The sequence below is a fragment of the Nyctereutes procyonoides genome, unplaced genomic scaffold, assembly GCF_905146905.1.
Source record: "Nyctereutes procyonoides isolate TBG_1078 unplaced genomic scaffold, NYPRO_anot_genome, whole genome shotgun sequence".
NCBI classification, from domain to species: domain Eukaryota; kingdom Metazoa; phylum Chordata; class Mammalia; order Carnivora; family Canidae; genus Nyctereutes; species Nyctereutes procyonoides.
This window is the reverse complement of record NW_026575134.1, coordinates 16,664,117-17,718,282: the sequence shown is the minus strand read 5'-3', so window position 1 is coordinate 17,718,282 and position 1,054,166 is coordinate 16,664,117. Positions and strand designations below refer to the sequence as shown.

Genomic DNA, 1,054,166 nt, shown 5'->3' with positions numbered 1-1,054,166 from the left:
CCTGAAAAATAGCCTGAGCATCAGCAGCACTGCCATCCCTGGGAGCTTGTTAGAAATACAAGATCTCAGGCCCTGCCTTAGACCCACCATAATAACCCTGCATTTTAAGAAGACTCTCCAATCCCATTCCATGGGTAAGAACTAGTCACATGGCCACAACTGGACACAAAGCACTCTAGGAAATGTAGTTCCTGACTGGGCAGCCATCTGGCAGTTACCACTCCACATTATGCAGTTGGGAAGACAGATTTTCGTGGACAGACATCTCTGGTGCTCACGCATCCTCAATGAGCAGGTGGCTGAAGAGGAAACATTACTTTGACAGCAAATACCAGGCCCTATACCAGGCCATGCATCACATGTATATGCAGAAGAGAAACAAATAGGGCTCTATTAACAGAGAAATCATCATGGTGAGAGTTTCAAAACTGAATATAGGCCCTCACAAGTGCAGAAGTCACAACGAAGGGTCTGCAAAGAGGAGAAAACTTGGTCAAGGTCAGGAGCAGTAAAAATAATGAGGAAATTAGCATTTAGTTAGCACGAGCTGTGTGCCTAGCCCTTTTACATATGTTGTCCAGTTTTATCTAGAAAGCAACATCGTATATTCACAATATTCTCACCACTCCTCTCAAACTGCTTTTGCTAAGACCACACTGTCTTATGTGTCTTATGTGTCTGGTGTGAGCACCTGAGATGTCTGTCCACCAAAATCTGTCTCCCCAACTCCACACTGTCTCACCCCAAGGTTTACTGTAAAGCTATGCAGTATGTCGTTGGCACAATTAATATTTTGGGCTGGATAATTCTTTGTGGTGGGAGGCTGTCTTATGCATTATAGGATGTTTAGTAACATCTCTGACCTCTACCCACAATTATAACAACCAAAATTGTCTTCAGACATTGTCAAATACCCTAGGGTATGGCGAGGAGGCAGGGAAGCAAAATTGTCCCTACTTGAGAGCCACTGAGCTGCAATAATCAGAACAATAAGGTATTGGCAAATGACAGACACACAGATCCATGGAACAGAATAGAGAGTCCAAAACCACATCCATATGTATATGATCGATTGATAGTCTTTTCGTTAGTCATGTGCAAAGATATAGTGTACCTTAAAGCATACCTCACACTGTATACAGAATGTAAGTCAACATAGATCATAGACCTAACTGTAAAACCTTAAAATTTATTTTATTTTTTAAAGATTTTATTTATTCCTGAGAGAGACAGAGAGAGAGAGACATAGGCAGAGGAAGAAACAGGCTCCCCAGGGGGAGTCCGATGCAGGATTCAATCCCAGAACCCCGGGATCATGCCCTGAGCCAAAGGCAGATGCTCAACCATTGAGCCATCCAGTTGCCCAAACCTCAAAATTTAAAAGACGCTTTCAAAAATAGGAAAGAAAAAAAAAATCACAGACTGGTAGAAAATATTTACAAAGTGCAAGTTTCATAAAGGAGTTATATTTTGAATATATATTTTAAAAGTCTGAAAATCTAAAAATCAAAAATAAATAATTCAATTTATAAAAGGCATGAAATATCTGTAACACTTCACCAAAGAAGATATACTGAAGGTAAATAATTACATAAAAATATGCTCAACATTAGAAGCAAAATATGTCAGCCAGAGAAAGACAAATGCCATTTGATTTCACTCATATGTGCAATTTAAGAAATAAAACAGATGAACATGGGGGGCAGGAAGAGAGGCAAACCAGAGAACAGACTCTTAACTAAGAGAACACACGGAGGGTTGCAGGAGTTGGGGTGGGGGGCCCTATGGGCATTAAGGAGGGCACATGCTGTGATGAGCCCTGGGTGTTGTATGTAAGTGATGAATCACTCAATTCTACATCTGGGACTAATACCACACTGGATGTTAACTAACTGGAATTTAAGTAAAAACTTGAAGAAAAAAAAAAGAAATGTTAAAATAAAAAAAAGAGAGATGCTCGACATTATTAGTCACTAGGGAAATACAGACTCTAACCTATAACCCCAAAGCAACACCTACTAAAAGCGACCAAAATTTAAACACTGACCTGCATGGATAGTGAGAGCAAAAGGATACAACCTGTTGGAAACCAGTTTGGCAGTTTCTTGCAGAGTCGAGATGCGTCGGCCGTCTGACCCTGCAATCCCACTGCGAGGCCCTTACCTAAGGGAGAATCAAACCGATGTTCACATAAAAACCTGTAAGTGAATTTTTGTAGTGGCTCTATTTTCACTTGCCCAAGAAAGCCAGAGCTGGAAACAACTCCATGCCCTTCATCGTGTGCACGGATGAGCCCACCGTGCTCAGTCCATACGCTGGAACGCTACTCAGCGGTAGAAAGGACCGAACTACCTTTACACACAGCCACACCAATGACTACTCAGCCGGTGGACCTTTCCAGGCTCAAAGGCCACATAACGTATGGTTCCATTTATACGACTCTGGGGACAGAAAACTAAAGGGCCAGAAAAGACAGCGGTGGCCACAGGCCCTGCGTAGGGGAGGTGTTGACCACAAAGAGGCCCAAGGAACTTTCTGGGTGGCAAAACTGTACCTTGACTGTGGTCGCATGACTCTGTGCATGTAACAAAACTCCCCGAACTCTACACTAAAAAGGGTGAATTTCACTGATGGGGATTGTACCTGAAACAATGATGTGTGAGTACGATTTCTACTTAGACTTTTAGAAAGAGAGTGAATCAGTTAAGAACTTGAATAAAATGCTATGATCATAGTAAAGTGCAAGTCAGATCCTGTCATTCCCCTGCTGCTGCGCGGCGTCCCTCGTCCCCTTCAGGCGCACCGACTTCACTTCCTTCCCCTCTCCTCGGCCACACCGGTTTCCTTGTTCTTCCTGAAACATTCTGTTTCCTTTTGTTCAAAGGTTCTTCCTCCTGACACCTGCATGGCTTCCCCCCTCGCGCCCTTCGTGGCCTGTGTGCAAGTGTCACTTTATCAGGGGGCTCTTTCCTGATCTCTCCCTCTTTCAATATTCCTTCTCCCCCTTGCTCTTTTATGTTTCTTCATAGCACCCTCAGGCAGTTATTTTTATTTTTCATTTTTTAGAGAGAGGGAGAAAGAGAGAGAGGTGGGGAGAGGGGCAAAGGGAGAGGGAGAGAGAATCTTAAGCAGGCCCCTTGCCCAGCTCAAGCCCAGCACAGGGCTCAATTTTACCACCATGAGATCAGACCTGAGCTGAAATCAAGAATCCAATTTAGTGGATTTATTCTCATTTGCCAAAGAAAGCCAAAACTGACTGGGCCACCCAGGCGTCCCCCCCCACACACACACACCCATCAGGTTTATTTTCTATTTGCAAGCACTAGAATCGAAACTTCCTCCAAAAAAAAAAAAAAAGAAAGAAAAAAGAAACTTCCTCCAACTGCTAGGAAAAGAGCCTCTGGGCAGGTCTCCATGGGCAGGAGTCAGAGAGGAAGGCCACTCTCCTGCCAGCCTCAAAGCAGTGGCCAGCAGAATTCGGGGCCCCCGAGGAGACCCAGAGAGCAGCCCTTACATTGGAACAACTTGTCTCATCATGTCTCGTAACCTTGCTTTGGTAGGACATCTTTTATCCTCCAAACTCTTATCCACACTCCATTTTGACACTTTTTTCCCCCTGATCTTTTTCCTTCCCTGAAGCCCTTCCACTGAGCCCTCTGAAAATCACCAGCAAAATCTCCATCACCTTCAAATCTTCTCTGAACTCTCCTGGACCTTTGTGCTCTCACTGGACCCTGACCTCCCCCACAGAGACGGTTTCCCCTAGAGCCTCTCGGGTGGCAGCTGTTTTCTCTACCATTTCTCTTGCTCCATGAGAATCTTCTCGCATCTCATTGTCCCTTTCAGCCCCTTCCCCATCCTCCTCCCTAAAATGCCTTGAATCTCTTATCAGGACTCAACCATAAAGATCCTCTCTCCTTCTCTGATACCTGCATTCACTGCTACAAACTGTCCTCTCAGCACTGCTTTTGCTGCACCACAGTAAATTTTAATCTACTTCAAAATATTTTTTATGCATTTCTCTTGTGGCATCATCTTTGACCCATGTGTTATTTAACCTCCAAATATTTTGAGATTTCCCAGATGTCTCTCCACTATTGATTTCTAGCTTAATTCCATGTGGTCTGAAAATATGCTTTGTAAGATTTCTATTCTTCTGAATTTGCCAAGGTATGTTTTATGGTCCCGATCATGCTCTGTCTCGGTTAAGTCTTGCATAGGAGTGTGCAAAGGACGAGTACTCTGCTGCGGCTAGATGGAGTGTTCATTCTATCAACATTGATTAGATTCAGTTGACTGATGGTGCTATTCAGGTCAACTATGTCCCTACTGATTTTCTCCTTGCTGGATGTGACCTAGCTTAAATTCCATAGCCACTCACCGTGCTCCCTCTATTGCACCTCTCCCTTCTCTGCTTCCCAAACCACAACCGTGACTCAGTGCTGCTCTCTGCATATGCCTTGTCTATCTCCATACACATTGGCTGTGGTTAGAGAAAAACACCCACCCTTGCTGACTGGTCTCTTTTAAAATCCATGACCTCTAACCTCAAGTAGGCCTCATATGCTGCCGACTCAAAAGACTGACATTCCCAGGGACAGACCCATTCCCATGCCCCTTTCATGAATGGGTGTTTTATACCTTCCCATTTCTCCTCAAATCGCTAAGATCTCCTCTTTAATCCTTTCTCTCTACAGATGACCTCACTTCCTGTTCACTGCAAAAGTAGAAATTCCCATTGCCATATCTACAACTTGTATCTGTGCCCATATACTCTGCCTCCAGGCCTTTTACCGTGAACTGTCTGTACCAGTAGCAAATGCCATCCTGTTCACTTATGCACTGGATTCTTCTTGCTTACTCGATAGTCCAGCAATTCCCTCTTCCTCCTGCATCATCCATTTGTCCCTCTCTTTGATCTTCCTCATTAATCAGCACATAGGCTGTTTTCTTCTTAAAATGGCAGGCATTTTATTCCTTGGGGCTCTACATTTGATTTTTCCTCTTGAGGCGATGCTGTTCCCCAAGATAGCCACACACCTCTCTCCCTCTCCTTCCCATGGGCCTTACCCAAATAATATCTCTCGGGGACACCTTCTCTAGCCACTTGTCTAAAATTGCAACCCCCTGTGGTCGACATAGCCTAGGGTGACTCCCAATGAGCCATGCCCTTGTAGAATCGCTCTCCTGGTGGTTGAGGGCAGAGCCTGTTACTTGCTTCTAACAAATGGAGTGTAGCAAAGGTAATGGGGTATCGGTTCTTGATTAGGTTATAGTATATGGCACAGAGTTGGACTGTCACCCCATAATTATGTTATCTTATAGAAGACTCCATCTTAGCAGACTAGAACAAGAGCTTTTCCCTACTGGCTTGAAGAAGTCAGCTGCCACATTGTGAGAGGTCCGCTGGAACTGGGAGGCTTCAAAGATCCAAGGGCAGCCTCCTGTGGACAGCCATCGAAAAGCCGGGGCCCTCAGTCATGCAGCCATCAGGAACTGAGTCCTGGCAGCAGCCTGAATGAGCCTAGAAGAGGGTTGTTCTCCAGTTAATTCTCCACATGAGAATTCAACTCAACTGGCACCTAGATTGCAGCCCTGTGAGACCACAGAGCACCCAGACTCCTGGACGCATGGAAACTGATGTAGTATCGATGTGTTATTTCAACCTGCTAAATTTGTAGTAATTTGTTTTGCAGAAAAATAGAAAACAAACAGACTCCCAAACGTTCTCTCCTACGCTTTTCTGCTTATTCTTTGCCTTAGCACTTTTAGTCATTTAACATTTCCTATGTATGCCTTGTTTATTGTCTGTGCTTCCCCCTCTATTCTTGAACATAAGTTGTACTACGACAGGGATTTTTGTCAAGTCTTTTCCTACCATTATATCTTCAGTGGCTTGAACAATCTCAGTAAACATTTGTTGAATGAATGAATAAATGAGTGAATGCTAAGTCTTGTTACCTGTCCAGAGGAATTCATTAAGGTCACACATATCTCAGAGAGGTAAGACATGAGAGGAAAGGTACGTATTGTTTTTAACTTGTTATTATGGAAATGTTCAAGCATTTGTTCAAAGTGACAAGTTCAAGTAACAGCTTCTTACTCGTATGGCTTATTCCAGGGGTAGCTTACAAATTCTTAGAGCAGCATTCTTCAAATTTTTGACTTGACTCACATTAAAAAATACATCTCATGGGGCACCTGGTTGACTTAGTCGGTGAAGCATGCAACTCTTGATCTTGGGGTCATGAGTTCGAGCTCCACATTGGATATAGAACTTACTTAAAATCTTTAAAAAATACACCTCACAGTATGTGTCAGCACACACATTCACCCACATAAATAACTAAAACAAAATTTTCACAAAATAATACTTATCTTTATAACACGCTCTGATGGCTTCCCATTCCACTTCATTCTGTTGGAGTCCATTTTCTAAAAACTGGATAAAACCCACTGCCAGGCCCCAGAGAAACCTTCCAGGCAATTCTCTGTGAGGACCTCTGTGTTGTCAAGCACCTCCCAGGTCTGGACTGTGACAGGTTTGACACTGTTCTTCCAGGTGAGTATGGCTAGGGCACCTTGCATGCTGCCGGGGAATCAGATGCATGTGACTTAGCGGAGAGGAGAGCTGGGGGACAGGGCTGGCATGTTCTTGTGTAACTGAAGATGCCTGTGTCCACGCTGAGAGTGACCACCCTCTGCGTGCAGCTGAGCCACAGGCGCCACGGGCTGACACCACCGTCATGTGGGTCTGAGCGCTCATTCATTTCAAAGACTCTGCAACATCTGAACAACCAGTACAACTAGTCTTTAATCATGGTCATGTCTCGGATGTCTAAATGGTCCCTGAGTCCCTGGCATTTGGTACTTGAGTTCCTGATTGTAAAGTGGTTTTTAAAAGTCACTAAAACATTAGCCATCTTCCACGGTTCCAAATGGCATAACTCGAGAAGCTAATGAAAAATTACGGCAAAGCACTTTTCATATAGCATGAACTAATCAGTGCGCCCAGAAAAGCCGATGTTGTTGAAGTGCCATTAAGTTATGGCATAAAATGCCACCTGCAGGTAAATCTGGGTCTAATTTGCCTTTTTGCAAGTAGCTTTTTATTTATTTGAATGTGAAATGAATCTCCAGCATGGGTGGATGATAAAGATGCTGCCCCTTCAAGACTGGTTTGATTTTAAACGTATTTGTTCTTTTGTTTAAGCATGTGGTTCCAGGGAAATTTTTTAAATCCTTTCTTAATTAGCTAAGCAGGGCATCAAGAAGGAAGAAAATGCCTGCCACCTTACTCCCTAGCTGCCCCTGCCCCCACCACTCTGCTGGAGGGTTTAGGGTGCCCGGGTGAGAAGTGTGGGGGTGGGGGGACCAGGAGACAAGGATCGCACAGAGATGGAGAGTAAATGAAGATCATCTAGAATCCCTCACCTTTCCTGTGGGCTTTGCCCTGTTTACCGTGATTCCTTGCCTAGGGTCAGGTGGCCTCATCTCCCTTCACTTTTGTTTCCATTAAAGCATCCCTGCCGTGTTGCTCAGTCCTGTGGGATAATATTAAATTTAATGGATTTCTCTAAGGTAACACATTCTATCACCATGCGAAAGCAACAGCCACGATCACAATGTAGGAAAACCTACGGAACAAATGACCCAATTTTTCTACCATATGAATACCATGGGGCCGGTACGGGTAGGAGGATAAAGGTGTGTTGAGAAGAGAGGAAGAGGGGTCGTTACAAAATAAGAGCGATAAGGGACATTATAAACCAGGTTCAATTTTGTCTCAAAGTAGACATGAGAGTATAATGAATTTCTGATTGCCCATCACCCAGCTTTAACATTCATCAATATTTTGCTGTTCTTGCTTCAGTGGTGCGCTTTGTTTGTTTTGTGAAGGATTTTAAGACAAAACCCAGAGTTCATATTATTTCAGCCATAAGTACTTCAGTGTGCAAATTTTGAGCCTTTAAAGAGGTCTCTGTTGGAAGTACCCCATGACTCTCAATGAGGGTTTGCTCTAAGAACATTATTGACATTTATAAAAACACATTGTTCCACACAAACCCTCAGGATAAAAATCCTTCTGGACTTAGCTTAGGAGAAACTCCACAATTTCTCACCAGAACCTGAAAATTCAGTACATGATCAAAGTTTTCTTTATATGAAACATGCTAGGAAGCTTAGAGACAAATCTCAGCCAATCATGGCATAATCTCTACATTCTGTAAATATGAAATTTTGCATTAATGTCATTTCCAGCTCTGATAGGTCCCTCTCCTTGCTCTTCATTTCTCTTTCTCACCTGCTTCAAATCTGGGTTACCTTACTGTATTTGTATATCCCTGTTAGCAGAAGTGTGCCTGTGAATGCTTCACAACTGGTTCTCTGAAAAAAAAATTCACATATAAACATAAATTTCTTACAAACTTCTGCAATAATTGTCCCACCCATAAGCAAAGAATAGTAAAATACACAATATTCATTACTGTAAATTCCATGCAGCCAAATGATTCTCGTAGAATGCTTTTGTGATTTTTGTCAAACTCTTTATCTATAGCTAACCTATGGTTGCAATCAATCATGAATAGTTCAAACATGAATGTTGGCTGATATTTTTACTTATATTTACATGGGGGTGGTGAATAACCTATGGTTAAAATCAATCAAGAATAGTTCAAACTGTAGGAAAAGATGTGTAGTATGGACACCATTCTGTAGCATTTTTATCATGCAGGTACCACATAAATAACCTCAACAGTATAAGGAACGGTGAAACAGGATTAGAAGGTGATGAATTTGAGTATTTATTACTTTTATTTTTAATATAATTATTGAATTATAAGTTTCTAGACTTTAGTTTTCAATAATGGCTGTTCAAATACAACTTACAAGATTCCTAGAAATTTAACAATAAATTTCTCATAAGCCAACACAAGATGACTCCAGCACACTACCGTCTGTAAGCCAGCTAAAATAATTTTGGAACTAGGTGGGTATGAAAAATGAATAGAGCAACATGCTTGTCGCGATTCATCTTATGGCAGGATTACAGATTTTTTTCCAAAGATTGATTATTTATTTATTTATTTATTTATTTATTTATTTATTTATTTCACAGAGAGAGAGAGGCAGAGACACAGGCAGAGGGAGAAGCAGGCTCTATGTAGGCAGCCCGATGTGGGACTCGATCCCGGGTCTCCAGGATCAGGCCCTGGGCTGAAGGCAGATGCTAAACTGCTGAGCCACCGGAGCTGCCCTTGGATTACAGATTGCTATTATAAAATTCTTCTGTGAGAATACTAGGTCCTGGGTTAATAATAACAAACATACTTTTTAAAGTATTGCCAAATTATTTGTCATAACCAAGACATGGAAACTATCTAAGTGTCGAATCTAAGTGACAAATGGATAAAAAGTGATATATTTATTATATATATTTATTTATATGTAATATATAGAATGTTATTCAGCCATAGAAAAGAAGGAAATTTTGCCATTTGCAATAACATGGGTGGACCTAGAAGGCATTAAGTCAGGTATGGGTGACGGGCACTGAGGGGGACACTTGACGGGATGAGCACTGGGTGTTATTCTGTATGTTGGTAAATTGAACACCAATAAAAATTAATTTATTAAAAAAAAAAGACTTCTCTTGCTCATCGCGTGGAGCGCTCCTTCCCCACCTGTGGCGGCCCTGCTCCCCTTGGCCCTGCCCACTGTGGCCCTGCTCCCCCCGGCCCTGCTCCCCTCGGCCCTGCTCCCCCCGGCCCTGCCCACTGTGGCCCTGCTCCCCCCGGCCCTGCTCCCCTCGGCCCTGCTGCCCCCGGCCCTGCCCACTGTGGCCCTGCTCCCCGCGGCCCTGCTCCCCGCGGCCCTGCTCCCCCCGGCCCTGCCCACTGTGGCCCTGCTCCCCACGGCCCTGCTCCCCAAGGCCCTGCCCACTGTGGCCCTGCTCCCCGTGGCCCTGCTCCCCGTGGCCCTGCCCACTGTGGCCCTGCTCCCCACGGCCCTGCTCTCCAAGGCCCTGCTCCCCTTGGCCCTGCCCACTGTGGCCCTGCTCCCCACGGCCCTGCTCCCCGCGGCCCTGCTCCCCCCGGCCCTGCCCACTGTGGCCCTGCTCCCCACGGCCCTGCTCCCCGTGGCCCTACTCCCCGCGGGCCTGCTCCCCGCGGCCCTGCTCCCCGCGGCCCTGCCCACTGTGGCCCTGCTCCCCACGGCCCTGCTCCCCAAGGCCCTGCCCACTGTGGCCCTGCTACCCACGGTCCTGCTCCCCAAGGCCCTGCTCCCCCCGGCCCTGCCCACTGTGGCCCTGCTCCCCACGGCCCTGCTCCCCAAGGCCCTGCTCCCCCGGCCCTGCCCACTGTGGCCCTGCTCCCCACGGCCCTGCTCCCCGCGGCCCTGCTCCCCGCGGCCCTGCCCACTGTGGCCCTGCTCCCCACGGCCCTGCTCTCCAAGGCCCTGCTCCCCTGGCCCTGCCCACTGTGGCCCTGCTCCCCACGGCCCTGCTCCCGCGGCCCTGCTCCCCGCGGCCCTGCCCACTGTGGCCCTGCTCCCCGCGGCCCTGCTCCCCTTGGCCCTGCCCACTGTGGCCCCGCTCCCCAAGGCCCTGCTCCCCCGGCCCTGCTCCCCTCGGCCCTGCTGCCCCCGGCCCTGCCCACCGTGGCCCTGCTCCCCACGGCCCTGCTCCCCAAGGCCCTGCTCCCCCCGGCCCTGCCCACTGTGGCCCTGCTCCCCAAGGCCCTGCTCCCCACGGCCCTGCTCCCCGTGGCCCTACTCCCCGCGGGCCTGCTCCCCGCGGCCCTGCTGCCCCCGGCCCTGCCCACTGTGGCCCTGCTCCCCAAGGCCCTGCTCCCCCGGCCCTGCTCCCCCCGCCCTGCTCCCGAGGCCCTTCTCCCCACCGCCCTTCTCCCCGGGGCCCTGCTCCCCGCGGCCCTTCTCCCCACCACCCTTCTCCCCGCGGCCCACCCCCCCCCCGCGCCTGGCAGGACAACCTGAGGCTCCTCCGGGTGCCCTGCATTCCGCCCCAGCCCTCGGAGGGCGCCCAGGTGTCCTTCCTTTCAGGCCTCTGTGGCCCCCATCCAGGCGCGGCAAGCACCCTCCCGGCCGTCTCCCACTGCCTCCGGAACCCAGCAGCGCGTGCGCAGGTGCTCAGGTGAATCGGAGCATGACCCGGTGCCCACGCTCTGCCACTGCAAACCCGCGCCCGAGCCATTGGGCCCTCACAGGATCCCGGACCCCTCTGAGAATCGAACCCCGTGCAGCATCTCAGAGCTCCAGGTTTCGTGTATTCGTTTTCTATTGTCCTCTTCCTCCCCACGCATCAGTGACCGGCAAGGGTACTGCTGCTTGAATGGTTGAGCGCGCACAGCAGGAACCTCTATAGCACAGGAGGCACCGGCACAAACGTGCTCACCTGTCCCTAGAAGGCTGGTCTCTTTCCTAGTCGCCTTTCCTCTCCTTAGGGACTGTAAACATTTAAAAAAAGAACGAATTAAAGTGGTGCCCGGTTGGTAGCACTACATAATGCCTGAGCCAAGCAAGCACAATTCTCTGAAAAGACGAATTACCTACAATCAAACAGGATGGGGGTGGGGGGAACAACCCAATACAGAAGGAAATAAATCAACCTGAGTGGGAGTCAGGAGTAACAATACAGGAGAGATTTGCATCCTGAAGAACCTCAGATACCAGAAACAAAATTACAACACATGAGATGTTTAAAGGAAAGGATGGAATCAGAAAAGGATGGAGAACAGAGAACCAGGAAGATTTGAAAATGATTCCTAGAAGTTTAGAAAAGAAAAACAGCATGAAAAAGAAAAACAAGGGGAAAAAAATAAAGATAAAAACAAGGGGTGTCTGGGTGGCTCAACCAGTAAAGCGAGAGCACCTGCCTTGGGTTCAGGCCTTGGTCTAGGGCTCCTGGGATCCAGGCCTGCCTGGGGCTCCCAGCTCAGCAGGGACTCGGCTTGTCCTGCTCCCTCTGCTCTTTTCATGGTCTCTCTCTCTCTCTCTCTCTCTCTCAAATAATTTAATAAAACCTTAAAAAAAAAAAGAAAGATAGCAACTACAAACAAGAGTGGGTTAAACCGAAAATTAGATACACTAACCAAAGCAGCTGCAAACTGGAAGACAGATCCAAAGAAATTATTCCAACTTAAGCACACAGAATCACGGAAGCAAAACCTGAAAATGAAAAGAAAGAATAAGCAGGTTTAACAAATGTCCAGTTTGGAAGGAACGAGTGGAGGAAGTGTGAAGACGTAGCAGCTGAGAGTTTTAAACATTCATGGGAGGGCAGCCCGGGTGGCCCAGCGGGTTAGCGCTGCCTGCAGCCCAGGGCCTGATCCTGGGGCCCCCAGGATCAAGTCCCACGTCAGGCTCCCTGCATGGAGCCTGCTTCTCCCTCTGCCTGTGTCTCTGCCTCTCTCTCTCTCATGAATAAATATATAAAATATTAAAATAAACATTCATGGGACATACTACGCAGATCAACAAGAGCAAATCCCGGGGAGCGGGTGCAGTTGCTAGCACGGTCACAGGGCTGAGCCCCAGGCCGCAGAGCAGCCCACGACTGGGTGATGGGCCTGCAAGTCCGAGCCCGCCCCCGAGCCTTGGCTCCACGGGGAGGCCCACAGCGAGTGGCGGTCTCTGCCAAGACACAGGAACTGTCAACCCAGGGCCATGGGTCCAGCAAAGTGTCTTTTGGGAAGACAGGAGAAGTAACCAAACCCAGAGAGTTTACCACCAACAGGAGCTGCACTCAAAGAAGCGGATATGTCAGAAAAAGAGGCAAGTCTGAGGAAGGACTGGGAGTCAAGAAATTGGTAAACCTGGAAGCAAAATAAATGCTAGCAGCATGAAATAATAGCACTATCTAATCCTTTAGGGTTAAGAAGCCCTCAACCATAGCTTGGAAGTAAGGAGAGGGCGACCTGAGGGAAAGAGGTTCCCTCTCCTTATAGTGAAAGGAAAGGAAGTGATGACTAAGTAGTACTTGATCAGTTAAGTACACATGTGAAAGTGTTGAGGAGGAATGAGAGAGGGAAAGAGAGAGAGACGGAGAGGGTATGGCTTCCCAGCCAGTAAGAGCGAGAACTGAAATAAGAGAAAAGCAAACAAAGAAACAAAGGCAATCCATTCCCAAAAAGGTCAGAAAGATGAAGAAAAAGAGCTGCACATGTCAATGGTGACATTTAAGATGGTCCCCAGAAAGCAGGGACTGATTGTAGCATCTGAAAGAGGGGTCCTTTCCCCGCTGGTGCGCACCTGCCCTTCGGCCCCACCTCGAGCCAGGCTGTCTCCGAGCTCGGTAGCCTGGTGGCAGGTAGTGGGCAGGGTGCCCAAGCCCCAGACACCCCTTCTCAGAGGAGAGGGGGGCTCGGCCCTTTGGCTCTAAATCCATAGCCGGTCAGGATGTCCCGGGCAACTGTGGCTCAGTGGGACTCCTCATCCCCCAGCTGCCTTCCTGGAGGCTTTGGTGGTGGCCCAGTGACAGGAAATGTCTGTGGTCGCCTAGGGCTCCTGCAGGATAATTGTGTGAAGTGGATGGGCCTGGACAGAGTCAAGCGGCCTGAGTGCGAATCCCTGTGCACCCCTCGTGACTGTGTAAACTCAGGACATGGGTGTCACCTCTGCATTGACTGTCGTGGTCTGTACCAATGACAAGGTTGAACCAGACAATCGGCCAGGTCCTTTATAGCTCTAATATCCCTTGATTGTGCTCCTCGTCAAATATGCATCAGATCCATTCCGGTGCAAGCTTCGTTTCCTGATAATGTTGAGCTCTGCTCTGTGTGCACAGCCCTGACAGCTTGCTGCTTACACAACATGTTCATTTGCCCACAAAACACAACAGCAATATTCTCTCTCAGAGCCTCGTATTCATTTATTGCCTTTCTTAATATCACTTTTCTAGGACCTCAAGTGTGAAGATCCTAAAAAAAAAGAAAAAAGGAAAGGAAAATAAACTTCAGTGACTCTACTCCTCTCTGACGTATCTCCTTTTGCCTTTTCTTGTGTATTCAGGTGCATCACCTGTTGGGTTGGCTCAGATCTTAAGTCCTCCACTCCGGGGACCTAATGGACCTTTATCTGCCTGAATACAGAAGCCAAGTCCTACTGACAGTGCACTATTAAGAGTTCCTAATGACCTTTCAGTAGCTAAATTAAATGGTCATTGTCCACCATGATGCTACTTGATTTAAGTGATGCTTTTGATGTGATTAATCACAGAGTATTGCTTCACTAACTGTCCTCATTAAACTTTCAAGGTTCTGGACTCCAGTCTCTGGTGTGTTTAATCCTATCCACACCTTCCCCTCAGACAGGTTTAGTGCCCATCATTCTCATGCAGAGGGCACCCCAAAGCCTAACACTCCCAGTTATTCTCCTTACTTATTACCTCTCACACTTAAGGTTAGCCACCTGTTTCACAAGAACAACAGTTGAGAAATGAAGCAGCCTCCTCCTTGACTGCCCACTCAACCCCCTCCAGCCCTCTTCCTCGGATGGGCATGTTGTGTTCAGATGGATGGCCCAGGTGCCTCAACAGTCAGAGTCTGAGACTCTCCCCGCCCCCTCCCCCTCCCCCCACTATCCTGGTTTCTTCTCCAGACCTGCGAGAACATCCTCTCTCCTCTGAGGTCTTGCGGGTGTTCACAGAATTCACACCCCAGTCTGACAGCTAGCACCTCGTGCATTCTCAGGCAAACCACTCATATGCTATGCACCCAGGGCCATGAGAACAACCCTCGCCCCTTGACATTACTGTGCCAGGCCCATTTCATACTTGTAATACCAAGAGGTTTGCTATTCAGCTGGTTGACACCAGTAAGTCCTAATGAGTGATCTATGACCTACATCCATTCTCACTGGTCTGTGCCTGTGCCTGTGCCACACCAACTGAGAAATGTATCACCTGTGCCCTGGAGATAGATGCTACTCTCAGTCTATAAATGAGGAGACTGAAGTTCTGAGTTGCGTGGGAACAGGGGTAGGCACGAGGCATCCATTCTGCTGGTGTGGATCATGACAGAAATGAGGTGGTACTGGAGCCAGAGGGGTGCAGTAACTACCTGGTCATGGACAAGACAATAGTCTTCGGTAGCCCCGTTCCATTATGTGGTCTGGAAAGTTGCTCCTAGAAGCTTGACCTGGAGCTTATTTCTTCCAATTCTCCTAATTCTATAAAGTACTTCCCTTAATAAATGTGCATAAAGTAATTCTGATGGATTCTGTTTTCTGCAAAGAAGAACCCTAGCTGGTATACCTGTTTCTGGTGTCAGAACTAAATTACAATCCAGCATTAAAGGGCCGGCAAAGAAGATGGTGGGAAGTATACTAGTAGCAGGATAAGGGGAAAATGAGGCAATCACAGAGGGCACCTCAGGTTTCCTTCTATCAATATCTGGAAAATAAATAACAGATCATAAAGTATTTTGAAGGCATTAGGGGAAAGAGAGAGCCATGGTTACGAGAGTATTACTATTCTCTACTACACTGTGTATATTCCTACGTTAGGATGAATTACCTCCTTGCTATAGTTGAGAACATCATTCCTATGCTCCCTTGAGAAGAGCACATTGTCTGATGCAACTGGTGTCTAGAAACTCTGTCTCGTCCTCTTTAGGATTCCCCCAATGTCTAGAACGACAGTGGCTACAGTGTGGTCAGCACTTAATAAATATTTGTGAAGAAAGAAGAAAGAAAGAAAAAGAAAGAAGAAAGAAAGAAAGAAAGAAAGAAAGAAAGAAAGAAAGAAAGAAAGAAAGAAAAGAAAGGAAGGAAGGAAGGAAGAGAGAGAGAGAGAAAGAAAGAAAGAAAGAAAGAAAGAAAGAAAGAAAGAAAAGAAGAAGGAAGAGAGAGAGAGAGGAAAGAAAGAAAGAAAGAAAGGAAGAGAAGGAAAGAAAGAAAGAAAGAAAGAAGAAAGAAAGAAAGAAAGAAAGAAAGAAAGAAAGAAAGAAAGAAAGAAAGAAGAAAGAAAGAATCCACACACAGAGCAGTTAGTCAGTGCTGCAGAAATGGATGATGCATATGGCTATCTCCCATAAACTCATAGAGAGTCCTGGTGGAGAAACATGTTTTCATCCTAGGAGAAAGTTTAAAAAGAAAAAAATAATAACTAAGCAATAACTGAGCAATTTAAAAAAAAGCAATAACTAAGCCCTGAATGAGGGCCAGAAGTGGGAAGGAAGTCCACCTGGGAAGGTCAGTAGACAGCAAGCAGTGGAGAAGATGGACAGAGTAGGGAGGGATGTTTTCAAAATGTGGTCCTCAGATATCTTGCACCACAATTAACTGGAAACTTATTTACTATTCAGATTCCTGGGCCCCACGCAAGACACACAGAATCATACTTGTTTGAGAGGCAGCCTCACCACCTCACCCCTCACCACCACCACCTGGTGGTTCTTACCCACACTAGTTTGAAAACTTGCCTATTATTTGCTAGATGTGAAGATAATGCTTCCGCTATAGAGCTGGGAATGTCACCTCTACTAACCATGAGGGGTGAGAGGAGAGCCAAAGCAATGCTTTTGGAGCCTAGATATTGATCTCATCTCTCTAGGCACAGACCTCCAGGGGCTCAAGGAAGAACTAAAGACAGAGTTAGCTAAAGGTATGTCAGGTTGCTTTCAGCTCCAAAAATCAGGAAGTCCACCTCAAAGTGAATATTAGCAAATATGTAAGTCTCTCCAAGCTAAAAATCCACAGGAGGGCTAAGTGGAAGGATTGCCATACACGAGGACTGTTTCCAGGTCCTCTCTGCTGCCATTCCCCTTAAGGGTATGGTCACTGATTTGGGTCATAGCATCTAAGCCAAGAGCATTAGAGCTACCCACACAATCTCAGATGACAATATTATTTAAAGAACCATTTCTGGACTCTTCCTGTATAATTTTGTCAATGGGGATATAACTATATTTATCATTTATCTTATAATTTAACAAATATGTACTGAGAAATGAAACCCAAAGCAAGCAGAAGGAAGGCAATAATAAGGATTAGAGCAGAAATTAATGGAATAGAGAAAAAAAATGCCATAGAAGACATCAATAAAACTAAAACTTGGTTCTTTGATAAGATCAATATAATTGACAGACTTTTCACTAGGCTGATTTAGCAAAAAGAGAGAAAACTCCAATTACTAAAATCAGAATGAAAGAAGAATATTATTACCACCTTACAGAAATAAAAATGACTATAAAGGAATGCTATAAACAACTTAGATAAAATGCACAGATTTCTAGAAAGACACAACTACTGAAACTGACTCAAAAAGAAATAGAAAATCTGAATAGATCTATAGTAAGTAGAGATTAAATTAGAAAATTTAAAATTACCTACAAAGAAAGACCTGATCCAGATGGCTTCACTGGTGACTTCTACCAACTATTTAAAGAATGAAATAACTACAAACTCTTCACAAACTCTCCCAAAAACTAGAAGAGGAAACAATTTGCATCTTATTCTATGAGCCTGATACAGTACCAGACAAAAATATCAAAAGAAAACTATAAATCAATTTGATATATATACACACACACAACTGAACAAAATATTAGTAAATAGAATCCAGCGGTATATAAAAAGTATACATCATAACTAAAATTTATCCCAAGGATGTGAGACTACTTTAACATCCGAAAACATCAATTTATGCAATATATCATATCAATAGAATAAAGGAGGGGAAAACACATGATCAACACAATAGACACAGAGAACATATATGACAAAATTCAACACCGCTCATGATTTAAAAACAAACAAATTGCATTTTAAAAATATCAGCAACTAGAAATGTAAGGAAACTCTCAATCTAATAAACAGTATCTATGAAAAAAAAAAAACCACAACTAGCATCACATTAATGGTGAAAAACTGAATGTTTTCCAACTAAGACCAAATACAAAACAAAGATGTCTTCTTTTTGATACCAACATTTTACTAGAGGTTGTAGCCAGGGCAATTAGGCTAGGAAAAAGGAAAAAAGACATCCAAATTGGAAAAGAAGAAATGAAACTATCTCTATTTGTAGATAACATGATCTTGTGTACAGGAAATCTTAAGGAATCCACTAGAAATCTATTGGAATTGGTAAACAAGTTCACCAAGGTTATAAGATATACGATCCATATACAAAAATCAGTTGTATATTGTATAATAGTAACAAACTAAAAATGAAATTAAGAAAATCTCATTTACTGTTCAAAAAGAATAAAATATTTAAGTTTAATTTAATTTTATTTTTTTAAAATTGTTATAATGCTTCTTTAAATTTTTTTATTTTTTATTTATTTATGATAGTCACAGAGAGAGAGAGAGAGAGAGAGAGGCAGAGACATAGGCAGAGGGAGAAGCAGGCTCCATGCACCGGGAGCCCGATGTGGGACTCGATCCCGGGTCTCCAGGATCGCGCCCTGGGCCAAAGGCAGGCGCCAAACCGCTGCGCCACCCAGGGATCCCTAAGTTTAACTTTAAAAATGCAAAACTTATACTCGGAAAACTACAAAACATAGCTGAAAGAAATTAAGATCTAAATAAATGGAAAGAAGTATAATATTGTTAAGATGGCAACACTTCCAAAATTGATCTATATTTTCATGACAATTTATATCCAAATCTCAGCTGGCTTCTTTGCAGAAATTAATAAGCTGATCCTAAATTTATATGGCAATTCAAGGGATCCAGAAGAGCCAAAACTATCTTGAAAAACAGAAAGTTAGAAGACTCACATCTCCCAATTTCAAAATTTACCACAAAGCTACCATAACTAAGACAGTGTGATACCCAAATAATGGCAGACATATAGATAAATGGAATAGAACGGAGAGTCCAGCAATAGACCCACCCAGTTATGGCCAATTGATTTCGACAAGGGTGCCAGGGCACTCAATCCGATAGGGAAAGAGTAGTGTTTTCAGGAAATGGTACGAGACAACTGGATATCCTCATGCAAAACGATGAGGTTGGACCCCTACCTCACAACTATCTATTAAAATGAACTAAAAATGGATCAAGATCGAAATATAGGGACACCTGGGTGGCTCAGTGGTTGAGCTTCTGCCTTTGGCTGAGGTCGTGATCCCGGGGTCCTGGCATTGAGTCCCACATCAGGCTCCCACAGGGGAGCCTGCTTCTTCCTCTGCTTCTCCCTGCGTATTTCTCATGAATAAATATGAGAATCTTAAAAAAAAAAAAAGACCTAAATATAAGAACTAAAACTATAAAACTCTTCAAGAAGAACTTGGGCATAAATCTTTGTTACCCTGGATTAGGCAATGGTTTCTTGAGTATAATAACAAAGGCACAAACAACAAAAGAGATAAATTGGGCTGGCTTATCACTAGGCAGGACTTTGGTGACCTTGAGAGTAGTTTTGGAGGCAAGGGTTGCATATGGAAACGGCAATGGGCATACAGGGAATGCAAGAGATGTGGCAGGGGATGAATCAGCAAGACTTGGCAAGAGGTGAGATCTTTCCTTGCAGTAAAAGAAAGAATGACAAGTCAAATATGCCGTATATAACTACCTAACAAAAATCTTTGTATTCTAATTTGGTTTGCCAAGTGTGCAACCTCTCTAGTGCTGTAGAAAAAAAAAAGTAGTTTTAGTAATAAGTGTGTACTGTAACAAATATATATATAATCCCAATTTAGTGTGCACATGCACGCACGCACACATACATGCATAGAAATAAGATAGAAAATGCACAAAACAAATTTTATAGGCTTTCTTCTTGATTAGAAGATAAAAGATAATTTTGGTTTTCTTCTTTATAGTGTTAAATAGGAAAAATAATTTTAGAGCAAACAAAGAGTTGTTGAAATTTCATAATATATAATAGGAATAGGAAAAGATTAGCTTTTTCTGTCCTCTCATCTTCCCTCACTCATCTCCCTGCCTAGATTCTTCCTCGGCTGAGAAATTGCAGGTAGGCCTAACCTCCTTTTCTACAGGCTTGGTTCAGGCAAGTTTCACCCTCATGGACAAAGTAGGAAGGGGGAAGTCCCACACTTTTCTGAGGAAGGTCGGACTGTGTAAGGGTTAAGAGCAGCCCCAGAGCTCCTGACCCGGCTCTGTCCCTCACCCTGAGTGGCCCAGAGCCCAAATGCAATCTTCCTGACTGTAGTTTCCTTGGGGAAATTGGGCTAATTCCATAGGGATCTTTTGATGATGACATGAGCTAATGCCTGTAGGTGGGTTAGCACAGAGCACGCAGTAAAAGTCGGCTCGTATCACCAGTATTACTTTTATCTTCATGAGATGATGAGTTTGAGAGTTTTCAAAGGGCAGCAAAACCCCTCTGAATGTTAGAGTACTTTCACTCAGCAACAAACTACCAGGATTTAGAGTTTTAACAATATCCTCTGCCTGACTTTACCTGATCTACACAGAAGACTAATCGAGCTCTTCAAATGTCACTCCCAGGCTGCTCTTCCCTGATGTTCACATGCCTTTAATCATCCATCACAATAGGAGACTTGATCAAAGTCACGAACAGCTTGGGAGCTGAAATCGCAGGAGAATTACAGCCTCTAAGATGACTTGAGACTTTAAATCTTACTATTTAAAAAACTGCTCAAACTTTAAAAGTTTAAGTAATCGAAGGAAACAAAAAAAAAGAGAAATGTAATTTTTAATATTAGCAAAGGAGCTCAGAAAATCATAGCCTGTAGACCCATAGAATTTGTGCCAAAGGAGACGGGGGCTCCCCATCAAAATGACAAATGCAGGGTAGATGGAAGCATGACAAGAAGTCATCTTGGGAATGAGCAAGTCCCACTCTTTCTTTCTTTCCTTCTCTTTCTTTTTCTAAGATTTTATTTATTTATTCATGAGAGACACACAGAGAGAGGCAGAGACATAGCCAGAGGGAGAGAAGCAGGCTCCCTACAGTGAGCTCAGTGTGGGACTCCATCCCTGGACCCCGGGATCATGACCTGAGCCAAAGGCAGACACTCAACCGCTGAGCCACCGGTCACCCGGGCGTCCCAAGTGCCACTCTTTCATTTTACAGGAAGGTTGAGAGCAGCTCCAGCCCTGGCCCGTGTTCCTTTCTGCACCATGGCTTCTCTCCCATAGCTGACCTGCACTCATGAGCAGCACCAGGCTTGCCGTGTGGACAGACCTCAACCACATGGGCTCTCCACACAGGAAGCCTCCCTTCAGGGACTCACAGCTTCCCAGACTCCTAAGGACCAAAGTTGTCAGGATTCCTCAACAGCTTGGAGAGCAAACCTTCCAGGGTGGGTTTTTTTTTTTTTTTTCCAGTGTTTTAACCAAGCCCATTAAATGAAAAGCAGAAGAGCAAGTCCTACAGGAAGGGTCAAGGACAGAAAAGAAACTGGAGCTTCCTTGCCCAAAACTTACCCCAGCATGAAACTCTGCTCTGCATCAAAGGCCTCCACTAGGCAGCTCCCAATCACTCTTCCCATCTTACTCCAAGGGATTCTCTTTCTGAGTGACTGTTACCAGGGTCTCATTCCCACCCTCCCCTCCACTGCCCCCACAAGTCCCATTGTCCTGCCCGTTTCCATCGTTTCCCTCTATCAAAGTCCTGCTTATCCTTGAAAACCCAGTTCAAACCACTGCTCTCTGAGTTCATCCCAGATCAACCCAAACCCCTTTGAAATTGAAAGAGAACCACTGGTTACGCAGCTTCTATAACCATCTAATGAGGACCACACCTGACCAGAGGCTCACTGTTAAATACCGAAGGACCCTGAGAAGCCTCCGAAGAATAGGAGCTGTGTTCTGTGTTAATATTCTCGGGCACCAGGGTGGCTCAGTCAGTTAGGCAGCTGCCTTCAGCTCAGGTCGTGGTCTCCGGGTCCTGGGATCAAGCCCTATGTTGGGCTCCCTGCTCAGAGGGGAGTCAGCTTTTCCCTCTCCCTTTGCTCTTCCTGTGCCTGTGCTCTCTCTCTCTCTCTCAAATAAATAAAATCTTTTTAAAAAATCCCTCCTTAGTACTGAGCACAGAGAAGAAGCTTCATAATGAACAAGTGAATGAATGAATGAATGAATGAACAAATGAACAAACAAAAGAATGAAAAACCAGACCTTCATGCTTTTCAAGAGACTATCAACCCTTTAAAGAACAGCCTTCCTCTTAATGACAATTTTAATCCAGGGGCAGTTCAGACAATATACTTATGGACCCACAGAAGACCATCAAAATGTGAAGCACATTTGCCATTGACATGAAGTACAACTAACTCTATTATTTTTGTTTTGTCCCTTCCTTTTCAGTAATGAAATAAATTCCAGTCCCAGCAAATGGCAAATCTCTATTATTAAAGTGCATTTGGATTTTACTAATTTACTTTGTTTATACATAATTCAAAGGGGGATTTTATTTCAGTGCTTTATTTTGTGCCCTCTAGTTATTACTCCTTCTGGCAACAGCCCGTCATATATATTGGGTCTAAAGCTCTACTAAAGGTTTTTGGGGTTTCTCTGTGTCTTTTTAACTTCATTTTCTTAAGCTTGCAAAGTGGCTGCATCAGTTTGGGTGATTGCTCTGTGGTAGTGCTCAATTTCTAGGACATTAAGAACCCTAGTGAGGAGTGAGGGGAGGATGGGGGATGAAATGTTGAAATACCCAGAATACAGGCTTACGGTTTCTCGGAAAAGATCTTTTTTGAGCCAAAAGTCTCTAATTGCAGAGGAAATGGCCTTATGCAGAGTGTAACAGGCACCTTGTCTTAAATGCCAGGAACTATATTCCCAGTGCCTGAATAAGCATGATTTTTTTAAAAAGAAAGAAAGAAATCCATCTTGCCCCAGCACTGTGATGTCAGGCACTCTCTATACTGTGGGGAAAACTGTAACGGAAGTCTAGATAAGCACTGACGCCCCCAAGAGAGGCAGGCCAAGAACAGAGCTGCCCCATCCATCTTAGCTCCCCCGGCTGCCTCCTATCAGATTGGGTATAATTATTGTGCTGCTAGTTTCCAGCACCTCTGTGGGAGCAGAGATAACCCATAAGGAGCTTAGATAAAGTTGATTTTTAAAATAGTATTTAATTGCATGCCCAAGGCCATCAGAAATGGTTTATGAACAGAGGGGAGGGGGGCTTGGAGAAAAGAAACTGATGGTCACACATGGAGCATGGACAATCTACTGGGTAGCGTGGCTCCTTGTGAAGAGCCTCCCAAGCAGCCAGGCACCCTGACAATGCCACTCAGATGTCCTCCATGCTGCCTTCCCCAACAGCACCTGTCTGGTCACCTTTTTGCTTAGGCCCTTACCTCTAGCTTTCCAGGGCTTAGTACAGATGCGCCCTTGACAGACATCACGGAGTCAGACTTCTTTGGCAAATGACAGGAAGTCATGAACACCAAAGAGAGCTAATGAGAACCTTCAGGAAGATGGGGACAAAGGGGGCAGGTGGGGACAAGGGGAGAAGACACAGCAAGAACATAGCCAGACTATGGTCCCACAACTATCTTGCCAGAACTGTGCCCTGGGATGCTGAATGATTTTGCTCCAGGCTCACCTCTGCTAATGAAGCCAGTCTGGAAAGTTCTACCTCTCCCTGTATCTTTGTGTCTGTGCTTCTGCTTGGATAGGCCCTGGCCCATGCTCATTTCCTGGCTGCCCATGAGCCTCTGTGCCAGGTGACTGGCCCCTGTGCTCTGCCTAATTTGGGGTTGTCCCCCAATAGTAAGAGTATATGGATACTAGGCAGCCAAACAACAATCTCAGGAACCACTATGCAAAGTCCAGAAACCTAAAGTCTAAGCACTTGTGTACTAATCCAAAGCCAGAAGTCTTTGGCACCATGGCACAGTCACTCAGGCCTAATTTCCTTCTAGAGGAGGCTGTCACAGGGCCCATGACCTCTGGCTGGACCACAGCACTATAGACCGAAGGAGGCTGGGAGATCACTTGGCCCAACAGCCTAGATGAGGAAATTAAAGCTTCCAGAGATCAAGCCCCTACTTCCCATCCTCTGACCTGAATTCACTGCATCTCAGTGGAAGTGTGCAACTTTTGGCTTTAACTTGCATGGTCATTGGCCGTGAATCAGTCTGAACTTGAGTGCATTAAAACATAATGGTTTTACTATCCTCAAAATAGAAACCTAATCTCTCTCCTGACATTTTCCATCTACCATTTTCCTTGCTGAGCTTTTTCTTAGCCTTCTGCTAGGAAAGTCAAGTCTCTTGTTGAAAGAGTTCTGCCTGTAATACTCCTGAAGAATATGCCGTCAGCGCCTGGGGTGAACTGATTAATATTAGCCTAAATCTGGAGCTCTTCTGTGGCTGGTTCCAGAAAAAAATAGAAAGAAAGAAAGAAAAAAAAGAGAGAGAAAGAGGCTGGTATCATCCAAAGGATTTGTTACGAACAAACGCTCAGGAAAGTAGGAGTAAGACAAAATGACATTTCCATTTAAAATCCTTTGAACACTGTAAGACCCAACCTGTCCTCCTGGTGATGTCTGTCGTGATTTGCCTAATGATTGAGCCCTTATTTTATTTAATTAATTCAAGAAACATAAACTAGCCTCATTTCATTAGTGCTTAAAAGGCTGTTAAGATTTGGGCATTCAAAAAAAAAAAAAAGATTTGGGCATTCAGCGGTGAATGGTTGTATTTGTGTTGATCAAGAGGAACCTCTATTTGAATAGTGACTAATGCTCTCAAACTAGTCAACTAGTGTCTTTAAGTATGAATGGGAAGTGGGAGACACAAAGGATGTTAAAATGAGCTCATCAAACAGAAGGATGTACCATTTTTGACTAATTTCCAGACTCACTTTACCACATATAACATCTCCTTCAATGGCAGTGCCTTTTCTTTCTTAGTAATACCCCAAACAACGATGCATTTTAAAATAGATGGTATATTGGATTCAATATAACACGGTCTGGCAAACTACTCGTTTGTATGAAATTATTGAGTGATTTATGATTTGGGGGAAAAAGAGAATGTAGCCATTTCCTTATACTGACATTTGCATGTGGAAAATAAGATCATCCATAATGTCTATGACATGATGACAATTTCAAGAATTAAAATTTCCTTTGCTTCAGTTCGCGGTGGCCCACCCTACATTTACTTTTTTGTAAGACCAGATGCTCTAAGACTTTCATCATCTTTAACACGTCTTACTCTGTTAGAGAAACAGACAGGTTGGGTGACTATGACTTTGTCAAATACGGCCGTATGAACTGTATGAAGAGAGAAGTAAAATAAGAAAGTTGATCTAGTGGTAGATGAGTATACAAAAAAGTGAGGCCCTAACTTTCACTATAGGATCAGTAAACTCAGTAGGTTTTATTTCTCCTTCTTTCCCTTTTTATTTAAAAGGAAAAGCCTCCATTCTGATATATTTCAATTTCAACTTTAATGATGATGGTCTTCCCAGCTATCAGCACTTCCTATGAGTAAACACAGTCAAGCCTCGCGAGGTGATCAAGTCATCCCTGGGACCCAAAAGATGAATCAGGAGCCCTTTCCCGCCTCTGTGTTGTAGCCGACACATGGTAAATACCATTCACAGCTGGTTCAGAGATGAGCAAACCCACTTTGTAGAACAGCATGTAGCATGTAATTACAACGACAGTTGTGGCGTATTGAGCGATTTCTCTTGCCAACATTTCACCCCCATTTGCTTCTGGTAATCTAATGAATTACCTGCTTCTACATGAAGAAATCGAGCCTCAGAGGAGAGAAGTGCTTCCCCCAGATCCCACTGTTGCTGAGCGAGAGCCAGACTCGCACCAGGTCTGCCTCCCGGGCCTGTTCACACTCAACTCAGACCTGATGCTACTGGTGGGTGCTCAAAGCTCTTTGTAGGCTTCATGTTGTTGACTTCGTTCTTGAACAAGTGGACCGTGAATCAGAAAGAGCAGTTCCCACAGTCTGGGTCAGAGATTTGAGAGCCACCACACCGCTCTGGCCTCAGGAGCACTCTTCATCCATAGGGCTCCTCTCTCTGTGTGCTGGGCAGATACTACCCAAACCTGACACTCGAGCTTGCAGGTGCTCAGAAGAGATGAGCCAGGGTCCTGCTGGCACGTGGTATGTGTAGATTAGGTAAGTGCTTGAGAAGAAGGCTTAGGAGTGATGGGTCTGCTTCTCAGGCAGTTTGCCTGACTCCCACAGTCACACACACTACAGCCATATGTTCCCACCTTCCATCTTGACCCCCATGCCCAGAGGTTGGGGGAAAATTCTCTTCTTTTTTGACCTCATCTGAAACCTTGGGAACTGCAGATCTGAACTTAAGCTCCAGAGTCCCCCCGGGTCTGTCCTAAGAGGCCCTATCATGCTCCTGAAGACAGGACTCCCACAGCCCTCATGGTACAGCAAAGGATCCTGAGGCGGGGACACAGGCCAGACCCCACTGGGAGCCTTCCCACAGAGTCGAGGCAGAATCAGAGTGCCCAGAACACAGTTCAAGCCAAGGAGTTTTGTGGGTGTCCGTCAGTTTCATTCAGTAGGTATGTGTTGCTTAAACATAGTTTGGTGTATACTAAGACCTTTCACAATTTAGCAGAGGTAGAATTTTAAAAATTATATTTATTATGAAAGTGGTATGTGTTCATTGTAGAAAATTTGAATAGTTGAGAAGAGTTGACAAAAGAAAATTAAGATCACATATATTTTCACCTCCAGAGACAACTGCTGCTGTGTCAAGTGTTTCTCTCCAGCAGCCCACCCATTTCAGGGCACACAACAAGAGATTCTTGTCCCTTATGGAACCATGAGCATTAACTGGATCTATGGAAGAGCAAGGGCTTTATATTCAATTCCAAATGCAAGTTGGCTTGAATATTCGAGAGCATAATAACTACCTGGCATGTTATCTTTTCATTTTGATAGTACTGATCTAAATATAGCATGTAGGTGCTAAGCTGCATTCTGAGAGTATGCCTAAAATGACACTATTTGTAGATCTTATTTTTCTGAGTAAACAGATTCAGACTCTATGTTTTCACTCAGTCCTTCTGGACAAAAGGGAAAAACACAAGAATGAGTTCCAAAGTAGATTCATGGAAAGAGCTTTTTACTCAAGGCCGCTACTTCAGGGAAAAGAGAGTATGTCTTGCATACTAAGCATTTCTGGTGCAGTGACTAAGTCCTTCACCTGTGTGTTCATTCTACTTTGTACTACTAGGGAGGCTGGAGGTGATGACTCAACTAAATGGTAAATCTGATGAGGACTCCATATCAAGAGATCATCCTCTTTGCTTTTTATTGATTTGTAGTCTTTTTGTCTCAAACTTGACTCTACATCTCTGTTACACACCAGGGTGAAAGAAAAGATTCAGGTAGAAGAGAGTTAGTGAGATCTGAAAGGAAGCATGAGGGACGCCTGGGTGGCTCAGGGGTTGAGCAATCTGCCTTTGGCTCAGGGCGTGATCCTGTGGTCCCGGGATTGAGTCCTGCATCAGGCTCCTTGCGTGGAGCTTGCTTCTCCCTCTGCCTCTGAGAGTCTCTGCCTCTCTCTCCGTGTCTCTCATGAATAAATAAATAAAATCTTTAAAAAAATGAAAGGAAGCATGAATGTGTTAGCAGAAATTGGAATCACTGACTGGGAATGTTCTGGGTACAATGGATGCTATTCTTGACATAACAAAAGTTGGTAAAAGGCTTCAGAGCAAAGATGGAATTTAAATCGTGTAGATGAAATACCTGAAAAGCAACAGGAAAAAAAACTGTTCCTAAGAAGAGACTCAGGGACTCCAAAGAAAGTGTCAAACTCCCAGCGATGCTGCAATAGCCACATGGTTGTATTTCTTTTTAAAATCATAAACACATAACAGAGTTTGGTTCACTTCGTGACACTTCAAGAGTACACACTGCAGTCTGCTCAGAACCCCATCATTTACTGAGCTGCCCCTCATTCTAGGTGGTTCTAATGGGACGGCCAGTAGCAATTCATCTACCACTCCCTCCCAAAGGAGTGGGCACCTAACCCAGTCTGGCTAATCTCGGTTCTCCATGGCCCTAAGGTCATTAGATCAAAGATGGTCATGTGATCCAAGTACAACCAGTGGAAGAAAGGGATTGGGATCTGGGGATGCTGGGAGAGAGTGCATCTTTGTTTCTGTCTCTGGGCTCATGATCTCAAAGTCCATAAAAGTTTAGAGCTTCTGGGGGTGATTTTGTGGTTGAACGGAGAACAAAGCAAACAGGAAAGCAGAAGGTAATGGGCAGAAAATGGGAAGGAATAGAAGGAGGAAAGAGAAAATAGAGTGAAGCTGTGAAGACACTGAACACCTGGATCCAACTATATCAGAGCTAGCACTAGCTCGCCTTGGCTTCCCAGTTACACTAGTCAATAAATGCTCTTTTGTGCTTAAGCTAATTTGATGTAGGTTTCTGTTATTCCAAACAAAGACCTAGAAAGTCTTCTGACTCTCATTTTGTAAATGTGTAGAAACTAAGTTCCAGCAAGATGCTGGCCAAGATTAGATAGTAAGACGAGGGAAGGTTCTGATTTCCCTCACAGTGTATTGCCAATAAACTAACAAACATACTGAAAATAACCACAAAAATCACAGAACTTAGCTTCCCTTTCCATGCCTCCAAGTGTGATCTGTTAGTCTCTATCTGAGCATCATGAACAGTATCCACCTTTGTCATAGCATTGTGATTTCTGAACTCAAAAAGGACCTGAGGCTCTTAAAATATATTTCTTTTGAGCCTACCATAGTGTTTTAATTTTTCCCAGCAGTTTCTTTTTTCTCTCTAAGGGGGGGAAAAAAGACAGAATTTATTTGTAGTATGATCTCAAAGATCCCAAAGGCAGGAGGTATAACTGGGCCTTGCAAATGTCTAGACAACAACTGGAAAATGAGAAATCTATGCTACTCTCTGTGTCTCTTGGGAGCCAAAGGGATTCTTAGCTTTTCTTTAATTGTTCTTCTTCTTCCTTCTTTTCTCTGTTTATGGGTCTTCTCATCTTTGTACTCATGCCTTCCCAGCTTGGAGGTTACCCAACTTTTAGGTTCAAGCATCCAACAGTAACCACTTCAGTACATTTAGATCAACTGTTCTCAGACATTTTGGTCTCCGAAGCACTTTACACTCTTAAAAATTATTGAACCCAAAGGTCTTTTGCTTACATGGGTAATACCTATTGATATTTTCCATGTGTAAAATTAAAATAGAAAACTTTAAAATATTTGTTCATTCATTTAAGGATAGTGATAATAAAACAATTATAAGTTAACTTAAATGTTTTTATAAAAACTACATTTTCCAAAAAAAATACCACTTAAAGAGTAGAACTGTTTTAAATCCTTGCAAATCGGGGATCCCTGGGTGGCGCAGCGGTTTAGCGCCTGCCTTTGGCCCAGGGCGCGATCCTGGAGACCCGGGATCGAATCCCATGTCGGGCTCCCGGTGCATGGAGCCTGCTTCTCCCTCTGCCTATGTCTCTGCCTCTCTCTCTCTCTCTGTGTGTGTGACTATCATAAATAAATAAAAATTAATTAAAAAATAAATCCTTGCAAATCTCTTTAATATCCGACTTACTTGAAGATGGCTGGGATTTCTGCTTTCAAACGATTGAGGAACAGGAATCAGGTTTACTCTCTTGCTTGAAACATCTAAGAAACTGGACAAAATTCTGAGACATCTGGCAATGAAAGTCAGTGATCTCTGAGAGATGGAAAACAAATTAGATGAACCCTAAAATTACCAAAGCCTTGAGAGAGTTCCCAGGGATGCAGTGCCAGGAGGGGAACTCAGTAAAGTTCTGTGGTCTTCCTGAGTTAAGATGGAGCTGAAGTGTGGGTAAGTCAAATTGAACAGACTATGTAAGGTAGAGTACCCAAAGAGAGAGCCACAAAAAGAAAAAAAATTGCAGAGGTCTTAGACAGAACCTCTCAAATATTCAGGTAAGAAGTGATCAGAGAATCCACATAAAAAAACTGCCTGAAGTTAATTAAAGAGTCACCTGAAAAGACTGAAGTGTGCACAAGATTGAAAATAGTCTCTATTCCCATAAGCCAGAGCGGAAAACTTCATCATTCATGAGGCACCAAAGTAGAGGATTCAGAAAAGTATGCCTCAGATGGGAAAAAATAATCTGGACTGATCCTAAACACTCCCCTGGTCCTGCTTTTAAAAGTTTAGAAAGCAAGACCCAAAAGGATCAAACTTTTCCCAAGTAACTTATTCACTTCCTAGTACAAAGTTCAAAAATACTTTTTTTTTTTTTTTTGGTTTCCAGAGTTTGGCTTTATTTTGCAGTACAGAAATCATGTGGAGCCATTCGAGACAGACACTGAAGTGGAGGCCCTGTCAAATCAATACTGCATCGCAGCTTGGTCCGTTGAAGAAGCCACACCTGGGATACAAAAGAAGCTTCTACGTTTACCAGCTTACAAGGGGTTTCTTTCCCCTTCGCGCTCATCCATTTTATAAGGTTAAAACACCGCACACGGGCTTCCTCCGAAAGGACTCTCAGGGTCTGCAGTTGGGTTAGATTTTAGGCTCATGTCACCCCATTCGTGGCCGTGGGCACAGCACGGGAAGGTGGGGAGCGGATGTAGGGCTGCTGTCCTGTAGGGGAGATTCAGTCTTGAATCAGCAGCCACAGAGCCCCTACTTTCCTCAGCAAGCAATACACATGAGCTTAGCAGCATTCTTCCCATCAAGTTATTATTTTTTTTTTTGCAAGTCAAAAAAAAAAAGTTTAATCACACAGCACTTTATACAGATATCTTAAGCAGTAGGCATTCACATCTCCACATGAACAACGCACTGGGAAGCACAGCCCCACCAGTCACTCTGGATGTTTCTCAAACAAGATACCGACTCAGGGCTCTAAGAGCCGCTGCTCTGCGGCCCGGTGTCCACTTCTGTGTTCCTGGAGATCTGCAGTGATTGTGTGCTGGTCGTGGCCTGCCAACAGCTCCGCGTACACACCACGAGAGACACCCGCATCTTCTTGCAGGTGACCAGCAGGGCCATCGTGGAGGACTGCAGCGGGATTCAGTTCGACCCTTATACCTGGAGCTACCCGGGGACTGACAAGGACTTTGAGGGCTCTGGCTTAGATAGGAGCAAAAATAACTGGAACGACATTGACGACTTCAACTGGCTGGCCCGGGATACGGCCTCCCCAAACTGGAGCATCCTTCCTGAAGAAGAGCGAACGGTCCAGGGGACTAAGCCCTTGTCACTGCGTTCTTCACTCCTACCAAATACCTCCCATGTGGGATCGGCTCCTGCTAATGGGACTTCAAAGTTTACTTATTGTTTTCATACTTTGTATATTTTCAGTATTTTAAAGCCTGAGATTGTGTATAGGCTCCTACTTGCGCTTTCCACTAAATTCACGACAGGTTTAACAGTTTGAAAAAAAGAAAAATACATAAATATCCAGCACCCAGTAAGGTAAAATATACAATGCCTGGCATCCAATAAATAATCACCAGGCATTCAAAGAAGCAGAAAAATATCAAAAATTAGAAAAATCAACCACCTGAAACTGAACCAGAGATGATACAAGTAATAGAATTAGTAGAAAAGAAATTAAAATAGTGATCCTAACTGCATTCCATGTGTTTAAGGAATAAGGTGAAAGAATGAACATGGATTCAGAGACATGGATTCATAAAGAAGACTCAATTAAAATTCATGATAGGAAAACTATAATGTGGGACACCTGGGTGGCTCAGCAGTTGAGCGTCTGCCTTTGGGCAGGGTGTGATCCACGCCGCCGCCCCCCCCCCCCCCCCCCCGCCAGGATCGAGTCCCACATCGGACTCCCTGCAGGGAGCCTGCTTCTCCTTCTGCCTATGCTTCTACCTCTCTCTCTGCCTCTCTTATGAATAAATAATTAAAATCTTTTTAAAAAGAGGAAAACTATAATTTCTCTGATGTAAAATATACTGGGAATTAATGGAAGAGTAAACACTGAAGAAGAAAAGATGAGTAAACTTGAAGATATCACAGTTGAAATCATACAAAAAGAAACACAGAGAAACAAATGACTGGAAAAAAACTGAACAGAGCATCAGTGATATGTAGGAAGGTTTTGAGCAGCCTGATATTCATGTTTTTGGATACCCTGAAGCAGGTGAGGACAGAAAAAAATTTTTTGAAGAAATAAGGGCCAATATTTCAAGAAATCAAATTTAATGAAATCTATATACCCACAGATCAAAGAATCTCAATGGATTCCAAGCACAGGAAATATGAAGAAAACTATGCCCAATTACCTCATAACCAAATTGCCTACTACTAGTTGTAAAGAGGAAAATCTTAAAAGCAACCAGAAAAAAAAAAAGACACATGTTATATATAGAAAAAGAGATAAGGATGAAAGTAGATTTTGTCATGAACACAATGCAAGGCAGAGGACAAATGGAACTAGAAAAAAAGAATTCCTACCAACCTACAAGTCTTTATTTCATGAAAATATCTTTCAAAAACAAAAGCAAAATAAAGACTTTTTCAGTCATTCAAAAGCTGAAAGAGCTTATCCCCAGTAGATCTACACAAAAAGAAATATTAAAGGAAGTCCTTTAAGCAAAAGGAAAGAATCAATAGACAGAAATCTTCATCTACACAAAGGGATAAAGCAGACCAGAACTGGTAATTATGTTAATAATTATAAAGATTTCCTTGTATTGTTTAAATACCTTTAAAACATGATCAATTATTCAAAGTAAAAACAATTACAATGCATTGTGTAACTTGTAACACACATAAAAGCAAAATGTTTGATAAGAATAGCACAAATTCTCAGAGGGAAGAAAGAGAAGTATATTAGTATAAAGTTCTTTTACTATATGTGAGGTTATATAACATCAATTAAATGTAGAATGTGATAAGTTTAAAACCAACTCTAAAGCAACCAATGAGACCAAACCAAACAAGTAGCTATAGCCAACAAGCCAACAAAAATGATAAGGAATTGTTTAAAAAATGCTTAATCTAAAAGCAAGCAGAAAAAAAGATAAAAGAGAACAAAGAACTGATGGGAAAAATAGAAAACAAATACTACATGGTAGACTTAAACCCAGCTATATGAATCATCACATTTTATGTAAATAGTCTAAACATCCTAATTAAAAGACAGACATTGGAAGACTGGATAGAAAAGACCCAACTATATTCCGGCTACAAAAACAACTCACTTTAAATATGAAGATACAAGTTGGCTAACGGTGAAAGGATAGAAAATATATATCATGCTGACACTAATCAAAAGAAAGCTGAGGTGGCTACATTAATATTAAACGAAGTAGATTTCTGAACAGACTATATTACCAGGAATAAAGATGGTCATTTCATAATGATAAAAGAATCCATTTGTCAAGAGTTCATAACAATGCTAAACATTGTATGCACTAATAAGGCTTCAAAATAAATAAAGCAAAACCTGACAGAACTAAAAAGAGAAATAGCTAAACCAATAATTACAGTTGGAAATTTCAATACCCTGCCTCACTAATCTCACTAATTGATAGAAAAAGTAGATAATTCAAAAGTATATAGAAAACTTTTAACAACACTACTGACCAGGCAGCCCAGGTGGCTCAGGGGTTTAGCACCACCTTCATTCAGTCCAGGGCATGATCCTGGGGTTTCAGGTTCGAGTCCCACGGGCTCCCTGCTTGGAGCCTGCTTCTCCCTCTGCCTGTATCTCTGCCTCTCTCTGTGTGTATCTCTCATGAATAAATAAATAAAATCTTAAAAAAAAAACTACTGACCAATTTGACCTGCTTGCAATTTGTCATATACTCCATCAAATAATAGCAGAATATACATTTGTTTCAAGTATATGTCATTTACCAAGATAAGCCATATTCATGGTTGTAAAACAAGTCTCAATAAATAAAAGGATCCAAATCATACAAAGCATGTTCTCTGACCACAAAGGAATTAAAATCAACAACAGAAAGTTTATCTGAAAAAGCCCTAAATTTTTGAAACTAAATAACACACTTGTAAATAGTTTATGGATCAAAGAATAAATCAAAAGGGAAAGTAGAAAGTATTTTGAACAGAATGTAACTGAAAATAAATCATGTGAAAATTTGTGAAATGAAGTATTCAGACAGAAACTCAGAGCATTAAATGCCTATATTAGAAAAAAAGAAAGGTTTAAAATCCATGACTTCAGCTACACCCTTAGAGGTTTGAGGGGGAAAAAAAACAGAATGGAATTAAAGATTAAAATGTTTATCAGTGAAACAGAAAACAAACAAAAACATAGAAAAAACTCAATAAAATAATAAAATGGATTCTTAGAAAATTATAATAAAATTTATAAATCTCACTAAACTAATCAAGAGGAAAAGGAATATATAAATTTCTAATATCATGAAGTGCTATCACTACAAATTTCATAGATATTAGAACAATAAGGGGAATAATGTATAATTTTTTTGTCAATAAACCAAACAACTTAGATGAAATAAACAAATTCCTTAAAAGACACAAAGTGCTACAACTCATGGAAAATTCCTTGAAAGACACAAGCTACTAGAGATCACTCCTGCTAAAGAACTTGAATTTGTAGCTTAAAATCTTCTACAAAGAAGAATCAGAGCCCAGATGGTTTCACTGGGGAGTTCTGCCAAAACTTCAAGGAAGAAATCATACAATTCTACACAAGGCTACTCTAGGAAAAAAAGTGAAGAGGAAGAAATACTTCCCAACTTATTTTATGAGGCCAGCATGACAAGACATAATGAGAAAAGAAAAACTATGATCCAATATTTCTCACAAATGTAGATACAGAAATTGACAAAATGTTAGCAAACTGAGTCTATCGATATAAACAAAAGAGAAATACAAACAATTTTAACAGAATATTATGAAAACTTACATGTCAACAAATTAGCTTAGAAGAAATGAATACATTCCTAGAAATATACAGCCTACCAAAACTAAAGCAGAAAGAAATAGAAAAAAAAATTTTAAGATTTTATTTATTTATGAGAGACACAGAGAGGCAGAGACATAGGCAGAGGGAGAAGCAGGCTCCATGCAGGGAGCCCAATGTGAGACTTACTCTCAGGACCCAGGCAGACGCTCAACCATTGAGCCACCCACGCGTCCCAAGAAATAGAAAATTTGAACAGACTCATAACCAGCAATGAAACTGAATCAATGATCAAAAAACTCCCCAAAAACAAAAGTCCAGGACCAGATGGCTTCACAGGCAAGTTCTACCAAACATTTAAAGAAGAGCTGATATCTATTCTTCTCAAACTATTCCAAAAAGTACTAGAGGAAGAAAAACCTCCAAATTCATTCTGGGACACCAGAATTACTCTGACACCAAAACCAGATAAACACACTACAGAAAAAGACAATTACAGGCCAATATCTCTCATGAATATAGGCGCAAAAATTCTCAACAAAATATTAGCAAACCAAATCCAACAGTACATTTAAAAAATCCTACATCACAATCAAGTGGGATTTTATCTCAGGACACAAGGGTTGTTGAATATTCACAAAATGTGATATGTCACATCAGTAAGAGAAAGGATTAAAACTATATAATCATTCCAATAGATGCAGAGAAAGCATGTGACAAAGTACAACATCCATCCTTTCATGATGAAAACCCTCTACACAGCAGGCCTAGATGGAACATATCTCAGCATAATAAAGGCCTTATATGAAAAACCCATAGCCAACATTATACTCAATGGTGAAAATCTGAGAGGTTTTCCCCTAAGGTCAAAAACAAGACAAGGATGTCTACTCTCACCACTTTTATTCAATATAGTGTTGGAAGTTAGCCGCCCACAGCAATTAGAAAACAAAAAGAAATAAAAGACATCCAAATTGGTAAGGAAGACGTAGAACTCTTTGCAGATACCATATATAGTAACCCTAAAAACCCCACCAAAAACTACTAGAACTAATAAATTCAGTAAAGTCACAAGATACAAAATCAACGTACAGAAATCCGTTGCGTTCCTATACATTAATAATGAAGCAGCAAAAAGAGAAATTAAGAAAACAATACCATTTACAACTGTACCAAAAACTATAAAATATCTAGGAATAAACTTAGTCAAAAAGGTGAAAGACTTGTACTCTGAAAACTGTAAAAGTCCAATGAAAGAAATTCAAGAAACGTGAAGATATGAAAAGACATTCCATGCTCATGAATTGGAAGAACAAATGTTGTTAAAATGTCTATACTACGCAAAGCTGTCTACAGACTTAGTGCCATCCCTAATAAAATACCAACAGCATTTTTCACAGAACTAGAACAAACAATCCTATATTTGTATGGAATCACGAAAGACCCGGAATAGCCAAGGCGATCCTGAAAAAGAAAACAAAACTGAAAGTATCATAGTTCCAGATTTCAAGTTATATTATAAATGGTAGTAATTAAAATAGTATGGTACTGGCATAAATGTAGACACAGAGAGTAATAGAATAGAACAGAAAACCTAGAAATAAACCTACAATTACATGATCAGTTAATCTTCAACAAAGCAAGAAAGAATAGCCAACGGGAAAGACAGTCTCTTCAACAAATGGTGTTGGGAAAACTGGACAGTCACATGCAAAAGAATGAAACTGCATCTCTTATGGATCAGAAACCATAAAAATCCTTGAAGAGGGCATAACAATAATTTCTCTGGCATCTACCATCGCAACATTTTTCTAGATATGTCCCCTGAGTCAGGGGACATAAAAGCAAAATACTATTGGGACTACATCAAAAAAAAATGTTTCTGCACAGCAAAAGAAACAATCAACAAAACTTAAAGGCAACCTATGGAATGGGAGAAAATATTTGCAAAGGACATATCAGATAAAGGGTTAATATCCAAAATGTAAAATAACTCAACACACACACACACAAAAAAAAAAAAAACCCAAATAATCTCACTAGAAATGGGCAGAAGCCATGAACAGATATTTTTCCAAAGAAGCTATACAGATAGCCAACAGACACATGAAAAGATCCTCAATATCACTTACCATCAGGGAAACGCAAATCAAAACTACAATGTTATCACCTCATACCTGTTAGAATGGCTAAAATAAAAAACAAAAGTAACAAAAAGTGATGGTGAGGATGTGGAGAAAAAGGAACCCTCTTACTCTGTAGGTGGGAATGGAAACTGGTACAGCTACTGTGGAAAACAGTATGCGGGTTTCTCAAAAAGTTAAAAACAGAACTACCCTATAATCCAGCAATTACACCCAAAAGATACAATAATACTGATTCAAAGGGACACATGCAGCACTATCAACAATAGCAAAACATTGGAAAGAACCCAAATGTCCATCAACTGATGAATGAATAAAGAAGATGCAGGGGGGCAGCCCCGGTGGCTCAGCGGTTTAGCGCCTGCCTTTGGCCCAGGGCATGATCCTGGAGTTCCAGGATCAAGTACCACATCGGGCTCCCTGCATGGAGCCTGCTTCTCCCTCTGCCTGTGTCTCTGCCCCTCTCTCCCTCCCTCTCCTCTCCCTCTCCGTCCGTCTCCTCTCCTTCTCCTTCTCTCTCTCTCTCTCTCTCTCTCTCTCTCTCTCTCTCTCTCGTGTGTGTGTGTGTGTGTCTCTCATTAATAAAGAAAATCTTTGGGGAAAAAAAGAAGATGTAGGGTACACACACACACACACACAGGAATATTACTCAGCCAACAAAAAGAACAAAATCTTGCCATTTGCAACAACTTGGAAAGAACTAGAATGTATTATGCTAAATGAAATAAGTCAGTCCAAGAAGGACAAATACCATATGATTTCATTCATATATGGAATTTAAGAAACAGAACAGAAGGACATAGGGAAAGGAAAGGAAAAATAAGATAGGAAAAAAACAGAGAGGGAGGCAAACTATGAGACTCTTAACTATAGGAATCAGGTTGCTGGAGGGGAGGTGGGTGAGAGGATGGGGTAATTAGTTGGGTAATGGGCATTACAGAGGGCACTTGTGATGAGCACTAGGTGTTATATGTAAGTGATGAATCATTAAATTCTACTCCTTTTTTTTAAATCATTTTATTTGAGAGGAAGAGAGAGAGAAGGAGCAGGGGAAGGAGCAGAGGGAGAGGGAGAAGCAGACTCCCCGCTGAGCCGGAAGCCCAATGCAGAGCTCCATCCGGGACTCCAGGATCATGACCTGAGCTGAAGGCAGACGCCTCCCCAAATGAGCCACTCAGGTGCCCCACTCAATTCTACTCCCCAAACCAGTATCACACTATATGTTAACTAACTTGAATTTAAATAAAATCTTGGAAGAAAAAAAGAAAACTCAGCTTGGCACAGGTATGTTGCTGGAAAAGAAAAAATATTTTATTAGACTTTTCTGATAATTGTAGATATTCTCCTTTGTTCCTGTACCAAAACTCGGCATGTTATCTTAAAATATATATATATTTTATATATATTTTTATATATAAATATATATTTTTATATATGTATATATTTATATATACATATATATATATAAAATTTTCTTTATTTTAGAGACAGAGAGTATGTGCACAGGACCAGGGAAAGGGGCAGCAGGAGAGGGGAGAGAGTCCCAAGCAGACTCCATGCTGAGCACAGAGCCCTACCTGGGGCTCAGTCCTAGACACAGAGACAATGATCTGAGCCGAAATCAAGACCACATCCAGCTGGCAGTCACCTAGGCGCCCTTTGGCATGTTATTTTCTTAAAGGCAAGTCACAGGGTGCAATCGGAAACCATACCATGCACATTTTATACTGTTACATTGAAATCCGTCATCGGGCCATAATACAGTCTTATGGATCTCTTACCTGTGCATGATTTTAACCTTACAGACCCGTCAAAGAATCTTGGGAACCCAAGGAGATCCCTGAACCATACTTTGACAGCCACTGATTTAAATTATTTAATTTCTTTAAAAAAAAAAAGACTTACATTACCAACTAACACGTAGGCAATTATTGCAGCTGAGCCAACCATATGAGATCTGTGACAAAGTGAGGAAGGCAGGGCTCATGATCATTTAAAGACTAGATTTGGTAGGTAGTTTGGATTAAATTTCAGCAACAAACTATTTTGTCCTTTTAAAATATCGCCTTGGGACGTCTGGGTGGCTCAGCAGTTGAGCATCTGCCTTTGGCTCAGGGCCTGATCCCGGAGTCCAGGATGGGGTCCCGCATCCAGCTTCTTGCAGGGAGCCGGCTCCTCCCTCTGCCTACGTCTGTGCCTTTCTCTCTGTGTCTTTCATGAATAAATAAATAAAATCGTTAAAAATAAAATAAAATATTCTCTTGAAACAAAAGTTCCTAAAAGACTTGCAGTACCTGCGTGCCACTGATGAGCACCCAGGGGAACACGGAGGGGCTAAATGTCACTATCACTACTCAGCTGACATACACTGTCTGAACATATCATTTATCTTTAAGTCCTTGAAGCAGGAGCAGTAATCACTTGGGTGTGCTGTCAGCATGTATCAAGGATCAGAGTCTCTGGGCAGGAGAAGTGTCCCCCATCTAATAAATAAATAAATAAATAATAGAAAACAGTGATACATTATTTAGGGCACAAAGCTGTAAGTTGTCAGCATAGCAGACACATTTGCTCTCGCCTCTTTGCTCATGGACCCACTGGCGATGCTTTCATCACTGTCTAAGTTCTTTTGAGAATGTAGACCAGTGTTTTAATAATGATGATTCTTGCTCCCCAAGAACAACTTGGTGAAGAGTAAGCAAAGTCCTCCTCCTCTCAGAATCTCTAGGGGAGGAAAAAAGATACCAGTGTTTGTGTGTGGGGGGTGTGTGCGTGTCCAGGCCATTCTAACAGGCAGCCAGCAGGAAGTCCATTATGAAGACATCATGTCCATAGTCAACCTTTTGGTCTCCCTCTGCTGTTCCCCCTTTATCCTGCCCTCAGGGAGCATCCATGTTCAAAGACCTACATTACATTTTTTGGAATATGTACAAATGGAAAGACACAGACTTTGTTCTGAAGAGCATCTCAGATCCTAGCTATGTCAATGTTATTTACAGTCATGGAGGCCGAAGTAGGCTGGTCTACTTTTGGGGCTTACCTAACCTCCTAATAAGATGCTTAAAGAGGATAGAAAAAGTAAGTTGTAAACAGAAAATCCAACTACACAAAGAATGCACAGAGAGCCAAGCGCAGTGGCTCTGTCACCATCCAGCAAGGTGGCACCTACTGCCCAATACCCGGGAGCGATGGAAGCAGGGAGGGAAGAGTGAAAGGGCCATCAGTCAAGGGTGCCGCGTCCCAACCTGTAATTCACCATTTAGAATGAGACGAGCCTACAGAAAATAAGAAAGGAGTGGCCAAGAGTTACGTTTTAGATATGGCTGGACAATCCGTGGGAGGGCAGCCCTGGTGGCGCAGCGGTTAACTGCTGCCTTCAGCCCAGGGCCTGATCCTGGAGACCCGGGATCAAGTCCCACATCGGGCTCCACACATGGAGCCTGCTTCTCCCTCTGCCTGTGTCTCTGCCTCTCTCTCTCTGTGTCTCTCATGAATAAATAAACAAAATCTAAAAAAAAGAAAAGAAAGAAAGAAAATCATTGGGAGAAGAAACTTTTGTTCCCAGAGTTTTAAAATAAGACTACTAATGAGATATGATCTGATTAATTCCACGGTCAGGAGGTAAAATGGTTTAATTAAGACAGACTGTTTTCAAGGCATCAAGATAACTGGAAACTGAAGAGGGGCATACATTTTTTTTTTTTAAGAGAGGCAGAGACACAGGCAGAAGGAGATGCAGGATCCCTGTGGGGAGCCCCATGTGGGACCCCCGGGGTCACCACCTGAACCAAAGGCAGATGCTCAACCGCCGAGCCACCCAGGCGCTCCTGAAGGGGCAAACTTTAACACCCAGGCTCTGTTTAAAAGTGGGACTGCGTGATCCCATCAGCCCCAAACAAATGAAGGCTCACTTGGGAGTGGTGAAAAAAGCCTAATTTGCTAAAGAGATGGATCATGGCAAGAAGCAAAACCATCTGTACTCAAATACCTGTCCCATGAAAAACTGTTTCCCTCAAATTAGAACAACTGATGAAAACATACTTCTGTTGGAATAACAGAGGAGCTGATCTTCTCCACCAGAAACCTCTTAATTTCCTTTTAGAAACTAGACGCTTATAAATTATTTACATTGGGAAATTACAACTGCCATGAATTCTCTGAAAAATAAAAGAATTTTTAATTCTGTTGTTCATTAGTAGGGAGAAAATAGGAAGAAAAACATCTCAGAATGGTAAAACTAAATAAAGGAGGATAGATAGAGTAACTAATTCTAATTCTGAACCATTGCTATATAGATACGGGGTAAATGACTGTTCCAGGTCACACAGGAAATCAGTCTAACAGCAGAATCAAGCCTGGGTTTGTGATACTCAGAATGAGACCTTCTCTCCTTGTCATACTTGCGGTGTATTTTAACTGTGCATGAGAAAATACGGCTTCCAGGGTCACCTGCTAAGTGACAAAAGCACATGCAGGATCATAGAGTCGAGGAGGACCTCATGTCTCGACTAGGCCAGCCCTCCTTTCCCAGCAGGTGAACTCCACCAGCAATCTTGGGGGTGCGGCATCCACAAATTCTGGTAGCATTCTGCATTGAGTGCTTGCTACTTGGTGTGTGCGTGTGTGTGTGGGGGGGGGGGTCCAGCCAAAATCCCACAATGCAATTCAAATGATTATCTGTTGCTCTAAATCCTGAGGTAGATGACGAACAGCTGGTCAGGACCTTGGCTGAAAACTGTAACATGCTTATAGACTAATGTAAGCCTTCCACTTGTTCTCTTTCCATATTGAAAAATCCCAGTGCTTTCTCCCAAAGCTTTATTTTCATCCCTTGAACAATTCAGATTTCTTTCTTTTTTTTAAATTTTTTTTTTAAATTTATGATAGGCACACAGTGAGAGAGAGAGAAAGAGAGAGAGAGGCAGAGACACAGGCAGAGGGAGAAGCAGGCTCCATGCACCGGGAGCCCAACGTGGGACTCGATCCCGGGTCTCCAGGATTGCGCCCTGGGCCAAAGGCAGGCGCCAAACCGCTGCGCCACCCAGGGATCCCAGATTCTTTCTTTAGACAGTCAGTTTCTCCAGTTCATTTTCTAGTTGGATAATTTCTTTAATTTACTGAGATCTCTCAGAATCCTTGCCTAGTATCCAAAAGGGATGCTAATGAAAATAATAATGCTGATAGCTAATAGTTATCATGAGATGACTAAGCATGTTCCCCAACTGGCAAGATAACTTGAAATATTTGCTGCTGAAAGAGACTCAAAAGAAGCAGCCGTGTCTCTCTTCTCCACTGTTCCAAGAGGATCGCCGCACAATCCTATTTTGAGCTTGATTCATGGGGATTACGGCTGTTCAAGATCCTGCGCTGACAGTAGAAGTTGTCAAGTCGCAGAAGACAAGCCAGCCAGGCGTTGGCTTAGGAGTCCGGGGGATTGGAAGCAGCTGGTGGAAACGGAGGGCGTGGGAGTTGCTGCAAGAGGGGCTCCTCCTCCAGACAGGTTGCAGATGGGCCCGGTGCAGCGTGGCTGAGGGGCACATGTGGCAGGAGATGGACCCCAAGATCTAGGGCCTTACGCAGAGGTGAGGATTGTGAGGCCAGTCTGGGGCCAGCAGGGGAGGAGCTCTGTGGAGTCAGCATCTCTCCTTTGGCAGGAGCATCGGTGCCCGACAGACACAAGAGGTGGCAGCTGGACAGCCGCCACCAGAGAATAAGGACAAGGCCATCTCCATACTGGCCAGGGGCTGGCTGACCCCACGGGATTTCTGTATCAATCAGGGGAGGAGGGGCTCCTCCAAGCCTAACGGTTGAATTCTTGAGCAGGTGCTCGGTGCCGGACTTAGTTTCAAGACAAGTATGTTGATATATTGTTGCACAGGAGGGTTGTAGGGCTGGACTTGCCCATTACACAAACCCTCCCCGATTTCATCCTCAGAGGAACCGCATTAGGCTCCAGCATTAGCAGCTCACCACTGCGTTTTACAGGTGAGAATCAGGGAAGTAAGGGGACTTGCCCAAGGTCACACACAAGCAAAGAATCCCAGCTTTGCCTGATTCTAGAACCCATAATCTTTATCATAGTGCACATGACTTGGTGCATAATATTCTGTGATTTTTAAAAAAAGCCACTTTGCAAATAATTATAAATTAATTACATCATCCAAATGTGGATAAAGAAACTGAGGTCAATTTAATTATATATACTCTGGGATACACATTTGTGACATCTCGGCAGGGGGGATGTTTGTTTTCTTATTACATAAAAATTCTAAGAGTCCTTAACATGTACTAAAATTTTAAGTGAAAAAAATTAATTCTCAGCCTGGAGCTGGTGCTAAACGTCCCAGTGAAGAACGGGACACCTCAGTTTGGTATTTACCAAGCAGCTACGACACGCCAATACTGTAGTAGGCTGTCCTAATGTTTGAGGATAAAATTCAGATTCCTTGGCTTCACAAAGTGATGTCCCAGCCATACTACTACTTGTATGTGACACTTACACTGGCAGCTCCATTTCAGCGTGTGCCCTCCGCAAACTGGAATTGATTTGCACGACTATACCACCTCCTAACCTCTAAATTAGATGAAAGGATGGACTATATTTTAATTTCTGTGTATCTAGTACCTAGCTCAGCGCCTGGCACATAATATTCAAAAACTATTCGTGGAATGGATGGAAGAGAAACTGAATAAAATTGGAATTTCAAAAGTATTTGGTCTGTCTGCCACCTTTTGGAGGTTCCTGTCTTTCCCCAACTTGTCCCCCAAACAACAACATTCATGTTTTAGGAATCTTCCAGCACCACTCATGTGACCCTGCAGCTCTGTCTGAGAGCAATAGGAAGGATATAAATAGAAGGCAAAATAGCTGCTAGCGCCAAGTCTGCATTCCCAGGTAAAAATAAGTAAATGCCTTTGCTAACACTGGGTACACATCCCAAGGGAAGCGAATTGGTCATAGGCTTTGGCAACAAGTCTATTTGCCTTTAAAGCATTCCTCTTAGTACCAAAGTTGGGAAAACCAGAAATTCTCGTATATGAATCAAAACTTAGTCAACTTAGAATTTTGACTAAGACAAACCTGAACTTCTGAAAACCTACCTGTTGAAGAGATTATAGAAAGCCAGTGATCACGTTTGGCAGTAAGAGTCGGATTTGCTTTAAAAGACAATAAAGAAATCAAGCCACTAATTTGAACTTCAGGTCACAGTTGAATACACAGAACTGAATGATCTCATACAAACTGAGCAACGAGCACGACTCTTGGCCCTGAGATTGAGACAGAAGAAGTCTAATATGCTGAAAGGGTTGATTGCCAAGTCCTACACGTTGGCAGACTCGGGGAGAGACACAGGGTGAGAGCCAATGGGAGAAGAAAAAGGGCTGAAGATTCAACAAGCAGCCAGACGTGTGAGGCTTGTTCAGGTTGAGAAGCACCATTGGGTTACCTCAGGTGATGAATTTACCACGAGATAAATGGGGACGTCGTGGCCTCACGAGTCAGGCTACGGAGGGAAGCCACCACACTCTGAGACCCATGGCCCAGCCGCACAGGCTGCCAGGCTATCACACAGTTTCCCTGCCTCTGCCAGTTTGGGGCAGTTTCTTCCATTAATTGCTCCTACGTCCTTTCTGCTTTATGGCTCTGCTCTGCTTACTAATTCATGGCTTCCCCTGGGTCTCTGCTTCTCCAGCCACTCTCTCTGCTTCCACTGCGTCCTGGCTCGAGCTTGCAGTGACAGAGCTTCTGACCGGGTCAGCTGGTCACCACCAAGGATAGGGTGCCTCTACTGGGCGCAGCTCTGCGCCAGCTCGTCTCGTAGGTTACTCACAGGCCCCAAAAATGTCTGACCCCTGACCCGTTCGGCTGTGTCTGAGGGCGAAAAGTAATAATTTCCCCTCGCTATCGCAAAGAACAGCATTCCTATTTTGTAAACTGAATAGTGTAAAGCAAAGAAGCAATTACCATTACTTTAGAAAGAAGACCTTTTTTAGTGTTCTTAGACCAAAAAAAATAACCTACCTTGGGCTTTTCAGGTACCTTAGGGCTCATCTTGCTAATGGATGCATACAATTAATTGAGATAAATTTAGCACAGGTGCCCACAGACACAGCTCAAAAACCAAGGCTGCTTGATGCTGAGGTGCTGAGTGTAGTTCCCTGGGAGGAGCTTGAAGGGCCCCTCCTGGGGCTGGGGGGGCCTGCTGCGTCTACAAGGCCTTGCTGCAGAACAAACTCTAAATGCTACTTTCGCTTTTCACCTTTTCTTGAAATACCTAAAGTGCTCCCCGATTTCTTTTGGTTAGAGAAAACAGGTATTAATGTAAGTCCTTCCTAAGAGCAAGGCGGCCTCACACAAACTCTCAAGAAATGGCGGCGGGGGGGGGGGGGACTGAGGGGGGAATACCTGTGTGGTGCAACAGAACTCGAGGAACATGAAGAAGCAGCTTCCTGCTTTGTTCAGATGAAGGCTGCAGGTATGGCAAGCCGTCCGGGCGCCACCCAGCATACCGTCGTCCCACCCAACCTATAATCTTTATTTTTTTTAAATTTTTTATTGGAGTTCAATTTGCTAACATATAGCATAACACCCGGTGCTTGTCCCATCCAGGGCCCCCCTCAGTTCCCATCACCCCATCACCCCAACCCCCTGCCCACCTCCCCTTCCACCACCCCTTGTTCGTTTCCCAGAGTTAGGAGTCTCTCATGTTCTGTGTCCCTCTCTGATATTTCCCACCCACTTTCTCTCCTTTCCCCTTTATTCCCTTTCACTATTTTTTATATTCCCCAAATGAATGAGACCATATAATGTTTGTCCTTCTCCGATTGACTTACTTCACTCAGCATAATACCCTCCAGGTCCATCCATGTCAAAGCAGATGGTGGGTATTTGTCGTTTCTGAGGACTGAGGAATATCCCATTGTATACATAGACCACAGCTTCTCTATCCATTCATCTGTCGATGGACACCGAGGCTCCTTCCACAGTTGGGCTGTTGTGGACATTGCTGCTATAAACATTGGGGTGCAGGTGTCCCGGCGTTTCACTGCATCTGTATCTTTGGGATAAATCCCCAGCAGTGCTTTAAATAGTGCTCTTTTACTCTAGATTGAGCATCTCTCATTGAAATCTAAACAGCTGATAACGTCAAATCAGAAAAGGAAAAGATGAAAGATGACAGCAAACCCAGAGAGGTGTCATGTAGAAGGGCAAGGCCCGAGTCCCGAGCGCTGACAGACGGCGGGCCTCACATACCAGCACCTGTTCCACAGACTCCACAAAGGGAGAAGGTGAGTTCACACAGGATGATTTCTATCTCTTCGGAATAGAGAAAAAAGTGCTGACAGTTATAGGATAAGGGGGAGTCAGGAGCTCCAGGATGACAGAGGAAGTTTGAAGGAGCCAGTAGAGGGGACATAGAAGTGTCCAAGAGACTGATTAAGAACACCTGCCAAATACACAACTCAGAGGTTCCAGTAAAATCTTGATAAGCACAAGTTGCAGAAAGTCAAGTCAGATGCCTGCTAGCAGCTCAAAGCATGAACAGTGAGCAGACAATTTAAGGTTGAGGGTTGAGACGAGGCGGACGACAAGGCACCTAGGAGTTCTTAGAGAGGGAACCCACATATAAATGAAACCCAGATCACACGATGAAAAGATATGAATGGAATATGTATCTGAGAATTAAGCAGAATTGTCCAAACCGGGTAGAACATATAGGTCCATAAAAGAATGAGAAAACTTCCCTTCCGCATTGTAGGACGCGGGCTTATGCACAAATTAGATGTTGACTCCCTGTAAAAGAATGCTTTCTGGATGATAATTTATATACAGGATAATTCTTAATTATGTCTCTTATTTGCCAGAAATGCCCACGATATCATATGGAATGTGAATGGTTTAGCTTGGGAACTCTTGTTAATTGCCTTCGCTGTTACTCCTTGGAGGAGAAAGAACCACCTTTGTGCATGCCCCATACGTGTCAATTCCTTGGCGAGGGGCTTTGCGTACGTTGTCTCCTTACTCCTCCTGATAGCTCTGGAATATGGGCCTTAGTGTCACCGTCAGTAATTTACAGCTGAGAAAACCAAAACTCACAAGTGGCTAATTTGCCCGAGACTGTAAAGCAGGTCCGCCTCCAGAGCATATGCGCTTTCCAACGAGGCCTCCGCGAGGGCCGCAGAGGCGGATGCCAAAGGGCTCCCGATGCTCCCCTACTGCCCAGGCTTGGAGCTTCCTGCATGGCCTCGCCACAAACGCGGACAGATCACTTATCAGCATCTCGGCTTTCTCCAGAATGTTTTCCTATGATGAAGTATTTGGATCAGTCAAGAGGTGCACAGGTACTAGGACAGAAAATCTTTTCGTTCTTTCTTTTTTAAATAGGGGAGTCTTGTGTTTAATTACTATTAAGCTTTTATTTAAATTCCAATTAGTTAACATACAGTGTGGTACTCATTTCAGGTGCACACTATACTGATTCAACGGGTTCCTATAACGCTGCTGGGTGCCAATCCCAACAAGTGCGCTCCTCAATCCCCATCCCCGACCCCATCCATGCCCCCTGCCTACCTCCCCTCGGGTAACCATCAGTTTGTTTTCTATAGTTAAGAGTATTTCTTGGTTTGCCTTTATCTTTCCCTCCTTTGTTCATTTGTTTTGTTTCTTAACTTCCGCATATAAGTGAAATCATATGGCATTTGTCTTGCTTTGACTTATTTTGCTTAGCATGTCATTGCAAATGGCGAGATTGCAATCTTTTTTATGGAAGACAATATTTTATATCACTCAGGGCAATATTCCAATGTATTCCATTGTGTATGTACACCATTTCTTGTTTATCTATTCATCGGTCGATAGACACCATAATTTGGCCGCTGTAGATAATGCTGCCATAAAACATCGGGGGCACGTGTCCCTTTGGATCAGCATTTTTGTATTCTTTGGGTAAATACCTAGTACTGCAACTGCAGGGTCATAGCAGAGTTGTAATTTTAATTTTTTTTGAGGAACCTCCATACTGTTCTCCACGGTGGCTACACCAGTTTGCATTCCCACCAGCCCTGCAACTGAGGTCCCCTTTCTCCACATCCTCGCCAACACCTGCTGTTTCTTGTGTTGTTGATTTTCGCTATTTTGACAGGTGTGAGGTGACAGCTCCCTGTAGTTTTGATGTGCATTTCCCTGATGATGAGTGATGTTGAGCATCTTTTCAGGTGTCTGTTGGCCATCTGGATGTCTTCTCTGGAGAAATGTATACTTATTTCTTCCACCCATTTATTAATTGGATTATTCATTTTGGGGGTGTTGAGTTTTGTACGTTCTTTATATATTTTGGATACTAACCCTTTATCAGATATGTCATTTGTAAACATCTTCTCCCATTCAGTAGGTTGCCTTTTAGTTTTGTGGAAGGTTTCCATCACTGTGCAGAAGCCTTTTATTTTGATGTAGTCTCAATAGTTTATTTTTGCTTTTGTTTCCCCTGCCTTAGGAGACCTAGTTAGAAAAAAGTTGCTACAGCCAGTGTCAGAGAAATTTCTGCCTGTGCTTTCTTCAAGGACTTTTCATGGTTTCAGGTCCCACGTTTAGGTCTTCTTAATCCACTTTGAGTTTATTTTTGTGTATGGTGAATGAGGATGGTCTTTCATTCTTTTGCATGTTGGTGTCCCTTTTTCTTAAGACCATTTGTTGAAGATACTGTCTGTTCCCCTTGGCTATTCTCTCCTGCTTTGTTGAAGATTAATTCACTATATAATTGTGGGTTCATTTCTGGGTTTTCTATTCTGTTCTGTTGGTCTTCGTGTCTATTTTTGTGCTAGTACCATACTGCTTTTGATGACTACAGCTTTGTAGTATAACTTGAAATCCAGAACTGCGATGCCTCAAATTTTGCTTTTCTTTTTTTTTAAATTTTATTTATTTATTCACGATAGACAGAGAGAGAGAGAGAGGCAGAGACACAGGCAGAGGGAGAAGCAGGCTCCATGCAGAGAGCCCGATGCAGGACTCGATCCTGGGACTTCAGGATCGCGCCCTGGGCCAAAGGCAGGCGCCAAACTGCTGAGCCACCCAGGGATCCCCTGCTTTTCTTTTTTAATACTGCTTTGGCTACTCAGGGTCTTTTGTAGTTCCATACAAATTTTTTAGGATTGTTTGTTCTAGGTCTGTGAAAAATGCTGTTGGTATGTGGATAGAGATTGCATTTTATGGATTCATTGCTTTGTATAGTATAGACATTTTAACAAGATTCTTTCAATCCGTGAGCATGGAATGTCTTTCCATTTCTTTGTGTCATCTTCAATTTCTTTTAACAATGTTTTGTAGTTTTCAGAGTACAGTGCTTTCACTTCTTTGGTTAGGTTTATTCCTAGGTATCTTATTATTTTTGGTGCAATTGTAAATGGGATTGGTTCCTTAATAACTCTTTCTGCTGCTTCATTATTGGCGTATAGAAATGCAGCAGATTTCTGTACATTGATTTTGTATCCTGCACTTTACTGGATTGCTATATCATCAGTTCTGGCAGTTTTTTAGTGGAGTCTTCTGGGTTTTCTATATACAGTATCAGGTCATCTTCAAATAGTGAAAATTTTACTTCTTCCTTGCCAATTTGGGCACCTTTAATTTCTTTTTGTTGTCTGATTGCTGTGGCTAGACTTCCAGTACTAGGTTGAATAAAAGTGGTGAGAGTGGACATCCCTGTCTTGTTCCTAACCACAGAGGAAAAGGTCTCCATTTTCCCCCATTGAGGATGATGTCAGCTGTGCATTTTTCATATATGGCCTTTATTATGTTAAGGTATTTTCCCTCTAAACTTATTTTCTTGGTGGGGATCCCTGGGTGGCTCAGTGGTTTAGCACCTGCCTTTGGCCCAGGGTGCAATCCTGGAGTCCCGGGATCGAGTCCCACGTCGGGCTCCCTGCATGGAGCCTGCTTCTCCCTCTGCCTGTGTCTCTGCCTCTCTCTCTCTCTCTGTGTGTGTCTATCATAAATAAATTTTAAAAAATCTTTAAACTTATTTTGTTGGAGTTTTTTTTATCATGTTGGATGTTGTACTTTGTCAAATGTCTTTTTCTGCACTTATTAAAATGAACATTTTATTTTATTTTTTAAAGATTTTATTTATTTATTCATGAGACAGAAAGAGAGAGAGAGAGAGAGAGAGAGAGAGAGAGAGAGATAGACACAGGCAGAGGGAGAAGCAGGCTCCATGCAGGGAGCCTGATGCGGGACTCAATCCCACATCCCCAGGATCACACCCTGGGCCAAAGGCAGGCGCTAAACTGCTGAGCCACCCAGGCTGCCCAAAATGAACATTTTAAAAAAGATTTTATTTATTTATGAGAGAGAGAGTGCTTGAGCAGGGGGAGGAGTAGAGGGAGAGGGACAAGCAGACTCCACACTGAGCACAGGGCCTGATGCAGGGCTCGATCTCAGGACCCTGAGATCAGGACCTGAGCTGAAGCCAAGAGTCAGACACTTAACTGACTGGGCCACCCAGGCGGCCAGATCATATGGTTCTTATTCTTTATTAATGTAATGTATCGGGATCCCTGGGTGGCGCAGCGGTTTAGCGCCTGCCTTTGGCCCAGGGCGTGATCCTGGAGACCCGGGATCGAATCCCACGTCGGGCTCCCGGTGCATGGAGCCTGCTTCTCCCTCTGCCTGTGTCTCTGCTTCTCTCTCTGTGTGACTATCATAAATAAATAAAAATTTAAAAAAATATATTAAAAAAATGTAATGTATCATGTTGATTTGCAAAAACTGATCCAATCCACCCTTGCAACCCAAGAATAAATCCCATTTGATCACGGTGAATGATGTTTTTAATGTGTTGATGGATTCGGTTTGCTAGTATTTCATTGAGGATATCTGTATTTATGATGATCAGAGATATACTGGCCTGTAATTCTCTTTTTTAGTGGTGTCTTTATCTGGTTTGGTTGTCAGGGTAATGCTGGCCTCACAGAATGAATCTGGACGTTTTCCTTCCTCTTGTATTTTTTTGAATAGTTTGAGAAGAATAGGTATTAACTCTTCTTTATATGTTTGGTAGAATTCACCTGTGAAGCGATCTGGTCCTGGTCTTTTGTTCATTGGCAGTTTTATGATTATGGTTTCAATTTCTTTGTTGATTATCAGTTCGTTCAAACTTTCTATATCTTCCTGTTTCAATTTTGGTAGGTAATATATTTCTAGGAATTAATCCATTTCTTTTAGGTTGTCCAATTTGTTGGCATATAGTTTTTTCAAAATATTCTCTTATAACCCTTGGTATTACTGTGGTTTTGGTTATTATTCTTCTTTCATTTGTGGTTTTTATTTGGATCCTTTCCCTTTTCTTTTTGATAAGCCTGGATCGACGCTTAACAATTCTATTAATTTCTTCAAACAAGCAGCTCCCGGTTTCATTGATCTGTTTTGCTGTTTTCTTTTAGTTTCTATATCATTTATTTCTGCCGTTATCTTGATTATGCCCCTAGTTCTGCTGGCTTTAGGCTCTGTGTGCTGTTCTTTTTCTAGCTCCTTTAGGTGTAAAGTTGGGTTGTTCATTTGAGATTGCTTTTGCTTCTTGAGGTAAGCCTGTATTGCCATAAACTTCCTCTTAGAACTGCTTCTGCTACATCCTAAAAGTTTTGGACTGTTGTTTTTCATTTGTTTCCACGTATTTTTAAAATGTCTTCTTGGACTTCCTGGTTGACCCATTCACTGTTTAGCAGCATGTTATTTAACCTCCATGTATTTGTGGTCTTTCCAGATCTTTCTTGTGGTTGACTTAGAGAATGTTCCATGTGCACTTGAGAAATGTGTATTCTGCTGTTTTAGGGTGGAATGTTCTGAATATATCTGTTAGATTCACCTGTTCCGTTGTGTCATTCAACACTGCTCTTTCCTTGTTGATTTTCTGTTTGAGTGATCTATCCATTGATGTAAGTGGCATGTTATAGTCCTATACTATTATTGTACTATTATCAGTTAGTTCCTTTATGTTTGTTATTATTTTAATGTATTTGGGTGCATAAATATTTATAACCATTGTATCTTCTTATCAGATTATCCTATTTATTATTATATAGTGCCCTTCTTTGTCTTTTGTTACAGTCTTTTATTTTTTAAAATATTTATTTATTTATTTATGAGAGGCAGAGAGAGAGGCAGAGACATATGCAGAGGGAGAAGCAGGCTCCCGATGTGGGACTCAATCCCAGGACCCCACAATCACGACCTGAGCTGAAGGCAGATGCTCAACCACTGAACCACCCAGGCATCCCTACAGTCTTTGTTTTAAGGTCTAGTTTGTCTGATACAAATATTACTATTTTGGCTTTCTTTTGACATTTGTTTGTATGATAAATGTTTCTTTATCCCCTCAAATATTTAATTAAGTATCATAAGTATCAAAGCCAGAATTCAAAAACAGTTACTTAGACATTACCTCTTTCACAATTTCATTGCTTTATAATATTTTGCAATTAAGCATTTGCCTTTTTTTTTCAAATTTTTATTTAAATTCTAGTTAGTTAATATATAGTGTAATACTGTTTTCAGGAGAATTTAGTGATTCATCATTTACATAAAACATCCAGTGTTCAACATAACAAGTACCCTCCTTAATACCCATCAACCATTTAGCCCATCTCCCACGCACCTCCATCAAACCTTAGTTTGTTCTCTTATGGTCTGTTTCCCTCTCTCTTTCTTTTTTTCTCCTTCCCATATGTCCATGTGTTTTGTTTCTTAAATTTCACATTTGAGTGAAATCACATGGTATTTGTCTTTCTCTGCCTGACATTTCTTTTAGCCTAATACACTCTAGCTCCATCTATTGTCACTGCAAATGGCAAGATTTCATTCCTTTTGATGACTTTATCCTTACTTTTAAGTTTGATTTATTTAAATAATCTCTGTAACCAACATGGGACCCTGATTCTTGACTCCAAGATCAAGAATTGCATACTCTTCTCACTGAGCCAGCGAGGTGCTCCTTATCCCCTCACTTTTAATCTGCAGGTGGCTTTAGGTGTAAAATGAGTCTCTTGTAGGCAGCATGTACATGGGTCTTACTTTTTAAATCTGTTCCGACACCCTCTTTTGATTGGAGCATTTGGTCCATGGGTAGTCAAAGTAATTATTGATAGGTATGTATTTATTGCCATTTTATTACTTGTTTTGTGGTTGTCTCTGAAGATTTTCTCTGATCCTTTCTTGTCTTTCTCTTTTATGTTTTGATTTTCTTTAGTGATATATTTGGATTTCTTTCTCTTTAATCTTTGCACGTTCTTTTTGGGCTTTTATATATGGTTGCCATTAGGTTTATATATAGCCTTTTCTTCATACAGCAGTATATATTTATGTTGATGGTCATTTAAGTTTGAACTGATTTTCTCCTCTCCTCCCCATATTTTATGTGTATGTCATTACATTTTATATCCTCTTCGTGCATATGTGTGAATTCCTGATTTTTCTTTTAGAAATATTTTTACTGCTGTGTCCCTACTTTTATACTGTCACTTTTGGTCTCTCCTTTCCACTTAAAGAGTCCCCTTTAATATTTCTTGAAGAGCTGGTTTAGTAGTCATGGACTCCCTTAGTTTTTGTTTGTCTGGGAAACTCTATCTTTCCTTCCATTCTGAATGATAGTCTTGCTGGATACAGTGTTCTTGGCTGCAGATTTTTCCCATACAGCTTTTTGAATATATTATGCAATTCCCTTCTGGTTTGCTAGGTTTCTGTTGAAAAATCTCCTGCTAACTTTATGAGTTTTCCCTTGTAAATTACTTTTTTGGTCTCGTTGCTTTTAAGATATTTTTTACTCTGTGCTTTGTAAATTGAATTGCATTATGCCTTGGTGTAGGCCTTCTTTTGTTGATTTTGATGGGAATTCTCTGTGCCTCCTGGATCTGGATTTTTTTCCTTCCCCAAATTAGATAGGCTATTATTCAAATAATTTTTCTGCCTTTTTTTGTCTCTTCTTCTTCTGAAACTCCTATAATACAAATGTTAAGTTTGATGGACTCAGTGAGTTCCCTTAAATCAATTCTCATGATGCATAATTCTTTCTCTCTTTTGTTCAGATTCTTTGCTATTACTTTGTCTTCTAGGTCAATAATTCATTCTTCTGCTTCTTCTAACCTGCTGTTCAATGTATCAGGTATGTTTCTAATCTCATTTATTGCACTCTTCATCTCTGATTCTTTTTTTTTAACTTTTATTATCTCTGTGGTAAGGGTCTCACTGATGCCTTCCATTCTTTTCTCAGGTCCAGTAAGTACCCGTTAGGATTCCTGTTTTAAATTCTCCATCAGGCATGTTGCTTATATCTGTTTTCACTTAGATCTCTGGCCATAGCCTTGAAATAAATTTTTTGTATTATTTTGTCTAAGTTTCCACCTGCTTCTGTATGTTAGGAAAGCCAGTTGTCTCCTGCTCCTAAAAGTGATGGTGTTATAAAAAAGGTCATAGGTAATGCCCGGGGCCTGGAACTTCCAAGGAGCGTCTCCAGCGTGCGCTGTGTGCTCTCTGCTACTGTGTTTTGGCTGCTCTATCCTTCAGGTCAGTCATCTGCAGAGGCTCTCCTTGCCTGCTGTGGCAGTGTTTGGTGCTTGGCCAGAATGTGGTGAATTTTAACTACATGTGTTCTGGTCGGCTTGTGAAATGAGACCTGTCATCCCCTCCACCAGAAATGAGGCCCTGCAGAACTCACTGGTTGGGAGAGGTAGTGTGGGCAGGAGTTTTACTAGTCTTCTAGGGAGGGTCCCATCGTGCTGAGGCTGAGGTAAGCATGACTGCAGTTCCACCAGAGTGCAGGGGAATGGGGCTTAGCATAGACATTTACTGGCCTCCCACAGGTAGCTGTATATTTATGCTGAGGGGCGGGGGAGGGAGAGGAAATGGTACCAGCCAGCTCCTTTGTCCCCAGAGAGGTGTCTCCATGAACACTGCCACTCTGGGATATGCTCTGAGAAGAGCAAATAGTCTCTTGACCAAGTGCTCCAGGTGCTCTTTCAGATCACTGTTCCCATGCTGTATGCCCCCCAGGTTGTCTGCCTTCTCTCCAGGACAGTACTCTCCAGAATCTATTCCAGCCAAGCCTGCTGACCTTTAAAACTCTAGGCTTTAAACCCCACTGATTGCAAGAACTCACAAAATTCAGCCCCTCTCACTTCCCAAACCAAAGGCTATGGAGAAACATTTTTTGTGTGTTCCCCTGTGAGCTCCTGTCTCCCTTCTCCACAGTACAACCACAGTTACCTCCTCTCCACAGCAGCCAGGATCTGTTTCTCCCCTAAACCATGTCTCCACACCTCCTGCCTTCTTTGATGTGGCCTCTTCTCTACCTATAGTTGTGGAGTTTGTTCTGCCAGTCTTCAGGTCAATTTCTGAGGTATTTAGAATGATTTGATAGTTATCTAGTTGTATTCATGGCATGAGGTGAACCTAGGGTCCTCCTAATCCACCATCTTCCTGTCCCTACAGAATATACTTTCAAAGAGAATAGAAGAGAGTTTGGGTTCTATCATTAACTAACTAGGGCAACCTTGGGCAAACTTAACTTCTTTTGTGGTCTCAGTTTTTTATCTGGTAAAAAAATAACTTTGGACTAGGTGGCATGGAAGGTCCCATGTGACTCAAGTCATTCATTCATTCATTCATTCATTCATTCATTCATTCATTCATTGAGTTTTCTATGTATCAGGCACTGTTTTATGTGCTAGGAATACTGGGGATCCCCCTGGGTGCAGGGCACGATCCTGGAGACCTGGGATTGAGTCTCACGTCGGGCTCCCAGCATGGAGCTTGCTTCTCCCTTTGCCTGTGTCTCTGCCTCTCTCTATGTCTATCATGAATGAATAAAATCTTAAAAAAAAAAAAAAAAGGGAATACAGTTAAAATCTCAGAGAATTTACATTCTATAAAATTCTTTATCTTAAAGTAGTAATTCTCAAGGTGGTGAGGACTGACCAGTGGGACAAATTTTCCATATTGAGGAATACCTATTTGAAAATATACAGGGATACAAGAGGCTCAGTGGATGAATGTCTGCCTCCAGCTCAGGGGATGATCCTGGGATCCAGGATTGAATCCCACATCAGGCTCCTTGTAGGGAGCCTACTTCTCTCTTTGCCTATGTCTCTGCCTCTCTCTCTCTGTCTCTCTCATGTATAAATAACAATCTTTAAAAAAAAAAAAGAATATACTGCCTCCTAGATCTGTAGTTTCATCCCCAGGAGGTAAGCTCTGTGGGGAGCCAGTACTATTGATAAGCATTTGTGATATCCTTCGTATAAGCTTGGCAGAAAAAAAAGTTGAGAATGTTAGTGTTCTAAGTGATACAGCAATTCAAGGGTGTGCCAGTCATATGCTCTATTTTGCAGTCTGAAAGGAGATTCATTAAAAGAGCCAATTCTAAGCTTAAGGTAAGCTTGAAAGTGCATTTGAATTAATAGTCTCTGATGTATTAAAGTCCTAGGAACACCTGTACCAATTAGGAAATAGAAATATTAGAATGCTTACCCATTTTATTTTTGGCCTATGATCTCTCATGCTCAACTCATGTGGCAAAATTGTTTGATTAAACATATCACTATCCTTCTGACAATGAGTTTTAATATCCCAGGCCACAGCCAATTTTCTCTATTTAAATATAAACAAGCAAAAAAAAATATATTATAGCATTTTGGTGATGAAAGACCAGCACATGTATTATTATTCTTTCATGTTAAGAATCACAACAAATCTTAAATATCAAGGAGTTTAAAAATACTTATTTCTATTCCCCCAAAATCTAGTAGGAGTTATAACTAAAGTTCATGCTATAGTAAATAAAAAATTATCATAGAAATGTATATGGATTGAAAATGAAAACAAAACAAAAACCAAACAGAAAACACCTCCAGTTTAACACTGTCAGCATAGAATATTTTATTTTAAACTTGCTGTTCAAACTTTCAAATACAACACATGTGGCAAAGAAACAACAGTTAACACACAACATCTGCCACAATTCTATCTTTGAACTGCCTTTTCTATATTATGTGATATGTTACAATTTCTTTCAATTTCTTACATTCATGGTATTCTTAAAGGCAGCAAATGTCAATTTTTCTGCTTTGAAAACATTTCCATTAATGTTATGAAATTGCTTAAAATGACAACTTTTTCCTTTTGGTATTCTACTGCTGCCCATATCAGTGACATAATTCATATTATTTATAGGTTGTTGAGAGGTATACTGTACTTAACAAATCAACTCCCAACTCTAAGTTAAAATGAACTTCAATCCAAAACAAGCATTTTCCTAAATCAGTATACTCAACTACCTTTCTCAAAAATATTTCCATTCTGAAATAAGTTTCTTTTTGTGTGAGATACAATAGTTTTATCTTTTATTCCTAACAGAACTCATGCTGTACTTTTTTTTCTCAAAATATATTTGATATATTCTGTGCAAAATGTTAAGTTCTGTATAGGTATGTACCTTATTCTGAAAAAGTTTATAAAATATAATTCCTAAAAACAACCTCAACATTAGACAATAGAGGAAGAAGAAACATATCAAACAAAGCCTAATTTTTCACATGAGAAAATAAGTATGTTCTTAAAGCTCCAGTAATACATTCCTTGAAAAACCTCAGAATGCACTTTGGTCATTATTAAACATATGATAACATAGGCAAATAAAACAAGTTGCTTTTGTTGTTTTCTACATAAAGAAAATATACCAAACAATGAGGCTGAATTGAGGCTGATCAAAAGGAATGGTAAGAGCAAAGTGATATTATGACATGGCTCTATTCTCTACACATTCCTGATTTTAAGATTATGACTTGGGGATTAAAACTGCACCAATCAAACAAATCATTTACAATTAAATTCCCTAGAACATGGTAGAAAACGTGAGGATATTCAACATGATACACCTTGCACCAAGAAATTCTATACTGTTTCAAATAAATTCTTTGTTTTAGAAACTAGATACCCAGTTTAAAAAAAATTGCAAAAACATTTCATGTTTCATGTAATTCCTAATATATTCTTGATTGTACAAATATAACAACTTAAAATCAAGGCCCAATGTAAGATATCATATTCGCCCTACTTACCTAACATGCCAACATGATAAGTTCTCATTTGGACACTTGGCAAATTGTGTGTGTGTGTGTGTGTGGGGAGCATGGGGGAGTAGGTAACTTTCCAGGTTAAAAGCATCTAAAATAGCCCTTATGAAATTGAGGGTAAAGGGGGGTGCACCAGGTTAAGTTTAGAGGATAGAATTTACTGAAGCTCTTTTCTGAAAATCTGGATATAGTTTTATAACTAGCCATCAGAAGAATATTTTATTGGTTCTTAACCTTATTCTTAAATTGTTCATTTGAGTGTGTATACACTATAGTGTACCATGGGGAAAAATTATTTTACTTGAGTAAACATAACATACTTTAGTAATATCAATAGGCACTTCACTTGTGAGATGAGTGTATACCTCACTCAAAAGGATACCATATCATGCCCTAGTACACTATAACATATCCCATATAAAGATACGCATTAAAAGTAACAATTTTAAAAAGTGCACATTTTGAGCATGCACAGTTGGAGCTGTGCAAACAGCCCAGTGTTTCAAATAAATACAATTATTACTAGTTAATTTTTATCAAAATATCTTACAGTATGGTAACCATTTACAATTATTGCTCTATTAAGAGTTTTATCATCAAAGAGCACTTGTTGACCTGTTATGTAATACCATATATATTAATACTGAAGGGTGTGTAACTGCAGCTTAATCAGTGTAGATCCTGGCACTGCTCCAAAATAATTCAAGAGAAACCCTGACTGGATCTTGATTTACCAAAGACGATACTTTCTGTGTTTAGCAGAGTCCAATGCAATATTCCAAAGTCAAAGAAGTTTTCCTCAAGTAAGGCAAGTTCACGGCATTGATGGAGAAACAGTGCTTAGCAATGGCTTCTATTCTCATAATTTGTTATTTTGTCAATTATTTATGAACAATTACCAGGATCTCAAGTATCTGGATATCAGTTTTATCACCCTTGCAACAACTAAAGTACATCGATGCTAAAAATAAAATATAAAGAAAGACTAAAATAAATGTAAAAAACAGTGAACAAGTAAAATAAATATAAGAATTGCACAAGACAGTCTGATGTAAACACTTCAATTTCCCAGCTGAGACTCCTGAAGCAAAGAGTCAGTGACTGCTTTCAGGCAGCTTAGTTGGTACTCTTATTCTGGAAAAGAGGCTACATCTTCTTTTCTCTGAATTGTCATGATTTAATCTTCCACAGCTAATGAAAAGAAAACAGAAGGAGTAACCATTAGAGTCAGTTTTAATACTGCGACTTATTAAATTACATCACATAATGCTTTTATTTAAATTTCATTCATAAACATGCATAGGTTCTATTATTTTAAACTCTTTTATCCTTTTTTCTTCAAGAAGAATTCACCTTGAAATTAAAAAAATGAGAATCAGATTTCCCCTGCTTTCTTTTACTGAGAAGTAGCAGTACACACACACACACACACACACACACACACACACACACACACACACTTAATATGAAGAGTCTACACTTTATTCACCAAGAGCTGTGCATATGTTGGAGGATGTATGCATTGCTATCTAGTAAATGACATAACTTTTGGTTAAAAAAAGAAATAGGACTCTTTTTTTCTTTTGTATCACCTCAATTAGATTCAGATTATTTGAGTAAAAATAAATACCTTTAATTATTCTATAAAAGAGTCCTATTTTGATGAATACTCTTCTAAATTAGGAGTTCCATCAGCACTGTAAACCAAGAATTCTTTAAGTACAATATTATCAAAATGACTTCATTACTGTGCATATGAGATCTCAAAAGAATGATAAGGTAAAATAAATGTCACAAAATGTAACAGGGCACTAAGAAATAAAAAATACCTGGAAGCTCTTACCTTTAAATTAAATCCAAGCAAGTCACTGATAACACCTGAAACAGCTGACAGGATGACAACCTGGGTGATGTTATAAAGCAGTGGATTCATTGTAAGCCCATATAATCTAAAGGGACTGTCCAATTCCTAGCAGAAGAAAAAAAAATCATGAGCCCAGAAGTTCATTAAGGATTATCAGTTACACTAATTCAGGGCAACATACAATAAGAATTTTCAAAAACACTTTCAAAAAACGGTTACATATTATGGATATTTTTAGAAAGGATAAACTTGATTAAAGTTGTAAGAAGTGAATATATTTTTAGGTTTTCTTTTTTTTTTTCAGAAGTGATTTGCACTAAAAGAACTCTATAACCTAAAATTTTAACTCCAGTTTCTGTCTTAAATGAATCACTAGTAAAGTATTGGTCTACTAGCTACCGAGAAGTTTGAAAACATTTTCTAGTATAAGAACAGAAAATGTAAGAGAACAGTATCTTTTTGGAAAAAATTAGAGAAATTTTCTGCATTTAATTATTAAAACATACATAAAACTTTGAGACAATTACTTCTCAAATATTACAAATTGATTGATTCAAAGATTTAATATTCTGTGATTTACTGATTCTCAGATTTAAAGTTATATGGTAAGCCCTGTATTAGGCTCTGGAAAATTAGGATTCAGTCCCTGTGCTGAAGGACCCCTACAGTCTAATAGACATGCAAATAAATAATTCAACTATGAACCTCCCATAGAAGAGGTATATATGAAAGGTATGGGCCCTAGAGAAAGGTGCCCCTAAAACTTAGTAGGAGGAGATAACAGATACTCCATTAGACACATGAGAACACGTCACCTCTGAATTGCTACGGGTTGCAATTTTTGCTACGGGTCAACATTTTAGAGCCCAAGTGCAAGGAAAGAAGTCCTTCAAAAATTTCTAAAACCTGCTACTTAGGTAAGGGTCATTCTTTATGCAGATTGTACTGACAAACTGGCACCAATGGAATTTAATTTGGGGAGAAGTGTATCAAATGTGCAGATGAGAAGGATCACACAGAGTGGAAGCAATGTGGAAGACAGGCTGGAGAGCTGTGAGACTAGAAGAAGGAAGGCACTGAGGGTTCAAAGGATTGAAGCTCAAGTGAGAGACAATGAGGGTCAGACTTAGGGCAGTACTGACAGGGAAGCAGGGATGTACTAGAAGCTATTTGAGAGGATGAATCAGTAGGCCTCAGAATTTCTGGGCTGTGAAGAGTGAGACAGCAAACAATCTATATTAAGTCCCAGGATTCTGAGTAGAGACTGTACAACTGTGTATGATCAAAAAGGATCACATTGTTGTGCTTTGTATTTTAGTTATCTCCTATTTCTCTCTACTCTGGGACTGAAGCTGTTCCTAAGTCTCATCCTGTCTATCACAGTGCTTACACTCTGAAGACACTGCACACATATGCACTAGAAAGCACACCCACCTCTTCAGAATCTTGTCAATGCCTAAGGTATACTGTGAGGCAGTATACCCAATTAAGACTTTTTAACTGACTGAAGACATAATTGTAATGTTAGGACACAACTAATTTTGTACAATTTTCTGAACACTTATGAACAACTCTAAGAATTACATTCAATTTAGTAAAGAAATTGAGATTTTAAAAGATATTTCCCTTTTAGGAAAGTATTATGCACACTGCAAAGCAGTATTAAAATATTTTATCAAATTTATCAAGGAGTTATCATTTATCAAATTTATTATTTATCAAATTTTATCAAATTTATCAAGGAGTTATTATGAAATCAAATATTTTGAAATTATATTTTTGATTGTTACAAAAGTGATCTGAAAATTTAAATGTTTACTGGTGATATATATTTATTATTATTATAATTATTATGTATTACTACTTTTTAAGCTGACTCAGCCCAAGCAGAAGAGTGCTCTGAGAAATACAAAATGAGAAAATTTCCAAATTAACATCAAATCCCCCTTTTTGAAGTCTATTTTAAATTCTAGGAGACAAAATTTCCAAAGATGCCAACCTTTAACAATACTTTAAACATTATTAAACTCTTAAATGTTCAGAAGTTATTAAAATTTTAAAATGAAATGATTTGATTACTTTGGTTAGTTTTACAGTTAAAGTAAAATGTACACAGCATAAGTGTGTTCAAATGTAATTTGGAAACAATCCGGATAAATCATAAAAACCAAACACAAGGTTGGAGCTGCAAACAAAAGACTCCGATATAATGTCAGAATAGCATATCCTACATTATATCCATTTTCAATTTTATTTTTACCTTTAGCAGTTTAGTAGCCAGCTTTAAGACATTATTCACTAGTGTCAGTTCCTCTTTTTTGTTAGGTTTCTTCTCCATTTTCAAGTAGAGGTTTATCTTTTTATAAAAAAAAGGAATGAATAGTTAAAAATACTTAAAATTACAATAAATACTCATTTTTAAAGGGAACTGAAATATTAATGGTGGTTCTTTGGTTACTGAGATTACAAATGACATTAATATTCTCCTTCATACTTACTGCATAGTACAAATTTCCTACAATAAACATGTTATTTTATAATAAAACAAGAACTTATTTAAACTTTTTAAATATTAACAAAAGCTGGCAAAAGAAAGGCAAACTGATGTCATTACTTAATAGGTGAAACACTTTCGTCCCAGAGTCAAAGCAATCTAAAGTAAGATCTAAAGTAAATCAATTGATTTGTTTGCCACTCTCCCTCTTCCCTTTAGTTGAGCTCCTGTGTTACTAAAAAGTTTTCACTGGTTGTAAGTTTCTTTGAATAATTTCTATGACAAGGAAGGCAAACACTAAACAAATTCATACAAAATAATGTTAACCATCAAAATTATTATGCTCTACCTTCCTAATGAATAAAAATTCATACTTATTCAAATATAGCCCTACTACACTGCAAAGCAAACGTATCCTAATGGTTTAAAATTCATCATTTCTAGAAACAGTACTTCCTTCTTGACAAATAAAAGTGACACAGAAAAACAGCAGATTAGATTTGAAACCTGCATCAAGGCAGGAACAGTGCAATCTGCAAGTCCTGCTTTGTAACAGAAAATGCAGACATAACAGGTTCCTCAAAAAATTTGACGTAAATGAAAAGATTTTTAGTTTAATATGTAGATTAAAGGCATCAATTTATAACAGAATAAACATGCATTCTCACCTGTTCAGTAAGTAATATTGAGGTATTGCTATACTTTTTACTTGTTTCTGACCCAAGGGTAACAAATCTTAGCAGAAAAAGCGTTAACGAGATGCACCAGATCACTAGTTCCCAATTGTAGTGACAATCAAGGAAGATCTCATGAACATGAAGCAACTAAAGAGTGTATGAAAAAGGCAAGAGGAAGCAGCAATGTGATTAAAGCAATTTCTTTTTAAAAGGAAGTTACACTTTATTTCATACAAACTGATCATGAATGCAGTAGCACATTTTAAAAACACTCCACATTTATTAATAGGGACTATTTCAAAAACATAAAATGTATAATATAATCAAAACCCGTGACTAGAGTGGTAGAGAGGGTAACTGTCGTATTACTAATTTAAATACCCCTAAGGTAATAAATATCATATGTACAATGCTTGCTCTAATTTTTGAAATATACACTTTATCAGATTAGGAACAGTACTTTTCAGAATTAGGAATCTCCACCGAAATTCACCAATTTGGTTTCTGGAAGCTGTTGATCCTGAAAGAGCTCAAACCAGATTCAGGGATTTTCTAAATTATAAATCTTTGCAGTCCAGGGATAAACTATATTGGTTATGGCATATTTATTGTTACTAAGTTGCTGGCTTCATCTTGCTACTACTTTGACGTTAACAAGAAAAATTAGTTCCTATTTCCCATTCTCACACTCTCTCTCTGGCAATTGATACCAAGATCCTGTTAGTCACCTAAAATAAGTTAAGGAATATTCCCTTTTTCTCCCCCCTATTCTCTAGATGTTTCGTGTAGGATTAGAATTAGCTGTTCACTTGAATAATTGGCAAAATTCAACTGTAAAGCCATATGGGTCTACAGGATTTTTGCCAGTGGCAAATTTTAAACTATTGAATCAATACCGTTTTATAGTTACAGGTCTCCTCAGGTTTTCAATTACTTTTTGAGTCAGTTTTAATAAATTATGCACTTGTACAAAATTGTTCACACCTATGGTTTCAACTTTAATGATATAAAGTAACATATATTGTTAGCATTCTTTAAAAAACTTCTCAACTGGGCAGCGTGGGTGGCTCAGCAGTTTAGCGCTGCCTTCGGCCCAGGGCGTGATCCTGGAGACCCGGGATCCAGTCCCACATCGGGCTCCCTGCATGGAGCCTGTTTCTCCCTCTGCCTGTGTCTCTGCCTCTCTGTCTCTCTCATGAATAAATAAATAAAATCTTAAAAAAAAAAAAAAACCTTCTCAACTGTGCCAGTAGCTTATTAATGCACCTTTTCTTTTTAAATCTTTATTTGCATGTTTTAAAATTTCTAAACACATGAGTTTTTGTGTAGCTGTCACTGTTTTCTACTGTAACTGCATTAGTTGGATCAAAGGGTCTGTATAGTTTCAGCTGAGAATTACTTTATGTCCAAGTACACGGGAAAGTTTTATAAACTGTTCTTATGGCTCAAAAGAAAATGTGTTATTGGATTCTAGAACAAAATTTTAATATTCTTGTTTACATATATATCTTCATTATATTCTGAAAAAAATGTGTTGAGACCTCCCAATGAGGTTTTTTCCTACAATTTCTCACCTTAGTGCTATTGATTTTGGCTATCTATACATACATTTGACGTTATATTACAAGGGAATTATTAGGTCTTCCTGATGAATATCGTTTTTTTTTTGTCAAGCTTCCCTTTATCCCCCATGGTACTTAGACTACAGTCTATTTCATCTGATATTAATGTGAACTCACTGGCTTCCTTTTGGCTAGTATTTGCCTAAGGTATCTTTTTCTATCCTACAATCAAAACCTTTCAGAGTTATTACGTTCTGTGTGGCTTTTGTAGATAGGCATAGAAAGGTTTTGTATTCATAGGAGTCAGACCTACTACAGGATGTACTTCAGGAACATGGAAATTATACCCAGAAGAAAATGCGGAGATGCAATAAGGAATTCTGAGTACAGAAATCAGTCTTTTCCTCTTGGGTGCTTTTACGATTTTTCTTTGTTTTTGGTGTTCTGCAGTTTCTCCAAATCATGTCTAAGTGTGGATTTACTTTTATTGCTTCTTCTCTTCCTTGTTGTGCTTTCTAAATCTGAAATTAATGTTTTTCATCAATACAGAAAAACTCTTAGCCACTATCTCTCCAAGTACTGCCCTCCTCCTTCCCATCTGGAATTCCTACTGGGTATTTGTTGGATTTCCCGTATATAATGTCTCAATCTCCTTTTCATATTTCCATCTCTTTATCTCCATTCTATATTATGGATCTTCCATCTCTTTCTTTTTAAAGATTTTTTTTTTTTCATTTATGATAGTCACAGAGAGAGAGAGAGGCAGAGACACAGGCAGAGGGAGAAGCAGGCTCCATGCACTGGGAGCCCGATGTGGGATTCGATCCCGGGTCTCCAGGATCGCGCCCCGGGCCAAACTGCTGCGCCACCCAGGGATCCCCTTTCTAAAGATTTTATTCATTCATTCACTCATTCATTGAGACACACAGAGAGAGACAGAGGCGCAGAGACACAGGCAGAGGGAGAAGCAGGCTCCATGCAGGGAGCCCGACATGGGACTCGATCCCAGGTCTCCAGGATCACACCCCGGGCTGCAGGCGGCGCTAAACCGCTGCGCCACCAGGGCTGCCCCCTCTTCCATCTCTCATTCACGATTTTCAGCTGTCTTCAATCTATTTATTGTTTAGTGTGTTTTAAATGTTAATAACTGTATTTTTCTTTTCTCTGAAGTCCCTCCAGTTCTTTTGCAAATCTGTCTGTCCTTTTTTCCTAGTGTTACCTATGTCTTTATCTTATAGTTCCTATCTGATCAGTCTATTATCTGACATAGCCAGATATCTAATCCTGCTGTTGGTCGATTGACTCACTCATGGTGGACTGTCTCTTCGCAGTGTTTTGAAACCTGAAGGGGCTTCATCTGTGGAAATCCTAGGAGGCCTAGGTTGAGGTCATATCCCCCCAAGAACAATCTTGGTTTTGCTTCTGCCAAATACCCAGGTATCCAGGAACCTAGGACCACTTTTCTCATTAACTTCTTGATACAGAAGTTACAGAACAAGATCTGTAATGTACATTTTAAACCCGGAAACTACAATAAGGGCAGACCTACAGTTATATATTCTTAGAAGAGAGACCTACTCCCTCCTATTCTTGTCCGAGTCCAGGCAGAGTCAGATGGGCTTTCTTACTGTCCTCCTGTGCCAGTGAGCAGGCGGTATTTCTTACTCTACCTTCTCACCGGGACTGTAGTTGTTCAAGGGGCAGCATGTATTAGGAGGTATGTAGACTGAGGCCTCATTTTCTGTCCTCTTGGCACAGAATCTCAAGTCTCTAGGATACTAAGATTGACCATGTAACCTCATCTTATCCAAGGGTTGCCCCAAGCATTAACACATACACTTAATTGCTCTGTTTTTAAATTTTATCTTTAGTTTTGGCCCCTTACTGTCTTATAAACTCAGATATGTATGTAATATGTATATAAAAAAGCTTATATATGTATATTAAAAGCTGAGGTTTTTTTTTCTCCCTCCTCCCCTCCAGCATTGTACAGTGCTTTAAAGCAGAAGAATCTTCAGGTAATCTAGTATGTCATATTAAAATGGAAGTTTAATTTTATAACCTAGAATATCCTGAGATATTTTGTGCTTCCTGACTAATCTTGGACAATGAGTTCCTTTTTAGAGCCTGAGGCAGTTAAGTCACAGTGACGATTCAGATATAAAATGAAAGAATTAGTGCTAAATGTGAATAAATCAGAGATTCATGAAAAATGGTCTGAAACAATCCCATAATTCTAGTCACTCATATGTTTGTTTTGGGAAATAAAGATAACCAAGTGAATGGCAGATAAAAACTAATTCCTATACAGTCAACAGACATCTGAGAATGCTAGCCACTGTTCATGACATAGAGTTGAATTAGACACATATATTTATTCTATGAAAAAAAAACTGGAAAAAAGCCCATTTTAAAACTTGTATTAGGGATCCCTGGGTGGTGCAGCGGTTTAGTGCCTGCCTTTGGCCCAGGGCGCGATCCTGGAGACCCGGGATCGAATCCCACGTCGGGCTCCTGGTACATGGAGCCTGCTTCTCCCTCTGCCTATGTCTCTGCCTCTTTCTCTCTCTCTCTCTCTCTGTGTGTGTGACTATCATAAATAAATAAATAATTAAAAAAAAACCAAAAACTTGTGTTACTAGGTGTCTAGGTACTTTGGTTGTTTATTAGAAAGCCTTCTGGAGTTAAATAATTATAAATGTGATTATCTAATTTCTACACATTGGAACAAGTCAACTCACCTGGGCACAACAGATAAACACAACTGATATAGTCAACAAGAAAGCAGATGAAACTATTACATCAACTGATCGCTGAGGACCTCGACGCTGGGGAAAAAAAGGGAAAACATTTTAAAATATATTTACTAATTAGCAGCTAATTCCATGCTTTCAATTAAAGTGTTGATCCATCCCTGCGGTTGATCAAAGCTTACAATGTTGAAAATATACCTAATTTGTCAGATGAATTTAATTACAAAGTGTTACTATTTCCTGAGGACTGGCAATACAGTGGAAATGAGGAATATATAGCACAGAATTCATGGCGTAACTTCCACATTTTTCATTTAATTTCAAACAGTCATCATTTATTCAACAAATGTTTCTTGAGCACCTGTTCAGAACGAGGTGCTGTGTTAGGTACTGGAAATAGAGCAGAGAGTGAAATAGACATGGCCCTACCTTCACAGGAGCTAGCAGGGAGCCGCACAGTAAGCTTATAACCACAGCTATATGTGATCGGTTGTAATGAGCGCTACTAAAGGAAAGGTAAAGGATGCTTTGAGAAAACTGGTAGGGAATTTGTTGTAAAAGTGACTTCCTTAGGGAGACCTTTCCAGGCCCGCACTCCTAAGTCTCAATTACGAGTTAGGAAGATCTCCCTAATAAAGTGTTATTCATGCCAAAATAAGATGTCAGGGTATGATGGCACATGGCAGCATTCCTGGCAGAAGGAAGGGCAAGTGAGAGCACAAAACAGGAAAAATACTATCGCATTCAAAGAACTGAAGTGGTCTAGTGTGGCTGGAATGGAGAGAGAAAAGTGCTTCAAAATAAAACAAGAGAGAGAGGCTTTCCTCAAGGGCTAGGTCACGAAGGGAATTACAGGCCTCGTTCAGATTTTCTTCTTTAGCCTAAGAGCAATGGAGAACCCCCAAAAAGTTTTAAGAATTATATGATGAAACTACATTTTGAAAAGATCACTGGTGGCAGACTGAGGAATGTATTGGAAGGAGGGAAGCTGAATGCAGAAAGGCCAGTAACAGGCAACTACAGCTATAAAAAGCGGATGACTGACGGTTTTAATTAGGGTGGTGGATATGGAAACAAAGAAAAGTAAATGGACCCAAGATATATTTTGGAAGTAGAAGGGGTGGGAAATGGTGATAAGTTGGATATTGGAAATGCAAGGGAGGGAAGTAAATATCAAAGATAATTCCTAGGTCTAGGGCTACATGTTTCCCTCGCTGAAATGTAAGCTCCTAAAGGTAAGGACTTTCATGTTATCAGTAGTGGATATTACATGGTTAACATTAAATAAAACAATGTACAAAAGAATGTAACACCAAGTTAGAGTTGATAATGAGGAATTACAGGTGGCTTCTTACTAAGTCACATAACAAAGATCATATCCATCCCTCCATACGACAGGAAAGTCACACTGATCAAAATAATCCAAGCCAATTTTTAGCATTTCCCAATGGAGTCTAACAAGTTATATCAATGAAAAGAATAATGCATTTTTTAAACAGAAGGGTAGACAGTGCAAACTTTTTTTTTTTTTACTTCTTTCATTGTTACTTCAAAGAAAATAAAGATCTAGGTTTATTAGAGGGTTTCTGGTCTTTGGGTCAACTTTATTTAAGACCTGATTACGTCATGCATAATGAAAATCACTGTGTCTTAATGCAGCAAAGAAATAATCCTCAAAAGAAGTGCTTTCCTAAACCTAATTCAGATGTTTCCCATTTCCCTCCTAAGTTTTTATATCTTACTTCTATAATTAGGAAAGTTATTTAAAAAGATTAAAGGAAAAGAACAGCATGAAAAGAATGGCTTAGAACTGCAAGCGAACAGTAATAGACCACTTCAGTGAGGCTAAACTCACTGATTAGTTTTTTTTTAATTCTTTTTTAAGCAGTGGGCTCCCTCTGCTGGTTTCTGATAACCATTCTAGATAGAAATAAAATCTTTCTAATGAGTAAATGTGGTGAGATTTATGAAGAAAAGATAAATGTCAAACCTAAAAAAACAAATCATACAGATAAACAACCAGAATCAGACCTAAAAATACAAAGAACAGACTGATGGTTGCCAGAGGTAAGGGGGATAGGGATGGTCAAAATGGGTGAAGGGTAGTGGGAGGTACAGGCTTCCAGTCACAGAAAGAATAAGTCCCAGGAATAAATGGCACAGGTTAGGGCACATAGTCTATGGTAACTGTATTAATGCTGTACGGTGACAGGTGGTAGCTACTATACTTGTTGGTAAGAATAGCATAACCTACAGAAAAAGTGAATCACTATGTTGTACACCTGAAACTAATGTAATATTGTATGTCAGCTATGCTTCCATTAAAAAAAATAAATTAAAAAAAAGATACATTTAGAACCATCTGATCTTGGAAAAATCTACCTAAAATGTATTTAAGCCATTCAGACCTCTGGTGTTTTACTCTAAAGAACAAGTTAAACATTTATTTCGGATTTCTGCATATGGATTAAAAAGAATACTAAGTATGGCCACATAGTACCATGTTAGTACACAGGTAACTATACATTTAGACATATATACATATTGATAAAAAGACTGAAACTCAAAAAAAAAAAAAAAAAAGACTGAAACTCTCAGAGGAAGTTAGCATGTTAACAGTATTTTTATCACCAGCATTCTACCTTAAGATAGGACCGGAGAGAGAGCCACATTTTTATATTCTGTACTTTCTTCAAACGGAAATGAGGAACTTCAGATTTTCGAGCTCTCCTTGCTGATGTTAAATGTCCAAAGAGTTTTGCAAAAAGTAATCGCTAAAAAAGATTAGGATAAGGATTAACTTTCAAGCAGATTACCACAGAAAAACAGAAATTGACAAAATATGGCTCGTTATGATTTTCTTTGGTTAAGTACTACAAAAACAAAACAGGAAAATAATTAGCAGATCAAAATGATTTAATGAAATACTAAAATACTTCAGAAATTCTTTAATATTATGAAAAGTATAAAGTATTCTCTATTCTGAATTCTGTACTATACCCACCTGTTTATAAGTTCTTTCTGCTACACAGAGCAAAAAAAAGAAAATCCACACTAGAGACACACGAACCACAAAACTTATTATAACCATAGAAAGAACTATGACATCTTCATTAGAACCAAATGCAATCACATAAAGTTCTGAAGCAGAATGTGCTGTGAGTTGTTCCAAGTCTGTAGCTTGGGAGAGTCGGAAAACAAATGGAGTTAAACCCAGGATTAGAGAGATTGCATTTCCAAAAATCTGGTATCCTATTCCTGGTATATGGTTGTTCACCTTTATAGAGAAAAAAAAAAATTGTACATAAATTTTATCTACAGCAAAATGAATTTCTATTAAGCATTATCTCATTTATAGCAATATGTAATCATTTTGTTAAAATGAGTTTTAATACATGAATTATGAAATATAAATTTATTCAAAGTTTGAAGTATATTACAGTCAAATTGTAAGCCATTAGGTCTTCAAGCTTTTTTTTTTTTTAAGATTTTATTTATTTATTCATGAAAGACACACAGAGAGAGAAAGGCAGAGACACAGGCAGAGGGAGAAGCAGGCTCCATGCAGGGAGCTCAATGCGGGACTTGATCCCAGGACTCTAGGATCACGCCCTGAGCCGAAGGTAGGCACTAAACTGCTGAGCCACCCAGGAATCCCCAGGTCTTCAAGTTTTTAAAAATAGATTATCGGATTTTTTTTTTAAAGATTTTATTTATTCATTCATGAGAGACACAGAGAGAGAGGCAGACATAGGCAGAGGGAGAAGCAAGCTTCCTGCAGGGAGCTCAATGTGGGACTTGATCCCAAGACTCTGGGATCATGACCTGAGTCAAAGGCAGATGCTCAAACACTGAGCCACCCAGGCATCCCTCATTATCAGATTTTTAATTCACTAAATAGATGCAAAAGAATGAACCATCTTGGTCTTACCTAGATCTGGAAAAAAAAAATTCTATGTATGTCATTATTTCAAAAGTTAGAAATATTCACAAATACTTCAGTATTAAAAAGAATGAGATCTCATTTCCACTTAAACTTGGTTCATAAAAAGAAAAATCAAGAATTTTATTTGACAAACTTGCAACTTGTGTTTTCCTTCAAAGAGTTCAAAATACAAATGGGTATCTCCTTAAACTCTCAAACCATTTTAGAAGAGAGAGTATATTAGGGAAAAAAATTAAGTAAGAAAGAGGGGAAAAAGGAATTATAAAAAAGGAAACTGGAAATTTAAATAATGGAAAATAATAAGACTGGTAGGAGTATGAGGGATCTTAAATACCAACTAACTTTTTATCATCATATTATCCATTCTGTAAATGACCTGCTAGTTCACAGCTGTTAAGGTATGGAGCACCAACTATATCCAAATCTCCAGAGACTCCTTCTGCATATGTAATAGGAAGGAGATCAATTTCTATCACGGTTACTTTTAATTTCTGTCCCCCATGAAGTATGCACAATAGTTCTAACACAACTAACAAAAGACAAGAAATTTAGAATGGCAAGTTAAATTATGACTAGCTGTCCAGAAGAATCAGATAAAATTTAAAAAGTGTAATGATCTGATAAAAGACACAATTTAATAGAAACTGAAATTAAAGCCCTTACTATTTGTACTCCACCTCCTCACTGCTCAAGATTTTCACACCACTAGCTGCATCACTTCTATATATTTAAGTGGGCAAGCAAGTATCATACAAATATTTTACTTTGAATTTTGAGAGTACTAATAAATAAATGAAGCAGGAGGGATGATACAGGAGAAAAATAAGCCTTCAGCACACTTGTGTATCTAGCGCCTCCTCAGTCTGATCCATAAAAAAACAAAAGAAATAGTAACATAAAAGAAAGAAATTTTACATTGTTTCATCTAATCTTGGTTAGAAGTATGAAAACATTAAAAGATGACAGTGGATTGGTGAGAAATCACCATTTAAATCACAGTGCCAAATATACATAACTTCTTGAAGTTGAATAAATAAGGTTAAGTTGTAAATATAACATCCTAGTAATTATTTAATACATAAATAACCAATGTCTTATTCTTAAACTAAAAATAAAATTTAAAAACTCACTCTGTTCATTATCATTCCACTGATTTCAAGCACAGACATGTCTGCTTTCTTACAGTCATTGCCTTCCCATACTATAGCACTGATTTTTTCTAATGCTGGGTGGGAACTATGCAGCCAGGGCAAATGACTCTATAAAAAAGAAACAGAAATCAGTGAATACATTTATCACATCTCATAAATAAAACATGTGTGTGTATATATATAAACTACACTAAAAAACAAATTGATGAATACATTTATCATATTTTATAAATAGAACACACATATACATATTTCTCTGAATATGGGTATATGTGTATTTACAAATACTCAAAATCAGTGACTCTAGAATTCTGTTATTATTAATTAGCATATACATTAAGCAGATGGCATATGAAATTACATAGTCATAAAGAAGTTAAGAACCTCCTATAACAGGTATTAGGCAAACTAATTGTTCAAAAATCCTTTAAAATGTATCAGCAAAAGCACTTAGTTGTCAATTTGTCTACATAGCTACTAATATACTCCTGTTCCAAGACAAATGGATATCAGTTTGTTCTTATTACTGACTCTCCAGCTTATGGTCATTCAATACAAAAGCAGATGACAGGTATGGCTTAAACCTCTTTAAAAGATGAAACGGTGATACAATCTCATCCTGAAAGAGACTCTCCCTCACACCCTCAGCCTCAGTATCTGATTGAGTTACTTTTCTGATATTTTAATCTAGAGATTCCCCAGAGGATTAACTTAACTTTTTTTCCCCCTTAGAGTAAATATTGCAAACAGAAGCATATGGAACTATAAGTACTCTCCCTAGAATTAAGCACCTCTCAGTTTTTCAAGGAAAAGAACAATTGAGAGTGTTAATACACAGGATCAGATGTTTAAGTTTGGGGTGTTTGGTTTGTTTAGGTTTATATTTAAAAAAACAAAACTGTGGAGCTCCTGGCTGTCTCTTTTGGTGGAGTGTGCAACTCTGGATCTTGGGGTTGAGAGTCTAAGCCACACATTTGGGTGCAGAGATTATTTAAAAATAAAACCTTTTAAAAAATAAATAAAAGTTCAAAATAGGATAGTTGGGATTAAAAATAGCAACAAAATGAATACAAAACTAATCTTTACATTATCAGACATAAGAGAAGTTAACATTAAAAGATGAGACCCCAAATGGATCAATCTGTTTATGTTACAAGTATTGCTAATTTATTTTTATAACTTATTTCATTAAAATAACTTCTAACAATAAACAGAAGAATCTACTATAGTTATATTCATCCTTGGAAGAACAAAAATGTGATTAAAATATGGTAAAGATATGTATTTGAAAACTTAAGGAATATAATATTTTCCTGTAGGGAGAATAAAATTACATTGATTCATTTTGATTAAAGATATAATACCTTAATAGTATGTAAGAAAACAGAAATGGGAAGTTATTAGCATTCTGACATAATTTTCTTTATGTAAAGTGAGATACACCATATTTACTATAAATAGAATAAACAGTGACGAATAATTATAGACAAACCATAGTGCCAGTAGCCATATTATTGGCAAGGCTCTTTTACATTTAGTTTATTTGACTATGAAAAAGTTTCCATTAAAAATCTATCTTTTCCAAAGATATAATATTTTAATATACATTAACCATCAAAGCATATATTTCACTACTGGAGAGCCTTAAAAACTGTAAGATACTAGTTATTAACTATTCACTTAATTCCACAAATGAATATTCCACAAAATATTCTAGCTAGGATAGAAGTAATCTGTGCCAAAATACATATCAAACTTTCCATGGAAATCTAGTTAATTATGAAACAGAACAGAACAGAACTGAAAAGACAGAACAAGTGGGAGAAATTGAATGCAGAATGTAAAGTCTGAGAGGTGAGGTTTCAACCACTGATTTACAGGCTTCTAATCTTTTTAAACTCTCAAGTCTGTTGACAGTAAATTAATGGCTTCCCAATTACATGAAGCAAGGCTTATCAAGAAAGTCTACCTAGAGACAGAAATAGAATTCAAGAAGCTCTTCACCCTCCTTCCAAAAGTATTCATTTTGCCCAGCTACCTTTGCAGTTCTTTTAACTAGTGTCTGATATCATCTTTCTGTTTCTAGAAAGCCAGAAGGCAGGTGAAAAGACAACAACCAGAAACTGGTGAATTTAAAGAGTTAACCGAAAAACAAACAAACCACCCTGTATCTGTGTGTGTGAACATAGATACACCCTGAATCTGTGTGTGTGAAATATATTCTGAAACAACAGTCTTGTGGAAACATGCACTGCCTACAGTGTGTCAAGAACAGCACTGCAGGAAACACTTTTTCAAAAAGGCTCAAGGAAAACATCAGGGCAAATAATTCTATTTCAAAAATCTCAACTACTGCCTGAAAACCTTAACACTTAAATGGTGGTACGTTTTATTTCAAGTAAATTCACCATGACAACCGCTTCACTGGGGTTTCTACCTGTGGGAACTGTACCCATGAAAATTTGGCTTTACCTACTGAAAAATGAATCTCACTTGAATATGGCCTCATACTTTATTATATACTCAGCCATGACTAGAGGAGAGCAATTTCCTGCTGTAGAAATGTTTCAGTGATTATTGCCAAAGAAAATAAAATAAAACAAAACTACAAATTTGGTAACATCCTGACTAGAACATCCTGACTAGAATGGATGGATACAAATGCTCAGTTTCTTCACAAGGAGGGATTTTGCAGTCTTTATGGTGGGCAGAAAAACGGCCCTCCAAACCTAATACAGACTTTAGTCATAAGAGAAAAAAACTGGTAGCTTTGCATTAAAGGGCGCTAATTTCCATTACATGGCTACTATTAAAACTGAAAATATAAACTTATTTTTTAGAAGCCTGAGAATAATAAATGTGTGTAAAATCATGTCTTGAATCCAAAAGCAATAGCAGTCTTTATGTTCTGTCTCCCTTTCTGATATTTCCCACACATTTCTTCTTCCTTCCCTTATATTCCCCTTCACTATTATTCATATTCCCCAAATGAATGAGAACATACACTGTTTGTCCTTCTCCGATTGACTTACTTCACCAGAAAGGGAGACAGAACATAAAGACTTCTAACTCTGGGAAATGAACTAGGGGTGGTGGAAGGGGAGGAGGGCGGGGGGTGGGGGTGAATGGGTGACGGGCACGGAGGGGGACACTTGACGGGATGAGCACTGGGTGTTATTCTGTATGTTGGTAAATTGAACACCAATAAAAATTAATTTATTAAAACAAAAAAAACAAAAGCAATAGCAATGTAAGCCTATGGTACTATAATATGCAGAGTGGAACATTAAAAATCTTACTAAAAAGAAAAAAGCAGAGTGGTGTGATAGATTTAGGGCCAATTTATTCTGTATAGCATGCATTAAAAACAATTTGGCATGCTTTGAAAAAAAATTATTTCCTTTCACTCAATCTTTGTTAAACACCTACTATGTACTAAGCACTGTGTGAGTCAGCATGAGGAAAGAACACATGGTCCCTGCTTCTATGCTTTTTTTATGGAATCACTGGGAAAATAGCTCTGTGGCATTTTCCTAAACTTCAATTCCAGTTATTATGCTCAGTGACGTAGATGAATATCCCGATGACTCAACCAACACCCTACTCTCATGGGCTGTTCATTGTTTTCTTCACTTCTTAAATTCCAGAAGACCTTCAGCTACTCCCATGGCGACAGCCTGAATCTTGTCAACACACCGAAATGCTCGACTTGCTCGACTTCTGAACTAAGTCTTCAACCACAACTCCTTTTTTCAGGTGTCTCAAATCTTCAATTCTAAAACCCTTCTAAACACACCTATCCTTCAATCCATCTGTCCCTTCTTGGTTTCATTTCCTTCTTCAAACTAAGAAGTCTGGATTCTTACCATATCCATTACTCCCTGGCCTCTCCTGTCACCTGAGTAGCAACTATTTACTGAGCACCTACATTGTGTGACTCTGGTGTATTATTTAGTTCCAAGCTCCAATTTTTCTCATCTATAAAATAATGATATAAATACATTAAAAATGCACCACATTGTCATAGGTTGTGAGAATTACATGACATAATGCAGCAAGATTATTTTGCACAGTGCCTGGCAGACAGTGAATGCTTTTTGAATGTTTGCTATTCTTGATTACCACAACTGAACTCCAGAGAGTATCACACAACTGTGTGGATTGGGCAACCACAAATTCCTGGCTTCAGATTCCAGCTAGACCCTCAACAATGCAGCAGTGTGACGCTAAATACATGCACACATACTCTCCATTTCCCACAAGTGATAACTTTGAGCCTTCATCACCATCTACAAGCCCCCAGTCCTATCATCTCTCTTATCGTTAATAGACCTCCTGCACCTTCATCATTCTACTCTATGCACTTCTCCTCCTCCTATTTCAGCAAAAGATGTGTTCTCCTTCCTACTGAAGGCAAAACTTCCTAATTATGCTTTCCCTCCAAAATCATAAGAAATCTCATTCAACAACTTCTTCTCTTATAGCTCTTCAATCCTTCCCTCCCGGTTTTCCCTATGTATACATATACACGCTCAAGTGGCTCACATCTCAGGGTAAGGGGACCAAAACATTTTGTCAATTCTATTTCTCTATCTTTTAACAATGTTTATGGCTTAATTTGTGGCCCCAAATTTTAAAATTTTAGGATATTTGAAATTTATCATTTTTGATATTTGCTTGTGTTTTTTTTTTATCTTCTTTAATAATTCTTCTCTTGGGGCGCCTGGTGGCTCAGTCAGTTAAGCAGGTGACTCAGTTTCAGCTGGTCATGATCTCAGGGTTGTGAGATTGAGCTTGATATGGGGATTCATGCTGAGCATGAAGCCTGCTTGGGATTCTCTTTTTCCCTCTCCCTCTGCCTTGGAATATATTTTTGTGTATGAATAATCATTTGACCTACAACTATATACAGAAGAGTCCATCCTTTCCCCACTGGTTGTAATGCCAATTATGTATTAGGGATCCATATAAACACATACTACTTCAGGGTATTCTATTCTGTCCCATAGGTCTATTTTTTTATATGCTGCCTTGGTCTGCTTGGGCTGCTATAACAAAATATCATGGACTGGATGGCTTAGAAACAACAGATAGGGCAGCCCCGGTGGCTCAGCGGTTTAGCGCCACCTGCAGCCCAGGGCCTGATCCTGGAGACCCAGGATCGAGTCCCACATCAGGCTCCCGGAATGGAGCCTGCTTCTCCCTCTGCCTGTGTCTCTGCCTCTCTCTCTCTCTCTCTCTCTCTCTCTCTGTGTCTCTCATGAGTAAATAAAAGAAAAAAGTAATAAGAAACAACAGATATCTATTCCTCACAGTTCTGGAGGCTGGAAGTCCAAAGATCAAGATGCTGGCAGATTTGGTGTCTGATGAGATCCTACTTCCTGGTTCACCTCCTGGTTTTTATAGACAAAACGACTAAACTCTTTTTGCTGTAACCTCACATGGTGGAAAGGGCAAGGCAGCTCTCTGGGGGTATCCTTCCTAGAGCTCTACCCTTATGACCTAATTACCCCCCAAATGCCCCATCTCCAAATACCACCACCTTGGGCATTTGGTTTCACCATATGAACCGGTGGCTGGGAGGGGGTGGGCACAAACATTCATTCAGTCCATAGCATACAACTATCCCATACTACCTTTATTACTATACTTTTTTAAAATTTAAATTCAGCCAATGTATTGTACATCATTAGTTTCAGATGTAGTGTTCAATAATTCATCAGCTGCATATAACACCCAGTGCTCATCACATCACATGCCCTCCCCAATGCCCATCATCAGTTACTCCATCCATCCACCCACCTCTCCTTCTGCAACCCTCAGTTTGTTTCCCAGAGTTAAGAGTCTCATATGGTTTGTCTCCCTCTCTTATTTTTTCCCATTCAGTTTTCTCTCCCTTCCTATACTTTTAAAATAAATTTCTATATCCAGTTGGGAAAGTCTCCCTGTTGTTCTCTTAAACTGTTTTAGTTATTCTTGACGTTTTGCTCTTTAATGTAGACTTTAAATAGAAGTTCAACCAGACAAACATAACTGGTAGGATTTTGACAGAAAAAGCAGTGTGATAAAGGGTATCTCTGACATGTTTCTGCATTTAATAGAAATACTAAAATTTCATTGTTAAAATATGATAGGCTTTTTTTAAAATTTTTTTATTTATTTACGATAGTCATACAGAGAGAGAGAGAGAGAGAGAGGCAGAGACACAGGCAGAGAGAGAAGCAGGCTCCATGCACCGGGAGCCTGACGTGGGATTTGATCCCGGGTCTCCAGGATCGCGCCCTGGGCCAAAGGCAGGCGCCAAACCGCTGCGCCACCCAGGGATCCCTGATAGGCTTTTAGAAGGTTCTTTGGCAGCTACCCTTTAGCAGATTAAGTAAGTTCCCTTCTAACTATAATTTTTTAAGAGTTTACTTGGTTTTATTATTAGAGTTTGATTAAAAGTTGCATGAGGGAAAGAAGAGGAAGAGTGAGGATTTTAAATGACCATGGGTTTCCAGACTGGTGAATGGAATGATGGAGAGGTCATCCACTAAGACTTTGAGCGCCATCACAAAAACAGATTTACAAGAGAAAATGGGGTGTTTGGTTAAATTTGAGAGCCTGGTGGGGCAATTCAAAAGAAGATATGGTTTGGATGTATGCTGTCCAATACGGTAACCTACTCACACGTGGCTAGTGAGCACTTGAAAAGTGGCTGGTCCACATGAGATGTACTGTAAGAGTTCACAACAGACTTTGAAGATGTATAAAAAAAGTAAAATATTTCATTAGTATTTTTTTTACACTGGTTATATGTTGAAGTGATAATATTTTGAGTATACTGGGTTAAGTAAAATATATTAAAATTAATTTCAGCATTTTAAACATTTTAAATGAGGCTACCAGAAAACTTAAAATTACATATGTGACTCTCATTATATTTCTGTTGGACAGCATTTTAAAGCTCTTGGGAGATGTAAATCTGATATTCATGTGAGAGAGATTTATGAATCATAATTTTATTGGTGGAGTTAAGGCCACAAGTGCTGATCCAACCATGAAGTATGTTGACTGAAAAAAAAGACTAACGCATCTAAAACACAAATTGACTTATAAAACTCCATTTACCAACAACTTCTCAGGAATGTAAGTTTGCAAGCCAAGAGATACAACCATAATATAAATACTGAAATTCTATGTTCCAATGAAGCCAGACTACAGCTCACATGAAAAAACAAATCATAGAACTATTACTTTAACTGAATGTAAGCTTTTTTCCCACCTCTATAAAATCTGTACATACATTAAAAAAAGCTGGACTGAGAGCCCCAAATAACCCAATGCTGTAAACCAACCTGATGAAAAGGGTCGTCTCTATATTCTTTTTTCACACTTGGATTAATTTGAGGATTTTCCATATCTGTCTCACTGGTACAAGATGACCGGCATTCTGCACAGTGTAACAAGTCTTCCCATAACACATCTTCTGTTTCAGATTCTGGCCTTGTACTTTCAGAATCCTGTCTGGAACTTGAACAGCGAGAGCTGCAACTAGTACCCGATTTAGGGGCATCCTGAAATCAAGATATTCTTTGACATTAATGCAATTTATGTACCCTTTCCAACTCAAAGGATTCTATCAGAACCATATACTGCTATTTTTTTTTTTGCTATAACAACAAATACACTGTCAAATGACAGTGAAATAGAGAGCAAAACATTAAAAATAAGCTTTTAAGGAGTAACTAAATTTCCTCATTTCAAAATTTAACTTCACATCTCAGCTTCAAGTGTTATTTTGCATGTGAAGGTTGTGCCTATTTCCTCCTAAATTTTTCTACACAGTTCAGAATTAAGTTTGTATGGACTGTATAGTCAGTGAATATTAACCACCTTTAACTGATGGGTTTAATGGAGTTATTTCCTTACTGTAGTCTTTTTTAGCAACACAAGATCTCATGTATCTACTGTTTTTGTTTTTCAAACAGAAGTTCAGTAAATTGATGTAAAATTAATAATCTATCCCAGGAAGATAACTGCCAACTCATGTTTTTGAGATAATCTATGGCATAAAAGTGAAAAACTAAAAAGCACAAGTTAAATAATTTCTAATCAGTTTCCTTTTTTCTCGCAGTTATTATTGCGCAAAATAAATATTTTTGGGCAAAAGTTTGATGTAATAATTCAAAGTAACTTTTACTGAATAAAGAATGATAATAGCTATCTTTATAGCCAAGTATGCTGAAATTCTCAGATTTGTTTTTAATTATCCTGTCCTAAGACCGTTAATTTCACCTTTAAAATGTTTTAGATGTATCCCTTTCTTCTTCTTGTGCTATCATCAGAGTTCAGACTTTATCATCCATATCTTGTTTGCTATAAAGAGCCTCCAAACTGGCCCCCAATCTGAAAGGCCTTCCCCACTTTCCAGATTATCTTCCTAAAGTGAGCTTTTTTCCCACTCCTCTGACCAAAGTCCTTCTGTGACTTCCCACTGCTCTCCTGGATGAAGTTCAAATTCCTTCACCAGCCTTCAAATGTGCTACTTTTTGGACTTTATTCTCCACTAGTTCCTACCATCAGCTTCTCCCCCAGGGACACTGGGCTACTCCCTAGCCCCTAAACACAGCTTGTTCCTTGTCACTCCAGCCTCCAATTATGTGTTTACCTTGTATCCTACTCTCCTCTACAACCAAGTGTCAGGAAAACACCATCTGTGTCCCTTTCTAACCAGTTTCCCTCGTTTCTGACCCTTACTTAGTCTTCTGGCAATGGGGAATAAAACTATCTTAAATAGACACTGAGAATTATAAGAGCACTGTAGCTTTCAATACAAACCAGGTACAAAGCAGGAGCTCCACAAATGTTAGTTTTGAAGCTTTCTACTTAGAGTGATCCCTTAGTCCCTAAAGTGAGGTATTTTTATTTACTTCCATGACAATAAATTTTACTTTGCTATTCAGCATCTCTATTGTCTGTGTTATTAAATGTTCACATATTTAGTATTCTCAAGTAAATCATAATTCTCAAATACACTGTAAGTCGATGAAGACAAAAACCAATTTTTTTTGCCACCCTTACCATATGTAACAAAACATCCTGAATGAATGAGACAGGTTTTTGATAATTAATTAATTAATATTAGAATGGGGCCCCATGAATATATATTTAGTGTGTTAAGGATTTGTGGGAAAAGAATTATTTGTTTGAAGGAAGGAGAAGTAAAAATGTTTTGAAAGAGTTGAGCAGGAAAGTAGAGAAATAAAAAGAAAATACAGAAAGAAAAAAGGTAAAAATCAGTCTGTTTTATAAAAAGCACCCCAAAAATGTTTGATTTACTAATGTCAACCAGAATACTCAAAGCAAACACAATTTTTAATCAAAACTGTTTTCATTAGATAGTAAGGCACAGAAAGTATTAAGTAGCCAGTAATCGCTCACCTAAAATTTTTGATAAAACTAGCTTTTATCTATCACCAACTTCTGATGCAGACTTGCTCATCTGATACAGAAATGAAATAACAAGATTAAAGGCCTGATGATTATTTAAGTGAAACTAATGGGTGATTTCAGAAATATCTTTAATTGTTTATAAATGTATTTTGCCAAATTCTGATTAATAAGTGGGCCATTTTATAAATGGAAAATCTAAAACTTAAGACCTATGACTGCTTGTATGTCAAAAAGAATTTTACTGCAACATTTAGGTGACTAATGGCCACTTTGAATTTCACAAAATATTGCTGAAAAAAGGCTTTCTTCTCCTTGGTGCTGCCTGCAGAAGTGGCAGCTATCTATTGCTGGGCATCATGGCTGTCCTCAGACCTCTGGTGAAGCCCAAGATCGTTAAAAAGAGGACCAAGAAGTTCATCCGGCACCAGTCAGACCGGTATGTCAAAATTAAGCGCAACTGGCAGAAACCCAGAGGCACTGACAATAGGGTATGCAAAGATTCAAGGGCCAGATATTGATGCCCAGCATTGGTTACGGGAGCAACAAGAAAACAAAGCACAGGCTGCCTAGTGGCTTCTGGAAATTCCTAGTCCACACTTCAAGGAGCTTGAAGTGCTGCTGATGTGCAACAAATCTTATTGTGCAGAGATTGCTCACAATGTATCCTCCAAGAACTACAAAGCCATTGTGGAAAAAGCAGCCCAGCTGGCAATCAGTCACCAATCACAATGCCAGGCTACATAGTGAAGAAAATGAATAGATAGCTTATGTTCATGTCATATTTGTGTTAATAAAACCATAAAACTACAACAAATGCTGAAAAAAGGCTAAAAATTGGAAAATCTTGCATCACAGAAAATAGCTCAAGTTAATAGCTCATTTAACTTGGTCCAGTCTGCTTATTTTAAATCTTTTGACAGCTAAAACTCTGAGCATATAATCAATTATTTATTTGAAGGGAATAAGAATTTATAACATAAATGCTTTGTACCAGGCAATTGCGTATAATCTTATTTAGTACTAACAATCTGAGGAGGTTGGTCTCCTCTCTGTACAGATGCAGAAACTGAGACTCAGAGAAGTTAAATAATTTTTCCAAAATCACTTAAATATTCTGAGTCCAAGCCCATGGTTTATTCATTATGCTTCTTTCTCATCAAATGTTACTTTCATTAGATGAAAAGCTAATTTTCAACAAGGAATAAAAATTGAAAGACACTTGTAGAGTTAAAGCAGGAGAGAGTAGGAAACAGGGTAAATGCTTAAAGGAAGTTATCAATTCCACAGGACACCTCCTATTCTAAATAATCAAGTAACTCCACTACCATCTTCCCAACAGGAGACTAGAAGAAGACAACCAGATAAACATCGCAGATAGTAGAAAAAGGCAACAAACTGGGGCAGGGGTGGAGTTGGGAGGAAGAGGGGTTAAGTGAAAGTCTACACACTAAATGACAAGATTACCACTTCATTCCCAATGCCCTTGATGACAAATACCATGGCAGCCTAGAATAATATCTACTACTCCCATACCACCAGCAGATTGGATGATTCTTCCTAAAAAACTAAAAATCCCTAAAAAGTATATTTATAGATATTGACATAAAGGAGGCTTATAACAAATGGGTGTGTCCCTAACCAGTCATTTTATAATGAAGAACACCAGATCTATCCATGCACAAAGTGCGTTCCAAAAGGAGTTCCTTGTGTCTCACCCTTAGAGAAAAATATCACTAGTAATTTGAAGAGAACAGAATAGATACATAAAGATGTAAAACAACACTACAACACTACTGTTTCCTGTCTCACTTTTATTCATACAAAGGAATTTTTGTTTTGCTTTCTTAAAATACCTTGTAAGGTTGGCTTGATTTGAGAGTCAGAATTTTCTTTTTCTTTTTTTTTTTTTTTATGATAGTCACAGAGAGAGAGAGAGAGAGAGAGAGAGAGAGAGAGAGAGAGAGAGAGAGGCAGAGACACAGGCAGAGGGAGAAGCAGGCTTCATGCTCCGGGAGCCCGACATGGGACTCGATCCGGGTCTCCAGGATCGCGCCCTGGGCCAAAGGCAGTCGCTAAACCGCTGCGCCACCCAGGGATCCCTCAGAGTCAGAATTTTCTTGAACTGCAATGCAGCTTTTAAAATATCTTCTAGTTCTAAAGCTCCCTACTTTACAGATAAAGAATCTGAAGAACAGGTTTTATTTTGAGGTAATCTTTAATATAATTAAAAAAAGACTTAAAACAACCAATGCCTCCTAGCTAATTATCAGCATTACTTAGCTTGAAATCCAGAAGATTTATTCATTAAAATAATTATATTTAATATTTATTTAAAAGTTGAGATCCGTAGGATATTGTTCTGTTCTTCAAGAATCTCAACAGTTCAAAAAATAGCTACAAATCAAGAAGAACAAAGATTATGGGGTGAGAAAAGTACTTCTAAAGCCCAATAATTTATTCTATTGGAGCAAGTGAAGATCTTCTATAGAAGACCTGGAATCCCTTCCAAGACCAACTGACTTGACTATACTACTGAAGTTCACCAGACTGAACTTCAAAAGAAACGGGACAATATATCATATGATCTGTGTGAACAGGCAAAGAGCAGACACACTGGCATTAGGGGTGTCTATGACAGCTACCGAAAGAAGAAACACAGCCAGTCACCACTAAGATTAAATAGAGATATAACCACAGAGAAGATTGTATGAAGAACAAGTAACTCTTCTAAGCTTAGAGTAATCAAGGTATGCACACTCCTGCACAGGATAATACTTGATTTTTCAAAAGTAAAGCCCTAAATCATCAATAAAAAAATTCTATTATAGTCTAAAAAGAGAAGGCAATGTTCATCAAAAAGTGTCATAAGTGACATTTGCCTTGAAGTGAGATAATGAAATGTTCTGTCCATAGAATAAAAACTAAAAATACGATTGAATGAAATTCTTTTTCTATTTAAGTAGTTGTAAGTTGATAACTTCAAGTTGAAGTTGATAACTTCAAGTGATGTGATAAAGTTGGAAAAGGGTTTAGAGAAAAACAAATATTAAAAAAGAAAGAATCAAAGGAGAAAAAAAGAATTGAATTTCATAGTATGGGCAGCTTAATAACTAGTGATAGTAACATGAAGAAAGTCACTTAGAATGATAACTGCTATCATCAAGAAGCTACAAAACCTTACAAATTGTGAAAAAGACTCACACAGGAGTTCATAGAGTGTCTCTCTAGGATGATTGTTTTTAAAAGTAAACAACAAACTGAATGTATGAGTCTTCAGAGATAATACACAAAAGGAATACAAAAGTGTAGCTATTATGTGTGCAATACATAAATCTAGAACTGCTACTCCATAAATCCAGATCATATAACAAGCTAATTGACAGTGATGGGAAATAAACTTATTTCAATAATCATATTCAATTGTTGGAAGAAGTTGTAAATTAGTAACACATAAAATAGGTATATATACACATATGTAAGGACAAAGTCTATACCTCATTAGGGTAATGTTTCTTATAATGGTGTGACTTTCTGTTCCGAAGAATGCTCTCAGAAGTCCTGTCCATGTGACGGCGTAATGGGTATCCCGTTTCAGGACCTTCCTCACTGGAGACTTCATCAGAGACATTTGTTATTGTCCTTTGAGTATCCTAAGTTGGGAGTACACAAAGAGAATTACTGGTAATTTATGACTGAATTTGTAGCTTCACAACTGCAAAATTTTAAATTATATGTATTTATACATACACCTTCAAGTATCTTCAAAAACCTCAAAGTGATTGATTAGTATTACCCAATCTTCTTTAAAAATGTCTTAAATTAGTGATTATACAGTTATTTCAATTTTAAGAGTAATTCAACAGTCATTTGTCAAATATTGTCCTATAACACCTCTGTTCATGAAAACATTTGAAATAGCTTAGAAAATTAAGAATATAAAAGAGAATAAAAGTAAAACAGAGACCATTTAAAAGAAGCTGAGAAAACTGAGATGAACTAATTTTACTATTTCTACAAACCCAAAATGCCATCAATTATAAGACCATTACTGATTTAAAAATGACATGAGGCAGGAGGAAGTAAATAGTAGTTGCATGTGTGCAGATATCAGACAGATATTATGTACATCCAGATTTTGGATATTCTGAAACAGAGTCTAGAGCTTAGGTTTTATTGATATTTTCATGTTCCTCTCATAACTTTAGTAGGAAATAAGTAGCTGAAAATGTGTTTGAAAGCTGTATGAGTGAAAACTTACCTTTTGAGTGATGACAGTGATGTGAAGCTCACATTATTAGCTAAATGCTTCAAAAATCTAAAATCAGAGTAAGGGATTCTATTTCACTGCAGCCCTATGCTACTGACTGTATAGCTACTGGTACTGAAAACGCATGTACTATCAAGTAGTAGCACATACTTCACTCAAAATGGAAGAATCAACAAAATGTTTATGTTCATATGATGTAACAGAAGCAATATCTTTTAATTTGGCCATATTTTTTTACTCTAAGTTTTAAAAAAAAAAAAACCTAACCAAAAAAAAAAAAATCAGCAAAATAATGAGATAGAGGTTATCCCATAAGGCTTTGTTACAATAAATGCAGGATTTCTTTATTATTTTGGAAAAGTAAACAAATAATTATCCTTATTAAATATGTCCTCAATAATAATTTTTTTTTCAAATTAAAACCAAATCTGCTGACACCAAAGGTAATGAAGGTAGAAAAGACAAGGTAATATTCTTGTATGGGGAACATGAATGGAAAGCCAGATTTCTAGTTCAGTTTTAAGATAATCTAGATGTTCCATTTAAAACAAATTTGCATGCACACATACACAGAAATGAGGAAAGAGAAGACAAGGCTTAAGAAACATCAACTATGAAGTGCCTTAACATTTTGAAAGACGTGTAGCCATCAATCATGAATTCGGAGGGTGCCAAGTTATATCAGCAATCGAGTTTATTCATGTAACTTTAATTTTCAGCTTTATCAGTGTGATTTGTAACAGCTCAGAGAATAAATTCTGGAGAAAACATGTAGTTCAAAGGTGATTTCGATATCTAAGTCACTTTCCATTAGCTGATGTGAAATCATACAAGCAAACAATTTTAAAAATCACACTGACTTTGCTGGGAATGTTCCTCAGTGTTCCTGTGTGCCAGGTTGTCTCTTCTGGTCGAACAGTTTCACACTGAGGTTCATGGCTTTGGATTCCCTCTTCACTGCTTTTAACAGTCTTTTTCCCTTCAAGGGATACGTAGCCATTGTCAGTCTCCGTTGATTTATCAATTGAATTCTTTGCTTTCTTTGATCTAAAAAGAAAAAGTTGCAGAAGCATGTTATGTGTACCTAGCTTATTTTGGATGAGTTACCGATGGCATATTATGTTCTGTTAATAATTAAATCTGGTAGTTATTTCTCAGGATGTTAATGGCTACCTTATTTTTATAATAAGTAACTTAGAAATATAATACCTATCATATAAAATAAATCAATAATTGTAAATAAATGTCCTAATTCAGCTTACCGGATAGGTAGGGAGGTCTTACAAATAGCAATTCTAAGAACATACACCCTAACTTATCAAATGATTCTTGGTCAACAACTTGGTCTTTACGTAAAATCTATGATAAAAATTTTGCCAATTTTATTATGGTTAATAATGTATTTTAAAATGTTGAAAAAAAATAAAATAAAATTTTGTTTAAAAGACTTTCTGTAATTATTAGATTAATTTGCAATTAGTGTTTTAACTTGGTTTTAGCAATTTCGTTTACTCAAATAAATACTATTAATATATATACATAAATAACTCTGATAAATTCATTTTAGTGTACAAAGGAGCCATAGGACCTTTTGTAACATAAAATATTTGAAGAAAATGAAAACCTTATAATACAAGTTTGTAAATAATGGAAGAAGCAGAAATGAAGAAAACCAAGAAGATAAAGAAGAAACCTCTTTCACCCATTGAAATACTCTGAAAAAAAATTACTATCATGTAGCCATTAATTACCAAAAGGCTACAACTGACATTCTTCACTGATAGGAATTTAATTTTTTCAATATACAAAATACAACATGAAAAGTAATAGGGGATCCCTGGGTGGCTCAGCGGTTTAGCGCCTGCCTTCGGCCCGAGGCGACATCCTGGAGTCCCGCAACTGAGTCTCACATTGGACTCCCTGTGTGGAGCTTGCGTCTCCCTCTGGCTGTGTCTCTGCCTCTCTCTCCCTCCCTCTCTGTCTCTCATGAATGAATAAATAAAATCTTTAAAAAAAGAAAAAATATTTTGATTAATAGGCCAATGCTTGAGGAATCTTCAGAGACTACAGTGGGTGAAAGAATAGCTATCCAAAAGAAATTGTTAGTAAAAATACAGTGTAAGTCCTATACAAAATTAAAATGTGCTCAATGCAAATTAAGTTTATCATGAAATTTATTAATTTCTTGCATTTAATTTTACTTAAAATAAATCCCCTTGAATTTTCTGCAGAGTATCCATTTTGCAAGAAAAAAATTAGTACAGGTCAAAATACCAAAAATTTTTACAAATCCACAAAAGAGGGGCAACTGAGCGGCTCTCAGTTGGTTAAGTGTCTGACTTTGGCTCAGGTCATGATCTGGGGGTGGGGGAAGGAAGGGCTGGAATTCGGCCCCGTTGGGCTCCCTGCTCAGCGGGGAGTCTGCTTACCTCTCCCTCTGCCCTCCCCCTACTCCTGCTTGCATTCTCTCTCTCTCTCAAATAAATAAATAAATCTTTAAAAAAAATGCACAAAAGAATTTAAGAAACAAAACAGAGGATCATAGGGGAAGAGAGGAAAAAAAATGAAACAAGACAAAATCAGAGAGGCAGACAAACCATCAGAGACTACTAATCATAGAAAATGACTGAGGGTCAATGAAGGAGGGTGAGGAGATGGAGTAAGTAGGTGATGGACATTAAGGAGGGCATGTGATATAATGAGCACTGGGTATTATATAAGATTGATGAATCAAAAAAAAAAAGACTGATGAATCACTGACCACTACCTCTGAAACTAATAATACATTTTATGTTAATTAACTGAATTTAAATTTAAAACAATTTTTTTAAAAGCACAAAAGAATTGCCTTTAACACTATAGTTACTCAGTCCTATTGGAATCTTTTAGAACTGTGCAGGACTTTAGAACACACCTATTCTAAATGCTCATTTTGGAAACAATGGATCAGAAATACAAAGAGGTCTAATGAACTTATATAAGGTCACACAACCAGTTAGAGGCAAAGCCAGCACTAGAATACTGACCTTCTGACCATGAGGTTAATGATATTCTCCACACTACCTCCAACTACCCACTCTTGGGGAAGTTGCCTGATAGGATTTCTTCTCAATACACTCATCAAAGCCTAGAAAGCTTTTGTTTTATACAAACAGGCCCCTCTCCTTCCTGACCTTCTCCTGTAAGGTTATTAAAGGAGACAGATTCTACTTCTTATATGCTTCACAGAGCTCCTATGCTTTCTAATCATTCAGAACACATCTCCACAGAATTGCAAGACTTGGAAGCCTAATCCTCTGACCCTTTTCTTTCTATATGACCCTGAGAGGCATGGCAAGACTAAGGGAATGAGCCATAGAACAAAAATCATTTAAGAGTAGCAGAAGAAAGGAGGAAAATGGATTAATGTAGTGAAGAGAAAAGGCAAAAACAGAAAACAAAAGGTACAGAGAAAACTTGTGACCTACTCTGTCTCAGGAAGAAAGTGATAAAAACACCAGCTATTAATTATTCCCATCACTTCACCCTTGAAAACTATGTAATTAGTAGACTTAGAAAAAGACTTAGGGAAGTAAAGTTCCTGATATTCCAAAAATGTGAGAAACTACAAAAGATAGACAAGGCGTGTGCTGGAAAGGTATCTATGAAGGGTCCTGGAAATTACACTGGGCTGGAAAAACAGGAAAAGGAGGTGAATGATGTGAACGAAGACTGGAGAGTTGGTAGAACCATTAAACAGGATGTGAAAGAGAAGAAATTTATTTTGGAAGAAAGATAGAAATGCTGGACCTTGAGGGCCTAGAAACACCCTTAGAAAGATTACTAGGCAGTTGAAAACAGTGCTTGGAGGCTGGTAGTCAAAGTAGAAAAAGTGGCTGAAACCTTGCAGAGTGAACCAGAACCCTAGAGGGCAAAATGATAAGGACCAGGTGAAAAGGGCTTTGAATCATTAATAAGTGATGCTTCAGGGATTTTTCTAAGGGAAATGTACTCTTTGCTTACCAGGACAGGGTAAAGACTGAAGCTATGGAGGGGGTACTAGTAGTACCCACTGCACATACCTTTCAGCTATCTCCCTTCCTCTCTTATCTCTGCCTACTTCCAATCTTCACTGGGTTTTTCTTTTCCCCACTATCTCCTCAGACACAGAACATTCTCAGGAGACATGAACAATAAGTTACTAAACTATAGCAGCTTTCTGATGTTTCTCACAAACTGAATTCAGATAAGTTGCAAAACAAATTGAAAGGACGAAGAAAATGCTAAATATATGTACCACCCTCAGAGTTTACAAAGTAGCTCAAAATTAAAATTGAGGCAGATTGGAAGTGGCTGGTAATAACAACTCTTGCACAAGATCTGTTGCAGTGGCATGGGAGGGGCAGCCCGGCCATAGCTCAATGGGCTGGGAAGGGGCTACATCTAGAGATTAACTAAATAAATTAGTTTATTGAGAACAATGGGAACCAGGTTTTTCAGTGATAGAGAAGGAAGATATAAAGACAAGATAAAAATGAACTCTTAGGTACTATATTTGAACTGGAGCTATTATTGCAAATTCATGGCTTATAATACATCTAAATACAGAAATAAATCTAAATGTAAAGAGATAAACACACACACACACACACACACACACACACACACACAGACACACTTTCTAGCTCTACGCACTGGGGATAGTAATACCACAGCATCTGTAAGCATTTCTAGCACTCAGATCTTGCTTTCTATATACCACCCTCCTAGAAGAAATGGCTGACTTCAGGGCTGAGGCAGAGGAATACAAGCTGAATGTAATACATTTTGTTACCCTAGAAAGGAAGAGAGTGACCAAAGAAGGAAAGGGACATATCAAAGAAGACAAACTACTCAAAGGGGTCCCACTAAATTTGCCAATTTAGGCCAATCTGATCATTGAAACGAATAATGACATTAACAAACTGAATAAAATAGAAATCCATAAGTAAATAAATAGGGGAAAGCTTATCCTTAAAGGAAAATGTCAACTAACAAATGTAAAAGGAATAACAGAAAAACCACCATCTGGCAACTATCATAGCAACAATTCAGGTAATAATTAATCATCAATGGATGTTAAAACTAGAAGGTAAAGGTGAGATAAGAAATGGATTGTTTTTATAATCTTACTGTGTCTCCACATAGGGCATTTGTTGACTATAAAGAGAAAAATAAATTTATAATGGAAAAATCTGACAGATATTACATTAATCAAGCAATTAATATAAATATCAGTAAGGGAGCAAATTTATGTTGTTTGCCACTTGATAGGATGCAGCGAGAAGAACTAAATATCCCTTCTATTATATTCCTGCCAAAAATGCATAACTTGGGTTTAATCATGAAGAAACATCATGCTACCAACTCAGTATTATGCTGAATTAGTTAAATGTTAAACAACTAGCTCTCCAGAGGTAAAAAGTCCTTGTTTGTAGTGTTTCTTGATTTCCATGGTATAAATAATCCCATCATGGCCCAATTTCAAGTACCAAATGATAATGCTGACCTTGGAGGTGGGAAGAGATATGCATATTCCACACTCACAAGTCACTTGGACTCTGATCCCGACCAGAGGCATAAACCCAAATTAAGGAACTCTGTACAAAGGGACTGCCTTTTAGTCTTAAAAAATGTGACAAAAGGGATGCCTGGGTAGCTCAGCAGTTGAGCATATGCCTTTGGCTTGGGGCATGATCCTGGGATACGGGATCGAGTCCCACATCGGGCTCCCTGCATGGAGCCTGCTTCTCCCTCTGCCTGTGTCTCTTCTCTCTCTGTCTCTCATGAATAAATAAATAAAATCTTAAAAAAAAAAAGTGACAAAAGTGAAAATTGAGGAAAGCCTGATGTCTGCTCCAGGTTGAAGGAGACTAGAGAGACATGACCACTGTGCAGCACAAGATCCCAGATTAGAGCTTTCTCCAGAAGCATCAAGGCTATTAATAGGGATAATCAGCAGAATTTAAATGGGGGCTCTGAGTGAAAGATATATGGGAGTTCTCTCAACTTTTCTGTAAGTTTGCAATTGTTTCAAAATCAAAGAATATCTTTTAAAAAGTACAAACTGATTTGTACCCTGATAAGGACATTTTGAATTTGAGCACAGTGAAAATGCTGAAAAAAGAGTAGGAGAGCTAAATTCTAATTAATGTAGGTAAGAGGGTCAAAAACTGTGACTGCTCCAGGTAATGTTTAGTTCTACCACCGATCACTGTATCATAGTGCCATTAATAGCTGAAAGATAGGACCTCACAGAATAATATTAACTTCTCAAAAAGAACACCAGTTACCAGGACTCAGATGTTTAATTACCCCCACTCCTTGTTTTAGGGCACAAAGATACTAGAGAAAGGTAGTGGGACTGAGAGATTTACTTAAAATATTAATATTGTAAAATTCCACTTAGGAATATTAATATTTTTTAAAGGGAAGCTACTTCATTTAAATCAACTTTAATATATGTACAAATATAAAAGCAAAGTAAATAGTATTTTGATTTTAAAATAAGCATATATATCTAAATCCTCATTCTCTACTGAAAAATAAATAAAAAAAAACAGAGTAGGGGGGTTCTTGGGTGGCTCAGTCAGTTGGATGCTCGACTCTTAATTTCAGCTGAAGTCTTGATCTCAGGGTCTTGAGTCAAGCCCTGCACTGGGCTCCTTAAATAAATAAATAAATAAATAAATAAATAAATAAATAAATAAATAAATAAATAAATAATAAAATAAAATAAAATAAAGAAAAAGCTGGTATCACGAAAAGTACTGCAATATAGAAAAAATGGTACTTTTTAGTATTATCTACAAAAAAATCTCTTTTGACAGCTACACTGAATGCATGTAATACATTTGCTTAATAAAACCAGAGTTAACAATTTTGTTTTAGATCAACCCAAACAACATGAGTCACAGGCACGTGGGCAGTGAGGTAGTACTGCCTTGAAAACAGGAGACATAACAAGTCTATACTGATCTTACTTATTCTGTGATAGAAGAAGTATTTCCTGCATTGGATTTTGAACAAAAATCCAATTCTTCATTTGCAAAGAAACAATGTACAAATCCACTGCCATGGTTAAAGCTTGCCATGTTTTATAACTTCATAGCTAATTTTGTAACTAGCCTACTGCGTGAATGTTTGAATGGCACGACCTGTGTAGAATTTTCTTTAAAGTATTATGCTTGACACTCAAGAAAGATAGCTCTATGTCGCAAATACTCTCAGAAAGAAATGACTTTTAAAAACATAAGTAGTATAATTAGGGTAGTTCCTTTGTGAGATGAATAATGATTGGTCCTGCCTGGAAAAATGCAAATAATGTACAACTTATACCAAAAATAAATCATAAAACTAGATGTGTTTTTCAATATTGAAAACTTTAACCAAAGAGTTGACACAACTTTTAAATAACTTATTAACTTATGAAATTTCAAATCTTTTGTATCAAACATGAAAACCAGGGCATGTGAGTAGCTCAGTGGTTGAGCATCTACCTTTGGCTCAAGTTGTGATCCTGGGGTTTTACGATCAACTCCCACAGAAGCAGGAAGCCTGCTTCTCCCTCTGCCTAGGTCTCTGCCTGTCTCTCATAAATAAATAAACAAAATCAAAACACATGAAAACCAGTGTGTTTCTATTTGAAAAACCTCATCAGGTAATCAAGAACACTTACGGCATTCTGTACTGTCCTGGGGAAGAAAAAGGTGGAAATGTTTATTGGTGCTCTAGAAAAGGTGTGTGTATAGAAGGTGACAAAAAAATGAAGGTATATAAACAGATTCAACTGAAGATCATCCTTCTACTACTAAAGGACATGAGAGAGTTGCTATGGGGAAAATTAACAGTAGCAAATAGCTTTTGTTCTAGAGCATGGTATGAAATTTCAAGTCCTGCTCTTATTTCTACAAGGTCAGGAATCCAGAGGGAGGGAAGGCTACAGTAACAGAATGGATAAAATCTTAGATATAAGAAAATGACACAAAAGCCTACATATCACCATCACTGCTGTGTGCAGCTATGCATACACCTTGAAGATATGCTAACATAGCCCTTCAAAGACGTCTGGGTACTTATGTTTCCCTAGATATAGATATACTCTACAACACCTAAGTTTGAGAGGTATATACCAAATTATGTATTATGTACCAAATTTATATATGGTACCTGTAATTTTTCTAGAACTCATCCAATTCTAAAATAGAGTGGCTATAGCAAAGGTAATGAGTTATCTAGTTTTGGCCCAAGATATTTTTTAAAATCTGGGATATACTGACATTACATGGTCTTCACCCTTGTCCGTGGGAGACAGACTTCACCCAGTTTACAGCTTAAATGACTGAACCATTTAAACTGCAGTCACTAAAAACCAAAATTTTAATCCAGGTACCAAAAATTTATTGTGGGACTACATTCCACTCTTACTTAACATTATACAGTGTATGTACTGCATTATGTGAAGAAAATCAATTTATTAAAAATCTTTAACATTTATTTAAGTGTTAAATCCAATATGGAGGTTAAATGGGACAGTAATCTTTCATGTAGGTCAGTCAGGGGGTGCCTGGATAGCACAGTGGATTATGCATCTGACTCTTGGTTTCAGCCCATCAGGATCTCAAGCTCTTCATCAAGCTCTGCGCTCAGCACAGAGTCTGCTTGAGTGAGACTCTTTCACCCTCGGCCCCTCCACTCCCCTCCCCTCTAAAATAAATAAATCTTTTAAAAACAAATCAAAATCCCTACCCTCCCAAACCCTCTAATCTTTAAAAAAAAAAAAAAAAAAAAAAAAAAAGGTAGGTCAGGCAGTGAGTTAACATGTGACCTGGTTTTACTCTGGCATCCATCTCTAATCCACCAAGTCAATTTATTATTGACTTTTTCAGTGATATTGTAAGGGTGAAATTAAATTAATTTTAAAGGACATGTAAAAAAAGCTTAAGTGTCGAAAGTCTGAAATAGGTATTATGCTGAAGAGATATACTATCAAGATATAATTCTTTCTACTCAAATCTTCTTAGTAGAAATTACAATTATGCTAATTTAAAACTATAATTCTTTGAAATTAAAGTACTAAATACTCATGAAATATGGTTAATTTCTACATCTTTTTAAATTGATACTTTCTTTGGGTTTGTTTTCTCAGTTTTACAGAGTTCTTTTACAATAATTCCTAAGGTTTTTTAAATGAGAAAGTTATGGGACGCCTGGGTGGCTCAGTGGTGGAGCCTTTGGCTCAGGGCGTGATCCTGGAGTCTTGGGATTGAGTTCCGCATCGGGCTCCTGCAGGGAGCCTGCTTCTCCCTCTGCCTGTGTCTCTGCCTCTCTCTGTCTCTGTCCTGAATAAATAAATAAAATCTTAAAATAAATAAATAGAGAACATTATGTCTTGTTTAAGAAAAATAGTTTTATCCTGAGAATGAACTCTACTTAGAAATGATAAATAGGGCTTTTCCAACTTGTAAACACAGGATGTAAAAATAGTAGTTTTCATTCTAACATCTAAAAAAACAAAACATACCATATATAAAGCTTAGACATTTGTGTGGTTATACATTTATCTTCCCATTGGTTATGATAATTCAGATACCTTAATGGGAGTTTCCAGCTTTTCAATTTATTATCACCAGGAACAATTTTAAGTCTCAGCTGATCTTTCTCTTTCTGACTTATAAAAACTTGAAAGGATAAGACATCATCAAGATTTCAGAACTCAGTTTAGAACTTCCAAAATTAACATTTTTCTTAAGATCTCTTTGTACCTAATATTTAAAACATTCTCATTCATATGCTAGCAAACAACCAGTTCCAAATGAGACAGCCGAAAATAGTGCATCCTTAAAAACACTTAGATTATAAACTTGTCATTTTAAAGAGAATAAATTCAAAGGGATTTAGCTACTATATTATCAGTGGCTGGTAGTCAAGGTCATTCTAATAGCTCAAAAGGAAAAAAAAACTGAAGTCTGAATCTCATTTGACTAGAGAAACATAGCAGAATTCCAAAGGTACTAACCTACCTATCTAGGGGCATTTTGAATGTTACATAATAGAATATCAGTTTTGGGCAACCAAAACAACTAAATGATTCCCCCAAAGCAAAACATATCCACTGTGCTATTTATAACTGCTCATCAGAAAGTCTTGAGAAATGTGCTTAAGAAATTGACTTTAGAGATTAAATGATCCCATCCTACTGTCAGAAATCTATTTATTACCAAGAAAAAAAAAAGGTTAACAAAGAGAGACAGAATGCAATTTAAATTCAAAACAAAACAAAACCAAACCTGTATCTTTTCTGAACTAAGAACAGGTGGTTAGACTAGTCTGGGGATCCAATCTAATGCCATGTTACTTCAGACTATTAGGCTTTTGTTCAATTTCCCTCAAAATTACAAGCAATGAAAATATCCCAAGAAACAAATGCTTAATTTTATAATGCATGATAAACTTTATCATATGAGCACAATCACAAGGGGATGAAACAATGATATTAGTAGAGGAATTAACAAAAGTGATAAAAAATAGTTATGTGCAGTATCCCTTTTCTTCATTTAATAACTTAGCAACTTTTATCATTATACTCGGTAGTTTGATCATATGTTTTAACTTTTTTCAAACTGATCACACATCTATGTAAACTAGTAATATAACTGAATTGTTATATTACTCATTCTTGTATTGAGATACAAGATAACAATACAAGATTGAGTTAGGTTTATTTTTTCAGTTTGCTATAATTATATTTTCCTATTTGGTAAACCTTTACTGTGATACAAACTATACAAAGAGCCCAATGTATAAAAATAGAATTTCATACTATGGTATACATTTAATTCCTTGAAATAACAATGCCATATGTCAGATAATTTTACACAATTGAAGCAGAGATTTAAGAAAAAAATGTACAACTCACATGGCATTAATAGTCAATTTGACCTATAGTGCTGATAAAAATAGATAACCAATTTCATAGAAGTAAAATAATACTTGACAAGCCACAAAATAAACCCAAAGCAAGAAATCCCAACTATATATACTTTGATGATATACACTCATTTTCATATAGGTATATTTACACATATCCCAAAGTAAACTTTATGGTCTCTATTTTTCCATTATCTTATAGCATTATAATTTATCAAAACAAAATCCATAATGAGACAGTCATATTTAAACTCATTAATCTTCACTACCAGAGAAGGAAGTGCCAGAAAAGGGATAATGCATCTCTATACCACATAAAGCCTTGAATAAATACAAACCCTGATAAAAAGAAAGCAGCATGCCAGAGATCTCTGAAGACAGCGCCAACGCTGTAAGAGGTGCTTGTACCGTGGCTCTGAACTGTTCCCTCCTGTGTGTTATCTGTGGTACTAGAACCATCTCCTTCCCTATGTACTTCCAAATGGGCTGCTTTTCTTAATTTCCTTTATCAGAAGAGATTAAAAGTAGAATGTAGCTTTAAAATTTTAACAACCACTTTCTTGGTAGCACATTGAAAATTTTGATGAAACATAAACACAGAACTTTAATACACAATAAAATTCAGATTAACTGGATAAAAGTTAATTCAAACATTAAGGTACATATTCAAGAACGATTTCTCTAAATGTTAGGTTATTGTTCCTTGCTCACACTGACAAGTCAGTGGACATTAGGTTGTAATGATATCATTGGACAGATTTTTACAAAGCATTTCTTCCCTATTTGAATGCCACTTATCTGCAGAAGAAGAAAGAAGAAAATTTAGACCAAAGAGAATTATAATCTAACTAATCAGCAATGCTATTTATCTAATGTAGGTATTATCTTTTCAAACGAAAAAGGCTTCAATCTCAACATCCCCAAACTGCAAATGTCACAATCTCTTAGCAACGATATTCAAAAGAGGAATCGCTCCAAAAGACCTTTAAAACAGAACTCCATTGTGCGGAGTGGCCAGTGAGACTTGCTATGTTTACTTAATCAAGGGGCAATATAAACAGCTTAAAATAGCAATTAATAAACAGAATTTAGCTGAATTTTTTTTTCCTGGCTACTGTTTTTGCCAAAGTGTAAGTACAAGATTCTGTGAACAGAGGGAATTATCAGCAATTCCAGCTAATATATTCCCTACAATGATATTAGGTGCCTTGGAAATGAGCTTTAGGAAAGAAAGCAAAAACAACAAAGACAGGTATGTGGTCTCATAATGGCCTTGTAGCAAATACATAAACTAAGTTATTTGGTAACTTACTCTGAAGCTTTCTGCTTTATTTGAAAGAGTGACTTTATAAGATAATATTTTATTTGAGTCAAGAACAATCCCAGATTCAGATTACACAAATCCACAAAAAGAACACTTTTAACAGAATACCTTCGTCTTTTACCCCCTGTACTTAGAGGAGGTTTGGGGGTTCTTGTTGACACAATCTGGCAGTGCACGGTTCCCAGGAGCAGCATCAGCCATACTGGCCCAATCACTTCAGTCAGAGGTATACTATGTGGGCTAGAAGCGGAACAGAATAATACTATTGCAGCAACTACAAAAAGGGAAAGAAAATATGTTTAATTATAGATCTGATAGTCATTTCTTCAAAACTTTAAAAAATCGTTCTAACATCACTTCTTGCCAGATTCCTTTTCTAAATTTAAATAAGTTAAAAATGTTACTCCAGACAAGCTCTTTTAGACTATTTGTTTTTTTGCCACTGGCTAACCACACTATTCAGTAATAAGCTCCTGGAACAAGACAACATCCAACAAAGTCTTTAAAGTACACATTTTAATGCTGCAATGAAAACCAGCTGCATATGAATCTAAGAGCATTCCTGATAAGATCACAATCAAAAGAACCACTAACCTCAAGAGCACTTAATTTCTTTGTTTTACAAACAAGGAAGTCTATGATAGGTGTGTAACAAGGCTATCAAGAGTTTCTTTTCAATAGAGGTTTATCCACTTGGGAATAATAAATTTATTTGGGTATATTTTTCAGGAAAACCACTAAACACTCACCAATGCTAACCATTGCCATATGAAGAAGAAATCTTGTTTTTGCCTGTTCAGCATCCTTTACACTTGCCAGACATTAAGTCTCTGTCCTTTGGGAATTGGCCTTCTTTATCTGTCAATCAAATGGTCTTATTTCTCCCACTTCAGGGATAGCGAGTAATCTATTCTTGCCAGAGTCTTAACTCTAGGCACAGGAATTAATAAAGAGACGGGCATGTGACCTTAACAGGGCCAATCAGAATCTTTTTCAGGGATTAATACAGATACTTGGAAAGAAAGTCTTTCTCCTACATCACAAACAGTAAGAACTGTGGAACTAGGAAATTGCCAGGGGCCACCTTGGCCACCTCCTTAAGAATGAGACCAGCACGATGAGAACAAAATTAATAGCACAGAAAGTGAAGACATCATCTGAGCCTCTAGATCCAGCAACACCTGAACATAGGGCCTAGGAGTTCCTAATTCTGTTTTGGAACAATTGGAGAATTTGAAAATTAGGAGTTTTTTAATTCATTTTGTTAGGTGTGACTGTTGTAACGTGCTTGTGTAATGTGCAAATTTTGAAGAGAAGCATGTTGTGTTCAGGGGTAAAAACATCAAGAGGTATATAATTTAACAAAATATATTAAGTAAATATTCTAAAATATGAATAATGATTTAATAAAAAGATGCACATATGCTATTTAGAACAACTATGTAACTTATCATGTAAATCAGGACTCTTCTGAGAGTGAAAGGAGAGCTGTTAATAAACGCACCAGGACGACACAAGTAGACTTAGATAGTTGGACAGTCCCAAGCAAACTGAACAGCCATCCTGGTCTACCTAGTTTCCTGGGTTTTTTGAAAATTTTTATGATCAGTGGTAAAAACAAAAACAAAAGCAACACTTTTTGCAAAAGCTAGTTTGCATTTGGTTTTTGCCACCTGCAACTGAGAGAATCCTGGCCAAGCTAGTATACCAAGATGCAAGCTTAAAATACCACTTTATCTCCTAACATGTTTAAGAAGTATCATAAACACAGCTTTCAGCTTTATATTCTCCTGAATGGTAAGTTTCTTTCAAAAGAAAAAAAAGACTTATATTTTTAAAAATGCCAATCATCTTTATAAATTACTCTGGAATTTAACTCAAATTCTCTAGTTGTTTTATAACAGAGTCTACAATTTTGAAAAATACGGAGTTTTTGTTGTTTTTAATGTGAACTCTAATGTGACCCTTATTAAATTCCTTTAACTTTTTGAGCCTTGATTTATTTTTTTTGTAAAATAAAACAGGATATAAGTACTATAAACTCCAGTGAGGTCATACATATAGAACACTTTGAAAAACTCTTTTACATAAGAAAATGTGTACTTCACAATGGCAAATAGTACTTTTATTTGCTATCATTAACTTTCTTTAAAAAGAAGGGGAATGCAAATGCTACTTCAGAGGTTTGGGTTTCATGGGGCGCCTGGGTGGCTCAGTTGGTTAAGCATCTGACTCTCGATTTCAGCTCAGGTCATGATCTCAGGGTCCTGGGATCAAGCCCCAAGCCCCAAGCAGGGCTCCGCATGCAACGGGGAGTCTGCTTGAGATTCTTTCTCTCCTTTTCTTCTGCCCCTCCCCCTGCTCTTTCTCTCAAATAAGTAAATCTTAAAAAAAAAAAAAAAAAAGTTCAGCGTTTCAGGCACCAAGAACATCTTAAAGTACTTCATTCAGATTTTATATGGCCTCTTGCTGGTTATCTGTAATCTTTCAGCTCTGTGACCACTGTCCCCTGGTGGGGCTGGAACTGGCAAACTGTACTTGGTATCTTGACAGGAAGTTATTATGCTCTGTGAAATTCTGCCAGTAGAAAGCATCAGGAAAAGCCGGGGGCGGAGGGGCAACTTCATTCTTTCCTCTTTTTCCTGGCTGTGCCTAAGTGTCCATATCACTTCCATGGCCTCAGTTCCTGAGACAGTGGTCCTGGTATAATGTCCAACATACTGTTCCCCTTTGAGTGAAGGGTTAAGGAGAAAACATTCACTTCTCTTATATAATGCTAAGCTATACCTTAAAAAATAATTTATTTATTTATTCATGAAGACACAGAGAGAGGCAGAGACACAGGCAGACGGAGAAGCAGGATCCCTATGGGAGTCCGATATGGGACTTGATTCCAGGACCCTGGGGTCACGACCTGAGCTGAAGGCAGATGCTCAACCACTGAGCCACCCAGGTGTCCCTAATTTATATTTTTTGATCATTTAATGAAGTCCTATGAACTAGACAGAAGATTTTTTGCTAGACAGTACTTCTACAGATTCCTTGAAGAGCTCAACGAAGACAAAATGTTTTATTAGGCACAAAAGTTCCAAGGCAGGACTTCACATACTGGCCAAGTGGAACTCTAAGGATAACTGTCAGAAATATAAACTATATAAAGTTTAATTTTCAGTCTGTCAATCTTTGAGATTTAGTGGCAGATGTTAGGCACTGGGAATAGTAAGACAAAGAAACGTAGTCTCTGTTCCCTGCCCCTCCTCAATTTAGAAGAAAAGGGGGACACATAAACAAAACACTGTAATGGACTGAATTGTGCCCCTTGTCCTGTTCATATGTTGAAGCCCTACAGGGCCTATATGGATGTAGTAAAGGTTGAATGAAGTCATAAAGATGAAGCCTTAATCCAATAGGGCTGACATCCTTTTAAGACAAAGATATACCAGAGGTCTCTGCTCATACACAGAAGAAAGACCATGTGAGGACACAGTGTGAAGGTAGCCATCCACAAGTTAGTAAAAGAAACCTCACCAGACACCAACCTGATGGCACACCGATCTCAGACTTCCAGCCTCTAGAACTGTGAGAGAATAAATCTGTTGCTTAAGCCACACAGTCCGTGGTATTTCGTTATGGCAGCCCGAGCAGACTAATACAATACCTATGAAGAGTGCTATATAATACACACAGGGAAGACCTACAGCTAAAGTGCGGGTAGGAAAGGATTCTCACAGAAGGTGACACCTGATGCCTAATCCAACTGAGAGAACAAGTAGATGCAGACTAGGGAAACAGAAGGGGAAAGGGCCACCAAACAAAGAGAGTTGCACATTCAAAGGCATATAGGATTAAAAACAAACAAAAAAGTACCACAAAACAACACAAAAAAGAAACGGCAAAGAGCTAATTTAGTCTGGTAAAACCTGAGGAAAGATTCAACAAGGGACTGATTAAAAACTTCACTTTCCTCTTGAAGGCAGTGAGAACTAGAAAGAGATTTAGACCTTAAGTGGCTGGTTTGGATTTGCAATTTAAAAGGTAAATGGACAGAAGGCAGAAGATAGGACTATTGCCAGTAATCTGGGTGAAAAATGATATAAGCAAAAAGTGTAAATGGAGTTGAGAATATATAGTTGAGATACTCAAAAGGCATGGAATTGAAGTAAAGTAACTATAGTTAGTTATACCAAACCAAATCTGACTGCACAGGATTCTTTCTACCTTTTAGGAGATAAGGTTGGGATAGAGAATGAGGTCTTAATTTAGCACACTGCACCCTATTTTTATATGCAAAAAGATGGAAGGGGGGGGTTGAAAGGTACCAGCAGATTCCTGAGAGTCATTTAAGGGTCATATCATCACTTTGTCACTGGCTGTGATGTGACACAGGTTAAGTCACTTATTTAAGCTTTACTAGGAGAATATTCAGTGCTCATCATTTAGGAACAAATATAATGTTAAACTCTGGTTCTGAACTGAAAAATATCTTTTTCACGTCTGATCTAACCAGTCTTCCTTATTTAACACAGATAAGCCAGTAAGTGAATTTCAGACACAATATGTGAACTTTTAGTTACAATGGAAATTAGTCATCATGATAGTAAAAGACAGCAAAAAGCTTAAATGTCCAATACTGATGTAGGATAGAGTATTTTACAATAATTTAAAAATATATTTTTAAGACTCTGATGCTTGTGATGACATATAGCAAAAAAAAAATACAATTGTTTATATAGAATAATTTCAACATATAAAAAATGTTACAAAGTAAACTGAAAGGCAAGATTATGGGTAGGTTTCTTTTCTTTATTTTTTTTCCTACATTTTCCAAATTTTCTGCAATGAATGTTTATTTATCGCTTCATTAATGAGAAAAGCACACATATTCTATTGATAAAAATCACAAAATCTTCAGAGTTCACTCCTTTTCACGTATGTAAGATGTACTCTGGCTAAAAAGAAACAATTTTCCTAAATGAAAGTCTATAGGTTTATTACACTTTTTATTTAAAAGACATTTATCTGGGAAAGAAAAAGATTTTTATCTTCTATTAAGAGTTGTTGATAAAACATATTTAAATCATCATTCAGGATTACAATGTTTTTTAAAAAGCAAGACATTAAAAAAGGCTGAAAAGGTGCCCACTATATTAAAATCACTGCTTTTATTAGAGTACTGGGATGTGAGTGGCGTCTTCTTCATCCCTCCAAACGCTCTACAGTGTCTTATGTGTTGTACACTGCTGCTCTGACTGGGCACCACAGCGCCGCTGCACTGGGAGGCAGCTTGCTGGAGGTGTAAGCATGTGGCTCTGCAGTCAGACGGCCTAGACCTGAATCTGCAGACTGTGTGGCTTTGTGGCCTCAGGGTCCTTCGGGTCCCCTTTCTATAAGCTAGGCAAATTCCAGTACCTATACTTCCCTGTGTGATTGTGAGAATTAAAACAAGAATCTGAAAAGCACTCAGAAAATGGCACATAGGGGCAGCCCTGGTGGCTCAGCGGTTTAGTGCTGCCTTCAGCCCAGGGCCTGTTCCTGGAGACCTGGGATCGAGTCCCATGTCGAGCTCCCTGCATGGAGCCTGCTTCTCTCCCTCTGCCTGTGTCTCTGCCTCTCTCTCTCTCCCAGGAATAAATAAAATATTTTAAAAAAGAAAAGAAAAGAAAAGAAAATGGCACATAGACTCTCAGTACAGAATGAGGGCAGTCTCAGAACACAATGGTTAAATGAGAAGAGAAATCATGGCTGACACAGGAAAATGAACTTGTATAACTTACATAAAAGACGACTGGTGTGGTAGGTATACGTGGTATGCATTTGAAGAGACTTTCTAATTGCTAAATTCCTCTCCATCTGTATTTTTCTTTAGCCACCCACAGATTCTAATTTTCATAAAATTATACTGGAAAATAACTGCTTTGTTTTCTCAAACATTTTAATACTAAACCAGCTTTGTCCTATTAAATAAAATATCACAATAAATGTGTATCTTCACACTCAGTGTGATTAGTATGTTTTTTAGAAAGTCTTAGTAACCCTTAAAACATAACACCCTGAAAAATAAGGCAAAATTAATTTCTATCACTTAATTATACCTTGAAGGAGATAAAGGACAAGAAGCCAGAAAAAGATGACTTTTGATGTTACTTGTAACCACCACCGGAAGAAAAAGGGAAAAAACACAACTCGAACAATTCCCTTTCTAGTCAGAGAAGTCCAAGGACTTTCAGGTTTTGCCTTAGCAAACGCAGACCCTGAAAAAAGTAAAATAAAATGACAGAGTACATTTATCATTCTTTAATTTCCTTAGAGAAAAAATTTCAAAATGTGAAGAACAAAAAACCATGTATAATTTTATTTTGCATTACACTGTGAGTGAGAAATGCCCAATTTTGGGTAGTGGACAGGTTTAAAAACATTCTCACGCTATCATATTAATATAAACTCAGGTACTCCAGAAAAAAACCTATTTTTTAACTGAAATAACAGCAGAATTTCTCCCACATATTTTATAAATGTAAGATGAAGTTCAAATGTAAGCTCCAATTAAGAATTAAAAATTGTCACTTTAATTTTTTATAACCAAGCCATATAGCTTGCTAAGCAAACACAAGCTGGTTTTCTTTTATTATTATTTCTTGGACTGATTTTTATGGGAGTACAGACTAGTCAATGGTATTTAAACACCTGCATTATCTCTTTCTTATACTATTCCCACCTTCACTTTACGCTTACATTGCTTTTATTTCTACAAATCTGTATCTAACCCACTTCAAATTGTTTCTTCAAGGTCAATTTCTAATTACATTAAGCTTTTATTTATTTAAGACTCACCTCTTACAAGATCAACATCTATGAGGTCTGGTTTCACATGCGCTGTTTTCTTTGGTTTATTCCTTAAACCCTATAATATATTAAAGTAGTACTTGGTAAGAGAGTAGATCTCAGAAGTCCTTGTCACAAGAAAAAAAAAAATCTTTGTAACTGTGTATGGGGATGGACGTCAACTACTTATAGTGATATCATTTCTTAATACATACAATATATTTCTCAGTACATACAAATACTATATCATGTTGTATATCTAAAAGTAAATATAATCTTATAGTCTATTATACATCAATAAAAATAGTATTGGAATTCAATATATATATCTTCAAATTTAGAATAACAGAAGATAAATTCTAAAGATTTCAATTAAAAAAACTTTAAGTAATTATAATGGACAAAAATATAAACACATTATATATTTGTTACAATTGGAACATAACTTTAGTATTGTAATAAATTTTATTACTTTCCAAAAGGATAAATTTGGGGATGTGTGTAACAGGAGAGACCTGTTTATTACGAAAAGTAAAAGTCTAAAACAAAGACAATCACTACCACCCAACTAGAATGTACAGTCTGAGATGGTCCATGAGACTGTTTGGGGCCCAGATATGCATAAGAGAGGCTGGCTGGGAGAGCAGTGGCCCTGAAAGGCCCTCAAGGGGCCTTCATGATGCTGGGGCATTTCTGCAGGAAGCAGTAGCTCACAAAGCTGGGATGCAGACTTCTCAGCTGTTGCCAGTAAGTGGGGGTGGAATTAGCTAAGACCCAGGGAGGATGATGCCCATCTCAAGGTGGCCACTATGTTCACATGCCAACCACTAACGAGACCACAATGCAACCTAATCACCTTAGAAATCAGACGCCATGCCCAGGCGGAGCAGGATGAGGGAAAAGCAGAAGTCATGAATTGAATTAGTTTAAACTCGGAATTATTGAACATTAAGTTTCTGCCACCAGTGGAGGTGGGAATAGAGATAGAGATCAAAATCATCGGGGGGGGGGGGGGGGGGATCACACTTAAGACTAGGATGTTAAGAATTAGAAGAGCTTAGGCTAAATTCCTTAGGAGCCAAGTGCTGAGATATGCCGCAGTGTTTAGATGATTTGTTTACTATTCATTTAATTCATCAAGTAACTGCAGTAAATTCTGTTTGGTCCTGATCCAAGTAACAATGACCCCTAAGGTAAATTCTTAGTTAAGGACTATTTGCATCTAAAACAAATAAGAGGAGGCTATTTGAGCTCAGAATTAACTGAGATGTTTAAACCAAAAATGTTTCCTGAAATCAAGAAGAAAACTACTCAGAGGTACAAAAACAAAAGAGAAGAGAAGAGGACAGAAGACAGAGCCATGGTAATTTTAAATATAGCCAATTCTCATATTAACAGATCCTGTATTTGCAAATTATCCTACTCACAAAATTTATCTGTATCCCCCAATCAATACTTGCTGTGCTTTTGTAGTCATTTGCAGTCATGTACAAAGTAAGAGTGGCAAAAAATTTGAGTCACCCAATGTGCACATTCCCTGGTGAAGTCAAACAAGGCAACAATCTGCCTTCTTATTTCAGCTCTCATGCTGAAAATAAGTATCCTTTTCACAGTCAACTTAGTGCTGGGTTTTGCTTTTTTTGGTACTTCTTTTTGGTTAATTTTGTTGTTTAAAATGGCCCTCAAGCACACAGCTTGAGGCCCACAGCACTGAAGTGCGGTCTAGTGTTCCTAAATGTAAGAAGCCCGTGATGTGCCTCACTGAGAAAATGTGATCTAGATAAGCTACGTTTGGCCATGAGTTACAGTGTTGCTGGCCATGAGTTCAGTGTTAATGCATCAACAATTTATATTAAACAAGGTGTTTTTCAACAGAAAAATACATAAAACAATGATAGGTATCGATCACTTGACTTGTGACTAGAGGTGGAGCAATGGTCAGTATCTGTTAACTCAAGTGTTCATGGTGACTTTATAGAATGTAACACCTGTGAGTAATGACTGCATCTGTACTTCATTTCCCATTTTATTTATTTTTTATTTTATTTTATTATTTTATTTTTTAAAGATTTTATTTATTTATTAGGGACACACACACACAGAGAGAGAGATTGAGATAAAGATTTTATTTATTTATTAGAGACACACACACACAGAGAGAGAGGGAGAGAGAGAGAGGGAGAGGGAGAGGCAGAGACACAGGCAGAGGGAGACGCAGGCTCCATGCAGGGAGCCCGACATGGGACCTGATCCCAGGACCCCAGGATCACACCCTGGGCCGAAGGCAGACGCTAAACCCAGGGATCCACTCATTTCCCATTTTAATGTCAGGATAGTGGCTAGCAGACTATGAATCACTCCCAGTGTTTTGCACATTGGAAAAGCAATTCTAATAATATATACACATTTAAAGCAAAATTTCATTAATAGAACATTGTTTAGATTTGGTATGAAATCTAAGATTTAATCTTTATTACTGTCAACAAATTTGAAAACAGTAACATATTTTGATTTACTTCTACATTATTTTTCTAATAATTTTAAAATAATCTTATTGCCAATGTTTTATGACAAATCTGAAGCTTAACTTATTGCTGTATACCTAAAATTTTTATCAGGTTGTTTTAAGAACTTAAAGTCCTTATGAAAGGAACAGTAAATTATCTTTATTTATGCAATTGTGTTGTCTTTCAACATGTTCATTCTTCTTGACCTTTTTCGTACATGGTTCATTTCCTATTTTATATTTTATTAAAACATTTATTTTGAGCTACATTGTAAAGTCACAACACAATTGCCAGTTTCATTTTATTTTATTTCAAAGAGAGAGCGAAGCAGGGTCTTGGAGGGAAGCAGGGGCAGAGGGAAAAGCAGAGAGAGAATCTTAAACAGGCTCCATGCCCAGTGCTTGATCTCACCATCCTGAGATTATGAGCGAAAATCAAGAGTTAAATGCTTAACTGACTAGGTGCCCCATATATGTGTATCTATTGATCTATTTATCTATTTACTTATATTTTTTATAATTGCCACTTCTGATAAAACTCCCTTCAAGGTAACCTATCAGAATATTTAGAGGGTTTAAAAAAGGAAAAACAAAGAAGAATTTCATTGATAAATCTCATAACATTTATAATTTTAATCACAAAAAAAGATATTAGTATTCATATGTAAGTATTCATAAAATCAGTTTAAGTAGATATTTTAAGTTGGAAAATTTTATTTTTTATTAAAAAAAATTTAATAGATTTTATTTCTTTGAGAGAGAGAGTGAGAGATACAGAGAATATGAGCAGGGTGAGGGGCAGAGGGAGAAGCAGATTCCCTACTGACTAGGCAGCCCGATGTGGGGCTCAATCCCAGGACTCTGGGATCACTACCCAAAATAAAGGCAGATGCCTAACTAACTGAACCACCCAGGTGCCCAATAAGTTGGAAAATTTTAAATTGGTTTAGAGTAAACTATATTCACACAAAATAACATAGCTTTCGGGACTAACTATAATTATGGACCATCAAAAAGTTTAAATGAACAAAAAATGAAAACTAAGTTCAAAAGAAAAGATTTTAATAACTAGTGATTAAATTAGAAAGTAGAAACAATCAGACACTACAAATACAATTAATATGTAAGAATCTAAGTAACTTTTTTTTTTTTTTTGGATATACACTTAAAATCTTACAGTATATTCCTAAGGCACAATAACACAAATTGTATGAAGTTCTGAATTTTTTTTTAAGTTCTGAATTTTTAAAAATCTGTAAGTACACAGATAATGTTGAGCCAAAAAGCTTATAACAGCTGTTTAAATTTAGAAAGTACTTCTGTTCAACGATGCAGGCTTCCCATGCATGGAGCTATTATAATACTGTGACTCCTACCAAAGGATGTAACTATCAGTTTCACTTTCCAGAAATCCTATTTAGTTTCCCCCATCCTGTTTTTCCTCTATAATGACTTTAAATAGCATAGTTCTTTTTACCGAGGCTATACAATTCTAGTAAGTACTAAAACTGGGTGGGAAATTCCACATTTACTTCTAAATTTGGGTCAAGGTGATCAAGAATGGAAGTTTTCAGGTATAATTTCTAAAATGTTTAAGAAGAAAATAATTTGCAACTTACAAAAAACCTTAGCAATATCAAGTAAGGGTCTTCAATTCAAAAAAATAAACATTTCCACGGAACATGTTTTCATGGCTCTTTTGTTTCTTTAGTTGCTGATCACTGCTGTGACATACAGACAATCCATTAGAGAGGACAAATTCACTGCATTCTGCAGAGTCTTCTCTGGGGCACCAAGGGCAGTGTTTTGGGTTTCTTTTGAAATCAAATATTAATACATCACAGTAATTTCTCTATCTCCCTTAGAATAAATGCAAAATTATTTTACAATACAAATAACCTGCCTCAACTAAAATGTTTAGCAAGAATGGAATGTTTTAGGCTTGTCAACAAATAGACCCCGTTATTTAATTCAAAATAGTAAGTGTCAACTTTAATACTTTTTAATTCTACAATTACTACTACAAAATACTATCTTTAAAGGAAGATATATTTCAGAAAAAAAGCTACAGTTCTCCAAGTTCATCCTGTCAGTACACCCAGGAAAGACTAATATAATCCTCCGTTACCCTAACCTCTGTTTCGGCATTAAAATAGTTCCAAAAAGTGAGGTATGTAGTGTTTTGTGATGAGCAGCTTAAGAGGTTTCAAGGTATCTTACTAAACCCCCATGCTGCTCTTTGCTTGCTTGAGGTATTTTTACTCTTCATGATACTCTTGCTAGACTACTGTCTCGTGGATCTCTCACCTCCTTCACTTACATCCCTTCCTTTACCTGTCCATTAAATGTTGATGTTTTGTAGTGTTCCATTCTCAGCTTTTTACTGTCATCACCCAGTGTAAATCTCCTCACTCCTAGAGCTGCATCTATATAATGTTATAAACAGAGCACACATATACACATATGCATGTATACACACGCACACTTTATTCCCCAATCTCTTCTCCAAATACCACCTAAATATTTCTAAAGCACAATTTTAAATCTGTTCTTCTTCTAGTATTTCCCATACCACTTAGTGCTGCCTGAGTGAAATTCCTAAAACATAAATTTAATCAGGTAACTAGTTCTGCTTAAAATCCTTTAATGTCCCCCTCATGGTTTTCCAGATTACATCCAGACTCTGGGGTGAGGCAGTCAAGCCCCTGCACCATCTGACTCCTATTTTCTTGTAAAGCTTCCTGACTAGCCGCCCCAATCTCCTTCCTTCATCCAACCTATTACCTACCAAGCTCCTCAAGGATTCCTTAGTCAATCATCCTCCATCCTTCCTGCATGTTTATTTCTATATGCTCTTCGTTCTATCTGGAATGTTTTCCTCATTCTCCCTAATGTTTGTCAAACTCAGCTCATGAGTCACTTCCTCTGTAATGTCTTCCCTAACCTCCTCAGGGCTGCCTCCCCCTGCACTCTCCAGTGGAGGCCTACATATCCCTCCCTTAACTGAACTGATCTCATTTGTAATTATGAATCTCATCAATAAAATTGTAATACATTCCATCTTGCTGTCCTCAGGATTTAATCCTGTATTTAACACATAGCAGGTGCTTATAGCAACTTTAACTCTTCTTGAAAATAGTTTAAAGATTAAAACTGACCAATGGCAAAGAATCTTGCTCTTTTATAGATGACTAAGTTGTCTAAACACTGAGATTTTTTTTGAGACTTTTAAGAAACTATAGACACTGGTTTTCAATCTAATATAAACCTTTTCATACAAAATAGAAAATGTCAAGCAACTAAAGTAACATTCTTTGGGCCCAAATTAAATTTAGCTCGTGCAGGAACACACAGATTAGTATTATCTATGCAAATGAAAATATAAATCTTATTATCAAAAAGGAGCAATTGCTGAGAAACAGAACAAATTTAGTTTAAAAAATAGTTTTCATGCTAGCAAGGTAGCCTATGAGAATGTCTTATCAGCATAAGTGATTACATGTTCAAGAAGAAACCACCTACTACAAAAACATTTTAATTAATGCTTTACTTTCCTAAGTTCTTTTTAAAAATGACCAACTCTTCAGCAACTCTACTTGCGTCCAAGTCATTCTGTTAGTAGCACCAAAAGCAGATCTCAATGAAGCAGAGCGGCATTTGACAGGATCACTCAGGCGGGAAAAGTCCTGAAACACTTACCAGTTTAATAAACTGTACAGAGCAATGACAGCATCAAAAGGGAGGAAAAGTAAACTAGAAGTATAAGGTGACAAGTGAAAGGGGAAGAGAGCTGATAAAAAATAATCATTAGAAATTAAATTTTAAAAGATAGAAAGATGATAAAAAGCAAAAATAAATAGATCAATCAATCATCAGAGGTAAAGACACATGATTATGCCAGCATAAGAGTTTACCTCTTTGTTTAAAAGTTTGGATAGAATAAGTAATATTCATACCTTAAAAGTGTATGGAAAGATATAAAATAAAAAATGGTTAATAATTAATTTATAGAACTGTTTCAGGATACACAAAATGAAATAAATTTGTTACCTTGATTTCTCTTTGTTCAACAGATTTTTCCCATATTTGTTGATCATATGCTCCAATCTATGAAAAATAAGATAAAACACTGCATTAAATGATCATTGTTGGTACCTTTCCAACAGGTATAATTCTGCTTGCATTACAGGCAACTCAGCATTCACTCAGCACAGAGTAGATTTAGCTTTGTCTCAGACTTCAGTGATCAATATTGTACTGCAGTAGTTTTCAAAGGTACAGCTTCAGGACCAGAAGTTTTAGCATCACCTAAGAACTTGTTGGAAATGAAAACTTTCTGGCCTCATTTCTGAATCAGTAATATGGCTGTGGCACCCAGAAATCTAGGTTTTAAAAATTCCTCTAGATGATTCTGATGCACTGTTAAAGTTTGAGAACCACTGCCCTAGGGAATCCTTTATTTTAAATAAACACAGCTCTGGTAATTTCAAGAAAGAACTACCAATAATACATTCTTTATGGAGTTATTTTTTAAAGAAAAAATACAAATGTTCTACAGAACTAAAAATTCATAAACATGTAGATCACAATTACCACTTGGGTTATGGTTTAAACTGATAAATAAATCTTGAAAGTGATTGAAGATGCAAGGTAAACATCAGAAGTAAAATTCCTTTTAGCTTCTATACCCATTACTCTCAGATGCTAGAAAGTTCTCTGATCTATACCTTCACCTGGGTAGGATGAACAAACCATTCTTACTGTTTGTCTCTACCTTCTTTGCTGTTAACACCTACTGTCCTCAGCACCTTAATTCCCAATGTCCAACAGGACACTGAAATGGATCACTGGCTTATAGTTTTAACTGAGGATTTTCACTTATAGTGTTAATTGAAAATTAGAATCCTGAGAAATTAAAATTATTTCAGTTACTTACAATTAAGAGATGAGACAGAGACCAGAGACAGGCAGAGATATTATGAGGATATTCAGGCAGAGTATTTTCTGACTTATAACATCATTCCACCCAAAGTCCTTTTATCTACATGTTTTTAAAAATCTTGTTCCAAGAAATGAGAAACTGAGAATCCAAGATGGTTTAAAGACAGACATGAAGGGGGTAGAATAAAATGATTACATGACTCCATGAGTCACCTTCATTTTGATTATTCTCTCCTATACACTATCTTATTCATACTAATTTCTCTGATCCTTTAAATCTTCTTCTCTTTTTCATCACTTTCCTGTAACTCCTTTCTTATTTTTAAAATCACTTTGTAATATAATTTTCCCTGCAAATTAAAATCTTAGAACACCTAGGCCAAGACACGGACTGAACAACTTACTTATATGTAACCGAAATTGCCATGAGTGTCTATAAAGCAGGATAGATAAGCGATAACCAATTGTTTGGACTTAATGGCAGAGCTGACCTGCTCTAGTTGTCAAGTGACTAGTTGTCCTTTACCCTCTTAAATTCTGAATTCAATTAAATGATCATCTTCTTTAAAATCAGAAAAGGTAAGTACGGGGACACAGATTCCACAAGAGCAATTCTGCTCTAACTTGCTAACTCAGAAAAACTGGGTTTAATTCAATCAAAATTTATTTTAAAAATAATTTTTCTATTTCAATGGCACTGCATATTTTGTAGTGGAACAATAACCCAAACTAATAAAGAACAGGTACCAATATGTTAGGTTTTTTTTTTTTTTTTTTTTTACAAAATTTTATTTATTCATGAGAGGCAGAGGGAGAAGCAGACTCCCTGCAGGGGAGCCTGATGTGGGACTCGATCCTAGGACCCCAGTCATGACCTGAGCCAAAGGCAGATGCTTAACTACTGAACCATCTAGGCCCTCCATGTACCAATACGTTTTAATAATCATTTGGGCGGTATTTTGTTTTCATGTACAAAACAATGCACCAAATTTTCTTTTAAAAGAATCATATTTTTATTTCAAGATGACAAGAATATGGACATGGAAACATATGCTCCACAACCTTAACATCAAGGAAAATAAAATAATGCATATGCAAAAGACCAATGAGAAACGCACGTCAATCCTTGGCCTAACCAGGTTTGATGCAATCCCAGCGTGGTACTCCATGGCCCCAGGCTTAAAAGGGTTCAGAAAGTCTAATAAATCTTGCAGTGAAGTGGTGGCTAAAAGTGGAAATGCTTTTTGAAGGCTGAGGTATTTGTAAATAGCAGAATGTAACCTAAAAAAACGGGACTGCTGGTGAGGGATATTCCTAAAGAAAGGATAAAGATGGTTTTATTTTTTGGAGATTCCGTTGTTTCTTTTTCCTCCAAAAGATTTGGTGGATTAGAGGAAGGACAATTTTTACTGTAATAGAATATGGGATCTTAATCTTTAAAAAAAAAAAAACTAGATAAATGTCACTTTCAGTTACAAGCAATTAAATGTCTCTCCACATGGAGACATCAGTTTTCCTTTGCAGCACACATTTTTTATTTTAAAAATACTACCAGATGGACTCTTCCGTTACATAAGCAAATAGACTACTTTTCTTGAAAAACATTGTGATGGTGCCATGAACCTACATGCAGGTGCTTTACATGGTCATAGCTCTGCTTAGTAATGCATAGGCCATTAACAAATTACTCTTAAATATAAACTCACACTGAACTGTGTCTGAAAACTGTTTGTTTATTGGGATGTGTGTGTGGTACATCAGAGGCCTCATGAAATCAAGGTGCTGGCAGAATGCCAGAAAGGACAGGGAAGGAATTCAAAAGACTCCTTCTGATCTATAAAGCCTCATTTGATTTCACGATGAAATCTGTCAAGATAGATCAGAACACCTGTGGCTGAGGTCAAGCTCTTCCCCTGAAAGAAACATGATCTTCTGGTCAATCATTATAGAGCAGGAAAAGAAGTGAAACTTAAACTGAAGAAGAGAAGAACCATCTGCTCAAGACTTAGGGTCAGGGATCCCTGGGTGGCGCAGCGGTTTGGCGCCTGCCTTTGGCCCAGGGCGCGATCCTGGAGACCCGGGATCGAATCCCACGTCGGGCTCCCGGTGCATGGAGCCTGCTTCTCCCTCTGCCTATGTCTCTGCCTCTCTCTCTAGCTCTGTCTCTGTGTGACTATCGTAAATAAATAAAAATTAAAAAAAAAAAAAAAAAGACTTAGGGTCAAGGATAAAGAATAACTTGCAGAAGTGTGCTTACAAAATTAAACAAGTAACTCAACAAATTTTCTGAAGGGTCTATTTCTATTCTACCTCTGACACAGATACACTTGGCAGACTCTAAATCACTTAAACTTGAAATTCTTTCTCTTTCTCTCTCTTTTGTATTTCTTCTACATAAAATTAAATCACAAAGCTGAGTTCAATCATAGTTCTCTGCAAAAAATCAGGACAAAAAATTACCTTATTTTTTAAATGACATACAAAAGATTAAAGGAATCTTGGCAGTAACATTTGTCTAACAGAACAGAAATTTTAAATCAGATAATATGTTCTTCTACTGAGAAAAGAATATCATGTAATATTTTGGCATCTTCCATATTTCAGTTACTCCTAACTATTCTCCCCTGCCCCCTACAATGCCTCCACTATTTGGATGTCTAGAAAAGTGCCCAATATTCTATGGAAACAAAAGGATGTATATACAAATAATGCTGTGTTGGCAGGCAGATTTATAATTATCACGGTAATTAGTGTATGAGTAGTTCTATAGCTTTCCGGCCATATTCTTCCTGACGATCTGTTTCAAGGAGTGAAAAACACTGTTTCTCTCATATCATGAGAAAAGACTCTTAAATCTTGATTTACTTTTGATGTGCAGGCAACAGTTTTGTACGTATTAAGGAAGTTCATTCTCAGGTGCCTGGCTATGGTAAGCAATTTTATTAAAACTCTGGTTATTGGGCAGCACCAGTGGTTTAGTGGTTTAGTGCCGCCTTCAGCCCGGGGTGTGATCCCAGAGACACGGGATGGAGTCCCACATCGGGCTCCCTGAGTGGAGCCTGCTTCTCCCTCTGCCTGTGTCTCTGCCTCTCTCTCTTTCTCTCTGTGTCTCTCATGAATAAATAAATTAAAAACCTTAAAAAAAATAAAACTCTGGTTATTACTCCCTCAGATGCCATGAACACCATAAGCCTCCAAGGTACTCTTACTCAACCAGAGAGGACCTATAGTCAGCTTTTTTCTTTTTTTAAAAAGCCTGGTCCCAGACTAAACACTTTACCCTCTACAAATTCATTGTGTATCTTCAACAGCAGGTCTCACAATCCTATGTTGATCTCTTCCAATACTTCCCATAATGACAGTAAGGACAGTTCTAAATTCCCTTCCCACAGGCTTTAATTCCTAATGACTGTGAGCATTATTACCCCTCCCAGCAGAACATCTAGCCAACTACTAAGATTGAAGCCACAGATGCAAATATCTTTATTTGCTGTCTTTTCTATCTCTAGTATCTTCCTCAACTATTATTTCTAGTATTGTTTCCCTTCCTTCTATTTTTATAAATGAACTTTGCACCTTTACAGAGGTTAAGACTGATTAAAAGCAAACCAAAAAAAAAAAAAAAACAACTGAAGGAACAGCATCCTGAAAGTGGTAAAAATATTTTTTGAAAGGAAAAAATGAGAAGAAATTGAGATATTATAGTAATACCACATGAATTAAAACGGAATTAAATGAATACTATAGACACTTCCTGACATACTGAAGACTCTCATAAAAGGCAAATGTACATAGTATAAATCTGAAATTAATATAGCTAATGTTACTATTAAGTATATATGTAAATATATATAGTAGGTACTTAGAAACATGAAAACCATTAACAGAAATTATCTAAAAGAAGTACACAAAAGAACAATTCTGTTACTTTCTTCTTTGTATTCATTGATACTGTACCATTTCCCCCCCCAATTATAGATATGTACAACTTTTATAAAGCATGATTCTAATCCAGGTCTGGTGGACTCCAAAGAAATTTGAACTATTTATCTAAGAAATTAATGTTTCTGTCAAGGGAATCATCATCGACCTCTACCTATCATCAGCCTAATTTTTTACCTTTCCGTACACTAAGACAAACAAAATGGGGAAGGGGAGGGAGAGGGGAGGACAAAGGAAACATCAGGAATAGGGAGAAAGGACTGGTAGATAGAAAAAAAGACTGTCTCAGCGTCGACCAGAATCAGGCTTCTGAGAAAAAAAAATTTTAACGAATATGATGGTATCAAATGTACAAATGTTAAAACCTAGATAATTATATGGTGAAATGGGAAACATATTGCACTAAGGAATTCCAGAAAAGAAATGTTTGAAAAACAATTTGAAAAGCTACTCTTAGGTAATCTGATTACCGCTTAGGTCATCACATTCAGAATGCAGTGGTTCAAATAACAAGAGGCTAAAGAGAAGGTGTCTTGCTTCAAAAAGGTAGTTACCAATAGTTTAATTAGATTAAGTGCTTAAATAAAAGATTTAGAGTTCACAAATATAAATGTAAGCAGAGCAAATGGAAGCCCAGATTTGCACACATATTTTAAGCACCTCATTTCCTTAGTGAATGAACAGACCATAATATTATATATCAAAGTCCTAATTTTTCCTACTTCTATCATGCTCAGTTTCATTTTTTAGAACATCATTTCAGAAACTCTAAAAAGCAAGCTATTAATTCTCACAAACATCAAATTTAATTCAAAAAGTTAACACAGAGCCCAAATCCCTTCTGAGCTTGGCTCACTCATTAAATATCAGAGGCCAATCATGTGCCAGGACAAATATAGTCTACCTTTGGTAGCAATAGCCTGTGTTAAAAGCATGACAAGGATACCCTCAAGGCAAGAAGCTAAAGAATCTCTTAAGACAATTTCTCCTTAAAATAAAAACCAAAAACAAAAAAGCACATAAAAACAAAGAGTTGCCTGTAACCTTGCTGATTCTTCCCATCTCTAAAGTGACAGTAAATATATTCTATTTTTTTCTGTGACTATGTTTTTGTACATACATCATCAATTATAAGACCTTATAGGTAAAGGTCGTGTTTCTTTTACACCTATGACAAGTCCCACATATTTTTAAAAAGTTATTATTTATTTATTTGACAGAGAGAGAGAGAGAGGGAGAGAGAGAATACAAACAGGGGGAACATGGAGGAGAAGCAGACTCCCTACTGAGCAGGAAGCCGGATGCCAGGCCTCCATCTCAGGACCACGGGATCATGACCTGAGCCGAAGGCAGATGCTTATCCCACTTAACCACCCTGGTGCCCCAGACAAGTCTCATATTTTAATAGTGATTTAATAGCTGTACAACCAAAGATAATTTTTATCTTTGAGTCTTTTCTTTTTTTATAAAAATAGAAGCTACCAATCAGAAAATACCCTTTGTTATATTTAGAGTGTTGGTTTTTAATCCTTTGTTCTTATTACCTCAGTTGATTGGCTTTTAATGTTTACTGACAGGAGTAGAAAAGACCCTGGACTATGCAAGAGAAGTGGATTTTCATCCTGCCTCCATCATGACTAGTCTCATGTTACTGTCAAGTTTCTTGAGTCTGAGCATCTGTAAAATAGGGAGAATGAAACATACTTCACAGAACTAGAATGTAAAAAATATGTCTCATATGCTGTTGGTGCTCCTTAAATAGTTCTTTCCTTTCTTGTAAATCAATCTCTCTAAGCCTTAATACCTCATTTCTAAACTGATAAAATTGAACTATACTTAATTTTTATTTATATTCACTAAAGATGATTTGGATGGCCACAATTTTTTAAAACTTTTAATTCCAAAGTATAACCCTCAAAGCTTATCAAATAGATTTTCACTGTTCTTTGTCCATAACTACCACCATTCAAACAGATTTCTCTACTGAATGCCTGGCAATATCTATGAGTCCTTAGAACTACTCTTAGAGAGCCTTGTTTCTAACTACTACCTTGAAAGCAATTCCCCTTACTTCTCCATTTATATGCTCACCTATCGCCTATTCTATTCTCGTTTCTTCACAATGTTCTATTTTCATCAACGTACTGCCCAATGTTTCGGATTGCCCGTTGTGCGTGTCCACATGCACCACCCCCCATGCCTACAGAAGTCACTCAAGTGACTTTAATGATGAAGAACAAATGAGGAAGTTGAATCACTAATTATAGGATATGAATTATGAATAAGGATGATGTCACACAAAAAAAGTGTGGTCTGTGGATGGGGAAAGAGCTAGTGACTCTTTTGAATGTATAACAACTACCAAATCATTTTACCAAATCTTTAATTCTTCTGAATCAATCTTTTCTTAGAACTCTAAAAAGCATGAAATGTTAAATCACAAAAGCCTTTTAATTTAACCATTAAAACATTCCTCTACAGTTACAGTGTTATTTGGAGGAGGGGATGACATGGGTAAGTAGTCAAAGTTAAGATACCTTAATTGGAGAAAGAAATCTAAATCATGAAATAATTATGAATAATTATAAGAAAGGAGTGTTTTTGTAGCCTCTTTGCTTCAGCTGCTCTTTATTTCTTCTATTAGTTATTAGCAGAATCATATAATCAAAAGTGTTAACTAGAGAAAAGTAAAAAATAAAACTTTTTAAAAGATTAAAATCTTTGTGGGGGGAATACATATCTAGCTAGCCTCTGACATTCAGACAGAAATATCAAAGTCTGAAAACACATCATCTTATAGATACTAAAATCTAGGTAATTAGCAAAGATTCCATTAATTATAAATAAAAATGGTTAAAGCCATTTAAAAATTTTCCCACATATTCTGTCAATTTATGCATCATCTAAAATCACACCCTTTCCTGCATTAACCCTAAGACTAGTGTATTACAGGTCCATACATATAATCAAATCATGAATCATGACCAAGTTCCTATCGCCTAGGGAAAACCAGTTAATGGTAGAGTAAAACAATGACTCAAGTTTAGAAAAAAAGTCTAGAAGAGTGATCTTTAATTCAACAAAAAGAAACAATTAAGTTAGAGCCTGCCCCTAAGTGCCAAATCCAAAGGAAAAAAGTTAGAGATTTAGTTATAATTCAAAGCAGAATCAAGTAAGCACTTCTGTACTATACAAGTGAGAGATGGTCTGGAAAACAGTAGTGTTTGTGAGGTAAATACACAAAAATAGGAAACAAATTGAGTATGTGGGCTTGGGGAAGAGACAGAAATGACAACCTCTGGCTAAGTACCTAGGACTGCACTGGTATCATTAACCATGACATGGAATAAAAACAAGATTTGGGGGGTGGGGGGCGGGAGGGGAAGAGGCTGTTGAAGTTCTAAGCCAGCTAGGAATCAGGGCTAGAGTCAAAGAATTGGGAAGGTATGAAAACTGGAACTCAGGAGCAAAAACTCGGTGTTTGGATTATCTGTAGTTAATGATAATCTAGGGAGATAGAAATGATTCAGGAGATCAAGGACAAAATACTAAGAAAGATAAATATCCACTGGGAGGGGAGATGTATCAAAGTCAGGTTAACAAGACTTAGAAAAATTAGACAAGAAGGAAGAAAAGTGGGACAATAAACTAATAAAAGCAAAAGGAGGAAAGAGTTTCAAGAAAGGAAGTAAAATTAGAGCTGAAAATACTGAAATGTTTTGAGGTGCTTAGGTAGTTAAACATGTTCATGTCAAACAACCTTGATTTCATTTAAATAGGAGGCAAAGGCATGAGCCAAGATATAGAAGTTTGGAGTTTGGAGAATGGGGGACAATAAAAAAGTCTACTGGGTGATGATTGTATTTTTCCCTATACCACTGAGACCAGAATCAGGAGGGGAAGAATCAAACACATGCCTGTATACCCTGCCACCAGATACCTACACTATGCCAGGCATGATGCCATGCAACTGGCAAGGTGCCTCAATAAATCTTCCAACTGTATAGTGTCCTTTGCCTTTCTTCTGCCTTTCCTGAACAATCCAGTGCTAATGTCATTAGGGGAGAACCACAGGGGCCTAAAGCAGGGTGTCAGAGTGTCTGACACATGGGTGTGGCTAGGTGTGAGGTATCAGCCCAAGTGGGGTATAAAGGGGGTCTTGTGGGCTATGGGGACTCAGAGCCTGAGCATGGTGAGAAAGGTAACCACATTTTGGGACAACCCAGCACAGAGAGGGTATTGAAACCTATGCATGATGAGGAGGACATTCAATTGGAGAATATCCTAATGGGGGGTGCCAGAGCCCAAGAAAGATGAAGAGGTCTAGAATAAAAAGTGTGAATGGGATGAAAAGGATATCCATATATAGAATGGGATGGCAAATGAGATGAGAGTCTGGTCACATAGGTGGATACTGATGTCTTGATAGTCTGAAAATGTTCACCCCTGTTTATTCAGAAATCTCTACCTATAAAGCTATTAAAGAAATAAAAGATTAGTTTGATGACATGAATACTATATGTAAACAGGAAGGGTTTAAAAATTAAATTATGGCATATTTATACAATAGAATATTATGCTCATTAAAATTTTGTTTAAAAGGATATTCAGTGATGTGAAAAAAATATTTTTGGTATGCTACATGAAAACAAGATAGCAGAAAAACTAAATACAATATGATCCTAATTTTGTTGGGGGAAATTCACAAGGTTAACAGTAGGGCAATTGTGTGACTTTATATTTGCCTGCATTTTTCACTTTTCCTATGATAGACATTACTTAAAAAAAAAAAAAAAGATTTAAGAGAGCAGTGATAAGGAGAAGGGGTAGAGGCAGGGGAGAGAGAATTCTAAGCAGACTCCGCACTAAGTATAGAGTCAGACCAGGGGCTGAATCCCATGACCATGAGATCATGACCTGAGCTGAAACCAAGAGTCAGATGCATAAGTCAACCGAACGACACCACCCAGATGCCCCAACATATATTAATTTTAAATCATGATAAAATATCAAGAGAAAATAAAAGCTAATATGGCAGTAATATCAAGTGTTAGGCACTGGGCTAGATGCTTTTGAATACATTTCCTTTTTTTTTTTTTTGAAATGCCCAGGTGAGTGGTGCTTAAGAGTGAAGCAGAAGTAGGTAGAGCATCTTTTATTTATTTATTTATTTATTTATTTATTTATTTATTTATTTATTTATTTATTATTCATTCATGATAGACAGAGAGAGAGAGGCAGAAACACAGGCAGAGGGAAAAGCAGGCTCCATGCCAGGAGCCTGATGTGGGACTCGATCCCGGGACTCCAGGATCGCGCCCTGGTCCAAAGGCAGGCGCCAAACCACTGAGCCACCCAGGGATCCCCCTGAATACATTTCCTCATGGAACAGTGCTGGGTGCTAAGGAAGTAAATGCCACTGCACAAAACCAATTTCATTAAGTATCATTATGAAAATAAAGTTTTTCCTATGAGTTATAGAATGGAAATTTCAGCCAAGAAGTTATACCTTAATTTTAAAAAAAAAGGTATAGTTTAATAACAAAACTGTCAAGTCTATGACTGTAAAAGTGCAGAGAGACTCCTACATCCTAGGATATAAGGGGGGGACAATGAGTTAAAGAATCAAGATGCTAATATATACCAAGTGGCCCAGAAAACAGCAACATTCTAATGGGACTCTTGTGGCAGAAGGGTAACTTCAACTGCATCAGGTGGTGATGGAAGGAATTCAAATGGTTCACATAGAAAAGGGGGGGAAAGGAGGGAAGGGAGCCCAGTAAATGGTTACATGGTGGAACTGAGAGAACTCCAAGTTCTGGAGCCAACTCCAAGTTCTTAGGCCATCAGCAGCTTTTTGGCCTCTCGAGCAACCATCAGGAACCAGCCATATGAGAAAAAGAAGCTGCCATGGACAAGTCCCCTCTGATTCCTGTTTTCTGTGCCTCCCTAGTTCCCAAGAGATTGAAAAAATAAACCTTCAGAGATTTACTAGATACAGTGTGATTTCAGGGTCCCTTAATAATCTTCAAATGCCAAGCCCCTCTTTAAAAGGACATAATCTTTAAGATTAAAAAGCAAGTACCTACTTGATTCAATACCTGTCTCTCATTTATACTTAAGTAAAATCATTCAGTCACTGAGCATGAAGAACTGCTATCCTGAAGGCCTGCTATTCTGTGAGGGGCAAGGCGGAGAACCAGGTCTGCGTCATCTGATCCTGCACACACCCCTCTTTCATAGTGATCCAAAGCTAGACAGCTGACTCACGGTGAGCCAATCAGATTCTCTCCCCATTACTAATGTCAGATGAACAAGACAGACAGACGGTTGGCTAATAAAGAAAAATAAAATTAAAACAACAAAGCCTTACAGACAAGTTTCTAGAAATTCTCCTGCTAAGGGGCTCAACACAGGACTGCTTTTTGCCTTTCCTTCCCAGGTGTTGGCTGTTGCTGTTGGCGCAGTTGACGTGTGTAGTGAAAAGTAGAAGCAGAACACGGTGGTGTTTTTTCCTAGCCCAACTTTAATGAGAACATTGCTGTTAATGCAAACCAACACGGCTCTGCATAATTTAAGAAGATTGTTTATTTTCCAACTTGCTGGTACATGGCAGTACATTCTCAGTGGATTTATTAATCAAGGTACTGCCCAATTAATAACCTTTCTCAAGAAGTCATCTTGGCAAAGATAATTTAACTTCTGCTTTTCCACTTAACCTAATCTGGCATCATGAATTATGAAGACCTTCCTTGCTAATGAGGAAAAAAAAGATCATTAGTGGCTTTTATCAATCACATGAAATAATTCAAATGTGCCTTACTTCATGAATTAAACAGAGGGTCGAAACACATTATCCAGGGTAAATGCTAAAATTCTATTTAATAAAGTTATAACATTAATCCCCAGGTTTTAAAGCTTTTATAGCCAAACTCTTAAAATTTAACATTACTTAATAATTATTTGAATTTCTGAGTAAATTTTATCTCAACAATTTATTAAATAAAATTTGATTTTGTTAAAAATAGTTAAATTATTAAACTATTTTAAACAACTTTTTAAAATAAAGCTCTACCTAGTCCAAGAAAAGGCTTTCACTGACAACACAGGTCATGTAGCCAAACATGCATTTATGAAAGTTGATGTACTCAGTTAAGTAACACTGACCAAAACCAAGCTAGTCAGTATACGTGCAAGACTTCCAAAAGACGAGGCAAATACATTCTGGTGAAATCAATAGTAGTATTAACAATCATTGCTGCTTCATTTACCGAACATTTGCTGTTTCTTCACATACTGCAGTCCAGGCAAGGAACAAGACACAAAAGGCATATTTTTTTTTTATTTTTAATTTTTATTTATTTATGATAGTCACACAGAGAGAGAGAGAGAGAGAGAGAGAGGCAGAGACATAGGCAGAGGGAGAAGCAGGCTCCATGCACCGGGAGCCCGACGTGGGATTTGATCCCAGGTCTCCAGGATCGCGCCCTGAGTCAAAGGCAGGCGCTAAACCACTGCGCCACCCAGGGATCCCACAAAAGGCATATTTAATGCCATTACCTACAACTATCTGAGTGCCCCACAGCCAGGAGAGGAAAAAGTGGCAGAAGAAATAGGCCACATTTGGCTGTAAAGTTGGGAGTGGCATCACTATCAGTTAAAGTGTATAGAATCTGTAGCCCACTGCCCCTGGGTTTAAATTCTGGCTCTATTGTGCATTCTCTGGGTGGCCCCAAGCAAACTGTCAGACTTCTCTGAATCTTAGTTTCCTCAATTATAAAATCAGGACTATGACAGGAATGCCTATTTCTTAGGCCCGTTGTGAAGACTACATGCATGTCAAGTACTACATGCATGTCAAGTGTGTAGCACACAGTAAGTGTTCAGTAAATGTCACCTGCTCTTATTCACCTAGTACAACACCCATGACAGAGGAAGCTCTGGGCCAACTACTTTACTTATACAATGTCATTTAATCCTCATAACAATCCTTGACATAGACAGTGTTACTTCAATTTTAAAGAAAATTTAACAGATCTAGAGAAGTTCTATAACTTGCCCAAAGTCACAAGACAGCAAATGACAGAACCAGATTCAAACAAAAGATGGCTGGCCCCAAGGGCCTTGGTTTTTTTGTCTTTGTTTTAATGCGATTGCTTTCTAAGTTATTAAGACTCATGGAGTTATCTTATCTGTGTGTGGTACAAATACAAATTGTGTCAACATGAAAGGGAATGTTTATTTTAAAAGCTCTCAGACACTGTGCTGGAATTTTCTCATAAGCCATTCATAAGTCAACATTTTCACTTCTATTTTAAAAATCAAGAAATTGAGTCTCAGAGAGAGAGAGAAACAACATGCTCATGGTCACACAACTTTTAAGATACAGAATTTGGATCCCATCTACAGACACAGATGTTACACAGATGTTGTGTAATCTAACATTACACAATGCTACCTTCCTAAGACAAATCTTAGTTGTCTTTTCTCAAAATAATAGCAATCTGTGAAAACTGCTGTGTCTTAGTAGCAGAAACCACTTCAAACTGTTTAGAAAATAAGTAAACAAACAAAAAAGAAAATAAGTAAACATACCACCTATTTCAGATATATCCATTCTTTCACTTGCCAAGATTTGTTTTTAATTAATCACATGCCCAAGAAGAGCTATCATTTTCTCTTTGTATTCATGATTATAATTAAAAGTCCAATTTTATTACACCTTGTGCACAGTGGAGGCTCTAAGCCATCCTGGAAGAGTGGAAAACATTCCCACCAAGGCACCTGAGGTAGACTGAGAGGAAAAAAAGGAAACATTTCCTTTTTATAATGTCCTCTCAACTGTACTGTTTAATAGGTATTGGGCATGAATTAACCCCAAAATGCAACTTGTTTTAAAGTTCTGTACACCTTGTAAATTCTTTAAAACAGGGTCTCATCAATTTAAGTAAAACCAAAAGGAAAATTCTATAAATGTCTTACTGCATCAAACTATAGATTTTAAAAAATATTTTATTTATTTATTCATGAGAGACAGAAAGAGAGAGAGGCAGAAACACAAGCAAAGGGAGAAGCAGGCTCCCCAGAGCAGCCTGAAATAGGACTCGATCCCAGGACCCTGGGATCACGACCTGAGTCAAAGGCAGACACTTATCCACTAAGCCACCTAGGCATCTCCAAACTGTAGATTAAATATTTATGTTACTATACCTTTTATTGCCCAACCTAAGAAGATGAAGAAATGAACACTTTTGCCAAATGAGATCAATCATTTGATATGTTTTCTTAGATATACCAGAAAGGGGAAAGAAAATTCTATGACTACTTCATCAACTATCATCACACTTTCAAGAAAATGGAGTGCTATTTAATAATAGGTAAGATCAAGATAAAAAAAAAAAAAAACCCTACAACTCAACTAGTCATTGGCAGAGCTAAAGTAAATGATCAGTAATATGCCAACCAACTAGATTGATTATTGTTTTTGTGACAAGTAATCACTCTCTTTCCCTTTGATTTTACCTGAAGAGACCTAAATTTAAAATCACAATTCAAAGACTTTATTTCAAGGATGGAGTCAGAATTTTTTCTGCGAAACCAACACTTCACATGGCAAAGACAATCATGCCAGTCTCTTCCAGAATTTCTAAAGCTACAGTAATTTTGAAGTAAAATTATAATACCCAAAATAAACAATCAAGGAAAAGAAACATCTATGCAAATTAACCTATGAGACACTACTTCACTCCTACTAAAGTGGCAAAAAAGGACAAATAATAACATACTGGCAAGGATGTAGAGAAGCTAGAATCCTCATACACTGCTTGTAGGAATGTATGGTGAAGTAGCCGCTCTGAAAGTTTGACAGTTATGACCTGGTACTTTTACTTCTACTTACCCACCCAAGAGAAATGAAAATATATATACATATAAAGATCTCTACATAAATGCTTATGCCTGCATTAGTCATAACAGTCAAAAACTAGAAACAATACAAATGTCCATCAATTGTGAATTAAAAAAATGTGGCACAATGGGATCCTACTGGGCAATAAAAAAAAAAAAAAAAGAAGTAGTACTCAAACATGCTACAACAGAGGCTGAGTGCAGAGCCTGATGCAGGGCTAGATCTCATGACCCCGAGTTCAGAACCTAAGCCAAAATTAAGAGTTGGATGCTTACCCAGGCATCCCAGTAAGAATTATTGAATTGGATACTTAAAACAAGTGCATTTTATGGCACTTATTTAGCATCAATAAAACTGTTTTGTAGAAAAAGAACAGCTATATTTCTGTAAAATTTCTTTAAGTAAAAATAACATGACAAGTGTTTAAAGGGAAATACACACACACAGAGATTGATTTGATTTTAAAAACCTAACAATATCAAACTATAGTCTGTTGATATCACAGTATTTGCTTTCAGGGAAAAAAATCCTTCTATAAAGCAATTTAAAAAATGGAATCTAGTCCTATTACATGACCAACTTAAGACATTATCCTCTTTACAAAATGAAATAAAATCAGAAAACCTATATTCACTCTAAAATAATTTGCTTTATTATTTCTTCTTAAAAGCAAGAGAACTGGGATGCCTGAGTTGCTCAGCAGTTGAGCATCTGTCTTTGGCTCAGGACTCCAAGATCGAGTCCTGCATTGGGCTCCTTGCATGAAGCCTGCTTCTCCATCTGCCTGTGTCTCTGCCTCTCTCTCTCTGTGTGTCTCTCATGAATAAATAAAATCTTTAAAAATAAAAAAATAATAATAAAAATAAAAATAAAAGCAGGAGAACTAATTAGTTAGTAAGGGCACAGGACTAAATCCAGCCTCACTACTTACTAACTCAATGACTTCAGTCAAATTACTTTGATTTCTCTGGGTTTTCTCATTTATTATAGTAAAGAGAGATTTCTGAAGAATTTTCCCATTTTTAAACAAAATCTCTCCCCAAACTTTTCCTCCTGAGAATTCATACAACATCTTTATCAGGGGTTTTGTCTGAGAAATAGTATGTATTAAAATTATGGGTAATTTGAAAATAAAAGTAAAAAAAGTGTTGGTATCAGGTAATACTGAAAACAAACAACTTTTATACCACCCAAGATCACAGTTAGAGCCTATCTCTAAAATAACCATAGACTGATTGGGACCCAGCCGGATAGAAGGCCCCACCCCGGGTTGATGAAAGATATTAGGGTTTCTGGTTTCCAGGTTCTTGTCAGCCAAGGCAATTAATATTGTTAATAATAATAATAGTTAGCATTTATTATTTATCAAGCACCAGACACGTGTTCCATGTACTAACTCATTTAATCCTCACAACTCTATGAAATAGATATTATTGTATCCCTATTGCACAGTTAGAAAAACTTAAATTATACAAAGTTAAACATAAGTAGAATACAGGAATTCAAATTCTGGTGATTGGCTCCACAGCTGAGCCAGTAACTACCTACCAGTATTTTCATTCACAACCTTACACAAAACCTACCTATGTCCTCTTGTCTTGGCTCTGTTCGCTAACAGGTACCTATGAAGAGTGGCATTTAACCCCTAGCCCCTGTTAGATAGTCCTATCTCTTTTGTTTCTCCCTGGCTGCGTCGCCAGTAGGGAAGTGATCAGACCCTGCTAAAAAAGCAAATGAGAATACACCAAACTTCATGAAGTACAAATTATTCAGCTCTTAAAATATGTAAAACAGTTAATACTAATCATGGTAACTATGAGGATTCAATGTGCTACTACATATTGAGCTAACAATAGTAACAGACACATAAGAGCTCAATAAAAGTTAGCTATTATGTCATTTGGATGAATTGCCCAATGCTTCCTTTTCCTTCATACTGCAGCATGAGACAAGGAAGGAACACATATGCCTTATGTGCATTCTTTCAGTATTTATCATAGGGTATATTCTGGTTTATTATTCTCAAACATAACTCTGACTAAACCATGTGTACATAATACCAATCAAGACCACAGTATTTTCCTTGTTTACATATTTCTAACAGTGTACTACAAATAGCATAAAAATGTGTTCCATTTTTTGAGGCAATTTCAATGCCAAAAGTATTAACATATGTTGGTTATTTAATTATACTTGTAATTTAGAAAATACCTGACATTATTGCTGTTAATTCAATCACTTGAAATAAAAAATGAGACCATGAAACAGATATAAATTATTCAAAATCAAATACATTAATATTGTTTGGCTTCTTTCCATTTATCTATACAGTATAAGATTAAAATGGAGAAAAAAACTTAAGATACATTGCTTTTAGGTGCTTAGTCCAGATTCCTCAGAATAAGAATCTAAGGGAGTTGGACCACCATCATCATTGGTCAAGAAAAGGTATGCGGTAGGGCACCTCAGTGGCTCAGTTGGTTGGGCAGCCGATTCTTGCTTTCAGCTCATGTCATGATCTTGGGGTCCTGGGATGGAACTCCACATTGGGCTCCAAGCTCACTGGGGAGTCTGCTTGAGTGATTCTCTCTCTCTCTCCCTCTGCCCCTCCCCTATGCCCCAGATGCATGTGTGTGGTCTCCCTCTCTCATCCTCTCAAATAAATATTAAAAAAAAAAGAAGAGAAAAAAAGGTATACTGTAATTGTAAGAATCCAGAAGGCTATAAAACTGCTACTGACTCAAGTATGTCTACAGAAGTTACACCTTTAATCTTTAGTATGGATATTTAGGCCTCAGAGGAAGAAATAAAATATTCACTTACAGTATTTGTAAAATTTATAATGAACTATTTATCCTGACACTAAGACTGTACAAAAGTATCAATTTCTGTCAAGTGCTTTATAAAAGGATTTGCAATCTTATGCTGTACAGACCAGAATTAACTTCTTGTACTGATGAGACAACTGAGACTTTAAAAGGTGTCAGAGTTCTACACCTAGTATGTTGGAGCAGAAACTCAAGTTCTGATTTACAACTCCATGCCCTTTCCACTGCACCACATTCTTTTATGTAACTTGGCCAGCATTTTCCTAAGTAAGTTCCACAAACAGGGGAAAAAAAACTAAGTCCAATAAATTGAGAAATGAGGGGGCCTGGGTGGCTCAGTGGTTGAGCATCTGCCTTTGGCTCAGGTCATGATCCCCACAAATACACAAAATACAACAAAGAGGTAGAAGAAAAACTGAATTTACATAAAAAGAGTTCCCTATAATTGCTCTTAGATGGAGCAGAAAGAATTTAGTTTATAACTATACCACCAACACTGTTTCTATCTAGGGTGGTAAAAAGGATCAGGATCTCCCTGTGGTTTTCCCTGTCTATATGCAGAAAGAATTGATCCCATTTCAAATTTGTTTCTTCAAAGGAATAACAATATAACTAGAGACTCAGAAGCCACCTGAATAGGCTCCTAGTAGCAAGAGAGGACCACCTGAGCATGAGTAACTGCCAACAGGCTGAATCACATCAAATATCTTGAAGCCAAGATTTCACAATGATAATTAAAAACAACCAAACAATAGTGTTGATATTTGAAGGACGGTAGGTAAGTACCATGCTACTTTATATAGCTGTGAAAAGAGAAAGAATTGGGATGCCTGGGTGGCTCAGCGGTAGAGCATCTGCCTTTGGCCCAGCACGTAATCCTGGAGACCCAGGATCGAGTCCTGTGTCGGGCTCCCTGCATGGAGCCTGCTTCTCCCTCTGCCTGTGTCTCTGCCCCTCGTGTGTGTGTGTGTGTGTGTGTGTGTGTGTGTGTGTGTCATAAATAAATAAATAATCTTAAAAAAAAAAAGGAGAGAGAGAATCAAAGTTAAAAAAAAAAAAAAGAGTACTACCTTCTGCCATGAACAGAGCACACACAAGAGAGCTAGTATAGGAACTAGTTTGGGACCTAATTCTTTCCCAACAGGATTAGGAAAGATATCCTTGAGGGAGAAGACCAGCTTTGAGTTTTAAGGATCAATTTCAGTTAGATTTAAAAAAAAAAAAGCAGATGTGGGGCAATAAGGTAAAAACCAGCATCGGGAGACTTCAAAAAGTTGTATTTGACGGAGGTTGGAGTTAGTGAATAAAAGCTAAAGGCTGGATGAGGCTAGGAAGCTAACTGAAATTAGATTTTTTAAAAATTCCTTTGTGAAGAAACTTGGGAGTTTCTCCACATGTGAGACGAAGTCTTAGGAGACTGTTATTCAGTAGGTAAAGACAAGCTCAAATTTTTATTTAAGATAAATCACTCTGGTGGTTTTGAAGAGAAGATATTTAACTGGAACAAGAAGAAATAATGAAGGAAGGGGGATCATTAGCAAATCTGAAAAATATTTAGGATATAAATGTAACAGAATGGTGATGGCAAAACAAATTTAGACAGAACTTTATGTGACTTCTCACAGCACTTTAAGAATAATTCTATTGTAGCATTTATCATAAAGCATCATAGTTATTTGCATTTTGATTCCCCCATGAAGCAGAGCTAAGTACTCAGTGCTTGATACCTAATGGGTCCACCATAAATGTTATTTAAGTACAGAGAGTTGCAAATTCTGCCAGGGGGAGAGAGAGAGAGAGAGAGAGAGAGAGAGAGAGAGAGAGAGAGAGAGAGAGAGAACATCCCGGTAATAAAAGTCTTTGATCCTAAAAGTCAAACTATACTGGTAAAACTAAATGTACTGAATTTTCCCTACAGGAAGTCAAAGTAGTAAGGCTTCACCTAGCAACTTCCTTAGTTTTCTACCAGTAAATAAAAATAGATCACATAACAAAGTGTTACAGCGACCATAAAGCAGTAATTAAAAAATATATCCTGCTGTCTACCACTTTGAGATAGGAAAAATATGACCTCATCTTCTTATTCCCTAAAGCTCTAAAAGAATTAAATTTTAATAAGGCCACCTGACTTTTCTCTTTATAATGTTTTTACCTGGTTAGAGCCACATACCAACCCACTTCCTTATAAACAAGGTAAACCAGGGCCCCTGGGTGGCTCAGTGGCTGAGCGTCTGCCTTTGGCTCAGGTCATGACCCTGGGGTCCCAGGATGAGTCCCATGTTGGGCTCCCTGCAGGGAGCCTGCTTCTCCCTCTGCCTGTGTCTCTGCTCCTCTCTGTCTCTCTCATGAAAAAATAAATAACATCTTTAAAAAAAAGGTAAACCAGAACTCTTTGTATTTCTTATCCCATCATGGGGTGTGGTAGGGAGGACACCTAAAACAGAAAGCAAACTCAAGACTCCACTCTAAATGAACAAGTATAACATATCCACTTAATAAAGATATTAATTTTAAGCAAAAATCTGAATGAGAAATGTTTAAGTTGTATACCCTCTTCAGCGTTTTATTCTTATGAATCACTCCTTAGTGTTGAATTAACAGCTTTTATCTGGGATCCCTGGGTGGCGCAGCGGTTTGGCGCCTGCCTTTGGCTCAGGGCGCGATCCTGGAGACCCGGGATCGAATCCCACATCAGGCTCCCGGTGCATGGAGCCTGCTTCTCCCTCTGCCTGTGTCTCTGCCTCTCTCGCTCTCTCTCTCTGTGACTATCGTAAATAATAAAAAAATAAAATAAAATAAAAAATAAAGATTTAAAAAAAAACAGCTTTTATCTGAATAAATCCTAGGGCTATATGGCAAAGAGCAATCTGGCTTTTAAGTTACTCTGTCAAACAGCATTTATAAATGTTACTCTTTGTGGCACTATAAACACACAGCAGGTTAACACCAGTGTTTCAGACACTCTCGGGCCTTTTCAAAGCTTGTACATTCACCTAATTTTAGGCAGCCAGTGGCAAACTACCAACTTATTTCACCACTATGTCTGTTACCATGGTTAAAGATAAATTGAAGGCAAGATATTTGGAATATAACTGGCAAACATCATATCCTTGAGTAACATTTCTATTTTAAATCTATTCATCAGAAAATGAAAAGGGTTAGAAACTAGTTTTCCAGTGTGTCATAAAATAATTTTTCCCCAACTCCCAAGGGGGCATAAAGAAACTTTACCCATTAAAAACTTCAACTCTAGTTGAATAACAGTGTTTCTTGGATTTCCTTATACCTGTGTAAACAACTATTTTAATGATTAGGCACTGTACCTGGCAACTCCTGCAAGCAAATAGATGTTTCCTTTTAATGGAATAACTTTCTTCATTTATCCAAAAGGTGAAAAAAAAGTCATAAGCAAATAAGAGAACCACAGCATTTCAAAGAAGTTATGTCCTATGTACAAATTCCTACTTCTGACCTATCAAAGTACTTCCAAAACAAAAACAAAAACCTTCTGTTACCAAATACTCCTTTTCTAAAGAGGACAAACATAAATACTACTAACCATTTTGGTATTTATGTAGTCACAGTGTCTAAACATGGTAAAAAGATGTTGCAAAAACTTTAAAAATAGATACAGAATTTTCTACTGGAAGTGTTTTTGTGAAACCCGTACTTTTATACTCAGAGGTACTGAATATAGGTCTCCTTGGAGTCGGTAAACATTACTGGGTAGCAACTCAGGATACTGCTAGGGAACAGTGCAAGGTTCTCCCCACCCTCTATTCCCCCCCTTTTTTTTTTACCCATAGGCATTTAATTGGTTATCTCAATTAAGCACAGTTTCTACTCATTCAAAAAGTGAAAATTCTATAACTCGTGGTACAGCTGACAAGATCTCTAGATTTAAAAAACAAAACCAAACCCTGTTCCTTATCTCTCAGTGTCTTCATTTGTAAACTCAAAATATTAGAATGGCTACTTTCCCAGGTCTTTTCTGTCTATACATTTCTGATTCCTTAGTAAGAAGTTAGATTCTGGGGATCCCTGGGTGGCTCAGCAGTTCAGGCTGCCTTCAGTCCAGAGCCTGATCCTGGAGACTCGGGATCAAGTCCCATTGTCGGGCTCCCTGCACGGAGCCTGCTTCTCCCTCTGCCTGTGTCTCTGCCTCTTTCTCTCTCTCTCTTTCTGTCTATCATGAATAAATTAAAAAAAAAAAAAGTTAGATTCTACCATAAGGCAATCTCAGGGATAGCTTCAGGCAAACAGGCACAGGAGGAAGGAAAGGAGGGAGAAGGAAAGAGAGAAGGAAAGAAATGAAGGTTTCTCAATCATTTAAAGATATGTTTGAAAAATCAGTTCAGGGCAGCCTGGGTGGCTCAGCAGTTTAGCGCCGCCTTCAGCCCAGGGTGTGATCCCAGGGTTCCGGGATTGAGTCGCATGTCGGGGTCCCTGCATGGGGTCTGCTTCTCCCTCTGCCATTGAGCTTTCCCTCTGATTTTTACTTCAGAGCAATATAATTAATCTACCTACAATTCTACTACCTGATTAAACAACAAATGGGGGCAGCCCGGGTGGCTCAGCGGTTTAGCACCTTCGGCCCAGGGCGTGATCCTGGAGACCCGGGATTGAGTCCCACGCTGGGCTCCCTGCATGGAGCCTGCTTCTCCCTCTGCCTGTGTCTCTGCCCCTCTCTCTCTGAATAAATAAATAAAATCTTAAAAAAAAAAAACCAAATGGAAATAAGCCCATAGAAGTGAAAATTCACAGCAATAAGAAGAGAGATAAATCACAATGCATTCTAAACCAAAACCGTAACTAAAACACAAAAACAAACACTGATCAGGAAAGTACTAGAAAAAGCCACTGCTATTCCATTTGCAGTGAAAGTTAAAGAACTTCTTGGAAAGAGTAAAAAATGAAACAAAGTTTGGTCTCTGAAAGATACTCAGAAAATTCACCAAATACTGTGTCTCTACGAATAAACAAAATCTTAAAAAAAAAAGATTTTATTTATTTATCTGAGAGAGAGACAAAGAGAGAAAGAGGGGGTTGGGGCAGAGGGATCAGGAGAGGGACAAGCTGACTCCCTGCTGAGCACGAAGCTTGATGGGGCTGACCCCAAGACCCTAACATCATGACCTTAGCCAAAGTCAGATGATTAACCAACAGAACTAGCCAGGCACCCCTACTCTATCCACTTTTTTTTTTTAAGATTTTATTTATTTATTCATGACAGAGAGAGAGAGAGAGAGAGAGGCAGAGACACAGGCAGAGGGAGAAGCAGGCTCCATGCCAGAAGCCCGACGTGGGACTCGATCCCGGGACTCCAGGATCGCACCCTGGACCAAAGGCAGGCACCAAACTGCTGAGCCACCCAGGGATCACCAATCTATCCACTTTTTAAAGCATCATTTGTTTTGTTCCTTCCCCAAACACCTCTCCTTGCCATGAAAGAAAAAAATGATCTCAAATACATGACATATGCTGAGAAAAAACCAATTTGTGCTAGAAGTTAAAACAAAGGATAAGGGAGAAAGCAATGAAATGCAAGAACAGAATTCTCAAAAATACAAAAAAATCTGACCACTTCTTCTAATGTTTTCCTTCTAATGTCTTCTAATAGATACAAAAATGTCCAGTTTAGAAAAACTACTAACCAAAACCTTTAGTTATCCAAATATATTATTAGTAACAACACTCCATATTTAGCAAAAGAGAACAGAGAGAGGAACTACTACTCGGTAATCAGTAAGTAGATTGAACACCTACTATACACCAACACTGCACTTGGTGTTTATATATGTTATCTCATTTAATTATCATAGCAACCTTTAAAAATTCTCATCTCAATAATCTAGACAAATTAAGCTCAATAAAGTTAAGAAACTAATTTAAGCTTGGTAAATAAAAATAGTATCAGGTAACCTAAACTATTCAGGAAAGCCAAATATGTCCTCCAGCACATAATCAGTCTAATGTGTTGTACATATTTAGCCCCAAACAAAATCCTGAAGCATCAAAGAGATAGATGATTATTCAAAAGTCTGTAGCCATTATGGAAAAAAAAATAGAAAAAAATATATTCTCATACATTTGATTCAGTAAGAGTTTGAATTTTAAAAACTTTATACTTTAACTCAACTTTTACAGTTTTATATCTGGAACCACAGATTAATATTCTGTAAACATTTAAATGTTTACCTTTACATACAATATTGTTTGGTTCTAATAGAAACAACTGGTATTTTGAGTCAAAAATTTATCAAAAAGTAAATCTGACGACGTTCAAGGACTAGAACATTGAGAAATATATACAGTGGTGTAATTTACATGTGCTTTTTTTTAAAGGGAAAAGATAGTATTATAATTTATAATAATTAAGACACTAAACCTCATATAATTAAAGAACACAAATATTTCTGTACTTAGTAAGAACTGGATGTAGAAAATTGTGCCTAATTCTATTACAAACTTATTCCTTAACATTTCACATAGGAAAGTAGCTAAATGAATAATTTTAATCTTAACTTTTAAGAATATAAAGAAAATATTGAGGATCCTGATCTTTTACTCAGTCCAATACTGGTAGTCTAGGATATAGCTACACAGAAGGGCATAAAGCTACACATCTCCACATGGAATCCACTAAACCAATCATATGCTTTAGACACACTCCTGTAGCATATCCCACAAAAATTCATGTCTACCCAGGACCTTGGACCAGGACCTCATTTGGAAATAGGGTCTTTGCAGATGTAATTGGTTAAGGATCTCAAGATGAGATCATCCTGGATTTAGAGTGGAACTAAATCCACTGACTGGTGTCCTTATAAGAAGAGTGAAGAAAGGCAACATGAAGATGGGGATAGAGATTGGAATGATGCATAAGAAAGCCAAGGAACACCAAGGACTGTGTTCACCAGAAGCCAGAAGAGACTCACGGGGCAGTTTCTCCCTCACACCTCCCTACAGAGGGAACCAAACCTGCTGACACTTTGATTTTAGACTTGTTGCCTCCAGAACTGAGAAAAAAATTAATTTCTGTTATCTTAAGCAACCTAGCTTGTGGTCCTTTGTAATGAAAGCCCCAGAAAACTTATATAACTTCTCATAAATCTTGTTACAACCACTGAGTTCAGTCATTTCATTGTCAGAATAAATGAAACGATAAAAACAGAAATGGAAGCATTCTGAAAAATAAATGCTATTTAAATGTGTGGTGGTACTATCATCATCACTGTAATTACTGCTGCTAAATCTACAGATATGTATATATAATACTAACCATCTTTTTAAGAAAAGATGTATACCTCCCCACGTTCACATCAGAAGTCATCTTTAAAAAATTCTCAAATTAGGGGCGGGCCCGGTGGCGCAGCGGCTTGGCGCCGCCTGCAGCCTGGAGTGTGATCCTGGAGACCCAGGGATCGAGTCCCACATTGGGCTCCCTGCATGGAGCCTGCTTCTCCCTCTGCCTGTGTCTCTGCCCCCTCTCTCCCTGTGTCAATAAATAAATAAAATCTTTAAAAAAAAATTCTCAAATTAAACAAGGAAATTTTATAGGAGTTTCTCAGTCCATTTTTCAAAGCAACTTTAGTAGAGAAGTAAAGAGTGACCTGAAAGTCAGTAGACCTGAGTTTTAGTTTTATTACTAATTCATGACTATGATCAAGTTATTAGATGTACAGGCATCAGGTTTCTTATTTATAAAGCAAAAAGTTTAACAGAAACTAGATGATCTCCAAAGTCAAACTATCATGACTGCTGCACAGTGTTGTTTTTTTCTTGTAAACAAAATTAAAACTCAAATTATTTATGCTAGAAATACCCAACCTGGGAATGGATAAGAGTGGAAAATTAAGAACTTCATAACTAAAATGGGTAGAAAAATTATAAGTGAAAAGGCAAATATTTCAGTAACTAACCAATCTATTTCTGGTAGGACAAGTCTTGTTTTTGGCAAGTAAGAGACATGAAAAAGGAAGAAATGGAAAACATGACCAGTGACTGCAGCGAAGACAGCTGGGCTTTATAAATTACACTTAATCATGACTTTACTGTAAGAGTGTTAGAGAGCAAACAACAAATACCCGCTGTTCTCGCACTGAATATTAGACATTCTAGGTTTCTCATTTAAAATAAGAGTAAGAATCTTTTTTTAGCCTCATGAGAATTTTTAGAATTCATGAAATAAAGCACTCTGGTAAGTTTGGGGAGCAATTCATCTGAGAAGTATGGGGAATACAAAATAATAATAATAGAAATAACTTATATTTTTTGAAAGCTTACCCTGTGGAGCACTTTGCTTAATACTTTACATATATAATCAATTAATCCTCAAATAAATACAAAAAATAGTATTTATATATACAAAGAAAGTGAAATGCAGAAACATTAAGCAACTTGTCTGAAATCATACTGGCTTTCAAGAACGAGGATTCAAATCTCAGCTTTCCAACCCCAAAACCTATGTTCGTGTTACCCATTAAGATGTACTGCCTCATACAGTGGTCACCCTCAAAGAGGGCAGCCTGTGGCTGAAAGCAGGGAGGAAAGCTCTGAACAGCTGATAACACTGTTTCTTGACCTGAGTTCTGTTTCATAAACAGGACACAGTCCTGAACACAAACAGGTGTCCAGTTTCTCAAAATTCATGAAGCTGAAAACCTAAAATCCTGTGGTCTTCTGACTATACCTCAGTGAAACATATATATATATATATATATATTGATTGCCTTTGCATTAATCAGAACTCTTTTATAAGTAAAAAATCCAATTCACATTAGCATCAGCAAAAGGGGGGGATTTATTAGCTGATATGCCTAAACAATTCAAAGTTCAGGGGTGAAGTTAACATCAGGGTGGAGTGAATCCACAAACTAGAGCACCACGTTGGCCTGTGGTGTCTCTTTTTTCCCTACTCCTGACCCATTCTAGTGCTGTCTCATTCTCTTCTGGCTGCTGCAGACTTTCATCCATCTAGCTCCTTGAAAGAGGCAAGAAGGTATTTTCCATCAGCTTTACTTAAGAACAAAAGGGTTAGGGGTACCTAGGTGACTCACTGGTTGAGTGTCTGCCTTTGGCTCAGGTTGTGAGCCCAGGGTCATGGAATCGAGTCCCACATCAGGCTCACCATAAGGAGCCTGCTTCTCCCTCTGCCTCTGCCTCACTCTTTGTGTCTCTCATGAATAATAAATAAAATCTTTAAAAAAAAAAAAAAAGAATAAAAAGGTTAGGGGCACCTGGGTGGCTCAGTTGATTGGGCGGTCCACTCTTGATTTCCACTCAGGCCATGATCTCAGGATCATAAAATTAAGCCCCACCTCAGGCTCTGCACTGGGCTTCCACCTGAGTTTCTCTTTTTTCCTCTCCCTCTGCCCCTACCACCCACCCCATTATTTACACTCTTAAATAATTAGGTTTGTAGAAGGACAGTTGGGTCATCAGATATACCTAGGCCAATTACTGTGGCCAAGGAGATGAGTGAGGTACTATATCTGGTCTTGTCTTAGCCATATAGCCACCTCTTTGGCCGGACAGAAAGAGGAATAGCTGTACTATAAACATGGTTATTACAGAAACTGTTCAGTACTGAAAACCATTCTAATTCCTCATCTAATATATCCCAACTCATAAAATACATATTATTTTTAAGAGTGATGCTTCAGATTTACTGAACAATTCATAAACTGCTTTGAAAAACTTTTTAAAAATCATAGTTAAAATTGATTTATTCCTTCACAACCCTGTGAAGAACACAGGAGAAACATGACTATCCTCAGTTTACAAAAGACAGAACTGAGGCTGAGAGATTAAGTAACATCTTCAATATCACAAGCTAATAGATGTAACAAAATCAAACACAAATGTTCTTTCAACCATAACATGCTATAACTCACAGTAGCCTAAAATTACATTAAAGATTTAATGATATGTATGAGAACATGGTTCAAGAAAAAAAATTAAAAGAGAAAATGTAATAAATCCATCTGTCTGAGGCTTGGTACTTCTATCTTGGTAGGTCTCAATTTCCTATCTACTAATACAACCATCTAGAGGCAAAAGAGGCCCTTATGGGAAACCATATCCCATTACAATGCATTTCTTGTGTATCATTTGGAACATTTTCAGCTGCAAGGAAATAAAACTCTAATTCAAGTAACTGAAAAAAAATAAGGGCGTTATTAACTCACACAATAAGAAGTCCCAAAGTAGGTCATTTCCAGAGTTAATTCTGTATCTCAAAAATCCTGAAAAACTCAGGTTCTGAGTCACCTTTGCCATCCTTAGCCTGCTGACAAGCTCCCCTCATGGGAGGAAGTCACTACAACAGCTTCAGGCAGCAGAGCCTCACCCATCAATGTTCAGAAACAGGAAACAGACCTTCTCTCTCTCTCTCTTCTTTTTTTAAGCAGGATCCACACTCAGCCTGGGGCTTGAACTTATTACAATCTCGAAATCTAGAGTCACATACTCTACTGACTAAGCCAGCCAGGTGCAGCCAGACCTCCTCTTTCATTATTTACCTATGCTAAATTAGTTCACAAATGTAAAGCTATTAGAAAATGTCCCGATGCGGGACTGGATCCCAGAATCATGCCCTGAGCTGAAGGCAGACGCCTGACTGCTGAACCACCCAGGCGTACCTAAAGTAAATACTATCAAATGATTAGTCACAAAATCAAGAATGTTTAAAATACTAATGTCTTAAAAATTACCTTAATATAAGACCTAGGTTCAAATCAGATGTGAAATTTTGTTGTGTTTATGTGTTATACACACTTTTCTGGAAGTAAGATTCTGAGAATTTGGAAATTTCATAGGAATGCATGACTGAAAAAATGAGAACCATTACCTAGTTAATGTAGAGAGTGGTAAGTGAAACTCAAAGAAATGAAATAATCAGTAAGTATCAGCATCAGTACTCAAGCTTTCTTTGCACTGAAACATAACTGCCTCTAAAATGACTTTTTAGAGCAGCCCGGGTGGCTCAGTGGTTTAGCGCTGCCTTCGGCCCAGGGCGTGATCCTGGAGACCTGGGATCGGGTCCCAGGTCAGGCTTCCTGCACAGAGCCTGTTTCTCCCTCTGCCTGTGTCTCTGCCTGTGTCTCTGCCTCTCTCTCTCTCTTTCTCTGTGTCTCTTGTGAATGAATAAATAAAATCTTTAAAAAAAATGACTTTTTAAATAAACATATTTTTAAAAGAAAAAACAAAAACAAATTTGTGTGACTCTGAAGGAACTCTCAGGCTGATGATAAAAAGGAATACCAAGATAGCAGATGAGAGGTGTAACATGAGGCCAGTTCCCCCAGCATGGAGCAGAAGGGCAGAGAGTTCTAGGAGGCCATTCCCAAGGGAGAAAAGGAACTACTGGAATACTGGAATGCGATAGAGTACAACTAAAGGAGTTCTACAGTTTTATCAGAGACTTTGGAGAATTAGGAAAATCAAGCGAAACAGGAAAAAAGTAGCACAGACAGGAAATATCATAGTATATGACCCAACTCTACAATGCATATACAAATAGAAGTCCTGTATATTGATTTCACCAAAATTTGTTGTTCCTGGGAGGATTGGGGGAAACAAGGTTGGGGGGGGTGTAACTCATTAATAAAGCTAAATCCTTATCATACAGTCAGAAATCAAGAAGTAACATCTATAATGAAATAATAAAAAAGCAAGGTTTAAAAACATGAAGTAAATACCATTAAAAAAACCAAACAATATAATTTAACAAGGCACCACTGCATTTTGAGCAGGGCAATTCTTTGTTGTCTGGGACTATGATAGAGCACAGATAAGCACACTAAGACCTCTGGGCCGCATCTAGCCCACTGCCTGTTTTTGTAAATTATTCTATTAGAACACGGCCATCCCCATTCATTTCATTCTTACATACAATCTATGGCTGCTTTTGTACTATACGACAGCAGAACTGAGTAGCTGTCACAGAAACCTTATGGCCCTCAAAGCCTAAAATATTTACTATATGGCTCTTTATAGAAGTCTGCCAACCCTAGTTTAGAGTATCGCGTGCCATTTAGTATCTTTGATTTCTAACCCACAAATGTCAGCATTCCCCCAAAAGTAATTATGAACCAAAACTTCACACCTAACATTTGCAACTCATCCTTCCTCATTCCCTACCAAGGATGAGGAGTAGTAGAACTTTGGTTTAAGCTATAGAGAATTTAATTGCCTCTGGGGAGAACTCAGAAGTTGCATAAGGATAGAGAAAGGTAATATGAGTACTGCTATTTTTTTTTAAATAGGCCTTGAAACACTCATCTTTCAAAGTATTCACATGTATTTCTTCAAGAAAATTAAATATAAAAGCAAAATTTAAAAATAGAACAAATAAAATCTGGTTAATGGTTCTGGTGGCTCACTAACATAAAATGTGTGATTACATTTGCTAGATACAATTTGTGACATCTGTGATGGTTGCTCTGGAGAATTTTTTGGTTGCACATATCCAAAGCTACTAGGTAAATGACCCTCCAATAAGAAGGGTATTAGTGTGCTAACTGAATGTAAGTGTAATATTTCAAACCTTCTGTTACCAAGAAAAGTCAAACTAGTACATTCTACAAATGATCTTCAGTGAAGTTTGAAATGTTTAACATAAAAAGTCACATAGATAAAATGTTTAATAAACATTACTAAATCTCTTAAGTAGACGTTAAGAGGAAAGCTTTCAAAGACCTATGAAGGAAATAAAAAAAATTTAGTTTTATTTAATTCACTTTAAAGTTGAGTGGAGGTTAAAGGCAAAGATGACACCAATATAGAACTACAAAAGACTAAATTAATAGTATGATCAACATTGGTACTTCTGATTCAGTACGTTCCATGTAACATGATAGTGTACATCTGTGGTATATTCTACACAGAAAAGAAATAACACAAAGATGGACTGTATTCTTAGGTTTCTTTAACTTTTAAAGCACCCTAATTACCATTTCCAATTCAATTAAATTTACAAATTGTCTGATTTTATCCCATATGAGAAAAGCTTTCAATATATAATTATGTTTTGTTACTAGAGCCTGAAGAATAAGGCACCAAAAATGTTTTAAAGCATGAAAACAAACATAATTCACTGTATACGCTAAAAACCTAAAAAACCAGATGTACAACATAAATTTTAAAGAGTGTAAACAACACTCTTCAGGAGTAAATGCTCCTGTACAAATACAGTAAATGCTTTACTATATTTTGAAAAAAGGCATTTATTCTTTCACTTCATAAAAAATTACTTGGGTAAACTTTATTTTGAAACGTATAGGATGACACAGCTAGTTAAGTAGTTATGACAACTAATCCTAAAACATCAAAATAAACATTTTAATATTTTGGTTTGAAAAATGTAGTCCTCAAAGGCTTATTTTACTGAAAAGATTCAACTGTTGAATTGCACCTTAGAAGAAACAGATTAAGACTATAGTTTCCTAAAATAAAACAGTTGAAAATTATAATAGCTCTGCTAATCTTAGCTGCAAAAGAAATTAATACAAGAAAAATTTAATGTTTTTATAAAATACTAGTTATATTCAAAATCATGGAAATTTGGCTTATATTATAGCTAAAAATAATTAATCTAGCCACTTTAATTAACTTTAATAATGTGGAGTAAAAAGTGAAGAAAAACCATTGATAAGTGTCATCTTTTTAGCTTCTTTAGAAATAAAATTAGCAGAAGGAAAACCAAAATGCTCCCCTTACACTCAAAAGATCCTGAAATCTATTTGTCATTACTTCAGGTAATATGTGACACAACTCCACAGCATCAAAAGAAAAACTATGCATTTTTAGAGTAAGAATATTTAAAAAGTTGAAAGCCTTGACTATCAACTTACCTTCTTTTGATACCAGACTATAGCATCTGTGACTTTGGACGCCATTTATTCCACTGAAATCACACATTCGTCATTTTAGGCTGTGCAAGAGAGAAAAACATACGGACGACTTTACTTCCACCTTCCAGAAGGAGACTGAACAACATGCGTACATAGCACTCTGGTTACTTGCAGAGCAAGGGGTGTATGACTATACTTATATTACACCCTTCCTCATTACTATTTTAGCAACAGGTTCTTCTTAAGTAAACAAAAATCAGTTGCCATAATAAAAGGATCTTTCTATGTGAACATAGCACTTTAATTTTCTAACAAGATGGATTTTTAAAAATAAGCCTTTTAAATAAATTTCTGAATTTCCCAGGTTCTACTGGAAATTCTTCCTTTATAAATTCACATATGACAGAAATCAATTCATTCACTCAGTAACAGACCGGTTTTGCTATAGTTCCTATCTGGGAATTAATGCCAATTACTGTTGCTAAAGGATTGCTGGATAAAGACGCCAAAATTTATAATCCTATTTAATGTTCTCTGGTACTCAGTAAACACCAATTTGAACTAAAATCAAATAACTGGAGAAACTTAATTTATGTTAAATACTAAACCAAGATTAGACTTAATTACACAGGAATAATTAATATTACACACTTCCCAGATATCACAGTTTGCTAATACTTAGAAATTTACCACAGACCATTTCATAAGCATCTTGTTCGTGTTTGCCTAAAACAGTTCTGGATACTAAACTTAATGGTTCCTGAGCCCTGGAGAAAATGAATTCCAGTTAACTCTGGAATACTGCTCTAGTCATAAGACCAGGCTGGCATGGAGGGCGCCTCTGGTATGGTGTTAAGGATGAGCCTAAACAGGTTCAAACGCAGATACTTGCCCCAGAACTCATTACAAACCAGGATCATCCAAGGCCACAGAGGATTTCAGGGAGCAACACACCACAGCAAAGCTGATCCTAGCACGTGGAGATCTGCGACTGTACAGATGCTACCACTCCAGACTTTGCCCAGAGTCAACAAAATACTGGAGGTTTATAAATCATTCTTCGGAGCACATTAGGCTTCAAATATAAGAAAATTACCATCAGGAAAGTCAAATGTTCAAATGATCAATCTCTAAATAAAATTTAAGGCAGTATTTATTCGATACCTGTATTTTTTGACACTGATGAGCTGGATTATTTTATTAGCTTTCCTAAGATAATAATTCTGTCTTTAACTGACCAAATTCAAGTAAACTAGGTTTTGAAAATCCTGACAAATGCCCTGGCATTTGTCATAGGAGGAGCATAGAGTCAAAAGACCTGGATTCAAATACTACCTAGTATGTAATTTTGAAGCAGTAACTTAATCTCTCTAACCTCAGCTTCTTTCAGTTGTACAACAGGAATAACTACCTATTCATTCCCTGGAGGGATTTTGCCACTGATCAAGTAATATTCATAAAATGTCTAGCACAGTCCAGGGTATACAGCAGCTGTTCAACTATAACTATTTTTATTATTAATTTAAAAATTCTGCAAGCCAGGAACTGGGAAGTATTTGTATTTCCTTTTTAAAACATGGAAAATGGTTTAGAAAAGGAATACATACAATCAGTTTTTATTGACATTTAAAATAAAAATAGCTACTAGACTATCATAAAATCACAATGTCAATTCCCAACTATATGCACATGGAGTATTTAGAGATTTCAAAGTTCACCTCCACTGAAGTTTCTTAGTCAGGTGTGGCTACTATTAATTTCTCCCACCAGGGGTTTGGGGGAAGCTTTCTCTTACTGATCTTAAAATCTCCCGTTTTGGTTCTTCTTCTGTCCTGGAGATTTCTGGGGATAATTCATCAGCTTTAACACAATTCATCCCAGAAGTTTTTTCCATTGATTCTGCTATAGGACTATCCATTCTAACATTACACCTTCATTATATTTGTTGAGACAAAAGACTGTCAAGACACATGTTTTCCAAACTGGTTAGAACTCTCCTTCTCCCCTCTCCTGCCCCTAACCCTTGCCAAATGCAAACTAGAAAAAAAAAAACGGTATAAAAACTATAAGAATTATCAACTTTCCACTTTTACTCTCCTTTCACTTCACCCAATCTTTACTGACAAAAATCCAGATTATCAAACAAAATGAAGATTCTCTCTTTTAATTCCCCAAGAGTGTAAATAATGTGTGTGCATTTCATATACAAAATGTGAAAATGTGAAAGGATTTTTTTATTCAGTCCATCTATTAAATATATGAGATATTTAATATATTTGAAGAATATTTAAGTGGGTATGTAAGTACTAATAATTTTTTTAAAAGCTTCAATGAAAGTGAGGAAAACACTGACTCCTTCAAATAAAATGATCCAAAAGATAATTTTCAAATATACTTTGGTTTATACCTAGCTAACATTTAGAAATAAATTCTGAAAAATTTTAACAGGGCACAAGGTATATGAAATGTTATAAACATTTTATTTATATTTATTTCGATCTACAGAAATAACAATTCTGTTTAAAAAAAAAAAACACAAGCCCTTCTTCAGTAATGGCAAGGTTTGCTCTGCAAACTCATTTAATAGTTTTTCCATTGTGTCAACAACCTTTCAGTGACACAAGTGGCTCGTACCTATTTTTAAAACAGGTTTTACAGCATGCTGAGATGGATTTCTGAATCAGACATCTGATAAAGTATACTCAAAGGCAACCAAATTTCACATGAATATAAATAACAAAGAATAAGTCAACAAATGATTTCATGAATAATTAATATTATTTCTAAAGCCCTTCAAATGTCTTTGATTCTGAGAGTCCAGGAATACAGGTTTACAGTCTCTATTATCATGACAGTTATCAAGCTAACTATTTTAATGCTAAATTATGACATTAAAGTTAATTTACAGGAAAAAAAGTAGCATAGAAAGCTTACTGAGTACCTTGAACTGAGGATCTTAATCTTTTCTGATCAACTGATCTGATAGAAGGATAGGTATTAAGATATAGAAAAAATCCAATTATAAAACCACAGAGCTAACAGCAGGCATAATATTTAAATCTCGGTATAAACAATTACTCTGAGCTAATTCTCTCCTTAACACCGCTTTAATCATTATACCTTGTCAAAACATCTGAAATTACATTTTACTACGTCAAAGACCACATAAAATGTATTTATGATGTCAAAGCCTGGGTGGAGGAAAAAGGGGACTCTGAAGAGATCTTACATTAAGTCTGACTTTATAAAATCTCACTATCAAATATATTAAAGCCCAGGGGTATTCTTTATAAACAAAGAAATGGTCAGGTTTTTAATCATTTCCTATGTTAGGAAAAAGTCAATCTATCAAACACTACATATTACAATGAACTTCTCTCATTATTCTGAAACAAATTTCTGTTCTAGCACGACTTTCACTACACTTGGAAGCAACTTTTGCCTGTCCCCAGCACTTGGCTTGTGCTGTTATTCTCATTCCTTTTCTCCTCTCATCCATTCTCTTAAGTCAGTTCAAATCCTACTTACCCTAAGATGAAGCTTCTTACAAGTGTGCACTTGGACAGAAAGTGTTAAAGTCTGAGTCTCTTCCAGCAATGATTGTACTAAGAAATCTGGTATTTAAATAAAAATGAAGAGCTAGGGCAGCCCGGGTGGCTCAGAGGTTTAGCGCTGCCTTCAGCCCAGGGTGTGATCCTGGGGATCTGGGGTTGAGGCCCATGTCAGGCTCCCTGCATGGAGCCTGCTTCTCCCTCTGCCTGTGTCTCTTCCTCTCTCCTCCTGTCTCTCATGAATGAATAAATGAAATCTTAAAAAAAAAAAAAAAAAAAAAAGAAAGAAAAGCACTATGGCCATGCATGATTTGATTATATAAACACACTAAAGGAAAAAGAGAGGCATCTTTCCTCCTTCATGTTTCTAAGTACCTAGTACATTATAATATGCAGTAGAGGAAGTAGAGCAGAGAAAAAGTGATGACTAAGCATCAGGAGAACTGGGTTCTAGATCCAAGTTCTGACGCTACATGTTATGTACTTTTTTTTTTTTTAAGATTTTATATATTCATTCATGAGAGACACAGGCAGAAGGAGAAGCAGACCCTCCCCTCTGCCGCAAGGAGCCTGATGTGGGACTTGATCCCAGACCCTGGGATCATGCTCTGAGCCAAAGACAGGTGCTCAACCTCTGAGCCACCCAGGCGTCCCTAAATGCTATGTGCTTTTGAGTAAGTTTCTGAGTTCTCTGGGCCTTAGTTTCTCACATATACCATCTAGCCAAACATTCCACAGCTCAATAAAGGCTACACAACTAACAATTCCAATAACATACAGCAATTTCTCTGAATTTCTTTACTAATTCACCCCAAAACACTACTATAAGTTAAATCAATGTTATGTGCACAGAACTTAACATAGCAGAAACTTTTAGACAAAATGGAACACGTGTTATTTTTAAAAGGTAGTTTATAGAAATCTCCTTAGGCCCTGATCTCAGTATTATTCTTTTCAACAAACTTACATCACTCCCTGCTGCCTTTAGAAAACTATTCAGACCCATTACCCTTTAGAATTATATTCAGACCATCTAAAATCTCACCCTAACCTACTTACCAATATTACTGCTACCATCTTCTCATATATCCTGTTTCAACCACGCTGCATTTCTTACACTTTTCTACCTCTGTGCCAAAATTAACACCTCTCTTTCCAAAACAAGGAGGATTTCCAGAAGGCCTCCTAAATTCTACTTTCTCTACAAGTTTCTCCCAAATTCCTCCACTAAAGACTGTTCATCATCCTACAAGTTTCTCCCAAATTCCTCCACTAAAGACTGTTCATCATCCTGTTCTGTGTTCCCAATAATGAACATATTGTTTTTTATGTACTTGTTGATATGTGCCCCCATTCCATTCATAAATTGTTTCAGAGCAGTTCAATGTCTTATCTCTGAATTCTCCTATTGCTCTTCTGTATATATTAAACACAATGTTCACAAACCAAATTTAAAAATTGCTAACCAGGGGCGCCTGGGTGGCTCAGTCAGTAGAGTGTCTGCCTTCGGTTCAGGTCATGATCCCAGGGTCCTAGGACTGAGCTCCATGGCAGGCTCTCTGCTCAGTGGGGAGCATGCTTTTCCCTCTCTCTCTCTCTCTCTGCTCACCACTCTGTCTACTGGTGTGCACTCTTTTTCTATGTCAAATAAATCAAGTCTTTAAAAATAAAAACTGCTAACCAAAACACCCTCACACATGAATCAATTTAAGGACCAGAACTGAAAATTCTACTGGTTCCAACTCCTATACCACCACGACATGCACATAAACACAAAAACATACTCTTTCCTCACAGTAAGAGGTAAAAATGTTGTGAAGTATAATAAACATGGCCAGTCTGTTTACTGACATGTCACTCAATCAAACAGTGTATAACTATTTGTAGATTTTAAAAGTACAATGAAAAGGAGTTAAAGTCAAATCTGCCATGTTCTAAATGTTAAAATTAAATATAACTCAGTTGCTTCCTCCACAGCTAAAATAAGTGATTTTTTGACTTCAGAAACTAGGAACAAGTCCTTTCCAACTAGGGCCTAGCAAAATGGCTCCCGCAAAGAAGGGTGGCGAGAAGAGGGAAGCCCATTCTGCCATCAACGAGGCAGTGACCAGAGAATACACCATCAACATTCACAAACGTATCTGTGGAGTGGGTTTCAAGAAGCGTGTCCCTTGGGCACTCAGAGATCTAGAAATTTGCATGAAGGAGATGGGAACTCCAGATGTGTGCATTGATACCAGGCTCAACAAAGCTGTCTGGGCCAAAGGAATAAGGAATTCCCCATATTGTATCCATGTGCAGGTATCTAGAAAATGTAATGAGGATGAAGATTCACTAAACAAGCTCTACACGCTGGTTACCTACATACCTGTCACCACTTTCAAAAATCTACAGACTGTTAATGTGGATGAGAACTAATCGCTGATTGTCAAATTAAGGTATAAAACAAAAAAAAAAAAAAAGAAAGAAAAGAAAGAATAGAAACCAGGACAAAGCTCTTATGCCCTTAAAAGGTAATAAATACTAAGGTTCAAATCAAAACTTTTATACTGATACTGAAAACAGTGAAACCCTGGTAGAGGGAACAGGTAATGGGCAGAAGGAAATCTACTAGTACCAAGGCTGCTACTTTCTAATCATGTGACCTCTAAATTGTTACAATTCTTGGAAAGTTTTTTAAGCTGGAATAAAGATATGATTTCATGGAAATGTTGTGAAGAATAAATACCACACACTGTATGTTTAAAGTTGTTTTCAATCTTAAGATAGAAAAATGAAATGCAAAATGAGGTGTAACAAAAAGAGCATTTCCTCTTATACCAGTCAGTTCATAAAAAGAATATTTATCTACAATTTTTATTTTCCTGCATGGAACCAATGCATAGTCTGTATATTTTGAGTGAGAGGATAAAATCTAATCTAAGCAGGAAAATTATAGGCAAGTAACTTCTCTTAAAGCTATATGTATAAAAGCATTTTGAGTTATTGTGAAATCTAAGAGAATCTCTAGATTTATAATTTTAACACTACCCACAAAGCCCTCCATGAACTTTCTGATGGGTACAACCAATCCACCTGGTTATGTCCTTTAATGCAACTTTGTAAGTTTCAGGGTTCTTAACTTTAACATATATCCACAACATCTCTACTAGTAACTTGTTAAGCATTCTTTTGTGCTTTTTTTAAGTACTTAATATTTTTATTTGACTGTTGTGTCGCTTGGAAAAATCAAATAATTATAATCCATTTAAATGGTTTAACTTCCTCATTTACTCCCAAGAAATTTTTACCCTCAACAAATCAGGCTCCATTCAAATATGGATATGTTATTACTGGCCTCTAATAGAAACATTAACTGAATAAGTGGTTCAGGTACTCTTTATCAAAATAATAGAGCACTAAATGATATTCAAATAACTTAAAGACATAATAGATCTTAAAAATGATTTTATGTAGAGATTAAAAAACACTAACTGAATTCCTACTTCATTTTTACTCAAAATTCCTACATTTACTTTTTTAATATTTATGTTTTAAGTACTAAAAGTAATCTTTTAAGTTACTGACTCAACTGAAAAATAAAATTTAAATATTCTAAGAAAGAGTTGTAAAATGTTAACAATAAAAAAAGACAACAAACTCAAAATCGAGTCACTTGTGCTAAGTCCCATGTCAACAAACCAAGGCTTTAATACCTAACTCACTGCAACTTCAACCCCTCCCAAGAATGTAATCTTAAACCAGTGAATCTGGAATTTCCTAGTCAGCACTAGTGAGGTTATCTGCTTAACAGACCCCTTCTATCTCCCAAAGGACGATAAAATAATCTGCTCTTTCCCTGTCTCTGCTCCTTCTGCCTATAAAAGTCTTCCATTTTGTTCAGCTCTTTGGAACTCTTTACTGTTTGCTAGATGGGACACTGCCCAATTCATGAATCACTGAATAAAACCAAATGACTCTTTAAAATCACTCAATTGAATTTTTTTTTTTAAAAAAACTCAACATCTGCACTTTTACTTCTGTTATTCCTAACAGAGGAAGTAAAGGGAAGACACCCAGTTTCACTTCTTATAAATTCAAAATACTAAACAGAAACTATAGGACCATAAATTAAGCTCTTCTATGAACCTGTTACAAGTACCTCCAAGGGAAAAAAAAAAACAACTAAAATGCATTTTCCCTCCTCAAATCAACTCCTCTTTTACTATCTACTCAAGAACGGAACCCTAGAATCTTTCTTGTCTCTTTCCCTTTCCCACCACCACCTGTTTGATAACTGGCAGATAGTAACTAGTAAGTATTAAGGAATAAATTAATATAGTCTATTTGTCATACTGTCAAAACATTTTTCATATAACCCCTCCGTGGTCCACTACCAGACCTGGTGCAAGTCCACATCATCTATTACCAGAACTACTCTAACAGTCTCTTACTACTACTCCTTCACTTTGTAAACTCCTGATCTCATCATATCTATCTTCTCCTTAAAATTATCTAATGATTTCCCATTGCCTAAGAAAATAGTTTAACCAGACAAAATATCATTTTTTTGTTTACAACCCAATCACAGGTTTATCACCTTTACAATCAGCAGCATCCAACATCTTTATCTTCTTCCACATAAGACCTCTCACCTACCCTCTCCAATCTGCCATCCAAATACACATCCTATAATCTAGCCATTTGGGCTTCTGACTGTACCATTTTCATGCTTGCCTTCTAGTCCCTGTCATATTTCCTCTGTCTAAAATAATTTTCTCCCTGTTCTGATCTATCTGACAAATCATATTGGATTCTTCTAGGCCATGATCTTTAAGAAATTAAATTATGAGATATAAGCAGTGGTGTTCAAGTAACTTCATTACTTAAAGAGTTATTTTAGATTTAAGTATTTCAAACTAGCAAGGAAAAAAAAGCAGACTAAACACAGGCATCTAATTCTACTCCTTTACAATATATAACTGAAACTAGAGCAGACGCATGTACATATAAGGACAGGGAGAATAGAGAGAAAACAAAAATAAAAATGAAGCTTGAAATAAGATATATGACTGGTAACTGATCTAGCAGATATAAGACAGCAGTAGACAATAGTGGACAAAAGAGAGTATCAACCCAATTTACATAATAAAAACCAACAAAAGCTTCAAAGACTGTGGCACAGGTTCCACTGAAGTAGAAGTAAAGGTGGGATCTACAAAAGAGGTCTAGTTGAAAGCTATGAAGCGGCAGATCCACATTCTCACTGCATACCACTGAGTGACTATTTCTCCATGCTCCTGTAGATGACAAAGTCATATATGTATCTCTACAAAGATAGGTAAATAAAATTTATCAACTAAAAAAGTTGAAAGTATTTGCCTCGGAAAGGGAAAATGTGGGGATGGTGTTCTAGGGCTGTATTTTTCCTAAACTTTGTATAACCATCTGTTTGTGGTATTTCAATTCATAGTAAGAAACATAAAACACTTGAATAAAAAGGGGTTGCACCACAGATCCCCATGCTCCACAAAGTTGAAAATCCACAATTCTCACTTTTCTCACTTCTCCAACACTTAACTACAAATAGCCTGTTGTTGGCTGGAAGCCTTAACGATAACATAAACAACGGATTACAAATTCGTATGTTGCATTTATTATATCTTGTATTCCTATAGTAAAAGAAGCTAGAGAAAAGAAAATATGATTAAGGAAATCATAAGGATGGGCAGCCCCAGTGGCGCAGTGGTTTAGTGCCGCCTGCGGCCCAGGGTGTGATCCTGGAGACCCAGGATCGAGTCCCACGTTGGGCTCCCGGCATGGAGCCTGCTTCTCCCTCTGCCTGTGTCTCTGCCTCTTCTCTCTCTCTCTGAGTGTGTCTCTATGAATAAATAAATAAGTAAAAAAAATCTTAAAAAAAAAAGAAAATCATAAGGATGAAAAATTACATTCACACTACTGTATCTATGAAAAACATCTGCATATTTGGCTTTTGTTCCTACTACTGGCCCAGAGCTCCTGAAACCCTTTAAATTTTCCACAGTGAGAGTGGTAGTGGTGTCTTTTGTTATAATGAGGTAACTTTCAGAAAGTACCTAAACAAGAGTACTGCTTGCCAGTGGAAAGTTGGAACATCATTTCAATTACTCTCTACTTTCCCCCAACCTTCCTGCAAGCAGAGAGCAGCTGGAGATTGAGCTCAATCACCAATGGTTGATGATTTAATCAATCATGCCTATGTAATTAAACCTCCATAAAAACTCAAAAGTACATGATTCAAAGAGCTTTCAGGTTGGTGAAAATGTGGAGATTTGGGGACAGTGGTATGTTCAGACAGCATGGAAGCTCTGTGCTCTTTCCCCATATCATATCCTATGTATCTCTTATATCTGTCTGTTCCTAAGTTGTATCTTTTTGTAAAAAAACAAACAAACAAACAAACAAAAAAACTAGTAATCTAGTAAGTAAAATGTTTCTCTGAGTATTGTGAGATTCTCTAGCAAATTAACTGAATTCCAGGAGGGGGTCATGGGAACCTCCAATCTATAGGTAGGTCAGAGGTCTTGGTAATAACTTGGACTTGTGACTGGCATGGGGGAGGGTAGCAGTCTTGTGGGACCTAGCCCTTAAGTGGTAGGATGTGATAATGTCAGAATTAAGCTGAATTACGGGACACCCAGCTGAAGCTGGAGAATTACTTGGTGGTGTGGGAAAAACACACACCATGGAATTGATACCAGACTTATACTCTTAAGACAAATATCAGTAGAACTTTGAAAAGATTACAATAAATTTTAATTTTTAAGATTTTATTTACTTGTTCATGAGAGACCCAGAGAGAGAGGCAGAGACATAGGCAGAGGGAAAAGCAGGCTCCTGGTGGAGAGCCAGATGCGGGACTCAACCCCAAGACCCCGGGATCAAAATCTGAGCCAAAGGCAAACGCTCAACCACCGAGCCATCCAGGCGCCTCTACCAAGTTTTAGATTTCAATTTCCAAATAGTTATAGTTTCAGTAAATTGGAATCCTACTATTCTTAAATATGATTTGATTATGTAAATATCTTCCAAGATATTCATTTAATATATTGGATTAAACACCTCTTACCTAACATAATCTTCATTATTCACAAATTCTGCTCTATGCAAACTTGCCTGCTATCTAGTTTTTAATTTGTAAGCTCAAGATCAATACTCATAGTACTTTCCTAATCATTTCCAGACATCCACAGAGTAGCAAAAAGCTTGAGAAGGCTGATTTCCAGCAGATTTCCAGCTGAGGTCAAACAAGATGATGCTCTGTCTTCTTAGGACAGCTTTCATACTATAAGTAAGTTCCTTTTTGTGGTCTATTTTGTGACAAATTTTCAATTTTTGCTTTTTGTCGCTGATTTTTTTGTTCAAAATGGCTCCCAAGGGTAGTGCTGAAGTGCTGTCTAGTGTTCCCAATGCAAGAAGGCTCTGAGAGGAAAACACAGGCAGCAAACTCTTTGACCTCAGCTGCAGCAACTTCTTGCTCTAGCACATCTCCAAAGGCAAGGGAAACAAAAGCAAAAATGAACTACTGGGACTTCTTCAGGATAAAAAGCTTTTGCACAGCAAAGGAAACAGTTGGAACAACTAAAAAACAATCTACAGAATGGGAAAGATATCTGCAAATGATACATTAGATAAAAGGCTAGTATCCAAAACCTAGGAAGAACTTATCAAACTCAATATCAAACTTATCAAACTCCAAAAAACAAAAAAACTGAGTCAAGAAATGGGCAGAAGACACGAACAGTCATTTCTCCAAAGAAAACATATCATATAAATGGCTAACAAACACATTAAAAATGCTCAATACCATTTGGCATCAGGGAAATACAAATCAAAATCACAATGAGATACCACCTCACACCCGTCAAAATGGCTAAAATTACCAACTCAGGGAACAACATATGTTGATGAGGATGTGGAGAAAGGGCATTCCTCTTACACACTTGCTGGAAATGCAAACTGGTACAGTCACTCTGTAAAATAGTATAGAGGTTCTTCAAAAAGTTAAAAATAGAACTACTCTACAACCCAGCAATTGCACTACTAGATATTTATCCAAAAGATACAAACACAGCGATCTGAAGGGGCACATGAACCCCAATAATTATAGCAGCGATGTCCACAATTAGCCAAAATATGGAAAGAGCCCAGATATCCATCAACAGATAAATGGAGGGATCCCTGGGTGGTGCAGCGGTTTAGCGCCTGCCTTTGGCCCAGGGCGCGATCCTGAGACCCGGGATCGAATCCCACGTTGGGCTCCCGGTGCATGGAGCCTGCTTCTCCCTCTGCCTATGTCTCTGCCTCTCTCTCTCTCTCTATATGACTATCATAAATAAATTAAAAAATTAAAAAAACAGATAAATGGATAAAGATGTGGGGTGTGTGTGTGTATGTGTGTGTGTGTACACACACATAATAGAATACTACTCAAGAGCCCATCAAAAAGAATGAAATGTTGGGATGCCTGGGTGGCTCAGCATTTGAGTGTCAGGCTTTGGCTCAGGGCATGACCCAAGGGTATCAAGTTCTACATTGGGATCCCTGCAAGGAGGCTGCCTCTCCCTCTGCCTGTGCCTCTGCCTCTCTCCCGGTGTCTCTCATGAATAAATAAATAAAATCTTTAAAAAAAAAAAAAAGGAATGAAATTTTCCCATTGCAACGACATGGATGGAACGAAAGGGTATTATGCTAAGCAAAATAAGTTAGTCAGAGAGAGACACATACCATATGATTTCCCTCATATGTGAAACAAAATAGATGAGCATAGGGGAAGGGAAAGAAAAATAAGATGAAAACTGAGAGGGAGGCAAACGATGAGAGATGCTGAACTCTAGAAAACAGAGTTTCTGGAAGAGAGAGGGGTGCGGGGAAGAGATAATTGGGTGGCGGGCATTAAGGAGGGCACTTGATGTAATGAGCACTGGGTGTTATATGCAACTGATGAATCACTAAATTCTACCTCTGAAATTAATAATACAGTATATGTTAACTGAACTATAAACAAAAATTTTTTAAAAGGCCTTGAAATAGCTTATGAAGAAAATGTATGTTAGATAAGTTTTCATTTACATATGAGTTCTAGTACTGCTGGTCATGAATTCAACGTTAATAAACCAACAATAAACCATAAATGTCTTTAAACAGTAATACATATGAAACAAGGTTATGCATTGATCAGTTGATGAAAATGTGACCAGTGGCTTACAGGAACTTAATCCGGTATTTCTTCTAGGACCTATGCTTCAATGTTCACTAATTCAGTGTTTGCTGCCACCTTATAGAACACAACTACCATGAGTAACAAGAATCAATTGTAATAGGACTTAGGGACTGGACTTAGTTCTAAGAAGGTAGATGGAGGGTTAATGGTAAAGTCGAAATGAGAACCAAATTATGTTCCCTGGGTTTTCTGGTCTTATAGTTGCAGTGGCCAATTTAAAACTAACATGTATGGCTTTACATGTATCAGAATACTTAATGTTTACTGATGTTTCTTTCAACGATTGTTGGAAATGAAGTCATTTTTAAAATGATGAACATATTGCTAGTCAACAAATCTCACTATTTTATGTGATGCCAATATTAATATGTCCACATCATCAATTCAGGATTAATAAAAACAAAATTTGGGGGCTTTGCTCCATATTGCTACTAACTACTAAGCCAAGTGGCCTAAACTGCCTGGAAATTCAAGAATGCTACACGCTTTAACAGCCACTAAAATTACAGTGCTCTTCTAATCTGAGGGAATTTTCTATAAATCAGGAAACCAATACTTCAATTTTTAGCCCATTCAAATCCATACCACAGAGAAAAGTACTTTATAAACCTGCTACAACTACCAGTTAGACCAGAATCATGAGCTCAACTACATAGTTTGCTCTTTTCATTTTTGCCTTATCTTTTCAACAATAAAAGATGACAGAAGGTATTCAATAACTGCAACTATTGCATTTCTCTTCTCTCTGTCACAGCAAAGTTTTGCTACCTCTTTTAATTTCTCCACCTTCTGTCTTCAATCCAACTATGCCTTCACTCCCCACACTTTACCGAAAACTCTCTTTAAGGATACCAATGACTTCTAGTTGCTAAATCCAATGGTCAAGTCTCAGTTGTTCATTGTACTCAACCTACCTGCAGTATATGATGCAATTATGTTCCTTCCTCCTGGAACACTTTATTTGCTGAGCTTCTAGTAAATCTCTCTTGGGTTTGCTCCTAACCATCTGGCTACTCCTCAGTTTCTTTGCTGGCGCTCTTCTTCTCCCTGAGCTCAGTGCTTGGACATCTTCTCTGGCTTTACTCAGTTCCTTGATGCTCACTTCAGGCACCTTAGTTTAAATACCATGTATGTATGTTACACCTGCAGCCTAACCTATCCCCTAAATCTACTAGTTTAGAAAAAGTCAGATAAAAGTTTCCTGACTTAAGGACTTCTCAGACCTTCTTATGTGCATTATAAATATCTAAGAGGAGACTATGTACACGTTACGTCTTACACTTATTTAGAACAGAATCCTTTCCTCATCTTGTGATGCATCTTGTGAGACATACAATTAACTAAGCCACTAAATATAGCATACTAAGACATCTTTCAAGTAGTTCCAATTTCTCACAGCACGAATTAATTATATAAAAATGGGCAAACTTTCCTTTTGATTTAATAGAAGTAATAAGTGAGTTTGAATTTTTCAAGGCAGCTCACTGCATTAAATGTGAGTTTGCCTCAAAGTTTTCCTTTGAGACAAACATTTCCAGAGACAAATGTCTCTTAAGTTTCATTCACCTGTATTAGTTATATACTCAAAATATATTTACAACTTCAGCCTTCAAATAAAAATAATATATAATATATGCTATTGTTAATCTTTCTTTCCCCAGACTAAACATTCCTAGCTCCTTCAACTGTTCTTCACAGAACATGATTTCCATACATCTCATTATCCAGTCATCTTCCTCATCAAATAAGACCTAAATAATTCCTGAAATCTAGTTGACCGACAAAATAATCTATTTATCTGAAAAATAAAAAACACAATAGACTTATTATAACTTGTATTAATTGGGACATGATCACTTGGCCATGCAATTTAAGAATATATTCACTTTTTTATTCTTAGTAGCCATGACATTGCTTAATCCAATAATCCTTTCTGAAAATAAAGGTGTATTACACACATCCACACATATACATACTCATACATATACATTTATTTATATCCACTAAGAGCACCTAAAATAAATGATTTCTTAGTAGCAATAAGCAACAAATCTGTAAATACCATTCTATTTTTTTTTAAATTTATTTATGATAGTCACACACAGAGAGAGAGAGAGGCAGAGACATAGGCAGAGGGAGAAGCAGGCTCCATGCACCAGGAGCCTGACGTGGGATTCGATCCTGGGTCTCCAGGATCACGCCCTGGGCCAAAGGCAGGCGCTAAACCGCTGCGCCACCCAGGGATCCCTGTAAATACCATTCTACAGTAAAAAAACAAACAAACAAACAACAACAAAAAACAAGGCTCCTTAGAGAAATGTTTGATTCCAGTTGGCACAAAGACAGTACGAAATTATTCTGGAACATCTCGTGGGATGAGAAAGTAAGAAGGTGCTCAGAGAATGACAGGGATGTTGTTAAAAGTTAAAATAAGGATCAATGAGTCTATACCGATATGAATGAATGAATGAATGAATGAATGAATGAATAAGAGAGGGAAGCTTTTCTTTATAGCAGGAAGCCAGCTAACACAGAAGAAATTAGAGAATTAGGAAAAAAAAAAGTCACCTTTTGGCAATAATCTTTTTTTCCCAGTTTTACTGAGATATAACTGTTACATAACACTGCATAAGTTTAAGTTGTACAACATGATTTGATATATGTATATACTGTGAAATGATTATCACAATAAATTTGGTTAACATCTATCAATTACAAATTTTTTTCATTGTGATGAGAACTTCTTTCTTGGTAGGTTCTATATCCAACGTGGCACTTGAACTCACCCCTAGATCAAGAGTCATTGCATTCTTTACTGACTGAGCCACCCCTGTGGGGAGCATGATGTGGGACTTGATCCCAGGACCCCGGGATCATGACCTGAGCTGAAGGCAGACGCTCAACCATTGAGCCACCCAGGCCCCTGTGATGAGAACTTTTAAGCAACCATATTAATAAGTGATTCATGCAAGAAACATCAATAAACATTAAAGCTACTGGGCAAGTTTGAGAGTAATAGGATATTTATTTACATGATCAAAGTATCTCTCCACAGATACTAATTAGCTACAAAGAGTGACTTTACCTTGGAGAAACCTGGCAGATATCACCTTAACTCAATGATCAGTTATCACCACCAGAAATAAGAGAAATTGCAGCATTTGCTTACTGATATAATGCACTGTGAAAAACACATTTGATCTTCAGTATTCCTGCCAAAGTATATAACCTGAATCCAATCTTGGAAGAAAAATTAACCAAACTAAAATGAAAGACATGCAACAAAACAATATCTCAACAGTTTTTCTAAAAAAGTCACTATCAGTAAATACAAATAAAGGCTTAAGAAATATTCCAGCTTAACAGAAACTACAGAGACACGACAACTGACAACTAAATGCAGCAGGTAATCCTGGGTTTTCTTTTGCTACATGGATAGTATTGTGACAATTGGCAAAATGTGAATAAAATCAGCAGATTAAATAACAGTATTGTATCCAAGTTAATTTCCTGGTTTTTGATCACTAGTCTTTGCTTATGTTTGTGAATCATCTTATTTTTAGGAAATAAAACTGACATGTGTAGAGGTAAGGAAATATCATGACTCAATTGAGTCAGATAAAAAAATATATCTGTACATATAGATAAAAGTAAGGATAAAGGAAATATAGGAAAATGTTAATATATAGTTAATCTTGGTGAAGGATACACAGAAATTCTTTACACTATTCTTTTTAAAATTATTTTATTTATTTTAGAGAAGGATAGAGAGAAAGCATAAACAGGGGGAGGCGCGGAGGGCAAGGGAGAGAGAGAATCCCAAGCAGACTCCTTGCTGAGCACAGGGCATGATGTAGGGCTCAATCCCAGGACTCCAAGATCATGACCTGAGCCTAAATCAAGAGCTGGATGCTCAACCAACTGAGCCACCTAGGCACTCTTACACTATTCTTATATAACTTTTCCTGAAAGTCTGAAACTATGCCAAAATAAAAAAGCTATAATAAGTTTTAATTCAGCTTTAAAATACCTTTTACACGCTAATTTTCTATACACAATCGATATACATAAAGCCTTCCTCTTATAATTTAAGCTTATTTTCTCATCTAGTGTGGTTTCAGTGATGGAAAAGAACAGGATAAGCAGAAGAAAACTATCCCCATATCCTGATTTTACAAACTTACAAATCTATCTCCATCAAAAGAAAAAGGTCATTTCAGTTGCCTATGATCAATGAGGAGACAGATTTTTAGATATACTCTTCTAATACCTTAAAAACCATTTCCTCCACAGAGATTTTTAACAGTGTTTAACACCCATTACTTCAAAGGTTAAGTTAAATTGACTACTCAAAATATAAAAGATAACTCTGGATCACAGCAGCATTTTTAGTCATTGTTGCAAATATTTTCCAATGATGATAAAAACTGAATGATTACACCCTTGGAGAAGTAAACACTTCTCATTAATTTCCCGTGGTAATACTCTAGTCATGTTTTTCACAATCACACAATTTTTCTCATGAGAACTAGTTTTATAAAAGAAGAAAATGCCATTAGTTGCTCATCTTTTAACTCATACATTCCTACACTTGTTTTAAATGAAATAGGAATGCTGAGGAAGATGAACATAGACAAATTCATCTAGTCAAAACATATGGTATACTTTAGTTCTGGGTATGCAAAGCTAATACATTCTGAAATCATGGGACTTAATTAAAACAATAAAAAATGGTATTTTATGTACTTCCCATTAAAATTTTGACTTTAAAATTTAATATACAGGGCTTCAACCTTTTTTTCTAAAGATTTTATTTATTCGTGAAAGACACAGAGAGGCAGAGACATAGGCAGAGGGAAAACTAGGCTCCCCACAGGGAGCCCAATGCAGGACTCAATCAGGGGGTCCCAGGATCACAACCTGTGCCAAAGGCAGACACTCAACCACTAAGCCACACAGGTGCCCCAGGGCTTCCACTTCTAAAGATGATGGAGTATCAGGGACAGGATTAATCTTAAATACTAAAAACACAGACATGATAGTGAAAAGTTTTCAGACTTTGGGCAACAGATGGCACAATCTCTGAAAGAGGCAACAAAAGTAAGCCATATGATTCCCCAAGTGTAGAGTTTCCAGGATGCAGTACTAAGATGGGAAAATCAGATCCAGACAGACTCCTCAAATTGAGAAGACAGATAAGAGGGAACACCAAGGCAGCTACAGTTCCCAGAGCAAAGTACCAGAGAAGAAAAGGCAGCACAAAGAAAGCTCTGGAGTTCTGCAGAACATTCCCCCTGAGTCTCCTGCTGAATACATACATGTGATTAGCACATGTACGTGGGGAAACTATCTGAAACCAGGGACAGAACCACCAGAAAGGAGCAAGAAGAATAATTACCAAAGTTCACCTAGGGATGATAAGAGTTCACAGAGTGAAGAAATCCTGTAACAATAGGCACCAGAATACTCAGAAGGGTATTATGTCTGTACTAGGAACAAATTAACCTTGTACTAAAGGATGCTCAGGTTTCAACTAACAAAACTTAAAAATTTTGTTTGGAAAATTAAAGTGTTTCTAAGTAACTTAAACTATTTCTAAGTAACTTAACTGTGTTCCAAAAGAAAGCTCAAAATAATAAAAATAATGCAAAGGAAAAGTAGCTTCAAACAACAAAATTTACAATGTCTGACATCCAAACAAAAATTAGCAAGCATGCAAAGAAATAGGAAAATGCAATCCATCGTAACTGAAAAATCAGTTCTAAAAATTGACCCAGAAATGATAAAAGTGATAGGATAAGTAAGGAAAGACATTAAAACATTATATTCCTTTGCATTAAATATAAATGGTCTAAATATGTGTGTGTGTATATATGTGTGTATAAATGTATATACATATGTATATAATAAAATATTATTCAGCCTTAAGGGAAATCTTGTCATAAACTACAACACGGATGAATCTTGAGGACATTACACTAAGGAAAATAAGCTAGTCACAAAAAGACAAATACTGTATGATTCCATTTATATAAGGTACCTACTATAGTCAAATTCATAGAGACAAAAAGTAGAAAGGTAGTTACCTGGGTCTGCAGAAAAGAGAAAAGAGATGTTTCAGATTGGTAAAATGAAAAAGTTCATAGAGTTGTTTCACAACAATGTGAATATACTTACTACTCTCCAACTGATTTAAAAAAGGGTGAAAATGGTTAAGATGGCAAATCTTAGGTTATGTATTTTAACTGTGATTTAAAAAAAAACATCTATTATAGACTCCATATATTTAAGAAAGTAAAAGAAGAAAGCATGAGCACTGTTAAGGAGAGACATTGAAGATATAAAAAGGTTCAAACTGGACTTCTACAGATGAAAATACAGTGTCTGACAAGAAACATACAATGCATAAGATTAACAGAATATCAGAAATCAGTACAAGAAAATGTTAGGAATTTTGAAGAGATTAGCAATAGATACTCAAATTGAAACAAAGAGGAAAAAAGAAAAAACAAAATGAAAAAAATCCAGTATTAGTTAGGGTGTGGAACAATATCAATTGGTTAACATATGTGTAACTAGGGTACAAGAAAGAGAGAGTGAAGGAAAAGAGAAAACCTATTTGAAAAGATAATGGCCAAAATATTCTAAATTTGGTGACAATGATAAATCCACAAACCCAGGAAGCTCAACTAATACCAAGCATAAGAAACATAAAATTACACCAAAGCACATCACAATAAAAGGTTCTTTAAACCAGTGGTAAAGAGATCATTCTAAAAGTAGCCAGAGAGGGCAGCCTGGGTGGCTCAGTGGTTTAGCACTGCCTTCAGCCCAGGGCCTGATTCTGGAGACCCAGGATCAAGTCCCACGTCAGGATCCCTTGCATGAAGTCTGCTTTTCCCTCTGCCTGTGTCTCTCTGTCTCTCTCTGTGTGTCTCCCATGAATAAATAAATAAAAACCTTTAAAAAAAAAAAGTAGCCAGAGGAAAAAAAAAGACAGTTTCAGTATAAAGAAATAAGAAAATAGTAGATTTCATGTCAGAAAAATACAAATGAGAAGATAGTGGGGCATCATTAAAGTCATATCTTCAAAGTCCTGAAAGAAAGAAACTGTCCAACTAGAATTTTATAGCTAGCAAAAATGTATTTGAAAACTGAAATACCAAAAAAAAGGTTTTTTTCAGACATATAAAAACTGGAAGAAATCATCAGCAGTAATTCAGCTTATAATAAATGATAAAGGAAATCATTCAGGCAGAAGGAAAGTGATACTAGATGGAAAAGGAATTTCAAAGGAATGAAGAGGCTTGAAAATGGGACAAATATGGGTAAATATAAAAGCCTTTCTCCTATTATTCTTAAATCCACTTAAGAGAATGGACCATTTAAAGCCAAAAAACTAAAAATATATTGTGGGATTTAAACACATGTAGAACTAAAATGTATGACAACAACACAAGAATAAGAAAGAGACATGGAACTGTAGTGTAATAAGGTTGTTATATAATATGTGAAGTGATATTGTACCCAAAATTAGACTGTGATAGGTTAAAGATGGAGAGTCATAAAAAACAAATAATACAAAGTAGAAGGCAAAGAGCAAAAATAAAAAAAAAAACAGATTGAACAAAAAAAAAAGACACAAATAGCAAAATAATAGAGTTAAACCCAACAATATCAATAATCATATTAAATATAAATGGTCTAAATTAAAAAGCAAAGATAAGGAGACTCGATAAAAAAACACACAAAGATGGAACTATATGCTATCTACCAGGAATCTACTTCAAATACAAACACACAAATAGATAAAAGCAAAAGGATGGAAAAGGATGCACCATGCTAATACCAATCAAAAGAAAGCTGGAGAGGCAATACTGACAAAGTAGATTGTTAAGCAAAGCATATTACCAGAAATAAACAGACCTATTTCACAATGATAAAGGGATCCAATTCATCAAGAAATCACAACAATCCTAAATATGCATGAATTTAGTAACAGAAATTCAAAATATACGAAGGGAAACTGATGAAAGTATAAGCAGAAATTGACAAATCCACAAGTACAATCAGAGATTTCAATACCCTTCTCTCAAAAACTGCTAGAACAAGTAGACAGACATAAAATCAGTAAGGATAGAGAAGACTTGAGCGATTCTATCAATCAACTTGATCTGACATTTATAGCTCACTCCACCCAACTTTCTTTTCAAGTGCACAAGAATCATTTACCAAGGCAGACCATATTCTTGGCCATAAAATAAGTCTCAATAAATTTAAAATGATTCAAATCTTACCATGTACATTCTCTTGAGTACAGTGAAATTAAATCAGAAATCAATACCTGAAAAATCCCACACGCATACTCATTTATAACCAATGGAATCAAAGAAGAAATAACAAAGTCAGCAAGGATTTCTGAACTGAATAAAAATGAAAATACACCATAGCAAAGTTCATAGGATGCAGCCAAAGCACTATTTAGAAGGAAATTTTACAGCATTAAACATTTATATCAGAAGAAAATAAATTAATGAGCTAAGTTTTTAAGATTCAAGCAGGGATCCCTGGGTGGCGCAGCGGTTTGGCGCCTGCCTTTGGCCCAAAGGGTCCTGGAGACCCAGGATCGAATCCCACGTCAGGCTCCCGGTGCATGGAGCCTGCTTCTCCCTCTGCCTGTGTCTCTGCCCCTCTCTCTCTCTCTGTATGACTATCGTAAATAAATAAAAAAATTAAAAAAAAAGAAAAAAAAAGATTCAAGCAAATAAAATGCAAAGTGAACAAGGAGAAAGGAAATAATAAAGAACAGAAATCAATGAAATTGAGAACAAAGAAATCAGTGAAGAAAACCAAGAGCTGCTCCTCTGAGTATCAATAATACAGACAAACCTCTAACCAAACTGAAAAGGGAAAAATGAAAAAAATACACAAATTTACAGCAGGAATGAGAGAAAGGACATAGCTATAGATCTTTTTAAAATATTAAAAAGATAAGAGAATATTACTAACAATTTTATGCCAATTTAACAATTTATATTAAACAGACAAACTCTGAAAGATAACCTATTGGGGCCCTTGGGTGGAATAGTCAGTTAAGCATCCAACTCTTGGGTTTCAACTCAAGTAGTGATCTCATAGTCATGTGACTGAGCCCTGAGTCAGGCTCTGTGCTCAACGTGTCTGCTTAAGACTCTCTCCCCTCTCCCTCTGCTCCCCCCTCCCATCCCATTCTCTCTTTCTCTCTCAAATAAAGAAATCTTTTTAAAAAAGATAAACTATTAATGCTCATTCAAAAAACAAAGAAATAAACTAAATAGCCCTCTATTAATGAAATTAAAATAGTTGTTAAAACCTTTCCTGTATAGAAAACTCTTAGGTATAGTTGTGTAAGTCATTCAGTATTATCTTAAGTTAACATACATGGAGGGATCTAATATTTATTAACTATCATCATGTGCTAGCATTAAGGATATAATTTTAATATGACTACATTAGCATCCAGCAGCATCATTCTGGAAGGAAGCTGTGTCAAGAACTGATTAATACGAGCTTAACTAAAACCAAGGAGGCTAATGATAATAATCTGGGGAAAAAATGATGAACGTCTGAAATAAGTCAATGGCAATGAGAGGTGGGAGTTGGGGCAGGGCATGGTTAGAAAATGGACAGCTAGTAAAGAGAGAGACCAGATGTAGTGACTCACTTGACCTGAAAGGTACAGAAAGTGAAAGAGTAAAGATGCTTTATGATGCTTGCCTTGAACACTAGAAGAACTACTCATTAGGATAGGGAACACAGAGAAGAAACAGATTTGGGAACAAGAAGATATGTTTAATTTTCAATACCTGATACATTTAGACATTCGGGACCCAAAAGATATATTGTAGGCAATGGGATATAGGGAATCAATACTTAGCAAATACTTGTAGTTAAATTAACCTGCTCTACCTCCCAGGATTACTTGCAATTAAAGCCTTCTCTAGAACTATAAAATTAATGATTTTTATCTGTTAAAAGAATTTCAGAGATAAGAATGTGGCTAAGGGATGTGAGAAAAGAAAGTCCCTTTCCATGTATATACTAAAATCACTCACAGTACAAGAGACCCAATTTCAGTATTCTTTTTATTGTCATTTAGAATAGTAAAATCTTATTTATTTACTCTATTTGGTTTAATGAGTCTGACCTACTTCCTGCAGAAAAAAAAAAAACAGTGAGAATATGAAGCCCTCTCATCTTTTCCCTTGTTTTGTATGTGGTTGCAATGACTCAATTTTTTATTTAACTCTGCCTGCTGCCTGTATAACATCCTATTGCCTCCTTTTAAGATTTTATTTGTCATTTTCTGGCTCTCCTTACTCTATTTGAGAATTGTATTTTTTTAGAAAACACACTGTCGGGGGCACCTGGGTGGCTTAGTCAAGGCTCCAACTCTTGATTTCAGCTCAGGTCACCATCTTAGGGTTGTGAAACCGAGCCCTGTGCCTGGCTCCACACCCAGCATAGAGCCTGCTTAAGACTCTCTCTCTACCTCCCTCTCCCTGCACCACCCCCCACCTCTCTAAAGTAAATAAATAAATAAAATAAAAAACACACCTGTTCAACTTAATCAAATAACAGCAACAACCATTTTTTGAACATGTCTTAGAAACCAGGCAATGTGCCAAGTGCTTTCCATACATTAGCTCACTGAATTTTCAAAATCTTGCACAGTAAGTACTTCCATTTTATGATCAAACAAAACTGAACCTCAAAAAAGATTACATAAGCCCAAAGTCATACAAGATGGACTGTAGAATTGAGACTTGAATCTAGGTCTGTAGAACACCAAAACTTGTGCCGCATAACTTTCATAAATTTTTTACTATCTGTAGCAGACCTTTTACTGAATGTTTTACAAAGGTGCTTTCATTCATGCAACAAATATGACTGCCTACTACGTTATCTTCAAAACTTCTGTAGAAACACTTTTAACAACCCTTTTCCCCTACTGATTCTAAAACTGGAAAGCTGCATACAGTGCACATTTTCCCCCCTTTACTTCCTCTCATTAAATGTCAAATTCAATCATGTTATGATTATTATCAGGTAGTGGGTTCAGCCACAGCCATTTCCTGCCCAGTTCCTGTTCACTACTCAGAACGAAGTCCAGCATATTTTCTTTCCTAGTGCTCTGAAACTACCTGTTCTAAGAAGCAGTCAGTTTTTTTGAAGTGAAATCTGATCTCTGTATTTTGTGTCATTTTAGCGATTTGTATGAGACTAACAAGTTGGAATAAAAATGCAGCTTTCCTAAATGGCATTTAAGATTTTCAACTTAGCCAAATAATTCTGGTCATGAAGTGATCTACGTTTGTAAATCCAATGACAGTATTTATGGTTCTGTGCTAACCTGAAGGGAAGACATACACATGGGACTTTTTCTCAGATTTTTAAAGAACAGCCCCAATTTAAAACATTCTGTCCCACTGTTATGTCTCAAATTTGGATTCAGAAAAGACAGTCAACATATATATATACAAAGTGTAGTTTGCAATATTGGCCCTGTGTGGCTACATACTAGGTACAGGGGTTAAGGAAAGTCAAGTCACTTCAAGATTCTTCTTTTATAAATAATCCCAAAATATATTCCACAAATTAAGTGCAAATGCCTCTAGTGGTGTAAATCTTCCTTTACAGCTTAGAATGAAATACTGCAATGAAATGATGAAACTGCTTAGCTGGACACATTTGGAAAAGAAGTTTTAACTGACACTGGGGAAAATTAAAAGGTATTAAAAGGTAAATATTAAAAACGTAACACTGCACAAAACTCTTGAGAATTTCCTATAATTTTAATACCTAAATATGCAATTTCCAACTGCCAAAACCCGGTAGTGGTCACCTTGACGAGCCACATTTATATACAATTACCACTTAAATTTTGACCTTCGCAAATACTTTTTACACAAAGCTACAACTACTTGCTATTCCCTCAACAATCCATATTCCTGGTCTGTGACCCTGCATTCTGTTCTACCCGAGTGAGATGTCTTCCTTCCCCAACAACGAAAACTACTATTTACCCTTTAGGGCTCCAGTGATAGCTCCTGCTACACCTCCAACCCCTTCTCCACTGTCTCTGAATATTATTCAGTCTTCTTCATTCAGGGCTTACCAGTGTGCCAGGACTTTACATATTCTATTTAATGCTTAATACTCCCCTCTGAAGTAACATCCTCCCACTTAATGGATAGGTAAGAAAACTGAAGCTGAAAAAGGTTTACTATCATGTTAAAGGGAACAAAGCCAAACAGGAATTCAAATGCCGGTGTGTCTAAACTTCAACCAAATTCTCTTGCATTAAATTACAGACTCTATGGCACTCTCTTATAGTATATATTGTGTTATATTATCCTTATTTATTTCTCTCCCTTACTAAAGACAAGAAAGGTGACACCATCCTTACGCCCCCAGTAATACTCAACAGTGTCTATATATACAGTGACTCAAAGTGTTACTGAATATGTATAATATCCTCATTCTGTTTATGATTTTGCAGCATTATTTTCCACTGATTAGTCTCCTTGCACCCAGTCTCTAAGAAGCCCTGTGGTGGTAAAGCATACTGGCTGAGAATGGAGGCTTTGTAATCAGATTGCCTCGCTTTGAATCCCACCTCCACCAATTATGAGCTGAGAAGTCTTGAACAAATGAGTTAAGCTAGGCTTTGGTTAACTCATCTATAAAACAGAACCGTAATCACGGTTCATATCTCACAGCTTCATGAAGATTAAACAAGATGGGATAGAAGCAATCCAAATAATTTTTCGATCCCCATTTTTTCTACATGCCCTTCTAAATTTTCTTTGGCTTAGTCTAGTGTAGCCTTTTTAATTACAAATTCCTTGCAATTTTGTATTAAATGGGCCAGTGTAAAAACTGTTTGAGCCAAAAAAATAAAATAAAATTGCTCAGGCCAGGATACCTGGCTGGCTCAGTCACCAGAGCATGTGATCCTTGATCTCCGCGTTGTTGAGTTCAAGCCCCACGTTGGGTGTAGAGCTTACTTAAAATAAATAGATACATATCTTAAAAAATAATAATCAAATAAAAATTGCTCAGGGCAGCTACCTGATTTTTAGGGCCAACCGTCCATTGCCAGTTGGGACTCAAAGTCTACTCTGGGAAGTTTAACTATACAAGAGTGCCCCCACTGTACGTCATACTTTTTTCTCTTACTACATTTTCATTCCGTATTAGAAAGTGGTAAAAAAAAAAAAAAATTAGAAAAGACACTTCCTACCTTACTAGGACCGAACTTAACAGTATTTGATGCATGCACACAACTAACCTGTGTGGGAGGCAGGCTACTTTCCCAGCAAGAAATTTTCCTGGAACCACCCTGGGTCTGGGTCTGGTGTCAGCGGCGCGGCTCATTCTCCCCAGACCTCTGGATTCCTTCCCTCTGGAACTACAGCTGGCCGGGGACACCCCCTGCCTTCTCCTAAACTTAGCAATGTCGACTCCAAGAAGTTAGGATTTCAAATTGTTCTGCTATTTTACAGCACTTTAGGCTAAAGCGCATAGTTTCCAAATTCTCAGAATTCCCCCTTCCAACTTTAAAAATGTTATGAGAAAATCCAGTTTGGGAGGAAACAATTTAAAAAAAAACAAAACAAAACAAAACATGAACTCTACAAACAAGAGCAAATACTATGACTAAACGCAAAGTCTCAGGGATGCGCGGGGGGGGGGGGGCGGGGTGTGGAGAAACAAAGAAAAATCCTAAAGCTAACCAAAAACTGTAAAATCAAAGCATCCAATTAACAACAACAACAAAAACCTCAAGGTAAGCAGGAGATACCATAAACAGAGACAGCAAGTGTGCATCACAGAATATGGAATAACTCACGAATCTGAACAGAGCTTGGTATGCCAATACTTGGATTAGTGGATGTTGCAGAGTCTGTACTGCCTAGTCGGTATAGGATGATATAAAGCAGTTCCCTTTTCTTTTTTTTTTTTTTTTGGTTAGGCTAAAAATAGAGTGATGGACCAGTGACAGAATGATCTCCAAAGTTAGAGAAGGAGGTGTTGAGTTTGGAAGTCGGGACTCGGGGAGCCACACCAGAACTGGCTTGTCCGCAGCGGCCGGCCGGGGACAAGGCGGGTCCCGCGGGCGGCGGGCGGCGGGCGGCGGGCGGCGGGCTGGTCCCGGCCCGGGAGGCTGGCGGCACCGGCGCCGCAGTCCGCGCGCGTCGCACAGCGCGGCCGAGACCCTGCGTGGTCCCCCGGCCGCCGCGGCTCGGCCCCCCGCCCCCAGCCCCCAGCCCCGCGCCCGCCGCGCCCCCAGCCCCGCGCCGGGGGAGGGAGCCCAGCAGGGGGCGGCGCGGAGGGCTTCGGCCCGACCCCCTCGAGGCTCGAGGACGGCGCGCGCCCGGAGCCGGGAGGCTGAGCCGCTGCCGCGGTCCGAGGATGGGAGGCGACCGCGGCGGAGCCCGCGCGCAGGTGCCAGCGGCCGCCCGGGGAGTCGCCGGCGGCGGAGGGCGACGCGCCGGCCCCGCGGCCCCGCAGCCCCGCAGCCCCCGCCTGCGTCCCGCCCGCCGCTCTGCCCCCTCGTCCCGCTGCCGCCCCGGGGTCTGTCAGAAGCCAGCGACCGGCCACGGCCCGCCCGGGCGCGGAGGCGATGCCGGCTCTTACCGGAGGAGCGGGCGCCGCGCCGCTAGGAGGCGGCTGGGGAGCGCGCCGGAGGCTCCGAGGCGAGCGCCGCCGCCGCTGCGGGAGCCGGAGCGGTCGCGACGAGGCTGCCGGCGGGCGCGCTCCTCCACGGCCGCCGCCCCACCCCCTCTCCCGCGGGGTTTGCGCCGGGGCCCGCAGTCTCGGCGCGCGGGCGGGGCGGGCGAGAGGGGCGGGGCGCCCGCGGGGGCGGGGCCGGCGGCCTGATTGGCGTGGGGGCGGCCAATGGGGCCACGGGCCCACCGGGCCGCGCTGAGACTGACGGGGCTCCTAGCCCGTGGCGGTAGGGGGGCGGGCCTAGTGCCTCCTTTTACAGCCGCCTTTTTGACAAACCCGAACGTCAGGAAAGGTCGGTTGGTTCGCAGTGTGGCCAAACGGCCCAATTAGCACAAGGCGAAGGGCCTCTGAACCCGGATTGGCACCGTCTCTGCCTATAGGGAGAGGGGGCGGGCCCGGAGGGCGCCGGGGCCCCGCCCCGGATGTGGGCGTGGCCCGAGCTGGAGCCCGGAGCCGCCGCCGCGCTGCCCCGGCGAGGCGGAACTGAGATCTGTCTCTTGGTTATCATGTGACGGGCTCTGGATTTAATGGAGGAGAAAGGGTGGAAAAGGCCGAGGATCCAAACTGGCGAGCTTTCTGGTCTCCGCGGCCCTCCCCGCTCTCCGGCCGGCGGCGCTGCCAGGTGAGTCCGGGCGCCCCGGGCCGGCTGCGTCGCGAGTGCGCTGCCCCCCCCCGGCGCCCCGGCCCCGCGGTGCTCCGGGCCTCGCCGCGCCCCCGCCGGCACCTGCTGGGCGCCGGGCTCCTGCGGGCAGGAAACCGCGCAGCTCCCACAGCCCCGGGGCCCGGGCGGGGGCGAGCGCAGTGGGGGACACAGACCCCAAGGCCCTATCGGGTGTGAGCAGCACCCTCCTCGGAAGGAAGGTGAACTTGGCCAAGGCTGTCTCAGCAGGGCCCGCCCGAAAGCGACTCCTTGTTCAGAGGGGCGGGTTGCGGGTTCATGAGCAGAACTGTCCCTGGCCTTTGGGACGAGGGGCGTTTATTTGGGAGAGCACCGGCCCTAGCGAGAGGAGCAGTGGACATGGTGTAGCGAGCACCGTGGGCAAGGTAATGAGCGCACACGCAGGTGATAGATGCTGACCCTCTGGGCACAGCCCTTCTGATTTCCAGTTTGAGACGGTGCAGAAGATTTTGGCAGTGAGGAAGCATATGAACTAAACGATCTTCCAGGCCAGAAGGAATCAACTCAAACAGGGCTTTAAAGCAGAGCAAATTTTTGTTTTGTTGGAGTATGCAGTCCCCCCCCCCTTCCCTCGAGAAAGAGCGATAGTAATAGTAGTAGGCAACAAATACAATTGCTGCAATTAATGACGATTTGTGAATAAAGGAGTAAAATGGGTGCTGTAGCCCAGCATCCAGGCTTCTTCGGGCATCACTTAAATGTCAGTGTAGTAGTGCTTCATACAGAAATTTGTTGCATCCCGCATTTTGAAACTTGAAGCCACAAGCCTGCGTGTCCTTCCATCTGCGACCCTGAAGTACCTGTGTTGATTAAGTGCAGCAACCCTTTCTCTGACCAGTTGCTTACTCAGTCCCATATGCGAAAAAAAAAAAAGAAACCCCGACTCATCCAGTTACTGATGGAAAAGTTGTGCTTAAACAAGTGTATTATCATAGACTTTTTGAAAGTTCACAAAAATGGCCAGATAGTTTGGAGATCGGGATGGAGTGAACTTGATTTACAACATGAAATCCGTTTGTAGTTAATAATCAGTACACACCCCTCATACCTCTTCTTCCAAATTCAGCCTCCTATGCCACCATGGCAGCCTTTGGTCAGGAAAGGAGACCTGGAGAAAATGCCTTCCTGGGAGCAAAAGCCTCCGCTTTTCATACTGCAGTATGAAGCATCCCGATCTGCCAGCTAAGTAAATGAATACTAGCAGATGGGCGTAAGGGGAAAAGGGGAGTTAGGAGGTCCCCAGGACCCTCACTATTACAGTAAAACAGATACATGCTCTTGCCCCACTGTTGGAAGTAGTAGAGGTGTATCAAAAGATATATCAAAGTTAGTTTTAAAATATAATTAAACATGCTAATCTAGGGCATTTTATTCATCTAGCCTGTTTCTTTGCTTTTTCCTTGTTTCTCATATTCCTGCAATCCTACCCCTCATGCTTTTGCTGTCCCACCACCTTCTGATCTTTTCCTCTTTTCATCAAATGTCCTCTCAATCTATCACTCTTCTGTGGCTTATTTCCCTCCGTTTATAATCATATTCAGATTCTTCCTTTACTGAAAAATTTCTTATTGGCCCTTTCTCAATCTCATTCTTTGTCTTGTCCTTTATCTTCTCTTCTCCAGGTATTTCAGAGGAATAAAATGTTGTCAACTGTTTACATTATGTTATCTTCTTTAACCCCTCACTCAGCTGCATACAGTCTGGCTTCTGATTTCCATTCTACTTACCCTTTTTCCAAGTGGTCACAAGGTTAATATAAAAAGCTTAAACAAGTATAGACAATACTGTCATCCTGTATGTGAAGACTAAATAAATACTTATACTAAAGTTTTATAGATTAACGCGTTCCAATCAAAATCCCAAGTTTTTAAGAATTAGTGATTTTAGCGTGGGGGAAAAAAAGGAAAGGGCAAAATATTCTGGAGAAGAAATCCATGAGTAGGTGGGTTGTAGGCCTTTCAGATATTAGAGTACATCCTAGAACATATCTAATCACAGTCATATAGTACTAGTGCAAAACAGAAATATGGATCAATAAGACAGATCTATATCTTAGATAGATATATGACAGAGCTTATATTTTAGGGATATAAGAAATAGCTTCGGTTTGCCAGGCTGGCTCAGTTGGTTGAGCATGTGACTCCTGATCTCAGATGCCTGAGTTCAAGCCCCACATTGGGTATAGAACTTACTTGAGAAGGAGAAAGAGAAGGGAGAAAGAAAGGGAGAGAGAGAGAGAGAAAGAAAAAAGAAAGGGCTGTAATTATCGAATAATTTAGCATCTAATAACAAAAAGTCAGAAGTTTAAATGGTCTTGATGATTGGATAGCGAGTAGTAAAAAAGTCAGGATCTATACCACAAACCAAAAAATAGTTATAAAAAGAAAAATTCAGACTAAGAAAATAGGTATTTGTAAGAATTTCAGTGAGAAAGTTTAATTAAAAAAAAGTATAGGCTAAACTATGTGAAAATCCAGTATTATCAATGTGTTCTATATTATTTAGCCCAGTGATCTCCTTAGAATCATAATTCTATTTAATATCTGAATTTTTGTTAACCGTTCCCTCTTTATTAAAACTCTCCTCCCTTGACCTAATACCACTTCCTCTTTTTTCAGTACTTTGATTTTGAATGCTTTTTCTTAGTACATGTTGAAATTAGGTGAAATTTTGGATGTACAGATGTACAAAAAAGAATATAAGAATATCCTTGAGGTACAGGAATAAAGTCATGAGTACCTGGACTTGAGTGACAGCAATGACAAGGACCAGACTATTCTTGAGACATTTTGAATAGACCTCATGCCCAGTTGATATACTACAAGTTTTATTGCATTTTTTCATGGGCTATAGGGAATGATGAATGTAACGTTGTCAATGGTGGCTACAAATTTTAATGGAATTTGAAAGGAAAAATAATAGAATGTTATCAAAAATAGGAAATCTGTGAGTGGGGAAGAGCCAGCTTTGTTCACCAGGAATGGAAGTGATTTTTTTTTTTTTTTTCTGGTATCGAAACAATCCTGACTGTTTTTCCTTCTCTTAGGGTATATTTCCCTTTTTTCGACTCTGCAACAGCTTCTTTAAACTGTTTAAATGAGAATGTCCTTGGCTCAGAGAGTACTACTCACCTGGCTTTTCACATTACTCTTCTTGATCATGTTGGTGTTGAAACTGGATGAGAAGGCACCTTGGAACTGGTTCCTCATTTTTATTCCAGTCTGGATATTTGATACTATCCTTCTTGTCATGCTGATTGTGAAAATGGCTGGGCGATGTAAGTCTGGCTTTGACCCTCGACATGGATCACACAATATAAAAAAAAAAGCCTGGTACCTCATTGCAATGTTACTTAAATTAGCCTTCTGCCTTGCACTCTGTGCTAAACTGGAACAGTTTACTACCATGAATCTGTCCTATGTCTTCATTCCTTTATGGGCCTTACTGGCTGGGGCTTTGATAGAACTTGGATATAACGTCTTTTTTGTGAGAGACTGACTTCTAAGGACATCATCTCATTTTATTGCTGTTCAACAAGCTATCATTAAAGTGTTTGAATCTTTGCAAGCTTGAAGAATACCAGAGAACTGAGAAAAATAACCAAATGTAGTTTTATACTGCTTCCATAAAATAGTCTTTGTGAATCATGGACTTCTAGTCAATCCAAAGCTTAATTATTCAATATTTCAGTTATTAATATCCTTATTATCCCTATATAAATAAAGTTTGTTTTTTGACCTCATTTTTCTACTTGACTCTTAAATAATCTGTTGTACATATGTGGTCAATTTTTAAAGTCTTTAATCTACATTATTTGGATAGAAGTTTAATATATCATAGCCCCATTATGACCAAAGTAAATGGTCATTTGTGCTTGTAAATTACTATGAAAAAAACCTAGTTAGTGAAATACTTAGTTGTGTCACTTCATGTTTACATTCACAAAGAATCTGAAAGTTTAACAGATTTTTATCTAAGTTAGCGTGTCACTTTTTCCTTCTGTTTAAAACCCATGAATTAGAGGTGGCATACTAAAACTGAGCAGAGGTTTGCCTCTTCTAAAGTGAGAGAGGGGCCTTTCATCCTGGTTGAATCAGGACCGTTTCCCTTTATGCCTGTTGTCCTGGGCCTCAGGAAGTTAGTGCCCCTTTCACTCTTAGAAGTCCTGGTCTGAGAGTTTATAGGTGATCCTACCAAAGGCACTTAAACCATTCCAGGGAAGCATAGGTGACATCACTTGTTAAGAATTCCAAACAGTCTTACGTGCATTATAACCCTAAAGCAGGTGATTGTTCCTGCCCTTACACCGCCCTCACTTTTAGCTTTGGGAAGAACCCAAAGTAGTATTTTGTTTGTTTTAAAAATATCTAACACACAAGAAAGTGATTCCTAGCTGCTAATACTTGAGAGGATTGCTTTGACTATAGCATTTTGGTCTAGTTCTCCTTTGTAAAGCACATAACATGACAACGTTTAAGCTACAACATCAGATTAATATGGCTTTAACTCCTTGTTTGAAACTACAGAGCTAAGCTAAATAAATAAAAAATGATCAGTTACAAGCGTTTTCCTGTCTTATAATTGGTATATAGTCCTATTTTGAGCTTCTAAAAATAGGATGGAAAAGGACAGTTAATTTGGGGAACATAATGTTCCAGACTTGATCAGATATTCCTTGTTCAACTGAGAGTTCCAAACTATTTGGTCTCTCTAATGATAGATTCAAAGTAGAAGAAAGCTTTCGTTTCTATGAGAAACCAGACAGGAGGATTTTGAAATTCAGCAGAAGTTGTATCTGTGCAAGTATTATCTAAGGATGCTCTCTCACAGGGAAAAGGAAAAGGACAGCATCACATGCAATTAGCTGGGTCAGGAGTCAGTAGAAATTTTCCATAAATGTCTATATAATAAATATTTTAACTTTCTATCTCAACAGCTCAAGTCAGCTCTGTGATGAGAAAGCAGCCATAAACCATGATTATGTTCCAATAAAATTTTATGGACAATGAAACTTAAATTTTGTAAAACTTCCACATATCACAGAGTAGTATTCTTTTGGCTTTTGTTCCAGTTGCTTAAAACTATAAAAACTATTCTTGCCTCACAGCCACACAAAAAACAGACCTGTGAGCTAGGCCATAAAACAAGCAAAAGCAGAAATTCTATATGAGATTTCTAAGAGAAAAGGTGGAACAGGTCTTCAATTAAGAGAGAAACCTGGGTAAGAATTGTATCTAAAAGGCAACACAATAACCAACCTGTTGATCCATGAGGGTCAGTTAATTTTAATAGTATCTGAAAGGTTCCCAGAAAGCAGAACATTTTCTTACCTAGTTTGGTAAATAAACTAAATAAACTAAATAGACTAAATAAATACCTTAAAGCAGCGCAAGCTACTGACATGTGCCTCCTTGATTCTGGCACCAAATCAAATGTGCGTTTTATCCCCATACCACCAAGGAATTCATTCAGTTCTGACACTACTTGGACATAGTATCTGATACCACAGGTTAAGGGTGCAATCCCAGAAGATACCTCCTCCCTCCAAACTTCAGATACCAGTTAAAATCCAGCTATAGATTCTCATGACTCCCTTGAATTAATTATTAATTCTCATGACTCCCTTGAGCTCCCAGAGCAGCTCACAGAACTCAAAGAAACATTTTACTTATTACATCACCAGTTTATTATAAAAGAATATAACTCAGGAACAGCAAGATGGAAGAATTGGTAAGGCAAGGTATGGGAAAGGGGCAAGGAGCTTCCATGGTCTCCTGGCAATCCACTCTTCCTCCATCTCCTTGTGTTCACCACCCCAGAAGCTCTCTGAACCCTGTCCTTTTAGGATTTTATGGAGGCTTGATTACATCGAATATTAACGAAATCATTGGCTATTGGGGACTGAATCTCCAGTTCCTCTCCCCTGGAGATACGGAAGGAGGAGTTCTAACCCTTTAACCACAATGTTGTTTCTCCCTGGCAACCAGCCCCCATCCTTAAGTTACCTAGGAGTTTTCCAAGTCACCTCATTAACATAAGCTCAAACGACACCTTTTTCATGCTAAACACTTAGAAAATTCTAAGGGTGTTAAATTCCTGTGCCGGGAATAGGGATGAAGACCAGATATGTATTTCTTATAAATCGAAATATCACAGCTTCAGTGGTTGGAATACACTTAAAACATTAAGTTAATTAAAAATAGGATAGAAATTATGCTCACAGAAAAAGCAAAACTAATGGAATAATATATAAACAGTATTGCAGAAAAAAACCTTCCTGTTTTAGTTCTAGGATATTTCGTTTATAATACAAAGATTTAACTTAAACATGAAAGGTTCCTTGTGAAACCAGTATTTTCCAGGTCAACATGGGTAAGAAGTAATGTAATCTGGTGTGGAGCAAAAGATTTATCAGAAAGTCTGGGTAAAAGCAACTTGTGGACAAAATAACTTTTTATGACTTGAAAATATGAAAAGTAGAAAATATTGAAAGAATTCACAACTTGTTCAGCAGTATTTCATGAACACAGAGGCTGAGTAAGTATGTTGGTGCCATCAATCCACCACATGAAACATGAACACAAATCCAGCAAGAGAGCTTCCAAGCACCAAGAAAAATAGTTGCACACCGCTTCCATTTGTGGGCTAGAGTTTACTGTAATTTTAAGTTATTAATCTTAAAAATTAAATCGTCTGCTTTCCACTCTGTTTTTACAATGCAGCAAGTAAGAGAAACTGATGTTGACTAATGAACAGAAGTGATGGCCAAAAAAGAGGAAACCATAGAGGCATTTTCATATAGGGGCAAGCATATTAATTATTATGCATCTGTGTCATCAAAAATAGTTATTTCTCTTTACTGAGAGAAAATTAATCAGAGTCCTTTTAGCATTACATTAAGAAACAAGCCACAAACTACAAAAGGAGTTTCCTTTAATCTTAATTGGTCATGTTTCCACAGTAAACATCAGTTGTCCTCAAAGTATTGTTGGTGTTCTTATAATTAATGACCTAGTGAAAGTACATAGGAATTATAATGTTAGAACCAGGATAAAACAAACGGGGAAAAAGCCTCATTATAATGATGGAAAAACTAAAGCCCAGATAAATGAAATGAGATCAGCCCATGATCCCTGAAAAATGGAGAAGTTTTAACTCCAAAAGCTATCTCCAAAATTGGGTTTGCTACAGAAGAAAAAAAAATGGCATCCATGGAAGATACATACCAGTTATCAAATGCCAGATAAGGTAACCTTGGGTTAAAAGCTTTTATGAGAGGGATCTACTTTACATTTTAATGTTTTACTCTCATTTTGCATGTCCTGTGTTCAAGTTATCATACTGTAATCATACTGGTATCTTATACCATGAAGTAAATTTACTGCCATCGTCTATATACTACAAATACTAATTTGTAATCAGAAAAAGGCAGTCTGTAACAAGACATGATTTTGAATTGCTGGCCCTGGGCAAAATAGTGAACTGGGAAGAAGTAAGTTTTTGAAATCTACCTACTTCGACCAAATCTCATGATCCCTTGATAAACATTTTCCTCTTCCCAGATGCCTATCCTCTGCCCAAAACTAGAGGGAGGAATGCAGAGAAGAGATAATTAGTGAGAAAGGTGTGAAATGATTAGGCTGACCCAGAACATAGCTCTTCTGTGTTAATTCTAGGATCAGAAGCTAACATTTGTAGTGTCTACAATATATAAACCAATCCACTAAGCAAGCACTTGGCATGTTCTCTGATTTAATTCTCACCACCAATTAACAGAATTGTTGGTATTCCCTGCGCCCACTCCCCACCTTTTTACCAATGGGAAAAACTGATTTCTCAACATTTCCAAGTTTATTAGTTCCCTTTCATTACCCATAGCTGTACTACTCAAATGTTCTCAGCATAGCATCATATCAGAGGCTTTACAAAAGGAGGTCTGTGAAAATGTGCCACTTTTATGTCCTTGTCTCACTCCTGCAACAGAACATATATAGACTAAAAATATTGGTGCATGTTATCACATTCAATATTTCCAATTTTTGAATATTTATATCAGTAAGGAGACTTCATCTTGCCAAATAAGACTTAGTATATTAAAAACATGCTTCCAACTATAAGATACTAAACCTGCTTCTTAGATTTGCCATTTTAATAATTTTAAGTCTAGTTTAAATTTATTCTCAATTTATAAGTGTATCTTTCGTTGGAGAAAAAAAGTTGGGTTTTACAGGTTTAGCAATCTTTACAATACTTATTTTATCCACATTGCCCAATGGGCCTAGATATTTAACAGGGGTACTTCTTAAACCTTATTCATAAGACTGAAGTACCAAATAGAAACTTAGTCTCCTTATGGTGCCTGCTGATCTAATTTTCTCCACTTTTCTATTGCAATTCTAGAATTACATTATGATTTAAAGTCAGAGGCAGAGTTTTTAAATCATAGAAACCTACATAATTAGCTTTTCCTACCCCCAGTAAAGGTGCAACTTTTGTTCCTTCAAATATTTATTGAATACCAGGTGTATATATTAGGCATTGAGGACACAAAGGGATAAAAATAAAATTGGAACTTACAGCTCATGGTTTAGCTAGAGCCCAACATATACTTAACTAATAGTTATATTAATGATGTGAACAGAAGGACACAAGAAGCAGATGGAAGAAATTGTTCTACACCAGCTTTGGGGTAAAGGGGACAGTTGGAATGCATAAACTCAGTAAAACATAGAAGAGATGTTTAAAGTTTTGGAAAAAGAAGATTTCACAGTGTTGTATTCCAAGCAGGGATTTCCCCAGCAAAGGTAAAGACTTTTTAAAGTACACAAAAGAAATGGCAAGTACTGGCACTCGGTAAAGCTGGAAATTGGGCACATTAATGGAAGATTGTGATGGATGAAGCTGGAAAAGCCATATCATGAAGGCTTTTTGGTGTAATGCTGAGCGTTTGGCTTCTATTCTTTAGGAAAACAGTCATAGAATATTTCTAAGCAACAGAGTAACAATCATATCTGTCTTAGGAAGATCAATCTGGTAGTAACAAAGAATGGACTGGAACAGGCATGGGGCAGAGGAGTACAGGCAGCCCAGAACATTTTAGGATATTTTAAGAGTCCTGGTGAGATGAACATCTAATATGGTTGTGAACATCTACTACAACAAGAAAAGTAGACAAATTATGAACATTTCTGGGGTCAACTCAAGAAAATCTCACAATACATTACATATAGTTAGAAGAAAAGATAGAGAAACCAGGTAACTGTGCAATGACTAGGTAGAGACATAGTGATGCCAATAACCAAATTAGGAGGGAAAGGAACAGCTAATGCTTGGGGGCAAGGGAGAAGAGAAGGATTTAGTTCTGATTATAGAGATCATTAGAGCTGAAGTGAGAAACCAACTCTGACAAGTCATGGGGTCACGAAGATAATTCAGGGAAAAAGTGTAGAGACGGAACCTGAGACTGCTTTAAATAGTGGTGGCTACGGCTGAAGAAGACATCCAAAGAAATGGAAAAGCAAAATAATAATAATAATAATAATAATAATAAAAAAAGAAATGGAAAAGCAAAACAGATAGGTTATATATACACAGAGTTTTAAGGAGTACAAAACTGCTAACAAGTGCTGAAAGGATTAAACAGAAGTATTAAGGAATGAAGCCACTGAATTTGGCAGTCATACGGTGACCTTTGAGACTACCACTTCAGCTGGGTGATTAAATTTGAAGATTAAGACAAAATTGTAGTAAAATGAGGAAGTGAAGGCAGACAGATTTCCAAGAACCTTGTCATCAAAAAGAGAGATGAAACAATAGCATAAACAAAGCCAGGCTGAAGAAACGCTTTTTTGGTTTTTTTTTTTTTTTTTTTAAAGAAGACAGACCCAAGATTTGTCACATAAATGTCTGGCTAAATTAAAAACAAAAACAAAATTTTAAAGAAAGAAAAAACTTGGGTAGAGGAGGATGTGGAATTGCCTATCCAAATAAAATGTTAAACATTATGCAAAATATTTGCAACTCTACTGACTTGTCTCTGAATCTGTATACTTTGTAGTCTTTAGTAGTACCAAAGCAATAAACTTTATAGGCAAGTGTACAGATTTAACATTTTAAAAATATAGATGCATAAATTCTAAATTTCAAAATGTGTAGAAGAATCCAGAGTTCTCATTATTTTAATAGCGCAGTTCTTGGAAGGCAGATAATAAGACATACAAGTAGTATGTCATAATTTCACTTTAAATTTCTAATCAACATAAATTCTATTTGCCCACATTCTATTCCCAGCTCATTCACACTCCCTGATTGGGTCTGAAGTCCTAGAAGGGAAGATAACCTGAAATCCACGATGTTTTCCCCTCCTTTCTCTGACCTCCCGGTAGAGATATGTCAAGATATGTCCTGCAACATCTGTAAACTTAAAGAAAAAAGCATCTCTGCTTTTATCCTCTTGTGCTTGACATTCTAAAGAGCAATGATTTCCATCTGAGATATGCTAAAGAAAGAAAAGCCAGAGCCAAGAGATAGAAATTTATACTTCTCCCAAGTTGTCCTTGTAATTGTTTTATCTGAAGTACACTGTCAGTGCCAAACATGTCAAACATAACTAAGTCTTTCATGAAATAGACTAGGCATTCTAAAACCAGTAAAATTCTGTTTACATATCAAAACAGTTACATGAGGTGGAAGAAAGATTAATAATCAGATCTTCTATCAGTCTGAAGACCTAAAACCCATCCTGTCACTTTTTACCAGCTTAAAAGTACTTTGAAAACAATGCATTTTTGTCCACACCTCCTAGGATAGAAATAGTCCTGTCTAGAGGGAAGGGAAGTGATTTAGCATGCTATCCCAGCACCTACACTGAACTAAATAACTAGTTTAATAACCTGGCTTAAGGTAATCCTCAATATTCTAGGTTGGCATGAATCAACTTTTGATAATTTTTAAGAGAAAAAAAAGGTATTCAGATTGGAGTCACTTTCAAGATCTTATGGCTTCAGCTGAAGACAGAAACAAGAACTTTTAAAGATGATGAAATGAAAATGTCAAATACAAGAAAATAATTACAAAACAAAGGTAAAAAGATTACAGTTATCAATTTTAGTATTTATTAAAAAGGTGGAAGACAAGGAAAATTCCTCTCAAACTCTAAAATCAATCTTGCATCTTTGCTAAATGTAAAACGAATTTTTAGGTATTTGCTTTACATGACAATCAACTTGTCAACAAAATAACTGAATGAAAATTTACCAACAAAACACTGCTAATCTATTATTTACAAAAATGATCTCACCTGCCGTAAGTTATTTGGGGAAAAAACCATTTCAAGCACAGGAACACTAATGAAATACCTTGAAGACATAACACAAGAAATAAAATTTGTCCTAACGTCTCTGACCCCTCCCTTCCCCAAAGTTATAGAATGGACTGAAAATGAATATATGTGGGTATAAACATAAATATTTCCAATAATCTTACACACACATGCACACGTGCACACACACAGTTCTGTGCCAGATCAACCTAATCTTTATTTAAGGTCAGCAGCCTGAGGGTTAAGGGTAATGAATATGGCTTTAGTAAAGTTTTCAACTAAATATCACAAATGCTTAATTCTTTTGCTAGCTAACCAACTAACCTGAGAATGGAAAAGGTTCTACTTCTTGGCTAAAAGGGTATAAAGCAAAGTAATTAAAAAAAAAAAAAAAAAACACTGCAGCAGACACCACTGATGTACCTTATTTTTTTTTAAGGTCTGTGTATCAATTTAATACTTTATATGATAACTATTTAGATAGCTTAAGATCATATAGAAACTACATCTTAAGCACTTTATCATTCTGGTCCAAGAAATTGGAATATCAACAAAAAACTTGTGTTTGGAATGTACTTGCTAGGAAACCGTTAATAATAATGCAATATTGAAATAGAAATGATTTGTGTTTAACAAAGGCAAGTCAGCAAGTTCTTAGATTGCATCCGAAGAGGATTTAAAAATTATAACCCACTAAGACAAGGAATATAACATTATTCAAGGTGACAAAGCTATATCTTGAAATCTGAGCCCACTGATTTATATTTCACTTCATACATCATATATACATCACAGAGATGTATGCATTTTACAAAACATTAAATTTTCGAAATATGGAGAAATTTTGAGTATTGGTTATATAAGAAACTACACCTAAAAGCAACCACTGTGGTTGTTTTAGATATATCTTTTAGTTAAAAGTTTAAGGCTCATATATAATATTTTGGGGATACCCTAAAGACATTTTATTACTGTATGATCTCATGCAACTATGTGTATACTACTAGGAAACTAAAACTAAAACATTGTTAAATATATCACCCTTTAATTAAAAAAAGAAAACATTTTAACCACATGCTCTCCTATTTCTCAATACTAGTTTGTTATGAACTTTTTTATCCCCAAAAGGTAGATGGCAAATGATAAATTTAGCTTAAAAGAGAAGATTAAAGTGATGAGGAGCAGGCTAAAACTAACTTATAAAACAGAATCCCTATTTACATTATCATGATTTATACTTTCCTTATCCCATGAAAATTCCTATATTGCAAATATACTGATTTCCTATAAACCATTGAAATTTCCTACAATATTTGCCAAGCCCATTTAAAATGTGGGCCAGAAATGATGTCACTGCTGCAATTGATTTTTTTCTGGTGAAATGCCTCTTAAGTGGCTTCTCCCTAGCCCAGAAAGATAAGCAGTTTTAGGGGTACCACAAACAAGGCTGGAGCAGAAACAATTTCAGGAGCAACAGTAACCCAAAAGACTACACAAAGAACCTCAGTTAAAAGTCGTCAACCAAAGTATAAGCCCAGAAAAATACCAAAGATAAAATAAATTTGCAATGAGCAGAGTTCCTTATATCAAAGCATAAAGACATTTGTTTGTTTAATTACAGTAGTGGAAGCAGTCTCAAATAGTGCTGAAGTCCATCACTGAAGAGATTTGTTTTAGCTAGGCACTAGCAATCCTGTTTCCTACCCTAATTTTACTTTCTAGAGTTTTGGGAAAACAAAACAAAACAGTATTCTAAGTTGTTTACCTTGCTAGGGTAGGGAGAAGGATCCTTAGAAAACTGAGGTAACACATCTTATTTTGTTAATTATATCTATGGCAGTTGAGTCATGGCCCTTAGGTTTATCATACTTTCTCCTGTTCTCTTAGAAAAATGTAAGAGGATTTTAACTGTTCACAATGAAACATTCTTTAACTAAAGATTTTAACCCAGCTACTATTAAATATAGTACAGTGCCTATTAGTAAGAAAATTTTCTCAACTTTTTTTTATCATTCCAAACACTATGGAGAAGATTTACGTTAGGGCAATGTAATCTGGCCATGTTACTTCATGAGTTAAGAGTGTTAAATACCAATAACTGACCTTGTTTCCCCCAACTTCATAAAACTGCTTCTATTACCTAAACTGCTTTCTGAATGTTGAACATAAATATTTTAAAATGTATTCCAGGGAGTGAGGCTAGGAAGTTTCACATATTCATATTATTCAGCAATTTAAGAAAGAAGTTATGCAAAATATGATATACATATCTCTATATATTCCCATAATACACACATATATAAATATGCTTTCATAACTGAATCTTGGTTTTAAAAATGCTTACACAATGTGGGGAATTTAAATATTTCGCTAGATTTGAATACATACATTTGCACTCCATTACCACTGTAAATTGATATACTAGCAGAAACATAATAGACCAAATAAATGATTTAACTGAATTGTCAGTTTGTGTTTTTGCAGACCCAACAGAAAACATATTTATTATTATGAACCTTTATTAAGTGGCTCACATTTCAGTATAAATCACACTAAAAAGATTTTTTTAAAAGCTATTTACACTACAGTGCTGACACATTAAAATGAAAAAAAATTGGTATAAATAAGCTCTATGGAAAAGCCTTAAATTGTCAAAAAAAGAATTCTGGCTCATATTACAAAAAATATATATATATGTTAATGTCAGCTCTATTCTAAAACCTATAATTCCAAACCAAATGATTCTTTAAAGACTCCTTTTGTTTAAACCTGTAATGTTTACAGTGCATCTGGCCCTAAGTGCTTTGATACTTCACAGTTATGGACAGGCACTGAGGAATGTTACAAAGCTACATAAACTCTATTTTGTAACAGACTTGGGAGCAAGTCCTTGGCTTGCTTTCAGAATTCATGAATCTTTATTACATTATTAACTTTTTTTAAAAAAAAGAATTTTAAATGGTATGTACAAATTTAGCACAAAATGTCATCATCTTTTCTATCTTGATTTGAATGTGCTGAACTATGTTGCCTTGTATCGACTAGACTTATGAGACTTCCAGGGCATAATTCTTCCTTTAAATCTTTGTTGCTATTTTCAAATTTAGAGTCCATGTCAATCTTAAATTCTGTAAATTGAACATGATCCAATTTTGCTTTAGCATTCTTGCCATCCATATTATTCGGTGCTCTAGTCTTTTCAGGAATATAAACATTCACAGGTTCTTCCTTGATTCTTACGGATGCAATAGGTTCATGTTTAATCTGCTGTAATTCAGATTTAGAATGAAGTTTGTCTGAAAAATTAGAATCCAAGGGGGTTTTGCTTACAGCACAAATCATGTGGTCAGTGTGAGAATCAAGAATTGATGATGTGGAATCTGGTGATGTGCCTGTTTCATGAGTATCTGTATTCTGAGCAATCTCCTCCTCTGAGTGATACAACTTGAGCCGAACGTGCCAGGCTAAACTGCATACAGCTGAAACTGTCTTGAACTGATGAACAACATTCCTTGGAATAAAATAAATGTCATTATCATACAGCTGAATCCTGGCATAGCGGATGCCTTCCCTCCTCAGTTGATTAAGTTTTGCATCATCAACCCACTGGACACACTAAAAAAAGAAACAGGAATACTGTTAAGTCTTTTCCACAATAAAAAATAAACTGAAGACAGTAATGCATTAAGATATACCTGAGAAAGTGGAGGCTCATGTAAATCTAACTGCATTCGTTGAACTACTTCTAAGAAATCTTCAGCATGAAAACAAATTACATCTTTGGTTATTCGGGGTTGAGCAGGCCTAAAAACATGAGATAATGAAGAATCTTCCATTAATATTTCACTGTTAAGTCCTTATTAAATTTAAAGCAAAAATAGTTTATGGTCAAAACAAGAGTCCCTAGAAATAAAGTTAAAACGTTATTAGAAGACCACTTTACATACTTAAAGGGATAAAAACATGAGTTTGGGCCTAAACATAAATTAAAACAACCTCATTTTATTATAGCTATGTATAACCATATTTGAACTGGTTAATTATTGAAATAAAAAAAACTAAGGGCTCTGTCTTCAAGGTCAATAACAGATTAAATGCTAAAGATGAAGCTACTATGTAAAAATTGGAGGTAATATGAGGAGAAGAGAATACTTTCTTCCAATAAATATATATATAACTGCAATTAAACCTAAAATTCCTAAGTAATCCTTAATAAATTAAGAGATACTCATTAGAAAAGCGCTAATAAACTATTATCACTCTATTTGTGGGGGTTAATAGTGTCTTTAAATATAATTCTAAAAAAATGCCCAAATTATCCAATTAATCAGCAATATACAAATACATTTTTATAGAACATGCTCGAAAATGGATTTTAGAATGTAATTCCAAGCAACATAAATCCAACAAAAAAGTCATACTAAGGCAAATTATAAACAAATTTCTAAAAACCAGTGATAAAATCTAAACCTTATACTTTACATTAATGCACAGGGAAGGAAGAGTTAATAATGATGCCAGCTTCTCATCAGGGACAATGACAATACAGTAAGCACCAAGTGAACCTTAGTTTTTCTTTAACCTTAGTGAAGACAATTGTTTTCACATCTAGTCACTTAGAAAATGAAATTATTACTGTCAAACTCAAAAGAGTAAAACTACATTCTAACAACTGAAAACCTTTAGTGCATTTATACGATTAGGATATCCAAATACAGGGACACCTGGGTGGCTCAGCGGTTGAGCCTTTGGCTCAGGGCGTGATCCTGGAGTCCCAGGATGGAGTCCCACATCGGGCTCCCTGCAGAGCCTGCTTCTCCCTCTGCCTGTGTCTCTACCTCTCTCTCTGTCTCTCATGAATAAATGAATAAAATCTTTAAAAACAAACAAAAAAAAAGGATATCCAAATACAAAGAAAACTGAAACTTTCTTTCCCTACAGTAAGGAGAATTACGGAGAAACCACCCAAGAAAACCTTTCATAAAAATAGCAGTTTAAAAAAAAAAAAAAGGCACTTAGTTAATATATACCACTCTCCACAGTGCACAGCCTTCAACACTCCAACAGCAGCTGTAGTCTGTCTTTCAAAACCTTGTCCTATATGATCTGCATGGGCTCTTGTCCTGTCTTCAAAGAGCATCTCACGGGGCTCACTGGTTCGAGGTAGGTACTGCAGGTTTTTTATTTCATTGGTAGTTCTGTTAAAATAAAATTACATTTATACAATATTATATATTAATTTTATATATATATAAAATATATATCATTTTATATATATATATAATGGAGGTGGGGGGAGAGAGGCAGTCCTGTGTATTAAGGTTTAATCGCCTTCAAACATTTGTATTGATGTACTGAGAGGCTTAACTACCATGAAGCATTTAGTAATCACATAATTCAGACAAAAGGAAATTTTAAATCATCTGCTTCCAAATCAGGTTCTATTTTTAAAATGAACATGTACAAACAAAAACACATACTCCTTTTTCTAACACACTCTTCACAAAAGTGGCAGTTGTAAGGTAGATAAACAACGAAATGACAGATGGTGTGGTTTACCCAAGTTCTCCTGCCCAGAATCTTTACAAGGTTTGTTTGGGCCTTATCTGTAGAACCATTCCCCTACCTCTCCACCCAAGTCACATGGCTAATGTAAGATGCATATATGGAACAAACAGGTAACTTTAAAAATGGATTAATTAATATTTATAGAATACCTACTATATACCAGGTCCTACCTAGGCACTGCAGCTAATGAACAAAACAGTAATGAATATAACAGGTTTCCCACTTTCATGGGAGTTTATACTCCAGTGAGAGAAAGACTAACAGATAAATAGCATGAAAACACCAAGTAATAAGTACTTCCACAAAACATGCAGGATTTTTTAGAGGCAGAAAGAAAATCTTAGCTCCCTCTTAGAAGACAACCACCTGCCATTGGCCATCCCCCTACGGCTCATCTAGACTCATTCAATGCAAAAACTCTACTTTTGCTACAGATGGGGAAAAGGGTGAGAAGAATTTCTTTGGGAGTCATCATCTTATTTTCCTGTATGGTTTTTCTATGGCATTCAGAGACAACTCGAGATTGCCCCCGTAATTTTCTCCTCTCATCTTAGTCTAAACCCCTAGAATCATTCTTTCCTATTCTCTAATTTCCCATGCTCAATCTCTACAACTTATTGCTCTTGTGAACTCTTGTATTACAGTCTTATTACACATACATACACACACACAGGTGATGTGACAAAAAAAAAAAAAACATGCTTTTTTTTGCTCTTTGTGATTAATGTTCTACATGTGTCTGAAAGCTAGATGAGGACATTTATTCCTATGGAAAGCTAACAGGCTTGAAAGCCTACAACTCTGGTATGATTAACACCGCATTCTAACAAATTAAGACTTTATATGAAGCATTTAGCACAGTAGTGCCTTGGGCAGTGTTGTTATTAGTAGGTCAGGCTAAACAGTGTGATGTGAAATCATCACATTTACATGAGTAATAATCCCTGAGGTGCAGGCAGGTTCCTCAGAGGGCTGGTGAACTCCTTTAAATTACATGTTAAAACGTGTATATTTGCATTTGTTCTGGGGAGAGACTTTCAGATTCTCAAGATGATTTATAAATCCAAGAACTATTGAGAAACACCAATTTTATCATTTACTACCAACTTATAAATTAACTTGTAAAAATGTCATTCAACAGATATTTAAGCACCAGGAACTCTGTTTAGGTGCTTATAGACACATAAGTTACCAGCATAATATAGTCCCCTGTCATCGTGCAACCTACAGTTTACTCAATGACCATTTTCCCTGTTTTTTCTTTTAAAATTAATAATCACTGTAATTAGTAATTATGGATCTAAAAAAAGGTATCTTACCCACTCCATTCCCACCAATGTTAACCCAGTATACATTTTTCCATACTTCTCTATGTTTATTTCTTTCATACAAACAGAATCATACTGGCCACATTACTCTATATTTTGCTCTTTTCAAATGTCATGAACATCCTTCCATATATACAGACATAAATAATTCATTTATATATATATTTTTAAGATTATATATTTTTTAAAGTAATTTAATCTCTACATCAAACATGGGGCTCGAACTCACAATCCCAAGATCAAAAGTCACATGGTCTACCAACTGAGCCAGCCAGGAGCCCCAAAGGAATGGAAATTGGGTTTTGTTTAAACATTTTTTTAATGATTTTTTTAAAGATTTTATTTCACCGTATTTTTAATAGCAATGTTCCGAAATGAATTCAACCATTCCACTATTAATGGGAACTCAGACCATTTTAAATTCTTTTTCTTACTACAAATAATGCTGCAATTAATATTCTTATACATTTACCTTTAGTGCTTTCATTTCCTAAGACAGATTCCCAAAAGTGGTAGTGGTGGATCAAAGAATATATATGTTAAACTGCATGAGCTATTGTTAAATTACTTTCACAGAACAATTACAGCAGCTCACCTTTCTACCAACAATATATAAATATTCTGTTTTCTCACATACCTACCAGCCTGCAGTATTATTGCTCTATTTGTTTTGGTAATGTAATAGGTAAAAGTAATATTTCATTATTCTTTTAATATAACTGGCTGAGACCAATTTTTCTACTGGGTTGTGTTATATTTTCCTTGTCAATCAGGGAATGCTCTTTGTCTATTAACTGTCACTTTACAAGTTCAGTCCATGATAGTTTTGAACTTTGTTGTTGCTGGTATCTTTTCTCTCACAAATAGTACTGCAATTATATTTTTCATCTTGCTTAGAAAGGTCTCTCCTAGGTTTAAAAATTTTATTCTTATATTTTAATTTTTTATCTATTATGTTCACATCTCTAACTTCTTTATGAGATGGGGGCTATGGCTTTGTTTTCTTTTAAATGGACTTCAATTATGCCAGCATTACTCATTAAACAAATCTTTCTTTTCTCATCTATCTCATATATTAAGTTCTCAATACACTTTGATCTATCTGGGTTCTTTATCTTATTCCAAAGATCTTTTTAAGCTTTATAATAATTTTTAACTTCTAATAACAAAAGCCCCCCCCCCATAGATCTTCTCATTCACAGTTTTCTTGGCTATTTGTTGATTTATTCTTCCTTCTGAACTTTAAAATCATTAAATCCAGTGCTGGAAGTGTGAGTTCAACTAAAATGCTAAAAATTTCAAAGGACTATCATTTTTATTCAATCTGGAAAATAGAAGGGTTTTTCATTTGTTTAAGTATTATTTTAAATCCTCCAGAAGATGTTTAAGTTTCTTTATATGTGTTCTGAGTATTTTTAATTAAATTTATTCTCAAATGGTTTACAATGTCTTTGTTGTGAATGACATTTTTCCATTCCTAATTACAATTTACTGTCATTTGCCTACATTTCTTAAGCCTTATTTATATTTCATATTTTATAAAAAAAATTTATTAGCACATGTAGCCATTTTTGAATTCATATTCCAAGTATGCTTTAAACTTTCCCTTCCTTCTTTCTCTAATTTTCAACGAACACCCCCCTCCCCCAACATACAAAAACATCTATCCCTGGCAATAAAAATTTGTATTCAACATACCTTTTCCTTTTGAAAGGTGACTTTGGCATATCAGCCACAGGGATCATTTGTTCTCCTGGGCGTACCCACATAATGGGACCATCATCACTGTCTTTTCGACTCTCTAATTTTAGACTAGATAGTGTCCCCCATGGCAGTGTACACTAGAGGCAAAGAATTACATAGGAACCAATTACTTTCAAAATGCATCTTCAAATATACATTAAAGAATACTGCCCCTTGACAAAGTTTCATATATACCTTTATACTTACACATTTGAAATACATACTATATTGAATATATTCCTATGTTGTCATACATTTTCCTTCAAAAATTCTATTTCAAACATACCAAGAGTAATTATTCTTGGGTAGCTCCCTCCTCTAACCCTGCCAGAAGTATGATTCACTATATTCAACATTTGTTATTCTTCCTTCTACCAAATACAAGGGTCATATGATGTTAGTAAGTTGGTAAAATAATCAAGTGTTCTCCATGAGAATCTATAAAGATGAATAATTGAGTTTTTTTAAAAAAGCAATCTCTGGGCAGTCTGGGTGGCTCAGCGGTTTAGCATCGCCTTCAGGCCAGGGCCTGATCCTGAAGACCCGGGATCGAGTCCCACGTCGGGCTCCCTGCATGGAGCCTACCTCTCCCTCTGCCTGTGTCTCTGCCTCTCTCTCTCTCTCTCTCTGTCTCTCATGAATAAATAATTAAAAACTAAAAAAAAAAAAAGCAATCTCAAAAAAAAAAAAAAAAAGAGAGAAAAGGATACCAGTCTTTGATTAGTTATAATGAAAGCCTAACAAAACAAAAAGGAAAACCAAATCAAAATCAAAATTTATTTCTTTAACCTCTCTTAAAGAGGTTGCTGGTCTAAAAGCAACTTTTCCTTTGAAAAGAAAAGAGAGATAAAAATGTATAAAGGCCATTGTCCATGGGATGGTAGAGAATGAGATTTAAAAAAACCATCCAGGGATGCCTAGGTGGCTCAGCAGTTGAGCATCTGCCTTTGGCTCAGGGCATGATGTGTCTCTGCCTCTCTCTATGTCTATCATGAATAAATAAATAAAATCTTAAAAATAAATAAATAAATAAATAAATAAATAAATAAATAAATAAATAAATAAACAAACCATTCATTGCATCCCCTTTTAAGAAAGGGTAGGACAGTCACATGAAATTTCTCCTAAAAGAATGCATTTGGCTTATTTGCTTTTAAAATTAAAAACAAACATAAATATTTAAAATTTTTTTAAGATTTTTTTTATTATTATTTATAAAAGAGAAAGAGAGAGACAGAGAGGCAGAGACACACGCAGAGGGAGAAGCAGGCTCCATGCAGGGAGCCCGATGTAGGACTCGATCCCGGGTCTCCAGGATCACGCCCTAGGCTGAAGGCAGTGCTAAACCACTGAGCCACCCACACTGCCCTTAAAAATACTACTCGAAATGGGGATCCCTGGGTGGCGCAGCGGTTTGGCGCCTGCCTTTGGCCCAGGGCGCGATCCTGGAGACCCAGGATCGAATCCCACATCGGGCTCCCGGTGCATGGAGCCTGCTTCTCCCTCTGCCTGTGTCTCTGCCTCTCTCTCTCTCTCTCTCTCTCTCTCTCTGTGACTATCGTAAATAAAAAAAAAAAAAATAACTCTTTAAAAAAAAAATACTACTCAAAATAAATGGAATCAAATTTCATGATGACACTAGCTGGGAAAAGTAGATAAGTAACAAATTAGGTTTAAAAGGAATAAAAAAGGAAATGAAAGAGAAATGGATTGGAGTGAAAAAGAGAGGATAAAAAGCTAGAAAATGGAACAAGAAGTGAAAATAGATGTGTAATAGATTATTTGGCAAATAATAGATACAAATGAATTGTCACATTCTGACCTCTGAATTACTAATTAAATAACTACATAGCTCAGAAATTTCTCAGTGGGCTAGCCCCAGCAGCCCACAATAAGAAACAGAATGCAGAAAGTACTGAAAAAATATAAAGAATCTGACTAGAAATCATTTAAAGAATTTAAAGAGGCTTTAAAACCACCTAAATCTAAATGCAGTATTTTCTGGATGAGGAAACTGAAGTCCAGAAAGTTTAAATTAGGCTTACCCATTCCAGCTAGGTAGAGCTAAGATTGAAATACAGACGTACAATTTCCCAAGCCAGTTTTCCACAATGCCAAGCAGGCATTCCTTTGTCCTAAATATTTAATTTAGCAGGCATCCTTCCTATACATCTTAAATCCTCTGGTACTCAATTTATAAAAAGTTAATAAACAGATGGAACCTAATTTCCTAAAGTGGCAGCAACAAGCATTATTTTTTAGTTTACCAGTTAGCTCTGCCATAATTAATAACGGAGTCACATGCACACACACACACATACACAGGAATTATATTTCTGAAACAATTATGATTTGTGACACCCACAATTCAGACTGCTTGATATGGTTTTCTCTTACTTTTAAAAATGGTGAATCTTCCAACATGTCAAGGAACTCAGGGAAGTAATCTCCCACTTCTTCATCAACTGCTCCCACCAGGCTGATCTGTCGCATTGGGCCAGCTCTGTAAGTACCGTGAGAATATGTTCTTTTTACCTGAAGAATATAGATTTAATTAAAAGTTACACATAAGATAATGCTTGTTATCATCGTGTAACACCAAATTATATTGTCTGAGAATATTATAACATAATGTGAGGTAAGCAAAACAAAACAAAAAGGCCTTTACAAACAGTAAAATAAATAAATAAATAAGGCATGAAAAAAATCTATGCCAAAGAAAGCTATTTTATCTTCTCTATTCCCACATACTGCTTATGAAAACACAGATAAGGTAAACTGTATAATTCTAGATAGCTGACTCTTAACTTCTCATATCATTCATTATTTGATCTATAAGGCCAATGAAATTTATATTCAAAAATTCATATCCTACACTCTCTTAAATGGTTGATATCTTTTTATCAGAATTTCCAAAAGTTAAAAGAAAAAAAAAAAAAGAATTTCCAAAAGTAGACTGCCTCAAATGTTACATTTAACCTTTACCAGTGGGTTGTATGTCTAAAAGGCCACTGGGAATGATCTTTCCTTCTAGATCATACCATATTAATTAGAATCCAGTTTACATGTCTGTCATTAACTCTGATAAAAACTACTAGAAATTGAGAATCAGGTGTGATAGGTCCCAACTTTACTTCTACTATCACCAGCAGCTATGTGACCTTCAGAAATCACATAAATTCATTGAGTTTTAGTTTCCTCAAATGGAACTATTTACCTCAGATTGCTGAAAGAAATTTAATAATTACATAAAGCTATAAAGCCACCCACACAATGCTAGCAAATGGGTAGCATTCAAGTATCAACTGAAATATAACAACCTGCACTTCAAGAATCTTGATATCTGAGGGCATGTGGGTGATCAGTCAAGCATCTGACTCTTGATTTTGGCTCAGGTCATGCATGATCCAGGGTCGTGAGACCAAGTCCCACATCAGGCTCCATGGAGCCAGCTTAAGGTTCTTTCTCCCTCTGCCCCTCTCCACCCACTTAAAAAAAAATCTTGATACCTGAATTCTAGCAAGCACATTTAAATACTGCAAAAAAGTCTATGCCTTTTCATATCCTAATGTTAAGAAACAAGAATCTTTATAAAGGAAAACAATTTGCTTTCATGGGGCACCTGGGTGGCTCAGTAGATGAAGTCTACAACTCTTGATCTTGGCTCAGGTCGTGATCTCAGAGTCATGAGAGAGCCCCCCCCCCCCCCCGTGGGGCTTCATGCTCAGCAGGAAGTCTGCTTGAGATTCTCTCTCTCTCTCTGCCCCTCCCCACCTCCACGCGTACAGCATGTGTGTTCTCTCCCTCTTTCCAAAATAAATACATCTTAAAAAATAAAGTGCACTCTTATAGGTTTACTTCTATACCACTTAACACAACTTTTGAGTTTAATAACCTAATATTCAAACATACACTAAGTCAGTTGGAATCATGAATTTATTTAATGTTTTAAACATGTCAAATTACATATAACAATGCATTCGAGTTCAAAAAGTATGTATCTGATAAAATATACAGATGGCACTTAAGCAGTTAAAACAAAATATAATACAATCCATACACCTTTCACAAAAATGGAAATACTTCTTGATTTAGATGACACCTATGTTATTAAATACTATATAAGCAAATATCCCATTACATGGAATGAAATAAAATCTACAAATTATAAGATAAAAAGGTTCAACTCTCCAAAAATCATCTATCCAACAATTACAACTCAAGGGCTGTAGGGATAGTGGGATAGGGGAGGAAACAGGTTAAGGATTTAAAGAATCTCTACGTAGCCGAAAGAAATGCCATAAGACCGTGACTCATAAAAGGGTCTCTTCTGACACACATTTCTACATTAGGCACATTTCTAACCTCTAAAATCATAAAGAATAAGAAACTACAAATTTAAAATGGGAGGAGTCAAAAAAAGCAAGCATACATAGCTGCAGCTCCCCTAGGAAATCAGTATTATAGCATCATAATGACCAACCTAGACTGAAGACAGTTAAATTATATTGCGTATAATTTTTTTGCATATTGCATTAAAAATGTTATCCTCATTAAAATCTTGGTATCTAAAACTAAAGGCTTCCATTATCTAGAAAGTCACTTAACTAGAAAACCTCACACACATCCTGATGATAGTGGACATGAGATTACTAAATTTGCTTTTATTTACTTCAAAAACATTAATCAAACCATCAGTTTTCTGATGCAGTAGAAAGTTTACCAGAAAATATCAAAGCAGGACAGCCCGGGTGGCCCAGCGGTTTAGCGCCGCCTTTAGCCCAGGGTGTGATCCTGGAGTCCCAGGATCGAGTCCCACCTCAGGCTCCCTGCAGAGCCTGCTTCTCCCTCTGCCTGTGTCTCTGCCTCTCTCTCTCTCTGTGTCTCTCATGAATAAATGAATAAAATCTTAAAAAACAAACAAACAAAAAAACCACCAGAGACCTGACTCTGAGGCCAGCATGCTACAAAAAGAATAAAGTGGCTTTTCTGACAGGGAAACACTACCAAAAATAAATTTCTAAGACTTAAAACTGTTTTCTCTTATTTTATATATAAAAATTGCTACAAGGGAAGAAGCAAATATGGTAATAAGGAATTCAAAGAAACCACAAGAATGACTCACTTGAAACAACTTGCTGTTTCCCAAAATATGTTTCCTGATACGCCAGCCCCTGAAAAGAGGATTCTATATTGTCTTGTAAATTTGGGGGAAACTCTTCTGTTTGGGAGGTTTACCACACCCAGTACTACCGTTTCTGAGAGGTCTCACAGTAAACACAACTTATTTGGCTTAGTATTACATAAACTGTTCTGACTTCAAAACCTGTTTTTCTCATGGTTGTTTATCTATCAACATCTCAAAATATTAAAAGTTACATAGAATAATAATGAACTATAATAAATACAGAAGATATTACAGATGTTCCTACCTAGTATTAGCATCAATCTGAAGAAAATACAATAACAAATTTGATAGTTATCAGCACAAAAATTGAGGAGGTGAGGGGAGAAGAAGAGGCTGTTGGGTCAATTCTACTGGGTGTTTTGAGGGGAGGGGGGAAGGAAGGGAAAGTCTTATTTTAAAAAACAAGATTTAGCTCATCACATTCTTACAGAGGCAATCTAAAATCCAACATAAATGAGTCTGCCACAAGAGGGAGCCATTTCCCATAACATCTGACATATCCTTTCAAATCAAAATATAACAGGTAATGAATGACCTTTAGTCAACATTCTATTTCAAAAATACCCATATGCCTTCAACTAAAATGAGTTATTATTCACTTTAAAATCTGTATAATAAAGGAAAAATTCCCCTGTCTCAATTAGAGCATCTGGTACCTGCCAAAATAATATTGTATACAGATCAGCTCCTAAGCACTCAAGGAAGATGTGACTGGCACAAATGGTCAAAATGAGAATTTAGTAAAAAGGTAGCTGATGGTTCAAAGAAGGTATATCAAATGGTCTTTATGACCTCAGCAAGAAGTCAGTAAGTTAATTCTCTTCATTTTGCAGAGTGGCAAAGCTTAACAGATCAGATCAGATTTAATAATTGTTTCACTATTAAAAAAAATAATAATTATTTCACTATTAAGATATTAACCACTTTAATCATGAGTTAACACCCTGACCTAAGTTATTTGATACAAACAACTCAGAATTAGGATAAAATAAAAAACAAGATTTAGAGTTTGGGGGAGGAGAAAGTGGTTAGAAGACAATTGCTCCAGTTTTAATATTCTCACAGCTCTAACTATAGGGTTCACAGTATGTGGCTGATTAAATACTGAGTGACAAAGAAATCTCATTTATTCCTTGACAGACAAAACTCCTTGTCTCACTTGCCTTTTTGTTTCCCTACTATCAAATTAATATCTGAACAAGATGGAGATGGTAGAAAAGCTAGGACAAATGTGGAGGTTGCAAATGGCCAAAAATTCTTCCCAGATGCTCATTTCTGAGCAGCATAACTGCATCATCAAGAAGTGAATCTGGGTATGGCCATTTCACTTCCTTTGCCCAATGGAGATTAGCAAACACAGCACAAGCAGAGGCTTGTGCACTGGGGGCTGCCCTTTTTTTTCTCTATGAAACCCTACAACAAAAAAAAAAAAAACAAAAACAAACAAACAAACAAACAAAAAGAAACCCTACAACAACCACCATGTGTATGAGCCCAGGCTAACTTGTTACATGAGGAGAGAAATGTGATCATCACTCCAGCTGACAACTACACCAACCACTAGACATACAAACAAGATCTCCTAAGACCAATTGACCTGCCAACCGCTAGCCATGTGAATGAAGCCACCCAACCCCAGCCAAGATGACAAAAACCATAAAAATTCTCCAGACAGCCCAAAGAATTGTGAGAAATCACTTTAGGATATTGCTTCTAGGGTTTTGTTTTCCACAGCAAAAGAACTGATACAGATAGGTTATGAACTTACAACAAAAAATCCATGTATATGTTTCTTCTCAAAGACTTTTATCATACAGTTTGACATTATATCACTAACCTCACAGCCACAATATTAGAGACATGACATGATCTATTAAAACAATATCTATATTTCACATGGTCTTTAAATTTTTCAGGCAACCTGCAAGGATACAGATGAAGATGAGAAACATTATTATACAACTAAAAAAAATTCCAAAACCGTTCAAAGACTAGGATGTCTTGATTCTCTGTCACTGCCATGTATATGTGTACTGTGTGTATACACATAAACACATAAATCCACAAAAAAAAACCTCAAATTAACATGTTTCAAGGATAAAGGCTAAACAGGTACAAAAAAGTTTTTGTGAAAACTACAGAGTAATATCACAAACGCTATCACTATAAAGGTCACAGAAATGTCTATATCATTTGTTATATTTTAGTTTCCACCGAATTGAAGGCAAATGAATTTTGGTTAAATTCTAGCTGCTTGGATTTTAATTAGGAAGGAAGGGAGGGCGGGAACTAGTCTCATGAAGATGGACTTAGTTGGGTTCCACAAGGCACTGACAGAGCCACCAGGCTGCATTATCAATAGCTGCAGTAACAACTTAGGTCCATCATATACAGTGGCCCTGCTGGTGGTATTAATTCTTTGGTTCTGATACATACCTGGGCATATGAGGATCTGTTTTAAAACTGAAGTTAATGAAGTTGTATTTACATTTCAAGCCTCAATATTTGCACAGAGTACAATATTAGAATACAAGAAAATACAGAATATGTATCTTAACATATTATACTATTTTACCCACTAAAAATAGTGCCAATAATTCATTACACAAATACTCATTATCATGAATTTCTTTAATGCTAAATGTATATTCCAAACTAAGATTAAATAAAAACAACAAAGGTTAGATTTGTACCCTTCTCTATTAACTCATTCAATCATGTTTATACATCTCTTGAATACTGCTTTTCAGACTGGTTTTGACTTGGAATAAAGGTTTTTCAGAATATAAAAGGTAGAAAGGGGGAATTAAAGAGTAGTTACTAGATTATAAAATTTTAAAATTCAAAACTTCCCTACAGGTCTGCTTTACTCTGCTCTGTAAAAAGCATTCTCTCTCAAATACAGCAGATTCTACTGAACCTACTAACCTCTTCAACTTTGTTTACAAGAAGTCCTGATCACATCATCAAGCTAGAACATGAATTTGGCTTTCTTTCTCACAACTGGTTTTCACTATGGTTGATATTAAGTGAAACTACATTCTAATATTGATACCTCCTTTCCTTCTTCCTCTAGAATACTAACACACAATTAGTTCGATTACTGTTATTTCAACCAATTCTTCAGTGAAGACAAATTCACAGGCTAATTCATTTAACATCACCAAAATACACAGCTTCACTATGTGATTCTACTAACAAGCATGCATGATGCATGATAATGCTATAGATAAGGGGAAGAAGGATACTGGAAGAGAACTAAGGCACAAGATACATTTTTAATTTCTCAAGGTGAGTGTCAATGTCATCTTCTAAAAGGTACTCAAAACTTCCAGATTTTTAATAACAGTGATCAATAAAATGAAATCCTCAAATACCTAGGAACAAACCTCAAAAGACGTAAGATCTATAGGATGAAAAAAAATATTATTGAGAGAAAATAAAAGACAAATGAAGGTATGAGATATCATGATTATGGACTAGAAGACATCAATTCTACCCAAACTTAACTATAACTTCAATGTAATCCCAATCAATATCCTAAGCAGATTTTTCTGTGACTGACAAACCATAAAGTTTATATGAAAATATAAATAGCCAAGAAAATCTTGAAGAACAGCAAAATCGATATTTACTCTGATACTAAGTTTCATTATAAAGTTAAGGCAATTAAGACAAACAGAATAATGAAATTAGAGCCCAGAAACCCACACCATATATATGATCCAGCTGATTTATGGCTAAGATGGCACTGTAATATAATGTGGAATGAGTGCCTTTTTCAATAAATGATCATGTCCACGAAGAACCAAATGGAAAAATATGTACCTTGATGCTTACTTCATACCATACACAAAAATCAATTCCAGGAGAACCGTAGGTTTAAATGCAAAAGGTAAAACAAAAGTTTCAGAAGAAAACTTCAGAGAATACATTAAGGTAAAACAAAAGTTTCAGAAGAAAACTTCAGAGAATACATTAATGACCTGGGGTAGGCAAGATTTCTTAAACAGCACACAAAAGCACAAATCATACATGAAGGAAAAAAACTTATAAATGAGATCCCATTAAATTTAAGAACTTCCAGTCACCAAAAGACACTCTTAAGAGTGTCTTAAGAGTGAAAAGAAAGGACGCCTGGGTGGCTCCAGTGGTTGAGCATCTGCTTTTAGCTCAGGGCATGATCCCAGAATTCTGGGATCCAGTCCCGCATTTAGGCTCCCCATGGGGAGGCTACTTCTCCCTCTGCCTATGTCTCTGCCTCTCTCTGTGTCTCTCATGAATAAATAAATAAAATCTTAAAAAAAAAAAAGAGTCAGAAGCAAGCCACTCAATGAGAGGACATAGTTGCAATACACAGAGCTGACAAGATTTTTGTCCACAATATATTAAGAGCTCCAACAAATCAATTAAAAAGAAAAGCCAATAGGAAAATATAAAAAAGAGTACACTAGTTTTAGAAAGAAGATAACCAACTAGACAATAATTATATAAAAAGAAGTTTGATTTCTTTAGTCATCAGGAAAATGCAAATTAAAACCACAATGAGATACTACTACACAGCCACCAGAATGGCTAAAATGAAGGGACAGACACTACTAAGTGTAGCCACAGATGTCAAACACTGGTGGTAGGAATGTAAATTGGTACAACTTTGGAAAACCTGTAGTATCTAATAAAGCTGAACATTTGCACACTTTTTGATCCTGAAATTCCAATCTTAAATACATACCAAACAGTAAGAAATACATATGTTCATCAAAACATACGTACAATAATATTCACAGTACCCCTATTTTAACAGCCACAAGCTAGAAACAAACATCCTTGGTAAACAAAACAAATAAACTGTGGTTTATTCATACAATAGAATACCATACCACAATAAGAAAATAAGCCACTGTTACATATAAGATAGATCAATCTCACAAACATAATGCTAAAGGAAGGAAGCCACACACAACAATTCACATACTATTTGATCCTATTATATAAAAGTTCAAAAACAGGCAAAATTTATCTGTGTTATCTGAAGTCAGGAAGTGGATACCTGGGTCTTTGTGTATATATGGGGGAGTGCACAGTAGTGATAAAGAGGAACTACTAGTAATATTCTACTTTTAAAAATCATAGGTGTGTTCATTTAGTAAAGCTTCATTAAGCTATACACTTATAATATGTGCATTGTGTATGTATACTGCAATAAGGTATATTTAAAAAATCAGTTTAACAAAAGCTTTAAAAAGTTTATTTTTTAAAAAATTTTTAATTGAAAATGAGAAATAAAACTATTATATGATCCAGCAATTTAATTTCACTTCTAGGTCTTTAACCAAAGGAAATGAAATCACTGTCTTGAATAGATAGATGCACCCCCCACTACCGCCCCATGCTTACCTCAAGTCCCTTTCCCCCAGGTCCTGGCAGCCACCAATCTGCCTATTCTAGGTATTTGATATAAGTGAAATCATACAACATGTGACCTTTTGTGACTGGCTTCTTTCACTCAACATAACGTTTTGAAGGTTCATCCACATCATGTATCTGTATTTCATTCCTTTTTATGGCTTAACAATATCCCACTGTGTGCATATACCATAATTTAGTCAACTCCTTATCTATATAAAAAGTATTTGTGGTAATTTTTTATTTTTAGTAGTTGCTGAACTCCCTACCTTAAATGAACACACTCAAAAATCCTCATTCAGAAGCCAGCCATCATCTATTCAACAAAGTGGAAAGTCATAATATTTTACCAAGTCAGTATAACTCTCTTTGTATAACCTGTTAATGTTCTATGAAATATTTCTAACCAACAGAATGAACTGAATTATCTTTATTTTGTAGGTGAGAAAACTGAGACATAGAGCTAAAGCAGCTGTCTAGTGTCACATTTGGTACATGTCAAGACCAGGACTAGCCCCCCTTCTCTTTCCATCCACCCCATATCAGAGTTCCTCCAGCTACCCACATTAACCCAGTCACAACTCACTACAATGACTATAAAGTATTACTACAAATTAAATCTGGAAGAGAGGTTCCAAATTTAGGACAAGGGACAAGAAAAACCTCAAGTTATAGACTGGTTTAGCTCCAAGTACATGTTGTTAGTCCCTGTAACTCATAAAGCATTTTCCCAAATAAAAAACTCTATAAATGGTTTAAAAAAAAAATCATTCTCTGGAGGGATACCACAAATTAGATTAAGAGACAGAGCTTTAAAAAAGAGAGAGAGAGAGAGAGAGAGAGAGAGAGACAGAGCTTTACCTAGGAAGAATCAAGAAATCAGAAATAAAAGTATGTGTGGATGTGACTGGATGTCCAGACCTTAAATAGTTGGAAACTGTAACTTAAACATCAAAAAAAAGAAATATACTCAGAGTAAGTAAAACAGTTCTGGATAAGGATTAAGGAGATTGTGTTCTACTCCTGGTACTGCTGCCAAACTTAAAATAGAAAGTTACGCCTATCTATGTTTGTTTGCTTATTTGTAAATTGAGAAAGGTTGCGACAGATGATCACTAAGATCCCTTTCACACTTTCTTTACTTTTTTCCCTCCTTCCAAATTAGAATAATGTCAATTATTACTTAGAAAACTGGAGACTTCAGCACCAATAAATATGAAAATCAGCTAATCTCCTGGCCTAAGCAGTCCCTGATCTAAGAGTGGGTGACCAATGGCAATGGCCTTTCAGAGGAGTGCACATTCACTTTCAAGAGTCAGTGGACCAGATTTTGCCTCCACTGTCTAAGATGATGGACATTCTATTCTATAGAAAAGGATAGGAAAGGAAGTTAGCTCAGTAAATGCAGTGCTACTTTTCTCACATAATAGTACAATTAACTGATTCCTTTATACGACAATATATTTAACAGCCGACATTTACTCAGCACCTACTATGTGATGCATCGAGCAGCAAGCAATTTTAAGGCATAAAGCAAGAAGACAACTTTAGGTGATTTTCATGTAAGGGAACTGCTTACATGGAAAATACATGGCTAAATTCATTTCAGTCCTTTCATTTCCAAGATAAATACTTGCAAAAAAGGACAACAGAATCCTATTTCAATAATTATCTTTAAGAAAAAAGAGATTAAGTAGACTCTGAAATTCATACTCTTATGTTTACACAATAAAGTAATTTATTCTTAATATTCCCAAGAGTTGTCATTATATTCTTACCTTTTTATTTCAAACCTACAGTAAAATGAACAGAAACTTGTCTAAAACATTTAACTATTTAAACAAAAACAAAAACAAAAACATTTAACTAAAAGTAAAAAAAAAAAAAAAAAACCCTACAAAACTAAAAACCTCTTACCTGAGCATGAAAATTGGACATAGTCGTCGTTTCTATATCCTTCTTTCCTAATATCTCCATTTTCACTGGTGAATTGGGAAAATTAAATGAAAAGTAGTCTAAAAAGTCAGGTAAATAAGTAGCTGCCCCATGAACAATACCCATTACATAGAAAGCTGCAGAGTTTTCATTTTCACTGAACACTAGACCCACAAACTCTTCTGCAAACCTCTCCATCTCCACAGGAGACAGGTGGGAGAGTTCATTACTGTAGGCGTGGATAACGGATGCGCCTCCATTAGGCTGGTGCTCAATATGAATGAGCTGTTTGAACTCCAAAGTGTCCAACCTTTTGAGGTTATTCTGAACCCGTGGCTCCTTTAATGAGACAAATGGAAACTCATTATTCTCTGGAATTTTGGAATCATAGTTCTTGTTATCCAAATTCTTTCCACTGTAATCCTTTACATTATCACTTAGGATGCCTTTGGCTTCTTGATCTTCAACATCAGATAGCAATCCTGAGCAGATGGTTTGAATTGATTTGCTATACATTTTTGGACGCTTCCGTTTTTCATTCTCTTTGTGTTTCTTTTTCTTTTTCTTCTTTACCTTTTTTATTTGTAAGTCTTCTGCATTTGTTTTTGGTTTCTCCTTCCCACCTGTGAGGGGAAAAAATTTTTTTAACTCTGTATTGTAGTTACTTAAAAAAATCATGCTTAAGGAACTGTCTAGAACAAACTTATACCTATAGTCTCCCATGGTACCATTCTGACATGTAGCAGATTCTCAGTGTTTGCTGAAGTAATGAATGGACATTACAGAAAGTATATTCTTCAAATTTAAAGGGAGAAAATCAGAAATGGGATGCTGAACAGAGGTCAATATGAAAAACAACCTCCAGATGTTTCCCACTGATATATATCATCATTCTTACTCATCTAAGTTCTTCAAAATTGCATGTAGTTATCAATACTTGTAAATCATAATGGGAGAAAACGACTTGCATAGTAAAACAGTAACAAACACAGCATTTCCTTAGCTTTTTACCATATTTCCTCCTTAATAAAACTACTCTCTCATCTAAAATGGGCTATTTTAGAGGTCCACTAGAGTTTGCAAAGTTCCTGATGAAGATCCAATAAGGTGCCATAAGGAAGATGATAGAATAATTTCTCACATTCTAAGCATAAATAAAGTATACCCATGTACTAATAAAGAGATAAGTATAAAAGTAAAAGACTTGGGGCATTATAAGCTTATATATTAATGAGCTTATGTAACTGAAGTAGACTCTGGGCCCAGAAATTTAGAACTTCAAAAAATAAAAGAGTAATTCAGAGTCTATATAGCTACAGACTAAGTGTACCTATAATCATGTAACATTATCACAATATATTTCTGTACAATAAGAAAAAAAGGAGAAAGTAAACACCTTCACAAGAAAACATGCTTCCTAATATGAGAAAGCCAGTAAGAGTTAAGAAGGCATTTACTGTTTCCACCTGTTACTTCACTTTTTACAGATTGCCTGTTATGAATTAAATTTTCTCAGTCTACTTCCTTACCTAAATGGTTTCATATTCACAAATGTCTTTTATTCTTGTCTCTAGTGAGATGTCCTGCAGACTTTTCAAAAATAAGCCCTTCCCACCAACTCCAAAAACCGTTACAAAAAATATAGTTTCCTCTCCTCTTCTTTTGACCAAACTCTTCTTAAAGAATCATCTATGCCAAGTGCCTTCTGTCTATTACCTTATCATTCTCATCCCTTAAATTCTAGGTCTGCTTCTAGTCTACTCAGATTTACTTTCCCGGAACATTCAAATATCAAATTCAGTGATATTCTTTCAAATCATTCTTCCCATCTCTCCAAGATTCAACAATATCCTGTTCGTCCTTGATTTTTCACTTCTTTATTAATTCTTGGTCTAATAGTCTCTTGACTGTCATCCTAAATGCTAGAGCAGTATTAATCTTTCTGTAAGTTTTATATATTGTTTGATCATATTCATCCCTTGAGTACACTTCTTTCAAGGGTTCTCAATGCCTCCCAAATAAAATATAATCACTTCAGTATGGAATCCCAAGACAATGCTCTCGAGTACTTCATTCTCTGGTCAATCTGCACTATTTACAATTTCTTATAAAACAGCTAGCCCTACCTTATCTTTCTATCACTTGCAAAGTCATTTCCTCTCTCCCTAAAATACCCTTATCCAGCCCAGTACTTACTCCTGACCTCTTTCTTACCCATTCTTTAAAGACAACTCGTATCAATTCCTTCATTTTGCTTTCTCTCATTTCTCTAATTGGAACTGGAGTCACTTCATTCTAAATTCATACAAAGTTATTTTTTCACTCATAGGATACTTGTATATCATGTGTCCTTCCATATATTATATGAGTGAAACAAGTAACTTTTATATGAATTCAAAGTGAAGTGATATTTTTTCCCCATCACTGTATCCTTCATGTTATTTAATACTTTGCTATAGATGAATATTTAATGAATCCATGAACGAAAAGATTTCTCTCACCAACTGAGATCTGTGGAATTTTTCCTTGTCCCCTTTACAGCCACAGTTTTCCAGAATATAAATACCATCAACTCCTAATCTTGGAAACAACAAATATAAAAATTCTCTCAAGGTGGGACACCTGGATGGCTCAGTTGGATGAGCGTGAGACTCTTGATTTCAGCTCAGATTGTAGTCTCAGGGTTGTGGGATGGAGACCCTTGATGGGCTCACATTCAAGCGTGCAGTCTGCTTGGGATTCTCTCTCTCTCCCCCTGCCCCTCCTGCTCACTCTCAAATAAATAAACAAATCTTTTTTAAAAAGAAAATTCTCTCAAGTTAATAGCAATTCTAAAAAAGGGAGTTTAATGTTAACAATAAACCATTACTTCTAAAAATTCATAAATATGCAATGAAGACTAAATTGGTATAATCACAAAAAGCAAAAATAAAAGCCTTTCAACTTTACTGAGATTTGTAAAGCCATAAAATTCTCTACAGAGACCACAAGTAAGTAAATATATTAACAAATTCATACTTGGAACCTTGGATGAAGTATCGAAATATTCGATTCAGGTAAGTATCTTAAGAACAAAATTAATAATAAAAAACAGGGAGGTAATCAAAATGAAAAAATAAGTGGATTTTTTTTTTTAAGATTTTATTTATTCGAGAAAGAGCAAGAGACAGTGAGCACGCATGAGTCAGGGGAGCAAGAGGGAGAGGGGAAGCAGACTCCTTATTGAGCAGGAAGCCTGATATGGGGCTTAATCCCAGGACCCTGAGATCATGACCTGAGCTGAAGGCAGACACTTAAATGACTGGCGACCCAGGTGCCCCCAAAGAGGTTTTATATGTAAGCAAAACCCAACTATATCAAGGAAAAAAGAAATGAATTTAAAAACAAAACATAAAGTTTAAAAGGCCTAAGTATAATAACTAAATTGAAAACACAGTAAAATTACACAAGTTATATGGATTGCCAAAACAATTTCATTTGAATGAAAATATAAGTTTAATATTATATCACATTTATGCCTAGCATATGTTTAAAAAGTAAAACAGAAAATATCCAGTCATTAGAATACATGTTACTTTGAAATGAAATAGGCATAACAGCCTATTTATTTTCTAGTCACGAGAATGGATAAGAATAGTAATAGTATTAAACAGAAACTGAAAAATGTAAAATAGTAAAAAAAATCAGTGAAGAGAGTCTCATAATGAGCATCAAAGAATTAAATTCCCAAGACAAACTACTCTGTAATTAAATACTAAAGAGAGCACAGTATGCAGAAGAGAGTTAACATAACATGCCTGAGACTGCTAATCTTAGAAAGGCCTGCTCGCAAGGTTGACCCTTGGCTGGCATCTGAGAAACTTGTTCTTTGGGAATGTTCCCACAATTCGCTGATAGGAGTGGATCACTGTACCTAAACTTTTTGTGTCAACGATATTGTTTATGCTGAATACCTGTTTTCCTTCTGGGAGCCTGGAATTTTGGTAGATGCTAGACAGAAGGTGCCTATGTAACCAACATTCAATAGAAACCCTGGGCACCAAGTCTCTAATGAACTTCCTGGTAGACAACATTTCACATGAGTTGTCAGTTCACTACTCAAAAAATTAAGTGTATCCTGTGTGACTCCACTTGAAGAGTACTCTTAGAAGCTTGTGTCTAGAGACTTCCTCCCATTTGCCTCCTCTCTCAACTGATTTCACTTTGTATCCTCCGCTACAGTAAATCATAGCCATGAGTACATCTATATGCTGAGTCCTGTAAGTCCTTTAGCAAATCACCAAACCTGGGGTAGTCTCGGGGACCTCTGATGGACACAAGTAAAATGCATTATTTACATTTAAACCAAACCAAGGCACCAGCATTCACTAGATAGATTTTTAAAGTTTTATATAATCTATCATTCATTTCCTATCTTAGAATGACATGAAATGCAGCAGACATATAGAGAGAAAATTTATTTGTTTGTTTGTTTATTTATTTATATTATTTATTTATTTATGATAGTCACACAGAGAGAGAGAGGCAGAGACATAGGCAGAGGGAGAAGCAGGCTCCATGCACTGGGAGCCCGATATGGGATTCGATCCCGGGTCTCCAGGATCGCGCCCTGAGCCAAAGACAGGCGCCAAACCGCTGCGCCACCCAGGGATCCCAAGAGAAAATGTTTAAATACTTTAAGGAAATTAGACCATTTTGAATATCAATGTTCTTCCCTTACACTAAGAAGTATTTAAAGCACACATTTCTCTAAATCCTATAATTCTTCAAATCAGACCTATATATTTTTTAAAGGATCCTGATAAATAACCGTAACAGAAAGAAGAGCTGTCATAATATGGACCCTCAAAAAGTATGAACGTGTAAGGTTGATAGGGGATCATCCCCCAAGACATAGATACACACACACAGTGGACCCCATACAAACACACATATACACACAGAACCACAGATATGAAAATGCAAAGAGAGAATGAGATACAGAGGAAGGCACACAAAAGCAGCCAGAGAAAATGAGACTCTCACTCAAAAAAACAAAACAAAACACACAGAAACAGATATAAAAACAAATTATGTGGGGCAGCCCGGGTGGCTCAGCGGTTTAGTGCCGCCTTCAACCCAGGGCCTGATCCTGGAGACTCGGGATAGAGTCCCAAGTCAGGCTCCCTGCATGGAGCCTGCTTCTCCCTCTGCCTACGTCTTTGCCTCTCCCTCTCTGTATGTGTCTCTCTTTAAATAAATAAAATCTTAAAAAAAAAATTATGTGTTAATAGCTAATCACATAAAAAAACTTTAAAAAAATCACAAATTTACTGGCATTAATTTCCACCACTAACCTTAGTATACTTTTAGTGTTAAAAATAGAAAAAATAAAAAATAAATTAAAAAAATAGAAAAAAATAGGACAGCGTGGGTGGCTCTGCAGTGCAGCGTCACCTTCAGCCCAGGGCCTGATCCTGGAGACCTGGGATCAAGTCCCACGTTGGGCTCCCTGCAGAGCCTGCTTCTCCCTCTGCCTGTGTCTGTGCCTCTCTCTCTCTCTCTCTGTTTCTCATGAATAAATAAATAATCTTTAAAAAAAAAAAAGAAAAAGAAAAAAGAAAGGCTGCCCAGAAAAATTGGTTCTAATTTCACATCTAATATGGGAATTAATATTTATATATAACTTCATTATCATACATAGAAAAAAAGTAGTAATTAGCTTAGCTATTTTCAACCTCTGGTCTTTATAGAGAATGACTTTGCTTTTTATGCACAGCATTATTTTCACTCTTCCTGACATGAATTACCTACCTGTGACCTTTGGTAAACTACCAATAATCTTGGATATTGGCTTTTTTTAATTCCCATTCCCCCATGCTCACCAGAAAGCTTCTCTGATATACTATAATAAAACTTCTCAAAAACACTATAATCATGAATATCTCTGTTCTTACAACTTCTCACAACATAGAAATGGCTGGAACATATAATTATGCTCAGTATAAGTAGTTGGCAGACATTAATATAAAAGGATGAGCTAAATAAGCTTATGTGTCGGGGATCCCTGGGTGGCTCAGTGGTTTAGTGCCTGCCTTCAGCTCAGAGCGTGGTCCTAGAGTCCCGGGATCGATTCCCACATCGGGTTCCCCGCAGGGAGCCTGCTTCTCCCTCTGCCTCTCTCTCTCTCTCTCTCTCATGAATAAATAAACAAAAATCTTAAAAAAAAAAAAGCTTATGTGTCAAATATATTTGTTCCTTTAAACTATTTCTCATAAAGCACATTATCCTATTTTATGGATTTCTGCATTAATAAAAACTTTCTAGCATGTATTTAATTATGTACACATTTCTAGTCATATTCAATCTGATGCAGTTTTTGATGAAAACCTGAAGGAAATGAGGCTGGTATGGAGTTAACAGAATCTATTTTAGATGTGCAAGTGCTGTCATCAAACAATCAATGCCCAAGTGTGCCATTGCTTGCAACATTAGCATTATTACAAGGAGAAAATTATAAGGACAAAATAAAGGCTGAAAGCCATGAGGCAAAAAAGGGCACACAGTAGTAAGTAACAGTACACGGCCTCCACCAAATTGATTCTGTTGTTGCTACACGATACTATAAACAAAGAGGGCCTTTCCCTGATTATAGACTAGCAGAGCAAACTTTTTATTGGATAATGACAATAGCTAACACTTACTTGGTGCTTATGATAGGACAGGCATTATTTCCCAAAGGAATCATGTTTTATTCATTTAATTATCTATATATTACCCAGGGAGGAGATAATTTTGTTGCTGTTTTGCAATCACAAGATTTAATCTTTCATACACGTTTACAAAAAAGATTCATATCCACTTATTGAATTATATGTGGGCCAAACACCATAGTTAGCACCTCTACCATACTTTACCTCATTTAATCTTCACAACCCTGTAAGTCAGTAATTAAGTTATCATTTACCTCTGTTTTACAGTAAATACATTTTCCCATGGTTATCTCAGAGGTCACTATACTAATTCATTTCCAAAAATATTTTTTCCCTTTATCCTCACTAGGTTTTCAGTTTAGCTCACTTCAAAATATCTCCTAGATTTTTCATCTACTTCAAAGTCAAGGTTACTATTGCATATTACTGAAGCATCTCCCATTTTCTAAAATTATTTTAAATTTTGTTTGCATATGTAATCTCTAGATTCACATATTTCACGTTAATGGTATGTAAGGAATCCAACATTCAATTGAGCAACAGGAATTTTCATCACTGTACATTCCACTGGATAAGAAAATGACTATCTGACTAAACCAGTAAAAAATGACTATTTGACTAAACCAACAGGGTAAAGTTAAGTAAACACTTCAAGCATGAATCATTAGCTTCTGTACAGCACTAGTGTGGCTAGATTTGATTCCTGCCTCAAAGGCTTACACTCTAATTAAACAACACAAATAAAACACATTGTCAAAAGAAACAGAATAAAAGGACCACGAGCATTTACTAAGTAGCCATCCACTTAAGCTCAGACCTATTTCTTCCAAGGTCAAAAGAACTTTACAAAATATAAAATTCTGACAAGTAGAAAATAGAGCTTAAATAAAGTGTGACAAAAAAAAAAAATCAGGAAACATGACAAAAATGAAAATATAGACTCTAATATTCTGTTTGTCCTAAATAATATAAAGTTTATCCAGTTATTTCATTACACATACAGTACGATAGCCTTTTCTTCTTAATGTGGATATAATGGTATATTAACACATAAGTCTAACATCAAATTAATCAAAGTCAGTATGTTCTGACCTGCAAATTCTCAACTAAATAGGGGCAGCTAATGAATTTGTTAGCTGTCTAGCAACCAGACTGCCACTGATTCTTATGTTGCTATCAGAGTAAATTTAAGACTGTCCTTACTTCAATTTCTACCCACATATTCCTTTAAAAAGTTCAGATTTATTGATAGGATTTGTATTATTACCCAACAACCACCCCCTAAGTATAAATAGCAACTGAAAACAAATGTAACAATAGAGAAAAAACAGGAAACAAAAAAAGAGGGCATTCTTTACCCTGCAACACACACACAAAGTAAAACAGTATACCTTCTAATTCAGGTCAAAGTAAAATGTTCCCTCTATGATACCAGACTATGATATGGTGATTATTGTCAAATATTTTTAAGCTCACTTCTTCTACCATCCCTATCTTACTAAAATTGTTTTAGCCTTTTTAGATGATCTAAGTATGGGTAAAAACTAGTAATGCAAACATAGAATTAGATAACCTACTTCAAGGAACCTAATAGTTTAATGAAGCCTAACCTCTTCTACTTTTTCATTACACACAAATGAAGTATACTAAAGATGTTACCATACAGATTAGAACCCCTCACTATTATAAAACTTTCCATATTCTCACTATTAAAGTTTATTGTCAGCAAAATTCAGCAACAAACCTTTATTTGAATCACTAAGCTAAAGTACAATGAGCAATCACTGAATATAGGGACGCCTGTGTGGCTCAGTCGATTGAACGTCTGCCTTGGACTCAGGTCATGATCCCAGAGTTTTGGGATAGAGCCCCGCCCGCATCAAGCTCAGTGCGCAATGGGGAGCCTGCTTCTCCCTTTCCTGCTCCCCCTGCTGGTGCTTGCTCTGTCAAATAAATAAAACAAACAAACAAAATCACTGAATTATAAACTTACTTTTCAGCAAAATCTTTACTTCTCCGTTTTCTTTCTTGATCTCATTCATTACTTTATGCTTCTTCTTCTCTCTCTCTTTTTCTTTATCTCTCTCTTTAATTTTGTCTTTGATTTTATCTGAAAGACAAAACAAAGGAAATATTTAAAACTCTTGTAATTTTCCCCCAAGAACTATACAGAATCTAGAATATACCATGAAAAATCAGAATGAAAAGCAAACATGCCTTTTATTCTTCCTCTCAGGTCTAGAGAAACAGATTTCCAAATTTCCTGTCATATATTAACATGGAACACATAATATATACATCATAAACTATTAAAATTTATCATTGTACATTTCACTCTCAAGATTGTTCTTCTTTAATTCATGTCAACCACAATATTAGACTAACCTCAAGTCACTTAAAATAACTAACTTTAATCAAGATGGTAAACTACAATGGATAAAGTGCTAGCTTTGAAGTTGATCGTATCTGGATTAATACCATAACAATATAAAAATTACTCAATCACAGTTTCCTAACTTATAAAATGGTGGTTATCTTTCTCACAGGTTACGAAAAAATATATATAAAATGACTACCCAGAGCCTGGTACAGATAGGATTGGATGTTAGTTCCCTTACCCTTGTACCTTTTAAAAAAGATAGGACTGATCTGACTAGGTAGTGATAACAGGATATTAAAACAAAAGATATAAGAACTCTAGGAATCATTGATCTGCATTCTAAAAATTCAAATTAAAAAAAAATTTAAAAATTTAAAAAAATAAAAAAAATAAAAATAAAAATTTGAGTTTAAGATTATTTGATGTCCTATTCTTATTCAATCAAGCTACTATGTACCCAGCAAAACAGACGATGTAGAAAAGAATTTCAAAATAGTAATGTAGTCTTTGCTCTCAAAAAGCCTACTATTGAGAAGCACCTAGGTGGCTCAGTGATTTAACATCTGCCTTCAGCTCAGGTTGTGATCCCAGGGTCCTGAGATCAGGTCCCCTTCTCCCTCTGCCTATGTCTCTGCCTCTCTCTGTGTGTCTCTCATGAATGAGTAAATAAAATCATAAAAAAAAAGAAGCTTATTATTGATTACAAAGTCATGATTGAAGTACATCAAAACTGTAAAATATCTTGTAATGTAAAAGAGATTATACAGTACATGCACATATTGCAGAATTTCTTAAAATCCTTCCTTACTTTTCTTTCTATAAATACTACCCTAATTCAGGTCCTAATCACCTCATGATTAGGTTACCGTCTAGATTAGTACTGCCCAGTAGAAATATAAAGTTTACCAGATACATAAATTTGAATTTTCTAGTAGTCAACATTAGAAACAAAAACCAACAGATGAAATTAATTTTAATAATGCATTTTAACCAATAGATCTAAAAATTGTCATTTCAAAATGAAACCAATACTAACAAATTATTGAGACATTTTACATTGTTTTTCACTGTAAGACTTCAAAATCCAGTATATTTTACACCTAAAGCACAACTCAATTCAAAGTGTTTAACAGCTACATGAGGTAGTGGTTACTACACTGAACAACTCAGGTCTAGACTACTTAAACAGATTAACTCTCAAAAACTAAATCCATGTACTTAATAAACATTTTAAAACACTCATTCATATAATAAAAAATACGAATTTGAATAAGATACTTTACCTATCAAACTGACAAAGTGCTTTTATTAAAAGTGGTAATACTCAAAGCGGAAGAGAAGATAGTTATAGTTGATGGTAGAACAAACTCACCAAATTAACAAATATCCACTGCTGAGTATAGGAAAAGGGTTAGGGATACAGAAGTGAGTAAGTCTTCATCTGTTCATAGAAAACTTAAATTCTAGAAATAGATTAAACTGTTCTCCTGCTTCAAGACTAGTTTGCTACTCTTCCTGATGTTCAAAGTCTTTGAAATCCTGTCACAGGCTGTCATCCAGCCATAAAATATTACTCCAAATAGATGGAGCTTACACACATATATAAGTCAGGCTCCCTGTGAGGAGTTTGCTTCTCTCTCTGCCGTGTCTCTGCCTCTCATGAATAAATAAAATATTTAAATAAATAAAAATTATAAAATTATAATATTATTAATATATACACACATTCAGAAATAATACTAAAAGATAATAGTGCAAATTATTAAAAGCGATTTTTAAAAATATTTTATTTGACAGAGTGCATAAGCAGGGGAAGCGGCAGGGAGAGGGAGAAGAAGAGGGAGAAGCAGGCTCCCCATGGAGCAAGGAGGCCAATGAGGGGCTCAATCCCCAAACCCTGGGATCATGACATGAGCCAAAGGCAGATGCTCAACCAACTGGGCCACCGAGGCACCCCCCAAAACCATTATTTTGTTTAAATTCTACACTTAATGTGGGACTCAAACTCATGACCCCAAAATCAAGAATCACATGCTCTACCAACCAAGTCAGTCAGGCACCTCTAAAAGCCATTATTTTTAGATAGCAAGAAGTTTCAAAGTCTCTACGACAGGACCATATTAGTTTCATAAAGTAGGAAAAAGGATCCTAGGATATGCCTTCAGGTATAATATTAAGTAAAGATAAACTGAAGATATAAAGTCATTATATGAAAAATATCTAGAAACAAAAACAATAGCATAGCCAAAACAAGAAGAGTGACTGACAACATAATTATAGTTACCTCCCACCCCAAACCCAAAACCTTCTAAGGAAAGGAAGCAAACACAAACCATCCTATGTATTCACAGCAGAAAAGCATTTTTGTGGGACAACAAAATCTGTTTGCTGTCCCGACCTACACACATCTCAATCTTTCAACCTTTCGCCCTTCCTAGAATTTTTTCTTATCAGGGCATATCCTTTTTCAAAATCTAACTTTAAATGTCTCCATTAAATGTTTCATAATTGGGATCCCTGTGGTTCAGCGGTTTAGCGCCTGCCTTTGGCCCAGGGCATGATCCTGGGGACCTGGGATCAAGTCCCACATTGGGGTCTCTGCATGGGAGCCTGCTTCTCCCTCTGCCTGGGTCTCTGCCTCACTCTCCCTCTCTGTGTCTCTCATGAGTAAACAAATAAAATCTTTTAAAAAGTAAATAAACAAATGTTTCATAATCAGATTACAGATAATATGAAGATGTTGTAACACATGTTTACACGTTATAGGTAAACATTAAAGTGGAAAGCCTAAAAGTTGAGAAGACCTAGGTGCAAGTTCTGCAACTTTGATAACAAACTCTCAGATATCCCATTTCAGCTATAAATGGAGCTTACATAAAGATTAAATAGGAAATAGACAAAAGCATACTGTAAAGATATAAGCCTATGAATGCAGAATATTATCTATGTCTATCTATCCATTATATTGAGCCATAATAAGCATTTTTTGGCTATAACAATATAGAATACCACTGTCTATAGAATCTCAAGTCTGCTGTTACATTATAGTGTATTCACACTCATAAAAGCCACTTCTATATCTTTTCAGAAGGAAAACGGCTCCCTGGCATCATGTTTCCTATAATATACACTGTTATTTAAAAAAGCTGTCATGGGATCCCTGGGTGGCTCAGCGGTTTGGCGCCTGCCTTTGGCCCAGGGCACGATCCTGGAGACCGGGGATTGAGTCCCACGTCGGGCTCCCGGTGCATGGAGCCTGCTTCTCCCTCTGCCTGTGTCTCTGCCTCTCTCTCTCTCTCTGTGTGACTATCATAAATAAATAAATAAATAAATAGATAGATAGATAGATAGATAGATAGATAGATAGATAGATAAAAATAAAAAAGCTGTCATTCTAAAAAAAAAAATTGTCCTTTTTAATTTTTATTCATTTCTCTTCATGACCAAGAATTTGTATGGTTTTATCTTTCATGGTCTAATCTGAGACTCCCGTTGCTCCTTCCTCGGCCCCTCTCTCTGCTTGTGTGTGCTCTCTAATAAATAAAATCTTAAAAAAAAAAAAAAAAAAAGAATGAAGGAAAGGAGAAGGAATAAATGACTAAGTCATTATAAAACTAAAATAAACTATAAATTACACATATGGAAAAATACACATGTGCTAAAGATAATTACTATATGTAAAAGAAAAAAAAATTGATTAAAATAATTTCAAATAAAATAGAAATGGGATTTTCAAACATATACTCAATTTACTAACTTAGCAGTACCTTTCAGATTTCATGCACCCAATATATTTCTATTAAGTACTTATGTGCAAGAGCAAAAAATGACTAATAGTGCTGTACACTAAGTCTTAAAATCAACAATATCATTTGATTCTTACTGTTGGTCCACTATGGAAAACCAGTTCTTAAATAACAAAATTATTGTTTTCATTTTGTTGTAATAAAATTTACTAGTCTCTAACTGTATTAGTCATTATAATAATACAGAGAAAAAAACACACACACACAAATATTAGATGAGTCACTTCAGTAAGGAGAAAGTCATAAAAAGCATTCTTAGAGAATCTTTTCAAGAAATTTTTAAAAATTTTTTAGAGAAAAAGAAAGAGAGAGAGAGAGAGAGAGAGAGAGAGAGAGAGAAGAGGGAAAATCTTAAGCAGGCTCCACATCCAGTGCGGAGCCTGACATGGGGCTAGATCTCATGACCTGAGCAGAAATCAAGAGACAGACACTTAATGGATTAGGCCACCCAGGCACCCCTTTAAGAGATTTATAATACAACAATCCATTTATCTGGAATCTTAAGAATTAATTTGTAGTTTTAAGTAACAGAAAATTGCCACTTTTTTAATCATTCTAAAAAATTTCAAAAGTATATTACGTATTTCCTTGCTTGCAAAAATCTAAGAAATAGGATGGTCTTTTCATGACAAAAATTTAAACTCATTATTATACTCATATTGATGAACTCAAAAGCAAAAAAAAAATGTACCTGTTCAAAACTAAAAAACAGTATTTCAGTATCATTTAATTTTTATTGTCTCAACTATCATTTATCATTCCAAGTATGAGAGGTGACAACTCTAACTTCTGGTGGTCACCAACAGGCTCATTCTCATCTGTTCTGTGCTAAGAAATCAGACCAGGTCCATTAATACCCTACTGTATAATATAATAAGCAGGTTCTCTAGCTTTGTTAGAGCAAATTTCACACTGTATTTTTTCTGTTATAAACTTATCTTTCTTCTTATAATGATCCCTGCTACCACCAGTGTATAGCCTATGTTCCTTAAGGGTAGAGAAGGATCTAGTTCTTCAATAAATGTCTGATTCATGAAACAGGTCCTATGATACAGTAAGAAATTATTGTGTTATTTTTTACAGTACATCGTGACTTTCTTTTTAGGTGCTCTATGTTGGTCTGTATTCATTCTTCCTTCTTTTCCTAGTCATACCACAGCAAGGAAGGAAATTCTTAGTTCCTACAGCCTTCCAAGAGTAGTTCCTCAAATTTATTTCCCTTTTCTAATCGGCCTGGTTGTTTTTGACAAAAAAATCCTAAGATTTAATGAAGCTACTCCTTCAAAAATATTAGGGATCCACAATTTTTCTGTGTAACTCTCAATAAAAACAATTTTCCTTAAAAAGCCATGGAGTAATTTCTTTTTTATGTAGGTCTCTTTTAATAGGAAGAATTCTTACAACATATATCTAAAAAAAAAGAAGAAAAGAAAATAAAAGGAAAAGGAAAAACAAGAAGAAAATAATAGTCCAGGGGTGGCTGGGTGGCTCAAATGGGTGAGCATCAGACTCTTGGTTTCGGCTCAGGTCATGGTCTCAGGGTCTTGAGATCAAGCCCTGCCTCAGGCTCCATATCCAGCAATGAGATTCCTTCTCTCCTTTTCTCTCTGTCCCTGCCCCCTTAAAAAAAAAAACAAAACCTGACCGTTCCTTTGATCTCACAATCCCACTGCTAGGATTTAATAAAAAGGAAAGAACAAGCCAGCACAAATATACATATACAGGAGTCCTCATCTTATATTATTTAGAATTATGAAAAACTGTAAATAACTTAAATGTTTAATAATTGGGAAGTGATTAAATTTGGGTATATTCATTAATGGGAAAATATGAAGATATTAAAAATCATGTTTGAATAACAGTTAATATCATGAGGCAGGGATAATTATCATGAAATATTAGAGGAAAATGGCAAGTTACCATATATAAATGTAAATTTATAAAATGTTACCACATCTGTCATATACATATGTACACCTGTAAATATATGCAAACATATACATACATATTTAGGTATATACATCTGCATATACACCCACACAGGATTCTTAAAGGAAATCATTTAAAAAATAGTTGGACTTTATATAAAAACTAATAGACATAAATATATTTAAAAATTACATAAAAATAAACATGACACAATAAAAATAAATATAATATAAAAAATAACTGGACTTCCCAGTCTTCCCACCCTTGTCCCAAACAGTCAAGTAATCATTCAATCTCAGTCCTTTAGGCAAACATCCAGTTTTCGTTGTCAGGAGAAAATGAACAGGCTTGAAACTCAGGTACTCCAGGCAAGGCAAAGAGTGGAGCTAAAAACAAGCTAACTGTCCTTCCCTAAAATGCTTAAAATAAATTGAATCAGGAAATTAAAAAAAAAAAAACCTTTCAGAATTTAAAAATACAATAGCAATACTGAAAAGCTCAAAAAGTTGGAAGATAAAGTTGAGATAATCTTCCAAAAAAGAGAGTAACAAGACAAAAAAGTGGAAAACAGCAGAAAATATAATGACCTAAAGGATCAGATTCCTAAGGGATTCAGAGATTCAATATCAAATTAATTAAACTTTCAGAAAAAGAAAACAGAATTTTATAGGACAGAAAAATGCCAAAATAAATAAGTATAAGAATTTTTTTCAGAAAAGAGAAGTCACCAAAATTAAGATTCCCTCAAGGGATGAGCACAAAGAATGGAATTCACAGTGGTAGCCCCCCCTTACCACACACACACCAGGCACACTATCATGAAATTTCAGTACACTGGAGATAAAGAAAAGATCCTAAAAGCTCCTAAGGAATTAAAACGAAACAAAACAAAATCAGATCAGATATAAAAGATCAGGTCATAACATGGAATTCTTCAACATGACAGCAGATGCTGGAAAACAATATAAATGCCTTCAGAATGCTGAATGAAAATAATTTTTAATTTGGAATTCTTTAATCTGCCAAACTATCAATCAAGTATGAGGGAAGACATGATCAGACAAGCAAAAATTCAAAAATTTTTACTACACACACATCCCCTGTTATGATATGCTCAAGTAAATTAAGGAGTAAACAAACCACTGCAGAAACTACCTCCAGGAATAAAAAGGAATTGCCAGATTATCTCTTATCACAAAACACAGAGAATAGGACAGAAAACGAAGACGCAATAGACATAAACAGATCTTTCTTGACTTACAAGGGGATTTTGTCTCAATAAACCCATTCATTGTAAATTGAAAACTATCATTAAGTCAAAAATGCACTTAATACACCTAACTTACAAATGTGCTCAGAACACTTAAATTTGCCTGCAGTTGGACAAAATCATCCAACACAAAGCCTACCTTATAATAAAGAAGTGTTGAGCACCTCAAGTAATTTATCGAATATTGTACTAAAAGTGAAAAACAGAATGGCTGTACAAGGACAGAATGGTTTTTAAGTGTATAGGTTGTTGATCCTGTGATCCCATGATTGACTGAGATTATGGCTCGATGCTCCACACAGCATCACCAGATATGTGATACCAATATGCTACCACATGTTGCTAATTCAAAAAGTACAGTTCACAATTCAAAAGTACGATTTCTCCTGAATTGCACTGCTTTCACACTATCATCAAGTCAAAAAATTTTAAGTCATTGCAAGGCAGGGACGATCTGTGTGTAGAGAGGCAATTTTTAACTATTATGAAAATCCAGGGCAGCCCCAGTGGCTCAGCGGTTTAGCACCGCCTTTGGCCCAGGGTGTGATCCTGGAGACCCAGGATCTAGTCCCACATCGGGCTCCCTGCGTGGAGCCTGCCTCTCCCTCTGCCTGTGTCTCTGCCTCTATGTCGCTCATAAATAAATAAATTAAAATGAAAAGAAAATCCAGAATGCTGTACAGAAAAGGATCTCTGACTGTACCGAACAGTATTTGCAAAGTCATAATTAGCACTGATTATTACACTTTAAGTTTTATTATATTACTGGATAGAAAAAAAGCTAGGTTATAAAAAGTGCTAAATCCTATTACTCTCAACAAGAATGCAATATATGTCTACAACTGACCAATCAGAAACTAAAAGGCAGTATGAGCACTTTATTCAGAAATTTGGAATTAAAAGATGAAACTAAAGGAGATAATAGCTGGGGCCAGGGCAGGGAATGCAGACAGTTAGGGACATAATCTCATTAAAAACCTTTCAGTACTACTTCATTTTTTAAAAAAAAGATTTATTTATTTGAGAGAGGGAGAGCACGTGCAAACACAACATACATACACACACACACACACACACATGCACACACACAAGTGGGGGGAAGGGCAGAGGAAGAGAATATTCAAGCACACCCCTTGCAGAGCATGGAGCCCCAGGGGGTCTTGATCCCAGGACCCATGAGATCAATGACTTGAACTGAAACCAAGAGCTGGACATTTAAAACTATCAGAGCCACCCAGGTGCCCCTTGATTTTTTTAAATTAAAAAATTTAAATTAAATTTTTTAAATTAAATTTTATTTTTAAAATTAACAAAATCATGGCCTTCCTCTCAAAAACCAATAGCCCCATTCTAATTATGAAAAAAATCAGACAAACCCCAATTGAAGGACATCTTACAAAATGCCTGATCATTACTCCTCAAACCATCAAGGTAATCAAAAGCAAGAAGTCTGTGAAACTGGCATAGCCAAGAAGAGCCTACACAATGACTAAATATAAAGATACTACAGTATCTTGGGTGGGATCCTTGAACAGAAAAATGACACTGGGTAAAAACTAAGGGAATCTGAATAAAGTATGGACTTCAGTGAATGATAATGTATCAATATTGATTCATTAATTGTGACAAACATACCATACAAATGTAAAATTTCAATAAGAGAAAGTGAGGACAGAATACATGGGCACTCTGTAACTTTTCTTAAATCTAAAACTATTCTAAAATTAAGAGCTTACCAAAATTTATATTTATAAAAATTTATAAAGGTAAAACTGAGTTAATTAAAAGAAAGAAATACAGTGCTTACTTCAGCAGCACATATACTAAAACTGGAACCACACAGAAAAGATTAGTATGGCCCCTGAGCAAGGAAGACATGCAAATTCATGAAGCCCTTTCATATTTTTGGGACAGATGGTGGCTGCACTTGTGGTGAGCATGGCGTATGTATAAACTGTCAAATCACTATTTGGTACACTTGAGGCCAATGTGCCACTGTGTGTCAACCATAGTCAAATAAATAAATAAGAAATACCCGAAGAGTTTGTGTGCATGAGACTAATATAGCATTGTGTCAACTATACATATATACATGACACAGACACACATAGTTTGTGTGCAAGTGTGTATACATTCACTCAATGTAATGGACAGACTTCCAAAACACACTCTTAAGTAAAATGAGCAAGTTATAGAAAAACGCATATATTTAGGTTTTTAAAAATAGGCTATGTATTCTTTTCTGTGTGTACATGTACTTATGTATATATGTAAATGCATAGGAAAAAGTCTGGAAAGAAGAACACAAAACACCTAACAGGGTTTACTTCTGTAGAAGGAATAAGAGGAACTGTTGGTTTTTATTTCATGTACTTCTAAATTATTTATATTATTAATTATAATTTCTACAACATAAAGTGATTCATATTACTTATGTAATTAAGTTGTTAGACTATATCTCTTTCCTGCAATTAGAACTGATAATTATATTCAGGTTTTTGTTTTTCTTAAAAGATTTAGAGTCACTTAAGATTTATCAGAAGAGATAAGAAAAAAACACTTCAAAATAAAACCGTGAATAAATATATAACCTAATACACACACATAATGAAAATAATACTCCTGGGGATTCCAGGGTGGCTCAGCAGTTTAGCCCCTGCCTTTGGCCCAGGGCATGGTCCTGGAGTCCTGAGATAGAGTCCTGTGTCAGGCTCCCTGCATGGAGCCTGCTTCTCCGTCTGCCTGTGTCTCTGCCTCTCTCTCTGTGTGTCTCTCATGAATAAATAATATTTTTAAAAAAGGAGAAAATAATCTTCCTTTTTAAAAAAGTCTTCCCTTCATTACAATTGTTAAGTGCACTTCTACTTCACTTTATATATAAACAGTAGCTCAACGTCATGCTATAGTTAACAAAAAGAACAAAAGGAGAAAATATGATACAATTATATGTGTATTCTGAATATGTATATATATACATGCACTACTTATTCAACATAATAGATTTTAAGGAAAAGACAGAAATCCCATACTATATATACCATGACTCATTAAATGAAATATATTTGTAAAAAGAAGGATCTTCATATAGGTTCATTAGATTTTTGTTGTTGTTGTTTTTAGTGTCACGGGGGGCCTGGCTGCCTCAGTCAGTAGAGCAACTCTAGATCTCAGGGTCATGAGTTCAAGCCTCACGCTGGGCATAGAGTTTACACTAAAAAAAATTAAAAAGTAAAAAGTAAAAAAATGAAGAAGTGTCATAAAAATCCACACTACCTATTCTTAATAAGTATTGGTAGAATTTCCTACTAAAGCTTTCAGCCACAATACATTTTTTTCTCTTCTAAAGATCTATTTATTTGAGATAGAGCAGGAACAGGGAGAGGGGCAGAGGGAGCAGGGAGCCTGATGTGGGCTTGGTTCTGGGATCAGGACCTGAGCCAAAAGCAGACACTTAACCTACTGAGCCACCCAAGCATCTTGCCACAATACATTCTTGTGGCACAATCCTCAAATGGGCTTCCTGCTATCACAGTTTTGCCTGCTGTGGGTATGCAGCAGGATTCACACGTAATAATGCAGTCTATGAAATCAGTCTGAACAACAACACTGATATTCCTGATCACCCTCTCCAGATAGAAGTAAGTATACCTATAAATAGATCTGAAAACAAGCAGGACACAGGAGAAAATGAGAAATAATACAGAATTGAAGGGGGAGGTAGAGGGAAAGTAACATTATAAAAATGGAAAGAAAAAAGATACAGTAAAAAGAGGAGTGATGCCTTCTCAGCTTACCCTTTTTTTAATTGGTTCTCACTGCAAAAGACATTAAATAGCCTCTTCCTCAAAACTTCTTCCTACATCTCAGTGGAATTGCACATCCTGACTACTCCATAATTCATGATCCTATCTATCATCAAAACCTGTACAATCTCCTTAGCATCTTATCTTAGGCACACTTCTTTCTTCTTACTCTATACTTGTCTAAGAATGCGCTCCTAGGATTTAAACTATAACTGTTAGGCAAATGAATCCCCAAACTAATATCTCAACCCAACCTTTTAAAAAAGATATTTAATTTATTTATTTATTTATTTATTTATTTATTTATTTATTTATTTATTTATTTGACAGAACAAGCACAAGTCGGGGGGGAGTGGGAGAGGGAGATTTGACAGAACAAGCACAAGTCGGGGGGGAGTGGGAGAGGGAGAAGCAGGCTTCTCACCGAGCAGGGAGCCAAACATGGGGCTCGATTCAATGACCCCAGGATCATGACTCGAGCGGAAGGCCAGATGTCTGACTGAGCCACCCATGTGCCCCTCCACCCAACCTCTTGGCGAAACTTCACCACTTCGTCTCCACAAGAAATATTTAAAACCCTGGGGCACCTGGCTGGTGCAGTCAGTCAGCAGAGCCTGCAACTTTTGATCTTGGGGTTGTGAGTTCAAGCTCCACATTGGACATAGAGATTACCTTAAAAATAAAAATTAAAGGGATGCCTGGGTGGCTCAGTCAGTCTTCGGCTCAAGTTGTGATCCCAGCATCATGGGATCAAGCCCTACATTGGGCTGCCCACAGGGAGCCTGCTTTTCTCTCTCTGCCTATGTCTCTGCCTCTATGTGTCTCTCATGAATACACAAACAAAATCTTAAAAAAATTTAAAAAAAAATAAAAATTAAAAAAATATGAAAAAGAAAAGAAACATTTAACACCAAAATCATCATCTTTCTCATATAAAGGCCCAAGCTCTCCTTTTCATTCCCTGTTTATGTTAATGGCACAACCCCCAACATCTAAATTCAAAATTCTCAGAAACCTTTATACTTCCCACTTCAGATTTTTCCTAACATTCAATCAGTTGGTCAGTTCAGCCTATTCTTCCATTGAAATATGTCCATCTTCCTTTCCCTTTCCACAGCCATCACCATAACTGATTATCTTCTGAAAGAGGGGGATCCCTGGCTGGCTCAGCGGCTTAGCGCCTGCCTTTGGCCCAGGGCGCGATCTGGGATCGAGTCCCACATCGGGTTCCTGGGATGGAGCCTGCTTCTCCCTCCTCCTGTGTCTCTGCCCCCCCCCTCTTTCTCTATCATGAATAAATAAATAAATAAATCTTAAAAAAAATTTATCTTCTGAAAGAAGTGATCTTCATACTTAGTTTCTCTCCTCTCCACCAATCCATTCAGTAGAGTGACCAAAAAATACTCCTTGAAAATACATCTCATCATGTCACTCTCTTCTACTTTAATCAAATGAACAAACCCACCCTATGTCAAAAAGGAAAATCCTCGCAGTATGCCATTCAAAAATCTGTAGAGTCAAGACAAACTTTAATAATTTCTTCTACTACTCAACCACATGTATATGTACACAAGATTCTGGATTATTTGATTCATTACTACTTGTTGTACTCCCTTTAGTTAGAATGCCTTTGCCCATCCCAATTCCTGCCAATCAAAATTCTACACATCCTGCAAGATTCAGCTGAAATTCAGCTTCTCATTAAGGACTCCTTGATCCCTACGACTAGAAATCACCACTGCCTCTTCCTCCTTTTTTATGATTTGAATGCTGCTTCTTTGAAACCTCTTCTACCTGCCATGCTGGATTATAAACTTTTCTGCAGTTTTTATATCTAACACATCTTTGTCTTCTATAGAATCTAGAATAGTGTTCTGCACATAACTGATGCTCAAAACGAATGAAGTTTCCACAGGGTAAAAGAAGAAAAGGGTTAATGTAAATAAAAGCAAATTACTGATAATCATCTGAAGGGTCAGCAAAGAAGTTAAGAAAAAAGTAACAAGAAAAAGAAACAAGATGAGTAACAATACAAAGTGTCTATTATATCCCAGCTAGTAATCTTTCCAATTAAATGATAAATTCTTGAAGTCAAGAAATATAAACAGCTTTCCTCTCTGCATTTCCGTACACAGTGTCAAGCACATAGAAGGCAGTAAGTAAATAAATGTTTGTTGAATCATATGGAAAAAAGTAGAGGACAAACCAGAGAAATAAGGTAATTTAAGAAATTAAACGCTGTTGTAAGTATTCTATAAGACTCCAGAAATCAACAATAAGAAAATAGTAAGAGTATGACAAGAATCTAAGATAGTGTTGAAGCAGGGTAGTTGCCAGAAAGTTTCCACAAATTTAGTATTTTCATAGGAACAAATTAAAGATTTCACCTACTCTCATTTTATAGAGAAAAAAGTTGAGGCCCAGAGTTTCAAGATTTTCTCACAGAGACTAAGTAACATAACTAGGAAAACTCCTAACCAGGTCCCCAAATTTCCAGTTAAAAGCTCTTATGCCACACTTTAGGAAAGAAAACCAAAAAAAAATAAAATAAGAATTCTTTGGATTGCAAATGTTTCATTGTATTTAGCTAATAATAGATAATTCTTAACTTATAATCTGTACATATAAGCAGCACTATTTCTAGCTCTTCTGCACCAAATATTTCCCAGTAGATAGTTATTTAATAGGAAGGAATGACATAGAAATGGGTTCCAGAAACTTGGAAGGCAAAGCAGAAAACCCTTTCTTTCTAATTAAAAGATGGCTGAGATCTGACAGGCTTGAGGCTGATGGTATTTAAAATATCCGACTCCTCCTCTAGAGTTGTCTGTTCATCCATACTGAGGGAAACTAATGAAAGGGTGAAAGGTCCTTATGGATTAAACTGTAAAAACTGATATGTGTTAAGAACCCTGAAATATGAAAGACCCATGCAGTTCAGGTAACTAAGACAACAAGGACTGAGGAATTGCTGAACTGAAGGAGTGTAAGGGAGCTTCTCCTGGTTGTACTTGCAAAGTCAGGAGCTTATGCTAACTGAGCTCTGATGAACCTTTCTCTTTTAGTGTTCTCTGATTCGATGTTTCTGCTTTTTTCAACAAGGGGCAAAATTTAGGATAATGACTCATACAGCAACAACGTCCTATGTTTTGTACAGTAATGCAAAAAATGTTTCTGTCTGAAGATGTTAGAGGAAGTTCAAATTGTATAATACTTATCTATAATACTTATATTATACTTATATTACTTATAATACTTATAAGTATTATATTATATACTTATATTACTTATAATACTTATAATATAATACTTATAGTATACTTATAATACTTATAAGTATAATACTTATAAGTATTATATTATATACTTATATTACTTATAATACTTATATTACAATATAATACTTATATTATAGTATACTTATAATACTTATCTATCCTGCTATTCAGGAATAGGCAGGTTGCTCTAACATATTGAGACCAAAAACAAGGAAGAGAACATTGAAAATGTAGTTTAAGACAGCTGGGTATTATGAAATTCTATATGTACTGTAATACATTGGAAAGAACTCAGGCTTTGTAGTTAGACATATTTAATTTCCAGCTCTGCCACCAACTGACACAAATTACTTACTATGTTAGTGTGTCTCTGTATTTTCATCTATCGAAGATAATAGCCCTTATCTTTTAAAATTTTTAAGGACTGAAGGCAACATCAGCATTATTTCCAACACTACACCCAGGATGTATAACAGGCATTTGACCAAGGTAGCTATCATTATTAGATATAAATAGAATTTTATTAGGAAAGCATCTAGTAACATACTAGCAACATCTAGTGACAAATAGTAATAGTAGTCACAAAAACAGACTCACTAAAAGGAAAACAAAAAAATAAATACTAAATAAATAAAGAAAGAAAATAAAATAAATAAAATAAAATAAAATAAAATAAAATAAATAAATAAGGTAAGGTAAGGTAAGGTAAGGTAGTACCTAGAGGAAAGCCAAGCCAGGAATAACATGAAATAGTGGTCTGGGCTCCCCTTTCTATCATAATTAAAAATTTCAGGTCAGGCTTTCTTCACTGACCAACCATGAAAGATTTGCCTCCAAAACAGCAGTACAATTACTTTTCCTCCTCTCAAAATATTGTAAAAGCAAGATACAAATGTACTAAGGCATTATATTTGGAATCTAGATCACAGACTTAAATCCCCATAGTCACTGAATTTTATACTATAGCTGTCATATAAAATGCGATTCACACACAATCTGGGGCATTCTAGACCTCTAAAGTCAACATTATACAATTACATACGTTATTTAATTAAAATTATACTCTATAATGCAAACAGTAAATCATATAATATTTAGTTATGATAACAGCATATATGGGAACCACTGCTCTTATATACTCTTAATTATGTTTTCATACAACCAATAAAAGTTCTAAATTTTAAAAAGTTATATATTTTAAAAGTATCACTAAATATTGCTCCTATAGGTTCTTTATCTATTTTCAGTTTAGAATGTACTCTAAGTGAAATTTTACACAACAAACATATCTATTAATGCCCTAATATGTATACAGGGAGGAAATGATTCAGACTTCCAAAGCTAGGTTAAAAGAAGCCTTGCTGTTTCTACTCAGGTCTCTTGGAGTCCTGAGATTCCATGTAAGAAATCCAACAATCTTGATGAGATCATATGGAAGGACCCCAAGATGACACACAGAGAGAGACAGACTCAGCTTCGCATTCACTTACCCAAGGGATGAGAAAACACCCAGGTAAGTAAAGCCATCTTGGAATCTAATAAACAAGACCAGCCAACAACCAACCACCACTGAGCAACTCTACTCACCCCTGCATGAAGCAGAATCACCTAGTAAATCCTGCTGGAATTCCTGACCCATTAAATCATCAAATATAATAAAACTGCTGTTATTTTAAGCCACTATGTTTTAAGTTTGTTACACAGCAATAGATGGTATATCCTTCACAAAATCTTAGAGTCCATGAATAAATTGTTTGGGCTAAGTAAGTTATGTATGTACAAAACTTGCCCTGACTTCAGAGAAATGTTAAACAGAATTTGTCTTATAAAACACACTGATGGTTAAAATCAAAAGTGAAGGGCCAGAATGAAGATGCTCAGCAATATATAATGTCAGAACTATAATCAAACATCTTGAAATTATTTTCTTCCATTAGCTTTTAGAGCTCTTTTCCTACCTAGTTCCATGAATGTTATACTTCAAATAATGCTCTCTACCTAGAATTCCTTCATTTCTTTACTGAAATCCTACTACCTCCAAAGGTTCTCTCAAACATCCATTCCTACCTCCTGTATTCCTTTTCCCTTTCTTAATATCTGCCTACTTCCATTTCCACCAGTACCTTCACTATTTTCCATCCATCTTGTGGTATTTAACTTATTGCATTAAACATTATAATTACTTTTTTCTAGTATCCTACTAGATTGTTTAAGGTACTTAAAGGCAGAAGCTTTATTGTTGATTCTGTCATTTTTATTAAAACCTACCACGGCACCTAAGCACTAAAAATGTTTGTCAAGCTAAGTAGTTCTACTCTGCTAACAGAAATCTCAGGTTTCAAAGACAAACACAACACTGAAGTACCACAAAAAAAACAACAACAACAACAACAAAATCACTTCCTGAATATTACAAAGTATCTTATTGTGATTCAATTTGTTGGGATCCCTGGGTGGCACAGCGGTTTGGCGCCTGCCTTTGGCCCAGGGCGCAATCCTGGAGACCGGGGATCGAATCCCACGTCCGGCTCCCGGTGCATGGAGCCTGCTTCTCCCTCTGCCTGTGTCTCTGCCTCTCTCTCTGTGTGTGTGACTATCATAAAATAAAAATAAAAATAAAAATAAAAATAAAGTGATTCAATTTGTTCCTCTGGAGTCCCTGGGTGGCTCAGTCAGTGAAGCATGTGACCCTCAATCTCAGGGTCCTAAGTTCAAGGCCCAAATGGGGCATGAAGCTGAATTTAAAAAAAAAAAAATCTGCTCCTGATTATGAAGAATTGATAACCTTTCACTACTATATAACTACATACCCAATTATCAAGTATATAGAGAAAAACCAAAAGCTTTCTTATATACCAGTAGCAATCTGGAAAAAAATCCCCCCCAAATGAAACAATACCAGAAGAAAACTTATAATCTGTATTAAATATCAATAAATTTTTTGGAAATATAAAAGAATATGAGTAGGTAAAGATATACATGTAGCTTATAAGTATAAAGAAAATTCTGTAATTACAATCTGCCCCTACTTTAATCAATAAATTTAACAAAAGCCCCCAGGTGACGGGGAGGGGGGAAAGAGTGGACTTTACAAAATAATTTTCAACTTAATAAGGAAAAATAATGGGATGCTTGAGTGGCTCAGTGTTTGAGCGCCTGCTTTCGGTCCAGGAATCGAGTCCCACATCAGGCTCCCTGAGAGGAGCCTCCTTCTCCCTCTGTCTATCTCTCTGCCTTCCTCTGCGTGTCTCTCATGAATAAACAAATAAAATCTTAAAAAAAAAAAAAAAATAAGAACAAGGGAACTTTGATCCAAACCTCAAAAACAGAAATTTTCAAAATGCACTACGATCCTAAAGGTAAAACCTAAAACTAAAGTATCTAAAAGAAAACATAGAGGGGCACCTGGGTGGCTCAGTTGGTTAAACATGTGACTTCAGATCAGGTCATGATCCCAGGGTTCTGGGATCCATCCCCACATCCAGTTCCCTGCTCAGCAGGGAGCCTGCTTCTCCCTCTTCCTCTGCAGCTCCCCCGTTTGTGCACGCACACAAGCTCTCTCTCTCTCTTTCCTCTGTCAATAAAATCTTTAAAAATAAATAAATAAATAAAAGAAAACCTGTGTGACCCTAGGTTACAAAGCTCTCTCAGTTAAGACACAAAAAGCACAAATCATAAAAGAAATAAAATAAATTTTTCTGCTATGAAAAAGTGTGAAAACCAATATTAAGGGAATGAAAAGCCACAGGATGGGAGAATACACTGCTGAAATACAAATCTGATGAAGTACTTGTACACAGAATATGTAAAGAATATTCACAATTTGAAAATAAAAATAACACATAATTTGAACAGACACTTCACCAGAGAAGAAACAGGGATGGAAAATAAGCACATAAAATGATACTCAACATCATAGTCACTGGGGAACTGCAAATTAAAACCACAATGAAATACTACTACATATCTGCAAGGATGACTAAGATTTAGTAGACTAACAATATCAAGGGCTGGTGGGAATGAAAAAAGTACAGCCACTTTAGAAAAGTTTGGCCATTTCTTATGAAGTTAAACACTTGATCTTAGCCAAAAGGCCGAGAAGTGATCTTATGAAGTTAAACATAAACATAAACCATACAACCCAGGGACTCCACTTCTAGATATTTGCTCAAGAGAATGAAAGCATATGTCCACCACAAGATTTGTCTGTGAATGACTGTAGTGGGATTATTCATAATCATCAAAAACCTGAAACAATCCAAATGTCCATCAACTGGAGAAAGAAAAAGCAAACTGTGGTATCCCTATGCAATGAACTCCTACTCAGAAATAAAAAGAACGAATTGATTAATGCAATAAGACTGAGGAATCTCAAAAAACAATATGCTAAGTAAAAGACAACAAACATAAAAAAGACGGTGTAAGATTCAACTTAGATGATATTCTGGAAAAAGTAAAACTATTGGACAAAGGATCACTCCTGAGACTGGAGGTACAAGTAACAAGTGACAAAAGGGAACTCTTTGAGATGATAGAAAATATATGACTGTGCTGATCGCTACTATGTACGCTTATTAAAACTCATAGAACTAGGGTACCTGGGTGGCTCAGTCAGTTAAGGGTCTGCCTTCAGCACAGGTCATGATCCCAGGGTCCTGGGATGGAGTCCAGCATCAGCTCCCTGCTCAGTGGTGCTAGTCAGTAGAGTGTGCAACTCTTGACCTCAGGGTTGCGATTTCCAGCTCCACAGGGGGTACAGAGATTACTTAAAAATAAAAAATCTTTAAATAAATAAATAAAATCCTTTTGAAAAATTTAGAAAAATAAAAATAGACCCAAGCACACATGACTTTACTATATGATAAAACTGGCATTCTACATCTGAGTGGAAAGAACTATTCAATAAATGGTATTAAAATGTTGTTAAGAACTGTTGAAACAAAATTAATTTTAAGTCCTATCTAATTTTATGTCTAAATAAATTACAAATAGGATTTCCATTTATAATATTCTTACAGGTTTTGTACACATATGTAGATTAAAAACAAAATTTTCTCATTGTATAATGAAGTGATAAGTTCTTTTTTTTTTTTTTAAATTTTCTTTTATTTATTTATGATAGTCAGAGAGGCAGAGACACAGGCAGAGGGAGAAGCAGGCTCCATACACCGGGAGCCCGACGTGGGATTCGATCCCGGGTCTCCAGGATCGCGCCCTGGGCCAAAGGCAGGCGCCAAACCGCTGCGCCACCCAGGGATCCCTTCGAGATTAGAGTGTACAAAATGGCAATTCTAATAACTCAAGGTGAGTCAAATATAATATTCACACAGTGACTTTCCTTTCTAGTTTTCATGCCATTAATATCTGCCTCTTGTGCTCATTTGACAATTTAACCATTGTCTGTGCGCTGCTGGTCAACTTCTCATCCCATTATCACTTTTCTGCTGTTCTTATTTAAAAATACCTGCCGAAATTTTCCCAACAACCAGGTATCTCTTCTTCAGCAGGTAGAAAGGGCTGAAATGTAGTACAACTCGTTCATTTCTCAAATAGCTACTGACTACCCAGAGATACTCCGACCTGAAAGAAGATAACCACAGCCCACAGATTTCATAGGCTGTGTGTCTAGTGAAGAAAACAACTAAATAAGTGATTGAAATGAAGCGAAGAAAGAAGTCAGGATGCTTAGAAGTACAAGGTTCCAGGGGAAGAGACAGCAAAGGGATCTAACCTAGTCTATGGGGGGATAACAAAGGCTTCCTTTCAAGTGGAGTCCTGAAAGATGAGCAGACATTAGCTAGGTATAGTAGAAATCTGAAACTAGGGATGGAATAACGGGTAGACAAATTTCTAGGCAGCAAGGAGCACTAAGGAGAAGCATAAAGAGCTAAACAGAACCTTGGAGGACATTTTTAGGAATTTAAACATCTCATAAACAGAAAAGTGACATAAAGATACAAGATGGCACTGAGATAAAGAACATAAACAGCAAGACAAATCTGACTAAGGAAGGCTGAATTTGAACATATTAATTTTACAGTTCTGTGGAACATCTAATAGTGACTATCAAGGAGGCAGCTGAACATACGGATCTCAAACTCCAAACACTAGAAAACCAACAGGGTGATCAGCAAAGCCAGAGAGAGAAGTACTGTAAAAGGGTCCCAAACTAAACCAAATGCTGAAATAGTAGCAGTAGAGTTAAGGCCAATGATAAGGGAGGCCATGAGAGCGAGGACGAATGGAAGGTAAATTGTTATATCACAGTTAAGGTTAAGGAATCATGCCTAATTTTTTTTTTTAAGACAGCTTTTAAAGGCTGTGAACAGAAGGCTACCTAAGAACTAAGAGAGGATCTGAGATTATTTGTTCCTCAAAGAAAAAGCATTAGTTGTTGTCTGCAACTATGAGACTTTTTATAAGGGTCCCCTCCACATACGCAATACTGAAGCATACATACACTAACAGAATCTCCTATACATAGAACATTTTTTAAAATATTTTATTTATTTATTCATGAGATACACACAGAGAGAGGCAGAGAGACACAGGCAGAGGAAGAAACAGGCTCCATGCAGGGAGCCTGATGTGGGACTTGATCCCGGGTCTCCAGGATCATGCCCTGGGCTGAAGGCGGCGCTAAACCGCTGAGCCACCGGGGCTGCCCTACATAGAACATTTTAAAACACCACTAATTTGAGCTGCATCTGATAAGAGAACTCTAAGGTACCTGTCTATAATGTCAAACTCATATCCATCTTTTCCAACAGGCCCACCCACAATTTTTCAATGATATGCTTATTCCTGTCATCTGAAACCATAAAATTAAGTATATAAATCCTTTCTCGCTACATATTTGATAATCATAAAGCTTTATCATGATTCTGTGTCCAGGAGTACCATTTTACCACTAAATCAACTCCATTTTACTACTACAGTAGTCTCCGATATCCCTGTCTCTAATTTTTCTCTCAGCCAATTCATCCTACACAATGTTAACAAATTAGTATTCCTAAAGTACCAATCTGAATAAATTATCACTCTACTAAAAAAAACCAAAACCTGTGCCTTGCTGTCACCCACAGAATGAAGTCTGAACTTCTTATCCTGGCAAATAGAAGGCATACTGTGGCAAACTTTCAACTGGCATGCTGTGCTATTTCCCAACTTTGTACAAAATCACCAATTCAGCTGAATGGTTCTATTCATAGACCACTGAACATGGCATACACACTCCTGTCCCTACAATCCTGCTCACACCATTCCCCCTAACAAGGCTGTCTCCATCATCTCCATTTACCTAAGTCCTACTCTTACTTCAAAGTCTGGTTCATTTATTTGGCAAACTAACTCACAATGTAAGGTACAATTCAAGATGAAGGAGACTTAAAAACACTTAACACAGTTTGCACAAAGGTTTAGAGCTGGAGCTCTAAAGTCAAATTATATAATGATCTGAAACTTAGATTGACCACTTAATATCCTTAGGCAAGTACTTAAATTTTCTGAACTTCCATTCAGCACTTACAAAAGGCTAATACCTAAGTAAACTTCAAAGAAGCTGTGAAAATTAAATAAAAACATACAGCTCTGAGTACAGTTCTGTAAGCATTAACTATTGGTATTGTTGTTATTATTATTGTTTCTGTACTCAAGAAGCTCATATTCTAGCTCAAGTTGTACGTAAGTATTCACTGCATCAGCTTTTGGCCCAACTCAAAAAAAAAGCCTGACAGTATTTACTAATCCTGGTATTTTTATCATCCTCAAGGGAGAAAAATGAAAAATGGTGACTATTACTCCCTTAAGGTATAAAGTGTGTCAGTGATTCAGCCAGAAAATGTCCTGGAACACTGGCTTTCCAGAATATTGTTCCACATGTAAACCACTGAAGGTGGCTCTGATTTAAGTGGTATCTAAAGAAAATGTATACCCTTTCTATTAAAAAGCTAACAAGAGTAGCTACTTAAAATTTGTACTACAAAGAGGACAGATAAAATTAATTTATTAATAAAAAGTATTGTTTTTTCTTCAAATCAATCACTGAGTACAAGGCAAACATCATAAAATGATGACCAAAAGGCACCTGGGTGGCTCAGTGGTTGAGCATCTGCCTTCAGCTCAGGTCATGATCCCAGGGTCCAAGATCCAGTGCCACATCAGGCTCCCCCCACAGGGAGCCTGCTTCTCCCTCAGCCTATGTCTCTGACTCTCTCTCTCTCTGTCTCTAAATAAAATCTTAAAAAAAAAAAAAAAAATGGGGATCCCTGGGTGGCTCAGTGGTTTAGCGCCTGCCTTCAGCCCAAGGCATGATCCTGGAAGCCTGGGGTCGAGTCCCACAACAGGCTCCCTTCCCTGTGTGGAGCCTGCTACTCCCTCTGCCTGTCTCTCTCTCTCTCTCTCTCTCTCTCTCTCTCTCTCTCTCTCTCTCTCTGTCTCTCATGAATAAATAAATAAAATCTTAAAAAAAAAAAGACTAAAATGATGCCTGCTGTGAAGGAATTGATATAATCTAGTTAAATGGGAATTCACAAAGGTATACAGTTAATTTATATTAGTTAACAGAACACATTGTATAATATTTTAATTTTGAAATATATATAGCATTTAACATATTATACTAATATGTATTTATTATATTAAAAAAAACTGTTAAGGACTTCTTATTTTTGGCCCATGTTACCAATATTGTAACAAACCATCAATTGTATCTGGACTATTCCACTCAATCTTTAACTAAAAGCATTCTGCGAGTGGCTTTCCAAAATTCAAACTATGGTGAATTAAAAATTCAAGAAAAGTGTTTACCAGAGGATTCTAGTCATACCAATGAACTTATTTACTTTGGCACCCAAAATCAAAATAGGCTGCCAAATTTTAATCTAAATACTAAAGAGTAGCAATTTATTCTGAATTCCCCATTCCCAAATCTAATTCATTTTTTATTTAGAAATTGTTTGGCGTAATTCTTTAAGCCCCAACAGAATGGGTGACTCAGGCAGAAATCATTAATTGATACTGAAGCCATTAGGTAAAATATAACTGGGAATCTGGATATTCACAAATTATCACCACACAGATTACAAACTAAATGCAAACAAAAATGAATTAGTATAATGGGGATAATGGTCACTTCAACCACTTTACTAATGGCACAGTCTTAATATTATATGCCTCCCTGATGGGAAATAATATGAAGTACCTCTATAAAATATTCTTACCAAAACTATTTAATCTGTATTAATTAGCCTTGATCTTGATACCGAACTTCCAGTTTATAATAAATACAAAGAATCAAGCTAAATATCACAACATGGGTGTGGAGATTACTTAAAAATAAAACCTTTAGGGGTGCCTGGATGGCTCAGTCGGTTGAGTGTATGCCTTTAGCTCAGGGTGCTGGGATCAAGGCCATGTTGGGCTTCTTGCTCACCAGGGAGTCTCCTTCTGTCTCCTTTTCCTTCTGACCTTCCCTCTGGCTCATGCTCACTCTCTCGCACTCTCTCTCAAATAAATAAAATTTTAAAATAAAATCTTTAAAAATACAATAAAATAAATGTTTAGAAATCATGAACATAAAAAAATATACAAGGTAACAGGTATGTTGAACTAGTATCTTCAAAAAGCCAATGTCTTGGGATCCCTGGGTGGCTCAGTAGTTTAGCGCCTGCCTTTGGCTCAGGCCTGATCCTGAAGACCCGGGATTTGAGAACATCGGGCTCCCTGCATGGAGCCTGCTTCTCCCTCTGCCTGTGTCTCTGCCTCTCTCTCTCCAGATCTCTCATGAATAAATAAATAAAATCTTAAAAAAAAAAAAAAAAGCCAATTTCATGAAGAAAAAAGTGAGAACATTAAAATAAATAGATGTGGAAAAAAAAAAAAAAAGAAAAGAAAAGATCACTCAAAAGAAGGCATTACAGGGGCAGCCCGGGTGGCTCAGTGGTTTAGCGCCGCCTTCAGCCCAGGGCCTGATCCTGGAGTACTGGGATCGAGTCCCATGTCAGGCTCCCTGCATGGACCCTGCTTCTCCCTCTCTGCCTCTCTCTCTCTCTCTGTGTGTGTGTCTCTCATGAACAAATAAACAAAACCTTTAAAAGAAAAAAAGCATTATAAAAATAAATAAAACACATAGTGTGTTTGTACACAATGGAGAAACTGGGGGTTACTGGAAGACTGAATATGCACTAGCTACATTATTTTCTTAAATATTTTAATGTTATTGTAATTATGTGGCTACTTTTAGAAGATGAAGGCTGAAATACTTAAGAATGAAGTGTCATAATGTCTACAGTTTATTTTCAAATGATTCAGTGCATATATAATAAAATATTAACAGCTGTTAAATCTAGGAAGAAAAAATATATGAGATCATTGTATTATTCTCAGCTTTTCTGTATGCTTAAAATTTTTCATAATAAAAAGTTAGGAAAAAAGAAATAACTTGGAAAAAATTTTAAAGTTCATCTCCACTTTCTTCTTCCTGTTTATCAGTCTAAAGGGGAAAAATTAAGTTAACCGTAGCATTGTGTAGTTAGGCTCACACTCTTGCAGAGATGGGCTTGATCCAAATTCTTTACACATTAGCTATGCAACTCTGTGTGAGCTAAGAAAAACTCAGTTTTAATCTAAAAATACTGAGATAATACCATGGCACATGACAAGCATTCAATAAATGCTTTTTCTTTCTCCCTTCAAACCCCCAAACTTTATTTCCTAAGCTATCATGGCTGACCACACATTGATTTCACAAGTATCTGCTCCAAATAAATGTTATCGGGAGTTTTTTGTCTGTTTACTTATATTTACTTTTTTGATACTAAGCAATTAACCCTTGGGCACAGCTGGTGGGAATGTAAAATTATTTAACTACTATGGAAAACAGTATGGCAGCTCCTTATAAAAATTAAAAGATTACCATATGACCCAGCAATTCTACTTTAGGGCATATATCTGAAAGAACTGAAAGCAAGGACTCCAACAGATGTAGATACACCCATGTTCATACCAGCATTATTCATAATAGCCAAAAGGTAAAAGAACCCAAGTGTCCACTTAGGGATAAACGTACAAAATGTGGTATATACATACAATGGAACATTATTCAGCCTTAAAACAGAATTCTGGCACATGCTGTAACATATATAGAAAGAGGGAGACAGAGGGAGAGACTATGTGTAGGTGTGTGCATGGGAGGAGTGGCGGTTGATTCTGCAGAACCTCTTGCCTTTTTCACCATTTGCAATTTCTAAGCCTTTCCAGGAGTACTGCAGAGTAAATAGGATTGTTTAGCATTATCTCTTTCTGTAGGAACTTACATTAATCTTCTTCTATTATGCTCTCACACGCTCTCTCAATCTCTCTCTCTCTCTCCTTTCCCCTTGGCCCCCCAAAGGAATGAGAGGTATGATCTCCAGCAAAACTGAATCAGAGTAACTCCAAGCTCAGGTACATCCAACATAGAATAAGAAGTGAAATGTTGGTATGAAAACAGGTAGATCAAAAAAAAAAACAAAAAAAAAAAACAGGTAGATTAAATGTAAATTTAGAAACTGAATGGTCAAACTTATAGCTTTCTTTCTCCACCCAGCACTAAAGCCCTGCCATCTAAACTCATTACCTCTATCAATCCTCTCCTCTCCATTATTCCAATTATGCAGACAGAAAAACGAAGGACCTTTATCTGAAGAAAATGAAAACTCTGTTATTACCCACTACCCAGAGGAAAGAAGTACAGATAAAATATTGGGGGGGGGGGGTGCCAGCTGGCCCAGTCAGTAGAATATGCGATTCGTGGTTTCTGGGTTATAAATTCGAGCCCCACGCTGGGTGTAGAGATTACTTAAAAATAAAATCTTAAAAAAAAAAAAAAAGGGATAGAAAATGGGAGTTCATTAGTCACTAAGCCATGCTCAAGCATGCCCGGTGAACTTTCAATCAGCTTTGAACATTCCTTGTATATGAAGGAACTGCTAAGGATCACGAACATCTGAAGAAAGCCTCCAAGACCAAAATCAACAACAACAAAAATGTTTTAGAGGAACCAAAAACAATGCAAGAAACAAAGAAACTATAATTAACATCCTTGAAGAGATAACAAATGCTGCAGCCATGAAAAAGGAACAAGATGCTACAATACAGGAACAAAGAATGAGAGCTCATAACATTGTTTTAAAACAGACCTAAAATTTAAAAATTCAATGAAAGGGTTGAAATCTCCAAGATTGTGGAAAAAAAGACAACTCTTTGGAGATCAAATTTCTCAACATCAACACTGGAAGCCAGGCAATATGGGAATATCTCCAAACTTTTGAGGGAAAATGATTTCCAATATAGAAATCTCTCAACAGCCAAACAGTCTAGCGTGAGGGTAAAAATAAATCCAAAGAAAAAAAGTATTTCCAACACACTTTCACAGTAGTAGTAGAGGAAACCAAAATGAAGGAATAAACCAAAGGCAGGCATAGAATCCAGAAAAAAGGGACTCAAGGAAAGTGAAAGAAATTCCCAGAATGTCAGCTAAGGGAAGTCCCAAGATGACAGCTTTGCAGCAGGCCTAAGGAGAAAACAATCCGGACTACAGCAGGAAGAAAGACAGCTACAGAAGAGATGACTACAGGAACAAATACAACTGATAAGTTTATCTGACAGATTTGACCATGTGGAAAATTGTAGAGGAGCATTTTATGCAGCTGCTGGAGGGTGTATAGAAAAGACTTGGCCAGACAAAACTAAGCAAATGAAAAAAAACGAGGTATGAAAAACAAAGGTTACACAAGAAAATGAAATCATAGTAAACTATTTCAGCAGTGACAAATAAGTGGTTATAATAAGAAGCTTCTGAATATGAATTTAACTTAAAATTGTGGAATATTCGAAAAATAAGGAAAGGTATAGTTTGAAACATCTTCCAGCATCTATCTCTTTAAATCACTGGTATTTACATACTTCAAATCACTTCTAATAGACTCTTAAATATAGAGAACAAACCGATGGTTACCAGTGGGTGAGGGGATGGGTTAAATAGATGATGGGGATTCATGAGTGCCCTTGTGGTAAGCACAAAGCGATGTATGAATTGTTGAATCATTGTATCATATACCTGAAACAAATATAACACTGTATACTAACTAATTAACTGGAATGAAAATTAAAACAAAAATGATAAATCAATTCTTTTAAAAAGCCTCTTTTCATTAGAGTTAAATTCTGTAACTATACTTTCAAGGCAAACATTCTGTGAAATGCTCTGGTTTTATCTTGGGATACTTCACAGGATCATTCTAAGGAAAAAAATAATAAATGCAAAGCAAAAACACTAACAAAAATTATAAGATATATACACTTTTTATTAGTTACTGGAATCATTAAGACATTTGTTATCTGATATGTTTGTTCTGCTATTTGCTATAATTCTTAATGTCGGATACCTTCAATACATGTCCACTTTTATCTTCCGCATTTAACAAATCAAAAATTTATTCAATCTTAAAGGAAAATGGGAGATGAACTCTTCAGTAGATTACCTCCCTAACAACTAAATCTGGTTATTTTCTAGTTTTAAAAATCTAAAAAGCTTTGTACATTTTCTAAGAAATAAGTTTAATTTTTACATAATGACTCAGGCTATCATGGAAGTCAGCTACTGCACTATGACTGGATGGCCTCATAGGTTTTAGGTGTGAAAAGCCCCAAGCGCAATACTAAATGGGCTTATTAGACTGCTATGCCTTTGTAATTCTGTTTATCACTCTTAACATTCGAATCTGCCAATGATCCTTACTCTGTCTGGACTAATGCACTTCTGAAATTGTTATGGGGCTAAAATCATCATGTTTCTGACTCAAATTACATGTATTAAATGGCCTGTCAACCCTTTTCACACACAGTTTCATTTAATCCAAGTAATTCTTGTTAGAATGGTAGCCAACGTAAAAAATTTAGCAATTCTCACTAAGGATTAAAAAAAAAAAAAAAAGAAAAAAACCCTACTACTATACAGGAACTCAACTAGTTAATGGAGTTGGAAATTAGATTTTTTGAATGTCTGCGTTTTGAGGGAAGGGATCTATTTTCTTTGCTTAGGTATCTTTATAGCTCAGTTCCTATTCTGATTCAAACTCTTCAATCGGCCAGCATGGGATAATTGGGGACACTGAACATATCCTATGTGCTATCCATGAACTATTTAACTTAGAGAAACAGTGGAAAGAGTTCTATATCTAAAACAATAGACACATCCACTCACTAAGATTTTATTTTTTTTAAGTAAACGCTAAACCCAAGGTGGGGCTCGAACTCACTGATCCGAGATCAAGAACCGCATGCTCCACTGAGGCAGCCAGATGCCCCAACCAACCATTCACTAAGATTCTTACATAAAGCCCAGAGAAACAAGACTGTATTACAATTTAGGATTTTCATATTTGTAATTATATTTATATTGAATTAATGTAAGTTTCTATTTTAATAACACTGTTACTTAAGAATATTCTTAATTTTTTAAAACAGAACCTCAATTTAGTTAAAATTGAACTTTAGAAGGGTAAGAATACTCAAGAAAGATTTTCACCATTAATCATTAAGACACTGAAAAAATACTTCTCTTGTTTTTCCTCAGTAAAATAGCAATTCTCTCGAAAAAATGAAAATCTTACGACAGTGTTTATACCTAGTCACTACTCAAAAACAAAACAAAACAAAACAAAACCAAAAAAACCCTACACAGGTCATAGAAAAACACGTTCCCCACATCCTAATGTAGAAGGTATAATTCCTCATATCAAGACTTCATAAGGTGTAGCCTTCAAAATTAAGAATTCTAAAGGCAATTTAAAAAATTAGATTTCTTTCTGACAGCCATTTCACTTGAAGGGCCATTTTTAAGCACTGTATTTTAAGTTAGACTTGTGAAAGAATGCTTACGATTTTCAGCCACTCCAATGCACTGACACTGTCATACTCCACATTTACTTCCTCATTCAGAGAACTCAGAAGAACAAATACACTGTTTACACATCACAGTAAGGCTAATACTAAGCTGCGAAGGCGAAGGCGGACTTTGAGGCACTTTAAAAGGTAAGCGTAAAAAAAAAAAAGCTTTAAAATACTAACCACCTACAATTCCAGACTGAAAGTAGCAAAACTTCCATCCTCAAAGCCACTTTCCTAGAAGCAACACGCTCCAGAGAGAGAACTTCGCCCTGGGCCAGGACAGGAAGGCTCTGCCTGTTGCCCAAGCTTTTCCGCAGGCAAAACAGCAGGGAAGATGTAACCCTGCTCCTCCATACGCCTCTGCAGCATTTTAAAAATCATGAAAACTGGCCGTTCTAATTCGAACATACAGAGAATTATTCATGATTTAAGCTGCAATTAGATCAGCGATGCCAAAACTGCTTGACATGTCATTGTTCCTAATGAATAAAAGTACTTTCAGGCCACATTCTCCATGTGTATTAACAACGACGATCGCGGTACGCTTGAGGCTTTTGATCCCACAAGTACCTGATTTTCAACCACTCTCCAGGTGGTACCACCGTCAGGCGATCGTGGACCGACAACTAAACAAGCAGTGCCATCTATTTGAGGTAAATACTGAGAATCGTAGGGCTAGCTCGCATTTTAGGAGAGAACTGCCTAGCCCGGTCTGAGAGGGACGCTTATGAATTTGCCATTTTCTGCTGTTAAGACCTTTTGCAGTCACTTGATGTGGCCGGAAAAAAACCGTCCACGCTCCTGATTTTATCGTTTGCTGCAGGAAAAAAAAAAAAAAAAAAAAAAAGAATATGGCTGAAAATCCTTTCTGAAGGGCGGCGGTACTCCGACCAGGACCCCGCCGCCCCCGACCACTCGGGGAGGCGGGGCGGACGGCGCCCCCGGGCCCTGCGCACCACCTCACTTCCCTGACGGGGATGGAGAGCTCGGGCCTCCGGGGGCTTCCAGCGGACGCCGCCGCTCTCCACACCCCTTTTCTTGACAGGATTTTCTGGCGTCGGAGCCCGTGTCACGAACACGCAATTGTGCCACCGCGTCCGCACGGCCTGGACGGCTCGAGGCCGCGACCCCCGGGCGATCGCGCCGCCTCCCCGGCTCCCCCGGAGCCCCGCTCGCCCGGGCGGGCACCCACACACAGGGCGACAGATCTCTGCGGCGCAGGCACTGGGAGATGGAAACAAACAATATAACAAAATAAGAATAATAATTAAAAAAAAAAAACACATTAAAAGAGTTTGGGCCCTTCCCGTCGCAGCGACCGAAATTTCAGGCTCCATTTCCTGTCCCCAAGGGCTGCGCGACCGCCTGCTGAGGACCGGCCAGCGCCCGCCCGCCCGCCCTCCCGCGCTCCCGCTGCCCGGCCCCGGGGCGCCCTCCCCTCCCCTCCCCTCCCCTCCCCCCGCCCCGCGGCGGCGGCGGCGGCGGCACCCACCTCGCGGCGGCGGCTTCACCTCCCCGTTCTCCGCGCGGGCGGCCCCGCCGGCCTCGCCCGCGCCGCCGAGGCCGTGCCTCCGCCTCTCCTTGTCCCGCTTCTCCTTGGGCCGGCGCGGCTTGGCGGCGGCGGGCAGCGCGAGGTGGGGCGGCTGAGCGCGCAGCGGCGGAGGAGGGACCAGCAGCCTGCGCGGCACCGGCTGCGGCGAGGGAGCGGAGGCTGAGGAAGGGACCGCCGCGCCAGCCGAGAAAGAGAAAGTGCCCCGAGCGGAGGGCGGGGAGGGCGCGGCGGGCGGCGCCGGGAAGCCCCAGGGCGCGGGGCTGCCATAGCCCTGAGGCGAAGGTGCCGCCAGAGGCTGCAGCTGCCTGCTGCTCCCGCCGCTGCCCCCTTCTCCGTTCAGTCTCCGCGGCGCCTTCTTCTCCTCAGTCCGGACCTTCTTGGCCGACAGAGGACCCGGTGGGTCCCGGAACGGGGGCTGCAATTTGCCAAACGGCTCCTTCTCGGCGGCGGCGGCGGCGGCGGCTGCGGCGGCGGGGGCGCCGTGCACTGGGCCCGGCGGTTCCGCCATTTTGCGCTCCTGTTGTATTTACTCTCCTCCGCTCCCGGGCGCGGGGCAGGGGCGGGCCCTCCGCGAGGGGCGGGCGGGGGCGGGGCGGACGGCCGCCGGCGGGGCCTCCTATTGGGCGAGGCGCGCTGAGGGATCCCTCTGGGAGCCAACCAGAGGCGTGAGTCTGGAGCCGAAGGGGCGGTGCCGCCCAGCGGCCCAGTGTGGGAGGTCGGAGCGCCGCGGGGCGTGGCTAGCGGGGCGCGGGCTGCGGGGGCGGGGCTTCCCGGTTCCCCGGGAGCGGCGGGCGCGAGCCCCCCAGCTCGGGACCCCCGACTAGGCCCGCCCCGAGCGGCTGCGCCCGGTCGGACCGCGTGCTGGATCGCTGGGGCCTTCGGTCCCTGCGCGTCTCCTGGCGCCCAGGAAGCCCAAGTGCCCCGACGCTCAGCTCGCAGGACGCAGTTCTGTGCGGAATCGAGTCCTTCCCCGGTGCGGCGGCGGCCGTGGGGGGAGCGACTGCGGATCGCTCGGCGGCGGGCCCGACCCGCCGTGCCCCCGGCGCTCACATCGCCCCCTCTGATGCGTCCCCGCAGACCCCGAACTCTCGGATTACTTCTGAGCTGGAAGGTAAGACTCCCTGGGAAAAAAAATTTTTTTTCTTTTGGACTTTTGGGACACCCTCTTAAAGATTTTCATTTTATCGCAGCTGTTTCAACCGAGACTTCCTAAGAAAAGTCTGTTTCAGCGATATTTATCGATGTTCGGAAAGCAAGGGTGATTTTTTTTTTTTCAAGTGTAAACTAGCGGTTAGCATCCTGAGAGTGTTCGATGCTCTTTTTTTTTAGGAGCGTGTGTGTTGATTTCTGGCTTAGAAAAGCTAAGGAATTGGGAGAGAGAGATCAGAGTGACACGGTTGCAGCCAAAGCAAGGAGCACAATCTTAATTCCACTCTGAGGTCTCCCTTGAGGTTAACAAGCCAAAGAAGTAGATTTAAGAATAAAAGCAGAAAGATGAGGACAATACCCTTAAGTCCTAAAAGGAGCCCGATGTTACCTGTAGCTTTTTGGGAAACAGTTAGAAGTAACGTTCCAGGATTACTGATCCTTGTGACTTCATGAAATCGGAATTTTTTTAGTTTTCTTTTCCCTTTTTTTGTTCGTTTAGAATAGTTTGGAGTCAAAATTTAGTAAAGGACTTATTTTTTTAGGTGCCTCAAATTTTTAAAATAATGAAAGTATTTACTTCTTTTAATACATGACGATGAAAGAAAATGAAAATTTTGTGAAGCGTGTCTTCAGGGAAAGTAGCATTGTTGGAAGAGTGGACAGAGAGGATGGGGCTGCAAATGATTGGCTAGTAACCAGCTTTGCACCCTCAGTCACAGTGCCTCAACTGTCAGAACCTCTGTCTTATTTGAATAAATTCAGTTACATGGTCACTGCGGTCTCTTCCATGCTCTAAACTTTTACCACATTGAAGGAGCTTTTCAAAATCACACTGAAACCATTGCAGTTAAAATAGCCTCATAATTGACCCTCCAGGTATATAAATGTGTCTCATATACATTAATATACTACCTGGAAACTTGCACCATTTATTTTCCTCATCTCCCACAGAAGTCTGGAAAATCCAACTTGATAAGGACCCAGACTCTAACCCTCATGAATTTGTTTCTACTTGCATTAGAGTCCTTTATACTGTTACACACTCTTATCAGTCCTCACCCTAAATTTGCAGAGCCTGGCCAAGAGTGTGACTTGAAGGTTCACTTACCATGTGTCGAAGGATTGAAGTTATAAATCAAGATAACAAACTATTATTAAAAATGTAATTTGGGGCACCTGGCTGGCTCAGTCAGTGGAGCATTCAACCCTTGATCTCAAGGTTGTGAGTTCGAGTCCCACGTTGTGTGTAGAGATTACTTAAAAAAATAAATCTTAAAAAAAATAAAAATGAAAAATGTATCCTACTCTACTACCTTGGCTGAAATAGTAATCTGGAAGACCAGGTTTAAATTTATAATTCTCAGACTTAGAGTATTCTCAGCCAGACCCTTTTCTGTATCTATTCCAAGTTTCTTCACCCACCACACCACAAGGGACCATACTAACATGTCCAAGCTTATGTCCACATCCCTCACTTCCTGCAGTGCTATGTAATCAGCAGCTCTGTTGTCCCTCTGATCTAGGCAGACATGGCACCTTGATCTCATGGACTCCTTGCTCTTTGCAGGAGGAGGAAGATCCTTCCAGGTCTAAGGGCAATCAGTTATCTGTTATAAGTGCTCAGTTATCTTTTTTCTCTCCTGTGTAATCAGCCATCACGTTTCAACTAGATCAGTACTTATAACTTTGAACTAGGAGAGAGTTCCCATCACTATCACCCATTCCTGTTGACTTAATCTACTACACTGGCCTTTTTTGTCATCTCATTATATCCTTGTTTTCTCAAATCTGCTCTCCGTCCCACCCAGAATGCTCTTTTCTTTTTTCTTTTCTTTTTTTTTTTTCAGAATGCTCTTTTCAAAACCTAAATTTGGTCATATCATTTTCCTTGCTTCAGACCTGCCAATGGCTTCCATTGCTCTGAGGATAAAGAACACATCCTTAATATGACCTATATGACCCGTCATGAACTAGTCCCTTCTTCATCTATATCGAGGTGAAAGCTCTTTAGTGTCTAGATTGCACCATGCTATCTTTCAACATAAAAGTATTGCATATGTTGTTTCCACTGCCTGGAATGCTTTTCTTTTTTACCTGATGCTTATATGATAGTTGGATAATGAGCATAATGGAGGCAGATATCATGAATACCTCCTATATTTCTAACCTGAATGACTCTAGAAACAATGGTACAGTTCACCACACTAGGAAATGTTTGGGCTACTCCTTGACCTTGATCTGTTGAACATGAGATGCCTGTGAGAGAAATCACATACTTTAGATCTCAGCTCAAGCCAAGTCTCACTTGTTTAGAAAAGCCTACCTCTTCTTCCCCATCAGGACAAGATTCCTACCTTGTTTGTTCCTGTTCTTTTTACTCCCATTTCTTCGTTTCTGGTTGTTGTTGTCAACTCCCTGATAATCCCTTCCATCCGTTTTCATTCCCTCCAAAACAACAGCTCTCTTGAAAACATACTACCGTATATCCTGCTTCTCCATCTTGTTTGAAACTCTGAGGATACAGTCTGTACATTTGAAAGTTGTTCCTTCTCTGTGAGCTGGGGATCACTTCCCCAATTCTACATCACAGAATTTCAAGTTATTATTACTCTTTCAATATCATGCCAAAAGCTCTCCCTTCTATCAGATTTTTGTAGTTTGGCTGTACCATCCTTCATTGACTTCCTGGTCCTTTTGCCACACTTAATGAAGACTTTACTACTTTGCTCATGTTCATCGCCCCTACCCTTCAGCCAACATTTTAACTGACCTCAGTGTCCATGCTAATAAGCCATCCAGTATTCTAGACACAAGCCATTCTTGATGTGTAACCCCAGCATTCCTGCCTTTCTCACTCTTCTACAGCTTCCCTCTCTTTCATCTATTCTGAACCACCTTTAATTGCCAAGAGAGTTGCACTCGGTGTGCATTTGTACATTGTTTCCTCTACCTGGAATATAATACTAAAGGTCTACTTACCCTTCAAGGTTTAGTTCAAAGATCTCCCTTGTGCAGTGTTTCCTGACTTGCCAATCAGAATTGGTCATGCCTTGATGCCATCGTCATTCTGTGTAGGATCATTTAACACATTGGTCTCTGCTTCTAGCCTGTGAGCCTCTAAGGCAAAAATACTGCAGTATTTATATTTGTGTGCATAGTATCTGAGATACGGTCAGTGCTCAATAAATGTATGTTGAAAAGAAGTAAATAAAAGTGCAGGTTTGTGATCTTTATGCTAAGATGGGGATCTAGGGTTACAAACTTGAATGCCAAATAGTCTTGGTAATTTAAAAAATAATAAAAAATAAAGCAGGATGAATGTAATGGAATAGGAAATGGTGAGGACTGTGGAAAACTGGGAATACATGCTTTATCTCAAGGAACATTTGTTTCTAGGCTCTAGCTGATTATTCCCATATGGAAATGAAGTGGGCCTACCTGCTAAATATCTAGATTTTTTTTTTTTTTTAATGTGAGATCTCCTAAGAGACTGTGTAAGCCAAACAAAATATATCTGTGAGTCACGTAACCCAGTCTGACTTCAGAGCTAGAAAAGAATAGCTTAGTTTGGATCAGGTACCTTTTGAGAGTTTTGTTTATTAATCCACAACCGTCCCTTTGTCAATTGCTGGCATGGATGCTAAGCAAATAAAAATGGGCCTTGAATAACATAAATGTCAACTGCATGATCCACTTATATGCAGATTTTTTTCAACAGATACAGTACAGTACTATAAATGTGTTTTCTCTGTATTATGATTTTCTTAATAATGTTTTTTTCTATCTTAATTATAAGAATAAAACATATAGGGGTGCCTGGGTAGGTCAGTCCATTAAGCGGCTGCCTTTGGCCCAAATCAGGATCCCAGGGTCCTGGGGTCAAGCCCCATCAGGCTCCCTGCTCCCTCTCCCTCTCCCTCTGCCTGCTGCTCCCCTTGCTTGTGTGCAGACGTGCTCTCTCTCTCTCAAATAAATAAAATCCTTAAAAAAAAAAATACAATATATAACACATATAACATACAAAATATGTGCTAATTGTTAATGTTAAGGCTTCTGGTCAATGGTAGGCTCTTAGTAGTTAAGTTTTGAGGGAATCAGAGGTTGTGTGCAGATTTTTGACTACACAAAGCACCCTAACCCATGCATTATTCGGGGGTCAGCTTATGCTCAGATTTTATCCATAATAAATGGTCATTACCAGTGCTTAGAATTGCCCTCTGCACGTCTTAGAATCTGCTTTCTCTATACATGATGCCCTCCAATATTCCTGAGCTAAACTACATTTTTACTCTGCAGGTGTACTATCTTCTGACCTTGTCCAGGTTCCTGACATCCTTGGATAATAAGGGTCCTTCTGCTTTATAAAACCCTATATTAACCTTAAAGACATCTCTTTTACCCATCTGGCTTGGACATCTCAAAGTCCTGCCTCTACCACATTGACCTGTTCATCTTTATGTATCTTTCTGACTTGAGCTATCACTTGTAAAGGGTGGTTCTGTGCTTTAGGAAAGCCTGACCTTTTCAACTACCATGTTGTTAGTTCTAATTTAGACCACATCTAGTACAGGGCCAACAAACTTTGTTTTTAAAGAGTCAGGTAGGGATGCCTGGGTGGCTCAGTGGTTAAGTGTCCACCTTTTGCTCAGGTCCTCATCCCGGGGTCCTGGGATCGAATCCTGCTCAGGCTCCACAGGGAGCCTGCTTCTCCCTCTGCCTGTGTCTCTGCTTTTCTCTGTGTGTCTCTCATGAATAAATAAATAAAATCTTTAAAAAATAAATAAACAGAGTCAGGTAATAAATATTTTAGGTTTTGCAGACCACATGGTCTTCTTAAGAACTATTGCTTATTGCACAAAAGCAACCATAGACACCATGTAAACAAATGTATACAATTGTGTTCCAGCAAAACTTTATAAAATTAGGAAGCGGGCTAGATTTGATCTACAAAACATAGTTTACTGACTCTTGCTGTAGGATTTTGATTTCTACCTTAATACCATGCCACACTCCTCTTTGCTCATGCTGTCTCAGCCACACTAGCTTTCTCTCTGTTCCTTGATCATGCCCATTCCTCTCTGAGATCCTTTGCCCAGGCTGTTTCCCCTGCCTGGAGTGCTTCCTCCTCCCAACCTCAACTCTCTCTTCTTGCAGATGTCATAAAGGCCTTCCTTAACCATTCAAATTAGGTGACTCTCTTTTCATTACTCTCTTTCTTCCAGAGCACCTCTCACTGCTTGTAATTACTTTAAAGTTATTTATTTACTTTTTATCATTTGTCTCCCTCAATAAATAGTAAGCTCCCTAAGGACAAAGATAATATCTTTTTTTTTTTTCCGCTCTTATTCACCTATGTATCTGTGGAATCTATCAAAATGCCTTGGGTACATTAAACACTCAACAAGTGTTTATTGGTTGTATCAGTAGACAAATCAATCAGCGACTCACCCTGTATTATAATTTGCCAAGGTAATTGTTTTCACCAGAAACTGTTAGAATAGTTCTATAGTAGTCCAAAGGTATATCCACCAAAAAAGTCAAAAGTTTAGCTTTCTGATGAATCAAGTTATGACTATGTGTGGGTTTCAGTCATAGTTACTATTTCTTAATGTATTTGTACATTGATACATTGAAAATTTGTACAACTAGGGGCCTGGCTAGCCCAGTTGTTGAGCATGGTTGTGAGTTCATGCCCCACATTGGGTGTAGAGCCTACTTAAACAAACAAAATTTTCCAAGGCACTTTTAATTTGGTTTGCCAATAACTTTTTTCTAAAGGTACAGAATAGCTCCAGCTGCAGATCTGAATAGGTAAAACAACACCAAGTTTATAGCCTGAGATTTTATGTGGTATTATGCCTCCTATAGGGGTGGTCAGGGCTATAAGAAAAACATTGATAAAATCCTGTCCTTTAGGAAGAAAGGTCTGTTTGGGTAATAGATGAAGTAGTTACTGGTGTAAGAGGGTCAATTTGATTCTTTGATAGCTCTTTTCACAACCCTGGAGTTAAGCAACTCTGAATAAATTTCAAAAAGAACTCTTAAATAGAACAAAATATAGTCTAAAGGTAGTCTCTATTCATCTGAAAACCTTCTGTTATACTATTGGAGTAAAAAGCCTTTAGGTCAACATTGCATCCATCCACACCTAATCTGTTGAAAGAAGTATTGGAATTAACTCCAGAAAAGGAAACTAACGAAGCTGCATGATACTATATTAATGTCCTTTCTATTGGCAAATTAGATTTCTATCAAGTTTGAAGTCTATGTATACATATATGGCAAGAACCCACTGAACCATAGATTGATCAACAATTTCTCTGGCATACCAACACTGGGCTCTGTAATGATTATGTAAATCCTTTCCCTCACTCTGATTACAATCTTTAAATATGAGAAGTAGAAAAGAACTTATTTGAGGTCCCAGTGTTGAAACTTATGTTGTAAATATAACATATGGAAATAATTAAAATAATTATGGTTAAAAAAACGACACTCAATTTTATTGGAGTTACAAAATTAAAGCACCTAGATAGCATTTGGTTAGCCATATAATATCCAATATAAGATTTTTTAAAAAATAAAGAATGGAAGCGCCTGGCTGCCTCAGTTGGTAGAACATGTGACTCTTGGAGTTGTAAGTTCTAGCCTTGGTTGGGTATAGAAATTACTTAAAAATAAATAAAGATTAAGAAAATAAAGGATGGGTGTGGGGATACTGGGAGAGGATTATCTGTTAAAGTCAACTGTCACTATCAGTTCAATTGGAAGTCTCAAAAACATTTCAGATCTATCATCCAGTTCCTTCTCACAGTATTTTACAGGTTCCTCCTCTTCTTCTCAAGCATTATTAAATGGGGAAGCCCTCAAATTTCAATTCAAGGGCCCTTCCCCCACATGCACATTATTCTTTATTCTGGCCAATCTCAAACATGCATTAACTTCCATAAATTGGTTTTATAGTAACAGCTCCCAGTGGACATCTCTAAAGCTGACTGGTGCTCTGTGTTTGTGACCTGACCTTCCACATCTTCCACATACATGTCAGAAACACCTCAAACTCAACGTATCTGGGGCAGAGATTGGCTACTACATGTTTACCTCCTTCTTCTTTACCACCGAATCTTTTCGTATTTTTTTAAGATTTTATTTATTTATTCATCAGAGAGAGAGACAAAGAGAGAGAGAGAGAGAGAGAGGCAGAGATACAGGCAGAGGGAGAAGCAGGCTCCATGCAGGGAGCCCGATGGGGGACTCAATCCCAGGTCTCCAGGATCATGCCCTGAGCCAAAAGCAGACGCTCAACCACTGATCCACCCAGGTGTCCCCTGACCTGAATCTTTATTTAATTTGGTTTGCCATGTACCTAGCTTAAATTCTTTGGATGAGGTTTTTAGGAAGTTCTTTTAGGGGTGGGAAGAAGCACTTAGCCTATTTAACGTTCTGCCTTTCTCTCCTGCCTGGAACTTGGATAAGGGGAAAAAAGAAAGGGCAGGAACTGACCAAGACAAAGCCTTCAGCCTAATGTATATAAATATTTTATCCTTAAATATTTATATTTAAATTTTATTTTATATTTAATATATTATAAAAAACATATAAGTATTTTTTATTCAGTGTTTTTAGGTGAGTTGAATTCTCACTTCTTTTTTTGAATTCTCACCTCTTAACCAGTAATATCGTTTTCCAACAAATATGAGCCAACTACTTGCTCAACCACAATCTTCTTTGTAGTTTGAGTATGTACTTAAGTTCAGCAGAAGGAGAGCAAAGAAGGGGAAAGTAAAGTTGAAAATTGAAGTGAGGGAGTGGCCCGCAGTTTAGAGGCTTCATTGAAGAGTCAGGTGGAACCACAAAGCAGGAAGAAAAGTATAGAGAGTAAAAGGGGCCAAATAGAGTAAATAGAAACCATCCATAAATCTCTCTTTTGGAGTTAATTTTGCTGCCAGAACATTTATATAGAAGATACATATCAGGTCATTTTAGAAAGGGCTGGAAAGTCTATAAAATGTATGACAGGAGCCTTGTTCAATGTTGTAAAGCTCTAAAAGAAAAGCATGTTTTGTTGTTGTTCTCAGTTCTCTGGGAAGAAGGAACTATTTTCACTAGTAACTTGTGGGTAGAGGGTAAAGTATATTATAAACTTGAAACCTAGGTGTGACAAAGAGGTAAAAAGAAAAAATGATAAACTCATAGAATGTCTGGATTGAAAACCCAACCCTGTACCCAATTTGTGAATTTTCTTTGCCACATCTCCTTTCCTGTCTTCTTGAAGACAGGTACACTTCGCCTCCAGAGTAACTATTCGCTGCTTCATAGTTGCAGCCACACTATCAGACCATCACTGTGGGTAGAAGTATCGTATCTCAGTAGAGTGCCTCTCATATAAGCCTCATTTTTGTGGACATTTCACTTAATCCTATGCTTTGAAAAATTTTCCAAGGCACTTTCAAAACTGAACTGGAATTCCACATTCATTCTGACGCTAAAAAAAATTTTTTTTAAGATTTTATTTATTTATTCATGAGAGACACAGAGAGAGGCAGAGACACAGGCAGAGGGAGAAACAGGCTCCATGCAGGGAGCTCGAAGCAGGACTCGATCCCAGGACTCCAGGATCACGCCCTGAGCCAAAGGCAAACGCTCAATCGCTGAGTCACCCAGGCATCCCCATTCTGACTCTAAACCATTTTTCTTTCCAATATGTCCTGTCTTGCAAAGGGAAGCAGAAGTCTAAAGCATCAAAATTTTAAATTTAAACATTTACTAGGCCTTTTTAGAGGTTTCAGTCAATTAAGTTGCTCTATTCAGAAAACATGCATTCAAAAAAGATGCAGTGCTTCTTAGGGCACTGGTGCTTTATCTCATATGAAGGAATAGGGCAGGATTACTTCTGGGGAAGGCGTGAGAGTGGGAGAGAGTAGGGAAGACCAACAGACCTATAGAAACAAACAGTGGCCTCAGCTTCTAGAGACACTTTACATAATTTAGTTGCTCAGAGAAGCTCTGGGTAACCTAAACGCCCTGAGGTAGGTCTAGCAGATTCCAAGGGGTGACGGGAATGACCCACAGTTAGAAGAACATAGTTTTGTGCAAATACTGCACGTAGAGCCAGGAATTTACAAAGGCATGACTGTCACAGAGTTATCATTTTATTATTTTAGTTTCACAGATTTTACTTTGAAAAGCTTTTCTGTATAATTTATTTACAAGGCCATGAAATACATGCATCTTGCCTTAGATTCAAGTGCTGGCTCTTCCTGAATAAGTACTTTTATATCTTTGATTGAAAAATAGCTGTAACATTAAACAACTAAAGAACCATCAAATAAATAACCACTTTTTAAGTTAACTTTTAAATCTAACTAAAGCTACATTAAAATCTACTCACGTTGTAATTCCTGTTCTTTTTGTTTTTGTTAAGATTATATTTTTAAGTAATCTCCACACCCAACATGGGGCTGGAACTCACAACCCTGAGATCACAAGTCGCAACCTCCACGAACAGAGCCAGCCAGGTGCCCCTGTAATTCCTATTCTTAGGATATTAATCCTGGTCTTTTCCCTATACTGAATTTTAATACGTGAAAAATACTAAGTTCTGTATTATTGTCATTCGGGAAAGAGGACAGGAAAAGAAGGTACAGATCTAGTACCTGGAAACCTTGAACACCAAGGCACGAAACCTGGGATCAGAGTTTGCCATAACCAGCCTTGCAACATAGATGCACAAGTCCAAGTGCCAAAGTTATTGTAATTTGTGGAGTTTGCCTTGAAGCCTTAGTCTTGCCAGCTGAGTTCACAAATACTAGCAGTGTCCCTTGCTCTGTCAGAAGTGGGAAGAATATGGACGTTCAGTCTTTTCAACTTCTTCACAGTGAACTGTCAGTACGTAGGCACAGGTGTTAGAGTCACACAAGTTCTAGAAACCAGGGGAAGTGCTTCAGTGATTATCGTAGGAAAATAAGCCTACCTTAAGGCAGAACCAATATAAATGACAGGTACACAGTCATACTGTGTCATACTTATAAATGAATAAATAACTTATTTGGGATTCAGTACTACTTCTGATACTCCAGGTAGAGGCATTAAACAGAAAAAGACAAAATTATTCGTGGCAAATGACACAGACTTTTTTTGAAGATGTGAAGGACATTATTTTTATTTCTATTGGCATACTAATAATGTCTATTATCACTCTATAACTAGTTGAAAATATAAATCCTATTTATATCACCACACATTGCCTCTTCTGCCCCTCAGAATAATCTCTCCTGTTTATGATATGTTTAGTAATTTAAAAAATTTTTTTTGCTAATCAGTGATGTTATTATTTTCTACAGTTTCTTTATTCCTTGGTATAGTACTATCAGTTTATCTTCAAGTAATTATTATTCTGCTTTTTCGTATTTTCTGTGTACATTGTGTTTAGTTAGCAGATGCTTATTTTTTTTAAGTTTTTATTTATTTAAGTAATCTCTGTACCCAACAAGGTGCTCAAACTCATATCCCCAAGATTGAGTCACTAGGCACCTCAAGTTAGCAAATACTTACTAAGCATGGTCCCAGGCAGTGGGTTGAGTCTCTGACTATTGCAGTAGACAGGGCAGACCTGTCCCCGTCCTCCTCATGGAGCAGACCTTACTTTCTAGTCACAAGATATGTTTCCAATAAGCCTTTCATTGGTGCCTCGTTATTCAACACTATCGTCTCATTTCTTATTCACTTATTCAGTACTATTGTACTGAATATAGGTATGTACCCAGCACAGCATGACGGTATAATTAAGAAGATAGACATAACAGGGGTGCCCAGGTGGCTCAGTCAGTTAAGTCTCAGACTCGTGACTTTGCTCAGATCATCATCTCAGGGCCATGAGATCGGAGCCACACATGGGGCTCTGGGCTCAGCACAGAGTTTACTTGTCCCACTCTCTCTTTTCCCTCTGCTCCTCCTACCACTCACCTTCTTTCTGTCTCTATCTCTCAAATAAATTTTTTAAAAAAAGAAAAAGAACTAACATAAATTCTAGCATTGTGGTTAAAATAGTGTGGCGGTACCATGAACGATGTATATTGAAGATAGAAAAGGTAAATCAACAGCTTTAGCTGGAAAAACAGGCAAAAGCGTCCTGGAGAAGATAATATTCAAGCTGAATTAAAGATTAGTAGGCAAAGAAGGTAGAAGAAGGACTTTTGAGGCTAAGGAAAGAACATTTGGAAAAACATAAGGAATGATGTGTTCGATGTGATACTCTCTATAAGAAGTTCATCAAGTCAAGTATAAGACATATCAAAGGAGAGGAATCTCTCAAATGGGCTAGAGCCAGATTGTGAAAGGTGTTGCTTGCGACTGCCTTGGCATGCTAAGGAGTCAGTGAACACGTCTTACTAACTTAAGGGCTTTAATGAGGAAGAGTGAAAAATGTTCATGTAACCATGTTTCACTTCCTGCTAATTGCTCAGGGTTTCGCCAGGTACTGCTTCCTGACTTTAGCTGAATAGTTCTGCTTGCCATACAGGACTCCTTTGCCTTTTAACTATTTTGCCTAAACACCATTTCAGTTATCATACCTTTTTTTTTTAATTTTTATTTATTTATGATAGTCACATAGAGAGAGAGAGAGAGAGAGAGAGAGGAGAGAGAGAGGCAGAGACACAGGCAGAGAGAGAGGCAGGCTCCATGCACCGGGAGCCCGACGTGGGATTCGATCCCGGGTCTCTAGGATCGCACCCTGGGCCAAAGGCAGGCGCCAAACCGCTGTGCCACCCAGGGATCCCTATCATAGCTTTATAACATTATTATACATTTTAGAGAGAGGGATGGGGAGGGGCAGCGGAAGAGGGAGTGAGAGAATCCCAAGCGGACTCCACATCCAGCTTGGAGCCCAAGGCAGGGCTGATGGCACTACCGCCAGATCATGACCTGAACTGAAACCAAGAATCGGATGCTTCACCGACTGAGCCACCCAGGTGCCCCTCACTGCATTTTTGCAAACCAAATAATAATGAAAACTTGAAATTCTGAAAGTAGATTTATTTTTGCTCTTACTAAAAAATTGTTGGAATTGAAAATTTCATTCACTTTGCACAACTGACATCTTCATTTAGCTGTCTTATTTCTATTCCCACTTACGATTACTCACTTTTTAAATTTGAAAGCATACAAATACTTTGAGAGTAAAATCATTAAATACTTGGATGTTGGTTATAAAACAGTATTTAGGTAGCATTTTCTCTATTTTTAAAAAATGTTTATTTTGAAAGGATATTTGCCGCAGAGCCAGATGGCAAGCAAGGAAAAATGATTTAAAATGCTATTAAACTAAATAAAGCCAATGAAACTTAAACCAATGGTTATTCTTAAAGGAGAGATCAAGTCAATACTTACCCCATTCTTGAAAAGGAAAATCGGAAAGTAGACTGTGGTGTTAAAGTTAGCCTTTCCTTAATTTCAAGAAGCATATATTAAGCACTTACTTTGTGCCAAACTCTGTTTTAGTTACTAGAAACATAAAAATGAATAAAACGGGGGACCCCTGGGTGGCTCAGCGGTTTGGCGCCTGCGTTTGGCCCAGGGTGTGATCCTGGAGTCCCGGGATCGATTCCCACGTCGGGCTTCCTGCATGGAGCCTGCTTCTCCCTCCCTCCCTCCCTCCACAGAGCCTATGTCTCTGCCTCTCTCTCTCTCTCTCTCTCTCTCTCTCTCTCTCTCTCTCTGTGTCTATCATAAATAAATAAATAAATAAATAAATAAATAAATAAATCTTTTTAAAAAACGAATAAAACACAATTCCTGTTCTCAATAGACATGTTGTCTAGTGAAATGTTAAGTTGAACCACATGAAATTGCTTTGGTTTTTTTCAGCAGGTCAAAAATGATCAAATGCAAGTTTAGCCTAACATGTATATGTGAACAGAGATTTGCCATGCTAGAGGTAGGAACGAGGTACTCCATGCACCGAGAAAGTGCTTCGTGCTGCCTAGAGCACTCAGTGAAAGCTTAGCAAAGGAGATGACATTAGAACTGAGTTTCAGAAAATGATTGGGAGTTGACTGTGTGTTTACAGGAAGCAAAGAGAATGAGGGCATTCCAGAAATAGGAAACAGCATGTGCAGAGTCGTTGAACTGAGAATGAGACTTGCACATGTGGGAAACTGCAAATAGTTCAGACTGGTTGGAATGCCAGATATGTTGGGGGTTACAGGAGACGAAGCAGGTGAAGTGAACAGAGGGCAGAGGGTCAGGTGTGTTGAGCCAAAGAGCTTGATTTTATCCTTGAGATTGGTGAGATGTGTGCAATCCAGAGAGTAAGCACGGCAATCTGTCACGGTTCAGAAAGAAGATATTACCACTTATATATTTACCTTTGCCTTATCTTTTTAACATTTCCAATTAAATAGGGGTTATAATAAATGTAATTCCTAATGCAGTAGTGGATGTAAATAACTTATGAATAAATAAATATGCACATATTGTGGTGTGTTACAGATTGAGTTGTGTCCTCCCAAAATTCATGTTGAAGTCCTAACCCTAGTATCTCAGAATATGACTTTATTTGGAAATAGGGTCATTGCAGTTATAATTAGTTAAGATGACATCACACCAGAGTAGTGTGGGCCCCTAATCCGATATAACTGGTGTTCTTATAAAATAGAGCACACCACATGAAGATGAAGGCAGAGATTGCGCTGGTGTTTCTATAAGCCAAGGAAGTCCAAGATGGCCAGCATATCCTCAGAAGCTATGGGAAGAAGATCTTTCCCTCACAGCCATCAGAAGGAACCATTCGTGCTGATACCACAATCATGGATTCTAGCCTCCAAAACTGTGAGATGATTTTCTGTTGTTTAAGCCATCCAGTTTGTGGTACTTTGTTCTGGGGGCTTTGAAAACTAATACGTGGTGCGTGGTCAAAAATTTCTAGACCCCAATTAGACAATGAAAGCCATTTAAGAGTTGGTTTATGTTTAAGAGTCCAAATTCTATATGTCCTCTCTTTAGACTCTGTATTTAATAATTTATTTTAACTTGAAGAGATTGCTTCGTTTGTCAGTACTTACTCTATTTCTTAAAGCCATATAGTTGGAAAACAATCTGTTCACATTTGTGTTTGGTATAGTTTATGTTAGAGGAAGAAGGATTAGGAAATACTTGACCTTCAGTTCAAAACTAAAGTTTTGAGTGGTGATATGCAACAGTTTTTGGGGAAAAAAATTATATTTAAGAACCGTATTAGGCAGAAAAGGAGCCAAAATCAGAAATAGGGTCCTACCAACAGGACTCATAGCTTTGAAAAGTCTGATGGTATATCATCGGTGCAGGGAGAACTGTAGGCAACTCACGTATTATTCTGGCTATATAATCTTCAAGTGCTAAAGGCAACCAATCCTTTTTATACAAGTTCTACATTAGTCATGTGCCTGAGGTTCCCAAACAGTATGATTGAGAGAGTTTTCAAGGCCAGAGGTAACACCTAAAAGTCAAATGTATGTCTTTGGAAACACAGATAACCCTATGTGTGGGTCTGCAAAATCCTGAAGTCAGCAATACATTGATTACTATGTTACTTAATATTGTAACTAATATATTACTATAAAATCCAGGTCAGTAATATTAATAAATAACTGTGTTTATCACAACATATTTACATATTAATCTAATTAACATAGATATAAATATTTTTGTAATTTTTTTGTTATTTTAGGTCTTTGTGGGCCATGGAATATTTGATCATTTCTGGTCTTATTTATGCAACTCAGCTAAAGCATTTTGAAGTTCTACAACTTTTCTGAAAACTCAAATGTATTTGTAATAGCTCTGTCATCCTTTAAACAAATTGTTTTTAGGCTTTTTAAAGTAATAGAACCCTTTCTTCAAATAAATTTCTATGTGGAAGCCCAGTATGCTATAACTGCATTAGTGATTTACCCGTCATAGAGGACTGGCCATTTGTAAAAACACACCCTCAGAAGCTATGGGAGGGTATGTTTAAATCTTTTTTCTTATATCTAGTCTGGAAGTCCAATACTTTGTGGATATATTTTCAATATTCACTGTAATTTGGTAGCAAAATGAAAAGGTATTTATATAGAAGAGGATAATAAATATGCTACTCACCCATGATCATAGAGCTTGTGCTTGTCATAGCGTTCCAGTAGGGGAACTACATTTATAAGGATCCATCCACCATCTCTCATTTGGTCCTCTTTGAAACCAACAGAGCAGTCCGTGAGTCCAAGTAGTCCTACAGCTACTTGGTCCAGAATATAATGTCTACTGTCCCATAGAAACACATTTCTCATAAGAGACTTCCCTTTTCGGCTTCCACAACTGTCAAGAGTGTGTGTTTTTTACTCTCTCCACTTTAACTACACTTTTGCCACCTTTGGACTCTGATAGACTCAAAAACCTGTTTGTCCAGTTCAGTACATCATTTGTTTTTTTTCCCCCCCTCACTCATGACTTATAATCATATATTGCTGTAGGCTGATAAGTATTGGGAACTATATATACTTTTTATATGTTTAGATTGTTACAAAAGCTAGCACCATATGGAGAAGTTGGGGATAGCAGTGGAGTCTTTCAAAATTAGAGTTTTCACCTTCATGGTATTTATCAAATGGCTCATTTTTTAAGAACAATATAGGCCAGGTAGCCAATCTGACTGCCAGTAAGTTACAAATAAGATGTTTAATACCTTTTTCTAAAATGTACGTGTAAACAGGTAGAAATAACAGGCCATAATTTAGTAATCAGTGAATCTTTCCAATAAAAATAATACCTAGAGTCTTTATTCTTTTTTTTGTTGTTATTGAAGTATAATCAACATACAGTGTTATTAGTTTCAGGTGTACAGTGTAATTTAACAATTTGATACACTACTACCCAGAATCCAATGATTTTTTAGTCCCTACTGTGTGGTCATTATGCTAAGTTTTAAGTATATAGTGGCAGGCTAAATGAACATGATCCTGGCTTCATAGCATGGTTATATTACAAATACAGACATACACAAAATATATATATATAGGTATATAACAAAATATAAAAATAAAATACAAAAATATAATACTCTGATAAAAGTTATGAAGGAAATAAACAGTTCTTCAGTGAGAGTAGAAGAAGCTGCTTTAAATAGAACAGTCAGAAAAGGAATGAGAAATGAGTAGAAAGCATTCTAGATAGAAAATAGCTTGTGCAAAGGCCCTGAGGCCCAGTAAAGTACTGGGCTTATCAAGGAATGAGACCTTAAGTTCCCTGAGGAAAAGATTTTTTCTTTTGTCTAGAACAATGTGTGTTATGTAAGAATCACTATAAAAATATTCATGTACATTGAATGAATATCTATATACCTTTAGATATATATAGCGATTTACTGAGTACAAGTTGAGGTTGAAGAAGTAGGCAAGGACCAGACCATGCCAAGCCCTGTTAAAAATTGGAATCAAATTCACATTTTATAAAGATCACCACAACTGTGTGAGAAATTGTTTGGTAGAAGAAGGGAAACCCAAAACTGGAGAAAGAGAAACCCAGGTTTGTGATACAGTGGAGGCAGAGACAGGTGGACCAAAGAAATCAGTAAATAACTAAATGTTAGAGCCAAGGCCAATGGGTATAACTTCCAGCCCACTTCACCTCTTCAGCAGCTTAGCAAAGTGATTGTATCCAATACATATCTTTGTACCCCTAGAACTCCCACAGCCCTTCAACCTCCAGACCAAGCCAGGAAAAAAATTAACCTTTGGATAAGAATTTAATCAAGCCCTTGAAGAAAGTAATTTCAGTTTCTCCTGAGTCTCTTGTATAACTGAGGGAGTGACCATCTTAAAGGAAGTCACAAGGAAGATCAGGAATGTAGATTATCCTACATAACTGACTTGGTTTATGCACGATGAGTATTTCTTTTGAAGAGATTTTACCACACATACAGAAGCAAAAGCAAGGGAAAATCATTTTTTAAAATATTGCTAGGCTAAATAAAACCATGATACTACACTAATGATTGTTCTTAAAGAAGGCTTGCCCCTCTCATACCTCCTTGGGCAGTGTTGCAAGGAAATAGTTCTTTGATAGACACGCTATCGGTCATTCTGGGCTATGACCAGCAGAATTGAGCCTGGGGACTGGCAGAGAAGTGTCTGGGATGCTGAGGAGCAGTTGCTTAGTGGGCAACTTAGAGGGACACTAAGACAAAGTCTGCTGGCGTGCCTGGTTTGCTCAGCTGGTAGAGCATGCAGCTCTTGATCTCAAGATCTCATGAGTTTAAGTCCCACATTCGGCGTGGAGCCTACTCAATTAAAAAGTAAAAATAAGGGGCACCTAGGTGATAGAATTGGTTAAGTGGCAGCCTCTTGGTTTTGGCTCAGGTCATGCTCTCAGGGTCATGAGATTGAGCCCTGGGTCTGGTTCCATGATCAGTATGGAGTCTGCTTTAGATTCTCTCTTGGGCACCTGGGTGGCTCAATCCTTGAGGCTCTGCCTTTGCCTCAGGTCGTGATCCCTCAGGATCCTGGAATCGAGTTCCGCATCAGGCTCCCCAGAGAGAGCCTTTTTCTCCCTCCGTCTCTGCCTCTCTATCTCTCATAATAAATAAATAAAATAAGAAAAAAAAGTTTCTCTCTCCCCCTCTCCACCACACACTTCTCTCTCTCTAAAATAAATAAATAAATAAATCCTGAATAAAAATAAAAAGACGAAGTCCCTTTTCCCCCAACATACACTAAAAATAGCATTCACTGGGGCTGTGAGGCTGACAGTTGTTTTATAACACTGATGAGCACATAGGCTCTCAGTGAATCAGGATTTGCTGCCTCACAACGTAGCCTGTCCTACTTTTGCATCGCCCTAGTCATTAGACGGTTATTTCTTTTGCTGAGTCAAGTACTTCCCCCCCCCCGCCCGATTCCTACCTGTTATATATAATTTTACTCTCTAGAACCTCTGTAAATCAGACTAATCCCTTTTGTTGGAATTTTAAGATTTAATTTATTTTGGAACAGCCGGCTGGGCTGCCTTTAATCTTTTAATCTGTTGCAAGAGAAAATAAAGCCGAGGCAGGAGTTAAACTTTTAAGATGCAGAGGACAAAGCGCCCCAAGTGAAGGCAAGTTTTGTCTTAAGATTTGCCAGTCAGGGGCAGCCTGGGGGGCTCAGCAGTTTAGCGCCGCCTTTGGCCCAGGGCGTGATACTGGAGACTCCGGATCGAGTCCCACGTCGGGCTCCCTGCGTGGAGCCTGCTTCTCCCTCTGCCTGTGTCTCTGCCTCTCTGTCTCTCTCTGTGTCTCTCATGAATAAATAAATAGAAACTTAAAAAAAAAGATTTGCCAGTCACTGCAGCCTTTGCCTCGAGGCACCTGCACCAGTGCCGTGATGCTCTCCTAGGTCTTAAGGGAGCCCCAGGTTCCACATGGCAGGCCGCTGCTGGAATAGCAATAATAATAGACAAAAAAAATTAAAAAAATAGATCATCATTCTCTTTTCTTCCCCGTCTCCATTCCCTGTACAGCACTGATAGAAAGTTATCTAGCAATCGGAGAAGGACAAACAGTGTATGTTCTCACTCATTTGGGGAATATGAATAATAGTGAAAGGGAATATAAGGGAAGGGAGAAGAAATGTGTGGGAAATATCAGAAAGGGAGACAGAACATAAAGACTCCTAACTCTGGGAAAGGAACTAGGGGTGGTGGAAGGGGAGGAGGGCGGGGGTTGGGGGTGAATGGGTGACGGGCACTGAGGGGGCACTTGACAGGATGCGCACTGGGTGTTATTCTGTATGTTGGTAAATTGAACACCAATAAAAAATTAATTTATTTTAAAAAAAAATTTTTTAAAAAAGTTATCTAGCTCCTCCCTGTGCGTGCTGGGATACCCAGCTCTTCTGGCCTTGACCTTGGTAGGACCCGGTGCTCCCCAGGGCTGCATCCTCCTGGGTTCTGCGGGGGGGGGGGGGGGGGGGGGGGGGCTGTCCCCTGGCTGCATCCTCCCTGGGCGTATTCAGTACTGCTCTTCTCCTGCCCTCTTTCTTCAGGAGCTAGTCCTCTCGTCCAGAAATGTGACCTCTGTGCCGTACTCTCTGGGTTGTAGTCTTACACCGTTTTTTAAAAAATTCCTTTAAGGGCCCCTGGGTGGTGCAGGTTAAGTGTCTGACTCTTGGTTTCAGCTCAAGTCATGATCCCAGGGTCATAGGATGGAGACCGGCCTTGGGCTCTGCACTCAGAGGGAGCCTGCTTGTCCTTTTCCCTCTGCTCTGTCCCCACTGCCCCCCCGCCATGCACACATGTGCGCGCGCTCTCTCTCAAATAAATTTTTTTAAAAATCTGTAATAAAAATTAAAAATTCTGTGACACCTGCATGGCTCAGTGGTTAAGCACCTGCCTTCGGCCCAGGGTGTGATCCTGGGGTCCCAGAATCCAGTCACACATCGGGCTCCCTGCATGGAGCCTGCTTCTCCCTCTGTCTGTGTGTCTGCCTCTCTCTCTATGTCTATTGTGAATAAATAAAATCTTAAAAAAAATAAATTTGGAAAACAGGGAAGAGTGAACATCTATAACTGTACCACACTAACACAAAACACATTCATCCTTTTTTTTTTTTTTTTATGATAGTCACAGAGAGAGAGAATGAGAGGAGAGACACAGGCAGAGGGAGAAGCAGGCTCCATGCAGGGAGCCCGATGTGGGATTCGATCCTGGGTCTCCAGGATCGCGCCCTGGGCCAAAAGCAGGCGCCAAACCGCTGCGCCACCCAGGGATCCCCCATCCATTTTTTTATACATTTATGTATTCGTTCAAGGCACTAGATATTGAGTACCTCTTGTGGTCATCACCGTGCCTTCTGGAAAGTTAAGATCTAGCAATGGAATTATGATGAAGAAATAACCATGAAAATGCCACTCTTTTGGTGTATTTTTATTGGACCCTAATTTTATTCCGTTTTTTTTTTTTTGTTTCAAAAACAAAAACAGTTATACTGTCTATTCCATCTTAGCTGCTTTATTTTACTTTTTAATTTACAGCACAGTGGGAATGACAAGAGAGATACAAAACTTTTTATTCCATCTTCTTGCCCGTCAGGAATAAGATTCTGTTATTTTTAACCTGAGTCTGTGGTTCACATAGCAGGCCCTGTTCTTTCTGCCTCACGGAGCCTGTCCTAGCTACACTGTTTGCCCACTTCCCCCTCCCCCCCCCCGGGGCATCAGCTGTGGGTAGATGGGTGCCCCTTACTGCCCGTGGCCTTCAGTAAGGGTGCCCGTGGGGCTCACTCTTACCAGACTGGAGCCTGGGGCAGAATAGGCATCAGGCTGGGAGGCAGAGCAGCCCTGCTCCAGCTACTTCAGTTCCTTATAACTCAGCAAGTGGATGACACAAATGACAGAGGCCTCATGCCTGAAGCTGTAAGACAGTGATCCTATGCATGTTTCCTTATCTCCTGACTCGACTCTCCTTCCTTCCTTCCTTCCATCCCTCCCTCCCTTCCATCCACAGTCTTGTTCTTTTACCTCTCCTCCCAGATTTTCACAAAAGACTGCTAGATTTTTTTTTTTTTCTGAAATGCCACTTCTCCCCATGGAAGAAGTGAAGACCTAGTTCATTTGATCCCTTGTTGTGTCTTAAAATTTCATAGCCTCAGGTATCCATTTGAGGTCTGTAGCTAAAGCTACAGTGGGCCCTTGCCTAGTTTCAGCTCTTCTTGTAGTTACAATCGTATTTTAATATAACTAAATCACATCCCAGTATTTTTTGTTTTACAATTTCGTGGTTTTTAGCGTATTCACCTAGTTGTGCAACCATCACCACAGTCTAACTTCATAACATTTTCATCACCCCAGAAAGAAACCACACACCCATTAACAGTCACTCCTTATTTCCCCGACTCTCCTGCCAGCCCTAGTTAACCATTAATCTACTTTCCATCTCTGTGGATGTCATTCCTGCCATTCACAAAGGGAGATGGGGGAGCTCTGGTACAGATGCAGATGGGGAGAAGAGGAGTTCTGGTTTGGAGTGAGCTTCCACTTCTATCTCTGCTTACCCGCCATCCCCAAAATTTGAGGTTAAATTTCTTGCACCTTTGAAGATGTTTTTCCAAAGATTTTCATCGGGTCTCCAAAACAATCGTATATAATATGTGTGAACACAAATATATTCCTAGATTTTAATTGTATTCCAGAACTTTAATCTTGAGTCCTCCTAGTGCATACACACACATACCTGGCCCTGAATTATATTTCAGAGCCATCTCTTCTAACCAGGCAGTGAAGGGCATCCTGCCTCAAACACTGTCCCCTAATTTCCTGATTCCTAGGTTTTTCAAAGCAGGTGAGATATATAAAATATTTGGTAACAGTAAAGAGTGGGAACCAGTAGAATGAACCATGGGGAAAGACTTGGGCATTACACCCATCTCTGCCATGTGTACAACCAGAATTGACCGTGGAGAGACAAAGAGGAGGAGCAGGTCAGTATGAGAAGACTCTTTCACAGTTGCCTTTTCCAGCTAGAGCATCTCAGCCAACCAAGCATCCCACCCCCCACCCCCCACCCAGGGGTGGTCCTTTGTGATGTCTAAGCTCCCCGTGGCCACCATTGGCTGTGGTGCGTGCCCTGCTGACCACACAAAGCAGAAGGGTGTGAGCCCTGTTGTCCTGGGACGGGTATATATACAGAGAGCAGGACTCCTGGGGTAGACAACTGAGCAGCTGCAACATGGCAAAAGTGGCGGAGAAATCATGGGTGCCAAGAACCAGGAACACCAAGCGGTGGAAGAAGAGGAAGAGCCCCTCTCGGTCCAGATCAGGGGGCGCTAAAAAGGTCAGATGATCCTACCCAAGCTTCTCTTCTTCTGCTTCCCCATTTATGCCTCTCCCCCTCCAGCCCATCCCCAGATAATCCTGCCTCCGCCTGCCTCCGCCTGGCACAAACCTCCTCCTTAGGGCCCCACTTCCACCCCGCCCCCGTTCCCTTCTCCCAACCCAGGGCCCTCCAGGCTCACCTTGTTGCCTTGCCAGGTGCCAAAGGTCTACAAGGTAAAAAGATCACTTCATGCAAATTCAAGAAAGAAACACTCTCCTAAAGTCACGACCACTTCAAGAAGAAAGAAGAGAGCGAGAAGGGCCAGCAAGTTTCAGCCATTGCTGTAGACTAAGAGCCACAAGCAGCCAGGCCCAGACCCAGTGGACCCTGCAAGCTACACCACTCCCAGACAAGACCATGCAGCAGAACCTACAGAGCAAGCTTCAGAGACCTCGGACAGTCTTCATCTAGAGACCTGGCTGCGGATAAATGGCCAACTGCGTAGAGACCGACTCAGACCTTAATGTGGAATTCGGAACACGAATGGAGGTGATTCAAATAAAATCAACATGGTGGGAGAAGCCCCTCCACGAAATAAAAGTAGGCACTCTGCACAGCAATGATGAATTGTGTTGCGTTACTACTTGAGATCGTTCCTCAGAATGAGAGAGTGAAATGGCAGAGAGGCTTAGTTAGCATCTTTGGTCTAAACCAAGTCCCTGGTCCCCTGACATCTTCCCGAGCAGAAAAAGTACATACAGCCAGGGGTGGAAAAATATCCTTTCCACCAGAGTCCCTATCTCTGGCAGATGACTTTAACAACTCCCTTACTTGGTAGTCAACATTCGTTTCCAATGTGGGTGAAATTGGGAGAACACAGCAATGGTCATGCTCACTCTGAGAGGCTTAAGGGCAACGGGGAAGGGAAGGGAGAGAGCCTCGACGTCCCCAGGAAGCTCTGACTTTGTCAGTCTTGGTACAGAACTGAGCTGCCCTGGTCACTTGGGAATAATTCAGTGGGGAGTCGAAGGTCTCTGAGCTTCATTGGCTCCCTCATCTTCTGTTGACCTCTTGGTGAGTTGTAACAAAGGCCAGCAGCACCAGGCCCACCCACCAGGAGGGGGGACTCCTGTGGCCACGTGAAGCAGAAGCCTAACCAGATACCCATCTCAGGTCTGGTGCTGCCCAGGCTCCCCCGTCTCACACTCCCTATAAGTCATTCATCCCCTTGAAAGCCCCCCTAGAAGGGAGCCCTCGCGCAGTGTGCCCTCGTGCAGTGTGCCCTACAGAGGCAGAAACTGTTGGGATTCAATATTTATAGGTTAGAACACTGATATTCAAAAAGTTTTGAGTTTCTCCAAGAGAATTTGACAAACAACACTTCCTTGTACAGTTTTAAGTTGACATCCCCAAATTTTTATCATGAGTTTAAATACTTAGGATGTAATTTCTGATTATCAATAGTGATGTCTAAATAGAGCTGTTACATTAGTTGTTTTTTAAAACTTAGAGCCTGGCGTATATCATTGCCCAGGTAACTTCTACCTCGCTGCCCTATGGGATTACTCTAGAGAGGTGCCACCAGCCAGGATTAGTATTTGACCTGTATTTTTCTCAGAAAACTATGTATCTGCTTAAGCATTTATTTTTTTTAAGATTTTATTTATTTATTCATGAGAGACAGAGAGGCAAGAGACACAGGCAGAGGGAGAAACAGGCTCCACACAGGGAGCCCGACGTGGGAATCGATCCCAGGTCCCCATGATCACGCCCTAGCTGAAGGCGGCACTAAACTGCTGAGCCACCCGGGCTGCCCTGCTTAAGCATTTAAATAACCACATAGTGAGACCATTCTTTGCTCTGCCATGTGAACGAGATGGTTTTTTCTGTACATTTTTAAAGGCTGCTGTTTCCTGATCCTCGCCTGAGCCACAGTGACAAGTGGCAGGCTGAGCCCTGTGTACTCTGTGCTTGCAAGATGGTTTGGTGCAGACCGTACCTTAGCCGTAGAACAAATAAACTACTGGTTTGCAGTCAGGTGTCCAGTGTTGTATAGCATCTTCTGTGAACAGGAATGTTCTGTAGGAGTGTTTTGACCATATTTTGCTAGTGAAAAATAAAACACAGGTGTACTTCTATCAATTAGCTGAAATTTAAAATGCTTATGGCATACCATTGAAAAGTCCTCCATCACCTTTGGCACTTTGTAAATTTTTTTTTTTTTAGCGATTTTATTTATTTATTTATTTGATAGAGAGCACAAGCAGGAGGAGCAGCAGGCAGAGGGAGAGGGAGAAGCAGTCTCCCCACTGAGCAGGGAGCCCTATGTGGGGCCCAATCCCAGGACCCTGAGATTATAACATAATGGCAACAAGAAAATTACTGGTAGGGGGCGCCTGGCTGGCACAGTTGGTTGAGCTTCCAACTCTTGGTTTTGGCTCAGGTCTCGATTCAGGGTCATGAGATCGAGCCCCACATTGGGCTCATGCTCAGCACATTGTTTAGGTTTCTCTCTCCCTGCCCCTCCCCACTGCACTTGCTTTCTCTCTCTCTCTCTCTCTCTCTCTCTCTCTCTCTCAAATAATAACTAAAACAAATCTTTTAAAAATAAAAAAAGAAAGAAAGAAAGAAAATTACTGGTAGGAGGGAAGACATCAAAACAGGTTAATAAAACCAAATTAGCAAATAGGGGGCCCAAACAAGAAGCTAAGACTCAGAGTATCCCAACTTTATTTTTAAGAAGGAAAAGATTAGTACGTGAGCCCGCACATTAACACTCTTCACGTGGATCTCACGTAGTTAAAAAAGTTACAGATACCATATTTGCTTTATCACTAATCTGTTTTGGTCTTCAGTAGGCCCAACAGACACCAGTGCTGTCTGGGACTTTGATGTTGTTAACAGCTTCATCAGAATGTCCTAACAGGACTTTGCCCTGTGAAACCCTACAGCATATTATTGTCCTATCACCAGGGCTGCTGGTGTGGTAACTGCACACCTGAGGGTGTTACCTGCTTTTATAACTTGGATCTGGGTCCTTTTATGATACAATCAACAGAACTCAGCATTAACTGAATTAATCATTAATTTTTGTCGGTGAATTGTACGGAGGTGCTATGGAACCGGCGTAGAGGAAGGAAAAAGTTAGGGCTCCTTGGAGGAGTTATATCCATTTACAATAAGCTGCTGATCTAGTAAATAATATGTTTCTCTGAGTGTGAGCCACATTAGCAAGTTAGTCGAACCCAGTGACAGGGTTGTGGAAACTTCCAAGTTAGAGCTCGTAGGTCAGAAGCGCGTGTAGCAGCCTGCACTTGGGATTGATTCTGAAGTAGCGATGCAGTCTCGCTGGTCAGGATCCCTAACTGGGCTGCGATACTATCCCAGGTAGAGTCAGAGTCAGAAAAGTTGAATTCTAGAACACCCGGCTGGGGTCTGAGAATAGCTTAGCCTGGGGAAAAACACATTGTAATTAGTGCTGGAATCATATCAAACACAGGGTTCAAGTGTCAAACGTCAAACATAGGGAACCAGAACTCTTAAATGAGATTATTGTTAGATCATCTACATTTCTAAGTTAAAAAACAAGTTATCATCAGGCTAATGGAACAGCCTTAAAGTAAAAGAAAATGGTGCCAACTTTGTGGTTTCATCTTTCTCCCTTTGCATATAAGGATAAAGAGTGTAAACTGGAGAATAAATTTTTGTTTATGTCTTTGTCCAACACGATTTTCAAAAAGCAGTAAATACTTCAGAGAGAAAACGATTTCCCCTGGACAAACAGAAAGAATAACAGTTCGGGACCACTCTGGAGAGAACCATTGTGTCATGGGATTCCTGGTAAAACAGGTAAAGCAGGTCAGGGAAACTGCTCACTACGCCGCCTCCCCACCCTACACACACAGGAGCTCCCCTTATTCTGAGGGCAGACTTACAGTTTCTGTTCCTGCTATCCTGGGTCCCAGAGAAGACCGCAAGATACACCTTTTTTTTCCTTAAAACTATTCTTCATACTTAATCTGATGATTTTTACTTTTCTTTTAATCGGTGTATAATTGACATACAATATCCTATTTGTTTTAGGTGTATATCGTAGGGGTTCAGTATTTTTACACATTCTGGGAAGATAGATCCCCATGACAAATCTCGTTCCCATCTGTTACCATAAAAAGCTACTGCAGTATGTTCAACTGTCCTACGCTAAACATCACACCACCCTGACTTATTTTACAACTAGAAGTTTGTATTTCTTAATTCCCTTCACCTATTTTGCTAAACCCCCTCCCCTCACCAGCCTCGCCCGGCTCTGGTAACTAGTGTAGGTTTCCTGTATCTATGAATCTATGTCTGTGTCTGTTTTGTTTGTTCATTTGTTTGATGTTTTAGATTCCACATATAAGTGAAATTATAGGATTTGTTCTGTCTGACTTAATTCGCTTAGAGATTTTTCCTTTTTAATGCAATCCAGCGAATGCTTTTTCTATTTCGTAAATTATTTCTATTTAATAAGTACAAAATTGAATTGTTTTCATGATCGTTTTTGCAAAAGTCTGAATTATAGACTGCTTCATTCATCAATTTCTTAAAATGTTTTTAGTTTTGTTTTGTTTAGTTTTGTTTTTACAGTATTTAGTTTCTTCCACTGCTCTGACTTTTGTTTTGTTTTGTGTTCTTAATCCTGCAATTTAACTTTGCATTTATCCCAAACCTCAGGCTTGGGAAGCATCTCTTTACATAACTTGCAGGTAATTGTTCATCCTGCCTGAGTGGCTTGCATTTGACTGAACATGCCCACTTCTTTTCACAATTTCATATAGGTCTAATTTTACAAACCTTTAATCAGTCGCTGTTCTCCTCTGAACACGCTCCAAGTTTTTTCTCTTTATACAGCGTGACAGGAAAATTAAATATGGTTTCTTCCAACTGAAGCCTGCCCAATGCCAAATAAAGCAAAAATAATTGCTGCTTTTTTTTCACACCTGTGCCTTCATGCAGTCCTATAAAGCCATTTGCCTCCTATTTCAACATAAAGAAGGCTCATCCAGTTGAACACCAACCCATAATTGTTGGATCTCACTGGGCTAGGCTTCATGGACGGCTCTTAGCTGGTATTTCCACATGGGTTACAATTCAGTAGCATATTAAAACTTAAACATTAGGTCTATAAAATGACTTCTTCCACATATTTTTTCTTCAAAGACTGTCCCGTGAACAATTGGTATAAATGTGAATTCAGTGGAAGGAGCTCAAGAACGAAGACTTGAATGATTGTTTTTTGATTTTTGTGTTTTTCAGCCTCAGTGAAATAACACATTTGTGTGTCATGTTTTGATATGAAGTGATCACAAATAATTTACCCATAATAAGTCACCAAAGCTTTGAATTATTTAGGTATATTCATGTTTGTGTACATACACTCACACACACACACACACACACACACACACATTTTGAAATCACACAAGTGATTTGAAAATCACTGTCTCACATGTATTCCAATATGATTTCCTGAGAGAGAAAGAGTTAAAATTACAGCTGACATTCAGGGAATTACACATGATCCACAACCTATGCTTGTGGCCATTTTGAATTATTTTTATGTTTTTGAGTTATTTTCCAAATTTTTGTCCATGACTAGATAGAAGAGGAAATTACAAATAAGGGCATCAGAATCTATATTAAAACAAAATGTCTATAAGCATTGTTTTAATTGAGACCTAGCAGTTAAGATGGCCAAAAGAGATATAAAAGTCCTCCTTACGTTAGTAGCAAGAGGGTAGGGGTGGAATCCACCAATTTTATGTTTTTAGTTTAGCAATAAAATAAGGTTAATTTTTGTGGTTTTCAATAGTGTGAACCTGTTTTATTTTTTTATTTTATTATTTTTTGTGTGTGAACCTGTTTTATTACTGTTGATGCAAAGTAGAGATTAGGGGAGAATTGTGGCATTTTTAAAAATCCACAAGGTATATCTTGTTGACTCTGACATGACTGATTTTCTCGTATTCATAATATCATTAGATGAACACTTAACAAAGTATTTTATAGTACAATTTTCTTCATTTATATACAAAATTGCTTTGAGTCTTTTTTTAGTGTTTTTTTTTTTGTTTTGTTTTTTGTTTTTGTTTTTTTTTGAAATCTGGGTACATCTATGGGAGGTCAATATCCTCCATCCTTTGTGGTAATGTGGCATAATGATTAAATAACAATGTGATAGGGACACCTGGCTGGCTCAGTGGTTGGGCATCTCCCTTTGGCTCAGGTCATGATCCTGGGGTCCTGGGATCGAGTCCCACATCGGGCTCCCTGCATGGAGCCTACTTCTCCCTCTGTCTGTCTCTCTCTCTCTCATGAATAAATAAATAAAATCTAAAAAAAAAAAAAAATGCTATACTCTTAATACTCTTCAAAGCCTTTGGTATAGTTCAAAAGTCCCTGAATGTTGATAGAACTTCATAATTTTGAATTTCTTAAATTTAAACCCAGGCCACTGTTGGACTACCACAAGCATCTCTGAGCAGATCATTCTGGTTACTAGGTAGCATCTTCCATTCTCTTCCTCTGCCGTTCAGGCCAGTGCAGTAATGTTTGTGCAGGTGTGGGACTGTCTTCTCTCCGTACCCAAGTCAAACTCCTCAGTTCTGTCAAAGTAACTAACTGTATCCGTGCCGAGAATTCTTTGCACCCTCAGTGACACAGCAGGGTTTTAGTGAAATGGTCCCTTTAGTTTTTCTTCTTTTATCACAGCCGTCTTGGCTTAGAACCCTGGCCTGAATCTCTAGGAACAAGGATGCATAAGAGGCTATTCTAACCCGTGCTCAGAATTAGCCTGTCCCTCAGACACCTAGGCCAGTTGCCTATTTGGAGATAATTCTTCATGAATTTGGCATTTCTACACATACGGTGAGTGAAGCACTGACTGCCCTTTGTTCTGGGCTACCTCTTCAAGATGTTTGTTTGGCAAACACCCTTAGAAGGCGGAAATAGTATCCGTCCATTATAAAAGGTTCAGACTCCCTAAAATAAAGGTTCCTCTCCTATAACGCTACCCACTGCCTGTGCGGGGTATTGGGACTCAGTTAACAAGTCTCCTCCTCCCTGCAATACTGATATTCTGGATGCTGCTAGTGCTGTCATAAACTCTCCTTCCTCTCTGACTCACGAGTCTCACGTCTTCTACCAACATCCATGTGGCAGGCGAACTCTTAGCTTGCAAGTAGAGTACAATCTCAGACCCTTTACAGTTCTTGACATTGCCTTACACCCGATGCCTGAGCTTGGCTCCTAAAAGCCTTTCTATCCCTCATGTAAATACATCCTCAAGTACATGGGCTCCACAGTGCTCCAGATAGACCTTTCCATGGCTTCATCTTAGAGTGAACAGAGCATAGGCTCAATACATGACCCCTACACAACTCTCCAAGTGTGAATTGTTATCACAAGTCAGGCTCTTGGGGCACCTGGGTGGCTCAGTCGGTTAAGTGTCCGCCTTGGGCTCAGGTCATGATCCTGGGGTCCTGGGATCGAGCCTGCACCTGTTGGGGCTCCCTGCTCAGTGAGGAGTCTGCTTCTCCCCCCACTCGTGCTCCCTCTCACTCCCAAATAAATATAATATTTAATAAAAAATAAGTCTGGCTCTTTTTCGTATATGCTCATTACTACGCTCATAAAACTCTCCCTTGAAATACCCTTGGGCTTTATTCAGCTCGTGTATACTCCGTGTGTTCATGAAGCTTTTTCGGAGGACCCGTGCTGTGTTAGGTCTTACCCCTTTGCGTTCAACAAAACTTGAACTCCTAATTAGGGACTAAGTATTAGCTAATGACTAATGAAGGATAGTCAGAGAAAGGCAGGCAGGGACAAGGCAAATCCCCCTCCCCCAGGAAGAAACCACCCCTATAAGGACTCTGCACCGCCCTGGAAGGTGCTCTCCACCCTTTCCCATGTGAACACCTACCTGGAGCTCTTGGGCAAAAGCCTGATTGGGTGACAGACACGGGGAGGATTAAGGCGATCACAACAGCTTGCCAACAAGGCCACGAAAACCCCTAGACTTAGAAATCCTCTCCGGTCGCCTCCCTCTTCCAGAGCTTTGCCTGTTACTCAATAAACTTTGCTTTACTGTTGCCCAGGAGGATCACCCAAGAAACTTTGCTCTACTGCCCACCACTCTTGGTCTGGTCTTCCTCTTCATTCTTCATTCTTCCAAGTGGTGGGACCAAGAGCCACCCAGGTACCGAAGAAAAAGAGATCCTGCAACATGACCAACAGCTACCGTGAACACAGTCATTACTTAGTCTGCTGATCCCTAGATTCTCAAAGCTAAACTCTTTGATTAAAAAAAAAACAACATGTGTTGACTGAGCTTATTTCCTGGCTTGACATGGAAACTTCTGAAGGTCAGACATAAATGTGAAATGAAAACACCTATTTACTAATTAACCCAAATAGCATTCTTCTCAATCGGATTCTAAAGAACATAAGCCTGTAACAGAAGGGGCTTAAGAGTATTTACATTTCTGAGGCAGTGCCTGAAGCAGTTCTGCTGAGGGCCCAGCGTACCCCCGTCATAGTTCCTCCTTACCCTTCTTAGGAACAGCTCAGGATCTTTTCTTCTACACATTATTGGACATTTTCCTCTTCTCTCTTCTATTTCCAGGTATTATTTCCACTCTCTCTAATCCCAGTTATGGACTGAATTATTTCCCCTCACAAATTCATATGTTTAAGATGGGTGAGGGGATGGGGTAACTGGGTGATGGGCATTAAGGAGGGCACGTGATGTTACGAGCACTGGGTGTTACATGCAGCTGATGAATCACTAAATTCTGCCTCGGAAACTAATAATACACTTCTGTTAACTAAATTGAATTTAAATTAAAAATGTTCAAAATTCGTATGTTTAAGTCTTGTCTAATCCCCAGCACCTCAGAATGTGACTGTAGGGGATAGAGTCTTTAGAGGGGTGATTAAATTAAAATTAGGTCATTAGTGTGGGCCCGAATCCAATATGACTGGTGTCCTTACAGGAAGAGGAAACTTGGACAGACACAGAGGGAGCACAGCACGGGACCATAAAGATGGCCATCCAGAGGGCAAGGAGGGGGGCTTCAGAAGAATCCAACCCTGCCAACACCTTGATTTTGGACTTCTAGCCTCCAGATCTGTGAGAAAATCAATTTCTGGTTGTGTAAGCCACCCAGTTGGCGGTACTTCATGGAGCAGCCCTTCCAAACTAGCACATCCACCCCTTCCCATCAGCTGTGCACCCGACAGTCTGGCTGTTTGCACCCTGCTCTTCCCTGGGACCTTCTATTTCCTCTGAGTCCCCATTTCAGTATTGGATTCAGCAAATCCTTTAAATTACAAATTATTTCTTTGAGGGCTTCGATGAATCACTGTTCTTGAGGATTCTGTTTCCAGCAGATTACCTCATCCTGCCACTTGAAATTGTGAGCATTAGCAGGCAAATCTTAATGTTGCTCACGTCTAGCAAGACTGGTTTTCTGTCACCGTCTTTCAAAATAAAGAGAAAGGCACCTGGGTGGCTTAAGTGTACAACTCTGGATTCCGGCTCAGGTTGTGATCTCAAGGTTGTGACACTGAACCACGTTGGGCTCCACCACACGGGGCCCTTGCTCCAACGCCGGTTGTGACAGGGAGTCCCCCTCTCTGTGCCCTTCCCCCGTGGCCCCTTCCCCACCACCACTCTCAAGCGTGTTTGCGTGCTTTCTCTCTCTAAAAAAAAAGAATTAGGGGCACCTGGGTGGCTCAGTCAGTTAGGCTTGTGCCTTGGTCCCAGATCATGGTCCCAAGGTCCTGAGATCGAGCCCCCACATGGGGCTCCCTGCACAGCGGGAGCCTGCTCCCCCCTCTCCCTGCCACTGCCTGCTCCTGCTTTCTCTTGCTATCTCTCTCTCAAATAATAAAATCTTTAAAAATAATAATAATAATAAACAACTTAAAAAGCTGCAACGTCCTTTAACTTCCTCAGGTATCCCCAGTCTGAAGGTACACATGGGGAAGCACATCAACACTGAGGATTCGAATTCCACTGGCTCACTCTTCCCCCTACTGATGCACAGAAGACATCAGTCCCATTTCAAAACTGTTTCTGGGAAGCCCTAGGGCCTGTGTGAAAGTGGCAGCGGGGCCTCGCTGTGGGAAGCTTTCCTGTGGCCCCAGGCCTCTGCAGGACGGGCCCCAGCGGGTTGGGGATGCACAGTGGCTTCACCTGACTCCTGAAGCACGAGTGGAAACCCTGGCTGTTTCCGTACAGCTGCAGTCCCAGCCGTAGGATAACCAACCTAACGCTGGGAGCTTTATGTTAAGGCTTATTGTCCTTTAAAAAAGAACCAACACGGGACGCCTGGGTGGCTCAGTGGTTGAGCATCTGCCTTTGGCTCAGGTCATGATTCCGGAGTCCCCAGATCGAGTCCCACATCTGGCTCCCCACAGGGAGCCTGCTTCTCCCTCTGCCTGTGTCTCTGCCTCTCTCTGTGTCTCTCATGAATGAATAAATAAAATATTTTTTTTAAATAAAAATAAAAAGAACCAACACGACGCCTGTGGTTAGTGGAGACATTAAATGCGTGACGTGAAGCACTTGCATCCCCTCATTGCTGCAGTGACCGTTTACTGAGTTTGAGTCTACTTGCTGGGGCAGCGATGAGGACAGCCCCGGCCTGTGGAGTCAGCCAGTGAATTCGGGTCCCTGATACCAGCGCACCTCCACAGTCCAGCACCTTGGTCTCCATCAGGTGTTCTGAGATTCTGAGCTAAAGAGTTGTGACCTTCAGCAGCATAAATCATGGGGAGGCAAGGGGAGGCTGTTGGGTATTTTCTCTTTCCTAATGAAAGTAGCTGTGTAAAAAAAAAAAAAAGGAGAGTCAAGATAAAAGGTGCTGTGACCTGGGGCTAGATTTCAGATTGAGTCTCTCACTCTAACTGATGCCATTTATACTCCGTGCAACCCCTTCCACAGACCTTCTCAGACCCCAGGACACTGCAGACGGAGTTACTTCCTAATGCATTTTATGGCATTTGGAAGCCCTCCAGTGGCCAAATACTGTACTTTAAAAAAAAAAAATCCATTTGCTGTGCTGAAGTATTTAGGTGTGAAATGTACTCATGTTTGCAACTTACTTTGAAATCTGTCAAAAAATTAAGATGAATTAATGTATGGATAGATAAATAGATCTCAACATAGATATTAGATATGTGATCGAGCAAAAATAACAATGCTAATTATAGAATGCACGTGACACATATATGGGTCACGATATAATCTTTTAATTTCTCTGTGTTGGAACATTATATAAAATATTGAACAAAATCTCTTGGCTAGACTCTGAAGATTTGTATCTTGTAGTTGACATTATTCTATTAGAATTTTTAGACATTTAAGCATCTCAGTAGGATTGTCTTCATTAATGGACATGCATCAATTTTTCCTAACAGGATTAATTTCTAAATGTTTAAAAAGCACTTCTAGGTTTCTTTTGAGAAAGTTTATACCTCACACTTGTGAGAATGGCTAAAACCAAAAACACTGGAAATAAATGTTGCCAAGGATTTGGAGAAAAAGGAATTTCTGTTAGTGAAAATGCAACCTGAAAACCGTGGAAAACAGTCTGGAGTTTCCTTTAAAAAAATTTTTTTTAAGGTTTTATTTATTTATTTGACAGAGCAAGTGAAAGAGCACAAGCAGGGGGAGCAGCAGGCAGAGAGGGAAGGAGAAGCAGTCTCCCCACAGAGCAAGGAGCCTCATCGCAGGACCCTCAGATCATGACCTGAGCCAAAGGCAGACACTTAACGGACTGAGCCACCCAGGTGCCCCACCTCAAAAAAATTTTTTTGAATTTTTTTTAATGATCCTGTAATTCCACTAGTGGGGAATTAACCAAAGAATATAAAAAACAATGATTTGAAAAGATAATGCACCCCGATGTTTACTGCAGCATTATTTACAATAGCCAAAATATGGAAGCAATGGACCAAGTGTCCATTGATAGATGAGTGGATAAAGAAGATATGATGTATAAAAACAATGGAGTATCACTCAGCCAAAAGTGATATTCATTCAGAAGAATGAAATCCTACCATTCGTGACAACATGAATATGTCTAGAAGGTATTATGCTAAGTGAAGTAAGTCAGAGAAAGACATATTTACTGTATGATTTCACTCATATGTGGAACCTAAGAAACAAAACGAATAAAAAAGGCAAAAGCACATATTCTTAAATACAGAGAACAAACTGGTGGTTACTAAAGGAGAGAAGGGTGAGATGGGTGAAATAGGTGAAGGGGATTAAGAGCCCACTTACGTGATGAGCACTGAGTAATGTAGTATAGAACTGTTGCATGACTATATTGTACACCTGAAACTAATGTAACACTGTACATTCATTATACTGGAATTTTAAAAATAAATGTTTACATTCCTAGAATATCTATTTTACATACTCAGGATATTGCTAGCAAGTTAAGTAGATTACCTTAATTTTTTTTTTTTTTTAATCAGAGAAGCAGTTGTTTGACAATTTGACAATTGGTCAGGCTTCGATGCGGAGAATAAAATCCACCCTTGAGTAATTTAAGCAAAAAGGGATTCATTGCATTGTATATTACAAATGGCAGGGTTGGGGACACCTGAGTGGCTCAGCAGTTGAGCGTTTGCCTTTGGCTCAGGTCGTGATTCTGGGGTCTCAGGATCAAGTCCCGCATCGGGCTCCCTGCATGGAGCCTGCTTCTCCCTCTGCCTGTGTCTCTGCCTCTCTCTCTCTCTCTCTCTCTATCTCATGAATAAATAAAATCTTTAAAAACAAAACAAAGGGGCAGCCGGGTGGCTCAGCACTTTATTTTTATTTTTATATTTTTAAAAACTTTATTTATTTATTCATGAGAGACACAGAGAGAGAGGCAGAAACACAGGCAGAGGGAGAAGCAGGCTCCATGCATGGGGCCCCATGTGGGACTTGATCCCGGGACTCCAGGATCACGTCCTGGGCCAAAGGCAGACACTCAACTGCTCAGCCACCCAGGTGTCCCGGCTCAGCATTTTAGGGCCACCTTCAGCCCAGGGTGTGATCCTGGAGACCCAGGATCAAGTCCCACATCAGACTCCCTGCATGGAGCCTGCTTCTCTCTCTCTCTCTCTCTCTCTCTCTGTGTGTGTGTGTGTGTGTGTGTGTGTCTTATGAGTAAATGAATGAGGTCTTTAAAAAAAAAATGGCAAGGTTGTAAACTGAGCTTCAGGAATGCTCACAAATCACATCACCCTCACTGTAATATGGCCCATCAAGGAGGATGCCTCATAACCTGGCCCTCCCCCCTGTGCTAGATTCTTCACTGGACACTAATTGGTGTAATTTAAGTTACAGCCATAATTCTAGCTGCCAAGGGAGTTGAGAAATGCATTTTTAGCCTTCCTCACATTAAAGGCTAGGAAAGCCTGTAAAGAGGAGGATGGCATGAGATGAAAGGCTGTTGGAGACTTTAGCGAACAGATCATAAGGACAGGCTGACGGTACCCAAACACATTGATCAGCATTGCCACGGAGACTGCCAGACATTGGGACCCTTCTGATGTGTGTAATGAGAAGTAGGTGGCAACATCTATGAAGCTTTTTTTTTTTTAAGATTTTATTTATTTATTCATGAGAGACAGAGAGAGGCAGAGACACAGGCAGAGGGAGAAGCAGGCTCCCTGCGGGGAGCCTGACGTGGAACTTGATCCAGGGTCTCCAGGATCACGCCCTGGGCTGACGGCAGATGCTCTGTTGCTGAGCCACCTGGGCGTCCCTATGAAGCATTCTTGCCCCCAAACAGCAATCCTGAATCTGAGAGCCTCCAGATCCAATACCAAGTTTACAAAAAATAGAGGGATAGAAGCACATGTTCACACCACCACAGGGACGCAGCCAGAGCAATCCAGAGTGTGGGAAACTCTACAGGACAAATGACAGATTCCTCAATAAATAAATGGCAAGAAAAAAAGGGAAGGGAACACAAAATTAAAAGATCTAAAAGACAGGTGAACGCAGCATGGGGCTGGATTCAAGCAATCCAGTTGTCAAACATTTTATGAGACTCAAATCTGAACACATACTTGAATAACTGATCACATTGTTAATTTTTCAGATGCACAATGGTGTTTTAGTTATGTCAACAGTCACTCCAATTACTTTTACAATAAGCTCTTTATTTTTTGATTGTTGTATATTGTTTCTTTCATAACTAACATATGGCTCTGTGTCTTATGCCAGAAAGCAAGCTTCCGGTGCTGGGCATTTTACATGTTAACTAATCGACTCCTTGTAACAGTGCCGTGAGGATCAGTTACAGTGTTCCCCGAGAGACGAGACACATCTATCATGGCCTTTCTGGAAGTGGAGAAAAACAAATGTCTATTTTTAAAAAAGATTTATTTATCTGTTTGAGAGAGAGAGAGAGGGAGTGCTCATGTGGAGGGGAGGGTCAGAGGCAGAGGGGGGAGCAGGCTCCTGGCTGAGCTGGGAGCCCGACCGACCCCCGGGGTCATGACCTGAGCCCAAGGCAGACGCTCAACCACCGAGCCGCCCCAGCGCCCTCAAATGTCTATTTTATTTATTTTCATTAAGATTTTATTTTATTCATGAGAGACAGAGAGAGAGGCAGAGACACAGGCAGAGGGCGAGGTAGGCTCCCTGTGCAGGCTCCGCAGGCAGCCAGCCCCACGTGGGACTTGATCCCGGTTCTCCAGGATCAGGCCTTGGGCTGAAGGCGGGGCTAAACCGCTGCGCCACCAGGGCTGCCCCTCAAATGTCTATTTTAAAGTACACTTAGCATATCTAGGAATGAAGGAAGCAGGCGGCCTTTCAGAGAAGTAACACCACTAATTAATAGGGCCACTAAATTACCAGGTGATCTTTTTTTAAGACTTGTTAGTTTTTATAAAGTAAACATTAGATTTGATGTTTAAAATATCCTCAGAATGTTCTTTTATTCCTGAAAGTATGAAAGGGCACCTATTGTCTCATGTTAAAGATAAGAAAACCCCAGAGCTCATCCCTATCCAGGGGAGGTTAAGTGTGAGAAGCGCACTGAGATCTTGCGGTTACCGCCCCAGCCAAGGGTGGGGGACACTGGGGCTACGGGCCCCCCAACGCTAGCTGGCTGCAGTCCTGCACTGTCCTGGGGCACAAACGGTCGACGGCACAGTGCTCTGGCCCCCCCGAGGCTCAGCAGCACCGACAAGATAGTATTCCTATTCCTCTTCCTAAGGAGAATTTTTTTTTAATTTTTATTTATTTATGATAGTCACACACACACACAGAGAGAGAGAGGCAGAGACATAGGCAGAGGGAGAAGCAGGCTCCATGCCGGGAGCCCGATGTGGGATTCGATCCCGGGTCTCCAGGATCGCGCCCTGGGCCAAAGGCAGGCGGCAAACCGCTGCGCCACCCAGGGATCCCCCTAAGGAGTATTTGAATCTATACTTTCTCCTTGTTGGGGGTGGGGAGAGGCTAATAATTTTTAAAGTCTCAGAAACACTGGCTTAGATTTCTTTTTTTTCTAAGTTAGCTTCCTCCCTCCTTCCCTCGCCCCCCCAACCCCCCCCCGCAGGGCTCAGTCTGATCCAGAGCCGCGCACTCCTCCCACTGGGCCAGGCCCGCCTAGATCATGGTGCTTCCCAAATCCTGCGTTCACATTCTTGGAAATGGACATCATCATATTTACTTTTTAAATTTAGTTAGTTTAAAAGACTTTTTTTTTCTTGTGCACGTAACATCCTTCTCCGCCAGATTTCAAAGAGCTTATAAAAATCAAAATGCTACCTTGTTTTCCTAAGGATAATCCACCAAATGCCACTGTCCTCAAGGAAAACTGCGGCACCTCTGCCTAATGGAAAATTGGTAACTAGTTGGGTAAAGGGGTGTGCGAGTACCCCCCCCCCGCCCCGGGGAACTGCAGCTGCTCCACCAGTGGGCTTATTAGCTGGTTATCACTGGGCTCTACTGGACTTTGTGCCTCGTAAATCATCTTAACCCCTTGGGAGGTGACCGTGTAGGTGAGTGTCCCCTGCCTCGGGGCCTCCCCCCCTCGCTTCTCTGGAACTGGGGTGAATTTCTAGCTTGAAGATGTGGAGTTGCTGTTCCTTACCCTCAAGCCGACGCTGCCCCGAGGCGACCGGGGCCGCCCCCTGCTGGTCTCTGAAGCTTGTGTAGGGATTGGAGTCCGAAGAAGGCGCGCTCCGGCCCCTCCTGCCCCTCCTGCCCCTCCTGCCCCTCCTGCCCCTCCTGCCCCTCGGCCCCGCCGGCCCCTCCCGCCCCTCCGGCCCCTCCTGCCCCTCCGGCCCCGCCGGCCCCTCCTGCCCCTCCGGCCCCTCCTGCCCCTCCGGCCCCTCCTGCCCCTCCTGCCCCTCCGGCCCCGCCGGCCCCTCCTGCCCCTCCGGCCCCTCCGGCCCCTCCTGCCCCTCGGCCCCGCCGGCCCCTCCTGCCCCTCCGGCCCCGCCGGCCCCTCCTGCCCCTCCGGCCCCTCCGGCCCCTCCTGCCCCTCGGCCCCGCCGGCCCCTCCGGCCCCGCCGGCCCCTCCTGCCCCTCCGGCCCCGCCGGCCCCTCCGGCCCCGCCGGCCCCTCCTGCCCCTCCGGCCCCTCCTGCCCCTCCTGCCCCTCCGGCCCCGCCGGCCCCTCCTGCCCCTCCGGCCCCTCCGGCCCCTCCTGCCCCTCCGGCCCCTCCGGCCCCTCCTGCCCCTCGGCCCCGCCGGCCCCTCCTGCCCCTCCTGCCCCTCCTGCCCCTCGGCCCCGCCGGCCCCTCCTGCCCCGCCGGCCCCTCCTGCCCCTCCGGCCCCTCCGGCCCCTCCTGCGGGAGGTTACCGCAGCGCCCGTGTCCACGCCCTGGGGAGAAAATGGGGTCGGGCTCCCCAGAGGCTTGGCGGAGGATTCGGAGGTGCATCTCCAGCACAGCTACATTTGTCTTAAGATCTTGTTTTGAGTCATCGCTGCACCCGGTGCGGGGCCGGAACTCGCAGCCCCAGGGCCCGGTCGCGAGCTCCACCGGCCCAGCCGGCCTCGGCCCCAACACAGCTCGCCCTAAGCGGCTCGGCGGCGGCGGAGGCCCGGAGGCCGGGGAGGAGCCGGGAGATGGGACCTGGGAGCCGGGAGCGCGGCTGGTGCGGGAGCCGGGGCGGCGGGGGGGGGGGGGCCGGGCCGAGCGGGAGCCGCAGCGGCCACGGCGAGGCCCACCCGCACCTGCGCACCTGCAGGCGGCGGGCGGCGGCCCTCGGAGCGGAGCCCAGGTGGCCCCCGGGTGTCGGGGGCGGGGCTGGGGCGGGGCTGGGGCAGCCCCGGGGCCTCCAGGCAAGGCCCCCGGCTCGCGGCTGGGCTCCCGGGCCCCCGCCCCCCGCCCCCCGTCTTCATCCCGCAGAACACGACCAGAACCTTCCTGCCTGCGACCCCGCACCCCGACTTCCCCCCACACGGGGGTTAAGGACGGCCGCCCCCCGCCCGCCCGGGAGCCGCGGCCTGCGCCCGCAGCAGCTCGGGGCGTGTTTGCCGGCGGGTCCTCAAGATCCCTCCTGGCACAGGACAAAAGGGAAGGACCGCATTTTTTCCGAAGATTTTATTTTATTCATGAGAAACACACGCAGAGAGGCCGAGAGCCCCGGGCAGAGGGGGAAGCAGGCGGAGCCCGCCGGGGGCTCGATCCCGGCCCCCGGGGCACGCCCTGGGCCGCAGGCAGCGCCGCTCCTGGCAAGGCTTTAGGAGGACTAGGGAAGACCTGAGTTCCGAGACGATCAGGTGCCTGGCACCCCGCAAGGGTTTAGGCAAGTTATGAGACAAGCCTGAGTCTGCACGAAGGCTACAGGTGCTGCCTGCGAGGTGGGGCCCCCACCTGGGCCCCCGCGGGTGCAGCGCCCACCCAGGCGGTGCGGCTGTCGGCTCCGGGCGCGCAGGGCCTCGGGGCGCCTCGGGCTGGCTCTGCCGCCCCCGCCTGGCGACCGGGGGAACAGCCGATGTTCCAGCGCCTGCAGCCACCACAAAGGCTCTACTGAAAATCCTTTGTCAAAGAATGCAACTTTCAGAAATCTTTGTTCCTAAGCGAATTCACATGAAAGTATAGACATAAAACTCCTACATACACGTTACAATTTACTCCCACTACAGGGAAATGGATAGTGACAGGTGGAACAGTAACAGAACAATGGGCAGCTCGCCTTAGGTTGAAAAGATGGTTAAGAATACTTTGTCCTAAAAAAAAAAACAAAAAAAAAAAAAAAGAATACTTTGTCCTGCTGATTGACTAGCAATAGGAAATTCCCTATAAACTGCATTTCACTTCTGAAATAATGAAATGTGCATATATAGAATTTTAGTTTTTAAAAATTTTTCTCATGTTTATCTCAGCTAATCTCTATATCTTTCAAATTATGACATGTAATATACCTAGATTGGTATTTTAAATATTTTGCATAGAAGCTGCATGAAACTGTTATTGTGTGCTTACTTTAAATACAAAGAGAAATACTGAATACTTAGGTTTTAATGTTTAATACAGTGCATTATTGGGATCCCTGGGTGGCTCAGCGGTTTAACGCCTGCCTTCAGCCCAGGGCGTGATCCTGGGGTCCCGGGATCGAATCCCATATCGGACTCCTTGCATGGAGCCTGCTTCTCCCTCTGCCTGTGTCTCTGCTTTTCTCCCTCTCTCTGTCTGTGTCTCTCATGAATAAATAAATAAAAATCTTAAAAAACACAGTATATTAAATACTTTTTCACATTTAGTATTAGAAGATATTGGAAATATTCTAGTAAGTTAAAAACAAAGCTAAACCTTAGAAGGCACAATACTTTAAAAAATCACAGAGGTATAGATGACCTGCATGTTTGTGTACTTACTAAATCATCCTACCAAAGAATTTTTCAATCAGAAAAAAATAAAATATTGAGGGGCAAGGTGGGGAAAATGGGTGAAGGGGGTCGGTAGTCCAAACTTCCAGGTATAAAACAAGCCAGGGAGATGTAGTGACTGGAGTTGATAATACTGTATTAGATATTTGAGAGTTGCTAAGAGAGTGGATCTTGAAAGTTCTCATTGCAAAAAAAAAAAAAAAAAAGTTACTATGGAAAAAATAAAAGAATTAATGATAAAAGAAAAACAGTATTTTAAGAATTTTTTTTTTCTTTTAAGTATTTTAAGAAATTTAGAATTGTTTTCCTGTTTGGCTATTTGGGGCTAACTCCGTGGTTGCTAAAGAATGTTTTTGCTTTTTTAAAAAAAACATTTTGAGAGCAAGAGCACAGGGCACAGGAGCCCGGGAAGGGCCGAGGGAGCAGCAGACTCCCCACTGAGCAGGGAGCCGCCAGGGGGCTTGATCCCAGGCTCCCGGGATCCCGACCTGAACGGAAGGCAGACGCTGAACTGAGCCTCCGGGACGCCCCTAGAGGGTATGTTCTTGTTGAGCCAGAAGCACATTCTCAAGTCACAAATGCTACGTCATTAGGTCAGGATAGCGGTTACCTATGCTGTGCTATCTCTAAAAAATGAAAAACGACTGGAATCTTTGGAATTCCCTTCCCCCACTAATTCGCAAGGCCCAGATCTGTTGTAGGTAGAACACGGAGACACGCCCTCCAGAGCCACACAAGATAGCTGCTTTCCACTGGTTAAATTATCTGATGTGCACATCTTCCAAGATTTGTGCACCTTAAAAGACAAATAACTAAGGAAACAGATTGGAGCAAATCTGTTTAAAAAAATACAGCTCATATTCAAAACTACATCTGCTTTGCACTTTTAGCAAATATGCAAGGGCTTCCTACTGAGTGGTTATGTGCCAAAATCTTAGTTTAAAGCTTTTGCAATTCTCCATCTGCCAAAATGAAAATGTGAGCTTCTGGCCTTTAAGAGCTGTGTAACAAAGATCCAGTATTAGAGAATATTTAAAAACTGAAATTGATCACATTTCATTATTTAGAAAGCTATCAGTAGAATCTTGGGGCACCTGGCTGGCTCCATTGGTAGAGCACGCAACTCCGGATTTCAGGGTTGTGAGTTCAAGTGCCATGTTGGACACAGAGCTTACTTAAAAAATAATAAAAAAGGAAAGCTTTTAATAGAATCTGATTTTTAGATATCCAGAGTAATGTCACTAAAAGCAGGTATTGAGATATCTAAGAAAACAACAGCAAGAACTTTTCCCAAATTAGCACAATAGTGCTTTAATTCAATTTAATCCTATATTTAGGATTAAACTAGAATGATTTCATGGATTGCAATCAAGAGTACCAAATACGTATTTCAACAAAAATATTACAATCAGCATACATTTTAGGGCTCAATATAATTAAGATGGCATTCTTTGAGTCTCTCTCAAAAGCTTCAGATTGCAAATTGCAATCATTCTTTTTATTGCTCCCCTTCACATTTGGCACAGAACTTTTTTTGGTTTAATTATGAAAAAAATCTTTAACCAATATGTATAGATGTCTTCAGAGCAGAGCCAGCTATTCAGTTTGGACACTATGAATATATTTTTGGAAAAGCACTCCCAGTGAGTGGATGATGTCTTTGACCACTCTCCGAGCTGGCTCCAGGAGCAGGGACAAGTAGATGAACAATTTATTATTAAGCTTCGCTCCATGAGTGTATTTATGTGAGCGCTTTAAATTGTGTCAAGAGGTACAAAGTTTGAAAATACAAAGACTTATAATAGAAGGGTGGTTGGGAATGTAAATCAAAATCAGGTGTGGATTAGCTATCTTAACATGTGCTATGGTTTTGGATTCAATTCACCTATTCAACTGACATTTATTTTCTCCTCTGTCAGGACAATGTTCAAGAAAATATATATTCAAAATTAGTTCTACTTTGCACATTTAGCTGTTTTCATATATATATATATATATATATATATATATACACACACCAGCATTTTCACTAAATATGATCATTTCTCTCAAGGGGTTAGGTTAGTAGAGCAGGAAGTCTAACCAAGTACACTAATAAATAAATGGGGTACAGTGTAGACAGACACAAAGAGAATACGGCTGATTGACTTGGTGTGGGAAACAGAATGAGATGAAGGGCTTAATGGAAGATGCAACACTTGAATCAGTTGTGATAGATGAGTAGGGCTCACCAGAACAAGGACAAAAGTAGGGTGTTCAAGACAGAGGGTATAGGAGTACGGAATGGGGGCTCAAGAAATTTTAAGTACAGGTGACCCTGTACAACACGGAAGTTAGGGCCCCCTGTGCAGTCAAATATCTTCTTAGAACTTTGACTTAACTACTACTAGCCTACTGTTGGAAGTCTTACTGCTAACATAAAGTCTGTTGACGTATATTTTGTGTATGTATTAGATACAGTATTTTTTTAAAGACTATTTGAGAAAGAGAGAGGAAGCATGAGAGCAGGGGGAGGAGGCTCAGGAAGAAGCAGACTCCCTGCTGAGCAGGGACCCCCCCCAACACGAAGCTCAATCTCAGGACCCCGAGATTATGACCTGAGCTGAAGGCAGGTGCCCAACTGACTGAGCCCTGGATACAATATTCTTACAATAAAGTAAGCTAGAGAAAAGATGATTAAGAAAATTAGGGACGCCTGGGTGGCTCAGTGGTTGAACGTCTACCTTCGACTCAGGGCGTGATCCCAGGATCGAGTCCTGCATCTGGCTCCCTGCACGGAGCCTGCTTCTCCCTCTGCCTGTGTCTCTGCCTCTCTCCCTCTCTCTGTGTCTCTCATGAGTAAATAAATAAAATCTTTAAAAATAAAAAATCATCAACACGGAGCACCTGGGAGTGAGAGGCACAGGCGTCCAGTTATGGAAGGAATAAGTCACGGGGATGACAGGTATAGCCTAGGGAACAGAGCCAATGGTAATGTAATAGCATTCACTGCATGGTGAAGATGGTAGCTAGAACTGTGGTGAGCACAGCGTAACCAGAGAGTTGTTGAATCACTATGTCATACATCTGAAACTAATGTAACATTATGTGTCAACTAAACTTCAATAAAAAATTGAAAAAAAATTTTAACAGTGAAAATCCTAAGGAACATACATGTACAGTACTGTACTGCCTGTAGTGAAAAAAATCATATTGGGGCATGTGGGTGGCTCAGTCAGTTAAGCATCCGACTCTTGGTTTTGGCTCAGGTTGTGATCTCAGGTGGTGAGACTGAGCCCCACATTGGGCTCCAGGCTCAGAGCCAGAGTCTGCTACAGTTTCTCCCTTTTCCTCTGTCCCTCCCTCTGCAGGCTCTTGTGCAACCAATCAATCTTTAAAAAGAAAAAAAAAAAATCATGCATAGGTGGACCTGTTTCAAATCCTTCTTGTTCGAGGGTCAACCACAGTTCATTATGACCAGAGCGCAGACATACAGCGTAGTTTAAGACTACGACAGGCAGGGCTCCCTGGGTGGCGCAGCGGTTTGGCGCCTGCCTTTGGCCCAGGGCGCGATCCTGGAGACCCGGGATCCAATCCCACATCGGGCTCCCGGTGCATGGAGCTTGCTTCTCCCTCTGCCTGTGTCTCTGCCTCTCTCTCTCTCTCTCTCTCTCTCTCTCTCTCTCTCTCTCTCTGTGACTATCATAAAGAAATAAAAAAAAAAAAATAGTTTAAAAAAAAAAAAAAAGACTACGACAGGCAGCAGCAGGCAGATCTTGGAGGGGGTCTTGCATCATCTGCTAGGTTAGGCTTGATCCCGTGAGCCTGGCTCCCCAGTTTCGTTATGCACCACAGTCATCTATGGTGCTTTTCCAAAACATTCTTTTTTTTTAAAGTTTTATTTATTTAAGTAATCTTTATACCCCATGTGGGGCTTTGAACTCACGACCTCAGTATCAAGAGTCACCTGCTCTTCCGACTGAGCCAGCGATGTTTGTTAGGTGTTTTACTGGATCTCAGTAGGCGAGCTGAGAAGGCTGCCTAGGGCTGACTTGAGTATTAGAATTATGAAGCCGTGTTTTTGCAGAGGCGCTCTCTATTCTTTAAGAGTTGAAGCCCCATTCACACTCATAACGTAAGGACTTAAAGAGCCAGCAGGAAGGCAGACACTAACTCTAATTTGCTAGGAATGAGGAATGAAAAACTAAGACAGGTTGGCACTGTAAAATTGTTTTTGTTTTTTTAATGGCAGGTCAAATATCCTGAAACATACATGTGTTTTGATAGTCTTCTAATCCCACTTGAGTTCAAATATTAAAGTAACACACACAAGCTAAGAGAATTCAATATTGTTCCAAGGCACTTACTGAATCTCCATGACTAGATGAAAACAAGGACAATTAGGATAGACAATTAGACAGTATATAATATAAAAATAACTTTTTGCTTACAATTTACAAAATGTATTATTATTACAATCTTTGATCTCTGATAACCTGCAATGCTGGCTGCATGAATCCAGCAATTTTAAAATTCAGAAACTATTTTCTAAAACTTCAGGGCAAATAATTTACAAATAAGGTACACAAAGATTTAGACCATGCAGAAATTTCTTACATCTTCTGTTAATAATATTTTATGACTGCAACTTTATCAAATTATATACCTACTTGCCCTGTACATATACAAAATAATGCATACATGATAAAACATTAGCAAAAGAGTAGTCCTTAAACTCAATTCATCATAAAAGTATGACTATATTAACATGTCTACAAGCAGCGTGTAACAGGGTTAAGAGACATTAAGGCAATAATACTTGAAGTTACAAAATAAACCATATGTAATACTTTTTCCTAAGTGTAGTATAAGGCAGGTAGATGGTCCCAGCAAAAAAATACGAAGGTAACAATCTACGCTGCTGTTAGTCCCACATTTTTAAGATGGAATACTATAAATCTGGCTTTTGGTGGCACTTGAATTTTCCAGTATAATTTAAAGTGTCTTTTAGCTCCCTGAATCATGTCCATTCTGAAGGTGGATCTCTTGGTCCTTTGGGTTTCCCACAGCGATTACGAAAACCTGTAATCACAATACCATAGTAGCTGGTCAGATTCCAGGATGTATTATAGTTTACTAAAAATTCTTAATTTGCTTTAGGTATTTCATTTAAAAACCTGAATAAATCATAGCACAAAGTTTGATAAACTTTGCCTTAAGGAAAGCCTGAAATGATGGCAAATAACCTTTTCTCATTCTTGCCAGCATTCACTACATAATTAAAGCTTTAAAATTACTGAGCAAACAAATTACCAATATCTGTGGCCTCTGTTGGACTTTCTGATATCTGATCTTTCTGGTTACTGAAAATGGCTGGACATTCTGTACAAGTTTCTGTGTGAATACCTCCTGATGGATGATCTAAAATGCGAAATAAAGCCATTGTTAATCACCATCATGTGTAGCATCATATGTAAAATCCTCTAATCGTTTTAATGTCTGTATTAAGTTAAAAGAGCAAGTTTTCTCTCTTGGGCATCATAATTTCAGAGGCCCAGATACATATAAATGTAATGGTAGTGAACATAGGAAAATCATGTTAGGTGTTCCTGAGGGGACCCAGAAATCTTCACGCAATGTATGCATTCTCCTTATGCTCTTAGCTTTACTTAATAAACCTCAATATTGCCATTTTATGTTTCCTTAAAGTAGTTACAGTGTGTGCTAAGGCAATAATTGCAAGTGAATGTCTTTATATGGAAATCAATGACAATCAAGTTCATAGTTAATAGACTACTGGCTTCTAATTTTTTTTTTAAAGTTTTACATCACTGAAATTTTAGTTTACTTATTTAATTACCAATGCATAAGATTAGTAACAAAAGAAATTTTGTTAAAGAAATGTTTATGGAAACTTGGAATACAAGTCAAAGAATACATGATCCTTGTCCTTAAAATGCTTATAGTTTAGACAGGGGTCAGCAAACTTTTTCTATAAAGGGCTAGAAAATAAATATTTTAGGCTTTACAAGCCACATACAGTCTCTGTCACATATTCTTCATTGATTTTTTGCTTGTTTTTAAACAACTTTTTTTTTTTTTTTTTTAAGTAAGCTCTACACCCAATGTGGGGCTTGAATTCACGGCTCTGAGATCAAGAGTCACAAGCTCTACAGAATGAGCCAGCCAGAGGCCCCTAAACAACTCTTTAAAAACGTAGAGAAGGGATCCCTGGGTGGCGCAGCGGTTTGGCGCCTGCCTTTGGCCCAGGGCGCGATCCTGGAGACCCAGGATCGAATCCCACATCGGGCTCCCGGTGCATGGAGCCTGCTTCTCCCTCTGCCTGTGTCTCTGCGCCTCTCTCTCTCTCTGTGACTATCATAAATAAATAAAAAAAATTAAAAAAAATAAAAAATAAAAAATAAAAACATAGAGAAGTTAATCGTTCAGCTCAAGATCAGAACAAGGCCTAGTCTAGTAGGAGAGACCGACAAGCACATTATTATTATTATTATTATACTGATGTGGTGAGTCTTACAGTTAAATGATGCAGAGTGCAATGGGGACTGAGGGGAGAGGCAGGGAGGTGAAACTAGTGGTTTCAGGACTGGCTTCTACTAGGCAAAACTGATGATCTACTGAAAAGGCTTCAATTTTCTCAGTGAAGTAAAAGGTCACCTACTGAGTAAGTCAGGACTGATAATTTCAGAAGAAATTAGAGATTTATTATGTACGTATTTATATTTATTTAATTCAGGGGTGTGGGGGTGTGGGCAGCAAAGCAAAGTTTAATGAGGCATAGTACAAAGCTCCCGATGAGGGAAGGGACCCCTGAGGGTTGCCCAGAAGAAATTAAAGATTTGGAAAATGCAAGGAAAACAAAAAGGATACCAACTAGAGTATAGGAGATAACCAAGCAAAGCTAAGAGCTCAACTATGGATAAAGACTCAGAATTGTAGGCTCAATCTATGGAACGGAGTGAGGTTCTCAGCAGTATTCAGGAGTTTCAAGGGATAAAATGGTATGAGAGGGAGAAGCAAGAATGCGAGAGTAATTTCAAGCATGACAAGAGTAATGGAGGTCGGTGCCTACACTGGCTGGAGAAGAGAAACGGGAAAGGAGTTAGCGTGCAGTAAGAAATAAAGGGCCCGTGGATCCAGCAATAGCGACAGAAGTAACAGAATAAAAACAGTAACAGTAACAGGCCTGCTTCCAGAGCTGATAGTCCACGAATGGGATCTGATTAACTCCTCACAGCAGTGCTCTAGAGTTGGTGCTGTTATTACCTCCATTTGATGGAGAAAAAAACCGAGACTAAGTGACTTGCCCGAAGTCACACTGTAATTAAGTAATATGGTAAAAATAAAATTCCAAACCAGATGGGTTTGACTCTAAAGCTGCTGTTTCTTTCCTTAAGTTGCCTCAGAAAAGTAGACAAAGAGTAATGAGAATTTATGAGAGGGAATGGAGCCGCGTCAGACGAAGATGCAGGGAGGGGGGCCAGAGCAGAGGGCCGATCAACTTGGGGAATTCATCAGTCTGGCTAGGATGTTTGATGAGCTGCTTTCATGGTCACTGATGTACAGGAATTAATAATAACTTGATGTATTCTACCATTTTGGTATAAGAAATGTGGCAGAACAATTTTCTCATTTGGCATTCTAATTGGGCTGAGCTACACAATCTTATTGGTCCTTCACGAAGGCAGAAGTCCTAGAAGGGAAAATTTTAAAACAACTGACTTTTAGGGACCTCATTCAATAATCTGGTGAATTTGGGACATTTATTCAAATCACTGTCTGATCTAGATTCTAAGTGTTTATTTGATGCACAGCAGAAAATAAAACACAGAAAAATATTTTTAAAATATTTTCTTTCCCATTAGCCTGTAACTACCCTTAGTAAATGCTGTTACTTTCCAGATTTATCTGGGTATATTATCCAGATAATAGTATCTGATACAGTAAGTTGGAAGAATTATGCTACATAGTTCAGGTTCTAGAAGTGCCCTTCACATTCTCACATACAGAATGGGACGTGCTATTTTATGGAAATTAATCAATATAATCTATAACAAAAATCTAACTTACCACATTTTTAAGTTAGAGCAAACTCTACTTACCACATTTTTCACTTCCAGGGGTTATCAAGCCCTATAAAGAAGATATTTAATAGCTATTACAATATATCCCTTTTGTAACAAAGAACAGAAAAATTTGTCTGTTATGAGTATATATCCCAAGAAATCAGGATCTATTAAGATTCTCAGTGTCAAAGGGAAAGAAAACAATGGTATTTTCAATTAGGCTCTAAAATTTTTTAAATGTTATGGTATTTTATACTGGGAATAAAAAGACAGGTAAACTACTTTTTCCTTCTGGATGGAAACTGAAAACGCAGGAGCTACTACACAAAGAAACACACAACTCCATTTTGCCAGTCCTCTACCATATTCATCAAATTATGACATCGTAAGACATAACATCATGAGTATAGGTTACCACTATTTTATGTGCCAAGGAAAGTATGTTATGTTTCTTGATCAATTGTAAGATGTGCCCTAATTTGGGGGATACTAAAATATGGGGGAAATATGAAAAATAATAATGTCGATGAAAAATGGTATTTCCCATGACTAATATATTTAGCTACCAAACATTTCCTGACTGTGAAAGGAAACCTCTTATGACGAGACAAACTGAAGGATGGGACTGTGTAGTTAGTGTTACAATCTAAGACAGTATTATGACCCTGAAAATGTAGCTTCTGTTCTATTCACACCTCCAAAATGATTCAAAATGTGGCATAATTTACAAATTTCGAAAAGGGTCTAGGAAAATGACACCCTGAAGTGATAGTCATATATATATATCATGTTGCCCTTTTAAAAAATTTCATGTCTCACATTTCATATAGGCTTTTCATCTGAAATCTTAGCATAAGAAATGCTGATCAAAAATGATAATTAGCAGTCTTAAGGTTACAGTTATTGTAACAAAGATAAATTGACAAAAGAGCAAAAATACTGAGTTACAGCCGTTCCCATCCCAAAAGGACTCACTTCAGGTATTTTTTGTTCAGAATGTTCCTGACTTTGAAGTTCACTCCATTCAGATCTTACAGGTATATCTGAGAAAAATGAAATCTTACAATTAATATTCTTAATTCTTGCATTTCTTGCATTACATTAAGATACAAAAACAGACCCTAGAGATTTTTTAGAAACTATCACTTCTATAAAATATTCTCTTATTTATAAAGTCAAGAAAATCCCTTTAAATTTCCTTCCTTAAAAATTTTAAGAATTCAGTTATCAGTTTATTACATCATTATAAGCTCACTGTAATCTATACCTGTGACAGACTTAGATATATTCATTTAGTAGTACTGAAGTATATGGCTTCACTGTTTTTAACATTCTTAAAATCTGTTAAAATTAATACAATATTGGTAAAATGTAACTCAGATAAGACTGAGTAGGGAGGGACCCCACGGAGCGAGCCTAAGACACTATAAATCTAACAAAGCTGTTTCTGTACTCTTTAAGAAGAGACAGAGGAGAAATACATTATCAAGGCTTTGGAATATAATCACTTTTTCACAGTTCTCACAGATACCCATGTGGCCTAAAATCTCCCTCAATTAACACCAACTGAATTGATGCCCACCTACAACCCAAGTTAAATATTTATTTGCCTAAACTGGCACCCAGTGAAACTATGCCTTTTCATATATATTGCTATTTTTAGTGAATGAAAAGATACCAACTTGCGAAAACAATAACTGAACTGCCATTTTTAGCAATCTTAGCAAATAAAAAATACCACTTTAAAGTATTTTTCAAAAAAATAAAAGTATTTTTCATACAAGGAATTAAAAACATTTATCAGTATCAATTCAAACCTCTTTTTAAACTTAATTATGCATTTAAATTTAAATTTGCAATTCAATAGCAAATAGACTAAAATCAGCCATGTTTTTTGGAGTTTATTATTACAGTATGAAGAATGTAAAAGCAGAAGAGACACTCACTATGTTCACTTGCTAATACAAAAGATTCAGGAGTTCTTTCAGGTAGGGGAGGAGGTGAATCTTCACTAACGTCAAAATCTATATTAAATACATAAAATTCAGACAAATTATGAACTTGTTAAAGAATATCAACTCATTAAAGAATGAATTTGTTATCTAAACAAAATAAAATTTTACTGACATTGTAAAAATCAATTCCTAAGTATCTAAGAGAACCAGTCTTTAAAAATGCAAAAACAAACAAATCTTTACTACTTGACTCGTTATCAAGAATTATTGAAGCTTAATGAGCAAAGTGGAATGAACTCCATCACCGCTGCACAGAGAAAATGACTCTCTCCTGACTTTCCTGACACCTTGCAGACATTATTCACTCTGCCCTCTGAATCTGAATGCAATCCTCAGTAGAAAGCGAGGGACCTCTCCCCATTAGGCTTGCGGGTGACGCTCGGAGTCCACGAAGGAAAGGTTGGGTCACTGACAAAAGCCAGTATTTTACCAAGCTGGATTCAATTGCTTAACTCCGCTCCTGAATTCTGCCATACTACATACCACCATCTGTCCTGATTTTACTTTTTAAATCCCACTCATTTTTAAATTAACTATATCCTTTGGCCACATTTTATTTATTTGGGGGGTCACATTTTAAACAGTAATGACTAAAATAACAAATTTGAAGTGTTATTTTTCTAATATGCATAAACTATTAAATTTTTTTTGAATGTTCATTTATTTAATGCCTAAAATCTTCTGAACAGTGGCTATGACCTACTCTGAGAATACTGAGCCCATATTAAAGCTTTTCACCTATAAAAAAAGATTCACTTTTGGAAAAGATAATGCCCTAAGTGAGCCTCATCAGTTAGCATATGACCTATTAAAAGTGTATTAAATCTTTTGAGGTGTCACTGGAGGTAAAGACTATATGAGGATATAATTCCTTGTATGGACTCTAAAGTTAGGGAGGATGGGGTGAAGAAAGGGAAACATACAAATCCTATATTATTTTGTCTGGGCCCTGACAGTTGAGTCTTGCCATGATACTTTGCTATTTAACCATATCTTATAGGCTGTGCATTAAAGAGACTGAAAATCAATAAAGCCTTTTCAGTTTTCAACTAGCATAAGCCAGGTATGACTGCTCATGTCCTTCCTACATTATTTAGCTAAAGACCCAAGAAAATATAGCCTCTGGGTCCTGCTGAGAAAAGAATTCCAGTCCATGACTTTATGTGTCTATCACTAGTACTGGAACTCTCTCTTGCATATGAAGTTAAGCCACTGAAGAACAATCCACCTTATCCAGTGGTAATAACCAGAGCCATCACCATTCTTCCCCTTGCTCTTATAACAGCTCACAACTCAAGAGGCGGCTGTTGGAAGGAAGGGATGCATAATCTTGCATTGTGGTGCCAGTTCGATCAGGAAGGACAGTCCTGCTTAGTTTATATTAAATATCAGGTATCTTTCAGAAACTCTATACTTCTTTTTCCCATGACAGTCTTTATTCTTAAAGACTTTTATTTTCTAACTGTGGCTCTTGCTTCTCAGCTCTGGTTTTCCTTGGAACTCTAGATTGCCTTTCCTATGTTATAAACTTCTGTTTTTAGAGGTTATCCAATCAAAGACTGGACATTTTACACAGGCTTTTGCAAATCATACACTGAATGGGGACTCAGTGTAGCCATGTTTGAGAAATCTTTCCAGAGGCCTGAGTCAATATTAAAATCGGAATTCATAGCCAGGAAGTTAACTTAATGCAAAGGTTGTTTTAAGTATCAAAACAAAATTATTCTGTTTAACTCCCTAACAAGTTTTAAAACAAGCAAACAAAAACCTAATTCTTATGCCAGTGGTTCATCTAACAAAGTAAATAAACATTAAATTAGAATTGCTTGTAATCACGTTGCAGCACAGAGCACTTAAACAGGAAAATTTTTTCAGTTAATACCAAACTCATTTAGCATAGTTAGAATAGGGCAAAAAGAAACCAGAAATCACATTTACAGCTATCTTTGCTTTGACATACAAATAAAATGAAGAGAACAGAAGTGAGCTGGTTTACAGCAGGAAGACTTCAACTATCCTTACATAGCATTTTGTATTTTAAAGAAATACTGTCACCACCAGAAGATTAGTCCCGTAGCAGTAACTTTCATCTATCCTTCCTGCCCTCACACCAAATTCTATTTCTACTAATGGTTTAGAGAAATAAATTTCCCAGGTACAAGATGCATGCCTGATATCCTACAAAAGCCCAAAATGAAAGTTTGTCAGCACATTTCCTTGTGTTAGTTACAACCTGGCTATTATTTTCCAAATTCTGAAGTGGAAGAAGAAAAAAGATATTAACAAATTTAAATTATAGCAAACTGGTAAAGTAGTATTTATTGTGGTAACCATTATCGTACGACGATCCAAAAGACGGTTGCCTGGGTGGCTCAGTCAGTTAAGTGTCTGACTCTTGATTTTAGCTTGGGTCCTGAGACTGAGCCTCCACTGGGCTCTGTGCTCAGGGTGGTTTGCTTCTCCCTCTCCCTTGGCTTTTCCCTTACCCCCTTCCTCTCTCTCTCTCTTGAATTAAACACACACACACACACACACACACACACACACACACAAAAAAAAGACTACAGAAAATTCTGTAAATTTAAGAAACGACCTTGGATTCTCACCTACTCTATCAAATACATTCTCAAGATTAAAAAACACAGTATGTGTGAGTTGGGGAGAATAAAGGCATCACAGTACAGATAGTACTCATTAGGTCAGAAATAGAAAAAGAAAGTCATCTTTCAAGTTCACGGTACTTACACTGCCTGCACTTTGTAAATACCAGCCTATGTAGGTGACGACCAAAGTTCAATGACAAGTAAATGACCATTGATAGTCAATCTACCAGTAACTGATTTCACATTTATTACATTTGCTCTCAACTTATGGCCTATTTAAGAAGGCAGCCAGAATTATCTCAGTAGATCCAACAACAAATAATTCAACTTGGGAACCAAGTGCACACATTACCTTGAAAAGCTAAGACAGTTTTAAAAAGAGAGTCATTAATTAATAGTATCAATGACTTACATAAGGAGGATAGATATACCCTGTTCACTATTGACTGAATTAGATTTCCCATATTCTGCTGAGTAGTTGGAATTTTGCTTTTTGGTTACTCTCAAGAGCTAAAAGTAGCCTCATTTGCAAGAATTTTGTGAAGGGAATTTTTTAAAAGGTATTCTGTAGGTAAAACATAAAAAAGATGATGAACTAAAGTCTGTGATAAACATAGATAAAATTAAATTGTTACTTTAAGCAATTCTATCTTCCCTAAATTATTTCTGATTTTCAGTCAGTTAAATCTTTGACCTACATAAAATACTAAAAACTGTAGCACAGGAGGAAAAAAATAAAAGCACAAAAATTTTCAGTTACAACTGAAATACTTGGGAAACACAAAACCTAGCAATGCAATTAATAACCAAATTAAGGTAACAAATAGAAGCTGACTTTTAAAAAATGAAATTTTGCTGTAGGTACTAGAGCAAAATATGGAATAAAACATAATTAATATAGAAGAATGCTTAACACAGTAACTGGCACACAGTAAAAATATTCAAGTGTTAGATACTGTTATTACCTTTTTCAGCACCTGAATGTATTGTTCCTGCTATATCATGTCTAGCAATGGACATTGGCAATACTTTCCTTGTAGAAATGCTTTCAGTACTAGTGGCACCAGAAACTGTGGCACTTGCTGTTGAAATATTAGTTTTATTCTTGGTCTCAGCACCATCAGAGTTCCTTTCATCTGAGTCCGAATCATCAGAGTGAAGAGGATTAGTAAAACTGAGGGGTGCTCTGAATAGAGGCGAACTGTTATGATGATCTGCAAGATCATGGGTTTCAACTGGTGTTGTGGGGCTTGGTGTTAGACTCACAGTTTTCATTGCTTGACATGGGATATCTGAAGGTTTGCCTTCAGATGAATCAGGCCTGGGGAGAGTATTTTCAGGTCCATGAAATGACCATGTTACATGTCCTTTCTCATCAAGAGGCAAGCGGTCTGGCCGTGGAGGTGTGCCTGAATTCTTCTGTGATTCTTCCGGTGGAGTAAGTGGAATTTTATTTGACTGTGTTGCACTGCAGTCTACGCAAGAATTCTGAGAAACATCATCAACTTTTAGATCCCCTGAACTCAATTCCTGTAACTTAGAGATTTTATCACTTATACAAGGTGGAGTCGATTTAATTTTAATGGCATGTCCCCTATTCAAAAGTGTGTTCCCATCAAAACTTTTTGGTCCCTCTTGGAGGGGGACCTTCTTAATCTCAAAACTTAAATTTCGCTCCAGTTTTTTATCCATCTGTTCAATAGTTGATTCATTTTTCCCCGGAAGTTCTGCTGACTTGTTGTAGTTTCTGTTGAGGTCTGTTGAATGTTGTTCTGATGAAACCATGTGCAACACTGGCTTTGGATGGTATCTGTCATTGTCCTGCCACACAGTTGTGACTGTTGGAAAAGCTGAAGGGGGAGAAGGTGTCAAGATGGGTGGTACTGGATGAGGTTCCGGTGGCTGAAGTATTTCTTCCTTGGCATCCCCTTCTACAAGGCAACTGAAAAACATTAAGAAAAGGGCATCATAAGAATGTTCATCCTTTTATGAATAAAGAATTGTAAACTGTCAAAATTTAATGTTTAATAAAGCAATACAAGTACACTGTTTATAGCCCTTCAGCTTTCCAGGGACATCAACTTTTAACCTTCTTAAATAGCTGCTTCTAAGATTCACCTCCATTATTTAAAATATTTCAAAATGCACAAATTGTTATTTCTTGATCTACTTCAAGGTTCTCCATTGTCTTCCTACTATGTATCTTTTGTCTTCTCAATACTGTTATATTGTAACACTTAGCTAGTTCAATCTTATGACTATAGATATTATTCTCAACCAAGACAACATGATTTCCTATATTTTCTTATAGAACTTCTTGTTTTTCTCTAAAATTGCCTTGGGTTTCAGATGGCTTAGTTCTCTATATCATCAGTAACTCTGCCCTTCTTCAGACTTTCTTTTTTTTAAAAAAAAGATTCTATTCATTCATTCATTCATTCATGAGAGACAGAGAGAGAAGCAGAGACCTAGGCAGAGGGAGTAGCAGGCTCCCCACAAGGAGCCCATTATGGGACTCGATCCTGGGCCCCAGGATCATGCCCTGAGCCGAAGGCAGATGCTCCACTACTGAGCCACCCAGGCGTCTCTTCTTCAAACGTTCATACAGATTTGTGTACTTCCTCTCAAATGGTTAATCAAGCAGACTAGATAATCATCAATACCACAGGTGTCCCTCTTAGATTCTTGGGCTTCCTACTCCAGTATGTACCAGTGACTACCTAGGCCACCATAGAACTAACATTCTCTCCTGTGTCAGACTCTCCAGTTTTCTAGGTCCCATCTTAACTTTCCCTAATTATATTCTTCTGTTGCTTCTTAAGAACTATACAGGAGACAGGGGCGCCTGGGTGGCCCAGTCAGTTAAGCATCTGCCTTTGGCACAGTCATGATCCCAGGGCCCTGCAATCGAGCCCCACATCAGGCCCTCGGCTCAGTGAGGAGTATGCTTATCCCTCTCCTTCTGCCCCTCCCCACCCCTGATCTTTTACCACTTTCTCTCTCAAATAAAAAAACAAAATTTTTTTTAAGATTTTATTTATTTATTCATAAGAGACACACAGAGAGAGAGGGGGGGGGCAGAGACCCAGGCAAAGGGAGAAGCAGGCTCCCTGCAGGGAGCCCGACGTGGGACTCCATCCCAGGTCTCCAGGATCACACCCTGGGCCGAAGGTGGCGCTAAACCGCTGAGCCACCGGGGCTGCCCAAAAAAACAAATTCTTAAAAAAAAAAAAAAAAAAAAAAAAAAAAAAATCTGTATATAGGAGGCAAATTTCTTGAGGCTTTTGTATATTTGAATATTATATTTTCAAGTTACCGATTTTTTGAAAAGATAAGAATTCTAGATGAAAAATAATTTTCCTTCATAATTTTAAGTGGTTTTCTTTTTTTTTTTTGGATGGGGGTAATCTCTATATCCAACGTGGGGCTGATCAAACTCATGACCCTGAGATCAAGAAGTCACATGCTCTTCCAACTGAGCCAGCCATGCACCCCTCCTTCACAATTTTATAATCTGATTCCTGCTCCTTTAAATGGGAACTGTTTTTTTTTTTTCTCTCTTTCTTAGAGCCTTTTAGGTTCTTTCTGATTCTTGATGTCCTAAAATCTCATCATGGAACTTTCAAAATCCATTGTCATGTAATTTTTTTTATCCACTATGTTGGCAATTTTCTTTTTAATTTATTTAACTTATTTTTTTTTAAAGATTTTACTATGTATTTGAGAGAAAGAGAGATTATGAGTAGGGGGGAGGGAGAAGTAGATTCCCCACCAGGCAGGGAGCCCAATGCACACACACAAATACATACATACATACATACATATATATATATTAGAGAAAGTCAAAGTGTATATGTGTGTATATATATATATATATACACACACACTTGAAAAAAGCACATATATATGTATGCGTTACATATGGTATGTGCTATATATATATTTATATATATATAAATTAAAGAAAGTCAAAGCATATATATTTGAAAAAAGCATATATATATATACACATATATACATACACACACACACTACATACAGATTTTCCACTATAATGTCTAATACTCCTTTTTTTTTTTACTATTCTGATGTAAAAAAAATTCCACTGATAGACATATGACTTGGGTAATTCTTACTGCAAGTATTGGTTTTAATCTGATCTCTTTGGAAGAAGGCTTATTTTTCCCTTCTTAAAAACAAAGCAAAATATTCAGGACCTACCACATAGTAATAAGCGTTGTACCAGTGTCAGAAGAAGACAGAACAATGAATACAACAGTTCGGAGAAATAATGAAAAATAAGGCTATAAAAGTAGATTGAAGCTATATTCTGAAGGCCCATCATTTCAACACAAAGATGTGAACTTTATAATAAAAAATTTTACATTCTTTGATAAAGTCTTAAAACAAGTGACTATAATTTTTTTTCAAATTGATGTTTTATTTAAAAACCAGAAATTACTTTTCTTATAATAATTTAGGCTAAATTGCATATGGGGTGGAAAGAGTATGGAAGTGAAGGAAATGAAAAAAAAAAAAAGGAAGTGAAGGAAATGGCAACCAAAAAATTAGAACCTAACACTTAAACACAAAAACCTTCACTATTCTCCTTTTTTCTAGGGAGGTAATAGCATATAATGACAAAAAGCATTATTGGACTGGAAGATAAGAGATTTGTGTTCTCAGCTGAATTTTGCTAGCCTATGCAGGTCAATTCTTCTGGAAAGCAGCTATGTTAATATCCCTGTAATCAAAATCACGGTAAAAATCAATGAGTTTGTGACATCACTTATCACTATCTATAGAATAGACAACAAAAAAGGAATATGAGAAAACATACATAGATGTTAAAACAATGCAAATGATTACTTTTTTTAAACCAAAACAGGAGTATATCCTATATTGCTTAAACTTTGGAGTTAAGAACAATGTTCTACTTATGTTTATCCTTTATTTCTTGGTTTTATTAAATATTGTGACTGTTTATCAATAACTTTTAAAATTATGCCAGGGATCAAAAGTATTTCTAACAGTAAAAAGAAACCAACACAAGAATCAGAGAATTACAGTAAGGATGCATAACTTTCCATTTTGCCAAAATTGTATTTTGCCAAAATCTCCCCTTATTTATCTTAAAGGGTGCCAATTAGGAATGAATAATTCAATTAGAACTTAAAAGTTTTAGTCACATAGATCAATTTTGTCCTTTGTAATTTCCTTTATCCCTTCTAGGATATCCCCCTCCTATAAAAGTTTGCCAAATATTATATTTTGTTTTAATAATTTGACTTTCTTCATTATCTGAAGCTTGCTTTGATATTTGATATAAGGATCTAAATATATTCTTCTTCAGATGGTTACTAACATTATATTCTGACTTAATAAATAAATAACCCTTTTCTTTCTCTCCCTATTTGGTATGTATTAATTCCTAACAGGATCTATTCCCTAGCTGTTTATTCAACTCCATTAACTGGCAATTAAGTTAAATAAATAAAAAAGAAAATTGCCAACGTAATGGATTAAAAAAATTACATGACAATGGATTTTGAAAGTTCCATGATGAGATTGTAGAACATTAAGAATCAGAAAGAACCTAAAAGCTTATATCACTGACAGACTATTTTATTATCACTGATAAACTATTTTAAATTTTTTTTTGATTTTTTATTTATTTATGATAGTCACAGAGAGAGAGAGGCAGAGACACAGGCAGAGGGAGAAGCAGGCTCCATGCACCGGGAGCCCGATGTGGGATTCGATCCCGGGTCTCCAGGATCGCGCCCTGGGCCAAAGGCAGGCGCCAAACCGCTGCGCCACCCAGGGATCCCTGATAAACTATTTTAAATATTATAGTTTTAAAAGAGTTGGTCCGGGCAGCCCCAGTGGTGCAGTGGTTTAACGCCGCCTGCAGCCCAGGGCATGATCCTGGAGTCCCGTGATTTGAGTCCCAGGTCAGGCACTCTGCATGGAGCCTGCTTCTCCCTCTGCCTTTGTCTCTGCCTCTCTCTCTCTCTGCATCTCTATGAATGAATGAATGAATGAATGAATGAATGAATGAATGAATGAATGAATGAATGAATAAATAAATAAATAAATATAAAATCTTTTTTTAAAAAAAATAAATAAATAAATAAAATAAAAGAGTTGGTCCTCACTTATCACTATTTTCATCCCAAGTTTTGATATTTCTGTCTCTTTACTCATCCAAATGAACCTTCACATTGTATTGTCAAGTTCAGAAAAGATTCCTTTAGTATTCTGATGAAAATTACGTGAAATCTGAAAAGAAATGGTATTTTATATATCATTGATAAAACTAAATTACATTTAGCTTTTCCAACCAAGAAAACTTTTTTCAATAATACAAATGAGTATATTTCTACCTAAGGTTCTACTTTCTATATAAGGTTATTTCCAGGGATTTAATATTCTGAAAGGCAACTCTTCTAATCATTTCTCTTCTTATTTGGCTGGTCTATAGGACCATTTCCTACTGTTACACTATCACTTTGCTCCTTTCTTAAAAATTAACCACTTTAAAGCAATATATTTGGGTTTAATGTAATTGATTTTTTAAAAATCAACAAAAGGAAAATAACATTTCAAAAAGAACCAAGATTTATTTTATAAACAGAAAAACAGTGGAGTAGAATAATAACTGTCGTGTGAGATATGGATTTCTCCCATCACCTCATTTTCTACTTGCCATTTTTTTAGAGTCCTTGGTCACCAAAATCCTACCAGATTCTTTGCTAGATGAGAACTCCCCAAATGAGGTAACTTCAAAAGCCTCCAAGTGAGCAGATCTTAACTCCTTGTTTTGACCCCACAAATACCCTCATCTATTCAGGATATGCTATGAGCCATCGATGTCTGCAAGTCCAGTTCATTCTCCCAGGGAACCTTTAAAGAAGTTGATATTCCTGTATTTCTGCCAGATATGAAACACCTTTATGGCTTATAGAATGCTACGGTTTCCTGGTTTTACTTTATCTGTTGGTGGTTTTCTTTTTTTACAGCTTTCTTTTTTGGTCTGTTCCTCACAAATTATGGTGCTTATCAGGGTTACCTCCTTAGAACTTTGTTAAATGTCCAGAATCTGAAAGACTTTATTCCTGCCCAAGTCTTCTATATACCAAACCCTCAATAAGTCTTTACTTCCAGCCTACATATCAAAATGTCTGAAACAGAACTACATTCCGGGGATCCCTGGGTGGCTAAGCAGTTTGGCGCCTGCCTTCGGCCCAGGGCGTGATCCTGGAGTCCCAGGATCAAGTCCCACATCAGGATCCCCTGCCTGGAGCCTGCTTCTCCCTCTGCCTATGTCTCTGCCTCTCTCTCTCTCTCTCTCTCTCTCTGTGTGTGTGTCTCATGAATAAATAAAATCTTTAAAAAAAAAAAAAAGAAGTACATTCCATCTTCCTTCCAATACCATTCCTACTTAAAACTGTCTGAATTGAGAGGCGTTAGGTAAAAATATCCAGTATACTGTCACTGTCTCTAGTATTACTATAGCACATACCCATTTGTATCTCTGCAGTAAATTTGTTGACAATTTATAGAACCTAACAAGGTATACTTCCAGAGTGCTGGTGTTAGTGAAAAAACATCAAGAACTGTATTAGTTTAACAAAACACATAATGAAAATGGAAAATGAAATCTGCTATTCAAAATCTGCAATAAGAGTATTGTATAAACCAGTTTGTATAAACCAGAATTATATGACTGATTAAATCTAATACAATCTCTAGATCTTTCTCCAAAAACATGTACTGAAAACAACCAATTCATGTATTTGCTTACCACAGCCATACTGAAAAACAATGTGTACCATTTTTACTTTTTATCAATCACAGGGCTGTCATGATTTTATTTTTAGTTAATTTACAGTAGTTCTAAAACTCATCTCAACCAAGAACTCACAGAGTATACTTTGTGGAACGTAATGAAATTCTGCAATTTAACTCTATTGCATGATAAAAAAGATGGCCTCAGAATGTAATATAAAATCACAGAAATATAAAAATTTGAGCACATATCCCTAAATAAAATCCTGTCTTAAACTGAATGAACATTTTTCTGTTAATATTCATTTGCTACTTCTTTATTATCTTTTTGTTTATTAAAGAAGAAGATTCAAATTTTCAAAAAGGCAGATGAGAAAGACTTAAAATTCAGAACATTCTATTCATTTTTTTCTCTTCAAAATTAGGTAGATACCACTATTTGTTGTTGGAAATACATGACCATGTACAACACAAACATCAATGTACACTCTGAGAACCTCTACACTGGCTCAATCTCAAAAACCAGATTAAAAGATATTAGGGTGGCAAAAATATTTCTTGATTTATCACCTTTATATTTATAGCCAGTACAGTTTCTTTTACAGTCCCACAAACTCATATGTGGAACAAAGAAGTTAGAGAACTAAAACCTTAAAGATTTTAACTGGATAGCTTCCATAGAAGGCTAAAATCCCAATTTCAGAATAGATACCAAAGTGTAAATCAAACAAGAAACAACTTCTGGGAAGTTTTGTTAGTGCATAGTTAACATCCCGAGCATTTAAATGCTGACACGCAAACCCATCTTTGGGTTTCTTAGAGAAGCACACAAAAGCATTCCAGAGACTACAGTAGCTATCATATCTTGCCTTAGTTATCAAAGGAAATTGGAGGCTTTTCTTTTATAAAGAGGAATAATCTCATTAAGGTATAGCATCTCAAGGAGAAGGCTGAACCCCATTCAACTTTAGACAATTTCTATCACACATTTAAGGGAAAAAAATAATTGGTGAATCATATATAAAATAAGTCCTACTTTGATGTAAGGCCAATCAATCCCTTTGGGCAGATCTTTGCTCAAGACAAGACCCTGTGTAAATCATTCTAATAGTTTATTATTACAGATGTTCTACTGTGCCTCCGTTTAAAAATAATTCAATTAACACCATTTTAATTCCACATTCTAATGGGAAAATTAACATGTAATGGAAATCTAACACGTGTGCCAAGTCCTATATGCAGTATTTTCACATAGTTCATTTCATTTCATCCATAGAACAATACGTAAACAAACAAAAAACCCAAAACCAACCGTCAAATAAGTGAAGTGACTTAATCACAACCTCAAAGCATTTAGCCTTTCAGCTAAATGGCTGAAAAAAACTTGAAACTGAAACTTTCTGATTGTATCTATATTCTTTCTATACCACCATATAACTGACCTAGCAGCTACCCTAAGAGAAAAAAGAAATTAAGAAAGGAGCACAAGAATATATCTTGACTTTATTATAAATGAGCTTGATATAAAAGTAATAAAGTGCTGAAACTCATTTTTGCTAGTAATGTTATTAATTTCTTCAATGTGCATACAATTTTTGACAATCAAATATTACTTAAGTCATTATGCAAAAATTGAATCTTTAGAATATTTAAAATTTTAATTGTACCACATACCAAAATATGAGCTATTGTCAGTTCTGTTACGTTCACGATTCTGGTACAGTATACTACTGAGATTTTACCATAAGTTAAACAGAATTATTAGTATACCAGTAACAAATTAGTTGCATTCGCATGCTATTCCCTAAACAAAAGAATGATAAAAGTTACAAAACTAACTTGGAAATATTCAGGTTTTGTTTTAATTAACAGTGAGTAAAATAAAAATAACCTTTCAAAGAAACTGTGACGTACAATACCTGCGGGTCCTTGGTGGTTTTGGAGGAGGAGAATCTTGTTTATCAGGATCTATGGAGCTGACCATATTTTCAGTGTTAATTTCATTCTGCTGAGGGGGGAAAAAATGCTTCATTAAAGTCAGAAGAAAAATAATTTTTCATGTTTCACATAAACTGTTTCTAGGCTTTTGAAATTTTAAAATAATGCCAATTGTCCCAAATAACAAAACGGGTTTTATATTCTCTATATTTTAGGCTGAAAGGGCCAATGAGAGAGCTTAATATCAAAAAATAGTCTAGGGCACCTGGCTGGCTCAGTCAAAAGAACATGTGACTCTTGATCTCAGAGTCATGAGTTTGAGGCCCCCATTGGGTGTAGAGATTACTAAAAAAAAAATAAATAAATCAACTTAAACCCAGTCTATTTCCAGTTACTGAACATTCAATTGTGCACATGGCATTTCAACACATTTCAAATGCTACTGTAAAGAAACAGATTTCCCAAGAAAATAAAGATAAAAGAAGATACAGCTTTATTTCAGGCATTACTACCAGCAGAATCTTAACATGTACAGGGAAGAAAAAAAGCCAATAAAATAAGGCTTATATCTTTTAATTTTCCCAATCTTTTCTGGGATTCCTATTGCTATCTAGTACTTTTAAACAGGTTCCAGATCTCATTTTAATCATTCTTTGCCCTACCCTTTATCACCATGGTGTGCCCTGCTCCATTAGCATATATAGCCCTTATATCACTCCCTAGCCAAATAACCCTCCAAAAGGCAGAGAGCCCATCTAGGTATATCTTTGTTCTTGCTGGTCTCAAGGGGGCCAGTAATATTAACATTGATGTTTCTAGAGTCATTACAGTTATAAGAATCTTAGGTTGTTGGGGCGCCTGGATGGCTCAGTTAGTTAGGCATTTGCCTTCAGCTCAGGTCATGATACCAGAGTCCTGGGATTGAGCCCCACATTGGGATCCCTACTCAGTGGGAAGTCTGCTTCTCGGCACTTGATGGGATGAGCACTGGGTGTTATTCTATATGTTGGCAAATTGAACACCAATAAAAGTAAATTTATAAAAAAATAAAATCTAGTTTGCCTGAAAAAAAAAAAGACAAAAAATAACGTGTTAGAGAAGATGTGGAGAAAAGGAAACCATCATGCACTGTTGGTGGGAATGTAAACTAAGTGCAGCAATATGGAAACAATGTGGAGGTTCCTCAAAAAATTCAAAACAAAACAAAACAAAACAAGACAAAACACTACCATACGATCCAAGAATCCCACTTCTGGGTATTTATCCAAAGGAAGTGAAAACACAAACCAAAAAGATATATGCACCACCATGTTCACTGCAACCTTATTTACAAGAGCCAAGACATGAAAGCCACCCAAATGTCCATTGATGAAAGAACTGATAAGCAAAATGTGACATATACACACAAAGGAAATCTTCCCATTTGCAACAACATGGATGGACGTTGAGGGCATTATACTAAGTGAAACAAGTCAGAAAGAGAAAGACAAATACCGTATGATCTCAATCATATGTGGAATCTAGAAACAAATAAACAAAAAACTAAATCATGGATATAAAGAACAGATTGGTGCTTGCCAAAGATGGGGGGTGGGAGGTGATTGAAATGGGAAAAGGGGGTCAAACAATGCAAACGTCCAGTTATAAAATTAAAAAGTCATGGGATATAATGTGCAGCATGGTGACTATACTTAATAATACTGTAGTACATATTTCAAAGTTCATTAAGAGAGTAAATCCTGAAAGTTCTCATAATAAGAAAAAAAAATTATACCAATTTGTGGTAATGGATGTTAACTAGACTGTGACGATCATTTCACAACATACACAAATATCAAATCACTATGCTGTACCTGAATCCAATATAATATGATGTTAATTATATCTCAATAAAAAAATAAAATAAAAATTTTCTATACATTTGAAAAATGTAATGGTTAGAGTATTTTTCACTTGTATATACCAAGGAAATGGTAGTCTAAAATATCTACATTTCTGAAGTATAGAAGCTTTAATTTTGAAACTAGTCTTGAATTTTTAAAAACAACAAATATTTGCTTAAAGGATTAAAGAAAAAAACTATTTACCTCTCTGAAGCATCAACTGAATGTCAATTTAAATAACATTATACAAAATATATAAAGCATTCCATCCTATATTATAGGATATTTGGCTACATTCAGCACAGATTATAACAGGTTTTAATTAAACTAAAGGGAAAAAGGTGCCTGGGTGGCTCAATTGATTAAATGTCTGCCTCAGCTCAGGTCATGATCTCGGGGTCCCACATCAGGCTTCCTGTTCAGCAAGGAGCCTGTTTCTCCCTCTGCCCCTGCTCAGGTTCTCTCTCTCTCATAAAGAAATAAACCTTTAAAAGAAATAAACTACAGGGAAAAAGAGATAGCAACATGTAAGGCCTATGTTAATATAGGAAATAAAAAAGAGGTCACATGTATTAATCTTAAAAATCAGCAATAATCACTTGGCTACTAAAAGAACTACTACTACAGCTACTTAGCTAACGCTAAACTCATGGGTCAGTATTAGATTATTTTAAGATACTGAGATCAGCATTGGGTAACAAGAAATTGTTACCACTTACAAAACCAAAAAATTTCAAATAGTCTGGAAAAATGCCAAAAACAATGTGAAGTTAGAAAGGGGGAAAAAGGTTATACATTTTACAACTTACTTCTTCACTTTAATTATTGAGTCTAAGTTGATTTATCATGTGATGGCTATCTTAGGTTCAGGGATAAAAATGTAAAGAAATTTTACCAAAAAAACAGCCCAATTCCTTCAAGGACAAGATGATTACATAAAGACAGCAAATAAAAGAATTAGTTACAAAACAGCGACAGAAATGAGAACTCTATGAGAATAAAGTATTTCTGTCAGGTCAAAAGTGTAAATGTCCAATAAGATCTTTTAAGGCTAAAATGACATTGAACTAAACACATGCCAAAAAGGGACTTCATTGTAGCACTATATTTCTAATTAAAAAGCCTGTACAAAAAAAATAATAATAATAAAATAAAAAAATAAAAAAAATAAAAAGCCTTTACAAAATTAACTACAAAACTTTACATCATCATGATCAAGAACAAAATTTAATTCATGTAGAATCAACTTAAAATTACTTACTTGAGGGATAGAAGAAAAGATGGAACAATGCAGTTAATTTTCTTAAAAGCAATTTATACTTGAAACAGTAATGATTTCTGACATAAGACCTATCTGAATATTATTTAACTTGTACTAGTCATTAAATATCCATGACAATAGATATTCAAACAGGAAGAAGGAAAGGGGTTAACAAAATTGAGGTTAAACAAAAATAACAATTGTCATGGCTATTCTCCTGTTAGATAAAACACAAATGACAGTTAAAAAGCTAAATATTAAATCTTGGTAAAAAGTAAAAGTTTTCAGGGTGCCTGGCTGGCTCAGTTGATAGAGTATGGGACTCTTGATCTTGGGGTTAAGTTTGAGTTCCATGTTGGGTGTAGAAATTACTCTAAAAAAAAACAAAATCTTAAAAAACAAAAAAGAAAGAAAAGTTTTCTAAAATTAATAGACCGAGAATACCTACCACTCCATCAGCAAGTTTCTGAGCTCCATGAATTTCATATAGTTGTAGCTGTTTTTCAAACAGCTGGGCGATAGCTCTATGAACAAGCTCATACTGCTCCTATTAGGGAGAGGACATGATAAACAAGGAAAAATAAACAAAGGAAAAGACATTTGGAAAAAAAAAAAAAAAACACAAGAAGGCATTTATAAAACTACAGTTTATAAAATGAAACAAAAAAACTATACCTTAGTTTGCACTGCAGAATGCCTTTGTGTTCTCATTTCTTGTATTAAATTAAATACATTAAATTCCTCTGGTATTTTCTAAAACAAAGAATTTAATGCATCAACTCTTTTTCACATAGACCTTTAACTTTTCATACAGACCTTAAATTACCTGCTGGATGACCAAAAACATTTATTGAGCACTACCTAACATCCATTAGACACTACTGCTAGCATAATGAATACAAAGCTAATCTTAACCCTCAGCAGTCAAGCTAGTGAGATATGTGAACAAATAAATATCCAGCCAAGATATAATTGAAGTACACTGGGAATAAAGATGCTGTGACTATCTCTAGTTGGTGTGTGGAGTGAAAAGTGAAGGAAATATACATAAGCACAGCAAATTAAATGTATAATGTATTTGGGGAATTAAGCTCAATGTGGATATAGCCTAAAACTGAAAGAAGGGGAGGTATTTGAGGAGGAAAGAAGATAAGGGTACTTGGGATCAGACTGTAAACATAATAAGAGTTAGAACTCGTTCTATAGGCCATTGATTTCCTGGGCTGGCTACATAAGGACCAGCTAAGAAAATTGGTAAAAATACAGATTCGTCAGCTACGTCTCTGGAGACTGAAACATCCTCAAGAATTCTTTGGTACACCTGTAATTAGAACTACTACAATAGGTAACACAGACATTGAGCAGATTTGATACTTGGTCCGCTTTTGCAGCAGAGGAAGAGGACAGTCTGAAAAGGGGAAAAAAACTGGTAAAAGTTTACTGAAGGAGTCTAAAAAAAGATACAAAGTTAAAAATTATTCCCAGGTTTAGTGCTTGAGAGTCTTAATATACACATCAAGAGATTTTTACATCAAGTCCTAACCTAAGACAAAGATTATAGATATGTTAAGCCAAATGCAATCAAATGAGGACTATGTTCAAAATACACAACTTCTGAAATGTCTAGATGTTTATTTTGCTTACTATTTAAATGCCTTTTTCCATCCCAATTTTAATCTTTGACTTTTATGTTAAAATGGGTTAGCAGCCTGGTTAAATTTTGTTAAAATTTAAAATTTTTTAATTTTTAATTTGAGTATCAGAAGGTGATTACAACTTTTGAGGAATACAAAAATAAAATTTAACCCCAGAGGGCTTTTGAAGAAAATTTAAAATTTAACTATTCTCTTGCAAAATTGAAAAATATTAAGAAGGCGGGGGGTGGGGGGAGAGAAAGAACAAAGGGAGGAAAGAAGGGGAAAAAATCCTATTTTATTAATCCTATTTTACACACGATAAAGATGGACATATTTACAGAACATACTCTAAAACTATAAAGGTGTCTACCTGGCTGGCTCAGAGTAGAGTATATAACTCTTGATCTCGGGGTTGTGAGTTCAAGCCCCATGTTGGCCACCGTGTTTACTTTAAAAAAATAATTTTTAAAAAAGCTATGAGGAGGGGATCCCTGGGTGGCTCAGCAGTTTGGCGCCTGCCTTTGGCCCAGGGCGCGATCCTGGAGTCCAGGGATCGAGTCCCACAATGGGCTCTGGGCATGGAGCCTGCTTCTTTCTCCCTGTGCCTGTGTCTCTGCCTCTCTCTCTCTCTCTCTCTCTGTCTATCATAAATAAATAAATAAATCTTAAAAAAAAAAAGCTATGAGGAATTAAAAACTTCTCCCTAAAGCACAGAATATGAATAGTATAGAACTAGCAAAAGAAGCATATCTACATACACTGAGAAACATTTTTCAAATCTGTAATGAGGGCTGTTTTATTCACCTTTATATCTTTCACAGTACTGAACACAACGTCTTGGAAATAGTAGTGGTGGTAACAACAGTAACCCCACAGTTGTAATGAAAACTCTGAACTGAGCACTTGATACAAGACACACACAGTTCTAAAGAACTTTACAAAGGTCAATTTATTTCTTATGAATTATTAATATTATCCCCATTTTTTGGTTGAAAAATTGAGGCAGAACAAAATTAAGTAATTTGACCAAAATCCCACAGCCAATAAAATATTAAATTTTAACCTGGGCGGTTTGGGTCCAGACTCAGCATCCTTAACCACTATAATACAATGTTTGCATTATTGAATTGACTACATTGATATCTAGAATATATGTAAAAGGTAAGGAGGATTCTGTATTGGAAAAGTGAACCCAGACTTTACATTCTTAGTGTAAGGTATCAATTCACATAAAACAAATTGTGGTAACCTGTTTACTTTGCTGCCTCATGCATTATCTCAAGTAATATACATCATTTATAGTTTTTTCCAGTTCTACTACCTTTTTTCTTACATAGTAAAGCTACTTCTAAAAAAGTAACATGTAAAATGAAACACATGCTATAATTTATTGCAATTAGCCATTAAGATGGAAAATAATAGATCAATTGGATATAATGCTATATAAAAATTATTCTTACCCCAGCTTTTAGTAAATTCCATGTATAATCTATGGCACAAATGGCACCTGTTCTTCCACAGCCTGCACTATAAAGTTTGAAAGGACAATTTGATTTTTGTCATAAAAGAACTATAAAATAGATGAACATGTTAATTTTCAGATGCAAAAAAAAAAATCACTTAAGAAATTTGACAACATTCTCTTTTAGTAAACAAATTGTAATTTAGAGTGTGTACACAGCAAACACCTTTAAGATTAGTATTTATATCTCGTTTTTATTTAATTTAGGGAACTTCCAAGATTCAAAGGAAACCTAAGTGATTCACAGATTATTTAAGAGTTTTAACTTTGGAAGTCTAATTCTACCTCAGAAAATCTTGTCTAGCCAACTTAGTTAACTTGCAGAGAGGAATTTATTTTATGTCCAAAATGGCTCTGGTGCCTTAGAGTATAGAAGAAACAATACATAATTTCAATTTGCAAAAGGTAGAAAAAACATGAGCAATACCACAAGCCCTAGAAACTGGTTTGAACACTAGCAGTGATTTCACCAGAGCAACAAAGATGCGTGATACACTCTCATTTCCTAAAAAACCAACAGAACTTGGAGAATGTAAAGTGAAATTCTGCAGGTTTCTTATTTTAAAACATGACAAAAGTACTTTAGAGCAACTGCTTCTCAACTGGAGGGAGTCAGGAGACATGTACCTCAGGACTGAGAATCACTCTGAGTAATTAAAGACATTACTGTCTTCACCAGAATAATTTTTTTTTCAAAATAATTTTTAGATAGAAAAAAAAGTTGGGTAGCATTTTAATGCACATCTTGAAACCTTTAGAAATAGCAGTAGTTTGTCAAACATGTCATCTAACAATTCCTGATAAATTACATCTATCAGCAATTGAATATGATTTTTAAAAAGCTCTTTAAAAATATAAGTAATATCTATTTTTAACTACTGATATATTTATCAATTCCTTCCATCAAAACATTTTCAGAATTCTGAGTTAAGAGTTACTCTGGGCCAAATGACATATATTTAAAACTTGGTTAAAGTGTGACTTTACAAAGACTTACACAACCAGACTGATGAAACACAATGCAAAATTCAGAAACAGAATTGAGTATATGTAAGTACTACAAAATGGTGGATTCTCCCATGAAAGAGGAAAGGTCAGACCGTTCAATGAATGATACAGGGAAGTAAGGCTAACCAGAGCAAAAGCTGGATTCTTACCTCATAACTTAATCATAAAAATTCCAGATGGATTAAAAATGTTTACAAAAAACCTATAAAAATGCTTAAAAGGAGTTTATGTACTACTGTTATAAAAGGACTTTCTAAGCATCTCAGTGGACAGAAAGCATACATGAAGATTTACAACTCTGACTACATAACAAATTAAAACTTATGTGTGGCAAAAGATAGGCAGAGTAAAAGCTATTTAAAAACCATGCTACTTAAAAAAGAAAAAAGAAAAAAAAAATGCTACTGGGATCCCTGAGTGGCTCAGTGGCTGAGTGCCTGCCTTTGGCCCGGGGCGTGATCCTGGGATTGAGTCCTGCATCGGGCTCCCTCCATGGAGCCTGTTTCTCTCTCTGCCTTTGTGTGTCTCTGCCTCTCTGTGTCTCTCATGAATAAATAAATAAAGTCTTTAAAAAAAAAAAAAATGCTACTTCACATGACTAAAAGTGTACAACCTCAATATATATATATAAACAATTTATAACATGATTATTAAGAGATAAATGACTCCTATAAAATAATTGGTAAAGTATACAAACAAGCAATTCACAAAAGAATATAAACCATCAAGAAAAAAACAAAACAAAACTCTTGCCTATCATGCAGGCATTAAATCAAACAAAAAGATAACAGTATTGAGGAGAGTATGGGAAAATGGGCACCCCATAAACTAATTATAATTAGCATTAGCTTTATGAATAACAAAATTTAAAGTATGTACTAAAAGCATAAAAAAGTTCATGTTCTTTCACTTAGAAATCCCATTTGCATATATATCCTTTTTTTAAGTTACGGTCTTATTTTTTCTTAAATTTATATTCAATTAATTAACATATAATGTATTATTAGTTTCAAAGGTAGAGGTCAGTGATTCATCAGTCTTATATAATACCCAGTGTGTATATATCTATCCTAATGAAGTAATTACAGATGTGCTCAAAAATTTCATGACGAACACCTGCCACTTAGACATTTAAACTATTCTTTAAGATAGATGAAAAAGAATGGAGGAGGGATAGTAAATACCAAAGAATGGGGAAGTTAAATATAAAGTATAGGGCAGTCATAATTCATTGTAAAAAGAATAGTTACATGATTAAGAAAAATGTACATGATTATTTTACATGGGGAAACATTCTTTAAAAATACTACACACATACTGAAAGGACATATACTGAAGTTTTTAAATGATCACCTCTACTAGAATTGTGAGCAATTTCCTTCCTTTTATGTAGGTATTTTCTAAGTCACTACAGTTAACATACTATTTTATAGTTGTTTAAAAATATTAAATGGTCTATTTAATTTTTTAAAGGAAAACTCTCCTATCAAATTGGATTTATGATCTACATATACTGACTGGGCAACATTGATAGAACAAATGTTTCTGACTAACTTGTGAAGAAAAGTCAAAGCAATTTCTATAATTAGATTTTTCTTCTTAAACAGTCACCTATTTAATTAAATGGTCAACTAACCACTGAATTAACTGAAGAAAAATACTTTTTTAATTAACCAAGTTGTTAACTGACTCCCACATGCCCATAGCAAATCACCTTTCTGGTCCATAAATAAAAAGCAGCCTTTTCAACTACTAATAGTTTTTCTTATCCAATAGGTCTGACTGTAATGCTTATCATTGGTGTTCTGTCTCCACTAAAAAAATCTTTGAACTATTTAAGTAACCAGTACATTTCTGAGTCTGAGAAATTTCATTTACCTTTTATAGCAAATGTGAATGCAGATACAAGTCACTTAGAGAAAGAAACAGCAGTTTTATGAAGTACTGTGTTTCCAAGTCTTTTAGAAGAATCTAATGTAAATTAAAAATTAAGAGAAGAAAAACTGCCTCAGAATTCAGATAACTTTTACTATTTGGTAACCCCATATAATGACTTATCTCACTTGGTAATTCCAAAAATTAGGTTTCAAAATACCATACATCACCCATATTACAATGCCACTTATATTCCAAAGTACTTAAATATTTGGAAAATTTTTACCTGCAATGAATACAAATAGGCACATCTTCATGCTCTTGATATTTCCTCATTAAGCTTATCATATCCAGAATAGAATCAAATGATGTGGGAACATCATGGTCTGGCCAATTCACATAATGAAACTGATATAGCCTACGAGATTCCTTCAAGAATAACAGAAATTCAGCAATTATGAAAAGACACTACAAATTTTAAAACCTACAGAAAAGCACATCTCACTTTACTATCATTTCTAAGATATTTATGTGGTATTTAACACTGCCTAAAAAAAATAAATGATAACTACATTTACTGACTCTCATATACTAAGTATTGATCTAAGGGTTTCAAATATAACAACTTATTTATTTTCCATGTGATGCTATGAGGAAGGTTCTGTTAATACTATCCACGTTTTATAAGTAAGTAAATTGAGACAGAAAGATGAAATAACTTGCCTAATGTTTCACAGTAAGTAACAAATGTGGGATCTGAACCCAGGCACTCTTACCTCCAAAGCATGCACTTTAACCCTTATATTTTGCATATTCTTTAATTAATCCACAGTAAATGGATGAGCAGTACATCATAAGCACTGTTTGAGTCTACGGTAATTAGAAGACTATTAGAATAATAACTGAACTGAAAAAGAAAATTAGAAACAAACGTGTCCAACCCCAACCCATTTCTTTATTTTATATCAGTGGTTCTCAAAGTATGGAGAGTGCTGGAACTATGTCTACTTAGAAACAGGAAAGTAGGAGGTGTAGTATGTTTACAAATGTAATAGTTGGGCAAGACTGATGCACTTGATGGCCATGATTAATTGTTCAAAACGGTTTAAAATTTTAAAATAATCAAAATATAGAGACTGAGGAAGAAACCAATAGCATTCTCTAACGTCCATCAGATTTTGATTTCTTCCTAGAAAATTATCATTTTATATAGATCTGAAACACTAAAATCAAGGGCCTCAAGTGAAAACAATATATAATCTAAATGAAGACTTCACTTTGGTGGTGGTTCGTTTCTAAAAAGTTGTAAACTAGCAAAAGTGAGTAGTAATTCTGTAAACAAGGTAATAATCTGCTTACTGTAATAGAGGAAAACTATTTGTAGCAAAGATCCAAATATTCCAAATATAGTAAATTTAATTTAGGAAAATTGTTTTAAGGTAAAATATATATTACTTTATCTAATTTGATAAGCTTAAATTAAAGCTCAAAATACTAAGTAAAACATTACACCCTGATTTTCTTCTTATTTTACATAAATGAAATTAACAAATTTCCTTAACTATGCAAGATAAGACAGGCTACAATTTATATATCTTCTCTTTAAAAATTATCCTTAGAAACCATCTCTAAATGGAAAAACTTACATTTTGAAATTCAAGTAAGAGTGTCCTAATGAAGTAGTCTGTTCTCGCTTGTTCGGCTTCCTAAAGGAAAACATTGTAAGTCAGTATGAACACTGAAACAAAAACATAAACACAATGAAACAAACAATAACCTTGTATTTAAAGTCCACATTATAAAATTAGTCATTAAAATTCCAGGTATACCTCATAATTACAAAAACAACCATTCTAGGGCACCTGGGTGGCTCAGTCAGTTAAGCATTGGACTCTTGATTTTGGCTCAGGGTGGTGAGATCAAGATCCAAAACAGGCTCCACAATGGGCATGGAGGAACCTGCTTAAGATTCTCTCTTCCTCTGCCCACCCAGCAGCACCTCTCCACCGCTCTCCCCACTCAAAATAAAACTACACTAAAAACCATCAAACCATTCTAAAAGTCACTAAGTTTTACTTAAAGTTAAAAACAAAACAAAACAAAACCCAGACGTGTCTGTTAACCAATTACTTAACTAGGAGCCCATCACCAATAAAATATTTGCAAATTTATAACTTCCCCAGAATTCTGTTACAGAAATAATACAAAAAATATATAATAGTACAAAAAACCTACTACCATCTTCAACTATGTTTTTCCTAACCTAACAGTCAACTTTCAGTTAACTGAATACCAACTTGGGAAGGAAGAAGATGCACTCATAAAATTCTAAATTATTATTTTGGTTGATGACAATATAACCACTTTAAAAGTCTCTTATTATCATTTGTCAAAGTATTAGAATGAAGCCATTATATCGGTTTGTCCCTTAGGAAACTGTTCTTTCTGCTTTGTAGTTAAAACCACAGATAATCTAGGACACCGACTGTCAAGAACAGGGTAACCTGTTTTTTTAATAAAAAGAAGATTCAATATTATTCCTGCTTTAATTTTTTATTTTTTTTTAATTTTTTTAAATTTTTATTTATTTATGATAGTCACAGAGAGAGGGAGAGAGGCAGAGACATAGGCAGAGGGAGAAGCAGGCTCCATGCACCGGGAGCCCGATGTGGGATTCGATCCCGGGTCTCCAGGATCGCGCCCTGGGCCAAAGGCAGGCGCCAATCCGCTGCACCACCCAGGGATCCCTGCTTTAATTTTTTAAATCACAGTAGTTCATTTTGAACTTTTCAAATAACGTTAAAGGCGACACTTATGTTTTTACTTTTTCTTTTTAATGTTTTTACTTTCAACAAAAAAAAAGGAGTATGGATGAAAACACCATTCCAAGACTTAACTTTTTTCTTTGAAGATTTTTTTTTTAAAGATTTTATTTATTCATGAGAGACAGAGATAGAGAGAGAGAGGCAGAGACACAGGCAAAGGGAGAAGCAGGCTCCACGCAGGGAGCCCAACATGGCACTCAATCCCATGTCTCCAGGATCACGCCCTGGCCAAAGGCGGCGCTAAACCGCTGAGCCACCCAGGCTGCCCTTTATTTTATTTTCTTAAGTAATCTCTACACTCGAACTTAAAACCCTAAGATCAAGAGTCATACGTTCTACTGACTGAACAAGTCAGGGATACCTAGGCTTAACTTTTTCTTGCCTAAAAAAGGGTAGATTGTAAATATTTCTGGCATTGCAAGCCATAAAAGTCTTTGTCTACTCAGCTTTGCTGTTGTGATAGGCAATGTGTACATTAATGGTCATGGTTGTATTCTAGTAAATATTTACAAAACAGGCAGTGGGTTAGACTGACCTATGCATAGTGTGCCAACATCTGGTCTAAGTGGTTACATGCAGCAACATGCAACTGAGTTCCTCCTAAGAAGTCCTCCCTCCAGGGATGCCTGGGTGGCTCAACAGTTAAGTGTCTGCCTTTGGCTCAGGGCGTGATCCCAGTCCTGGGATCAAGTCCCACATCGGGCTCCCTGCATGGAGCCTGCTTCTCCCTCTACCTCTGCCTCTGTCTCTCTCTGTGTGTCTCAAGAATAAATGAATAAAATCTTTAAAAAAAATGAAAAATCACCCCAAAAAGTCAATTCATGTTTTTCCAAATTATAATCTTTCTTTCTTCTATTCATTATTTTAAATGTTGTTTTACTATTCTTAAAGCCCAACTCTTCAAAAATTTCAACTCATTTAGTTGTACAATGTTAAAGCACTATTTGTTTTTTAATTCATTTTCTCAGATTTCTGCTGTGTTAGTTTTAGAACAAGAATTTAACTCATTTCCAGAGATTATTAAATAGATATTTATTTAAGTTTCATAATAAATTATCTGCCATATAGGATCAATTTTTACTCCTAGGATAGCAGTTCTCAAAACATCTTTGTATATGATTTTTAAAAATCTGGATAGCATAACATATGAAACATTAACACAATACACTATACTTCAGTCATCAAGGGTCTTTCACATATCAGTTTGAAATTACCCTGAGATTAAGAGTCACATGCTCCACTGACTGAGCCACTTAGGGACCCCAACTTTATACTAATTTTCAAATAGATCATTCAAAGCACACAGCTAGGTTACTCTGTTTACCCTTATATACATAAACATGTATTATCAACTTATATACAAAGACTAACACAAAATTAACATAATAAAAGGAAATTACACATTTATGAAGTAACTTTCAAAGCTTTTAAATTTAAAAGCAGCATAAAAATAAACAACATTTTTTTTTGAAGATTTGTTTGAGAGAGAGAGAGAGAAAGCAGGGGGAGAGGCAGAAAGAGATGGAGATAAAGAATCCTCCTGCAGACCCCCTGCCAAGCATTGAGCTGGATGCGAGGCTCAATTCCAGGATCCTCAGATCATGAACTTAGCCAAACCAAGAATTGGTCACCTACCTGACTGAACCACCCAGGCACCCCTAAAACCAAACATTACTATTATTATTTTTTATAATTAAGTGCCAATTTATATGGAAATACTGAATGCTTAGCTTTCATAAAACTGAGTTCATACCATATTATAATTATTCAACAGTTTAGCATCCCAATTTTCCAATTAAATAACATACATATAAATAAGTACTTACACAAGAAATCTTAAAAGGTGCAAATGTTATAGGTTCTTCTCCATACAAAGGCCAATAGCGTTCACATTTTTTCTGTTGTCCAAAAAAAGAGTCAGTAAGTAATTCGTATGATAGTTTTTCCTGAACTTTTACAAATATTTTGTGTCCTAGTGTGCAGCTTGTTGCTTTTCCCAGAAAACAAAAAAAACCTGTCATCAGTAAGACAAAGTGTTAGAAGAACTTAGACTTATCCAACTGTCCTTAAAGGTAAGCTACTGTTGGCTCTTCAAGATTACTCATAAAAAAACTTATTAATGTAAGTGTCTGGGCTGTTCATTGCTATCTGCTTGGTCAGTAAGAGTAAACTCCAAAGATCCTCTTCTAGAAAAGAAACACCGTTTTAAAAAAACAAAGTGCCTGGCACAACAAAGTTCATTTAGTATAAAGGGTTGCCAGGCAAGTCCTAATACTTGTAAAATGACAATCTCTATAATATCTAGCTGAATTCCCGTTAGGTATAAAATCTGTGGACAGTGGATAGGATAAAGCTACTTGCTTTAAAAAGAATTTTCCAAGTCCTAACGTTACTATTTTATTGACCCTTAGGTTCCTTTTCTTGTAAAAATGGGAGTAATAATCCTTATTTTGCACCATTGTTGCAAGTACTAAAAATATTTTTCAAATATTCTATTGATGGTAAAAACTCTATACAAGCATGATGTACTATTTAAATTATCCACTTTTATTTGAGATTACAGAAAGTTTAACTAGTTTGCCCTCTTACCTTCCCATTTTTAACAAGTATAGACTTAGAACATTCAACTTTCACTGGTTACTAATATTAAGCCCCATCATTTTAGAAACTTTAAGTGAATGCCTAACTTTGTAGACGATACAGTGATTCTGATGCTAAGAAATGATGCAATTTTATCAAGATCCCATAAAATGAAAGCCTGTAATTAACAATCTAGCTTAAAATAAGCCTTTGGCAGTGGGAAATGCATCAGTTCTTACCAGATTCTTACAGGTCTAAACACGTAAGTGAAATCATTACCTACAGACTGGAATTATCTCTAAGTTGACAATACTGCACACAGGGCAACAAAGTAAGACTTAAAACCACACACCTCATTTCCCAGTGAAAGTTTACAGAGGATAATAAAATTAATTAAATTATTTTTTAGGGTTTTTTTTTTTTTTTTTTGAAGAGAGGGTTTTCTACTGGGTCAAGTCTTAAATCTTGAAACAAGCAAAATACAAGTTATTGGAGTTTAATTTAGTAAGAAATGAAAGCTGCAGGACTAACATGTCCCTCTTTATAAGTTATAACTAAGGACTATACTGGTATTTATATTCCAGGTATAAACTAATAAACAATCAACACCAAAACCTATGTGCTAAACATCATACATGCATAACCTATGAACATCATTCATTACAAAGATGAGGAAACTAAATCTCAGAGAGATAGTTCACTTCACCATGGTCAAAATGATAGTAAAGTGTAGGTTTATTTGATTTCATTATCTATGTTCTTTCCATTAAGTCATATTCTAAGTCAAGATGAATCACAAAATCTTTAGCTTCAAAAATTTCTGTATTCAATACCTTTTTTCATCAAGTATTATTACAGAAATACAAGTAGTAAACTTATTAATAGAATGGAAGGAGGAATAAATCCTAACCTTTAACAGTAACTTAAAAAAAACTAGGAGAATGAAATTGAAATATTCTAATGCAAACAATTAAGAATACTATTTGTTACTAAAGTACATCCTGTCGATTCTTAAACAGATAACTTAATTACTTAATTTCTTGGTTTGTGTATTTTCTAATCTTAGACTGTTAATTTTCTACCCAATGTTAATTAATACTTCCACTACTGGTAAAGGATTTAGTAGGGAGGAATGACAAAAATTATTAGTTAAAATAAGATTTTCTGATGACATATATATTACAATGTCCACATAACTAAAAGATGCACTATCTTGCTTAATGCAATATATCTCTTACTGAATAAAATTTGACAAGAATTTTTACAACTTTTTTGCTAGAGGTGAATTGGGTAAGGTGATAAGTGAAATAGATTTTTTAAAAATTCCACTTTAACATACCACATTAATATAAGGAAAATTCAAATCACCACATAATTTGTTCTAAGTCTGATATGTGTGTCAGACCACACTTAAGTTTTACTTAATATCTATTATATATAAATCTATTAGCACCTTCAATATTAAAACTTAATTGGTCTTGATGCTGCACAAGATCACAATGGTTTTAAAACTATTTCACTAGCACAGAGTATAAAAATAACAATATTAAAAATTTCAGATTAAGGAATTTTGTTCTCTTTGCTTCTGAAGATAGTATGAACAAAAGAAATGTTGTATTCTCAGAGAAATAAGAATATTAAAGCTACAAGTTGGTGATAATTAATAAAAAATTTTTAACTCATTTTCATTTGCTTAATTTTATTCTTATTTTGAAATACCTCTCTACTTCAGTCCATAAATAGTCCATAAATACTTATAACATCATTAAACATCTAAAGACTATGAAATAACACAATATCTACTTTTTAAGTGTATCATAAAACATACCTATGAAATGTAAAAAAAATGTTTATGTGCTTTTTAGAGATTATGATGTTCCTTTTATCAAATAAAACCAATAGCAGAACACAAAAAAGAAGTATCTACTTTAACCACTTGGGTTCAGAATATAATAAAGGACCAGGAATTATAATATCCCTAGAAATGAAGTGATAAAAAGGATACTCCACAATTATTTTAAATGTTAACAGTTATACATACCCTTCCCATCTCAAATTCTCGACAGGCCATCACAATGATCTAAAAAGAAATGGGAGATGGGATGAGATGAAGAATGTACCAGTTAAACACAATTTTACTTTATAAACAAAATATGAATTCCAAGAACTACTTTTTACTCTGAGTAAAATTATACCTGGCCTGTCAAAAAAAGTAGTTTTAATATTAAAAGCAGGAGTTAAAGAAATGATCAAAATAACACCTTATTATCAAGGGATAACTATACAGCAACAAATTAAATTGGCTTCAATTAACATGATGTATTTTATTTGAATTAAACTTTATGATTCTTACAGGTTGGCCTCTGACTTTTGAAGTTACATTAAAATATAACTTTTAGGATATGTTTACTCAAACACTATGAAATATTCTAAATACATTTAATAAAATTATCTGAAGGTTGAATGCATTTAATGTGTTAAACAAAAAGGTTATTAGATTTGCTTCTTCATCCTAGTATTTTATAATGTAACATTTCAAACATATAGCAAAGTTAAGATAATTTTACCTACCATCTATATTCTACCCTTAACATTTCACTCTTCTTGGTTCAATCACATAGCTATCCCTCTATCAATCTATCAGTTCATCTTACTCAGTAAGTCAATAACTTACTAGTCTTTTTAGTAAACGTTATAATTAACATACCCTTATGGCTAAAAAGTCTTCTTATCACTTATTCAGTAAAACATCCTATGTCATTACATTAAGACTTCTCAAAATAGATTATGAAAAGTAAATTACTTACTACGACATTGTACTCCCATATCATCCTCCAAAAATCTATTACTGTATTTGCTAAAGGTCCTTGGGTTGCCACATACGCTTTTGGCCCATAAACACCCTAAAATAGTTAAAAGGAAATTTCATATTATTATAATTATAATAATATAACAATAATATAATATAATATTATAATTATAATTACCAAAAATACTTCCTTACCTAAATTTTAAGGTTTCAAATTTTATTAGTAATACTCCTCTTTTCACATAAGATATTTCTAAATAATTTTTCTTTCATAGTACATAAAAGCATGACAAAATATATTCAATTCACTTCAGCTTTTGGAGAAATACTATTTTTGTGTATTTATTAGACATGGCACACAGAAATGATAATTAAACTAAATTGCCTTATGCTATGGGATGCCTGGATGCCTCAGCAATTGAGCATCTATCTGCCTTTGGCTCAGGTCGTGATCTCCAGGTCCTGGGATCAAGTCCCATATCCGGCTCTGTGAGGAGCCTGCTTCTCCCTCTGTCTAGCTCTCTGCCTCTTTGTTTGGGTCTCTCATGAATAAATAAAATAAAAAATCTTAAAAAAAAAAACTGCCTTATGCTAATTTACAAATTTTATTCACTTGGCTCTTAAAAAACAAGCCCCAATACCTAGTCAACAAAGCTCACTGGAAAGAAACAAAAACATGCACTGATTCTAAAAACAATAATAAAACTACCTAACAGTCCAATTATTTACTCAAAAGGTTTACTTGGTACTTATAATATACATATCTAATTACATACCTGGGAATATATGAAATAATATACTAAACTAGTAGATAATATAATCACACAATAAATCACTGCTAAGTAGAATTAAAAACATGGACTTTTCTTTGTTTTCAAAGATTTTATATTTAAGTAATCTCTATATCCAACATGAAGTTCAAACTTACAACCCTGAGATCAGGAGTCTCATGCTCCATCAACTGAACCAGCCGGGTGCTCCAAAATACTAGAACTTTTAACAAATGTCCTTATAAAAGAATATCAACATTGACAACATCTAAAACAGCAAACCACCTACATATTAGTCTTTGTTTAACTTTTTAGTTTTGGGTTTTGCCATAATTTTAATAAAATTGATATTGTTGGGGAAAAAAGTTTTTATTTGAAATCATGACTGTTTAATGTTGACGTAGATAATATTAATTTTACCATATAACTTGTAGCACCTTAATATTTCTTCAACAAAATATTTTTTAAGTACCTATAAATACCATATATAAAAGAACTGAAATTATTCAAAACACAGAATAACTATTGGAACAAAGTAGTCTTTTATTTAATCAAGTAGCAGTTTGGGCAGCCCCGGTGGCGCAGCAGTTCGGTGCCGCCTGCAGCCCGGGGTGTGATCCTGGAGATCCAGGATCGAGTCCCATGTCCGGTTCCCTGTGTGGAGCCTGCTTCTCCCTCTGCCTGTGTCTCTGCCTCCCTCTCTCTCTCTTTCTCTCTCTCTCTCTCTCTTTCTCTCTCTCTCTCTCTGCGTGTGTGTCTCAATAAATAAAATCTTTAAAAAAAAATCAAGTAGCAGTTTGAATCTATTTATTGATAACTATGTAAGAACTTGACTGCTTTAGAGTAACCAAAAATGGTTAACTACATAAAGGCTGTATTTAATCTTGTACTCACTAGTGCTGCCACTCGAAAAATAGTGACAGTTTTCAAAAGGTATTACTCTAAGTCTGTAATTCTATAATTTTGAATCAGTATTAACCAGTAATTCCAGCCCTGATAATTTATCCTCAGAAATTCGAAAGAACAATGTTCTCTGCAATATTACGAACTGGAAACAACCTACATAGCTCAACAACACGGAATGACTATGTCTGTACATTTTTGTACATAAACTCAGAGGGACAATGGAAAAGATTTAGCAACTGGTAAACTGTTTATAAGTCTTCAATGTAAAAAAAGAAACAAAATAAAAAATAGAAAGACATCACAACTATCATGAAACTAAGCAAAGTCTTTATCTTTGTGAATAAGGTTAGAAGGAAACCACATAAAAAGTGTGCAAGGGCTGTGATTTTCTTTTTGTTTTTGCTACTGATACAATATTTAAGCAATTTAAAAAAATTTTTAATTATTATGTAAGAAGACATTAAGTAGGGCAGAGAAACACCATTTAAAGTTAATGCATACCTTAATAAAATTTGCATTGATATAGTCTGAATCTTGAGAAGGAGTCTTTAAAGTCAACTTAACTCGACTGTGATCAACTATAAGGAAAAAAAAAATAAAAAGAATTTCATGAATTATGCCCTGTTGGTAGACATGTGTTTTCTAATAAGCCATATAACTCAAAATATTTTCTTTAAAAAACTTCTAATATCATATTTATAGAAAATAAGTCTATAAAAACAAAAATCTGATGATGTAAAGCTATGTTTTAACGCTATACTGTAATCAGAATAATCTCAGGAACTCTTTTAAAATACAAATTCCTGGGCATCATCCCAGATTTTGCTAGACAAGAACCCAGGGTGAAGCCTTTGGCAGTTTTTAAACAAGTATATATGAGGTAATAGACACTAACCACTGATGTACAAGCTCATTTGCTAAAATTCTTATTAGGAAATGTAGCTTTCATATTTCACCAGAAATTATAAAAATTAAGTAAATTATGACAAATGAAATAAGATGATTCATAAAAGTGCTCAATACTACACTTGGCAATAATATTTATTATTAGGTAATGACAACTTAAGGCTAAAAAAAAAAAATCTTTACCAAAAAAGTTCCAAAATAGAAATTTCATTAGTTTTATAGAATTGCAACTTTATTTTTTATTTTTATTATTTTTTTTGCAACTTTATTTTTTAAATAAAAGTAGTATGTATATGATTTTTAAAAATCAGATTTTAAAGAAAGTTTTTTTTGTTGTTGTTGTTTTTGTTTTTTTTTAATTTAAACAGGCTCCATGCCCTAATGCAGGGCTTGAACTCACAACCACAAGACCAAGACCAAGACCTGAGGTGAGATCATTTGGACACTTAACCAATTAAGCCACCGAGATGCCCCTTAAAGAAAAGTATAAAATGAAAAGTAATCTTCCCCCGCCCTTGAAGTCCAGGTCTCCCTTTCCCAACAAAGACACTATTAAGGTTCTTTTTACCTTCCAGAAGTAATTTTTATGCATATACCTACATACTTTAAAAACTATGCAAATGCAATCATCTCATATTCTGTATCTCACTTTTCAGTTAATCCCATATCTGGGAACTCTTCCCAAAGCTAATACATATCTATCTTATTCACATGTTACATGAAATCCATTATATGGATGTTTTATTATTTATTTAAACATCTAGTGTACTGATGAACCATTTTTTCCTATTAAAAACACTACCACACTGAATGCTGCTGTCCATGTATCTGCTTTTACTAACAGTGGTATAAGATAGGTTCCTAACAGAAGAAATGCTACTTGCCTTCTAAAAGGTGTACAGTAACTTACACAGTACAAATACTATTTGTTAGAGTGACTGGTGTTCTACTTTTTAATAAGTGACATTCTAAAAAGTAAAAAAATCAGATGTGTATTTCTTGAACTATGCAAGTGGTCACATATTTCATAATTATTGATTAGATTTCTTTTACCATAAACTGCCTGCTTATATTCTTTGTACATTTTTACCTATGTCTGTTTTCCTACTGATTTATATGAAAAAAAATCAGTCTTTAGTCATAGACAGTACAGTTTTGTTCTAGTTTGTATTGATTCTTAAAATTTTACTTAAAACTAATTTTAGATTTACAGAAAAGCTGTAAAAATAGTACACAGAATTCTCAAATGTCCCTCAGCTTCCCTTAATGTTACATAACCATCACACAGTTATCAAAATCAGAAAATTAACATTGTCACACCATTAGTAATTATTAGTAATTAAACAACAGACTGCATACAAATTTCCCCAATTAAAATTTTTTTTCTCTTTCCCACATTACATGTAGTTATTATTTCACCTTAGTTTGTTCCAATCTATAAAAGCTGCTCTGACTCATTTTGCTTTCTTCTGATTAGAATGGGGGTATGCATTTTTGGCAAGAACACCAGAGAACTATGATGTGTCCTTCTCAGTGAGAAGACACACCAAATGGTTTATGATGTCAATATCATATTACTTGCCATGTACTTGGATACTTGGTTATTATGTTGTTGCCTGGTTATCCCCACTGCAAAGTTACTATCTTCCCATTTGCCATAATAAATATTTGGGGGGAGATACTTTGAGCCTATGAAATCCTAAAGTAGTAGGATTGAATAATAGTCACAAGTATCCAGATTAGAAAGAACCACAACATATAATATGTGAAATGCTATTATCATATTATGGTCCTTTCTAATCCAGGGACAATGAATATTAAAGGCAATTAAAGGGCAGCCCACGTGGCTCAGCGATTTAGCACCGCCTTTGGCCCAGGGCCTGATCCAGGAGACCCAGGATCGAGTCCCACATCGGGCTCCCTGCATGGAGCCTGCTTCTCCCTCTGCCTGTGTCTCTGCCTCTGTGTGTGTGTGTGTGTGTGTGTGTGTGTCATAAATAAAATTTAAAAAATAAATAATAAAATAAAATAAAAAATAAAATAATAAAATAAAATAAATAAATAAATGCAATTAAAATAGAAAAAGACAAATACAGAAATGGTAACAGACATGAATAAAACTTCTTAGCAAACTCTTAAAAGTCAGCTAATGAATAATCTGTCAATGACTCAAATTTTATACATTAGTACTAGGGCTCAGTTCCTCTGATGTTATTAATTTTTGATGAAATCTTTGGAAACTTGTAGGAAGAGATACAGAAGACATACTAGTCTCCAATTAAAATCATTGATCTCTTTTCTGTGTTTCCAGAAAAGAGAATGTTTATGTTTACTAATGCGTTGTTTCTTATCTCATTTGATCTTCTGGTAAATGGGAATATTCAGTTGTTAGAATAATGACAAGTAATTACACGAAGCTTCCTCTCATCATTTTTGTTAGTAATGAGGAGTCCCAATTAATTACCTTTATTCATGTGGCTATTAGCTTCCAGTTAAAGTATCTCAAACATAGGGCTTTGTACAACAGTCGGTTTACCACTGGATCCTCAGGTAATATGTTTCTGGGGATTGTGAACCCAAATGATAACAGTGGCTCCCAACTCATCGTCCATACTGGGACCAGGCTGCTACATCCAAACTGTTAATTTTTTTAAAATATTCTATGATAGAAAATTTTATGCATACACAAAAATAACATAATGAATCCCCATATATCCATTACCTCATTTTAGTAATTTCAACATTTTAAGGTTTTTATCTAAGTCCCAGTTCGATTACAGTGTAATATTTAATTACAACATTTTGCCAATCTTATTTCATCTATCTCTAATCATATAACACCTGGGGGGGGGGTTGGAGAAAGCAAATTAAAATACAAGACTTCTGAATACAATATTCTGTAGTAAGTTTGATTCAGTAAGTTCAAGGTGGGGCAGAAAAATGGCTTAAACTAAAGCACAAGCAAACTTTGTAGTCGTTGTTTTATACTAAACAATCGTGTGTTATTGACAATTTTTAAAAATCAATATTAGGTTGCTTATATAACATAATACATCATCCTATGTATTTTCAATTCTTCATTGGTGCTATTAAGCATAAACATGTATAGAACTTAAAGAAAATTAAAGAAATGAAAACAATTATTCCTCTCCATGGTTTTGCTGATTGCCTCTACAATCTCCCAAGTACTCAACTCCAAATATGCCTGGGTGGCTCAGCGGTTAAATGTTGGCTTTCCACCCAAGGCATGATATCAGAATCCCGGGATCAAGTCCCACATCTGGCTCCCTTCATGAAGCCTGCTTCTCTCTCTGGCTGTCTCTCTCTCTCTGTGTGTGTTTTTCATGAATAAGTAAATAAAATCTTTAAAAAACAAAAACAAAAAAACAAGACTGGCCACACAGGAGGCTCTCTAAGAAGCAACTTTTTTTTTCCCCAAACAAACATCAGCAACCTATGGCAACAAGGAGAAAATATTTAAATATTGTCACCTCTGAAGTAACCAAAACTTCCTCTTGATTAAATCCTAGGTCTTAGGGGAAAAAAAGAAAACTCTTCAAATTAAATTATGATGCATACATCACACTAATCTATCATTTCTAAAGGACAACCAGTTTGATTTTAGTCCTCTGAGCAGACAAAGCACAGATCATTCTTGACACAGGGCATCTAAATATTTCTTAATTCTGGAACTGGCCTCAGTATTCTAGTATAAACTAAATCAAATCTCCAAGACAGCTCCAGAAAAAACCTATATAATCTTTGAACAATGATGAAACTACTTTTAATGGACCAAAAGCAAAAATGTCTGCTCTTGCCACTTTGACATTGTATTAGAGGTCCAAACTAGTAGAATAAGGCAAAAGAGACATTCAGATAGGAAAGGAAGTAGTAAAACTGTCATTATTTGCAAATAAAATGACTCAGTATATAAAAAAATGCTAAAGGATCCATAAAGACTGCTAAACTAATAAATGAGTTCAGGAAGGTCACTGGATTAAAAAAAATCAATACAAAGATATAAATTGTATTTCTATGTGCTAGTAATAAAGAATTTAAGAGGGCAGCCCTGGTGGCGCAGCGGTTTAGTACAGTCTGCAGCCTGGGGTGTGATCCTGGAGACAGGGGATCGAGTCCCATGTCAGGCTCCCTGCATGGAGCCTGCTTCTCCCTCTGCCTGTGTCTCTGCCTCTCTCTGTCTCTATGAATGGATAAATAAAATCTTTTTAAAAAAATAAAAAATAAAAAAATAAAGAATTTAAGAATAATTTCATTCAAATAAAGAATTTTTTAAAAATACAAGACTTGTACACTGAAAATAATAAAACATTGCTGAGAGAAAGTAAAGATCTAAATAAATGGAGAGAGACATTTCATGTTCACAGATTGGAAGAATCAATACGGTTTAAGATTGGCAGTTCTCCCTAAACTGATCTGTAGATTCAATGCAGTCCTTATCAAAATCTCATTAGGGTTTTTTGCAGAAACTGACAAGTTGATCCTACAATTTGTATATAAATGAAAAAGAAACCAAAAGAACCAAATATATTTTTAAAAATAAGAACACAGCTGGAGGAGGACTTAATTCTTGCTTTTAAAACTTACTACAAAGCTACTATAATGAAGACAGTATGATACTGGCTTAAGAATATAATAGCGTAGTAGGGAAAAAAACAAAAAACCCTTATATTTGTGGTCCAATGATTTCCAACAGGGGTACCAAGGCAATTCAGCGGAGGAAGGACAGCCTTTTCAACAAATGGTATTAGAACAATCCTACAAACACAGATTTCAGAACAATCCTACATACACAGATTTCAGACAATTAACTGAAAATGGATTATAGACCTAAATTTAAAAGCTAAAGCTATAATAGTAGTAGAAGAAAAATAAGAAAACAGGGAAAATCTTTGTGTCCTTGAATTAGGCAAAGTTCATGGATAGAATATCAAAAGTATGAACCATAAAAGTGACAACTGGACTCCATCAAAATTAAAAGCCTGCACACTTGAGGGCAGCCCAAGTGACTCAGCGGTTTAGTGCCGCCTTCAGCCCAGGGTCTGATCCTGGAGACCCGGGATCAAGTCCTACGTCAGGCTCCCTGCATGGAGCCTACTTCTCCCTCTTCCTGTGTCTCTGCCTTTCTCTGTCTCTGTGTGTGTCTCATAAATAAATAAACTCTTTAAAAAAAAAAAAAAAGCTTGCACACTTTAAAAGACATCATAAGAAAATGAAAGGACAAGCCATAAACTGGGAGGAAAAAATTTGCAAACCATATATATGAAGAAAGACTTGTATCTAGGACAACTAAAGAACAACTCAATAGAATTAAAAAGAAGTCTAATGGAAGTACAAAGGATTTGAGGAGATTTTCACCAAAAAGGATATATAAGTGGCTAACAGAACATGAAAAGATGCTCAACATCATTAGTTATTAGGGAAATGCATGTTAAAAGCACAATAAGATACCTCTACATACCTACTAGAATAACTATAATCAAAAAGACTGACAGTAAAAAGGAATGTGGAGAAACTGGAACCCTCTTATGTTGGTGGTGGGAAAATACAATGGTATACAACTACTTTAAAAAAAGTTTAGCAGTTTCTTAAAAAGTTAAACACAAGCTACCATAGAATCAGAAACTCCATTCCTGGGTATCTATCCAAAAGAAAGAGAGCCATGTGTCCACGCAAAGATTTGTATGGAAATGTTCATAGAGGCATTATTCATAATGTACATCAACTGGTGAATGGATAAACAAAATGTGATATATCCATACAATGCAGTACTACTGAACAATAAAAAGGAATGAACTACTGATATATGCTACAACATGGATGAATCTCAAAATCGTGCTTCGCAAAAAAAATCCAGACATAAAAGACTACAATTTATATACTTACATTTATGTGAAATTTCCAGTATAGGAAAATCTAGAGACAGAAAGCATTAGTGTTTGCCTGGGGCTAAGGACTATAAACTGACATAAAAGATCATTCTGGGTTGATGGAAATGCTCTAAAACTGTACTGTGTCAATGGTTACACAACTCTATAAATTTACTAAAAATTATTGAATTGTATATTTAAAGTGGGTAAATTTTATGTATGTAAATTATACTATACCTCAATAAAGCAGTTTAAAAAAATACTGTGTCTGGAAGCACTGGACATGCTAAATATGCAAAGGAAATTGACAGCTTACATTACTTTTATGACAGTAAGTAAATATACATTTCTAAGTACAATTGCTTTTAATATAATTTTCCAAATTAAAATGACTAAAAATTTACTGAAAACTGACTTACCAAATCTTAAATAACTTAAAAGGAAAAAAGACACTACCAGTCTGACTATAGCATAATGATTGACCTCAGGTTCTAAAGCATGGTTTCTCAACCTCAGCACTACTGACATTTTGGCCTTGTGTATTTCTTTGCTTGTGGGGGGGGAGGCTGCAGCCTCTGTATTATAGGATACAATAGCATCTTTAGCCTCTCTCTACCCACTAGATGCCAGTAGCAGCCTGCCATTCCATATCCCAGTTGTGACAACCAAAACCTCTCCAGACATTGCTAATTGTCTCTTCTAAGGGGCAAAATCACCCTAGTTGAGAATCACTGCTCTGGACAAAAACTGAGTTCAAATTCTCATCGACTCTATTAACTGTGTGACTAGCTATTTAATTTCTCTGTGTCTCAATTTCCCATTTGCAAAGTGGCAGATAATAGTACCTACCTCAAAGTTTGTTGTGATGATTATGGCAAATAATCCATTTACTACAGAAGCTGACAGTACAAATTAGGGTTTTTCTTTATTAGAGGGTCAATTTTACAGCACCCTACTGAACTTCCTCCTCTATCTCTATTTAAAATTGTAAAGCTTCCCCCTTCTAGTCTCACCTTTCTCTATGTGCTTCATCCCTACTATATTATCCTCGATACCACTAGTTACCATCTTAGAGACCATATATGTCATTTGTATTTATTTATTGTCCATTCCTTGACTAGAATATAAATTCCACAAAGGCAGGGATTTTTGACAATTTGTTTTCTACTGCATCTCCAGCATACAGTACTTGCTCAAAGCTTTTTGAATAAAACAAAACATACAAAAATAGAAACCTGGAGCTGTTTAAGATTCATTTCCCCAGATGACAGAAAAAGAAAGTAAGGAAACTGTCTCTTTAATAGTATGTACATGAATTCCAGAGTACATTAAGAGCATGTTGAGATTATCTTGCTTAATAAAAACTGTCCAGAAAACCATCCCATCCACCATTCTACGGGAGACTGGTAAGAAAGTGGAATGTGTTTTCCAAAAGCTTAATGTGTAGTTACTGTGTGCTAGGTATAATTCTAAGCTTTTTAACATGTACTAACCTATCTAATGCTAAAAATAATCATAAAAAGTATTATTACTTTAATCTCCATTTTACAGATGAGGGGAAAAAGGCACAGAGGAAAGGAGTTCAGAGTCACATAAATAGCAGGTGGTAGAGCCAGAACTGGACTTTCAGAGCCAAAACTCATCACCATTATATTACATACACTTGCCACGTAGTAATTCTGCTAATACTGGCCACCCACAGATTCCACAGCTGAGAATACAGTCGAACAACGAGAAAAAGATGAAGGATTACATTTATGCAAAGAAGACAGTGAGAGGGGCAGCCCCAGTGGCGCAGCGGTTTAGCGCCGCCTGCAGTCCAGGGCGTGATCCTGGAGACCCTGGATCGAGTCCCATGTCAGGCTCTCTGTATGATGCCTGCTTCTCCGTCTGCCTGTCTCTCTGCCTCTCTCTCTGTCTCTATGAATAAATAAATAAAATCTTAAAAAAAAAAAAAAGAAGACAGAAAGAGGGATGAAGCAACTTGAAATTCAGAAGGATATCATGGAAGAAGAAAATTTCAGAAATAGAGACTAGTCGATGGCATCAAAACAGTTAACAGGAGTAAGCACTGAAAAAAAAAAAACTACTACATCTGGCACAAAGAGTCACTGGATACTTTATCAAAGACATTTTAGGGAGATGAACCTTTAAAAATCAATGAGATTTTGTCAATTTTATCTCAATAAGGCTGGGGAAAACAATGAATGAGAGTTGAGGGAATGGTGTCATGGAATGTATTTCAAGACATCGAAGGGAAAGAAACTATTGGCAGCTTTAAGAGCTAGCACGTATGATGTAAAGATTTTATATAAAACAGGAACACTCAAGTATGCATGCTTTTAGAGTTAAAAGTATTTTGCCAAAAAATGTGCTTTTAAAGAATAAAATTATATTATTTGTATAAAATAATGTTATAAGTCTAAGGTAGATTCTCAGAGACACATACTTAGACTACTGAGAAAGCAGATATCAGGCATGAATCATCTTATGGTTCACTTTTCATGCATAATTAGTCAATTAAGGTTCTAACTGTAAATAGATAAGAGTTAATATTTTTAGTATTTTATAAATTTATTCCATTATATTTACAGAATTATCTATTTCATTTTAACAAAACAACTTCTTTGAACAGGGAGTCACAAAATATATACTTGTATTTTTCTGTATTTAAAAGTTAGTATCAGAGCAATTATGATGCTTAAAGAAAAAAGTAAACAACAAAAACTACTTTCAGAAGAAAGAACAAGAAGCACAATTACAAATTGCCTTATCATGTACCTTAAAAGAGTAGTTAATTACTAACTCCATAACAATCAAACTCATTAGGAAGAATAAAAGTAGTTTAGACTACAAGCTACTATTTAACATTTCCAATCATACCATGAGGGCATTTCAAACTTACATGGCAGTATGTCCTTATATCTGTTCTTTTTAACATTTTCTTCTTTTTCTCCAGTGGCTGTGGGATAAATCTTTTCTGTTCTATATTTGGTAGACAATCTTCTTAATCGCTTAAAACATAAACAAAAAATTCAAGTTTATAAAAACATTAATATCTTCAAAATTTTAATGATTTATAAATAGCTCTTTATTGAATTTTGCTAACCCCAATTCCTTAAAACTCATTTTCCTGTTTGTCTAAGCTCACAGTATCTCCCTATCCCTTAACAATTAACCCCAAGGAAATTTTTTTTTTACCTTAAGTGAAAACATAAGATTAATATTCCAAATGGCATTGAAAGAGGACACCAAAATACAAGAAAGCAATTTTACTTAAAGAAATCATTAATAAGTTGAGTCAGAATATTTCAGTCCTTAACTTACTCAAGTAATTTTTGTGTTTAACTATGGGTCCCTAAAACCAAGTAAATCATGCCTAAAAGATTATGTACAAGTTTCTTTATTCCTTCTCTCAATAAACCTTTGGCACCCATGATGTGCCAGGCTCCTTCCAAGGCATAAGCTAATAATTACTTATAAGACACTGCAAAACAAAGTTCTTTCATATTGCATTGGAAATGCCCAACAAAGACCAATTCTGCTTATTCACTGCATTACAGAAGTGGTTTGTGAGTTAGTGACAAATTCTTACCACATATGGCAGTAGGGATGTTCTTTGGGCTGGAATATTTCTGCGTGTCAGTAATACACTTCCTGCTTTCAGAAGCACTGAAAGTCAGCATTGTGAATTGTTTAAATTCACTACTCAACTACATTGCTGAAATTTAATTTCAAAGAAGCCTACTTTCTTCCAAGCTTAAAGACATATTGAAGGCATTCTGGTTTTACTATTCAACAAATTATTGAATACAAATGAAATGAACAAAAAGTCTGGTAACATTTAACTTTTTCATCATTTTACTTTTGCTACTTGTAATGTTCATGTTTAAGCAAAAAAAAAGTTTTTTTTAAAATCACAGAACTTATTTAAGGTTCTTATTCTTGTTATGATATACTTCACAACATACAGCACTTGAAATAATCTTTTAAGTAGACAATTATCATAGAATAATGAGTCTTTTGTTTTTCTTTGAAAAACTACTAAACTTTATAATGACAATATTAGAGACCTAAAAGAGGAATGAATACACATTTTTTTTTTCAGTAAGATGTAAAGACTGACGAGAATCTTGTTCTGCATTGGCACAATGCCGAAATTAAATTCCTCACATTTATGATGCTATTTTCTATGGTAATAAGGTTCTCAAAAGTAGGTTAGGGAAAAAAATTATATTTAAAAGTAAACGTGCTGTTGGTAAGAGTGTGAGAAAATCAAAACTTCAATATAATGCTGGTAGAAAAGAACATTAACACAAGCCCTAAGGAGGGTAATTTGTTGATTACAAATACACATAACCCCTTAACCCAGGAAGTATACTTTTAAAATGTCCTCTACACAGCACATGTGAAATGACATATTATACACAGTTATTTATTGCAGTATTGTTTAAAACAACAAAAGACTGCAAATAAAAGTCTATTAATAGAGGACTGGCTAAACAGATTTGTTTCATTTATACAATTAAATATAATTGAAAACAAATAAGGAAGCTCTTTATATACAGTGATATGGAAATGCCTCAAAATACGTATTAAGGGTAAAAAGCAGGGAACGAACACCATAGTGTATATAATACACTACCACTGGTGTTAAGAATAAAAATATATTTGCATTTCCTTGTACATGTGCATAAAATATCTCTAGGAGAGAAAATTAACAAGGTTGTTATCAGTTGAGAAAAGAAATGAATAGCTGTAAGAAATGGATGGGAAAGAAACATTACTGTATGATATTTCATGCCTATTTGATTATATGCATGTATTGTCTATTCAAACAATTAAATGCTGAAGGAGTGCCTGGCTGGCTCAATAAGAGGAGCATATGGCCCTTGATCTCAGGGTCATGAGTTGATCTCAGGGTCATGAGTTCAAGCCACATGCTGCATGTGGAGATTACTTAAATAAATAAAAACTTGAAAAAAAGATTTTTAAAAATTAAATGCTAAAAAAATTAAAGGAAAAAGACAGCTATTTTCTTAATCCATATTAACAAAGACCCTCCCAGTTATGCACTATAAATCGTACATATTTAATTAGAATCTCTGTATTATTTTTGCTCAAAGATTTTAATTTTCAGGTATTTATAGTATCTTAATGCATTACAAAATATTGTATGTGAATGTGACTTACAGAAGGATATGAGTCTAAACACAGGGGTAAAGTAATTAACTGAGGTAATAATCACTGAAAAAAATGTAACTACAAAGAAATGGGAAAAGGGGATGAATTTAATTATAAAATGTTAATGCACTTCTGGAATACCTGCAATTATTCCATTTATTTTTTACACAATGTATTATTGAGAAATGGACAAAATAAAGTTTTTATATGAAATGACTGCATTTTTCATATTTAATTTTAGAATACTTTTGTGTACAAATAAATATTTCACATGAGTTCGAATTTTATACATTCAGTTTTCTTAAAGCCCTGCACAGCATGGTGTACTTCTACTTCAACCTTCCAATGTTCTATTAAAATAAGTCTACATAAGCAGTATACTTAAAAAGTTTCATACTCATCAGCAATACTCATCTCTGGTGTAGTATAAATAAAACAAAGGTGGTCCATTAAACATTAACCTTTGTACATAAAAAAATTGACATTGAAAAAAATTCTACCCAAATGTTTTTTAAGAAGATAACAAGTAGGGTCTAATTTTCCTAACAAAACAAAACAAAAGGTCAGCTTTACAGTTAGTTGCTTGAATTAAAATTCTAATCTACCACTTTCTAGCTGTATGACAATGAGCACAGTTAACCCATCTCATCTTCTGTGATAGGAGGACAATACCCACACTCAGTAAACAAGCTTCCAAATCTTATCTACTTTTTAAGTCTTAGCTCCTTCAAAGTTTCTTTTCCCACTCATGCAAAAATAATCTTTTCCTTCTGAATTCTTTTTAGACTTTATATGCACTCTCAAAATACCATTTCCTTCTCTTTATGATAAATATGTAAAGAGAATACATCTTATTTCTCCTACTACACCGTAAGCTCTTGAGTACAAGATTATAATTAGATTAACATTTGTAATGTTCAGTACCCCTGGAACATATTAAATGCTTGTATGCTAAATACATTAATCTTAGAATACGATTTAAATGCTGGCCTAAACAAAAGATTTTTTTTAATACATCAAAATGAATGTCCAAATAGTGATTGAAGTAGAGATAGCACCAAAACTCATTTAACTACAGGAAATGAAAGTATCTATATGTGTAATTTCATTTTAACTTCCTGGCCACCAATTCTATTGTCTCTAGGTGAAATTAATTACTAGGAAATTAATTGAGAAACATATAAAATATTAAGGAATCTTATTCATATAGTGCATGTGACAGACTGTGTCAAAATAGCACTGAACTAAAACACCAATAAAATAATTCATTTGTTAAGTTTAACATAGTTATTTAATATACTCCTAAGGAAGAAAGTACTTTGAATCATTTACCATCCTAACTGAGCAAAATATAGCTAAATGGCATATTTACATAGGCTTATAGATACCATACCCTGTATCAGATGTTTTTTTAATTATGCAAACAAAGCCTTTAAGAAAAATTTTCAATGGTCTACTCTTAAACATCTTGAAAAAGTCAGTAAGTTCTTTTAAATAATTTTGTATCGCAGTTACTGTCCTAAAAGGCAAATCTGATCATTTTTAGTCAATCACATTAAAATCCTCTCATGTGTCCATGACTTCCAAGATAAACTACCAACTCTTTAATTACAACATTTTGAATGCTGCCTGTCCAATTTCCTAGCTTTTTTTTTCTTTAACACTCTCTTACTTAAGAATCTGATGCTTCAGCCACATAGAATCACTTACTACCACCACCACCAAAAGCAATCCTCCACCCTTCAACATCACAGTTTGACATTTTTACCCTTGCTGGTGAATTAACAGTAGGATCTGGCTAAAGTGTTATTTCCTTTGTGAAGCTTTCTTGACCCTTCCCTTAACAGCTCCTCAGCCCCCAGCACCAAAGAGTCAGTAATACATTGCTCTATTACCACTTGTGAAATTTCAGTCTTGCCGATCTCACCAACTATAAAACTGAAGGCACAAACTGGACTATCTTACTGGACGTTATAGACCAAGATCTAATGCAAATCACATTAAAAATGGGTGACATCATTTATTTATTGAGCTCAGGCAAGTTATACAGATGTCTCTAATAGATTAGAATTTTTGATGCACAAAAAAAAAACGAAGTTTAATACTTTGTTTTAATGTTCCAAATTCTTTTTTTCTCTTTATTTCTTCAAACACAAAGCTTTATTCTCTTAATCCTATATCAATAAACTGATTTCTCAAAAGCTTCTCACAGTCACATGCAACATAACTATTCTCTTTTAAGATATCCTTTTGGTGTCAAGATTTGAGTTCTTTAACAAAGTAGTACAGTTTAATTGTTTACCTATGGTTCTAAGCTAGTAAGAATGTGTTGTGTGCTGTTTGTTGAATCTCTCTAGTCAAACAGCTGTCTACTGGATTGTCCACTGGGTGTCTCATGAGATCACAAACATGTCCAAATAAGCACTACCATTCAACAATTGCTCAAATCTAAAAGCTAGGAATCATCTTTGATTCCTTCCTTTACCTCCCCTACAACATCCAATGCATCAGCAAGTTGTGTTAGCTCCATTTCTAAAATATATCTAATTCTCTTCATATTCATTGAACACTTAGAATTCAGAATATGTTGAGGTAAGCAAAGTATTAATTGGCTGGATTTTAAATCAGAACAACTAAGAAAAAAATGGACACAAAAAGTAATAGAGCTAACATGGAAATTTAGCTAACTCAAATAAGATAAATATCTTTCGGAATAAGATAGAATATAAATAAATTAAATATTGGAGCTCAAGACTTCTTACGCTATTACCAGGCCACACACCACTGCCCCAAATTCCTCAATGTCAACACTTAAAAAACAGTATTGGGGGCACCCGGGTGCTCAGTCGGTAAAGCATCTGCAAAATCCATCTGAATTTTATTTAATTTTTTTGAGAGAGCAAGAGCGAGCACATGTGAGCAAGGAGAGAGGGGAGGCATAGGGGAGGAAGGGGGGAGAAAGAATCTCAAGCAGATGCCCTGAGCTCACAGGATCCTAAGAACTCTGAGATCATGACCTGAGCCAAAATCAAGAGTCTTAACTGACTTAAAATCAATGCTTAACCGACTGTGATCCATCCAGGTGCCCAAATCCATCTGAATTTTAAAAGGGCTTGACACATAGATGGCACTCCATAATAACTGTTAAATGAAGAATCTGATTTTATACCTGAAATATTTAACTGTCCTGTCACAAAGCCACTCAATTATAGTATTACTAAGTTAATACTACTATATAAATTGTATGATCATTAAGCCAGAATAATTTTTAAACCCCAAATACAAAGTTAACAGCAATAAGTAAAAAAATCATATTATAATTCCCAGCAAAAGTATACTATCTCTAACCAGCTTTTCTTAAATCTTTACAAACCTATTTATATAAAAATATGCACATCACTAACACCCATCACAGGAATCAAAACCAAAGGACCTTTAAATCATACAATTGCAATGTCTATATTCAATTGTAAAACATCCAATTCTGCCTTTCAAAATTCTTCCTATCTTTGCTCACGCTTTACCTATTACTTTATAACAGACTAACTTTAACTTGTCAGCCATTCTTTTTCAGAGAGGAAAGCTATGCGTTCTTTGAAGCTAAGTCAGGACAAATGGTAAAAGGATACTATTTTGAAGTAGGAGCAATCATATGGGTTCTTTGGGTAACAAAAACATTTTATTCTTTATTCATGTTGATTTTAATGCTTCAGTTATCTTCTTAGTAGTATACACCAAACAAACTCCTCACTTTCTTCTAGCTCACTACAGAAATCCTCTTGTTAAAACATTTCCTGAGACCAGTCCTGGCACCAAACCCCATCTCCCACTTCCTCCCAAAGTGCTTCCTCATCTCTACCCACAGCTCTTTATCCTCTACTCTAGGACATATCCCAATGTGCAGTAGTTACTTATATATTCATCTATGCCATCAGAACATGAATTTCCTGAAAATGCAGACCATGTCTTCTTTCTGTTAATACTAGCTACTACTGGCATAATTTGTAACTAACAGTAGCGAGTAAATAGTGAGTAAATAAACTGTTTAGGTCTTCTCTGGTGGTAATGTTCAGAGAAAAGGAATACAAATTAGAATTGACCAGTACACTTAAGAAACAAATGTCTCTGCCCTCTTACACTTTATTACTACTTCACAATGGGACAGCTTTGAGGCTGAGACACTAGAGTTCAATTCCTAGTTCCATCAACTGCTAGCAAAGGAGATCTCCCGAAGGTAACAACTTTTATAATTCTCCTCAAAGGGGTAGCAATAAGCTTTAATCTTGAGAACTTGTCTTTGTTTTTGCTTTTTAAAGATTTATTTATTTGAGAGATCGAACACATGCGTGCCCACCCACACGCACAAGTGCAGGGAAGGACAGAAGGCGAGAAACTCAAGCAGACTCATGCTGAGCTTGCAGCCTGACACACGGCTCCATCTCCCGATCCTGAGATCATGACCAGAGTGGAAATCAAGAGCTTAACCAAGTCAGATGCTTAACCAACTGAGCCACCCAGGCACCCCTTGAGAACTTGTTTTATACTATAGACTTTTTGTGTCTGTGCAAAAAGGTGGTTTTATTAGAGCACGGGGACAGGATAGGACCTGTGGAAGAAAGAGCCGCAATGAACTATAGACTTTATATATTAGAAATAATATGGGAAAGCATAAAACTAAAAGGAAAAATAAATTCCCAAATCTATAATCCTTTTTTTTTTTTTTTTTTTTGCACAGCCCAGACAACAAGCAATACTTTCTTTAAAGGAAAGGCTCTTGTTCTTGGGTGGGAAAAGACAACACAGTGCTTTCTCAAGATCTCAAGTAAGTTAGGAGGATGTAATACAAATTTCTCCTCTGTCAATGTGCAAATAACATTCTTATGGAAATAAAGTAGAATCCCATTTGAATTAACAGGACACTAAAATTATATATATAACTTTTACTGAAATGAAGATATATAATACATACAAATGGCAAAGAAGTGTTTGCAGGTTTGATAATTTTCTTTCTATACACGGGTTCTCACCTGTCCGTTCATTCCTTTCTTCATCATCCTTATCTAATGGTCCTCTTACTACCATTTAACTCATGAAACCACTGGTTCCACATTTTGCAGGTTAATCCCAAATTCAAATATTTTGTCCCACTGTCCCAGCAAATTGCTCAAAAATTCCAAAATTTGGGTATTATACTTAGGGCTCCTGACCATGCCACCCCCTTTATCTGATTATGTGTCCTGATTGAAGAAAACACGTCATGACAGTCCCTACCCTTGAGTTTACACAGGGGAATACTCTGCCAAGCCCAGACTCTCATAGTTTTCCAAAGCAATCTATCACCAATTTCACTATTCCATAACATAGAGTATAAATAAACATACAGTAAAATTGAGAATACACAGTTCCAGCTTTAACACATTAAGCCACAATAACATCAACTGTCGAACTAAAAAATTAAATATGACCCCCAAATTAATAGCATGGTTGCAGAATTCCTATTTACCTTTGCAAAAACAAATACAGCACAGGAAGAGTCCCCTTAGCAGCTTAAGAGTTCAATACATATTTACCACTATATGGAAATAAATTATTTTTTGCTCAGCCAGACTGCCACTAAGCTGTGGCCAACAGACCACAGTTTTAAAGAGAAACCTGCACGTACTGGTAAACCTTTAACTCCCGAACCCCTCAAAAATTTCAATCTTCTCTTTACCACTTCTACTGAAACTACTTTTATGAAGTCACCAGTAATCTCCAAACTCCATCAATATCTCAAAGCCTTAATTCCGAAAAGTATTTTATTTAACACAAATGATCCTCCCCCTTTTAAAATTCCTTTCTTAGATTCCATGAAACGGTCCCTTGATTCTCCTCTTACCCTGCTAAATTAGTCCTTTCTGCCTCCTCTGCTTCCAAACCCCTAAATGTTGTGTTTTCTATGGAACTGTTCTCTTCTCAGATTTCATTTTTTAGGAAGCTTATCCCCTCCCTATTCTGACATTAACAATTACATTTATGAAGATTCCAAAATCTCTATTTCCAGTCCTGACTTTTCAGTTCTAGTTCCACAAACTGCTTATTAAACATCCCCAACAGCAATTCAAACCTAACTAGATAAAAAGAAACCTAATTTTTCAAATGATTCTCTTTTTTTCATTGCACCTCTGCTCTCCTTACACTTTCAAAGGTAAGACTTCCTAAGTAGTTTTGAACTTTTCCCCTCTTATCTATCCCACTTGCTACCTCTCATACCTAATCAATTTCAAGTTCTCATGAGTCTACTTCAGTAAACAACTCCCAAACATGGTCCCTTACTCTCCAGTCCCATCGCCAATGAAGACAGAAAGCTGTTTTACTATATGAAATAGGTAACTTAATTTTCTTTCCTTTAATTACTTGTCTTTTCAATTAAAAATTAAGACTTAAGAAACCTTTTGAATGAGGGAAAAAGAACAACTTGGTGGGCTTAACAAGATAAATATAATAAATAAATAATATTGTTTATGTAATAATTTTTTAAATGTGATAATTACATTAAGTCAAGGAGTAAAGACAGAAGAAATGCATTTATTAAATCATGCATGTAAAGTACCCTACATAGCACCTAGCATAGAGCATGTCTTTAAATATGGAAAAATTAAGATAAGCATTAAATTTATTAATAGATGAGGAATTTAAGGGAAAAGTTTATTTTTTTATTTTTATTTTTTTAAGGGAAAAGTTTAATTAGCTGTCTCAGATTAGCTGAAATGGCAGACATCAAATTATCCTTATTTGTATACTCAAACACTGTCAAAAAAAAAACTGTCAAATTTTGGTTCTTAAAGAGCAATTTAATCCTTTTTGTGTATACCCTAAGATTTGGTGCCATACTAGAGTAGGATATTGAGACCACACTGATTGCCAGCTCCAATTCTTCTTTAAAAAACTCAGAAAGCAATGTAAGTCTATTTAGACCCATTACATAAAATAAATCATAAGCCAAGTTCTAAAATGATAGAGTAAACTGTCATTGATGTTCTCTCTAATCCTTCCATTGTCGATCCATACAGAGACCACAGAAGTCCTAATTGTTATATATATCCAAAGTCTTAAAAATTACTTGGCAAATCAGAGTTAAGTTTTACATGCCATATTTTTGCACCTTTCCACTTCAACTCCCCAATAAAAATACATAAAGCATTATCATTAAGGGATCTGCTATGCCAATTTTTCCTATCAATGCATAAAAACATTCTTTGCTTAGTAAAAGATATTTGTTTTTAGATATAAAAAATTAAGAATAAAGGATCTGCTTTAACAAAATTACCATTTTTCAAAAAAAGGAGAGACCAAGTAGAAATAAAGTCGTGTTTGGTTGCCAAACTTGTCTGTAGAATTAGGTTTTAAAATCTTAATAGAGGGATCCCTGGGTGGCGCAGCGGTTTGGCGCCTGCCTTTGGCCCAGGGCGCGATCCTGGAGACCCGGGATCGAATCCCACGTCAGGCTCCCGGTGCATGGAGCCTGCTTCTCCCTCTGCCTGTGTCTCTGCCTCTCTCTCTCTCTCTCTCTGTATGACTATCGTAAATAAATAAAAAAATTTAAAAAAAATAAAATAAAATCTTAATAGAAACATAGTTTGGCAATTCCTGAAAAGGATAAATATAGAGCAACCCCACACAACCCAGCAATTCTACTCCTAGGTATATACCCAAGAGAATGGAAAATGTATGTCTGCACAAAAACTTACACACAAATGTTCATAGCATTATTCATAAAAGCCAAAGAGTGGAAACAGCTCAAATGTCCATCAACTGATGAACGAACAAAACATGGCATATTCATACAGTTGACTATTGTTCAGTGATAAAAAGAAATAAGGTACTGATGACATACTTAACAGATGGGTCTTGAAAACATTATACTATGTAAAATACACAAAAAGCCTATGTTTCCATTTATATGAAATGTTCAGACTAGGAAAATCAAGAGGCAGAAAATAGATTAGAAGTTACATGGTATTGGGGAAAGGGAGAAATAAAGTGCTACTGGTAATGGGTTATGGGGTTTCTATTAGTGACAAAATGTTCCAAAACTAGATAGTGATGACAGATACCCAGCTTTGTTACTACACTAAAAACTACTGAAATGTATTTTTCAAAGAGGTGAATTTTATGGTATATATGAATTAATCTCAATATATGTGAATTTACCTTAACAAAGCTGTTATAAAAAAATTCTTAAAAGGAAGTTAGATAATATCATTAATAGTAATTATTAGCAGCATCAGAGCATGCTAACCAAGGCATCCAGTCCCATCCAGTAATAAGGAATATCCATCCTCCCCAAAGTGAATATTACGAAACTTCTGTTCTTCACTGCAGACCTTCTCATTAGAACATTAATTTGACAGGGTCAAACACAACAAGAACACAGAATCTGGCTGAAATAGGAGTAAAATGAAGAAATTACAAACGAATAATTAGGTCTATTAGAAACTTTAGCCGGTGAACTTAGTGTATAATTTTTTTAAAAATATATTTTTTAAGATTTTATTTATTCATTCATAGAAACATAGAGAGAGAACGAGAGGCAGAGACACAGGCAAAGGGAGAAGCAGGCTCCATGCAGGGAGCCTGATGTGGGACTCGATCCCAGGACTCCAGGATCACACCCTGGGCCGAAGGCGCTAAACCGCTGAGCCACCCAGGGATCCCCTATTTTTAAAGATTTTATTTATTTATTCATGAGAAACAGCAAGAGAGGCAGAGACACAGGCAGAGGGAGAAGCAGGCTCCATGCAGGAAGCCTGATGTGGGACTCTATCCCAGGACCCGGGGATCATGCTCTGAGCCGAAGGCAGATGCTAAACCACTGAGCTACCCAGGCATCCTGGATTCACTTTAAAAATACTTTCTTATAGGGATCCCTGGGTGGCGCAGCGGTTTGGCGCCTGCCTTTGGCCCAGGGCGCGATCCTGGAGACTCGGGATCGAATCCCACGTCGGGCTCCCGGTGCTTTGGAGCCTGCTTCTCCCTCTGCCTGTGTCTCTGCCTCTCTCTCTCTCTCTCTCTCTCTCTCTCATAAATAAATAAATTAAAAAAAATTAAAAATACTTTCTTATAAAGCATTCCGTGACTGTCCTAAAAGTATATGATTTTTCCCTTTTAGGAGTCCTCATTGCACAAAAATGTGGATGTGCGCTTAATGTCACTGAACTGTATATTTTTTTTAAAGACGTTATTTATTTATTTATTCATTCATTCATTCATTCATTCATGAGAGACACAGAGAGAGGCAGAGACACAGGCAGAGAGAGAAGCAGGCTCCCTCAGGGAACCCAATGTGGGACTTGATCCCAGGACCAGGGGACCACACCCTGAGCCAAAGGCAGAGGCTCAACCACTGAGCCACACAGGCGTCCCTAAACTATGTACTTTTAAAAATGGTTAAAATGGGTAAATTTGATGTATATTTTACAATAAAAAAAGAGTTACAAAAAAAAAAACATAAAGAATCCTTATGGCACTTTGTCCCACAGTATTGTATTCAGCTTTGCATTAGTTGTTTGTGTACATCATTATTTCCCCATCTCTACTCAAAATTCCCTCAGGAAAAGGATCACACGCGGAAAGGGAATGGAATTTAAATGGGTGGGTTGAATTTCCCAAAAAACTCAGAATAACTCACTCTCTTTAAAATGATGCAAATTTAGGATATTTCTACATACAATTCATTCCAATTCTAATGTGATTAAGAAATACAGAGGTGACCATTTAACATCTGTTTTTCTAACTTCAGTAGGTGAAAAAGAGCCTATTAGCTTTACTTTTACAGACTAAATTAGTGCTAAACTACTTCACTGAACCAAAACTCCACTGAAAATTATTACACTGATAAGAGACTTTAGAAACATATGATCATTATTCATTGTTATCATTATACCATCAAGTATTATTTATGAAAATATACACTAACTAGTAGAGTATATAACGGACAGAAATGCTTTGATAAGTTTGCAGAAAAGAAACCACCTCCCACTCCCACCTGTGATTTAAAATGGTTCACATGTAGTATGTAAAACAAATTCCATATTAAAAACTATGGGACACTAACATGTTCAATCCATACCCAAGTATATTTAAGGTAAAGGATTCCGACAAATAGTTGACAGCCAACAGGTATGTTAACAAATTCTAAAATGTCAGGCAACCACTTATTTCCAAGGTTCTGCCAGTGACTCCCTCTCTCTCACAGTGGGAATGGATGATCGTGCTGCTGGTGCCAACAAGTGCACTGAAAGAGGTAACAGAACATAACAGTGAACAGCAAAAGTTTATACTGGAATAGTTCTGCCACTTACTACCTGTGTGACCTTGGGCAAGTTCGGGTTCCTCACTGCAAAAACAGGAATTAGAGTAGTCTGAGGATCCAATATAAAAGAAGGACCTGGTAATGTTTCTTGCAGAGTTCATTGTACAAATAAGATATACAGCAGTTTATAAATACATCATTATTTGTGTTATCTGGTAAACATACTTTATAAGTACACTGTAACGACTAATTTATTTAACAAGATTTACTAAGCACCTATCATGTAGCCATTGGCTAGGTACCAGAAGTATAAAGGCAACTCTCTATAGCAAGCATGAGAGTTTATCAACCTCAAACAGATACTTAAGTAACTCTAATGTTCTATATTCCTCTGTTATTCTCAGTATATATTATCTCAATTTCATCTTTTTCAATGAGTTCCATAATCACCCATACACACACAAAAAAAAATTATAGATCTATTAGGGAAACCAAGACATTGACCTGAAATCTATATTCGAATCAAAATCAATACATCTACAATTGCACTCAGTACCCAACTCCTCAGATTGTTTTCCTCCTGTATTTTCTTTCTCCTATCACTTAGTGTCCAACTTAGCTTAATGAGCCCTTCCTCACCTTCTAATATGACCAAGTCTTGTAAATGCTACCTAAGAAATGCCTTCCAAATTCATCCCTTTTCCTCAATTCACCGTCATAATCTTCAGGCCCTCCTGCTTCAACTACTGGAATAGCTTTAAGTGGTCTCTCCTCCTAAATTTTAGTCTCCACATAGCAGCCAAGGTGATCCAGTTAACATCATACCTAAGAGTAAAACCTAAAAGATTCTCATCTTACTTAAAGGCCATTCTTACAATGACCTACAAGAACAGAGATAGTCAGCCCTAACTCCCAAGCCTACCACAAATATAGTATTCTCTTCATCACCTATTCCACTCAAGTACAATAGCTTCCTTCAACACTCTTAACTCAGGTCCATGGGCACATGTTCTGTCTGGAATGCTTTCCTCGCAGATAACTGCATTTCAAGTTTTGGTTCAATGTCTTAACCACCTTTTTAATATCTCCTAGGGCACCTGGGTGGCTCAGCGGTTGGACACCTGCCTTTGCCTCAGGTCATGATCCCACACTGGGCTCTCCACAGGGAACCTGCTTCTCCCTCTGCCTATGACTCTGCCTCTCTCTCTGTGTGTATTTCTCATGAATAAATAAATAAAATCTTTAATAATAATAATAATAATAATCTCTTCTACTTGTCATATGGTAGATTGATCATATTAAAAGCCTAGTTTTCATCCTTCCCTGTATTAATTCCACATGTGACTTTTGCCGGGTTTTTTTACTTAAAAGATGATATTGATCTCCCCACCCCTTGAAGTGGATATGGCATTGTAACTTGCCTTCTTCAACAGAAAATAATGGAAGTGACAGTGTGCCAGTTCCAAGACTAAATAGGTCTTGTGTATTTGTTCCCCTCACCTGCGCCTCTGCAACAGCCATGTAACCTATTGGGGAATGAAAAACATGTGGAGCAGGGACAAGCAATCCTAGTCATCCCAGCCATAGCCAGGATAGATGTGCTGACAGCCAGCCAACCCCCAGAAACATGAATGAACCCAGTCAAGATCAGCAAAACTGCTTAGCTGACAACCAACAGCATGTAAAAATATTTATTATTATATGCCACTAAGGTTTGTGGTTGTTATACAACATTACTGTGGTAATAGATAACTGACATACTCTACTCCTTTTTCTTCCTTACTGTTATACTGTTCTCTTTTGCACTTAATATCTGACCTAGGTTACATTTACTTGTTTATTAGGTTATTCTATGACTCTTGCCAATAGAATATAAGCTGCAGGAGTTGTAGTCTTCAGAGTCTAGAATAACATTTGGCACACAGTAGGCATTCATTAAACATTAAACAAAGAAATAAAAATAAGCATGATGATTTAATGAACCATTTGGATCTAGAATCTGTCAATTATCTTTTTTTTAAAAAAAAAAAAGATTTTACTTATTTATTTACTCCTGAAAGACACAGAAAAAAAGCAGAGACATAGAGAGAGAGAGAAGCAGGCTCCTCACAGGGAGTCCAATTCGGGACTCGATCCCGGGCCCTGGGATCATGCCCTGAGCCAAAGGCAGATAGATGCTCAACCACTGAGCCACCCAGGTGTCCCAGTTATTTTATTTTATTTTATTTATTTTATTTATTTTATTTATTTTATTTTATTTTATTTTATTTATTTTATTTTATTTTATTTTATTATTTTAGAGAGAGAGAATGCACAAGCAGGGGAGGGGGCAGCAGAAGACGGAGAAGTAGATTCCCTGCTGAGCACGGAACCCAGTCTTGAGGTCACCAGGCTCCATCCCAGGGCATAGACATCAAGACATCAGCCAAAGTCAGAGGCTCAACTGATTGAGCCATGCAGGTGCCCAGTCAGGTATCTTTTTAATCTAAGGAAGTAATTAAACTCTGAGCCAGTCTTTCAAATAACTATTTTACAAGGTGTTAAAATCAAGACTTTTACAAAGTATTTTAATTTTACTGAATATACTTTGTCATTAGTAAATATTTTTAAAATTTATGAATATTATTTATAGGCTTTATCTCATCCTATTCTAATTTTTATATGTATTTTATAATAAATCAGCATCTGAAACTAATGATATACTACTATATGTCGGTTAACTGAATTTAAATTAAAAAAATAAATTTTAGCATAGTTGTGTAAGTATGTAATTTATAAATTAATGAAAGTATATTGAGAAGGTGCATGCTTAAAAATTACTGTAATCAAAAGTTAGAGATCACTGGCTTAGAGAATAAAGTCAAAACTCCCAAGTTACTATCAATGATATCTTCAGATAATTACATTACATTGTTTCTTTCTCTCTCATCAAAGAAGTTCAAAAGAGAAAAAAAGCAAGGGGTTGCCTTTTCCCTTCACATTTATTTTACTTCTCACTTAATGCCCTTAATCACTCTTCATTTCTAACTATGATTTATTTAGAACAACATCTAACACTACATTATGTTCTTTATTTCGTATTATTACTAATTCTCACAGGGCAAAGTATTCCTGTTTTATGGATAAGGAAACTCAGATTGAGTAGCTTAAAGACTTATTTGAGAGACAGAGAGAGCACATGAGCAGGAGGAGGGACAGAGGGAGAAGCAGGCTCCCCACAGCCAGACGTGGGGCTCAAGTCCAGAACCCTGGGGTCATGACCTAAGTCAAAGGCAGACACTTAACAGACTGAGCCACTCAGACGCCCCAAGAGTAACTTAAATAACTTACTCAAAATTACATGGATATGTAAGTAATGGCTAAATTTAATCCAGATAAAACTACTGTGATCTACATTTGCTAGAGTATCCAATGTAACACTAGACACTCAAATTGCTAAAATCAAATATATCACAAAGATATGCTCCTACTTCTGTCTGGTCTTTTCTTTCTTGACATCTACACATTCCTTTCTTGACCTTTAATTATAATTCCCTTCCCCTAGCATCAAAGATTATTTTTCTTCCCTCTTCTAGTTAAAACATATTTTAAAGATAAAACAGTGACAATTTATATGTCTATTCAATCCACATTCTGTTTTAAAATAAAATTTTCTAAACCTCCATTAACAAGAAAAATAGTAAATGGTGAGATAACTCAGGAACATACTTGAAAATATTAACTATGGCAAAACAAGATATGGTTTGCAACCGATATATAGCTTGCAAATAATATAAAAACTGATAACAGAAGGATTGGTTAAATATTAATCCTATACTTCTTGTTTAGATTGTTACGTTTTCCAAAAATACTTTAAAAATAATCTGTTAGTCATCACAAGAATGTAGAGTATGAGAGAATATCAGTATTTTATTATTCTTTGAGACTCTTTACCAACATTAGAGCAACCATGTCACTATAGTCAGTTTCACAAGATCACTAAAATTCTTATTTCTAAATATTCAATTATATTTCCCATAGGACTTCCCATAGGGTAAAAAAAATAGAAAGTATATTGCATCTGAGCCACTATTAGAGGAGAAAGACCAAAGAGATAGGTTAAAAAAAAAAACAGGTATGTTTCAACATCAGGTTAAGGACTCAGAAAAAAAAAACAGTAATTATTGCTGAATGCTAAAGAGGTATCAACAAACAAAGATGCATGCTACTGTAAAAAATCTACTGGATGTTTCCTGGAGATCTGAGACAACCATAATAAATGCAATTTCAGCAAAATAGTAGATCCTGAAATCAAATTACAATGGGGGTTGAGCCTGCTTCTCCCTCTGCCTATGTCTCTACCGCTCTCTCTCTCTCTCTCTCTCTCTCTCTCTGTGACTATCATAAATAAATAAAAACTTAAAAAAATTAAAAAAAAATTACAATGGGGGTTAAAGAAATGAAGAAGAGGCTGAGCAGGTGGAGTTAGCCAGTAACTACCTATTAATCAAGAAAGGAAATAATAGTTCCTATGAACGGTGACTTTCACAAGTAAAAATTTTTTGTTTCAAGCTTTTGAACTATTAAAACATCCAATCTCTTTACTTTTCCACAAAATGAAAAGACCAAAGCATCTGGTATATTAAGCATTAAAACCATAGTTTTCTTACTTTAATAGCCTTCTATTATTCATACTATAAATTAAACAAGAAAAACTTTTTATTTTGAAAATCTAATAATGTCAGTGAATAGGTTTAGCAATAAATATTTGAACATAACCAGTTATTTCAGTTACAGAATCCTATTATTGATATCCATCTACTCTATTTTCCTCCACTTATGTGTCATTTATTTACAGTATTAAAAACAAAGAATTACAGAGGCACCTGGGTGACTCAGTTGGCAGAGCATGTGACTCTGATGTCAAGATTGTGAGTTCAAGCCCCACACTGGGAGTAGATCTTACTTAAAACACAGTAAAAGAATTACAAACACTAGGCATATGTTACAGGAAATTTCTAAATTACACAGTACATCCTGATCTATCTCTAATACCCATTTCTAATACACATTAATCTGAGGCACAAGGAGGTGAATGGACAGCTAGAGAAACTATGAGTAGACAAAAAACATGGCAGAGAGATACAGAGGGAAGCAGATACACAGGACATGCACACTAATGACAAGGCAAGATATTACATTACTCAATTTTTATATGATTCAGGAACTAAAAGAACTGTAGATTTATTTTGTTGAAGCAAAATCTATTGTGAAGTAAATACATTAGTCTTTCAGATAGTGATATATTTCAGATACATATTCGAGAAATGAAAAAAGAATGACTATATAATACTTCAATAAAATGATCTTTTTTTTTAAGATTTTTATTTATTTATTTATTTATTTATAGAGACAGAGAGACAGACAGGCAGGCAGAGGGAGAAGCAGGCTCCATGCAGGGAGCCTGACGCGGGACTCGATCCCGGGTCTCCAGGATCACACCCCAGGCTGCAGGTGGCGCTTAACCGCTGCACCGCCGGGGCTGCCCAATAAAATGATCTTTAAATAAGATTTACTTACAAGAAGGTAAATGTTCTGGTTCCATATTTTAACACTGAAAAAATACAATTCAAAGTTTAGATTCCATTAATATGCAACTTAGAGACTATCTTAATTTTATAGTTTTCACACACCCCAAAAATTTGCCTTGTTTAATATGTACTGTGTATGTGAAATTAAACACCCTACCAGAGCCAAAAGAATGATCTCTCAAGTCATAAGGACTCTTTAGAGCCAAATGAATGATCTCTCAAGTCATAAGGACTCTTTATACTTCTTTTCCCCTTCTCTGAAAGAAAGTGAGTAGAAGTTTATTTGGGGCTGAAACTTCAATAGTTTAATTTTTTTTTCAGTTTTGCTTCAAGGATTTTTGGACTAGGTACTCTTCGGACTGCCTGCCTAGTTAGTGAATGATCATTCTATTTACCTAAGAAAAGTCCCTTCCCTCCCATACATCTGAACAAGCTCCCTACTTGGTCAATTTACACAATACTCCTCACTGGCAAGTTGACTGATTCAGGAATGTGAAAAAGAGTTCAAGCAACTCTAGTCATTCTCATCTCTTACCCTAAACTGAAATAAACTGAATGAGTTAGTTGAGACACCAAGATGGATACCTTTATTCAGAATATTCAGTCCTAAACAGTGAAAGTCAAAATGCAAGAGAGAAAAATAAAGCAGGTGCCAAGAAGCCAAGACAAGTATCCAAAAAGCCCTCTAGAAACAGAGAAACTGATAAATCATAGAAAGAAGGGCTGTGAAGAGAGAAGGTAAGGTTATGGACAGCTCTCCAATTCTTGGTTTCTGTTCTTCAAGTAGCTCAAGGGCAATATTCTATTGCAACTAATTTTTTTTTCATTTAAGCTAGTTTGGAAGTAGGCTGCAAACAAAAACTATACTAACAAGGAATTTTTCTGTATTTCTCATGTTCTGCTTTTTTTACTGTTTTCCCTAAATAGTGAGAATGCAATTGTTGGCCTAGGCAACATCATGTCATAGAAAAAGCATGTGCTTTTATAACTTGGGACAAACTCAGCTCTGCCAACTTCTAATTGTAAAACCTGCTACAAACTCCTTAATTTCTAAACAGTTTTAATGTTTCTTTTCCTATCAAAGGATCTATAACTTATGAGTAAATCCATTGTACATAATGTGGGAAGAAGGTATCCAGAAAAGCTATTCTCCCCTTTTTTGTATCATGGAATCTAGAACTCCCCTTCCTTTCTCACTGTGGTTCTGGTCCCAAATGTGTAGTCTCAAACACTCTTGAGTGATCTTATGCAAAACTCACATTTGCAGAGAAATTTAAACTAAGCAAGAGGTCTACCACTATAAATAGGTCTAGGTCCTAAAGATTTTTTTTAATGTAATTTTTTTACATGCCACTTTTAACAGAAGCCAATGAAAAACTGATCTAAGGATCTTAAGAACTATGTAGAGTACTATTTTATATACCTGGGATAAAGTAAAATTACCAGATTAAGAATACTGACCACATGGTTGGAACTCAGTTTTATTTTTATTTTTATTTTTTGGAACTCAGTTTTAAAAAGCTCTTTCATACCAACCAAATTGTACACTGTAAGAATAAACAACTATGTCATAATAATGAGACATCAAAATACTCCTCACCAAAACATTCAAAAATGCAAAGGTCAACTTCATATTCATCTCCTACTCAACATTTAAGTTGTCTCCCTTTGGGAATTCATATCTCAGTATATAGGGTTTGTTTATTTTATATACTTTACCACTCTGTTCCTCTCATCTAAAAACCAAAACTCTTATCTCTATGTGTTTGTAAGTGCTGTTAGTTTTCTGTATCTGAAATGCCTTTATGCTAGTTCACCTGACAAACTCTTCCTGTAAGAGTCAGTTCAAATGAGCTCTCTTTCCCAAAACGGTGCATATCCTGCCTCTAAGGTTTAAATCTTGAATACTTTTCCACTGGAATAATAAGACATCTTGAATTACTACTGAGTACCTTGTACAGATGATGTTAGTAGCTTTATATACATACTATCTTGACCTTGGTCCATCCAGGTAGGTACTATATATCCACAATTTCCCAAGACAACAAGCTTAAAATCAAAGCATAGCCAGGATAAAAATTCCTGTGTAGCTCAAACCTTGTTATCTTTCTACTAATCTGGAAGTTCCAAAGGTTTTTGGAACCCAAGCCCCTTGAAAATCTAAGAGCTATGAACCTTCTCTATCCCACCTCCACCAAAATGGACATATACAAAAAGTATTAAATATAATTTGAAAGGGTCACAGACCCCCTGAAGCTCACTCAATGCCCCAAGGAAGACTTCCTGCTGCTTCTCCTACGTCTGTTCAGTTGGTAAACTTCTTGAGGAAAATAACTTTCATATTTTCAACTGCCAATTCTAAACACAGTGCCTAGGGCATAGTGGGAACTCCAGAAATCGCTTATATATGAACAGTGGATGGCAAGAATCATGGAAGGATGACAGGGATACATTTTTGCATTCCTTCAGAGCCTACTAGGATAGCTACTCCAATATTGTTAAATAGCTTTTCAAATGCAGATTACATCTAAGAATAGTTATTACAAGAATTGTAGACATTAGCATATATCTCAAAGCGTCTGAGATTAACATGATCCACATTCCGTATTTTCTAGGAAAAACTCTGAGGGACCAACAACTTTTATCTGCCATAAGGCAGCTCATAGACACTATAATATTATACAAATGGAAATAAGACTTTTGTGTATTTCACAGAGAAGGAGATAATTGTTAGGGTCTGACTGCATGAATCTAAAAAATTTTTTAGAAATGAAAGAACCCAAGAATCTAAAAATACTACAGAAAATATGAAATGTTGAGAGAGAAGTTCAACTATCTGGAAGAAACTTAAGGTGTCGTGAGGTTTAGAATAACTGCGTATCACTGGACTTGCATTAGGCAAGTCTTGAACTCAAATATAATGCAAAACTTTTTCCTGATATTAAAAATCAAATTTTACAATAGAGATAGTATTACAATACAGATAACATTACAATGAGATATTACAATGGAGAAATGCTTAAGATAAATTGGGCTGAAATATTTACCCCAGAGAATTAATTACATTTTTGCTTCTAAGTTTGAGGTCAGGGTCAGAATTTTCAGTATTCTGATCTTCAAGGTACTGGTTAAGAAGTTTTCTAAAAAATGGAAAAAGTATGTTTAATAGTACACCACAAATAAAATTTCATTCATCCAGTGGGAATGCTCAAGGACAATATATATATTATTCCAGAAGGAAGGGGATATATATACTGCAGAGTACAGGATTTTAACACTGCAAAGGTGACAAACTACGTTAAGGCTCTGGAATGCCAGGCTAAGAAGTACAGACTTTATCCTATTGGCCTGTGATTCTAAACTAGGGCAAATGTTATAAAATTGGGAGGACAGGAGAGAGGGAAATTGGGAAGATAGACAGCATATAATTACAGTATGAAAATAATCAGAGCAAAAAAAAAAAAAGAAAAGAAAAGAAAGAAAAGAATCAGAGCTTGGATCTGATGCTTTGATTTGGCTTGGGCATTTAAAATTCTAATAATTTTAATGGTTATCAAAGGGAGCCTTGAATTGTTTTTGAAATTACATTTTTGATAATAAAAATAAAACCATTTTTCTTTCTTTCTTTTTTTGTAGGCTCCATACCCAGCATGCAGCCCGATGCGGGGCTTGAACTCATAACCGTGAGATGGAGGGAGACCTGAACAAGATCAAGAGTTCTGACGCTTAACCAACTGAGTCACTCAGGCATCCCAAAGATAAAAGCATGTTTCCAGTACCATCCTAAATAAACTTATTGATGAAAACAGAACTAAGGAGCAACACAGGGACTAAAATTGACATATCCTGATTTTTACAACCAGTGTGTTTTCTATTATCCCACAGATGCCAACACTTGAAAATGGTATTTTAGGAAAGTGAGTATGATATGCGGAATGGATTGGATGAGGCAAGAAACCAGAAGCAAGAAGAGAACAACAGCTATTGCTGTAATCACTCCAAAACACCCACAAGTTACAAGATACCACTATTCTTTGAAGAAATGCTAATAACATGGTATCTGGATTTTATCAATGGAACCTAAAATCAAAAGTTAAAAGTAGGTATTTTATTAAAGTTAATATTCTAAGATAATGGTCCCCAAGTAGGATTCACGGGGTGGGGGATACATAAGCAGTTACTTCAAGTGGTTCCCTGAATCCTTACACATATCAACCAGCATCCAGAGAAAAATACGTACTATCATATTTATGCAGCAGATATTACAATTAATAAAACCCTGTTTATCTAAAAGTTTTCCTGAATGCAGCCTGATACTTTATCTCAAATTTTCTTTTTCAGTGGGTACTGAAAATACAAACACATTGTGTAAGCATACACAGAAGTGTGTACACAATGAAAGGGGAAAAGCAGTTCTGCTCCTCTAAGAGACAAATCCCTTGGACCATTTGAAGAATCCACCTGGGGATCCCTGGGTTGCTCAGCGTTTTGGCGCCTGCTTTCGGCCTGGGGCGTGATCCTTGAGTCCCGGGTCGAGTCCCGTGTTGGGCTCCCTGCATGAAGCCTGCTTCTCCCTCTGCCTGTGTCTCTGCGTCTCTCTCGCGCTCTCTCTCTCTCTCTCACGAATAGATAAATAAAATCAAAAAAAAAAAAAAAAAAAAAAAGAATCCACCTGAAGAATAAATCTCTGTCTTACAGTTTCAAGCTCACCACAATTTCTGCTCATGCAAGGGCCATTAATGCCTGTTAAGTGCCAGGCACTATATTAAGCAATGAGGATACAGAGATAATTAAGTCCCAATTGCTAGCCCTGGAGGCTTTCAGTCCGGGGAAGTCAGAAATGTAAATGTTTATGAATCTAATGAACTGAATGCTATAGAAACACAGAAGCATTTAACATATGAAGAAAAAAGTTTTAATCTGAATGTTAATGTCTTACTTTCAAACTGTCAAAGACCTTTTCGAAACTAAATGTCAACTATTGAATGGAAAAAAAGCTAGCACTATTCTGAAAGTAAATACATACAATAAAATTTTTTGAGAATTAACTATTAAATTTGTAGTATGCTGTCTCTGGTAAGCCACAGGGAAAGAGTTACTTAAAAGTTTACTTCCACTTATTAAGTTACTTAGAAATATGTTTGGCTGGATACTCATCAAAGGATGGCTTAGAAACTAAACCAGTAGCAAATGCAAAAGGAAAATACTTCCTATCACTCTAGGTTTGAAAGACACATTAAACATACAGAACCATTTATATAAATTCACTAGGATATTTTAAAAACCTACAAGTCAACCACAAGATACAATCCACCCCACTAGGATGGCTGTAATCAAAAAGACGGACAAGTGTTAGTGAGAATGCAGAGAAATTGGTGGGAATGTAAAATGTGCAGCAGCTTTAACAGTCTAGCAGTTCCTCAAAATGTCCACCCATATCACCCATTAATTCTACTCTTCGATATATATACCCAAGATAAATGAAAACATATATCCTAACAAAAATGAGTACATAAATATTCATAGTAGCATTATTCATAAAATACAAAATATTCTATTTTATGTATTATTATATAAAGAAAATATTCCAAAAAGTGGAAACAATTCAAATGTCCATCAGTGGATGAATGGATGAACAAAATGTGGTATATCCATACAATGGAATATTATTTAGTCATAATAAGAAGTCAAATAGTTTCAATTCCTGCAACACATGAATGAACCTTGAAAACATTATATTACGTCAAAGAACTCAGTCACAAAACAGCACATATTGTAGGATTCCATTTGTATGAAGCAAATCTATGGAGACAGAAGGTAGATTAGTGGTTGCCTCAGGGTCAGGGATAGGAAAGGGAGGAAGAATGACTGCTAATGGGTATGGGGTATCTTTTTGGGGTGATAAAATTGATAATGATGACTGCATCATTTAGTGAATATACTAAAAACTATTAAATTATACAGCTTAAATCAATGAGTTTTATTAAGTGAATTATCTCTCAATAAAGCTGTTACTGATTTTTAAAACACCTCAATCCACAGCATTTAACACTTTAACAATGAAAATTTTTATACTTATTTCAGCTGTGCAGCATAAAATCTTCCAGGCTTTCCATCTTTCTTCACTTCATGTTTTCTAACATTTCAAATCCAAACTTTAAAAAGCTTTAGAGGCCTCGTTTAACCAAAAGACAAGTTCTTATCTGTCTTTTAAAATTATATTTAAAAAAAATAAAATTATATTATATTTAAACAGCAATCATTTCACAAACGAGGACACACATATAGTTAGTTAAGAAACATATAAAATACTGCACCTATCGTACCTTTAACACACACAAAAAGCAAAGTTTATGAGGGGAGCTCTCCTTCAATCTGTCTTCCTCCAGTTTCTACCATCTACTTTCAAAATGTTAAATGTAAATGTTAAGAATTTATACTCATTTGACCTATTTTCTCCTCAATCAACTATAATCTACACTCTTCCATATCCTACCCAAACCACTTTTTGTGGTCACCAAATCACTCCTACTTGGCAAACAGAATGGGTACTTTCTCAATCTCACCTTACCAGTCCTTCTAGAAGTATTTGATTTTGCTAACTACTCCTTTCCCGAAACCCTCCCAGGCTTTTCTGACATCCTCTGGGTTCCCTTCCCTCCCCTCTGAGCATATGGGCTGCTCTTTAAATACTGCTGCTAAAAAAGAAAGGAAGGAAGGAAGGAAGGAAGGAAGGAAGGAAGGAAGGAAGGAAGGAAGGAAGGAAGGAAGGAAGGAAGGAAGGAAGGAAGGAAAAGAAAAGAAAAAAAGAAAGAAAGAAAGAAAGAAAGAAAGAAAGAAAGAAAGAAAAGAAAAGAAAAGAAAAGAAAAGAAAAGAAAAGAAAAGAAAAGAAAAGAAAAGAAAGAAATACATACTGCTGCTCTCCAACCTAAAGCTGGTCACTTTATACACTCATCTGAATAAATTCATTCCCTGTCATGCTTTCAAATACCTTTTATATGCTCATATGACAACTTCCAAATTTTTAACTACATCCTGTCAGCTTTCTTGAGCTCTGTATTTCTGCCTAATGTCTCAGGCACCTCAGTTTACCACATTTAAACTAAACTAATTCTCTTCTACCTTGAAATTTCCTCCAACCACCTTCTGCTTGGTCTCTTCTACTTCTTTCTCTTCCCGTACTCCTAACCATACCAAATGGTATCTTCTAACTTGGGTGATAGTATACCAAACCAGGAAACTTGGAGTCATACTGTAAATATTCCTTTCTCCTGGACTACCCACATCTAGTGAATCAAGACTTCTTTCTTAATCCTTATCAGATCCTATATATACTCTCTATTCCACTATCTTAGTTTAGTTCAGGCCCTTATCTCATTTCCTATATTTCAACAGCTTCCAAAATGCTCTCCTTCATCACTAATTCCATCCTTAATACTGCCACCAGAATCAACCCCTACAAACACAAATCTGTCAAATGACTGCTTACCCTTCTTAAAACATATAGTGGCTATCCAGAACCTATCTGTAGCAAAGAAGTGAAGGCTCATACTAAAGCAATCTGTAGCAGAAGGTGGGGGTAAGTAGTTGGAGGCCGGAAAACATTGCTAGAATGTTCAGTTACTATGTTTATTTTCTTAACACCTGCCCACTTTCCAAGTGACCCAAAGAGTTGTAGTATAGAACTATTCAAAATCACTAATACTGATCTACTGAGTGAATTATAGCATAGATGCAAGAACCTTCACAATCTAACCCCTACCTAATTTTCTCAGCATCACCATTAGCCCTTACCATGCATTACTTCACTGGTTCTCAAAGTATGGTTCAGGGACAGCCTAGCCCCTGGCCATTTCAGAGAGTCCATGACGTTAAAATTCTTTTCCTAATAATATTAATTTATGTTTCCTCACCTGTAAATATAGGAATGCACAGACCTAAGGCATGGTAATTTTTAAAAATCATTTTCATTCGCCTTTTTAGAGTGTACAGTGGCGTTTTCTAGAATACATGACATATCATGCTATGTGAAATATAAACACTGCAACCGTATGAACGAAGCAGATACGAAAACCCAAATCCAGTTTTCTATTAAGCCAGACATTAAAGAAATTTGCAAAAATATAAAAATGTTGCTTCTCACTAATTACTTTCTGTTTTGAATAATAATGATCTATAGTGGGATCCCTGGGTGGCGCAGCGGTTTGGCGCCTGCCTTTGGCCCAGGGCGCGATCCTGGAGACCCGGGATCAAATCCCACGTCGGGCTCCCGGTGCATGGAGCTTGCTTCTCCCTCTGCCTGTGTCTCTGCCTCTCTCTCTATCTCTCTCACTGTTACTATCATAAATAAAGAAAAAAAATTTAAAAAAAATAAATAAATAAATAAATAAATAATGATCTATAGTTAATATGAAGTGGGTTTATTATTTTTTTAAGCAGACATTTTTTATATATATGTTTGCAGTGCAGTAAATGAAAGCTTTTTGGAGCCCTCAATAATTTTTAAGGCTATAAAGGATTCTAGAGACCAAAAACTGTGAACTGCTGTTTTTAGGTGATTATCTACCACTCCCCTAAACATGTTCAACTTTAATTTTTTTTTAAGAATTATTCATTTATTTCAGAGACAGAGTGTGCACGCACGAGTGAGTATGCAAGCATGCACGTGGGGGGAGGGGTAAAGGGAAAGAATCTCCAGCGGAATCCTCCACGCTGAGTGAGACTCAGCTCAATCCACGGACCCATGAGATCATGACTTGCACCAAAACCAGGAGTCCCAAGCTCAACAGACTGAGCCACCCAGGCGCCCCAAACATGTTCAACTTTAAAACTTCCATCCCTCTGCATGGTGATATACCCTCCCCACCACTAGCCTAGTCCCAGCCAGGTCCCAAAGGACCTCAGCTGCATCTTGGAGAAACAGAACAAAAAGAACAGAGGTTTTGGGGTGCCTGGCTGGCTCAGTTGAAGGAGTTTGTGAGACTCAATCTCGGGGTGATGAGCTGGAGCCCCAGCTTGGTATAGAGATTACTGAAATCAATAAATTTTAAATGCTATATGTTGGCAAACTGAACTTCAATAAAAGTATATATATATATAAATAAAAATTTTTAAAATGCTATATGTTGGCAAATTGAACTCCAATAAAAAATAAATAAAAATAATAAATAAGTAAATGAATTTTTAAAAAGAACAGAGGTTCTGAAGTCAAGCAAAATACTTAATTTCTCAGAGTGTGCTTCCTCATGTGTAAGATTCAGTTTACATCTATCTCATAAATTGTTGACATGTGAAGTAAGATAGGGTGCAAAGTATCTGGCACAGTGTTTAGAATATAAAAGGGACAGAAATGTTAATTTCTTTTTCACTTAAAATAATTTATAAAGACTAACATTACTGTAGTAAAATAAAAATGGTCTAAATTATTTAATCATAACAAAGCAAGCAGACAGGTTGCTTTGAGCAGTTCTGTCAGGATTACTGTTTGTAGAACAGATGGTTTTATATAATAAATCCCTTGAAATGGATAATTTCTACAGTAGTTCCTGGGTACTTTTGTTTGATAAATTAAGTTCAAATTAGTTTAAAACACCAGAATTGGGACCCCTGGGTGGCTCCGCGGTTTAGCGCCTGCCCTCGGCCCAGGGTGTGATCCTGGAGACCCAGGATCGAGTCCCACAACAGGCTCCCTGCAAGGAGCCTGCTTCTTCTCCCTCTGCCTGTGTCTCTGCCTCTCTCTTGAATAAATAAAATATTAAAAAAACAAAACATCAGAGTTATTTTAAATAGCATTTTAACGTAGGATAGCTTGCTATTATACCTCAGTTTGGCTTTAGAAAAATGTCTGTAAATACTCTTCACAAAAAAGTCCTGAAATTCACACCCCTACTGCATCCTGTTTTTTAAATACTCAACTGAATTCACTCATTATATTTTTGTTTTCACCTTCATGAATGGAAAGAGAACTTGTTTTTAAGCCGAAACTGCCATATTTACTTGTAGCTTACGTGTCATCTGTAAGTATTTTTTACATACAAGTGTCTAATATAAATTAGATAAACTTTAGCCTGATCAAGAGAAATCTACTGCTTGTTTCAATGTTTCAGACCTTGTAAAGATTTATTCATTTATTACTTATTTTTAAGTAGGCTCCCAGCATGGAGCCCAGTGCTGAGCTTGTAATCATGACCCTGACAAAAGATCAGAGCTGAAATCAAGAGTTGGATACCTAACTGGCTGAGCCAGGCAGGCACCCCTAGACATTATAAAGCCTTAAAAAGCACAAGAAAATGATTGAAAACAAAAGCCCAGATACCTTTTTCCTTTTACGTCTAGTACTGACTACATAAATTAGCTATATGAGACTACAGACTTTAGCACAAGGATTTGTTAAATGATGACTCTAAATAATCACTCCCATACCTCAGCCCTATGAACTAGGTAGCATTTTTCTTCTTTAAAAGATGACAGAAATTAGTCATCCTATTTTCTTCAAAGTGGCCAGCCCAAGGTCCAACAGCTATACAATGAAAGAGATGAGCATAAAACCAGGTCTGTCTGGGATCCCTGGGTGGCGCAGCGGTTTGGCGCCTGCCTTTGGCCCAGGGCGCGATCCTGGAGACCCGGGATCGAATCCCAAATCGGGCTCCAGGTGCATGGAGCCTGCTTCTCCCTCTGCCTGTGTCTCTGCCTCTCTCTCTCTCTCTCTCTCTCTCTCTCTCTCTCATAAATAAATGAAAATTAAAAAAAAAACAGGTCTGTCAAACATGAATACACATCACTCTATCCTATACATTTACTGGTCATGATCACTGTCTGCCATCTTGTAAGAAGACTTAAAGTCAAGAAGCTGAAATCGAGTCCTGCATCTGCCACAAATCAGATGTTTAATAAGTAATCATCTTGGTGCTGTAGTTTACACCACCTCAATATCTTAGTTTTCTCCTCTTTAACGGTGGGCTGGAGAGGACACAACACACCAAGACAAGAATAGACAACTCAAAATAGTTAATGACAGGTGGAAAATTCCCTACCCTTACTAGTCAACACAAAATTCAAATTAAAACAGGAAACCATTTTCCAACCATCAAATTAATTAAATGAATGCTCATGTACTACTGGCAGTCGTATAAACTGATACAACTTCTTCAAAAGGTTATTTATAAACATGCATTAAATGTTTATATCTGGGGCACCTGGGTGGCTCAGTAGTAGAGCATTTTGCCTTCGGCTCAGGGCATGATCCCAGACTCCTGGGCTGGAGTCCCGATCAGGCTCCCTGCAGGGCGCCTGCTTCTCCCTCTGCCTCTGTCTCTGTATCTCCCATGAATAAATTAATAAATAAATAAATATCCTTTTACCTAGTACTTCCACTACTGGAAGATATCTTATGCAACAATCCAAAATAAGGAAGTTTTACCCATAAATGTTCATAATAGAGAATAAATGGCCAAACATTCAATCACAAGGAAATGGTTAAGCTATAAAATAGTTGCCAGGTAAAATATCATATAGCCACTGAAAAATTAAATAGCCACTGGATTTTTACAAATGAAAAATACTTATCAAAATGAGAAGCTGGGGAAAAAAAAAAAAAAACCCAACAATATAAAATGAAATAAACAGCACCGTCAAACAGATGCATTAAGAACATTAACAGAGACCGCCTTTGGGTGACAGGACTAGGAAGGCTGGATACAACAAAGGGAAGAACATAATCCACCCCACTTTCCCAAGAGTAAGGCATTATTAATTATTATTCTATAATCTCCAAATTTGAAATTAAAAAAACTAGTACTTTATAACTGAATAGTATTATAATAGATTATTTCTAAGGCTCAGTTCTAAAATGCTACAATTTAATAATGCATTTTTGATCCACATAAGAATTTAAGAGTAACAGAACACTTGAAATTATTAGCTTATCTTCTATTCTCTCTCCACGGCAGAGGGGACATGGTCTCCCTCTAGCCTTCCAGTCAAGGGAAAAAAAAGCAGCACCATCTATCTAGCAGGCTTAATTATAGCTATTGCTTATCAAGTCATGGAATAAAAAAAGCAAGCCCTATAAAAGAATAGCCTTAGTCATCAAATCTCCAACGTAGAATCACCTAGCTATCCCTAGGTATTATGGAAGATAAAAGAAACTCAGTCCTTCAGAAATGAAATCTCCAATAGGATCCCTGACTCATCCGCAAAGCATGAACCCCAAGGCTACTTCCCCTGCACATAAGTTCAGAGACTGGGCACCTGTCCTGACGGCCTTCATCACCAAACAATGCTCTTTCCTGACAGGATATGCCCAGGGATAACAAGATGACTAGCATGCAAACTCGCAGTGACCAAGGACCCACACCACCTCTTCTTCCATAACCAAAATAAGACTGCAAAAGCCTGATTTCAAACTTCTAAAATGCCCTAAAAGTAAATATTTTCTATCTGCAAAAAAAAAAAAAAAAAAAAAAAAAAGCCGTAAAAAGGGGACTCCCTCCAATTACTATTGAGCGACACGACCCAATTCTCACTAGTAAGAAGAGAAAAAATACCCTCTTTATTTTCCTCGGATCAAAAAACACATAGGCTAAATATCCACGGGAAATGTCCAAAATAGGACACAGATTATTTCACCTACATTTTTTCCATCTTGGAAAGATACTAACAAAATCTCACTCCCATCCTCTTTCACCGGTCTAGGAAGGCGGGAATCGCGAAGCTCAACAATACTATTACACGGCTGTATAAGGTCAACGATCTACTGTACGAGCTGTTAACAATTTTAAAGCCTAAAACTGTAGATAACCGAGTCTCTTTAGAATGTGAAAAAGCCTTTTCAGGGCTAAAAGTCATCCCAGCGGCACCTTGTAAACAATCAAACTGTACTCTGAAACAAACAAACAAAAACCCTAGACAATGTGTGCTGCCCATTCATTTTTATGGACTCAGCCGCGTGTCCTTTCCACAATGGAGAATCCCGGGGTTAAGGGATCATTCTGCGGGGGGTACCCTGCCCGGGACCAACGTTTCCCGAGCCTACTTCCCATTGCCGAACCCCGCCGCGGCCGAGGAGCAGCCACTTCCCCAAGTCCCACTTCCTTTTCCATTCCCCAGACCTCCAGAGTTTCCAACGCCCCGGTCTTGCGCAACATCCGTAGGAGCAGCCGCCGCAACCACCGCCTCCTGGGCCGAGAAACAACCCTGAAGGGAACATTGTCCAGCAGAAAAATAAAAGGTGGAGGGGAGGGGGGGCGACGCAGGAAGCGGACTTCTGGCCCCACGCCTCCGGCTCGGACCCCTCCGTGGGGCTGCGCCTCGGGCGACTTCGGGAGCAGGACCTTGCACCTCCCGCAGCCGAGCGCCGGGCCGAGGGCGGAAGGGGGGGCAGGGAAGGTTATCTCCCGGGGCAGCGCTCCGGCCGCTTCGGAGCCTCCGCCCCGCCAGGACTATTGTTCCCGAGTTCCCCGCCCCCACCCCGGATAGGAAGTGATGGTCACATCCCCTCCGCCTCCGACGACACCCCCAGGGGTCGGCGGGGGCTTCCTGCGGGAGCGCGAGCGGGAGCCGCAGCGCCGCGCACACCCGGGCCCTCCGACCTAACGTCGCGGGGACCCCGGCGCCACCGCAAACGTGGGTGTCGGGGCCCGCGGCCGACCCCGGCCCAGCCTCGGGGGTCCTCGGGGTCCCTCGGGGGTCGCGGCGGCCAAGCGCCCGTGCCCACCTCCGCGGCCGGCGGGGCAGGGCGGCCCCGGGCCGGGGCTGACCTGGCGCCCCCGTCCCTCCGCCCCGCCGCGCCGCGCCGCGCTCCCCGGGTCACCTCGCCCCGACCCCGCGCGGAGACCCCGCCGGGCGGGGCAGGCTGCACGCTCCCGGCCCGCAGACAATAGGTGGTCGCGGGCGGCGGCGCGCGGGGCGGGCTCGGCCGGGCGGCGGCGGAGGGAGGCCGAGGGCGGCGGCGGCGGCGGCGGCGGCGGAGGAGGAGGCGGCGGCGGCCCGGGCCGTCCGCCCCGCTGCTCACGGCCGCGCACAAAGCGCCGGCGGGAACGGGCGGCGCGGGGCGCGACTCACCATGAAGTCCCGGGCGAAGTTGTCCTCCCCGTTGTGGTCCGGGCTCTTCATGGCCTGGACCCTCTGGATGAACCGCCTCAGGATCTCCACTTGCTCCATCCTCCCGCGCCCCCGCCGCCGCCGCCCGCCCGCCCGGCGCAGCGCCCGCTCAGCCTTCCCCAGCGCGCCGCCCGGCCTCCCGCGCCCCGCTCCCCCCACCGCCTGGGGCGGCGGCAGCGGCGGCACCGGCCCGGCGCCCGACGCCGCAACTTGAGGAGCAGCCGCCGCGCTCCCCCGGTCCGAGGCGAGCCGCTGCGGCTAGCGCCAGCCCCAACCCCCCGCCCGCTCCATCCTCGTCCCCGCCCTCCTCCTCCCCCGTTGGAGACGCCGCCGCCGCCTCAGGAGCTCGGCTCTCCCTGGCCCTGCCCCCCGGCCCGGTCCCTCCTCCCCACCCCCTCCCCACTGGCCGCCGCCGCCGCCTCTCCCCACGGGCGCGGCCCCGCCGCCACCCAGACGCGCGCCCCCGAGCCGTGGCCCCGCCCCAGGCGCCGAGACGCCCGGCCAGGCCCCGCCCCCCGCCCGCGGGCCCCGCCCCCGGGCCCGCCCCGCCGCGCCCAGACCCTCTCGCAGTGGCTGCGACGCCCGCGGCGGCCTGCGGGGCCGCGGGAGCCACTTCCGGGGCGTGGTCCCGCCGGGGCCGCCTGGAGCGCCCGGGGAGGGGCCGTCCTGCAGGACGGGGTGCGCCTCCGAGCCCAGGAAACCCTGGTCCGTCCAGGAAGATTTCCGCGGGAACTTGCGGGCTCACGGCCCGCTGGTGGGAAAAGCGCGTTTTGCGAGTGTTTCCGCGCCGCCCCGCGGCCACAGGGCCCGGCCCGCGGGAGCCCGGGGCGGGGCGCAGAGGCATGCCGGGAGCTGTAGTCGCGTCCCGCCGCGTTGGGGCAGGTGGGTCTCGGTCCCGCTGCTGGCCCGGGATGCTGACGGCGCCTGGACCTTGCCGCCTCGGGCAGTGGCTGCGGCCTGGACAAGCCAAACGTTCCTTGAATGAAAGGGCTCCTGCACAGCCGTCTAAGCCCTGGCGGGTGAGCCCTGAGACCCGGAGCGCTCCCGAACACCTGCCACGCCTGTGTTGGCTGAATGAGACGCGCTTTGTGCTTTGGAGCTCAGATTCGCAGCCCTCCGGACAGAAATGACTAACAGGCTTTTTTCTCCATAGAATGGACTTGGTGAATTTGTGTGCATCTTTCCAAGTCTTCTGGCAATTAGAATCTGTCCTAATCTAATTCACCATTTTTGCGAAGAAAGTCATTTGCCTGAGGCCCACCCCTCCCCCCCCAGCGTACCCTTAGCAGAGCCAACGCTAGAACTCAGACCTTCCTGCCTTCAGTACGGCCCTTAGAAGGATTGCCCCTCACTAAGGAAAGTAAACGTGTGGCAACGTGGCAGGAGAGAACGATTGGATCCCTGGACTTCTCTGGATCCCTCCTACCCACACCCAAGAAATTTATCAGATAAGCCTGGGCAGGGAATGGGTCGAAAATAGGGAACGTGCGTGCTAGCCCCCTCCTCCCAGGTGAATGTTGAGAACCACTGTGGAGCTTAACGATAAAACTCCTTGAAGAATATAGGTGGGTACAATATTTTTCCTCTGTTTCAAAGAACGGTGTTTCTCTTTAAAATACACAACTGAGGGGAACCCTGGGTGGCGCAGTGGTTTGGCGCCTGCCTTTGGCCCAGGGCACAATCCTGGAGACCCGGGATTGAATCCCACATCAGGCTCCCGGTGCATGGAGCCTGCTTCTCCCTCTGCCTGTGTCTCTGCCTCCCTCTCTCTCTCTCTCTGTGACTATCATAAATAAATAAAAAAAAATAAAATAAAATAAAATAAAATACACAACTGATGTATACCAGTCCAGTCCTGCTCTCAGGAATACGCACTTCCAGGTGTGCCCTCCTCAACCTCCTATGTATCTAAGTGGTGTATGTGCATATGAAAAGATAGTTCTGTCCTGTACTCAAAGATTCACTTAGAATAGTTCAGTTTCCGAGTTAGGCTCCATTGGAAACAAGGGTCTGGAGTATTTTACTTTAGATACTGAGACTCAGTTTTCAGTGGATGTAGGAAAAGATCAGGATCTGGTCTTGATCACCCACCAAGGGTCACCCTGTAGGTAACCCTTTTCCCCCCAGAACTGGGAAAGAAATTAAACTCTAAGCAAAGCAACGGGCAGATGATGAGGAGTGCCTGTACTTTTGATATATCAAAAGAATGTACAACCCAGAGGGTATTCGATGACTATATGCTAGACAAGTTGAGTAACAATCTAGGGACTGACTGATTGGATGTGTTGACTTGTTCTGAGTACGGAGCCTCATATTGTCTAGTGTTTTTGCAGTATTTTTACTTTTCCTCTTACTGACAGCCTTCTCTCTCTTTCTTGTAAAACTTGAGTGTTTTTTTAAGTTCCTAGCATCTACCTTTGGCATCTGATGTAGATTAGGGAAAACAAATGTAAAGTACCATTATGTACCTCGACTCTTTTGCAAAGGCTTACTTAGCATTTTAGTATACTTAGGTCACCTTTCAATTTACAGATAATTTTTGAGCACCTCAAAATATGTGTGTATGTGAAAGATGCAAAAATGCTTTAGGGATGGCTTCTTAGTGTTTATAGCCTGGTTCAGGAGACAGGAAAAAAACAATAAACTTAGTTATACTGTGGGTTCATAAATGCCAAATGCACGATACAGACATTGGGTGGCTTAACATTTCTGAGAAAATTGGGACCCCCGTTAGCAGCGCAGTGGTCGCAGGGGACCTTGAAGTCTATGTGAAATTGAACAAAAAGAAGAGCTCCCTGGTAAGAGAAGCGATCAAACAAAAAAAACACGAAGACAGCAAAGCAGAAGTTTGAGGCAGAACTTTGATATGCCCGTGAAGGTGCTAACATAGACAGATTGGATTCTAGAGAGTGTTGAATGCCTGCCTAATGACTTGGATTTCATATTGTCAGTGGGAGCCACCAAAGGTTTCTGAGAATAGACATGAAATTAGGAAAATAGTAATCTGGCTTTTTGTTGTTGTTGTTGTTGTTGTTAAATCACAACTTAATAAGGGGAGAGAATGGGATGAGGTATTGGGAGCCAATATTATGAAGCAACAAAAACTGTAACTAGGGGCGCCTGGGTGGCTCAGTTGGTTAAGCGTCTGCCTTCAGATCAGGTCATGATCTCAGGGTCCTGAGGTGGAGCCCCACATTGGGCTCCCTGCTCAGTGGGGAGCCTGCTTCTCCCTCTCCCTCTGCACCATCCTTCCCTGCTTGTGTTCCTTCTCTCTCTCTTTCTCTCTCTCTCTCTCTCGCTCTATCTCAAATACATAAGAGTCTTTAAAAAAAAAAAAAGCTTTAAGGTCATAGCACTGCAATTACAAGACATAGATGGAAGTGAGAGAGACAAAGACCTCACAGAACTAGGGACTGACTGAGTAGACAAGAAAGGAGGTAGAATTAAAAATGACTGAAATTGCCAGGTTGGAAGAGATCAGAAGGTTTGACAATGCAGGGCTATGCATAGTTTCGGCAAATGGGAACTTTCATGCATGAATGGTGAGAGAAATCTGCACAACATCTTTGGATGCAGTTTGGCCATAAATGTATAATAATGGAAACCTCACACGTGCTTTGGCTGAAAAAACCTTAGAGGTAATATTTATAGGTGTGTACAAACACAAATTTATTACAGCCTTATTTGTAATGGCAAGAGTAGAAAGGGGCCTGCATTTCAAAAGGGACTGGTTAAAAAACAAAATCACATCAATCTAATTAGGTTTTTTTGAAGCCAGTCAAACTATAAAAAAAATAATCTGTGTACGTTGATGTGGAATAGGTCCCAAGATCTACTTACGGAATGAGGAAAGCTAGGCATTGTGTTTATGGTATTCTTACTTTTATATAAAATGGAATGTGGATAAAATACTTGAACACAGAATTTGTCTCAAGGATATTTCAAAAAACATAAGCTGTGTTTGCCTGTAGGAGGGCTCTGGCAAAAAGGAGACAACTTCAAACGTGTATACCTTTTTATATTCTAAATATTACTGTGTATGCATTACTTTTCCAACAAAATTAAATCTATTTAATTAAAATTTTTTTGGACTTTCAATCTAGGTGACAGGAAGAATGGCAGTATCTTCAATAGAAACACCCAAATGGAGAAAATGGAAGCTGATCTTATTTGGGGAAATTTTTAAAAAATGGCACAGGTGTTTCAGAATGCCGACCCACTTACACCACAATTCTCGAGAAACTTTGGCCACCTTGCTCATTCCCAGCCACAGCTGCACTTGACCTATGCTGTGTAAAGAGGCCAGCAACCTGTGGCCTGGTGTAGGAACAGGATCTTGGCCAATCAGTTCTCACCGTTCACAATCTGAATTTAGAAACCCAGAGAGAGTAAGTCATCAAACAGCAAGGTCAGAAACTGAATACCTTGGGATATTCTTAGGGAAGGTCTTATAAGAATAGGAATTATAAAGAATCTGGTTGGTTAGTCAAAAGTCACTAACCAGTCGTGCAGACATATGTAGAGATGTCACGCTGTAACCCACGTGGCCATGAGAGAAGTGGAGAGAATCCCTTTAACTGAGAACTGACTTAGAACTTTTCAGTACAGGTTTGGCCGGCATTTAATCCGTAAATAAATTCTGCTTTTCCCGAAATGGAATAGGTCAGAATAAAGAGCCTGGGCTCAGAAGTGAGAGAGATGAAGTTTCAAAGGCCCATTCCATTCATTTCTTATTCAGGATGTCACTTCAGCTCTCTAAGCCTTGGGTTGTAGAATTAGGGTACCACAGGTTACACTTGCTCACAGAAAACAAAATAAGAACTGGTTAAACAAACAATGGATGATTTCTGGACCCTTTGCTTCTTTGCCTACTGTCTCCTTAGGCTCTTGCCCTACTCACTAACCACCTTTACTCGGGGTAAAGACATGAGGGATGAAAAGAAAGCCAAAATACCATTTTCAAAATGTATTTTCTAGTACATTTGTGAAGGTTGGAGTGAGATTTTTAAACCAACAATTCAACATGGGTTTCAGGATTATCCACCTGTTTCATATTCACGATATCCCTTCCCCCTGTCACTCAGTTAAAAGTAATGCTTCATATCTGTGTAGAAGTTCTGACTTTTAGAGTATTTTTGCGACTGTTCTCTTATGAAAACTACCTTTGTTATGGCTTACATGGCATTATAACTCTTTGTGAGTTCTTTTTAACAATTCTGGGAGGCAATTTGACGTCATTGTCCTCATTAATAGATGAAAAACTAAATAAAACATGGGAGTGAACATGACTAGCTCAGTTATAAAAAAAAACAAATGTCAGACGCATATCCAGAACTCACAGGTCCTGAGTTTCCAGCTTGTTGCATAAACCATTGAGTCACAATGCTTTAATACCTGGTGTAATTTAAGCAAAACTACACATAAGGATTCAAACCATTCCTGAGATTCTCCCAAAGTATTCCACCAAAGTATTAGCACTTCTAATATTAACTTGTCATTAGAAACATCCCTCAGTTGTCTCTGTGCTTTCAAACGAAAGGACTCCTAACTAGGAAGTTATGGGAAATAAAAAGGGAGGGAAATTCTTCTCTAATTTATTCCTGGTATCCCTTACTCCCTCATTCCTAGACCTGGTCACAGCAAAAAAGTTGTTGACCATTTGTAATCTGTGAATTTATTTTTGAGGTATGTGGTCCAATAGGGAACTGGGGGGAAAAAGCAGTATAACTTTTTAGTCTAGTGTGGCATAACATTTTTAGAAAAAAGGCACATAAAAATGGAAAGAAGTTTGGAAAGGATGATATTTCTTTAATATTTGATAAGTATTTGTAAAGCTAATATTTCAGAGCTTTTTGACATAAGACTCCCATTTATTCCAATAACTCTATCCTAAGTAGGTAAGCCACATATGATTATCTCCATCTTTCTTTATACATTAGAATGCTACTGAGGCTTATAATGCCTAAGCTTAAAGGAATTAAGTGATTTGCTGAAGGTCGTATGGATAGCAGAACTGAACCAAAGCCCAAGTGACTCTCTATTCAATGAAAATTTCCCAGTGTTATATAACAGAGGTCAAATAGTGCAACAATAAATACTAACTGCAGGTGAATGCAATAATTAAATCCGCCCTCTAACTTTTCTATCTCATATTTCTTATACTGTTTCATTTAACATTCAAAGAAAAATTAAAATTTTACAAGTAACCTCAAAGTCAAGTAGTACCTTAGCATCTAATTAGTGATCCTGCAGCATAATGACATATAATTTCTATATTCAAGAATGGATCATTAACAAGGACCATGAAATATGATTGTACTGTATAAAATCCATTCAGTGTATTGATTGGACTCAGACCCACAATTAACAGAAAGCCTCAAAACAAAACAAGCAAAAATCCCTTTCATTCAGTGACTGCTAATATTTTATTTTATTTTTAAGATTTATTTATTTATTCATTCATTCATTCATTCATTCATTCATTCATGAGAGACACAGAGAGAGAGAGGCGGGGTCCCATGCCCACATGGGACTCAATCCCAGGTCTCCAGGATCACACCCTGAGCCGAAGGTGGCACTAAACCGCTGAGCCACCCGGGCATCCCAACTGCTAATATTTTAAAGTTAAATTGTAGACAGAGACAAATACTGAATGGTCTCACTTATCTGTAGAATCTAAAAAAGGAAAGAAGAAACCAACCTCAGAAAAAGGGATCAGACTTTTAGTTCCTAGAGGCAGATGGTGGGGGAGAGGGATTTGGAAGAACATGGTAAAAAAATAACAAACTACCACTTAATAAGCTTAATTAAGCACTAGGTTTGTAATATGCAACATGATGATTGTAGTTAATACTGCTATATAGTAGATAGGAAAGTTAAGAAACTAAGTCCTGAGAATTCACATCACAAGGAGAAAGGGTTTTTCTTAGCGTATATGCGATAATGGAGGTTAGCTGAACTGATTGTGGTAATCATTTCACGGTATATATAAATCAGACTATCAAGACGTATAGAAACAAATAATGATTCCACTTAAATGAGGTATCTAAAACATTCAAATTGATAGAAATATTAAATAGATTGGTGATTGCCAGGGACTGAGGATAGGGGGATTAGGGCAGTTGTGGGTTTTTTGGCGTTTTAATTCCACTATAGTTACCATACAGTGTTACATTAGTTTCATGTTTACAATATAGTGATGCAACAATTCTATTACATTACTCAGTGCTCATCATGAAGAGTGTACTCATAATCTCCTTCACCTATTTTCCCTATTTCCCCACCCACTTCCCCTCTGGTAACCATCACTTTGTTCTCTATAGTTAAAAGTCTGTTTTTTTGTTTCCCTGGTTTTTTTTTCTTTGATTTTTTTTTTTTGTGTGTGTGTGTGTTGTTTGTGAAATCCTACATGACTGAAATCCTTTGGTATTTGTATTTCTTTGACTGACTTAAGTGGCAAGATTTAATTCTTTTTAATGTCTGAGTAATATCTACATATATACCTGTACACGTACATTGGTATACCACTTCTTCATCAGTTGACAGACAATTGGGCTGCTTGCATAATTTGGCTGTTGCAAATAATACTGCTATAAACACAGGGGTGCATATCTTTTTGAATTAGTGTTTTTGTATTCTTTGGGTGAATACTCAATAGTAGAATCATTGTCTCATATGGTAATGCTATTTTTAATTTTTTGAGGAACCGCTATACTGTATTCCACAGTGTCTGTACCAGTTTATATTCCCACCAACACTGCACAAGGCTTCTTTTTCCCTTCACACCTTTACCAACACTTGCTGTTTCTCCCGTTTTTTACTTTAGCCATTCTGACAGGTGTGAGGTGATATCTCATTGTGGTTTGATTTGCATTTCCCTGATAATGAGTAACACTGAGCATCTTTTCATGTATCCATTGGCCATCTGGATGTCTTCTTTGGAGAAATGTCTGTTTGTGTCTTCTGCTCGTTTTTTAATTGGATTATTTGGTTTTTGGGTATTGAGTTGTATCAGTTCTTTATATATTTTGGATACTAGCCCTTTATTGAGTATGTCATTTGCAAATATCTTCTCCATTTAGTGGTTGTCTTTTAATTTGGTTCATTATTTTCTTTGCCATGAAGACACTTTTTATTTTGATGTAGTCCCAATAGTTTATTTTTGCTTTTCTTTCCCTTGCTCCAGGAGCCATATATACAAAGGTGTTGCTACTACTGATGTGAGAGAAGTTACTGCCTGTGCTGTCTTCTAGGAGTTTTGTGGCTTTAGGCCCCACATTTAAGTCCTTAATCCATTTTGAGTTTATTTTTGTGTATGGTGTAAGAAAGTGGTCCAGTTTCATTCTTATGCATATAGCTGTCCCTTTGTCCCAACCACTTGTTGAAGAGACTTGTCTTTTTCCGGTTGCATGTTCTTACCTCCTTTGTCAAAGATTAATTGACAATATAATCATGGATTTATTTCTGGATTTTCTGTCCTGTTCTATTTTGATCTGTATGTCTATTTTTGTGCCAGTACCTTACATTTTGATTACTACAGCTTTGTAATATAACTTGATGTCTGGAATTATGATGCCTCAAACTTCGCTTTTCTTTTTCAAGATACCTTCTGCTGTTTAGTGTCTTTTGTGGTTCCATACAAATTTTAGGATTATTTGTTCTAGTTATGTAAAAAAATCCTGTTGCGTTTTTTATTGTTGTTGTTTTAAGATTTTATTTATTTATCTGAGAGAGAGCACACAAGTAGGGGCAGGGGCAAAGGGAGAAGAAGAGAATTTTGAGCAGACTGCGCTAAACGTGGAGCCTGACCTAGGGCTCAATGCCAGGATGCTGAGATCATGACCTGAATGGAAACCCAGAGTTAGACATTTAACCAGTGGAGCCACCCAGGTGCTGTGCTGTTGGTTTTCTGAGAGGAATCGCATTAAATGTGTAGGGTATTTTGGGTAGTATAGAAAATTTAAAAGTATGTGTTATTCCAATCCATTAGCATGGGATATCTTTCCATTTCTTTGTGTCATCTTCAATTTCTTTCATTAGTGTTTTCTAGTTTTCAGAGTACAGAGCTTTCACTTCTTTGGTTAGGGTTACTCTTAAGTATCTTATTATTTCGGTGCAGGTGTAAATTGTAATCCCAACTGTAAATGAGATTGTTTTTTAATTTCTCTCTGTGTTGCTTCTTTATTGGTGTATAGAAATGCAACAGATTTCTGTAGTTTGATTTTGTATCCTGCAAACTGATTTTGTTTATCAGTTCTAGCAGGTTTTTGGTGTAGTCTTTTGGGTATCATGTCATCTGCAAATAGTCAAAGTTTTACTTCTTCCTTACCAGTTTGGATGTCTTTTATTTCTTTTTGTTATCTGATTACTGTGGCTAAGAATTCCAGTACTATGTTGATTAAAAGTGGTGAGAGTGGACATCCCTGTGTTGGTCTTGACCTTAAGGGAAAGGCTCTCAGTTTTTCACCATTGAAGGTGATGTTGCCTATGGATTTTTCATATATGGCCTTTGTTATGCTGAGGTATGTTCCCTCTAAACCTATTTTGTTGAAGGTTTTTGTCATGAATGGATGTTGTACTTTGTCCAGTGCTTTTTTTCTGCATCTATTGAAATGATCATATGGCTCTTAGCCTTTCTCTTATTGATATGATGTATCACATTGATTTATTTGTGAATATTTAGTCACTTTTGCAACCCAAGAATAAATCCACTTGATCATGATAAATGTCACTTGAATGATTTTTAAGTTTACTTATTTATTTATTCATTAAATTTTTCTTAAGTAGTCCCCATGCCCAGGGTAGATAAAGCCCAAAGTAGGGTTTGAAACTCACAACCCTGAGATTAAGACCTGAGCTGAGATGAAGAGTCAGATGCTCAACCAACTAAGCTACCCAGGCACCCCTTTTATTTATTAAGTAATCTCTACACCCAACGTGGGGCTCCAACCTAGACCCCAAGATCAAGAATCTCAGGCTCCTCCAACTGAGCCAGTCAAACACCCTGTGAATGATTAAAGTATTGTTGAATTTGGTTTGCTATTATTTTGTTAAGGATTTTTACATCTATGTTCATTAGAGATATTTGCCTGTATTTCTGTTCTATTGAATGTCTTTATATGGTTTTGATATCGGGGTAATACTGGCCTGATAGAATGAATTTGAAAGTTTTCTTTCCTTTTCCATTTTTTGGAATACTTTGAGAAGAATAGGTATTAACCTTTCTTTAATGGGCAGTTCTCATATTAATTTTTGGTACCCCTATGGCTCCACAAGCCCTATACTCTGCTTCCTCATTCCTAGAGAAAATAGGAGTTACCAAGTTTGAACCCACTCACTGTCTCCGCTCTCCAAATAAAATTTGGAAATCATAAGTTTACCTTATATCTATTTGTTTCTTTCTATTATTAGGATTCTTAGTCCTTTCCAAGACTAACCTCTCTCTTTGTTGAATCTTTTCTGCACTCTTTTTTATCTCTTTCTAATTCTGTTGTGCAGATATCTCCTCTCCTTTATCTGTGTTCAGTCTTTCCCTCTCCACCGACTCTTCTTATTCTACAAAATGCTCAAGACTCCCATGAGCTACTACACTGGCCCATCTATTGCGACCCATAACAATGTGACTACTGGCACACTTCTATATGGACTCCCCACTTGCCAGATCTTTTTTTTTTTTAAGATTTTATTTATTTATTCATGAGAGACATAAGAGAGAGAGGCAGAGTCACAGGCAGAGGGAGAAGCAGGCTCCCTGTGGGGGGGACTCGATCCCAGGACAGGACCCCGGTACCCGGGCATCATGCCATAAGCCAAAAGCAGGCGCTCAACCACTGAGCCTCTCAGGCTCCCCCTACTTGCCAGATCTAATGAGCTCTTAGTTTATATCCTACACTGGTCTGGGTCATCTGACCCTTTTTGAAAAATACCCTTCCTTCCTTAAATTTCTCCCTTTAGTTTTATTTTTAATGTGATGTGACATTGACATAGCATAAAATTGACCATTTTAAATTAACAATTCAATGACATTTAGTACATTCACAGTGCTGTGCATCCACCACCTCTATTTAGTTCTAAAATATTTTCATGACCTAAAAGGAAACCCTGAATCCATTAAGCAGTTACTTCCTACCCCAACCCTGAATCCATTAAGCAGTTACTTCCTACCCCTCTGCTTTCGCCCCAACTCCTGGTAGGTAGCCAGTGATCTGTGTTCTGTCTCTTTACTTATTCTGGGTGTTTCATATGAATGGGGTCATACAATTTAGGACCTCTTGTGCCTGGTTTCTTTCATTTAGTGTAATTTTTAATTTCCTTGTTTTCATCTCAAATTCTAACAGTTTGCTTTATATGCTTCAGATTTTATTTAGGTAACTAAACATTGCAGAGAGAATTGAGATGCCTTTGTTGTCCTTCCCTTTCCTCCCTCCCCAGAAATAACTAGTATCTGGGATTTAGAATTTTTATTGAAATGTTCAATTTTTTCTTAAGATTTTATTTATTTATGAGAGACACACAGATAGAGGCAGAGACACAGGCAGAGGGAGAAGCAGGCTCCCTGTGGGGAGCCCGATGTGGGACTCCATCCCGGGTCCCCGGGATCACCCCTGAGCCAAAGGCAAGCGTTCAACCACTGAGCCCCCCAGGCTTCCCCTGATGTTCAGTGTTACATTGAGTGGTGTCTTGCCTTGTTAAACTATGGTTTAAAAAAAGTGACTTAAAGTTTACTATCTGGGGTTCTGTGCTCAGCGGGTAATCTGCTTCTCCCTCTGCTTCTCCCCCTGCTCATGCATAAATGCACTTACTCTCAAAAAAATGAATAATCTTTTTAAAAAGTTTACTATCTTAATTATTTAAAAATGTACATTTCAGTAGTGTTGAGTATATTCACATTTTTGTGAAACATTTCCAGAACCTTTTCATCCTGCAAAACTGAAAAACTATACCTATTAAATAACAACTGCCCTATTTCCCTTATAGCCCCAGGTAGTCACCTTTCTACTTTCTGTATGTATGCATTTGATTACTTTAGATACTTCAAATAAGTGGAATCATACGGTATTTGCCTTTTTTCTGACTGGCTTATTTTCCTTAGCATAATATCCTCAAGCATGTGACAAGATTTTCTTTCCTGTTTAAAGCTGAATGATCCTCCATTGCAAGTATATACCACATTTTTCCATTTGTTGATATTGTTTCCATCTTTTGCCTTTGTGAATAGTGCTGCTATGAACATACTTATACATGCATTTGGAGCAGTATCACTCAATCATATGATATTCTGTGTTTACCTTTGTAGGGAACCACCATGCTATTTTGCGCAGTGGTTGTGCCATTTTACATTCTCACTAGCAATATACGAGGGTCCTAATTTATCCATATCCTTGCCAACACTTGTTATTTTCCTTAAAAAGAATTTTTTGGGCGGACGCCTGGGTGGTTCAGCAGTTGAGCGTCGTCTGTCTGCCTTTGTTACACATCGTGATATCTCAGGGTCTGGGATCGAGTCCCACATCAGGCTCCCTGCCGGGGGCCTGCTTCTCCCTCTGCCTGTGTTTCTGCCTCTCTCTCTCTGTGTCTCAATAGATAAAATCTTTAAAAAAAGAAAAAAAATTAATCTTTAGATATCTTTGTGGGTGTTAAGTGGTGCCTCATGGTTTTGAATTGCAACTTCCAATGACTATGATGCTGAGCATCTTTTTGTATACTTGTTGGCCATTTGTGTATTGGAGACATGTCTACTAAAGTTCTTTGCCAATTTTTTAGTTGGGTTCTTTGTCTCTTTATTATTGAGTTATAAGAGGTCTTTATATATTCTAGATACTAAACCCTTACGAGGTATATGATTTGTAGATATTTTTTCCCATTCTGAATGCTGTCTTCTTTTGGGTTTTAAAACATTACTCTACTATTTTCCTCCTATCACTCTTTCAAACATTAACTTTATTCAGTAGGTTAATTTTGACTTATTAGTATAGTGTTAGTCACTGTCTTTGGTACTGGCAGTAAAAATACAAATATTATTTACTATCTGACACCTTTTTATTTCTTTCATTGTCTTCTATATTCCTCTTAATGCTTGAATGTGATCATTCTCCAGAGTTAGGTTGCCTTCTCTGTGGAGATTTCCCACCTTTTTGTTTCAGAAAAAGCCCTATTTAACCTTCAGGTCCCAATCTGAAGATTAGTCCTCTGGGAAGATTCTCTGATTTCACCAGACAGAACCAGTTGCTCCTTCCTTGTTCCTGTAGCACTTTATACATTTAGCACAATATTATAACCTTTACAATGCTTGTTTATATATCTAGGATATGAGCTCCTTAATGTACATTATCCTCATAGCTAATAAATCTTTCCTGAGCTCCTAGTAAAAGTTCAGCACATAGCAGTTATTCAACAAGTATGGAATGAATTATCAGGCCCTGGATTTTTAAAACTTTACTGTGAAAAATTGTAAATTGATATAAAAATAAGGAGAATAATGAAATGAATCACCATTCTTCATTAATCGGTTCTGACAATTATCAACATAAGGCTAGTCTTTTTTCCTCTAACTTCCTCCAATTCCCTCTCCCCACAGGATTATTTTGAAGGAAACCTCACAGAAGTCATTTTATTCCTAAATATTTTTGTAATATTTTCAAGAGAAAATTTTGGACATTAAATATAAAACTTTAGTGTACCTGGGGTCAAACAAACAGAAACCTTAATTGTTCTTCTGTTTTAAGAGAACTGGACAAATTATAAGAGATGATCTGCAGTCTCAGAGCTTAAAATATTCAACTTTGTAGGTTATAGTCTTAAAACAATTCCAGCATTATCTACTAAATTTCTACGTTTGGAAAAACTCAGACAATAAACTGATATTCATTACACTGAACTTAAAGTAGCAAGATCTAAATTATCAAGGAAATAACCAAAATAAAATATTTTACGTAAGCAAGAAGTATTCTTTTTTGTCGCAGAGTTTTTTTTAAAAAAAACATTTTATTGAATCTTGTTTCACCAGAAAATAAAGCTTCCTTTTATTTACTTACTTATTTATTTAGTAGGCTCCATGCCCTTCGTGGAGCCCAACATGGGGCTTGGACTCACAACCCTGAAACCCTGAGATCAAGATTGGAGCTGAGATGAAGAGTCAGATGCTTAACCGACTAAGCCATTCAGGTGTCCAGCTTTATTATATTTAGATATAAAAATGACATAGCTAGAAAGCCAAGGTGTTTTTAAATTGTATCACATAATGAAGTAATGTTACAGGAGTATTTTAAGAATATTGAAAATTATTACTCTTTACATTCTTTACTAAGCATTTTTTTGTTTTTGTTTCATTTTTTAAAATTTAATTTAAATTCAATTATTAACATATAGTATCTTACTGGTTTCAGAAGTAGAGGTCATTGATTCATCAGTCTTGTATAATACCCAGTGCTCATTACATCCCGTGCCCTCCTTAATGTCCATCACCCAGTTACCCCATCCTCCCACCCATTCCCTTCCAGCCCCCTCAGTTTGTTTCCTGTGATTAAGAGCCTCTTATGGTTTGTTTGCCTCTCTGATTTTGTCTTGTTCTATTTTTTCCTCTCTTCCTCTATGATCCTTTGTTTTGTTTCTTAAATTATACTTATGAATGAAATCATATGGTAGGGATCCCTGGGTGGCGCAGCGGTTTGGCGCCTGCCTTTAGCCCAGGGCGCGATCCTGGAGACCCGGGATCGAATCCCACATCGGGCTCCCGGTGCATGGAGCCTGCTTCTCCCTCTGCCTGTGTCTCTGCCTCTCTCTCTCTCTCTCTGTGTGACTATCATAAATAAATAAAAATTAAAAAAAAAGAAAAAAAAAAGAAATCATATGGTAATTGTGTTTCTCTCATTGAGTTATTTCTCTTAGCATAATATCCTCTAGTTGCAGCCACTTCATTGCGTATGGCAAGATTTCATTTTTTTTTGATGGCAGAGTAGTAGTCCATTGTGTATATATATGTATATACACCACATCTTCTTTATCCATTCATCTGTCAATGGACAGCTGGGCTCTTTCTATAGTTTGATGATTTTGGACATTGCTGCTATAAACATTGGGGTGCAGGTGCCCCTTTGGATCACTACATTTCTATCTTTGGGGTAAATACCCAGTAGTACAATTGCTGGGTCATAGGATAGCTCTATTTTCAACTTTTTGAGGAACCTCCATACTGTTTTCCAGAGTAGCTGCACCACCTAATAAACATTTTTTGAGTTCTGTTTCCTACATGCCCTTTGGGTACTCTGTCTGAAACTTATGGAGGTATTTTCTGATACATCTCATATTTCTACTTTGCTACTACCCTTGGCCAAGCTGCTGTCTTCTCTCATCTGCCTCTTATGATCTTTGTCTAACTCTCCCTAAAAGTTAGAACAATCCTTTTCAGACATGTCAAGTCATATTCCTCCTCTGCACAAAACTTCTAGTGGCTTCCCATCCCTCTAAGAGACAGGAAGTAATATTCTCAGTGGGATTGGTATTGCTCACTAGGGTGTATGTGGCAGATGTTTCTGGGGATGTAGCATTATTTTTTTTTATTTTTTTGGGGGGGACGTAGCATTATTGAGTGGCATTTAGTGTAGGGGGCCCTGGGCTATTGCTCCATCCCACAAATTCTCTCACTTTCAAGAAGTCTCTCTCATCCTTCATGATATTTTTTAAAATCAGTTTTTGAGATACAATTTATAAATGTAGTTTTGGGGGATTAGCAGTGTAAAATAAAATATACCAGTTTAAGTGTACAGTTTGATGTGTTTTGATAAATGTGTATATCCAGGTAACCACAACAATCGAGATATCAAACATTCCCAATGTCACAAAAAGTCCCCTCCTGTGTCTTCTGTATGACTTTTGGATGTCCTTTGGACATTTCTGAAGGTGAAGAGCCTGTTTATAATATCTGGGCCTGGAACCTAACTCCATTTATATATAAATACAAAATATTTTTTGCATGGTTTTAGTGTACACTTGCTTTTCCAGAAATGCAGTTATTATGTAAATCGAGGGAAGAGGATACTCCATTCAGAATTTTACCAGAGGTTTGCCATTTTGAAAAATCGTGTCAGAGACTTGCATCAGCATCACTATTCGTGGCACTTGAATTTTCAAGAATACGCTCTTTGGTCAGTCTGCACTTGTAGCCATCACACTTATAGCGATTCTACATAAAGGTGACATATTTCATTCTTTCATGGTGTTTATGTCTGAACATTTACATATTGAAATATATATTATTTGATTATAAATTACTTTAATTTATATCTCTCATAGATTCTTTCATTTATTTCTTATTTATATTGGTTCTTTTGAAGTTAGGTGTATAGGTAGGTTGTACTATCTGTGAGGTCAACTTGAGGATAATAAAGGAAGAGTACAAAATATTTGTTATAGAAAAAGAGCATTGGGCCTGTCAGATTAGAGAAGCACTGCCCTATGTATTCCTGTCCTGCTCCCCCCATCCCTCTGCCACCTCCACCAAGATTACTTCTTATCAAATCTGCTCACTGTTCTCTGTGTTCCCTTTCTGTAGCCACACTGGCCACTGGCTTCCCTACTGTTCCATGAAAGCTGCAGGCATATAGCCACCTCTGGACCTCTGTCTGCTTTTGCTGCTTGTTTCCTCTGCTGGAATGCTCTTCTATGGGTATCCCTGTGACTCATTCGCTCCTTTATGTGTAGCTCTTTGCTTAAATGTCACCTTTTCAGAGAGGCTTTCCCTAACCATTCTTTTTAAAATTGTACCTCTACCCTCTAGCACTACTCATATTTTCTTCCCTGCTTTATTTGTCTTATAGAACTTATTAATCTCTGGATAGACTTTATATTTTCCTTACTTACTTGTTTATTTTTTTGTCTGCCTCCCCGACCACCACACTAAAATGTAAGCTTCATTAGGACAGCTGCAAAATGTGGGTTAGTGCCAGTGGAAAAAAATTGCTCAGTTCCCCAGCAAAGTGGCATTTGTTTTGATATGTTACATAGTCAGCTCTGGGCTCCCTTCTTATCTTGCAGCCTAGTGTATTGTACTGGCTTCCACCATCCCTTAGTCATATTTTATAAAGGCAGCAGTATTCCTGGAGTTTAGAATGGTATCCAGCACATAGTAGGTTCTCAAATATTTCCTGAATGAATGAATATATTTAGAACAACAGGAGAAGTGGTTTTATGTGATTTTTATCTGAAAGTTTGGAGATTTATATATTTTTACTTTTATATTAATATGCTCTTCTATAGAGTAATACAAAGTATATTACCTGGAGAAGTGCCATTTACACTCCCTTATGCTGTAAAAGTTGGTTGATGCATAATTGGTTCTTTAAAGGCCCTATTGTATTCTTTTCCTCATTAAGAGGATTGACAGCTATAACCTAGTGTTATTTATAAGCTATACCCATAGGCACATTGAAGTGTGTCCTACATATGGTGTAATTAACCTGAGTCTTAAATTGCTTATCAATCATTTGCCCCCAGGTGTCAGAGGCAATATATGGTGTCTTAAGAATAAAACTGGGGAAACATTGTTAATACAAATATACCTCATTGATTTGAGCCCTTAGTATTTCAGAAGTTGAGTTAAACTTGAACTGAGCTAAAAATTTTAACCCTTCCCTAACCCCTGAACAAAAGCAAATTAGTGGTGTAAAGAGGATTATAGGAAAGTGACCAACCTGTTTAAGAGAGCAACCTACTTGTAAGCAATCATTTGAAGTAAGCATTCATTTATTCACCCAGCCAGTATTTATTAAGCAGCTACACATTACAATTACTGCACCAAGCATGAGTCTGGAAATAGAAGGACCAATTAGGTAGAGTCCCAGCCTTTAAGGAACTTACATTATACAAGCAAGTAAACAAAGAGGAACAGTAAAATGTCATGATTGCCAAGATAACAGTCTTATGGAGGACGGAAAGCAGTAGAGGTGGAAGTGTAATGGTCACATCTAACTAACTGCAGGACTGGGAATGAGGCAGAGAAGTCTTTAAAAAGAAAATAACATTGAACTGACTCTTAGTTAAGAATGTGGTTGTGGGGATCCCTGGGTGGCGCAGCGGTTTAGCGCCTGCCTTTGGCCCAGGGCGCGATCCTGGAGACGCGGGATCGAATCCCACGTCAGGCTCCCGGTGCATGGAGACTGCTTCTCCCTCTGCCTATGTCTCTGCCTCTCTTTCTCTGTGTGTGTGTGTGTGTGTGTGTGTGTGTGTGTGACTATCATAAATAAATAAAAATTAAAAAAAAAAAAGAATGTGGTAGTGCAGCTGAATGGATGAGACAAAGATCTAGGCATAGAGTGCATGATCTAGAGGTTACAGCAATCTACATGGTCAGCGGAATTGTTTGGCAGGTTTAGAGCTAGACTGCTACTACTGATGGAGTACAGTGAAATCAGGCTGAGTACATGGATAGCCTGATATCATGGACTAAAGAAATTTGAACTTTATCTTATGGGCAGTGGAGAATCAGTGAAGTCTTTTCAGCAGGGTAATAATATCAGCTTACTTTGCTGATGCGTTAGCAATGGATTGGGCAGGTGGAGCTAGGGAAGGTTAACTGTTAGAATAGTCCAGATGAGCAATGATTGAGATCCTGAAATAGGAATGTAGCAATCAAGATGAAAGGGAGGGAGACAGATTAGAGAAATGCTAGAATCTATAGGATTGCTGATTGATTGTAGCAGAGGTATGGCAAGAGGAAGGATTTAGGACAAGAGTGAGCCAGACAGATGACACAGATGAATCAAAGGAATATCAGCATCCACTGTGGCCATTACACTTACTGCATGACCTAAGAGCTTATCTGAGTCTAAATGGGACGTCTGTTACTCAGCTCTGGCTGATTTTTCCATGTAGATAAGACCTGAAGTTTCCTCATCTTCTGATTTTTAAAGAGAAACTAAACCTGTGTTTTTATGGGAAATGTCCCAGATCCTAATTGTTGGCTCAAAGTTTTTAAAGTGTTGTCTGAATTACATAAAAACAACTTCAGTAAATAAGCAGAGAGGTTGCAACCTCTCTTCTAGGATGACTCCTGTTTACTAATTTGAATGAGTAGGGAAGTATGGCACCAAAAAGGAAAGGGAAAAGGAGAAGCAGAATTAAAATAGGAAAGTGAGAAGGAGAAGCAGGTTGGGAGGTGACGCAGGAAATGTGAATGGTTACATTTTGAACATGTTGAGTTTGAGATGCCTCAACTGAATGCGGGTCTGAAACACAAAGAAAAGCCTGAATTGGAAAATACAGATCTGGGAGTTGTCAGTAAATAGATGGTAGATGAAACTACTGGAGGAAATGGTTCTGCTTATAGAAAACAACATATGAATAAGATAAAAAGAGAGCGGAGAACAGAATCTTCGAGAACACTATCGTTTCAGAGGCAGGCAGAGAAAGAGCAGCTTGCAAAAGACAAGAAGAAATTGTCACAGAAGTAGGAGAACTAGAGATCAATTATGTCCTTCAAGTCCAGAGAGATGAATATATTTTAAGAGCGCCAGATTTCTTGAAGAAGTCAAGTAAGATAGAGTGAAAGAAGAGAAAGCGTGGAGGGTGTGTGTGTGAGAGAGAGATTAGAGTTGATGGGTGAGGCTTCAACTTTGACCACTTGCTGAGGATGATAGGCGTAACAGACAGAGTTGCACTGACTGATTTGGAGAACACAGAGCCTACTGAGATTCCTTTGGTCCTATTTTGTTTTTAGCAAATTTTGGCCTTTGCTCTTCTCTCCAGTAGAATGCTACCGAGAAGTTTTCTGGGTATTTCTGAAGAAAACTGACATAGGCAGTTAGCAGGAAGAATTAGCCAACTTCCTATAAGGTGAACTCCTGATGGAATCATAGATATCTGAAATAGCAACAAGGCCTGGGATTTACATAAGCCAGTGGGTCTCAACTCTAGTTACATATTAAAATCATCTGAGGAGCTTTTAAAACTACTGTTGCCCTAGCTCTCCTCCAGGTCAATTAAATCAGCAGCTCTGTGGATAGGTGTGTTCTTAAAACTTCCCAGTTGAGGGACACTGGGTGGCTAGTCAGTTAAGCATCTGACTTGGACTCAGGTCATGATATTGAGGCCCTAGGGTCTAGCCCTGAGTCACACTCTGTACTCAGCAGGGAGTCTGTTTGTCCCTCTCCTTTGCCTTCTGCCCTTCCCCCACTCATGCTGTCTTTATCTCTTTCAAAAAGAAAGAAATAAAATCTTTTTTAAAAAGTTCCCAGTTGAGGGACGCCTGGGTGGCTCAATGGTTGAGTGTCTGCCTTTGGCTCAGGGCATGATCCTGGGGTCCTGGGATCGAGTCCCACATTGGGCTCCCCACAGGGAGCCTGCTTCTCCCTCTGCCTGTGTCTCTGCCTCTCTCTGTATGTCTCTCATGAATAAATAAATAAATAAATCACTTAAAAAAAAATTCCCAGTTCTACAGTTGATTTCCAAAGCTAAGAATTAATGACCTTGAAGAACTGGAAACACCTGGAACTGCTTGGGAAAAATGGTACAAAAGTAGAGTTATTCCCATATGTACAATAATAATGGTAATTGCTATTATTATTCATAAACTGTATAAGAAAAATACATTTCTTTACTCTCTGTAATACGTTAAATTCTGTGTGGGCTTCCAATCCCACCAGGTTGATGGAAAATTTAAGAGCAATCCTTTAAGCCTCTCCTCCTCCCCCAGTTATACTAGGTTCTGGTATCTTACACATCGCCAAGTTGTCAGGTATTGGCACCTTGTTGCCACAGAAAGAGTTACCACCCCAGTTGTCCATGTGGTCACCAGCTTCCAATGATTATTACCTCCTGACATCCACCTCCTTGGGTCACCCCCTCCTCCATCATCTGAGAGTTGGTCTGTGTGACAAATAGAATTCAGGGGAAATAGTGGCCTGTGGAGATTTGGAGATTGGGTTAAAAAAGTGAAATTGCCACCTCTGACTTGCTCTCTTGTTCTGGGGGAAGCTAGCCAGCATGCCCCAGGAATACTCAAGCCCTGTGAGAGGTGCACATGATGACAACCAGGCCACCTGCCAATGGCCAGCACCAACCTGCCAGCCATGTAATGGAGCCATTTTAGAAGTGGATTTTCTAGCCCTAGTCAGGTCTTCAGGTGACTGCAGGCATGGCTGATATTTTGACTACAACCTCATGGGGAGACCCTGAGCCAGAAGCACCCAGCTAAACCACTGCTATGTGAGATAACTGTTGTTATTTTACCCTGCTAAGGTTACAGAAGTAATTTTCTATACAGCAATACATGCCTAATGCATCATGGTTCATTCAAATATAAGCATTGTCTCTTGCTTACACGGTACCCAGGAGCACTGGAATTCTGCTGTTTCATGAGGCACTTTGAGTATGGAAATTTTTGCGGGGTTATATATGACCCTGTTGACCCCAACACACCATATAATTATTCTTTCACTGGGATTGTACCTTCCTAGTTTCTGTGCTCTGGAAGCAAGTCCCCCCCACCCCCCATCCTTCATTCATAGCCTAGAGATATTTTGTTTGTCTTGGAGAAATCCTTACCCACCTTTATGGCCCTATTTTCTTCTTCAATCTTCCCATCATCTCCAAGACTGTTAGAAATAAGTCAACAAACCTGCTGGCTTATCCATTTCCTCCCATGTTCTGCTCCCTTCCCTGTGAATATGTAGCGATCTTTTTGAATTTCAGGTGGTGGAAAAGGGAAAAGGAATATGAAGGGCAAAAAATTGTAGGTAAATATCTCAAAATATGTGCTACTACAATTATCAGTATGTGTGGAGTGCTTACATGCACCAGACACTACACGGGATGCTTTTAGATATTTTATTTCACTGAATCATTATAGTAAACTATGAAGTAAATACTATTAATCATGCTCATTTTACAAATAGGAATTTTGGGTTCAGAGGTCAGACTTTTGATCATTACCATAAATTTTCTGGTGAGGATGAGAGAGGGTGGATCTAAGGATACTCACCTTTGGCTTTGTTTGCTCACATAAGCATGTATGCCAGCCGTAGCTAATATTTATCTATTCATTAAAACATTCAGACAGACGGTTCTCTGTTCACTTGAAAATGTTAAAGCTGCAGTTCTAAAATACTAACTGAGACTATTTCATTTAGTTAAGTAGTTACATAAAATAATTGAAATGCAGGATGGATGTTTGTAGATAAGATAATGAAGAGGTTTGTTATACCACAATAACAAGTTAGAAATATTAAAATGTCACCTCAAAGGTAGACTCTTGTCCAAAGATATGCTTTGTTTGGTGTAGGTTTTTTGGTGGGTTTGTCTTTGATTTTTGGTTTTTTGTTTGGTGGTGTTTTTAATTTTAATATCTTTAAGCAGACATACATCCTCCAGTTTCCTGTCTCCTTGGGCCCACCTCTTCATGATATGTGACCCAACTCATCACATAGTTGGGTTTCCTACCTACCCCTGTAGACATTAGCGTTTATTCCTTTTGCTACAGCAATGAGGAATTACTGGATAATATTTTACAGCAGAGAGAACATGAATGTGTTTGCTTTTTTAGAGAAGACCATTTTGGCTTACTGTGGAGGATGAATGGTGGGGCCACATGCGAAGGAGGGATATGCAGATTAAGAGTCTGAAGGAGCCCAGGGAGAGGGAAGAGTCATGATTTTCAGGTTCCCACTGGATGAAGCATGGTTCCTTCTACCCAAAAGGTCATAAAATTCCCTAGGAAGTATTCTAGAGCACATGCAAAGAGTCCACAAAATGGATATCAGGAATACCTGGATGAGATTTACCAGGAGACTTTTCAGAAGTATCTTAAATGTACCTATAAATATTGTGACGTATTTGTGTCACAAATCAGGATACATGTAGGACATGTTGGAATGTACCAATGGTAATAATGAGATGCACTGTTTACTTTTTTTTAAGATTTTATTTATTTATTCATGAGAGACACACAGAGAGAGGCAGAGACAAAGACAGAGGGAGAAGCAGGCTCCCTGTGGGGAGCCCGATGTGGAACTCGGTCCCAGGACCCTGGGATCATGACCTGAGCCAGACACTCAACCACTGAGCCACCCAGGTGGCCCAAGACACAATGTTTAAAATGGGAACTGTTCTGAAAAATATGGTGTATGTGGTCACTGAATATAAGAATTAGTTTATAGTCTCATTTGGGTTTTCTCTAATCAAAGTTCTCTCTAAATAAAAATATTGATTACCATTAGAATGTGCATATCTCAAGTACAGCTGGTCAATCTGCAGCTGTGGTTGTGCCCCTCCACCTCCGCCATTTGTGGTTTCAGTTACCCATGGTAAACTATGGTCCAGAAGCAGATGATCCTACTGTCAGAAGGCCAGTATTACCCTAACACCACATCACGATGCCTACATCATTCACCTCACTTTATCTCATCATCACAAGAAAAAGGGCAAATACAGGACAAGAAGATATTTTGAGAGAGAGAGAGAGACCTCATTCAAATAACTTTTAGTATAGTGCATTATTATGATTGTCCTATTTTTATTATTATTGCCAGTCTCTTGCTGTGCCTAATATACAGATTAAACTTTATCATAGGTAGGTATGTGTAGGAAAAACAACATATATAGGGTTCAGTACTACCCACAGTTTTGGGAATTCATTAGGGGTCTTACGCCCTGTGGATAAGGAAGAAATGTATTTCCTTATTCTCATCTCAAATAATAATTTAAATGATAATTTAAAACTCCTTTCTACCATCCTTTTTCCCCAGAGCTCTAAGTGGTTAACCTCATCAGCTGACTTGACTTTCTTTCCTCTCTTTTTCTGTAGCTCACATTCACTGGAGACATTAATGAGAAATATGTCTAAAAGACAACAGGAGAGACATGGGTAAATCTCCAAACTGGTTACTCAGGTACTAAATAATCTTAAATCCACAAAAATCTCTTCTATAATCTAAAAATATCTAGCCACTTAAAGTACAAGGTAATATATAAGAAGGAAAACCACACTATAGCAATGTCTGCCTTGCATTCTGTACATATTGCCATATTATCACTTTATAACTACTGTTAAATCTCATTTTATGTTAGAAATAATTAAGTCACAAACTTTCTCAAAACTTTAGAAACACCTTTAACCTACCAAAAATACTGACTGAGATACTACACAGACCATAAGGGTGTATAAAACATGATTTCTTCTAGGAGTTTAATAGTTAAGAAAAAATAATAACATATATGTGTCAAATAGTTCTGATAAGTACATACTTTACAAATAGCATGACAAATAGTCCAAATGATAAGGAAGTAATATATTTTTTAATCAAAGGGGCCCAAACAATATTTGTCAGTAGTGAATACATGCTCATATTCAGGAATGCTTTACTAGTTAGTATAATAATGTGTTCATGATATTCAAGTAATGACAATGTAAAGTAGTCTCATTTTTTTGAGGAAATCAAATATTCTATTACCAAATTCTAGATCAAAAAATAATCTATCCATGAGAAAGTCAAATATTGCTCACATTAAAGTCTTTTATTGAGATGCCTGGGTGGCTCAGTGGTTAAGCATCTGCCTTCGGCTCAGGGCCTGATCCTGGAGACTGGGATCAAGTCCCACATCGGGCTCCCTGCATGGAGCCTGCTTCTCCCTCTGCCTGTGTCTCTGCCTCTCTCTCTCTCATTCTCTGTGCCTCTCATGAATAAATAAATAAAATCTTTTTAAAAAGTCTTTTATTAATTAAGGATAGTAGATTTAAAGATATCAAACAAATTATTGTTTTAGCATGATAGCTCTTATTGTAACTTGTATTTTTTCTTATTCCAAAAGTAATACATATTCATGCCGAAAATTAAGGTAAAAATGAGCAAAACATCATAATGAGTTTTAATATCATAAAGTAAATATTTTGACTACTAATGGTAAACTGGGTTATTTGGACCAATCTTTCTAATAAAAATCACTAAAAATGCTAGAAAAAACATAAAAAATAAGTTTTTTTCAAAATATTTTATTTATTCACAAGAGAGGCAGAGACCCAGGCAGAGGGAGAAGAAGTTTCCCTATGGGGAGCCCGATGTGGGACTTGATGCCAGGACTCCAGGACCACACCCCCAGCCAAAGGCAGGCACTCAACCACTGAGCCACCCTGGCGTCCCAAGAAATAGTTTAAAAGCATTGAAAATGTGGGAAACTCAGGTTAGTGAGCACAGAAGCCATTTGCTAAAAATACTTGCTGATCCTTAGCATACTTCACCTTTCATTCTGTTAGCCTTATGAGGCCAAGGGCACAGAAATCAAAGTACTTGGTCCACATGTCAGGAGTTAATAGGCAATATGGACTCACACAGTTAGTTGAAGGCCCGAAGCAATACACCTTCCTGGTAACGGTAAACTAGAGATAAACCAGTGCCCAGTACACCAGCTTGGGAGACAGAAGTCCTAGTATTTCAGCTTACAACAGTACAGATTTCTAAGGTCGCCCATTTGTACAAAGGTTATTAGTTCTGGCGCTTAAATCACGTCTCTGACCTGTCAATTTATACCATATACCTTAAGGAAATGAAAACAGCCTTGAAACAAACAATGAAAAGAGAACTAATCATTAGATCCCTGTATCTATTGGGAATAACCTCAGCTCTAGGTAAAAGACCCCAAAAACAATAGCTCAAGCAAGATAGCCTTTTGTTTCTTTCTCACATAAAAGTCTGCAGGTCAGGTGGTCCAGGGCTGTGGTAGCTCCATTCCCAAGATCACCTCATGTTCCAGCTACACTGTGCCAGCCATCACAACCACATTCCGGTCTGTCTGGAGGAGGAAAGAAGAATCAAGGGCATAGGGCACATGCCAGCTATCCTTTAAAGAAGGTCTCGGTGCCATACTTTGCTTACTGACCTGTGAAAAAGAGAAAAGCATCCCCTGACATTCAAGAGCTGCCCTGGCCCTCGTGGCTGGGCCTTGATATTCTGTTAAGCACATGCAATTTCAAAGAACATCAACATCAGACAAGGCCATAAAAGCAAGACTACTCCATAATTATGCCTGAACACAGACAAAAATAATGAACGTTGTCCAAACCACAAAGTGACCAGACATCTCCCTATTTTGCCTAATGTGAACGACTGCTGCTTTGTTACCAATTACAGCTTTGGTTGTGTTTCATTCCTCCTGATAATATTTTAAGATACCTAATTATAGAATTGCCCCTGCTTCCTGACAGCATGCGATCCAGAGTAAAGCTCTGCTTCTTCAACGCTTCCTAAAATGGCCTAATACAGGCCAAATTCTATACTAAAGTCCTTCTAACACCCTGCCACTGAGACACCCGTGGTTCGCTGTAGTCTTCATTCTCCCTCCTTGCCACAAGCAGTAAGTTCAACTTGTTTAACTACTGGCTTATTCCTATGATCTTTGGATGAAGATCACTGACACCTGTTATTGGAAATAAATTAGTTATCGGACTACATTCAGTTGTGGGGTTGCTGAAAAATGTAGTCTTGTCCTTGGACCAGCATGTGCTCAGTGAAAATTGGGGTCTCTATTGCCATAGGAAAGAGAATAGATACAGGACCAATAGACCATCTTTTCCACAGTCTCTAAACTTAAAAAGCTTAAAGGCGCTTCTGATGTCACTGTCCAAAATAAATGTGTGCTAAGAAGCAAGAAGGTGCCTTCAGAAAACAGGCCGTGTAATTGGCATGAGTCGAGGAAGCCAAGTTGTAGGCTGTCTCTTTCAAAAAAGGGAAAGATGTCTCAGGTGAGAAAAGCAGCCTCCACAAAGGAGGGCAGGCCAGCTACAGAATAGAAATCAGTTGGACCAAAACCAAATTCAAAGAGCACACTGCAGAATAAGACATCCTTTGTAAGCTTCATTCTAACAGGAGAAAAACAAAGTCATAAAAAGTTATGATTGTTGATGATAAATGTTGGCTACTGCTAACTCCAAGGTAGTGTGTAAGCAGAAACAGGGATTGGTTCTGTCTGGGAACAGGAGAGATCTCAGTGCCAGCCTCACAGAGGAGCTAATATTTTAGCTGCGCTTTGAAGAACTAGGAGGAGTCTAGTAATAATACAAGTTTTAGGAAAACTATTAAATGAACGGATTTTTCTGCATTGGATGTAATAAAGGTCATTATTTGTGGCAGTGGGTAGGTTTGGGTGGGGAACATGCTGCCAGTGTTCATTCATGAGAGACACAGAGGGAGAGGCAGAGACACAGGCAGAGGGAGAAGCAGGCTCCTGCGGGGAGGCCTGATGCGGGACTTGATCCCGGGACCCCGGGGATCACTCCCTGAGCCGAAGGCAGATACTCAAGCACTGAGCCACCAGGTGTCCCACATGCTGCCAATGTGATGAGGTTTTAAAATTAAAGTGAGGAAGACAGTTGGTATTAGTGCTGTCTAGGTTTTCTCATTGAGGGGGTACCTTGCTGGCTCAGCAATAGAGCACATGACTCTTGATCTTAGGGGTTGTGAGTTCATGCCCCGCATTGAGTGTAGAGCTCACTTAAAATAAAATTAAAATTAAATAAAAATGAGCAGCTTGAAAAAAAAATTTCTGCTGAGAAGTTGCTTATGATGTCCTTTGGCCAGCTCTTTATGTTTCCATATGCTACAGGTAAGTGTATTAGTTTTTTTTTATTTTTTAAGCAGCAAAACAAATAGCCCTGGGTTCATTGCTTAAACAAACAAAAATCATTGTAATTAAGTTAGCTTCATAGATGTTTCTTCAGAGATGCTTATTAAAGACTCTTCAAAGAAAGGATCCTGGGGCGCCTGGGTGGCTCAGTTGGTTAAGCGTCCCTCTTGGCTCTCGTTTTCAGCCCGGGGCATGATCTCAGAGTCCTGGGATCCAGCCCCATGTGGGATTCCCCACCCAGCAGGGAGTCTGCTTCCCCTCTCCCTCTCCCTGTGCCACTTACATACGTACTGTCTTTGTCTCTCTGTTTATCTATCTAAAATAAATAAATAATGGCCTAATGAAGGTATTCCTCACCTTCTAATATTTTGCAACCAAAGTAGGAGCAATGACAAAATAGGAAGAGAACATTGCCTCTTCCACTAAAGACAATGTTAGATGATTAATTTCTGTAGCTTTATGAATAATAATAGCAGCTGACATATTTTGATCCTTTATAGATTATTGCATTTAAGCCTCCACACAACTCTATAAATTAGTTATCTTTGATTTTAATTTTACAGATGCTCAGAGTTACACAGCATGTAATTGGCAGAGATGACATTTGAACACAGACACTTGAGTTTTAGAATCTGAACTCTTAACCACAATTCTCATGCCTCCACTTATATAATAAATAATACTGGCATATTATTTGAAAGTAAGCAAAAAGTGGAGTAAATACAGTATTGAGGACAATTAAAAGAAAGAAATCAACTGCTTTGAGCAGCTACAATATGCCAGTCATTATACTGTGTGCTCTCATTTAATCTTCACACATCTAGTATGAAATACATAGTATTTTTTAATTTTCTGTTTTATAGATCAGGAAACTGAGGTTCAAAGAGCTTAGATAATTTATACAAAGTAACTTCAGGTCTATTTGAAAGCAAAATTCATGCTCTTAATTACCTGAAAGTGTTAGCTACATATTTATGGTGTTGTTAAAACACTGTGGAAGATGTTTGCTGTTTTTGGTAAGAATGTTCATTTTTAGTTGTCTACATTTTTTATTTTATTCAAAACATATTTTCAGTTGCTGATCAGCTTCATTATATTGCCCACAGATGTCACTTAGAGAATGGAAAAGAATTTTAGTATTGGAATAAAATGTAATAAAAATAAGTACCATATTTGCTTTAAAATTATCACATACTATTAGGTATTATCAATCGAAATGTAAATGACTTTGTAACTTTTTCGTATGATTCACTATATTTCAGTTAATGAAGTTGTAAAATTCATAGAATTTTATTTTTTTAAAGATTTTATTTATTCATGGGAGACACACAGAAAGAGACAGAGAGAGGCAGAGACACAGGCAAAGGGAGAAGCAGGCTGCATGCAGGGAGCCTGACGTGGGACTTGATCCGGGTCCCCAGGATCACACCCTGGGCTCAAGGCGGTGCTAAACCGCTGAGCCACCCAAGCTCCCCAAAATTCATAGAATTTTAAAAATTCAGAATTTAGTATCTAAATTGTTTTCACAAGTCCGTTGATAGCCATGACCCACTAATTAGTGTTTTTCTCATCTGAGTTTTGAATGTCACAAAATGTCAAAGGTGCCTGGGTGGCTCATTTGGTTAAGCATCTGACTCTTGATTTCGGCTCAGGTCATGATCTCAGAGTTGTGAGACCAAGCCCCACAACTGGCTCTGCACTGGGCATGAAGCTGCTTAAGATTCTCTCTCTCCCTCTTCCTCAGCCTCTCTCCCCTTCCCCCTACAAAAAGAATATCACAAAATGTCAGAATTATAAAATCTGAAAGTTGGGCCAGACTTTTTAAACTATGTAGTCCAACCTTCTCATTTTCTTGATGAGGACACCAGGGTGTCAAGAGGTTAAAATGATTTGCCCAATGTGACAAAACAAGTTATGCCAAGGAATAGCTGGAAGCCTTACTACTACTACTACCTGCCCTTACTCCCACCCACCTTAAATAAAGTATCTAAATAGAAATGTGTTTGCTATGTTACAAAACTTGAAGACCCCAAAATCTATTGGAATTACCCTAAATCACTTTGAATTTACTTAAAAACTGTGTTTGCTGTGCACTTATGAATCAAATTGCTGCCTTTGTGCCTCTTTTTTCTGTATAAATTCTAGAGTCATCAGTGTGTTAAACCCACAGTTCCTCTAACTTCAAGTGCAGTTCCTTCCTTCTGGTGTCATTACTGAATTCACTCACAACATACTTAGAGTAATACTTGTGCTTGCTCTGGCCAGCGGCTCTGTTCAGTGCTTTATGTATATTGACTTATTTGATCTTTCCATGGTCCTGTGATAGCCATAGTTTGTAGATGACAGGACAGGCACAGAGAAATAAATAAATCAGATCCTTTAAGTTTCAAGTGACAAAGCTAGTGATTCTAACGCAGGCAGTCTGCGTCCACATACAGTGCTCCTAACCACTATACAAATACTACAATGACTACAACATAACATTCATAGGTCTTTCCAGAAAATTTTTAAACATCAATCCTCAGAATTTTTTGCATTCATATATTCCTTTGATTCATAATTAACTTTTTTGTTTTAGGCAAAAGAGTTCTTCTTTTTGGTGCTTTTAACCCCCTTGGATTTTGCCAGTCGTTATACATTGTCTATATAAATTTTCAATTAACAAAATAGTTAAAGTAAAATACATTAATTTTAAAATAACCTAAACAACATAAAATATGTAAAGAGTGAAAATCTCTTAGCCTCCTCTCTAGTTCTGTTCTAATCCAATTTTTCCAGATACTTTTCAATCTATTTTCAAAGATACATTTTTAAATGTTACACATAAATGCATTTATGTGTATATTTACTTGCATATGTATAGAGATATATGGACACATCTGTGTGAATAAATATATGAAAATCATACAGTTTAAATTTTTCACATATAGAAATCTACATCTTTTTAAAAGAACTTTAAATTTAATCAGTGAATACCTGGTGCCATTTGAGCTCAAACAGTGAGGTTTTTTTTTTAAATAGTTACCTCTAAAACCACTTGACATGCTTTTAATGCTGTTTCTTAATTTATCAGTTTAAGACTTTGTATTACTTATCTATTGCTGTGTGACAAATTACCCAAAAACTTAATGGCTTAAGATAACATTCATTATCTCACAGTGTCTACAGGTTAGTACTTTGAGAGTGGCATAACTGGGTGATTCTGGCTCAAGGTCTCGTGAAGTTGCAGATAAGCTCTCAGTCTGGTTTGCAGGCTGGACAGGGGGTGGGGGCCTCAAGATGGCTTGTGGGCAGAGACACTGGTTCCCTCTCCATCTTTTTTTTTTTTTAACAAAATCTTTTGTTTTAAAGATTTATTTATTTATTCATGATAGACATAGAAAGAGAGAGAGAGAGGCAGAGACACTGGCAGAGGAAGAAGCAGGCTCCATGCCAGGAGCCTGACGTGGGACTTGATCCCAGGTCTCCAGGATCACACCCTATGCCAAAGGCAGGTGCTAAACCACTGAGCCACCCAGGGATTCCCCCCCCTCCATCTTCTTTAGAGATTTGTTAAAATGTCTTGCTATTGCTCCTTATTTCCTGCTGCCTTTGTCACTCTCGATGTATATGCTGTTTTATTCCTTTGCTGTTATTTAAATGAGATTTAGTGTAATCAGTGCATCATCTTTAACTGGAAGACCACCTCATACCATTTAAAGGCTGCACAGTATTTCACAATAATAGCTGTACAGTAACTTTAAGCATACTTTTATAGAAAGACAGTTGGATCATTTATTTTATTTAGATCCTCCTTGCTTATAGATCTCTGAATATATGTAAAAGTGTTTCTATGGGATTAAATCTCTATAATTTGTTAAGGGATATATATATATATTTTTATAGGTATATATATATTTTATATATATATTTATATATATATTTTATAGGTATATATATATTTTATATATATATATATATATATATACACATATATTTTAAAGGTACTACTAAGGGCTGTCTAGCTGGCTTGTGAGTCTTGATCTCAGAGTCAAGAGTTTGAGTCCCATATTGGGTATGGAGCCTACTTTAAAAAAAAATTTTTTTTTTTAATTAAAAGTACCACAAAATTGCATTTCACAAAGCTGTACCAATTTACTCTGAAATTTAGTTTTGGTCATAGTTGTTCATACATAAACATTCAAACATCCTAGGACTAAGCAAGTATTCCTCTGTGTTATATCCTGTTCACGAAAGAGTGGGAGGAAAGGAATATATAAGGTGTTTCCACAGCATAATGACAATTCCATCTTTAGCCTGTAAACAGGAAGTAGAACCAGGATGAAAATGTGACTTCCTCCATTTTCAATGAGAAAAGCATAACAAACACCCTCCGCCTCCAGTATTACCCCCCACAAAGAATTAAGCAGCTAAATAAACATGCCACCACCTATAGATAACCACATTCACAAGTAAAATGAAGGTTGACATTTTAACCAGATGAAAGCCAGCCCCAAACGAAAAAGGAATCCCTGTATATAAGGACCTATGCCACCGCGGCCACCTCAACGTAGATAATAACTGCCTGAGTAGCTATGTGTAAAATGAGTTTTTTAAGTAGAACAATACATTATATTTACAAAGAGTGTTCAACTCTTAAATGAACTTTATGGCAAATCAGTCTTAATGTATTTTTTAATTCTGTAAACATCTGTTTTCTCAGATGAATTTTGAATAGATCCCTTATTTAGAGTAATTGAGGTCTTTATTTTAAAATTAGCCAATTTGATTTAAACCACATTTTTTAAGAAACTATTGTTTTTCTGTTCTTGCTCCCTGGTGATATTTGTTAGTGATACTTCTCCTGGTCCTTTTAGGAACCCTTTATTGTACCTGGCACAGTGAAGGGCTTCAGAAAAACTCACTTTCTGGCAAAGAAAAGGATTTTTCTCTTAGTTTCTAAAGCGCTGTCCTTATCCTCATGGCTGTTAGCTTTGTGTGTTTCTGAGCAGGAATTTTTTTTCTGTCTTTTTTAAAAACCATTTAAATGCAATTTAATGAACATGTAGTGTATCAATAATTTCAGAGGTAGAATTTAGTGATTCATCAGTTGCATATAACACCAGTGCTCATTCCATCACGTGCCCTCCTTAATGCCCATCACCCTGTTACCCCATCCCTTCACCTCCTCCCCTCCAGCAACGCTCAGTTTGCTTCCTAGAATTAAGAGTCTCTCATGGTTTGTTTCCCTCTCTGTTTATGTCTTATTTTTTCCCTCCCTTCCCCGATGTTCATCTGTTTTGTTTCTTAAATTTCACATATAATATTTGTCTTTCTCTGACTGACTTATTTCACTTAGCATAATACCATTCGGTTCCATCCACATTATTGCAACTGGCAAGATTTCATTCTATCTGATGGCTGAGTAGTACTCTAATATATATATATATATATATATATATATATATATATATATAATATATCACATCTTCTTTATCCGTTCATCTGTTGGTGGACATCTGAGCTCTTTCCATAGTTTGACTATTGTGGACACTGATGAGCAGGAATTTTTCTGTCTCTGATGGTACCAGAACTGGGTTGAGGTGGGCTTCCTGAAGGTAAAATGTCTCCAAATGCCACTGTTCTTATATTACAAAATTGTAAGTTCTTAGAAGGTGGAAATCTTCTGCCCTATTCCCTGATTCTCCACTAGCAGCTCATTTTTTTCTGCAAATGCTCAGAAATATGAATTGAGTAAACAAAACTGGTATTTATTCTGAATTTTCAGGCCACACGAAGATAAATTTGTTTCACAAGATTATCTCAGTAGCTTACTCATGTTACATGTAGGCTGTAAGTCAGGTGCACCCCTTTTAGCCATCTAGTAGGCTTCACATGCCTCCTTATTATAGGGACCTAAGCTGAAGAAGCATTCCCTTTGTGAGACATTCCCTTCTCATGGCAGAAAAAAAGATGGCTGGTGGAAACACAATGTCTTTTAAAGCTTCTACTCAGACATTATGTATATCATATCTGCTCACATTCCCTTGGCCAGACCCATCATCTGTGAGTGGGGATACATAATGTTTCAGGAAGCCTATCTATACTTGCAGTCTCTTATACAAGGTGACTCATATTTTTTATAATATAGATGTGATGAGGAGATGAGAAGAAAGTGCTACATTTGAGATGTTATTCTTCTGATAGGAAAGGAAAAGTGCTTAGAAATAATTAGATCTCTGTGCAGAAGAGTGGAGGGTTTACTGGTTTTGACATTTTGAAAGAAAGAGCCAGATTACAGTGGAGTGAGTCTGCAAACAGATCTCAGGCTGGATTGCTAATGGTATGGAGTTTCTTTTTGGGGTGATAAGAAATTTATATAATTAGTGGTAATGATTGCACAAATTTGTGAAAATATGAAAAGCCACTGAAGGGTATACTTTAAAAGGGTACATTTTATGATACATAAATTATATTTCAATAAAACTGAGATAAAAAATACTTGCATGCTGGAACTGTAAAAGGATGTTTTTGATACTTTAAGGAACTTTATATTTTTCTAGGGTAATGTTAAAAAAACATATTCAAAGAGGGGCAGCTGGGTGGCACAACCAGTTAAACATCTGACTCTTGGTTTCAGCTCAGGTCATGATCTCAGGGTCTTTAAGCTTTTTATTATGGAAAGTTTTAAACATACATAATAATATCACAGTATTATAAAATCTATATACCCATCGCCCAGTTTTAACAATTATCAATTTACCAGTTTTGTTTTCTACTATACCTCAAATTACTTGAAGTCCTAAGTAAATATTTAGTACACATGTCTAAAAGTAAGGACTCCACCATTTAAACATGATCACAAAATTATTATTACAGATCCAAAAACAATGGTAACTTTTTAGTATCATCAATTTTGTAGTTAGTATGCTTATTTTCCTAATTGTCCTATAATTTAATAAATTGTATGAATAATATTTTTGTGAAGTCTCTTTTTTTACCTGAAAGAAAATCTAGTGCTATAGATTATTATAAAAGAATTACGGGATTCAGAGCAAGAAAGTAAAATTCTTTAAATATATATATATAAACTATTTCCCAGAAAATACTAAGTATCTGAAAGGGAACTTCTTTCTTCAGCCTTAATGACATATTTTTACCCTAACATGTAAATATATGTGTGCCTCTGCAGGTAGTTACCTTTGAGGAAAGGAACTGGAGGTAAGGAGGGGGATTTTTCCTTTTTCTTTTTTTAAAGTAAGCTCCAGGCCCAATGTGGGGCTTTAACTCACACCCCTGAGATCAGGAGTCCACATGCTCTACTGACTGAGCCAGCCAGGCACCCCAGGAGATTTTTAACTTATTCTCTATACTATTTGGATTTCCTAAGTTTGGCAGTGTATTTTCTTTAAAAATTAATATCAAGATGAGTTCTCCAGATATTCTACTTTTGCTATCCCCTTTTTATTTTCCTCTATTAATATATAATAAATGTTACTTTTTATGTAAGGCGACAATGAAGGCTGAGACAAAAGACAACTGTCAGATGTAGCCAAGGGTGCACATACACCATTGAACTCTATATAATTGCTAGGAATGGGTTGCAGATTTGTGTTTAGACTTTATAGTGACCAATAAGAGGATAAGCTGATGAGATACACAATATATTAAGTAAGAAGAAAGTGAACCAATTGCTTAGGGAAAGCACACGTAGGCCTCTTTAACAGAGGCAGAAAAAAATCTCCTAAGGGTCCTCATAGAAGATTCCACTTTGTAAAGAACATGCAATCCACACCCTTGACTATAGCTGAATGCAGAGTTTCTCGGGCTGTTTTATAGCTTCCCTAAATGTAGGCTGATGCCAGCCACCAAAATTAAAATCCGCAAAAGCAATGCTGAGAGTAAAATGGCAATGCCTGATACAGTCCTAGCCTCCAGGCCTCTGCTGGCCCTCATTGTAGAGTATTCGTAGGCATTGCAAAGGCAGATGTGTGTGGAGGGTGACAACCTGGAGAGCCCCTGCCCTAATTAAATGGCACAGCTGCCATTTTCTCAGTTCTAGCAGATGTTGCCATGTGGGGACACCCGTACAGTGTTTCAGTCCTTCTGTATTTGAAATCTCATAATTTTTCAATGCCAGCTCAAATTTTTAAAGATACTGTGTGGGCCAAATAAAGTATGTCTGTGTGCTAGATTGATCTTATTTTGTGACATTATCTAGAGGAATGAATTAATTTCATATCCTTCAGATAATCTCCACGATCATGCTTCTTTCAGCACACTACTTGTTCTAGTTTTTTTCTGGACTGGAGTAACGATCAACTTCCTCTTGCAAGAATAAGAGTTGCTTCAAGGCGTGCGTTCCTGAATAGAAGGCCAAAAAGGAAGAGAAGGTAATACATTCCTTCTCAGTTTTCATGAAATGATCAGCAGAATATTAATTTTAGAGCTAGCCTTCTTCCACACTACACTTGGAACTAACCCAAAAGAGGCCTTACTTATCACACAGTGGCCAAAAATGACCTGGGGGCAGCAACCAGGAGGCATTTCCTCCTCGGTTTGGTTCTTCTATTTGTACTTCCCACCACTGACGTTAGGGCTTGTTGTTCTCTTACTCGTAGGTCACCAATTCAGAGTTCACAGATAATGGTGACTGGAAGAAGGTTTGACCTGTAATTTTATTAGAACCAAAGAGTACTATTGAGACGTCAGCATGATTCGTGGGTGTCCCAATTCTTACATTGTGGTTTTAGCAGGTCAGCCCTTCTGATGCATGTATACCACTAAGGCTAAGTCAAGGAGAATGCTTTTCATTAGCATCTCCTCTAGGACAAGTATAAAATGTATATAACTCCCAGACTGGCAAGGTTCACATTTGAGAATGACCTCAAATACTCAGCTAATCAAAGTCAAAGGAAATAAAAATTTTAGAGACCACAACTGGAAATATGTCAGATTTGTTTCTTTTTGGATTATAAATCCAGGGAATGATTGAGATTTTTTAAATTCATATGTGGAGTTCTATGATTTCTACTATTAATTAAAGGAAGTTTTTAGAATAGTTGGAGTACATGGCATTACATTAATGATGTAATATATCTATTTGGAGCTGTTTAACATGTTTGGAGGCAACCATATCTACTGCTGCTACAGGGTGTCAGTAGATTACATTTAAATAAACACACATTCCTAGTGTTTGGCTCTTGTGGTAGATACCACTTATCAGGAGTCAGATTTAACCTTTAATCAAAATAATTGTTAAAAGTAAGGGAAAAATGTATTTAGTTTTGGCAGGATATAATTATTTATCTGTATTCTGTCCAAAAAAGATTTGAAGTAGCTTATAATGAAGTATTGAGACATTTTTTAAAAAAAGAAAAAAACAGAATAAACAAGTCAGTGTTCAAACAGGTTATTGGGAATGGAAGGTTTAGGGATGATGAATAATTAATCTGAAAAGAACAAGTAGATGTTAAAATTGACTAGAAAACTTAACTCTGAACTCTTGGTAAAAAGAGAAATATAAGGCACCCCTGGGTGGCTCAGACAGTTAAGCCTCTGCTTCCAGCTTGGATCATGATCCCAGGGTTCAGGGATCAAGTGCCATGTGGGGCTGGCTGCAGGGAGTCTGCTTCTCCCTCTCCCTCTGCCCCTACTCGTTCTCAATAAATAAATAAATAAATAAATAAATCATTTTTAAAAAAGGGGAATATAAGTCGCATAGTTCTTAACAACAACTAAAATGAAACATACTAGTTGATGAAAAGAAACAAGTATTGCCAAGCATTAAACTCAAAGACAAGTTTACCACATAGATCTTATGGAGGACAAACGAAAATGTCATAAAATTAAAATCTTATGAAAGATGACAAAATAATCCCTACTTGGTTTTTTCAGCATAGGTTTCTGGCAGAAGTCCAAGAACAGAATGTTAAATAGATTTCTATGAAAGCTGAAGAAATATAAATTTATTTTGTAACTTTGGGGGTGATTGTAGAATGAACAAGTATAGACTCGATAATTGCTATGCTTCTTAGAATGTCCACTTAGTGTACAATGAAAGAAATATTGAAGACAACATGTTTCAAGACTCACAACCCTTTTGAGATCTTTCATTTTCATTAATTCATCAGGTATTTACTGATGTCACTACATATATGTTTATTTTATATGTGTCCTAGAATGTTCATGATTATCTTATCATTAGATGGCCCTAAGTATGTATGTATGTATATATGTATGTGTTTATTTATTTATTTTAGATTTTTATTTATTCATGAGAGACACAGAGAGAGAGAGGCAGAGACACAGGCAGAGGGAGAAACAGGCTCCATGCAGGGAGCCCGATGCAGGACTTGATCCCGGGTCTCCAGGATCACGCCCTGGACTGAAGGCGGCACTAAACCACTGACCCACCTGGGCTGCCCGGCCCTAAGTATTTATATATGATGTGTACATCCACTTGGTTCTAAAGAAAATTGTACTTACTATCAGCTCTACTCTCTGAGATATATACATATTAAATTCTATATTCAACTACTGTTTTCATGAGATCTATAGATAATTAATTTTCACTTCTTGTAAAAGTGAGGGCATGCACTTAAATGGAAAAAAAAAGTCAAAGAAAAACATTCCATGGATCTAGTTTGGACAGAACATTTTAAATTATTAATATAAACAATTTAAATAACAAGAGGCAAGGGATTAAAAATAACCAGAAAAAATTCCAGACCCTCCAACTTTTATCTGGCCATTTGATCTAGCCATTTGTATTTCTGATAAAGTCAAATATTTCTGGTCAAGTTCTCATATATGCATTTATTTTGAGCCTTGGCTTTGGGAACACAGCTAATATATGTGCCAGATGATTTTGATCATAATGGGTGATAAAAGATGAAACATCAAATATTGTAATATGAGGCCTATGTCAAACTCCGAAGTATAAACCTAACAATTCTCTCTACTTCTGTCCTTTGTGGGAAATTATGTATAACATTAGTTTGAAATGTGTGAAGAACCTCTCCCAACATAGCAGAAAGGATGGAAATAACTTCACTCAGGCTCTAACAGGAGAGACAGTATAAGGCATTATGCTAGGCATTTTTATAGGTATTATATGTTCTCAGATCCTGTCCATGGCATCTCGTACATGAGGGAACAGACTTGGGTTAAGTAACTTGACCAAAAAAAGTGTACCAAGTGAGGATCGTAATGATGGCAATAATGTGAGGAGGCTTCTTCCAAAGGTGGTAAGGTAACCTGCCCCAAACCCCACACTAAGTGTTGGACCAGTTTAGTTCCTTTTTTTTTTTTTAATTTTTTTTTAAATTTTTTTATGATAGTTACAGAGAGAGAGAGAGAAAGAGAGAGGCAGAGACACAGGCAGAGGGAGAAGCAGGCTCCATGCACCGGGAGCCTGATGTGGGATTCGATCCCTGGTCTCCAGGATCACGCCCTGGGGCAAAGGCAGATGCTAAACCGCTGCACCACCCAGGGATCCCTGGACCAGTTTAGTTCTTTGCCCAATACATTATAGGCACATTTTTAAAAATATTTATTTATTTATTTATTTACTTATTTACTTACTTATTTACTTATTTATTTATGTTAGAGAGAGAGTGCACATGAGAGCTGGGGGAGGAGCAGAGGAAGGGAATCTCCAGCAGACTCCCCCTGAGCGCAGAGCCAACACAGGGCTGGATCTCCCCACCCCGAGATCATGACCTGAGCTGAAATCAAGAGTCAGACGCTCAACCAACTGACCCACCCAGGCACCCTGGCACTCACATTTTAATAAGTAAACAAAAGGACACTGTGATAATTGTTAACTTTTTGTGGAGAGACGGGTGTTGTTGGCAGTGGAACAACATCAGTGAACCAAGTGAACAAAATCCAGTGCTTGAACTTTCTGTGCTCCTTATTCATACCTTGCTTTTCTCAATCCCTGTTTTCCTGTCATATGCTTATAAATTTGAGGGAATGTGAGAGTTTAGAGAAACCATAAGAGCATATTTTAGGTGTATGAAGTTCCTCCAAATTAGCTTACCCTTTACCAATTTCTAGGAAGCTCTTCTGTTATCTAAAAAAATTAGGAGGGGTGGTTTATTAAATTAAATCAGTTCTGAAAATCTGAACTGTAATTTCTCCAGATGGTCTATTTACTAGATTTTTTGCAGAATAAAAATTTTTGTAACGTGGTATCTATTTTTTCTTTGGACAGAAATGAATACTCGTGGCATTTAACTTCTAAAAACACAACTCCTTTGCCTCTCATTGATAGCAAAGCTTTGTCTTCCCTCAATATCACCAGTCATGTCTAGTTGGGTTTGTGTGGTCCAGGGAGCTTCTTTCCATTGAGAACTTTCTCCTGTGAGATATCCACTTCTTTTGGGGTGGAGATTCCACAAACTCTCCCTCTGGGTAGCTGATTCCAGTGCTTACTCATCCCTGTAATCAGGAAGTTCATCTTTGCATCTACCATATATGATTCCCCCTGCATCTCATCAGGCTCTGCCTGCTATGCCAGTGGGAGCAAGTTGGCAGACGTGCTCACTGGGGAGCCTTCCCAAACTCTTAAGCAGAGAATGCACAAGGGAGTGGTTGTTGGCCAGCGAGGTGTAGAACAAATTACAGAGTGCCCACCATGGCCTGTAAGTGACAATAATCCTACTCTGATCCCAGCCCAAACTGGCTGCTCCATTAATCTCAGTACCCCCCAAATTATTCTATTCCTCTCCCTTCCCCCTTCAAAACAGCTGCTTAACCAGGGATTGAATGGAGCAAACCTGATGAAATATGTTTCATTTAAATATGTTTCATTTAGATCTGAGTGATTGAGAAGGCTTTTTTCTCCAGCAGGTATTTGTTTTTTAAAGCAAACCCCTCTTTCTTATTTTTTAAGATTTTATTTATTCATGATAAACAGAGAGAGGGAGGCAGAGAAAGAGGGAGAAGCAGTCTCCTTCTGGAGCAGGGAGCCCGACGCAAGGCTCCATCCCAGGACCCTGGGATCATGACCTGAGCCGAAGGCAGACACTTAATCGACTCAGCCACCCAGGTGCCCCAAGCACCTCTTGATTAAGGAATAAAATGCTTATCAGTGAAAGAAATTAGAAGCTGGAGCTCATATTACTTCCTTTCAGGCCTGTGTAAAGTTTAGAAATAATACAGTAATAAACTGCTTAACAGATTATACCCATAAAGCAAATAGTATCTACTATTATTAGATCTATAATCCAAATAGTCTTTGATCCTGGTAATAATATTTCTATGTCCTTATCTGGAGAGTTTGGTGCTTTAATACAGTCCATATTAATAGTTTTGAAATGGAGACTCAACTAATAAGCTCAGTTTCTTTTTTTTTTTTTTTATAAGCTCAGTTTCTAAACTTGTCCTTATAGGTCTGATTGTATATCTTTTAAAGCTTTTGGTTATTTTTCCTTGGAATCTTTAATTAATTTATAATATAACATTTATTTTTCTAATATTTCTATAAGATGCATATATTTTAAAATGTGAACAGCCAAGGGTCACCTGGGTGGCACAGTCAGTTAAGCATCTGATTGGTGATTTTGGCTCAGGTCGTGATCTCATGGGTCCTGAAAATGAGACCCACCCCAGGCTCCATGCTCAGTGGGAAATCTGCTTGAAATTCTCTCCCTCTGCCCCTCCCTGATTTTCTCTAGAATAAATAAATCTTTAAAAAAAAAGATTTTATTTTTAGGTAATCTCTACAAATTAACAGGGGCTCAAACTCACAACCTCAAGACCAAGAGTGAGCCAGCCAGGCACCCCTATTTTTCATTCCTAAAGTAATTGTGCTACTGGTGTCCTGCAAACCATCTTCTGGTCTTACCCATCTGTTTTCTTGTATTGTTAGAAATTTTAGTTTTAATTCAGTTTTCCTAGGTCATGGCCACTCCAGCCACTTTGAAGTTACTCTTAATTATCATTATTCAAATTATAATGGAACTGCAAAATGGCATAGGGTTCAAGACTGATCTCTAAAACACTCTGCAGTGCCCAAGTCCTAATTAGCTGTGGTATATTGGAAAGAAGGGGATGTTGAAAAGGTGGAGAAATATTTGGAAAGAAAGGAGGCCAGAATGAGAGAGAGAGACCTAGAGATCCAAATAGAAAGATGTAGATGAGTAATGAGGTTAAATGGAAATATGGGGCTACATAGGAAAAAGGAAAAAAGTCTGCAACAGAGAGACATAATAAAGTTCAATAAGTGAGTAAGTAAGCAAAAGTTTAATGTATACACCAAGTCTTATTTAAAGCTGGCACACCAGCTGTCCATTATTTCCAGTGACTATTTGAAAATACAGTCTTAAAAAAAATACAGTCTTAAGATAATTTCTTAAATTAACCATTACCATTTAAAAATATTCTCTCCAAAAGATAATCTTTTTATATGGAGAAAAATTAATGACACTTATCTTTGATTTGGGCTAACATACAGAAACAGATTTTTTTTTTCATTTAAAAGAATTGCAGTATGGTATCTTAGAATAAACAGGGGTTTAAGATCTAGGTAGATTTGAATTTCAAGTCTTTTCTTCTTGCTACTTGTTAATCCCAAAAGAATCACTAAATTCTCTGGCCTGTTTCCTCCTTTACAAAATAGAGCTGTAATTAAAGACTTTCAGGCCTGTCATAAAGCTTAGAAATCATGTACATAAAATGTTTTGCAGAGAGTATGCATAAAATAAGTCAAAGCTATTTTTATCAGATCATGCAGTCCCAATTAGTCATTGATATAAGTAATATTTCTTGCCTTGATCCCTGACATTTCATTTAATAGGACCACCTGTATCTTTTCTTGTTTTGTGTGCTTGGTATTTTGACATTAAATAGGAAATTTTAACATTCAGAAAATAATCTACACAAAATAACTCTAAAATGTCATCTAATTATTTCTTTACTGCAACTAGTAATTTATCTTGTCTTGCTAATGGGTACTACCTTAACCAAGTGACCAAGTTACATCACTAATGAGCAAAACTCTCTCTGTATGCCCCCTGAAGTAATGCGCTAAAGAAGACGTAACATCACTCATTAAACATTTTTGCCAAAAATACATGTTTTGATCTACTAATGAGGCAACCTCAAAGTAATCTAAATTGGAGAATATTCCGTAAAAACAAATGGACTGTATTCTTCTAAAAAAGTCACTGTCATGAAAGACAGAAGAAGGCTGGAAAACATGCCAGATTAAAGGAGCTTTAAAAATGTCCTCTAAGGGATACCTGGGTGGCTCAGTGATTGAGTGTCTGCCTTTGGCTCAGGGCATGTCCCTGCAAGGAGCCTGCTTCTCCCTCTGTCTGTGTATCTACCTCTCTCTCTCTCTGTGTCTCATGAATAAATAAATAAAAATCTTAAAAACAAAACAAAACAAAAGGATGTCAGCTAAGTGCAATAAGTGGTCCTGGATTAGATCTTGGATTAGGGGGAAATTTGCCAGAAAGATCAATACTGGGAAATTGGTGAAATTTGAATAAGAGAATATATTAAATAATAACATAATATTGTATTAAAGTTTGAATTTCTGGTTATGTAAGAGAATATCTATAAATATAAATACATAGCACACACACATAGATAGGAAGAGAAAGAGACAAAGGAAACACTAAAGCAAATGTGACAAACTTAAAAATTGGTGAATCTAGGTGAGGAATATCCAGGAATTCTGTGTCCTACTCTTGCAATTCTTTTGTAAGTTTGAAATTATTTAAAAATAAAAAGTTCAAGGTGAATTTATCTTGTTTTATAGAAAGCAGCTGATTTGTTGATGCAACTAGAATTCAGTTAGAAAAGGTTTCTCGTCCTAGCCTTTAGCAACCTGTTAAGATTTATTTACCATAATTGATTCCTTATTTTCGTGAACGTACTTACAAGAAGTAATGAGGGTGATGAATTCTCTGCCGTCCTTTTAATATGTGGTTCCTCCAGGCAAGCAGAATATCATGGATAGCTCTGCGTGTAAAAGTTTGCATTATTGGGATCCCTGGGTGGCGCAGCAGTTTGGCGCCTGCCTTTGGCTCAGGGTGCGATCCTGGAGACCCGGGATCAAATCCCATATCGGGCTCCCAGTGCATGGAGCCTGCTTCCCCCTCTGCCTATGTCTCTGCCTCTCTCTCTCTCTCTCTGTGACTATCATAAATAAATTAAAAAAAATAAAAGTTTGCATTATTAATAGAAACTGAATTGATGATTAACTAGAAAGCAGCAGTTACAATTAATAGTTTTGAACTTCCATATATAAAAGTTGTACCCGACAAATAAAAATTAAACCTTCTTTAGGAAAGATCGATCTCAATTTAGCCCATTGATCTTCAGAGAAAACTGTTAATATATACATTTTGAAAAGTCATTTTAAATATTTTAGATTTGTTTTCTCTGAGAATTTAAGAAAGTATCACTCATATAACTTCCCCTGAAGTCTGGAAACAAGATTAAATCTTACCTTTTGGTATTAAGAGGATAAAAGGGGGGTCTCAAACATTTCACTTTTCCCCCAAAATGTGAAATTCCTTATGAGGTATCCATCAAAATATGCTGTTTCAACAGCATAAAAATGATACTGTTATTTGGATTTGGTTCACATCTGTATTTTCAATTTTGTGTGCAAGCATTCATTTTAGACTAATTTTGGGTTCCATTTATATTTTTAAAAATAAATAAATGTTCTTTATAAAACTAGCAAAAAAAGCAAGTGCTCCTTTATTTAATATATTCTCCAGTTGGGGTCGGGATCCCTGGGTGGCGCAGCGGTTTGGCGCCTGCCTTTGGCCCAGGGCGCGATCCTGGAGACCCGGGATCGAATCCCACATCGGGCTCCCGGTGCATGGAGCCTGCTTCTCCCTCTGCCTGTGTCTCTGCCTCTCTCTCTCTCACTGTGTGCCTATCATAAATAAAAATTAAAAAAAAATTAAAAAAAAATATATTCTCCAGTTGGGAATGGTCACAGAATCCTAGAGGCCATGTGTCATGAAGTCAGTGAAATCACTCCTTTGTTGTGGAGCTGAAGTGCTTTCGTGAGTCCCTGTGGTTTGACCGGATTTCCGGGTTGAGTTAGAACAACCTTTGCTATCATGGGATGCCTTGCCCTGGTTGTGCAATGTAGCCATTAAAACCAAGCAAACCTGTTCAACTACTTCAATTCTGTTTCTTCTATATCCAAATCAGGTTATGCCCATGCAAACATGGTTCAATAGAATATTTACCACCTGACAAGAAGGATTGCAAAAATTTATGTGGACTTATTGAATTAAAAAAAAAAACTGGTTTGAAAATATGCTATGAGTCCACTGGGGCTTGAAAGACACTCAGAAAAACAGGCTTTATTGTCTGAGTAAAATTCAGGTTCAGCCAAGAACAGGTGACATCAGATGCAATTGTTCCTGACAGGTGGCTCTCCCATTCTTCTCTCTACCCACCTGGGCTACCCACAAACTCCTTTATTTCTCATCCTGGAACTATAGCACAAGTGTGGTAGGTGTGGCACTGCCACTGGCATAGCACTGGAAGAGATGCTCCTGCTTCCACCCAGGCCCAGGACCAGGTCATTGGTGTAGGCATGGATCCTTTGTTCTAGTTTTGGGGCAGAATGGGGGACAGAACGTGAGAGGAGTATATGAATCGTCCTCACAAGAGAACGTATAAAGTCCTAGTTTCAGTGATTCCAGATTTCTTTAGCTTTTACATGATGACCTTAAAAGTCCATCATCTATTTCCTGTGAAGTAGATGATGTTTTTTTTTTTAAGATTTTATTTGTTTATTCATGAGAGACACACAGAGAGAGGCAGAGACATAGGGAGAAGGAGAAGCAGGCTCCCTGCAGAGACTCGATCCGGGGTCGAGAACCCGGGGATCACACCCTGAGCTGAAGGCAGACGCTCAACTGCTGAGCCACCCAGGCGTCCCAGATGATTCATTTTTTATGCTTTTTGTTCTGCCTTTGAAATTTATTTTGAGAAAAATGTGAATCAACCAAGTTTGAACTCAATTTTAACTGATATTTAATTTGCTAACTCAAGTATTAATCCCTCAAAAAGAAAAGAAACCACTTGTGATCCCCAAAAATGGATTTGGAAATATTATTTTTAAAAAGAAGCAAAGAAATGGCTAAAATTTCCCTGGGCAGTTCTGTGTTGTAACTTTCCATTGCCAACATCTGAAACTTCCAGGGTTTCTGTTACAAAAACTGCTCTTGCATAAGGGTTTTCTTCTTTGTTTTATTTTATAATATTTTGTGCCCCCAATACTTTGCTGCATTAATAGGACATTTTGGGGTCTAAACCATGAAAAGATACACAGATTATTAATTGTGTCTTTGTACTAAACAAGTAATTGCTGAGGGCCTACTATGTGCCAGCCGCTGTTTGTGTGCCCAAGGTACAATCATGTTGCTCCCAGTCTAATTGGAGAAATATCTATGTATCTGAATAATTATGAAGTGGTCAAGGAGATGGTAAAAGAGATACTTACAAAGCACAACCAGGACCAGGCAATGGAACAATGAATTGTGCAAGAGGGAGGCAAGAAATGTGGTAATATTTGATCAAGGTCTTAAAGGATGACTAGAGATTCACTCAGTGGGTTCACCCGGTGGGAGTAGGCATTCCAATCACAGGGAACATTGTTTGTAAAAGCAGGGAGGCCTGAAATGCAAGATAAATCCCGAAAGTGGCCTGGAATTACTGGAATTTAGGGTACAAAGATTAAGCATAACTTCCTTTCACCAGTTGGCTGGCTCTCAGCTGCCTCTCACATTCTCTCTAGCTTCATGCCTGCTTCAGCCCCTAATACAACAGAGCTCTTTTTCTCACCCAGCATCTCTGGCCATTGAGTAGATAATTTCTGGGCTAGTTTATGAGCGTCAGACTCCTTTCATGAAAGGGACACACCTAGTGCCTCTCTGTGTGTATTACTCTCTTTAACAAAACCAATCTTGCCTAGTCTGATTACTCCTCCTGTTTATTGGGGTTTATTCCCAAAGACTTTTGACTGCTTTCAAGTCAAGTCTACCCTTAAAGAGTAAAGATTTGTCATCATTTGGGATAATTAAGGAATATGTTGCACATTCTGAAAATAATCTTGAGAAGTATTCCAAAAATGTTTTGAGAAGAGTTGGCATCACTTTACAGCCTTTTAAGGTGATTCTCTGAGAAAACTCCTTTGGATATGCAAATTCTAGTGTATTTTAAAATAGTCACATATTGTTCATTTTAAGGTGTGAAAATGATATTGTGGTTATATCTTTAAAAAAATTGTTTTTTAGAGACACATACTGAAATAATAAAGTGAAATGGTGTGAGATGTGCTTTAAAATAATCCAGGGGTGGGAAGAGGAGGCAGTGTCGGGAGTACAGATGAATTAGTGGATAGCTATTGGGGTTAATTGTACTTGGTCCTGCACGGTGGTTTTTTTTTGTTTGTTTGTTTGTTTGTTTGTTTTTGCCATGTTCCAAACTTTCAATGTTAGAAAGTTTTTTTAAAAAGTCACATTAGGTCAGGATGCCTGGGTGGCTCAGCGGTTAAGCGGCTGCCTTTGGCCCAGGAAGTGATCCTGGAGTCCCAGGATCGAGTCCTACCTTGGGCTCCCTGCATGGAGCCTGCTTCTCCTCCCTCTGCCTGTGTCTCTGCCTCTCTCTGTGTGTCTCTTATGAATAAATAAGTAAAATCTTTAAAAAAAAAAAAAAGTCACATTAGGGGCACCTGGGTGGCTCAGTGGTTGAGCGTCTGCTTTTGGCTCAAGTCATTGATCCTGGGGTCTGTCCTGGGATCGAGTCCCACATTGGGCTCCTCACAGGGAGCCTGCTTGTGTCTCTGCCTCTCTCTCTGTGTCTCTCATGAATAAATACAATTTTTAATAAAAAAAGAAAAAGTCACATTATAGTCACCCTTCTTGTACTTGTAGGTGGGAAAGGAGTAATCATTTTCACAAACATAAAGATCCATGTACATTCAATGTCATCCCTTCATTATCCCCCTCCATAAGTTGAGAGAATCTTGAGTTCTTTATAAGGACCTCTAAAACCTTTCACTATAAAGAATTGTAATATATATTCATATGTAGATAAGTAATCTTTTAGCAATTCTAAAGATTCCTAAGTGGGCAACTAAATGTATACTGTAAAACTAACAAATTAATGTATCCTAAAAAGTCTACCTTTTATCCCAAAGAGGGCCTGACTTCTTATTTTAGTTCATCGTTATTTTTTATTTCACAGCACTTCTGGACTGTGGACACTAATGAATAAATATTACCAAATGTAAATGTAGAGGTATTTCTCTCTCTGTTAAAATTTATCAAGTTACATTGATTTATCTGTCCTTGTTATAGCATCCTCCTCCACCGAAATAAAAGCTTTTAAGAACTCCAGGCATTCGGGGACAATAAAGATCTTGTTGAAGTCAGGTCTCTCTTGAATTCAAATTGTTTAGCCTGTAAAGTAGTTTATAGAGTGAGATGTCTTCAGTCCCTCTCCAGCATATAAAATGTTTTGTTCTAGAAATGGCAAGCTGACTCAGTAGGTCCTCTTCTTGCCTGGGAGAGCCCGCAGACTCCAGAGCACAGGGTGAGCTCATCAGTCTGAGCTCTCCTTCCGACCTCAGCCACTGGGAACAGTGGCAAGTCAATCCTGAACTCCTAATATATGCATTTTGTAGTGGTCGCCTTGCTCTGTTTAATTAACCCTTTGGTTTCATAAATCACCTTCACAGATTTCAATTTATACATTTTCCAGGACATTTTCTTTTCAGGTGAAAGTTTCCCAAAGTGTGACCAAGGTTCACTCATACCCACATCTCTTGGAATGCTTGGAGAGCCACCCCCCACACGTTCCAGAACACATCACTGGAGGCAAGGCTAGGCACAGGGCTCTGGTACATGGTAATAACTGACACCTAAGCTTTAGAGGAAGTTTTCATATGGCTTTGGGATGGCAGGACCGAGGCCAATAAACCCCGACTGCACTCCTGCCCACACCTTCTTTCTTTAGAAGTGTATTTCCTCAAGTGGTAAAATGCACTTTTGATCTAACAACAGCTTCTTGTACAAAAAGAAACCCTGCATTTTGGGCAAAATTTCAAAAATATTAAATGCAAAAATATCCATCAGTTCTAAGAAAAATAATAACATTGCACATATGTTTACCAGTTGTCACTTAATAATAAGCTCTTTTAAAATACAGATTTAAATGGTTAGTCGTTCTCATCCTTTTAAGTTTTTTTTTTTTTTTCAAAGTGTATTTTATGCCATTGAGGAGACACTGCTTAGGCAAGTTGTTTTAGGGTAGCAGTCTTCAGGTCTCCTGTGGCCTAGTAGGAAGACTTTGTATTAGATATAAAGGCCAACGACAGCTTTAAGGGAATCAAGATTGTGAATATTCCATTTCCCTTTGCGTTCCTTAAAATTGATCTGAAAAAAATAACTTCTGGAGGGAGGACCAAAATGGTGACATAGGAGGCTTGTGAGCTCCCCTTGTCCCATGGGCTCACCTGAGGGTACGGCTACGCATGGAGCAATTGTTAATGAAAGAGACCCAGAAACTAGCCAAGCAACTTCTACACATCAGATGAATAAGAAGATACCCACATCAAAACATGTGGGAAAGGCTAAGGCACACTTGCCATAAACCTCCTCCTACTGTCCACACTCCTAACTCCCAGTTTCTCCCTGAGGAGCAAAGGGTTTGGACCCCACATTTAGTACCCCAGCTTGTAAGACTCCCACTTGGCTGGCCCCCAAAACACCTAGCTTTGAAAGTCAACGGAGCTGCATCCACAAAATCCACAAGACCATAGAAAAAAGTATCATCAATAAATGATGTTGGGAAAACTTGGCAGCCATGTGCAAAAGAATGAAACTAGACACTAGACCACTATCTTACACCATACACAAAACTAAGTGGATTAAAGACTTGGATGTAAGGCCTGAAACTGTAAAACTCTTGGAAGAAAACTCAGAGGGGTAAGCTCTTTCAAACTGATCTTGGTAATGAGTTTTTTTTTTTTTTAATTAGACAAGAGAAGCAAAAATAAACAAGGGAGACTGCATCAAACTAAAAAGCTTCTGCACAGCAAAGGAAACCATTACCAAAATGAAAAGGCAACCTATGGAATGGGAGAAAATATTTGCAAACTGCATACCCAGTAGGCATTTAGTATGCAAAATAAATTAGAAATTCATACAACTTAACAGCAAGAAAGGAACTAACCCAATTAGAAAATAGGTAAAGAATCTGAATACACGTTTTTCCAAGGAAGAGTAGAAAATTGGTTACGATGTCTGGGAGGTGAGGGAAATAGGAAGAGATTGGTAAAAGGGCACAACCTTTTGGTTATAAGATGAACAAGGTCGGAGGGCCTAATGTATAATATGTGTAGTTAGTAACACTGCATTGCACAATTGAGATTTGCTTAGAGAAATTAAATATTCCCATAGACACAATATAAATGATGTGATAGGTGTGTTAACTCAGTGGAGTGAATCCTTTCACAGTGTATAATATATCAAATCATCACATTGTATGCTTTAAATATCTCGTAATTTTGTCAGTTATACATCAAAAAAGCTGAAGCAGTTTTTTTTTTTTTTTATTTATATAGTCACACAGAGAGAGAGACAGAGACACAGGCAGAGGGAGAAGCAGGCTCCATGCACCAGGAGCCCGATATGGGATTCGATCCCGGGTCTCCAGGATCGTGCCCTGGGCCAAAGGCAGGCGCCAAACCGCTGCGCCACCCAGGGATCCCAGCTGAAGCAGTTTTTAAAAACCTGATCAAACTTAGGATATATTTCCAGCTCAGCTTCCACATGTCCCTTCCCCATTATCTCACATTTTAAAGAAGGCCCCCTTCTCACCCTAACCTTTCTATAGCATATTACCCTCTAGTAGAAAAACTCTGTACCCCACTGATATCATTAGAAACATAGTGCAGGTATTGGTATCAGTGTTGAGAGAGTCACACTAACGAAGGAGTAACAAGTTCTTTTGTAGTTAGATGGTTTCCTACTTTGCTTTCAGTAAAACTGCAGGAAGATCTACAATCAGCTGTCAACTGATAATTAACAAATTTTGGTGCAAGCTGCCCCTGTGATTTTTGGCATATGACTGAAAGTGCAAAAAATTGAGAGCACTGCTGTAACAAAGCTCCTTCTATCCCCACCTACTTATTTATATAAACAGTTTTCCTCAACATTTTCAAAACACAAAAAGGTGGGAGGATAAAACTGATGTTGAGCCCTGTCTTGATTTAGCTGAAAGTAGTAAGTAATTATGGCTAAATTGATACGTGACCTAATTTTAGCAAAAATTAGATACTTGACCTAATTTTAGCAAAACCAGCCAGTCCCTATCCAGCTCTTACCATACATCTCAAATAAAAATTTTGATTTTTCTAATTACTTAGCAAAATTTATAATAAAATCTATTTTGTTTTTATCAATAGTATCAATAGTATGCTAATAATAATCGAACTGAATCCAGAATAATTTTTAAATATAGCTTCACAGTCATGGGGAAAAAATATATAATTTCAACCTATATGTCTTTTGTTGTGATAAGGTAATTGACCAAAGTCATTGAAGAAAAAAATATGTCATATTAGAATGATAGTTTTTGGTAGAAGCAGAAGAGAAATAGGAGTTCAAGAAGAGAAAGGAAAGATGCAAAATATCTGATTATTAAAGACCAACTTGTATATTTTTAAAAAGTAGATGATATGGTTTTTAGATTCTGTTAGATTTGTTAAGTGCTATTAAAAATATATTTTAATGATAATATTTACAATACTCTGGAAGTTAGATCTTTTGCAAGTATTTTAACTCAGGATGAAAAGTTTTAGATGTCAGCTTAATAATGTGCTCTCGAGAAGATACAAAGCTTTACAAAATCATTTTGGAAGTGTTTGCAAGTAAAAGGTTTGAAGACCACTATTTTAGGAAATCCAGTCAGAGCTCAGTGTGTAGTATGGGGAGGAATGGAGAGAAACTAAGCAGGGCACCAGTTAGGAGACAATTGATCTTTTCCAGATGTAAGGAATTTGAACTGTATCAAGTTCATAGTCATGGACATGAAGAGAGGCAGACTAAAATCCAAAGCTAAGAAGAAGTAAGAATTATTAGTATCAGCCCTTGTTTCCTTTCTTTTATTTTTATTTTTATGTTTTTAGCCCTTGTTTCCTTTTATCTTAAATGTTAAATACTGTCAAACAGAATTTTCTGAATTTTTCTACCTGGACTTGATCTTGAGCTCCTTGCTACCCACTTACCCTCCCTCCCCTCCTTCTTTCCTTCCTTCCTTTCCCTCCTATTCAGTAGACCCTCTGCTGAGTGCTGGGACTTCGAAACAGTTAACATCAGGTCCCTGGCCTCCGGGAGCTTCCAGTTTGGTAGAGAAGCTTACAGCTAAGTACAATGCTGAGAGAGATCCATGGCCCGTACTACTCCAGCTCTCTGCCCTTTTAACACGCTAGGGGACAGAGAGCTAAAGCTTCCACTCCCCAGACTTCAGATTCCATATGTGGCCCACCCAGCTTTTGCCAAAGCAGACATATGAATGTTATATTTGGAAGACAGAAGTGAGACAGAGGTGGCACTTCTGCTGTTTCCACTTCCACGCAAGGATATGGAGGCTCTGGCTTCTGTGGTAATGTAGCAGAGGCCCCGGGGTCTGGTACCTACTTCTTTGGATGCCAGGAACATCCATTTGGATGGCATGGCTCTGCACTGAGACAGTGTGCCTGGAGCCAGGAGTTGAGGCTTCCATTGCCTTATTCCTCAGCTTTCTGGTCATTCTCCCAGTTTTCTGAGCATTGTACAGGTTGGCACATCTTGTGATTATTTCTGGAAGCTCATCCTGAGGCCTGTTTCTCCAGACTTTCTAACCATTTTGTAAACAATTCATTATATTAAATCCCCTTGAATTTAAATTAACTAGAATGGCTTCTTTTATTGGCAACCAAATCCTGGCTAACACAGATGAAGCCCATCATTCCTCCCAGCCTCCTATTGTTCCCTACATCTCTTTATTGTCTAACAGCTGTTCTTCTATGGGCCCTGTGATAACTCTGGAATGGTACATTGTTACTTGAGTTGCTGCGGTTTCCCTTCAGTGTGCTTTAATTTTCAGAGCTAGTCTCTGGCATATTCTAAATGGTCCCGTTTTTGGTGAACCCCAGTCTCCCCTGCCTTACCCTGGTGAAGGCTATTCATAAACAGATCTAAATGGGGACTTCAGAAATACTGAACCCTTACATACTGTCTACTCTTGTCTGCCTCTGTGTTCCACTCACCTGCTTGGGACTCCATGACCTCTTTCTGTGTCCTTTGGACAGGGTGTCTTACTTACAGTGTGACTTCTTGTAATTGGGTCATTTCCTTTAGAAAATCGATTCTGTTTATTTGGCCTAAGAAGTCCCCTGAAGAGCTCATTTAAAATGCAGATGCCCCAACTCCATCCTGACACAGTAGGTCTGAGGTATAGCTGAAAGTCTACATTTTTAACAAATGTAACAGGACATTCTGATCCACTCAGGCCTTGTACTGCACCTTGACAACTCTGTGATGTCAGTATGTAAACCACTTGAGTGGTTAGGACAGAGAGTAGATCCTAACTCCTTCCCCTTTCCCTGTACTGTGAAGGAGGAAAAAAGAGAGACAATAAAGGTAGCCCTAGGTTGTAAATTTGAATGACTAGGATTATGATTGATTGTAGCACTAGTTCAAACAGGGAAATTAAGAAGGGAAACCAGTTTATTGAGGAAATAATGAGTTCCATCTGAGACACATTGGGTTTGACATCCAAATGAAAATTATATACTGTTGGCGGCTCGTAATGGATTAATGACTCAGGCCTGGAGGTTGATTAGTGGGATGGATTCTCTGTTGTGTGGACTTCAGAGAATCACTGCTACAGCTAAATCATTTCTTTAATATGGTACAACCATGATTGTCCTGAAGATGACATACATCTATTGGTGTCTTTCCCAATATGGCATGGAATCAAATATATTTTGTATTTTTTACCAAATTGTATAAGAGGAAATGTGAGAAGATTCATGGTAGGATAATCATTGTTATAAGTTGCCTAGGAAATACCTAAGATACAGCTCTTTCTCTTAGAGCTCTTGTTTTTTTCTCCCTCAGTCCTCCCTTCCCTTTCCTCCAGCCTTCTGAGAAACACCCGTTAGGTATATAACTTGGGGAAAGAAAAATTATGTAGGATAAGTGTAAGAGAAGAGAATAAAACCCAAAACTACAGGAATTACTGTAAATGCAAATGTCTCACAAGTCTTTGTGTAAAGGAGAACTCTAGGTTTTTCTTCCAACTTATTGTAAAAGCTCTGCTTCTTTTCTGGACTCAAAGCCAGTGTTTAGGGGTGGTTTTCAAGCTTTCTTCAAGTGAAATCTTATGCAGAAAAAGTATTTCAGAAATATAACTGTGCTTGATTGAATTCAAATGTATACCATTTATTCATTCTAACCTTGTTGCCTAGGTTCCATGGAACAATGAGACTATTTTGATGGACATAAAAGTTTAAAGCTAGGTTATATGGACATTGGTTGTATGTGAGCAAACAGATTTCTTTCCAAATTTGTACCGATAAAATCCTGATTCATTCAGAAGAGTAGTTGCAAATGAACACTTAAACAACAACAACAACATATTTTGCAATCTTGGCCTACTGAAAGTAGATTGATAAGGTAACAGAACCCTAAATTCTGAAACCTATCCTATAATTATTTAACTTTGTCAGGGGTCAGTCATAAATATTCATTGAATACTTAGTACATTCTAGATACTGAGGTTATGTTAGAGAACACAGACCCATGGAATTTATGGCCTTGTAGGGAAGGTAGACATTAAAAAAAAAAAAAGTAAGTAAGTAATTTACAAGTGCATAGCATAAATTACAATTGAAAAAAATTTTAAGTATGTCGGGAATGTATGACAGGAGACCTAACCTTATATTAAAGTGGTCAAGGATGTTCTTCCTAAGGAAATGGTGTTTAGGCTGAGACATAAACTGCGACCAGGCAAAGGGAAGGGCAAAAAAAGTATTCCAGGTCGATGGGCCACTCTGTGCAAAAGCCCTAAGGTGGTGGGAGAGGGCATGGGCTATTTGATAAATTAAAAATCAATGTGGCTTTTCCCCAACAAAGCTGGAGAGACTAGAGAGCTATTGATGGAGTCTGAATAGTACTTTCTAGCCAATGCATGAGGGTAGTTTGTACAGTTATGAATTGATGTGTTTTAATGCCAGTATCATTATTAACCCTCACCCCTCCACCACTTGGGCTGTAAGCCAAGAGGTATTCCCCCCAAGAGGTGGAGCAAGTGCCATAAAAGAAAACCAATAACAAAACTTTAAATATTTGGCTAAATCTAAACCAAAATAATAATAATAATAATAATAATAATAATAATAATAATAATAGGCTGGGCATTGGAAAAATTGGGGCAGTATGGTTACTGAGTGAGGGTAGAGGAAAGTGCCTGCATGGGGTACCTAAGAAGAGGACCTGAGCACAGCCTCATAGATGAAGGTGATCCCCTGTGGGCTGCAGGGAGCAGCCCAGTATATTCCAATGTGACCAGAAAGTTACACTAAAAGGTAGACTACTGAGGAGGTTGCTTGCAAGGGAATGCCAATACTGAGGGGAGTAAGTGTCCAGACAGGGAGAGACAAGGGATCAGTACGTCGGGGTGGGTTGGGACTCCATCAGCTCATATTTCTTATAGTGTCCTGACATATCTCTGTTAAATATTGGGCATTATTTGAAAGGTAGTAGAGGCCACTGAAAGATTTAAATAAAAAAATATTTTATTTATTAGAGAGACTAGGAAAGCGTGTACACGCCCACGTGCAAGCATGAGCAGGGGGAGGAGCAGAGGAAGAGGGAGAGGAGTAGGCTCTGGACCAAGCACGGAAACAGATGGGTACTGGGCTGGATCCCACGAAGGCAAGATCGAGATCTGAGCCAAAATCAAGAGCTGGATGCCCAACCAACTGAGCTACTCAGGTCCCCCACCACTGAGGGATTTTAAATAGAAACCTGTCTTGAGGGGGCACATGGGGTGGATTAAGCATCTGCTCTCTGCTCAGGTCATGATCCCAGGGTCCTGGGATCAAGCCCCACATCAGGCTCCCTGTCAGTGGGGAGGCTGCTCCTCCCTCTCCTCCCTGCTCATGCTCTCTCTCGCTATCTCTGTCTCTTCTCTCTCAAGTAAATAAAATCTTTAAAGAAGAAAGAAAGAAAGAAGAAAGAAAGAAAGAAAGAAAGAAAGAAAGAAAGAAAGAAAGAAGAAAAGATGTCTTGATGATGCCTCTCTAGCTGGGTATACAGAATGGTTGGCTGTAGATGGAACTGATTTCAAGGGAAAACTGCCAGAAGGATACTGCAGTGGTCTATCTGGCAAGAGATGATAAAGTGTGTATGAGGATGGTAGCAATGGAGATAAAAGGAAACGGATATAGATATCTGTCTAAGTCTACTCAAAGTGCCATAATAAAATATACAATAAAGACTGGGGGGGGGTGCTTAAACAACAGAAATTTATTTCCTCACCGTTGTGGAGGCTCATTGTCCCAGATCCAGGTCTACCAGGGTTGGTGTCTGGTGGAGCAACGAGGAACTAGTCCTAGCTTGCAGATGGCTTGCATTGTGTCCTCACATGACACAGAGAGATCTCTTTCTTTCTTCCTCTTCTTATAAATGACTTCACTTAACTTCACCTCCTAAAGCCCCTATCTCAGTTAACAGTCACACCAGGGGTTAGGGCTTCAACATACAAGTTTAGGGAATACAATTCAGTTCATGGCAATATATTATATCTTTAGGAAATAGTACTTGATTGGATGTGGGGATGAGATGGAAGAGGGTAGGGGAGTCAAAAATGAACTTAGGTTTTCTGGCTTGAGTGGAAGTAATAGTGCTATTTATGGAGATTGGAATCGCTGGAGGTAGAGAATATTTTGGGGAGAAATGTCTCAACCTAAATGTTAAACTTACTTATTTTGAAGTATCTATGAAATATCAATAGGAAATGTCAAGTGGGTAGTTGGTTCTAGGGGCCTGAAATTCAGAAAAGACATCTGAGGTACAGATGTAGATGTAGGTCTCATCTGCCTATAGATGGTCATTGACCACAGGAGTGGGTGAGAGTCCCCTGGGCAGTGGTTCTCAAACAGAAATGTGCATCACAATCACTTGAATAGCTTATTAAAATAGATTGCTTGGCCCCACCCCCAGAATTTCTGATACCACTGTGCTTTCAGCAACATATGAACACTTTAGGGCTTTTGGAATATACTGGCAAATTACTTTCCAGAGAGCTCATAGCAATTTATGTTTTTATCAGGTGAGCATAAGAAAGCCTATCTCACTGTACCCTTTATTGCATTGAATATTGTAATTTCTTAATGCTAAAGAAAAAAAGTGAACTCATTGCAATTTTATTTTGCACATCTGTGGTTATCTGTGATGGCGAAAATTTTTTCACATTTAAAAAAAATACTGCTTGAAGGCCCTTTGGTTTTTGGTAAAAACTTTTCTGTTTTTGCATATTTCTATTTTAACACATATTCTTTAGCCCCTTCAGTACACCATTATGAAACGTAGCCTAACGTGTGTGTGTGTGTGTGTGTGTGTGTGTGTGTGTGTGTGAATTGAAAGAATTAGGCAGGTCTTTAATATTCCTCTTTGTCCATACAATGAAAAATACTCTGCTGCTGATACTTTTTCAAGTTGAATAATATAAAAAAACTAGGCCTAAATGGTGCTAGAGATAGTTTCCATATGTGTGTAGGTTAAGTAAGACCAAGACATTGTCATTCTGATTGATGCTAGCTTGTCCTATGGCCTCTAGGGGGGCAGAGGCCCAGAAATTCTTCTTCTTCCCTAAATGTGGAACGCACTTGACTGGCTAGGGCAAATGGCCATGACCTAATGTTCCATCTTACACCAGCACAGTGCATGTGAAAGCCAGCCCTGAAACTTAGCTAGATAGCAGTGAAACTACTGATGACAAAACCAGATCTTGCTGGGAGCTCAGCTGTCTCATCTCTGTGGCTCTTTTAGTCAAAACTGTGTTACTTTTCTGACAGCCTCGTTCAGTCAGCGACGTTGGCCGACTTGAAAGTATACTTCCGCGTATGCTAGAAACATCTTATGACTCTTTCCTGGCCTACAGTCGTCTTTGTCAATTTGTTATCACATCTGCCTTGGCCCCCTGTCACCACTTGTTTTGGCACCTAACAATCTCAATGCACTGAAGCTGAGACTCGGCCTGGTTTGATGGCTGTGAAGCAGATGTTCCCACAGTCATCATCAAATTGCATTTCTCAAACACCCACCCTAGCATTAGTTAATCACAGAGATACATTCCGGCTATTTGAAGTGAAAGAGAGCCAGCAGATTTTGCAGATAAAATGCACAGAGGCATAGTATGATGTCATAGCAAGGGCAACTCCCTTCATATCCGCAGGACATTGGATTTTACAATATTTTTTTGCTCTGAACAGAGATTCTGGGACCTTGTACCTCTTCTTAGATTGGGAACAAAGCATAGCATGATGGAGCAGACTTGAATTTTGAGTTTAAACAGAACAGTCTTCTGGCTGCATGGCCTTGAGCAACTTTCTTCGTTTCTCAGAATTTGTTCCTTCATTTGTGAAGTGGGGTAATACATTTCTTACAGGGCTGTTGTGAGAATGCGGAAACATGTAAAACACTGCAGGTGTCCAAATGCCAGTTCCCTTCCCTTATTGACTCGGGGTAGCCACCATTTTATGAAAGGACTTATCAGTGTGACTCGGATTCTGAAGGTAAGTTGTCTCATGGATGGCCAGATGATTCTTGAATCACAATGGCTCAGCCACAAGGGCTTGAGTAATTGTTTTATTGCTTTGAACTTCCTTTGGCACAGAGCCCCACCCAACCCATGTGAAAATGAATACCACTGAGCAGCCAAGTGTTCCTCAGTTGTTAGCACTCTTAACACAAATTTATACAAAGAATTTAGTGGCCAGAAGTCAAATTACTACAACGGAATATTGCATATGAAGACCAGAATTCCCAGGACTCTCATTCCATGCCATATCTTTAGCGTGGCTGTCTCTCCCATTTCTTTCTGGGGTCCATGATGATAGGAAGAAACAAGGAGGTAGAAAGAAGAGAATGTACCTGTTTTGGGCTCCATCAAAGGTTTCTTGCCAGGCCTCCACTTTCTCTTTGCTGCAGATTTTTCATGATTACAGTAACACCAGCAGTAGAACTTCTGAAAATCACAAATTAAATAAAAGCTGGCTGGGCTTTGGACCCCTTTGATGTAGGGTTGTGTGGAACAACTCAACTTAGATTCATCATATGCTGATCACCTGTCATCCATATCCAGTCATTAAAACAGAATTTCTAATATCTGTGAGCAAGACATGGTTAGCTTAGACTTATTGCTGTTTTTACTTCAAAGAAAAAAATTCTTCTAAATTAAAAAAAAAAACAATTCTTTTGATTAATTCAGACTGTGTCTCCCTACAACCTCCAACCTCGTCTGGTTCAAATTCGGCACTTGTAATTATTTGAATTTATTTTCCTTTAAGCATGCTGAATACAAATATGAAAAATCAGAATTTAAATAAAGTTTAGTATAAGTTAGAGGCTAGTTATTAACTTTATGGAAAAGATTTCCTTCTGTAGTTGGAAATTCTCTGGTTCAACTAAGTGATAAGGTCATGGAAAAACGCAGGCGGGAATGCTTGAGGAGAGCTCTGGTCTAGATTCTAGGGCCATTACTGACCAGTTTTGTCTCATTAGTTGTATCCTAATAATCCTCTGGTGCTCAGTTCCATAATATTAGTGGGTTAAGCAAGATAATCTCCATGGTTTCTTTTGTAAATTCAAGTTACAGGAACTCATCCATTGTGTAAACCCAGGCCCAAATTTCTGTCTTGGACATTCTGAGTCTCATGTCATTGTTAGTGGAGTCAGAAATTTCCCAAACTCTGTTTCCCATAATTCCTTAGTTCTACCATTAAGTACCACTGTAATAGAATTCTAAGTATTTTGTTGTAGCTACAGCAATTAAACATTATATTCAAGGGCAGGTGGAGAAAAAGTGCTTTGAGTAAAAAGGATGCTAATACATTTCGTATGATAATAAGCTTATTCAATAAGCTTGCAAAGTTTCTAACTAATGCAGTATTATGTTTTACAACTTGTATCTGTAGTCTATTAAGTAGTGCCTTTCCCCTTTGATTCAAATTTATGCATGTTGACATTAGTGATCACATTTTCTTTCAAATCACACCCATCATAGAACATGACCTGAGTCCTAAATTCAAATTCATACTGCAGTACAATTCCCTTGCCTTCTTCTGGTACATCTAAGATGCAATGATGGTATTACTCAACCACAGTTTTGGACATTTAGGATAACTCATTATTTAAAAAAAATTTGAGAACCGAAACTCCACTAACCATCAGAATGACTTTGAAAGTGACTCACCCAATTTGGTAGTCAGACTTTTTTAAAAAAATTAGGTTTGAATGGAAAATGGAGAAAGCAAAAGGCTATTAATAATGACAGGAGGTGGGTGTATAAACAGGTGTAGTAGATTGTGGTGACAGAGATGTGAAAATGCTGCTATTCTGAAGAACCACATCCCCATTTTTTTGTCACCTTCTCAGCAAATGGTGGTTTTATGACTCGGAAAAAGATATACTGAAGGTTGAAACAAGACCATCAGAATCTTTTTCTTATTTAAGAGGATGAAAAGATTTCAGTATAAAACTTCAGGACTCGAGAATGAGTGGTATTTGTTATTTGTTTTAATCAGAATTTTGCACCAATAAAGGAGATCGCACATTTTCACAGGCATTTTTAATGCCCATGACCAGGAAGTCCTTAATTTCATACATCTGGGAAGTTATCAGCTCTCACTGATCCTATGTCCTATCTTCAGTTGCATCCTCTTTTCTGTGTCTTCCCTGTGACTCCGTAGGCTTCCACCATTGTCATTTCTTACCCGACAATGACACCAGCTCCCAACTGCTCTCCCTGCTTCCAGTATTGATTCTCCATCCTGTCAACAAGCTGACCTTCCCAAACATGAGTCTGATCATGGCCCTCCTCTGTTAAAAAGCCACCAGTGCATTCCGATTGCCTTGAGAATAAAATGCCAACCTTCAGCGTGACATAGAAGATGCATTAGGATCTGCCCTTCTTGTCAGCCTCACCTGCCAGTCCTCTGTTCTGCTCTCCAGCTTCATTCCTTGGTCATGCTGAATCAGATTTTAGTTGCTAAATTCACCCTGCTTTCTCCCCACACTTCTCTGCATGTAGTGCTCCTCTTGCTTGGAATCACTTTCTTCATGCCTTCATCTGGGAAACTCTTACTCATCCTTTAAGATTCAGCCACCGTCTCCTTTTTTCATCTTTAATCACTCTCTCAGGTTGATGTTATACCCATGCGCTCCCATGCATGCCCTCTCCCGTGATTCATTCCATTCTAGGTTGCACTTTATTGCCACGCTGTGCTGCAGTTGTCCGTCCCCCTACACTGAGACTCCTGGAAGGGAAGGACTGTCTCATTTGCTCTTGTCTCTCAGCACTTAGCATAGTGTCTGGCACAGAGCAGGCATTCTGCAAATGTATGTTAAAATAACCAATGCATAGATAATCCAGGAAAGAAAAGTTCAACATGGAACAACTTTATTTTTTTAATATGAAGCAACTTTAACATGGGATTATCATGATACTGATTCCATTATATTTAATAATACCAAAGCTGCTATGACCTACAACAGAAGGTGGCCCAAAACCGTACAAATAACTCAGAGGAAACATTATTTTCTACTTGACTAAAAAGAACCACGCTAAAACAACCTTTCCTGATATTCTTTTATTTTACTTGAAAAGGAATCCTTCATGATTTCCCCTCTCTTAAGCTATGGTTATTACTGGCACTTAAATCTCTGAAACTTCATGTATTCCAGTTAAAACGTCATGTATTCCAGAACAATAACTACTGATTATACCTCTTCAACCATTTCTGTAAAATTATTTGAAATTTTATTTATATGTTCACAATGTAATTCTGTGAAAAATGCAAGCCCCCAAACAATAGGCTTTCATAGGGAGAAACAACAGCCAAAGCAAGGATGGATGGATCTCCATGAACTTGGGCATCCAGGAAATCCTTCCTTATTTTTCTATATGCCTGTCATTCTATGAACTTAATTTCTATATAAGCCTGAGTAGGAAGGCCAGAATGAGAGGTGACAGAAAGTTAAGCTCAATTTGGACTTCTCTTTTCCTCTCAAAGTCCAAGGGCCGATCTAGTTCCTGGGGATCAGAGGGCCAGGGAGAAGGGGTGTTTGGTCCTTATGCTTGTCTTTTAAGCAGCTACATCTCAACACACACACACACACATACACACACAAACATGATTAAAATACAGGCCATACTCAGTTGACACTGAAGCTGGCTATTGTAGACATTCAAGCTAGTGAAAAACAAAAGTGATAGCATACTGCTCTCTACCAGACCCAAGTGATAGATTTTATTAACTAAGCTCTAAAGCATTTACTATGCCCTCTGAGAATCTTAAACCAATTTCAGATAAGTTAAAAATGTTAAGCAAGGTTAATGCATGTCAGGAGTCCTACATCAGCTAAAATATGTAAGGTTCAATGTATGTAACCTATCGAACAATAAAGTCGATATGTTACAAAGAAGTAGATGATTTCTATCAATAGGAAATCGTGATCATCAAACAAATCCCGTGGTTTTAAACCCAAAGGGAAATAACAATGGCTTTGAAATACACAAAAACAGAAGCCCTCTTGGAACTACATAGGTATCTGTGCAGCCTTGTTAATAACAATAGAAAAAAAATCAGAAAAATGCATTCTGAGGTATTAACACTAATTATATTGGGGTAACAAGATCTCTGATGATTTAATAATTTTCCTTTTATTCTGTAAATTTTCTTTAATGCATATGTGTTATTTTCAGGATCAAAATGATTAAATTGTATTTCTAAATTCCACTTTTGAGGGTATTGTTCCTGAGACAACAGGCATTGTGCGTGTACTCGTTTGCACACATGAGAAGTCTGAAGGTAGCACGCGGGCTGACTGTATTCTAGCATAGTAGAGAGAAGCTCAAGTAATAATGGAATTGGGAAGGGCATACAAAGAGCGTGGGTGAGAAAAAAGCAAGTAAAATGGAAGGCCAAACCCTATCTCAAGGGGGCAGCTCATACTCATTGCCAACTGACTGCCAAAAATGAGACGATAGAGCTCATAGAAGTTTTTCACGAGAAGCCAGATATCTAGATTTTTATGTGAAATTTTTTAATGTTGAAAACAAATTATTTTTTAACTGTCACCACTGTATCTGCCAAACCAAAGAGGTCTGTAGAACAGATGTAGCTTCTGGGCAGCATATTTGGACTTTTGCTCAGACCTATTGGTTCATAATTTCTTAAAATTAATTCACAGTGCTTTCCAACATATTTGACACCAGAGCACACATAAAAATATGGTAGCATTTGCACAGCACACTGAAATAAGCTTTGCGTTGCTTAGAGGTATCTGAACTGTGGCCCCTTAACGCTTAGGTTTCAATTCTCCCCTGCCCTACCCCACCCCCGATTTATAGAGGGGCTGAGGAGCTCGCTGTCCCCGGCATCCCTGTATCTCACTGGCATCCACTTGCATCATCCACTGTCGTATACGGCCCACTTGACATAAGAAAGCTTGGAGGAAATGAAACAGCACAGCTTTTGGTGCTGGAATAGGGAACAGGAAATGGAGAGAGATCCCAGGATGCAGAGAGCATTTGGTAGGAAGCAGGGGAGGTGGCTGGCCGGGCTAGAGCCCTTCGGTGAAGAAGCTGAATCTCTATCAGCTTCTTTGAAGACCAAGAGCATGCAGGTCTTTGTACCCCTGACCTGGCACGGAGGCTGACATAGAAAGCGCCTAAAAATGTTTGTTGAATAACGAGATGCAGTCCCTGGGTGCTGATTCAGGAAGAAGAGGCCTTACCTCAAAGTTGTCCCACTTTGGGGGGGGGTGGAGGGTAGATGCAGCCCCTGACTGCTTCACCTATGGACACCTACCACTCCTTCCTCCACCTTCCACCCCCCCCCCCCCCGATCCCTGAGGAATTGTCCTTGTCCGCAGGGTCACAGTGGCTTTTCTTTGTACAACTCTCAGAAAATACTCGTGGACTTAATTTTTATCTTTGCCTGCCTCTCTCTCCCACCTTCCGATAGGGCATGATGCAAGAAAGGAAATGCTAGTCAGCTTAAAGCAACTAAAGGTGCACAGGATTTCTACGAAGCACAGGGGCATAAGGATAGATTTGTTGGATGGAATCCAGTTGCTTCTGGATCTTCAGCTTCCTCTACTCTCTTTCAAACTGCATGAAGATATCCTTGAGGTGTGCTGCTTGCTCCTTTCTCACCACCTCTTGCATAATGCCCTCCCCTCCACCTTGCACATTATGAAAGGGCCTCCCTCCCACTGGAGATGTTACAGACGCACATTGCTGCAGGGTGAAGGAAACTCCGAAGTGTCGGACAAGAAGACAATTCAAATTATTGGTTTGAATGGGGGATGGGGGAATCATTATAACAGTCCTTTTGAAACTCAGGAGGTTTTCTTTACTTTCAACAGAATTCAAGGAGGAACTAATTGAGCGGTCAGCTGGTGATTCATTAAAAAGTAATTTTTATTATTCATTTCTATGTGATTTCAATTATATAACTCAGAAGGGGTTCAAATAATTGTAGGTCATTGCTGCAATAAAACTTTCAATCTCTGTTTCCCATGCATATGACTAAGTTTTTTAGTACTTACTGTAAAAAAGAGGGTTAAATGTAAGTCTGATTCTAGCATAAGTAATATTAACCCACAGATACAAAGCCTAATTGAAAAAAGACCCCATTACCTCATTAAAAGATACGCTTACAATAATATGTTAACCTATATTTGACATTTACTTAAATGTGTCAATTGGGTTGTTTGATCAGTGTTGTCATTCTGTGATAGTAACTACAGAAGAAAACAGTAACGGTATTATAGAAGCAGAAAAAACTTCAATGTGCATGTGTATTTTTATTGTAAAGAATTATGATACAGTGATTAATCAGGGACTTTCAACCATCAAAATATGACATATTAGGATAAAATTTTGTGAGTAAAACGGTATGGAAATATGAGTTCAAGGAGAAAACGTGATGTGAAATTCCTGCATATATAATATAAATATATATTTGTTTTTAAATATATATATATACATATATATATATATATATTTTTTTTTTTTTTTTAGTGAGAAGGAGAGAGCTTGAGTGGGAGCAGAGGAAGAAGGAGAGAGAGAATCTTACACAGGCTCCACGCCCAGCATGGAGCCTGAAGTGGGGGTCGATTGTATGACCCTGAGATCATGACCTGAGCCAAAATCAAGTCGGATACTTACCTGATTGAGCCACCCAGGCATCCCTCATACATATTTTTTTTAATGATGTGGGAATCAAACCTCTCTGGTGTTACATTCCTGGACTACATTTAAGAGTCAGGTAATAGTTTAATTTCAAACATGTCAATAGTTATAATACACCAGGAGTCACATCCTTTGCCATTATTTAAACGTATCATGAAAAAATTTAGGCACAAATTTAGAAACCTGTGAAGGACTATAATGTTTTTAAAAATTATTTTAGGTAGCATGCAAGCAGAGTCTAAACACCGCTCGTTTAGGAGCCAGGGACCAGATCGTAGGACTAAATCAAATCCTTTTTTTTTTCTAGTGATAAGATAGACTCCATGTTTGGAATTGTAATAATCAGTGTATTTACTTCTTCAGTGAAACAGATACTAAAGAATGCTGTAAGAAAATCTCAGTAATTAGCTGTTACTTGGTCATAAGGAGAAAACATCTAGAGTATTTAGCTTTAAATAACTTGTAAGTGCAGATGATTCACCGACTCACAGCTCTCACCCAGACCTCTCTCCTGAGTCTGGACTTACAATTCCCACCACCCTTCCCACCACCCGTCAGGGGGCCACCTGCTGTCTCTGGCAGGCCCTCTGCCCATACCTCGTCCCCTGTTCCAGTCCTGATACTGTAATTCCCTCTCAGAACCTCGCACTGGTTCCCCTTGCCAGTAAGTATAGACTCCCCTGGGGTTTTAGGCAACTGCGGCCTCCTACTGCATGTGGGGCGTGAAAAAAATAAGAAAAGAAAAAGAAAAAAAGATTAGGAGGGGGGAAAAAACCCCAAAACACCTAGGTGATTTCTTCTGTTTTCTCTGAACATTAGAGGTCTCCTTGCTTGCTCTTTGGGCCCGAACTGGAGCCTTCCAGCATCCTCTCTGTCCAGGCCTGGCTTCCACTTCTGCTTTGGGCCGGCCTGCGTCCAGGAGGCCCATTTCACTTCGGAGTATTCAGGTGCTCTGTCCACTGGGACCTGTACACAGTAACCAGCACAGGATGGAGCCTGCTGATGTGCAACCGGAAGCTCTGTTCTGGATCTTCTTATTGTGGAATCAGCATCTTCCATGTTTGTTAAGTAGTTACGGGGTGCCTACCACACTTTTGATTGTTGTTTCCCACTTCTGTCTATTGTAAATGGTGATGAGCTTATAGTTAGGAGAATCTCTCTTTCTGTGGGGCCTGGGCCTTCCAAACACATTCCTGTTACAGTGAGACTCTTTCTCCTTTTCACCATTAGACTGTCTCTTAAATTAGCCGGAGTTAGTAGATGTTAAGTTATAAGGGAAGATCGATCAAGTCTGTTTGAATTTAGGGGCAACTGTATTTGATCTGTAAGACTTAGAGCACTGTAATTGAGGGTGCACGGTGGCCCAGGGCACGCATGCCTGACCGTTACTGAAAAAACGCACAAATGTATCTGAGTAGTCCCATAAACATCAGAGCTCTCTGGCTCTCTCTCTTTCTAGGACAACCTGGCATAAAAGGATGTGGGTTAGTGTGATGTGTTACACCTGCTGGAACCTGCAAACGAAAACAAACAAGAAAAAAAAAAAAAACCTGCATTACTTTTCTCTCTTGAGGGGATGAAGCAAACCAAACCCTGTGATCTTGGGAGACCCACTGTTTTTTTTTTTTTAATTTTATTTATTTATTCATGAGAGACAGAGAGAGATTGAAAGAGACAGAGAGAGGCAGAGACACAGGCTCCATGCAGGGAACCCGACGTGGGACTTGATCCCAGGTCTCCAGTGAGCCAAAGGCGACACTAAACCCCTGAGCCACCCAGGCTGCCCGACCCACCGAGTTTTAGATGCTCCCAGGTCTCTCCACTGCCAGTACTCTGCTTCTTCCCCGGGAGATGAAAGTTAGAGCCCTGCTGTCTCCTGGGGTAGGGACCCTCCTCTTTCCATCTCGCTTATTGTGGCGGGCAGGAGGTGGCACAAAGCTTGTTTTTCTATCACGCATCATATGTCTGTATTCTCCATGTAAAGTCTCACTTGATTAGAGGAAAAAGAACCAGATTTTAGTTCCAACTTGGGGTGTAGGAAATTACTCCGATTTTCTTCTATCAGGCTTCATCTGTCTAAATGATTAGATTTCTCTCCAGAAAGATGGTACCAAACTACTTTTCCACTAAAAATATATGAAAATGCCCGTCTCACCATACCCTTACCAATAATGCTCATTTCTAATATTTATTAATTTGACAAATGAAAGATGGCATTTTCCTATTACAAATGTTCTCTCTTTAATTGCCTGTGAAGTAGAACATTTTTCCACGCTGCCAGTTGAATCTCTTCTTTTGTGAATTGTTCTTTTTCACTGTCCATATCATGGGCAAATGTTCATAAGTGTCACATTTTTAAAAGATTTAACATTTTGTTTATCATCTAGAAAAATCAGTAATGGAAATAGGAAGAAGTCTGACAAAACTCTGTTCTTTAGCTCTGAAATCGTTTCACTGCATTGTTTATTCCAGATCCACGTGGGAGAATGGTGGCAATTTTTGCACGAATAAGGAAATGTAGAAAGACCCTAAAGATCTAAATTAAGATAATGTCCTAAGTTTTCTTCCAACTTCTTGAGCAAACTAGCTACCAATGCTCTCCTTCCTGCCCTGCCTGCCCTCTGGTGGAGGTGTTAAAGAGCAGGCCCGGAGATCAAGCAAGCCACAAGGGGAATAGAAATAGTGCAAAAGACCAGGGTAAGCACAAATGACATGGGCCCGTGAGTAATGGAACAGCCAGTGTTTGATTTAACAAACCTCTGATCCTTGGTTTTTCTAGCATTAAATGAGGTTAAGAGAATTTACCATAATTTGCCCCTTATTTCCACCACAGTACCTTTCCATAGGTACTGCTCTCTCTCTACCTTTGGTCTTGCTGACCTGAGTTATTCCTGCACGAGTAAAACGATCCCCAATTCTGGATCTGGAAAAGATCACAGGTTGACATAGTCTGGAAGTTGACTATGTCAACTGGAAGTTGACTACAGACTAGAGCTGTAGTCTAGAAGTTAGGGCTCTCTTCCCAGCTCCAGCGCTCCCTAGGTAGTTGAGTGCCTTTGGGTAAGTCCCTAAAGCTCTCTGAGTCTATAAATTAAGAACAATGATATTAATGGGTCTATTGTGAGGCTCAAACGAGATAATAGCAGTGAAAGTGCTTTGTAAACAGTAAGCCACTACAGATCTAGGGTGATATTAATACAGTGTTGACAACTGTTTCTCTCAATCAATATTTAACTTGACTTAGTTGCCTTTGTATTTTAAAACAAGAAATAATCAGTTTATCCTTTTAAATCTTTAGCAAATAAATGGAGCCTTTGGTCTCACATCCATAGAAAAAGCAAATTACATGTCCCAGTGTGACCCAGCTCCCAGTGTGTACTCTGATCTCACTTTCATTTTTCGTTGTAATTATAGTATTGAAAGAGTGGAAGGTTTAAAATTACCCCTGTCAGAACTAGTCATTATTCAGTGACTCTATGTTTCAAAAATATTGCTCATGTCTTTAAAATAAATTATCAGGTTCTTTTATTGTTACCTTGACCTAAATATAAATTTATTGACAGAGTGATGATAATGGTCTTTAGTGTTTTCTTAAACATTTCCTTGAAGTTGTAATAATGTGGAAGATTCAAACATACTATTTAAACATATTAAATATTTACATACAATTTAAGTATTTAAATTGCTGATACATTTTGTTCTGGGTGACTAAAGATAAATGTGAAAATACATAGATTTATATACCTAGAAGAGTTGAGAGATTTGTACTCCTTTCTCTGCTACATACATAGTCTCTCCTTCCTCCTCCCACCCACTGTAGTATGATACACTAGAAGGATAAAAAGGTAGTTTATCTGAAAAGAGACAAAACTGTCAAAGGTATTTGGTCCAAGGCACCATTATTCTTGCCTGAGTATTTATAATAGCCACCCATCTGGTTTTCCTACTTCTTTAATTTTTTTTTTTTTATGTATTTATGATAGACACAGAGAGAGAGAGAGAGAGAGAGGCAGAGACACAGGCAGAGGGAGAAGCAGGCTCCATGCACCGGGAGCCCGATGTGGGATTCGATCCCAGGTCTCCAGGATCGCGCCCTGGGCCAAAGGCAGGCGCCAAACCGCTGCGCCACCCAGGGATCCCGTGGTTTTCCTACTTCTGTATGTTCTTAAAACAGCAGCCAGAATGACTCTGTTAAAATCCAAGTCAGAGGGCAGCCCGGGTAGCTCAGTGGTTTAGCACCGCCTTCGGCCCAGGGCCTGATCCTGGAGACCTGGGATTGAGTCCCACGTCGGGCTCCCTGCAGGTAGCCTGCTTCTCCCTCTGCCTGCGACTCTGCCTCTCTCTGTCTCTCTCATGAATAAATAAATAAAATCTTAAAAAAAAAAATCCAAGTCAGAGAATATCATTTATAAGCTCAAAAACCTCTGATGACCTTTACTACCCAGTCCCCTTTTCCTACCCACCCCCTCATGCCCTCTGTCCAGCCACACTGGCCTCCTGGACCACACAGGTTTCAGTTCAGCTTTGCCCTGGAATGCGCTTCCCTCAGATACCTATAGGAGTGGCTTCTCACCTACTTCAGGTTTATTCATCTTTTTTTTTTTTTTTTAGGTTTATTCATCTTTTCAGTGGAGTCTTCTCCTTTGCCACTTTGAAAATTCTAGCTCCCACCCCATTCCTACATCCCTGCATTCCATAATGCTTATCACCATCTATCTAGCATACAATATGCTTATTTATTTCTTCTGTTTATTATCTGTCTCTTTTCCAGAATGTAGACACCACGAGGGCAAAGAGTTTTGTTTGTTTTGTTAACAGCTGTATCCTCAAGGCCTGGCTCATAGTAAGTGTTCAGTAAATGTTTGCTGAATGAATAAATGAATGCATAAAACAAAGATAAGTCATGGTCTTATTTGATTTGCGACACTGTGAAAATTGTAAATTTTCATCAAACTTTTTCAAAAGCCAGAAAACTTTGGATCTTTTCTGATGATGAGACATCCAAGGTATCAGTGTTTTCCTCTTTTACCCTTCTCCTAATATCTCAGCCATTTTACATCTGAAGAATTAAGATCTTCATTAATCATTACTATCCTGTTTTATTTGTATAAATCACTCCTAGTTTGTCCTGAAAGGATAAAATAATTGAATAATAATGAAATGTCTGTCCTTTGCTTTCTTTGACACTATCTCTTGATGATTTTAGTTTTGGCGACCCTTTTTCTGACTTCTCTTTCTTGCTGTTTCCAGAGGATCTTGCTTGGATTTCTTTTCTTACTTTGCGTATTCTTAACCACTTTTGTGGCTTTTGTTATCTCCTTTTCTTAGATGACTCTTAATTTGTAAACTCAATCTTGATATTTCTTATTGGCTTTCAAATCTGCGTGTCCCAGCCTGGACATATCCAACTAGCCACCTTGCTAGGTCTCAAATCTTACATATCTAAAACCACATTTATCTTTTTTCCTTTATTTTTTTAAAAGATTTTATTTACTTATTCATGAGAGACACAGAGAGCGAGGCAGAGACTCAGGCAGAGGGAGAAACAGGCTCCATGCAGGGAGCCCAGTTGGGACTCGATCCCTGGACACACAGGCGTCCCTCTTTTTTTCCTTTAAAACTGGCTCCTAGAGGCACCTGGGTGGCTCAGTTGATTAAATATCTGCCTTCTGCTCCGGTCATGATCTCTGGATCCTGGGATCGGGGCCCATATTGGGCTTCCTGCTCAGCAGGTAGTCTGTTTATTCTCTCTCTTTCCCTCCCCATCACTCATTTTCTCTGTCTCTTAAATAAATAAATAAATAAATAAATAAATAAATAAATAAATAAGTAAATAAGTAAGTAAGTAAAATCTTTAAAATAAAATAAAATAAAATAAAACCGGCCCCTGTTCCAGTAACCCGTTTCTGTTAATAGCTTTGCCTTCTTCCAAGTTTAGAAACGTTTCTAAGGCTTGTAATTGTTTATGACTCTTTCCACATTGTCAGTTGTCAGCCCTTCTTGCTTGTATTTCTAAAGTAGCTCTTGATTCATCCTCTTCTTTAAGTAGATCGGGAATGTGGCCTAAGATTCTGCATTTCTGGTCTGCTTCCTGAGTCAAGCTGATATTGGTCTGTTCACCACACCTTGAGTAGGAAAGGCCTACTATAGGCTAACAATGGCCATTTGAACATAGTCTTGTGCTTCTCAGGCCATGGCCGTATCTAAGGAATACTTAATTCTCTTTCAAAATGGAAATCTAATATTGCCTAGTCTTGCTTTAAAAGAAAAAAAGATCTTTTCTATGTCATAGATTTAGAAAGTTATAGAGACGCGAAGATAAAAAATTCAAATCAGCCATAATGGTCCATTCACAATTAATCATCAACACTTAGAGACATCCTTATAGTCCTTTATTTCTTTGCATAAAAAAAGTTCAGACTTTATTTATATTTTTAAAACCACAGAAGGATCTTTGATTCTTTCTTTAGTTGCCCAATGTATGCATTCGCTGAGTGTGTTGAATCCCTTGTCTTTTAAAGTAGGATCTGTCTTCCCTATATGATACAAGTGCTCACTGCTCCTTTTCTTGACCTCTCTTCCATCTGGGAACTCGGGACTTGGTGCAGCCAAGCAGATGCATCCTCTCTAGACTTTGATTCAAGAGCTGGTGACTCAAACAGCAGGGATGACGCAGAATCTGTCCTGGCCAGGGCACAGCAGCAATGGCAGCTGCATCCGGTTTCCAGTGGCAGGAGGGACAGCTGTTCTGTGGCAGGGGGCAGTGTCCAGCATCCAAGGACTGGGCACTGCAGATCACGAGGTCAGTGATTGGCAGCTGCCGTAATGACTTCACAGGACCAGCTTTTCAGAGTGCTTTGTTCGGGTGGGGTTCTTGCCCAGTGGTTTGTCTTTCCACCTTTACTTCTTAAATTAGCTTAAAAGTGTACTTAATTTACTGGCAAGAAGTACTAATGATATTAACAATAACTAACTCTTTGGATTGATTATATGCCCGGCAAATTTTAAAGGATATTTATGCATAAGGTATGCTTTGTGTGTGTTCATTCATTTAATTTTTACAACTTCTCATGCATGTATTGGTGTTACCCCCATTTTGCAGGCGCTGAAACTGAGTTACAGAGAAATTAGGTTACTTGCTCAGGGCCTGCGGAACTATAAATGGTGGCCCTGAAACTCAAACCTGGTCAGCTGACCTAGTTCTTCAGAGCCCTGCCTGACACATGTACTGTTTTATAACCTGCTTTTTTCTATACTAAAACTTCACGGGCACTTCCACGTTATTAAATATTCATCTAAATATTTAAAGTAGCTGCATAGTGTTCATTTGTAAGGGCGATTCCTGATTGGTTTAACCAACTTGTAATTGTTGGACATTAAGAATATTTTGGTGGTTAAAGTCTTTTGTTTTGTTTTGTTTTTTAAATATCCATGACTCTCCTTGGGATAAAGTCCTAGAAGCAGAATGTTTAGTTAAAGGGTATTCCAATTGCCTTCCAGAAAGTTTCTACACATAGCAGTGTATGGGAGCATCCTGTTTCCCCGAGTCCTTAATAGCAATGGATATTATCATTAAAATTTTTTCTTTATGGTATTGAAAATGATATATAGCTTTCACTGAAGCCTGAAATTCTTTAAACCTTAAAAATAAATCTATTGAATATTTGTCAAAAGTTCTTTTTTTAATTGACTACTCCATCACCTGTGGAATAAAGTTGAAACCTTAGAAGGCAATTCAAGGCTCTTCCTACTCTGACCCCAACTTCTTCTCTAATTCTCCTACAAGTCCTAAAAAACACTCACCCTCCACATCCAGGGGGATTATTTTGTTTTGTATGAGTTGGAACTATGTTAATGTGCTATTTTTATAGGCCACAAATGGTTGACTATTGACGTTTTCTTATGGTTAAGTCTTATAAATCTCCAAAATATTTGCTTTCCCACTAGAATGTTTTCCCAAATGTCTTCGTGTCTCGCTGCTTGGTGAAATCTTTCCCATTCCTTATGAAGCCATGTTCACTGGTCCTGTTCCCTACCCCCTTATTCCTTTACCATCCTTCTCCTCTTCCCCTTCCTACCCCAGTTCAGGTAACTGTAAATCACTCCTTTTCACCATTTCCACTCTACTTCTTTTCTATCTAGCTGTGGAATGGATTACAGCTGGATAATGTGCATTTGCCTGGCAGAGGCCAAGCCTTCTGTTGCTTTTCGCCAGCAGAGACTCCCTTATTTATTTTGGCAGTTAACAAGGTTTCCGGCTCACAGCAGTTGCACAACAAATGTACGTTGCAGTGAAGAACCAGTAACTTTAGGGCCCAGGAAGTGCCTTATTAACCAAATAATAATTGCAGTTTCCTTCCATGTTAAATAAGGAAGAGCATGTGTAATATCTTCTAATTTGGTTGGTTGGTATTTTGCTTGGCAGTGGCCCTATTTATTTGGAATCCTCCATCCTTCTCTTTCATTTTTTTCCCTAAATTTTCAGATGTGGTAATTATATTGCAATTCAAAGAAATTAATTTACTCCGTGGCACAATTCTCAAGGGCGAAAGAACACAATTCTCTAACTGGCTAAATAGTAATCAGTGTACTTTCCAAGGAATAAATCTATTTTTCTCCCATTTAATTAGATTCACCTTTTTTCTTAGGTAGACTTTTAGGGAACATTTAGTGACTTCCAGGAAACACTAATTGCTATGGATAGAATTATAGTATTTCAGCAAGCTACAGAAAACATTAAGAGTAAAATTTTGCTTTAATCGAAGTGGAGTTGACATACAATATTATATTAGTTTCAGGTGAACAAAAAGTAAAAATACTTTTAAAACCATTAAAAACACTTAAACTGAATCTCATTAAGATAAAGCCTTCTAGGGATCCCTGGGTGGCGCAGCGGTTTGGCGCCTGCCTTTGGCTCAGGGCGCGATCCTGGAGACCGGATTGAACCCTATGGGCTCCCGGTGCATGGAGCCTGCTTCTCCCTCTGCCTGTGTCTCTGCCTCTCTCTCTCTCTCTCTCTGTGACTATCATAAATAAATAAATTAAAAAAAAAGATAAAGCCTTCTATTTATAAAAAAGATACATTCCATGATCAATTTAAATTGTACTTACAGGAAGAAAGTCATGGAATCGTAGAACTTTAAAGGTAGAGGGGATCCCCAAGGTTTTTAGTATGTTCTCTGGTGGAAAAATATCAAATAGGAATAGAAAGAAGATAATAGTCTGAATTTAGCATTGGCTCCATATTCCCCTCTCCAGTGTCTTTTCAAGTGAAGTTTCAACCCTTGGTCATCTTCTCTTACCCACATATTATGCCCTAGCCTTGCCTCAAACAAATTCAGGTAGAAGCAGTCTCAATCCAGGACTCTTTTGTGTGTATAGTCAGAAGAGACTGGGTGCCCCTATCCCCCTATACCTTTTTCTCCGTGCTTTCTCAGAATTTTGCCTTTTTTTTTTTTTAAGTAGCCTCCATGCCCAGTGTGGAGCCCAACATGGAGCCCAACATGGGGTTTGAACTCACAACCCTGAGATCAAGACCTGCGTGCTGATTAAGAGTCAGACACTTAACAGACTGAGCCACCCAGGCACCACAGATTTTTGTCTTTTGTAGGTGGGCTTTGCTACCCAAGGAATTGGTTCAGTTGCCAGATCCAAAGATCCAGAAGATCTGTTTGAGATTTTTAAATAGAGGGTGGGATGTTATGATGACAAAGGCAGATAATAACAACTAACTGGCAAGAATGTGGAGAAATAAAAAAAAAAAAGAATGTGGAGAAATTATAACCCTCATGCACTGCTGATGGAAATGGGAAATGGGGGATCCCTGGGTGGCACAGCGGTTTGGCGCCTGCCTTTGGCCCGGGGCGTGATCCTGGAGACCCGGGATCGAGTCCCACGTCGGGCTCCCGGTGCATGGAGCCTGCTTCTCCCTCTGCCTGTGTCTCTGCCTCTCTCTCTGTGTGTGTGACTATCATAAATAAATAAAAATTAAAAAAAAAAAAAAGAAATGGGAAATGGTGCAGCCACTTTGGAAATAGTGGCTGTTTGGTCTTCAAATAGTTAAACACAGAGTAACCATGTGATTCAGCAAGTCTACCTGTAGCTGTACCCAAGAGAAATGAAAACATTTGTCTACACAAGAACTTGTGGATGAATATTTATGCAGCATTATTCATAACAACCGAAGAATAAAAACTACCTAAATGTCCATTAGCTGATGAATGGATAAATAAAATGTGGTAGATTCATCAAATGTAATATTATTCAACAACTAAAAGGAATGAAGTACTGATACATGATACAACATGAATGAATATTGAAAACATGCTAAGTGGGATCCCTGGGTGGCACAGCGGTTTGGCGCCTGCCTTTGGCCCAGGGCGCGATCCTGGAGACCCGGGATCGAATCCCACGTCGGGCTCCCGGTGCATGGAGCCTGCTTCTCCCTCTGCCTGTGTCTCTGCCTCTCTCTCTCTCTCTCTCTCTCTCTCTCTTTCTCTCTGTGACTATCATAAATAAATTAATTAATTAATTAAGAAAAAAAAAGAAAACATGCTAAGTGAAAGAAACCAGTCATAAAGGAGCACATTTTTGTGACTCTATTTATATGAGATTTCCAAATAGGCAAACATATTGACAGTAGGTTAGTGGTTGCCTAGAGCAATGGCACAGGGTGGGGATGTGGGGGTTCTCTTTGGGTCATGAAAGTGTTCTAAAATTGATTGTGGTAATGGCTGTACAAGTCTGTGAACATACTAAATGCCATTGAATTATATACTTTAAATGCGTAAATTATACAGTATGTGAATGTTATGTCAATAAAGCTATAAAAAAAGAAAAAAGGGATGTGTGTGTGTGTGCTTCATTTAATTTTATCTTTTTGTACTTCTCTGGCCAGCTAGACATTCCCATGCCTAATTTCAGACTCTCTTTGCCCTTTGATTCTGCTTGAAGTCCAGCCAATAGCTAATGTAGCAGGGTGGAAATTTAACTCACACTACAACTCAGACACAAAGAGAAAATGTAAGTTCTTTATTTACGCTGTAACCAGTCTGGTTTTTCTCCTGCAGCCCCAACTGATGAATAGTAGTGAAGACGAACAGCATGTTTAGTCCCCAGTCTCTGGGAGGCCACTATGATGGAAGGAATGGGTGGGACTGATTTACCTGCAACAACCACACACTTCTTGTTGCAACTAGAACTACTCAAGTGACCAATGGACAGGAAAGTATGATGCGCTAAATATATGATTCTGAATTCTTGATTTTTAACTCTGTGCCTTGCTTTGGCCTTTGTTTTCTATGAGATTCAAGACTTGCTTTGAACTCCTGAGCGTATGTGTGCCTCATAACTCATGATGGCTCTCCTGACATCTGACTACCAGTTCTGTCTTAAGCATTGGTTTCCAGGTAATGAATATGTCTCTGGGTTTGCTGTTTTCCTGTAACCGGCCGCAAATGTTCATTGTTTCAGTCTCCTGGTCATGGCTTCTAATCTCATCTCTATGATCAGTAGCTGGCTCAGGTGATAAAATTATTGTTTTGTGGTTTCCTGAAGCATTAGAGCTTAATAGACTATATATATATATATATATATATATATATATATATATATATATACTTGTTCCCTTCTAAGGCTTCTAAGGAAGGTACATTTGAAGGCACTCTAAAATATTTTAAATAAAATTTAACATGTGCTTATAATTTTGTATTGATGATGCTCTGAGTACTTACTTTACTTTTTAAAGCTGTGTTTTCTGGTTTTTTGTTTGTTTGTTATTTTTGGAAAGAGGACTGCCTGACTACTGGTGCTTTGAATGGAGGGAGATACAAAATAGTATTATATTAGTTGGCGGGGAGGAAGATGAACTGTGATGTATATTGGCACTTCAAATCATTTAATCTTGGCCAAACCAGGTCAGTAACATGACAATTCAGAAAGGAATTCAAAGAGTACTTACTGGCTGCTTTGAGCAATTGATTCTGAAGAGTTGTGACTTCCTTAGACACCAAAAATATTTCAAAATTGATGTACAATCAGGACTGAATAGGAACTTAGCAGTGATATGTGTCCTACAGTCTGAGTGCCAATCCTGGGAGGTCTTTTTTTGTTTTTTGTGGTTTTTTTAAAAATAAATAATAAATTATTTGGGGGGCAAAACCCCCAAATTTAAGAACATTAAACATTATGTGAATGCCTTCTGAGTTTACAAAGATACAAACTTAGTTAAACTATTTGATTACTAAATGAATAGGGATTTGAGTGTATATTTTATAGGATTTTTTATTCAATTGAAGGTATCTATGTGTACATATATAAATTAAAGTTAAGGGGGAATATATGTGAATAAATATAAATAAATATGTACATATAAGTAAATCATAAATATATGTATATATTCTTATGTATGCTGTGCTAAGATTCCGCTGGATATAATTTTCACATTATCCTCTAAATGAAAATATTTGTTAATTCATAAATTATACCTATAAATTCACTAAGAAGTGAAAAGTTGATAATGACCATTTCAAACAAGTGTATTCTTTTGGGTAGTTATTTACTTACTCAGATACTCAAAAGTTCTTATGAGATATTAAAAATGCCTGAGACATTTGTAAGGACCTTAAAGCAGCTATAGAAGAAATACCAAAAAAGCATGAAGTGAAGTTACATAGACTACTAGGCCTGAATAAATGCAAGGATGGTAGACAAAGAACCGTCAAGAAGGAGAAGGAAATGGGCGCCCGGGGAGCTCAGTCCATTGAGCATCTGCCTTCAGCTCGGGTCATGGGCCCAGAGTCCTGGGGTTGAGCCCGCGTCGGGGTCCCTGCTTCTCCCTCTCATTCTGCCCGTCCTCTTGCTTGTGTTTTCTCTCTCTCAAGTGAATAAATAATTTTTTTTTTTTTTAAAAAAGGAGACATGGAAGTGGAAATGAGAAGAGTGAAGTATCAAAGGACTAATCTATCTAACTGGCGCCCCTGGGTGGCTCAGTCGGTTAAACATCTGCCCTCAGCTCAGGTCATGATCCCAGAGTCCTGGGATCCAGCCTTTTTTTGGGCTCCCTCACTTGCTGGGCAGGGAACCAGCTTCTCCCTCTCCCTCTGCTGCTCCCCCTGCTTGTGCGCATGCACGCACTCCCTCTTTCTCTCTGTCAAATAAATAAATTTTTAAAAAAATGTTTTAAAAAAGGACTAATTGGGGATCCCTGGGTGGCTCAGTGGTTTAGCACCTGCCTTTGGCCCAGGGTGTGATCCTGGAGTCCCAGGATCAAGTCCCACATCGGGCTCCCTGCATGGAGCCTGCTTCTCCCTCTGCCTGTGTCTCTGCCTCTCTCTCTCTCTGGGTCTCTCATGAATAAATAAATAAAATCTTTACAAAAAATAAAAATTAAAAAAGGACTAATTTAACAGAAGTCCTGGGTGGGACACCGATGATCACTGTGGAAGAATGGAATGTGTTTGCACAATTTAAACACTGTGCTGCAATGAATGTGTCTATTCTCACCCAGCTCCTAGCTCTCCTTCTAATTATATTGGTTGGGCTGCAGGATAGACTTGTCTCAAGCGGACCCAACATAATGAGTTAAACAAGGAAAATCCAGAGTCAACAAGGTGGCTTCCAAGTGCCTGGGACTGAGGCTCCTAATTCGTGGCTTTGCCATTCCTGAAGATGTTACCTTTATCATTCACACTGCAGAAAATGTCTCACCAGCATCCCGATCAGGCCCACATTCTAGCCAGTGAGAAAAGGAAAGGCGGAAGCAGATGGCCTTATGAAGCCTGACATGGTGTTAATCAGAAAGGGAAATAAAGGAGAGAGAAACCTGACCATGTGTCCAGTGTGATTTAAGAACAGCTTGATTTGGAAATTTAAACAGCCCTTTGGGCAACAGTATGCCTTTCTAGGAAAAAATGGTTAATCTCTGGGGTCCCCCCACCCATCCTGTTTCTCACCTTAGAGAGATGCCCTGTTATAATGGGAAGAGGATGTGGTTTATGTGTCCCTGATGTGGGGTGAATTGGAAAGGTTTGGCTGCGCACCAGGTTTCAGCAAGGGTCAGCCACAGAGATGATCTCTTTCTAGGGCACTACATGAAAATCAAGGACAAACTCCTACGTCATTGGTATTACTTTCATTTATTCAACACTGGTTCTCCAAGTGCGGCCCCTGGACCAGCAGCATCAGTAACACCTAGGAACTTACGAAAAATGCAAATTCTCCAGCCCCACCACAGACCCACTGAATCAGAAACTCTGGGAGTGGAGCCCCACGACCGTCTTCTAACAAGTCTTCTAGGTGATCTGAGGCACGTTAAAGTTGGAGAATCATGGATTTAATGCAATTCACCGAAAGGAGGAGTAGAAATACATGTTTGCTTCTCTTTTTCTCTTGGTCTCTTTCTCTCTCCTTTCCACAATTCTCTGGGACTAAGAAAGAGTAAGCTCTCCTTTACTTCCCCTAATGTGATATCCTACTTCTGTAAAGCACCCACTTTCATATCAACCTCACTTAACAAAACAGGCAACTAATAAACCAAACTAACAAAGCCATGAGAATGGGCCTTCGGGCTTAGTTGGGGAGAGGGGAGGAAATAGGTATTTGGAAAATAGGCTGGATTGCTGCATGATCCTAATTTGAATGCCAGAAACTATTTTGCATTTGCATTCCTTCTTTAAGGTTTACATGTTTCCAGCCCCTTTTCCTTTTTTTTTTTTCCAGCCCCCTTTCCTGATGGATACCATGAACTCACTATGCCTACGACCCTGTTCTCAGAGCAGGAAGGGAAGAGCACACCTTCCCAAGTATTATATTACCCAGTTACACCTATTTGTTTTTGCTAGAAGTCTACACTGAAATTCGATGAGATTGTTGTTGAAGAGGACTGACTGCCTACTCCTACGATGCTCCACAGAAAGAAATAGTACTGGGCAACAAAACCAGAGAGAAATAGTCAAGAATAGCGAATGTCTAATTCTAGCTCTGCTTCTATCCCAGCATCCTCAGGGAAGTGCATAGTTTCCCTTGATTATAAAATAGAGATAAATTCTAAATGCAACATTACATAAAAAGGCATTTATTTTTGCTTCCTCCTCTGCATGGAGACAGTAATTTGTCTTCATCTCAATGTGAGTTAGAATTTATAATGCCTGAATAAAAAAGATTTCAATTTTCATTCATTTAGCAATAGTGTGTTTCCTTGGGAGGGAGTTGCCGAGTAAACAAAAAATGTGTGGGATGTTAGGCTTTTATAATCATTTAAAAGAAATGACTCTAAACATGCTACATTAATATGTGTAAATTGGAAGTTGTCATTTTTGTGAATGGAGAATTTATGTGGAAAGAGGCATGATTCTTTCCTTCACTTAATCTATCCTCCACATGTCTGACCTTCTGAATAATCATTTTAAAAATATAAATTGCATCATTCCCCTCTTGTGGGGCTTCCGAGTGCATTTAGAGTAACCTTCAGTTGCTGCTGAGGCTCTACAGGATCTGCCCCTGCATTCTTCCTCGGCGTCCTCTCAAGGCTTTTTGCTCTTGCTCATCTTGGCTTTCTCTCCATTTCTTAAAGGAACCAAATTCTTTCATAACCCAGTGCTTCGGGATGTGTCCTTTGCCAGGAATGTCCTTTCCCTGACCCTTCATACTGTTAGTTCCCATGTGTTCCTAATTGCTCAGTGAAAGGTCTCTTCCTCAGGAAAGCCTCCGGGGGTTTAGAAGCCCACTGACCCTTCCCCTTCATATCTGCTACCAGTTTGGAGTTTTGTATTAATTTGGTGCTTCTTATTTTATTGTCTAAATTAGAGAATAAAACCTGTCACAGCAGAGACCATGTCTATTTTGTTTCCCTCTCCCTAACCAGTGCCTAGCATGGTGCCTGGCACATAGTAGGTGCTCAATAAACATTGCACGGTTGGATTACCAAAGGTCTTTTTTTTTAAGATTTTATTTATTTATTCATGAGAGACACACAGAGAGGGAGAGAGAGAGGCAGAGACACAGGCAGAGGGAGAAGCAGGCTCCACACAGGGAGCCCACGTGGGACTCGATCCCGGGTCTCCAGGATCACGCCCTGGGCTGAAGGCGGCGCTAAGCCACTGAGCCACCCGCGCTGCCCGATTACCAAAGGTCTTATCCGACCGCACAACAGCCACTGTGGTTTGAAATATCCACGATCCATTATCCTGAAATGTTGACACCATTACAACATATTGAATTTCATTGTTCACAAATGAAATTGACCCCCAGGATCTGCTAACTGGTTATTTGCCAGGTCAGATGTCTCTGTAGAAAAGCCGGCAGTGTTGATCCAGGGCTACACCCGCGGAGAGTAACGCTTAGAGATTTTCTACCAGCTTATCTCCATCCCGTTATTGGTGGCGTGAGACCTCAGTTTCCAAATTAGGGCTCCTAGTTTTCAGCCTCCACTCAATTTTTGAGGCCTTTGTTTTTATGAAATCAAGATAGAAGTGGTGTGTTTAAAAAGATGGGTTTTTTAGTTTTTCTCTCAGATTCTCTCTCAGTATTGGAATATTTGCATGAGGAGAGAGCAGCATTGTTGCGAAATTGCTCTCAGCAGAAGAGGTAGCCTTAAGGAGCTGGAAAGAGGGGGGCCCGGGGGCTTGGCGGCTGAGGGCTGCCTGCGGCCCAGGGCGTGACCCCGGGTGCCGGGATCAAGTCCCGCGTTGGGCTCCCTGCGTGGAGCCTGCTTCTCCCTCTGCCTGGGTCTCTGCTTCTCTCTCTGTGTGTCTCATAGATAAATAAATACAATCTTTAAGGATTTTAAAAGAAAAGGAAAGCTGGGGAAAAGAGCATCCTCCCGAAGGAGTTTGGAAGGAGATCTGCAAGCACACCGTGTCTGGGTGTTCGCAGATTGGGGGTGCAGTGAGGTGGGGGGGGCGGCGACCCTGAAGTCAGCTCCTGGTGCTCTGCTGGTCACCGTGGCAGCTGCCAGGCTCTGACGGCCCTTGCAGGGCTGGCTCTCAGAGACCTGCTCGGTGGCACCTAAGTGTCACCCACCGGTGGGCATGTATGACTTACAGGGCCCAATATTAGGCATCAGCTCTCTCCTTAAGGTCAGTTCAAATCAAATTCAGATTTGCTTTCAAGTCCCTCCCAGACCTATAAAAGCACATTAGGCTCAGAGAGGCCTAAGTGGTGAAAAATTTCCCCACCAGAACAGGAGTTTCCACTACAACAGCCTTGACAGGTGTTCCTGCAGCCTGTGTTTGAATACACCTCCTCCACACTCAGCCTGCTTCCTATTTGGACAGGTCTCGTTGTTACATATTTAACTTCCTTACGCTGTAATGAAATATGCCTGCCTGGACTTTCACCTCATTTGTCTTTGTTCTGCCCTCTGGAGCTATGCAGAATTTGTCTAATCCGTCTTCAACATGACAGCTCTCCAGGTATTTGAACACAGCCGTCAGACCCTCTCCCCTAAATTCTCTTTGCCAGGTGAAATAGCCTCAGCTCTTCCGATTGTACCTCTTCTAAATAGCTACTAACATGGAGAGCGTATGAGCAACTGCCCTATGCAGACCTAGCTTCTGTTGATTTGTGTATTCAATTACTTATTCCTTTTACATTTATTCCCACTGGTAAGTAGAGTAAGTACAATCAATCCTAACAAGTAGAAGTACTTGGTTCAGTGAGTGCAGATACCGAGGGGTTTGGCCAAGGCAGGGAAGTCAGCTAAGGCCCTCTTAGGAGGTCACTGTCCAACTGAACTGATGGGTGGGCAGTAGTTAACAAGGTGAAGAGGAGAGGAATTGCTTTCTCCATAGAAAGAGCAGTATGTACAAAGGCCCTGTAATGGGTAGGGCACGTGATGGAGGTTTGATCTTTAATTTCCATATATATGCAGAGATGGACTGTAATACCTTCTCCCTTATTAGACAAATTATTTCAAAATTATTTCAAAAAAAAAAAAAAAAAGAAAGAAAGAAAGGGGGCGCCTGAGTGGCTCGGTTGGTTAAGCATCCAACTCTTGATTGGGCTCAGGTCATGAACTCAGGGTCATGAGATCAAGCCCCAGACTCTGTGCTGAATGAAACCTGCATAAAATTCTCTCTCTACCTCCTACCACTACTACCCCCACTTGTGTGCATACACCTGTGCTTTCTCTCTCTCTAAAAAAAAAAATTCAAGGACTATTGAAATGGATATGAATATGCTTTAAAGTGGTAACATCCTATGGTATTATTCATAATAAAATAATCCACTAATCCAATCAGGTCTGTTCCATCACTAGACATCTGTCCTTTTGCTTCTGCTCATCCCTTCCTAGAAAGGCCTCCTCCTTTTCTGCTTATCCAATCCCTGCAATACTTAATGCCCATCTTATTCCTCTGGGAAGCCTCTCTGGGTCCTCAGGCCCAGGTCTCTTTCCACCATGTAACGGCTAAGTGCAGGGTCCTGGGTTTGAGTCCAGGTTCCATTTCTGACCACCTTATGGCATTAGACAAATTATTTAATTTCTCTGACATTTATGTATTTTCTTTTAAAGATTTTATTTATTTACTTGAGACAGAGAGAGAGAAGGAGAAAGAGAGCACAAGTGGGGGGAGGGCCAGAAGGGGAAGCAGTCTCCCCACTGAGTATGGAGCCCAGGACCCTGGGATCATGACCTGAGGTAAAGGCAGATGCTTAACCGACTGAGCCACCCAGGCACCCCAATTTCTCTGACATTTAATTTCCTTATCTGTGCAAGAGGTAATAACAGTAACTACTTCATTCAAATGTTTATGATGATTAAGTAAGATATTTATGTATCTCTATGTCTATAAATCTCTACCTATATGTCTCTGTCTTTATATGTTTCTCCATCAGTTTGACAGAGCACTTCCTAATGGTTCTTACTTCCTTGTCCTGTATCTCCTACGTGGTTCAGTAGTTCTAATGGTGGCTCCAAGGATAGAGGCTTAGGGAAGAAGCCATATGCTCTGCTGCTGAATATTTGAAGCCTCTGGTCTCCTGGCAATCGCTAACCCACATCTGGGGGAAGTGCCCTTGGTAAGCCCACATGTACATGCGCACAGGACCTCTGAGCCACCCACTGGCCAAACCAGGAACCTTACAGCTCCTCAGGCTCAGTGTCACCATGCTTGACCCAACCACCCCAGCAAAACTGCATGAGGCATGTTATATGCTTTAAGTGGCAAGTAAAACCACGTTTCAGAATGTCATGTCGAAAGGCTTTTCTGAATTAACAATTCTTTTGCAGAATCCTATTTCATAAATACAGCCTGACAATGTTTAATAACCAGAAAAACAAACTGTTTAATTCTTAAATAAACAGGTTTTTAAAGTACTTACATTCAAATGAGGTTTACTAGGTGAAATTCTAGTATTATCTTCGAAAAGATTGCAACCTGTGTACCAAGACTGCAATCGAGGGTGTTGTAGTGACAAGATATTGAATTTCCTTCTTGAAAAAGACCTGGAAATGTGTTAAATTGATTAAGTCAATTGATTTAAGATTCTTTATGTTTACCTACTGCAGACAATAGTGGTTCAATATTGCAAGCAGTTTTCTTCTCTGTAAAATGAAAAGAATCTGCGTAATAGAAACTAAATCAATGTTGTGCTTGCACTTTAAAATATAACCCCTTACCAACACCACTCTGCATTTATTTCATACTCAGATACTTCTCATGCTCTTCCGCTAGGCCAGGGACTATAGAAGACATTGTGTGTGTCTAGTTCTGCAATCAATAAAGCTAATTTAAACTATCCTCTAACAGGTAAGGTAAAAGATTAGCATTCAGGTCTGGGATTAACAAGTAAAAATAGGTCATTCTGTGATACCTTCAGGGACACAGCACAGTTCAGGGTTTAAGGCTCAAAGAAAATCTGTTTTGAGAAGGACAAAGTCAAATACTTACTTCATTGCGGACAGACCTGTATCACGTTAATGATGAACCTTTAACTTCAGTTCTGGAAGCGTCATCTCTCTATTAGGATATAACGCATCTTTCCCCCACCAACCTCAGTTCATTCAGCTGAATTTTTCTGCCCTTCCCTTGGTTTTCTAAGTGAAGCCTTCAGTCACATTTACCTTGATTACTGCTTTGACAGATACTAAAACCAAGATCAATGTGTCTATTTTTCTGCTGCAACTATTTTGCATGATAAGTATTCAGATAGTACGCAAAATCTCACTGAAGCACTCAATTCAAAACCTGAAAATGTGGGTACAAAAACATCACTACCATGATTCTGTAGAGTTCAAAATTGGCCATTTTGCTTTCTTATGAAATTGGTCAAAACGAAAATGTACATTTTGTTCTCTTCATTTGCTTTTCCCTATCCTCTTTAATTCAGTTTTATTTCCTTTGTTCTATGTACTTTCCCTCACCCCCATGCTGATTTTCTTTCTGCAAATCCCTTCAGTGATGGATACTGACATCAGTGTCCACAGTTTTAACATTTTTATTAAATCTAACACCGTTCATAAAAAGCCAGGCACACTCTAGGGAATTAGGAGCTTACTAAATGTTCAATAACCTCGTTTTATGGCCAAATTCCTCTTTTCCTGTTGCTCTAATATTTATTTTATTCAATTATTATTATCTTTTGATCAAACAGCATGATAAGAAATGTAATTGAAGTTCCATTTTTTCTTTCACCGTCCAGCATTTTGTTTTGATAAATTTCAAACAGGCAGAAAGGTTGAAATAATTATATAGAGAATATCTGTATGCCCACACGTGCATATTCTATGAACATTTTATTACATTTGCTTTATCACCCAACTGTGCATTTATCCGTTCTTCAATACATCTGTCAATCCATCATAATTTTTTGATGCAAAAAGTTAGAGTTATCAGTATACTTCATCTCTGAAGTTTCAGCATACATATGTAGCGGTAACTAGAGTTCTATATTGGTTTACAATTCCTTTTTTTTCTTTCAAGTGGTGTGTATATGTAATGACCTGTACAAATATTTAACTTACCGTTTGCTAAGTTTGGACAAATATAGACACCTGTGTAACCTCAACCCCTATCAAGACAGAGAACCTTACTATCACTGTAGAACATTTCCTCATGCTTCTTTCCAGTAAATCCTCACCCCCCCCCCTTTGCCCTGACCCCAGGCAACCCATGCTCTAATTTTTACCACCACAGATTAGTTTTGCCTGTTTTAGAACTTCATATGGATGGAATTTTAAAGTAAATGCCGTTATGGGCAAAACTTTTTTCATTCAGCATAATGTTGAGATCCATCCACGTTGTGTGCAGCAGTAATTAGTTCCTTTTTACTGCTGAGTGGCATTTTGTTATATGACTGTCCTACCTTTGGTCTGTCCATTCTTCTATTGATGAAATCTGAGTGTTTTTCACATTTGGACCATGATGAATAAAGAAGCAGCCATGAGCATTTTTGTATAAGTATTCTTGTGAACATCGTTTTCCCTTCCCTTGGGTTACTATTTAGGAATGTAATTGCTGGGTCCTAGGGTAGATGTATACTTAATATAAGCAGGGATACCTGGGTGGTCCAATTGGTTAAGCATTGGACTGTTGGTTTCGGCTCAGGTCATGATCTCAGGGTTGTGAGAGTCAGCCCTGTGTCAGGCTCTGTGCTCACCAGGGAGTCTGCTTGAGATTCTTTCTCTCCCTCTCCCTCTGCCCGTTCCCTTGCTCTCTCTCTCTCTCAAATAAATAATGAGAGCTACTTGCATAATTTACATATGAGTAATGATATATTTATGCTTATCTAAAAGAATGTGCATTTCATATATCTAATTTCATTATATTCTAATATTCTGATTTGAAATCAGTTTGTATGAGAATACAGCTATATATTTTTTCTACTAAGAGTTAATGAGCGTAGGGCGCCTGGGTGGCTCAGCTGGTTAAGTGTCTGCCTTCAGCTCAGGTCGTGATCCTGGGGTCCTGGGATGGAGCCCCACACCAGACTCCCTGCTCAGTGAAGAGGCTACTTCTCCCTCTCCTTCTGCCCCTCCCTCCACTTGTGCTTGCTCTCTCTCTCTCAAATAAATAAATAAATAAATAAAATCTTTAAAAAATATTATAAGCAACTACGAGGCCGATTTCTAAAATTGTGCCATGTCACATTTCTATCAGCAATGTATGGGATATGGTTGCTCCACATTCCTGCCAACATTTAGGGTAGTCAGTCTTTTGAATTTTAGCTATTTTGGTGGGTACATATGGTATATCACTGTGTATTGTGGTATTCCTTGGCATTTCCTAATGACTAATGATGTTCAGTACTTTTCATATCCATCTTGGCCGTTTTTAGGCCCATTTTTTGTGAAATGTCTGTTTAAATCTTTGTCTACTTTATTTGGTGGTTTATGTTTTTGCTTTTGAGCTATAGTTCTGTATATATCCTGGATACCAGTCTTTTGTCAGATATATGTTTGTGAACCCATTTCTTTTTTATTTCATCCGTCTTGGTCTCTATTCTGTAGCGTAATTGATCCTGGGTTGAATATTGTCTCCATAGCCTGTCCAGACTCTTATAAGATTGTAAAATAAATTCCTGCTATATTTTTCTTTAATGCCATAGGAAGGCAATTGTGGAGTCCTGAAAACTGTTGAATGTCAGTAACTAATTTTTCTATTTTTTGAATTTTTTTCTGTAGTATCAGTGGTTTTTTACAGGATGGAATTAGCACTTAGTTTACTTTTAAAAACAGTTTCAGGGGTTTGTGGTTGGCTCAGTCGGTTAGAGCACATGACTCTTTTTTTTTTTTTTTTAATTTTTATTTATTTGTGATAGTCACACAGAGAGAGAGAGAGAGGCAGAGACACAGGCAGAGGGAGAAGCAGGCTCCATGCACCGGGAGCCCGACGTGGGATTCGATCCCGGGTCTCCAGGATCGCGCCCTGGGCCAAAGGCAGGCGCCAAACCGCTGCACCACCCAGGGATCCCGAGCACATGACTCTTAATTGCAGGGTCGTGAGTTTGAGCCCCATGTTGGGGGTAGAGATTATTTTTTAAAATAAAAATAAATAGTTTCACCTAGGGATCTATTTATAAAGTGATACAAAGTGAAACAAATCTAAGAATAATTGTAAATCTAAGAAAACCAGGCATCACTGGAACAGGTTAGAGAGCCAAGAAATAAATCCACTTATATATCGTCAATAAATCTATGACAAAGGAGACAAGAATATACAATGGGAAAAAGAATATTCAATAAATGGTGCTAGGAAAATCAGACAGCTACATGCAAAAGAGTGAAACTAGACCACTTCCTTACACTATACACAAAAATAAACTCAAAATGGATTAATGGCCTAAATATGAGACCTGAAGCTATTAAACTTCTAAAAGAAAGAACAGACACATCATCCTTAGAAACATACTTATGGAATCTCTCCTCAGGCAAGAGAAACAAAAGCAAAAATAACCCATTGGGACTACACCAAAACAAAAGGTTTTTGCACAGCAAAAGAAACCATGAACAGAACAAAAAGGCAACCTAGTAGATGAGAGGAGTTATTTGCAATAATATATATGATTAGAGGTTAATATCTAAAATATATAAAAAACCTATACAACTCAACACCAACCCTCCCAAAAAAACCAAAAACCAAAAAACCAACCAGTCTAGTGAAAAAATGGGCAGAGGACCTGAATAGGCCTTTTATTAAAAAGACAAATGACCAACAGACACAGGAAAAGTTGCTTAGCATCACAAAATTACCAGGGAAACACAAATCAAAACAACAATGAGATACCACCTCACACTTGTCAGAATGGCTAGTATCAAAAAGACAAGAAATAACAGGTGCTGGTGGGTATGTAGAGAAAAAGAAACTGCACTGCTTGTAAGAATGCAAATTGATGGAACCACTGTGGAAAAAGGTATGGAGTTTCCTCAAAAAATTAAAAATAGGGATCCCTGGGTGGCGCAGCGGTTTGGCGCCTGCCTTTGGCCCAGGGCACGATCCTGGAGACCCGGGATCGAATCCCACGTCAGGCTCCCGGTGCATGGAGCCTGCTTCTCCCTCTGCCTGTGTCTCTGCCTCTCTCTCTCTCTGACTATCATAAATAAATAAAAATTAAAAAAAAAAATTAAAAATAGAAATACTGTATGATCCAGTAATTCTACTACTGGGTACTTCCTTAAAAAAAAAAAAACACACTACATTGAAAAGATATATGCACCTCTATGTTTATTGCAGCTTATTTGCAATAGCCAAGATATGGAAGCAACCCAAGTGCCTATCGATAAATGAAAGGATAAAGAAGTGGTGCATATATTTATAATGGAATATTATTATGCCATAAAAAAGAATGAGATCTTGCCGTGTGCGACAACATGGATGGACCCAGAGGGTATTATGCTAAGTGAAAGAAATCAGAGAGAGACAAATATCATGTGATTTCACTTATATGTGGAATCTAAAAAGCCAAAATGAGTGAATGAACAAAGAAACAAACAGACCCATAAATACAGAGAACAAGGTTGCCAGAGGGGAGAGGGGTGGGGGATGAGGGGAATAGATAAAGGGGAGTAAAAGGTGAAAACTTCCAGCTATAAAATAAATAAGTTACAAAGATGAAAAATACAGCATAGGGAATATAGCCAATAATACTGTAATAATGTATGGTGACAGATGTGACTACTCTTATCATGGTGAGCACGGAGTAATATATAGAACCGTCTAATCAATATGCTGTACACCAGAAACTAATATAACATTGTGTGTCAATTATACTTCAATAATAAAGAAAACTAAGCAATATTTTACTGTCACTTTATTCATAGTTATTAGGGAAAAAAGTAGCTAGTGCTGTCGGTGATTTGATGATGATAATAAAGTTGGTGATGACACTGCGTATATGTGAAACCACCTTTTTTATCTTTAAAATAAAAGCATGTCCACATTTTTTTATCTTTAAAATCAGGAAACAAACTTGGGAGTTACTTTCCTCTCTAAGAGAGAGTACTGCAACTAGTGTAACTGTTGTGGCAAATTATATTCAGATCTTGTTCTTAAAACCAAGGTGTAAGTGAAAATCATGGAGAGTTAAAGTCCTTCTGCATCATGCGTCACTACATCGTAATACCAAAAGACTGGTAACAGTTCAAATAAACTGTTTTAACAGTTATGGAATACTACCTTTCTCTGCCTCCTGCTGGATGTGTCGCTTGTGTTGTTTTATGTTTTCTTTCTTGGTTTCATAACCACTGGGTTCTACAGATGGAAAGAACTTTGGGGTCCTCTGGTTCTATCTCCTCATTTTACAGAGGAAGAAAAAATACCCGATATTAAATATTATGCCTCAAACTGTAGAACTTATAATTTGAGGAATTACTACTAGGCATAGTTAGGACTAGACACAGATCTCCCGATTGAATAATCTTTTAGTTTCATGTTTTTTCTTCTATTGTCCAGCCCTGTAGATTTTTGCTTTAAGGTGACACTTATATTTACCTCCTTCATTTCTGCTATGTTTGCCAATAGGGTCTCTAATTATATCTAAATTGGATTGTCACTCTATAATCTATTTTCCTCAGGTCCATCCTGCACTGTTTAGTCTCACTGATTTTCCTTTCGACAGGTGCTCTTGCTTTCCAGCAACTTCAATGGTTGCTATTGAATCAGATCCTAGATCCTCAAGGATCTTCACGCCCTCTCCCACCTTGCCTCTTCATCCTTATTTCCCACTCTCCCCAACCTGCACCTGCTCATCAGGGTGGTCTCCCAGTTACCTAAATTCCTATTGTGTTTCCCCTGTTAGTTCCTTATTCTGGAAACCCCCTCTCCCACCCCTGCTCTCCATTAAATCATTTACATACGGTTTGTAGTTCAAAATCCAGCTCAAGCTCCATGAAATATTTTCTAATTCGTCTCAACTACAATGATTTCTCACCCATTATTTATGCAACATACACTGCAACATCCCACGTATCAGTTGACGTGGGTACTAGCGTCCATAAGAGATAAACCCCCAAATCTCAGTGGCTTAACATCATAGAAGTGTACTTATTCAAGGATGATAGAGTGTAAGTATTCGTATATTGCCAATGCTGGTGATGGGAGCCCTGTGCCTCTTGAGGCCATTTAGTTGCCCAGGGTGATGGCGACTGTCATCATTTTTTTAAAAAGATTTTATTTATTTAATGGAGAAGGAGGGAGAGCATGAGTGGGTGGGGGAGGGGCAGAGGGAGAATGAGGAGCAGACTCCCCACTGAGCAAGGAGCCGATGCAGGGCTCCATCCAGGACCCCAGGATCTGAAGGCAGATGCTTAACCAACTGAGTCACCCAGGCGCCCCTCTGCTATCTTTAATACAAAGCCCTCATTGTTGCTCAGGCATTGGAAATTGGGGGAAGAGTGGAGAAGGCAAAAATTCTTCTTAGCTACTTCAGTCGAGGAGGGACATGTCACAACACTTTTGCTGGTCAGAACTAGTCACAGGGCTCTCTATCTTTGTGTGCTCCCCGATTCAGCCTGTGTATCCCTGGAATCACTCTTCACTAAGGAGGGAAGCACAAACCTCTGGGGGGTGGCTAGCTAGCTTTCTTAACAATGTTATTCTGTACTGATTTCTAATTGCTTGGTGTCCTCATATCCCCATCTGAATTTTACACTGTAACTAAAATTCCACAAATGTATATGGCAAAATGAGTCTGGCACTTAGTGAAGGCTCAACGAATGCTTGTTAAATAAGAGAGTAATTTATAATTTATATTTTTTTGTTCTTAATTCCTAAATTAAGTGAGAAAGAAAAACAAAGAATAACAAGTCCTTAGGGTTTCTGTCTTTGCCTTTTTTTTTTTAAGATTTTTATTTATTCATGAGAGGCAGAAAGAGAGGCAGAGACATAGGCAGAGGGAGAAGCAGGCTCCCCATGGGGAGCCTGAGGCGGGACTGATCCCAGGACCCCAGGATCACTACCTGAGCCAAAGGCAGTTGCTCGACCACTGAGCCAGCCACTCAGGCGCCCTTTGCCTTTTTAAAGAACACGTGTGCAATGTATTCTTCACACACAGAAAGGGAAACTTAGCTGGATTATCTTCAATTTAAGAATAATAACATTGTTTTCACCTTTTTTTTTAATTTTTTTTTTTATGATAGTCACAGAGAGAGAGAGAGAGAGGCGCAGAGACATAGGCAGAGGGAGAAGCAGGCTCCATGCACCAGGAGTCCGACGTGGGATTCGATCCCGGGTCTCCAGGATCGCGCCCTGGGCCAAAGGCAGGCGCCAAACCGCTGCGCCACCCAGGGATCCCCTGTTTTCACCTTTAAAAATATTTTTAGTTGGTGCATCTTGTTTTCCTTTTCCTAAATTTCTTCTGCTATAGAAAAGCTTACACACAAGAATAGAGTGAATATTTATAATGAAGTCCCACGTACACACTGCTTGGCTTCAGTAACGACTAACCCGTGACCACTTCTGTTTCATCTATATGCCCCACTCCCCTCCCACATTGAATTTCCAAAACTAAACATAAATATCATATTATTTCACATGCAAATATTTCTATTTATATTGCTAATAGACGAAGCCTAACCCCACCCCCATAATAACTGTATCTCATTTAAGTAACAACAATTATTTCTTTCATCACTTAAAGAATCCAGTTAGTAAGCAAGCTTCTCCCATTTTAATAAACTATTAGTTTGTTCAAATCAAGATCCAAACCCTACATCTGAGACATACCTCTCAGATATTTTAAAAATTATAGTTCTTCTCCCCCTACCCCACTTTTTTCTTGGAATTTATTTGCTGAAGGACCAAGTAATTTGCCCTATAATAGTTCTCATTGTCTCAACTTGGCTAATTCTATCCTTATGGTTCCTTTAAACAGTTTAATGTGCCTCTGTCTCCAGCATTTCCTATAGGCTGCAGTTAGATCTAGAATCTCAATCTGATTCAGGTTTGATTTTTCATCATAGATGGGGTTGTGTACCACTATCAGAAGACACGTGACATCTGCTGATCTCTCGTTTACAGGTTAACCTTTATCAGTGAGTTTAAGAGTTGTTACTCTGATCCATCCATTATAAAGTTTGCCATCGTGTGGTCTGGGCCACCACCGATGATCCACCTAGATCCATTATATCATTGTGTACCTCTTGTGTCTTTTTATAATAAGATCTTTCAAAGCTTTGAAATATTTTATTATTCCTTTTCATCTTGTATGATTAAACATATGTAAGATATTTGAACTCCTCCCCCCAGTCATAATAATTGTAATTAACATTAAAGTGTCCACTTAAAATATTTTCACACGCACTGTTTCACCAATATTATCTGATCCTCTCAAATCACCTTAGAGGGAGGCTGGCTTTATGACCTTAGGCAAAGGTTGTCATCTTAAACATGAAGAAAGTAGTAATAACCATCTCTAGGACTGCTGTGAAAATGTAACAAGTTAAATACATACAAACTGCTTGCAACAGTTCTCACCCGACTCTGGTAAGAGTGAAACATATGGTTGCTGCTGTTATTATTAATATTGTTATATTGCTACCATCAAAATTTCCTTCTATTGTAACCCACATGCTGTAGTTTTATTTTAATCAATGTATGTAAGACTATCATATATAGTGAATAGATACATTAGAACCTAGAGGTAGAGACCACTGACAGCCCTTCCACAGGCATACTATGCCTGGTAGTCCCATTCGTTCACACACAGTTGTACCTGAAAGATAGAATTGCAAGGCGGGTTCTAGGTAATTTTTCACTTTTGTGTATTTTTTTTGCTTTTATCACGGAAAAATTTAAATATACACAAATGTAGAAAGAATAGTATAATGAATCCTTAGGTACCCATCACTCAGCCCACTATCCATCAACCTAAAGCCATTCCAGTTCTATTCTTTCCCTCACTCACTTCCCCTTTTGTATTATTTTGAAGCAAATTACAGACATCATATCATGTCCTCTGTAGATATTTGAAGCATATTTATCTAGAGGAAAAAAACATTTAAAAAATAATCTAAGATCAATCATCACACCTAAAGTTCCTTGATATAATTAGGCAATTGGTATTCAATTTTCCTGTTGTTCTACAAACATCAACTTTTTCAGTTCCTTTTTTTTTGAATTGAGATCTAATCCCCCACGTTGTGATTATAGCTCCTTAATCTATGTTACTTTTGACTTTATTCGTGTTGAAGAAGACAGATTTTTTTGACCTGTAGCTTTCCCCAGGGTCTGGATTTTACTGCTAACATCCCTGTAATGTAGTTTCAAGGCAGCTTTAAACGTTAGAGTGTTCATGTGTATTATTATCAAGGTTTCACCAAATGTGATGGTATTATTTTGAGCACTGGTGATAACAGCCAGAGGTCAGGGGAAGCCAGCATTGCTGGTGGATCCCAGCTGACTGTGAGCGCTCTGTGACTGGCTGAGGTCGACTTGTCAGTAGGAGCAGCTGCTGTCGGGCTGAGAAAGCTTGTCTCCTGCCCCAGGCCTTTCCTGCTCTCTAATCTAAATGGGGCCTCTTGTTATATATACAGTTTCAGGGCATCCTCTACTTTTCCTTCACAGCAAGTGTCACAATTTGTAACTGTAGTGGACTTCCCCCATTTATATTCAGAAAAGTCGGCAGTGCATGAATGTAACTTGGTGTACAGCTCAATTCCAAAGAACACACAGACCGTGGTTTCCAACTAGGAATGGGGCAACACAAACCTGACACGATAATCATTTCCACATTGGAACTTTTTCTCTTATGACTAAGCACCAAGTTAAATTGAATTCGTTCTTCCTCTTCTCTTCTCCCAGGGAGGACTAAGTTCCTGGGCCAGAGTCATGCCATTTATATGCAGTTCTTTCTTTATTCACTCCTCCCCTGTAACTGAGGTTGAGGCAATTTTTCATTCTGCATTTGTCCTGATTTCACAGGTTTGTAAAAACTTTATGGTCAGTCTTTCCTCCAAACAGACAAGGAGAGGAGACTCAGAGGAGACAAGAGTAGAGCACAGATGCTAATGGGTGCTGAGAAGAAGCACACGGCACCATGTTCCTTATGGGGCAAAACCAAGGGGGAGGTATTTGCAACACCCAGATTTTACTTAGATGAATCTCAAGTTTGGAATAGCACCCAGCCCATAGGATGCCTGGGTAACCAAGGACTGAGGGAGCCCTGGCAGATGGGCTGAGGACAGCATTCTAGAAAACTGCACATGCCAGAGCAGTGTGGGGAGATTACTGAGAGTTTTAAGCCCCTGAAGGATTTGAGGGTGGTGGCAAAATGCTAAGAGGCCCAGGGAACCAGGAGAGACTGTGTGTGTGGACCTTGAGGCTGGAAGCAATGGCAGGGCTCGCAGACACCAGCACTGGATGCCAAATAGACTGTACCTTGGCTGATGTGTGTATGTGACTCACCAAGGACCATGTGGACAACCACACTACCAAAGCCGCTTGTGCCCTGATGCTGCAGGGTAGTTAAGGGCTTCCTGGGGAAGTTGGCTTATCTTCAAGAAAAAGGGAAACAGAAGAAGGAAAACTGAATCAGAATGCATAGTCACTCGTTTTAAATGGAAAGATACTGAGTTATCTTCAAGTGGCAAATTTGAGCTAATTTTCCTTCCATCAGCAGAAAGGGGACTCGAGCTAAGTTTGAATTCCATCCGAAAAAGATAAAGGCACATTCCAGCACATCTGGGTTTTGGTTTTTGTTTTTAAGATTTTGTTAATTCATTTGACAGAGAGAGAGAGAGAGAGAGAGAGAGAAGGAGAGAGAGAGAGAGGGAGAGCACAAGCAGGGAGAGCAGCTGGCAGAGGCAGAGGGAGAAGCAGACTCCCCGCTGAGCAGAGAGCCCAATGCAAGGCTTGATCCTAGGACCGTGGGATCATGACCTGAGCTGGAAGCAGACGATTAACCGACTAAGACACCCAGGCGCCCCTGCTCTGACTTTATTATGTATCTGAAGGGTATATTGGATACAGCAGTAGCCATAGCTGCAGATGACAATGATTATTCTGTGGAAGATGCTGAATAGTCAGTAGTGACTGCCCCACCACCAACATAGTCCTGGCGCCTTGATTCCAAAACTCTCTCTCCTTTTCCTTCCCAGCCTGGGATCCCTTCTGTTCTCATTGTCCTCTCCTTTTTCTGTGTTACCATGTTTGTCTGCTCTTGCTCATTGACACCCCAAATCTTCATGCCCTTTCAGGGGAGAACTCCTGGCCAGACAGGGGACATATGTTCTGGTTGGCTCTTGTCTCAGGTAGTCTTCTTCTTTGGGGAAACCAAGAGGAAATTGTATTAAAATATGTCAGTACGCCGGGGTGCCTAGGTGGCTCAGTTGGTTGAGTGTCCGACTCTTGGTTTCTGCTCCAATCATGATCTCAGGGTCGTGAAATCAAGCCCCATGGTGGGTTCCACACTCAGCAGGGAGTCTGCTTGAAGATTCTTTCCCTCTGCCCTTTCCCTCACTCATGTACATGCATGCTCTCTCTCTCAAACAATTAAATATTTTAAAAAAATATGTCAATATGCAATTTTATATCTATATCTTTAAACCATTTATTTGTATTCCAGGGGCACCTGGGTGGCACAAGGGTTAAGCATCTGCCTTCGGCTCAGATAATGATCCCAAATCCTGGGATCAGTCCCTTCATCAGGCTCCCTGCTCATCGAGGAGTCTGCTTCTTCCTCTCTGTCCTCCTCTTCTCCCACTCACTCTCTCTCAAATAAATAAGTAAAAAATATTTTTAAAAATTTGTATTCCACCTCATTAATAAAGTATTTGAGGTAAGTAAGTATATCTTAGTGAAACATTTGTTGTAAATAAATTCACTAACCAGTTAAAAAATCTGTTTTTGACTTGGAAAATAGGGACCCCATAATACAGTATTTCCTGAATTTGCCTGAAACACAGATTTATCAGGCCTTTCCCCTCAAGACTGATTGAATGGCTTTTTTTTTTTTTTTTGCTTTAGGTAATTATTTTCACTTGAAAACTTTAATAAAAATCACCAACATTAACAGGGACAGTGGTGGATGAAGACACATGAGGAATTGGGACATGAGATTGTGAGGAGAGACAAAGAAATTTCTGAGTGAAAAGGAATTTGATCCAGCACTCTTTTTTTTTTTTAAACAGTTTTTTGTTTGTTTTTAGTAAACTCTACCCACAACATGGGGCTTGAACTCATGACCCCATGATCAAGAGTTGTATGCTTTACTAACTGAGCCAGCCAGGTACTGCAGCACTACTTCTTTTCCCAGTATGAATATTTCTGTGTGAATGTTGATAATCAAAAAAACTCATGGCATTATGGAAAAATCATGATATTGATGGTGGCAAATTATACTGAACTACCAAAGTTAAAAAAAAAACAAACTAAAAATGTTGGTCAAGTTGTGTCAAGTGGTACTAATTACAGCCTTTTCAAGGATCTCCTTACTATTGTATCTTATTATTTTGCAGCATCAAATGTGTCTAATTAACTGAACTTTAAGTTTTATTTGATTAGAACAGTTACCTCCCTTCAAATACCTATTTCTATCCATATATGCATCTTCCTAGGCACTTGTATATGAGCATGATACCCTCTCAATTTTATTTTTTTTAAAGATTTATAAATTTATTGTAGAGCGAGAAGGCAAGCACGGTGTGAGAGGCAGAGTGAGAGGAAGGAAGAATCTTAAGCGGACTCTGAGCTGAGCATGGAGCCCATTGTGGGGCTCAATCCCAGGACCCTAAGATTATACATGAGCTGAAACCCAGGGTTGGAGGCTTAACCAACTGAGCCACCCAGATGCCCCACCCTCTCAATTTAAAATTATTCAAAGGAACACTGCATAGATAAGATCTGTTCTTTATTCTCATTTTCTGAAATTTCAGACAAACAGCTTTTAGAATATAGTAAGTCACCCATTTTATAGTCTCTTTTGAGAATTTTGTTCCTTTCTGCCCCATCTCCCCTTGAACAGAATTCCACATTTCAGAAGCTTCTCCACTCAGCAAAGAATAGCACTTATGGAAAGGGAAATCCCAAGGTTTTGTATTTGGGGATCTCCAGCCTCTGAAGGCTCTGTCAGCCTTCACCTCCATGAGTCTCAGCCTCCCCGGGAGGGAGCTTCTGAGGAGAGCCTCCAGGGAGGTTGGCAGATGTGAAGGGCAAGGATAAGGGGGTCAGGAGGGCTGGAATGGGCTCCTTGCTGCCGGAAGACCTCAGTCGCTAGGGATTTGTGAGGGTCTCGTGGAAGCTGACAGTCTGGAGACTTCGAGGCCTTCTGGCATCTGATCCTGCCACAGTGTCCATTGCTTAAAAGGTGAGATTATTAGAACTAATAATTCCAAAAGGACACAGTTTTTATAGTAGGAATCTCTTCCTAACAAAACACAGCACCAAGTGGAAGGCGGTTTGTAGAGCAGGTTTTCGGGCCATTGCATTCTCCTGCCCACGTGGTCTGTGGGTCCTGTTGCTGTTTCTTGTCAGCAATATGGCTTCTGGCCAGAGACAGCATATTTTCTAAGCCTGTAGCACTGAAAACTATTGCCATTCATAAAAATTCCCGGTTGCTTAGTCCTTCCCAAGTGCTAGGTACTTTGAGAGGTTTGTAGCTGTGCAATTATGTCTATTGGTGTGATGTTACCACTGCCCCCGACTCCCGCCACCCCGTCTGCTTTTTTGCAAACAAGCACATGGTGCTGGCTGGTCAGGTACTGATGGAATTCAGCAGGGACCCTGAGCATATTATCCAGGAAGATTACATTCTGGTTTCATAGTGTCACACCGCTGCTGCCTGTGTTTACCACTCTCGTCCTTTCCTCTCTTCAGCTGTCACCACAGAGTTTGGGACATCACTGAAGAATGGAGAAAGGAAGCCTTTAGAGTTTCCCACAACACATTTTCAGGAATCAAAGGGCAATGACATTGATAGGAGAAGCAAACTGTATTAAAATTATTTGGGCCCTTAGCTGGATTTCCTTGCCGGCTGGATTTGAGTCCCTTCCTTTGTGTCTGCCTGACCATCTGTGAAAAGGGGATAATTACACCTGTTCCTCATTTGCCTCCAGAGGGACGTTACGGAGATTCATTTAAAAAGTCTATAAAGTTTTTGGAGCATGGAAAAGTATAATTACAAGAAAATAGATTGTCACTGCAGTGGTCCTGACAAATAGGAAGTAATTTCATTCATCAATGTAGAGATGAATATGCAATATTCACCCTCATTACATAAAAGTTGGCTCTTCATGCTCTATGAATTTTCCCAAAGTATATATGTCTAAGAGGTGGGAGTTTAGAGAACAGATGACCAGCCACAAAGGTGGATTTTAAATAATCCATTTTCTTTTAACTCATTGTATTCAGGCTTGATGCTTAAAGAAATGAGCCAAAGAAATGGCATGAAGGAAATAGTAATCCTCAGCTATACTGTACAGACTCTAATATTTTCCTGGCTTATAATAAAAAATGACCATCTGAATCAGAAAAATTTCTTCAGGTCAGAAATGCTTATTTCTGTTTCCTATTTTATTTTATTTTTTTAAAGATTTTATTTATTTATTCATGAAAGACAGAGAGAGAGAGAGAGAGAGAGGAACAGACACAGGCAGAGGGAGAAGCAGGCTCCATGCAGGGAGCCCGACCTGGGACTCGATCCTGGGACTCCAGGATCACGCACTGGGCTGAAGGCGACACTAAACCGCTGAGCCACCTGGGCTGCCCTCCTATTTTAAAAGTTCCTGTGTAGGGACGCCTGGGTGGCTCAGTGGTTGAGCATCTGCCTTTGGCTCAGGTCATGATCCTGGGGTCCTAGGATAGAGTACCACATTGGGCTCTCCGCAGGGATACTGCTTCTCCTTCTCACTATGTCTCTCTCTGTGTGTCTCTAATGAATAAATCAATAAAATCTTTTTAAAAAGTTCCTGTGTAAGTCTTAGCAAATCACCTGGACATATTTTAATTTTAATATAATTAACAGTCATATTAGTTTCAGGTGGATATATAGTGATTCAACAATTCTATACAGTATTTAGCGCTCATCACAAAGAGAATTCTCTTAATTCACCTAGATCTTTTTAAATGATAGGTTTTCCTAAGGATTCGAAAGAAAGTCAGAGGTCAACTGACACATATACTTTAATTTTTTTTAAAAAGTCAATTGACAAAACCCTAAAACTGCCAACTGTCAATTATGTAAGAGGCATGGCTATCACAGATATATAGGAAACACTAGTTTCTTCCAAAATATCATTTTACCTATTATTAAATTTTCATTGTCTTTCAAGGAGGTGAGCAACAGCTGTTTCCTGAAAGTTGCTAACATTGCATTAGCAGTGCTAAAATTGCATCAACAGCGTGGGAAACAGAGTGAGGAAAGGTACAACAAATAAATACAAATCCCCAAATCCAAATGAAGCGATTCCTGTTTTTTCTGTTCCACAGCACTCAACCCTGACCTCAAATTATGAAAATGAACAACAAATGGTTGTTAAATGCCTGCCTGCTATGTGTGGGAATCCTGGTTCTCAAGTGTGCTTTCCTAGACCAGCGATGTCAGCATCACCCGAGAGCTTGTTAGAAATTAAAATCAGAAACTTTGGGGCTGGAGCCCAGCAATCCATGTTTTAACAAGCCCTCCAGGAGATTCCCATACTATGAAAGGTGTCTTTTAGAGCTGGAATTTCACAGGGTAATGATGAGGTGGGGACTGGGCTGGGCACCCTGTGGGCAGTATGGGGTAGTCGCTGCTCACAGAGAGCTCCTCCCTCTGACTCCTCAGGGGGTGCACCTCAGTGCCAGCTCAGGACTTGCATTTTGGGAGAAGAATCACTTTTCTCTGGGAGTCAGATCTCATTCCAGATAAAATGCTCAAATGGAAGAGATTCCAATTTGTGGTTAATACTGTGCCATGAAAACAAAGCTGTTCTCTATTGCTCTCATGACATTCGCTTACAGAGCTGGGGGAGGGACCTCAGAGGGAGGGCATAAGGACAAGAGGGCCTCAAAAAGATTCGGTCCCCGCTGTTACCATCTCTCGCCTCTACATTCCTGCCCCACAGCTCTTTCGCCCTTTGCCTGTTGACCTCCTTTTGTGTGTGGCACGCTCTCCTGTGAATTTTGGGAGAGCTGAAACAGTGAAGGTGAGATCCATGCTAGAGATGGTGTAGAGAGGGAGGCCCCAGGCCAGTCTCCACCTCACCCACTAACCTGCCAGGTTCTGATTCCAAGGGCAAGTTGCGGCTTCACTAGCCAGAGCTATACAATATATCCAACTTCACTTCCTTCTGGTTATTTTATTTTAATATTTTTGAAAGCAGTTCCTGGAGATAGAACTTGTCTTTCACTTAAACAGGACGAAACTCTGATGTACCTTCCAATTTCCACTGTTGGTGACCCAACTCCCAATAGAAAGGCCAAGCCACCCCTACCCTAGTCCTTGGTGAAGAGGACTGCACCCCCTATGTCCCCCCTTCCCGAGGTGCACAGAGCATGTCAGCCCTCTGCACACAGTCCCAGCAGTCGGGTTTAGGGACCGATCATGCTTGGTGTCAGTATTCCCTGCAAGAAACCTTCCCTTTTGAACCTTTGGATCTTTGCAACATCAGAGTTCACCTGTGGCTTAAAATTAATATGTAAATATAATGAAAGAGAAAGAGGAAGTTGAGTGGACTCAGCCATCTGGGTCTTTTTCCCATACGATTTTTTTTTTTTTTGCGAGATAATTATTCAGCTGCATACACTGAAAGATTACTAACCAAAGGATAGGAGACAGAAGGGAAGGTTTATCTGGAATCTATATAATCCATATGCAAGGAGATAGGATTTTCCTAACACTGAAAGAAACCTTGACTAAGGCATTTAATTTTTTTTTTAAGATTTGTTTGCATGAGAAAGCACAAGCAGAGGAAGCGAGAGGGGAGAAGCAGGCTCCCCACTGAGCAGGGAGCCCAAAGTGGGGCTTGATCCCTGGATCCTGAGATCATGACCTGAGCCAAAGGCAGACACTTAATTGGCTGAACCGCCCAGGCGCCCCTTGACTAAGGTATTTTAAAGCAAATATTAGCAATGTTGCTTATATGTTAGATTAACTAGAAGCATTTAACTACCCTCAAAGTATGGTCAGGCGTTTATCCAGTGGTCTGTGGATAAACCAACAGTTTGCTTTTTTAGGGGTCTGAGGGGTAGAAGTAAACTGCTGTTTTTAAAGACTCCTTAATATTCCTTAATCTTTAATTCCACTTCCACAGTTTTCTTTGTGCAGTGTGTTTTATCCTGCTATTTAGGATATCTTTGTTAAAATTTTAGTGTTTGCTTACTAGCACAATTTTTCTCCTAAGCCTCTCTCTTTTTTAACTTATTTTATTTAAATTCAATTAGTTAACATACAGGGTATCATTAGTTTCAGAGGTAGAGTTCAGTTTTTGATCCATTGCATGTAACACCCAATGCTCATTCCATCAAGTTCCCTCCTAAATGCCCATCACCCAGTTACCCCATCCTGCAACCCCCGTCCCCTTCAGCAACCCTCAGTTGGTTTCCTGTAGTTAAGAGTCTCTTATGGTTAGTCTACCTCTCTGATTAAATCTTATTTTATTTTCCCTTCCCTTCCCCTATGGTCCTCTGTTTTGTTTCTTAAATTCCACATATGAGTGAAACCATATAACGGTCCTTCTCTGATTGACTTATTTCACTTTACATAATACCCTCCAGTTCCAGCCACGTCATTGTAAACGTAAGATTTCATCCTTTTTGATGGCTGAGTAATATTCCTGTGTGTGTGTGTGTGTGTGTGTGTGTGTGTGTGTGTGTGTCACACCTTGTTTATCCATTTATCTGTTGATGTACATCTGAGCTCTTTCCATAGTTTGGCTGTCTTGGACATTGCTGCTGACACCAGACAGAACGGCTAAAATTAACAAGTCAGGAAACAACAGATATTGGCAAGGATGCAGAGCAAGGGGAACCCTCTTGCACTGTTGGTGGGAATGCAGACTGGTGCAGCCGCTCTGGAAAAGAGTGTGGAGGTTCCTCAAGAAGTTAAGTATAGAGCTACCCTACGACCCAGCAATTACACTACTAGGTATTTATGGAAAGGATGTAAGCCTTGTGATACAAAGGGGCCCCTCACCCCAATGTCTATAGCAGCAGTGTGGTCAATGTCCACAATTGGAAAGAACTCCGAGCCTCTCTTGACATATGAACTTGGTGACAGATTGGTGAGTGGAGATCTTTTTGGGTTATCTTATTGCCAGTATAGTTAAGAATCTTATAGTTAAGAACTAAGTATAGCTAAGAATCATATTCTTAACTATACTGGCATAAGATATACCAAAATCTACCTCTTTTAGGTATACTCCTTTATACCTAACAGAGACTTCAAAGATCATCGTCCAAGGAAACCAAGTCCAGAAAGTTTGAGTGGCTTGCCCAAAGTGTTTGAACTATCTGATGCCAGGACTGTGACAAAATCCAGGCTTCCCCCCCACCCCCCAAGATTTTATTCACTTACTTGAGAGAGAGGATGCGAGATCCCGCACCAGCAGGGTGGAGGGACAGAAGAAGGAGAAGCAGACTTCCCACTGAGCACAGAACCCATGCAGGCCAATCCCAGGACCCCAAGATCATGACCCGAGCGGAAGACAGACAAGTAACTGAGCCATCTAGGTGCCCCACCCTTTTTTAAAAAGTAAGCTCTGTGCCCTCTGTAGGATTTGAACTCACAACCCCCAGATCAAGAGTCAAACGCTCAAAGGACTGCTGAGCCAGCCAGGCACCCCAAGAATTCAAACTTCTTAACTATCAGGCAAGTACCGAGTACATCACCCTACTGCTTTGCTAGTTTGTTTGCTTTAATACCTGACATTCTTTACTCTCTTGAGATTCCCTCCAGCATTTGGCCAACCTGGTGTAGATATCGGGTTTTTCTTAAGCAAGGAGGATTTGATACTATCAAAGGACACCAACATAGGAAATTGCTTCCAAGGGTGGTCACAGATTAGATGGATATTTGGAAAGCTAGAGAGAAAGATGACACATTACAGGCTTCAAGCTGCCATAAGTCCTAAACATTCTGATGGTATTGTGATTTTGTGCAAGAGAGAGATAGGTCTTTCCTGCTGGTTCTGACTTGTCTCCCATTGTCTCTTTCAGCAGTCTCAGAGACCAGGCTTAATTAAAATAACGTAAATAGGGGAATCCCTGGGTTGCTCAGCGGTTTAGCACCACCTTCGGCCCAGGGTGTGATCCTGGAGACCTGGGATCAAGTCCCACATCAGGCTCCCTGCATGGAGCCTGCTTCTTCCTCTGCCTGTGTTGTGTCTCTGCCTCTGTGTGTGTGTGTGTCTCTCATGAATAAATAAATGAAATCTTTAAAAAGTAAAATTAAATAATGTAAATGTCATGGATTTTTGAGAATGAAGATGGCTTAAGCTAAATATATTTCCAAAAGTTAAATAAACAGAAGGGGGAACATTAATGGAATCCTCAATGTAACTTTAAAAACATCACCTCCAAATGCCCTGTCATTTTGGCAATTAACTGCTTGGATCCTCTTTTTTCATGCACCGGGCTAGTTTTGATTTCTCTGAAGTAGTCTGATTTATTTGCATGCACCCAGAGAAAGATTCAGAGGTCTCCTTTTTTTTTTTTTTTTGGCACAGTAAAATCTTTTTCAAAAAGATTTTCTATGATGTGGATTTTTAATACTTCAGGTCAAATCATGTTCCCTTTGTATATTGTGATTCATGATAAGATAAATAAACCACCACTGAAATTTGAAAAGAAGCTACTTCAGGAAGATCTTTAAGTAGCTAATGAGTCAGTGTGTATTCATAGAACTTTGATCAATGCTTGCAGGGACTATTTTGTGCTGAGAACAAAGACACCAAAGAGATAGGGCCACTGGGAGGAAGCTGGAGGGAGTGAACAGGCTGCCGTTGCAACCCTGGAATCAGGAAATTCCCAGCCCTAATAACCAAAGCCAAGTGCAGGGGAGAGCAGCTGGGAAAAAAAATTCAGAACTGCCAACAGGTGAAAAATGCAGAAAATCCAATTCTTAGCAAGGAGAAACACCTTTTATTTTAGATTACCTGCAACATATTTTCAGGGTACAATCTTGGCTAAGAAAAGAGGTTCATGTGATTCAACAGCTGAAGACAGCCTGTCGTGTCCCCTCCAAAAAAACCCCGACACTCCCTGGAGGGACACCAGAATCTTCTGCACTGGAGCATCACATCTTACAACAAAATATTTCATTTCAATCGAATGTATTTTCCTAGGAGCATTGCAAAGTATGGACTTAACCCTCTGCTTTCGAGACGGTAATTTATTTACGTAGTTCCTGTTTATTGGGGACCTAGCTTGGCTGGTGTGCTTCCTCCAGGAATTACCCCTCCGGAGGCGGTGACAATAGGTCTTCTGTGCAGGGAATTGCTGGGAGGGCCACCAGCTTCAGCAGAGGCAGCTCGAAGGGAAAGCGGGAGCCCAGGGCCAGGCTGCCAAGATTTTAATGAATCGCTCCAGATATGCTCTCTCATGCCTTCCCCTGTGTTCAGAAATCTGAAAGAAAAAAAAAATCCACATACAAAACACATGGCAGTTGGACATTAAAAATCTGCTACCCACACCAGTATCTGTTATGTTTCTTTTTAAATGGCTGAGTGCCATTTAAAAATGTACCTTTTTTAATGAATGTTTTTCTGTAGTAGGTGTTATTTAATTTTTAAATCAATTTCCCTATGAAATAAAGTCATATGATTGCTCAGGAAAAAAAATGTTTAATTTTAGTAATTTTTTTTTCCTGGGGCCAGTTAATGGAAGATTCCTATTAGGGAAAAAAGTCATTTCGGAGGTGAAAAAATACAATTTTCCATCATGCTTCTGCTTTTATTTGACTGTGGCTTATTTTCAGGCAGTTTGGGAGAACTTCTTAAAGCACAAGGTAAATAAGTTCAGTAACTTTCTTTGCGTTTCTTTAAAGGCAATCTAATTTAAAGCCTTTACATCTTCTGATAATTCAATGTTTTATTTTATTTGTTTAAATATATTTATTTATTAGAGAGAGAGACAGAGAGAGAGAGAGAGATTGAGCACAAGCAGGAGGAGGGGCAGAGGGAGAAGCAGACTCTCCACTGAGCAGGGAGCCAATAGGATCCTGGGGCTCTATCCTGGGATCATAACCTGAGCCAAAGGTAGCCACTTAACCCACTGAGCCACCCCAGGAGCCCCTGATAATTCAGTGTTTTAAATCCAGCCCACCCATGTCACTATTTAAAGTTTTCTCTTAACTCAAAAATAATAGCTCTTTCTATGGGGGAAAAAATAGTTTATGAAGCTTCTGAAATATCAGTTATTCTGAAGACATTTTTTGTTTTTAGAAATATTTTCGTCTCGAAACAACCATAAATTTACAGAAAAAGTGGGAGTATCATATAAATAACTTTTTTTTCTGAACCTTTTGAGAGTAACTGCTGATCTGATGTCCCATTTCCCCCTAAAACTTTAGTATATATTTTCTACAAATGAGAACATTCTCTTACATAACAATAACAAAATCAGGAAATTAACCTAAAAACATCACTACCATCTAATCCTCAGGCCCATTCAAGTTTATTCAGTTGACCCAATAATGAATTTTTATAGCAAAAGTATCCAGGTCATGATCATGTGGAACATTTAGCTGTCATGTTTTCTTTAGTCTCCTGTCTGAAACAGTTTGTCTTTCAGTGGCTGTCATGACCTTGACACTTTCAAAGATAACAGTCTTTTTGTAGAATATTCTTCACTTGGGTTTGCTTGATGTTTCCTCGTGATTAGGTTAATATTATCATTTTTGGAAGTGATTATATCCTATAATTTCCATTTATCCCATTACTGATGTAGTTTCTTTTGATCCCTTGATCTGGGGCATGTATACCAGGCATAATAAGGATTCTGTGGAGGTAGTACTTGGAAATTATCTAGATCCACATCAAGCTGCCCTCCACCTAATATATATGGTGTGTGTATGTGCATGTATTACTATGGTTTTCTGTTTTATTTAACAGGCTTGTTAAATTAATTAGAACAAAGAGGCCATTCGACTGAAGTGGCTCTAATGTCATGGTGGCCTATGTAAGAAAACCAACATCTAAGCCTATAAATGCCTCAACATTTTTGTTTTTGTTTTTAAAGATTTTATTTATTTATTCATGAGAGACTCACACAGAGAGGCAGAGAGGCAGGCAGAGGGAGACACAGGCTCCCTGTGAGAAGCCTGATGTGGGACTCGATCCCAGGACCCTGGAATCATGACCTGAGCCGAAGGCAGACGCTCAGCCACTGAGCCACCCAGGTGCCCCTGCCTCAAAATTTTGAAATCAAAACCTAAAGACAACCAGTCAACCAAGCTTTAAGTTACAGCCAATCAATAATTTCCTTATTTTGCTTCTACGTTTCCTCTATAAAAATTTTTCTTTAGCAAAGCACTTCTAACCATTTCCAGTTTGGTGCTGCCCGGTTTCAAATGGATTTTTGTTCAAATAAACTGTTAAATTTTAATATGACTCACTTTAACAGTTCATAATCGTTCATTGTAATTGTTTATTTTGATACTCAGATGATCCCAGACTTGGCCGTTTGGGATCCCCTACACACTGGCTCCTGTGTCCTGACATGTCTTCATCATACTTCACAATACTTTCTGGCACTATGAGATGTTTTAGGCTCATTTCGTTCTTTCCTTGTGCCAGGTATGTTGATTGATATCAGAGGTATTGCTGTTCCCAGGCTTTCAGTGCTGAACTAGGGAATATATAGATGTCTGTCTGTCTATCATCATCTCTATCTAATGGAAACAATAAGTTTACACTAGTACCTCTAATTTCAATTCAGTACTACAGAGTTCATTTTTGCTCCCCCCTCTTTTCTTGTGACTCCTTTGCCTGATAGTGAGAAACATGATTTATATTATTCTTAATATGTTTACTTAACTGACCAATCCTCCTGTAAGTAGACATACTGTCATCTCAGCTGCCATTCCCACCCTTTGTGCGGATGACCTCCCAAGCCACTTGAAATTTGACACCTCATGTTGGCCCCCCCCACACCCCTCTCACACCCACATGGATGTATGCAGTTTGTATCCGACTGGATTCTGATACCTCATAGTGGGTCATTCCTCCCAACACACGCAAACCCTCTTCACTCTGCTTGGGCTCTGAAATCCAAATTTTGGCCAATACCCTGTGCTCAACCCCACCTGTGCAGATGCTTACCTTTCTTTGCCCCATCTGATGGTTTTAGAATGTAATTTTTTAGGGACAGAAGGGGAAAGGGGATAATGGGGCTGGGGCAGGGGAGAGAGAATATAGGGAATACGGGGCAAAAAAGAGAGGGAATATAAGGAAGGGGAAAGAACAACATTTATGTTTAAATATATCACAAGTCGGGGCACCTGGGTGGCTCAACGGTTGAGCATCTGTCTGCCTTCAGCTCAGAGCGTGATCCTGGGGTCCAGGGAGCCTGCTTCTCCTTCTCTCTCAATGTCTCTCATGAATAAATAAATAAAATCTTTAAATAAATAAATAAACATATCACAAGTAGGCAGATTGTTTTTGTTAATAAGATATGGTTTAAATACAAAGAGAAGAATCTAAGAAAACACTTAGAAATGGAGTGCTTTCTGACGTAGAATATAACAAATTTTTTTCCCCAGTCATTACAAGTAATACGAAAATCCATGTGTTACAGCCCAGCTTTCACATGATTATATATTATGTGGATGATGATCTTTTCGTATTTTGTATAGCCATTGTTCTTCCTATTTGAGATACAGTAATCCCACACAGTTAATAATAAAATTTACTCCTCAGTAAACTTTCACAGGATCTTTGTGAAGCATTCTTGCTGCCAGAAATGTTCAGCAGTCTTTCTGTTTCACCCCAAAACTTCCCTATTCCATGATTAACTCGGATATAATTCCTTCCAAATGGATTCAGACTGTTGTCTAGTCCATCTTATTAAATGTCAATCCTCCATTTCCCTCCAAATCATAAGGCTCTTATTCTTTAGAACATTGCCCTAAAAGATCCATGTCAGTTTTCTTTTCAGCAAATGACGGGGAGAGTGCTCTCATACTAACATTGGAAATAAGTAAGCAGATTGAAACAGTTATTCTATCAATCACTGCTACATACAGTGTCAGCTTCCTATAAAAACATGTAAAAACAATCTATAATGTTGTTATATGAGGCAAAAATTGGCACAAATTGTCAGGAGCATGGTCCCTTAAAGCTTGAACAGTAATTTTATTATTAAATCAGAGCAAAGGGATGCCTGGGTGGCTCAGTGGTTGGATGTCTGCCTTTCACTCAGGGCGTGGTGACGGAGTCCCAGGATTGAGTCCTGCATCAGGCTCCCTGTGTGGGGCCTACTTCTCCTCCCTCTGCCTATGTCTCTGCCTCTCTCTCTCCCTCTGTGTCTCTTGTGAAAAAATGAATAAAATCTTTTAAAAATAATAAAATAAAATCAGAGTGAAGATAAATATTTTTTAAAATTAAAGTTATTTTCAAAATCAAAGCATTAAAGGCTTAAAAATCGTTTCATGTAGTTATATTTCTCAGAGATAACTATTGTTAGCAGTTGAGATAGTCTTTAGAATTCGATTTGTAGGGACACCTGGGTGGCTCAGCGGTTGACCATCTACCTTCGACTCAGGATATGATCCGGGGGTCCTGGGATCGAGTCCCATGTCAGGCTCCCTGCATGGAGCCTGCTTCTCCCTCTGCTTGTGTCTCTGCCTCTCTCTCTCTCTCTGCCTCATGAATAAATAAATAAAATCTTAAAAAAAGAATTCCATTTGTAACTGGTAAGAAATGGAACTATATCTTCAATTTGTAAACATATCTAAGTATGATTCCTTTCTTAGATGAAGAAAGTGTGTAGGATGTTAATGTACTTCATTTTCATTTTTAGGACAGAATTTAAAAATACTAAAAAATGACTATAAAAACATCTTCATCATAACAGAATGGAACTTGGAATTGGTGATTTAGGAACATAGGGATTATCCACCTTGAACATATTTTTAAAAATTCTCTAAAAAGATGTCATGTTTTTCCATCTCCTATTGTGTAGAATTCGAATACCATTACTAGAGTCACATTAAGTAAAACACTGAAACAATCTGAACACAGGTAAAGAAGATGTTGACTTCAGATGCCCATCTGTTGTGTTAGAATCACTGTGTTGTGATGTGTACAGAATAGATACCTTCCCAGGACTCCTCTACTCCTGCAGCTTGGAGTGAGGCCTCTGCTCTGCACCTAACCACACAGGCTTGAACCTCAATAACTCAGTCACAGACAAACAAAAAGAAAGAAGACAACTCGGGTGCCTGGGTGGCTTAGTAGATTAAGCCTCTGCCTTCAGCTCAGGTCATGAAGCCCGGGATCCTGGGATCCTGGGATAGAGCTCCTCTAGGGCTCCCTGCCCCACAGGGAGCCTGCCTCTCCCTCTCCCTCTGCCTCTTCACCTTCTTATACATTCTCTGTCAAATAAAATCTGAAAGGAAGAAAGAAAGAAAAGAAAAGAAAGAAAAGAAAGAAGGAAGGAAGGAAGGAAGGAAGGAAGGAAGGAAGGAAGGAAGGAAGGAAGGAAGGAAACTCTTTGTTTTAAAGCTAGAATAGTACTTATCAAACTTTATTGTGCACGTGAATCATCCAGGGATCTATTAAAATGTAGACTCTGATTCACTGCCTTGCTTCCTCTCCTCTTGCTTCACCTTGTGTCTGCATTTCTCCTATGAACTGTCGGCACTTTAATTTTTGCCAGGCTCTGTTTTCTAGAAGTCCTGGGCTATTAGCCTTTTCCTTTCATCTAAAATGGTGCTCCTTTCGGTTCCTGACTTTCTGTGGTCTGCTACTAGAAGTGGTGGCCCATGGCTTGGTTCTAACCTGTGGAGTCAGGACTCACCCTCATGTTAGACTTGTCTCCAGACTCTGGGGAGTGTCTGGGGTGTCTCTACAACCAACTCAGCCCAGCCTATCCTCGCCTGGCCCTCTTTGGGGTGAAAGTAAGGGAGGAATACAGCGGTGGGAAGATCCTTGCAATAGGTAATAGAGCTTTGCAGTTCATGGTGTCACTATGGACCGGCAGTGGCAGCATCATCTGGGGGCTTGTTAAAATGTAGACCCCAGTCTGCTGAATCAGAGTCTACAGTTCAACAAGATCCTCAGGTGAATCGGATGGTTACTGAAGTTTGAGAATCCTCAACTTGGGTTGCTATTAGCAGAAGTAACTGAAAATCCAATTCGAACTGGCTTACATAGTAAAGGAAATTTGTTGGCTTATGTAACTGAAAAGTGTGGGTGATGGAATGAGATTCAAGTGGGATCAGATCCAGAAGTTCTTAAGTTTTATTAGGGTTCTGGAACTCTTTTTGCTTATCTGGGCTTTTTTTCCCTCCAAGCCTATCCCTGAAACATTATTTCATTTTATATTAATGAGAACAAAACAAAAATATGGAACAATGTATAAATAAATAAATAAATAAATAAATAAATAAATAAATAAATAAAATAGCACTCTTTAGGGGAGGCTACCAAAATTTTAACACAATGGTCCTTTAAAATCGAGACCCTTGGCTGCAAGTAAAATAAAAGGCTCACTCAATCTTGTAGACAATAGGAAGTTTGTGATCTTTCATATCAAAAAGGCCAAAGGTAGGTCTGGTGCCAAGACTGACGTGCCAGGGCTCCCTTTCTGTGCAATTCTCTGGCCTCTGCCCAAGCCCATCTGTGGACTCCCATCTTCAGACTGGAACAAAACTGGTGAAGTTCCAGGAATCATATCCAGGCCTTCAAATATATAAAGGCCGAAAAAGGACCTCCTTTTCTCATGTCTCATCTTTAAGAATAGATAAATCTTTCCCAGAAATAACACAGCAGAGGCTTCCTGACCGCCCATTGTCCAGGATTAGGTTTCAGGCCCATGACAGAGACCTCTAGTTACTTCTGAATATCCATTCTCTGTTTTCTTTAGCAATATTGTTCTGATTTTATCTGGACATATGGCTAGCCAGCTAAAAGACTATTTCCCTGCTTCCCTTGCATCTATATTTGGCCATATGACTAAGTTCTAGTCAACTAAATGTAAGTAAAAATGTTAGGTAGAACTTCTGCGAAGTATCCTTTTTGAAAGGGAGGCAGCATCTTCTCTTACTGCTCTTCCGTTCTGATTTCTGGAAAGCAAGCAAAATGGTTGAAGCTTTCATGGTCATCTTAGATCATGAGGATATGGATATACTCAAAGAGCTGGTGAAATAAAAATCTCAAAGAAGCCCGGGTCCTTGATGACTTTGGGACTTCCCATTACAAGTAATGGATGGCCCACCAGTAGTTATGCAAGAAGAGAAAAGCTTATGTGTTTAATTCACTTTTTAATTTGGGTTTTCATTAATCTTTGGTGAACCTAATTGTGACCAATGCACATGCCCATTCCTAAATCAATCACTGGCCAGAGGAAATGTTACCACTTGACTGAGGGCAAATGGATTTTAGGGAGGCAAATGATTACCACTTTAAATATTTATTTACTTATATATTAAATATTTCTATTAAAAATAAATTACTATGGGGGACCTAAGTGGCTCAGCTGATTAATCATCCAACTCTTGGTTTTGGGGTCATGGGATGGAGCCCCACATTGGGCTCTGCATTCAGCGCAGAGTCTGCTTCAGATTCTCTCTCCCATTCACACTTTCTCTCAAATAAAAAATAAAATCTTAAAAAAATAAAAATAAAAATTACTATGGGGAGGCAGCCTTCTCAATATCTACATATGAAGCTGCCTTGTTGTAACTAAGTGCTGTAGCATCTTAGTTACAAAACTTAGATGATTATTTCCTGTGAAGTGCAGAGTAATTATTACCATTTAGATTCTAATGGGTATTTTGGTGACTTCTATTAATTTTCATGAAAAAATTCTCATAAATCAAAGGGTTACTCTCCAAAATGCAAGGTTTGGTTTTTTAATTGACGAACTTTTACTTAATTTCAACACATATGACTTTATTAATGCCAACATTCTTTTAGCACATTTACTGCTCCACTGAAGGTGAGTCTCAAACCTGGTCTCTTTAATCCTTTCCTTAGATATCTTGCAGTTTTATACTTTGGGATGTGATTTTTTAAATAGACCATTTTCTAATTCCTTCAAAATCAAATTGTAGAGCAAGCTCTGTCTCAGTTGGGAGAGTGGAGTAGAACTTTTCCTTATAACATCTCTGTTCAAGAAACTATTCTCATTTACAAGGGATTCACAACTCATATTTCCAATTCCTTTAGTTTCCTTCAACTCTAAAACTCCAGATGAAATTACAAAGAGCCGAAGCTATCGTGAAAAGGCATATGATCCAAGCTCTGTAATACCTCACTGTGGTCTCAGCAATCCACTCCAATCAGGGTGTGGGGTTTGGGGTAACTAGAGAAATGCACAGGCTGTAAGTTAAGAGTACTCTAATTCCATTCATTGGACATAATTAATGCAAACACCAGTAGCAGAGGACTTGTTCAGAGCCCAACTTTGTACTTAACTAGCTTTGCTGCTTTAGACCAGACATTCATTTCACCTTTTCAACCATCAAATTTCCTCATCTATAAAATAAAGGCCCTGATTGTTACAAGATCTTTAAGTCTCCAATTGTTTTTTTAAATTTTATTTGAGAGTGTTAAGAGAGGGAGCAGGAGCAGGGAGAGGGGTAGAGGGAGAAGCAGACTCCTCACTGAACAGGGAGCCCAAGGCAGGGCTAGATCTGTGACTGGGATCATGACCTGAGCCAAAGGCAGATGCTTAACCAGTTGAGCCACCCACGCACCCCTAAGTCTCCAGTTCTGTGCTGTGCTTCAATTTTAAGGAAGACAATGGTTTATTTCTAAAATCCCCAAGAAGCAGAAATATTTCTTCTTTACCCCAAAACCAATTCCATGGCTTAATAATTCTGTGAGGCAGCTTTCTTGTTTCCAGCTTTATTAAGGTATAAATGACAAATGAAAATGATATATATTTCAAGTGTACAACCTGATTTCATTTACATTTTGAAATGATTACCACAATCAAGTTAACACTTCCATCAGTGAAGCAGCCTTTTAAATAAAGAAGATATGACTGTCACCTGTCTTCTCTGGAGTTTAAGGATAATCCACCAGGGACTCCTGGGTGGCTCAGCGGTTGAGCACCTGCCTTCAGCCCGGGGAGAGATCCTGGAGACCCGGGATTGAGTTCTGCATCGGGCTCTCTGCGTGGAGCATGCTTCTCCCTCTGCCTGTGTCTCTTTAAATAAATAAATAAAATAAATAAATAAATAAATAACTTTTTTCTTTTAAAAGGATAATCCACCAGCACTCTTCTTCTATTAACCCTTCACAAATTTTAAGCCAGTAAGTCACCATTCACCAGTCTTCTCCTTAGTGAGTGATCTTGAAAGTTCAGCCATTCATGTACTACCTTCATGCTATGGGCATCATCTTTCTGGTTCTCTGCCTTGGTTATCATGTTCTCTATGTTCCTTCTTACTTAATTTTGGAGAGAATTTTTGTTTAATCACAGCTTGATGAGGACTATGAGGACTCTATCAGTCTTGCTTGGCAAAAACAGAGGTTAACTATGAAAAAAAAAAAAAAAAACCAACAACAACCCAGAAACCTACTAATTTTTAAAATAGGCCAGTAAAGACTTCATGACAAAGGCAACAAGCCTCACTTGGTATGAAACACTGAAACATTTGTTGTAGTAGCTGGCCATGACTTCCTCCCTTCCGTGCATGAGCAATGTTAGTAGCCTCATGAAACATTTCTGCTGAATCTTTATGCAATTTACAGGTAGGAGAATTTTCCTAGGTTTAGGGCAGTGAGTAATGGAGGTCAACCTGGAATCTCCCACGACCTCAACTGGAGAAACATGTCTCTAGGGCAAAATCAATGGTTTCTTTTACCTTTATTTAGAATAGTTTTCAAACCCTAGCAAGCCTAAGAATCACCCGAGGCTCTGGCTAAAAAAAAAGCTCATTTCTGGGCCTTGCCCAGGTCAAGACTAGAGCCTAGGAGTCCGCATCATCAAACAACTTCCCAGACGATTGCCGTGCAGGCAGTTTTCAGACCCTCACTTTGAGAAACACGTGCTAAGGCTTTCCTTGGTCTATTACTGTGTTAGCTCACTCTTCAATAACGTGAGTGCTTTTCCCGGCCTCTGGTAGGTGCCCCTGTAGCGGGATGTGCCAAGACTTAAGATTCAATATTCATGGCTCCAGGCAGTCTAGGACCGGCAGATGAAGCAGACTGGCAGCCTCGCTCTAGGAGCTCAGGGCTGGGAAGGCTTTGTGGATCCAGATCGGAAAGATCTGATGATTGATTGATCGATACTTTTTGAAAGGCGGGTGGAATCGGAGGGATTCTGCAAGTCAGGCCTGCGTGGAGCTGAAGCTGTAGGCGCAGAGGCTGGAAAGGTCAGTCAAGTCGCAGGCACTTTCTCCTCGGGCGGTCAGCTGTGACTCGAGGTCTTCATCGCGGCGACGTGGGGACAGTCTTGTTTTAGGGAGAGTAGTGAGGCGGTGTGGATGCTCCAGGTGGACGGGCTGTGGCGGGGCCAGAGGCGCGACCACCCTCACACCCTGAGCGCGGGGTGGGAGGCAGCTGGGCGGCCCGACTGGCCCCGGGTTAGGCCCCGGGTTCTCCGTGGGGCGGACGAGCGGCTGCCCGGAGGCCGCGGGGGAGTCCTGGACGACTCCGCGTCGTGAGAGCCCCTGGGAAGGGCTCGCCCATTGCCTGGGGCAGGAGGGGGCCCGCTGGGTCCCCCGAGGAGAGGAGCCGTCCTCGCGGGCTCCCCTTCCCCCCGCCGCGGGCCCCGGAGCACCGGCCTCGCCCAGGGCTCTCCTGCCGGGGCGCACCGACCGAGAGACCGAGCGTTAAAAGAAACAAGCCCCGCGGCCCCACGTACGCAGCGCGGCCCCGCGCCCGGCGGGTTGGCGGCCTCGGCGCGAGCGGCCCGGGCCCCGCGGGAAGGCGCTCGGCTCCCCGGGAGGAGGGCGGGGAGGGGCGGGGCGGGGCGGGGGGAGGCGCGGGCGCCGGGCCGCCGGGGTGGGGGGGGCGGGGGAGGAGCGGGCGCCGGGCCGCCGGGGTGGGGGGGCGGGGGGCCGGGCGCGCGGAGGGCCGGGCATGCCGGCGTTGCGGGCTGCGCCTCGGCGGGCCGCGTCGGGCGATGGCGCTGCGCCTGGTCTGCGACTTCGACCTCCGGAAGGACGTGCTCCCGGGGCTGCGGGCGCGGCGGGCGGCGTCGTTGGCCTCGGGGGCCCGAGGCGGCGGCCCAGGTGCGGGGGCGCGGGGGCGCGCGGGGGCGCGGGCGCGGCGGGGGCGGGGGCGGGCCGAGGTCGGAGGGCGCCCGGCCGGGGCGCGCGGCTGCTGGTAGCGAGGCCGCCAGCCCGGGGCCCGCGTCGCCGCTCGGGGTCACCACCAGGGCGAGGGGGGGTGCGGGGGCTGCGACGGGGCCCCCGCCGGCGACGGCTCCTCACCTGGGGGCTCGGCCCCCGCGGGGCTCCCGCAGCGTGGCTCGGGGCCAGCCGGCACCCCCCCAAGATGCCCAGCAGCTGCGCCGTTTGTCCTGCGGGTTGTGAGGCGTGTCCGAGGGAACAGCGTCGGTGACTTGGGGGACACGCCCCTGCAGCAGATGCGAGGCGCGAGGGGCAGGGGGGCTGCTCCCGGGCTGTGAGCCGCCTAGGGCCTGCCGCTCCGCAGAGGCGTCGAGGCCGCCCCCACCCCGGCACGCCCCTCCAGCGGGACGCACCCCCGGGACGCCCCCACCCCGGGAGGCCCCCACTCCGGGACATCCCCACCCCGGGACGCCCGCACCCCAGGACACCCCTCCAGCAGGACACCCTCACCCCAGGACGCCCCCACCCGGGACACCGTTACCCCAGGACGCCCCCCACACCGGGACATCCCCACCCCGGGACGCCCCCACTCGGGACGCCCCCACCCCGGGACGCCCCCACCCGGGACATCCCCACCCCGGGACACCCCTCACCCGGGACACCCCTCACCCGGGACGCCCCCACCCCGGGACGCCCCTCCAGCGGGACAGGCGTGAGGCCTCCCCCCATCCCACCCCCGCCTCCAGCCTCCTCGGGTCACTGGGGCACCTTCTTCACACTGGGGGCGCTGGGTCTAATCTGTCACAAAGTTACTTCTTTTTGGCTTCGATGAGGGAGCGAACAGTGACATTTGAACTTTTCCAGCATTAATCGAAATTTGAAGTCGGGGAACGCTGTGATAGCGCACATCTTTTGTTTTCCTTTTAGAGAAGTTTGCTGTAAATAATGATGCTTCTCAAGGCTTAAACTGGGCCCCGGAGCTTCCCCCACCCCAGCCGCCACGCACGTGGGAGCCTTCACCTCCACGTGTGCGCGCCCCCTGCCTCACCCCTGCGCTTTTCCTTAAGCTCCGCAGCGCCCCCCCCCCCCCCAAGGCTGTGTTTTGGAAGGGTTTACCCTCCGAGCTACAAGTTCTCGCCCTTGAACTCTGCTGGAAGTTTCCGCTGCCTGCCTTCTACCTTCACACCGTCCTATGGCTTTAGCAGAACTCTTCGTAGGGTTGCGTGTCTTGGTATGTTGGTTATTGGTTCCAAATAAGGAGTCCTGGTAGCTCAAGGCTTGGGTTTGCTGTAGTGTCCTAATTAGTAAAGTTTTGCTTTAATTTAAGTCTCCTAAAGAGGTTTTTTGGTTTTGAGATTTTCCTTATGTATTCAAGAGACACAGGCAGAGGGAGAAGCAGGCTCCATGCAGGGGGCCCGACGCGGGACTCGACCCCAGGGTCACGCCCTGAGCTGAAGGCAGACGCCCAGCTGCTGAGCCACCCAGGCGTCCCTACTAAAGAGTTTTTGAAGGTTTAAGCTTTTTAAAATACACTGGCCTGCTTTCCACCACAAAATAGTCCTTTGGCCAAGTCTTCAGGTCATAGAGCTAAATGGCAGGTGTCTGCAAATGAAAAATTAGGTGAAGTGTGAAATGCCACAGTTGTACATTTCAATAATAAGTGTTGTGATTGAAAAGTTCTACGTGAAAAAAAAAAAGAAAAAGAAAAGTTCTACGTGAACCAGTTAGGCTTTAGCTTCCTGGGCCTTTCACTCATCTGTGAAGAAGCATAAGCTTGTGTGTTGACATTCCGCTAAACAGCAGATGAACTTAGGTCCTCAGCAGATAAACCTGCTAGAAATACCAGCTTTTTTCTAATTTCGGTAGTATTTCGCTCTTTGCAGAGCACCTTGGCAAGATGATTAGCCCTGTCAGGCTAAGAGAATTGTTCCTCCTGATGATCACCAGTGGGTGGTAGCTCAAAAGAACACGGTTAATTCCTTTTCTATAGTTGGTAGCACTGGCAGGGCAATCTGGGATTCTATTTTATGTCTAGCATGGCTGTGACTCCACACATTTGGCAAATTATTTTCCATTCAAAGCCTCAGCTTTTCAAATGTAAATTATAAGTAATTATACCATTGTAATGTCTCCTCTCTGCACATTTGCTATCTAGATTTGAAGCCTTAATATTTTCACATCAACAGATACAATTGAAGATTTTTTAGCGATGCTAAGTAATACTAAGTATGACATATTCCTGGCAAAATAGCCAGGGAGCTGGGCTAAGTTCGCCCTGGAAATTCAGCACCTGTGAGGTAGTATTTTAATCAAGCAGGGTTTAAAGAGTAAGGAGGCCAGATTTGGTTACTATACATGCTTCTGGTTCGGAGTTGAACTTTGGGAAAATGATCTCTCTCCTGCAATAAATGGAAAAAATATTTCTTTTAAAAATTAAAATGATGGGGCATCTGGGTGTCTCAGCGGTTGAGCGTCTGCCTTTGGCTCAGGTTGTGATCCCGGGGCCCCGGGATCCAGTCCCACATCGGGCCTCCTGCGGGGTACCTGCTTCTCCCTCTGCCTGTGTCTCTGCCTCTCTGTGTGTGTCTCTCATGAATAAATAAAATCTTAAAAAATTTTTTTTAATAAAAATAAAAACTAAAATGATATAGCAAAGAAAACTTTGACACCTGTAAGCTATAAAAAACAAAAACCAAAATCGTGTACCCACCTTTAAGTGGGCAGTCTGGGTGGCTCAGCAGTTTAGCACCGCCTTCGGCCCAGGTTGTGATCCTGGGGTTCCGGGTTTGAGTCCCACGTCGGGCTCCCTGCATGGAGCCTGCTTCTCTCTCTGCCTGTGTCTCTGCCTTGCTCTCTCTCTCTCTCACTTTGTGTCTCTCATGAATAAATAAAATCTTAAAAAAATAGAACAGTATCAGGGGCGCCTGGGTAGCTCAGTTGGTTGAGAGTCCGACTCTTGATTTCAGCTCAGATCATGATCTCAGGGTCATAAGATGGAGCTTTGAGTTGGGCTCCACACTCCGTGTAGAGTCTGCTTGAGTTTCTCTCTCCCTGCCCCTCTCCACTTGTGCACATCCACATTCTCTCCAATCAGTCAATCTTAAGAAAATAATATCAAGCCTTCAAAGGCTTGATAGGCTTTTGCATCTCCCAATCTGATCCTATTTCTCTATCCTTCATCTCCCAGTGGTAACAGCCATTTAAACTTTGATCTTATTTGTAGTTTTAACCTATATGTATATCTCTCTGTGCAAAATACCACTTGGTCTTGCTTGTTTGTGAATTTTAAATGAAAGAATATTATTTTCTAGTTTGCTTTTGCTCCTTCTCAGTATCCACGTTGACTGCTGTAGGTCATTAACTTTCACTGATGTGTAGTATTCCATTGTGTGAATATACAACAATATGGTGACCATGGAGATGTACTGCTTAGATTTCCTTTCAAGGAAGAGCTTATCCCAAGTGCTCTCAGGTGGTCAGTAGATAACATTTCAGCTGTTAGCCCCTTCAGGGATGGCCTCCACAGAGGACTTTCTCGCCCGGTGTCAGGACATTTTGGGTGTGGCTCACATTTAATTAGGGATTGAAGTGGGGTATAAAGGCCTGGCCATTTTGACTCAACACAGAACAACTTTGACAACCCATTTCAGTACGAGAGACTCTCCCATGGGGGATTCCAACGTTACCCGAGGTTACTGCCTCTTGACTTCGCCCACTTCCTCCAACAGGTATTAATCCCATTTCACTAAACATTCCCTGGTAAATACCCTGGATACTAACCTGTCTCACGGTGCTTCTGAACTTGGCTTATCCTTTTTCTAGTGGTGATATTTGGGAAGTTTCTGGGGTTTGCTATTACAGCCAGTGCTTTCACTCACTTCCTGGTGCATGTCTCCTGGTCGACACATGTACACGTTTCTCCAGGATAGATGTCTAACTGGAGTTTCTGAGTCAAAGGTTATGTACATCTTCACTTTTCCTGGGTAGTGCCCAATTGTTTTCCAAAGCTGTGGTACTTATTAACAATCCCGTTTGTGGTGTAGAAGTGTTTTTGTACTCCATATCCTCACAGACTCTTGATATTTCCACATTTAAATTTTTGTCGAATGGGTGAGTCTAAATGTTACTGCATTGTGGTCTGAGGTTTAGCATCTTTCTATATTTATCGACCTTTCAAGTTTCCCCTTTTACGAGATGTCTGTTCATCCCGTCCATTTTTCTATTGTGGTTTGTTTTTTATATTGGTTTTTAAGAGTTCTTTATTCTGGATCCTAAGCCTTTGTTCATGGTATATATTGCAAATATTTCTTTCCTCTCACCCTGTTTCTTTCAGTTAGTAATGGGGTGCCTTTGATAAAGGAGTGTATTTATTTATTTATTTATTTATTTATTTATTTATTTATTTATTTATTTTAAATTTATTTATGATAGTCACACACAGAGAGAGAGAGAGAGAGAGGCAGAGACACAGGCAGAGGGAGAAGCAGGCTCCATGCACCGGGAGCCCGACGTGCGATTTGATCCCGGGTCTCCAGGATCGCGCCCTGGGCCAAAGGCAGGCACCAAACCGCTGCGCCACCCAGGGATCCCAAAGGAGTATTTTTAATTTTAATGTAGCCTAATTTCTGAGTCTTTTCCTTTTTGGTTGTGCTTTTTTGAATATTTTAAGCAATTCTCTCCTATTTAGAGGTCACGAAGACATTTTCAAATTAACTTCTAAAAATTTTGCTCTTTGCATTTTGTTTTTTATTCCATCAGGAATTTCCTTTTGTGTGTGACATGAGTTAGTAATCAAACGGGACACAAGAGCCTTCAAAAGTCTTGATATTGTTCTATTTTTAAGCTGGGTGTGGGTAAATGGTTTTGTTTCATTGTTATATATAAACTTACATGTGTCAAAATATTCTTTTGTAAATTGTATTGGTTTTCTATATTAATAGTTCTCATATTACTAACCAGGTAACTCTACCTCTTCTCAATGACAGCAAAACCATTTCTGTCACATATCAAGTTTCCACATATGTGTGGGTCTCCTTTCTTGGGTTCTAATTTTGTTCCTTTTGTCAACTTAAGAGGAAAGCATCTTAACTGTCTTTATGATAAGTCTTAATAACTGGTAGAGTAAGCCTGTGCACCTTGTCAGTCGTCAGGACCATCTCTGCTATCCTATGCCCTTTTCTCTCTAACATACATGTATTTTGGAATCTGCCTATCAGATTTGACCAAAAAGTCTGTTGGAATTTTGATTTGAGTTGCAGTGAATCTAGACATCAACTTTGGGAGAATCAGCATCTTTACCATATTAAATCTTACAACTATGAGTCAAGTATAATTTAATATTTATTTAGATCCTCTTTATGACTCTTAATAAGTTTTAGAACTTCTTCCATGAAAGTCCTACACACTTTTTGCTAGATTTATCTCTAGATTGTTATTTTATGTTGCTTCCATAAATGGCACACTTAAAAACATCACATGTTCTAGCTGTTATTGGTATATAGCAATGCCATAGATTTTATATATTAATTTTTTATCCAGTGCTTAATCTCCTATTGCAATGTATCACTTTCAAGAAAGTAAGAAAAAAGTCTGTGGAATGCAAATTGTCTAAGGTTTAAGTGTCATATGTGTTTAGGACCAGAAAGGATGTAGATTTTCTGGTCTATATTGTCTGCTTTGATTACTCTTGGACCTATGATACACCAGATTGCTTCATCTTTCAAAAACTGTCATCATTCATCTTTACTAGGGAAGCGATGTATTTTATCAGGTGACTGATACAAGAGTAATGTTTTTCTGTTGCCTCCTGTATACCGTCCCCACTGACCAATTGTGGGGGCCTGGCACTGACATGTTGTTTTTATTCATTGTTTCAGGATTCTCTTGCTACTGTCTTTTTTTCACTTTCCCTCCTCCTACCTTTCTAGCCTCCTTTTCTACTTCTCATATTTTTTGTTGCTTCTTAACTCATCACCCCATCCTTGCTTTTTTTCATTCTATTCAGAATATGGGTGTAAATCATATAATGATATTCACTATATAAGTTTAGGAATTATAATATCTGGTAATGTTGAGCCATGGACTTATGTAAATTATTTACAGAATAGATATGTCATGGGTATAATCCTATTTTAGCACCTCCTGATCTATATATTAGGAATTAATTCCAATTTTTGTATAAGACTGTGAGACCACTCTCCCCACCTGCACTCTTCCTACTATGGTCATTGGAAGACAAGAAATATTTTTATCTGGTTTTTGTCTCAAAGTAGTTAGGAACAAAATTTACACTTTTGGCAAACCTCTTCCTATAAAGCGAAATCTCTTGTATTTGGCAAAGATCTTAAAATGGACAAGAGTATCTGACAAACAAGCTCTAATTTTACATGAGCTGTGACTTACCAACATCTTTAGTATTGGAGTACTGTCCTTTTTTTAAATAGGTTTACTTATGCACGTATCTACATTTTTTCTTCATGAGCTCTGAGGACACTGAACTGTAAAATTAAACCACATTTCCTCATTTGAATTGCTAAACTTCCTCCTCTGGACTTTCCAGTGATGAACTACTGGGAGAAGAGTCAGAATGAATAAGCAAAGAGGTGATTGAATACTTTTTTTAAAAGAGTGTGTCTAAACCATGAGCAACTAACCCAGGGAGGAAGGGCTGATAGGCTAATAGTGTGTGGTGAGACACTGGTCTCTGGATTTCCAACATTGCCAAATTTGTCTAATTCAAATGTCCTTGAGATGAGAATCATGTACTTCAGGATTATTTTAAGACTACAGTTATGGGATCCCTGGGTGGCGCAGCGGTTTGGCGCCTGCCTTTGGCCCAGAGCGCGATCCTGGAGACCCGGGATCGAATCCCACGTCAGGCTCCCGGTGCATGGAGCCTGCTTCTCCCTCTGCCTATGTCTCTGCCTCTCTCTCTCTCTCTGTGACTATCATAAATAAATAAAAATTATTTAAAAAAAAAGACTACAGTTATTACTACCTAACAGATCCACGAAGGCATTATCTTTATTATTTATTTCAACTTGGTCTATCATGGTTACATTATAAGCTAGTCCCGGAAATGCTATCTAATGACTATTGTTTAATATGTAATATGAATATGTAACCCAGTGGTTCTCAACCCTGACTGCACATTAGAATCACATGGGGAGGGATCCCTGGGTGGCGCAGCGGTTTGGCACCTGCCTTTGGCCCAGGGCACGATCCTGGAGACCCGGGATCGAGTCCCACGTCGGGCTCCCGGTGCATGGAGCCTGCTTCTCCCTCTGCCTGTGTCTCTGCCTCTCTCTTTCTCTCTGTGACTATCATAAATAAATAAAAATTAAAAAAAGAATCACATGGGGAATTTAAAACACACACACCTTGGAGACTGGGCTTCTCACCAGTGCAGGAAAATCAAGATATTTGGGTAGGTCTTGGACATCTAGGTACTTTTAAAAGCTTCTCCCTAATCATTCTAACCCAAAGCCAGGGTTGGGAACCACTGGTTTAATGAAACAGGCATATATAATTTGTTGTCATCTGTACTTGGGGATTTTTTTCTCTTAATTGTTAGTGTTTTGAAAATAGATGTGCTTTTGCGAGTAAATTGAACTTTCTTAGCAAGATTTCTTGTAAAGGAGTTTCTTATCTTAGCTGAAACCTTTTAAGTGTACTTTCGAGAGGGTCTCTCCCAGTATCCCTATAATCTTTAAAGAAAAAAAATACTTCTCAAAATATTGACATATTGCATTCCAGAAGTTTTGAGTCATGTGCAGGATGAACAGAAACTCCCTGAAATTCTCTTGAGATGTCTACTAAGGCTACCTTAAAGGATTTTTCAGTAATTATCCCTTGTCTCATTGTAAGCATGATATGGGAAGCTTAGTTCATTCTGTTCACCTTTTTCTTGGTTTGAGATTAGTTTGTGCCACTTTTTTCTACATGATATTGGCCAAGCATCTGAACCTCACTAAAAATTGTTTTCTTAATACAGCAGCCTATAATTCCTGACACAGTGTGGATGAGATAGAAATAAATTTGTAAGTTGTTAAGTGCTATTTAGCAGTAAGTTATTGAATCATTATTGTCCTAAGAGACTAGGTGATTATTTTTCATCAGTGGAAAGTGTGTCTGACAGCTCAATAAACATCGAAAAGTATATATGCTGGTATTAAAATAAAAACAGCACTTCCCCCCTCTCCCTTTACTCCACTCCTAGAAGATCCAGGCAGCTTCTTTCTGTGAAGGATGGAGAAGAAGATGTCAGGATGATTCCTAAATTTTCTATGAAATCTGCTCTTTGTCTTTTGAAATGTTTTCCACCCCCAATTCCAGTGCAGGGGTCCAGGTCACCAATTATCTTTGTTTTTTATCCTGTTTTCTTTCTTTCTTTACTTTCTTTTTCTTTTCTTTTTTTTCTTTCTTTCTTTTCTTTCTTTCTTTCCTTTCTTTCTTTCTTTCCTTTCTTTTCTTTCTTTCTTTTCTTTCTTTCTTGGAGGAGCAGACAGAGTAGGAGAGACAGAGAATCTTAAGCAGGTTCCACGCCCAGCACAGAGCCTGATGCAAGGCTCTATCTCACAACCCTGAGATCATGACCTGAGCCAAAATCAAGAGTTGGTTGCTTAACTGACAGCTTCCCAGGTGTCCCCTATTTTTTTCTTTTAAATCAGGAATGCAAAGTGAAGTTTGCTCTGAGTTATAGGATAGTTTGCATATGTTTTATCTGAATATTGGACCTTGTCATATTCAACACAGTATTTTAACATCTAAAGCATTATTCATGTATGGGGAAAATGAGTCAAGTTTAATCAATTTAATTTTGAGGAAATTGGGGAAATATGCATTTCTCTCCGGTTAATGATGATAATTATCAAAGCTGCATCTACTAATGTGTAAACCCTTTAATTGTAGAATTGAGAGAAATATACTAAATTTTTCGCTGAAAGTTGATGGTCAATTAACTTACAAGTTAAATGTTTTTGTTTTTTAAGATTTTATTTATTTATTCATGAGAGACACAGAGAGAGAGGCAGAGACATAGGCAGAGGGAGAAGCAGGCTTCATGCAGAGAGCCCAATGTGGGACTTGATCCCTGAACTCCAGGATCACGCCTGAGCAGAAGGCAGATGATCAACCGCTGAGCCACCCAGGCGTCCCACAAGTCAAATGTTTTGTGTAAAGAATTTTCTCTCTCTCTCTCTCTCTCTTTAAAGATTTTATTTATTTATTAGAGAGAGAGAGAGAACACAAGCAGGGAGGAGGGGCAGAGGGAGAGGGAGAAGCAGACCCTCCCTCCCCACCCTGCTAATCAGGGAGCCCAAATCAGGGCTCAATCCCAAGACCCTGGGATCATGATCTGAGCCAAAGGCAGCCGCTTAACTGACTGAGCCACCCAGGTGCCCCAAGAATCTTTTTATCTTTAAGTCAAAATATGGCTTTCATACAGATAAGTACACAAATCACAAGTGCATAGCTCAGTTGATTTTCACAAAGTGAAACTCACCCATGTAACTAGCACTCAGAGCAGGAAAGAGAAATTTAATAGAACCGCAAAGGTCTCCTTCATGCTCCTTTCCAGCAGTCACTCATCTAGCACCATAGATTCATTTTGCCTGCTTTTGAAACTCATACATAAATTAAATCATATAGTTTATACCTTTCTTGGGAGGGGGAACAACCTGGGCTTCTTTTGCTCAGTTATTTATATTGTACATTATAGCAAGTTATTCATTATGATTATTGTACAATAGTCCATTGTTTGGATATCCCACAATATATTTATTCTTGATGGATATTTTGGGTTCCCAGTTTGGCTATTATGAATCATAGTGCTATAGAAATTGTGTCATTTGTCAAAATATGTGCATATATCCGTTGCAATATATGTACAATTCCTGAGCCATATATGTTCAGCTTCAGTAGCTACTGCAAATTTTCCAATCTACATTCTTGTTAACAGTGTATGAGAGTTTCAGTTGCTTCACATTTCTTGGCATCATATAATATTAAAACAATAAGGGTTTGTATTGTAATCTTTAGGGTAACTAATAAAAGAATAGCAAAAGAATGTATAATTGACAATAAGTAGGAGAATGAATTAATATGATTTTTGATTAAGCCAGAGGAAGGCAAGAAAAAACAATTGAGTCACATGGAATATAAATAGTAATATAATTGATAAAAATCCAAAATATCAGTGATTAAATGTAAATAGACTATTCTAAAGGATATTGCTTGTGTGTGTGTGTGTTTTTAAAGATTTTATTTATTTATTTGTGAGAGACAGAGAGGGAGAGGCAGAGACACAGACAGAGGGTGAAGCAGGCTCTCTTCAGGGAGCCTGATGCAGGACTCAATCCCAGGATCCCGGGATCACAACCTGAGCCAAAGGCAGACACTCAACCACTGAGCCACGCAGGTGCCCCATAAAAGATATTGCTTGGGGATCCCTGGGTGGCGCAGCGGTTTGGCGCCTGCCTTTGGCCCAGGGCGCGATCCTGGAGACCCGGGATCAAATCCCACGTCAGGCTCCTGGTGCATGGAGCCTGCTTCTCCCTCTGCCTATGTCTCTGCCTCTCTCTCTCTCTCTCTCTCTCTATCATTAAAAAAAAAAAGATATTGCTTGTAAGACTACAGATCTTAGATATAAGGACACAGGAAGAGTAATAATAAAAGAATAGGAAAAAACTGTGTAAGCACTAACCAAAGAAAGCTGATGTTGCTATACTGATATCAAAGTAATCTTAAAAGCAAAAAGAATTATTAAAAATAAAGGACATTTTGTAGTAAATGGTTAACTTGTCCAGCTCCTGGCTAAAAAGCTATGTGTGATTTTTCAGGTGTAACCATATGCAATTGCGAAAGCTTTACCTGGAAGGCCTCATAGGGGAAAGCCACCCTCCCCAAACCAGACTTGGTGAATAGCCAGTGCACTGTAGTTCCTGAAGGGAGTTGTAGACAAGACTCAGGGCCCCCTGGCTAGACATCATCGTATCCAAGGTTGCATTCTCAGCCCAGGTGCCTTCATTCAGGGGCCTCTTTATCAAAAGCCATCAGCAGAGACCTTCTGAAGTACCTCTGCTGAGACTACCTCAGTAGGAAAAGGGGGGGAACCTTGAAGATACTTCTTTTCCACTTTGACTCAGTACTTTTCCACTCTTAGGTCTTCTCCCTCTCCCTGCAGTGGTATGGACTCTCTGAGCCCCGGAGTCCTCACCACTGTAGGAGCCTTCTGTTGAGGGCTTCTTCAGCAGTGAGAGACTCCCCACCTCCCTGTTGATCTACCTGAACCCTCCACCAGCATGTCATTCCATGGGGGAAATGAACTGTGATGCTGGTGCCTTCTCTGGTATGGACTCTTGCTTATACTATCATAGCAAGTGTTAAAAGGCTTGACTATAAGTTATGTTTTTATCTTATTGCAATAATCAACTACTCAGACACCAGGCAGTTAGTTCTACTGAGTTCCTGATAGGTTAATCCACCAGGAAGCAATAACAGTTCTAAGTTTTTATGCCTCTAACAACATAGCTTCAAAATACTTAGAGCAAAAACTAATAGATAACTTAAAATTTATTGAAGTATAGCATACACACAGAAAAGTATATGGGTTAAGAGAGTATGGCTCAGTGAGTTATTGCCAAATGTGTTGGGTATATCGTATGGCCAACCCATACAGCATTACCAGCACCTCAGAAGGCTCCTTTGAGATACCTCCCAATTACTAATCCTTTCCTCTTTCCTAAAGGTCACTACTATTCTGACCTCTGACACAATAGATTAGTTTTGTCTTTTTTAAAACTCTATATAACAGAATCATCAGTATGTGTTCTTTCGTACTTGGCTTTCCACTAATATTTGTTAGATATGTTTTTAAACATTCCCTGTTGAGGCACCTGGGTGGCTCAGTTGGTTAAGCATCCAACTCTTGATTTCAGCTCAGGTCATGATCCCAGATCATGAAATTGAGCCCAGATCATGAAATTGAGCCCTGGGTTGGCCTCCATGCTGGCTGTGAAGCCTGTTTGAGATTCTCTCTCACTCTTCCTCTGTCCCTCTCCCTCACTCATGCACATGGTCTCTCTCTAAAAAAAATAATAAATTTAAAAGTAAATTTAAAAAATTCCCTGTTAAGTATTAACTTGCTATTATTATCATTTTAGGTATTTTAGAAGATAATTATGAGAGCTTACGTATACTGAATGTTGAAAGAAATGGAAATATTATTTATACGTATAAGGTATGTCTGTATTCTTTTTTATTGTGTAAGAAATAGAAATATTTGTACTATAAGGTATGTCCTTTTTTTATTGTGTAAGATATGTGTAACAGAATTTACTACTTTAACCATTTAAGTTTTTTTTTTTAACAGAATTTTATGCTATATCTTAGGGGTAATGAATAAGACTTGTTGGCACTTAACCTTTTACATGACTCTTTTATTTTGTGAGATTAAATAAGGTGATTGAAATTCAGTCTTAATGTTTTCTTTTTTTAAAATAAGAACCATATACAATGTCTGACACAGTGCTCAAATTTTTTAAGTGAACAGTTCCATTTTGCAGAGGGAAAAATGCTAAGTGAAAGATGTTTAACCCTAATTAAAATGTAAGGATTTATCTCAGAAAATATTAAATATAATTCCTCAACATCATCTGTTTAGACTTCAGTATGCTCAGACTTTTGAGGCATTATTGTTTTCAATGTTAAGTGTTCTAAGGAATGAAAATGTAGCTTTACTGATTAACTTTAATAGTGGAACATGAAAGAATAATTTCAGTGGCTAGCTTACTCTGCATATGTGTATTCTATTTATTTGCTAAAATGTTATTTTAAGTTGGGGCACTTGGCTGGCGCAGTCGGTGAAGCATGGGACTCTTGATCTTGGGGTTGTGAGTTTGAGCCCCATGTTGGGTATAGAGATTACTTTCATAAATAAAATATTTTTTAAAAAAGTAATTTTAAGTTGTATTCTATATGTGTGCTGCATTTAAAGAATTATATGATTCAAAAAGTTTTATTTACAGGAATATCATGGACTTGTTTTAGCCACTCCCAATCTCTATCGTATATTGTCTTAAAGAAATAAACCCAAGTACAGAAAGATTTGCTCCTTTGCTAGGTTCTACTACCTCCTAGAAAGGGTCCCCAGATTGAGCTGTACACTCTTTTTTTTTTTTTTAATTTTTATTTATTTTATGATAGTCACACACACACACACACACACACACACACACAGAGAGGCAGAGACATAGGCAGAGGGAGAAGCAGGCTCCATGCACCGGGAGCCCGACGTGGGATTCGATCCGGAGTCTCCAGATCGCGCCCTGGGCCAAAGGCAGGCGCCAAACCGCTGCGCCACCCAGGGATCCCTGAGCTGTACACTCTTAATCCATTTCACTCTTTAAGCCCATATTACTAGCTGACATAGGTTTGGTCCCTTTCTGACATGCTACCTTTAGCATGTACTTATTGGTAATACTGAGTACTTATTGGTAATATGGACTGAATTATTGCAGGTTTAAGATTAATAACATCCTAATTTCCTAATCAATGATATATAATACATATCTGGTGATTTTTTTTTTTTAAGGATGGTAAGGGAAATGTTGCCTTTGGATTATATGACTGCCGAACCAGACAAAATGAGGTAAAAAACCAAAACAAAACAAAACATAAATCTTAGATACTCATTAGTTATTGCTTTTAGAGTTTTTTCTTCTTTCTGCCTCCTTTTTGTAGTTACAGATTCTTATTTCATTTTCTAAAAATTTAGTTTTTCTTTCTTTGGCCTGCCTTCTCTCTTTTACCATCTCTTGATGCCATTATCTTTAAAGATAAATAAGTAAATGAAGTGTAAGGACTCCTGAACCAAAATATCACTTGAATCCTTTGAGATTTAAGCAAAGTTGGCTCAAATCAATTATCCAATATTCTGTAGGAATGTAGGAAGTTCAGTGTCTTCTAAGATTTGTGAGCTCCCAGAAGTTTAGGATCTCATAATGACCTCTGGTTATGAGTTCTGCTTCTCCTTAACCCTCATTTTTCTTGCTTCTCAGTGATCCAGATATAGAACTCAGCTTCCTTTTCTTAATTTTTCCCCACACCACCCACATAGGACATTGGTTGATATGACAAGCTTATCTAATTCTTGGTGCAAATGTGAGGGAGTCATTTTGTGTCTAGGTAAAAACAACTTACAAACATTAAGGGAGTAAGAAGTCTATAAATGTACACTGACACAGAAGGTTCTCCAAAATATACTGTTATGTGAAAAAAGCAAGTTGCCAGAATAATATATTTATGTTTTAAGAAAACTATACCATATATATATGTGTGTGTGTGTGTCTGTAAATATATATTAAAAACTTGTTTAAAAAAGATCTGGAGGCTATCGAGTAAATTACAAACATGTTTCCTTTTGGAAGGGAGTTCATATGGGGCGAGCATAGTGGAGAGCTTTGACTTTTTATTTGGTGGTGTTTCATGTTTTAAACACTGAGACTATGTTCATGTGTTATTTTATAATTAAAAGGGTAAAACACTAAAAGTTAACTGTATACATCCATGATTCTTCTTGTAAATTAGAATGCCTCAGAGCAGGAGTCCAAGGAAACCAAAATGTCTCACATGAATTCAGAGCCTCCTTATTCACTCAAAGTTCACTTTTTCTAATCAAGCATTTCATGACTTTTCAACATTTTTCATCAACTTTGGGCCATAGGATTTTAGTGTGTTCTCAGTGCTTTTTTTTTTTTTTTTAAATCTGAAGTACTAATTACCTTCCTAATACTCTCGCTATGAGTTGTTTTTTCTTAACCTATTCTCTATCGAGGTCTAAGACTCTTCATCTTTTCTTACCCTCTGAGGATATTCTAATAGAGTTTGCCTAATATAACTGTGATTGTCTTCATTTCCTCAATTTGCATATCATATCCTCCTTCTGCATGACCATTTTCATTTTCTTTAATATTTAATAAGGAAATAGAATCTTGCAACACTTCAAACAGCAAGAAAATTATTAAAAGGGCAAGTAAAAACAGAAGATTACTTTGCTAAGGCTCTGAATATGAGTTTTATAGGAGATGGGCTTGATAGTCTCTTAGACATAGTTAATGATATCATAGTTAAGTAACTTGATTAAAACTTTACTTGTTTCAATAATTATAATAGCTGACATCTAAGTGCTTATTAGGAGTGGCAGACATTGTAATAAGTGCTTTGTATGGATCATCTGACTTGATCCTTCTAAGGATTTCATGAAATAGGTATTATGATTTTTATTTTACTGATAGAATAGAAAAATGAATAACTTGTCCAAGGTTACACAGCTAGTAAGTAGCATCATTAGAATTTGATCCTACATCTAGCCTGTCTCCAGGGTCTAGGTTCTTAGCCACTAGATCATGTTGCCTCATGGTTAAGCTTCAGTGCCAACTATGGCCTACAGTTGGAAATTTCTTTCTTAAAAAAGAATCTGAAACTTATCAGTATGGATAGACTGGGTAATTGATGGTTCTTTAATAGAATGTCTTGCCACCATGATACCTGTTTCAGAGCTAACTGGGAATTTGAATTCTAAAATTGTTCTTTAATACAAAACTCCAAATTAAAAAATAACTTTGTTTTAATAGCATCTCTATACATTTGAGAAAGACTTGCACGTCATCAGTTGCTCTATCAACAGTGAGAGAACTTTGCTTGGTAAGTTGAATTCTTTTATTGCTACATGTCAAGAAGTAAACTACATTTGTTGAGTTTCAAAGTATTGGACCTTTGCAATATTTGACTATCCTATACCAATGATTTTCTGGGAAAAGATGCTCTTGGAAGATTAATTTCAAAATATAAAAGTCTACTTACAAAAAAATAATTTTTTTCTGCATTACCTTAATCATTCACTGACAGATTCTTGGAGCCCTTAACTTTTTTCAGGTATAAAGTGGTAAACTAATCAGCCACTGCATGGATTCTTTGTTAATGGATTATTTTTTCTTTTTTCATTAGCTGCAAGTTTAGTTCATTCTACTAAAGAAGGAAGAAAGAATGAGCTTCAACCAGGTATGACATTTTATTTTTTAGTGCCTATTGAAAGATGAAGATTTATTAACCACTAAGTCGAATTTAAAACATCTTTATGAATAGCTTTTATCTCAGAATGAAAAGGCAAAGGCCGTGTCAAGCATGAAAACGTTTTTTAAATTATTTTTTGAAGTAAACAAAGTACAGAAAATAATAGTGAATAGAAGTATTAGAAAGCAATTAGCACTTGCAGACAGAGCAATACTGAGGAAAAGTTAGAACCCTATGATCAGAAGCTGGTGTAAAAGGCTGGGAAGGGGGTGTTATTCCTTCAAGAATATCATTTTTTTTCTTACATCTGGTAAGCAGTTAACTGATACATAATATATTGTGAATAATCTACCAATTCTAAATAAAAATTCTCGTTTGTCAAGGCCCACTTTATAATTTATTGTCTTTGTAATATTCTTTCCTTCTTTTTAACATTCCATATCCCCCATCTGTCCAGAACTCAACAAGTAAGTGCATGGAGTGGGTCAGGCACTTTGCATGCCGCTGTGGATAAAATGTTATGCAAGACAGGTGTGGCAGTTGCCCTCATGGTGAGCTGTTGAGGCTGGTGTTGGGGGGGTGTGCCATGGGGCATCATCCCATCTTCAGTGGAGGGTAGTAAGCCCTGTCGGACCAGTTTTTCAATTTACTGAGAGAAGTATGGACCTTTACATAAAATTTTGTTAAATGTTGGCTCAAATGCTTTTAAAAAATTCTACTTGTTGCCCTTATTGCCTACTTATCTACTTATTGCCCTTATTAAAAATGCCTTGTTGGCCCTTATTCCTTTTAGCCTCAGGAATTCCTTATGCTGGTAAACCCAATAGAACCTATATTCCTTATGTGATGTTTACCAACTATGCCTAATTGTGCTGCAGAAAAAATGGTAATTATGTACATTATAAAATATATGTTCAAAAATATATATGTTCAGACCAACTTTATTTTAACTTTTATTAAATTGAATCCTGTTCAGGGGGTGCCTGGGTGACTCAGTCGGTTAAGTATCTGACTCTTGGTTTTGGCCCAGGTTGTGATCTCAGGGTCACACATCAGTCTCCGAGCTCAGCAGAGAGTCTGCTTGAGCAGCTCCCCCTCTCCCTCTGTCCATCCCCTCTGCACATTCTCCCTCCCTCCCTCTCTCTCTCTCTCTAAAATAAATATGTCTTAAAAAAAAATCCTATTCTGGTCTGCTTACTCAGTCTTTGAAGTTTTTTTTTTTTTTTAATTTTATTTATTTATTTATGATAGTCACAGAGGGAGAGAGAGAGAGGCGCAGAGACATAGGCAGAGGGAGAAGCAGGCTCCATGCACCGGGAGCCCGATGTGGGATTCGATCCTGGGTCTCTAGAATCGCGCCCTGGGCCAAAGGCAGGCGCCAAACCGCTGCGCCACCCAGGGATCCCAGTCTTTGAAGTTTGATACACCTCTAGTGAAATTATCTGATCACATCTTTAAGAATATCAGAATGGACATTTTTAAATATCATATTGGCTTCCTGATGTTTTATATCTTCTCAGCTCACCTTTTATGCCAGCTGCTGCGGTAAGAGCCAGATCTGCCCAGAGCTAATTTGACAGGCAGGGCCTTAACTCAGCCTCTCTGCCTGCTTCTCGTTTTTTTTTTTTTTTTTTTTTTTTTTTTTTTTTTTTTGCCCAGAGTCTTGGGAACATCTCTTCACTACTTGCACGTGTGCCACCTGGAAGTATGGTCAGAAAGGATTCCCAATAGGACAAGCCATGACCATGGAGGGGCCAGGTAGCTGAGGGGTAAATACTCCCCTTTCCATCCCTGAAGTGGATCATTCTGAGGTGTGCTCCATGCAGTCCCAAGGTGGTCATGAATTTGATAAGGTCCCCCTACTGGTGGATTCTTCTTCCTGTTTCAACACTCTCCTGCTTCCTCATGCCACAGCCCTCAGGGCTAAAGTGATCCAGTCCCCTGAGATTACTTCTCATCTTAGTTTGCATTTTCCCCCTAAGTAGAGCCTGAGGCAGGCATTGGAATGCAATTAGTTTATTTGAGGAATGATCCTAGGAAGCACTATGTGGGGAGCATTTAAACAGAGATCTAGGGATCCCTGGATGGCTCCGCGGTTCAGCGCCTGCCTTTGGCCCAGGGCGCGATCCTGGAGTCCCCCACATCGGGCTCCCTGCAGAGCCTGCTTCTCCCTCCTCCTGTGTCTCTGCCTCTCTCTCTCTCTCTCTATCATAAATAAATAAATCCTTAAAAAAATAAAAAATAAAAAAAATAAACCGAGATCAGAAAGAAGGGAGGGAGCAAGCCCGCGGCTGCGGGGAAAGCACATTTCTGACCGTAACAACAGCCAGCACCAGGGTCCTGAGGCCAGAGTGTACTTGATAGACTCGCTGATCAAGGATAGTGAGGAGACCGAATGAAAAGGGGGCAGAGCAGAGTGGTAGGAACTGAGGCCAGAGGAAGACAGGCCTAGATCCGTGGAGACCCTACAAGGCTTGTGTTCAGTTAAGATTTCAGAAGTGATGTGACCAGAAAGCACTGTAGAATCCATTATGGTGTTTTATTCTTCGAACAAATGTCTTGGAAAGCCTTATTTTATCTGCCCATGAATGACCTGATAAGCTATTCGATTATAAAATGTAGTTTGCCTGGAGGTATTGTTTCACACTCTATTGCTTATGAAGAGATTTTTCCGTTGCAAGTGAGACAAACTGTAACATCTTTCATATGAACAAGATACGCTTTTTGGTCCACACACTTGCCAACACAGTTTGTATCAATAGTGCTTCTCTTCTTGGCTTTGACCATGGCAGATTAATATTTTGTTTAGAAAACAGTAAACGAGGGATGTCTGGGCGGCTCAGTCAGTAGAGCATGTAACTCCTGATCTCAGGGTTGTGAGTTCAAGCCCTATGCTGTGTATAGAGCTTACTTAAGAGAGGGAGAAGGAGGAGATGAAAGGGGGGGAGGGGGAAGAGGAAGAGGAGAGGAGGGAGGGGAAGAGGAAGAGGAGCGGACCTAGCTGCCCCTTCACCCTCCCCTCTGGAGTTGCATTTGCTGCAGGTCACAGTAGATCCCCGCTGGACAGCTGTTGGGGTGGCCACCTGTGTTGGGCCCCTCTGCCACTGAGACTCTTCTGAGACCCCCTGTACCATTATAGTGAAATCCTGCAGCCGCTCTGTGGAGCTGTGGTTTGCTTCAAGAGCTCCAGTAACCAGAGCTGCTTCAGAACCAGGCACTGCTGGACTCTTCTAACTTTGTCATCATTCACAACATGTGTCTTCACCTGGCTCGGACCAGATTCCTTTGCCCACTGTCTACCCACCCACCCTGCCAATGCCATGCTAATCCCTGTGCTTTTGTTTTTAATATTTGTTCAATTTATTTAAACTAAAAAAAAAAAAAAACTGTTCCCTTGTTTCTCCCATGCTCCAACCCTCATCTCTTGTGATTGCCAATTTGTTTTCTGTATTTATGAGCATGGGTTTTTTTTCTTTCTGGGAGTCCACACGTAAGAAAGATGATACAGTATTTGTCTTTCTCTGATTTCACTTAGTGCAATGCCTTCAAGATCCATCCAAGTTGTCACTTCTGTTCCTGCTGTCTCTACTTTCTGTGGTATCCACATCCTGCCTGGACCTGCCTTACCCTACAGCGATGCCCTCCCAGGCACCCCTGACATCTGGATTCTCTAACTTCTGAAGACGACTTTAAGCACTCCATAGAATCATGAGATTTCGTGACCGAAACTGACTAGATAAACGATCTGATTCTTTAGTTTTTGTTTTTTTCTTTAGTAACAAGGCATAGAAGCCTAGTAATGCATTGTCCTTTCTGAAAAATGTGTATTAGGTTAGTAGCAGAGTGTAAACCAGAACTGACATCTCTAGAATCCTAATCCAGAGTATGTCATGTTACACCATGAAATCACATGGTATGTTACTGAGAGAAATGCCTGTTTGCACGGTTACTCTTATCATTATGCTTATTATATTAGTTAAGTGTCCAGGATGCCTCTATAAAGGGAAGAACTAGTGTAAGAAGATGGTTTATGTCCTTGTGTCCCATTTTAAAGTCAAGTGGATTTAGCTGATAGCTGGTTATCAAATCTACTGCCAAAAAGTCCACATATGAGTCAAGTGATTCTTTACTTTTCTAAGGAGAAGATTCCCCACCTAGCCCCTAAAAAGTTTTTCCCCCAAATTGGAAAATGTAAACTTTTAGAGCAAGACATAAAATAGTCAATGTCAGCTTGTACTACTTAGTATATTAATTTAATTATACACACTTAATGTAAAATAACGTAATAAGGAAAATTGCTTTTTTTCTCATTCTCACATTTCACAAAGCATTTCTATTTTTCTTAAGTATCTTTGACACTAATGTCTTTATTTATTTATTATTAAATATTTTATTTATTTATTCATGAGAATACACAGGAGAGAGAGAGAGAGAGAGAGAGAGAGAGAGAGAGAGAGAGAGGCAGAGAGGCAGAGACACAAGCAGAAGGAGAAGCAGGCTCCATGCAGGGAGCCCAACATGGGACTCCATCCCTGGTCTCCAGGATCATGCCCTGGGCTGAAGGCAGTGCTAAACCACTGAGCCACCCAGGCCGCCTGACACTAATGTCTTTTTTTAAAAGATTTTTTTAAATTTAAATTCAGCTTGTCAACATATAGTATAACATCTAGTGCTCATCCCATCAAGTGCCCTCCTTAGTGCCTGTTCCCCAGTTACTCATCATCCCACCAACCTCCCCTTCTGCAATCCTTTGTTTGTTTCCCAGAGTTAGGAGTCTCTCATGGTTTGTCTTCCTCTCTAATTTTTCCCCACTCAGTTTCTCTCCTTTCCCTTAAGTCCCCTTTCACTATTTCTTATATTCCACGTATGAGTGAAACCATATGATAGTTGTCTTTCTGCAATTGACTTATTTCACTCAACATAATACCCTCCAGTTCCATCCACATTGATATAAATGGGTAGGTATTCATCCTTTCTGAGGCTAATATTCCATTGTATATATGTGCACCACATCTTCTTTATCCACTCCTCTGTCAAAGGACTTTGTGGCTCCTTCCACAGTTTGGCTGCTGTGGACATTGCTGCTATGAATGTTGGGGTGCAGGTGTCCTGTCCTTTCACTACATCTGAATCTTTGGGTAAATACCCTGTAGCACAATTGTTGGGTTATGGGGTAGCAAGATTTTATTTATTTGTGAGAAAGAGAGCACACATAAGTGGGGGAAGGAGCAGAGGGGGAGGGAGAGGAAAGGGGAAAGAATCTCAAGCAGACTCCCCACTGAGCCTGGAGCACAATGTAGGGGTCAACCTCAGGACCCTGAGACTATAACCTGAGCCAAAGCAAAACCAAGAGTCAGATGCTCAACTGACTGAGCCACCCAAACACTTCAACACCAACGTCTTTCTTATTTTCTAGAGCCTTTTTTTTTTTTTTTTTTTTTTTTTTTAGTTATCTAGCAGATTCACAAAGCTCCTCACCTTTACCTCCATCCCAGTTAAACAAGTATAGCCCTTTTGAACTGATATACAATCACTGGGATTTTTATCGTAAGCTACAAGTATCATTGACCAAACAATATTTGATCTTCATTTGTTCCATCCTTATATCTTTGGGATCCCACGTAGTAACTCACTGTCTTGCTTTTTCAGTAATCTTTAAAAGGCATGTTTACAGAGATATCCAGTGCTTGTAATTGTAAGGCCATATGGTAGGAATTGTTTTACATTTTTTGCCTTTATTTGCTGTCAGTTTAGTTTCTTAAATAGTGAAAATTGGCATTGATTCAATGCTGTGCTGTCCTGAAAATTGTACATTATTACTCAAAATAAAGTCATAGAGAAAGCACCTGAGAATATTAGGCTCTGCAAGAACTCAGCTTTAAGGCAACTCCTTTTCTGAGGTTTAATCTTGGGGGAGGGGAACTCTTGGTCTAAATGTGGATCTCTGTGGTAATCCCATTGTAGCCTGTGTCCAAGGACTTCCTTCTAATTGCTATCTTTTATGTCATTTGCTGCAATGTGACACTGAGGAAATAAGTGGGTCTTTATCCACGCAGCTCTGCCACCATTCCAGAGGGAAGCCCTGTCCTCTTAATAGGATCCGTGTACTGGAGCATGTTCATCCGCCAGAAATATCTTTATATTTTCATCCACAAGTGATACTCATTCATGTGCTGCAGAACCAGAGTGGTAGTGAATGGAGTCGTGTTTGCTTAGATTTAGGAGCCCAGAGGGCCTGTGAGGCTGTGCTAAGTGGCTGAGGAATGGTCAGGAACTCGCTTCTCACTCTGCGCCTATTGATTTCAACTTTGTGAGGTTTTCTTCTTTTGTCAAGCGTTTTAAGAACTGCCAAAGAAAATTTTAAGAAAATTACTTTTCCTCTTGGAATAACTAATACAATAGGTAACATATTTATGTTTTCAAAGTACAGACATAGGTGGAGAAGATAATGAATGACATTCTGGCCTCCTTTACTAAAAGCCTCCTTTCCTTTGTAGGATCAAAGTGCTTAACTTTGTTGGTTGAAATCCACCCTGTTAACAATGTGAAGGTTCTAAAAGCGGTGGATAGCTCTATTTGGGTGCAGGTAAGCGAGCATGAGCAGGAGCACGATGTGGTTATCACTCATCTCACTAATCAAAAGGTGTGAAACCTAGAGGCAAAGGTGCTTATAAAGTGTTTTCACACCCATTATCACATTTAATCCTCAAAGCACTCTGGGAAACGGAAACATGGAAATTAAAACTCAACCTAGCTACTCTGTCTCCATTATAAACGGGTTTTCTGATCATAATGTAATATTCTTACTTGATAAAATACTGACTCTCGACACATATCAGGTAAGTCTAAAAAACGGTTTATTTAATGTATTGCTTTAAGTTGACACAGTAAATATGAATAAATGGCTTAATCCCTGAATTTATCAACTCCAGGGAAGGATACAGAAGCACTGTATGTATAGTGCAGGTGGACCATAGTCTGTCTTCATTACCTGCACACTCAGAGTTTGTGAATTGTACTATGCACTGAAATCTATTTGTAAACCAAAGTTGATTCTCACGGTGCTTTTAAAGTCATCTGCAGCCGTGTGCACAGTGGTGAAAAATGTGTCACTCAGCTGAGGTTCAACAAGGGTGACTGACACTGCCTTCACGGTTCACTGCTCACACTGTAAACAGAGGTTGTTTAGTGCCTTAATTCTCACATGTTTGGGGCTCCTCATTGGTGATTGCACTATTTAAAATGTTCCCCGTGCATAGTTCCCAAGTGCTGTTTGGTGTGTCTCAGCACAAGAAGGCAGCAATGTGGTTGTAGAGAAAATATGTGGGTGAGATAAGCTTCCTTCAGGCATGAGTTTCTGGCGCTGTTGACCATGAGCTCAATGCTAACGGCTCAACAATATATATTAAATAAGATGTCTTTAAATAGGAACACACAAAAACAAAGCTATGTATTCATTGGTTGCTACAAATGTCATGACCATGCAGGAGCCCGGCCTCGTATTTCCCCCGGGAGCAGTGGTTCAGAATTCAGTGCATGGTGTTTATGGTGATCCGTAGAATATGCCTGCCACAGGGGACACCTGACTGTTACATGTTCCTGCAGTGCTATAGCATAACTTCCTTGTGGAATCTGAACTATCTGCTGCTTGTTCCCCCACCTACTCCCAGCCTTGAGCCTACGGATCTCCCGCTTGCAGAGTGTCAGGAGAGGGGCCTCTCTCCCATCTGCCCCCTGCTTATAGGCAGGGCCTGGAGTGGAGCTCCTAGGCTGCCCTCCCCCTCCCCCAGGAAGCTGCTGTGTTTACACTGTCAACAGTACAGGGGTGACTGTGGGACACATCATACTTCCCTTTTCTGGCCTGTTCTGGCTTCCTTAGCGTCTCCACCCAGGGCTGTGTAGGCAATGGAGACATTATGGAAAGATTGGGACAGCTAAAGGGAATTAATTAGAACACAAGGAGGGAATGAGTTTTTATGAGTATATGGTTACACAACATTGTGAATATATTAACAACTGCTGAATTGACTATTTTAAAATAGTTAAAAAGGTGATTTTTCTCTTATGCAAATTTTGTCTCCACTTGAAAAAATTAATAGTACATGATGCATGACTGCTTTCATAGGCCAAAGGGAAAGTCCCCCACCCAAATGAAGTAAAACCTGTACTTGTCTTGTGGATCCATCTCTGTACCTAGCTCTGCCCCCTGCTCCTCATACCTCTGCCCCGCGGGAGAGAAAAATCCTGCAAACCTCCACCAAGGGCAAACTCCCTCTCCCCCTCCTGCTCCCCTTCACAGAAATGCCATTGACTGTCCACTGAGTTTAGTCTTGCCTGCAGTCTGTCTCCCTTTTCTTACCAAAACATTCATGGTGATCTCCAGTAGTACATTTCTACAAGGCAGTGTGTGCGGCCTTGACCTCCTTCATAGAGGAACTTTGGCGAGACAGTACTGGCTGGGGTTTGGATCCCAATCTAGTACTTTTGAAACTTGCCTACCAGCACGACCTGCATCTTCCAGATTGTTCCACATATCCACCTATAGTGCATATCTTCCAACTATGAATATTAATAACCAAAGTCTAGCTCCATATTTGTGAAGATCAGTGTTGCCCTAATATGTTGTAATTTATATAGATTTCTACTGACACCGCAAAAACAAAACCAAATCTCACACACTTTTGTAGAGTGTGTCTGAAGCCTGTCTATAGTCTTACTTCCAGGCTTTGCTCTAGGGCTGCCTCATCATAGAAAGGAAAACCGTCACCACCTAAATGGAACTTTTGAAATCACGTTCCCACTGAGTGCCACACAAGACCCGGCAGAGGTTTAGGACTCTTCAGCACCTTCCTCCAGGTCCCAGTTCTAAGCAAGCATGCCTTGGCCACCTCTGGAGTCCCAAGGGAAGCCAAATCGTTTTCCGTAGGAGCGTCTCCTTATTTTGAGGCACTGTTTGCTCTTCCATTATCAGTATGGTGCCACTCCCCTTTGCTTCTCCTCAACCCCAGGACACAGTTTCCTGTTTGATGTGCAGTTTCACAAATCAGGACATCCCAAGTTCTATATTACTTTCATAGCTGAATTCTGCACTGCTATCTATTTTATAATTTTGAAGTTTTTGGTAGTGTTTTGATTTTCGATTCCAAAAAGGAAAACTTACAACAAACAATTTAAAAAATTTATCAGTCCTGTTTTCATTTTTTATTATCAGTCCTGTTTCATTTCACTTTTATGAAAAGTTAGGACACCAGGTAACCTATTTTGTCAAAATTTTTCATAGTCTTTAGAGAGGCTGCCAACTCTAAAGTAGGGACATAAAAGGATTATGTTCTTTCGTAATGCTTTGAAGTTTGGAGGGAAAAACCAAAATTCACTGGTGGCTCTTATCTAGTAAGCTGTCTTTTCATGTTACAAAATGAAACTGCTGATTTATAGGTACCCTTTTGATGATGAGAGAATTAAGTCACTGGAGTCATCTCATGACCTCTTTTCCCTCATTGTCACAGCTCATAGCACCAGGCCTGTGTTTCTGGCTGGCTGCTTTGTCCTGTGGGCTGGCACATAAGGCAGAGCACAGATAAGGAGTGGGGTGGATCAAGCCTTTTCTTCCCAGCGCAGTCATTCTATTATTTGAGGCTTGCAAATCCTCCACCACATGCCACATTGTGACTCATTGTTCTTCTTGGAAAGTCCCGCTTTACGTTGTGCTTTGTCTCTTGGATGCGGGAATTTGGAAGTTGTAGAGCATACATTTGCTCGGTTCACAAATTAAATACTAGGTTTAGTTGCATAACAGATGTATTGATCACTTTTTTTGTGCATGTGAAATAGAATTTTCTGTACAGATGTTGTTTATATTGTTTCTGAGTGGCTTCAGAATCATGTATTCCAAAATAGGAAGCACCATCTCTAGAAATAGCTTATGCTTTAGCCTTACTGTTTAAATTAATTATGTTGGACCTGTCATGAATTTCCCCCCAGAAAAATCGGCTCCTAAAAGTGTTCTTTTTCCTCCTTGTTTCCATCTGTAATGTGTGTATGTATGTTATTTATCTAACCTATTCTGTGGTTCTGAGTACCTACCTTCTATGGTATATAGTGATATAGTACAGTGATCAGACACTTTTGGAATATTTGTGTAAGCAAGGTTGTTGCTTATGAGTTTGTGAATTTCGTCTTTACAGTTTCTCTACCCCCAAGTGGAAAGTCACCCTCCTCCAGAGAACCATCTGTTACTGATTTCAGAAGAGAAATGTAAGTATATCTTTTAAGTGGTCTATGTGAACTTCATGAAGGGCACATTTCTTGGTGAAGTATGGGACTTGACTGAATCTTCTAGATGTCCACTCGCCAGTGCTAAAGCTCCAACTGACCTTTGATGTCCACCTAAGACCTAGCACTCCTGTGGAAGGGCTTTTCCGTCTGCCCCCACGTGTTCCCTTAGGCTCTGCTCTGTTTCCCAATCCTGGGAATGATGGGCTGGCTCCTATATACATGGATTTCCACTTTTGTCACATGGTAGAGTGTAGTACAGTTGTGGAGGTCATTTTTACCTTCTTTAGTTCATCCTTCTTTAAGATGTCTGGTACCTTGGATAGAGAAAAGGGAAGGTATTAGAAGCCAGAAGAATTTGATGGCACAATTCGAGGACACATACGTGGTCAAATTCAGGTAGAGGCAAATAAGAGTGGGACATTCTATAATGAAGTTTACACTTTTGAGTGGGAAGGGTGGCAGAAAAAGGACAAAATCCACTGGCGGATCATATCTAGTAAGCCATCTTTCATATTACAAAATGAAACTGCTGATTCATAATGGCAAGGACAGGCCTGGGGGGTTATTAGGTTTGTGTTCAGTTCCTATGCTCATGACCAATGATCTATCTCACATTTTTGTAACTAGAACTGGCAAAAGGTTAAGTATGGCCACATCTAGATCGCTTACTGAGAGAAAGGGGCCCACCTTACAAATCAGCTTAAATTGTTTTGGGTTTTCTTATTGTGAAATTGACCCTTGTAAAAATACCAGGGTTTCTACCCAATATTTTTATACAAGAAGTGTTGAGATAAACCCTGCCAAATGAACCCCTGTGTGCTCCAAATAAGGCTGATGATGCAGGGAAGGCCAATATTGAGGGGAGCAGAAGGCTTGAATGCTGCACGTATTGTTGATATTGATGAGCAGAGTAAATGCTGGATTAGTGGTAGACTGTGGAGGGAGGCTGGAGAAAAGTGGGTTTTGTTTTGCACTTTTATATTATGAATTGCTATCAGTGATATTACTATTTTTCCAGCCAGTTGATTACTCTGCATTTCTTTTATAAATAAAGATTCAGCATTGTGAGGTGTAAAAAGTGATTTTTAAATGATTTTCATAAAGGCTAAACTGTCTATCATTTCTCTTTTAAAAGATATTGAAAAATTTCATATCCACATCATCCAAGAAGACGGAAATAAAGTGGTAAATATTTGAAATCTCTTTTGCTTCAGAGTTGTTTTTTTTTCCCCACAGAGTAACATTTCAAGACTGTTAAGGATAGAGTAATGTTATAGAGAAAGACCGCTTTCTTTATTTGATGTCTTGCTGTTGAAACAGAGAAATAATATAGACATATGAAGGAGTTAATTATTTCTTTTCTCTTGACTTCGCTCTCCAGTCTCAGTCTCAGTCTCCTGAGATAACTCATGACAGCCTTGTGGGACTTTTTCCCTAGCTCATACACACTTCCACAAGGTTAGTGCACATATACATGAATTCAGTTGTTTTTACCAAAATAGAATCATAATATATATATATATATATATATATATAGATATATATAGATTGATTGGCCATTTTTGTTTTTACTTTTTACTTAGTACACCAGGGCTATCGCTACAGGTTTTCAGATAGAGATGAAGTTTTTTTCTCTAATTTTCATACCTACAGAGAATAAATGGGGTCATAATGTATATACTGGGAGTTTATATAGTTCCTTTTTTTATATAGTTCCTTTCCTTTATTCCCTGTCTTTCCTCTCTTTTCTGTACTTTCTTTTTTCTTCTTTTCTTCTTTTCTTTTCTTTTCTTTTCTTTCTTTCTTTTCTTTTCTTTTCTTTTCTTTTCTTTTCTTTCTTTTCTTTCTTTTCTTTTCACTTGCATTCCACTTCTCCCTTGTCTTTTCAAAACCTCTGACTTTTGTCTACAGCCTATTAGGTATCCTTTCATGCAATTCTCCAAACCTGTGTATCTGCCATCCCCACCCCTGACGCACCCAGGGGTTTATTATCCACTCCTTCCTCATTCAGCTTTGTGGCATTACCTCCAAGTCAACCAGAATAGATCAATTCATTCTTTTTAGAAGTACATAATAGTCCCTGGTATGGATGTACACAATTTCAATCATTCTCCCATGGGTGGACACTCACTTGATTGCCACTATTTTTTTTGTTCATCTGTTTTGGGTTACAGAGTATCTCAAATAGTTTTTTTTTTAATAGCTTTACATATTTGGTACATATTATTTCTTTGGGCTAAGTCCTCATGGATGGGTAATTGGGTTAGTGGGTATATGCATTTAATATATCTCAACAGATTTTGCTAGATTGCTTTCCAAAAAACCTTGTAACAATTCACAGTTGTACAAACAGTGCATAAGAGTTCCCTTTCCCTCTATCCATACCAGTCATTGGTGCATTTGCCTTTTTAAAAAAGATTTCCAGTTTGATGAGTGTTAAGTTGATAACATTATTATTTTAGTTTGCATGTCCATTAATATTATTGGCTGTGTGAATTTGTTTTTCTGAAAATTGCTTAGTTACATCCTTGTCTATTTTTCTATTGTGTTATCTTTTTTTCACACAAGTGACAACTTGTGTAAGATAATCTATTATTGATATTAAAAATCATTTCCTTCAATATTTAGTTTGCATCAAAATAATCCTTCTCTGAAGATTTTAATTTTAAATTTAAGTGAGCAACATTGAAATGGAAAAACGCATTTATTAGTTTTATATCTCTGATTGAAAGCCTCAAATCAAGAGGCCTGGCTGGAAAAGTGTGACTAGAAAGTGTGTGGCTGGAGCTCCAAGCCACCAGGGGCGTGGGGTGCACAATGGCAGGGCATGGACAGAACAAGTGGTCAGCAAAGAGTCAGGACAGGAAGGAAGAATGAAGTCAGAATCCCAGAGCCAGCAATGCGCATTTAGAGGAGAGAGTCTCCTAAACAATTCAAAGTCAGTGAACTAAACAAGACCACGAATGGGTAGATAGTGGTTAGAAGAGGGGCCTGGGAGCCCTGGGATACCCTGCAGAGTGAGGGCAGGGAGCACCTGCCAGCAGCCAACACAGCGTAATCTCACACGCCTTCATCCTAGTTTGCCCTTCTCTGAAGCATCATCGCCTTTCTTCTTTTTTTTTTAAGACTTATTTATTTACTTAGTGCGCACACATGCAGGGGAGGAGCAGGAGAGGGAGAGAAATCCTCAAGCAGACTCCCCACTGAGCGCAGAGCAGGTGTGGAAGTTGATCCCAGGACCCTGAGATCATGACCTGAGCTGAAACCAAGAGTCAGGTGCCTAATTGACTGAGCCCCCCAGGTGCCCCCACTGGCCTTATTCTTAAGGGCTTAGATGATAGCTTCTTAAGGCCTTCCTTTCTGGCCTGACTTTTCTGACCACTGGCCCTGTCCATTCCCTTCCATCCCATGCATTCATGACATCTGTGGTAGGGTAGGTAGGCAGAATTATAATTATCCTCCGGTTTATTGAGAGTACAACAAGCAAGGCTCACAGGGGTGACGGAACTCTAGAGATGGACAAAACTGAGATGTGAATCTGGGTTGCCACATTCTGATGATCATGTATATACCTTTATCTGAGAGTCCCCAAATCTATTCTAATTTAACAAACTTCAGAAAAATGGAAACATGTGTTGCCCAAAATTTAGACTCTTGTTGAGAATTTACGTTGAGAATATAAAGGTATTGTAGGAGAAGGCATTGGGGTAGACCTACGGCTTTAGTTAAATGTAACTGTAATAGAAGTATGCCAAAGTACCATAGGAATACAGAGGTGGGGAGCTTTGCCTTGGGAGGAGGTGAGGGAGGCTTTGTGCAGGAGACAGTGCCTAAGTTGAGTCTTGAAGGATGGACAGTATCACCATACTCATTGTGGAAGACATAGGGGTAAGAAGCATGACCAAAGACACACGAATAGCTATGGCAGATCTGGGCTCATTGCCCAGTGCTCCCCAGCCCCAGGCCTAGTTTTTCCTCATCATTACAGCTGCTGTCTTTGGTGGTAAAGCCCTTCTGTCTGCAGATACCTGAGTGGGTTATGTACAGAATGGGAAGAATGAATCTTCTATTGGCCTTGGTGTTGATTTGTAGTTGGTGTGGCCTTGCCTTCAACAGCTCTAGCCTGCCTGGCTAACAGGGACAAGAATAATATAGTCCATCATAGAGTCTTTGGGAAGAGCAAGTGATTAAATAATGCCTTAAATCTTTTCTGGGAAGACTTTCCATGTGCATGTGTTGGGGGCAGGGGACTGCCAAAAATAAACTGTAGAAATATTTGTATGTATTATAAAGATATAATATGTAAAATAATGAATCCAGATATATTCTCCTTTGAAATAGTGGCTTATCACTAACATCTCTTTGCCTCTCTAGGTTCTTAGAGACTCTGGCCATCTCCCAAGAGAGAGAGTAGCTGAGGATTTTGTTTGGGCTCAATGGGATATGTCAGAGCAGAGATTATACTACCTTGTCCTGAAGGTAAAAACTAGTCCACTGGCCTCCTTTTTACCAGAACAATTTAATTTTGACATTACCATTATTACAATTTATTAAGTACTGCATTTTCATTGATGGGGACAGTCAATGAAGGTTTATTAAAAATATGAAAGGTTTTCATTACTGTTCGCCTCTTAGTTGCTTCCTTTTCTTTTTTTATTTGTTTCTTTTTTTATACTAATGTTTTTGTTCTTTTATTTTTATTGTTTTTAAAAGATTTTATTTATTTAGAGAGCATGTACGTGCATGCACATGGGCAGGGAAGGGGCAGAGGGACAGGGAGAGGGATAATCTCCAGCAGACTCTGCACTGAGCACAGAGCCCAACGTGGGGCTTGATCCCATGACCTGGAGAGCATGACCTGAGCCAAAACCAGGTTTAGGATGCTCAACCAACTGAGCCACCCAGGCTACCCAGTTGATCTTTCTTTTAAAGATTTTATTTCTTTAAGTAATCTCTAAACCCAATGTGAGGTTCAAACTGACAAGATCAAGAGTTGCATGTTCTATCACCTGAGACAGCCAAGCGCCCCTTTGTAATTTTTTTTCTTTTTTGTAATGTTCACTTACTCTGTTTTCTCTTTTAGAAATCAAGGAGTATCTTAAAATGCATCCAGTTTTCTGCTAACGAGAAGTTTAACTTAATGGTAAGTCCAGAGAATGTTGGGCTGTAGGAAATTTTATAACACATGGCCTCCTTTTAAAGAGAGCTGTTATCAGAAACAGCATTTTAGCATTCTTGTTACATTAGTCACTTGTATGAGCAAGTAACATAGTTCTTATCGTCTCAAGGCTTCAACTCTATAACACACACAATTAACATGTAGGTAGAAGAGCACAGAGGAAATTTCTGCTAACTGAATGCCTCTCATTAGAAAAAAACATGCATGAGTGAGGACTTGTAGAAGTAATAGGTATGGCCTATGGTAGATAGCTTTAAGTGGTTACAAGTCATTTGACCCCAAAAAGACTTGCGAGGATGGTGGATTTGAGTGTAGGGTAAAACATCAATGAGAGTGTATAGTTTAATTAGTAAATATCTAGCATCACTCTTGGCAAAGCCATTTGGGGTGCTAGTCTTGTGAGGAATCATAAATATCTTTACCTATGGTGAAGAAAATATCATTCTTCACTAGGATTAATATTGATGTCTAATATAGATTGATATCATACTATTACAAGAATTTCATTTACTCCTCCCGCCCCCCCCCCTTTTTTAAAATAACTTATTCTCAAGACACCCAGTCCTTCTCTCTATACATGGTCATTTGTGTCTTGTAAAAGTGTACCCCTACTGATTGGCTTGTTATACAACCATTTATGATATTCACATCTGAGGCGAAGCTTGTCAAGTATTAGCTCTTTTTTTTTTTTTAATTTTTATTTATTTATGATAAGCACATAGTGAGAGAGAGAGAGGCAGAGACACAGGCAGAGGGAGAAGCAGGCTCCATGCACCGGGAGCCCGACGTGGGATTCGATCCTGGGTCTCCAGGATCGCGCCCTGGGCCAAAGGCAGGCGCCAAACCACTGCGCCACCCAGGGATCCCAAGTATTAGCTCTTTAAGAAATAAATCTACACCAAGCTTATGATTATATGTAAACTCTAGAATATTCCCAATGGACTTCCTGTGCTGTGGATTTAGGGGATTATGTCTAAAGATAATGATGGTTAAAAGGATTCTTCTTCATCAATAGGCAAGCACAGCGTGGTCAGGCTTGCTCTGAGTTTCAGAACTATCGTCACTAAATTAATGTTATTTTTTTTTTTTGGGTTTGTGTTCTCATGATTTTTTGACAGTTTGAAGCACCCTTGGATATAACATTAAGTGCCTCAGGATTTGAGTAAGTTACTCGTAGATTATTGTTAATTTTTATAGATACTTATGGGCAGAATGATTATATTTATACCTAATCTATGGCATGCAGATATAAGGACAATTTGATATTCCGTGTGTGTTTGTGACCTTTTATATTCCTGTCCTCAAGAGGGAATGTAAACAACTTTATCAAGCACAAACACAGGATTTTTCATATAAAGTCAATCATATTGATTTTCGTAGTCATTTATTTCTGTAGGATGTTTCCATTTATTTTGATCTGTGGAAATGTTCTTCTCCCTTTGCTTCAACAAAAGGAGTTGATGAATTAGGACTACATTTAGAATCAAACATCAAAATCCTTCTCTTTTTGCCACAAAGAGGATGTTGCAGTCAATCCACTTGTAGCTCAGCTGTGTCTGTTGCCTTATTGTTTGTTTTCCTTTTTACACCTTTACAAAAGTAAGTTTTTCTTCTCCCAGACTATTTTATGTATAGTAAAAAAAATGAACATTTTTGAAAAATAAGACACAAGCCCACTAGTGCACAGAAGAAACGAAAGTCTTCTTGAATTAGAGTAATAATAATCCAAAATTATTCTACATTTCAGTAGCTTTATTTCATCGTATATAAACACTCAGTTGTGCATATTTTGAAATCATATATACAGAAAAAAATTTATTACCTTCAACTTATTGTTACGTATTTTTTTCTCTATTGCCACAGCCATGCCATTGATGTATTTTTTTTATTACCGTTTTATAGAACTTTTAAACAGACAAACAAACACATTATCTACTTAAATTTCTCAGGGACCAGTCTCTACTTCTGTTGGGTATGTTATAGTGGTTACTGTCCTTTGTGAGGGAACTTTATTTTTTATTTAAAAAAATTCTTCTTATTAAAGTGTGGTTGACATACAATGTTAAATTAGTATGTTAAATTAGTTTCAAGTGTACAACATGGCCAATTATGCATTGCTCACTGCATTAAGTGAAAGAGGGAAATAATTTTTAAATGCATTCAGTGTCTTGTCCTTTATGTTCTTAGACTTGTAAACTTTGGATGTGATGATCTTCAAGACCAAGGGAACCTATCCAAACACCTGACCCTGCGCGTTTTTACCAACCATACAGGTAGAACCAGGATTGTATTTATCAATTTATTCAATTGTACTTGAGTTCTATGAAAAATTTAGTCATTGTTTAGCTATATCTTATATATATCTTAAAATGTAATAGAGCCACAATCTTACATAAATGATCAGATGACTGTTTATATACCAAATTATCTTCTCCACTGCAACTGTATATATACGCTGTCTGTATGAGAGAAGCCACAGTCAGCAGGGTTATTGTTCTAATAGTTATTTGTGTTTTTTTGATAGAGGGGATAGATTCATATGTAATTGATCTACATTTTCTCATCTGCTCCATCTTTTAACAAATGGTGTACAATTATGGGGATGCTTTTTGTGTCAGGCTTACTGATGTATTTGAGTTCTAAACCTATGTACCTAGCTGCGCTAAGAGCCATTCTATAACTTATGAGCTGACGAAGTTTGACATAAAGTTATTAGTGTACTGTAATCATCTAAACAGTCAATTCTAATTAATACATCTAATAGCCTTTTTAAATACACTAGCTTGAGTGGACACTTACCACCGAGTTAAGTAGCACTTGGAATAAAGCTGTATTCCTTTAAAGCCAAATTCTGTGGTATTCACTAAGCCAATGTTTATGGAGATTTACTGTGTGCTAAGTATTGGAGATAACAATGATGAGCAAAACTGACCTAATTTTTATTAGTACAGAGATTACTGTTTGGAGTTTAGACATTAAATAAATGCACACATAGTGTTTCAATAGAATCTTGAGAAATTGTAGGAATTGGAAAGTCATGAGCATATCTATAATGAAGGTTTAATGGAAAATGATAGTATCTTCAAATATGTTCTAGTTCAGCCAGTGTGTCCCTGTTGGTCTTATTGTATCCCATTCAGTCTTAATCCTAAAAATTGTCCCCTTTCCCACCTCACTTCATAATCCAGCATATTGTTTCCATTCTCTCTCAGGCCAAAGTTCCTCCATAAACCAGTTTTGGGGAGTTTAGGGAAGGAAGTGATGTTTCACTTGAGACTTGGAGAGTGTGTATATGAACTAAGAACAGTGTGATTGAACTAGAGTGAGCAAGCAGGAGAAGACCAGGATGGGGGGAAGAGCTGAAAAGTAGGCGTGAGTCAGGTTATGTAGGGCCTTGCAGATCATGAAAGAGTTTATATTTAATCCTCAGAATCCTAAAGTCATTAAAGGGGCTTTCTTTTGTTGTTGTTGTTTTAAAATTTTGAGAATGCTCAAGCATTACAGAAAAGTTCAAGAACAGGATGAACATTCATGTACCTTTTACTTAACCATATCATTTACACTATTTGCTTGATCATATTCTCCACACATAGGTACCATATTCTTCCTTTTGACTACATCATTCAAAAGTAAGTTGCAGACATCCTGACACTTTACAGCTAAATAATTTAGCATGTATCTCCTTAGGTCAAGACCTCAGTTCCATTATTAATCACATTAATCAGTAATTATTTCATATTCAAATTTCCATAATTATTTCAAAAAAGTCCTCTATATGTATAGATTTCTATATGTGTATATATATGCATATGTGCTATATATGTCTCTATGTGTATTTGTATATAAATGATAAATGTATGCATGTATATAACTTTTCAAGTCAGGATCCCATCAAAACTCATGTATTGTATCTGGTCATTATGTCTTTGTCATCTGTTTTAATGTAGATCACTTCCCTACCCCTACTCCCTACCCACTTTGTTTTTCTTTCACAACAATGATATTTTGAAGAGTCCAAGCCAATTACCTTGTGGAATGTCCTGCATTCTGGATTTGTCTGATTGTTTCCCTGTGGAAGTATTTAACTTCTTCCTCTCTCCTCCACATTCTCTGTATATTGGTAGTTAGGCTGAAAGGCACCATTACACATAGGTTAAAATTTTTTCATCAGAATACGTCATGGGTGATATTGTGAAATTTATTTGCACCAGATCCGGAGGCACGTAATGTCAGGATGTCAGGATGTCTTAACTATTTATGATGCTAAGTTTGGTCATTTAGTTACATGGTAACCACTGTCAATCTCTCTTGAAAAGGTACATTTTAATCTCTGTGTGAGTGATCTGTGAATTATTGCTTTGGCATCACATGACTGCCCTTTCCGCAACAACTTTTCACATGGCACTCCTTGATGCCCCTTCACTGAAGTGTTTTAAGCAGGCAGTGATGTGATTAGATGTGTATTTTTAGATTACTGGCTGCTGTGTGAAGAATGGATTGGAAGAGGCAAGAGAAAAAGTGGGGAGGTGAGCTGATAGGATGAAGTTGTCATACATTTGGGTGGAGGATGGCCTGAACTGGGACAGATGGCAGAGGTGGTAACTAGATGGGTTTGAGATGCATTTGGAGATAGAACTGAGAAGACTTGCTGTCGTCTTCTCAGGCTTCTGGCATAAGCAACTGGGTGAATAGTGGTGCCATGTACTGAGGTATAGTGGCTTGGGTGGGTCTTTGGAATGGAGATTGTGAGGGGTTTTTTGGACACGTTAACTAAGAGATCTGGGACTTAGAAGAGAGGTTGGGACTGGACATGAATAAATGTGGAAGTTTTTAAGACTGTAGTTTGGCATTTGAAGCCATGGGAGGAGTTTATAGGGTCAAAAGGGAGGAAATTAAGGAATAGGATCTAAGAAGCAAAATACATAAAGGTTAGGTGGAAGGAGAGAGGGAGGGAGGGGAAAACCAAGTGTTTTACTAAGCAGCCAAAGGCAGAGGCGGTCTCACAAAGGTCGAAGTGACTAGCCGTTAATAGGTAGTGAGGGGTGGAGTCCACTGGGTCTGGCAGCACGGAGGTCACTGTGAGTGGGTTGTGTTGGGTGACTGAGGTGAAATTTTGGTTGTGCTGGGTGAAAAGGCGTGTGGGAGTTGAAAAATATCACAGCAGGTGTAGACATGAGCGAGACAGCAGCTGGAAGGGCTAGTAAGATGTAGGGAATATTATTTTTGAAGGTGATAGAGACTCCCGTATGCTTGAATGCTCACAAGCTGTTTAGTGGCAAGAGAACACAGCAGAGGGGAACAACTAACTTGTAGAGTTAGTCTGCTTGGAAGGTGGGCAGTAATGGGATCCAGCTCCCACGGAGGGCACGGGGTAGGCTCTTCCCTAGTACTTTGTCTTTAAATCAGTTGACTATAAACAATCATTTGAAGCTCTCATTCTTTGAAGCTTGTATTCCTTTTCATTCTAATGCCCCTAGGAATTTCTCCTGAACAGTAGCAGCTGTAACTTATAAATGGGCAATCTGTGACATGAAATGTTAGGTTTATCTGCATGAGAAGTAGAAGAGTCTGTTCTTCCCTTTCTCGGCAACGTATAGGAAAGTAGAAAATGAGCCTTGCTCTCCACAGGCAGCTTTGCAATAGAAATAAGCCTGTTTCAAATGAGATGCTTCCCAAGTTAAGATGCAACAAACCAGAGAAGTGACCTTTTGATTTTTAACTAATAAACTGTCAGCACATGTATTTCCCCAAACTGCTTTTTACAAATGATTTTTCACCTTTGTGATTAAACAAATAAAAACCTACTTCAGGGGCGCCTGGGTGGCCCAGTCGGTTAAGCATCTGCCTTTAGAACTCAGGTCATGATCACAGGGTCCTGGGATCGCGCCCCCTGCATCAAGCCCTGCATTGGGCTCTCTGCTCAGCGGGAGCCTGCTTCTCCCTCTCCCTCTGCCTGCCACTCTGCCTACTGGTGCTCTCTGTCTCTGTGTCAAATAAATAAATAAAATCTTAAAAAATAAACCCTACTTCAATGAAGTAGGAATGAAGAAGGGAACAAATAGTCATCCCTATATGGCTCTCTATACTACAGAGCTTCATTTCCCGAGGGCATGGGGACCAGAAAACGTGGTTCATGAAATGAATGCTGACAGATCAGGGTCTTCAACAAACTCAATTTTGCATCCGTGATGATGCTGTAAGAATATTTGATATTCCTTTGTCCTATATTGGTCATTGGGAGCTACTTTGTCCTTTCACCACTACTTGTTACATTCTTGAAAGCATCTTTGACCTGAATTTTCCTGCCCTAAGAAATGAAATCCACTACCTTCCAATGAATTAGAGGGTGAAACCTGGATGATGGGGGTGCTCATGAGAGGTGACGAGGGGGCAGAAGAGCTGTTGCTGTTGTCAGGCCACTTCCTTTTTTTTTTTAAGATTTTATTTTTTTTTTCTATTTTTTTTTTTTAAGATTTTATTTATTTGAGAGAGAGAGTGAGGGAGCGAGCACAAGCGAGGTGGGCAGATGGAGAGGGAGAAGTGGGCTCCCCACTGAACAGGGAGCTGGATGCAGAGCTGAATCCCAGGCCCCAGGATCATGCTAAACTGAAAGCAGATGCTTGACCAACTGAGCCACCTAGGTGCCCCAGGCTACTTCTGTATTAAGATTGAGTTTATGTAGATTTGTCAAACTAGTTCTAGCAGGAGGGTAAATCAGAGACTTCCTAAAGCAGTGAAGGAAAGAAAATATTCTTATTCCTGTCCCATCTAATAGTCCAACCGTGCAGCTGTGCTTGAGTCAGTGGCCATATTCTTTCTTGTGCACAACCTACTGGGATGTAGTGAGGGGTGAAAAGTGTACATTCTCTTTCCCGTTCGTATAACTGCAAGAGTTGCCCTTCACAAGTTCCCAGAATTAGCCTTGTGTTTTAGCATTTTATAGAGCCTTTTACAATGAGATAATTTCCCTTGGAAAACTTTGTCCATAATAGCTTTCATTGTCCAAATAGTTTCCCAAAGGCTAGCCAACTTTGAGATTTTATCTTCATCATTGATGAATATTTATTAAACATCTCTTTCTGGATACGCCATTAAGAGCATGCTTTGTTTTTTCAAACTGCGACTTCCCCTAACTTGCAAATAGCAGCAAAATCATTCTGGAATACTGATAATCACAGCTAACCTTTATAGCTAGATAACACTTCTTCAGAAGAGCTTTATACATATTATCTCATTTAATTCTTATCTAAGAACCGTATGAGGTAGGTTCTGTGTTTTCTTTAGAGACAAGAAAACTGAGGTTTGGAGAATTTAATCTGCTCCAGTCACATTTTATTTCATTTATTTTTTTGAGTTTGTTTACTTATTTAAGTCATCTCTACACCGAACATGGGACTTGAACCCATGACCCTGAGATCAAGAGTCACTCCACCAACTGAACCAGCCAAGCATGCTACCCCAGGCACATTTTAAAAATAGTGATGCCTGTGGTGCTTGGATGGCTCAGTCAGTTGAGCATCTAACTCTTGTTTTTGGCTCAGGTCACGATCTCAGGGCCGTGAGAGAGAGCCCCACATAGGGTCTGCTCCCTGGGCATGGAGCCTGTTTTGGATTCTCTCTCTCCCTCTGCCCCTCCCCCCAGTACTCGTTCTCTCTCCCTTAAAAAAAAAAAATAAATAAATACTGATGCTTGAGTCTTACCTTCAGAGATTCTGGTTAAGTTGATGTAATGGGGAGCTTGAGAATCTGTGACTCTCAGGTGAGTTCAATGTACTCTTAAGGTTGAGAACCAGCACTCCATTGCTGGATGGTCCAACATGGTAGCCACATGTGGCTATTTAAGTTAATTAAAGTTAAAAAAAAATAGTTCCTCAGTCATAATAGCTACATTTTAAGTGCTTCAATAGTCACATGTGGCTAGTACCAATTTAGCCTGCACAGATGTAAAATATTTCAATTATCAAAGAAAATTCTATCAATGGGACAGGTTTGCAGAGTCTCATCACATCCCATGTCACCTTGCTGTGTCTTTAATATTATTTTTCCCCCTTTGGGCTTGGGAAAGGGAACTAAGTCACAACCTAACTTGGAAATATTTGCTTATGAGATCTGAAGATGGCTCTTGGTGTATGTAATCAGGTACATCTATTCTACACCTCACTGTAATTTTCTTCAAAACAAGAAAAATGATGACCTCCATTCTCTAAAGGATGGTGTATGGAGGATTTGGCTAAAATAGAGGGTATAATCTTCTTTATACTGTTGACATTTCATGTTCATGCCTTAGGATAGAGTCCTACAAGAAGAATTTGGGTCGATAGTATGAATATATTTAATCCTCTACAAAACTGTATTTCCAAGGGGTTGTACTAGTTCTCTTTTTTATTATGTGAGAATGTTCTTCCTACTGCTCCCTTGACAGAATTATCATTTTAAAACTTTTGCTAATTTGAAAGGAAAAATATGGTGCCTTTAAACATTTTTTATTTTGTGATTAACAGGCTAAAGTTTTTAACTATGTTTGCTAAAAATTTCTTCCTCCTTGTGATCATAGAACATAAAAGGACAGGTTAAACCAGTAGTTTTTTGCTGGTAGTATGTTTACTTTATGAAAGTAGTCAGAGTGGTACATGGAACTTTTTTAAACTGTTATAATTACTATTTTTGTTTGTGCTTTAGTATAGTGTTACTTTGATTCTTAGTCTGCTGTAATTTTAAAGAGAAGTTATTATTGTGTACTCAGTAACCATAACAGTAATTTTACATCTAACAGAATTAACTATTTTTTACCTGAGAAAATGTTTCTTTTTTGTTACTTTGCATTTAAGATATTGCAATAGGGGCGCCTGGGTGGTTCAGTGGGTTAAGCGTCTGTCTTTGGCTCAGGTGATGATCCTGGAGTCCTGGGATGGAGCCCTGGGTCAGGCTCCCTGCTCATGGAGAGCCTGCTTTTCCCTCTCCTCCCTGCTCATGCTCTCTCTTGCTATCTCTCTCTCTTAAATAACTAAAAGAAAACTTAAAAAATGAAATATACTTCTAACAATATGTTATGGGTTTTTTTAAAGATTTTATTTATTCATTCATGAGAGATACAGAGAGAGGGGCAGAGACATAAGCAGAGGGAGAAGCAGGCTCCCCATGGGGAGCCCGATGTGGGACTCGATTCCCGGACCCTGGGATCATGCCCTGAGCCGAAGGCAGATGCTCAACCACTGAGCCACCCAGGCGTCCCTATGGTTTGGTTTTAAATGTCATTAAAAATGGTCACAAATGATAACCATTATAACAGAGTGCTCATTAATGTCCTTAATAGCCTTCTTAGAGAAGATTGGCCTTTTTTTTTTTTTTGCCACCATGATTCTTTGATAAAGGACCTAGTGAAGTATAACAGGAAATATTGCTGTTCACTGAGGTAATGACTGAATTTACACAGCTAGTTAATCTTAGCTCTGGAAGTAGAACCCAGCACTCTAGACCCAGTCAAGTTCCTTTCCACCCTGGAAACCTCCTGTTTCACATAATCACATAAATGTTAGCACTAAAATTCTCAGCTTCAGCATAATGCCCTCCTTGGTAGGTCTTTGTTGAGTTTATCTAGCCTACATATCTGGCAACAGCTGCTAGAGATGATGGACATATTCCACATTGGAATATTCCTCATATTCCAGAGAGTGTGAAGGCTGAGGGTGTTCTGGAGTTATGGGGTAAGGGAAGGTGTCAGGGCTCATCTGGAAAGACTACTGTGCCAGGAGCACTGTCCTTTGCACTTCGGCCAAGGCTCTCGTGACCCAAATATGGGTGGGTATGGGCCAACACACACTTGCTCTTACTACCCCAGTTTGCCTTCCAATTCCAGATAAAAATAAGGCTGGAGACTCTCTTTAAAGAGGAGATGCATTTTGATAAACCCAGGTCTATGATGATTAGTAATGGCCAGAAGACAACTTAAATGAGAGAGCAGGGCAATATATGTATATTAGGAGAATCTTCTTTGTAAACTTCTCTAGATTCCCATGATTTAACTTATTTTTATTTTTTTAATTTTTATTTTTAAAGATTCTATTCATTTATTCATGAGAGAGAGAGAGAGAGAGAGACAGGCAGAGGGAGAAGCAGGCTCCATGCGGGGAGCCTGACACGGGACTTGATCCTGGGACTCTAGGATTATGCCCTGGGCCGAAGGCAGGTGCCAAACCTCTGAGCCACGCAGGGATTCTCCCCCCCCCCCATGATTTTATATGCAGGAGTGTATCTCTATTCATTTCCCTCTCCTTCCATAGTTCACCACAATACATATGTGTGTGCCAAGTAACTGTTGAATTAAAATTTCTTAGCAGCTTGTTAATAAACCAGTTCTAGAATTTGGGAATAATCTATGAGGTAAGTTGAAGTAGAAACATCTAAAGGAATAGAAGTAAGGTTAAGTGACTTAGGAAACTTTTTATTTGTCTATGGTTCTTTTCACCTCTAATAAACACCTTCTTACTTCTAGGAAGTTTGTGTGTATGTTACAGTCCGAAGTTTGACTCTTGGGAAAAAATCACGTATTCAGTGTTTTACTTTCATAAAGGTACATGTCATTTATTCTTGATTTTTTTATTTTTACATAATCACTGTTCCACATAGTAGCAAGTTAGAAGTCTTATTACCTTGTAATAAGTTTATCAGTACATTCTATACTTCTATAATACATGTTTCCTGGAGAAATTCACTAATGAAGAATACAGTTAACCCTTGAACCACATGAACTTGAACTGTGCAGATTCACTTATATACGGTTTTTTTTTCCCCCAAAAATACAGTATAGTACTGTGAATGTATTTTCTCTTCTGTATGATTTTTCTTAATAACATTTTTCTTTACTATGATAATACAATATACAATATAAGTAACATATAAAATATGTGTTAATTGACAGTTTATCTTATCAGAAAGGCTTCTGGTCATCAGTGGGCTATTGGTAGTTAACTTTTGACTCCCTAAAAACTTATACATGGATTTTTGACTGTACAGGGATTGGCATCCCAAATCTCTTTATTGTTCAAGGGTAAACTATATTGAGTTAGCTAATATTTTTATATATTTTTTCCTGACCTATATTTTTTCTAGGCTTATAGTTAGACCAATACTTATGGACATATTTGTCCAAAATGTGTTTGCTTGCTTTTTTATTATTACTAGTTGGAAAACATCAATATATTTAACTTATAGGGTTACACAGAGTTTTAGTTAAAAGCTTCCATCATCTCTGATCTCAACAGGTCTTAGACCTAAGATACCTTTATTTTGTTTCACATATCTGCAGCCCAGGAAACTGATTTGTCAGCAGTCAGCCTGGGGGGAGGAGTAAATATCCAAGCTTTTTCAGTTCTATAGTTGGCCAGTGTACCTGTAATAGTTTTAGTCTGAATCATGCTAAGGCATATTTATTTTACTTGTTTAGTTCTTTAAAATTAGTTCATGTAGTACATACTGTGGATAGAATTAATTTTTTTTAATTTGAAATTTTTTTTTTTTTTATTTATTTATGATAGGCACACAGTGAGAGAGAGAGAGGCAGAGACACAGGCAGAGGGAGAAGCAGGCTCCAGGGAGAAGCAGGCTCCATGCACCGGGAGCCTGACGTGGGATTCGATCCCGGGTCTCCAGGATCGCGCCCTGGGCCAAAGACAGGCGCCAAACCGCTGTGCCACCCAGGGATCCCTTAATTTGAAATTTTTAAAACTAAAATAACTATGCCAGGCCATATTAGAGTTTATTTTGCAGGACTATCTAACAGTATCTTCCGAAGTTAAAAATCTAGGTAAAAAAAGTTTTAACACCTTAATAATGAAGGTGTTAAAAGCAACTTCAGAAGTAGACATGCTTTAATAGCATAAGTTGGATTTTTCTTTTGTGGAAAGTTTTCATAGATTTTTCTAATGATTAATATAATGGTTAAAACCATAAATAAAACTTCCGTGAAAGTTTTATTAAGAGTTACTAATTCTGATGAAGAGTTAGAAAAGTGGGGAGTGAAGAGAGAGTCTACTACCCTAAATGATTGAGAGAAGTCTCAGAGGATCTTAATGATGGTAAGAAGGTACAGTAAACCGTGAGGGCCACTGAGCCACCTGGTCTCCTCCATCTCTTGGATCCTGAGGTAGATTCCTTTAGATCCTTCTGTCCCCACACAGCTCACCTTATAAGATCTAATATTATATGCTAAGCCCAGAACAATTACTGGGTCCCGATTGCAGTGTGATTTACCTTCCGAGCTGGCTTTTAAAGAATGATGGAGAACCGTGAAATCCAGAAATCAGAGACTCTTGGTTTGTCAATTTCACAGCTCCTGAATATTAAGAGTATCACATAGAATAATAGCCTTGGGTGGAATTCCGGCTATTTGTTTCTTACCATTCTTTCCTTGGTTTCCTGTTCTCTCTCCACAGGGCACAGCAAGACCTTCACTGCTGCTCTTGGGAGTGTTGACTCACTTGTGACTAAGGGCCTTACTTTTCTCAACCTTGGTGAGTGAGAGAGAGGTGCATCTCTCTGCTCTGACTCTCCTTTCTAGTACGTGTGATACTCAGCCTTCTATATCTCTTTTTGCTGCCTGTGTGCCCCATTTTCTCCTGCCTCTTTAGGACTTGGATTGTGATGATAACCACTGGCCTTTATGAAGCCTGATAGGGGAAGGTTTTTTTCTGAAAACCTTAGCACTCCTGATTTCTCTGTTGTTCAAGGGTCAACTGTATTAAGTTAGTTACTATTTTTATAATATATTTTTCCTGACCTATATCTTTTTCTAGACCTATAGACCAATCCTAATGGATATGTTTGTGTCCCCCATTCAGGTCAGCCTTTTGGAAAGGGATGCATCTCCCTTTATAGAGAACCTAGGCTGTGAGCTTTCCTATGTTTTTAGTAGTAATACTATAAAAGCCATTTGTTAGTATAAAAAATGATAACAGGGCACCTGGGTGGCTCAGTTGGTTAAGTGTCTGCCTTTAGCTCAGGTCATGATATTGGGGTCCCGGAATCGAGCCCCATGCCAGGCTCCCTGCTCATCGGGGAGTCTGCTTCTCCCTCTTCCCACCACTTGTACGCACGCGCTCTCTCTCACTCTCTCAGATAGATTTATCTGTCTGTCTATCTATCTACCTATCTTTAAAAAAAAGTGATGACAGTGAGTGGGGCGTTCCCTAAAAGCCTATGAGAAATAATACATCTTGTCCCTTGATTCTAGAGAGGACAAAGTTCTTTGAGACATTGTCCATTCCCCGTTGCTAATTGCTAAGAGCTTCCAAGTCCTATAAATGATTCACGGATCAGCTTGAATGTGTTGATTTTCCCTGAGTAAATATGGTAAGGGAACTTGAGTGTTAGGTTTGAACATATTAATGGAGTCTATAATGAAGAAAATCAAGAGGGGGTTTATTGTACCAACCTACGGAAAGTGGCTTTTCCATGTCAGTTAGGATGAGGGGCACAAAGAGGTTATCACAAGACCGAATAACAGGCCTATTACTTGCCCACCTACAGGACATGGCACAGTATTCAGAAAAGAAAAGCTTCAGGTGTGCAGAGCACATGATTCTTTGATAACATTCCCCTCTTCCTGTTCCCCAGTCTGTCGACTATTATGACAAAGGTTTAGGAAGCTGTGATGGGAGGGGAGTTGGCAAGATGAGAATGAAAATGATAAAGTTTATAAAAAAGATTTTTCTTTTGAACAATACTGTAGATGAGGTAAGATAGTGAATGCTGAGTGGGCCAGTATGTGGTAAATGTTAACATGAGCTTTGAACCTGTGGGAAATTGCCTTAGAGAGGCCTGATTCTACTGCTTCCTGTGGTAAGAGAGATAAATATAAGGTTTCCTGGGTCTGAGACTTGATTCTTATCAGAGAATGCTACATCAACATCCCATCTCAAGAGTGATGTGGGAAACTTTCCACTAAAAAAACTCCAGCATTTCGTGAGGTCAAAGGTAGCCTTCCTTTTTTTCCCCTTGAGAATGACTCTAGAAAAGGGCAGGCATGATTTAATCTATGGTCTTCGGACTGTGGAGCCAGCAGAAATACTAGAGCTTTGTAAAAATAGGCTCTTACATAAGTTATCTTTCCTTCTTAAAAGCATTTCATCTTCTCGGCACAAAATTATATCCAAGATTAAAACTATTCCAGAAGTAATTTTTATGACAACAGTATTGCTTTTTGAGTGATGTAGTTTTTTTCTTATGAATTATATGCAGTTGTCCTGAATTGTCACCCTATTAAAAGGGACTTATATTAATTAAAATATAAAAGCATAGGGGCGCCTGGGTGGCTCAGCAGTTGAGTGCTGCCTTCGGCTCAGGGCATGATCCCGGGGTCCAGGATCAAGTCCCACATCGGGCTCCCTGCATGGAGCCTGCTTCTCCCTCCTCCTGTGTCTCTGCCTCTCTCTCTCTCTCTCTCTCTATCATAAATAAATAAATAAATCTTTTAAAAATATTAAAGAATAGAGTTGGGGGAAGTTTTCCATGAACCCAAATATCTCTATATAAGATATGTTTGTAAATAAAAAGCTACCATTTTAAAAATGAATACTATATGTTAAGCATGTTATTTCAATTATCTTGATCCTTACAATTCTGCTGGTGATGTTATCCTCATTTTGCAGATAATGAAACTGAAGCTCAGAAAGACTGAGATGTGTACCCAGGCTCTTTTGAGTGTCTCTTGTCAGGGGCCCTGTGTTAGTTTCTTACTGCTGCCATAACAGATTATGACACATTTAGGGCTTAAAGCAACATAAACATTGTCTTCTGGTTCTGGATATCAGAGTTCTGAAATGAGTTTTGAGGGATTAAAGTGAAAGTATGGGTAGAAAAGGTTCCTTCTAGAGACTCTGGGGAGGAATTCATCCTTGGCCTCCTCCAGCATCTCGAGGCTAGCGTTTCTTTGCTTGTGACCACATCACTCCCATCCCTTTCATCCCCACATGATCTTCTCTGTAGCTCAATCTCCCTCTGTCTGCCTCCTATAAACATAATTGGAGTTACTTGGGTCCACTTGGATAATGGTACTCTTCGAATCTCAAGATCCTTGATCCCATCTGCCAAGGTGCCTTTTATCACTTCAGGTAACATATTCACAAGCTCTGAGATTCGCACATGTATGTCTTTGAGGGTCATCATTTGGCCTACCACAGGTACTGTTGACATTTTTTATGAGATGATACTTTTTGTGTGAGAGTGTCCTGCGCATTGAGGGATTTAACAACCTCCACCAAAAAAGCAGTAGGACTCCTCCTTCCACTCCAATGATTGTGACAACTTGAAACACCCTCTTATATTTCCAAATGCCTCCTCTTCCAGGGACATAGTTATCACCCTAATTAGCTGGTTAAATGCTAGGGCTAGAAGTTAATTTAGGTCATTTGATACCCAAACCGTTTTGACTGTACCTTACTATATCATTATTTATGGTTTTCTACTTAAATGTTGCCATAAGAAGAACATTATTGCAACCGTTTGAGCTACTCATTTTAAACATCACTTAATCCACAGTGATCAAGAGGACACTTACTTAAGTCAATGGATCTGAGGGTTGTTTTTTTTTTTTAGATATTTATTTGTTCATGAGAGAGATTGAGATTGAGAGAGAGAGAGAGAGGGAGAGAGGCAGAGACACAGGCAGAGGGAGAAGCAGGCTCCTTGCAGGGAGCCCGATGTGGGACTCGATCCCGGGTCTCCAGGATCACACCCTGGGCTGAAGGCGGTGCTAAACCGCTGAGCCACCGGGACTGCCCCAGTGGATCTGAGTTTTACATCCTCTTTACTTTCCTCCGAATGCCTTCAATGCAAATGATTAGCATATATTTCTTTGCTTCTTAAGAAAAAAGAGTCCAGCTGGCTCACTTATAATCTAAATGTGTCATCTATATGAAATTCACTGCTATTGCGTGTGAAACATTATTGGCAAGGGCTACTTCCACCTTACCATTCTCCAGAAATCTATTTTTACACCTTGTCTCAATCTGTGTACAAGTGTTCTCGGTACAAAATTATCTGATACCAGGACCGTGAAGGTGTGAATTCTCGGCAGCTCACTATGCAAGGAAATACACTAGTACCTCACAATGTGTTAGAATGACTGCAGAGATTGTTCTGATGATTATTGATTTAAGGGTTCTCTAAGTGAAACGATGATGATGATAGTGATGATGATGATGATGAATGGGCAAACATAGGAAACAAAATTTTAGAGCTTCCCCCAAATGGCAGAAACTAGGATGGAAATCCCCTTCTAAGCTATTCCCAGCCTACCAGAAAAAGGAATAATTCATATTGCTTGTTTTTTTTTTTTTTCTAATTTGCTTTCTGAGGCCATGTAGGTTCGTATGAAGCCACACTTCACTTAGAAACAAAATTACAGATATCAGTTAAGATAACCCTGGCTAAACGTATGAAGAAAATTAGCCACAGATAGAAATAAATGAGAGCTGGCTAGTAAGATGAAATGTACCGACATCAGATGGTTTATTATTACATTGATTAAAACTTTTGTATTTAAATGGTTCAAAGAAAAATAGGGATACTGTGACATTCTGGGCTTTACATTTGCCTGTGCAGCTCTTGCTACATGCAGATAACTTATAGCTCTCTCTTCTAGACTATTATGTGGCTGTTTACTTACCTGGTCATTTCTTTCATCTGCTCAACATTCAGCATCCAGACCTGATCTGCCACAGTTTGTTTCTGACAGGTATGGCTATAGTTTTTCCCTCATGAACGTTGTCCATTTGGGTTTATCTTGGCCATGTTTATGTTTGGGTGAGAGAGGTTTCTTTTATTTGCTGACCTCCTTTTTGTTTGTTTTTGTTTGTTTTTTTGTTTTTTGTTGTTTTTTTGCCAGGAAACAATGAAGTGGTTGATATGCTACCTCATAGTCCTTTACAGTCACTCTCAGGGTCCCTGGTACTGGATTGGTGTTCTGGAAAACTCTATAGGGCACTCCTCAACCAGTCCTATTTATTACAGTTCCTATGGAACACTCAGCTAGACTGTGAGAAGATGGCCGTGTTGCATTGTGTGCTCTCCTGTGGCCGAGACCCCCGGTTCCTGGAAGCCAAGGTGGTGATGTAGCTTCAGTTTAAAAATTGGCAAATAGACACCAACTGTATATATGTGTGGTTGAAATGAATAGACGTCACTTTTATTTGGTAATAATTAATTGAAGTTTATGGTTTGTGTCCTGATTTGAATGTATTCTCTTCTTGTGATTCTTTTATATGGACCCCAATCAGACCTCAGACTATGAGCATGTCTGTTCTTCTGACTCTTCTTTTCCATACTGTGCTAAATATTAGGTACATCAGTAACATTCCAAGAAAGTGTTCAGTAAATACTGAATAGCTTCTCAAATACCTACATTTTTCCTGGTCTATATTTGGTGTATAGTATCAGAAGAACTAAAATCTACTGGCATATATTTATTATAAATATTAATTTATTGTAATATACATCACAATGTATATTACATTGTAATAAGTAAATATTAAATATTTTTATTTATTGATTTTATTTCATTTATTAATAAATATATTTGTAAATTTATATCACATGATTTAATTTATGAAGCACTTTTACATGTTTTGTCATTTAATTTTACAGCTATCCTGTGAAGTTGGAGAAACCCCCCTATTAGAATTGATTGGGACCAATGGGTGGTTGGGTAATTGAAGAAAGATACCTTAAACATTTTATTTTAACCTAAAACAAAAAAAGTACATTTATTCATGTCTCTTTTGACGTAGATTAAGACCCTTCCTTTGTGTATTATCTGGTTGGAGTTCAAAATCATTTTTCTTACATAAAACTACTAGTAATGTGTTGTCTCTTACTTCCTGTTAGTTTCTTCTTCCTTTTTTTCTTAACCCTACTACTTTCTTCTTCTTTTAACCTGAGAGCCATATTTTTAAAGATCCCTTCAAAATAATCCGTATATATTGGGCAATTTTTTCTAATCTTTACAGTTGTCTCACACGAAGTTTTTTTAGTGTTTTAGACATGCCTTTGAGTCTTTCCAAAGCATTAAACTTTTATTGAGCAAACAACAGTCTTTTTGCATCCATGTTTCACTCCCTTATGATGATATTTTATTAAATTACCTAATTGTGAAGATAAGTACAACCAGCATGAATAGGTTTTGAAATAAAAACAACTTACTGGTAGCAGTATCCTTCATTTCTAGAGTGGGAACAAGAAATTTCGGTACACCAGCAGGTGAGGATGGTTGTGGAGATAGACTTGTTACAGCTTGCCTTTGGGAGGACTGCATAGTGATGTTCACAAAGGTTAAGTGGTGTGACAGTGTTCACACTGTTGTCTAAGCTGGATTCAAACCCAGGCCTGCTGCCTTCGGGCTTTGTGCTGTGATTTGGTTTGGTTTGGCTTTCTTCTGTATCCCACAGCTCTTCATACTTTGCTATATAACATGACCTACCCTAGCAAAAACAAACAAGGGGTGGAAGGCTTATTTGGATTTCGACCAAGGGCATTTATGAAAAAAGATACGTAAAATGGACCCGATTTATAATACTGCTTAAGCCACAGTCTTGTGTTACATGTCTCGAAGAGAAGTGAGTGTATTCTTCGACGGTTCCAAAGTAGATACAGAATTTTAAAAGATTCACGTGTATTTTGTACTTCTTTAATGGTGGGGGCCGGGTGCAGATGTAAATACCAACAGAATCGTCTTCTTTCTTTTTAAAGATTATTCAGTGGATTTCTGAGAACATTTCCACCTGCCATTCATTTGACCTCATTCAGGAATTTATAATTGGTAGGTGTTGCTGATGGTGCATATTAAGTTGAGTCCTTGACCCTTTTGCGGGAAGGAAAACAGCAAATTGATACTGCTTCAATCTGTCAAAATGTTGGTTAGAAGCTTTTTTTTTCCCTACTCTATTTCAGTCAGCAGCTAATTAAATTTCATTCTCTCGTGGTCTTGTGAGAAGCTACGACATTTCAGAGACTGATGAGATTCAATATGATCTTGATTCTCTAACCTTATTAGTGATTTTCTTCCCCCCTGGCAAGATATAAAAACTTCTTGTGTTGGCTGGTTCTGTGTATAATGGTAGAATGTCACTTTGGGTTAGGCAGAAATGCCAACTAATTTTAAAAAAATTATTCTCATTGTAAAGAACAGAACCTGAACATTTCATAAGGTAGAACCATAAAGTTAGCCTTTTGAATATCTTCAAAAGGAGGATAAGGCAATAAAACCTTTTTGGGGGGTTGATTGTTTTGATGAATTGCAGTGTCTACTGCCTTATTCTTCTTATTAAACCATGTCTTTTTTTTTCTTTCAAAAATCTACTCAGCTTCTTCATATTGGAGCATATATCCAGAGACAAGTAACATAGATAAACTTTTGCCATATTCCTCAGTGCTCACTTGGAATACAGTAAGTTAACACTTTGTATTCTTTATGTAACTAAAATTGATTCACAGTCATGGGTAAGTTGTAGGACATCCCTGTCACAGTACCCATGGCTGTGATTTCATTTGTGTTGACTGATGAGGATCTGAGTTGGAGTTTTCTGGCAGCAAAACAATAGTGAATCTTTGCTGTTAGTCAAAGGTATTTATATAAAATAGGAGAATCAAAGGAGAAAGTACTGAATATGTGTTACTCTTCTTACTGCTAAGCAGAAATAAGCCTCTTATTTAATAAGTCATCTTCAAATGGCATTTTAATTTTTTTTAGCTACTGGAGTGGATTAAAATATTCCTTAGGTTTTTATAAATGAGAAATGGCCAGACCACTGCTGTCATTGTAAGCTGTTCTATTTACTAAGTAGATTGACCCATTTTCCGAGCCTCATAAGGAAAATCTGTAATAATGGTAGAACTGCAAGATCAGTGAAAGTTCGTAATCTCAAGCAAATTCACTGCCCTCAATCTTTTCCTCCTTCTGGTCCGTCCTTCCTATTTTTCAGTTGAGAGTGCTGAGCTAACATATTGTTTATTTTCTCTTGAGCGTGGTATAGTAAACTGATATTTGTTGGATCAGAAAGTGAAAATCATGTACCAGCTGCTCCTGAAAAGGGTTTCTTCTTTCCTATTTAAATGTTAGAACTATATGCTTAGTCTCAAGGCAGAGGTTTGTATCAAAAAGGCATTTAGAAAAATAAATTGAATTCTACTAACACATTGGAGAATACGTGCTGGGATAAATTGTGACACTTGCCCATTTTGTTTTTAGACTATCTAAATAGTAGATATGTCTGATTCGTTTCTGAATGTTCGGTATGCACAGGGGTAGTGTTTCCCTAAAAGCCCTTCTGCCTTTTACTGTTATCAGTTATGAAGTTTTCTTGCCTGACTGTAGAATAACAAGGGAAAGGTGAGCTGGTTTTTCTCTGAGCCCTCACTGTTTGCTTTGAGAACTCATGTGAATATACATGCAGCCTCTCTGGTGATGTGGCAGGAAGTTTGCAGGTTAAGCCACAAGGAGTCAGGAAATGCTCTTCTCTGTGTCCTTCCCTCACCACCCAACCCTATCATCCTCCATGTCTGTGTCTGGGAGGTGAGGACTGGGAACCCCCCTAGTTCCCAGAGTTGTGTTTAAAGATGGAGCATATGTTAACTGGATGTCTTGTGAGAGAGAGGCTCATCTTGCCAGGCAATTCCTCACTTTGACATTTCTCATGACTGGGGCAGAGGAGCTATTATAGACAGAGAGAGTGATGGCAGGAAGTCCTGTGAGAGTATAATAGAAACAACCCACGGTTATAACCACCATATACTGAGCTTATTTTAGGGTTATACTTATACTGAGCTTATTTTAGGGTTAACCATGTTGCTCTAAACTTCAGGTGGTTTGAGTAGGTTACTTTTTTTTTTTTTTTTTGAAGATTTTATTTATTCAGGAGACACAGAGAGAGAGAAAGAGAGAGAGGCAGAGACACAGGCAGAGGAAAAAGCAGGCTCCATGCAGGGAGCCCGATGCAGAACTCAATCCCAGGACCTGGGATCACTCCCTGAGCCAAAGCACACAACTACTGAGCCACCCAGGTGTCCCTTGTTATATCTATCTTAAGATGCCCTTTATAACCTAAAGCTTAGTGAAATTTTAATACTTTTTTGAATTCTCTTACCAAGTAGTGATAAGTGAAACACAAAGTGCATTCTCAACACAGGCTTTCTGTGATCACAGTGAACAACTCGGTTTTTTTTAATATTCTGGAAATTTATTTCTCCATTGCTGTGGTGCTCCTTTCCACAGGAACATTGTGTGTCAGTAAAAATCTAGTACATTTAAGTTTTAAACAAATACCAGATTTTCTTTTTTTAAATCTAAATTCAATTAGCCAATACATAGTACATCATTAGTTTCAGATGTAGTGTTCAGTAATTCATCAGTTGTGTATAATACACAGAGCTCATTACATCACGTGCCCTCCTAATTCCCATCAGCCAGTTACCCTATCCACCCACCAAACTCCCCTTTAGTGGCCCTCAGATTCTTTCCTGTAGTTAAGAGTCTGTCATGGTTTTTCTCCCTCTCTGATGTCACTAGATTTTTTTTAAATTTTATTTATTTATGATAGTCACAGAGAGAGAGAGAGAGAGAGAGAGAGATTGAGGCAGAGACATAGGCAGAGGGAGAAGCAGGCTCCATGCACCGGGAGCCCGATGTGGGACTCGATCCCGGGTCTCCAGGATCGCGCCCTGGGCCAAAGGCAGGCGCCAAACCGCTGCGCCACCCAGGGATCCCCTAGATTTTATTTCTACATAACACCTTCTGAATTATTTTCTCATATATCTTCTTTTTTTTCACTAGTTGAGAGGCTAGTCTACACAAATGATATAGAAATACACTTCCAAAATAACTGAATGAAGGACAATTTTGGTTCCTTCTAGCGAGGCAGGGGCCAACTATAACATAATACATTTAAGCAAAAAAAGAAGAGGGAGGAAGAAGCAATAAAATAAGGAAGGAACATGTCTCCCTTATTTGGTGGTGCAAATGTAGTTTGCCTCATTTGTTTTTAAATAGAAATGTGTAAATAATATATTATTTGCTCTGTATTCCTAATAGGCTTCTCCTTTCCTTCAGAGACACTGTCCTCTATTGTAATCATAACTTTAAAGAATATTTCCCTTCCCAACGCAAGAGATGGGTTGTGTTCCCTGTTATTTTTAAACCCCAAAGTTTATTTAAAGTAGAGGTTAGCAAACTGGGAGCTGCCCTCAGCTTCTGTCTGTGCAGAAAACACTTCCTGGAGGCTCAAGCTTGTGGTGCTTGATACATTTAGCAGTCATGTTTGTGTGTTTTTCCCCTACCATAGGAAATTCCTGGAATAACCCTTGTGACAGAAGAGATCACATTGCCTTTCATGAAGGTAAGTCCTTACAGAGAAGGACAAAAGCACACCGTGCATATGGCTTCCTTGCTGGCTTCCACACCTGACTGGAGTTCCAGCTCTGCTGCCTCCAGTATCATGGTGGTTCCCAAAGGGCTTGCAAACAGTCAAGGGAGGATGGGGGGTAAGGGACAGGGTTAGTTCTCTAAAAAAATCCTTCCTCGGGGGTTGAGTAGTAACTGAGGATGATATTATGGCAATTTTTTAGGAATACTATTTGGAGAGGGAAGTTTTCTGAAGATAGAGAATGATGGGGCTCAACGGAAACCATACAGAACTCGTCTTTTCCATGCCGCCTCAAACCAGTTCACACTGGAGGGGTTCTTGTAGATTGTCCTTAGAGGACCTGGTAGCTGCTTCTTACTTCATTTGTATCCTCTCAACATGCACGCACGCACGCACGCACAAATACACACACAGTCTGAAACCCATTAAGTAACCTGGGCTGGGATTATCTAATTTCCTTCTGGTTCTAAGAACAACTTTTCTGTTTTCTCAAAAGTGACCTACGTTGTCTTTCTGTATGTGGTCTCTGTGAAGCTTCTGCACACGTCCTTCCTGCCACTAAGCAGTAGCGATTAGTGTCTTTCTGTAATCTGGTGGTTTCAGAAGAGTTTCTGAGTACAATAGGGAGAATAGAAAAGGGTGGGTGAGTAGAAAAGAATGTGTATGTAGTGAAAAACTGGAGATTATTTTAGCAGTTTCCTTGAAGCTCCTTTGTTGTTTTTGGCATCACCTCCTGTTAATTATAGCTTGGTGTGTAGTGGGAAATCTCAAGTTTTGGCAGCAGGCAGCTTGCTGCACTGCCGCTCTTTTATTTACATTTGATGCTTTTGGATCCATGAAGGGCAGGCGAGGCCTGGGCAGCTGGGGAAAAGCTGAAACCCGTAAGGTTGAGGTCATGGTGGTGCATGGGCAGTGAGAGAGGGCCAACTGGGGTAGGTTTAGCAGTTCTGGCTTTCAGGCCTAAGAAGGGTCCTGCATGGAGGCTGACAAGTGATGGTTCTAGGCCCCTGCCTGAGACCACTGTGGAGCTCTCCAAAGGGAGGAGGATGAAGGGAAAAGAAAGGTTTGATTAATAGCTGAAAAAATTCTAGGGCACCTGGGTGACTCAGCCGGTTAAGCGTCTGCCTTCTGCTCAGGTCATGATCTCAGGGTCCTGGGATTGAGCTCCATATGGAGCTCCTTGCTCAGCAGGGAGCCTGCTTCTTCCTTTCCGTCCCACTCCTCTCTCTCTCAAATAAATAAAATCTTTAAAAAAAAATAGCTGAAAAAGTTCTTAAGAGCCTCCATCTTTTCATTGTATGGTTTCTGCTTTTATCACTAGCCCTACCAAACCCATAATATGTTTGATGGACACACAATAAGCCAGTGAAGAAAATTTTAAAGAGAAAGTAATGTCACCCATAATTCTACAGTTCCTGACAGATCAACTTTCAGCTCCCCACCCACCCCCGTTTCCTCCTGGCCTTTGTAATATTTTACCTAGTAATGACAACCATCCAGAGATATTTAGTAAAGATTGCCAATTATATCATTTTTCCTGCTGCTACTATGTGAACTTTGTAGTTATGACCTCTCATGGCTCCATAAGATTCTGCTGGGTTATTGTGTCCTAATTAATCATTTTTCTGTTTCGAGACATTTACTCTGTCTCCAGCCCGCATTAAAAAAATTGCTATTAAAATTAATGTTGCAGTGAATATTTTTACATAGATATATGTGATGTCTATGTAATGTCTATATTTGGTTTATTCCTCCAAGGTTAAATGTCCAGGAGTTTACTGGGCGAAGACTATGACAATTTTAAAACTTTTGATTGTTATTGGCAAATTGGTATTCAAAAAAAAAGTTGTGGTTAACTTACAAGGTTTTTATGAGTTTCTCAGTTTTACTATAACCTTTGCACCGTTGTGTATTTTCATTTAAAAATTGGGACAGCCGGGTGGCTCAGCAGGTGAGCGTCTGCCTTTGGCTCAGTGTGTGATCCCAGGTCTGGGGATTGAGTCCCACGTCGTCGGGCTCCCTGCATGGATCCTGCTTCTCCCTCTGCCTGTGTCTCTGCCTCTCTCTCTCTTTCTCTCTCTGTCTCTCGTGAATAAATAAATAAAATCTTTTTTTTAAAAAAAGCGTAAAGGAGTGATGTGAAGGTTCTCTTAATTTTTTACCCATTGGCTTATGCTAAGAATATGACTTGGCTTTCCTTCAGAACAAAGTAGCTTATTTTTGCACTTTTCTTTTTTCTATTTCTGTGTGTAAAATGTTTTTATATTCATGTTTTTTTTCTTTGATAGTCACCCTGCCATCTCCTCACTTTTTTCTCCTCTCCCCTAATTATCTTTAGCATCTGGCCCTGCAGACAGATGTTTCCCATTAACCATCCCCAAACCTGCTTCGGAGATCGCTCTCTGCTCCACATGTGCCTACATGCTGGTAGGAAGGGTTACGTAGCGCAAGTTCGAGCCGTAGATCTCTTCACAACCCTGTTCACGCACATATGATGGACAGGCAGGGGAGCAAAGGTCCTGCTGGGATGGGCCTTGGGCTCTGGAGGAGATGGCACTAGATTTGGTTAGGCCAGTCCCCAGCCCAGCCCTGGTCACTTAGCACGGGGGACACAGGACACCTGGCTCTGATCTTTCTCGTTTGTTTCCCCACTTCTGTTTGCACAATACCCCTCACTAGAAGCTGCTGCCTTTGACCTACTTCTTCTACCCCAAGTCCCAGCTTAATTATATTGCGATGGACCTGCTTGCAGTGGCACATGCCACCCTCTGCTCCCCCCTCCCCGCCCCCAGCCCCAGTTTTAGGACTGTTCTCAACATGCTTATTCAGCTACAGGAGTTGGCTCTGACTACCTATGACCTGAATCACAAGTTACCTTTCAAATGAATGTGTGCTTACTGCCAGACTTTCCACGAGGCCCAAGGGACCTCTATTTACTCTCACCACACTTGCTTCCATTCTCCTTGGTAGATGACTAACGTGATAAGGAGTCCGGAGAGGGAAGGGCAAAGTGAAACTAGATAAGCATTTTCTTCCGGCTCTCTCTGCAAGTAATTCTCCTGTGGAGTACTTTACATAGGACTTAACTAGGACTATGTCATTTAACGTGCATAAACCAGTTAAATTAGAAGTTTTATCACCTGAGATGCAAGAGGCTTCCTTACATTATAAAATTGTTTCCCAGAGAGTTTTAAACAATTACCTGAATAGTATATTGAAACAAGGTCCTTGCTCTAAAAGCAGTGTTATCAAGAGTGACCTTCCTACGAATGATTTTATTTTTTAAAGATGTTATTTATTTATTCATGAGAGACCCAGAGAGAGAGCGAGACACAGGCAGAGGGAGAAGCAGGCTCCATGCAAGGAGCCCAATGTGGGACTTGACCCCAGGATCATGACCTGTGCCAAAGGCAGATGCTCAGCCGCTGAGCCACCCAGGCATCCCCTATGAATGATTTTAACCCTTCATAAAACATGGTTTTCTCCAGGGAGGTGGCAATTTTCATTAAAGGCTTAAAATTACCCTTGATGTTATGGTGAGAAGAGAAACTATTAAAACTGTCCGACCACAGGAAGCACAAAAAGATTGAAAAGCATATAGAGACAATAACCTATTTGAGCATAAAGATATAGGTGAATGAGCATACCACAAATGGAGAAATGGAGTATTTTTACCAAAGTATTTTTTAAGCCAGACATCCTTAGTTTCTTTTTATAAAATAAGGAAACCTTTTTGTCATTTGTTTAGATTAACTGACTCAGAGACTGGGAAGACCAGAAAGACTTCTATGCCCTTCCCAGTTCTGTCCACTCAAACTCGATCGATCGTGTTACTGCAAGTATCTATGAGGAGGGCTCTCAGTGCCCCCTGAGCAATTGGGAAAACGATCGTGGGCACCTGGGCTCTTCTCCATTCAGAGACTTGTTTAATTATGCTTCTTCACTTAAAAAGTGTCTTAAGAATACTATTTTAATTGGACAAGAGTATAATTAATTGCTTAAGGAAATAGAAACAACTTTTTTCCTTGACCCTCCCAATACAGACAACTACCATCATCTAAAGGTTTGTTGGGGATCCAGAGTATCAACAAAATTACAATGTAATAGCTTACAATTTTTAAAAGTGATGGGTGTCGCTTTGATAACTGTGTGTCCCAGATAATGTCAATTGGTTATGTGGGAAATTGATTTTGCAAAGTTCAGTTTGTACATAGGTGATACTGTGATAAAACTAGAAATACTAGACATTTGGTGATTCCTAGGACAGATTTCCTAAAATCCTGGTCATTTCCTAAGTGATAAGAGCTATAGGGACATATTTTGTTATATTTAGTGTTTGTTCCCAGTTTCTGAAATAGCTCCGGAGCAAAACGGTGAAAAGAATGTCTTTTGTTATTCATATCAAGCCCCTTTCAGTTACACCTGAGTTATGTTAATGAGATGATTTTTTGGAAGGCACCTAGGCTGTGGGCTGGTTGCATAAAGAACCAACCCTGTAGAAGGTCGGAACTTTCACTGCCTGCCCTCCTCTCACCTCCAGAGGTAAGGGAGAATGGCTGGAGATTGAGTTCAGTGATCAGTGGCCAATGATTTAATTTATTCTGCTTGTGTAATGGAGCCTCCATAAAGAACTCTTACTGAAGGAGTTTGGAGAGCTCCTGAGATGGATGACCAGTGAAGGTGTGGGAGGGTGCCATGCCTGAGGAGCGCTTGGAAACAGCCCTTTCCCCCACGCCTGCTCCTATCCATCTCTTCCATCTGGCAGTTCCTTAGTTGTATCCTTTTACAATAAACCAATATATAATAAGTAAACTGTTTTCTTGAGTTCTGTGAGCTACTCCAGTGAATTATCAAACTCGAGGAGGAGGTCTTGGGAACCTCCAATTTATAGGCAGCTTTTGGGATCCAGTGCTGCTTCTTGGTAGGTAGTGTCAGAATTGAGTTAAATTGTAAGACACCCAAGTGGTGTTGGAGAAGTGATGGATGTAGGGGGGGAAACTCACACAATTGGTGACCAGAAGTGGAGTCTTCAGTGAGTAGATTGTTGTAGAAGAAAAAGAAGAGTTTTTCCTATGCAAAATATCTCCTGGAACGGTGAGGTATGGCAAGTTCAATTAATATTGTCAAACATAATTTTACAATGCTACAAAGAAATATTACTTCTTAGAAACAGAGCATCAGGCTGGTGTTTTTATTTCTGTCATATCTACAGAGATGGGGGGGTGCACCTTCAGTTTACATCTCAGATGATGAAATTGAGGAACAGAGCCAGCCACTAGGCTGTGCTGCTGTTCTTCATAGGTTTGGTTGCAGATATACTGTTTAATGCTTAAGGTTGAAAGGAGAGAAATATGTTCCTCCTGGCTTTTTCAGGGCATGTGCTGGTTATGAAATAGTTTAGAGTCATACTTAGTGATTACATTAAAAATGCAGCCCATTAAAAATGGCCGAGAGAACTACTCAGCTGGGCAAAGAAGAGAAACTGCATTTTCTAGACGTGGGAAAGAAAGAGGAAGTTAATTTATAAATAGGAGAACTGGCACTCACAACATGCAGTCCCCTTTGCAGGAAGTCTCAGGAGTTCCAGTCACTGGTCCTCTGTATGGATCTCATCATACAGAGGTCTGTTCATCTCATCAAATGGTCTGTTCAGAGCATTTTGGCTTAGTATGGTGCTTTACTAGTATATGGACACACAAGGGTTTCTATTTTATTCTATCTGTGCTCAAGGTTGGTGGGTCACTGTGTTTCTCTGGGCTGCAAATAAAAGTTGATACTGAGATGGAATCCGTTGGACAGCCAAATTGAAGTGATGCTCTAGTTTTGCTAGTTGAGCCGTGTGGAGAGTCAAGGTTTTCTGAGTTGGCCTCTTCTCCTCTAAGAAGATGAGGATTAATCAGCAGATGTAGGACCAAAGCCTGAGGGCTTTTTAGAAATGAAAGGCAGATGTCTTTTTTTCCTGGCAGGAATTTGCAGATGAGCCAGTACCACAGGGCTTTTTTTTTTTTTTAATCTCCCCAAATCAACTAGCAATCCAAATCATAAATGGGGAACAATCCCTTAATGTAACCCTCTAGTCCTTTTCTTCAATTAATAGTTTTTATGGGTTTCGTTTGGTAATTATTTTCATGTCTTCCTTAGAGACAAAATGAGATTTTTTTTTTTGAAAGTAATCTCCATACCCCAACATGGGGCTCGAACTCACTACCCTGAGATCAAGAGTTGCATGCTCCACCAACTGACCCAGCCAGGCACCCTTATTTTTCAAGAAGAGACTTGGGTTAATTTCCCTTCTTTCAAAATCAAGCTTTTTAACTCCTCCTCATGCAGGAAAATACTTCTGGGGCTTCCTTGAAAATCTGATGGCTTCTAACACCAGGATCTCCCAGAAGTAGTTAAATTTATGAGTATTTTTCTTTTTTTTAAATTTTATTTATTCATAGACACAGAGAGCGAGAGCGTGAGAGAGAGAGAGAGAGAAGAGAGAGAGAGAGAGAGGGAGAAGCAGGGACCCCGACATGGGACTCGATCCCAGGTCTCCAGGATCACACCCGGGGCTGCAGGCAGCACTAAACCGCTGCACCACCAGGGTTGCCCAAGTATTTTTCTTATAAAACATGTTTGTGTACTTTAAAGCTTTATGAGCTCTTCTGCAGTAGCCTGCAAAGCGCCCTGTGGGCTGTTGTGGCTTTTCCTTTGCGTCCATGGTGCTGTCCCCAATGTTCATTTCACAACTAGTTTTATCATCAGTACCAACAGATGGAAGGAGTGTCTTTCTATGCTCCCAGGGTGACTGTTCACATGTGATTGTGCAGCTTTTACTCCCTCTTCCCCCCATTCTATGTCAAAGCATCTAAAATTTTATCTTGGAGCTGCTTTAATTCCCTGGGTTACCGAGCATGCCCGTGTTACTCTGACGCTGGAGATCATCCTAGATCGGCTCCGACCTCCTTAACCCTGCCTCCTGTTAATTAGCAACACAATCACAATCACAGGTTTTCAGACGGCTGGTTCTCCATCAGCCTGTGAACCAGAGGCGAGGCGGGTAGATGAAGGAAACCTGTGGGGGTGGGTGGGCGAGGGAGATCACCTGGGCATGCTCCAGCAGCGTCCTCTGCCCCGACTGAGCGAGCGCTAGGGCTGCTCAACCCACCGCAGCCCAGTGTCCAGGGGATGCCAGCCAGGTGTTTGCTGAGCTTGGGAGTCACGTGCTAGAGGCAGAGCATGAAGTTCTCGTGTTGCTTTCTCTAATGCTCTGTCGCTGATCTAAACCCACGATCTGCATTCTTGTCACTTTGCTCACTCCCTAAGTGACCCATCTGAAACATCCTCTCCATGTCTTTCACTTACTCAAGTCCACTTTCGAACCCTGGGTCTTATCTATTACTCAGGCTTCCAAAGAGGCCTTCCAATTTACAGTGACCTCCGAGAATTTTCATAACTGAAAAAAATTATATCACCTCATAGATTTCCATGTGGTGACATATGCCACTAATTGTTTTCATCTGTGTTATAACATCCGGCCCAGTGACCTTGAAAGACCTACAGGTTTATAGTAAAATAATTCCAGGACTTTTGGTTAACAGTGCTTCTTATTTAAATATAAGTGGTTTTTGTTTATTCTTTAAACTCAGGGGTTTGGGCTATTTTAGGTTATGAATTCCTTTAAACACTGGTGCAAGCTGTAGACCTTGTCCCCAGAAATGTCCCACAACTCACTCCATTTTACATACAGTCAGTGGGTTCGTAAGCCCCTTTGAAGCCCAGCCATGGACTTGTTTTATCTGTTTATTCTCAACTGAGAAAAGGAATTTTTTTTAATAGGGTGGAAGGGGAAGGAAGAAGGTAGCTTGGGAGAGATCTTTTCTTAGGAGCTGCAGAAGATCCCATGAACACATGGGATCTTCTGACAGGACAGTGACATTTGGCCTGAGGGGAAGAGGCGCCCTGACCGTTAGAAACCAGTGTGCCCTCACAAGATGTCCTGGGCCTCACAAGATGTCACCGACCACAGAGTGGGACTGCTGTCCAAGCAGGCCGAGCGGGTATCTTAGCCAACCACTAGATGTCACCACAACACTGATTAGTTTCGAGGCTTTGTGTTAGTGTGCCTAACCCAGGAGTAGAAGAGCAAGAAAGCTGCAGTGACTTCCTGTCAGGGACTTAATACTGCCAAATGTTGGCAGAATTTGCTTTCATTATTATTTTTTTCAATAGAAGGAAGACCAAAGGGTGGACAAAGGTACATTAATTATAAATAAAAGAGGAAGAAAAGGTGAGTGAGGTAGGTCAATCAGGGACCGTGATGTGACACAAGTGTTCCAGTTTCCCCTAGAAGTGACCTTTTCTTGGAAATAGTTTTTCTTGTCTCTGTGAGAAGGGATGTTGGCTGGATGGGCCTTTCAGGCTTCTAAAACAGCAAGCTAATATTATGTAAGCTAATATTATGTAATTTATGGATACTCCAGAATTCATTTTGAACCAGTAGTGACTGTCCTTTCTATAACAATTTGGGTAATGTGCTATTATTTAACATAAGGGCATTTTTCTTGATTGAGGCATATTTTATTTAAGTTCTCTTTTTTTTTTTATTTTTTCAATGTAGCTAAATCTGTTACCACACTAGGCATTATCTCACTTTGTTTTATGGCTACACATTGCACTTATGGCCCTAGTCAAATCTTTTATAAATATGTATATTTTGGCAAGAAAGTATATCATAAATCTATATTCACTGATTTAAGAAAACAATTTTTGTCAGTATATCCTTTGACATCAGCCGTAGAAACCTTTTTCTAGATATGTCTCCTTAGGCAAGGGAAACAAAAGCAAAAATGAACTACTGGGACTATATCAAAATAAGCTCTTGCACAGCAAAGAAAACCACCAACAAAATGAAAAGGCAACCTATGGAATGAGAGAAGATATTTGCAAATAATGTATCCAATAAGAGGTCAGCATCCAAAATATATATAAAAAAATCATACAGCTCAACACCCAAAAAACAAATGATCCGATTAAGAAATGGGCAGAGGACCTGAATAGACATTTCTCCAAAAAAGATGTACATATGGCCAATAGACACACGGAAAGGTGCTTAACAGTACTAACCATGAGGGAAATGCAAATCAAAACCACAGTGAGATTTCACCACACTCGTGTCAGAGTAGCTAGAATCAAAAAGACAAAAAATAACATGTGTTGGTGAGGATGGGAGAAAAGGGAATCTTCATACTTTGTTGGTGAGAATGCAAATTGGTACAACCACTTCAGAAAGCAGTATGGAAGTTCCTCAAGAAATTAAAACTAGAATTACCATATGGCCCAGTAATTCTACTACTTGGTATTTATTTACTTGAAGAAAATGAAAATACTAATTTGAAAAGATATATGGACCCTTATGTTTATTGCAGCATTATTTACAATAGCCAAGATATGGAAACAACCCAAGTGTCCATCCATAGATGAATGGATAAAGAAGTGGTGGTATATGTATATAAAGGAATATTACACAGTCATTAAAAAGAATGAGATCTTGGCATGTGCTCCAACATGGGAAGACCTGTAGGCATAGTACTAAGTGAAATAAGTCAGACAGAGAAAGGCAAAGACCATATGGTTTCACTTATGTGTAAAATTTAAGCAACAAAACAAATAAATTAAAAAGAGACAAACCAAACTCTTAATTACAGAGAACAAACTAGTGGTTGCCAGAGGCAAACTGAGTGTTGGTGGGGGGGGAGGAATGGGTGAACTAGATGAAGGGTAAACTAACTTCCAGTTATAAAATAATTATTAGAGATGAACAGTACAGCAGAGAGAATCTAGTGTTGGTGGGGGGGAGGAATGGGTGAACTAGATGAAGGGTAAACTAACTTCCAGTTATAAAATAATTATTAGAGATGAACAGTACAGCAGAGAGAATCTAGTTAATAAGATTGTAATAATGTTTTTTGGTGACAGATGGTGACTAGAGTATTGTGGTGAGCATTGAATAATATATAGAATTCTTGAATCATCGTATTGTACCCTTGCAATACAGGATTGTATGTTAAGTATACTTCAATTTAAATTTTAAAAATTAAAAAATAGGGGCACCCAGGTGGCTCAGTTGATTAAGCATCTGACTCTTGGTTTCTGCTCAGGTAATGATCTGAGGGTCATGGGCTCGAGCCCAGCATCAGGCTTCGTGCTAGCAGGGAGTCTGCTTGAGATCCTCTCTCTCCCTCTCCCTCTGCCCCTCTTTCCACTTTCATGCATTCTTTCTCTTAAATAAATAAATCTTATATTAAAAAATTAAAACTATTTGTGTCAACACATTCTTCAATATTAAAAAAAAGCATTAGTATTGCACTGTATTTAAAAACAAATGTAATGGATACTTTATTGCTTCAATTATAGCAATATGTCAAGGACCTAGATAGAATGCCAGCAAATTCTGTTTTGGAGTTTTGGAATATTTTATGACTAAATGTGAAACTAGTTCACTCCGCCTTTCTGATTCCTCGGTTCAGAAAGACATCTTTTGGTAATAGATAAGCTTAGCAGTAAGTACGGCTATTCCTGTGCTATAAGTCTTATGAACTTTCTCTGAATATAGCATTGTTAGTACAACCTAAGTCAGAAAAGTGGGTGTCTGGAGAGGAAACAATTTTATGTGTTTAGTACAACACAGAGTTTAATACAGGCTTCCCAACATAGCCTTAACCTAGGTGATTCATACAGGTTTTGGAAAGTGAGCAGTAGTTCTCTATCAAAGGAGGAGAAAAGGAAATGGGGAAAGCAAGACTCTTTAAGTCTTACTATTTTAGAATTCCTGCAGGAGGAGAATGCCATCTTTCGTGGGAAGAATTAACTCAGAAATGCTACCCTATATGAGCTGAGGAAGTAAGGCGAGCCTGGCTTTGCAGCAAGGCTTGAGTGGTTCTTGCTGGTTGGTTGGGGCCAGAGGCCCTGCTTGTCAAGCTCACCAATGTTTTTTTGTCTTCTGCAGGTCCACAGCTTTAAGGGCTACTGGGAAAAACTGAACTCCAACCTGGAATATGTTAAGTGCTCCAAACCATGCTTGCTCTATAACAACAGCATGGTCAAGAGAGAATGGCACAGCCTGATCTCAGAAGAGGTTTGTGTGGATTCATGAGAATAAAGCAAGAAGCAAAAGTACAGAGCGTTAGATGAGGTGTTGCCCTTAAGTTCTAAGGCTGGCTTAAATTTGCAGCACTCTCCCTAATTGCCAGGCTCTTTTGCATTGTTGCAAGAAGACCACAGTGCTTCTCTGATCTCTCTTCTCTTGAGGAGAATCAAGTGCACAGAAGTTAAGGGACACACACAGCATGTTCATAGTAGAAGTGAGACTAACATCCAGGTCTTATCTGTGTTCTTGCATTATTTGTATAGTTAAAAATTGGTTTAAATAAATCCAGTCTTCCCAAATTAGTGGTTGCCAGGGGTTAGGGCTGATTGAAAGAAGAGTGGCTGGGACTGACTAAAAGAGGGCAGCACAAGGGAGATCTTTGGGAGGATGAAACAGTTCTATATCTTGATTGTTGTGGTATATTGTGGCACATGAATCTATGTACATGATGAAATGACATAGGGCTCTACACTCATTCCAGCAATATCTATCTTCTAATTTTTGATGTTGTACTATCATTATTTATATAAGATATAAACATGGGAGGAGATTAGGTGAAGAGTCCATGAGATCTCTCAGTAGTAGTGTTAATGTATGTAACACAACACTGTATAGTTGATTTGCTACTTCCTATAAATCCATAATAATTTCAGAATAAAATGTTTTTTAACTAATTTTTAAGAACCTTATGTATTTTGATTACTTGGAAAGTATATTTCTTTTTTCCAAAACTCTTTACTATATTGTATTATGTCCTTGGTATGAAAAATGTCACCCACAAAACCTCTATCTTCTACACCTCTGACATGTTCTCTCTTCTAGAAAACCGGAAGAAGAAGGTCCATGGTATATGTGAGGAATATTTTTGATAATGCAATGAAGTAAGTAAAATTAGGGATTAGTACCTACAAGATGGCTATTTTTTGCAGTTACTTTTTTTGGATACCTTTCATGGAAGTAGTTTACTTTTGTTGAGTATCCTCAATAAAATGATGCCATCAGCTTAATGAATGCAGCCACCTGGGCCCTATTCTTGAGTTTGATGCTAGAGTTTCTAGTGGGAAAATTGTATATGTTAAACGCTATAGACTTGCATCCTGAGGGTGGATGAAATATAAGCGATAAGTGGCAAAGAGAGCTCTTACTAAGTGAGCACTTTGGAGGGTAGAGACAATAGGTTCATTTAAAAAGCGTTAGTGGGCTGATGAGCTGGCTCTTATTTTGAAAGCCCATTTTCAGGACAGATGAGTCATCTCGGAGTGCTACAAGTACAGGCCCCATTCCAACCTTGTTCTATTTTCTGTTCCCATTATTTCCAATAACTGAGAGCTACGATTGTTCTAAATTGTTGTCATTGTTTGTGCTAAAGGGTTTCGAGATTTTATAATTGCCTAATGTGGCTTTTGTCAAGTTGATTAAAGTGTTTGAGGTTTTCAGCCACCTGAAAACAGTTTCTGCAGTGGTTTTATGGAGGATATCTTTGTATGGTATTGTGGCTTTTAAAAAAAAAATCTTCCTATGTGAATAACATTGGCTAATTTCTTTGTAGGGTGATTTCTAACCTAGAAGCAAGGAATTTGGGTAAGAAAAGACCTGTAATAAAGCCTTCTGGATTTCAGTCAGTGTTTGGTTTGTAACACTGTGTTTCCTACCCCCGTGTTGGCAAGAAAATCACGCCCAATAGTGTAATGAAGACAGCACCCTTTACTATCTATCCAACCAGCTCTTTCCATGTCTGTCTTGGCACCAGGACCTTTAGGGACAGCTGCTGAATGTGCTTTTGCTGGAAGAGTCCCTGAGTGATGGCTGTTTGGTTTTTGTTATTTTTCTTCATAGGCTTGATTTAATTACCATGCCCTGTAGCTATACCCACAGGATGCCCTTCTGCAGTTCCTCTAGCTTAGTGCTGCTTTCTTTCCAGCCATCTAATCATACAAGGGTCTTTGATTTTGGTTAATGTTTGGGCACTCACTGGGCTAGATCATAGGAGTACAAAGATAGGAGTCTCTGGACAAGCTTTGTGGTTTTGGGGGAAGAGCATGGGCTTGGAGCCAGACAGAACTTGGCTTCAGTTCCAGTTTTAGCCACATGCTGACAGTGTACTCGTGGGTGAGCCATGTATTCATTTTGTGCATTATCCTTTTCAGGGCAAGGTGAGGGGGAAAATGAGAGCAAATGGGGTAATGTTTATAGTGCCTGTTACAGTGTTTGGCACAAGAGATGCCTGAGGTGGCTGCTTTGTCATTAACATGTGAGGAAGAAATGCAAACGCACCATTTCTAAACCAGGTGACAGGTGTTATAGAACCACGATGGGGGAGGGATTGGGTCAAGAGTGGGGATGGTTGGGGAAGAGAGCAAGGTTAGAAGAGGCTTTCCAGAAGGAGTGACATCCGAGGTAAGTCTTGATAAACACCCTGCCAGGTGCAACTGGGGGAAGAGAATTTTAAGCGTATCTAGGTACAGCTTTTTTTGTGGTTTTTGTCACTGGAACTCTTTCATGCCTCATAAAGGTCAGCCTTCACTTAAAAAGCTGTTAGTTTGATATCCCACTTTTGTTTTATAGGCTTGGATGTTTAGGTATATGTTGGGCGATCCTAACGGAAATTATTTTATACAGTGCATTGTGGTGCATCCTGCAGCTGTGCACACAGCTCACGTGAACCCTGACAGTGACCTTGTGATCCAGCACAGGCCGCCAGAGCCTGTGCTCACTGCACAGCCCAGAGGGAAGCAGCCTCTGCCTGTGTTAGCAGACCATCCGTGCCTGAAGCCAGGGCTTCCACCACCGGCAGGAGCAGCAGGCAGGAGTGTCCTGCCTGGCAGTCAGGGTGTGGATGTGCCTGATTCAGGCTCGCCCTTCTTGCTCCGCTAGGAATTTTGCAACATGGGAAATGTTGCTGTTTGTCAAAGCTTTTGTTGTATCCGTCAGTCCTGTCCCTGTTGGAGCTCTTGTTCCTGTACTCCCAGCCTGTTTGCATCCTGTGGCCAGTCACTCTCTGGGTGTACTTTGGGAACTTGTCCCTTCCTCTCACATGCTTTGCTTGCACTGTGTCCTAGGAAGAACGTCATCATTAACAGAAACAGAACAATCTGTGTGAAATTCAGGGCTGCTGGCATCAAGTTTTGAATTGCTTCATCTTAATCAAGAAGGTTGTTTAGGATCCAGGTTGGATTTATCCTGAGGAGTCGAGAGGCATCTGTGCTGGCCTACCCAGGGTGGTCAGCCTACTGACCAAGGGCAGTTCTGCTCTCTTGATGGCTGTGTGCCTCAGGTGCTCCAGGAGAGGAGGAGCAGGGCACAAAGGCGCTGTTAGAGTGAGTGTTAGGGCACATCTGCCAACAAGACTGTGTTTGCCTGCCCCTCCAGTCTGCTGGTGTAGTGCAAATCATCGGATTTCACCTTCCATGTCACTTTTCTTCTTGATCTGGTTACCTTTTTAGTTGGATAACCTGTATCAATTAATATTATTTGCTACAGTAATTGACAGATCCCCCTCAGTTCAGTGACTCCCAAAGTCATTAAACTATCAGGGGGTCCCAAAGAAGGCAGTCATGTAATCCTTCCACTAAGTCCCTGTCCCTGTGTTTATGGCCCCCGTGGGGTTAAAAGAAGGCCCAAGTGTCTCTGACTCCAGTGAAACAGATTCTTAGACAGTGGTGAGCTTTCATGTTAAAGAGAATTCAAAGCCAGAGCCTGTTGGTGTTGGGAAATGGGTTCCTTGTTTTCTTTCTCTCTTAGTCTGTTAGAGTAGAGCTTTCTGTGTATCATCTGACTGATAAGTTTGGCTTGCAGGAATAGGCCACACATTTAATAAAAAATTTCATCCCATCAGCAAAATGGTCTATTTTCCCAATAACTCAGAGAAGGGAAACCCAGGCTTATTTCTCTTCTTCTAGCCCATTTTCCAAAAATCACTCTGCTTGACTCTTGTTTTGTTTAATTTCAGAGCCAAGATTAACACCCCTCTTCCAGGAGGAAGACTATCACCAGAGGCTGCTTATAGGGCTGGTAAGTGGTCTGTGGGCCACTTGGGTGCTGGGAAACAACAGGATTCAAGAGAAGGGGAAAGGGCTAGATTGTGCTTCTCACATTGATCTTATTTTTCATTCACTCTTTTAATGCATAGCCATTACCAGCCACTGTAGGCCCTGTGTGTTCAATGGTAAGCAACACTGATATGATTTCTGCACATTTACAAGTTATAGTCTGGTGGGAGAGATGTAGATGAATCAGTCACCACCCAGAATATATAATTACAAAACATCATAAGGAAATGCACAGCACCGAGTGTTTAAAACAAGGAAAGACAAGAACAATGTCTCTGTGGCATTTGTGTTTGGGGTTTAAAATACAACAGAATAAAGTATTCTTTCTCAAGAAGTCCTACTACAGGGAAGACCAAAGAGAGATAAATCAAAATAAATGAATGGGAGAGCAGAATTGGTAAATAAATCCAAAATCTATTTTTTAAAACACTGATTCAAGAGACATATGGAAAGTGTAATAAAATATTTTTAATACTGTGCAGGCTTAGGAATGGGATAATCTATTACCTTAAATATAGAAATTTTTAAAATATGTATAAATACATATTCACACATTTGAAAATTCCAGTTAAAGTTTCCTTGATAAATAGAAATACCAAACTTGAGCCAAGAAGAAGTAGAAATCCTTGAAAATACAATAACCGTAAAATAATTTAAAAATATATCAAATATTATCTCGAGGGGTACCTGGGTGGCTTAGTTGGTTAAATGTCCAACTCTTGATTTTGGCCCAGGTCATGTCCTCAGGGTTCTGAGATTAAGCCCCATCTTGAGCTCTATACTGGGCATGGATGGAGCCTGCTTAAGATTCTCTCCCTTTCCCCACTCCTGCCCACACACACACTCTCTCTCAAAAAAAGAAGATAAAGATTCTTGCTATTTTCACTAAAATTTTACATTGTCTGGAAATTCTATACAGTGTGGTAAGCAAAAGTAAAATAAGATGCTATGATTGTCCAATGCAATAAACAAAATAATCACCTGGGGAAATGGAAAATATTAAGCAATTAGTAAATAAGCTGCTGATTCTAAATTTATTTTTTATTAGGATTAACTAGTTAGAAAAGTTAATGAAAAACATTATTCCATTTCCAAATCCTTAGCATCTAAGCTTAATAAAATCACAACCAAAAAGCCAATGAAATTTCTCTGATGGTTGACCAGAGGAGTGGAACTAACATTACCAGATGGCCAAGTGTGTTATTGACCTACAGTAATTGAAACAATATGGTGCTTGTACAAAATACAGAATCAGGAGTCTCTAGTTTAAATTTGAATCTTTAGTGTACGATAAGTTAGGCATTTAAAAAATTACTGGAAAGAAATAATTTTTAATCAATCAATGGCTGGCTATTTGGAAGACAGTTGGAGTCCTCCTATTCCAAATACCACCACCTTATACCACAAACCAACAGAAATACCAGATGGATTAAGGAATCTAATAAAAAAATTATATGCGTGTGTGCTTGCATATCAGATTGTCAAAAATTTAAAACTCATGCCAGCAAAGTTCATTGTACAGGGAATTGGGCAGCCCCATGCAATGCAGTTGAAAACTAGTATAACCACAGCAGGAGGCATTTCGGAAGTATCTCTAAAACCTTACATACGTGACCCAACAAGTTCCATTTCTAGGAATTTAGCTTGAGAAAATAATTGGGGATATGGCAAACAAATCATATACAAGAGGTTTTTTTTAGTACTGTTTACAATAGTATAAGAAGTATTCCATATGAGAATAAGAATATCCAATTCAATTTTAGTACTTTCATAAAATCTGAATACTGTGTAGCCCTTACAACCAGTGTGGTAAAGAAATTTAATGACATAAACTATGTCATTTTTTTATGAAAAAAAGCAAATTAGAAAACATTGAAATAAGTGTGCACACTGGGAAAAAAGGGATATAAAATATCCAAAATGTTACCACAGATGATAGGATTATGAGTGATTTAAAATTTCATCTTTATGGTTGTTACAGAAAAATTGAAAAGCATGACAAAGCATGCAATAATCTTTAAAATTTTTAAAGTTTTATACCTAACTAACACACGGCCCAGAATGCCATGGGCTAAGTTTTGCTCCGGGTGTCATATGTGTAAATCTGCCAAAATAGAAGATATGTGCACACATGAGGTCAGTTGTATAATTTCCATGGAGTTTATTGGTGCAAAGATCGCTCCACCCAGGACAGCCTCCAGCTGAGGAGGGCATTTAGGCAAAAGGGAGGAGGAAAAAAGGAGACAAAACAGCAAAAGGTGAGGAGGGCTGGGATGCTACACCGATGGGTGAGCTCCAAGAAAGATCAGAACAGAGTAGGTAGGGTAGTCCGGGTGGCGCAGCGGTTTAGCGCCGCCTGCAGCCCAGGGCAGGATCCTGGAGACCCTGGATCGAGTCCCACGTCAGGCTCTCTGCATGGAGCCTGCTTCTCCCTCTGCCTGTGTCTCTGCCTCTCTCTCTCTCTCTGTCTCTATGAGTAAATAAATAAAATCTTTTAAAAAAAAAAAACAGAGTAGGTATACAAGCCTGTTTAGAGGTGATGGAATCAATTATTTCATTACTTTTGCATGTCGGGGGGCTATGCCAAATGCCTAGAGCCCCTGCACAGAGGGAGGTACCTGATGCATTTTATTTTTACTCCTGCCTCTATCTTTCCAATGCCTCAAAGCATGCCTCTCCCCGGTACACCTGCATCAACATAGTTCATCATTCAGGTTGTTCCTTGTTCTCCAGGGCTGGGAACAATAGACTTCAACCCTTTGGTAGATCCCAAAGCCCTTGACCTCTAAGTTAGTGGCTTCCCTTGGCTTCTTTGGAGAATCCTCATCACGGCTGGGAATCTGCCTCTCGGCTGCTCACTGGGCTCTGGGTGTATCGGCGGTTCTTCTTGAGGAATGTTGGTGTCCCTGATGTATGCCCATTAAAGTAACACTGTGGGTTATACATTTCTGCCAATGGGCTCTTCAGGTCCAGTATTTTTCATATTGGTAAACTGTTAATAAATGGATCTAGCTTAAAACAGTAGCAGGTGTGAGTGGGTAGTTTGTGATGTATCTAACCTGTATCCTGTTTTCAGATGGTGTCTGAGCTAAGAGAGCATCTCCTGAGACACCTACAGGGTATAGAAAAGAAGAAAATTGAACAGATGGTTCTGGACTACATTTCAAAACTGGTTGGTTTTGCTTTTTGTTCTCTGTCCTGCATTGCCCCAGCCCCCCCAGTATGTAGCTCCCAGTTTTTGGCTCAGTATGTTTTTCAGATTAGGTTTTTGCAGATTTTCTGTCCTCCAACCACTGTGTTTGGTGCTATAGATTGAACAAAGGGAAAAAAGAACCAAAAAACAAGGGGGACTTGGTTATGAAAGTGGTTTATTACACTCCCTTCAAATAGTGATCTATATGTTCACGGAAGCATGGAGCTGTGATGAGCTCAGCATGGTTGCCAAATGCTCACGTGCCTCTTGGCAACTTCCAGCTCCTTATTAAACTATCAGTAATGATTTCTATACATGGAGGCTGGTGAAGACATGAGAGAACTTGAACTGAAATTCTTAATGAGTGCCAACAGCCCAATTAGGCCAGATTCTTGCTTAATTGTGTAAATACTACCACATTAGAGTCTGCTGGTGAGATTGGTAGCTCATCCACCAGGTAGCCACCTGTTGGAATTGTGTGATCCCAATTAATAGCACCAGTCCATGTATAAACAGAAATGCTATGGCTAGACCGATTTTGAGGTGGTCTTGAGTCTCTCAGAAAGCATTTGTAGCTGAGGCCTGACCCTACTTAGAAGCTAGAAATAATATGCTAGACAATTTCCTAAAGTATTTAAATTCATAGAAAGAGAAAGAACACTCCATTCCTCCCATTTGGGGTAAGACAAGTATGCAAATGACCAGTGTGTGAACATACATTTTTGCATTAAACTCTGGAAGATTAAATGTATTAGATATGGCCCTGGCTGGATTTCATGTTTAATTTTAAAGTTTTCTGCCTTTATTACAGTCATTAGTGTCTGTTTTTTAAACAATATGTTGAGAATTTCACAATTTTTAATACATTAGCAGAGGTTGGTATTCTCACAAATTGATGTTTACAAGCGAGGCATTGAAACTTCCCTAAATAATAATTCTTCGTAGTAGAACCGTACCGAGGAGCTCACCTTATGAATGTGGCCTTTATCTTCTCCATGCTGGTATTAACTTGCTTTCCCTGTCCCTTAATAACACAAGTATTTAACATGTCCACCACCTTTCTTTCTGTTGACTTTAAATTTCACTTTGCAAAGTGTTAAAGATTTTTGTTCAAGCATCATTCTTCCCTGTAGCTAAACCCATAAAAGTTTTAACACTAGTCTGTATTAACCACTAGAAGCAATGCGACCAGAAGTGGTAGAGATGTAGCCCCAGAAAACTCAGTACCCTGATTTTCTGACTTAGCAGTGACTGATGGAGGCCAGATCTGCCTGCTCCTGCCCAGCAGCAAGCAGCCATGTCCCCTGGTCCTCGCAGGAGAGTGGCCCGACAGGCTTTCTGAAACAAATGCAAGAAGTTGCTGCAGCACGAGACTTCAGCCAAAGAGACACTGAGAATCTGTGTCGTTGAGAACTAATTATTTTTATCTGTGCCTATATGGAGATCCTTTCTGATTTGCCCCCTGGCCTTGGCTACACTTGCAGGGCATGGGATCCATGGCTGGTGACAGCCCCAGGGAGACTGCTCTGTTGCTGACAAACTAGTCAAATGCATGACCCGGACTTGAAACTGGTCGCACTCCACAGTTGATGCTCGGGACCTCCATTCTATTCTGTGTCTCCTTTCTCCTCATTGTCAGCTGTGGGCCTGTGTCATGGAACAGTCCAAGAGCAAATCCAGTTGTACTTGGCCTTCACTGCTGGCAGAGGGCCTGTGACCGAGGGCCTGTTGACCACGCTGGGGAAGCTCAGCTGGGGCACTGCCTGCATAGACAGAAGGGACTCTGTTAGGCTCTGGTGCACATTTTCAGTCTTTCCATTTTGGATTCCACGACCTCTGAATTGGCTGCAGAAAGGCTGGTTCTGTGTCCAGGCGCAAGCTGAATGCCAGCCACCCTGAACATGCCTGTCAGGCCTGTGGGGGGCTCGCTGTAGGGACCCCGGAGGGAGAGGGAACGGGCAAAGGTTAACAGACTGTCTTTATCCTCCAGCTGGATCTCATTTGCCAAATACTAGAAACCAGCTGGAGGACACATCATCTTCACCCCTGGGTTCTCCACTTGTACGCAAGTATTTCTCACTCTCTTTTATCAAGGTGTACAAAGGGCTAAAACAACTCTAATTGCTGCCCATTTTGGCAAAGCTTTTTCAGAAGTTAACAACTGAAAACAGTTGTCACCAGCCCTGACACTGTCTTAGTTCTGTACTCATCATTTAAAGGAGTGGCCCAGTTACTTTACCGGTCCTCTTTCCCTGGCATATGGTTGATGGGGAGGAGGGGCACGTGATCTCAGGACTGCCAGGAAGGGGAATTTAGGTTGATACAATTTATCATTTATACGCCTACTGTCTGGTTAGATTCTAGGCATTAGGCTGATGGTTGCCATCATTCTCATGAAGCTTTCAGCAGGGCCTAGCCTTTCATAATTAGCATGAATTCCATCTCTATGTGCTATTCAGAGCCACTGCTTAGACAAACGGAGTTTTAGAGATGAACCCCTTGGCTGATGGCGGCTCTGTTGTTTTACCCGTCAGCAGGCGGGCCAGTGCTGCTGAATTTACAGTCTTTCACATCATGACCAGGATTCTGGAAGCTACCATGAGTTTGTTTTTACCTCTGCCTCCTGGTAAGACTTGGCTCTTTTGTCCTTTGTTGTAAGAAATGTGTTTTCTTCTTCACCATGGTCCCCAGATTTTGGCAACATTACTGATTTAAGGATGAGACTTTCTGTGTTTGAGAAATTGTGTGTCTGGTGTCAGTGTGAGAGATGGGCCTGACGTTGGTCTCTGCAGACCAAATCTCCCCTCATTATTAAATTATACTGTGACTTGTCACTAACTTTTGGGAGCTGAAGCTGGTCTCTACACAGCTTGCAAGGATATTTTGAACCAGTGGAGCTGATTCAGGGAGATCTTTCCCTGATGTCTGCAGGCTTAGTTTATCTGATTGAGAAAGTTAACACTCAGGAAGAAGTGGGTCTGGCTGTTAGAAAATAGCTGATTTTTATGTGCTAAGAAGCTAAAAATCGCCCTTAGGATTTTGAAACAGGACCAAGTCAGGCCTCAAAACACCCTTGGCACATGTATGTAGTCATTTATTTAATTGGTCATTTGTTCACTCAATAAACAAACATTGGTTGATTTTTTTTTTTTTTACATTCCATATACTGTGCTAGAAATTAGAGCAGTTACAAAAAGTAACAGAAATCTAGTTGGTAACATGTATTCATTTTAAGAAACAATAAGCTCTTAAAAAAAAAAGAAACAATAAGCTCTTGTCTGCCTTGTGTTCATTACATATATATTCTTTTTTTTTTTAAAAAGATTTTATTTATTTATTTACAGAGAGAGAGAGAGAGAATGCATAAGCAGGTGGAACAGCAGGAAGAGGGAGAGGGAGAAGAAGGCTTCCTGCTGAGCAGAGAGCCCATCACTGGGATCATGACCTGAGCCAAAGGCAGATGCTTAATGGACTGAGCCACCCAGATGCCCCCATTATGTACATATTCTGATGAGTGCTAAACTTTATGATAACTATCACTCCATAATGTTTATCAGCCAACTTAATTTAATTTACTCATATACATCTATCCCATCATCTATCAGTAATTCATTCCTTTACTCATTTTAAGTCAACATGTAGATGGTGCCCCATTTTGTGCCAGTTACTATACTAAGTACTTTACTTAAATGAGCCCATTCCATTTTCATAACAGTCCTAAACGGTAGGAGCTTAAATTGGACCACATTAAATTGCCAATACCCAACCAGTTTTTGACCAACAAAAAAGGCACTTCATATAGTTCCACTTAATATTATTCCCACTTTATAGAAATTGAGGCATAGGAAGGTTAAGTAACTTGCCTAATAGACACACAGCTATTAAGCAGCAGAGTCAGTGTTCAAATCCAGGAAGTCGGGCTCCAGAATCTGTGCTTTTACTACTATTCTGTGCTTGCCTCTTGAATTTTATATTTCATTTGAATTGGTTGATGCTGAAACATTGACAATTTATTGGCCCAGAAATCCCCACAGCATGTTTCGGCCTGTCTGCATTTATGATACATCTGATTCAGTTTGGAATCCTTCATGCTTTCTCTATCCAACATATGCCTTATCTTATAAGATCTGCTGATATTGGATGTACAAAAAGGGTTTCCTTTGATTTTTTAGGGATCCGAAAGTGACTATTCATGAGAAGAATGGATGACTTTAAATTATCCCAATAGAATAGGAATTTCAAGGTGCCCTCTAGAAAGAGTGAAGGGATTTCATGAAAAACTATGTATGGTTTTCTGGCTTCAACTCTTAATTATTTGTCATTAACACAAAAGAGTTGGTAGGGGCATGGATTCATGCTTTGAGATTTGTTCACCATGGATGTTCAAGCCTCTTTTGTAAATAAATGAAAGTGACTTAGTGGGGACAATATTATATCTGGGAGATCATAAAACTTTACTTTCTATGGAACATCAGGGACATGTAAGGAGGGAAAACATGGAAAAGTGTTATCGATAGTGATTAAGAATTATTGTAAGTTGACTTTATGGTTTGTTTCCATGGGTCAGGTAAGGAAGAGTGGTATCTCTCCTTTTCTCTTAAATGTTTGTTTCCTTCATGTGACCTGGAAAGAGAGGTGAAGTGACACTGGATCACATGGGTATACACGTGTGTGTGTAAATACAGGGTGTTTTTTTCATGTACTTGTGTATATAGGCTTGCTCTCCAAGCCTGCTGGACTTGTGAGAAATGTTTGAGTTCCAAGGGCTGGAAACTTGTAACCCAGTTGGTTAAGGAATAAAGAGGATGCGGGCCATGAAAAAGTCATGGTTTCAAGGTGGAGCACTTGTAGTTTAAATGGGACCTGTGTTCCCCCATGGGCTAGAGGAGGCCAGGAGCCCTGGTGGAGATGAGAACTAGAGTTGGCTGGAAAAGCTCTGTTTTGAAGCTGATGCCTGCTTATGTGTGCTCTCTCTCTCTCTCTCTCTCTCTCTCTCGCTCTCTCTCTGATAGCCAATTTGCTCTGTTGCTTGGAGCTGACCCAAAGCCAAGAACGGACTGTTGGATGTGGGGCTGTGCCCTAGGGATAAAGGATGAAGGATCATCAGGGATCTTTAGGACATGGACACAGGTCTAGAGGAGGAATTCTGAATCCAAGAAATCTATAGGAACCTAATGAACTTTTCTTCAGAGCAGATTTCATAACTTTTTCTAATCTTGGAAAGAATGTCCAAATCTACTTGAAAAATCTCATGTTATTGGTTACTTAGTAAAATCACTATTTTTTTTTTTTTGAGTGGCGTCATCTTGTTGTCAGCCCCTTAACATCTGCTTGTGGGCAGAGCCTGCACTTTATCTGACCCTTGATGTGGCCAAGGACTTAAGACTTAGGACTCAGTCTCTCACTGCTCATGATTCATGTGTTCAGAGAGAGAGAAAACTCCACGATTGTTCTGAACTCAAATTCCGGCTCTTTGGGCATCATGTCTTTCATGTAAGCTCCTAAGATTAGGCTGTGATCCATTGTCATTCCCTACCCACACCCCGTCAGTTTCCACGTCTGGACCCATTGCCACATGCTTCCAATCCCTCTCCTTCTCCTTCACTGTCAATGCCTCCATCACCCCTGGTGCAGGTTCATGCAGTGGCCTGCCAACACCGACAGCTTACACACCTCTTGCAGCAAACTGTTGATACTCCAGTCCATTCTTTGCCTGTTGCCGTTTTAATATTCCAAGAGCAAAACTCAGACCCTTTTTCCATCTTGCTCAGAAGCTTTCAGTGTACCTCCCCAAAGTCTTCTAAGTAAGAGATTCCTTTCTGTCATTCAGCATTCAATCCCTGTCATGCACACTCAGAGCACCCTGCACTTTTCTTTCATAGAACTGGTCACTTTTAAAGATTTTATTCATTGTTGGTAGAAAGATGGGGGAGGGGCAGAGGGAGAGAGAACCTCAAACACACTCCACATTGAGCTTGGAGCCCGATGCGGGGCTCAGTCCCACAACCCTGAGATCATGACCTGAGCCGAAATCCAGAGTCTGATGCTTAACCAACTGAGCCACCCAGGTCCCCCAAACTGGTCACATTTTTAAGAACGTATATGTTTGTAATTCTTTGATTGTCTTCCCAGCGGCCTGGGAGGTGGATGGGAGCAGCAGTGGTGTCTGTTTTGCTCATTATTGTACACCCAGCTGCTTGTCTGGTGTCTGGAAGGGATTTGTTAAATAAATTAGCCATTCCAACCTACCTCCTACCATCCCTCTTGTATACCTGATTCCAACTCAGCTGGGTCATTTGATACTTTCTGAATATGCCCCATACTTCCTCACCTTTGGGCCTCTGTCCATATTGTCCCATTAATCCAGCTACCAATTCTTGGGGCAGGATAATGTCATGGCTAAGAGCCTAGGCTAAAGTCCCATAGCCTGCATTCAAATTTAGCTCTGCCACTTCCTAATTATATGATCCCAGGCCTTTCTTAGCTCCTGTGAATCTTGGTTTCCCCATTTATAAAGTGGGAATCAGGCAGTTCCCACATCATAGTGTTGTATGAGGATCAGGTTAGCCAGTGCAGAGATTGAAGGCCTTGCTACATGTTTGCTCTTGGTCACCATTGTGCTACCCCATTGCTAGACTCTTTTTTTTTTTTTTTTGTGCTAGACTTTTCATAGACCGAGGGCTGGTTCTCCAGGCAGTCCTGTGGAAAAAATACTGATGGCTCCATTTTAGGGAGGAGGAAATGGAGGCTCACAAAGTTTTAGCTGGTAAGCAACAGCAGGATTCTAGTGCAGATCTGCTCAGGGCAAGGTGGCTTTTTCAACTGCCTCCACTTTGTATGTTCTCTGGCCTCATTTCCACCCCCAGGAATTGCATTTACCTTTCAAAGCTCCCCTCATGTCCTGTCTTTTCTGAGAGGGCTTTTCTGATTGTTTCCTGGACCCATATCTTCTCCCATTGATATGGTTTTTATTGTTTATTATTAATAGTGTGCTTAGAACTCTGGATTTCTGAGCGTTTGAATAGCCCTCCCCATAAGACTTAGGTTTGAGGGAGTTGCCTTCCTCTCTTGAATTCCTATAGATTTGCTATCTGACCATATTATTTAGATTTTTCTTTCTTTTTTTTTTTTAATTTATGATAGTCACACACACACACAGAGAGAGAGAGAGGCAGAGATATAGGCAGAGGGAGAAGCAGGCTCCATGCACCGGGAGCCTGACGTGGGATTCGATCCCGGGTCTCCAGGATCGCACCCTGAGCCAAAGGCAGGCGCTAAACCGCTGTGCCACCCAGGGATCCCTATTTAGATTTTTCTTGTTTATAATTTAGTTCAAGTAGACCCCAAAAGCCTTTCTTTAGGGCATACCCAGAGATCAAGCATATAGACTGTCCCTGATTGGTTCAAAATTTTTCCACCTCAGCAAAGTGTGGTCCCTGTTAATCAGCCTTTTAGCCTGGGCATATAGAGTTTGAAGGTCTTCTGTTAATTGTTCTCTTTTGCCATCTTACTGTAGAATTGCAAACCTGTTACACTGTACAACTGTTTTTCATTGAGCAGGCCTTGCACTCTTTTTGCTGAAGAAGGGACACAAAGTGAAGGACATGGGATCCCTGGGTGGCGCAGTGGTTTGGTGCCTGCCTTTGGCCCAGGGCGCAATTCTGGAGACCCTGGATCGAATCCCACGTCGGGCTCCCGGTGCATGGAACCTGCTTCTCCCTCTGCCTATGTCTCTGCCTCTCTCTCTCTCTCTCTCTCTCTCTCTCTCTCTGACTATCATAAAATAAATAAAAAAAATTAAAAAAAAAAAAACAAAGTAAAGGACATGCCTGCTTGTTGGGAACTTACCATAGACCCAGCACAGTACTTAGTCACGATAACACAAAGAAGGAGACTTGGACCTTGTCTTCAAGAAGCATTTATTAGGGACGCCTGGGTGGCTCAGTGGTTGAGCATCTGCCTTCGGCCCAGGTCATGATCCTAGAGACCCGGAATTGAGTCCCACATTAGGCTCCCTGCATGGAGCCTGCTTCTCCCTCTGCCTGTGTCTCTGCTCTCTCTCTCTGTGTGTCTCATGAATAAATAAATAACATCTTAAAAAAAAAAAGCATTTATTAGGAATACCTGGGTGGCTCAGTAGTTGAGCATCTACCTTTGGCTCAGGGCGTGATCCTGGGGTCCTGGGATCGAGTCCCACATCGGGCTCCCCACAGGGATCCTGCTTCTCCCTCTGCCTATGTCTCTGTCTCTCTCTGTGTCTCTCATGAATAAATAAATAAAATCTTTTAAAAAAAATCAAAAGCAGCATTTATTAGATTCTAGGTGTCAAGGCACTGAGCTGAGGGCTTTATTACTATCCTTGAATTCACTCCCTCTAGAAGGCTGGCTAATCATGCGTACTACCCCCCCCACCCCCACCCCCGGTCTCTCATCTAGGTTTTCATACTCTGCACACGATCCTTGGCGTCCACTGTCTCCCTTTGCATAACCTGCTGCATTACATTGACAGTGGGGTATTGCTGCTCACTGAAACAGCTGTCATACGGCTCATGAAAGGTAAGAGGCTCTGAGTTTGCCACAGGGCCAGCGCCAGTCCGAGCCCCATCTGGGCTGGCTTCCCGGGTGTGCACCCCGTGCAGTCACACAGGGCCCTGCTGCCCTCGGGGGTGCCCCACATTCATCTGCATACTCAGCATTACATCTTAAAATTTGTAATATTGGAACAGGTGGGGAGGGTGTCCTCATTTGTCTTCTGCAATGGACCCCAAAAATTACGCAGCCTGTCCTGCTGAGTACAGTTCATTTCCGGTAACCAGCCTTTGGCTAATTTAAAGTAGACTTTCAAGAGGCCCCAACAGGCTCCTTGATCCACACACAGCTATTGCATTCCTTTTCTGTACATGAGGGCACTTGAGGATAGGAGCCTCCAAAGGCTTGTTTCTCCAGAAAATGTCATGGAATGGCTTACTATCATGGAATAGCTGATTAACTCCATCATCTCAGACTGGAAATGCAAGAAAAATTGAGAGAGGCAGCACTCATGTGAGTTTGGACTTGAAGGTCTCGAGTCTAATCCACTTGCTGAAATTACTCATTGGGTGGCTTACAGATGTGTTGGGGTAACATACTTTAAAGTATTTGCTGTTGCCCAAGGTGCCTTCTGTTTTAGTACAATTGTTTTGTGACCGGCAGCCTCAGAACCCTGTCCCACATACAGAAGCACGTCAGTAAAGGAAAGCCCTTTAATTCAGAGACACACAAACTAAAAATTTCAAGCTATTGTTAGACTTAGCCTGAGAATTCAGGGTGGGGAACGTGTGTTATCAGAATGAACCATCGAAGTATTATTCGCTTGCTCAGATATCAAAATGGAGATTTGTTCTTTTTGCCAATCTAACTTTTTTGTAGATCTGGACAATTCCGAGAACAACGAAAAACTAAAATTCAGCATCATTGTGCGGCTTCCCCCGGTAATCCTGACTTCTCTCTTATTCTCTCCATAAGCCTTGGTGTAAACCTCCTTAGTTTCTTCTTGCAAAGGGAGCATTTACTTGTTTTGGGCTAAAGTCAACTGGATTGTTTCACTTTTCAGTCCTTTCCAAGAAATCCCATGCATCTCCGCCCCACCAGCCGTTCCCTGCTGCGCCCAGAAAGTGCTTGTACTGCCCCTGGCCTGGAGTGCCTGGCACGGCCTGCCTAGAACATTTAGCCAGTTTCTCCCTCTTAGGAAACCACACTAATATTTACATCTGTGAGCCTGAGGGGAGGGAGAGGGGAAACATGTGCTTTGGACATTTAAACTGATAAGAAATTTAAATACAGGTGAGGTCAGAAGGTTCTGGAACTGCATTTCCCCCCACTGCCATTTCTACCACAGCAGGAAAACATTCCCAGGTTGAAGGAAGAATGAGAAACATGAGAGAAAGGCTTGTCCAGACACTCCTTGTTTTTATGGGGGATGTGTTAGCTCTCCAAGTCAGAACTACTGTGAAAATACGGAATTCCACAGCAAGGTCCTAGAGCCCGGGACTTCGTGGACTTGCTGACCCCAGAGCTCAGCCGGCCCTGCTGTTGACATACCTGGAGCGCCTGTACCTCCGGCTCCGTCCTCCCACGCAGGGAAGTCCTTCTGGGCCTCCTCGGTTTCCTTTGTAACACCCCCTCCTCCTCGCAGCTCACTGAAGCCCGGCAAGGGCAGAAAACAAGGCATATTTTCCATGGCTAGATCTCTCTGGGGAAAATCTCTGAACATTTAGTTTGGTCTCTAAATTTGATTTTTTTTTTTTTTGCCTCAATCTCGTAGGGAATTACATTTTTTGAGCAAGACATTGGCGAGAACATGCCTACAACCTTTTGTTTCCTAGCAAGATACCGCTTAGAGTTGCAGGTACCCAGTTTTGAAGAATAGCAGATGAACTCCATTTCAGAAAAAGAAATTTGGCAAGATCAGTGTATAAACTACTTTCCTTGGGGTTGAATTGGAGTATTTATTCAAAATTCAGAAGCAAAAAAAAACAAAAAACAAAAAAAAACAAAATTCAGAAGCACACCTCCTAGGAAATGGCCTTTCTTCAAAGGTCATTAACCATGAAGGGCCTTTTATTTTTTTAGTTTTTTTTTTTTTTTTAAGATTTTATTTGTTTATTTGACAGAATGAGAGAGCATGTGTGAGCCAACACAAGCAGGAGGAGCGGCAGACAGGAGAGGAAGAAGCAGGCTCCCTGCTGAGCAGGGATGGGGTCCATCCCAGGACCCCAGAATCATGACCTGAGCCCAAGGCAGATGCTTAACCCACTGAGCCACCCAGGCACCCCAAGGGCCTCTCTTTAGACTAACTAGCTACTTTGGAATAATCCTTTTAAAATTATAAGTAGATAAAGGTACACGTACTTGATGCCAGTATAAGCTACATTCTCTTCTGTATATTTTTTCCATTCTTTTATTGTTATTCTTGACTTAGTTTTTTTAGTTTTAGATACACAGGAAAATTGAGTGCAAGGTCCAGAGATACCCAGTACACCCTCTGCCCCTACACATGTGTAGCCTCCCCCGTTACACCAACATCCCCCACCAGAGCGGTCCATTTGTTACAACTGATAAACCTGCGCTGACGCATCACAATCACCCAAAGTCCGCAGTTAACATTAGGGTTCACTCCCGGTGGTGTTCATTCTATGAATTTAGACAAACGTATAATGCAGTGAGTGGGTCCATCATTATATTATCACACAGAGTATTTTCACTGCCCTAAAAATCCCCCTCTACGTATTTTTCAATTTGCTTAACAGCATATTGGTCAGAAGATCTGTCGACTTTGGGATCATCCTATGAGTTCTAACATCATTTCGCGGAACCATGTGAAGCAACTGCTGCTGAACTATAAGAAACAGGTGAGTCTGTGGGCAAGCACAGCCCACCAGATGTTGTATGGATCCTATTTGCCCATTTCAACATAGCCACAGAGTCAGCAATTGTAGTGCTTACCACCACCACCACCACCACCACCCCTTTTTAAAGTTTGTGCTTGTTTTGGAGAGTCTGCTAATACCAGAAGTGGTTTCCCTTTTAGCCTCAGAGTTCTATGATTGACAAGTTGCCAGGCAGTGTGGAGTTTCTGCCTCTGAACTACTTCATTGAAATACTGACAGATATAGAATCTTCCAATCAAGGTAATTGCACTTATCTGTCCTCAGGGCTCTCCTGCTTTTCTTTTGACACGTCAGTCCCGATTCGTTTCTGCGTACCCCTTTCTTTCCAGAATACGCCTTACTCATAAGTAGGCCTTACTGCAGCGGGTTTTAATCAGTAACATACAGTTTAGTTCCTGGAGTAAATTACCAAAGGAATAATCACTCATGAGGGGTGATTAGGGTTGAAGGGTTGAAGAGGGTTGAAGAGGCTCAAAAGCCATTTGGTTGATATGAATGACCTTTCTTGGGGCTTACGTATAATAAATTTTAACAACACATTTTCAGAGTCACGTGTTTTACTCAAATATAAAATAATTACGATTTCAATGAGCTGTAGGCCCAATGTTTTACCATGGCTACATAGTAACTCTTTTGTCTTTATTTCTTCCAGCTCTGTATGCTTTTGAAGGACATGACAACGTGGATGCAAAATTTGTGGAGGAAGCAGCTCTGAAACACACCACAATGCTTTTAGGCTTATAAAAGAGAAAATGCAATTATATCAGCTTCCAGTATTTTAATCTTGCTCATCACCTTGACTTCTGTTGAGACTCCTTTACCAATATTTAAAATTGGTAACCAAAATCAGAATACATTGTTGAACCATCTGAATTTCAGTTTGGTACTTGTTCAGAGAGAACTAAACTGCTGTACCTCATCCCAGTTTTGAAGAGCAGACAAGCAGTCAAGTGTAGAGGAGAGACAAAACAGTCTAGGAAGCATGGACTGTCTCAGTGAGGACCCAGTGGCTTATCTTCCTAATGATTTCATAGGCCAACAGCTAGTTTGTATTGTACCCTGAAATAAAATGTGCTTTAAAAAATGCAGGGAACAGTGCTTAGAAAAACAAAAACGAGATGTATGTGTCGTGGAAGATAACGTATGACAAGTAGAAAAATGAAATGTTACATAAAGAATTGTATTTGGAAAGAGGATGCTTTCTAAAGAACTGAATTTGGACCAGGTCAACTCTGTTATTTCCAGTGTGGAATGCTTTGTAACATACAGCAGCGTGTACATACAGTTCTGAGAGTGGACTTTGTCTTTGTGATGGTTCAGATGGAACTTTATTTAATATGTTAAAGTTTTTTGTATTTATAAAAGTTTGATTTAGTAATATGTTGCCATTAAAAAAAAAAAAAAAAACACTGAAGGTTCTAGCCTGACTCTTGGTTTATGAACCTAGCCTTTTTATTCCAGCCAGAAATCATGAGTTCATGAGCATGTTCCCTCAGAGGCCCCCAGGACATCTAACTAATTCTCCTAGTTTTCTTTTTTCTTCCCTTTTTTCCTCTCTTTTTAAAAGATTTTATTTATTTGAGAGAGAAGAGAGAGAGCACACAAGCAGGGGGGAGGGGCAGAGGGAGAAGGAGAAGCAGACTCCCCGAGGAGCAGGGAGCCCGATGCGGGGCTCCATCCCAGGACCCCGGGATTATGACCTGAGCTGAAGGCAGATGCTTATCCCACTGAGCCACCCAGGTGCCCTTTCTCTCTCTTTTATAATGACTTAATTCTGACCAATAACAATAGTTGCTTGCCTGGGGTCAGCCAGGCCCTTTGCTTTTCTATCTCTACACTGTTTCTTACAGTGAACTTGTGAAATCGTAATGATTATAAATATCACTACCTGGTAAAATAATTCAGCTTCTTTTCTAAAATCATACTTGTGTTCCAAAAATTGCCTTCTCCTATGAATTTCCCTTTTTGGTCAAATATTTAGTCGTCACAGAGACCCCAAATCCTGGAGTCCTGTCAGCATGTTAGACTCTTTCTCTTGGAAGATCATTATTTTCCCCTCCCTACCCTTTCATACTTGGCATTGTTTCGGTGTCATTCTGAAGTCTGAGTCATCGGACTCACATTGATACTGGTCCTGCCACCACTCTGCTCATAGCCATTCATTTCCGGATAAGATGCCAACTCCTTGACATTCAGTGTTTCCTAAATCCCAACCTTACACACTTCCCCAACATGAACACGCTGTTTCAGCCAGGCCAGTTCTCTTGGCCCTGAGCACCTTTTGTCTTACTTCCAAGCCTTGCTTTAGGCTACTTCCCTCACCTGGAATCCCCTCCCCACTTATTAAAATCTTATTTATGTTTAAGGGCCAGATAAATAAGTCCATCTCTGACCGTGATCCCTGGCTATTCCCACACACAGTGACACCTTCCCCTTCTGAACCAGTAGCACATGCTATAATATTTAAACGTCCATCCCTTTGTGTCAAAAAATTGTATTTCCATTCTTAAGTTGTTCCTACAGGTATGTTCTTTTGATTACTAATGCAATTAATAATTCCTACAACATAGGAGCTGTAAGTATGCAGTATTTCTTTGTGTTGACCACACAGTATTATCATAGGCACTTTGCTTTATAAAACCTTATAAAACCACCAAATTAGATTAGATTCAGGACTGATTTGTAGGCTGAGAATGAGATTAAATTCCATTCTGGCAGGATGGGGGCTTGGAAAAGATTTTGTTTCCATTTAGAGAAAGAAGAAAAATAAGGAATGTAGTATTTCTCATTTCCAGAATTATGACACAAAATCCATACCTGACAGCAGTTTGAAGTATGGTTTGAAATATTAATGAAGTAAAATCAGTTTTCAAATCTTGTGTATTTTCATAGATGAGAAAATATAAAAACAGAATTAGGAAAATGTACTTGGGTGAAATGTAATAAAACCAGAGTAATGAAATAAGTGGAACTGGCCTCATTTTCAGCTCTGCCACATGCAAAGCTGTGTTTTCATTGGAATTTTTAAAAATCTGGAATCAGAACTTAATCACAGGCTTGTTTGTATATAATGTAAAAAATCTAGATTTAGAAGAAAGATAAATTAGGGCATAATTATTTTTGCAGCTAAAGGATTAGTGTAAAAAGAATTATCATTATGTAACTTTAAAAAGGACAAGCTTCCACACAGCTTTTTGATTTACATTACCAGCATGAACTTCAAATGCATCTATTTAACAAAGTGAATTATAACCCCCGTGATACTTGGGATACATTCCTTTTCAAACATTTTATCTTTCTCTTTCAAGGGAGTATATTGAATAGTGTTTGCTTTTTTTCTTTAATAAACAAAAACCGCTCTGCCAATTTCTTTACTTCAGTAAAAATTGATTTATTTTTCTTGCATTTTTATAGCACTTGGACTACTATATAGTTCTGAAAGTCAATATATAGAGTGAAAAAAAATGAATACAGATATATGCTTTGACATAGTTGTAGGAAAATTCTATGTCTTACTTAATATCGTGTAAAATATAGTAGCTGATGAGTGTAAAAGGAATCCGTGCTGTTTGCCATTGTTGGTTGACTGGGATGCCATATTTGTCTGTAATTTAGAGCTATTCTGCTGATACTTTCCAGGTGTGCATCTGAGGAAGTGTGGCTGAAGTGTCTCCTTTAGAAGCCCAGATTGGTTCACATGCTCAGATTTCAATCGGCTTTGGAACAGGTTTCCTTATGTGCCTCATATTGGCCCCTTGTTCACTAGGCTTGAAAGGAGCCAAAGCGCCATACGGTTTTGGCAAAGGAAGAGCGGCCTCTGCCTCTGGGATGTAGGCATTTGGACGTGGCTCTGCAGTTGTGTAAACACCGTTGGGGAGTTGGCGGTTGTCTGATAAGAACTCCTGCAAAGAATGATTTTTCCTTTTTAGTTTCCTGAAAACAGTAATGAAGTCCCTTCATCCTTAGGGCCCAGCAGACACAGCTGCATCTGAGCAGCCTTAGGCTGTGCTGGCTGGTATTTTCCCCCAGGGATGGGAGGGTATGAGGGTGGAGTCACTAAACACACACACATATACACACACACCACACACTGTGTCTCATCGGCATGACCCTTGTTGCTCATGCATCACTCTGTTCCTGGAATTGTGGGGTTTATCATAGACTGGCTAGTGGGTCCTAAATTCACTGTATTTCAACTTCAATATCTTTCATCAAGCACTAATTATTTCCATATTTTTGAAAAAGGCTGGAGTAAGTCATCGGTGAGCAAATGTTACAAAGGAGAAAATAAGGATAAAATAGAACCAGAGGAGAGAAGTGGTGAGCAGCTTGCTTTGATCCTCCAGGTCCTCAGAATTGTGCCTGTGCTTCTGGAGAATAGAGGAATTTCTTCTAGCGTTAAAAAGCACTCTAAGCAATGGAGACAGGTAAATGACAGCAGGGACAAGTAAAATCAGAATGCCCTCAAAAGCAAAGCTTCAGGCACTGTGGGAATTATAAACCCGACCCTACTTTCAGGTATTCCTAGCACATATTTGGAAAGCATGTTTTCTTGGGTTGGGGTGAAGAGCGATCCTTTGGGGGAGGTATTTACTTGACAGTCTGAGAGTGAGCCGTAGGTTCCCAGGATGTGGTCTTAAGAAAATGCCTAATTCCATTGTAAGAACATCATGGGGTGGGCAGGACTGGGCCTCTGAAGGGTGGGGCAGTCTGTGTTAGGCCTAGATTGGGGCCCGTAGCAGGAGAAGAAGCTGTGACCTTGAGGCCTATGACGCACACGAAGCAGAAGAGGCTGGAGGCCTCACAATGTGCTCCAGTGGCCCCAGTAGCCAGGTGTGGGCTGAGGAGGGACGCAAGCAAGGACAGAGACTGAAGACCGTTGGACAGAACCAGTGCCAGCCTGGCCGCTGTCCTGCCAACGGGAGTCCATGGTGTTCAGCCACACAGGCCACGATGAAGGGCTGTGAGCGCTCGGTGAGCATTTTCTGGAGAATATCATGCACTTTGGACTTTATTTTGCCCTGTCTACATCCTCTCTTAGAACTCCTTTCTAATGATCGTCAGAACTAAGTGTGTGGTAGAGTGGGACATTTTTCATACATTTTGGACCCAAATCCCAGAACACAGCCCTTCCTAGCACACTTTACAAATGCAACACAGAAGACCAAGCTCACCCGAGACTTCTCAGCGACGGCCAAGGCATACATTTCTTCATCTCGAAGTATCTTCAACCATTCTGTCTCGATGTCTTTATTGAGTGGCAGGCCCTTTTCTATCCTGGAATTGCAAGAGAAAATGAAGTCTTCTTTCTCCCTGACTTCCTTTTGGAGTTCAATGGCCAGAGCTTGCTTCATGGACAGCTCAGCAACAAGAGCCATCATCTGTTCCGTAGCATCTTTGATCTTCTTCCGGTAGCCATTCATCTAGAATGAAAGAGCCCAAGGCTTAGACTATATATATTCCATGAAGAGTCAAGAAAATGGCAGGCTGAGAGCTGTCTAGAATGGTGGGGCGTGGGGGCGGGGGGCATTCTTGCCTGAAGGAGGGAGAGCCTAAGTGGGAATTTAGAGAAAATAAGAACTAGAAGAGATCTCAGAGATTGAGCCCAATTCCCTGGCTGTGTAAGTAAGGAGAAAAACACATCTGTTCATTGAGCTATGGAGTTCCAAGTGGATAGATAACATTGAGGGGAATAGTCCCTTTAAGAGGTGAGGAGGAGAAAAGGACAGGATATTTTTGATGTCTAAGTTCTGGCCTAAGATTGCCATGTTTTTAATTTGTCACTTATCCAGCGGAAAAAAATCTGGTAGAACAAAAACTATGCTTAAAAAATACTCGTCATCATTGGGCAGCCCAGGGGGCTCAGTGGTTTAGCACCACCTTCGGCCCAGGGCCTGGTCCTGGAGACCCGGGATCGATCCCACATCAGGGTCCCTGTGTGGAGCCTGCTTCTCCCTCTGCCTATGTCTCTGCCTCTCTCTCTGTGTCTCATGAATAAATAAAATCTTAAAAAAAAATACTCATCACCTATGCAGAGGTCCCGCATCTGAAGTGATTTTTAATGGAAAATATCGTACCTCATTGTGGTTGCACTATTGATCATAATTCCTGGGATGCATCTTTATTAGGTCATGAGCAAGCATGAACTGAACCGGGGAAAATCTGGTCAATCATTTGAAATGAAATGTTCCTTGTTCTACACGTATGTTTACCATTTCACATCAGGTGGTTATCATCAAAGACTTAAAAGATCGGGCTAAGTAGAACATAGCACGATTAAAACAATATTTGTTGAATGAAGGAATTAACGAATTCTATCTTAATCCTCCAGCCTTTTGAGCCAGGGTACACTGAGACATGAATGTGAGCTTCCAAAAACTACACCTGACCTTGAAACACCTTCGTCTCCTAATAGCGTACACTGGCCTATGTGGGCCTGGGTTTAGGGCAATGTTGCTGCCAGTGATTTGCCTTTCTCTGAAAATATAATGACTGATTATTATATACACACTGTCTCTTTAAAGGAACAGGGAATATATGCTTCAAAAACTGTTCTACACCGCAGCGATTTTTAGGAAGCATACATTGAATAAAAACAACCACCTTTTAAAGCTTCAGTGGTAAGTCATTATCTTAAATTTCATGGATTCATCAGTTAGGGCACACCCGAGTGTTATGTGTATGTATACGTAACCGGCCGACCTTTTCTCCTCCAAAGAAGGATAGTATCATTCTGGGCTTCTGGGCTGCTCTAAGTCTTTGGCTGGGAATCCCCCTGCCTCCCACCCCCACCCCCACCACCCCCCGCTTTTTTTCTTTTTTCTTTTTAAGATGGTGGGGTAGGGGGAGAGGGAGAGAGAGAATCTTTGGTAGGCTCGGTGCCCAGTGTGGAGCCCAGCATGGGGAAAGGACCTCAATCTCACAACCCCGGGATCATAACCTGAGCCAAAAATCAAGAGTCGGATGCTTAACCCAGGCACCCTGGGACTTCCCATTTTCTGTTCATTTGGGAAAACTTGCAAGAGGAGCCATTTGCTTCTAGGAAAGATGAGAGGCTGGAGATCTGCATTCTTGTTGAGTCCCCACAAGGGGCTAGGCCACTTCTTACCTAGTGAATGCTTAAAACAACTTAAGCTGATGTCACATCCCTGTCACAGATTAGAAGACTTGGTCATTAAAAAATCCTCTCTGTGTCCTTCTCAAGGTCACTCGCTAGTATCGCTAAGTCCCAGACCTGGGATCTGAACCATTCTACCCCTAGTTCTGCCTACTGTGAAGAGGTCATAATGTTGAATGAAAAAACAAAAACAAAACAGGGAGAGAACACTAAAGGTGGGGAAAGGCGGGGAGATCAACCACTAGGCTAGGACTCCTCTGACGGAAGCCTCCCAGGTAACAGTCGCCACCATTCGCATTTCTCTAGCCTTTCGGTTGACTTCCAGACTCTGTTGACCAGCCAGCCCTGGGTGAAAACGAAGGACTTCCCCTAAAGAGAGGGAAGTTCATTTTGCAAAAGGAAGGAAGGCAACATTTAGAGAAACAACATTTAGAGAAAATTAGAGAAATGCTAATTCAGGCAAGTTCATAAGACTAAAGAAGTCTTAACATCTCCTATTTCTGGAGTAAAGTTGTGACCTACGCAGGAGTCCTGGGACTGGGGGCTCAGTGTGCTAGTGGAAGTCCTCAGAGCAGCCGGGTAAAAGCTAAAGGAAAACGGCAAAGGATCCTTGAGATTTATAATGATTTTGTTTCTTTAGTGCACCCAAGTGTTTCTGGGATGGGACTGACTGTTCATTCAACAGATTGTTTTCTTCTTGAGCTTAGCGCACACCAGCTTTGGGGAAATTAAAATCCCCGTGCCATCATGGCAGGATGCTCCAGGGGGCCAGGAGGCCCAGCAAGCAGGGGACCCAGACGGCCCTGTGCAGAGGCCCTGCCTCCCCTGCCTCCCCGAGCCCCCCTCCTGCCGGCTGCCCCTTTCCCCACGCTCTAGCACCAGCCTGACGGGTTGCTCTGAAGTAGCAGGCCTCAGATTTTAAACGTCTGAAATTGGGAAGCTCCACATTCAAGGTGTCGCCTTGCTAGTGGGGCCCCGGCAGTGGCTGCCCCCCAAGACTATTAGGCATGGGTGTCGTGTGATTGCTGTTCTCTTGTCATGGTTCCTGGCCGTTTCTGGGTTCTGGCTGGGTTCTGGATTGGGGCCCCTTCCATGACACCTGCTGGCTAAGTGAGGCCTTCTGATCACAAGGAACTAGAGAGGATTCAACTTGGCACATGAAATATAAGGGTGACAATTTCCATATTTTGAATATGTGAAACTTGTAAACTGTCATCGAAAAGCTTAAGTCTGCCCAGTATAAAGTGAATCCACTCAGGGAGCAAGATTGAAACCGACTCTGGACAATTTTTTAAGATTCACCTTTACATTTTAAATTTTACATCTTTGTTTCTCTAGTCGTAAAACCTAATCTCTCCAGTGCTTCTGTCAATGAATAACGCAGTCGGCGGGAAATGAGAGGGGTATAGGATAAGGGACAAGGCAGGGCAGACCTTTTTGGCTAAGAGCAGCGTGTCCTGCTTGTAGGCCTGAGTTTTGCTGCAGAGCCTGTCTGTGAGCCGAGACACCTGTTCATAGATAAAGTCCTTCTCCAGTAACTTCTCCTCCTTCTGGGCCAGCTGTAGTTCCAGCTACAGTTGAAAACAATTTCAATAAAAAGGAAAAAAAGTCATGCAAGTCAAAATCTTTCTTAATTAGAGCACTGTTTCTCCCCCTTAATGGGGACAGATTCCTTTTATACAGTTGCCAAGATGGCTGCAGGAAAGTCTTTAGCACCGGCCTAGGTCAAGACTTCCCTTGCCCCCGCCCCCCTCCGGATAGCTTTGGGAGGTCTTCCTCCCCTGGTAGAGGGCGTCCCTCTAAGGCCAGCCAGCTTCCATGTTGCCACTCCTCACATTCATCCACTGAAGATGCCAAAACTGTCCTTTGGGCTCTGAGACAAAAGTGGGCATCTTGAAACCACTCAGATTTTACTTCTTTTTGGCAAACACTAGAAACAAGCTTAGGTTTAGCTACTGAATTACAAGGAAAGGACTGGATTAGTGGCTAGGACAGTGAGGGATGGGGGACAAGTCTGCCTGCAGAAGCTGGGACAGCACCACACGTAGCTGGGCGCTGACGGACACCATTCTGAGGAAGACCACTTACCGCATCTAGTTTTTTTATCATTTCTTCTTGGGTCATATCCTTCCCTGGAATGAAGCGGATTCTGTTCTCACCATCCGGATTTATAAATTGTTTCTCCAGGTCCTTTATTCTCTCTGTGCACTGTGAAAACTATTTAAACAAGAAACATTAACTTCAAAACTAACTCTCCTGCTCAGTAAATTTTAAAATCACATAGCCCAAGGTCTTTAAAATCTTTCGGTAGGATCTGTCCGGGGCAATGGGAAAGAGGAGGACTGTCACCATCCCAGCCGCGGGGACCCGGGGTCGAGCACCGTGTCCCGTGAAGATGATGCCCAGGACTGCTCTCTGCAGCAAGGCCGAGATCCGGGTCATCAGAGAAAAAGCTGATTTTACCACCAGCTCTCCGTGTTCCGCCGGTGGGATGCTGTGTGGTTGCAGCGCTCAGACTGTACAGACCTGACCTCTTTATTTTAGGTTGTTACGGAGGTCAAAGTAGACAATGTACAAGGCTGGTGACACACTAGACTCCAGCTTAAAACTCTTTGTTGGAATAGGTTTAATGGCTTCCAGAAGAACAAAGTTCTCAATTATTGGGTCAATCTGGTGTACGGTCTGCAAGGAACTACTGAACTATATTTTTTTTGCTAACCAACCAAGGTAGTGTTTCACAGATCAACTATATTGGTTGAATCAATGAGACTTTGGCGGTAGGTGAAGAAATATGCCAACTCCCAAGCAGAAGGGGCAGTCACACTCAGCCTCACTTCATGGGGAGAGATGTGGAACGTAGTGAAAACCAAGAGTCATCACTTTCAACTTTTTTACTGAAAACCTGTAGAATCTTAGGCAAATCATTTATCATCTCTAAACCTTAGTTGTCTTAGGTGGCTCAGTCGGTTAAGTGTCTGCCTTCAGCTCAGGTCATGGTCACAGGGTCCTGGGTCAAGCCCCACATGGGGCTTCCTACTCAGCAGGGAGCCTGTGCCTCTCCCTCTGCCCCTTCCCCCTGCTCATGCACATGCTCCTCTCTCAAAGAAATATATAAAATCTTAAAAAAAAAAAAAAAAACTTAGTCGCTTCAACTGTCAAATGGGAAGATAAGGCCCAATCTAATGCAGTTGATTCACTAAATGAGATAACACATCTCAAGTACTTTACAACATATTCTAGGGTGATGGGGGTAGAATTTAATTTTTAATTCATGTATTTACCTCCTCCTCCTCACAAAAAGAATTTTAAATGGTGACATAATAATTTATTTTTTCCTTTTTTATCCCTCTCTCTCAACATTCCTTAGTTGCCCTCAATATGGATTTAAAGTATACATATATACATAACCAAGCGTAAATACATAATTATGCCATTTATTATTAACAATGCTTCACATTTTCGTTTCTTAATTAGGAAATAAAATAAGGAACAAAAATATGGTGCTTGCTTATCAAAATAGTACCTTGATTGACCTTATTTTCCTATGGGTCGTTGAGGAAAAACCATATACTTTTTCTTTTTTTTTTAAATTTTTATTTAAATTCCAGTTAGTTAACACACAGTGCGATATTAGTTTCAGGTGTAGAATTTGGTGATTCAACACTTACATACACCACTCAGTTGAACAACAAGTGCCCTCCTTAATCCCCATGTTTACTTTTTCTATATAAAATAGTGCGGTGTCCTAAAATAGTTCACGTAACTTCCAAGATCCCTAAAAAGGAGCTATTATTATAGGCACCAGGAAAATGTGACTCATGATCATCCTTGGATTACATTGTGAGACAATTAAAAATTGTTTCAAACAACTGAGGAAATGCAAACCTTAAGGGAATTCTGGAAATGATGCAAAAACTGGGAAGACTTTGGGAAAAAAAACACAAGACGCTGCAGCTGTAACAAATAACAGGATGTGACAGGGCTCCAACAGGGTACAAAAATGATTTGCCTAAGGCAAATTTTACATCATGTCCTTCAAAGGGCCCATGTGATTTGTGCTGAGTAGACAAGTGCAGCTTGAAGACTAATAGGAAACTATTTTTTTTTGAGATTTATTTATTTATTTATTCATGACAGACACAGAGAGAAGCAGGTTCATAGGCAGAGGGGGAAGCAGGCTCCCTGCAGGGAGCCCGATGTGGGACTTGATCCCAGGACCCCGGGATCACGCCCTGGGCTGAAGGCAGATGCTCAACAGTGGAGCCAGCCAGGTGCCCTGATAGGAAATTTCAACAGTTCTTAAGCTTAGAACTGACTCTGGCAGGACAGGTAACTGATGCTAACCCCTAGTCCATATGTCTCAATTCGTACGCAGTGAGAATGGAAAAGGCTCAGATCAGACATAAACGCTTCAGTAGTTTCCTCTTGGGTCAACTAAGCTCATATTTCACACCAGATACCTGGTTTTGTATAATGAAATGCCAAGTGCATATGTTTTAAGAACAATGAATTTTATCCATTGACTGGAAGCCCTGATTTGCAATGAACACACACAAAGTGCCTGCACAACAGGGAGAGAAGTTTTCTCTTGTGGATCTTAATGAATTTAGAGTCCTTTTGTTCTGCTGGGCATCTTGATAGTGTAGAATGGGCACAGATGGCCCTGAGGCTCTGTTTTGGGAAGGAGCTGGAGAGAGACAAATTATTCTACAAAATCGAGACAAGTGTGGAGTGCCTGGGGGACACTGTGGGGTGGTGGGGCTGCGGAGAGAAGAGGACGAAAGGTGGAAAGGCAAGCAGGTGAAATGGAGCCAGGCTAGGGTGCTGCATGGGTCAACACACGTGGACACTGTTAGCAGTGATGGGGTGGCCGCCCGTAGGGCTCTGCGGGTATGGGTATCTGATACTGAATTTGAGGTTCTTCACATTTCTGTAATGTACCCCATCATGCTGTTGCCCCAAATTGTCAATCAGTTCACTAAGGTCTTGCATGAATGGTTCTGTGCAGGTAGGCTGAAGAAGGAGCTGGTCCTGAATCTGCATTGATGGGGCATAGAAGTGAACCAGAAAGTGTGTGTGCCAGTTGTGGGGGGGGGGGGCTGTCCTTCATATGAACCACTCATTGATAGTAGGAGTCAGACCCACGGGAATCCTGGGGAGGTGACCTTGGAGACCTGAGGGACTCCTGGGAGTGCCAGCCAACCCATCAACATCAGGCTACACTTATGAAAGAGGTGATTAGGAGAACTTATGGCTAAAAACAAACATACATGGGGCAGCCCGGGTGGCTCAGCGGTTTAGTGTAGCCTTCAGCCCAGGGCCTGATCCTGGAGCCCCAGGATCGAGTCCTGCATCAGGCTCCCTGCATGGGGCCTGCTTCTCCCTCTGCCTGTGTCTCTACCTCTCTCTCTCTCTCTTTGTGTGTCTCTCATGAATAGATAAATAAAATCTTAAAAAACAAACACACACTGGAATTAGAACCTTGGTACATTTATGCACAATGAAAGATCACTGATAAAACATTTACACACTCAAATGGCATAAAATATGAAAGTGGACCCATTATCTGGTTCCATAGTCATGAAAATCCCATGACAGATTAAATGGAAAAAAAAAAACAAAAAAACAAAAAACAAAACCAGGACTCAAAACTGTCTACACATGAGCTAATGAAAACCGTTTACTTATAAATCTTGAAAAAGACCGGAAGGGTCTCTGCCAGATTTTTGATAATTTTAATAGTGATTGTATCACAGGAATAGAATTTTATTTTTTTAAATGCTTGTATTTTTTCAAAACTTTATTAACTGAACATGTTTTAATTTTATCATCAGGAAAAAAACCTGAAAACAAATCTGACATTTTAGAAAACACACTATAGGTTAAAATTTGCTCCTGCTACATTGAGTCAATGGAAAAAAGTGTAAGACACAAATCTTTATTTAATTTTTTTCTTCTATTTTCATTAAGAAAAAAACAATTACATGTGAAGAAAGTAGTTTCGTGTTCATAATTTTTTATGTATATGTGTATGTATTTATTTATTATTTCATGTTTAAATTGTTTGGCTTTATTCTACATTTAAAAAGACTGTGTCAGAGACCGGGCTATTCAATGACAGGGAAACTACAGGGATTAATAAGGAGTCTAATTATATGTGATTGCTAATTAACAAACAGCAATCTCGGCTTCTAAGGTTAGGAGTTCTAAAAATGAGAGAACGAGATGGTCTCCAAGATCTTTCTAGCAAGCACGAAAAACATAGTTATGCTGGTGGCAGTGAAGGCCTGGACTCGTTAAGTTTTGAGCTATAAGGAAGCTAGTGCTGAGATTGGGGAGGGCTTAAATTCCAAGGAAGGCAGAAAATGCTTCATGGGGCACCATCTGTAGCCTGCATTCCTGAAACATAAATTCCACCTGGAGCAGCAGCATTTTTTAAAAAATTTATCTATTTAGAGAGAGCAAGCTGGGGGGGGGAGGGGCAGAGAGAGAAAGAATCTCAGGTAGACTCCCACTGAGCGCAGAGCCCTAGGTGGGGCTTGACCTCATGACCTTGAAATCATAACTTGAGCCCAAATCAAGAGTATGATGCTCAACCGACTGAGTCACCCAGGTGCCCTGGAGCAGAGGCACTTTTAAAGAAGACACGTAACTCATGGGTTTGTACAGGTACCAGGAAGGGCCTGGCTCAGTTTACATGTAAGAACTTGATATGATCTTCAAACTAATAAAGGGAGGGGAGGCAAATGGCCCCAGGAAGCGTCTGATGAATGTTTCCCCCACCTGAATTTGCAGCACTGCTAAGTCAGCATCCAGGGCCCTCTTGGTTGGCAATAATTTCTGGGTCACGTGAATTTGTCTTTGTTTCTCAGCAATCTTCAGTTTCAGGAATCGGATCTTTTCTTCCAGGACGTGTATTTCAATTTCTCCATTTAGTTTCATCTTCTCTTGGATATTTATTTTTTCATAAAAGATGCACACCTCCTCTTCTCGCTGTATCAGCTGAACACCACTATGGTCAAAAGGAGAGGCAGAGGCTAAGAGGAAGTTGAGACCACTTTTTTACTACTTATGGTAATTCCCTCTGGATTTGGGCACAAAATACACATCAACATTACGGAATTCCAGAAGACAATAGATATTTACTGTCTGCTCTCTAGTTAAACACTTTAAGTTTTCCTGGGGATACGAGAGGGAGGGTTGTTTAGCGTCTCTGCTCTGAGCTGATCATGCAGTTGGTATCTCTGCAAGTCCCAAAGGCTTTCTGAGGGTGGGAAAAAAATGTCATTCCCCATGCATGAATGAAGTGACCCCATAATCTGATTTTCTGCAGACCCGTTTCTTGGGCCAGGCTTGCCAACTGAGGTCTGGCCAGAAGCACCCAGGCAGGGGCCAGGGAATGTGTTTCTGCAGTGATTCTATGGAACTTGCCAGGCCTATTAGGGTTTTTTTTTTTTTTTTTAAGTTGAATATTTTTGATGCAGATTTTCCCCTAAACAGGCAAAGCTCTGTCCTTTGTAATCACTCCAGGGGAAAGACCCCTCCATGTGAGGAGAATGTGGGAAAGAAACAAAGTAAGAATTTTCCAATTCCAGCCCTACAGGTCTGACCAGGGCCTGGGAAACACACTGCCTAAATAATTTGTTTTGTGCCGGGAGCCAAATAAGAGCACTTTTTTTCCCTCTCAGAGAAAACACCTGCCAGTAGTTTGAAAAAGTAGTGTCCTTCGCACCCTGAAGCTCTTCCCACACTCTGCATAGCCGTTATCCCAGAGTTCATCTTTAGTTGCTTTTATCTCTTTCTCTCTCTCTTCCCTTATAGTGTGTGGACACATAATTGGATTTGCTTAATCTTAATGTTAAGATTATTATATTTCATCTGCTATTTTAGTGGCTCTTCTGGGGATCCTCTCATTTCTCCTGACAACAGAAGCCAGGAGCAATGCTTTACCACCTTTCTGTGCTTGTAGGGTCCAATGCTTAGAATGTGGCTTCACGTGGAGCAGCCCACAGTCAAGCCACGATGAGGCCAGAAGCAATCCCTACACTCTCACTTACAGCTCCCCGTAGCTCAGGCAGCTTGGGAACCCCGCTACAGCAGTCACTTAGTAACATAACCGTAGCCTGCAAGACATAATGCTCTTCGGAGAGTCTTACCTGCTGAGAAAGCGAATTGGGAGAATGACTTGACAAGTATCATACTAGGACCAAACCTGTCACAAAGGTGGTTACAAGATCCGAAGACTTATTTGTGTCGATTATACTGAAATAACTTGCTGGTATCAGGGGCAGCCTGAAGGGTAGCTTGGGGAAGACCCCTGATCTTTGAGCGAGCCACCTACACCCACCTAAAGCCTACTCTTGCCTGTCTCTCTCTTAAAAGAACAACTTCTTATTTTCAGGCCACACATGCAGCTCACCCCCCCCCACTGCACCCCCACAAGAGGAGAGTGAACCCCAAATGTCAAATGCCCCCCACTACCCACCATCAAGTCTAGAGAGGAAAAGGGGCAACCTGTCTAAGTGGGATCTCTGGGTTTCATTGCTCACATGAGGTTCCTGGTTGTTTTTTTTTTTTTTTTTAAGATTTATTTATTCGTGATAGAGAGAGGCAGAGAGGCAGAGATACAGGAGGAGGGGGAAGCAGGCTCCCTACCGGGGGCCCGACGGGAGACTTGATCCTGGGACTCCAGGATCATGCCCTAGGCCAAAGGCAGGCGCTAAACCGCTGAGCCACCCAGGGTTCCCTCGGGTTCCTGGTTTTTACCTTTCATTTCGACGCTGAACGGCTTTCTCGTACTTCTTGCACAGCTGCACCATCTCCTCCTCGACGGTGGTGATCACACTGGCCAGCCGGTCGATGTTATTCAGCTGGGCTTCCTTCTTCTCTTTCATTTCCTGGAGTTTTGCTACAATTTTGTGCACGTCATTTTGCATGCTTTCACGGATGGTAACATTGTTGGCATGTTTCAGCATGGAATTTTGGAGCTTCCTTTAAAAATAATGGGAAAACGGGGAAGATGATCGTTTCCTTTGATTACTTTAAAAATAATGAAGACTTCAGAAAGTATCAAAGTCTCTGGGGCTGTAGTCTGTCCCTCGGAACGACAGGAGTAGTACATAGTCTGCGCAGGGACCTGGGCGTTTGTCACCTCCCAGCACCCCAAGAAGGGTGAGTACAGTACGTGAAGATACTTTGAGGGACAGGAAGAGAGACCACATTGACATAACGAATTCCAGTACAGCTGGCCCTTGAGTGACGCAGGTTTGAACTGCATGGGTCCACCTATAATGTGATTTTTTTGGGACAAATACGGCACAGTGCTGTAAACTATTTTTTTTTATGATCATCTTAACTTTTCTCTAGCCTACTTTGTTGTAAGAATACAGCATACGATACATATAACAGCCAAATATTTGCTAATTAACTGGTGCCTGGTCAGCAGTAGGTTATTAGTAGTTAAGTGCTCTACAGGGATTGGCCCCCTGTGACCCCTGTGTTGTTCAAGAGTTAACTGTATAGTAATAACTACTAACTATTAGTAGTTATTATTAACCTCTTACTATGCCTGATTTATAGGTTAAATTTTATCATAGGTATGTATGTATGGGGGGAAACCTTTTTTTTTTTTTTTCCGAGTGGAGTACCTGGTTTATTTCTGATGCAGGGGAATCTCGGGACAGTGGCAGATTCCGGGCTGAGGGGGTGGGTGTTGGGGACGGAGCTAGAACTCCACCTTGCAGGCGGGGAAGGCCTCGTCCTGCATGGACACGGTGCTATTGCTGCCCAGCACGGTGATGCCCAGCGCCTGGTCCCGAGCATGCGTCTCCTCGTACCACTCGTGCATTGCCACTGAATCGAAGGCGGGGATCAGGGTCACCTGGAGGTCACGGTCCCACTGCTGCTTGCCCGCGAGCAGTGCATCCAGGACGGCCCGCATGCCCTCTTCCTTGCGCTGGTCCTGGCCACTGATGACATAGCAGAGTGCACGCACCCGCCGGAAGAATTCCTCGTCCACTAGACTAAATAGACTAACCCATAGAATATTTAGGGTTCAGTAGTATCTGTGGCTTCAGGCAGCCACTGGGGGTCTTGAATGTATCCCTCGTAGATAAGAGGGGCTACTGCAGTAATTTATTTGAGAGAGAGAGCACGAGCAAGGGGAGAGGGAGAGGGTCAAGTAGACTCCCTGCTGAGGGCAGAGCTTGGAGTCCCATGCAGGGCTCAGAACCCTGAGGTCACGACCTGAGCCAAAGTTAGACCTTTATTGGACTGAGCCACCCAGATGCCCCAAATAAGGACTATTTTTATGGATAAGAAAAGCGAGCCCAGAGAGGTAAGTTAGCTTGCCCAAGGGCATGCAGCCAGTCAGCTGCAGGGCTGGGATTTGAGTCTAGAAAGCTACCTCTCTTAACCACTCTGCTGTACAGCCTCCTACAAGCATAGTAGATGCTTCAAATCTATAACCAGGGGGTGCTGGCTAATAAACATTTTGATTGTCTTCCAACTTTAAATGCAAAGTGATCAAATTTGTGCTTTTCTTTCTAATTCAGTAAATGAAAATAGTATACAAACATGGTTTTTTATTCACTTAAAAATATGGCTATCCAACAGTGGAAGCATACAGACTCGCATTCAGACGCTTAGAGTGTCATTTGTGAAGCATCTTTGAGCAAGGGCTCTTCCAGCTTTGTAATATGAATATCTTCTACTTTACTATTCCCAGGTATTTTAGAGTTCAATGAATCAGAAGAGAAACTTTTGAAAAGACAATAATTATTATTACACTTACCTTTCTTGAGTAACTGCACTATTTCTTAAAATTTCCAGTTCGTTTAACAACATTTTATGCCTTTCTTTTATCTCATTTACTTTCTGGTGAGCTTTGTGAAGTAAGTTAACAAATTTGTTTCTTTCATTTCGAATAGTGTCATACAATTTAGCAAACTCTTTGAGTCTGTGGAAACATGAGGGTTTGTTTTTTTTAAAACTTGTGAAATAAAATCCATTTTTCCCCACCTAACAAGATAGATCATCATGTAATTCTTTTACCTGCGATGAATTTCACGTTTTTTCTTCTTGTGTATCCTGATTTCAAGATCCTTTGTTTTGATCTCCTTAACAATGTTGGTATATTTTTGCTGAAATATGAAAATTAAGTGTGAAATTAAAAAAGAAAGAAAAGCCCACCACCATCAACATATGGATACTCCCAGCTTCACCCTAGCTCATTCCTGTCCAGTAAGGAGAAGTCGGTCTTAGCCAGCTGAGTTGTACAGTTGAGGGGAAACTGTAAGGGAGATCTGGAAGCTGTCTGCCCAGCTAAACTGAATTAAGGACAAGAAAGAACAAGAAAAAGGGACAGAAAAGAGCCTGTACAGGCTGGCTTTGAGGAAAAGTTTGGGGAACTTTTCAGAGAGCCTAGGAGTGAGTGTGGATGGCACAGATGGGCTGGGTAAGTGAGGAATCTGTGGAGGATAGCTGAGGAAAGGGGATTTGTAGTTAGTTTTGACAGATGCTATTGTGATATTTTGTGAGAGGCCGAAGGCGTGATTTTTTTTTTTTAAAGAATTTATTTATTTATTCATGAGAGATAGAGAGAGGCAGAGACACAGACAGGGGGAGAAATAGGCTCCCTGCAGGAAGCCCGATGCGGGCCTCGATCCCAGGACCCCGGGATCACGACCTGAGACAAAGGCAGGCGATCAACCACTGAGCCACCCAGCACCCCCAAAACCATGATTTTAAGGTGCTTTTCCAAGAAGAAATGCTACCCCGTGTAAATGCTTGCTCAGAACAAAGTTTGCCAGATCCCTGGGTGGCTCAGTGGTTTAGCACCTGCCTTCAGCCCAGGGCCTGATCCTGAAGTCCCGGGATTGAATCCCGCATTGGGCTTCCTGCATGGAGCCTGCTTCTCCCTCTGCCTGTGTCTCTGCCTCTCTCTCTCTCCCTCTCTGTGTCTCTCATGAATAAATAAATAAAATCTTTAAAAAAAAAAAAAAGAACAAAGTTTGCCCTCGGAAACAGCCAACATCTGGGTCCCACGCTAAATTCAGGAATTCTCTTTTAGTAATACATTACATTCATTTTCAACAGGAAACCTCTGAACATAATCCTTTCATGGAATAAATGATTTTAGCTGGCATGACAGCACAGTCATTTTTTTTGCCATTGGTTTCATTGTTCTTTTGGTTTGGGATGCTGCCCTGGGTCAACTCCGGTACTTTGCTGGGAGCCCAGTAAAGTCAGGGATTTGGAGCAGTAACTAAGGGCATCCTAGCATCGGGCTAAACAATGCTGGCCTGATGGCCTTGGGAGGGACAGCAGGCAAAGGCCACTGCTCTTGATTTGTTCTTGGACAAGCCCTGGTGGCTTGTGAGTTGCTGGGGAATCAGAGACCCGCCCCTGTGCACTGTCCGCACTGCCCCGGGAGGTCCCTACCTTATTCTTACTGAAGTTGTCATGTGCTTGAATCCTCTGCTCATTGTCATTGACCCAGTTCATTTTTCCTCTAGATTGCTGACTATCGCTGGTTGAATCCTGAAAGCCTTTTTCACACTGTATGATTGAGTTTTGTTTGGGGAAGCTGTGTAGTCAAACTTGAAGGATACAATTACAGCTTCCTAACGAACACTGTGTACAGCTGAGGATCTCCTGAACTCTTACGGTAAGTAATGGGTGGCTACAAAAATGCAGTTACCTGAGCTTTCAGGAAATCCTTGGATTTTTGGTCCTTCTCATCAATTTTGATTTGAGTCATACGGACAAGGTTGAAGACAACGTCTCGCATGTTTTCTTGCTCCTTTAAAAGCTTGTTTTCTTCTGCAAGTTGTTGTTCCACTAACTTGGTCTCAGCTTCTGATAGGATTTTCTTTTGAAAAGCACAACATATTATAACTTTTTTCTTTGAGAAAACATACTAGGACCAGTACCTTAATTTTTTAATTTCCCTTGTAGAATTTATTTTACTAGGATGTAAAACAAAGTAATGACTGCCTTAGCTCCAAGTAATTTATCTTATAAAAGAATGTACAAATACGATAACATGTAGAAGTTTTTCTTAATCAGACTGTATTTTCAAATAACTTTACGAAAAAAGAAGAGACAGGGCAGACTGGGTGGCCCAGAGGATTAGTGCCTTCGGCCCAGGGCATGACCCTGGAGACCCGGGATCTAGTCCCGCATCGGGCTCCCTGCATAGAGCCTGCTTCTCCCTCTGTCTCTCTCTGTGTCTCTCATGAATAAATATATTAAATCTTTAAAAAAGAAAAAGAAGAGACATAAAACATGTTTTTGACAGTGCTTGAATAAACAAAATTTGAAAATCTATAATTAGACATTGGTGAAATAAAGCATATATTATTTTAAAACTGATTATATACTCAATAGCCCTTTTATTTTAATTTTTGCTGGTTCAAACACATCCTTTTTCCCAAATTCAATGTGGGGTTTGGTCTCTGAGATGATGAAACAGACCCACATGAGGAAGGATCAGTATTGATGAGCTTTTGTGAAGCATAGTTACAAACACAACTCTTTATTAATCATTCTCAGATAGAAGCTTAAATAAGAGTTGACATTAACCTGTTGGGCCAAATTCCTTTTAGCCACTTCCACTTCCTTGTGGAGTTCTCTCCTTCTCTCAGATAACGTAGAGTCATCTTTAGGGATAGCTTCAATCTGGAAATAAAAATTTTAAACTGGCATTTCCACAAGAACAAAATATTCAGTGTCACGTAGTCAAACCCATGATGTACCTTTTGCAAAAGGCGGGCAAATTATGATTCTCAGTCTTACAGGAACTGCCTTTTATGCTGAATATTTTTTATAAAATCCTGGTAAACGAAAACATAAAAATCTGCCCCACATCTATAATTCACCAATTGCAAATATTCTATTTCTGCTTCATTTGGAAATAAAATAAATTTTACTAATAATAGCTGCTAATAATTATAGAGCATTGACAATGTGTCGAGAAAGGTTCTAAGTGCTTATATGTATGGTCATATTTAATCCTCACAATAACCCTATGTGATAGGTAATATTATTATCTCCAGTTGTACAGATGAAGGGAAGGAAGAACGTTTAAGCAACTTGCCTCAGTGATACAGATGCAAACTCAGGTGGTTAGATCCAGAGTCCACGATCCTAACACTATTCGATTGGTTCTCTAACTCATGACTCAGTACTTTGGAAACATGCATGTTCGAGTGATATTTATTATACTTATAAAATGTGAATTCACATACTAAATCCTATAGATTAAAAAATAGGAACTATTTATTAATAATAGTAAGAATACTTGGCTACTCTTTATTTTTAAGATTTTATTTATTTATTCATGACAGACACAGAGAGAGAGAGAGGCAGAGACACAGGCAGAGGGAGAAGCAGGCTCCATGCAGGGAGCCTGACGTGGGACTCGATCCCAGGACACTGGGATCATGACCAAGGGTAGACGCTCAACCACTGAGCCGCTCAGGCGTCCCTACTTGGCTACTCTTATGTCATTCAAGGAATAGCTGGAAAGTTCTTACCCAAAAGAGAAATCTCTTAACTGTTTTGTTGAAACCTGACATTCCACCCTTACATTTCTATTGCATTGGCTTGTGCTTTTGTCCTCTGCTAAAGTACTTCGGGAGAAAGTACCTTTCATTCTATCAGTCTTTGCTGTCTTGTTAGGAATGAGCTTGTCAGATTCTTTATGATGGAGGAGAGAACAGGGAGGAGGAAGACACATGGCAGCTTCTGGGGAAACACTATCCAAACGCAGGAGGGGTTATCCTGGGTGCTGACAGCACACTTGACTTAGAGCAGGTTTAGAGTTGATCGATGTACCAAAAGCACAGGACTCCAACCTGATATGGTTTATTTCCTACTGCGACGGCAACAAAGTGGAAGAGTGGCTAAAATTTGTCTCAAGAAGGAAAGCTCATACTGTTTAGTGATGTAAAGGTCACCTAACAGACTCTTTCTGAGATTTATGTTGCTTTTTAAAAGTAGCTAAAGTAGGGGCACCTGGGTGTCTCAGTCGGTTAAGCGTCTCCCTTCAGCTCAGGTCATGATCCTGGAGTCACAGGGTAGAGCCCAGTGTCAGGCTCCCTGCTCAGTGGGGAGTCTGCTTCTCCCTCAACCTTTGCTCCTTCCCCAGCTCATGCTCTCTCTATCTCTCAAAAAATATGTTTTAAAAATCTTTAAAAATAAGTAGCTAAAGTAGGTCTTTGGATGTCCCAACATCCACGACCCTGTGCCTCTTCAGTAGCACCTTCTGTACCCTCAGATGCCCAAGATGCCCAGCTTCCATCCCACCTGGGGAGCTAGCTGTTGAGAAGTACACACTGGATTAGAAAGATGAGACATGGTCTTGTGAAATCCATGTAACGAAATACAGAATTTGTAATTTTTTAAAAAAGATTTTTTTTATTTATTCATGAGAAACACACAGAGAGAGACAGAGAGAGAGAGGCGAGACACAGACAGAGGGAGAAGCAGGCTCCACGCAGGGAGCAGGACGTGGGACTCGATCCCGGGTCTCCAGGATCACGCCCTGGGCGGAAGGCGGCACTAAACAGCTGAGCCACCCAGGCTGCCCCAGAATTTGTGATTTTGATGAGCAGATAAATGCAAGTGCAGATCAGAGAAAGAACAGCTAAAAGTAGATTTAAATAATCAGGGAAGATTTTTTGGAAGAGTTTAAGAGTTTAAGAGCAAGAAAGAGTTTGATTTCTCCTTCTGGAGAGTGGAGTCAATTCTTCCAGAGGAAGTCCAGCAAGCATCCCAGTTCCTGGCTACTTCTCTGCCACAGGGGCCCAGGAGTGGGCTACTCCAAATGCTTTGCTCCCCAAGTGTAGGCAAATCTGTATAGGAATGCTAACTGGGACCAGGGAAGCTTCCAGGGTTTTTTACAGAAGACGTGATGAGGGCACACTCACTAGCTACTCTGTCAATTAAAGGCTCCTAAGAAATCTTCCTGGTTTCAGGTCTGACATTTAGGTCCAGTGTTTGGAATTACAAGCAATCCTGCAACAAATTATATTTATTTCTGAATCCTGGCTAGCTGATACCATTTTTAATTCTCCATAAACCCAGTCCTCAAGTTTCAGATGAGAATTAGGGATGCAAAAAAAAAAAAAAAGAGAGAGAGAGAGAGAGAATTAGGGATGCTTGGTTTGTGGAAAGGGTAAGAAGGTGGCCCATTGGTAGCGAGCCTGCTGGTTGCCTAACCTACATCCACCTCCTACTTTGACTTTACTAATAAAACCCCAGTTTTGTTCATAGCTGCAATGTATCCAGGATTCCTCAGACTCTTTTGCAGCTGGGAGTGACCAGCTGAACCAGGACAGGCCAGTGAAATGTAAATGGAAGTCTGCTGGACAACACCCCTGAGACAGCGACTGCTTTCCTGTTAAAAAGACAGAGTCAGTCAAGTCAGCTACCATATGGCTTTTATTTTCTTCCCTCTCAACTTTTGTTCGGTCTTATGCCTAAAGGTGGAAGGTCTTGTGGCCTTCGAAACAAAATATACACATTAAGGATGACAGAAAAAAAGAACCAAGAGCATCCTGAGCCTGCCTCTGGACTTTTTATGACGTGAATAAAACAATCCCCTAGTTAAGCCACTGTAATCGAATTTCTGTTACTTCTGGCCAAATCGAGTCTAGTTATTTTAGTTATGTTCTAACGCTGGGGTGGCTTGAGATATTTAGTGTTACATTTAAGCCCCAAATTGCATCTATCAGTAGGTTTTGTAAGCCTATTTATTTTAGTTCTTTGTTTGGGTTTTTTATAAAGTTACATTTCATTCTTAGAGAACCAACCAAAAAAAGTGTGTAAGGTAAGAAATTAAACATCTGCTCCCACCTTCACTGTTAATTGTCTGGTGTCTGCTCTTCCAGACATTTTTAATACACGAACCAACATCAGTAACTACCATAAAAGTTAAGAAGTTAGACATGATTCTGTTGCAGTAAACATCCTAATTATTTGATATCAAAAGAACCTCAGTTTCTTTAAGGCTTTGATATTTTCCTAAAATATTTCAAACTTTCATGAGGTTTGTGGCTTGAATTTCTGGAGTCTCTACAGTCAAAAGCCACAGGAGAATCAAACCACTGTCTCCAGGGGGAAACGAGGTCTGAAGGAGTAGCTGGAGCCCTTCATGCTTTACCTTTTATCTCTTTCCTTTTTGGACCTCGTGCAAGGCTGAAATGTTCACTCATGCTGGGAGTGACTATTTTCAAGTACTGCCAGCCAGCATAGGACTTGGCCGGGCTAATGTTAAGCCATAAGGTCAAAGAGGAAGATAGTCTCTACCTGAAACAAACTGCACTAGGGCAAAAACCTAGATTGTTTGTGAACCCAGTGAAGGAAGAGGATTTTAATATGTTTTAATTTCTGTTAGTTTTATATCCATCGGGTACTCGGGTGCTCTTTTGTAAACTGAATAGCTAGAAGTGTCCTAACATAAATAGCTTCTATTTATTAAAATCTGAACAACTTGTGAGCCTTCTACTGCAATCTCCCCTTGGGTCAAGGTCATTCGTTACGTATCTGTGTTCAGGCAGGTCAATGTATAGTGGCGACCCTCATCATCAGAAAAGGCTCCCAACTAGCTTTACAGTGTCCCACTCTTAATTATAAAGAGATAGCCACAGGGCCTGTAAATTAGCCCAAAGTTTCTATTTAAACATCGTAGTGTGCTAGGACCTGGGCTAAGATGGATTAGTTTGTAGTAAACCAATGCTCCTAACGAGAATAACTTGAAAAGTTCGATCAAAAGATGTGTTTGAAGGCTTAAGAGTTGCAAAGGTAAACAGAGTTAAAGTCTTCAAAGGTTCTAGACCTGAGAAGTAGTAAATTACTAATTTATATGGACTCTAATTAATGTCAAGGATGAGTGTAGGCTTTAGGCTAACACTTTAGGCTAAAGCATGGAAAGAGAATGCAAAACTAACTAAAGCATATCTAAAATGGGGGAAATAGAACAACTGGAAATAGAAATAGGACAATTCATCTGAGCCTCTATGATGGGTTGGATGCTTTTTATTTTACTTTTATTTATTTTTTTCTTTTAAAAATATTTTATTTATTTATCCATGACAGACACAGAGAGATGCAGAGAGAGAGGCAGAGAACGAGCAGAGGGAGAAGCAGGCTCCATGCAGGGAGCTGGACGTGGGACTTGATCCCGGGTCTCCAGGATCAGCCCCTGGGGGGAAGGCGGCGCTAAACCGCTGAGCCACCCAGGCTGCCCGGTTGGATGCATTTTAAAATTAGCATTCTCTGATTTCCTTTTCTTTATCAATAGCAAAAACAATTTCTTAAAATATTTTTACTTCAAAAAGATGGCACTGATCTTGAAAAATCAAAACGTAGCGTATAGCACTCACCTCTAATAGAAGCCTTTGATGTAGTGCTTGAGTTTGAGTGAGTGCATCCCAGGACACTTTCAAGAGTAGCTCCATCTTTTTTAAATTTCGAAAATCTCGTTCTTTTTCTCTTTGCTTACGAGAAAGTTCATCATGGTAGTTCTGCTTGTCAATGAGACAGTTTCGTAAATTGAGATCCAAGATCCCTCTGTTCCAGGTAAAGAGGGAAAATGAAGGTGATTTGTCATCAACTGCCCTTCATGTTTTTCAAGGCAGCATGCTCAGCATATTCATACAGAACTATCCTCATATTAGAATCAACTTTTAAATAATGCCAAAGCAACTTTGGAGGTTGACATATAATTGAGTCACAGTCTTATAAAAAATGCAAATGGAATAGCAGCTCGGCAGAAACAGAGGCTCAGAGGCTGAAATTTCATTTAAAAATAGGAATTAACACCTTCCCAAGGAACTGCACCACAGAGGTATTCCCATTAAGAAAAACTCATGATTACCCCAGAAATACCATTCATATCTGTTGGAAAAATCCCTCACCTATAGCATACTCCAGTGATACACTTTTCAGAGGCACATTTCAAAAACCTACCAAAATACAATACATTGTTCCTTAAGATTTGGTCATAAGAAATTGAAGAAAATGATGAGTAAAAGGTGGGAAAGATATTTGGAAATACTCTATGTAATATTTTTTAAATGGTAAAAATCTATAAAATACTTAATTGAATCAACATTAATCTATTTGAGATTATGTAATGATCCTCAAATATAAATTGAAGAAAAATTTTGATGACAGATCCCAGAGATATTACTAACCTTTCAGTTAGTGAAGTTGCTTCACTCACCCTGGTTAATTCCAGGAGCTTGACCAATTGGTTATATTCTCGTTCTTTGATTTCAAGTAAGGCTCGTTTGCCTTCAACTTCCTTTATTACATCTTCCTTCTCTTCCATTATAGAATTAATTTTGGTTTCAACTTTCTTTAGCGAGTCATTTAGTTCTTTGAGTTCATATTCCAAGACGATTTTTTTCTTTTCCATTTCTCTGTGGGGGATACATACATACATGTACAGATACATACACACATATATGTGTACATGCACACGCACATGCACACACACACACACGTCTGAGTCCATGCTATCTTTACCTATTTTTACTTTCTGAGAGGGCAACAGAGGAGCTAGTGATGAATTCAGAAGTGGGGTGAGGATGACGGGTGGGCGGGGCTTGGGGGGTATCTCCACTGAGGGTCAGTGAGGGCAGTGATTTGTTCTGCTTCCTCACTTTCTCCTCAGATCCCCAGTGCAGCATCTCCTGGGATCTACCCTCATCCTGACCAGCCTCTCTGAATCTCTCAACTTTGGTGGTGGTGGCGTGGCCTTCAGAACTGTTACGAACACCTGCTTTTTTCCCTTTGCACCAGAGCAATCATACTGTTTCTCCAGAATTCTTGTATCTTCACTTTTTATCTTTGGGGGTCCTCTAAACCTTGAGAATTTTCTCCATGATTTCTGCCTCCAAATCTACTCTGAATGTTTGAGGGTGTTCCCCCATGTGAACAGTTGGTGAAGTGAAGAATTGCTGTCATCTGGGCTTTAGGCTTCGGGCTGGCTGACACACTTCTAGAACACGGAAATTCAACACAGTTCAAATCACTTATCTCTTGCAGAGCTCTATGAAAGCCAGTTGGAATTCTCCATACACATTTAATTTGTAAACTCGAAAGAGAATATTGACCCCAAATTAAGACATAACTAAATGTTAGGCATGATAGTAATATGCTGCATTACTTTCTTTCTTTTTTTTTTCATTACTTTCTTTTAATGAACTTGACACACACACACAACCTCAACAAGGCCAAATGCAGATAATTAGAAGGTCTTAAGAGTAATTTGATGTGTTCAGTGGTTAATATTCTTGTTTTAGCATGCACACATAACTTGGGGGAGAGTAGGATGGGAGGGATTAAGGATAATACTAAATCATACACTTTTTTGCGTGTCGTTTTTTCTATCTCTTTTCCAATTTGTACAGGAACAGCTTGATGATGGACCACCTCGTCCTAGTAAAGAAACAGGCCCGTGTTACATTATGTAGTGTTAGGCCAGAAAGCAGTTAAGACAAATTAAATAGAAAAGAATTATGATGTGTAGAATTCTTGCTACCTGTCCTGTACTGTGCAGGGTGCTTTAATTATTTCATTTAATACTCACAGTGACCTTAGAAGACAGCTACGGTTGTTAGCGGTTTAAAGAGGAGGCAGCAAAAAAATAAAATAAAATAAAATAAAATAAAATAAAATAAAATAAAATAAATAAAAAAGAGGAGGCAGCTGAGTGTAACTAATGCTGTTTGCTCCCTGTAGGGATGTACGCCCAGCCTTCGGGGGCGGCAGGATGGCTGCTAACAGCCCACGCTTGGTCTCCTCTGGGGGACTGCTCCTGGCCCACAAGAGCTGTCTTATCAAGGAATAAGGAGTCGAGGGAAGAGGGCAGCCTCTGTGACCAGTGGTATAAGGCCCATCCCCTCCACCTCTGGGCGGAAATCATGGTCTAGAGTTCCCCCTGGGGTCAGGTTGAGACTAGAGTGCTCCTGAAAACACATTTTGGCCCAGCCACTTAGCCCAACTCTGTGCTACTTCTCTCACCCTCCTATCAGATTCTCCTTAGTGTTCTCCCTCAACAGGTCCTTGTCCGAAGACTAGAAACTCTGCTTCTAGAGAACTCCACCTAAGACTCCCACTAAGAGAATTTATTATTATTATTATTATTATTATTATTATTATTATTATTTTAAGAGATGCATGAAGAAGGCCAGAGTTTGGACTTCATGGCCCTCTCAGATATGCAGACTCTTTTTTTTTTTTTAAATTTTATTCATAGAGACACACAGAGAGAGAAAGGCAGAGACACAGGCAGAAGGAGAAGCAGGCTCCATGCAGGGAGCCCGACATGGGACTGGATCCCGGGTCTCCAGGATCACACCCCGGGCTGCAGGCAGCCCTAAACCGCTGCACCACCGGGGCTGCCCTCCCACTAAGAGAATTTAAGTAATTTTCCCAAAGTCAGATGGCTAGTGAGCGGTAAGGCCAAGATCAGAAGCCAACTTTGCCTAGGACCACTTTCTCCTACGTCCTGTGGATTCACAGAAGGATTAGTTTTAACCTCAAGCGGCTTATGTACATGGCAGGGGTTCTGGAACAGCCCTTCTTGCCTGAGGATCGCACTGGACTTTGGTGCCTGGGGTAACACATGTGCACGGAGGTTGCACACATCGTGGGGGTGAAATGCATTTCTCCCAGGGATCTGGCTCAGTCCTGGGGCCGATCCAAGTTTGGTAAGGCTAAGACTCTTAAGATTTGTTGGGGGGCCTCTTTAGGAAGAAAGAGTACAAAATGACAAATGCTAAATAAGCACAGGGCCTTGAAAGAGGTTCGTGCACGTGAGGGCCTAAGGCTTTAGCTTTGTTGGGCTCCTCGTAAATCTGTCTCTGCTCAGGTCCTATGTTCCAGGTAGCAGCTGGGTATGTCTTATTTGACTGCTCTAACCCCTTAAGGAAAAAGACATTAAAGTGAATCATAATTGTCCTTTAAGCCAGCGAGCCTCAGATATTGTTGCTTTTAAAATAACTCCAGGTTATTTAAACCGTTTTGAGAGTTATGTATTTTTCAAAGTACAATGAACTTTAACTATCTCCTAAAATATAAATGCACAAAGTCTTCATCCTTTCATGGAGGGAGGGAAGTAGTGTGGAATCAAACAGACAAGGATAAAGTCATATAAAGATACACAAGAGGTTAGGACATTTGGTTGCTCTCCAAAGAAGTGACTGTGTTTGTGACATTCAATCCTCATGCTGAAAATGCCTGGTGAGGTCTAGAGAGGTCTTTTCCCTGGGCCAAACTAGGGTGGCAGCACCACTCTCGAGTTTTGGGTGAATTCCCAGAGCTCAGGTTTAGTTTGATGGGATCTGTCACAAGGCTGAATGTTTCTGTCCATGTGACGCTGGTCCTCTTTGCCAAACCCGCGCAGCTAGTCTTGGTAACCAGGCATCTCTATGTCTACGCAGACACAATGCTTAAGTATTTATGAACTGTAAGTAGCACACCTTTAGGGTGACCTGACATTCCAACAATTCTTCTAGCTCCTTCTGTTCCTTTAGTAATTGCTTTTGCTTAGATCCCAAATCTTCCCGTAAATTTTTGATTTCCAATTTCCTCTGCATTATTTCTTTACGTAATTCTTCAGTGCTTTCTCTCAATTGTCTCATCTTCTTCTCCATTTCCTTTAAAAGTCATGAAAATTTATCAGGTTATATAGAGCCTGAGCAAGCATCTGTCTACCAAAAAATAAAATTAAAAATAATTTTACTCACCATTTTTATTATATTTGAGCTTTGCAAATGATTTCTTACAAAGTTAAATACAATAATAACTTCTGACATCTTTGATAAAGGTATGACAGTTGTATGGCATGTATTACATATTTTACATTATATTCATACTTTTTTTTTTTTTTTACTGGTGCTCCTTTCTATCCTATATTTGAACTGTGTCCTTTTTGAGTTTATTTCTATTTCATACCCAAAAAACATTAGTGGAAATTTCTAGCCTATTTTCTAGGTTTGTGATTTGACATCAGATGCAAATAATCTTTGATTATTGGGCTTGTGGTTAACTTGAGTCCCACACGAGAATTAAAGACTGGGGAGGTCATATTTGGAAAATCCAACCCTTTGTGCTCCTTAATCCCCCACTTTCTTATTGGTATTACTTCTCTAACTCATTCAGATTCTCCCCAAAGGTCCTCCATCCCAGATTCATAACACATCTTTGCTCCCTTGAGTGATTATTTGGGGAGTGTTTGACTTAGGGGAGAGAAGCCTTACACTCAAAATATCTACACATGGGGTGCCTAGGTGACTCAGTCGGTTGAATGTCTGTCTTCGGCTCAGGTCATGATTGTAGGATCCTGGGATGGAGCCCCACATTGGGCTCCCTGCTTAGCAGGGAGCCTGCTTCTCCCTCTCTTGCTCCCCCTGCTTGTGCTCTCTCTGTCAAATAAATAAATAAATGAATAAATAAAATCTTAAAAAAAAAAAAGAAAAGAAAACCTACACATTATTAATGACTGAGTGAATGGATCCATTTAGCTTGCTCTGGGCTTTCTGCACATCTCCCTACTCCACTGCTACTGGGAGAGGATAAAATTGGTGATCCTATGATCCGGAACTAAAATTCAAAATGCTTTTTCCCATAAAATCTGTGTAGTAAATGATAGTTAGGTGTACTTCTAGAATAGTGCATATTTTATATGCCATATATGTGTGTGTATGCCACACCACACACACACACACATAAAAAGTACTATTTTACTCTATGCTAAACAGGTTTTTGTGCCTTGGAGTTAAAACACCAACAACACACTTTTGACATATAACTGTTCAGAAGAGGGCAACAGTGCAAAGTGTAATGACATTTCTATTTACTTTATGTGATAGATCATGAAAAACAGACTCATATTCCTCCTGTTCCTGTAGGTATTTGTTATTTTTCTCATTAAGAGGTAGAGCCTATTTCTCTACCCCCTTGAGTTCAGACTTAGCCATATGACTTGCTTTGACCAATAAAATATTCTAAAAGCAGAGACTTGAGAAGTCTTGGGTCTTGGGATTTGCCATTACCTGAGGCTGTTTGTCTCTTTCTTGAGTCTGGAAACCCTTCCATCATTATAGGACTAACTGGTGACATGTGATCTTAGACCAACTAGCCTGCCAACTGGCCAACACATGATGAAGCCATCCTAGACCACCCAGACCCAAATGAACCAGCTCAGACCAGAAGAACTCAGAACTGTGAAAAATAAGAAATGTTGGTTGTTTTAAGGCACTAAGTTGTGGGGCACTTTGTTATGCAGGAATAGATAAGTGATACATCTCCTTCACGAAAATTTCTTATAATAAGCTTGAGATGTTCAGGAAGCTCTGAGAGTAATAACTATGCAAAAACAATGTTTTTATGTGCCAGCCACAGATCCTTTTTTTTTCTGAAAACAAAGCAGATAATTGTCCAACCAAACACAGCCTAAATTAGATGCCAAATAGCTAAGCCTGTAATAGGCATCACTGTGTGTATTCCAGAAGTGATTCCTTCCAGCATTATCCATACTTAAGACTCTTGTATCTTTCATTATGTCTCAGGGTGTGGTTGTTGTGATAAACATCAATATTTATCAAAAGGGATGTTTAATCCAGCTGTATTTAACAAACTGTAAACCATCTAAGTAAGACTTACTCCTGGCTTAGGTATCTTCTCAAATTCCTTTATTATGAGATTTTTTTCTTCTGTTAAGCTGTGAAAAGAAAAAAAAAAACCAACAAGTTTGACAATGTACAAAGGAGTAATAAGCTATTTCTACAGTAATAACTTTCTACTTTCTCTTAGAATGTGCTTCCCATGTTTGTTTGCCAGGTAACCTGATGGCTTCAGTGACTCCCGACTAGGTGCTTCCTCCCCAGTCCTCACACGACACTGTGTACACCCGCCCATGGGAACAAGCTGTCTTACCACATTACAGCTACTTGGTAGCTGTAGCTTGGTAGCTTGTAGTCCGCTAGACTCGGACCCCTTCCAGGCAGGCTCTGGGCCTTTTCTTTTTTTCTACTATTTGCAATGAACCAGTGCCTGTTTGGATTGCTGCAATACCTCCCCCTCACTCCATCAAACAAGCAGGTCTCACCAGCCAGTAGGCCTGGCAACTTGGAGCTAAAGATGCATTCACATCTTTAGGGTTTTTTTTTTGTGTGTGTGTGTGAGTTTTTATTTGCAATCATGTAAATTAAGGTTAATGTAGCAAGTGTGTGCCACATGGAATTTAATATAGGTCAGCTGTCTGGGACACAAGTTGAAGTTGAACTTTGAAGTTGAGTTTTGAATATGTAGGCCTTTGCTCTTAGAGCTTGCATACAAATTGATAATAGTCTCCTTCCCACCTATTGATCCTACACCTCACCCAGGCTGCCACCAGGGGGTGGTAGTGTGCTGCCATATTTTGGTTGTAAAGGACACATTTATGCCCCTGAGTTGGAAAAATGGTGACATGAAGCTCTCCCGCAAGACAAGACTCACAGCCTTTCCTTTAAATAAATGTAAAATGACCTTTTCCTTAAACAAACATAAGATGGCTAATTCCTTAGGACACCTTAAACTCGTTGCATTTCTTTTTTTTTATTTAATTTAATTTTTATTTATTTATGATAGGCACACAGTGAAAGAGAGAGGCAGAGACATAGGCAGAGGGAGAAGCAGGCTCCATGCACCGGGAGCCCGACGTGGGATTCGATCCCGGGTCTCCAGGATCGCGCCCTGGGCCAAAGGCAGGCGCTAAACCACTGCGCCACCCAGGGATCCCCAAACTAGTTGCATTTTTATCATGTGTTTTTTATTAAGAAAAACTGATTGATGTTTTCCCTTTAAAAGATGCATATTTTTCAGACTCCTGGGTGGCTCAGTCGGTTAAGTGTCTGCATTCGGTTAAGTGTCTGCATTCGGCTCAGATCATGAACCTGGGGTCCTAGAATAGAGCCCCACATCAGACTCCCCGCTCAGGGTGGAGCCTGCTTCCCCCTTTCTCCTTGCTCCTCTCCCCTGCTCATGCTCTCTCTGTGTGTGTCCAATAAATACATAAAATCTTTAAAGAAAAAAATGCATATTTTTCAATTTACAGAGAAATATATCATTCATAATCCCATCCCATCACACCACAGTTGATCATTTTTATTTTCCTTCTATCTTTCAATAATAGTATACAAAATGTGTACCTATGATTGAATTCATTTTTATCCAACATGTAATTAAAGATATCTTCCCAGGGGCACCTGGGTGGCTCAGTGGTTGAGCATCTGCCTTTGGCTCAGGTCATAATCCTGGGGTCCAGGGATCGAGTCCTACATCACGCTCCCCACAGGGAGTGTGCTTCTCCCTCTGCCTGTGTCTGTACCTTTCTCTCTGTGTCTCTTATAGATAAAAAAATCTTCCCAATTAAAAATATTTTTAGACTTCATATTAATATAATAGTTAGTTTCAAAGTTCCCTAGTGGGTAGATGTCACATGATAAAATAATCGTAATATCATCTTTCACTGATCCTATGTCAAGTAATTTACATGCATAGTTTCTAAACTTCAGAACTTGCCAGGTAGGTATTGTTTTCTTCATTGTACAAATGAAGACACAGGAGTTAAGTACCTTTTCCAAAGTCACATAGTCAAGGCTGAACTGACATTCAAACCTAGAAACTGAGCTCTGACTCAATACCAAGCTGCCCCCTCTGGAATACATTATTATTTAAATATTCCATTTTTCTTTAGAATGTAGGTTGCTTTCAGTTTTTCACTTTTATTTATTTTTTTTAAAGATTTTGTTTATTCATGAGAGAGACAGAGACATAGACAGAGGGAGAATCAGTCTCCTCACAGGGAGCCCAGTGAGGGACCTGATCCCCAGACCCAGGATCATGTCCTGAGCCGAAGACAGATGCTCAACCCCTGGGCCACCCAGGCGTCCCAGTTTTTCACTTTTAAAAGCAAAGTATAGTAAGTATCCTAGTAAATATCCTACATCCCTAAAGACATGTATTATGTCTTTTTTTTTCTCCTTTTAGATTCTCCTTTTTGCGTGGCATTGCTGAAATAAAGAAAAAACACTTTTGTGCCTCTTGATACCTCTTAACACCTAATCTTTTAAAATGACATTAATATTGAAATCTGCCTGCCACCTTTCACTTTCCTGGCTAAGGGGTGCTTCGGTGTCAAAGGTCCTCAGGATCCATTTCTTTCCTGAGACCATGTCATCAAAGGCTCTTGGTTTTAAGGACTGGTGAGTAAACGGACGGTGCAGGAGGCCTGCATGTTGTTCTGTGCAAGAGGCATTCTTTCACCAGTGGTAGAAACAGCCTGAATGAGTGGAAATTGCCGCCGGTAGATTTTTGAACCAGTGCAAGCAGTAGAATCTAAGAGTCAGGCCGTCCAGAGCTGGAAGGGGCTGCTGTGGGCCGCCGTGGGCTTCTGTCAGGAGCGGGGAAAGCAGGCTGGAGGTCACAGAGAAGGTTTGGGGGACCCTAACATGTAGTCAGAGCTGAGAACCATGGGGGTGGGGAGCAATTCTTCAACTGGACATGCAGCCGAATCACAGGGGGAGCTTGTAAAGCACTCCCACGCTGCCTTGGGTGGGGAGGCCTGGGCAAAAACTGGAATCTTGCTTTGGGAGTTGGATCTACCTTTCAAACAAGCCTCTCAGGTGCTTCTCTCTCTTTCAGTCATGCAGACTGCACCCTGCAGAGCCTGGTCTAAGCTCATGGTGCTCTTGGCTTCCACAGGCCGAGCAGGAAAGACTTCACAAGTGTTCAGAAAGTGCAACCCGTTGCAGCCGTGAGTTCTTACTAACTAGCCCTCGTGACCTGTGTGCCCCCTGTCATACCTAATACCCCAGGGTCCCCGAGGCATTGCTAAAATGACCCAGCTCTTCCTTTCTCCCTGGGTCTGCTGGTTTCTCGGCCCAACCTGGCTGTCACTGCCGGACTACCAAGTCCCGGCTGACTCAGCACAGTGCGTCAGGCTGAGCACTGATTTATCTGCCCTCCAAATCCGAGAACTATCAGAAAGCAGACAAGCTCCAAAAGATAACAAAGTGAAGGCAAGGGAAAGGTTGAAAAGGGTATTGGAGGGGCGCCTGGGTGGCTCAGTCGGTTGGACGCCCACCTTGGGCTCGGGTCCTGATCCCGGGGCCTGGGGTCGAGCCCCCCGTCGGGCTCCCTCTCCCTCTGCTGCCTCCCCCCTGCTCAGGCTCGGGCTCTCTTTCTCTCTCTCCAATAAATAAAATATTTTAAAAGAAAGGTATTGGAAAATCTTTTCAGAGAATGTCTTTAGAAAGATAATGACTTTGACTTTGTTTCGAAAATAAGTTCTCAATAGTATTTATTTTATTACTTCATTATTTATGTGTACTATTTCTTTTACTTAAGAAGGTTATATATTCTTTCCTAAATTGCATATTCAAGAGGTCAACGAATATTAATCTCAAAGCTAAAACTATGGAGACAGATTTAATTATTAACCGGACAACGTAATTATATGCACCATTACCATTTCTTAAAGATTTATATTATGTGAAACCGTGAGAAAAATCAACCAAATTACAGAGTGGAGTTTTTTTCTCTAGAGCATTTGAACAACATACTATTCTTCATAGTTGCCAATGATTCAGAAGTTCCCAAAGATATTGGGGTGGAGGGGTGCTAGTTATTAAGGCTTCTGTTATTTAGACGCTGAATAAAATGAGTTTGTTGTGCTCATCTGAAAAATAGCATCTGTATATTCAGATGAATGGTTTTCTCTCACTGGCTTAGTTTCTTTATTTTTAGGTGGGGATGGACCTATCTACTTTTTTCCTGGGGAGGGGGTGTTGAGTGAATTCGTTTCGGTACCATATAATATGAAATATGTTAATCCCAATGAAATACAGCCTATAATTCTTTCCTGGTATTCCTTTTGGAATCACCATTATTTTTATGGAACTAAGTTTGTTCACTCTTGAGGTGCTAATATTTGAGAATGTGAGGGAGTCTGCTCAAGCTAGAGTATGATGTGTTACAAATCCAAAAACAATACACACTAAACAGTTCTGCAAACAGTCCTGAATGTTCTCGCTCGCTGTCGGGCACTATGCACAGTCCCCTTCCTACCCCAAGTAACTCAGCGAACAATTTGCCTGTCTATACCTAAAAGGCAAGAGTTCTGGTTGTTGCTGGGTTTTTTTCCTTTGGCAGGAACACTTGGAAATTTTAAACAATTTAAATATCAACTGACTTATGTTCCTCTTACCCTTTCGTGGAAATGTCAAGCATTCATATTTTCAATACTAATGAACAACCACCAATTGTTTTAATTTCATTATTTTCTCAACTGAAAGAGTGCTTACAGAGCACAGAAATAGCTAGGCTTTCTTTTTATAGATCTCACTGTGAGCCTGAAATGAGTTTAGATTGAAAGACAAAAGAGAACTCAGATTCCGCTCCCCCCACCCCACCCCAGTCTAACTCTTCTGGGTAGGCTAGCCTTCTTCATCCCCCAGTTGAAACGATAGGACCCAAAGAGAGGATTCAAAACCCAGGGCTTGCAGAGTCCTCAGAAAAATCGCTCAAGTCATTTGCTTATCTCTCAGCGGGAATGAATTACATTCGCTCTACCAACTCTTAAAAATAGCCAGAGAAAGCTCTTCCACCTTAAAAGGTAGCAAATCCTAGGAGCGATTGTTTGGCCTTCTCTTCGGTACCCAGGCAGGGCACCCAGCGCACCACAGCACAAAACTTGGATGGTAATCATTTTCAAATTCCATCTAAATAGTGTGATTTGCTGAACACAAGTCAGACTCTTCTACTGACTTGCTACTCCACAGGAGGAATGTTAGAGATTTTGGAAAGAACATTTGCCTTCCAGCAATACATCTCTCCTTTCGCTCACTGGATGACATCCTCTAGATCTGCATAAGTGAATGTGTCCTCCAAAAGGATATTGCTTTCTCTCTTGATCCTGAGGAATAGTTTAGGAGAATAAGGTTGACTCTGTGGTCCATGTTCCTGTATTAGAAAAACAGAGGGAGCCACATGTGACCCTCAACTCACATAGGTCTGTCTGCAAAGTGCGTGAGGGGCGCCTGCCATGCAGCATGTGGTCTGCTGCTGCTGAAGGGACACGGGGCCACCATCGGGGAGAGGCGGAGACTGTGCCAAGTTCTTGTTCTATGCAGTGTGTTCTCTGGCTATGGCCAATGCTTATGGCTTTGTTCTGACTCAGGGAAAACAAGAGCAGGTGTCTCCTCCTGCGGGTGTCTCCCTGTCACCTGAGATTTTTTTCTAGAAGTTGTGTGACCTTCTCGTTCAGGGATGGCCCGTTCTAGGAAATGAAGGAAAGAGCTAGGCTTATAGTCATCTTACACATTACCATCTCATACTCATTGTGCCCAAAATTCCTTCCCAAGTCTAATTTTTCTGTTTTTGTTCATGTGGAAGGAGCTTTGTTCAACTCTGTCTTCGGTGTGTTTGAGAGAATTGTGTGCTTACCTATTTAACCTGTACTGAGTGTGGGACTCTCTTTCCTTCACTGCATTGTATTCATTTTGATACTTGAGGAGTTGTTCTCGCATTTTAGAGACCTCGGTGGAGGATGCCTCAGGGAAATCATCAGCTTGCTGCAGGTGAAATTGCTGCTGCTGTATTTGCTCGGTGAAACGTTTGGCATCCTGGAGCAGTTGGACCTCTGACTCTTGTGTGCTGGGTTCCATGAAACAGAGATTCAAATAATGAGAAGGGCACAGTTTTAACACCTGTAGTGGCTCACATAGGGGGTCTAGCAAGGAGAGCTCCTGGTTCTTTCCATTCCTGGGTTCAACTCAGTTCAGTGATATTTTTGTGCCAAATATTGTACTAGGTACTTCTAGGTACTGGAAGCGAATGGAGCTCACAGTCTAGCAAGGGGAACAGATGGAATAGGTAGCCGGAATACCAGGTGACAAGCACTACCACTGGTGTCTAGACCAACATGGTGGGAGAGAAAGGAGCATTGAGTTGGATGGGAATGTGGTATTTGTACTTGACTTTGAAGAACAACCATGACTTCCCAAACTGGGAGATAAAAAGGGGGAGAGTGGGTCCTCCCTTCAACTTTCCCAATGCTGGCTTTCTCTAATTCCTGAATCCTCCTCCTGACTGTAGGAAAATCTCTTCCTTCTTGGTGAACTAAGAAACAACAAAGTTTTCTAATGACTTTACTAGGAAACTAGGATGAAAAACTCTTCTATAAAATTATGGACATAAACCACCTTACAGATTTCTGATCCTATCTTTAATGTCTGGCTGGAGCTGGACTTGAATGTCACAGTTGAGGGGGACTCCCTATCTAGGTCTTGTTCCTGTCTAGGAAAAAGGGTTCAATATCTGGCAAGAAGCAGATTTGAGTGGACACAGGAACTGGACTTGGTGAAATCGTCTAAAGCTCCCCCACCTGTTCTGCACGCTGGCATCAGCTGCAGGCTGAGCAGCAGCCCTGATTCAGCTGCCTCACGTTAGCTACCTCTCCCACACGGAAGCAAGACTGGTGCCATTTCCTGCGTTAAAGCCAGCACTCCTCCTTGGCGCACACCCCACCAAGATCCCTCCCCAGGAGAAACCGTCAGGGGTCTCCTCATGTGCAGAGATGCCCAATGACCTGATGAAGGCTGTCTCAACCGAAGTTACCTGCTCCACCCATTTCCTCTGGCGTTCATACGTCATTTGCTCAATAACATCCAGCGAAACATTAACTGGGACAGAGTGTGTTCCAGGCACTAGGTTGGGTACCAAATAGCAACAGCAGCTACAGTGCTAACACATATAACTTCTATTAATGAACGCTGGAGTGGTTTCTTACAATTCATTTTCCTTGCATGTTAATATACTTTGTAAATCTAAAGTTGCCTGAGCTCCTTCATTAGGGTCTTCAGCTGCGGAACTGTGAAGTGTTGGCTTGTGCCTGATTTCCCCAGAAAGAAAACGGACAAAGCGGTTAGGGTTCTAGCCAGAACGCAAATGCTGATTTACCCACATGGACTTGAAATATAGTATCAGCAGAAGAGGATTTAACAACTTCTATAACGCGGTTCCTATGTAAAACCCATTCAGTTTCAGTTCAGCATTTCCAGGCTCTCTCTGCCCTGCTGAAACCCCAGCAGCAGGAGTGGGGAGCCTGTATCTTCATGCTGTTCTCACCCACCAGGCAGGGTCAGTGGGAGAGGGTGGTGGGTGTTTGTAATGACAAGAGAGGGAAGTAAAATGTCAAGAGGAGGTAAAATGTTGGTAGCAGAAGGGAAGTAATGGTTCTGCAACACAACCTGGAAGTAGGAAGAAATAATGCCATAGCTTTGATCCTACATTATTGTCCATCACTGGGGCCCAGGGAACTGAATTGTGGGCCAGGGAAGGAGGAAGCTAAATCAGCCCCCCACAAAGCTCTGCTGAGCTCTAGATTAGAGCTATCGGGAGGGTGAGAAATGTTGCAGGATTCTTTGTATCTGCAAAGGGACTTGGAGGGATGCCCTGAGAGCTGCATGGATTTGTTCTTCCCATTTAAGCAGTGTGAAATATGTTGGAAAAGATTACCCCAGGCTTCCTATCTAAAGCCTCCAAGTTCCTGAGTCTTGAGAACTGTGTGTACATTTTGGCAGTCAGGCCAATTGTGGGGAAATGGAGTCTCCGTGAGGGATGGGGATGAGGAGTCAGCTTGAGGCTGGCATAGAGGAAGAGGAGGAGGAGCCAGAGCTGGGCAGTTACCAGGAACTTGGATGGAGCTGAGTAAGTAAGGCATGGAGTGAAAGGGAAGGGTGCATAGGAATGCAGCTCTGCTCTTCCGGTGATTCACTCTTCCCACGTGCTCCCATCCTCAAAGTAGCCAAATCGACTCTGGACAGGAAAAGAAGTAGCCCAGGAAAAGAACTCTGGGCTAATGTTTGAAGACTGGGGGAGAAGATGGATGGGGAAAGAAAGGATGGAGCTTCTCTCCATTGCTGTCCCTCCTTGGCTTTTGGGGAAGACATATGAGGCAGAAGGTAATGGGGAAGAGGAAGAACAAGGATGGGGAGTAGTGAGGAGTAGCAGCAGAACAGGATTTCCCTTCTTTCTTCACTCTCCTCCCTTGATTCCCAGAGGCTCATAGCAGATGCTTGGAAAACTTTGTGGAGTCATCCTATGGAAGCCTATTCTCACCTGTTGCTGGTTGGGACTAGGCTAAGGAGGGTAGGTGGAAGAGGTGAGAAGACCAAAGGCTCAGCAGATGTAGGCTGGGGTTGTGCTTGAACCTACACCTCTGAGTGGTAAAAGAGGTGAAGAGCAAAGAATCCTACAAAAGCGTCCTGGGGCAGATAATGTCAGTCTTCCCACCAGATTCTCCCCATCTCGGTCTGCTCTTGGGTCACCTGTAGCTTTGGTGGACAGTTACCAGCGCGCCTCTGCCTGAGAGCTTTCTCTGGCCATAGGAACTTGCTTGGCTTCTCAGAGGGCATGCTAGAAGTGCCAGGAGCCCCATTCCCTAGGAGCAATCATTCAACAAAGGATGGAAAAGAGTGGACAAGTATCCCAGTTTCCTCACCTTTTGATGGGAGAGTTCTGAGGTGTGTTCCACACACGCAGAGGGTCCTCAGTGCGACTGAGCACCAGTTGGCCACAGGATAAAGATGCAGATAGGCACCCCCCCATCCTTCCCTTCCCCATCTCACTTCCCCATCCTCCCATGATAATATCTGGTATCACTTCTCAAACTACTTGAACTCAAACTACTTGAACTCAAAAACAAGACAGATCCCATCACACAAAAAAGAAATATAAGATAAAGATGTCTCCACACGAGCAAATAGCCTACCTTACCACGGTATCATGCAGCAAGGTGTACTTGGCTTTTAACTCTGCCATTCTGGTTCCAGGAAGTTTTCCCAGACTGTGTAACTAGCAAAGAGAACACAGGATCACTATGAAAGATAATATGGATATAGGGATATTTTATAAAATCTTCCTATTCAACATTAGAGAGGAAACATATCAGGCAATATGGTGTATTACAACGATGCTAGGTGTTTGGAGAAAATATTTCTCTTCTGCCTCCGGTGATCTCTAAGTCCCTGGGCAAGACTCTTACCTCTCTAGACTATGATATCTTCACCTGTAAATTGAAGTAAGGAATGGAGTCAAATTCTTCCAATTAAAGAAAAAAACATATTTCTAGGTTTAGCAAACAACCTGGATGGTATGGATGACTAGGATGGGTATTTTTAAGTTGAGAGAACTAATAATTATCGAACGTCTTTTACGAGCAAGTGTTGGACAACAATTATTTCATTGTTAAAAATGTTTTTGTGAAGTAGGGATCATCTCCATTTTAAAGTTTAGAAAGTTAAGTGATTTGTTTCAAAGCTACTGAGCTAGTTAAAGGCAGTGTCAGAATGTAAACCCAAGTGGCCCAGCTCCAAAAACCATGATCATTCCATGGCACCACACTCTCTCTGCCTCTACAGTCAAAGAAGCATGAAAGTTTATTTCATACAAAAGTGATATTATTTGTTCCTTTCTCATTTCTGGTAAAAGAACTTTTGGATTTACTCTCGGAGTTAGATGATAAATAGTAATAGACATCACAGCACAATATGAAACACTAAAGTTTTAACATTTGGAACTAACGGCAAATGGAACTAAAGGAAAGATCTGTGTTTATCAATGCCATGTTGTTCTTACCTCTAAAGTATTTCTTGAATCCATCTGTTTTCTTCTCCCTTCCCTGGGGAGGGAGAAGGGACTCACAGTCCAACTCACATCCCAGCTCAGTGGGACTACTGCAAAACCTCCCCTTGTCCCCCTCTCCATCCCTGTGTCCACTCAGGGCCCCTGTCTGTCTACTTTCCAGGGAGATTTTTTTGAAAAATTTAAACAGATGTTATTTGAGAGGGAGAGTGAGTGAGTGAGAAAGAGAGAAAGTGAGCAGGGGCAGAGGGAAAAGCAAGGGGCAGAAGGAGCCTGACACAGGACTCAATCCCAGGACTCTGGGATCACAACCTGAGCCAAAGGCAGATGCTCAACCAACTGAGCCATGCAGGCATCCCCAGAGAGATTTTTTTTTTTTTTAAATCAAAGGTTTTGCTATGCTGAGTGTTCAAAACTCAAGTGGAATAGAATTCAAGAGCCTGGGTATGACCCCTGAGGTCCTGGATGACCCTGCTACCTCCCAGTCTCCTTCCAGAACCCTCTCATCAAGCTTTTAGTGCTCCAGCCACACTGGCTGCCTTTTATTTCATTCCCCCAGGCCTTTGTATTGGCCATTCCTCACTTATCCCCAGGCCAGATTCTTTCTTCATACCTCACTTTCAATATCAATCCATAATCAGGCCTTCCTCTGACTTCTAAATTAAGATAGATACCCCCACACACCACCGACCCCAAAAGAACACTGCACTTCATAACATATAACATATTATGATGATCTGCAGTAATAAATATGTGACTAAAACAACGTTACTCCCCAACTGATTGTATAAGTGCCACGAGGAAAGGGCCTGGATCACCTTGTTCTTCACGGTGTCCTCAGCCAGTAGAAGCCCAGGCACAGAGCAAGTACTTGGCACACATGTGACGTGTGAGCGAATGCATGAATGCAACTGATAAAATGTGACGGTCAGAGTCTCCACAGTGGGCTTTCGTGGTCTCTCTACCCAAATAAGGGTGGAAAACACATTGTAAAATGCACTATGAAGCCCTCTCACTTTTGTGAAAGTGTGTGGGGCCTGGATTCCAATCCTCCAACCTTCACTTTCTATGTATGGTAAACAAGGCTTTTTTTTTTTTTTTAGTTTTTATTTACATTCCAGTTAGTTAACACACAGTGTAATATTAATTGCAGGTGTACAATGTAGTGATTCAACACATACAACACCCAGTGCTTATCACACCAAGTGCCCTCTGCTCTCCTTAATCCCCATCATCTATTTCACCCACATCTCCACCCACCTCCCCTCTGGTGCCCACCCGCAGTTTGTTCTCTATACTAAAGAGTCTATTTCCTGGTTTTCCTCTCTCTTTCCCCCTCCTCATGATTGTTTTGTTTCTTAAATTCCACATAGGAGCAAAATCATATGGTATTTGTCTTCCTCTGACTTTTTTTGCTTAGCATAATGCTCTCTAGTTCCATTCATGTCACTGCAAATGGCAAGATTTAATTCTTGTTTATGGCTGAATAATATTCCATTGTGTAGATATACCACTCCTTTATCCATTCACCAATCGATGGACATTTGGTTCTTCCCATCATTTGGCTATTGTTGATGGTGCTGCTATGCATTAGGCTGCATGTATCCCTTTGAATCAGTAATCTTGTATTCTTTGGGTAAATACCTAGTAGGACAACTGCTGGATCTTAGGGTAGTTCTGTTTTTAACTTTTTGAGAAGCCTCCATACTGGGTAAATAAGATTCTTAAGCCCTTTGAGGAAGTTCTACTTCTCACTATATCAAATAACTTAAAATGTATTCATATGCCACCTAAATATAATTTATTTTACATGTAATTTTTAAAGTGTTGAGTTGCAAAAAAAAAATAAAAAAAATAAAGTGTTGAGTTGCTACTCGTAGGTTGACTTAATGTTACACTTTATAGATATTTAATTAAACACATTTATTTTGTTTCTTCCATTTTCTTTCTGCATTTTTGAACTATTATGTAATTTACTTCAGATCTCAAACATTTTCATTGGTTCTTAAAAATGGTGTAGGACATAGGCTCTGTGCCCTTAAGATTTAATATGTTAAAAAAAAAAAGCTTTGCACATGGGCCCTCTTAAAGGAGAAAAATTACTGGGAAAAAATCATGAAAAGGCAAGGGTGAGAATGTGTGTTTGTATTTGTGTGCGAGTAATACAAAGATCACGTGGTGACCAGCCTTATAATTAGGCAACAAGTTAACCACTCTAGGTAATCCATTGGGTAAGGTAATTATGGAATCTAATGTTTAAAAACAAATATAGTATTTATAGTTTCGTTATCAGGCTGAAAAGACATTACCTCTCACCTAGTGCTGTGCATGATGAAAGCAGAAGTAAATGTGACATAGGTCCTCCCCTAAAGCAGCTCACAGTTTGAGAAGATAGAAATTACAAAATGCTTACACTCAGTAGTTTTATTGTTAGTAAATAACCATATTGGGCATTATGCAAGTATTTTCTCTATATTCTAAGTTAAAGCAAATGAATAAAATGATAAATTACAGACCATTTCCAGGAGGTGGAACTTCTAGAATGGTATGTGAAGAGCTTGATGAAGACCTTGATGAAGAGCTCTCCCTCAAAGAAACATTGATTCAACTCGTCAAGATTATCTAACACAACCTTTAAAGTCTCTGGAAATTGATCTAAGGGCTTCCAAAATAATGAGATGTATTTATTTACAAAATCTGAAACTCAGGACACCTGAGTGGCTTAGTGGTTGAGCATCTGCCTTCGGCTCAGGGCATGATCCTGGAGTCCCAGGATCGAGTCCCACATCAGGCTCCCTGCATGGAGCCTGCTTCTCCCTCTGCCTGTGTCTCTGCCTCTCTCTCTCTCTCCCTCTATGTTTATCATGAATAAATAAAATCTTTAAAAAAAAAAAAAAAGGAAAAGATCAAACTGTGAAAAATGGATTCTAGCCTCCCTAAAAATAAAATGCATAATCTGGATGTAATAATTATCCAACAGTGACTTTTCTGTGAAATTGCAAACTATCTCTTTAAGCAGGTCTGTCTCTGGTTGGGAACTTCAGACTCCATTCTGGTGGATGAAATGCTTCACTCATAAACATAAAATAGCTGCATTTTCCCACTGCATGATACAAATGAGCACAGAAACCAAGTTTGTCATGTTTTAAAAATGCAGGATCTAAAGAACAGAGCATAAGGCCCAACTCAAACTGTCAAAGAGTATACATAACGAAAGGTTAGATATAATGTCATTAGGTTCATAAATATGATTTCACAATAGATAATTGTGTTACTGAATTGCCTTGTTGGTAATTGAGTCTGGAAGGAAACATTTACTCTAGAGCTGAAAGTTTAACAGGAGTTCATGATTCATGGATAGCATGTAATGATACGGAAAAAATTTCAAAAATGGAAATTCTAGGACATTCCAAGGAAAGTAAGAACTTTCACCAAGTGAACTTATCTGCAAGGGGGTCAGCATGAGGAAACAATTAAGTGTTTGTGGGGGTGTCTGAGGGGAACCACAATGACCATGGTTATTAACCTATTCTATTCTCATTGCCTCTTTGACATTACCTAGTGCTTTGGTCTTATCCCAATAAACCATTGGCTTTGGGGGATAACATAAACTTGAAAGCATAAATCCTTACCATCTTGTCTCCCACTCATGCTTTCCCTATCTCTGCTAGATATAAACAACATGGCCATTTGTAGCAGTTTCCAAATGCAATTGAGCTCTCAACAATGCTTCATCACTACTTTTGTCTGACCTTTCTCCTTGGTTGTTATATTAAGCTTTAGCTTTCCTGTATACCTAACTCATTCACCAAACAAAATTAAGCCACCTGAACTCATCATCTACATCAACAGATCCCTTTATCTACAGCCACACTCACCTTTAACTTCTTTCCCCAGATCTCAAAAATGAAGGCAAGCCTGTCCACCTGTGTTTTCAAATATATACTCTCCTGCCTCGTCCTAGGCATTAAAGCATCAGTTACACCTTCCTTTTCTTTATGATCTCTACTTCTCCCTCATAACTGGCTCAGTGTGGTATTGTAATCAAATACAAATATATCAAAGCAGACTTCAATGTGAATTCTACTATTTTTTTTTCAAATTCCAGTATAATTAATGTACAGTGTTATATCAGTTTCAGGTGTACAATATAGTGACTCAGCAATCCTATGCATTACTCAGTGCTCATCACGATAAGTGTGCTCCTAATCTCCTTCACTATTTCCCCCATCTCCCGCCTCTGGTAACCACCAGTTCTCTGTATCTGACTCTGTTTTTTGTTCGTTTGTTTGTCTCTTTTTTTCTTTGTTGTTATTTTTTAAAGATTTTATTCATTTATTCATGAGAGACACACAGAGAGAGAAGCAGAGACATAGGCGGAGGGAGAAGCAGGCCCCATGCAGGGAGCCCTACGTGGGACTCAATCCCCAGACCCGAGGATCACACCTTGAGCCAAAGGCTGATGCTCAACCACGAAGCCACCCAGGTGTCCCCGTTGTTTTATTCAGCTCTATAACTTCTTAACCTTGTAACTTGGAGTAATATTTGATCAATCTGTGCCTCAGTTTCCTCATCTGTAAAAGACAAAAGTAGTCCCAATTTCATAAGTGTAGTGAAAACTAAATAATTATATATAAGGTATTTGGTATAGTGTCTAGTACACAAATAAGAGCTTAATCAGTGACAGTTATTTTACTATTGTCATCATTGACATTATCCTCAACCTGTAAATTTGCTCAAGTCTTTCTCATTTAAAAAGCAAACAAAAAATCCACCCCTGGGTGCTATGCTCCTATCTTTCTCTCCTTCACTCTCATAACAGCTTTTCTGAAAAGAGTAGTCTCTGCTCTGTATCTCCTCTCCCTGACCTTCAGGTCACTCACCAATTCATAGTCACTGGCCTGCCAGCACTTCACCAAAGTGACAAATTGACCAATGACTTTCTCATTTCTCTGGCTGATTTTGATATTTTTCCTCTTACCCACTGTTTTCCAGTAATTTTTTTAAATTTATTTTATGATAGTCACAGAGAGAGAGCGGCAGAGACACAGGCAGAGGGAGAAGCAGGCTCCATGCACCGGGAGCCCGACGTGGGATTCGATCCCGGTTCTCCAGGATCGTGCCCTGGGCCAAAGGCAGGCGCCAAACTGCTGCGCCACCCAGGGATCCCGTCCAGTAATTTTTTTATGGTATATATTGATGTGGTTTTCTTTGGCCTGAAATTTGTTCACAATGTTGGATCTGTGAGTTTATCGTTTTCATCAAATTTAGAAAAGTTTTAGATGTTGGTTTCTCAAATATTTTTTCTGTCCCCCTCTCCTCTCCTTCTGCGAGTAATTATTCATGTTTGGCCACTTGATATCCACAGACCACTGAAGTTCTCTTCATTTTTATTTTACACTCCTTATTCTTTGTTTCATTTTTATTTTTTAAAATTTTTTTAAAAATATTTTATTTATTCATGAGAGACACAGAGAAAGAGGCAGAGACGTAGGCAGAGGGAGAAGCAGACTCCCTGTGGGGACCGGATGTGGGACTTGATCCCAGGACTCAGGGATCATGACCTCAGCCAAAGGCAGATGCTCAACCACTGAGCCACCCAAGCATCCTTCATTTTTATTTTTTTATTTTTTTAAAATTTTTATTTATTTATGATAGTCACACAGAGAGAGAGGCAGAGACACAGGCAGAGGGAGAAGCAGGCTCCATGCACCGGGAGCCCGACGTGGGATTCGATCCCGGGTCTCCAGGATCACGCCCTGGGCCAAAGGCAGGCGCTAAACCTCTGCGCCACCCAGGGATCCCGCATCCTTCATTTTTAATAATATCTATTGTTACATCTTAAAGACCATGAATCTTTTTCTTTAGTGTTTAATCTGCTGTTAATCCCATCCAGTGAACTTTTTTTAAAATCTCACTGTCTTTTTCACCTTTAGAAGTTTGATTTGAGCCTTTTTCTAGCTTTCCCTTTTCTCATTTTATTTATGCTTCCTTCCACCTTTTTTTCAACATTCAAAATATGTTTTATTTTTATTTATTTATTTATTTTTAAAGATTTTATTTCTTCATGAAAGACACAGAGAGAGAGGCAGAGACACAAGTAGAGGGAGAAGCAGTCTTCATGCAGGGAGCCCGAAGTGGGACTCGATCCCGGGACCCCAGGATCACACCCTGGGCCAAAGGCAGGCGCTAAACCACTGAGCCACCCAGGGATTCCCTCAAAATACGTTTTAATATCTGTTCTGATGTCCTTGTCAATTAATTCTACTTCTGTTCCATTCCATTGTTTGACTTTTCTCCTCATTATAGGTCATATTTTCCTGCTTCTTTGCATGCCAGACATTGTGAATTTTACACTGTTGATTATTTTTTTTATATTCCTTTAAATATTTTTGGGCATTGTGAGTCACAGTTAAGTTACTTGGAAACAGTTTGATCTTTTCAAGGCTTGCTTGTAATCTTTGTTAAGGAAGTCCAGAATGATTTTTTTTTTTTTCAGAATGATCTTTTGTCTAAGGCTAATTTGGCCCCACGACTAAGTCAATACCCTTCTACTCAGCCCATAGATTAGGTCTTTCTATTTTGGTTGGTGGTGACATGAACGATTGGTTCTGTGTGGGTTCCAGGTATCATTCCATGCTCTCCTCTCTGGGAGTTCTTTCTCTAGCCTCAGCAATATCTTCACAAGCATGCACAATCTCTGGAGCTTTTCTTCTACACTCTTCCCTCTCCTTACCTATGTATTTTAGCCAACTTGGCCTCCCTGAATCCCAAAACCTGTCATCACAAGTCAGCAAGACCACTTGGTTCTGTTTGGGTTCCCCCCTCCCCATGCTATCACTTGGAAACTCTGAGTTGTAAGATGGCACAATTATAGGTCTCAACTTATTACGTACCCCCAGAGATTAATGTCCTGTGCAATCTGTTGCCCAAAGTCTGAAAACCATTATTTCATCTAATTTGATTTGATTCGAGTTGTTTAAGGCAGTAGAGTAAATCTGGTTCCTGTTACTCCATCTGAGTTGGAAGTGGAGCCCCAGTGACCTCTTAATTATTATATTCAAATGACATTTCTCTGTCCTTAGGTTACTTGATAACTTTATGACATTTATTACTATTGGCTTATTTTCTAGTTCATCATTCCTAGAAATCTCTCCTTTTCCAGGTCCTGTAACATAGTCTCACAGTTCTCTCTCTTAATTTTCTGTTTTCTTCTATATTCCTCCCTCTAAAAGTTGGTGTCATCCAGGATTTGGTCCTTATCTCTTTCCTCTTTTTAAATTATTTGCTTTCCCCACGGCCTCTTATTTACTTCCATAGTCTAAGATACCACCTACCTGCTGAGGACCCCCAAACAGAGGGGTCTGCAGCCTGTCATTGGACAAGCTATAACTTTATTTGGGCAAGGGCCTTTTAGGACTATGGAAGTTACAATTAGAGAGTAATAAACATCTTCTTTGTCCAACACCTGGAATACATGAAATTGTTTACTTAATACAATATCAATGTTCAGGTATTGTGATCATTTTTTAGAGAGAAATTCGGGATTATGTAGCATTTTATCCTTTTATAGGATAAACAAAATCTACAATTCTTTACTGAGTGTGTGGCAATAGATAACTAACCACTTTCCCTGACTTTAAGTCTGTCTGCCTTGAATGTGTCCTCTGTGCTGCCAGCAAAACACAATCTTCACCTTGCTTTAAACCCTTCAAAGGATTCCATCATCTTCAGGATTAATTATAGGTCCCTTAACATGGTTTACAAGGGCTTTCATTACCTGGCAGCTGCCACTCTCTCCAAACCTGTCTCCTCCCTTTCTAAACCTCCCATGGCCATTTCAGTTCTATGTTGTGTCCTGCAGAATGATGTCTTTGCCCCTGTCCCCTAGGATGTCCACATCCTAATCACTGTGACATATCTAGAAATATGTTACTTTACATGGCAAGAGACACTTTGCAGATGTGATTAAGAGTGTGGACCCTAGGGATCCCTGCGTGGCTCAGCGGTTTAGCGCCTGCCTTTGGCCCAGGGCGCAGTGCTGGAGTCCCGGGATCGAGTCCCACATCGGGCTCCCGGCATGGAGCCTGCTTCTCCCTCTGCCTGTGTCTCTGCCTCTCTCTCTCTCTATCATAAATAAATAAATAAAATCTTTAAAAAAAAAAAGAGTGTGGACCCTGAGATGTGGAGATCACTGTGGATTACCTGGCTGGGCCCAATCTAATCATAGGTTAGCAGAGGACCTTCCTGGCCATGTTGAGAGGGATGAAATGGAAGAAGGAGAAAGACTGGAAGTGTGAGAAGGACTTGACCCACCAGAGGAAGGGGGTCATGGGACAAGGAAAGTGTGTAACCTCTAGAAGTGGGAAAAGGAAAAGAACCAAATACTCTGGTAGGGCCTGCAGAAAAGAATACAGTCCTGCCTACACCTCAGTTTTAGCTCAGTGAGACCCATATTGGACTTCTGACCTACAGAATTATAAGATCATGAATTTATATTGTTTAAGCCACCAAGTTTGTAATTGGTTAGGAAAGCAGTAGAAAATGAGTACAGTGCCCAACCGTACCACACCTTACATGTTCTGTTCTCCTACCTTCAACTTCTTCTTTCTCCTGTCCACTTGGGGAACTCTTATTCTCCTTTTAAAACATCTCTGTGGTAACCACCTGAGACACCTCCAGGGAGAATTACTTCTTTTTCTGTATTGCTAGATGCATCTATTATTGTACACATGGTGCCCTAAAATATGTTTAAATATCTTTCTCCCACTACACTGCACATTCTTTGATGATGGAAGCCCTACCTTATTCATCTTTGAGCCCCAGTGCATGGCTTGGTATCTTGTAAGTACTCAGTAATGTTCACTAACCTGTTACTGATTTGAGCTTATCTTAAAACGAATGATGCAGTTGGAAGAACTCTTGTTCATTCACTTGTCAGAGAAAGAGGAATAGGTTCAGGCAAGGTAACTTGGCCTGAGCATGGACTCAAAAAAGCAGAGAATGTGCTGTACAAAACTAGCCGCCTCACCCACAGATCCTCTTCTCCCTTCTGTGTGGGCGGCAGGGTGCACAGGACAAGCAAAGAGTCCCTGCAGCCAGCCGTCTTGTTCCTCTTCTGGTGGCCTGCCACAGGAATTCGAGGGGGAGGCTCTAAGTGGCAAACAGGGCCTCCCAAGAGTTTAGGTTTCAAGTGCAGTGGACATCGTGGGTGAGTAATGCAATTGCTTAGCTATATGTAAGACTTCAAAGTTAAGTTATAATAATTTTAAGATAACGTGTGCAGCCAAATAAATAAAAAGCATGCCTAAGCACGTACATGCTAAAGGGTGGCATTCCTTTAAAACACTCACATTTGTCCCCTGGAAACTGCAATTGCTTGGAACTTTATCAATCATTTATCTCTTGTTTAAGATTTTTCCCCCTTTTCCCCAAAAAATCATGAGGAGAAATGGTAGCAGGATGGAGTGGCTGTAAGCCTGGGAGGCAGGAAATGAGCCAGACTGAAACCCAGCTGCTTCTTCAAGAACTTCAAAGGGCGAACCAGTGATCGAGAGCAAAGAACTTGACTGGGCCAAAGATATAAGGGCCAGTCACATAGGGTTCCAACAGAACTGGAGTCAGGAAACAGAGCCAGGTTAAAGCCAGTGAATGACTAACGTCAGGAAATAGTACGCAGAAGAGTAGGGGGCAGGGGCAGGGAAGAGGGATGCCATTGGCCCCAGGGAGGATGGTGTTGCCCGCTGACTCTCATCAATCGCATGCAGAGGTGCCACCTCTAGTGCACCTTTAAAGATCTTGAGTGGGTTTAGGCAGTGAGAACCCTGAAACAAAGCTGGGGCCCTTCATGGCCAGGGCATTTCTCACACAAGGATTATAAATGTATGAGGGTCATGTCCACAGCAGGTCAATTAATTGTTCATCTCACTTTATAATAGCTCACAGACCAAAACCCCTGCTCTGACCCTGTCCTCAGGAGCTGTCATTGTGAATGTGAGCTGACTCTCCAGACCTGGCTGCTCTCTCTGCTGTGGAGTAGGTGCGGGCACCCACCTTTAGGGCCTCCTCTGGTGTGCCACCAGCACCGCCACTCAGCTGGATGCCAGCAGAGGTCCCCCAGCTCCGGGCCTTGAGGTTGGAGGGAAGGGATATAACCTCTCCCCACAACAAAGAAATTCAAGACGTCTAGTGCCCACCTTCCTGTTTTGAAGATGCTTCTGCCCACAGTGCTCTTGCCAGTATTCACAAGTCATAATTTATTTAGCATAGAGGCATCCAGGAAGCCACCAGCACCAGCATCACCCTCCACTTCCCCTTCTAGCAGGCAGATTGTGAGGGACAATGAAGTCTTTGACTGCTGATTGCAGAAGTGTGCTTTAAAAAAGAACAAAAACCCAAAGTTGCAGCTTGAATTTCCCCATTGATACTATAAAATGGAAACTTGGGAGCAGAATATGAGGATGTTTGAGTTCCACTCTTGTTCTTTTCTTTCTTTCTTTTTTTTCAACAAGAACATTTTTTACTTGATGCATACTTCGGAGTACATGGTTCTAAAAGATATATATACAGGACAGCCCCGGTGGTGCAGCGGTTTAGCGCCGCCTGCAGCCCAGGGCGTGATCCTGGAGACCCTGGATCGAGTCCCTGGATCGAGTCCCACGTCAGGCTCTCTGCATGGAGCCTGCTTCTCCCTCTGCCTGTGTCTCTGCCTCTCATTCTCTCTCTGTGTTTCTATGAATAAATAAATAAAATCTTAAAAAAAGATATATATATACATAAATGAAACATTTCACCCAAGAAAGATAGAATTACACATTTTCCTCAAGTACACACAGAATTCCCTGGTTAAATCATATAAAAAGAGACATAACAAACATTACAAATATAAGAAGACTGAAATCATACTGAGTATATTTTCCAACCATAATGGTACAAAACTAAAGATTAGCAATAAAACAAAGCTGGAAAATGTACAGTGTACATATTAAATAGTTACTATGTAAATACTAAACAATACACTACTGTACAAGCAATGGGCCAAATAATAAATCAAACGACAAATCACAATATATCTCAAAACAAAAGAAAGAAAACACAATATTCCAAAACTATGGAATGCAGCAAAAGCAGATGTTAGAATGAAATTTATGCTATAAATGTCTATATGAAGAAAAAAAAAGTTCAGATAAACAACTTAACACTATACCACAAGGAATAAGAAAAAGAAGAAAGCTGAAATTTAGTAGAGGAAGGAAATAACAAAGAAAAATCAGAAATAAATAAAATAGAGACCAGAATAAACAATTATATAACATTGAAAGTAATGGCCAGTTTTTCCAAAATAACAAACAAAATTGGCAATGCTTTAACTACATTAACTAGGAAAAAAAAAAGAGAAAAGACTCAAAAACCAAAGAGAACTGGAAAACAATACAACAGATGCCATAGAAACACAGTGTGATAACAAGATTACTGTAAACAATTATATACTAACAAATCAGATAACTTAGGAAAAAAAACAGATAATTTCCAAAAACACATTAAGTTACCCAGATTGAGTCATGAATCTTGAATCCAAGAAACAGAACATCTTTTTAGACCAATAACAAGAATGAAAGTTGAATTGGGACTCAAAAATCTCTCAGCACAGAAAAACCCAAGACCACACGTTTTCATTTGTGAATTCTACCAAACATTCAAAAAAATAATTAATGACAATCTGAATCAAAATCTTACAAATAGTGGAGTAGAGAGAATCCATTCAAAATCATTCTGTGAGGCCAGTATTACCCTCATATCAAAACAGCATTAAAACAAGAACAGAAAGTCTAGTTGGTCTGATACAAGTATTGCTACTCCAGCTTTCTTTTGACATCCATTTGCACTACTAATGTTTCTCTGCCCCCTCGCTTTCAATCTGAAGGTGTCTTTTGAGCTAAAATGAGTCTCTCTTCTAAGTAGGTGAGTTCTACTCTTGTTAATTCACAGGTAATGGGGCTTTAAATTCTGGCAGCATATTTGGATGAGCCATTTATTTTTTGCTAAATTTAATCCAAGTATTTTATTCTTTGTGTTTCTATTGTAAGTGGAATTGTTTTCACAATTTCATATTTAGATTGCTTATTGCTAGTGTGCAGAAGGCATTCAATGTTGTTCACTAAAATTTTTAACCATGAAAATAGAACCATAAAATAAACCATAAAAATTAACCATAAAATAGTCGTTTTCACCTTGGTGTCAGCCTTTTTCATATGTTCTACAAATGTTTCTTTGAGCCTCTTGTTATCTTGATGTATCCTAAGCATCTAGAATAAACTGTCTGACACTAAGGTACACAAAAATATTTAATGAACGAGGCCACTATATCTCACACATTCCACAAAGTACATATCTTGTCAGTGTTGAAGTCTTGCTCCCATGTCTGTCTACCAGGTGAAAAGCTCTCTGGAGGCAAGGATCAGTCTAGTGCCCCCAAAACCTTGCATAGTACATGGCATGTGGCAGGTGCTCAGCACATATCTGAAGAACCTAACAGTATCTAGCAGAGCAGGAGTGTGATGTAAATGATCAAACATATCACAAAAGGAAATTTCAATATATGGCTTTCCCTCTCCACATACACACGTGAATTGGGCCAAAATGATCAGTAAGGACATCACCAAGAGAATCTTCTTTAGATTCTTAGTCAGTCTAGAAGGAACACCAGCAGCCTGAAGAGTGTTTGCATGTATGTGCACATGTGTGTAAAAGTAAGGTGATATTAACTTGATACTGATTGTGCGAGATTTATGGATTGGTTGACTATATGTGGAATATTCATTGCCTATACAGTTTGGAATGGAGTATTAAACATCTTTGAATAGAAAATTTGTCAAACATTTTCTCCTGATACCCTGCTACCCAGTCCTCAACTCAACATGATCTACGTGTGGGGATGCATTACTCAGCCCATAGTTAATAACTTCAGTAGATTGATGGGCCAAATTTAAGTACCAGGGAGATTTAAATCCATAAATAAAGTAGAAAATCAAATATCTGAATGTTTGAATCCTAACAAAAACTCTTTTAAGGGCAAGATAGTATAATTTTTCAAAACTAAATGGATATCATAAAGTATTACATTTAAACATAAGGTTAGATCCTAAGAATCTTCCTAGTTTGTGTACTAATTTGAACCATTTAGTCACCTTATAAATTTCTTGAAATCCTGCAGTTGAATGGTAACAGATGGATAGCTATTACCCATGGCAATTACATAACAAATTATCTTGAAATTTCCTCAGAAAAGGGTGGAATGTTCAGAAATTAACATAGTTTTCCAAGAAATCTGGTTTCTATGATATTTGGAGACATAGTTTGTTAGCTTGTCTTGGTTTTGTTAAAAGGAAAGAAAACTATGTAATACCACCAAGTATACTTTTAACTCTCTTCACTTGATACCAACTTTGATACCAAGCAAAGCAAAGAAATGAGGGGAAAAAAGTTAAAAAATAGATTGTAGCAAACATTTCACCAAACACAGCTGTTTCTAGTTCACTAAGTCAACTATTACAAAATATTCTAATGTGCCTCCTGGCAAAACACAAATAGCATCATTTCATGGAAATACCATGCTTCCAGTTATTCCTGATAGCTTGTAACAGTTTAAGGATATGTGACCATTTCTACAGATGCCCTTTCTTCCTTCCTTCCTTCTTCCTTTCTTTTTTTCATTTCTACAGATTTCCGTATCAGAAATAGAAGGTAAGACACTATCTAATCTTTAAACACATACAAGAAAGACCTTAATCCATGTCATATGAGCATATTTCACAACTGCAAACTAGTAGTCAATAGCATAAATACACTCTGCAAATGTTTTTAGTATTCACAATATACAAATAAAATTAGAAAATTAGCTGGCAACATTTAAAAATTGGTAGACTTTAAATAAAAATGGAATTTTCAGCTTCTCTTGAAAAACTACCAGATTTTATGACACCAGATTCATATTCCAACATTACAACAATCAATTGGCATTTAGCAGAGGCTGACTTTCAGAGATACTTAAGAGGCTACCCCTTTTAAAAGGAGCACAGTCTGCCCCACCCATTCCATGTATGGCCCATGTACTAACACCTGGGCTGTTTCACTTATTTACGTTACTTTTATGGATCTTCTAAGCATTTGATATTGGGACGCTGTACATATTTTATGATATGTATATAACATCTATATCTAAAGGTAGAAAATAACCAATTGATTAAGAGAGTAGCTCTATTCATAAAACTCCTGCACGAACTTTTTGGAGTGTCCTCTCCTTGGGGTTGTATCTGCCTCTTTTGCCTATCCATGTACCTACCAGACCACAAGGGTATATGACTGCATCATCTGGGGTTTAGAACTTGGCAGTTTAGGGGTACCTGGGTGGCATAGTTATGCCTCTGCCTTCAGCTCAGGTCATGATCCCAGGGTCCTGGGATCGAGGCCCACATCGGGCTCCTTGCTCAGTGGGGAGCCTACTTCACCCTCTCCCTCTGTTCTCTCTCTCTCTCTGTCTCTCTCTCTCTCTTGCTCTCTCTCAAATAAATAAAGTCTTTTAAAAAAAGAACCTAACAGTTTAAAATTTGAGATTTTCTTACTGTTTTTCCATTTTGGCTCCTGATAATTTTATCAAATAAACAAGAATCTGATAGTTTTTTGACTAATTGACATATTTAACAATTATTTGAATTTAAATATTTTATTATTTGGATGTTGAAATGAATTTTCATTTTAATAAAACACTATGGAACTAAAAATAAGCTAAAAAGATCATGAATATACTGTGAAAAATTGTGTCAGCTAAATTTTGCTAGGGCTGAAAAACAGGAAATATTCAGTTAACATAAAGGACTTAAAAAAAAGTCTATAAACGTTATCCTTGCAGTTAACTATACCTTTGGTTATGTACTTTACGAGATTTGACAAAAAGAAAAAAAAAAGAAAAAAGCCTGTAACTTGTAAGAGAAGTGCAGAAAAATTCTTAACAACTTACTCCAGTAGTTATCATTTTAGAAGTCTGCACCATATAGGAAGTGAGCATCCAGTAAAGTAGTCAAATGAGAAAATTATTTCCATGCAAATCAGGCACCAGCATAGTAGGGATTCTGAGAGGGGAGTTACAGGGACAAAAAGAACTTATTTAGAAGTAGCATATTTCATGTCATCTGAGTAGCTCAGTTAGTTGGGCATCCAACTCTTGGTTTTGGCTCAGGTCTTGACCTTGGGGTCCTGTGATTAATCCCCAAGTCAGGCTCCATACTCAGAAGGGAGTCTGCTTGAGTTTCTCTCTCCCTCAACCTCTCCCCCTGCTTGTGTGTTTTCTTACTCTCAAGAAATACATAAAATCTTAAAAAAAAAAAAAAGGTAGCATAATTTATGACTTGCCATAAGATGGAAGACTGGAAGTCCCATTAAGGTAGGGACTCTCATGACTATAGCCTAAGGTCTGTCCCATGTGGAACTCACAAAGACTTGAGTAAGTGGAAGAAAGAGTACATGTGACATAAGCAGTCTTTCAATAAATATTTACTAAATAAATAATTCCTAAAATGAATTTATTCAATAAATATTTACCAAATGAATGAACACATGAGTAAAATTAATCACTCTTATTTCTTATTGAAAGTAATGTTTAACATTTATTTACTTATTGAGAAATTGTGTTGTAGTTTGTGTATATTATATCTCATTTAGTCCTCACAATCATCCTATAAATAATACAATCCAAAATTTTTTAAAGTAAAACTTACAAAAAATAAAACTTTTAACAATAACAACAGCAACAAAACTCAAGATGGTTGAAAAACTTGAGCAACATCATAAGGCTGGTGAGAGGCTTTGCAGGGATTTGGCCATAATCCTATTCTGTTACTTATTTTCGTGAATTAAAGAAACTCAAAAAAAAAAAAAAAGAAAGAAAGAAAGAAACTCAGAAATGAGTAGCATAGTCTTTCTGATAGCATGGAGACAGTGTGAAACATTTAGAGAACTTAAGGTAATATAGGTTGGCAAACATGAAAGACCATGCAGAGGTGGATGATATTCATGAAAGGATACTTTATCAAATTGATGCTGTGAGGAAGGATGGGTGAAGAAGACATATAATTAATTCTGATATCACTTATAGTGTGAAACCAAAAGACAGTAGCCAAAAGTAATATGATGGTATGAATTATATAATGCTATGAATATACAGGTAACCATTACAACAAAAACACAAATCTTCCTAAATTCTAGAAGCTGTGCTATAACAAAGACATATATAAATATAAAGGAGGGTTAAACCTTGAAATAGAATTATACTACAGGAAGAGGGAGGGAACAGGGTGGAGGGGCTGGGGATAGAAGTTAGAATTTTTTAACATACTTTGTTTTGGAGAATGATGTCGAATAGTACCTTAAGTATAATATTAAATTCATAAGCAACTCTAAAAATTGAAAGCAAAATAAATTGATTGAATGTAACTATATATCAAATTGGCCATAACTGCATAATAATAAAGAAAATTGTACAGGACAATTAGAGAAGTATGAATGGTTCTCACAAATATAACATAGATGGAAAGAAGTCAAACAAAAATACATTTTGTATGATTCTATTTACATCAAATTAAAAATATACATAAAACAAAAAAAGTATGGTGTTTATGGATTCGTGCTTAAGCAGTAAAACTATGAACAATAAAAAAAGGATTACAAAAGTCAGAACAGTAGCTACTACAGGTTGAGTGACAGGGTATAAAGGGACTTTCTGGGAGTTGACAACATTTCATGTTTTGACTTGGGTAGTGGTTGACTATCTGACTTGAATTGTACTTTATATTTTGGACACTTTAACATATGTGTTACATATGTAGAAAATGGTCTATTTTTTAGAAATGCCACATGCAGAAAAATGACTTGAAATATACCAAAATGTTAAAGTATTATTACACTTAACAAAAAACCCCAAACAACCCAATTAAAAAATGAACAAAGGACCCGAATAGACATTTCTCCAAAGAAGAGTATAAATGATCAATAAGCACATTATAAGATGCTCAACATTAATCATTAAGAAATGCAAATCAGGGGATCCCTGGGTGGCGCAGCGGTTTGGCGCCTGCCTTTGGCCCAGGGCGCGATCCTGGAGACCCGGGATCGAATCCCACGTCGGGCTCCCGGTGCATGGAGCCCGCTTCTCCCTCTGCCTGTGTCTCTGCCCCCCTCTCTCTCTCTCTCTGTGACTATCATAAATAAAAAAAAAAAATTAAAAAAAAATAAAAAAGAAATGCAAATCAAAATCACTATGAGATACCACTTCACACTCATTAAGATGGCTATTATTGAACAGATATTGTACCCATTTTAATAGCAGTACTATTCATTAAAGCCAAAGGTGGAAACAACCCAAATGTTCGTCAGTGGAGGAGTAGATAAACAAAATGTGATGTATACAGACAACGGAATATCAGTCAGCCTTAAAAAGAAATGGTATGCTATCCCATACATGCTACAACATGAACGGACCTTGCCGACATTATTCTAAATGAAATAATCCAGATACAAAAGTACAGATATTGTTTGATTCCACTTATATGAGGTTATCTAGATTAATCATATCCACAGAGACAGAAAGTAGAAGAACGATTGCCAGGAGGGGGATAGCAGGGAATGGGGATTTATTGTTGCATAGGAACCAAATTTCAGTAGGGGGTGCTGAAAAAGTTTTGGAGACAGATGGTGGTGATGGTTGCACAACAATGTGAATGTAGTTAACGCCGCTGAACGTACACTTAAGAATGATTGAAAGGGTAAATTTAATGTTATGGATATTTTACCATGATAATAAAAAAGAAGTAGGATTACTTTTCATATGCATTTCTGTATTTTCTAGTCTTTTTTACAATGAGCAAGTATTTCATTTATAATGAGAAAAAAAAGTTTCCAGGAAAGGGATTTTAAAAAATTGGTCACATGCCTCCTAGAATGCAGCTCTGGGCAGGGTGGGACACAAGACGTTTTTTAGAAAATAATTATTTTAAGAATTTATACTCTAAGCCAGACAATACAATCAGTCATAGACAGACAAATGGGAAAAAATTATGAATACAGATGAGCACATATTGGAGAAACTGTCTAAATCATTTTCATGTAAAGCAAAGCATGTGAATATAGCACGTTTGGGAATTCCTAATCATTTTGAAAGAACTGAAGAAACTGTCTTGCTTTCTAAAATCCCAGAAGCATTGTATTAGGAAAGTTTATATAATTAAAATTATAATTATAATTGGGGCATATAATTGGTAATTATATTTGGTGGCATTTTTCTATAGTCTAGCAACAAATTAAGAGTACTATACAGATCAACCCAGAATTAGCTAGAAAAGCTAGTCTGGAAATTGGAAGACCTGAGCAGCCTTCATCAGGGTTGGACAGATCATTTAGCTCTACCTAGACCTGTTTATTCATCTGTAAAATGAATGGGTTGGTCTTGAAAGCATGAAACATCATTTCCTGAGAGTTTATGGCACCATGAAAAGCTTGCGATAGCTGTTTAATATTAAACAGCTCTTTAGTATTAAAGTCCCCTTAGTAATATCTAAGCACTATCTGTTCTAAATATTTTCTATCAGTTACTGGTTTAGTATATTCACCTTCTATCTAACAATATTATTTTGCTATTTGATGTCGTATTTGTGTTTCCAAATGTGAAAACTCAAGGAACTACAGGGAATTAAGTTGTTATGAAAGTGAATAGTTCCACAACAAAACTCCTTTAAATATTTGGAAATTGGATATGCTGGCTAAAAGTTTCGCACTGTTTGTAAAGTTAAGCTGTTTAGAACTTGTATGTCCTACAAGTTTATTTAACTTTGCTGATGGGCAATATAATAATATAATATGAAGCAACTAGGGACACAACTAGCCACTGTCAAAATTATGGAGAAGGCATTTATTTTTGATGCCCTAATGCTCTGATTCCAATCTTATCCTATAACTTTGTTCTCTTAGTATCCATTACAGGAAAAAAAAATCCCATAAAATTAGCTTTACATATGGATTTAATATCTTCATTAAATAAAAGATCAGGGGCACCTGGGTGGCTCAGTCAGTTAAGTGTCTGCCTCTGGTTCAGGTCATGATCCCGGGTCCTGGGATCGGGCCCCACATCATCGGGCTCCCACCTCAACAGGGAGTCTGCTGCTCCCTTTCCCTCTGCCTCTCCCCTTGTTTGTGCTCTCTCTCTCTCTTTCTCTCTCTCTCTCTCTCTCACACACACACACACACACACACACACACACAAATGAATAAATAAAACCTTTATGAAAACACAAACACACACAACCCACAAAAGATGGTGGTACAGTTCCCACCATGATTCCATTTTGCTCTCTTTTCCCTCCACCTCCCAGTCTGGTCTTTTTTCTTTGTTGTCTTTCCTCCATCACCTCCATCTCTCAGGGCTTCACTTCATTCCACTGTATTTCTGTCTTCTATGTTTGGGTGGGAATTACAGGGAAAAATTATAGAAGATGGGCACATAATAAGCAGCAGATGTTAGCTATTTGTAGAGCAGTGAAGAAGAGCAGCTTAAATTTGGCCTAGATTCTCCAAGTCAGGCCAGGCTCCTCTTCTGGTGCCTGCCTTATAAAGGAGAAAAATAAAATCCCCTAATCCATATGCTGCTTCTCCCTCCTTACTCCTCACTGCTTCATACTACTGAAGCAAAGGTATAAGAGGGAGGGGGAAAGTAGGAAAGGGGCAAATGTAAAAAGCAGAAAGTTTTAATATATTTACCTCTTGTGTTTTTATATTTTCAATACTACAGCTATGTCTTTATTCTGTGCATTCTGAAGAATTTATAATTTACTGAATTGATAAATCCTACACTCATTAAATAAGTTTTAGACTTAGGGAAGCTACATATGCCATTTGTATGGAATAAGGTTTTCTTTTTAAAAACCCTTTTGTTCTAAACACTTATTTCTTCTGCTTCGTGAATGGAAGATTTTGGAGCGGTGGTGGTTAGGGAGATGGGTTGAGACGCAAAGAAAGAAGCCTAATAAGGGAGACAAACAGGAAGCTGTCTTCTCAACCCAGACAGCATATATCCACGGTAGCAGTGATTATTTACAGACACTATACAACCTTCGTGGTCTAATTTGAAAAAAAAAAATGACTTGAAAAGTGGCCATTTCAGGAGTAGCAAAAGGACAGGCCAATTCCATGGTATAGAGGCAGGGAATTGAAGGGTTCAGGAAATGCCCTGGTGTGCTCTAGGCCAAACACACCACCTCTGCCCAAGGCTCGCTCTGGCTTGGAACAGGTTCCTCTACAGCTTAAAGCTCCACCAAGTGAGGGAAGCACTTGTTTTTTCACCCTTGTGATCTCCAGGGCCAGTACGGAGCATGGTTCAATAAATACAAAATAAATATTCATTGACTGGATGAATAAGACAAAGTAGATCTTTATAGTTTTTCATTGGAATTAATAATTTTAATTAAAGAATTGTACTTTTTTTTTGTTCTACATTTTGATGCTTTGCTTTGCTATTGTATAGCTTCTAATGAATAACATTTAGAATCATAAACTGTCACAGCTGAAAAGAGCCTTAGCGATCTCTAACTTGACTTTCTCATATTACAGATATGGAAATTAAAGCCTACTTTAAGTGGCAAGAGTTACCTCATAGGAACATGAGTTCCAAGACGACCACCCTAAGGCTCTTTTCACTGTATCATGTCAAGCTACGTATTTATTTATTTATTTATTTTTAAATATTTTTATTTATTTATTCATGAGAGGCACAGAGGGAGACAGGCAGAGACACAGGCGAGGGAGAAGCAGGCTCCATGCCGAGAGCCTGACGTGGGACTTGATCCCGGGTCCCCGGGATCACGCCCTGGGCTGAAGGCAAGCGCTAAATCACTGAGCCACCCAGGCTGCCCACGTCAAGCTATTTTTTAGATGATCCCAGTAATGAACAAAGATTTAGTTTAAATTTACATTTACATATGACTGACAAAACTTTTGTGTCTGTTTTGTCTTCTTTTGGTGCAGTACCAATTGTTGCAGCTAAACTTTGTATCACTTGTCAAAACACATGCCAAATCATTGGTACATGCAAACATAATCAAAATGGCTTTGTAATAAATACACAAGCAGAGGAAAGCTGTGATTAATAATAGTTCATACTTAAAAATAAACAAAATAAACAATAAAGCAATTTTACATCTGTTGATAATGATCATAAAGTAGTTTCTTCTACCCTGAAAGATTTTCACTGAAAAGAACAGGAAATGACCCAAATCAATAACATCAAATGAGAAGCAGAAAAGGAAATAAACTAAATAAGATCATGCTGCACCTCAGAATACTAAACTGTAAATGCTTAAAAAGATTTCCTAAGAACCTGGGAGACCTATCAGTGTGTTTCAGTGTTTACTATTTACAACATTTAAAAAAAATTATTTATTTATTCATGAGAGACACAGAGAGAGGGGCAGAGACACAGGCAGAGGGAGAAGCAGGCTCCCTGTGGGGAGCCCGATGAGGGACTCGATCCCAGGACTCCGGGATCAAGGCCTGAGCTGAAGGCAGACGCTCAACCACTGAGCCACCCAGGTGCCCTAGCCTACTATTTACAACATTTAACATTTAATCCTTTTTATTATTTTCTCTACTCACCAGCGTAGCAGAAATCAACCTTTATTGGGAGTTCACATTCTGTCATGTTTTTCATAAGATAAACTCGAGTCTTTTAAAAATGAGTCTCAGAGTAAAGACAGGTATTTAAAAGACATGCATTCAGGATGAAATTATCCAATTAGCATGGAACTAGTCTAATATTTTCATTTTTCCATAATTATTTAATTCAAGATGCACACTATTCTGATGAATGAATTAAAAAATAAATCCTTTAGCTAAATTTTATGATTCAGCTTATTTTTTTATTTTTTCCAACTTATTTTTTTAAGATTTTATTTACTTATTCATGAGATACACACAAAAAGAGAGGCAGAGACACAGGCAGAGGGAGAAGCAGGCTTCATGCAGGGAGCCCTCTGTGGGACTCGATCCTGGGACTCCGGGATCACGCCCTGAGCCGAAGGCAGGCGGTCAACTGCTGAGCCATGCAGGCATCCCTCAACTTAATTTGTACACATTATATAACACATATGATATATAGGATATGGATCATATGGATTTAATGTATATGTTATACATAATTTATATATTCTTCTTAAATGCCAAATAAAGCACTACCCTAAGGAAAGCAAGTGTTGAAACAGGTAAAACCAAATTATCCATTTTAGCTTAGAATGAATGAACAGACATTTCCCAGAATTTAAAGCTATGGATTTTGTAGCAATATACATTCAGTCCTCATTATTCATGGAATGTGTTTTTGCAAATTCACCTACTCACTAAAATTTGTTTGTAACCCCAAGATAATACTTGCAGACTTTGGGGATCATTTGTAGACATCCCTAGAAGGGTGAATATTTAGAGTTGCCCAACACTCAGCTGAGCTCAAAGAAGGCAACACTCTGCTGTCTTGCTTCAACTCTCATCCTGTAAACAGTATCCTTTCTATGGTCTAAGTGTCATGTTTTGTGCATTTTTGTACCTTTTTGTGGGCGATTTCGCTGTAGAAAAGGGCCCCTGAGCTTTGTGTTGAAGTGCTGCCTTGTGTTGCTAAGTACAAGAAGGCTACCATGCACATTATGGAGAAAATACATGTGTTCAATAAGATCACATGAATTATAGTTCTGTTGGTCATGAGTTCCATGTGAATGAATCAACAATCTAAAATAAGATATTTTTACACAGAAACACATTTAAAACAAGGTTATGTATTGACCAGTTGACATACATCTTATAACCAGAGGCTCACAAAAACCTAACCCAGTATGTCCCCTAGGAGCGATGGTTCAGTATTTGTTAATGCAGTGCTTGCAATGATTTTATAGGAAATAACTACCAGAAATAATAAGCAACAAAGAGAAAGTGCAGAAAGCCATGATTTGAAACAATAAAGAAAGAAAGACACAATTTGATTTTCATGATTTTTTTTTACTGTGTTTTAATTGTTTGCTTTGTTTCAGGAATATAAAAAGGAAACTTAAGATCAATTTTCAATAAAGAAATAAAAATAAATAGTTTCTCCAACATTGGTTATATGAAGTTTTCTAAGTCTCTGGAAATTAGATGACAGCAAAATTAGATGTCAGGTCCCATGGACCTCTTGGATCCTTCATGATCCCCGTGCTTGGTGTGGGATACATGGTAAAAAGAGATTTTGTTGATAGATAATGACTGATGGACATCTCAAGACTCCCATGGGATATTCCAGTTTCATAAATTCCAGCTGAAGAGCCCTAAGTACCCCCACTGAAGACCCAGGCCATTAGCATGTCTGATAATTATATATTCTGTAGTCTCATAAAGAGTGGACCCTTGGGTGTTTCTGTCCTATACTTCTTTTGAACCAGAATCTTTAAGGATTCACATAACGGATCTTTCATAGTAGGTCCACACTAGAGGGATTTCTAGTCTGCATCTATGCTAGTGAGGTAGTTGCAAAACAGACCAAAGAAACTATCAACTATTATTCTAGTTTTAACCAAAATCAGGCAATTCTTGATGTCTGTATGGGTTGCTGAAATCAGGATATTGTTTAAAGTTCTTTCTATGAAATTTATAACAAACAAGGACTAAGATCCCTAAGGAATATTAAAGCAAACATTATTTACTATTGACATTTCAAATCAAGTAGTTTAAAAAGTGAACGATTTAAATTCTTTATTATCCTAAAAGCATCTATTCCCTAAAGTATAATCAAATACTCTTGAATTTAAAAATTAGAAACTAAAATATAGTAATACATGTACATAATATCAGTGAAAATATTTCAGTGCTATAAATAATGATTGTCATATCAACTTCCTTTGGTACAAATAGAGACATACAGTGTTTCCTTTTATTTATTTATTTTTATAATTTTTTTAAATTTATTTATGATAGTCACACAGAGAGAGAGAGAGAGAGAGAGAGGCAGAGACATAGGGAGAGGGAGAAGCAGGCTCCATGCACCGGGAGCCTGACGTGGGATTCGATCCCGGGTCTCCAGGATCGTGCCCTGGGCCAAAGGCAGGCGCCAAACCGCTGCGCCACCCAGGGATCCCAAAGTGTTTCCTTTTGGGAAAAAAAAAGCTGCATTAGAGGACATGGAAATTTACTTTTGAAATCTGAAAAATGCAGTAAATGCAGATCCTCCCTTGAATGTACTTTGAATAAGAAAACAATAAAGAAGTCCGAATATGTTGTGAATATAGGTGGATGAAATTAATTTTCATATGTGGCTTATAGAAATCCTATCATATGGTGCTATATAATTTGTTTAGATCTGAAAAACAAATCTGTAAATGGGCATAATGTGTCAGTTCTGAGCTGAAGGCAGATGTGGGGAAGAAGGGAAGATTCTGACACTGTTATGAAGAATCACGCCCAATGGCTCCATCCGTTGTCTGCCTTCAGGTCAGCTCAGGAGCCCAGGGTCCTGGGATCCAGCCCCTGCTCAGCGGGAGTCTGCTTCTCCCTCCCCCTCTGCCCTCCCCCCTGACTCTCATGCTCACTCTCTCTCTCTGTCTCTCTAATAAATAAATGAAAATCTTGAAGAATCAGAGGATAATAGTCAAATCAGGGCAGAATGGACATGAGAAAATCCAGAAGACTTTCCAGCAAAAGGCAGGAGCCAAAAGGTGAAGGTCAGATGAGGAGAATTCCATAGGCATTGAAAACAGATCTTCAAACTTTTGATTATCTGATAGCTGCCTGCTTAAAAACCTCTCTCCCAGTCTTCACAACACTGCATTCTTCTAGTTCTCGTCCTATTTCTTTTACCATCTTCTTGGTTCCTGTGGTTTCAAGTTGATATCCACATGTATTCTGTGATGATTTCATATCTAGATGTCCAGCTGTTTGGCAGATATTTCTACTTAATGGCTTGTCAGTTTTTTCAAGACAGAAATAATACTTCCACACTCTCCCCAACCTGCTGCTCCCTCCCTCCCTACTCATTACCACATTACTTAACTTCAACTAGAGTCATATTTCATAGTTCTCCATTTCCCTCCATTTCTGATCAGTTTTCAGATCTCATGGCTTCTGTCACTTCTTGGTAATAATGTATGCATTAATGTATGCAATAATGTATACAACCCCCTAGGGGTAAGAACCCAGAGGATCACCTGCCAATGTCAATGAGAACTGATTAACAAAGCAGTTCTTTACCTTTTTAGGGGAATTTTTTATAGATCCCAAAGGGACAGGAGAGCCAGTTCCCCTCCTGCCATCACACTAATACCTCTCACCTACAACTCCCATTTCCTATTCGTTTGTAGTAGAAGGTCCATTCCTAAAAATGGTCATGGGGTTGGCAGGGTAAGGTTCCTGTTGTTAACTGACATTTGAAAAATGTCGTATACATCACTTCCCTCTTGGCCAACCATAACACACTTTAGCACATGACTGATCTTCCTCAGATCTGCTTGTCCTGAAACTCTACTCATCAGCATTTAGTTACTCATGTTCCAGGAAACGCACTTTGGGAAACAATGACTTGGACTATTTAAATGGCCTCTACACTGCTTTCCTCACCTAATCTTTCCCTTTCTAGTGCATCAAGTATTCATTGACAGATTAATTTCTCTAAAATGCTTAACTGATAATATTATTCTCTTGCTCAAAACCCTTTTGTGGCTCCCCATTGGTCTAAGCAGTGGTTCTCCATAACATGGTACCAATATACCTCTCCAGTATTATCTTTCCCCCTATGTGGCAGTGTGGCATGGGAGAAGAGATAAGAACTTTGGAGTGAGATCCAGGTTCAAATTTCAACTCTGTCTCTTGAAAACTGTAAAATGGGCAAGTATTTAATGTTCTGAGCCCCTTCTTTGCTCATCTGAAAGTGCACATAGTAACTGTAGAGATGGGAAGATGTAGTGAGATAGTATTAGTGAAAGCTTCTCAAATGATTGTAGCACATACTCTCTGGCCCCGTGGGTTATAAACTCATTAGTCAGGTTGAACCTCTTTCACGTTGTAGTCACATAATGTCTGCCTGCATAAGTGACCAGTGATTTTTTTAAATTAAGAACCCAGAGGATCACTTGCCAATGTCAATGAGAACTGATTAACAAAGCAGTTCTCTACCTCCTTTTTAGGGGAATTTTTTATAGATCCCAAAGGGACAGGAGGGCCAGTTCCCACAGCACATCCAAGCTTTTTATGTGGAACTATGCCATAGCCCTTGGCCAGGTGGGGGTGCAGGGCCCAAGAATCAGCAGCAGTGCTGGAAAGTCAATCCCTGATTCAAACGATGAGACAACAGCCCAATACAAGAGTCAGAAAGCTGCACCTTCATTAGATTCAGAAACTTTTTAAAGTGCTTATGACTTACTTCAAAGTCCAATGTGAAGAAAATCCTGCCTAAGAAGGAAAATGAGATTTTGTTTGATTTGTTCCCTAGTGTAGCCTAAGTACCTGAAATAGTGTCTTGCCTATAGAGGATGCTCAGTTAATACATGATGGATAGAGGGATGGATAGATGGATGGATGGATGGATGGATGGATGGATGGATGAGTGAATGAATGAGGCCATGGCATGCATTTTACATATGATCTAGCATAATGCTGGATATATAGAAGCTCATTAATTAATAGCTGATTGGCTAAATATATAGATTGTATTCTAGCCAGTTAAGGGCATTCAGTAATGTATTCTAAACTAAATGTTATTCCTATATATTTCTACTTTATACAATATTTTTATGTATTATCTATGTTATCATCACTCTCTTTTAAAATGATTATTCATGTATTTCTCTCCTTACAACAGAGGAGTATCACAGCTTCTTAGTGAGTGAGAAAAGATGAAATTAAGAGATTAAATATTTCTAGTCAAAAGTTAAGAAACTGTGTATATTGGTTTGACTACACCGAAAGGAATGAAGAGGAAACAAACTTAATTTTTTTTAAAAAGCTGGAAGATGAGGAAGGAAAATGAGGCATAAGGTGTGCAGAATGCGTTTGATAAATTTGTTTGGAAAGAATGTTACGCTTATACACCACATTTGCTATACACTTCACTCAAATTTTTTGTAATTATCGTTCTTGTATGAGGGAAGGACAGCCCAATACCTCCTTCACAGCTACAGGAACCAAGGCTCGGTAAAGTTAATGATAATACATGCAATAAGAGGTAGATCCAGGAGTGGAATTCAGGTCTTCCAAGTATTCAGGAGTAAATACAATTGCCAAGGTGTAAAGTGAGCCTGACATATTTAGAGAACATGTTAGGGTGAATAGAGTATCTGGCTGGAATGAAAGGTGTATAAAGAAAAAGTCACAGGACATCAAGTTAAATAAATATGAGACAGATTATAGAGTATCTTAAAGTAATAAATAGTTTGGATTTTAATCCATATCAGTTATTTTGAAATTATTTTTAAAGCCAAAAAATACTTTTTAAAATAAGAAACTGGGACACCTGGGTGCCTCAGGTCGTGATCCGGGAGTCCTGGGATGGAGTCCCACATGGAGCCTGCTTCTCCCTCTGCCTAGGTCATGAATAAATAACTAAAATCTTAAAAAAAAAAAAATCTCATGAATAAATAACTAAAATCTTAAAAAAAAAAAAAAAGAACCAAGAAAACTTATATGAGATGCCAAGATGTAAAACAAGGTAAAAGGAAGTGGTTTCTCCAATTGGAGTGTTCCCCCTTCTGCACCCTCAGCCTTTGAGGAGAAAAGGTTGAAAACTGCGAAAAAAGGTTTAAACCAAGACAAGTCTGAAGAGGCATAAGTGCTGATATGTGTCTGGGCAACACAGTGACAGAGCAAGTGGCAGAGAGGCGGGTGGAGGGACCCCCTGTGGGCTCAGAGAGCCTGGACGCCCGGCTGGGCTGCCAGTGGGAAGGAAAGCAGGGACGTTGGGGACAGGAGAATCAGAACAGAGCCAGAAGTTCGAAGACAGTGTCAGAATATGACAGAGCTGGTGAGGGCGAAGGAGAAAGCTCTGAGGAAGGGCGATGATGCACTTTTAAATGCGTTTTTGTCGTAGAGACATTTCCACCAACTGTGCTGGGGCCAAAGGGGTAGAAAGCAACGCCTTCCTCTCGACCCGTTTTCTTCTCCTTTTCAAACAGGTGAAACAAAAGTGCATGGCAGGAGTCAGAAAGCTGCACTCGTGGTCATAGTTCTCAAAATTTTCAAATGCTTAAGATTTCACCCGAGAGCCCAACACGAAAAATACACAGAATCCTCAACGACCCCAACCTGAAAAGGAAAAAAAAAGCCCACCTCCCATTTATGTAAACTCCCCCTTCTTCAGGCCGGATAACCAGCACCTTAAGCACCATCTTTAACAGCTGGTGTCCCCAGTGGCATTAAGTACGATTTGTTTCAAGGATAATTATGGTGAAATCCGAGATTTTTCCCCCAGGGCTGTAGAAACTACACGTACAAGCGCAACAGGAGGAACGTGCGCAAGCAGTCAGCCACAGGAGTTCTGCGCCCGCCGTCCTGGGAGCGACCGAGGGCTTCGGGGCGGCTGCGGGGAGCGCACGGCCCCCGCTCCCCCGCTCCCCTTCTCTCTTGCTCCTGCATTCCCCTCCCGCTCCCCCGCTCCCGCTCGCCCCCGCCCCCCCTGCTCCCCCGCTACCCTCTGCTCCCCCCTGCTCCCCCCACTCCGCTGCTCCCCATCTCCCCTTCTCCCTCGCTCCCCTGCTCCCCCCGCTCCCCTTCTCCCTTGCTCCCCCTGCTCCTCCCGCTTCCCCCCCGCTCCCCCGCTCCCCCCCGCTCCCCTGCTCCCCCCGCTCCCCTTCTCCCCATCTCCCCTTCTCCCTTGCTCCCCCTGCTCCCCTGCTCCTCCCGCTCCCCCCCATCGCTCCCCTCGCTCCCCTGTTCACCCCCGCTCCCCCGCCCCCCCGCTCTCCCCCCCACTCCCCGCCCCCTCCCGCTCCCCGCGGCCCGGGCGCTGTGATGCAAGCGCCCCCGCCCGTTTCCGAGAACGCCCAGCGCCGCCCCGGCCGCCAGCTGCGCGCCCCTTAAAGCCGCGCGGGCCGGCCGGCGCCCCGGGGTGAGCGCCCGCGAAGATGCCGCCGGCCGGCTGGTGCTGGCTGGGCCCGGTCCTGGCGGCGTGCGGCCTGCTGGCGGTGGCGGACGGCGCGGCGGAGGCAGGCGGGGGCGCGGGCGCGGGCGCGGAGGCCGCCTGCCCGGCCACGCTGCGCAGCACCGGCAGGTGCGCGGCGGGCGGCGAGTGCGCCTACCAGGTGCGCCTGCCCGCGCTCACCGTCCAGCTGCCCGCGCAGTGGGGCAGGCTCGAGGAGGTGTTCAAGGAAGTCCAGAACCTCAAGGAAACGGTGAACAGCCTGAAGAAGTCCTGCCAGGACTGCAAACTGCAGGCTGACGACAGCCGGGCCCCGGGCCGAGGGGGACAGCTGTCGCCCAGCCCGGGGGCCCCGGGGGAAGCCGAGGACGGGCGGGTTCGAGAGCTAGAGAGCGAGGTTAACAAGCTGTCCGCCGACCTCAAGAACGCCAAGGAGGAGATCGACGTGCTTCACGGTCGCCTGGAGGAGCTCAGTCTTGTAAATATGAACAACATAGAAAACTATGTCGATAGCAAAGTGGCGAATCTAACGTCGGTGGTCAACAGTTTGGATGGCAAGTGTTCATCCAAGTGCCCCAGCCAGGAACACACACAGTCGCGTCCGGGTATGTACGACGCTTTCTCATCGCTTGTTCCTGAATTTTATATAGCTAGACACTATCTGTAAACATTAACCTCAGCAAACCAGTTCGACAAATGGCAGATGAGATAAAAATTAAGCCCTGTATTCACCAAGGTAGTGGAGGAGAAACTACTGTCTGTCTTTGCAAATGTGACCATAGAGATAATATAAGAATTCTAAAAATCATGCTTGGTTCTGTATCTCGCCAGAGAGAGCACTTCCAATTTCAAAGATCTGATGTGCTAATGCTAGAGCTACACACAAATGGAAGTGGAGAGATGTTGTTTTGATATAATGTTTCAGTGCATTTAACTTATCTTTTCACTGAAAGGTTTGAGAACGACAGAGAGAAGGCTGTATTTCTAGTTACGCTTTGTTCATTGGAAATCAGTCTCTTGTGGTTCGCTGACTGTTCCTTCTCTTGTGGTCCCAAGAAGTCTTTGAAAGATTTTAACTTTCTGCCGCTCATAATCCCAAATATCTAATGACAATAGGAGATTTTATAGATAGAATAAAAGCAGCTGTATGGCTTCATGTGTGCACAGAACTTTTTGCTTTGAGGCGCACAAAAACATCTTAAAGGGAGAGTTTTGGCAGGCCAGAGGACCACAAACCTAACTACTACTGCTTAACTACTCCTGCTATGCCCACAAACTTCTAACTGTGGCACTGGTTCCTCCAAATGCTGGCTTTCCATCTGAGTTCCTGGGACACTGCTGCTGATGGTCTGGCTACACTTTGGAAAGCCATCTCTGCATGAGGGCGACCATTTACCATGAGTGTAAGGTTGAAGGGATGTGGCATGTGGGACAGAGATCATATTCCGTTGGGCCAAGCACCTCATGTGTGCACCGTCCCTAGGGAATCTGCCAAGGATCCGGAGGTAGGCAGGGCTTTCAAGGACCACTGTTGCTAATACTCCTGGTAGTCTGGATCTGAATGTACCCTGAACTGCAAGGCAAAGGTTCACATCTTGGTGACATCTCTGGGCACACATTAGATTTGATGCTGCGTGGCAACTTGGAATGATATGAACAAGATTCTACTATTCATTTCTGTGCTAAAAGTTTGGAGGAAATATTGGGGTACTCTGAGTTCTAAACACACATGAATAGATATTTTGTGCCTCTGAGTAGCTCATATTAAATTTACCTTATCTGGCCCAAATCTTTATAGAAATTCTTTGAGAGTAATATCTGTATTTGATTCCTACACAGCTATGTCAACTGATTATTATATTTATCCTGGACATAACCACCTGTTATTTCTTTCTAGAAACCAAACATATGAAACACTGGCTAAATACTTTCCAGATAATAAATTCAGAACAAGAAAAATAAATAAATTCAGAACAAGAATATTGTTATATTATTTTAAAAATTCCTTTTTTTTACTTGATCTTCTTTCATTGTCACACAAGTAAAACAAATGCGAATTTATGATCAGTTCTGTACCTTAAAATTTTAATACATCATTTGGACATAACCAAATGATGACAGAGGAAGGTATTGGCCCCTTTGGGTGAAAGGAAACAGAAAGAAACATGTGCTTTTTTTGTACACATGGAATGCAGTTCTAGGAGAGTTGGAGGCATCTGACCTTTAAGCACCAAGGAATGAAGTAGTTACAAGAACAAGCTTTACAGCCAGCTAGACCTCAGTGTGTCCTGGCTCTGCCACTTAATGCTTCTGTGAACTTGGGCAAGCCACTGATTCTCTTTGAGCCTACTAAACATCCTCACGTACAGATCGGAAACAATACCTACATCATAAGGTCAATGTGCAGAGTAAGTGTGAAAACGTGAAGTCTATGTAGAATGCCTGGAACACATAAGTAGCACTCACTAAATAGTAACTAAATTACTGAAACTATTTTATTGAGCTCCTCGTTTATTGTGAACATTGTCACTATTATTACCAAGAGTATGTGGAAGAGCCGTGTCTGCTTTATAGCATCAAGTTCTGATTCCGAGGCCTTAATAAACATTTGCTAAACATGTTCAAGTAAGTTTTGCAGAGCAAGGTTTCATTAACACCATTGACTGAGTTATCAGACTGCTCTTGTAAATGTAAAGAATTCTTCAGATGCATATTTTTTATTAACAAAATCCAATGCCTTTGTCTTCTTCCCCCTTTAGTGCAACATCTAATATATAAAGATTGCTCTGACTACTACACGATAGGCAAAAGAAGCAGTGAGACCTACAGAGTTACACCGGATCCCAAAAACAGTAGCTTCGAAGTTTTCTGCGACATGGAGACCATGGGGGGAGGCTGGACAGTGCTGCAGGCACGTCTCGATGGAAGCACCAACTTCACCAGAACATGGCAAGACTATAAAGTGGGCTTTGGAAACCTCAGAAGAGAATTTTGGTTGGGGAATGATAAAATTCATCTTTTGACCAAGAGTAAGGATATGATTCTAAGGATAGATCTTGAAGACTTTAATGGTGTCAAACTCTATGCCTTGTATGATCAGTTTTATGTGGCCAACGAGTTTCTCAAATACCGATTACACATCGGTAACTATAATGGCACAGCAGGAGATGCCTTACATTTCAGTAAACATTACAACCATGATCTGAAGTTTTTTACCACCCCAGATAGAGACAATGATCGATATCCCTCTGGGAACTGTGGACTCTATTACAGTTCAGGCTGGTGGTTTGATGCATGTCTTTCTGCAAACTTAAATGGCAGATATTATCACCAAAAATACAGAGGTGTCCGTAATGGGATTTTCTGGGGTACCTGGCCTGGTATAAGTGAGGCACACCCTGGTGGCTACAAGTCCTCCCTTAAAGAGGCCAAAATGATGATTAGACCCAAGCACTTTAAGCCATAAATCACTAATGCTTATTCCTCTGGGTATTCGTTACCTAGTAGGGTAGTTAATTCCTTCAGCACTTTGGAATATGTTTCATACTACTTTTCTGTGACTAAAAATTTATCTCTAAGGAGTAGGTTCTTATGCTACACAGCGTTTGAAATAAACTGAAAAAATATACATTTTAAAGGAGTTCTTTGTTGCTGTTGTATTGTTATCCAAATGAGTACTTGCAAAGCGATTGGAAGTATTGAGAATTATACATTAGATTTATGATTTTCTTAATTTCTATTAATTGAAAGGTTTTCTACTTACTTGTATTACTATAATTATGAAATCATTGTTTATTTAGCAGCCTGGATTTTTACACAAGTAATCTGTATTTTGATTGTGACTTAAACACATTTCAAGGTAGATCACTCTTTTCAAACTATTCTCAGTTATTGAGTATTTCTTCATCTCTAAATATCCTAATCCTCATTCTGAGATAAACTTTCTCAATTGATGGCATTTACTGTGGTTCAGGAAGACCCCTATAGCATTTTAGTTCCCAGATGAAGGGAAATCTATATAATTAGACCTATTTAGGTACTATTTGTGAAATGTAAAATATTTGTCATTTAAGAGATTTTGAAAGCGGTAGCATAATGTCACTTCTAAAAGCATTCAGAAAATTAATTCAATCTTAAAGACTGTGGTTTAAAGGTAATTCACAATAACTCTTTAGATGTTGGATGGTAAAAACTGCTTTAATATAAAAATTAGCTTCCTTTGCTCTGTATGCACAATAGTTTTTAAGTTTGCTCACTACTGTGCGTGACTACTGGTAGGCTTTCTTTTGGAAGGGCAGTTATGGGTGGGGAATGAAGCATTTATTTATAGACTAGCATACTCTGAAGGCCAAAGCATTTATATCCAAAGCAATAATTTCATTAAGTGATTCACTTCATAGAAAGGTGTTTTATAGGACATATGAATTTTGAAATATATAGAAAAGTAGTTCAATAGTATGTATTTCAATTCTTAGCTGGTGTATTGCTTATTTTTTTAAAAGATTTAAATACAAGTGTTTATTTTTTTAACCAAAATAAAATATCTGAAACTTTTATAATTCACTAATTCTGGAGTGTAGGTATCATTTTAAAAAAGATTATAAAAAATAGTGTGTTAAATTTCATCACTGTATAAAGAGATCATTTCAGAGAGAACAGTAGTATTCTGTTGAACATTTAAACATATTTTAGAATAAAATTTGAAATAATACACTATATTGTATGTGAGTCATAAAAAATATATTTAGCCTTTAATTTCCAGTCAGTTTCTATTATAGAAACTATAATTTCTCTATTATATTTTCAAAATAAACTCATAAAGATGCAACTTTACTCATTTGAAAATGATTAAGGAGGATAGTTGCTTTAGGTAACAAATTAACATTTTCAAATATTGCTCTTTATAGAAAATTCTAACCCAAAAAAGAAGCAAGATATTCTTTAAAAAATATATATGACATACAATGTCTTCAGGTACACATGATGAAAATTAGGTTACTGTGAACACTATCAAAACGTTAAAGCAAGAGCAATGCAGATAGAATTGTGATGACCAAAATGTAAAATATCATTGTAGATTTCAAAGGCTTCATATCTACTCCATAGTTTAATAAATGTAAATGTAACTGATTTACTCTTTATTTCTCTCTTCTCTTAAAAAAAAGATTATGAAGATTTTGATATTACAATATATTTATTTCAGATAAGAGGATTTTCCCTTACTGTATGTAATTAATATATGCATAAATTTAAGTAATTTTCTGTTATCAAAAATGTACTTGTGAGGCAGGATCTTATCCTCTCAAACTTCTAATTCTCACAACAAAGAAAAGAAAAAAAAATACACTCTTCACAAAATACAGTTCTAAAGAAAAATAGCCCATATAGTGTCTACTGACTTAATGGGAACGAGGTATCATTTCAGGAGATTTGGCAAACAATTCATTAATCCACATAAATACTCAAAAGCTTGTCTATCTTTCCACCTTATTTTGAAGGATCAAATTTTATTTTCAATTATACTTTTATGGCACTTTTCTAATAAAAAGTTCTGTGACATAGGAATTCCTTTTTGAAATCATTTCATGTCATTTATAAAATATATTTTATACTTTGATCATCTTTAACATGTTGATGGAAATAGATGATATATCAGTTTTTTGCCTTAACATAGCTATTCACTAATATATGCTAATGTTCATAAATGTTGATTGATTTCAGATATTTCAGAGTCTTGGTTCCATTTTAAAGGCTACTATTTGTTATCTAAATTAAGACTTTATTTCTAAGCTTTATCATTCTTTGAAAATGTTGACTAAAATTAGTCCTTAGAAATTCCAAGTGAAACAAATTCACTCATTGCTGAGAAGAAAAATCAAATTCTTCTTATAAGCAGTAATATTTCAAATGAACTAATGACACATCTGTCCAGTAAAATAAAGAGCTTAAATATATGCTGGACCTTATTTTTGAATGTCTATCCAAGAAAGGTTTTAAAAGTAAAAGTGATGGATAGTCATGATAAGCTTTTGTTTAAAATTCTTATTTTTCTCTTATGTATAAGTTGGTTTATGTCTCACGTCTTTTAGCAACTCTGTAAAATAAAAGATTTAATCTTCACCTCTATTTCTGCGATGTGGAAAAATTATGTATCATTGTTTGTAAAATAATATTTATATATTTACTTTTGTTTGAAAATTTGCCTAGTGTTTACCTAATTAGACTTTACCTTTGATCCAAAAAGACTTTAATGAGTTCTATTTCGTTAACAGGAAGACAGAGGCAAATACAGGAACATTATCTTATTTCTCTGCAGAATATTGTTGACACATATGAAATACAAAAGTTTCAGTTTCCTTTTGCAGCATTCAGCTCCATCTTTTTTCCATCATTGATGTTGCTGCCTGCCTCAGCCCTTATGAACTCCTTTGGAAATGCAAATGCTTTCTCAGAAACCCATGCCTTCTGTTTTGATCTGTTCCAACCCACCCTCCATTTCACTGTCAGAGAGGCTGTTCAGAAATACAACATATTATTCCAACAACCCCTCATTTCCTATAGGATAAAAATCCAGCAAATAAACCCCTTCATGAATTGGTCTCTGCCTCTCCTTTCAGTGTCCTTATCTGCCACCACATATACTCCTGCCATACCGAATACTTTGTTGTTCTCCAACAATCTCCATGTTCTCTGAGTTTTTCGCTATTTTCGCTATGTTCCCTTGGTCCGGATAGAATGCCATCCTCAGCCCCTGCTGAGTTTTGTCTTATCGCTCACGATTAAGGGCAGGGACTCAGGAACTGGACTTGCTAGATTTGAATTTCAGCTCCACCCTTTGTAAGCTATGTGATCACCAGCCAAGTCACTTAATCTCACTGTCCCTTGGTTCTTTCAGTTATAAAATAGGTAACAGTAGAATCTGACAGTTATTGAGAGCATTAAATGAGACAACATATGAAACACCTAGAATACACACACACACACACACACACACACACATATACATGCCATCATCAGCATCATTATCCTAAATAGTTCTCTCTTTTGGCCAGTCTATTCTTTTTTTTTTTTTTTTTTTTTTTTTTAAATTTTTATTTATTTATGATAGTCACACACAGACAGAGAGAGAGAGGCAGAGACCCAGGCAGAGGGAGAAGCAGGCTCCATGCACCGAGAGCCCGACGTGGGACTCGATCCCGGGTCTCCAGGATCGCGCCCTGGGCCAAAGGCAGGCGCCACACCGCTGCGCCACCCAGGGATCCCTGGCCAGTCTATTCTGATAACATTAGGAAGGGGTTGGCACCTCTCTTCTTTGGTCCTGCCATCCTACATATTCCTTATTATACATTACATTATTCAACAAGGGTTCTACCTTGAAATCAATCTGTTTGGCTAGGATATAGACAAACGACTGTCTCAAACGACAGTGTTGTTATTCAAAATGACGAGTATGTTACCACAGATAAAGAGCTGTAGTGTAAGAAGCTGGAGTTATAACTGGGGAAGGAGCAGATACAATCAAATCTGAGGACTTGGGAGGCAGTGAATACAGGTGAATATAGGTGAGAAGTGGTTGAAGTCGGGGAAATATGACAAGAGGATGAGTATATATAGATTGGGTACATACACTGGCAAACCTTTAGAAGGAGTTCTGGGAACAGGCCTCTGGATACATGTCATGCAGAGGGGTATGGCAATACCAGAACACACAGTGATTGTTCTCCTTGACTGTGTTCCTAAAGAAAAAAGACTTTTTTCCCCATACTTCTTATACCATATTGTAATTTTGAAGTTAATTTTGATCATACAAAATCCATGAATGCTTTAATTGAAGAAAACTACTATTAGACTAGAGACCCCTTTGCAAACCACTCTCAATTCCAATCTCCTCCCTCTCCCAAGGCAACAAGCAGAGTTGGCTGAATTAAAACTAATTTTATTCTGTGTCTTGCCAAAATGCAATGTCTACTGAGTCATACCTAGGCCAGGTTTCTTTTGCTTATTTATTGGGAAGAGCTGGAAGTGAGAATAGAAATGAGGGAGACTGGGTGTGCTTGGAGAACTCAGTCCCCTGAATTCCCAAAGGTGACCGAGCCTTCTTTGCTCCTTGAAGTGGCCCCTCCCCAACACTGAGAAGGTTCATCTTTCTCGAAGACAGTGTTGTTTTCTTTTCTGACGGAGAGAGCTTCATTCTCTGTTTAGGCTCCTTCGTCCCACTCTTCAGCCTCTCTAGAACTGTAACCAGGGCAAGCTCTCATGTCAGTTATGAAGTCAAATTGGAGGAGAAGCCTTTACAAGAATTTGCTAATTTTTATCAGCAGAAAGCTGGGGGCAACATATGGAGACCAATCCTGAGGTTGCTTGACTAAGGAAGAAAAAACAGACTTTCAGATGTGACTGAAATCTATTGATATGGGAATATTTACCAGAAGCTCTGGATTCAGTGGGCCGGCTTGAGCAGATGTGTTTAGTTCTCATAGTTTGCTTGATTAGTTAACACAAACCTAGTATCAACAGCAGCTCATGGTAACTAAGATTAAGAAGCCAGAAATGCCTTGGAACTAAAGAACTTATGGGGATAGAAATGTTGGAGTGGATTCAGGTGCAATTCATTCAAACAGTGTTTACTGAGTGTATACTATGTGTCAGACAGTCTTCTAGAAAGCCAAAAATATATCAGTTACCAAAAAGCCTAATCCCAGAGAGTTTATATCTTATCAGAGGAGATGAATAAATATATAATAAATGCCATAAGCCGTTAAACAGGGCAAAGGAGATAAGGAGTATGATAGGAAGGATGCTATTTTATAGACACAGACTGGGGAGACCTCCCTGAGGAGGTGACATTTGAACAGAGTCTTAAAGATATAAGAGAATAAGCCAGGCAGATACTGGGAGAAGATATCCAGGCAAAGGGAGAACCAGGTGCAGAGGTGCATAGCATGTTTTTAGGGCTGGCAAGGAGGCCAGTGTAGGAAAAATGGACAGTCTAGGGTGGAGAGGATTTAAGAGAGAAGACCAGAGAGAACTTGGGGAGGTGGGGTGCAGGGGCAGCCAGACCATCTAGACCTTATAAGTCATGGTAAAAATTCTGCCTTTTACTCTGAGTAGGTAACCAAATGTTTTTGACTGGAGGAGCTACATGACCTCACCCCATTTAAAAGGATCACTCTTATTGAGTGGAGAACATGCTCTTGGGAGACATGAATGAAGCACAAACACTGGTCTGACAATGTTTGCAATGATCTTGAAGAAGGGTGCACCACAGTGGTTGCAATGAAGTGGTTCCTTAAGGTAAAGCTGACAAAATTTGCTGATCAAAGATCGGGGTGGATGGCGAAAAGACCGGAGGTATCACAAACAATGACAAGATTTTGGCCTGAGCAACTGTGAGGGGTGGAGCTGCTGTAACCCGAGGTGGAGACGCTGCAGGTGGAGTCTGTCCAGAAAGTGTAGCGAGGGTGGGGTGAGGGGGTGGCAGTGGGCAGTTGTGAGCATTCCATGTTCAGACATTGAAGTGTAATCCAGATTTTGTAACTCTGTGGGAGAGAGGGCTGTTTCTGATTCTTTCTTTTGAGGTGAGGTTTTCCTTCTAGTCATTTTGCTCAGTGCAGAGTGGCCAAAAACAAGTTGTATTGGAACACGGGGGAGTATCACTGGTCCGTCCAGCTGGTCTTCTGGGGGAGGGGCCTGCTGTGCTGATTTTCAGGTGTTAGCACTTGGGGGAGCTGCTCTGCCCCTGCCTGCTGCCGGGCTCAGCGGGGGTTGTTTACCCCTTCAGGCCCCAGGAGGAACAGCAGCAGTTGCTATGGCAACTCTGGAAGCCTGGATTCAGCCTCCGCAGGAACTACGGGGCTCGGGGCTCTCGGTTCTCCGTCCGCAGGGCCTGGAGGCTCCGGGGCGGGGCCGCTGATCTGCTCAGCTCGGGGCAGGAGCGTCCTTGCTGTCCTGGGCCCTCCCGGCCTCTGTCCTGGGGGAGGCCGGATCCTGGGCTGTGTCCCGGCGCCCTGTGCTCCGGGGCCTGCGCTGTGGGATTCGCGCTCCCGCCCCGCAGCCCCCTCCGCGGAGCCGCCGCCCGAGCCCCTCCGAGCTGCTCCGGCCCCGCCGTGCGCGCTGCAGCCCTTAGGGAGCTCGGAGCACTCTCCCGGGGCGCAGGTGCCTGTTAGTGTCCCCGGGAGCCCGAGGGCATCCCCGCTCTCCTGGGTCCTGCTCCAACTCCCTGCGGGCCCCTTTCCGCCCGCCCGGGAAGGTTGGTGCAGCTCCTGCTCCTCCGGGACGGGGCTCTCCTGTCCTGGGGACACTCGCCCCGGCCTCAGCCCGGCTCCTCGCGGGGCCCCTCCCCCTCGGAGGCCTTTTGTTTCTTTATTTCTTTTTCCCCGTCTTCCTACCTTGATAGAAGCACGAACTCTTCTCACTGTAGCGTTCCAGCTGGTCTCTCTTTACATCTCAGGCCGAATTCGTAGATTTTCAGGATGGTTTGAAGGTTATCTAGGTAATATGGTGGGGACAGGCGATTTGGGGACCCTGCTCTTCCGCCATCTTGCCCCTCCCCCCACACCCATTCCATGTTCAGATATCAATAATACATCCAAGTGGATGGCATGTGGAATTAGCATGACATGCAGAGACAACATCTAGCATTCAGAAATACATTTCTATACTTAGAAATACGAGAATGTAGATAGTAATGCATTTAAGGACCTACATGAGATAACTGAGTAAATAAGTGTACATGGAGTAGAGACTACATGGAAGAAGAGTTGGAGATAAGGAGGCACCAGCACCGAGGCAGAGGCAGCCCATCCTCTCACCCTGTAACCTTCATTTCAGAGATCACGTGGCTGCAGAGATTTATTCCCACTGCAGCAGCTTTCTCTAGATTATTCTAGATTTAGATGTGCTTTTCCTTGCTTCTGCCAGCAACATTATTTTGATGAGTTACTAGATGTCTTAAAAGCAGTTATGGTGTCTAGAAACGGTATTCCAGAAATCATGGCTCCTGACTTAGGCAGTCACTTCACAGTGAAGGGAGGAGGCAATGATCTATTGAAACCTCAGATACTGCATCTTCTGGGGAACAGCACCATGTGAGGTTGGAGCGTTGTCATGTAGGATACAGTATGCTGTGGGTTTTTTTTTTAAGATTTATTTATTTATTTGATAGAGAGGATATGTGTGTGGGGTGGGGTGCAGAGGGGCAGAGGGAGAGGCAGAGAGAGAATTTTAAACAGGCTCCACACCCAGCACAGGGCCCAACACAGCATTTGATCTCATGACCCTGAGATCATGACCTGAGCTGAAACCAAGAGTTAGACACTTAACTGACTGGGGCACCTAGTGCCCCAGATATGGTGTGTGTGCGTGTGGGTGTGGGGGGTATAGCAAAAGGAATATGAATATGAACTAGATTAGAGACAAAAAAATGTTCTTTGTTAGGAGTGTAATCCCTGAGATTGAGTAATCAGGTATGTTCATTTTAAATCATTAGGATACTAGTTTGCTATGATTATAAACCTTTAGTTAAGCAAAGACTGATTTTACTCTTTTTTTGGAGACAATAATCTTTCAAAAACATTTTTCGGGGGGGGGGGCAAGCTGGTGGAGGAGTAGAGTCCCCAGTCACCTGTCTCCACTGACTTACCTAGAGAACTTTCAAATCATCCTGAAAACCTACGAATTCGGCCTGAGATTTGTTTTTTTTTTTAAAGATCTTACATATTTATTCACGTTAGACAGAGGGCGGGGGCTGGGGGCGGCAGAGACACAGGCAGAGGGAGAAGCAGGCTCCACGCAGGTAGCCCGAGGCGGGACTCGATCCCGGGACTCCAGGATCAGGCCCTGGGCTGAAGGCAGGGGCTATACCACTGAGCCACACAGGGATCCCCTTGGCCTGATATTTAAAGAGAGAACAGCTGGAATGCAACAGAGACAAGGGTTTGCACTTCTAACAAGGTAGGAAGACAAAATAAGTAAGTAAGTAACTAAGTAAGTAAATAAATAAATACATAAATAAATAAATAAATAAATAAATAAATAAATAAATAAATAAATAAAAGAATCCAGTGGGGGAGCTCCCCCCACCCCCGCGAGGAGGAGCCGGGCTGAGTGGGGGGGGGGGCACCTGGGGACAGGAGAGCCCAGTCCCGGAGAAGCGGGAACTTTAAAATCTGCCCTCGGTCCTTCCTGGAGGGAACGGCGCTGCAGGGAACTCGGCAGGACCCCAGGAGGGGCAGTGGGGCCCCCGGGTTCCTGGGGTCGCTAACAGGGGAAGTGCACCGGGGGAGAGCAGTAAAGGGCTGGAGCAGCGGCAGCCCTGGTGGCTCAGGGGTTTGGCACCTGCCTTTGGCCCAGGGTGTGATCCTGGAGACCTAGATCGAGTCCCGCGCCGGGTTCCCTGCATGGAGCCTGCTTCTCTCCTTGCCTCTCTCTCTCTCATGAATAAATAAATAAAATCTTTTTAAAAGTGGTCGGGGGTGGGCTGGGGCCCCGGGAGTGGCTCGGGCGGACGGGGCTGCGATCCCGGGAGCAATCCCAGTGCCGCAGGCCCGGGAGCCCAGGGCGCCGGGGGCCACAGCCCAGGATCCTGCGCTCCCCCCGGGACAGGCGGAGGCCGGGAGGGCCCAGGACAGCGGGGACGCTCCTGCCGGCGGGCGCCCCCCGCCCCCGGAGCATCCAGACCCCTGCGGACCAGGGGCTGCGGTGCTTGCTGCCGGAGCGGACTCCAGGGCTGGGGACCTGGCCGCCGCCAGTAGGGTTGTCCCTCCTGGTGTCACCCTGTGCCTGGGGCGGAGCGGGGCGGCCAGGGAACGGGGCCTCACAGGGTAAACAGCTCCCACTGAACCCAGCACCTGGTAGGGGGCGGGGCAGCTCCCCCAGGTGCACACACGTGAGATTCAGCACAACAGCCCCTCCCCCAGAGACCAGCTGGAAGGACAGGGGAAGAGCAAGTTCTGGACCGAGCAGCGCTAGAAAGCTCCAGGGGAAGTTGAGGGATTTACAGTCTATAGAACCAGAGGATACCCCGCATTGGTTTTGTTTGTTTGCTTGGTTGGTTGTTTTTGTTTGTTTTTCTCTTTTTCTTCCTTTTTCTAGTACAACTCGTTTTTAGCCACTCTGCACTGAGCAAAATGACTAGAAGGAAGAACTCACCACAAAAGAAGGAATCAGAAACAGTACTCTCTGCCACAGAGTTACAGAATTTGGATTATAATTCAATGTCAGAAAGCCAATTCAGAAGCACAAGTATAAAGCTACTGGTGGCTCTGGAAAAAAGCATAAAGGATTCAAGAGACTTCATGACTGCAGAATTTAGATCTAATCAGGCCGAAATTAAAAATCAATTAAATGAGATGCAATCCAACCTGGAGGTTCTAACGATGAGGGTTAATGAGGTAGAAGAAAGAGTGAGTGACATAGAAGACAAGTTGATGGCAAGGAAGGAAGCTGAGGAAAAAAGAGAAAACAATTAAAAGATCATGAGGAAAGGTTAAGGGAAATAAGTGACAGTCTCAGAAGGAAAAAATCTACGTTTAATTGGGGTTCCAGAGGACACCAAAAGGGACAGAGGACCAGAAAGCATATTTGAACAAATCATAACTGAGAACTTCCCTAACTTGGGAAGGGAAACAGGCATTCAGATCCAGGAGATACAGAGGTTCCCCCCCCCCAAAATCAATAAAAACCATTCAACACCCTGATAGTGAAACTTGCAAATTCCAAAGAGAAAGAAAAAAATCCTTAAAGCAGCAAGAGACAAGAGATCCCTAACTTATATGGGGAGAAATATTAGCAGCAGACGTCTCCACAGAGACTGGCAGGCCAGAAAGGGCTGGCAGGATATATTCAGGGTCTTAAATGAGAAGAACATGCAGCCAAGATACTCTATCCAGCAAGGCTCTCATTCAGAATAGGAGAGATAAAGAGCTTCCAAGGTAGGCAGAAACTGAAAGAATATGTGACCACCAAACCAGCTCTGCAAGAAATATTAAGGGGGACTCTGTAAAAGAAAGAGGATGTTCAAAGAAATAGCCACAAAACTAGGGACTGAATAGGTATTATGATGACACTAAATTAATATCTTTCAATAGTAACTCTGAACATGAACAGTAACTAGGGACTGAATAGGTATTATGATGACACTAAATTAATATCTTTCAATAGTAACTCTGAACATGAGCTTAATGATACCATCAAATGATGCAGGGTTTCAGACTGGATAAAAAAGCAAGACCCATCTATTTGCTGTCTACAGGAGACTCATTTTATACCTAAGGATACCTACAGCCTGAAAATGAAAGGTTGAAGAACCATTTACCATTCAAATGGTCCTCAAAAGAGAGCAGGGGTAGCAATCCTCATATCAGATAAAGTAAAGTTTATCCCAAAGACTGTAGTAAGAGATGAAGAGGGACACTATATCATACTTAAAGGATCTATCCAACAAGAGGACCTAACAATCATGAATATTTATGCCCCTAATGTGGGAGCTGCCGAGTATATCAATTAATAACCGAAGTAAAGACATACTTAGATAATAATACACTTATACTGGGAGACTTCAACATGGCACTTTCTGCAAATGACAGATATTTTAAGCACAACATCTCCAAAGAAACAAGAGCTTTAAATGATACACTGGACCAGATGGATTTCACAGATATTTACAGAACTTTACATCCAAACGCAACTGAATACACATTCTTCTCAAGTGCACAAGGAACTTTCTCCAGAATAGACTACATACTAGGTTACAAATCAGGACTCAACAGATACCAAAAAATTGGGATTGTTCCCTGCATATTTTCAGACCATAATGCTTTGAAACTAGAACTAAATCACAAGAAGAAATTTAGAAGAAAGCCAAACGCTGGAGGTTAAAGACCATCCTGCTAAAAGATGAAAGGGTCAACCAGGAAATTAGAGAAGAATTAAAAAGATTCATGGAAACTAATGAGAATGAAGATACAACCATTCAAAATCTTTGGGACACAGTAAAAGCAGTCCTGAGAGGGGAAATACATCGCAATATAAGCATCCCTCAAGAAAACTGGAAAAAACTCAAATACACAAGCTGACCTTGTACCTAAAGGAACTGGAGAAAGAAGAGCAAATAAAACCTACACCCAGCAGAAGAAGAGAGGTAATAAAGATCCGAGCAGAACTCCATGAAATAGAGCCCAGAACTGTGGAACAGATCAACAAAACCACGAGTTGGTTCTTTGAAAGAATTAATAAGATAGATAAACCTTTACCAGCTTTATTAAACACAAAAGAGAAAAGACTCTAATTAATAAAATCACAAATGAAAAAGGAGAGATCACAACCAATACCAAGGAAATACAAACGATTTTAAAAACATATTATGAGCAGCTATACACCAATAAATTAGGCAATCTAGAAGAAATGGATGCATTTCTGGAAACCCACAAACTACCAAAACTGAAACAGGAAGAAATAGAAAACCTGAACAGGCCGATAACCAGGGAGGAAATTGAAGCAGTCATCAAAAGCCTCCCAAGACGCAAAAGTCCAGGCCCTTATGGCTTCCCAGGTGAATTCTTACAAAGGTTTAAAGAAGAAACAATACCTATTCTACTAAAGCTGTTTGGAAATATAGAAAGGGATGGAATACTTCCAAACTTGTTTTATGAGGCCAGCATCACCTTAATTCCAAAGACCCCACCAAAAAGGAGAATTATAGACCAATATCCCTGATGACACAGATGCAAAAGTTCTCAACAAGATACTAGCCAATAGGATCCAACAGTACATTAAGAAGCTTATTCACCATGACCAAGTAGGATTTATCCCCAGGATGCAAGGCTGGTTCAACACTCGTAAAGCAATCAACATGATAGATCATATCAACAAGAGAAAAAACAAGAACCATAGGATCATCTCAATAGATGCAGAGAAAGCATTTGACAAAATACAGCATCCATTCCTGATCAAAACTCTTCAGAGTGTAGGGATAGAGGGAACATTCTTCAGCTTCTTAAAAGCCATCTACAAAAAGCCCACAGCAAATATCATTCTCAATGGGGAAACACTGGGAGCCTTTCCCCTAAGATCAGGAACACGACAGGGATGTCCACTCTCACCACTGCTATTCAACATAGTACTAGAAGTCCTAGCCTCAGCAATCAGGCAACAGAAAGAAATAAAAGGCATTCAAATTGGCAAAGAAGAAGTCAAACTCTCCCTCTTCACAGATGACATGATACTCTACATAGAAAACCCAAAAGACTCCACCCCAAGATTGCTAGAACTCATACAGCAATTCGGCAGTGTGGCGGGATACAAAATCAATGCCCAGAAGTCAGTGGCATTTCTATACAATAACAATGAGACTAAGGAAAGAGAAATTAAGGAGTCAATCCCATTTACAATTGCATCCAAAAGTAGAAGATACCTAGGAATAAACCTAACTAAAGAGGTAAAGGATCTATACCCTAAAAACTACAGAACACTTCTGAAAGAAATCAAGGAAGACACAAAGAGATGGAAAAATATTCCATGCTCATGGATTGGCAGAATTAATATTGTGAAAATGTCAATGCTACCCAGGGCAATTTACACATTCAATGCAATCCCTATCAAAATCCCATGGATTTTCTTCAGAGAGTTGGAACAAATCATCTTAAGATTTGTGTGGAATCAGAAAAGATCCCGAATAGCCAGGGGAATATTGAAAAAGAAAACCAGAGCCGGGGGCATCACAATGCCGGATTTCAGGTTGTACTACAAAGCTGTGGTCATCAAGACAGCATGGTACTGGCACAAAAACAGACACAGAGATCAATGGAACAGAAGAGAGAACCCAGAAATGGGCCCTCAACTCTATGGTCAACTAATATTTGACAAAGCAGGAAAGACTATCCACTGGAAAAAGGACAGTCTCTTCAATAAATGGTGCTGGGATAATTGGACAGCCACGTGCAGAAGAATGAAACTAGACCACTCTCTTACACCAGACACAAAGATAAACTCAAAATGGATGAAAGATGTAAATGTGAGACAAGAATCCATCAAAATCCTAGAGGAGAACACAGGCAACACCCTTTTTGAACTTGGTCACAGCAACTTCTTACAAGATACATCCATGAAGGCAAGGGAGACAAAAGCAAAAATGAACTATTGGGACTTCATCAAGATAAAAAGCTTCTGCACAGCAAAATAAACAGTCAACAGAACTAAAAGACAACCTACAGAATGGGAGCGGATATTTGCAAATGACATATCAGATAAAGGGCTAGGATCCAAGACCTATAAAGACCTTGTTAAACTCAACAGCAAAGAAATAAACAATCCAATCATGAAATGGGCAAAGACATGAACAGAATTTTCACTGAGGAAGACATAGACATGGCCAACAAGCACATGAGAAAATGCTCCGCATCACTGGCCATCAGGGAAATACAAATCAAAACCACAGTGAGATACCACCTCACACCAGTGAGAATGGGGAAAACTAACAAGATAGGAAACATCAAATGTTGGAGAGGATGTAGAGAAAGCAGAACCCTCTTGCACTGTTGGTGGGAATGTGAACTGGTGCAGCCACTCTGGAAAACTGTGTGGAGGTTCCTCAAAGAGTTAAAAATAGATCTGCACTATGAGTATTATGCAAGTCAATTGGAGAAGGACAAACATTATATGGTCTCATTCATGTGAGGAATATAAAAAATAATGAAAGGGAATAAAGGGGAAAGGAGAGAAAATGAGTGGGAAATATCAGTGAGGGTGACAGCACATGAGAGACTCCTAACTCTGGGAAACGAACAACGGGTAGTGGAAGGGAGGTGGGCGGGGGGGTTGGGGTGACTGGGTGATGGGCACTGAGGGAGGCACTTGACGGGATGAGCACTGGGTGTTATGCTATATGTTGGCAAATTGAACTCCAATAAAAAAAAAAAAAGAAAAAAAATTTTTCCAAAAGTTATCCCAGTTAGCAGTAATCGGAATCTTGTATTTCTAAGACTTCAAAGTGAAAATAGCTAGAAAATGCATTAGAATAGCTATAAATGAATCTGACTGGCAATTTTCACTTAATGTTGGGTCCAGCTGGAAATGTGTGTAGTCCTCTATATACGGGCAGGTTCCCCTGGTGGTGTAGACACACACATCAACACACAGGCATACACATATGATACACACGCAGGCTTCTGTGTGCTATCTGTAACACATGCTGTAATACACAAGGAAACCTACCAATCCAAATAAAATAGCTATGCAGCTCATATAGTCAAAAGTCAATACAACAGAATCAACATGGGCCAATAGCTAGCTTATTTGAATAATGCTATTTAAAACAGGCTGCCATAAAAGAACTTCAGACTGCTTTCTTTAAATCCCCGATAACAAATTCTGTGCTATTGGTGCTGCTGTTATGAAATGTCCCCTCCTCACTGCCTCTCTTCTCCTCCACAACCCCATAGCATGGCTCCTTCTACTTTGCTCCTTCTTCTCCTTGACGACCTCTCTGTCAGGTCAGCAGCCTACTGTTGCCATGTCCATATTTAATTCTGCCTCTGCAATTTTGCTTACCTAAAGTCCCAGAGGTAAACCATAATTAAAACCATGATCTAGCTAACTCGTGATCAGCATCTTCTTAGACACAACACAATATCTCAAAAAGATCTGTATTATTTTATTAGTGATTTTCAGAAGGAAACTTACACTACACTTCTGAGGATATAAACTCTTCTTTTGAAATTCCACCTCCGAAAATCATATTTAGCCTTTTTGTCTAAATAAGACCATAAATAAAGGCCATAAATAGCCTTTTTGTCTTAGTCTTTTAAAATAGCTGATACTACACTTATATTTATATTTCAATATGAATATGTATCATTTGCCAAATATGTGTATAGCATGATGCTATATGCTTACCAGAGTATTTTGGATATGATCTTTTCCAAAAAACTATAAAAACTCTCAAAATCTGAGTTTAATCTCTAGCATTCAAGGTTTTCTTAAGTAAGTAAGGATGATACTATTTAAGATGAATTGGTTCTCTATTACAAAAGACCTCATACAAAGGTTCAGCTTATTTGGGACCATATAGAATCTAAAATTTGTTCAGTTTCTGCCTCTGGAAATTGGCTTTCTCATCTTCTGTAAGAATCAAATCAAATAGTTCGTGCTTACGTTTTGAAAGTTTATCAAAGAAAGTTTCGCAAAATTACTTGCTTACATTTATGTTCATTCAGTAACGGTAGTATCACATTTTTTTCCAGTTAATTAAGTCGCCTGTTTTAATTTTATTTAGAGATTCTTGCTTCTGAATAGTAATAATGACAAGCAGCTGTCACTTGCTGAGTGCCAGTCATGTGCTGGACACTTCCCTTGGGGCATTTCCAATGTTCTCTCTGCTGTGATTAATGCTGCAATAGGGAGGTAATATTTTACACTCACTAAAGTCTCCCCTGAAAAACAAACATACGAACCTCTGTTCCCTGCAAATTGTTCATGATGTGTGGTCCGTTACCCACTTTCAGCTTTCCTGGCTTTCTGGGTATATTTATCATGAAATGGGCTAATTTTCCATGAAAGACAGTTTATGAGATTCCATGGTAAAGTGCACACAGAAGCAAATCTCAGTATTACCCCTCCATGGGTTTTCTGCGTGAATTTTTTTTAAAGATTTTATTTATTTATTCATGAGAGACACAGAGAAAGAGAGGGAGAGAGAGAGGCAGAGACACAGGCAGAGGAAGAAGAAGGCTCCGCCTGATGTGGGCCTCGATCCCGTGACCCCGGGGTCACGACCTGGGCCGCAGGCAGCGCTAAACCACTGAGCCACCCAGGCTGCCCTCTGCGTGAATTTTTAAAGTGGAAAGTGATTCCAATAAAATCTCAATTTAAGGTGAGGCCTATATTTTTGTATTTTGCAAAACAAATTACATAATATTCTGCAGACAGGAGATATTTTAAAGATTAATACATTTTCAAGTGTTTTAATGTCCCTACTTAACCTAGTAGTTAAAAATTATTTTCTTCCTGCAGCTAAGTCAGAATTTATAACAACTCTGACAGAAAAGGCCAAACAAGTGTTCTATGCTCTCCAAACACTATTTTACTTCCATGGTTACGTGGCACAATTCACTGATGAAAACCTTCTGCTTAAGTGCAAAGCACTTTGTAAGTTCTTTAGAAGCCAAAACATTTATCATGTAAATGCCAAAATCTTTATTTTTCGTTTGTTATATAAAATAATTATTCAAAAATGTAAACATCACTTATAAATGAATGGTGTTAGCAACGGCGACTTTTTAATTCTTATATTCAGGTAAAAATTTTGTCTTCATCTGATCAAGTCAATGATTGCACATCTAGAGAGGCCACGGGTACCACGGGTAGCTATGCAAAATAGACAAGAAGACTGATGCTTGTCTGATGAGCATGAAGTTGGCATTTAACCTGCTGAACTGCTAGGGTGGCGAAAGTTCCATAGACTATTCTGTGAATGCCCATGGAAGCGGGTCGGAAGAACCGGGAGAGCGTGTGATGTGTGAAACGCTGTTCACCTAGAATATAGTTCTGCTTTCATTCTATATCTTGGGGCTCCACCTTAAGTTTCACTTGAAGAAGAGGTTTTGTTTTCAAATATATATTTGAAAAAAAAATCATTGCCTCCACACTGCATATCCCTTCGGGGGCTCAGCCAGCAAAAATAAAACTATAGATGCACGATCATTCTAACTTGGTATGATCTTTCTAACTTAGACTTTTAAGTGGACTTGATGTGGTTAAACACATTCAGAAACTTGGAAGAAATGTCCTCCCCCTCTTTGAGTTGGCTTTGTAAATGGTGATTCAGGAGTGTGATTTTTTTTTTTTTTTTTTTTTTTTTTTTTTTTGGTGGAAGGCTTTCCTAATTACAATGTTGGTTCATTCTTTTGAAAATGGCATGGCTACACACACGATGATAAGCTAAACAAAGAGTTTTCAGGGAATATCAAGACGAATAGCATAGGCTTCCTGCTTTCAAAGTTCCTAAAACTACCAAAATTTAGTTTAAAAAACAGGAGAGAAAATAGTAAATGGCATAAGGTACAAACACCATGCAGGGAATTGATAGCAGAAACAGGGATCTCGGGGCACCTGGGTGGCTCAGTGGTTGAGCACCTGCCTTCGGCCCAGGGCGTGATCCTGGGGTCCTGGATTGAGTCCCACTTCGGGCTCCCTGGATGGAGCCTGCTTCTCCCTTGGCCTATGTCTCTGTCTCTCTCTGTGTCTCTCATGAATAAATAAATAAAATCTTTAAAAAAAAAAACAACAATAAATATTTTTTAAAAAAAGAAACAGGGATCTCACTTTGTCAGGAAGTGGAATGCTTCAAGAAAAAGGGAGGATTTGAGCTGTCTTTAAACAATGAGTAGAGCACTGAAGCTCAGAAATGTGAAGGAAAGCACTTCTGAGCTGAGTATAGGAGGAGCAAAGGCATCGGCGGGTGGCAAATGGGGCACTAGTTAGGAAAACAATATTGTGTCTAATTTGGCTGGAGCCTGGGGTCTCTGTCCAGGGACAGTACCAAAAAGAGAGACTGTAAAGGGATTTGCCTGTTAGGTCAAAGAGGTATGGCAATCTCAGGCAAGAAAACCTAAAAGAAGGAAAATGTCAAGTCAAAGTACCTACTATCTGCCCTGCCAACTACTCACGGATTGCTCGGCTCTGTGTCTGGGTCTGTGAGGTGATGGTGGGATCCTGGGTGGGAAGGAAAATTGGAAGGAACTCTGAAGACTGGCTTACAAAGAATGAAAAAGCCAAAGATGTCAAGGAGAGGATGGGTAGAGATACAGAGGGGGGAAAAACAGCTCGGGGACAGGAAAACGGTTTCTGGAAGAGTTTTTAAAGAGGTGCTAAAAGGCGTGTGGGAGAGGCATCTGCTGTGAATTTTAGGGAGTTTTGCTGCACGATGTGCTGTGGAACTCCATCCTCTGTTCCTGAAGGAACAGTCATGTAATCAAACTGCTTTCCAAGGCTTTCTGGAGGCAGATCTGTGTTTCCTTTTGGCTGTGCTGAGATGGATTTTAAGGTGAGAGAGAGAGAGCTCAGTTTTATTGGCCTCACAAACTATCTGTACAGAGCATGGGGCTCTCTCCACCCCCATGGTGGTGCTGATGGAGACAGGAGATGTGAAGGAGAGGGCACAGGGCACCTTCCACTCTGTATGCTTCACCTCTGCACCCACCATACCCACATCTGTTTACAGACTGGGGTGCTGTATAAGATTTCTACTGGAAAAAAGTGATGAAAGCGGTTTAAAAACAGAGTGAAAACCACCATGGTAGACACTGAGGTACCCATGAAGGGATAATACGCTGAGAAATGTACTGTTAGTATAAAATGAGCTTCAGAGAACCATAATGATGCTCAAGGCTCCATGGCTTGTACATGGCAGAGCTAGAACTAAGACCGATCTGTGCTGAACCACTACTCCGCCTTGGCCGATCAGAGATTTTCTTCCCAAACCATTAAGATTTAAGATATTTTGAACCTGTCCATGCTCAGATATAGTCTTTTGTAGACAGCAAAATCTGTCTTTTTAATCTGAAGCTTGATGGCAGGTAAGCCTTGCACCCCTTACTTCATATCTCGGATGCACCCTGGTGTCCCTGTTTGCCCCCCGTTGGGTATGCATGGACTGGGAATACAGTAAAGAATTTTTGCCTCAGAAGATATTGGACTTGGCGTTAGGTTCTAAGCTTGCTGCTGGCATTTCCTTTCTGTTTGCCCTTACGTCAACATAAATGCCGGATGTGACAAAGGTTAAAATACGATGACTCGAACTATCAATGTACTAGGAGAAAATACAGGAAACAAATTTATGATCTCAGAGTAACAAAGGTCTTCTTACAGTATGACACAGAATCTGAAGCCATAAAAGAAAAGCGCAATAAAAAAATGAATTTCCACATAAAGAAAACCACCTTAAGGAAACTCAAAAGAAATCCAACAAACTGAGAGACTTTTGCAATGCATATTATACACAAAGGCCTACTTTTCTAAATGTATAAGGAATTTCTATAGATCTATAAGGAAAAAAACTACACAATAGAAAAATGGAAAAAAGGATATGAACAGAACTCAAACAAAAAGAAGTACAAATGGGTCTTTGTATTAACCATATGGGTTTCCTGAAGCTGATGCTTTAACGTCTGCTCCGTATGCCTATGCTGACCAGATACACCTTATTCTAGACAACCTGATAAAATGCCTGAGTCACATCGCCTTAGCTCCTGCCTCCCTCATCCTCCCCCTTCCCAGCCTTGATAGGAATCTTCCTCCTGGAGGTACACTTCTCAAATGCAAACCAACCATTCCAGAGTCCATGCTCTCAACTCTCTCCTCATTAGGCTGTCACAGTCAGGCCACTACACTTACCCCCATCACCCCAGAGCCAAGTCCCAAATAACCAGGGACAGTCCCTATGCCCCAGAGCTCACTGAACTTAATCCTACTCACCAATCCCAAGCCTGCCCTACCCTGCTTCACTCATTCCTTCCCAAGAAAGTCACAGTAAAGGCTCTTGCCCAGTCCCTCCCTCTCCCTCTACCTCCTGAGTTCCCAGTGCTTCCTCAGGTTGCTCATCATGGCAAGGCATGTCCCTTTTCCTTCAGAACTGTGAGTAACAGACTATCATTTCTACTATCATTTCAACATCTATCTCTTAATCTGTTTGCCTTTCCTATACAGGACATTTTGTCTATAAACATATGAAAAGAAGCTCTGCTCCATGCATTTGAAAGTAAGTGTAAATGAAAACTATGATGAGGGACTCCTGGGTGGCCCAGCAGTTAAGCACCTGCCTTTGGCCCAGGGAGTGATCCTGGAGTCTCTGGGATCAAGCCCCACATCCCCGCGGGGAGCCTGCTTCTCCCTCTGCCTATATCTTTGCCTCTCTCTCTCTGCGTCTCTCATGAGTAAATAAATAAAATCTTAAAAAAAAAAAAAAAAAAGAAAACTATGATGAGATAACATTTTCCTTTCAGCAGAGTGACAAAGGTCAAAAAGTTAGACAGCGCACAGTGCTGGTAGGAGTAAAGTCACATTCATTTATTGTCCCTGGGAACATAAATTATTACAGCCTCTATGGAGAGCACTTCAGCAATAACAGTGAAATGTCAGAATATGCAAATTCACAATATGGCCATTTTACTTACGGGTATATACTCAAAAGAATTGAAAGTGAGGATCTTGAAGAGATATTTGTATACTCTGTTCATGGCAACATTATTCAAAGTAGCCAACAGGTGGAAATCACCCAAGTGTCCATAGACAGAAGAATGGATGAACAAAATGTGGTGTATACACACAATGGAATATTATTCAGTCTTAAAATGGAAAGAAATCCTGTTACATCATACGATATGGAAGGAACAACACCAGTTTGAACTGCGTGGATCCACTTATACATGGATTTTTTTCCCCGATAGACACAATACAGTACTATAAATGTATTTTTTCTTCCTTATGATTTTATTAATATCATTCTTTTTCTCTAGCTTACTATATTGTAATAATATAGTGTATAATACATATAACATGTGAAATATGTTCATCGACTATTTATATCATTAGTATGGCCAAGAGTAGGCTATTAGTAGTTAAGTTCTGTTGGGAAGGGTCAAAAGTTATGTGTGGACTTTCAACTGTGCAGGGAGATTGGCACCCATAAGCCCTGTGTTGCTCAAGGTCAATATATATTCAAATAGTTCTTGGGTTACTGAAGGTACTGTTTCACAAAATGGATATTCTCTACTGAGAGCCACAAGCTTTCAAAAGTCAACTTACTTTCACTCTCAAGAACTTTCTCAAAGGAAAAAATAATACTATTAAGTATTTTTAAGAGTAGCATCTGTTCACAGTGACAATTAAAAAAAAAAAAAGCATCTGAATTTAGGATTTTTTTTTTTTAAGTAGGCTCCATGCTCAGTGTGGAGCTCAACATGGGGCTTGAACTCACAACCCTGAGATCAAGACCTGAGCTGAGATCAAGAAGCAGAGGCTTAACCAACTGAGCCACCCAGGCACCCCTTTAGATTATTATTTTTAATATTTAATCAACTTGTTATAACAGTTTATCTAAAGAATCAATGAAAAGTACAGGGGTAATTAAAATTTTATTAAACATATAGTGAAAAATAACACAGGCACATGCATATACACAAACTAGCTCCTCATTCTATCTATAAAAGAATCAAAAAAGAGAAAGGGAAATTAAGGACAATTAACCACACTGAACAAGGGACAGATGAGATGCTTGGGGGTGGGGTCACTGTGGCATTGTCTTCTGGTTCCTAGCCCTGAGCCTAGCTTGTGCTCAATGCTCAGTAAAGATTTCAGAATGAGTAAAGGAAGATAATCTCAGATAGAAACAGAGGAACTCTCTCTGTCCTTGATTTTCAAGTCTCTTCTTACTCCCACTTGCCACTGATCACATGTTCAGATAGCAGAGTTTTTCCGACAACACCCTGGATTCCTGGACGGAATCAATCTTCATGTTTTCCATTTTAAAAGTGCCAAATATAAGGATACCCTAACATGGAACTTTCTTTTCTCTTCCCCTGGACTCCTCTGCAGTATATGATTTTACTGATTGAATTTAGGGGCATTAATCTACTTTGCAAAGTGGAATATGGCTTGTATTCTTATAATCCTAATATAAACCTTTAATCTTTGTAAATAAATATTAGCCATGTCAATGCCACCAATGTTTAAGTGCATTGCAAGCATGTCCCAAAGTCTTTCTCCATACTGGAGAGATTTTTAAATTTCCACTTTACTGTCAGAGTTAAAAAAGAGGAAAACACCAAAAATAAATAACTTAATGGGAAACATGGAACCTATCTGTATTGTTTAACAAATTATCAGTCTGTTTAAAGTTTCTTGACAGCCAAAAATATATCCTGAAAAATTATTCCCAGAATGCTAGCTGATGTCTAAAAGGACAAGTGAAAATAGGCCAACAATAGCAACACTTGTAGAAAGATTTTAAGAAGAGATTTAATAGTTTTTTTTTAATGCATGCCCTCTACATATAGCATATTAATGAAGTGTGATAACTAAGAAAAGGATAGAGAAGCTAAGGAGAAATATTTTAATAGAACATTAAATATTTATCTTTATTGCTTTTCTTTTAATACACAGTTTACTTATAAAGTCAATTTGTTAAAATCCTAAAATAGTAGTGTTTAAATGTATCAAGGTCAAGTGAAGAATGTCAGATGAAATGTGCACTAAGGAAGGAGCCAGGGTTCCTTGCCTGGCTCAGCACCTGCCCAGCTCAGGGCAAGTCTCAACCTTACAGAACTTTAAGATAAAAATAGTATCTTAAAATTCCTATTCCTTATGGAATTGCAATGGGAATCAAATTACAGGCTTAAAACTACATAGACTGTAAGATCCTTGAGGATGAGGATCTTAAATGTTCATCTTTGTAACCAGTTACTTGACTAATTCAGGTATGAAAGAAATAGAAATAATTTTCATTCTTGAAAAACATTTTAAGTTTCATTACAGATTAACCCAAGAAATTTATTAGTACCTAGAGGAGGTCAAACCTAGAAAATTAAGGAAGCTTTCGTAGCACCAGAAAATCACCAATATTTTCAGTAACTAATCAAAAATTTGTATTAAAAATTCCTAAAATTATTTAATCTGTTACCAGCCTTAGGAGAATGATACGTGTAAAGAATAAGAAAGTATCTTTTGAATATGTGGATATCCCAGTAAAAGTAAGAAATTAAGTAAATGATGGCAACATCTTTTTATAAACACACAGTGGTAGAAGGTGCTGTTAAATATAGATAAAAGCAACTTGCAATCCTTTCAGAAAGCAATCTGAATACCGGTGAGAACCTTTGATGTCTATATATCCAGCCCAAGGACTTCCCTGGGAAACTCAAGATCCACATATTGGGCATTCCTCTCAGACCTGATACTTCTTCTGGATTCTCTGTCCCTTAGGATACCATAATCTGGCCACTTTCCCAAATCAGAAATCCAAGCATCAGCTCACACTCTTTTCTCTTCCTCACTCCCCTCCTCCCTGTCCATTCAGATGCTAAGTCCAGTGTTTTCTATTTCCTTAATATCTCTCCTATATGTATTCTATCCCTTTTCCTATTGCCACTGTGTTGGTTCAGTCTCTCCTTACATCTTATCTTGATACCAAAATGGCATTCTAATTGGTAATATGGCAGGAATGGAACAGAGACAAATTCAATAGGTATTTAAGAGATAGAATACAGGACAAACATTAAGTTTAGGAGAAGAATAATGAATTTAGTTCTGATCATGTTTAGCTTGAGGTACTTTAGGATCATCTGGTAAAAATATTCCCAGTATGTGCGTGTATGGGTGTGGGCAAAGCTTAAGGACAGAGAAGTAGGTTCATAGTAGACATAGTGAATATAGCTGAAATAGACCCTCTTGTGTCCTACTCCTCCAAAAAGCTTTTTCCAGATCATCCCATTCCCCGTCATTGTTCCTTCCACTCAATTCTGATAACTTTGATTGTACATTCCAGGTCCACAATTATATGTTGCCTTTTGTTGATATTTAATATTTCAAGTTTCTTTTCCCCAAATTAAGCTTCTATATAATAGTAACTTTTTATATGCTTTATGCCTATGAATGCCTATGCTGTCTGGCACTATGCAAGCATACAGGAGGCACTCAAAACAAAGAAGGAGCTGGGGGGATAAATTTGATTTTAGTGACTTTAATAATAACTATAATAAATATCTCCTAGCATAGAGTTTGGCACATAGTGGGCATTGAATAATATCTGTTAAATGGATTAAGATCTAAAGTTTCCCATTACTCTTCAAAAATTTCTTGATATCTCAATTGATTCCAAATCTGATGCAACTAAAACTTGGACACGAATATATTTATTACACATTTTGTAAGAAGTCCAACTGTTGATAATCTTAGATACAACTTGTTTCAGTGAAAAGGTCACATATCAGCAAGCTTAATCCCTCTTCATCTACTCATCCACAATACTTGAACACCCCCACACTCTGCTTTTACAGAATTTCGTATTCTATATTGACATACATTCCTACTTCCTTAGTGTTTCCCTCCAGTGTTCACATTGGCCCTTCATACCTCCAAATGCTCTTGTGCTACCTTTTCTCTTTACAGGTCAAAGACTTAGCTATGATTGGCACAAGAATTATTTTCAGGAAATGAAGAGAAGGAAGGTTCTTGTTGAAAAACAAAAAGCCAAAAGAGGCAACTTAATTTCATGTTTTGACTTTGACTCTTGGCATTAAAACAAGAATGGTTTTATGGCTTCCAAGTCTTGGAAAACTTCAACATCTGACACACTGACTTTTGACACCTGACGTCACACTTACAAATCAGTGGTACTTTACATAACTATGTACAGACAGAAATAGAAACCCTAACTTGGGGAATACCATGAAAGCTATAACTTATGTTAATCCTGGATGTACAAACAGCAGCTAGTATGATGCTTTGAACAGAGACATACGCAAACTATTTGTTGAAAAAATGATTTTTTATGCTAAATATTTACTGCTTGTCTCTGTGCAAGGTCTTGAGCCAGGTGCTGTATAAGATACAAATAAAATAACACTTGCCACTGTATTGGACAACAAGAGTTATGTATGGCCCATAGAGTGTGTTGTTGGTATAATCTTTTTGGAAAGCTATTTGAAGTTATCTACTAAAGCTGAATATAAACCCAGACTATGACCTAGTAACCCCACTCCTAGGTATACACCCAAAAGAAATGAATTCATAAGTATAAGGCATGCATAAGAATGATCATAGAACTTTATTCATAATCATCCAAAAGAGGAAACAACCTCAATCTCTAAACAGAATAGGAAGGATAAGCACATTATGGCATATTTACAAATAAGAACACTATATAGCAGTAAAAAAGAATGAACTACTGCCACACTCAATGCTATGATCAATTGCAAAGACATAATGGGAGCAAAAGAAGCCAGGCACAAAAAAGCACAGACTATGTGATTCCATGTCTGTGATATCTAAGAAGACGCAAAACTAATGGGTAGTGATAAATCAGAATAGTGGTTAACTTTGGTGGGAGCAATGACTAGGAAGGGTCTCAAGGGACACCCCGGGTTGCAGGAAACATATTTTGATCTGAGTTGGAATATATGGCAGGAGTGGAGAACAGATAAATTCAAGAGATACTGGAAGAAGATATTTAACTCTCAAACTGACAAAGAGAAGAATTAGGATTGGGAGAAGAATGATGAATTTGGTTCTGAATGTTTTGGGTTATAGGACTACATGAACATTCACTCAACATTCACTCATCTGAGTATTTGTAAGCACCACTGTATATATGTTATATGATAACAAAAAATCTTTTTGATAACAAAAAAATTAAAAAAAAATAAAACAGAACACCATCAAGTTTTCAATAAGACAATAAAAATCTGTGGAGCATCAGGCCTCACAGGTGGACAGTGATGGTAGAGTTGGGGAGCAGACATGCAGCATTAATCCATACAGTCTACTGCTGGAAGCCATGTGGCTTAGTTCCTAAGTACCACTTGGAAAATTCATCCCAGTGTGAATCAACACAGTGTAGTTCCTGCCCTGTTAGGTCTTACTGATTTATATAGTCCCAGTGTCAGTGGGGAATTCTAAATTTTCCATGCAAAATATTATATGAGGAGAAGATATTCCATAAATATCTGCTAATGACCTGGTAACACGTGACAGGTGGAGCCTACAAATGCTTGAACAGTTGGGAGGTTGTAGGGAACACTGGCAAAATTTCTCTAAGGGCATGGGAATTAAGCCAGACTCTAAAAGATTAGGAACAGATGCAGGTTACAAAGTATGGCCTATACAGGTATTTGATTTGATTTCTTTGGGTGTGAATAGCACAGTCTTTCAGGAGGTAATGTGACTAGAAGTATTTCTGGACAGCCATAATCTTGCATCATGGTTTGTGAATATGTGCCAGTTCCCTAGGCTTCTGAGTGTGGGAGAGTCCCTGTGATGGAGTGCACCATAAACAGAAGATCAGGAGAATCTAAGTGAATTATTAGCTTGCACATGTGGTTTGGGCCCAAATCACACAGTGCTATGAATACTATACTGAGCATATTCTGCAGGCAATGTTTTTTTTTTAAAGATTTTTTACTTATTTATTTATTCCTAGAGACACACACACACACAGAGAGAGAGAGAGAGAGAGAGAGAGAGACACAGGCAGAGGGAGAAGCAGACTCCACGTAGGGAGCCCAACGCGGAACTCGATCCCGGTTCCCCAAGATAACACCCCGGGTGTGCAGGCGGTTCTAAACCACTGCGCCACCGGGGCTACCCTCTGCAGGCAAAGTTAAATGAGACCGTGCCATTCATATTTTGGTAATGTGGGCCAATTGTGTGACTAGCATTAATAATAATACATGCTGTAAGCAGCTTCTGGTTCTTTCAATGTGATGCCAAGCATCTGGACTTTTGAAAGTGGATTTCTGACTGCTTTCTTTCAGTTGCCATCTGAACTCTTGCTATTCTGCAGATACAGCTTCTGTTTAGATAAGCAAAGGAGGGAAGCTTATATAAAGTGGTCAAAAATTTTGTTACGACTCATAAATCTTAGACAAATGCTGAAAGAATTAGCAAATAAAGCTATAGATGCCAACAGGAGCAATTTCAGTGGTGTTTCTTATGGAAATAAAGTTATTTGATGCTGATAATCATTCTGCAAGGTTTTGCTGTCTTGAGGAATAGCTGTCATGCAGTGAAATTACTGATTTAATTAGTAATGTAATTTTACGCTACTCAGAAGTGTAGATAAGACAGTTCTTTGACGCTAGTCTAAGGTATCAACCTTATCAGGGGCCAGTCATACCCAATGTTTAATAACTATAATTTATGCATACGTGTATATTGAGAGATTCTTGAGATATTTAATAAATTGTTACACTGAACATCAGTATGCAGAAGTTGTCCTAAGAGCTCCTTTGACTTTACAAGACAAACCTTCCATGCTTTGTTATCTGTGCCTTAAAAAACTTGACTATAATTTTTATTATTAGCATAACCTTTAGTAGAAATGAATTCCAGTATAGCCTTATTTTTTATTTGATAGAATTGTTAAGGGTAGTGGTATAAAAATAGAAATTCTATTGCAAAAAGTTAGATATATGATGGATTTTAGCAGAAACAGAGAGCCCTTAAAAATATTAAGACTACAGATGTGAATTCATGGTTTTAAGGATATAAAAATAGATAAAGAAATAGCTATAAACTTGTGGGTAAATATATTCATGCATCTGTTGCCTAGCTTTGTCTTCTGAGAGGACTTAGAAGCAGTGACAGACCAGTAGCTACCAGCATACCCAGCACTGAGATCTAAGTTTGCAAATATATCATTCTCCACTAAAAGGAACCAGGGATCCTTTGAGAAATTTTGAGAATTCCAAGGCTGGAGCAAAGAAAATGCAAGATGAGTCTGGAACACATTCTTATGACAGAAATTAAAGAATTACACAAAGAATCATAGAGTCATGTCAAAAGGACAAGTGAGTCCTCTTGAAGAGATGTACAATGGCAAAATCAGGGAAAATTGAAACATCAAAACAAAAAATGACAGTCATGGATTATGACTCACTGAATGGAATAAGAACTTATAGGTCTAGATAGATAGATACATAGGAAAAAGGTATATAGAAATAAAAGAAGAGAAAGTTCTGCCTTACAGAAGCCAACTAATAAATGAAGATTGAATAATGGAATTAGACAATCATCATTTGGCAACCATCGTAATAAAAATTGATTTGGGCAAGTATCATCAAGAGATGTAAACCTAGTAGGTGAAAATTTTAGGAGGATCAGTCTCAGAGAATCTCCCCCATAGGTGCTGATTAATTTCAAACAGAAAAATAATTTTACAAAGGAGAAACATTATAGGGATCCCTGGGTGGCGCAGCGGTTTAGCGCCTGCCTTTGGCCCAGGGCACGATCCTGGAGACCCGGGATTGAATCCCACGTCGGGCTCCCGGTGCAGCATGGAGCCTGCCTGTGTCTCTGCCTCTCTCTCTCTCTCTCTCTCTCTCTCTCTGACTATCATAAATAAAAATAAAAATAAAAAAAACAAAGGAGAAACATTGTGAAAGTCACCACTTTAATCAAGTGATCAAAATTAACAACACCAGTAACAGGACAAGTGGACATCTTGTGTTCCTGATATCCTGTTTCTATATAAAATAAAAATTCACAGTAGTGGCAGCAATTATTTCAAATCTTTACACCAACAAAATATTTGGGTGGGGATTTGGTTTTGCTTCTTGGTTTTGAATAAACTCTGATTTTGTTCTAAGAGTTTTTAAGCTTATTTTAATTTTTATTTTTTTAAAGATTTATTTATTTGAGAGAGAGAGAGCAGAGGAAGGGGCAGAGAGGGAAATGGAGAGAATCCCAAGCAGACTCCCTGCTGAAAGTAACCCAATGAGGGGCTTGATCCCATGACCCTGAGATCATGATCTGAGCCAAAACCAAAAGTGAGGAGCTCGACTGACTGAGCCACCCAGGCACTCCTAAGCTTATTTTTATTATGACTATCAACTTACTTAGAGATTTTATTCAGTTATATTTGCATAAAGTAAATAGTCCAGAATTCAGATGTCCTCTAAAACACTTTCTAAAGTATAGTTCTCAAGCATGATAAGGTAACAGTTACATATGTAGTCAGTTATTATTTTAAAAAGAAACTCTCCTCATATATGAGCATTTCCTAAATGTTCACCTTTTAAAAAAATTAGACAAGACAAAACTAGAACAAAAATCATATTTCCTTTTTTCTTCTCTGCTAGTTAAGAAGCAGTATATTTTGGTGCTCTACTGCTCTAGCTACATTTAGTTAGGTAAATGTACATTTTTCTATCATTGTATGTCAAGATCTTTAATCTTCATTTTATGGAAGTAAATATAGTATATTCAATAATGAAAGAAATTTGCTCTTTTATATCATTTACTGACCTACGGAATGTACTTAATTGACCATATATATGCAAATATTTATTATGCTATAAAAGTATCAGAATCTACACCACTGTGTTAGTCCAAGATTGTATAAGACTTTGGAAGAGAAGGTGGGTACTATTTTATTTTAAAATGCTTCAAACTATGTATATTGCCTACAGGTTACATGTAATGAATCATTTTGATAATAACATTAGCTTCATCTGATTTTTAAGTAGATAATGACAGGTCTTAGTATAGTAATATGTAAAGAGAAACATACCTCATGTAGACAAATGAAAGCTGGAGTCGTAGATAAATCAACACACCGCTCATCTTGGATATTAATTGTGGGTGCTATAGCATAAATGGGGTCCTCTTGATCTTTTTCATCTTTTTCCTCTTCCTCTTCTTGTTCTGTGTCTGTTGTACTGTCTTCCATTTTTCACAATTCTAAAATAAATGATACCATATCCAGCTTTAGGGAATCTTCAACTATAAAGTAAAATTAGTAGAAAATAATAAAAGCAAGCAAAAGCAACTGGAGTAAGCTATTCTCCAATGAAATTTCAGATCAGTAAACTTAGCTATAAATTATTATAAAGTCTCCTTTGTTATAAAGATATTCTCCATTGTTACACTCAGTAATTCTTATTTATGTATTTATTTATTTACTCATTTATTTGACAGAAAGAGAAAGAGCACACATAAGCAGGGGGAACAGCAGGCATGGGGAGAGGGAGAAGCAGGCTCTCCAAAGAACAGGGAGCCCAAAATGGGGCTCGATTCCAGGATTCTGGGATCATGACCGGATCCTGATATATACATCACACAATATACATGACCAAAGGCAGACACTTAACTGATTGAGCCACCCAGATGACCCAATAATCTTAATTTTAAAAAGTAAGCTTATTGTTGCATTATTTGGAAAAAAGTGACATAACTAGAATGTAAGCTCCATGAGAGTAGAAACCTAATTTTGTTTACTGAGCATTATAGTTATCTTCAATTACTATTTATTGATTGGGTAAATAAATATAACTTTCACTCTTAAAATATAACACAAGATTAATTCAAAAATTTGGGGGGAAACTAAAAATCAACACCCTATGGTGGTGAACACTGCCTGAGCCATGCACCTGTGCACTAGCCTGATTGCTTAATTGCTCCATACCTGTATTCCTGCTGTGACCACAGCTCAGGCCTATGCTTGTATATACTGCCTTGCCCCTCGCCTATATCTGCTGCCCATGTACATGCTTAGTTATCTTATCAGACTTCACTTATAAAACATAAGCTCAGGAATGAGATTAAGGATATCAAGATGGTGACTAGCATTAAACCAAGCTCAAGCCCTTCTGAGAGCAGGTCCTTGTATGACTGCACAAGTCACGTAGCCAGCCTATGTACTGCCCATTGATTTGCTCACATATTCAAGTGGATCCAGAGCAACCTCTAAAAGGACCTGTCTTGGCCTGCAAGGTCTCTTCTGGCCCATTTTGGTGGCATTGGGATAGTTGCTCTTCTAAGAGAGCTAGTAAGAAGACTCCATTGCATTTTTTAAAAAAATGCCAATTTAGTCATTTGCTCTTTGATTTCTGACACATGTGAATCTGCACTTAACAGAAGAGTACACTTGCACTTTTCTCTTGCCAGAGAAGAGAACTCCAACTGTCATAAATTTAAGGTCCAGATCTTCTGTTGAACATGTATCATCTCTCACGTCTATCTCATCAGATTAGCTGCTCCTTGATGATGGGAATCCACATTCTTTTAATAGGGAACGTGTGATCTGTAATATGAATCTGGAAGGCATGGTAAGCTCTGGCTCCTGAATTTATTAGTCAGGTGGCCATAGTCATGCCATTTATTCATTAAGTTTCTTTTCTTCCTCTCTAAAATGGGAGTCACAGCAACTAATTTTTGTTTCATAAAAAGTATACACAAATTAAATATGATAATACCTGTGGACTTTCGGCTTCCATTCTGCTATCTCTAATTTTCTACCACAGACATAAATTATACATACACTTGTTTTCCAATTCTTGCTACAAAAATACTTCATAGGTGGTAGCATGTACTTCCATCAGAAGGCACTAAATGTCTGATTGTCTTTCTTTTTGTTTTTTTTTTTTTGTTTTGTCTTTTTTCTTTTTTTTCTTTCGCTTCATTTGGTTGTCTTTCTTTTTGTGATAGTAATAGCTACTGAGATCGTTTGGATTCCCACTCCTTTAATACATGTATATTTTTTTCAGTGCCATAAAGCAGTGTTTTAAAAGAACCTGTTGTGGGGCAGCTGGGTGGCTCAGTGGGTTAAGCGTCTGCCTACATCTCAGGTCACTATCCCAGGGTCCTGGGATTGAGCCCCGCATCAGGCTCCTTGTTCTACAGGGAGCCTGCTTCTCTCTCTCTCTCTCTCTCCCTCTGCCGCTCCCCCTGCTTGTGCTCTTGTTCTCTGTGTCAAATAAATATATAAAATCTTTAAAATATATAATAAAATAAAAGAATCTTGTTATTAAGGCATCATAATACTTCAATTTTACCAATTACATGTTTGTTGTTTAAATCTTTAAGGAGCTAAAAAGGTTTGATTACATATCTACATTTGTTTGTGTTTATAAGCTAAAATATGTAGGTTCAACCATTTCATGGGTGAAAAATGTTAATGACTATCCCAGCAAAATATATCCTTCAGAACATTAGATCATACCTGTTAATTTTAGCTTTTCCTTTAAGAAATACTTCAAATATAAACAAAAATAACAGAATGGTATAGTCAATCCTCCAGAGTCCATCAACTAGCTTCAACAAAATAATTCATGAACAATTTTGTTTTATCTAAACCTTTCTACTTACTCCTCTGCTCTCCATATAATTTTGAAGCAAAACCCAGACACAGAGATTTAATAATATACCCTAAAGAACTCTATAATACTGTACAGAGATAACCCTCATGTCATTGCACACCTGCACAACACTCCTTTATATGGCTATGCCACAGGCTATTCAAACAATCCCCAAATTGGGGATCCCTGGGTGGCGCAGCAGTTTGGTGCCTGCCTTTGGCCCAGGGCACGATCCTGGAGACCCGGGATCGAATCCCACATCGGGCTCCCGGTGCATGGAGCCTGCTTCTCCCTCTGCCTATGTCTCTGCCTCTCTCTCTCTCTCTCTCTCTCTCTCTGTGACTATCATAAATAAATAAAATTAAAAAAAAAAAACAATCCCCAAATTATAAACATGTGGAATGTTTCCAGTTTTCTGCTATCACAGTTTTGCAAAGTATAGTACATATATTTCTTTAAAAATATTTTTTCAAGGCTCTTGGAATTTTTATAATCAGGATGACATTAACTTTCAAAACTTAATTTCAGGCAATCTTCTCAAAGCCCTGCACTTTACCTAGGGCACTGCACTTGCCCAGTGCAGCTTACCTAGGCAACAAAAGGTCACTATGCTGAATTTGTACAAATTCCTCAGTCTGGGGAAGTTTTCAGTCTGTATTATCATGAAAACATTTCAAATACTTTAAATCAGGTAAAACATTATCCAGAGGGAAGCAACAAAAAGACACTATAACAGAGTTCCGATAGATATTATCAGACAAACTTTGACCTTTAGAAAAGAAAGGGAGAGTGAGTAGGAAAGTTAGAAAACACAATTGGACAAATACAAAAGTCTCAAGTGAATGTAAACCTAGAACACTAACTAATCTAAATAACGGGTTGGAAAGGGCTTAAATAGATAGAAAAATTTAACAGATTAAACACATATTCAAGGATTCATTAATGTGGGATTGCAAAGCCTATTAATATCACCATGCTGCAGGTAATATGATTGACAACTGTAAATTAAAAAATAGAATAAAATATAGTTTCGATCTACATGATATAAACAAGGAAATATTTATAAAACATCTAAATTCCTAGTGTAGGAAGAACAACACAGCTATCAAGTATAGTCATTCTAGAGATGTGTATTTCCATGATACCTAAATCAAGTAAGCAAATATATACTGAGTTGTTTTATGAAGAGCAATAATTTACAAAGAGCCAAGCAATTTACAATATAAAGGGAAATCAAGGCAGGGAATAACTAGCTTTATATCATACAATGTAAGGTAAAATAAACCTAAATAAAAAGCAATGTTGTCCTACCAAAATTGAGATAAGCCTTTAAAAGCAGCATGTAGCCTGGAATTTAGATTTTAATCTATAGGAATTGGAAGCCATTACTTTTTTGCTTTTTGTTTTTTGTTTTTGTTTTTGTTTTGGTTTGGTTTTTTGGATTGAGGAGTTATCTGAGCTTGTAAAGGTGTTAGTGACAATGAAAGAATGATTTGGAAAGGGTGTGAATTTGAAGGCAAGGAGACAATTTAGTGGCTGTGAATCAGATCCCTCTGCTAGGGACAGGAGATAGATTCTTTGGTGAGCAAAACCAGACCAGGTGTCTGGCCTCAGGGGTGCTAACAGACTAGTAAGCGAGATAAAAATTAATCAGAGAATTACAGAGATAAATGTAAAAATAAATATAACTGAAACAGGTGCTATGAAAGCATGGACCACAGAGGCAGGGTTACCATGCACTGCACATTTCCAGTAGGCACAATTCCCACAGCAAATGCTGCAGTGCAGCAGCTTGATGAGAAGGTTAGAAACTGAGAACCTGAGCAGAGGCAGTACTGTGAGTCAGTACTCCATGCTGTAGGAGTCCAAAGAAGAGAGGACATGGTTTTATGAGGCTTTCTAGAAGGGAGAGGACATGTACTGAGGTTTAACACAGAAAAGCAAAAGGCTAGTGAAGGAGAAAGGCAGGTATATATGAGCTTTAGTCCTATTCCATAAGAATACTGAGCATCTCTATTATTCACTTTGTCTCAGGCTTAAAAGATAAAGCCAAAATAGGAAGCTTCACAAAGAATAATGAAGCAATAAACATTGCAGAGTATGCCTTGTGTTGTAAGACAAACCACTACTTCCTCTTCTCTAGAGCCAAAGAAGTGATCATCATTTTGTGTTTTGATTTTGTACTCTTAAGGAAATTTTTCTTGACAGTTACAAGGAGCATATGCAAAAACCAAATAGTCCACGCACCAGAGAATGGGGCAGAATACACAAATGATGGTGATTTTTTGAAGATAAAGGGCCATGCTTGCTTCAAGAATATGTGGCAGGAAACCACGCTGCCTTTTGATATTACTTGCCACCAAACTAGCACAAGTTTTGCTCATCTTAGAATAGCAGAGTATGATGTAAAATAAAAAATGATATAGTCCTACACTGAACCTGAGCATTCTTTTTCATAAGTCAGCTCCTCTATCTACCCTGGAAACATGATCACATGCTCCCTCCCCCAGCAGCCCATTGCTATAGGTGAGTTATGAGACTATGTCTCCAGTTAACTCAGAGTTGGACTTGTTGGACGAAGGGAAACATTTGGGACAATTATTTTGTTTGTTTCAGTTTCCTGAACTTACCAAAAAAATATGTCAAAATGAGGTTACAAAAATTGTGGTATATATAGAGTTATAAGACAAATGTCTTTTGGTCCTATCAGTGTATCTCTGATTATATGCATATTCTTTTTTAGAGATGGGATTAAAAGTCAACATTGAAAGCCCTTCCTAAAAGGCCCCTTGTCCACATATCACAGACTCAGAATATTGGGCACTGGATCCCATATGCAGCCTATAGTTATCTCAGATCCAGTTCATCCAACATCATCATCACCTGATACTACGAACTCCAGAGCCCTAAATGCAACAGATACAATCACTGCATTTGTTCATGTGTAGATCTTTAATTAATGTACGATTACATAATACCCATTGTTATTATACAAAGACACGGTTAGGGGTTAGAGTTGAAACATTTTTTTAAAGATATGGATGCAGACTTCAGGTCCTGTTTTTAAGAAGTGGGGGTAGATAAGCTTTGTCATTCAAAGACCTAACAAATCAAACCACAACTTCTTTCTGTTCCTAAAAAAACAAGGAAAGAAAGAAAAGAAAAAAAACACTCTCAAAAAAATAAAAGAAACCTGCAAAAAAAAAAAAAAAAACAATCTGGGACAAAAAAAAAATAAAACCACTGCAGTTCAGTAAGTACAGATAAAATTTGCCTCATAACTGAAGTGTTAAAGTAAAAATGTGGGTTAAAAACATACGTACGTACATACATACATATATAGACATAAAAGAAAACTCTTGAGAGGAAGCTCCAAGTGCATATCTAGCCTTTAAAGTAAATGTTCACAGTATTAGTTAAATCTTAAAATCAATCAATCAATCAATCAATCTTAAATTATATGCATGTGTAACTAATGCTCACTGCCCACGATCGCAGAGAACCAGTGTTCTCAGATAAGCTCCCTCCTTGGGAGGGAAGGAAGCTAAGAGAGCTCTAGTCCTTCTCCCAATTCATTTCACTGTCCTTTTGCCTCCCTTTGCATGCTACCCGACAACCCCAAACACAGACCCAAGGAAAGTTATTCACCTTCTCTTTAAAACTAATTCTTTTTCCTTTTCCTCAGAAACCCACACTGTCAAAATAAGCTCCATATTACTCATTTCTGAGTGGGTATAACATATAGGGTCATGATGGGAAGGACCATCCAAGTGAAAGACTTCAGAGAATCAGACATGATTCTCGTCTCTAACATAGGCTCCTGGTTGCCCTCATGAGTAGCTGGGAACTCCTGCCCAGTGGTGGTTCACCTGTGCACTTAGTAATAACACGTAGATAACCCTTCACAGTTTAAACAGAATTTCCTTCATATGATTTCATTTTATTCTTGTAACAGCCATGTTCATAACTATTAATATCTCTATTTTACAGACAAGGAAATGGAAGGTCAGAGAATATAAGTGATGTGCCCAGGATCACAATAAGTGGGCAGTACTTATTCTAATTCATGTCCACTGGCTCCAAATCCCTTACCCTTATGTACCATCTAAGGATTCTTGCCATGGCCTTGATAAAGCCCTTTGAACTTAGCCTCCAGTAATGGAAAGCAGAATCAAGGATATAGCAGGCTAAAGGAATTTGACTTCTGTCATGGCAAAGGTGCAAAGCTACAACCCCTTTAGCAAAGAGCAGGCCAATACAATGTAAATCAATTAAAGACAACTTAATTCTTGTAGAGCAGTGATTATTAGGCAGTGCTGGAGGTGGTTAAGACTGAGCTGTGCAAAACAATGGGCTATAGAACTTGTTGCTATAGTTACAAACCAAAGGAAAGCTTTTGCACGCAAAGTGTGGCAAGAAACACTGGTCTCACATCCGCAATAATTTACAGTCATTCTGCAAGTCCAGTCAGGCTTCAGAAATTCAAAGGATGCCTGAGAGGCCCTATCAGTTCCCTTGATGGTTACCAAATAATTTGTAGTGAGCAGAAACAGTTCCAAATCCTGTGGGAGATTTGGAACGCTCAAGTAGGTCTGAAGCTGTCTTCCAGAAGGTCTGTGAAGCACAGACTCTATATGTTTGCGTGCAATCTAGAATCTTCACATTGCAGGCCATTCCTTACTTTTGTTACAAAAATGTGCATGTTTTTCAAATTCTACTGTTAACTTTGCTTAAATTTTAAACAACATACCTGAAAGCACATTCATAACATTACAATGCTAGTTTAAATGTCCTGTCAAATTAGGCCATTGCCTTGCAAACCTGCTTTTCAATTTACTCCTTTCCTCTTCCCCATATGCTAGTCAGTAGGAACTGTGATTCTAGATTGGTCTGGCTTCTTAGCAAAGAACTTCATGAAGCTATTGCTGCTTCCCATCTGCAACAGCCCCCGATCTCCCTTATTTCTCCCGTTATTTCATCTAAGCCTGGGATTAGTGGCTTTAACTTAGTCTACCAGCATGACAGCATGGGGTAATGGAAATGAATACTTTGAAGTTCCATTCAGGCTTGAATCTCATTGCTCCCCTTCCCCTGTGACCTTACAAGATATTCAACCTCTAAGTGGCTATTTCTCAACTGCAAGATGATTTAAGGGTTGTTATGAAGATTAAATGGAACAAAATCTCAGCCCAGCCCCAGCATGTAGTCTTCAATAAATGTTAGCTCCCTCCCACCACGGTCTGGTTCTTTTGCTTTCATGTGTAATACGCCTTAAATGATTTTGACAGGGATCAAATAAACAGATGTCAGCCTGTGACTGGATCAAATAATTTAGGAATCTCTAGGTTGGGTCTTCTCTAGCATGAATTTGTCCCAGAATATTTCCTTAGGATTTCGTGTGTGAGAGTCCTGGTAAGCCTAACCTTCAACGCCCATTATCAGATGTTTTAATCTAGGAACAGAAAGACTCTGGAGGATATTGGGTGCTGCGAAATATTTGTATTTGCAAAGTATTTGGGTCCTTGAAAGAATATGTATCAACTCTTAGGGCAGGGCCAGCTTTAGACAATAAGTAGGCAAAGTTCCTTATGCCATGGCTAGAAATTTCATAGCCTCCTCTTTTCATTGCATAACTACTTCCTGTTCTCAGGCTTCCCCTGGCCCTACACAGATCTCCACTTCGGTCTTCCTTCCCTTGGGCAGTATCCCTTACTCAATTTCTTTCCTTCCTCTAAAAGTAAAAGGTTCTTACATTCATTATAGGGTTAGAAGAATATTTACCGAGCCAATTTTCCTACTTTACATTGGAAGAGGAAGTTAAAAAACAAAACAAAACAAAACAAAAAACCCACCCATAACCTCTCTCTGAGCCAGGGAGCAAGGAGAGTTGGCATGGGCCCCTGTGGCATTCTGTCTGCCCAGGACAAGGTTCAGGAAACGAAATCATGGAATTCAGACATTCAAGAACCTCAGAGAGAGGACGTGCCTTTTCTCCCAGGAGAGAGGTGGGGCAAGTGGCAAGGCTCCATACCATCACCGATCCTGCCCTTGCATGCAATGAAGCAGTAGGCAGGGAAGGCCCAAGATGGTTCAAAGTGACATGGGAGACACACTGAGGTAGAGATGACAGTGCTACCTCCCAGGCACCCTTGACGTTGTGATTAAAGACACAGTTTCAGGAAGCTCTGTGCCCCCACGCAATTGAGAGAACCAGATGGGAATGCAGAATTCTCAGAAGATGCCAACAAGGAGAGCCAAGTGTGAGACCCAGGTGAACGCATATCTCAAGAGAGGTCGGCAGGGTCAAACAGCAACCACTGGCCGGACAACCATCCTGATACCATAATGCTACCTAACAACAGTGCACTTGGGTGTCACATTTAAGAGGAAGAGAGAAAAAGATGAATTAAGTGGGGTTCCTTAGTCAGTTTTATGGAAATACAATTTGTGTCATAAAACTCGCAATCTTAAGAATACAATTTGATGAGATTTTACAAACATTGACAGTTGTGTCATCACTGCCACAAACAAACCCATTGTTCTCCAAGTTTCCTTTGGGTGCCTTTACACTCAGTGCCCATGGCTATCCCCCTGCCTGCCAGCCCAGGCACCTGGTAACATCTAGTTTTGTTTTTTCCTGTAACTTATATAAATAGAATCATAGATTTTTCTGGCTCCTATAATTTAGCATAAGGTTTCTGAGGTTCATCCACATTGCCATGGACATCAATATTTCATTCCTTTTATTGCTGAGTAGTATCACACTGTACAAATACATCACAATTTATTTGCAGATTTACCTGCTGATAGACATTTGATTCATTATTCGTGTTTGGCTATTATGAATAAACTTGCTATAAATATTTGAGTATGTCTTCATGTGAAGGACTTCATGTATGGTTTTATTTTTCATGGGTAAATATCTAGGAATGGAATTACTGGGTCATATGATATATGTAAAATTCTATAAAAACTGTCAAATTATTTTCCAAAATGGCTGCACCCTTTTATATTCACACCAGGAACAAGTGGACACCAAGGTTCCCACTGATCCATATCCTTGTACACTTGATACTGTCAGTATTTTTATTTTTTGCCATCCTGGTAGGTGTATAGTGGCATCTAATTTTAATTTTTAATTTGTAGTTCTAATTTGCATCTCCATAATGACTTATTAATGTTGAACATATTTTTATGAGCTTACATGTCACTTATATATCTCCTAAGATGAAGTGTCTATTTTCTATTGTTTGCCCAGTAAAAAAATCAGGTTCTTTTGCTTCCTATTAATGTTGTGAGCACTCTGTGTATTCGGGATATAAATCCCTTATTAATCTGTTTTGTAGATATTTTCTCTCAATCTCTCCTAATCTTTTCATTTTCTTAGCACTGTCTTTTTGAAGGGCAATTTTTTTTTTTAATTTTGAGGAAATCCAATTTATCATATTTTTCTTTTACAGTTCACTTTTTTTGCATCTTAAGATATCTTTGCCAAACTCAAGGTCACAAGATTTTCCCTTATGTTTTCTTCTAGAACTTTAGAATTTTAGCTCTTCTACTTGCATCTTTTATCTCTTTCAAGTCTTGTGTATGCTGTGATATTATTTGGGGAGAGGGGCACATTAATATCTAGTTGTTCAGCACCATTTGTTAGGAAAAGCATCCTCTTCCCAATGAATGACTATGGCACCTTTTCAAAAATCAATTAACCAAATATTTCAAAAATCAATTAACCAAATATTTCAAAAATCAATTCAAAAATCAATTAACCAAATATGTGTAGGTCTATTTTTATGTTCTCTATTCTGTCCCATTTATTTATGTCTATTCTTATACCATACAATATTGTATTGATTATCGTAGTTCTGCAGTAAGTCTTAAAATGAGGTAGTGTAAATCCTCAAAGTTACTTTTCAAAATTGTTTTGGCTATACTATGTATTTTTACTTCCATAAAAAAGAATTAGAAGCAATTTGTCAATTCCTATTTTTAAAAAAGCCTGTGCAATTTTGACTGAACAATGAATAAATACATTAGTGTGGGGTGATATGCCATCTTAATGTTGAGTTTTATCTTTCATGAATATGATTTTTCTCCCTAGCTTTTTAGGTCATCTTAGTTTCTCTAAGCAATATCTTATGGCTTTTAGAAGATACATCTTGTATATGCTTGTTTAAATTTATCCCTAAGTATGTCACATTTTGTATGTTATCATAAATGATACTATTTTTAAATTTCAACCTCCAAATGCGATTGTTAGTCCTTAAAAATAAAATTGGTTTTTGTTATTGACCTTGTATCTTGTACCTGGTGAAACATTTTTATTAATTAAGTAGCTTTGCACAATATTCCTTCGAATTTTCTACTGAACATGCTATCTGCAAATAAACACAAACTGACTTCTTCCTTTCCAATGTAGATTCCTTTTATTCTTTTTATTGTCTTACTACGCTATGTGGAACCTCCAGTACAATGCAGAACAAAAGTGGTAAGAGTGAACATTCTATCTTTGTTCCACATCTTAATGGGGAAAGCATTCAATCTTTTATAGTTAAGTAAGATGTCAAGTGCAACTTTCCAGAGATGCCTGTACCAGGTGAAGGAAGTTTCCTCCTATTCCAAGTATGTAGAGAATTTTTAACAGGACTAGGTATTGAATTTTGCTAAACAGTTTTTTAATCCATTGAGATGATCATATTTTTCAAAAATGATGCTGAATAATTAGACATCCTAATGCAGAAGAATTTACCTCAAACCATACCCCCCATCATTTACAGAAAGTAACTGGAAATGAGGCATATACCTAAACGTAAAATCTAAAAGTAAAAAATGTTCAGAAGAAAACACAGAAAATATTCACAACCTTGGTTTAGAAAAAGTTTTGTTTGTTCATTTTTTTGTTAATCTTTATATATTTTTTAAATTTTTTATTTATTTAGTTTTACGTAAATTCAAATTGTCAACATATAGTGTAACAACCAGTCCTCATTCCATCAAATGCCCTTCTCCTGGAATATAAGAAATAGTGAAAGGGATTATGAGGGAAAGGAGCTGAATTGAGTGGGAAAAATCAGAGAGTGACACAAACCATGAGAGACTCCTAAATCTGGGACACACTGAATCTTTTTTTTTTTAATTTTTATTTATTTATGATAGTCACAGAGAGAGAGAGAGAGGCAGAGACACAGGCAGAGGGAGAAGCAGGCTCCATGCACCAGAAGCCCGATGTGGGATTCGATCCCGGTCTCCAGGATCGCGCCCTGGGCCAAAGGCAGGCGCCAAACCGCTGCACCACCCAGGGATCCCACACTGAATCTTTAGAACAGCCCATTCATATCGTAGCCCATAGAGGAGATGAATGTGATGCTAGAGGTAAAGTATCTTGCCCAATTTACTTTAGTCTAAATCTAGGGTGATGAGTTTTCTTTTTTTATTTTCTTTTTTTTTTTTATTGGAGTTCAATTTGTCAACATACCATAACACCCAGTGCTCATCCTATCAAGTGCCCCCCCCAATCACCTCCACCCCCGTCCGCCTCTCTTTCCACTACCCCTTGTTCATTTTCCAGAGTTAGGAGTCTCTCATGTTCTGTCTCCCTCTCCGATATTTCCCACTCATTTTTTCTCCTTTCCCCTTTACTCCCTCTATTTCCTACAAATGAATGAGATCATATAATGTTTGTCCTTCTCCGATTGACTTATTTCACTCAGCATAATACCCTCCAGTTCCATCCACGTCAAAGAAATGGTGGGTATTTGTCGTTTCTGAGGAATGGCTGAGGAATATCCCATTGTATACATAGACCACAGCTTCTCTATCCATCTTTCGATGGACACCGAGGCTCCTTCCTCAGTTTGGCTATTGTGGACATTGCTGCTATAAACATCGGGGTGCAGGTGTCCCGGTATTTCACTGCATCTGTATCTTTGGGGCAAATCCCCAGCAGTGCAATTGCTGGGTCATAGGGTAGCTCTATTTTTAACTCTGAGGAACCTCCACACAGTTTTCTAGAGTGGCTGCACCAGTTCACATTCCCACCAACAGTGCAAGAGGGTTCCCCTTTCTCCACATCCTCTCCAACATTTGTTGTTTCCTGTCTTGTTAATTTTCACCACTCTCACTGGTGTGAGGTGGCATCTCATTGTGGTTTTGATTTGTATTTCCCTGATGGCAAGTGATGCGGAGCATTTTCTCATGTGTTTGTTGGCCATGTCTAGATCTTCCTTTGTGAAATTTCTGTTCAGGTCTTTTGCCCATTTCATGATTGGATTGTTTGTTCATTTTTAGATTGGATACAAAACCACAAATCATAAAAGGAAAAAAATAGATCAATTGGACTTTTTTTCAAAATCTAAGAGATCTGCTTTTTAGAAGACAGTATTGGGAAACTGAAAATGAAAAGTCACAGATGGGAAGAAAATATGTGCAAATAATGTATCTGCCAAAAGACTGGTATTGAAATCTCATGGTGTAATAAGAAATCAGGGACACCTGGGTGGCTCAGGTAGTGATCTGGGGTCCTGAGATGGAGTCCCACATCTGGCTTCCTGCGGGGAGCCTGCTTCTCCCTCTGCCTATGTCTCTGCCTCTGTGTCTCTCAAGAATAAATAGAATCTCTTTTAAAAAATAGGATATCAAACAGACCAATCTAAAAAATGGGCAAAAGATTTGAACTTATATTTAACCTAAGATATACAAATGCCATATAAGAATGTGAAAATATGTTCGCTTCGTTAGTAATTAGGGAAATGCAAATAAAAATCACAATGAGATACAACTACACACTTATTAGAGTGTTTTATTAAAACTGACAATACCAAGTGTTGGTGAGGATGTGGAGTAACTGGAACTCTCACATATTACTAGTGAGAATGTAAAATTGTAGAGCTCCTTTGGAAAATAGTTTACTTACTTCCTAAAAAGTAAACATACATTTACTAAATGACCCAGCCATTCATTCATATTTATTTATTCAAAGGAAATGAGGATATATATCTATTCAAAAACTGTACACAAACGTTTATATTGACTTTATTAATATTCACCCCAAACTGAAAACAACTCAAATATCAACTTATAGATCTATAAACAGATTATGGTATATTCATTCAATGGAATTCAACTCAGAAATAAAAACAAATAAACTATTGATAACATACAATAATGTGAGTGAATCTCAAATACATTATATTAAGTCAAAAGGCTATGTACTATATGATTCCATATATATGAGTTTCTGGAAAACGCAAAAATATAGGGACAGATAACAGATCGGTATTTGCTAGAGGCTGGATATTAGGGGAGAATAAATGACTAGTGGTATGAGGGAACTTTTGGCAACGATGAAAAAGTTCTACTTCCTGATTGTCATGGTGGTCACATCACTGTATACATTTGCCAGAATTCATAGAACTGTTTTCCCAAAAAGGGTGAATTTTACTATGTGTAAATTATACCTCAGTAACTTTAAAACAAAGCAAAGCAAACAAAAAGAACTAAACTTACACAAAGTGTGAAAACTGTAGACAATCAAAACAAAGGAAAAAAATTCTAAAAACAACCAAAGAGAAAAGGCAGTTTCTCTACAAATGCACTAAATTAGACAGATAGAAGACCTAGGCTTCTCATTAGCAAAAACTATACTCCTTCAAAGTACTGAGAGACAGTAACAGTCAACTAACTTATTACTTAAGAGTAAGGGCAAAATAAAGACATTATCAGACAAAGTCTAAAGAAATAACTCAGAGACTCATGGAATATATGTAAAGATATACTTTGGTATAAACAAAACCAAAGATAGAAGGAAAGAGGGGAGCAAATAAATGGGTAAATGTTGCTAAACTAAAATGAGCACAAGATATAAAAAACAATAACAGTGGCACAGGCAGTTAAGTGACCAACTATTGATTTCACCTCAGGTCATGATCTCAGGGCTGTGAAATGGAGCCTCGTGTAGGACTCTGTACTGAACATGGACCTTGCTTAAGATTCTCTCTTGGGGCACCTGGGTGGCTGGGTGGTTGAGCATCTGCTTTTGGCTTAGGGAGTGACCCTGGGTCCTGAGATGAAGTCCCACATCTGTCTCCCTGTGGGGACCCTGCTTCTCTCTCTGCCCATGTTTTTGCCTCTCTCTGTGTCTCTCATGGATACATAAATAAAAATCTTAAAAAGAAAAAAAACAAAGAAAACCTACAGACTAAATGAATGGAGGAAAAAGAGGACCCCTCCCCTCAAAAAGCAAAAAGGCAAGGTTAATAGAAAACACAAAACAAGATGGCAAGAATACATATAAATGTAAAAGTAAGCCAAAAATGTAAGTGGATTAATTTACCTGTTGACTCAGATTCTCAAATGGGTTTTAAAATATCCTGCTGTATTCTGTTTACAAGACACAAGTCCCAAATATAATGTCATAGGTTTGAAGTAAAAGGATGAAAATATTATTGAAAATATAAAGACAGAAAGCAATATCAGAGATAATAATATTAAATATTAATATTTAATGACAAAAAGGAAATTTATCAGGAAACAATATTAATTCTGAACCTATACATCACGAGCAGCATAGCCGCAAAATATAGAAAATGTAAGTGGAATTTCTATTCAATGCTACTACTATGTGGATGATTGAAAGGCTATTGCTACTTGTCAAAATGGAATTAAACGTTAGCATAAGCAAGACTCTTGTCTAAAGTTAGCTTTTAAAATTTTTCTATTATGAATAAACTTTGGTTGCAATAAAATACTATCTTAGATGCACACAGACACACAAATACATACTGCTTTAACATACAAAGTACTCAAAAATAAGTGTATCATAGGCAACTTCTCAAGGTGTTTAGAGTGAGGAAATTTGATTGCATTAAATAACAACCTTTTACTTGTACCTCATGGGCATAGAAATAGCAGTTAGATTTCAAATGAGGCTACCTACATATTCATTAGATATCTTAGCACTGCCAGTTACTAGATTATTGAATTTATTAAGATTTCATAACAAGAATAAAAGTTATAAGATAGATTGATTGTAAAAGTTTATAATTGAGAAAGTTAGCAAATTCCTTAGGCTTCCCTCACTTAAACTGAATTCCAGAATTTTTTGTTACATTTTTCTGAAAACTCTCTCATGCCCTCTGCTGTCCATTTATTGAATATCAATTATTAAATAAAGTAAAATCTTCATGGGCATTTACATTTAGATTGGAAGACATCCTCCATCTATTTCATTATTTGAGTTAGTCTTAGGAAACAATATATTTTAAGAAGTGCTTTTAAAATGTTTAAATTATAGGGATGCCTGGGTGGCTCAGTGGTTGAGCATCTACCTTTGGCTCAGGTCCTGATCCCAGAGTCCTGGAATCAAGTCCCACATCCCCGCAGGGAGCCTGCTTCTCCCTCTGTCTATGTCTCTGCCTCTCTCTCTCTGTGTCTCTCATGAACAAATAAATAAAATCTTTTTTAAAAGGTTTAAATTATAAACGTAATATGTGTTTATGATTGAAAACACACAAAAAATGAAATGATTGGGATCCCAAGTGGGTGGGAGCAGTCTTGTGAAACTGAGCTCTTAACTTGTGGGATCTGACACTATTTGCAGGTAAATAGTGTCAGAATTAAGCTAAACTTCAGAACACCCCGCTGGTGTCTCAGAAAATTGCTTGTTGTGGAGAAAACCCCAGACATGTGGTAGCCAGAAGCATCAGAAGAAGTGTTAAAGTTATACTTATAACTTCTTATAAGTTATAAGAAGAACACTTATAAGTGTTATAATGGTAGTAGTGTGAGAGTAAAGGAGAAACACACAGTAGAATTGGAGTTTTCCTTTACAATTATTTTATGGAAGAGTTCCCCTATCAGTGAATTGTCTTCAAAATATAATTTTTAAATTGCTGCATAATATTCCAGATGTTTACTGATTTATATAACACTTACTATTTTGGGACATTTAAGTTGCCTAAGTAATTCTATAATAAACAAAATTCCTTGAATGTAAGTTTTTTTTTAATATCCCTAATTTTATGCTTACATTAAATCCCCAAAAGTATAATTTCCAGGTCATGGTTGCACATATTTTTAAAGTGCTTTATGCATACTGCTGAATTGAACTCTGTAAAGTTTGTAATAACTTACACTGCCACCAGCAATATATATTCACGACTACAGGAATGTTGTTTTTTTTTTTTTAAACTGAAGATGTAAAAATATCTTCCAAGTCAGCTTTAAGGGGAAAAAGTTACATATGATTCTCCATTCATTTGGTGAATAATCATTTTTCTTCAAAGGTGTCAGGAGGATCAAGGACCTTTTCAGTACAGTGGGAAGAGGGCCAGACCTTAATTGTTTAATCTTAATCTTTCTGAATTTGTTTCTTCATCTATAATGTGAGGATAATAACATTTGCCCTGATAAACTTAATGTTTTATAAGGATACTATAAGATGACACGATTTGAAAACTATAATATCATATAGATGGAAGGTAGTATTTTTATTAGTCATCATTGACATGTGGACAGATTTGATACATAAGTCATGTATCCAAAAAACGTATTTTTAAAGTATCAATAACTTTTTAATATCCTATAATGTTATATCATTTTCTCCATTTTCAAACTCATATAAATAGAAAAGTAGTGTTTCAATTATCTTTATTCGAAATTTATTTCTTTCAAATAAATTTATTTGAAAATAATCAATGATTTTGCACATAGACAAGTATGGTTCAGTTGACAATTCCATGAACTTAGTTTGTTCCAGAAAATGAAATAGAAACAAAATGATCTGCTAGGTATTCCTATATAACCTAAAAATATTTGGCATGTGTACACAAATGTTAGTGCATTCTCAACTTGCTTAAACCAATGCCTTTTTCAAATTTTTTTCAAAATTATCCCCGTGGGTTTTCATTAAAATGACACTTTGAAGATCTGTCTGAATAATTACGACCAAATGAAACACAAAGCCAAGGACAGAGCTAGTATTCAGTGGGAACACGGTGAACCTAAAAGCTAGCACCTATCATGAGCCTTCACTAAGAGGAAGAATAAGGAGGGAGAAAGAACTAGGAGGACAGAAAAGAAGAAAGGATAACTTGTGAAAGCACTGAATTTTAAAAAAAGATAATGGCTAGCAGAGAACCCTGTGACCTGGGCCCATGTGGACTTTAGACCAGTTCATTAGTACTTTAGTCCATCTCTCTATCACTATACCTCCCAGTAATTCCACTTATTGCACTTTTGCCATGGGCTTCAGTTTGTTTGTTTGTTTTTAAAGATTTATATATTTATATGGGAGGAGGGGCAGTGGGAGAGAATCTTTAAGCAGACTCCCTGATGAGTGGGGAGTAGAAGTGGGGCTTCATCCCAGGGCCCAGGAATGATGACCTAAGTGGAAACCAAGAGTCAGACGCTAAACCGACTGAGCGCCCCTGGGCACCCCAACAAGGGCTTCAGTTTTTTAAGACACTCAGTTTCGGCCCTTGCATTTTATTCAATGTCACTGCAGTCTGTCTTTACTAAGGACATAGGGAATACCTGGTAGGAAGAGAAAGGGGTACAGAAAGGGAGAGATATGCAGGGAAGCAGGAAATAAATCTCGTGGGGCTTTTTTTTCCTTTATTAAATTGCCTGCAGAATAAAAGGTAAAAGAGATCTTAAAGAGTCATTTAGTACAATCCTTCTTCATCTTAAAACAGAAGCAGATTCAGGTGACCCAGATAAACCAATGATAGAGCCAGGAAAATAAGCAGTCTCATGCTCTTCCCATTGCACTGTGTTGACTCTTTTTTCCTTATTTTAGTTTTTTTTTTTTCCTAAAACGGGGGGAGGGCGTCATTTGTAGCCAAAGAGATCAATGCTTCTGTCGACACAAGCTCTGATCTCTCAGATATTTCTTGGTTACTAGAATCGATGCTCTCCCTAAAATAAAAATACAGTAATTTACACTGCAATTTTGCAGCCTGTGCATAGAGTTCACATCCATTACCTTATTTGATCTTTGCAAAAACTTTTTGAGGCAAAATAAGGAAAGTATTATTGACCTCATTTTAATAAAAAGAAATTAAAACGCTGAGACATCCAATAACTGGTTTAAGATCGCTTAGGATCAGGAAGGAGAAAGGACTCTATTGCTATTTCTATACTTGCTATCAAAGAGGGCGTTCCATTAAAAAAAAAAAAAACTACCAATCTGGTTTCTTATTTTCTTGCCCAGGGATTCTCCACCCCAGGGTATCCCGCACTAGTTTAGTGAAGTTTAGATCTAACCACCCACTGGGGGTACTCTAGTTTGCATCCAGATCTCACCTTTTAAAAGGTTTCTTACCCCTTAACTTGGTCCTGATCCTCCTTTAGGTTCCTGTTTTTCTCGGTAAATTAGGACCTCCCGCGTCTCACTCCAAGCCTCTACCCAGTCCAAAGGAGTCGCGTCCTTGGTAGCCATGGAAACCACGCAGTCCTGCCCACCGTGCTCCTTCCGCGCTTTCCATTGGCCAGTTGGATATCTGAGTAGCTCTCCCCCTCCCTCCTCCAATGGCTAGTGGGCACCTGCTCCAACTCCCCCTTCTGCCCTGCGCGTTGCCTCCTGGGATATGTGGTTTCTAAGCGGCCCGGAGCCCCACGACCTGTCTCCCCTTTAGAACTACCAATCCCATGCGCCTTTGCGAAAGGGGAGGACGCGGGCAGGGAGTGCCGGGGTCCGCGTGGATACTTACTGTCGGGGGCGGCGTGCGCGGCTGAGGGTTTAAACTGCCGACGGAAGTGAGCGGTCTTGCTTCGGCAAATCTTCGCGAACGTCCGCCTTTCCGAGTTGAGGCGGGCAGCGGCCGGGCGGCCCGGCCTGCGGCGGCGGCGGCGGCGGCGGCGGCTTGAGGGAGCGCGAGAGGGGCGCGCCATGTTCGCCCGGCGCCCTGGCTGCGGGCTCGGCGGCCTGCGGCTCAGCCCGCTCGGAGTTGGGGCGCGCGGAGCTGGCCCGGCCCGGCCGCACGGCGGAGACGGAGACGGAGGCGGAGGCGAGCGGCAGCCGTGCTCCGAGCCCCCGCCCCCGCCAGGCCCCTCGCGCGGGAGCCTGAGGGCGTGGGCGCTGCGGGTGAGCCCGCTCGGCCGGCTGCGCGCGCGGCTGCCGTGCCACGTGACCGTGCGGCCGCTGGACCCGCTCGCCCACCCGGCGGGCGACCGCGTGCTGGTGGCGCTGCGCGCCGCGGAGGGCGGGGCGCGGGCCCCGGGCGGGCTGCGGCTGGAGCGCGGCGGGGCGCCGACGGAGGTGGCCGTCGTGTCGGACGCCCTCGACCCCGGGGCGTCCGTGGACGTGAGCGCGCCCCTGCAGTTTGGCAAGTGAGGGGGGGAAACCGGGTTGGGGTCCTGGGGCACAGCCCGAATCTGACCTCAGGCAGGTGTGCACTTTTTTTTTTTAAGATTTTATTTATTCATGAGAGAGAGGCAGAGACCCAGGCAGAGGGAGAAGCAGGCTCCATGCAGGGATCCCAACGTGGGACTCGATCCTGGGTCTCCAGGATCAGGCCCTGGGCTGAAGGCGGCGCTAAATCGCTGAGCCACCCGGGCTGCCCAGTTGCGCGTTTCCTATCGCTCCCCCGTGCAGCTGATGCGCGCTTCCTATCGCTCCCGCTGCAGCTGATGTGCGCTTCCTATCGCTCCCGCTGCAGCTGATGCGCGCTTCCTATCGCTCCCCCCTGCAGCTGATGCGCGCTTCCTATGGCTCCGCGCGCTTCCTATGGCTCCCGCTGCAGCTGATGCGCGCTTCCTATCGCTCCCTCTGCAGCTGATACGCGCTTCCTATGGCTCCCGCTGCAGCTGATGCGCGCTTCCTATCGCTCCCTCTGCAGCTGATACGCGCTTCCTATCGCTCGCTCTGCAGCTGATGCGTGCTTCCTATCGCTCTGGGTGCACCTGATGCGCGCTTCCTATCGCTCCCGGTGCACCTGATGCGCGCGTCCTATCGCTCCCTCTGCAGCTGATGCGTGCTTCCTATCGCTCTGGGTGCACCTGATGCGCGCTTCCTATCGCTCCCGGTGCACCTGATGCGCGCGTCCTATCGCTCCCTCTGCAGCTGATGCGTGCTTCCTATCGCTCTGGGTGCACCTGATGCGCGCTTCCTATCGCTCCCTCTGCAGCTGATGCGCGCTTCCTATCGCTCCCGGTGCACCTGATGCGCGCGTCCTATCGCTCCCTCTGCAGCTGATGCGTGCTTCCTATCGCTCCCGGTGCACCTGATGCGCGCTTCCTGTCGCTCCCTCTGCAACTGACTCCCTGGCCTAATAACTCAGTTGCCTCCCGCCCACAGAGTTTGCTTTTTTTTCTGTTCTGCTTTGCGTGGCCTGGTGAAAGGCAGACACCAGGTTCCCAGACGATTTATAGATCCACGGGAAGCGTCGTCTGGGATCCTCTAAGTCACCTATTCTCGGAACCTTTGTGTCCTTCTTTGGCACATCGTTCCTGTTTTTCTACCCTGGTTTCTAAACCGCTGGGCCACCCGGGCTGCCCTGTTTTTCTGTGCCTGCACTTTGTCGATGGCAGACTGGTCTGCTTTCCAGGGTTGAGGCGTGTTGGCTGCCCCACATCTCCCCTTGCCCTCCAGCCTGCGCTCTAGGACGTGACACTTCTACCTCGGACCACGTGCTGGATTTCACGTAGGCTCCTAGCTTCTTACTGATCTCTCTGTTTTAAGTTCTCCGTTGAGTAGCAGTGTTTGGAAAACAAAAACACAGGAAAACTGCCTTGGAGGCGTCATTCGACCGTGCCTGCAATGCTTTTAGGTGTTCGGGTTCCATGATACTTAACCAAATGCAAGCCAGTGTGTATGCATTTTCCTAGTAAAGTCACCCCAGGCTCCCCTTCCCCGGACTGAAGGGTGACACTGATGATGATGATGATGGTCATAGCACCTGACGCTTAGAATCCTTTCTAATCCTTAGGATTGCACCCTACAGTAGTTACTGTTATTAGCACCATTTTACATAAGGAAATTGAGATACAGCAAGTGTCATAAAGTAAGCATTTATTGTGGGTGAACGAATCCGTGCCTTCACGACACGGATTCTCGGTAGGTCAAAAAAGATGTGTGTTCTCTCTCGGATATAAAGTGGTGGAAAATTGAACTGATTGGAATCTGCTCAACCACTATGCTTTACTGCTTTCCAACTTCTGTAAACTAGCCTAGGAATAAAGGATCCTGGGCAGCCCGGGTTGCTCAGCGGTTTAGCGCCGCCTTCCTCCCGGGGTGTGATCCTGGGGACCCCGGATCGAGTCCCGCGTCGGGCTCCTTGCATGGAGCCTGCTTCTCTCTCTGCCTGTGTCTCTGCCTCCCTCCCTCTCTCTGTTTCTCTGTGTGTGTCTCTAATTAAATAAAGTCTTTAAAAAAAAAAAAATTAGAAGATCCTGCCCTCACAATGTACCAGTCTGGGGTAGGGAGGAAGGTTTGCCAGTATGTTATTTATCATAATAAAAAATGCACTGAGTATTGAAATAGAGTAAGCAAGGTTTTACGGTAACAAAGAAATGGAACTATCTGTGCTGCTGGTCTCAAACCTCATTATTTGCAGATTCTTCTTTTTAGAGCCAGAATCCCATTTCCAATTTACTGCCTCTAGGTTTCTGTTAAGCTTCTCAAATCAACATAATTCCATTTTCTTCAGACATATTTGTTCCTCCAGTTTGTTTATACCTGTTTCTGTGAGTTGAGTAGAAGTAGCATTATTGTCACTCAGTGTCTAGCCTCAACTTCTCTACCCATCTCGTGGGGATCAAGGATATTTAGAATGTTTTCTTCTCTCCATGTCTGTCAGCGCTGCCTTGGATCAAGGCTGTGTTGTGACACTACTTAACTGGGTAAAAATTTATTAGTTACATTTGCATCCACGTAACCATGGGGTAAAATTGTTGGCTTATGTATTTTAGATTATTGCAAAATTATCATGTATTTTTAGGTTATTATTGTATTCTAGATTATTTTAGATTATGTATTTAGATTATTGCTATTTTTAAAACCTTTATAGAGACTGCAATATATAAAACTGTCGAAATGTATTTTTATGTCTCAACCATTAAAATTGTTGTGTTAAGCCTCAATAGTTTGTGTGAGGCAACAAACCGATCTATACTACTCCTACAATTTGCTTTTAATTTATACGAAGTATGGGAACAAATCTTTAAATCATCGTGAAAATAAGAGAGAAGAGGCTCCAATTTACCATAATGACTTTTTAGCCTGCTGTTCTTACTTGAACCTGCGTGTGTGTGTGTGTGTGTGTGTGTGTGTGTACACTTTCTTAGTGGGGAAGAGGTTTCTGTGATCTTTCCCAGGAATGTCTGTTGTAATTGGAACCTCTGCCCTCATTTATTTTTCTCCTATGTTACTTTCTCTCTTTAGATGATATAGGTGAACTGAAATAATGCTTTATTTCTAAAAACCAGCAGAAAAGGGCACTACATTTGTCCTTTTGCTGTGGTGGAGACCCCTGAGGTGCTGACAACTATGGTGTCTCCAGAGTTCAATAACATAAACATAACAGAAAAGACAGATTTCTAGGGGGTACTAAAATGCTTTGGAGCTCATTAGCCATAGTACTAATTTGTTTTCTCTTTTTTAATTTCTAGATCTGAATATCAAGGCATCAGGGTCTGGTTGTGTAGAAGTCCAAAATATTGAGTGTGATAATTATTGCAGAATTGAAACTGAGCAGGGGACTGCCATCTTACAGTCTGTTAAGGTATGAACATTTTTCTAAAAGTGTTTCAGTATTATTGTTTTAAAAAACCTTAAACTTTGAGCTGCAGTATCGAACTAGTGCTATTCGGAGTATCATGTATTAAGAATATTGAATACTATTTATTTATGTCTCAGTTCTGGCAAAAATTTTGCTTTGAAATCAGTTCTGCTCTGAAAGTACAGAAGTTGTAGCAACTTTCAAGATTTTCCTCATTTTTCCTTTAGATTTCATTTGAAAGTGTACAGTGAAACTAAAAATACATTCTTAGTATTCTTAGATCTTATTAACTTAAAGAAATTTTAGTTTTAACAAATGGTTTTCTTCCATTTATTAAAGAGTGAGGGAAATCTTTAAGTACTCTAAATATGCTTCAAATATTAGTTGCATTTTTAATGTACCAGGTAGCTCATTACTTAAGGATTAAGTAGGTATTTTTGCTAAACAAATAATTCATCTTGTTTTATAATAACACTTTTATGTTTAATTCTTAAAATTAGATTAATCTCAGCTCTAAATGATTTCAAATATGTCTCTGGTAGGTTCTGGCTTATCATTAGTACTGGTACTTCTGTATTTCTTACACTTGTATATTCGAAACACAATACTTTTGTGAACTTTGATGGCATATAACTTTGCTGAAGAGAAGTTTCATAATTGCTTTACTTCATAATTACAAAACATTTTCATTTTTAGATTCATAAACACTAATTAGAATGATTAATTTGATGCATTTAAGATTTTTGGGTTTGATTTGTATTTCTCTGATGGCAAGTGATGCACAGCATTTTCTCATGTGCTTGTTGGAATATAAAAAATAGTGAAAAGGAATAAAGGGAAAAGGAGAGAAAATGAGTGGGAAATATCAGTGAGGGTGACAGCACATGAGAGACTCCTTACTGGTAAACAAACAAGGGGTGGTGGAAACGGAGGTGGGCGGGGGGGACTGGGTGATAGGCACTGCGGGGCACTTGATGGAATGAGCACCGGGTGTTATGCTATATGTTGGCAAATTGAACTCCAATAAAAAAAATACCAAAAAAATTTTTTTAATTTAAAAAAATAGAATTTTTTATGTCATTTGTTTATTTCACTTTTATTTGCACACCTGCCTTTAGTATCTGTCCACATGTGAACCATTTCAAATAAATTTAATTGCACAAATATAAAAGATTAAAGAATACTATATGTCCTTTTAGCAAAAGGTTCAGGTTCTTGTAAAAGATACACAACGAAGTCTTCATGTTGAGTAACTAACTGGATAATAATATTCATAGTTCCTTTGTGCCTTTAGAAATCTACTATTGACTCATCAATGCTTGATGTTCAGAAAATTCATCTGGAATATTGTCTTCTGAAATCTTGGTATCTTATATTTTCAGTTTCACAATCAAAATTAGAAGCTAGATGGCACAAACAAAGGATATTTGGGATTGGAAGAATTAATATTATTATTAAGATAGCCTTACTACCCAAAGCAATCTACGGATTTAGTGCAATCCCTATCAAAATGCTGGTAGCTTTTGTCACAGAACTAGAATAAATAAATCTGAAATTTGTATGGAGCCACAAAAGACCTTGAATAGTCAAGTAATCTTGAGAAAGAAGAACAAAGCTGGAGGTGTCACAATCCCAGATTACAAGACACACTACAAAGCTATAGTAATCAAAACAAGTACAAAACTGGCACGAAAATAGATATATAGATCAATGGATAGAGCCCAGAAATAAACCCACACCTATATGGTCAATTAATCTATGGCAAAGAGGCAAGAATATACAATAGGGAAAAGATAGTTTTTTCAATAAATGGTGCTGGGAAAATTGAACAGCTACTTGCAAAAGAATAAAACTGGACCACTTTCTTGTATCATAGACAAAAATAAACCAAAAATGGATTATAGACCTAAATGTGAGATCTGAAACCATAAAACTCCTAGAAGAAAACATAGGAAATAATCTCTTAGACATAGCATTAGCAACAGATTTATGGATATGTCTCCTCAGATAAGGGAAATAAAAACAAAAACAAAACAAAACAAAAACAAAAAACTATAGGGACTATACCAAAATGAAAAAGTTTTGCACAGCAAAGGAAACCATGAATAAAACCTTTTTTTTTTTTTTTTTAGAATGCAGGGTATTACATTTTTAAACTTCCAAATTTGAAAACAAAACAGCCTAGGTTAAATAATGTAGTTTTCCAAAGCTGAATGTGCTCATTTGGAGCTCAGTTTCTCTGCTTGCAGTACAAACTTCAGTTGTACTGCAGTACAAACAGTACAACTTCCTAAAACTCAGGCAGGAGCAGTACTGTTGTGATGATCTGTGATTGCGTGAACTGATCAATCTCAGTTGGTAACATTCCTTTTTTTTTTTTTCTTGGCAAAGGTTTAAAAATTTTTAGAATAGATGCATTTTTCTAGTCTTACACAATTTCATTCCAAATGTCTCCTGTAAACACCTTCTAATTATCTTAATGCGCTCACTCATGTTGATGTGATCAGGTACAAGGAACTTGATTTTATCCAGGACAGGAAGTTGCTTCTCACCCTTGTACTGTTCTAGTGAATGTGAGAAGATATTTGTGAATGATATATTTGCTAAGGGGTTAATATAAAAAATATTTAAAGAACTTACATAATTCAATACCTAAAAAACAAAAAATCCAATGGAAAAATGGGCAGAGGACCTGAATGGACATTTTTCCAAAGAAATCGCACAGCCAACAGATACATGAAAAGATGCTCCACATTGCTAATTATCAGAGAAATGCAAATCAAAACCATAATTAGATATCACTTCACACTAGTCAGAATGGCTAGTATCAAAAAGACAAGAAACAAGTCTTTGCAAGGATGTGGAAAAAATGGAAACCCTCGTGCACTTGGTGCAACTGCTGTGGAAAACAGTATGGACATTTCTCAGAAAAATAAAAATAGAAATAGCATATGATCCAGTAATTGCTTTACTGCGTATCTACCCAAAGAAAGCAAAAACACTAAGAAAGATATATGGACCCCTATGTTTGTTGTGACATTATTAATAATAGCCAAGATATGGAAGCCCAAGTGTCCATCGCAGATGCATGGATAAATAAGATGTGGTGTGTACACACACACACACACACACACACACACACACACACTGGAATGTCACTCAGACATAAAAAAGAATGAGATCCTGCCATTTGTGGTAACATAGATGATCCTAGAGGGTATTATGCTAAGTGAAATAAGTCAGAGAAAGACAAATGCCATATGATTTCACTCATCTGTGGAATTTAAGAAACTAAACAAGCAAAGAGAAACAAAAAAAGAAACCAAGAAACAGATACTTAAAGAGAGTAAACTGATGGTTACTAGAGGGGAGGTAGGTGGGGAGGGGATGGATGGAATAGGTGATGGAAATTAGAGTACACTTATCATGAGCACTGAGTAATGAATAGGTTATTGGATCACTATACTATATAACTGAAACTAATATAAAACTATATGTTAACTACACTGAAATTAAAATTTAAGACTTAATATATTACCATTAAAAAATTGATAGTTCTGTGGGCACTGTTCAAATATAAATGTGCTCAAAATAATCACAATTAAAAGAGCTACAGATTTTTTAAAATTTAAAAATCAGAAGCTCCTATCCTAATGTCAGTCTCTTTGCTTTTATCTTTTGATTCATCTGATAATTCTGAGAGATCTTTTTTGGTCATTTTTCTTCCTCCTCCCATTATGGACATAAAACAAACAAACAAAAAAAAAAGGTTTCTCAATCTTAGCACTATTGATATTTTAGACCAGATAATTCTTTGTTATCATGGGCTGACCTGTGCCCTTTAGGATGTTTTGCAGCATCCCTGGCCTCTACCTACTAAATACAAGTAGCACACTCCTCAGTTTTATGACAATGAAAAATATCTCAACATTGCCACATGTTCTCTGGGGGGACAAAATCACCTTTAGTTGAGAACTACCATTCAGGGCAAGTCCTTCATTTCTTCTGTTGTATTATCATTTATTAAGCATGGTTGAGAATAATTGATGAATAATGATGAAATAATTCCTAGGATAATAGCAAAATATCATAAGATGTGAAAAGTAAGAATACTAAGAACCCATAAAATATTTTAGATTTATAAGAGTCCAGTATTCTGATTATAGTAATTTTAAGATAGAATGTGTTTTATTCTATTTTTTTTTTTAAGTGAGTAAATTCTCTATTTGTTCTTTGGAAGACCTCTAAGAAAGAATACAAATCATGAAGTCCTTAGAATAGTTTAAAAAAATATTCAAGAGCTAAAATTGGGTCCAGTGGATCCTAACGGTATACCAAAGATCAAGATAATTATTCTTAAGATCTTAGGATATAACTGACTTAAATTCACAAATGGAAGCATTTTGTGAAAGATCTTGTTTAATTTTTAAATGTACAATATTATCTCAAATTAATGATTGCCTATTAATATGTTTCTTTTCCACTCATTTTAAGGACGTAAGTATATTTGATCTGTTTGATAAAATGTTTATAGCAATAATAATAGCTATTGTTTTCTGGGTCTTTTTTGTACTGTGAAACTTAACTAAACCTTCATTTAACCCGTGAATTATAATATCTCCCTTTTATCAAGGAAGAAACTCAGGCACCAAGAGATTGAGGGATCTCATTTAGGTTCATATAGCTCACAAATTAAGCTGAGATTTGAATTTTAGTCTTTCTAATTTCCAAGCACATGTTCTTTCCACCTTTCTTTACTGTTGAGTAAAATATATGGCAATACTACATTTATTCTGCACTCTTAGAGAACAAGTAAGTAAATTTTTAGACAACAGGTACATAACTCATGGGAGGCCACACCTTTGCGTTTTTTAAAAATGCAATACAGTAGCTTATACTGAATTGGTTCTGATTTATTTATTTATTTATTTATTTATTTATTTTATATATTTTTAAACATTTTATAATCTGTAATTTTTTAGAGTTAGATTAGTTTTAAATTATAACAGCAGCTCTTAATATGTTTGAGTCTTAGCTCTCATTGAAGATGATTATCTCCTTAGAAAAAGATGTACATATATGAAATTTTGTTTAGTTTCATAAGTTTCATAGACTCTCTAGAAATTCACATAAGCTTGATTTAAAGTAACATTTGTTTTGGAGGTACTCTTTTCAAAAGTTTATCAATTATTTGATGAACACTATTAAATGCAGTTTGACTTCAGACTCATGTCTCTGTGGGCATGAAGTCTACCACTGTAATATAAATAAACTTATTAAGAATGATTTACTTTGTCCTTTTCACTAAATTTTTTGAAATTCATCCCTGGGCTTTTTTATCTAAGGTTTTTCTATTTTTCCCTTTGAGTAAAGCAACCAGAAGGTATATTGTTGTTTTGAATTTAATTTTTCCCTACAGTTTAGACACTTGTCTGCTTTTGCTGGTCTGGTTGTTGGTGAGTGTGCTTTTGCTATTTTTCTTCCTCCGCTACTTACCTATTCCTTTTTTTTCTTTTTTAATAATTATGGCAGAACTGAAAATGTAAGTAATGGTTAAGGTAAAGCAAACTACTCCAAAAAATAGACCAAATATCTAGTGGCTCACATACAGCTATCGTTTATTTCTCTCTGGTGTCCAAGTGGCTCTTCTATTTAGTGATTCTAGGTGCTTTCCATCTTCTGGCTTTGCTATCTCTTACAGTCTTACTGTAATTTGCACTTGTCTGGTGGAAGGGACAGAGCACAAAGAAGGCATACCAACTCTTCTTAAAAGCACCAGTCTTGAAATTGCCAGAGCATTTCCACTTAACATTCTGTTGGCAAGAACTTAGCGCAACCCCTTAACAATAATAGAAGCTGGAAAATGTCATCTCTTCATGGGCCCAGCTACGTTGCTATTACTTTGGGGGGAAAGATGATTTTTGTAGACCTTGTGGTAGTTTTGTCAATAGTTGCCAAGTGTGAAATCAAATCTTTCTCTCCTTCCCCAACCCCCACAGCCCCTCACTGGTCCACACCCTTTTTTTTTTTTTTTTTTGACAAGGAGGCTAACAGTGACTGTTATGTATATGAACTTGAGATATTTTCTTTCTTTTTTTTGAGCTTGAGATATTTTCACCTAGAGTTCCATTTTCTGGGGTGTGTTATGTTAGAAAGTTTAATAATCAGTGGGCTGTTACCCGACGTATGAATATATCCTTCTTCAGAAGACTGGCCATCAACGTGGGTTTTGAAATCATACGGAGCTTGATTCTGTTTTTTTATATTTTGTTGTTTTCTATCACCTGATAAAGTTAACCTTTCTGATTCTTGAATTTCTTCCTCTAAAAAATGGGAAAAATATAGCACCTATTTCTGAGTTGTTGTCAAGATTAAATAAGTCATGTAAAGTAGTGAATACCATATTTGGTACAAAGAAAATGTCAAGTAATGTTAACTATTACTTTTATTAATAATGATGAACAATAATTGTTACCTTCCTTATCATTTATGTTTAATTACCCAGTCACAGTGATTTTATATTCCCAAGCCCTTTTTCAGTGAAGCTACTGGAATACCCATGTATCTTCTTTTTCTCTAATGAGTACAGATGACTGATTTTATCCCTTTAATGGCAATTGACATTCTTCCCTAGTTGATCTTATTATTCCAAACAGTGTGTTTCTATTTTATTCTTGGTTCCTTTTGCTGGTTTATTATTTAAAAAGAAATGTATAAACTGTTGGAAATTTTTTTATTAGTCTAACTAAACCAAATTTATTCTTTTTCTCTGTATTTTTTGTCTTTCAGAGTAAAAAATTACATGTTCAAACAAAAGGAGGCAAAGTTATCTGTCTGGGAACAGTTTATGGAAATATAGATATTCATGCATCAGATAAAAGTGTAAGATTGAAACCTTTTTTTATCTAGCAATTATAATTTTGTATCTGGTTGGCTCACACAGCTTGTAGGTAGATTCTATAAAACTTGTAGCATAACTTTCTTTTTTAATGCATTTTCATTCATTAGTAAATTCAGATTTGAAATTGAAGTGATTAAGTATTATACAACTTAAGTTTTAGTTTATGATTTAATACTTTTGACAGTTATTTAGTTCTTTATTTGGAATTGATAACATCTTTAAGTACTAAATGTTTATTTAATTCAAGTTCAGAAGGAGTGTTTATGATCATGGATTAAAACTGGTCATTAATACTGCCATGATTAAGATTAAAATTTTTTTATGTGTTAGATTTATTTGAGCATTTTTCCAAGACTTGTTTACTTTTCCTTTAGACAGTTGAAGGTTGAATTTCAAAACTCAGCTTTCTTAGTATTTGCCACAAGATGGCACCATTAGACAGCATTAGTGTTCTCCAAAAACTTATCCGTAGGGATTTTGGTTGTTATGAGATAGTTTGTATTTTTTAACTTTTGTCACTTTCTGTGATTTAGCATAGTTTTAAGAATATAGGTATAATTTTAAAGTATAAATTGTCACAGTCTTTTCAACATTATGGATAATGTTGTAAATCTTAGAGAAACAGGCTGGCTCCCTTACAGGAAGCCTGTGTCTGCCTATGTCTGCCTATGTTTCTGCCTCTCTCTCTCTCTGTATCTCTCATGAACAAATAAATAAAATCTTAGGGCAGCTCCGGTGGCGCAGCGGTTTAGCGCTGCCTGCAGCCTAGGGCATGATCCTGGAGACCCTGGATCGAGTCCCACGTTGGGCTCCCAGCATGGAGCCTGCTTCTCCCTCTGCCTATGTCTCTGCCTCTCTGTCTCTCTGTCTCTATGAATAAATAAATAAATAAATCTTTTAAAAAATAAATAAATAAAATCTTAAAAAATATGTATCTGAGAATGATCTAGTTCACCTTTTATTTTACACAATTTGCAAGAATCTTTCGTTATAAATTTAAATTCTCTACCAAGCTTTATTCTCAGGTAATTGGTGAGGATGAATTATATCTTGTTGGTAGGTTATTGTTGGCGTAATTAAAGTAGATTATAACAGTAACTGTTTCTACTATTGTCACTTTTATTTTCTATCCCCTTTGTCTTAGAACCTGTAGGAGACTGTTAAAGCCCAAACATTGAAGTTTATCTCTTACCTTAAGATAGAAAAGTATTGAAAGATACTGCCTGTCCTACTTGGCAGCTCTTTTAAGATGGCATTTAATTTCATCCCTTGGATTGCTATGGTCTTAGAAGTACAAAAGGGAAATTTTGTAGAACTTTGTAGCTCCTTCAAACCCTGTCCTTTAAATGTTAATTGAAACGAACTAAGTTACCAGAATATTACATTTTGACATTCAAATAAAAGTATCAAAGGAAAATTTAAATCATTTCTTAATTATTTGCTATTTTGAACATTTTAGCCACTGTGTCCACTCATTAGTTATTTATTTGTTCCAACTTCCATGGTTTATTGACTATTCATTTATTCTTTTGTTTTTAAAAAAAGATTTTATTTATTTATTCGTGAGAGACACAGAAAGAGAGGCAGAGACACAGGCAGAGGGAGGAGAAGCAGGCTCCATACAAGGAGCCTGATGCGGGACTTGATCCCGGGAATTCAGGATCAGGCCCTAAGCTGAAGGCAGATGCTCAACCGCTGAGCCTCCCAAGCATACCTATTCCTACTTTCTATTGTACTATTTTATTTCTTGCCTGATTGAGTTTTGTGTTTTATTAAAAAATTAGTCTAGATAATTCTTTTTATTTACATTATAAAGTGTTAATATTTAAAATTGCTAAGTTTGTAGGGTTTTATATAAAATGCTTATGTTACATGTTAACTCTTAATATACAGTTGTCTCAGTGGTATGCTATCAATATTTGAGAGATAGCATAGTGAATTGGTTAAGAGCACAGAATTGAGAACCAGACTACCTGAGTTCAAACCCGGGCTCAGCCACTTAAACTTTTTAACTTCATACAAATTACTTAACCTCTACGTGTCTTAGTTTTATGGAAAATGGAATAAGAGTAATGGACCTTAACTCAGAGGGTTATGAGGATTAAGTCACTTAATACAGATTAAGTACTTAAAACAATGTCTGGCACATAGTTAACTTAATATGGTGTTTACTATAATGATGATGATGAAGGTAAATGAAACACAGGAAGGATAACTTGACGAGTCCTAGATATACCAGTTAACTTTACCGAGACCTGTTCCATTAGTCATAAAATAGAGATATTATTTGTTTTTCCTATTCAACAAGATTGTAAGAATCAAAGGAGTACTGTAAACATTTAACAGCATTTTTAATATGTCATTTTAAACGGAGTGGCTGTTTTTAAAAATATTATCATTAATTTTAGTATCCTAAGTTTAGTACAGAGAAGATAGGAATTCATTTCTTCTAATGGTTGGATGAATTGGTGACGTAGTTGTCAGTTGACCTCTCTTAGTTTGGGCTACAAAGTCACCGTGCTTCCTTAAAGTTTGATTTTCATTATATGTAATGTTCATTTATAACAACTAAACTTATGAAAAATTTTCCTTCTTATGTAGAAAAGAAAATTAATTTATAGCAATATCTCTGTCAAGAAGGTATTAATTTTTGGATCTACTTTTGTATCTTTCTTTAAATAGCTACTTCTGTTAAAAGCAAGCTATACAACTTAATCCAAAGAGTCTATTTATGACTTTTTGTTCCATTAGCACTAATAACTATATGCAAGAGCTTCAACATTTTGCTATAAACTATGGTGTCCTAGCTTTAATTATTCTAGTTAGTATCTGATATAGTGCATTATATGTGGTCCTCAGGGAATTTTGAATTTCATTTCTTTGAAATTAATTTTATGTAATGATTGGTTAAAATAACTGTATTATTGTAGTGGGGAAGGTGTTGTATTTTCACTTGCTTTCTTTTGCTTTGGTGCAACAGGAGGGTATTGTTCTATAAGGAAAAATATTTAGTGTTTAATGAACAAAATAAATCCTTGACCGTTTCCAGATACTCCTAAGAAGTCTCTTAAACGCTTTATTTGGTTGTAGGGAGACCCTAATCAAAAGTGCTCCTTTGCCAATTTAATTAATTTTCAAATATTTCAATATTTATATTTTTTTAATCCCCTAAACCAGTCTGATTATCTATAAAAAGCTAGAGTTGTTGTCTGCTTAATGGAAATACTTGGTGAGTTTGAAACCATGCATAAAGCAGCTTTCATGAAGAAACTTTGTAAGGTAAAGGATAATTTTTTTCAGGAATTTTACATCTGTACTATAACACTGAGGAATACAAAACATTTGTATTCTCACAAATCTGAATGAATGTAGGGTAAAGTATCTTTTTTTGACTGAGTTATTGAAACTAGATTTAAAATAAAAATTCCTATGAATCCATAATCAGTTTAAAAGAAACTATAGATAAAAAGCAATTAGGTATATATTATGTACTTAATAAGAGTTAAAGAAGAAAGTTATATACTTCAAATCCAGAGGACAAAATCCTTCTAGTTTGCTTCCCAGTGGAACCTCTGAGTGCTTTCCTTTTTCTTTTTTGTACTTCCAAATTTTAATATTCTTGAAACTCAGTTCTTATTACATAGTATTTTGAATTTCTAACATTTTTGAAGCACATATTAGTTATGAATGACACTGGTGTTGTGTTGATGATGTATTGAAAAACAAGGGCAGCCCAGGTGGCTCAGTGGTTTAGCGCTGCCTTCAGCCCAGGGTGTGATCCTGGAAACCAGGGATCGAGTCCCGCATCAGGCTCCATGCATGGACCCTGCTTCTCCCTCTACCTGTGTCTCTGCCCCTCTCTCTTTCTGTGTTCTCATGAATGAGTAAATAAAATCTTTAAAAGAAAAAGAAAAAGAAAAACAATGATCTTTCTTTAAATACCTTAGTGTAATACTGGAATTTATCCTGGGCAAAACTGTAGCTTGCCTTCCTGGTGACTCGATTTTTATGTCAACAATTTTATATTAACATTCACTTGATGCTTATAAAACATTTAAAATTTGATAGAGATTATTTGGAGTCCTTAACTAGATATCTTTGTTTTACATTGTGCTCAATATTGGAAACAAATTCATGCTAAATTTTGTTAGGAAAGCTTAGGGATAAATACAAAATTCTTTCCATTTTTTTAATATAGAAATAGAAATCTATTTTGTTATTAGATTTTAAATGGAAAATTGTAGAAATAATAGTGTATTCACTACATTAACAGATGATAGGAGAAAATCATGATAGTCCAATAAAATCAGATAAAAGATGTAGTAAAAATTAAAAACCCATTTATAATTCCAACAGCAACAACAACAAAAAAAAAAACGAATTTCAAATAGAAGGGACATGATACAAAGGATCTAAAGGATACCTATGGCAAACATCTTACTCAGTGAGTTTGCTATATTGTAAGTTTTCCCTCTGAGAACAGGAATATGATTAGGTTGCTTACTAACTCATTGCTTTTGTTCATTATTGAATTGGAGGCCTGAGCCAGATAGGCAGGACAGAGCAGGGAAAATAGTATTAATATAAGGATAGGAAAGGAAGTAATGAAACTATCACTTGTAGGCAATATGGTTATGCATGTAGAAAAACTTTCTTAAAATCAGGGAAATGATTAGGATTAGTAAGTGAGTTTCATGAAGTTGTTGGATTTAAGACCAAATACAAAAGCCAGTTAAAGTAAAATGAAGTTTAAAAGAAGATTTCTTTTATAATAGCATTTAGAAAATATCAAATAGAAATAAACTTAAAAGCTGAAGAACTTTATATAGAATATAAAACATTATTAAGAGAAATTAAAGAAGCTCTAAATAAAAAAAGGAATTTAATGAGTCTATTCCATATTCCATAGAGAATATACTGTTGCTCACAATATTGTAATTAAAGCCAGGGAATCAAAATCAGTAAAGTGATTATGTACTGGGTAGTAACTTTTTATGTAGTTGTCCACTAACTCTGTAGGTACAGTTTTGGCTTTTTACCAGTCTTTGTTTTATAACGAAATAATTTTGAGTTTTTCTCTCAATAGACTGTGACCATAGATAAACTGCAAGGAAGTACTGTTAATATATCTACTGAAGATGGTTTACTGGAAGCCAAATATCTTTATACAGAATCATCATTTCTGTCTTCTATTGCTGGAGATATTACATTAGGAAGTGTTCATGGTAAGATGAAAGAGGCCTAATATATCAGACTCCACATAACATAAATTTTAAGAGGTGACTCTTGTTTCTCTGTAGACGAAGAATCTGCCACTAGGAACTGGCCCTAGTTAATGGCCTACTAATCATCTTTTTAAAATAATTAATTAATGGCCTAATAATCATATTTTTAAATAATTAATGGCCTACTAATCATCTTTTTAAAAAAATATAAAATGACTTATAAGCTATTCAATTTTATTTGGGCAAGAAATTAAATATTATTCTGTTATATTTGAAGGTGATAGTAATTGTGATTTTTATTGCATTTCCTTATTTATTTTTTGCTTTGCTATGCCTTGAATAGTTCTGGTAATTTGTAACTCTTCATATTTTAAAAATGACTTTTATGTAGCATTGCATTTTTGTTAATAACAGTGAAAAGACTGTACTTAATATTTGGAGTACCTTTTAGTAGAAAAGCAATACCCAGAGCAATACTCCAGGATCACACCCTGAGCCGAAGGTAGAAGTTCAACCACTAAGCCACCCAGCCGTCCCTAAATCCATTAATGTTTAATTTCTTTTGCTTTAAGTTAGATATTTATTGAACTTGGGGGGCACCAGGGTGGCTCAGTGGTTGAGTGTCTACCTTTGCCTCAGGACATGATCCTGGGGTCCTGGGATTGAGTCCTACATCAGGCTCCCCACAGGGAGGCTGCTTCTCCCTCTGTCTGTGTCTCTGCCTCTCTGTGTCTCTCATGAATACATAAATGAAATCTTAAAAAAAAAAAAAGTTTGGTATAGTTTGCTATTAATAACTTAATACTATTAATAACATACATGATAGTAAACAGATGCACCTTTTTGAGGCAATCATCAAAAAAACTCTAGGCTCTTATATTGATTATTTAAAGTGCTGAAATGGAAACAATTGCTAGGAATAAAAGAGTTTGTTCCTTATCCTTTGTTAACGCCTTTTGTATTTACTGACCTTTAATATGAAGTCTGATACCTTTTCTTGGGTGGTTTAAATTTGGGTCAGACCTAGATCCTCTTTGGGCTGTACGCTCAAGTTGGATTTCTTGAAAGCAGACTCTGAAATGGAAATTAGAGTACAGCACATTTATTAGGGAGGCGTCTTGGGACCAATGCCATACAGAGGAAGGAAGCCCAATTTCCACTGGAGAAGTTGGACTGTGATGCATCCTCAGTACCCAAGGGGAGAGCTCTGAAGCTAGGATTGTCCTCAGAATTGTCTGAAGTCGAGGTGAGGAAAGCTAGATCTTTATATACCCATCATTAGATAGATGCAAAATGTGTCATAGGAAGAAGTATGATCTTGGGCCAAGACGGCTCTTTTCAGCTAAGGCAATTCCATAAGAGGGCTGACAGCTGAGGGCTGTCTGCCAGCAGCACTCCAATCAGCTAGGAAAGTAAGCCCTCAGGTATGGAGGAGTTCTGGATGATGAATTACAGCATTCACTGCAGTTGTATTTATTGATTCATTCAACACAATATTGAATACCTACTATGTGGTATTTTCAGATACCAAGGATACCTAGTTGGGCAAGAGATGACCCCTATCCTTTAAGAACTTGTGGTCTTTATTATTTGTAATACTAGTAAAGCAATGAGAAGTAAGAGAAGGGAAAATTTGATACAGTCACCACTGTTGAAAAGCTTCCATGTTATTTAACCCTACTTTCCCCATCTGATCCTTGGCCCACACTCCGCTTTGGCTTTTCAGTGGTGGTAAATTTGTGAGAGAGATAAAAGGAACCCTTTTCATTTCTTCATCACACCAGTGCCTGCCACTTTTTAACCACCCTTTAGATAAGCCTATTTCTTCCCTCTACCATGCCCATCTTATCTCCATCCTTGTCCTAAGGGTGTCCTAATGGCATCCTTATCATTATATGGACATGCTACTGGAGTTTGGAGTGTGGAGGTGGGATGGGTACAGAAAAATAAGCAATGTTTTAGCCCTAGTAGGTGAGAAGATCAGAGTCATGGCTAGTGAGAAGAAGACCCTGTGTTTTAGATATGGGGATTTTAGTAGGGAGAGATATCTTCCAAGGATCATCCCAAATTGGAACTCTGAATATATATTGCAGTGAATTCTTTGTTCTAAATGGGGATGGTCATATAACTAATAAATTATATTTTGGCTATATTTAAACAAGCTGGCTTGTTTATGGGAAAATGTGTTGCTACCTCTAAACCTGACTTACAGAAAAAGATTTGGGAAATATATACATTCTAAGACCTGCCTGTCCAGGATTTATTTAGTTTGGCTTCCTTTCTTTCCTTAAGCAAAACTTAAGCTTATTTTTTTTCCCCAAGTAGATTTAAAAAAAATTTTTTCAAATAGATTTTTTAAAACTCAGCATACAGATGTTGTAAAAAGCCCCCCCCCCTTTTTTTTAACCACAGGTATGATGACAATATCTGTCTTTTTTGATAGATTTACCAAGTATATGAGTTTGGAGATTTTGATGTCAGTGGGTAGGTGGATGGCTTGAAAGCAAACATGTATTGAGGGCTTAAATGGGCCAGGCCCTTTGACTTAATGGACAATTGGCTGTTTACCAATTGAAGAAAGCAAAGAAATGTCTGATTGTTTGTTGTCAATTAGAAGTTAATTAATGTAAGAGCAAGGATATAATCCAGGTTTCTTGACCTTCTAGATGTTTTTAAACAATGTTCAAACAAATCTGTGTAATAGCCATGGTGAATCCAAATACCATCATTGCTTTGAGGGCTTCCTGGCCTGCTCTAGAGATGTTTTCTGTAGGCAGACAGTGCTACAACACAGATGGACTGCTTCAGCTATGTTCTATATTGTAAACTCCAGTTTCAGTAACATTTGTTATGCCTTACAACATCTGGCAAAAAATGTTGATGTTCTTCTGTACAGTGTTCAGGTTCAGCTTGGCTCCATGGAGATACTTAGGCATTCAGTTCATTCCATAAAAGTGCTCTTGCTATCTTCAATGTATGGTTTGTAAGGGTTCTATGAAAGGAAGAGTGAGCATGAAATTTATCTTGTCTATATTTTCTATTTGTTCATATACCTTGATGACAAACCAATACCCAACGTGCTTAGAGTACTGATGCCCAGTTAAAAGGATAATGAAAGCAGTAATATATCTTTTCTAACTGCTAAATTGACTCCTTTGTGTAGAGAAGAAAAAAGTCTATCCTAAATGTGTTTCCAAATGGAATTTTTAAATATAGTTAACCATATTTTTTCTAGGTAAAAAGATGAGTAAGCTACTTGACTAGTAATATTTACTATTTTTAAGGTTGGTTGACTCGTATCTATTAAGTACATGTGCCTTCTACTATAAAAGAAACTGGTTTATTCATTGATCCAACAAATATTCTCTGCTGTTCTGGACTGACAATCTAGTAGAGAATAGGTAGTTGGATAGTTTGTGTTTAGGTATAAAATTTTGTGACAGTTTACTCTTTTATTTCCTTCTAAATTATCAAAAATTAGAGTCTGTGTGAATTATATTTTATTATATTCTGCTATTTGAATATTATTTTACAAGAATTCTATTAATGCATATGTAAGATATACATATAATTATATGTATTCTACTAAATATGTTTTTAAAATATAAATATATGTAGTCTCTTGACTCTTTAGAAAGAAACAAAAGCTACTTGAAATGGTTTACTGGGGCAGCCCATCTGCATTGTGAATTTAGGAAGTCAAAAATAATATAAATAATATAATATAATAATATAAATAATATAAAATAATATGCACCCGACGTGGGATTCGATCCCGGGTCTCCAGGATCACGCCCTGGGCCAAAGGCAGGCGCCAAACCGCTGCGCCACCCAGGGATCCCCCTAGCCAAAATATTTTAAATGACTTTATCAAATTGCAAGAGGCTAAGATTGAGAGTTAGCAGTACTTTAAGGCAGGAAAAAAGCACACAAATATTAGTGGGCAGTGGTAGTCTCTTTCATGTTTTATATTTATAACTGATCTTTCTCAAACTTCTATGAATTCCTCCTTTTTCCACACCTTGGGGTATTCTCCAGGATTTCATCCTGTTTTATGGTTCTTTTGCTTCTTTCTTTTTCTTGGGCATCTTATATGCTTTGAGTCTTAACCACTCCTATATTCTGATAATCCAAATCTATATCTCTAGCTCTGACTGCTGACTTATACATCCATCTCCTTGAAAGACATAGCTAATTGGATCTTTACAGGTGTCTCAATCTCAACATTTATAACTTCTTTTATCCTACTTTTCCCCACTTCCCCAAACCTCATCCATGTGTTCCTCCTCCTCTATTTACATTTGCAGTTCTGATATTACCATGTACCAAACTCCCCAAGCTAGAAATCTTGAACTTACCCCAGATTCTTCTCTCATCTCCCACTCATCTAATTAATCACCAGGTTTAGGTAGGTTTTATCACCTAAATATTTCTTCAATCTGTCCCATCTTTTTCTTTCTAATTTCTACTATTCTCTTTAAGATTCTTGTCACCTCAGACAGCCTAGGTGGCTCAGCGGTTTAGCACCGCCTTCAGCCCAGGGCGTGATCCTGGAGACCCGGGATTGAGTCCCACGTCGGGCTCCCTGCATGGAGCCGGCTTCTCCCTCTGCCTGTGTCTCTGCCTCTCTCTCTGTTTCTCATGAATAAATAAATAAAATATTTTTTTAAAAAAAGATTCTTGTCCCCTCTTGTTTCAACTCTAGCAACAACTTTCTTCCAGTCTTTGCTTTCTTCAAATCCTTCCTCCTGACTATAGCCTATGGTTGTTTATTAGAAATGCACCATTGAACGTGGCATTCTCTTATTCAAACTTTTGCAGTTGCCTGAATGACCTGCCTAACTTTCCATTTCCCTCTTTGAACCCTATGCTTTGCCTTCCGTAATTACGTAATCTCTTACTTTCCCATATATATTCTTACCTGTTTTATACTTTCAAGTCCTTGATCAGAGCCTTTGACTATACTGATCATTCTGTTGATAGTTTTCTTAAAGTGCTTTTCCCATCTTTCTTTACCTCATTGACTTTTATTAATGTTCAGGTAAAGCATCCTCTCCTCATCTCTGGCCTTCCATTAACGCATACATTTTTGCCTAATTGTAAGTTCCTCAGGAGAAAGGATAATGTTTTTCTGTTCATCTGTGTATTCTAGTATTTAGAACTATGGCTTACAAATAGCAAGTGCCTCCCATCCTGCTACCTGTACCCCCACCCCAATACAAAAAGAATTTAACCTTAAAGGATATTTGATTGCTCTGTTTGGATTATTAGAGTATATGTTTTTTAAAACCATAATCACATTTCTTTTAGTGAAGAAAAATAAACTCATGTTCATCTCTAATTGATAGCTTATCTTTTCTTCCCGCCCTACTAGAATGAGGAATTACTAGCTAAGAAAAGCAATATGTTTTCTCAAACACTGGGATTTGTGGGAGAAGTTGCATAACTTGAGAGTAAGCATACATGGTTATTACAGACCTTATGGCATCCGCTTTATTGAAAAGAAGGCTTTTACAAAGATCTCCTCTCAAATAGTGATTTGTTTATTGGAGACCAAATAGGTAGAACCAAAATACAGGAAACTGTGCTAGTATTGGTTGAGTTGTGTCCTTTTAAATAATCTGCCTTATTCCACAAAGCATTTGAGGTAAGAGGTCCATTTTGCATATTATAATGACTTTGGAATATTTCTGTTTGGGGTAGAGTTTGTAAATATTTTGATATGAGTTGAAAATATATTTTTTGTTTACTGCTTTAAAAGTTCTTTAGCAGTGACAAAAGTATTTTGAAATATCCTTTATATTTATAAATATTTCTTTATTTTCATAGTTTTTCTTGTTCCACTATGCTTTTACTGTATAGAATTCTTAACGTTCAAGAGAGATGTAATCTGAGACTCTAGGTGCCACTGTAATATGAACTAGTCTTCATTCTTTTTCTTTTTTTAAATATTTTATTTATTTATTCATGAGAGACACAGAGAAGAGAGGCAGAGACACAGGCAGAGGGAGAAGCAGGCTCCGGGGATCCCTGGGTGGCTCAGCGGTTTAGCGCCTGCCTTTGGCCCAGGGCACCATCCTGCAGTCCCAGGATCGAGTATCATGTCGGGCTCCCTGCATGGAGCCTGCTTCTCTCTCCTCCTGTGTCTCTACCTCTCTGTCTCTCTCTGTCTCTCTCTCTCTCAAATAAATAAATAAATAAATCTATCTTTAAAAAAAAAAAAAGAAGAAGCAGGCTCCATGCAGGGAGCCTGATGTGGGACTCGATCCCGGGACTCTAGGATCACGTCCTGAACCGAAGGCAGACGCTTTAACCGCTGAGCCACCCAGGTGTTCCCGTCTTCATTCTTTAATAGATCTAAAACTTCTATCTTATGGATGTAAGAACCGTAACTTTGAGATCACTTTATTTTCATGATGAGCAGTAATGCTTAGCTTTTGAGAAACATGTTTTCCTTAAAAAAAATATAGGAAATCTGTATAGAATTCATTGAGACTAGTATAAGATAATAAAGCTTTTTTGCCTTGCTGAGTGGGCAGCTGGGCCCACTAGCTAAATGACTATAAAACTGTCATAGTTCTTTTTTTTTTTTTTAAGATTTTTTAATTTACTTACTCATAAGAGACACAAAGAGAGAGGCAGAGACATAGGCAGAGAAGCAGGATCCCTTGAGCAAGCCTGATTTGGGGGACTCAATACCAGGACCCTGGGATCACAACCCAGCCAAAAAAGGCAGATGCTCAACCACTGAGCCACCCAGATGTTCCTGTCATAGTTCTTTACTAATAGTTAAAATCACAAAAATCAGTGTTCTACTTCATTTTATTTTTGAAGTGTTCAGGAGGTGGAAACAATAAAGAGAATTCTGAGTGGAAGTTTTCACTGTTTCACACTAGATTAATTTCCCTAAAGCATGGTTTTCTTATTTGTATCCCTCTTGAAATTCTTCTCTGACTCTTTGAATTTAGGATAAAGTCCATAGACTAGTACTACACAGTTCTTCTACAGATTGCTCTTCATTTGTTTTTCCAAACTAAATCTGAACATTTAAAAAATCATTCAAATCAATTTTAAAAATCATTTAAAAAATTATAATGTTTTCTGTGCACTGGGTACTGTACAAAGCTTTTTGGATATAATGATAAATAAGAAAGACATGATCCCCATCCCTATAGACGTGCCTAACTGCTTCAGCTTAACTGATTTGCATAATTTAAATATAGCATGTTTAGTTCTGCCTTTTTACCTTTGTTTATGTAATTCTTTTTTCCAGAAAATCCTTCCCCTTCAACATATTCAAATTTTATTCATGCTTCAAATCTCACCTCTGGTGATATCTGCACTATGTCTTCTCCTTGTCCATGTCAGGTCATTTTAGTCTCTTTCTTCTGAATGGCCATAGCACCTAATACTTATTGTTCACTTTTGACTTTCACTTATAATTATTTATAAATACCAATTTTTAATTTTTTATGTATGTATCTTCCCAGATACCCTATAAGGCTTTGGATGGCCAGGCTGTCTCTGGCTCCTCCCCTAAATGATTCATGTCCCTCCCACATGCAAAATACACTCCCTTCCAAGTTTCCTAAAAGTCTCATCCCATTAGGTACCACATCAGAGTACAGAATCTCCTCATCAAAATCAGATCAAGGTGTAGATGAGGCTCCTCAAGTATAGTTGCTTAAGTACAACTCCTCAAGAACAGTTTCTCGAAATCTGAAGACCTGTGAACTAAAGAGACAAGCTATCTAGCCTCCACATCCCCCCATGCACACTGCCTATACACTGATGGGACAGGTATAGGATAATTGCTATAGAGGTTCCTGTTCAAAAGTGGGAAAATGAGAGGCACAAAGCAGTCACTGGTCCATAGTGATTTTGAAATTTGGGTGGGCAGACATTGGAGTTTCCTTGATTATATCAGAAGACCTGAGAATAATTTCTTAGGGTTTCAGGCTTTGTCCTCTTGGTTTTTGTTCCTCCCTTTGAGTCATCCTTACTTTTTCATGAAATAAAGCATGTGTTTGCATCTAAGTGGTTTTCTTAGTCAGCTTCCTGACAATAGAATTTTGGAGGTCCAGTGGTCTCTTTTTACTTTGTACTGTTCAGTGTTCTTTTTAGTTCAGTTTAGCAGTGTGTTTGCTGTTGTTATTCTCTCAAAAACTTTGTCAGCCTTCTGTGAATCATGTTGGGGTTTATTCCATAAGATAAAAGCCACATCTAAGAATCTCTGTGGAGATATTGAGGTAAAATGTACTCAAGCTTTCTAGAGTGTCTGTTGTTTGATTGAGAGGCTCTGTGAAATATACCTTTAATCTTTTTAAAGGGCTTTTAGTATAATTAGTACTGTGAAGTACCACTCTTGACCTTTCTGGGGTCTTAAGAAGAGGTTTTGCAGTCACCCCTCAGCTTCATTTTAGGCCATGTACTGCCCTGGATTCAGACTTTGTTTGGAAGCTATTCCTGACTTTAACACCTTTTGCCATCTTGAGAGGCTGAGAATTTTCAAAACTATTTGTGTCCTGGTTTAGTTTGTTTGTTTGATTCGCAGCCCTTTCTTTAGATTAGTTTATCTCTCTTCTCTTGCATTTTACAGTAAGTGGTGCAAAAAACAAAACAAAACAAAAAACCTACACATAACACAACACTTTAACCTTGCTTGGAAATTTTAGTTAAATCACTCACTTCATTAAATTACATTTCCTAGTTTCCACACTACTGAAGATAATGGTGGTGTTAGGTTTCTGCAACTACTAAACAGGAATTTGCATTTCTCCAACTTCCAAAAACATTTTCCTCACTTCCTCCTGAACCCTTGTATAAAGAATACTCAAAGTCCAACTTTCTACTAACTGTCTGTTCAAGGCAATTTAAGCTTTCTTTAACATGTCCCTCAAAATCTTTCCAACCTCTACCCACTGCCAAGTTCCAAAACTACACCTACATTTTTAGGTATTTATTATGGCAGCACCCCATGTTCAGTTTTCAACATCTATACTAGTTACTTCTAACAAGTTATCTCTAAACTTAGCAGCTGAAAGCAACAAACATTTATTGTCTTAACAATTTGGTTAGGTTAGGAATCTTGGTGTGGCTTAACTGGATCCTGTCAGCTGAGGCCATGGGGTACATTTGAATGTTCCACAAAGGGACAGTCTGCTTCCTAGCTCACTCATGTGGTTGTTGGCAGGATTCAGGTCAGATCCTGTTGGACAGAGGCCTTTTTTAGTTCCTTCCTAGTGGGCTTCTTTTATGGGGCAGTTGACAGCATGACTAGCTGGCTTCCCTCAGAGCAGAAGAGGGCTGGCAAGACAGAAACTATTATCTTTTTGTAACCTAATCTTGGAAGCAACATCCTATCACTTTTGCCTTATGTTCTGTGTTAAAAGCAAATTATTAGGTACAGCCTATACTTGAGGGGAGGAGATTATACAAGGGTATGAATACCAGGAGGCAGGGATCATTGAAAGCCATCTTAGAAGCGGTAGGATCTTTGGCCACTAATTGCATATGATGGTGAATCTGCATTTACTGGGTTTGAAAATTGGAAGAGAGTGTCTAGAACACACCAACGAAATAATATTTACATAACACATTTAAAAGAATCTTTACAACCCTGTAACTTACTGAGACTTGAAAATAATTTTAGGAGCTTAATTTCTTTATACAAACCAACTTTTATTCCTACACAAATGTACCCCTTGTTTATATCTTCACATGAAGTATGATGGAGTAAAAGACTTTTTAGAGAGATTTTTGTAATCAAAGTACATCTGACTGTAGGACAAATGATCAAGTGCTTTGTTGGCTTTTTCTGTTACTGATATGTGACCGTATTTACAGGATGTAAAAAGTTAAATAAATGAGGTCACTTGCCTTGGATATTTCTGAGATAAAAGTTATTCCTGTACCTTTTTAAGGTAGTTCTGGTATTATGGTAGAAAGCCATGTTGCTTACATTTTCAGTGCAGTGAACTTAGATGGTATGACTCTAGGAGTAATTCTACAAACATACACACATATGAAGAAAAATCATACTAATTTTGGTATTAGAAGAAAGAGGCTGAGAAGAATGATTGCAATATCCTATACTTGTCCTGGAAAATGTATTTTCATCAAAAGACAGGAACCTCTGAAACCTTTTTCTTTGTTAGTCATACTGCCGTGTGTTCATTATTCCTGCCCCAAACTCTGTAACTCTTGGCACAGAAATGACTTTAACAGGCACGGCAGAGTGGCCTGAAAAATAACAGTAATAACTTTTTTTCCATGGACTATTTTAGTATTAGTTGGTTCACAGCTTGAGTGATCTGATAAATATAGTGATGTTTATGCTGAAAATACATAGTACATTTAAGTAACTTTTTCATTTATGCGTTACAGAAATATCCTTACATTTCTTTCATGTTTCCCAGAAAGTATGGTGGTTCGTTTTGTAGTTATGCTAGAGAAGCTTAAGGTAGAATAGAGGAAAAGAGTTTGTATAGATGACTAAAGCTAGTTATTTCAGAGTTGCAGCTAAATCTCTTAGTAGATTTGTAATAGAAAATTTGTCAATAATAACAATGTTATTAAATAATATGGATAGCCAACCCTGTTTTACTTTTTTAAAAGATTTTATTTATTTGTTCATGAGACAAAGAGAGGCAGAGACATAGGCAGAGGGAGAAGCAGGCTCCTCACAGGGAGCCCAGTGGGGGCTCGATCCTGGAACCCCGGGATCACACCCTGAGCCAAAGACAACGTTCAACCACTGAGCCACCCAGGCGTCCCCCAACCATGTTAGAATACTATACAACAGTTCCTTTCTAGATTATCCCTAATATATAAAATTGTCTTTCTTTTTCCTTTACAGGTGATATAACGTTACAAAGCAAGATGGGAAATATCGTAGTAGGTATGTGCTAAGCTGCTGGTTGGTAAATTTTGCATCCTTTTAAGAATAGCTATATTTGTGATATTAGGGTAAATAAAATCTGAAATTTAGCTGACGAATCTGATAGAATCCTGATAATGGAAGCCAAATATAGGCAGACCCATTGTATGAATACATAAAATTATTTCTGGAAATTCATTGACTCATCATCCTATATATAACGTATAATTATAGATTTGGTGTCAGTAAGAATAAAGTTAGAATTCTGACTTCACCACTTTGTATAAATGGGCTAATTACCTTCTCTGTGCTTCAATTTCCACATCTAAAAAAATAGAAATAATACTAAGTACCTATCATTTAGGGTTATTGTAAGAAGTGAGATCATATATTTAAAGTACTTCACGATGTCTGACGTATGGTAAAAATTGAATAAATAATAGTCATTTTTATTATTGTTCTAATCCTAAGTCAGAGCTAATAGTGGCTAATGGTACCTTAGACCTCATCACTACATGTGATTCTGCGTCTGTGGGAGAAAAAGTTCAGATTTCAGAGAGTTTAGATAGTTTTTCTCCTCCCAAATAGCACCAAGTGGGCAAAGGCACACTGAACCCTAAGAGTAGTGGTGGTTTTTAGGCCTTAAAGGATTGGGGGTGGGGATGGGAAACCAGAACCTTTGTGGGGAAGCTGTGGCTTATTGTCATTATGAACGCCCAAGCCTCCTGGCTTTGTCCTTTTTGACATTTTACATTTTTCCTTTCTTTGTACTGATTGAAATAGTAAACATGTTCATTAGTTCTTTTCACTATCACTCCTGAAGTTTCTGGCTAAAAGTACATACCTTTTTAAAAATTTTAAAGAAGGCAGCCTCGGTGGCTCAGCGGTTTAGCGCTGCCTTCAGCCCGGGGTGTGATCCTGGAGACACGGGATCGAGTCCCACATCGGGCTCCCTGAATGGAGCCTGCTTCTCCCTCTGCCTGTGTCTTTGCCTCGCTCTTTCTCTGTCGGTCTGTCATTCATAAATTAATTAATTAATTAATTAATTTTAAGGGATAGTATCTTTTATGTTCAGTAAGTGATTAAGTAGAAAATAAAGGCTTCTTAAGTGGTAGTTATAAATCCTTTTACCTAGGACTTCTGGGTGGCTCAGCGGTTAAGCACCTACCTTTGGCTCAGGGTGTGATCCTGTAGTCCTGGGATCGAATCCTGCATCAGGTTCCCTGCATGGAGCCTGCTTCTCCCTCTACCTATGTCCCTGCTTCTCTGCCTGTGTCTCTCATGAATAAATAAATAAAATCGTTTAAAAGAAAATTATTTAAAAAAAAAAAGAAAAAATCATTTTAACTAAGACATGACAGAAGGATTTACCTGTTTCCAGTAATCAAGATTTACTGTTGACTGCTCAGGCCATTTCGTCAGAGCACACATCTTGAGATGGTAAGGGAAATTTCTAGTGTGAACAAAAAGGTACACTGGTGAAAAGCTAAGCTAGCTGAGGAGAGAAAATGCTAGACGGAGTGGAGTTTGTAGCAATAAGGCAAGAGGGGAAAAAGAGAATATTGCAAATTGGGAGGCACAGAATTTCAATACCAACTAGAAGGCCCTTTAAGCAGATATGAATTTGATGAATACTTATGATTATAATATGATAATGCTAGTGTTATTCTTGGATGGAAATATGGGAACAAAACGGAAAACCATTCTCTCTAAAATTGGAAATAAATGGTTATTTATTTATACTGGCTAAGAATAGTAATAGCAGGGATGAAATGAGCAGTAATGTATGTGTTTGAAGATGGTTTCAAACTCTGTATAAATGATTAACATTATAAATTCTTTTTAATTTTCCATATGAACTTTTCCCCACTATTAAGTACTAGAGGGATTTTCAAACAAAATGTTTTATTTTTCTTAGATAAATCTCTGTCTACTCAAAGAAAATGACCTAAGTCCAATGTTAAGAAATATATTATAGGGGGGACGCCTGGATGGCTCAGCAGTTGAGCATCTGCCTTTGGCTCAGGTCGTGATTCTGGGGTCCTGGGATCGAGTCCCACATCGGGCTCCCCGCAGGGAGCCTGCTTCTCCCTCTGCCTATGTCTCTGCCTCTCTCTGTGTCTCTCATGAATAAATAAATAAAATATGTGTTTTTTTTTAATATATTGTAGGGGTGCCTGGGTGGCTCAGTCAGTTGAGTGTTGGACTCTTTGTTTTGGCTCCACTGGTGATCTTGGTATCATGGGATAGAACCATGTGTTGGGCTCCATGGTTGGCAGGGAATTTGCTTGGAGAGTCTCTGCTTTCTGGCCCTCCCTCTGCCCTGCCTGTACATGCATGCTTGCTCACTTGCTCTCAAATGAATAAGAAAATCTTCTAGATTCTAGAAATAGTTAATGACCCTTTATATTTTCTTTAGCAAAATTTAAATCGAGTCCGTGGTTTTAGGTTGTTCTTAAAAATCCACAAATATGTGAAAGTAAATAAAGGTTGAATTCTTATTTGGTAAATGTGGTTGATAAATTTAGGATTTTAGGAAGAATCTTTTAAAATAAGATTTTGGAAGAATCTTTTAAAATAAGAGAAAATGTATACATTTGTTAAATTATATTTTGATCTGTTGTAGTGTGGAGAAGCATGAACTGTAGAAGTAGATTTGATTGTGAATTTTGGTCCTACCACCTATTTGCTGTGTGAGTTTGATCAAATTAATAAGTGTTTCTGAATTTGCATTTTTACACATAAAGTGGATATCACTTAATATAGCGCAACATTGTTAAGATATTAAATAGCATAGTACCTACTAATAGCCTACTGTTGACCAGAAGCCTTAACCAATAACACAAACTGTTAGTTAACACATATTTTGTATGCCATATGTATTATATACTATATTATTATAATAAGTAAGCAAGAGAAAAGAAATGTTAAGAAAATACATTTACAGTACTGTACTGTATATTTATCCAAAAAATTCACTTATGAATTTTTTCAAATTCATAAGTAAATTCAAATTTTTTCAAATTCCTAGCCGTTCAAACCTGTGTTCAAGGATCACCAATATAAGTTACAGCCCAACAAATGGTAGTTATTCAATAAACTATCCTCTTTCTTCTTGGAGTTTATTATCTATAATATAAAACTGTAAGCCACTATGTTTTAGCCCTAATTATGAAAGAAATGTTTATTTCATAAATTCCTTTCTTTCAGTATCTATATCAAGACTTTGGAAGAAAAATATAAATTATGTCTATATTTACTGCCTCAACATTGTGTTAATATTTGAAGACAATCATGTGTATGGCAGTAACTAGTCAACATCTATTTGTTGAGTGCCTGCTCAGTATCAGGAACTCTTTTAGGTACTAGGAAATATTATGGTCAACAAGACATAGTCTCCGTGCTCATGTTTGGCCTGAGTAGAAAGACAATAAGCATGTAAATAACCAAAGATAACTTCAGATTGTGCAATGAATAAATAAGAGGGTAATGGAATAGAGAATGAGGAAAGAAAGCTATTGCGTTTAGCAATCAGGAAGAGTCTGAAGAAGGGACATTTGAACTAAAGCCAGAATGGGAAAGAGGCTCATAAAATTCTGGATACAGAGCTCCCCAGATAGAGGAAAAGCTGGTGCAAGCCCTGAAAATGGAATGAACCTACCATTTTCAAGGTACAGAAGGAGATCTTGTGGAGAGTCATGGGAAATGAGGTAAGTGAGGGCTAAATCTAGATAGAGCCTTATAGACATTGTAAGTATACGGTCTTAATTCCAACTACAACAGGTGTTAGCAGGGGAGTAATATATAATTTATATTTTGAAAGAGCAACCAAGAGCTGTTGTTTTGTAATGTACCAGAGGGTATAGAAGTTGAAGCAGGCAACTAGAAAGCTTAATTTGTTTATCTATACTGTTGATGGATACCTGGGCTGTGTCTAGTTTTTGGCAATTGTAAAAAAGGTTGCTATGAACATTTTTAGACAAGTCATTTTATGGAGGGATATATATATGTGTACATATGTGTATATATATACACACACATTTTTATGTATGTATTTTTCTCCTCTTGGGTAAATACCTAGGAATAGAATTGCTGATTTGAGTATGCATAATAAACTACCAGATAAACTACTCCCAAGTTCCATTTCACACTTCCTCCTACAGTGTATGAGAAGTTGTTCTGCATCCTCACCAGTATTTTTATTGTCAGTCTTTTAATTTCACCCGTTCCAGTGTGTATACAGTGGTTTTCCTATATTAACTTACATTTCCCTGGTGACTAATGATATTTAGTACTTTCTCATGTACTTATTGGTTATTAGTATATTTTTTTTTTTCAGATTTTATTTATGTATTTGAGAGAAAGAGTGAGAGCATGAGCAGGGAGGGGCAGAGTGATAAACAGACTCCCAGATTCTGAGCAGGGAGCCAGACATGGGATTTGATCCTGGGACTCTGGGATCATGACTCCACTGAAGACAGACCCCTAACCAACCGAGCCACCAAGGCGCCTCTCTTTCTTTATGAAGTTTTGTGTTTTGTTTGTTTGTTTGTTTAAAGATTCTATTTATTTATTCATTAGAGATACAAAGAGAAAGGCAGAGACGTAGCAGAGGAAGAAGCAGAAACCCTTGCAAGGAGCCTGATGTGGGACTTGATCCTGGACCCCAGAATCATGCCCTGAGCTGAAAGATGCTCAAACACTGAGCCAACAAGGCGTCCCTCTTTTTAAATATTTTGTTCAGATATTTTGCCCATTTAATTTTCAACTGGATTATTTATCTTTTTATTATTGAATTGGAGGAGTTGTTCATATGTTCTGGGAACAACCCTCCGTCATATCGTTGTTTTTCCATATTTCCTCTCAGTCTGTGACTTGCCTATGCATTTTCTTAATGGTGTGTTTTGATGAGAAGATTTCCATTTTGATAAAGTCTAATTTACTGATTATTTTCATGGTTATTGTTTCCTGTGTCCTGAGAAATCTGTATCTGCTTTCAATCATAAAGCTGTTCTCTTATGTTTTTCTCTAGCAGCTTTAATAGTTTCTGCTTTTGCCTTCAGTCTATCTCTAATTTTTGTGTTGAGTATGCAATAAGAATCAAGATTTGTTTTTCCCATATGAATGTTTTAGTTATTATATCACCACTTGTTGAAAAATCTTTCATTCTCCAATGTATTACTTCATCATCTTTATCTAGAATCGTGACTGTATAGTTAATAGATACTTTATTATTATATTAATAATTTGTTTTATCTGGTTTTACATTTGGTGATATTTTCAAGAAATTTCTCTATTTTGTCAAATTGTCAAATTTGTTCACATATTTATGCAAAGTATTCCCTTATACTCCTTTTTATGTCTATAGGATCTGTAGTGATATTTCTTTCCTCTTCATCCCTGATATTGATAGTTATATTCTCTTTTTCTGGATTAGTTGAGACTTGACTTTATAATTTTGTTAATCTTTTCAAAGAACCAACTTTTCATGTTGTTAGTATCTCTATTGTTTGTTTTCTAATGTATTGATTGATTTCTGCTGTTTATTTTGTTCTTTCATTTACTTTGAGTTTCCTTGCTCCTCTTAGTCTAGCTTCTTCAGGTAAAACATTAGGTCATTGATTTCAGACTTTTTTTTTTAGACTTTCTTTTTTAATATTAGCATTTAAATTATAAGTATTAAAAAGCAATATATTCCTCACATTTTGAAATATTGCAATTTTTGTGATTCAATACTTCCATATATTACCCAGTGCTCATCACAAGTGCACTCTTTAATCCCCATTGCTTATTTCATCCATCCTCCCACCCACCTCCACTCTGGTAACCCATCAGTTTGTTCTCTATAATGAAGAGTCTGTTTCTTGGTGTGTCTCCTTTTTTTTTTCCTTTACATAGATCCATGTATGGATCCAGCATATTTCCATCCTTGTTGCAAATGGCAAGATTTCTTTTATTAGTTTTAGGTGTACAATATAGTGATTCAGTAATTCCATACATTACTAAGTACCCATCATGGCAAGTGTACTTTTAATCCCCTTCACCTATTTCATCCATTCCCCCACCTCCTCCCCTCTGGTAACCATCAGTTTGTTCTGTATAGTTAAGAGTCTCTTTTTACATTTGTCTCTTTTTGTCTTTGTTGATTTGTTTTGTTTCTTAAATTCCACATATGAGTGAAATCATATGGTATTTGTCTTTTTCTCACTGATTTTTTTTTACTAGCATAATACTCTCTAGCTCCAACCATATTATTGTAAATGGTAAGATTTCATTCTTTTTTCTGAGTAATATTCCATTGTATACCACATCTTTTTTATCCATTCATCTATCGATGGACATTTGGGTTGCTTCCATAATTCAGTTAGTGTAAATAATGCTGCACTAAACACAGGGGTGTTTTTATCCCTTAGAATTAGTGTTTTCATATTCCTTAGGTAAATACCTACAAGTGTGATTACTAGATCATATGGTAGCTCTTTTTAATTTTTAATTTTGCCTTCTTTTGAAGAATATTATCACTGGGTATATAATTCTGAGTTGACTGATTTTTTAAAGTATAAAAAATATAAACCAGGGTAAAAGATAAGTAACAAACTAGAAGGATACCTGATATATATCCATACAGACATATAATCATGGGGGGGTGGTGTATGACAAATGAGAATAAAAGGAACACTCAGTGACAACATGGGTGAACATGAACAAGCAGTTCACAGAGAAATAGTCAATATACATATATAATGTTCCATCTAAACCATAAATCAAAACCATCTAAACATAAGCAGCCATGACTTAAAATACTAATAAAATCAATTGGTGATAAAGTTACAGTGAAACATGGATTCCTATCAATTGTTAGTTCAGGTGTGAATTAATTAACCATTTTGTAGGTCAATTTGGAAATGTATATCAAAATTGGAAGTGTCTACATTTACTTTGCTCTAGCATTTCCTCTTTTTAGAACTTTATCCCAAGAGGATAATCTGGTGAGAATATAAAGATATATGCATTAGGATATTCATCTTTCTGTTTATAATAGAAAAATAGTGTACATTTTAAGTTGTTTCAGTAAGGGAATAATCAAATTTATTTGGTACATTTGTAAAACAAAATATTAGCCTTTAACAATATAATAACCTGACTATAGTTTATAATATAGACATATATTCCCGAAATATTTTTTAAGATTTTTATTTATTTATTTGAGAAAGAGCCTGAGCAGGGAGCCTGATGTGGGACTAGATCCCAGGACCCTGAGATCATGACTTGAGTGAAAGGCAGACATTTAACCAACTGAGACACCCAAGTGTCCTTGACATTTTTTTTTTAAGATTTTATTTATTTATTCATGAGAGACACAGAGAGAGACAGGCAGAGACAGGCAGAGGGAGAAGCAGGCTCCATGCAGAGAGCCCGATGTGGGACTCGATCCCAGGTCTCCAGGATCACGCCCTGGGCTGCAGGCAGCGCCAAACCGCTGTGCCACCAGGGCTGCCCTAACCTTTTATTAAATGAAAAAAACAACATAAGACGTGTACTATTATTTCATATGTATATATTTATAGTGAGTATTAAATCAGAAAAGGAAAGGAGGAGAAAGAAGAGAGCAGAGCAGAGCACAGCAAAAATTACCCAAAACTTGAATTCAAAGTTGTTTGGGTCCTGTTATAAATTTCTTCTTTTGAATATATCTGGACCTAAAAGTCACTGATTTGTGGAAATACATCCCATTTCTCCTAACATTTGGAACAGAAGATGTCATACAATTTCTCAAGAACCCACTTGTGCTCCTTTATAAGAAAACAAACATTGCTGATTTTTTGTTTAATAGGAACATACAGCTTAAGAGATTAAACCAAAATGTGATGACATAATCTAAGCAAGTCAGCAAAGTCCTAGGTATCTATTTGATAAAAATAGTGAGCAGTCAAGGTCAGTGAAAAGTTAGAACTGCCCTGAGACAACTTTTTTTCATTTCTAAGCAAGAATTTAATATCTATACTACTAAAACCTTAGGAAAAGAGCTGATTTCAGTAAATTGGTAAATCTCTTTGTCTTAAACAGAATTAAATTTTACTTTTGGGAGGGGGGGTGGGCAAGGGAGAGCTTATTTCCTCGAACCAAAATGTTTTGCTCTAGGAATCAGCAGACTCTGTAAAGGGCCAGATATTAAATAGTTTTGGCTCTGTCGCCACACAGTCTACCTGTACTATCTATGCAACTCTCTCATTGTAACACAAAGCAGTCATTGACAATGCACAAACAAATGGCTATGTCTTGTTCCAATAAAACTTCATTAATAAAAACAGGAGGGCTGTAGTTTGCCATCCCTGCTGTAGAGCCTAAAAACCTTGTTATGAGTCTGGTAAAATTTTGGATATGATGCCTTAATCCCAAAGGTGAAGTTTCTTGATTACTTTGCTTGTGTTTTTCATAAAAGGTTTGCTGGAGAGATTTGAAGGCAACTCTGAATCATGGTAACCTAATTAAAGTCTACTGAGTAACTTGGATTTTGAGGAATTGAAATTGCTAATAAGCAAATTAGTTACAAAGAAACAAAAAAGTGATTTGTAGGAACCTGAGAAGGAAGTTTATTAGAATAGCAGAGACTTCAAAATATTGGAATAGGTGGTGAGAAAAAGTTAGATATAATATTATCAAGTTAGAATATTAGGAGACTTGAGATGATTTAGGTATTATCCTATCTGATAAAGGAAAATAGACAAAGTATTCTTCCTATGATTCCTTTATTAAGAAGAATATAATTCAGGTAAAAGGAATTTAGATAATATAATTGATCAGTTTCTTAAGTATTATCTTATCAGTCATTTGGATTGTGTATATACATTATAATATGCCTCCCCAAACCCCATTCTTCCTAATTTCTCTCTCAGAAGCTAAGTGCTGTAAAAAAATTTTTGATTATATATGTCAAAACCATGATTTTCTTTGGACTCATATTTCTTAAAATAATGTCTTTTTTTTTCTGGAATACCAGATCATCCATTTAAAATGAGTCAACAGGAGCACCTGGGTGGTCAGTCAGTTGGGGATCTGACTCTTGGTTTCAGCTCAGGTTATAATCTCTGGGTCGTGGGCTAGAGGCCCCTGTTGGACTCTGCCTTAGTGTGGAGTCGGCTTGAAGATTCTCTCCCTTTGCCCCTCCTCTCACTAGTGAGTGCTCTCTTTCTCAAATAAACAAATCTTTAGAAATAAAATAGTCAACAGTAGAAAGCAAAGCTTGATAGTAGATGACAGTAGGATAGAAATGCTTAATAGAGTTGCTCACCTAGCCTTACTTTCACTGCCTTATGTTGCCTCTTTTGGAAGGCATTGCCAGAAGCCATGTACTGGTGATTTTATCTTTAAAAAAAGAATATATTTGGAGCAGGAGGTGGCATGGTTTGCCTTGTTTGTCATTTGTAACCCCAGTTTCCTAATGCTCCCTCCCTAATACAGGATACTGACTTTACTTGAAATAACCTTACAATTCTGGCTTTGTATATCCTTTGTGTCCTGTGTATGAAATTTGTTCCTTGTAATTAGTGTAGCTCTGGAAGTTGTAGGACTCGAGTTGCAGAAATGAAGAAATACCTTTTGTGTTACCATATCTTAGTATCTACATGTTGAAACTTGAAGTTAAATGAAAAATTGAGAACTTTCTGAACATGTTTGATTTTGAAAGAATTCTATCTTATCTGAGAGTTTGGAATTTTAGCCTTTCAAGTAGTTACTCTCTATTAGACAAATGTATATTACAAATATATGGGGTTTTTTGGTTGTGTGTTCTGATTAGCTAGTAGTCAACATCAGTTTTACCCTACTGTGTGTGTAATTTTCCAGGAAAACCCAGTGGTCTCTGTGAGACCAACAAGATCCTTGTCCAAAATTGTGAGGATATAAAACTCTCACAGAGAGCCTACTTATTCCAGACACTATCTAGACTAATAATTGCTGTTTACTTCTTAATCGCCCTCTAATGCATATTTCCCTTCAAGCTTCTTCTAAGAGCTATAGAATTTCTCCATTATGTGATTTCCAAAAAGTAAAATTTTATAGAGGAAGTCTTAATTTGACTCTTGGTAATTAATTTTTAGTTCCAGTCATTTGTATTACAGAAAACAAAAGAAGATTAGTGTTTGTTTTGCTACATAGCTTTTCAAATATCACTTTTGCTTTCTCTCTTGAAAACATATCTTGAGGGTTTTTTTGTTTTTGTTTTTGTTTTTTCAGTCTCCCAGGGATGGACCACTATCAAGAGCTCACGACTGATAACACGAGGATATAATTACTCAGTGGCTTAGAATAAAATTATTTAGCCTTTGTTTATTTCCCATTGGGTTGGAGGAGAAGTATTTATTAGCTTCACAAAAATCTTGTGTAGTTTTTCCCCTAGAGACAGCAAGAAATCAAACATGTTTCACATATTTTACTTTGTTCAACCTGGGATAATATACACATTGTGTAGTCCACATTTCTTTTTAATTGTAATATATATTTTACCTGGCTTCCTTTAGGATGCAATAAGAGATTATATAAAAGGAGTTTCTGTTGGTAACTGAGGAGAGAGATAAATCATCTTTGCCCAACTATTCTATGTCATTTTTTATCACTAATGGCTTAATTTCCCAGCATCAGGTTTACTTTTGAACTTAGAATTAAATAAATTGGGTCCAATAAAGGGCAGTTTTCAGTATACATTATAGATAAGTATTATGAATTATCTTAGGGTCAGATTTTAACCACTTTATTCCCAAGTTGCTTTGTTTAGGGTCATTTAAAAATTGAAAGAAAAATGTCTTGTATACAAATGTTTTTTCTTCACATTTTACTAAAAGTATAATTTTTGGCATTATTTTCACCACACTCCCTAATTTGTTTCCACTTTGAAGTAGTAAAGTTCCTCAGGGCATTCAGACAGAATATTAAAAGTTCAGTTGCCATGAGGAAGAAGCAGCTACTTAGTACTGACTCTCCAACATCATTCTCTTACTTCTTTATCTCTAACTTTGTTAGCTTTCCCTTGAAGTGTTGGCTTTTTGAAGACTGGGGTCAATGATGACAGATTTGAGTGTCAAACCAGAACCACTGTAATTATGATTTTCTTCTCCCAACTGAAAAATACCTGTTCAATTCCAGAACTTTGAAAAGAAATATTTAGATATAAACAAGCTTCACCCACTCTTTAAGTGACTCCCTTTATCTCCATTTCTGTCTAAGAAATGCAACAAAATCTTATCTAGAGTAAGTGTTCACTATTAGCAGTACCTTTTTAGCACCAACAAATTTGCTAAAAGGAGAAAATATAGGATAGTTTTGATTTGGGGGCACCTGGTTGGCTCAGTTGGTTAGTGTCTGCCTTCAGCTCAGGTCATGTTCCCAGATGCTGGGATAGAGCCCCACATTAGCCTCCCTGTTCAGTAGGAAGTCTGATTCTCCCTCTGCCACTCTCCTGCTCATGCTCTCCCTCTCTCTCTCTCTGAAATAAATAAATCTTTAAAAAAAAAAGTTTGGGGATCCCTGGGTGGCGCAGCGGTTTGGCGCCTGCCTTTGGCCCGGGGCGTGATCCTGGAGACCTGGGATCGAGTCCCACGTCGGGCTCCCGGTGCATGGAGCCTGCTTCTCCCTCTGCCTCTCTGTCTCTCTCTGTGTGACTATCATGAATAAATAAATAAAATCTTTAAAAAAAAAAAAAAAAGTTTGATTTTTGTTAACTTTGCTATTCTCTGTATCTTCATGAGATAAAACTCTTTAAATATTGAAGGTTGATAATCTAAATGTATCAATGGTGCTTAATAATCTTGGCTGTCAAGGATCCCCTGCTTATGTACTCTCCTTTCTATATATTAGGTTGCAGAGTAAGGATTTTTATCAATAAGTTATGCAAGTTACTATGGACATAGGGATTTTTTTGTTATCTAGGTGTAGATTTGTAGATTTCAAATTCTGCTTTCATTTTAAAGTGAAAGATGGCATAACTATGGGGAAAATAAAAACTTTGCAAGACTCTTAGTGCCTTATCCTACTGCTGAAGTGGAGTCTTTTATTTCAAGTTATCATTTCAATTACTACAATAAGAATGATTATACTTACAGTTTTTCTTTTTTCCTAGACTCATCCTCTGGATGTCTAAAGGCCACAACTCATCAGGGTGCAATAGATGTGTATGTCAGCCATCTAGGGCAAGTGGAGTTGAAATCCCATAAAGGTTAGCCAAGTGGAATGTTTTATTTTGATATATGGTGTACAGAAGGTTTTATGTAACATCCAGGAAACAGATGGTCAGATTATTTTCTCTCTACTGACATCATGAGCTCAAGAAAATTTCTCATGATAGAACTTGATTTAAAGACTGGGGGGCACTTGGGTGGCTCAATTGGTTAAGCATCTGCCTTTAGCTCAGGTCATGATCTTGGGGATCAAGCCCCGCATTGGGTTCCCTGCTCAGTGGAGAATTTGTTTCTCCTCCCTCTGCCCCTTCCCCCCACTTCCCACTCTTCTCTCTCTCTCTCTCTCTCTCTCTCTCTCTCTCTCTCTCTCAAATGAATAAATAAAATCTTTAAAAAATAAAAGACTCACCAGAGGGGCACCTGACTGTCTCAGTTGGAGGAACATGCAACTCTTGATCTTGAAATTGTAAGTTTGAGCTCCACATTGGGTGTAAAATTTCTTGAAAATAAAATCTTTTTTTAAAAAAGAATAATAAAGACTGACTGGGATACTAATAACTCTCTGGATCAATGATTTTTGAAACTTTTGGAACAGGTGGCTATAAAGACTGTTGTTACCTTTATAGTACAAACAAAAGTGTTACAATATATTGTCTGTTGTGGAATTATTTAGTGTTAGTGTTTGGATTTCTCAGTTTGGTTTTATGTCTGAAATAGAATATTATTTGGAGGGAAAATGCTCCCATACATTTCTTTTGGCAGCTTTTCTACCAACTTGTTATAGGACCTTCTTGAGCCATCACTCTAGAATAATTCTTTGCAGTGTGTGGTCCTGAAATAAAGATATCACCAGGAAAGCCCTCTAAAGTAATTGTTGAAGTATTAAGTCTTATTATGACATATCTCTTTATATAATCTTATTTCTGTTACAAATAACTTATTCTAAGAATCCAAGTATTTCATTAAAAATAATACACTTTTTAGTCATATGAAGATTGAATATAAGTCTGTGTACATGGTGGCAAGTGGCTTGTATACTTGGAGTAGCTTGGCCATAGGAGCTGAAGTGACCTGGGTGCAGAAAGTTAAGAAATGTAGCTCTAAAAAATTTTTTTAAATAAAACTTAGACCTTGCATATTGCTCAGAACAGAGCTATATGTGTATAACAAGGAAAATACTTCCTTACAGAAAGTTGTTCCTGTTGTTAGTTTCTTGGGCATATTTTCTTGGGCAATACATTCTGTCCAACAAGGCTCTCTCATCAGAGTATCAAAATAAAACTACAAACAGAGGCTTAAATCAGAAGGGTTTTTTTGCTGACACACAGGCGATTTGATTTCTCAAGATTACATTTTTTCCTTTAAAATTGGATAATATTGCGTTATCACTGAATTCCTGAGAGCTTCAGTAATGCCATTCAAGATATTTTGTAAGTTCTATTTAAGTCATATAATGCATTGTCTTATTACGAAGACCCTAAGAAAAAATGTAAATCATTACTAATTTACCATAACTAGTAAGAGTACAAAGTTTTCAATAAGTAGCTTTTATATGAAAGCTATTTCTATTTTGTATGGGTGGACAAAAAAGTAAAATAAACAAGAAACATTGTTAATCTTTATCTACTTAAAATATCTTTGAGCATTATTTGGGATCTGATCCAGTAACCTATTGAAATAGCATATGATGTTGCAAAATTTGATTAAGTTTATAATTTTGTGTTTTTCCTATTGGACTGGCATGAGGCTTAAGGACAACTGGAAACAAAAAAAATGTCTTACTTCAGGTATCTTAATTCTAACTATACTTGGGAACAGTAACTTTTTAAAAGAGTAATGGAAAATTATTCAGGGTTCTGTTGCTTAATGCTTAGTGAAGAGATCTAGAATCCTTTCCAACTCTGCCTGTGTCTTGCGGTAACAGGGTTTGGAAACAAACCACTTGAGTGTCCTAGATGTTCTCCATTTCCCCATGTGAAAAAGAATGTCGTGTGCTTGTTTTTCTCTTCCTATGAGTTAATCTTATTAATTCTTTCAAAAAGGCTGTGTTTAGGCTTAAGAGTCAGACCTGCATCTGAGTACTGACTCTTCCATTGAAAATTTGTCCTTGATGAAACCACTGATCCTTATATAGTGTGCCTTCACTATGTGGTATAGTTAGTATTAGTTCACTTTTTAATTTAAAATATGGTATTGATCTCAGTAACTATGAAGATGGTTTATGAAATGAAAGAGTTTGAAGATGTAGCAAGAGCCCTCCTTTCTAAAAAAGGTAGTTAAAGATAGGACATTTGAGAAAGTTTTCAAGTCATGAGAATTCTTTCATAAACAGTAATGGAGTTCTGATGGTGACGGCTTTTGTTTTTTAAGGATGTGGAGAGAGAGGAGGATAGAGCAAGTTGCATTGCTTAACATTTTTAAAGCTCTCACAGAGTTAACACCCCTTTTCATTTAAGAACAGAAAAAAGCATTCATAAAATTACATTTAATATATTTAGAAATAAAAAGTCCTACAAAAAATTTTTTTTAATCTATTATTTTTTACTTTTAAAGTATGGTTGGTAGAAAAGCATGCATCTTCTATTCATTCTGAAATTTCCCAGGTTTTTTTTCCCCCTGAATCCCTCATATCTGTTGTTATAGGGAATCTCCTGTCAGTAGTTTATATTTAAAAACTGAAAAGTAGTTTGTTTTTTAAATAAAATAACCTAGTTGTAGTGATATGCTTTGTCGTGTACTCCCACCCCACACATTTTGAGCAGTAATTATGAGAGTTTATCAGTTTTACTCCAGACTTTCCAGCTCCAGTTAGGAAGGCTGAGAAGATACGAAGTTAGACCCTGACATCATGACCCGAGCTAAAGGTAAAGGTCATGATCTTAACCAACTGAGGTACCCAGGCATCCTGCACCGCTGTTTAAATAAAATGTGCTAAGGAGTAAAGATGGTGTCCCAAGAGCATGCTACCCTTTCAGTCATTTTTCAAATAACCCCTGGTACTTTTGATTTCTTTGCATTAATAAACTTTTTAAAATTTATTACAGGCTCTATTCTTGTCAAGGTCGCACCTTCCATTCAAGCTTATTTACAGTTATCAGGGAAAGAGGTTAATGTAAACTCAGAAGTCCATGTTCAAGAAATGACTGAAGTTCACAAAGAGGATGGCGTAATTATTACTGGTAAGGGTGCTGCATTTTGCTTTGTAAGATGAATAGTCATTGTTCATACATAAGTAGAAATATAGTACACTTAACTGCAGCTTTAGTCTTTTATTCCTTTCCATCATCACATTTTGATGTTTGACACTTTTCTTCCAACTGCTTATCAGTAAGTAGCACAGTACAGACATTTAGTTTGAGATACTCACTAACCTGTTATTGGATTAAATCAATTTAAATAATTTTTCTATCTCCAAAGCATAGTTGTACACCCATGTTCATAGCAGCATTATTCACAGTAGCAAAAAGGTGTAAAAGCAACCCAAATGTCTATTGATAGATGAATGGATATGTGAAGTATGGAAAATACATACAATGGGATATTATTTCACCTTAAAAGGGAAGAAAATCTTGTCATATGATACACATGGATGAACCTTAAGAACATCATGCTAAATAAAATAAGTGTCACAAAAAGACTGTGTGATTCCTCTTGTATGTGATATCTGAAGTAGTCAGATTCATAGAAACAAAGTAGGGGAAGGGGAAAATGAGTTGTTCAATGAGTATAGTTTTGCAAAATGAAAAAGTTCTGGAGATCTGCACAAGAATGTGAATATACTTAACATTACTGAACTGTAAGATTTATGTTATGCATTTTTTACTGCAATCTAAAATTTTTTGAAACCATGAATTTTTTTTTCTGGTATAGCTGCTTTCTAACTCTTGGCCTTAAAAATCATCTAAATATATATAGTGCAATATTTAAAGTTAACTTTACATGATTGGAATAAACACAAATTTGGATTTGTATTATGCACATTGTAAACTTGCTCTTTTAATACAACAAATTCTCAGTCCCAGAAATGTGAATGGCTTTTGCACATTTTTTCTGACTACTTCTGGCTGCATTGATGACTGATACTATTTTTTTAAATATTTATTATATACAGATACATAGTAAATACATGTACACAGTACCAAAAAAAAAAAGGAATTAATGCTGGTCAAGTTTTCCTTTAAATGTTACAAGAATGGCATTGAGGAGACTGAAAAAGGGCATGTGGCAGTGTCTTCACGAGATCAGATTTCAGTTCTGTTTATTATTTAAAGATTTATTTATTTATTTATTTATTTATTTATTTATTTATTTATTTATTTATTTATTTATGATAGACATAGAGAGAGAGAGAGGCAGAGACACAGGAGGAGGGAGAAGCAAGCTCCATGTCGGGAGCCCAATGTGGGACTCGATCCCGGGACTCCAGGATCGTGCCCTGGGCCAAAGGCAGGTGCCAAACCGCTAAGCCACCCAGGGATCCCAGATTTCAGTTTTAAATACAGGCATACCTCAGAGATACTGTGCGTTCACTTCCATACCATTGCAATAAAGCAATTCAAAAGAATATTTTCAGTTTCCCAGTGCATATAAAAGCTATGTCTACACTATAGTGCAGTTGTTAAAGTATACAGTAGCACTGCATTTAAAAAAAAAATGCAGGGATCCCTGGGTTTGGCGCCTGCCTTTGGCCCAGGGCGCGATCCTGGAGACCCCAGATCGAGTCCCATATCGGGCTCCCGGTGCATGGAGCCTGCTTCTCCCTCTGCCTGTGTCTCTGCCTCTCAATCTCTCTCTCTCTCTCTCTGTGACTATCATAAATAAATAAAATAAAAAAAAAAAAGCTGGCATTTAAAAAAAATAAATAAAATAAAAAAAATTAAAAAAAATGCAGCTACCTTAATTTAAAATGCTTTATTGCTAAAAACAAAACAAAACAAAACATGCCAAGCATCATCTGAGCTATCCATAAGTGATCATCTTTTTGCTTTGATGTTGATGGCTGGTGATTGATAAGAGTAGTATTTGCTGAAGGTTGAAGGTTGAGATGTCCATGACAATTTCTTAAATTAAAACAACAGTGAAGTTTGCAGCATTAATTCCTCCTTTCACAAATCATTTCTCTGTAGCACATGATGCTGTTTGATAGCATTTTATGCACAGTAGAATTTCCAAATTAGAATCAATCCTCTCAAATTCTGCCGCTGCTTTATCAAGTAAGTTTATGTAATAGTCTAAATTCTTTGTTGTCATTCCAACAATCTTCACAGCATCTTCACCAGGAATAGATTACTTCTCAAGAAACTACTTTGTTTATCCATAAAAAGCAACTCTTCATGCATTAAAATTTTATCTTGAGATTGCAGCAATTCAGTCACAGCTTCAGACTAGTTCTCCTTCTAGTTCTTTTCCTCTTCCTACCATGTTGCATTTACTTCTTCCACTGAAGTCTTGAACCCCTCAAAGTAATCCATGAATCAGCTTCTTCCAAATTCCTGCTAATGTCAATATTTTTTTTAATTTTTTATTTATTTATGATAATCACACAGAGAGAGAGAGAGAGAGAGGCAGAGACACAGGCAGAGGGAGGAGCAGGCTCCATGCAGGGAGCCCAACGTGGGAGTCGTTCTGGGGTCTCCAGGATCATACCCTGGGCTGAACGCGGTGCTAAACCTCTGAGCCACCCAGGCTACCCTGAATTTACTTCTTGATCCATATGCTACAGAATGGATATCGTGTTAGCAGGCATGAGGACATTAATCTCATTGTACATCTCCATCAGAGCTCTTGGGTGACCACTGCATTGTCAGTGAGCAGTCATATTTGAAAGGAATCTTTTTCTGAACAATAGGTATCAACAATGGACTTAAGGTATTTAGTAACCTATGTTATAAACAAGTGAGCTGTCATCCAGGCTTTGTTGTTCCATTGATTGAACACAGAGTAGATTTAGCATAATTTCAAAGAGCCCTAGGATTTTCAGAATGGTTAATAAACATTGGCTTCAACTTCAAGATAGCAGCTGCATTAGTCTCTACCTGGAGAGTCAGCCTGTCCTTTGAAGTTTTGAAGCCAGGAATTGACTTTTCCTTTCTAGCTATGAAAGTCCTAGGTGGCATATTCCTCCAACATAAGGCTGTGTGTATACATTGAAAATCCTGTTGTTTAGTATAGCTACCTTCATTAAAGATCTTAGCTAAATCTTCTGGAACTTGCTGCAGCTTCTACTTTAGCCCTTGTGCTTCACCTTGCATTTTTATGTTATGGAGACAGCTTCTTTTCTTAAACATCATGAACCAGCCTTGGCTAGCTTCAAACCTTTTTCGTGTAGCTTTTTCACCTCAGCCGTCATAGAATTGGAGAATGTTAGGGCTTTACTCTAGATTAGGCTTAGCTTAAGGAAATGTTGTGGCTGGTTTGATCTTCTATCCAGACCACTAAAACTTTCTGCATGTCAGCAATATGACTGTTTTGCTTTCTTATCATTTGTGTGTTCACTGGAATCATACTCTCAGTTTTCCTTCAGGAACTTTTTTTTTTTGCATTCACAGCATGACTAACCATTTGGCACAAAACGCCTAGCTTTAGGCCTGCCTAGGCTTTGGACAAGGCTTCCTCAGTAAGCTTAATCATTTTTAGCTTTTGCTTTAAAAGTGAGAGATGTGTGACTCTACCTTTCACTTGAACACTTAAAGACTATTTTAAGGTTATTAACTGGCCTAATGTTGTTGGCAAAATATTGTCCTGTCTCAGGAACTAGGGAAGCCTGAGGAGAGAGAGACTGGGGACTGGCCAGTCCATGGAGTAGTCAGGACACATACTTACCAGTTAAGTTTGCGGTATTGTATGGGTGCATTTCTGTGCTTCAAAAGTCACATTAGTAACATCAAAAGTCACTGATCACAGATCACCATAACAAGTATAATAATAATAATAATGAAAGAGTTTAAAATATTGTGAGAATTACCCAAATGTAATACATAGATACTAAGTGAGCAAATGCTGTTGGAAAGAAGGTGCCAATAGACCTATAGACCTTCTTAGTGCAGGGTTGCCACAGACCTTCAATTTGTGAAAAATGCAAAGTCTACAAAGCACAATAAAGCAAGGTATGCCTTTGTTCATTTTATATGTCATAAAAGTTAATTTGTTAAAAATCATAGAATCTTAACAAAAAGCATGACAAGTAATAAAAATAAGTCCTGTACACCCACCCTCAGGTCTAACCCAAAGCCTAATAAGCAGACTCATAGTGACATGGTGAAAATTTGATGAAAATTTAACCATATTAAAAGGAGTAAGAATCAATTTCTTGTGATCTAATCTCTGAAGTTTAATAAGGAGACAATAAAAAAAAATGAGACAACAGAGTTGCCTTTTTTGGCTCTAGTAATCCTTTTTTTTTTTTTTTTTTTTTTTTATGATAGTCACAGAGAGAGAGGCAGAGACACAGGCAGAAGGAGAAGCAGGCTCCTCGCAGGGAACCGAATACGGGACTCCATCCCCGGACAAAGATCATGCCCTGAGCCAAAGGCAGAGGCTCAACCACTGAGCCACCCAGGCGTCCCTTGACCCTAGTAATATAAAGCAATAATATAAATCTGTTTAATAATGTTCTGAATTATAGCATAATTAAATTATTTTACATATGTTAAGAATGTTTGAATTAGAAATTATTTTGTCATTTTTTGTTCTGTTACTCATAGCATCTTGTGTCTTTCTGAAATTTACTTTTAGCTTTAATTTAGTTTTAAAACCCTATTTTCAACGCTTTAGCCATTAAAAAAAATAATAAACCTCATTAAATGATTTAAGAACACTTACTAGTCCTGTCACTGGATGAAATCAGTATTTCCAGACCTGAGCTCTCTTTTTTCTGGCCCATCCTTATTCTGTTAAACTAGTACTACCTCAAGCATAATATATTTGAAAACAAACATCATCTTTCCTTTGCCTAGCTCCTGTCTTCTGTATTTTCCTTTATTTGGTCAGTCACTCAACAAACTTTTATTGATTATTGAATCAAGCACTGCTAGAAATTGTGAATAAAAGATCTCTCTGTCATCTGGGAAGTTCATATCCTAGTAAGACAAATCAATGAACACAATGAAGTGGAATAAATGTATTAATTTTATGTATATGATATAGTGGAAGGGTTTATATGACACATCTAAATTAGACTAGCATTATGAGTTTGAAGAAGTGAGAGAAGTCCAGCATACCTGGAGTATAGCGAGTAGGGGAAAATGGTATAAAGGAAGGCTGGAGGGCAGCCCAGGTGGCTCAGCAGGTTAGCGCCGCATTCGGCCCAGGTCGTGGTCCTGGAGTACCGGGATCGAGTCCCATGTCGGGCACCTGACATGGAGCCTCTTCTCCCTCTGCCTGTGTCTCTACCTCTCTCGCTCTCTCTGTGTCTCTCATGAATAAATAAATGAAATTAAAAAAAAAAAAAAGGCTGGAGACTTTGGGAGGTGTCAGATCATATAAGGCTGATTTGGATTTTATACTAAGTGCATTGCAAAGGCACCAGAAGGTTTTCATCTGGGTTTACACAACCAAATAAATCTATGCATTACAAAGATCATTGAATGTTGAGTGGAGAAAGATTGGAAAGAGCAATGGTGAGTGAAGGAAAAGCTAATTAGCATGGTACTGTAGTAAATCAGGAGACCAAGGTCAGTGGCCTGGACTCCACAGTAATCTATCTTAAACTCCACAAACAAATACATAAACCTTCAAAAATTTTGGTTGAAGAAATAGATGAATGCTATGAGGAAGATAACACGCTTACTTCATGAGCTATTATGAGGCTCCTCAGAGTATTTAATTCTTTTTGTGTTATATGTTATTATGTCTTATACTCCAGCCCTCCTTCCTAAACCAGGAAGGCCCAAGTTGCAGAATGAAGTTTATTTCCCGCCCACAGCGTAAGAATCTAGGTACTTAAAAAAAAAAAAATCTAGATACTGATCAACAGAATTTTTTTCTTTTTTTTAACTTATTTTTAATGACTTTATTGAGATTTTCTTTTTAAGATTTTATTTATTTATTCATGAGAGGCACAGAGAGAGAGAGAGGCAGAGAAAGCAGGCAGAGGGAAAGCAGGCTCCATGCAGGAAGCCCAATGTGGGACTCGATTCCTGTACTCCGGGATCACGCCCCGAGCTGAAGGCAAACTCTAAACTGCTGAGCCACCCAGGCGTCCCCAGAATTTTTTCATAGAGTACCACATGACATACCATGAGCCCCAGATGTATCTAAAGATTGTCTCTTGGGATCCCTGGGTGGCGCAGCGGTTTAGCGCCTGCCTTTGGCCCAGGGCGCAATCCTGGAGACCTGGGATCGAATCCCACATCGGGCTCCCGGTGCATGGAGCCTGCTTCTCCCTCTGCCTGTGTCTCTGCCTCTCTCTCTCTCTCTCTCTCTCTCTCTCTCTCTGTGTGTGTGTGTGACTATCATAAATAAATAAAAATTAAAAAAATAAAGATTGTCTCATATTAGGTTAAATCCATTAGAGTAATTATGCAGAGGGACCTCAGATAAAAACAGAACAGTCCCTTTGGAGAGCTGTATGAACAAGTGACTGAGTTTATAGAAACTTTCATAATTCATTTTAATTCTAAAACTGGTGCCCAGAAGGCCACAGACCTTTTTATCAAATGGATGGAATAATTTAAGAGGCCTAGAAAATCAGAGCAGATTGCTTTTTCTGTGGAGATTTCCAACATAAAACCCAGTTTTGGAAATAATGAGCAGCTTTATATGTGAGTTGTTATTATAGGCAGCTGAGCTCAGCTCATCTGGGCTTTCCTTACAGAGCCTATGAGGCATAGCAACAGAAATACCCTCACTGCTAAGAAGTCTGGATTATATCTGTAGCATGACTTCTGCATGATTTCTGCAAAAAACCCTGCCAGTAAAAATTAGTCCCTAGGGCTCAGGCTTCCCACAGGGTTTGCTGTGTCAGCTTTGTAATTTTGTTTGATTTCCTGTTTCATGGCTTCCCTCACTGTTGCTGTCACTAATAACTGTACATTGTACCATTCTTAAAGTAATTTATAAGTATTATATCCTATTCTGGGGTCAAAGGAAGCCTAGGACTCTCAGGCTGAAACGTTTATGTACTTTAAAAGCTGTACACAATGTGTATTCTTTGGAGTGCATTTTTTAATCCTTAGAAGATCCTTGATTCCAAGTTTTGTGCTCTACCCATATATGGCAAATTCAATGAGTGGTGAATGGTTTAGGTAAGATATTTCTTGGAAGAAATTGATTTCTCAGGACGCCTAGGTGGCTCAGCGGCTGGGCACCTGCCCTCAGCTCAGGGTGTGAGCCTGAGTGAGATATGAAACCTCACTGTGGTGTATCAAGACATTCTGGGAACCCAAAACTGCAGCAGCACAAAATCCTTTTGTCTTAAAGGCCCCAGGTTAGATGCTTAGAAAGTATTGCAGATAAAGCATGTTGCCAGCCAGTGATGTTTACTCTTGTCTGCTTAGTAGAGAGGGTAATACTACTGAGTTCTCTTATTTTAATCAAACTAGAAATGTAAATTAGAATATAAAAAATGAATTCATTTTGGAACAGACCACCAAGTCAAAAGAGAGTTCTCAGCTTGTTTTTAGGCCAGAGTTAGATGTTTAGTGGTATTGTGATTTATAATGGAAAACTGGTTCATAGATTAGAAAAGATGCTGAAATGGGACTAAGCCCACAGAAAGCTACTTTTAAGATCTAGTGACAGTGTTTTCCCTACAAGTGGGAAAAAAACTAGTTTTTGATATGACTCATAGAAATAATTCTTTTTTTAGAGCACATTGAAGTTTGAGTTTTCTCCAACCTTATAACACATGGATTTGTCAGTCATGTAAATGTGCCTTAGGATGACATGGAAGAAATTCCATAAGAGAACAAAAAATGCTACAGGTTTATGTCTGTCTGCTTAAAAATACTTTGACAGGAAGCTAATGTAGAAAAATTGCCTTTAGATTGTTTGTAGGTTTGTTTTTTTTTTTTTTTTTTTTTTTAATGATAGTCACACACAGAGAGAGAGAGAGGCAGAGACACAGGCAGAGGGAGAAGCAGGCTCCATACACTGGGAGCCCGACGTGGGATTCGATCTGGGATCCCCAGGATCGCGCCCTGGGCCAAAGGCAGGCGCTAAACCGCTGCGACACCCAGGAATCCCTAGATTGTTTGTAGTTTTAAAGTGTTTTTGTTTCCCCATCATTTTGTTAAAGTGTAAGATAACTGGGAATGTCATAGATAATTACACATCAACTTTGTTCATTAATGTTTACCAAAGGTTTTGTTTATTTTCATCTGCAAACTACCTGTAAGGCTAGATAGTAAATATGTTAGACTTTACATATTCTTTTTGTTTTTTTTTTGTTTTTTTTTTTTTTTTTTTGTAACCCTTTAAAAATGTAAAGCTCATTCTTAGCTCTTAGGCCATAAAAGCGGGCCTCAGGCCAGATTTGGCCTGTGGGCTGTAATTTGTTGACCTCTAGACTAGAGATCAAAGTGAAATCCCTAATCTTAGAGCATATGAATTATGCTTGTAATGCCTGGGGATTTTTGTTTGTTTTTATTTTTGTATTTATTTTGTTCACTTAAGAAATATTGAACCACAGCCAAATCTTACCCTGAATGACCTCTTCCCAGTAGTAAGGAAAAAATGATTTGAGGAAAAAGTGTAATTATGTAAGATTTTAGAAACAATGCAACCATAGAAGATACAATGGAAAATAAAAACACAGAAAAATGTTCGGCATCACTAGCCATCAGTGAAATACACATTAAACCCAAATGAGATACTACCTATTCGAATGGGTAAAATAAACATTAAAATATTTGGTTATAGAATTGTGTGTGGTTAGAGGTTTTATTTGTAAAACATATGCATTAAAAATAATAAAATTTCAGAATCATTATTTTCATATTACACAAGTGTATGATTTATTGTCCCAGCCAGTTGGTAAACTTCTTGAGGATATTCACATATCTTTGTACATCTTTTGAATGTGAAGGTATAAACTACTTTAGCCTGGTGCTTCCCCTAGTGGGTGGCCAGTAGTGTTTATAATGTAAAATGGGGGTCCTCCAGCTATGAATCATTGAAGTTAAATCTGCTGCTAATAAGGCAGCATCAGACTTATCCTTCTGAACCAAATGTTAATAAACTCTGTTATAAGGGTCAGGAAAGGGAAGGTGGAGGCTGGGAACAGGGAGGGGAAGGGGCAAGCTCACCTTAGCCAAGAAGCTTTTTAAGCCTATTTTGAAACCAGAGAATTAAAGTCTGCAAATTACTACTTAAAGCCCTATCTTTGTTCACACCTAGTGTGATTAGGTCAGGTATATTTGAGGTTAAATAATGATTAATGCTTCTCAACTAGGTATTTGGGGGTTAATAAAATAACGTGGAGTTTTTTTTTTTTTTTAACGTGGAGATTTGTATATTTGGGTAGATTTGGACAGAGCAGATTTAGAGAGCAAACACTGGAGTTTAAAAACATGTTCTGAGGGGCACCTGAGTGGCGGCACAGTTGGTTAAGTGTCCAACTCTTGGTTTCAGCTCAGGTCATGATCTCGGGGTTGTGAAATCCAGCCCTGCATCAGACTGTGTACTCAGCACAGAGTGAGCTTCAGAATCTCTTTCTCCCTCTGCCTGTCTTGCTCGTACTCGTTCTCTCTCTCAAATAAGCAAATATTTTTTAAATGTCCTGAGAAACAGCTTTTTCTCCCACTTAATGGAAGCCAAACTACATAAGGATAGGGTTGTCATTTCCCATTTTTTTGGCCAATAAAACATTGATTATCATTGGCTAAGGGTTAAATAAGGAACAAGTTTCCTGCAACTGCAAGTTCCAAAATGTTTTGCAAGATTTTTGTAGGAAGGAATTTATGAACTTTACAAATTAGAATCGTCCCCACAGATTCAGACCAAAGAGTGAAGAGCTTTCAATAAATTACTTATGGGCAAGATAGGGAAAGCTTTTTTCAAGCAACCTAAATGGAATTGTATAAACCATCTTGCTTTTTGAGTATTATCTCTAGACTAAAATTGCTGTGTGTTCATTTTGTTAGTAGCAGTAGCATTGTGTGTAGTGTGAGGGCCAAGGGTGGGCTGCCCCAAGATGGATCACTTTGGCATAAAGATTATTTCAATTTAAAAGTAATCAAAACCCAGCAGGTGCTGGAAAAGCTGTCTGCCGCCCCCTCAATTGCCTAAATTTACAATGGAAAGGAGAGCCTGGGCCAGCATGAGAGCTATTAACAGAGGCTCCCCTTTACCTAAGAAACTCACCTGCATAAAAGGGCAACTGTTGTTTTTCAAAACATCTTTCATATTCCTGCTTATGGCCTTCTCCCCTTTGTATCTTCAGGGCCTATCCCTCTCCTTAGTTCAAATAAGTTTTGTGTTGCCTCATTGTCTTTAGGATTTCATCCCTGTGTGTGTTCCCTATATGTACACCTATTAAATTTGATTTTCTTCTGTAAATCTGTCTCATGTCAATTTAAGTCCAGCTAGAAGAACCCGAGGGGCAGAGGAAGGTCTTCCTCACCAACAGTAGCCTCTACTGCTGCAAAAGGAAATGAGTAGATTGGCTTCTCTTTCCATAAGCAAGAAAAGCATGATTGGGGAGGTGATAAATAAATATATTGAGGAAAAAATCTTAGTTGGAAAAACATTACATTGTTGATGCCAAATAGTGTAAAAAAATAATAATAATGAAGTTAGAGCAACCAATCTTCAGGATTTCCAGTTCTTTCCTCTACACTTACTTGAATTACTAGGGAAAAAAATCTGTATTATAGAAAAACTCTTAGGTGCAAGTACCTCAAAAATTCATGACCTACCAAATTCAGCACAGGCACAAAAAGAAGAACATTTAAATTGACAAAGCTGAACCCCTTAATAATGAGTTGGAAGAAAAAGAGAAGCTTTTGTGAATTAACAAAATTCAACCAGGTAAATTTAAAGATCTAATTGGCTTTATTGAACGATTCATGAATTGTTTGAATTGTGAGGCACCTCACCTAGCAAGTAGAGAGGAACTCCAGGAAGTTGTACCAAATGGAAGGTTTTTCTAGAGGATGGGGGGGACAGGAAAGTTATTAGCAAAAGAAAAGGATTGTTCCAGGCTAGGGCGGGGGTGGGGGGGAGTGGGGGGTGGGGACAAAGGGGTCTTATTCACAAGAGCTTGTCTATCTCTAGGGGATGGAAAGGGCCCTTGTGTCACTCACTGGCACTGACTGAAAATTCCTGACTGACCAGCTAAGACTCCATTGCTGGGGTAGTTTGAAAGATTATGTATTAAGCACCTGTTTGGGAACTCAGTCTAAGTGACACCATTTGGGCTTGTGGGTTTTTTTTGTTGTTGTTTTTTGTTTTGTTTTTTTACATTTCTAACATCAGGATTTACCACTAGAAATGAGATTTTTAACCAGTTTACTGAGAAGTAATGATGGCATTGAAATATAGCAAGAGAAGTAGAGAAGTCATTGGATACTTGAAAGATGCAATGAACCTTAAGACATAGACAAGATTATGGCTCAGATTAAAGGGGAGGCAAGAACTCAGAGAAGAATTTGTATCCAAGGTATACTTTATATCAAAGACACGAAGATTGGATTGGTGTCCAACACCTTTTCATCAACTAAGAACATCACATGTTACTAACAAAGGAAAAAACTATACTAAAGAAAAGAGTTATTTCCTGATTTGTGTGCTTGGATTCAGTTCAGATTTGATTGGTCTCTTGTTTTTTTTTTTAAAGATTTTATTTATTCATGAAAGTCAGAGAGAGGCAGAGACACAGGCAGAGAGAGAAGCAGGCTCCATGCAGGGAGCCCAGTGTGGGACTCCAGGATCACACCCCGGGCTGTAGGCAGGCAGGCGCTAAACTGCTGAGCCACCCAGGGATTCCCTGATTGGTCTCTTAAATCCAGAATTACAGTGGAGCTTTAGTTACCTTGATTCAAAGAAAAAAAACGTAGAACTAAAAGAGAAATGGGAAATAAACCTGGTGAGCTCTATGCCTGCTACAGCTTATTCCCCGGAGGTAATTTCCAGGTTGCAGGACAAGGAGGGGTAATACAGAGCCCAAAAGACTCCTGCAGAGGAGGACACTGGACTGAGCATCTGGGGAGACCAAGACTGCTAGATTTCACAAGAGACCATTCCAGAGAGGAGATGGAGCTGCACACGGTGCCCGTGAGGCTTCAGCGAAGTACTGATCAGGGAACTACCTGATACCTGCCTCAGTATGAATGAACCTCAAAATGATTATCTTGAGTGGAAGCACCTAGATTTTTTTAAAAGAATAAAATACATATTATTTTGTTCCATTTATTAAAATTTTAGAAAATGCAACTAATCTGTATGACACAAAGCAGATCAGTGATTGAGGGGTTGGGGAGAAGTGTCTGGAGGTGACAGGAAAGGGGCAGGAGGAAGAGATGACAAAGGAGCACAAGGCAACTTGTAGGAGTGGTGGATATATTCATTAATTTGATTGAAGAGATGGGTTTCACAGTTTTAAGTATGTCAAAACTTTATTGCATATGTTAAGCACATGTAGTTTGTCAGTTGAGCTCTTTTTAAAACCTGCATACAAAAAAAAACTAAATACAAATAAAAGAGTAGCTTCCCTTTCAGTTGTTCTGAGAAAATGAAAGGAGGGAATAAGCTCAGGTAACCCCTTTGCAGCTCTCCCAACTCAGGCTATCTTTTCTAAGATTTTTGCTGTTCCAAAAGTATCTTTCAGTTTCAGAGATGGATTGTTAGGATCTATGTAGTCAGATATTGCTCTTGTCAATGAAGATGTAACTTTATGCAATTTTGTGTTTCAGGGCTCATGAACCAAGCAAGCAAACATGAAAAATGGATTAAGGCCGATGCCCCAGAAGGCACTGTAAATGTTAGAAGTCAAAGCTGGTTTCAGTCCCTGAAACTGCAGGACTAAGGATGGTTTGAGTTATATTTATAATTTTTAACAATGACGGGGTGCTTGGGTGGCTCAGTGGTTGAGCATCTGCCTTTGGCTCAGGTCGGGATCCCGGGGTCCTGGGATGGAGCCTGCTTCTCGCTTATGTCTCTGTCTCTGTGTGTCTCTCATGAATAAATAAATAAAATCTTTGCAATTTCTAACAATGATTAACAGATCTGTGACTACAAAAATGCAAAAACCATAGTTCATCTCAATGTTGAAAACAACAAATTGGAGTGAATGAATACTGGTGAATTGTCTTGTGGGGGCCTTTTCAAAATTTTTACTTAGCTATTGTATTTGTTTTCTCTTTCCCTGTCATGAAACTACACAAACTTACCGACTTAAAATAACACTTATTTTTAGCTTACAGTTTTGTAGATCAAGACACCTGCGTGGCTGCGTTCTCTGCTCAGGGTGGACAAGGCTGGACTCAAGGCATTAACCAGAATATGTTCTCATCTAGATGCTCTGGGGGGAAAAAATCTACTTTCAAGCTTGTTCAGATTGTTGACAAAATCCAGCTTCTTGTAACTACTACTGAGCTCTCTGTTTTCTTGCTGTCCATCTGTGATCACTTTAAGTTTCCATGGGCCACTCGCATTCCTCCATTATAAAGCCAGCAATGATGCATTCAGTGATCCTGGTACTTCAATACCTGATCTCGTCTGCAACCAGCTGGAGAAACTGCTTTTAAAGACCTCACTGGAGGGCACCTGAGTGGCTCAGTGGTTGAGCATCTGCCTTTGGCTCAGGTCATGATCCCGGGGTCCTGGGATCAAGTCCCACATAGGGCTCCTCGTGGAGAGCCTGTTTCTCCCTCTGCCTGTTTCTCTGCCTCTCTCTGTCTCTCATGAATAAATGAATAAATCTTTAAAAAATAAAGGGTCAGTTGATTAGATCAGACCTACCCGGAATAATCTTTGTTTTGCCATATACTGTAACATAATCATGGAAGTGCTATCTCATCATATTTATAATTTCCATTTACACTCAAGAGGAGGAGATTATACAACGGCATAGGTAATGGGGGCAGTTATCCTAGAATTTCTTGCACCATAGCTCTCTTGTAATATGTTTGCTACTTAGTACTTCTTATGACATCAATGTAAATTGAAGCTATGAATAAAACATCATAAATGTGATGCATTTGCCACCAATTCTTAATTTTTTTTGTATTATTTAAGATATAATGCATTGGAAAGAGGAGATAATTCAGCTATTTTATAGTCTGTATGAATATTGATTTATACTTTTACAGTAGCATACTGTACAATTTCCTGAATTTCTCTTTCAAACCTTACTTGTCTACTTCTGGGGTATTTAACTTACCCAAGACTGAATAGACCTATCTTTTGGATCTTAAATAATGCTTTCTTATTTTTTTTTTTTTGGAAATAATGCTTTCTTAAATAATGCTTTCTAATAAACCTCAAATACTATGATTTATAATAGTTTCTTGTTAATATTTTATTTATTTGGAGTTCTACTCTTCATATTTACGAGACAAAGTAAACTTCGTGGAACATCTCATAGTATCCTTTAGTTAGTCTTCATGACATCAAGATTTATAGGGATCCCTGGGTGGCTCAGCAGTTTGGCACCTGCCTTCGGCCCAGGACATGATCCTAGAGTCCTGGGATCAAGTCCCACATCGGGCTCCTTGCGTGGAGCCTGCTTCTCCCTCTGCCTGTGTCTCTGCCTCTCTCTTGTGCTCTCTTAAGAATGAATAAATAAAATCTTAAAAAAAAATGCTATAGTATTCAAAACAGTATGGTGCTGGCACAAAAATAAACAGATCAATGGAACAGAATAGAAAGACCAGAAATAAACCCACAATTATATGATCAATTTTTGATGAAGGAAGCAAAAGTATGCAATGGGAAAAAAAGACCGTCTCTTCAATAAATGGTGTTTTGAAAACTGGACAACTACATGCAAAAGAATGATACTGGACCACTTTCCTACACCATACACAAAAATTAATTCAAAATGGATTAAGAACCTAACTAAATGTGAGATCTGAAACCATAAAAAATCCTAGAAGAGAGCATAGGCAGTAATTTCCCTAACATCTACCTAGATCTGTCTCCTGAGGCAAGGGAAACAAAAGCAAAAATAAACTGTTCTACAACTCAACACCAAAGAAACAAATAATCCAATTAAATGGAAGATATGAACAGACATTTCTCCAATTAAGACATCCAGATGGCAAACAGACACATGAAAAGACTCAACATCACTCATTTTCAGAGAAATGTAAATCAAATGCATGAGATACCACCTTGTACCCATTAGAATGGCTAAAATAAAAAACACAGGAAACAACAAACAGAGGTGAGGATTTAGAGAAAAGGGAACTCTTTTGCACTGTCTGTGGGAATGCAGACTGGTGCAGGCACTGTGGAAGACAGTGCAGAGGTTCCTCAGAAAATTAAAAAATAGAGCTACAATATGATCCAGCAATCACACTTGTAGGTATTTACCCAAAGAATATGAAAATGCTAATTCTAAGGGATGTATATACTCATATGTTTAATGCAGCATTATTTACAGTAGCTAAATTACAGAAGCAACCCAAATGTCCATCGATGGATGGATAAAGAAGATGTGGTCCACAGTGGAATATTATTCAGCAATAAAGAAGAATGAAATCTTACCATTTACAATAATATGGTTGGAGCTAGAGAGTATTATGCTAAGTGAAATAAGTCAGAATAAGACAAATAGCATATGATTTCACTCATGTCGAATTTAAAAAACAAAAAAGTGACAAAATGAGACAAAAAGAGACTCTTAACTATACAGAACAAAATGATGGTTACCAGAGGGGAGGTAAGTGGGGGGATCGGTGAAATAGGTGATGGGGATTAGGAGTGCACTTGCCATAATGAGCACTTCGTAATACATGGAATTACTGAATCACTATATCGTATACCTAAAACTAGACCTAAAAGTATTGTATACCTAAAACTAAAACTGTATACCTAAAACTAATATAATACTGCACGTTAACTACACTGGAATTTTTTTAAAAGTAATGGAGAAAATAGGTTAAAGACTGATCCGGTATCACCAACACAGGTCATTTGTGACAGAACAGAGTTGTGCTTTTTCCTGGACCCTCAACAGAAATATCAATAGTGATAAAAATCCACAGGTGAAAGCTTAATAAGGAGGTATGTGACAATCCATACCTTTTAGCATAAAATAGGAAGAGCATCTTTTTTGACATAGTATGGTTGTTAAAATTCCTCTGTAGCACAGATGTGATTAAAAAGAGATTTTTCGGGACACCTGGTGCCTCAGTGGTTAGGCATCTGCCTTCCACCCAGGGTGTAATCCTGGGATCCAGGATCAAGTCCCACATCGGGCTCCCTGCATGGAGTCTGCTTCTCCCTCTGCCTGTGTCTCTGCCTCTCTCCCTCCCTTGCCCCCCCCCCCCCGTCTCTCATGAATAAATAAACAAAATCTTTTTTTTTTTTAAAGATCTTTCTGAAACATTGCAGGGATATCCTTTCAATTCACATGTAGTTCATATTTCTATTTAACTTATCCCTGACTGTTAAATCAAATGTGAAGGTGAGTCCTGGGTTAAGTGGCATTTAGTTCTTATTGTTAAATGTCTGGAAATAACTAAGAAAGCCTTGTTTCCTTTAAAGATGTATGTCTACATTTTTTAAATCATCACAGATCCTTAAAATCATTACCCAGGCTCAAACTCTTACACTGACTCATATGACCATCTCTGCTTTCTTTTGTGAAGAAAAGCTTCTAAATTCCTTGTCAAAAACGTCACATCTCTCAGGGTTATTTTATATAACTGTAACCTTAGATTTGATAATCTCATCAGCACCGTTTGTTTGATGAAGGTAAATTTAAGTAGAAAATTTACATAGTAGCAATACTTGATTTGGCTTTTTAAAAAAAATCATGATTAAACCAATTAGAAGAACTAATAATGTATTTAGAAATATTTGTAGTTGGAATAAAAATCAGGAGATGATTTGCTGCTTGGTTACACTGTTGAGATCCAGCTGGTAAAAATACTTTCATCAAATTAAGCTACCAACTTCTAGATTTTTTGTTCTTCTTGCTTGAGGCTGAAGGTCATACTACTTCCTCTTCACCACTGTATATTGAATCTGTCACTGTGATTTCTTCATCTTCTTTAAGTGGTGTTATCTCTTGTTTTGTAAGAGGCTTGCCTTCATAATCATAGCCAAACCAAAGTGGAGGGTCATTAGGGTTATATTCTTGCTGCTGAACCATAGATGACATTCTCCTTGCTGCCTCCCTGCAATAAGAGTGATTTGCATTAGCCAGTTGCAGAAGTAATTGCTAGCACAGAATTTTCAAACCAGAGCAAATTTAAAGAACTGTCTCAAGGCAAATGAATTGGACAGCTCTTTTGCATTCCTGAGAGAGTATACAAATATTCAGGATCCCAAAGTTTAAGTAGCTCCGTAGCTCTCTGGTTCAGTGGGATCAGAGATGAACAGACTCAGTGAATGGTTAGGGAAACTATGCATGGCAATGGAGTGGGAACACTGAGGCCACTCTAGTGCTCTTGAGTGAGTCTTCTGCCCCAGTATCTCTAGTTTCTTTGATGAGGGAGTACTCTAACCAGCCAATCTATGAAGTCCCACCATGCAGGAGCTCTTAACCCAGAGTCCACAGATCCCTGTTGGATAGATGGATGAACTTCAGGGAAGTCCATGAATTCCCTGAAAATGTATGCAGTTTTGTATCTAATATATATTTTTCTGAGGAGAGGGTTTGTGCTTCATCAAACTCTCAAAGGTGTCAGTGACCAAAATGATTAAAAATATTAGTCTTTCTTAGGAAAGTCTTTCTTAGACTAAAATATTAGTCTTCCCTTAGGAAGAAAGGGAAAAAGCACCTAAACGTGATTCTGGACCCAAATTTTAAGATAGGTGGGTGGAAGTTTCCACCCCTAACTAAGCAATTCTTAGACAGCAGCTGGGTATCCTACAATTCAACTTAATTTTGACACTGTCTACCCAGAGACAGCATCAGATTCCACAGATTAAAGGCTCATCCTCACTAGACTGCCCTCCACTTCAGATACCAGTTGCAAGTCCAGGTTGTCACTCAGGCTTCTGACTGACTGGCTATAGAACAAAAGTTCCAACAACCCCGGCCCCCCCCTACCCCCACCTTCTTGGGTTTGATTAATTTGCTGGAGTTGCTCACAAAACTCAGAGAAACATTTTGCTTACTGATTCACTGGTATTTTATAAATGAGTATAACTCAGGAATAGCCAGGTGGAAGAGATATATGGGACAGGGTGTGGGGAAAGGGTACAGAACTTCCATGCTTTCTCTAGTGCACCACTTTCCAAATCCACACATACTAACCAACCTGGAAGCTCTCCAAACCCTGTCCATTTAGGATTTTATGGAGGCTTCATTATGTGGACATGTTTGATGAAATCATTGGCCATTGTTGATTGATTTAATCTCTAGCCTCTCTCCCCTCCCAGGAAGTCAGAGGGTGGGACTGAAAGTTCTACCCCTCTGTTCTTGGTTGGTTCCTCTGACAACCAGCTTCCATCCTAAGGTGCTTTCCAAAAGTCACCTCATTAACATAAACCCAGTTGGCGTGGAAAGGAGTTTGTTATAAATAACAAAACACCCAGTTCACTTTTATGGCTCTGAATTGATTTCAGGAACTGAGGACAAGACCAAATATTATGACAAAAGATGCTCTCATTGTTCTTGTAGCCCAGGAAATTTCAAGCGTTTGGGGAGCTGTGAGCCAAGAACCATGACGAAAGACCAATATATATTTCTCATAAATCACAATATCACAGCATTAGAAAAAAAAATAGTATATCTAACTCAAAAATGCCTTCTCAAGGGTTTTCAAGGGTACAACAATGCCATTTTTCTAGGAAGTTGGTTTGAATATTGAGGAGGCCAGTACTAAAAAAAAAAAAAAAAAAAAGAGTAATTGGCAATTTCTGTAGGATCAGAAATGAGTAATGATATTTGCCTATGAAGGGGCTACTTTGCCCACTATTACCATATATTACACTGAGTTATTAATTGCAAAAGTCTGGAAACAGTCATTGATAAAGAAGCTGGTATTACCACATGCTTTGAGTTAAATTTGTGCTCAATGGCTATATGTGTTCAGGCAGCACAATGAAATTGGAAAAGGCTGAGATGCATCAGTTGTTTAAAATGCATTTCATTTAAACCAAATTTTAGATGGATTAAAATAATTATAACAAATTCAACAGGAAGACAACCACAGCATTACTAATTCCATCTCTTACCACATTGCTTTTTGGCATATATAATTCCACTCACATAAAACAAAAACTAAAACAAAACAAAACACACAAGTTTAAAGAATAACATAAGTAAAAGCAAATTATGGTAATTTCTAGTTCTGAGCCACCAACCCTATGAACTAAAACTTGGCAAACCAGTGTCTTCTCTTTAGAGAAGTACTTATTCTCAAATTTGAAAATTTTAAGTTTATGGTCAAAGATGAAGTTTTACATTCTGATAATGTCTTAATTTTTTTTTTAGTGTGGTCCTACATTTGAAAATTCTTATATATGATCTTTATATGTCCTCTAAGTAGGACATCATTGTGCAGTAGTAAGAGTGTTATATCTTTAGCTTTCTCCCATTTTCTTCTGAAGATTATTCTCCCCTTCCAATTCTATGGAGCTGAGATTGTTATGGTTTTGAGGGTGTTTTTTATGAAGATTGTTTTCCCTTGAGTACTTACTGTAACGTATTACCAAATGTCAAGGGAATCTGAAGCATAAAATATTGGCACCATCAGCTTCAAATATAAAACACTACCTCGGCAGCAGAGCTTCATTGTTACTAACCCTTCACCACATGTCTGCCTATTTAAACTCAATCCATCTTTCAAAACTTCAATCCAGCCTCTTGTAAAGACCCACACCCAGTCAGTTTCTCCTCTGAACTCTATAGAAAGTTGATCATGAAGTTAATTTCTTTCCAATACATAGCTTCATGGCATTAATTGTTTATAATTTTAAACTTTATTGGGATGCCTGGGAGGCTCAGCAGTTGAGGGTCTGCCTTCAGCTCAGGGTGTGATACCGGGATCCAGGATCAAATCCCACGTCCGGCTCCCTGCATGGAGCCTGCTTCTCCCTCTGCCTGTGTCTCCACCTCTCTCTGTGTGTGTCTCTCATGAATAAATAAATTTTTAAAATCTTTAAAATAAAATAAAATAAAATAAATAAATAATAAAAATAAACTTTGATGTTTTCCTTTTAAGAAGATAGTAAATTATTTAAGGGTATATTCCATTTCTTTGTATCTTCAGTGGGAACCCAAACAAGACATTTTCAGCAGTTTACACCAACAAGGGAAGCCCTTTTAGCTCTCTTACGTCCTGCAGGTTTGTTTGAGGCATTCTTAGGTTGGTTTTTCCAACACCGTCTTGCCCCCTGCCAGGATCCTCCCAAACAGCAGAGCTCTGGCCTCGCATACTGTAGTTCACAGTAGCTGGGTAATGATTCAGTGTCACTGATGATAAGACCAGTACAACTATAGGCAATAATGGCCTTGAGCTTTAGGAAAAGGATGAGTTTGAGGAGTAAAAGATTTGTAAGTAATTGACTAAAGTATATGTATCCTTTGGCCTCAGAAGAGCAACAGTTTTTGAAAGGTCTAGATAACTGGTAGGAAGATAAAAACTCTTATTGCTAAATTTGTAACATATGAATAATGGGTCATACAGTTCCCCAGTCAGCTACAAGCCAGGGTAAATGAGATGATAATTAGGGCAAATAATGGGAGTTTGAGAAGATAACCAGCAAGTTGGGGATACTAAATCCTCAATATAGACAAGAAAAAATAGGGAATGAATAGGGAAGAGGACTTGTTAAATGCAATCCTATGGGACAGAGTGAACTTGAGTTTCGTATTAAGCACTACCCATGGGGGAAGTACCCAGTGGTATGTGCTGTTAACTTCAAACAGAGAAAAGAGCAATTTTATTTAAGGTAAAAAATAAATTTACTTGGGAATAGCAGAGGAATTGCAATTAAGGACAAGCAAGCTATGGTAAGGCATAAACAAGTTCAAAAAGAAAAAGGGAAGGTCAGCTTTTATTATGTTTTAGGAAGAAATTGGGGAGGGTTGTTTTCAACAAAAGTTTATTGGAAAAGAACAAGAGTTTGAGGTTGTGGCAGTTTCTCACTGGCTGCAAGTGGTGGTCAGTGCGTTGTTGCTGGGGCAGGGAGGGATCTTCCTTTTCTGAAAAGCAGATATAAAATTCCTGTGAAAAATGTCCTCTCTTGGTGAAATACAATTGTCCTTGAGCAACACAAGGCTTAGGGGTGCTGACCCCTTATTTCTTTTTTTTTTTTTTTTGACCCCTTATTTCTTGACTCCATGCCACCTTTATCACTTTATCGTAGCTCTTAGTGGCAATCACTGCTTTTTGTTGTACTCTTCGTCAGCTTCATTGAAACTCAACATCCGAAGGTCCCCTGACCATTGGAGGTGATGCTTACAGACCAGAGAGGAGCAAAGGATCAGGTCTCCGATCCTTCTCCCTTCCCTTCTTGCCCAGTCTCAAAGGCCAGGATGTTAAGGCTTTCTGTAGTTTAGAGTGTTTCTGAAGCGGATCTTAAAGTGTGTCTGCTTTCACAGCACGGTAATGGGAAAAAAATGAAAATCTGAATCTGTCTTGGGGCAAATCTGAGCTTATTAGAATTTGAATGCCAGCATAAACTATTCCCTAATCCACTTTCTCTCCACCTTTTAGAAAATCCTTAGCCCATGAACTAGCTGTCCTTACCACCTTACTTGAACCTGTGGCATCCATCCTCTTAGGACTGACTCCTAAGACTCAGGACCTGGCCAACAAAACAGACCAGCATGGTGTCTGCCAGCAAATATCTCTGAGTGCTTTTTCACAAATCCTGTTTTGCTGTGTGTTTGCACACATGCACTTTTGAAAAGTATCCAGAAACTTGAAAAATGTAGAAACCGAACATTCCTGCCAAAAAGAACTCTCTCTCTCTTTAGTTATCAAAGTAGTTTGGTGGCCTGGTATGATCAATATATGGGAGCTAAGGAATGTTGAAAAGAAGATGTCTGCTTAGGAATTACTATGTGTTCTAAATCTCTTAGGGTACATATGGAATCCTTTGACTCTTTTCCACTCTGGCTTGACCTAAGTTGTCTCTAAGACCCTTGGACCTTGTAGGAAATGCTTTGGGAACCGAATCAGTGCACTGCTTAGTGATCATTATTCATTTAACTTGGTGAGGCAGGCATCTCTGGATCAGTAGAGAACATGATTTTCCAAATGATACATACAAACAGTTGTGAAGTATCACATTAGATGTTTAGTAATAATGAGGTACTGACGATTTTAAGTGACTTTTGGTTTTTATAAATTAAAGGGGCTTTAAAGTTATTTCTATAATAACACTACTTGCTCTCACATACATTTCCTCCTAGTTTCTTGAGTAGCATAAAAGGGGGTGGAGTGTTGGAGCCAATGCAGATTGCTGGAATCAGCAGCCTCTCAAATGTACACATCAGCAAGTGAATTGGGGACATCAGAACTCATGTCTCCCCTTATTTATCAAGTTCTTTGAATGTCAGAGCTTTAAAAAAAGCTTGAAAATCACTAAGCTAAGGGCAAAAGAGCACCACTGTGATGATTAAGATATAGGTACAAAAAGTATGGCTCTGCCTTTTATTTGTTTGACCTTGGAGCTTTATTTAAGCTGTTTAAAGGAGTTACCTTATTCACTTTTAAATATGGTGGCATTTATGAGCATTAGATGAGATAGTAAACAAAATAGGATTAACAGAATAAATAGATAATAATTGTTAGGTAATATTATTTGTTCATACTAATAACATTCAGTAGCTCCAGATTACAAAGGCCTTTCCCCAAAGATTTTTCCATGAGCTGAAGAGAAGTCTGATAAGAGTTTTACTTCCTAGCAACAGACCTCTCACGGGGGTTGGCTAGTACTTCATGCTGCCAGCCAGCAACTGCTACAAAGGCCTTCAGGATATCTCTTTTTGGAGCTCTAAAAGCCACCAAGACTCTACTCATCTCTTTAGAGTTGAAAGTTTTGGACTCTGGACACAAAAATGTCAGAAAAGGCCCTTTATTCTTTGCTAATTATAGACTTAATGTCTCTTTTACCTCTTTGTGGCTCAGACCCTCCTGGGTTGTGGAGACCATTGTTTGGGTCTTGTTCCCTCTCTTCAACTATGCTCTTCTTCCTTTCCATTGCTTGTTTTTCCCACCGAAGGCCATATGTTAAAAAGTTGATTGTACACAATTGATTCAAATCTAAACTGATATTTTTGTCATGTTTATGATCATAGTTGCTACTTATTCCTCCTTGAATTAAAGGAGCCTAGATTATGTCTCCACATGATGCTTCTGGAACCACTTCTTGTGATCCCTTTAGGCTCTGGGGTTGGTAGAATGACAGTATAGCTCCTGCTGAAAGCTCTCTTGCAAAATTTGCCAATTTGCTCTTTGACCAAAAGTTTCCTACTCCCCCACTTCAGCTGGACAGGCGTCTTTGGTTTGCAAATCTGGCTCAAAATTTTTAGATTCCATTGAGTATAGGGTAATTTATACATAGAAAAGTTTCTTCTGATGACAGTAATTGGATTTTAAGAGCCACATCATAGAATATTTTCTTGTTCAAGTGGAAACAAACATGTGGGAGCCCAACACTGTGATTCAAAGCCATTGAACCACTTCCCACGCAAGAAAAATTTCCTCTATCCCAACTACCAAATATTCTATTTCACCCAGACAAAATGGCCATTGCAGTTGAGGGAGCCACATTAGTCATGGAAAGAGCAAACAACTCTGATTTTTTAGAGTCAATATAAGTAAGTGATTAGACATCAGCACAAACTTGAGTCTTGAAAGGGCCACATATTCTGTGCAACATTTCCAATTCCACCCAAGGATTTAAGTGGAGGAGGAAGCTGCTTTATAATCCTTAGAGCTGCCCCCAAACAAACCTGACCTACCTAGCCTTAACACTTCTCCAATCAAAGTTTTCAGACCAGGTATTTTGGAAGCTCCTTGACTAAAAAACAGTACCTGTCCGAGAAGTTGGAAGTCAAGACAAGTATTTGCAGAGCCTTACTAGTCCAAATGCTAGGATTCTCCAAGCCACTCTACTGTGGGGACTTCCCTTCTTTATTGCTAGACAAAGACAGAATCAGAGGATTCTAGGCCTCTTTCCTACTGGAGCGTAGCAGGGGTGGGCCTATGAGGAAGACTGAGGTGGTTTGGCCTTTTTAGACAATGAGATGGACAGACAAGCCAGGTGCCCTCTAAACGCTAGGACCATGTCTCTGCTTCTTGCTGGTAGGGACAGCCAGCTGTGGGTGGTAGAAAACAAAATAGGCCTTGACTGTCCTAGCTTAGGTAAAGGAATTTTTCATAGATCCAACTAGTTAACTAGAGTTTTGCATTGGGTTTTGGAGGCCAAGCCTAGCTAGTAATAAAGTCTTACTTTGCCTTATTTTGTTTTCATCACATATTTTTAATCTAGTGACTTTGAAGGCAGGATTAGGATATTACAAAATATTTTGGGTCTTCTTAACCAAACACCATTTTTATCATATTTTAATATCCCATACTATAATTAGGTTCGTGTAGACCCGTACTAGAAAGTCTCCATTCATTCTTACTTAAAATCCCACTTATTAGAAGTTTAGTGATATTACCTCCCCAAAATACTAATTTTGTCAAAACGCAATGAGAAGATTAGAAGCCAGACTCTTTTGTGTAATGAGTTATTCATTCATTGTCATCTTACCCAAAATTGTTTGTTTAATGATATGACAGGGTTGGCAGGGACTCCCAGGACCTTATTTTATGGTATCCTTTCTCAATGAAGTTAATAATATCTATTTTAGTCATCTCTAGACCTATTATAAAGGGTATGAGTCTCCATTCCTCTTCAAAAATTTTCAAAGACCTGCTTCTTTTCTTCTGACCCAGCTTCAGTTGGCCTCCCCCAATCAGGCCCAGGCTCAATGAGAGTGCCTATCTTACAAAGTAATAATTTTTGTGTGCTTCCCCCCTGCCCCCCATTTCATTTCATTTTAACACATACAGCCTTGGATCAGAAACCATTTTCTTCCTCAGGCTTCAAGTGATCAGATCTCCTAGTTCAGCTCGTGCCAAGACTATTTAATTAAGAAAGTTCCTCTGTGACATATATGTGCTTACACTTTATACTTTGATAATATTAATTCTTAGTATTCATTTTTCCAGCCTGCTGCAAAGAACCAGACCTTCAGGGATTGGTCAAGAATTCTCATTTTGAACACTCCACCAGTTACTTCATCAGGTCAGCTAAAAATACTTGCATGTTTTTACTCGCCACCAATAAGGAAACCAACTAAACAATGAAGCAAATAACTGCTTTATATTTTAAAACTCACAGAGTAGACACCTGAGACCCTCTCCTTATATAGAGTGCTTATTTATCTAACGTTTGCTTCCATGGAAACATTTTGCAAATTGTAGGAACCAGCACTTGGCCTGTAGCAGTCAAGCCAGAATACTTTACTCTGAGCTGTAGCTCTTAGAGGAAATCCCTAAATGAGTAACAACTATCAAGCAACTAGCTTTGAGAGAGATGGGGCTTAGGGGAACTGTTAGTAATTTATACTTAATTGTTAACTGGTTTAATCTAATTATTTCTTAGCCTGTAGGGGAGATTAACTGAATAGAAATAATTTTTGAGAGAAGAGTAGAGGAAGACGTCATGATAGTTCTACGATGAGCAGAGTTAATAAGCTTTTTAACACTGGCATGGTCAAAGAAAGGGAGGTGAGAAGGTCTGCTAGTAAAGGGATATAAAACCGCAAAGACCATTTTACAAGAAAGCATAATAATGTTCAGTTCAAAATGTTGACTTCAATTAGGCAAAAAGTAAAATGAAACTTCATAACTCTGAAAGCCACTATGTATTACAAATGCCATTCTGTTTTCTCAGAAAGTTGTTCTCAAAGCTTTTCATATTCGGGTTCGTACTTACTTGGAAATAAGTCTGCAGTATTGCATCTTAAGGATTCGAAGTTGTTTGCAGCCCATCTGAAGGTCCTCAAGCATTTGGTCAGTAAGCAGGACACAACCAGAAATATCCAAAATGTGCAAGTAATGGCATTTTGCCGATAACATCTCCATCGCTGAGTCAGTAATCTGAACACACAGCCAAAGTTAAGTACTGATTATTCTGATGAACTCCATCCCAAGAAAGAATGTGTACTAGGCAATTTGAGCTGCTGTAACAAAATACCATAGACTGAGTAGTTTAAACAACAGACATTTGTTTTGCATAGTTCTGGAAGCTGAGGAGTCTTAAGATTAGTTTACCCACAGACTGAGTGTCTGGTGAAGACCCTCTTCCTGGTTTGCAGATGGCTACTTTCTTGCTGTATCTTCACAAGGCAGAGAAATAGCTCTAGTTTCTTCCTATTCTTACAAGAACAGTAATTCCATCATGGTGGCTCTGCACTCATGACCTCAATCTAAACCTAATTGCCTCCCTAAAGCCTTACCTCCTAATACTATCACGTTGAGAATAAGAGTTTCAACACATGAATGAGTGGGGGGCAAAAATTCAGTCCATAACAAACAGAATCAAAACTCTTGCCAGCTTGTCACGGGATGAACCTATAACTCATGTTAGTCATTTAACTGTTTGCAGAACAGAAAATTATATTTTAGGTAGTGCCAATAGACTTTGTGATCTTGCAGTTATTTTCATTTTAGAGTTGTCTATTTTGGATGGGTAATTTCATCAAAATTTCCTTAGTAATACCTATCACACCAATATGAGCATCTTATGAAATGTTGCCATTATGGGATTTGGCTTTAAACTTGAATTCACTCTAAGGCATCATCAGTTTAGAAACAGAGGGTTAATAACATAGTATGTTACAAAACTACGAAGTTAACCCGCATACAAGGTCAAATTACTCTGAGGAATCTGAACATCTCTTATGGTTTGTGGGTAGAGTAACACAGTTATGGAAAGGGACAAGTAGGGGAGACATGTTTGTAGGCAGGGGAAGAAAGAGCAGAAGACCACAGAGACCACATGAATCTTATTCTGAGAAATTCTGCTGAGGGTTCCGAATTTTTTTTTTAAGATTTTATTTATTCATTCATGAGAGACACAGAGAGAGGCAGAGACACAGGCAGAGGGAGAAGCAGGCTCCTTGCAGGAAGCCCCATGTGGGACTCGATCCGGGGTCTCCAGGATCAAGCCCTGAGTCAAAGGCAGATGCTCAACTGCTGAGCCACCCAGGCATCCGGGTTCCAACATCTTGAGTTTGCCCACATGTTCTGCAGAGATAATTCAACTCCAATTCTTTTTTTTTTTTCAACTCCAATTCTTAGATTATTTTACTCACTCAAGGTCTAGCTTTTGAATTCATAGCTAAACTGAGACTGGCTGTAGAATCAACGAGATTATTTTCCTCAAAGGAATTTTTTTTTCCAACTGGATTTAATTTCTCATTTTAAATGTCTGAACATTCTAAAAAAAAAAACATGCCATGAGGGACGCCTGGGTGGCTCAGTGGTTGAGCATCTGCCTTTGACTCAGGACGTGATCCTGGAGTCCTGGAATCGAGTCCCACACTGGGCTCCCTGCATGGAGCCTGCTTCTCCCTCTGCCTGTGTCTCTGCCTCTCTCCTCTCCCTCTCTCTTGTCTGTCTCTCATGAATAAATAAATCAAATCTTTTTTAAAAATGCCATGAGGCTTGGCTCTTGGTTTTAATATAAATTTAGAGACTTATACAGAAAACCCTTCAGTTTGAAATGTACACTTTCTAAGTTTGAAAAAACAGATGTTGTCATTGTCTGAGCATGGCCTGTCTTCAGAACATGTTTAGGACCAAGGTTTAACATTGTGTCTGATTCTCCCAAAAATGCCTTCAGACATTCCTGCCATATACTGTGTTTGTCTCTGAGGATCTGATGTCATTGGAAAGAAATAGGAAGGGAAAAAAAGCCCTCAGAATTGTAGAACACAAGAAAGACAGTGAGGAGATGCAAGAGTCCAGGATGGATAGAGTTCAGAGAGCTAGGATTTATTGCTTCTGAAGGAGTGAAAAAGAAGGCCAACATTTCCATAGATCAGAAGCTCAAGATGCTCAATGACTGAACTGTTGTTGTTGGGACTTATGGGGCTGGGAACTAGAGTTGGAGGTGACTGGCTAAATTCTTAACTTCCCGATACAAGGTCCTAATGAGCAGAGATTGTTATTCTCACTTCAGTGCTGGGTAAGATGGGATCACAGTACTAATTACTGAACTTGGTGAGTTGGTTGCAAGAAAGAGCTGGTCAAAAAAATAAAATAAAATAATAATAAAATAATAAAATAAAATAAAATAAGAAAGAAAGAGCTGTTCATCCAGGAGATGGATAAGGTGACCATTCAAGACTGACTTGTAGGCTTTTGAGAAACCTAGCCAAGGATGATGAGTCAGACACTAACGTGCTTAATGGCTCATCAAAACCAATGTAGGTAGAAATATAACATTGTATGTCAACTATATTGGAATTTAAAGTAAAATAAGATTTAACTTTAAAAAGCAATGAAAAAAAATAAAAAATAAATAAAAAGCAATGTAGGTGGAATACATTAGACTGGACCCATAGCCTTATGATTTCTCAATGAGGAGTATTCTGATTGGCCCAGATTATAGTCACTACATCTTTTGAATCAGGATGCTTACTTGATTCACAGAGATAATAAAGCTAAACCCTTCTTCTCTCTTCCATTGAGGTTCTGGAATAATCTACTCCTTTCCCTTTTTTTCACCCTAGATATTTGATATAGGGTGATTTGTTTTGTAATATCTTATTTGTGTAACATCCTCCTTAGTTTCTAGGCTGCAAGATAGTATCCTCTGCCCAGTTTATAGGAGGAATTCCCTCAGCTTCTCCTTACCAAAAACCAAAAAACCCCCCAAAAAATCCTCTGCCCCAACTCCTCTTCTCACTGGAGTCTTTACTTCTCTCATTCTCCTACTTTCCCCTCTAATTAGTAGAGCCACTAAAAAGCTGAGTCCCCATCTGTGCCTGCTTTATGGCCAGGGTAATTCCCAGTGAGCCATGTGTTTCCCATGTGTCCACATGTCTGTATGCAATGAAAACAAGAACTCTGCAGAGGGTCCATGGTCAGTGCTGCTAAGTATCCTGACCCACTTCTAGAACCAGATGATGCTGACCAGAGAGACATTTGGTTTCTCTAGTTCTAAACAAGTATATCATTAAACAAGAATTTTGCTGTGAACTTTCTTTTTTTTTTAAGATTTTATTTATTTATTCATGAGAATACACAGAGAGGAGAGAGGGAGAGAGGCAAAGACACAGGCAAAGGGAGAAGCAGGCTCCATGCAGGGAGACTGATATGGGACTTGATCCAGGGTCTCTAGGATCACACCCTGGGCTGCAGGCGGCACTAAACCGCTGAGCCACTGGGGCTGCCCTGCTGTGAACTTTCTAAATTAATTTTGTCACAATTTACCACATCATTCCCCCCTCTCCCCCCACCTCCTCTTCCTTACTATAGCACAGTTAACTATGGAGGAACTAGGAGGTTTTAGCTTCACTCTCTTAATCTACTCACCACACAAACTAAACAGCTGAGAAGCTGAATTTTTAGACTAGCTGGAATGCATGGCATCCTGAGAGTTTGGGTGACACTTTCCTAAAAAGAAGTCCATCAGTGTGCACCACCAAAGACAACACGGTTGTTAAATGTTCTTGTAATTTCTGAGGATTGTCTTTTTTTAAAAAAATTTTATTTATTTATGATAGTCACACAGAGAGAGAGAGAGGCAGAGACATAGGCAGAGGGAGAAGCAGGCTCCATGCACCGGGAGTCCGACGTGGGATTCGATCCCGGGTCTCCAGGATCGTGCCCTGGGCCAAAGGCAGGCGCCAAACCACTGCACCACCCAGGGATCCCTGAGGATTGTCTTTTTAAAGATTTTTTAGTTCTCTTTCCTCTGCATGTTTTTATTCCTCCAAGTTTTGTTTTGTTTTTGTTTTTGTTTTATTTGTTTTGGTCTTTATCTTCTACTTTAGAGGCTTGTTTGTTATGTCTGGTAATCCTTGATTGTCTACCATTTATTAATAACAAAAGGACTAAACACTGATGGGAAGCTCTGAGTGCATGATATGGGTCTTCTCTACATAAAGCTTCAATGGTTAGATGGATTATTAGTTGGTAAACCCCCAAATGTCAATATTTTTCTGTCTTTCATCCTGCACTAGTCAGAGCCTCCAGAAAAGAGGGTCCTGTCCCGGTCTCCTGCCTGAAGGGGAAGACCTGGCAGCCACATTCTAGATGCTGCGTTAGAAGAGTTCTTGAGCGTCTCTGCATTTGGCAGTCACTTAATTCCTGTTTTCACTTTTGTACCCAAACTCTAAATTATACATAGTATCTCCCAGCCCAGCAACCCTCTGTTTTCTGAAGGCTTTCTTAAGATTGATTCATTCATTGGGGGGGGGGGGGGTGCATCAGAAGGGAGAGAATTCTTAAGCCAACTCCCTACTGAGTGCTGAGCCTGATTCCTTAACCCATGAAATCGTGACCTGAGCCGGAAACATGAGTTGGACACTTAATCAGCTGAGCCTCACCGAGGTGCCCCCCAGCAGCCCTCTGTTTTTACTATCTGTAGAATAAGTGGTAGAGAGCAGTTTTGCTCCCCAGAGGACATTTGGCAATATCTGGAGACATTTTTTTATTGTTACGAGAAGGGGGTATGGGGGACCAGGAGCTACTGGCATATAGTGGGTAGAGGCAAGGATGCTGTTGAACATTTTACAGTGCATGGAACAACAACCCCTCACTACAAAGAATTATCTCATCTAAAATATCAATAATGCCAGGATTGAGAAATCTGGGAAATAAATATCTAATCTTTTGGTGAAGGTAGGGAAGGGCAGCTGCCCAGAGGTGTGAAGTAGAGGAAGAAATCTAGGGATCTGTCTACTTCTCAAGAACTTTTAACCCAGCCTTCCTCATTTTAGCCACATTCTTTTTTTTTTTTCCTAAGATTTTATTTATTTGACAGAGAGCAAGAGAGCACAAGCAGAGGGAGCAGGAGTGAGAGAGGGAGAAGCAGGCCCTCTGCTCAGCAAGGGGATTCAGAGCTCAATCCCAGGACCCCAGGATCATGACCTGAGCCTCACTTAACTAACTGAGCCATCAGGCACTCCATTTTAGCCATTTCTTTAACCCAGTTCCAGAGACAAGCAGTGCTATCAAATTTGAAGATCGTGATATAAATCAATTTTTCCCCTTAGGTTTCTCTACTGTTGGCTTAGGATTCAAAGCTATCTCTGGCCTGCTAAATTAGTTGATCTACTTTCAAGCTTCTAACATTTTCTTGCTCTTTTCTCCTCTCCTGTTGTCCTGATCAACATAGGCATTCACCCTTCTTCTGCAGTTCTGTAGGGTTTCAAGAGGGACCAAAATTATATGCATATATTCAGTTGCTATATTAATCCAGATTCAGAGATCTCTATTTCTTGACATAGTGATATGTAGTAACAGAAAAGAAAGTAGGCTACAATATATTTTGGAAAGTGTGATTCTATTCTTAAAAAAAAAAAAAAGACAAACACAAACCTTCTATAACTATTTCTAATCTCTGTGGAAATAGAAAAATATTCTAGAAGATTAAGTATAAAATTCCAACAATGGTTATGTCTGGATGGCAGTATGACAACAGGTTTTTTACTTTCTTCTTTTTGTTTTTATATGTAGTCCAAGGGTTTTACAATAAGTATATATTTCTTTTATTAACAAATATCAAGAAAAATGATCAAACACTGAAAAGAAGACAAAAGATGATTACATGTCTTTTCAATGTCATATAGAACATTTTTTAACAGGCTCACCAGAGGAATTCTATAAGAGATTATGCCTACTAATAACTATTGACTAGGGCCCAAACTCAGTGAAGTTACGTTATAACTTGTTATATTTTGTCCAGGAGAAATGTACATTATTTCTATCTGGTGGTAACTATAACTCCAAGGTTATGGATTTATTACCTTCTAGGACATTAACCAGTTTTGTATCTAACCTAACAATCGCATTCCAACATTCTTTTTCTTCAGTTCCTATAAATACTCAGTTTGATCAAATGCTCTATGACCTGGTTTTACCACTAATGAATAAATAAACCTTTAGCACATTTTCATATTTGGATGAGAATTGTTTTTAACTTTTTGAAAATTCTACTTTGAAATAAATGAAACCATAAAATGATATGGTTTATAAAATAAAACTTTATTTGAATAAAATAAAATTATTTCCAATTTGGGGAAAGAAAAAAAAATGTAATGAATACCTCAGTCATAGCGAAGAAGACAAATTCTGCGATGAGCCTAACCCCTGACTGCTACCCTGCCTGGGGTCTTTGTCAGTGCTTCAACTGGACACATCTGAACTCTGACTCCTGCACATACCTTTGGACAGCCAGCAATGCTGAGAGATGTGAGGTAAATGCAATAAATGGCCAGTGCTTTGATAATCTCATCTGACAGCTGGGGGCAATAAGAGACATCCAAGTGTTCCAAGATCAGTGAGCCTTTGCAGAATGCCTGCAGGAAATTCCAAAGTCAAAGGTTTTTTCATCTTAGAATTATTCAAATGTTGTGTGCATCTGTTTACTTACCCATAGGTTTTTTTTTTTTTTTGGGGGGGGGGGGTTGTGACAGATGTGGTAGAAAGACCAAAATGAATTCTGAAAGGAACATAACCTTACAAAATGCCCTAGAGTTTAGGCAGGTTAGAAAGTAATTTTGCTACATGTATTTATGCTCGTTCAGTTCCCCAAACCTTTCCCACAACGTTATTGGATAAAAACTGCAGGAATATCACACAAGTTATCAACTCAAGATGTGCAAATTGCAAGGTTCTTTAAAAGTTCATCTTAAAAAGAAAAACATTGGACAAAAATGAGTATTCTTTTTTCCATCCCTTTTCTCTGTTTCTCGGCCAGCTCTGCATGTGCCTTTAATTCTTTCTCAAACGTCAAAGAGAAAAGTGCCTTCTGTGAGGCTGCACTTGGTGGTCATTCATTGTCACATACTAGTTCATAATTCACATTCATTCCTTTAAACCACATTGAAACTTCCAATATCTTGCTGGTGAGAAACTCTGCAGAGCTGAAATGTAGCTACAGTGTTGAAAAAAAGAAAACAACTTAGTTTTTTTGTTTGTTTTGTTTTGTTTTTCTTCCCAAAGAGTTTAAAGGGAGATACAGTTTATTATGGGAACAGTTTATTATGCATTTCAGTCCTTGAAATACAGATGTGGTACATCTTGTTGGAAAATAAAAGCTATTACGTCAAAAAAAATTTTTTTAACAAGAGACATTCACACACCAGCTTAACAGTTTACTAATATTCAAATTCCTGTTAACAGAATTTGGTTTTCCTGAATTTAGTGCTAATGAGAGTTTACCTATGTGATTAGTAATTCTTAGAGTTAGATTCAGTCAAATGACTGGAGGCAAAAGAATCTGGAAGGGAGAATTAGATGGGAGATGGTGTTAATGTAACAAAAAGACAGGGTCTTTGGAATCAAGCAGACCTGAGGTTTTGTTTTTGTTTTTTTTTTAAGATTTTATTTATTTATTCATGAGAGACACAGAGAGAGAGGCAGAGACACAGGCAGAAGGAGAAGCAGGCTCCTCCCAGGGAGCCTGATGTGGGACTTGATCCTGAGACTCCAGGATCACACCCCAGGCTGTAGGCAGGGGCTAAACTGCTGAGCCACACAGGAATCCCTTCTTTTTTTTTTTTTTTTTTTTTTTAATCAGGGAAAATAATATCTATCCTCTAGCATTGTTCTTGAAATACCAAAATGTTCATCTGAAATTTCTAGGGCTAGCAAAGGCCTAGAAATCATTGGATATCCTTCCCTTTACTTTAGTAGTTCTTAATTTTCATTCCCACTTTTCAGTTAAAAAAAGCAAGAACTGAATGAAAAGAATCCATGAGGAAATAACATTCAAAAGTTTACAACCGAGCAGTTATACAACTACAAAAGGATCCATAAAAGTAAGCCTGATAGTAGTTGTAAAAATATCCTAAGTCAAGATGAGTAGGAAACCATGATGAGTTCAAGATATACTAATACCATACTTTAAAAAGTCCCTGCCCCAAATTATAGAAATTAGAAATTATCAACATGTGCTCACTCTAGAAGTTTTGCTTCATTGTGAAGCAGCTCAAACTCTTAGAATACTAGAGACCTCAGTAAATGATGGCTTACCATTAATTTTAGTTACAAATATTAGATTTCAGTAACTAGTGAGTCACTAGTAAGGCATTGCTTATTTATGTGTAAAAATGGATGTCCATTGGACTACCTATCATTTTCCTCTCAGAACTGAGGGAAGGGCCTGGCCTGGCCCCTTGGATCACTTGATGGCCCTCAGGATGACCCCAGTGGACTTCCCTCCACTGAGTATGCTAATTTCCACTCCTTTCAGCCCTAAGGAAGACTGGGAAGAACTAGTCAGCCCACTATTTTCTTTAACAAGTTAATAAAAGAGGGAAATTTTCTAGCAGTGGTGGTTTAGCCTAGGAGGTAAAAGATAATACTAAAAGATATTGGATGGGCAGCCCGGGTGGCTCAGCGGTTTAGCACCGCCTTCAGCCCAGAGAGTGATCCTGGAGCCACGTCAGGCTACCTGCGTGGAGCATGCTTCTCCCTCTGCCTGTGTCTCTGCCTCTCTCTCTTCTCTCTCTCTCTCTCTCTCTCTCTGCGTGTCTCATGAATAAATAAATAAAATCTTAAAAAAAAAGATATTAGTGGTATAACCCTCAATCACTATCTTTTCCTGACCACAAGAATCAACAGCATTTCCTCTTTCCTCTGACATCATGTGGAACTTGTCTTTTTCAACTGATTGAGCAGTTACAGTACTTGACTTATTCCTGTGTTGTGGCTAACTTTGTATGGAGATCTGTCTTCTCTAGTGACTAAGTGATGTCAAACATTGGAGGGGGCAGCTCGTCAGGAGACAGTGAAGTCCCTGTCTTTGGAGATAATCAAGTATAGAGGGACTACCCAGTGGTGGTGCAGAGGGGAATCTGGCTTTGAAGGACTGGAATTATTTGTCTTAAATCTTAGCTTGGAAATTCAACTAGTTTTTCAATGGGAATGCAGGAAGTCTCTCAAAAGTATTGTGTGGTGTGTGGAATTTGACTAATTTTTTTTTTTTAAGTTTCAGAGGTAGAATTTAGTGATTCATTCATCAGTTGCGTATAACAACCAGTGCTCATTACATCAAGTGCCCTCCTTAATGCCCATCACCCAGTTATCCCTTCCCTCTACCCACTTCACCTCCAGCAGCCCTCAGTTTATTTCCTAGAGTTCAGTTTGCCTCCTCAATTTTCATCTTATTTTATTTTTCCTTCTCTTTCCCTACGTTCATCTATTTTGTTTCTTAAATTCCACATATGAGTGAAATCATGGTATTTGTCTTTCTCTGACAGACTTATTTCACTTAGCATAATACCCTCTAGTTCCATGTATATCATTGCAAATGGCAAGATTTCATCCTTTTGATGGCTGAGTAATATTCCATTCTATATATGTATATCCCATATATATATATGGGATGTGCGTGTATGTGTGTGTATGTGTGTGTATCCCCCACATCTTCTTTACCCATTCATCTGTCAGTGGACATCTGGGCTCTTTCCATTGTTTGGCTATTGTGGACATTGCTGCTATAAACATTGGGGTGCATGTGCCCCTTTGAATCACTGTTTGTATCTTTAGATAAATACCTAGTAGTACAATTGCTGGGTCATAGGGTAGTTCTTTTTTTTAAATTTTTTGAGGAATCACCACACTGTTCTCCAGACTGGTTGCACCAGTTTGCATTCCCACCAACAGTGTACAAAAGTTTCCCTTTCTCCCCATCCTCACCAACATCTGTTGTCTCCTGAGTTGTTAGTTTTTCTGCTGGCTTTTTATACCCCCTTCACAAGCATCATATTTATAATACAGTAGGTTCTCAATATATATTAGTTGGTTGATCCATCCTTTATAAGTGTCTTCAAGAGTACAAAGAATTGTTTTTTTAAATAATTATGTTTTAATAAATATAGGAATTATTATGTCACAAGGAGTAGGATAACATTCATAGAGAATGGATAGAGTTCAGGGAACCAGAGGAAATTTAAAGTAAGAAGGAATATTTAAACTAAGAATAATTTATTAAAAGATGAAGTGAGCTTTAAAGGGAGATTCAAGGCACTTAGTATCTGAAAACCCTTTCAGTAACATCTGTCCATGTTTTGAACTGCTTGAATCAGTTCTGCTTTAAGCCTTAAAAAAAAAAAAAACCTAATATTCTTTGAAGCTGAACTTTCTTAGAGGTTTTAAAATTAAAGAATAACTTATAAAAACATATTGGAAGGTCTATAATACATTCATGGTAGCATTCTCATCCATGGAAAATCTGAGGCATAAAGATTGGTCTTAGGCTTTATGTTTGGCATAAGTCAGTACAGATCTGAGAAGTAAGTCAGAACTTCTTTCTTTGTAATTCATATTTTCCTTTAGAGACATGTAAGTCATAAGTAACTTAAGTCTGTAGGCATGTTTCAACATAATCACTCATGAAATTCCATTTCTCCCCTACAGATAAGATTATGCTTTCTGGCTCCAGTGATGCAGATTCATACATATATCAATGCCGTTGATTTTCTTGTCTTAGAAAATGTCAGACTAAGCATCCTTCCGAGACAATATCTTTTGTAGTGAAGATGGGGAGAAAACACAAAAATTGTCAAGTTTGGCTCCCATCCCACATACCAACCAGTTTTGCTGTGGGTTAACAATTTTGAAGTAAACTTCCAAATGTCTCAGTGAGTTAAATAATTTCTGTATCTTCGGAGCTGAGTCACAGTGTGGGAAGGCTTAATGACCACATTCCTAAATTGGGTATGTAGAGGAGACTTGAGTTTCACTGACATTTACTGTCACAATAACGTACTTTTGCCAAAACCCTGATTTAAACTACCTCAACAGGTGGCAGCTCTCAGCTTCAAAAAACTCCCCTTGTGGTGCATACCCAACTTTTGACTATTTACCTCATTAGGTTCCGATGAATTCTACTACTAAAATTTGTGGGGGAGTTTTCCCTATTGGTAATTTTGAAAAAAATCTTGTACTGTCAAGAACCATTTTCTATAATGAAGACCGTTTTTGGCTGCTTCAAAGGCTAAAATGCAACTTCCACAATTTTAAGTTATAAACTGGATTCAAAGCTACAATTTCTTGGGCATCATATATGCCACCAAAGATAGTCTTGCTCCTACTAGGCATCAGAGCAGGTGAGTGTAGCCATGGCTGTGGCCTGGGCACACCAAGCTGGGAAATCTGGGCATTGCTACCAAAATTGAACTCTATAAAGCCTGTCTTCTCACCTTGTAGTGAGACATTTCCCTGCATTCCCACCCTCCCTGCCGGGGAAACCAGGCTGAGCAAGGCTTAGCTAAGGCTAAGGAGACTACTTCTTTTACATATGGAGGCGTTTTGTAAAGGGGAAAGGCCAAAGCCTCAAACAGACTTTTCCAAAGATACTTTCATGATACAGTTTTTTACCTAATATATTATATGGTGATTTGGGTAATAAGCCTCAGCTTCAAGCCAGCCCAAATGTGGCTTACTCCACAAACTTTTCCCCAGTTCAAAGGGGAAGACTTGCCTCTTCCAAATCCCTATAGATTTTCGTTTTTTTTTTTTTTGTCTTTCTTACTTTCTATTACATAAATATTATATAAATAGCTATATAATTGTTTTATCTTCTGCATTGACTTTAGCTTCTTGAGGGCAGTATCCATCTCTGATTTATTTTTGTGGCCTCAACATCTAGATGCAAAGGAGGTTCAAGATGAGAGAATGTCCAGAGGGAAGAGAAGATGCCTCTTAGCATAGGAGTAAGGAAAATGAGCTCCCATAGATTGCCATCAGGACACTAAGTGCGGTCCTTCCTCACACCCTGTTTAATAACTGCAGATACAAAGGTGGTTAAGAGCACAGAGTCTGGGTCCCACCAGCCTGAGTTCATATCCTGCCACTTAGACATTCTGTGTCTCTGGATAAATTACCCAACCTCTCAATTCCTCAATGATCTCATTTGCAACAGGGAAATAACATGGTACCTTAATATGACACCTACTTCACAGAGTTGTTGGGAGGATTGAGTTAATATGAATAAAGTAAATGAATAGTCGCTGGTGCATAGTAAGCGGTCAATAAATAGTAGCTAGTACTATTATTTGTATTCTTCTCCTCTTGTACTCTGCTGCTCTCTGGTATGATTGCCAAATTTTTAAAATCTTACATACCACAGTAAACATATCTTGAGCATAAACTTTCAATAAATGTGTATTAATATACTTACAAATTATATAGACATACAACTATTCAAATATATACATATATTATCTTATAAATGTATAGTATATGTATCTTATATATAATACATCATATCATATAAAAATAAAACAAGACAAAAATAACTATAAATAGAAGTTCTAATATTTTCTTGTCACACCGAAATAAACTGTCTTGCTCATTTGCCAAAGTAAATGTTTTCTCTGGAGACACCTATTCAAAGGTATATCTTTGGTTGTCAGTAGACCTTGATGACTCACTAGCTGCATAGACTGTGGATATTTGGTAAAAACAAGGGAATTGCTTTTAAAATGTAAAATGTGACAAGTGCATAAAGAAGGGCCAAATGTGGGGAAATTACAGAAGAGAAAGGGTAAGCAATCAAAGATCATGTATATTGGAAAGAAGACCTGGAAAAAGAACAAAACAAAATATGTTTGAGTTAAAATTTGCAATTAGAATTTGGCAGGAGTGCAGCCCCGGTGGCTCAGAGGTTTAGCGCCACCTTCAGCCCCAGGTTGTGATCCTGGAGACCCAGAATCGAGTCCTGCATCGGGCTCCCTGCATGGAGCCTGCTTCTTCCTCTGCCTGTGTCTCTGCCACTCTCTCTCTCTCTCTCTGTCTCCCTGTGTCTCTCAAGAATAAATAAATGAAATCTTAAAAAAAAAAAAAAAAGAATTTGGCAGGAGTAGGGGGGATTCCAGAACAGGATTCAGGTTTTAGATGTTATCTCCAAAATAAGCGTAAGCCAGGATTGGACTACCCAAAAGTCAATCAGGTATTTCTCTTGTGGCCTGTAGGATAACCTACACTTTCTCTATTTTTCTAAGATAAATAAAATGGGTGCCCACTGGCACCCAGGGATCTCTATGGGACAAGAAGGGCATAGAAAAGTTACTTAAGCTATAATAATCAGCCTGAAAGAGTTGATAGGATCTGTTTGCACAGCCAGACACTCTACTTGTTCTCTTTCTCATTCTTTCCCAAGAAAATGGGAACTCAGAACTTTTACTCTAAAAACAAAGTCATATCGTCCTCCTTTGACCTCTTCCGTTTAAAGATCTCTAGGACTAAAGTTCATGAGCCATCAGTGCTGCTTTGATCTTCCATTTGGGGCCATAATGGAATAAGAGATGATGTCATCAAGGGAGGTTACCGATTTAGCCAGAAAACTTAAAAGGCCTGAAGTTGTGTCTGTGACCTTCAGAAGGTTAACCTCAAGCTTCCTTACCTTTAAGAGAATGAAAACAACTGAAAACCTATCTCACAGGCTTACTGGAAGATGGGAAGAAATTGTGTACTCCAAAAGAACTTGACAGACATAACAATGCTGGCTTTTGTCTCTCAGCTTTGGAACCGGAGAGGTCCTAGAACAATCTTGTCTGCCATTTAAAGCCTGAGAACACAATTTCACCATCTTCCACATGTTGAAGGCTTCACTGTGAAGAATATCATGTGCAAAATTTAGCTGGAAGTTAATAGAGAGGGTAATTTGAAGTCATAATGTGGAAAAATCATAGCTCTTGTGAGACATGCCACAGGTACTCAGTTCATGTCAGGTGAGGCATGATAAGCAAAGCCTAGGCACATTGGCTGAGAGAATTGGCCACTTAGATTTTAAGAAGCAAAAGAAGCATAAACTCTGGCAAATTTCTAATTCTATTGAATTGCCTCTACAACTGGGAACACACCAGGGTGAGGAGCAACAGGAATACTGAGCTTATTTCTTTTGCTCACAGTCTTTGAAGAGAAAATAATGTCTAAGTATCTTGGTAAGAGTTTGTCTGTGACAATGAATTCTAAGTGTCTTAGGTCTCTGAAGGGTATGTTGTTCTATTATAAATTCTAGGAGATGAGGATGACAGCACATGAGAGACTCCTGACTCTGGGAAATGAACAAGGGGTAGTGGAAGGGGAGGTGGGCGGGAGGTTGGGGTAACTGGGTGGTGGGCACTGAGGGGGGGCACTTGACAGGATGAGCACGGGTGTTATATGTTGGCAAATTGAACTCCAATTTAAAAATAAATTAATTAAATAAAATAAATAAATAAAGGAAACATTAGAAGATAAATAAATAGATACATAGATAAATTATTTTAAATAATCAAAAAAAATAAATTCTAGGAGACCGTTCTTGGCATGAATAACCATGAAGTTCAAATTTGTGTAACAAAGCTCTTACCTGTTCTAGGTTTTGTGGGAGTTGCTTTTTCCACAAGGCACCAGATACTTTCTTAATTCTACCATAGGAATTCCTTGGTTTCCTCTCCCCAAGCCCTGTAAAATGATTCTGAACCTGGGACCTTCTGGGATCTTCATCACCGAGAGTTTAGTCAATTATTTCCTAACAGTAACCTGGAATATTGGATGAGGTAAAGAATTTTCCTGAGCAGTATGGCCAAGAGATAGTGTCCAGATGTCTGGATGCCCTGTCTCCCCACACAGAAGATTTCAGAGCATCCACTGCACCAAAGGCCAATGATTAAGGCCATTTTGGAAAGGGATCCTCTGTTTGTTGGTTCCCTCACAACCAAGAACATAACTGTATCCCTGGAGAAGAGGTGGAGTTATTGGAATCTCGTACTTTGACAATTTTTGAATGATTTAATCTTAGAAACCAAATAGAAATCAATGTTGGTTTTTGAAAAAATTGTTACTATGTGGAACCACCACATCTAATCCATCTTTGACATTTTAAGTCAGTATGTGTCAAAAGCCACTAAAACCACTAAACCGCCAAGGGGGTGGAATCTATCAACTGATGAGAATGATTGATGAAAATCTTGCATAAACAACATAACTAGTCAGAAAGCTTAGTGATTCAAAGTAAGAGTTTGAGATCAGAAAAGAGTCTCATGAGAGTAATCCACTTCTTGCTCCTAGGACAAGAATGAATCTAACATGACTGTTAGGTCAAGACACTACACTTTAGAGGGAAATGTCCAGAAAAGGCTGCCAATGGGCAATTCTTGGGGAGGAGGACTCAGAAAAGTTGCTGAATGAGGTGGGTTTTCTCCTAGGCCTTTCTGACTGAGTATCCATGGATCCCATACAGTAGTTGTAAGAGTTTCAGTTCTCCAGCACCAGTAGTGCAGGGCACAGGACTGACAACCCTAAAACTCCTACTTGGACTCAGCCTGGAGCAGCCTCACATCTAAATGAACAGCAATGGGGGCAGCCCCGGTGGCTCAGTGGTTTAGCGCCGCCTTCAGCCCAGGGCCTGATCCTGAAGACCTGGGATCCAGTCCCACGTCAGTCTCCTTGCATGGAGCCTGCTTCTCCCTCTGCCTGTCTCTCTCTCTCTCTCTCTCTCTCTCTCTCTCTCTCTCTCTCTCTCTGTGTGTGTGTGTGTGTGTGTGTCTCGTGAATAAATAAATAAAATCTTAAAAAAAAATAAATGAACACAACGGATCTCAGTCTGCTGTTTTGCCAGCTATGAAGTAGCTCATGATTTATACCATTACAGCTACCCTTCCCAATCCCTTATTCCTTAATCCCTCTTCTCTGCTTCTCTATTTATAAATCAAGAGAAATCTGTTACTAAAGTAAAGGTCAAAATCAAAAGTTTGTAACACAAGGGAAAGAATAAGAGAGGTTAAAAGTTAGAGAAGAAAAGATGAAAGGAAAAAGGAACTTGTTATCTCAAATGTCTAAGCAGTTAGGTCAAGATTAAGGATCTCAAAATAAGAAGGAACTGTATGTAAGAGAACAATGAGGGAAGTGGATGTACTAGCATCTCTACTGCTGCTTATGTCCCATAACCAAAAGTTGTCAAATACTTTTGTGATCATCAGAGAACATGACATTCATGTAGGCAACAACTAGGCTCTTAAAATTCATCAGTGGTGCCATTTAGGAGATTTCAGTAAACCAGCTTGTGAAAAATATGCAACAATTAGGCAGAAAAGACACAAGAGAGCAGATAAAACTGAGCCACTAAGACATGCCTCTCATTTTTCTTATGTAGTTATAAATACCACCCACTGCATTCTGGTTGCAGGGCTTTAAAACACAGATATCTATCTCTATGAGAGGTACTTTTTTTTTTTAATAATAAAAGACAACAGGAGGCCATGTCTGGGTTTGCAGAACAGTGATAATATCTAAGTCTGAATTTTCCCCTCTTCTCCATACCATAAAATTTGTAGAAAGAACAAACAAAACTACACAGTGCTCATACACTCATCCTTACTAGGAGACAGAGAACACTACAACCTTCAAATTATCTAGAAGTAGCGTAAAAACAGAAATGAATTCCAACAGAGCTCCCTTAGCCTACCTGCAGCTGCCACAAGCCTCTGGTTTGAGAGAGTGGGAAAGGCGACATTGCCATAAGAGTAGAAGAGCAAAGAGAGCTTCAAGGAAGCAGACAGAAGCACTCACAAGAGAGAAAGTGCAACAATAAATGCCAAAATACTGAATAGCACATAGTAGGTCATAGCTCTGGATACATGACTTAGCTATGGGAAAGAGCTTGAAAATGAGGATGCCACAAATCTCCCAGGCAGCCAGATGCATGGATGTCATCCTCATCCCTGTCCAAACTATCAACAAGTCCAAGGATTTGACTACTTAAATGTTCTCCAACCCATTGCCTTCTCTTTAGCCTCACTGTTACCGTTCTTGTCAGGCTGCAACTCTCTCCCCACTGGACTATAATAAAAACCTCTTCACTTACATTCCTTCCGTATATCTTAATAGCTGTTTTCTCTCCCCTCTGTCCTTCAGTCTAACTTCTACTTTTCTTCCTCTTTTTTTAAGAGATTTTATTTATTTATTCATGACACACACACACACACAGAGAGAGAGAGAGAGAGAGAGGCAGAGGGAGAAGCAGGCTCCATGCAGGGAGCCCGATGCGGGACTCGATCCCGGGTCTCCAGGATCACACCCTGGGCCGAAGGCAGCGCTAAACCACCGAGTCACCTGGGCTGCCCCATTTTAAAAATTTTAGAGTGATTTTTTGTTTTCAAAAAGTGAACAGATTATCTCAGTGCCCACTACATTGAAAGTCCAGTCCAGATGTTTTTAGTTCAACCATGGAGCAAGATTTTCACAAAATAAATCTGAATGAGACAGGTGAGTATTGTCTTACAAGAAAACATGGAGTTATTCATCTGAGTTTAACTTAATCATTTAAGTTTTTGCCAACTCGGTGATTGGAAGTAATATCCTGGTGTTGTACTTGTTCTAGGGAAGTTTAAGAATCTTCATGAATGGACACGATCAAAGTACCTGGACTTTGGGGCAGCTTTGGGTTCCATCTGTATGAGCACAGCCGCCTCACCAGGCTGCACCCTGCGGGGAGCTCAAAGACAGCAAGCCCGTGACCACCAAGGAGTGCGGTGCTCACCAGCAATGGTGCCTAGCTGGCTGGCTCAGACAGCTCTCTGCTCCTGGCTCCAGAGCCCTCCAGTTCCTGATTTCATTCCTGGGTTCTCAAGACCTGATTCAAGCCTAAGTTACACTTATCATCCCTTTTGGATGCTACTTATTGAGCCAGCATCCATGGATCCAGAAGTAATGTTCCATTTTCCAGTCTGTCATGAGAGTTTGGAACTTATCACTTCCATTCTCAAAACAAGAAAAAAGGTGAGTGAACTGAAAATCAACAGCTCTTCTTAGATCTGTCAGATAATTGAGGTCACAAAGCAAACCACCACTCTGAAAACTGGAGAGACAGGTGAATACAGAGAATCCGGGCTTACTAGGACCAGAAGGCTGTGGCTGGAGCCAGTATCAACATCTGTTCTCATTAATAAAAGCCTGACCTCAAGGGAAACTGACCAGGACCCAAACAACATGGGTTTTATGCGAGCCAGTCCTCATCCTCATGGGGTGAGAGAAATACCCAACTCTAGCCCCTCTGACCTTCTTGTCTTACCTAAGGGTAGCAGAGCCAGGGAAGCACTTGTAAACTTGTAAAGACCAAAATCCTGGGGCATAGACCCATTAAAAGACTGAGACCTGGTCATATGAATATAGAATGAGTCTCCCTCGACAACACACCTAACTAGGACACAAATAGGGTTCTGGTATAATAATACCTTAACAAAAAGATTAGAAATCATACAAAATATGCTCTTAGGCTACAACAGAATTAAACTAGAAATCACAAAGACAGCTAGAAAATCCTCAAATATTTAGAGATTGAACAACATACTGCTATATAAACATGGGTCAAAGAAGCCTCAAAGGAAATTCTATGCATATTGGAAAATATGTTTAATATCATAATCCCAGTGAAAAACAAGGATCCGTTTTCCTTATAACTGATTTGTTCTCTTATACTATTTTCAAGAATAAAGCAATTATATTTATGTAGTGTTCTAGGTTTTTAAAATGCTTTTACATATGTAATTCATTTAGTCAATTATATTTAAATGCCTTTGGAAAATACATTGATTCATTCATAGGAATAAGAAAATCAATAAACTCTGTCTTCCAGGAGCATATTCTAAATTATCTCCTTAGTTTTAGAGCAGTTTGGCTGTCAAGATTATCTATTTTCTGACTGTTTAAGGTACATAAATTATCAAGCCATTATACTAAATATGTTCATTTTTTATTTACTAGTATTAGTTTCTTTTTCATTAAATAGAGTAATAATCATAGTAATAGTCCATATTCATCATGCAGCCTGTGTCAGGAGCCATGCTAAGTATTCAAATGTTTTATATCATTCAATTCTCACAACAGGAGGACTATTTTCTTTTTTTTTAAGATTTTATTTATTTATTCATGAGGGACAGAGAGACAGAGAGAGAGAGAGAGAGAGAGGCAGAGACACAGGCAGAGGGAGAAGCAGGCGCCATGCAGGGAGCCCGACGAGGGACTCGATCCCAGGACTCCAGGACCATGCCCTGGGCCAAAGGCAGGTGCCAAACCACTGAGCCACCCAGGGATCCCCCCTATTTTCTTATTATATCATTTTTATAAGTGAAGAATCCAGAGCCAGGGATCCCTGGGTGGCACAGCGGTTTGGCGCCTGCCTTTGGCCCAGGGCGCGATCCTGGAGACCTGGGATCGAATCCCACGTCGGGCTCCCGGTGCATGGAGCCTGCTTCTCCCTCTGCCTGTGTCTCTGCCTCTCTCTCTCTCTCTGTGACTATCATAGATAAATAAAAATTTAAAAAAAGAAAAAAGAATCCAGAGCCTGGAGAAGGAAACTAACTGGCCCAAAATCATACATCTTGATGGACTAAAATTGTAAAAATCTGTCTGACTCTTGAGCAGACATTGGAAACTGGCAAATTTTTACTTGCAGGCCAAATATCTGATCTGTCACTGGTTTTTATATGGCCTTCAGTCTAAGAATGGCTTTTACATTTTTAAATGGTTTAAATAATCAAAGACTAATATCTCATGACATGTAAAAATTATATGAATTTAAGTTTTGTTGTCCATAAAGTTTTGTTGGAATACAACCACTGTCATTTATTTATGTACTTTCTATGGCTGTTTTTCACTCTGCGTTAGCAAAGTTGAGCAATTGTGACAGAAACTGTATTGCCTACAAAGTTCTCTGGCCCTTACAGGAGAATGTTATAGAGAAGTAACAAGAAAAGGGGACTTCTATTCAGAGTGCTAGTCCTGCTCCTCACAATTAAAGCCACTACAGGAGCAGAGAATTGTTGTGATGCTTAGTGAATAACTTAAGATGATGTGGCCACAGAAAAGACAGAATCAGTATAAAAATTAGGACTGTGGCTTGCTTGCTAGGCCCACATTCCCAATATTATATCATTGCCTTTGCTATCAGAGAGCTCATCTTCACACTTTTGTAAAAAGAAGATTCTTTTAATTTACATGAATATTTAATTTTTAAAAAAGATTTTATTTTAAATAAATAAAGAGACATGAGAGACACACACAGAGAGAGAGAGAGAGAGAGGCAAAGACACAGGCAGAGGGAGAAGCAGGCTCCATGCAGGGAGCCTGACATGGGACCCGATCCCAGGTCTCCAGGCACCCCGGGGCAGGTGCCAAAATGCTGAGCCACCTGGGCTGCCCAAGGTCTAATTTTTAAAATTAAAATATAAACAAAAAGGTCATACTTTAACAGACTAATTTTAATGATTTGCTTTGAATATTGATCACATTTATTTGGTCTAGGCCTAGAAATATATATAATCTTACAGCATCTCTATACACAATTTGGATATAATAAATATACAGACACATTGACATATGTGTGTAATCTAACATACACTAAAATGTGTACATATATTTAATTAATACATATGTATTAGACACATAGATGTGCACATATTTACATGTAAACATGCAATCTGATGTATGCTAAAACTTAAACATATTTAATTTGAACACCTATACTATACATAAGTATAGCTTTACATATATATTTACATGCAAACATATACAAACACACTTTTCAATACATACACTAAGTCCTTGTGGTAAGTCATAACTAGACTTGGTTTTCCCCTCTCCAATGTTCTTTCTTTCTTTCGTTCTTTCTTTTTTTAAGATTTTATTTATTTATTTGTGAGAGACAGAGAGAGAGAGACAGAGACACAGGCAGAGGGAGAAACAGGTTCCCTCTGGGGAACCCGATGCGGGACTCGATCCCAGGACTCTGGGATCATGACCCGAGCCAAAGGCACACACTCAACCACTGAGCCATTCAAGCATCCCTCCAATGCCCTTTCTTAATCAACTACCTCAACCCACCACACTGAAATAATAAAAATTTTGTCCAGCTGAAAATGACCTACATAAAGAAAAATATGTACATTCATATGTCTATTAGTGCTAATGTATTTACAGCATACTTCATTCCCAAAAACAGTAATGAGAAATATGAACTAGATAAGGGAGTGTAAAAGGCCATTAGAGTAAATAAATTGCATTTATTCCATTGGTTTATCCAAACAAGACAGAACTTCCATTTTATCTGTATCGCAACATCCCAATTAAACCAATTCTTTTGCCAAACTTAACAGTTTGTTAGTTAATTAAATACACAAAATGCTCAAGGAAAAGATTTCTTGAGAAATGCTCCATTATGACTGTATCAAACATCTTTTCTAAACCGTGTGTGCCTTTTAAGAGCACCTAATAATTTTAGTTTAACATGATCATTGAATGTTTAATGTTCTCAGGAAAAAAAAAAAAAACAAAGTTGGAAGAAGTAATTAAAACCAGATCCTAAGTCAGTACATCTGAGACTCCAGACACTTAATCTGCATGTGCTGTGGTTTTCCAGTAAAACACTAAAATGAGGTAATTTTTTATTCTTAATATGGTCATGACTCTTGCAAAACCTAACCAGGGTGAAAAATGTTTATCTCATTTTCCTCATTAAATCATCATGCTGAATATAAGTTTCAATTTCTTGTGCTAAAAAGAGAATCTCTTATCTTTACCTTTGAGAAGTAACAAGAAAGCGAATTCCCGATAAATTGTGGATAATCTAAATATCTCAATGCAATCACCTTATTTTACTCACTTCTCTTTTGTAAATCCAAATAAGGAATTGTGAAATTGGTTTACGTGTCATTTTCTCCTCTCACCTTTGTCTCATCTCTTTTGGGACTTAATAATTGGGCTAGAGGAGGCACAGAGAAGAAAACTTTTCCCAGAAGTGTGAACCTCGGAACCTTAGAAAGGAAAAACTGGTTAACAGCCACAACATACACACAGAGCACACCGAAAGCAGGGAGGAGAAAATGAGATGATGAAAAAAATTTTTTTCCATGAACTTGAATGGAATAGCTGATCTTGTGTAACTAATAATTAAATAATTCTGCATTACCATGCTCCTGTAGTCCCCATTTTTATTTTTTTCTTTTAGATCACTGAAAAATATATTTTTAAAATATTACATTTTTTTCAATCATCTGTATGATTATGCCAGGTGCATAACAATTAGGAGCTTCAGGTACTGAAACACATGGGGTAGCATATTTTATCATAATGGAAAGAATGAGCTAAGTAAGTGGATAGGATAAATGATTATGTGCTCAATTGGTACTTTAAGAACTTATGAGAAAGGTAAATTTCCTAGATCAGGTCTTGAGGAAGGTTCTAGAAGCCATAATATAGCTATTGTAAGCAAGCCTCGATGTAATGTTTATTACAACATTAAGCCTCTCAATGTGCTATTAAAAGAAGAAAAACCACAATCATAGGTCCATACATGTATTGAACCAGGACAAAATCTGGTAACCTATTAGTAAATCATGGAAGGTAACTTTTCTTTAGATTTTATTTATTTATTCATGAGAGACTCACAGAGAGGCAGAGACAGGCAGAGGCAGATGCAGGCTCCATGCAGGGAGCCTGACATGGGACTCAATCCTGAGACCAGGATCACGCCCTGAGCCAAAGGCAGACGCTCAACCGCTGAGCCACCCGGCATCCTGAAGGTAACATTTTTAAACAGCATTATTTTTGGATATTCTCAATTTTTTTCCCAAATTGTCAAGAATGTCCATTAAAAATGCAAGGAGGGCAGCCCCCATGGCTCAGCAGTTTAGTGCCGCCTTCAGCCCAGGGCATGATCCTGGAGACCCAGGATGGAGTCCCATGTGGGGCTCCCTGCATGGAGCCTGCTTCTCCCTCTGCTTGTGTCTCTGCGTCTCTCTCTGTCTCTCATGAATAACTAAATAAAATCTTAAAAACAAATAGTCTCTTTGCTCTTTCCTAAATAAATAAATAAATAAGAACTAATAACCTAGGAATGTGCAAACTGTTAAACACACTAGAAGCCCCATTTAATATGTCCTAAGAGTTGAAAACCCTAAACACTTATGAAAACTCAGGGCTAACCTAGCAAAAAAAACAATCTTTTTAAAGAAACTCTTACTGAGATAAAAGGATTTATCTCACAAGTGCAAAGATAATGCAAGTGGAGAGCTGAGAATTCCACAGAGCACCACAAACTTGAAGCTATCTTCTGTGAATTTGAAATGGACATCACAGGAAATTCAAACATGACTCAAAAGAGTCTTAAAATATTATATAAATGGTGAGCTAGAGAAGATGCTGGGTCAAATGGTGCTCTAGACTTTAGCATAGAATTCTAGAGTTTTGCAGCTACAGGAATCCTAGAACCATCTAATCCAACTCCCTAATTTTACAGGGTAGGAAATTAAGGCCAAAAGGAGTTAACGACTGTCTAAAGTCCTATACCTTTCTCAGTAAGCTAATCCAACTACAGTTTTATGGAAATAAAGAGTAGAAATGGAAAACTGCTATTCTAAATGGCTGATTGACAACATGGCTTAGTGGAATTTTTTTTTTTTTCAAATTATGTTTGCTGTACTTCATTATGTCTGGGCAATTAATGGCATGAAAGGGGAAAAGGTAGCACCATTAAGAAATCTCCTTTAAGAGGCACTGGTGTCAAGCAATGTCATTTTCTCCCACCTTCAGAATCTGGGTACTAAGGTTCTAACAAGTTCCCAAGGACCTTACGGAGTCAAAGAGAAATGAGAGAAAGCACTGGCTTTCTAATATTTAGCTTCACGTTTTGATCAGTATTTTTTCATCCCAAGGAGCATTTTAAAAATTAGTTAAGTGGTGTATATTAAGAGGCCATGTCATCACTATGATCGGTTTCAGTACTTCTGAATGATTTGTGGTTAGTGATCAAATGTAATTATCACCGTATAAGAAATATAACCCAATATTAGAAATGTTAATATTTAACTGTTTTATTTTAATAACCTTGTCCTATTACCTTGTCAAAGACCTTTTGAAAAAAAAGAAAAGACCTTTTGAAACCCTGACTAGATCATATTCATGGATAAAGCTTTATGTAAATGTTATGTTTAACTTTTAAGTAGGGTAAATCATTGTTTAACCTTAGAAGAACCCTTCGGCTTTTTCTCCTAGTAGATTACAGATATCTAAATGTTTTGTAACCCCCTTTTGGTATTGTAGAGTTAAATTCTTGTCCATATGGAAGTTGTTAGTCCTCTCTGGGATTTTTGTTTTGAAGGATACTTACTGTTCCTTCTTTTTAATTCTTTATACAGTTGAATACACTGCTAAGCAGATTCCTTGAGAACTTGTTAGAACTTTAGTACCAATTGAGCACATAATCACTTATCTTATCCTATTACTTAGCTCATGCTTTCAATTATGATAAAATATGCTACCCACTGTGTTTGAGTACCGGAGCTCCTAATTGTTAAGTACTTGGTATAATTTTTCAAACTCTTCCAATTTTCATGATTAGATTATATGACATTTTTATCTACAGAACATTCTTTATATGAGAAGATTTAGATCATTCCCTAAATAAAATGTCTACCTATCCTTATTTATCCCATGAGTACTAACATTGGGAAGGGAAAGTAGATAGGAAAAAATGAAAAAACAAATTCTCTTAGTCACCTTAGGCTGTGAAGGCCTGTCTAAAGCCCAGGAGTTTATTCTGTCTCAACCAAGATCACATGAGTTGTTACATTTCCAATCCACTAATTTTTTCATTGTGACCTACAAAGTTAATTCAATTTATGCCTAATTTTTCATTATAATTCTTTAATAAAAGAAGTTAATTACCTTACCTGAATTCCAACATCGGTGATTTTATAACACTCAGATAGAGAAAGTTCCTTTATTTTTTTATGCCTGGAAAGTGTCATCAAACCCTAAAAATATTTAAAATAGAGATAATTTTGTGACTACAATTTAGTACAGACAGTGTATTTCTGATAAAATAACAACCATTTCTGTAAACTAAAAAAAAAATTAGCTTCTGTCTTATATTTCTTTATGCTTAAATTATAAAATCATTTTGTTAGGCAACATTATTAAATAAAAATTTCAGGTTGTCACTAATGTTTTGTAAAAAATATAACAGAATCCTCCTGAGGCAAGGGAAAGGAGAGCAAAAATAAACTATCAGGACTACGTCAAAATAAAAAGCTTCTGCACAGCAAGGAAATAACCAATAAAACTAAAAGACAACTTACTGAATGGGAGAAGATATTTGCAAATGACCTATCAGATAAAGGGTTAACAGCCAAAATATAAAGAACTTATACAACTCAACACCCAAAAGATGAATAATCCAATCAAAAAATGGAAGACATGGATAGATATTTCTCCAAAGACATCCAGATGGCCAACAGACACATGGAGAGATGCTCACCATCACTCATCATCAGGGAAATGCAAATCAAAACTACAATAAGATATCACCTCACACTTGTCAGCATAGCTAAAATAAAAAAAAAACAGGGCAGCCACGGTGGCTCAGCGGTTTAAGCGCCCCCTTCAGTCCAGGGTGTGATCCTGCAGACCCGGGATCGAATCCCGCATCAAGCTCCCTGCATGGAGCCTGCTTCTCCCTCTGCCTGTGTCTCTGCCTCTCTCTCTGTGTCTCTCATGAATAAATAAATAAAATCTTAAAAAAAAACTTTTAAAAAATAAATAAAATAAAAAACATAAGTGTTGGTAAGGATGTGAAGAAAAAGAAAACTTTTTGCCATGTTGACAGGAATACAAACTGTTGCAGTCACTGTAGAAAACAGTATGGAAGTTCCTCAAAAAGTTAGAAATACGACTAACCTACGATTCAGCAATCACAGTACTGGGTATTTATCTAAAGGATATAAAAACACTAGTTAAAAGGGATACATGGACTCATATGTATATAGCAGCATTATTTACACTAGCCAAATAATGGAAGCAGCCCATCCATTGATAGATAAATGGATAAAAAAGATATGAGATCTTATTTATATATATAAAAAAAGAATGGAATCTTGCCATTTGCAATACCAGAGATGGAGCTAGAGAGTATAATACTAAGCAAAATAAACCAGTCAGAGAAAGACAAATACTATGTGATATCACTCATTTATTTTTTTTAATCTTTTTTTTTAAATTTTTATTTATTTATGATAGTCACAGAGAGAGAGGCGCAGAGACACAGGCAGAGGGAGAAGCAGGCTCCATGCACCGGGAGCCCGACGTGGGATTCGATCTCGGGTCTCCAGGATCGCGCCCTGGGCCAAAGGCAGGCGCCAAACCGCTGCGCCACCCAGGGATCCCTGATATCACTCATTTAGAATTTAAGAAACAAGCAGGGGTGTCTGGATGCCTCAGTTGGTTACGTGTCTGCCTTCAGCTGGGGTCATGATTCCCGGGTCCTGGGATCAAGCATGCCCAGTGTCTTTGGGCTTCTTCTTCTCCCTCTCACACCTCTCTCACTATCTCTTTCTCTCAAATAAATAAAATCTTTAAAAAAAAAAAAAGGGCACTTTGATGAGCATGGGATGATGTATGGAATTGTTGAATCACTATAACATACATCCGAAACTAATATAACACTGCATGTTAACTATACTGGAATTAAAATTTTTAAAAATAGGGACCCCTGGGTGGCTCAGCGGTTTAGCGCCACCTTCAGCCCAGGGCGTGATCCTGGAGACCTGGGATCGAGTCCCACGTCGGGCTCTCTGCCTGGAGCCTGCTTCTCCCTCTGCCTGTGTCTCTGCCTCTCTGTGTCTCTCATGAATAAAAAAATAAAATAAAATAAAAATTTAAAAATAGAAATAGAAATACAAAAAAAAAAAGAAGAAAAAGAGGATATTGGCTACTCTTTTATTTCTCCTCCTCCTACCCCAGTACTTAGCATAGGAAGAAGAAAAAAGAAGTGTCACAGAATCCCAGAGCCAGAAAATTCCTTATCTTGTTTCCTGTGTCCAGGTACATATTATCTGAATCAATATAAACAAATCTTAAAGACCCCTAAACTTATAACTTTATTTTGAAGACAATTCGTGTGGCTAATCTATTTGTCGGTAAATCTTTATACCTAACGTAAAAATCTGAAATCTTTAGCTCATTTTATTATGTTTAATTGCTTAGAAAGGGGACAGATCTTTATATAAAGGCCTACAGACATGTAATCATTCATCAGTAGCCCACTTTTTCTGTTTAAAAGCTTTGTTTCGGGATCCCTGGGTGGTGCAGCGGTTTGGCGCCTGCCTTTGGCCCAGGGCGCGATCCTGGAGACCGGGGATCGAATCCCACATCGGGCTCCTGGTGCATGGAGCCTGCTTCTCCCTCTGCCTATGTCTCTGCCCCTCTCTCTCTCTGTGTGACTATCATAAATAAATAAAAATTTAAAAAGAAAGCTTTGTTTCTTTTTGATTCTTGTTTCTTTGTTGCTTTTAAATTCTTTCAATTTAAAGAAATTGCACTTTTTAGTCCTTAATTTTTTTAATATGGGGTTCTGCTGTTCCATTTCTCAGTACTTTCCCCACTAAACTGGAGAAACTGACTATGTGCCTTATAGATGCCATTCTCCTGGATTTGCATTCAGGATCACTTTTATTATACTTCCTATGAGATGGACAAGAACAGTTTCCTCTCATCCTATGGTCCCAGAGCTGCCAGGCAGGGAAAACCCCAGAAATGGTACATGGGTGTGTCCTTTTAAAATTTTATTTGTAGGACTGGTTTACATTTTATTTATCATAAATACAGCATTTGGACCATAATTGAAAATGGGTTATGAAAATATTAAATCTTGTTTTTTTTCACCGATGCACATATTAGGCCGTTTCATAAAAACAAAACAAAACAAAACAGTCCAGGTCAAGGAAAGAAGTGCTTGAAAATCTATTTAAGAGACGTCTGGGTGGCTCAGCAGTTGGGCGCCTGCCTTCAGCCCAGGGTGTGATCCTAGAGTTCTGGGATCAAGTCCCACATTGGGCTCCCTGCATGGAGCCTGTGTCTCTGCCTCTCTCTCACTATGTCTCTCATAAATAAATAAATAAAATCTTAAAAAAAGAGAAAATCTACTTAATTGTTAAATAATCTATTTAATTACTGTTTAAACAGTAATCTCTGATTTTATTTAATGGTTTTGTATGCCATCCAAAAATAAAATCACTCCATTCGTTTTAAAAACTTTATTGCAAATATGGACTCTTCTGTTAGGAATACATTATGTTTTCTGACTCCTTTCTTCTTTCTTTTTTTTTTAAGATTTTATTTATTTATTCATGAGGGACACAGAGAGAGAGGCAGAGACACAGGCAGAGGGAGAAGCACGCTCCCTGCAAGGAGCCTGATGTGGGATTCGATCCCAGACCCTGGGAAAACGCCCTGAACCAAAGGCAGATGCTCAACCACTGAGCCACCCAGGCATCCCTGCCTCCTTATTTCAAAACAAAAAAATTACTAAATCCTGTGAAGCCAGCACATGTGATCTAGGTTCCAGATCTGAATGCTATTTTATTCATGTTAGAAGAATCGGAGTTTAGATATTCCCCCACAGAAAACAAGTTGTTTAAACAAAAATAATAAGAGATGCAGGGCTTGTCTGATTGCCCTATACCTGATAATAGCTCAGTGTATTTTCTTAGCCTATGGGGAATTTGTCCTATGAAACTCTCTCTGGAGTTTTCACATTTTTTTTTCCTTTTCTGTAGTCAAATTAAAATTTTTTAAGACAAACTAGAAATGAAGTATACTTGTTAAGTATGACATTTGCCTGTGTTCTCTTTACCACTTTATTCAAGATTACTAAAAGTTAACTAATATTAAAATAGAATGTTGTATTTCATCACTATAATTGTTCATTAAAACATATGGCCTCAAAATTTAATTATTTAAACATAATTAGCCACTAGGTAAATGCAAATCAGAATCACAATGAGATGTCACTGCATGCCTTACAATGATGGCTATACTTAATAAGACAGATAAGGGGGCACATGGGTGGCACAGTGATTGAGCATCTGCCTTTGGTCAGGTCATGATCCCGGGGTTCTGAGATCAAATCCCGCATTGGGCTCCCCACAGGTTGCCTGCTTCTCCCTCTGCCTATGTCTCTGCCTGTCTCTCATGAATAAATAAATAAAATCTTTTTTAAAATAAATAAATAAAAATAAACATAAATAAAAAGACATAATAAAAAATGTTGGTGAGGATGTGAAGAAATAAAAATCCTCATTCACTGCTGTTGGGAATGTGAATTGGTCCAGTCACTGTAGAAAATTCAGTCTGGCAGTTCTTCAAAAAATTAAACACAAAGTTACCATATGACCCAACAATTCCACTCCTAGATATATACCCAAGAGAAATGAAAATATATGTCAATACAAAAAACTTGTACTCAGATGTTCCATAGCAGCATTATTCATAATAGAGAAAAGAAATGAAACAAGACAAATGTCCATCAGTTGGTGAAAGGATAAATAAAATGTGTTATATCCATATAATAAGATATTATTTAGCAATAATAAAGTATGATGCATACTACTGCATAGATAAAAAAAACTTTTAAAACATTATGCTGCAAAAAAATAAATAGAAAAAAAAAAAACAAAACATAGCTGAGAAGAAACCAAACCCAAAAGGCCACATATTTTATGGTTCCACTTATTTGAAAAGTCTGGAATAAGCAAATATATAGAACCAGAAAGTAGATTAGTGGTTGCCAAGTCTGGGTGGTGACTGGGTCGAGGCTAGGGAATACTGCTTATGGGAGGGGAGCTTCTTTTTGAAGTGATGAAAATGTTCTGGAATTAGATTCTGGTGATGGTTGCCTAACTCCGTCAATATACCAAAACCCACTAAATTGTACACTTTGAATCATTGAGTTTTATAGTATGTAAATCATATCTCAGTAAAGATGTTTGTAAAAATTGATTAATGTAGTAATTGTATAGCTAAATACAAATCAGAAATACTCCTACAGCATCCTTTCAGTCCAAGATGAACACAGAAATTTCTCAGACCCAGACGGCCAATCCTGTTAGCAAGACAGGGAGCAGGAGAGGTCATCATGCTAACGCGCTGGACAAGTTATCATAAGGCCATGCTGCCATAAGTAAACAACTTTGTGACTGAGTAGCAAATCTAATCCAGCTGGAAGAGACCAGGCCTCTGCTGAAAACTGTGTTGTGCTGGTGTGGGAGCCCAGCTCTCAGATCCAGTAAAATACACTATTCCAGTCAACAGGATTCTTTTTTTTTTTTTAAGATTTTATTTATTTATTCATGAGAGACACACATACAGAGAGGCAGAGACACAGGCAGAGGGAGAAGCAGGCTCCATGCAAAGAGCTAGACATGGGACTTGATTCCAGGTCTCCAGGATCACGCCCAGGGCTGAAGGTGGCGCTAAACCGCTAAGCCACCCAGGGATTCCCTCCCCCAGGATTCATTTTTTTAATGGCTTTTTGCCTCAGAAGCTTTTCAGATTCATGACCTAAAGAATATCAAAGCCGGCAAGGTCAAATGTTCCACTTGGCACCTTGAGGTTCATAAATGCTCCACATTAGATGTTCCCTGAAATCCTTGTTAAGTGCTTGGGATGAAAGTCTTGGGGGTCCCAAACTTTTACTTCTAGGAGGTGTGGAAAGAGGAAGGTGGGAAGATAAGGCAAAAATAAGGAGGAACGAGGAAGCAACAAATGGAGTGATTGAGCCTCATTAGGGCAAAGGGCAGGTGGAGGCTTACGTTTCAGGGAAGTTGTAACCAAGAAAATTTAAGTCCCCCTTAAGCTCCTTCAAAAATCAGCCAAACTCGTGAACATTTTACTGGAAAGGTTTTGGTTTATTTTCCCAAAGCGTAGGAAGGGAATAAATTGTAATGAAGCACAGGAATCAGAGGAAAAGCATCTGGTGTGGTAAGCAGGATTGCAAGTTGGATGAGAAGTGTGAGGCCCCCAGAATCCACAGGAGTCCTCAGGAGCAGTTTACTCCTTCGTAGGCCACGTTGGGGGGGGGGGGGGGGGTCCTGGATCTGAGGGGCTGAGGGACTCCCAGTAATTGGTTGATATTGTAGTTCTGGTATCAGGCCCATTGAAGGGAGCGTCAAGACATAAGACTCAAAAGAATGCGGGCACCGAGTCCCAAGAGCCTTATACATTATTCTATGGAATTGGGACTTCATTCTGTGCAACAGAGTTAAACAAAAGTTTCTCCCTTTAAGGAATATGAGTTGATACCTAAGTGACCATAATGCAAACAAAAACAAAAATAAAAAACAAAACCCACAAACCTCACGTGTTTTAAGAGCGGTATAGGGACCACAGAGCAGGACCTGGCAGTCTAGAAAAGTCTTCCATGGAAAAGGGGAATCTGAATTAGGCCTCAAAGACCAACTAGGATTTTTGATAAGCAAAATAATAATAGTGTTTTAGACTGTGGAAAGGGCATGAACAGAGACTTCATTAGGAATGTGTGAATTACTTGGGAAGTAGTTCAATTTAGGGTCACTAGAAGTCGTGGGAGGGAACACTGAACGCTGCCAGGAACTGCTACACGTACACAAGACATTTCAGAGCAAACAAATCCTTGAAAACAATTCCCCCCCCCCCAATTTTACATCTGGAACTATTTAGCTGTAGATAGACATCAGTAGTGAACTAGTTACCAAATGTTGGTGTGTGTGTGTGTGTGTGTGTGTGTACTTAGCATACAGCTGAGTCATACACCTGTATACTCTTTACCTAAACTCACCAATTGTAAACATTTGCTACATTTGCTTAATTAATGTGTGTGTATGAACATACATGATTTTATTAATATATCTGTGGATATAGTTTTATATATATGTATATATATACATATGTGGAGTCTTAAAAACAAATGAACAATCAAAAACACAAACAAAAATACAGAGAACAAGCTGGTGGTTTGTTCAGAGGAGAGGGAGGTGGGGGCGGGGGATGGGCAAATTAGGTGAAGGGGACTCAGGTACAAACTTCCAGTTTTAAAATAAATGCTTTGGGATGCCTGGGTGGCCCAGTGGTTGAGCGTCTACCTTGGGCTCGGGGGAGTCTCGGGATCAAGTCCCACATCAGGCTCCCTGCATGGAGCCTGCTTCTCCCTCTGCCTCTCTCTCTGTGTCTCTCACGAATAAGTAAATAAAATCTTTTTTAAAAAATGCTTCAAGAAAATTTTATATATGTAGTATATAAAATATATGTAATACGTATATGGTTACATTTGTTTTGTCCATGGCTTCCTTTGCTCTTCAAAGCTTTTTATTTTGGTGTAGTCCCAACAGTTTATTTTTGCTTTTGTTTCTCTTACCTGAGACATATTCATAAATATGTTTCTAAGGCTGATGTCCAAGAGATTAATGCCTATGTTTTCTTTCAAAAGTCTTATGGTTTCAGGTCTCACATTTAGGTCTTTAATCCATTTTTAGTTTATTTTTATATATATTGTGTAAGAAAGTGATCCAGTTTCATTCTTTTGAACATAATTTCCAGTTCTCCCAACATAATTTATTGAAAAGATTGTCTTTTTCCCATAGTATATTCTTGCTTCCTTTGTCATGAAATAATTGACCACAGAAATGGTCAATTTCTGGGCTCTCTATCCTGTTCCATTGATCATTGTGTCTATTTTTGTGCAAGAACCATAGTCTTTTGTTTACTATAACTTTGTAGTGTATCTTGAAATCTGGGATTGTGATAACTCCAGCTTTGTTCTTTCTCAAGACTGCTTTAACTATTCAGGGTCTTTTGTTGTTTCATACAAATCATAGGATTATTTGTTCGGTCTAGTTCTTTGAAAATACTATTGTTATCTTCATAGGGATTATGCTGAATCTATAGATTGGGTAATATGAATATTTTGACAATGTTAATTCTTCTAATCCACGAGCTTGTGTCATCTTCAATTCCCATTTGTGTCATCTTCAATTTCTTTTATCATTGTCTTGTAGTTTTTGGAGTACAGGTCTTTCACCTGCTTGGTTAAATTTATTCCCAGGTATTTCATTCTTTTTAGTGCAATTGTAAACAGGATTGTTTTCTTAATCTCTCTCTTTGCTACTTCATTATTAGTCTATAGAAACACAATAGCTTTCTATATATTAATTTTACATCCTACAATTTTACTCAATTCATTTGCTACTTTAGAAATTTGGGGGAGGAATCTTTACAATTTTCTTTTCTTTTTTTTTTAAATATTTTATTTATTTATTCATAGACACACACAGAGAGAGGCAGAGACACAGGGAGAGGGGGAAGCAGGCTCCATGCAGGGAGCCCGATGTGGGACTTGATCCCGAGCCTCCAGGATCACACCCAAGGCTGCAGGCGGCGCCAAACCGCTGCGCCACTAGGGCTGCCCTCTTTACAATTTTCTATGTATAGTGTTATATCATGTACATTTAGTGACACTTTTACTTTTTCCTTACCAATTTGGATATATCTTCTATTTATTTTCTTATCTGATTGCTATGGGTAGGTCTTCTAGTACTATGTTGAATAAAAGTGGTGGGAGTGGACATCCTTGTGATGTTCCTCACCTTAGAGGAAACGCTTGTAGGTTTTCACATGGAATTATGATTGCAGCTATAGGTTTTTCATATATGGCCTTTATTATGTTGAGGTATGTTCTCTCTAAACTGAATTTGTTGAAAATTTGTATCATGAACAGATATATTTTGTCAAAGGCTTTACTGCACTTATTGAGATGATTGTATGGTTTTTATCCTTCCTCTTGTGAATGTGATGTATCTCATTGATTGATTTACAAATATTAAATAATCCTTGCATGTCTGGCATAAATGTATTGTTGAATTTAGGTTGCTAATATTTTGTTGAGGATTTTTACGTCTATGTTCAGCAGTGATATTAGCCTATAGTATTCTTTTCTTTATCTTTCTTTTTTTTTTTTTTTGTGGGGTCTTTGGATTTGATATCAGGATAATAGTGGCCTCATAGAATGAATTTGAAAGTTTTCCTTCCTCTTCTATTTTTGGAATAGTATTAGATGAATAGGTATTTTTGTTTGTTTGGTAGAATTCATCTGTGATGCCACCTTTTCTTGGACTTTTGTTCGTTGGGAGGTTTTTTTTGTTTTTTTGTTTAGATTTTATTTATTTACTCATGAGAGACACAGAGAGAGAAAAAGGCAGAGACACAGGCAGAGGGAGAAGCAGGCTCCATGCAGGGAGCCCGACATGGGACTCGATCCTGGGTCTCCAGGATTACGCCCTGGGCTGAAGGCGGTGCTAAACAGCTGAGCCACCCGGGCTGACCTGTTGGGAGTTTTTTGATTGCCAGTTCAACTTTATTAGTCATTATCGGTCTGTTCAAAATTTCTATTTCATCCTCATTCTGTTTTGGAAGATTATATCTTTCTAGGAATTTATCCATTTCCTCTAATTTGTCCAATATGTTAGCATATAATTTTTATGATATTCTCTTGTATCTGAGTTGTTGGTTGTTCTTTCTTCTCTTTCATTTTGAAAATATTTTAGTTCTCTCTCTTTCTTCATGTGCCTAGCTAAAGGTTTGTCAATTTTGTTTATCTTTTCAAAAAACCAGCTCTTGGTTTCATTCGTCCTTTCTATTTTTTTTCCTTTCATCTCTCTTTCATTTATTTCCACTTTATTCTTTATTATGTCCTTACTTTTACTGACTTGGAGCTTTGTTTGTTCTTCTCTGTCTAGTTCCTTTAGATGTAAGTGTAGATTGTTTTTTGAGATTTTTCTTGTTTTGAGGTGGGTCTTTATCACTATAAACTTCCCTCTTAGAACTACTTTGGCTGCATCCCAAAGATTTTGGATGGTTGTGTTTTCATTCTCATTTGTCTCCATGTATTTTTTAATTTTCTCTTCTTCATTGACTGATTGATTGTTTTTTAGGATGTTGTTTAGCTTCCATGTGTTTGTGGGGGATTTTTTGGGTTCTTTTTTTGTGTGTTGTGGTGGTTTGTTTTCGGTTTTGTTTTTTCTTTTTTTTTTTTTTTGTAATTGACTTCTTATTTTTTCTTGTAATTTTTTTGAAATTTTGTTCACAAAAGATGCTTGATATGAATTCAGTCTTTTTAAATTTATTAACACTTGTTTTGTGGCTTACCATGTGATCTGTCCTAGAGAATGTTCTATGTGCACTTGAAAATTCTGTATTCTGTTGTTTGGGGATGGAATGTTATATATATACCTCTTAAGTTCATCTAGTTTATTCACAGCCATTATTTCCTTGTTGATTTTCTGTTTGGATGATCTATCCACTGATACAAGTGATGCATTAAAGTCTCCTACTAAAAAATAAATAAATAAATAAATAAATAAATAAATAAATAATAAAGTCTCCTACTATTATTGTGTTGCTGTCAATTTCTCCCTTTATGTCTGTTTAGCTTTATGTATGTAGGTAGTCCTATGTTGAACGCATAGATATTTGCGATTATTATATATTTCATATATATATGTTATAAATTTCCCTGAACCATTTGAAAATAAGTTTCAGATATCATGATGCTTTACCCCTAAATATTCTGTATATATCTCCTTAGGAATAAGGAGATTTTTTTATATACATAGTATAGTATATATAGTATTATAATGCTTAAAATTAATAATAATACTGTACTATCTAATATAAAGCCAATATTTGTTTTTTATTCAAGACCCAGTTAGAGTTCATGCATTACATTTAGTTGTTATGTGTCATTAGCCTTTTTTTCTTTAAATTTTGCCTTTGAAGACATTGACTTTTAAAGATCCCAGGTCAGTTGTTATGTAGAATGTCTCACATTTTGGATTTGTCCAGTTGTTCCTTATGATTAGATTCTAGGTAAAGATTTTCTGCAAGAATACTACATAGGTGCTGTTGCATCCAGTTAGGAGGCATGTATATACATGAGGTGTCCCACTGGCTGGTGATGCTCCTACTCTCTTGACTCAGCTGGTAACATAGATCCTTCATTAGAGTATATTTTTACTTTTTATTTAATAAATAATCTGTGGTGTGGTGTATTCATAAGAATACAGTTTTCCAAAAACCTTTTGGTCAATGATTTGAGCACTAATTGGTGATCCTTGACTAAATCACTTATTTCATTGAGTGCAAAATGCTGATTTTTCTCATTCTATCCCTCCTTCAATATTGTTAGCACTTTTCTATCTTTTCTATCATCATTTCTCTTCAATTTTGCTGAATATTTTGGGAGATGTTTTGAATAAAATAAGATTATTTTAGACATAACAACTATTGCTGTTAATTTTTTGTGTTACCTTAACAATATTTAAAGTTCTCCAAATTCCTGTTGAGCACATATACAATATAAATTTACTGTTTTGGTTGGTGTGATTATATTATTTATTGGCAAAAGACAACACACTGAGGAAAACAAAGACACCAATATTTTGCCTTATTTTAAGACATTTGATCATAATTTAAAAACAAATGAAACATGTTTTATAAATGAAACTGATATGGATGCAACTTTATGAAACAAAGTTTAACATTCTGAAAATAAATTTATTCTTTAAAACCTGAACTTGGCTCTTTTCTGAGACACTGTGTTTTTAGAAAAAGTTTAGAAAGATGGTCTAGGAGTATTAACATTAGAATAAAATACAATGTAACTTATCTGACAGCCACATTGCTACAAATCATCTGTATTTTTAGTATGTTTCAGTTTGAAACTGTCGACACTTTAATACAGGCACACCAGAAGAGTAAATAATCTAATAAACTTTATAATCTCTCCTGCATGAGTAAAGAAACAATTTCTTAGTAAAATCTACATAAGATTGCATAGTTTGTTCAACTTTTAATTCATTTTTCTTGACTATACTTTATAAGCAGTAGCTAGTAGGCTTTCTTTTTTTTTTAAATTTTTATTTATTTATGATAGTCACACACAGAGAGAGAGAGAGAGGCAGAGACACAGGCAGAGGGAGAAGCAGGCTCCATGCACCGGGAGCCCGACATGGGACTCGATCCCGGGTCTCCAGGATCGCGCCCTGGGCCAAGGGCAGGCGCCAAACCGCTGCGCCACCCAGGGATCCCGCTTGTAGGCTTTCAAATTAAAATACTAAAATCTCTCTTCCACAGTAGTGAGATAAGCCATTGTAAAGATATGGAGAAAATATGAAAATATGACAAATGATTAATAATACACTATTAGAGGCAATTCCAACAAATTGGCAGAAGTATTGAGACCCCAATGTATGAGTATGTAAAGAATTTCAACAGAAAATTCATGTAAGATGAAATACAATTGTAGTGATAATCAGCAGATCTAGGACAAAATTATTACGAGAATTTTTTAAATGCAAATTCAAATAACAATAAAGTTTTAATTGCTAGATATTTTTGTGAAGTTAAAACAGGCAATATTGGTAAATTAGTGTAAGGCTTCCATGTTTATTTTATTGCTGATAGCAATAAAAAAATTTGCTACAGGAATCCCTGGGTGGCGCAGCGGTTTAGCGCCTGCCTTTGGCCCAGGGCGCGATCCTGGAGACCCGGGATCGAATCCCACGTCAGGCTCCCGGTGCATGGAGCCTGCTTCTCCCTCTGCCTGTGTCTCTGCCTCTCTCTCTCTCTCTCACTGTGGGCCTATCATAAATAAATAAAAATTAAAAAAAATTGCTACAACCCATAGGGAAAGCAAGTAGTCAAAAAAACAAAATGTCCAGTTCAAAAGAAGAGAAAAATTGGTGGGGGAAAATATTTATAACCACTTCAAGGCAGACTTCTTGTCTTATTCTTGTTTTTACACTCAAACCTAGGATTGCTGCTTTAAATATAGTAGGACCCAGCTAATTACATATCAAAAGAAAGAAGAAAAGGACAAAGAAAATGAGTGGAATAAACGTGTGAACTTTCTCACTGTTTGTGAAAAATAATTTAGAATAATTTGGAAAAACAAAGTGTGTTCATTAGTAAGTCTTTTTGTACATCTACAATGAATTATATAAAACATTAGCACCGTGCTTAATTCCTTTACACAGACCCACAAGAGTTTTGGGTAGTTTACTGTCTGTCCCAAACAAACTATAATAGCATAAAGCACCAATATTCAACCAAAATGCTAAGCTTTTTTCTTTTCTTTTTTTTTTTTTTTAAGATTTTTATTTATTTATTCATGAGAGACACAGAGAGAGAGGCAGAGACACAGGCAGAGGGAGAAGCAGGCTCCATGCAGGGAGCCTGATGTGGGACTCGATCCCGGGTCTCCAGGATCATGTCCTGGGTTGAAGGCAGAAGCTCAACTGCTGAGCCACCCAGGCGTCCCCATACTAAGCTTTCGATGTGCCCATGTACAACCATATACATGGATGAGCAATTTTGTTTTATAAAAATTAATATGTCCCTATCTTAATATTACTTGAGGCACGTGTGAAATTTGCCCTTGCTGACAGTCTCCTGCATTTTGAAACACCACCTCCCTTCATTCCCTCGATACTAGTCTGAACTCCTTCCTAACTTACTTCTCTAGATGTTTATTTTCAGTTTCTTTTGTGGGTTCATCTCTCAGGTCCACCCAATAAATACTGGTGTTTCCTGGAGGCTTGAACTTGACCTCTTTTCTTCTTCTAGCTCATCTGTGCCTTCAACTACATCAACCATCTTTATATCTAGCCCAGATCCCTTTCCCGAGCTCCAGATCTTTCCTAATTGATAATTAGATGCTTGGGTGTGCCATAAGCACCTCAAAATCAGTATTGTTACTTTCAGAGCACTAGCATTCAAGCTGGAAACCACAAAGTTTTAATGGGTTCCTCAGTAGGGAGTCTGGCTGAAGGTGAACGGCTCATGATGGACTTTTCTTTGATTTTAAGTACCTTGCTCTTTGAGTTTTGCAACTTTTATGATTCTCTTTATAGGTCCTAGATTTCCCTGGCTGGGAAACCTATAAATGTGACCTATGCAACTTAGGATATTTGATATTTGAAGGATATTAGAAAACACATTCAATGAAATAAGATGCAATGAGGTACTCAGGAGTCTAGAATAACTGAGAACTTTGATGTAATTATTAGAAGTTTAGGTCATAAGAAATCAAAAAAGAATAAAAGATCCCTGACAGCAAACAAGAAGCCTCCTTTCTTGCTGCCCCACCCCCTTTTTTGAGGATAAAAATGAAATGTAAATTGTGATAGAAGGGACAGAACTTGGGAGAGGCTGTTGAAAATCTTCTGCTTTTCAGTAAATTTTCTGCTTTCAGTTAATGGTTGAATTGGAATATACCTAGTTCCTATGATCCCTTGCCAGACATACTGAGGAACAAAATGAAACAAAACAAAAATGGTGATTCCAAAAGTCAAATGGTTATGTCTTCTTCTTGCCACTCAGAATAGAAGGGGCCCATAGTGTAGAGAGTTGTGTCCTAGTACTGGAACCAAACATGTCTAAAATGGAATTCAGCATCTTGTTTCCGAGTCCTAATCTCTCTCTTAGGCTCTATTTCTGGTTAACAGAACCACCATGTCTGCAGTTGATCTAGTAAAAACCTGGGCATTGTCGGTTTCCCCCCATCCCCTCTACTCTCCGTATCCAGCCAATCAATCACCAAGCCCTACCTAACTACTTCCTAAATATCTCTTGTACATATCCATTCCACCACCACCATCAAAACCTCATTTCTAGCTGTACGAGTTCCACTCCGAGTTCTGCAGTGGCTCCATTGCATATAGCACATAGTCTGAATCACCTCGCAGAGCACTCAAGGCCAGTCACATTCTACCCTCCACCTTTCTCCAGCCTCATCCCCTATCTCCTTGGGCCATGCTATGACAACACAAAATCAGCTGTGGGTCCCCCAACACATAACCCTCTCTCATGTCTCCACGTCTTGCCACCTGCTTCCTCCTCCACTGAGAATGTCTGTCTTTACCTACAAACACCTACTGAAACCTTCAGCCTCACCTCCAAAGCTGAAAAGTGTCCCCTGACTTCTCCACAAATAGACAAGAGAGACATAAGCACTCACTTTTCAACTTATCCATGCTGCCAAGATATAGCATATGTACCCATATATATTTATATATATACATAAATCTTCTTCACAACAAATATACCTCCTATGCCATAATTTGAATAAATCATTGCTAAGATCCATTGAGTGTTTACCATGTGCCAGGAACTATGTTAGGCAGCTTACATTTGTTATCTCGTTTACTCTTCACAACACTATGAGGAAAGTATATTATAAACAGTGTTTTAAAGACAGGGAAATGAAGGCACAGAAAGGTTAAGTAACTGGCCCAAGATATCATAGTGTGGTGATATCAGACAAGATGTGAAGGCACACTTTGAACTTATGCTTTTGGTAACTTTTAACCAAGTAGTGTTGTCACTCTTGTTGTTACGGTTTTGCCACTAGACTGTACCTTGTGACCAGATCTATGTCTGTAAATTTAGTACTCCCAGAACCTTGCATGGTGTTTAATACACAATTGGCAATGAAAAAATATTTGTGAATGAATGAGTAGTCTGTAAAACTATCTGTTTTTGTGGAGCCAATTTTATCTTGCTGGCATACTCTCAAAATTCTTGGATAGAATCTATTTCCCTTCATAATTATGTGAACCAGTGCTTATATTTCATATGTTCCTTTCTGAAAGATTTGTTCTGTTTGGTGCTGCTTGCCACATTCTTTTAGAGATAAGTAACAAAACTTATACTTGGAAATATGTTTTATCTCAATTAGCACATCCTCTTTCTAAAATCACTGATAACGCTATCTTGTGCAAAGTCCTTCAGAATGTATTTTAACCTCACAAGTGATTTTCCTCTTATTCTATGGTTAGCAATTACAATTTTATTTTATTAAGATTTTATTTATTTCTTCATGAGAGGCACAGGGAGAGAGAGAGGCAGAGACACAGGCAAAGGGAGAAGCAGGCTCCCTGCAGGGAGCCCGATATGGGACTCCATCCCGGGTCTCCAGGATCACGTCTTGGGCCGAAGGCAGGCGCTAAACTGCTGAGCCACCCAGGGATCCCGCAATTACAATTTTATAAAAATAATTTAGCTTTCTTTTTCTCAATTTTTAATCTATTTTATCTATCTGTTTTATCTATTATTATTTATTTCTCCTCATTTGATTGTTAGTATGAATTTTGTAATCATATTTTTTAATGTATTAACCATTATATCTAATTTACTGACCTATAGATCTAAAGGAAAGCAGGCTTTGGTCAACACACAGAAATACGTCCTCTCTATATATATGGAGAGAAAGAAAATCAGCATCTTTGTTACCTAGAAATAGAGCATCTGGCCTTGAGACTGCTTGCCTTCTATCTAATGGAGGTCAAGGGGAGGGTTCTGGCATCAAAGATTCTCCTTTTGCAACGTTTCCAGTAGGCATTTTGCTGGCAACAGGAGACAATTGTCCTGTAGCCTCTGTAAGGAAAATCACTATTCTCATGATGGTATCAACAGAGTCATATAAGGCCACTAGCTAGGAGAAGGGCCTGGAAAGGACTAAGAAGAAGTCAAACTCCATATATAAGCATATAACCAGGGCGGACTGCTTGTTCTATGCTTTTGAAAATCCAAGGCAAGCCCATTTGCCTCTGAGTTTCCCTGTTTCCTTTTAATTCTCATTCTTTCTATGTATTGAATCCCAAGTGATTTCATATATTTCCTGCTTTAGAGGTTATGCTTCACTAAGCCTCAGGCCTTATTTATGTGTGTGTTCCATGCAGATGGGTGGTCTCTTGAAAGTGTATCACCAGATTAAGACATGCAGCTGTAAGCACTCCTACTCCAACTCACAACATAGCTGAGAAAACGTGGAATTTAAAGAAGCCTGGAGTGTTTGGGTAAGAGGAAAGAAATGGTGCAAAATTCATTCATTCACTCAATCATTGACTCACAAATATTTTACATGCCCCTAGGTACTAGGCATTATGCTAGGCTTCCCAGCCTTTACCATCAGGAGGCTTACAGTATTGTAGGGAGACAGGTGTGGAATAAATATTAAAATATAATGAGCAAATGGCTTTTGTGGGGGCATTGTAAAGGACAGTAGAAATAAGACAGAGAGATCCTAAGTCTGCCCAGGAGTTCCAGGAGAGCTTCACACAGTTGAAACTTTTGGGATAAGCAAGAATATACTAGGTGGACAAAGGGAGAGGGTGTTTCAGACAGAATAATTTTCAGAGGTGGGAAAGCAAGGAGAGCATGACATGTTTGAGGAGCTACAGGAGAGTCAGTTCTGTGTCTGTGGAGTTCAAGATGAAAAGTAGACGTCCGGTGGGGGTGAAGTGGTAGAGGTAGGTAGGGCCACCTCAGGAAGAGATTGGACCTCTCCACTAGATTGGTTAGACTTTAAACTGAAAGCAAATGTGGAGCTTTTGAAGAAATATGAGCAAGGAAGCAATAGGCTCCAATTTGCATGCTGAAGGATCACACTGCAGTTGAGTGGAGAACAGTTTGGAGACCAGTGCCACTTAAGGCAAGAAGTTAGTAAGGAGAAATAGTGCTTGAACTATGGCAGTGGCAGCAGGGATGGAGAGGAGGCAGAGGGATAGAGAGAAGAGATTTTATTTATTTATTTTTTTATTTATGATCGTCACACACACACAGAGAGAGAGGCAGAGACAGAGGCAGAGGGAGAAGCAGGCTCCATGCACTGGGAGCCCGACATGGGATTCGATCCCGGGTCTCCAGGATCGTGCCCTGAGCCAAAGGCAGGCGCCAAACCGCTGCGCCACCCAGGGATCCCTAGAGAGAAGAGATTTTAGACTACACTTTATAACATATACAATTACAATTAACATGGAAACCATATGCCAACATTCAATCGGAATTTTTTTCAATTCAATTTGAAAATATTTTGCATCCTACCCGTGTTCAAGAGGTATTATTACTGTGAGGCCATCTAAATAGATAACACTTCTCTGGGGAACTATGCTATAGTGTGACAGAAATAAGATATGGTATATTAGGAACTAGAAAAAAAAAAGGAACTAGAGAATTCTTACCTATTGAGAAAAAACGTCGAGAGACATTAGTGTCACCCTGTGATTTATGTTTTCTTAAGAAAGAATGCATCAATAAAATAAAACCCATTGATACTGTCTTGGAGTGATCTAGACTGAGAAGTGTGATTTTTTTAAAAAATTTTATTTATTTATTCATGAGAAACACACCCAGGGATCCCAAGAAGTATGATTTTTTTATAATTATGGAGAGCAGGACCAGTGTTTATTATAAAATTATTTCAAAAAATTTAACAAGGCACTATTCTCTTATGCCAAGATGTTTTCACTATGTTACGATCATCAGGGTTTACTTGGTCAGCATCTCCCTACTTAGGCGCGTGAAGAAGAGAAGGAGGCACATCCCAGGCAGAAAGTGCAACATGTATAAAGGTCCTGAGGTAGGAAAGATTTTGACTTGTTTGCGGAGCTACAAAAAGGCAGTGGGGCTGAAGGAGAGGAAATGAGGAGAGGAGGAGCTTGAGATATTGGAAGGGTAGGCAGGGATCTGTTTAATTAATAGTAAATATTCTTTCAAATTTTAGTCCTTCCCTGACTTAGCTTCCATGTTTTATTAGACACTGTTGGATATTCCTCAGTCCTCCTCACATGACTACACTCACCTGGTTCTCTTACAATCTTTCTCACCTTCTTTCTTTTTTCTCCTTTATGGATTCATCTTATTCCCACTCCTTAAATATTGGTATTCTATTGTGTTCTTCCTGGGTGCACATTTCTCTTCGCTCCCCACACTCTCTGAGGATCTTGGCCACATTCACATCTCCATGCTAATGACTCCTATGAATCTCCCTTCAAGATGTCTCTCCCACACCTTTGGCTGAACGTGCTATACACTCTATGTCTGATAAAAGTGAAATCAGCTTGCCCTCAATATCTCTCTTTTTCAAGGGAGGACTGTCAGCTACCCCAAGTCAGATTTTTGGAATCATCAGTATCCTTCCACCTTCATGCCAGGTCCTGATCTCCCACAACTAATCAATCTGCAAGTTCTTTCAGTGGCATGTCCAAAGGTATGTTCCTTTCTTACTATCTCTGGCCTCTACCTGGTTCACAAATTCATCATGTGTTTCTTTAGCTACTAAAAGACCTCCCACTGGGCTCCCTGCCTTTAGTCTTTCTCTCCTCCAATCTGTCCCCCAGGGAACAACTCAAATAATCTATCTAAAATGGGAAGCTAACTACGATTGTGACTTCCCTACTAAGTGCTGGCTCGTCATCCACTGGTTCAAGTCCAAGCTCCTTGGCACAGTATGGAATTCCTCAGTGACATCTCCTTTTCATAGTATATTTTAGTCATATCAAGCTACCTAGAGTCCCTTGTTCATAGAGTTCATTCGCATGCTTGCATACAGAGCAGGCTGAGCTAAGAGTCCCCTTCCTCTCTTCTTCCAACACTATACTTGTCACACCATATTTAAATTACCCTTACTTACCCTTCCAAACTGGACTGCAGAGAACAGATGCTGTTCACATTTGGTAACCCTATAGCTCAGCATTTGTTCCTTCAGTGAGTATTTATCAAGTGTCTACTACCCCAAGGGTTCAGGGAAAACAGCAATAAAGAAAACAGAGTCTTCCTGGATCTCACATCCTAGTGAGGGGGCTCCAGGAGACTTCCCATATACAGGCACTCAAGATATGGTACTCATAATTAAAGATTTCGAACATCAGGCAAATGAAAGAGTCCAAAACCTCTGTTTAAGCACACTGTCTGGAACATTGCTCTGACTCATTTTTCCTTTTAACAGCAAACATGGCAGTGACTAAGACAACGAAAGCAGTGGACTGAACTAACTGTGGGTATGTGGCCTCGGTAGGTGCTAATTCTCCTTAACTAGAAGAAAATATTTTCCCACATACATGGAGATACAACCTCATATTCAAACAATCCTCCAGGGAATTATTAACATCCTATTTAATTAGACATTAAAAAAAGCTATAGGAGATTAAAGACTTTTACAGATACTTTAAGATACCATCTGAGTAGGGGTGCCTGGGTGGCATAGTCAGTTGGGCATTCCACTCTTGGTTTTGGCTCAGGTCTGATCTCCAGGTTGTGAGATCCAGCCCCGCATGGAGCCCTGCATGGAGCCCCCATGAGGCTCCAGGCAGTGTGGAGTCTGCTGAGTTTCTGTCTCTCTCTTTCTCTCCATCTGCCCACCCTCCCCCCGACTCATTCTCTCTAAAATAAATAAATAAGTCTTTTAAAAAAAAGTTACACCATCACATTAGTAAGCTATTTCTTTCACTAGTAAACCCTGTCCTCTTTATATCGGAAGAGGAAAACTGATGTATTTCCTCATTCTCTGAAATGTAATTACCAGATAACTTCTTAAACATAACTTCTTAAACTTCTTGAACTTTTATTCATGGATGATGCATTATTCACTGTTTTCTAATTATTATATGTATACAGTTTGAAATAACTGTGTTCTCCTCTTTCCTCCCCCATTTAAATTAGCTTTCTCACTTAAATATCTAAGTTTCTGACTATACGCGTTTTTGCTTTTGCTGATTAACTTCCTCGTGAGTTTCCATGATTTTCAGAATGCAACACTGCTTCACCCTCTGCAAACCTAAAAAGCTCTTTCTACCTCTGAGGAGTGAATTTCGGTGATTTCTCTGAGTATTTTCTGAGCTCTCTACAACTCTATAAAGCTGTCTTACAGGTGACTCAAATAAACACCAAACCTGCTCCTCCCACTGTGGAAAGGACATAGTTCAGTAAGGGACACCACCATTTATACAGATGCTCAAGCCAAAAATCTGGCATCATCCTTGATTCCCTAACTCTCTTCTTTATCCCCACAGTCTGTTTCTATCTCCTGTTGATTCTTTTTCCTCAGTGCCTCCCAAATCTGCAGACTTTGCTCCAGCCCTATTACCGTCTCCCTCCCTCTAGCCTTAATGCGGATGCTCATAACTGGATTACTGCTTTAGTTCATCTAGTTTATGAACTATTCATCTATTATTCCTATATCTATCCAGCAGATAGAGTCATCTTTAAAACATGTCTATTTGACCTTATTACAGCGTAGTTGACAATACTGAATGTCCCTCTGTTGCCAAAAGGGCAGAGAACAAATTCCTCGATGTGGCTTCCACACCCATCATGAGCTAGTCTCTCTGTTTCTTTTTTTTTCTTTTTTCTTTTTTTTTAAGTCTCTCTGTTTCTTAAGTATCATCTCTCACCATTCTCCTCATGATCAAGCCATACCCAAATGTGCAGATTTCCTTGAGGCCACCATACTTTTAAACCTCTATTTATTTAGGTGTTTATTCAGGTGTTTCTTTGGCTCAGCGCATACCCCTCTTTCTCTCTTGGAAAAGGTCTTCTCTGACTCTGAGCAATGTTATTTCCCACATCCACCATGGTTTGTAACCACTTGCCCCACGCCTGAGGAGCCATGTCTGTTTTCTTCATTCCAGCATCCCCAGCACTGAGTATGAAGTAGTCAGAACACAGATTTGTTAACTAAATGAGTAGTATGATTCTAACTGAAAACTCATTATTTAAAAGAACTGAGAGTGAACGTAATCATTAAAAAATGTAAGAAACTTTTTTCCCCATAGGCACAAGTGGTCACATTTGATCCCTTGTGAATATCTGCAACATTCCAGAGTTTAAATCCCAAATGTTAAGTCTCTAGTCAGATTTGCACTTCATCAGACCTACAATCCAGACTGGGGTTTAGCTGCCCAAATTGATATCTGAGCTGACTCATTTTATTTTGACTGTTTGAAATTAGCTTCCACAGCTGTTGTAGTACTGCATTGTCAATCATCTGCCTTTTAGATCAGAATTTAACCAATTTGGAGGAAGAAAACAACAACCTGCAGAGGACTTATTTTTCAATGTTTTAGCAGAACGTAACTACCATTCTCCCATAGATATCCATTTAGAGCTCTCTCAGATTGTGTATATTCTTTACAAGAAAAAAAAATGTGAATGGGACTTGAGGCTATATCCTAAGTTTTTAACTTGTCCTCAGTAGATAAAACTTTAATATATGGTCTTTGAAAATAAAAACTGAGCTTTCCCCAAATGCTAAAAAGTAGGATAAAGCATTTAAGTTTCCCTGCTTTTATTCCACAAATGTTCACCAGACACTCTGGGCTTGTGATGAGTGCTCTGGTGGGATCATATTTTGATGTGTTTTATACTGTGCTTTGATCCTCTACCTCTTGTTACCTCATGACCCTTCTAACAACAGCTGGACATCTATGTGTCAGGAAAGGTTTTTACAGAAGAACACAGGAGAATAAAAAAATAGGTCTTTAAGCTTTAAATTTGAAATCATGAAAGACTTGAGACATAATATTTTTCAAACCATATAATCAGTTGGAACATTTTTCCTATTCCTAGATTAGATAGTCTATGTCAAGAGAAAAGAAGAAGAGCAAAACAGAGAACAAGGGAGAGGAACAGAAGGGGAAGGATAAGAGAAGGGAGGGAGCAGGGAAGGGGAGAGGAGGTGGGAGGAAAGAGTAGGAGAGGGGGGAGCTAGAGGGAAGCAAAGAATGAAGTGCTGGGGGATCCATCATTCAGGGCCCTGTTCTAGACCTCCCTGGACTCTATCTGGAGAGAAGGTTGGAACCTCCTGATAGGTTTGGGGACTAGTGAATGGGAGTCCATTCTACCTTTCCCTGGTAGGGTTGTGAAAAGCAAGAAGGCATCAGAGGTTTCCTGTGCTTGCTGTTGTATCAGCTAAGATCTAAAGAAGAAAACAGAAATAACTCTGCATAAAACTGAGGACATTTCATTGTGACAGGGAATGGCTACATTTGTGGCAGAGAAACTAAGAAGCCAAATAGGATGACAAATCTAGAGACACGAGCAGCCACAGGAAGCCACTACTCCCCCTACGCAGGAAGACCAATGAGAAGAGATGATGTTTTTAGACCCCAGGGGCCAAGGTCACCAAGAAAGCTGGAACCACAGGAGGCCTGATTGGACGGAGAAGATTATAAAGGAAATGTAGTTGATGGTGAAGATGAAAAGAAAGGTGGAGGTAAACTCTGGCCTCTTCCCCTTCTTAACCTCCAACTGCTCACAAATTCCTCACAAGGACATGACTCAGCCACTCTGTGGCTGGGTGAAAGAAGGGTGAGGCTTGGGCCTGAAGGCAAATGCACCCAGAGGTAAGAGCAGGAAAATGTCTGCAGGGCATGTCTAGGACTACGGACCTAAAACAGCCTCAGATTCCCCCAGCATGACCCAGAGGGGCTCAGAGCAAGGCATATATGACAAAGGAGCCTGAAGACTTAAAGGAACTTTGGAACTGGGACAAGGAAGACACATCAGGGATCTAACTAAACAGGAAAGCACAGACATCCCAGTGGATTTCAGCTTGGACAGAAGACAACATTAACAAGATCAGACTTGCCTCCATCATAATGAGTTGACTACATGCCCCCACCCCACTGGTACCATACATAGATGACACTACCAAGGAAAGGGAGAGGAAATCATCTAGCAGAATGGAGACTGAATCAAAATTCACTCTTAGATAAAGGAAAGAACCAAGACCAATAAACAGGTACAGTCTTACATCTAACTGAGCCCACTAAATGTCAGGAAAGAATGGACACAGCACAGATATCAGTAATGCAGTGAGAAATGAAGAGAAATAGGTCATGTTAAAGGATGTGCTGGGGCTGTGGTCTCACAGGTGATATTTGATGAGCTTGAGGGATAAATAGGGATTTAGCAAGCAGATAGGAGATCGTCACCTCTATTGTCTTCCTATATTCATTCCAATGCGCTGATTTTCTTTTTAATATTTTATTTATTTATTCATGAGAGACAGAGAAAGGCAGAGACACAGGCAGAGAGAGAAGCAAGCTCCATGCAGGGAGCCCAGTGTGAGACTTGATCCCATACCCCAGGACCATGCCCTGAGCCAAAGGCAGATGCCTAACCACTGAGCCACTCAGGCATCCCAATGCACTGATTTTCAAAAGAAGCCAATGCATTCCTTTTCTAACTACAGCCCATTAAAGTCTTTTTGAAACCTGGCAAATCTTTCCAGGTTTATCTTCCTTTTGATTAGTAAGTGGGGCAGTGCTGGAATGATAGGATGAATGTGAACTCAGTTTCAACTCTCATGTATATCAGCCGTTTGCAGGAAATGAGTTTCTTTCTTTTTTTTTTTTTAAGATTTATTTATTTATTTTAGAGAGAGAGAGAGAGCATGGGGGAGGGGCAGAGGGAGAAGGAGAGAGAGTCCCAGGCACACTATGTTCTGAACACAGACCCTGACAAGCGACTCCATCTCAGGACCCAGAGATCACAAGCTGAGCCAAACCAAGAGTCCAACACTTAACTGACTGCAGCACCCAAGTACCCCAGAAATCAGTTCCTTAAAATGATGCGATGAACACTGGGTGTTTATATGTTGGCAAATTGAAATAAAAAAGAAAATATAAAATTTAAAATGAATAAATAAAATGTATCCTTTTGTAGATTTGATGAGGCCATTTTTAGACTTTAGTTTTGAACTAAAGAGTGAGATCTTAAGACATTCAGCTAGTCTTACTGAATGTTCAGTCCATAAGAAAAACATACATAAGCCAACTGGAATATATTATTTCCACATTACCAAACTTCTATAATGAAACAGATTTCAGATCTATCATGTAACATTCCAACCTGTCAGGACTTTGCTCAAAATACTGAGTTTACCATTTTATAGCAGAGAAACAAGACCATTGATTTACAAATAACCTCAACTATCACTATTCCAGAAACAATATTCCTAATCTTACCTTTTATAACCCAATAATTTAGGAAATAAAAACAATTGATGTTCTCTTCCTTGTTTACAAAATGAAAAATGATTATATTGCTGAAAACAATAAAAGTCATTGAACTAATTTGAAAATTTTCTTTACCTCATTAGAGATGTTTGTTCCAGAGAGATCTACCGATACCAAGGAAAAGATGTATACAATATGTTCAATTCCTAAGTCAGTCAAATATTCACAATTTCTTAAACTCAAGTAGTTTAAATTAGAGCACCTGAAAGAGAGTACGAAGAATTAATTTTAGCTTTTAATCACTATGTCAGTAGTAATTTCAGACAGTAATCAAAACTGAGAGAAGCAAATGGTATTGAAGCAAGGACTTTCTTTTCCTCAAAATGAAAGTAAACTTAAAAGTGGAAAATAATTTGGCATTACAAAGTAGGATGAATTGGAGGTGGATTATGATATATTATTATATATGTAACATATACTATACATATTATATCTGTGGTTTCATTTCATATTGCAGCTTCTAATAAGAAAAAATACTTCATACATACAAAAAACTATCATATAAGTAGGACAAATGACCACTAAAAGTGGAAGGTCAAATTTCTCACTTATCCCTTACTAGTTTGCTACAGGAATTGGCTCTTACTATACACAAGATCTCTGACAAGTAAGGAGGATCAAGAACAAACCCACCAGCTAGAACATCCATTGGGAGAGTAAAGGTTTACATAGACAGAGATAATGTCCCTGAAAAGTGCAGAGAAGTCACTCACGTCTAGATAGTGACAGCTTCATTAATGACTCCCTCTCAAACATTGTCTAATGTGAAATTAATGAGAAACATCTCAGATATGATCAAAAGACTAGTCTACAACTCCAGTGTTTTTTATTTTATCTCACTGAGTATTAGACCTGTTTCTTGGTCTCCCAAGAGTTTCCAAAATGGCTCTGAAGGTTTATCTCTGATCTCTGCTTTAGCAGATACACAATTACTAATGATATGATGTAAAATTTTATTTTTTTATCATACCGCTCTGATAGTTTCACAATAGAGGCATCACTCAGGTGGATACAGTTACTTAAATTCAGCTCTCTTATCCTTGTGCTCACAGGACCATCAAGAAATTGCTTTAGTCCCACATCACCAATTCTGTAGGAAAGAGGAAAGCTTTACATGTGATTTTATATGTAAATCTATAGAGTACTACTTAAATAATAGTTACTACATTCAATATGTTCTAAAATAGCATGGTAATATCTTTATACTGGCATTGTGTTGATATTTTAAAACCAAATTTGGTTATATAACTTTTAGTGTTATAGGAAAAGTATAAATAATAGTAATGGGAGAAATACTAATTAAAATGTTCTTCCTGTCTACTGCTCATTCAATTTGATGGCATAATTATTAGAATTATTAACAAGACAGATGGTTCTTAAGGTCTCTTTCTCTTGGGTTAAAATGTGATCCAGTTAAGGAGTTCCTGATGCAGTCTCTCCTGCAAGAGCAAAACACCCAAACTTAGGAAAGAGAGAAAACCAAGACTAACAGGCAAACTACTGCCAGAATAGTGGAGGAATTTTCATGAAATACAAGGTCAAGTTAGCTGGACTGTATGTAAATCTAATGAGTGTGGATTTTTTTTCTGCTGAAGTACAGAAAACCTGGATGAAGACCTTGACCTCAGTCTTCCCACATTTTCTACCCCTAATTTAGAGATACCAGTGTGTCAGGGCCATCTCCATCCCCTGCCCCAACCATGCTTTATAGTTGCCTGGAGATCTGTTTGGCCCATCCATTCCTTGTCTTCCATTGGGAGTTTTATTTCTAATTCCATGTGGAGGCCACCAGCTCTTTCTAAAAAGCATTTCAGTAAATAAAGCACAACAGGAGATTGCACATTGCATCCTAAGAGGGGTGGCTTTCACACAGCACAACCCCACAAGTAGGTGTACTGATGGGAAGAGCCTTGGGAGCAATATATGTTGACTGCTGACAGCTTTTATACCCTGTATTTGGTCAAATTTACAAAGAACTGCGAAGTACGGACAGAAGGTGAATGGGCCTGTTTAAGCTGCATGGGCCATATTAAGTGGATACTTCCTGTGTCCATCAACTCACCTTCCATCTGTACTAGGACAGGGAGACAGTGGCAGCACGTGGGAAAGCAGTTAAGGGTCTGGTGGGTGGATGGGTGAGGGAATAGGAGGAGAAAAGGGAGAAAGAGAGTACAAATACAACTGATCGACTTATCTATTGGCAAATACGAGGGCTGGAGTAGTCATTGAGAGATCTTTTTACTAACCAGAAAATAAATACAGCATAGGATTTGTAAGACTTGAGAAAGCATACCTTTGAAAATGATTTTTCAAAGAAAATACAAAAACATTAGAACATATTAAACAGTGTAAACAAACAGTAGGAATTAATAAGTGACCTGGCTATACCAAAAATATTCTAAGATGCATTCTAAGATGAAAAGGCAGTGACCTGAGATAAGACAGATGGCAAACATAGCAGTGTTTTTCTATATATCTTGATTTTTTTCAAGATATGTCTTCTAAGGCAAGAAAAACAAAAGCAAAAATAAACTATTGAGGGACTAGATCAAAATGAAACCTTTTGCATGGCAAAAGAAGCTGACAAGATAAAACAGCAACTTACTGAATGGCAGAAGGTATTTGCAAGTTACATCTGATGAGGGTTTAGTATCCAGAATATATAAAGATCTTATAAAAGTTGGCCCCTGGTGACAGGGTCTGGAGAAGGGGCAGTGGGCACCATGTCAAGCCACAAAGGTGGCAGGAAGGAGCCCCTGAAGCAGCCCAAGAAGCAGGCCACGGAGATGGACAAGGAAGACGAGGCATTCAAGCAGATACAGAAAGAGAAGCAGAAGGAATTGAGGAGCTAAAAGCAAAGGCCACAGGGAAGGGCCCCTCGCCACAGTTGGAATTAAGAAATCTGGCAAAAAGTAAGCTCTTCCTTGTGCCTGAGGCAATGGTGATCCTTATCTCCATTCCTGTTTAAACATCTGTATTCTGTCCTCAAATCACTAAGTTGTACACCTGAAACTAAGGTAACCTACAGCTAGAATAAAGTGTTGTCTTAGATCCTGTTGTACATTTAAGAATGAACTTTTGTAAAAAGATAAAAAATCAATTGATCATAAAAAATAAGCTTCTACAAGTCAACACCAAAAAAAACCAAATAATCCAATTGAGATAGAGGACCTGAAGAGACATTTTTCCAAAGATTTACAGATGGCTAACAGACACACGAAAAGATACTCAATGCACTTATCACCAGGGAAATGCAAATAAAAACTACAATGAAATATCACCTCATACCTGTTAGTGTCTAGTAGCAAAAAGACAAGAAATAGTATTGGTGAGGATGTGGAGAAAAAGGAATACTTGTACACTATTGATGGGAATATAAATTGTGCAGCCACCTTGAAAAACAGTATGGTGACTCCTAAAAAAATTAAAAATAGGACTACCATATGATCCAGCAATTGCACTATTGGATATTTACCCACAGAAAATGAAAACATTAATTCAAAAAATATATATATCAATCCCATGTTTACTGCAGCATAATTTACAATAGCCAAGATATGGAAGCAATCTAAGTGTCCATCAATAGATGAACGGATAAAGAAAATGTTGTATGTATATACATATATATTATGTATATATACACACATTATACAATATACGCAATGGAATATTATGCAGCCATAAAAAGAATGAGATCATGCCATTTGAGACAAAATGGGTGGACCTAGAGGGACCTAAGTGAAATAAATCATACAAAAACAAAACCATATAATTCCATTCATAAATAAAATCTAAAAAAAATATGATTCCACTTATAAGTGAAATTTTAAGCAAAAGAGAAGAAAACCAAATGAATAAACAAACAAAAAGCTGAATCAGGGGATCCCTGGGTGGCCCAGCGGTTTAGCGCCTGCCTTTGGCCCAGGGCGCGATGCTGGAGTCCCAGGATTGAGTCCCACATCAGGCTCCCGGCATGGAGCCTGCTTCTCCCTCCTCCTGTGTCTCTGCCATTCTCTCTCTATGTCTGTCATAAATAACTCTCTTCTTCTGCTGGGCGTCGGGTCGATTTGCAGCTTCTTCTCTAGCTCCTTTATGTGTAAGGTTAGCTTTTGTATTTGAGTTCTTTCCAGTTTTTGAATGGATGCTTGTATTGCGATGTATTTCCCCCTCAGGACTGCTTTTGCTGCATCCCAAAGATTTTGAACACTTGTATCTTCATTCTCATTAGTTTCCATGAATCTTTTTAATTCTTCCTTAATTTCCTGGTTGACCCTTTTATCTTTTAGCAGGATGGTCCTTAACCTCCACGTGTTTGAGGTCCTTCCAAACTTCTTCTTGTGATTGAGTTCTAATTTCAAGGCGTTATGGTCTGAGAATATGCAGGGGACGATCCCAATCTTTTGGTATCGGTTCAGACCCGATTTGTGACCCTATGTCTGTCATAAATAAATAAATCTTAAAAAAAAAAAAGTTGAATCAGACCTATAAATACAGAAGACAAATGGATGGTTGCCAGAGGTAGAGAGTTGGGAGGATGCGCTAAATGGGTGAAGAGAAGATACAGGCTTCCAGTTATGGAATAAATAAGTCACGAGAATAAAAGGCACGGCATAAGGAAAACAGTTAATGATATTGAAATAATGGTGTAAAGGGACAGATGGTAGCTATATACAGATAGTGAGCACAGCATAAAGTATAAATTTGTCAAATCACTAAGTTGTACACCTGAAACTAATGTAACACTGTGTGTCAACTATACTCAAATTAATAAAGCAAAAAAGAATAGATGGCAAAGAAACTAAAAATTCAATGATAAGTAAAATAACCTAATTTAAATCATCAGAACCAAAACTGACCCTTTTAGAAAACTGGATTAATATGTAGAAGGCATATTTGAAAAGTTCTTTTGAAATGCAGAAGGGTAAAGAATTAAAAATAAATGAGATAAAAAATGAAGAACCAGGATTCAGTCTTTAAATAAAGAGGATTCCTGAGAGAGATAACAATAAATAAAGCAATAATCAGAGACATATAAAAGCCTTTAAAATAGCAAAAGAGGGCAGCTCCGGTGGCTCAGTGGTTTAGCGCCGCCTTCAGCCCAGAGTGTGATCCTGGAGACCGGGAATCGAGTCCCATTTCCGGCTCCCTGCATGGAGCCTGCTTCTCCCTCTGCCTGTGTCTCTGCCTCTCTCTCTCACTCTGTATCTCTCATGAGTAAATAAAATAAAATCTTTTTAAAAAAATAAAATAGCAAAACATACTCCATACATTAAAAAAGAGAAAGTAAATAAAAACAAAAGGTAAAAAGTACAAATAGTAGAGACATAGAACCCAAAGAAGTCCTAATATTTTAGTTTTATAATAATTTATAATAATATAAATAAGTTGAAAATACCTCCTATTAAAAGATAAGAGATTGTCAAATTGGTTTAACAAATAACTCTAAATTATAAGTAGTCTATGAGAAACACATTTAAAATAAAATGACAATACAACAAAAAAAATGCAGGGGTGCCTGGGTGGCTCAGTTGGTTAAGCATCTGTCTTTGGCTCAGGTCATGACCCTGGTGTCCTGGGATCAAGACCCAAGTTGGACTCCCTGCCCAGTGGGTCTTATTTCTCCCTCTCCCTTGCTCCTGTCCCCTGTTCATGCTCTCTCTCATAAATAAATAAATAGATAAATAAACAAATAAATAAATAAATAAAATATTTTTAAAATTTGCAAAGATGTATATATAATTTTATATTATAATCCAGGAGGCATCAAAAGTCAACAGAAAAGGATTATTCAGTTAATGTTCCCAGTTAATTGGTTAATGTAGTTAGTCCCAAATCTGGCTGGGCATCAAAAGCATCTGTGTTGTTTTAAAAAAAAAAAATACAGGGGATCCCTGGGTGGTTCAGCAGTTTGGCGCCTACCTTTGGCCCAGGGCACGATCCTGGAATCCCAGGATTGAGTCCCGCATGGAGCCTGCTTCTCCCTCTGCCTGTGTCTCTGCCTCCCTCTCTCTCTCTCTCTCTCTCTCTCTCTCTCTCTCTCTCTCATAAATAAATAAATAAATAAATAAATAAATAAATAAATAAATCTTTTTTTAAAAAAGGACTATCCTTTAAAAAAAAATACAGAATCTGGGATTCCATTCCTAAATATTCAAATTCAGTAGCTCTAGGGTAGGGTTTAGGTGTTTGTAGTTTTATTCAGCTCCTCCAGTGATTCTGATACCCTGGAATTTTTACTTTTAAAACATGTATATGTTTTTAATTTACCTTTTCATTACTGGTTTTTAATTTAATAGCATTGTAGTAAGAGAAATAGTTTGTTGATACCTATAATTTAAAAGTTGTTGAAACTTGCTTTAAAACGTCATGCATAGTCCATTTTAAAAAGGACTGATGTGTGGTTGAGGGAAATGTATATTCTCTGACTCTCAAAGTTACTGTTTAGGCTTATCTCTTATAGATGAGTTTTTTAAAATCTAATCTGAAACTTTTATACTAAACTTTCTCTGTCTTTTTATCCTACAATATACTCTTTAATATTTTATTTTTTATCTTTTTTTTTTTACCCTGCTATCATGAAAGGAATTATCTTCCATCTCTGTACTTTTCTCCTCAGTGAGTTCTAATCTGCTATCTGGAAATCCATTTAGTTTATTTCAATAACTCTTATATTTTGTATTTTTTAAAGTTGTTTTTTTTCTAAAAAAAATATATTTTATCATATTTTGTTTCCTGCTAATGTTTCTGATTTCATTAATTTCTTCAGATATTTCATACACATTTGCTTAATATCCTATGCCTGATAACTCCAATATCTGAATTATTTGAAGGTCAAATTTATTTTGCTGTTTCTGGTGACTCTTTTTCATGGTGTCTCATGTCTTCATACATGTAACAATATTTAATTATGAGCAGTTATATTTTATTCTTAATCTGAGGAATCCTAGAGGCCTAAATAGAAAATGCTCTCCTCCGGGGAAGCATTGAGTTAACTTCTTGCAGGAGCCTGGGCAATGGTGACATAAACATCTATGCTCAGAGCAGCGATACCTTTTATGTTTGCTTGCTATTCATTATTCATCTCAGAGAATGTTTGTTGAGAGAGTGGTGCAGAATCAGCATATTAGATATTGGATCTTTCTTCTCTTACTCTTTGTGGGTTCAGCAATGTATTTAAAGTATGTTTCATCAAGGATATAAATTGTGGCAAAGAGTCGTTTGAAATGTTTTGTCAACTATGGAAGTAGAAAACCTCTATTTATTTTTTTTTAAGATTTTATTTATTTATTCATGAGAGACACAGAGAGTGAGAGAGGCAGAGACACAGGCAGAGGGAGAAGCAGGCTCCATGCAGGGAGCCCGATGTGGGACTCGATCCTGGGTCTCCAGGACCCTGCTCTGGGCCGAAAGCAGGCACCAAACCGCTGAGCCACCCAGGGATCCCCACCTCCATTTATTTTAAAAGTAGTTAATCTGTAGAAACTTGAGTGAAATATGAGGATGAAATTCAACTTTTATTTTATTAAGAATTTGTCATCTGTTCATCTGTTAGGGAATCCACACGAGGAAAAATCTAACCAGTACTCAAGAGGAAACCCTTCAGTAAGATTGGTTCCTCCTAAGCAGCTAACAAAGCCCATTTGGGAAAAGGCCTGTTAACTGAACTAGCCATGAGAACCCTCACTAGGAAAAGTAGCCCTTAAGTGTTCCTGGGAATTCATTTAATCTTTTAAGGGCCCACGATTCCACATGGGTGCCCCTTCTTGGTGTTGCCACAGACTTTCATGTTTACTGACCAGTGAGCACCTTGAGGAGAGGGTCTTGCACATTCTAGATAATTAATATTTCTTGAATATATAACTGAGTGACTCATTACCTTATACAATTTGCCAAGTTCAACACAGTTAGTTGCTTCAAAGGTGAAAGCAACTTAAGGCTACCATCTGTTATTCTCTTGCAGTCTACCATGTAAATGTGATTGATGTTTGGATAATTCTTTATATATTGGAAGCATGCATCAGTAATCCTTTTATTTCCTGTTTTAAAACAAACAAACAGAAGACAAGTATTGTATTTGTAATTCCCCAAGAATAAAATTAAACATTAATGCTGAACCCCATTTTTAATATCACAGACCTTCAAATCGGATCTTTCTGAGGTTACAAGTCGAAAGAGCTTTAAAAGCACAATCAGAGATATGTGGCGCACCAATGAAAACTATTGATGTAATACGAGTGCACTTTTCAGCTAACGCCTTTAGAAGAAAAAAAGATGATTAAATTTACCACTGTGTATAGAACAAGCTTAGCAAAGTAATGAGGTTATTTATTTTCCTCAATATTTTCAGAAGCAGACATATTAACTATTAAATTTTCCTAATTTCAAAGACAATGGAACTTTAATTTATTTGAGTACAGTTACATTTGAGTAATGGAGAGGAATCAGAATTAAATCATGTTATGAAGTTGAGGGACAACATGAGAAAATGGAATGCTGAAAAATATCACTACATTTAGAAGTTTGACGTGTAAAACTAAAAGTTTATGCTTAGGCTACAGTATCTCTGAAACAAAAATATCCTAATTGTGAAACAAAGGTTCTTTTAGGGTGTGTAAGCCTTCAAATGTTCAAATGTTTGTGTGTGTGTGTGTGTGTGTGTAAATTTTTAATGATTTTCTTACTATAAAAACAACTAAATTGTAAATCCCATTCATACTTTTCAGTAATTCATGCCACTAAAAAATGTGCCCATCTATTAGGACTGAGAATAAAATGTACTTTGCAACTACCTACTTTTACACAGTTGTCTGTCAGAGTTGGCATGTCGTTGATGGTCAGATGCATAATTCCGGTGCAGCTGTTTGCAATGTTCCTGAAGCCTTGGACTGAAATCTGAATTGTACAGAGTAGATGAAAATGATGGGAGAACCCATTAGCATGACACCTAATAAAACCCTAAAGAAGTTATAACCAAAGGTATGTCATGATTTTGCTACTATATTTTAAAATTGAAACCATAAAATATGGCAGACGTATGAGGGAAAGAATCTAGTCTTTTCTTCTTTAATACTTAATTTCTTATATGTATGTTTTGTGAAATGATCACCACAATAAGTCTAGGTAACTTATTGTTTAATTTCTTATTGAGGCAATATTCACATAACACAAATTAATCACTTAAATAGGCCATTAACCATTCATAGTTTGATGCAACCACAACCTCTATCTAGTCCCAAAACATTTTTATCACTCCTAAAAGACACCTAATCTATTAGGTAGTTTCTTCTTACACATGCCTTCTCCCAGCCCCCAGAAATTACTATCTCTGTGGATTTTCCTATTAAATATTTCAAGTAAGTGGAATCATACAATATATAGTCTTTTGTGTTTCCTTTCTTCCACGTAGCATCATGGTGTAGCATCATGTATCAGACCTTATTCATTTTTATGGTTGAGTAATATTCTTTTTTTAAAAGAGTTTATTTCTTCATTTGAGAAAGAGCATGAATGGAGGGAAGGGAATGGGACAGAGGGAGAGAGAGAAGCAGACTCCCCTCTGAGCAGGTAGCCCATCACAGGGCTCGATCCTAGAACCCCAAGATCATGACTTTAGCCAAAGGCAGACATTTGACCGACTGAGCCACCCAGGCACCTCTATGGTTGAATAATATTCTATTGAATGAATATACCACATTTTGTTCAACTGTTCATCTGTTGATGAATAATATTTGGGTTGTTTCCATCTTTTGGATATTTTGAATAGTGCTACTATGAATATGCATGTACATCTATTTGTCTGAGTACCAGTATTTCAATTCTTTTGAGTGTAAACATAGGAGCAGAATTGCTGGACCATATGGTAATTCTATGTTTAATTTTTTAAGGAACCACCCAAATGTTTTCTACAGTGGTTACACTATTTTACTTTCCACAGGCAATCTAGAGTGTTCCCACTTCACATCTTTGCCAACATTATTTTTCATTTTCCTTTATTTTTTTTTAAAGATTTTATTATTTATTCATGAGAGACACAGAGAGAGAGGCAGAGATATAGGCAGAGGGAGAAGCAGTCTCCCTGTAAGAAGCCCTGTGTGGGACTTGATCCCGGGACCCCAGAATCACGCCCTGAGCCAAAGGCAGGCGCTCAACCACTGAGCCACCCAGGTGTCCCCCATATTTTCCTTTTAAAAAAATTTCCTAGTGGTTTTGAAATGGTACCTCATTGTGATTTTGATTTGCATCTCCTTAATGACTAATGATATTGAGCATCTTTTCATGTGTTTATCAGTCACCTGCATATCTTCTTTGGGCAAGTGTCTATTCAAGCCCTTTGCTTATTTTTTAATTGGGTTGTCTTTCTGTTTTTGATTTGTAAGAGTTCCTTATATATCCTAGACACTAGACCTTTAGATAGGTGATTTGCAAATATTTCCTCCCATTTTTGGGGTTGTCTTTCCCTTTTTAAATAATGTCCTTCGACGCACAAATTTTTAATTTTGATGAAGCCCAATTTACCTGTTTTTTTTTTTCTTTTGCTGCTTATGCTTTTGGTGTTATATCTAAGAATCTATTGCCCAATCCAAAGTCACAAAGATTTACCTTCAGTGTTCTCTTCTAAGGTTTATTATTTTAGCTCTTATATTTAGGTCATTGGTCCATTTTTTAAAAAAATTTATTATTTATTCATGAGAATACACAGAGAAGAGACAGAGAGAGAAGCAGAGGCACAGGTGGAAGGAGAAGCAGGCTCCATGCAGGGAGCCTGACGTGGGACTCGATCCGGGGTCTCCAGGTTCACACTCTGGGATGAAGGCAGGGGCTAAACCGCTGAGCCACCCGGGCTGCCCTCATTGGTCCATTTTTTAAAAAATATTTTATTTATTTATTCATGAGAGACACAGAGAGATGGAGAGGCAGAGACACAGGCAGAGGGAGAAGCAGGGTCCATTCAGGGAGCCCGACGTGGGACTTGATCCTGGGACCACAGAATCACGCGCTGAGCCAAAGGCAGACACGCCACTGCTGAGCCACCCAGGTGTCCCAGTCATTGGTCCATTTTGAGTTAATTTTTGTATTCGGTATGAGGTAGGAATCCAGCTTCATTTTTTTTGTGTGCAGATATCCAGTTGCCCCAGCACCAGCTGTTCAAGAGAGTATTCTTTCCCCCATTTAATGGTCTTGGAACCCTTGTTGAAAATCAATTGGCCATAAAAGTGTAGGTTTATTTCTGGTCTTTCATTCTATTTCATTTTTTTTATTTCATTGGTTTTTATGTCTATCTTAATGCCAATACCACACTGTTTTGATTACTGCAGGTTTGTAGTATTGATTTTTCTTTCAGCCATTATTATCCACATTAGTGGAAGCAGCGGCAGTGGAGAATATTCAAAATACTGAATGATCGAAGGATCAGATGCATTTGATTATGATGAATTTTCTTAAAATAATTTATTTAGGTTTCATTTCCTATAACAAATAGGATGAATGGGAAATCAGATGGCATTTAGACTCACTCACTGTAAAAGAGTGGTGATAATTAGACCGAGAGTCCACCCAGGAAGAGACAGCAGAGGGAACACCCCTGCAAAGTCATCGTCACAACAGCATGACAGAGAACAAGCAAGAGCAGCTATAAGGGACCTCTTAGGAGACCTCTGAAGACTTCATGTGTACCATCTGTCACTCAAGGTGACTTCCAAGGTTCTGTCATTAAAGCCTCCACCTATTTAAAAAGGACTATCCAAAAATTAGGGAACTGAGTGCCACATCCTCAGAACAACCAGAGCTCAGCTCAAATGCCGCCTCCTCCTTAAGTGTCCCTGAGCCTCAGATTAGGCCAGGGTCTTTTTAGACACTTACAGCACTGTTTAAGTATCATAACTATAGTTAAATTTACATTATATTTAATTGTTGAACTAACTCCCTTGTACCCCAGCTCCCAACAGGGTACCTAGAGTGTCAACTGAATAGATAATCAAGTAATATTACTACGTGAGTAAATGGAAGCATGTATGAATGAATTAGGAGAACCATGCGTATAGCTAGGTTCTGTTGCCCAGCAGACATGACAGTGTGAGCACCTGGTCAAAGGCCAGGAGAAGCCCTTGAGAGCAGGGTCTGAGCATGCAACCTTGAGGGGCTGCCTCAGGTAGAAATATATTTAGTCTATGTTCTGAATGCTTGTGTCCCTGCAAAATTCATATATTGAAATCCTAAACCCTCACGGAGGTGATGTCATCAGGATATAGGTCCTTTCAGAGGTAATTTTGGACTCTGCTCTCATGACTGCAATTAGCACTCTTATAAAGGAGGCCCCAGAGAGATCCCTTACCCCTTCCACCATGTAAGGTTATGGCAAGAAGGCGCTGTCTGTGAACCAGGAAGCAGACTCTAAATAGACACTGAATCTGTCAGTGCTGATCTTGAACTTCCCGGCCTTCAGAACTGTGAGAAATAAATGCCTGCTGTTTATAGCCTATCTAGTCTCTGGCATTTTTCTATAGCAGCCTGAATGGACTGAGATACTAGAACAATTTTTTTCTAAAGAGTTTTTGGGAAATATGTTTCTAATATCTGAACAATGTCTATTTTGGCCCAGGAATTTGAGAAAATTATCCTAAAGAAATAGAGCTGCACACAGAAATTTATTTATTTTTTTATTATTTTTTTCAACTTATTTATTTATGATAGTCACACACAGAGAGAGAGAGAGAGAGAGAGAGAGGCAAGAGACACAGGCAGAGGGAGAAGCAGGCTCCATGCACTGGGAGCCCGATGTGGGACTCGATCCCAGGTCTCCAGGATCGCACCCTGGGCCAAAGGCAGGCGCCAAACCGCTGCGCCACCCAGGGATTCCGCAGAAATTTATATATAAGAATTCTCTTTCTTAGCCCTTTGTTCTACTTAGACCTTCAACAGATTGGATGAGGCCCAACCAAACTGGGGAAGGTAATCTGCTCTACTCAGTTTACCAATGTAAAAGTTGACTTTATCCAGAACACCCTCACAGGGATGCCTGGGTGGCTCAGTGGTTGAGTGTCTGCTTTTGGCTCAGGTTGTGATCCTGAGGTCCTGGAATCAAGTCCTGCATCAGGCCCCCTTCAGGGAGCCTGCTTCTTCCTCTGACTGTGTCTCTGCCTCTCTCCGTGCCCCTCATGAATGAATGAATGAATGAATGAATAAATAAATAATCTTAAAAAAATTCCCTTCACACACAAACCTACAATAATGTTTAATAGAATAGTCGGATACCCCATGGGCCATTCAAGCTGGCACATAAAATTAACCATCACAGCTACCTTGGGGACTTTGGACATTTGAGATTCATAGCTGATGTTGTTTGCTCTTGCCTGCTTGGTTTTGGCTGATCATATGAACTGCCTGGCCACATTTTTATCCATATCATCATCTTTGAGATTATCCACTCTATCTGGCACCACTAAGTACTTGAACCGGGCAAAATTCAAAAGGAAAGCTTAAAGATCTTATTGTCACCTCATATTGTGAATTTAAAACAGAAACCTTCAAGCCTTTAAAGTTCCAATCCCAAATACTTAATTAAGGAATTTCAGTTTCTCAAAGTTGAATAACTACATTAGTAGGGGAAGCATTCCATTTTTAAATGCATGTGTCTGAGTATTATTTAACCTGTGTAGCTTTGTGAGAAATCATTTTTCAGAGAGGGAATGTGATTATCCAGTGTTATGGAAGTCTCCGCTCAGAAGTGACTGCTCACACTTGATGACCTACTACAAAATGGCAGGAGGTAGGAACAGCCAGAGAAAGGCAGGCTATTCCAAGGAGCTTGGACTTCTGCTATATGCTGAGATAGGCTCCAGGAGATAAGGAAACAGATGCTCAGGTTCCTTGATTGTTTTTCCCCAGATTAAAAATTGACAGAGCAAGAACACAGATGTTCAGACTCTTAATCCAGTGTTCCTTCTGATTAACATTCGTCAGCAACAACGTCCGTTTCAACTGTCCCATCCCAGCTGCCATAGGTCTTTAAACCTAGTTGCCCCAGCCAGCAAGACATCTGATTTCTCCAGTACTCAGTAGACCTCTCTGCTTTTTTCTGACCTTGTACCTCCCTCTGCCTCTTTCTCTTTCCCTCTACCCAAGCCTTGACTATTTCTCAAGTTCCAATGCATGACTCCAGCTACTTTCCTTCTCTTTCTCTTACAAGCCTAAAGCTCTATTTTAGCCATAACCCTTTCCTATAATCTGCATGTCTTAATTACCACCCCCCCAAAGAAATGAACTTACACTCTTTTTAAAATTTCTTACTGTGTTGGACAACTGTTTGGGGCCGAATGAATTAAATTTGGGAGTAAGACAAATAAAGTCTGGGAAAGAGTACAGAATCTGACTACAAACAAAAATTGAAAACAATTCCAAGTCAAAGGTAAAGGGCAAGTGAAAGCAAAGCAGTGGGAGCGCTAGACTTGGATAAAGTGGCAAAATCACCCTTGGGATAAATAAGAATTATGTAGTGGGTAAGGAGGGAGGGAAAGCTAACGGAAGACCCATAAGGCAAGAATGAGGTATTTTCTACAGGTATTCCCAGAGAAAATTCCAGGGGAGGTGAATGAACATTAAAAATCTGGAGATCAGGGGATCCCTGGGTGGCTCAATGGTTTAGCGCCTGCCTTCAGCCTGGGGCGTGATCCTGGAGTTCCAGGATCGAGTCCCATGTAGGGCTCCCTGTGCGGAGTCTGCTTCTCCCTCTGCCTGTGTCTCTGCCTCTTTCTCTCTGTGTGTCTCATGAATAAATAAATAAAATCTTAAAAAAAAAATCTGGAGATCAGAGGAGCTTGGAGTCAGCAGAGATGGGTTTGAGCCTGGCTCTACTTCTTTCTCACAAAAGGCAACTCAACCTCTCTTGACACTTAGTTTTGTCATCTGTAAAATGGGTATAATAATACCCCAATTTTTTTTTAGGAACTACTTAAGAAAACAAAATGGTGGAGTCTTGTCTCACATTTAAATCTTTCATCCATTTTGAGTTTATCTTTGTGTATGGTGCAAGAGAGGGGTCTAGTTTCATTCTTCTGGAAGGGAGAAGAAGTGTGTGGGAGATATCAGAAAGGGACACAGAACATAAAGACTTCTAACTCTGGGAAATGAACTAGGGGTGGTGGAAGGGGAGGAGGGTGGGGGGTGGGGGTGAATGGGTGACGGGCACGGAGGGGGACACTTGACGGGATGAGCACTGGGTGTTATTCTGTATGTTGGTAAATTGAACACCAATAAAAATTAATTTATAAAAAAAAAAGAAAACAAAATGGGATAACGTATATGTAAAAGTGGTTAGTTAGTACAGTGTCTGGTATGTAATACTGGACACATGTTTTCTTATTACTATTCTCCTGAGTGCATTGTGCTCCCACAGAGAAGTGAAGATTCAAGAACTAGAGGTAGAGGACCTTGAGAGATCATTCTAGTGCATCCCTCGCATCACACACATAAAGAAATGGTATTCAGAGAAGTCGTGAGATTTGTCCCCGGAGCTGGACCATGTCAGGAAGAGTGAGTGCTCCACAAGTACTGAATGAATGAACAAATGATACTGAGTCACACCATCTAGAGGCCACCAATCCCCACAGGACACACAATTCCAGGGATGGGAATAGTTGTTTTTTTACAATACTTCTAAATTCTTCCCCTTTATCTCAAATCCTGGGCCATTACCCTACCACTAGTGTTTCAAATAATGGCTTCCCCTGGGGGAAAGAAAAACGAAAGAAAGAAACTTTTATTTCTTGCTGTCTTGGAAACAAATTCATGACAAGATTTTCTGAACAAGGGAAAAAATTATAGCAGTAATCAGCCACAGCTGAGTGATTCCTTGCAATGCAGCCAGACACTTGGTGCTATCAACCAATAAGACTGTATTCAGAGAAGAGGTGGGGGAAACCTCTAAGAAGAGCTTTTTAGCTTTGTCTTGGCACGAAATGCTTGGTTCTCTACATGGTTTATTTTAGAATATCCAAAAAGATGCTTGGCTAATATTTTATGACTCAAATATTCTTGCCAGAATCTTTTAGGCCAACCAACTATTAGTTGTCCTTTCTCTTCACTGAAATAATGGTCATATAAGCATGAAATTAAAAATTCCTCTCCTAGGGAAAAAGTAAAATACTTCACCATGTTAAGAAGCAAGCCCTGCCACAGCTGATACCTGTGCGTTTTCTGTTTAGTAGTCTTACAAAACTTGGGATCTAATTTCTCTTTGTTTAGTTGTTAAATGGCTTTAGTCTGGACACCAACTGGAGCCCTTTCACTCTGCTCTCTGCTGGTTGAACTCCCATTGGTTGGGAAGTTGGCCGCACCAATGCTGTTCCAATCTCAAGTCCCAGCAGACAGCTACTGCTGCTGATTGGGGATAGAGAAGTTTTGGTGATCCTAGGAAATTCTCTCCAGCTGCCTCTGGGTGGGTCTGAACCCATGAGCAGGACAGGACAGAGCTGTCTGTGAAGGAAATGAGTTGTCAGTGAGCAATACAAAAAGAAAACCAAAGTGTGAGCACCAAGGACTAGCTCAGATCCCTATTTGCTCCTCCAGGATGGTAAAAAAAAAAAAAAAAAAAAAAGAAGAAGAAGAAGAAGAAGAAGAAAGAAAGAAGGAAGGAAGGAAGGAAGGAAGGAAGGAAGGAAGGAAGGAAGGAAAGAAAGAAAGAAAGAAAGAAAGAAAGAAAGAAAGAAAGAAAGAAAGAAAGAAAGAAAGAAAAGAAAGAAAGAAAGAAAAAGGAACTTAGCGCAAGGAGAATTAGCATAGTACTAAGCTCACACTTCCCACTTCTTTACAACATTGTCTTGTCTCCGGACCAGTTAACTCAGCAACACAGAAAAGAGATATATGTAGGGCCAGACCTTCTATGACAGCTAGAAATATCTATCTTAGGTAGACATTGCCCAAGTTGTGTTCCTGTACCATTTCCAGCTGTTTCTCTCATTTGAACAACACTGTAACCAATGACTAATGGATAATGTAATGACTTTAGTCATATCCATATATCCTTCATGACCTCCAGGTAACCTCAAAGAAGACTGGCTTAGCAAGTGGAATGAGTGGTTGGAGAGAAAGATGAAGATTTTTCCCAAAACATGGAACATTTTGTTTTATTGCATTCAAATGTGCCACAAGCTTCTAAAATAGCAATACTTCCCAGGACCTGTGCTAAAAAGCCTTGACAGGATTTCAAATACTGTCTCCCCTGTGGTGACAGGAAGAGAGGCCTACTTATTATCCCTCTGATGACCCCATACTTTCCAGTCTAGATGTTCTTCATGGCTACCCCCTCCTCCGTGTTTGCTAACGCACTTCTCCTAGGTACCCTCCCTGGATCTCTTCAGGTAGGACTGTTTCTTCCTCTTAGGCCCCAGAACACCAAACACCATAGGCCTCAGTTTGAATTTGCATCACCTGCCTTGTATGATAACTACTTATGCACATGTCTAATATTCTTGCCAAGGAACACAGACAGCATCTTATCCATCATGTCCTTTACAGTACAACACAGGGGCTTGGAGCACAGTATGATATAACAACTATTTGTTAGTAGACTAAGTAGTTGTTGAATAAATTTTTTGTAGAATGTTAGAATGTAAGTTAAAATTACTAGTTCCAAAGGCGGAGGAAGGAGGTAATCAGTATGGTCATTTGTTAAAGATTACTGTATTTATCTAAAAACATCAGATAGCCAATCATAAAAAAGAAAGTTTCATCTTCCAATGTGAGTGAGAAATTAGAATACAAGATTAGAGAAGCCTACAGATGCCAGGAAGGCAAGCATGCATGTCAACTCTGTGCACTCACTACACAATGACTCAGGGCTGTGATCTGTAGAGGCAGCCTTGGTCCTTCTTAAACTTTATCATTCTTGTTTAGAGTACACTATCCTGTTCTTTTCCTCATCCAATGGCCAAATTACTCACAGCTTCTCCTGTACTATAATGGACGTTTATCTCCTTTTTGACTAAGAGAATCACAACCATAATTCTTTCTTATTCCAACACAATGATCCATGAAGCTACTCGGTTTGTCTAGATTAACTGAGCTAGAGGGTGGCTTACAGCTGGAGCTCTAACCACAGGCTTCACCTAGGTCCAAAGACCTAAGGAGATTTTTGTGAAGAGTTTATGAAATTTTGTCTGTAAGTCACATCCTAAGATAGGGAACAGAGTAGAAACTGAAATAAGTATGGTTTTTCAGAAAGCACTAACATTTTTGTCAAACCTTTTTTCAGGAGTATGAAACATGATCTTCATCCTCTGAGACTCATTTTGCCATCTGATTTTTCAAGATCTAAAAATCATTGCCAGATGTTTCATTTTTTTACTGCTTAATGTAATAAACATCCTAATACAGTTTGCCTACAAAGAGATTGTCTTAAGCAATGGATGCTAATAGTAGGTGTTTGCTGTATTTCTCTATTTTTATTTTCAATATGGCTAGCATGAAGTTACACTCAAACTAATATCATAACAACCATTTAAATTTATATGAGTCCTATCTTACAAGAAATATAAAACAATTTTCATGAATTTTATTTTTCCCCCAACACAGTTTGAAGTGTGATTCAGAAAAGATATAAAGCATTCCTTTAACAGGGAAACTGAGGCACAAGAACTGATGCAGAAATTGTACGGTGGCTATTCTGATTCATGATTGTTTTTCCACTAGAACTCCTTCTTATTAATGACACTTAAGACCACTTACTGTTTTTTTTCAAATAGGATATGCAACTTTTTTTTTTTTACCATATGCAGTATATAGCACTTTACAATTTTACAAATTACAGTCTGCTGGTATAGAGCCTATTCTTCAGAATTAGTGAGATCAAGGTTCTAATCTCGGCCATTTTTTGTGCGACCTTAGGAAAGTTACTTACTCTGTCTTCATTTTAAGTGGTGTGTGGGGCTAGTTTATACCAGCTTGCAAGCACAAACTGTTGAATTTTTAGGCTCTGCAAGCCTATTGTTAAATTAGATTAGAGGCTCCTATGTGGCTCAGTCGATTAAACATCTGACTCTTGGTTTCGGCTCAGGTTATGATCTCAGAGTTGTGAGATGGAGCCCTGAGAGTTCAAACCCTGGGAGATGGAGCCCCTCACTCAGTGGGAGGCTGCTTCTCTCCCTCTCCCTCTGCCCCTCCCCCTGCTCATGCTCTCTTTCTCTCTCTCGAATAAATAAATAAATCCCCCCCCAAAATACAACCAGATTAAAAAATAAATCATATAAACTTTAAGTAAATTATATCAACAAAGCTAGTGAATACTCAAACTTGTCACTTCCTAATTATCTTATTATGTGTTACTATTACCTATGCTCTTGAGGATATTGTTTATTGTATCTGTATAGTGAAAATATTACCTCATGGTATACCATGGTACCTCTCTTCCCAACTCTCTGTTCAGTGACTTCTCATTGGAAACTTGAAATAGTTAATGGTGAGAGTATTTACACCATGGAAAAGATCAATCATTGAAAATCAGGGCTTTTCCTGCTCTCTGCCAGTTGTTAAATATTTGCCAGCACACCATTTTTCAGTTTCCACATATCTAAAATGAGAGTTATGATACCCACCTCATATAGTTATTTATAAAGATTAAATGAGATAATCAAATAATAAGGAAAAACCTCAACACCTAGCACCCAGTCAGTACCCAACAAATGACAGAAATTATTACCATCCATTAAAATACAGAATAAAGGAAAATGGAATCAAACAAATATAAATGAATTATAATTTTGAATTTAACTGTCGCCAATTCATTTTGGTACATAATCTGCTTATTTGCAACTGGTGTAGCTGGTTGCACAACTATTACTGTTCCAACTACCTATTGGATAACCTAGCAAAACTGTGCCTCCACTCTCAGTTCTGTGCCAAGGACCAGACGTCCACACAGAAGCACAAGATCCTAAAGCCAAAAAGGACCTCAGAAATCATCTAGCCCAAATGAGCCATTGTGTAGATGAGGGAACTGAGGCAGAAGACCACGTGACTGTCCAGAGTTGCACAAGCGGTGAGGGGGATAGCAAGGACTAAATCCCAGGGCTCCCCACTCCAGGCTGGGGCTCCTTTGCCCATCCCACTGCCTTCTACTGTGTGAGAGAGAGAAAGAAAGAGAAATTGCTTTCTCCCCTTGCTTCACTTATGCAATCTCCATTCCATCCGGCTAGTACATTCATTCCTGGACGTGGCTCTGTGACTTTGTCCCACCTCTACCACAATCCCCGGAGGTGAACGAGTAAGGCTTTCCATGATCTTTGCCTCTCTGGAAGGGGAGGTTAGACTTTATGCAGCCCAGAGAGAACTGAAATGACCTTGGAATCATCTTGTTCGCAGTTTGCACAACCTACCTTTAAGATTCACGGGTCCCAGAGAGACTTAGCAGTACAAGCACTACTGATTAATTATTATTGTACTTAGTCATTTGGACATTTCTGGGATGCTGTCCCTTTTCATTTTTCTTGACTTGTGTCTAGTGACTGAAAAATAACTTATGAAGAAAATACTTTCACCATAGTATTTCATAGTTTCCTAGGCTTGTCTTCCCCTGAATCTAAAGAAATGTCAGGGGGGCCTGGTTGGTTAAGAGTCGGCCTTCAGCTTAGGTCATGACCTTAGGGTCCTGGGATCAAGCCCCACATCAGGCTCCCTGCTCAGCAGGGAGTCCACTTCTCCCTCTCCCTCGGCCCCCAACCCCTGCCTCTTGTGAGCTCTCTCTCTCTCAAATAAATAAAATATTTAAACAAAAAACTAAAGAAATGTCAGACTCCACCCTTACCAAGAAAAGACTCTGAGGCTTTGCTCTGACAAGTCACCAACGTCTTAGCTACTTAACAGACTCCTTGAGCTTCCACCTAAAGCACCTGGCTGACCATGCCCTGAAATTGGCTGCTGTTTCTTTCATTTGTTCATTCATTTATTCATTCATCAAACATTGATCACAGTCCCAGTACATGCAAGGTACTGTATCATGTGCTAAGGAGGCAGATACACAGGTCAACAAGGCAGCATCCTGGCCATCAAGGAGCCCACAATGGGGAGAATAGACAAATAAGCAGACCACTGAACACCTAGAGAATGCTTAGTGGAAGTACGATTATAGAACACGCAAGAATCCTAACAAGAGGTTGGTGAGAGCTTCCTAGAGAAGACTGTGACTGAATGAAGCCTCAGAGATCTAGAACAGTTAAGTTGGTGAATGGGAGAAAGGGTCAGCATGAGGGTGTCTAAACAGAGGGCAAAGGGTGAGCCTAGTAAAACAACAGGCTGGAAATGAAGAACAGGGGAGGCAGAGGAGCAGAAGCTCCTATTGCAAGTTCTCTAACTGTTGTTGCTGTTTTTTTAAAGATTTTATTTATTTATTTGAGAGACATTCAGCGAGAGAGAGAGAGAGTGAGCGAGCATGCACATGCAAGCCAGAGGAAAGGGAGAAGCAGACTCCCCATGGAGCAAGGAGCCCGACACGGGGCTCAATCCCAGGACCCTGGGACCATGACCTCAGCCAAAGGCAGACACTCAACTGACTGAGCCACCCAGGTGCCCCCTAACTCTCTGGTTTAATTCTCTTAAATCTGAATATATAAATGGGAACCTCGGCCTTCATCTGGCTCCTTCTTTCACCCCACCTTCAGAGTTGTTGGTTTTCCAGGAATTTCGGTTTCAGCCTGAGACTGGCTACAGCCCTAGCCTTCCTTCCCAGCATTGCTGCAGCTATTTCATGCTGGGCTTCCTACACAGTGTCATAACCCACTGCTACACACAGTTGGGGATACATAGATCTGTAGGAGAAGTGGCCACCCAAAGATCATATCCACAGGAGAATCCTTGCAAGAGCAGAGGGTAAAGGGAAAGCCTAACCAGGAATCACTGCCGTCCTAATTGGGATTTCCTCATCGACAGCTAGGAAAGCTTTGTCTTCTCCACGAAAGCTCTTCACCCTACCCATATTTTTCTGTTTTGAGATTCTGAAAGAAACAAGAACTTTTGGAGAGCGCTAAAGTTACTAGGGAACCAATGTAGGCATCTTTGGAGCATTTTAGCTGATACCTTGTTATCCATTTACTCACTTAGGGGGATGTGTGGGAAAAGACCCAGGAGATGAGGAAGGTAGCCACCCAGAGAGCTGCAGGAGGATGATTCCAGGCAAGAAAGATGGCCAGTGCCAACCACCCCCCACCCCAAGGCAAGAGCTCGTGTGCCAAGGGAATGGGAACAGCAAGGCAGCCAGTGCGACTGAAGCAGAGTTGATAAGGGGGACGTAATACGAATTCATGCCACAGGGGCAGTTGCAGGAGAAGACAGAGAATGTAAGGTCATGAAGGTCCCGCTGAGGTCTTTCTTTTATTGAGTGATTGGGTTGCCTCCCCAGGTATTTGAGAAGAGGGAGGACATTGACTTCTTATTTTTTCAAGATTTTGTTTATTTATTCATGAGAGAGAGAGAGAGAGAGGCAGAGACACAGGCAGAGGGAGAAGCAGGCTCCATGCAGGGAGCCCGACGTGGGACTCGATCCCAGGACCCTGGGATCATGACCTGAGCCAAAGGCAGACGCTCAACCACTGAGCCACCCGGGCGCCCCCGACTTGGGTTTTATTTATTTTATTTTTTTATTTTTTCCGACTTGGGTTTTAAAAGTATCACTCTAGGGGGATCCCTGGGTGGCGCAGTGGTTTGGCGCCTGCCTTTGGCCCAGGGCGCGATCCTGGAGACCCGGGATCGAATCCCACGTCGGGCTCCCGGTGCGTGGAGTCTGCTTCTCCCTCTGCCTGTGTCTCTGTCTCTCTCTCTCTCACTGTGTGCCTATCATAAATAAATAAAAATTAAAAAATATTTAAAAAAAATAAAAGTATCACTCTAGATGCTGAGTTGAGAGCAGACTTATAGGAGGCAGAAGTGAAACCAGTTAGAGGCCCATGACATTTATGTAGACAAGAGATGCTGGTGACCTGGGCTGGGAGCTGCGGAGGTTGTGAGGAAGAATTAGATCCCAGGTAGTTCTGAAGTAACAGCATCCTGGCCTTCCTGGCAGAGTGATGTGCAGTAAGAGAAAGAGAAAGGTCCAAGATAACAGACTAGTGAGCTAGATCTGCTGTAACAAAGTACCGCAAACTGGGTGCCTTAAATAACAGAAATGTGTCATCCTACCGCTCTGGAGGCTAAGACTCCAAGATCAAGGTGTCAGCAGGGTTGGTTCCTTCTGAGGTTGCTTCCTTTAATGCGAGGGAAGAGGGAAGGATATGGTCCAGGCCTCTTGGCTTGGCTTGTAGATGGCTGTTTTCATGTTCACGTGGCACTGTTCTGTATGAGTACATCTGTGTCCCAATGTCCCCTTTTTTATTAAGGATGTCATTTTATTGGATTAGGGCCATCCTAATGACTTCATCCTAGCTAATTACATCTGGAACAACCCTATTTCCAAGAAAGGAGGTTCTAGGGATTGGGGACTTCAATATATGAATGTAGAGGGTTACAATTCAAGATGTAACAGGTGACTCTAAGATTTTTGGCCCAAGGAACTGTAAATGTGGAGCATCTGTCCTTAAGTGACACGGGGAAGGTTGAAGGTGGAACAAGGAGTTATTTTTTAGAGCAGGGATTTTTTTTTAATAGGAGTCTGAAATTTGAGAAGGAAGTCTGTGTTGGAGATACCTATCATATATATGTGTCTGTATATATATATCACATATATTCATATTACTTCTATAAATATATATTACTTCTATATCATCTCATATGCATACATAGGCTCCTACAAGCATATATACATGTATATGTCTGTAAACACACTCCTATAGACATATATTACGTACATATGTATGTATATATGTGTGAGTGAGCATCTGTGTGTGTGTGTGTATATATATACATATATATATTTGCTCATTATTGTAGGTGATATTTAAAGCCATGATCTAGGTGAGATCACCAGGGGAGTAGGTATAGGCTGAGAAGAAAAATGGACCAAGCACTGAACCCTGGGGCTCTCTGTGATTCAGGGTTTGGAGAGAAGAAGAGGTACTTTAGAGAGTCAACTTTAGAAATATTGTCAGAAGAAAAAGAGCAAGATATATAGCACAGCATCATGCAGGAGAATTAAAACATATACACACAGAACCACAATATAAGAACTCAAGACTACATTCTTACATAGGTATCCCCTGCTTTTTTTTTTTTTTCCCCTGCTTTTTGAAAGCTCATTGGGCTACTTCACTTTTACAAAAAGACCTCCATTAGTACCTATTTTCACTAGCCAAAAGAAATCCAAAGAGGATTTTGCAGTGAGCCATTACAGAGACAGCAGGCACCACAGACAGTCCGAGTGGCATCTGCCCTGGGAGCTCAGCACCCCAGCATCAAGCCGCCACTGGTCTCAACTGGGTCTCAGAGCAGCTGTGCTTTATCTCTATTTATTTTGTGCATCCATTAGCAAGACGTGTCCTTAAATGTCAGAAAACCTAAGAAAGATTAGTTTTAGGGCCTGGGAGCACTCAAGGATGTTTCCGTATGGATTAGTGGTTACTGGTTGTTTGCTTTATGCCATTTCTGCTTAAGAAAAGTTTCATAGGAACACGGTACTTTTGGACAGCAGAGGAAACCTGTATGTCTATAAGAACATATACGAAATCACATAAAACAAATTAGAGGGATTGCTTGTGTAGGGGGAGGAGAACGGGAACGGGAGTGGGAAATGTGGGTAAAAGGAAATCAATAAAACAGGAGAGCGGCCTTACATGGGCTGATAATGAAAGTCCATGAACTGAGGAATACGATTAAATCTGTTCCCGGTGCCTGGGTCCCAAAATAGGTAAAATAAAATAAAGTAAATCTAACTAATGAAATAAAAATTCCCAGTTATGTTTCTTCCCCTGAGTACTTTTTCTCCCCTGCACAAAATGGCAGAGAAAACAGTAATTTTTTAAAAAGATTTTATTTATTTATTTATTTATTTATTTATTTATTTATTTATTTATTTATGAGAGACACAGAGAGAGAGGCAGAGGCACAGGCAGAGGGAGAAGCAGGCTCCATGAAGGAAGCCTGATGCAGGACTCGATTCCAGGACCCCGGGGTCACGCCCTGAGTCAAAGGCAGGTGCTCAACCACTGAGTCACCCAGGTGTCCAAAAACCATATTTGAAATTGCTTCTTCTGGGTCACCTGGGTGTCTCAGTTGGTTAAGGGTCTGCCTTTGGTTCAAGACATGATTCTGGGGTCCGGGGATGGAGCCCCACATTAGGCTCCTGCTCAGCAGTCTGCCTGCTCATGCACTCCTCACTCATTAACTCGTTCTCTCTCTCTCTCTCTCTCTCTAAGAAGTATATAAAAATCTTAAAAAATAAAAAAATAAATCCCCTCTTCTTAATTTTTTTTAGTGAAAGCGGTCACCAATAGATAGGTTCTGAATGCTTGATAAAAAATATTTGAAAAGAGAAAAGTTCAATGAAACCTACTTAATGTGGAAGTGGATGTAAGATAATTTAAATATTTACTGGTAATTTCTGAGAAGGGAAGAGTACTTACCAGGATAGTAACCCACTTTAGCTTTGAATGTGGTTCTCCTACCTCTCTTAATAATACTGCTGCTATGAAAATAAATCTTGTGGGTAAATAAAGGAAGTAGGTGTGGAGAGCCACAGCATTAGCTTTCCAAGAGGAATCATATCTATACGAGTTTTTTTTTTTTAAAAGATCTTATTCATTTATTCATGAGAAACACACAGAGAGAGAGAGAAAGAGAGAGAGAGAGAGGCAGAGACACAGGCAGAGGGAGAAGCAGGCTGCATGCCGGGAGCCCGATGTGGGACTTGATCCCAGGATTCCAGGATCACACGCTGGGCCAAAGGCAGGCACTAAACCGCTGGGCCACCCAGGGATCCCCGAGTGTTTTAAATTATAAAAATTTCATTAGGACTGACATAGCCAATTTAGGAAACCAACAGAATTAACACAAACCAAGCTTACACATGCTTCATGACCCAGACATTCAGCTCCTATGTGTATACCCAACACAAGTGTCTTATATGTACACAAATGATAAAAGGACAACAAATTAGTCTAGACTTACACTCTCCAAGCCTTGCAACCTCAGGAAAACAGAATTTATTTTTCCCAATGTTGAATATCTAGAAGGAGTCTAAATGGTTCTGGTAGGGTCATCCTTGTCTCCTGGAAAAATCACAGCCACTGCAGATGCAATTAAGGATTGTCTAGACCTGGGTCAAATGACTCAGTACCCATAGAAAAATCCTAATGGTTACTAAACATTTACTGTGTGAAGCCACATTCTATTTTTTTAAAGGATTTTATTTATTCACGAGAGGCACACAGAGAGAGGCAGAGACACAGGCAGAGGGAGAAGCAGACTCCCTGCAGGGAGCCTGGAGTGGGACTCGATCATGGGACTGTGGGATCACGCCCTGAGCCGAAGGCAAATGCTTAACCACTGAGCCACCCAGGCATCCCTGAAGCACTGTTCCAAGCACGTTATATGTGTCAATCATTTCATTTATACAACACATGTATGAGGCACTTATATGTGTCTATCTCAGAGATACAGAACCCGGAGTATACAGAAAGCTTGGGAAACCTGCCCGAGTCTCATAAGTAGTAAATGGCAAACTCAGGATTAAAATGCAAGTGCCCCAGAACCCATGCTCCCAAATACTATCATGTACTGCTCTCGAGGCAGAGCCACAAGAGAAAGGAGAGAAATGGTTCCTGAAGCAGAGTATGAGGTGCAAAGGAAAAACTACCAACATTTCATAAAATAGTTCATTAGTATCACTTATTTAACTAGATGTTAATCCAGATATTCAATAAGCATCTGATAAATGTCTACCATGAGCTAGAGCATCACACATCATTCTTCAGAGCACAGAATAAGATGGACCCATTCACTGTCACCAAATGTCTCCCTGACCGTAGATCACAAAGGACCACTTTCTTTAAATAATAAAACTACTTTGTCTGCAAAAAGTCTTCCCAAATTCTGCTTAAGTATAGTTTTTCAAAAATTATTTTATGGCATAAGCTTAGATTTTATAACTTTGAGCAAATAGTAAATATAGAAGCAGATATATTAAATGTGTTCAATGTATTCAATCAGAATTTTTTGTTAGGTGAATGTAGATTGGTTTTTTCTTTCTTCTTCTGAAAATAGTATAATGAAAATGTGGCACTCTGGATATGAAAGAAACTTTTTAATTAATTTGAAAAATATTTTAATAATGGCAGCCTGTTGGGAAAAATGCTGTTATCTAACAAGTATTTATTAAGTGCCTGGGTATGGTTTAACCTTACAAGTAATCAGAGAAATATAAATTAAAACATAAAATATCATGTTCAATGTCAAATTGGCTAATGTTTTTTTTACATATTATTCTTATGAAGATACCAGACATTACTTTACGTTTATGGTAAGTTCTATTGACAACCTTTGTGGAGCATGGATGGCCTTAAAAATAACTATATCCTCTGACCATTTCACTTCTCAAAATTCATACCAAAAAATTGCCTAGACATATGGAAATATATGGTTGTGAGAATTTTCCTCACAGGTTATTGATGATAGAAGAAAATGGTAGGCCACTAACGAATGGTTAAACACATGTTGGTATTTTGATACGATGGAATACTACATAGCTATTAAAGGTAAGTTATAGAAAATATTTAATAGGGAGATGTTAACTTTATGGAATAATAAAAGATATGTGTACAGTATAATCCACTTCAGTTTTAAAGAAGTATAGCTGTACATAGAAGAAAAGACCAGAAAGCCTTATCCTGAAACGTTAATAGTGTTTGTTATTTCTGGGTGGTGAATTTCAGATAATTTAAATTTTTTTGCTTCTTATTTCTTGTGCTTTTGTGTTTCATGTGTAAAAAGAGAAAAAAAGCAAAGGTTTTAAAAAGTGAAAAAAGAAAGCTCAAAGTGATAAGTGTATGATTAGAAGTTTGCAGTGTGTAGTGAAAGAAGAGCTCACTAGAGTGTGGCTCTATCCTGATTCAAGGCCAAGCAGGCAGGGGCTTTTTTGAGAAGAAACTGAACAGAGGGATCACTTCAACCACATTAAAGATGATGACATGCAAGTGCATGTGCAAGTGCTGGTCTTCATTAGGAAATCAGTCCAGTCACTGAACGCACCTACACTGTTTATCCAATCCCCCCAAAATGCAGAGTATTTCTAAAACATGTGTAATTGATTTTCACTTTTCTTTGCAGTTCTCCACCATGCTTTTTTTTTTTTTCTGACAAGTATCGTTAAAATACTTTCCCAGTATTGTATAAATACATCTTTCCTTTTTTGGGGAGCAGCCACAACCACATTAAAGTTTAACCCTTGACACTGAGGGGGGCACTTGATGGGATGAGCACTGGGTGTTATGCTATATGTTGGCAAATCGAACTCCAATAAAAAAAATATATACAGAAAAAAAAAAGTTTAGCCCTTGACATACTTCACATATGTTAATCCAGAGCTCCTGGGAGACAGGATGCTGTTTTACTCATCACCGTGTGCACAGTATGCAGTAACACCAGCGGAAAGCAGGTAGGTGTGAGCTTCTATTCTCAAGTCTTCTTGTTTTATTAGGACCTTTCTTCTTGGGCAGATGTATTACACATGACTTCATAGTGCAAGATCCCAAGCTTACAAAAAGAAAATAGATTTTCGTTTCCAAGCGGAAAACCTGAGAAATGTGTGGATCATCAGTTTTCCTTCTTTGAAACCATTTTTGTACCATCGTATCAATACAAGCAGGCCTGGAAGAGTGACACTGTCCTCACACCCAGAGCTGGGGAAGTGAACAGAGCCTCCTCATAGAATTTCACAAATCCCTCTGAAGCAGTAACATCCAAGCTTCACCCATTCTTCCTGCATCTAGGGCAGCAGTCATTTTAGAGATATCTGGGGTTCATAACGAGCTCATTTCTTACTCCCCAGTGGGCCTAAAGGGGCTCGGTTTCAAATGGCACAATTTCCAGTGACTGAAACAGTGTCTGACACCTGGGGTTACATCTCGGTTGAATTATGAAATACACAGATGGGAGTGGAAGATGGATGAACGAAAGAAACTTAACTCTATTTGCATAGTGATGTGATCCTAACTTCACGGTGGTTTGAGACTTACAGATTAAGGGACAATCAGGAAAAGAAATCTACTCTTTATACATTCAGACCAAACTTAAATACCCACTGAGGACAGGCAGGGGAGGCAGTGGCATGAGAGGCCTATGGGCATGTGTGGACCCTACTGAGTGGAGGCGAGGCCAGCATTCCATTTCAAGGGGGTAAGGGCAACTCGGTGCTGGCCCTTTGTAGCCATATGGCAATGCAGGCCCAATTTCGCTGGTTTTGCCAGTTTTTTAAGAGAAACTTAAAGTCTAGATTTCTTTATGAAAACTCCAAAATTTTAAATGTTGGCTCAAAATTTAAAAATAGATCAACACTTGTCTGTGTGTTTTGTGTGTTTATCTGGCCAGAGGCACATTGATTTGCAACCTCTCGTTTTGACTTTACTGTGTCTGAGAATATTTATCCCTAGGACATTTGTATGTGTGTTTTTGTGTCTGTGTATGAGTTGTATGTTGTTGCTACCTTGTGAAAATCATTACCTTGTGGGAACTGAGAACAAGGAGGTAAGCTACACTGCAGCGAGGGTTTTTAAGCACTGGGGGAGCTGGTGGAAAAATCTTGGAGGATGAATCTTTAGAGAGATGTGTCATGCACATTGAGTTATCCCTGACCTTGCAAATATTTTTCTCTGTGATTAGGCCCTTTGTGTTTGCTAAACGACACCCAGAGTTGAGAGTAAGCATCTACCCTCCCACCAAGACTGGGAGATACCAGTACTATTTCCCCTAATGCTTACGTATCAAAGGATGGCTCCGGGCCCTTTAGGAAGACATTCCTGGGACGTAAAACCCGCAAGAAGCTTTTAATGAGGTTTCTATCTATCTCAAAGAGAGCAAAGAAAGAATGTACAGTTGCAAGTTTTCTAAAATAAATGCTCGGGGCGCCTGAGTGGCTCTGTCGGTTAAGCATCTGCCTTGGGCTCAGGTCATGATCTGAGGGTCCTGGGCTCAGTCTCTCTCTTCCTCTCAAATAAACAAATAAAATCTTTAAAACAAAAATGCCCTAAGAAAAGGGCGGTCAGGGGCTAGAGTCAGGAAAAGCCTGTCTCAAATTTAGTTAAGCTGAAGAGAATGTTAAGTCCATGTCGGTCATGGAGTGATAGTAGATGTTGATGGTTAGCAAGCTACACATCAGAAGATCAGAAATAAATGTAAATTCTAGATGTTCCACCCCTAGCTAGAAGCCCTCCTAGCCTTTCCCCTGCCTCCTCCAAACCGCCCAGTGCCTAGGGAAGCATGGAATGCCAGTGATGTGAGTAGCTAAGCTCTACCCACTTAAGAACTTGGAGAAGGAACTGGTACTAGGCTGGTATTCACTCCAGAGCACTGCCTGTCTACATCTGTACCAGCAGGTGCTCCTAACTCGCACCAGCACTAAGGGCCTTCACTGGGTGTGCAACCTGGGGAGCCATGGTCTCTTCATTTCTAAAATGGGTGTAATAAATACACACTATATAGCACTTGTATGAGGAGTGATACTGATGTGTGTAAAGCACTCAACATGGTGCCCAGCATATAGTGACAGCTCAGTAAATGAGAACTCTCAGTGTCGCAGCCAGTTCTCAGCTGTGCTATTACATTATTTTCATAGAAGGATGAACATACTATGATACTAATATTAACAAAATACACAGAGAGGTAGAAGAAAAGAAGTTAAAAGGGCCACGACTTAAATCTGCCCAAATAGAGCAGAAGAAACTACCAGTGAGGTAGTAACTCATCCCAAAGTGCCATGGTTTACCCTGCACAGCTCCACCCTATTTTCTACCCAATTTTCCTTCACCTTGTCCCCCTGGACTTCAATTTATTTCCCCATGTAGATCTCCAGTCTCCACGTTACTTAGCCCAAGGATATAATGCATTTTTAAAAATTACAATCTTTGTTGTATTTCCTTGGCTACATTGAGCCCTTCCAGCATTTTACCCAGTGCTATTTATTTTTGGAAAGCCCATGTGGGTGCTAATTGACTTTTCAGGAAGTGCTTTGCAAATTCTCCCCTCCCCAAAAGGCTTTTCCTTTGTTTGTATCTTGGTAGCAGTTCTAAAGTTTTCAACATTTGGACTCTGGTATTATAATTGTGCTCAAAGTATCTGCACAGAAGTGGTCTGTTTCATCATCCAATGAGCTCGGCCCGTGTGTGGATGTGACACACTCCAGTGGAAGGAAGCCAGGAGCCTATAGTAGCGATCCTGGGGAAAATTTAAGCAGCTGTGGCTGTGTAATTCAAAACCTCTGAAAAGTGTGCTGCAGTCCGTGCACAGCATTAGTATAACATGAGGGCTGGATGTAGCCCGGCCCCCGGAGGACTTCCTCGCCTGCTGCAGGAAAGAGAAGGCTGAGAGACAAACCTGGGTGCAACCGGAAAGGTCCAAATAGATGAGCTTGTGGCATCCATTCCCTAAATTCAGGTACCGTAAACCTTTGTCTGTGAACTTTCTGCAGTAAGCCAAACTGAGATTCTGTAGGTTTGGGAAGTACCTGAAAAGACAGAGGCGAGAGAAGAGAGAAAGGAAAGGGACTCTGCTTGAATCGTTTTCCACATCTTTCTTAAGCCACTTATGACAAAGAGAAGTAAAACTATAAATTAATCTTTTCTCCTTGCAGATATTCAGCAGTTGAGCCTAATTGTTAATTCTCCTACCATTAGGTGAAGGAGCTTGGAGTGGCATATCAAATAATGCATAATGCTACTTTAAATGAAAATACAGATTTGCCTAGATTTTTTTTATAAGGCTAATTGGGGGAGAGCTCTAGGGGTGGGGGATGTTTGTGCATTTATATGGTGTGGATGTTAGTTAGTGTTTGAAACCAAAATTACAGAGTTTGCAGTATTGTTGCATTTAGATTTTTTGGAGCACCAAAACAATGTGTAAAATGTCTAGATGGACAAACCCTTTGTAAACACTTAAATGGCAATTAACTGTTGCATGACAGTGAGGATTTGGGGCAGAAAGGAGGCAAAGTTAAACATAACAAGCTCCTAAAACGGACATGGTAAGCAAATGGTTGTTAAAAAAAAAAAAAAAAACATTTGAATATGCATGATTTTGTAAGTGTTTCATTATCTCAGTTAAAGAAAGACTAATTGATACAAAGAGCTTAAAAATGGGTTAAAACGAACAATCTGCAAATGAGTTGAGCAACACATGAAGGGAATAAAACCGACATCAGAGACTATTAATCTCACTGGAGTTCAAACAGATTAAATATGGCATTACCACCATGACCAAAATGATTGCTTCCAGAAAAAAAGGAGGGTAATTAAGATGAGCCTGTACTACCGTGCAGGGGCTTACTGTTTGAGGACATTCTGTGGACAATTTTCCAAGCCTTCCTAAGTCTGGCATTTTTTAAAAGTGCAAGAACTCCCACTATTGCTCGCTCTTGTAATGGAATTAACAACATACTCTTGGTTTGTGATCTGCAACAGTTTAACAGCAAATTGGAAAGCAAAAAGAACAAAAAGTGGGAAGATGATGCCTCTCTGTCCCTCAAAAGCCCACAAATGACAAGTAAAATTTACTTTCACATAAATGGGAAATAAGATACATAAGCATTGACAGTTAATCAGATTTATTCCTAAAATTTGAAAACACATCTATATGATATGTAATGATTCCCATTCCATAGTGACTTATTTGATGCAGAACACACATTCCCCTCTAGCAATGTCCATGAAACTCAACAGAACAAAGGGGGACGCCATCTGGGTTCCCCAGTGGCTGTGGGCAGGGCCATGGAGCAGAAAGCAGCACTAACATCCCAAGGACACGTCCCCTCTCCTGGGGCCCCTGAGTTAGCCAAGAGCTACGCTAAAGTTCTGGAACGCTTTATCTTCCTCTCCCTGGAGTGTACCCTTGTGATTCAACTGAGTAAAGTACAGTTTTCTTGGGGGTGTGTGGGAGGTTGTCATTGCTAACAAGCCTTTAGCTCTCTAATTTGGAGAAAGGAATAGTAAGGCTGACAGTACGACACAATGGAAAATACACAAGGATTTGGGATCTGACCAAACTGGATTCAGATTTCAGCCCTGACACTTACTGCAACTTCCCTAACCTCTCAGAGATTATTTCTGCATCTGTTAAGTGGAGATTATAATATTTTGTCTCTCTCCCTTTTTTTTTTTAACCCTGACCAGCTTTCTTGAATCCCAGTTTTCTCGTCTGTAACATGGATGTAATTCTATCTGCTTTCCTTTTAGAGGTATGACAATTACATAAGAACATAGATGGAACAGTATTATATTAAGGATGACTTTTGATGATTCAACTCAGCAGGTAGAGCTTTAAAATCTATATTATTGCTACAATTACTTCAAATAATAGAATATTAATTATTCTTAAGAAGTTCATTCTATCTTCTTCCATGTAATGGAATGAATACTCATCTGACAACAGTGGTGCATACAACTGATTCCAAGAGTTTGGAAGACCGCACGTTACATCTACATCCTAATTTTGGTCAAGGTTTAATGCCCTATTTAATCTGTTTTAACTCCAGTGAGACTGGTAGCCTCCAAAATACTTTTTATTCCCCTCACGTGTTGCCCACTCATTTGCAGACTGTTCTTAACCTATTTTTAACTTCTATATTGATTAGCCTATCTTTAATTAAAATAATATAGGTATTACTTACAAAATTATGCATATTCAAATATATTCAAATCTAGTCCAAGCCTACTGTTTGATTTTTTTGAGTCCTAACACTCAATACTAAAAGTCCTTTTACTCAAAATACTAAAAATAGGAATTGAATGAGGAGTTCGTAACTTTTTTGTGTGTAACAGACACCTCTGGGTCTATGAACCCTTGGTCAGCATAATGTTTTTAATGTGTAAAATAAAACACTTAAAATTATAAAAGCAGCTATTTATATTGAAAGATATCACTATCAAAATTTTTTATAGCCAAATGAGTGGAATAATAAATTATGTGCTTCTTTATCAGCGTATTAAATAACAAGCTCTAGTGGTAGGGTTAATAACTACCCATGATTTTGAAGTATTGATGAGTGTCAGTGATACTTTGAGATACTTGTATCAACTATAATAAAACACTTGAGATTTATATGGTAAAAAAAGTCCCAGGAACCGCTAATGCTACTCTGAGTTTTTAACCTACAGTTCAGTTAAAGCTTGATGAAAATAGAGATGATCTTCCCCTCACCAAATTCAGGGAACCTGGTCTCCTTGGGGGATCCACTGACCCCAGGTTAAGAACCTCAGGTTTGGCAAAAGAAGTTGTTCACCGGACTAAATGGTTCCCAGATTGAAAGTCCCTAGATGGCTGTCTTCAAAGTGGAACCTCCTGGGAGCCATCCGTTTGAAAACCAAGCACAGGAGGAACCCTGAGTGCCCCTATAGGCCTTTCTAGGGATTTACAGGGCTACAGACTTAAAGCTGTTGGGGATGGGAAAATAATTAGTTGACAGTGAAATCACTTGGTAAATTTTATGCAATACTGCAACTTTTTATTCTGGATTTTTACTCCCTTACGTGAGTAAGATCTGGTTCATCATTTTCTCAAGCCAGAGACAACTTGGTGTTTCTAATTCCACTTTGAGGCAGAGTTTGAAGGCTGTGTTTATCTTTTCCTAATTACTTGATAAACTAAGTATTTCTAATGGGGGGAGGGGCTCCCTTGGTGATTTATTTTTCTACTGCTACCATAAACTTTAAGAGGTCACAATTCTTATAGAAACAACAGAAATCACTTTTTCTCTTTTCTTTCGGCTTTTTTTCCATTAAAGAATTGAAACCTTCTGTGTTAGATCACCAATACCTGAGGGAATTACTATTGGAAGGAACATAGAATTATGTATTTAAACAAAAATCTCTCTGAAAAATCACCAAGACAAGGCCTCGTCTGTAAAAAGAAAGGATTTGCAGGCAGTTTCTTTTGAGTGTTGAGTTCTTTAGTTTCACAAGGCAGTTTTGCATAATAAAATTTCTGCAGAAATCCAAATACAGTGTTTCAATCTTATTCATAGGGTAGATTTTGAGGATGTTCAGTCAAGGCAATAGCTTACTGTGTCTGCCTCACTCTGATGGTTACTGATAAGACTATGAATAAGTCTCCAAGCCAACTGAAGGGTCAGTATGAAAAATAATGAAACACCGTGTCACCATAACACATGAAGCTCCATTAAGGAGCAAAGATCATAATAGTTTTATTCACTCCTGTATGCCCAGATTGTCTCACACACAGTAACTGATCAATACATGGTGAATAAGTTGTTGCTATTAGGATTCAGGAAAAGGAGAAATCATTGTGGAATTCTGGTAAGATGGTATGACTTGAGATGTAAAGGCAATGGTGTAGCAGAGAGGAGGAGAAAAGCATTCCAGCTGTAGAGAATGAGAAGCATGCAGCAATCTGATGACCAGAGTTAAGGGCCTCCCTTGGGAATTCTGGGCAGGTAGGTTTGATCAGATAATGTTGGGGACGGCAAGGGAAGAGTCTAGACCTTAAGCCTGTCATCAAAGACAAGACTGTTGTTCAAGATGATACTTATCGCATAAGGCAAAATAGATTGAAGAGAGACCAAGAGTGAACCGTCAGGACGCTATGGCAAAAGGAGTGCTGAGAGTGCCACCTAGGTTGTAGAATGAATGGAAAGGGTTTGATTCAGGAAATATTTAGAAGTAAAAATGTCCTGGAATGGGTATGAGCTAGGAGCAGCCCTCATTTTCAACTTTAGAAAACTCAGTAAGTCCCCAAGGAAGCAAGGGAAAATGTTCAAATAAGATGCTGGCAAATCAATGTTGTCACGATGGGCAAGCAAATTATATTTTTCTTCTGGTAAGTGATTTCTTTGGAAAAAAATGCTAAAGGCACTGGAGAGAGAATGACAACAGCACAAACAACATTTCTCCAGTTATTTATAGTATAAAGAACACTTTTGCATACCCAAGCATATTTGAAACAATGGAAAACAGAGCAAAAATAGAGAATCATTATGAAATGTATTTTTATCATAGATAAGAAAGTCAGTGAATATTTTTTCATATGACAAAAATCATTAATATCCAGTGCATTTACCCTGGATGTTCTCTCAATTCCAAGAACTAGAGTTAAAATTAAAACAAAATTCTCATTTTGGGTCCTGTTTTTCTAACTGTTGCCCACTAATGGTACGGCTTCATTTGTACAATAAATGGCCCTAAAAAACTATGCGTGGAAAAAAAAAAACTATGCGTGGTTGTACTATTATTTTAAATTTCCTAGGAGAAAAGATTATCTCAAAGTACAATATCCCAAATCATCTACTTTGTAAGTTCAGATTTTCACATATGGATTTAATGGATTTTGTAATGTATTCTCTCTCTCTCCACACACAAAAACATGTATGTTCTCTCTCTCTTTGTGTTTCTATACATACATATACACATACACACATTCATACATGCACAAATACTCATACACATATATATCTCAATATGGAATGCCTAAAGAAAAGTACTGATTAATATTCTATATTGGAGGACTAGAGAACCTTCTAGAATTCCTGAGAGGGTCAGGGCCCTCCACAGTGGTGTCATTGGAGCTGGCTTGCACCAGCCCCTGAGAGCCAACTCCCAACTCCACATACAATGACATCATGTTGGTATATTAAAATTGATCATGGTGGTAGTATTTTATATCACATAAATCAGTAAATCCTACAAATCAGAACATATCCTTAACCCCTACATAAACTAGTTATTAGACAATTACTGGAATACAGGTATCCTTGGAACACACTTTGAGAACTACTGATAGAATGTAGTATGCTGAGGAAATGTATACAGAGACAAAAATGGCAAGAGCGATGCTGGCACCTTTGAAAGACAGGAATAAAAATTCAACCTACAAATAAAAGAGAATTCTTAAGATAACACCTGAACAAATGGAATAGAAGCATTAAAAAGAAAAATACCTTCCTTGGCTGATAAAGGGTTTCAGTTTTAATGTTCAAAACATTTACATGTTCCAGGAAAGTTAATTAAAATGATACAAGTAAACTTGGAAAATGTTTTTAATTCCTTTGTAAAAAAGGAAATTCCTGTAAGCATAGTGGCAGAAAAAAAAGGTTACTAACAAAGGGAAAAAAAAATCAAGCTTTACCCTTCTCTTTAACCTGAGATATCAAAGATTAAGGGGCAATATTTGTAGGATTTTAAGAAGAAAGTAAGGGACATGATTCAAGAACTACATACCAAGAGGAGTTGTTGTTCACCCTCCAAGACAAAAGAAAGTAATTTTCAGAAAACAAGGGCCTAAAATCTAACACTTGTTTATCTTTTGAATAAAAGTTTTTAAAACTATATTTACAGTCACCATTGGAAAAAATCAGATTTAAAGAATAAGGAAATTGTGGAACAAATGGACCATCAATGAATGACGAAACTAGAGTCAGTACTACATAATCATAAGCATCATCACAAATATGAAAATATGAAATGGTTGTTCCATCATGATTTTGATAACTGGAGAAAGACATAGTAAAAGCATATTTTAAAAAACCATACAAATAGCCACTGATTGGAATACAGAACAGAATATGCACATACCTCTGAATACCTAAAGACTATAAAAGTCAACAGAATAGTTTATGTAGCAAAAGGTGGAAACAAGGACTACAGCAACAGAAAAATCAAAAACATAAAACAAGATGATAAAAATAAGACCATAACACTCCACTTGGAAGGAAATACTAATCTTCTAAACTATGCTCTTAAAAAGGCAGAATGAAACATTTTAAAATAGAAGTTAGCTATATGCTTCATATAAAAGGCAAATCTAAAATACACCAACATAAAGATTAGAAATACAGGGGTACAGGAGGCAGATGGGTGGCTCAGTTGGTTAAGCGTCCAACTCTTGATTTCAGCTCAGATCATGATCTCAGGGTCATGGGACCGAGCTCCACCCCAACCCCCTGGCATCAAGATGTGAGTTGAAGGCAGATGCTTAACTGACTGAGCCATGCAAGACCCCAAACACGATGAACTTTTATTTTATTATTTTTTAAGATTTATTTTTTTTTTTAATTTTTTATTTATTTATGATAGTCACACAGTGAGAGAGAGAGAGAGAGGCAGAGACATAGGCAGAGGGAGAAGCAGGTTCCATGCACCGGGAGCCTGACGTGGGATTCGATCCCGGGTCTCCAGGATCGCGCCCTGGGCCAAAGGCAAGCGCCAAACCGCTGCGCCACCCAGGGATCCCCAAGATTTATTTATTTATTCATTCAGAGAGAGCGAGAGAGACACAGGCAGAGGGAGAAGCAGGCTCCATGCAGGAAGCCCGATGTGGGACTCGATCCCGGGTCTCCAGGATCACACCCCAGGTTGCAGGCGGCGCCAAACCGCTGCGCCACCAGGGCTGCCCACAATGAACTTTTAAATTTAATCTGCTTTATTATTTTTCTCCATCATTTGCTCAAGTCTAAACAATCAACAAAAAAATAAGTCAAGCCCTAATTTGTATTGTCTGCTACTTCCCAGGGTGTAGAATACTTCTGACTGGTGGCTGATTCCAAGCTACCAATAAGAGGTTACTGAACACGGAGTTGGGAAGAGATGCACAGTAGCAAACTATTATGTAGTATTTTCACATGCAGATTCAATGCACATACATAACATCCAGAACACAGGTGATAGTAATGTGTAGACAATATTAGAAAGTGATGAGTTTTGAGCATTTACTGCCTATATAAGAATCTTAGATATATAAGGAGGTATCACACATCACTTGAGAAAAGGTTTATTCAATAAATGATGCTGGAGTAATTGGTTATTTATTTAACAACTCTGAAAGTGTAAAACATATCCTTAGCTCATGGACTGCCCTAAGTCAGGCTTTGGACCACACGAGTCATAGTTTGATGAACCCTGTTAGATCTTTGCTTCATTTATCTACAAAAATAAATTCTAGATTGATTATAGATTTAAGTAAAAACAAATCATACAAGAAAAAAAAATAAGTGACATCAAACTCCTGGAAGGTGTTTAAAATTTTTTATGTTTAAAAGTATCAGAAACTGGGATCCCTGGGTGGCGCAGCGGTTTGGCGCCTGCCTTTGGCCCAGGGCGCGATTCTGGAGACCCCGGATCGAGTCCCACGTCGGGCTCCCGGTGCATGGAGCCTGCTTCTCCCTCTGCCTATGTCTCTGCCTCTTTCTCTCTCTCTCTCTCTCTCTCTCTCTCTCTGTGTGTGACTATCATAAAAAATAAATAAAAATTAAAAAAAAAAAAAAAGTATCAGAAACTTTAAAGGAAAGTTTTGATAGATTTGACTACAAGTGGAAATTCAATTAATGGGATAAACAGAAAATATGTTACCACTTTTTTTAGGCTGGCACATTTCCAGAAAACCAATTAGAGACAGAAGATAAGGGGAACTGCCACATAGAATTTTCTCTAGCAAATGCTTTGCTGTCATTTTTCAAAGGATCCCAGAAAGTTAGAATCTCAAAAATGGTTCATTTTTTCACAATAGTTTGTAAAACGTTTTTAATCTCTCCTAACATGATTATCCACTCTTCCTGATTCATATTTCCTTGGTGAAAATAAGTGGTAGTTAAAAGACGTAAATATAAATACTCTGTCAACTTTTGGTGATGTCTTGTATTCTTCTGTCCCTTCTCCCTCAAAGAAGCACTGGCTGAGGAAAAGCAACATTTGTGTTCAGGATTGTCAACAGTCCATAAATCAAAAAACAACCAGTATCAGGTTTCCTGGAGGAGGTGGAGATCCAGAGCATGGCGGGTTAACCAGAGCATGGCAACAGGGAATGTGGGACTGCAGTGCTCAGGGTCCAAGGAGGGAAGACACTGGGGTTCCATTGTCAAGGATCCAGACATGGGACTAGAATTTAAGAGCCAGGCTCCACTGCCCAGGAAGGAGAACCAGAAAGAGACACGCAGTAGCCTAATTCAAGCTACTGGGCACTTGGCTCCAAGAGACACAAAAACACTGACCAAGGAGAGGACCAGTTATTTAACCCAGGTCTACCCAGGAGGGAGAGAATAGGCACTAGCTTGGGGACTTGACAGCAGCGGTCCTGTTACCACGGTGGTGGGGTGTTGGCAAGAGGAACGCTGCCTTTGGGGAATGCTAGAGCAAGCCAGAGCCTAGAGGAGCATAAGTGTTTTCAGGGCAATACAGATAACACAAGAATTACCTTGGCAGGAGTCGCATCGTCCTATTGGTGATAGTCGTGTTGGACAGATTGAGGTACAGGACTCCAGCACAGCCCTCAGAGATGTATCTCATTGATTCATCCTGCATAGAAACAGAGGGAAGAATCTTATCGAAGTCTAACAGGCTTTGTTATTTCCCTACTATCTCTCTCTCTGCTCCCAAAAAGTATATGCAAGCCTTGGTCTCTTCATATTCTTTGTTAATTGTAAATCAAATTAAACAGAAGGTGATGGTTTTGTTCGAAGCTTCATTACTATCTCCCCTTCCTTTTCTTTGGAGATAAAGTCCCATTCCATCACAGTGACACTTCGTTCAAATTTGAACCCTTGCAAGTTCACCTCTGACAGAAAATTTGAGCCCAAGTTTCGAAGTGTCAAACCCTCCTGGCTCCTCAGATGCATAAAAGTGATTAAAACCTAATCCATTTTTAAAGATTTTATTTATTTATTTATTTATTTGAGAGACAGAGACAGGGGAGGGGAGGGGCAGAGGGGGAGGGAGAAGCCGACTCCACACTGAGCAGGAAACCTGATGTGGGGCTCTATCCCAGGACCACTACCTGAGCCAAAGGCAGATGCTTAACCAACTGAGCCACCCAGGTGCCCCAAAACCTGATCTATTTTTAAACTTGCTAAAATCATTCTGAAGACAGGAATAGTAAATGCTCTCAACTGGGTTTCATTAAAAGTGATTCAATATTTACACATTATATTTAAAGAAATGGGGGGGGGGTGTGGGTCCTGTTAGTTAATATATTAAAATAGCCAAACAGATTCTCAACAAATTTACTTGAGATGGTCTGAAGTAAAATATAGGTTACATACGTGTTGAGCCTGAATTTCAGTGTTGAGGGTGTTGTGGGTGAGAGTTTCAAAGATTCAAGCAACCCTCCCCCAGGGAGTTGAAACTGAAGTACAAGAGAACAGTGACTGTGACAGGAGACAGGAAAACAACAGTCATTTCAAGACTGAGCCCTAAATTGACATTTATAAGACCAGATAAATTGCAAGCTTTGATTGTGGTGGAGCTGCTTCTCATCTGGGTAACTATTTATAAGACGTTCCAGTATGAGTAAGTAGCAGCAGGTTTTTATTTATTTAATGATAGCTGATGAGTCTCCCCAGGAACACCAGTGAGGTCAGCTAGTTTTAAATATTTGTAGCACATCCGTCCTGGAAAGAATAGGCCATTGCAGGAAGAGGCTAATTGTCACTTGGCGAGGGGATATGGATTAGGAAAGCATTGTGCGTGTTCAATATGGCTCCCTCCAACACCACTAAGGATGGCAAAGGTTTATTTTCAGCAGGATCATCAACGTTTAACATTCTATTCCTATTTCCCGAAGCCAAGGATATTACAATAACAAAATCCTGCAGTTGCAAAAGCGGTAGTTCTGCTATAGGAAAGGTTCTGGGTGCTGACACCACATGAGTGCACGTACAGGGCTTCAACAAACACTGGATTCTTGCCACTGCCTTCAAGCTGCCGGAAATTTTTCTAGATACTCCACCACTAAAATGCAAGACTTAGGTATACGTGGATATATTTTTTAAAAGTATACAGTACAATTTTCCCAGAAAGAATGGGGAGAAGAATCATAATGAGTGGCATTGTAATTTAATATAAACAAAATCTGTCTTCAAAAATGTTCATGGTGCCAATCAAATATCAAAGTGATTGTGCACCTATTGAAAGACTGGCAAAAATGCAAATGAGATGGGTAAAGAGAGGATAGAAAGCTGGTTTATCTACCCTTAGGGAGCTAGCCACAGAGAAGGTGAAAATGTGGGGCCAGGAAGAGGAAGTGTGTTTTATGCACCATAGAGGAATCTGATTTTTCCTTTAAGATAAGGAAACAAACCATTCACTGCATTTTCCTGTCTGGAGGAGCTTGGAATCCAAGAAACATCAGATGAATCCTATTCTCAGCATATAAAAAAAACTCAGGGTTCAATCCCCAAATGCTTGAGCTCATAAATGCAAAAACTGTTTGCATGTCTTCATTGCAAAAACGGTTGAATTTGTCCACAATGCACCAAATCTTTTTGAATGTAATATATTCATAAGGCAAGCTTCTTAGAAAATAATATATTCATAAGGCCAGCTTTTTGAATGCATGTTTCTCAACTCCTTAAATGTAAGCCTGTCTCCCAGTCTATGCTTCAAAGAGAAAGACAATAGTAAAATGTAGCTGGATAAAATTATCAGCCCTGTATAGTATTAGACTCCAAAATTGGAAAAGACTTTGATGTTCACAAATTCAGTGCAGATGGCTTTGTTTTGACTTCCCTATTAGGAAGCCAAATTTAAAGACTATGATCTTTTATTCAGGTGCAGAACTGAAGCCCCTTGAGGGCAGGAACTAAAACTTGATTCACTTTAAATTGCCTCTAACACCTGTATTTTATAGCATATAAATTCCCTATATAACTTTATACATAAAGATAAACATATCTTTAATGTAGTAGGTACTAAAAATATCCACAGAATTAAACAGAAGCTTGAAAGAACTATAATGATGATGCTGGGAGGTGTGTGTGTGCCATGCTGGAGTTTGAAGAGCGTGACACAGTCAGACTCTTCTGTTTTCACCCTACTTCTCTTACTGTTCTCTCTTACGATTCTTCTCTATCTCTTCTCCTCTGCCTACTTCTAAAAGTCAGCAATCCGCAAGGTCCAGGCCTAAACTCTCTTTACGTACCTTCTTTCTCTCTCTAGGTTGATCATATTCACTTCTGTAATGTTAACTAAGAATACAGACACATCAACCCAAGATGGAATCTCAAGTTCTAGGCCATGTGATTCTTTACCTACTCAGTATCTGCACACAATTTCATTCATTAAACAAATGTTACAGAGTATTTACTATGTGCCAAGGTCTGTGCAATGTGTTATGACTACCACAGATAATAAGACACATCTCCTGCCCTTTGGGCATCTTAGGCGAATGGAGGAGGCATAAATGGTGTGATTAGGACTAATTATTATAGGAACCCAGAGGGGCAGCAACGAACCCAGCCCTGGGTGTCGGAACTGTCTTGATAAAGGAGGTAGTACCTAAAGAAAGCCTTAAAGCCTGACAAAGAAGAAAGCAACACCTGAGGACAAAGCAAAAAGGGATTCCATGCGAGGAACTCAGTCTGAGCAAAAAGCAAGGAGTAGCTTGGCTCATGCAGCAAAGAAAGTGTTGACTGTGTGGTTGCTGAAACTTACTTAATGTGTGTGCAGGAATTGAAGCAAGAGGAGGGTGGAAAAGGAGGCAGAGGCAAAACCAGAGGGTCTCCAAGATATAGTAACGTTAAAGAGCTTTGACTTTATTGAATAGTGTAGATGACAAATGTGTGTATAAATGACGGAAAATGGGAGTGAAATGATCAGATCTGCCTTTTAGAAAGTACATGTGCTATATGTTTGCAAATTGAATTTAAATTTTAAAAAATCAGAAAAAAGAAAAGAAAAGAAAATGTATGTGCTCACAGGATGGAAGATAGATTGGAAGTAAAAGAAAAGCCTGGAGACAGAGAGCAGGAAGGAGCTGCCCAGGGTTACATTTCCATCTTCACTGGCACACAATTGATAGCCATAAAGACCATTAAAATGAGCTTGTTGTTTCTACTGGGACCCTGTTTTTTTCTGTCTCACAAACATATGGCCTTAAATGTAAATATAGTTCATTTTTGTGTAATTCTTGAATAGTTTCCACCTTCTAGGGACTCCAACCTTGGGCATATAGCTACAGGATTAATAATAAATAGCATTATACAAACAGGATAAAATTTCTTGCCAATGTTTAACATACTTTGCTTTTTTACACATTTGATCCTAAATGAGCTCACAGGCATGTATTCTGGCAAAATCTCTGTGTATTGGCACTCCAATATAGCAAGTCTGAATCTATATAAATAACAGTAAAATAAGTTTCATATACTCACTGTGAGTGTTGGGCAGTCAGAGACATTCAGCTCTTGCAGATTTCTACAGAGGCCTAAATCAAACAGGTTAAACATCACTAAACAACATAGTGCAAATGTTTAAACTTAAAATTTTTCTTCCTACATTCAATGCAATGTATTCATTAGAAAATAAACAAAAACCTTGGCAAGTAACTTGTTCTAAGTATATGCTCCTTTTCCCAGAAAACTGATTTATTTTGGCTTTAAAATTAAAATTTATACACATGTTTATTATCATTTAAGGATTACAGAAGAAAGGGGGGAAAAAGGAAAACACTACTTTGGGAAAAATAGTATATATTTAGAGCTTTTAGCTGGGAGGAAAACCAACCTGCTTTTTTTGTGGCATGACTTTTTGTACATTTTTTCATTTTTGTCTTCTTTTATCATTTTATTATAAAAATTTTCAAACACAGAAAAGTTGAAAGACTTGAAGAATTGTACAATGAATATACCTAGATTTTATTTATATTCCACTGTATTTGCTTTTCTCACATATTCACCTAATAACATCTGCCCTTCAATCCATTTTATTTTGTATGCATTTTAAAGTAAGTTACAGGCATCAGCAAATGTCCCCTCATACGTCAGCATGAATATTATAAATAATTCAGCATGCATTATAATTAACAAAATATTTATGATTCGTTTAAATTAGATTCACGTACAATGTACAGTGAATTACAGACAGGGAAGTGGAGCATCAGAAAGGCCAAGTGGCTGATTAACTCTGGGACCAGAGGCAACTGCCCAACTTATGGTCTTGCATGAAAGATGACACATGTATGCAAAGAGCTAGAGAGCCAAGTGTTATATATTCAGCACCCTGGGTCTAGACTGATAGGAAGTGAAACTCCAAATCAGAGACAGAAAAGAAGTATCTAGGGGAGAGGACACAAAACAGTAAAGGGGAGGAATGCTTGAGGCAAAGGGAGGGAAGTCATTCTCAGTGGGGGAGACCCCCATCAAGCAGGAACACTCCCGGCAAGGGGGTGATCCTGGCATTCACACTGCTACCATGAACAGAAAACACATTTGCTGCTCATAACCACTTAGTTCCACAATAATAACAACAGAAATGTTATTAATTATAAATCAAGTTTGAGCATTTCTTCCTTTGCCAAGAATTAGGACTGTGTCCCAAGTAATAAATGCAAACCAAAAATCACTTTCAGAATTTAAAAATGAAAACAATTCTTTGCAATGTGCAGATCTTAGAAGTCATCAGTAATACATAGGAAGGAAGAAAAGAGAGTCTCAAAACAATGTCTAACAAAATTGATGATATTACTTTTATAGAATAAAAGTCAGTAATTCATGCATCCAACAAATGTTTACCAAGAGCCCTCTACGTGCCAGAGATTCTACAGATGCTAGAAATACAGCAGTGAATAAAACAGACAAAAATCCCTGCCCTTGGGGAGTTCACATCCTAGTTGGGGGAGACTGACAGCAAACAAAAGAAGTAACATATCTACTTTGACGGATGGTGATAAGTAGCATGGAGCAAAATAAAACAAAAAAAGGGGGTAGAGAGTGGCTAGCAAGTGGGAAGAGATGCACTTTAAACAGAGTGGTCAGAGAAGGCTTTGCTAAGGTGACATCCAAGCCAACATGTGCAAGATTTGACAAGGCCTGTGCAGTATACTTCCAGCATTTCTGGATCTCACATTGAATATGGTTGGTTAATGGGGAGATAGTACAGGGGGAAAAAAAAAAAAAGCTTGGGAGGACCTAGTCATTGCACACCTACTTTTTTTTTTTTTTTTCCACACCTCAAGGCTGTAAGAAGAATCCCCTTAACTTCTTGAATCCACTGTTTCACTCTTCCTACTGCTAAGCCCTAACACAGCCAGGTGCTTTTCCTAGACTGGCCCTGGGCAGAGTCTCAGGCGCCTGAGCCTGTCTCCTCCTGGCAGCAGTGCTTCCTGCGAGGCATCCATGCCCCACTTCACAGATGCAGGAGAGGGCGTTCGGTAAGTAGCCTGAGGTCACACAGTGAAGCCAGCAGGAGAGGCTTCCATCCAACCCAGGGCCCCAAGGTGCAGCCACCAAAGCAGGCGGGCGGGAGGGGGCACCGTTCAGGCTGGGCCTTTATTCATTGCAATGTCTTTGCTTTGAAAAGAAAAAAAAAAATATATATATAATATATATATATTTATATATATATTTATATATAAATATATATATACTCATTGAGGTGATCATCTCACAACATATGCAAAAGTCGAATCATCATGTCATACCCACGTCATCAGGTCATATGCTGTCATACATCATGACGTCAGCCGTCAATCACACCCCCGTACGGTACGAATGTAAGGGAAGCCACGTGTTTGTGAGACTGCTCAGGGTCGGGCACCCCAGGTTCACAGTGTTTTCTCGCACGGCCTAGGGACTGCGGTGCACGTGCGCGGGGTCTCGGAGCGCCCAGGAAGCCGTCGGTCCGTCCGTCCAGGCCCGGGGCCAGCTGGATGTCAGGATGCGCGCGGTCGCCCTGGTGATGCTGCTCGGCCTCTGCGAGGCGGCGGAGCTCCGCAAGGCCAGCCCGGGGGGCGCCCGGGGCCGGGCGGGGGGCGCCCGGGGGGGCTCGGGGCCCCCCTGCGAGGCCTACACGTACCTCCACGAGAAGTACTTGGACTGTCAGGAGAGGAAACTGGTTTACGTGCAGCCCGACTGGCCTCCGGATCTGCTGCACATGCTGCTGGCCAGGAACAAGATCCGCATACTGAAGGACAAGATGTTTTCCAGGTTTAAGAGGCTGAAAACCCTGGATCTGCAGCAGAACGAGATCTCCAAGATTGAGAGCGAGGCCTTCTTTGGTTTAAATAAACTGACCACCCTGCTGCTGCAGCACAACCGCCTGCGAGTCCTGACGGAGGAAGTGTTCCTTTACACGCCTCTCCTGGGCTACCTGCGCCTCTACGACAACCCCTGGCACTGCACTTGTGAGATGGAGACCCTAATTTCAATGTTGCAGATCCCAAGAAACCGGAACTTGGGGAACTACGCCAAGTGCGAAAGCCCACATGAGCTAAAAAACAAAAAACTGCGGCAGATAAAACCTGAACAGTTGTGCGATGAAGAGGAAAGGGAACAATTAGACCCGAAACCCCAAGTGTCCGGGAGGCCCCCAGTCATCAAGCCCGAGGTGGACTCTTCTCTTTGCTACAATTACGTGTTTCCCATACAAACACTGGACTGCAAACGGAAAGGTCTGTAAGTTTCTTAGTTTTTCATTTTCATGGGCGATTAAAAAAAAAATGATCTCTGAATCTTATAACCCCCACCCTACACCCCAACGTGCCTGGGGTTTCTGGTGCGACTTCCCCCAGAAATCTTTCCCCGGGGACCATGGAATTTACTCCAAGCTTTTCCAGGGTTCAGACTCCAAGTGATTGGTGATTGCGGGCCAGTAGAGTTGCTTAGGAAAGGCAGCCCCTTGGGTCCTACTCTGAATTTGCTAATCAAAAGCTGTGGCTGTCAAGAATCTCCTTTTCTTATATCACAGCGTAATAGAATTTAGGTAAACAAGGGGTATAAAAACAGGTCCAAATGCTCTCTATATAATGTGGCTGAAAGCAAAAACATGGCATGCATTCGTGGGGAAATTACCTCAAGGAGGATCATGTGTAAACGGAGACAGGTGACAGGACCACGAGAGAGGGGCAGGGTGGGATGTAGTGACCACCAGTGTCTGTACTTCTAAGAATTGGTGTCAAGGTTTTAATACATGCTTGCTAACATCTTGTATCTTCCCTGTTCCCAAATTAAAACCAAAAAATATTGAAAGAACTAAATTGAAAATATTTAATCCAAGAATTATGAACTCTTTCCAGAATACTTCTTCCTGAAAAATCTTTGCTGGGTTTTATTGTCCCACGCAGTCTTGCTCTGATACTGTTGTGCAGGGTCTCCATATACAGGATTAATTTACGAAATAAGAAAATGGGAACTTTCAGTAATGGTCTTGATGGGTTAGTGAAGACGTTCTCAAAGTGTGGTCTGGGACCTGCTAATCCACCCGGGACAACTGTTCTGTGGGACAGTGTCTGCTGCATTTCTGCATGGATTGATGACTTATACGTAATATTCAATTAAAGCTAGATGTCATTGAATTAGGGTCACATCAGAGCAAGGTGCTATTTCTTCCACTTAGGAGGTTTTGCTTTGTTTCATTTCTTTAAGAACAGAAAGAGAAGGTTAAGAGCAACCCAGAGACTTTGGCTCCTTTCGGGGGAACCATAGGCAGGAATTAGTTGAGCCCGAAGCAGCAGGCAACCTGAACCAGGAGAAAATGTGTTCATTTATCAGCAAATAAGTGCCCAAGCCTTGCCCCCTCTCCCAGACTCCAGAGGGGGGACCTGGTTAGAGCACATCACAGCCATGTGACCTGGAAAGGTAAACAGCAAGGCTAAGATTTGAACCTTGGCCTGCCTAATCTTGCCGTCCTCCTTAATCTGATCATGTTTAACCAAAAAACTGCCTCAACAGTAGAAGCATCAAAGAATTCCAGATAAGTCAGCTTATGCCATTTCTCCACAACCAGATTGGGTAGAATTTCCCTGACACTGTTGCACTGAGTACTTAGTGCCCCATGCTGAAGAGCATGTTGTACTAGGAAGGCCTTTGGGATGCTTAGGTTAGAAGCTTAAATTATATATTCAAGAAACTAATACAAAGCTACTAACCCTAGACTTGATTTAGAAAAATTATATGAAAAAAAAAAGAAAAATTACATGAATACAACAGAGGCTCTCCCCTCAAGCTAAAGTTAATTCGCACTTGCTACGTCAGGTGATAAGGAGAAAATACTTACAGTTAGGTTCATTGATTAAGAAAAATGCCATTAAGTGCAGCCTGAGTGGCTCAGCGGTTTAGCGCCGCCTTCAGCCCAGGGCCTAATCCTGGAGACCCGGGATCGAGCCCCACGTCAGGCTCCCTGCATGGAGCCTGCTTCTCCCTCTGCCTGTGTCTCTGCCTCTCTCTCTCTCTCTCTCTCTCTCTCTCTCTCATTAATAAATAAATAAAATCTTTAAAAAATGCCATTAACACAAAATTGAAGACCTATAGCTAAATTACACTGTAATTTAAGAATAAATAACACGGAGGCACTTGGGTGGCTCAGTCGGTTAGGCGTTGCCTCTCGATCTCAGGGTTGTGAGCTCAAGCCTGGGCTCCACCCTGGATGTGGAGGCTACTTTAAAAAAAATAATATGGGGGCAGCCCCGGTGGCTCAGTGGTTTAGCGCCGCCTTCAGCCCAGGGCCTGATCCTGGAGACCCGGGATCGGGTCCCACGTCAGGCTCCCTGCATGGAGCCTGCTTCTCCCTCTGCCTGTGTCTCTACCTCTCTCTCTCTCTCTCTCTTTGTGTCTCATGAGTAAATAAATAAAATCATAAAAAATAAAATTTAAAAAAAAATAAAAAATAAAAAAATAAAAATAAAAAAATAATATGAAGGGAAATATCTTCCTCTTTTATGGCTTTATTGCTCTTTGCCATTTCCCTTCACAATGAGGCTATTTCTGCCTTTTCTTATTTTCCATGATATTTTTGCCTCATTTTCTTTTGGCAAACATCAGCTTATAAAAACAGATACATTTAAATTTTTTTTTCTTTCCTCAATTTACTGTTGTCTAAATGCAACTTCCAGGTATGTCCCATAAATTAGGAGGGCAGATAATGTCCCTTGTTTTAAAATATACATTTATATACTGGAAATAATATAAAGCTTCATGGCATACACACTTTATAACACTGGCTCATCCATGAAAGGACAACTCAAGTTCCTCCAAACGATAATGACTACATAAATCAGAGAACAGACCTTTCAGATTACAAAATGAAGGGTAGTTTTGTCTTTAAATATCAATATAAATTGCTTTCACTATGGTTGATATAAACCTGTTGATTCAGTTGATTGTTTATTTTTCATCATGGTGTATTGTTGATTCCCAGAAGTTTAAAGGCAATGGTCTTAGCTCTTAAACCTCTTACTCCCAGGTAAGTGCCTGGTACAGGGCCATATGCTTTAGACTGATGATAATAACGGAAGTGCTGGGGATCCCTGGGTGACTCAGCAGTTTAGCGCCTGCCTTCAGCTCAGGGCATGATCCTGGACTCTCAGGATTGAGTCCCACATCAGGCTCCCTGGATGGAGCCTGCTTCTCCCTCTGCCCGTGTCTTTGCTTTTCTCTCTCTCTCTCTCTCTGTCTTTCATAAATAAATAAATAACATCTTAAAAAAATAAAATCAAATAATGGAAGTGCTTTCTTCTCTTGCGAAAGCAGTAATTTAAACAACCTTTAGAAATAAAAATACATAGAATTAAAAATCATGGCTAGAATTCAAGTATGACAATCTGAATTTAATCTACTATAATTTTCCTTATTCCATTCTATAAATAAATAACAAATGTCAAATGTGAAGAATCCCTGCCAAAGTATAGTGATACTTTTGTTTATGTGCCACATGTTAGATACTATGTAGAATCCAAAGAAGCCTAAAACCTGCTATTAAAAGTAGATCTCATTAGTGAATAAGAGCTGTCAACTGAATGCTCCGTGTGCCTAAGACATAGCAGTTTATGTGCATTATGTAATTTCCTCTTCATAATCTTCAAAGAGCACTGTTATTATTCTCATAAAGGAGGGAACTAAGGTACACAAGTTAAGTTGCCCTTCTAAGGTCACAGAGGCAGTCCCCAAGCCATTGACCTCCATGCAATATCATATCTTGTTTCAAGATTCTATGTATATCTGTTAACCAAGAAAAATGTATAAAAGCGTTCTGGGTGCTTTCTCCCAGTACTGACTCTCCTCTTAGGCTCTGTACAATATACCATGTACATGAAGACACATAGGAAACCCAAATACAGATTCTCCTAACTCAGGAGTTGTGCCTTCCCAGCTGGCAGACGATGGGTACCCAATATGTGCCAGTTTGACCACATAGACCTCAAAGATCACTAATTTTGCCTTAAACATTGGACAGCAAGAAAAAGAAATAGTAGCTTTACTCACTGGGGGACAGGCACTTGGCCAACAAAATTTAGTCTTTCAAAGGGAATAAATGTGACCTTAGTTGAAAGGCATGTTTATGCCATATTGAGGTAAATGGATTTGCCAAAAATACATGAAAGTGAAAGTTGAAAACTGCATTTAAGCTTCGTATTTACCAGAATAATTTACAATTTTTCAGGATTCATTTTACTTCTAATGAATTAGGGCCAGGGAAAATTATGCAGGTAAATTGCTCTCAGTTGTCTCTGAAGTTAATTTCACTGCTAGTCTGAGCAATAATTAAGTTTTTATTTGCAAAATTGGGGTCATTTATGGCTCTTTGCCTTCAAAGTAGTTCTGACACTGCTGACAACTAAGATAGCCCACTAGATGGGAACTTCCATGGAGAAAAGTTTCCAGTTCACTCAAACTCAGCAGGTTTTGGTTGGGGAGTCATAAGACTTGTCAAGGGTAAATGAGGCATTTTTTTGAGTGTTTACCAAGAATCTTAAGTAGCAGCAAATAACTACATGGTGCCTGGTCTAGAAATGGGGGCATTATGCACCAAATTTGACTTGTGGCCTGAGGGAATTTGTATTTAATCTTTATCAAAGACACACACACTTAACATTGATATTTGCGATTCTCATTGAAGTCTAAAAGAACTAAAGAACTGTTCTTACTCATCAGTGTAACAAATAAGATTTTTCCATGTTTTTCTAAGCCAAACCAGTAAAGGCTCTGGGTTACATTTCCTGGTTTTACTTGTGGATCCTATTTTTACCCTATTTTTACTGCTGACAATGCCAAAGTTGGTTCTGCAATTCATAGTCCCTTTCCAGCATCCACAGGCCTGTCACGCTGCTTAAACTGGGTTTCCGGGAGTTCTCATAAACATTTTTTTCTACCCATTTATTTGTGGTTTACCCACTTCAGCTTGTTCTACAGTGGTTGTTTGGGAGGTCTCTGTCACCCACCACATGTCCAACCCAGCAAACAAGTCCTGATAAAGAGCCTGCTTTCCAGAACCTAGGAGATACTGCCTGTGGTGGCAAGTCCTTAATGGCTTCATTGGATCTTAATGAGGACTTGAGCTTTTATTCATAGTGCGAGGGGAACAATGGGAGGATTTTACCCTGTGGAGGATTGGAAGCCATCAGGGAAAATGACATAATCTATGTTTAGACAGTATCTCATGGGCTTAGGACTCTTTGGAGGATAATCCAGACAAGAGCTGATGGTGGCTTAGACCAATATGGTAGCTACCAGTGGAGGAACTAGAAAGAGAAGAGATCTTGGGTATTTTGAAATAAACTCTATTCCGCTCTTAAAAGCTCTCTAAAAAGATGCCACAGACATTTTCAATAATTATTCCAAACATTTAATGTCTTTGATCTGTCCTCAGTTGTCTCCATGGTTTTTAATTATTGCTGGGATCTCCACCTCCTTGTTTACATGTAGGACCCAAGAGAGAATATAACTCTCCCGTCAGGGTCTTAATGATCCTCAAGGGAGGATTACTATGCCGTTGCAATATTATAATAAATTCAAGTCTTAAAATCTTTCACTTTTCAATATATTGGCAGACAAAATTCTAGGCCAAACAGAACAATGACTTACCAAAGGACAAAAATAAGATCACTCCATATTTTATTTTTTTTATTTTAATTTTTTATTTAAAAAAATTATTTATCTGAGACAGAGAGAGAACAAACAAGGGGAGCTGCAGAGGGAAAGGGAGAAGCAGGCTCCCCACTCGGCAGGGACCCAGATGTGGGACTCGATCCCAGGACCCTGGGATCATTACCTGAGCCAAAGATGCTTAACTGATTGAGCCACCCAGGTGCCCCAGATCATATTTTAAAAGGATTTTTTTAAATTTTTATTTAATTATGATAGTCACACACAGAGAGAGAGAGAGAGAGAGAGAGAGGCAGAGACACAGGCAGAGGGAGAAGCAGGCTCCATGCACCGGGAGCCGGACGTGGGATTCGATCCCGGGTCTCCAGGATCGCGCCCTGGGCCAAAGTCAGGCGCTAAACCGCTGCGCCACCCAGGGATCCCTAAAAGGATTTTTATTATAAGAATCCTTAGTATTCTTAAATCATTAAACTCAACATTTAATGAGCTTTTATTATATATTTACAATATATTATCTGTTGCTGACTGTGATGAGCCACCCCAAAACTTAGTGGCTTGAAATAATACACATTTATTGTCTCACAGTTTCTGTGGGTGAGGAAACCACACATGGCTTAGCTGGGTCCTCTGCTTCCAGATCTATCACAGGGCTACAACCAGTGTATTGAGCAAGACTCATGCCTGTGGACTCATCTGAAGGCTCAACTGGGAAAGACTCTTCTTCCAAGCTCATATGGCCATTGGCAGAATTCAGTTCCTCAAGGGTTGTTGAATTGAGGGCCTGAGTTCCTTGCTGGCTGTTTCCCAGAAGCCACCCTTAATTCACAGGCCTCTCTGACATGACAGCTCACTTCATCAAATTCAGCAGAAAAGAGTCTGCTGGCAAAACAAAAGTCATAATTTCTTGTAACCTAATTGTGGAAGTGACATCCCATCACATTTGCTGAATTCTGTTGTTGGAAACAAGTCACTAGATTTAGGCCATACTCAAGGGGAGGGGTTGACACAAGGACATACGTATCAGTAGGGAAGAGCACTGAGAGCCATTTTATTTTATTTTTTAAAGATTTATTTATTTATTCTCAGAGAGAGAGAGAGAGAGAGAGAGAGAGGCAGAGACACAGGCAGAGGGAGAAGCAGGCTCCACACAGGGAGCCCAACATGGGATTTGATCCTAGGTCTCCAGGATCATACCTGGGGCTGAAGGCGGCAGTAAACTGCTGAGCCACCTGGGCTACCCGAGAGCCATTTTAGAAGCTCTCTGCCACATACCATTATTTATTTAGGATATATTAGGCATTGTTCTAAGCCTCCACCATGAAGCTTCTATGGTGGGCAGGAGACAACAATGAAAGCCATCAGTAAAATGTATACTAAAGCAGGTAAAGGTAGTATTAATGTTATTGCCCAGAAAACTGGGCGATGTCATTTTAAATATAGAGCTAGGAAAGTTTCATGACCACCCCAATATATTGACTCCACCTCAGTTCTCCCACATTCCAACTTTACCCTTTGCCAGGCTTGAGGATTCTAAGGAAAATGGGACAACATGAGTGAAGCAGAAAGGTACCAGGAACAAACAGGCAGCAGAGCATAGTGGTTGGAAGTATATATTCTGAAGCTACAGCATATGTGTTTAAATCCTAGGACTATGACTTGGGGCAAATTGTATCCAGTTTCCTCATCGGTAAAATGAAAATAATAATAGTACTTAGCCCATGGGGTTCTTGTCACTTAATACTTGTTAGAACACTTAGAACAGTTCCTACACATAGATATCAAGATACTGAGATCCCATCCAGGAGAGAAATCAAATTTAGCAATAATGAGGATACTAAAGAAGGAACTACCAATACTATTCCATGTGAGACCATGGGTTCTGAGTGTCAAGAGAGGGAAAAAATAAGCCTGAGTCTTTATGGAAGTAAAGATATTATGAGATAAGAAGTCCTAAATACCAGAGCTTTTTCTCTCTCTCTCTCTCTTTTTTTTTTTTTTTTTACTATTTTGAAGAAATTCTTAGCAATTCAATTATTCTGTACCAAAAAGGGTATTATGGATAAATGGATACTCCCTTTTATAAGCTTATTTTACTCTACAGAGTTCAGTTCAACAGACTTTATTCAGAAAGCCTTTGGGCCATGCTATTTCTTGGGTGTCAGTTAATCTAGACATTTTATTGTGTCTAGTTTTCTTTTGCGGAAATAGTTTTGTCTTTTCAGTTTTCCCTTGTCCTACATAAAATTAAACCTCAGAATATTTTGCTAAAGATTAAGAGAAAGGACAAATATTACGCTAAAATATAAAATAAACACAACTTTTTGAAGCATGATTTAAAGAGAAACAAATATTAAAGACAAATTAGGTGAACCCTGATTTCCTATTAACCTGTGAAAAATAACCCAGACTCCTCTACCAGAGGCTCTTTCTATAGAAGCAGTAACAGTAATACCAGTATTTTTGTTCCTGAGGTATCCAGTAATCTAGGAGTGGTGGAGTATAAGCTAAATCACAAGGATTCAGGGGATGTGGTGATGAGGAAGCAGGAGCAAGTGAAGACTACGCTTTCTCAAATTTTAGCATCCAAGGAAAGGAGCAATAAGATAGCAGCTTGAGGACCATTAAGGTCAAAAGCGTTTTGTTCCTTTTTTAGGGTGGAGAGACCTGAGCTTCTTTGTTGCCAGAAGGAACAGAAGAAGAGGGATGAAATGAAAATACAACAAAGAGGCAGTAGTTAAATAGTGAAAACCCGTAGAGTGGGTGGGAAGGGATTGGAAGGGGACACACATAGACTAGTTTGGTTGGCTTCATTTCCTTTCAGGTTCTTAATTTTTTTTCTAAAGCTTCCCAGGTGCTTCAAAAGGACAGCCAAGAGGGAGCCCCACTGCCTCACTTGACCAGGCCAAGACGCAGTGCCTACTGTCCTCTTGATTTCTTGATGCCACCTGTAGGACATTTCTCTGAAGAGCTCAGCAAAGAGTGATGGCCGTTCCTCTAAGTGTGACCTCCTGGTTCACAGGGCTTTGGTGGAATTCAGACTTTCTAAGTCTTGTTCACGCCAGCATTCTCTGCTTTAGATAATCCCATTCCCCATTAAGAGCTAACTCTTCTACAACAGGTGGAAGAATGACAGAGAATGTGGGGAGAGGGGAAAACCTCAATAACCGGAATGTTATTCATTTTTCCAGAGCTAAAGAAAGTTCCGAAAAACATCCCTCCAGATATTGTTAAACTTGACTTGTCATACAATAAAATCAACCAACTTCGACCCAAGGAATTCGAAGATGTTCATGAGCTAAGAAAATTAAACCTCAGCAGCAATGGCATTGAATTCATTGATCCTGGTAAGTTCCACAGAATAGCCCTTTAAGTGGGTAATGGGGATGCTCTGATTTTTTTTCTTATGACAACATTTGTAGTAAATGCAATTTAGTTAAAAAAAAAAAAGTCTAAATAATAAAAGGTTTAAACACCATGCCTAAATTAGAACTTGTTTGGTACTCAGAAAAATATTAACCAAAATGTTGCTTTATGAAGGATGTAATACTATATATTACTAAGCAAGTTATTCAGTTGTTCCAAATAAAAGTGTTTTGTAGAATAGATTTTAAAAATAAGAATACATGGTCAGTAATATGTTAATGAACATTATAGTGATTTTTAAAAGGAAATTCAGATTTGGCATTTTCTTTGCTGTCCATTAAGTTCAAACTTGTTTAAGGCAAGACTTTAACAACTTGTTTAAAGTAAACTTGAGGGAATGGGGTGCCTGGGTGACTTAGCTGCTTAAGCCTCTGCCTTGGGCTCCGGCCCTGGTATCGAGCCCTGTGTCAGGGTCCCTGCTCTGTGGGGAGTCCACTTCTCCCTTTTGGCCTGCCCCTCTCCCTGCTCGCGCTCATTCTCTCTCTCTCTCTCTCTCTCAAATAAATAAAATATTAAAAAATAAATAAATAATGAATAAAAAAACCTTGAGGAGCATGTTAGTGAAGTATGCAACTCTCGATCTTGGGTTGTGAGTTCGAGCCCCAATTTGGGTGTGGCAATTACTAAAAATAAATAAACAAAACTGAAAAACGTAATAAAGTAAACTTGGAACAATCTGCTAAGCACCAAGCTCATAAATTAAGATAAAATGTGCTCAAGCCAGAGCCAGATGTATTTTATCTAATCCTAGATCCAGATTAATTTTTTTTCATCCTTCAAAGCTCTTCCCCATTTGCTAGTAATAAGCAAAGCCTCTGGTGAAAACGAGTGTGGTACATTAAAGAAACACACTGGATTTGGAAAGAACTGAGAATTACTGCAATATTGATCAGATTTGTAACATACTTAACATACATGCCTTCATAGTGCTAATTCAATTTGAAAAATCCTTTCTATAGTGCAAAATGGGTTTGTTTTATTTCTAGTGGTATTTTTCCCTCATCAGTTATGAAATTCCCATAATTGCAAGGATTCCTTTACTATCCTTGAGATCTCCTGAAGGCCTCTTAGACTTGTTTGCCTGGTGTGCTTTCCTTGCTGACACATGAGATGAACTCTTGTTACCAGCAATAGCATTATTTTCTTTCTCCTTTGTTCAATTCAGTCCCAAGAAAATATTTTCTACATTAACAAATATGTGTTGAGCACCTACCAAATGCCAACCACATTCTTGATATGTCTTTTGGAACAACAACAAAAAATTATCTCAGCTCTTTAATAAGTCAAAATGACCTAAAGAAGTTTTAAAATAAGAGACCTTCAGGATGCCCTCCCTACTGGTGCAGTTGGTAGAGCATGCGACTCTGGATGTCAGTGTTGTGAGTTCAAGTCCCATATTGGGCATAGGGCCTACTAATTTTTAAAAAAATAATAATAATTAAAATTAAAATAAATAAATAAATTAAATTAAAGACCTTCTATGTTTCAGGACCAATGAGATGAAACAGTACCCAAGTAGAATTAGTTAACTACTTATGCTGGCAGGTACCCAAATGCAATGAGATTTACTGGTTTTAAAAGGCGTGAAATAACAACCTCCTAAAATGCCAAACTTCATTGCAGAAGAGAAAAAAAAGACACCCTATTAAGGGTTTTATCTTCTCTAAGAAACAAATGAAATCCAGATTTTTCAAGTGCTTGGATACATATGATTTAAGTAAAAACAATAGCACTTGCAAAATAAAATCTAGGAATGTTTTCACATGCTTTCAGTCTAAAGGGCTGACTTGTTCTAAGGAAAGTGAATTGTGAGATCATTGGTTCATAGAATGTTAGCAAATAGGGGAAAAAATGCAGTGTCTTCAAAACTGTCATTACACGGGCTGACCTTTTGCTCCTCCCCAGCCGCCTTCCCAATCTCAGCACTCCAACCTAAGCCATTGCTTTTGCACCAAAATAGAATTCTTTTCAGGGGAAATAATGAGTTTTGTCTGAAAACAAATGATATAAAATGGTTCATGGTATTGGTATTAGAGCACATTTTCCAAATTCAAAATAAGGACATTGTTGTATGCCCTGAGTATTTTAAAACAGTAATGAGAATATGTTTGAAATAGAAACAAAATATTTGAAATCAAGGTTGACCAATAAGTTCCAGGGTTAGTTCACATCAACTGAAGTAGGGATAATCTAGATTTAGATTTCTTTTCTACTCCTGGAGGGGAAAATAAAAAAGGTTTTTGTTGTCTTATTTTTATGTTATATGTTTGACATTTGTTAATTACCCACCCTCCAGCAGAATTAAATACATATGGATTCAAAGCTGACAGCTACCAAAGCTTGCCAAAACACAACCAGATGTTTTCAAAATGTTGATAAAAATTGTTTCATTTTGGACTGTAAAGAAATATAATTCTCTCCCCATAAATGGGGGGGGGGGCTGTTTTTGAAGCATTTTCAGAGTTTGCTCATATCCCAGGAACTGTCACATCATCACCATACACATTTTTTCCTTGTTTATGCACTTATATCTTACATTTGAAATATTTTCCTAATTCATGCCTTTTTTGTGGCATCTTTGCAGTGAGTATTAAAAAAAAATGCACTTGAGCCCCAAATACATTTTTTAGAAAACTAACATAAAACTGATTTTTCAAATGATATATTGTATTCTAGCCAATTAAATCCAGGAAAAGGCCTTGTGTGAGTAAAAACATACTGCAGAATTTTGCATGTAGACACGTATACTGTTAGGAAAATATAATGAAAACCAAAATTTCCCAACACAGAAATTCTCTCTACAAAGGGAGTAGAGAAAAACAAAACAAAACAAAACAAAACCACTTTTCTTATTGAATAAGCATTAAACCACAATGTGATGGACATCACAGGCAGTCTTCTAAGAGATTACAAAGACAGAAATCTTACTCTTTTATGTAGCAAGCAGACAATCCCATACATATTTACCCTGAAAACATGCATACATGGTAAATAACTAGTCAACTGAAAGAACTGACAGCATTATTTGTCATACATGGTGGTCCTAACTTTATCTAGTAATTGAGGTGACCAATTGGCTTTATCCAGAGGAAAACAAATTCCATTGTTACATGAGGAAGTAGTTTTGCAACTAGGAGCAAGGCCCATAGGGTCCCACAGAAACTGGAAGATAGGGCTGCTATCTCCCTTGATGTTTACATTTCAAAGATGGCTTTCAAGTCCTTGGGAAAGTCATTCCTGGCTCTAGATAGAAGCCCTCCTTAGTCTTGTAAAGGATATGTATACATTTCAAAGAGAGTATAAAGTACTTAAAATTACAAGTTTTCCAAAGTAAATGCTCTGCGTTAAAGGAAAGGACAATCTTTTTCTTTATTTTCAACCAGGAGAATTAGTCTCTTATTTTTTTTTATACTTGTCCTCATAGTACACCATACAGTTAGATGTAACCCAGCTATTCAGTTCATTAACAAAGATTTTCTGTTTCTAGCTGCTTTTTTAGGACTCACACATTTAGAAGAGTTAGATTTATCAAACAACAGTCTACAAAACTTTGACTATGGAGTATTAGAAGACTTGTATTTTTTGAAACTCTTATGGCTTGGAGATAACCCTTGGAGATGTGACTACAATATCCACTACCTCTACTACTGGCTAAAGCACCACTACAACGTCCACTATAATGGCCTGGAATGTAAAACGCCTGAAGAATACAAAGGGTGGTTTCTGGGAAAATATATCCGCACTTACTTTGAAGAATGCCCCAAAGACAAATTACCGGCATACCCTGAAACATTTGACCAGGATACGGAAGATGATGAGTGGGAAAAAATACACAGAGATCATACAACAAAAAAACAACGTGTAAGAATCACTATAGTGGGATAACTTAGAAATTGTTCTGAGTGCAACTAGTTTTGTATTTGCTATACTGGTGTCAAAAAGCCGTACGTTTACATTGTGATTAACTGTGTTGCCTATTTATGCAGGGTTTTCCGGCTAAAGGAAGGTTCCCTTATTAGTATTATTATTGTGAAAATTCTAGCACTCAAGGGAAAACTTTCATCCTGCTTGCCTGCCTGCCTATTTGCAGACCAGTGTCTGGTGATGATTCCTTACTGGTAAACTGCGGAAGTTGGGTCCTAATGATGGCATTGGAATTTCATAATGTCCTGTATAAATGTTTTTACTGCTTTTTGAAAATTAAAAAAAAAACCTGATTTATTTTTATATGCTTTGTGATAGCTGCTTGTGTATACCTAAAGATCAAAATGAAAACATGAATGCTTAGTAATAATAAAATATCATTCTCTCCCCTCTGCCCCCTCCCACTTTTTTTTTTTTTTTCAGTAAGTCAGCTTATACATAGACTAAAATTCCATTTCAGATTCCTGTGCATCCCAAAATGAGGTCCTGGTAAACCCGAATTCTCAAGTACTCTTCACTGATTCTTGCAAAAAACTGTCAAGCTAGACCTGAAGAATTGTCACAAACAAATAGAGAATCTGGAAATTATATTAGACACTGGCCAGAGGATGGGACTCTGAAGAAGTTGTAGATGGTGTGAAACATGAGCAATGAAGAGGTATAAACACTAGAGAATGTGGAAATAGGACTGATTTTTGAACAGAATTCAGACTAGGCAGCCACCTGCCAGTAGGAAGGGCTCAGGCCCTTTCTGCTAAGCTAATATGCCAACCACAAAGCAAAGGATGAAAGTAGAATCCAGCATCAGGATTGGGGATGAGGAAGAAGCAAACAGGAGACAGTGATCTCAAAAGCAACTGAGTAAGAGATGTTGTCCAAGAGGAACCCCATGATTTGGGTTTGCAAGTTAAAATTAGCTCACCTAGGGAAGCGGATCAGCAGAAAAAAGTGGGAACACCTGGAGACTAGCCCCGTTAGCTGTTCTGACAGCTGTACTATTAGAAAAAAAATTTATTTTTTTAAAGATTTATTTATTTATTTATTCAGAGAGAGGGAGAGAGGCAGAGGGAGAAGCAGGCTCCATGTAGGAAGCCTGACGTGGGACTCGAACCCTGGTCTCCAGGATCATGCCCTAGCCTGCAGGCAGCGCTAAACCGCTGCACCACCGGGGCTGCCCAGAAAAAATTTTTAAAGAGATAAGTATATATATATATATATATATATATATATATATATATATATATATAGTTTAAAATGCCACTTTTTCCTTTTTATAGAAATTTCCCTTTCACACTGAGTTGAATACATTTTCATTTCTTATATCAAGATATTCCTACGAAGTTTAGCAACTGGTCTTACTTAATACTTAACAAAGCAGAGAAGATGGCGTATGACAAATAGTACTGAGCATTTCTTAAGCACCTACTAGATGCCAGATGCTGTGCTTAAAGCTTTACATATTCTATGTCTAATTCTCCCAAGATCCCTCTGAGGTAGGTAATATTACCTGCCATTTTCTAGATGAAGAATCCAAGGCTTAGAGTTTAGGTAACTTGGAAAAAGTCACAGAGCTGGCAGGTAGCAGAGGCAGCATTCAGGTCTATCCCAGCCCTTCCTGCAGTGGAGGGCTGCAGAGCACTCTAAACGTCACCATTGACCTTGGCTGCCTCACATCAAGACTTACAGAATCAGATCCAAGAGAGGAACAGGTACCAAGAATGTTAATTAAGCCTATTTCTCCAGAAACACCCATGAGGACAGCAGACAGTCTTTGGTCCAGGGCATTTAAATCTGTATTAATATGTGTAGGAAACCAAGAGAATGGGAAGCTGGGAAAATTGCTGGAGCTGGTGGTTCAGGAAAGGACTCTGGATTGTAAGGCTCTAACCACTCTACCCATTTTACCAGTGGTTTGGACTAGAGGTAGAGACTTGCACATACTGGGCCTTAATGGAAATCCTCGCCTTATTCACTGAGGTATTAAAGGCAGATGTTAAATCTGTTACTAGAGCGTAATGTTCATGAACACTTAAGAGTCGAATATTAAGGACACGGGACCCATTTCAGGTATGATGATGGAAAAAACCTGGATGGGACCTCAGTAGGAGACTGAGGCACACAGTGGGGACACAAGGCTTCTGGAAAAAGAGAGAAGATTAAATCAGACTCAGAGAAAGGGCTCAAGCTACTCTCTGGTTCCATTTTTGGAGCCTAGCTAAAGATTTTATTAGTTGATTTTTTATATTCAGTGTCATCTACGAGATCTATTTGGAAATAAAGCTCTAAAACACGTTGCAATAGAAATTGATCCGTACCATCCAAAAGTTAGGTTAGAGTTGCTAATATCTCCCAGGACCAAAATTGAAGCACATTTTTGAAAGCTTAGGATTTGCCCCTTCTCTGTATCAGAGTTTCTGCCTTTCAGCGAAACAGAGTTGATCAATGATGGAATAAACGGTTAGGTACATCCTCTTCTGCCGATTTCTTGATGGTTGAATAACTTGCCTTTGGACCTTCCTTCTGTTCAATAGATGATGAAGGTCAGGAGATTTAAAAATAAGTATATTTTGTGGTAGTCAAAAACATGATAATCCGGAGATCTGTATATTTGGTCATACATGTTTAAATGTCACTTGAGTATTTATCCAAATATTATTTGAGTATTTATCCAAATACTCAAGCTTTGTTTGTTTTAACTTTCCCACTAGTCCTCAAATCCCTAATTTTTCCAAAGTAAATAAGATTCAATGCAAGCTGAGGTCTCTTGATTCCTAAATCTGAGTCATCTCTGACCTAATGCCTAACCATCCAACCTCTGGAGCTTACACCCTATATCAATTAACATCTGTTTCTGAGGAATCTGTTTCTCCAGCTCTGGCAAATAGAAGCAATTCAGTACTGAAAACCTGCTTGCCTGGATTCTATGAGACATCGAGGCTTCCTTCTTCAGGATGTGTGGGGTGTTGGTGAGTGGAGGGGAAGATGGAATCTGTGACTAACAAATCAGTATCAATGCTAGAGTGAATAAGAACAACATGAATGGGGAAGAGAGACTGATGAATTCACAATTCTGTTCAAAACGATTTCAATATTATATCTTATAAATTCTAGAAACATAAACATGCAACTACAGGGGTGTTCACAAGTCAAAGTTATTTTACTAAAGCACAACACAACTCCTGAACTTAGAAATCACTTGTGTACCCTTGCCAAATGTTTGCCACAGTGTCTTAGCATATACTCTGCACATGTAATTGTCCCAATATTATAGCAAGCATTTTTCTCCCCTGCCTTCATCTGCCTTTTAAACATTTTAAGATAACAGTTTAATTTTATTCCAAAGTGTTTACAGACAAGGATTTTGTACAACTCTTATGGCCATTCAGTCAAGCAGTTCAAATGATCAGCCAATGTTTATCCTCAAATATAACAATAAGAAAGTCAAACTTCTTGCCAAAAAAGTGTGTAATTCCAGACACACCAACAGATTGACTAACCCTAGCTGGGGGAAAAAAATTGAAAAGCTGAAACATCACTGAGATTGGGTTTTTATCTTTGATATACTCAGGGTAGCTGGAATTAAAACTGATTTCATTAAATAACCTTTAGTAAATTAAAATATCAAAAAGATGAGCTAGGCATTACATTTACTTCCTTAGAAAGTCAAGGTCTACTTAAGCTTGCATGTTTAATTTTTTCCTTCATAAAAACTTTTGGACTAAGAAATACAGAATTACACTTCCAGATAAATACTAGTTTATCTGGTAAGAGGGGCAGAGGCAGAGAGGGAGAGAAAATCTTAAGCAGGTTCCACACCCAGTGTGGAGCCCAGCACTGGGCTTGATCTCACGACCTGAAGCAAAATCAAGAGTTGGTCACCCCACCTAGGTGCCCCAGATAAATACTAAATATTCTTAAGTAGACGACAAGATACCAAAAACTTAAGGCAGTATTTTTGCCTCTCTTGGACCTCAGATAAAATATAAACCATCTAAGATATATCTATCTATGTATTGATACAACATATGGAATATATATTACATACATAAGATGTATCATCATCTGATATAATGAACATATGCCATTGTATGGTACAGAATTGATCATTTTTTGGCCCTCTCTGTATTCTCTATACAAGTTGCAGCTTCATGTTGCCCATTTCCTCTCCATCCCAAACTTCCCAGTGGACTTTGTGCCTAGGCATCAGGAATAATATTTACGTGGAAGCAGTTTTTTTTTTTTTTTAAAGGAAACCTAGGGAAGGCTATAGCTGTAAATGCCAACATTTTAAAAGAATACAGACCTCAAATCAATAACCTAAACTTCCACTTTAAGAAACTAAAAAATAAAAGCAAAGAAATCTAATGCAAACAGTTTAATAAAGATTGGAGTGGGGATAAAATAAAAAATAGAAAAACAATAGAATCAATAAAAATCAAAGTTGCTGTTTGAACACTCATGTTCATAGCAGTATTATTTCACAACAGACAAAAAATGGAAGCAACCTGTGTCCACTGATGGTTGAATAATAGATAAACAGAATGTGGTGTACATATCTAGTGGAGTATTTTTCACTCTTAAAAAGGAGGGAGATTCAGATTTGAGCTGCCACATGGGTGAAACTTAAAGACATGATGCTAACTGAAAGGAATCAGGCTCAAAAGACCAAATATTCAGGAGTCCACTTATACAAGGTAGTCAAATCCATAGAGGGAGAAAGTAGAATGGTAGTTGCCATGGGTTGGAAGTAGGAAGAAATGGGGAGTTAATATTTAATGGTTCAGAGTTTCAGTTTTGCAACTAAAAAAAAAAAAAAAAAAAACTTTTTGAAAAAGTCTGGGGGCACCTGGGTGGCTCAGTCAGTTAAGCATTTTGCTTCAGCTCAGGTCATGATCTCAGTGACCTGGGATCAAGCCCTGCTTTGGGGGTGGGGGTAGGGTCCCTGCTCAGTAGGGAATCTACTTGTCCTTCCCCCTTTGCCCTTCCCCCTACTCATGCTCTCTCCTTCTCTCAAATAAATAGATAAAATCTTCTTTAAAAAAAAAGTTCTGGAGGTGGATGGTGATGATGTTTCCACAACAATGTGAATGCACTTAATGCTAAAGAACTGTACACTTAAGATGGTCAAAACAGTAATTTTTATGTATATTTTACTACAATAAAAAAGGAACTAAAAAGTTGGTTGTTTGAAATGATCAACAAAAATTAACGAACCTATAGCTAGACTGATCAAGAAAATCAAGAGGGAAGACTAAAATTTCTAAAATTAGAAATGAAAGTGCATGCATTACTATTTGCTTCACAGGAATGAAAAGGATTATAACAAAATACCATGAACAATTGCACCTCAACAAATTAAGTTACCTACATGGAATTGGCAAATTCCTAGGAACACACAAGCTACCAAACTTGACACAAGAAGAAACATAAACTCTGAATAGATTTATAACAAATAAGAATTAGCAATCAAGACACTTCCAAAAAAGAAAAACCTAGGACAGATGCTTCATTGGCAAATTCTTTTTTTTTTTTTAAGATTTTATTTATTTATTCATAGAGATACACACAGAGTGAGAGAGGCAGAGACACAGGCAGAGGGAGAAGCAGGCTCCATGCAGGGAGCCTGACGTGGGACTCGATCCCGAGTCTCCAGGATCACACCCCAGACTGCAAGCAGCACTTAACCACTGAGCCACCAGAGCTGCCCTTCATTGGCAAATTCTACCAAACATTTAAAGAATAATTAACGCCAATCCCCAACCCTTTCAAAATATAGAAAAGGAGAAAATAGCCCCTAACTCATCCTGGGAAACCAGTATTACTCTGACAATGAAGCCAAAGACCTCACAAAGAAAGGAAAACTACAGACCAATATTCCTTTTAAATATAGACACAAAAACCCTTAACAAAATAGCAAAGAAAATACAGCAGCATATTATAAGGATTATACACCATGAACAAGTGAAATTGGTCCCAGGAATGCAAAGATGGTTCAACATACAAAAATCATTCAATGTAATAACAATATGTTAATAGAATGAAGAAAAAAATTCTGTTGATGCAGAAAAACCATTTGACAAAATTCAACACCCTTTTATGATAAAAAAGAAAAGATATAAGAATAGAAATGAATGGAAATAAATGATCTGCCTAGAAAACCCAAAAGAATCACCTGACAAATTGTTAAAACCAAGAAGATACTTTAATATGTCATCAATACAATAACATAATATAAAAGCTATAGCTTTTTTCAGCATCAGTAATCAGTCAGAATTATCCCATTTGGTATGTTTTCTTTACTTTTTCAATTAAAAAAAGAATTATAGGTACAGTTGAAACTCTCTGGAGCACCTGGGTGGTTCAGTCAGTTAAGCATCCAACTCTTGATTTCTGCCCAGGTCATGATCTCAAGGTCATGAGATCAAACTCCTCTTTGGGCTCTCCACTGGGTGTGGAGCCTGCTTAAGATACTCTCTCCTCCCTCTGCCCCTTCCCCCTGACCCTCTCTCTCCCTCTCTTAAAGAAGGAAGAAAGGGAGGAAGGAAAGGGAAGGAAGGAACGAAGGTAGGAAGAAAGAAAGAGAGGGAGGGAGGGAGGAAGAGAGGGAGGAACTAACTCTTTGTGAACCTTTTCCCTACTTCATTCAACTCTGTCCCCCTCAGGGGTAACCATTATCTTGATTTGGAGTTTTCATTCCCATGCATGTTTTTTTTTGTATTTTGCTATATATCTGTATGTCCCTTTAAATATGCATTATGTAAATTCTTTCAAAGTATTAAGTATATTATTATTTTGCACACTGAAAAAATTATATGCAGATGGTATTAGATTATGTATATCATTCTGCAACTTACTTTCACTCACATATCACTAGACTCCTCCATGTTGATATCTACATATGTTTATGGCATTCTTTCTCATTAACTGAAATCAGTATGGATTATACTTTTTAAAATATATTTTTTCTTTCATTTCCAGATATATGGAAATTTTAAAATGCACCTTAAACAACATATGGGTTAATGCAATGGTCTGGATGTGTTCCCACCACCAAATTCAGAGGCTGAAATCCTACCCCCCAATGTGATGGCATTAGGAGATAGGGCCTTCAGGATGTAATTAGAGTGGAGCTCTCATGAATAGGATTTGTGCCTTTATGCAAGGGACCCCAGAGATCTCTCTCTCCCTCTCTCTGCCATGTGAGGATTCCAGACAACAGTCTACATAACCTAGAAGGGGGCCCTCTCTAGAACTATGCTGGCATCCTGGTCTGGGACATCCAGCTTCCAGAACTGTGAGAAATAAGTTTCTGTTCTTTATAAGCCACCCAGTGTATGAAAGTTTATTGTGGCAGCTCAGACTGACTAAGGCAGTCAAAGAAATGTCACAATGAAAGTCCAAAGCTGTTTGGAAAAAATTGGAAATAACCTCGAAGTCTATCAGGAGGAAGAAAGTTAAGTAAATTATGCTACATCCATAGTATGGAAAATGATTCTAAGTATTTAAAAATAATTTAGTTGTTCAAAAAATAATAATTTAGTTGTTCTATATATACTGACAAGGAAAGATTTCCAGGATATAAAAGAATATATAAAAAATATTTCCATTCATGTTAAAATTTTTAATTGTGTCACATACATGTCAATGTATTTTAGAAAAACAGAAAACTGGTAACATTGAGTACCTTTGAAGAAGCAAATGGGTTTGAGGGAAATAAAGGGAGGTTTTTGTTTAACTGTCTTGTTAGAATTTTTAAATCGAGAATATATTCCTATATATATATATATTTATTTTTTTTTTATTTTTTTATTTTTTTGGTAAATGAATTGAGGATACATGGGTAGACAAATGCTAGGCAAAAAAAAGTAGTCAATAAGAATGGACAAAGGAGGGCAGCCCGGGTGGCGCAGTGGTTTAACGCCACCTGCAGCCTAGGGCATGATCTTGGAGACCCTGGATCGAGTCCCACATCAGGCTCTCTTCATGATGCCTGCTTCTCCCTCTGCCTGTGTCTCTACCTCTCTCTCTCTCTGTGTCTCTATGAATAAATAAATAAATAATCTTAAAAAAATATTTAAAAAAAGAATGGAAAAAGGACCAGCTCCCAGAGCATACAGTCCAGTGAGAGCCGATTATACTATAAGCATTTTAAATGTTTTTAATTGGCATTCTTATGGCCTATGACTGTAACTGGTTTCTATTTTATTTATATTTTTCTTTATATTTGTTTAATTAAAAATAGGAAAGCAAGACAAAGAGTTATAATAAACATACTCATACTCACTGACAGATCTCAAGGTTTTCGATCGGAGAAGACAACCACGAAAATTCAAACGCAGCACATTTAGACGCCACCTTTGCAAAGTAGACACTATATATTTATCTGTGATTATATTTTTTACTGTGGAAAAATCAATCTAAAAAGGATAAACAAAAGACATTAAGAAATGAGAAAGATCTTTTGCATGTAAAATTTTTTATGTTTTTAAAGCATCAAGAAACAGTTTTCTTCATCACATCTCTTTTTCACTTATTTCTTTGTGTTCATGATCATTCTGGAGTTTAATTACAAACAGATTTTTTTTTCATGGTCATTCCCATGTTTAATTACAAACAGATTCCAAATGTCCAGTCCAGGTCGACAGCTGGGAGGGCAGGAGTCTTGCATCTTCCCCACAACAGAGTTGATTGTTGTTGGAGTGGCTTGGCTACCCTGCCATCATCCCAGGTGAGCCCCAAGGCTGCCTGCCCCCCCCCCACTCAGAACATGTGCCTGCTTCTTTAATCATGAGCAGAGACTGTATGTTAAGTTCTTCACTACAGAGAAGACAATTTTTTTAAACATTTTTATTTTTTTTTATTTTTATTTATTTATGATAGTCACAGAGGGAGAGAGAGAGAGAGGCGCAGAGACATAGGCAGAGGGAGAAGCAGGCTCCACGCACCGGGAGCCCGATGTGGGATTCGATCCTGGGTCTCCAGGATCGCGCCCTGGGCCAAAGGCAGGCGCCAAACCCCTGCGCCACCCAGGGATCCCAGAGAAGACAATTTAGAGTGAGAGGTTTACAGTAGCCCTCTCATAACTCATAATTTGGAGAAGGGAGGTCTGGGGAAGAGACCTGAGCGTACCTAGCTAATCACATGAGATTTATGTAAACTCCGAGTGGCTAGGGCCAGTTGATTAATAACATTGATATTGTAGTATTAAATAATGTCCTTCAGCTAAAAGATTAAGTTTATGAATTCCAATTTTTAAAAAATATTTTATTTATTTAAGAGAGAGAACAAGTGGGGGTGGGGAGCAGAAGGAGAGGGAGAAGCAGACTCCCCGCTGAGCAGGGAGCCCAACATGGGGCTCAATCCTGGGACTCGAGGATCATGACTTGAGCCAAAGGCAGACACTTAACCGACTGAGCCACTCAGGCACCCCTGAATTTCCAATTTCTCACTGCCTTCTGAATAAAGTTATTCTTTGTGCTAAAATGTTTGTTCTAGTTGTGCCACACTTGAGCACTCACAAATGAAGGTAAAACTAATAGAAAATAAAGGATAATTGTGGAGAGAGAAATTTGCTGAATATAAAGAAACTTAACTTCCTACCCAGGCTTTGTTCTTCACTGACATGTGCTCATATTTTCTCCAACTTTACCTCGTAAGATCTTGGGCAAAAGTAGCAAAAGTACTAGCTTTTCCCACCAGGCTTCTGCAGGATATATCCTGATCTTAATATTGTACATATTCTTTCTCCTTCTGATCATTTGGGCTCATTTTTTAAATTTTTTATAGGTTTTCCAAAGCAAAAAGTAATATTTCCAATCTGTCACATAAGAAATATTTATCACTTTAAACCAATGATAAATTTGGCAGTGAGTAGTCTATTTTAACAATCCCTTCAGATGTTTCTGATGCATTCTGAAGATTGGATATCACTGCCTTAAATTAAAAATAAACTTAAGACAGGAATATTAAATTTGGTGGCTAAGATGGGTTAGTTGAGACACAGGCACATTTTCCTCTTGCCATTGATGCACAAGGTGAGAGTGGAATAGTAAAGCGAAGAATGGGATGTCAAGATATTGACTTGATTTATGAGTGGAGTGGCTCCTTAGTTTCTTTGTCTAAGTTTTAGAATTTATGTGGAACGGTTCCAGCCATCTATTCATAGGCCTGAGCATGTGATGTCATTACTGCTCAGTCATTAGCTATTAAGGAGAGGTGGTAAAGTCAGCTATTTACTGGACACTAGGTGATTGGGAAAATGTTGCCACTGCAACACTGATTGATGGCATAAATGATTACAGAGATTAAAGTATCATCCAAGAAACAGAAAAGACATCAAGGACAATTTATGTCTATTTTTTGCTGTTGGCTGAGACCTCTCCCCAGTGTCTCATTGAAATGAGAAATTCTAGGTTATAAGAATAGTATAAAAAAATAGTATAAAAATGGTACAATGACAAGAGTAGTGTAGAGGTACCAGCCTAGAAGTCTATCTTAGAAACTGCCAAAGTGTATGTGTGCATGCAGAGACACTCAAGTTTTGTTTACATGTTGTATATTTTAGCCCTATTTTTTCCCCATTACTTCATATTTTGTGCTACTTTATGTTTTTCAAACCAATAATAAGAGCTAATATTTATTGAGTGCTGTCTACACACCAGGCTCCACAGTAAGCACTTTACTTACATCTCCTCAATTTATGTCCACGGCATCCTGAGTTAGGCAATATTAGGTCTAACTCAGATATAATGGCAATATGTTTCCACCCAAAAAAGAATATTCAATTTGTTTCTGCCATTTAAATTAGGAAATACTAATAATCTATCTCTTAAAAATAACATTATTATCTTTCTATCTTGTCCTTTGGGCTAGTGCCTGGACAAAAGAGAAACAAATGCACCTACTTTTTTGTGGTCCTATTGGGGGAACAGGGAAAAAAGTAGTCCCTAGTATAGTTGGCTTTATAGCAGGCTGTTCTCTTTTGAGAACTAGAATGAAGATAGCTTTGAGTCATGTCTACTTACACTGTTCCACAGTGAGCTTGCTTGTGTCATCAACATCCAGGAGTGGCAAACTTGACCACATATTACTAATTCTCTTAAAGTGAGGTAGTAGAATATCTAAACAAAAGAAGAGAAACACACAATTTTGAAAATTATGTGAATTTACGTGCAACTCTTCCACCTACCTTTTTTTGTTGTTGTTAATGATGATGATGTAAGCCATATGGTAGCAGCTGGGGCTCAAGTGCTGGAATTTTATCTGAACATACGAATTTTATCTAAAGTACTAGAACTTATCTGATGATGCCTCTGATACAATGTGGTCTTTGCAACTGATAGTCACAGAAGGTTGGGGAAGATAGGCAGATTTATTTTCTGACTGCAACTGGCTTTCTGCTAGCAAATGAATCATTTTCCTAAATAGTAGCTGCTACATAGGAGACATTCAATGATTGCTTGCCAATCTCAACTAGATTCTTTTTCAAAGTTAAAGGATGCCTAGGAAAGGTCAAAACCCATCTTGGCTTCTATTTCTGGAAAAATGGTAGACTAGAAGATCTGCAAATTCTCTTGATACAAAATATGAGTCAATGCTAAAACAAAGCTTTTAAAGATTTCTTTAAAAAATTTTTTAAATGTCAGCTTTACTGAGCTGTAATTGACATATAAAATTCAAGATATTTAGGCGCCTGGATGGCTCAGTCAGTTAAGTGTCTGACTCTTTGTTTCAGGTCAGGTCATGATCCCAGAGTCTTGGGATCAAGTCCCACATCAGGCTCCATGTTCAGTGTGGAGTCTGTTTCTCCTCTGTCTGCTTGTGCTCTCTCTCTCAAATAAATGAAATCTTTTTAAAAAAATAAAAATTAAAAAATTAAAAAGATATTTAAAGTGTACACTGTAGTTATTTGATGTACATATAGATAGTGAAAGGATCCACTTTAATAGGCATTAATTAGAGCTAATCAATTAATGCTAATTAAGGTTAATTAATGTGTTAATACGTCCATCACCTCACATATTTATCTTTTTTATTTTTGGCAAGAACATTTAAGTTCTACTCTCTTAGCAAATTTCAATTATACAACACAGTATTATCAACTATAATCACCATGTTTTACATCAGATCCTCAGATCTTGTACATCGTATAACTGAAAGTTTGTACCCTTTTTCCCAGCCTCCCCCTATTTTCCCTACCCCACAGGCCCTGACAACTACTTTTCTACTCTCTAAAACAAACTTTTTTATAAAAATGTACCTGAGTTTTTAAGAAAGTAAGGAAAATATCCAGGCCCATAATCTTTGTAAATCCAGACTCATAGTAAGGTGTTCATGCTATAGTTGCTCTGGATAAGGGCACAGTGGGGATGGCTGCTGCTTTTCATGACAAACAGACTCAGATTTCACTGGCCATGGAAGGACAGAATAAGTTACAGGCTGTGTAAAGCTAAAAGTCCTAACTGTATCAGAAAGAGAAAGAGAAACAGAATTTAAAAGGGGGAAATAGAGAACTCCTGGATCATTAAACAGAGAGGTTAAAATCACAACTACTACCTATTGGTGAGGAAAAAACTAAGGTACTTAGCCTGGGACAAAAAAAAAAAATATTCTCAATTTATAACCAAAGACTATCACATGGATTGGAATTTGAATTTTAATTATTTGTGGGGTAAATTTGAATTTATTACATTTGTAACTGGATTTTATATATTAACGTGCAAAGAGCTTCCAATAACCTAGTGGTAACTCTAGGAGATTTGACAGAAATAAATACCATCTCTCTAAAGAGACACATCCTCAAACCCTGCCTTATAGGATTCCTACAGATTAATCCCTCCTCCCAAAAGGAGCTTTCAATAAAAATTACAAAACACATGAGGGAAAAAAAATCCAAGAACCAACAACAGACAAAAAATAAATAGCTTCTTTAATCAAATTGTCAGAAAGTGATTATGAAAACATTAAGATGATAAAAGGCTTAGAAAAATAAATTCTTGAGAAAAGCTGTTGTCACAAAAGGACTGGACAGACTAATAAAGGAACCAAATAAAATTCATGGGAATTAAAAATATAATGATTGAAATTAAAAACTCAATGGATGAGTTAAATAACAGGTGAAACTCAGCTGATATAAAATAATATAAAAGGGATTAAGAGGCATTACATACCACAAAAAGACCCCAACATTCTATATATATCTTCGTAGAATTTCCAGAGGGAAATAATGGAGAGAATGGGATATAAACAAATTAAAAAATAAAACAGATGAAAATGAGAAGCAACAATTCTCCTGCTCAAGAAGCAAAAGAAATTCCAAACAGGAAAATCAAAAGATACAACGGCATTGTAGTAAAATTGCAAAAGGCCAAAAGAAAAGGACAGCCTTAAATTCAACCAGATTATCTGGAAAGAATGCCACTTCACAAAAACAAGAAGTCAGCAGAAAATACTTCTCAGCCTCAGACACCACATGCAAATAAATAACTCAAGGATGAGCGTTAAGGAAAGGCACTCTGAGACAGAGATTGAGAGTTTATCTGCAATAGACCCTTCACAAAAGAGCTTCCACAGGACATTGGAATCAGAAAGAGTGAGATGGAAACAGTAATGATGGGCAAAGAAATTAATTAAGTAGAGGGGTAAAGACATTAACCTTAAAAAACATATGACTAGTGGGGGATACGGAAACAAACTGGGGTAAAAATCCTAGATAGTACTAATATTCGAAGACTGGAGAGAGTAATCCATTAAAGTGTTTTAAATTCCAGTAATCATGAGGAAGAATGTATAGGTAATAATTTTGACATAAATTCATACGTTAAAAATATTTAAGAGAAAGCACTGAAATTGTAGAAATAGAACACATATCCTCTAAAGCATAAGAATGGGAAAAAGCAAATTTTAAAATTCAATAAATAAAGGCAGGAAAGGAGAAAAGAAACATGTAAAAAAGAGGATAAATAGTGTAAAGTTAGAAGAGGAATATGAATCCAGGTATATCTAGTAACAATAAATTTAACAAAATTCACTGGTTAGAAAACAAAGATTATCCCTAATAATGTTTTTGCTTTAATGCTTTTCTCTCTGATTTAATAGAGCTATCAACTTCCCTTTCATTTGTGTTCATCATGTTCAGTATTGTATTTTAGGTGGATTTTTTTTCACCTTAGATAATATTTATTCCCATTGTAATGAAGAGAAAATTAAGGATGAAAGACTATACGAACCCCTCTCTATGACATGTAGACAGGTGTGATAGAGCAGGAATTCAGGTCTATTTTTTAATTAATTACTTTTTTTAAGATTTTATCCATTTATTTGAGAAGGAGAGGGGGGTGGGAGAGCACAAGAACAGCAAGAAGAAGAAGCAGACTCCCTGCTAAGCAGGAAGCCTGATGTGGGGCTCAATCCCAGGACTCTGAGGTAAAGGCAGGTACCTAACTGACTAATCCAGATGCCCTTAATTTATTTTTTTGATTGAAATATAGTTGACACACAATGTTACATTAGTTTCAGGTGTATAATACAGGGATTTAACAACTCTATAGGGGCACCTGAATGGTTCAGTGGTTGGGCATCTGCCTCTGGCTCAGGTCGTGATCCCGGGGTCCTAGGATCAAGTCCCGTATCAGTCTCACTGCAGGGAGCCTGCTTCTCCCTCTGCTCATGTCTCTCTCTCTTTTTTTTTTTAAGATTCTATTTATTTATTCATAGAGACAGAGAGAGAGGCAGAGACACAGGCAGAGGGAGAAGCAGGCACCATACAGAGAGCCCGACGTGGGACTCGATCCAGGGTCTCCAGGATCACGCCCTGGGCTGCAGGCGGCGCTAAACCGCTGCGCCACCGGGGCTGCCCTGCTCATGTCTCTTTAAAAAAAAATTAACTCTGTATACAATGCTATGCTTATCACAGGTGTAGGTACCATCTATCACCATGCATTGTTATTACAATATAACTGTATTCCCTATGCTGTGCCTTTTACTCCCTTGGTTTATTCATTCCGTAACTACAAGCCAATACGTCCTATTCCCCTTCACCCATTTTGCCCATCCCCCCATGCCCTCCTCTCTGTCAACCATCATTTTTCTGTATTTATGAGTGAGTTTCTGCTTTTTGTGGTGTTTTGTTTTGTTTCTCCATTTAGGTGAAATTATATGGTATTTGTCTTTCTCTGTCTGACTTCTTTCATTTAGCATAATACCTTCTAGGTCAATCCATGTTTCCCACATGGCAAGATCTCATTCTTTTTTTTTTTTTAAGGCTGAGTATTATTTCATTGTTTATGTATACCACATCTTCTTTATCCATTCAACTATCAGTGGACACTTAGGTTGCTTCCATATCTTGGCTGTTGTAAATAATCCTGCAATAAACACACAGGTTCATATATCTTTTTGAATTAGTGTTTTCGTTGGTAAATACCCAGAAGTGAAATGTTTTTTTCAAAGATTTTATTTATTTATTTATTTATTCATGAGAGACAGAGAGAGAGAGAGAGAGAGAGAGAGAGAGAGAGAGAGGCAGAGACATAGTAGAGGGAGACATAGCAGAGGGAGAAGCAGGCTCCATGCAGAGAGCCCAATGTGGGACTCGATCCCTGGACTCCAGGATCACGCCATGAGCAGAGGGCAAATACTCGACCACCGAGCCACTCAGGCATCCCCCAGTAGTGAAATTACTGGATCATTTTTCTATTTTTAATTCTTTGCAGAACCTTCATATGGTCTTCCACAGTGGCTCTACCAAATTACATTCCCACCAACAGTGGGTTCCTTTTTCTCCACATCCTTGCCAATGGTTGTTATTTCTTGTCTTTTTTATTTTAGCCATTCTAACTGTAAAGAGGTAATATCTCATTGTGGTTCTCATTTGTATTTCCCTGGTGATTAGTGATGTTGAGCATCCTTTCATGAATCTTCTTTGGAAAAATGTCTGTCCATGTCCTCTGCCCATTTTTAAACTGGATTACTTGATTTTTTGGTGTTGAGCTGTATAAGTTCTTTATGTATTTTGGAAATTAACCCCTTACTGGTTACTATCCCCCTTATATTATTTGCAAATAACTTCTCCCATTCAGTAAATTGACTTGCCATTTTATTGATGGTTTCCTTTTCTGTGCAAAAGCTTTTTATTTTAGTGTAGTTCCAGAAGTTTATTTTTGCTTTTGTCTCCTTGTGAGGAGACATATCCATAAATATGCTGCTAAAACTGATGTTTTGGGTTTTTTTTTAAGATTTTATTTATCTATTTATGAGAAACACAGAGAGAATGAGAGAGACAGAGACACAGGCAGAGGGAGAAGCAGGCTCCATGCAGGAGCCTGATGTGGGACTTGACCCCAGGACTCCAGGATCACTCCTTGGCCAAAGGCAGGCGCTAAACCGCTGAGCCATCCAAGGACCCCAAGACTGATGTTTAAGAAATAACTGCCTTTATTTTTTCTAGGCGTTTTATGGTTTTGGGTCTCACAGGTAGGTCTTTAATTTATTTTGAATTTATTTTTGTGTACGGTATAAGAAAGTAATCCAGTTTCATTATTTTGTGTGTGGCTGTCTAATTTTCCCAGCACCTGTTGAAGAGACTGTTTTTACCCTATTATACATTCTTGCTTCCTTTGTTGTAGATTAATTGACCATATAAAGCATGGGTTTATTTCTAGGCTTTCTATTAAGTTCTGTTGGTCTATGTGTTTTAGTGCCAGTACCATACTGTTTTGATTATTATAGTTTTGTAATATATTTTGAAATCTGGGATTGTGATACTTCCAGCTTTGTTCTTCTTTCTTAAGATTGCTTTGTCTATTTGGGGTCTTTGGTAGTCTCATACAAATTTTAGGATTATTCGCTTTAGTTTTGTGAAAAATACTACTGGTGTTTTGATACAGATGGCATTGAAGCTCTAGTGTAGATACCTTAACAATATTAATTCTTCTAATTAATGTGCACAGTATGTCTTTTCATTTGTTTGTGTCATCTTCAATTTCTTTCATCAATGTTTTATAGTTTTTGAAATCAGGTCTTTCACTTCTTTAGTTAATTTATCCCTAGGTATTATGGTCTTTTTGGTACAACTGTAAGTGGAATTGTTCGCTTAATTTTTCTTTCTGCTACTTTGTTATCAATATATAGAAATGCAATAGATTTCTGCCTGGGTGGCTCAATCAGTTGAGCATCCGACTCTTGATTTTGGCTCAGGTCATGATCTCAGGGTTGTGGAATCAAGCCCTGCATTGGGCTCCATGCTCCGCATGGAGTGTGCTCAAGATTCTCTCCCTCTCCCTCTGCCCCCCCGCACCTGCATGGTAAATAAATAAATAAATAAATAAATAAATAAATAAATAATAGTAACAGATTTCTGTATATTAATTTTATAACCTGCAACTTATTCATTTACTACTTCTAATAAATTTTTGGCAGTCTTTAGGGTTTTCTATGCAGAGTATCATGTCATCTGCAGATACTGACAGTTAAACTTTTTCCTTAACAATTTGGATGCCTTTTATTTCTTTTTCTTATCTGATTGCTACAACTAGGATTTCCAATACTGTGTTGAATAAAACTGGTGAAAGTGGACATCCTTGTCTTATTCCTAATCCTAGAAAAAAAGTTCTCAGTTTTTCACCACTAAGTACAATGTTAGTTGTGAGTTTGCCATATATGGCCTTTGTTATGTTAAGGTATGGTCCCTCTAAACTCACTTTGTTGAGAATTTTTATCATGAATGGATGTTGAATTTTGTCAAATGCTTTTTCTACATCTATTAAGATGATCAGATGACTTTATCCTTAGTTTTGCTGATGTGGTGTACACATTCATTGATTTACAAATATTAATCCTTGTATTCCCAGGATGAATCCTATTTGGTCATGTTGAATATCCTTTTAATGTATTGTTGAATTTCATTTGCTAATATATTACTGGGGGGTTTTTTTGGACCTATGTTCATTAGGGATGTTGGTCCGTAGTTTACTTCTTTTTTATTTCCTTTGGCTTTGGTGTTAGGATAATGCTCACCTCGTGGAATATATTTAGAAGCTTTCCTTCCCCTTCTATTTTTGGAATAGTTTGAGAATATTAAACTATTAAATGTTTAGTAGACTTCACCTGTAAAGCCATCTGGTCCTGGACTTTTGTTTTGGGGGAGCTTTTTGATTACTGATTCAATTTTGTTACCAGAAATTGGTCTGTTCGGATTTTTTATTTCTTCCTAATTCATTTTTGGAAGCTTATACATATCTAGAAATTTATCCATTTCTTCTAGGTTGTATAACTTTTTGGCATATAATTTTTGTTGTAGTCTTTTAAACTTTTTTTAATAATAAATTTATTTTTATTGGTGTTCAATTTGCCAACATACAGAATAAGACCCAGTGCTCATCCCGTCAAGTGCCCCACTCAGTACCCATCACCCATTCACCCCCACCCCCCACTCTCCTTCCCTTCCACCACCCCCAGTTCGTTTCCCAGAGTTAGGAGTCTTTATGTTCTGTCTCCCTTTCTGATATTTCCCACACATTTCTTCTCCCTTCCCTTATATTCCCTTTCACTATTATTTATATTCCCCAAATGAATGAGAACATACAATGTTTGTCCTTCTCCGATTGACTTACTTCACTCAGCATAATACCCTCCAGTTCCATCCATGTTGAAGCAAATGGTGGGTATTTGTCGTTTCTAATGGCTGAGTAATATCCCACTGTATACATAAACCACATCTTCTTTATCCACTCATCTTTCGATGGACACCGAGGCTCCTTCCACAGTTTGGCTATTGTGGACGTTGCTGCTATAAACATTGGAGTGCAGGTGTCCCGGAGTTTCATTGCATCTGTATCTTTGGGGTAAATCCCCAGCAGTGCAATTGCTGGGTCGTAGGGCAGGTCTATTTTTAACTCTTTGAGGAACCTCCACACAGTTTTCCAGAGTGGCTGCACCAGTTCACATTCCCACCAACAGTGTAAGAGGGTTCCCTTTTCTCCACATTCTCTCCAACATTTGTGGTTTCCTGCCTTGTTAATTTTCCCCATTCTCACTGGCGTGAGGTGGGATCTCATTGTGGTTTTGATTTGTATTTCCCTGATGGCAAGTGATGCAGAGCATTTTCTCATGTGCGTGTTGGCCATGTCTATGTCTTCCTCTGTGAGATTTCTCTTCATGTCTTTTGCCCATTTCATAATTGGATTGTTTGTTTCTTTGGTGTTGAGTTGAATAAGTTCTTTATAGAGCTTGGAAACTAGCCCCTTATCTGATACATCATTTGCAAATATCTGCTCCCATTCTGTAGGTTGTCTTTTAGTTTTGTTGACTGTATCCTTTGCTGTGCAAAAGCTTCTTATCTTGATGAAGTCCCAATAGTTCATTTTTGCTTTTGTTTCTTTTGCCTTCGTGGATGTATCTTGTAAGAAGTTACTGTGGCCGAGTTCAAAAAGGGTGTTGCCTGTGTTCTCCTCTAGGATTTTGATGGAATCTTGTCTCACATTTAGATCTTTCATCCATTTTGAGTTTATCTCTGTGTATGGTGCAAGAAAGTGGTCTAGTTTCATTCTTCTGCATGTGGATGTCCAGTTTTCCCAGCACCATTTATTGAAGAGACTGTCTTTCTTCCAGTGAGGCCAGCATTACCTTAGTTCCAAAACCAGACAAAGACCCCACCAAAAAGGAGAATTATAGACCAATATCCCTGATGAACATCGATGCAAAAATTCTCAACAAGATACTAGCCAATAGGATGGATCCAACAGTACAATAAAATTATTCACCATGACCAAGTGGGATTTATTCCCAGGACACAAGGCTGGTTCAACACTCGTAAAACAATCCATGTGATTCATCATATCAGCAAGAGAAAAAACAAGAACCATAGGATCCTCTCAATGGATGCAGAGAAAGCATTTGACAAAATACGGCATCCATTCCTGATCAAAACTCTTCAGAGTGTAGGGATAGAGGGAACATTCCTCAACATCTTAAAAGTCATCTACGAAAAGCCCACAGCAAATATCATTCTCAGTGGGGAAGCACTGGGAGCCTTTCCCCTAAGATCAGGAACAAGACAGGGATGTCCACTCTCACTACTGCTATTCAACATAGTACTGGAAGTCCTAGCCTCAGCAATCAGACAACAAAAAGACATTAAAGGCATTCAAACTGGCAAAGAAGAAGTCAAACTCTCCCTCTTCACCGATGACATGATACTCTACATAGAAAACCCAAAAGCCTCCACCCCGAGATTGCTAGAACTCATACAGCAATTTGGCAGCGTGGCAGAATACAAAATCGATGCCCAGAAGTCAGTGGCATTTCTATACACTAACAATGAGACTGAAGAAAGAGAAATTAAGGAGTCAATCCCATTTACAATTGTACCCAAAAGCCTAAGATACCTAGGAATAAACCTAACCAAAGAGGTAAAGGATCTATACCCTAAAAGCTATAGAACACTTCTGAAAGAAATTGAGGAAGACACAAAGAGATGGAAAAATATTCCATGCTCATGGATTGGCAGAATTAATATTGTGAAAATGTCAATGTTATCCAGGGCACTTTACACGTTTAATGCAATCCCTATCAAAATACTATGGACTTTCTTCAGAGAGTTAGAACAAATTATTTTAAGATTTGTGTGGAATCAGAAAAGATCCCGAATAGCCAGGGGAATTTTAAAGAAGAAAACCATATCTGGGGGCATCACAATGCCAGATTTCAGGTTGTACTACAAAGCTGTGGTCATCAAGACAGTGTGGTACTGGCACAAAAACAGACACATAGATCAATGGAACAGAATAGAGAACCCAGAAGTGGACCCTCTTTTAAACTTTTGTATCTCATCCTTCCAGTTATTACTTTTCATCCATTTCTGATTTTATTTATTTCAGTCCTTTTCTTTCCTTGACGAGTCTGGCTAACATTTTGTCAAATTTGTTGTCTTTTCAAAGAATGAGTTCTTGGTTTCATTCATCTTTTCCATTTTTTTAGTCTCTTTTATTTATTTCTGCTCTGATCTTTATTATTTCTTTCCTTTCGCTAACTTTGAGCTTTGTACTTCTTTGTCTATTTCCTTTGGGTATAGGATTGGATTGTTTGAGATTTTTCTTGTATATAACTATAAATTTCCCTCTTAGAAGTGCTTTTGCCACATCCCAAAGATTTTGGACCATTGTGTTTTCATTTTCATGTGTTTTCATGTATTTTTTTATTTCCTCTTTTATTTCTTTAGTGACCCAATAATTTTTTAGTAGCATGTTGCTTACTCTCTGTGTGTTTATGTGTTTTCCAACTTTTTTCTTGTAAATAATTTCTAGTTTCATACCACTATGTTAAAAAAGATTCATGACATGATTTCAATCTTCTAAAATTTATTGAGACTTATTTTGGGGCCTAATATGTGATATATCCTAGAGAATGTTCTATGGGCACTTGAAAACAATGTGTTTCTGTTGTTTTGATGGGATGTTCTGTATATCTGCTAAGTCCATCTAGTCTAACATGTCATTCAAAGACCCTGTTTTCTTATTTATTTTATCTCTAGGCGATCTACCCATTGATGTAAGTAGGACGTTAAAGTCCCCTCCCTACTATTATTGTGTTACTATCAATTTCCTTCTTTATGTCTGTTAATATTTACTTTATATGTTGACGTCCTTCAGTGTTGAGTACATGGATATTTACAATTTTTAAAAAGTTTTTATTTATTTATTCATAGAGACACAGAGAGAAGCAGACACATAGGCAGAGAGAGAAGCAGGCTCACTGCAGGGAGTTGATCCTGGGCCCCTGAGATCATGACCTGAGCCGAAGGCTGATGCTCAACCACCTCTTGTTGGATCTATTTCAGGAGGATTTTTAAAAAGATTTTATTTATTTATTCATGAGAGACACAGAGAGAGAAGAGAGGCAGAGACATAGGCAGAGGGAGGAGCAGGGTCCACAAAGGGAGCCTGCTGCAGGACTTGATCCTGGGACACCAGGATCATGCCCTGGGCCAAAGGCAGGCACTAAACCACTAAGCCACCCAGGCATCCCTATTTCAGGAGGATTTTTAAAGCTTATATGATAAACAGGGTTACTACATTACAAATAAAGAAAACAATTCAAACAATTCTCTAAAGATTTATAATAATTCTAAATGTGTAAGCCTCCAATAACACAGCCACAAAGATATAAGGAGAAATTGACAGATCCACAATCACAATGAAAAATTATATCAAATATCTTAATTGTTAATAAATCAATGTGAGGAAATACATCTTCCCTGAATTTTTCAGTGCTTCAAAAAAAGCTCTAGCCTCTAGAAGCACAGAAACTACACTTCCTCCAAAGTTTCCTTTCCATATACCATGGGGATTAGATCTATAACTATTTGTCCACTTGTCTAGTTAATTTCTCTGATCTAAAATGTAGTAGCACTTCTCTTGTTTCTGGAAGAAGGTCAAATGGTTATAGTTTGGCCTCTAGGTCAAGCTCCCAAAATGCTAGGAAGATCCCCAGTAATTTACTTGTAAAGGACATACGTGTCTCATTCAGGACCTGGAAGACATCTCTAGGTCATAAAAACTAGAGACACTGGGGCTACCTAGCCCTTGAAGAGGTGTATTTATGAGAAGTCCCGCCTCCCCCTTTTACCTACAAGGACCTATGTCATTATACTGAACCCACCCAGACACTCAAGGATAAATTTATCATCTTAAGTCTTTAACTTAACCACATCCACAGAGACTCTTTTGCCATTATTCTGGCTAGCACTCTATGTAAGGAAATCTTAAACACTGAATTTAAGAGAGCAGTTACTTCTGAGCAAGGGAAGACAATAGAGAAAAGTTTTAATTGTATTTGTTAAACTTCACTTCTTAAGCTGTGTGGTGATTACACAAGTATTCATTATATTTCTTTGCATGCCTAAAATATTTTAATAATCTCACTTTTGAATAAAATACTCAGGAATAAGTTTAACTAAGGAGGTAAAAGACTAGTACACTGAAAACCATAAAGCATTATTAAAAGAAATTAAAGAAGACCTAACTTAAGTCCATATTCATAGAGTAGAAGACATAATATAAATAAAAATAAATGGAACTAAGTTAGAATTTGAAGTCTACCAATGTACAAATAAATACCAATAGGCCCACAGAGAGTTTTTACAAGAGTATCCTATCAAATATTCAAGGAATATGGAATGTTAATAAGAAAAATATTAAGATGTCAGTACTGCCCAAAGTGATCTGTAGATTCAATTCAACCTTATGAAAATTCCAATAGTTCTCTTTTCAGAAATGGAAAAGCTGATCTTCAAATTCATATGGAATTGCAAGAGGCCCCAAATAGTTAAAGAGTTTTCAAAAAGAAAAATAAAGTTGGAGGACCCACACGTCACAATTTTAAAACTTAACTACACTGCTACAATAATCAAAATAGCATGGTACTAGCATAAGGATAGACACAAAGACAAATGTAGTTGGATTGAGGGTCCATAAATAAACCTATACATCTATGGTCAATTGACTTTTGACAAGGATGCCAAGGCCATTCAATAGGGCAAGGACAGTCTCTTCAGTAAATGATGCTGAGACAGTTGGATATCCAAATGCAAAACAATGAATTTGGATACCTACCTCATATGATTATAAAGTAGGTTAAATTACTCAAAATGGATCAACAACCCAATATAAGAGTTAAGAACTATAAAATTCTTGGAAGAAAACATAGGGGTAAACCTTTATAGCCCTGGGTTTTGCAAGAGATTCTTAGATATGACACTAAAGGCATGATCAGAGAGGGAAAATATAAATCACATTTCATCAAAATTTAAAACTTTTGTGCAGGGACGCCTGGGTGGCTTGGTGGCTGAGTGTCTGCCTTTGACTCAGGGCGTGATCCTGAGGTCTGGGATTGAGTCCCACATTGGGCTCCTGCGGAGAGCTTGCTTCTCCTTCTGCCTGTGTCTCTGCTTCTTTCTCTCTCTGTCTCACATGAATAAATAAATAAATAAAATCTTTAAAAAAATAAAAATAAAAAATAAAACTTTTGTGCATTAAAGGACTTTATCAAGAAAGTAAAAACTTTACCTTTTTGTCTACATGTACCATAAAGGAAAAAATATGCTACCAATTTAGTCAGCTATTGAAATGGCCAGGAATCATTGGAAAGGTACTATGGTGGATCAAATGGCCTGAAAACTATACTTGTACAGATTTGTAAATATATTTGTATATATTTGTGGGGTTTTTCTTTAAGTAGGCTCCACACCTAGCGTGGAGCCCAACACAGGGCTTGAAATCATGACCCTGAGATGAAGACCTGAGCTGCGATCAAGAGTTGGATGCTTTGGGCAGCTGGGTGGCTCAGCGACTGAGCATCTGCCTTTGGCTCATGTCATGATCCCAGGGCCCTGAGATCCAGTCCCACATCAGGCTCCTCACAGGGAGCTTGCTTCTCCCTCTGCCTATGTCTCTGCCTCTCTCTGTGTGTCTCCCATGAATAAATAAATAAAATCTTAAAAAAAAGAAAAAAGAGTTGGATGTTTAACCAACTGAACCACCCAGGCAGCCATACTTGTATATTACTTTTTTAAGAGAGAAGCATTATGAAAGGGTCCATACCCAGAGGTAAAAGCAACCTGGAAAAGAGAAACAGGAGCACAGAATAGCAGTAGAAGAGAGCCAAACTTCTGAGAGTATAAGAGATACAAAAACCTGTGTAAGAATTGTGTAAGAACAACTTAAAGGAGAGGGAGGCCCTAAGTGAAGTGAAGTGAAGCCCTAAGGGCAGCAAACTGTATAGAACTAATGAAGACATAGTCAATAAAGGGCGCACCTCTAAGTACCCCCAACATATAGGCAGTGGACACAAGAGCACAGTTGCTCAGGGTGGACTGAGCCTTTATTCACTGGGCCTTTATTCCTCAGGCACCACTACTCCTGAAGGTTACTATCTTAGTTTCCTAAGGCTGCTGTAACAAATTACCACAAACTGAGTGGCTTAAAATATCAGAAATGTATTCTGTGACAGTTCTGGAAGCCAGAAGTCTGAAACCAATGTCAGCTGAGCCATACTCCCTTTGAAGGCTCAAGGGGAGGATCCTTCCTTGCCTCTTCCTAGCTTTTGGTGGTTGCCAGCATTCCTCTGGCATTCCTTGGCTTGGAGTTATATCACTCCAGTCCTTGCCTGTGTCATCACATGGCCCTCCCTCTTATGTGTATCTGTATATCTGAATATCTGAATCTCGCTCTCCTTTCTCTTATGAAGATATGAATTATTACATTTAGGACCCACCCTAATCAAGCATGACCTCACCATAGCTAATTACATCTATTTCCAAATAAGATTACATTCTGAGATTCTCGTTGGATGTGAATTTTGAGGGGATTACTCAACCCAATATAGTTACCTAGCTCCTCTGAGTCTGTTTCCTCATCTACAAAACAGGTCTTTGATGAGATAGTCTCTAGAGGCCAATTCACTGAATACTGAAAATTTTGTGTTACTTTTATGATTTGTGGCCAGATAGTCAATACTAGGCTCCTAACTGTATTCCTATTGTGTAATCTTTAATGTCACATTTTTTTTAGATTTTTAATTTATTTATTCATGAGAGACACAGAGAGAGAGAGGCAGAGACACAAGCAGAGGGAGAAGCAGTCTCCATGCAGGGAGCCCGATGTGGGACTTGATCCTGGGTCTCCAGGATCATGCCCTGGGCCGAAGGCAGGCACTAAACCGCTGAGCCACTGGGGCTGCCCTTTAATGTCACATTTAAAAGGTTTATTTTCTCCCTACCCAGTGATTAAATTATTTTCAGCTATGAATTTTAAAAGTATATTTTTTTTTATTTTTTTTTTAATTTATTTACGATAGTCATACAGAGAGAGAGAGAGGCAGAGACACAGGCAGAGGGAGAAGCAGGCTCCATGCACCGGGAGCCCGATGTGGGATTCGATCCCGGGTCTCCAGGATCGCACCCTGGGCCAAAGGCAGGCGCCAAACCGCTGCGCCACCCAGGGATCCCAAAAGTATATTATTTATAACCAAAAGAAGTCCATACTTAATTGGATTGTACCTATCCTCTAGATGCAAATTCTTACATAAGTGGAGACACACTTTGAGAGGCATATATAGATTCTTATTTAGATAGTAAAGAAGAAAGGAGCTATTAGAAGAAGACCACCTAAATGCCTTTTCCAAAATGTAGAGAGTTATTAATGTATTCACTAGTGAATTAATTCTCATTGCTAAGTACCTACCCTATTCTATGACAACCATACCTCACTAACTCTATAGAACTTTGCCCAGAAATATTTACAAGGCAGGTGTTCCACATCTCCATGTGGAATAATCTTTTGTGAAGAATTTAAGTGCAACTACCGTGAACTTATACTTTCTCCTAGGGAGTCATGCCATTGTTATATAGTGAGAGTTTAAAAACCTTCATATGTATTTGCACTTGGAAAAACTAGAACATAACTTCACAGGGAACATGGGCTGTTGCCAACATGAAAACCTGGGAAGAATATCAGAGCAAGTGAGTGTGGATTCCTAATTCAATTCCATAGATACTACGTGGTTGTTCTGTGTAAGACATTCTAAGCAAAAACTCTGGTAATATGCGACAGAGAAAAAGGGTAAGTTATAAGAAAACCGTAGGCCACTAAAACTGTATATAATTATGAAGTATGAGGCTACTCAATCATCCTAGGCAATATGTATCAGTTCTTCACTATGTGCCAGTGGCGGGGGGTGGGTAGTGGATTTTTAAGAGAAGGAAGCACATCTAGTGGCCCGTGAACAAACAGTGAAGTGGGCAAGAGGAACAAAAGCCCACATCACACGGGAAAGGAAGGGATGTCGGGTAGAGGATAAAAGAGGAGAGAAGAACCTTTCACCCCTAATAGGGAGAGAACAAAACAAAAAGAATTTACAAATGCAAGGAAGACTACTTCTGCCCCTTGAAACGGGTCCTGAGAGTAATGACCCCCACTAAGAAATACTGAGGCAACTGCAAGAAGAGTCTTCCTAGAGTCTGAGACTTTTGACACCCCCTTGCCTACTCCTCACTCCTCCTAACTCATGTGGGGATGCAGGACACTTGGTATACTTGTGGTTCTTGGGATGAGGAGAACATGAAATACCGACAGCAAACTGAAGCACCAGAAGCACAGCAGGTATCTGCATTTTGACCTCAAGTGATAGAACTAGGATCCATGGGAGGGTCAGCAGCCAACAGATTTCAGCTTTAGGTAAGGAAAGGCCCCCATAGGCTAGTCCCTGCTAGCACAAAGGCTCCATAACGCTAAGATTTTTGTCATTCTCTGTTCTCCGAAACAAGAGAATGCCTAAGGAAGAGACTTGACAATGCTTATGATGAGAACTAAACATATTCCATAAGCCTCTGTGGTGTTAGATTGGGATTGGGGTGTCAGCACACATGTTCACACAAGAACAGAGAGGAGGTGCTAAAATGGAGCAGACTGAGGAGGAGGGGTGCCTGTGCACAGACTTCGATAGAACACTGGGCGTGTTACTGAGGGGACACAGACTCAGGGTGGAGAGGCCTGGTGGAAGAGATGAACTAGCACAAAAATTCTAGCACAAAAATTCTAACATTTTATAATTCAGTGCCTCCGAGACAGGCCAGCTCTCAAAGAAAAGAACTTCGTTGGGGATCCCAGGGTGGCTCAGCCGTTGAGCACCTGCCTTCAGCCCAGGGTGTGATCCTAGGGTCCTGGGATCGAGTCCCACGTCGGGCTCCCTGCATGAGGTCTGCTTCTCCCTCTGCCTGTGTCTCTGCCTCTCTCTCTCTCTCTCTCTCTCTCTCTTTCTATTCATTTATCATGAATAAATAAAATATTAAAAAAAAAAGAAAAGAACTTCGTGAGAACTAAATCTATTCCCCAGCAATACCAACACACCCTACTTTTTTGTTAGATTGCCTGGATAGTAATGCATTTCATGTGGGAGTCTTGCTGCAAGAACAGTGGAAACCAAACAAAAATAAATCCAGACACTATTGGCACTAGAGGAAAAAAAGCTACAGTATAAATCTTCTAAATTAGACACAGTTCATGCATGACAGAATTATGTGACAGCGAGCACCATCAAATAACAGCAAGACCTCCTTAGCAACTGGATAGCACTTAATCTACAAGATGCTTTTACACACATACTTCCAGGTCACCCTGCAAGGACTCTGTTAATGAGTTGCATAACCAAGACACCATACCTGAGGGCTGGAGAAATGGAAAAGATCCTTTCCCTTGATGGAAAATAAAATATAATAAAAATTAAAAGTTCCCACTTTGGTCTACCATACATAATGGGCCTTCAGGTAGGCCTGTTAGTCTCTCTAAGAGCAAAGAAGAATGATGGAAGGATGGAGAACGTAGATCTCTTCCTCTTTCTAAAGCCATTTAGTAGGGCTAACAAAGTAGGCATCTATATGGAATGTGGGTAGTTGTGTCTCCTAGAGGAGGGTTTTAGAGCCCAAGCAAAGTTAGAGTCCACTTAGAAGGGCTCCCCAGTGCTGATGTCCACACTTCACTGGAGAAGGCAGGCATCCAAGTGAGGCAGGGAAGAGGGGTTTGGGCTATAGTAGGGAAGGGGCATGGAGTGGAATGTGGAAGCCCCAACAGTGTGAGAAGACCAGTTTGGCACAGGACTAGAGCCTAAGCGCATGGGAAAGTGGTCAGGTCAAGGAGTGGTGACACCAGGGGAGATAAAACAGGTGGTCACAACAGGGGGTGGAGGTAGAGTTTAGTGATATAAGAAGCTCCTCTATCGGCATTTGAATGGCTCGGTTGGTTGAGTGTCAGCTCAAATCATGATCTCAGGGTCATGAGATAGAACCTCGCATTGGGCTCTACACTCAGTGCAGAGTCTACTTGAGATTCTCTCTCTCCCTCCCCCTCTTCTCTCTCTCTCTCAAATAAATGACTAAATCTTTTAAGAAGAAGAAAGAAGAAGAAGAAGAAGAAGAAGAAGAAGAAGAAGAAGAAGAAGAAGAAGAAGCAGCAGCTCATCTATTTACTCATGGGATCAGGGACTAGCCTGTGTGAAATGTCAATATCAAAAGACTGTAAGGGGGTTATTTGCACAGGAAAGGAGGCCACAGCAATGGGATTTTAGTACATATAAGGAGGGGGTAGATAGATCAAATAGGTAAAAATATTAGGAAAATGAGAACCAGGCTTCTCACTCTAGGACAGATAGTTACAAGTATGGAAAAGAAGACTTTAGTGAATTTTGTAGTGTTAGATTGGAATTGGTGGGCAATCATGGTTTTTAATGTACATAACCTGATGGACAGGTGAGGCTGAGTGGGAAAACCCTCCCCTGAAGCTCATGGAGAGTGAATTCTTGAACCAAATCAAGGTACTGTTTGCAAGAAAGAGGGGGAGATATTGACTCTTAAGTAGCAAACATCCTTCCAGTCATTGCCCAGTAGATAGTTTATCAAAGTAGAAAGCAAACGTCTTTGACTCCAGAGCGTTTTCACCAATTCTTTGAATCCCTGGGTGTTACCCACTAACCTATAGCAACTAACCTAGAGTGATCCCCTAGAAGTCAGCAAACTTTTTCTGAAAAGGACCAGATAGTAAATATTTTAGACTTTGTGGAACAAGAAGCAATGTTCTAAACTCTTTAGCATCACCACGAGGTAAATGGTCTTTTTTTTTTTTAACATTTAACATTTGAAAATTTTTAAAAAAAGAAAGAGAAAACATACTCTTAGTTCAAAGTCAACACAAAAACAGACAGGGGCTAGATTTGTTCCTCAGGGCATAGTTGGCCAACCCTGCTGTAGACCACCCACATCCCCCACATGCCTGTAGATGGGTCTAGCTTAGATGCTCTCTGGGGACCTAATGTGCCAAATCTATGGCATCTGCAAGAATCCTTGGGGGCAAGCCAAACTTTTAAACCTACTTAATTCTTGTTATCCCTGCTGAGGGCAACCTATGTCCTGAAACACCCATTTCATCAGAATAAATAGAGCCAAAGTTAGGAACAAAAAAATGAAAATTCCCAAGAGATCTTTTTGGTGACACTGTATTTGCCTCAAAAGGGCCAGTTTTCACAATTCTCAGATAGTAAAAGTAAAGTTCTGTTAGAATGTGAATGTATTTAAGCCTTCACTTGTAATGTAGGTCACTGTAGGCAGTTTGGGTATAAGCATTTTTACATGTCACGGTAAACCTCTAGGGTCCATTCCACCATTGACTGTCTACCACTGGGAGTGTTTAGTATTGGTTTGGTCTTAGTCTATAGTTATGTTTAGTATTGGTAGGACTATTCATAAACATTACATCTTGTATCAACTCTATCCCCAATACCCCCAATATATAATCAGGAAAATCAAAGAGTAAATTACCTGCTGTAGGTTACACAGTGTCTCAGCTTGGGTTGCTACAACAAAGTACCATAGACTAGGTGGCTTAAACAACAGACATTAGTTTGTCACAGTTCTGAAGACAAGGAAGTCCAAGATCAAGGTACTGACAGATTTGGTTCTTGGTAAGGTCTCTCTTTCTTGCAGACAGCTGCCGCCTTTTGTTTTGTTTTGTTTTGTTTTTTAGATTTTATTTATTCATGAGACACACAGAGAGAGGCAGAGACACGGGCAGAGGGAGAAGCAGGCTCCATGCATGAAGCCTGATGTGGGACACAATCCCAGGACCCCGGGATCATAACCTGAGCCAAAGGCAGATGTTCAACCACTGAGCCACCCAGGTGCTCCAACAGCTGCCTTCTTGCTGTGTCCTCACATGGCTGAGATAGGAAGCTCTGGTATCTCTTCCTCTTCTAAGGACACTAATTCCACTATGGGGGCCCCAATCCTCATGACTTCATCTAAACCTAATTACCTCCCCAAGACCCCACTTCCTAATGCCATCTCACTGAGAGTTAATGCTTTAACATATTAATTTGGTGGGGGAACAAACATACAGCCCATAACATGCAGTTATCCAGAGCTGGGATTCATACTCTGGTTCACAAGATTCATTTCCTTTACACAAGTTCCAGAGAAACCTTACACCATTCTAGAATAGTAGATTGTTCCTGCCTGACTGCCATCCTGCCAAGAATAGAATGAGTTTATTTATCTGTAAAACACCTTTCAGCATAAAATTCAATCTTCACCATCTGAACTCTATTTTTAACATTTTCCCAAATGCTCATAAATATTGGACATTTTCCAATCATAAACTACTTGACAGTATGTAATGATGATTTTCTTTATTTTTGCTGACAGATTTTTCTAAGATATTCATGACAAAATTCTCCAAGCATCCATTTACTTGAAGACAGAATTTGTTCAAAAGTAGACATCTGTTGTTTAATGAAGTCATTTTCTTCACTCAAAATAAAAATGAAACTTTGGTACAAGGTCAGGTTTTTTGTTCCTTGTTTAAACTAACCATTCTTTTTTTGCACAACATCTAGTGTCAAAAAATACAACAACACTTCAACTTCTAAATACTTAGAGGACAATTTAACCACATCCCATTAGAAATAGAACTCCTAAGAGTAAAGCACTTAACAATTAAACAATCTGCTTCCATGGCTAAATTGCATGTTATGTTTAAACTTAATCTTTAAAAATTTTAAACATTAATATAACACTGGGCTATTCTTAGCAATTATCTTGTTCTGCTTACACAAAGTAGGGCTTTTTATAAAAGTTATTTTTTGTTTTTAATGCAGTATTTCTGACGCATAAAATGGTAGATATTCTAAAAATTCTTAAAAATAAAAATTCTTCTCATGTATGGAGAATTTGAAGGGAAAAATAATTCATATCTAAGTTTTTCACTCTATTTTTTCCTAACTTAAAGTTATCCTCAAAAAAGATATATGATCCCTAGAAGACAATATCCTAAAAACAGTTCTATATGTTTCCCAAATGCCATTAAAATACTGGGGACCCCTGGGTGGCTCAGCAGTTTAGCACCTGCCTTCGGCCCAGGGCGTGATCCCAGAGTCCTGGGATGGAATCCCACATCGGGCTCCCTGCATGGAGCCTGCTTCTTCCTCTGCCTGTGTCTCTGCCTCTCTGTGTGTGTGCGTCTCTCATGAATAAATAAATAAAATCTTTTTTTAAAAAGGTCAAAATACTGTTTAGCTTCCATATGGGTCTGAGCCATGGTGGTGATAGTCTAACACTCAAGCATTGGATCCCAGGGACATATAAACCAATATTTCTGTAAGTGTTCCTCAAAATATTAAAAAATGTTTTGTAGGGGAAAAAATGATTGCATGGCCAAATAAGTTAGGGAAATTCTGATCAAAACCAAATAAAACATTAGAAACATTTAAGCACATAAAGAAAGAAAGAAATTGATAAAAGTACATATCCACTAAGTCAGTTAAACAAATATTACCCTTTTAGAAACTAAAGAACTTTTCTTTAGGACCCTCTTCATACCCACAAAGACAATGACGTTAACCTTTTACTGTGGACCTCATTGTGCTTTTTGCTTGCTTTTTTTAATAATGAAAATTCTCTACCTCCCAGCTTCCAGGATATCAATTATCCATTCTTGTTTTTCCCTAATTCTCCATTCCTGGTTCTCTGCTCCCTCCATTTGTCCCTATATCAGTCTAGAGAAACAGAACCAACAGGAGATATCTATCAACCAATGATAGATAGATAGATAGATAGATAGATAGATAGATAGATAGATAGATAATCTCCAACCTCTTATGATGGTTCAACTCAAGATTTTTCAACTTTACAATGTTGAAAGCCATATGCATTCAGTAGAAACTGCTTCAAATTTTGAATTTGGATTTTTCCCCTAGCTGTGTGATATGATCCCAGCAGCAAGCCACAGCTCCTAGTCAGCCATATGATCACAAGGCTAAACAACCAATATACTTACAACCATTCTTTTTTTTTTAATTTCAGTATAGTATTCAATACATTGCATGAGATATTTAAAATTTGATTCTAAAATAGGCTTTGTGGTCGATGATTTTGACCAACTGTAGGCTAATGTAAGTGTTCCAAGCATATTTAAAGTAGGTTAGGCTAAGCTGTGATGTTCTACAGGTTAAGTGTATTAAATGCATTTTTAACTTATGATATTTTCAACTTATGATGAGTTTATTGGGACATAACCCTATCATAAATTGAGAAAGATCTGTTCACACATGTGTGTATGTACATCTATCTATATACTTTTTAAATTTTTCTTTACTCTAAGAAATTGGCTCCCACAATTATGGAGGTTGAGAAATCCAAGATCTATAGTCAGCAAGCTGGAATCCCAAGAGATCCAATGGTGTAGATTCTGTGTGAGTTTGAGGGCCTGAGAAGCAGGAAAGGCAATGAATAGTATAAATTCCAGTGCTAGTCTGAGTCAAAAGGCAGGAGAAGACTGATGTCCCACTCAAAGACAGTCAGATATGGAGAGAAATCTTTTTTAGTCGACTTTTATTGTAGTCAGTCCTTCAATGGATTAGATGATACCTGTCCACACTACAGCAGCGAGGCGTAAGGGTGAGGGCCATCTGCTTTGCTCAGTGTACTAATCCAAAAGTTAATCTCTGTTAGAAGCATCCTCACATACATAACCAGAAATAATGTTTAGCCAAATATTTGGGCACCTCACAGCCTGTTCAGGTTGACACATAAAAGTAACCATAACAGTCTCCAGTTGGCTTCCCTGCCTTTTCTCAAATCATGAGTATTCCCTAAGACTCACTCTTTGGCACCAGCAAATTTTTAAAAATTCTCTCCTTCAAAGAGTTCATTCATTCTGAAGGTTTATATGATGTTTTATTTATTACAACTATCTACACAAAAATTTTAATGCTGTACTTTCACTAAGAAGGGAAAGGACGCTGTACAGAGGTAGAAATTTATATTTATTGTGCATTTCCTCTTTGCTATGCATTTCATTTTAATTATTACAAGAACCCTATTCATGTCTTTTATTATCCTGGTTTAAAGAAGAAGGGACCTATCTCCACACCATTTTCTAGTTCTACCTGGATTTAATTACAAGATACCCACTTAAATTTGAATTTTACATTAAAAATGTATAAATTTTTGAAGATTTTATTTATTGAGAGAAAGAGAAAGAACACAAGCAAGGGGAGAGGAAGAGCAGAGGGAGAGGGATAAGCAGGCTCCCCACTGAGCAGGGAGCCTGACTTGAGGCTCGATCCCAGGACCCTGAGACCATAAACTAAGCTGAAGGCAGATGCTTAACCGACTGAGCCACCCAGGATCCCCATAATGAATAAAATTTTAATACAATTACCACATAGTGTATAGGACAAACTTAAACTAAAAAAAGGAAAGAGGGGCACCTGGGTGGCTCAGTCAGTCAAGCATCTGCCTTCAGCTCAGGTCATGATCCCAGGGTCCTGGGATGGAGCCCCATCTTGGGCTCCCTCCTCAGCGGGGAATCTGCTTCTTCCTCTCCTGCTGCTCCTTCTCCTGCTCATGCTCTCTCTCTCTCCTCTCTCTCTCTCTCTCAAATAAGTAAAATCTTTAAAAAGAAAAAAGAAAGAAAAGAAAACAGGGCACCTGGGTGGCTCAGTTGGTTAAGTGGTAAACTCTTGATTTCAGCTCAGGTCATGATCTCAGGGTCTTGTTAGGGCTGCATACTCAGCGAAGAGGCTGCTTAAGGATTCTCCTTCTTCTCCCTCTGCCCCTCCCCCACTCATGCTCACTCCCTTAAAAGAGAAGAAAGTTTTATCTGAAATTCAAATTTAACTGAGTACCTTGGTTTTTTTTGTTTTTTGTTTTTTTGTTTTTGTTTTTTTGAGAGAAAGAGAGAGAGCACACATGCATGTGCCAGGGGGTGGGGCAGAGGGAGAGAAGTAATCCCAAGCAGGCTCAACTCCCAGTGTGGAGCCTGATTTGAGGCTTGAGATCATGACCCCAACTGGAATCAAAAGCCGGATGCTGAAACTATTGAGCCACCCAGCCCCCCTGCATCTTGTATTTTTATTTGCTAACTCTGACAACACCTGTATTGGGGTTCTGCATTGTTTGCACTGGTCCTCCCTCTCCCTTAGCCCTGCATACAGACCCTCAGTGCCTGTCTGATGACCTATGCCTGATGAAAATAATTGTCCTGCCATCACCTATGTCATTACATGCCAACAACTTCTATACCATCATCACTGTGCTCTACCCACTTACAGGAATCTCACCAGGTTGGAAACCTTCCATTTTCACCACCGGGCCTGACTGTGGCCATTTGGCCAAACTCTCTGAAGACTCTTTCTTATGATAAGCAGCTATGGAACAGTTTTCCCATCACTCCAACCAGAGCTTACACCACCCTGGCTCCTGATTGAATTTCCCACCAGCATACAAACCACTCCCATCTTCCATATAATATGAGGTCTTGTGGGAAGAGGGAAAATGTGGATATATAACTGATAAAAAGCAACCCTTGAGAGGCATGTTATAGCTCAGAGCAGCAGAATGAGCCCTAGAAAACTATGTAGATGAGATTTGTGTTCAACATTTTTTCAACATGGATAAAGCTGTAAGCATTATGTTTATCAAATCAGTATTTCCACAAGGCTGGATGACAGAGCTAACTCACAGACTTTTCGAATTAGAACCAAAATCAACAAGATGAAATTAAGCAGGAATAACAGGAACTGCTGTGTTTAGATTGAGAAAAGCAGTGACATAAGGTAGAACCGTAGCCAGCAGTTCAGATAAAGAAAACCGCAGCATTTTGGTTCAACACAAGTTCAAAGATGGGCATTATGTAGTAGAGGGAAAAAAGAAGCCTTAGATTCAAACAAACACTATCTCAATACCTGATTTCACTACTGAATTCCTGTGACCCAGGTGTCTCTCTCCTCACTGTAAAATGGGTGTAATACCAAACTCACTAAATTGTGAGAATTGACAAGATAACATACATTAGGCATGTCATACCACTTGAAGGATAATCGACTGAAGCATTAATTTTTGTTTTGTTCTCTTTACTAAAGGAGTCCAGAAGAAATGTGAAGACAAGATGTGCGGCCTAGTATTTGAGTCCTCTAATGGCATTTACATGGCAGGGCCAAAAGCAAAGATTGCCAACCACCAAAAGCCAAAAAAAAAAAAAAAAAACCCACAAAACACCTAGCCTCAGAGAGAGGAATTGGATTAATCAGTGAAAAGCATTGCTGGTGAATGGAGGGGTTGCTGAGACTTAGACAAAGATTTGGGCTCATGGCAGACACTTGTGTCACATTCCCACGCAGACCCTCTTCAGATGGGAGCCACTGGAAGGCCAGAGCAACTGACCACTAAGTAACCTGCATTGATCACCACAGTAGAGGTCCCTGTGCCGAGACTTGGCTCAGAAACCATGGAGCCTCCTGTCTTTAAGGAACAGAGTTAATTGGCAGGAAGCACATGTGTGGAGGCTAGTGCGGGCTCAAGTCCAGTGCTCTTCTTGAGTACATGGGCTGTGAGAGACTTCTAGGATTCCTGTACAACTAAGGAGCAGCAGCTGGGTGGTGGTGGGGTGGGGTGGTGATTAGAATTGAACTTCACCATTGAGATTGATTTTACTGGCTGCCAAATGAGTGAGCACATGGAGCAAATTGACCTGATGTAGGAGGATAAATAAATATGACATTTATTTTCATCCAATATTAGTGAGTATAATTCACACTCTCTACAAAATTGAAAAGGCTTGTTCAGAGTAACTGAAGCCAAACCCAGCCATACCACTGTGATTTAACCTACTTCTCTATCATTTCTTTCATTTGCAAAAAAGAAAAAGAATACTTCATTCACAAAGCCCTGGAGAGGCTGTACGAGATAACTTATAAGAAACATCCCAGCAGAATTCTTAGTGTAGTGTGGTTGCATTTTACACAATTTGAACTCTGTAGATTTAGAATAGTGCAATTAAGATATAAGCCTCAGTATATGGCAAAAATTTGAAATAATGTGAATCCCATTTTACATTTATTTCATGTGAAAAATGCATCTTGAGTTGGCATCATTTGCTAATCATTAATTGAATATGGAGAATAAAAAAAAAAGAAGTCAAAGATGCCCCCCCCCCGCCGCCCCAAGTTCTAATTTGGGTGACAAATGAGACTATTGTTTCCGAAGAAAGGCCAGGAACATGATGGGGTGGAGAAAAGTCTTGTAAAGGCAGTGGGAAGGTGATGTCTTAAAGTTAGACTTACTAGGTAGTAGACATTGTGCAAGGAACATCCAGGTGGAGTTACTTGTCAGGCATTGCTGATAATGACCTGGGTCTCAGAATAGAAATCTCCCTGTAAACACTCATAAAACAATCAATGTCATTCATCATATCAGCAAGAGAAAAACCAAGAACCATATGATCCTCTCATTAGATGCAGAGAAAGCATTTGACAAAATACAGCATCCATTCCTGATCAAAACTCTTCAGAGTGTAGGGATAGAGGGAACATTCCTCAACATCTTAAAAGCCATCTACGAAAAGCCCACAGCAAATATCATTCTCAGTGGGGAAGCACTGGAAGCCTTTCCCCTAAGATCAGGAACAAGACAGGGATGTCCACTCTCACCACTGCTATTCAACATAGTACTGGAAGTCCTAGCCTCAGCAATCAGACAACAAAAAGACATTAGAGGCATTCAAATTGGCAAAGAAGAAGTCAAACTCTCCCTCTTCACCAATGACATGATACTCTACATAGAAAACCCAAAAGCCTCCACCCCAAGATTGCTAGAACTCATACAACAATTTGGCAGCATGGCAGGATACAAAATCGATGCCCAGAAGTCAGTGGCATTTCTATACACTAACAATGAGACTGAAGAAAGAGAAATTAAGGAGTTAATCCCATTTACAATTGTACCCAAAAGCATAAGATACCTAGGAATAAACCTAACCAAAGAGGTAAAGGATCTATACCCTAAAAGCTATAGAACACTTCTGAAAGAAATTGAGGAAGACACAAAGAGATGGAAAAATATTCCATGCTCATGGATTGGCAGAATTAATATTGTGAAAATGTCAATGTTATCCAGGGCACTTTACACGTTTAATGCAATCCCTATCAAAATACCATGGACTTTCTTCAGAGAGTTAGAACAAATCATTTTAAGATTTGTGTGGAATCAGAAAAGACCCCGAATAGCCAGGGGAATTTAAAAAAAGAAAACCATAGCTGGGGGCATCACAATGCCAGATTTCAGGTTGTACTACAAAGCTGTGGTCATCAAGACAGTGTGATACTGTCACAAAAACAGACACATAGATCAATGGAACAGAATAGAGACCCAGAAGTGGACCCTCAACTTTACGGTCAACTAATATTCGATAAAGGAGGAAAGACTATCCACTGGAAGAAAGACAGTCTCTTCAATAAATGGTGCTGGGAAAACTGGACATCCACATGCAGAAGAATGAAACTAGACCACTTTCTTGCACCATACACAGAGATAAACTCAAAATGGATGAAAGATCTAAATGTGAGACAAGATTCTATCAAAATCCTAGAGGAGAACACAGGCAACACCCTTTTTGAACTCGGCCACAGTAACTTCTTACAAGATACATCCACAAAGGCAAAAGAAACAAAAGCAAAAATGAACTATTGGGACTTCATTAAGATAAGAAGCTTTTGCACAGCAAAGGATACAGTCAACAAAACTAAAAGACAAAACAAAACAAAACAAAAAAAAACTAAAAGACAATCTACAGAATGGGAGAAGATATTTGCAAATGACGTATCAGATAAGGGCTAGTTTCCAAGCTCTATAAAGAACTTATTCAACTCAACACCAAAGAAACAAACAATCCAATCATGAAATGGGCAAAAGACATGAACAGAAATCTCACAGAGGAAGACACAGACATGGCCAACAAGCACATGAGAAAATGCTCTGCATCACTTGCCATCAGGGAAATACAAATCAAAACCACAATGAGATCCCACCTCATGCCAGTGAGAATGGGGAAAATTAACAAGGCAGGAAACCACAAATGTTGGAGAGGATGTGGAGAAAAGGGAACCCTCTTACACTGTTGGTGGGAATGTGAACTGGTGCAGCCACTCTGGAAAACTGTGTGGAGGTTCCTCAAAGAGTTAAAAATAGACCTGCCCTATGACCCAGCAATTGCACTGCTGGGGATTTACCCCAAAGATACAGATGCAATGAAACTCCGGGACACCTGCACTCCAATGTTTATAGCACCAATGGCCACAATAGCCAAACTGTGGAAGGAGCCTCGGTGTCCATCGAAAGATGAGTGGATAAAGAAGATGTGGTTTATGTATACAATGGAATATTACTCAGCCATTAGAAATGACAAATACCCACCATTTGCTTCAACGTGGATGGAACTGGAGGGTATTATGCTGAGTGAAGTAAATCAATCGGAGAAGGACAAACAGTGTATGTTCTCATTCATTTGGGGAATATAAATAATAGTGAAAGGGAATATAAGGGAAGGGAGAAGAAATGTGTGGGAAATATCAGAAAGGGAGACAGAACATAAAGACTCCTAACTCTGGGAAACGAACTAGGGGTGGTGGAAGGGGAGGAGGGCGGGGGTTGGGGGTGAATGGGTGATGGGTACTGAGTGGGGCACTTGACGGGATGAGCACTGGGTGTTATTCTGTATGCTGGTAAATTGAACACCAATAAAAAATAAATTTATTAAAAAAAAAGAAATATCCCTGTAGATAAATAGATTTGGAAGCCATGAGTAGACAACATACAACCTAGAGCGTGTCTTTGACATCACCCAGAGATTGAGAATGTAGCGAGAAGAACAAAGAAGCAACGATAGAGCCCTTACCAACACCATCATATAAGAAGTGAATGGGAACACATTTCCCTAAAGGAATCTTAGAAGAAATGATCAGAGAGGTGGACAGAAAGCCAAGAGGGAGTGTGCTCACTGAGGCTGAGTTTAAGAGATAGATTTAATGCTAAAAACATTGTCATCCACATCAGGTCACAGAAAGGTCAATAAATTCATGAAATTGTCATTAGCTGTTGAAGGCCGATGCTAAGCCTAGCTCCACAACTTCAGTGAAAACATGGGAGCGAAGGTGGCCTGCAGGAATGTCCAATACCTAGTATTAAGCAAAGTAACACTTATCCTGGATGCGGTACCAACTAGGTCACACTTGGGATACTTTTTCCAACTCTAGGTACTATTGAGTGTTATATACTGATTAGAGGAGGAAGCCGTTGTACAGGTAAGAGTAGACAGGCAACAAGATTAGGTAGTAGAAATGGAAGATAAATTATAAAATTCAAGGCAAAACAAACAGGTCGTATCATGGGGAAATGATAAAGACAAAACAAAGAGGCACAGGCAGAAATATGGTGATTTACATTCTTTTAACTATGATGCTGACAGTAGCCAGGAACACAGGGGGAATCAGACCCCACGGGGCGAGGGTCTGAGAACAGGGCATTCTTCACTCGCTATTGTTTTGCCAGAGGACTCCATGATGCAAACAGCATTATGAGAATATCCACAAGCTAAAAAGGAAACCATAAATGGCGCAGAGCCTTAGGTGATCTCCCTTAGCTGGGAGAGATAGCTTTCCATGTAAAAGTCTGAACTTGAACCTAGGTGTTCAAGACACACTTTGGGCTGCTGCTTCTCCTACTGATTCTTATCTGACTCAGTGTTAAGTAATAAATCATGTGAGTGAATAACATTGCCTTATAGAGTTTTCTCTTACGTTACTGCTTGAAGGAAAAGCCTCAGGACCAGGATAAGGAAGGAGCTCAGTGATGAAGTGATGAACCATCACAAAGTGATGCAGGCAACCTATACCTACATGCTCCCCTGCCCCTCAAAGGACTGGACCCACTCAGAGTGGGGAGAACACGTGGATCCTTCCATGAGAAACCAACAAATAGAGAATTCTCGGAAGGTGTCAACCAAGAAATTCTCAGAAGTGGGTCTGGGGAGGGTTGAAACTAGAAAATGTCATAAAAGAAAACACAGTTGACTGAACTGGGAATTTGTAACCATCAAAGGACCACAGAATCAAGTTATATGTTTAAATAATTGACAAATGCGGTCTTAATCCTCATGGATGCAGGAAAGGAATGAGGGACAGAAAGTACTGGGGAAGCTGCTTTTTCTGATAAGAGGAACAACTTTCTAATTATCCAATCCTTCCCCAAATGGAACAGAATAACCTCAAAGTCAACAGCCTCTTAAACACAGAAAGTGTTAAGCCGGAAGCAAGATAAACTTTACTGTTAATGGAGATTTTTCATCATTCCCTTGGCCATCTGGAAGCACTTCGGTAACACTACATGCCTCTCTCTCTCCAACCCTCATGTCTCCTCAGGGGAAGAGCAGGGATAAACCAACTGAGGAGTTTGGGGAAAAGATCCAGGCCTATAAGTCAACTCCTGCTCTGCTCTGCCCTGACCTGAATGCAAGATGCCTGCAGCTGGCCGCTCTCAGTAGCCTGAGGAAGGTCTGCAGTTGTCCAGCCATGTAGGGACTGAGGGTAAGTTTATCTAATTCAGATCACCTTGGTAAATGATCTTAATCCATATTTTCCTAGCAGCTGTATCAGATTAATATTTAGATCTCCATCAACTTTTCTTTTTTTAAAGATTTTATTTACTTATTTGAGACACAGAGAATGGCACAGACATAGGCAGAGAGAGAAGCAGGCTCCCCGCAAGGAGCCCGATGTGGGATTCCATCCAGGGACATCTGGGTGGCTCAGTGATTGAGCATCTGCCTTTGGCTAAGGGCATGATCCCGGGATCCATCTGTCAACTTTTCAATTGGTTGCAAACTCAGACAAGGAAAAGATATTATGATATTGCTTCTAAAACCTCCTATGTATCTATGAGGAATATTGTCCTGGGAAAAAGTTTGGACACATTCTAAAGTTGTTTTAAATGTAGGATTCTATGACTTTAATGACTCTTCAGGTACTCCTAGGACTTTCTAACTTAATGTCTTAATGACATTGCAAGGTCAATGAATCTAAAATTACATTTCTCTTCCCCCCAAACCAGCTCACTCTTGCAACACACTCCACATTGCTGCATATCAAAGGTACAACTGGCCATACATTGATTCAGATTAAAAAGGTTAAAGTTCCCAAATGGTAGAGAAGTTGAAAATATCCCTATCATAGTTGCAAATCAGTACCAATATCAGCAAGTGGTTGTCAAAAGCCCAACTATGATTGCCAAGATTTAGTGAAAGTGTAGAGAAGAGAGGGCCAAAGTCAACATCCAGAGGTGCCATCAGGGGCCTGAGGGGTGAGGGGAAGGTGAGAAACTTATCATGAGGGCAAATAAATAATTCACAAAGGAGATAACTAGGAAATGCCATGCCCCAGAAGTAAGAAAAAAAAAAGGCACTTCAAAAAAGAAGTATAAAATGCTACAGAAAGAGCACAGAAGATGAGAGGTGAGCATGGACTATTGGATTTGATGATTAAGAAATTCCTGGAATGAGAACAAGTTTGTAGGGGTGGGGCTGAAAGGGCAAAAATTATTTTTCATTCATTCATTCAACCAACATTCATTGAGCGGTTGTGAATTCAAAGCATGAAAGACACTGTCCCTGTCCTAAAGACACAGTCCAAGAGGAAAATGGAAAATAAGTAATTATACTTATTATAAGAGACAGAGTGCCTCAGGAGCTCAAGGAACACATATGATGGGTAAGTAATAGAGATTCAGGGGAAGGACAGAAGAGCAAAGTTGAGCTCCGAGCTGTGCCCAAGCAGAAGTGAGCCAGTCAAAGAAGATGAGAAGGGGCTCTGTACAGAAAGGGCTTAATGGCTAGAAGGAGTTTTGGGGCGCCTAGATGGCTCAGTCCCATTAAGGGTCTGCCTTTGGTTCAGGTCATGATCCCAGGGTCCTGGAAACGAGGCCCAAGTCACGCTCCCTGCTCAGTGGGAAGTCTGCTTCTCCTTCTCCCTCTGCCTGCTGCTCCCCCTGCTTGTGTTCTCTCTTGCTCTCTCTCTCAAATAAAATCTTTAAAAATAAAATTGTTATAGTTTTGTACTTTAAAAAAAAATTACCCTCACTTGGGTAATGAGAGAGTTCCTTAGCATGACTGGAACCAATGAGTCCCATGGGGAAATGGTGGAGACTGAAGCTGAGAGGCAGGGAAGGGCTAGAACATGAAGGGCCTTGGGGGGTGAGTTAAAACCAGTGGTGAGTCAGTAAGTGATTTTAAGCAGGAAAGTAACAGGAATACATGTGACTTTAGAGGGGCATCTAGGTGACTCCCAGGATATCCAACTCTTGATTTTGGCTTAGATCATGACCTCAAATGTCATGAGATCAAGCTCTGCATCCAGCTGGGCACTCAGCTCAGAGGCTACTTGAGGTTCTCTCGCTCCCTCACACTCTGCCCCTCCCATTGCTAAGTAGATAGATAGATAGATAGATAGATAGATAGATAGATAGTTGGATACATACATACATACATACATACGTAAAAATTTTTGTGGCAAATTTCATTTGGTGGGCAAAGAAAATGAGTTGGGAAGTCAAGGTTAAGAGCAGATGCTGGAAGACCCCATTAAGGAGCTTTGCCAATCATGTTACTGATAGGCACAAAGTGCTAAAGAGAATGGAGAGGAGACAGAGAGATTACACATTACAAAGGAGAGAATATGCAGTAGGGGATAAAGAAAAGAAGTCAAAGATAATTCCCAAAGTTTACCTCGGTCAATTGAGTCAATGATGCCACTCATTTAGAAACAGAATACAGGAAAAACAGAGGGTTGGAGGAAGGAAATGATGAGTTCTATTCTGGAAATGATGAATTGGCTTGTGCCTTTGGAACACCCAGATGGAGAGTGGTTAAAAGCCATCTCTGAGGGTCTCAGTGACGGGTGGGAGGTAGAGTCAAGAAGTTTCACAACACATCTAAGGAGAGAAATAGAATGTTAACTCAATAGAGAAGGAAGGAGGATTGAGAAATGTTTCAAAGGACTGAGTGAGATATATTTAGAGACATCAGGGAATAGATCAATGAAGAGAAAGCAATTGAAGACGATGAGACCAGGGAAGGCACAGTAAAGAAGCAGGAGTAGCAGCTCTGTACTTAATTTTACCTTGTGGTGTGATACAAGAGAGAGTTGTCTTCTGAACATGAAACACAAACTCTTAAGTTAATTAGTAAACTGCTTCAGTGCAGATCTCAAGCCATCAAAAACAGATGGCAAACTGCTAAAATGAATTAGACTCCACCAGCCATTTCACTGGAATATTGTATGGTATGGAAAGAAAAACACTTGGCAAGACAAGAAGCATGAGTCAGGAATAAGTGTTGAGTGATGTGAGTCATGCATTTAAGATCAGTAAAAACCTGGCTCTGCTCCTGTTAATACTTGTGAGCTTCCCACCCCTCTAGTCACTCAGGCTCCAGGTCCCCTATCAGGCTCCTCACTCCCTCTTTCACGCCACATAGCACTGACCCCAGAATTCTGTTAACACTTTGCTTCCCTCATGGGTCCTTTCCTTTCCTCTGTGTGTGTGTGTGTGTGTGTGTGTGTGTGTGTGTGTGTGTGTGTAAGCACGCATGCATGCTGGCAATGAGTTTGGGTTTTCTTTCAAATTTTTTTTAATTGATGTGTAGTTGACATGCAATGTTTTCACATTAGTTTCAGGCGTACAACATAGTGATTCAACATTTATATACGTGACAAAGTGATCACTACAATAAATCTAGCTGCAGTTTGTCACCATACAATGCTGTTATATATTATAAACTCTATTCCCTGTGCTGTACATTGTCTCGCTGTGTCTTATTTATTTTATAATGGGAAGTCTGTACCTTTTAATCACCCTCCCCTATTTCACCCATACCTTCACCTTCCTCTCCCCTCTGGCAACCACCAGATTCTTCTCTGTATCTATGTGTCCGATTCTGTTTTGTTTGTTCTTTTGTTTTATCTTTTAGAGCCCACATATCATGCCCACTAATGCTGTCCTACTGCTCATGTTAGAGAATGCCCCTTCCACTTTCAGACTTCACCCCATCTCCATGACCCAAGTATGGGGGGAGGGTGAAGATAGGAAGAGGAAAGAGAGCTGCTTTCTAAATCTGCCATCATGTCACTGCTTACTTGTTTTAAGCCCAACATTGGAGTAGATCCTCAAGGCCTCAACAATATAGCCCCATCCCATCATTCCAATTTTATATCTTGCCACTCCCAACATAAGTCCTTCATTCCAACCAAGCTGACCTCACTCAACCACCCCTGAAATTTTTCTCCCATTTTCTTGGTGTTATTTTTCTTTCAGTTCTTTCAACAAACATCCCATAGAGAGAAGCCTCTCCCTGGTAGCATAGCACACTCCAGTCATTTTTATTTTTAAGTGAGATATAATTGCCATATAGGATTGTATTAGATTCAGGTGTACAACACAATGATTCGATTTTTGTATATATTGCAAAATGATCACCACAATAAATCTAATAAACATCCATCGTCAGACATAGTTACAATTTTTTTCCTGTGGTGAGAACTTTTCAGATCTACTCTCGTAGCAACTTTCAAATAGATAGTACAGTATTATTAACTATAGTCACGATACTGTACATTATATTCCCATGACATTCATTTTATAACTGGAAGTTTGTACCTTTTGACTACTTTTACCCATTTTGTCCACATCCCACCCTACTCCTCTGGCAACCACCAATCTGTCTTCTGTACCTATGAGTTCAGTTTTTTTCATTTTCTGTTTATTTTGTTTGTTTGTTTGTTTTAGATTAAGCATATAAGTGAGATTATATATACTATTTGTCTGTCTTTCTCTGATTATTTCATATAGCAAAATGTCCTCAAAGTCCATCCATGTTTTTGCAAATGGCACGATTTCCTTCTTTTAAATGGCTGAATAATATTCTATTGTGTATATATATTACATCATTTCCTTTTTCTGTTCAAATGCCATCTGTTGATGGGCATTTGGGTTGTTTTCATGTCTTGGCTATAGTGAATACTGCTGCAATAAACATGGAGGTGCATTTTTTTCTTTTTAAATTAGTGACTTTATGTCTTTTGGATAAATATTCAGAAGTGAAATTCCTGTATCAGGTGATATTTCTATTTTTAATGTTTTGAGAAGCCTCCATACTGTTTTCTATAGAGTTTGTACAATTTTGCTTTCCCACCAAGAGTGCACAAGGGTTCCCTTTTCTTCATATCCTCTCCAACACTTAGTATTTCTTGTCTTTCTGACGTTAGCCATTCTATCAGGAGTGAGGTGTTATCTCATTGTGGTCTTGATTTGCATTTCCCTGATGACTAGTGATATTGAGCATCTTTTCACATGTATTGGCCTTCTGTATGTCTTCTTTGGAAAAATGTCTATTCAAATCCTCTGCTCACTTTTTAACCAGATAGTTTGATTTGTGCTACTGAGTTCTATGGGTTCTTCATATACAGTTGACCCTTCAACAACACAAGTTTGAACTATACAGGTCTGCTTAGGTGTTGATTTTTTTTTTAGTACAGTGAAGTGCTATAAACATATTTTCTCTTCCTTATGATTTTATTAATATTTTCTTTTTTAGCTTACTTTATTATATAATATAGTACATAATACATGTAATATACAAATATGTGTTAATCAACTGTGTATGTTACTGGTAAGGCTTTTGTGGGTTTTTTTGTTTTTTAAAGATTCTATTTATTTATTCATGAAAGACACAGAGAGAGAGAGGCAGAGACACAGGCAGAGGGAGAAGCAGGCTCCATGCAAGAAGCCCGACGTGGGACTCGATCCCGGCACCCCAGGATCACGCCCTGGGCTGAAGGCAGCGCTAAACTGCTGAGCCCCCGGGGCTGCCCTGGTAAGGCTTTTGGTCAACAATTGGTTATTAGTGGTCAAGTTTTAGAGGAGTCAAAAATTATACATGAATTTTTTTAGTACAATGGGGTTAGAGCCCCTAAATGTTGCTCAAAGGTCTTAGCCCTTGGATATTTTGTACTTTGGATTAACCTCTTACCAGATATATGATTTGCAAGTATTTTCTCCCATTCAGTGGGTTGTTTTCTCATTTACTGATGGTTTCCTTTATTGTGCAGAAGCTTTTTAGTTTGATAAAGTCCTACTTGTCTATTTTAGCTTTTGCTACCTTGGCTTTCGGTGTTCCTTTTAGTAAAACTGTTCATCCTTTATCCCGACTCCTTTTCTTCATAGCATTTAACTCTGTATGACACATTCTTGCACATTTGTTTATTTGTTCACTCTTTCTTCACACAAAAATATAAGCCCCATGAGAGCACTACTATTTCCCCAATACCTAAAACAGAGCCTCGTACATTGCAGGAATCCAATATCATTGTTCAATAAATGAAATAAAATCTATTGAGTGACTGTGACAATCTTACGAATTGAGGGTAAAGAAGTAATCAAAACAGGTGTAATATCAGAACCTAAAAAAAAGCTTTTACTTCAGTGGAAGAGACAGATTAAAAAACAAGCACGTTATTGAAAATTAATAGCTATTTACAATGACAAATGTTATGGAGGAAAAGAAAAAGGCCTTAGAGTGGGGACTGATTTTAGATTGAGTTGTCAGGAGATGTCTCTCTGACAAGTAACAATTAAGCTGAGACAGTAAAGAAAGCAGAAGAGCTAATTAAGCTAATAGTGAGGTGGAGAAGCATTCAGGACAGGGGCATAAACAGAGACGAAGCCCTCTCTAGGGTTTTGTGCATTCACTCCTGATATTTTCCTCTGTTGGGATGCTTGTTTCCAACCAAGAGTCATAGATGTGTAATGCTAGAAGTTGGTCTGAGAGGCCATCCAGCTTACCCTCTCTTTTTAACAGAAGAAACTGCAAGTACATACTCTGCTAGAGATTTTCAAAGTCTTTAAACTGAGACTGAGAGAAGTTAGATGCCCTCTGGGATCTGCAAAGTGACAGAGCCAGCAGGACTGACTTTAGAACTTGGCTTTCCATGACTTTCTATTCAATGGTTTCTCCATCACTCAGACATCTAAATCCAACTTCCACTGAGAAATTACAATGTGCTGGTCATTAGTCTAAGTGTTTCATATTTATTAAATCATTTAATCCTCATAATAGCATATACAGGAGATTTTTTTTTTATTATTATCTACCCATACAAGTGAGACAACTTAAAAGAGATTAAGCAACATGCCCAAAGTCACACAGCTAAAGATAGTATTGGCCACCCACACTCCAGAGCACACACTCTCAATTTCCAAGTAGTTGCCTCTTTCTATGGTGTAGTTTTTTCATCTTAGGAATGAGGTATCAATTTGCCAAAGTGGTTCCTGCTAAAATTTATGTAGTATCTTCTACAATTTGTCATTAAAACTTTATAGGAAAATAATTTGTAAACTACTTAACTTAGTATTACTGATTAGAACAGAAGTGATAATAAAATCAAGGTCCATGGGCGGAGCAGTCTTGCACCAAAAATAAGCTGATCCTAAAACAATTTTTAGATGTTTTGCTCCAGCTGCTTTTTCACCACACCACAGATCGAGCCAACACACACATAGTTCCTTGATAGAGCAAGGTTTTGGAATCTTCTCTTATCTGAAGTTCCCATAATACATGCCTATGAAACCTGGAACCACTCTCTGCTTCAGTGAATTGAGGTCGCTCTGACCCCTGAGGTTATCAAAACATGGATTTAAAAAGTCATTGAGAATTCTCTTTTGTTTTACAATTCTAAGTAGCTTAATCCAACAGGCCTGAACCATCTGGATCTTCTCCTGCAACATGGCACAAGTTTTAATAGCTATCCAGGGGTTTTAAGGGGTTTCTTTCTGAGTGAGAAGATGAGTCATCAACACTGAAGGTGATTTTATAACTCCCTGCAAGTTCACATGCTACTATCTTTTACAAACAAACAAAATATTATAGTTATTTAAAATGAAGGACAGCATAAAATAAAATAAAATAAAATAAAATAAAATAAAATAAAATAAATAAAAGGCAGCCCTAAGACACTGCTTATATTATTAAGCTGATCAAATTTTTTTTATTTTAAAACAACCACATTCATTACCTAACAAGATTATTTAGACTTTCCAAATTTCTCAACATGAGGCTTTCTCTGTATTGCTTGCCAAACTACACAGATACCAAAAAAAAAACCAAAACAACCAATCTTGCATTTTCATGGAAAATGGTCTTAGCTAACCCTCCAGCTAGCCCTGAATTTGAGAGATAGTGTATGAGTCCTACCATCTGCTAACTAAGCAGCCTTTCCCAATGGGTAAATGATACTAAGGAAAATGGTTATAAAACAGAACCTGACCTATTTTCATGGGTTGATGTAACTGAACCTAAAAAGCAAGGCTGCAGTGTCGGTGTGTTTTCCAAGTTCAAATTGTATCACATTCCAGATTGCTGTTTTCAATTATTCCATCAAAAAATCAGACAACCTAAATTGTACAGATCTCAATTTCTTTTAAAAACCAACAGTTTTGGGATGCCTGGGTGGCTCAACGGTTGAGCGTCCGCCTTCCGCTCAGGGCCTGATTCCAGGGTCACAGAATCGAGTCCTGCATGGGGCTCCCCATGGGGAGCCTGCTTCTCCCTCTTCCTGTGTCTTTGCCCCTCTCTGTGTCTCTCATAAATAAATAAATAAATAAATAAATAAATAATAAATAAATAAATAAATAAATAAATATCTCTAAAAAAATAAAAAAGACCAACACTTTCAAAAACTTTAAATAAAGTTATATCCAACTCACATTACATTTTCATGCTTATAACATCATTTTTCCTTAAGTCCTTGAGAATCTATAGCATTAACAAGCTTAACAAATCCAACTGTTTAAGACGTGAGTCTTAGAATCATTAATTTCCAGGCTTTCACTAGTAAACAAATAAAATCTTCATTATTTTATTTCCTTTGCATTATTTTTAAAGATTTTATTTATTTATTCATGAGACACTCAGAGAGAGAGAGGCAGAGACACAGGCAGAGGGAGAAGTAGGCTCCATGCAGGGAGCCCGATGTAGGACTCGGTCCCGGGTTTCCAGGGTCAGGCCCTGGGCTGAAGGCAGTGCTAAACCGCTGAGCCATCCCGACTGCCCTCCTTAGCATTTTTAATAGACATTCTTGACAATTTATTTGATTGGGAAAAAAAATGAGAATATCCAAAAATAATGCTGTACTTTAGTGTCGTAACAAGATTTAGTCATTTTGAAAAGAAAAATATTATTCATCTACTTTTAAGGGTAATACAACTAAACAGATATAAATGGTTCCATTCCTTTTTTGTCTCAGAAGTAAAATATTCATGTACACATTCCATTTTTCTAGAATTCTCCAAGAAAAATAAACAGAATGGTATAGGGTTTATAATTTTAGTCAAGAATTAGCAAAATCAGGTCCTGGTCTCAGTTTTGTAGCTGTCTGACTTTGGGAATGTCATTTGATTTCTTAGATCCTTAGCTCCTAAAAAAGATAAAATATCAACACAGAAATCTCTACGTTCCTTTCTCAAGATCATGCTATGGTTTGAGCACTCTGATAGACTCTATCAGTATGATCCCAAAGAGACTCTATGTAGTCCCACATGAAAATGGGAGCAGGAATCAGGGTAGAAGGAAGGAGAGGAATCCTGATCATTCCCCATGATGTGATATCAGAAAATAATATGTAAAATGCAAAAAGTGGCAATGACTTTCATTGTTTTGAAACTTCAAGTAATCCAACATAAGCTCTTCTCCATAAATTTACAGTTCAGTTGGAGAGAAGAGAGCGGGGAAGTTTTGCAGATCAAGTGCCAAGAGGGCTGAAATTGCCTAAAGTAATATTACTGGTAATCAGTGAGGGAGTACATGAAACCACTTCTTCTGTATTATCAATCAAAACACTTCTTATGAGAAAACATGCCAGTTCATAGCTCATCATAAGTGTTGAAATTTCCATGTACAAGTCTGTATTAGGCCCTGGACCACTTAATGAGATGGTTTCCTGACTCTGGACACTGATGCTTTATTAATTGACATTTTGGCTTCTCTGAATTGGAAGAGGGAAGAGCATTAAACCAGAATTCCTTTGCAGCAATTATATACTGACTTCTTAAATACTTGCTTGCTTCTTATCTGTGGTAACTTACTCAATCCCCACTCAAAGTCCCCTCCTGCCTAGCAATTTGCAGTTAGACATGACAAATTTCTAGCCTAAAGATATCAGTGAAAGACTTGACTGTGGGGTCTAGGGGAAACTGGCTTTTCTACAAAACAGGAATCAGCCAATCTTTTTGCTTCCTACCACTGTGATTTTCACCCTTCTTCAGGCCTGATAAGTGAAGATATGGCTGGAGGTGGAGTAGCCATATTGCAACCATGAGGCAATAAGCAAGAAGATGCTAAGGACTACAGAGTGAAACAATAGTTTTTCATCATTGAGTATGATGTTAGTTGTGGGTTTTTTCATATATGGCCTATATTATGCTCAGGTATGTTCCCTCTAACTCTACTTTGTTGAAGGTGTTTATCATGAGTAGAGGTGTACTTTGTCAAATGCTTTTTCTGCATCCATTAGGATGATCATGTGTTTTTTTTTTTTAAGATCTTATTTATTTATTCATGATAGTTACACAGAGAGAAAGAGAGAGGCAGAGACACAGGCAGAAGGAGAAGCAGGCCCCCTGCCGGGAGCCCAAAGCGGGCCTCCATCCCAGGTCTCCAGGACCGCACCCCGGGCCAAAGGCAGGTGCCAAACCACTGCACCACCCAGGAATCCCCGATCATGTGGTTTTTATCCTTTCTTTTGTTGATGTGATATATTATGTTGATTGATTTGCAAATATTGAGCCACCTATGTAACCCTGGAAAAATTTCACTTGATCATGGAGAATGTTTTTTAATGTATTGTTGGATTCAGTTTGCTAATATTTTGTTGAGGATTTTTGCATCTATGTTCATCAGAGATATTGGCCTTTAATTTTCTTCTTTTGCAGTGTCCTTGTCTGGTTTTGGAAACAGGGTAAAGCTGACCTCGTAGGATGAATTTGGAAGCTTTCCTTCCCCTTCTATTTTCTGGAATAGTTTGAGAACAGGAATTAACTCTTTTTAAAATATTAGGTAGACTTCATCTTTGAAGCCATCTGGTCCCAGACTTTGTTTATTGGGAGTTTTTAATTACTGATTCCATTTCATTGCTCATAATCAATCCATTCAAATTTTCTTTTTTATTATTTATGATTCAGTTTTGGAAGGTTCTATGTGTCTAGGAATTTATCCACTTCTTCTAGGTTGTCCAACTTGTTGACATATAATTTTTCACAATATTCTCTTATAATCCTTTGTTTTTCTGTGATGTTAGTCATTACATCTCTTTCATTTCTGATTTTGTTTATTTGAGTCCTCTCTCTTTTTTTTCTTGTCTAGTCTGGTGAAAGATTTATCAATTTTGTTTATCCATTCAAAGAACCAGCTCCTGGTTTCATGATCTTTTTTATTGTTGTTAAGGTTTTTTTAGTCTAAATTTCATTTATTCCTGCTCTAATCTTTATTATTTCCTTTCCTCCATATGACAATGGTACTATATACAGAAGACCCAAAAGAGTCTACCTAAAAATTACCAGATCAAGTAAATGAATTCAGTGAAGTCACAAGATACAAGATTAATATATGGAAATCTGTTGCATTTCTATACACGATGAAATAACAGAAAGAAAAATTATAAAAATAATCTTATTTATAATTGCATCAGAAAGAGTAAAATGCCTAGGAATAAACCAAGGAGGTAGAAGACTTGTACTCCAAAAACCATAAAACCCTGATGAAAGAAAATGGCAATGATACAAACAAATAGATATTCCATGCTCATGGATTAGAAGAACAAATATTCTTAAAATGTCCATACTACCTAAAACAATCTACATATTTAAAGCAATCACTGTCAGAATACCAACAACATTTTTCAGAGCACTAGAACAAATAATCCTAAAAGTCGTATGGAACCATGAAAGACACCAAATAGCCAACGCAAAACTGGAAGTATCACGATCCTAGATTTCAAGATATACTATATAGCTATAGCATGCAAAATAATATATATATGTATGTGTATATATATATATATACACACACACACACACACACAATGGAAAAAGACAGTCTCTTCAACAAATGGTGTTGGGAAAACTGGACAGCAACATCAAAATAATAAACCTGGACCACTCTCTTACACTGTACACAGAAATAAACACAAAATAGATTATTAAAGACCTAAATTTGAGGTCTGAAACTCCTATAAGAAAACACAGGCAGTAAGTTCTTTGACCTCAGACTTAGAAGCCCTTTTCTGGATGTCTCCTCAGACAACGGAAGCAAAGAAGATATGACTGACAATTTGTAAAGAGGAAATTATGGGTGAAAATACCCTTATTCTAACCCCATGATATAGATAAAATGCAAGATTAAATACAGACACACAGATATCTTGTTCCCAAATACAATTTGACCTTAATTCTGTACATTTAGTGGGGTGTATTTAATACATGGAATTTTATAATGTGAAGCTGCCATCAATCAGAATAAAATCATATTTTATAGCTCTTCCACCACTTACCAGGTGATCTCACAAAGTGGAAGGTACTTATCTACCAAAATAGAAGAGAATATAACTAGTAATTGGAATTATGGCTTATTTTCATTGATCAGTTCAATGACTTGTAAACTGTAACTACCCAATTCTTTTTTGAATTCACAATCTAAGGAAAAAAAGATAATATAAAAATTTTAACTATCTGAAAGTTGCAATAAGACAAGCCCATTTACTGGGATCCCTGGGTGGCTCAGCAGTTTAGCGCCTGCCTTTGGCTCAGGTCGTGACCTACTTCTCCCTCTGGCTGTGTCTCTGCCTCTCTCTCTCTCTGTGTCTCTCATGAAAAAAATAAATAAAAAAAATTTTTTTTGAAAAAAGACAAGCCTATTTACATCCTAGAGTGAAGGCATAATATTATGATTACAAGATTAGGGATTAAAGATTAAAAAGTAAGTGCCGCAGGGATCCCTGGGTGGCTCAGTGGTTTAGCATCTGCCTTCAGCTCAGGGCGTGATCCTAGAGTCCCAGGATCAAGTCCCACATCAGGTTCCCTGCATGGAGCCTGCTTCTCCCTCTGCCTGTGTTTTTGCCTCTCTCTCTCTCTCTCTCTCTCTCTCTGTGTGTGTGTGTGTGTGTGTCTCATGAATAAATAAATAAATAAAATATTTTTTTAAAAAAAGTAAGTGCCGGAGTATCTAAAATCTATTCCACCTTAAATGACAATGTATGCTTGATGGAAGAATGTTTTCCTTTCCTTCTTATTTTCTACAGCTTTACTTTCTCCACTTTTGATTGTTAGATTCATCTTATAACCATCCAAAAGGATGACCTCTTAAAAAATGAGTTGAATCCAAAGCTAGTTGTAAAAAGAACATATTTCTTTGAAATAGGATTTCCATCATTCATGTAAGGTTTATAAAACCACTGGTTTTTTTTAGATTTTATTTATTTATTTGAGAGAGAGAAAGAGAGAGAGCACAAGCTAGGGTAGGGGTAGAGGAAAGAGGAGAAGCAGGCTCCCCCACTGAGCAGGGAGCCTGGTGCAGGGCTCCATCTCCAAACCCTGAGATCATGACTTGAGCTGAAGGCAGACGCTTTACCAGCTGAGTCACCCAGGTGCCCCTAAAACCACTCTTTACGTAGACATTGTGAAAATGACTAGTTACAATACGTGAATTCATACAAACCTGTGAGACTGCTCTTTCAGGTAACAGTGAAATGTCACATTCAGGAATCTCGCCTAGAAGAGAGGCTTTAGACAGACTGTATTCAGGAGGAATGGGTTCTTCTTTAGCAGCTACTTTTACCTTGCTTCTCCATTTTCGCAGTTGAAGTTCATGTTTTAACATCTGCCATGACAATAATTGACAAATTCCATGTAATTGTTGTAAAGGTTAAAATGAGATGATATATATAAAGCGCAGTACCTGACACCATAATAGCATCAATTAAACATTATTTATTATCATCACCACTATCTTTGTCCATAGCATGTTTAATATTCTCTAGACACCAGAGCATTAGAGATCATTTCCATTAGTTGTCAGATATCATTGGCATAGGCAGCAACCTCAAAAATGTGGTCCAGCGTCCTCTTTCAGGTGAGGAAGCTGAAACCCACAGAGTCAAGGTTTTGGTAATGACAGAACTGATATTTGGGGCATGGAAAGGAGGTGGTTGGCCCAGAGACCAAAAAAAAAAAAAAAAAAGAGAGAGAGAGAGAGAAAGAGTCAGAGGAAAGCACTTGGGGACTTTCCTGATTTATTGTTACAAGAAGTCCCCATTTCAACTTTCAGTACATTCCTTAAAACCACATAATCAAGAAAAAGCCATAAGAGTAAGTAAGTGTTACATTTTGATTGGTGTGTGTGTATATATATGTATATATACATATAATTTTATATCCATATGTGTGCCTAAGGAAGAGCACACATTAAAGAACTAGCACACAGAAGTGTTCCGTGCTTCTCTTCCCAGAACATACCTGCCATCCTCACTTTACCCACTTAAGTGAGTGACTGTAAGGTGAAGAAATTGCATAGCTAGAAGAAAATATTTTCTCTAAACACCCAATTAATAATATACATCAATATTAAGAATAATATGGTATCATATATAATATAGTGTTTTATAATATATTAATATGTAACACCTACTGCATGCAAAACATTATGCTCTGTGTATAGTGATGATTAAAAGAACAATATTGCTTCAGGGATGTTCAGTCCAAGAGGGGTGGAAAAGGGGCAGACTAGTCATGCACACTTATTTCACCATTAGACAATCATTGATTAGGCATGGAGGGAACCAGGGTCAAAACACTAGCTTAGTACACAGTGTTGAAAAACGCTGAACAGGGGTGCCTGGGTGGTTCATTCAGTCAAGCGTCTGACTCTTGATTTTGGCTCAGGCCACCATCTCAGGGTCGTGAGATCAAGCCCTGCATCAGGCTCCCTGTTCAGTGGGGAGTCTGCTTGAGATTCTCTCTTGCTCTCCTTCTGCCCATTTCCACATACCTCCCTCCCCACATGCATGCACTCTCTCTCTTTCAAATAAATAAATTAATATTTTTAAAAAAGAAAAAAAAGATAAAACACTGAACAAGCAGACTTAAACAGTGGTACATAAAGTACAAGTGTTAAACTGGCAACATTTGAAATGTACTCCACCAAAGGCAAATGCTAGAGGACATCCCATAAGAACACCAATTCAATAGATGAAAAACTTCCAGAGAGGGAGAATTATGCTTTATGCATCTCAGTGTCCTCTGCAGACTCTAGCACTGTTCCAAACATAAATATTTCCAATCTCTCTTTTCTTTAACCCTCTTGGTATGTATACAGTATCATCAATCTCAACATCTGAACCAGTGAGGGGTGGGAGGCATTGACCCTGCCCTCCATGGAGGAACTCCAAAACAGGGAGTTTAATTTCTTATTTTTCTCTTTCTTATTTATACCAACTTTGGTGTGGTTTTTTTTTTTTTTGTAATATTTTACTTTATTTACTCATGAGAGATACAGAGCGAGAGAGAAGATACAGGCAGAGGGAGAAGCAGGCTCCATACAGGGAACCTGACGTGGGACTCGATCCCGGGTCTCCAGGATCACACCCTGGGCTGCAGGCAGCGCTAAACCGCTGAGCCACCGGAGCTGCCCAAACTTTGCATCTCAATACTATTGATAAAACATTGCCTCTGAAGTAATACAACTAAAAAAATTCCATTTTTCTATGTCTGATCCTAATAGTGTGAATATTTAAAACAACATTAAATAATAATGTACTAATAAGTTAAGCAAACTAGAGATATTTTTAAGTTTGGAGAAATTTGCTTGGGTCCTCTGTTTTAATTGCTTTAATTCCTAGGGGGTGTCTCAGTTAAGAATAATCCTTTAAGTTTAGCAATTTAGTAATTTTTAAAATAATTTGATATTAAAATCATAATTAATTCATTGAATGTTAAGAATAATAATTTAATCTTATCTAGAAAAGAAAAAATTTATTCAGTCTTTATCATATCATATAGTTTCTCTTCAATTTTATTTTTCTCTTCAATTTTAGACATCTATATAACACTTGCTTAAACAAAATTCTTAGTTTTTAAAAATAATTTTAAACAAAATGTTGAAATGATTTTTTCCTCAGTGTTCATAGTTGAAATGAAACAACAGAATTTATTAGAAAATATTTTTGGTAGATGAAGTAAAATTTAAATTATTAAATTAAAAGAGTAAAGACCCCATCAAAAGTATATAATATTGGGACACTTGGGTGGTTCAGTCAGTTAAGCGTCTGACTTTGGCTCAGGTCATCATCCCAGAGTCCTGGGATCAAACCCTGCATCCAGCTCCTCACTCAGCAGTAAGGCTACTTGTCTCTCTCTCTCTCTCTCAAATAAATAAATATTTTTTAAAAGTACATAATATTCAGGATTTTAGTACTTTCCATGCATACCATTATTATCCGAAGCAACATCAGTATAACAGCAAAATTCAGTTTCTAAAAAAGATTAAGTTTCCAAGATAACATACCAGCTCATCTTCTCTCTTTTTATACTCATATCTTGCTTTATCTCTCCATTTAGTCAGGGTAATTATTAGCTTGTAATGGTGGCACATCTTTCGTATTCGCAATAGTGCTTCTAAAGAAGATTTATTAGATTATTGCATATATTTAAAGATGTTTCCAAAAAAAAACAAAGTGTATAATATTCTATCATGTTAATAATATAAACCAATATTATATTTGACAATTCTTGCTTGATTTTCATTACATCTAAAATTAATTACTTTTGACAGCAGATTTTTACTCCTGAAACTTTATTAACCTGTAAACATTACCTTTGCCCTTAGAAATTAAGATGTAGGTGTATCTGTGTGGCTCAGGTGGTTAAGCATCTGCCTTTGGCTCAGATCATGATCTTGCGGTGTTGAGATTGAGCCCTGAGTCGGGCTCCCTGCTTGAGGGGGTGTGCTTCTCCCTCTCCCTCTGCCCTTCCCCCCTGCTCATGCTCTTTTCGCTATCTCATTCTCTTTCAAATAAATAAATAGAACCTTTTAAAAAATTTTAAGATATAATAGATGTAATAACACATCAAGACATATATGATATATAATTTCTTTTTCTTTTTTAATCAACTCTGTTTTTTATAAAACCAGAACTTCCAAACTTATTCATAGAAATACAGTTATCAGGTGGTATTCTGATTTAGTTGAATGCCCTATGATTAAATAAACTGCTCCATTTTGTGTTTTAACCAAGGATCTCAAAGCTCAAACATATGAGCCAGGCCAGAAAGGAGGATGACTAAGGGCAGGCCCCAGGGACACCACTTAAGAAGGCCGTGGCTTCTAAGCTGCAGCCAATTGTTTCTTCTCAGAATTAGAGGCCCATCAATCTTATGCTAAAACCTTCAGAGGGCACCTGGGTGGCTCAATCAGTTAAATCTCCGACTCTTCATTTCAGCTCAGGTTGTAATCTCAGGGTCATGAGATTGAGTCCCATCCTCTGCCCTGTGCTGGGCATGGAGTCTGCTTAAGATTCTCTCTCTCCCTCTTCCTAAGCCACTTCTCCCCACCCCACCCCCCGCCATGCTCCCATGTGTGCTTGCTCTCTCTCTTCTCCTCTCTAAAAAATAAAACAAAACAAAACCAAAACCTTCAGAGGGCTCACTGTAACTGAGATATCAAGAGGAAATGATTCTCTGGTTTGCAGCAGCCATAAACCAGTATTTGGTGAAGTGGCTGAATTCTGAGCAAAAGGCTGGAGTTCCCGATTCCTGTTCCAAAGATCATGTACATGCATTGTCTATTCATTACAGTTATCAAGGGTATAAGGAAAAGAAAATTTGTTTTCTTTGTTTCCTCGTGTATCCATTAAATGAAACATCTGTAAAGAATGGAAAACTCTCTATAAGAAATAGTCCATTTCGGTACCTGTCTGTGATATACCAGCTCTCTGTGAGTAAAAATGATGATAGTAGATCCCTATCTATATTTTTATTTGTACATACATCACACAAATACATATAGGATTTCATTTTAAACATGCCTGTTTTCTATTACAATAAAACCCTTTGAGGGCAGCCTGGGTGGCTCGGCGGTTTAGCAGCCCCTTCAGCCCAGGGCCTGATCCTGGAGTCCCAGGATCGAGTCCCACGTCCGGCTCCCTGCATGGAGCCTGCTTCTCCCTCTGCCTTTGTCTCTGCCTCTCTCTCCGTGTCTCTCATGAATGAATAAATAATAAAATAAAATCTTTTTTTAAAAAAACCCTTTGAGACAAATTTCATTAAATATTTTAAATTAGTGGTTTTATATTTCATGACAGTTCTCTAGACATCATAACAAATTCTCTAGTACAAACTGCTTAATTGTTAAATGTGTTGATTCTTTGAATACCTGAATACAAAGACCAACTGCTAGTATGTAAGGATTTACCTGTAAGTAGTTTTTTTTGACCTGCTGCATAAGAGTGCCAAAGACGAAATACATATTTTTGAAGTCTGAAATTGTCATATTCTATTGCTTTTTCCATTTTTTCAGCTAGAATATCCTCTTCATTTATAAGAGGTATTGCTATGTCTCTCCAAATGCTATAGGCAGAAAGTACAGAAAAATAGTATTTTGATATTATGGCAGTACATTACTAATAAATGGCGAGGGAGAAGGAGTAATAATACCTCCTTTGTCTCCCCTAAAACCACAGTATAGAAACAAATTGTTCAATTATTGTTATTGTTTTGTTTCCAGCTAGTCCTTGCATTTTCCTTCCTTCTGCTACATTTCTAAAACCCAGAAAAGATCTGAAATTCAGACGTTTTTGTTGTAACCTATTTAGAGGCAAAACTAGACCTGACCTAAAGTAATTTTGCATTGGGGTACCTCAGCGGCTCAGTTGGTTGAGCATCCGAATTTGGATTTCAGCTCAAGTTATGATCTTGCAGTCCTGGGATCCAGGCCTGTATCAGGCTCCACACTCACACAGATTTGACTTGAGATTCTCTCTCTCTCTCTGTCCGCCCTCACCCTCCACCCCCCACTCCCACTTTCTGTCTCTAAAATAAATAAATCAATCTTTAAAATAAATAAATAAAAATTTATTTTTTAAAATTTTTTTAAATAAAACTTTAAAAACTAATTTTGCATCAAAATCTTTCCTGGATTTGACACATAGCTGTTCATAGTCTTTTTTCCACTTCATTTCATATACATTTCATTTTATATACATTTACATAATACATAGAGTAGAAATACTAATATATTTGAACATGTTTGGTTCCAACATGCTGCCCAAACACCACTGAAGATGTTATATAATATTTAGAATATGCAGGAGTTATCTTTGTAAAAAATTTTAAGAAAATGAATCTAAATTTCAAAACATATCTCCAAGGATTTCAGATGAAGATATTGTAAACCTATCCTTTCAATTTTGAAGTTTTATTTTTTTTAAAGCAATGCCTTGAAGAAGTAAAGAACATATTTTAATTAAATAAAAGCCAAATAAAAAATACAAGAAATATACAATGCAAAATGGTGGAGACATGATTAAATAGATAAAATCAGAACAACTGGCCAAAAATGAGTTCTTCATGTGGAAAATATTAATAATAAAAACACAAATAAATAGTATGTAAAAATCATTTTCTTACCAAAAGTGAGTCTTTACTAAATGTCCAGTATAAAAAGTACATGCTTTTATCATCAGTTCTGGAGTCATCTAAAGTAAACAAATAAATGAAATAGCAAACATTAGAAATAAATGGAATGCAAAGGCTAACCCCAGAAGATACACAGGAAAATGTGAGCAATGGTTGCACTGGGCAGTAGGGAGACAGGAACAGACTGGAAGAACCACATACCATTTATATATTTTGTAATTTTGTTGTATATGTCTCTTACCTTTTTTTTTTCTTTTTTTGAGATTTCATCTATTTATTTGACAGAGAGAGAGAGAGAGAGAGCACAAGCAGGGGGAGCAGCAGGCAGAGGGAGAGGGAGAAGCAGGCTCCCTGCTGAGCAGAGAGCTGGATGTGGGGCTCCATCCCAGCACCCTGGGGTCATGACCCAAGCTGAAGGCAGACACCCAACTAACTGAGGTACCCAGGCACACCTGTTATCTATTTTTCAGAAGTTAAGATTGCAGCTTAAAATTTTTTCATTATATTGTATTTACTTTAAAGCATTTTAAGTAAGTTCTATGGTATTATTATTGTCAGCTGTATTGATAGTAGTATAGAGTTTGTGGATCTGCTGGTCATTATTAAACTGAATGATTTCCTTCTGGAGAGTATAAAGTTAAATATTCTTTTCTTTTTTTTAAGATTTTATTTATTTATTCATGAAAGACACAGAGAGAGAGAGGCAGAGACCCAGGCAGAGGAAGAAGCAGGCTCCATGTAGGGAGCCCAACGTGGGACTCAATCCCGGGTCTCCAGGATCACGCCCCGGGCTAAAGGTGGCGCTAAACTGCTGGGCCACTAAGGCTGCCCAAATTTTCTTTTCAAAAAAAAAGAAAAGAAAAGAAAGAAAAAAGAAAGGTGTACAGGAAGGCATCACCAAACAGGAATGGGAAAGCCACATAAATTAAAATTTGGGGCAACTATTCACAATAACATACATTAACAGATGGGAACAGCTGACTGAGGGTTGCTGAAATCATCTGTACCTTCTGTACATTCTTTAATGAGTGAAGATAATATTATATTAACACATTAGTTATATGTTCATGGCTACTGTGAAAGGCTAATAGTGTTATTTTTTTCCTTATGTTATCACCACCATTTGCCATATAAATAAACGTGTGGCCACCTCTGTTTGGTTCAAATCTACACCAACTGCCCAGAATTCTGAATTCGGAGACTAATGTTTTTCTCCTTTGCTCATTGTTGTAAATGCTTTGTTAAGTTTGTCGATACAACATATGTGTTAATCATGGATTTAATTTAGACACACCACAAAGGCCTGCAGGCCCCCTGATCCTCTGCATGATGTTCAATGACATTTGGAAATCCTCAGTTTCATGGTGATGATGTGCAAATTATGCTCATGGTGCGGGGGAACATAAATCATCGAAGTCATTTTTTACTAAATTCTGATTTTCATAAGGGAAGGGAATCTAGATAAATAAAGTAAGAGTACTGGGAATATCACAGCAGAGTGGATAAACCCGGAAAAGGAAAGAAGCGGCAGAAATAAAGACAAATTGCATCTACAATACAGTTTTTCTGCTCTGCCATTAGTCCCTAAATTTCCTACAATTAGACTTTACCTGGAAAGTACTGTATAAACATCTACAATAAATGGCATAGTTCATTAAAAAAATAAACATTTACATGATCAAATAAATGAAAACAAGAATTGTAATTCAGCCAGTAACTCTTGAACTCAAGTTTTCTAATAATCAACTCTTTAAATCAGCATGAAAATGTTCTTTCCATTCTGTTCTTGAAAGAATTTGAAGCCCTCATTAATCCACCATCTATATGCTGGAAGAGTTTGTTATTCTAATATTCCTTTTTTTAAGAGTTCCTTTCTCTAAATCCTTTTTATTTTTTTAAAGATTTTATTTATTTATTCACGAGAGACACACAGAGAGAGGCAGAGACACAGGCAGAGAGAGAAGCAGGCTCCCCATGGGGAGCCTGATGTAGGACTTGGTCCCAGGGCCCCAGGATCATGACCCGAGACAAAAATAATGCAATCTCTCCAATTAAATTTTTATCAAGAAGCATTTTATTCCAAAGCTACTGGGAACAGAGAAGTTTTAAGTTCTTTCCATAAGGTGGTACCATTTTGGCAGGTTAACAATTGTGCAATTAGTCTTAAAGTGCAAGTTTGACTTATTTGAGGTCTTTATAAAAGAATCCCTTTAAAACAGTGTGACTGCCAGGTATGGTTTGAATAGAGCGACGAGTCCAGAGAAAGGAGTGCTATTTGGCATTTTTAGGATTTGTGGTTGAAGAAGCTCCACCTCAGTTTGACTTCAGAGCTCTCAAGGCAGCAAGAGTATCAGCGCTAAGGCTCCACTTTTAGGCCAGGGACATACTTTTAAGAGGAATTCTTGAATTCACACAGGACAGCTTTGGGAGTTCCAGACACAACTGGTTGGATTTTTTTTTTTTTTTTAAGATTTTACTTATTTACTCATGAGAGACACAGAGAGGCAGAGACATAAGCAGAGGGAGAAGCAGGCTCCCTCTGGGGAGCCTGATGTGAGGCTCGATCCTGGGACCCCGGGATCACACCTGGGCCGAAGGCAAATGCTTAACCACTGAGCCACCCAGGAGTCCCACAACTGGTTGGAATTTTAAGGGGAAACCAATCTCCTGCATTATGATGATAGATTCACTGCACTAGAGGCAGTGAAATTTGGAATATCACTATCAACACCATTCTACTTGTATCCCAGGCTGCTAAGGCCTGGGGAAATTTTGTAATAAATTAAAAACTAATGAAATAGCATTTTAAAACATAAATAACAGATTACAAATTATCTGTTCGTTAACTTACAGATACTGAATTTATGGTTCATTAGTGTCAACAATGACACTAATTGTAGTCATAGGGAATAATTGGTCCCCGTTAATAATGTAATTTTGTTCAATACTATCCATTTATTACATCTGAGGAAATTGATACATTTAAATAATGCCAATAGAAAAAAAAGTTTTACTTCTATAATATTAGAAGTACCTAGTGTAATGTTAGGAATCTGGTAAGAACCAAACAAAAAAAAAATATGTAAATCCTTACATTCATACTATCATTTTTGGTTTTTAGTATATTATAACACAATTTTTCTTCTGGTAGGCAGTTCCTTTTATGCTCAGTTAATCCTTGAATGAAGAGATTATATATATATTTTTTGAGATTATATATTAAATTATTTTAACATCTCTCATCATATTTTAAAGTGCTGTGTCTTTACTTCATTCATGAGCTTCATTAATATCCCACATAGCATAATTCTAGAATAATGCTAGCAAGATAGTATGGGATTTACTACAGATTAAATGTTTATGTGCCCTAAAATTCAGATATTGAAACCTAATCTCCAGTGTAATAGTATTTGGAGGTGAGGACTTCTGGAGATGATTAGCTCATGAGGGTGGAACCCTTAGGAATGGCATTAGCGCCTTTATAAAAGAGACTCCAGGGAGTTCTCATCCCTCCTGCCATCTGACATAACAGCCTGAGATGGCAGTTTATGAATAAGGAACCAGGCTCTCACCAGACAAATCTGCCAGCACCTGGATCTTGGACCTCCTAGCCTCCAGAACTCTGAGAAACAGACTTCTATTGTTTGTAACTGCCACCCAGCCTGTGGTATTTTGTTATAGCATCCTGAACAGACTGAGACAGGCCTAATAAATATGTGTTGAATACATTGCCTCAAATCCTTCCCAACTCTAATTTTTAAAACTTTTCATAGGCTGGAAAAATTAAAAGTAATACAGCTGCCTGGGTAGCTCAGTGGTTGAGCATCTACCTTTGGCCCGGGGTCCCAGGATCGAGTCCCACATTGGGCTCCCTGCATGGAGCCTGGTTCTCTCTCTGCCTGTGTCTCTGCCTCTCATGAATAAATAAATTAAAAAATAAATAAATAAAAAAGTTAAAAGTAATAACAAAAATACTAAGAAGAAACAATGTCTTTAATGCAGAAGTGAGCAGTGTCTATAATAGCACCACGATGTGGTACAAAGTGTTGGATTTCCCATGATAAGTGATTTTCTTCTTTTTTTCTATCTTCTGCAAATTATTGAAAGAGTCTTGAATGCCTAAGGGGCTCTTGGACCTAGAGATAAACATTAACTGCTATTTTTATTTTACAGCTCTATTTAATGAACACATGTTTAAATGAAAACAACTTTGAAAAATCAATTTCCTTAAACATGTAAATGTTTATTACAAATTTTAAGTAAATTCCCTGAAACTATTTAATTAAAATTTAAAATTTACGAAAATGTTTAGAACACTCAAATGCCATATGTAGTGGGCAAGCATACAAAAATGCCCTATCATCAGTTATTACTATTTACTTTACACTAAAATTTATAATGTAAATAATGTGAATCCAGTTCATATCTTCATTATTTCTCACCTTATTTCTATTCCTCCCAGGTTACTGTAATACTCAGTTTGATTCCTTTTCAGAAAAGAGTAATCTACCAAATTTCAAAAGAAAAAGGATATTTTTGCAAATCAGCCAGGATACAGAATATGGTTATTGACCAATGGATTCTTGTTTGGGGAAATCGATCTGCCTGCCTCTCTCAAATGATTAAACCCTAGCCACTGGGGTCATATGGTTAAGTTTCCTTTTCAAAGTTTTTTTTTTTTTTTTTTAATTTTATCTATTCATGAGAGACACACAGAGAGAGGCAGAGACACAGGCAGAAGGAGGAGCAGGCTCCATGCAGGGAGCCCAACGTGGGACTCGAATCCAGGACCCCAGGATCACGACCTGAGCCAAAGGCAATGCTCTACCGCTGAGCCATGCAGTGCCCCTCCTCTTCATAGTTAAACTTTGTTACACCAGCAAGACTTTTAAGTGGATACCTTTCATTTATAATTTATGGTTTTGTTACACAGCTCTCCCTACAATAACATTGTTTTAAAAGGGAGCACTCTAGTACTAAGTGAGAAAAGCAAGAAGCAGAAGGCTACACATAGTCTACTACTTCAATGTAAGAAGTTGAAGGGGCAGAGAATACAGTGTATTTGCTCATATTTTTCAAAGATAAACAATGGATGGGACATCTGGGTGGCTCAGCGGTTGAGCGCCTGTCTTTGGCTCAGGTTGTGATCCTGGGGTCCTGAGATCAAGTTCTGCATCAGGCTCCCCACAGGGAGCCTGCTTCTCCCTCCGCCTATGTCTCTGCCTCTCTCTGTGTCTCTCATGAATAAATAAATAAAATATTTTTTAAAAAAGAAACAATGGAAAAATTAAAGAGATAAACTAAAAACTACTAAAACTGGATACTTAAGGGATGGGATAGAGAGGAAAGGAAGGTAGAAATAGAAGCAATACTTCTCTGAACACTCATTTTATTGCTTTGCTTCTGCTGTCATGTAATATTATACACACAAAAGCAAAGAGAAAAAAGGATGACCATCGGCACAAAGAAAGAATTACTTTGGGTAATTACTTTTTTTGTTACTTTGGGTAACAAAAAAAGTATTATTCTGACTGAAAATATTTGGTAGGATATATACATGTTCAGGACAAAGAAAATTGTATAATTTTTTGACTTGCATACCTCTCTTAAACTGTATTCAGTGATTTTTTGTTTTTAAAGATTTTATCTATTTTGAAAGAGAAAGTACAAGTGGGGGGAAGAGGCAGAAGAAGACAGAGAAGCAGACTCCCTAATGAGCAAGGAGTCCATGCGGGGCTCAATCCCAGGACCTTTGGATCATGACCTGAGCTGAAGGCAGACCTTAACTGACTGAGCCACCCAGGTGCCCCTGCATTCAGTGGTTTTATTGTTAGTGGTCCTATAGTACTGTTATTCCAAAACTGTTACATGTGTATTATAAGATGAAATTAATAAGCAATGATATTACTGTCTATAGGGATCAAGATTCATAAAAACTGGGTTGAGGAAAAAAAAGTGGGTTGAGGAGACTACTGGGTGCCCCCCCCCATCTGATGCACTAGGAAAAACATAACACCCCCTCTGCAGTTATTCCTGTCACCAAGAGGGAAAAAAAAAAAAAGAGGAAAAAAAAACCTGAATATCAAGTTTGTAGATCTAACGACAAACTTGAAAGAAATACAAGAAACAGAGCAAACAAAATGATGCCAGAGGAAACAATGAGAATGTGGGACATTTTACAAGATAAATGATGTCTTCCTCAATAAAGAAGTAGAGTGGGAAATAAGACAGTATGTGAGTTACAAGCAGCATTAGATCGGACACCCAAGGGCAATGTGGACCCTGCATGGATTTCGATTTGACAGAGCCATGTGGAAGAAGGGCATTTTTGAGACAATTTGGGAAACTAAAATATGGACTAAATATAGAATATATATATATACCTATGTGATTGATGTTCAGGAATTATTGCTAATTTCATTACACAGAAAATGGCACTATGTTATGTTCTCTAAAAGTGTCATTTTTTGTTAGAGATGCACATTGATGTGTTTACTGGTAAAAGAATATAATTCCTGGGGTTTGCTTTCCAATACTTCAGAAAAAAAAATGCAAGGGGAGAATAATTAACAAGATTGGCAAAATGTTGATTATTGTTTAAGCTGATGATGGGGGATCATTATGGTGTTCTACTTGCATGTTATGTTTAAATTTTTCTAAGTTAAAAAGATTTTTAAAATGCCTTTTCTTCTTGCAATCAGTACCCATCTGGAGATTTCATTTCCTAAGCAATGAGAATCAAGTCTGTGAAGTTAGTTTCCTCCTGACAATGGTGGATTCTTTGATCTTGGAACACACAGTTAAAATGTCTATTTGCTATTATGAGAGCAGTGCCTACTTTTCTGTAACTATGTGGCTTACTCACAGTTTCCTATATTCAATCTTCTCTGTTTTCACAAACAGAAACAAATACATAGTTATAAATAGGCATATACAAGCAGTCCTTGCAGGCCAGTGTCATGACACACTGTAAAAATGACTGCAAGCTGAAACCATACAAAATAATCCTAATAATGGGAAAAATCATAATTGTTTGTGATCTCTTACAGCAATTATAGCTATATAAGAAACTGTATGAAAAAGAAAAATGGGGGGGGAAGCAAAGCTGATATTTATTTAGTATACTCTAATTGAAAATAATTGGAAACTTTAAGGATTGAAGTGCCTTATTCTTCGTAAAAAAATTTTTTTTCATTCTCCTCTGAGGATGAAGAAGAAATAAATTATATATTCAGCTTTGGCTGAGCCCTCTAACTAAGCAATCCTAGGCATCTAGAGATTTACCTTTCATGAAGTCACATCTAGTGTGTTTTTCCTACCTTATAATATGAAGCGGGCATCTTTTCTATACCTTGGTGAGTTATCAAACTCCTTTCTTTTTTCTTTTTCTCTTTTTTTAATAAATTAATTTTTTATTGGTGTTCAATTTACCAACATACAGAATAACACCCAGTGCTCATCCCGTCAAGTGTCCCCGTCAGTGCCTGTCACCCACTCACCCCCACCCCCCACCCTCCTCCCCTTCCACCACCCCTAGTTCGTTTCCCAGAGTTAGGAGTCTTTATGTTCTGTCTCCCTTTCTGATATTGTGGGAAATATCAAACTCCTTTCTAAGTCTGGATGAGCTTCCCATAGTTTTTCCTTTGCACTTTAAACATCATGAAATATCTCTGAAAATTCCATTTCTAATAAAACTTTAGGTTTGACGTAGCTATGGTGTCTCAGAATTCTGTGCAATTCTCTAAAAAATTCTCTACAGGCTTCTAGCAGGACATCGGACAGAATTTGGTTATATTTTATAAAATCATTTTCAAAATATTGACAGTGAGGTTTACCCCTCTACCTCTCTTATCCCAGGTTTTTAATAATTTTCATATCTGATATCAGTGATGTTTAAACTTTTTTCATATGACATAGTCAAAGTGGAATGATTCTAGAGTGTGAGGTGGGGATGAGAGACCTAGAATCCCATCCCCTGGGTCTCAGCTCCTGAGGTGGCTCCCCTAACATCTCCAAGAACACAGTTTGCAGATATCTATGCTTGATAGTAGAAAAAGTTCTATGGCTGATAAAGTTAAGGCATTAAGACACCCACACACCATGACGCAGATCAACTAAGATTCAACATGTGGGTTCTTCCCAGTGCCCTGGTTCTCTGAATCATCCCAGTCTTAGCAGAAATATCCTATCCCTCTATTCCTGTCTCTCTCTTGCAGACCACCAATTAGGATCCAGTGTTACCCTCCACCGGGCCTTCCAAATGAAGCTTCAGATTGATCCTGGCTCCCAGCATCCACCTTGACCGAGGCTTTGATTGCACGTTTCAGTGCCCAACTTTACCAGTAACTCCCGAGACCTGCCTACACTGACCAAGACATCAGCCTCGGATCTAGAGGTATCACACGTGGTTCCACACACATGTAATTTGTGTTGGTATTTCTCTCCCCACATGCTTTTTGCTATTTTAGCTTCTCTCAGATACAATCTTTGTTCTAAAAGTCTCCACGTCCTGAATTACTTCCTTGCCCTCCTTACAGGATCAAAACCAGCTGTTGGAGCTGGTCACTGCTTTCATTAACAATCGGGTCTGGCTTTTAAGTTAGATTTCACTAATGTCTGGCCATATCTTTATAAGCATAATCCCGGGGGAGGAGGGGGGTGGATGGCAAAGAGAACAGAGAAGGGACAGAATACAGAAGGAAGTAGATTAGAAAGGAAAGAACATATCCTCCTTTGATGCTTTCTATAATGCTGTTTTTATCATTATAAAGATACAAGAGAGGAGGAGAAGGAGAAAGAGGAAAGGGGAAAATATAATAGAAAGATTTTATCAGAAGAGGAAGATTAAATCCCTGGTAAATGCCTCTTGGAAATTTGGGGAGGTTGCTATGAATGTGGCTCTATGCATGCACACGTGTGTGTGTGTGTGTGTGTGTGAGAGAGAGAGAGAGAGAGAGAGAGAGAGAGAAAGAGAATGAGAGAGAGAGGAATGTTCCTTCGGGCTTCTGAGTGTCCCCCATTCCAAAACAGTTTGACCTCGTATATCTCATAAAATCAAGTATCTATTTGAGAATTTCCATCAAAATTTGAGATGTGTATTTTAAAATGTTTGATTATTAATACTGACCAGCTGATCATCCAGTCCAAAAAGTTGTTCCATGTAAGTTTCAGACAACCTCCGAATTTTTGGCTTCATTGATGGATCGATGCACATATCCCTTCAATGAAATCATAAAACACAGTCAAACATTTCATTTCATAGTACTTAGTTCCATAATTAAATCAGCGATTGAAATCCGTGATTCTATGGGTGGAGTGTAAGGAAGGAGTAGGAACAGACACTCCCCCTTGGGAGAGGCATATCAAAATCACCTACAGGGCTTTTTCAAAATACCCCCTCAGGATTTTGCTTGTGCTCCCCAAGACGGTATGCCTCCCTTTCCTCATCCTCAACTTGAAATATCTGCCAAATGAGCACATTATTGATGAGAGAGGGCTACATTTCTCAAGTTAAAAACCAGCGGGGAAATTGTTCTTCTTTAAGTCTTTGGGACTTAAAAGCCTGTGGAGGGATTCTTTAACCATCTTGAGACTGGAAGCATTCATTGGCAAGACCTTTTTTGGTACTGTACAATGGGTGCGTTACCTTGAAAATAAAATATCTTCCTACCATAAAGCAAAACAGTACTTACCAAAGAAGACTTTCAAGACCATTTTCCATGATAGTAATGATCATTTTCTGTAAATACTTCAGCGGATCCTCAGGACATGTAATAAGTAGACCACATAACAGAGCCTAGGGAAAATGAAATAAACTCAGTCTTTCTGGATTTGCATGTTCTTCCTAAACAACAGATAGACTTCTCTCAGACAAGTACAAAGTCAAGGGGCACCCGGGTGGCTCAGTGGTTGAGCATCCGCCTTCGGCTCAGGTCATGATCCCAGGGTCCTGAGATTGAGTCCCATACTGCTTCTTGCTCTGCCTATGTCTCTGCCTCTCTCCCTCTGTGTCTCTCATGAATACATAAAATCTTTAAAATAAAAACAAAAAGCCAAGTACAAAGTCAAATAATGTGACACTTTTTAAAGTTAACATACCAATATGAATAATAGTGAAGGGGAATATAAGGGAAGGGAGAAGAAATGTGTGGGAGATATCAGAAAGAGACACAGAACATAAAGACTTCTAACTCTGGGAAATGAACTAGGGGTGGTGGAAGGGGAGGAGGGCGGGGGGTGGGGGTGAATGGGTGACGGGCACGGAGGGGGACACTTGACGGGATGAGCACTGGGTGTTACTCTGTATGTTGGTAAATTGAACACCAATAAAAATTAATTTATAAAAAAAAATAATAAAGTTAACATACCTTCTAGATACCCCCTCTTTTTATCCAGTGTTAATATTTTGTTATAGGCAAACTGAAATGCTGTTTACCTTTACTATTTAAATTTTTTTTAATTTTTTTTTTATTTATGATAGTCACACACAGAGAGAGAGAGAGAGAGAGAGAGAGAGGCAGAGACACAGGCAGAGGGAGAAGCAGGCTCCATGCACCGAGAGCCCGACGTGGGATTCGATCCCGGGTCTCCAGGATCGCGCCCTGGGCCAAAGGCAGGCGCCAAACCGCTGCGCCACCCAGGGATCCCTACCTTTACTATTTAAAGAAAAATCCATTGTAAATGACACAAGAGAGCTGCTGCTCAGTGTTTTATATTATGTGAGCAGTATTTTGTAGTCAAATTGAAGACATAATTGTGATACTTTTGATGAGTGGTTTCTACCCTTTTTAAGTATAAGACTGTCTTTTAAAGTCAAAAAATTCCTTGGACCCACCACTAAAGTGATTGAGAAAATCCACCTTCAAAATCTACTGTGAGTTCAAGAAATTTTTTTAAAAATGTATTTGTATTTTATCATTCACAACATCTATAGAGCATATATTTGAAAAATTATAGCACATGTTGCTCCTGGCTGGCTTAGTTGGAAGATCATGCGACTCTTGATTTTGGAGTTGTGAGTTCAAGCCTCACATTGAGTGTAGAGATTACTTAACTAACTAAAACTTAAAAGAAAAAAAAGAAAGAAAACTTGTAGCATAGTTCACAAACATGGGAAACAACTAACTTGCTGGATCTGGATGTGTAAAGGACATTTATTTATGAATGCAGAAAGCTGTGGCTATCTTATTTTCTTCTCTGAGTTTTCCCACAAGGAGAAACTTCTTGTAAAAAGTATTGGTGAGACCTACAAAATCATTGAATATTTCTTCATGTGAGACAGAGAACAGGTTAACAGCACACCTCCCACAGAAACCGCCTGAAATCATCCTTAGACATTTCTCTTGCATTTTTGATTCACTGTCTGCTGGCAGAGTCTAGGGTGTATGGGGGCTGGACTGGGGGTGGAAGTGAACAGGCCCTTCTTTTACACAGGGCCTATTCTTGCTGGCTGTTTTTCTACTCACTCTCTTGTGAATAAAATAATTCCACCCCTTGAGTCATACAGACTTCTTCCCACCTCCATGGACCAAGTGTCAGCAGATCCAGGCCTGGGGATCCTATCTAAGACTCTCAGCAGTTCTCATAGTGTTATTCCAAATGGGAAAAAAAAAAAAAAAAAGAGGATAATTTCCCTTTATTGGACCCTGCACAACATATTTCTCCCTTTGCAATTAGTTTCATGTCCCCTTTCTAGTGTGCCTACGGGCTGAGAACCCAGCCCTCCAGACTATGGTAAAGTGATCAGACCTAGATGTCTCTCCTTCTCCAGCAATGACTTCCCCCCACCCCAGATGTTCACAGTGAGCCTTCGGCCATCTGCAGACTGACTTCTTTCTCCCCCAGACCTAGAGAATATAACTGCACAGGAGGTCAGGGATTCTCACCACAGTTGCAAGATAGATGTAAACAGTATTCTGTTACCTAAGGCCTGAAGTCTTCTGTGACCTGGAGGCCAGACTTCAGACAGCTACCTGAATAGCCCTGACCAAAGGCCCTTCTGCTTTCTGGTACTTTAGTGCCCGAGTCCCCAGGGTACGGAGTTCCTCTATTCCCCACTCCTCACCACATCCTTCCTTCTACTCTGGCACCCTGAAGACACCTGCATCAAAATCACCTGGGGGGGTGAACAGGTCTCTGAAGATGGGGCCTAGGGTGCTGCATTTTGATGAGTTCCCCAGGTGATTCCTATACACTAAAGTCTGAGGACTAGTGCCCAAAGGGAGTTCAGCATTTTTTTAAGAAAGCTGGGATCTGATTAATGAATATGAGAAATGACTTATTTTTTTACATTTCTAAGTTCCAACAGAGTAGAAAACTACTTTTCCTGAAAAGTCAAATCAAGTCGAAAGGATAAGCCTCTGGAATGCTAATAAAGGTTTGTGGAACTAGCATAGTACAAATGTTCCCTTTCTGCATAAGAAATCTCACTGTTCAGTTTCCCATTGGGCAAAATAAAATAGGTTGAGGCTTTCTAGATTAATGTGTGAACAGTACATTGTTATGTGCCAATAAGAAAACATAATTAGTGAATCAATAGCTTTGTTGTCTCCCTGATGGAAAGAAAAATTATAAAACCAGTAGCTTGGTCTTTATAAGCAGAGGCAAAATATGCAAACATTCCCACAAGATGAATCTTTGACTCTCAAAAAACATCAATTAGGGCTTTATTACTATTAGGTTTCTTGGTTAAAAACTTACACAATCAGGGACAAAAAAGACCATCACTTAATAATTGAGATTGGCTCCCTCAAGCTAATAATTCACAAAATAATTTTGCAATCCTTCACTTTATTTTGGCTCTGCTGTCTAACTCAGACCCCAATATTTCTCAAATATTCTGAAAGATGTCTGACGACAAACATGGGTTTATCTAAGACAATAGTTCCTTGTTTCTTTCTTTCTTTTTTTTTTTTTTTTTTAGATTTTATTTATTTATTTTGGGGTGAGGAGGGAAGAGCGAGAGGGAGAGAGAGTCTTAAGCAGACTCTGCACTGAGCATGGAGCCCAACGTGGGGCTTGATCTCACAATCCTGGGATCACCACCTGAGCTGAAACCAGGAGCTAGATGCTCAACTGAATGCATCACCCAGGTGCCCCCAAGACAATTGTTTTTACTCCTTTCTACAACTACCCATCTTTCAAGGAGCAAGTGGGTGGAATCCACTGGGTTTATATCCTGGATTTGCAATCTTCTAGTGTGGAACAAGTTACTTCCCTTTTCCTGTCTCCTTACCTATCCATGCGATAATAAAGGTACATATTATCATAGGAATGAAATGAACTAATGTATGTAAAGTATTTTGAGTAGCATAAAATAAGTACTCAATAGATAATAATGATAACAAGCCATCATTATTTTTCACTATTCTATTGCTAATTATCACCTCCATTGGAGGAAAAGACTTGAACAAAGAGAAAAGAAATTCAAAACTATTCCCTTGTACCACTCAAAGCCAGTGTGATGACAGAGAGATTGACTTTGAACCAAGCCTAATGGAAGAGATAAGGACAAATGCATCTGGGGGGCAATGATTAGGAGAGAGAATTTGATACAATAGTTTAAATATAAACGGTAAGATAGTAACTGTCTATGAGAACTATGGTTAGATATAAAATACTTAAGAGAGCAAGTCTTTTTTTTTTCTTTTAAGATTTTATTTCTAAGTAATTTCTATACCCAACACAGGGCTTGAATTCATGATCCCAAGATCAAGAGTCACATGCTCCACTGAATGAGCCAGCCAGGCACCCTAAGAACAAGTCTTATTTGGCTTTTCAGATATGCAATAAATATAGTAAAATACATTAAGGGCCTATGTAGCAACGCAAAAATTAATTGCTCTATGAGTGCAGAGATAAAGTGATTACAAAAGGCTTGCGAGGCCCTCAGCAGTGAGAGAAACTTCCAGGTGCCAAGAAATGGGCAAGAGGTTTACAGATAGGGTCTTTCTCTAGGTAATTCACAGAGTGAGTAGGTTTTTAAAGTATAAACTCAGGGCTCTTCCCTTGCCCAGAGCATACAGTCAGGCAAAATTGTCTGCATGTGTATCTTCCCTCAGAATTTGAGAGGTTTTTTTTCACATTATCTATCTAAAAATACATATATTTTTTAAGATTTTATTATTTTATTTATGAAAGACACAGAGAAAGAGAGAAACAGAGACACAGGTAGAGGGAGAAGCAGGCTCCATGCAGGGAGCTTGATGTGGGTCCCCTCCTGGGGCCCCAAGATCACGCCCTGAGACAAAGGCAGACACTCAACTACTGAGCCACCCAGGCGTCCCTGGAAATATTTTATTATATGCAAACCCAGAAACACATTCTTATTTTAAATAAGTGGTAGAGTAATTAACATATGGTTTTCACCTTGTTTGACTTCTTTCTTAGATGAGATTGCTTTTAAAATGCAATGTTAAGTACCTGCCTTCAGTCCAGGGCGTGATCCTGGAGTCCCGGGATTGAGTCCCACATCGGGCTCCCCACAGGGAGCCTGCTTCTCCCTCTGTCTCTCCCTCTCTCTGTGTCTCTCTCATGAATAGATAAGTAAAAAAAAAAAAAAAAAAAGAATCACACAGTTACAGAAACCTCTTTCCTTACATACAGGTTTAAGTTTCTATTCAAAGTCCTTCTACCCCCACTTCCCACCTCCACACCGCCCAAACAAGCCCCAAGTGACATCTCCCCATCTATTGTAGAAATAGAGTTGGCATGCTATTGTGTCATTTGAGGGGACCTCTTGATTTTTTTCTATAGTAAATTAAAAATTTTTAAACAAAAAGATTTCTGTGTCTTCTTGACATTTAAATGGAAGGTGCTGAATTTTTATTTGCGAAACCCTATCACTGAAAGGATACTGATTACTATTGAAAAGGGTCAGCTGACTTCAGCCATTCACAGGGGAACCCCAGGCAGAGGAAGATGCGCTCAAAACCAGAGCCTGAGGGGGTTTAAGGCAGACTGAACACAGAAGGAGACGCAGTGGCCCTGAGTTGACAGCAAGACCGTAGCTGCTGATGCCTGCTGGGTGCCTGGCAGATGGGGAGACGGCCACCTCCAATTCCTGGGCAGGTGAATTGTTAGTGGAGCAAGAACAATCGTATACTTGTTGGTTACTTATGTGCTCCCCAAATTTGCCTCTGGAACTGCATCTGCAAACAGTCTGGCTGGGCTAAGGGAACTCGGCAAACCTAAGCACCCTCGGGAAAACCCAGAACCTTCTAGCCCCAAGGTCCCATAAAATGAGTCAGTCTACCCATTTCCTTTTCTCCAACAAGGGCTGGCTGTCTCTTGCCCCTATATTCCCATAACTCCAGATTCTTGCATCAATGGCAAATATTTGCAGCTGTTAGTCCCTCAAAGAAAATACCCAGGGACAGTCTGCATAATGTAGAAATAAATGCAATATTTTAAAAATACAAATTGGAAACAATCACAAAAGAGACATACAAACTGCAAAAAGATCATAAAATTAAAAATTGTTATATATTTCTAAAAATAGAAAACTTTACTTAAAAATCATGATTTGTTATTTAAATACGCCCTCTGCTGGGAATATCTAGTCTTGCAAACTAAATGTTAAACCGAAATCCGAGCTAACATTTGAAGAGCACTTTTCTGCTCTCAGAGACAATCACTATATATAGATGTTTAATAATTTGGTAGACACTGTACCCCATAGTACCTCACCCATCTCTGATCCCCAAGGGGTAAGCCTTGTCTCTAGACAGTATGCCCACTACTGACTAGCAGAAAATTGAGAGAAACCGGTTTTTAAATATTATTGACAATGTGTTTGTGAAATTCTACCAAATTTTACCAAAAGGGCTTCATTGTGTATTGCTCCTATCTTAATATCTTTTAAAATACAAATGTCTCTTGCAAGGAATCTATCCAAGGAAGGAGATTTCAACAGTGGTGGGATGAGCATTTCAGAGTTCTCAGAACTGTCTCAGTGAGTGAAGAATCAGAAGACAATGTTCAGTTTTCTCACAGTTCTATCTAGGTGAGGCTCCATGTCCCCATGCAGACATTTTTTTTTTAAAACTTTGAATTTCTAAAATATGTTTCCTGAACTTAAAATAGTACATAAGGAGTAAATCTTTTATGCCCAGATTTCCAAGTATTTGATCAATGACTTCATTTATTTTTTTTTTAAATTATTTATTTATTTATTTATTTATTTATGATAGTCACAGAGAGAGAGACAGAGACACAGGCAGAGGGAGAAGCAGGCTCCATGCACCGGGAGCCCGATGTGGGACTCGATCCCGGGTCTCCAGGATCGCGCCCTGGGCCAAAGGCAGGCGCCAAACCGCTGCGCCACCCAGGGATCCCGACTTCATTTATTTTAAACCTAAAATCAAAGTTTAAAAAATGCTTGCTGCCAAGGTCTAAAAAACAGACAAAAACCAGCCATTCTATATCTTGATGTTTATATCTCTTGTACAAACAATACATGTAGATTGCGTGGAAGGCATATTATATGCTAGTGTTCCCTGAGGGAAGTAGACCAGTTTGCTGCAACATGAGTATATGAACCATGAAGAAAGAGATTATTTCCTAATCACTATTAATCACAGTGATTTCAAATCATTTTTTTTTGAAAACAGAAAAAAGAATCTTAAAAAAAAAAAAAAAAACCAAGCTCATGGGAATCCGAAAATATATCCACATAAAAGCGGAGCTATTCTTTGGGATGTTCCATGATGGGTGTCAAGGGAAGCAGCAGACCTCTCTTCCTTCCAAAGCCCTTTCTCCAGCCACAGAGCAAGTCCCATGGGAGTCATTAGAACCTTGGACTTCTGCTCATACAAAACAAAAAAGAAAACCTTTGGAAATCTACCTGTATGCACCCAGGCACACACAGACCAACCTGGAAACTGAGCCAGAGTGAGAGGGTTTGATGAAGGTGCTTCATATCATGGGATAGAGAGTGGCCCACCTAGGAAGCGGGGTGTCCAGGAGAGCTCGGTTAGTGGCCAGAGGCAACAGAGCTCTCATCTCAGGGAGACCAGACAAGGCCTGCGACAAAGCCTGCGACAGGCCGGCCAGCTGGATCTGGGACAAGAAAGAAGAGCTTCCCAATAAGAAGTACTTATACACTCCCTGTGCTTTCTTTATTACTTTTTATTTTTTAAGATTTTATTTATTTATTCATGAGAGAGAGAGAGAGGCTGAGACACAGGCAAAGGGAGAAGCAGGCTCCTCGCAGGGAGCCCAACATGGGACTCAATCCCAAGTCTCCAGGATCACACCCCGGGCTGAAGGCAGCGCTAAACCACTGGACCACCCTCTTTATTACTTTCTAGTTTATTTGGTAATAGTATGGGAAAGTAAAAGATGGAGCATTTTTTCCCACATTGAGGCCAGCATTTCAGTATTTTCTTTTAATATAGGAAAACTTCTTTTTCTGATTATAAAAACAGTATATGGTCTATGCAATTTGGAAAATTCAGAGGAAATAGAAGAAAATAAAAATCAACCACCATCCTGCCAACCTGAAATAACCTCTAATAAAAATTTTAATTTCAGTCTTTCCTCAATGCATATACTTTTAAGTTTTAAAACTATAATTTTATAAATTACAATTAGGATTATGTATTGTTATTGTATATCTTTTTTTTTGGTATAGCCTTTTTTTTTCCTTGGCTAATCATGTTGTGCATATTTTTCCATTTCTGCCCAAAATTCTTTGAAACATCATGCACTGGGGGGCCTGGGGGGCTTAGTCAGTTAAGCATTTGCCCTTGGCTCAGGTCAGGATCTCAGGGTCCTGGGATCAAACCTGGAGTCAGGCTCCCTGCTCAGGGGGAAGTCTGCTTCTCCCTCTTCCTCTGCCCCTCCCCGCACCCCCGCTTGTGTTCTGTCTCTAATAAATAAAATCTTTTTTAAAAACTCATGCATTGAGGTTGGTTGATAATCTACTGCAAAAATAATAGTACTATAAATGTTTAATCATTTCTAAATGGTTGGCCATTTAGTTTCTAACTTTTTCCCCTTATTAAAAATTATAGGGCAGCCTGGGTGGATCAGCGGTTTAGCACTGCCTTCAGCCCAGGGCGTGATCCTGGATACCCGGGATTGAGTTCCACGTCAGGCTCCCTGCACGGAGCCTGCTTCTCCCTCTGCCTGTGTCTCTGCCTCTGTGTGTGTGTGTCTGTGTGTGTGTCTCTCATGATAAATAAAATCTTCCAAAAATTTTTTTAAAATTTTAAAAATTAAAAAAATTATATGATGTAATATTAATTTTTACTACTAATGATGACATGTATGTATCTTCATCTGACCATTTTCTTAGGATAGATTACAAGAATATAGAATCAGAAGGTGTGTTTTGAAGCTCTTCATATGTTATCTCAAAACTGCTTTTTAAAAAGGCATTATGAATTTATACTCATTAACAACCAATGTGAGTGTCCATTTTACCTTGCTGACACCAAGAATTATAAAATTATAATTTTTGTTGATTTGATGGATGGAAAACAGTAATTCATTTCATCTACATTTTGTTTTGTCAGTAGGACTAAATAAGTTTTCTTACATCTCCTAGCTGTTATGGACTAATTGCGTTGCTTCAGAATTCATGTATTCAGTGTGATGATATTTGGTGATGGGGCTTTTGGAATATAGTCAGGGTTAGATGAGGTTGTGAGACTAGGGTCCTCATGATGGAATTGGCACTGTTATAAAAAGAGAGTCACCAGATGGCTTGCTTTCTGTCTCTGCCATGTGAGGACACAGTGAGAAGGCAGCCCTCTGCAACCCAGGATGGGTGCCATCACCAGAACCCAACCATGCTAGCACCTTGACCTCAGACTTTCAGCCTCTAGAACTGTGAGACAACAAATTTCTGTGATCTAAGCCACCTACTAGAATGGTATTGTGTCATGGTAGCCCAAGCAGGCTAAGACACTAGCCGTCTATGATTTTGCATACACTTTATTTGTCCTTTAGTGGGATAGGCTTCATTTAGATAGGATAAGGGAGGTAGATAAAACTGTACCCAAAGAGAGACAACCCTAGAGAATGAGAAATTCAGAAAGACAGAAGCAAGGCCACTTGTTGAATCTCCATTCATATCCCTAGAAGTCTCCCCTAGAGTCCTTCTCACCTACGGGTTTTTTGTTTTGTTTTATGTTTTGTGTGAGATGGAGAGAGAGAGAGATAAAGAGAGTTCCCACGGGGTGGGTGGGAGGACGGACAGGGGGAGAAGAAGAAAGAGAATCTTAAGCAGGCTCCTGACCCAGCTAGGAGCACCCTGCCCCCCGACCCTGAGATCATGACCTGAGCTAAAATCAAGAGTCGGATGTGTAACCAACTGAGCTACCCAGCCCCTCAACTATGGGCTTAAAGGGTCTTGTGGTGTGTTTTTTTTTTTTAATTTAAATTCAATTAATTCACATAGTGTATTATTAGTTTCAGAGGTAGAGTTCAGTGATTCATCAATTGTATATAACACCCAGTGCTCGTCACATCACAAGAAGGGCTTTGTGGTTTGAAACAACAAACCACATCAACAGTCTATTCGGGCTGCTATAACAGAACATTGTCGATTGAGTGGCTTATAAACAACAGAAATTTATTTCTAGAAGCTGGGAAGTTCACGATCAAAGTACAGGAAGATTCTGTGCCTGGTGAGAGCTGCTTCCTGGTTCACAGATGGCTGTCTTTTCACAGGGTCCTCACATGATAGACGGGAGAGGGATGTCTCTCAGGCCTCCATTATAAGGGTACTAATGCCATTCATGAAGGCTCCACCTCATGACTTAATCAATCACCTCCCAAAGGCCCATCTCCAGATACCATCACCTGGGAGATTAGGCTTCGAGATGTGAATTTGGGGAGACATAACATTCAGTTGATAGAATGCTCTTATTACTTTTTACATTTTCACAATAAAATCTATTTTTTAGATTCAAAAATAGACACCAGATTCCTTTGGTGCATGTGAGAAGAACTGTTCCATGTGTGACCCCGCTGATCGCTGGGAAGGAGGTAACCAAGACGACTGGCCCTCAGACAGCCTCTCCACCCTCACTGCGACACTGAGGCTTTTCCTTAAGTTCCAGAAGCTTGGTGCCCTTGAAAAAAACAACCTTGGGCAGCCCTGGTGGCTCAGTGGTTTAGCGCCACTGCCACCTTCAGCCCGGGGTAGGATCCTGGAGACCTGGGATTGAGTCCCATGTTGGGCTCCCTGCATGGAGCCTGCTTCTCCCTCTGTCTGTGTCTCTGCCTCTCTATGTCTCTCATGCATGAATAAATAAAATTTCTTTTTTAAGAAAAGAAAAGAACAACCATCTTGGAGACAGTGATCATTTCTGGGTCAAGGGTAATTTTCCTTGGCTTATTAAATACGTTAATATGTTCTAGACCCGCACTGTCCAATATAGGAGCTACTAATTACACGTGGCTATTGAGCACTTCAGACATGGCTAGTGCAAATTGAGATGGGCTGTAAGTGTAAAATACATGCCCGGTTTTGAAAGCTTAATGTGATTTTATATTGAGTCCCTGTTGAAATGACTATATTCTGGACAGACTGGTTTTATAAAACATATTATTAAAATCAACATCACCTATTTATTTTTGCTTCTTTAATGTTTCACAGGACACTCAAATAGATAAATGCACAGAGAATGCAAGAGAAAAATTTGGGCTAGAGACAACCTCAGATTCACAGCTGCAAGTGGCCAAAGCCATTGGGGCGTTTTCTACTAGCACATGGTAGATGCCCAGCAAATATTTACTGATGGAGTGGTCCAATGTACCCTCCTCCTTAGCTTACCACTCCTGCCGCCCCCAAGAAAAAAAGGCTGGCGGGAGTCAAGACCCTAATTTGTTGTTCAAAAAAATAGAAGTTACCTGACGAACTTGAATCGAACATACAATCCAATGGTCTTTAAGACGGGTGTACAAACCCCTAGGAGCCCACAAAACCATTTTTCCTTGTGGACACAGGATAAACACCAATGGCTCCCAGGGCTACATGCTTCTCTTGGAACATCCAGGGATGGTATATCTCTGCCCCAGCATTCCAAGCAGCAACCTGATGTAAATTGGCTTACATCCCATCTTGCCTTGTCTCATGATTACCACCACCCACCATGGTCACAAACACTGTGGTCCGAGAAACTGAATGCACTGGTTGTTTAAACCAATAAGGTTTACACCATCTTTAAAGCGGATCTTTAAGCCTGTTTATCCACTCCAGGTAGTACCACATGAAGCAGACATAAGCTCTCCCCGAAAAACCTTTCAGAATTCAGATTTCTAAACAAACAAAATGATTCTTGTTTTAAGCCACTAAGTTTTCCAGTTGTATGACATAGCAATGGGTAACTGATACAGCGAGCAAACAGAAAATGACTGACCAGCCAATCACACCTGTCATTCCAGACAGCCCCTAACTACGTATGGTATGAGAAAACACAGCCATTACTATCCTTTAACTTTTTATTATGGAAAACTTCAAACATACAGAAAGTAAAGGAGTATAATGAACCCCTATATGCACATACACAGTTTCAACAATTATCCCATTCTGGGAGTCTTCAAAGCTGTTCATGTTAACAATGATTTTATTTTTTTTTAATTTTTTTTTTATTTATTTATGATAGAGAGAGAGAGAGAGAGAGAGAGAGAGAGGCAGAGACACGGGCAGAGGGAGAAGCAGGCTCCATGCACCGGGAGCCCGACGTGGGATTCGATCCCGGGTCTCCAGGATCGCGCCCTGGGCCAAAGGCAGGCGCCAAACTGCTGCGCCACCCAGGGATCCCCAACAATGATTTTAAAATGACAACATATTAAAGAAAACAGGAAATGATAGACAAAATAGCTGAAAACATGCAAAATTTTAATCAGAATGTGTAAAATAGAATCGGCTGATATTCTAAAACTGAAAAATATACTGTTTGAAAGTAAGAATTCATTTGATATACTTATTAACAGTATCATGGACACAGCATGAAACAGAATCAACAAATTTGAAGACAATCATGAAAAATATCCAAACTTGAGCACAAAGAGAAAAATAAGGAAAAAACAAAGCAGGGGGGGTGGGAAAAAACTAACATAATTATGATTGCAGTCCCAGAAGGAGAAAGGAAAATTGGGTAGAAGCATTATTTGAAAATGATCAAAAATTTTCTAAAACTGATGGAAAATATCAATCAGTAGAATCAGTAACCCATTAAGTCAAGCAGGGTTGTGTTTTGTGGTTTGTTTGTTTTCTTTAAATCAGCCTCTATGCAGGGGTTTGCAGGGAAATGACATCCAGGTTTTATTCAGGATAGGCGGTAGAAATTCAGAAGGGGTTAAATATGCAGGGAAGCCCTGATTTAAAAAAAAAAAAATGTATGTATTCCAAAGCTTGTCGAAGATGGGTTTTAGAGGATTGCTAGTCCTGTCGAATCGGGTCAGATGAGTAGCTGTGTAGGGATATGAGGCTCAACGGGTTCATCCTGATTGTTCTTTAGGGGAAGTGGGTAAACAGGCTAAGGAGGGAGCGGGGGTCCCAGAAGCCTGCTCTCTTGCCCTGCTGGTAACGTGGTCAGAAGTGATGGAAGGACTCATAAGAATATTGCCCTCAGCAAAGGGCACTTCTGAGGGCTCCCCTTCTCTGGGAGCAAAGCAATGTGTAGGCTGGTGGGCTAGGGTGCTCTTACCCAAAGGAGGAACCAGGGATATCTCTACCAGCTTATGGGAAGTGGAGAGCAAGGCGAGGAAAGGCTATCACTTCTCTGATGCTCCCTGACCCTCAGCTCGAGCCCACTTTCTGCTATGTATCCCACAGCCAACTGAGATGGGGTCATCGCAGCTATTCTGAGTGATCTAAATCTTAAACCCAAATATTCCACTTTTGGACCCCTACCCTCCTATTTTTCCAGCTCTTGCACTCAGTTACTACCACTAACCCTCTTTACTCCTTAGGAACCTCCACTTTCTACCCATGTATCACATCCTGTCCCATTCTCACCTCCTACCCAGTCCCTTGGCCCATCACTCAGGTACCCTAAAAAGCTTAGCTCCTTCCCTGCCGCCCCTCCACACTATACATCTGGCAAACACCTCTCCTGGATGAAGTCAATCTTATTTCTGTAACTCCATCAGGTTTACTGACTGCTACTTAAGAGAAACCAGGGCAGCCCTGATGGCCCAGCGGTTTAGTGCCACCTTCAGCCTGAGGTATGATCCTGGAGACCTCAGATCGAGTCCCATGTCAGGCTCCCTGCATGGAGCCTGCTTCTCCCTCTGCCTGTGTCTCTGCCTCTCTCTCTGTGTCTGTCATGAATAAATAAATAAAATCTTAAAAAAAAAAAAAGAAGAAGAAAGAAAAACTACACCCTGGGGACGATGAGTGCCATGCTCTCTACATATTTTGAAATATAATCGTGTAGAAGTAAAACATGAATGAGACTCATCAGAAGAAAAGTAAAACAATACACAAGTATACACAGCAAAAAAAAAAATAGGGTTCTCTCCTAAAAGCATCCCCAGAAACATTTGCTATTAATAGTTTTGCATATGTTCTATGCATGCATTATTATTGTCTTAAACGTAGCTACACACACACATAGGAAATCACAGTAGCTACATTGTAGGAGACACTTCTGGGGCAACTTGCATTTTTCTTCTTCTTCTAAACTATGTCTTGGAGAGCTTTTCTTCTCAAAAGGTATACACATACTTTATATACTATCTCATTCCCTTGTTTATATAGAGGTTATTTACTATTTTCACCATAATGAATATCCTCGTACAGCTTTCTGGATACACGTGAATGCCTATCTCTCCAGTGGATCCCTAGAAGTGAAATGTTTGGTCAAAGGCTATATGTAGTCAACATTTAATAAATTTAAATTAACCATTCAAAAAGGCTGCACCGAACTGCCCTCCCCAGTGCACAGCAGTCCCTTTCGCAAGCTGGGCTCTCAGGGCTGCCGGGCTCTCCTCGTCTCTTTCCCTAGACTTCTCTCCCCCTCAGTCTCCACACACGTGTCTCTGCTCAAGACCCCTTCTGCAGGGGATCCCTGGGTGGCGCAGCGGTTTGGCGCCTGCCTTTGGCCCAGGGCGCGATCTTTGGCCCGGGGCGCGATCCTGGAGACCCGGGATCGAGTCCCATGTCGGGCTCCCGGTGCATGGAGCCTGCTTCTCCCTCTGCCTGTGTCTCTGCCTCTCTCTCTCTCTCTCTCTCTCTCTCTGTGACTATCATAGATAAATTTAAAGAAAAAAAAATCAAAAAAAAAAAAAGACCCCTTCTGCAGCCTCCAAACCCGCGCAAACACGCACGCCTTAGCATATGTCTCACCAAATATTTGTCGAGAAAATGGAAGTCACCGGGTCTTGCCTTCCTAATCCCCAAACCTACAAAACCCGCCGGGCCTCTCCAGTCCTTCCGGCTGTAACGACGCGGGGAGGGGCTCCTGGTCAGGCAGGGGCGGGGTGTGGGGTCGGGGCCTGCCGCCTGGAGCCCCCGGCTCCGCCTCCCCCGGGGCCCGCCGCTGCCCGCTCGCTCTCCCGCCCACTTGCGCGTCCTTAAGTCCGGGGCTCGCGGTTCCTGTCCCGGGCCCCGCCCCCCTCCCGCGGGCGTGTGCCTCGCCCGGAGCTCTCGCCTCCGAGCCGGTCCGCCCCGGGCGCCGCGCCGCCTGCCCTCTCTCCCCCCGGCTCTCGGCCGGGCCCAACCCCCGCCCCTCCTCCGGGACGTCTTCGGGCTCCGCTGCTCTAACGCCGCCGCCGCCGCGGGCTGCAGTACCTCGCACACCTGAGGAATGTAATTCTCCTTGAAGTAGCTCCTCAGCCGGGAGTCGGCGGTGCGCAGCGAGGCCATGACCGGGGCCCCCCAGACTCCGCGCCCCGCGCTCGCTAGCGCGTCCCGGCGTTGCCCCGGCAACCGCGGGGCGGGGCGGGGCGGGCGCGGCCCCGGAGTCCCCCGCCCCCGCCGCCGGGAGCCGAGGGGAGCCGCCGGGCGGGGAGGCGGGCCCGAGCCCGGGCGGGAGCGAGGGGAAGCCCGCCTCCGGACGGGGACCGCGGCCCCCAGTGAGTCCCCTCGGGGCGCGCGGTCCCTGCGCCTCCTCGCGGAGCTCCGCCCCTCGCTCCGCCCCTCGCTCCGCCCCTCGCTCCGCCCCTCGCTCCGCCCCTCGCTCCGCCCCTCGCTCCGCCCTCCTCCCCGCCCCCTCGCTCCGGCCCCGCCCCTCGCCCCGCCGGGCCGCTCGGGGCGCGGTGGGCGGTCCCTCCGTGTCAGCAGGGCCATTTCCGGGAGGCGGGGCTCGGGCCCCATTTCCTGTGTCCTCCCCGCGCCGGCGCTGAGGCGGCGGCGGTGGCGGGATCCGCTGCTCCCCGCCTCGCGCGCCAGGCCCAGCGCAGCGCCCCGGCCCCAGGGCAGCATGGGCGGCGCCCGGGACGTGGGCTGGGTGGCGGCGGGCCTGGTCCTCGGGGCCGGTGCCTGCTACTACATTTACAAGCTGGCGCGGGGCCGGCGGCGAGGCGCCCGCGGGCTTCGGCTGCGCCCCTCGCGCTCGGCAGGTGAGGCCGCGGGGTGCCCGGCAGGTGGGCGGGGCGGGGGGGGGCAGGGGCACGGACGACGGCCCCCTCGGTGGGGTTCTGAGCTTCCGCCTGCGTCCACCTCGTCCAAAATCCCGGGGTGAAAACGCCCGGATTTTCCTGGCTGAGGGCGGCGTCCCCGCGGAGGATTGGGTGGTTTCTCAGGGTAAAGCCGCTCCCGGCCCTTGACCCGCGCGCGGCCCGGGCGTCAGGACCCGCAGCGGCAGGTGCGGTGGTGCCTGCGGCCGCCCCGGAAGGAGGAAGGCCCGGGGACTCCCTGCGGTTCGGTTGCGAAGTTGCGGAGGCCCTGGGCCGGCGGATGGAAACAGCTGCCCGCGCGGGGAGCTGGGGGCGCCCCCCCCGCGACCCCCCGCGACCCAGCGCCGGGGTGGTTGCTGCCCCAAAGCCGGTGGTGCATCGGGGTTCCGAGGATTTGCTGGGTGTTCTTGGATAGTGCGGGTCACGGATGCCAACCAAGAAACTCCTCCCTACAAATGGAGGAAAGAACTAAAGCCTTATTGTTGAATAAGCGCGACTCCTGATTGCCGTGCCCATCACAGGCGATCAGCTGATGGGATTGAGAAGACACACGTCTCACCCCTTCGGGTATCTGGCGGATAAAGTCTGTTTCGTGTCATCTGCATGTTCTGAAGATAAACAGGAACTTGTCCTCAAGAGGGCTTGACAGCACCATTCACACAGAGTCCATCCTAAATTCGCTGGTAATCGGGGTGGCTATCGCTGTTAGCTAATCGCCTTGATCCAGAGGAAAATAAGATTTCTCGGGATCTTTATGATGAGCAGGTGGTTACCACGTGGAGCCAGCGCAACGCTAAACTTAGGGGTCTGCGCTCCATCTTTTGATGTTTACATTTCACATAGATGACCCCAAAAGCCCCTAAGAAAGACTTTCTTGCATGTAAACTGGCAAGACGGCTACTTAGCTTTTTAAAAGTCATTTGGAGCACCTGAGTGACTCGGTGGTGGAGCGCCTGCCTTCAGCTCAGGTCATGACCCCGGGGTCCTGTGATTAAGTCCCCCAGGGGGCTCCCTGCATGGAGCCTGCTTCTCCCTCTGTGTGTTCCTCTGCCTCTCTGTGTTTCTCGTGAATAAATAAATAAAATATTTTTTAAATGCCATTTATATCAAAGAGACAGAGGATTTACAGTTCTGGCTGACGTTTGAACAACAGGGGTTTAAACTGCAGGTTTACTTACACGAGATTTTTTTTTTTCAATATATGCACAGTTCTGTAAGTGTATTTTCCTTATGTTCTTCTTGACATTGCCTTTTCTCTAGTTTATTTTATTGTAAGAATACCTTATATAAGACATATACCAAATATGTTCATTGTTTTCAGTAAGGCTTCGAGTTAATGGCAGGCTCTTACTCAAGTTTGGGGGGAGTCCCAAGTTACACATGGATTTTTCAGCTGCTCAGGGGTTGGCATCCCTAACCCCTTGTTGTTCGAGGGTCGACTGTGTAAGTTTACTCAAGGAAATACTCTAAGAAAACAGTGAGGAAAAAGTCTGTTTTGCCTTTTGTCACAAAAAGCAATTTCAAAACAAGATTTTTATTTACCTTTACTTACAAAGCCTAATTTGTTGTCTTTGTGTGAGAGATTTCTGGGTTCGGGTACCTTCTTGTTTATACTGACTCAACCTTGTGAACACTGACAGAGTCTTATTCTTAAGCTTAATTTTACCAGTTTAAGTTACGTTAGGTCAGTCGTCCTACAAAGAGGCTGCTCCTGGTCCCCTCTTCCTGAAGCTGCACACCTTTATCTTGGAAGACTTGACAAGTACCCTTTTTTGCAGCAGCATCCTTAGATTTCAGATGATCTTTTTTGTTTTAATTGAGATATACTTGGCATATAACATTGTATTAGTGACATACAACATAATGATTTGATACATGTTTATGTACCTTTATTTGATATCAGTATATATAAGGTAAATATATTTGGTTGGATTTGATCCAAGTATTTGTACATATTGCAGAATGATCACCACAGTAAGTTCAGGTGACATGCCTCACCTCACATAGTTCCAGGTTTTTTGTAGCTGGTGATGAAAACTCTCTCAGCAACTTTCAGGTATACAAGACAGTGTTACTTGCTGATTGTCCTGTATTTGAGTTCGGTTTTTTTTTTTTTTTTTTTTTCATTTTCTTTCTTTTTTTTTAGATTTTACAGGTAAGTGAAATTATGTAGTGTTTATTTTTCTTTCCTGTCTGACTTGTTTCGCTTAGAGTAATGCCTTCAGAGTCCACGCCCCCATGTTGTTGCAAATGGTAGGATATCCTTCTTTTTGGGGGCTATATATAGACACACACAACACACACACACTATATTTTCTTCATTCATCTATCAGGTTGTTTCTGTGTCTTAGCTATTATAAATACTGCCGCAATGAGCATGGGAATGCCTATGTCTTTTCAATTTTTCTTCAAATAAATACCCAGAAGCAGAATTGCTAGACCGTGTGGTAGATCTATTTTTTTTATTTTTTGAGACACCTCCATACTGTCCAGTGGCTGCACCAATTTACATTCCCACCAGCAGTGCAGCAGGGTTCCCTTTTCTCCACGTCCTCACCAATGCTTGTTATCTCTTATCTTTTTGATACTAGCCATTCTGACAGGTGTGAGGTGATAACCTCATTGTGATTTCGATTTGCATTTTACACATGATTACCGATGTTAAGCACTATTTCATGTATCTGTTGGACATTTATATGTCTTTGGAAAAAATAGCTATTCAGATTCTCTGCTTATTTATTAATGATTATTTGGGTGGGTTTTTTTCTGTTGAGTTGCATGAGTTCTTTATATATTTTGGATATTAACTGCCTATCAGATATATGGGAAAAATTTCTCCCATTCCATAGGTAGCCTTTTCATTTTATTGATGATTTCCTTTGCTGTGCAGAAGTTTTAAATTTGATATAGTCCACTTGTTATTTTTGTTGCTTTTGGTTTTGGTGTCAAATCTAAAAAATCCTGCAAGAACCTTTGTCAAGGAGTTTGATGGTTTGAAATCGTATGTTCAAGGCTTTGGTATGAGTTGGTTTTTGTATATGATCTAAGATGGTGATCCAGGTTTTTTTTTTCCTTTTTTTTTTTACATGTGGCTCTCCAGTTTTCCCAGCACCATTTACTGAAGAAACTGTCTTTTCCCCATTGTATTTCTTCATCTTCTTTGCCATAAATTAATTGATAATACATGTATAGGTTTATTTCTGTGCTATCCCTTCCATTGATCTGTGTGTCTGTTTTTATGCCAGTACCCTACAGTTTTAATTACTGTAGCTTTGTCATGTATTTTGAAATCAGGGAGCATAATGCCTCCAGCTTTGTTCTCAAGATTGCTTCGGCCATTTGGGGTCTTTTGTCGTTCCATACAAATTTTAGGATGGTTTGATCTATTTCTGTGAAAATGCCATTGGAATTTTGGATTGCATTGGATCTCTAAGTTGCTTTGGGTAATATGGACATTTTAATAATATTCTTCCAATCCACGAGTATGAATAACTTACCATTTATTTGTGTCTTCTTCAATTTCTTTCATCAGTGTCACAGTTTTCATTGTACAGGTCTGTACACCACCTTGGTTAAATTAATTCCTAGGTATTTTGTTCTCTTTGATGTAATTGTAAATGGAGTTGTGGGGCAGCCTGGGTGGCTCAGTGGTTTGGCACTGCCTTCAGCTCAGGACGTGATCCTGGAGGCCCGGGATCGAGTCCCAACTTGGGCTCCCTGCATGGAGCCTGCTTCTTCCTCTGCCTGTGTCTCTGCCTCTCTTTCTCTGTGTCTCTCATGAATGGATGAATGGAATCTTTAAATAAATAAATGGAATTGTTTTTCTTAATTTCTCCTTCTGATGGTATGTCATTAGTGTATAGAAATGCAACTCACTTTCTTATATTGAGTTTGTATTCTGCAGCTTTGCTGAACCTGTTTATTCTCAGCTTTTTCATGGAGTTTTGAGGGCTTTCACTACCTAATATAATGTCATTTGCAGAGAATTTTACTTTTTCCTTTTTGATGTGGATGTTTGTTATCTCTTTCTCTTGCCTAAATGCTCTAGCCAAGACTTCCAGTACTATGTTGACTAGAGGACATCCTTGTCCTGTTCTTGATTTTAGAGGAAAATCTTTCCAGTTTTTCACCATTGAGTATGATGTTAGCTGTGGGTTTGTCCTTTATGGCCTTTAGTATATTGAGGGACATTCCCTCTACATCCTCTTAGTTGAGAGTTTTTATCATGAATGGATGTTGGATATTGTCAAATGCTTTTTCTGCATCTGTTGAGAATATCACCTGATGTTTATCCTTCATCTCCTTACTGTGGTGTATCCTGCCAATTGACTTGCAGCTGTTGAGCCATCTTTGCATCCGAAGGGTACATTCCACTCAATCATGGTGTATGAGGTTTTTTTTTTTTTTTTTTTTATTTATTTATGATAGTCACAGAGAGAGAGAGAGAGAGAGAGAGAGGCAGAGACACAGGCAGAGGGAGAAGCAGGCTCCATGCACCGGTAGCCCGACGTGGGATTCGATCCCGGGTCTCCAGGATCGTGCCCTGGGCCAAAGGCAGGCGCCAAACCGCTGCGCCACCCAGGGATCCCTGTATGAGGTTTTTAATGTATTGTTGGCTAGCATTTTGTTGAGGCTTTTTACATAGGTATTCATCATGGATATTGGCCTGTAAATTTCTCTCTTATGGTGTCTTTGATTTTGGTATCAGGGTAATACTGGCTTTGTAAAATGAGTTTAGAAGTGTTCCCTTCTCTTCTATTTTTTTGAAAGCGTTTGAGGATTGGTATCCTTCTTTGAAGAATTTGGTAGAATCCATTAGTGAGGCCCTGGGGTCTTGGACTTTTGTTTGTTGGGAGATTTTTGATTACTGATTAGATCTCCTTACTAGTAATTGTTCTGATCAGGTTTGTTTTTTTTTTTTAATCAGATTTTTCATTTCTTCAAGTCAGTCTTTGTAGGTTGTATATTTCTAGGAATTTTTCCATATCTTCTAGATTATCCAATTTGTGGCATATAATTGTTCCCGATGCTCTCTTAAGATCCTTTGTATTTTTGTGTTATCAATTGTAATGTCTTCTTTTTCACCTCACATTTCATTGAGTCCTCTCTTTTTTTTCTTGGTAAGTGCAGTTAATAGTTTGCCTATTTTGTTCATCTTTTCAGTAAACCAATTCTTAGCTTCATTGATCTATTTTCTTTCTATTCTATATTTCATTTATTTCTGCTCTGATCTTTGTTCTTTTGTTCCTTCTGACTTTGGGCTTTGTTCTTTTTATGGGTCCTTGAGGTGTAGAGTTAGGTTGTTTATTTGAAATCTTTCTTGTTTCTTTTTTTTTTTAAGATTTTATTTATTTATTCATGAAAGACACAGAGAGAGAGGCAGAGACACAAGCAGAGAGAGAAGCAGGCTCCATGCAGGGAGCCTGATGTGGGATTCGATCCCAGGACCGCAGGAACACGCCCTGGGCCAAAGGCAGGCACTTAACCACTGAGCCACCCAGGCATCCCTCTTGCTTGTTTCTTAATGTAAGCATTTATCACTGTGTACTTCCATCTTAGAACTGTCTTTGCTTCACTCCATAAGTTTTGGTATGTTGCATTTCTATTTTCATTTGTCCCGATATTTTTTTATTTCTCCTTTGATTTCTTCTGTGACTCACTGATTGTTCAGTAGCATGTTTAATCTCCATATATTTGTGAATTTTCCATTTTTCTTCTTGTCGTTTATTTCTAGTTCACTACCTTATAGTTGAAAAAGATGGATGATATTATTTCAGTTTTCTTAAGCTTATTAAGACTTATTTTGTGACCTGTATGATTTGTCATGGAGAATGTCCCATGTGTGCTTAAGAGGAACATCTTATTTTGCTTTTAATAGAATGTTCTGTAAATGTCTGTATCAAGTTCATTTGGTCTAACATATCCAATGTTTCCTTACTGATTTTCTGTCTGGGTGACCTATCCATTGATGAAAGTGAAGTATTGAAGTTTCCTACCATTGTCTTGCAGTCTACTTCTCCTTTTATGTCTGATTATATTTGCTTTATATATTTAGATGCACCCGTGTTGGGTGCATACGTATTTACAAATGTTATATGCTCTTATTGGATTGATCTTTTTATCATTATATAATTATCTTCTTTGTCTCTTATTAGAATCATTGTTTTAAAATCTATTTTGTCTCGGGGTGCCTGGGCAGCCCAGTTGGTTAAGTGTCTGTCTTCAGCTCAGGTCGTGATTTCAGGGTGCTAGAATCAAGTCCCACATAAGGCTCCCTGCTCAGCGGGTTTCTGCTTCTCCCTCTCTCTCTCTCTGTCCCTCCCCCTGCCCATGCTCGTGCTTGCTCCCGTTCTCTCTCTTAAATAAATAAAATCTTAAAAAATTAAAATAAAATCTATTTTGTCTGATATAAGTATAGCTACCCCAGTTTTTTTTTATAGTTTGCATTTGCATGGAATATCTTTTTCTCTCCTTTCACTGCAGTCACTTTCAGTAGGTGTATCCATAAAACTGGAGTGAGTCTCTTGACAGCAGGTAGTTAGTGTTACATTGTGATTTTGAATACGATAATTCTTCATCCTCATTTCTGGCACAAAGCTCCTAAAACCTTCAGAATTTTCTAAGTGCTGTGAACAATAAAGGTATCTTTTGTTATGTTAATGGTAACTATTGGAAAGTCCGTTGGGATGGGGTCTTGTAGCCAGGGAGTCAAGCATGTGATTAGAGGATAATAAACTGTGCTCAGTTTGCAGCCCGTATACTAAAATTAGAGGACAATAAACCTAGTAAGTAAAATTTTCTGAGTTGTGCGAGCTGCTCTAGCAAATTAATTGCAACCAACGTGGAGGCTGGTGAAATCTCTGATCTATACCTAGTTGATCAGAAGCACTGGGGACAACTTGGCCTTACCCCCTGGCATGCAAAGTGAGGGGGGGGGGCAGCCTTTGAGGGGCTGAGGCCGGAATCTGTGGGATCTGATGCGGTGGATCGTGTCAGAATTGAGTTGAATTGTAGAACCAGTTGGTGTCCAAGAATTGCTTGGTGCTCTGGAAACACTCACCATATGTTATAATGGGTGACCAGAATCAGAATGTGAATTGGGTCTCGTTTTTTGTTTTGTTGTTGTTGTTGTGTTTTAGTTTTATCCCTTCAGCCACTCTGGGCTTTTTGCCTGAATGATTTACACCATTTACATTTAAAATAATTTTCAGTAGGCATGAACTAATTGCCACTTTGTTAATTGTTTTGTGGCTATTTTGTAATTCCTTTGTTCCTTTCTTCTCTTGCTCTCTTTGGGATTTGATGATAGTGGTAGGTTTAGGTTCCTTTCTCTTTAATGTTTGTTTATCCACCATAGGTTTTTGCTCTCTGGTTACCATGAGGCTTACGTAAAACCTCTCATAACAGTCTGTTTTACATTGATAATAACTAGAGTTTGAGTGCATTCTAAAACTCTACATTTTACTCCCCCCCACATACACATATTTTATATTTCTGATATCACAATTTATATTTCTTTTTGTCTTCTGTATCCCTTAACAGATTATTGTACTGATAGCTATTTTTTACAATGACTTTTAGCATTCATACTAGATTTATAAGAAAAGTGATTTACCCACCATCATTATACTATTGTGAACTTAACTATGAATTTATCTCTACCAGCAAGATTTACACTTGATTGTGTTTTCCTACTACTAATTAGAACCCTCTTGTTTCAGCCTCAGGAAATTCCTTTAACATTTCTTAAAAGGCCAGACTAGTGGTGCTGAACTCCTTCAGCTCTTGCTTATCTAAAAATGCTTTCTCTCCTTTATTTATGAAAGACAGTTTTGCCAGTTAGAGTATTATTTGAGAGAGAGAGCATGAGTGGAGGAGGGGCAGAGACAGAGGGAGAAGCAGACTCTCTGCTGTGCGTGGACCCAGGTATGGGGCTCGATTCTAGGACCCCAAGTTCATGACCTGAACTGAAATCAGGTGCTTAACTGACTGAGCTCCCCAACTTTTGACATTTTTATTATAATGTGTCTTGCTCTGGGCCTGAGTTCCTCTTACTTGAAACTCTCTTTGCTTCCTGGATCTGGATGTCAGTTTCCTTCCCCAGGTTAGAGAAGTTATTTCTTCAAATAAATTTTCTGCCCCTTTCTATTTTCTCCTTCCAGGACCCCTATAATGCGAATGTTTGTTAACTTGATGTTGTTATCCCATAGGTCCGATAAGCTATCTTCACTTTTTTTTTTTTTTACCTGCTCTGATTGGATGAGTTCTCCTGCCCTATCTTGGAGTTCACTGATCCATTCTTCTGCTTCATCTAGTGTGTTGTTGAATCCCTCTAATAGATTGTTTTTGTTGTTGTTTTCAGCTCAGTTATGATATTTTTCAGCTCTGTGACTTCTCCTTGGTACTTTCTTACATTTTTCTGTCCAGTGCCATGTGGGGAATGAACCTTACTATTTACCTGTTCCCAGCTCTTGATCATCTCTCCAAACTCTGTGATTGTCCAGGCAGTCTGTTTTTAATAGTTGAGGGTGTGCCAAGACCCATCAGTGTCCTAAAGGGGAGGATCTCCTTCAGTGCTTAGACAGAGGCTGATTAGAAGCCAGACCTTCAGGTAGCAGCTTTTAAAGTGTGGAAGTATACCTGTCAGTGAAGACAGAGAGGGGTGTTTGTCTGAACCTTCCGAACTGAGCCCTGGAGTGATGGCTGATTGTGAACTACTTCTTTGCTACCATCCCACTGAACCTGTGAACACAAGCCCTGCTGGCTGCCAGAGCCAGGTCGTCAAGGGCATGTCTTGGGTAGCATCCACAAAAACAAGGGCTCCTTTCTGGGAGATAATAGCAACCTGGCATGAGGCACAGGGAGAGTGCAAAGGTGGTGCCCATCCAGCTTCCCCATCTTTGGAGAGTATTGCTGTCCATCCCTTGACGTTTGTTAAAATAGAAGCCTGCCCTTCACGCTGCCTTGCAGTTATGAAGATAAGCAAAGAGGCCTCAGTCTATGCCTCTGCTGGCCCCAGGGGGTTAGCCGTGCTTCACATGTTCAAGCCCTTTAAAAACTCTCAGTTTGTCGTAGCCTGGGGGGGTCTAGTGGATGCAAGACTTGTTGGCTTTCAAAGCTAGATGTTGGAAGTCCATATCTCAGGTAGAAGTCTTAAAAGCTGGAACACGGGATGTGGGGTCCAAAGCCCTTTCTCCTCAGGGAGAAGCTGGAGCTGTGAGTTCCCTCCTGCTGGTGTGTTGCTGCAGTGAGGCTGGTGTTTATGGCAAGATTGTGTTTCATCTTCTCTACCAGTTTTAGTGTGGTTTTTTTTTTTTTTCCTCATTTCTAGATTTCTTTCAGAGGGAATCACTCTCTATGTAACTATAGATTCAGTGTGTCTGGGTGAGGAGGTCAGTTCAGGATTTTCTTGTGTCGCCATCTCAAACCAGAACCAAGTGATTTTTTTTTTTTTTTTTGGTCTTCAACTTAAATTGTAATTCCTTACTGCTAAGACTGTTTGAGAGCACTGAAAAAGATGGAAATAGTAGCAAACTCATTTATTTAACAACCTGATACCAAAACCTGATAAGGAGAACATGAAAAAACTATAAATCTGTCTCAATTATGAATAAGATATAATGATTTCAGTAAAATACTAGCAAATCAAATCCATCAGGGCATTAAAGTAGTGATACACAAGGCCAAGTGGATGCATAAGGAAGATTCATATTGGGAAATATAATAATGTAATTTATAGCATTAATAGATTAAAAGTAAAAACACATGACCTCATAATAAAAGGACATTTGAATATTATTCTTTCTGATAAACTTTTTTGTTATTTTTATACATTACAAAGTGATCCCCATGATAACTCTAGTTACCATCTGTCATAAAAAAATTATTACAATACTATTGATGACTTTCCCTGTGCTTCCTATACATTCCCATGATCTATTTATTTTATAACTGGATGTTTGTACCTCTTAATCTCCTGCACCCAAATCCCTCCCACTTCTGGTAACCAACGGTTTGTTTCTTGTATCTATGAGTCTGTTTCTGGTTTTTGTTTTGTTTGTTCCACCTATAAGTGAAGTCATGTGGTATTTGTTTTCCTCTAACTCATTTCACTTAGCATAAGACCCTCGAGGTCCATCTATGTTGTTGCAAATGGCAAAATTTCACTTATTTTTATGGCAGAATGATATTCCATTGTGTATATATACTACTACTTTTTTTAATATTTTATTTATTTTATTTATTCATGAGAGACATAGAGAGAGGCAGAGACACAGGCAGAGGAGAAGCAGGCTCCATGCAGGAAGCCTGACGTGGAACTTGATCCTGGGTCTCCAGGATCACGCCCTGGGCCGAAGGCGGCGCTAAACTGCTGAGCTACCCGGGCTGCCCTATACTACTACTTCTTTACCTATTCAGTGGACACTTAGATTGCTTCCACACCTTGGCTATTATAAAAAATGCTGCAAGAAAGGAGTACGTGTATTTCTATTCAAATTAATGTTTCCATTTTCTCCAGATAAATAACCCAGAAGTGGAATTGCTGGATCCTATGGTAATTGTATTTTTAGATTTTTGAGGACTCTCCAGACTGTTGTGTATAGCGGCTGCACCAGTTTACATTCCCACCAGCAATGCATGAGGGTCCCCTTATCACTACATCCTCACCAACCTTGTTATTTGTGGTTTTGGTAATGGCCAGTCTGGCAGGTGTGAGGTGATAGCTCACTGTGGTTTTGACTTGCATTTCCCTGATGATTAGTGATTTTGAGCAGCTCTTCATGGACCTGCTGGCCATCTGTATGTCTGCTTTGGAAAAATGCCTATTCAAGTAGTCTGCCCACTTTTTAATCCGGTTTTTTGTTTTCTGCCACATATATGTGTACCAAATCACACAACTTGAAAGGTGCATAGGCACCTTTGGAACCAGTTACAGTCTTAGATCGACTCCTTTCTTTTTTTTTTTTTTTTTTAATAGCTGAGAAAGCCGAGACCCCAAAGAGATTGAGTGACTTGCCTGCACTTTGTATTTTCCTTTCTCTGGTTTTTGCTACTAACTACATGTGTGGCTTCAGGCAAATCCTTAATCCTGCCTTCAGTTTCCTGGTGTGTAAAAAGAGAAATTTGGATGAACACCCCCCCCCCAAATTCTTTCCATTCTAAAAATCTGTTTTTGTCATTGTTTCACTTTTCAAATCTCTTGGGAGTGAAATATTGCTTTATAAAGTGCAAATGAGGCAGGTAATAGATTCAGGAGTAAAAGCATAGTCCAGAGGCCCTAAGTATAAAACTTAGGAGCTGGTTTTTCAGCTTTTAAATTTTCCGAACAGGTTTCTTATTTGGCTTTCTCAGGTGGACATAGCACTTACTGTTTCCCACAATCTGTATACTTGTCCCTTTCCATCATATTTGTCGGTGATTCATCTTTAAGCAGTATACTTAATTATCTTCATTACGGGAGTAATATGTAATTATTGTAAAAAAATAAAGTGCTCATAAGCACAGGTTAGAAAATAAGTCATTCATAATCCAATGCCCAAAGATAACCACCTTTAATAATTCAGTATTTGAAAAATAGAAGCACAGGAACACCTGGGTGGCTCAGGTCATGATCTCTGGGTCCTGAGATCTCTGGCTCTCCCTCATCCCGCCATGGGCGCTCTCACTCAGATACGTAATCTGATTAGATAGATAGATAGATAGATAGATAGATAGGAAAGAAAGAGAGAGAAAGAGAGAAAGAGAGAGAGAGAGAGAGAGAGAGAGAGAGAGAGAAAGAAAGAAAGAAAGAAAGAAAGAAAGAAAGAAAGAAAGAAAGAAAGAAAGAAAGAAAGAAAGAAGACTAAGAAAAGGTGCAGCTGCGACATCATATAGCACCCACTGTTGTAAGCCGCCCTCCCCAGGCAGTGTTCTGTGGACGGTGCATTGTCTAACATGTAATCCTAGTTTCATTTCTCAGGAATCCTGTTCTATGTTTATAACACAATGATGGGGTTATAAAATTGTTTCTGTTTTTCCTGTGGTAATTTCTGTAAATAGTTTTTTTTTTTCCCTCAAAAGTAAAGCTATAAATTCTGAGTAGTGACTTAGAATTGACCAGTGACCAGAAGTGACCAGATCCAGCATTTGACTGCTCTGGCATTTACTCAAAATGAAAGCGTTGCTTTTCTCTCTGCCCCCAGCAGGGCTGTTATTCTAGCAGCCCAGTCATCACACCACGTTCACGTCAACCAAACAAAAACGCCACCCTACCAACATGACTACTCTCATGGAGTTCTCTCCAGCCTGAACACTGTGATCAGAAAAAGTCCATTTAATGCAAATCCATTTCCTTAATGAAAAACTGTGCCTCCAGGCAAGTGTTCCCTTGGATGCAAGTACCTGGTCTTTAAAAGAGACAGAAAATGGTCAAGCATTGCAGTGCCTTACTGAGAGAGAAGTGTACCAAGTGACCATTGGCTCATTACTTTCTCTTTTTTTTTTTTAAATAGGCTCCATGCTGAGCATGAAGCCCAATGTGGGGCTTGAACTCACAACCCTGAGTCAAATGCTTAATCAACTGAGCCACCCAGGTGCCCCTGCTGGCTGATTTCTTAATGTCCATAAGCCTTGGACATAATAATAATAATAATAAGTCCATAAATTGTAAATTGAGAATTATAAAAAATATCTTCCTCCAGAGGTTACTTGAAGATAAAACATATGAAGTGCTTAAAACTGTGCCTGGCATCAGAGTGCATTCGATACTGTTTAAAAAAAAATTTTTTTTTTAGGGACACCTGGGTGGCTCAGCAGTTGAGCACCTTCCTTAGGCCCAGGGTGCGGTCCTGGAGTTCCAGGATCGAGTCCCATATCGGGCTCCATGCATGGAGCCTGCTTCTCCCTCTGCCTGTGTCTCTGCCTCTGTGTGTCTCTGGTGAATAAATAAATAAAAATTTTAGGGGCACCTGGGTGGCTCAGTTGGTGAAGTGTCTGACTTTAGCTCAGGTCATGATCTCAGGGTCCTGGGGTCAAGTATCTGTATAAGGCTCAGCAGGGAGTCTGCTTCTCCCTCTGCCCGTCCTCACTCTGCTCATGTTCTCTCTTTCTCTCTCTCAAATGAAGTCTTTAAAGAAAAAAAAATTTAGGGGGACCTGGGTGGCTCAGTCAGTTAAGTGTCAGACTGGATTTCAGCTCAGGTCCAGATCTCGGGGTCATGAGATCAAGCCTCATGTCAGGCTCCTCCTCCCTCTTCACCCTAACCCCGGCTCATACACTTATGCACTCTGTTAAAAAAATTTTTTTAATCTCATATTGATTTTAAATAACTTTGTTCTTTTGCAGAAGACTTAATCAATGGTTCATACGATGATGTCCTAAATGTTGACCAGCTCCAGAAACTCCTCTACCTGCTTGAGTCAACTGATGATCCTGTAATTATTGAAAAAGCTTTGGTCACTCTGGGTAACAATGCAGCCTTTTCAGCTAACCAAGTAAGTACCTAGTTTCAGAATGGGTGCCTCCTGTGTAACTCCTTACACAGTAGCAGTTAATTGTGACCCTGGTAAGGTACTTAATCCCAGTACCTCGCTCTCCTCATCTATATGGTTTGGGGATGTGTAGCTACAGCATAATGTCTGTTTACTTCTGAAAAGCACAGCCAAATAGGGACATGAGTGTTACTGGGATTCTAGATCCTTATGAGGTTGGTCACAGGCATCACATTTGTGGTAAGTGTTATCTGCTCCCCACTTAGCATTGCATGGCCTTTTTAATTCTTGAAAATTCAGCAAGCATTACTGACAGCATTGCTAACATCAAGTATATACTTTTCGTGGTATGTAGATCTTGGGGGCATGGTTCTGATGCTGGGCCCTGGGCCACTGACAACCACTAAGCATGTAGACAGCTTCTACCAGTAGAGTCTTAACGCCAAGTCTAAGGAGCTCAATTTAAATGCTTCCTTTTCCCCATTATCCCTATGGAGAAAAAGTCAGAAAAAAATGTGTAATGATTTTCAGTTAATGCCTTTCGCTGACTTTGTCATGGAAACAAAATGAGGTTGAATTTATACTCTGTTTCAAATACTTTCCAGTGTGGCAAGGCTTACAGTAAAGCTCTTGAGGTTTATGGGGGAATTTAAAGAATATCTGTTGATTACTCATATTCTTTCAGTTGCAAGTGACAGAACCCATCTTAAATTATTTTAAACCCAAAAGGGAAAATACTGAGCTCCGTTAACTTGTACATCCAAGCATAGCACTGGCTTTGGGCACAAGTGAAGACAGTTGAAGTTACTGAGAGCGTTACCACGTTACCAGGGCTCGCTCTCCCGCCATCTCTTGGCTCTTGCTTATCCCTGTGTCTTTTTTTTTTTTTTTTAAGATTTTATTTATTATTCACAAGAGATAGAAGCAGAGACACGGGCAGAGGGAGAAGCAGGCTCCACACAGGGAGCCCAATGTGGGACTTGATCCCAGGTCTCCAGGATCATGCCCTGGGCCGAAGGCAGGTGCTAAACCACTGAACCACCCAGGGATCCCTATCCCTGTGTCTTTTTGTGTCCTGGTTTTTTGTCTCTCTGGCCGCAAAGAAGTTTTCATTACAGGGATAGAAAGAAAGCGGCTGCCTCCAGAGCTATTTCTGATGCCATAGTTTTAATATCCCTCTGAAACAAACCATAGTGGGAGTGGATCCACACAGCCACTGTTCCAACGAGTGCTTTCTTGGGTGATGGGGGTCCGTGCTCCTTGTCAGAAATCATAGTGCCTTGATCTGCTTTTATAGTCAAAAAACAGTTAGATTTCTAGTGATTACAGGGATGGATGCCCAGGTGGCTCAGTGGTTGAGTGGCTACCTTTAGCCCAGGGTGAGTCCCGGGATCCAGCCCCACATTGGGCTCCCTGCAGGGAGCCCTGCTTCTCCTCCCTCTGCCTGTGTCTCTGCCTCTTTCTGTGTCTCTTGTGAATAAATAAATAAAATCTTAAAAAAAAAAATTTCTAGTGATCACAAATCCTCAGGAAGAGCCCAACTTGCACAGCAAAGGTGTTTTTTGTTTTTTTGTCCTAATGCTGAGCCCACTCTTGATGGTAGAGTTTGGGGCTGTTGGTAAAGAGCAGATGACACCATGATACTCTTTCATTCTTTTTCTCATAGAAGGCCATGTTTTGTTTTGACAGGAGTAATTTTCAGCTTATTTTTCTTGTAAGAATTAAAATATCATCCAGTGTTGGGGCCAAAGGCACAGAGTAGCATAGTCTTGCAACCAATTGTGAGAAATCCCCAGATTATTTTTTCTTGGAAAATTTGGGCATCATTTCCCAGATTGTGTAGAACTCTAATTCTTCAAGATGTTAATAGGGGTTTCCTCTCCCCTACACACACACACAGACACACTGAAAAATGACCCTTTCTTTTGTGTATACTTCATGGAAAAGCTCTTGGAGATCCCCAGTGCATAATGGATCCTTCACTATATTAAGTGTCTACACTTACTATGCCCAGAGTTTCTCTAACTTACTTAATTAACTGTGGAATCTCCTTTTTTTTTTTTTTAATGGAACGACTATTACTATCTTCAGGGATTTGTATTCCAAAAAATACATTTTAGCAAAACATTACTTTAGTATCCTAATTTTCCAAATGTGCCTATAATTTTCTATTATAGTCATATCTTATTTCATATCTTATTAAGTCATATCTTATTTCAAAGTAAAATCATGTTTGCAAATTGCTTTGAGTTCATTTTAGTAGCTGTACAAATCTTCATCGTAGATCTTCAAGTTACAGTTTTTAAATAATTACATATCTTAATTTATTTTCAATCTATTTTCTTTACCTTTAAAATATGGAAAGTAATTTTTAAAAAAATAAGAATTACAGATTGTGCATAGGAAAGGTGTTTCCAAAGAGTCATTAATTTGTATCAGTATTTGTGGATGCAAAAAATTTGATGAAGGGGGTGCATATTGAAGTGATGGTCCTGTGTTTTCCCCTCTTAGGTCATTATACGTGAATTGGGTGGTATTCCAATCATTGGAAGCAAAATCAACAATCCCAACCACAGCATTAAAGAGAAAGCTTTAAATGCGTTGAATAACCTGAGTGTGAATGTTGAAAATCAAGTCAAGATAAAGGTAAGTTACCTGAAATCATAAATGGGTAGGTTTACTATAAATGAAAGGGAAAACCATAGTGTTAGCTAAGACCTCCATCACCTCACATAGTTACCTTTTTGTCAACCTGGTGAGAATGTTTAAGATCTATTCTTTTAGTGCCTTTCAAGTATATAATACAGTCCCCCTGCTATACATTATATCCCAGAACTTACCTTAAAGCTAGAAGTTTCTACCTTTTGACCAAAATCTCACTAATTCCTTTATCCCTCAGCCCCTGGCAACCACCATGCCACTCTTGTTTCTGTGAGTTGACCTTTTTTAGATTCCACATATAGGTGCCATCTTCAGTATTTGTCTTCCTGTCTTATTTCACTTAGCCTAATACCCTCATGGTCCATCCATTTCTTGCTAATGGCAAAATGTCCTTCCTTTTCATGCCCGAATGATTTTCTGTTGTATATACAAACCACATTCGCTTTATTTATTCATCTGTCAACACAAGTCGTTTAATCCCTTTTGCTTTTCTGCCATTACTCTGGTTTCTATGGTAACGTGGATACTTTGGGGTTTTTTTTTTTAACTTAATACTGGCTTATGGGACAATTGGTCATTAGCATTTTATACTAGGAAACTTTTCTTATCGGTTAGAATTTCTGGTGGAGTTTTCAGTTAGGTGAATAGTGATTATCTGAGACATAATTTACCAAGCTGGAAAGATCCTGGCCAGAAATAGAAAGCAGTTTCAGAAACTTTTCCATCACGGTGCATTTAGTTCTAGCATGTCTGAAATTGGAGTGGTACCGGCATTGCATTACGTTTTGCCAGTGGCAGTTACAGCATCAGGAAGGAGCACTTCATTCAGATGTACCCAGGTAAATAAGAAAATTGGGCCAAAGACAATTTTGCCTCTGCTTACTTTTGATAGAACCCTAGAAAAAAATTGTTTCACTTCGATCGCCCTATTCTTTACTTCTAACATGATGCAGCTCCTAGACCGTGTTGTGAATGTGTTTAGCGTGATGCAGGATGGCCAGACAGGTCTCCCCGGCATCCTCATGTGTCCACACCAGCTGACACAGAAAGGAAGCCTGAGATGGGAGGCCCCCCACAATTGAGAGACCACTGGTGTTGGGAGCATGGTCTCTGGAATTGGACATCGCTTCCCTACTCGCTGGCTTGATTATTGATCTAAGTTCTTTGAGGACTTGTCTTTGTCTGTCAAATGGCCATTAACAACACCTACCTCACTAGAGCTGTGTTATAGAGTAAGTGAAGCGTATTTGTAAAATGCTCACACATTGCCTGGTATTAACAAAGGTAGCTCAAAAAAAAATTTTTTTACCAAAGTTGGAGGGCTGGAAAGCCATCTTTTCTGAGGATCCAGCCTCCCCATGAACAACTGCCCTTCTCTGCCGTGCAGAAAAGTTACTGCTTCAAAGATGAATTTTTAGAGATTCTAAGATGCTCACTCCCTCCCCACTCCCAGGTATACGTCAATCAAGTCTGTAAGGATGTCCTCTCTGGTCCCCTGGACTCTGCCGTGCAGCTGGCTGGGCTGAGACTATTAACAAACATGACCGTGACCAACGACCACCAGCACATGCTTACTGATTACGTCACAGACCTGTTCCACGTGTTGCTTACGGGGGATGGAAGCACCAAGGTACGAATGAAGCAGCTTGAAAGTGCAAAGAGCTTATTAAGAGAGCTTATTAAGAGCTTATTGCATCAAGCTTATTAAGAGAGGATTAAATTTCTGAGTCCCCTATCTTTAGTATCCCTTAAAAAAAAAAAAAGAGTAAGTTCAGTTAACATTTATTAAAAGCCTTTTCATGAGCTTAAGAAAGTAAATTATTTTTATTCCCAAGTATGCGTTTCAAAATTCGTTTGTGAAAATGTGTTGTTTCATTTATCAGTAGATTGTCATTTGTTTGCTTTTCTGAAAATCAGTTTACCTTTTACTGACAAGATGTAGTGGGCTTCCCCCACCATCACCAGGTTGAATTATACATGATTGATTAAAAGGAATCTTTGAGAGATAATAATGCTGGTTAATTGAATTTTTTTTTGCTCACCTTGCAGTTAGAAACATTCTTTTGATTTAGTCATTATTTGCTGAAAAATATTTTGAAAACCACTTTTAAGTTAATAATGGATGTCTGGGTGGTTGATTTTGATCAGTTATACAGAGGTAGAAGGCAACAGAGATTGACCTAATTAAATAGGATCTCAGGAGACATCCCGTGAAAGTAAACCTCTCATATTTGTGGGCATTTTTCTCAAATGCCATTTTTTAAGAAATAGCATAAAAACATAGCATAAATAGCATAAAGGTAGGGCAGCCCAGGTGGCTCAACAGTTTAACTCCACCTTCAGCCCAGGGTGATCCTGGAGACCGGGGATCAAGTCCCATATCGGGCTCCCTGCATGGAGCCTGCTTCTGCCTCTGCCTGTGTCTCTGCCTCTGTGTGTGTGTGTCTCTCTCATAAATAAAAAAAATAAAATAAAATAAAAAAGGTAGAGTAATCAAAGGCTCTGATTAGTTGGGTTGATCATCAGCGTTTTATTATATTGGTCTGTGTTCTCTGGCACAATTGAGAGAAAAATGCACGAGCATTTTCAAAGGACCAAATGTAAAGCCCTACTCCAAATATTCAACATCACTGAAGTTATTTCTACAGTTATCAAATGGGATTCCAAGACAGCCTCACTGTAGCCCTTTTAAAATTTGTTCTGGCCTTTCCACATTTCCAGTAACCAGAGTTACTTAGATCTGGTCTAAAGCGTACCCAAAGGCATTCAGAATTAAATGTAATAATATTCTTAGCAATATTTTCGAAATATGCTCCATCCATAGGCAATTTCTAAAATGCACACACGCATCAACATCTCTTTCCAGTAGAACAAAGTAACTTCCAGCCTTTGAGGCCTCAAGGAACCCCTTCCCTCTACCTTAGAGTATTGCAAATACAGGACAGATCTCTCCTCTGCCTGTGTCTGCAGCAGCTCTACCCAAAACTTCAGGAAGAACAAGGAGTTCCAAGCCAGGCGAGTCTGGCCTTGGGGCTGTAGAGATCCGTCTCAGACATGGTCTGTGTTTTAATATATTTTATGACTTTTTAGAATATGACTCACACCACAATAGCATGTTCTATTTTTGTTTTGTTTTTCCATTCCACTGCCTAGTACAGCATTTCTGGGATAGAAATGTTGCTTTTTTGGTCTGTCTGGGAACCTGACCACCAATTATAACATTGTCCACAAAAAATAAGTGTAAATTTCCAACCTACAAAGGAACTTTTGGATAGTAATCCATTTGTGAGAAAATGTACCCATTTTAGATATTTTCTCAGTAAATTACCACCAAAATTGATTTTTTAGAAATCTTATTTTTACTAAGAGAGCTCACCTTACCATAACCATCCTTTGGGTACAACACTGATTCCTAACCAAATACAAATAATGGAAGATTAACACAGATAATTCTTGTTAAATCTGCACTGAGAGCAAAGAAAACCAGTGGCTTAAAAGAAATGTCATGGAGTCACCACAAGATGGCACATGTGATAAGAGAGGACTTAACATGTTTCAAACCAGAATACAGACAGGTATCCCCCTACCCCCATCTGAAAGTAGGGCATTCCTAGGAAACCTTTCCTGAGCCAAAATGGTGTGGAGCAGTGCTTACCGGTAGTTTATATGGAGCATTACCGGTAGTTATTTTTTGAGCGTTCAAGACACACCTCCCCCGCCCCCCCAACCTCTCTCGGATTTTTCTGATAGCTTGGAACCTATCTCTTGCTAACCGATGCACAAATTAAATCAAGATAGCACAGATGTTCACAGACACAGTTCGAAGCTCTGGCTGCCCAATGCTGAGTGTAGTTTCTGGACTGCGCATTGCCCCTTTTAACGCTTGCTGCAAAACAAACACCCAGCGCTGTGTTTTTTCTTTTTTCTTTCTTTCTTTTTCTTTTTCTTTTTTTTTTTTTTTTTGTAAAAACGAAAATCCTCTTTGGATTTGTTTCGGTTAGTGGAAATAGGTACCAATAATGTAGGTCTTCTATAAAAAGCGAAGTGATGTAATGCAAACATTTGAAAAGCAAAGGACACCTGCAGCTATTTAATCTGTAATTGTGCTCTGTAAATTATTTTCTCATGGTTCACTCCCTTCCAGAGCCTAGCAACGTGGAATTTTAATTCAGGCTGCTAACTAGCTTTGCTGTTACTGTTCCCTGGTTATAAACTTGCCCTCGTTGGCCACTCAGGCCTTAATGGATTCTGACCTCAGACTTATTTCCTAGGTTTGGGACCTTCCTGTTTCAGAACTCCTGTCTGTTTTCTTAATAAAACATCACTGACAGTGGGGACAAGTGTTTATTCCTAAAACTTACGCTTATTGTTGCTGGCGGCCAGTCAGGCCAGACCTGATCTGCGTAATGGTCAAAAGTTCTTTCCTCTGTTACCTTAAGAGGCTAGAATTTATAAAGTATGTATATTTGAAAAACATAAACAGGATCCCTACCTACACAAGAAACTTGTTACCAGTAGTTTTTGCTGAGGGGGCGGGACAGGCAGACAGGATGGTGGCTTTTATTTTGATCCTTGTTTCCCTCTGCAGTTTGAAATTTATCATGGCCATGTATTTATAAAAAAAAAAAAAAAAAGTTTAAACGGCTGATAAAAAAAATTTAAGCAAAGCCTTTTATCCTCCTTAAAAAATTAGTATATACAACATGACCCAAGGAATATGTGAGATACAGTATAGGTGTATAAAAAGGCCATAAAGAAAAATAACAAAACTTAAGTGGTGGTTTTGGTCATGGAAATAGGGGGGCAATTTCCTTTTTCCTTTGTGCTTTTCTATCCTTTTGAAAAATGTTCTCTAGGAGGGCCGCCTGGGTGGCTCCGTTGACTAAGCATCCAACTCTTGATCTCAGGGTCATGAGTTCAAGCCCCACACTGGGGCTACTTAAAAATACATTTAAAAATAATGGGACGCCTGGGTGGCTCAGTGGTTGAGCGTCTGCCTTTGGCTCAGGGTGTATCCTGGGATTGAGTCCCACATTAGGCTCCCTGCATGGAGCCTGCTTCCCCCTCTGCCTGTGTCTGTTTCTCTGCCTCTCTCTCTCTGTCTCTCATGAGTAAATAAAATCTTTTATTAAAAAATTTTTATTTTTTAAAGATAAAAAGTTTTATCTGTAGTTTTTATTTAAAAATAAAATCTTGGGATCCCTGGGTGGCGCAGTGGTTTGGCGCCTGCCTTTGGCCCAGGGCGTGATCCTGGAGACCCGGGATCGAGTCCCGCATCGGGCTCCTGGTGCATGGAGCCTGCTTCTCCCTCTGCCTGTGTCTCTGCCTCTCTCTCTCTCATTCTATGTGACTATCATAAATAAATAAAGAAAAAAAATATTTTAAAAAAAATTAAAAAAAATCTTTTTAAAACATCTTTTTTAAATGAATAAAAGCTTTTTAAAAATAAATAAAATCTTTTTAAAAATGTTCTATCGGAAATACACAAGACCTTTGTCTAAAAAAAAAAGTTTTCTGAAATAAAGGTCTGGGATCCTTTCCAGGTCTAGTAGGGAGCACATCTGTCCCTCCTCGCTTCTCAGTTTGTGTAATTTCAGGTATCTTGTATAAAGTACAGCTTTATATGACCTTCGTCTCTAAACAGGAATTCAGTTTAAATGTTATGACAGCAGTCTCCCCAACCCCTTATCCATGGTTCCACTTTCCATGGTTTGTTACCTGCTGTCAGCCGCAGCTGGGATGCAGTGATCCTTCAGGCTTACTGTCAGAGGGTCAGAAGTGCCTAGTGCCATGTTACAACATGTGTCATTCACCTCCCTTCATTTCGTCACGTAGGCATTTTGTCATCTCATAAGAAAGGTGAGTATAGAAGAATAAGGTGTTTTCAGAGAGAGTGCTCCCTTCAGCAACACATATACTAAATAGGATATTTCAAGACTGTATTTATATAACTTTTTTTAATCTCATACTGTGCCTCATGTATAAATTAAACTTTATCATAGGTATGTATGTATAGGAAAAGGCATAGTGTATGTGGGGCTGGATATTATCCATGGTTTTAGGCATGTTCTGGGGGTCTTGGGATGTATCCCCTGCAGATGAGGGGGGCTACTGCACTGACTGATTATAAGTGAAAGGAATGCAGATATTTTAGCTAGTCAGCTCTAAGTTAACATTTGTTGCCAATTATTTATGTCACTGCCTATTTAAAAGATTTTAGGGATCCCTGGGTGGCGCAGCGGTTTAGCGCCTGCCTTTGGCCCAGGGCGCGATCCTGGAGACCCGGGATTGAATCCCACGTCGGGCTCCCGGTGCATGGAGCCTGCTTCTCCCTCTGCCTGTGTCTCTGCCTCTCTCTCTCTCTGTGTGTGTGTGTGTGTGACTATCATAAATAAATAAAAATTTAAAAAAAAAAAAGATTTTAAAACATTTTTCACATTAAAAAAAGATAAGCTCAAAGGTTCATAGTAACCTACTAAAAAGTAAAGAGCCATATTTTTATCTAGTCTTGGTAACCAGACTGTTCCAAAATTTCCATACTTTAAATAGAAATAAACTGAGCTTTGAGAGATTCCTTTTTTGTTCCAAAGATCATATTTCACTTACCAGTAATTGTAATAAAGATCATTTATGTAACGGTTTAGGGGTGAGGCGGGTGGACATTGAGATACTCACCATCTTCTCCCTTAATAATGTAGCTGGAAATTTAGTTTCAATAACCCTGCTGTGTGCCAGTGTTGTAGAGGAGAGGGCTCCATGGGGTAGAGAATTTGAGCCAGACCGTGAAGCCCAGGCAGGACTTTGAAACGTGGACACGCTAAGAGAACAGGGTGCCGGGGAGAGCAAATCCATGCTCGCTGGTCTGAAATAAACCCGTATGATTCTTATTTCAGGTTCAAGTTTTGAAACTGCTTGTGAATTTGTCTGAAAATCCAGCCATGACAGAGGTACTACTTGGTGCCCAAGTAAGTAGCTCACATACTTGTTTTATAAGTATACAAAAATAAATGGATTTGGACAGATATAGAAAGATTTATCCCAAAATATTAACAGACTATCAGTGAGGAGCACAGGGGGGTTTGTTATTGTTGTTTTGGTTCTTTTTGTCTACACAAATTTCCTAAATTGTCTGTAACAAACATATTTTAAAGAATCATTTTGGGAAAGTCTTCCCTAGCAACAATAAATTATAATTGTTCTGTTGATCCACTTTGGGCCACACGTATGTGACCATACCTTTTCCCTTTGACGTGTTCACATACGTCTTCCACGTCTGCTCAGACACTAGTCTTTACTGATGGATGTGCCACACACTGAGCCGAATGCCAGGACACACCAGTGAGCACACATGACACAGTGCTGGGCCTCACAGAGCTTATGAAAAGAGACAAAAAAAAAAATATGTAACAAACGAACACAATAATTAAAAGCTGTGATAAGTGTTTTTGAAGAAAGCGAAGGTGGTACTGACACAGAACAGGCCTCTACTTCTGTGAAGGCGGGACCTGCTGGACTGAGCGGCTCGTCCCGGTGCCCCAGCTCTGCGCCCACACAGGACAGCTCTGGGGGATCCATGATCCCCAGGGAGACTAGGAGGGCCTTAAAAGGATGTGGGTATTTTTCCAAATGACTGCCTTCTAGCACTCCCAAGAGAATCCTATTTTTAGCTAAAACAGACCTTTTTTCCATTAGCGTATAGTGTAGGGGTGCCTCATATTTTACATTTAGATTAGAGGATTTTAGGGATAATTTTCTATGACCAGATTTTTTTTTAATGTATTTGATACAGTTTTAAAATGCAAAAATATACCTGAAGAATCTTTTTGTTATTTATTAAAATAATACTCCTGGTTTCCTCTTGCAGGTGGATTCCTCATTCCTTTCCCTTTATGACGGCCACGTGGCAAAGGAGATTCTTCTTCGAGTCCTGACGCTATCTCAGAATATAAACAACTGCCTCGAAAAAGGTTCTTTAGCTGTTCAGCCTACTTTCCCTAAAGGTTCCCTGTTCTTCCTGTTATATGGAGAAGAGTGTGCCCAGAAAATGAGGGCCTTAGCCAAACACCATGATGCAGACGTGAAGGAAAAGGTAACAGTCATACCCAGGTTCTGACTAGTTTTCATCTGCCAGCTGCAGAATCTTAAACAGTAAATACCACATTTCATTATTAACCCAGCTAGAACCTGCCATGGTCTTGTGGCTTATTTTGAGCCAGTTTTGAACCATTTGATTGATACCAAATGAACTGAAGAGCTTTTTCTAACACCCTTTTCTTTTCATTTTGCTGTTTGCCAAGATTACTTCAATTATTTCCTTAATGTGACGCGACAGTTGCCTTATTTACATGTCAGCTAACCTTGCGTCCTTGGAAGTGCTGTGCTGTCACCTGCCTTCATGTGTGACTGGGTGGTTGCTGCAGGGCCGCAGGCCAGCCCAGCCATACTGCTTCCAAAAGTCTCTTCTCATCATGAGAGTTTATTCTGAGTCCATGTGTCTCCTCGCCCTCACCACTCCCTTTCCGTAGGCCAGCCTCTGAAGATGCAGCGTGTGACTCCGTCCATAGGCAACTGGTTAAATCAGTTCTCTCATCTTAAATAAGGAGTCTGAATGTGCTCATGTGGAAAGGCATCCAGGAAATGGCTGGGTTTTTTTTTAAATGAAAACTATTTATGCTTATATCCAGAGAGATTGATTTCTGGGAGTGGGATGAAGGAAGGAGCTTTCCTATGTACACCTTCTACCATTTGAATTTTTTAACTGTCAGCATGAATTTTATAATTTTTTAAATAAAAAAGAAAAAACAAGTTTATGTGCTTTCTCTTGATAGTACTTTATTAATATTCATCCATATTTTACTTAGCTTTTTGTATATTTTAATTGTAATCATTGTCACAATAGCTTATGGAATAAAAATATTAATAGATTTCAATTCAGCCAGGTTTTATAATATTCAAGTTCATAACCATCACCATGCTTAGTATTAGGTAAATCCATATGCAAGCAGCTTTCCTACTCCAGGTATTTAAGGCAAAGCTGTACAAGTACTTTAAATTTCATTTGTAAATACATGGATTTCCATAGGAAGTCACAAATCCTCAAACAGAAAAATGTGTGTATTTCCAGGGTTAGCCTGATACAGAAATCAAACTTGCAAGAAATATTTTTTACAGTAGAAAAGATTCCGTATTAAGGTGAAAACATGTTAGTTCCCAGCTGGCTACGGTAGTAATGTGTATATGCTGGCAAGGTTTGCATCACTGATAAATAAAAGTCCTAATTCCCTGAAAGGCACATTCCTTTATAACGAATTTTTTAATCTGCCTCTTTATGAAAACACAAATGTATGCATGAGTAAAAACTAGGATTTGATGTGCTTCAGCAGCACTGGATTCTAAAACGCCATTTCTTTTCCTCCGTCTTTAGTTTGAGATAATCCCAGTTCCTGGGGTTCAGAGCATGGAGTTTGAAATGTCAAAATGTTAGATAAAAGGCGAGTCATTTTTAACTTCCTAAAAAATTACAAAGTCAAAGTGCACAAAGAATTCCTGATCTATGTAGGTCATGGCACATCTTGGCTTTTATTGGGTGGTATTCCCCCCACAGTGAGTGATCCGACCCTCTGGGCAAGGAAGAACCAATCTCTGGGTGTCCATCACTTACTACAGGAGGAAGGGACTGTCCGTAAGATCTCACAGGTTCGAATGGGTGCTGGCTAACCGGAGAGCAAAATGAAACTGATCAGGTAAGACCAAGTAAAAGGCATTATACCCTATGTTAGACTGAATGGACGCAAGAGAGTGGATTTGGCTTACTTTTCAAAATTTGATTTTGCTTTATACATAAACCCTGCAAAAATGTAGCTAAGTGAAAAAACTGAAACCACACAAACTGCACATGATTCTACGAGGAAACATGAAGCTCCACATACTTCTTCACAAACAAGATGTCAGTGTAGAAAGAATGTGAATGGTAATAAAAATTAAAGCTTCTGAGAAGGCCTAGAAAAAGGCAGGCCTTTTATTAAATGAACTGTAACATGATTTAAAGTGCTCAGAGACCTGCAGTTAGTTTCTGTGAATACAGAAATAATGTTAAGGCCATTCATGGAGAAGACAAATTAAGATGAACTTGGTCTTCACAAAGCAGAGGTAAGAGATGAATTTTCAGTGTGGCGGGCAACAGCAAGGAAGGTGACCACACGGGGTAGTACTAGGGCGCCAGCAGCCCCCACCACCGCCAGCTAATCCACCCTCAACCTAACACCTCCATTCCCATCTGCTTGCTAGAATGTTCCTTTGGAGTGAAAAGGTTTATGGTGATTCAGCTTTTTTTTTTCCTGAAGGTTATTTTATGGGTAAATTTTTTCTGCTTTAGTGCCCCAAATCACATACATTCACTTCATTATATACACATTTCCCCTTGGCTGATTTGCATCTTTGTAAGATAAAAATGCTAAATTTTCATAAATGATCATTTACATTTATTTTGTCTGTGACTCTTCAAATTTACAAAAGGAGATAAAGTTGTCAGTCCTCAGTGTTTCGTGCCCTAAATATATATGGTGGACTCTGCAGCAGGAATAATGCACTATTCAAAAGCACGAGCCTATTTTCAGCTTTCAGATTTACTGATCTATATTAGGCAGTGATGTCTTAAGAAATAGTTTTCTCCCTTATATTTTCAAAGTGCTTTAAAAAAAAAATCACTATTCACATTTTTTGGAGGTAGGTCAAAATTGTCCTCTTGTACGTGAGGAAACTGAGGCACAGTGCGCATAGGTGACATATGGCGGGATCCATGGTGGAGGGACTCAAATTGAGATTAAGTGGCTAACAGGTGGCGTGCATATATACTATGTGAAAATAGGATACTGCTGGGTAGCATTTGGTGTAGAAAACCTATTTTGATTATTTTGTGTGAATAAAGTTTACCTCACCGAGACTGTGGAGCAGAAAGACAGGATGGGCCTCCAATGTATCTGATCGGCTCTCATGGAAGATTCAGAGCAGTCAAGCAGCCAGAGAGCCCTTAAAGGACTAAACTCAAGTCAGCTAATTCTCAAAAAAATCACCATTTTTCTTTTAATTGCTAGTATTACTAGCTTAGCCAAAGTAGAATCATGCTTAGAGGTCATTTAATATAAAAATATAAGCCATCTGAATCCTGTAAAACATAAAATATTTATAGACCTTATTGATATATTCAGGGTTGGAGCTATGAAATGAGTGGGAGAAATGAGCAGATGGAGAGAAAATGGAATGCAGAGAATTATTAACATTTTAAGATCTGCATTTATCTTTATAAAATATTTCCTTGCAGCTATCTTTGTGCTTAGCAGGTCTTTTAAATTAAAAATAGAAAATGTCACCAATCATGTCCTCATAACCACCCCCTTTTCCCTGCCTCTGCCCAGCTCCACTTCTGATTTAGGGATTGTAGACGTGCAACAGAAAATACTCCTCTTTTTAAAAATTAAGTCTTTAAAAATGGGAACCTAGCCCAACCTATGTTTCTATGCTTAAAAAAATAAATCACTTCACATTTGGCATATAAGCTAATCCTGACAGAGCAAGGAGAGCTGCTGTAAGCAGGTGGCTGTCGATTTCACCACATTCTCTACTGGGAATACAAGAAGCGGGTTTCTATGCGCAAGCCTCTGGAACAGTCTAGCTAGGTAAACTCAATCTTGCAGGAGGCCCTTAACCAGAAGAACAAAAATAAGACCTCAAAAATCAGTTTTCTTAACTTCCAAATTCTACCACTAAAGTATAGTGCTTTTGTTAAAAAATAGTTCCATTGCAATGCTTATACCATTGAGACAGGATTTTAATCTCCCGTCACCAATTCATTATGGAAATGACCCACCTCTGAACTCTTCTTCTCTGTATGAACTGGGAGTCGGAGGAGCAAGCAAGTTACCACGCAAAACATAAAACACTAATTTGCAGAAGTTGTTTCCCAATGTAAAAAAAAATCCTCATATTCAGGAATTCCTTGGTCTTTCTTAGAGGATACCTTAGTCACTAATAGCTCCTGTGCTCACATTTATTCAGTTTTCCTCATCGGCATTGAGGTATCTGGATTCTCCATGCTTCAAGACAAAAAAATCTTCCGAGTTAAGTCCGTATCTTCCTAGAGCCTCACTCAGCTTCACTGGGGGCTCTAAGTAATGCTGGCAGAGGGCAGACAGGGAAAAATGGAAAAGGATTAACCATGCATATATTTGGGGGATATTTCAAGTAAGAGTTGAAGCTAAAATAACCAACATATGCCTGCTTAAAATAATGTCCTTTTCATTCAAGCATTACCAAATAAGTCGATCATGGCTTCTAATCAAGGATCATTAATAGAGGCACCTGGGTGGCTCAGTGGTTGAGCATCCGTCTGCCTTTGGCTCAGGGCGTGATTCTAGAGTCATGGGATCAAGTTTTGCATCCGGCTCCCTGCAGGGAGCCTCTTCACCCTCTGCCTATGCCTCTCTCTCTTATGAATAAATAAAATTTAAAAAAAAAACTCCTTAATAAAGCCAACAGAAATAGCATACTTCCCAATCTATCTAGATATCACGAATGTCAAATGTGGTACCAACTTAGATTGAACGTCATGAGATTGCATGAAATCTGATCAGTTTCACTACATGAAATCCTGATCTAAATGGAATCAATGTGCCAAAGACAGTATTATAGAATGAGATTTTACCACACCCTTGAGGAACACAGAAGCTTAAGTTATAAGTAAGAGGGTGTGTATAAGCAAATGCTGGAGAAAAGCTTCTGGCTCATAGAAGGCTGTTACCCTCAAATGCTAGCCAAGTACTGACTGACACTGTAGTCTACGGAGTGTACGAAGGACCCAGAGAACAGAGCTAAGACAGACTTTCCCCATATCCCTTTGTCTCCTTTTTCCTTTATTCAGGGGTTCTTTTTTTTTCTCCGTTTCAATGAGAAAAGCTGTAAAGTGTGGAAGCATAAAGTAGGAATAAAAATCAGTCTCTGATCCTATGGCCAGTGGTCGGTCGGCCTCTACCCATCCTACAACAACTGTCTTCAGAGTGCCTATCTGGAGTAGCCTATGTTCTAATAATAGAACAAAATGGGAATAAGAAATGGATAAGAAGATGTTCTCAGAGTGGTTAACACAATGTGGGGAGAAAATACAGAGGGGTGATAAATGTGGATGGAGCTTTAATTTTAAATACCACAGGCTATACCATTGATATATGGTGGCTCAGTCAGTTAAGTGTCTGCCTTAGGCTCAAGTCATGATCTCAGGGTCCTAGGATCCATCTCCGTGTTGGGCTCCTTGTTCAGTGGGGAGCCTTCTGCTCCCGCTCCCCCTGCTTATGCCCTCTCTCTGTCAAATAAATAAAATCCTTTTTTAAAAAAAAGATTTTGTTTATTCATGAGAGGCACAGAGAAGCAGAGACATAGAAAGAGAAACAGGCTCCCTGTGAGGAGCCCAATGTGGGACTCGATCCCAGGACCCACGATCACGACCTAGCCAAAGGCAGATGCTCAACCACTGAGCCACCCAGGTGCCCCGAAATAAGATCTTTTTGAAAAAAATTAAAAAAATACCACAGGCTAGGAGATCCTCTATGAGAAGGCCATGTTTGACCCAAGACCTGGAGCAGGACTGCATGGGGCTTTGCCAGCAGTTGTGGGAGCCAAATAGGAGGGAAGCTGACCACATTGAAGGCATAAAGGTCACTGCCCTTGAGAGTGTTGAGAACAGACTGGAAACGACAGAGTAGAAATAGTCAAATTGTGAAAACTAGTCCAAATCTGAAATATTCGGGGGTGGGGGGTGGGGGCTGGCTGGCTTAGTAGAGCATGTGACTCTCTCAATCTTGGGGTCATGAGTTCAAGTCCCATGTTGGGGGTAGAGATTACTTAAAAATACATATTCTGAAGGTTGAGCTGACTGCATGCAGGGAAAACAGGATGGGGGACAGAAGTCCTGGTTCTGACCTGAGTCACAAGAACCATTTTCTGAGAAGTAAAAATTCTGAAGGAAGATCAGAACTCAAGTTTTTGGTACCTAATGGACATCCAGGTGGAGATGTCAAGTGGGCAGCTGGATATATAAACATGGATTATGGAGAGACTTGGGAGTGAAAGGTACAACGGACCACTGGCCATAAGACTGAAAAGATCCCTATTCAAGGGAGTGACCCAGTAGGGAAGAGGCCCAGATGGAGTCAAGGGCACTCCCCAGGAGGGGAACTAGCAGTGACCAAAAAGGGACAGCCAGTGATGCACTAGGAAAATCAGGAAAGTTTTCTGTGGCCTAAGAAAGGTGGTCTGTCAGGTAGGTATTGGCCATGTGGGTCTCCTCCCTTGTACGCTTCTGAATCATATAGGAAATTACTAATAGATCACCCATAAAGTGTAACTTTAACTTTGACAACCTAAGTCAAAGCATTTCCCTTTCAAAATGTTAGTATGAGGGGATTGAAAAGGATGAAATTTCCCACTGAAAAATAACGTGCTTTGTTAATTAATTCACACACACACACACCTCATGCACACCCCAATGCCCTATGAGTCTTGGACAATGACACCCTTATACAATCACCCTACACTAGTACTTTTCGTAGCTCATCAATCACTTAATTGGCTCTGATTTAGTGTGGATTTTGACGTTGCATTATCTGAGTTTCTTCATGGGTCTGTTGGGTATTTCGGCCATCTAGAAGTAACCTTAGAAGGCAAGAAAGCCTTCTGAGTGACTGATAGCAATCTCATTGTGCAAGTATACTTCAGTCCCACGAGGGAGGTGGAAATGCCCTAGAGCCATACAGCAAGACAGCAGATTAGAGAGGTAAGAGTGAAGGAGTAGAGGAAGTGCCCGGCACTAGGGAAGCAGCCCAGACAACTCATAAATTCCCTTTAGAGGGTCACTCTTTTATGATCTACTCCAATAGGATATGTTCAAAAGTTACATATCTTCTGTGATGCCTGAAATTTGTTTCCACCAAAACCAGTAAATTTTTAAGTCTTAGTGCTTAAATTCATCATGTAGGAAACTCATTCATAATTACTGAGATAAATTAAATTTTGCTATATATGTGTGTGTGTGTATACACGATACACACACAGAATAAGAAACTACCACTGAATGGTAGGGCAGGTCACAGGAAACCAACACACAATTTTTCAGTGTTGCCAAGTTAAAGACCTCTTCAGTCTGCTGTCTAGTAAGCAGCTATTAGAACTACTTTTATGTAAATCATTTTACAGTGCTTACTCATAGGGTAAATACCCCCAAATTCTGTCATCTTTATAATTTAACAAACTCATAGTTTTCAGGTTTATGCATCTAATGTCAAAGTATGAACACATTCTAAATTGCTAAGACTTATGATTGAGTTACAGGTTTCATTAAGAAAGGTGGAGAAAGAAAGAAGAGAAAGAAAGAAAAAGAAAGAAAGAAAGAAGAAAGAAAGAAAGAAAGAAAGAAAGAAAGAAAGAAAGAAAGAAAGAAGAAAGAAAGAAAGAAAGAAAGAAAGAAAGAAAGAGAAAAAGATTTCTAGCCTCTCCTCTTCCCCATCTCAGTAAAGAGCATGACCATCTTCCCAATGACTTGTTAAAAGTCTAGGAATCATCCTGATTCTTCTCTTTGAACGGGGTTTTAATTTTTCTTTATTTTTTTTTATTTTTTTTAAATTTTTATTTATTTATGATAGCCACACAGAGAGAGAGAGAGAGGCAGAGACACAGGCAGAGGGAGAAGCAGGCTCCATGCACCGGGAGCCCGACGTGGGATTCGATCCCGGGTCTCCAGGATCGCGCCCTGGGCCAAAGGCAGGCACCAAACCGCTGCGCCACCCAGGGATCCCTTAATTGTTTTTTAAAGGTTTTATTCATTCATGAGAGACAGAGGCAGAGACCTAGACAGAGGGAGAAGCAGGCTCCCTGTGGGGAGCCCAATGTGGGGCTCGATCCCAGGACCCCGGGGTTCACGCCCTGAGCCAAAGGAAAACGTTCAACCACTGAGCCACCCAGGTGCCCCATCTTTGAACAGATTTAATAAAGTAGTAGGACTTCATAAAAGTCTCTGTGTAGATAATATATGGAACATACACACACATATCTAGATCTATATACGTGGAATGGATGCACATGATACACACACAAACAATAAGACACTGCCACCAAATGGTAGGGCAGGTCACAGGAAACCAGTACCCAATTCCCCCTTCACGTACACACGCATCATCCTGTTATTCATCCTCCCTGGCCCTGGGGTCCTTCATTTATTCACTCCATTCCATCCCCTCTGTTGCTTGGCTCAAAGGCTGCTGCATCGTGGGGTGGGAATTCTGACGGGGCCAGAGGGAGTGGGCAGGCAGTGTGTTAGGTAACTACGGAACAAGTTAGGGAGAGAGCAGGCCAGAAATAGGGCAGAGGGAGTGCCTAGGAACAGCCTGGAAACAGGGTTGCTGCAGAGCGGCCCTGGGGTGGGGAAGAGGCCACACAAAGCAAAGTAGAAGCCAAGTTCAACCACCCGTTTCTAAATTTTGCTTAGGGCAGACCCTGGATCCAGAAAAGATGTTTTTTTTTGCTATCGCTCTGCTTATCCCAGAACCCTGGCTGATAGCTAAGTTCTAGGATTCAACTACCTAAAGGGGAAAAAAAAAAATCAGTTTTTCTGTGTTAGTCTAGGGAGAAAAACCACCATTTATCCCAACACCTGGCACGCAGCACTCCATCACTGTTCATTACTGGAAGAATAACATATTCCTAAAAAGTCCCAAACTGTCCAGCCTTACTTCCCCCATGGCCCTCATGTCACATCCATACTCTGGCTGAACCAATTCTTCACTACACCCCCTTTGCTTGCTACCTCCAAGCCTATTCCCTCCCCTTCCTCTTCTTGAAATGCCTTCCTGCCTTCTCACAGCCAAGTTCAGATGTCACCTCTTCCATGAAGCCGTCCCTCCCCACCCCCTCCAAATCAGTGACAGTCCATGAGTCATGAGACCACTTTGTCCCACTGCAAAGCACTTCTATCAACACCTGTTTTAGAGTTATGTACACACCTTACATCTTCTGCTAGAATAAATGCCCCCTTGAGAGGGAAGACCTAATCGGTTCATTTCCCTATTTTCCAAGACTATACACATTTTTTGTTCTATAAATGATGCTTCATTTACAGAAATAAGCCAAAAGCACAGCATGTACTGAGGGGTTATGTTTTTTACTGTATATAAATACTGTTTTTCTAATAAAAGTGATCAATCCCTCTAATTCACGTAGGACCGTGCAGGTTCTGATTTCAGTCTGGTCTCTGAGCACACTGCATGTAGGGTGTGCTGATGCCTGAACCCTTTCAGGTCCAACACGTAACCAAAGTTATTTTTATCACAGTCACTCACCTCATTTGCTAAGGCAAAAGTCCCCCAGTGAATAGCCACAGATTTCTTTGTTTGAACGTCAATGTGAATCCTCACAGCTTCTTCTGGGTCCACGTGCTGGTATTTCATAAACCACCTGATAAAATAGCAATTTATTAATTCTGGTTTTGAAATATAAATTCTAATTGCTACTTCATCTAATCAACCTTTAAAGGTTCTGCACAAGAGTAAGACAGGCAAAACCATCTCTTTTGAGTCACTCTTCTGCTGGAAACAAAATAAGAAAAATCTAATACAAACTGCTATGCAATAGCTAAGTCTCAAGCCAAACTCCCCTTTGGAAGGCAAGATGTTTCACGGGTCTTTGATTTTACTGACCATTTATTCTGAAGATCTGTCTTACTGTTATTTTTAAAAAGTAGATATTTTACAATCCTGGTATGAATCAAAGAAATTAAATAATGGGTAAAGAACTAAAAACCAAAAGAGAACCTGATAACTTACCGAAACTATTTTTTTTTTAACTTGCTAAAGCAAAAAGCAAACCAAACTTAGTGTAGGACAGGCTAAAGACTGGGAGGAAAAAAATACTATTCAAGGGTTTTATTTAAAAATGATACAAGTGGGGATCCCTGGGTGGCACAGCGGTTTAGCGCCTGACTTTGGCCCAGGGCGCGATCCTGGAGAACCGGGATCGAATCCCACGTCGGGCTCCCAGTGCATGGAGCCTGCTTCTCCCTCTGCCTGTGTCTCTGCCTCTCTCTCTCTCTCTCTCTCTCTCTGTGTGACTATCATAAATAAATAAAAAATAAAATAATAAAAAAATAAATAAAAATACAAGTGAACAGTGAGGTGCAGGATTCAGCAAGAAGAGGATAGAGTAGGGGGATTATGGGGAGAGAGTGTGGAAACTGCCCTAAGGCTGCCCGATGCCTACGGAAGAGCAGAGCTCAGGAGGCAGGGGCCTGTGGACCCCAGCCTTACCCACTGCTGGGAATGTGTATCTCAGCTCTGCTGCTGCCCGCTCTGCTGCGGTTAAGACTCATGGACCCAGATTCAACAGGTGCTTCTGCATTTTTTAGAACACACCATGGAAAAGTTCATCCATCTGCAAGAGCTAAAAGGTTGTTATTTACTGTTAGAAGCTGCCGGCCCCATGGGAACCTAGAAACAAAGCCACTGTGTTCTACTCAACAGCAGATTAGAGAAGCACTGTTCACCCTGTGTCCTGACACTGGGAATACAGGACAAGATGCAGATAGTTTTTGGTATTTCTATTGATTTCTTTTTTAAGTCCTATAGCAAATCAAAGGGATGGACATATGCCTTTCTACCTTCATGTCTATATGAAATAACTTAAATTTTTTTATTTTGGTGTGAAAGTTACAATAAAAACAACATCCTACGGCACTTGGCAGGCTCAGTTAGTAGAGCTTATGACTCTTCATCTTGGGGTCGTGAGTTTAAGATCCATGTTGGGCACAAGCTTACTTTTTAATAAAACAACAAAAAATACATAAAAACAAAACTTCCTAACCAGCTTGGATAGAATACAGTGAGAGGAGATTCCCCCACAGGGATACTATTGAAAGCTGTGTTGGTGTAATGGTTGCACATTTATAGAATACTCTTAAATTTCATTGATATTCTTATTTCTAAAACTGTTAGTACTGGCCAAAGAAATGGATTACACAGTAGAGGCTCCCACAGTTTAATTCTCTTAAAGCAAATTCTGTGCTCCTGGCCTTCTCCCAGTTTAGTAACAAGACAGCTGCAATGCAAGCAGCAAAGGGGAATTCTGTGAGGGATTTGCATAACCTGTACACATTAGATCATCACTATATATATGATCTTTATATATTGTGACAAAGGAAAAAATTTCATAATTACAAATAAGATGCTTTAATAGATTAAGAAAATCCGCTGAGGGCAGCCTGGGTGGCCCAGCGGTTTAGCGCCACCTTCGGCCCAGGTGGTGACCCCCGGGTCTCGGGGTCGAGACCCGCGTCGGGCTCCCTGCATGCAGCCTGCTTCCCCCTCTGCCTGTGTCTCTGCCTCTCTCTGTGTGTGTCTCTAATAAGTAAAAAAAATCTTAAAAAAAAAAAGTCACAGATGACCTCACAGGACATCCCCAGCTCGCAAGTGCTTTAGAGCTCCGGAGCCGCGTCTACACACCTCGGTTCGTACGCTCCGATGGGAATAGCTGCCAGGTCAAAAGGGCCAAACCTCCTTCCTATCTCTTCGAAAGCTGAGCAGTAGCCAGTGTCTCCAGCGAAAAAGAACCGGCTCCAAGGCCCCAGGACGGCCCAGCTGCCCCACAGAACCCTGTTGTCGTCCAGGAGGGTCCTCTTGCACCAGTGCTGGGCGGGCGTGAAGACGAAGGTGACGCTGTCGTGCCCGGGCACGCAGTTCTCCTCCCACCAGTCCAGCTCGATCACGTTCTCGCAGCCGCACTTCTGCATCCAGTCCAGGAGGCCCAGGGGCACAAACCAGCGGAGCTCGGGCCCGAAGCGCTCGTTGAGCGCGCGCACCGAGCCGCAGTCCAGGTGGTCGTAGTGGTTGTGGCTGAGGACGACGGCGTGCACCGCGGGCAGCTCGGCCACCGAGCAGGGCGCCCGCCGGAAGCGCCGCGGCCCCACGCGCTGCCACGGGGAGGCGCGCGGGCTGAACACCGGGTCGGTGAGGAGCACCAGCCCGTCCATCTCCACCAGGACCGTGGCGTGGCCCAGCCACGTGACCCGCAGGCCCGCCCCGCTCACCCCCGCGGCCTCGGGGCGGTCGACGAAGTAGGGCCGCAGCACCGGGAGCTCCTTGTCGAGTTCCTGCAGCGGCGGGAGAGACAAAGAAAGGCGGTGGGGGGGGGGGGGGGAGGAGGGGGGCAGGGGGAGGAGGGGGGCAGGGGGAGGAGGGAGAGCGGGGGGGGGGGGGGGGGGATGGCGTGGGGGAGGAGGGCGGTGGGAGTTCTGCTTGGCACGTGAGCGCGCACGCGCTGCCCAGGGAAGCTGAGCCGAGGGCGCGGGCAGCGCAGCCGAGTGACACGTGCGCCTGGGCCTCGGCTGGGCTGCTCGGCCCACGGCAAAGCCCCCCACCCCCCACCCCCACCCCACCGCGGCCTCGGGAAGATGTGCAGCCCCGTTCGGGCAGGCAGGGCCGCCTCCTCCGACTGGGACCCTGGGGCCGACTGGGAGCCGCGGGGTCCCCGAGGGCGCTCCCCGGGCCGCGGCGGGTGGGGCGACGCAGTCCCCGCGGCACAGCAGCCCTACTGCTGCCTCCGGGGGCCTTCACGCTCCGCGGCGGCGGGATCAAGCAGCACGTCCGCCTCAGGGTCAGTTGGCGCTTAGAAAACCGTTGCCTTCTTTTCTTTTTAAGATTTTATTCATTCATGAGAGACACAGGGAGAGAGAGAGGCAGAGACCCAGGCGGAGGGAGAAGCAGGCTCCCTGCAGGGAGCCCGATCCCGGGTCCCCAGGGTCACGCCCCGGGCGGAAGGCGGCCCTAAACCTCTGCCCCCCCCCCCCCCGCTGTCCCGTAGGACCCCCCCCCCTCCCCCCCCCCCGTCTAACCCATTCGCTCTGACACTAACGCTCTAGGGCGCCCAGGGTCCCTCGGGGCAAGGTGCTTCGCGGCCCGGCCCCGCACGGACAGGGCACGGACAGGACGTGTGTTCAAGACTTGCTCCACCGACTTTGATCGTGCCTGCATTTCTCTGCACTGACGGTGCACTTGCTCTCCTACGTTCATCCGTCAGGTTTTGACTCCCCTACGTATATTTGTAAGTTGCTGCAAATCAATACAGAGGGAATGTGGCATCGGGTAATTAGGGGACATACAAGATGTGCGACAGCCAATGAGAAGGAATGAAGGGCCCAGGCGCCAAAAGCATCGGACACAGGAGCCTGTGTGAGCTGCAGAAGAACTGATGAAGTTCATGATGCCAGAAAAAAGGAAGGAGGTCGTTTTAGGTGCAGAAAATGCCCAAGCAAAGGCACAGAGCCAAGCGGGAACATGGCGTTTGGGGACAGGGGAAAATCTGTAAAGGATCAGAACACAGTAAGAATGCTGTAGTCCACCCAGAGACAGGAAGCATTCTAAAGGGGGAGTCAATGGAGGAGAGACCGGTCTGAGTGGCTCCGTCAGTTAAGCACCCAACTCCTGATTCTGGCTCCGGTCATGATCTCAGGGTCGTGAGATTGCACCCCGCATCTGACCCGTGCTTAGCAGGGAGTCTGCTTGAGATTCTCTTCCTCTGCTCTCCCCTGATGTGCACATACGCACTAATAAATGAATCGGGAAAAAAAAAAAAAAAAACAGACTTGTCCCAAGTAAGGTTTAAAGAAAAACCCCTCTGGAGTGTAAATGATGACCCAGAATGGGTGACAACAGCTGCCCAGATGACAGATGACCAGCAGAGACAGCAGTCAGAGCAAGTGTGGGGAGATGCTAGTGGAGGAGAGCCGAGAAGTCACAGATGGTCTGAGTGGGACAAGGGCTGCGACCGGGGAAGAGCAGGAGCAGCAGAGGTGGAGGACAGCAAAGCCGCCTCTTAGCCACTCTACACTTTAGTTTCCTCATCTGAAAAATGGGCACAACTGTACTCACACGTCACTGTTGCGGGGACTGGAGAAGGAGCGGCTGTCGTGCTGTCGGCACTGTGTAAGTATTCCAGATGGGGAAAGAAACCGTAACCTGGACAACTGGTCAGGCACCAACTCGACGCTTTTACTTGGTTTCTTTTCTCATAGCCATAAATCTAGTTTAGAACCTGAATACTATCCAGACACTTTGAAGTCCTCCCTGATTGCTCACCTGTCTTACTCTCACACTCAATCCGTACACAAGAGCCACTTCAGAAAGAGTCTACTTAAGTATAGCTCTCTCCCTGGACATTTTACAGACTCTCCACCGATTGACAAAACCCATCTCCCCTCCTCAGCCCAGGAGGAAGCCGACCCGTGGAACCCCCAGTCTTCCTTTCCAGCTGTTTCACCCAACTCCTGCAGGCCTGTGTCCCACCTACACCAGGACCGCTTGAGAGCCCCGCACAATACTGATCCCGTTTCTCAGGTTACAATGCCTTGCCTCTAATCCCTTTGAGAACTTAATCTGTGTACCCTGAGTCTCCATAGACAGGGATGATCACTCCAGCACCCACCGTCCCTGCCACTTTGTTCGTGCACTTTCCGTGGACATCCTGCCCAAACTGTGGTAAACAGGATGTGTCTCGTGTCTTACTCAACTTGGAACCACCCACAGTACCCAACGCAAAGGGCAGTGATGAACACATCATGTGTTCGATGAAACTTGTAAGATAAAGGAGTGTAAATTTTTCAAATCAGTTCTCAAAGTTGGTAGAATAATGAATGTCATGTGGTGACCTTTTCAAAAATGAAGGAGGAAAGAGGGAGGGAATGAATATCACCTGGGAAGCTGCCACGTATTACAAGCCTCATGCTAGGCACCTGATAGTGATGATGAATCGAGGATGTCAAGCACTTTAACACAAAATAACACTGACAAGAGCTATCATTTATGGAGTGCTAAATACCGCACTAACTATTCTTCAAAAATAATGTTTAAGCTGGTACCAACCAGAGGGGTCCTAGGTGCCCCAGTCAGTTAAGCATCTGCCTTCCACTCAAACATGATCTCAAGGGGTCCTGGGATCAAGCCCCACATTGGGCTCCCTGCTCAGTGGGGAATCTGCTTCTCCCTCTCCCTCTTCTTCTGCCTTCCCCCCTGCTCATGCTTTCTCTCTTCTCTCTCAAAATCTTAAAAAAAAAAAAAAAGATTAATCCAGTACCAACCATAACACTGCAGGTAGCTCCTATTAACTATGTTCATTTAACAGAGGAGAAAACAGTGATGACATACACACGAGGTCACCCCAGCTAGCCTTCACACATACTGCCTCTCACCACTGACTCCTAAATATTATCTCATTTAATACGTATTTTTTCAAAAACAAGTAACATCCCAGAGGAGACACAAGGAAACTTTTGGAGATGACAGCTAATGTACATTATCCTGACTGTGGTGATCGTTTCATGGGAATATAAATAAGTCAGAACACCAAATGATATTTTTTGAATATGTGGAGCTTGGATTATCTTATTAAAACCATTTTAAAAATCTTAAGCAGCATCATGTTTAAACAGTGCATCAAAATATCTGTTAACAAAATTCCCTGAAAACGGTGCTGCACTTTCTTTTTTGCTGTAAGTTCAAAAGCCATTTGAAGTTCACTATCTTGCATTATCTGCAGACTGCTGGGAGGGAAGGAAACCTGTAGCGAGAGCCTCTGGCAGCCTCACCTGCTATCGAAACAGAGGATTAACCAGGTAAAGCACTGAAAGAAGCCAGTCACCAAGGGCCACAGCAGGCCATCCTTGGTTCTGTTTATGTGAAGTGTCCACAGCAGGCAGGTCCATAGAGACAAAAGACAGATTAGTGATTTCCAGGGGCTGGAGAAGGGCGAGAGAATCGGGGGCTGATGACTAAGGACACTGGGTTTCTTTTTGGGTTAGTAAAAATGTATTAGATGTGGGAATGGTTGCACAACCCTGAATGTACCGAAAACCACTGAACTGTACATTTAAAACAGGTCAGCTGTAGAGCATGTGAATTACAGCTTAACAAAGCCCTTTTTTTTTTTTTTTCAAAAAAGGCCAAGTCCTGACATGTGAACCTAAGCAATCACACCTTCATGTTTCCTTCTGCACACTGTGTTTCTAAGCCGATTACAAAAATGCACCTTATTTGAAAGAATCTGATCCCTAACACCACTATCCCATAAAACTCAAAGAAAGAGAGTCTACAACTGAGATTCCAAAAAATATTTGTCTTTTTGATCCTGATCATCAGAGTTTGAAAAACCATGTAGTGGGGCGCCTGGCCGGCTCAGTCAATGGAGCATGTGACTCAATCTCAAGGTCGTAAGTTTGAGCCCCATGTTGGGTGCAGAGGTTACTTAAAAAAATAAAATCCTTAAAAATAAATAAATAAAATTTTTAAAAAGCATGTAAATTGGAGGTAGAGAAATTGTTTATTTGAAGAAACCAAGCACTTGGCATCTTCTTTACTAGGTAAGGACTTTTCTTGGCTGGCCTTCCTCTTTTAAAGCTGCAAACGGGAAAATCCCTAGGCCCATAATTAACCAGGACACTAGTTAATGTTTACTTTGCTTGGGGAAAGGAAAAAAATCCTAATGTGCATTCAACCACTATTCTTTGCCAGATGCTGTATATGGAAGCAGATGTCACCGCCGTTTTACAGATACCCAGATGCGGGGCGGGGGTGGGGGGGTGGGGGTGGGTCACTAAGAAACTCACCCAGGTCACACAGCAAGTATGTGCGTTCTCACAGGTCTTCCTGGCTCTAAAGACCTTATCTTTTCATTAAACCGTAACTGTTTCCATGGCATAAATTTCATTAACTTTAAAAAAGTGAAACCTATGCTCTTATTAATACTATTTTAAGCATATGTGTGTGTAGTAGACAAGAGAAAGATTTGATACAAATCTGCTAAAATCATGTTTTCTTTAAAAAATAAAATCACATTTTAAGACTGGAGTTAAGCCTTTCCTTCCAACTGAAAGTATACGTTGCAACTCAGATTTAAAAGAGATTTTTCTTTTTCATATTTATTTTGATGATATTATGTTAACATTGAATAGAGACTGAGCCGTTACCCAAATACTTCCAATGCAATCAATTATTGATGCTAATGTTTTATATTTTTGCCATGCTATCTGTATTATGAATACCAGATCCATCAAAATGGCTTAATATTTTTAAACTTCTCCTTGATTATAAAATACCCTTCATAAAATATTTGCAAAATACAGGAAAATATAAAGATAAGAAGAGTACCCACCCATTACATCAGTCTGCAGAGCTTATAGCCACTGTTGACATTATCCTGTCTTTAGTCACAGCCCTATTTCTGTGCATGGCTAATATCCTAAAGCACTCGTTCTTTCTTTCTTTCTTCTTCTTTCTTCTTTCTTCTTCTTCTTTTTTTTTTTTAAAGAAAGAGAGAGTGAGCAGGGAGAGGCAGAGGGAGAAGGAAAGAGAATCCTAAGCAGGCTCCACACCCCACACAGAGCCTGACCCTGAGATCATGGCCTGAGCCAAAATTCAAAGTCAGACACTTAATCAACTGAAGTGGTTGGGTTTTTTTAAATCTATTTTTTAAAAAACATTTTCATATTGTGACATTGTATCCACCTCTTAAAACTCTGAGACACATACTGAAGTATTTAAAAATGAAACAAATAGGGGCACCAGGGTGGCTCAGTGGTTCAAGTCATGATCTCAGGGTCCTGGGACAGAGCTCCGCATTGGGCTCTTTGCTCAGTGGGGAGTCAGCTTCTCCCTCCCCACCCCCTTGAGCTTGCATGCACTCTCTCTCTCTCTCAAATAAACACACAAAATCTTAAAAATTTAAAATAAAATGAAAATGAAACAGATTTCCTCAATCTGTCAGAATGTAAAAAGAAAAAAAAGGGGATCCCTGGGTGGCCAGCGGTTTGGCGCCTGCCTTTGGCCCAGGGCGCGATCCTGGAGACCCGGGATCGAGTCCCATGTCGGGCTCCCGGTGCATGGAGCCTGCTTCTCCCTCTGCCTGTGTCTCTGCCTCTCTCTCTCTCTCTGTGTGACTATCATAAAAAAAAAAAAAAAAAAAAGAAAGAAAAAAAAACATGAAATACAGGAAAAATTGAAAATTACATAAGATTGACCTAGATGATCCAAAATACAATTGGTAGTTGCTTTAGAAATTGAAAGGATGAGGAAAGGAAAATTTCAAAGAAATACTCAAAATTTCCTAGGAGATTTTGGAGGAAACAGATTTTCCACATTTTCTTTTCTTTTAAAGATTTTAGGGATCCCTGGGTGGCGCAGCGGTTTGGCGCCTGCCTTTGGCCCAGGGCGCAATCCTGGAGACCCGGGATCGAATCCCACGTCGGGCTCCCGGTGCATGGGGCCTGCTTCTCCCTCTGCCTGTGTCTCTGCCCCTCTCTCTCTCTCTCTCTCTGTGACTATCATAAATAAAGTTAAAAAAAAAAAATTAAAAAAAAAAAAGATTTTATTTATTTATTCATGAGAGACACAGAGAGAGAGGCAGACACACAGGCAGAGGGAGAAGCGGGCTCCCTGCAGGGAGCCTGATGCAGGACTCGATCCCTGATCCTGGGATCACACTCTGAGCCAAAGGCTCAACTGCTGAGCCACCCAAGTATCCCAGATTTTCCACATTTTCTAAAGGGCCCACAAAGCACTGAGCATGACCAACAAATATAACACATCACGGGGGAAATTTCAAAAAGATATTTTCAAAGCTTCTAAAGTGTTAATACCTACAGGTCACACAAAGGACTGAGAATGGCTCTGAACTTCTCCACAGCAATACTAAAAAGAAGGTCATGGAGGTAATGCTCTGAAATTCTGAGGGAAAACTGTTTCCAAACAACAATTCTATACCCACACTAACCAGTAAGAATGAGAACAGAAACACGGTTCCAGTCCAAGATGGTGACTATAGGAATTTAGAGTAATTCCTCCTGAAGAACTTAGGGCTGACCCAACAGCTTCTACATAAGAGAAGACAGACCCCAAGAGGTGATCCCGGGGTCCTGGGATCAAGTCCTGCATCAGGCTCCCCACAGGAAGCCTGCTTCTCCCTCGCCTCTGTCTCTGCCTCAGTGTCTCTTGTGAATAAATAAATAATAAAATATTTAAAAATAAATAAATAAAAGAACAACTGGAATACAGAAAAACTAGCCCTAGAACCCTGACAAACAGTAGAGGAGCTGCTGGCACTCTCCCCCAGGTCAGATGGGCTGCCCAGCAGCACAGTTTATATTCCCCCTTAATAGCATGGACTGGAACAGGGTCTGGGCTCCCTAGCCAGCCTACCACCTCACTGCGCCCTGAGCCCACTATCCCATGGCAACCCCAGCACAGAGTGTCCCAGAACCCCCAGCCCATGCTAGTTACATCTCCAGCTAGCCAAAGTCACCAAACACATAGTCTACCCAGAGGACAACCATACAAATGCCATTCCTTCAAATTTAGAAGTATTTTGCCTAATTCCTAGAAACAAACATAGAACGTCAAGCAAAATGGGGAGACATCAGTAATGTGCTCCAAATGAAAGAACATGTTCAAATAAAACTTCAGAAAAAGATCTAAATGAAAGAAATATGCAATATGCCTGATAAAGACTAAATAATGACTCTAAAGATGTTCACTGAACTGGAGAGAAGAGTAAAGGAACTCAATGAGAACTTCAACAAAAAGGGCACCTTTGTGGCTCAGTGGTTGAGCATCTGCTTTTGACTTGGGTCGTGATCCCATGAGTCCCGGGATCCTTAAAAAAAAAAAGAAAGAAAGAAATAAAAGGATTATATAAAGAGACTACTACAAAAAATTAAATGCTGACAAATTGGACAATCTAGAAGAAATAAATTCCTGCAAACGTAGAATCTTCCAAAACTTGATCAGGAAGCAATAGAAAATCTGAATAGACCAATTACTGGTAACAAAACTGAAATGGTAATCAAAAAATTCCTAACAAACAAAAGTCCAGGACCATATGAATTCACACCTGAATTCTACCAAACATTTAAAGTAGAGTTAACATCGTACTCAAACTACTGCAAAAACAGAAGAAGAAAAGCTTCCAAGCTTCCATTCTATGAGGCCAGCATTACCCTGATACCAAAACCAAACATACTACAAAAAAAGAAAACTGGGGCACCTGGGGGGCTCAGTGGTTGAGCATCTCCCTTTGGCTCAGGTTTTAATCCCTGGGGCCTGGGACTGAGTCCTGCATCAGGCTCCCCATAAGGAGCCTGATTCTCCCTCTGCCTGTGTCTCTGCCTCTCTCTGTGTGTCTCTCATGAATAAATAAAATCTTAAAAAAAAGTAAATTCAAAATGGATTAAAGACCTAAATGTGAGACCTGAAATCATTTAACTCCTAGAAGAAAACATAGGCAATCATCTCTTAGACATGTTGCCTTTGCAGAGTTTTCTAGATGCATCTCCTCAGGCAAGGGAAAGGAAAGCAAAATTAAACTATTGGGACTAAACCAAAATAAAAGGCTTTTGCACAGTGAAGGAAACAAGCAACAAAATGAAATGGCAACCTAATGAATGGGAAAAGAAAGATATTTGCAAATGATGTATCCAAAATACATAAAGTACTTATAAAACTCAATACCAAGAAAACAAATAATTCAAAGAAAAATATTAGGCAGGGAGCCTGAATAGATGTTTTTCCAAAGACATATAGATGCCAGCAGACACATGAAAAGATCCTCAACATAATGATCAGGGAAATGCAAAACAAACCACAATGAGATATCACCTACACCTGGTATAGTGAAAATGAAAAAGACCAATAAGAAATTTTCAGAATAGTGAAAATGAAAAAGACCAATAACAAATAATAACAAGGATATGGAAAAAGGAGATCCTCATACACTGTTGGTGGCAATGTATATTGGTGCAGCCACCATGGAAAATAGCGTCTAAAAAACTAAAAACAGAAGTACCAAATAATCTAGTAATTCCACCATTGGGTATGTATCCAAAGAGAATGAAAACATGAATGTGAAAAGATATACGTACCCCCTATGTTCACTGCAGCATTATTTATAATAGCAAATACATGGAAGCAACTTCAAATGTTCACTGCTAAATGAATGGACAAAGAAAACGCAGAATGTATAATCAGCCTAAAAAAGAAGGAGATCTTGTCACTCACAACCACAAGAATGGACCTCGGGGGTATTGTGTTAAGGGAAGTAAGTCAGACGGAGAAAGACAAATATCACATGATTTCTTTACGTGTAGAATCTAAAAAACAAAGGAATAAACAAACAAAAAGAAACAGACCCTACTACAGAGAACAAGCCGATGGTTGCTGGAGGGGAGGGGGTTGGGAGGATGAGTAAAATGGAGGCAGGGGACTGAGAGATTCAGGCTTCTAGTTATGGAATGAAGAAGTCACAGAAAAAAAAGGATGCAATGTAGGGAATATGGTCAATGATACAGTGACAGCATTACGATGACAGATGGTACAATTGTGGTGAGCGTAGCACAAGATATAGGTTGTCAAATCACTATGTTGCACACCTGAAACCAATACAATATTGTGGGTCAACCAAAGTTTTTAAAAGGCCAAAAAAATTATAATAAAGACATTTCAGATAATTAAGTTATCAGAAAACTGACTTTCCACGTACCCTTTTCTCAAGAAGTGGATTAGGAATGTGCTCCACCAAAATGAGAACACAGCCAAGAAAGAGGAAAAAGTGGGGTGCAGTAAAAGGCACTAAGGAAGCAAAGGGGCCAGGATGGTGGTGAAGGAAGACTCCAGAACGGAAACATGCAGGGAAATGGGAGGGCTGTCAGCCCAGAAAGAACCCGGTGCCGAGAAACCAGCTTAGAGTCTTTCCTCAGGAAAGCAGTTGAAAAAGGAATGGGGGGGAATGATTAGTTACTATTACATATGAAGTTAAGCAGATGAAAAAATAAAGTATTGCTAACCTCAGCGGGCGGGGGTGGGGGGGGCATGTAAGAAAGAAGACATGGGCAGCCTGGGTGGCTCAGCGGTTTAGTGCCTGCCTTCAGCCCAGGGTGTGATCCTGGAGACCTGGGATCGAGGCCCCCGTCAGGCTCCCTACACGGAGCCTGCTTCTCCCTCTGCCTGTGTTTCTACCTCCCTCTCTCTCTGTGTCTCTCATGAATAAAATAAAATCTTAAAAAAAGAAAAAAAAAAGGCGACATGGCCACGGTACATTGCTTGGTTCATCAATGAAAACCAGTGATAGTCCCAGCAGTGCATACAGCAAAGGGGGAGGCCAAGTCGACCCACAGGGGAGGGATGGGGCAGTAGGCGGGAGGGAAACCTGACTCTGCACACGAAGGAATGCAGAAGCACAGCATGGTTCCACAGGTTGGGGTCTAACAGTTAAATTCACAGAATCAACAAGTGGAATGACGGCTGCCAGGGGCTGGGGCGAGAGGGCAATGTGCAGCTCCTACCACCAGGCCCACCGTTCCAGACAAGCAGAACGAAGCAGCCCTGGAGGTACGTTGCACACTGCGCCTACGCTTACCAGTAACGTGCCACACACTGAAAAATTCGGGAGTACAGACCTCATGGCAAGTGTTCTTACTACAATGGATTAAGAGAAATGAAGATGAAGGCAAGCTCCTGAGGAAACAGCTCAAAGGTCTGCAAGCCGTGGCCTCCAGAGAAGGAGGACAAGTGACAGGCGCTCGTTAGAGGACTCATATTTGTTTGATAAGCCTTTTAGCACTATGACTTTTAAAAAACTGTGTACATGTTGTTTTTTTTTTTAAATAAAGTAACCTGTTAGGCATACCACAGCAGAGATATAATTGTTATTTTTCATTCTTTCAAAGGGCACCACTCTATTCTTCCAAGTATTATACATCGGAAGAGTGCGTGATATTTTCAATGTACTTTCTTTTTTTTTTTTTTTTAGATTTTATTTATTTATTCATGAGAGACACAGAGAGAGAGGCAGAGACACAGGCAGAAGGAGAAGCAGGCTCCTGCAGGGAGCCTGATGTGGGACTCGATCCCGAGTCTCCAGGATCAGGCCCTGGGCTGAAGGCAGGTGCTCAACCACTGAGCCAGCCAAGCGTCCCAAGAAACACATTATTTTATTATTTTTTAAGATTTTATTTATTCATGAGAGAGACAAAGGGAGAGGCAGAGACACAGGCAGAGGGAGAAGCAGACTCCATGCAGAGAGCCCGATGCGGAACTCAATCCAGGGACTCCAGAATCACACCCTGGGCTGAAGGCAGACGCTAAACCACTGAGCCACCCAGGGATCCCCTCAAAGTACTGTCTTGCATCATGTGAACCTTAAAACAATTCTAGCGACCTCCACTGTCTTAACTTTAGGGACCAAAAAAAAAAAAAAAAAAATTGAGTACCTTTAAGATTGTGATACAGATCAAGCCACATCCTCTTAAAAAAAAAAAAAAAAAAAAAAAAAAAAAAGCCACATCCTCAAGGAGGTATCTGAACCTGAGCCTGGTTTCCAGATTCCTGGTGTCCCTCTCTTCCTACCAGCCCATGACATGCTACCTCATCTCCACGTCTCCCTCACACTCGGATGTGACTGGTCCCCACTCGCTTCCACAGCAGTGGTGGCTGAGGACAGCCTCCTCCAACTAAGGCACCTCAGGAGGTTCTGCTTCCCTCCTTCTCTGGAGGGCTCCAATGGTCCCTTCTGATTCCTGGTCACGATGATCAACAACACCAACCAAAGTCACCGAGCTGACTCCGAAAGAACAAAGCCATGACAGCATCAGAACAACGTAAAGCCTGTTGGGAGACACTGGCGGGCATGCTGCTATAAAGACCCAGACAAGGCAGATATCACAAACGGTTCAAGGAAAGAAACAGTTTTCTGGCCAGCCAACTACACTGTTTAGCTCTGCTGATGACCAATTTTCGTTGTACTCAGACCTGTCCTTTTGTACTTTATCTTCCTCCTAAAACCCTGTCATATGTACATACCTAAATCAATATAATCTACTATATGGATATAAACTGCATAATATATAGGAATTATAATCCTATATATATATATTGTCCCTATATCCTTCCCAAAATAATAATTTGAAGTTTTATTAAACTTTAGCCCCCACCATGTCTAACAAAAACAATTTCCAGAAATCTGAATAAATTCTGAATTCACCCAATGATCTGAAGTAAGTGTTCTCTACATGATTTTCTTTTTTTCTGGAAAATGTAGAACTCTAACATATCTAGGAGTCGATGAAAGTTAATAATTTTGGCAATTTAAAGGGATTAAATATGGAGTTACACAAGAAAATAAAAGAAGTCAATATGCATTTGACCTAGTTCTTAACTTTAACTGGAAACAAGGAGGAAATAAGGTGCAGGTTTAAAAAAAAGAACTGGGATCCCTGGGTGGCTTAGCAGTTGAATGCCGCCTTCGGCCCAGGGCGTGATCCTGGAGACCCGGGATCGAGTCTCACATCGGGCTCCCTACATGGAGCCTGCTTCTCCCTCTGCCTGTGTCTCGCCCCCTCTCTCCCTCTCTCCCTCTCTCTGTGTCTCTCATGAATAAATAAAATCTTTAAAAAATAATAATAAATAAAAAATAAAAATAAATTAAAAAAAGAACTAATAAATGTATTGGAATAAGATAAAGATGTCTTCTCTCTCTCTCCTGTTACAGGAAGCTGAATGTAAGTGGTGCATACTGAGACCTCCTTTACTTTTTTTTTTCTTTTTTTTTTTTTTTTTTTTTTTGAGAAAGAGCATAGGCAGTGGGAGGGGGTGGAGGGACGGGCAGAGGATAGGGAGAGAGAATCTCAAGCAGGCTCCATACTCAGCACAGAGCCTCATATGGGGTACGATTCCATGACCCTGAGACCATGACCCAAGATGAAATCAAGAGTCAGATGCTTAACTGACTGAGCCACCCAGGTGCCCCTCCTTTGACATTTTCTATTAAAAAAAAAAAAAAAAAAAGGCTAGTGATGCCCTGGGTGGCTCAGCAGTTGAGCATCTGCCTTCAGCCCAGGGTGTGATCTCAGAGTCCCAGGGTGGAGTCCCACATCGGGCTCCCCCAAGGAGCCTGCTTCTCCATGTCTCTGCCTCTCTCTGTGTCTCTCATGAAGAAATAAAATCTTAAAAAAAAAAAAAAAGGCTAAAGAAGATAGCAGAATAAAAGTATCCAAGGATCACCTCCTCCCATAAATACACAAAGGCAACAACTACATATAATGCAACTCACTCTGAAAATAGCCTGAGACCGGCAGAGCAGATTTCCCACAGCAAAGGACAAAGAAAAGGCCACATAAGAGACCCAGAAGGAACCAAAATCCTGGCATGGCAGCAACCCACAAAAGGGAGAGATCACAGGCAAGAAGCCACTCCTTGAGAAGTAAGGGTCAAGCTTCAAATCAGACACCCCCAGCCCTGGGGATCTGCACCAGGAAGATGAGTCTCCACGTCTGGCCTTGAAAATCAGAGGCCTAGCTCTGAGAACTCTGAAAAGCAGCAGGGCTTAACTCCAAGACAGCCAGAGATAGAGGAAACTGAGTCTGTACTTTTAAAGGGCTGGTACACTGTATCACGCCACCCAATGCACCATGGAAGCAGCAATTTGAAAAGTGCCAGATTTGCTGACTAACTTTAGACATGTGCCAGAGAAGCGAGGATCTGCAGGAGCTTTCTCTGGGAATGGACGTGCTGCTGGGTGCCATGTTTCTTGCCTTCTTTCAGCCTAGTTAGCCAGACACTTGTGGAAACCAATCCTGACCCTCTCCATCTACCTTGTCAGCACTGTTTGCCCCACAGATCTGTTCCCCTGCAGACCCACCCCATCTAACACATCCATGCTGATCCCATCCAACCACACCAGCAGGTAGCCTCAATCAGACCCAGCCATACATCTAGAGTGACTACTGCTGTCCCATACCTATGGGCAGACCCAGTTGGGACCATCACCCCTCCAAAGACACTATCACCCTTCCACACCTGTGGGCAGCCTCAGCCAATATCAGCCTCCCCTCAACCCAGTGGGGTTGAACCACCATCCCTCCAAAGCATTTCCCTCAGAAGGGGGTTGCTAATTCCATGCAGTCACGTGCCCCTAGTGGCTACAGCAAGGCCTCTCAGTCAGTGTGTAGGGGGCAAACCCTGCCCACCAATGCACCCACAACAGTCATAGCCAGTCTCTGAAGACAGCAAGCTGAGGGCTGACCCCACTGACCAGTGCACGTAGAGCCACAGCAGCCCCACCACAACAGGAAGGCATATACAGCCCATACAGGAAACACTCTGGAGTGCCTGATTCTGGTGACCAGGGGTTACTGCACTACTGGAGACCACAGAACACCTTCTACATAAGGCTGCTACTTTCAAGACCAGGAGACACAGCTGAGCCACTTACTAGAAAAGACACAAACACAGAGAGGCAGACAAAAATGCAGAGACAGAAGAATATAATCCAAATGATAAGTCAAAATCCCAGAAAAAGAGCAAAATAAATGCTAATAAACAATCTACCTGATAAAGAGTTCAAAGTAATGGTCATAAAGATGTTCACTGGACTAGAGGAGAATGGATGGACTGAGAACTTTAACAAAGAGATAAAAAATATTAAAAAAAAGAACAAGTCAGAGCTGAAAAATATAGTAACTCAAAAAATACACTAGAGGGCCAAGAGCAGATTAAAGAATGTAGAAGAATGGATCAACAATCTGGAAGACAGGGTCATGGAAAGCAACTAAGTGAACATGAAAGAGAAAAGTAACAACATCAAGTGTAATAACACTTGCATTACAGGGGGTCCCAGAAGAAGACAGAAAGAGGCAGAAAACTTATTTCAAGAAATAATAACTGAAAACTTCCCTAACCTACGGAAATAAAGAGACATCCAAGTCCATGAGGCACAGAGAGCCCCAAACAAGATGAAAACAAGGAGTTCCACACCAAGACACATAGTTAAAATTGCAAAAATTAAAGATAGAGAATATTAAAAGCAACAATGTAAAAGCAAACAGTTACATACAAGGTAAAGCCATAAGACTATAAGATGATTTTTCAGAAACTTTGCAGACCAGAAGAGAGTGGCACCATATATTCCAAGAGTTGAAAGAAAAAAAACCCTACAACTAAGAATACTATACCTGCAAGGTTATCATTCAGAATGAAAGGAGAGAATGGAGTTTACAAGACAGACAAGTTGGAGTTCATCACCACTAAATCAGTCTTCCAAGAAATGTTAAAGGGAATTCTTTAAGTGGAAAGAAGTCATAACTAGAAGAAAATTGTGAAAAATAAGCAAAACTGACAAATCTTGAGCCAGAATTAATAAAAAAAATAAGAGGACTCAAAAAAAAAAAAAGAAAGAAAGAAAGAGAAGTTAAAACAGACACTATGAAAATACAAAGGATATGAGTCTACTACCAAAAAATTTCATGCCAACAAATTAGACAACTTAGAAGAAATGGATATATTCCTAGAAACATACAATCTTCCAAGACTAAATCAATTGGGACTACATGAAACTAAAAGGCTTTTGCATTGCAAAGTAAACAATCAACAAAATAAAAAGGCAACCTACTGAACAGAAGATCTTTGCAAATGATCACTACCTGATGAGGGGTTAACATCCAAAATACATAAAGAGAGACACCTGGGTGACTCAGCAGTTGAGCATCTGCCTTCAGCTCAGGTCGTGATCCCAGAGTCCTGGGATCAAGTCCTGCATCAGGCTCCCTGCAAGGAGCCTGCTTCTCTTTCTGTCTGTGTCTCTGCCTCTCTCATGGATAAATAAATTTTAAAATCTTAAAAAATAATAAAAAATAAAAAATAAAGAATCCATACAACCCAACAGCAAAAAAAAACAAATAATCCAATTTAAAAATGGGCAGGGGACCTGAATAACCATTTTTCCAAGGAAAACATGCAGATGACCAACAGACACATGAAAAGATACTCAACATCATTCATCATCAGAGAAATGCAAATCAAAACCACAATAAGATACATCACTTTACCCTGGTTAGAATGGCTAGTATCAAAAAGACAAAAACAAGTACTGGTAAGGATATGGAGGAAAGGTAACTCATGCACTGCTGGTAGGATTATAAATTGGTGCAACCACAGTGGGAAATAGTAGAGAGGTTCCCTAAAAAATAAAACAGAAATATCCTATAACCCAGTAATTCTACTTCTGGGTATTTATCTGAAGAAAATGAAAACACTTTAAAAAGATACATGTGCACGCCTATATTTACTGCAGTATTGGAATTGGCCCTTGAACAAAGTGACCCCTGAACGGTCAAAAACCCACGTGTTGGGCAGCCTGGGTGGCTCAATGGTTTAGCACCACCTTTGGCCCAGGGTGTGACCCTGGAGACCTGGGATCGAGTCCCACATCAGGCTCCCTGCATGGAGCCTGCTTCTCCTTCTGTGTCTCTGCCTCTCTCTGTGTCTCTCATGAATAAATAAATAAAAATCTCAAAAATAAAAAAAAACACGTTATTTTTGACAGTCCTAAAGTTTAATTAGTAATAGCCTGCTGTTAAGCAGAAGCCTTACTGATAACATAAACAGCCAAGCACATATTATATCTTATCTGTATTCAAAGGTCAACTATATTTACAACAGGCAAGATATGGAAGCAACCTAAGTGTCTCATCAATAGATGAATGGATAATCTCATCGAAGGGTGTTTGCTGGTTTCTGCTGTGAAAGAATTGCATTTAATACCAGCTAAGATACATCCTGACCTCAGCTTCTGGAGCTACTAATCAGAGGATGTGATTTCAAAAATTAACTCAAGAAGGGTTTTCAGGGATCCCTGGGTGGCTCAGTGGTTTAGCACCTGCCTTCAGCCCAGGGCCTGATCCTGGAGACCCGGGATCGAGTCCCACCATCAGGCTCCCTGCAGGAGCCTGCTTCTCCCTCTGCCTGTGTCTCTGCCTCTCTCTCTCTCAGTCTGTATCTCTCATGAATAAATAAATAAAATATTTTTAAAAAAGAAGGGTTTTCAAGTAGATTCTGCATATACTTCTATTTGTTCTATGCTGCAAATAGTGATATTGTTACTTGGCAATGTTTGGATGGCTCTGTTCTCAGGTCATACATCTTTTTCTCTTGCAATGACAATGACCGTTACTGACATTGTGCTTCTCTTCCTCACCAGATTGATGTATGAAGCAAACCAGACATCAACTTCCATACAAGAAAAATTTTCAAAGGATCCTTCTGAGGCTTTAGAAACAGAGGAACCGGCAGCCACCACCCAACTGTGATGCCATCTTAAACCTGGAAATCCTTCTGGATGTGGACATTTTAAAGACTCTTGGACAGTTTTAAATAGGAATAAACTCTGGCTTTAAAAAAAAAAAAGGTGAATAGATGAAGAAGATTGGTATGTATACACCATGGAATATTACTCTGCCATAAAAAAGAATGAGCTTTTGCCATCTGTGAAAACATGGATGAACCTTGAGGGTATTACACTATGTGAAATAAGTTGGACAGAGAAAGATAATGTCATATGATTTCACCTATATGTAGAAATCTAAAAAACAAAACAAGTAAATTTAAAAAAGAAACAGACTCACACATACAGAGAACAAACTGGAAGTTGCCAGAGGGGAGGTGTGTAGGAGAATGGGTGAAATGGATGAAGGGGATTGATAAGTAAACTTCTAGTTGTAAAATAAATTAAGTCACGGGGTTGGGGGAGCACCTGGGTGGCTCAGTCAGTTGAGCATCTGACTCTAGATTTCAGCTCAGGTTGTGATCTCAGGGTCTTGGGACTGAGCCCCATGTCTGGCTCCGCGCTGGGTGGCATGGAGCCTACGTGAGATTCTCTCCCTCTGACACTCCCCACACCCAAAAAAATTAAAATAAAATAAGTAAGTCACAGAACTGAAAAGCACAGTATGGGGAATATCATCGATAATATAGTATAATTTTGTGCAGAGACAGTGGGTAACTACATTTATCATGGTGAGCCTGAGTAACGTGTGTAACTGTCAGATCACTAGGTCATACACCTCAAACTAATATTACATGTCAAGTAAACTTCAAGTTTAAAAATCTGCCTGGCACCTGGGTGGCACAGTCGGTTGATGCTCAGGTTGGTTTCAGCTCAGGTCATGATCTCACGGGTCATGAAATGGAGGCCCACATGGGGCTCCACACTCAGTGTGGAGTCTGCTTGAGTTTCTCTCTCTCAAAAATAAATGAATCTTTTAAAAAAATAAAATAAAAATAAAACTTCTTGCCCTTAAAAAATAAAAGCTTACACTTCATTAAAGAATGCAGCTCCCACCTCCATCACCTAATTTCCTTCTCTGCTTTATCATTCTTCCAAAGCACTAGTCATGTTTTAAGAGATCACATATTTTACCCATTTGTTTGTTTCTCTCTTCTACTAAACAAAAGGTCTAAGAATGCCACGGTGTCTTTCTTCTGCGTTCATGGCTCTATCTCTACCACTTAGAACTGTGTGCCTGGCACAAGGCAGGTGCTCAATAAATACTAACTGAATGAATGAGTGAATGAATGAGTCAACTGGAAGGGGTTGAGAGGCCCTTGAACTCACTGAAATTATCGTAAAAGGCAATGTGCTTATGCCCGCAGAAGGTCCACAGCTTTCATCAGATTCTCAAAAGGAGCCAGGGTTGAAAAGAGCTTCAGAACCACTAGCCTGGCAAGCTCTGAGGTTCAATGCAGTTTTCAGAATATCTCCAAATCCTTAGGATGCACAGATGTATTTCTGCCCTCATGTGATCACTCGCTTCCCATGTGAAAGGAAACAAAACTAAAGTTACCATTGCTTACTTCTGCAGTTTTAGAAGTTGTGGCTCAAAAACCAGGGAGAGGGCAGCCTGGGTGGCTCAGCAGTTTAGCGCCGCCTTCGACCCAGGGCGTGATCCTGGGGGACCCAGGATTGAGTACCGCATGGGGCTCCCTGCATGTAGCCTGCTTCTCCCTCTGCTTGTGCCTCTGCCTCTCTCTGTGTCTCTCATGAATAAATAAATAAAATATTTTAAAAAAAACAAAAACAGGGAGAAATTTACCCCAAACAAGTAGACTATCCATCTTGGCCTCCAGCCCTACCCACTACACTTCACTTTCAGGTTCACAGGCGTTCTCCAGAAGGAAAAAACAAGGTGGGGGGAGGGTTCTTGTTCCTCCCATCCTCAAAGTTGAAACATGTAGTAAGGTTTTATCTATTTTTTTTAGGGTTTTTTTTTTTTTTTTAGGTTTTATCTATTAATGGTCTGCCTCATTCTGACAAGGTATTGGAAAAGTTTTATTCCCATTAATCAATTCTGTTAACTACGATTAATAGTGTGAACATTCCTTAGCATCAAAGTGATAATATCAGGGGCTTTTTAATCCCATATCCTTAAAAAAAAAAAAAAAAAAGACACACCAAGGTAAAGGATGATCCACCACCACCACCCACCACCACCACCACCACCACCACTACCACCACCACCACCACCACCTCCTATTGCCTTCCCCCCTGCAGATCAAACCATCAAGGATGCCTGCACTCTTTTATCCTATCGCCCACTTCCAACATCAAGTTCCCTCTCTCCTCACTCTCCAGAAAGCCTGACAGGATAGGGCCTGGTAAAAAAGAGAAGCCAAAGGAGATAGACGGTAGAGAATAGAAAGAAATTAGGAAAGGAGAAAGGACAGAAGAAAAAATTGAATTGGGAGCCACCTACCCCCTGCCAAATGTAATCACATCGATCTAATAAACTGCATGCCATGGGATCCCTGGGTGGCTCAGCAGTTTAGCACCTGCCTTCAGCCCAGGGTGTGATCCTGGAGACACGGGATCGAGTCCCACGTTAGGCTCCCTGCATGGAGCCTGCTTCTCCCTCTACCTGTGTCCCTGCCTCTCTCTGTATCTCTCATGAATAAACAAACAAAATAATTAATTAATTAATTAAAAATAAAAAAAATAAACTGCATGCCAAATATTAATAAGTTGCATCCTAGGTAAAACTCACCAATGTAAAGGTCAATGACCTATTGCCAATTTTTAAAGGTCTGGCAGGGTTATCTGAAGATTTCTTGTACAGCTTTAGCAACTTTATCCAAGGATGGGGGGGAAAAAAAACGCCAAGCACCCTGGGCAATGTCTTAACCTTATTGCTTAAAGCCTTAATTCATATTCCAAACACGTATCAGGTTCCTCCTACTTTATGGTAAGTGTCATGCACTTTCTCCCCTCCTTGACCTTGTCTATGCCATCATCCACCTTAAAAACACTGCCAAAATACGTTTTATCTTTCTAAGCCCAGCTCAAATATCATATCACCTCCTCTGGGAAGCCATCTCCAGCCCTGCCAGTTAGAATCAATTGCTTCCTCTCCTATATTTCTAAAACGCTCTATTCCTACCTCTAGCTGCCATCAGATCAAAGCTGGTTATTCATAAGTGTACTTTGTTGCTAAATTATGAACCCAAGGGCACCGTATTCACTTTTTCTCCCCAGATCCTAGCCCTATGCCTTATAATATAAAGGGGGCTCGGGCACCTGGGTGGTTCAGTGGATTGGGCATCTGCCTTGGGCTCAGGTCATGATCTCAGGGTCCTGGGATCAAGCCCCATGTAAGGCTCCCTGCTCAGTGGGGAGCCTGCTTCTCCCCCTGCTTGTGTTCTCTCTCTCATATTCTCTGTTAAATAAATAAATCCAAATAAATAAATAAATAAATAAATCTTTTTAAAATTTCAATTTAATTAAAAAAAATAATAAAGGGGGCTCAATTAACTAACTTGAGTGTCATAATTCACCGCAAAATTAGGTAATAATAGAGTAAACACAGAGCCCCCCAAGAAAACCAAACGCTACCTCTTTGGAGTTTGGAACACCACTGTGATTTTTTTCCATTATCAGCCATCGGAGAACATTTGGGATGGAGAGATCCTTCCAAGTTGGCCATGGGTTAACAAATCTGCCATCCTTTCCTCTCTTTGATTTGGTCACATCTTCCTCTAGTCTGTAATCTAGTTTGAAACTTTTCCTGGAAAGCCTAGAAGAATCACTTCCCACAGAACTCCGTGCTGAATTTTGGCGTTTCCTTACTGCTTCTTTAGGATATTGGCTGCTTGTCATCAGAGATTGGTTGCTTTCATTTTCATCCATGTCCTTTTCAGAACTAAAAAAAAAAAAAAAAAAAAAAAAAAAAACAAAAAAACAGAAGGAGGGTAAAAATACGGACTTCAACATAAAGGCAAGAAAACTTATGACACAGCATCCAGAGTATTATTTCTTAGCCAATAAAAATTTCCTCAAACTTATAAAAACAGTGTTATCTCTATCAGCTTGAACTTCCTTCCGGCAAAATACAATTTTGTAATCCAGGATTACTGCTTGCTAAATAGAAAAGATGTTTGCTTTACCTACTCCTGCCAAACCTTTTAAATGTTCCTTATCTGCTGTAACCCAAAGCAATGTCCATGCACCAGGCAGCATTTTAAACATATGAAATTTTCCATCTCCATGATCTTACACAATTACAGCACCTTCCTGAATTTGTAATATTTTCATTCCTGAATTTTAAAAGTATTATTGTTAAAAACACAGTGAGAAGGGCTGCCTGAGTTCCTGGAGGATAAGCCAGTACTTCCAGTGATTTACACAGAGCTCCACTAGGTCTAGCCATTTTTACTTTGAAGATAATCTGTTACCAATTCCCCTAAAAAACACACTGAGTTCAGATCCCAGGAAAGGAGATGATAATGTTAATGGAGAGACATTTCAATAATGTATTTAAGTGGCTAACAATGCAAATTTGAATTAACTCAGGTTCAGAACTGCTGGGACAGTACAGTATGCATCCCAGCTACTTACCTTGGGTAAGTTTCCTAACCTCTCTGGGCCTCAATATCCTCATCCATAAAACAGAGATAACAAAACCACCTAATCTCTGAGGTCTACTGGGAGGTTTTAAAAAGCTAATGCAAATAAAGCAATTAGAAACAAGCATATGATATTTTATATATATATATGTAACCACACACACAAATGGTAAGAACTCAACAAATGTTAGCTGTTGCTGTTGACATTATTCACACCACCACCACCACTTAACTCACTCAAAGAACCAAAATCCTTGATTTATTTATTCAAGAGAGAAAGAGAGAGGCAGAGACATAGGCAGAGGAAGAAGCAGGCTCCCTGCGAGGAACCCCAGGACCCCGGGATCACAACCTGAACCAAAAGCAGACACTCAACCACTGAGCTACCCACGTGTCCCAAAATCTTTGATTTTTAACTATGTAGGTACTCCAGATATATAAAAGTGATAATATATTAAGAACATGCATTTATCCAGGGGCAGGAGGGTGGCTCAGCCAGTTAAACATTAGGCTTTTGATTTCAGCTCAGATCATGATCTCAGGGTCATGAGATTGAGCCCTGCCTCTCAGGCTCCATGCTCAGCAGGGGTCTGCTTGAGATTCTCTCTCTTGAGCCTTCACCCCCAGCCCATGTATGTGCGTGCACATCATTCTTTCTCAAATAAATCTTTTAAAAAGAAAAAAAAATAATATGCATTTATCAGGGCATCTGGATGGCTCAGTTAAGCAACTGACTCTTGATTTTGATTCAGGTCAAGATCTCAGGGTCAAGAGATCCAGCCCCAAGTGGGGCTCCCTGCTCAGCAGGGAGTCTGCTTGAGGATTTTTTTCTCTCTTTCTATCCCTCTGCCCTACCCCTCGCTCACACATGTGCTCTCTCTTAGATAAATAAATCTTAAAAGAATATGCCTTTATCTGCCATAAATTTAATTTCTTTCCTTTTTTTAAAAAAAAGATTGTATTTATTTATTCATGAGAGACACAGAGAGAGACAGAGAGAGAGAGACAAAGAGGCGCAGAGACACAGGCAGAGGGAGAAGCAGGCTTCATGCAGGGAGCCTGATGTGGGACTCGATCCCGGGACTCCAGGATCACACCCTGGGCCGAAGGCAGGCGCTAAACCGCTGAGCCACCCAGGGATCCCCTTCATTTCTTTCCTAATCTACTACACAAACATTTGCTTTCTGTAGAGTTTAAATACAATGCATACACATAATACACTTCATAACCCTAACAAAATAAACACAACAGAAAGCCAAATAGTTTTATGGCTGCAATGATGTTTACCATAGAAATACTGTCCAGAAGGGAAAAGGAAAGAATACAAATACTAGGATGAACATATACACTGAAGTAAAACTATTTTTCCAAACTGTCTACGGTAAAATAGTATATGGTCTGGAGAATAATCGGTGTTGAGAAAAGAAACCACAGCTGACAAAAGCTAAAGCACACACTGTTGCTCAGCCATTGGTGTTTGCTGGAGAGCCTAATAGCTACGAGAGCCTAACAAGCTTTATATCTTAGGCAAATAACAACCATCCTAAGACCTCAATTTTCTCCTTTGTAAAATACCTACTTATCTCATGTGGGTCCAAAGGATTAAATGACACAGCATACATAAAGGGCTTCCCATTCACCAAATGCTAATTCTTTTTTCCCTCATCCTGCTAACTGGCCATATATCTTAATTCTTTAAATTCCATCAGAAAGCAAAGAATCTGGGTAAATTATCTCAGTTCTTCTTCAAGAATTGCCCTACTTGGGATATAATTAAGTTCAGGCCCAGGGGTACCTGGAGTGGCTCTGTGGCTCTGGTCATGATCCTGGGGTCCCAGGATGAAGTCCCACATAGGGCTCCCTGCATGGCGCCTGCTTCTCCCTCTGCCTGTGTCTCTGCCTTTCTCTGTTTCTCATAAATAAACAAAAATCTTAAAAAAAAAAAAAAAAAGTTCAGGTCCAGGACTTTACAAAGGGCAGGAACAAGCACCAATCATTTAAATGCTACTCCATTTAACAGATGTACACAAACCAAATTTAGAGACTTTATTTCCTGACAATGTAACATGTCTAATAGATGGTAGAGCTGACCTGATGCTACCTACCCCTTGTGATAATAAACAGCTTGTGAGATATGTACATGGGCCTATTTCTACAGACACATATACACACTATTTATACATACACATATAAACACACATATAATATTCCTACTAATATGTAATAAAGTTTTGGCTCATTGTTTTAAACAATTAGAAAAAGGAAGGAGAAATGGGCCCTCTGACTCAAAAACCACAAAAGCAAAGTCACAACAGGGTTTTGAGACAACATCTAGCCTTCCAAAGTGGCTGGGACCTAAGTAGTAAGGAAGGTTTGTAAGAGCCAACAGCGAGGGCATGAAGGGTGGGATTCGATTTGGGGCCTGGCCTGAGACTTTAAGGAGGTCCACTACACTGTAAGCAAGGAAGGAAAATGAAGGGGCTTAGAAGGAGACAACTGATAGGATAAAAACGAAAGGATGTGGCCAAAACACTGGAGCCTGGGAGATCAATTTGTGAGCAGCAAACAGGCAGCCCAGGACACCCAGTAACAGCAAAGCACTCTGCTCTGTGTTTCACACATTCCATTTAAATAACCGCTCCTGGGACACCTGGGTGGCTCAGTTAAGCATCTGCCTTCCGCTCAAGTCAGCCTTCCACTCAAGTCACGACCCCAGGGTCCTATACTGAGCCCCACGCCAGGCTCTCTGCTCAGTGGGAAGTCTGCTTCTCCCTCTCCCTCTGTGTGCTCAGCTTGTGCACATTTCTAATTGAAACACGAAGTAGTAGTAACAGCCCAGTGAAAAGACAGGAGGCAGGGACAGAAAAGAAAGCACAGAATAAATCCAAGAAACAAAGGGTAAATCACTAAAGCCCAAGTCTCTGGATGGTCACAGACTTTGGACAGTTTGTATGGCAGGTTGGGAGGCAGGAGTCAGAAATGACCAATAACCAAAAAAGCACCAATAACTAAGCCAAGGAATTAGGGCAAAGCAAGGGTTTAGAGCATGGAAAAGAAGTGGATTTCTGACCCAGTGACCTGGAGACAGTGTGTGAGACAAAAAGGAGGCATCCAAGAGGAAGTGCTCATTGACACCCAAGGAAAAGATGACCCTGGGACCCAGGATGCTTGGGAGGTGACACAAATGAAGGTAAGAGAACAGAGAGGTTTCCAGGGACCTGGGAGTAGAATGAGAGTGAAAAATGGGTTCTGCTTCATCCTTGAACAATAAACTGTCTCTGCATGCTGCCCCCATCTTCTTTCCTCCCATCCACTCAGGCTCTCACCCCAATCAACCCATGGGAACAGTTCTCCAGCAAACAGCAAGCAGTCCTCTCTTAACATAGCCTTCACCCCAATACACACAAAATCCAGTCTTCAGGAATGATCTTTTTATTATATTTTTTAAAATATTTTATTTATTTATGAGAGACACACACACGCACACAGAGAGAGAGAGAGAGAGAGAGAGAGAGAGAGAGGCAGAGACACAGGCAGAGGGAGAAGCAGGCTCCATGCAGGAAGCCCCATGCAGGACTCAATCCCTGGTGCCCAGGATCAGGCCCTGGGCCGAAGGCAAGGCTAAACCGCTGTGCCACCCAGGGATCCCCCAGGAATGATCTTTTTTTTTTTTTTTAATTTTTATTTATTTATTTATTTATTTATTTATGATAGTCACAGAGAGAGAGAGAGAGGCAGAGACACAGGCAGAGGGAGAAGCAGGCTCCATGCACCGGGAGCCCGACGTGGGATTCGATCCCGGGTCTCAGGATCGCGCCCTGGGCCAAAGGCAGGCGCCAAACCGCTGCGCCACCCAGGGATCCCAGGAATGATCTTTTTAAAGGCAAATCTGATCAATGAAAAGAAAAAGCCTGCAGAAGACTCCCTTGGTTCTCAGAACAAGGGCAAAGGTCAGTAAGAAGATGCTCCAAGAGGGTGTTTCTTGCCCTGCCCACACCCTGCTCTGCTCCAAATACATGGCCTTAGTCTATTTCCTGAAATGCACCATGCTCCCAACTCAAGGCCACTCACTGCCATCACAGGGCCTTTGCACAGGATTCTTAAAATATCCTTCAGTACCTGAACATATATTCACACGATTTTATGCTACCATTAAAGTGTTCAAGCAATATGAAATATTGGCACTATGCTGCACCACTGCACACTATGCACACTAGGAAATGATCAGGAAAAAACGGAAGGACATGAACCTTAACCATCTGGACTTCTTCTCTTATAGGAAAAGTACTGCCAGTCCATTCGGGGAACATGCAAAGTGACAAGCTCTACCAACAGGTCCTCAGGTGACCAAGTGAGCCTCAGCCAGTGGAGACACAGGAGCTGGCCTGATGCTAGGTCATGTGAGAAGCTCCTCATTAACTATCTGTGTTCTGGTCACTCTGTAATGCACAGCAACGATCTCACAAGCGTCATCTTGAAATATCAAAGATAAAATGTTGGCAAAAATGAGGACTGAATTAGAGTGGGTTCTGTGGATGGCCCTGCTAGTAACTAATTAGCTTTCAAGCTTTGTAAATTCAGACAAACCCCTCAACATATCCAGGCTGGAGTTTCCTTAATTAAGTGTAGCAAATTTTCTCATTATTTCTGGCTATAGATCTCTCCAAATTTAACAAGTAAAAATCCAGCCTTGATCTCAGGCCAACAGTAAGCAAAAGGAGATGGGCAGACTCATGCACACACATACAGGATAAACAACCTGTGTTTTAAAATTAAGTTCAAAACTTGAAGAGAAGAGCTTACATTATGCCCATTTTCATCCAATTTAAGGCACAGTGTCATTTTATGTGGCACTAAGATGGTAAAAATATAATTATAAGGGCACCCATTATATGACACAACCTGTTGTCGTCAGTGGTGTTCAAATATGCATAAAATGCCTGTCCTGACATTGATGAAATATACCAGTTTTTATATGGAAATACAGATTTTGGAAGAGGAGCCAAAACATTAGCCTTGGTAATTAAATACAATCAGAACCACAATTAATGTGTTAACCCTCCTTTCCACTGTGAACAACAGTTAACATTGTGAACAATAGCTAAATTTGGACTAAAAAGCTACAATCCAGATGCAAATTTAAACAAAGTCCTATGACAACCAATATAAAATACAAATACTCTCTTTTAAAGAGCAATTTGTTACAAAAAGAACATCATAATTTCCATCTAGTAATTATCAACTACATTCTCTACATTTCTTTGAAGATTAATTGCCTACTTAACAGGAGAAGGACTTACTCCAATGTCTCTAACCAAAGAGAGATCTGAGCTGTGACATTTGGTGAAGACAAGTCTGCCAAGGACAAATATTTTATTTCAATAACTGCACACATGGGTAAAATGCTTTCAAAAAAAAAGGACTCTCTATTTCAAAAGCAAATGTTTTATCCTTTCTTTCTTTGACATTTAGGATTTGCCAGCTGCCTAGAACTGAATGCACTGCTTTATCATTTAAAAAGTTCAAGAAAAAAATTACATTAGCACAATGTATGTTTAGGATTTCAACATGCTCATAAATCATGACCCTGCAAACCATTATTCCTGGAGGTGACATTTAATAAATACTAAGTGAGTGATTATCCATTACATGCCAACAAAGATGCTGACCTGAAATCTGGAAAACATTCAGAACTATATTTTCAGACATCTAAACACAAAATTTACCAATTTATATTTGCAGTCCTATCTTTAATAGAAAGGATCCTTTTAATATAATGCTAAATAACATAGCTAATGAAACTATTCCAATTCACTAAAGTGTCTGCAAAGGGCTTCCACAGGTGAAATTAAACTGTCTCAGGGACGCCTGGGTGGCTCAGTGGTGGAGTGTCTTGCCTTTGGCTCAGGTCGTGATCCTGGGGTCCTGGGACAGAGTCCCACATCAGATTCCCACAGGGAGCCTGCTTCTCCCTCTGCCTGTGTCTCTGCCCCCCTCTCTCTGTGTCTCTCATGAATAAATAAATAAAATCTTTTTTAAATATCTATAAAAAAAATAAAAATAAACTGTCTCCCTCCCTCACATACAACACAGACTTCCCTTAAGACTCGTGTTAATCCCCACATGTTTTCAGGAGTCTGATGGGAGGAGAGATATGTCCAAGCGTGGGAAGAACACTGGCTAATGAAAGGGAAAATGTTCTGTGGGAGGTATGTACACACCATACTTCAACAAAGAAAGTACCGCACTGTTTGTTATGGGTGAATTTCATTTTTTTTTTACTTTGTTGGCTTAAGAACCAGTTTCACTAAAAAGTTAAAGGAAAAAGCAAATAGCTCGATATACTATACCTGGGAGCACAGTAAAAATAAGTCATGACAACTTTTAATAATAATTTTTGAGTTAAGGGGCACCTGGGTGGCTCAGTGGTTGAAGGTCTGCGTCTGGCTCGGGTCATGGTCCTGGGATCGAGTCCCACATCAGGCTCCCTGCTCTGCCTCTCTCTGTGTGTCTATCGTGAATAAACAAAATCTTTTTTAAAAAAAATCTTGAGGGATCCCTGGGTGGCGCAGCGGTTTGGCGCCTGCCTTTGGCCCAGGGCGCGATCCTGGAGACCCGGGATCGAATCCCACGTCGGGCTTCCGGTGCATGGAGCCTGCTTCTCCCTCTGCCTGTGTCTCTGCCTCTCTCTCTCTCTGTGACTATCATAAATAAATAAAAAATTAAAAAAAATAAAAATAAAAAAAAAAAATAAAAAAAATAAAAAAAATCTTGAGACAAAAATGTTTTAGAATACATATAAGTACACATATATACATAATATACACTTAGATATATATGTATATAGGATATAAATTTTTTAAAAAAAGGATATAAATCTATTTACCACACCAAACAATTTACCTTCCCAAAAGGGAAAAGAACTTGGGAGTTGGGAGCATAGAAGACAGGAGTCCAGTTTTACCACTAAGTGGAGAGAGATTAGCTTCAGGAGAAAGCAACTTCACCTCTCTCAACTTGGCCTTCCTCATCTGTTAAATAAAGAGAACTACCAAATGTCTCCCTGATGCGCTGTAATGATGAGCAAAGATATCAGGGGGTTAGTATCTCCCAAGCACTATCCAAATGCAAATCGTGACGACTACTATTATTTACGTTCAGTAGAAAAGTAAAGGATATGGTAACTAGAATCTTTGTTCAAGTGAAAGATAACATCCTAGAATTCCAGATAGATTCAAAACAGATTGCTGAAATTGTTCTTAAAAATTTTATGTTGGGGGGCCTGGGTGGCTCAGTGGTTAACCATCCGCCTTCGGCTCAGGTCATGATCCCAGGGTCCCAGGATCAAGCCCTGCATGGGGCTCCCTGCTTCTCCCTTTCCCTCTGCCTGCTGCTCCCCTGCTAGAGTGCAGGAGCTCTCTCTTTCTCACTATATTATTTTTTAAAATTTATGTTTAAAAAAGTATTTTTATAAAAAGTCTACGTTTCCCTATCCTTTATAAAAACCAACATATTTTCTTGTATAAAAAAACTTTAAATTTGTCTTATAAAGTGTTCTGATTATAGACAGAAAAATTACTTCAACAAATGGTAAAGTTAATTCGAATAGCGGAACCCACAGAATGGAAGCTGCCCCTGTCGCCTGGCCCACAAATCTAAACTCAAGTCAAAGGATCCCTGGGTGGCGCAGCGGTTTGGCACCTGCCTTTGGCCCAGGGCGCGATACTGGAGACCCGGGATCGAATCCCACATCGGGCTCCCGGTGCATGGAGCCTGCTTCTCCCTCTGCTTATGTCTCTGCCTCTCTCTCTCTCTCTCTCTCTGTGTGTGTGTGTGTGTGTGACTATCACAAATAAATAAAAAATTTTAAAAAAAATAAATAAAATAAACTCAAGTCAACCTGCACTTACAGGAAATCCTATCACACACGAATCACAATCCTCCAATTCAGCTTAGTGCGTATACCTGACCCTAAAAACAGCACCTGCCAGCCTTATAAGAAAATCCCCGACCTCCTAACCAATCATCCCTTGTTTCCACATTGCCTCTACTATGTTTGATAAAATGATCTCTTGCAAAAAAAAAAAATTCCTCAGGAAAAGTGTTCTACTGAAACACCGTACTCCCCAGATCCCATGTTTTTTTTTTCCTTAAATAAGGACATGGAATTTGTTACTAAATTGTGTTTTGTCATCTGACACAAGTAATTCTCAAAGAAATGCTACCTTACCAAAAGCACCTGAGACTCAGGATAGACAGTTGGAGAAAAGTGAGTACAAAAGACAACCTGACACTCCAGGATACAAATGAGAGAACGCGTTTTCTTTTCAAAAATTAATCAAGGATAACAAATGTTCATGATCACACAACACCAAAGGCTTTGAAAATCCTTTGCTATTTGACAAAATTCAATATATTGAACTAAAAAGTCATTTAACAGGCTATCAAGAGATTTTTACATCACCAAAATACATACAGTGTAAGTGCTTCCTCTATAATGAGTTTTTTTCCTATAAGAAAGCAAAGCTTTGGTTAGAATCAGAAACAATAAACAAGGCAGCTTAAGACCAAAGCCCACTTTAAAATACCTCCTACAGTACTGCAACTGGAAGCCTCAGGATAACCCTACTAAAATGGTATGTTATGGCAAATTGAGAAAACATGCATAAAGTAGGTTTCCTGAAATGACATAATTATCACCTCCTTAATATCTTAAAAATTATGCAAACGAAAAGTTAAGATTCATTTCTGGTGTAATCAGTAAAACCTAAATAATACAATTACTTAACAGAAAAGGCTGGGAATATGGGGAGGAAAGACTAGCCTGATGCTTGAGAAACTTAAAAGTGTACCCTCAATCTGTCAGATGATCTTATGTGTTCATTATTCCTTAAGCCAACATTTGAACAAAAATATACTTTCAAAATGTGGTCTCTCTCTCCTGTCTCTGTCTCAATCAATTATGCAAAAAGAAAGTTTTTTTTAAAGTATAGCCCATAAAAATATATATCCCATAAAGAAAAGGAATGGAGGGGTGCCTGGCTGGTTCAGCTGCTTAAGTGTCTGATTCTTGATTTCAGTTGAGGTTATGAACTCAGGATCAGGAGACCCAGCCCCACACTGGGCTCCACGCTGTGCATGGAGCCTGCTTAAGATTCTCTTTTTCCCTCTCCAACTGCACCCCCCCCTTTGCCCGCTCCCGCATGCACACATGTGTGTGTCTCTCTCTCACACACACACACAAATGCTCTTCCCCACTTCAAAAAAAAAAAAAAAAAAAAGATTGGAGAAACTGGTCTTCATAGCTCCTAGATAGAAAGGAAGGGTAATGAAAGGAAAAATATTAACTTCCGACTTCAGTTCCTTTTTTTTTTTTTTAAGATTTTTTTATTTATTCATGAGACACAGAGAGAGGTAGAGACTTAGGCAGAGGGAGAAGCAAGCTCCCTGCGGGGAGCCTGTTGCGAGACTCGATCCCAGGACCCCAGGATCATGCCCTGAGCCAAAGGCAGACACTTAACCACTGAGCCACCCAGTTGCCCCCTCTAATAATCAAAATCTTAAAAAAAAAAAAAAAAAAGTCACTTATTGTCATTGAGACTTTCTTCTTAGGGTTAGGGAAGGGGCACAACCTCAAGGCCCCTTCACCCTCCCAGGTCCTATCAATCCGTGGCTGCCCCCGAGAGCCTGCTCAGGCCACAGAGGAGCTGCCCCTCTAACGTGGCCCCACCGCAGCGTGCCCCTGCCAAGTCCACCCCCGGAAGGAAGTTCCCAACTACAGTTAGCTCAGATGCAGCCACCTTCCCAGGCTGGGCTAGCAAGGGATAAGCATAACAGTTTTCATCTGAGAACAGCAAAATTGGCTCCCTGGAGAAAGTAGAGTTTCCTGGGTTTACCAGGCAAACCAGGTGATTATTTACAGCTTAAAGTATTTCAGAAGAGATTTCATGACAAATCTGAACATCAAAACCATTTGATTTTCACCCTTATAATAAAGTTTCAGGTATAATTTGTAAGGGCCTGTACTTCAATCATTTTTAGAGACATTTACCAAACACATTTGAATGTCTACTACATCAAAATTCTAGCAAAAAAGTGGCTCAGTGGTTAGGCGCCTGCCTTCGGCCCAGGGTGTGATCCTGGAGTCCAGAGGTCGAGTCCCACATCGGGCTCCCTGAATGGAGCCTGCTTCTCCCTCTGCCTGTGTCTCTGCCTCTCTCCCTCGCTCGCTCTCCCTCACTCTCATGAAACAATAAATAAAATCTTAAAAAAAAATTATAGACAACCATACAGATTTTGGAGAAACATGTTTACATTAGTGTTAGCTATGAATACTAAAAACTGTAGTTTCTAGAATGAGGCATTTCCAAAACACCTGAATACTTTCTCCTTATATGCCAAGTGGTTCACACTGACAAGAAGTTCTGTGATCCACAAGATCAGGGATGTGGAGGAGGCTCATAAGCCTCTGAATGCAGCCAACCAGTAACCGGGCCTGGATGTCAACACAGAGGGTGATGGAAAGCAAGAAAGACACCAGGGAGGTTGCTTGAGGCCTTGATTCATGTACAAAGGAGTATGTCAAAAGGGCACACAATCCTGCATGAGAAAAAGGTAAAGGACAACTAACCAACCAACAGTGGGAGCTTTTACAAGGAAGCAAGGCCCAGGGCACCACTGAGGTCAGACTCTGTTCTGCCCATTGGCTGACAGTGTAACAGCAGGTTCACAGTGGCGCCATGTGACATCCCCAAAAGGTCAACTAACATTTTTTTTTTTAGATTTTTAAAGATTCAGTGTATCTTTTATAAAGGTTTCATTTATTTATTTGAGAGAGAGAAAGAGCGTGTGCACAAGATGGGGGGATACAGAAAGAGAGGGAGAGCAGGCTCCCAATGATCAGAGAGCCAGATATCAGGCTCCTAATTCAGGACCCCGAGATCATGACCTAAGCCAAAAGCAGACACTTAACTGACTGAGCCACTCTGGCATCCCTCAACTCAGTGTAGCTTAAGAATACCAGAAAGTGGGACACCTGGGTGGCTCAGCGGTTAAGAAACTGCCTTCGGCTCAGGTCATGATCCTGGGGTCCTGGGATAGAGTCCCACATGGGCTCCCTGCAGGGAGCCTGCTTCTCCCTCTCCCTGTGTCTCTGCCTCTCTCTCTCTGTCTCTCATGAATAAAGAAATAAAATCTTAAAAAAATATATCAGAAAGTATCCTTACTTACAGTATTAAGAATACCAAGAATTATAAAAGCATATCAAAAACTAGATATAATTAAAATATACTTAAATCATCAGGAAAAGCCACAATACCAGAAAAAGGAGCACAAAAAATGTAAACATTTTGTTTTTTTTTAAACATTTTAAAATAAGTATTTCCCAACTTGGCAGGTATCCTTGTCACCTCTAAGTCTTAGTTTCCATGTCACTGTGGTACTGGACTAAATGTACGTGATCCTTAGCCCAGTGTCTGGCACGCAATAAGCCCCTAATAACTATAAGCCACTGTTTTATTATATTCTAAGCATATATTCCATTTTTAAATTTCTGCACTAATAAGATACAAGAGCTGAGCATAATGGCATGAATAAACTGAAATGACATAAACTCTGGAATATGTTTTTGTTCTTATATTTGAGCAAGAGCAGCCCTGGTCTTCCCGGAATTCAGAAATCTCAAAACAAATATGAAGCCACGATTCTCCACAGGATTCCTATGCAACCCCATGGCTCCTTGTGACCTTCGCAACTCTCTGAATTCACCAGGAGACTCTTCATAAACCTTGAACAGTGTGCTGGTTCTGGAAATAACAATCCTTTCCACCCTCACCCCATTATCTCCCCTCACTGTCCCCCAGGGAGAAAAATGTGCCAACTCAGGATGCTCATAGCGGCCGCACCCACTATCAGCACTTCACCAGAGCCTGAGCCCAGTTAGCAAGGTTCTCTGGCTCAGAGGAGAAGCTTCCCACCAGAGGAGCAGGCAATTAGGCAGGCCAGGCAACGCTGGCTAAATGTCCCCTAAAGCATTTGGTGCCTTCTATCTCCCAACCAAGTGACTACTGGTCTCAAGGTTTTCCCACTTCCCCTTCCGGTGGTCAAACAGGTTTTTTTTTTTTTTTTTTTAGATTTTATTTATTATTCATGAGAGACACAGAGAGAGAGAGGGAGAGAGAGAGAGACAGGTAGAGACACAGGCAGAGGGAGAAGCAGGCTCCCTGCAGGGAGCCCGACCTGGGACTTGATCCCAGGTCTCCAGGATCACACCCTGGGCCAAAGGCAGGCGCCAAACCACTGAACCAGCCAGGGATCGCCCTCAAAACAGGTCATTAAGGAAAGATCTGATCTCCAGGATAACTGATAGGGAGCAACCTGGGACTCCTCTTTAAGTATTTCCAAGCCAATGGCTACAAAGCCATTCTCAGGCACCTAGGTGGCTCAGTGGTTGAGCCTCTACCTTTGGCTCAGGTTGTAATCCCAGGGCCTGGGATCGAGTCCCACATCGGGCTCCCCACATGGAGCCTGCTTCTTCCTCTGCCTGTGTCTCTGCCTCTCTCTCTCTCTCTCTCTCTCTCTCTCTCTCTCTCTGTGTGTGTGTGTGTGTGTGTCTCATGAATGAATGAATGAATAAATAAATTAATTAATTAATTAATTATACTCGAGGCTACTGAATCAAAATGTCAGGTGGGGGTTCCCCAGATAGCTTCTAAAAGCTCTGTGGGTGATTCCAATACACAGGGTTAAAAACAACCACTCTGAATTAGTCATTGGTATAAAAGTAGGACAGGCATGTAAGAAGGACCACAGGGACTTTCTGATACCCTCAAATTTATGTCAGCCTGGCAACTGCCAGCCACAAAGCCTAGTCTTCCTCCCTGCCCCTCACTACAAGTTAGAGAGGGTACATAACTGCAGGATGACCACACAGTGCTAGGACTGGGAAGACCTACAAAGTCTGATAGGTCACAGACTTGTATTCAGTCGAGTCACAAATTCGACTCTGTGCTCCTAGGAAGCCAAACCAAAATAAAAGGAAACATAATCCATGATGATTCACATTGTCTCCAATAACCCTGAGCAGCCTATACATGAGGAGTATTCAATAAATATTTATTGAGGGGCACCTGGGTGGCTCAGTCTGTTGCCTCCGACTCGGGTCATGATCCTGGGGTCCTGGGATCAAGTCCCGCATCAGGCTCCTTGCTTGCTTCTCCCTCTCCCACTCTCTAGCTGTTCTCTCTCTCCTCTCTCTCTCTCTCTCTCTTTCTTGGTCAAATAAATAAAACGTTTAAAAAATAAAAGTTAAATTTTAAAAATGTTGAAAATAAATATTTATTGAATGAATAATGAAGAATAGGAGTTTAATCTCCTAATTTCTTCACTGGGACAGAGTTTTTAAAAAATTGTTTTTATTTCAGGGTTTTTCAAAAAGATTTTATTTACTTATTTGTGAGAGAGGGAGAAAGAGTGCGTGGGGGAGCATACAATGAGGGGAGGGGTCAGGGGAGAGGGAGAAGCAAGCTCCCCACTGGACAGGGAGCCCAACACAACTCAGGGCTCCTTCCCAGGACCCTGGGATCATGGCCTGAGCTGAAAGCAAACACTTAACCACCTGAGCCACTGAGCCACTGAGGTGCCCCCAGAGTTAACCGGTTTTAAAAAGACTTACTGGGAATCAAATTATAGCAGAAGCACAAGTAACCAAAGGACAGTACGACAAAAACCAACAGAGGGCATTCCTACTACTAATTACAGAAATAAAAACTGAAAAACCCTAGGGAATTCCTGAGACCCTGAATTTCTATGGTGGTAAAGTTGTGACCCAGTGGTAAAGATTATAAGATGCTGAGGCGCCTGTGGGGGACTCAGTAAAGTGTCCAACTCTTGGTTTCAGCTCAGATCATGATCTCAGTCTTGAGATGGAGCCCAAATCGGGCTCTGCACTGAGCTGAACGTGGAGGCTACTTAGGATTCTCTCTCCCGGGATCCCTGGGTGGCGCAGCGGTTTGGCGCCTGCCTTTGGCCCAGGGCGCGATCCTGGAGACCCGGGATCGAATCCCACATCGGGCTCCTGGTGCATGGAGCCTGCTTCTCCCTCTGCCTGTGTCTCTGCCTCTCTCTCTCTGTGACTATCATAAATAAATAAAAATTTAAAAAAAAAAGAAATCATTTAAAAAAAAAAAGGATTCTCTCTCCCTCTGCCTCTGCCCACCCTGCTCATGCAGCCTCTCTCTCAAAAAAAATAAATGAATAAAAAATTTTTAAATGCTTTAAAAAAAAAAAACAAAAACAAAAAACTAGAAGAGGCTTACCATAAGATCTACTCCCCTCCCTTTCTCTTCTGTAACAGAGCCCCAGTTTCACTTAGGATAAGTAGCTATGTACCAGCTACAGGACCACCTTTCCTACCTTTCCAACTAGGGGATTAGCCATATAGATGATACTTTGTGATTCAAGCAGGAGTCCTCCATGATGCTTCTGAGAGCCTCCCTAAGGGCAAGGGAGACATTCTTTTTTATTCTTCCTGCATCTTGCTGGCCGGAGCCACCGGGAGTATGAGGGCCATGTCCTAGGAATGGCATAGAGAACTAGGACTTCAGGAGCCACAATACCCACTCCAGAATTTCCTAATCCTAAACCTCCCAAAACTAATCCCGACTGAAACAATAACCATAGCTGCAAAATTCAGGGAAGCTATGGAAACACATAATCCTTCCTGATCCAAACATGGGTACACCGAGCAGCACGCCTGACTGCTAGTTTACTGCTCATTAAGCACTTACTCTGTGCCACTTTAAATATATTAGTTATCTGGGGATCCCTGGGTGGCTCAGAGGTTTGGCACCTGCCTTCCAACCCAGGGCGTGAACCTGGAGTTCCAGGGTCGAGTCCCACGTCAGGCTCCCTGCATGGAGCCTGTGTCTGCCTCTCTCTCTCCATGTGTCTCTCATGAATAAATAAATAAATAAAATCTAAATAAATAAATAAATAAATAAATAAATAAATAAAGTTATCTCATTCTACCCTTACAACAGTCCCAGGAGGTACAAATTATCCTCATGTTAAGGGTGATATAACAAAAGGTTTACAGAGTTTTATAGTTTGCATATAGTCAAAAAGCTGGAGATCCAACCCAAGTTGAATCAGATTCCAGAGCCCGTGCTCTTTCCACTAATCACATTGAATCTGCAAGGAAAATCCAATAAATTTATCTTGAACAGATACGGGGTTCAAAGTTTGTAAATACAGCCAACAGTTACAGTCTCACTGCCAAGGCTAGCCTTTTTTGCTTTCAACCATGTCTTTTTTTTTCCCTTTCAAAGTAAAAAGCACTTAGTAGTTCCCTGACAAGTTCCCTCATAAATATAACTGCCCTTTTAATTTTACATGGAGATTTCAAATGATGATGTGATCTATTTAATCACTAAACTGCTCTCAAAGTTATATAAAAAAGAACAAATAATGCTTTTATATATAGCTCTATATTCCAGTCATATAAACAGGTAATATACATGAAGCCTTGAAGATATTTTCTTTGCCTTTGAAAACATACCTAAGTTCATCCAGCACATAACCACCTGGAATTTTATCCAACTGGGAAGAACTGTTAATCAAGTTCAATGAAGAGACAACTTCGGGCAGGGGGACCCTACTGTGCCCGGGGCTTTCCCAGTTCTAGCACGGAGAGTCCTGCCTCTTGAAAACCTCAGTCCCAGAAAAACCTGGAGGAATGATCACTCTAGGCTTTAGGGACGATATAAATGCAAAGTTAGGTCTTCAACAAAACTTACTAAAATGTGAACAGTTGATAGTAAATTGGAGATGAGCATTATTACAAACTACAATTTAAGACAGTTGGGTAGTTAAAGCAAAAAGGAATTATAAAGCTCCTATTCATGCTTAACCAAGAGAATGTTGCTGAGAACAGTTTGTCAAATTCTTTTTTTAAAAAAAAAAAAAGATTTATTGATTGATTGATTGATTGATTGATTCAGAGAGAGCAAGACAGAGGCAGAGACACAGGCAGAGGGAGAAGCAGGCTCCATGCAGGGAGCCAGATGTGGGACTCGATCCTGGGTCTCCAGGATCACACCCAGGCTGCAGGCGGCGCTAAACCGCTGCACCACCGGGGCTGCCCTTTTTTTTAAGATTGTATTTATTTATTCATGAGACACACACACACACACACACACACACACACAGAGGCACAGGCAGAGGGAGAAGCAGGCTCCATGCAGGGAGCCCGATGTGGGACTTGATCCAGGGGCTCCAGGATCAGGCCCTGGGCTGAAGGCGACACTAAACCGCTGAGCCACCCAGGCTGCGCCGTCAAATTCTTTATTGTGATGATATTCAACATGCCCACTGGCATTCATATTCACCCAGTTAAAAAAACAGGCTCTGAGCAGCATCATATACATTCATACACACCAAATATCGCATCTACATATGAAATTGAGATAGTGTATGTGCAAAGAATCAGGAATCAACTTTCATCCAAGAATGTTAAAAGTACCTCATCTCTGTGAAATGGTAGAAAAGTCTCGTTTTGAGGTTTCAGTTTTGCAGTATCATGATAGGCTAAAAACTCTTGCAAGAGCAGAAACAGGAAATCTGGAAATTAAGAAGTTGAACCGGAACATACTAAAGTCCTTTCTAACTTGGCCATGCCAGGACTCACGTTCATCACTGTGTGACCCTTTTACTTTAAAGGTGAAGCAGGTCAGGCCAGAGGGTGACATGACATTCCAAGGGTCCGGCTCTGGCTAGTGATAGAGCCTGGACTGTCCATTACCCATGCTCTCATCATGATCATGTTTAAAATGTTTAAAAACACCTGGGCCAAAAAAAAAACAACAACAAAACACCTGGGAAAAAAAAAAAAACACCTGGGCCAAAAGAGCATATGATCTGCATAAAAAGATAAAGGACACATTTCACCCCATGTAGGGTATTTTACTTAGTTGAGCTCATAAACAGATAAATGGGTCTTAAGGTTTTTTTTAAAAGGGAGTCTAGAAACTCTTTAAACTGTCCCTAGTTGGGATCCCTGGGTGGCGCAGCAGTTTGGCGCCTGCCTTTGGCCCGGGGCGCGATCCTGGAGACCCGGGATCTAATCCCACATCGGGCTCCCGGTTCATGGAGCATGCTTCTCCCTCTGCCTGTGTCTCTGCCTCTCTCTCTCTCTCACTGTGTGCCTGTCATAAATAAAATAAAAAAAAAAAAAATTAAAAAAAAAAAAACTGTCCCTAGTTACTTCAACCATCTAACAGCACAATACTCTGAATATATACACAGTACTTCTTTTCACAAACTCTCCAAACAAGCCAAAGGAAGGAACACGGTAACTTAAAAAAAGAACAAAACATCTTCCTAGTCTGAGGACCCTCCAAATACAGAAACCTTCCCAAACCAATTATTGCTGTTGTCCAGGTGTCCTAGCATCAGAGCCCTGTAAGCAAAACAAACATACATCTCACCAGTTCAAGGAGTGCCAGAAACAATGAGGAAGCTTGGTGTTTCTTTATTCTGACAACTTTACTCTTAAAAACAAGAAAGATTACAAATGAGTACAGAAGGGCAGCCCCGGTGGCCCAGCGGTTTGGCGCCTTCTTTGGCCTGGGGTGTGATCCTGGAGACCCGGGATCGAGTCCCGTGTCGAGCTCCCTGCATGGAGCCTGCTTCTCCCTCTGCCTGTGTCTCTGCCTCTCTCTCTCTGTCATGAATAAATAAATAAAATCTTAAAAAAAAAAAAATGAGCACAGAAGTGTACAGGTACTTGCTGTTCAGTTAGTTGGCTACTGGTCCCTTCTTCTAGGAAGACTTCAATTTAGATAAACCTGAAAATCTGCTGCCTTCCAGGGAAAAGGTGGATTGTTTTAGGTAGTGGGTACATATGAAGTTGTTTCTCAATGACACTTCTGAATTGATGCTGATCCATCTATATGCAAGCCCCAACCCCCATAACCAATGATACCACTCACACACAGGTTTAGGGGTGAAATCTATGGCCATAATGCTGGCCAAACCTAACTGTGCCACACCACTCGACCTTGGCTTCATTGGTACCCCTTTCTACAAGAGGTAGCAAGGCCAGAGCTGCGGTGCTATAAGTGACCTTGCCTAAAATCTCCCAGGCTTGGGACTCCTGGGTGGCTCAGTGGTTGAGCTTCTGCCTTCAGCTCGGGGCATGATGCCAGGGTCCTGGGTTCGAGTCGCACATCAGGCTTCCAGCAGGGAGCCTGCTTCTCCCTCTACCTAGGTCTCTGCCTCTGTCTCTCTCATGAATAAATAAACAAAATATTAAAAAATTAAAAAAAAATCACCCAGGCTCTCAGTTTCCTGTTTGCCTCATCTGTGGAATGGGGTTAACATCATCACATACTGTATGTCTATTAAATCAAACTTAAAATGCAGAAATACTTGAAAGACATTTGTAAATTATAGTTATACTTATGTTATCAAACCAACTGAGTTGACAAGACTATTTCTGACATAACAAACCTGCCCCTGGGGATATACGAATTCATACATAATCTGTCACGAAAATGTGTTAATAAAATATTTAAATACAAAACAAATAGTTATTAATTCAAAAGACAAGTTGAGCACTATAAACTCTAGATAAGTAGACTTACTTCAGTAATATAGCGGTTAGAATGGTATATTACTTGAACCTTATGCTGCAAATCATATGAATGATTTTCTTTTTTAAAGATTTACTTATTTTAGGGATCCCTGGGTGGCGCAGCGGTTTGGCGCCTGCCTTTGGTCCAGGGCGCGATCCTGGAGACCCGGGATCGAATCCCACGTCGAGCTCCTGGTGCATGGAGCCTGCTTCTCCCTCTGCCTATGTCTCTGCCTCTCTTTCTCTCTCTCTGTGACTATCATAAATAAATAAAAAAAAAAATAAAGATTTACTTATTTTAGAGACAGGAGAGGGAGAGAGGAAGTGGGAGAGGCAGAGTTAGAGAACCCCAAGAAAACTCTGTACTGAGCGTGGAACCCGACTTTGGGGCTGGATCCCACGACCTGACCCGAAACCAAGAGTCGGATATTTAACTGACTGCGCCACCCAGGCGCCCCAAAGGAGTGATTTTTTTAATGCCCATTTTATACATGCCCTCACAGGCCTTCAGGATAAAGGTGCTCATTAACAATTACATGCACAGTTCATTTCCCCAATAATACTCCAATGCAAACACTCTTTCACTTGTATGCTTTTCAATCTAAAATGCCAGATCAACGCAGCCCCCCAGCTCCAGGCATATTCTTATTTACATAAGAAGAGTAGAATGGAAAAACCCTCTACATCCACAGCCATCTACCACTACAAAGAAAAAGCAGAATGAAACAAAATCAAAGGCAAATAATACTTTACCCAAACAGACAAAATGTTCTTAAAAATCCCCTCAGCCTCCCAAACGCGTTAAGTACCAAAGGAACATAATGCCCTTTTCAAACAAACATAAGAGGATGACTGCATCAACTAAAACATAACCAAAACCCTACAATGGAATGCTTGTATTAAAATGTCCTTCATACAATTATCCTTGGACCAATTTAAAAATTAAGTTCTGCAGTATGAAATCGGTACAATTCAACTTGGAATTGTGAGTGACAATGGAGTATGAGAAATACTCCAAGTATTTTCCCCTCCTGGAGACTTACAGAAATTCTTGCAGCAGAAAAGCCTGCAGAATGTAATAAAAAAAAAAAAAATATTTCTTGAAAACTGGGACTGTATTTCCAGCGGACTCACAACGAGCTTCAGTGAAGCCGATCTCTGTTTAAATTCTTAAACAAGTGCACCTGCCCTAATTTTTTTTTTCTCTCCCAGACCTAATGTTCTCTTGCAGCATCAGGCTGATGTAGCCTATGGGGAATCTTTTCTTTTTAAAGATCACATAACTTCTTTCTCGACGATACCGATGTCCGAGGCTCAATCAGAAACAGTGTAGCTAAAACAGAACCAAAACTGCTAGGTATCCACTTGTAACAGACTGAAATGGTCTGATTTCCAGAGAGCTGCAGCTCAGCAATGACTTTCTCGATAAATCAATCAGAACGATCAAAGAGCAAACACTCCAAGCTCTCGGCCAAAGTAAACGAGATGAGTCATATTATAACAGTAAAGGCGAGGACGAGAACCAAATGGCTTTGGGAAGGCTGACTTCCCTCGCTCCCCTAACCTGCGGCGGACGCGTGGGCCGGGGGCCCGCGGCAGCAGCTCCAGCTCCGCGCTCAGCCCACGGCCAGGTCGGCGGCCCGCGGGGGGGCCCCGCTCTGGAAACCCAGGACTCCGGAGAGCACCGGCTGGCCCGGCCCACCCCCCCCCCCACCTTGCACCTCTCTTCTCGCTCTCCCTTCCCTGCTGAACTCCGAAGACCCAAGCTGAGAAACCTGTTGGAATGGATTTTTTTTTTCTTTTAAAGGTAAATACCAGACACGAAACAGAAATAAGTTGCTAAGAAAAAAAAAAAAGAAAAAAAAAAAAAAGACACAAGTTGCTCGAAGGAAGCTGCCGACCGACTCATCTACATACAGCGCTCGTCCTCGGATCCGGGGAGCGGCGGCCCGGCGACGTGCGGACCGGACGGGATCCACGCGGCTCGCGGGGCCGGCGGACTCCCCCGAGGGCAGGAACGCGAATGGCAACAAGAAGCGGGCTCCGCGGCTCCCGAGGCGCGCGGGTCAAACGAGCCCCCGCCCCTCACAGGCGCAGCATCTCCAGGAGGAGGAGGCAGGGCTCGGCGCCCGCGAACCGCCCGAGGCCGGGACACAGCGAGCCCGAGCGGCGCCGCGGACGGGGAGCACCGAGCCGAGCGGGAGCGCGAGCTGGAGCGCGAGCGGGAGCCGGTGCGCAGACCTCTCGGCGCCCGGGGCGGGGGGCGGGGCGAGGGGCGGGGACTGGGCGGGGGGCGGGGCGAGGGGCGGGGCTCACCTGGCGTTGGGGGCGGCAGGGCGCGTGCGCCGCCGCCGCTGCGGCCCCTCGGGTGCCGCGGCCCACAGCGCCCCCGGGCACAGCGCCCCCGCGCAGCGGGAAGGGCCGCGGCGGCCGGCGCCCGGGTTCCTCCGCCCCCGGCCCCGACGCGCCGGCTCCGCCGAGGGCGCCAACAGCTGCAGCCACCACCTCAACGCCCGCCGCCTCGCCATCCCTGACGCGAGCCGTACCCACAGGCCGAGGCAAAGTTCGCTCCACGTGGCCTGCTCACTCACTCACTCACTCACTCGAGACCTTCCGAGCTGGCCGCTCCTGCCCTTCCCAAGATGGCCGCCCCCGCCGACCCCAGAGCCGGCGCCATCTTGGTAAAGGAGGCACCGCGGTGCGCGCGTGCGCGCTTCGACGCGTCCCCCCCGCCACCCGCCGCCCCCGCGCCCGCGAGCGCCTCTGGTTCGCGCTGCCGAAACCCTTCTCAGAGCGCGCTGGGTCCCCGGCCCCTAATCAATAGCTCATTTTCAGGTGCGTGAGCACGTTGCTGGACCCCAGCCATCACTGCGAGGGCTAAATGGGATCGCGGTGGCCTCCGTCACCGGCGCTGTCGTGGCGGAGAGCACTGGGGAGCCCGCGAACCTGGCAGCCGGGAAACGAATTTGAAGCGTGTGCGCCGCCTGTCCCAGCCGCTCCTCGCCTTTAAAATGATGTTACAAAAATAAATAAATAGATAAATAAAATGATGTCACAGCCTATTTGGTACACACAGTTCTTGGGTTGTTTGGGTTTTTTTTTTCCTCTCTCAGGTTAAAGAGCATGAAATTGTGATTCCGAGTTTCTCCCAGAATGTTAAGATTATACTTTTTTTGAGAGAGAGAGAGAGAGAGCACAAGCAGGGGGTGCAGAGGGAGAAGGAGAAGCAGCCCCACTGCGAGCTGGAGCCCCGGAGCCCGGGGTCATGACCTGCAGGGAAGCGGCACTTCTCGGACTGCACCATCCAGGGATCCCCTGGGATCTTCTTTTTAAACTGCAGGATCACATTAGCTGTTTCAAGGAGTATAAACAGGTTGAAATCGCGGTGAAGTTAACTTGAACAGCAGATGGTTGGGCAAGAAGCTTCCTTCCTAACAGTCCTCTGTTTGTGCCCACGTGCCTCTGGAACTCGGGGGGGGGGGGGGGGGGGTGTTATGTTGGAAAGGAACACACGGGCCCCAGATGCAGATGGAGCTGCGGGAAAATGCAAACGAGACTATTTTGCCATCTGAAAGTGAAGGTGAAGGGGTTACACTGGAGAAGTACAGGGATCGGCTCAGGTGTGAACCTTACCCTCCTGCAGGCTGGGCTGATGGCATTCGATATTCAGTCCATAGTCAAGTTCCTAGGATCGTCCCAAGAACATGCTTTATAAGTTTCTCCCTCTGAGCTAGGATACTCTCTAAACTCATGTGCTGCATTTGCTAACTGTGCTTAAGAAGTGGTTTGGGGGGGGGGGTTGTTTGAGGGCAGCCCTGGTGGCTCAGTGGTTTAGGGCCACCTTCAGCCCAGGGCCCGATCCTGGAGTCCCCGGATCCAGTCCCACGTCGGGCTCCCGGCAGGGAGCCTGCTTCTCCCTCTGCCTGTGTCTCTGCCTCTCTGTGTGTGTGTCTCACGAATAAATACATAAAATCTTAAAAAAAAAAAAAGTGGTTTGAAAAGTTCACTTCCTAACCCTTCTCTCCATATGCTCACAGGTACTACGAAGAGACGAATGTTCACCGGGTGTTTTTCCTTGAGAGCAGGTACTTCAGATAAGCACATCTCTATAAATCAGTGGAGTTTAGGAGGAATGAATGGTCTTTTAACACAACATTGAGATTTTAATTGAAGCTGTATTAGTTTAGTAGGAGTAATGTTTATGCTTGTTTAACTCCTGGAATACTACATAAACTTTATGGATTGTGTTGTAATCACTGCTCAACACAACTTCTAAAGCTAAATTGATTTTTTTTTTTCTAGACCTAGAAAAGCTGATTAGTGTAACAATTTAGATCACTCCAGGCAAAATTTCTACTTTGCCCTGCTTCCCAGTACAGGGCAAAATGAATACTGCACCCTGTGCATTTTACTCATGGTTTAATTTTAGATCCTGACTTGCTGAACTGAGCCTTATTTGTCCTTCCCTCTCTGCCACCCCTAGGAAGTCAGGCACTTAGCATATAATGCTAACTATTTGTCTTTAAATTGTTACTGTTAAAAACCAGTAACAGGCCCCAAATTGAGTCACTCACACTAAGCTTCACATCTCCGAACTGAGAATTCGATTTTGCCGCTCTCAGAAATGGAATCTCTCTTTTTTTTTAAAAGATTTTATTTATTTATTCATAGAGACCCAGAGAGGCAGAGACACAGGCAGAGGGAGAAGCAGGCTCCACACAGGGAGCCCGACGTGGCACTCGATCCCAGGTCTCCAGATTCAGGCCCTGGACTGAAGGCAGGTGCTCAACCGCTGAGCCATCCAGGCTGCCCCAGAAATGGAATCTTAAACCAATGAGGAAATCACCCAGTCAGTCAGCGCTGGTGAGATCATCTGCCTGACGGACCCCTGCCATCACCTAAGGGAGAGACCTTGCCATACCAATCCACTTTTTGCTCATGGAACTTTTTTTGTCCTGCTCCCTTGGAAACTGCTACAGAAACATCAAGATGGATGGAAATTAAGATGGACACACTAATGCTTCAGCAAGGCTTGACTTTAAACTGGCAGTTTTCCTTCCTCCTTCATGAAGCCTCCCCCTCCTCTTCCCTTAATTTTCTATAGAACCCCTTGTTCCAGAAACTCCGTTTAGATGTTGACAACTTGCTGACCACAATGTACAGGATATTTAATAACAACACTCAGGTGGCCAGTGCTAGTCTTGAGACCACCTTGAAGACTGTGAATGGGGCTGGAAGCCCAGACCAGATTCCTAAGGAAACTGCTTCGATCCTGTACTTTCCTATAAAACCCCTCAGCCTTTTGCCCCAGGCACGTCCGCAGTGTTGAAGGCTCAGCCTGCGGCAGCCTCCTTCACCTGGCAAAGTAACACAATGATCTTTGCCCTTTATCGCCAAGCTCTGTTCTATTTCAGCTCCGGGACAGAGATTGGTTTTCAGCACCTTCTGCCTACAAGTCTTTCATTTTGTACAGCCCCTCAGAACTTCTTTCTATCTGCTGGATGTGATGCTGCCCGACTCCTGAATCCTTGAATAAAGCCAGTGAGATCTGGAAAATGTACTCAGTTGAGGGGTACCTGGGTGGCACAGATGTGGCCAACTCTTGGGTTCGGCACAGGTCCTGATCTCAGGGTCATGAGATCGAGCCCCACACTCTCTCCCTCTGCCACTCCCACTCATGTATTCGCTTTCTCCCTCTTGCTCTCTAAAATAAATAAATCTTTAAAAAAATTTACTCAGGGGATCCCTGGGTGGCGCAGCGGTTTGGCGCCTGCCTTTGGCCCAGGGTGCAATCCTGGAGACCCGGGATCGAATCCCACGTCGGGCTCCCGGTGCATGGAGCCTGCTTCTCCCTCTGCCTATGTCTCTGCCTCTCTCTCTCTCTCTCTCTCTCTCTCTCTCTCTGTGACTATCATAAAGAAATTTTTAAAAATTTAAAAAAAAATTTACTCAGGGGCACCTGAGTGTCTCAGTGGTTGAGCATCTGCTTGGGCTCAAGTCGTGATCCTAGAGTTCTGGGATCGAGTCCCACATTGGGCTGCACGCAGGGAGCCTGCTTCTCCCTCTGCCTGTGTCTCTGCCCCTCTCTCTGTGTGTCTCTCATGAATAATAAATTTTAATAAATTTAAAAATTAAAAAAAAAATTCCCTAAAGTTTCCCTGGGAGCGGCTAGTCGCCAATGTGACTTTTCTGGAGATCAATATTAAATAAAATTATTTTTTTTAATTTTTATTTATTTATGATAGTCACACAGAGAGAGAGAGAGAGGCAGAGACACAGGCAGAGGGAGAAGCAGGCTCCATGCACCAGGAGCCCGACGTGGGACTCGATCCCGGGTCTCCAGGATCGCGCCCTGGGCCAAAGGCAGGCGCCAAACCGCTGTGCCACCCAGGGATCCCTAAATAAAATTATTTTTATATTTAACAGTGTTAGGTGCTACTTACATTACTTTGGAAGACCACATATAAAACAATTTTAACATAACGGCTCTCACCTTTAAAATGAAGTCTGTGGGGCAGCCTGGGTGGCGCAGCCTGCAGCCCTGCCTGCAGCCTGCCTGCAGCCCAGGGTGTGATCCTGGAGACCCGGGATCAAGTCCCACCTTGGGCTCCCTGCATGGAGACTGCTTCTCCTTCTGCCTGTGTCTCTGCCTCTCTTTCTCTCTCTCTCTCTCAAAAATAAGTAAATAAAATCTTTAAAAATAAATAAAATAAGGTCTGTAATTAGTGCTATCCGTTCTCCTCCTCGCTCCAGGCCTAAAGGCACAGAACACAAAACTAGTTACTGGAGGATTTTAATTCAATACATATTTAGAGCAGCACCTGTGGAATTCAGTTAACTTCTATCCTCACCTCCAGTCAAATCAAAGATGGTTTTCATGATCATTAAGAATCTAGAGGTAGGGATCCCTGGGTGGCGCAGCGGTTTGGCGCCTGCCTTTGGCCCAGGGCGCGATCCTGGAGATCCGGGATTGAGTCCCACATCGGGCTCCCGGTGCATGGAGCCTGCTTCTCCCTCTGCCTGTGTCTCTGCCTCTCTCTCTCTCTCTCTCTGTGTGTGCCTATCATAAATAAATAAAAATTAAATTATTAAAAAAAAAAGAATCTAGAGGTAACTCCAAACAGCAAGAAAGACCTTGAGTAGCTAAATTCTAATTGATGCTCTGCCATTAACTCCTCTTTGACCTTGGAAAATACCCATTTTACCTCCCCAGACTCCCCTACCTCAAAAATAACTCTAAGCCTCTATAGCCACTTGCAATGTAATATTTGGTGACTTTTTTTTTTTTAAGATTTTATTTATCTGGGATGCCTGGGTGGCTCAGCGATTGAGTGTCTGCCTTTGGCTCAGGTCATGATCCTGGGGTCCAGGATCAAGTCCTGCATCGGGCTCCTTGCAGGGAGCCTGCTTCTCTCTCTGCCTGTGTCTCTGCCTCTCTCTTCTCTCTCTCTCTCTCTCTCTCTGTGTGACTATCATAAATAAAAAAATAAATAAATAAAAAATAAATCTTTTGTGCTTTCTGATCTTGCGCTTCACAGTAATATGTATGTATCTGTAAATAGCATATTATAAAATTAAAAAACAAATATGTGATATTTGTATGACATTCACAATAAAAATTGGAGACCACTGCAGATCTTTAAGTTAGGAAAGTATAGTAGCAACTGGAGAAGGCAGTTGATCTGAAGAAATAACTAAAAATTAAACCCTTTTGCTTCTTAAGATTAATTTCACACACTACAGTTGTGAGATCATACTTTCAATTTCATTTAGTATTTATACCACTAGAGAAGAGTCTAGCCAGATAGTATAGTGTTACAGTTGTATGAAAAGTAATATATACCTCTTGCTGGTAGCTGGACAGTTTATTTCACTTTTTTTCAATCTAAAAGACTCAGGGTATAATCTCCAAACTGAAGAATCTAAGCCCCAGGTAAACTCACCAAGTAATGCTGATTGCTTTGACAACTTTAAAAATCAGAATTTTTCTGAGAAATAGAATTTTCTGTGGATTAAAACCACAAAAAATACACGAGAGAATTCCAGAAGCAGAGGGATGAGTCTGCCACCATCACTATCTATTCTACCTGGAAAATTCTGTGCTTCCAGGAATGACACTGAGATAGTACAAGTTAGCAGGCTACTTTGAATCATGAAACTTGAGACATACTTAAAAAAAAAAAAAATCCTGGCTGGCTCCGTCAATAGAGCATGAGACTGGATCTCAGGGTTATGAGTTTGAGCTCCTACTTTGAGCATGAGATTACTTAAAAAAAAAAAAAAAAAAAAAAAACTAAAGCAACCAGTATTTCATGATTAAGAATTTTAAACTTCTTAAAATTTTTATGTTTGAATTTATTTTTCATGAATAGTTTTTTTAAAGATTTATTTTAATTTATTTGAGAGAAAGGAAGGGGAGAGTCTCAAGCACACTCCGAACTGAGGGTGAGCCTAACGTGGGCCTCAATCCCAGGACCCTGATCATGACCTGAGCCAAAATCAAGAGTTGCATGCTTAACTGACCTAGGCACCCAGGCGCCCTAAATTTATTCTTCATTTAAAATACTGATTTAGGGATCCCTGGGTGGCGCAGCGGTTTGGCACCTGCCTTTGGCCCAGGGCTCGATCCTGGGGACCCGGGATTGAATCCCACGTCGGGCTCCCGGTGCATGGAGCCTGCTTCTCCCTCTGCCGATGTCTCTGCCTCTCTCTCTCTCTCTCTGTGTGTGACTATCATAAATAAATAAAAAAATTTTTAAAAGAACTTTAAAAAAGAAATAATAAAATAAAATAAAATACTAATTTAGGGCAGCCCTGGCGGCTCAGAGATTTAGTACCACCTTCAGCCCAGGGTGTGATCCTGGAGACCCGGGATAGAGTCCTATGTCAAGCTCCCTGCACGGAGCCTGCTTCTCCCTCGGCCTGTGTCTCTGCCTCTCTCTCTCTCTCTCTCTCTCTCTCTCTCTCTACCTATCATGAATAAATAAAAAATAAAAATCTTAAAAAATACTAATTTAAAAAAGTAAATAAAGTAAAATATTAATTTTAACTTTTATTTATTTTTTTAAAGATTTATTTTTATTTATTCATGATAGACACACAGAGAGAGAGAGGCAGAGACACAGGCAGAGGGAGAAGCAGGCTCCGTGCAGGGAGCCCGATGCGGGACTCAATGGGGACTCGATCCAGGGACTCCAGGATCGTGCCCTGGGCCAACGGCAGGCGCGAAACCGTTGAGCCACCGAGGGATCCCCTAACTTTAACTTTTAAAAAGATATTAGGGTTGAATGTAGACTTCAGTTTTTAGTCTTCACGTTAATTCAATTAGGATAAATACATTGATAAGTCAACAAAGAGAATTTGGTTTTCTCCAGGGAGAAACTCTCCACACCTAAGTGGTTCACAGACTAGGATCTGAGTGAAGTCTTCATGGCAGCACACTGATTATATGAAAAATCACATATTCTTTTGTTCTTAGTTTTTGGCTAACATTAGTTTTAGTTCCCATGGAGCTGAATTACCTAGTATACAATGTAAGATTGTAATTCAGAATAAAGAACCAAACATATTCCAAATCTAAGCACTAAAACCCAACGGTTAATGTTGAAGGCATTAAATTGTATTCATCTCCTTCAGCCCAGCTAACTAAACACCCTATGTTATAAAGGTTGAGGCCCTGGGATATTTTCCTAATGACTTGAAGGATTAATTGAACATTTTACATTCCATTGAATGCCCAAAGAACTGAAGACTTGATTCCTTCCTATGGCAGTGCTTTGCTTGTGCTGCCTTGTGCAATGTGGCATACCTGTCACGTAGGCATTGCTGTTTGTAGCAGTGAGCGTAGCTCTGGCCAACCTGCCACTAATACACACAGAGCCTGAGGTAAGCATATTAATGAGGCATCCATCTTATATGTCTAATTATTGACACATTAGACACCAGTTTGAAACGGTTAAGTGAAAGATATTCAATCCTCCTACCTTACCAAAATACACTTTCGTGAGAATGAGGCCCAGGTCCTTGAGTTTTCTACCTCCTTAGAGCTCTCCACCAAACCCTCGAGCTCACTCAGGGAGACCATGCAACCGGTCCATGATACTGGTTTCAAGTTTTTGTCCTTTACTGTGATGGCCTGGAGCTTACCCATGTAGACCCTTCCCAGTGTCTATGTCCCACCCATGCCCAACAGAGGGCCACCCTGGGCCTTGGGGTACACACAGTAGTGTGTTCCTGACCTCATGAGGACAGACATAGGGTGAGGCTGGTGCAGGCCTGGGACCATTGTGGCAGGACTCCAATTCCTGGGTACCTGGAAAATGTTTGGGGATGGAGCTTGGGCTCTCAGAGAACACATCCCCATGGCATAGTTAGGGGTGCAGTAAAAGGAGGCCAGCGTGGGTCCTGGAACATGGGCCCCTCTTAACTAGGTCTAAGGATGGTTATGCTCTCAGACTAAAGGCACATGCCAATCCAGCATCAGAAACTCTGAATCTTCAGTATATCCACATCAAGACAACTTATTCCCAGTGCTCAGCCAGTCATGTGGCTCTGCCATTACTGATGCAGCAAGCAAGAATTTCAGGAGTCCTCTAACCCTTTATAAGTTGCCCAACACATTTCCAATACAAGGGTAATCCGACTTGGATGGCATTTATTATGGGCAGAGAGAAAAACTATTGCCTTCTCCACAAAGGTCTGACCTATCCCTCAGGTATCTGATTCTGCATAAACTCCAGTAAATGATGAGCGTCCTTGTCCTGGCCATTCCCATCCACCCCCCGAATTTCCAAATTCCCAGCCACAAACAGGTATGTGTGGTCTGCACACTTCAACCCAGGGACAGAGAGTACTACTATCGGTAGTAAACGGAACAATCCTCTTTCTCCTTAAAATATCCACCTCCTAATTCCCAGAATCTGTGAATGTTACCCTATGCGGCAAAAGAGACCTTAGGCATGTGATTAAATGGTTTCAGCAAGACATCCAGACCCTGGAGAAAAAGAGGTGGCTGAGGGATCCCTGGGTGGCTCAGCAGTTTAGCGCCTGCCTTTGGCCCAGGATGTGATCCTGGAATCCCGGGATCAGGTCCTGCATCGGGCTCCCTGCTTGGAGCTTGCTTCTCCCTCTGCCTGTGTCTTTGCCTCTCTCTCTCTCTCCTTCTCTCTCTGTGTCTCTCATGAATAAATAAATAAAAAATCTTAAAAAAAAAAAAAAGGTGGCTGATTTGTGTGATGATATAATTCAAGAGGGAGGTTAGCCTGGATTATCTAGGTGGTCCCTAACTGTAATCACAAGGTTCTTATAAGAGGGAGGCAAGAAGGTCAAATAGAGAAAAGTAGTATGATGACAGCAGCAGAGATCAAGGGGAAGCAGCCACAGCCAAGGACACACGCAGCCTCTGGGAGGAACCAGTCCTGTGATACCTTGACCTCAGCCCAGGGAAATGGATTTTGGTTTTTGGCCTCCAGAACTCTAAGAAAAAACTTTTATAAGACACCAAGCTTATGGTCATTTGTTACAGCAGCAATGGAAAACTCACACACTCTCCTGGAAGCAGTCTTTGAAGTCTGATAACAATTTCTTTAAAATATTGATGTCACACTAACTCGACAAATGAGTAGATACATAGATCTAAACTCCATACTGTGGCTTCCAGGTTGAACTCACACACCCAATTTCTGAGCGTTATAGAAATAACTTGCAGGGTTGCAGCTAGGGTTCATGGTTGGAGAAAGGAAGGGACCTAGCCCTGGAAGAGATCGCTCTGATCCTGGTGTGAACAAGTCCTTGACTGCCCTATGCCACCATGATCACTAAGATCCCTTATGACTCTAAGATTCGAATCTGGAGCCAAGCAGGTCTTACCTTTGAACTTCACATTGGTCCTATTACAATCTCTCTCCAGCCTTCGCATCCACCAGATGTTCTTCACGCCAACTGCCCACAAGTCCAAGCTTGCACACACGTTACTACTTCTGCTCAGAATTCTCTTCCTGCCTTCATCCTCTGAGCACTCAGGCTCATCCCTCAACACACAGATGGAGAACCATCACCTTTGAGCAGATCTCCCACCTTCCCAAAGCAGAATGGTCATCTCTGACCTTGGTGCTTTCAGAGAACTATTCAAGCAGTTATTATAGTGTGATTCTTTGTTTCCATTTCTGTCTCCCTAACCTGAATGTGGGCTCCTCACATACAAATACTCTGATCCGTATTTATACCTCTGGCCCCTATTTCTGGGGTTGGCACACAGCCCACACTCCTATTATAGCTGTCGACTAGATAAAACAGATGGATGATTATTCCCTGAATTCTGAAGAGCCTCGTTGGGGCTGGCTCAGGGTGGAAAGTGGGGAGAGATGGAGGTGAAGTATGAGAGGGCAGGAAACTCATGTTTCAGCAAGACATCCAGAGCCCTGGGGAAAAAGAGGCGGCTGATTTGTGTGACGGTTTAATTCAAGACTATCCTCAGATGCTCATTGCACATGCAATTTGGCATCTCTCTTGACCTTGCTTCAAAGTCAGTTTCTAAGTGGAGTTAACAGTATGAGCTACCTCGCACAGCAATCTGCTGATTAGAAGCTCTTAACTGGGGCGGATGGCAGGCAGCCATACACGATTTGTCAGCTCTGCATCCTTGCATGCCTCTAGGCAGAGGCTACAACTTTAGAATTTTATGGAAGCTAGCTAACAAACTCTGTCCTCATAGACCATTCTGGACAACAACTCAAAACATTCAGCTTTCCTTCTTAGCCCTTAAAAATACTCTCACCCCAACTCCCTGAGGGCTGCAGACAGATCTTGCATTTTCTTGACACAAAGTACAAAGGCCGGGGGCACCTGGGTGGCTCAGTGGTTGAGCATCTGTCTTTGGCTCAGGTCGTGACCCCAGGGTACTGGGACCGTGTCCCACATCAGGGTCCCCGCGGGGAGCCTGCTTCTCCCTCTCTGCCTGTGTCTCTCATGAATAAAATCTTTAAAAAAATAATAAAAATCATTTTATTTTTATTATTTATTTCATTTTTTAAAAGCCAAACCCACTCAGAAAACCTCCTTGAAGTAGAAATGAGGCTGTCATTTCCATGCACCTAGAAAAACCATGAAATCACACTTTTCACAATATGTAGATGTTAATTTATGATGTGTCCTTGATCATGCAGCACTCTTCATTCTTGATGATGGAGTCCTCTCTGTGTATTCCTTTGCCATTTAGACCTATGTTGGTTTAGAGTTTTACATTTCCAGTTTGGCTTTTTTAAGGTCCACTTTTGTACATTTTCCATGTGCCAGACACTATGCTAACTACTTTACAATTCTCAATCTTCATAATAAACTCAGACACTAGGCATCATTACACTCTCCTTTTAGAGGAGAAAATGGAGATTTAGAGAGACTAATTAGCTTTCCCGAGGGCACAAATCTAGTAAGATGTGGAAGCAAGATTCAGGCCTATTTCTCTTGGAGGGAGGGATCCAAAAATTAGACTAATGTGACATTATATTGCTTAATAAATACTACTCAGCAGTTAACAATAGCCTGGGGCGGAATGGGGAGGGGAAATGAAAAACTGTAATCCTTGTTTCCAAAATTCAAGATTTCTACAATTTCCATTGTGGAAAAGCAAAGGCACCGCCATCATGTAGTATATCATTTAGTACTATCATCTAGGTGGGTAGAGCCGCGTACTCCCCATGCTCAGGGTCTCCCAGCATTAAGGGCTAATGGTTTACCCTCTTAGAAAACAAACTGCTCTGTTTAATTCTTAAAGTTACAGAGAGCAGAGTTAGAGCCCCAAGGATTTTCTACATAGATCTAGGCCAAAAATGAAATATAGGTTTATCATGTAATATAAATGTACATTGAGGGGAATATTAGTGGAAATTATAACACAGTAGAAATTCACATTAACCTCCAATTTCGGTCAGATTCTGTGCCATCATTAAGATGAAATCCTCTGTGAATTAGGATTTAAATTTTTAAGATTTTACTTGAGAGAGAGGAAAAAAAAATACGAATGGAAGGGGGTGGTGAGGAGCAGAGGGAGAGGGAGAAGCAGACTCCCCACTGAGCCAAGAGCCTGACAGAGGACTCGATCCCAGGACCTAAGCCAAAGGCAGACACTCAACCAACTGAACCATCCAGGTGCCCCCTGGGATTGACTATTTAGTAAACACAATCTGTATAGTATCCTGCAAACTAGATCTTCCATGGAGGGATAAGGACCGTGAAAGAATTTCTAACACAAGCACAGTGAATTTAGGGTTTGCAGATTATTCCAGATTTGCAAGGACAGCCTGAGATTTACTCTTGGCTTGGTCTTGGCTCCTACAAGAAGCTATTCAATTCCCCAAGAATAAGAATAATAGACCTTAGTGATTTCCCAGAGGTCTAGGAGCAAGCCCAGATGATTGCCTAAAAATCACTCGGAATGTGTGTTTAAAATACAGACTGAGAGGCCTCACCAGCATTAGTCTTGGTAATAGCAAGAAGCAGGCCTTTATACAGTAGTGCTTACTATGTTCCAGGCACTCTTCAAAAGACTTCATAAACATTAACTCACTTAACCTGCTCAACAATCATTTGAGGGCAATATTGTTATCACCATCTATCGATGAGGAAACTGAGGCACAGGGAGGTTAAAGAACTTGCCTGAGGCCACCCAGCTAGTCAGGGCTTGAGCCAGATTTGCACATAAGTTGCCTGGCTCCAGACTGTGCACTTTCAACCTCTATGCTCTGTTCTCCAGACCCGGTACATGAGCAAGTTTCCCAGGTGATTCCCATGTGTAATAAGGCTCAGAAAGCCCGACAATCCTCCACGGAGTATGAATCTCCTTCTCTAACCACCCTGTACCTGGCAGCCTCTGAGCTAGGATTGGGAGCCAACTACCTCAGGACAACCTGGTTTTTGAATTTCTAGTCATTAGCTATTGCATCCTCTGCTCTGTGAAGACCAGCTCTGATCCTGGAATGAAGCATATAGAAAAGAGTGTAGATGGGGAGTAAATAAAGATATAATGTGGAAGAGCTGTTTGTGTGCATATCTTCCCAACCCTATTTTTTCTTTTTTCTTTTTTTTTTTTTTTTTAGGATTTTATGTATTTGAGATAGAGAGTGAGAGTGAGCACTAGAGTGAGAGGCACAGAGGGAGAAGGAGAAGTAGGCTCCTCACTGAGCAGGGAGCCTGCTGTGGGGCCTGATCCCAGGACTCTGAGATCGTGAACTTAACTGACTGAGCCACCCAGGCATCCCCCCCAACCCTATGTTTAATAGCATTATGTTGATGGCTTGAACTCCCCCCCCCCCCCCGCCCCGCGATGGGAGTAGTTACACCCGAGAAATCAGCCAACACTACAAACCAGGGTTTCTGTTTCCCCGGAGAGCCAGCAGTTAAACCTCACCAACACACCACTGGATTGGGAGCATAAATCCTAGCTCCACCATCTGTCGGCTACATCACTTTAGGCGCATTTTAAAACACCCCAAGCCTCGGTTTTCTGGTTTGTGAAAATGGAAGGAACGACGACTGTGGAAATCAAATGCAGAAGCATTGGACATAGCTCTGAAGAGATGGATCAAGCGTGGGCACCTTCCCAATATTCTCTGCTTTGCATTTCCCAGTTGCTCCCAAACAATGGAAGGCATCTATCGTACTCCCCCATGCCTGCTTTCCCAGGCTCAATTTCTTTCAACTATTACTCATTTGTCAGCGTTTCCAGACTTTTTCATATTTTGAGATCCATCACAGAGATCACAGCTCCAGCTCCCGTGAGAAGCATTTTGGTTATTTCCCTGAGTCCCCAAGTCTCACTTTTGCTCGTAGTCTGGACAGCTGCCCTTCCTGTTCCAGCTCACTCTGCTGGCACCATCTCCACCTGCAGCCCTGCTGCCGGTGCCAGACTCCTCCGTCACTTCTGGGTACCGTTACTGGTGCACCAGAGTCCAAGGAAGTTCACGGTCTTGTGGCAAAGCAGGAAGACTGCCCCCCCACACCCAGATGGTTGACTCTTTTCCACAAGCACAGAGAACATGTTGCTTAGCCCCCAAATCTGGAAGTGTTTTGGTCAAATTGCTGTTAACAGTTTTGCTCCTGTGTCCTCTCAATAGGAATCAAGTATGAATTTGAGGAAGAGGGATTGCCTGAATCAGGAGATAAATTTAAGTGATAAACAAAACTTAAGATGATGTAATGCATAGCACGGGGAATAGAGTCCATAATACTTTAACACTGTGTGGCAACAGATGGTAACCAGAGTTACCCGAGTAACCATTTGGTAACATGTATAAACATCAAATCACTGTCATACACTTGAAACTGGTACATTATTGGTCAACTCTTCAATTAGAAAAACCCGTTGGGCCACCTGGGTGGCTCAGTGGCTGAGCATCTGCCTTTGGCTCAGGGTGTGATCCCAGGGTCCTGGGTTCGAGTCCCACATTAGGCCTCCCTGCAGGGAGCCTGCCTCTCCCTCTGCCTTCATCTCTGCCTCTTTCCGTGTCTCTCATGAATAAATAAATAAAATATTTAAAAAAATAACTTTGAAGAAAGAGGGAGAGGGACATAAACACACTGAGATAGAGAAGAAAAACCATGCTAGAAGGAGCGGGAAGGAAAAGGATGCCCTTGGCACACTCTTACGTTAGGTCTCTATGCAAAGACAGAAGGCATTAGCAAGCTTTTGGACAGTAATTCTAATTATTACCCATGAACACTATTGTCAGAATGACTTTTGAAGAGGCTGTTAGTCATACATAGGACATTCTAGCTCTGCTAAAGCTGGGAGTGCAAACACATCCTCTTGTTTTCTCAGAGACTTGCATCTTTTTGACCCCTCACTATCATGACACTCGTGCTATATATCTGGAGGCCAGGAAGTCCAAGATCAAGGTGCCAGCACCATCACATTCTGGAAAATCATCTTTTGGGATCTTATGAGGAACGTCTTATGGCATGTGAAATCTGGAAGTAAGATCTGCAGTGGTTTTCCTTAAGCACCATGCAAAGACCTGGGGATACTACAGTGTAGAAGTAGACACAATCTCTGGAATATTTACTTAAGTAAAAAAGAATGACTTACATTAGAAACAAACAGCAACAACAACAAAAAACTCTTAGGATAAAAAAAAAGAAAAACACCAAAAATCCTTCTGCCAGACCACTCATCCCTTGACACTTAAGGCTTCATGAGTGAGTCGGGGTTAGTTGCCTGACTCTTCCTTTTGCTTCCATTCTCTCCTGAGAGGCTCATTTGTCAACCACCCAGACTCACCGATGCCGATCTGCATTTCAGCACTAAGTTCTGACAGGTTCACCCCGGGGGGCTCCTGTAAAATTTCTCAAGTATGTACCCAGATTGGAACACCTAACATCCTTTTATGTGGCAAAAACATGACGAAAGTGATGGGTTTTTACTGAAAGATACAGGAAAAAGGCCTCAAGGCAGACTGGACAAACGTTTAACATTTAGGGTACAGCCGTAGCTCTCGGGCCCAAAACCTCTGGCAACCCAAGGCAATTCAAATGTTAGTGACACCAGTATTTCTGACGCCCTGCATCTGTCTTTGTTTCCTCGTCCTTCTATGATCATTGCTTTCTTTGATCTACTCTACTTTTGTATAAGGGTCCATCAGGTACCAACTGATGTTAATTCGCAGGGTTTCCACCAAATTAGTGAAATGGCCCCACGAGAATGTTGAGAATGTTGAAGCTACTACCAGGTCCTGTCACTCTAAGAGTATTCATGTTTTTTGTTTTGTCTTTAAAGATTTGAGGGATCCCTGGTGGCTCAGCGGTTGAGCACCTTCTGTCAGCCCAGGGCATGATCCTGGGGTCCTGGGATCAAGTCCCGCGTCGGGCTCTCTGCATGGGGCCTGCTTCTCCCTCTGCCAGTGTCTCTGCTTCTCTCGCTCTCTGTGTCTCTCATGAATAAATGGATAAAATCTTTAAAAAAAAAGATTTGAGAGAGTGGGAAAGAGGGAGAGAGTGCGCATGCATGCACGCAAAAGTTGGAAGAGGGGGGAGGGAGGAGCAGACTCCCCGCTGAGCAGGGAGCCTGCCGTGGGGCTTGATCCCAGGACCCTGGGATCATGACCTGAACCAAAGGCAGACGCTTAACCAATTGAGACACCCAGGTCCCTCTCATGTTTTCTTACAGTAATGACCATTTCCTGTTATTTCAATATGGAACTGTATTATTTGATACTACCAGCTTGATGCTTGAGCACACTTCTCCACCATTTGGGGGCACCTGAGTAGCTCAGGCAGTTGCGCATCCAACTCTTGGTTTCTGGCTCAGGTGCTGGTCTCCTGGGCCATGGGAATGAAGCCCACCTTGGGCTCTGCACTCAGCGGGGAGTCTGCTTGAGCATTCGCTCGCTCTGCTCCTCCCTCCACTCACATTCTCGCTCTCTAAAGTAAATCAATTTTTTAAAAAATCACCATTTTAACATGAATCATAGGTTGCTTGTATTGATGTTTCCCCAAAGAACAAAGAAATTGGAGCCAACGGTGCTCATTCACATAAAGAGTGTTGTTCATGGAGTAGAAAGATTGTCAGCTTGGACTTAGGCAGACTTCAACTTGCCTCTTCTTAACTCTATGAACTTGGGCTATTATGTGTCCTCATTTATATTAAGCCTCATTTATAAATTAGAAATAATTTTTTAAAAAAGAAATAATTGGTACATTTGGGTGGCTCAGCAGTTGAGCGTCTGCCTTCGGCTCAGGTCATGATTCCAGGATCCTGGTATCGAGCCCCACATCTGGCTCCCCATTCAGCAGGGAGGCTGCTTCCCCCTTTCCCTCTGTCTGCTACTCCCCCTGCTTGTGCTCTGTCAAATAAATAAAATTTTTTAAAAAATGTTTTAAAAAGAGACAAGTACACCTACCTTGCAGAAGTGTTTTGAGGTCAATGATAATGGCTGCAAAGTCCTAGAGCAGTGTCTGACACATAGTAGGTGCTCAGCACATAGTTTATTACTCAGGTTCTATCTGTCCCCAACTATCTAATCCCTCCTCTGATGCAGTCCTGATGCCACCTCACACCCCCTCCAGCCCCTGCTTCCCACCAAATTGCTAAACTCTGGATTGGTGTTTAGGCCAATCTGAACCTCATAGTCAACCCTTTCCAGCTGCTAATTTTCCTCCCGTGCTCCCCGCCCCCCACAACACATGCACACTGTGCTTTGAGATGTGGACCGCTGCCCTGCTCCTGTAGGCCTGAGCCTTGGTGCTCCATCCAGTACCAGATCTGTCTCTTTGGAAATCCTCCTGTCACACCTTCCAGACCCACAGTGCTTCCTCCACAGGGAGGATCAAGGCCAAGGCCAGGAGGCCAATCCCATGATGTGGCCCAAACACCTTGTTAGGCCCACCAGCTAACAAGCCTCCCAGATCCACTGCCTGGATTTCCAAGTATCACCTGTTCTGGACTACAAGGCCTCGTCCCTCACCATCTGGTATATTCCCATTGGTTGGGGCTAGACCCCTCACTTGGCTTGGATAGCATATCCTTCCAGATCCGCCTTTCACCCAGGACATATTCCCCCAACACATATCCCAACCCAGTTATCAGGCCTAACTCCTGAATGTGGTTCATTCCCCCTGCCTGTTCACATTGTAGATGTCAGGATAGTGAAACTACCAAAGTCTTTGGGGGTGCGGGGGACGGAGGGTCACATGGGGGTAAGATCTAAATAGCCTCTGACCTTTTGACCTTGTGAATGATAATGAAGCCTGCCAATATTAGGATCCAGGCAAGTCACCACTTGTGGGGAGCTCTAAATTCATCTCAAACATTCATGTAACAAAGAGCTAGAGTTTGGTTTCTCTTCACATTAATGGTTCACTAAAGACAGCTTCAGTTTAGATGGTAGATTAGTGTTGTTCTAGTAGCACAAAATCTTGAAAAAAAAAACAACACAGCTGTCGATTGTTGACTATATTTAGGAGCTAAAAAGTAATGTGCAGGCGGGGCTGGTACTGTTTTGTCAACACTGCCCCAGAGTATGCCCAACTCACACCCAGCAAGTCGCTCTTCCTGATGAGGCGTCTGGGCAAATTTCAAGCACTGTATGTTGTTATAAAGACATGTTTTTCTAACTTTTCTATCCACCTATTGACCGTAATCTAAGTAACAAAAAAGACAAAGAACATTTAATGATAAAAATAAAGCATGTTTACTTTAGAACCTCAGTACAGTGAAGCACTAAGAAGCACTAAAA

General features: G+C 39.2%; 14 protein-coding genes, 2 long non-coding RNA genes and 1 other non-coding gene across 34 annotated transcripts; 11 read left to right on the top strand and 6 right to left on the bottom strand.

Moving 5' to 3' along the window:
* Nucleotides 1–8,939: 8,939 nt before the first annotated feature.
* On the top strand, nt 8,940–11,353 carry LOC129494150 (uncharacterized). The gene is made up of 2 exons (XM_055300913.1): nt 8,940–8,962; nt 9,649–11,353. The coding sequence occupies exons 1-2, from the start codon at nt 8,940–8,942 to the stop codon at nt 11,351–11,353; spliced, it is 1,728 nt and encodes a 575-aa protein (XP_055156888.1).
* Nucleotides 11,354–56,856: 45,503 nt separating this feature from the next.
* PHTF2 (putative homeodomain transcription factor 2) lies at nt 56,857–170,928 on the bottom strand. Of its 2 annotated transcripts, XM_055301180.1 has the most exons (18): nt 170,779–170,928; nt 143,305–143,384; nt 111,881–111,937; nt 105,334–105,403; nt 104,595–104,753; nt 98,611–98,776; nt 97,517–97,681; nt 87,092–87,278; nt 85,459–85,614; nt 79,867–80,085; nt 72,509–72,637; nt 70,437–70,709; nt 70,075–70,206; nt 67,421–67,507; nt 63,109–63,264; nt 62,207–62,302; nt 59,926–60,051; nt 56,857–59,273 (listed from the first exon to the last, which is right to left on the bottom strand). In XM_055301180.1, exons 2-18 carry the CDS (start codon nt 143,347–143,349, stop codon nt 59,253–59,255), a joined length of 2,244 nt encoding a protein of 747 aa, XP_055157155.1. In that variant the 5' UTR covers nt 143,350–143,384; nt 170,779–170,928; the 3' UTR covers nt 56,857–59,252. The 2 variants fall into 2 exon arrangements, with proteins under 2 accessions (XP_055157155.1, XP_055157156.1); XM_055301181.1 differs by lacking the exon at nt 79,867–80,085.
* On the top strand, nt 148,899–149,304 carry LOC129494327 (60S ribosomal protein L31-like). The gene has a single exon (XM_055301182.1). The coding sequence runs from the start codon at nt 148,899–148,901 to the stop codon at nt 149,271–149,273; it is 375 nt and encodes a 124-aa protein (XP_055157157.1). The 3' UTR covers nt 149,274–149,304.
* A 366-nt stretch (nt 170,929–171,294) lies between the features above and the next one.
* On the top strand, nt 171,295–175,292 carry TMEM60 (transmembrane protein 60). Of its 2 annotated transcripts, XM_055300758.1 has the most exons (3): nt 171,295–171,493; nt 172,617–172,736; nt 174,597–175,292. In XM_055300758.1, exon 3 carries the CDS (start codon nt 174,647–174,649, stop codon nt 175,046–175,048), a length of 402 nt encoding a protein of 133 aa, XP_055156733.1. In that variant the 5' UTR covers nt 171,295–171,493; nt 172,617–172,736; nt 174,597–174,646; the 3' UTR covers nt 175,049–175,292. The 2 variants fall into 2 exon arrangements, with proteins under 2 accessions (XP_055156733.1, XP_055156731.1); XM_055300756.1 differs by lacking the exon at nt 172,617–172,736.
* A 6,168-nt stretch (nt 175,293–181,460) lies between these two features.
* RSBN1L (round spermatid basic protein 1 like) lies at nt 181,461–244,219 on the bottom strand. The gene is made up of 8 exons (XM_055300952.1): nt 243,620–244,219; nt 212,724–212,840; nt 204,021–204,661; nt 193,907–194,044; nt 191,465–191,607; nt 187,901–188,068; nt 186,566–186,674; nt 181,461–186,485 (listed from the first exon to the last, which is right to left on the bottom strand). The coding sequence occupies exons 1-8, from the start codon at nt 244,185–244,187 to the stop codon at nt 185,844–185,846; spliced, it is 2,526 nt and encodes an 841-aa protein (XP_055156927.1). The 5' UTR covers nt 244,188–244,219; the 3' UTR covers nt 181,461–185,843.
* LOC129494453 (U6 spliceosomal RNA) lies at nt 221,915–222,022 on the top strand. The gene has a single exon (XR_008661347.1). It is a non-coding gene; the product is annotated as a U6 spliceosomal RNA (small nuclear RNA).
* Nucleotides 244,220–264,491: 20,272 nt separating the features above from the next.
* On the top strand, nt 264,492–267,249 carry LOC129494209 (uncharacterized). Its single transcript, XR_008661305.1, has 2 exons — nt 264,492–266,647; nt 266,845–267,249. It is a non-coding gene; the product is annotated as an uncharacterized LOC129494209 (long non-coding RNA).
* A 22,468-nt stretch (nt 267,250–289,717) lies between these two features.
* On the bottom strand, nt 289,718–369,178 carry PTPN12 (protein tyrosine phosphatase non-receptor type 12). 4 transcript variants are annotated; one of them, XM_055300985.1, is made up of 18 exons: nt 368,918–369,178; nt 336,713–336,821; nt 327,515–327,591; nt 325,336–325,431; nt 324,570–324,608; nt 321,775–321,846; nt 318,770–318,829; nt 317,410–317,552; nt 314,179–314,245; nt 311,757–311,834; nt 311,530–311,628; nt 307,919–308,007; nt 299,174–300,150; nt 295,537–295,614; nt 294,566–294,633; nt 293,627–293,657; nt 290,817–290,924; nt 289,718–290,585 (listed from the first exon to the last, which is right to left on the bottom strand). In XM_055300985.1, exons 1-18 carry the CDS (start codon nt 369,014–369,016, stop codon nt 290,524–290,526), a joined length of 2,352 nt encoding a protein of 783 aa, XP_055156960.1. In that variant the 5' UTR covers nt 369,017–369,178; the 3' UTR covers nt 289,718–290,523. The 4 variants fall into 4 exon arrangements, with proteins under 4 accessions (XP_055156960.1, XP_055156961.1, XP_055156957.1 ...); XM_055300986.1 differs by having other exon boundaries at nt 307,919–308,004; XM_055300982.1 differs by lacking the exon at nt 368,918–369,178 and adding an exon at nt 367,966–368,183.
* LOC129494210 (uncharacterized) lies at nt 343,756–359,494 on the top strand. Its single transcript, XR_008661306.1, has 3 exons — nt 343,756–343,813; nt 358,492–358,954; nt 359,197–359,494. It is a non-coding gene; the product is annotated as an uncharacterized LOC129494210 (long non-coding RNA).
* Nucleotides 369,179–445,244: 76,066 nt separating the features above from the next.
* Nucleotides 445,245–570,527, top strand: GSAP (gamma-secretase activating protein). 8 transcript variants are annotated; one of them, XM_055300963.1, is made up of 31 exons: nt 445,245–445,295; nt 497,545–497,621; nt 498,975–499,031; nt 501,016–501,085; nt 501,389–501,442; nt 507,952–508,040; nt 511,639–511,708; nt 512,865–512,914; nt 516,104–516,208; nt 516,813–516,872; nt 518,027–518,070; nt 519,096–519,181; nt 527,401–527,478; nt 529,340–529,417; nt 533,548–533,640; nt 533,791–534,008; nt 535,650–535,719; nt 536,264–536,346; nt 539,237–539,290; nt 550,311–550,439; nt 551,274–551,332; nt 552,001–552,032; nt 554,401–554,462; nt 557,577–557,672; nt 559,684–559,754; nt 560,228–560,319; nt 566,130–566,249; nt 567,102–567,163; nt 568,982–569,083; nt 569,263–569,362; nt 569,775–570,527. In XM_055300963.1, exons 9-31 carry the CDS (start codon nt 516,173–516,175, stop codon nt 569,864–569,866), a joined length of 1,917 nt encoding a protein of 638 aa, XP_055156938.1. In that variant the 5' UTR covers nt 445,245–445,295; nt 497,545–497,621; nt 498,975–499,031; nt 501,016–501,085; nt 501,389–501,442; nt 507,952–508,040; nt 511,639–511,708; nt 512,865–512,914; nt 516,104–516,172; the 3' UTR covers nt 569,867–570,527. The 8 variants fall into 8 exon arrangements, with proteins under 8 accessions (XP_055156938.1, XP_055156940.1, XP_055156934.1 ...); XM_055300965.1 differs by lacking the exon at nt 445,245–445,295 and adding an exon at nt 484,454–484,462; XM_055300959.1 differs by lacking the exon at nt 445,245–445,295 and adding an exon at nt 485,171–485,323 and having other exon boundaries at nt 560,231–560,319.
* A 1,996-nt stretch (nt 570,528–572,523) lies between these two features.
* On the bottom strand, nt 572,524–692,751 carry CCDC146 (coiled-coil domain containing 146). 2 transcript variants are annotated; one of them, XM_055300802.1, is made up of 19 exons: nt 692,675–692,751; nt 673,400–673,569; nt 610,072–610,154; nt 606,744–606,953; nt 600,921–600,978; nt 598,736–598,912; nt 596,617–596,690; nt 595,442–595,669; nt 594,629–594,815; nt 589,824–589,919; nt 588,940–589,110; nt 587,292–587,380; nt 587,032–587,196; nt 585,006–585,230; nt 583,023–583,251; nt 578,328–578,456; nt 577,673–577,810; nt 574,297–574,545; nt 572,524–573,024 (listed from the first exon to the last, which is right to left on the bottom strand). In XM_055300802.1, exons 2-19 carry the CDS (start codon nt 673,556–673,558, stop codon nt 572,824–572,826), a joined length of 2,868 nt encoding a protein of 955 aa, XP_055156777.1. In that variant the 5' UTR covers nt 673,559–673,569; nt 692,675–692,751; the 3' UTR covers nt 572,524–572,823. The 2 variants fall into 2 exon arrangements, with proteins under 2 accessions (XP_055156777.1, XP_055156778.1); XM_055300803.1 differs by lacking the exon at nt 606,744–606,953.
* Nucleotides 640,073–646,248, top strand: FGL2 (fibrinogen like 2). The gene is made up of 2 exons (XM_055300804.1): nt 640,073–640,727; nt 642,882–646,248. Exons 1-2 carry the CDS (start codon nt 640,109–640,111, stop codon nt 643,586–643,588), a joined length of 1,326 nt encoding a protein of 441 aa, XP_055156779.1. The 5' UTR covers nt 640,073–640,108; the 3' UTR covers nt 643,589–646,248.
* Nucleotides 692,649–749,249, top strand: FAM185A (family with sequence similarity 185 member A). Of its 3 annotated transcripts, none has more exons than XM_055300806.1 (8): nt 692,649–693,289; nt 696,573–696,685; nt 703,472–703,564; nt 708,670–708,808; nt 719,667–719,708; nt 731,803–731,898; nt 734,905–735,039; nt 747,712–749,249. In XM_055300806.1, exons 1-8 carry the CDS (start codon nt 692,854–692,856, stop codon nt 747,822–747,824), a joined length of 1,167 nt encoding a protein of 388 aa, XP_055156781.1. In that variant the 5' UTR covers nt 692,649–692,853; the 3' UTR covers nt 747,825–749,249. The 3 variants fall into 3 exon arrangements, with proteins under 3 accessions (XP_055156781.1, XP_055156780.1, XP_055156782.1); XM_055300805.1 differs by lacking the exon at nt 747,712–749,249 and adding an exon at nt 739,285–741,081; XM_055300807.1 differs by lacking the exons at nt 731,803–731,898; nt 747,712–749,249 and adding an exon at nt 739,285–741,081.
* Nucleotides 749,250–751,794: 2,545 nt separating this feature from the next.
* On the bottom strand, nt 751,795–956,633 carry FBXL13 (F-box and leucine rich repeat protein 13). Its single transcript, XM_055301082.1, has 21 exons — nt 956,559–956,633; nt 941,500–941,603; nt 940,935–941,025; nt 931,799–931,866; nt 930,585–930,739; nt 928,680–928,789; nt 925,836–925,997; nt 882,177–882,272; nt 879,437–879,569; nt 855,142–855,194; nt 851,190–851,290; nt 842,373–842,502; nt 819,669–819,767; nt 819,012–819,129; nt 818,752–818,911; nt 811,846–811,965; nt 810,951–811,077; nt 785,883–785,966; nt 767,385–767,519; nt 760,922–761,085; nt 751,795–752,145 (listed from the first exon to the last, which is right to left on the bottom strand). Exons 1-21 carry the CDS (start codon nt 956,631–956,633, stop codon nt 751,959–751,961), a joined length of 2,472 nt encoding a protein of 823 aa, XP_055157057.1. The 3' UTR covers nt 751,795–751,958.
* Nucleotides 842,297–871,455, top strand: LRRC17 (leucine rich repeat containing 17). Its single transcript, XM_055301083.1, has 4 exons — nt 842,297–842,432; nt 857,558–858,377; nt 866,994–867,149; nt 870,716–871,455. Exons 2-4 carry the CDS (start codon nt 857,645–857,647, stop codon nt 871,111–871,113), a joined length of 1,287 nt encoding a protein of 428 aa, XP_055157058.1. The 5' UTR covers nt 842,297–842,432; nt 857,558–857,644; the 3' UTR covers nt 871,114–871,455.
* Nucleotides 956,634–957,083: 450 nt separating the features above from the next.
* Nucleotides 957,084–982,321, top strand: ARMC10 (armadillo repeat containing 10). Its single transcript, XM_055300996.1, has 6 exons — nt 957,084–957,328; nt 970,709–970,857; nt 973,366–973,500; nt 974,969–975,145; nt 980,409–980,480; nt 981,380–982,321. The coding sequence occupies exons 1-6, from the start codon at nt 957,190–957,192 to the stop codon at nt 981,626–981,628; spliced, it is 921 nt and encodes a 306-aa protein (XP_055156971.1). The 5' UTR covers nt 957,084–957,189; the 3' UTR covers nt 981,629–982,321.
* A 9-nt stretch (nt 982,322–982,330) lies between these two features.
* NAPEPLD (N-acyl phosphatidylethanolamine phospholipase D) lies at nt 982,331–1,046,102 on the bottom strand. 3 transcript variants are annotated; one of them, XM_055300994.1, is made up of 5 exons: nt 1,045,810–1,046,102; nt 1,014,301–1,014,607; nt 993,051–993,697; nt 990,897–991,011; nt 982,331–985,688 (listed from the first exon to the last, which is right to left on the bottom strand). In XM_055300994.1, exons 2-5 carry the CDS (start codon nt 1,014,592–1,014,594, stop codon nt 985,566–985,568), a joined length of 1,179 nt encoding a protein of 392 aa, XP_055156969.1. In that variant the 5' UTR covers nt 1,014,595–1,014,607; nt 1,045,810–1,046,102; the 3' UTR covers nt 982,331–985,565. The 3 variants fall into 3 exon arrangements, with proteins under 3 accessions (XP_055156969.1, XP_055156970.1, XP_055156968.1); XM_055300995.1 differs by lacking the exon at nt 1,045,810–1,046,102 and adding an exon at nt 1,036,258–1,036,296; XM_055300993.1 differs by lacking the exon at nt 1,045,810–1,046,102 and adding an exon at nt 1,035,859–1,036,166.
* Nucleotides 1,046,103–1,054,166: the final 8,064 nt, after the last annotated feature.

What these genes read in the sequence shown, in the direction of transcription:
- LOC129494150 (XM_055300913.1), top strand. Translation starts at nt 8,940, where the DNA reads ATGACTCCAGCACACTACCGTCT. An exon ending in ACTCCAGCACACTACCGTCT is followed by an intron (nt 8,963 to 9,648) that starts GTAAGCCAGCTA and finishes TAAAAAAAAAAG; the next exon opens with ACTTCTCTTGCTCATCGCGT.
- PHTF2 (XM_055301180.1), bottom strand. Translation starts at nt 143,349, where the DNA reads ATGGCGTCCAAAGTCACAGATGCTATAGTCTGGTATCAAAAGAAG. An exon ending in TAGTCTGGTATCAAAAGAAG is followed by an intron (nt 111,938 to 143,304) that starts GTAAGTTGATAG and finishes TATTTTTCATAG; the next exon opens with ATTGGAGCATATGATCAACA. An exon ending in TGTTTATCTGTTGTGCCCAG is followed by an intron (nt 63,265 to 67,420) that starts GTGAGTTGACTT and finishes TACACTCTTTAG; the next exon opens with TTGCTTCATGTTCATGAGAT.
- LOC129494327 (XM_055301182.1), top strand. Translation starts at nt 148,899, where the DNA reads ATGGCTCCCGCAAAGAAGGGTGGCGAGAAGAGGGAAGCCCATTCTGCC.
- TMEM60 (XM_055300756.1), top strand. Translation starts at nt 174,647, where the DNA reads ATGAGAATGTCCTTGGCTCAGAGAGTACTACTCACCTGGCTTTTCACA.
- RSBN1L (XM_055300952.1), bottom strand. Translation starts at nt 244,187, where the DNA reads ATGGCGGAACCGCCGGGCCCAGTGCACGGCGCCCCCGCCGCCGCAGCC. An exon ending in TGTCCAATTTTCATGCTCAG is followed by an intron (nt 194,045 to 204,020) that starts GTAAGAGGTTTT and finishes TATATTCTTCAG; the next exon opens with GTAAAAAGAACATATTCTCA. An exon ending in ATGAGCCTCCACTTTCTCAG is followed by an intron (nt 186,486 to 186,565) that starts GTATATCTTAAT and finishes TTCTTTTTTTAG; the next exon opens with TGTGTCCAGTGGGTTGATGA.
- PTPN12 (XM_055300985.1), bottom strand. Translation starts at nt 369,016, where the DNA reads ATGGAGCAAGTGGAGATCCTGAGGCGGTTCATCCAGAGGGTCCAGGCC. An exon ending in ATATAAGGACATACTGCCAT is followed by an intron (nt 327,592 to 336,712) that starts GTAAGTTTGAAA and finishes TTTTCCTTATAG; the next exon opens with TTGATCACAGTCGAGTTAAG. An exon ending in CCTATTTGTATTCATTGCAG is followed by an intron (nt 314,246 to 317,409) that starts GTAAAAATTTTC and finishes CAAACTTTATAG; the next exon opens with TGCAGGCTGTGGAAGAACAG.
- GSAP (XM_055300958.1), top strand. Translation starts at nt 485,215, where the DNA reads ATGGCGCTGCGCCTGGTCTGCGACTTCGACCTCCGGAAGGACGTGCTC. An exon ending in TATACTACCTTGTCCTGAAG is followed by an intron (nt 516,209 to 516,812) that starts GTAAAAACTAGT and finishes TTTCTCTTTTAG; the next exon opens with AAATCAAGGAGTATCTTAAA. An exon ending in CCTAGAAGCAAGGAATTTGG is followed by an intron (nt 552,033 to 554,400) that starts GTAAGAAAAGAC and finishes GTTTAATTTCAG; the next exon opens with AGCCAAGATTAACACCCCTC.
- FGL2 (XM_055300804.1), top strand. Translation starts at nt 640,109, where the DNA reads ATGCCGCCGGCCGGCTGGTGCTGGCTGGGCCCGGTCCTGGCGGCGTGC. An exon ending in ACACACACAGTCGCGTCCGG is followed by an intron (nt 640,728 to 642,881) that starts GTATGTACGACG and finishes TTCCCCCTTTAG; the next exon opens with TGCAACATCTAATATATAAA.
- CCDC146 (XM_055300802.1), bottom strand. Translation starts at nt 673,558, where the DNA reads ATGGAAGACAGTACAACAGACACAGAACAAGAAGAGGAAGAGGAAAAA. An exon ending in AGAAGATACCTAAGCCAGGA is followed by an intron (nt 598,913 to 600,920) that starts GTAAGTCTTACT and finishes TGACTTTTAAAG; the next exon opens with GAAATGGAGAAGAAGATGAG. An exon ending in GTTCAGCGTCGAAATGAAAG is followed by an intron (nt 583,252 to 585,005) that starts GTAAAAACCAGG and finishes TTTTGACCATAG; the next exon opens with TGGTGTTCAGCTGATACAGC.
- FAM185A (XM_055300805.1), top strand. Translation starts at nt 692,854, where the DNA reads ATGTTCGCCCGGCGCCCTGGCTGCGGGCTCGGCGGCCTGCGGCTCAGC. An exon ending in GATGGGAAATATCGTAGTAG is followed by an intron (nt 719,709 to 731,802) that starts GTATGTGCTAAG and finishes CTTTTTTCCTAG; the next exon opens with ACTCATCCTCTGGATGTCTA. An exon ending in GGAGTTGAAATCCCATAAAG is followed by an intron (nt 731,899 to 734,904) that starts GTTAGCCAAGTG and finishes AATTTATTACAG; the next exon opens with GCTCTATTCTTGTCAAGGTC.
- LRRC17 (XM_055301083.1), top strand. Translation starts at nt 857,645, where the DNA reads ATGCGCGCGGTCGCCCTGGTGATGCTGCTCGGCCTCTGCGAGGCGGCG. An exon ending in ACTGGACTGCAAACGGAAAG is followed by an intron (nt 858,378 to 866,993) that starts GTCTGTAAGTTT and finishes TCATTTTTCCAG; the next exon opens with AGCTAAAGAAAGTTCCGAAA. An exon ending in CATTGAATTCATTGATCCTG is followed by an intron (nt 867,150 to 870,715) that starts GTAAGTTCCACA and finishes TTCTGTTTCTAG; the next exon opens with CTGCTTTTTTAGGACTCACA.
- FBXL13 (XM_055301082.1), bottom strand. Translation starts at nt 956,633, where the DNA reads ATGGCCTCGCTGCGCACCGCCGACTCCCGGCTGAGGAGCTACTTCAAG. An exon ending in CTGAAAGAGCAGTCTCACAG is followed by an intron (nt 882,273 to 925,835) that starts GTTTGTATGAAT and finishes TCTTTTGTTTAG; the next exon opens with ATATTCTACTACCTCACTTT. An exon ending in ATTGTGAAACTATCAGAGCG is followed by an intron (nt 811,078 to 811,845) that starts GTATGATAAAAA and finishes ACTCTCTTTCAG; the next exon opens with GTGCTCTAATTTAAACTACT.
- ARMC10 (XM_055300996.1), top strand. Translation starts at nt 957,190, where the DNA reads ATGGGCGGCGCCCGGGACGTGGGCTGGGTGGCGGCGGGCCTGGTCCTC. An exon ending in CAGCCTTTTCAGCTAACCAA is followed by an intron (nt 970,858 to 973,365) that starts GTAAGTACCTAG and finishes TTCCCCTCTTAG; the next exon opens with GTCATTATACGTGAATTGGG. An exon ending in AAAATCAAGTCAAGATAAAG is followed by an intron (nt 973,501 to 974,968) that starts GTAAGTTACCTG and finishes CCCCACTCCCAG; the next exon opens with GTATACGTCAATCAAGTCTG.
- NAPEPLD (XM_055300994.1), bottom strand. Translation starts at nt 1,014,594, where the DNA reads ATGGATGAAAATGAAAGCAACCAATCTCTGATGACAAGCAGCCAATAT. An exon ending in ATCGGAGCGTACGAACCGAG is followed by an intron (nt 991,012 to 993,050) that starts GTGTGTAGACGC and finishes CTATTTTATCAG; the next exon opens with GTGGTTTATGAAATACCAGC. An exon ending in CTTTTGCCTTAGCAAATGAG is followed by an intron (nt 985,689 to 990,896) that starts GTGAGTGACTGT and finishes GCCCTCTGCCAG; the next exon opens with CATTACTTAGAGCCCCCAGT.